The sequence below is a fragment of the Myotis yumanensis genome, unplaced genomic scaffold (assembly GCF_028538775.1).
Source record: "Myotis yumanensis isolate MYYU_CA2020_CCGP unplaced genomic scaffold, mMyoYum1.0.hap1 SCAF_5, whole genome shotgun sequence".
Lineage (NCBI taxonomy): Eukaryota > Metazoa > Chordata > Mammalia > Chiroptera > Vespertilionidae > Myotis > Myotis yumanensis.
In genome coordinates this window covers 49,320,821-50,474,253 of record NW_027223756.1, presented here as the reverse complement: position 1 = coordinate 50,474,253, position 1,153,433 = coordinate 49,320,821, and the positions used below count along the sequence as shown (strand labels likewise).

At 39.0% G+C, this 1,153,433-nt stretch overlaps 4 protein-coding genes, 2 long non-coding RNA genes and 4 pseudogenes across 20 annotated transcripts; 4 read left to right on the top strand and 6 right to left on the bottom strand.

Moving 5' to 3' along the window:
* Window positions 1-3,664: 3,664 nt before the first annotated feature.
* Window positions 3,665-4,081, bottom strand: LOC139011723 (COMM domain-containing protein 1 pseudogene; annotated as a pseudogene).
* Window positions 4,082-20,006: 15,925 nt separating this feature from the next.
* On the bottom strand, window positions 20,007-21,069 carry LOC139011722 (dnaJ homolog subfamily B member 1 pseudogene; annotated as a pseudogene).
* A 44,464-nt stretch (window positions 21,070-65,533) lies between these two features.
* On the bottom strand, window positions 65,534-89,982 carry USP38 (ubiquitin specific peptidase 38). Its single transcript, XM_070415231.1, has 10 exons — window positions 89,045-89,982; window positions 86,730-86,865; window positions 83,985-84,114; window positions 81,524-81,625; window positions 77,840-77,998; window positions 76,392-76,585; window positions 73,324-73,417; window positions 72,102-72,208; window positions 69,621-70,980; window positions 65,534-66,754 (listed from the first exon to the last, which is right to left on the bottom strand). Exons 1-10 carry the CDS (start codon window positions 89,724-89,726, stop codon window positions 66,593-66,595), a joined length of 3,126 nt encoding a protein of 1,041 aa, XP_070271332.1. The 5' UTR covers window positions 89,727-89,982; the 3' UTR covers window positions 65,534-66,592.
* A 140,546-nt stretch (window positions 89,983-230,528) lies between these two features.
* INPP4B (inositol polyphosphate-4-phosphatase type II B) lies at window positions 230,529-824,004 on the top strand. Of its 7 annotated transcripts, XM_070415225.1 has the most exons (28): window positions 230,529-230,600; window positions 325,768-325,830; window positions 498,840-498,904; window positions 512,649-512,866; window positions 514,694-514,738; window positions 536,882-537,000; window positions 539,085-539,201; window positions 619,646-619,696; window positions 626,512-626,591; window positions 647,778-647,889; window positions 652,797-652,869; window positions 666,559-666,706; window positions 683,105-683,235; window positions 683,610-683,714; window positions 692,583-692,691; window positions 714,001-714,178; window positions 720,714-720,917; window positions 731,328-731,484; window positions 743,987-744,159; window positions 745,669-745,792; window positions 747,289-747,406; window positions 750,736-750,876; window positions 752,053-752,150; window positions 757,250-757,362; window positions 760,943-761,097; window positions 817,181-817,227; window positions 821,836-822,057; window positions 823,714-824,004. In XM_070415225.1, exons 4-27 carry the CDS (start codon window positions 512,776-512,778, stop codon window positions 822,033-822,035), a joined length of 2,889 nt encoding a protein of 962 aa, XP_070271326.1. In that variant the 5' UTR covers window positions 230,529-230,600; window positions 325,768-325,830; window positions 498,840-498,904; window positions 512,649-512,775; the 3' UTR covers window positions 822,036-822,057; window positions 823,714-824,004. The 7 variants fall into 7 exon arrangements, with proteins under 7 accessions (XP_070271326.1, XP_070271331.1, XP_070271325.1 ...); XM_070415230.1 differs by lacking the exon at window positions 821,836-822,057 and having other exon boundaries at window positions 823,714-823,995; XM_070415224.1 differs by lacking the exon at window positions 823,714-824,004 and having other exon boundaries at window positions 821,836-822,163.
* A 17,048-nt stretch (window positions 824,005-841,052) lies between these two features.
* LOC139011880 (U1 spliceosomal RNA) lies at window positions 841,053-841,184 on the bottom strand (annotated as a pseudogene).
* A 72,551-nt stretch (window positions 841,185-913,735) lies between these two features.
* Window positions 913,736-975,161, bottom strand: IL15 (interleukin 15). Of its 9 annotated transcripts, XM_070417218.1 has the most exons (9): window positions 975,022-975,160; window positions 974,530-974,678; window positions 971,422-971,527; window positions 952,720-952,841; window positions 922,909-923,006; window positions 921,519-921,603; window positions 919,948-919,992; window positions 917,197-917,334; window positions 913,736-914,122 (listed from the first exon to the last, which is right to left on the bottom strand). In XM_070417218.1, the coding sequence occupies exons 4-9, from the start codon at window positions 952,783-952,785 to the stop codon at window positions 914,012-914,014; spliced, it is 543 nt and encodes a 180-aa protein (XP_070273319.1). In that variant the 5' UTR covers window positions 952,786-952,841; window positions 971,422-971,527; window positions 974,530-974,678; window positions 975,022-975,160; the 3' UTR covers window positions 913,736-914,011. The 9 variants fall into 9 exon arrangements, with proteins under 9 accessions (XP_070273319.1, XP_070273320.1, XP_070273318.1 ...); XM_070417219.1 differs by lacking the exon at window positions 974,530-974,678; XM_070417217.1 differs by lacking the exon at window positions 975,022-975,160 and having other exon boundaries at window positions 974,530-974,828.
* On the top strand, window positions 974,702-977,440 carry LOC139010591 (uncharacterized). Its single transcript, XR_011471545.1, has 3 exons — window positions 974,702-974,804; window positions 975,004-975,136; window positions 977,269-977,440. It is a non-coding gene; the product is annotated as an uncharacterized lncRNA (long non-coding RNA).
* Window positions 977,441-1,045,629: 68,189 nt separating this feature from the next.
* On the top strand, window positions 1,045,630-1,153,115 carry LOC139010589 (uncharacterized). Its single transcript, XR_011471543.1, has 3 exons — window positions 1,045,630-1,045,823; window positions 1,125,443-1,125,562; window positions 1,152,567-1,153,115. It is a non-coding gene; the product is annotated as an uncharacterized lncRNA (long non-coding RNA).
* Window positions 1,047,694-1,048,024, top strand: LOC139011720 (large ribosomal subunit protein eL42-like; annotated as a pseudogene).
* On the bottom strand, window positions 1,149,640-1,151,228 carry LOC139011719 (heterogeneous nuclear ribonucleoprotein K-like). The gene is given in 2 exon segments (XM_070417212.1): window positions 1,149,640-1,150,780; window positions 1,150,783-1,151,228. Coding segments are annotated over 2 exon segments (1,353 nt in total). The 5' UTR covers window positions 1,151,207-1,151,228; the 3' UTR covers window positions 1,149,640-1,149,851.
* Window positions 1,153,116-1,153,433: the final 318 nt, after the last annotated feature.

The window sequence follows — 1,153,433 nt, the reverse complement described above, 5'->3', positions numbered from 1 at the left end:
CTGGCATTTATAACCTGAACAAAGGCTCCCTCCCTCTTTCCTAATCTTTATCCCAGATGGGAGCATGGCTCAGTACCAAGAACGTTTTCAGTTTTTCTTCCCAGGGAAAGGCAAGCCGGAAGCACAGAATGCCACAGGGGAGTGACCATGGGAATAGGGGTCGAGGCTTTTATATATTCCATGCAGTGGCTAAAGCACCATGGGGACATAACCTCTGATAAACATGTTTAAATGCAAGCAAGTACATTAATGCTAACTAAACTCAGACCTGTGATTCTATAGCAGATAACAGGGCAGAATCAGAAAGTGGGTGCATTTTTACTATTATCCAGCATTTAAAAATATATTTGGCTCTTCTGTTGCCCATGAGTATATATATATATGTTATAATCCCTTTAGTCCAGACGTTTAAGCTCTAAAACGCTAAAATAAACATGCCACATGTTTATGCACATATTGTCCAAACACACACCCAGTGCTTTTTATGGTTGGTTTGAAGTTTTGATTCTGGTTTTCTGTATTTATTTATTTTTCTTTTAAGAAACAATGTGAATATCCTGTGCTGAGATAGGGTGGGAGGTGGGGGAGGTGGCTCTTTCCAGATGATGGGAGAAACCAAATTTAATTCCCCCAGGCTTGGAAAGCTTCCTGTATTAAGTAGAATATTAAAGATGAGCTTGAACAAGACCAAAAAAAAAAAAAAAAAGGTGTGTGAGGGGGAAGGGGGTTCTACAAAGATGAGGGAAAGCCTTTGTCCGCCAGATGAGAACTAGTGGCTTTCTGAGATAAAAATCCAAGGGACTCTTAGAGCAGTGTTCTCAAACTTCAGCATGCATCAGAATAACCTGGAGGCTCCTGAAAACACACATCACAAGGCCCTAGCCTCAGACTCCGCAGGTCTAGGGGAGGTTGAAGCGCTTGGAGTTTTAATAAGATCCCTGGTGCTGGTGCTGGTGGCGGCCCAGAGGTTATACTTTGAGAACTACTAGTATTGAGTAAAAGTTTCTTATCTTTACTGGATTACAAAGTCCTTCTGAAATCTGTAGAAAGCTGTTAGGTTCCCCCGCACAAATGTGAGATTTTGGATCTAGATTCAGGATTCCAGTGATCCAGATTAAGGACAGACCCCCCCCCTTGTTGGTATTGCTCAATTTGAGACGGCCCACACTAGCCCCCAGCTCCACGATTCTTCAAATAGGGACTTCCTTCATTCATTCCACCAAACCTTGTGAGATGTTATCTGATGCTGACTTCAGGGATGACTTAATTAAGGCGCCTGGATTTCACTTACATTCTTGAAGACGGAAAAGGTTTTGTAGGGGAAACATTCATTAAAAAAAAAACACCCAGGGTGGGAGTGGCTGGGGAGAGGTCAATGGGAGGTGGGGGGAGGGGGAAGAAGACATATATAATACTTCAAACAATAAAAATTTTAAATTAAAAAAGCACAAATATTTAAAACTCTGTGTAAATGTTTTTACAGAGGTTGTTCTGGTGTACCATAGGTACTCAATTCATTTTTCAATGAATCAAAAACCGTAACCCTCCTCTAAAGAAGGTTGACCTTGAATTAAAGGATGAAGGAAAGCTGCAGCATTCTTAAGATCAGTGGAGTACGTTTTAAGTGTCGTGTGCAAGTTTCAAGCAATTGTTTGGTAAGGGAGAGAGGAGATCTCCAGCATGTAAGTCAAGAAAAGCTAATTCTCTCTGAATTGTGTCAATCACAGGCTATGGAGTAAGGAGAGAAAGCATAGAAAACTACAAAAGACATGTGTCTTTAGGTTAGAAGACTTAATCTTGAGTCCTGGCATTGACATTTGCTACCTGTGTAACCCTGCATGTCCTACCTTCTGGAGCCCTAGCTTCCTTTCTGTAAAATGAGGGTGTTATTTATCTATTTGATCTTACAGGTCATTGTAAAGGTAAGCTATACATGACAGCTTACCTGGCATACAGGAGTCACTCAGTAATTATCCTCTGGTGTGTCCTTTCCCATGGCTCCATACTGTCCCGGGGGGGTCCTTTCAGATGGTTCTTTCCCCAAATTTGGATGTTTTCCGCATTTGCATGTGTGCCTCAGAACGCTGCTGAGCTCCCACCCGGGACGCCCTGCAGATCTCTGCTTCTCTTTCCATGCAGCCTTTCTGCTTCCGGGCCTTGGTCCTGGGAACTGGGGCTACATTGGTCTCCAGGATTTTCGTTGATGTCTCCCAGGCTCTGTTTGAATTCCCCCTTTGCTCCTCCAGCTAGAAACTCTCTCAAACCATAAGAGGGGCTAATTGTGGGGCTCACCTCATTTGTTTCCTAGCTCTCTGGGGTAACTATCCCTCAGTGACTGACATTCAGGGTTTTGAAACTCTTGTTTCATATATTTGCCCATTTTTTTGGCTGTTGTTTCAGGCAATGGGGTAAATTTGGCCTCTGTTACTCCATCTTGAATAGAAGTGAAGATTTGTTTTGTTTTGTTTTGTTTTTTAATTTGTTTGTGTGTGTGTGTTTAGAAATCTATAATACATCATCTGTATATTGTATTGTGTGTTTACCACCCTAAGTCCAGTCTCCTTTCATCACGATTTATCAAATACTGAAATAAAACACAGACTGAAAGAAAGTAGGCAAACATAAATATACAGCCCAATAAATTACCTCAAAGAGAATGCCCATATAATCATTGCCCAGGTCAAGACCTTAAACATTTATTTTTGGTATATAAGAAGACTACTTTCTGTCCTCAACCAACCACCCTCTCTCCTTCTTTTTTTTTTTCTTTTTTTAAAATATGTTTTTATTGATTTTAGAGAGAGAATGGAGAGGGAGAGAGAGATAGAAGCAGCATCACTGAGAGAGAAACATTGATTGGGTGTCTCCTGCACGCCTCCTACTGGGGAACTAGCCCACAACCCGGGCATGTGTCCTGACTGGGAATCGAACCAGTGACCTCTTGGTACATGGGCCGATGCTCAACCACTGAGCCACATCGGCTGGGCTGCAGATATTTTCTTAAAGAGGTTTTATTTGATGACTCAAGTAAAATTTTCTGAGGTAAAGAACCTCACATCACCTCCAGTGACATTTTTCTCTTCCCCCAGTCCTGACTTGAGGTGAGGGAGTCCCTTTGTGATGAGAGCAATTTATTTCTAGGTTCTAAAAAAGCCCATGTTTCTCAGTAGCTCAGATCAAACCAGATCCCCCAGATTTGGGTAGAACTAACTCAAATACCTGAGTCAGTTCCAGAAGCATCTCTGGTTTTACTGTCAAGGGTCAGCAAATCTCTAGGCGTCAGCTCAAGATACACAGTATTTGGTCAGCCTTGTATTTGTTTGTATAAAATGTTTTCTACTTCTTACATAATTTATCATGTATATATTCCTAAAATCCTACTCAGGAACAAACCACCATAATATGAGTTTCTAAAGTTGACCCCAGCCAACCTGAATCCAAGTCTCTGGGGATAGGGTTCTGGACACCTTCTTTTTTTTTTTTTTAAATGCTGTTACAAGTACCTCTACATGCTGAAGTATAAGAGCCTTTGCAGTAGAACAACTATAAGAGTAAATGGAAAAAATAAGTCCCAGCAAGCAGAGGCAGGCAAATTTGAATTTGAGGATTTAATACTAATGGGTGAATAATATTTAAAGAAAACAAAACAGATCATGAACACCTTTGCTTCAACAAGTCCATTTTCAGCTAGGCTGGCTGCATCAGTGTGCTGATACTTTCTTCTGCCTCTGAGAGCTTCTCAGAACTTGGTTGACCTTGGCCTCATCAAATTCCAAACACAGAAATTCAGATTCCTGCCCACTTTTCCCTATTTCCAGCTCCATTATAGCAACAGAGGTGTGTATCTGAGCTGAGTGCCTCGACTGTGATTTGCCATCAACTCTGCAGCTTAGGCCCTGAAGCCCACTGTCCCAGCGGCTCTGGTTCATCAGGCTCTCTCGGATCTTTGTCCTATGACTCTTCCAGAATTTAGAAATGATAGCAGCTTCATCAGATGTGATCCCTCCTTGCTTTTTGGTTTGAGCAGTCAAGAGTGCTTCCAGCTGGTTGAAATCCATGTCTGCAGAAGCAACAGACTTAAGAATCCCCCTCATCTTCGCCAGAAAAGGCCGGAACTCCTCGGGTGGCACCTCCAGGTAGAGCTGGCTCCGCAGCAGCTCCTCCGTAATGCCCGGGGGGGCCCGTGGAAATCTTTCTGGGTCAGGCCGCTCAGCAGCCCGCTCAGGGACTTGCAACTCTCCTGCTCGCCCGCCATTGTCCTTTCTCTCCTTCTTAAAAAAATTTATTCTTTTTAACACGATAGTTTAGATTTTCTTTTTAAAAAGCCTTAAAAACATGTCATTTTCCTGGGTTTGGCTATTGTAAATTATATTCATATTTTAAATATAATTATATGTATCTATAAAACAATATTATATTTATATTATTACATGTTATAACATATATATTATCTGTTATTGACAGATATTTGTTAAAAACTTGCAATATGACTGTCAAATGATCTATTTCTGATATTAGTTTTGTCCAGTTTTACTTTTTACATTTTAGGGCACATAAAAGTAAAATTGTTATGATGTTGCCACAGATTGAAACCTTTAACACTGTAAAAATCCTCTTCATCTATTGTAAAGTTTTTTACATTAAAACCTACATGTTTAATGATATAGTTAAATCAGCTTTGCTTGTGTTTCTATAGTATAGCAGCTTTTCATGCTTTTCCTTTAGTTATGTTTAAATATTTGATTTCTATTCTTTTTTAATTGATTTCTTTGAGATTAAATGAATATTTTTATCATTCTACCTTTACACCTAATAAGCTTAGTAATTAAACATTTTTCCTTTTTTTAATCCCCTAAATTGCATTTTTAAATGCAATTCAATGCATACAGTGATTACAGTATGTACCCTTGAGTTATCGAATAAGATGTCTACTTCCTTTTACACTTGCTCAGTCCAATATGGTAGACACTGGTCCCATGTGGTTATGTAAATTTAAAGTTAAATTCACTAAAATTAAATAAAAGAAAAATGTCTCATATATTTACTATTTGACCTTTTATAGAAATAATTTGCTGACAGCTGGCATAGGCACAAGTATAGATATACAGATAAGGAAACTAAATAGAGAATCCAGAAATAGTCCTACACAGAGATCATCCATTGTTTGCCAGCAAAGGTGCAAATGCAATTCAATGCATACAGTGAAGTTTTTCAGCAAATGTTGCAATACTAACTGGATATCCATATGCAAAAAATGAACCTGCATATGAAGCACGTCATGTTTAAACTTTAACTCAAACTGTGCCACAGACCTAAATGGTAAATGAAAAATTATAAAACTTCTAGAGTAAAATATAGGACTAAACCCTTTGTGACTTTGGTTTAAGCAAATATTACTTAGATTAAAATATCAAAAGAAAAATCCATAACAGAAAAAACTGACAAATTAGACTTTAAAAAATACTGTTAAGAGAATGAGGAGGCAAAACATGGATGCAATGAAATATTTGCAAATCATATATGATAAAAGATCTTCCTCAAAAACACAAAAATGATAAAGAATAAATAATATCAACATCATTTTCATATATACTATAATGAAATTGAATATTTGTTAGGCTTAAATTTGTGTTTCTCTTTGGTTATGAGAATAAAAAACAGTACATTTCAAGATATAAATTGTCAAGCAAAATTGTTTTCTTAAGAAATGGGTCATCATAATTATCATTTGAAAATTTTAAAATCAGGCAATCAGCTATTGCTAAATTACTTTTTGTATGTGAACAAACCTGGACTCTCTAAGATTTCCCAGATCAACACCTTTCAAAAACCATGTAGTCTCCTCAGAGCTATAAATAATCTTGAAATGGCACCACTAGGTTATGAAAGGAATTGAGTGGTCGATCTTGTACCACAGAAACTTCACATTTCAGATTTTCTATTGTTTTACTTATAAGGGAGTTTCTTTTTCAATAGACCTAGCCTCCTTCTGTGGCCCATTAAACAATTCCTTTCTGAACCCAATTCTGAGTATAAAACACACACCAGCATGTTAGATTTCATGTTTTCAAGGACATGACTTTTTGTAAGTCTTGTTTATAGTGCACTCCAAGAGTTTTGTGAAATGTAGTGTTTCATTTCTGGGTCACTGGTCGAAATTGGGATCATTAGTGAAGTAACTGCTTAGGCTTCCCTGAGGGGGGGAAAAAACCCTTCAATCAAACACGTTTTTATTGATTGAAGGGAGGATTGACACAGGTCACCACCACTAGGGACGCTCATTGGTAATACTGTCATTTATCTCCTTGGTGTCATTGCAGGCAGCAAAATCTTCCTATCTCACTATATATTATACATCATCTACCCAGATTCTTTATATGGCAGAAATATTCCATTTAAAAAATATATGTTGTGGCTAATTTTCTTATGGCATTTACTTTTAAATGAGTCCCTACTAAAAACGAAATTGTGAACTTAATACACATAACAATACATTTGTGAGAAATGGTAGATGTAGCTATTAAGCATAGCAGTAGAAGGAGAAACAAAAAACATTGATAATGTCAAATCAACATTATTTGTTGGGTTCTTTATGTGTAAAGAATTTATATCCTGGAATCATGCAAATTAAAAAATGAAAGAGTAATCATTAACATATACATTGGAGAGAAATATTGACATGAAAAGGCAAATTCTTTCATTCATATATATGGGGATATTGAGGATGATTTATCTGAGTCTCAGAGTACTACTGGCTTAGAGGCTAACGTTACAAGACTTGCAATACACAGTCTTAAGATCTAGTCTATATTTTACCCTTATTTGACAAAGAAATATTGAACTTTCCTTTATGTTTACCTTATATTCTCATAAAAGATGAAAGAGACAGAGACTCAGAACTTCTGCTTAACGTTAGGTTATTATTCCAATAAGCTGGTTATGGCAAATGTTTTATGTGAGAAAAACAAAGCAATTGTTGAAAATTAGTTCAGGATTAATGGGACCTAAAAGAGTTTATTTACAGATAAATAGGAAAGCAATAGTTCTCTAAGAACAGATTCCTCATGTTGTTATTGTATGAAAAACAAATATATGAATGAATGTCACATGTTTTACTATGTTAAACAAACAACAAAATTGTGCATAAAGCTCTAAACTGTGAGCTGACACAAATTAATACAGTATCATTTACCTGATTGAAAGTCTAAACTGTTAAAGTACATTTTCATTTAGGCCCTCTCAATTTGCAAAATATTTCTTAAAGAAAAGAAAATAGTTATCTAAGTGAGTTTTAAAGCATTTACCAGAATCTGCTAACTGCTGACTGCTTTGACTAGGACTAGGTTGATAAGTTTCTTTTTTTTTTTTTTAAGCAAGCTTATTTATTTCAGCACAGCTTAACAAATGCTTTACATATTAATTTAAGAAAAGGCAAGGCAATCAATGTGGCAATTTTCCTTATTACATAAAGAGCAGCTAGAATGCATTTCCTACAGCATAAAATTTAAAAAATTTAAATGCAAGGAGATTAATGCCACTGCTAAAATTAGAAATAATTTTATTTTAGGCTGCATGTGTCACTGAATGTTTTGTTATGGGTTTAAGTTCATTGTTAATTGTTCAGTATACTTGGCGGTTAAAATAAACATTTGTCAAGCAGAATAAATGCCACATGATTAAGGGTAAATTCTCGATTTATCTTTTTTATTTTCTTATGAAACTGCCTGTAGTTCTGTAGTGGAAATGTACTATCTAGAGCCTCCTGCTGGTTCCCATTTTCTTCTCCTTGAGTTTCTGTTCTCTTTTGATAAAGCTATATATAAAAAACTCGAGTGATGTTCTTCTTTAAAAAAAGAATCAGGAAATAAAAAATTATCTGTAATTATAAGGAATAATCAATGGAAAGAAATTTCAGAAACATTACCCAGCAAGTCTGTTTGTTTTTTTTATTGATATTAGAAAGAGAGGAAGAGAGAGATAGGGATAAAGAGAAACATCAATTTGTTGCTCCACTTTTTGAAAACAGTCATTACTTGATTCTTGTATGTGCCCTGATGGGGATCAAACACACAACCTTGGTGTATTGGGATGCTCTACCCAACTGAGCTACACGGCTAGGGCATACCTAGCAAATCTTGATTTGCTTTCTGAAACTGATTGAAATATATTCTGCTAACTTCAATTAAAACAAAAATTACTCAGATATTGTTGCATGTTAATAGTGTTAGTCTGAAATACTTAGAAAATAAAGTTATCCAAGTGAAGTATAGAGACAGTCCAATAAGTGTTACAGAACAACAATTTCCTGAACTAATTTATGAAATAATGCCACATGCAAGCAATGGTAAACAGTGATATGTATGGCAGGGAAAAAGAAAAGAAATAATATAACCTTAACTATCCTTTATTGTTTCATTTCAAAGAAGTTATGTAACTTAGAAAAATCCTTGCAATTCATAATTTTGAATGTTCTTTATCTAGTATTAGATCATTTTATTTATTCTTTTAAAAATGCATATTATCTTCTAGAACCTAGCTTTATAATTATGCCTAACAAGAAATATGGCAAATATATGTTTTTATAGATGGGACTCTTTGAGGACGCTGAACACTTCCTTCATGGGTCTGAGCCTTCATATCTGCATTACTCAGCTGCTGAATCACCTGCCACTGAACAGGTGCATGGAAGAGGTATGTGCCTCAGTTAGCCACTCACTCTTTGCATGTTTTCTAAATTACTCAACATTTTGCAAAGGCAATGTTTAATAGCATTGACTTCAGAATATCAACAAAATTCTAGCCAACCGGACCCAGCATTACATTAGAAAAATTATACACCCATGACCAAGTGGGACTTATTCCTGGGATGCAAGGCTGGTACAATACCCGCAAATCAATAAATGTGATACATCACGTAAACAAATTGAGAGACAAAAATCACATAATCATATCGATTGATGCAGAAAACACATTTGACAAAGTCCAGCATCCTTTTCTGATAAAAACACTCAGCAAAGTGGGAATAGAAGGATCATACCTCAACATAATAAAAGCCTTATATGACAAACCTACAGCCAACATTATACTCAATGGGCAAAAACTAAAACCATTTCCATTAAGAACAGGAACAAGACAGGGATGCCCACTTTTACCACTCCTGTTCAACATAGTACCAGAAGTACTAGCCATAGCGATCAGACAAGAAGAAGAAATAAAAGGCATCCAAATTGGGAAAGAAGTAAATTTGTCATTATTCGCAGATGACATGATACTGTACAGAGAAAACCCTAAAGACTATCAAAAAATTATTAGACTTAATAAACGAATTTGGTAATGTAGCAGGATACAAAATCAATGCCAAGAAATCTATGGCATTTTTATACACCAATAGTGAACTTACAGAAAGAGAAATTACAAAAACAATACCATTTACCATTGCACACAAAAAAATTAAGATACCTAGGAATAAACTTAACTAAGGAGGTAAAAGACCTGTACTCAGAAAACTACAACACGTTGAAAAAAGAGATAGAGGACGACAAAACAGATGGAAGAACATACCGTGTTCATGGATTGGTAGAATCAACATCATCAAAATGTCCATACTACCCAAGCAATCTATAAATTCAATGCACTCTCCATTAAAATACCAACGGCATACTTCACAGATCTAGAACGAACTCTCCAAAAATTCATCTGGAATAAAAAAAGACCCCGAATAGCTGCAGCAATCATGAGAAAGAACAACGTAGGTAAGCTCTCAATACCAGATATCAAGATGTATTACAAAGCCACTGTTCTCAAAACTGCCTGGTACTGGCACAAGAACAGACATATAGACCAATGAAATAGAAAACCCAGAAATCGACATGAACCAATATGCTCAATTAATATTTGACAAAGGAGGCAAGAACATACAATGGGGTCAAGACAGTCTCTTCAATAAATGGTGCTGGGAAACTTGGTCAGACACATCCAAAAAAAAAAAAAAAAATGAAACTAGACCACCAACTTACACCATACACAAAAATAAACTCAAAATGGATAAAGGACTTAAATGTAAGATGGGAAACCATAGAAATATTAGAGGTTCTTTCAATATTTCTATAGCAAGATCTCAGATATATGCCGAAGCAGTATCTTCACCGACACAGCTCCTAGGGCAATGGAAACTAAAGGGAAAATAAACAAATGGGACTACATCAAATAAAAACCTTCTGCACAGCAAAAGAAACCATCAACAAAACAACAAGAAAACCCACTGCATGGGAGAACATATTTGCCAATGATATCTTTGATAAGGGTTTAATCTCCAACATTTACAGGGAACTCATGCAACTTAACAAAAGGAAGATAAACAACCCAATCAAAAAATGGGCAACGGATCTAAATAGATACTTTTCGAAAGAAGACATAAGGCAGGCCGAGAGACATATGAAAACATGCTCAAAGTCACTAATCATCCGAGAAATGCAAATCAAAACAACAATGAGGTATCATCTCACACCTGTCAGAATGGCTATCATCAACAAATCAACAAATCAACAAATGACAAATGCTGGCGAGGATGCGGAGAAAAAGGAACCCTCGTGCACTGCTGGTGGGAATGCAGACTGGTGCAGCCAGGGTAGAGAACAGTATGGAGTTTCCTCAAAAAACTAAAAATGGAACTGCCATTTAACCCAGTGATCCCACTTCTAGGAATATATCCCAAGAAACCAGAAACACCAATCAGAAAGGATATATGCACCCCTATGTTCATAGCAGCACAATTTACAATAGCTAAGATTTGGAATCAGCCTAAGTGCCCATAAGCAGATGAGTGGATTAAAAAACTTTGGCATATCTATGCAATGGAATACTATGCTGCAGTAAAAAGGAAGGAACTCCTACCATTTGCAACCGTGTAGATGGAGCTGGAGAGCATTATGCTAAGTGAAATAAGTCAGTCAAAGAAAGATAAATATCACATGATCTCACTCATTTGTGGACTATAATGAAAAACATAAACCAATGAACAAAAACAGAGAAGCATCGATCAGATGCTCAAACCTCAGAGGGAAGGTAGGGGAGGGTGGGGGTAAGGGGAAGAGATCAACCAAAGGACTTGTATGCATGCATATAAGCATAAGCCATGGATGTGGATAACAGGGGGTGAGGGTGAGGGCAAGACTGGGGGGAATGAGGGGACAATGGGGGGGATAAAGACACATTTGTAATACCTGAAAAAGTTAAAAAAATACATATTTTTTACCGTGCCTAGGCACTAGGCCAGTGGTCAGCAAACTCATTAGTCAACAGAGCCAAATATCAACAGTACAATGATTGAAATTTCTTTTGAGAGCCAAATTTTTTTAACTTAAACTATATAGGTAGGTACATTGTTATTAACTTAATTAGGATACTCCTAAGCTGGCCTTTGCTAAAAACGTCCTTAATCTGATTGAGGCCCGTTCGCTGAGGTCGACTCCGTCCAACTCTCCCATCCACACTCATCTTGTATATTTGTTTCATCTATCCCCTTTCATTCATCCTCTCTATACGTCCAAACCATCTCAACATACCTTTCTCAATCCTCGACACTATATCTTCTTTCACTCCACAACGTTCCCTAAAATTAACTTAATAAACTTTACTTAAAATTTTAAGTCTTAGTTAAACTATAGGTATGTTGAATAAAACTTGATATCATACTTAATAACACTATTATTTATTGATAAAATTAAATTCCTTACAATTTACCTTACAATATCCATAAAATTAAATCATGACAATGACTGACAAACACTAATGTGAACAATGGCCTTGCATCTCCTTGGAAAGTTTGGGTAAGTCAGGTTTGTATGTTGTTGTTTTTAATTTTAGGCATGATACCAGGTTCTCATCAATAAGACGACTTCTCAATTTACTCTTGATAAGGTTCATGCTTGAAAATGATTGTTTGCATAAATATGTAGACCCGAATAAGGAAAGAACAGCAAACACTAGTTTTTTCAGTTGATTATATGAGTCAGTAATACTATTCCAGGTGTTAAAAATCAACATATCTTCCTTCTCCAGGTCTTTCAAAGCAGACCACTTGTGCTGTGAACTAAGTTCACATTTGTTTTTCTCCAATATTTCTATATCAGTACAAAGACGTTCAAATTTCGAGCTCCACAGTTCTTTGTTTTTTAAATCCAGCAATTGCATTTCAAAGTTGCCAATGTCAATATTAAAGGGAGAAAAATTTAATTCTGTTACAGTAGCATTGAGAGGTTTTTTTTAACAAAGGCTAACGTCGCTTTGCTGATTCTGAATTCCTGAAACCTGTTGAGAAAAGCTTCCCTCATGTTTAAAAGTGTTTTGAAATAGCAAATGTCAATATCAGAACTATTTTCTTGGTGATGTTTCAACAGGTTTGGAAAGTGAATCAAAGTTTCTCTTTCAAAATCTTGAGCAAAAAGAGATAATTTGTTTTCGAATGAAATAACTTCTTCTACCATCAAAAAAACTGTGTTTCCTTTCCCGTGTAGTTTACGATGAAGCTGATTTAGATGAGATGTAACGTCTACCATGAAATGGTAGTTAGTTCTGGATAGTGAACGCCCTTCTCAAGGGTGGGAATGCAGACTGGTGCGGCCATTGTATGGAGTTTCCTCAAAAAACTAAAAATGGAACTCCCATTTGACCCAGTGATCCCACTTCTAGGAATACATCCCAAGAAACCAGAAACACCAATCAGAAAGGATATATGCACCCCTATGTTCATAGCAGCACAATTCACCATAGCTAAGATCTGGAAACAGCCTAAGTGCCCATCAGCGGATGAGTGGATTAGAAAACTGTGGTACATCTACACAATGGAATACTGTGCTGTGGTAAAAAAGAAGTTCTTACCATTTACAACAGCATGGATGGAACTGGAGAGCATTACGCTAAGTGAAATAAGCCAGTCAGTGAAAGAAAAATACCACATGATCTCACTCATTTATGGAATTAATGAACAACATAAACTGATGAACAAAGACAGATCCAGAGACAGCGAAGCATTGATCAGACCGTCAAACCTCAGAGGGAAGGTAGGGGAGGGGAGGGGTAAGGGGGAGAGATCAACCAAAGGACTTATATGCAAGTATATAGGCCTAACCAATGGACACAGACAACAGAGGGGTGAGGGCATGATTGGGGGAGGATGGGGAGGGGTAATGTGGGGATAAGGACACATATGTAATAATTTAATCAATAAAGAAATTTTTAAAAAAGAAAATATAACAGTGTTTTTAGCACTAGGCTAAAAAATAGAGCCTTATGTATAAAAAATGACAAATACAGACCAGTAGAATTTTAATTTGTAATGCTGATAAAGAGATATGATAATGGGGAGTTCTAGTTTCATGTAGTTTGAGGAAGAAGACAGTGAATATCCTTGCAGGATTCTGGGCTGGGAGTGTATGTGCATGCTAACTACACAATGGTTCTATATGTAGAACTGGCTATGAATAAAGATAGAAAGAGGGGTTGGGGTGGACTCATTTATTTGAACACTTAAGTTAGTTCCTACCAGGTATTAAGGATAAAGAAAATAAATTTTCTGGGGAAACATGACCACAGCCCAGAAAAATAAAAGGTGGGGGGGGGGGGGGGGCGGGGAGGGTATCTCCAAGGAATAAAGTAGGGAAGGGCTCAAACTAAAAGAGCTAAAAAATGTTGTTAAAAATAATATCTAAAACTTACTATCCTTGAGGCATGATTCATTTTGGTGTCACATGGACAGAAATCACAAAACTATAGCATCAACAAACTTTACCTGGGTGACTATCAACAACATAGTATTACTAAAATGATGAATAATGATGCATAACCACATCCTTGAGACTAACCTAATCAGCATTTTCTAATGTTACTTAACCACAAAATGACTTATTATAAAATGTTGATGAAATACCAACCTAGAGGATATTATTACGCACACTTGATTAAAAAGGGGAGAGCAAAAATAAGTGCTTAAGGAAAATATCAAAATTGAATTCATGTTTGAGAATAAATATTTCATAAAATCACAAATAAATTCAATAGGAAAGTATTTGTATTTTAGAGATAATCAGATATTTAGAAGTGAGTGTTATAAAGTTTATAACTTAGTTTAAAATACCTCCACAGAAATATATACATTTATGAAGCACATAAATCCAACTGTGGACATGTTTGTTGAATCATTCAAATCCAAAGGGTAGTACATGAAGCAGCAAGGTGGAGCAGAGCTATGGAGCCTGCAGTGTAGCGGTGCGAGCTAAATCTGCCTGCAAAATTAGCTGCCATTTCAAGCCATAACGTGCAATATTATGAGCTGAATTGAGTCCCCTCCTAAAATTCATATGTATACCTCAGAATGAAACTGTATTTGGATCCAAGGCCTTTGCAGAGGTGATTACGGCAAAATGAGATGACATTTTGAGCCCTAATCCAATATGACCATAATCCAATATGAGCTCATAATCCCACATGAGAAGAGAAGATTAGAACATACACGTCCACAAGTGCACACTCACACAGAGGAAAGACGATCTGAAGACACAGCAAGAAGGCTGCCATCTACAAGGAAGGCTGGAGGCCTCTGAAGAAACCAAACCTGTGGACACCTTTATTTTGGACTTCTGGCTTCCAGATTATGAGGAATAAATTCCTGTTGTGTAAGCCACCCAGCCTGTGGTATTTTGTTACTGCAGCCCCAGCAAACAAATGCAGATGTCCTCCCAAATATAATGAAATCAGAAAGCTGTAAGCAAAGGTCCTTGAGATGCTGTCTAATCTATCCATCATCCTTTAGGCAAATCCATCTCTAAGCCTTCCAGTATAAGGATAAAGAGAGTGCCTGGGAAGAAAGTCTGCTGTCCATGGGAGATGACAGTGGTTAGGGAGGGCACACTGAAAATAGAATTCTGAAATCTAAATTCTAAATTCTTTACCATCAGCCAGTTTGGGCCATCTATTTCAGAACAGTAGTCTTCAGTCTTTGGTTGAGAAATGAAAAGGAAAAAAATTGTAAGGCTTGGCTACAGAACACACTCTGCATTAATATTAGTTAACTTTAATCAGTAAATACACATGAAAAGCTAGAAGTCTCTATCATTGTCTCTAACTCAGAATTCAGATAAGGTAATGAAAACTATTTTTTGTATTTTAAAAAAAAGGCTTTCCTTCACACCTTACCTTACTTGCAAGCTTCCTTGTTCACCTCTATATAAAAATGTAAGTAGAACTGTTTCCCAATAAAATTTCTTTTCCAAAGTTACCAAGAAGTCTTGAAAAAAAGCTTATTATAGCACATGCTAACTATAGGTGGTATTGATATCTCTTCCACAAATTACAAAAATAAATTTAGCAAAAGATTTATACTTACTACTTAGCAATGTTTCTGCAGATCTTTTTGTACTGTTTCTAATTTCTTAGTTATTCTTCATGTAAAGCAGAAGAGTTTGCCTAAAGGCTCAGCTTGACATCCCTAGAACAATATCCCCTTTATGGGCCATCTCCATGACTGTCCCCAGTCTTCATTTCCTTTGACCTCTCTTGACCACCCATTCATTCTTGAAACTCTCTTCTTTCTCCACATCTCAGACACTGCCCTTCCCTGGTTCTTTCTTATAGATGCTTTACTCTGGCAAGCTTCTAGCTCAGCACTTTTCAACTGGTGTGCCACGGTGGGCACATTTATGTGTCACAAAAATGTTTAAAACATGCAATACCTGACTATTTAGTCAGGAGCACTGACCTCTTTCCCTTAGATTATCAAATTTAAAAAAAAAAACAACAGCCAACATAACAATAGCTGTCCATTGGAAATGAATCAAAATTATACCTATTTTTTGTCAGATGAGCAAAAAATATATCTTTTAGTGTGCCAGAGTTTTGGCAATAAGTTTATGTGTGCCATGAAATGAAAAGGTTAAAAATTGCTCTTCTAGTTGATTATCCTAACTGAATGCTTAGTGCAAGGATTATCCTGGTTTCTTTGACCTTTTCTTTTTCACATTTGGTCCCCAGTGAAATGTATCCAATTCATGGCTTCAGTCACAGATTAGTACATACTCGTATTTCAACCCGAAGCCCTGACCCAGAGCCCGGCTTATAGTTCCATATGCACATGGATTACAGTTACATCCAACTTGAATGTTTTCAAACTGTTTAACAATTGAATTCCTCTTCCCATATAAGCCTCTCTTGCCCCTCAAATCTGGCTTCCCTTTCCAGGTACCCTGATGGATTCACGGTCAATCTTCCTCACCTGGCCGCTTTGCTCGCATATAGTATATGGCTCCTTTGGTGCACCAACACTGGGGTTCAGGAGCTTTGACAGAGACTGTAGGATCCACAAAGTCAAAACATTTACTAGCTAGACCTGCACAAAAATTAAGTATAAATATAAGAACAATACAATTGTAATAAAAATTCCAACTGGCCTGGCCAGTGTGGCTCTGTGGTTGAGCATTGACCCATGAACCAGGAGGTCCAGGTTCAATTACCAGTCAGCAGACATGCCCGGGGTTTCAGGCTTGATCCTTTTCAGGAGGCAGCTGATTGATGATTCTCTCTCATCATTGTTGTTTCTATCTCTCTCTCCCTCTCCCTTCCTCTCTCTGAAATCAATGAAAACATATTTTTAAAAAAATTTTCCAACTGAACTGCTCCAAAATTTATTGTTAAAACTAATGCACGAAAATGCTTAAGGCCATTTTTAAAAAGAAAAAAAAATGATGTGAGATTTTAATTAATAAATAATAATTCAATATCATAATGACAGTATTCAATCAAATATGTGGGTAAAATTCAGTATGGTAAGTCAGTTTTCTAATAATAATACATTATTCAATGTATGATGTTGAGACAACTGGTTATATTAAAGAAAAATATAAAATTGAATGCAAAAAACTTCATACTGGCTTCTGATATTGACATGATTCACTATATTAAGAGAATAAGAAGCAGTTGTGTCAATAAGAACCAAGTGTTCACTTTCGATGAAGCAACGCTACCAGCTATTTCTGCTATATAGTGACCTTGGAGAAGATGGACCGTCTTAGTGTGTTGCTATGAACAAAAATAACAAGGATGAGAAAGGACCCAGATTTTTATCAGGGCCTAGCAAGCAAAGCATAACCCAAATTTCAGCCTCCCCACTTTCCTGTCCCCCAAGACTCTGGCCAGGAAACCGTGTAGTGTGCATAATGCCAGCCCTGAGAGCGAGCAGTACTCAGGCCGGCATTCTGGAAGGCAACTTGGCATATCACATGAGCCTATTGTTTCTTTCAGAGTTTCTAGTTATAGAAATGTATCTCAGGGAGTTGATAGGAAAAGTAGGAGAAAATTTTTTAAAAAGCAAATTGTTTACCATTTAGGTGTGGGCTAATAAATTATGTACATTTATAAAATAACCAAACTTCTTTAAAATGTTTTAGCTAACATAATGGCTTAAAAAGGAGCCTGCTATTGGAGTTATAATTTATATTTCTTCCAATACTAGTCATATTAAGCATTTATGTCTTAATGTTTATTAGCAGTTTGTACTTCTCTGATCTGTGTCCTCAGAATATTTTCTTTCTCTTTTTTTCCCCCTTTAGTTTTGTCATTTATTGTATATGTTTTAAACTTCTTTTCTACTGAGGAAATTTTATAATCAGAGGCTCTGGTTAACCAGTTTCACCTGCGGGTACACCTGGTTAAGAACAGCGTGCTCTAGGGTATTTAAAGTGGTTGCTTTTTCTCCTCAGCACGCCGCCGACAGCAGGAGAGGATTTTCCTGGAAGCTTTACTGCTCGACTCTCCTCGAGTTCCTGAAGGTAAATCTCAAAATATTGTGGGAGGCCTCCTGTGGCTGGGGACCCTGATTTTTTTTTATCTCAGAGCTGTCCACACTGAGCCTCCAGCAACTGATGAATTAGTGTCTGGTTTCCTCCTCCAGCACGGATTCTTGCCGTGGTTTCTGCTCCGGGGACTCCTCTCAGGCACGCTGCGCCGTCTTTCCAGTCCTGGGGCAGTGGCTTCCCCTGTCTTTCGTCCTTCCCCAGGGCCCAGGAACATTTGTTGTTTTTCAGTGTGTTCAGCTTTTTTACTTATTGTACAGATGGGAGGTGACTTCTAAACTCCTTTCTTGCAGAACTAGAAGTCGGAAGTCAGTCCATTTACTTGAAAGTGCAGTAACTGGGCATGTGTGTCTACAGCCTTATTGGCGATCACACCCTCTGTTCACACAGCATGGCACAGAGGCTCTGAACCAGCAGAAACAGTTGCTCCTTGTGACAACTTCTCCCTAGTTCCACAGTCACTGCCAGGAGGCCTGGGGCTGAAGAACCAGTCATCGCTAACTCGAGAGTCTCACTGGTGGTTCCTGTCTTCAGAGGAAGCAAAAACCTGAAGGGCTTCTATACGACACTCAGGGACCCTGTGACAGAGTCCCTCTGACCTCTCTGAGGTGTGAGGGCTCTGAGCAGCACAGGTGGGCTTCTCAGCAGGAGGGAGGGTGGTAGCTGTCAGGAGCTTGTAGCTCCCGTGGCCTGCATCTATTCTCTTAAAGACGGTTTTGATGGGCTGGTGTGGAACCTGGGGAATTGGTGGGAGCTGGGGCACATTGCAGGGCTGCACAGTCTTACAGGGAGGGCACTGGTCCAGACGCTGCACTTCTGGTCTCTGCATGTTCTTCTGCAGGGACAGGCAGGTGCTGAATCTGGGGTTTGTGTTTCTTCTTTTGTTTGTTTGTTTGTTTTTGAGGCACTCCTGGCAGATCTGGAAGGATGTCTGGTCTCTTGACGCTGAGATTGGAATCCTGGCCCACACACTGTGCAGCAGGAGGTTGGAGGCTTGTATGAGTTCCCATCAGGGAACCTGGCTTGTTCCTGAGGGATGAGCATGAGGCAGCATGGGATGCTGGAGGCAAAATGGGGCCTGTTCTTCCTCTGGAGGACACTGTGGGTGGGATTCTGGACAAAGCGTGCTGCTGGGTGAAGAGTGTCTGCTACAGGCCTTCCCTGCCCACTATTAGTCAAGGAGGTGAGCAGGTGCTTCCCTCAGTGTTTTGATTGGAGGTGCTGAGAATGTCACGTCAGGTCTTCTGACAGGTCACTCAGTGGTGACATCTGGGTCTTGCACATACTTTCTCTTGCTTGTGGGGATGGGCATCGGCCGGGTTGGATGTCTCACAAAGCCACAGAGTTCTGTCTCGTCCTCCCAGTTTTCCTGGGGCCTCTTTTTGTCTCTCTCGCTCTGAGCCGGTTTCTGCTCTTCATTGAGCCTTGATTTCTGTTCAGTATCCCTAGCAGTCATGTAAGGACAACATGGGTTCTGTAGATCCTGGGGAGCCAATGGTTTCTGGTTCTCCTTCATCTTATTGGATCCTCGGGGCTGGGCGGGGGTGGGGGTGCGGGGGGTGGGCTCAGCCCTATACCAATGCTTCATGGGACACCTGAGGCTGCTTTCCTTGTGCCCAAAGCTCCCACAGATCTTGCATTTCAACTGGGGGAGAACAGGCCCTGGGATTCTCCTCCTCTGGTGGGGGAGCCTTGTGTGCCACTGGGGCCCTCTGTGGCTGCTTCCCTTTCTGGGCTATCCAGCATCTTCAGGGCCCTCGCTATGGGTAAGGATCTGCCACACCAACTATGAGAGTCAGATCTTTCTGTCTCAGCTATGGACTTGGGAATCTCCTGAAAAAAATAAAATAAAAGAGAACCATTTCAATATCACACAGAGAAACCTCCTCCTCCCCATTTTATTTTGACTGTGTTCTATATTTTGCCTACATTCTGTAAACATATTTCTGCCAGAAATTGAATTCTTGATTGACAATGTTTTTTTCCTCCCTGAGCATTGCCTACAGAAAACATTTAGAGATGTCAGAAGTCAGGTAATTGTCACTCTTTTGAAAGCAATGTTTTCTTTTTCTTTAGATTGTAATATATTCTCTGGAAAATATTCAGCAGTACGAAAGCCCTCCCTGGGCCCTCCCGCCCTCTCACGGGTCCACAACTGGTGGAACAGTCCAGAAATCCTTGAGCTCTGAAAAGGTCCCTGGTCAGTCCTTGGGGAACACAGGTGGCTATTTTGGAAGAACCTGCTCAAGTATGGTTCTTGACGTCTGGGAAATCCTTTCCGGGAAGATCACTTCAAACTCAACAACGAGGTCCCCGTGTTTCTCGGGTGTTTTGGGGAGAGGGAGGCCTTCTCCAGGAACTTTTCGCCGCATGCCAGGCCTGATGACATCTTTGAACACGATGGGTGTGGTCCTGCCGTCCAGAGTGGGGACATTCACAGTCCAGCCACACAGAGCTCCCGAAGGGTGACCCTGGCTGGGTAAATGACACCAGAGCCATCTCTCTCAAAGATATTGTGTGGCTTGTCCTTTAAAACCAAGACCATGTCAGCTGGAATGCTGTTAGAGCTCTGGTCTCCCTCCTCGGGGAAGGTGATTTTGGTCCCTTCTTTCCAACCCCATTTCACTTCAGTGGTCAAGATTTTGTCTTCGTTGCAAATGCTCTTCCCATTGGGGTTCAGCCTTTTATGGGAGATCTTCATCTTCTTGGTACAGCCGCTGTAGGTCTCTTCAAGGGAGACCCTAAGGTCATGGGTGACAGGGGGGTCCTGCTTCTTTCGGGTGGGCTCTTGGGCAGGGCGGGAGCTGACACAGTTCATGTTGGTGAAGCCACCCATGCCATGGGGAAGCCAGAGGATGGGTCATCAATGCCCACGCCTTCTTCCCCGTTCCGCTGTCCAAAAAAGGCGTCAAAGGGATTTCTGCCACCGAAGAACTCAGCAAACATGGCCTGAGGTCTCCATGGAATGTGTAGCTAAAGGAGGTGCCGTTCGCACCACCGCCGCTTCCACCACTGGGGCCACTGCCCTTGGCCTTCCGCTCTGTAGCGGTCGAAGATCTCGTGCTTGCGAGGGTCGCTGAGCACGTCGGAGGCTCGGCGATCTCCTTGAACTTCTCCTTGTTCTTGTCCGGGTGGCAGCGCAGCGCCTGGCAGCGGCCGGCCCACTGACCTCCTCGTCCGACGCCCCGCGGGCCAGGCCCGGTGTCTGGTAATAGTCTTTCCCCATGGCCCCGGCTGCGGCTGCCGCCCGGCTGTCAATGTCCCCCCAAAGCAATGTTTTCTTTCTGGTTACTTGTAAGGCCTTTTGGTCATAGCTGTTCTGTGATTTCACCAGCATACATTAATGTTTTATTTACTCTGGTTCAGATTTATTGGGCATATTAAATGTTAATGGGAGTTCCTCGCCAACTATAAAGTGTTCTCAGGTGTTCCTTTTTAAAATGTGCCTCTGCCATGTTTTCTCTATCCTCACATTATGGGATTTTGAATGGATATGTTTAAAATTTCATTTTACCTTTCATTGTACTTAAATTCACTTTCATGGTGGTACTTTTTTGTTTTCTATGCTATATTTATGCTAATTTCTTCAGTTATATTTCAATGAATAATTTTTTTTGTCCATGTCTAGGCTGTTCTTTTACACATATATCAGTATTTTGCTTTCAAGTATACAGTTTCATTTCTAGAAGTATGGCTTTATTGTGCTACTTTCAAGTTTGCTGTTTACTAACTTTTTAAAGCTGATTTTATCTGAAAATAAAATAATTCTTATTTTATACTATGTCTGATCATCCAAATATCTAAAGATTTTGTGAGTTTGAATTTTTTCTTTGTGGTTTCAGTTGACCTGTGTATGTGTGTATATGCATGATGAGCGACTTTAACTGGCTCATGTGATTTTTGGAGGCTAAGAAACTCCAGGGTATTAAAGTTCAGAAATAGCAGAAGTAGATTTTAGTGTGTGTGTGTGTGTGTGTGCAACTAGTATGTGTGTGTAACTAGTATTGTTAAAAGTTGTTCTCTCATATCAATTTTGGGAAACAGTTTAAGTTTTGTTTGATTTTCAGAGGTTTTAAGAAGTAGCCCAAATTAAGTTTGGCTTGTATTGCAGAATAAGCTGAATTAAGTTTTGCTTATATGACTCAATTGGTTTTGTCTGTTCAGGGAATCTCAAGTCTGGTTTCTATTTGTTTGGTTTTAATCTTCAGTTGTCAAGCTGGAGGCTAAGGAGATCTGCTGGGGTAGTGCTGGTCTGAGAGCAAAGGTCTGAGAACCAGCAGAGCCATTGATGTAGTTCCAGTCTGAAAGCCAGCAAGTTTGAAACCTAAGGAGAGTGGATGTTTCCGTTTGAGCCCCGCGGCAGGAAAAGGCCAGCTTCCCAGATCAGGCTCTGGCAGGAGGAATTGCCCCTTACTGTGCAAGTGTCATTGTTTTTATGGAATCAGGCCTTCAACTGATTGTGGGAGTGTCACATGCATTAGGGTGGGGATTTTTTAAAAAATATATTTTTATTGATTTCAGAAAGGAAGGTAGAGGGAGAGAGAGATAGAAACATCAATGATGAGAGAGAATCATTGATTGGCTGCCTCCTGCATGCCCCCTACTGGGGATCAAGCCCACAACCCAGGCATGTGTCCTTGGTCAGAATCAAACCCAGGACCCTTCAGTCCGCAGGCCAACACTCTACTCACTGAGCCAAAACTAGGGCAGGGTGGGGAATTTTTATCTCATTCAAAAACCACTCCCAGAATAATGTTTGACCAAATATTTGGGCATTCTGTGGCCCAGTCAAGTTGACCCATAAAATTTACCATCACACATCTATATTTAATTCTTGTTAGCAATAGGTATGTATTTTCCTTGGAACTTGATCTGTGGAAGTTGTTTGAAAGCTGGGTTGAAGGTGAATTCATCCTGAAAGTATTTACATTAGCAATTTGCACATTTAGAACATAATTCTTAAGTTTTGGTGACTCAGATGGTATGAACTAGTTAAAAAGAAAAAAAAAAAATCCTACATGTTGGATAGCTTGTGGTTTAAAATTCATGAGAGAAATTTTCTCCTCTCCATTGAGCTTGTAGTTTTGAGACTGACAGTTTAATTGTAGACTTGTTGGGATGGAGATTTCATAGTTCACCATTTTACCAAGACTTCCTCTTAGAGCAGTGGTTCTCAACCTTGGCTGCACATTAGAATCACCTGGGAATCTTTTTAAACTACTGATTTGTATTTCAATATAAATCCTGAAATACAAATCAGGAGTTTAAAAAGATTCCCAGGTGATTCTAATGTGCAGCCAAGGTTGAGAACCACTGTCTTAGAGGGATAAAGTGAGGCTAAGTTAACTTTCCTGTCCCTGAACCCTGGAAGGTCAAGTTCACTGGGTTTTGGAAAATGCTCAGAAGCACAAGGGCAACTTCAGATATTCCACGTCCCTCTCTGGTCTCTGCCTTGGCTCATTTGCTGTCCTGATTTCCTCACTGTATTGCCATCTCATGCCAACATTTATAATGTTTTTTATAATTTTATTCCACACATTTTGTTATTTTCATGGGGATATTAGGTCTTACAATGCTAGAAATAAAACTATTCAATGATTACTTTTAATTATATTTATCTTTAATCTATTCATTACCTAGGATGTTCTAACACAGGCAATATATTATAAGTTTACCCTGCAAACCAAATGATAGACTGAAGATCTGAATTCATCCTTTAGTGATATTAATAATACTAAAAGTAAAAGAAAACTAAAAAAGAACTCAAGTCATGAATCAGAAATTTTGCACATTCTTTTGAAGAGTCTGAGTTTTCCAATAAAGCAGATACAGTTAGTTTCATGTTATAGATAATTAAAGAATGGACCCATGAGATGTGTGTAATACATGTAAGTAAAATCCTTAAAAGAAACAAGAATGGGATTAAAATGTCTTAAAAATGTAAGGAAAGCCTCATTCAAAGCTCAAGGGGGAAATATTCACATAATTTGCCTACTTAGTGTAGAGCACAAAATCTGTTTTTATTTCAGATGCTTCACTTTATTAATATCCAAAGTATTTTCTTTATTAGAAGTTATATGAACTCTGATATCCAATGAAATGTAAATAGATACTAATCTGTTCATTTAAATGTATAGCAAAATAATAAAATATATCTAAATAAAATATATGTACAGCTAGAATGTGATTTAGGTTTCTTTATGGTAGTTCTTTCTAAAATGTATTATACACATCCTAGAAGAGCATTATAATAGAGTAAATGTTGCTATCCTGCCTGTGTCTGCCTTTTCAGGTCAATTGTGTGTCATTTTCTATCTTTGACTATGGTTTTTATATATTTTAATTTGGTTATTTTTTTTTATTAAGACTAATCTTAAAAACACCTGGGTGACTGCTGCAGTTGCTTCAAGTTGCAACTTCGTAACATCGACAACGGTGAACTGGTTTTTATGTTTATCTCACACAGGTCTTTGTCCCGTCTGTCACTGAGCTGTCTGCCATCGCTTGCTAGTATTCAGGAGTGCATGTCGCTGTGCTGATTTAGAAGGTGTTCATTGGTTTCATGGGTTATTTAGAACATTTAGGTTGAAAATAACCTGATAATAACTCTTTCCGTGTGAAAAAGAAAAGATCGTTAACAGTGTTGCAGCCCTTTTTGAGTATGCTGTTCTTTGAAAAGATGAGTTTATTAGACTTCCAAGTGACAGTAGTTCTTCTGTCTTGCTTGAGAAAATACAGAATGATGAAAGCTTCCTATTCCGTAACTCTTTAAATAAAATGATATTTTATTAAACAATTCAGCATCTTCACCTGAAAGAGTGGCTTATAGTGTGACACACATGCTCTTTTTCTGGCCTCCTGAAAATATGTGATGGGTGCTTAGATCCAAGAACACCATAAATGGAATAGACTTATCATCCCAGCTCTTCATGGCCCAAAGCTTAGGAACAACCGCCCTGAGTTTACCTCTTAAATCACACTGTTAAATGGCTGACAACTGGAAAGCCTGCACTTTTTGCCCTTTTATTATTTCTGGCTTACCAGACAGAGTTCTTGGCTGCCCATGGTAGAAACTCTTCCTAACTGAGCAGGAGATGAAATCATGGTAAGGGTGGTGAATGGCTCTCAGGTCAATAGGGAGCCTGGAGAAAACGAACTTGTCAGGACCCTCCTCCTGGTCACACCACACACAGCTGGGTTCGCACTGTGGCTGGTCTCCTCAGCCTCCAATGCACATTCCAACTCTGCCATCACTGATGAGCAACCTCCCAAAGTCCTGCTGTTAAGGAATCTGTAGTTTTATTAGGAAGATATAATTTTAACTAGAGTGTGTACTATTAGAGGGAATCTTCAGATGACTAGAGGGAATCTTCAGATGAAATATGCTGGGTAATAAAATCTGTTTGGGCTATATGAGATTAAGAACAGATACAGGTGAGGGGGGTGGGTGGAGATGGAAGAAAAGGGTATAGGGAGCATAAATAGTATTTGAGGAAAAAGAAAATAGAAAATAAAACACAACAACAAAAGAACAGATACATTATGGTTAGATTATTATTATTGAGGAAATTCATAAGATGGAAAGATTTGATAATGGCTTTACTTACATGCAGTTCATTTCCTTTCATGTTGCCTACTCATCGGCTATTTTTGCATTTGAATTAATGAAGCACTATGACCTCAATTATAACAGATTTGTCACTTCTGCCAGAGTGACAGTGCTATTGCATTTTTCATTATAAATCCTCTTTTCTGTGGATTTAAAGCCTGTGATGTTAATTTGTGTAAGAATGAACATTAAGTGCTTCAGGTCATATGAAATTTCTTCCTAAAATTTGTTTTTTTGTTTTTTTAAAAATATATTTTATTGATTTTTTACAGAGAGGAAGGGAGAGGGATAGAGAGTTAGAAACATCGATGAGAGAGAAACATCGATCAGCTGCCTCCTTCACACTCCCCACTGGGGATGTGCCCACAACCAAGGTACATGCCCTTGACCAGAATCGAACCTGGGACCCTTGAGTCCGCAGGCTGACGCTCTATCCTCTGAGCCAAGCCTAAAATTTGTTTTAATAAATATTTGCCACAGAGCAACTAAACCATAATTTATCTTAAAAAAAAAAAAAAAACACAACCCAAAACACCCTAACTATTCTTAGAATAAAACACATTTATTTTAAGCAATAAGATGTTACCAACAGTTAGCCATTCTTCAGAATAGTTTCTATTGGCATTTAAAAGTGTAAATGCTATAGTTTGCTTTTTTAACCGAAGCGCAACTGCTTCTAAATAGCTCTGCCTATAAAAACTGTTTCACAATTATTAATCTAGAAGTGAATTAGATGGTTCTTTCTATTCTTTATCTTACTATTTTTTAGATAGCACTTACATAATGCATTTTGAAAAACGTTTGTAAACCCATTAATGGTATTTATAAGAGTGGTACTCATTTGCTACCAAGAGAGGAGTTTATTTATCAATTTTCATTTGGCTATAATTAACATCCAATGTTGTGAAATCTAAGGGTACAGTACATGATTTGATACATTTATATTGCAGTATGATTGCTGCTATAGCATTAGCTAACCCCTCTGTCATGTCAAATATTAATTTCTTCTAGTGGGAACATTTAAGATCTATTCTCTTAGCAAGCTTGATGATCATACAGTTGTATTGTCTGTAATTACTGTGTTGTGTATTAGATCTCCCACTCCCCAGCCCCTGGTAACCACCATTCCACCCTGTTTCTTTGAGTTCCATTCTTTTTAGATTCTATGTATAAGAGAGATCATACAGCATTTGTCTTTCTCTGTCTGGCTTATCTCACTTAGCATAATCACCTCAAGTTCCATCCATCTTGTTGCAAAGGATAGTATTTTTTTGTTCTCAGAGCTGAAAAAGTATTCCATTGTATCATTGTGTGTGTGTGTGTGTCAAATAATGTGTGTATTTTATATATATCATACCCTTTTTATTTACTCATTCATTGACACGCCATTTCCATACCTTGTCTATTGTGAAGCATGCTGCATTTAAAACCTATTTCTTTTCTTTTCTTTTGTTAATCCTCAACTGAGGATATATTTTCCACTGATTTTTAGGGAGAGTGCAGGGGAGGGCAGAAGGAGGGGAGAGAGACACAACAATTGTACCTGCAACCCAAGTACCTGCCTTTGACTGTGAATCAAACTCATGACCCTTCCATGCACAGGGCAATGCTCTAACTACAGAGAACACCGGCCATGGTGTAAAGCCCATTTCATTTTAACATGAAACATAGATTTTAGTTCAATTGTCTTGTGTAGGTGTGTAGCTCTTATTCGATAAGATGAGCTCCAGGTACATTCTAAAATTCTGAAGAATTACACAGAAAGAGTATCACGGGTGGCTTCTTCAATACACCACGAGGGAGCTTACATCCAAGTGTAAGGTCTTTACAGATAATTAACAAGGTTTTATACAGAAAATGGTTTTATGGAGTGGGAAAAGTAGTGAGGATGGAGAAAATATAGTAAAAAGTAAACTTTAGTTTTATTCATGAGGGCCCTATTTCAAGAATGAGATGAATCCTGAAGAAAATTTTTTTTTCTATGTGAATTTCTAGAGTCCATTTAAATGCATCCGACATTCCCATGTTCAGTACTCACATTTCTACTCAATATTTAATTGATTACACCCAGACATAACCTCTGAATGCACACTGTGTATAATGTTGCTGTTCTCATTCTCAGTGTATGATTCACAGGGAGATAAGAGCACTATTCTCTGCATTTGGGGACCCAGTGGTTTGTCCAACTGCGCATAACAGATACTCTGCCGCTGGGGAGAGAGGTAAAATGTAGGCTGTACTGGTTGCTGTTTTGAAATACTTCAATCATTAAATTTATCATTTTCATTTTCTATGAAGTTAGTGGTCAAATACAGGAAAGACACTGGGTAACAAATGCCATTATAAAGGTCCAGTTGCATTTTCATAAATTTTTCAAATGCGCTAATCAGGAGTTGTAATAAGGCTGCTTGCTTTTTAATCTTCGGGCTATTTAACTGTCACAAACAGTTTGAAAGTGCTAACCCAGTACTAAGAAATTAAGCTGGATTTTCTTTGCTAGTAGTTTATGCTAACACTTAACATTTTATATCCATTTCCTTCTGAAAATGTGTTTTTTTTTTTCACTTCCATTGAGGGCTCTGACCTCTGAAAGAACTAACTCTGTAATCAAATGGTGATATAAGTGGGATAAGCTCTAAAGTGTATGGATTAAAACAACGGGAAAATAAAGACAGTAATGAGCACGAGAGCCTCCAAATTTGGGTGCAGGGAGTACAGGTAGCATGAAAAGAAAAACATCCGTCAGGGTGTTGGGCGACAGGAATCCATACTCACCTCTCTTCACTGGACATGAGACCTTAGGCCGCCTAGCAACCCTTTCTGAGTCTCAGTTTACAAAGTGGAGTCAGTAGCCTGAACTTATGAAATAAAAAAATCAATCTGCTCTTCTATGCAATTTGCTCTTACACCTCGAGTCATTCTTTATCAAGTATTTCTGTCATGTGTCCACTGAGGCACCGTGCCCATGAGGGACTTCACAGCTGCAGCTTTAATCAGCAGATTTGCTAAATGGCAGAGGAAATCTCATAAATGTACCCTCTTTTAGATATAATCACCTGATTTGGGAAGAGTGATGATCCGACATCTCTTCTGAAGAGAATTAAGAGCTGAGTGGGGGCAGTAGTAACTGCTGCCGTGTCATTGGCTACTCCAAGCACAGCATTCAAATATTTTGCTTCTGGCTACATCTGCTCAAGATAAATGAAAGTCCATCATTTCTGGTCGGACTTGGTCGTCAGCAGCACAAATGCATCAGAATGCTACTAACTTCTCTATGCAATGGACTGTGTAGAAGATAGCTTTTCTGAAAGATAGCTTGACTTTGGAAAGATTATAATTTGAGTTCCCTAAATTGAAATAATATAGGCTACGCATAGAATGTACTATCTTTGAGCTTAATAACTTTTCTTCATTTATTGTAAACTATTACATACAGAAAAATGAATAAAATACATGTGGCTTAATAACTATAAAGTGAAAACCCAAGAAACAAACATTCAGAGCCAGAAATAGGACTTTTCCAGCACCTCAGAATGATAATATCAATCTACTAAAATTGTTTTGATATTGAATATCATGATTACAAGACCGTTTATAATAAGCATGCAATAAGGGCATTTTTGTTCAAACACCTTAGTCTTATTGGGTTATTCACTACTACTGTCCACCTCTCTTAGGGTTTCCTCATTATCATGTAGAAGATATCTAGAACATCTTTTAAATTTCCTTTCTACGTGTGGCTCTGAATTAGCCTGATCATGACAGGCATCTAAATGGTAATTTGAATGGTGAAGAAAACTAATGACAAGCACAGTTTCTCTTGATGCAGAAAAAACACAATTTGCATGGGCAATGTGGGTGATCAGAGGATTTGTATGAGAGGAGGTCTGTGATAGGAATCCCATTCATCAAGTATTTCAGGTTCTGCCTCATTTCACATGGTGGGGTGACACTTTGAAATCATGTGAGACAATGTGATTGGTTCCGAGCAATGAATTGTAAACAAAACGATTTGTATGACTTGAGGACCAAGCATTTGATTGCTTTTGAGAGTTCTCTTATCCCCTGTTGTAGCTGGTGTTGCTCAAGAGACTTGCTGCTCTGAAGCTTGGTTGGCTGACTGATTACCACGGGCCCTGCATGTGGCATGAGCAGGAAACAAATAGGAGCTGTTTTTGGTAGACAGAATAACGTCTTCCCAAAGATGTCCATGTCCTAATTCCTGAAACCTGTTACTCTAGGTAGCTAAAGAGATGTTGCAGATATGGTCAAGTTAAGGACCTTGAGACTGGGTTACATATTATCTTGGATTATCTGGGTTGGCCTTTTGTATTCGCAAGGGTCCTTGAAATGTTAATGGAGCAAAGGTTGGAATGGTGTGATTGCTGGCTTCGAAGCTATAGGATGAGGCCAAGGGATTCAGGTGGCTTCTAGAAACTGGAAAAGGGAAGGAAGTAGATTTTCCCCTTGAGCTTCCAGAAGGAGTTCAGCCCAGTGAAACCCATTGTAGACCTCTGACCTGCTGAACTCTAAGATAATAAAACTATGTTATTTTAAGCCACTAAGTTTGTAGTAATTTGCTAGAGCAGCAATAGAAAATGAATATACTATTTAAAGCCACTTGAGGCTTGAGATTGTTTATTACAGTACCATAACCTAGTCTATCTTGACTGATATAATTCTCCCTTATCTTTTTTTTTTAATGGTCAAAATTAGCATTAGGAAAAGTACTTCAAAATTCAAGTGGTGTTTTCTTCACCCAAACAGTGTTTATAATCTTCAAGTTGTCCTCTTCCTATATTTTGGGGGCAGGGATGTGAGTCAGAGGATAGATAACATTTTGGATAATTGTCTACATATTTTCTATAGTATATAGGAATATAATCTAAAATGCAATAGAGAACCTGTCTTTAAGAATTGTCAGATGCAGCCTGGCTGTCGTGGCTCAGTGGTTGAGCGTTGATCAATAAACCAGGAGGTCACAGTTCAATTCCAATCGGGCTACATGCCTGGGTTGTGGGTTTGATCCCCAGTGCGGGTGTGCAGGAGGCAGCCAATCAATCAATGGTTCTCTCTTATCATTGATGTTTTTCTCTCTTTTTCCATCTCACTTCCTGTCTGAAATAAATAAGAATATATTTAAAAAGAATTGTTAGATGTTATTTTAGAATGTCTGTTTTGTTCTCACTCTTCTTTGGTTTATGAAATGTAGAATGAATTTTCCTGCCTATGGATAAGATAGAAAGATATAACCCATAGATACCATGCAGGAGATAAACTAGCAGTCACTTTTTTAACAAGTTTATTTGGTGACAGTGTATTCTTCCTTCAAGAAGATAAAAGTGTAAAGTGTCAAATAAGTTGTAATGTTGGAATCAATGTGAAATTTCACAGAAGAGCTCCTCTATAGACTGTCACACACAAAAAGGGACTTGAAACTGAGCTATTGTACAGAGATAAAGATGGAGAAGTGCCATCATTAGACATGAAAGATGAATGGATGTTGATTCTCTTTACATCTCCATGGAACGGGACTGTTTGTCATGTGCCAAAGGTAAATGTGTCATGACAGGGACCACATTTTTGTGAAATCTTAATTATTAGGTTATGCCACTGTCTCTATAATAAATGACCACCAGCCTCCCTTGAATTTTCCCCACTTCCCAACAAGGAACACCGAGAAAAAGCCAAAAATGAAACTATGCTCCCCAAACCAACCACATCCCGTGCTCCTCTTGTATTAACACATAGCTGAGGACTTCCTTTGTCTCACTCTAAGGCTTTTTCATTCTCCTGCCTGCCTCTGTGCCCCTTTTGGTCTGACTATTGCTCTGTATAGCAAACTCTAAATTAGATTGATTTGGTTTTATTCAGATGGTCTTTGCTTATTGTTACAGTTTTCCCCGGGACTCACAGGTGTAGAATTCAGCCTTCCACCAAGGATGGTACCTAGGGAGGCCCTTGGTGCCTTGCGGCTCATGTTGGTGAGCTAATGCCAAAGTGATAAATCAGCAGCGAGCCTGAACTCTGCTCTCGTGGCATGGAGTTCCTCCGCTATTTAGTCACAGTCTGGTTTCTGGATTTTAAAAAAATATATATTTTATTGATTTTTTACAGAGAGGAAGGGAGAGGGATAGAGAGTTAGAAACATCGATGAGAGAAAAACATCATCAGCCGCCTCCCGCAACCAAGGCGCATGCCCCTGACCGGAATCGAACCCGGGACCCTCAGTCCGCAGGCCGACGCTCTATCCACTGAGCCAAACTGGTCAGAACTGGTTTCTGGATTTTGTTATCGGTTCCCATTTGCTGTGTATTCTTGCTGGAATCAGGCCATTTATTTCCATCCCTTTTTGTTTGCTGTGTGCTTTCACTTTGCATTTGTTGTACGGAAGTGGTGTTTGTCATAAGGAGAATCCCGGCGCCTGGTAGATACAGGTGCTGACTTTCTATGTGAATTAAACTTGCCAACTCTGCTTAGCCTCTTCCTCAGAATAAACCTACAACACAGGTGGTAACTATTCAAATAACCCTCAGAGTTTCCCTAGCTCCCAGACATTAACTACAATCCTTGGGCCCTTCACTAAAAACATCCCTTTCTCTTCTATATCACCCCAGTTAATGTAATAGGCTATGGTAGGCAGAGCAATGCTTCCCTCCAAGGAAGTCCATATCTTAACTTATGACTATCTTAGATTACAAGGCAAATGGTAATTAAGTTTGCGGAGGGAACTGAGTGTGTGAATCAGCTGACCTTAAAGTAGAGTGTATCCTGGATTATCCAGGTGGGCCCAATGTATTCACAAGGGTCCTTAGAAGAGGGAGAGAGAGAAGAGATTCAGACGGAGACACAGCTATGGAAGGGCCGCAGAGATCTGAGGTGGTTGGAGGAAGAGCCCACTGCCAAGGAATGTGGGGAGCCTCCGGAAAAGGTAAGGGAACAGATTCTCCACTAGAACCCCCTGCTCATTGTCTATCTTGATTTTCAGCCTTGTGAGACCTCTGTTAACCTTCTAACCCATAGGAATTGGAGTTGTTTGAAGACAGTGGGTTTAGAGCAGCAACAGAAACCTAATACAAAAGCAGACTCCCAAGGATTTCCACATCTTTTCAAATGGAAATTGTAAAATTAAATGCATGCCAAGTAGACTGTTTTTTGAAGTTCCAGAGAACATCTCTTCATAATCAAGTTTTATCTGTTACATGTTTCCTTTCTCCATTATATTTAATGAGGACCCTGAATAAAGATGTTGACAATGTATTGGGCACTCTGTGGGCTAAACATTTTACTAACATAAAATAATATTGGAAAAGAACCTGTTAAAGTTGAGATAGATCCTACCAAGCTATTATCCAAATTTTCCCCAATAGCCCTTAAAGCCAGAACAAGGAAAACCTCGATTCTATAGTGAAGCCTTATACCCAAAGGCTTTGTCCTGTCCTTCATTAGTCCTCGTAGCACTTTCATCCTCTCAGTATTAAAAAAATAATAGACAAGGGTATCTAATTGTTCGTGGCTCCATGGCCATCAACAAAACTTCGGTCTCTTACTCCCCAATAGTACCTATCAATACCACAATAAGTTTTTCAGAAAGGGCATTACCCTTAAGACAAGGAAAGCCGCTTTTACAGCTGAGTCAAAGGTAAAGGGGTTGTAAGCAATGAGTTGCTATGAAGTCGAGTCACCTGAAGTTAAATCACCTCAGGTGTCAGAACGTACGCTTTTACTTATCAACTAGTGACAGACCAGAAAATAAATGTATATACGAATAGCAGGTATGCTTTTGGATAGTATTTGACTTTGGAAATGAAAGGTGTTTCTTATCTCTGCTGGAATGCCTATAAAAAATGCACAAGAAACTTTTAGACACTCTTAATTCTAAAGAGGTGGCTATTATAAAGGTTCAGGCTCATGCAAAAACAAGATCTTGTGGAAAGTAAGGAAATGCTCTCTAGTGTGTCAAACATCAACTTGAACCAAGGTTATGGTCCTAACTAAAACCTCTGAGGACAAATCTCTGGAGGGGTTTGAAAAGGTCTTTAAAATATCTGCATTTCACCTCTGATTTAGAAAAAGGAACTTTAGATGGATCATGGAAAACCCAGGTTTATATAACACATGCAACTTAAAATTTTATTTTTAAGGGTTTGTTAATGCACTAATAAACTTAAGAGTGGTTAGATTCTGTGCATAGGGCAATGTGGATATAGATACATTAAGAAGACTATAGATAACTTAAATGGATTTCCTTTAATAAACCTCACTTCTTTTTCTACAACTCTGTGATGTTGGCACATTCAAAATCATATGTGAGTGGACATTTTGGTGAAACCCCACTGAGTGGAGATGACTTAAACTTTAGTCATCTAGAAAAAGACCTCATTGATTAGGAAGGTATGATCATCTGTACAATGGGCAGAGTATGCCTTCTGCTCACGCTATGCTGGAAATCACGGGATGTGCCAAAGAATGAGAAATAGTTTTTCTATCTTGTCCCACTTCATCTTTACCTAGACTCACCAAGGGGCGGGCAATGCTTTTAGGCAACAACAGCAACCATCAAAATAAACCCTTGTCTAATTTAATCCCCAAACCCTCAAATAACTACATAGTTGTCAAATAACATACATGTAATGGGTCAGCAATCATTATCAGTTGGATTTTTACTTTCTTAGTGTCCCTGAACATTTACATAATTGTTTGTTCATAATTCAATGGACTGTGTGTTGAAAATAGGTTGTGTGCTTTGGCTGTATGTCTCCACATCTAGAAGTCCAGTTCTTTGAACTTCTCATGGATGGCGAGGCTCACACATGTGTTAGCCTAAGAAAAAATAGCGTAAGAAAACTATTGGCTTAGGAATATATGAAAAGATATTCATTAAAAGGAACGATCTGCAAAGCTGGGGAGTTGGAGGAGCTCGTCTGGGGTGAGGCTCTCATGATTCTTATCAAAAACTCAAAACGCTAGCAGCATAGCTTCCCAAGAATTCATGTTCAACGGCAAATGCAATGCTACTGAACAACCCACATTTCATTTTACCTCGGAAATACCGCCCTTGAGGGATTCATCATGCAGGCAGACCATCGAAATAAATCCTTACTCAACACCGCAGCTCCTCTACCGAGCGCAAGGCATGTTGTTGTTACTGCTAATTCAGTCATATCTCTTATCTATTTCAGACTTTAAGCAATGAGTGAAGAGAACGGTGCTGATTTTGCTATCCATTTTCTCCCCAGTAGCTAACTTCCTGATATACAGTAGGAGTTATTACTCAATAATTAACTATTCCAGACACTGGTGGGGGTGAGGAGGAGACAAAAATGTGAAAGAACTTACAATTTTGGGGAGAAAGATGAATGGGGCAATAACTAACAGCAGTGTAAGTCAGTAAAATAAGTGTTAGGAAAAGATTTAAAATGATCAGCCCTGGTAATTCCCAGCATGGAGAAGTGAAGAGCTAATTTATGGAATCAAGGAAGGCTTTAAAAAGGAAGTCATTTCCAACTGCATCTGGGAGGAATGCCGTCTAGGACCTGGTGGATTCCTTGTCTAGAGTGCAGCTCCTTTTCCTGACTTCTCTTCTTTTTCCTGAAAGGAGACATTTTTACAAGGTCTTCCTGTTTCTAAGGGTCTGTTTCCTGGGGATAGTCCTGAATAACATTCAATGATTTGAAAACAAAACCCCTCTGAGGTAATAGTGGACCCAGATCTGGGTGCTTAAGTCTGGGAGGAAAATACTAACTGTGTTCAGAACCCAAACACTCTTCCAGGGCCTTTAGGAGTCACTCTCTTTTGGCTTAAGCAATTTGTTTTTGGCTCATAAGTAATCTCAGATGGCAGCAGCATTTTTAATTAGATCTTAGTTCTGCTGACTGTAATTCATTTAAGGGTGTGAACATTTTTTTTTTTCTTAAATGGATTCGTAGTGTTTCTGAATTCTCTGATGACCAGGAGAAATTATAAGACTTCAGTAACTGGATTTTTCAAGTGAAGGGCTATTAACTCTCTCAAGGAGAGAGAGGATACATAACACATCCATTTGAACTCTGTTATTATAAAATATTTTCATAAAATATTTTACTGAAATGCTACCAAGTTTTTTGGGTCCATCTTACTGATTTTCACTAGGAACCTGGTTGAAAAGGTGGGAAAGAGACAAATCACATTATTTTTCTTTAAATGATTCCTTCAGCACAGAAAGGTTAAGTGACTTGCTGTTTATTGCACAGCAGACCAGGGGCAGAATCATTAACTGTAAACTATATTATATGCTTGTTTTGTGGCTATAAAAGAGATTTTAAAAACCTTTGTACCTAATAATAGAGTTTTCACTAACCACTCAGAAAATGAGGGGGTGGAGTGGGGATGAAGGAGCTAAAATGAATGGAAGATGAAGGCTGCCTGAAGGAAGCAGGATTCCTGAGGCAATCTCTAAGGTCATACCATTGGCCCATGGCCCCCAAATGGTGTGTTATATAACATTAGAAGAGACTGTGGACTTGGGGTGAGAGGTGATCAAAAAAGAGCTGTGGCTTGGCCAGCATGGCTCAGTGCTTAAGCATTAACCTATGAACCAGGAGGTTCGATTCCCAGTCAGGGCACATGCCCAGGTTTCAGGCTCGATCCCCTATGACGGGGGGGGGGGGGGGAGGGAGGAGTGCAGGAGGCAGCCAATCAATGATTCTCATTATTGATGTTTCTATCTCTCTCCCTTCCCTTTCTCTCTGAAATCAATAAAGAAATATATACATATTTTAAAAAGCTGTGGCATAACTGACTGCCTAGGGGTTGGTTGCATGAATTAAACATGTCTAGGCCTTTTCTCTTCCTCCTGCAGTAGTTCATGTCCCAATATTTTCAACAACACTTGTTAAGCTCAATGCATTGCTTGCCTACTGTACCTTATAATTGCCTCTCATCTACTCCATTTGTGCTATTTATACCAGCTTCTCCTCAAGCAGATCGTAGTCTCTTTAGGGGTGAGGAACAAAGTTTATAGATTGTATCCCACAGGATCAGGCACAATTCCTTCTACAACAGCGGTTCTCAACCTGTGGGTCGCGACCCCTTTGGGGGTTGAATGACCCTTTCACAGGGGTCGCCTAAGACCATCGGAAAACACATATATAATTACATATTGTTTTTGTGATTAATCACTATGCTTTAATTATGTTCAATTTGTAACAATGAAAATACATCCTGCAGATCAGATATTTACATTACGATTCATAACTGTAGCAAAATTACAGTTATGAAGTAGCAATGAAAATAATTTTATGGCTGGGGGTCACCACAACATGAGGAACTGTATTAAAGGGTCGCGGCATTAGGAAGGTTGAGAACCACTGACAGATGTAACGGATGTCTGCTGTGTTTATCTCTGACTCTGGACAATTCCCAGTTTTTGAGGACTGAGACTCCCGTTTTTCCCACCTGTGACTCATCAGAGGAGGCACCAGGAGCCCTGACACCACATTCAAGTTCTCTTTGGTAGGTCACATGGAGCCAATAAGATTCTTTCTAATAGGCCTTTGGAGTTTGACCAAAGGGGAAAAAGAAATATTGAGTTTCTTAATAATGAAAACCTGTTCATAGAAGAAAGGAAGGTCCACAAACTCCCTTGTCCTCATATGTGGCACGCACTCTGGCTGTCTACCGAGAGGCATAGCTTCCATTCTTACCCACTATCAGACACCATCATTTCCCTCCAGCATCAGCTGATGATTCCTTGATCTCATTGAAAACAGCCCGACTTCTAGTCTATAGATGGTCATAAACCTATAATCTAGTTCTACCTAAACATTTTCATAAACCTAGTTCTATGTAGTAACAGGACCTGTGCAGACGTCTTATGAGAAATATTTATTGTTTCTTGAGAAAGAGAGAAAGAATAATACGTTTCCCTCTGCCTTAGCCACCACCCTCACCCCCTGCTTCCTGCCTTTGAAAGGAATGCCTGCTTCAGGCAGCCGTCCTGTGAGCACGAGTAACCAAGCACAGGAATGGCTTCACACTGATCTGCTGAAATGAAAGGATGGAGAGTCTGGTTCCTTGGTGACGTCGGTAAGCAGCAGAACCAGCCCAGAAATATCTGAAAGGTTATTTTGCCAGATAATTAAATGTATTTATTTCTAAAGCCACTCTTAGGCAGATTTTTGGTTACTTGCAATAAAATGTATCCTAAGAAAGGATCATATGACCTAGATATTCCTTATATTCTATCAGATTCACTAATTATACTTCCTTTAGGCTCTTTTCCCCCTGGGATAACTAGAGTACATTTTTCCTTGTCTAGCTAAAGGAAACATTAACTTATTGCATAGGATGTTTATAAAATATTTGAGGTTGTTCTTTATATCACAGAAGGAAGTCAGGAAAATGTTTATTCAAGTACAATGAGTGTTTTCTTCTGCAATTTGACTTAGCGCTGGATGAAAGCAACAAGAAGTCCGTAAACTGCTGTTGCTGTTACAAGCTCAGCTTTGAGAAAGAATTACAAAAGAGAGATGTGAGGATTCAAGTACAGCTTAATCAAAGATACTAATCAAAGAAATGCAATTCAGAGATGGCATTTCATGTCACCTGAGGTGACAGTAAAATTTAGATACAAATATGTAGCAAAGAGCATTTCAAATCAGCATATCTCAGTTTTAAAGGGATAAGATAACACTTAGTAGTAGCTATAAAGACATTCATCTCCTTTGAACAAGTAATCCTACACTAGAGAATTTTTCCTAAGGAAATATTTTGACAGATGTAGGACAGATGTTTCTTTCTGTAACGGAGAGAAGAAACTAAAAAAGAAAAACATTAAGTATTCAACAAGAGAGAATAATGGAGTTAATTATGGTATATCAATAAAAGAAACTACAATACAACCATTAAATACAATCATTAAATAAGCAAGGTAAAAATGTAGAAAACATTTGTGATATGGTTTTTTTTCTTTTTAAAAAAGCACAATATATAATGATTGCAGTTATAAATAAGATCAGGAAGGTAGATGAAAGATAAAAAATAGTTTTTGGAGTAGGAATTGAGGGTGATTTCTTTCATTTTTTTCAATATTATTCCAATGTGTTTTATTGTTCATGCCAACATTGTATTATGCTAAGATCATCACCTGTGCATAGATGTGACTCAGTGGTTGGCACTGACCTATGGCCCAGGAAGTCACAGTTTGATTTCTGGTCAGGGCATATGCCTGGGTTGGGGTTCGATCCCCAATGTAAGGCATGCAGGAGGCAGCTGATCAATGATTCTTTCTCTCATCATTGCTGTTCCTACCTCTCTTTCCCTCTCCCTTCCTCTGTGAAATCAATAAAAAATTTGTTTTAGAAGAAAAGTTTTCCTTTTCCAAACATCGTGTGGACCTAAGAATTTGCTGTTTTAAATATTCTTATGCTGAATAGCGTGAGCTATGGAAAATACACACAAATGTTCAAAGCAAAGCTTTTCAAGGCCTTTGAAAGGCTTAGCAGATTGATGAGCTATGGTCTAAGTGGCATCAGAGTGACCTTCATTCTTTCTAACCCATAACTTCTCCTCATTGTATCCTAGGAGACTGTTTATCTCTTGTCCTTAGAAAGTTTTTCAAAGCCTGCGAAGTCCTCTCCTAGGTCTTCTGAAGCTCACTCATGTGCCTGAGGTTATGTTCAAGGACACACCAAATACATTGCCAGGAAAATAGCTCAATGAACAAAAGTAGTTCCTTCTACTAAAATTGATAGACCTTTTCTTGAAAAGAAAGCTGTTGATACAAGAGCAACATCTAGAAAAACTTTCATTTGTTCTTTCAGATGAGGAAGTGCAGGGACATGATGAACGTGGACTGGGCTGAGACAACCTGTGCATGAACTCCTGGGTGAAGCAAACACACTAAGTTTTACTTCCATATTTATTTGTGTCTTTAAATAAGATAACACTAAATAACAATGGTCGCGTTTAGTGGTCAGAATAGACCCATATTTAGAAGCAACATACCTTCAACAGAGTTGAATAAACCCCAGGACAGAGACCTCTGCATTATGTGTAAGAAAGCTAGTGTCCCAGCCACAAGAAGTATAGTTTGCCCTTTTGGGGTCATGAGAGATAGCAGTTGTCCATATAGAGACATACATTTAAGGTATAACAGTTCTTTTTTAAAAAATAAATTTTTATTTACTTCAGAGAGGAAGGGCTAGGGAGAGATAGATAGAAACATCAATGATGAGAGAGAATCATTGATCGGCTGCCTTCTGTATGCCCCACACTGGGGATCAAGCCCTGAACCTGGGCATATGCCCAGACCAGGAATTGAACCATGACTTCCTGGTTCATAGGTTGATGCTCAACCTGAGTCATGCCGGCTGGGCGAGGTATAGCAGTTCTTAACCACATGAGTATCACCTCCTTGTAGTCATTTGGAAATGTGGGGCAGAATTTGTGATGTTAGAATGACTGGGAGGTGTTACTAAATTTAGTGAGCAAGGACTAGGCATCTTAATTTCCTACAGTGTTGTAGACTGTTCTGAACAGTGAAGAATCATCCCCCATAAAATTCTAATTGTACCTCTGAAATAAAACTCTAAGAAATCAAAGCTGGGGATAATCATGAAATTATTGTCAAGAATGAAAGGAGTTGGGGGAATACAGACTAAAAACATCACTGATTGTTGAGTTTTGTTTTGATGGTAATGATTCAACATTTCAGGAATGCATCTAGTATACTAGAAAAGGCTTTTACTAGAGAGCCTTGTACAACACTGTCCCAGGAAAAAGCAGCTGCTTTGGAATTCTTCAGTGAGATGCATTCTGGAAAGGGTGACATTGTTTTAGAGAGGAGCTTATAAAATTTAGGTTTCAAAAATACACCTGCTGGAATTTTTATCAGCCTTATAACTTTTCTAGGATTTATAGTTTTATCTAGGCCTCTATGATGGTAAATCTGGTGACAGGGAGTACAAGTGAGTTAAAAAGATATAGAAATAATACTTTTCAGTTAAAATTAGGGCCTGATTCTTATTCAAAACAATCCAGTAGTTGTTTGGCCTCATATATATTTTTCCAGTTGGTGGATTTGTGCTAATATGTTTAGCCATGGAGCATGATAAGCTTTTTTTTTTTTAAATCTTCACCTGAGGATATGTTTTCTAATTTGAGAGAGAGAGAGAGAAAGAGATAGAGAGAGAGACATCGGTGTGAGGGAAAAACATCAGTCGGTTGCCTTTACATGTGCTCCAACCAGGGACTAAACCCGCAACCCAGGTATGTGCCCTGTTCAGGAATCGAACCCGCTACCACCTTTTTGTGTATGGACGATGCTCCAACCAACTGAGCCACACAGACTAGGGCTGCATGCTAGACTTTTTTTTTCCATGATAGACTTTTAATTAAAACTTTTGCAAGATGAGCTGATTGAGCATTAGGAAGTCTTTGAAACATGTTCTTTATCTATTAGTTTCATGTAAAGCTATTTCTGTAATCACACAACTGCAGTTATGTTTATTCAACTTAGTAGTTTTAGGGTTTGATTAAACCTTTTAATTTTAATCTTCTTTTCTTTATGACTGATTATTCATTATTATAGAGGATTAATATGAGGAAAGGATTAGTCTAGTGATGATCCTTCCTTAATTGCATTCTACACTACACAGTTAGGAAAAGCATACATTGAAGCACACCACCCATCAGGCTGAGGGAGAGTGAATACATTAAAAAGAGAAATAGTATCAACTTATTTTCAATCTATTCTGTATGCTATTAATGTGTATGAAAGTTTTTGCAACCCTAAATCCAGGCTTCTTCATATTAGAGATTTTATTTCCCTTAAAGAAAAATTAAAATTCCCTGCCTCTACCCTCCTTCCCTCTCTTGTAAAAAGGATCCTAGCATGTTGGCTAGTCTTCAATGTGTTTTTATTCTCCAAGTGCTTTATCTTTATCCATGTTGAGTAATGGGACCCAGTGGGAAAAGAGTAACTTGGAAATCTTAATACACGTTCTCACCCCTTTCCTATTCTCCTTGCATAATTTTTGCCATGTTGCTTTTGGCTAAGACCTTGGTAAGTCTACTGGAGGGAAGGAGTGTGGACCTTGACTGGCCATAGCTCATCTTCCTAGGTGGCTTTTTGGAGCCTGAACTTCCACTGCACTTTTAGGAGAAAAACTCTCTAGGGACTGGAAAAAGATAAAAGAGTGTTTTTCTTAGTTTACAGATCAAAATAGAAACCTGATACTTGGCCATGTTTTTTAGCACTCCCTAACCCAAGGGGGAAAAAAAAAACGGTCAGAAGAGGGAGGGCAGGGCGCTTCTCTCCATTTAGGAGGCTATAATTCCCATTCCCAGAGGCATTCCCTTCTGAGTAGAACACTGTTCACAGCCTGGGTGGTCAGGAAAGCTCTTGCCCGGGAGAGATGAACTGAGAACAAGGCAGTGGCCAGAGCCGGAGGAAAGGTGAGTGATCTGTGCTTATTCTTCCTTATACTGCCCAGGGGGCCTCCATGGGGAGCTCAAGTTGGGAGGGCTGATAGAGACAATTTCTTCGTTTTGTGTGGTTTTAAGTGAGAGGAATGTGAGTATTTTATTCTTTGTTTTCTCTTTAGCCTGACTTCTAGAGTATGCTCCCCCCACACACATACCAACAGATATCACAAACCTGAAAAGGATTTGTAATGAAAGTCTCTTGAGTGAATACGAGAAAACAGACCAGGTAGTCAGGAGAACACATTTCCCCTTTCTGTAAATTCTAGTAGAGGCTTATCACGTGCTGCTTCTGTTGACTTGAATATGCAGTGCTTTCTTGTCTGTTCAGAGGACTAATACTAAAATTTCAACCTTCCTCTGCAAAACTTTGCCTGAGAGCATCTCCCCAGGTTGTTATGCCCTTCTAGTGCCTCAAATTACACAGCCTGCAGGAAATAAAACTGTATTAAAACGTCATTCTCTAAGCAGTCCATGGGCAAGCTGCTTACCATGTTTTGTTCCTTCTGGGGCAACAGAGCAAGTAGTCAATGAAGTCTATTCAGTCCACATATTTTTCTGTTATGGTATCTAGAGGTATTCTTGAACTTGAGATTTCTAGAAAAACAACAACAATAAAACTACAAAAGAAGAACGACTAAGTTTACAGGATGAATGAAAACCACTTACATTTGATTATAGATTTAAATATTTGTGCTGTATTTCTGGTTGGGATCTCAGCAACATTCTTACTAGCATCTATTTCTCCCAGTCTTGTAGGTCTGGAAGTCTGAAAACTATATTTTCCAAACTGCTTTGTCACCAGGTTTCTAGTTTAGGATCCATGAATGGGAGTCACTCCTTGAGAATTTTTTTTGTTTTTTGTTAATCCTCACCTGAGGATATTTTTCCATTGATTTTTAGGGAGAGTGGAACAGAGAGGGAAAGACAGAGAGAAACATTGATGTGAGAGAAACACATCAATTGGTTGTCTTCTGCATGAGCCTGGGCCAAGGAGGAGCCTGCAATCAAGGTAGTGCCCTTGACCGGAATCAAACCCAGGACCCTTTTGTCTGCAGGTCAACACTCTATCCACTGAGCCAAACTGACTAAGGCCTCATTGAGATTTCAGAACAGAACAGAAGGAAAGAGAGAGAACAAGAAGCTATAGTTGACTCAGGAATATGGACAACAGTGAGAGCTTTGGGAAAGGTTAGACATGGGGTCTAACTGAAGTTTCTAGGTGTTCTGGAAATCACCTATGTTAGTGCTGTAGGAAGATGAATGTCCTAATTTCCTGAGTGCTGTGAGGAACTTCCCTTACCTTTATTCTCCTCTTATGGTGGTTTTGTAAAAGAGCTGTGATTGTCAGTATCAAATCCCTTCCTACTTGAAATACCTAGAGTGGTTTCTGTTTCCTTGGCCAAACTCTGACTGATACAGTTTATAGAACCAAGTAGAAAAGATTTTAAGGGCAAAAGTGTAGATTTTGATATGAGTTTTAGTTACTACTCATCAAACCTCAAATGATTAAAACAAGAGTCATCTTTTTTCTCTCATGCTATCCAAACTGCTCATCCTAATTTGTGTGTTCCACTCCTGTTTCATCTCTGACCTGGATTGTGATTTGCTTTTCATAGAAGAGCTCTTACTCTTTTTTTTTCCAGGTGGTAGAGGTGAAATCACTTCAGCCACAAGTACTCACAGTGACATCAATTGGGTAGTAGGCTCGAGCAGGTTAGCAAGTGCAATGCAGCTCCTTAAAGCCTCACTTGATTCTGAAACCAATGAGGAGTCTAACAGAGTGTGTGTTCCATTAAAAGGAGTTTATATTTTGGTAAATAAGTGTCAAAGAGTCTCCTTGACTACTGTTATTCTGATGGAGAAAAACAAAATATTCTGTACACATTTAAGGCTCTTCTCCAGAGTGAAATCTCAGGTGTCTGGCTAAAAGATTTCCCAATTTCACTACACTGGTAAGGTTTTTCTCCAGTGTGAACCCTCTGAAGTTCAATGAGAGTATAGTTTTCCCTGAATGACTTCTGGCAATCACTACTCTCCTAGTGAGTGCTCTACTGATGTTGATTGTGTGTAGACCACTGCCTAAAGGACTTCCCACAATGAAAAGCCTCAAAGGGCTTTTCTCCAATGTGAACTCTCTGGTGCTGAAGGAAGTTAAACTTTCATGTGAAACATTTCCCACATTTGTTACACTCATTATTTACTTCTCCAGAGAAGACATCCAGATAATGAAAAACTTTCTGGTTGCTGTTGGCAGCTTTTTCACATTCAACACATTGGCAATGACTTTTTCCATCGGGATATTCATGGGAAATCTCACTGCTACTGTGTGGTTCCTCAGTGCTAACAGTGGCCTGGTGTTGGAGAGTATCTGAGATGGCTGGCAATTCTTTGCCAACTTCCCTACTGGTTGAAGGCATCCATGTTAAACAGAAGCTGCACCTGGTCACAAACGAGGCCCTGTCCATATCTTCTTTCCAGGGCTTATCTCCACTGGCATCTCTTTGCTGCTGGTGACAGTTTGCACTGAAAAACAAGTCTTTCACAGATGCATCACTGAAGAAGGCTTTTTGCTCAAAGTATGCTGCTTGTGACTCAGTCAGGTGCAAAATATGTTTTAAAACTGAGAAACACCACTTATACTTACACAGGTAGGTCTTCTGGGTTGCCGGAGCTGTCTTGGAAGCCCTGACCTGTGACTCTCCTACAGACACACTCTGCTCAGGAGGTACCTCCTTCTCATCCATTTTATGCCAACAACCTAGAGACGATAGAAGTGCAAAAACTCCCAGCATCACATCGCAGTACAGAAGTCTCTGATCCTCATCAAGGAGCCACTACTCCTCCTGAGAGAAGGCAATGGCCAAGTCCTCAAAGATCATATCTGTTCTGGACTCTGCAACCTGGGCTGCAGGAGTGGACAGGCGACCACACCCGAGGCTGCAGGGTAAATGGGTGAGGCTGAGTTGAACTCTGTGAGCAAAACGAAATCTCACAGACACAGAGGCCTCAATCGCGCCTGATGCAGCTCATCAAGCCTCAGACACACCACTGCACAGCGGGGACACTGTGCCTGATGCCTCGTCCTAAGCGGACTTTGAGCGCTGAAGCCTCAGTCTATGTTAACAGAACAAAGAGGTCAAATGACCATGAGGAGAAAGAAGCAAAAAGTCAAGAGCTCTTACTCTTATATATTAAATGTATTGCACACAGTATGCCCATGATATTTATTTATTGAGTTTAAAAAAAAATGAACAATCTTATGCCCTTGCTTTAAAATCATTTCAAATATAATATTTGTTAGCTGAATATCAAACAAACCAGGCTACTACACTTCCAAAACTTTTTAAAAAAATTTTCTGATGCTTATTATACCAATATATGCTTCATTTCAGTGTGACTAATGTGGAATCATTGCTTATTCATTTGTGCATATACTCAATAAATATTTATGGATCACCTACTGTGTGTTAGGAATCGTTATAAGTAATTGGGACACCTCAGGAGAATAAAACAGGCAGAAGTCTGTGCCCTATTCATCTCACTGCTTTGATTTGATCTGAATCCTGAGACTGGATGCTCTTTCCTTTGTTCCTCTGTGCTAAGTGCCTCCCCGTGACTAAGGCAATTGTTCTTGTTGGAATAACGTGTCCTGATTCCAGATCAACATGGAAAACAGATTCTCTATATTAGGAAGAAGCATAGAGTCCAAGGCCCTGTCTGTGAACCCCATCTTCTTGGGGACCTTATCGTAAGCATGCCACCCTCTGTGTTTCTTGTTGCTTGATGTCACATACATATATGAATAAAAGTTCTGTGTGAAAATCCGAACTCCTACACTTGATTAGTAACAGGAGAGGTTGGAACTCCCCAAACCTTGGCAAGGTGCTATTCTACTGGGATGGATAACATTTAGTAGCACTCTCACTCAAGTTCGTTCTCTCTGGTTTACAACATTGCCCCTATTGTTTATATTTAGACATAAAATAGTTTGGTGTTGTTTCAAATTCTATGTACTGTTTTTGTCCTATTTTCATGAACAAGTCCTCATTATCTTTGCTTATATGCTCCCTCTGAGTGATTTCTGGGATAAGATTGACTCATTGCTTATGACTAGGTTTGGTAGATTTCCTTTGAAATGGATAACTCTTATAGTTAATCCTAACACATAATCATCCTGAAATATTAAGTAATATAACTGTGAGTAAATGATGGAAATGTATTGATGTCATGTATATCTTTTGTCCTTCTTAGTAAACATAATATAGCGGGAGGAGAATTTACCCAGTGTCATTTAGGGTCATTTTACTTCTATTCACAAATAAAGGAGACCGAAGAAGTCACTGTATTCCTGGTGGTTCCAGAGAGTGGCCAGAAGGCAGCCAGGGACCTTTAGCAGTTCTAGTTGATCAAGAGTCTCAGGCACCTTTGCCGTTATTGCCTTATTCAGGCTCTACTTCCTGCCTCGCATGGAAGGGGTGACATTCTGACCACTGCTGAGAAGGGCAGGGCAGGGAGTGGGTGTGGTTAGATCTGCTGATCCGGCAGGAAGAGCAATGTCATCCAGGCAATAGCACTGCCTATTTCCAGCCTGAAGGTCGTTTGTACAGCTGGGATTTGGCTTTGTTCAAAGGAACCTGTGATTAAAGTCATAACATAGGCAAGCTGAGCTTGGATTTTAAAAAGTTAAGCCAATTAGTACAACATGGATTTTTATTTTTATTTTTTAGAAGATGGAAAACGTAACACTTCTAGATTCTTGCTCTCTATGCCCCAACCTGAAGGTAGAAAACAAAGTCAGGCCAAATATATTTACAGTGTGTATACTGTTGGCTGCCTGAATATAGAAGCAGACTGAGCTAGATAGATGATCAAAGAATTGTAAAGGAAATGGGCAGAGAATAAAAGAGAAAGGTAGTGGGGAAGACTTTTAAGTCAGTCATAAAAAAAAAAAAAAAGAAAAGAAATAGTGGAGGCCTGCTTTTAAATAATACAGTGGGGCCTTGACTTACGAGTTTAATTCGTTTCGAGACAGAGCTCGTTAAGGAGCTCGTTAACTGAAATTACTCTATCCACTCATTAACTCAAATTACTCTATCAACTCAATGCAAAAAATCAGCCGAGAGACAGCTGGTATCTCAAAAAGCTCGTTAGTCGGGACACTCGTAAGTCAAGGTCCCACTGTACCTATGAAATTTTTAAATCAACAAAAATTAGGACATTAAGAGCTAATTTTATCTTTTCTATCCAAGCCTATTTAAGTATTCAAAAAAACCCTCAAACATAAATATCATAGGACAGAACACCAATAGAAATATTAATTTTGCTGTTATATCAAGTAAGAATAATAATAATAAACAAGTTTTTAAAACAAAACCTGAGGCAGAGCTGGAGAGAAGCAGAAAGATGAGGCTTCATGCCTGCTCTCTCTTTTATAACATGTTTCCACTTTAATCCATCTATTCACATTCTGTGTGTTATTTATTTAAATAGAGGAAAGTATGTAAATACACCTAACACAGGAAGGCATAGCTGGAGTTGCTTCAACTTTGAAAATGTGGTAGGTAAAAGGTCATTAGGGCGCCCCTGGCCAGCACATTCCTGTTCTGTTGGCTAAGCCAGGGCAGTACTGGAAAGAAATCCTAAGCAAATATTTTTTCAGTTAATGGGCATAATTATTGAAATTTCACACCATACTTCAATCTCTCTCTGCAGTTCAATTTCCTTTCCACTTTCAATATCCAACCCTTTAAAATACACATTTATAGACCAAAATTTGCTTTAGCAAGTTTTGAGAAGGCCTGCCACATGGGTGGAAACATGCTTTGGCTTGGTTCAGGCTGTGAATTTCCTCTCTTTTTCTCCAGATATTTTCTGTTCAAGTTTAGCAAATGTGTTGAGGCCAGGGAAGAGGTGGGGTCTGGAGGCGGGAATAGGGAAGGAGGGTTTCATATATCTTTTCTTAGGATGAAATTCCTCAGGAAGCAACCACAACTGTTTATATGCCAGTTAACATATATTTAATATCTTATCTTCTTTATTTCTACTAAGATTACTTGTACCAAGAAAGATTTGAGATTATAATTAAAACCATATACAATGAATGGGGCAACAAAATTAGGAAGTAAATTTAAAAGCCATATAGTGCAGGCAAAGAAAATGTAATGGACCATGAATTATATTCAGAACTTTATAGTAACCAACCAAAGAAACATAAGCATGTATTGAGTGAGGTCTTGCAAAGTGCCCAGCTCTATATCTGAACACGGAAGAACACTCATAATAAATGCATAATAATGTCCAATTTTAGTATCTTTGGTGTAGGCAACAAAGATGCTCTAACTGGACATTATTTGGTGTTAATTAACTTTATTCTGGCTGTAGTGAAAGATGATAATCAAAATATACCTTAAGCAGCAGTCATCTCTAGGGAGTTATAGACTATTTGTAAACAGGTCTAGGGACATGAAAAGGTGCTGTTACGTATGGAATTGAGGAGTCTGGCTCCAGGCAAAAAGCCTATGTGCGATCTTTCAAGGCTGACCATAGGCAATTACTACACTTTATCTGGCAGACCTCTTGGGGAACTTGGAGTACAGTCTGGAGGGAGTTACAGTCAAAGGCTTAGCCCCACACAGACTGGCCATGCCTTTACACATATCTACATTCCTAGGCCAAGTTTCTCCATTCAGAGGCCTTCTTGTAAAGGGCCTTCAAGACACTCTACACTCCCAGTGTTCAGTTCTTTTCCACTCCTTATTTCCATCCCTCCATCCCAGGTTTTCCTCACCAGTGAGACAATCCCCCATCTGCACTGACAGATCTGACCTTTGCCTAAAAGCTGATTGTGTGTGTGTGTGGGGGGGGGGGGGGGGGGGGGGGGGGCGGGGGGGGGCGAGGGGGGCGGGGGGGCGGGGGGGTTGGAACACTAAGGGAGCCAGTGTTTTTTCCTGTTCTGCCTCTTGATTATACTACTATCTTGGTGAATGAATAAAGGTTTAGTTGTTAGTTTCAGTTTGACTTGTTATCTTAATTGACCACCTCAACACCTGGCAACTCAGCTTTTTCCAATTCAGCTCTTGACAGTAATTAGATATTAAACTTTGGAATAGACACGATTTACAGTTCTTACTTAGGGTTAAAACAATTAGGCAGCTTCCCTGAATTCCAGAGTCTTTCTGCTCATTGAGAGTAATTGAAAAGCATCATGGTATCATGGACAGGAAACAGAACAAAATGTCAGAAGTCTTAGGTTCTAATATGCTCTGCTGTGTAGTTTGGGCATAAAACATCACCCAGATTGTCTAAGTTTTCAGTTTTCTCAGGTATAAAATGAGAAACTTTGGACAAGTGGATATCATCTAAGATGCCTTTTACTTTATGGTCTTATGAAGAGAGATCTGAGTCATCACCTCTTTGTTCCTGGATGTAAGTCAAAATACCTATTACTCAATAGGATATAGGAGTGGTGGAAAGAGGAGGGCAGGGCACAGGGAATAGTCTCCAATGCCTTTAGGAACAACTGCCCAGTCCTCAATCATCTAATGGGGAGCTGTAGAAAGTAGATAAAATTTGACTTTTCTCTGAAAACAAGATTAATTGGCCTGGGAGTTTTACAATTTATTGCATATTTAGCAGAGCAGAAAAGTTCATGGTTTAGTTTTGGGGCATCCTCAGGTTAGTTTTTAGACACTTGATACATGATGCTTTTTAAATTTACGAACATAGCAGAATAACTATTCTGATATTTACTAAATGTGTAGATTTTGAACAAACATGGGTATCATATCCTTCCCAAATTCATATGTTGAAACCCTAACCTCCGATGTGATTGTACTTGAAAATGGGGTCTTTAGGGTGGTGATTAAGGTTAAATGAGATCATAAAAGTGGGGCACTAATTGCAGAGGACTTGTGTCCTTATAAGGAAGATCACTGGTGAGATATTCCTTTCTCTAACCATGCATAGAGGAAAGGCCATGTGAGGACACAGTGGGAAAGTGGCCATCTACAGTCTAGGAAGAGAGTTCTAACCAGAAACCAACTCTGCTGACACCTTGATCTTGGACTTCTAGACTGTGAGAAAAATAAATGTCTGTTAAACCACCTCGCCTGTGGTGTTTTGTCATGGGAAGCCTGAGCAGACTAAGACAATAGGAGAAAACAACCTGTGTAAAATGCATTGTCTAAATACCAAGCAAACAAAAAATGTGACATGATACTAAGTGATTGATAGGCTGTAAGGAAAGAATATCCGTTTGACCCTGACATTGGAAAAGGTTCCTTCAAGCAGCACAGGTTTATTGATATAGGATTATGTTGCATTCTTGGTGGCTCCAATCACATCATTTGTTCTGCTAAGAATAGCATTTCCTTAATCATATTTTAAATATTTATAATTGCTTTTCAGTTTTCATAATTCAGCTCTTAAGTCGTTTACAACACTAATAGGATTGCATGTATGTAAATCTACATGAAATAAAATTAGTATACATTTAAATAGGTAAAAATAAAAGGTAGAGATGATAAGCTGAAAGATGGTGTAGGAGGAGAGTTGGAGCAAAATGTAAGGAACTGCCTTGGCTAGGTGGCTCAGGTGTTTGGAGCATGATCCCGTAAACAGAAAAGTTTCAGGTTTGATTCCCAGTCATGGCACATACCTAAGTTGTAGGTTCTATCCTTGGTTGAGGCGAATATGACAAATAGTCATTGATTGACGTTTTTCTCTTGCTTTTCTCTCTCCCTCTCTTCCTCTCCCTCTCTCTAAAACAATCAATAAAAATATTCTTGGGTAAGGATTTAAAAAAGATGTAGGAAATTAATTACTCATTTTGTAAATTGGAGAGTTGAGCAATACTATCTGAAGTAGATGGGTTAAAAAATAGAAAACACAGTTGTTTCAAATTACAAAGATTATAGTAGTAGAGCTAAAAAACAAAACACATTTTAAGTTCTTGGAGGGAAGGAGCTAGTGAGCTAGAATCCATATTACTTATGAAGATCAACAAATTACTCCAAAAGCTGACACACTAAAAAATAAAAATATAAGCATATTGTTTTGAACTAAAATACCAAACAGTCGTAAGTAGATGGTATTGGAATCCCAATCAATAGAGCCCCTCTTTGCCATCCAGTTTCTGAATAAGTTGGGGAATAAGACAAGGAGTAAGGTTGATGGGAGATTCAATTCAACTTTATTATTAATAAAGACTAAGTTGGAGTACATGGCTTACTGTGAGAGCTAAAAGGCTTGTTTAATGCACTCCAAGAAGAGGAACTTCATCCATGCAGTTATAAAAGTGCTGAACCAGGGCAGCCCTTCCCATATTGCAAAAAGAGTCCACATCTGCAAAAGCTGTAGAGAATGCCTTCCCCTTGGGGCTCCAGCTCTCAGGAGAAAAAAAGTAAGAAAAAATGAATAAATGCCAGCTCGATACCATTTCTTCAATCCACATCATCTCTAACGTAGAAGCCTCACCTAAATCTACTTCTTTTGTTTACTAAGACATGGGCTTGAGATGACATCTCAGCCATCTTGTCCTGTCTTTTGGGTGCTCGATAGCCTTGTTTTTCTTTCTTCCATGTGAATAAATTCTAACAAGAATGAGAATTCCGTGAGGATAGATCTTCATGCCCTTTGAACAGACTGAAGTGGGCTATTTCCAACCGTATTTGTTTTACTCTTGTCCATCGCTCTTCATTCCATTTACTCCTCCCACTCTACTGCACTAAGGACATATTTTTGTTGTTGTTGTTACTGTTAATCCTCACCCAAGAACATTTTCCCATTGATTTTTAGAGAGAGTGGAAGGGAGGGGAAGAGACAGAGATACAGAAAGAGAGAAACATCGATGTGAGAAAGACACACCAATTGGTTGCCTCCCACATGTGCCCTGAGCAGGGCTGGGGATCAAGCCTGCAACCAACGTATGTGCCCTTGACCGGAATCAAACGTAGGACCCTTCAGTCCAACGGCCAACGCTCTAACCACTGAGAAGATAGGCTAGTGCAGGTATATTTCTTTAACCCTCCGAACTAAACATCCTTTTCCCCTCCATTTTCAAGGTGACCAAGAACTTGGCATTTGCAGAATCTTGATCTAGGTGGTAGTTACACAGGAAATCTTTGTATGTGAAAATGTATTGAGCTGCATACTTAATGTGTGCACTTTATTCAATTTATAATATGTGTTATACACCAATTAAAAAAATAAATTGTCACTTTTAATTTCTTGACAGTTTCTATCCCTGCCCTAAACTGTCACAAGAATAGGTGTGGCCCTTCTACCAGACTTTAATTATGGCAATGCTTTGAAGGTGTGCTTTCTGAACTCTCCATAATCTGCCAGTATTTTTCAGTCTTTTAAATATTTCTTTTCCTCAAGACTTACTGTTTTCAAACCATAATTAAATTTCTCCTTCACCAGATATTGTTAACTGAAACACAAAATATACAAGCCATTACTAAATACTGTTACTCTTTGGTCTATTAAAAAAAGAACAACTTCTGCATAACAAAAATACCATGATTAAAATAAAAATGTAGATGAAAAGATTAAAATAAGAAAAAAAATTCAAAACTCAAATCAAGTCAAAGGATTATGTCCCTAATAAATATAGAGTTTTGACTAGTTTATAAAGAACTCAATAGAAAAAATGGACAAAGGATATGAACAAAAAAGTTCCACATGTAAAACCCCAAACACATGAGCAGATACATGCTTACAATAGAACATTAAGCAGCTATAAAAAAGAAAGTTATTTTTGTTTTAATATGAAAAAACTCTGAGTTATAGTTGAGTAATAAAACCCCAATGAAGCATAATGTGAAAGACATACTAATAATTGTATAGAGAAGGAGGGAATGGATGAATGAATGAGGGCACAGGTCCAGAGATGTCTGGAATATGTGTTTGGGGGACCAGGGTAGCCACGGTTAATAGGGAGAGATTCTGAAGTAGTCATAACTTGTCTTGCATAGCCTCCCTTCCTATTCTAACCCTTTCCTTGCCTTTTAGTTCTTTGTTCTTTCCCCTAATCTTCAACACTGGGTTTCATAGTCCTGCTATACCTCTCAATAAAGCCAATCTCTCTGAACAAAATTATATTTGTGCTCGTGAATTGTAGAATTCTTCCCAGTTGTTAGGTATATGTTAAAGGAGGACCCAGAGGATGCTGATATCCCCCATGCTTTCCACAGTTGCATGGTCAATGGTCTTTGAGGCATGGGGGTGCATTTAGTAACTCTTGGGCAGCTGAGGCTGGAACTGTTTGAAATGGGAATGCTTAACGATGTATTGTTCTCAGAAACCAGGAAATGATTTTATTTTGTGAGGCATTTTTCTCCCTGGTGACTGCCTAAAAGTCCACTTATTTTATCAAAATAGTAAGGTTTCCAAAGGAAAATAAAGAGCTCCTTTGGAAAGAAGAAAACATGAGGTTGTTGAAGATATTGCAGAGCACCTTGTGTCCCCACACAGAGTGAAGTGCAGATGATGCAGGAGAACAGGAGAGAGTAGGAGAAAGGAGAGGAAGTAAAAGCTTCCCCAAAACAGAGAAAGGAGAAAGCTACAATATAGAGGGCATCTAGGAAGAAATGATGGGAGTCAAAAGAACTACCATTACATCTGGGCTATGTGGTAAGGCAGTGGAGACCTGAACCCTCTCAATGCATATAAGCACAAGCAGTTAACACGTCAGAAGGGGGTAGCAGGCAAACAACTCAAGTCCATCAGTGAGGACTAGTCTAATGAACCATTGTCTGTCTACACAACTGGACGATTCTCACTCTAAAAGGGAGAAGACTATCTATACTACTATAGCGTGATCTCCAGGGTATACTTTTTAAAACGTAAAGTTGATAGAATCGTGTATAGTATGCTACCATTTATCTAAGGGATGGATATGACTATATATACCATTTGCTTCAAAAGACAATAGGAGGATTAACTATAAAATTAAGCGAAATGGTTACTAGTGGGGAGGGAGTAGGATGCGGAAAGGGATAGAAGTTTATCTTCTTTGAATATACCTTGTTTTATAGTTTTGATTTTGGAATCATATATATGTTTTACATATTTATAAAATTAAATTAAAAACAATTCCTAAAATTAGATATTAAGAAAAAGACAAATGACTCTAACTCTGTATCAAGTTAGAGGCATAACCATATAGTAAGTATTCTAAGTGCCTTTGAAACAGTAATTTGATTTTAATCTTTAGAGGGATATTCTCAATGGGAAACTATAGAACCAGGAAAGTGGTTTACTCAACAATGACAACAACAAAATTTGCAAGGGAAATAAAAGAGGAAGAGGTGGGGAGGGAATCCTTCCAAGTCTGAGGAGGCATAGCTAAATCAATTGCAGTGTATCGATCATAATTGGATTCTGATTCAAACAAAAATATTCTAAGAAAAAACATTCTGAGTAATCTAAAAAATCAAGCATTCTAAGACAATGGGGACATCTGGATAGTGACTGGAGTTTCCTGATGCTAAGAAATCATTGTTAAATTTTTAGGTGTGAACATTTTATTATGGTTAAATTTTATTTTAATAAGAATTATTAGGATTTTTTATATAATTGGAAATATTTAAAGTCAAAATGATGCCTAGGATCGCTTCAGAATAATCCCAGGAGAGAAAAAGTGGGTGATAGGCTTCATCATACATCTTATCTTTTTATATATTTAAAATTTTCCAGTCTAAAAAGTAAGTTCTATACAGGGCAGCAGGAGAGAGAAAATTCTCACTGAATGGCACATTAGCAAGTTATATGAGTAAGGTCTTCTTTGCACAATTGAGGTCTTTCAGTTAGACTTGGGTATTTGTGTTCTCTTCAGTGAGATTTAAACCCCTAGAGATAGTGTACTCTTTCAGGCCACAAGAGAATGATCAAGCCTTTGAGAAGATCAGAATTCAGAGGTTCCAGGTTCACTTTCATGAGCATCTATTCAGTACCTACTAAACGTCAAGTGCTACAGTAGATACTGGGATGCAAAGAAGAAGGCATTCCTTCAGAGAGAATTCAACCTAATTGCAGACAGCCATATTTCCAAATACACAGAATTTACAATTGTCCCAACCCTTTATTGAAAGTTGTGTTAAATATACTATTTTTGAGAATGCGTAATGGCAAAAATAATCACATTAATCATTTTATTTAAATTGTGAAAATTTAAAATAAGCTTTCTACTTAGAAATGGTGTATCATAGAGGAATGTTTACAATTAGCTTAGTACATTAATGATGAGTGCTTAAAGTTATTTGACAACCATTAAAACCACTCCTTTACTTGTTAGAGATTTTCCTAGTGATGGAGAAAACCAATTCACTCTTCTATGTGATTATTCAGATCCTTATTTTTTCAATATTTCTGTTGCCTACTTTTGGGGCACTTTGTATTTTAATTAAAAATTCTCTTAAAGATGACTGGAAGGGGTAAGGAAATGAAGGTTAGAGCAATGCTCAAGTATACTTGTTAGTCAGGTGGCTTCTTGTTAACAGCTCTGTTAAATTTTTATGGAGAAAGTAAGTCATTGACTGACCCGAGCCTTGAGGTTATCACTGAAGTCTTACCAACTCTAATCATACATTTAAATTTTTTTTACTATTTTATATTTAATGCAAGATGGCTTTGCTTATCATCTTCTTTTGATTTAAAATGATTTATTTCTTATAAGTTGATTTTTAGTAATTAATTAACATATTGGTTTTTTAGTTCTAAGTTAACATACAAATGAATGTTTTCTATGTTATACTAGCACAAAATACTTTTGGTGAACCCTTCAACTTATTTTCTTTTTTGTCTGTAATTTAATTCCTTTTTTGGGGGTATTAGTTTCAGGTATACAGCTTAGTGGTTAGACAATCATATACTTTACATAGTTTTCCCCTTAATATTTCCAGTACATAAACTGGCACCATACATAGATATTGCAATACTATTGACAGTATGCCCGGCTACTTAAAATCCCCACGACTATTTTGTAACTACCAAATTGTAGTTCTTAACCCCTTCACTTCTTTCTCCCAGTCCCCCAACTCCTCTCCCCTCTGGCACCCACCAGTCTGTTCTCTTTGTTTTTGAGTCTGTTTCAAGCTATGGTACATATATACAATGGGATACTACTTGGTCATTAAACAGTATGAAATCTGCCTGGCCAGTGTTGCTCAGTGGTTGAGCATCAACCTATGAACCAGGACTTCATGGTTCAATTTCTGGTCAGGGCACATGTCCGGGTTGTAGACTCGACCCCTAATAGGGGGCATGCAGGAGGCAGCTGATCAATGATTCTCTATCTCTCCCTTCCTCTCTGAAAATTTTTTTTTTAAGAAAAAAAAGTATGAAATCTTACCATTTGCAATAACATGGATGGACCTAGAGGGTGTTATGCTCAGTGAAATAATTCAGTTAGAGAAAGACAAATGCCATAGTATTCTACTTATATGTGGAATCGAAAGAGCAAGATACATTTTTTTATGAAGATTCTTTATTACAAAACATTGCTACTCTCTCATTGGTCTTCCTCAAAAACAAACCTTCAGCAAGAGGTGTTGTTAACTGACACTGGGTTGCCTAGAAAATGAAGATATGGATTGTTTAAGGAATTTATTCTGAGTCAATGGTAGATCCAGGAAGATAACGTATTTGTCAGATGGCAGCCAATCTATTGTTTTGTCTCTAGTATTTAACATAAACTTGCCCTTTATACATTTTATACACTTACATGTGTCTAGCCATGGTGAATAGTGAAATATTCATCATGTTCCAGACACTTGCTGACCCATTTATTTTGACAGCCAGCATCCTTGCTGAAGACACAATAAAACATTTTGGGCAATCACTTCCCAAAACAAGATTCTTAGGTTTGCTTGAAATGTTTTCTCTATTATTATTTTGTTGGGATTTAGGGAAGGGCAGTGGAGATTGAGAGTCAAGTTTTGTATTATTATCATCATCATTATTTTACTTTTCGTTTTGTGGTCATCTTAGCCATGTTTGAGGAAAGAAACAAACTTGTCTCCGGCTAATTTAATTATGCAATTGCTTCTGTGATTCCTAAAAGCGAAGAGGGTAGAAATTATTCAGCAGAGACACACAAAGTTGTACCCTCAATTACAACAGAAAATTACTTTTCCATATTTTTAACCTAGACTTCAATATTTCTTCATTTACTCTGAGCCATGTTTGAAAACAAACTGCTTCAGACAGAACCAAATTAAGGTCAAGTCTGTTCTTCACACCTAAAAACTGACACAGTTCTCTGGAAATATAAGCTGTAAAAAAAATAGCCTGAGTAGGATTTATAAACATGAGCCTTGGGCTTAGCCAAGTCTTTGGATCCTGGCAAAACTCAATGGCAGCAGTGCTCTCTACTGGAACGTTGTGAGTTTGGTATCAAGATTACATACCACAAAGCAGACATCCTGAAAAACGTTCACCCCTGTCATTGTCTGGTTTTCCTTCTAATTTTCAATTACAGTTGATACTCAGTATTATATTAGTTTCAGGTTGTTATGGTCTGTAAATAAACTAGGGTCAGTGCTAGGAAGTAGAGGACAAGAGTATAACCCCAACCCCAAGAAATGAAAATAAACATGAAAAGAAGACAAGATGTTCTAATAGGGTAAGCAAACATTATGAGTTGTTTTCCTTTTTCTAGCCAGGAACAGACTGTTTAATGAGTGGTCAATAGGAGCAGTATTAAAACAAGTCCATTGCTCTATTGCCTTAATAATGGAGAAGTCATTAATAAGTTCTCCTTTCAGAAGTTGTACATGGTCCATTCTCTAAATATGATTGAGACTGATTTTTTCTTAAACATTTCAATTATTACATAATTATGGAATAGATATGTATTTAAATTTTTAAAAGGTTCACCATTATTTAGAGTTGTCCTGTTCATGAAGGTAGCCATGAATCACATGAGACCACTGACTACTTACAATCTGGCTAGTACACCTGAGGAACTGACACTTTAATTTAAACCTAAAAAGAAATCCCCCCCCCTTTATATATATATATATATATATATATATATATATATATATATATCCCACATTCAAAGGCTGTTAAATCGCATTGTTTACCCATATCTTCAGAAAAAAAAATCACTTCTACTGCCGTGGTAAGCAACCTGCTTCCCTATTTATAATGGTCTGGCCCTCTAGCAACTTCAGCGCAAAATTATAGCTAATTTGCCTACAGACATCAGGTGGTCATAATAATCTGGCCACTCAATATATATATATATATATATATATATATATATATATATATATATATAAAATTCATTTTCACCCTCTCTATTTTCTATAACTCTCTTGGCTTAATTGCTTTCTTGCCTCTAGTCTTACACTTTACTAAACTAGTCTCAAAAGAACTGCCAGTTACAATGAAACTTGAACATTTTTTTGAAGTATAAAAGATAGACAGAAGAGTAAAAAATTAGAGGTATATAGTTTGATGAGTATGTATTCCTTGTGTGGTTTGTTTTCAATATTATGCTTGTGAAATTCATCTATGTTGTGATGCATATCTGGAGTTCATTTTCAGTGCTCTATAGGAATTTAGTATCTGGATATATCACAATCTCTCTATTCTCTTCACAGACAATTTGGTTATTTCAAGTTTTAGGCTAGTATGAATAATACTTTGAACATTTTAAAATGTGTTCTGTGCACACATTTCTGTAAAATCTATTTCAAGTAGTGAGTTACTAGGTAATAGAGTATACATATGTCCAGTTTTAGAAGATAACTGCCAATTTTCCAAAGTATGAAAGCCTATGTTCTATAACCTCATCAAAAGATTGATACTGTCCATCTTTTAAAGTTTATTCATTTTATGAGCATTTAATGGTGTGCCACTATGGTTTTATATATATTTCTTTACTAATGAAGGTCAGCATCTTTTTGTATGTGTATTAGAAATTTGTTCCTAAAAAGTTCTTGCTCCTCTTTTGCTCATTGTATGGATTGTCTTTTTACATATTTTATTTTTTTAATGTTTTTATTGATTACAGAGAGAGGAAGGGAGAGGGAGAGATTGAAACATCAATGATGAAAGAGAATCATTGACTGGCTGCCTCCTGCATACCCCCTACTGGAGATTGAGCCCGCAACCTGGCATGTGCCCTTGACCGGAATCAAACCTGAGACCCCTCTGTCCATGGGCTGACACTCTATCCACTGAGTAACACCGGCCAGGGCCACAGTGCAAGTCTTGAGCTTTCCAAAGCTGAGCTTTCCTCCTTTCCTGTATATTCTATAAATTGAGTCAGGTGCCAAATCCATTTCCAGCACTTCATTTCTTTGTGTAGATCCCTTTCCATCTGTTATAATTTCCCTTCAACCAAGAATTTCTTGTAACACAGTATGTAGTGCAAGTATTCAAGAAAAATTTTCCTTAGCTTTTGTTTAAAAGTTTCTAACCTTCATTTTGAAAGACACTTCCTCTGGTATAATACAGTGACTATTTAAAAGGTTGACAGTTTTTCTTCTTGCATTTTTTTAGCTGTCATTCCATTGCCTTCTAGCTTGCATAATTTCTAATAAGACTGTCATCTTTCTTGTTCCTCTATAACAGGGGTCACAAACTTTATTGATAAGTTCTCTAGTAAATATTTTTGGCTTTTCAGGCCATAGAGACTGTTACAACTACTCAACTCCACCATTGTAATGTGAAAACTGCCATAGACAATAGGTAAACAAATAAGTATGACAGTGTTCCAATAAGAATCTACACTAATAAAAGACAAAGATGCTAATTGACTGTACCTTCGCTATGCCCTAAGCCACACCCACTATCCAATCAGAGTGACTATATGCAAATTAACCCAACCAAGATGGCGGCTGGCAGCCACGGAGCTGGAGCAAGCAGGAGGCTTGGTTGCCCGGGCGATGGAGGAAGCCAAGCTTCCCACCTGCCCTGAGCCAGCAGTGGCCTCCGCTCATGGCAACAAAGTTTCAATTATAGAAGACAAATAAATCCCAGATACCTGCTTCCAGCCAGCCTCCACTGGGAGCTTGGATGGCTGGGGGTTGTGGCCAGCCTGCAAACTGCCATCAGCCACTCATCCAGACTGGCCAGGCACCCCAGCAGGACCCTCTTACCCTGAAGGGGGTGTGGCCAGCCTGCAAACAGCCACCAGCCCCTCACCCAGGCTGGCCAGGCACCCCAGCAAGGACCCCTCACCCTGAAGGGGCTCTAGCCAGTCTGAAAACAGCCATCAGCCCCTCACTCAGGCTGGCCAGGCCCCCCAGTGGGATCCCCACCCTGATCTGGGACACCCTTCAGGGTAAACCAGCTGGCTCCCACCCATGCACCAGGCCTCTATCCTATATAATAAAAGGGTAATATGCAAATTGATCCTAACAGCAGAATGACTGGTCACTATGACACACACTGACCACCAGGGGTCAGATGCTCAATGCAGGAGCTGCCCCCTGGAGGTCAGTGTGCTCCCACAGGGGGAGCTCTGCTCAGCCACAAGCTAGGCTGACGGCTGCCAGTACAGTGGTTATGGTGGGAGCCTCTCCTGCCTCCTCAGCAGCGCTAAGGATGTCCGACTGCAGTTTAGGCCTGCTCCCTGCTGGCAAGTGGACATCCCTCGAGGGCTCCTGGGCTGCCAGAGAGATGTCTGATTACCAGCTTAGGCCCAATCCCCCAGGGAGCGGGCCTAAGCCAGCAGGTGGTCATCCCCCGAGGGGTCCCAGACTTCGAGAGGGCACAGGCCGGGCTGAGGGACACTCCCCCACCCCGAGTGCCCAAATTTTTGTGCACTGGGCCTCTAGTTTACAAATAAAAAGGTTGGCTTGAGGGCTATATATAGTTTACTGACCTCTGTTGTATATGTAACATGTTCTTTTTCTCTAGTTGCTTTTAAGTTTCTCTTTATCACTTAAAAATGTTTTTTTTTTTTCAATTACATTTGCCAGACATTAGTTTTAGGTGTACAACATAGCAATTAGACATCATAGAACTTAGGAAGTGACCACCCCAGTAAGTCTGTTACCCACCTGGCACCATATATAGTTATTACATCATATTCCCTATGCTGTACTTTAAATCCATGTGGCTCTTTTATATCTGGCTTTGTACATCTTCATCTCTTCCCCATTTTTACTCTATCATTGTTTTTAATTAACTTATGATGTGCCTTGGTATGGTTTTCTGTATTCTGCTGGGGTCTTGAGCTTCTTGGATTTTCCATTTCTTTATTGTGTTCATGTTTTTCTTTATAGTACTATAAGCTGCTAGTTTGTCCTTCCTTTCCATAATTTCCTGAATCTGTTTCTATTGATTGGTTTTTCCCTTGGGTAGGAGTTATATTTTCCTCCTTTGAATTCTGATAGTTTTTTTTTTATCAGATGCTAGATATGGTGAATTTTACTTTCTTAAATGCTGTGTTTATTGTATTCCTTTTGAGTGTTGGAGTTTGTTCTCCATGAAGTTAAGTTAGTTACGAATGAGTTTGATTCTTTCAAGGACTGCCTTTAATCTTTGTTGGATGTAAACAATCAGCCTTTACTCTAGGGCTAATTTAGCTCCACTAGATAAAACAAGATACAACCCAGGGTAAAAGGGGAGACTAATAAATTTGTTCAGTTAGTATAACTCTTGAGCATAGTGAAAAGTGAGCAGGAATTAGTCAATTTAAAGCAGGCAGGGAAAAGTTGGGTTAGGGGTATGGCAGGCTCTACTGAGACTTGCATGTGTAAAAAGCCTAGAGATGGGAAGTACATCATGTCATCTGAACAAGAACTATGTAAGGCTCAGTATGACTGAAGGAGGACAGAAAGGAAAGAATGAAAAAGATGAGGCCTGTAAAGCAAACAGAGATTAAACTAGTATAGCAAATAAATTTGTTAAGAACCATGTTTCTCAACCATGCAGAACACTACCTACAAGTTTAACAAAGCAAGAACTTTTTGTTGTTGTAGGAATCATGTTTGGAGTTGAAAAGCGTAAGTGAAATAGATTATAGACATTGAATTTCATAAAATTTATTGCAAGCCTTTATTAATATGCAATTTGTTTGTCTTTTGCTTGTCTTTTGCTCACATTTTTCATTTACTTACTACTGTCCCTCTATTGATAGGTTCAAAAGTTGGAGTTCTGAAGACTTATAATCTGTTTTATTTTCTTTATCCACAAAGAGATAAGCCCAAAGGTAGGAATCCACTTACAGGGCTGGTATAAGTTAAAAAGACAAATATCTACCAGTGTCCAGCACATGGTAGACACTCAATGTTAACCTCCTTGGATAAAAGCCTAGGAAACAAATCTTTTTTTCTAGCCTAAAAGTTCTCAATCCAGGCTGCACATTAAAATCACATGAAAAACTTCCAAAAAATATTAATGCCCAATCTTTATATAATTTAATAGGTCTGGGTGGAGCCTGGGTATGGTATTAATTTTAAAAGCTTTTAAAGTGATTCTAACATGAATGCAAGGTTTAAAACCGCTGACCTAGCCAAGAAAGGCTAACCTTTTCATCCTTCTGAAATCAAGACTTATGTGTGCATGTGCGCGTGTGTCTCACACAAAACAAAAACTAAACCATGAGCTCTGTTAAGAAAAAAAAAACACAACTGCAGGCCATAGCTGACACGGATGAGAGCTGGCAACACACTTGGCTGACTTCTTAGATTCTATTTTTAATGTTACATCCACACTGGTTATGTAACATTGGGGCTAAAGGTTTTACATAACAAATCCCTTCGAATTTGTAAACAAAGTAAAGATTTACAAAAATCTTTAATTCATTTCTTTAAAAAAATATTTCTATAGCAAAATTTCTTCTTATATGGTAAAGCTGCAGTTTCTTTACAAGTTCAAGTTTAATTTTTTTAAAAGCACTGTTTACTCTTATCTATGTTTTTTAAAAATTCCCCACTTATTTTGAGGTTCATTCACTTCCAGAGGACTCTATAAGAAAATTAACTTAGTAAAAACAAAATGAAGCTAACACTATGATGATATATGGCAGTTGGGTAAATGTTTATATGTGTGAACAACTTAAATTTTAGACTTACTTTTTTAACTTGGGAAAACTTTTAACTCAAATTTCCTTGCTGTTGCACTTTAACCTCTTAGTTACAGGATCACTTTTACCTTACTCCTCTAGAAGATGTTACTTACTATTTCTTTATATATATATATTATTTCAGACAGAAAGAGAGAAGGGGAGGGAAATAGAAACATCAATGGAGAAAATCACTGATTGGCTGCCTCCTGCATGCCACCTACTGGGCATGTGCCCTGACTGGCAATCGACTGTGACCTCCTGGTTCATTGGTGGATGCTCAACCACTGAGCCACACCGGCCAGGCACTGAGTTATTAATAGTTAACGTTTCCGAATAAATTTTCATAAAATGTGAATTTTTTTCCTTCTATACTTCAAAAATATTTAGTTTTAGAAGTCTAAACTCTTTAGAAAATACAAGATTAAAGTATGTACAAAGTAGAGCATTCTTATGAGAAAAGATACTATACATAAATGTGCACGGTATTTCCTCTGAAATACTCATTTAAAAAAATCCTCTTTGTATAGAGTATATTATGTGAAGTACACATACATAGAAAAAGATATACTAATATTTAAGAAGTAGGACAAAGTACATAACATCAAAATTACTGGCCATTTCCAGTAAGATCTTTGTACTGGACTAGACCAATTTGGTTTTCCTTACACTGTGCTGGGCACAAAAACATTCAACACTGTTTATTAGAGGTTAGGAAAAAGTTTGTAAAGATGTAGCATATGAAATGACAACTATTTTTACAAATAACATTGCCATAAAAAGAACAGAAATGAGAACATAGATTTTAGTTGACTTACTTTTGAAATATTTTTGTTCTTTCCCAAATGAGTTAAAATATAATAGGTATTTTGAACCTGTCACAAAGTCCCCGATAGCTAGACATTGGGAGGGACCTTTACTTCTATAGCCAAAGCATTCTTCTGTTATCTTACAGCATTGAGACAAAAGTCAGGGTCTCTAGCCCACCACTGCCCCACTTCCCTGATTATTCAGCGGGAAGAGAGGTGGTGAGAAGATACTTGAATGGAGAATGAGCGGGTTCCCTTCAACTTGAGCTGGGTAAGTGTCATGAGTCAGAGTTGCACAGGCACCTGTTTTGTGGATGGGTTACAAGTGCTTGCATGACTGACCACATCACATTTTTCTTCTTTGAAAATCTCTCTGGAAAAAAAACCCCCTACTTTTCTCAATGAGTCAATAAAGATCTTTAAAAGGACAGACTTAGGTTTCTAGTTTTTCATTTTGGTCAGTAGTGAGGCCTAATAAGTTTTAAGCAGCTTCATAAACTGATTACCTTGGACTGAACTAAAGAGAGATAGCAATAGTACTCTGGCCAGCCTTTAGAGCCAGGCCTTATAACACTTGCAAGAGGCAGAAGAAAGTACAAAGGCTAGGAAAATGGCAGGAAGGAAAAACCAAAACTGACAAATAAAGCTGCAAGTAACAAGGATGCTAATTACTGCCTGAGGAATAAGTAGATCATGGCAGTCCTTAGTATTAGCTTATTTAAGTTCAATTGGGTGCATTTTTTAATGAAGCTTCTGGTTACCCTAGTTCCAAGTCTTCCATAGACATAACACTTTAAATTCAGCAAATAACGTTACTATATTTTTAATCTTAAAAGGAAGTCTTTAATTTCAAGTCTTTGGTATTAGAATTAAGTTATCAGAATAGTTTTAGTATTACATACCTAGAATTTCATTTTTTGTTATTTTGAAAATTCAATACATATTACCTTGGCATAAAATCCTTAAATGACTTGAGATTCATAGATAAAACTGTGTATAGGTCTAATTGTGTATTTTTTCCAAACTTTAATTCATGATACAAATAGAAAGCAAGCAAGAACCCCAAATATTTTCCATATTCTAATTGTTTTTTAAGGAAGTTTCTAGAAGCAGCTGAGTCCAATATCAGTCCTCCAATTACTAAATGACTACCAATTTCAGTGAATGCTGAGACTGATATAACTTGATTATAAATCATTATCTAATCTGTGGATAAGTGAGCACATAGGATAGCTTAGAAATTCACCATTAGGATAAGAAGCAGCCCACAGGAAAAAAAGTGCAATTAAAAAACCTCCTGGTTCATTCATTTATAAGGAAATTTTGATTAATACTGTAAAGAATTTCCAGTTACTAACTAATCCAGTCAGTTTTCCAAATCTTCCTGGTGACTGGAAATAGAAGTGGGAGGCAGTGAGTGGAAGGAAGATGAGAAGTGTGTGTTTAATCACTACCATTAAAAGCATGGGAAAAAGATAAACCCCCAAACACCAAAGAACATTCTTTCCTTAAAATGTTTTCAAAATAAATGAGACCAATCTCCAGAACAATGTATAGCCATGGATAGTTAACACCTTTAGGACAGGGGGCAATGGGATAACTCATGAACACTGTATAATCAAGACTCAGGAGAACTGACTTGTTTCAGTTTCCTGGCCATAGGAAATGTGGGATGGTAGGATCTGACATTTTAGCATATCTGATATGATGAAATAGACACAATGGTGCAAAACATCACTTAAATGAAAAAAGAAAACCAAAGGTACAACTCTAAATATATGTTCTCAATGTTTAATATTCCGAGGATTAAGTAACAAAATCAAAAAAGATTTTTTTACTTGACTACGTTTATTTTCTATGAATTCTTATTCTAAGAGTTAAAAACAATCACACTCATCGTTTTAGGATCATCAGATCTTTACTTCAGGAAATCTAATAATACCTTTCAAAAAAGTTACAATTTTAATGTTAGCACAAAAAAATCACTTCCTAACATTTCATTTTTAAAAAGCTTTCCCGCAGCCAGAGATTCCTATTTTTTAATTACAGTACTGCAAGGCACATACAGAACTCACCTCCTTCAAAACACACAGAAGAGGGACTCCCTGAAATAGAATTTTTAAATCCCTAAACAATTAGAAATACTACAAAGTTAGCAATTTGTAGGTAAAAATGTTGCTCCTATAGATCATGCACTTTTTCGTAAAATCAATTCATCATGTATAAATAATTCCTTTAAAAACATTTGTACTTCAAATGCAGATAGTGATGCTGAAGACAGCATTAAACAAGCCTGACAAGTACTACAGCTTGATAAATTTTATGTTATTGCCTTCATTAGAGACCCTTATCATCTCTCATATTTTCAAAGATTTAAATTTAATAATGGAATAACTACACAGGAAATAAGGGATTTTCTTTTTTTTCAAACAATATTTCCTTCACCTCTAACATAATCTTTTATGAAGGATGCTAAATGAATTAAAATTTTTGTTCAGTAAAACTGAGGATAGGAGCATTTAAATGCTTCTACTAAATTTAATGCAGCTTAATTAGGGACCAGGTATATATTTTCCTTTGAAAATTTTTGGTCAAGCATGTCTAACCATAAAAGCAAATGGAATTTTAAGAGGTAGATTTTTTTTCCCCATGATGCATTTTGTTAATAAATGTATTGTTAAGAAAATAAAAACAAGCACTGAGTGTGTTTTCTTAAAGTATAAGGGTCTAATGAAAAGAAAAATAAAAGATAGCTATGATACTTATTACAGTCTGACATTTTAACAGTCAAAGTATTAGGTGTTTTGTGACCAGTGCATTTTGGACTCTCTCAGGATCAAAATACGAGTCTGCTGACTGTATTAAATCCTCCTCCACCCCCTCCACCAGTTGGTCCACAGCTTCCTGGCGGGTCATTGTCATCAAATCCATTTGGTCGAAATGAACAGGAGGCAGAGGCAGCTTGTAGGGCCCGGGCTCGAGCATTCAACTCTTGTTCCTAAAATTAAAAATAATTTTAACGAAGTTATAATCCTAAATACAATGGATGGATATATCACCTGTATAAATATTTTAAAGCTGCCTTAATCCTTAATAAGCATCCTTCAAATCTTAGTAACTTTAAAAATACTGACTGCACTAATCCTTTCCAAATCTTACTACAGTAAAGTACACAATCACAGATGGAGCAAATTTGATAGAGAAGAAAATCTTGGTGTAACGTCTACAAAATGACAGAACCAAAAGGCTGTTTGTTTCAGTATCAGACTATACAGAGGAGGAAACTGAAGCCCACAGTCCAAAATTTTTCTATATTTCAGTTCATCCCTAAGAACTTTCAAAATACAGTAATACCCATCAACACGGAAGAATGGATTTTTTTTCTAATATACAGCATGCAGAATTAAAGATTATGACAATGGATTATCCACTCTAACAATTTTGGAAGTGAGTGATTACAATAAAAGGTACAAATAATGAAAGAAAGCTGGATTTTTAATACCCCTTTCTTAGAGTATTTCTCAGTAAGTAAAACGTCTCAAAACACTGCTAAGGAAAATGGAGCCTATCTTCTTACAGTAACACTGAAAACTTTTCTCTACTAGACCATCAACAATTTTATCAGGAATTATATTTATCTATGTGCCAGACACATAGGTGCTCAATAAATATTAATGACCTCAAAGTTAGAACACTATTTGATACTTATCCACAAAAGGAGAAAAAGTGAATATGGCAAATTCATTTGGCAAGTTCTAAAACTGGGCTCTAAAAACTGGCACCAACTCCTTGGAAGATGTAAACTATTCTGGCATGTGCCCGTTTTCTGGGAAAGGGCCTACAACTTTCAAATGAGGTCAATGTCACTCACCCAGGTCTAAAAGCCACTGTGGTAGCAAAACCCTTAATCTGTTAGGCATAATCAGCCTCAAGAACTTTCAAAATACAGTTAACATTAATAACAAAAACTGTACTATATCCAAATTTAACTTAAAGCCCAGTTGCTTTGCTCCGTCTGGCATGGTAGTATATATTTTTTTGCTTTAAACAGCTTGCCAATCTGAGATTGAAGATGAAATTTAGAATTGCACAACACTGAAAAGCTGAATGAAAGTACATAACTCTCTTCCATTATAGGGACAAAAACAATAATGAATGGCACTCAAATATTGTAGTCAGGGGTAAATGGCAAGACAGAGAAAATCACTTAGAGCAGTGGTTCTCAACCTTCCTAATGCCGCAACCCTTTAATACAGTTCCTCATGTTGTGACCCCCCAACCATAAAATTATTTTCATTGTTACTTCATAACTGTAATTTTGCTACTGTTATGAATCGTAATGTAAATATCTGATATGCAGGATGTATTTAGGCGACCCCTGTGAAAGGGTCCTTCGACCCCCAAAGGGGTCGTGACCCACAGGTTGAGAACCGCTGACTCAGAGCAAGTCTGCAATATAAGGAGTTATTACAGTTATAAGAGTTTTTGGCATTCCTATCACAGAAATTAGAGTAGTTTCTCATCTTTTCAAAATCCATGTCCCTCCTTTGATAAATATTTCACCCAATCACTGATATATAAATAATATACATATTTCCAAAAATCAAGATTGCACTGGGTCATATTTTCTGTATTTTATATTATAGAAAATTTCTACTTCAATCTAACCCTTTTACCCTCACTCCACCTCTTTAATCTTTAAGAATCGTGATGCTAAAAAAAAGAAAAGAAAAAAAAGAAAAGAATCGTGATGCTTAACATCCAGTGCTTATTTGGACATGGTTGAATACATTATATTCTCTGGATTATAAGCCTTCTGACTGGCTGTGAGAATCTTGTTTGTAAATCAATTCTAACAAATATTCTAGAGTTTCTAATTTTTTCTGAAAAATGTATTGTTTTTGTCACTAGTACATTGCATACTCCTTTAAGAATGTATCATGTATCTTTAAGTATTTTATAACATAGTAAATGTCAAAACTTTTTGAGAAGAATTCCTTCTAAAACTCAGTAAAATCAGTACTACAGTGGTCCATTTCTTCTCATACTATCTGTACCTTTTAGTTTTAGGAGCTTCAAACACAAAAGTTTTAGAAACTTACTTAAGCTCATAAAATCACTTGGATTATCCAATTAATACACTTACAACTTCACATATAATTTACTGTTGGTCCTTTATCTTAATAGCTACTTGGCAGGCTTCAAAGAAAAATATTTTGAACAAGATCTTTATTAACTTTAAAGTAATAAAATCACTAACTCCTTGCAAAAAGTGTATTTATAAGTAAATTCAGCTTATATGAAACCTTTATTCCATGACTTTTCTTTAATAATTGTTATATTTTCTCCTTGGTTTTATTGCTCAGATCCTTAAGTAATACAAATATCCTGCTTTATATTTTCTAGCTTTTAGTGTCCTTTGTTATCTACCTGAATGTCAATAAATAGCTCTTAAGATACTTACACAAAGGTCAAAAAGGAACAAACACCAAATTTAGTAGCTGTTTCCCCTGGTAAGTGGGACTAAAGGGAAGAGGGGAGATACTACCATTTTATTAAACTCTCTATATTTTTGCCTAAAGTGTTTTATAATAATCACATCTTGTGTAATTAAAAATAGGTAAGGTCTTCTATACTGCACCTAACTTCAATTTTTCGTAATTCATAACATTAGAAAGTAACGCAACTTAGTTATATAGGTTGAACTCATTTCATATAAACCCAGACTCAAATTTCAGAATTATCACTCTGTAAATCCCTTGGAAAATATAGAAGCTGGATTTCAAAGTTAGGGTGCTCATTTAACTACCTGTCAATTGTTTAACTACTTTCCACAAATGATGAAGTTTATATTTCCAACTTACCTGTAAATATAGTTTATTGTCTTTTGTTATAGCATCCATAAGTTCTTTCTGTAGAGGTGGGTCTCCATTTACCCAGAGTCCACTGGTTGAATTATTACCACTCAAGCCATTAGTGCTGCTCTGTTTTCTATACAAAAGCACATAAGCTGTGTCCTTTGGAAATCTACTCGTAATTTTCTGGACTGACTGAAACGAAGTAAACGTCACTCTGCTGTCATTAAATAAAAACCATTCTTTTGACATTTCCTTGTTTTCTAAATCCTGTTCAATAACTGCACTAGGACTATCTCTTGTTAGTAAATGACTCTGGGAGGAAGCTAATGCCAGAGTTTCAGACTGGTGGCACATCTGGTATGAGGACTCTGTACCTGTGATGTTTCTGGCATAAGAGTAGTAATGCCCACTTTCAGAGGATACACCAGAGTGAACGACAACAGAACTTAATAGATAGGGCACCAAAATGGGACAGCAAGCTTCTTCAGTCCCCGAAGGCTTTAATTTTTTAGCTAGGTTTTCACTAATATCAGTGAAGTCAACATCTATAGACCAACTTTCTGACAATGAAGAGAAAGAAGTAGTTCTTTTAACTGGCAACTCCAAAACCAGTGGCAGTGACACATTGTCTAAAATTTTTCTTCTCACGTGATACTTCTGATCATATGAAAATCTTAGGAGAGTAAGAATAAGGTATTCAGGTTCCTCCGTGATTTGCATAGTTTTCTCGGCATTCTGCAAAGAGGCACAGTTTTCACAATAATACTGGTTGTCTCCTGTAAGAATCTCTGGAGCCAAAAAATAATTTAGTAAGTCAGTTACTGAAGGTGTGGCTTCACCTCCTGGCTTCTGAGGTACATCTTTATTAACAAAAATCTTGCTAGATTCACTAGGGACAGACGTGTTTTCAGTACAGCAAAACTCATCAGGAGGGCTGCCTAGCATTCTTTCATTCATAACTGAGTCATAGACAAAGGTAGCCGCTGCTGGATTATAAATTCCTGGTTCTTCTGAAGGACCAGGACAGGCTCCCAGTAGACCACCATCTGGTGTACTGAGCGACGATGCTGGATCTTGAAAAGACACGCTGTCCATAGAAGAGGAAGGACAAAAGGCAAGGGAAAGATCTGTAAAGGCTTCTACTTTTTGTGAGGTACTCCTGCAGTTCAAACAACATATGTGAGTTCGTAGTTTTCCTCCAAACATTTTTTCTATCAAAGTCTTCTCACCATCATTTGTGTAAGGGGTCTCTGTCAGTACAGCTGCCTTACTGGCTACTTCCTGTAAAGACGTTTCAATGCATCCCAGACTTTCGGAAGGCTTGTGTGAGGACTGAACTTTCAAGATTTTTTCTTCTTCATGGAGCCTGCAGGGGAGTATATCATTACACAGCTACTTCACTTACATTTAAATGGCATTTCTATTACAAAATATTGGTGGTTTATAAAGACAGGCCCATTATTTTTTTATCAAATATATAATGTTTAACTTAAAAAAGCAAGTTTCTCCTCTTCTAATCAAGAGGAATTCTGAACAGTTTGACAATGTAGATTAGAAGAGAAGCTACAGGCTATGTCTACACTGTATTTCATTACACTTTCTTTATACTATTTTATAGCACTTATTACGTTACAGTTAATTGCATATTCTCATTAACTGTCTTGTTTCTTTGTCTCAGGATCCCTTTGTACTCTTAAAAATAACAGAGGAGCCCAAGAGCTTTCATTTATGTGGTTACATCTATCCAAAACTGAGATTAAAAGTAATAATATATATACTTAAAAACAATAAACCCATTACTTATTAATATAACTGTTTTCCTGAAAAATAGTTATATTTCATAAAAAAAATTTAGTGAATAGAATGGCACTGTTTTACATTTTGCATATATTTCAAGTATTTGTCTCAATAGAAGACAGCTGGATCCTCATGTCTGCTCTGTATTCAATCTAATAGTATATGTTGTTTTGGATGAAGTATATGAAGAATATCTGGCCTCAACTACATATACAGATATATAGCTAGAAAAGAAAGTGTTTTAGGAACCCTAAGGGGTCCTCATACCACACTTTGAGAACAGCTGGTCTAAAGTAAAAAAACCCCAAATTAATTATAAAAGAACACTTAAAAATATATTGAAAAACACTTGAAATATACATATTTTAAGGCTAAAAACAACATTGTGTAGAAATAATCTGTTATGAAAGAACACAATTCAAATCACAACTTTAAAAACACTTTTTACCTAGTCCTGACTGGGTGGCTCAGTTGGTTGGAGCATCGTCCCTTAACCAAAAAGGTTGGGAATTTGACACCCGGTCAGGGCACATACCTGGGTTGTGAGTTTGAATCCTAGTCAGGCTACTGGTAGAAAGCAGCTGATCAATGTTTCTCTCTCACATCATAACATGCATTTCTTTTTTCTCTCCCTTCCTCTCTCTAAACATATCCTCGGGTGATGATTAAATATATATATGTACTTTTTACCTGTCTAGCAGAAACCTGAGGTATTCAGAACAGTCTTGCTGTGATCTGGGGGTAAACCATGGAGGTCTGGAAGCCTCAAAGAATATCCGAGGTGCATATGCTTCTCGCTTTTGATATCAGTAGAGAAAATACAAGAAAATGATTTTCACACTATGAACTAAAAATTGAAATCTTACTATATATTGAATAAAGATAATTTTTAAAAATTACTTTGAGCTTAACCTTTATGCTAAGCCAGTGATGGCAAACCTATGACATGCGTGTCAGAGGTGACATGCGAACTCATTTTTTTGGTTGATTTTTCTTTGTTAAATGGCATTTAAATATATAAAATAAATATCAAAAATATAAGCCTTTGTTTTACTATGGTTGCAAATATCAAAAAATTTCTCTATGTGACAGGGCACTAGAGTTAAGTTAGGGTTTTTCAAAATGCTGACACGCCGAGCTCAAAAGGTTCGCCATCACTGCTCTAAGCTGTCAAACATGTGGGCAAATAAACTAATTGGAAATAGATTTAGATAACCATCAGTCATAACTTCTCATTCTGTAGATGAGATTTAAGATATAGAGCAGGGGTGGGGAATATCCGGCTCGAGGGCCATAGAAGGCCTGTGAAATCACTTGGTCTGGCCCTGACAAGGAATTGGGGGTGAGTTAATTAAGTGTCTGACCAAATATAGCAGGCTAATTTTTAAGCTGATAATTTTGTTTGGCCTGCAAGTGATGTTATAAATATCCAAATGGCCCTTGGCAGAAAAAGGTTCCCCACCCCTGATCTAGAGAAACTGTGACTTGCTCAAGATCAGACATTATATCAGGGATTAGACCAGGTCACGTCTAACTCTTGGATCCACAAAATTGTTTTAATTGTTTATCACTGTGAAAGTCTACCAATTCAGTATCTATAAACTATTAAAATGTATTTTAAAAGGTTTCTTTATGAGACTTTATTTATTAAATAGAAAATAATTACAATAATGGGTCAGCATAATATCCATCTACAAAAATGAAAAGTAGGAGAAATAAATAAAAAACGTAAGAGTATATCCTGATTTTAGGCAATATCTTTTTAACATTTCTAAGTAGATTTGTTATGCTGGGTGAGATATATATTTTTTCATCAGTTAAAAAGGGCTTACCAAGTTTGGTATAATGTGAAGTTTAAAGAATATTATCATAATAACATGAATATTAACATATACACACTACTCACACTCACCTGTGTATGAGCCAAAAAGGCAAAAAGATGCTGTAATTTTTTCATTAATGAATTGCACCCATTTAGATTTAAAGATAATACTTGTCTTCTGAAACTGAAAGAGAATAAAATATACTGATTTTCAGGTAAATGTGTACATACATATGCATTTTTTAAAAGCTAAAAGGAAGTTAGTTCAGGAACTTACCCTCAAAGTAAAACTTCACTTACCAATGGCCTCTTACCTAGCAAAGTTACTAATGACAATGTAGTGAAGAAGGAAGGGGAGAATGATGGTACCTAAACACTTACTGTGTGGCTTCGTAATGACCTATATGTACTGTCACACCATTCCTATTTTCTGAATTAGCAAGTTGAAATAGATTAAGCTATTAATTAAAACCCTAAGTAAGCAACTTTTAAATTCTTTCAAGTCTGCATGAAATAAGTAATATCCTGTCATTAAAAGATCCTATAAAGTTAGAGTGGTTTTAAAATGGTAGTATACAATTGGGGGAAAAATGGAGTTAGATAAGATTTTACATCATTACAAGTCCACTTGGGGTACTGAGCTAAATGTGAAATATAAAACTATTGAAGTATTTAAAGAAAAAAGAGAGGGAAAATTTAGAGGAAAATGGCTTCCTGAAATTCAGGCACTATAACTGAAAAATAGCAGAAGTAACTACATAAAATAATAAATTGCAAGTAAAACACTGCAAATTTGAAGAATGTAACAAAGAATTATCATCCAGATTATATAGAAACCAATATGAAAAAGACCAAACAGAAAGATCCACAAAGGAAAGAATAGAGTATTTAGAAAAGAAACACAAATGAATAACAACAACAAATAGACAGAAAAAAATCTGCAATGGTCAGCAAAATGCAAATTAAAACAAAAAGACATTTTCACCCAAAATATTTTAAAGATTGATTAAGTACCGCTAAAGGTATGGGGTCATTAAGTACAATTATATATTAGTTGGTAGGTAAGTTTAAATAGTCTAGCCTTTCTGGAGACATGTGGGATATCTTATTCAAAGAATATCCTCTCAGGGCATATGGGCTGAGAGATTCATTATGAGCAAAACAAGCTATTAATAGTCATCAATAGGAGTAAGGTTGAGTGAATTATGGCAGATACTTTACTGAGAACAACACAGTTCTGTCACTGTCCTAATATGGGGATATTCCCAACTCAAACCATTAAAAGATAAAAATAAAAGCAAGCAGCTAGAAAATATATAAATAAGATTCTCTATTTTTTTTTTATTGTTGACACTATTATAGATGTTCCCCATTTCCCTCCCCCCTTTGTCCATATGCATTTGTTTTTATACTAGATAAAATCCTGTAACTACAAAAAAGGTCTAGAACACTGCACATAAAACTTAAATTATCTTTGGAAATGGGAATGCCTGATTTTTTTTAATTTTTAAATTTTATGTACTTTTACATTCTATTTTTTAAAAAAACCATAAAGACTTCACATATTACCAAAGAAATAGAATATGCTGTTTGCCTATTCTGAGATGGAATTATTATTGGCCACTGTACAATAGATGAGCTGTTTGAACTGCTATTGCCAGTTATAACTGAATTAGGTCACTCTGCTTTCTCTATCATCTGTAAAGTAAGATGGCTGGACGAGATGACCTCTGGTGGTGAGATACGGTTTCTTTCAGGTTTATGCCTAGTATCACTTGTGTCTAAGCAAACCTGGAAACAAAAGAAAACACTAAACCAAACACAAAACACCTTGCCCTAACCAGTTTGGCTCAGTGGATAGAGCGTTGGCCTGCGGACTTAAAGGTCCCAGGTTCGATTCCGGTCAAGGGCATGTACCTTGGTTGCAGGTACATCCCCAGTGGGGGGTGTGCAGAAGGCAGCTGATCGATGTTTCTCTCTCATCGATGTTTCCAGCTCTCTATCCCTCTCCCTTCCTCTCTGTAAAAAATCAATAAAATATATATTAAAAAAAACCAAACACCTTAGTTTTGAGCGTACACTTTGGAGTCAGGAAATCAAATAAAGCTAACTCTTCACCTTTTAGTTTATGATTCCTCTAGGCAGGCATAAAAAGACTTGGAACTCAACTTGTATGTATCTTTAGTCAAGTTCCATGAGTCTCTATTGGTGCGGAAGAGAAAAATTCAACCATGTTTTTGCCTTTAGGAAAAGTTTATCATTAATTTGTACCTTTACAGATAGCATTCGCATAGCTAACAACCTCTGGTCTCCTATTTGTTTGGCTGTAAAAGCAATGAATTTAAAAGTAAATCTGTAAGAGGGCAAAGGAACAAGTCTGTTTACACATCTGTTCAGTATTAATCAACTTGGGGTGGGAAGCAGAGCTTAAATTTTTAGCAGCAACAAGTAAGTTATTGATCTGACAAATAGCAAAATACCTACAAGCAGAAAAAACTAAATAGGACCCCCTCAAAAGATATACTGATTAAAAAAAATTTATTACTACCCTAGCCAGTTTGGCTCATGGATAGAGCATCGGCCTAAGAACCAAAGGGTCCTGGGTTCGATTCCTGTCAAGGGGACATGCCTTGGTTGCAGGCTCCTCCCAGGCCCAGGCCCTGGTCAGGGCTCATGCAGGAGGCAACCAATCGAAGTGTTTCTCTCACTTCGATATTTCTCTCTGTCTTTCCCTCTCTCTTCCACTCTCTCTAAAAATCAATAGAAAAATATCCTTGGGTGAGGATTAAAAAAATAAAATTAAATTAAAGGTCACCACCTTATAGGATAATAACAAATTAGTACTTGAGAACACAAACTCGTAGGCATCAACTCAACCAATCCCTCTGTTACAATAATAAGTATCAAGTCAGAGTAATTCACAAAATTCTAAATGTAATACATAATATAAATATAAAGTAGAATTTACTTAAGTTAATATTTTAATAGTACCTTTCCATTTCTGAATAAGGCAATTATATGAAAATATTAATATTTCTGCTGTTTATAAGAAATAATATGAAGACAATCTTACCATTTTGCATTTCATCAGCATGCATCAATTTCTACAGTTAAAATGAAAATAAAAAGGTTCAAATTTAAACTTAATTTAAACTTACTCTGTGGCCATAAACAATGCTTGTATAACACTGTTCATATAACACGTATTTCCTAGATTAATAAGACCAGTTTTCCCAGTTTCAGATTTTCCTGAAAGTCTAGACAAGCAAGATGCCAAAGCATCAGATTGAGAAGTCCAGGCACTTTGATTGAGAATCAATTTAATCTTCTCCTCACTGGGCTTAGGGAAGTCCTGTAGATCATAAAGAAGAAAAAAAAATTTTAAATATACACTATTCTTGTTATTAAATTAACACCATAAATATCCTTCCACTAATACTTAACCTTTTTCCCCCTCCCACTTAGCTTTTATAGTACTTGACCAATTGTCAAAAAAAATCAAATCACACTATATGCAAACATAATCGTGTCCTAAAATAAAATAAATTAAAATCTCCTAAAGGTAGAGTTTATCAAGCTGAGGAATACTAAAAAACCCCCACACAACAGGAATTCAAATCACATATGAACTATTCATGTTTCCTATTTATCAGCAAAATGTTTTAAAAATAAAACTGAGATCAGAGAGTAGACTGTAGAACTATTCAAAGGCAATAGAATAAGGACCTAAATTAGCACGCAATTCAATAATCTAAACAAACAAATTTCTTTTATATTACATAGTCAAAATAAAGAAAAAATCTCCTTTTCATTCACTATCAATATTTACCCAGTATTAACCTTATAAATAAAATCTCAAAGTAATCATGAAAAGTGTTTAATCATATTAAAAATTATTATAAAATACAGATTCTTCTTACCTGCTTTGTGATTTATGAGATAAAATTTTAAGAGTAAGTGATTTCAAACATGAGTAGAGCACTGGAGAATAAGAACACTTGGTAAAATCATTAAGGCTTTTTGGACTGCTTTATCATCTGGTACTTATACCTTAGAGAACAAATAATTTCTGAAGGAATTTTAATCTTCTGATTTTTTGGAGCTATTAATAGGAAAGTGCTTCCTGGGTTCCGAGTGAGACCCTTGCTTCTTATTTCAGTCAACAGAATTTTCAACATGTAAAGCATAACTGCTTTCATCTATAGACATAGTGACATCATAGAGAGAGATTAACACTATCAAATCCATGACAGCTCCTATACATAAAGACATTTACTTCTGCAGTCAAATGTCAAACCAATGGTACATATTAACAGTGTTGTGTTCTGGGTTCAACCAATATCATTTTGATTTAACTATATAGTAAAATGTTTTTTACTCATTTCAGATATAGAAGATAATGAGACCTTATATTGTATTTCAGACTTCAAAAAGAAATATCAATAAAACTGATTTATAATGATTTCTGATTAAGTCTGACTGAGGAAAGTTCTCCAATTCTTTTGCTAGTGCTTTTTAGAAAACTGAGTAGCTGGTTATCATCAAACATCCATCTATCACATCATGGGCTGCACATCCACAAAGATTGTTGCAACTATTATCATACCTTTATTGCTTCCAGAATGGGTTCGTAGAGATCTGGAAATCCAGAGTAATGATACATCATACAGTGTATCAATTCTGTTAACTGTACTAAGAAGGCTGTACTGGAAGGCAGACCATCACTTCTGAGGGAGTGAACCAAACTGACCACATGAGGAACAATCTGAAGAGAAAGGAAGACAAATATTCCTCAATTAATACAAATTGGCAACAAATTCTCTGGCCTACAAATAGAACTCAATTGTTACACAATCAGCAAATAACTTTCCATATGTTCAGCTACAGACTTTTTCTAAAAAAATATTAAGTAAAAATTTCTGAAATATCAAGGTAAATTTAGTTTTCAAAGTCACATGATTTTAATTCCATATAACCCCCCCCATCTTTATTCTCCATCTAAAATGCAAACTAAAGTCCTAGTCACTGCAGTCTAAAAAATGCCTTCAGTTGAAAAATGTTAGGAACAAACTTAAAAGATACACCTAGAATTAGCATAAGAGCTCCATCTAGTGTGAATTTTAGAACTCTTACTTGGAAGAATTATACACACTTTGTATATTAAAGTTTACTTCAAGAAAAGTCTTCAAAATAGCTTTTGCATGTATCTAAAATTACAGCTCAGGCTACAGGATTACCTTTCATTTAGATAAGCATAGGGATGATGTCAGATGTTAGCATGGAGATCCTTACAAAATGACACCCATTCCCCTTCTTAAAATAAAGGGAATCCGAAAGTATTATTTTAAAGGACTGGGGTTGAAAATAAAAGGGAAATCTAAAATGCTTATTGCTCAATAAACATTTAGAAAACTGTTAGTGTTATAAGCACAACAATGTTCTTTCATTATAAAATTAGACTAAAAGTTAATACAGAACTAACATTTTAAGAGGTTATTATTAAACTATTTTGCAGAAATGGCTCAAGCCATTAGTACAGTGCTATACTTGTTCCAACTAAATAATTGTAATCTGATATTAGATATTTATACTTCATATGTAAAAGTATCTTATGTTCTATTTGTAGGACATTTTTTGGGTTGCTAACTAGTAATAAAAGTGGAGTTATAGCTCTAAGGTCTTATCATCAAATAGCATAAACAACAATTATAGTAATATCCCAATCAACTCCCTTTCCTTTCTCCTAAAGAGAATAACCATATTCTTAAATTAACACTGCTATTCCTATTCTGCTCTGTCTGGTTTACACTTATGCTAGAGGTCTTAAATCACATTTTAGCTTTTGCACTACTTTCTTTAATCTTCATCAAAGGTATTATTCTGGTCAGGAAACTACCAGCTTCCAATGATTTCACTCTACTGCTATCACCTCTTCAATTGTAAGCAAATCTGAATTAGAATTTTACTGCATACCTATCAGATACTCTCTTGCTAAAATAATCAGAAATCTAAATTTATTTTGTTTCTTCAGAGGTGAAGGGGGAGAGAGAAATGGAAAAGGAGAAAATTATAACAATGATTATTTAATTTACAATTCTAAATACTCCTAGTATAAATTAAGGCTTTGCAATCAAGTAATAAAGTTGTCTACTACTATCTATACATATAAAAGCCTAAGCAACCATTGCAAGAGAACGGACAACCGAACAGGCTGACCGAACAGGCTGCGTGGGGCAACCAGGCCATCAGGAGGGTTAGTGAGGGGCAACCAAACGACTGAGCAGCAGGCTGAGTGGGGCGACCAGGCCAGCAAGGGGGTTAGTGAGGGGTAACCAAATGACTGAGCAGCAGGCTGCGTGGGGCGACCAGACCTGTAGGGGGGCAGCTGGGGGCAACCAGGCCGGCAGAGGGGGCTGTGAGGGGAGACCAGGCCATTGGGGGTGGGGGGGCAGTTAGGGCAACCAGGCCAGCTGGGCAGGGCAGTTGGGGGCAACCAGGCCGGTGGGGGGTGGGGGGCAGTTGGGGGTGACCAGGCTGGCAGGGGTGGCAGTTAGGGGTGATTAGGCAGGCAGGCAGGTAAGCAGTTAGGAGCCAGTGGTCCCGGATTGTGAGGGATTGGGCCTAAACCGGCAGTCCGACATCACCTGAGGGGTCCTAGATTGGAGAGGGTGCAGGCTGAGCTGAGGGACCCCGTCCCCCAGCCCCGTGCACAAATTTTGTGCACTGGGCCTCTAGCATCCTATATAATCAAAATGATCACTGACACAGAAATAAGACTAAGTTCTTAAAGACATTTTGATATATGCCCATGCAAGCTATTACCTTCCTTCTTATTTTTCTTTTTAAATTCTCATCTGAGGATATGTTTTATTGATTTTTATAGAGAGAAGAAGGGAGAGAAACATCAAATGGTTGCCTCCTGTATGTGCCCCAACCAGAGTTCAGACCCACAACCTTTTGCTGTCCAGTAAGGACTGGTTCTTTTTTTAAAAAATTGATTTCAAAGAGGGAAGGAGAGGGAGAGAGATGACAGAGAATCATTGATGGTGACAGAGAATCAGTGATCAGCTGCCTCCTGCACACTCCCTACTGGGGATCGAGCCCACAACCTGGAATTGAACCTGCGACCCTTTAGTCTGCAGGCCAATGCTCTATCCGTTGAGCCAAACCAGCTAGGGTGCTAGTTGATTCTTGCATATGCCTTGACTGTGTATCAAACCCGCAACCTTGGCATATCAGGACAATGGTTTAACTACTGATATATGTGGCCAGGTCATATTTTTACTTCATTTAAATTTTTTCCCCACTTATAAAAAGCACATGAAAACCAACTTGGTTCATATTAACACACATAATATTAACCTTGGTTTGCTCTAAACTACTTTAAACATATATATTATGAATAATGATGCTGATTAATAATGATGCTGATTAATAATAGTGATTCAGATTATTGCTCAAACTCAACTCCTAACCTGAGTCCTTTGCTGAGTTATTTAGAGTCACAGGTGACTTAACTACCATATGACCCACTACCTGATGCCTAATCTAATTTTAGTTGAGTAGGAGGTCAGGCTATCCCGACTACACAGGAAGTAATTAGGTCTTTGTTTTTAAGTTTTACTAAGCCAGATCACAATTTAACTTCAGATCTAACTAATCCTTAAATAAATGATTTCATATTTACTTACTTCAATAAGGCAAATAATTCAAAGGCATCCATTTATTATCTCAACTACTTTTTCTTTTTCAGAGAGATTAAGGAATGTGCGTATGCTCCATGATAAGAGTAATAAATCTTAGAATGGATGATTATGTTATGTTAGAGAGTCTCCTTCTTGGAAACTTTGAAAATAAACCCCCTTCTCAAATGGCATACACATGATTATGCCTGAAGCCAGGGACAAATAATTGTTTTTTTTTCCTTGGGAGACTTTACTAGCATATTTGCTCAAGTTTGAGTTAACAAATTGATAGAAGGTTATTGATTTAATGATCAAGCCCAACAATTAGGGCAATTAACTGCTGAAATAACTCATTTTAAGTGGTTTACATACATTGCTGGTTTGTGGTGACAAATGGAGACGTTTGGGAGAAATACTAAATATTCTGAAAATAGATTTTTTTGGAGGGAAATGCCACAATCTCAAATTTCTAAAAAATCATAAAGCTATAAGTAAGTAGATTTAAGACTAATGTACAATCTTTTCACTATATACAAATATGACTCAATATTAAACTAAAATTTTAAGACAAGGTTTTTCAACGTAGAAATCTTGTCATAACTTACCAAATGGAATGCCTCTGGAGAATGCTGAAAACTAAGCAGCATGTGAGAAAGAACTGCAAGAGCACCAGGCCTCACAAGAGGAAACCGAAGTCGATTAAAAACCTTCAAAAAGAGACAAGACATCCATTTACAGAGTTTGTAAGAAAGCCATTAACCCAATCAGTGGTTATTTTCCTAGGACCAAAAATTATTTATGTGAATATCCCCCTTTCTGGAACGTTCTATCATACCATATGTTGCCTTATTAAACCTTGTGAGGAGAAAGTTGGGAAGTAACATGACAGAGATCAAGGGAATATAATGGTTTGAAATCTGTCAAACCAAGTTTTTAGGTGGTAACTCCCTTGTCCATTATTCAATTCATTCGACAAATATTTATTGTCACTAGAGGGTGGATAGGGACAATAAAAAGTAACATGGAGACAAGTGATATGAAAACAGGGTATGATAAATAGGAAATGCTGATTGGCAAAGGGGTTTGGTATTTTATATAGGGTATTTTTTAAAATGCCTCATGAAAAAGGTGACATCTGACTATAAAAAAACTGAAGGATGCCCTAGCCGGTTTGGCTCAGTGGATAGAGTGTCAGCCTGTGGACTGAAGGGTCCCAGGTTTGATTCCAGTCAAGGGCACATGCCTGGGTTGCAGGCTTGCTCCCCAGTGGGGGGCATGCAGGAGGCAGCCAATCAATGATTCTCTCTCATCATTGATGTTTCTATCTCTCTCTCCCTCTTCCTTCCTCTCTGAAAATCAATAAAAATATATTTTTAGAAAATTAAAAAAAAAACTGAAGGAAATGAGAGTAAACCTAATGGATACTCTGGGAGAAGAACATAATAAGCAGGGCAAAGGCTCAGCACCTCGAGGTCCTCCACCTTGGGGTACTAGAGCTATAGCAAGGAGGGCAGTGTAAAGCACAGACACACAGGTGCTACAATGGAGACTGGATAAGAGAAGCAGCAGTGAGCCAGATTAAGTAGGACCTATGTGACACCTGTAGCAGACCAAGGGCAGGGGCAGGGAGGCCACTGCAGTCATTCTAGAAAGGGAAGATGATGACTTTGGACCAGGGTGGTAGAGATGTAGCTAGTTAAGTGGTTGCATTCTGGACATTTTAAACATGGAAGCAATAGGGTTTAGGATATGGGTTGAGAGAGACTGAAGAGACACAGGATAGCTTCAAGGTTTTTGGCAATAGAAGTGGATGGAGTGGCCATTTGAGATAGGGAAGACCAGGTCTGGGAGGGAAAAATCAAGGGTTAGATAGTGAATAAGTTGAATTTGAGATCGAAGTACAGACAACTAGATAGATGAATAATGAGCTCATGGAAGAATAATGGACTAGAAATATTAAACCTGGCAGTCATTAACTTAGGGATGTGCTAAGTATGGGTGGAGAAGAAAGTAGATCAAAGATGAAACTCTAAGGCACTCTAAACTTAGAAAGATCAACTATAGGAGACTGAGATACAGCGAACTAGGACAAAAACCAGAAGAGTATAATGCCCTGGAAACTAAGTGAGGAAAGTGTTTCAAGAGGGAGTGATTAACTGTGTCAAATACTGCTGAGAGGTCAAATGGGAGGAGGCCTGAGAAATAACTCCTATGTTTAGCAACTTTGGAAAACACTGGTGTCAAAGATAGTTTTGGCAGAATAATCTTAATAAAGCTTGATTAGTTCAATTCAAGGGAAAATGGTAGAAACAGATTTTCATATTAAATATCTGAACACAGCAAATTACTTAAGTTACCTACACTTAAATAGCATTTTAATTTTTTATAGTCTATTCAAAATTATTATCCAAAACAACTAAACAAGAACATACTCAAAATTAGATGTTTTAAAGGGGGCAACCCAAAGATAAAAAGATTGATTATATAAGTTCATACATCCTAATCCTATATATAATAAAAGCCTAATATGCTAAGTGTCCAGTTGGCCATTCAACCAATCAAAGCATAATATGCTAATGATATGCTAAGGCTGCTCAACTGCTCACTATGACATGCACTGACCACCAGGGGGCAGACAGTCGACCAGTCAACCAGTTGCTATGATATGCACTATCGGGGGCAGATGCTCCAACCGGTAGGTTAGCTTGCTGCTGGGGTCTGGCCAATCAGGACTGAGCGAGACAGGCCAGACACGCCCTGGAGCTCTCCCGCAGTCTCTCCCCAGCTGGCCAACCTCCTGCATCCCTCCCTGGCCGGCCGGCCCTGATAGACCCTGATCGGGACTGGGCGAGATGGGGTTGGACATGCCCTGGAGTCCTCCCTCGGTCCCTCCCTGCCCCCGATCGTGCACAGTGGGGTCCTTTAGCCTGGCCTGTGCCCTCTTGCAACCCGGGATCCCTCGGGGGATGTTGGAAAGCCAGTTTTGGCCTGATCTTGCAGGCCAGGCTAAGGGACCGCAAGAATTCGTGCACTGGGCCTCTAGTAAACTTATATACTCCCACTTACCAGTTTTATTTTCAGTAAAGTAACATCTATCAAAATAGTAAACTTTTGGACTGCTGCCAGTCCTTTCAAGAGTGCAATCACCCATGTATCCACATGCTGAGCCAATGGCCAGGACAGCCAATCAATCATTCTGAAAATTAAAGAAAAAGAAAACTATTAATATTGACAATATTTTCAACATTATTTAGAAATAACAGATTATGGTAGATAATTACTCACTTTGTGACTCAATATTTACTGAGCTTGCTTGTGAAAAGCACTAATCAAAATGTAGAAACAAGTATAATGGGTGCTTGTACTCCAGGAGTTTCCAATCATATAAGCTGAGATTCTTATATAACACATTTTCATAAAAAGAATTTCTGATAAACTATCATTTCACCTTAAGTTTTAAATTTATGCTACATATTGATATTAAAAAATTTATTAGACAAATTTACTCTAAGAAGAGCAGTTCAAATATAGCTATCTGAACTAAGACATAAATATAAACCAACATTTCTCCTCTCTGGAAATATGAAATGCACTGTTAAAAAACACACCTATATTTATAGTTGTGAAACAGGTCTCTTCATCCTTGTTAGAATTCTACTAAACAAAGACAACAAAAGGAAACTTCAAATAGATAAGAGCACTGAATGTGCAAATATCCTAAGTGGCCTCATTTTGCATTAGTGTTTTCCTTCTTGAGTATCAGCCCAGTTAATTGGGAATAGAAACGAAGTAATACAGGGTTTGATGGAGATTGTCCCTAATGTTAGACATCAACCACAATGAAGACTTGTACAACTCTTAGAAAGCAATTGGGCCAAATGCTCATATTATTTCATCCAGTAATCCAATTTTGGGGATTATATAATAAGAAGGTAGTAGTGAAAAAAACAACAGATTTTAGTCAGAGTGATCTGGTTTAAAAATCCAATTCACCATTATTAGCTGGGGGACCTTAAATACTTAGGTAAATTATTTAATCTCTTTGTGTCTGTTTTCTTATCTGTAGATTATAGGTAGACATGCTTATTTTATAGAACTTATATGAAGAATAAATGAGTTAAAATATATCACTGGAAATATTCATTGTGTTGCCTCTCTTCCACCAAATATTTTTAAAGGACTGACTTCTAAATTGAAATGGTTATTTTCATAACAGCTAAGTTATAACTGTCTACATTAACACTAAGGTATTATCTTTATTAAGGTTTTTGCTCTTAAGATTTATTTTCCACTGCTCAGGGTGAATGCAACCCAGGTATGTGCTCTTGACTGGGAATTGAAATGGAGACCTTTTGACGTATCTAACCGGAAACCAACTGAGCCACACCAGTCAGGGCTGAGGCTGCTCATAATGTCTAATGGAACATTTGCACTTCTTTGCATTACAGAAAATGACAGTAAAATATAAGTGCTAATATGTGGAAAAATATAGAGTATAGGGAAGTATAAGGTAGGAGTAAGGTAAAATAAACACTGCTATCCTTTTCAATTACATTTGTAATATAAGAATAATTACTCCAGGTAGATTATGGGTTAAATAGCTTTATGTAGGTAAATTAGAAATGCAATACAAAAACTGGATCACAACCTCTCATAGTTAAAAATTAATTTCCAAATATATTTTAAAAACAAAATAAAATCATAAGATGGATATTATGGTAGTTTTGAAAAGATTGAAAAATTAAGACCAGGAGTGCTGAATGGGAAGAAGTGGAATTTGCACTTAACTTAGTAAGTGGTGAAAGTCACTGTAGTTTGATCAGAAGGGTAAAATGAGTAGGTCAGGCTGACTTAGAGAAGAGAGATAAAGTCACTGCTGGCAAAAAGACCAACCAGAAGACTCTGTTGCAATGTTATGGCATGAAATGAAAATGTAAGCTATTCTCACTTAGGCAATGAAGGTGAGGGACCAACCGATTTCTGATTTCACTTTCACTTGTGAAATCTGTATTTCTCTGCATCTTCCTATTTTACTTAGAAGACAACTTCATTTATGATATATTCATTTCAAAAAGAAAGAAATTTTAGTGCTGCTGCAGTCACACTGGCAAGAGTGTTGCTGCCAAATAGGACACAGAAGGAGTGTCTTTGTGGAGATGGAGGAGATAAAAAGTGTTTCTTAAAAGTAAATGAACAATGAAGACTTTGCATAAAGACTTGAAACTCAACCACATATAAATGAGAATTGATAAAGTGATAAGAATAAAGGGAAACATAAATAAAAAGAGATATGAAGAAGATCCTAAAAGTATGGTATCACAGGAGTAGCTATTGAATAGTAAGGAAGAAAATAAGGAAAAAAACCTCCACATTTTAAACAGACAAATGCTAACAGTGTATTGCTCAGAAATCCTGATTGAAAGAGACAGTAAAAGTATATACTTAGCTAGAAGAAAAAAAAAAGATCCCAGAGGGAAGAAACAGGTAGCAAGAAACAATGAGCAAAGAAACTAGTAAAAAAATACATTAATAATTCAAAAAACTCCCGCCTGTACAATATGTGTAAATGTATGTATGTTTTTGAAAATTAAAAAAAGCTGAAATAAAAATGGATTTGTGAATTACTGGGATGCCTTCAAGCCTATAGTAAGGTAAACAATACATCCCAATTAATTTGGAGAATTTTTATATATTTGATTCCATGATTTCAGTTTTAAACATTTCTAAGTTTTTCATTATTGACAAAAATATAACAAAATATCTCCTCCTCCCAAATCCACAGTTACCATCTATAGTGTCATGAAGAAGTACCTGCAAAAAGCTTGGGTCATACTTGCATCTTTGACATTTGGATCCGTAGTAAGGCTCCTGATGAGAACTGTAATCATCTGAAGAGGAATATGCTGCACAAGGCTTGCCAATGCTACAGAAGGTTCAAATGATGCATCTATTTTTTTTAATTAAAAAGAAAAAGGGATATGGCAAGAAGGTTCAAGTGAAGTATTGAGAGAGAACAATTAACCAAAAAAAGTAATTGCAGCAAAGGTGTTAATCAGAAAACAGTTGTCAAGCTCCACCTCATGGGTACTCGTCACATAAAAGGAATGTTATATTACAGAAATTAGAGATTAAGAATTACAATGATTGCTCATTCTATAGACAGAACTACTGCAATATAAAAACTATTGCCATATTTGGCCCATGAGTTACTTTATTTTCTTGCACTTTTTAATATTGTCTTTGTCGAGCTAAAATATTCACTTAAAAAGCAGAAATGTAAGATTTAAATTCCCAGGTTAGATTCTCCAAAGTAACTTATAGCTTATTAATTACAGTAGTCTGTAAAGTGTTCTAAGTAAGATATTTAAAAATCTCTTGCCCTAACCGGTTTGGCTCAGTGGATAGAGCATCAGCCTGTGGACTCAAGGGTCCCGGGTTCGATTCCAGTCAGGGGCACGTGCCTTGGTTGCGGGCACATCCCCAGTAGGGGGTGTGCAGGAGGCAGCTGATCGATGTTTCTAACTCTCTATTCCCCTCCCTTCCTCTCTGTAAAAAAATCAATAAAATATATAAATTTTTAAAAAGTCTCTTAAAGCCCTAGCCGGTTTGGCTCAGTGGGTAAAGCATTGGCCTGTGGACTGAAGGGTCCTGGGTTCGATTCCAGTCAAGGGCACATGCCCAGTTGTGGGCTCGACCCCCGTAGGGGGCGTGCAGGAGGCAGCTGATCAATGATTCTTTCTCATCATTGAAGTTTCCATCTCTTCATCTCTCCCTGTCCCTTCCTCTTTGAAATCAATAAAAATATATTTTTAAAAAATCTCTTAAAGAAGTGGAAATTTGGGGAGAGGGGAATTTTACTTAAACCTTATAAAAATTAAGCACATCCAAGGTGAACATCTTTATTGCTACAGTTGAAAAAGTTCTGGGGAAATATAACAACTCTAGCAACACAGGCAATACAAGAAAGATTGCCATTAAAAAAAAAATAAACCAACTCAGATCCTGCAAATACTAAGTTGGTAATTTGTAAATTTATTGAATTCATCAGACTGCATGGAGCTTGTTAAAACTCTACTCTTCTGGTTCTCAAGATAAAGAAGGACACCTTCTTCACAAGTTCAATTCCCAACAATAGCCAGGGAGAATGGTTGTACCACGTAGAGAGGAAGTGAACATGGTTCTGGATCTACTGTCCCACAACCTCCAGGGCTCGAAGCTCCAAGTTCAGGTAAAATGCACAGGTAAAATTCCTGGATGACAAAGCATTTTCTTGCTAAGTGTCACTTGACCCCTCCCTGTTTTCTAAGGATGCAGTTCATGGGCTATCCTCCAAGGGAAAAAACACCCATTAGGTCCTCATATTCTTTCCCTTCCCTGAATCTCTCTCAGGAACACTGTTGTAGACAGAAAATGTCAAAACTCAAAAACTACAGTTAGCTAGGACAAGCCAGTAATAAAACAAACTGCACAGACCATGAATTTTAAAAAATGGGAAAATCAAAAAACAGGGGAGCCACGCTGGTGAGGCTCAGTGGTTGAACATTGACCTAAGAACCAGGAGGTCAAGGTTTGATTCCCAGTCAGGGCAGATAACCATGTTTGCAGGCTCCATCCCCAGTAGGGGGCGTGCAGGAGGCAGCCAATCAAGGATTCTCTCATCATTGATGTTTCTCTCTACCCCTTTCCCTTCCTCTCTGAAATCATAAAAAAAGGGTGGGAAGGGAGGCTCATGATAACAAAATAATAGGGTTACAGTGCAATAATAATATGGTAAACATTACTAGGCTACCATTAGTCACTAATGAATAGAAGCTTTATTTAGTAGCTGTCATCCCCAAAGCATTTCATAACTAGAGCAGAGGCTGGGTAATTAAGCAACTTGTTTAGTGCCAATGGTCTTAGACCTCGAAGTGCTCAACGTTTAAAATAAAAAACACGGCCTGCTTTTTAAGGTAGAAACGACAGCCTGAAGAGGATTGTGGATGGGAATAAAATTTTGGATGAGGCACTAAGGTTTGTTCTCCATTAACAATATTTCCAGGGCAGGGAAGCAAATATGGTGTGTGTATGAGGGAGGCAGACTGAATTTCCCAGAGAGATTTTTCTTGGGATACAATGACCCTTACCTGTGGAAGAGATGATTGCAAAAATTTCTTGCAGGGAAGGCAGCAGTGTGGAGGGCTCGGCCTTCCAGATGTTCTGCAGCAAGCTGCTCACCTTTGTCACCTGGGCGACGTATTCCCGCAGCTCTTTCTCCTGGGTGGACTGGCACTGGAAGTGGCCTATGGTTCGAACCAGCTGCTGACAGAAGGTGATGGACAACTTCCCCTTGGGGATGCACTGCACGAAGTCGCTCAGGAGGTCGCTCAGCCGGGCGCACAGCGGCGGCTCCGGCCTCTCGCACACCAGCCGCAGCACCTCCACCTGCAGCAGGCTGAAGAGGTCCAGCACCGAGGGGCAGCTCATGATGAGCCTCAGGCCGTTGTGGATGTAGTCCAGGATGGCGACATCCTTCCTGTCCAGCGAATGGTAGCCCTGCTGGAGGAGGCCCAACACGCGCGTCTTGTTGAAGAAGGACTCGAACTCGGGCCGGTGGTAGCGGGCGTAGGCCTCCAGCACCTGGTGCCCCACCTGCCGCTGAAAGGGGTCCTGGCCCTCCAGGATGAGCCGGGTGGTCAGGTCAAACATGGCCTGGCACTGCGCCTCGTCCTGCCAGTGCTCAGCCGATTCCACCACCTTCCGCACGATCACCCGCTTCACCGGCAGCGGGTAGGAAGAACTCACCAGGCCCTCCAGGATCTTGTCCATGGTCGCCACGCCGCGAGGCCGAGGGGCAGGGAGCGGGCGGAGACAGCCCCGAGGTGGGGCGGGAGGACCCCGGGGCGGAGGTGAACTTGGAGCGCGGCAGCAGCGGGATCGACCACCGCCACCGCCGCCTCAGCAGCCACATTTATCGGGCAGGGGGGCCCATGCAAGCGCGGGCGGGAGTTGGCAAGCGGGGGGCGCGGGAGAACCAGCACCGCCCGCGGCGGGCCTAGGGAGCCGGAGGCCCGCACGCCGCCGCCGCCGCCCCGGGACCGCGGTCCTTCTCAGCATCAGCTCGGAGGAGCCAGCGGAGGCCCCCCGGCAGCGGCGGGCGCTTAGGATGCGGGGTTGCGAGCCGGTAGGTGGAGAAAGCGCGCCTCCGCGACACGGGACAGGTGCGGACGTTCGGGCTCCAGCAGGTGCTGAGAGGAGACGGGCCCTGGGTTGAGGCTGTAGCCGCTGTCACCGACGGTGCCGCCTGATCAGCCGGGAAGAGAAGGCGAACACCCTTGACCCGGATTCAGAAGGTCCCCAAACAGGAAATGACGGAGTAAATATCTGGGGAAGGGCCCGCCCCTCCGCCCCTCCGCCCCTCCGCTCCGCCCCAATCCTTCCCTTCCCTCCTCGGCCCCGCCTGCGCCCCGCTAGCCTCACCCTCCCGGCTGCGCCCGGCCCCGCCCCGCCCCGCCCCGCCCCGCCCCGCCCCTTCGCTCCTGCGCACGCGCGGCCGCCTCCTGTGGAGTCGCAGGGCGACGCTCGCGTCACTGGGGATGGAGTGTCGAGTCACAGGCGCCTTTCCGGAAGGAGGGCCCGAAGCGGCGGCTGCGGCGGCCTCGGCTCTAGGATTCCCACCTTCCGATCTCTGCAGGTTCTTTCCGGGTCAGGTTACTCGTGGAAGCCCGAGAAATTACTGTTTATGTAAAATTTTGTGAAGGACAAAATTTTGGAAACTCAAGCACTTGGGGAGAAAGAAGGAAAAAAACAAACACAACGCCTCAAAACTCAAATGGAGGAGAAATCGTTTATGGACTTGGCTCATCCATCAAGAAGTGAGCGAGAGTTCCTAAGAATACGAGTGCTTTTCTTCTCCTTCGTGGTTAATAAAGTAAAAACTACTTGCCCCTGCGGCAGAGATTTAGCGACAGTCAGTATCAGTAGAGTTTGTTTTATCAAGCCTCTAGCTACAGATACTTTTTTAGCGAGCTTTTGTGGCATATGGAAGACTTATAAGCTGTCTAAAAAGTGGGAGGAGAGTTCCTGGAAAATGACAGCTGAGAAAATGAAAGATGGGTTTATGTCGGGCATCCCCCCAAAAATGTACACACCCACTTGGAATAATTATAAAGGCAGTGTTTATTAAAGACACTTGTGATTTTCAAAATGGAGCTATCAGCTTGTAAAGTGTGTATACATTTTGGGGGGGACACCCTCTATATACCTGCGTCATAGTAAAGAGAACTTTGAAATAGAAAATTAGTTGAAAATTTCACATTATTTAACATATGTATATGCTGACATTGAAGACAGTTTGTAATAAGGAAGAACAGATACAGTCGTCATGCTTGTACTCTTTCAAGTTAAAGTCCAGAGATTCACAGTAAGAACTCTGGCTTTAATCAGAGGCCTTTATGTTGGAAAACATTCCCTAATTATAACCCTGTACAGAGTTGGCCTGTCATAGTTGTGAACTCAGACATTCATGGCCTGCAAAGTGGACACAGCGTTAAATAAATGGTTTGTTTTAAATGTCCAATAGAAAAATGAACAAAATTGTAAGTTGTTTACTTTGCTAAGTGCCGTTTTGAGTGGGTTTTGTTTTGTTTACAAAGTGATTACACCAATATATTTAACACATCAAGTAGGATAATCTTAAAAAGAATAGTTTAAAGAGTTAGGAGCTGGGCAGAGGAAATGAGGCTAAATTTGTGGGAAGAGATTGAAGATAAAAGATGAAAAAATTGATGGATTTAAAAGGCAATCGTGCAAGAGCACTGGAGTAGCTAAGGAACTTTTCCTTTTCAAATAGATGGAAGGTAAAACTACAGTGAAAAGTTTGACTTTATTGGGAATGGTGCCACATTAAAAGACAAAAATAGCATGGTTGAGCCTTGACCTATGAAACAGGTTCGATTCTGGTCAGGGCACATGCTTCAGTTGCAGGCTTGATCCCCAGTAAGGGGAGGAGGTAGCTGATCAATAATTCTCATCATTGATATTTCTGTCTCTCTCCCCCTCTCCCTTCATCTCTAAAATCAATAAAAATATATTTTAAAAAAAGAAGACCAAAATAATGTAGAAATTAAAGCATTAAGCCCTAGCCTGTTTGGCTCAGTGGGTAGAGCGTCGGTCTGCAGACCAATAGGTACCAGGTTCAATTCTAATCAAGGGCACATACCTTGGTTGCAGGCTCCTCCCTGACCTGAGCCCTGGTCGGGGCTCGTGTAGGAGGCAACAAATCGGTGTGTTTCTCTCACATCCATGTTTCTTTTTGTCTTTCCCTCTCTCTTCCACTCTCTCTAAAAATAAAAAATAAATAAAAATAAATAAATTAAAGCATTAAGAGAAATGAGTATGTGGATTTGAAATGTAGCAGAAAAAATTTGGAGCCAATTGAGGATAAACGAGGATTGGTGAACAAGAGTAGTTGAAGTGATTACTCCAAAGCAGATAGGAAAAAAATATTGGTTAGTTAAAAACTTGATGAATTCTCTGAATCATCAATAACATTTCCCCATTTCTGTTAATATTATGTCTTCAGAAACTGAATGTTGTAAAATAAGATGTGTGAGAGATACAAAGTGCAATTTTTTCTGTTTATATAATACAGATAACGTATCTCATACTATCAGGCTTCCAAAAGGACTGTGACTCAGTATTTTTGTTGAGGATATCACCCAAGGATATTTTTTTCCATTGATTTTTAGAGAAAATGAATGGGGTGGAGGGAGAGAGAAAGAAATATCAGTTGGTTGCCCCCCGCTTCCACACCCTCTTCCTCCCCACAGGTCAGGCGGTGACTCAGTATTTTTAAAGTACTTCTTGAGTGATAGATGTATAAACAAAATATTTAGTAGGTTTTTATGCCAAAGTATTCAAAACATGTTTCCTTCTTTTGCCATTAGTAAAAAATTTATATACTATGTTCTGTTATGATTATAAGATTTCAATTGGAAGTGGTCTACTTTCAATAATTTATTTGATAACATAACTAAAATTTATATAACAGTACCATATTCCTGTTCAACATTTTTTTACTCTTTTTTTAAATACATTTTTTATTGTTAATAGTATTACAGATATCTCCCATTTTCTCCCCTTCCCCCTCTTCTCCGAGCCCTTACTCCCCCCTCCCCAAGTCTTCACCACAGAAGTCTATGGAAAGGTTTTACTATAGTATGCCTTGTTGCTAATGATTGGATTAGTAGGTGCTATCCTACAGGCTTTAAGATTCTGTGTAAGGATTTAGTCTAAGACCTCAATTGCTAATTAAATGGTTTTATAAACATACATCTGGGAATGGTAGTCAAGTGATGGGGATGAAAGAAAAAGCTCAGATAGGAAATTATTAGTCATTAAACACCCTCTATTTGCCTGAAACAATATATTATACTTTATCCTTAGTTCTCAAAACAGACTTTTAGAAATAGATGCTAATAGTTTCATTTTATAGGTAAAGTAATGAAGCCATAAAAGTTTAAACAAGTATTAGGTGAAAATTGTGTTTGTTTGTGATTGGCAAAGAGAAAAAGCATTTCCAAAAGCAGGTTAGAGTTGGCCAACTGAAACAGTTCTATTATGAGATTAACTTTCCCTTATGGTATTTATGTCACCCTATAACAGTGGTCGGCAAACTGCGGCCCCTAGAGTGTGGCTCTTCCACAAAATACCACGTGCGGGTGCGCACGTACAGTGCAATTGAAACTTCGTGGCCACACTCAAGGGGCCAAATAACCGCAGTTTGCCGACCACTGTCCTATAACATCAAATTTATTGTGTAGATTAGAAAGAACTATTGTTTTGGGAAAGATGAGGTATTCCTTCCCCCACTGAGTGCTGGAATTTTCCGAGACTCGAATAGGAGACTGAGTGATTTTTATTTGTGTGGAATTACATCTGTGTGTTTCTAAAGTCCCATTCCAGTCATAGAAGTTTAGTTGGGGTTTCAGTAGAGCTAAAAACAAAGCCAGTGTTCAGAGTTTCCATTCCAAGTTGCAGCCAGGTCGTTCAGTATCTGGCTAATTATAGTCCATTAGTCCATTGTGTGTGTGGGGGTCTACATGGCAATCTGCTTTATTCAGTCTACTTAGTCAAATGTTAATCTCAGTCAGAAACATCCTTACAGACACACCAGGGAGTAGTATTTAACCAAATATCTGGGCAACTTGTGGCCCAGTCAAGACGACATAAAATTAACTATCACAATCCACTCCTTATCAACTAGGCACCCATATACTTCTCAAAACCATATTTGATCTCCAAATAAAGACTATAAGATCATAATTCTACCTAACCTGCGTACAACCAGAAAAACTAACTCTTTCCCCAGAGAAGTAAAGTCCTTGAAGGATTTTTACTCTTCTCCTTGATATCCTGTAATTTAAATATTATGATTAAAATTAACAATACTTAAGTACTTGATCGCCTCAGGCAAAGGCTGGATTAGCACCTCCCCAGAAGGCAGACGTTTTCCATACAGCTGATTCCTATAGCCAGTCGGCCTGGGGGTCAAATCCCTCTAGTGTTAACTACAACAATTAAGGCTTGGCTAGAACAAGACTGCGCACAGAGACCACAAGGGGGTGCACCAAGAAAGCATAAAAGATGCGGAGACAAAAAAACATGACAGAAATGGAGGATATGGAGCTAAGAATCGCAATTTTGAGGGCTTGCCATAAATTTGTGCAGAGCCTCACGAAAACTAATGAGACCCTCGATGCTACGATAAAGAAATTAGAAAGTAAGCATACACGGACTGAAATAAAGAATATTATACCCAATAGCAGACCAGAGGAGTACAATAATCAAACCAAAGATTCGACAAAAAACACCCAATTGGAAAAGCAAAATGAAAAAAGAATCCGAAAGTGTGAAGATAGTGTAAGGAGCCTCTGGGACAGCTTTAAGCGGTCTAATATCAGAGTCATTGGAGTGCCAGAAGATGAGAGACAGCAAGATATTGAAAACCTATTTCAAGAAATAATGGCAGAAAACTTCCCCCACCTGGAGAAAGAAGTGGACTTACAGGTCCAAGAAGCGAAGAGAACCCCAAACAAAAGGAATCCAAAGAGGACCACACCAAGACACATCATCATTAAAATGCCAAGAGCAAAAGACAAAGAGAAAATCTTAAAAGCAGCAAGAGAAAGAGGCTCAATTACCTACAAGGGAATACCCATACGACTGTCAGCTGATTTCTCAACAGAAACTTTGCAGGCCAGAAGGGAATGGCAAGAAATATTCAAAGTGCTGAATACCAAGAACCTACAACCAAGATTACTTTATCCAGCAAAGCTATCATTCAGAATTGAAGGTCAGATAAAGAGCTTCACAGATAAGGAAAAGCTAAAGGAGTTCATCACCGCCAAACCAGTATTATATGAAATGCTGAAAGGTATCCTTTAAGAAGAGGAAGAAGAAGAAAAAGGTAAAGATACAAACTATGAACAACAAACATGCATCTATCAACAAATGAATCTAAGAATCAAGTGAATAAATAACCTGATGTACAGAATGAACTGGTGATTATAATAGAATCAGGGACATAGAAAGGGAATAGACTGACTATTCTTGGGGGAAAAAGGGGTGTGGGAGATGCGGGAAGTGACTGGACAAAAATCATGCACCTATGGATGAACACAGTGGGTGGGGAGTGAGGGTGGAGGGTGGGGTGGGAGCTGGAAGGAGGGGAGTTATGGGGGGAAAAAAGAGGAACAAATGTAATAATCTGAACAATAAAGATTTAATTTAAAAAAAAAAAAAAAAAACAATACTTAAGTACTTTATGTTACATGATAAGGGAATAAAAGAGGAAAGAAAAAATCCTAATATATAAAAATCCTGGGTCTGTCACCACTGGAGGTTCGACCAACCGGAAGGCAGTCCTGCAGTCAGTGCTGGGTTGCTGTGGCGACCCAGCACTGACTGCTGAGGGGGCTGCGAATCAGGCCCCGAGAGAGGCCTGAAGAGAGAAGCAGGGTCTGATCCATAGCCTCGGTGGCAGCTGTTGATCAGCACTTGCCTCTCTCTTTCTCTCCAGCAGCCACGCCTCTGTTTCTCTCCAGGCCTCCACCGGTGCTGCTGATCAGCCCGGCCTTTCTAATCAGACCCCGTTGATAGGCCCAGAGACACTGACTGGCATAGAAACCGACCAATCAGAACCAAATCTGGGTGAAGTGTGAGGAGCCAATGGCTGCCTAGGAGGCGGAGCTTTTGACACTGACTGGTATAGGAACTGACCAATCAGAACCAAATATGGGTCAACTGTGAGGAGCCAATGGTTGCCTAGGAGGCGGAGCTTTTAACGCTGACTGGCATAGAAACCGACCAATCAGAACCAAATTGGCCAGCAGAGGAGAGCAGTTGGGGGCAAGATTAGGCCTGCAGGGGAGGGCAATTGGGGGTGAGATCAGGCTGGCAGGGGAGGGCAATTGGGGGCGATTGGGCTGGCAGGAGAGCAGTTAGGTGTTAATCAGGTGGCAGGGGAGCAGTTAGGGGGTGATCAGGCTGGCAGGCAGAAGCAGTTAGGGCAGGGGTGGGCAAACTTTTTGACTCGAGGGCCACAATGGCTTCTTAAACTGGACTGGAGGGCCGGAACAAAAGCATGGATGGAGTGTTTGTGTGAACTAATATAAATTCAAAGTAAACATCATTACATAAAAGGGTACGGTCTTTTTTTTTTTTTAGTTTTATTCATTTCAAACGGGCTGGATCCGGCCTGCGGGCCGTAGTTTGCTCATGGCTGAGTTAGGGGCAATCAGGCAGGCAGGCAGTCAGGCTAGTGGTTAGGAGCCAGCAGTCCTGGATTGAGAAGAATGTTTGACTGCCGGTTTAGGCTTGATCCTCGGGGGTATTAGAGTCCCAAAGATGACTTTGGTGTTTTGTGGCAACTAAAATCAACAGGCATAAAGGTCATAATGGGATTAATCTTGATGAAAGTCTTTGATAAAAAAAAAACAACTTTCAGAATTGAAGCTATAATGAAACAAATGTGAAACCTCAATGCCTACTCAAGGACAAGCTTGGAGTTAGATTAGTCACAAGTGAAATGCCTGTTGGCAAAGTGTGTGCCTTGTAAAGGGCACAGGGTGGTATATGAAGTTATGAAGAAATCCGAAGACCTTGAAGATAATCAAGGTTTATTATTCATTACCTTTAATTTACATCCTACAGCAATTATTGCTGCTATCTCAAAGACTTTCATTAGCATAGGAGAAGCTTTTTCAAAAGCTGGGTGGTAAGTTTCTGCCCTCTTGCCTGAGTGGAGTTTGAACAGCTATAGCACCTTGTTGATGTATAGACATTTTACCAGTTATTACATTCAAATAAAATTAGATACTTGAAACTTGATTTTTTTAAAAATCCCAAAAGATCAAAGCAGTCGTAACTGACCAACAATGAATTCAAAATGAAAATGGTGGGGGATGCCAAACTTTAAAAATGGACATAAATGTTTATAGGCACATAAAAAGCTAACAGTTCTCTCTGTGGTTCCTAAAATCAAAAACACATGATGCAGGCAAGAAAAAGGGGATAGGAATATTAATTATTGTTTGATTCCTGTCTTGGTCAACCCCCTTATCTTTTCCCTAAGACTAGATCTGTGTGTCTCCTCTTTACTTATTTATAATAGAAATTCAGAACTATTATTACTACTTTTGAATGTTGAGAGGTGAAAAATCTTCTGGTTGGGGACAACCAAGGCTGTGACTGGCTTGGAGAGGGGCATGTAACTACAGGATTGTATAATTAGGAATGAGGTATAGAGCAGGTGGCTGTGGCATGGTTGTAGTTTTACCTGTTTTGTGATTGAGGTATTTGCAACTCTGAAAACTCCTGTTTGCTAAAATAGGTAGAGTGCTGGAATGGATAATTGTGCGATGTTTTAAAGATTTAGATGGAAGGCAGGAATGAGAACCTTATCATTTACTATTTAGGTTCTTTTTAAAGTTTCTGCAATGACAATGTAGAAGACAATACTACACCATTGCAAATTATAGAGAGAACAAACTAGGGTCTGTAAAGCTCATGGTTTTTTATTTGTTTGTTTTTTGGTGTGCAATTAAATTAAGTTGACTTTTTTTATTAAAATTTTTGTAGAAATTATCCCCTTAGTTTTGGAATGTTTTACATAAAATAATTACTCTGGTTGCAGCAAACCTCTCTAATTATTTAGATAAGCTCTTTAATGTTGTGGGGGGAAATTATATATATATATATATATATATATATATATATATATATATATATATAAATTATAGTGATCTTCCCTCCCATGGTCCCTTTTCCCGTCTCACTAACTCATTTTTTCAGATCCCAACTGTCCCATCTTCAGGGGAAGCCTTACCTAACTAGGTCACATATTCTTAAAAAATCTTCAGAGCATCCTGTATTTCTCTCTATTACTTATCACAATTAATTTTTTAAAAATTCTTGAATGTCTTTCTTCTACCCTAGATGATAAGTTCTATGAGGACAAGGATCATGTTTATCTTCCTTCCTATTCCTTACCAAGTACCCAGTGCAGTATTTCCTAGTACTCAGCACTCAATAATCTATCTATCTATCTATCTATCTATCTATCTATCTATCTATCTATCTATCTATCTCTACCATCTATCTATCTATCTATCTATCTATCTATCTATCTATCTATCTATCTATCTATCTGCCGGAAGCCGCTCCATCCTTGCTGCTTGACACAGTCGCTGCAGGAAAGAAACATCTGCACAGCATATGTTTCAATGGACCTGGCATATATAGCATACTGTTCTTAATATGTTTGCTCCCTTTAGCGCCATGTGTTTTAACCAAGGTCACCTCTCCGAGAAAGGTCGTTTCCCCAGGTGGGGATCTTTCCCTGAGGTTAGGGAGGGGATACAACCCCTTAATTAAGTGCCAGGCGGGTAGTTAAGCTACATAATCTTTACTCCCTGGAATGGAGATAAGAAATGCCCTAACCTTTATAATAGAAATTGACAGGATTAAAATCGGCTGGTATAAATATGGATGTAACAAGACAATAAACATCAGATCCTCATCAGCTCCTAACCAGAACTCCGACCAGAACTTTGGCTGGAGATCCTGGCTAGAGGTCCTGACTAGGCTGCTGATCAACTGAAGCTGTCTCCGTGTCATTCCTTCTTCGCCTACTCCGTCCACACCTTTGGGGACCCCTGGACCCGCTGGGATTGGACCCCAGCATCTATCTATCTATCTGCCTAAGTGGCCAGTGGATGGTCGCTGTGATGACGCATTGCACACCAGGGGGCAGATGCTCAATGCAGGAGCTGCCCCCAGGTGGTCAGTGCACTCCCACAGCCAACCTCCCCCAGTCCCATCCCCTGGCTGGCCAGCCCCAATAGGCCCCGATCACCGGCCAGGCTAAGGGACCCCACCCATGCACGAATTTGTGCACTGGGCCTCTAGTTATTAAATAATGAATTTTTGGTTTTTGTAAAAATGCAATTCGGGATATCCTCATGTGGACAGAGAGAGAGAAACATCAGAGGAAAAGAGAAGGAGATAAAAACATTAATGATGAGAGAGAATCATTGATTCTCTGCATGCCCCACTGGGGATCAAGCCTGCAACTCAGGTATGTGCCTTGACCGGGAATCAAACTGTGACCTCCTGGTTCACAGGTTGATGTGCAACCACTGAGCCACATCAGCTGGGCAATAAAAAAAAAAAAAAAAAATATATATATATATATATATATATATTTTTAATATATTTTATTGATTTTTTACAGAGAGGAAGGGAGAGAGATAGAGAGTTAGAAACATCGATGAGAGAGAAACATCGACCAGCTGCCTCCTGCACATCTCCTATTGGGGGTGTGCCCGCAACCAATGTACATGCCCTTGACCGTACATGCCCTTGACCGGAATCGAACCCGGGACCTTTCAGTCCGCAGGCCGACGCTCTATCCACTGAGCCAAACCGGTTTCGGCAAAAATATATTTTAAAAAACTTAAAAGAAAAAAGAATCAGAGATAGGAACAAAGCAGGCCAGTTATCTTTCTGTTTTTTAATGTCCTATACTTTTTTACTTTCAGATCAATAAGAAGAAATATTACTGTTTTTGAAAACATACCTAAGTGGATTGATTCTACCTTCTTTTTTATGTTGTGGCCTTGGGTAAGTTACACACTTGGACCTCTGTTTCTTCATCTGCAAAATGGGGATAGTACCACCTTATTCCAAGGATTGTTTTGTAGGTTAAATGTTTTAGTATGCATCAAGTATCTGACACATAATGGCACAGAAGAACCATTTATTTCTCCTCTTTTATCAGTTGGTGGTTAAGGGGAAGGGAGGAATAAATAGGTAGAGTATAGGGGATTTTTATGGTAGTGAAACTATTCTATGTGATGGTGTAATGATGGACACATGATATGATGCATTTGTTAAACTCAGAATATATAACACAAAGAGGAAACTCTAATGTAAACTGTGGTCTTTAGTTAATGATGTACCAATATTGGTTCATCAATTATAATGAATGTGCCACACAACACAAGTTGTTAATAATAGGGAAAAATTTAAACCATTTAAACTTTCTGTGGAATTTTTCTGTAACCTAAAGCTGCTCTACAAAGACCTATTAAAAAAACCCAAACACATTAATGGCTGACACACAGATGCTTAATGTTTGGTTAATGAATGAATACAAGCCATGACTGCCCTACTGCCCCACCCCCACCAATTTCTGAACTCTGTTCCTTAATATATAATATAAAGTTAAATGCTACAAATAACTTTATGAAAGATATGTGAAAACTGAAAAATATAAGGAAATATGCAAGTTTATTACGGAGTTCTAGAAAAAGGCACTTTTTAGACATTTGAAAAACCTTCCACAACACCAGAAGCCCACAAACCAGAGATAATTAAAAAAATATATATATTATTATTGATTTCAAAGAGGAAGGAAGGGGGGAGAGAAAGAGATAGAAGCATCAATGACAAGAGAGAATCATCGATCACCTGCCTCCTGCAGGACCCACACTGGGGACAGAGTGTACAACCCAGGCATGTGCCCTGACCAGGAACTATGACCTCCTGGTTCATATGTCAGTGCTCAACCACGGAGCCATACCAGCAGGGAAATTTTTTTTTTTCAAGTTTCTGCTAATAGGCTTGCTAAAGGACAGTGGATCAATCACATGATCATATTCATACTGGGCCAATTAGCTTTGCTCTCTTCCTGAATCACAAACTGCATTGTTCATTCTGTCTGCCCTTTTTCTTGCAAGATACATACCATTTTCATTAAACAAAACAAAACAAAAACATATTATGAAAGATGTTATTTACCTCATTCATCTATTCTGGACCCTGGGATCTTTAATGTAGTGCCAAACAGGGTCTGTTGGTTCTGAGATTTGATTTTACCATGCTTGCAAGCTAATAAGTTAGCCTGTTACTATTTCACTGATGCATCAGTATGCTTGCCTTGGTTCCCTTGCCCCTCATTCACACAGGGCCTGGTTGGGAGCCTGCACATGCAGTTGGCTATATTGTATGATAGCAACACTGACCTTGGGAATCCACTGTTATTATAGCAAGCCTGCTTTTTGTGTGGAATGGATACATTACCTTATCTCTCAATTTGCTCTCTGCAAACACAACCTTGAGAGATGGTCAGGGCTGTTCATTTTTGGCATACACTGAGCGAATGTGCAGTATGCTAACTGCCCATGGCACTTTGCCTCTCCCAACAGGTCCTTTCAGTTCTGGTATCTCTTTCTAACAATACTTAGGGAAGGAAATTTTTTACATAAGGACTTCTAAAAACAACAAATACGCATTTCTATGTACAGTTGACTTATGTATAGGTATACAAAATTAAATATTAATTATTTACAAATGGAATACTACTGTCAATCTCTATTTTCTCCTTAATAAGTATTCTTATCTCTTCTGGTCCAATCTAGATTTTTTTCTTCCACATCCTCCTAATCCTCTTTTGGAGGGTTCCTTGCAAATAGGATGGAGACATTTTTTGTATCAAAGCCCTTATTACTATTCACAGAAATTTCTTTATCTTTGCATCTGCAATTCCTGGTGCATACTTCTAATATGGTCCTTTTCTAATATGACTGCTGTGAACCTTGTTTTCTTTGTCATGCCCTGTTTTCTGTGATGGCAAAGGCTATGGTCTACTCTCTTTGACAGGAAAAATTGCTTCCTGTTTGATATTCAGACGGAAAGCTGAACCACAATGGACAGAAACATGGCCACTATAACGCTTCCTGGGTAACATTATTAGATAATCTTCCACTTGCCTGCATCAGTGCCAGGGACATTGTTGTTTATTCACTCATTCTCAGTATTGTGTGGATTGTAAAAATCCATGGAAATTGGATTTAATATTCAGTCTACAGATATTTTATAAAAATGAATATCCTTAATGAATAAAATGGAATAAGGCTAAATTGAGTGCATATAGTTTATAACTATCAATTATATAATAAAGGCTGTGGAATGTCTGTACCAATTCAAAATATAATTTAAAATCCTATCAGTACTCTTTTATCCTCCAGAATAATATGTTAATCATGTATGTTGATGTAATTATTGCTATTAGCAAAGTAGGTAGAGTTGATTTTTGTCTCTCCCTTGTCTTTGCTTATCCTTATTGTTGCTTATAAGAAAGCAGTGAGCCCTAGCTGGTTTGGCTCAGTGGATAGATAGAGTGTCAGCCTGTGGATTGAAGGATCCCTGGTTTGATTCTGGTCAAGGGCAAATGCCCGGGTTGTGGGCTCGATCCCCAGGAGGGGGCATGCAGGAGGCAGCCAATCAATGATTCTCATCATTGATGTTTCTATCTCTTTTTCCCTCTCCCTCTCCCTTCTTTTTTGAAATCAATAAAAAAAATATATTTTTAAAAAGTAAAACAATGACAGCATGAAATAGATTGCATTGTCTGTGAATACAGAGAGAAAAAAAGAAACTCTCCTAATCTCATGTTAATTTTCCTAAAGGTCCAGTTTTATCTCATTGTTTCAAAACTGAGTAGCTCATGCCCTTTTTTGGGGAAGCACAGGGGGTTATGCTCAGTGGGATATCAAATAGTGATTACATTTTGAGAAATTGAGTAAAAATAGTAGATAGTGTTCTCTCTTTCTACTTCTCCTGACGTAAGTAACTCCCTTGGTGAAAGTCACATATATTCAGAAACTTGCATTAACATTTGAAGGCCACTTTGGTGCTAGTTAATAAATTATCTTTTCAGCATACTAAAATAGCACCTGGATGGACATTCCAATGGCTTTCAGAGACAGAATAGTGTAGCAAGGCAGGGTTATTGAGAATCAAGAACAAGAGCTCAATTGGGGAGTTAGATTGCCTGGGTTTAAAACCCAGTGGCACAATTTACTAGCTATATGACCTTGGGAAAATCTCCAGGCTTCAGGCGTCTCATAGGATGGTATTAAACATAGAACATAGGGCTTTTTGGATGATTAAATGAGATAATCCATGGAAGGCACTTAGCTTAAGTGCCTGTCACCTAATATTCATTATATAAATGAGAGCTCTTATTATTTCTTGGGATTATAATAACATATTAATAATAGTAATAGTTAATGAGTACTTGCTATGAACCTGGCACTGCATTTTTCAGAAGCACTGATTTATTTAATTCTCTGAGGTAGTGATCTGAACACAAAGGATGGCATTGTCAAATCAGACACATGACAGTCAGAGATCTTACCCTGCATCAAGCTTTACTAATATTCATTATAAGTAATCATGAGGAACAGGCTTAGCAGAGAGAGGTCTGAGACCACCAACACAGATTCCCACATCCTTTCTTCCATTAGTATTCACTCTGGCACAGATTAACATGAAGTCTCTACATTAGTAATGCAAGTTGCTATATCATTTACACACAGGGAACTTTTTCAGGAATGACATTTCCATTTTATCCTCAGGTAGTTACTAGTTTACCCGACATTTTCCAGTGTCCTGGCCCATACTAGTAAATCCTTAGGTTCCAGGTTTGTCTACTGTAAGTAAACATAACAGAGGAGGTATATCCCACTAAAGTCTTTCAATAGGTAAGGGCTGTATTAGTCCACTAGAACTGCCATACAAATGACTGAAAACTGGGTGACTTAAAAAACAGAAATTTATTTTCTCAGTTCTTGGGGCTAGAAGTCCAAGATCAAAGTGCAATTAGTGTTGATTTCGATGAGGTCTCTTCTCCTGGGTGTAAATGGCAACCTTCTCACTGTGTCCTTACATGGCCTTTCCTATGTGCCCATGCAGAGAAAAAGAGAGGGCTCTCTTGCATCTCTTCGTCTTCTTACAAAGACACCAGTCCTTGACCAGGAATCAAACCCATGACCCTCCAGTGCATAAGCAAACGCTGTAATTACTGAGCATGCTGGCTAGGGCACCAGTAACTCTTAAAATATGGTCTCCACACCACTTGCAAAGTGATCTTTCAAAATGCAAAACTGACTATGTTATTCCTCTACTTAAAATATATTAAGGATCCCCATTCTTAAAATAAGAACAGAAGTCTTTATTATAGTCTGTGAGACACATGGTCTAGCTACCAACTACATTTCTAGCCTTAGTTCACACTTTGCTCTCATGTGTTCTCTGTACTCCAACAACACTGGCTTATTTTGCAGTCTTGCAATTTCAGGGCTTCCTCCTGAACATAGTTTTTTGCATATGCTGTTTCCTTCTTTTCCTCCCCCTTTTGCTTGGTTACTTTTTAAAATTTATCCTTCTGACCTCAGTTCAGTTACTTTTTTCCTCAATGAAGCCTTTCTCACCAGTCTGACTAGGCCAAATTCCCTGTTTTCAAAACATGAACTTTAGGTAATCACTGAGAAAGAGTCAACTTGGAATCAATTCCATGAATGACCAATTAGCTAAAAATAAATTTGGCCAAAGCCAATTTGCAGAAGACCAGTGTATCACTCTATTCTAGATAGTTCTCTGCAGTTTTCTTTCTGGAAGAGGCAGAGGCAGGGAGAGCTTAAGTCTTAAATTGCAAGCTTACATGCAGTGAACTGCATGTAAGAAGCCCACCATTTGCTTACATTGGAGCACTAAAACATTGGGCATTAGAGAAGGACTTGGCATCTGAAATGTGAAAACATGAAATTGACATTTAGCTCAGACTGACTGTCAAATGTGGGGTTAAAGAGCTGGAATGAAAGGACTGTGTCAAAACTTCTGTGAAATTAAGACTTCAGAACATCCCCAATAATTCAGTGAATTGGTCATTTGGTAAAATGATGATTGGGCAGATTATTTTTCATCAAATTGATTTTCTAGAAATTGGCTTTTGGCGAACTAGCTTTCGATGAATTGTCTGTTAGGGAATACAGAGGATCAGTCATTTGGAAAATTGACTTTTGGCAAATTGGCTTTGTGCAAATTGATTTTTGGCAAGTTGGCCTTCTTGCCCTCATATAACACACTTTGTAGCATTTTTCAAAGTTAATGCTTTCCATTTGTTTTATGATTATTGGATTGGTGATGCTCTCCCCCACTATTCATACATATCACCAGGGGAGAGGTAATATGTGTTTTTATTCACCATTATATTCTCAGCTTCCAGCACAGTGTCTGGCACATAGCAAGTACATAGAATGTATGAAAAAATAACACTTTGCTACAGATAAAAATGGAAGAAAAATGGATTTTAGGCACCACTTAGTTGGACTAATTACCATGTATCTAGAGGAGCTGATTATGAGGCAGTTGCTTCTAGGTAAGTGCCTATATGAAGGCTGTATTTACATATAAGAAAGTACCATTTTGACTTAGTAGTAATAATCGCTAAACTTTATATATCACTAACTTTATGCCAAACTTTACAGTTATTACTCATTTAGTACTTGCAGCAATCCTGCAGGATGGATTACTACTGCTATCCTCATTTTATAGGTGAGGAAGCTGAGAGGCCCAGAGGGGATAAAGAGCCTGCCCAAGGTCACTCACCTGCCTGAACACAGGCAGTCTGGCCCCAGCATTAGCCAGTATGTTGCAGTTCTCTTGATTCCAGAAAAATGAAATTTTGGTCAAAATCAGATGATGGGGAATGAGTAGTTTTTAACTTTTAATATATCTTAAGGTAGGCATGGAGGAATAAATAGGTTGTGAGAAAGGAAGAGTATTCTGGGCATGGATACTAATGTGAGCTATGAATGCTATTTTGAAAAGTGTCATGGAGCATAGTGTTTGATGATGGGCTAAATCATGGCAGGATGTTATGGGAGAAGAGGGATTTTTAAGGTCCTTTGTATCTCCACCAGCCTTCTGAATAGCTAGCCCTAAAACATACAACATAAATAAAAGCAGGGTGCTTGTTTTGTAAGCACAGCATCAATGCAAAAGTACCTCTGTTTACACTAGAATTAAAGCAATGTCCTTGCTGTGCACAATTCAGTTTTAAGACAGTTTTTCTAATGTCTCCTTCTTACCAGATTGTTCCTCCAAGTTCCGCCTATGTAGAAATTCTAGAGCTGAGTCCAGTTCTCAAAAGGTCATCTGGATGAGAATGAAAGCAACAGAGGTGAGATGGCTCAATAATAACTATGGAGAGCTTGTTAGCATTATTAAAATATAAAGCATTCATTACCTTGCTGTGCAGAAAGATAGAGATAAAAAAAATAGAAAGAAGTTATTGCTTTAATGCCAGCTTTTGTACTTATCATTTGGTGGAGAGGAGATTACATCTGTGTATGTACTACATCTAATTTTTACGGCAAATTTTCAAATGAAGTATTATTCTTCCCATTTTACAAATAATTAAACAAATACAAGGTAAGTAACTTTCCCGAGGTCATGTATCTACTAGATCAGTAGTCACCAACCGGTGGTCCATGGACCACTGGTGGTCCATTAGGTCTGAAAGGTTGGTGACCACTGTACTAGATGACCATGGGATTCTAACCAAGATCTGCCTTATTTTAAAACTTGTGTAACTTTCATTACACCATACTACCCTTGTAGGATTGTAAAGTAGGGACAATAATGATAGTGTTGGAAATTGGATGTTTTTTCTCAAACATATATTGCACAGAATGTGAAGGAAAGCAACGTTTATGCTAAGAAATGAGTGTTGGTGAATGATACAAAGGAAAGAGTTTGATGCCTGTTGTGAATAGAACCTGTTTAACTAAATAGAGAAATTTGTTACTGTAGTCATCTGTCACAACAGCACTATATCAGCAGCACAGTCATCTTTGGTTTGAAAATAGGACTGACTGAGAGGCTGTTCTTGAGAACACACTGTTGAATTTATCTCCAGAGATTGGGTATATACTTGAAAGCGACTCAGTGCATTGAATGAAAGATAAACCACTTTTGCTTCTTGCAAAATTTCTTTTCTCAATATGATGAAAATGTTGATTATTGCTAAAAATTTTTCTGAAGAATGTAATAGCTATAAACCAAAACTGAAAGGTTCAAAATGATGCTTTCACGAAGTTTCAGCAGCAGCTATAATTGGCCTTGCAGGGAATTGTTAATTTCATCAAATTCTATAGAGGCAACAGGAATGGACTCAGGTATATTTCTTTTATCACATTATACTCTATTTTTCTTCTATTGCCACCTAAGGAAACCACTGGCATTAGGCTAAGAGTTAGATATATTATTAGTCATATTTATTGTTGAACTTTATTTTTAGTTAAATATCTCCCCCACCCCCTTTAGTGCTAAAAGCCTGACCGGCATCCTATATAATAAAAAGCTAATATGCAAATTGTCCCCTCAACTGGGGGTTCAACCAGAAGTTCAACCAGGGGGCGGGGTCAGCCGGCCAACCGCCCACAGCCCCTCCTCACAGCCAGCCCAGCCCGATCACCCCGATTGGGGCGGGCTGGCCGGACCCCACCCATGCACGAATTCGTGCACCGGGCCTCTAGTAATAAACAAGCATGTGCACATCCTTAGATCTGTGCACTTTTTATTTCTAGACAGAGCTCAGGGCAGTATAAATTTGGGCTTCAAATATTTTAGAAAGAATCCAAATGCATTGTTCACTAACAAATATTTTTTTGAAATAAGATTTTTGTATTTTGGATGGAGACAAAATTTGAAAAATGCCTTCCTTTTTAGAATTGTTTCTAGTCTTTAGCTACTTAAAAAAAAATTCTCTGAACAAATGATTTCCCAACTCTACAAATGCGTGCACATGCAATGACATAAATTTGTAACCGAGATTTGTTGTGGTGATATGGAACTGTGCCTTTTAACATTTTTTTGGCATAATAGCAGTAAAAGTTGTACATTTCCTTCTGTCACTATATGAATGATGCAGCCTCATTAATTTTGTGGTTTCATCTGTGAAGGAACTAATTGTGATTTTCATATCTCTATCTTTTAGAACTTTTTAATAACATAGCTCAAGATGGGATTATATAACAGTTGAAATTACTTGCAAAGAAAGCAGTAATGAAGACATTAGTTATTCTATAAGGTTTGGTATGCTGCAGAATCTTTTCAAAGCAGAGCTGGTTCAACATAAAAAAAAATAAGGTGTTCTGAATATTTCTTTCCTCTGGTTCTTTGAGTTATCAAGAGAGTAATGTAGCTTTGGGTTTTTTTGGTGTTTTTTTTGTTTTAATCCTCACCTGAGGATATTTTTTACATTGATCTTTAGAGAGAGAGGGAAGGGATGGAAGAGGAGGAGGAGGAAGAGAGAGAGAGAGAGAGAGAGAGAAACATCTATATGAGAGAGACACAATGACTGGTTGCCTCCTGAACGCGCCTGACCAAGACTGGCGATCGAACCTGCAACCCTTTGGTTCATAGCTGATGCTGTAAAAACAACTTATTTTTAATGTTAGGCAGTCAGCTATGGTATAGCTGTGATTTGACTCCAGAGCCTGGGCACAAAACAACCATAAAAGACCAAAATATAGAGTGTCCCTAAGTGCTGGGGTCCAACCCCAGCGGATCCAGGGGTCCCCAAAGGTGTGGACGGAGTCGGTGAAGAAGGAATGACATGGAAACTGGTTTCAGTTCATCAGCATAGCGAGGTTCTCCCTCCAGGATCTCCAGCCAAGTTCTGGTGCCATGCTCTCTTGCTAGGTTCTCCAGCCAGGGTTTCCAAATTCTCCAGCCAGGTCGGTCGCCAGGTTCTGTCGCCAGGTTCTTTTGCCATGTTCTGTCTAGGTTCTCCAGTGAAGTTCTGCAGCCAGGTTCTGTCCAGGATCTTTTGCCATGTTCTCTGGCTAGGTTCTGGTTAGGATCTGACGAGGGTCTGATGAGGATCTGATGAGGATCTGATGTGGAGCTGATGTGGAGCTGATGAGGATCTGATGAGGAGCTGATGAGGAGCTGAAGAGGAGCTGAAGAGGAGCTGATGTTTATTGTCTTGTTACATCCGTATTTATACCAGCCGATTTTAATCCTGTCAATTTCTATTACAAAGGTTAGGGCATTTCTTATCTCCATTCCAGGGAGTAAAGATTATGTAGCTCAAGCATGATTGTTTGTAGTTAAAGTGATTAACTACCCGCCTGGCACTTAGTTAAGGAGCTTTATCCCCTCCCTAACTTCAGGGGAAAATCCCTACCTGGGAAAACCACCTTTTTCGGAGAGGTGACCTTGGTTAAAACACATAGCGCCAAGAAGGTGAGCAAACATATTAAGAACAATATGCCATATATGCCAGGTCCCTTGAAACAGCAAGGATGGACCGGCTCCCGGCACCTAAGAAATGTATACAGACACTTTGAATAATTATAAAGACAGTCCTTATTAAAATACATTTCATTTTCAAAATTGAGCTATCAGGTGTTAAAGTATGTATACCCTGTACTTAAGAGGTAGAATTTAGCAACTAATTAGAAGCAGGGAGGATAATTATGGAGAACTCAGATATGACTGAGAATTCTGGATTGGGCACCCGGGTGAACGATAATTCTTGTCTCTGGGTCAGAAAATACAGAGTGAGGAACATGTTTGGAAAATTAGGGAATAATATGTTTAGTTCTGGGCATCTTGAATTTGAGATGCCTTTGAGACACACAGAAATCAAACTGATATGTGGATCTAGTGCTCTGGCAGGAATCTGGGCCAGAGTGCTTGGCATGATGCCTGGCATAGAATAACTGCCAATGAATATTTGTTGGATGAAATGACAGATGGAGATGGAAATAGAGACAGAGAAGGAGATAGAGAAATGGAGAGAGGGAGAGAGGAAGGGGGAGAGAGAGAGAGAGAGAGAGAGAGAGAGAGAGAGAGAGAGGAGAGAGAGAGATAATTGGTAATTAAAAGAGTACAGTTAGGCTCAGCTGGCATGGCTCAGTGGTTGAGTGTTGACCTATGAACCAGGAGGTCACGGTTTGATTCCAGATTATGGGCTCAATCCCCAGAGGGGGGCATGGAGAAGGCAGCCGATCAATGGTTCTCTCTCATCATTGATGTTTCTATTTCTCTCTCTGTCTCCCTTCCTCTGAAATCAATAAAAAAATATATTTTTAAAAAAGTATAGTTGGCACATGGGACTATGGGAGTGAATAAAATTTCTCAAAGACAATGTGCCAAACAAAAAGAGAAGAGAATCCAGAATAACTCTGGGGCCATCAGTATTTAACAGTCAGATAATAAAAGAGAAACTTGAAAAGATGACAGAGAAGGACAAAAACTTCAAGAGAATGATATCAGAGAAGCCAAAGAAATTGAGGATTTCAAGAAGGATTTTTTAAAAATATATTTTTCATCTGTCTCTGAAAGGAAATACAAGGAAAGTAAAGGAATTAAGAGCCTGTTTTAATTTATTTTTTTAAGTATAATTTTATTGATTTCAGAGAGGAAGCCCTGATGTCCTGGTTCATAGGTTGATGCTCGACCACCAATCATCACTCAGATTATCAGTATGAAATTTTCATTTGTTGTCTGCCATTCCTCATAAATAAATTTTCATGGTTTTTGTAGAGTTTTACAGCTCTTGTATTCTTTTGTTGCTGATAACTTTTCTCATATTGTCAATTTTTACTAAATTTTATTATTAACAATCCTATATAATAAAGAGGTAATATGCAAATTGACCACCCTGCCCTCACACAAGATGGCCACCCCCATGTGGTCACAAGATGGTAGCCACAAGATGGCCAGCAGGGGAGGGATGGCAGTTGGGGGGGACCAGGCCAGCAGGGGAGGGCAATTGGGGGGTACCAGGCTGGTAGGGGAGGGCAGTTGGGGTCAATCGGGCTGGCAGGGGAGCAGTTAGGCATCGATCAGGCTGGCAGGGGAGTGGTTAGGGGGTGATCAGGCTGGCAGGCAGAAGTGGCTAGGAGCAGTCAGGCAGGCAGGCAGGCGAGTGGTTGGGAGCCAGCATTCCTGGATTGTGAGAAGGATGTCCCACAGGGATTGGGCCTAAACCGGCAGTTGGACATCCCATGAGGGGTCCCAGGTTGGAGAGGGTGCAGGCTGGGCTGAGGGACACCCCCTCCCCCCAGTGCATGAATTTTGTGCACCGGACCTCTAGTATATAATAGAACAGTAATAAAGGAAAATAGGCTAGTGGAATGAATAGCAAAATAGAAATATGCTACTAAGAAATGGTTTAGTGAATAACTTCCAATTTCATTTTGAATATGATTAAATTTCAGGAAAATAAATTTATATGAGACTTGAAAAAATTATTTTACTCCTAGAATTGTGCTTTTGATATTCAAGAGAAATTGAATGTCTTCTTTGATGCCCTGTGGGAGTAATATACACAACTTCTTGTACTGGGAGTGTACTCTTGAGTATATTCTTTAACTTGGTTCTCTCATTTGTAAAATGGGATAAAAATGCCCAACTCTGCCATTGTAGCATAAAAGCAGCCATCTATATATATAAAAGACTAAGTGACTGACCATACATCTGTTTGGCCAACCAACTGGCTGGTACATATGACATGCATTGGCAATTTAAAAATAAACGTTGATTTGCGCATGCGCAATACATATAAAGCTGTTGCTGGTGCCAATTGCACGCAATGCCAGAATATATTTGAAGACCAACTATTGGCACAACGTACCTCTGGAGCCAAAAGAAAGCAACATTGTTGATGGAATATTGTTTATTTATTAATCAATTTATATATTATTTTCATATGCATTTTATTACTTTTCTTTCATCTCTGACACTTCTATTATAGAGGAAGGGTGAATAGCAATATTAAAATATTTTGTATTTTAATTTTATAATATATTATATATACTATTTTGACATGTAATTTTTTGCAGTAATGTAATTACCACATGAATCTTTCTTCTAATTAATTTTCTTTCAATGGGCACGAATCCATGCACCGGGTCTCTAGTATACAATAAGTAAATAACTGGGCATGGCTGTTTCCAATACAACTTGACAAAAACAGAAAGCTAGATGAATTTGACCCAAGGTCTATAGTTTGCTGATCCCTGCCCTAGGGGGAACTGATTGGCAGGAAAGCTTCTGCCCCTCTTTCCACCTTGTTAGTTGAAGGACATCATTTGATTAATTTGGGATAACCTGATAATACTGTTTAATCTGATTGTTTAGTAGATGGGACAATAGGAAAATGGAGTTTACCCTGTATTAAGGTCCCTCATGCTCTTAATTTCTTTACTTTCCTTGTATTCCTGACTATGTGATAGAATTGCAAGAGACTAGGCTGAGTTTTCCTCTGCATGAAGAATAATTTGCTATTGTCTTTGTAAGGAATTTTTTTTTTTTGCAAGGCCTTTTCTTTGCCTTGCATGTTATGTGGTGTATGCGACTACAGGTATGCCACCTGGCAGCTCTGGCTTTAGCATCTACTCTTTGGTTCTGCTTCTCTACATGAGTGGATCTATTTTAAAATAAATATATCTTTATTGTTGAAAATATTTCAGTTATCCCCCTTTTTTTCTCATTGACCTCTTTACTCCACGCCACCCCCCTGCCAGGCCTTCGCCACACTCTTGTCTATGTCCACATGCCTGGGTTGTAAGGACCAGACCCAGGGTGTTAGTAGGATGCCAACTTAGGTCTCAAGTCTAATTCACATTCTTAAATTCAGGTGTTAATAGAAAGACCTGAATTTTAAAGTGATTGGGCATTTGTCTAGCTTGAATAAAACAGATTCTTTATTTACAAGTTTTTTGTAAGGGTACTTTATAAGTTAGAACTCAGGGAGGTGAGTTTAAGTTCTCTGAACTTCCAGTATTAAGAATCAGGTATTCGCCGAGACCGGTTTGGCTCAGTGGATAGAGCGTCGGCCTGCGGACTGAAAGGTCCCAGGTTCGATTCCGGTCAGGGGCATGTACCTGGGTTGCGGGCACATCCCCAGTAGGAGGTGTGCAGGAGGCAGCTGATCGATGTTTCTCTCTCATCGATGTTTCTAACTCTCTATCTCTCTCCTTTCCTCTCTGTAAAAAATCAATAAAATATATTTAAAAAAAAAAAAAAAGAATCAGGTATTCAAACAGTTTTATATTCCAAACTAGCAAGCCCAGGACTCTCTATTTCCTGTTATTCTGTTTGCAGACTGATCAGTTTCTTCTTTCTAATCTCTCTCTTCTTATGCCTTATCATATACTAGAAGCCTGGTGAATGAATTTGTGCATGGGTGCCGTCCGGCCGCCCGCCCTGATGGGGGCCGATTGGGGTCAGGCCGGCGGGGGGCAGAAGCTGCGGGAGGTTGGCCGGCTGGCCCCACCCCCGATGGGGGGCCAATCGGAGGCAGGGCTGGCCAGGGGGCGCTGATCAGGCCAGTTGTCGGCCGCAGTGTGCATCATAGTGACCGGTCGTTCCAGTTGTTCCAGTCGTTCCGGCATTCCAGTTGCTTGGCTTTAAATATATAGATAGTTTACGGAAGATAATTGACACTTTCAACATTCCGTCTAACTCATTAGCAGGATCCACAGATTTGTTGGGTACATTATCTAGTTTTTAAATAACTTCAGGTAACAGTTTTTTTTTCAGTTATTCCTCCACTGTATGCCTTGATTTTCCATTTTTTCCAGACTCTAATAACAACCATCACTGTCTCTCAGACTCCCTAACAGTTAGGTCACCATTCCTCCAGTCATTCTTGCTCCTTTTCCAGCCTCTGCTTACCATATGATCCCCAAGACAATGATGCAAGTTTGTGTTTTGTTAAGTTAGCACCTCATTTCTACTTACAAGTTTCTAAATCAGTTACTTACTACTGCATAATAAAGCACCCCCAAACTTAGAGGCTTAATAGAGCAACCCATTTACTTACTTTTGCTTTTGCAGTTTGACTGGGTTCAGCTGGGTGGCTCTTTTGCTGGTCTTTCTTGGGGTCACTGATGGGGCTGCAGTAATCTGGCTGTCCTACTGGTGGTATGTCTGGCTGTTAACTTGGGCTATTGGCTTTTAGAAATTTACATCTTCTCTTGTAGGATAACCTGGGTTATTTGTATAGTTACTGCACACATTCAAGAGAATGACAACAGAATTCTAAAGTTTGAGTCCAATGTTTAGACGTCACTAGCATTATTTTGCCACCTTCTATTGGTCAAAGCAAGGAACTGATCAGTCCTGTTTCAAGCACTTGGGACACAAACCCCACTTCTTGATGAAATGTAAAAGATTCTGTGGTCAAATGAAATCTTTGTATTTTAAAATAGTTTTAGTTAACTCTCTCTGGATAACTTCCCCAGGCAATCTCTCACATTCATCCATTCCTTCATTCACTTCTTTATTCATGCATTCAGTGTAAATGTAAAAATATTTATGGGATATTTAATATGTATCAGGCATTGTGATAAGCATTGAAGATGCAAAGATCTATGCTTTGGAAACTGATAAATTTATAAATTTCTTTTAAAATTGTAAAATTCTTAGAGCTCTATTATGGCTTTTGCTCTTGATTTTTAAATGCTTGATCGTTGTGAAAAGCTTATAACTTATGATTCAATTGAGTTCCTCAGTTGCAAAATAGTTATAAAAGCTGAATGAAATGTCAAGATGAACAATGTCTTTCTGTGAATGAATTTTTCTAACTTAATTGGCAGAATAGCTTGGTTTCAGACCTCATAAATTAATGAAGAACAAGCTAGGATTTGTTTTCCTCAAAAATAAAACAAAACAAAAGATAGTGCTTTTTGTTTGTTTTGTTTTAAATGGTAAGTTGTTGTTTTTAAATGATTCAGAGAGGCCCCTTGGGTATCCAGAAATCTGTAAGTGCTGTATAACCAGCCCTGATAGAACATGAATGGACATTATCTCTCTGGACGGGGAATTCTGACACAATGAGTAAAGGTAGAATTTTAGACATCCATGATACAGGAATGAATAAGACTCTTTTTTGATATCAACTAGCCCACATTCAGTGAGCAAGGTAGACATTTAAACAAATAAGGACAGTGTAATGTGATTTATGTTTATGAGAAGTGTTCATACTGGGAACATAGAAGGTGAAGTAATGAATGGTTTAGCAGAACTGATATTAGGGAAGCCTTCACTGAGAAAATAAAGTTTGAACTAATCCTGAAGATTGAGTAGGAATTCATCATTTAAAAAAACGTAAACTACGGAGATAACATTTCCACCCTTAGCATCTAGGAGTAAGGGCAACATCAAGAAAAGGTCACCCTAAGGATGATTGAAATGTACAGCAAAGGAGTCTTAATGATAAGATGCTTATGACCTAATTAACTATTTTTATGTTTTAAAATTATTCCACAAACAGAATGAGAAAATAAATAGCTATGTACTAACATAAGATGATATAAAATTAGAAGTTACAATACTTAAAAGAAAGGAAAGATTAGTGTAGTATGGAAAGTTCTGAAAGTTTTTGTAAGAAATGATGCTTGAGAAGAAGCCTTGAAGACCAGGAAGAGTTGGGTAGATGGGGAGAGAGAGAGGAGATTGGGTGCACAGGAAGAAAAGAATATCAGGAAGGAAGGGATGCCCCACCAGCATGGCTCAGTGGTTGAACATTTACTTACAAACCAGGAGGTCATGGTTTGATTCCCAGGTTGCGGGCTTGATCTCCAGTGTGGGGCATGCAGGAGGCAGCTGATCAATGACTCTCTCTCATCATTGATGTTTCTATCTCTCTCCCTCTACCTTCCTCTCTAAAATCAATAAACATACATATTTAAAAAAAGACGAAGGAAGGGATGATTAATAGAATCAAATACCCTAGAGCCCAAATAGGATAAAGACTGAAAGGAGGCTAACCAGTAAGAGATCATTGATGGTATGTTGCAAGAAGAGGTTTGGGCTGGGGTATGGGTTCTCAGGATAAGTGGATTTTCATTGCATCAGGGAATTAATGGAAAATAGATATAATGACCTCAAAACCATGTTCATGTGCACGTCCTCAGGAAAAAAAAAGAAAGAAAATAGATATAGTGTGTAAATATATGAAGAAATACAGTGTGTCTTGCCTTTGATGCCTTGGATTATTCAGTAGGGAGCCAATTGTTTTAAGTTGAATGAAATGTCAAGATGAACAATACTAGTTTGAAGAATTAAAGAAAACAGCCTCCCCCTGCATCAAATTTTTATAAGTTTGAGATGAAACCTCTTGGTATTCCTGAGACTGCAGATGCCTTTCAGCCACTGATAGTTTGACAGGGAGTTTGAGGTACTGATGTATCTATATCTGTGACTTGCAAAGTTTTCTGACTATATCCTCAGTAAAAAATAAATTTTATATTGTGATCAATACACATGTAGGCACAAACACACACATAACTGAAACAGAAGTATTAAAAAACACTATTACTTTTCCTACTACAAGGGAAACACTGATGCTTTCTCTTCTCTTCAATATAATTTTTAAAAAATATATTTTATTGATTTTTTACAGAGAGGAAGGGAGAGGGGATAGAGAGTTAGAAACATCGATGAGAGAGAAACATCAATCAGCTGCCTCCTGCACACCCCCTACTGGGGATGTGCCCGCAACCAAGGTACATGCCCTTGACCAGAATCAAACCTGGGACCCTGCAGTCCGCAGGCCGACGCTCTCTCCATTGAGCCAAACTGGTTAGGGCTTCAATATAATTTTTAATAATTGATGATCATGGCTTTGCTTGGGACTCTGTCAGTTTGAGTATTGGCTATTTAAGATTGTTTTTTGACCATGGAAAGGATTATGTATTTAAAAAATATTTATATTTAACATATTTTAAATATTTTTAAAATGTTTCAAAAATGTTTATTTATTTCATTTGCAGTGTACTTTAAACATTTTTTAATCTAATAATTTTATGTGAAATAAGATAACCATCTTTTAGAGGACTTTTATAGTCATTGTATCTAGCTGAATAAACTCACTTGAACAATAAATCTCATTTACAAATTTAATTACATTTTCTGAAACATTTTAAATTGCCTTTAATAAATTTAATGTATTGATTTTCCTTTTTAAAAAATCCTCACCCAAGGATATTTCTTTTTATTATTGATTTTAGAGAGAGAGGAGGGTGAGAGAGAGAGAGCTCACAAGAGAAACATCAGTGTGAAAGAGAAACATCTATTGGGTTATCTCCTGTATGCACTCTCTCTAGGGATTGAACCTGAAACCCAGGTATGTGCTCTGTTTGGGAATCAAACCTGCAAACTTTTGGTGTACGGGGTGATGCTCCAACCAACTGAGCCACCAGGCTAGGACAAATTATGACTTTCTTAAGCAACAGTCCCTGAAGTACTTAACTTTTGTAAATGTAATAAATTTAAAAATAGACCAAACCTCAGGTTCTTTTCAAAATGTTTAGGATGTGAAAGAATCAATCCCAAACTTAGTCTGGAGCAATGTAGTCTACTAACCTTTCTGGAAATAATGAACATTTCTGATTAAATGTTCAAGCAGTTTTACTGATAGATTTGAGAGCCTCTTCTGGGAGACCCACCCTGATTATGAATCATGGAAGGGCCCTAACAACTTTTAAGCAGTCTTTCAAGGAGTTTAATGATTCTTAATCAGGTATTCTTTCACATCTAGTTTTGCAATGACTATCTAATCACTCTTTTGTTATTAATCATATAAAATATCACTAATAGGGGACACAAATCCTTGAATTGGTTCTTTTAGAAAGCCCTGTCTCTTAGAACAGGTTTGAAATAAAAATAAAAATAAAATAATTTGTAACATACTTATGTTAAAAAATAATTTTTTATAAAAGGCAACATCATGGCTCTTGTACAAATATAAAATGAACACGAGTCAAACATTTTATTTCATTAACTAGAGGCCCAGTGCACGAAATTCATGCACTCAGGGGAGTCCCTCAGCCCAGCCTGCACCCTCTTACAGTCTGGGAGCCCTAGTAGAATGTCCAACTGAGGCTTAGGCCCACTCCCTACGGAGCAATAAGTGCACGTCATAGCGACTGGTCATTTCGCCATTTGGTCGATTTGCATATTAGCCTTTTGTTATATAGGATAAGGAAACCAGTACTATGTAAAATAAAATGAGTGGCAACCAAGAATCTTCCTTGGAATGGGGGTAATAGTGGTCGTGAAGTCAATTGTGCTTATCAAAATTCATTTATATCTCTATAGATAAGAATCATTTAAAATATATTTTTTATTGTTTTTAGAGAGGAAGAGATATAGAAACATCAATGAGAAACATCATTGATCGGCTGCCTCCTGCATGCCCCCTACTGGGGATTGAGCCTGCGACACAGGCATATGCCCTGATGGGGAATTGAACCTTGGCTTCCTGGTTTATAGATCAACGCTCAACCATTGAGCAACACTGGCAGGACTATAAGAGTCATTTACATGATATCAGTTCTTTTTAAAAAATATATTTTTATTGACTTCAGAGAGGAAAAGATAGAAACATCAATGATGCCAATCATTGATTGGCTGCCTCCTGCATTCCCCCTACTGGGGATCCAACCCACAATCTTGGCATGTGACCTGACCAGGAATCCAAATGTGACCTCCTGGTTCGTAGGTGGACACTCAACCACTGAGCCACACCAGCCCAGGCTATCAGTTCTTTTTTAATTGACAGAGTTGTATAATCAGTTAGAGATAATGAAAAGGGTACAATCAGACAACCTGGAGGCATACACTAGACAATGCCTAATGTTCTATTGAGAAGATGCTCATTAATCTTCCTTTGCCCATTTCAGTGTCTCTCACAATTTTTCTCACAATTTCCCCACCTGATGATCTTAATACTGTCAAAGATTCTTCTTAATCTTTCACAGGTTCAAGGGCTGGTCCCATTGGGTTTGGCCTAATTTTTTTCAGAGGTGCAATAGAGTTAACACATGCCTCCTTGGGTTCCCTTACAAATCTAGAGTCCTACTTCATCTATCCAGAAAATTGAACATTGTAACAAAAATAGCATTTCAATTACTCTAATAAAATTTCCCACACCAATTTATTCAATGCTATGTAGATTTTTGTTTCACTGGATCTTAAGTTAGGCATCTGCATTTATGAAGTCTTCTGTTTCATGGAAAAAAGTCCTAGAAATCAGTCTACTGGTAGTTTTCTATACAATATCAGTTCAGAAATTTGTACCCCAAAGTCAATCATTTGAAGTGTCAGTAGTTTAAAGTACCTGTTGGAGACCTTTTCTACAAGGCTCTGGGACACTTCTTTGTCCAAGAAGGCTTGCAGCTTTGTTCTTTGGGTTTTCCCCTTAACTAATTAGACATAATAAAGCCAACATAAAGCACAGAATGTTATATTCCAGTAGAGAGAGAAAGAGGAATCTAGCACATTTAAAGTGTTGAGTTCAGCCCCAGCTGGTTTGGCTCAGTGGATAGAGCATTGGCCCTCGGACTGAAGGGTCCTGGGTTTGATTCTGGTCAAGAGCATGTACCTCGGCTGCAGGCTCCTCCCCGGGCTGAGCCCTAGTCAGGGCTGGTGCAGCAGGCAACCTAAGGGATGTGTTTCTCTCACATCAATATTTCTCTCTGTCTTTCTCTTCTACTCTCTCTAAAAATCAATGGAAAAATATCCTTGGGTGAGGATTAAAAACAATAAATAAGTAAAAATAAAGTGTTGAGTTCAATTTCCTTATTTTCCCAGAATTTTAGAAGTATTTGATTTATGCAAATGCCTTTCCATTTCTTTAAAGATATGATTGTCAGTGGGTATAGGGAAATGGAAATGTTATAGAATAGTAAGAAGCTAGGAAAATTCCAGGACAAGCAGAATAGTTAGACAACAGTTTGCAGTCACTTAGTAAATCCTATCTTCTCTAAACCAAGAACCCTAATCAGTGGTTCTCAACCTGTGGGTCGCGACCCCTTTGGGGGTCGAACGACTCTTTCACAGGGGTCGCCTAAGACCATCAGAAAACACATATATAATTACATATTGTTTTTGTGATTAATCACTATGCTTTAATTATGTTCAATTTGTAACAATGAAAATACATCCTGCATGTCAGATATTTATATTACGATTCATAACAGTAGCAAAATTACAGTTATGAAGTAGCAATGAAAATAATTTTATGGTTGGGGGTCACCACAACATGAGGAACTATATTAAAGGGTTGTGGCATTAGGAAGGTTGAGAACCACTGCTTAAGAGTAAATAGCTTAAATCATCCTAATCTGAGAGGCAGATAACAGAAATCCAATTAATTGCCATTTGCAACCACACCCAAGGACAGACAAGGCGAGGATGGGTGGGAAGAGATAAGCCAAAGAACTTGTATGCATATAAACATAACCCATGGACACAGACAATAGGGTAATGAAGGCCTGGGGCAGGAGGAAGGGATGGTCTAGAAGGGGTCAATGGGGGAAAAAAGGGGACATGTGTAATACTTCCAACAGTAAACCTTTTTAAAAAATTAATGAAAATAAAATTGTTTATAGCTATGTTGACAGTAAAAAAATAAAAGAGATAAATTTCATTTTGATACATCAGCATAAAGTTGATGAATATTCTATTGATCTGCCCCTAAGACCTCCCCTAAACACCCAGCCTTTAAAACCCCTGAAAATGAAGGTTCCAGTGAGCTCTCCCTCCAGGGAACATGCCTTTGCCATTCCCTTCCCCTTGTTCTCCCCCTCCCAACCCCCGCTTCACATAGCCCCCTAAACTATAAGGGACTCCATGAGACTTGCAACCAGGGGAGCAATGGGCAGCGGCAGTTCGTCCCAGGCTACCCCCCTGAACCTGTCTCCAAGGCCCCCTTGTCTCTGACTTTCCAATGAGCCAAGGCAGCCCATCCTAGGCTCTCCTGTTGCTTCTTCTATGTCCTTTCTTGTTTCACTGTCCTAAATATGTTTTTGCTGGAGTCAATAAATTCTTGCTTGCCTTTCCACACTTTGTCTCTGTCTCTTGATTGAAATCTTTCCCTCAAGAAGACAAGAATCAAGGTCTCTTCCTCTCACTGGTAACAGAAACTTGCTTACCAATAGGCAACATATATAGGAAGCTATTAAAAAATATATAATACACTCTGAGAACAGGTGATTTAGATGAGAGCCAGATACTTACTAGTAGGTTTCACTAGTTTAAAAAATTTGTAGACTAGCTCTAGCTGGTTTGGCTCAGTGGATAGACTGTCAGCCTGCAGACTGAAGGGTCCTGGGTTCGATTCTGGTCAAGAGCACATGCCTGGGTTGCAGAATGATTCTCTCTCATCATTGATGTTTCTATCTCTCTGTCTCCCTCTCCCTTCCTCTTTGACATCAATAAAAATATATTTTTTAAAAATCTGTAGACTAGCCCTAACCGGTTTGGCTCAGTGGATAGAGCGTCAGCCTGCGGACTCAAGGGTCCCAGGTTCGATTCCGGTCAAGGGCATGTACCTTGGTTGTGGGCACATCCCCAGTAGGGGGTGTGCAGGAGGCAGTTGATCGATGTTTCTCTCTCATCGATGTTTCTAACTCTCTATCCCTCTCCCTTCCTCTCTGTAAAAAATCAATAAAATATGTATATAAAAAAATCTGTAGACTAGAAATTATTTAACCCAACCTCTAATGATACATCATTTCTTTAGTGATCAGAGTTATTCCTGGAAATGTAGATACAAGTTTACAAGTTTTATTCTAAATTCTGGGGACACTTTACTTAACTATGATGTATAACTTGATTATGCTTTTGTATAATAGCACTTACCTGTCCTGCTATAATTATCTCTGCTTAAAAGTCTCTCCTTTAGATTGATATGAATTTAGAGCAAGAATCTTGTTTTTTTTTTTACGTTTCCCATCACTACATTCCCAGCAGTAAGCTTAACACCTGGCACACAGTAAAGGCTCAAAAGTTGTTTGTTTAATAAATGACACCACTTAAACCTATGGTTAACAAATATGTTTCATTTTAAAAGTGGCAATATTATAAAAGGCCACAAGATGGGCTCATTACACTGTGAAAGTTTGTAAAAATACTCCTGAATCATGAAATTAACATTTCTTCCTGCAAAAATATGAGAAATATTTCATGTTTCTGAATCTTAAGAAGGAATTAAAATGCTTGTAGTGACAAATCCTGGGAGCATTTAGTCAGTCATTTTTTATTCATCTACAGAATTGTATTAAACAAAGTCATAGTCCTATTTAATTATCACTTTAAAAAACATCAACATTTTATCTTTATTAACCCCCACATATTTCTTACTATAAAATTGAAATATGTGTCTTGCTATTTATGGAATAATAAATTATATCTCTTGTTAGAATTTAAAACGGTATTTGTCACTTTTTTTCCATTTAAAAGATTCATCTTACTAAATTGAAGAGCCCTTTTTTCTAAACCAATACTTCTTGAAAGTTGACTCTGCAAGGTCAGTCCACATTATTATCTCACTTGATACTTATTGACCACATGAGGAAACTGAGGCTCTGAGAACTGGAGGCTTGCCAAAGTTACTTAACTAATAACTAGAGTTACATTTTAGTGCGAAGACAGATACAAATCAAACAAAAACAAAAGTAAAAACAAATCAAAGAAGCATTAGAATATGAGCCAGTGATAAAGCATAGTGATGTGATAAAGGATGAGTGAGGTACTACTTCAGACTCGATGGCCCCTTTGAGGAGGTGACGTTGAAGCTAAGCCAGGAATGATTTTGTGAAGTTCTGGGAAGGAGTTTTCCAAGCAGAAAGAACAGCTGATACAAAGGCCCAAGGTGGGGCAGGTTATTGCTCTCAGTTTGGAAAGAAAACAAAAGCTTCATGGCACTAAAAGATTCATCCAGTAACATTATCATGTCTCTGGCACAGTTGATATTAGACATCCACTGTCCCAGCTTCCTGTGGAGATAAACAGACACTGGTGTGTCTATAACAGCCATTGGCAGGAAGAGCTGTTCTGAAACTGGCTGTTCTTTAGATAAACTGGGTCAGGATGACTCCAAGCCAAGCAGGACCTGCTGGCACCTGCTGAAGCCATGATGAGATTTGAATGCTCTTCATGTAGTTTATCGGTGTGTATATAATATGTGTCTACTGCCAGGCATTAAATATAAAGCAATGGATAAAAACAGTCCCTACCCTCAAGGAGCTTGTATTTGATGACATCTGGTTATGTAATTTTCACATGGTTTACTTCAGTTCTCTTCACTCCACCCACTATTGACTAAATTTAGAACTTATTTATTGGGTATTCGCATAAAGAAGGATTCTGTCAGGATTTCTATTCTACCACAGCCCCAGTTGGGTTATTATTTATTTATTTATTTATTTATTTATTTATTGGTAAATATATTTTATTGATTTTACAGAGAGGAAGGGAGAGGGATAGTTAGAAACAGATGAGAGAGGAACATGGATCAGCTGCCTCCTACACGCCCCTTACTGGGGATCCAGCCAGCAATCAAGGTACATGCCCTTGATCAGAATCGAACCCTGGGACCCTTCAGTCCCAGGGCCGATGCTCTCTCCACTGAGCCAAACCAGTTAGGGCCAGTTGGGTTCTTTTAATAGTGGGAATTCTCCTGAGGATAGATGTGGTTTCAATTATTCCCGCCTACAAAGATCCAGAGCATTACTGCAGACATCAAAACCCTGACAGATCTAATGGCTTACTTCTGCCGTCCTGGTCTATAGTGCAGGACAGACTTCTGCAGTGCTCGCTCCCGCACTCCCTGACAGGTTCTGTCCATCAGATCAGGGTCATTTCTTCATGGTTCCTGTTCCCTTAAGTCTGTTATAGGAGAAGCAGAAACTTATTACTCAAGGACTGAAACCGAAAACCCAGTAGGAGTCTAGTTATAGGCTCAATTTCCTTTTCTGAAATTGTCTCATAATTTTAGGCTACCTGGAAGAAAAAGTCAGGAGAGAAAAAACAAACTACATTCATACACTGACGTTTTTTTCCTTAAAAATATATTTTTATTGATTTCAGAGAGGGAGAGGGAGAGAGATAGAAACATCAATGATGAGAATCATTGATCAGCTGCCTCCTGCATGCCCCCTACAGGGGATTGAGTTCATAACCTGGGCATATGCCTTGACTGGGAATAGAACCTTAACCTCCTGGTTCATAGGTCGATTCTCAACCACTGAGCCACACCGGCTGGGCCATATACTGACCTTTTGACACAAGGGGCTATATCACTTGAGAACATGGTGTAGTTTATGCCCTCACATTTTACTAATTCATAGGAAAATCCTCTAACTAGAAATTGAAAAACACTTCCTACCCCAAACATAGCTCTTTTACAATTTTTCTTTGTCATTGGACGCAAATGATATTAACAGACTATGTATATGGCCTATTCTTAAATTTTATAGCACCTTATATTAGGTCTCATACCATCTTATATTAGGTTTTCTATTACTGCAATAGCAAATTGCCTCCATCTTAGTCGTGTAAAACAACTCATTCATTATACAGTTCTGTGGCCCAGAAATCTGACGAAGGGTCTCTCTGGGCTAAAGAAAAGGTACTGTAAACAGGCTTAGGTTCCTTTCTAGATGCTCTAGAAGGGAATGTTTCCTTTCCTTTTCTGGCTTTTAGAGGCCACCTGCACTGCCTAACTTCTTGTCCCCATCTTCATCTTCAAAGCCAACAACTTCACATATCTCTTACTTTTCTTCCATCATCATGTCTCTCTCTAACCACAGCTGGAAAAGGTTCTCTGCTTTTTAGTCCTCATGTGATTAAAATGGGCCCACTGATAATCCAGGAACTCTCCCCTTCTCAAGTCCGTACATGCAACCACATTGTCAAAGCCCTTTTTGCCACATAAGATTGCTAGGATGAAGGCGTAGACATCTTTGGGGCCATTATTTTGCTACCACACCCTTTTCTAAAAACATAAGATGCACTGACAAATGTATATAGGTAACTCCGGCAAACCTCCTGTATAGAAATGCTACTGTTTTCGTTTAAAACTCCCCTCCCCTCCCCTCCTTTCTCCTCCCCACCCCTCTCTTCTCCCCTCCCTTTGCCTCCAGTTTTCTTCTCTAGGGGAGAAATATAAAATGAAAGCCAGATGAATACTGTGCTTTTGTCTACTCAGTTTCTTTCCTTTCTCCTTCCAACAAAATTACCCCTCTCTTAGCTCTGGGTGGGGAAAGTGAGGCTTCCTTTTTTCTCTCTTCTGTTAGGGTTTTCAATCAGTACTTTTCTACCTCCTTGCCCCAGGATTGTGCTCATTACCCAGCCCCCTCTCCAATTAGATTATCATATCCACCTGGACACTGTGACTGCTTTGGTAGTGGACATTTAACCCAAGCTGGGCCACTCAGAATACTTTTCTGGAATTTTTTTTCCTAAGTGGCTCCATGGGGGAAATTTTCTCTTTCTTTCTTTGTTGTGAGAAAGCTGAAAGTATATGATTCAGAGTTGCTGGTTCTGTCTCTCACCACCTGGAGAAACTGGAACTGATGAGAAGGAAGAAGAGATGATCCTAGTGAGTTACTCCTTGATTTTTTTCCTTGAGGTCTTGTTTCTTTTTCGAGTCTATAATTTACCCACATTTATTTCCAATAAATCTCCATTTTGCTTAATCTAGTTGGTTTTGAGGTTTGTTTCTTACAATTAAGAGTCCCAGTTAATATAGCTTGTTTTTTTTTTTCTCTCCTAATGCTTATGTCCACTAACTTTATTATTTACTAGAGGCCTGGGGCATGGATTCATGCACTGGCAGTCCAACACTGCCTGCAGCTCCTGCCTGCCACTCCTGCTCATCCCAGCCACCTCTGCTCGGTAGGCTCCCTGCTGTTCCACTGTGATCTCCAGGCTGTGGCAGCCAGCCCTGAGCCCTGCAGCTGGCGCCCGACGATCATCTGAGTGGTGCTCCTGCTGTGGGAGCACACTGACCACCAGGGGGCAGCTCCTGTGTTGAGCGTCTGCCCCCTTGTGGTCAGTGCATATCATAGCAACTGGTCGACAGGTCGTTCGGTCCCTTAGGCTTTTATATAGAGAGATTCTATTAATCCATTGTTTAAAAAGCCAGATCAAAGGTCAGTGCTATCTCCCATGGGAAAAAAAATTAAAAAAAAGAATCAGAAGAGATTATGAAATGAGTCCACATTATATTATTTATGTTAATTCTTAGATCACACTCTGAAAACATTTACCCCCTGTTTCAAGGTCCATCTTGGATTATGCAACTCAGCTAATTAAAAGGATTTAATACAGATGCCAGTAATCCTATTACTATAATGACAGTAATATAAAAAGCTTGAGATTTGAATACTTTCTATTACTCTTATCAGGTTTTCCACAGTAAAATTAAAATCCTTAAAGTGAAATCTCCCTTCTGGAACTTACATTTTCCCAAGAAAATCTTCAAAGACAAGTTATTCTAAACCCAGATCTTTCATGCTTTCCATTTCTCCAAAGTTCAGAAAGTTATATAAGATCATTTTTACTGCAACACCATACCTAGAAAATTCTGATCCAAATACAAGCATTGCCAATTTTGCTTTACAATTTGGATTTTTCCTACAGCATAGTTCTGAGACTCAGAAATAGCTGTCTCTCTGTGTATGTTCCTGACAGACAAGCAGAGGCCTAGCATGCACTTTCTAATGCATTGCAAAGTACCATCCCAGAAGGGAACTGGTGGGCAAGACGAATGTCCAGCCAGTATATGAGGCCAACCTATTCACTTCATGTTAAAACACAGAACAGCTGCCAACTGGAGGTGCTGAACTCCATTTACTGAGGAGGATACCTCTTCTGAATTCTGTTTAATTACATAAATAATTCCTCATCTCTAGCCTATGGAGACCAGCATCACAAAACAAATTTAGCTTGTTGCGCAGGAGGCACTTCCATCAGCTGCTAAATTGGGATTTGTCTCAGTTTCCCTGGATAAGGGTCACATTTCATGCAGTAAATCAGAACTAGAACTGCCTGTCCCAGCTCAAGTACCAGGTCCCTCTAGTAAGTGGGGATAGTGCATGTTAGCACAGGCATTTTTAAAATTTTATTTAAAATTTATTTTAATTTTTTCCTTCACCATTTATCCTCTCCATGCCCTCTTACACCTCCTTCCATCCCCTCCTCCCACCATCACACTATTGTTCATGTCCATGAGTTTGTTGTTTTTTTCCTTTTTTGCTCAGTCCCCCCATTCCTCCCTACCAGAGCTGTCTGCCTACTCTCTATATATGAGTCTGTCTCTGTTTTGGTTGGTAGTTCAGTTGGTTCATTAAATTCCACATATGAGTGAAATCATATGGTACTTGTCTTTAACTGGCTTATTTCACTTAGCATAATTTCTCCATTATGCTGTTGCAAAGGGTAAAATTTTCTTCCTTTTTACAACAGAGTAGTATTCTATTGTGTAAATGTACCACAGCTTTTTTTTATCCACTCATCTACTGATGGACTCTTAGGCTGCTTTCAAATCTTAACTATTGTAAATAACACTGCAATGAACAGAGGGGTGCATATATTCTTTCAAATTAGTGTTTCAATTTCTTCAGATAAATTCCCAGAAGTGGAATCTCTGGGTCATAAGACAGTTCCACTCTTAATTTTTTTGGGTAACTCCATACTGCTTTCCACAGTGGCTGCACCAATCTTCATTCCCACCAATAGTCAGCACAGGTGTTTTAATTAGTTCATTTACTTAGTTGTTCACCAAGTATTTGTTGAGCATAAGCTAGGTACTTGGTATATAAAGATAGACAAAATAGACGTAAATCCAGCTCTCATTGAGCTTGTTGTCTAGTGGGAGACATAGACACCAAATAAGTAGCAAATAAAGTTATAATTAAAAATTGCTCTATGTGCTATAAAAAAGGGCAGATTGCTATGAGAGAGAACAATGGGAGTGACATACTTTAGGGTGGGTAATGAGGAAGACTTCTAGAAGAAGGTGACATGTAATCCAAGATCTGAATTTGAAGGACAAAGAGGAACTAGTCATGCAGAGACTATTAGTAAGTGGGTCTTAGGCCGTAGGGAGAACATCCAATGTTAAGCTTAAATTTTCTCCCAGTTTGCATACTTTGGTCAATATCCCTCCAATTTAGATTTGTTCTATTGCCCTGCCCCCTCAATAAGTATTCTTCTCTTAGAATAGGCAAAACTGAACTTTTGCTAATGAAGCAGTCTGTGTGTCCTGGGTGTCAAACTGCCTTTTTAATGTCACCCTGAGCTTCTTTCTTCTTCAGTTGAAGGAGAATATGACATCCCCTGTGTTTTTTTTCAATCACACTATTGCCTCTCAAACCAGAACCTCTGGTCCTCCTTAGGGGAGTAGAGGACTATGTAATTTATACTATTTAATACTTCTGTGACAACTTTGTAAATTGTGAGCATGTGTAAACTTGCCATAAGGAGAAGGCTCCTAAGAAAACCAATCCAAAGAATTCCTCTTGGTATCTCTTTGAGGATTAAGTAATAAATTTATTAAATTAAATTTATTTAAATTAAATTAATTTTAAATTAATTTTAATTTTTTCCTTCACCATTTATCCTCTCCATGCCCTCTTACACCTCCTTCCATCCCCTCCTCCCACCATCAATAAATGGTGAAGAACAATAAATGGGGAGAACATAAATAAATTAAATAAATTAAAAATTAAAATAAATGATTAAGTAATCATTGTTAGGTCAAATTTCTTACAAGATGACTGGTAAGTTAAATGGTGTTAGTCTAATTTCTCAAAGGAGTTTGAATGTCATTATCATCTACCCAAAAATTGTTCCAACATTTTATCATGAATACTAGATAGTTCCCAGAGGTGCTGCTAATTATGTCACACCCTGGAGTTCTGTCCCAGCTCAAGTATGAGGCACTTTTTTTTTCAGTCCTTTTTCTTTTTTAAAATTTTTTTATTGATTTCAGAGAGAGGAAGGGAGAGCGAGAGAGAAATAGAAACATCAGTGATGAGAGAGAATCATTGATTGGCTGCCTCCTGCACACCCCACACTGGGGATTGAGCCCAAAACTTGGGAATGTGCCCTTACTGGGAATTAAACCATAACCTCCTGGTTCATAGGTCAACACTCAACCACTGAGCCACACCAGCCAGGCTCAGTCCTTTTTCTTTTCTTTTTCTGTTGAGGAATTCTTTTTTTTAATATTTCAAGAAAAACTATTTTAAATATAATAATGTTACATGCAATAAACATCAATATTTGAAGAAAAACGATTTTAAATATAATAGTATTACATGCAATAAAAATTAATATTTCAAGAAAAAAGATTTTAACTATATTAATATTATCCAAACTGTACTAACATAGTATAATATAAAAGTTGTAGGAAATATTAAAAATCTGCAAATAACAGGATTACTTCTCTTATATTCTAAAATATTTTTTTTCTCTGGCTCTATTTTGGTTCATCAGTTTATGTTGTTCATTATATTCCACAAATGAGTGAGATCATGTGATATTTATCTTTCTCTGACTGGCTTATTTCTCTTAGCATAATGCTCTCCAGGTCCATCCCTGCTGTTGCAAATGGTAAGAATTCCTTCTTTTTTACCACAGTGTAGTGTTCTATTGTGTAGATGTACCACAGTTTTTTAATCCACTCATCTGCTGATGGGCGCTTAGGCTGTTTCCAAATCTTAGTTATTGTAAATTGTGCTGCTATGAACATAGCGGGGCATATATCCTTCTGATTGATGTTTTTTATTTCTTGGGATATATTCCTAGAAGTGGATTACTGGGTCAAATGGGAACTCCATTTTTAATTTTTTGAGGAAACTCCATACTGTTTTCCACAATGGTTGCACCAGTCTGCATTCCCACCAGCAGTGAAGGAGGGTTCTTTTTTCTCCACGTCCTCGCCAGCACTTGTCGTTTGTTGATTTGTTGATGATAGCCATTCTGACAGGTGTGAGATGGTACCTCATTGTCGTTTTGATTTGCATCTCTCGGATGATTAGTGACTTTGAGCATGTTTTCATATGTCCCTTGGCGTTCTGTAGGTACTCTTTCGAAAAGTATCTATTTAAGTCCTTTGCCCATTTTTTGATTGGGTTGTTTATCTTCCTTTTGTTAAGTTGTTTGAGTTCCCTGTAAATTTTGGAGATTAGACCCTTATCAGAGATAACATTGGCAAATATGTTTTCCCATGCAGTGGGCTTCCTTGTTGTTTTGTTGATGGTTTCTTTTGCTGTGCAGAAGCTTTTTATTTTGATGTAGACCCATTTGTTTATTTTTTCCTTAGTTTCCATTGCCTTAGGAGCTGTATCAGTAAAGCTGTTGCTAGGACATATGTCTGATATTTTGCTGCCTATGTATTCTTCTAAGATTTTTATGGTTTCCCATCTTACATTTAAGTCCTTTATCCATTTTGAGTTTATTTTTGTGTATGGTGTAAGTTGGTGGTCTAGTTTCATTTTTTTGCATGTATCTGTCCAATTTTCCCAACACCATTTATTGAAGAGACTGTCTTGACTCCGTTGTATGCTCATGCCTCCTTTGTCAAATATTAATTGAGCATAATGGCTTGGGTCGACTTCTGGGTTCTCTGTTCTGTTCCATTGGTCTATATGTCTATTCTTGTGCCAGTACCAGGCAGTTTTGAGAACAGTGGCTTTGTAATATAGCTTAACATCTGGTATTGTGATCCCTCCAACTTTGTTCTTCTTTCTCAGGATTGCTACAGCTATTCAGGGTCTTTTTTTTTATTCCATATGAATTTTTGGAGAGTTTGTTCTAGGTCTGTGAAATATTCTGTTTTTATTTTAATGGGGATTGCATTGAATCTATAAATTGCTTTGGGTAGTATTGACATTTTAATGATGTTGATCCTACCAATCCATGAACACGGTATATTCTTCCATTTGTTTATGTCTTCTTCTATCTCTTTTTTCAACGTCCTGTAGTTTTCCGAGTACAGGTCTTTTACTTCCTTTGTTAAGTTTATTTATAGGTATCTTAATTTTATGTTGCAATGGCAAATGGGATTGTTTTTTTATTTTCTCTTTCTGTGAGTTCACTATTGGTGTATAAAAAAGCCATAGGCACAAGAACAGACATGTTGACCAATGGAACAGAACAGAGAACCCAGAAGTCAACCCAAGCCATTATGCTCAATTAATATTTGACAAAGGAGGCAAGAGCATAGAATGGCATCAAGATGGTCTCTTCAATAAATGGTTAATTTTGTATCCTGCTACATTGCCAAATTCATTTATTAAGTCTAGTAGTTTTTTGATGGAGTCCTTGGGGTTTTCTATGTACAATATCATGTCATCTGCCAATAATGACAGTTTCACACACATGCACACTCGCATACACATACACACACACACCTCTCAGTAAAACCATTTTTGAAATGATGGTGCATCTTAAATAAAACGTAAAAATACATATGACATTATACAAATTGGCATATGTAGCTTTAGATTGTTAGCTTCCTGAGAGCAGGTCTTTCTTTTCTTTTCTTTTTTTTTCTTCATCTGTTTAAACCCTTTATTAGGTCGTAAACATAAGAAGGTGGGGTAGCATAGTCCAGTTCCCATTTTGTGAGAAGCAAGAAGCTTACTTTTTGGTGGCAGTAAGCTCTTGGAAAGTGAAGACTGTGTCGTAGTCCGTGTCACATCCTTAGCACCTAGAACAATATCTGCCACCAGGCAGGCTCTTCATAAATATTTGTTAACTAAATGAATAAAACCCTAGCAATGAATTTCACCTGGCATCTTCAGAAGCACTGCAGGATCATGATGCTGCATATGGCCCCAAGGATGGACAATTATCAGAATTATGTAAAGGCATTTCAAATATGCAAACAACATGTAAATGCGGAGTCTCTTAGAGATGAAGCCATGGTTCAATGGGAGGGGAAGTAGGATGCCAGCAGGGTGAGGCTGAACAGACCAGGGACCAACTGTGATAAAAACATCTAGGCAGAAAGATCACAGGAAGCTCCTCATCAATAAGTTCTAGGAAAAATGTATTCACAGTGACTATAAGAACCCCAAAGTGACTTTTGTTTGTTGTGTGGAAGGTCTTCCTTTCCACAGAAACAGAGGCTAATAATTACTATTTTAAAAGCAAATAATACCTCTGGACTGGTGGTTGTCAAAGAAAAACTTACATATATTAAAACATTTATGCTTTTTTCACGACTATCACACTGACAGACCTTATCACTTGTACTGCTTTTAAAAGAGCAATAAAGCAAGACTAAATGATTTTATTTATTTATTTTTGGATGTATGCTAAGGATATTTTTATCCTGGGTCAAAGACTAATTTAAAAAAGCATATTGTTTGGTATGGGAGTGATATGAAATAAAGACAAAACTAAAAGTTTCTATTTGTTCAGTTAAACGTTAAGAATAGACAAGTGCAGCTGGTGTGACTCAGTGGTTGAGCATTGGCCTATGAATCAAGAGGTCACCGGTTCAATTCCTGGTCATGGCATATGCCCAGGTTGCGGGCTCAGTCCCCATGTGGGGCGTGTAAGAGGCAGTCAATCGGTGATTCTCATCATTGAAGTGTCTATCGCTCCCTCTCCCTTTCTCTCTGAAAGCAATAAAAATATATTTTAAAAATAAATAAAAATATAATAAAAAAGAATAGACAAAAATAAATAACAAAAAAACACACACACCAAAAAAATAAATAAATAGCATATGTACTACAGTTACAACTTAGGGAAATTTATAAAGAAAATAAATATCTAGGGCAAAGAAAGGAAGACATTTCACGCAAGGAAAAGAAGAGGAATAGAAACTTGCCAGATAGCATTACTAGTGAATCTGGCTGGATGGGGACTGAGTGGATGCAGGATGTCACTCTCTGTAGAGAGGGTGAAGCTACCCAGTGCCAGCTCTTTGTTCCCATGAGACTGGGGCTGTGTTGCCAGATCTTTTTTGTTTTCAAGAGGTACCTGAAAAATGGAATGTCAAGTTTTTAAATGTTGGCATCTGTTTCAGGTTTTTATGAAACTTAGAGCAATTCACATAAAATATATCTTTGGGGCTGAATTCTTTAAGGGAAAGAGGGAATGGTAGAGAAGTGCATAGGAATTTTGAGGTAAGAGAGGAAAGTGGAAGACAGCCAGGCAAGGACAAGGAGAAATGAATAAGAGGGGGGAGACTAAGATATAAACAAAGGCCTATTTTTGCTTACCCTGCCTTGTTTACCTCTCAAACCACATATTCAAAGCCTGGATGAGGTCAGTCCTTCCCAAGGCCTCTATACCTGCTCCTGCTCCTGCTTCCCTCTCCCTCTCCTTGCTCTTGGGTGAAATGTAAACCTCTTAAGCGGTCCCACCAGTCCCATAGGTAGGTAGCATCCACAAATTCTGCTGATGGTTTCAGGCATTCTTCAAACGTTCCACACAATTCTTTTTTGATCTGCCTAATTTCAGGTTTGTACCTGACTTACCTGACTTGGCATCCTTCCCGAGTTTCCCTGCTCTGTTTAGCTGAGCCAGCTTTCTGGTCCTTGAAACATTAATTTCTTTCCTTTTCTCTCTCTCGTTTTCATTCTTTCCTCCATCCCTACTTTCTTTCTCTATCACATTAAATAATTCTCAGATAACTCTTTTGAGCGGAAAAATCTGCTTCCACAAGTCCCTTAACCTTGTCTGGGGATGGACACACACACACACACACACACACACACACACACACCCTGGGCATTTTCAAATTTGACATACATTTATCTTGGGTTTTCAATGAAGTGTTCATAAATGTTTCCAGCTTCCTGTGCGTTATTGAATTTTTAAATGCTATCATTCAATTTCCCCCTAAATAATCTCTATAGATTTTTCAGTTTCTCTTTCTAAAATTAAATAACTAGGATAGATTTTTGTTTCATTTTGTTTTCTCTCTCCCACTGGTATGCTTGATATAATTGGTATCTTCACAGATACTTATGTAGGACCCACACTATAATGCACTGGGTAAGGAAATAGGGACCCAAAGAAGAATGAGACATAGCTCTTGATCTCAAGTTGCTTATAATCAAGACTAGAGGCCCATTGCATGACATTTGTGCACTGGGGGAGTGGGGCGGGGGGGCTTCCCTCAGCCCTGCCTGTGCCTTCTTGCAGTCCGGGACCCCTTGGGGGATATCTGCCTGCCAGCTTAGGCCCGATCTCTGGGCCTGCAGTCAGACATCCCTCTCCCAGTCCAGAACTGTCACAGTCTGGGACCCCTCGCTCCTCACTGTCCGCCTGCAGCGGAGGCAGGAGAGACTCCTGCCACTGCCACTACGCTCCCCAGATGTGAGCCTGGCTTCTGGCTGAGCGGTGCTCCCCCTGTGGGAGCGCACTGACCACCAGGGGGCAGCTCTTGCGTTGAGCATCTGCCCCCAGGGTGGTCAGTGTGTGTCATAGCGACCCGTGGTTTCTCTGTTTAGTCGATTTGCATATTAGGCTTTTATTATATAGGATGGGGAGATAAGATATCACATGAAAAAATAAATAATTTTAAAAGGTCATGTATGCTAAGTGACAGAAATAGCTAGTTCTCCTTCTGACCTTATCACATCCTCAGTGTTTACTACTCTCTTCCTAAAGCAGAGAACTGAAAAGTACTGCCATGTGGGCACCTCTTCATCCCATTTATGATTTTTTTTATTTAACTGGGGGAAAGTCTCTCTGCTACTCTCAAAGGAAAAAGAACGATCTTTCTCCTCCACTAATATTTTAGCTCTAGAATAGCGGTTCTCAACCTTTGGGGGTCGAACGACTCTTTCACAGGGGTCGCCTAAGACCATCGGAAAACACATAGATAATTACATATTGTTTTTGTGATTAATCACTATGCTTTAATTATGTTCAATTTGTAACAATGAAAATACATCCTGCATATCAGATATTTACATTATGATTCATAACAGTAACAAAATTACAGTTATGAAGTAGCTATGAAAATAATTTTATGGTTGGGGGTCACCACAACATGAGGAACTGTATTAAAGGGTCGAGGCATTAGGAAGGTTGAGAACTACTGCTCTAGAAGAACTAGATGAAAGAAGAGAATGAGTGAGGCAAAAAAACCCACAACACACAAAAACATGAAAGGACAGGAGACATCTCAAATTGCAGTCATGCTGGTGTCGCTTAGTGGTTGAGTGTTGACCTATGAACCAGGAGGTCATGGTCCAATTCCCGGTCAGGGCACAAGCCCTGGTTGCAGGCTTGATCCCCAGTATGGGGCATGCAGGAGGCAGCTGATCAGTAATTCTCTTTCATCATTGGTGTTTCTATCTCTCCCTCTCTCTTCTTTTCTCTGAAATCAATACAAATATATTTTTTAAAAAGATTCTCCCTTTGTCTTAAAAAATAATCTATTTCTGCTTGAATTTTTATAAAATCTTATTTTGGAATTTAAAATTTTGTTTAGTTTATAATTAATTTAGCCTATTGTATATTAATTTTGCCTAGAATTTGGTAAGCCTTTTTAATCTATCAATACCTACACTTTATTATTATTTTTACTTTAGGGCATTTTTATTTTTTCCTTCTAGTAAATCTTTTACAATTACTCCTGTTCCCATTCTGATTTCTTTTTCAGTGGTGATGACTATTCAAAGGTTGAATATTTTCTTTCACTGTAGCTATCACTTTCTTAGAGAATTTCTCTAGGTTGTTACTGATTAAGTTTTATGCAGTTTTAATTTTGTACTTTACATACTCCAAATACATATTTTAATTATTATATATCTTACTGTTTTTTGAGGGGTTTTTTGAATTTTTATTTTTCTCTGCCAGCTCAATTTTTATCGTGTCTTTCTCTTGTTCACTGAATCCATAATTTCTTATATTTCATGAGATTTAAAAAAACACACAAACAATATAAACTTTTATTTATTAGATAACTATTATTTAGAGATCGACATCTTCATGTATTTTTAAGGTAATAGCTAAGTTCTATTTTCTTTATCACAGAGGGTTTTCTATTTTATTTTAAAGGTCCCCTTTTACCTATTTCTTTCTGATTTTTCAAACTTGAATGAGGAATTATTTCTCAGGACCTGGTATTTGTAAAGTAATGTGATAGTTTCATTCCCTTTGAGTTTATATATTATCCACATTTTTATTGCTAGAATTCCCCAATCAGCTCTTAACCTGACAACCACCTTCCGGTGTATAGAAGACATTTAGTTAGGATGGCTTTGTTAGATAGAGAAATTTCTTCTTCTCTCAGTTTTTATTCTTAATGTATAAGGAAGTAAATTTATTTTTGGAATTTCCACAAAATATTTTGAAATTTGTATAATTTGTTATAGATAGTACATGACCCGTATAACCTCTAGAGGGCATGCTTCGCTCTGACCTAACCGAACTTAATTTACCACCAAAAACCAGGCACCACCACCTATCCTCTACTAAGTATTTAGCACTAATTGTTGCTTCCTGAACAGATGTAGAAAGAGAGGTAAAGGTGAAGATGGTGGGGAAAATCTACATTATTAAGTAGTTAAATGGTATGTCATCCAATTCATTTCTATAATACTTAATAACTGTATCAGAGGTCTTATCAATGATTATTTTATAACCTATATAAGCTATAATCGGGTAGATAACTCATCAATAATTTATTTTTACATCTTTATATTGCTCTTTTAACTTCCATCACTTTTTCCTTTTTTTGTATGGGAAGATAAATATCTGTCAGTTTCAGTTAGCTAGCATCATAATGACCTAATTGTTTTAATATTTCACTTAAATGTTGTTTTAAGCCTCTTTACGCTTTGAGGAGAATAGTTCTTATTTTTTGAACTAAACAAAAAAACAAATAGATGTGAACTTCAAGCTCAAAATCATGCAAACTGTCATTGGCATTCCCAGAGGTGCTTAATTGCCTGTGGGAAAGACTTGTTTTGTCTGCAAATCACCTGAATGTTCATGAAAATTCATAGAAGTCAATTTTGTGTCTCACTCTGGGTAGTGAGACAGTTTCTTAGGCTTCCCAGAAGTAAGTAATGTGTAGAAATGGTCACTTAGAGTGTCTTTAAACAAATGCCTTAGATGCTTGTGAAAAGTACAAACATTTCTAGTAGCTTAATGATAATGCATAACCATTCTCTACCTCAAACTTTAAAATGCTTCTTGCACAAAAGCTCTCAGGATATAACCTCTTACTGGCTTTGCAAAAGATTCCCAGGAACTGAGAGGATAGATTCACTTTGTCTTGGATGTCACATTTAAGAATAGCTCATTTTATTGTGCTTTGCTTTATTATGTTTTGCAGATATTGTGTTTTTTATAAATTGAAGGTTTGTGGCAACCTTACATTGAGCAAGTCAATCGGCACCATTTTACCAACCAGCTCAGATGGTGGAAATATTTTATTTTATTTTTTTTTATTGCTTAAAGCATTACAAAGGGTATTACATATGTGTCCCTTTTTTCCCCCCGCCCTTGACAATACCCCGGCTTCCCCTACCCCCCAGTGACTTATGTCCATTGGTTATGCTCATATGCATGCATACAAGCCCTTCAGTTGATCTCTTAACCCCCTCCCTCCTGCCCCCCAACCCTCCCCGGCCTTCCTGCTGCAGTTTGACAATCTGTGTGAGGCAGCTCTGCCTCTGTATCTATTATTGTTCAAAAGTTTATAATGGTCTCTATTATCCATGAATGAGTGAGATCATGTGGTATTTTTCCTTCATTGACTGGCTTAGGAAATATTTTTTAATTAAGGTATGTACATTATTTTTCTAGACAATGTTATTGTACACTTAATAGACTACAGTGTAGTGTAAACATAACTTTTATATTCACAAGAAACCAAAAATATCACATGCGTTGTTTTATTGCCATATTCACTTTATTTATTTATTTTTAAAATATATTTTTATTGATTTCAAAAAGGAAGAGAGAGGGACAGAGAGATAGAAAAATGTCAATGATGATAGAGAACCATTGATCAGTTGTCTCCTGCATGCCCCCTACTGGGGATCGAAACAGGGCATGTGTCCTCACCAGGAATTGAACCTTGACCACTGAGTACACTAAGCAAGGCCATATTCTCTCTATTTCAGTGGTCTGGAACGAACCTGAGAGATGCCTGTAATCATATTCTTAATCTAATCAGAATATCCACTTAGCTTTTTTCAAATGTGAATTCCTTTTGTATGTAGGCTCAGGAATATCACATTGTAGTGCAGGCTTTTATTCTAGAAGGAAGTAGCCTATGTTTCCTCATTGATCTGGTTCTAGTTCTCTCATCCTCACCTTGATTTTTCATATTCTCACAGGTTCTCACATTGCTCAGCATGAACATATAGGTTTCAGGTGTGGGTTTCTATGCTATGGGATTTGTATATTGCACCTTTTACTTTTCAATATTCTATCCTTTCTCAGTTATTATAATTTTCTTCATTTGAATTGATTTGTGGTTGATCTCCCAACTTTATTACTGTCATTCATTATTAATATAGCATCAGAGATGCGCCTTGTATTTTATACAGTTGTTAAATACAAATAAGATGGGTAATTGCTTGGTGGGTAGAGCTTCTCCCTTAGAATATGATGGTTTCAGAGTACCTGTGATACCTAAATAGCTATGACATTTCTAATGGAGATAAAAGGCTCTCATGAAAGATTGCTAATATGACAAGATCACAAAGTACCCATCTTATGCCATGGTGATAAGAACACCACATCTGATATTTACTTATTTTAGAGAAGTGATGTACCTTCTAGTCCTTTTTAAAAATTATATGTCATTATGCATTGATACACATAGGAAAATATATTTATAATCTCATATATTTACTCCCCAAATAGTAGGATAGTAAAAAAAAAATCATTATAGCTCAGAACCCCAGGGGCAGCTAGTAAGAGAAACATAATGTTCGATTTGCAGGGAGCTTCTCAGCTTGCTTCTGTGTACAGTAAAATATTTTACTGATCCAAGTAAATCAAGGAGAAAGAAGCATAATGTGAGATAGAATACATATACTTAAAACTATAAAGATGTTCTTCAACATATAAAATGACAAAACCCAAAAGATCTAAATTTGCATTACTCTCCATAATATGTTTGAAAAAAATTAATTCCATTTTTAGTGCCAGAATTAAATTAAGGTATTTATACATGGCTGCAGTCTCCATATTCTCCTGAGAGAGCAATTAAAGTCACAAAATAAACCCACCACTTGTAAATATTCAGCCAAGCAGTTGGCAAGCACTTTGCCTATGATCTTCACCTTCCTTAAGCAGCTGAAGCCTTTGTCATTTTAAATCCAAGATTAAAAAAATGTTTTGGAATTCTTCCTATGGTGTGAACTTTTTGGATTCTTTCCTATTATCTTTGCCCAGTAATCCTATAGTGTTTGCTACTGTGCCCTTGGGTGTTCAGAGAGAAAGCCATTAAATCAAGGTGTAGTCCTTGTTTTGTAATGGAAGTTGGCCCAACAATCAGCTCATGTCTGGAAGATCACAATATTATCATACTAACTAATTATTTTTTCATTCTGTTCTAAACATAATCGTTTTAAATTTAATATATTAAACTTGTAGTCTGACTAGGGGCTATGAGTATAACATGGGTATTTGTGGAGCATAAATTAAATTCTGTTGTAATCATAACATACTCTATAATACATGGAATAAGGGGTTGGGCACCCTAAGTGGCTTGAAGGAGCAAGAAGAGAGAGGCATAGAACCCTTAATTCTATTAATTTAAGGAGTATTTTCCTTTTGGCAAAGTTTTGAATTTATTCATTAATTTCCTAAATTCTAAGTGAACTGTATTTAGCAATGGAGAGTTAGAGTGAGTTTAGTTTGAAATTCTACTCATAGCCCATAATTTTAGCCCTTGTAAAAATTACTATTTAAGCAGAATCTCTACCATATTCTTTTTTTAAAATTTAATTTAAATTCTTTATTTTTTAAAGTATTACATGAGTCTCCTTTTCCCCCCATTGACCTCTCCCCAGCCACTCCCACCCTACCATATTATTACGGACCTTGTTTTCATAAAATTTCCAGGTTCTCATATTTCCCTAGCATGAAGACTTGGCATGGGATTTTGCAGTGGTCCACACCCCCTTTAAAGGAAATGGCTGTGTGCTCTGACTCTGCTGATGGGGAGTCCTAGGCAGCCTGCTTTGTACCAGTTCTGCTCTTCCCTCCACTCCAACCTGTGGTTTTTCCAGATGTGGTTTAGAGCCAAGACAGGTGGAATTGATGGGCATCTAACCCAAGGACAGTCAAACAGTAGGCTGATGACTAGAAGATGGTTCCCTGTGGAAAGTGGCAAAGTCTACCTGAGCCGATTAGTTCTTGCTATGGGTCATGTCAGTTAGGAAGTTCAGAGGCAGTTAGTAGAGAGAGCCAAAGCTAAATGGCTATGGGTATAGCCAAAGTGTAAACAGAAGCTATGAGAAGGAAACAAAGATAAACAGAGGTGAAGAGGTTGGGTGGTAACCGGAAAAAAAAAGAAGTGCTGAGGGAGGATCTTTCACATTGGTGCTGAAACCCTGGGGCGAGATCCAGATTCCTGCCATTCAGCTCCCCAACCGCCTTATACTCTGGACCACCTTCCAGTTCCAGGAGCTCTATTCCACTCCTGTTCTTCTTGAGACCCAACTAGATTGGCTTTCTCTTGGTATCCCTGAGGTTGGCCAGAGACAGGGTTCTTTCTTATGTTACTGGTATGGCCTACTTCACCACCTTGGGGGTACAAAGGAGTTCATATTTATTTTATCTTTCAATTTAATATTGGCTTGAACACTCATGTGCTCAAGTTGCTAGAAAGTCCAGTACTTTATTTATGAAGTTGTCAGCTCATTCGTCAAGTTAAAAATTACTCATAACCTCTGGGGACTGACTGACTTCAAGGAATAGTCATACCTCCAAATTCTCATTAAGAAAGAAAAGGTCTTTGTCTTCAGATGACTTTGCTTCTGTTATAGCCACATGCTGCTGTTAAAAATGGAAGGTCTTGCAATTTTCTATGCTGTCCAATTTATTGTTATAATGACACCACTGCAGATGTATTAGTAGTTTTTAAATATAAGGAGAGGTCTCCTCCCATAGTGTTAAGTCTATCTGTGGTCACATTAGTATTGTTACCAATATGAATGCTCTTTAACCATGAGGTTTGGGGCAGATGAGGGTGTTACAGACTTGGGTTGCCAAGTTCAACTCTTTGGTTCACACTCACATTATAATCAAAACATGGGCACCTATCAAGGAGCTAGCTCAGCAAGGGAGTCAAGTCACAGTCACTTGCTCTACTGCAATTAGCCCTTCCACCATGAACTGTGATTCAGCTCACCAATCCATATGCTTTTCCCCTAATGGTGAAGTCCCCCTTTAGGAATATGGCAAGTCATTCTCATCTGTGGGACTATATTGATCAATTAGAAAGTTCTTAATAATCTCAAAAGAGATGAGGTCAAGCTCTCAATATCTGTTTTCCCAGAGGCCTCTTTAATCTTTAACTCCTATGCAATTTTGCTCACACTTCCTCCATAGAAAACAGCTCTCCACATCAGGGTGTATTAGTAAGAGTGGCTTTCATCTGGTAACATACCTGTAATGCTGCACACCCTTCTCCGAAGGCTTGGGATACCCGCTTGCTTTCCCCATGTATCTGACTAAGAAATTCACTTAATAAAGAAGATATGCTCCAAGTTCATTAAAAAGGAAATCCATGCAATGGATTCAAAGTTCAAAAGGTACAAAAGAGTTTAAATCTCTTTCTCACACTGTCCTCTGATCATCTAGTTCTCCTATCATAAAGAATATGTATATTCTTTAATGATACTATGCACACATATATACATATACATAAACACATGCTACCATCCTATACATATATGTAATTCTACATTTTGCTTTGTTCACTTTACAAGATGAGTTCCTTAACTATATATATAAAAAGTTGTTTGGCGCTAGCTGGTTTGGCTCAATGGATAGAGCGTCGGCCTGCGGACTGAAGGGTCCCAAGGTTTGATTCTGGTCAAGGGCACATGCCTGGGTTGTAGGCTTGATCCCCAATGTGGGGCGTGCAGGAGGCAGCCAACCAATGATTCTCTCTCATCATTCTCTCTCATCATTGATGTTTCTCTCTCTCCCTTCCTCTCTGAAATCAATTAAAAAATATTTTTTTAAAAGTTATCTTACTTTTTTAAAAGGTGGCATATATTCTATCATATACATGGAGTATAATCCAGTCACACATCTGTTAATATTAAGTTATTGCCATTCTTTTGCTATTATAAATAATGCTGTAATGCATATTTTACTTGTATTACTTAGCACATGTATAACATACATATAGGAAAATAGGTGCATTGAGCCGTGATTCCCAGCAATGATAAGGTAGGCAGGCAGGCCAGCCTAGTGGGCAGCACTCAGGGCTCCAGATCCACAGAATTTTTTTGAGCAAAGGTTTGAACTCAAACACTGAGACAGATAGCCTCAAATAGTAATAACTCTGAAGCAGGGACAGTAATTGCGGGTTTGATTTGGGAAATATTAATCAAACGTATTTAGAATATCAACAACAGCTTTTATCTACCTTTAATTTTCAAGGCCTCTTCCCATCACATATTTCTGATTCATGTATTTGATAAATATTAATATGTGTAATTTTTGTATACCTTATATTATTAGGCATCAGAAAGCTTAAAGAATTGGAGGCAATTGTCCTTGAGATTTTGGAACTTACAAATTGGCATGAGAATTGATGAGTGAAGAAAACATGAATGTGTGAAAAAAGAACATATCTGCAAGGATATGTATCAGCTAAGGTATTGCAAATTGTATTTATAAATGTGTAGAAGTCACTGAGCTTTTAAAGGTGGAAAGTAGATTAAAGAGCAAATATTACTCTGTTTACAAAACCATTTATCATTGTTGAAAGTTTAGGAAACAGATAAGCAAAAAAGAGAAGAAAAACATAATAGCACACTGGAGAGATTAATTTTGAGCATGTAGTTTTTCTTTCCCTCTTCCTCTGACTCACCGTACATTATGCATACTGCTCAATAACCTTTTTTTTCACTTAATAATAGACTAGAGACATCTTTCCATGCCATTGCATGTTCACCTAAAACATTTCTGGGGGTTTTTTTTATAGAGATTAAACCATGCCTATTTAACTAATTCTATATTGCTAAAATTTTCGGTAGTTTGTAAATGTTCAAGATGATAAACAATGGTACTAAATCATTATATGCATCTTTATTTTGTTAGAATACATTGAGTAATTGAAATTGATGAGTTAAGAGCCCTTTCTAAGGCTTTTAATATTTATTTATCTAATCAATTTCTACATGGAAACAATACTCTGATTTATACTCCCATATGGCCTTGCTAATAGTAGATAACATTATTTATAAACATGTTGTTAATTTGATATCTAAAACAGTAAGTCACTTTTATTTGAATTATCCACATTGCTAGTGAGATTAAATATCTTTTCACAAATATCTTTGCCTTGTATATTTCTTGGGGCAACTTTTCGTGGGATACAGTTTTGAGTCAAGTGTTAGGAGAAAAAAATTGAAATAGTTTTGTGATCACTTGGCAAATTGAGAATTATTTATTAGATTAGTATTTTTAAGCTAGTTTTGATTTGAAATTTTAAATCACATCCACTTTTCTTCATTGAATAATCTCTACATATTGTAATGTAATGAAAATACAGAAATACAAAAAAAAAAAAAAAAACCCACAAAAAAGCCACACTATAGTTTCAGAAATTTTCGGTCAGAATGATATTTACAGGACGTTGCTGACAAAAATATAGCAGCTTGGTTTCAATATTAATAATTTTCATATTCCCTTCCCCAACAATATTTCATAAAGATAGATAACATGTGTACAATTCTGATTGTTGATGTAGTTCCACTTAGTTTTTGCTTTTGTTGTTTATGTTGCAATTGGTGACCTGACACAGTTTCTACTGAGTGGTACAGTCAAAAGCCTGTGTGAAGTGAGTAAAAGAGAAAATGAAGTTCAGGACATAAAATTAAGTTTCTGAACATTCTGGAATAAAGAAATGAGGCAATAACTAAAGGAGAATTTGGAAACAAAGCAGGGATTTTATTTTTTTACAGATCTCTCTATATAAAAGCCTAAGCGACAATTACGACTGGATGACCCGATGACCGGCTGGTAACTATGATGCACACTGACCACCAGGGGGCAGACACTCAATGCAGGAGCTGCCCCGTGGTGGTCAGTGCCCTCTCACAGCCAACCTCCCTCAGCTGGCCAACTTCCCGCGGTCCCTCCCTGCTCCCGCCCCAGCTGGCTGGCCCGGTCGGCCCCAATTAGGACTGGGCAAGACGGCCTGGATCAGTCCCAAACGCTGGCCAGGCTGAGAGACCACACCTGTGCATGAATTTGTGCACCGGGCCTCTAGTATTATAATATGTTTATATGCTAATGGCATTAATCTAAGTGAGAGGAAAAATGATAATGGAAAAAAGGAAGGATAAATATTAGAGTGACATCTTTGAGTAGGTAAGAAGAGGTCAAATCCAGACACAGGAGGAAGGGTAGGACTTTGAGAAGAGCATGGGTTGTTCATTTCTAGCATGAAGAAAAAAGGCTGATTCAAAGCAGATATGGTGATGGGAGTTTGAAAAATTTCTCATATGATCTCATCTGTCTTTTCAGAGAAATAGGAAATAATATCATCAGCAGAGGGTCATGATGGTGTTGGAAATTTGAGGACATGGAATAATTATCTAAGTGGGAGACTGAATGGACCATGAAGACAGAATGATTAAGGGGCAAGGGTCCTCTTGAGGTTAGAGATTATGGAGTAAAAGAAAGAAGGGTAAAAGCATGGTTGTGTGTTTTTCTTCAGCACCATTCAGTTGTCCAGATACAAAGGTGGGGAGTTGTGCTTCATTACCACTGGGATTTAGCCAGGTGAGTTTAAAGGAAGGAGAGAAGAGTAGTAAGTTGGGAGTTACATGGAAAAGAATGGTTATAATTATGAACTATGTTATTTAATTTGTTTAGGGATGGAAGTGAGGACCTGATGGAGATGAGGGACAATGAAAAGGATATTGGGATCAATGGATTGTAGGCAAATGATTGATGAAATATCTACTTAAGGGTGGGAGAATAAAATATTGGAGGTTTTGGTTAAAGAGTTTGTGGAAGGAATACAGATCAAAGTATAGGCCTGTCTCATCTAATCCAGTTTGAATTCTGGGGTCTTTTACATACATAACCCAGTCTGGGTACCCAATTGCTTCATGTTCAAATTCTTTCCATTGTCTCTAAACTATTCCACCCCCTGAGAGCAGTAAGAAGTAACTTTCTGAAGTGTCATTTTGATCTTGCTACTCAAATCTTTAGAAGTCTACAATGATTCCAATCCATTTTCAAATCAAATGTTGATATTCTTTACAAATAATCCTATATAATAAAAGCCTAATATGCCACATGTCCAGTTGTCCATTCAACCAATCAAAGCATAATATGCTAATGATATGTTAAGGCCGCTCAACCACTTGCTGTGACGTGCACTGACCACCAGGGGGCAGACCAGTAGGTTAGCTTGCTGCTGGGTTCTGGCCAATCGGGACTGCGTGAGATGGGCCAGACATGCCCTGGAGCCCTCCCGCGGCCCCTCCCTGGTCGGCCAACCTCCCGCGTCCCTCCCTGACCCTGATCATGCACCAGTGGGGTCCCTCACCTGGCCTGTGCCCCCTTGCAATCTGGGACCCCTCAAGGGATGTTGGAGAGCTGGTTTTGGCCTTATCCCGCAAACTAGGCCGAGGGACCCTGGTGCATGATTTCGTGCACCAGGCCTCTAGTATTGTTATAACTTCTTACTGTGGCCCTTTTTACTCCATTATATATAATTTTTATTTTACACATATGAACACAGCATATTTCCCAGGAGTTCAACAAATAAAAAAAGGAATAGTTTTCTCCCTTTATCTCCTACTGATTTTATTGTTTCAAGAAAAAGGTTAGGTCTAAAGTTTTTCTTTTGCTGTTCTATGGCTCTTTGTAGCATCTTTTCACCACCTTTCCAGAGTAATTGTACCTCAATCCAAGACCTTGATCTCTAAGTTTTGATTTAGTTCCTCCTGTGATATCATATAGGCTCAAAGCATAGAGAGCCAGGTTGGTATTTTTATCCAAATCTGTGCTGAGATTAAGCAGCACAGTCTTCAAACAGACTGGGCCTTTGTCCTTTCTGTTCCCTCTGGCAGTTTGTGCAAGTGCATTCCTCTTGATGTGCTATCAAGGAGTTTCAGGTGGAGCCCTAACACTTTGTTTGCTTTCATCACTGTAGTTACTCCAGGCTCAGGGTTCTAATTGGGTATCCTTTCTTTCAAAGTGACACGTATTAGGGCCTTAGGCTATTTTTTCTTCTTCTACTGGTTGTTTATTCTGAATGATTAGTTCTCATTCTCATTTGACTGACCTCTACTGTAGTGCTTGCGTAATTTTTAATACAATGGATCTTAAAATGCTTTTTTCTCATGTCCACTCCTCATTATTTTTCAGGGCTTTCAGAATAAATCATTACTCTGTTTACAATGATAGTTTAAGAAATATATTCCTGATGTTTCTGAAGAGGGATGCAAGCTCAACAGAGCTAAGTTCTAGTAGAAAATGGTTCCTTTGATTTGTGGATAATCATTATAAGACATATAGGAAGTTTGTGCATGTGCATTAGTCACAAGACTTAAACCCTGCCCCCCCGCCCCCCCCCCCGCCCTCATCAACGCCCCCCCCCCCGCCCTCCTTCTCCCCCCTTCCCCCCGCCCCAGGCATATAAATTTCCTAGGGTTACCATAACAAGATTGAAAACTAAGTGGCTTAAATAACAGAAACTTATTCCCTAAGTTCTGGAGGCCAGAAGTCCAAAATCACAAGATGTTGCCAGAGCTCTCCTCCCTCAGAAACCTCTAAGACTCTTTCTTGAGTCTTCCAACTTCTGAGAGCCCCAGGCATTCCTTGGCTTGTGGTAGCATAACTTTATTATCTGCCTCTGTCTTCACATGTCTTTCTTCCACATTTCTCTCTTCTTATAAGGAAACCAGTCATATTGGATTAGGGTCCACCCACCTTAGCTTAGTATATCTGCAGAGTTCTAAACAAGGTCACATTCTGAAGTTTTGGGTTGATATGAATTTTTAGGGGACAGCACTCAAATCACTACAGCGGAAAAGAGACCTATAAAATTGTGTTATACTCATTCTGTAGGAAGGTGAAGGTTTCAGAATGGTACTGTGCAATTTGGTACCCCATCCAGCACTATGGCCATTTATTTCTTTTATACTTAGAGTTGAGATTAAAGAATAGAAATCACCAGGAGTGACTCATTTCAGTCATTTGAGAGTATTTTTTCTAAAAACTTTCTCCAAATATTAGAAAAAATGAATGATTTGAAAAGAAATATGGACCTGATAAAATATTATTAAAGTGGAAACATTAAGAAATAACATTCTTTGCTGGATAAATGCCCTTTACATGTAAAAGAAAAAAATAACCTGTAAACATTTCTTCAGGTCTTTCATTTTACCCATTCTAATTCCCCTCGCTAGATGACTTATACAACTTTCCTAAAAAGCCAGCTTCATGAACTCTCTCATGACACAGTGTTGTCTTCCACATCGTTCTTGCTTCACTCACCTCCTCTCTCTCCTTTACCTCCAGGAGGAAGGTGTATCCCTTTTCCTGACAGAGGCTGATCTCTCTACCTGGGTCTTTTTACCCATCTTTCATTTCTTCTCACCTCACTACTATTTTCCCCTGTTACCTTTACTGGCCCTTGTTACTCGTACTGTGTATTAAAATGAAGGTATTTCCCAAGGTTCTTGCCTCAAAACCTTTTATTTTCTTCGATGATTTTACAATCTCTCACATATTCAATTTATATGTTTATATCTTTATCTATAGATACCTATATAGTGACTACCTACTATGTACTATATAGTGCTAGGTGCTTTTTCTGTCCTTTAAAAAACACTATCTTCTTTAACCCTCAAATAAAGTCTGTGAGTTGGATATTATTATTCAGAGAACAAAACAGGTTTAGAAATATTCAGCCAATTTTGAGAAATCACATAGTAAGTCATGGTACTAAGAAAGCAAAGGTTCTCTGCATGGAATCCATCAACATCTCAATAAGCCCAGTTACCTTCTATTTTTTGTTGAAAACGCATCACTCCCTATTTTGTTAATTTCAGGGCTCAGGTTCTAAACATTAGGATTATCCTCCCACTTCCTGTTTTTATAGGACTCTTCACACAATCAAGTAATTACTTGCCAAATTCGTCATAACGTCTTGAGTCATGTTTCATGCTGCCACACTAGTTCAAGTTTCGATCTCTAGCCTTGTCTATTCCAAAGGTATTCTCGCTGCTTTGCATCCTGCACTGTGCACTCCTACATGGTGATTAGCCATCCTGAAGCCCAGTTAAAGGGTGTCATTCACTTTCTCATAGTTATTCAGGTTTTCTGTTTCCTGCTGAATTAAATATAGATTCCTTACCCTCAAGGGGAAATATAAAAGATTAGTTGAGAAAGTGCACATAAAACATTTAGCACAATGTTTGCATATAGAAAGAGCTCAATACACATTTTATAATTACAATTCAGTGCTCTTCACAATGTGATCTACACTTAGTCTTCCAGCACACATTCCAAGGTCCTTCAACTCTATATTCTAAAGGGACACATGAGCACATGTGTACTTTTCTGCTGAAGTGCTTTTATTCACATTTTTTCCTTTCCTGTCATTGTTCATCTCTGCTTTTGAAATCCTTTCAATTGTAGATTTTTCTCAAAGGCCATCTTCATGAAGATTTTCCTGATTCAAGATTTATTGGTGCAAGTTGATAGAATTATCTCCTACTATTGTCCCATAACACCTCATTTATAATTCTCACATAAAAGCAATGTGGACTACATGGGAATGTAATTGTCTGGGTACTTAGTTCCTCTTCTCTGGATTATAGTCTCAGAGGACAGAACTTGCATCTAATTAATTCAGCATCTTTATAGAGCCTGACATAGTAAATTGCAAAATACTTGTACTCAATATAGACTTGAAGTTAATTTCTATTATCTTTCTCTAAATTTACTAGTATTAAGATGATATGAGTCAAAAAGACCCCAAATTACTCTGGCTCAAATGAGACAGAAGTGAATAGGGAGGCATGGTGTCTGTGGGAGGTAGGGAACTCTGCACAGGTTGACCTGGGGACCAGGTTTCCTCTGTCCTTTTGTTCAACCATTTCCTTGGTTGCCACTTCATCTTCATGGTAGAGGCTAGCTTAACTGCTTTATGTTCCTGGAGAGAGGAAGAGGAAGCAGGAGGCAGGCAATTTTCTTATAAGGAAGTACCACATAAGTTACTCAACAGATTTCATTCATATTCAAGTGATGGGAGTTTAGTCACATGACCACGCTGAGCTGCAAGGGAGATTAGGACATAAAGTGTCTAGACAAGTGGGTAGTCCTATCCCCATATACTCAAGGCATTTCTATTTCTAAAACAAAGACTTGGAGAATAAAAGATGGGCAACAATTAGCAGTCTTTGCCACACCTCCTCATGAAATAATTTGTTATGTTGTATTTTGTTTCTACTCTCAGTATCTTCTTATAACAAGACCACTTAGAGATTAAATCTTTTTGAATAAATGAATGTTTCAGTTAGCTGAGTATGTATTAAGGCACTAAAATTTTTATTTGGTTCTTTTGAACAAAAATATTTCAAAATGTGTTGCATCTTTAATGAAATTATTGAGCCTATTTTAATTATTCCTTGGATGCTTGGGGTCCTCTTAATAAACATTCACAGTTTTATTGAGCTGAAATAGAAGTCCTTGGACATGAAGGTTCAAGTTCCTCTTTATAAACTTTCACTACTCTATTGTGATGTAATACAGTGATAGACTTGGGCATTTACCAAGCTTTTATTCCCATACTCAATGCCCCCAGATCTTATGTCTATTTTTAAGTAGTAATCCTAGTCCTTCCCCTTACTACTATAGACTTTTAGTTGATAATGCTTGCTAGTGTTAGTGCAAATGGCTACAGAAGCCTTGATCTTCTTTGTTTGTTTGTTTTTTTATATATATATTTATTGATTTCCAAAAGGAAGGGAGAGAGATAGAAGCATCAGTGATGAGAGAGAACCATTGATCAGCTGCTTCCTGCACACCCCACACTGGGGATTGAGCTTGTATTCAGGGCATATGCCCTGACCAGGAATTGAACCATGACCTCTAGGTTCATAGGAAAATGCTCAACCACTGAGCCATGGCCGCTGGGCCTGATCTTCTTTCTTGCTGTTTATAATATTTTATGAACTTAGAAATAAAATATAACATCATGTGTCTGGCACAGTTCTAGGTGTTTTACATATTTTAATTAACTTCATCCTATAACAACTCTGTAAAAGATATTATTATTTTCTTCCTCTCAGGTTGATCCAGCAGAGCATTGAGTTTAAGTAACTTGCCCAAGGACACAGGGCTAGTAAACAACAGAGGCAGGATTCAATTCAGTCAAGCTCTGGAGTCTGTTCTCTTAGTAATTACACTATACTGTTTCTTTCAATTCTATTCAAACTAAGAATAAATAGATTCTGAAAGAGAGAGGCACTCTTGTATAAATAGCATTTTTGGTCTTTAGAGCATTCTCTCCTTGCTCTGTTACATGCAGATGGAATAGGTGAGGTCATGTGGCAGCTTGAGTTGGGCAGTTACATCAGAAAGCAGTGAGGGAACTTATTCCATACCATGCAAAGTAGTGTTGCAGATAAGCTGCCAGGCAGCATGGGAGAACGAACAGCTGGGCACTCAGAGGATTCAGAAAGAACGCCTTTATTTGCAGATGCACTAGTGTGGTGATTCAGGGTATCAGTCTCCAAAGCCTGAGTACCAAATGCGGGGGGCTTTCCCTTTTATCCCCTTAGTGTCTTTGTCTCCCAAATATGGACCAGGATTCCGGACTTTTCATGGGCTTTGCAGCCCTCATGGGTTAGAATGGGGGAAGTGAGATTACACCCAAAGGCCTGGCCTGGCTGGTGCCAGCATTGCCAACCCCCTCTGGGGGTTGTGTATGGTTTATGGTTTATGGCCTCTGTAAAATGGGAGTATTCAGGGCAACAGGTTTTTGCAAGGCTAGCTAGGACACAAGTGGAAAGGGTTTAGGGCTATCAAGCATATGCATCAGAATGCAGGTTGGAGGGGGTTCAGAGGTAACATCCAGTGTTTCTTCTCTTCTACATTTGACGTCACTCTAATTAGAAAGCCACTTAATTGTCCTTTTCTCAGTAGCCAAACTGTTCCATGGCTCTTGATTTGGAACACATGAGAGACTGATGTTTTACATATGGACAGTTCATGTCACCAGGCTGTCAGAGGGCAAGTGTCACAGTAAGAAAGAAGCGTAGAGAATGTCACCAGTGTTTTTCTTTGGTGTTAACTATAGAACATATAATCATGCTTATAAACATGATTGAGTTAAAGAAAAGATTGTCTCTTGGTCAAGGACAATGGCATCTACCTTGTGCAGAAAGTTGGTACTTGGAAAGAAAATAAAAATTTGAAAAATACAATGTAAAGTATCTGAACAATTTTTAACTTAAAGTATAAATGTGGCATACACTATCTTTTTAAAAAAAATCCTCATCCAAGGATCTTTTTTCATTGATTTTTAGAGAGAGTGAAGGAGTGGGAGAGAGAGATAGATACAGAGAGAAAGAGAGAGAAACATCGACTCTTATGTATGCAGGCTGACGCTCTATCCATTGAGCCACATTGGCCAGGGCTGGCATAGGGTATCTTAAAGTGAGAAGATACTAGCTGGGAACAATGCCAATGGCCGAGAAAAGCAGTCAAATGAAAAAATGTTTTATAATGCTGATGATAGAGGAGGTAGTATCTAAGATTGTGATAACCTCCACAAGATTGATATTTTCAAGTGACTTTGAGGCCTTGCTAGTTTATTTTGATAACTAAAATAAGTTTTTGGAGTGTTTCTTGGGTGTTTACTCATATTTCTGCTTCAAAAACAACCCAGGTCATTTTTCCTTATAGCAGAGGTGGCTATCACTGATGGAAAATAAGAAGTCTCTTATCTATTGCTGTGAATGGTTTTATTATAAGACAGCAGCATATTTTTGAGGTCCACAATTTGGTTTATTACAAAGTAAGCATAATAGTAGAATTTTCTGTAAAATCACATAATGCTAGCATTTTGCACTCCTGTACCTCATTAGCCTGTCAAAACGAGTGGTTTCACTCATTTTTCATATAACAACACATATAATTATGTTATAAAACTTGTTCTGAAGCATAGAAAGGAAATAAACTAGCCCATATAGCATCAAAATGACTATGAAAGGTGTAGTGTCCTAGCAGTAAGGAATTTTATAGTTCTAGAACTTGATATTGGCAGATAAAAATATTCCTACTTCAAATTACTAGATATTTCTGTCTTCTTTTCTCCTCTCCTCATTCAGCTATGAGAACATGAGTATAACCCAATGAACACAGAGTCCCTAGAGGTGGGGGAGAGTACACTGCTGTTAATTGTTGGCCTACTGCCAAAGTGTCCGTTAGGTTATAAAGATTTCCTTAGATTTAAGCAATATAGGCCAATGCCTATTTTCAAGGCTGTGCTGGCCTCAAGTATTTAAACTTTTTAGAGACTATACCCTTACACTTAATGCGTATATGAAGAGGTTGCCCAAGGTCAAAGCTGAATTTCTTGAGTTCCTATTAGAACTTTAAGCTGATTTAGCCTCGACCCTGAATTTTCAATAAAGCAATCTATACTAATAAAAGGGTAATATTCTAATTAGACCAGATAGACCGGACGTCTTCAGCTGTCCTTCCAGACGTCCTTCTGGACAAAGTCACAGTGGCGGGGGCCAAGGCAGAGGTGGTTAGGGGTGATCAGGCAGGCAGGCAGAGGTGGTTAGGGGTGATTAGGCAGGCAGGCAGAGGGGTTAGGAGTGATCAGGCAGGCAGGCAGGCAGAGTGGTTAGGGGCGATCAGGCAAGCAGGCAGGCAGAGTGGTTAGGGGAGGTCAGGCAGGCAGGCAGGTGAGCAGTTAGGAGCCAGCAGTCCCAGATTGTGAGAGGGATGTCCAACTGCTGGTTTAGGCAGTTGGACATCCCCTGAGGGGTCCCATATTGGAGAGGGTGCAGGCTGGGCTGAGAGACCCCTCCCTCACGTGCACAAATTTCATGCACCGGGCCTCTAGTACCTTACATGATCTTGAGCACTTGATTTTGTAATTTTGGTTTAATGCTTTGGATAGGATCATTGTCCATCTGAAATGATCATCTGTACCAAATTCCCTGGCAGAGACGGAGGTCATGCTTCAGTGCTACATTGCTTTATGGCAAGGCTAAGTACTTTTACTGTAACATGTCACTGTGAATGTAAACCCAGATCTTCCTGGTGCTTTGTCCTGTGCCTTTTATGTCCATGAGTTTTGTCTCATATTTTACCCCATGTAAACTGAGATTCTAAACTCAATCAATTCACTGCATTGCAATAACAAAATATCCAATTGTGCCAAGCCTTTAATGAATTTCCTAGAAGTGATTGAAAACTTGAAAGTAATAGGAGTGAGTGCATTGTCATGGACCCATTTGCCTCATTTTCTCTATTTCTATTCCTTGCTCCTTTTTTCTTATTTTGCCTTAGAGAATTTTCCAGAGTCTGTCTCTTTATCATGAAGACTTTTCCCCACTCCCTCCAAGCTTTCACGGGTTGATATATAGGCCCTAAAGAACTTAATTTTTACTGTAAGGACTTTGAATATCATCCAGATAAAAGAGCTCTCTTCCTTAGAAGAATTACAGTGTCAACTGTCAGCTGTTATAAACTTTATCCTATTACCAGAGGCCCAGTGCATGGGTTCATGCACCGGTTGGGGTCTCTCAGCCTGGACTGCACCCTCTCTCAATCCAGGACCCCTCAGGGGATGTAGCAGTGTGGGAAGCGGCAGGCGGCTGGGGAGGAGCTTGGTGCTTAGTGCTCCTAACCACTCGCCGCTCACTCCTAACCACTCGCCACTCGCTCCTAACCACTTACCACTTGCTCCTTACCTCCTTAGCGCTGCCACAGAGACGGAAGAGGCTGTGCTTGCCAGCCATGAGCGTCTTCCCCCTGGTGGTCAGTACAGGTCATACCGACTGGTTGTTCCGGTCATTTCAGTCGTTCCATTGTAATGGTTGCTTAGGCTTTTATACATAGATGGGTAATAGCTCAGTATGTTTACTAATTGCTTTCCTCCTCACATCTCTTCTCACTTCTTCTTCCTTTCCATTTTCCTTTCATTATTGTTAGGGTTGCTGAAGGAGGAATGCATAAGGCCAAAAGGGGTAAAGAATTGTAAATTTATTATTACATCTGCTAACAGAAGGGCTGAAACCAAAATGGCATTAGCGGGGTAGAATAGAAGGAGCGGGATATTTATGTCTCTTGTAAAGGTCAGTCAGATAACTGGTCAGATCAGGTGCAGGTGAGGGCCAGGTGTATGTGGTCCACTGGAAACAGGGTGAGGTGGTTTACTGGAAACTGAAGGCTGTTAATCATGGGACCTATAATGAGAATAACAGGAAGATTGCTAGGAGGGGCAAGAGAGCCCCAAGCAGAGCATAATGGAGTGCAAGAATGTGCCTAACAATTATGTCTTTCTTTTCTTCCTCCCTTCCTCTCTTCTTTCCTTATTTCCTTCCGACCTTATACAACTGATATGTACTAGATACTTTCCTAGGCAATGAGATAAGGAGAATGAATAAGATATATCCTTACTTTCAAGAAGCATCAGTAGAGAAAGGGGAACTCCCTCCCTCCCAAGCAAAAATCCACAATGTGGGGTGGAGCTAAAGGTCATTTTATAGTTGCTGGCTTGGATGATTGCTTTGATAGAAATGTCATTAATAGGAAATACTGGAAAATGAAGTTTTAGGTAGAAATAATGTTTGGTTTTCAACATAGTAAAGTTTTTTACTCAGACAACCAAGGGAGTCCAGGCTGCCTGTCACTACTTGAGCCAATTAAGCAGAGACGGTGTTGAATCATAGCTGAGCGTTTATTCCATTACTGCCAGCAATATGGGAGAGCAGCAGGTCATCCACAAAAATCTTCTTTGCGCACCTCCCTCTCCCTAGCCCCCCAAAAGCCAGCTTCTTATGTTGGGTAGGACAAAGGTTACATGGGGGAAGTAGGCAAAAAGGAGTAAGAATGGGCATGCAAAAATGGGTATTACAGGCAAGGGGAAGCTGGCAATGCCAGCTGGTGTGGGACTCCATTGTTTGGGCAACTATGTATCCAGTAAAGGATAAGGTTGTTAATCTTTCCATGATGATAGGCAGTTCTTGAATGAGAATGGACCACATTCCAAGCTGGACTCCCAGGTCCAAGGTTGACTCCTTGGGGTAAGGTTTACTCCCAGGTCCCAGGGGCATACAACTCCCAGCCAGGTTAGACTGTGCTTTCTTTAAAATCAGAACAAAACAATCACGGTTAAATGAGCATGATTAATATTTCTTTTATTTCTTTTAAAAATTATATTTTTATTGATTTCAGAGAGGAAGGGAGAGGGAGAGAGAGAAACATCAGTGATGAGAGAGAAACATTGATTGGCTGCCTACTGCATACTCCACACTGGGGACTGAGCCGCAACCCAGGCATATGCCCTGAAGGGAATTGAACCATGATCTACTGGTTTATAGGTTGATGTTCAACCACTGAGCCACACTGGCCGGGCTCCTATTTTATTTCTTATAATTAATAGCTAGTCCCCAATACTCTATTTCTGCCCCTAACAGTTTCATGTACCTTTAAGACACCTGAAAAGAGAAAAATTCAGTTTGGAGCTTTGGAAAGAGATTAAAGTTTGAATATAATTTTAAGAATCACCAGCATGTGTGGGTGAAATTACCCAGGAAGGAGAAAGAGAATAAGAAGAAATAAGGGACTGAAAAGGATGTGATCTTAAATAATATTCACCTTTTGCAGGTAGTCAGAGCAGAGTCACTAAAAGTAAAATAAAAAGTATACAATAAAAGTAAAAAATTACATGGAAACTAATCCAGTTCATTTCTAAACTCATGCCTTCCTTTTATGACTGTAAAACCATGGAGACTGTGGATACAAAAAGAGTGCCTAGCAAGGTCAGATAAGAATAAGGATTAGTACTTTAAGAAAGAGAGGAGCTTCATAAGGGAGGAAATAACTGACAGGGTACAATGCCTCATAAACATTAAGTTGACTGAAGACTGAAAAGAAACCAGTGATGAGTGTTCTATCTTCCTTAACTTAATGTTATAGATTGTTCCAGTTCCATCTTATTCTATTTCAGTGACAATGGAGGGCACAAAGTAACCAGCTTTCTCACTTTTCTTGCCTACTACTTTTTTTCACATTTCCATTAAGTTCTATTCTTTTAAGTATTATTTTGTAAGTCTTCTTAGAAATATATTACAGTTTTTTGTTTCTCTAAAGTTCCTATTGAATTCTTATCCCGACAGAATCCCACTAGTTGAATTGAGCTAATGCTTCATTTTAATTCATTATGTTTTTTGTTTTTTTAAAAAATATATTTTTATTGATTTCAGAAAATAAGAGAGAGAGGAGAGAGAGAGAGAGAGAGAGAGAGAAAGAGAGAGAAAGAGAGAGAAAGAGAGAGAGAGGGGGGGGGAACATCAATGATGAGAGAAAATCATTGATCAGCTGCCTCCTGCATGTCCCCTACTGTAGATTGAGCTGCAACCTGGGCTGGTGTCCTGGCCTGGAGGTTGATGTTCAACCCCTGAGCCAAAATGGTCGGGCCTCATTATGTTTTTAATAATAATTTCTATATAGCACTTGTTTATTTAGAGGAATACTGAATTCATGGATCATATTCAGCTTGTGGTTCTCATGTTTACATTTTTGTGTAGGCCAAATTTAGTAGATCTCAGTACATCATCATACAGCTGGTTTCAGTAAAGGATATGGTTATAGGAAACCTGAATATTTTGTTTTGTTCTTTTGCTTGGGTTGGAGGGAGGAAGACTGAGTAAGCATAATGGAAAAGATAACACAAAGACAATTAAAATTTTTAATTAAATTGATTGGGGTAACATTGGTTAATAACATTATATAATTTTCAGGTGTCCAACATTATTATTTGACATCTGTACCAGCCGTAGGCAAACTACGGCCCGCGGGCCGGATCCGGCCCGTTTGAAATGAATAAAACTAAAAAAAAAAAAGACCATACCCTTTTATGTAATGATGTTTACTTTGAATTTATATTAGTTCAAACAAACACTCCATCCATGCTTTTGTTCCGGCCCTCCGGTCCAGTTTAAGAACCCATTGTGGCCCTCGAGTCAAAAAGTTTGCCCACCCTTCTGTACACTCTATTGCAGTGATGGCGAACCTTTTGAGCTCGGCGTGTCAGCATTTTGAAAAACCTTAACTTAACTCTGGTGCTGTGTCACATAATAGAAATTTTTTGATATTTGCAACCATAGTAAAAAAAAAAAGACTTACATTTTTGATATTTATTTTATATACTTAAATGCCATTTAACAAAGAAAAATCAACCAAAAAAATGAGTTTGTGTGTCACCTCTGACACGCGTGTCATAGGTTCGCCATTATTGCTCTATTGTATACTCACTACCCGAAGTCTATTTTCTCTCTGTTTCCATATATTTGACCCCTTTACCGACGACTTCTTTCCCTGCTCACTTTCCTTCTGGTAACTACCATTTTGTTGTCTGTATCTATGAGTTTCAAAGACAACTATTAAAATGGTTTTTTGGTTAACAGAATTCATGCTGAAGGTTTCTATCAGTATGGCCAAAGATTGGTAGAGTCATTTAAAATAGTAACAAAATGGCTTTCTAGTTTTGAAAGGGCATAAGGTGTTAACAGATTTAGATGCTTAAAGACAGAGAACATTGTCGTTTCTTAAGTGATAAACGTCTTTGGATTTGACATCTCACAAAGTGATTTTATTCTGCTATTTTCTATAAAACATACGATTGGTTTTATGACCATTTTACATTATTTTATTACTTTTTAAAGGATTCATGCAATAAATTTCAGTTTATTTTCTAAAGGAAAACAAAAAGATAAATTGCACTGGGGCTGAAATAATTCTTTCTTCTCATATTTAAACACTAGAGGCCTGGTGCACAAAAATTTGTGCACTGGGGGGTCCCCCCGCCCGGCCTGTGCCCTCTCGAAGTCTGGGACCCCTTGGGGGATGACCACCTGCTGGTTTAGGCCCACTCCCTAGGGGATTGGGCCTATGCTGACAGTCAGACATCCCTCTGGCAGCCCGGGAGCCCTCAGGGGATGTCCACTTGTCAGCAGGGAGCAGGCCTAAGCTGCAGTTGGACATCCTTAGTGCTGCTGAGGAAGCAGGAGAGGCTCCCACCACCACCGCTGTACTGGCAGCCATCAGCCTGGCTTGTGGCTGAGCAGAGCTCCCCCGACCACTGACCACCAGGGGGCAGCTCCTGCCTTGAGCATCTGCCCCCTGGTGGTCAGTGTGTGTCATAGTGACCAGTCATTCCCAGTAGTTCTGCTGTTAGGGTCAATTTGCATATTACCCTTTTATTATATAGGAGTGCCTCGCCAGCCTGGGTGAGGGGCTGATGGCTGTTTGCAGGCTGGCCACAGCCCTTTCAATGTGGGGGTCCCTACTGGGGTTCCTGGCCAGCCTGGGTGAGGGGCTGAGGGCCGTTTTAAGACTGGCCACACCCCCTTCAGGGTGGTGGGGTCCTGCTGGGCTGCCTGGCCAGTCTGGGTGAGTGGCTGATGGATGTTTGCAGGCTGGCCACAGCCCCTTCAGGGTGGGTGTCCCCCCTGGGGTGCCTGGCCAGCCTGGGTGAGGGGCTGATGGATGTTTGCAGGCTGGCCACAGCCCCTTCAGGGTAGGGGTACCCCCAGGGGTGCCTGGTCAGCCTGGGTGAAGGGTTGATGGCTGTTTGCAGGCTGGCCACAGCCTCTTCACTGTGGGGGTCCCCACTGGGGTGCCTGGCCACCCTGGGTGAGAGGCTGAGGGCCGTTTGCAGGCTGGCCACAGCCTCTTCAGGGTGGGGGGTCCTGCTGGGGTGCCTGGCCAGTCTGGGTGAGGGGCTGAGGGCCGTTTGTAGGCTGGCTAAGCCCCCCAGCGGGGACCATTACCCCATGAGGGTGTGGCCATCCTGGGTGAGGGGCTGATGGCTGTTTTCAGGCTGGCCACAACCCCCAGCCACCCAAGCTCCCAGTGGAAGCTGGCTGGAAGCAGGTATCTGGGATTTATTTAACTTCAATAATTGAAACTTTGTTGCCATGAGTGGAGGCCACAGCCGGCTCAGGGCAGGCGGGAAGCTTGGCTTCATCCATCGCCTGGGCAACTAAGCCTCCTGCTTGCTCCAGCTTCGTGGCTGCCGGCCACCATCTTGGTTGGGTTAATTTGCATATTGTCACTCTGATTGACTGGTGGGCGTGGCTTAGGGCATAGTGAAAGTATGGTCAATTAGCATCTTTGTCTTTTATTAGTGTAGATTCATGTACATCAGTTTGTGTAAAACTTTGTGATCATAACGCCAATAAATCTAAAATCTATTTATGTTTCATTTTTTAGGGGGGAGAAGTATATTTCTGTTCTTGTCTAGTTGGGTGCCAGGGTGCCTATGGCCAAGATTCCAGTCCAACTCTTAAATAAGTCATCAGGGATTGCATAGAAGCTGCTGGAGGACCTGGCCACAGCATTCAGGCCCTTGAAGTCTTTCTTCTTGCTAATTCATCCAGAGAAGATGCAACTGATTGCAAGGATCTTTAATCTAGACGGGCTTGTCCTATCAGGTGGTTCAGGGGCTGAGATGGCAAGTGTTAAATCAGTTTATGATATTTTTCAAACATACAATAAAGTTCAGAACCATACTATATATAAGCACAACCCGAATTCTATTATTTATATTGTCCTATATATGCTTTGACACATATTTATATATCCCTTTATCCACTCTTTAATCCTTTTTATCTTTAAAAAAATTTTTTTTATTGATTTCAGCGAGGAAGGAAGAGGGAGAGAGAGATAGAAACATCAATGATGAAAAAGAATTATTGATTGGCTGCCTCCTGCACGTCCCCAACTGGGGATTGAGCCCACAACCCGAGCATGTGCCTTGACCAGGAATCGAGCCCTGACTCCTAATTCATAGGTTGACATTCAACCACTGAACTACGCTGGTGGGGCAATCCATTTTATCTTTTTAATGCATTTCAAAGTACATTGCTGATTACTTCTCCCCAAATATTCCAACATGCATATCATTAACTAAAATTCAATATTAGATTACTGTTTTTCTTTTTGTATAAAATTTACATGCAATACAATGTGCAAATATTATCAGTACTTTCACTGACTTTTAACCAGTGAATACACTTGTTTAAACCAAATCCATTTCAATATATAGAACATCACCACTATCCAAAAATTCCCTCATGGCTCTCAATACTCAAACCCTATCTCTATCTCCAGAGGCAAATACTCTTCTGATTTTCCTACAGTAAATTAGTTTTTCCTATTCTTGAATGTCATATAAATGGAATAGTACTTAACATAATATAATGCTTTTGAGACCTATCCAAGTTGTGTGGATCAGAAGTTCAAGCCTTTCATATACCAAAGATTGTGCATTCATTCTCCTATTTAGGGACCCTGGACTTTTATAAACTTTTGGGTCATTATGTATGAGAAATGCATGGATATTTTTATACAAGTGTTTTTTGTAAACATGTATTTTTATTTCTGTTGGGTAAATATCTCAAAGAGGAAAATTGGTAGGTCATGGAATAGGAGGAATTTATTTAGTTTTTAAGAAACTGTCAAACTTTTTCCCAAAGTGTTTGTATTATTTTACATTCAATAATAGATGAGATCTCCAATTGCTCTACATCCGTGTCAACATTTAGTGTTGTCAGTCTTTTTAATTTTAGTCCTTATAGTGGGCATGGGAACTTCAAGACTTAGGAGCAAATCATGAGAACTTCAAGACTTAGGAGCAAGTTCTTCCCCTCACTTCCCCCCACCCCCCAAATGCTCTTGCAGAACTTACTGCCTGATTGCAAAGACCATAGAATCTAGAGATCTAACTTAAATCTTTGATCCAAAGGGACTCTGCTTTATGTGCTTCTTGACTTTGTATACTTCCATTTTTCTTCAGCTCACTGCCAAATTGTATAGGGACTAATCAAATCTGCTCCCAAACTCTTGCCTCCTTTTTATTACCTTAACACCATGGGCACCAAAATTGCCAGCTAGCTAATTTCGACATAGAAGTATGGGAATATGAGGTAAGATTGCCACAGGCAGAGCGGCACGTGTGTGATATATGAGACTGAGGTGAAGTGAATGAAGTACTGATTCATAGATCCAGATTCTACAGGGGTCTTTGTCTGCTGTTGTTAGGCCTTTGGAATTGATTCTCAGTGAACTATTTTTCCTGTTGGAGGAGAGACATGATTTGACATGTCTAAATGGATCACTCTAGCTCTTGGGAATACCCTGAAGGTGAACAGACATATAAGTAGGGAGATAATTTGTCAAAGGAGTAGAACCTTCTTTATGGCTGGAAGGCATGAGAATTTTGGGTGTAGTACAAATAGAATGGACCAACAGGGAAACTACAATTAAAAAGATGACCCCAAATTTCTTGTGGACTACAATGTGTTTGTGTCTGCCTTAGTTTATGGTGAATAAATCTACAATTGTGAATTTAACTTTACCTCCTTGATATTCTCCTCTTTGAAGTTCTCTCTGTACTTCAAAAGTACTTTTTGTTGCTTTAGTTATATCTGGTGGCTAATCTCAGTGAATATTTACCCAACTGTCTGTGAAGAAGTATTATAACTCTGCTCAAAGACAAAAGCTTTCCCCAAACCAAATAATGAACTCTAGAAGGAATTGTGTTAGAGACTCCTCAAGGAGTAATAGACTCGACAATCTCAGGAGAGAAATATTTACAAGAGCATGAGTCTATAGAAATTAACTAAGTGTTTAAAATAGTAAATATTTTATATCTAAGACAAATTAGACTTTAAAGTCAGCAACACTATGGAATTGAAGCAAATAATAAGACAGTTCATTCTTTGCTATGATAATATAAGAAGAATATCAAGATTTCAGGAAAAATGAAATAGGTAGACAACAATTACTCATCAGAGCTAGCCATTCATGAATTGTGGTATATAAATAATTAAGATGATCAAATCAATAGGAACAAAAGCTTAAAGTAATTATATAGGTAGTAATTTAATTGCCTGCGAATTTAGGAGTTCAAAAATAAGATTTTATTTTTCCACAACTGAAATTAATTTCTCTCCCACCCCATTCTGCCTACTGGCACAAATGTAAACATTGTCACATTAGTCAATTCAAAAGTTTCTTAATCCATTTGGGATTTTCTTCTTTCCATTCTCCCTGAGAGTGTATATACATTCTGAGAGGCCTTCACCAGTGCATGCACCAGAGGGGCAGGGCTTCTATTCCTCAGGCATTCATTGTCCTTGTTGGCGTCTGTTGTTGGTATCCATCCTTATGCTAAGCTAACATTGGAGTCTTTTGTTCTTTGTAGACTTTATATTTCCTTTCCACTGACTTGTAGAATGTCTTGGAACAACAAGAAAATGATGGGGTATGGTAGCATATTCTGAGATGGCTAGCATCCCTTCCCTCCTTACCTGTACATCCACACACTTTCCTCGTTACATATTAGGCTGTTTCACTCTCCTCATTTTGAATCTAGACTGGCCCTATTGACTTGCTTGACTAATAGAATGAGGTGGTAGTAAAGTTCTGAGACTTCCAAAGCTAGGCCATAGGAAATACTGCTTCTGCCTGGACCCCTTGGAATGCTCACTTCTGCAACACTGTGTGGGAACCCTAGGCTTCTACGTGAAGCTCAGCTACTCTGAGACTGTCATTCTGGAGAGGGCACAGGTAAGCATCTTGATGAGCAGTTTTGGCTGAGTCCAGGCAGCCTTCCAGTTGTCACAGTCAAGGCATTAGACATGTAAGGGAAGCTGTCTTAGACCCTTTAGTGAGCCCATTCACAAGCTGTCATCTATTGACACCACATGGAGCATAAGAAATGCTCAGCTGAGACTGCCCAATTTTCTGACTTACAAAATCATGAGAGGTAATAAATCACATGTTGTTTAAAGCCACTGAATTTTAGTTTGTTACACAGCAAGAGATAGCCAGCACAGTGGTGGGGCGATACATTCTTTTAGCTCCAATTTTATCCCACTGCCTATCAATATAATCAAGTTGGTAACAGATTATTTTGAGCATCATGACCTATTGTCAAGGAAATGTCCTTTCCCCAGGACTGTACTCATCACTGTGTGCTGCTTTCACCTGCCACACCCACAGGCTTTGTACGGAAACTTCTTTTTTTTGAATGAACATACATTCTCTTTGCTTTGAAACTGCTCCCTTAGTTTAGCTAGATCTTTCAACTACTAACTATTTTATGTAGTACTTTCATTACTTCTTTTATTCTATTTCTTTGGGCTCTGAAAATGTGCAAGTCATAAATCATCAGCATAAATCAAGTGACCCTAACACTGTGCGTCTGCTATTAGACTGTTTATTCTGTTCTACTGTTTTCTTTGTCCATCCTGGTGCCAAAATTACATTGAACCAATCCTACTGCTCCAATCCTCTTCTGATATATCTCTTCCTCATTGGTTCTTTTATTTTTATTGCCTTTGCTAATTTTTATTGAAGAATAGCATACATATAGAAAAGTACACAAATCTTAAATGTGCTCTGTGAATCTTCACAAAATGAACACACCTATGTAAGAAACAGAACATTTAGAGCAGTGGTTCTCAACCTTCCTAATGCCGCGACCCTTTAATACAGTTCCTCATGTTGTGGTGACCCCCAAACCATAAAATTATTTTCGTTGCTACTTCATAACTGTAATTTTGCTACTGTTATGAATCGTAATGTAAATATCTGATCTGCAGGATGTATTTTCATTGTTACAAATTGAACATAATTAAAGCATAGTGATTAATCACAAAAACAATATGTAATTATATATGTGTTTTCCAATGGTCTTAGGAGACCCTTGTGAAAGGGTCATTCGACCGCCAAAGGGGTCGCAACCCACAGGTTGAGAACTGCTGATTTAGACGTATCCAGAAGCTCTCCTTTTGCCAGGCCTCCACGCATTACCACAAAGTAACCAGTATTTTGACAGGGGTTAGTTTTGACTGTTTTGAATTTTTTATAAATGCTTTCATATTGTATATGTCCTTATGTATGATTTCTTTCACTCAACTTTCTGTTGTGATATTCGTTTGTGTTGTCTGTTATGGGTTGACTCAGTGAGATAGACCACTGACTCAGAATTTAAATTTAAGAGCCTTTATTAAGCTGGCCAGCTGACTACAGTTACAGCACCCTGCCAGAGCAGAGGCCGAACTGCAGCACTGACTGCAAGAGTTACATTTTATTATTAAATTTTGTGGAGGCCCAGAGAAAAATGTGTCTTTCAAATTCTGGGCCCCCAATATGGAGGAAACTCTCTTTATTTATACTTTTTCCAGTCCTTTGTCTCCCAAATTTGGAATGAGACTTCCGGGCCTTCTGAGAAAGAAGGCCTGCATGCTGGGAAGGGCTATGAGACCATATCTCAAGGCTTGGCCTGATGTCAGTACCTTCCTATCTATGTGTTTTAGGAAAGGACAGCACAGCATGACCCGTCTGGCCAAAGCGCCAGATATGCAGCCTAGCATATTGTCTATGTAGCATTTATATTTATTATAATTATTGTAGAATATTGTATTGTATAAATATATTACAGTTTATTCACCCATCCAATTGTTAACACTTGAATTATTTACAGGTTTGACTATTAAGTATAGTCAAATATTAATATTTAAGGATATGACTATTCTAGTACATGTGTACAAATTTTTATTTCCCTGAAGTGGAATTGAAGGATTCTAGAATATGTTTATGTTTGCTTTGGTAGATACTTTCAAGCCAGTTTCAGAAGTAGTTGTCAAATTTACATATCTCCTAGCAGTGTATGAGAGTTCTAGCTGTACCACATCACATCCTGATCGCTATTTGGTTTACTTATTTTAAGACTGCTAGCTATTCCAGTGAAAATGTGGTGATTTTTATTATGATATTAATATTCATTTTCATGAAAAAATGATGATGCTAAACATGTATTTATGTGTTATAGCCATTTGATATCCTTTATGTGAAGTGCCTATTTAAAAATTTTTTCCCATTAAAAATTGAGACCTAGCTGGTTTGGCTCAGTGGATTGAGTGTTGGCCTGCAGACCAAAGGGTTCCGGGTTCGATTCCGGTCAAGGGCACGTAACTCAGTTACAGGATCCTCCCTGGCCTGAGCCCTGGTTGGGGCATGTGCAGGAGGCAACTAATTGATGTATTTCTCTCACATCAATATTTCTCTCTGTCTTTCCTCTCTCTTCCACTCTCTCTGAAAATCAGTGGAAAAATATCTTGAGTGAGTATTAAAAAAAATTGAGTTGTCTATCTGTTTCTTCTTGATTTATAAGAGTATTATGAAATTGAGTACTTTCTTTGAAAAGATGGTTGCAAATATATTCTCATGCTCTAGAGCTTGCCTTTTTACACTCTCAATGGTGATTTTAATGAAGACTGATTTATCAACTTTTTCTTTTATAGTTAGTGTCTTTCTGTGTTGGCGTCCAACCCCAGCAGGTTCAGGGGTTCCCAAAGGTGTGGACGGAGTCTGCAAAGAAGAAATGACATGGAGACAGTGTTCAGTTGATCAGCAGCCTAGCCAGGTTCTCTAGTCAGGTTCTCCAGCCAGGTTCTGTCTTTATTCTCCTGTTACATCTGTATTTATAACAGTTGATTTTAATCCTATCCATTCTATTCCAAAGGTTAGGGCATTTGTTATCTCCATTCCAAGGTCACTACTCTATTGTTCTGTTAAGCTACAAGGAAGTAACTGAAGGAGATTATCCTAAGTAAGATTATTTAGCTTAAGCGTGATTGTTCATAGTTAAAGTGATTAACTACCCGCCTGGCACTTAGTTAAGGGGTTTTACTGATTTATTCCCTTCCTTAGTCCTGTTAATCCCTAACTCCAGGGAAAAATCCCCAGCTGGGGAAACAACCTTTCTCGGAGAGGTGACCTTGGTTAAAACACATAGTGCTAAGTAGGGGAGCAAACATATTAAGAACAGTATGCCATATACGCCAGGTCCTTTGAAACATATGCTGTGCAGATGTTTCTTCCCAGCAGCGACTGTGTCAAGCAGCAAGGACGGACTGGCTCCTGGCATTTCTGCATCCTATTAGAGAAGTCTTTGCCCACCTTAAAGTCATCACACTAGTTTTTTATTGCTACTGAACAAGTTACTATAAACTTAAAATTTTAAATAGCATTATTTCAGTCCCTGAGCATGGCTTCACTTGGTCCTCTGATCTGGGTATCACAGGCTGTAATTAAGGTATTGGCTGGGCTGTGTTACCATTTGTAGACTCAACTAGGAAGAATTACTTCAAAGATCATTCAGGTTGTTGGCAGAATTAATTTCTCTGTGTCTGTGTGACTGCTGATTGGTATTTTTGCTGGCTGTTGGCTGGTGGCTACCCTCAGGTCATAGAAACCACTGGAGTTTCTGGAGGCCACTTATAGTTCTTCATCACATGAACTCCTTCAATATGGCTTCTTAACTCATCAGGTTTACAAGGAAAGTCCCTCTTTTAGGGGGGGCCTGAGTCCCTCTTAATGGCTCTCACCTGATTAAGTTAGATCCATATAGGATAATCTCTCTTTTGATAATAACGTTGACCCTTGAACAACATGGAGATTAAGGATACCCACCTCCATACAGTTGAAAATCCCCCTATAACTTTTTACAAAATATATATTTTTTTGATTTCAGAGAAGAGAGAGAGAGAGATAGAAACATAAATGATGAAAGAGAATCATTGATTGGCTGCCTCCTGCATGCCCCCTACTGGGGATTGAGCCTTCCACCCACGCATGTGCCTTTGGCTAAAATCGAACCCGGGACCCTCCAGCGCACAGGCTGACGCTCTATCGCCTGAGCCAGATCAGCTAGCGCCACCTATAACTTTTGACTCCCCCAAAACTTAACTACAGATAGGCACTCAGTATTTGTGAGGGATTGGTAGCAGGACCCCCCACAGATACAAAATTCAAGGATGCTCAGGTTTCTTATATAAAACTAGAGACCTGATGCACAAAATTCGTGCAATAGTAGGCCTTCCTTCCCCCGATGCTGGCACTGGCTTCCCGCTGGCATCTGGGACCCGGGCTTCCCTCTGGCCGCTGGTAGGCACCTGGGACCCAGGCAGCCCCAGCTTCATCCAGAAGGTCATCCGGAAGGATGCCCGGAAAGACATCTGGTCTAATTAGCATATTATGCTTTTATTATTATAGATGGCATAGAACAATGCATGCAGTTAGCCCTCCACATCTGTGGATTTCCAACCATGGATCTAAAATCCTCTTTTCAATCTGCAGTTGGTTGAGTTCTCCAACATGAAACCCAGGGATGTGGAAGGCTGACTGTACTTACTGGAACTGTGCAGGTCAAACCTTATTTGTTCAAGGGACTACTGTAACTACACATCAATTTATTTAAGACTTTAATCACATTTGAAATCCTTTCACCTTTGCCATAGTCTTTTGGTTAGAAGCAGGTCACAGGTCCCATCCAACTCAAAGGGGATGTGAGCACCAAGGACAGAAATCATGAGAGCTACCATAAGGTTTGTTCCTATAATCAGAAGGCTATTTTAGCATTATCTTCCAGAAGTTTTACTATTTTACATTTAGTCTTATAATTTACCTGGGATTGATTTTTATGTGAAGTAGAGGTTAAGATTCATTTTTTTTATGTGAATAAACAACTGACCCAGTACAATTTATTCATCATATATCCAATGAATATATATTGTTTGTCTATTTTTCTAGATTCTGGTTTCTGTACATTAACCTATTTATCTCTACTGTGCCAAAAACACACTTTTTATTATTTAAGTTTATAATATGTTTTTGTATCTGGGTAGAAGAGTAAATCCTTCAAATATGTTCTTTAAGTTTGTCTTAGCTAGTCTTTATTTTTTTTTTTTTTGTATTTCCATATAAATAATAGAATCAGCTTGTTAGAGTCTATAGGAATCTCTAGTGGGATTTTTATTGGTATTCCATTAAGTTTATTATCTGGGAGGAATTGATAACTTTGGAAAATGAACCTTTTAATTCATGGGAGCCTGTCCTTCCCTCCCCTCCCCTCCTCCTCTCTCCTCTCCTCTCTGTCTCAGTCTTTTGAAAATTATCTCAGTACTGTTTTATAGATTTCTGTGTAGAAGTCTTACATATCTTTCATTAGGTTTATTTCTCTAGGAAGTGAACCAGTAATTCTCTATGTAGTTGGAACTTTTAAAAATTAATCTCTGAGGATTAATTGAACCAAGAGTCAGGATTGAGAAAAGATATAACTTCCATTAATTCTTTAGTTAGAGACTTAAATTATATTTCATTAATAAAATTCGTGAAAGCTCAGAAAAATATTCAAATATATGGACAAACTCAATCCCCAAGCCAGATCTAGTAGCGATTACATTAACAAGATAATTTTCCTGTTTAGAAGTCTACACCAGGGGTTAAACTTTTTTGTAAAGGGCTAGATAGTAAATGTTTCAGGCTTTGTTGCCCACAAAGGAAATTTTGTTACAGCAATCAACTCTGCTTTCATGGCATGAAAACAATCATAGATAATATTTAAATATATGGGATGTGGCAGTATTCCAATAAAATTTTACTATCGAAACAGGTGCTGGCTGGATTTGGCCCAAGAGCTATAGTTTGCTGGCCTCCTGTTCGAGGGCATTGTTGAGAAATTATTGCAATTTATGCATGTAGTCCATGTAATTATGGATATGGAATATTTAAATGGTAAACCTCTGAGTCACTGCAACAAGGAAGAATATTTAAGGGGCAATTTGGTTCCTCACCTCATAGTGTTGCAGGCTAGTCTAAAGGAAAAAGAAATCCTAGTAAGAAGAGTATTTCTTGTCCACATCGCCCTAAGGATTTTGACAGATTTTTTTGATGAGGAGGGAAAGGAAAATAAGATCCCCAATGTATATGCATATTTATATGTAAATATACACTGAGTGGCCAGATTATTATGACCACCCCATCAGTTCTTCGTTGGGCCACCTTTTGCCTTCAATATTGCAGCGATTCTTCTTGGCATTGACTCCATGAGATGTTGAAAGGTGATGCGAAGAATCTGACACCATGCCTGATGAATAGCACTGTCCAGTTCTGTGAGATTTGATGGTTGTGGAACCAGCTCCCTGATGGCTCTTAATTTCATCCCACAAATGCTCAATTGGATTGAAATCTGGTGATTGTAGGGGCCACCTAAGCAAGGTAAAGTCTCCCTCATGTTCTTTTTTTAAAAAAAATATATTTTATTGATTTTTTACAGAGAGGAAGGGAGAGAGATAGAGAGTTAGAAACATTGATGAGAGAGAAACATCGATTAGCTGCCTCCTGCACATCTCCTACTGGGGATGTGCCCGAAACCCAGGTACATGCCCTTGACCGGAATCGAACCCGGGACCTTTCAGTCCGCAGGCTGACGCTCTATCCACCGAGCCAAACCGGTTTCGGCTCCCTCATGTTCTTGAAAGCACTCCTGCACAATATGAGCACCGTGGCATGGCGCATTGTCTTGTTGGAAGAAGCCATCTCCATTGGGATACGCCATCAACATGATAGGATGAACCTGATCAGCAACGATACTTAGGTATGTTATGCTATTCAGACGTTGTTCCACACGAATTAAAGGGCCCAAATCATGCCAGGAAAACATGCCCCAAACCATAACACTGCCCCCACCAGCTTGAAGGGTTGTACTCATGCATGTGGGGTGCATGCTTTCATGCTGTTTCCGCCAAATTCTCACTCTGCCATCTGCATGATGCAACTGGAAATGTGATTCATCGGACCACATGACTTTTTTCCAATGCTCGACTGTCCAATCCTTGTGTTCCTGTGCAAATTGGAGACTTTTTATCTTGGTAACTGCAGATAGCAAAGGTGTTCGAACAGGCCTTTGGCTTCCATATCCCATACGATGCAGTGTACGGCTAATTTGCCTACAAACATCAGGTGGTCATAATAATCTGGCCACTCAGTATATATGTACGCATATATTTGTGCTTATGTTAATAATACAAGAGAAATTCTCCTACTTATTATGTATAATTTTATTTGCATAAATACTCTGAGAGCTAATTCTTCCTTTCTTTTTGAATATATCCCTATAATGCACTTATACTTAATTTGACTTATTTGTGACTACAGGTACTATTAATTAGTATAAATAATTTAAATCATGGGAATTTTGCTATACCCTTTTTGGCGCATGGTGTTTTAGTATAATTACATCCAGAAGATACGAAGTTCTAAACTCAAAAGCTATTGATTTGAAGCTTTTAAACATAAAGAGGACAACATCATCAACCATTTAAAACATATTTGTTTTAATTGCAGATCATAAAAGAGAATGAATAGGGATGTGGAAAGTACTCCCTAAGCCCAGATATAGCTGTGGTAAATAGAATGTGAATTCCAATATCTGGAGTACATGGCAGGATGAATAGATAGGCTGTTATTTCCCATGGATATCAAAAACTTTCTGCTGTCATTTTAGTTTAAGAAAATGCATGGTACATTCTACCTATGGCCCCGACTTACTTGATTAGCTATGAAATTATAGGTACAGTTTGTAATTTCTAGTTTTAGAACAAATTATTTTAAATTTAGCAAGTGCCTTGACATATTGGTAGGCATTTTTGTATACTATGAGCTATTAATAAGTATCATGGAAAGCAGGGTTTGTGATTAGATCAACATGGGGTACATTGGCTACTAGTTCTCTCTGTTAGTGACTTACCATGTGCATGAGGCTTCAAGAATAATGGTAGTTGAAGAATATGTTCCTGCTTAGCTTAGATTTCTTCTAAGCTTTTCGGATGATAAAGTGGGTTTGTTTCCCTTATAGAACATTTATATTCTGAAGTGCTAATGTTCTAAGAGAAAAAGTTTGGGAAACTACTATTTTAATTCATAATTTATTTTCCCATTGTTTTTTGGGATTACTTCACCTTGTTTCTCACATTTCTGATAAGAACAGTTGTATTTATTTCTATCATATTCTATAGACTTCTAGAGCTGGCAAACTTGAGGATAACTTAGGGAGAGAAATTTATTCTTCTCAGCATGTTGATTCTTGATTAGTTGAAGACACTAGAGGCAAATTAAATTTTGTATTTGTATCAGCAATTTTAAAAGTGTGTTGACAGAGAAATACGTCAACCTAGTAAATATATTGATGATTAGTGGCTTAGTAAAGTATTATGTAGTACTTTAAGTTTTTAGTGTTTTATAATTTATATATGTAGAAAGGCTTCTCTTAATCCCATGATTTTAAATAAAATAACCATATACTTTCTCCTTAAACTGGGGACCAGAAGTTCTGTAAGCATAATATCCATAATACATGGTTTATTGATATTGTGTTACAACAAATATGTTCAGTGACATTCATGATAGGTTCAATGTGTTGTCCATCATTAGTGCCTCACAGTTCAATGCATCACAAAGTTGTAACAGATGTGGTGCATTAACATGGAATTTTCATAAGTCCCTGCATATGGATCTGTGATGCATTGATTTCTAGTACTGATTTTCACTGGATAAATCTGAGCCTTTAGCATATTTCAGAACTCATCAAAGAGATTAAATTTGTAAATAAAGTTATGTTATATTACATTATAAATATATTAGTATATTTAATATATGCATTTACTAATATATATTTAATGGATAAATATTTAAATATATATCTACAAACTTAATGACTACTCTGTATTTTTATAGAAAACATTTTTTAATGTTTATATTTTTAATCCAACTAGAATTGAATTTTTCATATGGTGTGAAGATAGGATCTACGTTTTTTTTTTCAAATGAATTGTCAGTTGTTCTAATACCCTTTATGGCACAATCCATATGGAATCTATGCATACCTATTTTTAGTGTAAAAGATGAAGATTTAAAACAAATCTTTATTATTGAAAGTATTACATAATGTCCCCCTCTGGTCCCCCTTGGCCCCCTCTAGCCCACCCCCACCCCTCACCCCAGGCCTGCACTACCCCATTGTCTATGTCCATGGGTTATGTACATATGTATGTATATAAATGTCAAAGATGAAGATTTTTGAGTCATCTACAAAGAGATGAAAGTTGAAGATGTAAAGGTGGATGAGACCTGGGTGGAAGGGAGTAGATAAAGGGAAGGACAAAGTATGGCACACTGAACCTGTGCACCTATAGAGGGAAAGAGAGGAAGAAAAGGAGTTAATCAAGAGGCAGGTAGAAGGACCCAGAGTGGTGTCATGGAAGTTATGGATTAAGAAAATTTCCAGATGAGGAAAGGGCAGTTGTAACAGTGGGAAGGCAAAAGTCAATTGTGAAATGGTTGAAAAGAACATTTGCTACATCAGTTATGCAGTTCATTGAATTCTGTGGTATGACGGTGGTAAAACTGGCTTTTAGGTTATTTTGGATTTTCTTCAATTTATTCCATTGTTTGCATCTATGGACATAGATAATTCGGCGTTAACTGTAGACATGGCCTGTTGGGGTAGTACTAGTAAAATGAAATTTTCTAAACACATCTTAAAATGTCTTTTCATTAAAATTCTATTTGTACAGTGCATTGAAAAATATTTCCAGTGAAAAGATAATGATATAATGTATAGAAAAGAGCTTTTGAACTAAACTCACCATAAAAATAAAAGATGCGATTTGTATATGTAACATGTGGTGGCTGTTCCTCATTCATTTGGTGAAAATATGGAGCAAACTTGGCCAGGACTCTTAGGCTCACCTTGTTGGTCAGCACCACAGTAATATTGTAAAAGATACTTTAAGCTTGCTAATTATTTGTTTTTCTAAAATAGTAATTTCTATGGCCTATTTGTGGTTCACTTTTTCCTGTTTTCCTCTTCAAAAAAAGGTCAAGAGAGGTAAGGAATGTGTCCTGGTTTAGTTTGGACCTACTGTTTGATCAGCCTGTAGCCATGCCATAAGGGTGATAATCGCTATATAAATACATAGCAACACAGCCTCACACTTGCCTTCCCCAGCTGCCCTGGAGAGCAGCCAGCCTGCCAACGACAAAGCTGTGTGTGCAGCTCTGCTTGGCTGCGCACTGGCTGAGGATGGATGGCGCAGGACCCGGAGCAGCTGCTCTATAACAAGATGCACAAAGAAACATCCATCTAGGCACTCACTGAGACGCCCATCAGAAATGTTGATGTGACACCAAGGGAGCTGCCCTCGATGATGAATGAGGGGTATTGTCTGTGGGCAGACATGGCACACGGCAGAGTGACAGAGGTGGCTCATTTTGATTCAAGGTATTGAGCAGCCTGTGAAGCTAAGAAGATCAGCAAACAGTGACAGGTTCTGCACTGGAGCCTGTGGTCAGAAGGCAGGGCTTGACCAGCTAAGCTCTCTGGAGCAGTTTGCAGGTTTTTTTTTTTTTAAAGCTATATCCATAAATATGGAAAGTAATATTGCCATCATCATTATAATCATAGATGAAGGAAGATACACATCCGTAAATCATAGTAATGAATGCCGGCTAATGGTGATGCGCTGAATGCTCTATTCCATAAAAGTCTCGCTCTATCTGCTTATCCTGATTTATTTTCTTCACAGCCTTATCTTTGCCAGAAATTTTATTATATATATATATATATATATATATATATATATATATATAGTTATAGATTGTTTCTTTCCTAGTCCCTACTAAATAGAAGTTAGAGGGGGGTAGGGCCTTTGAATGATCTTGTTTCCTGCTGTACCTCCAATGTCAAGAACATAGTAAGCCTTTAATATATACGTTGAAAAAAATGCAAAAACTCAGTCTTGTGTATTTCTAGTGATTTCCTGTAATATGAGAGAGATTCAAAACATCAATTTAGAATAAGAAATGTTCTCATTAAGTGCACAGTAATTTTCTTCAAAGCAATTTCTAAATAGCTGAATTTTACAGTACTCACAATGTATAATGCCATATTCCTGATGGATTTATCAGTTAGCACTAACAATTTAGCCAGTCAACTAATTGTTCTGTGTGTGTGCTGCCTTGGAGAGGGTGTTGTCACAGCACAAAAACTTCCAACTCACTGTGGATACATTAACAACAGGAGTCAAATGTGCTACTTCCTTTCATAGTTTGGGTGTGTCTGTTCGTAAAAGGAAGTGGAAAAAATCTGAGTTTTCCTAGGCAGAGAAAATAAAACATAATTGCTCTAGGTGGAAGTGGTTTGGGCTCTTGGCATGGGGGTGTTGGAGCAGAGAGAGGATAAACCCTATCAGGCCCAGGGGAGTGGGCAGCTGTTCCTAAACCAGCCTGGGCATCAGCATCATCCAGGAACATTAATAAACAAGCAAACAACTATTCTCCCCACATGTCCCCCCCCCCCCCCAAACACACACACACACGCACACACAACCACCACAAGACGTACAAACAAAAACAGGAGCAAGACCCCATTCTGAATATACATCTGTGGAAGTATTGGACTCCATATTGAAAACAAGACAATTCCCCAGTTGATTCTCATGGACGTAAAGTAAGAACCACATAAGGCTGGGATTTGAATTTCATGCAGGAAGTTGGACCAAGATCAGCCTTTCTCAGATAGTACCCGAAGGCACTTGTAACTATTTAGTCAAGGCTTTTCCCACAAGAAATTCCAATTCAGTTTTGCTGGGTTGGGGCCCCATAATCTTTTTTCCACTTTTAAAATTTTTTATTTTAATTTCATAAGGTATTTATTTTCAGGTATGTTTGGGAAACTTTAATCTAGAAGATCTTGAGGTTTGGTCCAGTTCTCAGATTCTACTAGTATAGTTATACAAATAATTAATTCTCTACTTTGTGTGTGGACTCAGTCTTTCAGTAATTTTTTAAAATTAGAAGTCATATAACTAAAATCATAGACAGTGGTTTGTAAGTTGGCTTCAAAACATATAAACAATAAAGAGGCCTCACTTCATGCAAACTTCACTGTGGGATGACATGCCCTATGGATCACTGGGCTCAGTAATGTTTTCATTTGTTTGTAAGCATGCCCTACAGTCCTGCAGTTTACGGTGTGCAGAGGTTAAACTCAATAGCTAGAAAAATGATGACAGTAACAAAGTTTAAGTAACAAAAAAAGTGGTGGATGTAAATCAATCTTCCAACCCTATAAAACTACCAGTATTAAGTCCTCATTATATTTTTTACTACATCATGATTATGTGACTTGAACTACCCTACAAGTTGACCAAAGCCAGGACTTAGAGCAGCATTTCCCAGCAATGGTTCTGCTTTGAATTTTCTTTTTATTTATTTTTACTGTATATTTTTTGGTGGATTGAATAGGGAATTTTCATCAAGAAAACAATGTTCAGAGCCTTGTTTGTCTCTCAGATGCTGTACTCTGCAGTCTAGGAATTACTTTAATGGGCTATACTAGTAATGCTGCAAGATGTTTCTAGTTCCTTTACATCCTTAACTCCGTCAGCATGTAGTTCTGCCAGACTTTCAAAATGAATTCTCTTTTCCCAAAATGGAAATTTTTTAACAAAGAGCTTACTGGAAGATTTTATTCCCATTCTACTTTTTAAAGATGCCAAATTAAGGTACGTATAAGCTATTCTTAACCCCAAGTAGGATCAGACTAATTGTTTTCCTAGCCATGTTACATTGCTATTCAAACCCCAGAACTCTTTGGATAATTACTTTATCTTAACAGGTAATAATTACAGAAATATAGAATTTTGTAATTTGGAAGAACATTCATGATTGTTTATTGTAACCATCTTGTTACAATATTCTCAATGTCCAGATGTGAGGAATGAGACACTAAAGGACCAAGTGACTTGTTCAAGGCCATGCACTTCAAGGAAAGCCAGTGCCTACACCTTGTTATCCAGAAGCCAGGCGCTGACTTCAAGTGCCCTCACCCTAACAAAACCTGATGGTCCTAATGTATTCTCCTGCTGTTCAAAAAGACCTTTATGGGTGATTTTTAAAACAAGGTATTTCTGCTTATATACTATGTGCAAGTATATTTTCAGGTGTACACATGGTAATTATATCCATCATAACATACATATATACATGTAGTAATACAATGTCTCTCCAGACTCAGAATTAGGAATGATTTTCTTCAAGCAATATGTGGCTTTTGTGTTCTCTTCTTCTTTCCTCCATGTCCCCCATCCAACCTTTGTATCTTAGTTCAAGCATCACTTCCTTAGAGACCTTTCTCTGAATACCCAGGTCAGGATTGATTGTTATGTGTTCTCTTAGCACCTTTGAACCTCACATCACAGCACTTCTAATAACTGTAATGTTATATTTGTTTGTGTGGTTATTACTTAATGTCTGCCTCTCCCTCACTCTAGACTGCCCCAGACAGGAACCACTTGTAAGTTTATCCTCTCTCTGCTCCAACACCCCCATGCCAAGAGCCCACTTGGCTAGAGTGAGGCTTATGTGTGTGCTAGAGGGTGCCACCCTGGGGGAGGGGCGGGGTACCCACCCCACCCCCACCCCACCCAACCCCCCGTCACACTCAGGAGATGGAATGTCCATTACTTCTCCATAGCACAGTTCAGATCAGGCTGTGTGTAAAATTTTAACAAATTTTTTGTTAAAAAATTTCCATTTTGGGAAAAGAGAATTCATTTTGAAAGTCTGGCAGAAATACATGCTGACAGAGTTAAGGATGTAAAGGAACTAGAAACATCTTGCAGCATTACTAGTATAGCCCATTAAAGTAATTCCTAGACTGCAGAGTACAGCATCTGAGAGACAAACAAGGCTCTGAACATTGTTTTCTTGATGACCTAGACTCTAGCCATGTGAGGACTGGGGCATCTGTTGTTGCTCACAATTGCCCCTCAGTGTCTGGAACACAGTACATTCTTAGGAAGCATTTGTGAAATGAATGAAGAAATGAGTGAAATATCCTCTATCCTAAAATGGATCTATACTTAAAGTTCTATTTCCTTCCTTCCTCCCTCCCTCCCTCCCTCCCTCCCTCCCTCCCTCCCTCCCTCCCTTCCTTCCTTCCTTCCTTCCTTTCTTCTAGTATCACATTTATGAAAATTAATTTTAATTTATGGTTTCTCCCCTGCAACTCCAACCTGCTGGAGGTAGACTTTATTGCAAGCACTTACAAGTGGTTCCTGTCTGGGGCTCATTTTATTGGGGTGTTCCAGGACAGGCTGATCTGAAGGAACAGCCCAGACATCTTTCTGATGCCCTGGAGCTAAAGAGAAGGAGAGAGGAGGCCATCCTTGATAGAATAGTGTAAAGCTCCACAAGATTCTTGGCAGAACTTTACCTGTGATTACATATCGGCATTGCTAGAGTGGACCCCCAATGTTTATTTCAGTCTGGAGGGGCAGGGCTCAACACCTAAAGACAAGCATTTCTAAGGTTCTTTATAGGTACTCATGAAATGAAAATGTCCATAATTTTGTCTTGTCTGTAGGGTGATGGCCATTTCCTTAGAGGGTTTTGGGAACTCCATGGGACTATTGAGATAATTCACAGTGACCCCTTGAGGAAATCAAAGTAGATGAGTCCCTGGAAAGGAGATGGAGGAGCCAGTGATTAAGGAAGGGATGAGTGAAGGACTAGCTCTGCCTGTGCCACCTAAATGAGGGTTGGCAGAGGATGCCACTGACTACATCCTGGTTCCAAACCAAGGGCCAGAGGAAGGTCAGTGAAGAGAGTCCCCAGGGAGATGGGGGCTGAGAGATTTCTGCCTGCCAAGATCCATATGCACACCCCTTACAGTGCAAGGAAGAAATGCCACCCATACTCTTCAGGATGCTTTTGTGGTTCTTCCTTGAGTACATATGTGCTTTGGATAAAAGACTAGGTTCCTACATTTTAGAAAAGATTACTGGAGAAGGGCAGCCATCTTTGCAACTAATTGCAGGGATTTTACTGAGAAGGTGACCCATGGACTGGACAGTAGGTAGGAGGACCCTTCCCTCATTCTGGCACTGTAAGAGTTGGGCCTGGATTCAACAGCCTAGACACACAAGGTGCCCCTGCCACGTGGAGACAGTGAGAAATTTTGATATCGTGAAGCCTCAGGGGAGCCACATTGGGGAATTAAGTTTTACATTTATCTCTGTGTTGACTCTTGGTCATCTCCACACTCTCAGCGAAGCCTTGTGAGAACACACAGCCTGATCTGAACTGTGCTATGGAGAAGTAATGGACATTCCATCTCCTGAGTGTCACGGGGGGTGGGGTGGGGTGGGGGTGGGGTGGGGGTGGGGTGGGTACCCCGCCCCTCCCCCAGGGTGGCACCCTCTAGCACACACATAAGAGGCCCTATCCTAGGCCAATCACCTCCCACTGTGCTTATTACACAACAACCTGAAATACAGCCCAGCACAGCACAGGACAGTAGAGCTTATCTCCCAGCCACCCACCTGGGTTTTGCATGCAGGTGTACAAAACCTGTTTACTCTTTGTCTGTTAAACACGATAGAGGTTCTTCTCACTCACCCTGTGTCCTGTCCTTGTTTCCTCAGCCATTTTCATCCCCTGATGGCAACATTTTCTCCTGGGGTTTCCTCTAAACATCTGAATACTTTTCATCAGTTTGTTTTATGGGCCCCCTGCCTTCCTCCTCTTTCTATCTTTCAAATGCTGGTGTCTCAGGTTCTGTCCTCTGTCTACACTACCTCTGGCTGCTCTCAGGTGCTCCCTTAGCTTCAGCTACTGCCAGGATGTCCACAAACCCCAGTGTTCTCTCTCCTGCTGTAGGGTTTACTGAGATTTTACTTAAAAAGATGTAGGAAATGTGGTCTTTTCCCCAAAAGATATTTTAAATTGTGTCGTTTAATAGGAAACAAATACTGTTAATCTGTTTATTTAAATATTTTTTATTTTTTATTTGGGTTTAGAATATGATAATAAAAATTTTTCAGTTTATTTAAATCATAATTATGTTAGATATTTAATGTGTACATTTTTATTGGTAATAAAATCATAATACTGAAGTAAAGATTAAAAGGCACTTAGGGGGAATGTGGAAATATTAGTAACATCTTAGCAGTCATATTTATAGAATTATTCCTTGAAATTACCTTTTATCAAAAATTAAAGTGTAAAATGAATTTATAGATATTCAGTTTTTAAGGCACTTTTATACATAGGCAAAACTTAGCCTTTTATATTGGCACAAACTTTGCTTATAAGGAAAATAAATGATTCCTCATATAGTTACTGATGGAAAACGGAGGACTGGATTTTCCTTAGTTTCTAGATACATCAAATTTTTTTTCTTTCTTTCTTAATATAAAATGAGTTATTGCCCCTCAGCATTTTCTGTCAATAGTTAACCCCTCTGGAGGTAGATCTCATAGGAAAAGTGACTTTGTAATTGCTCAGACCAGCAAAAATTTTTTTTGTGTCCATACAGAATACTTAATTTAAACCATCCAAGTTTGGGCTTCATTTTTTCTCAAAAATTATGGCCTTAAATTTTTGATGTTTATTTTATTTTATTTTTTCAGTTACCTACAGATGATCTGGGCATAGAACACAAGTCAAGGACAAGGGCAGGACATAGGGCAACTATTCTGACTGGACATCACCATCTGTTGAAATTGTGTAATGACACCTACTGAACCATTCAAGGCACAGTCTATGGTGTCTCCATAAATTACAATAAATAGGACATACTACACATCACGCAAATATAAAAAATAGCATTGTTTTGACTCTTCAGAATGGATGAGGCAAGTCTGTTTTAGCTTCAGGTGGCCACTTGATCACAGTGATGGCTTTGTAAACAGATTTTGATATGGCTGGAGTGATCTGTGCAGCACTGCAGAGACCCTCATGGAGTCCACCCAAGGGGAGGAGCCTGAGCAAGGACACTTGGCTATGGCACATCCACAACTGGGCCACGCCTAAACTTCAGGTTCAAGTTATATCTGTCTTCACATCTGGACCTGTTTGTGTGTCATCCCTACAGGAAAGGAGATTGGAGATATGGGGCTGGCTCAGCCGTTGAAGGCAGCTGTGAACTCAGCTCTAATGGAACAAGTCTCAGAGCACATGCATCTTTATTGCAGACAAGACCCAGACCAGACAATGAAAGTACATGGAAGGCGATTGGTTGGTTTACTCACAGAAGCGATGTTCTAATTGGCTGGCAGTGCTTTTGGTGTAGCAAGGCCTGGAAAGAAAGGGTAAAGGAAGAAAAGAACAGGAAAAAGCAATCCTAGAAGAGGCAGTAAGAATTCCATAAACAGGAGCTAAGACGCCATGAAGTGGAGAGAAGAAACATGTGGCGTGGACAAGAGGTGGGTATATTAAGTTAGACTGCCAGGTTTTAAATTGCAGCTCTTGTGACCTTGGGGAAGTTAGCCTCTCTTTTCCTCAATTTCCTCACCTACAAAATAGTAATAAAAATAGTCTCCACCTAGGAGGGTTGTGGGATTATGAGAGTTGATAAGGTGGAGCACTTAGGACAGCATGAAGCACATGGCAAAATTGCTCCGTATGTTTGAGCCTTTGTTAGTCCTTATAGTAGTAAATGTTCTTACCCAGTGCCTGAACACATCACTGCTTCACAGTGAACACCCACCACACAGCCCACAAGCCCTGGGGTGCAGAGTGTGGGCACCTGCAATAGCCCTTGAGTGCTTCTTTGTATTTGGGGAATTGCCAGACTAAAAGCAGATAACCTTCTAGAGAACATAAAACTATGGGAGCTTTTAGTGCAAGGCTATATAAATCTTGCACAGTTTGATAATGTTTCAGGGCATTTTTTGTGGGAAGTGCGTACACACACACACACACACACACACACACGTTGAGCTCTCATTGCATAATTCTGTTAAGCACTTTACATATATAATAACTTACTCCTCACAACAATTCTGGGAGGTAAGCCCAATTATTATCCTCATTTTAAAGATGAAGAATCTAAGGTTTAGGTGAGTTAAGGTCACTCAGAATCAAACAGCTAGTAAGTGGTATAGCCAAGCTTAGACCCAACTGAGCCTGGCTCTAAAACCAATACTCTTAACCACTGTGCTAGGACAGAGGCCAAAGGTCAGAGGTCAAAGAGAGGCCAGGGAAGCTAAGCACTGCCAGTCATACTCTGAGATTATTACCACATTTTCTGCAGTACCTAAGCCATGTCTATACTTGGGCTTTGGAGCCATGTCAGGAGGTGCACCATGAAGACACTGGTTTCTCTGAGAGGCATACACAACAGGGGATGCAAAATGCTTCCTGCTCTGAGGTCCCCCAACCAGTCTTCATTTTCAGCCACCTCCCTTCACATAGGGCTCTTCCTGCAGGGGTGGTTTTTAATCCCCAGTGGTGGGGGGATGGGCAGGAAGCCCCTTTGGAATTACTTACTCTGCCTGCTTGTCTCTCTTCTCTTCCCTTTTCTTCAAAAAGAGGTTTAGCTAAAGAAAAGTACATACCTTGAATTCTCTAAAAATCCTCCAAATTTTGCTTCTTGATATTTAAAGAGAAGTGTGTGTGTGTGTGTGTGTGTGTGAGTGTGTGTGTGTGTGTGTGTGGGGGGGTGCTCTTGCTCAAGGAAACCCAGCTTTCAGGGTGATTTTCTTTTTGTTTTTTAATCCTCACCCAAGGATATGTTATTTTATTTTTTATTGATTTAGAGAGAGAGAGAAAGGGAGAGGGAGAGATAGAGAAAAACATTGATGTGAGAGAGAAATATCAATCAGTTGCCTCCTGTATGCGCCCTGACTAGGAATTGAACCCACAACTTGGGTATGTACCCTGACCAGGAATGGAACCTGCGACCCTTCTGTGCATGGGACGATGCTCCAACCAACTGAGCCACTCCAGCCAGGGCTCAAGACTATTTTCTGACTACCAACTTAACAAATCTGATTTAACACACACATCTGAGCAATTCCTTTTTTCCTAGGTATTATGGCCTCTTTCCCTAAAACAACGAAAGACCTTGATTCAATGCCTGAGAGAGCCATAGGGAATTAAAAATACACGCTTACATTATTTTCAAAATATTATAGCCAGCACCTATATATCTTGTTTAATGTTACTTTCTGGGTAGATTTTCCTTTTGTGAGCCTCAACTTTCACAAAATTTTTATGTGATTTCACTTGTGGTTTGGACAAGATAATTAAATGGGGAACAACAATATTCTCTACCCCAGCCCAGGATGGCAGTGGCATTGGAATTAAGAAGAAGTTGATTCCAGGGAGAACAGAGTTGGGATCTGATCCAGCTGCCCATCCTACGTAAGTAACCCTCTTCCACTCTGAGCCAGAGCCATTGAGGTTCCAGGATTAATTCTGTTAATAAAGGAAGCTAATTATTACGAGAAAAATATATATTTTGGCAACATTTTTACTATTTTTCTGAGTGCTCATGTTATTTTTGCTTCTACCTGTGTGTTATACTGTTTGTAGAGTGCAAAATATGCACTGTTATACTATAGACTATAGAATGTTGTTATAGAAGAGATTTCATATGACGGTTAATCCATCATGTAGGCATTCTATAGGGTTTTAAATCTCATTATGTTGTTGAAGATGACATTTCATTGTGGTTTGTACCTGGCAGTATGTTGAAAGTCAAACATTAATGAGAACTTGGAGAAAACTGTGGCCTGTTATGTTTGCAGAAGTGTGTTTTTTTCTGTTGATGAAAGGAAATTTGGAGACCTTTAAACTGTCTCCAAAATGGCTGTATATATATTTTTCTAATGTTTAATGATAGTGTGCCTTCACTTGCCACCGCTCCTGACCCAGTAGGGTAGGGAGAGGGTTTTGTTTTCCTTTTACACTTGACTCAACCTGTGACTTCCAACATTGACCCCATCATCTCCATTTTCTAACGAAATGAGAAAGGGGAAGAGAAGTGCAGGCAAGCAGTGTTGACTCTCAGGAGATGACCTGGATATTGCAAATATATTATTTCTGCTCCTATCTCATCAGCCAATGGCACACCTTGCTTCAAGAAGGATGGAAATGTAGCTACTATCTGGGTGGTCACACACCAAGCAGAAATGTTGTAGATTTTGTTACTAAGAGGAAGAAAGGGAGATAGACTGGGTGGTAATTATTGTCGCAGCCGCAATAAGGTATCGAAGGTAAACATCCAGCAGGCAATGCTTCTAAGGACAAATGGAAGTGTGAGATGATGGCCCGAAACCCATAAAACCTCGATGCTTAGGGAGTGTGTTTTTTGCGGTAAACTTATAAGTTGGTTTATGAATTCATTTGGTTTAGGATTTTGATGTGAATATTTGATAACCTGGGGTACATTTATTGATCAGAGAGCAATTATGCAATAAGTGCTGTTTTGTGTTATTGGAGCTCACTGTGACACTCATAATTCATTTTTCTTAACATGTGCTCTTGTCCAGTCATTATTTATTTTTGTGAGCTTATATCTTATTTATGTTAGCCTTTTCAATTAAGGTCTGCATTGATGAAAGGACAAAAAGTCTAGAACTGTCATGGTACTAAACAAGTGTATTTTACTTCATTCAACATGAAGAATATTTTCAAACTCGGAAAAGGACTTTATTATGTATTACAAAGTTTTCAAGGTCTCACATTTTGCTTTTAATCAAATAGTGGGGAAATGTATTTACTCTTTTTCATGCAAATTTAAATGCTGTTGGTGGTAATTTACAACAATTTGATAAGAATTTGAAATGAAGGCAATATTAAAAGTACAGTGTGCACCATGAAAAAAGTGCAGTGGTGATTTTGACATTATCATTTCTGGCTGATGTTAGGAATGGTGCCAAAGAGATTATTTTTAACATTTGAAATGTTGTAAGAATGATGCATTACATCTATTTGACATTATCATTTTTGATGAGGCTGATCTTCCTTAATTTTAACTCTGGAGGGTAAGATAAAAGGTTAGTCTTTTTTAGAAGATTAATTCTTTTAATCTTATTTCTCTAGGCTAAGTAGAGTAATGATTTGAGAAATTATGTAGAAAAGTCAGCAGATTTTAAGGTTACTTAACCATGTTCCTAATGCTACCTTATATACTTATGTGGTATCCTTAGCATATCATTATTGTTTCTATTTTGCAGAGGAATGAAATGATATTCTAAGTTACAGTATTTAAGTTTATATTTTCTTTAGTACTATTGTGATTCCATAAACCAACTCTAAATCATATTCTTTATTCTTGGGGCTTAGCAACTGGACATTAGGCAATAGTAATGATAAAGTGCAATAGAAACAATAAAACCCAATAATAGCAAATGTAAATAATAAGCACACAAATGCTAATAACATGTTAGTTGAGATGAATTGCAATCTGTTAACTGGATGTTAGTAATGGTGACTAATCAGCACAATCTTTATAGTGTATATGCATACTTAATGATGTCATGATTAGTAAGAATTTAAAGTAACTCCCTTGAAATTCATAGGTAATATAGCATTTAATCTTTGTGAAATTTATACCAATGAAAATGATTTTTCCTCTGAAACCACCAGAAGACCTGTAGATCATTAGGTAAGCCATAGGGTACTTTGAAAAGCATACATTGAGAAACTTTGGATTAGAACAGTACTTTCCCTATTCTTTTAACCATACACCTTTTTCAGTAAAATCTTGACCACAAACATTTATTTATTTATTTTAATATATTTTTATTGATTTCAGAGAGGACAGGAGAGGGAGAGAGAGAGATAGAAACATCAATGATGAGAGAGAATCATTGATCCGCTGCCTCATGCACGCCCCTTACTGGGGATCGATCCCGCAACCATAGGCCGACGCTCTATCTACTGAGCCAAACCAGCTAGGGCAACCAAAAACATTTATTAATGATAAATTACATACATTTACTTCTCTTCCAAAATTTTTAAAATATATTTTATTGATTTTTTATAGAGAGGAAGGGAGAGGGATAGAGAGTTAGAAACATCGATGAGAGAGAAACATCAATCAGCTGCCTCCTGCACACTCCCCACTGGGGATGGGCCCCCAACCAAGGTACATGCTCTTGACCGGAATCGAACCTGGGACCCTTGAGTCTGCAGGCCGATGCTCTATCCACTGAGCCAAACCGGTTAGGGCTCTTCCAAAATTTTATGTGCGTTTAAAGCCTACACAAATGTACAACAGAAAAAAGATAAAGATAAAGTAAATTATTTAAAGAATAACTACATTAAATACACAAACATGCTTTTTAATATTATACATAGGAATACTATTTTAGTATGCTTTGTGTTATTAAATTTTCTTCCTTCCTTCCTTCCTTCCTTCCTTCCTTCCTTCCTTCCTTCCTTCCTCCCTCCCTCCATCCCCCTCCCTCTCTCCCTCCCTCCCTCCCTCCTCCTCCCTCCCCCTCCCTCCCTCTTTCCCTTCCTCCTTCTCTTCCTCCCTCCTCCCTTTCTTTCTTTCTTTCTTTCTTTCTTTCTTTCTTTCTTTCTTTCTTTCTTTCTTTCTTTCTTTCTTTCTTCTCTCTCTCTCTCTCTCTCTCTCTCTCTCTCTCTCTCTCTCTCTTTCTTTTCTTGAAGGGAGAGATTAATTGCCTCCTGCACATACCCCGATCACGGCCAGGGATCAAGCCTGTAACCAAGGTACGGGCCCTGGACTGGAATCAAACCAGGACCCTTCAGTTCAAAGGGCAACACCCTTTCCACTTGGCCAAAACTGCTAAGGCTAGATATACTTTATTATTTTTGAAAACAATGGTCAAAATGTTGTGATACATTGATTAAAAAGCATTGGTCTAATTTCAGTTTACTTTAATACTTGTTATTATTGGATTGTTCTAACTTTGTAGAAATGATTCCTCACAAAGATATACAGATCCCCAAAAAGGAAGTACATCTTTGGCCATATTTTAAAAATATGATAAAAAATTTTCAGATCTACTAGCCAATTATACAAAAATTATATTTAAAAAATCCTGCTTTGTTGATATTTATTTGTGTTTTTTATATTAGTATTACATTTAACCTATGGTTTTTTGCAGGAGTCTTTTTCAAGACACTTATTTTGTGAAAGTTAGCTTTGTTAGAATTATGTAATCTGTTAATTCATTTAACTAGTCATCTTGAGGTGTAACACATAGTGAGTGATATGTCTGAGTACACAGGAAGTATGAATGAAAGGACCATGAACACTCCCTCTATTCTTATCTCAAGAGGTCATGTGATTCAGAATTTATGTCAAGCCACATGTTAACTATCAGTGAAGCTTAGTTTCTTTTTTTTAAAAAAACCCTACTGGGGATTTAGCCCACAACTCAGACATGTGCCCTGACTGGGAATCGAACCCTGACCTCTTGGTTCTTACATCAGTGCTCAACCACTGAACTACAGTGGCTGGACTCCTTTTTTTTCTTCTTAAACTAAACAAAATATTAATATTAATATTTTCTTCGCACTCTATTATGTATCATTTTTTACACATCCTGGAATGTCTGCACACTCTTTGGACTGCTGCCTGCTGGGAGATATCTAGGCATGGAAGTAGTTTGCTGTCCTTAGTAGCCAATACATAAGCAAATTGTAGGAGAGAAGATTGTTAGAAATTGCCCATCTTCCCTTCTAACTTAGCATGATTTTTAGCTGGGCATGTGGTCCACCCAGCTAAAAACTTCATTTTCCCACCTGTCTTGCAACAAGATGTAGGCCATGTGAGTATGGTCTGGACAACGGGATGTAAATGGAAGTGATGTTTGCAATGTCCAGTTAATGGACTTAGAAAGGAGGCCTACTGTCACTCCATGTGTTCATTCCTCTTCCCACTGAATTATAAACAGCAACAGCAGAGCATCCAACCTGTAGCCAATGATGGAAATTACTTGTTGAAGATAGTAGAGCCATCCTGCCATGGGCTATTATGTAAAAGAGAAACAAACTTTTATTTAAGCCATTGTATTTTACATTTTCTTGTTATAGCAGCTTAGCCTATTTATCCTAATATAGCTTCACATTTGTTTGGATGACAGAACATTCCCAAGGGACAACATTTGCTGGCAACTTTCTCACTAGCACCTAGAACCAAATGCATGTGAATTTTGACTCACCTATCTTGGGCCATAGATGACAGAAGCACAGCAAAAGAGCAGAATATGTTTCGATGATTTCAAAGATAGTAATAGCTACTACCATTTATCAAGTATTCAACTAGTGTTAAGAATTTTCAACATATTCTCTTATTTTTAATCTTCAAACAACTTTATGAATTTGAAATTATTATCTTTATTTTACAGATAAAATATGTTTGTCCGTAGGGCTTGAAGGCTACATGATTACTAAGAAACAAAATCTTAGAATCCAAGGTCTCAGGTCTCATTCCATTCTTTATAGATCTATTTTAAAATAAACAAAGCCATAACTTAATGGGTGGAAAACATTAAAGTTTTGCCAAGTATTTTAACAAAGGAGATTTATGACATTTTTTTGAAAGATACTGATGCTATGTTTGTGAATCTACCCATCAACATACAGAAAGTCAGAACAGCTTGGCATATCTAGGTCATTTATTCCATCAAGATGCATCATGTCTGACCTGAAAACTTGGTCAACGTGATCTACTATTGAGGAAACCATCACAAATAAACATCAGGAGGAGTAACACAAAAGGAAACTTGATTTATGTCAGCTACATCAATTTTCACAGAGTGGGATAATTAAAAGAACCCATGAGATTCTCCATGGTATATTCACTTAAGCTTAAGTCAGTGGTTTAAGCCTAACCTTCTCAACCTTCTGGCCCTTTAAATACAGTTCCTCATGTTGTGACCCAACCATAAAATTATTTTCGTTGCTACTTCATAACTGTAATGTTGCTACTGTTATGAATCATAGTGTAAATATCTGATATGCAGGATTGTCTTAGGTGACCCCTGTGAAAGGGTCGTTCGACTGCCAAAGGGGTCGCAACCCACAGGTTGAGAACCGCTGGTTTAAATAAAGATAAAGGATATGGTACAGCAAGAGAAATAAAAACACAAATATCGGAGAGGGACAAGACTTTCTGGCACAGCTCCCAGGTTCCTTTCTCAGTCACACAGGATGTGCCTTGTCTTTGGATTATGAGCCACCAATTATGTGCTAGTTGCCTTGATTTCAGGGAAATCTGAGTCCCATGTGAGGAATGTCTTTCATTCCCCTCTGGTCACTAACTTAAACCAGCTTTTATGACAACTCTCAATGACAGAAACAAAAGAACAAACAGAAACCAGGTGCAAACCATCAATCTGTATGTTTTCTATAAACAATGCTGATAAGCCGGCACAGTTTGCCCCCTGGTCTTTCTTAGATCCTAGCTCAGGACTATGTTCACCACTAGTTAGTACATTTTATTCAGGTTTGGCCAAGGGTCAACACCATGACTCAAAGCATCTCTGGAGATAAACATAGGATTGCAACAGATCAGCTGAACGTAACCCTGTTCTCACACTATACACCCCCTTGACCCTTTGTTAAGCTTTCTTAATTACAAATTGGCCATTGTCATTCTGCTTTCTGCATTTTAATGATATTTATAGAACAGAAAAAACAAAACTACTAATCATTTGTAGCATTCAATGAAGTGTAGGTATTGCTTTAAAGAAACGCTTTGATTTTTCAAATATTCAAGTACAAAATTGTTTGTAATCAAATGCAATCTTGACAGCTCTTTTTATTTTGTCTTCACTACATAAAAAGGACCATGAGAAGAGTATTAGATCTTGGTGAGTGGAGACAGAGAGAAGGTCTAGGTTAGGGATGCACAAAAAATTTTAATGTGTGAGGATCCTAATAGATGTGTGGAGCATGGTGTCTTGGAGTCTGAAAGAAGCAATAGGAGAAATATCAAGATGTTTTTTGGCAAAGGGAAATGAGGGAGCAGGTAGGGGAAGAACTCAACCAAGTGACTAGTTCAGGAGCAGTGCACTTTTTACTAGGATCATTGCAGAGCAAGACAATATATTAAGATTCCCTGATTATAATTCATTTACAAAAAGGGCTTGGTGCCTAGAGCTCAACTAGGACACCTGAGAATTCATTAGTTCATTCATTTACTTGTTCATCCATTTTTACTCACTCAATGCATATTTATTGAGCACCTACTATGTGTCCAAAAATTAGGAGCAGAATATAGAGCTGACCAAGAAAGTCAAAATCTCTGCTCTCAAAATTTATATTCTAATGAGTGACTAAGGATAGACTCCCTTGATTTAGGTTGGTTATCTACTAATGTAAAGAAAATTTCAGTCTTCCCCAATACAAATAATACACACACACACACACACACACACACACACACACACACTAGAGGCCCAGTGCATGGATTTGTGCACTGGTGGGGTCCCTTGGCCTGGCCTGTGCCCTCTTGCAATCCAGGACCCCTCAGGGGATATTGGAGAGCCAGTTTTGGCCCAATACCCACAGGCCCAGTCCAGATAGAAGGGAGCCTGATCCTATGCGTTGAGCATCTATCCCCTGGTGGTCAGTGCGCATCATAGTGATTGGTCGACCCGTTGTTTGGTGGTTCGGTCACTTATGCTTTTATATAGATAGATATATTTTTTGCAAATCCTCACCTGGGGATATTTTTCCATTGATTTTTATGGAGAGTGGAAGAGAGAGGGAAAGACAGAGAGAAACATCGATGTGAGAGAAACACATTGATTGATTGCCTCCAGCATGAGACTTGAACTGGGCCCAGGCTGGGGAGTATCCTGCAACCAAGGTAGGTGCCCTTGACTGGAATCGAACCTGGGAACCTTTGGTCCGAAGGCCAACGCTCTATCCACTGAGCCAAACCAGCTGGGCGCCAATACGAATAATATTGATTCAGAGTCTAGTGTAGAAGGATGCTGAAGGAGAGGGCATTCTTAGATTGGCCTTTGGAGAGATGTGCCAGCTGAAAGTCAAGCAGATCATTTCTCTGCTTATATCTTTACTGGTAGAATGGATGGCTAAGAAAGCACATAGTTTTTGTTGAAAATTTAACTTCCTGTAGAAAAATCCAGGCTCCCAAAAGTTCTTTTACTGCCACGATGGAATTGTGTCTGGATGTACTTACCTATTTCAGCATTCCACTTGACTTTGTTATTATAGATGTAGACTAAAATGAAGTTCAGACTGAGAAAATGTATAAGATTGTGTCCCATTAATGGTTGTTTTTAAAAGTAGATGCTCAACAAAGGCTCTGCTCAAGCATTACAGATCTGTTATAATAGTCAAATCTTAATATAATCCTTCTGCCTCATCACTCAATATGGGAAGTACTTACTATATTCAAGCTCTATGGGTTAAAAGATTCAAACTTAAAGATAAATATCTTCTATCAACTTCAGAAACATAGCTTTCATGTTATCTCGCTTTCTGGAGCTTTCATAAGCTGACTTTTTTCATTTTACCTGATTTTTAATATTGAAATAGTGAGTGCCAATTCATGCAGTTACACTGGATAACAGTAAAATCAGAAACTTCACCAGCCAAGCAAACTTCTTGTTGCTCAATGGTGAGGGACAGAGCCTTTATTTCCATTTCATTAAAATGTTGACTGCTACTCTACTCTCTTAAAGAAATAAAATAAATTCTCATGGAATTAACTGGCAGTTTTTAAGACTTATGCAAATTGGTAGCAGAGCTTAAGCAGTTCTAAAAGAAGCTGATAAGTATGGCAAATATGAAAAACTGGAGTGCTTTGACTTATATACATATATATGGCTACATTTAAAAGTTGAACATTAACCAATGGCTTTGTTAGAAAAAACAAAGAGGTTTCTGAAGTATGTGCAGTGAGCAGAATGAAAGCAGCATCTTTGAGAAGATAATTTATGTGAAAGAAAGGCAAAAGAAATATATTGTGGTCTTAGAAAAAATACTGGAACAAGAGATCATTATATAATAACCAGAGTATAAAAGATAAAAATGAAGGCACCAAGTGAGGGGCAGTGTACCCATGACAACTGGGGTGGTTCCTGTTTTCCCTTGTGGCTCTTGCCACCATACTCAAATCTGTAATAATAGCTCCTTGTCTAAGAAAGTCATCCTGATTTGTATTTTGGTTTATGTGCCATTTTTTCTGTTGTTTTTTTTTTTGATGAGTGACCTTTCTATACTTCAGAAATGTATTATAGCTTTTCAAAAACTATTCTTGAATAATATTTTGAAAAAACAATGGAGCATTTTGAGGGAAAAAAGCACAAACAAATCACAGCTTTGCTGACTCTAGGATTCTTGGCTTATTTTTTATTTGTTTTAATTATAGGATCTAATTAAACAATAATCCCTACACATTTCATTGTAGGAAAGGTTATGGAGCAGATGCCAAGGTTAATTATTAAATAATTGAGTCTTCCAATGAATGGAGAATGCTGTAGTTAGATTTATATAAAGAAAAAAATGTGAATTTGTACTTTTTGGATATGTAAAGTCATATCAGAAATGCGTATGACTACAAATAAACAGTGAAGAATGGAAAGCTTTCCATCTAGTATCTTTACTTAGCTGGGCTTGGCATGCTCCATTTGGTTCATAGGAGTATGAATTGATTGAGTGCTGGCTTGAACTCTACATTTAGGTGTGGACTCTCATTCTTAGGCGACTAGTATTCAGGCAGTGAACAAGAGCCTGCAATATAAAGCACAAACTTTACCAGAGAGAACAGGAAGAAGTCTTAATTTGGAATCAAATGAAACTGGCTTAGTCATATAAATTTAGATATGCTATAAAATATTCTGAACCTTGGTTTCTATAAGATGGAAAAGTTGGATTCAATGACCTTAAAACAAGTTGACAAATTGTTGTTGTTTTTTTACTTTAAATTATGCAACTTTTAAAATTCTACTAATAATACACTCCCATGTGAGCTTTTTTTTTTTTTTTTCTTCGAAAGCAAAATCAGGTTTAATTTAGGCCAAGGCATTTCAGAGAGGTGAATTAGATGGATTTTGGATAGTAATAGTATTATATTCAGACCATTTAACTTGAATAAAATAATTAGTTCCACGTCTAATATTAAAATACCATATTAGTTCAGTATTTTAAAACAAACAATACAATCTATCAATGTGTAAATCATCTTCCTAGTGCTGTGGGCTTCCTGAATGAGGCATTGTGAACTATGGCATCATCTCAAGAGTGTCTCTAAAGGGATCTCTACTCAATCATGATTTAAGTAATGGTTATCTTGGGTAGCCAGAGAATCTGATTTTGAAAGTTAATTGAGAGTGTTCCTTTTGGAAACAAATCAAATAAAAACAGAACAATAATAACAACAACATAAAAAATATCCAGCTGATTGAAACTATGTATTTGGTTGTCTATCCAAATTGAAAAGTGATGGAAGATGTAGGACTAGCCATTCATATATTAAAATGTAAAAAACTAAAACCTCTATAATTAAAAAAGTAAATTACTGGTATATAAATAGCCCACAAATATCAAATAGCAAGTGCATATGGAAATACAGGAAATGATAACTGGTATTGCAATCCCTCCAACTTTTTTTTTCCTCAAGATTGCTGAGGCTATTCAGGGTCTTTTTTGATTCCATATGAATTTTTGGAATATTTGTTCTAGATCTGTGAATATGCCATTGGTATTTTTTTTAAAATATATTTTTGTTGATTTCAGAGAGGAAGGGAGAGGGAGAAATAGAAACATCAATAATGACAGAGAACCTCCTGCACACCCCCTACTAGGGATTAAGCCTGAAATCTGGGCATGTGCCATACTGGAAATTGAACCTAGACCTCCTGGCTCATAGGTCAAAGCTCAACCTCTGAGCCACACCGACTGGGTGCCATTGGTATTTTAATAGGAATTGCACTGAATCTATAGATTGCTTTGATTAGTATGGACATTTTAATGACGTTAAATCTCCAATCCATGAAAATGGTATATGCTTCTACTTGTTTGCATCTTCCTTTATTTCTTACTTCAATGCCTATAGTTTCCCAAGTACAGGTCTTTTACCTCCTTGGTTAAATTTATTCCTAGATATATTATTTTTTTATTGCAATAGTAAATGGTATTGTTTTCTTAGTTTCTCTTTCTAAGATTTTATTATTGGTGTGTAAAAATGCCACCAATTTTTGGATATTAATTTTATATCCTGCTACTTTGCCAAATTCATCTATTAGAACTAGTAATTTTTTGGTGGAGTCTTTAGGGTTTTCCATACATAATATCATGTCATATGAGACTATAGTTTTAGTCCTTTTCAATTTGGATGCCTTTTATTTCTCTTGTCTGATCACTGTGGCTAGGACTTCAGCACTATGTTGAGTATGAGTGGTGAAAGCAGATATCCTTGTATTGTTCCTGAAACACTGGAATGAACTTATGATACATGCCACAACATGGATAAAGCTCCAAAACATTATTATATGTGAAATAAGGCAGACATAAATTACCATATAATGTATGATTCCATTAATATTCCATGTTCACAATGGGGAAATCCATAGAGATAGAAAGTAAGCTAGTGTTGCCAGGAACTAAAACTAGGGGACAATGGGGAATGACTGCTAATGAACAGGATTTCTTTTTTAGATTGATGAAAATTTGGAATTATATATCTATCTGGAATTAGATGTAATGATGATGGCACAATTTAAAAAATATAATGAAATCACTGAACATTTTAAAAAGGTGAATTTTATGATTTGTGAATTATATATCAATTTTTAAAATTTAAATTCTTTATTGTTGAAAGTATTACATGTGTCTCCTTTTCCCCCATTGACCTCTCCACACCCACACCCGCCCCCAGTACATGCCCTTGCCCCCTACTGTCTGTGTCCATTGGTTATGCTTATATGCATGCATACAAGTCCTTTGATTGATCTCTTAACCCCCACCCCCCACCTTCCCTCTGAGGTTTGTCGATCTGGATGCTTCTCTGTATCTATTTTTGTTCATCAGTTTATGTTGTTCATTATATTCCACAGATGTGTGAAATCATGTGTATATATCAATTTTTTTAATAAAGGGGAAAAATTCCTAAAACCAGATTATAAAATCTGAAAATGATATAAAGGGATAGTTCATTTAAAAAGACATATTTGTAAAAGGCCATTAACAATAATTTTATCCATGGTAATTATCTATTTATATTTATCTCCTTTTGGAATTCTTTTTGTTTTTTATATATTTCCTAGAAAAATAGCTATTACATCCAAGTATTCATATTTATTTGAATAGATTTGAGCTCCTAATTCTTCTGTGATATATTCTGTAATATTGGTTTTATTTTTCTCCTGACTCAGGGTTGTTTAAGACTTTACTAGTCAAAGTTGGTCCTTTAGCCAGCAGCATTGCTCTCATCTGGAATCTGCATAGTAATGCAGAATCTCCAACTCCACTCCCCATCTACTTAATCCAAATCTTAATTTTAACTCATGATCTGATGTTTTTTCTCTGTGGTTCAGTATGTGTGCAGTTCTATAAATTTCCTTGGGCTTTTGAGAAGAGAGTGTGGACTTCTCAAATACTGTTGAATAATCTATTAGAGCTAACTTATTTATTGTTGTTTAGATTCTTCATAATTTGACTTTGTCTCCTTGATTTCTCATGGTATGGGAAAATTAGTTTGTTTCTATTTTCTTTGTGTCCTATTTTTTCTTATTAGTGTTGGTGATATATATAACACAAATTCATGACAGTTCATTTTCTATTGTACCGTTTATTTTTATAAATTGCCTACCATGCCTGTTTAATGCTATGTAATTCCATGAATTCAATGTTCTTATCCAGGCATTTTTCACTGGCTCCTCCATTCATCACTGGTTTGGTTGGATTTTATCATCAAGTAGTGTTTTCAGAAATTGCTCATGGATACTATATTTCTCAAACTCTTTATGTTTGAATTTGTTTGCCGTATAAAATCCATAGTGTTACACATTATTCCTACAATATCTTTGTTGAAAATTTCCCTATATTCTAGAATTAACATTGTTCTGAATAATTTTAAGGCCAGCCTAATTTTCTCCCTTAAAAATTAGTTGATTCTTTTGCCTTTATGTCTAAAAGTTTGACATAGAAGACTGACTATCTGCTGCCCTGGAATCTGATTTTTATTTGCCTAAGATTTTTCATGTCTTAAAAATAGAATATTTTATTTTATAAATAATTGACTTATAATAAACCTAGATGTATTGGATAGAGAAATACCATTATTCCTCTGTTTAGCTCTGTCTTAACCCCCATTTGGCCTTTCTGTGGCTGACTATCCCTCCTGTACAAAGACCAGTCTAGTCTAGTCTACCACTTTCTTTTTCTCTGGATTATTATTTTTTTCGTCTCTTTCTCTTTATTACTGTCTCTCACTTACATAAATGTACTCAGACATATACACTCAATCCAGTCTAAGATCAGAGTAGAAAATAAGATTATTTCCCACTTCTAGGAAAATATCCTAAGAATCCCGAAACACCAATCAAAGAATATATGCACCACTCTGTTCATAGCAATAGCTAAGATCTGGAAACAGTCCAAGTGCACATCAGTAGATGAGTGGGTAAAAAGTTGTGGTACATTTACACAATTGGATACTATGTAGCTGTGAAGAAGGATCTCTTACCATTTGAGACAGCATAGAGAGACTTGGAGAGTATTATGCTAAGCAAAATAAGCCAGGCAGAGAAAGACAAATATCACATGATCTCACTCATATGTGGAATCTAATAAACAAAATAAATCTACCAACATAGAAGCATGGAACAGACTGATGAATCTCAGAGGGAAGGCTGGTAGGGTTGGGCGTGGGGAGAGATTAACCAAAGAATTTATATGCATAACCCAAGGACACAGTCAATAGTGTAGTGAAAGCCTGGGGGTGGGGGTAGGGGCGGGAGCAGGGTGGAGGGGGGTCAATGGAGGAAAAAAAGGGGACATCTGTAATACTTTCAATTGTAAAGATAAATTTAAAAATTAAAAAAATTCTTGTTTAGTATGAGGTAATTAGTAAATACTTGTAGGTTAGGAATGATGAAAAGTGTGATTTGATGTTGAGACATAATAAGAGGAAATGAATAGCACACAAAATATTTTTGTTGAGATTGACTTAAGTAATGCTTTTGAACTCTATCAGCTGAAATAGGCTTTTTCCCTTTCTTTAAATCTCTGTTCTGGCAACTCTGATGATGCCTAAATAAGGAAGAGATTCTGGGAGCCTATGTAAATGGACTCACAATATCCTTTAAAGTTTAAAGGATACCGAACTAGGATTTTAAAAAGTATTTCTAAAAGAGAATAAATCCATTTCTATTCAATTGTTCTGATACTGCCATTCTGAAAATATAAATAAAAAAGATATCTTTGATTTTTTGCTGAATAGTTCTGTCTTTTGATATGAGATAAACTTTAGAAAAGTACTTTAAATACTAAAATCATAGGTTCCTTTCCAGGGTAGACCACATTTTATCCAAATGGTTGTGGGCCATTGGAAGGATTTTGACGTTTAGTCTGTGAAATAGGGAGAAACTGTAGGGTTTTGAGGAGTGGCATGATCTGAACAAACAAGGTGATTCTGGTTGCTGTGTGGGAAAAGATGGTAGGGGCAAAACTGGGAGATCAAGAGGCGGCTACTGAAATAATTCAGGAGCAAATGATGCTGGCTTGGACCAGGTGCTGGCAATAGGGTTGTAAAAAGTAGTAAAATTAGGGATATATATATATTTTGAAGGTAAGATTTGCTGGTGGACAAGATATGAACAAAGGAAATGAAGCATGGTGGCAACCATGCTTGGTGGGAATTGCTGTTTAATATTTTAACCCTGCTGATTTGGCTTCGGTCATTAGTTGCTTGCTAAAATAATAGAAAAGTTATTTTGATTTTCTGAATTGTATTTGATTGAATACCCTTTTGATTGTAATTTCAATACCCCATTGGTTGTGGTCATACTGATTTTAGAAAGCACATTCTTCTGTACCTGGGCACCAGGACAGCACAATTATCCTAAATTGCCTCAGTGGCTCCAGGTAACATGTTTCCGTTGACTCAGTGGTCCCAAGACCCGAGGGCTCTAGATAATGTGTTTCTGTCAACTCAGTGGTCTGAAGACCCAAAACTATAATTAATCTTTGTAGATAAATAATCGGCTCAATTTCGCTTCTGTAACTGCTATGTACAAACCAGGTTTCTCATTCCAAACCCAAAGATGTAATGGATACCTTTGTGATTTTTGCTATATAAATCTGGTGTTGCGGCCATCTTATCACTGCGAGATTTGAGAGAGCAAAATGCCCCCTCATAGTCCCGGATTTGCAATAAATGTGACTCCTTAATTCGACTTCTTGAGGCGTCCTTGTGTGATTCGCCGGGTACATTACAACAAATGAACTTGTGGTTTCAAAGCTCTGCCCTGGGGAATAATAATGTTTAGGCTTATAAATCCCCCTACCACTTTCCCCCTAAAGTCTCCAACTCCGTAGTGATATTGTTGCTCCTAAACTGATTACATATAAGCTATTGAAAGAACGAAAGCATTCTAGACCCGAACGATTTCATGCATACAGCTATGCTTCCCTCGCTCAGGAACTCAACTGCTTTGCTCCTCGGTGTGGTCCACAGACTAGCAGCCTCACTGTCACTTGGGAGCTTGTTAGACATAGAATTTCAAATGCTACTCCAGACTTCTTGAATCAGAATCTGCATTTTAACAAGACCCCACGTGATCTGTAAGCACATTAAAATCTGAGAAGCACTGTTCTGCAGCCTTTTAAGTTGCCAGAGCTGATGTGCCTCTCCATGATTGAGCAGATGTAGCTGTCTTCAAGTTGGTTTTGGTCAACTTGCTCATTCTGGTTGATTTATTACTGAAGAAGACAACTTGCTTCGAACTGATCCAATATGAGCAAGAATATGTTTAGTATTGAGGGAATCATGGATTTAGAAGTGCTTTGATCGGGAAGTGAGAGGTTTTGCCGGGTAATTTAATGCGTGTTAATAGATTTATTATTTCTTTGTCACTGAACATAAAAAACACACCCAAGAGAATGGATGTAGGAAGTTATGGAAGTAACAGGTGGCTTTTGCCAGATGGTTTTATTGCGTGTAAAGTTGAGCTGTTTCTTTTGTAAATTAGCTTGTCTTAATATTACAGGAAGACTTTATGTAGGTCTGTGCTGCCTGAGAAAGAGATCAGACAGCTGGGCTTCATGTGTATCCCTAGCGTGAGCAGTAATCTTTATCCTGGATAAAGGCCTTAAACACCTTTTAAAACAAACTCACCGAGTGTGTTCCCTGTTGTAACTGTGTTTCATGTGAATGACTGGGAGTGATGCATGATTCAGAGCCAAGAAGGGGCATGTCACAACTGGTTCCCACATGCGCGAGGAACTAGAGGGAAGCCAACAGCATCTAGTCAACGAGTGATTTGGTGCTGCTTAAAAGTTTCTATTTCAGGAACCATCAAATGACACATTTTACACAAAGTCCTATTTTATGACCTGCCTTGATGCTCCACGTAGAAGGAAATCTTCCATCGTCTCTCATAGTGAGTAATACCGTGCAGCATTGTAAATGTTAGTGCCGGGTTGTATGAGGAGTTTCCTTTCTACATAAAAAATAGCCAGAAAATTTCCTACAACGTCAGGATGCTTTGGGTTAAAAGAGGTAGTGCAAGATACTGATAAGATTGTGTCTAAATTCGGTCCACAACTTTTAAAAAGAAGACTCTGCCTAAGAATCATCAGGCTAGGTTTAATTCCAGAAATTGCTATCTTATTCTTAGTAGCTATAGATATCTGGCCTGCTGAGATTGCTATGTTCATTTTGTTTTTCTCACAGATAAAAAAGTCATTAAAGATTTATTGGATAGTATATTCATAAATAAGTGCTAATCATTCAATATTATCTATCATATGAAGAAACGCATGCCGATTTTTATCATAATTTTGTTCCCTCCTTAGCATATTTTCTAAAAGAATGTATCAAACATAAATGAAACATTTACCAAGAGATTCTTCTGCATCTTTTTAGCAATCATAACAGTTTGCAAAGCTATTTTAACTTGTTTTGGTGGATTAATTGGTACTTATGACAAACATTTCTTGCACAGTTTATTATTCTGTAATGTTATCTTCAACAATATATGGAAAACATCTCTGTGCTATGAGAAAGATCAGAAATTAACAACAAAATAACTGAATTGAGATCTGTCTGCCCTAACATTTCATATATATGTGTTTACCAGAAATGTTCCTATACTCTTTTTTCAATGATATAGAATAGAAGCCAAGACCCTTCAGTCCATGGGTCAGCGCTCTAACCATTGAGTAACAGGCCAAGGCCAAAATCATTCTTTATTTGCAGAAGATAGCTATGGGCCCAGGGCAGATTATACCCTCAGCAACTAGAGCATTAATAGAACCTTCCTAAAATACAGCTAATTATCATGTTCCAGCTGCTGGTGGACCTGAAATACCTTCCTCCCCTAATTTTCTCTTCTACTTATATTTCAGATAACAGCTCAAACCATTCTTCCTCAAGGAGTTCTACTTTCTAGATTGTGCACCCTTGTTTCACTAACCTTCTGCTGCCTAGATCTTTACTTTGTTCTGACCAGTGATACCATTTACTTTTAGCACAGTGATTCTCAGATATAATGTGATTAAGAATTGATTAAATACTATTAACACGGGACCTTGCTGGAAATGTAGATTTTTATGTCTTACCTATAAGGTTGACACTGAGTGGTTTAGAAATAAGTGACTTTGAAAAACTCCAAAGACGGTTCTGTGTATGTACTATGTAGACCACACAGTTTTTGAAATAGAAATACATTGCTGAAGATCATGTGATTCACCTATTTAAAGCATACAATCCAATGACTTTTTATTAAATTTACCAAGTTGTGCAACCATCATCATAAAATCAGTTCTATACATTTCCATCACCCTGATAATCTCTCTTATGGCCCTCCATTTGTTTCCAATATCCATTTACTGCTAATCTTCATTTCCATCCACACATCCCACTCTCACCAACAACTAATCTACTTTCTGTTTGTATAGATTTGACTTTTCTGAACATTGAAAAACAAAAGGTATATAATGTGTGGTCCTTTTTGTCTGACTTTTTAAAAAATAAATCTTTATTGTTTAGATTATTACAGTTGTTCCTCTTCCCCCCCCCCCCCCATAGCTCCCCTCCACCCGATTCCCACCACACCCTCTGCCCTTACCCCCGCTCCACTGTCCTCATCCATAGGTGTACAATTTTTTTCCAGTCTCTTCCCGCACCCTACACACCTCTTTCCCCCCGAGAATTGTCAGTCCACTCCCTTTCTATGCCCCTGATTTTATTATATTCACCAGTTTATTCTGTTCATCAGATTATTTATTCACTTGATTTTTAGATTCACTTGTTGATAGATATGTATTTGTTGTTCATAATTTTTATCTTTACCTTTTTCTTCTTCTTCCTCTTCTTAAAGGATACCTTTCAGCATTTCATATAATACTGGTTTGGTGGTGATGAACTCCTTTAGCTTTTTCTTATCTGTGAAGCTCTTTATCTGACCTTCAGTTTTGAATGATAGTTTTGCTGGATAAAGTAATCTTGGTTGTAGGTTCTTGGTATTCATCACTTTGAATATTTCTTGTCACTCCCTTCTGGCCTGCATAGTTTCTATTGAGAAATCCGCTGACAGTCGTATGGGTACTCCTTTGTAGGTAACTGACTGTTTTTCTCTTGCTGCTTTTAAGAGTCTCTCTTTGTCTTTTGCCCTTGGCATTTTAATTATGATGTGTCTTGGTGTGGTCCTCTTTGGATTCATTTTGTTGGGGTTCTCTGCGCTTCCTGGACTTGTAAGTCTATTTCTTTCACCTGGTAGAGAAAGTTTTCTGTCATTATTTCTTCAAATAGGTTTTCAATATTTTGCTCTCTCTCTTCTTCTGGCACCTTCATAATTCTGATGTTGGTACGCTTGAAGTTGTCCCAGAGGCTCCTTACACTATCTTCATATTTTGGATTCTTTTTTCTTTTTGTTTTTCCGATTGGTTTTTTGCTTCTTTGTATTTCAAATCTTTGAGGTGATTCTTGGGATCCTCTAGTCTGCTGTTGGATCTCTGTATAATATTCTTTATTTCAGTCCATGTATGCTTAATTTCTAGTTGGTCCTTTTTCATATCCTCTAGGGTCTCACTAGATTTATGGAGGGTCTCACTAAATTTATCGGCAGTTTCTAGAAGATTCTTGAGTAACCTTATAACCGTGGTTTTGAACTCTATATCCAGTAGTTTGCTTTCCTCCATTTCTGTCATTTGTGACCTGTTTTTTTGTCTCCTCATTTTGGCTGCTTCCCTGTGTTGATAGAGTGGCTTTCTGTGCTAGGTGTCCTACAGGGCCCAGTGGCTCAGCCTCCCCAATTACCTGAGGTGGACACTCTTGGTGCACCCCTTTGTGGGCTGTGTGCACAGTCTTGTTGTAGTTAAGCCTTGATTGTTGTAGGTATCACTGGGAGGAATTAACCTCCAGGCCAATTGGCTGTGAGAATCAGCTGTGTCTGAACTTCTGTGGGAGAGACTTCTGTGCTGAAGACACCCTTATGGGGCAAGACTTGCTTCATTGGGGCTTTGGTGCTCACTGAGTCTGCCCCCTGAGTGTGTCCCTTATGGATCTGAGGAGTTGTAATGTGGATGGTCCCACTCTGACCACTGGGTACACTGGCTCTTGGATCTCTAAGGAGGTGCTAATTTAGCCTCTGCCTGAGGCTACCCAGCAGGGGCTATGGAGAGATCTGCATATTCCTCTTCCTTGTTTAGGGTTTGGAGGTGCCCAGATGAGGCCCAGCTGTGAAGCAATGCAAGCTGCTGTGGGGCCTTGGGCCTTCTTTTGGATGTTCTGGGTCTCTCTGACCCAGCTGCAGTTTGTTAGGTAATTTTAGATTGCAAAGGGCGAGGTCATTCATATGCAAAAGCCTCTGCACACAGCTTGGGTGGGGCAGGGTCTCAGGGAATCAACAGGGCGGAGCAAACAACTATGGATGATCCTCAGTCCTGCCCCAAGTACTTGGGGTCTATCATGTGGTCAGAGATAGTTTTAAAATTTTAAACCCCAATATTAACAGTGGTTATATCTGATAATGTATCATGTAATTTTATTTTAAAACTTTTGTTCATATTTTCCAGAAGATTTGTGAATCTGTTTTTAAGTTGGTGAGCCCCCCGAAACATAATAGATTATCAATATACAAAAGAAAATATATAAAAGGGAAAACCTTAACTATAATAATTAAAACTATTACATATAATACTAGCTCCATGTACCAAGAACTTTTCCTAAGCACTTTATCTGTATTGCCTCAATTAAACTTCTCAATGACTTCATGAATTATGTCTATTATTATGCCCATTTTATTGATATAGATTATAGAAACTGAATCACAAAGCAGTAAAATTACTTGTGCAAATTCTCAAAGTGTGTAAGTGGTAGAGTAGCAATTTGAAATAACTCTGTATCCCATGCTCTTGACCATTTAATATTTGAATAAAATCCATGACAATATTCATAGTAAATATCTCTGGGTAGGTTATGATAGACATTTTTAATTGAAAAATACTTCCCTGAATTTTCTAAATGAGTGTTAATACTTCTGTAATTAGAAAAAATATTTTGAAAGTACCACAGAATAATTCAGTGGTGAACTGTACTTTTGCTTACCTGGTAGATCATCCTGAAATTCCCAGTCCCAGTGGTGACTCAATGAGTAAAAACACCTTATTTTTCCTTGTTTATGAAATACCTGTTCTATTATTGTAATCAAAATTTCGCACTTAGACCTTATATTACTTAAGCAAACCATATTTTGTTCCAGTAGCAGTTTCAATTATGTAAGAAGAAAAACTGCGCATTCACATATTTAGGTAAATATAACAGAAATAAAGAATGTACAAGAAATTTAGATATATTTAAATAATTTTTTTCTTAAAAAAGACATGCAACTCATTTTCTCTCATTTATACATCATTAAATGAATTCCTTTGAAATATTTAAATTGACATTTTCACTTAGGTTTCTTTTGTTTTAGTGTCTTGTTAGTGAACAGGCTTTTTAACATGTTAAGCGCCTAGTCAGTCACCGGGGACTGACACTATACCTTCCGTTTGGAAGAGAAAACAGGCTGGGCGCTTAATGTGTCAATGTCCCAAAGTCACAAGGTTTTTAGAAAGCCTTGTATGCTATGATTAAAAATTGCTATCCCTGCCCTAACCGGTTTGGCTCAGTGGATAGAGCGTCGGCCTATCTCAGGTTTGATTCCAGCCAAAGGCATATGTCTGGGTTGTGGGCTTGATCCCGCCCCCCAGTAGGGGGTGTGCAGGAGGCAGCCTATCAATGATACTCTCTCATTATTGATGTTTCTATCTCTCTATCTCCCTTCCTCTCTGAAATCAATAAAAAATATATTTAAAATAATAATAATAAAAAAATTGCTATCCCTTGTTTTGCTCAGTTAAGGCATCGGGCACAGTGTCTTTTTAGAGACATTGCTCATGAGATGGCAATAAAAGATTTTGATTTTTTTATTGCAGGTTTCATGAGTCAGAAGAACTTCATTTGTTTTAAGTAAAGAGCAAGTGGAGCACTGCCTATTTTCAATAATTCAAGAGCAACTGCAGTCACCTACAACTTGACAGTCAATAGTCTTTTATCATGTTTTCCATCTAAAAAACTAGTGGTACTGTCTTTAAAACTTCAGTGTCTTTAGTTAGCAATTTGTATGCAGACACACACACACACACAACTATATGACCACAGTACAGTCACTATGAACTATAGTCATAAAGCACACTACCCTCGTGTGAAAATCTTCCTCCTGCAATGAAAAGGACAGCTTCTTCAAAAACAGAGAAATCATTCAAAAATTGACTCTTAAATGTAAATAATTAGAGCCTTGGGTCTTCATTTTCTAAATGTGAAAAAAAGTGGCTTAAGGTTTATTTGATATTAAGTCAACTCTATAAGCACAATGATATCGGTGACCCAGCTTGCTCATATATAAAATCCAGTGCATGGATAATCTCTGCACTTACTTTTATTTTATTTATTTTATTTTTATTTCTAATCTTTATTGTTGAAACTATTACATATGTCCCCCTTTTCCCCCCCATTGACCACTTCTAGCCCATCCCCGTGCCCCCTTCCCCCCCCAGCCCCCAGACCTTCACCATCCTATTTTCTGCGCTTACTTTTATTTTAAAAGGATAGAAAGATAGGATAATAATTGAAAATTGGTAAGAAAAGATTTTTTCACTTCCATCTTAGTCTCTAAGTCACATTTTAAAGCTACATGTACGTGCTTAGAAAGCCCAATTCCCTTTCTGGTTTGTTTAGATCACATGGGATTATGGGCCTTCTCCAAATTACTATGTGCATTCTCGAGGTGTTTGAATTATCTTGAGTTTGTACAGTCCAAGAAGAAACAAATCTTACAATGGCAAGTTTAGTCACTAGGATTCACCACTGCTGCTCTAAACAATCGATATAAATCGCTGCATAATTAGCCCAGCTGCAATAATCCATCGATCAGGAAGACAGGCTGCAGAGAACTGAAGCCATTGATTTTGCCTGCTGTGGCACGCTGTGTTAACCATGTGCAGATCTGAATGTAAACACTGCGAGTGTCGAGTCCGCCATATCCTTTGCTTCTGTATTGAAAAAGACTCTGTGTCAACACCTAAAAAGGGGATTTAGAACAAATAGAAATGTCTGTTTTCCAAGGTTTGAAAATACATAGGGCAGGCAGGTTTGGGAGTCAAGCTTGTGAGAGCCCCCGATTTTTTTTATTATTACTGCTGGTCAAAAAGACAGAATTAGTTAACACCTCTCCTAGTCAGGACCTCCTTCAAAGAAAAAGAATGACTTGGGGATCGTGGTGAATGTGGGGGAGACAATGTGTTCATTTTAAAAACATCATGGAAAGAGAAATCCTGAATGATATTAATAACTTGTGAAAATTATGTAATTTCAGAAAGCTAACCTGGGAGCCATCCAGAATTTATTTTTAGAATCAGACGTGTCAGACACAGTTACACAAAACCAATTTCCGAGCTCATCAAAGATAGAAACCTTGGAACTATATGCTGGATACCTAATCTCAAAAAAATACGTAATGGTTATTTTAGAACAAAATGCCTATTTATTGGTGGCACAAGTTAACGATACAACAATAATCTCAAATAGAAGTAAAACAGAGCTTCCTCCCTATTGTATATTCAACTAGATATAAACTGTGTACAATATTAGGAATAAAATGCTGTTATGGACCAGCTATTAGGAAGATTGACGTAGGTGGTCACAGCTACTATTATCAAGAGCTCCTTTTAGATTCTGCTATGACAAGTATAGAAAGGTCATGGGGCAGTGAGGTAAATGTTATCTTTATGTGATTTACTGATTGAAAATGAAATCTAATTATGTGCAGAAAGAGCTACATTATTTATTTTGTACTACATTCTTTAAACAAACAAACAAACTTAAGTTCAAACATAAAGCCTCCAGAGTCAAGGATTTTGAAAGAAAAGAGAAGAGAAAATTAGAGTAAATCTGATTAACGGGGATGGGCTAGAGTAAATCTGATAGGATAATAATATTCTCTTAGGAATGAGAGGAAATATTTGAATCAGAAAAATTATACTGTCTTGTGTGTGTACCTGAGTTAAAAAGAAAAATCAAGATATTATTTAGTTCCTAGATGTGTGTGGGGAAGCATGAGACTTGGTTAGAAAGTTTGTAAGGAGGACATTCTGAGAAAAGGGAAGTGTGTGGAAAGCTGCCTCCCCTGTTTATTGGAATTCCGACTTTGAGGAGATTTAGGGGAGTGTCAAAGACAGCACCCCTAATTATTCCTTGACCTTTCCAAGCAAGTCTGTGCACGTGCAGACCCCCGGGTGTTTACTGGAATCCTGGATGCCCCTGCCTAGAAGACAATATAAACACATGTGTCCTCCCAAGATTACTCACCTACTGATTGTATCTAAAGATAAACATTCCAATAAAAGCCTATTAAGGCTGGCAATTTTGAGGCTGCCTGGCTATTCAGCTGGGCCGTCCCTTAGCCCTCTCTTTCACAGTGAAACTGTTGGAGTAATCTGTTCATCCGTTGTTCAGGGGCTGCTGGTCAGCCCTGGCAAGGTGGTTCCCCATGTGAGGACCAAGGAAAGCAACCAGACGTGGCAGAACCCTTGAAAACGAAGAGGAAGGAACAGAAGTAACTGTGCAGTAAGTCACTGGAGCCCGCTTGGGATTTACACGTTTGAGGGAATTGTTTTTCCGCTAAGGTTTCACAATAGGACAGCCACTGTCCACCGAGTAACAGATCTCTTTGTTACTTAAAAAGTTATTAAAAGCAAACGGTGCCTATAATTTATAATCCTTGGTTCCCTGATGATGGAACATTAGATGATGACCTCTGGGAACAAGTAGGCAGGAATTTAAAGAGAAATCAGGCCCAGGGAAAACATGTGCCTTTGTCATCTTTATCTATGTGGGCTCTTGTTTGAGCTGCATTATGGCCACGTCATATTGAGGATCAAAAGCCTAGAGAACACCAGGAGGATTTACCACCACCCCCTCCTCCTGAAGTAGAGCCTGTAAAGCCTGTGATACCTAAGGCTCCTGATCCTCCGCCTCCAGCGTGGGAAGGCTCATCAACTAGAGAAAATGGGGCTAACAGTCCGTTTACAAAAGGACTCCTTAATGCTTTGTCTGAAAATTACCATATGATGCCTTGGGACTGGCAGATTTTGGCTAAAACAACTTTAGACACCAGTCAATATTTGCTATGAAGAGCAGAATATGACGAGATCTGTGAACAACAGGCTGTTTGTGGGTGTTCACTGGCGAACCCACCTGGGAGCCCTCTGGGCCTCATCTGGCTATAAGTCCTGGTCTATGTAAGACATCTTCTGAAAGATCCATGAAAAGAACTCTGATTTATTAAGTCTTGTCTGTGTGTTATGCAAAATTTCATGTCGCTAGTCTACTCAGGAAGAAAAATTATGGGAAATAATCATTTAAACCCCCCAAGTCTTTTCCCTAGGATTAGACCTGTAGAAGTGCCTTCCAGCAGGCTACAGAAATGGCAGTGGGGAGGGGAGGAGGCACTCCCATTTTTGTAAAAAAAAAAATAAAAAATAAAAAAGTAGTACTTTAACAGTAAAGCCACTGAAAGCCAGTGAGTTATTTCTGTTACAAAATTTGCCAAGAAAATGCCTTGGGTAATACTAATTGGCTTTAAAATCTCAAAGTTGTCAAGGCAAAATAAATATAACTAAAATGAAGGGTATATTATAAAGCTTTTTCAGTGGTAATTATATATGCCTAAACATAGTTTTCCAAAGTCTTTGGAAACTTAAAACTTTGGAGTTTGTTGGATTAAATAGTAAAAATTATTAAATATCTAGGTATCTACACTAATAAAAGAGAAACATGGTAATTGGTGTACGACCGCTACCCTTCCCATTGGCTAATCAGCATATCCTTATGCAAATTAACTGTCAGCCAAGATGGCGGCCGGCAGCCATGCACTGAAGCGAGCAGGGAGGCTTGCTTCCTCCAGGAACTGCAGACTCCAACGTTCCCCGCCTCACTTGCCTGACTCTCAACTGCAACTCTAAGCAACTATTACTATGTTGCCAATAAGAAGCTAAACAAAACCGGCTTTTAGTCAGCCCCAGACCGCAACATTGTATCCATGTTTTCAGCAGCGAGGCCTCAGAGCTAAAGCTGGCCCAGAATAAAAAAAAAGAAAAGAAAACAAGGAGCGGTTGGGAGCATTTAGTCAACTGCCAGCGGAAAAACAGCCCTCAGCCCCTCAGCCAGCCTGGCCAGGCACCCCAGTGGGGACCCCCACCCTGATCCAGGACACCCTTCAGGGCAAACCAGCCGGCCTCTACCCATGCACCAGGCCTCTATTCTATATAGTAAAAGGGTAATATGCCTCCCGGCACCGGGATCAGCAGAGCAGCGAGGCTCCCGGCACTGGGATCAGCGTGACAGGGGGCAGCGCCCAAACCTCCTGATCGCCCTGCGGCTCTGTGAGTGACAGGGGGCGGGGCCACAACCTCCCTATCCGCCCTGCTGTGTGTGTGACAGGGGGCAGCACCCAAACCCCCTGATCAGCCCTGTTCTGTGCCTGATACGGGGGGAGCTCCCCAATCCCCCGATTGCCCTGTGGCTCTGTGTGTGACAGGGTGCAGCGCACCAACCCCCTGATCGGCCCTGCTCTGTGTGTGACAGGGTGAGGCGCCCCAACCTCCCCTCCCCCCACGGGCCTTGCTCTGTGTGTGACAGGGTAGAACCATAACCTCTCCATCGGCCCTGCCCCGAGTGTGACAGTGGTGGTGCCCCAACCCCCTGATCGGCCCTGCTCTGTGGGTGATAGAGGGTGGCGCCCCAACCCCCCTCCATGGGCCTTGCTCTGTGTGTGACAGGGTAGAGCCATAACCTCCCCATCGGCCCTGCCCTTAGCGTGACAGGGTGCAGCGCCCCAACCCCTGATCCACCCTGCTCTGTGTGTGACAGGGGGCGGTGCCCCAGCTCCCCTAACGGCCCTACTCTGTGAGTGACAGGGGGCAGTGCCCCAACCCTCCTGATGGACCCTGCTCTGTGAGTGACAGGGGGCAGCGCCCCAACCCCCTGATTGGCCCTGCTCTGTGCTTGACAAGGGGTGGCGCCGCAACCTCCCCATTGACCCTGCCTTGAGTATAACAGGGGGCGGTGCCCCAACCCCCCAATCAGTCTATCCTGAGCGTGACTGAGGGTGGCATTGCAACCTCCCGATCTGCCCTGCTCTGTGCATGACAGGGCAGCGCCCCAACTCCACAATCAGCCCTGCTCTGAGCCCGACCAGGGGCTGCACTTAGGGATTGGGCCTGCCCTCTGCCACCCGGGAGCAGGCCTAAGCCTAAGCCAGCAGGTCGTTATCTCCCGAGGGGTCCCAGACTGTGAGAGGGCACAGGCCGGGCTGGGGGACCCCCCCCCCCCCAGTGCACAAATTTTTGTGCACCGGGCCTCTAGTCTATATAATAAAAGCCTAAGCGACCGTTACAGTGGAACACCAGAACAACCAACCGCTACGATTTGCACTAGCCACCAGGGGGCAGATGCTCAATGCAGGAACTGCCCTCTGGTGGTCAATGCACTGCTCAGCCAGAAAGCCGGGCTCACCGGGGCCAGTGCAGCAGCAGTGCTAAGGAACAGTGAGCCGAGTGGTAAAGAGAAGCAAGCAGGTGGGGGGTAAGGAGCGAGGGGTCCCAGACTGCGAGAGGGCACAGGCAGGCCTAAGGGACACCCCCCTCCAGTGCACAAATTTTGTGCATTGGGCCACTAGTTTTTAAATAACAGGCTACTGAAAAATTAACCTGAGTTTGCCTCATATAAAAATCTAGAGGATGGATTTGAATCTGTTAGTAAATGTCTTGTATTTTATTTGAAATATCTCTTAAAATATGAATGTATTGCTAATCTGAAGAATGTTAATTACTTACATGCTACCTAAAATTAAGGCGTCTAAGGGTTAAGAATTCTAATTAGAAATTATGGCTTTGGTGTAATAAAGCATGAGGCATGAAGATGCATTTTGAAGAAAAAAGAAAGTGGATTTTAAAGCTGGTTATTTCTGAAAGTTGTAAGGTTTCTGAAGAAGGTTTGTGAAAGTTGTAGAATTTTGTGAAGAGAAATTTTGAAAGGAAATTATATAAAGGACACAGACCAGTAAGCCAGGAGTAGTAGGATAGGGAAATTAAGAAGGTTAAACAGCAATTTGGAGCTAACTAGTAAATCCTATATTCCCTAAGCCAAGAAAATTTAAGAGTAAATGATTTGCATTTTGCCTCCCTAAACAGAGGGTAAATAGCTTATATCAATGTACTCAGGGATACTGATAGCAGAAACCCAATTAGTGTCATTTGCTGACCACACCCAAGGATGAATGAAGACAGAGAATAAACCTTATTTTAGTTAGACCTTTCCTAGTTCTATAAATTATTAAAATGGTTATAAGTCATATTAGGTATTTTTTATAAAAAGGCCATCATTTAATCATGGGAACTGAAGTTCACTAGCCTATGTTTGTGACTAATACACTTTGATATATGATCTTTTTTATTATATTTTATTTTCTTGTTTAAAGTATTACAAATAGTAGTACATATGTTTCCTTTTTTCCCCCATTGACCTTCCCCCGGCCTCCCCTACCCCCCAGCACATGCCCTTATGTCCATTGGTTATGCTTATATACATGCATATAAGTTCTTCAATTGATCTCTACCACTCCCCCCCGCAACACTCCCCAGCCTTCCTGCTGTAATTTGACAGTCTGTTCGATGCTTCTCTGCCTCTGTATCTATCTTTTTGTTTATTAGGTTATAATGTTCTTTATTATCTATAAATGAATGAGATCATGTGGTATTTTTCTTTCACTGCCTGGCTTATTTCACTTAGCATAATGCTCTCCAGTTCCATCCATGCTGCTGCAAATAGTAAGAATTCCTTCTTTTTTATAGCAGCATAGTATTCCATTGTGTAGATGTACCATAGTTTTATAATCCACTCATCTGCTGATGGGCATTTAGGCTGTTTCTAAATCTTAGCTATTATAAATTGTGCTATGAACATAGGGGTGCTATTATCCTTTCTGATTGGTGTTTCTGTTTTCTTGGGATATATTCCTAGAAGTGGTATTACTGGGTCAAATGGCAGTTCCATTTTTAAGTTTTTGAGGAAACGCCATACTGTTCTCCACAGTGGCTGCACCAGTCTGCATTCCCACCAGCAGTGAAGGAGGGTTCATTTTTCTCCACATCCTCGCCAGCACTTGTCGTTTGTTGATTTGTTGATGATAGCCATTCTGACAGGTGTGAGGTGGTACCTCATTGTTGTTTTGATTTGCATCTCTCAGATGATTAGTGATTTTGAGCATGTTTTCATATGTCTCTTGGCTTTCTGAATGTCCTCCTTCAAAAAGTGTCTATTTAGGTCCTTTGCCCATTTTTTGATTGGGTTGTTTATCTTCCTTTTGTTAAGTTGTATGAGTTCCCTGTAAATGTTGGAGATTAAACCCTTATCAGAGATAACATTGGTAAATATGCTCTCCTATGCAGTGGGCTTTCTTATTGTTTTGTTGATGGTTTCTTTTGCTGTGCAGAAGCTTTTTATTTTGATGTAGTCCCATTTGTTTATTTTCTCCTTAGTCTCTCTTGCCCTAGGATCTGTGTCTGTAAAGATATTGCTACAACATATGTCTACAATTTTGCTGCCCATGGAATCTTGTAGGGTTTTTATGGTTTCCCATCTTACATTCAAGTCCTTTAGCCATTTTGAGTTTGTTTTTGTGTATGGTGTAAGTTGGTGATCTAGAGTAATTTTTTTGCATGTATCTGACCAAATTTCCCAGCATCATTTATTAAAGAGACTGTTTTGACTCCATTGTCTGCTCTTGCCTCCTTTGTCAAATATTAATTGAGTATAATGGCTTGGGTCAATTTATGGATCCTCTATTCTGTTCCATTGGTCTTTATGTCTGTTCTTGTGCCAGTACCAGGCAGTTTTGAGAACCGTGGCTTGGTAATAGTTTGATGTCTGGTATTGTGATCCCTCCAACTTTGTTCTTTCTCAGACAGCTGTGGCTATTCGGGGTCTTTGTTTATTCCAGATGAATTTTTGAAAAGTTTGTTCTAGATCTTTGAAATATGCCGTTGGTATTTTAATAGGTATTGCATTGAATCTATAGATTACTTTAGGTAGTATGGACATTTTAATGATGCTGATTCTACCAATCCATGAACATAGGATGTTCTTCCATTTGTTTATGTCTTCCTCTACCTCTTTTTTCAATCTCCTGTAGTTTTCTGAGTACAGATATTTTATGTCCATGGTTAAGTTTATTCCTAGGTATCTTAATTATTTTGGGGCAATGGTAAAGGGGATTTTTTTTCCATTTCTCTTTCTGTGGGTTCATTATTGGTGTATAAAAAGGCCATAGATTTCTGGGTGTTATTTTTGTATCCTGCTACATTGCCAAATTCATTTATTAGGTCTAGTAGTTTTTTGATGGAGTCTTTGGGGTTTTTTATGTATAGTATCATGTCATTTGCAAATAAGGACAGTTTTACTTCTTCTTTTCCAATTTGGATGCCTTATATTTCTTCTTCTTGTCTGATCGCTATGGCTAGTACTTCTAGTACTATGTCAAACAGGAGTGGTAAAAGTGGGCATCCTTGTCTTGTTCCTGTTCTTAGGGGAAATGGTTTTAGTTTTTGCCCATTGAGTATGATGTTGGCTGTAAGTTTGTAATATAGGGCTTTTATTATGTTGAGGTATGATCCTTCTATTCCCACTTTGCTGAGAGTTTTTATCAAGAAAGGGTGTTGGATTTTGTCAAATACTTTTTCTGCATCAATTGATATGATTATGTGAATTTTGTCTCTCAGTTTGTTTATGTGATGTATCACATTTATTGATTTGCAGATATTGTACCATCCTTGCATCCCTAGAATAAATCCCACTTGGTCATGGTGTATGATCTTTCTAATGTATTGCTGAATCTGATTTGCTAGAATTTTGTTGAGGATTTTTGCATCTATGTTCATCAAGGATATTGGCCTGTAGTTCTCTTTTTCTGTGGTGTCTTTATCTGGTTTTGGGCTTAGGGTAATGCTGGCTTCATAGAAAGAGCTTGGAAGTGTGCCTTCCTCTTGAATTTTTTGGAGTAGTCTGAGTAGGATAGGTTTTAGTTCTTTGAATGCTTGGTAGAACTCCCCTATAAAGCCGTCTGGACCAGGACTTTTGTTTGCTGGAAGATTTTTGATCGCTGTTTCAATTTCTTTGGTAGTTATTGGCCTATTTAGGTATTTTGATTCTTCTTGATTGAGTTTTGGGAGCTTGTATTTTTCTAAGAATATGTCCATGTAATCTAGGTTGTCCTTTTTTTGGAATAGAGTTGTTCATAGTATTTTTTAACAATCCTTTGTATTTCTGTGGGATTTGTTGTTATTTCTCCTCTTTCATTTCTGATTTTGTTTATTTGGGTCCTCTCTCTTTGCTTCTTGGTGAGCCTGGCTAGAGGTTCATCAATCTTGTTTATCCTTTCAAAGAACCAGCTCTTGGTTTTGTTGATCTTTTGTGTTGTTTTTTTGGTCTCTATTTCGTTTATCTCTGCTCTGATCTTATTATTTCCTTCCATATGCTGGGCTTTTCTTGTTGCTCATTTTCTAACTCTTTGAGTTGTAGGGTTAGGTAATGTATTACCATTGTTTCTTGTTTTTTGTGGTATGGTTGTAGAGCTATGAACTACACTCTCAAGACTGCTTTCACTGTGTCCCATAGATTTTGGATCGTTGTGTTTTCATTGTCATTTGTTGCCATGATGCTTTTTATTTCTTCTTTGATCTCTCTGGTAACCCAGTCATTGATTAATAGCATACTATTTAGCCTCCAGGTGTTTGATATTTTTAAATTGTTTTTATTGTAGTTGATTTCTAGTTTTATGCCATTGTGATCTGAGAAGATGCTTGATATGATTTCTATCTTCTTGAATTTGAAGAGACTTTGCCTGTAACCCAATATAGTCTATCTTTGAAAATGACCCATGTGCACTTGAGAAGAATGTATATTCTGTGGCTTTGGGGTGAAATGTTCTGAAGATGTCAATTTATTCCATCTGATCTAGTGAGTCATTTAGGATTGATGTTTCTTTGCTGAGTTTTTGTTTAGAGCAGCGGTTCTTAACCTGTGGGTCACGAACAATGAAAATACATCTTGCATATCAGATATTTACATTATGATTCATAACAGTAGCAAAATTACAGTTATGAAGTAGCAACGAAAATAATTTGATGGTTGGGGGTCACCACAACATGAGGAACTGTATTAAAGGGTCGAGGCATTAGGAAGGTTGAGAACCACTGAGGATTTGTCCAGTGGTGATAGTGGGGTATTAAAGTCCCCTACTATGACTGTATTGCTGTCAATCTCTCCCTTGATATCCTCCAGAAGTTTTTTTTTATGTATTTGGTTGCTCCTGTAGTGGGTGCATATATGTTTACCAGAGTTATTTCTTCTTGCTGGATTGCTCCCTTTATTATTATGAAGTGGCCTTCCTTATCTATTGTTACATCCTTCACTTTGAGATCTAATTTGTCAGATATAAGTATTGCTACCCCAGATTTTTTTTTTCATTTCCATTCGCCTGAAAAACCTTTTTCCATCCCTTCGCCATCAGCCTGTGTGAGTCCTTTTTTTCTGAAGTGAGTTTCCTATAGACAGCAGATATGTGGGTCATGTTTTCTTATCCACTCAGCTACTCTATGTTTTTTGATTGGGGCATTTAATCCATTTACATTTAAAGTTATTATTGATAGGTACTTGTTTGTGGCCATTTTTATTCTTTACGCCTGTGTTCCTTCTTTGCTTCCCATTTCTTCTTTTTACAGAAGACCCATTAGAATTTCTTGCATTGCTGGTTTGGTGGTAAAAACTCCCTTAGTCCTTTTTTGTCTGTGAAGCTCCTGATTTCACCCTCAATTTTGATTGATAGTCTTGCTGGGTACAGTATTCTTGGATTCAGACCCTTCCTTCGCATGACTTTGTATATTTCATTCCATTCCCTTCCCTGATGTGTTTCTGTTGAGAAATAAGTCACCAGTCTGATGGGTGATCCTTTGTAGGTAACTTTCTGTCTCTCTGTGGCAGCCTTTAAGATTATTACTTTGTTGTTGGTGTTTACCAATTTAATTATAATGTGCCTGCTGTCGGTCTTTTGGGGTTCATTTTGTTTGGGACTCTGTGAGCTTCTTGGATTTGTGTGAGTTTTTTTCTTCCCTATGTCAGGGAAGTTTTCTGTCATTATTTCTTCAAACAGGTTTTCTATTCCTTGCTCAGTTTCCTCTCCTTCTCGCACCCCTATTATGCGGTTGTTGTTTCATTTCATGGTTGTCCCAAAGTTTCCTTAGGCTCTCCTTCTGTTTTTTAAGTTTTTTTTCTAGATGCTGCTCTGCTTGGGTATTTTTCCTATCTTGTCTTCTATCTCACTGATGCGGTCCTCTGCTTCTTTTAGTCTTCTGTTGATGCTTTCTATTGAGTTCCTTATAGCAACAATGTCATTTTTCATTTCCTCTTGGTTTTTACACATATTGTTGAATTTGTCTTACATTCTTTTCAGCGATCTTATTACCATTTCTCTGAATTCTTTCTCTGACATATTGCTTGCCTCTTTTTCATTTACTTCCTTTTCTGGTGATGCCTCCTTTTCTTTCATATGCAGGCTGTTTCTTTGTCTCCCCATGATCTCTCTTCTCTGGGTGTCTGGTTTTGTAGCTCTCTCTCTCCTTTCCCTAGGCAAAATCTGACCTTTCCTTGAGAAGGTACAGAGCTCATCGAAGTTAGCATATTCACGCTGCTAGAGATCTGGTGTTCCTCTGATATATGATCTTTTGGCAAAATAAAAATGACAATCCTTCCAGAGTTTAAATTTTAAGAAATTTTTTCTTGACCTAAAATTGGCTTTAGATCATTCCAATAGGACTTCTGAAATGTCTCAAGTATTTGTTTTCTCATTATGAAGGGAAATTTTCTGCTTAAGGTACATGGGAAGCTTTGTCAAATAATAACCATATTATGCCTTCATTTATAGCTCTAATTGTTATTCTGGAATACTGCGTTTTGTGGAAAGGACAAGATTCCATGTCATTTGCAGGTATTGGTGATTCTTAAACTTTTTGTTTTTCAGATATAAGGAAACATTTTTAAAGCAATTTGGTAAATTATATATTTCTCTCCCTACCTGTCCCTCCAGTAATTTGGCAATTCTATTTATTTATTTATTTATTTATTTATTTATTTATTTATTTATTTTTTCTATGTTCAATTTGTAACAATGAAATTGGGGGTCACCACAACATGAGGGACTGTATTAAAGGGTCGTGGCATTAGGAAGGTTGAGAACCACTGTAGGGCTCTGTCTTTTATGTTCTTTGTTCTGACATAATTTTTTTACTTCACTGAATTATACTTCCACATTAAAAAATATTTTTTCCTTTTTTTTAATTTAAAAGAGGAAAACTAAAAGGATAGTTACAAAGACCTAGTTATACCTTTCCACCAGCAACTACCCACCAAAGGGAGAGAGATTGGAGGAAGTGGGGTCAGCCCAGAGAGAAAAGTGGCAGAAAATTGGCTTCCCACAGAGGTGAGAGCTTGGGATGTAGAAGAGGAGGAAGAGGCCACCCTTGGAGCATCATCCCCAAGACACTGTCCGACTATCAGGACAGCAAATTTCATAATCTTACTTATCCATGCCTAACTCTAGAGCCATAACATGTTATGTTATGTCTAGTTAACATGTACAAGTTAAGAACATGGCTGTTGCCCTGACCGGTTTGGCTCAGTGGATAGAGCGTCAGCCTGCGGACTCAAGAGTCCCGGGTTCAATTCTGGTCAAGGGCATGTACCTTGGTTGGGCAATTCTTAATAAGTGGCAATATGTTTCTCTTCCGTTTCCAATTGTAGCTATATAACCACGATAAAACTGAAATTGGGCCTGCTTATAGTAGCCATGGCTTCACTGCCTTTACAGAACTTGGTCCATCCAGCATTCTACGGGAATCCCTTACAATCCACAAGGGCAGGCTATTGTTGAATGTGCCCATGCTACCCTGAAAGGTATGCTAGTAAAACAAAAAAGGGGGAATATGGGACTCAAGGACTCTGCTATAATACTATCTAAAGCAGTGGTTGCCAATTTCGGACCTCACGGATGACCAGTGGTCCATGGACCACCAATTGGCGACTGTCGATCTAAAGTACTCTTTACCCTTAATTTTTTGAATTTGAATGATCATTTTCAATTCTCTGTAGAACAGCACTTTACCTCAATAACCCCATCTCAGAAACCACAAGTCTTGTGGTGAGATGTGGACACTAATAACTGGATGGGACCCAATGAATTATTAACATGGGGGAGAAGATATTCGTGTGTTTCTATACCCACAGGGCCATTGTGGATTCCAGCTTGCCAGATTAAACCCTATCATGGCATAGCACAGGACCGATCCTTTTCCAGAAATGAAGAATCTGAGCCTGGGGACTCTGTTAAACCAAACGTTGTGCCTTCATCGAACCCAGACAGCCCCCAGAATAACCTGGGGAATGATGAAGAAGCTGATGGCAGAGGCTGAGCAACTGTTGGAGCATACTCGCACTCCATGCATGACCCCAGTGCCTCCTAATACTACCTTCCACTCTAACCTGTACCCCTTTGTGTTACTACTTCCTCTACACCCCAATATTTAAGTCAGTGGTTCTCAACCTTGGCTGTACATTAGAATCACCTGGGAATCTTTTTAAAATCCTGATTTCTGGGCCTCATCCTCCGGAAATTCTGTTTCTTTGTTATGGGGTGGGGCCACATCAGGAAATGTGGGAAAGCATGAGACTTAGTTGGAAAGTCTGTAAGGAGGACATTTTGATAAAAGGGAAGGCTGCCTGCCCTGTTTATTAGAATTCTGACTTAGGGGAGTGTCAAAGACAGCACCCCTAATTATTCGTTGACCTTTCCAAACAAGTCTGTGCATGTGCAGACCCCCGGGTGTTTACTGGAATCCTTATGCTTAGTTCCTGGATGCCCTTGCCTAGAGGACAATGTAAACACATGTCCCAAGATTACTCACCCTACTGATTGTACCTAAAGATAAAAATTCCAATAAAAGCCTAATGAGGCAGGCAATCGAGGGTGCTTGGACCCTTGAGCAAGGCAAGCACCTTAGCCCTCTCACAGTGAAACTGTCAGAGTAATCTGTTCATCTGTCATTCAGAGGCTGCTGGTCAGCCCTGGCAGATGAAAACTTGGTAAATATTAATATTATTGTTAGTAAGTTTGTAAGAGACAGTATGGATCTCTTTGAAAATTTGGAATAGAAATCTATTTAGATTGATGACATTAAAATGTCTCTATCAATGTACATTGATATTTGATGCAATGTGTCCCAGTCGATTGCATTGTGACTGGCTATATTGATGGGTCATAGATCCTTCCATAGAGCAAACTCTATGAAGAAGATAGCAGTGGAGATTGGAAAAGGTCAACCCAATAAGGAAACAAACTGCATGTAAAGAGTATGACAAAAAGAAGCAGGTAACAATACTCCAGGAAAGTATTTCACATCGAGGAGGAGTTTTAATACACAATCCTGGGTGTATAATATTTGTCTAATAGATGGAGATGGACAATCTAGGCTGTCAGTGGACAGAATTGTGGCAATACATGCAGGTTGGCATCAGAAAATCATGTCAGGAGGCAGCAGAGCTCCATCACAGAACACCCCCACCCTACCCCACCCTGGAAGAGGACTGTGATGGCCAGTGTAGACTGGCTGGCTCAAAATCAATTCCCACCTCTTTCCAGTGTGGCTTCCTGCACTGCAGAAGCTGGTGACCTAACATTGATATTTTTCATATTTCTGGATGTGATTTTTGTTCTGCCAACTAGATACTTTACGTAAGACTTAAATCCAGAATTGAAAGAAGAGTGGAGGGAAGCATGGCACAAAGCTCTGATTTTTGGTGGCATGGATTGCAGTGGAAGTGCTTTGATCTTGAGCTAGCAGTTGTCAGCATGACTCCTTGATTCATCGGGCACCTTCCTGATTGAGGCCAGGGCAACAGCACTTGTGCATTTTGACTTAAGGACCCCCCCACCCCCCCTAGAAAATCATACCATAGTCTCTTCAGTTTACAAACAATATTGTAAGCCATTTAATATCCCAGAAAACAAATTCCTTCCTGCTCACACAATCTGGGGTAGGTTTTGCTCTCTATCACTGAACCTTCACAAGGTACCTATTGGCTATATTGGTCACAAGCAGTAGTCTCAAAGAAATGAGATTCCATGATTGGTTAGCTCACTAGTTTGAACTGAAGACAGTTAAGGTTCTGCTAGTATCAAAAAATAGACACAGGTAGCTCTTGTTGATTTATTCACTTAAATCATCACATGGGTTGTTGAGAATAAGAAGGCTATGGTCACAATAAGGAATTCAAGGACTGTGATGGGGATGTTGGGTGGATTTTTCTATCAGTTCCAGAGAACTTAAAGGACAAATGATCAAATGTTATTTAAAAGTTTTGCTTGAGGTACGATCAGAGAATCAGGGAACTTCCATGGCTGCCTGCAGGACTCTCTTGTAGCTGTTGGCAGAACCAGAGCCCGATTCTTCATTTCTGAATTGGAATGCAGTGAGGACCTATAGACATCCCATCTCTTAAGTGAACAACGGGTCTTTTATTGGAAAGAAAGGGAACAGGAAAACCGAAATAGGGAATTTGGTAGACTTCTATGTCTAGGAATATCTTAAAAGCCCCAATTCTACCTTGAAAGCAGAAGCAAGCTTATTTCCTATGAAGCTGTTCCTTTCTTGCCAGGAGGCCCTGTGATGGCTTCACTGAGGTAGTGAAGGCAGCAGGAAGTGCCAGTCCTCCATGTGCCCCATGCCACAGCGTGACCTTTAGAGCAATAACTGGAATCAGTTCCCAGCACACTGGTGTGGAGGCAAACACAGAGTTGAAGCTGAAGGGAAAAGGTTAAGCAAGAAGAAACACAAGATTTTACTCATTTATGATGGTAAAAACCTGCAATATGTGTGGAATGAATTCCTGGGGTGTCAGACCAAAAGGAGAAAAGCATAATTTTAGATCAGGTTGATTTGGGTGCCATTGCCAGAGAGTGTGAGTGGAACACATTCACTTGAGTAGCTCAGAAAGTTTGATGGAAATGTGGGTGTGTTGGTAGCCAGTCCCTGCCTCTTGCACCAGCGAGCCATTTTGATGAGGGGGCATTGTCTGACAATGAGATAGAAGCAAGTCAAAATTTGACTATAATTTTATTCTTCAGATTCCTGGGGTTGGGGGGTAGAGAATCTACCTATCTATATATATAAAAGCCTAAGCGACCGTTTGACCATTCGACCAGGAGCTGTGACCCGCATTGACCACCAGGGGGCAGACACTCAACGCACAGGCATGGAAACATGGAATAGACTGATGAATCTCAGAGGGAAGGAGGGAGGGAGGAGGGCGGGAGAGATTAACCAGAGATCTTATATGCATATTAGAGGCCCGGTGCCTGGATTCATGCACAGGTGGGGTCCCTCGGCCTGGCCTGCAGGGATCGGGCTGAAACTGGCAATCCAACATCCCCTAAGCCAGTGGTTGGCAAACCACTTGCCAGCCACTTGCGGCTCTTTGGCCCCTTGAGTGTGGCTCTTCCACAAAATACCACGTGCGGGCGCGCACGTACAGTGCGATTGAAACTTCGTGGCCCATGCGCAGAAGTCGGTTTTTGGCCTGGGCGAGTCTATTTTGAAGAAGTGGCGTTAGAAGAAGTGGGGGGTGTTGGTCAGTTGGTCGGAAGACGGGAGATGTGGCGCAGGCAGGCCGTGGGATACGCATCGCGGGGGAGGCGCGTGCAATTCATGCACGAGTTGAGGATGGGAGAGTTGGAAGGGGTCGACCTCAGCGAACGTACCTCAATCATATTGAGGATGTTTTTAGCAAAGGCCAGCTTAGGAGTACCCTAATTAAGTTAATAACAACGTACCTACCTATATAGTTTAAGTTTAAAAAATTTGGCTCTCAAAAGAAATTTCAATCATTGTACTGTTGATATTTGACTCTGTTGACTAATGAGTTTGCTGACCACTGTCCTAAGGGGTCCCAGATTGTGAGAGGGCACAGGCCAGGTGAGGGACCCCACTGGTGCACGGATCCGTGCACTAGGCCTCTAGTAGGTAATATAAAAATAGCTACGTTCCAAGGGAATTTCAAAGAAACATTGAGAGATTGCCAAAAACCATGTAATTGTGTACTTGTGCAAGAAGAGATGACTTTTCTTCTTCATTCCTTTTAAGAACAGTTTACATTGGTTTGTACATAATAAAAATTTAGCCTTTCATCAATAATTGTATAAATAAACTGTGGCTGCTCTGGATTATAGATTATCAAGGGACCATCAGGCTGTGGTTTCCTATTTCACATGGTATGCCTTCTCTTTGGGAACTAATAAAAGCCACAACTGCATGTTTTTTGATGAAAAGCAGAACAAAAACTGGGCAGTGCTTTCCTTATTGTAGGAAGACAAAGCTCACCAATGAATCACACATCAGGAATTTGACCTGAACAGTCAGAGATTTGACTTCCTGGTTTAACCCCATCTGTAAGTGTGGCCTGAAGTGGTGACAAGTACTTGAACCTCTGTCTTTGTTGTTGTGACCTTTAGAGCAAACATATTTCACTGGATGTGTGTATGTTTTCACCAGATGCTACTCTCTTATGTATTAGAATGTGCATTTGTTTCATTGAGGACCTTTTCTAGCCCGGTGCCCAGTAGCTCTCTCAAGCTGAACTCTCCAGCTCACAGTTCTCTGCTGCTAGAAACCTGTTAGGCCATCCTTGACATTTTCTAGAGAAGCGGGGACACCTGGTCTGAGGCTAGCCTAAGCATGTGTGGACTGGCAACACATGAGCTAGCCTGCTGCAAGAGGCTCTCTTAATATGAGGGATTCATTGCCTCAGTCACTTTTATGCTATCCTTTGCAAACTGGACTGTGGACACTGGAGATCGTTCAGTCAGTGGTAGGAGCAGAAAGGGGAACCTCCAAAAAGAAGCACAGACAATGAAAGTTGCTGAGAAGTATTCATGATCACAGGGAGGGATTCAGAAGAGAGCCAAACTGTGGTTCTGAAAGGCAGTGTCGTCCCCGTCCCCCCCCACCCCCCCAATCTCCTCAGCCCTGCACTCATAGCTCTCCTGTATAAGGGTGACCAGGCCCCGGTAGCAGCAATGCCGTCAGCTTCTTTGGCAGAGAACAACGAGAGAGGGAACCCATCAGCTAGGCCAACCACACAGATTTTTAGTATTTCATGTCTTCCCATTGTATCTCTGTTTCTTGTAACTAACCACCAAATGTGTGTGGTGTTTTCAGCCTTCAGGGACCATACTTCCTTGTGACAGACAATTAGGAATAGTTGGAGCTGGCATCTCTTTAGATTTTTGGAAGTCCGGTATTTTCTTGATCCAAAGAATGCTTATGTGTTCTACCAATTTGTTTTGAATCCCCTCAATCAGTCATCTTCTGTTTCCAACTGCAGGCTGGCTTCTCTACCCTGTTGCCGCCCCTCCTGACCCACCCTGGGAGGGAACAACGTCACCAAGGCTCAGCTCAGATCCTGCTATTGTGTCTAACTACACTTCACAAATGAGTGGTGGGCACAGAAAGGAATGACAATGAAGGAAGAACAAGCAAACCAAACAGGTGACTTGTGTGGGGTAGCTGGGATGTTGGGATCGGGACACAATGGGGTGGAGAGGGGATGCTACTTGGTCTGTCAACATGATGCAAGGAGCATTTTGCATCCTTAAAAGAGACATGCCTTTGAACAGGCCCCCTGCCTCAAGTTCAGTTGCCCCAAAGGCTTTTGAGATCCAATAGGAGACAGCTCCAGTTTCTCTCCCATTCATCACTTCTAACCCCTAATTTAAAACCTGCCTCCAGGAAACACTGTCCTCCTCAGAGACTGAACAGGGCCTCCAGCAAAGACATCCTTTTTCATTATTATGTAGAGCTGTTTGCTTCCTCATTATTTTGAACAACCCATTGTAGAAAAGCATTCTTTTTGGCTTTACCACTACAAAAACCCACCCAGAGTACATTTTTCCCCCCAAATAAAAATCAATCTGACCACATGGTTCAAGTTAATCCTACATTTGGAGAATTTGATAAAAATGTTCACAGGTTTAAAACAGTGGCATTCACCCGTCCCCTGCCCACCCCTCCTCCCTGAGTACTCTTCCCATCAAGGTTTTTAAAAGAACACTGGAGTCTATTCTCAGAGCTGTTGCTTACAAAACCAGAAAAGGGTAACTCAGACAGGGAGGTTTTTTATTTTTCTATTAAAGAAAGCATAAACTGAGTCACTCATTTTTTTTCATTATAACTTTCATGAAACTGAAATTCAGTCCTATAAAATGTTACTTCATTTTAGACCAAATAAAATGGTTGTCTTTTCACAATGATGAATTTTCTCAACCTTTTCCTAAGGTTTAAAATGATCCTATTTGCCCGTAAGTGCTGTGTTTCAAAGGAAGAACCTTTTTGAGCTATCTATAATGATTTCTCAGCTTTCACTTTAGAGAACATTGCAATGCATTTTGTGTGAGATGCTTATATTCTATTTACAAAGAATAATATCTGTAACTTTATATTTTTCTGGATATGTTGTAGAAATCAATACTCTAGTGCAGTGGTTCTCAACCTTGGCTGCACATTAGAATCACCTGGGAATCTTTTAAAATCATGATTTCTGGGCTTCATCCTCCGGAAATTCTGTTTCTTTGTTACTAATGTTGTGGCTCCACCCTATAACAAAGAAACAGAATTTTTGGAGGATGAGGCCCAGAAATCATGATTTTAAAAAGATTCCCAGGTGATTCTAATGTGTAGCCAAGGTTGAGAACCACTGCTGTAGTGTATATTATAAATAGTTTCTCTGGAATTTCAAAAGTCTTCACAAAGTTAATAATTACACACACACACACACACACACACACACTCACACTCATTGTTGTGTAACATGGGATAATAATACTTTGGAAATAACCTAGATAAATTTTCTCCTCGTGGTAACTCAAATTCTTTCCCTGTACCTATTCTGGCATTATTTCCCCAAGAAAGGGAAGCACAGTTGCCACAGAGAATGAGGAGGATATGATATAGGAGTCTTGGTGATAGGTAGGGAAGTAGAAAGTGGAGAGGGGAGAAAGGGCAGGGAATGAGAAAAGAATAGGAATATAGATGTGATGGTCCTTCTTCCTCCTTAGAGGTTAGTCTTCAAGGGGAGAGAGTGGATACACTGAGATACCTTCCAAAGAACCCCAAACATGGCATGTCTCAGAGAAGTTCCTCATTTAGTTTGGTACATCTTAGAGAACATTGGCAGAGGAAGGTTCTATCTAGATGGGTGGGCCATGACTTCCATGAACTTCTTGTTCCATGTGGGGCTCCACAGTTCCTGATGACCTTGAAGGAAATACAGGAGTGCTGAGAAAATCCTGGGTCAGAAGATGCCTCAGGACTGAGTCAACCCCTATCCAAGCAGAAGGTCCAAAAGAGGTAAAGTGGACCCTAAGAACTGACTAATAGATTTTTCAGCAAGTGTGATGAAAGCTACATGTTATATATAATTTGATTTAAAAATAAATAAATGTATAATTCCCTAGGCTCCAAGCTCTCAGACTTTTCTGGAACCTTCACATCTGTTACACAAAACTAAGTAAAGCTCAGGAGGATTCTGTGACCCAAAGAAGGAGACACAAGAGTAAACAGATCCAATACAGTAAGTGGTATAACTGAGCCAGGTTCACAGTACTGGGGAAGCACAAAAGAGGACTGAATAGATGGTCTTCTCAGAGTAGGTGATGTTTGAATCAGACCCTGAAGGATGAGTTTTCACCAGGCAGATCTCACTCGTCTCTGTGCTGAAATGCCTCCATGTGGAATTCGTGTCAATTATGTCCCCTAAAATCCCTCACATATAAAATATCACCTCCTTCATGAAGATTTTTCTGATCCTTCCCATTAGGTTTGATTTCTCCTGTCTCCTAATTTTCATGGCACTATCCCTTAATATCTCTCTTTATTTTGTACCTGTTTGTATACTTGTCTAGTTCCATCAATTAAAGTACATGTGTATCCCTCTGTCGCCACGCCCCTATACCCTGTGTGTTTTAGACATTCATTAAATGTAATGTTGAAATAAATTGAGTAGTAACTAAATAATAAATAATATGTTTAGGAAAATCAACTCTAAATGATGTGCTCTCTGAAGATAAAGTTAATGCTACCTTCACCTTTTTATTCCCAGATTTCAGCACAATTCCTGGTAAATAGTAGGTACTCAATGAATGCTTGTTAGATTGATTAGGAAAGAGAATTGGAAAGATAAACGGGGAGTTAGAGGAAGTGGGTTTGTGAGAGTTCCCATTCCAAGCTCTCTGGAAAAACTTCTTCCATCGCACAGACCTTAGCCAGATTCTTCAGAAGTGTGTTAGTTTTCACAGGTGTTGAAAAATAGCTCTGGGACAAATTTTGAGTTGTAGGTAAAGGACGTCCAGTCTCTAGAACTGTGAGGAATACATTTCTGGTTTATGCCAGCCAGTCTATGGTATTTTGTTCTGATAGTCCTAGCAAACAAATACAACATCCTTCCCGACATGCAACTTTCTCCTGTCCTTCTAAGGGCTTTGTCTTCTTCTTCTTTTTTTTAAAATATATTTTATTGATTTTTTACAGAGAGGAAGGGAGAGAGATAGAGAGTTAAAAACATCGATGAGAGAGAAACATCGACCAGCTGCCTCCTGCACATCTCCCACTGGAGATGTGCCCGCAACCCAGGTACATGCCCTTGACCGGAATCAAACCTGGGACCTTTCAGTCCGCAGGCTGACACTCTATCCACTGAGCCAAACCGGTTTTGGCAGGGCTTTGTCTTCTTACCCATAGTTCATTTATGTCTTATTCTGGGCAGAGATGGTAGGAGGGAACCCGTTCCCCAGGCTCACATATGCTCCAGCATCTCTGCTCCCACCAAATTTTTGGCTTTAACCTAATTAGCATTTTGAATCTTTTGTTCAAGAATCTATAGTCCTTATTCCACTTGCTCAAGTGGGGGTGATTGGAGAAGACAAAAGAAACATGATGTTTGAAGTTCCAGATCTGAAGTAAATATGTCATATATACTATCCTACCATAAATGTATGTTCATCTGCTCGTATATTTTTTTCTGGGGAAAGTCCATAGCTCTCTTCAAATTCTCAAAGGGGTTGATGACTACAAAAATGTTAAGATTCACGACCCTATTATTTTAGAAAATGATTCACTTTCAAATATATAATTTATATACATCTTAGAAATGTAACTATTATGTAAATGAGAACAGAATGTTTATCTTCAATAAATATAAATGGTATCACCCTCATTTCCTTACCTTAAAAAAATCTCTTATTTAGTTTGCCATGAAAAATGAAGCTAAAATAAACTGTCTGTGAAATACTTGATTCCTTCTTCATGCTCATCCAATCTCATGTTGAGAGATCAAAAAATCATATTGTTACTAGGGCTGGGACAAGTCATCTCAGGGCACCACCCTTAGCCAGGGGCATTCTACATCAGACCTCATTTAAACATGCACCTGGGCTCACACACACAGATGTCATTGCTCCTTAGGTTTCTCCTCCCTTCCCCTTTGCCTTTCGTACTGGTATTCACAGAACAAGGATTAGGAGACACTAGTGGTCAGGAATGACCTATCCTCCGCCCCACATTCTGGGCATTTTTATCCCTTCCCCCCTGCCTCAGTGTACCACCACTACCCACCTGCTTATGACAGGAGCTGCTATGAGAATACAGCTTCACTTCCATCCCCTGGTTGTCTGGACAGAAGTTCGACAGCTCTGGCACCTTTGAAAATTTGGAACTGGCCCATAGATTATGAAGTTCAAGAGCTGAGCTGTTAGTAACCATGCAACTCAATGCACAGTAGAGAAGCAGACAGTCTGTATGGGAGTGAGCGAGAATGAGGGCAAGAGGTGGGAGAGAGAAAGGATAGAGCAGTGATTGTAGTGGGGAAAGGGAGAGATAAAGTCCAATGGCATGTCCCTGTTTTCAAGTTGTCACTGATAGCCAGCTGCATTCCTGTTCTTGAATTCTAGGGACAGCCAGGTAGGTACCTGTACAATAATTCCCCCCTCTTTCTTCAGTTTACTAAGAACATCTCCCATTCATATGAATACACACATACACAAGCAAGTGGTAATCTTAAGGTATGCATATCAAAGCTTAATTTTTCCAATATTAAATTTTTAAAAACTGGGATGAAAGCAATGACTTGATCTACAAAGTTACTGTTAATATAAATGAACAACTGTGGAATAAAGAAGTGCCTATGTCATACTTGGTGCTATATTTTAGAAGAGATTTTTAGTAGTGAAGGATCATAAAAGTGTTGAGTCCTCGTTATGCCATAGCACTGTCACCTGAAATAAAACTCTCCAGGATAAATGACCCTACAATGAGAAAGTATGAGCTATGTCACTAACAAGGAAGGTGCAACGCCAGTGCTGCAGATCCTGGCTTGATTTTAGTGCTTTAGACAGCAAGGTAACTAGTGGGAGTCACCTTTGGCTTCTGGCCCTACAAAGATACTTCAGAAGGAAATGAAAAATATTTTGTCCTTCTTTAGCAAATGGAGTTATGTGTTGGGGGTACACATGACTAAAAGCTTAAGGTTTGTAAAAATGGATGCTGAATGAGTTTAATAAACCATAGAAACATCTGAATCCTCTAGGCTTATTCGAGGAAAACTCTGCCAAATAACTAAAAAAGGTAAACACCAGGTGATAGATGGATTTTTAAAATACCATGCGGTACATGCATCTGATTCATATCCTTCCCTCCCTCTTATTCACCACCACCTCCCGAATTTAAACTTCCTAGATGATACACATAGGCACCTCACATTTTCCTCAGCGTCCCTGGAAAAGGTCTTGATCAGCATGATGTCTGGATTTTAATTTTAAGGGGGTTTTCTGGGTACCTCACAGTGAGCGTTAGGACAGTAGCTGTATCTTTTATACCTCTGTCTTTTTAGAAGAAATGGCTTATTACAGCACTGTGGCAGTCTTCATAAACACACACACACACACACACACACACACACACAAAGTTAGAGGACAGATATGCTAAACAACTTTTCAATATAGTAGCAAAGGTCTGGCACCGTGATGTTCTCTTAAAAAAAAACCCACAATTTTTAAAATTAATTTTAAAATATATTTTTATTGATTTCAGAGAGGAAGGGAGAGGGAGAGAGAGATAGAAACATCAATGATGAGAGAGAATCATTGATTGGCTGCCTTCCGCACGCCCCCTACTGGGGATCGAGCCAGAAACCTGGGCGTGTGCCCTTGACTGGAATCGAACTCTTTAGTCCTCAAGCTGAGGCTCTATCCACTGAGCCAAACCAGCTAGGCCTGTGTTGTTCTAATATTCTTTCAATCTTATATTTTTAAGAAAAGGCTGAAACAGCCCAGCCAGCGTGGCTCTGTTGTTGAGCGTCAACCTATGAACCAGGAGGTCATGGTTCAATTCCTGGTTAGGGCACATGCCTGGTTGAGGGCTTAATACCCAGTGTGGGGTGTGCAGGAGGGAGCTGATCAATGACTCTCTCTCTCATCATTGATGTTTCTCTATCTCCCTTCCTTTCTGAAGTCAATAAAATAAATACAACGTCTGAAAGTCTTGCCCAATGAGAAAGTTGTATAATCTTGATAGACCTCTACAAACAGGATTTATCCACTGTTTCAAGCCCCAAGTTTGATGGGTGTTTTTCCAAAATGGGTACATCAGCCCTGCCCCATGGAGGAGACATCTGCCCAAGGGGCTTCTCAAGGGGGAGCCACCTGCCCACAGTCCTGCATGGACTGTTTGTCACTCACCCTCCTTCTCTCCATGTAGCTCACCCGCGATGGTGGCTGAGCACAGCAGAAACAGCCGAAGAGAAGGAAAAAGAAGGGCTTCAGGAACTAGGGGAGAAAATGGGACAAGCACAGTCACCGGCCCATAGTGTTTGTTAATTCGTTCTATAAACATTTATGGCAACTACAGCATGTCAGGCATTGTTCCAACCTCTGAGGAAGACTGAGGGGAAAACAAAAAAACCAAAGTCTCTGCCCTCATTGCTAAAGCTTCTAACCTGGTGGCAGTTAGATGTTTGGAGGGAATGGATGCCTAGATCCAGGAAGTGACAGCAGGGGTGACAGCTGGGGACAGCTACAGCTTCCTATTTTGGATAACTGTCAATACAGACTTAACCCAAATCGACTTCACCATCCTCATTTGGGGATTCCAGTCTCTCTGCCTGGCAAAGGTAGCCCGAGTATACTAGCAAGATCACCCTTTATTTAAAATATGAATTTCCAGGAGCACTTAGGGAGGGAAAGGCTGAGGGTGCCTGTGTGGACTGGCGCTCTGCATGATCTTTGAGCCGCCCAGTTAAAACCTCTCCAAGAGAACCGCCAGGTGGCACCTGTAAGGCGCAGATGGGGACGCTCATTTGCCCCGCACCCTAGAGCCGGGAAGAATCAGGCTGCTTGCCTTCCCCTGTGGGCTGTTTGCGAGGAAGTGGGGGAGTTTGAGCCTCCATTCAGACTGTGTGATTACGTACCCCGTTTTCCTGACACTCTAAACACGCAGGGTGCAATTTGTCCCACGCACTCGGGGTGCCAAAGGCGCACACGCTTATTGGGATTGGCTGGGCCCCAGTCATCAGCCGGGACCTGAGGATGGCGGTGGGTGGCCGTGGGCTGCGCTGAGCCGGCGCCAGGTCTTCCCCGCCACACTTATCCCCGCGGAGAAGGAGCGGCTCGGGAGACGTGTCCCAGGGTGGTGGCAGGCAGAGGACCGAGGAACTGGGGTCACTGCTCCCCTCCACCCCGGTCTCAATCCCCTCCCGGGTCTAGGTGGACGCCGCCTGTGCCCTCCTCCCGCCCCGCACAGAACCCCGTGGTTTTCCCCGACCCGGCCGCAGAGCGGGGTCTCGGGTCACCCCTCGCCGCCACTCCGCAGCGGGGCTCTCCCAGGCCGGGCCGGGCCACCTTCCCCGCGTGCGGAGGGCCTAGCACAGGGTCAGGGGAGTGCGGTCAGCGCACGGAGGAAGCGTGTTTGGGTCATTTCGGCCAGGCGGCTGGGGCGCCAACTCCACTCCATCGGGAGTGGGGGACGAGCTGCCTCTCCTCGGCCGCCGGTGACATTGACCGCTAGGAACGTGCAGCGGGGAGGAAGGGAACCGGGCGGGTGGGGGTAGGGGAGAAAGTAGCGACTGTGCCAGGGGGCGTGAGCCGCGGGAGAGGCGGCCGCGCCGGTGACAACTTCTCCGGGGCGCGCGCGGCGGGGCGGGCGGGGAGCGAGCGGGGAGCGCGGCGAGAGCGGGAGCCCGAGGGAGTGGCGGGAGCCTCGCAGCCTCTGGAAGCCGCGGCCCGCGCCCCGCGCCGCCCGCAGCCACGGGGTTCGCAGCCCCGGGAGCCCGGCTCCGCTCTATAAATAGCAGGTCACGGCTCTGCTCGGCGCGCACAAGCTCGCGGGAACGCCGGAAAGTCGGGCTCAAAGTGTCTGCTGCTGCCGCCGCCCCCCACTCAGCCTCCGGGAGAGGTAATTACCCGCGGGGACCCGAGGGCTCGCTGGGGCTTTGCGGGGTGCAGGGGGGTGGGGGGAGGACTGTGGGTGATCCAGGAGGCGTTGGAGCCGGGCCGCGAGCGCGGGGATACGTCCTGGCGCGGGGAGCCTGTGTGTTTTGTATCAAGTTTCTCGGTCTGGCAGCCCCGGTAGCCCCTCCAGCCCAGTCGCCTAAGGGGGAGGCTGTGCGTGTTTCCTTGGAGGCTGGTAACCCTGTCGTCGAGATGACCCTCTCGCCGAGCGCCCCTCGGCCGGGCCAGCGCGCGTGGTCACCCCGACCCCCTCACACCCCGGCCCCGCTAACTCTCAGCTCTGGCCGCACTGACCTTCCCAGGCTGCGCCCACCTGTGCGGTCCCTTTGGGGCACCTGCGGCGGCCTCAGGCTCGGTCTCAACCTCATCCCGGCCGCAAAGCTGCCGCCGCCCGCCCTCCCGCCTCCTCTCTTCACTGAGGCGAGGGTCGGGGTGGGGGTGGGAGTGAGGGTCACTAATACCGAGGGCTTAGTTGCCCCAAGTCCAGGGTCTTCCTCTCCGTGACCACCCCCACCCCAACCCCCCCGCAACTCATTCCAGCAGAGAAGCCAGGCACGTCTGCTCTGAGCCACCAAGCATCACTTGTCCTTCCTCAAAGAGCTCCCACTAAGGGGTTGGAAATCGAGGGCCTTGGAGTGAGGCCGCGGGGGGCGGGCGGGCTGGGCTGGAGTTGGGAAACTGCGCGGCCAGCTCTCCAGGCACCTCTGGCAGGAAGGCCCAGGCCCGAGGAGGGCTAGCTAGAAGCTAGGGGTTAGTGCCTGCGCGGACTTTCGGGCTGGTAGCTGGGACTTAAAAAGAGGATGCTGGAGCCACAAAGACGTGTTTTTGCCTCTGAAATCGCCTCCTTTGGGTGTGCTTTCTGCGCTTACCCCCCCCCCCCCCCCGCCCCCCCGCCCCCCCGCCCCCCTGCCCGTGGAGAGGGACCGGCCGTTTCTGTTTGGGGGCAGGAGGTTTTAGAAGAGTGAGGATGTGCATATTGATTAGGTTTGTGCTGCTGCTGCCGCTGCAAAAACTTAACTGGAAACACCCGGGAGGGGTTTCTGCTACTCTTGCTTCAATGATGCAGCTTCGCTCCTTTGCCTGTTGTTTTCCTTCTGGGAACAGGTTTCCTCCCTCTTTCTGGGACGTTACTTGAGGTCATTACATTTTATGACTCCAGGTGTTACATTTTGCGTATCTCCTTCCTCTCAGAATGGCAGAACTTGTTTGAAAAGGTGTGGCTCTAGAAAATAGGTAAAAGCCTAGAAAACAGGATAAATTCATCTTCTCCCCTCAAGATAGGCACTCGATAGCCCTGTTATAGTTGTACAGCTACATTTCAGAGACCTTGATGGTAACAGGAGTCTTCTTAGTGGGTTCTGGACAGAGATGGTCACTAGTTTGACATAATGCTAAAGCAGAATGTAAGGCGCCAGGATTCACCAACGGGCCAGCTGGTTGACGGTGTGCAGGAAGTTGAGCAAAAAGAGGACTGGGCAAGTGGTCATCGTCTCAGTAGACAAAGAAATGCATTACCTCCTGCTCCTTTGCGATCTACTCCAGGAAGGCGTTGACATGAATTCAGAAGAAATGATCCAGGGCTTTTGTAATAAGTACCTGGGGGTTAAAAATGGAATCGCTTGGGCTTGTAGTAATACACAGTGCTCCTGCAATGGAATGCTTTTTCAGCGTATTTCTTTAAAATGTGATTTAGAAGATCGTCCTTGAAAGGTTATGAAGTGTGCATGTGAAGACAGTCTGGATGCTCAATGTCATTAGGAAACATGTGCTGATTGAAATGCTGCTCTTACTTTAGGAGAACATTCTCTTTGGTCAGGCAAATCAGTATTTACATTTGTGATAAACTAATGACCAATTAGGATGTACATATCTATAACCGCATTTTGCTTTTTTGATGCTTTGACAGAATACAAGAAAATCCAGATAGACCAAGTTTAGTCTAGTCCCCACCGCTGTTTAAAGAAGCACACGTGCAGAAAATACTTTTAAAATGTTGGGTTTGAGCTTCACTTTGGGGATGCAAATTGACTGAAGGACTTCATTTCTCATAAGATTTTTTGTCATAATATGCATAACATAGACTCATCTGTTAAAAATTTGATTATAAAATAATGCTATTATGTTTTAGTTGTGTGAGATGGAAAAATCATTATGCTTAGGGAAAAGCCAGATATTTGTTCTAAATTGTGCAAATTGAAAGTAATTCATTTTTCTTCTGAAACCTGGGGGTTTTCTTTTAGTACAAGTAACATAAATCCCCACTTGGGTAACAGTTAACTTTCTCTACTTCGAGCAAAACCCACGAGGGCAATTCTCCTAAAGACAGAGAAAAAAGTGCAAACTGATCTCATATCTCTTAGCAACCAAGTAGATGTCAATTTCCAGGTAAGTACCTGACATCTGAGAATACAAAGTTACAAAAATTACAAAGTCGTAATTAGTGAGTAAAATGCTTACTGAATATCTATTACATTTTTTATTTTACAGTGCACAATCCCCAGCCAGTACTAATATTACATATACAAATATGATTTTTATAATCTGTATGGAATACGTTCTTGTCTTTCGTAACCATGGGGATATTAATAGATAGAAATGTGCTGTTTTAAATAATCTCACGTTAAAATGTTAATGTCAGTTGAAAGCTGTATTTCTCTTTTTCTTCTGTATTCTGTACCTTCATTGTTCAACAGCCCTGGCAATCTGCTTCATAGACCGTTTTGTTACTACTTATTTATGTTGCGTTAGAAATCCTTGTTTATGGAGATCCTTAGGACACACTCATAAATATACACTTTCATATTCAGGCTAAAGAAAAGAGGTTGTTAGACAAATTATTTCAGTTTAAGCATTTGTTTTTAAAGACATCCAGGGATGCTGTGATTGCACGTTGGTGTACAAGAGCCACATCGCCTTTGCTTCCCAAAACTTTACATGCAGTGTGCACCTACAGACCACATTAAGATATGTGAGAACATTTTAAGGAATCTGTAGAGCTTTAGGCACAATTTCATTTGAATCAAGACTTATTGATTTATTTTAGAGAGAGAGGAAGAGAGAGGGGTAGAGAGATAGAAACATCAATGAGAGAGAAACATTGATTGGCTGCCTCTTGTATGCCCCCTACTGGGGATTGAGCCTGCAACCTGGGCATGTGCCCTCACCTAGAATTGAACCAGCAACCTCTTGGTTCATGGGTTGAGGCTCAACTTTTGAGCACACCAGCCGGCTGTTCATTTACTTTATATATTTTTACTACTGTGTAGGTTAAAGGAAGCATTTTAAAAATGCTTATGAAATTTTATTGTTATAGCTATATATATATATATCTGAAACTGCAGTGAGATTTTTCTTATGTAAGGCACAGTTGTAATCTTATTTACTAGAAGTATCTTGTTATAGATGGTAATACCATAAGACCAATGAAATATCTAGGAGTGTAGCAATTTTAGACTTTTTTACAACTGCCTTTGTAATTTGACCGAACATTGAGCTGTTAGGATAGATGTAATCCCAACAAAGGTTGAAGAGTTGGATTTCAATATCATATGTGTTTGTAAATCATGTTTTCCAAACTGAGTTTCTTAAATTGCAATATTGTGAGTAAGTTCTGTCTTCGGCATTGGGCAGCCATATCAACTAGGTCTCCTAATTGTGTGGTGGGGGCTTCAAAATAGCCCTAAGCAGAACTAAGTGAAATAGATTTGGCAGTAGTCATTTGGTTAAGCTGATTAAAGGAAATCTTGAGAAGTTTTCTAGATCACATGGCTTTGATCTGAGATTCCTTTGGGAATTTTCTAAATTAATGAATTCAAGGGAATGGAGGCAACACTTCCTTAAATGAGAAACAAACCCAACCTCCCTCTCTTTATTTTACCCTCTCTCCCTTCCTTCTTCCCTCCTTCCTTCTCATCCATTTGTCTATCATCTGTCTATCTACCTATCTTTCTATCTATCATCTATTTTTACCTGCCCTTCTGGTTATTAAAATGAAACAGTGCAACAGGCCTAATGTTGAAATTATTGAATAATGTTCTTGATTTTCCACATTTCCAGGAATGGAAAAGTTTGTGGGATGTATAGGCAGCCTTGATACTCATGCTGATTTTGAATTATTGACATAACAACAATAATGAAAAGTATCTAAGATCAAAGTAAAAATATAATTCATAAAAATTTTTATGTATTAGTTGTTTTAAATATATCACTTACTTATAAATTTTAAGTTTTTAAAAGGAGAACCTGAGATTTGTGTTTCTCAAAAGGGAGCGTGACTTTTAAAACTATGCAAAGGGAATCCTTTTAATACTCTTCATTTTGAAAAACTTAATTGATGGACATATGAGTCTTTCACCTTTCACCTTAGTTCTTAAAGCAGGCAGTTATAGTGCATTAAGTAGACCAAGCTGGGAACTACCATTGCAGACTACAATGAAGCAAATAAAATGTACTCCCTAACCATAGCAAAGTCAATCCTTTCCTTAATCCATTCTTTCAAATGATTCTCACTTCATTTTCATGGGGATTTACTTTTCTAAAAGCCAAAAGATCAGAGATGAGTTCTAGCGATTAGCACAACCAAAACACAAAAATTATTCACTGCTGGGAAAATAAAGTGAAACAAAATCCAGTGGCATCTGAAATTGACATTATAGTCTGTAGATGAGGGGAGATTATAGCTGTGCTCTCAAGAAAGCTTGGAAGTGTCATTAGTGATTATTTAATATCCTATTTAACATCTTCATATGCCAAACTTGCTAGATAACCACATATTCCACTTAGAGCATCGGCATACATCACGTTCCTAACAAAATATGTTGCATAGTTGATGCCCAGCATTAAAATATATCACCCTTTAAATTTTTTTCTGTAATTCCAATAGCCTTCTTATATTGAAGCAATTATGAATAAACATGTTTCCGAACTTTCTGGATAAATTCGCTTTAAAACAGAGCATTCCTACTTTGCACAAGGTGTCCATTGTGCATTTGGACTTAGAGATGGTTTGCACTAGGTGGCAGTGTGCAATGCTCAGTAGCCTTGGGTCATTTTAATTGCAGTATATTCATTATTAAAGCTTTTCTTTTAAACCAAATTTATGTATATCATGAGTGAGCTAATGACATTAAGATCAACAGGCAGCTAAATCCTTAGCAGTATATTTAGAAGAGCTGTTGTTCGTAATACTTTGAAGATTCGATTGTAATGGTTAACGTATTCTGCTTTCATGCGGGATCTGTTTATTTGAGGAATTGTTAAGAATAAATTGACTTAAATGTGCCAAAATTCTGATTATGACTAGGTTAAGAGAAAGGGAAAGGGAAAATTAAGAGATGATAGAAAAAAAATATGGTCATTCCACAATAGATATTGTTTTAACCATTTGCATTTTAATCCTAACCCTGTCATTACACAGGCTGAGCCAATTTTTTCTAGGAGTTGAAGGCTGTAATTGTTCATTTTTCTCTATTGCCCTTGGGACAATGCAAAAAAAACCCCAAAACTGCAGATAGTCTCACTGACACTTCTGCAGATCCCCTAATGTGCTCTGTGATAGGGATGGCCTGGCCACCACCATGACCGAATTGGATTAGCCATATCACGCTATAATTTTCTGGTAATTATGACAGCTGAATTTATCTAAATCACGTTTTCTTGGTTAATCTGGATGTAGGCATCCTTGTCTTTGGCTGAATGATTAAATTATGGTTTATGGTAGAGTTAATCAATGTATTCCATCATCTGTGCACCAGAATGGGATCTCTGCATTGTCTAGACACCTTATTGGAACCTTCCTCAAGATCAGTATGGTAGGCATTTCAACCATGTTCACTGAATGTGGCTGCTGCGGGAATGGAGACGAAGTGAAAATTTAACCAACTTAAATTGGCCTAATTGAGAAATACACGTCTTTACCAAGAACTTTTTACTATGTAAAAATTTAAGCATAATAAAAAAAAAAAATAGAATGGTACAATGCACGCCCAGTTCCATAGTTGTCAAATTATGGCCATTTTTGTTATCCCACTCACTTTCTCCTCCCTGAAATTTTGGAAGCAAATCCTAGCAGTTATACCAAAGGAAATACACGTATGAAGCTGTTATTTACAAAAATAGGTTTATATGAAAGGCAGTTTTAAAAATAATGACTACAGTATAAACAGTACATATTTCATTTAAAAAGTCAAAAATCTTGGCATTAGGTAAATTAAGCACTTGAATTTGTTCCTGGAATATATGGTGATTTTATATAATTAAGGATTGAATTTCAGTTTACATTAATGTCATATTTTTTTTAATAAACAGAATTGTGCAGCAGTGTTCCTGGAACACGTTAGGAAGTTAGTATCTACTTTAAATCAATGACTACATTAGGCTTTTAAGGTTAGAACAGGTATTAACTGTCTGCATACCTGATCACATCGATTCTCTTATATAACTTTACTTCTACAGATGTTGTAGGCATAACAGACCCTTGGCATATAAGAATTTAGCTGGAATGAGTCATGATTTTACCATCTGTCTTAAAGGTGCACATCATGTGGTAATCTATAATTTTGCTGAGGTATGAACTTAAATCACAGTCTTGAAAACTGGCCATTCAATGCATGAGCCCAGGCAGTGGTCCAGCTGTCACACCTGAAGGAGATTTTATGCTCTAGGTGACATGGCACTTCATTTTTTAGGGCTAATTGTTCCTAGTGAGTGTGTTTGAGAATTTGGGAATTTGAGAACTTGTTTGGTTCTTCCCTTTGAGAATGTCACACATCTCTTAAAACAGACCTTTTAGATTTTGTGTAGAGTTGAAATTTTAAATGAGTAGAATTTTATTTTTAGATTTCACAAAAAATTGACAGTAACCACTATGTATAAATCTTTATAGAATTATGTGATAAGAGAATTCAGTTGTAAAGAAAACAAGTAATTTGTATCTAAAGGATTTATGCCACACTACATTTTTATTTGTAAAAATTATACAAGGAGCAAAGCCCCCTGTATGATTTTCTTAGTATTAGACATATGGTTTTATGACTTTTTTTGAAACTTACTATAATGTTTTCTTTCCTGGGCTAAGGTTTAAAGACTGCCTCCCAATTTATTCATGTTATTTACATTCTCATTTCCCATTTTGTATTTTGGGTGAGAGTGAAGAATGGTACACACTAAGAATGGTATAATGAGAAATAAGTGAGCCAGTTGGCTTCCAGTTGATTTCTTTCATTCTTTTTTTTCCTACTCATTTTTCCTAATTATAAATGTAATAAATCTTCATTGAAAAAAAATTGGCAAGTGGGAGAAAAGTCTAATGAGGAAGAAAAAAATCACCCAAAGACAATATTGTTAGCATTTTATCATATTTCCTTCTAAGATTTCCTGTGATTCTTTTACAAAAGTTGAGGTTATAGTGTGTGTGTGTGTGTGTGTGTGTATGTATGTGTAAACAAGAGTTCTGATTTTGTTCACTTAGAATTCTGTTGTTCAATTCAGTTTAGATATTGATTGAGCACCTACTATGTGAAAGGTAGTATGCTTAACTCTGTTCCAGTTTACAGCCATGAATAAAAAAGAAAACCACTTTTTCCATGCATGTAATCACTTCTCTAACCTTCATTTTTGTTGCTCTCTGGTAGTTAGGCACATGAACTATTTAAACTTGTTTAGCCATCGTCTCAACTTAGATTTTTATATTCTTGGCATTTGTTTCTGTTAGTACACTGTGATAAATGTTTTTTGTATGACCCCATTTTCTGATAGTCTTTGTCTGTATTTTTCATGTTTTTTTTAGGAGTGATTCCTAGTAGTAGTATTCTTAATATAGAGTGTGAACCCTTTTTTCAAGAAACATTGCACTCATTTTTATTCTCCCTGGAAGTATATAAATCATAACTCCATCCTCACCAAAATTGAGGGATACTATTTTTTACAAATGTTTGCTAATTGGAAAAGTGAAGATAATTGTAACAATGTCAAAACAATAACATCGAGAGAGGAACAAAGATGGTGGCATAGGTAGTCACCTGTACTTGCTGCCTCGTACAACCACATCAAAACTACAACTCTAAGACAAAACAGATATCATCCAGAACCACAGGAAGGCTGGCTGAGTGGAACTTCTACAACAAGAAGGAAAGAGAAAAGGGCATTTAAACTGGTAAGAGGTGCAGAGGTATGGAAGTGCGAAGGTATGGAGGCATGTGCGGAAACGGGCTGGCAACTGGGTACGCTGTTGTCTTTTTCATTCGGGAGGGAGATACAAGCTCCTGATTGCTCTGAACTCCAGTTCTGGGTGAGACTCTGGGGACCCAGACTCATACGGGGAGACACTGGACTTTCTGGCATCGGGACAGGAACATGAGGGTAGCTTTCTTGCAGAGGTGCTGCAGCAATCATTGTTCCTACACAGGGCTGACTGGCAACTATTGCTGTTTGCTCCATCCTGATGATTCCCGGAGACCCCGCCCCACCCAATTTACAACCCCACCCAAGCTGTGAGCAGAGGCTTTTGCATATGAATGGCCTGTTCTTTTGCAAGCTAAAACCTAACAAACTGCTGCTGGGTCAAAGAGCACCAAAGCTTCCAAAAGAAGGACTAAGGCTAGACAGCAGCCTGCATTGCTTCACAGCTGGGCCTTATCTGGGCACTTCCAAACCCCAAAGAAAGAGGAGGAATCTGAAGATTTCTCTGTAGCTACTGCTGGGTGGCCTCAGGCAGTGGCTGACTTTGCACCTCCATGGAGATCCAAGAGCCAATGTACCCAGTGGTCAGGGTGAGACCATACCAGAGTACAAATCTTCACATCCATAATCGACACACTCAGGGGGCAGACTCAGTGAGCACCAAAGCCCCACTGAAGCAAGTCCTGACCCATAAGGGTGTCTCTAGCACAGTAATTCTCCCACTGTAGACACAGTTGGTCCTCACAGCCAATTGGCCTGGTGGTCAATTCCTCCCAGTGATACCAACAGCAATCAAGGCTTAACTACAACAAGACTGTGCATACAGCCCACAAAGGGGTGCACCAAGAGTGTCCACCTCAGGTAACTAGGGAGGCTGAGCCACTGGGCCCTATTGGACACCTAGCACACAAAGCCACTCTATCAACACATGGAAGCAGCCAAAATGCGGAGACAAAGAAACATGTCATAAATGGAAGAAATGGAGGAAAGCAAACTGCTGGATATAGAGTTCAAAACCACGGTTATAAGGTTACTCAAGAATCTTCTAGAAACCTCCAATAAATTTAGTGAGACCCTCAAGGATATGAAAAAAGACCAATTAGAAATTAAGCATACACTGACTGAAATAAAGAATAATGTACAGAGATCCAACAGTAGACTAGAGGACCCCAAGAATCAAGTCAAAGATTTGAAATATGAAGAAACAAAAAACATCCAACTGGAAAAGCAAAAAGAATCCAAAAATATGAAGATAGTGTAAGGAGCCTCTGGGACAACTTTAAGCGTACTAACATCGAATTATGGGGGTGCCAGAAGAAGAGAGTGAGCAAGATATTGAAAACCTATTTGAAGAAATAATGACAGAAAACTTGCCCTACATGGTGAAAGAAATAGACTCACAGTCCAGGAAGCACATAGAACCCCAAACAAGAGGAATACAAAGAGGACCACACTAAGACACATCATAATTAAAATGCCAAGGGCAAAACACAAAGAATCTCAAAAGCAGCAAGAGAAAAACAGTCAGTTACCTACAAAGGAGTACCCATACGACTGTCAGCAGATTTCTCAACAGAAACTATGCAGGCCAGAAGGGAGTGGCAAGAAATATTCAAAGTGCTGAATACCAAGAACCTACAACCAAGATTACTTTATCCAGCAAAGCTGTCGTTCAGAATTGAAGGTCAGATAAAGAGCTTCACAGAAAAGAAAAAGCTAAAGGAGTTCATCACCACCAAACCAGTATTTTATGAAAAGCTGAAGGGTATTCTTTAAGAAGAGGAAGAAGAAGAAAAAGATAAAGATAAAAATTATGAACAACAAAGTGACAACAAATACATATTTATCAACAAGTGAATCTAAAAATCAAGTGAATAAAAAATCTGATGAACAGAATAAACTGGTGAATATAATAGAAGCAGGGGCATAGAAGGGAGTGGACTGACAATTCTCGAGGGGGTGCGGGAAGAGACTGGACAAAAATCGTACACCTATGGATGAGGACAGTGGGGGGTGGGTAAGGGCATGGGGTGGGGTGGGAACCGGGTGGAGGGGAGCTATGGGGTGGGGGGGAAGGATCAACTGTAATAATTTGAACAATAAAAATTTATTGAAAAAACAGACAATAACATCATCATCATCAACAACAATAGTGTTTATTGAACACCTCCTATAGGTCATCCATCATACAAGACCTTTATCTCTATTATCTCATTTAATCTTTGCAACAGTTGTAAGAGGAGGACAATATCATCATCTTGTTTTAAAGGTTAGGAAACATTTTTTGAGAGGGTGTGTGACTCTCCCAAGGTCACACAACTGGTAAGTGATAGTATTGGGTCTTGGACCAAGATTGATTTTACTTTAAAATCTAGGTTTTAAAGTACTGTTTTCTACTATTATTTGATTAGGCAAGGCTGAACATTTTTGAAATGCCTATTTTAATTTGTACTTCATTTTTAGATATTAATTCATATATTTAGCCTGGTTGCATATTGGGACCTTAGTTTTTTCCATGAATGTTAGTGTCCTTTAGATATTAGGGATACAGTCCCCTTTGTCATTTGTTATCTATATTGCTTTTTAAATTATTTTTAACATATGGAGGTTGAAAATGTATGTGTAAGTAAGTTGAATGTCATATTTCTTCCATTGTTTTTTTTGCTTAAATACTTTCTCATTCATAGAGAAGATTAAAATTTACCTAGATTATTCTTCCCTGAAAACAATTTACATCGAATTCTTTAATGATTTTATTTTCTCTCTTGTTCACCCAACATTGTTTTGGTGTATGGTATGAGATAAGAGTTAAATTGATTTCCCTCCTAAAAATATTAAGCATTTTCCAGGAGCAGTTTTTGAATAATCCATTCAAATTCCAGTTATTTGTGACTCTACCACATCATTAAATATATTATCTTATTTAGAGGTTAACATGCACTTTCACTCCTCTCTTTTCCCTGTCTCCATCCCTCCTTCCCACTGGGTGGGTTTTGGGTTGTGGTGTACTTATTTCATTCTCTTGTTCTATCAGTTCTTTTATTAATATCACGCAGGTTTAAATGTTGTTATTTGCTTAATATATGGTAGGACTGGTAGCTTCTTCTAGTTGATTTTCTTTGTGTTTGTATGTAGCTTTTAAAACATTCTCACTGATATGTCTTCTGGACTCATTTTAGAAAATTTGGTAAGACTACCCTCAAAATATTTTTGTACTTTAATTGAAATTTCATTGAGTGTACAAATAGAATTGAGCAGAATTGGCAGCTTTACAAGATTTAGTCTCATTATCCAGGAGCCTGGTGTGTCTCTTGGTAAAGTTTTGATTTAGGGGATTGTTCATGCTGTGCATAAGGCCCTATGTTAGACATCAGTTATTATTGCCTAAATATTTTCCTTTTTCATGATTCACTCCTATGAACTGACCAAGGAATTCTGCAGCATGCCCTGTGCACCATGGGCCCACATTTGTTTTGCTCATTTATGTTTACATGTTAGGCCTAATAGCATCTCATTGTCCAGAACAGGGAGGTGCACATGATACCTGAAGGGTTCTCTTTCCCATTACTGGGCTACAACCTTGCTCTAAATATATATTTATTTTAAATTATTTTCCTTAAATTAGCCTAAGAAGATACACTCAGTATAAATATTATATATATATATATATATGATAGTTTATTCTCTTCAACAGCTCAGTAATGAGATATCATAAAATTGTCCAAAAATATATATTACTTTGTATATCAACAAAGTACAGTGCAGTAAGCAGCTCAGTTTGATATTTGGTTTCTAGTTGTCAAATCTGACACAATTACCCAATGAGATGATCAATTTTGGCCCATTACAGTGGAGTGACAGGGTTGGGTAACTAGCCTGAAGCTATAGCTTATTTATGTGAGTCTGTACTCCAGTTAGAGAGATTTAAAAATGAAAATCCAGAAATATTTTCATACATATAATTTTCTTATATCTTTCTTAAATGCTACACAACAATATACTCTAGCTCTTTTCCATTGACCTGGTATATGAAAACAGCCTGCTTATTGGAATCATGCAGAAGAGAAAACCTTGCTTTTATTAACAGGAGTCCTCTAGGTTTTCTTGAAGCTGAGACTTGCTTATTCAGGCTAATGAACCCTACCTCTGCTGGTGCCCTGTCTCAGGAAACTGCAAATAGATAAGTAGGAGAAGCATTGTGTGTGGGGCTCTTTAGGCCTACTCATCTCTACCTCCAATTCCAGTTGTAGTATTTTCAAGGGCAGTTCTTTTGTGTAGTATATGTAAGTTTCATTTGAGTTACAAGTATTGGGGTGTGGTAAGAACCATGCTCATCTCCTTGTCCAAGACAGGAAAAGCCTACCCATGGCTGGGTCAAGTGTCAGATTCTACTAACACCCACTTTCCATTTCAAAGGCTAGATAATTGAGCTCAACAACACATGAAAACAAATGAAAAGCTTAGAATTTGTTTATTTTAAGATTTTCTAATTTTCATGCTTAGGTTTATGTGTTTCTTTTTAGTTGAATGATTGAAGCAACAGTGCACTAGCAGTGATGAAAATCCTCTCAAAGCCTTAAGAGAGTTTTTCTTCCACTTGTTTAAATTTCCTTCTCAAAATCTCTTTGTGATATGATGCTGAGAAGGAGTGTGTGACAGAGAAAAAGACAGACCAGTGTAGACAGTGCACAGCAAGGAAATTGCAATGGGATTCTAAATCACACAACATTTAACTTGGAATTCTAGCTTATACAGACTTATATTGCTTTGCTGTTTTCTGATTACAACACATAAACATTAATTATATAAAACATGATTTAAAAATCATTAAAAACACAGTCTTAGTTCTAGAAGGCACCTTCAAAGAGCTCTAGTTTAACTGTTTCATGCTCCATTGTACGATGACCAAAATCTGGGTTTGCTCAGGACTGAGGAGTTTCAGTGCTAAAACCAGGAGAAACTTGGGCAAATGAGATGGTTAGTCACCTTATCTCCCCAAACATTTGGAAAGTACAGGGAGAGTGATAGGTAAGTTTTCAAATGATCTATTGTACTCAGTAGAAAAAAGGGATAGTTTTGGGTTATGAAAGTGTTACTTGAACATTATACAAATAATCATTGCCTCGGAGATGTTACAGAATTTGGACTCAGGTTGTCCTTTGCTGGCAGAAACTAGGTATTTTTTATTTAGGTATATATTTATTCATAATTTATTCCCTGCCTACTTCTAAAAATGATTTGTAATGGCTTACAGTAAGACCACATATGAAGGTATTGAGTCTCTATAGCAGTTTAATGATAATATAAAGATATGTTCAGTAGCCTGACTCAAGGTAGTATGTCTTAAATGTTAAATTTAATAATATGAATACTATCCAGTGCAAGATCTGAGGTGCTCTAGGTAGAAAACTATATTGGGACATTTAAAATTACTACCCATTTCCCATGATTTTGGATAAAAATGTAGCTGTTATTTGAGAAATTATTTGCTATTACAAGGTTTCCACTAGACTGTCTGGTTGAGCTGATGAGGTGGGGCCCAATATAGAAGTGCTCTGGGTCCCTCCAAACTGGTATGGCCCCTTTCTTTCACATGCATGCTTTTCATTCTGTGTTTACACAGTCTAGCATTAGACACAATTGCGTTCCATTAAAAAGACTGTTGCATTCATTAAAAAAAAAAACTGGTATAAGTCTTTGTTTTTCCAAATCTAGATTAATGTGATTCTGAGAAAGTCATTATAATCTACCTGAGCCTGTTTTCTCATCTACTCAGTAGAGATAATAACTACCTGATAGATTTATAGTGAGAATGAAGTGGAATTGTATATAAAAATGACTTATAAAATTATGCCATAAAAATAGAGTATTAAAAATATTGACAACCACTAATACAATTATTTTTCTGTTTTATCTTATATTCAGAATGCTCATTTAGGACTCAATTACAATTTTGAATATAACAAAAACAACTATAAAGATTCATCTTGCATGGGGGTGGGTGACCAAATATATTTAATAGATATACGTATTCAGGTTTGTTAACATTTTAAATTACAAATACAATCAATTGACTCCCCAGGTATCAAAAATGAAATTGCTATATTTTGTATAGCACTCACCTAGAGTTTCTAGAATAGATGCCAAAAACATAGGCATGTTTAAAAAATTGAATTTAAACTGTCTTAGAGTAGGAAAACACATTAAAAAATACTGGGCCCTAGCTGGTTTGGCTCAGTGGATAGAGTGTCGGCCTGTGGACCAAAGAGTCTGGGTTCAATTCTGGTCAAGAGCATGTACCTCGGTTGCAGGCTCCTCCCCGGCCCGGGCGATATTTCTCTCTGTCTTTGTATTATTTTTCCATATGAACAACTGTAAACCTACTTTTGCCCAACCCTGTGTGTAAAGTCTGGACTTTTAGATAATAGTTTGATAATTATATCAACTCCATAGTTTCTTAATATTTTGATTTAGTGTCTTTATTTGATATTGGCTTACTTTTATTTTTATTTTGTGTCTTTATTTGTTTTATATGGTTTTCTCCTCTTAGATTGCAAATTTCTCAAGGCTGGGGATCAGCTTCAATTTATCTTTTGGACCCAATGTCTGTATAATGCATGGGACATGGTAGACCTCAAAATTTTTCTTATTTTACCTGAGAAAAATCACTGTTTTTTAAGGTCAGTTGGTATGTAAACGAGTTAGAGCTTGAAAAGGACAGAAAATGATATAATAAAATAGCTGATCCCAAAATGGTCCTTTCTTGATGAAAGCCTAGAACAACTTTAATCTGTTAGTTAAATTCTTTGTAAACCTGGGAAGAATCTGGTCTTTAAAAAGCGTGTGCATGTGAGTGTGTGTGTGCGTGTTCGTGTGTATGTGTACTTGTGCATGCATGCTTGTATGTCTGTTGTGCTCATATATGCTTGCTCCTTCATGCACATGAGTTAGAGGGTTGTGAGGGACAGAGTGAAAGAAATGGGAAGGGAGTGAACATTGTCGAGGCCCTGCCATATGTCAGGCACTTGCTGAGCGCATTGCCTTGAATATGTTCTCCCTTAGTGAGGATTTTTGCTGCATCAGAGCCTGTTGAAAAATGACCCTTGAAATGTTTATCACACTTTGGCAGGAGGACTATGGAAAATAGTTACAAACTATTTGTAGAACTGTGGGGTCAACTTCTGTCTTCTTGAGGCTGAGTAATTTGAAGAGTTCTTTATTACCCCTGTCTTATCCATCAGAACCAGCAATAAAAGCTACATGGGGGAAACGCATCCTCAGGGGAACTCACCTGATCCATTCTGATAAAAATAATGATACCTAGTCTTTCTTGCACACTGTGATTGCTTCACTCATATTAACTTTTTTACTCCCCACAATTGTATCTAGTATGAGGCAGGCACTGATATTATTCCATTTTATAGGTGAGAAAATTGAGGCACAGAGAGGAAGTGTAACATGCTCCAGTTCCATACTTAGGAAGTGGTAGATCCAGGATTCTGAGAAAATTCCTTCAGCACCCACTACTCAGGACACTACCCTCGCAATCTGATTCACTGACTATCAGCAGCAAAAGTAAGAGGAAGCTTATGTGCTTACCAGTCCCATGTTGGGAGTTCCTCGCTGGAGCTTCGATGGAAGGGAAAGGAAAATGATTGCCTCCGGTGGGTGGCTTGAAGCCATGGGACCAGGGGCAGCATGCGCTCTCCCTGTTGTGCTCATGAAGGGTGAAGGTGCTTGTTCTGGTCCAGGAGGGAGGCTGGCTAAAAGCAGTGCAGGTATCTGAGGGAAGGATCCTTCCCTTTGCATTTGTTTCTATTTTAAGTTGGGAAAAATTGGTTATTTAGCTCTGGCCGGACCAATCTGTTGAAGAAGATATATATCCTGAAAAAATATTATATATGTAGAAAATAGCTGGAGACCCTATGATGATTATGAGCATAAAATTGCCTTGCAATTGGAAACCTTTAATTATGCACTTGGAACATTCTAGCCAAATTTTATTGTGGCCTAAAAAAATCACCATAGGTGGAAGGAAACATCTGCTGTATTTTTCATGAGAGCTGTGGAATCCGACACACTTCATTTACACGGTTATTGTACATGCATTGGGCACACTTACAAATTTTACCTGTCACTAAATTTTCTACTCAGAACATTCCACATAAGCAGAAATAAATGTTCACCTCTGTAAAATCCATGGGTTAAAGCCTTCTATAGAAGTTGGAAGCTAAATGTAGAAAAGCCATTGTACGGGCTCGATTGTTTTGCCTCCTGCTGTCTTAGAAGATAAATCTTGAGCACAAAATATATTTTGTTTTTAGGAAAGATTTGTTTACATGGTATGGTGCCAGTGATGCTCAGGTTTATTTGCACCATGGCTACAGACACCGTGGGGTTTTACCCACACTGCTAAGAACAATATATTTGAAGAAAATGAGCACATCCTGGGTGACAACTCTTCATTAAGATAAGCATGCATCAAACCGCATTCTTTGAAGAATCCTCATGATGGAAGACAGTGTCGCGAGCCAGCATTGCGTGACCATTGCAGATTTGTTGGCTGGTCTCTATGGGGAGGTTCATTTGCAGATCACCCAGCATAAGGCTTAATGTTGGAAAGAGGGGAAAAAAATGCTTTTTGAAAAACACTAGAGGAATTGGTGTTGTTAGGCTGATCATAATTCATTGAAAGCACGAGGGGATCTGTATGAACCATGTTCTTTAAATTAATGGATAGTGAGAAGTCTTTCTTCACCCGTGTGAATCCTTGTAGAAGACATTTGCAGAGAAATTACTGGAGCTGCTCCCCCATGGGGAGATTAATGTTTTAATATGCAAAAGCAGACAACTCACAATTCCTTTTCTTAGTGGCACTCTGAGCTGCACAGTCTTACTACTTTATTTTCCCCTTAGAGCTCGTCTTCCCAAAAACTTTTGTGGAGTCAGAAAGAGCCACTTGATGCAAAGCCATAACCTTGGTTCTACACTTGAGGATTCTATTACATTGGACCACCAAGCAATTTGTGGCTTACATCTGGTGGAATGAATGTCTTTGTGAAGTATTGAGATTTTCCAGCTCTTCCATTTGAATTTACCAGCATCAAAATTAGGCACTGGAAAATGGTGTTAGGGAAGGATGTATCCTTAGGCCCTCTTAACTCTTAGTTTTCCATAAAAGTAGAAACTGACAAAAACATTACCTTTAATAACCCACCAGCAGTCTACTACACTCATGCATCTTGTCCCCATCCTATCTTCTTTCCTGTGTGGCCTCCTGAATTCTCAGGGGTGGCTCTCTACATAGCTATCGTTCTTTATTTCCTGGGTCTTCATTTCTCCTCTGAATCCTTCCAATGAGCAATGAACATGCTCAAGATTTTCACATGTTAATAAGAAGAACACCCTCTCTACTGCATATTCCACTGTAGCTACCTTCATTTTGCTTCCAGGGGAGAGCCAAGCATGTTGAAAGAGATATTCAGCATTTACCATACTTCCCCATTTCATCATAGTCTGGACTCTACCCCAGTTCCGATGAAGGTCGCTAAGATCTTTTGTGGCACATTTCACAGGTAGATCTCTATCTTTTCCTTACCTAATCATATGGCAGTGTCAACTCGTATTTAACTGTTCTGTTGAAAAAATTCATTTTTTCTTGATACTGAATTCTCCTTTTCTTAAATTTAATATTTTTGAATATAAAATAGCTTGGATAAAAATGTGTATATAGGGTGACCCCCAAAATGTAGTATACAGACACTTTGAATAATTGTAAAAGGCAGTGTTTATTAAAGTATATTTCATTTTCCAAATTGAGCTGTCAGCTGTTAAAGTGTGTATACCTTTTTTTTTGGGGGGGGGACACCCTATATATATAAATCTCTATATAGTCTGTATATTATAAAAATGTATGGAACATGCTTATGCCCCTGTCTCCCTACTCTATACCTCTCTTTGATTGGAATTGCACTAAAGCCTTAGATTAGTTTGGGTAGATATGACCTTTTAAAATGTTGATTATAATCTTTGTATCCATGAACAAAGTGTCTTTCAATACAGTTTAAACATTTGCTCTATAAATGTCCTCTCCATCCCGTGTTAATTTTATTTGACACCTCAATTTTATTGTAGTTATTTAAAATGGTATCTCTTTTAACACTACATTTTCTTACTATTTGTTAATAGTGTATAGAAATATTGATTTGAGTGTATTGATCTTATCATCAGCCACTTCACTATACTATCTCATTGTAAAATTTTTTCCTGTAGCTTTTGCTGTTTTGTAAGTACACTTATTATAATTGAGCGTTTATTACTAGTAAATGCTCTTGGTTTCTGTTTATTTCGAGCTGCCTTTGTTTTGGACTTGCTATTGAATAATAGGGTTATGTAATTCCAAGTTGACAGTTTCTCAGCCCTTTAAAGATATTGTTCCACAGTTTCTGGCTTTTACTGTTACTATTGAGAATTTTGCTGTCAGTTTAATAGCCATTTCTTTGTGGTGATCTATCTTTTCATTCTGGTTAGGTAGGATAAAGGGGAACCACAAGGAAGAAGACAAAAACTCAGGAATAACAGCAACAGAGCTGTCAGGGAGGGACAGGTACTGGAAACTGGAGGAAGGGAGGGTTGTATAGAGCAATGACTTCCTGTGACCTTCTGATAAGAGGTGCAGCCAGCCTTGAAGACATCAGAGAGAAGGAGCCAAGGTAACAATACCTAGACTCACTTTCCTTCCTCTCTCTTTTCTCCTGCCTGTGCTCCACATTGGCCATACCTCATTGGAAGCCATGAGTCATGATATGATTAATATGGTGATAAATACAGGTCAGATAGAAATAGGGGGACGAGAGCATGGTGGGAAAAGGGTGGAAAGACTGGATCTGGAGGGGTCAACAGAAGATATTTAGCTCATTCTATTTAGTTTTCTTTCTTCTTCAACTTTGTTTTGGTTATTTTGGATCATTATGGGTCTTTTCTCAAATAAAATCCCACCTCTTATTTCTTTAGGCATTCATGCATTGTTATTTATTGTATCTGTTGGGTCTGATATCTCAAGTCTTGAGGTGCTACAGTTTTTGGTGTTTCTGCTGACCCTGGCCATGATGGCTTGTTTTCTTGGGTTTATGTTCATTTGTTAATGTGAGAACATTTTTTGGCTAAAATTACCAAACTGTGCAATTCTGAAGGGACCCGAGTGGGTGATCCTTTTCTTGAGGATTTGCATTTCTTTCTGCAGGATACCACGGACCTGCATGCCCTTCTCTGTGTGAGCGGTGTCATTTAAATTAACCCCGTGTGAAAGAATAACTATACACACAGTTTTTCAGAAAACGCTTTCATTTTCTCCCCCTCGCTCAGAGCCATGACGGAGGCAGACAGATTTCCTCATGTGTTCCCATTGTTGATGTGTAGTAGTTTTCCAGCTTCTCCTTTGACAAACAGTACTGCCTTTGAGCAGTTCTGTGTGCACTCAGGGTCAGCCTCCTCTCGGACCAGGTCCAAGGCTTTCTTTGAACACCTATTCTCTCATATGGGACCTTGGTATCCTCAAGATCTAGCTTCCCGGTATTAACACTTATCCTACGCTGTCTTGATTTATTGTTCATTTTAATTTCCATTGAGGGATTTTATTTAATTTCTTGTGGACTCAGCATTGTAACTTACATATTGCAACTGATCTGAAATCTGGGGCTTTGGTGTGAAAGCAGCACACTAGTTCTCCTGTTTTTCACTCCGTGTCTTGCCTTGTCATCCTTCTCAGTGTCATTTCTCTGCCTATCCTTTAAAGTTTGAGGTCCTGCAGAATTCTGTCCAATTCCCTCTTCCTGTATTATCTTCTAGTTATAAATTCATTATTACTTTAATTCACCACCTGTTGTAATCTCCGTGTGGGCAGGGATTGTATTGATATTTTCACCAATATCTCCTTAGTGTTGAGCATAATATCTAGCACATGGCAAGTGTCCAGTTCATATTTGTTGAATGAATGAGTGATTGGAAGAACTGTTAATGTGTCTCAACAGAGAATGGTTAGTTTGTTGTACTCTAGGGGGGTGAGGTTGAGACAGTAATGGTACATATTGAATAAATACTTCAGTTTTCTTGAAGTTTGTACTTCTCTTCAGGAACTACGTCTATGCCTTTGGATTTGTCTCTACTTCATGCTGCAGGCAATGCTAAATATTTTTTACCCGGCCCTTAAAAATATGTATTTCTGTAATGTACGTGAACATGCAGAATTCTGAATAGCTTCAGTCGGTAATGGGATTTTTCTGTCTGCTGAGGGGGATGTTATTGCATCTCTCCTGGTGAATAGTAACAAATTATTATTGGCGTTTTTTCCAGTTAGTATGAGGACCTTCTAGTTTGCGTGTGGCTTTATTAAATTTGATGGTTGGGCTTGAAGACTTAGCTTCAAGTAGAGCAGATAAAATGAAATTAACTTCTGCTAATATTCAGGGCATGCATCTCCTGAATGTACGGGGAAGCACTTTAAGTGCATAGGGGTAGAGGGCTGGGGTGAAATCCATCTTCATTAACATTGCCCAGCTCTTATGCTAACAGCATGGGACTGGCTCATGTCTAGAAGATTCTTTTCTCAAAGAACAGTATGGAGAACAAGCTACAGATGTGTAGAGGCAAACCAGAGACTGACCCTCAAAATAAAGAACTTCTGGCTTTTCCAAACACGAGATGACTGGCTTTGAAAGCAGGTGACTCTTAGAAGCAGTAAGGCTGGGCCTGATTTGTGTTTCTGAGTGAGCCGTGGAAACAATGGTGGGGAGATGACTTTGGGAGCAATAGATACTACAGAAAGTCACCAACAGGCCTGTGGACAGAGATGCCACTGCAGACTTCAGCAGCTACAAAGGAGAAGCTATTTCAACAACAGTGACAAGCTTCCAAGAGCTTTTAAAGATGAAAATGGTCATTGTACTTTATCTTGGCTATTTTAGGGAGCTTGCTGGGTTATTCATTTTCCCTGTATGTCAGAAGCTGGAGAGTTGAATTTGTGAAGACCAGAGTGGTGAGAGATCTTGTCAAAGTGAATAGGAACACAGGCTCAGCTGTCTGCGAGTGTCCACAGAGAAACAATAGTTGAAAAGAACAGTATTATAGATGAGGACACTTGCAACGAAAATATCAGCGAGGCAGTTGCCTGTGCAGGGGGAGAGAGATTGTGATGAGAGTGGAGAAAGTTTTCTGTTTGTTTGGCTTGTCTGTGTTTGAGTTTAAGAAAACAATTTAGCCTGGGGAGAACGAACAAGGGCATAGGGCCGTGCCCACTGGGACTGGAGGTTTGGGAGAGCTGGCAGAATCTCCAGGCGCAGACCTAAAGCACAGCAGCTTCTCAGTAAAATGCTGGAACTAATGCTATTAATCTCTTTATGGCATTGTCCTGAGATAAGAGAATATTCAGAATGATGACCTTGTTTTATGAAATTTAAGGGTATAGAAGCCTCATTCCCCCACACAGCCAAATATATTTACCAATGTCATTGCACCAACTGAAGCTTAGGGAAAGGATTTATTATCCTTAAATTTGGGCTTTGAGACCTGGAAAAAGGAAGATGTGGTTGTTGTGTCTCATGTGTACGTCTGTTTCACAAGTGAGTTTGTTAACCTTCTCTCCAACTGCTTGCATTGAAATTATATTTGAACCTACCAATGGAAAGTGGGTCAAATAATCACATTAAAAAGAAGTTAAGCATCTAGAACAGGGCACCTAAACAATGAAACATATGAAAAGGGGCTTTTATTTTTGACATCTGCAAAAATAAGAAACTGGACAAGGGTCACTGAGATTCCTCTACCTTGAGTGTTACATGGCTCTGAGAGTCTGCAGCTTGCATTTCCCCCTGTTTCTTCATCGCTGGGCCCTACGCTACAGCCTGCAGCCAAACAAGACAACTTGATTTTCCCCACACGAACTCTCCTGCTTGTCCATCTTTTCTCTCTTCAGAGTATGCTTCTTTTTCAGTTCTGTCTCTCAAAAGTCTACCCAGGCTGCAAGGTCCAATCCGGGTCCTATGACACTCTCTGCAAAGCCTCCCCGAGGTCCCTGGCTGAATGTGAGCTGGGGTCAGTGCGCCAGAGTTCGGTGCTTCTGCTCTCGCGCTTCCCACATGCTTCTTTGCATTATGCTTGTTTACATGCTCACTCTTAATATCTCTACTGGACTGTCAGCTTCTTGAGGCCAGGACTTCTACTGTGACAGCCCCAGTAATATATAGTGCCCTGCTTTGCACGGAGCAGGCACTTCCTGTTTATACATTGAATTGAATATTAGGTAAAGGAAACAACTTGCTGGTACATTAAGGCTAGCCAGATAAAGTGACAGTAAAAGTCTTAAATTTATGTGAAAATAATCAAATTACATGATTTAGAGTCTAAAACATGAGAATGGGAGCTGTTTTGGACATCTCTAGATGACAAGTTAGATCATCAGTCCTCACATTAAAGTCATTCTCGTAACCACATCCCCCCTCTTGGAAAAGTCCTCAGGCTTCAAGAACTTAAAACAACCTACTATATTCACAAAATGCAAATGACTTGCCCTTTAAAATATATCAAAAAGAGCATGGCTACTAGAAAAGTCTGACATATGCTTTATTTATCTCATCAAAGAGATTAGCATACAAATCCAAGGTTGTAGTTATTATCCAAAATTGCCAACGTTTTTACCCCTCCAGTGCATTTCCTAGCTTTAAGTTCTCCAGTGCTAAAATGGAAATGACTACTTAAAAAGTCCTGAGTCAAGAAATGTATATCCAAACCCAAGGACAAAGTTTCCCATTTTGAACATTTTATCATTTACATAATTTAAAGGAAAGGATCGTCTTTATTTAAAAATTTGTTTGTATAAAGTGGAATAAAATATTGAGGTGATCAAACACTCTTTTTGAGAGGGAGGAATTGAAGGCCTGAATCTGAATGAAGGGCTGGGCTGGGGAAAAGGAATTAGAGTGAGATTGCTGTGACAGCTCATGCCAAAGAAATTCACTCCTGACATTGCGGAGAGAAAGCTTTTGGATTGTGCCTTTGAAGGGGGTGATTCATACCAGAAAAGCCATAACTTTTGGAGTTGGAGTTATGGTTAATTTCAAATTGCAAAGTAATCACTTAATTGTGTGGGTTCAAGAAAACACTTAGCAACTAGCTACTCTTGGCCTGTTCTAGAGTTTTAAAGGCTGGAGGGTTTAGAGGAGGGAAGGGTGAGTTAAGAAAAGAGCAGGGACTGACTGCCTCCACCCGGTGCAGCCTTTGCTTTCTGGATGGAGATGCTGGGATAGGGGAACAGCTTTCACACAACGCACCATTAGTCCAACAGCCCGCCCAGTGAGTCCTTTGTGAATTAGTGTTGGCAGTGAAGGCCATTTGAAAGAGAAAATACTTAGCGATTTATATAATCTGTAAACTATAATAAAGCACTTTAATGAAAAAGATATCTTTATCATTTAAGGTTATTGAGATAGAAATTCAGTCTGTTTTTAAAAAACCTACATACTAAAATTGTGTCATTCTATTTACTTTGATGAGTTGTTTTGGGAGTGGATAGATGCTCTCATAGTCTTGTAGAATTGTTCGTCTTAATTACTTTTTATTTGTTAGAAGAAACCCTACACTTTCAGGAGAAGAGAAACAGAGGGGCAGTGCCATCACTGTAGTGTGCTACCAAAGAACGTTTCCTCCCTCTCATTCATTACTTGGGGGAAACATTTTGAGCAGCTGTGAGCTATCAGCAGCCTTTAGGTAAGAGAATGCTTGACATTTTGTAGTGAAAATGTGATTGCTATTAGTCCCGCCCACCAAATACTTCTGACTCTATGCCTTCTGTGCTAGCACAGGATTGCACTTCCTGCTCCATGTGTTTGGGTGGCCAAGTGACTAATTGTGACCAGTGGCTTGTAAAAGTGGCACTTGTGTCACTTCTTTACCTGAGCATTTAAACTGCCAGTGTGGCACCCTCCAGAGCTCCCTCTTTTTCCTTTGCTCTGCTCATCGATACCTTTTCATATGGTGGCTGCTCTGTCAGCCCAAATCCAGTATTAAGAGATGTGGAGCAGGTCTCCAAACCATGATGAACATGTGAGTGAATGAGAAAGAAACCCTTGTAAGATGGCAGGAAGATTTCGGAATTCCAAACTGCAGGACCATGTTAGCAGACTGTAAAAGAAAAAGAAAAAAAAGATGATTGTTTCCATGTGTTGGCTATTGTAAATAATGCTGCAATAAACATAGGGGTGCTTATCTATATATATAAAAACCTAAGCGACCGTCCGACCAGTAGCTATGATGTGCGATGACCACCAGGGGGCAGAGCTCCTACCGGTAGCTATGATGCACACTGACCACCAGGGGGCAGATGCTCAACGAAGGAGCTGCTGAGCTGTGGTGATTGGAAGCTGCGATTCTCGGGTGATGCACCAGGAACCAGAGAGGAGGGAGCCCAATTCCGGGATGTAGCACCTGAGAACCACCCTCTCACAATCCAGGACCCCTCAGGGGATGTTGGAGAGCCAATTTCAGCCCTATCCCCACAGGCCAGGCTGAGGGACCCCACCTGTCAGAGGGACCCCGCTCACTCCACAGATGCTGCCCCAGGTGTGGCCGGCCAGGGAGGGACTGAGGGAGGTTGGCTGCAGCCTGTCTCGCCCAGTCCTGTCCCACTGGCCACCTTCTAATTAATTACCTTTCAGTGTTCATGAATCCTTGCACTGGGGCACTAGTATCTTTATAAATAAACTAGAGGCCTGGTGCATGACTTTGTGCACGGCTGGGGTCAGGCCGGCCTGCCACAATCGAGCCGACGGGGGCGGGGGGGGGGGGCGGGAGGGGGACCTTCGGGTGGTTGGCTGGCCAGCCCTGCTCCCTGGTCAAACTCCCAGTTGAACTCCCAGTCGAGGGGACAATTTGCATATTAGTCTTTTATTATATAGGATGTTTTCACATTTTTTGGGTAGCTACCCAAAAAAAGGATTTCTGGGTCAGATGATAGAAGGAGATTTGACTTTGGGTAGTGAGCACACAATGCAATATACAGATGATGTATTATAGAATTGTACACTTGAAACTTAATGCAATGTTATTAACCAATGTCACCTCAATAAATTTAATAAAAAAAGATGGGCCCGGCCAGTGTGGCTCAGTGGTTGAGCATTAACTAATGAACCAGGAAGCCAGGGTTGGATTCCCAGCCAGAGTACATGCCCAGATTGCAGGCTCGATCCCCAATGTGGGGTATACAGGAGTCAGCCAATCTGTGATTCTCATCATTGATGTTTCTATCTCTCCCTCTCCTTCCTCTGTCTAAAATCAATAAAAACATTTTGATATCAAAATGTTTAAAAAGATGGGATGTCCAACTCCGCTAGTATTTTTTTTGAAAGGACCCAAGTCAGGTTAATCAAGTCCTGAAGGACACTGTAACTAACAGCTAAGGGCTGCCATGTCCTCTGAGGCATAGAGTCTAAGCCAGCTGTGGGCAAACTACGGCCCGAGGGCCAGATTCGGCCCGTTTGAAATGAATAAAACAAAAAAAAAAAAAGACCGTACCCTTTTGTGTAATGATGTTTACTTTGAATTTATATTAGTTCACACAAACACTCCATCCATGCTTTTGTTCCGGCCCTCCGGTCCAGTTTAAGAACCCATTGTGGCCCTCGAGTCAAAAAGTTTGCCCACCCCTGGCTAAGCCATGTTTCCTCATCTATAAAATGGGAGCGATTATTCTGCACTTACTCCTGAAGTTTGGTGATTAAATGAGATGACATACTAAAGAGGATATACTTAAAGTGCCTCAAACACTGCCACATAAGAAACATGCAGTGAGCTTTAGTTTTTGTTGTTTTCCATTATTCCAGTTGTTAGGAATGTTGAATTCTGCTGGCCAAACTTCCTAGTCAATTGAGGGATCACTTTTACAATATCTCTGATGAGTTGTTACCCTACTTTGACTTGAAGCCTCCAGTGACAGGGTATGGAGAGCAGCTACAGTGTTTGGACAGGTTCAAGCCTCAGACTAATGAGAGGGCACAGTCCTCTCATTGCCATGTGCAAGTCCCAGCTTGGAGGGCAGAGCCCTCCCAGCACAATTATAGCCAACAGCTATAGTCGTAAGCTTGAACCTATGGTCTGAACATGTGGCCCATGTGTCTGAGTAATGTGGGCTTGATAGATTTCAGGTGCATGTAATTGAGTAGATTAGAACAGTGTAAACATCTTGACCACGCCCTTACTTTACCGCGTGGAATCTGGCTATAAAATAAAGACTTGGCTTGCAGGCGCTGTCACTGTTGCTCTCTCTCCATCAGAGAAGCAGTGTCCCACCGAGACCCAGCTTTCATTCTCTTGTCTGTCTTTTCTAAATCCTTCACCGCCCCCTCTCAGGTTCACCCTTGGCCATGCTGGTTTGGCAGAACAGGGAACCCACTTCCTACTGTGGCAGGCAGGAATTCTTCTATATGTGGAAATAGTCTATCATCCCACAGCTTCCACCTATTGGTTTTCATCCTGGCCTTTATGGGCACTCAGAGCAAAATCATCCTTTCAGAGGACAGTGCCAGTTTCTTTAGCCAATGTTTAGGTGGTAAGACTTGCAGACGTCTTCACTTCTTCATGTGTCAGGGACCCATGGACCCATTCATACTGTGTGTCCAGACCTAAACACAGGACTGCTGAACCAGTAATACCGTGTTGCATAAAAGTCAAACTGGTGTTTAGTGATTGCACTCTACCTGCCAGGCCCTGTCCTCTTCAAAATCCTATGAGGTAATTTTCATGATCCCCATTTTATATTTAAGAAAGTAAGAAAATCTCAGAGGGAAGGTGGGGGAGGGTGGGTGGGAAGAGATCAACCAAAGAACTTGTATGCATATATGCATACCCCATGGACACAGACAATAGGATGGTGAAGGTCTGGTGCTGGGGGTGGGGGCAGGCTAGAAAGGATCAATGGAGGAAAAAGGGGGCATATGTAATACTTTCAATAATAAAGATTTAATTTTAAAAAAAACTAAGAAAAGTAAAAATGTATCATTCTACATTTGTTCAATCCATAGGAAAATATCTATCTATCTATATAAAAGTCTAAGTGTCTGTCCTTCTGACCAGTAGCTATGACGTGCACTGACCACCAGGGGGCAGACGCTCAACGCAGGAGCTGCCATGATGCTCACTGGCCATTTATAAATAAACGGCACCATGGACCTGGTGCCAACAAACCAACACTCGGCTTCCCCAAAGTGGGACACAGGCCCTGCTACCACCCCAGAGTGACACCCTACCAAATCGCAGCCAACGCTGCCATGACCCCATGGCGCAAAATGAGGCCCACAGCCCAGCCCATGGGCATTGGGGTAATGACGTCACATCTGTGGTGCTGTTTATTTTTAAATGGCCAGTGTGTGTCGTGGAAGCTCCTGCATTGAGCATCCGCCCCCTGGTGGTCAGTGTGTGTCATAGCTACCGGTTGGATGGACACTTAGCCTTTATATACATAGATATATATGTATGCATATATTTGTGCTTGTGTTAATAATACAATAGAAATTCTCCTACTTATTACATATATTTTTATTTGCATAAATACTCCAAGAGCTAATTCTTCCTTCCTTTTTTAATATATCTCTATAATGCAGGAAATGTGTGTTCTTATCAGGTTTATTAGTAACTTGTTGGATTATACTAAGCAACAAAGAAAGAACATTATCCTCCAAAAAAATGTATAGCTACATTGTGGTGTCATTTTAATTAAGGCAGTGTGTATTTTTAATATAATGTGTGAAAATAGAAAATTGACTGAAATATAAATCTAACTGTTCCATGAGAAAGTAGTTTATAAATCTAATAAATAAATGCACTCAAGAGAATTTAGGTTCATGAGAATGTAATAAATACTCTATCTTCATTGAAAATTTTTATAATATTATTACTAAAAAATGAGAACTAAAAATAAAAAAGCAATTGACCAAGTTCTCAAGAGGCGTTATAATTCCTAAGAGAAATAACTGACCAGACAGGACCAAGCCTGCATATTGTGAAGATAATTCACACAGTTTGCTAATAAAATGCAGGAGACAGATTAAATTCTTAACTGACGATAACCCATAGAAAGTTATAATAGAAACCATGAGATAGAGTCCTCTTAAAATCCAGAAACTGCACAGAACCAACTTCATAAAACAAAACATTGAAAATAGAATAATACTTTCTTTAAGCTTCAGAGTCAACTCCTCTACATTAACAGATTAAAAACAGATACACAAATAAAAGCAAACCAACCAACTATAGGTGCAGAAAAGGAGCAAAAGAAAGAGGTGTTATAGTACATTGCAGCATTCATTTGCATCGAGCATTTCCTCCCAGTACTGGCACAGCAGGGATGGCAATGAACTTGTCAACTGAAATAGGAAATGTTCTCCTGCATTCAATATCTCTGTAGTTCTATAAACTTAGAACCTGTTAAATTCAAGTGGCCTTAACATGAGGTAGGATTTATTCTAATTTAATCTCACTAAAGCCATCCTAATTTTGGAATTTAAGTCAATAGCCTAACCTGGATGTAGATTGTTTTATGGTGAGTTTTTAAGAGTAGAGCCTGAGACGGGGATTCAGGTGCCATCAGTTATGGAGGGGATGCTCTTCAAGGTGAGGCTGGAGGGGAGAGGTGATGCGGGCTAGGGAGGGGAGAAGAACTGAGCAAGGATGCGGTTTCAGGTAAATTCTAGTCTTGGGTAGATGTATATTCATTGTAGGTGTAAAAGGGGGGACTATGGAGGCATCAACTACACCGTAAACCACACTACACCTTGTCACCCAAGGGTGTCAGTCTCATTGGCTATGGGCTGTGTGTGTCTATGAGTGTGCATGTGTGTTTGTGTGAGTGTGTACACACGCCTGTTCAGGGTAGGTGTGTCGAGGGTAGGGGGCAGGTGATGAGATGGCCCCTGCCTACACTGGCCCAGTCAATGCCAATCTGGACAGGGAAACAACACAACCTCTACCAATGTATCTTTGAATTGTACTTTAACAACTTTAAGGCCTTCAGGAACACCTTCTCCGTATATCTTGCTAGAGGGAGAAGGAATGCAGATGGAATTTGTGGCCTAGAAATTATACCGGTGCTTCAGCCAGATTGGAAGATAGCTGCAGACTTAGAGAAAGTGGGTAAATGTCTTCATTAGGATTCTAGTTTTGTAGCTCCTTGAGACTCACTTGGAATTTTCTAGTTGCCATTCTAAGACGTTTCACTTTGTGTTCCTGGTTTCTTTCCTTGTTGCTCGGAGAGTGACTCGGATGCCTACCAGACCCTGTGTTCTGCAGTCAGTGGGGTGCAAGCCTTTACAAGTTGGTTTGAAGGAAATGCATCAAACATCTTGGCACATTTCCCCAGGCCCTGGACGCAGGCCTTTTAATGTTTGAAAATGAAGTTGTTTGTTGCTAAATCTGTCTACTTTCACCAGCATGTACTCCCTCCTCAATCCTGGATCTTTCTTCTACCCCAGAGCACTTGAGTCCAGGAAGGCTAGGAAAACGAGTGTTTGACTCACTTTTTTTTCTAGAGTAAATACCTCAAGGTCATCCCAGGACGCAGGGCCAAACTGAGAGTTGTTCATTCCTCATCAGATTCATCGCAAGAGCCATGTACTTCTGGGGGCTGGGTATGTGGCAATGAGCCAAAAAGGCAAAGTCCCTGTCCCCAAGGACCAAAAATTCCCAAGCAATTATAACAGTATATCAGCGGGAGAGATACCATGTGGATGGAAATAAAACTGGATGAAGAGTTGAGCAGTGTTGGATGGTTGCTTTTCTGTTTAGACTAGTGAGGTGGGGGGCTCCCTGATGTAGGAACAATTGGGCAGAGACCAGCAGAGCCATAGGGGAGGGGGACGGAAGGGTTCCTAGTATCTACAGGCCCTCCCGAGTGTGGGAGGCACCCTCTGGAGAGTATCTTGGCTGCCTGGCTGGGGGATGGAAGATGCCTAGGAACTTACCGAGCCACAGAATTCTTTTATATTGATTTATTGATTTTTATTGGTATACTAGAGGGCTGGTGCCCGAAATTCGTGCAAGGGGCTCGGCACTCGCAGCCATGGTGGCTTGCCTCGGCCCTCGCAGCCCCAGCTTCGTCCGGAAGGTTGTTCAGCTGTCTGGTCTAATTAGCATATTACGCTTTTATTATTATAGATTGCCAAAGCCATGTTTACAGTAAAGACTTTGGAGTGTACAACTGATGTTTTTCAAATTTTCCTACAGAAATTGTAAACCTGAAATATAGACACAGGTATAATTGGAAACACACACACACACACACACACACACATTTAAATTGTTCATTTTTTAATAGAAAAACCAAACCCTGGAATAGCCTCTGATGAGAAAAAGCCACGAAAATTTTACTTTGGTAAAAATGTCAGTAACGGAATCCACCGCTGCCCCGTGTTTCTGGGAAAGCAGGCTGTGCTCAGTGGCTCAGCAAAGTTGTTGAAATGTGGGTGAGAGCAGAGGGGTCCTGAGACATTGGCAAGGAAAGGGGATCAGAAATCAGAATGGGCTCGGGGGCTCCACGGAGTTCTAGGTGCTTCTCTCATGATTTTCCACATAATGTCAAGTGCAGCAGGCTTCTTACCATCTTTCATTCTTTAACATCATTGCAGTTCCATTTTCTTATTATTTTGACTACTTGATTCCCCCCCGCCCCCATCCTTTGTTTTCTTGTTATTTAATCCCTCTCTCTTGGCTTTCGCCCTCCCTCTTCCCCTTTCTAGAAGAGCCAGCTGTTTATTTTTCTCTTTCTAGTACTGGTAAAAGGAAACCCTAAAACCACCCGAGAAGTTTATCTAAGAAGGTTCAATTTCCTGGTGTCTTTTGTTGTTATTTTGGTTTCCTTTTTATGTCCGTATATAGCGGTCATAAAGTAGGGTTAGATGGTTTTATTTGTTTAGTTCAAACACATCCGGAATATAAAGTGGTACAAGAACGATAATAGGAGAGACCCAGGAAATGTTAATGTTATTTAAAATGGATTTACTTCTACTTGAAGGCCGACTTCCTGGGTGATGTGCTGTGAGAGAGGGTGTCTTAATTCCTGGCTCCATGGTTTATGTGGGTTTGCATGCTAAGCGTTTAATCAGTTAGACACCCTTCTACGAAGGGCCTGCGCGGCCCAGGCATCATAGCTGGCCTGTCACCTCCCTGGACATGCTCCTTGAGAGGATTTGGATGCATAAAAATGTAACGGGGCTGGGGAAGTCTGAGGCAGCTGCATGTTCAAAGATGAAAGCATTTCATCGGCAGTTTGACTTTGAAAACACTGAATAATCAAGGGGAAAGAAGGGCTTGTAGGAGGCAGCTTGCTTGTGTTTTGGAAACCTAGCGGGTCTGTGACTGATAATTTCATTTCACAGGTCTTTAGTTTTATGTTGCTTGTTAGCCATGGCTGGAAACCTCATGCAAACACATTTATCCTATAATCGGAAGGATCAACCACTTCGTTGAATGAATGGGTACAATGCAAGGTATAGGAACAGGCCTATTAACCACCAAGAAAATAATTAAATCCTATTTCTTCCCTAATCCCCATCTTTTAAAAAAATATATATTTTATTGATTTTTTACAGAGAGGAAGGGAGAGAGATAGAGAGTTAGAAACATCGATGAGAGAGAAACATCAATCAGCTGCCTCCTGCACATCTCCCACTGGGGATGTGCCCGCAACCCAAGTACATGCCCTTGACCGGAATCGAACCTGGGACCTTTCAGTCCGCAGGCCGATGCTCTATCCACTGAGCCAAACCGGTTTCGGCCCTAATCCCCATCTTAATTGTTTGTGCTTTGTGGTGTTTTTGTTTTTTTTTTAATCCTTACCTGAGGATATGTTTTTATTGATTTTTAGAGAGAGAGGGAGAGAGAAACATTGATGTGAGAGAGAAATATAGAATGACTGGGGATTGAACCCACAACCTAGGTATGTGCTGTGAGCAGGAATCAAACCTACAACCAACTGAGCCACCCAGCAAGGGCCCAATTATTTGTACTTTATGTTACATCTAGAACAACCGTTTTCATATGGAAGTCTGGTGTGTGTGTGTCATCGTTTTAAAGGGTTCTATTTAAATGGAGTCAATCCTTACAAACATTCTTGTTTGTATATATATCGATGTCACCCCTGCGTTGGTTTCCTAAGGCTGCCGCAACAAGGTACCACAAACCTGGTGACTTAGAACAACAGGAATGTATTCTCTCACAGTTCTGGAGGCCATAAGTCTGAAATCAAGGTGTGGGCAGGGCTGCGCTCTCTCTCTGACGGCTCCACAGGCGGGCCCTTCCTGGCCCTTCTCCTTGCTTCTGGTAGTTGCTGGCAGTCCTTGGCATTCCTTGGCTTACAGATAGATCATCCAATCTCTGCTTCTGCTGTCTCAGGACAGTCTCTGTCTACTCTTCTTATAAGGACAGCAGCCGTGGATTAGTTCTAATCTAGCATGCTTTCACCCTAAGGTAGCTAAATCTTCAAAGACCCTATTTCCAAATGAGGTTCACATGGTGAGGCCCAGGGAGTCATGAAACTTTTGAGGACACTATTCACAGTACCTCCCCATCCCACTAGACTAGTCCGTGGTCGGCAAACTGCAGCTCACGAGCCACATGCGGCTTTTTGGCCCCTTGAGTGTGGCTTTTCCACAAAAGACCACGTGTGGGCACACGTACAGTGCGATTGAAACTTCGAGGCCCAGGCGCAGAAGTCGGTTTTCGGCCTGGGCGAGTCTATTTTGAAGAAATACTGTTGATATTTGGCTCTGTTGACTAATGAGTTTGCCGACCACTGCCTAGGTCACAAACCTTTTTGAAAGACATGACTATACCTTAGCTGTTGTTATATGTAACTACAGTGGCACTTGAAACACAGTAGATGCTTAATAAGTGGTCGTTATATAAAATGGTTTGTCTTTGAACACTCAAGTTATACTATAAGGAAAAAATAACCCAAGATTCAAGTGGTACATAAGAACATTTCATGTATATACAATATGCAGACATATGCATGCACGTATCTTTTTATATAGGATTTTCTAAAGAACTTAGGCAGCATGGAATATTGTTACTATTTGTTCTTTCAAGATAGAAAGCAGTTTAAGCCTGCAGGAAATGACTAAGTGGATTATTTTTTCTCCCACTGACTCTTTTTCTATAACAGCATATTTAATGTAAGGGTATGGAAAGTATGATCACATAATTAAATACTTAAAAAGTATCATTGCCCCGTTCTTGATGGAATAGTTTCTTGTGAAATGAAAATTGGGAACTTGGAGTTTAACCTGCTTTATTCTGAGGATTATCTTCTTTGCTGAAAGCTAACAACCTAAATAATGGAGAGTAGCAAAATATCCTAAGGCTAAGGACGCAATCATGGGTGCAGAGGTGGAGGTATTTCCCGACAGGGCCCACCCGGAAGAGAAGCAGAAGACATCTTTCCACTCTGTCCTGGATTGGTCTTGACCACTTTTCTGACATCAGTCTGTTGCCATAGAAACAAGGATGGTGACACAGATTTAGCATTATGACTTCGCAATAGAAAGTAGAACTTTTCTCTCTTTACACAGTAGGGGGACGAGATCCACAGTGAAGGGGAAAAAAAGCATCGTATTTGAGTACAAAGCCAGCAATTTACAAGTGAAGAGAAAATTAATACCTACCTATGGGGGTTTAGGCAGAATGTTCTCACCTATCCTTCAAAGCAGGACATCTACATTTTTGAAATATGTCTCCAAACAACACACCCAGTTTGTAAATAAAGAAAAATTCATAGAGGATGCAATGAATGCATATAAATATATAGACAATTAAGCTAATGTTTTGTCCAGCTTATTTATCTCATTTGTCTTCATTAGGTTAAAAATTTAATGATGACTAAATTCCTGCACAAAGGCATAGTTTGATTGGATGTCAGATTTATTTTTCCATCACAGCTTACATTTAATAGATGATAGCATGAAAGGTAATTGTTTTGTTAAACTGAAAATTATGAGTGGCACAATAAATTCAAATTTGCATAGCTTTTGTTAAAATAAACTTTCTGTTTTAGAACAATTTTGGATTTACAGAGAAATTATGAGGTAACACAGAATTCCCATGAACCTCCATACCACGTTCCCACTATTAATAACATATTACATTATTATGATACTTTTGCTAAGATCAATGAGACAACATTGATTTATTATTATTAACTAGGTACAAATTTATTCAGATTTTCTTAGTTTTTGTCTAAAGTTTTTTTTCTGTTCCAAGATCCTATCCAGGATTACATTTAGTTGTAATGTCTCCTGCGGCTCCTCTTGGCTGTGACAGTTTTCTCAGACTTCACTTGTTTTTGGTGACCATGACAGCTTCGAGGAGTACTAGTTGGGGATATTTTAAGATGCCCCTCTGTTGGAATTTGATATTTTCTCATGATTTGACTGGGTTTATGGGTTCTTGGGAGGAATATCACAGAAGTATAATGGCCATTTTCATCAGATCCTATCAGGAGTACATACTATCCACATGCGGTATCACCCTTGAGGTGAATTTTGACCCCTTGGTGAGGTAGTGTTTGTCAGATTTCTCTACTGTAGTTACTCCTTCCCACCCTTTCCCTGCTGTACTCCTTGGATAGCAGTTACCATGTGCAACTACACTTAGGAGTCCTGGGGGTGCAGGATCTGCTTCTCCTTGAGGGTGGAGTATCCACATACATCAGTTGGAATCCTTCTGCACAGGAGAGTTGTATCTTCTATGTAGTGATTTACTCAATCATTTATTTATATTCATATGGATTTATGATCATTTATTTTATGCTTTGGATTGTAATCCCATATTACTTTATAAATTTTGCTTCTCAAATTGTTCCAGCTATGGCCATTGGAAACGCTTTGATTGGTATTGTTTCTAGTAGGCCATATTGAATTTTAGTAGTCGATGACATTTCTTTTTCTCTTCATACAATAACCATCTAAAATAATTGTGGCGAAGAGGACAGATTATTTGGCCATGGTGGTAGTAGGTGGCTTGACCAGTAGGTACTTTTTTATTGTACCTGAACAGTGTGTGAAAACAAGGCTGTTTTCATTTTTGTCTTAACATTTGGTTAATTTATACGGTCTCAAGAAAAACAGACTTAGGTTTTGCAGTTTATGTTAATACGTTTGCCAATTATTTCATGCTCTATGTATTTTTTTCAACCTCTTAGGTGTTGGAAAACGCCTGGGCGTGTGGTTGGTGAAGGAACCCCCTCCGCCATCACAATTCCCTTGTCTTCCACTGACAGTTTGCTTTTGCTTGAAGATACTGTGTTTAAAATACATTTCTTCTGTAGAGAAAAGGATGTGTGGTCTTTATTCCTCTAACCTGCTTTCTTCTCATTCTTCCCCTTTTGTCTTTTGCACAATGATGGGAAATACTCTGCTAGGGCGAGGATTGTGTCCCATTCTTCAGCCATTGTCCCCTCAGCCTAGAGTGGAAAGCAAGGGCCAATCCGGTTACACCTGGGGAAAGGTTCAGGCTTGTTTTTGGTTGACTTCTCCTCCTCTCAGGGACAGCATCAAATTGGGGACAGCGTGATGGTTTGGAGTATTTTTTAGGATTCATAGAGAAATTGGTATCAAGATTTTTAAAGCAGTTACCACTACGTTTTATTTGGTATTAGAATTTCAATTCATAATATGAATACTGCCCAAAGACGCAAAATGCAGCATGGTAAAAAGGAAGTGAGAGATAAGATGTGGGGTTCTTTAGTCACTTTGTGCTTTTACCGCATACAGGACACTGATATATTGTAAAATATTGATTTAGTATTCATTTATTTTGTTGCTGGCACTATAATCTTTTAAAATGAAACTTTTTATTAGCTTGGATTTATAATCTGTGTAACTAGAAAGCATTGCCAACTTCTTTTATGTGTTATTATTTATTCCATTATCTTTTTATTGCCAGTGACAAGGCATAGAGCGAAACTCAACTGAATAAACACAAAACACCATTAAATCGCTTTGTAACACGGGAGTGAAGGAAAGATGTAGAAATTGATATTAGAGAAACACTGTGTTATGTTTCCTGCATTAACCCAGCTGAATCCTACAAGTAAACTTTGGGCTCTGTTCATCTTTAGCTCTACGTGATGACTTGTCTGAGGAGGTTTTTCCCAAAAGACCCATTGTCATTACTTTATCTTTTTTATCAAATGAATGGTGATGACAGAGCAGGTTGTTATGAGGATGTTCAGAAAAAGATGTTAATTTCTATTCTAAAGTGACATGGAGTTTATGAAAGTGTTATAAGGTTTCAAGGTAATATTTTTATTATTGTCTTTGTATATGAATAGGCCATGTATTAATTTTGCTCTCATCACCCCCTTCTTGGAGATGTTAGAAAGGTTCATGTCACACTAGAGTGGAGTGGAAGAAACTTCCTTTACAATGAGAGTGGCTTTAAACTTCAGCATCTTTAGGAGTTAGGTCACAAGCACTTGAGGAAGAGCTGAGGCTGGGCATGTGGCATTAAACAGATGGATGTACCTGTACCTTATTTATGGATGTGTTTGCTGTTGATCATAGTAAAGGCTTTTATTTATTTATTTATCTATCTTATTATTATTTTTTAAAACATATTTTATTAACTTTTTACTGAGAGGAAGGGAGAGGGATAGAGAGTTAGAAACATCAATGAGAGAGAAACATCGATCAGCTGCCTCCTGCACACCCCCTACTGGGGATATGCCCGCAACCAAGGTACATGCCCTTGACTGGAATCGAACCTGGGACCCTTGAGTCCGCAGGCCGACGCTCTATCCACTGAGCCAAACCGGTTAGGGCGAGGTTTTTATTTTTTGCCATCTAAAGGTTAGTGAGAATCCTCCATCTGTGACTGGTGGGATGTTCCAGAAGGGTGTTCTTCTAATACTTATAAAGGATTGTCATGCCTCTCCGTATACAACCTGTCAAATCTGTACAGCTGAAGAAGTTACAAATGTTGCATGGATACTAGAAGTCTTTATTGCTCAAAAATATTTCACTAAAATCAGCATCCTGATGTCTTTTCTACCTTATTTTGTTATGAATAATTATAAATAAGACACCAGTGAGGTAATGTAATTGTTTATATTTTTCCGCTATGGTCGGCTAGGAATTGTTTAAACCTTTAAGCATCCATGTCGTTTGCTTCTCATGATGAGCAGCATGTGTGCACATTTGTTGCCACACATTAGGCAAGAAGGCCAATGTGTGTGCAAGGATGGGGTTCAACAGAATGTAGCAGGATTAATAAAGCATCAATATTTATTAAAAATGCATATTATTATTTTCTAACTTTAAAGGGGGAAAAGCTAAGCAAAAACAAAGTTGGTGATGAAGCAGCTGTTATGATTGACAAAACCAGAAAGTGCAGTGTCTTCTTCACTTGACAACCACAAATGTGAAGGAGCAGTACTTCTAGAACAACGCTGGACAGACAAAATCCTGAAATCCCAAACCCTTTCTCCACTGTCAAGGCTAAAGTACCACAGGATGTGGCCACGTGCATGCTGTTAGGTATATTGTTTCCTGCAGAGCCTTAGGTTTATATTATTTTATTTATTTTTAAAAATAGTATTTTTATTGATTTCTGAGAGGAAGGGAGAGGGAGAGAGATAGAAACATCAATGATTAGAGAGGATCATTGATTGGCTGCTTCCTGCACGCCCCTTACTAAGGATCAAGCCCGCAACCCAGGCATGTGTCCTTGACTGGAATCGAACCTGGGACCATTCAGTCTGCAGGCTGATGTTCTGTCCACTGAGCCAAACTGGCTAGAGCAAGCCTTAGATTTTAAGTTTTCTATTCTAAAGTGACATAGAACTGGGTTCCTCTTCATACTCTCCACAGAATTCCCATGGTGCCTTACGCTTAGTAGATTTTTAATAACATTTTTGTGAAATTGAATTGTTGACATTAGATTTAGGGAGAGTTGAGGAATTATAACTACTGGGAGAGTTTGTGTTTATTTAATTATTTAACCATTTATTGCATAATATTTTGAGGCTTATGATGTGCCAGCACATGTTTTTCTTTGGGGATACATTGGCAAACAAATCTAGAGATAGGCCCCCATCCTCATGGACTAGGGTGATGAGAGCAAAATGAAAAAATAATATTAAAAATACTACTAACCAGATGGTCAGATAAAATAATATATAAATCAATGCACAAGAAACACTAAAAAATAATTATTTTATTTTCCAACTTAACTGACACGTATCCTAAGACAGGTTACCAAGTGTTATAAGTTGTGAAGTCATTTACATTTATCAAATCATTCCAACAATTTCAAAATCATTGGTTGATTATTAAATAGTGTCAATGTGATATTTTGTTTGAGGAAGTTGTCAATAGCTCTGATGCCTTTTTCTCAATCACGACAGTGAATCACATGGAACTTTTCCAATGCCCTCCTCATTATGCATTCTCTATTCAGCACTTCTATGTAGTTGGAGGGCAGCTGGCTCAGGGCAGGATACACACCTGGATGCCAGTGATTCCATTATGGCCTGGACCAGGGAGACTCTGAGTTGATGCTCTGTCACCAATACCTTCCCCAGTGCTGCCTGGCCTGCCATCCACACCTCTCCCCCCATCTGTGTTGTACTGCTTTGAGGCAGTGACAGCCATTGCTCTTGACTACTGCCATGGCCACCCCTTGGTGCAGGAGGCAGATGTGCAAGTGGACGTAGGGGACACATATTCACCAACACTGCCTCTGGTCCCATCCCCAGCCTCTACTGCCACTGCTTCATGGCAATATTCTTAGTAACTCCTGATAAGGCAGTAAGTGTAGACATCAACAGTTGGATTAGTATTTTAACAACCAGTGCAGGAAAATGTTAGCATTGTAGACTGGTACCTATATAATATCTTCAATTTTTAAATTGCTGGAAAAGAGCCCTCTTCTGTCTAGTCATGTAAAATTGGGAAGAAATGATGTTAAACTAATGTATCTTTGTTGAATGACAATTTGAAAGACTTTCTTTTTTCTTTTTGGGCCAGGAGGATTGGCGGTTGGATATATGTAAAGGATATACAGTACATGATAACTACAAGGTTTGGTCTTGGAAAATTTCCATAGTGATGTTGGGATCACAATGTTGATAACAGCCTTATATATGAATATATCTATAGTATGAGTGTAAAGCTCACAAACTAGTCAACTATAAATTGAGATGACAGTCAAAGTGTTTGGGAGCCCTAGCCGGTTTGGCTCAGTGGATAGAGCATAGGCCTGCGGACCAAAGGTTCCGGGTTCGATTCTGGTCAATGGCACGTACCTCAGATGCAGGCTCCTCCCTGCCCTGGCCCTGGTCGGGGCTCTTGCAGGAGGCAACCAATTGATATGTTTCTCTCATATCAATATTTCTCTCTGTCTTTCCCTCTCTTTTCCACTCTCTCTAAAAATCAATGGAAAAATATCCTCAGGTGAGGATTAAAAAAATTATGTGGCAATTTCTGTTGGTGTTCTGATCATGAGTTAGTTGGATAAACATAAAGAATGGTAGGGGTTTATTTTTGCATTGTCAAAGGCTATTTCCAAAAGATCTTCACATTCTAGGTCTTCTGGTATTACTAGCCCCTAAAGTACTGTGTTTATAGTATAATTAATTACTTATGCATATGGATTAATTACTATCCATCTAAAGTAGAGTAGTCTTGTTGCACTGAAAAAAAGTGGGATTAGGTTCTGTTTTTAATTAAAGGTTGCATATTGTTTTCCTCCAGACTGTGTGATTCTGTGAGTCTTAAGACAGGTCTATTAAAAATCCCCTGAGATATTCCTTTTCTTTATATATCTTTATCAGACTTTCAATTTTAGAAATTTTGCAAATTCTCTGTATTTTTACTTTCTGTTTAAACGCCTTCAAGCAAGAGTCCTAGAAAGTTTCCTGAAACCCTATTTGGCAGTTCTTTTTAGCATTTGTTATTTGGGAAAATAGAAGAAAGAAGAAAAGAAAAGCTACTGCTCTCCTGAAGGAAGAATCTAGTTGATGGGTTGGTGGTTTGTTTTTCTGGTGTGTGTGTGTGTGTGTGTGTTCTCATGAAGGTGAGTTTCAGGCCTTTGCTGGGTAAATTGCAAGGCCCCAGTAAGGTCTTTGATTTTAGGTGATAATGAGAGTTAATGGAATGTGGTAACTCAAGTATTTATAACAAAGTTGAAAAATCAAAATACCATCTCTAGTTCCTATGGAATCCAAACACAGTCAAGTAAATTTTGGATAACATATAAGATAAATCTTGGTTTTCACATAAATTATAGTATAAATATTGCCATATTTAGATACAATGTTTCAAAGCGCTGAAACTTTAGAGCAGGCCAAGATATAGTCTTTTTTATTGAAGAATGGCATTAGAAACCAGGATATGGGTGCTAGGTATTTAGGCCAGCCCTCTTTGTTATCATGTCAAAGAAATATGTGTGTATACTAACCCATGTACACACACACATTTCTATACATAAGCATGTTTACCTATACTAAAATAAACATGATTTCTTGCAGATGACTCCAATTCCGATCCATTGCCATATGAATCATTCTAGCCTCCTCCTCTTGCGTATCCGTAAATGCCCACTCCAACAGGGAGAAACCTGGCTCCCACCATCTGCCACCCATCCACTTAATTGTTCAGTTCCCTATACACGTATACTGTGTCTGTCAGGACTGTTAACTTGTGCCCATAGGAGAAGTAACTTTATCAGCTAGAATACAGTGCACTTCCTTTTCCTTTAGTCTTCTGACTGCACTCATTTCCAGTCACTTAGGTCAGCATCTTTGCCCCCAACCACATTCAGTGAATGTTTCATACACTTATAATACATCTAAGTTCTCTTATCACAGGCCATATTGCTGCCTTAGATCTCCTGATCTTCAAAATGATTTATTAAAAATTTTGTGTACATTAAGGTTCACTCTTTGTGTTATATCGATTTGGAAAAATGCATAATGTCATAAATCTGCTCTTATACTATCATACAGAATAATTTAATCACCCTTACAATCTTATGTGCTTTACCTATTTATCCCACTCTGTCCCCTTCCAAATCCCTGACAACCACTGATTTTAAAAAGTATCTCTAGTTTTGCCTTTTCCAGAATATCACATAATTGGAATCAATCAGTATATAGCCTTTTCAGGCTGGCTTCTTTCACCCAGGGATATGCACTTAAGGTGTTTCTAGCAGTTTATGCTCCGGCGGCAGCTTTTCCTTCAGGTAAGCTGTCCTTGGCTGTGATTTTCTGTATTTGCCTGTCCTTACAGATTTTGGGTTGGTGGTTTGCCCTGCAACCTCAATTCTCTCATTGGTCTAAGAATAGTTGTTGATCTTTAGTTTTTAAAGCTTTTTTCTTGCTGTAAGCATGGGAATCATGACTTCCAAGCTCTTTAGATACAGGAGCTAAAACCATAGTTTCTGGCATTTTTCTTAGCCTTACAATCTTGAAATCTTTTTTATTAGAAAGCAATTTATCTTTTATTCTTTAGAGTCCAATGATGGACCTTTACCATCTCTCAACCATCCTGCCATTCCTCTCACCTCATTCTACAGTGAATAGTTGCCACCAGACCCCCGTGCTTTCAGGTGCCGAGTCAGCCTCAGTCACTGGTAGCACAGTGGTAGGGAGGATTGGGAGAACGCTGGAACATGCTTCCTGGAGCGTTCTCACACTTTCTATTCTCTCTAATGCATACGTCCTATCACTTTAATGTTTTACAGAGTGTACAGAGGTTTCTAAAAGTCTGTTTATCCTAATCCTAATGTAGCAAAATATGATGTTTAAAAAATTAATCTTCCACAATGAATGCCTAAAAGTGAAACTGAGGACTAAAAACTGAGAAGAGGGAAAGGGAAGCCAGGTCAATAAAAACGGTCTATGCATGGCACTTAGTCTTCCCTCTAACATAAATATTACTAATATGGAAGATATCCAATTTGATTTAAAATGACATTGCTTTATAAAAGGTTAACAAGACAAAAAGAAGAAATACGTCATTCCAGCTGACACTGACTAACAAGGAAAGTATGGCCTTTCTTTAGTAATTCTTTTAAGGGAAATTGTTAAATTCTTATTGTTGATGCTCATTTTCATGAGGTTTTCTTTTATTGTTACATTTGTTATGTTTAAGATTTAATGCCAGTGGTCCACATCTTAAATGAGGACTTACATCCTAATTTATAAAGATTCATTCTCATTGATTCTATAGATTCTTTCTCCCTTGCAAAATCTTCCATCCAATCTGATTTTTTCTCTCTTTGTTTTGCTTTGTACTTCTCAAATTTTATTAAATTCTAAATGGGAACTGCTTATCTAATCTAACCACAACCATCCACTTCATATTTGCATCTTATCTATGCCAATGACTGGCCTGGGTGTTTCTGGTGGCATGAAAATCACTTTCTTTTTTTTTTTTTAAATCTTTATTGTTCAGATTACATTTGTTCCTCTTTCCCCCCCCCCCCATAACTCCCCTCCTCCCAGTTCCTGCCCCACCCTCTGCCCTCACTCCCCACCCACTGTCCTCATCCATAGGTGCACGATTTTTGTCCAGTCTCTTCCCGCATTTCCCATTCTCCTTCCCCCCCTAAGAATAGTCAGTCCATTCCCTTTCTATGTCCCTGATTGATTATAATCACCAGTTCATTCTGTACATCAGATTATTTATTCACTTGATTCTTAGATTCACTTGTTGATAGATGCATGTTTGTTGTTCACAATTTGTATCTTTACCTTTTTCTTCTTCCTCTTCTTAAAGGATACCTTTCAGCATTTCGTATAATACTGGTTTAGTGGTGATGAACTCCTTTAGCTTTTCCTTATCTGTGAAGCTCTTTATCTGACCTGCAATTCTGAATGATAGCTTTGCTGGATAAAGTACTCTTGGTTGTAGGTTCTTGGTATTCAGCACTTTGAATATTTCTTGCCATTCCCTTCTGGCCTGCAGTTTCTGTTGAGAAATCAGCTGACAGTCGTATGGGTATTCCCTTGTAGGTAATTGAATCTCTTTCTCTTGCTGCTTTTAAGATTCTCTCTTTGTCCTTTGCTCTTGGCATTTTAATTATGATGTGTCTTGGTGTGGTCCTCTTTGGATTCCTTTTGTTTGGGGTTCTCTGCGCTTCTTGAACCTGTAAGTCCATTTCTTTCACCAGGTGGGGGAAGTTTTCTGCCATTATTTCTTCAAATAGGTTTTCAATATCTTGCTGTCTCTCATCTTCTGGCACCCCAATAATTCTGATATTAGTGTGCTTGAATCTGTCCCAGAGGCTCCTTACACTATCTTCGTATTTTTGGATTCTTTTTTCATTTTGCTTTTCCGGTTGGGTGTTTTTAGCTTCTTCGCATTTCAAATCTTTGGCTTGATTCTTGCGTTCCTCTGGTCTGCTATTGGGTGTCTGTATAATATTTTTTATTTCAGTCCGTGTATGCTTAATTTCTAGTTGGTTCTTTATCACAACATCGAGGGTCTCATTAGATTTCTTGAGGCTCTCATCAAGTTTATTGGCAGCTTGTAGCACATTATTGCAAGCCCTCAAAATTGCGTTTTTTAGCTCTATATCCTCCATTTCTGTCATGTTTTTTTGTCTCCGCATTTTTTATGCTTTCTTGGTGCACCTCCTTGTGGCCTTTGTGTGCAGTCTTGTTCTAGTTAAGCCTTGATTGTTGTAGTTAATACTAGAGGGATTTGACCACCAGGCGGACTGGCTGTGAGAATCAGCTGTGGGAAAACTTCTGTCCTCTGGGGAGGTGCTAATCTAGCCTTTGCCTGAGGTGATCCGGCAAATGGCTCTGCGCAGGGCTTGGGCAGGGCGGGATCAACAGGGCGGGTGGAGGGAGCAGTTATGGCTGCTCTCAGTCCCGTTCCCAGAGGCTCTGCTTCTCAGAACCCCAGCAACCGCTGCAAACCTCGGAGAGAAAGCTGCCCTCACGTTCCAACTGATGCCAGACAATCCTGCTTCTCCTGTCTGAGTCTGAGTCCCTAGAGACTCGCCCGGATCTGGAGCCCAGAGTCTGAGACTCACTCCCTACCGAAAACGACAATGGAGCCCTCAGCCACCAGCCCGCCCCGCGCGCGCACCTCCGCACCTTTAAATTTTCCACACTGCGCCTCCTCTGAGCCTCGGAATGCTGCTGTCTTTCCTTCTAGTTGAAGAGTCTCTCCTCAGCCAGCCTTCCTGTGGTTCTGGGTGATGTCCGTTCCGTCTTTTAGTTGTATTTTTGAAGTGGTTGTTTGCGGCAGCAAACTCCGGTGTTTACCTATGCCGCCATCTTGCTGCTCCTCTCGAAAATCACTTTCTTATAAGATGACCCATTCCACATTGAACAACACTGGCTGTAAGGAGATTTCTTCACACAATGACTGCAGGGTGTTGCCTCCTGTTCCTATCTACACAGAGTGGGGGGTCTGTTCATAGCAGGACAACCAGTGGGGAGGAGGTCAGCCCTACTTGTGAGAATAGGATCAACCGTAGGAAGGTGACTCATCAGCAGAGGGGAACTCCTGAGGGACAGGCAGAGTGCAAGTTGTTTGTTTTTTTAAAAAATATATATTTTCATTGATGAGAGAGAGAGAGAGAGAGAGAGAGAGAGAGAGAAAGAAAGAAACACTGATTGATTGTCTCCCTCGTGCATCCTGACCAGGGATCGAACCCTCAGCGTGGGTATGTGCCCTGACCGGGAATTGAACCAGTGATTTTTGGTGCATGAGATGATGCTCAACCAATTGAGCCACACTGGCCATGATGCAAGTTGTTTCTTTTATAATTGGAGGGAGAAGTGCCCACCTACTCATCCCTATAGGATAAATCTCTAAATGAGCAACCTCACCACACTCCTGCCCCACTAGCAACCCCTCTTACACCAATGCCCAGTCCCACCACTGTCTTGTTGAAATCTGCCAAATTTAAGAGTGTCTCACAGGCACATAAAGAACCACAGCCATGCTACTGTGCATTTTTTAAAGCACTTTTTAGCTCACAAATGCAGTGAGTATTATGAGATTGATTTCTCTGAAGCCTCTATGGTCTTGAGATAAATGAACTCATAGGCACTCTCTATATTCTCATTAATTTTATATTTGCAACCAAAAAAAAGAAACCATCGCACAGCTTCTGACACCTTTATGAGAAGTACGCTAAGATCAGATTCAGTCTAGACAGAATCGAATTTTGGTTTAAACTGAAAATTGTTTTTCTAGAGTGTATTAATGCCTTAATTCTTAGTGCCAAATGTATCTGTCCTCAGCATGTATCAAGTCAAATGTAACTTTGCTTTTCTGTCCTATCTCCATCACTTTTTGTGTTTTGAATATGTCCTATTGATTCTAACCTGCACAGTTATTTGACCCTAACTCTGTCTCTCAATTCCTCTGATATTCAACCTTGGTTGAAACTGTGATTACCACTCTTCTGGAATTTTGTTGAAGGTCAAAGAGGAGAAAGCCTGATGGATTTTATCATATGTGAAGATGCAAATACTTAGCTTTGTAGAATTGACATTAGTAAGCTGTGAAAATAATGTTCACTTTAAAGAAAAGATGAATTGGACCTGAACTTATTTAAGCTGTCATTGAGTTGCCAGAAGTTGCCCTGTTCTTTCTTTCTCTGTTGTGGATATGAAAGTAATGAGGTTTACTTAATAAATAGGATCTCATTCCTCTAGGGAGCCCTGTGAGCTGTGGACACTTGCTGCAGGCTTTGCTTTCAGTTCAACTCCCCGGGGTCTAGTTTTTTTGTTTTACTCCCGTTTGTGCTGTCTGCCCTTGGGACCCGGCATCAACACATGGTTTTCATGATGTTCTAACTTTCTCTTTATCCTTTCTAATTGCCTTCTTTCCTTCTTTCCTTTCTTGTTCATTTTTACCTCAGTATAGTCAAAGTCTACTTTTCTGTCCTTTGAAAGTCAAATATAGCCTCCTGATCTCTTAGATGGAACATGGGCCAACCTCTCATGGTTTCTGCCATGGCTTCTTAATCTAGGAACATGAAACACAGGAAAAGAGGGAGGGATGACACACCCATATTGACCTCAGTGTGCCCTATTGGTACAAAATAATAGTAATAATAATAATAATTATAATAATTATAATATGGCTGGGAAACAAATTTATAAGAATAGAAAGAAAAAATTCCACTAGCATAATAAACATATATTACTAAGGCATCATTTTATTTTTTTTTATAATCTTTGCTCTGTACTATTGATGGTTTTAGATGCTATAGATTCATGAAGACCCCCAAATAAGGTGGAGTTCGTATTCCAAATGTTTGTTTATAAATGACTTATATAATTAAAACACTGTTACCAAGGTTTAGGGTGCCAGATTAGCCCACAAAATGCCATCCAACACATTATAACAAATCTAAGTTATCATTTTAATAATTTCAATACTTATAACTGACATTTATAAAACTGTCTCAGAAAAAAAATTCTGAATTTAATCTTAAGATGCCAGGGACATTTGGCTGTGATTCTGTTAGTGACCAAGTTGGAATGGGCCCTTGCAGTGGTCACCTAGAAATTAGGAGCATATTAATTGTACTAAGTATATAGGAAGTTACCTATCCTGTTTACGTAAAATAAGTTGGCAATTCAGCTTACTCCTCCAAGGCTGCCTTGGTTCTTGTACTCATGGGAGTGGGCAAGTGTGAATGAATGCTCTGAATTTAGACCATCAGCCATCTTTTTGTATGCATGAACAGATCTCTCACCCAATATTAAAAGTCATACATTGCCTGAAGAAAAATTTTCATGATGGAGAGGTTAGGGAGTAGCAATTTGTAAAAAGCTATAGATGCATAAAAAATGATACAGAAAACAAGCATATCCCTGCCCACCCCTAGAAGGCAAACTGTATGGAAATCTTTCCTAAAATAGTAAATCCCAACCAAGTAATGGTAGTGAGTTGTATACTTGCCTTATCAGAATCATCAGAGTCTTTTTCTGTCTATCTACCTGCTTGAATTCTTATAGCTCTTCTGACTCCAACACTTACCCAGCTGAGAACCTCCACTGTGATATCTCTGATCCCAGGCAGAGTGCGCCGTATTGCTCATGAATACCAGTTGGGAGAACGCTCTCCTAAATACTGGATTATAAGGTGAGGGTAATAAAATGACAAACATCTATTTTTGCAAATGTTGAGATGTTTTCAAATTTGTGCTGTAAATCTTTATGGAACTGACCAATTTTAAAAAAATAAGCAGGAAGAAAGATCTGAAAACAAGTAACAGCTCTTAAAAGAAATCATCATCTTTTGGTTTTACCTGTGCCAGTGTGTCTTAGGACAACTGAAGTTACTATATTATCTGTGTTTGGCGAAATAAAAGGATAAGGAAGGATATGTGTGTTTGAGGCTGATGGTTCAATAATAAGCAGACCCAAAGGAAGATTTAAAAAGTGAGTATTTATTGAGTACCTAAACTAGACTAGGAACTTCCACATACACACATTTCACACTATTACTGACTGCCAGTTATGGCATGCCATTTTCTACAGACGAGTATACTGAGGCTCAGTTTGAATAATTTGCTGAAGGCATATTGAATACAGTAGTTGGCAGTTGCACAGTGCCCTGTTCTTAGATGGGCCCAATGCTTTGTTTAATGCTCTGCTGTCATCATCCTGTAATTCTTTAAAAATTTTGAAAGGGGCCCCACCTTTTTATTTTGTACTAAGTCTTAAGAATGACATAGCTAGTCTTTCTCATAGGTTATGCCAACGTCTTCCATGGAGGTCCCTAAAGATGTACACTGAAAACTCCTAAGCCTAGTGAGACAAACTAAGAGAAGGAGTGGTAGGTAGCTCCAGGAGCATGGATGGCAAGAACTTTGTGTTCTGGAATCAGGGTATTGGGCCTGGGGGACAATATTTAGTGTCTCTCTCAGAAGAAGTATCATTGCCTCATATGATAGTGTATACCAGTGGTTTCTGGGTACCAATGTAGTTTGATGCTTTATATGAATTTTCTGTTGCTGTGTAACACATTACTACAGACTTAGTGGCTTAAGTCAACACATACAGTGTTATTATCTCATAGTTTCTGTGGGTCACAAGTCTGGGCAGCCTTGGTTGGGTCTTCTGCCAAGTGTCACCAAGGTGTAATCAAAGTGTTGGCAGGGCTGCATTTCTATCTGGACCTCAGGTTCTCTTCCAAGCTCATGTGGTTGTTGGAAGAATTCAGTTCCTTGGGATTGTGGAACTGAGGCCCTAGGGACTAGACTAGAGTAGGCTTCCTAGAAGCCATCTACAGTTCCTTGACATGTGGCTCTTTCCATAGACAGTTCACACATGACTTCTTCTTCAAGGCAAGTGGGGAGTCTGTCTGTCCTCTCTCTCCAGTCTGCTACAATGTAATCAATGTAATCCTGAGAGTGACATTCTATTACCTTTGCCATGTTTTATTTGCCATATTCATATTCAGTTTGCACAAAGACCTTAACACTAGGAGGTGAGGATCACTTGGTGTCACCCTAGAGCAGTGGTTCTCAACCTGTGGGTCGCGACCCCTTTGGCAGTCGAACAACCCTTTCACAGGGGTCGCCTAAGACCATCCTGCATGTCAGATATTTACATTACGATTCATGACAGTAGCAACATTACAGTTATGAAGTAGCAACGGAAATAATTTTATGGTTGGGTCACAACATGAGGAACTGTATTTAAAGGGCCAGAAGGTTGAGAACCACTGCCCTAGAGTCTTCCCATCACACATAAAAATTCCACTCTGCCTAGGTGATCATCTTTCTTCATGCGGATTACTAGACCACCAAACTTTGGACGTACATCCATGAGATATAGGGAAGGCAATATAGATATTCACTCCTATATATACTTCTATCTTGTACATTTTTTTACATTGCCTTTTGATACTTAAGGAATAAGTCAGATTAAAAGTAGCCTTTAACTGAGTTCTGATCATTATTCATGATCATCCTCAAACCCAGGCCAGAATCAATGTGTCTGCCCCCAGCTCATTATTAACTGGCAGGTCTGGTTTTGTGTGGCTCTGAATTTCCTACTCTTCAACTGGCATATATTCATGTCTTCTGGCTATGAAATTTATATGTTTTGGGGGGCCCATTTTGAATAAGCAAATATAAAATAATTTACAAAATTAGATATACATTGAATATTTAGAATGAGAGGCCACAACAAATTATTCAAACCTTGGAGATCCAGGTCTCTTTTTTTTTCCTGAGGTCTCAAAGTATTTTGCCAGAAATGCTTTCTAATTGCAGCCTGGTTTCCTCCCATTCACCTACGATATCCTATAACTCCTGGCAACTTCCAATATCCAAGGGAGGCAGTGCAAATGATGGTCCTTGAAGCTTCATTAGCTTCCCTGGAAAGGTGCATCCGCTTCTCACTATATTCTCACTGGTCAACAAGTGGTTCATGGACAAATAGCATCACCTCTTGGAGCATGTTAAAATGCAGAATCTCAGGCCCCATCCACACCTTCTGAAAATTATCCTGCATTTTAGCAAGATCCTGGGTAATTTATAGGCACATTAGTGTTTGAGAAGCACCACGATATACCACATACTGAGCAGCATTGCTTCCCCTGTGGGCTATACCTAATCTTTTTTTTCTTGGCCAGGGCAAGTGGGTAATAGACGTTAGCCCACACCTGGTAGCAATCTTGACAAGAAATAGTAAGAGCATGTCAAACTGCTCTAAATTAATACAAGTCTCCAGGGTCAGACAAATTACATCCGTGGGGTGCAGAAAAAAAATTATAACTGTGATTAGAGAAGCTCTGTTAGTAATCTCTGAGGAATCACAGGGAACCAGAGAGACACCTTTCTTTTCAAAAAAACAAAAAGATAAATTCTGAAAATTACCAGCTAGTGAGTCTGGTAGCAATTTCCTATGAGATTCTGAAAGGAATTATTAAACAGGTAACTTGTCAGCTCTTAGAAATAAAACAGTGACCACCAGAAATCATGCCTACTTAATTAACTTCATTTGTTTTTCTTATAATTTATTTCTAAGATGGGGGAAGCCTGGGCAAAACTATATGTACGATGGTTTTGATTTTAGGTAGGCATTTGCAGGTCTTCTAATGATATTCTTATAGACCATATGCAGAAATGTGGTAGTGATGAGAGCACAGCCAAGTGAATCCGTGGTTGGTTAAATGTTTATCTCTTCTGAGTTGAATCACCATTAGTAAGAGGAAAGGAGTTGATAGTGGGTCCCTATATCAATCAGGATTCAGTCATAAAGTGGAACCCCTGGGATTGATATGAAATAAGGCATTATTTACAGAGCTTGGACCTTATGTCACTGTGGGAACTGGTTAACGTGTTTCTGTAGGGCTGTTGCTTTTGCTGGGCCTGAAGTCAGCACCACAGAACATCAAGAAGAAAAGGTGGATGTGGAGGGGGATAGAAGGGACAAGCTGGACCATGCAAGCAGGATAGTCTAGATCCTGCATCAGCCTCCAAGTTTCCAGTTCTGCCAATGCAGATATCTGGCAGGAGAAGCTGAGGTGGAAGCAAACACTTGACCTGGGAGTTGGAGAAGTGGAAGGAGTGTGGCCTTGCAGCTGCTGCATGCAGCGAGGTCAGCCAGAGGTTCACAGCTGACCTATCTGTAATCGCTGCAGAAGCGCATGGCCAACGCAAACCTTCCAAACTTAAACATGGCTACTGCTTCACTTTTGCCTTCCAGTCTCACCTAAATTTCTCTTGTGACCAATCTTAGCTCAGAACTATGAACATACCTAACTCTTAGTTCTTGGTTTCCCATGCCATTATGCAATAGAAAAACAAGACAAAACAGAGCATGTAGGAGATATGGGTTATTTTATAGATGGGGCAGAAAATATATAAGGTGAGCCCAGAGAATCTTGTAGTGACTGAAAGTAAGGAAGTATTTGAACAAACACATAAATAAACTAAATCAAACAAACAAAACCTCTCAATGATGGAGGTATTTTAAAGAAATACAAGAGCCAACTGAAGTAGCTTCCAGTAGCGAAAGCTTAAATAATTTCAGCAACAAAATAAATAGTACTGTATTATAACCCAAAGTATAAAATTAATCCAAGGGTCCATATAGATAATACATATATTACCTAAAAATAAGTAAGTGGGGGACAAACATCCCGTACAAAATGAATTCTAAATAATCTATGTTAATACTCCACACTCAAGGAGATGGAGCTTAACCACTCATTCTCTAAATATGGGCTCTGCATTTTTCCCAAGAATACAGTTGAAAGGAGAGTGAGGGTCAGTAACTTTATAGTGGAGAAACCTGACAACCTCACCAGGTGATCAAGGTCAGCATTAACAGTGATGTCATGTTCCCAGTATGTACTTTGAATATGAAAATATTTCTTTACCTCTGTGGTCCTTTTCCCTAAGCCCATCACCCCAGTGTAATCATGAGAGAAACATCAGACAATTTTGACTGAAGGACATTCTACAAAGTACTTGACCAATATTCCTAAAAAGTATCAAGGTAATTAAAAACTAGGAATATCTGATAAACTGTCAGAGTCAAGAGGAACGTAATGTAATATTATATCTAGACAGGCTCTTAGGTAAAAATTAAGAAAATCTGAATAAAGTATGGAATTTAGTTATATATTATAATGAATCAATATACATAGTAATATATACAATATATAGTGTATCGATATAAGTTCGTTGTGACAAATATTCTGTATTTCTTAAAGAAGTTTTTATTATATTTTTATTGATTTGAGAGAAAAAGGGAGAGGGAGAGAGAGATAAAAACATCAATGATGAGAGAGAATCATTGACTGGCTGCCTCCTGCATGCCCCCTACTGGGGATTGAGCCTGCAACCCAGGCATGTGCCCTAACTGGGAATTGAACAGTGACTTCCTGGTTCATAGGTCCATGCTCAACCAACCACTGGGCAAATGTCCCATATTAATGTAAGATATTGATAGTAGGGGAAATTGGGTATGCATGCAATATGGAAATTCTCTCTCCTATCTTTGCAGTTTTTTTTTTTTAGTCTAAAATACTTAAGATAAAGAGTTTATTTTAACAAAGACAAATAGAAAGTGCAGAAGACAAAATCAATGAGTGTCTTTGGCAACAAGGTTATAAATGAAATGGTTAAAAAATAGAGAATATTTATCAGGGACTTATAATTGAATAGATGCTTATGAAGAGGTTGTAACTGGAGTACTTTTAATTGCTGCCTTCAATAGTTCAAAGGCAGCATGCTCAGTGTAGTTGCCAGTGGCTGAATAAGAACAAATCGATCAAGTTACATTGCAGCAGGTTTTAACTCAGATTGAAAGGAGAATTTCATGATAATTAGAGCTCTCCAAAATATGACTAATCGTCCTTTGGAGGAATAAGAGCACTTCTTCTTACTGATCTGCAAGCAGAGGCTAAAAGAATGTCATGGTGAAGAGCAGTTGGGTGAGGATGAGCCCCAGGGTGTCTTCATTTCACACGCAGTGATGACGGGTCTTACCCAACTCCACTGCCATTGCATTGGTTCAGGTGGCTGCAGGCAGGTTTTGGAAACTGTTTTCTTATGACGTCCAGATGGCAAGTTTTTCTCTGATCATCTTGGAATTATACACTCCAGATAGGAAGAAAGAAGTAATTATAGAGCACTGTGAGGAATGGGTTTAAGGAAAGCCTCTGAGGTAATATTTTTGCTCATGCACTCTTCTTTTTCTCGTAAAAAACAAACAAACACTAAAGAAATTTAAAGAAAACAACATGAAGACATGAAACAAAACCCCACAGAGGTTTTCTACTGGATATTATCATCGCAGTTTAAATATTGTCTGGTATAATGATGCTTGAGGCCAACTCCGGTGATTAGGATGAACTTTTGGAGGGCAGGCATCCATGACTGCACCCATCGGACCAGATGTCCCTTACCCTCGGGAGATCCAGATCTATTTTGTTTTCTGGGGAAACAGCACAACAGAAAGTTTGGTCACTGCCCTTCTGCTACCACTGGGAAAGAATGGTTTCTTGCTCACGTGTTTTTATGCTCATGTACTTTTTCTCCACACATCTTTACTTTGCGAGGCTCTAAAGTTATGGAACTTCAGGAATACAGAAATGAATACAAAATGGAGGTATATACTATCACGGCTGCTCTCTAGCAAGTGTATATACATCAAAGCTCAGCCAAATTTCAGCTCTTCCAGTAAAAAATATTTTAGTCAGTATCAAACTAGTTTAGTCAGTAGATCTCAGATCAAGAAATATCTTAGTATTTCTAATATAGCAAGAATAATAGTGCAAATGTACATTTGTATGTAGCTCATGTGATTTTTAATAATATGTATTTTGTATTCAGTTAGAGAGTTCTGTCACTGGGAAAAATAGGCATATAAGTACATGGTAAGTAGGTAATCTGTCATTTGTAGGTTCTGTATTTCTCAGCAATGGTTTGCATGCAATAGTAAATGTAAGTGAGGTCATTTTTAGTTGAAGGCCCTGACCTTTGGAATTAATGTCTACTGTCATACCACATGAGTGTTCTAATTTCTTTGTTGATGTTAATTATAGTCAAATTAATGTTATGGTGTGTGACAAACAGCAAGAGATAGCTCAGACCTTTTTTTTTTATTGAGAATTCGCAGGCATAACAGCCTAGCCTCAGTGGCCCATCTCTGTCTTGTCTCTAGTCTGGGAGGAGGCCCTTCATTGTTAGTCTCCTGCATCAGTTTCTAAGTGTCCATTTCCTGGATTCAGACCCTAAGAGCAATTATACTGCTGAAGTAGATCTTAACAGCATCAGCTTTCACAGCATCAATTTTCTCTCATACTTCCTCTACCTCCTGTCTGACCTCCTTGGATAGCCACTTTCATTATCTGTGTACAGGCAGGCCTCCGTATGTAGGCTTTGTGCTCTTTTCCTGTTGGGCACTGTGTTGTGTTGATTTGTTCATTCCTTCCTGCTCCAGGATGGTGTTTTGTATTCACTTTTGCACCTCCCTGTTGTTGCCCAGACTAGACCTTCAACCCTTTCCCTCTTCATCCACCTTCGAATATCAACACATTATTAAAGGGTCACCTGAAATGTCACAGCCTCTGAGAAACAGATTGTTCAGTTGGAATTAATCACATCTTTCACTGTATTCCCACTCCATTTTGCCTTGGTCTGTTTTATAGCTACTTCCTTCTGCTGTGTATTTTACTTATTTATGTCTCACGCCCACCCCACGCACACACGCTGTCCTAAGCTCCTTAAAGGCAGCCATCCTATTGATCCCAGCGCAAGGACCAGTATCTGCTTTATACATTGAAGATGCCTCATAAACGTGAGTTGAATGATACATCTCAGCATGTTAACATAGTTTCAGACCATTTATTATGTGATGGCTCACAAATTTCTATTCCTAGCCTGAACCTCCTCTTTATCTCTCTTTAATTATGCACCCAATTATCTGCTTCTCTCCAGTTGAATTTCTAAGTAGAATATCAAACTCAACATGGCCAGAAAACTCATTTTTTCCTTCTCACTAAGCCTTCTTCATCTCAGTAAAAGCGAGTACCACTTGCAGTGCTGCTCAGGCCACACCTGAGAGTAAACCTTGGTTTCCCTTTTCTTTACATTCCACATAAAATTTATTAATAGACTAGAGGCCCAGTGCATGAAAGTTGTGCACTCGGGGTGGGGGTCCCTTATCCCGGCCTGCGCCCTCTCACAGTCCAGAAGCCCTGGGAGGATGTCCGACTGATGGCTTAGGCCCGCTTCCCCTGGGGAGCGGGCCTAAGCCATCAGTTGGACATCCGTAGCGCTGCTGTGGAGGCGGAAGAGGCTTCTGCCACTGCTACTATGCTGGCCAGCCGTGAGCCTGGCTTCTGGCTGAGATTCGTTCCCCCTGTGGGAATGCACTGACCACCTAGGGGCAGCTCCTGTGTAGAGCATCTGCCCTCTGATGGTCAGTGTGCATCATAGTGACTTGTCCTTCTGCTGTTTGGTTGATTTGCATATTAGCCTTTTATTGTATAGGATTCTGTCAACCCATTACCAAAAAATATCCTGAATCTTATTCATTTTCATCATCTTCTTACCATAGCCCAGGTCTAAGTTACTATCATATCTCCTCTGGATTAGTGCCATCATCATTCTTTTTTTAAAATATATATTTTATTGATTTTCTATAGAGAGGAAGGGAGAGGAATAGAGAGTTAGAAACATCGATGAGTGAGAAACATCGATCAGCTGCTTCCTGCACACCCCCTACTGGGGATGTGCCCGAAACCAAGGTTCATGCCCTTGACCGGAATCGAACCTGGGACCCTTCAGTCTGCAGGCCGACGCTCTATCCACTGAGCCAAACCGGTTAGGGCGCCATCATCATTCTTACCTGAACTATGGCCACAAGCTCCTAATCAGTCTTCTGGTCTCCACTACTGCTCCTCTAAAGTCAGTTCTTCACCGTGCTGCCAGAGAAAACTAGCTATGACCTACATCAAACTATAGCATTCCCATTTAAAGCTCTTCAATGGCTTCTACTTACAATTAAATTTCTAACCACATTATCCAGAGGCCCACATACTCTGACCCCTAAGTAACCTATGACTTTTCTTCTTTCTCTATCCCCTTAGTTCACTCTGCTACAGTGACATTGACCTCTTCCTGCCTTCAGAGATGGCAAGCTAGTTTGTTCCTGCCTAGGAATTTTGTTTTTTTGCTGTAGTTTCAGCCCATAACTTTGCATGGCTGTTTTTCTTCCAGTCCTTAAAGAAGCCTTCCCTAACCATCTTTGCTAATGAGCACCCTCATTCATCATCTTTCAGGATTTTATCTCCTTTCAAGCCCTTCCCAAGTGCAGAACACCTTTGTTCCTCCCCCTCCCAACTAGATTGTGATCTCTAGCATCTACCAAAGCACCTGCCCTAATAGGTTTATATTGACTGACTGACTGAGAGACTAATGCCATCTCGTTGGCAACCCCTCTTGCTTCTCTAGGTAGTTGGTTCCTTTTTCTGTAGTTGAGGGTATTTACCATCTTCTATGCATCTTACTGCTGTTTTCTTATGCTTCACTGTGAGCCCCTTAGAAGTAGACTCCATGCTTGTATTATCACTACTCCTCAGAGGACTTGGTACAGAGCTGTATTGAACAGATGAGCACGTGTCTCTTCCCTTTAATTCCGTAATCACTTTTTCCTCTCTCATTCTTTTCCTAATGGAATTGCTTGTTAGTTATAGGAAACTTAAATTCCTATTAAAGTCTTTTAAAACTGAGATTGGGGAATTGATGAGGCCTATAATTGGTAAAAGAAACTCTGACCTAAGGTACTTGCCTAATGAAAGAATATGGTAGGAGGGCAGTGGGAATCGTTTCCCTTAATATAGGAGATGAAGATTTGATGCTCATAGTACCAGTTTATTAGGCAGGAAAACGAATGCTATTATTTCACTGAAGAAATGGTCTGTCAAGAAAGTTCATCCACTCTATAAGCTGAGAGACGACAGGCTTAGAAAATCACAGCCCCTTTACTTAGGTTAACGTGATTACATGAAGATTTATCTTTATTATAACATTTTACTTTATATAACTTAACTTTCTAGACTGAACATTGGTATTGGACGTAGGTTGCTGGCTTCACTAGCAACCAAGAAGATGCTTCAGGTTCCTTGGAAAATTCTATTTATTGAGAAATAATCTGATTTTGTAAAAACAGACAAACACTGTTATCAGTATTCTGTAAGCATGACTCTGTTTTCTGTGTGTCTACTGTAGTTTTCTCACACTACACACTGGACCAGATTTTGAAAGTTGAGCCCAAAGAGCTAAAATAGTGAAGTCGGCCTTTAGTTACTTTCCATTTCCTATGAACCCCTCCTCAACCCAAATCCATCTTTCCTCTAGACAGGGGCTGGGCCCCTTGATGATGACTTGTGATCCTAAAGAAGAATTAGTCTCTTTCCATCCTGTCTTCCCCATCTGCATAAATGACCCCAATTTCTCTGCCTCACACCAAAGCTCCTGTTCCCTCAGTGTCTCTTTTTTCTACTAGATTAATGAAGAAAAACATGGATTTGCCATGAGTAATAACTCCTCAATGTGTGGATCCAAAGGTATTTGCACTTTTAAAACAAAAATTCCTGGAAAGAACAATATCTTAAGAGTAATAAATCACTAGTGGTGGAATTTCAGACACAACATTAATCCATATCATATTCTAAAACACCCATCATGCACCTACTGTATATTCTAATGGTGCTAGAATAAATTATTGGAATTGAAAAATGCTCATATATAGCTTGTAGTTTACTAAAGTATCAGATTTACTTATTAAGGTCTGGTTTCAGTTTGGGGCCCAGAAAAGTACTTCCAAGTGCCCTGCAAAGCATCATGGGAAACTCTCTGTGCCTTTCTCACTTAAGCTGAACCCTCTGGCTGACTCTACAGTGGAAACAAACATGAGCTTGGTGTAGATACCTTAGAGTCAGTATATTCAAAATGATCTAATTTTTTCCCCCCCTTTATCTGAAATGTAGTCTCTTCTTTATTTCCTGTCTTGGTTGAGAAACATCACTAAACAATCAATTACTTAAGCCAGAAGGAGGTCATCTTAGAAACATTATTTTTCCTCAACTTCCATATATATCCAGTCACCCAAACTTAAACATTCTATCTCTTATCCTCACTGACAGTCTTCTAGATTAGTTTTGGCCTTCATCATCTTTACCTCAGATAAATCAGATGCAATAGCCTCCCATCTGATTCTTTCAGTATCCAATGTTGTTCTCCACCAATTCATCTTCTATACTTCTAACAAGTTCCTAAAGCATGAATCCTCCCATCATTCCCCATTGCCTGTAGAATTAATTCCAAGCTAAGGCAGCCCAGCCAGAGGGTCATGGTTTGGTTCCCGATCAAGGCACGTGCCAGGGTTGCAGGCTCTATCCCCAGTGTGAGGCATGCGGGAGGCAACCAATCAGTAGTTCTCTCTCATCATTGATCTCTCTCTCTCTCTCTCTCTCTCTCTCTCTCTCTCTCTTCCTCTCTAAAATCAATAAAAAATGCATTTTTATTTTTAAAAGATACATCCCAAACTAAGGCAAATGAGTCATCCCTTTATGATCATGCTTTGTCTCCTGACATTCACCTATGGACTTCTATGTTCCAGCCCCCTTGAGCCCCTTGTTATTCTTCAAGATCTCATGTTTTCTTGCACCTTTGACATGCTTCTGTATATGTTACTCTCACTACTTGAAATGCTTCCCACACCTGAGGCCATTCCTACTTATCTGTCAAGATTCCATGCAGGTACAAGCTCCTCTGTGAGACCTTTCTGATTGCTAGGATCTCTAGGCAGAATGTGTTTCTCCCTACTTTGTATAGCAATTAGACTCAATGTATACTTTCATCATAACATTTATTGCCTTGGTTGACAAATGCTGAAGTCTTTGTTCTCTCTCGTAGACTGGGAAGAAATTGAGAGCAGAGTCTGTGCTATTTATTTATTATTATTATTTTTGTATTACCTAATACAGTGTACTTGGCCTCTGGTAGGTACTCAATAAATATTAAAAGAATAATAATCACAATTAAATGAATTGGTCCTTCATTATATATGAGGTTGGTTCTAACCACTTTAACTTGAATTATTTTTATTAAATCCCTACAACAATGCTTTGAGGCAAATAATTGAGCCAGTGCTTTTAGTGTCTTGTGTCCTTTGACTCAACTCTGACCAGTCATTGCTGTGGAGACAATTTTGTCTCCCTCACACACACTGTATGTCAGTCTGCCTTCTGTCTCAGGCCTTCTCCAAAGCTGTAGGAAATCACTAGAGCTGCCTGTGAGCTTGGCAGGGAAGATTTAACATTCTCAGGGCAACCCTCAGGCAAAGGTGCACAAGAGCTGGTGGGTTGATTCTCCAGCCTCCCTGCCTTTGGATCGACAATTCTGAGATATTCTGTACACTCTCAGAGGTCCCAGATGAACCAGGCTGCCACGGCTTATAGAAGCAGCTTCAATACTTTCTACCCGTATAGCTCTGTCTCGTTCTTGTAATGCCTCATGCCTTCTGGAGGCATCTTCCAAGTTTAGTAAACAAACGATTTACACAAAGGATCCCATTAGGTTCTGTTTTGGGGGAACCCAATAAGACAAGTACTACTCTTATCCCCACTGTATTAGAAACAGAGTCACAGGAAGGCTAAAATGTTTATTAGGCTCGTACTGCTAGAAAATAAGGGAGATTGGCTTTGAACTCAGTCAAACTGCAGAGCCCATTTTCTTAACTAAATAAAGATTTACTAAATAAAGATTATAACAGATATAGGGGTCTCAAACTGCATGATGTAAGCTACCTACCCTAATTGTGTATAAAACTTGTATTTGACAAATTAAAATTCATATTTTCCTCTAGGTTTAGAGTACAAAGCTATATTGCTTCTTTCCCCCCTCCAAATAACCACTAACTAGTTCCATGACTTTGACTTTTGGTAGCTCTAGTCCCCAATTTGGGTCTCAATTTTCTGATGTGTAGAATAGAGTGTATTCTACCTGTGTAGAATGTAGAGAATAAACCTAATGTGTAGAATAAATGGGAAGTGGATATTTCTGCTTTCTTTAGACCCATTAAATCATTTAAGAATCGATGGAAATCTCTGTATGTTATCCCCACTGTCTTTCCTCCTCAAATGCACGTGCACAGTATATTCATGATTTCCCGTGTAATTTCTGGATCTGGCATTATCTATGGACCTTCTAGGTTTAAGAACCCATGAACATGATCTCTAAATTCCGTGCTAACTCTAGCCTTCTATGGTGTTAGGAAAGGAAGCACTCATTGAATTCATTTTGCTTAAGATTTTTCTATGAGAAAAGCATTTATGCTTCTTGCTAATTACAGACTCACCATGAATGGTTTAATAAGAATCCAGGTGACTTTTAAATAGACATTAGTGAGAAAAAGCAAATGTGTGTATTTTACTTGCATCTTATGCTGTTATTATTCTATGTTTGAATATCTTTTTAAACCATGGCAGTGGATTATGTCAGTGATTGACTGATGGACTGTACCCTGTAAATAATGTTTGCTCTACAATATAAATAAAATTAAAAGTATTTGGAGCATGGTTAATTAAATGGGTAGGTATTAACATATATTTTTATTACTGATTCCAGGATCCATAATTAGGATGTTACTGCAGATGTTAGATTGCTCTGTACTTTTTTATAGGAGGCTATATTGATTTAATATCTCTATTTTCTTTAGAGAAAAATAATCTCATTAAGAATCTAATGGGATGGAAAAAACTAACAGGCCAACTTGAATGAATTACATATTTATTTAAAAAATAGCACCTTGTTAGCTGGACAAGAATGGTAGCTTTGATTTACATCATATTCTTACTATGTTTTCATAAAACCAGTACCTTCTGCTGACAATTTCCTATACATTTTCATGCATTGAAATCCTCGCTTAAACAAGACACATAATAATGACTTAAAAATGCTCAATTTTAATCCAGGATACATAGATAAAAAATGTTGGCATACTATGCTGTCCCACTAGTTTAGCTAATGTTTCTCTTAAGAACTCTAGGAATTATGATGGCATTAGCAATGAAAATCCAGTAGAGTATTCTAAATCTAACCCAGACAAACTCAATTTTATTAATTTTGTTTTGAACTAAACTGATTCTCGGCTGATTGAGAGGAGGGTGAGGATATCCATCTATTCCAACCACAAGGGTCACCTTCCATCTGTCTACTGGTGCTTTTCCTCCAAATACAATCAACGTGATTGGTCCAGTCTTGCATTCTGCGCTGTATTTGGAGAGAGTGTTTTGGTGCAATCCATCACTCAGTGTGCCTGAGGACTCAGAACACACTGAGGTGACCATGACTCTTGTGTTATATTTCACAGCATTACAGATCCAGCCTTCATCCCTCTTCTATATCGTCTTGACTCATAAACACCTTGTAAACTTCAGCTGTCTTGCTTGTCCCTCTGGACCAGGGGTCCTCAAACTTTTTAAACAGGGGGCCAGTTCACTGTCCCTCAGACAGTTGGAGGGCCGGACTATAGTTTAAAAAAAACAACTATGAACAAATTCCTATGCACACTGCACATATCTTATTTGAAATAAAAAACAAAACAAAACGGGAACAAATACAATATTTGTATTTACATGTGGCCCACTGGCCGTAGTTTGAGGACCCCTGCTCTGGACCCATGATTAGTTGTTTCGACATTTCCATTTTCTTGCTAATCTCTATTACCCCATTATCAGCTTTCTTTGCTATCAGGCAACCAAGCTTTGTTGCAGAAAGCCATGAAAATTTTGGGGCCAAATCTTTTTCATTATTTTTAAATAATTAATTAGTCACTCATCCCAAGAGTAGATGACTTACTCAACTTTACTGAGAACACATATTTCCCTTGCTTTAATGAATTCATAGTCCCTTATGGCTTTTCTGACCAAGTCTGACTTCTTAGCTTCATATTCAAGACCCTTCATGCTCTGGCCCCAGCCTCTGTGCTCTTGTGTATATATATCCAAAGGTCTCCAGTGTCTTAAGTTTCCTGAGGAGCTCTTATTCTTAGGTAGATTCTGATCATCGTCCATGGCGGGAGGTGGGAGGGTGGGAATGGAGAGGATGGCTCTGACTCTCTGGGTGTTGCATAATAAAGAAACCCTCAGAGATCTACGGTGTCTCTTGAGAATCTTTCTTGAAGAATAATGATTCTCTGGGTTCTAATATGCTCCTAGGAGAACAGCTAGTTCCTCTTTGTTCTGGTCAAAATAAGATTGTTATGTTTGCAGGGTGGGGTCCAGTGTCATCAGAGCCCTAACTAAGGTATTTCTTTTTTGTTTGAAAGTAACCATAAAATCAACAGCTTCTTTGATGTCAGCCCAGTATGATGCTGTGCCAGCTATTTTCTGACAGTTGCCTTGAATTTTTCATTACTGTGGAAAGCAAGAAATGACCTCTGAGGGTCTCACTATCTGTTTGATGTATGTGTTCATTCATACACCTTTCAACAACCGTTTTAAAAGGGTCAGAAAAGAAACACAATGATTTTGGTAAGAAAAGAGCTGTTATTGTTGGTTTTGGTTTATTTCTAAGTTTTTACTTACAACATACAGATTAAATACGGTTTATATTTTGGATGTAAATTATATGTAGTATTGCATACACATACGTAATTATGTCTGAGACATTCAAAAGGAAGAGAAAATGTCTTGAGAATGTGCTAATCCTTTTTTTTAGGAAAGAAAAATGTATGCTCTCATAAATTAAGTAACAAAATTAGCATTTTGTCATAACTTTTTGAACTTGAAATAAAACATCTTAAAAGTGGATATACTCAAAGAATTTTAAACAGCAGATTATAGCTTTTAAGGAGCTGTCAATGAATATATTTAATCATTAATCTCCTCCAGAAATTTGTTTCCTTCTTGTAAGAGCTGGAATAATTTTATCTGTCTTGACTATTTACTTTACTTTTTCTTTCTTTTTTTTTTTTTTTTTTTTTTTTTCGTTTCGGCCTCAGCGGGTTTATTGGTGCTTCCCCTCTTTCCTCCCCTCTTTCCGCAGTTTCGCAGCAAATAAAAAAGGAGCCAACAGCCCAACAAAACGGAGCGTCGCCTTACCGCGCGCTCCCCGCGGGCAGGAGCCAGGACCGCGGGCCTCCCCACCCTCCCGCTCGCCCATAAAGGTCGGGCTTTTTAAAAAAATCCCACAAACAAAAGGAAACAATTTAAATGAAAATAGAGACACTTTTTTCACCCGCCCCCATGCCAGGAGGTTCAGGCCAAAACCTCCGCTTAACGTGGTTTTTCTGCTAGAAACGCGCTCACACTTTCCTCTTTCATTCCTCCTGAAGGTTAAATAAGATGCATCTCCCCGAGTCAGTACCATCTGGTGCACAGAGAACGCGCGGCCGGGTCCGAGCCCCCCTCCCCCCTTACTTTACTTTTTCTTGCTGATTTCCCTCACTCCTCCCTGCATTTTGAATGCTTCTTTTATTAAACAAAATTCATTATTGTCTCTGGAAAGTTTTCAGGCTGCAGAGAGGAATAAGCATAACAGTTGAACCTTAGTTACTAGTACTAGTAAAACTGGCCTGGTACCACGTTTACTCTGGTGGTTAGCTAACACTTTGATTCCAGGTTCCTAGTTTCCTATCTCCTCACGACAGTCTTTATTCCTTCTTTAAAGATGCAACCGGTTCAAGTTGACTGTTTATGGTTTCTGAGTTCCTCCTTAAAATGTGACGTTATGTTGCATTACATGTCTGAAGCTCAGTTTCCCTTCTCAATCATATGCCAATTTCTCTGGTGAAACTCTTCCATCTGTGTTGGCCAGGGCAATATCTTGGTGCTCTATAATGTATTCTATTGTTTGTTGCTTGGTGTTACATCTTGTTATTGAGGATTAAATAAAAAAAGAGGGAGTTCATTAATATATATTGAGGGGTAGTTCTCTTAAACCTATCATTTTTATTTCATAAGTAAAATATATTAGTAAGTTTCATAAAATTATAAAAGACCTCCATCAGCACTGACAAGTTAATATATTTGGAAAGAGACTTAGAATATGTTTAGTTACAAGCTTTTAACCAAAATTCACAGTATTTATGCACGTTTCTATTAAGAGTGTAGTTGCAAGCAGGTAGAAATTTATGCTTAGAGAATTTGAATGACTTTTCCAAGAGGACACATCTAGAGGCAAGTGCTCTGATGTTCTTTCCTCTGGCTCACCCTCTTCAGATGTATGATCCCCCCCACCCCCTGCCATATACACTGCATTCTACTTCAGTGATTAAAGAGAACATCTTGTTCTCCCTCTCTTAGAACAGTGTGCTGCAGTGGATTAGATCTAGGCTAACCAGGCAAGGAAAATGATGGAAAAATTTGGGCTGGCTCACTGCAAAGCATTTCTGTAGGATTGCTTTACTCCTGGAAAGGTGCCATAAGCCAGCTTTAACCAGAGAAGGGTTAGCGCAGGTCAGCTATTTTTAATTCTTGAATAAATCCACCTCATAGGATTATTGTGTCTCTCAGACTTACACGGAGATTTTAAATCACTAAGATGATCTATACGTTCTCAAGGCTCTTCTGTACTTTAACAAACTCTGTGTGTATGTGTTTGAGGATGGGTGGATGGGGAGGAGATAGTTGGAGAACTGAGGTGCCTGTGGTCATGGATTTATTTTGCTCAACTCTAATAGCAACCAGAGTGTTTTCAGGAGCCCACGGGCTCTAAAATGCTCACAGGGGGGGTGCAGAATGAGGTCCGGGGCACCTAACACAGATATATAGAATGCATCAAAACAAACAAATGAAAAAAGTGTGGGTGTGCATGTGTGCACTTAGTATATTGTTACATGTCTCATGTTCTGCATGAGACACGTAAAAGCATTAACCCCTAAACTGTGGGCTCACGTTTTGTAACCCATTTTTATTTAAAATTCCCTTGTGTCAGGGTTTCACATTGAATCTTGACGATCAGAAATGGTCATTTTTGGCTAGCAGGCTGGATTTGGCCAGCTTCCATGCCTGCACAGTTGGCCTTGTGTTCTCAAAGGTTTTGAAATGGTTTATGTTCCACCCTTGGCTAAGACTCTTATTATCTCTCAACTGTCCCTATAGTGTGACTGATTCATATTTGAAAGGACAAAAGGTCAGAGCTACCCCAATATTCTATTGTAACAGGGAATCCATAGCGCAATTCGCTTAATATAATATCTGACAAAGCAGGCTGTGTAATCTTTCTACCTCTGTCAGTGTGTGAAAAACAGAAAATAACAAATATCACACGTGCTTGGTGAGCTTGACATGACTTTCAATTGAATTTTCCTAATATGGAATGGGCTCTAAAAATCTGTCACAGTGATGATTACTATGAGATGCACTGTGAACATTTTTTAAAATATAAAATTAATTGAAAAAAGGTAACCTGGAAATATTGTTATGAATGCTAAAATGTCACATTTCTCCATCTTGCCCACATTCCATCATGATGTTTTTATTTGTAGAGACTTTCATGGTAAGCATTTAAAATTTGTCATATGAGCCTGGCTGGTGTGGCTCAGTGGTTGAGCATTGATCTATCAACCAGGAGGTTATGGTTTGATTCCTGGTCAGGACACATGCCTAGGTTGTAGGCTCATTCCCCAGTAGGGTGCATGTAAGAGGCAGCCAGTCGATGTTTCTTTCTCATAGATGTTTCTATCTCTTCCTCTCCCTCTCTCTCTAAAATCAATACAGATATATTAAAATAAGTTATGTGATATTATACATTCTTTTTTTCTGTTTTCAAAGTGGAAAACCAATATGCAAAAATATCCACGGGACCTATGCACAAAACTTCAATCAGATTTTCAATTTGTGGATAGCCTGAGGATGTCTGCTCCCCTGGCCAGAAGATAAAATGGGGAATGTTGCAGAATACAATGAAAAATGTTTGAGACACTTGGATATTAATTTATCCAATGGGAAAAAAATTACTTTTTTTATGACCATGTATTCATTCAATAAAAATGTTGTGTTTGCACTGTGTTCTTCAAAAGATACCAGATGCTATATCCTGGCCCAGAAGGAGTTTATAGTCTGTGTCTGTGTATGCGAATGTGTATATGTGTGTATGCACATAACATGTTGCACGATGGGGGGAGTGCAGATAGACAAGACAGTAGCTTTATGCTGTATTCGGGGTCTGCATAGGGTGCTAGGGCTAGTTTTTCTTTTTTGGGGGACAAACAACGCAACTGTGGGGAGGTTGTTCAGGGAAGAATTCTTGAAGGTATTAATGACCTCTGCAACCTGAAGAATGAATGCAGTGTAGGCGGGGGAGAGGAATTGTGAGTGGGGAACGGTGACTGGCAATGGTGTCCCTAGAAGTGGTAGCATCACTGTTGGGCCAAAAGCAAAAGAGAGCATAGTGTGTTCAGGGAACATTTTCTTTCATAAAACACTTATTTTCAATGGATTTTATACTAAATTATTATAAGAGCAATTGGAATAATTAAAATGATAAGATCCATTTTTACTTTTTACAATGAACAGTTCTTATATATTGGGCTTCTTTACAGCTTTTCCCTTTTTTTTGAGCCGGGCATTGAAAACATTTTCAGCATAATTTATTGCTCCTTAAGAGTATCTTGGCTCTTCAGCATATTTTCCTCTCTGGAGTTTACTGTGAAAGCTTTTATAAATGTTGACACTAACTTCAAGTATAGTGCTGCCAGTTTGTATAAAACAATAACATTTCACAATAATATATATACTGCTATATTTTTCTACCTAGTTCTCTGATTTTACATTCTTTTCTGTGTATCTGTTTTGTGAGTTGAAAGACATTTTCTTTGTCTTTTTCACATATGATATGGGAGAGAAGCTGTTAAAATGATTGATTTATTGATGTTTCTTTATATGATGGCATATTCCAGATTTAATGTGATGACATAAAAATTTCCAGCATTTTCCAGATTTATTTGTTCAGGGAATGTGTTCTCAACTCCATGATACTATGTAATTAATTAGAAATGTAGGTTCTTGGGTATTTATGAACTTTGGTGGTTGAATATTTAGTGACTGCCCTAACATATCACCTTGAGGTACTTGAGCTTGACTTTAATTATTTAAGGTGAATAATAAGTCAAAAAACACGACAACAAATATATCTTCTGGTTTTAAGAAAACAGAAGATTTTTCCAAAAATGTTTTTTCTGTTTTTTTTTTTTTTTCCTGCCTTTTGGAAAGCTGAATCAGAAGTCCATGATTTTTCTTGGTTTTGTTTATTTTTGTAGCAGAATCACTTTATGATATAATTTAATAATAATAATAATAACAATAACAATAATGATGATGATGAAACTCTCTATAACATGTAGGCCCAGGTTCTGAGAGAGATACAAATTACTTATGTGATCCTGGGCCAATCAATTAAAATCTTTGTGGCATGTTTTTAAATGTATTATTCATTTATTTAATCAAAAGGTATTAACCATGCATCATGGTACACTCAATTTTGTGGGGACTTTAGTGGGTGGAATTTTAGAAATTAGTAGAAGAAATTAGACACACACAAAGATTGTTATAATGCAAATACACACACACACACACACACACACACACACACAGCAAAGCAGGAAACGTTACTAATGGTGGGACTTCTCAGGATTGAAAACTTACTTTGAGTCGAGGAGGAAGGGGACTTGAGGAGGAAATATTTGAACTGGTCCTTGAATAGAATTTGAGTTTAGGAAGATGAGGAGAATAGAAGAAATGGTGTTAAAATTAGAGGAACAGCTTTAAGATAAGGCTTAGAGTTAGGAGACCTTGGGCACAAAAGGAAACTAGCAGTTCAGTGAAATTGGATTCTAAGTTGAATTAAGGGTACTGATGAAAGGTAAGGTTGGAAATAGAGGTTGGCCTGGCCAGTGTGGCTCTGTGGTTGAGTGTTGACCTATGAACAAGAAGGTCAGGGTTCAATTCCTAGTCAGGGCATGTCATACTCAAGGTTGCGGGCTCAATTCCCAGTGTGGGGCATGCAGGAGGCAGCTGATCAATAATTTTCTCTCATCATTGATGTTTTTACCTCTCCTTCCCTCCCCATTTCTCTCTGAAATAAAATCTACACTAATAAAAGACAAACATGCAGCCCTGACCGGTTTGGCTCAGTGGCTAGAGCGTCGGCCTGCGGACTGAAAGGTCCCGGGTTCGATTCCGGTCAAGGGCATGTACCTTTGTTGCGGGCACATCCCCAGTGAGGGGTGTGCAGGAGGCAGCTGGTTGATGTTTCTCTCTCATCGATGTTTCTAACAATCTATCCCTCTCCCTTCCTCTCTGTGAAAAATCAATAAAATATAAAAAAAAAAAAGACAAACATGCAAATTGACCATACCCTCACTACACCTTAAGCCATGCCCACCAGCCAATCAGAGCGACTATATGCAAATTAACCCAACCAAGATGGCAGCTGGCAGCCACAGAGCTGGAGCAAGGAGGAGGCTTGGTTGCCCCAATGATGGAGGAAGCCAGGCTTCCCTGCTTGCTGTGTCAGGCTCTGAGCTCCAAAGCAACAAAGTTTCAATTATAGAAGGCAAATAAACCCCAGATACCTGCTTTCAGCCAGCCGTGGACACGGAGCTGGAGCGAGCAGGAGTGGGTTGCCCCTGGGGATGGAGGAAGCCAAGCTTCCCGGTTGGCTGCTACCTCCTCTCAAGGCAACAAACTTTCAATTATAGAAGGTAAATAAATCCCAGAAAAAAAAAAAGGAGAGGCTGGGAGCTTCCGTCACCGGAGGGGCTTGGCCAGCCTGAAAACGGCCCTCAGCCCCTCACACAGACTGGCCAGGCACCCCAGTGGGGACCCCCCACCCTAAAGGGGGTGTGGCCAGCCTGAAAACAGCCATCAGCCCCTCACCCAGGCTGGCCAAATCTCCTTGGGGTGAGGGTCCCCACTGGGGGCGGGGGCTTGACCAGCCTGCAAATAGCCATTAGCCCCTCACCCAGGCTGGCCAGGCACCCCAGTGGGGACCCCCACCCTGAAGGGCATGTGACCAGCCTGCAAACAGCCATCAGCCCTTCACCCAGGCTGGCCAGGCACCCCAGCGGGACTCCCACCCTGATCCGGGACACCCTTCAGGGCAAACAAGCTGGCCCCCACCCGTGCACCAGGCCTCTATCCCATATAATAAAAGAGTAATATGCCAACTGACCCTAACAGCAGAACGACTGGGAATGACTAGTCACTATGACACACACTGACCACCAGGGGGCAGACGCTCAATGCAGGAGCTGTCCCCTCATGGTCAGTGCGCTCCCACAGGGGGAGTTCTGCTCAGCCACAAGCCAGGCTGATGGCTGCCAGCACAGTCGTGGTGGCGGGAGCCTCTCCTGCCTCCTCAGCAGCACTAAGGATGTACGACTGCAGCTTAGGTCTGCTCCCTGCTGGTAAGTGGACATCCCCCGAGGGCTGCTGGGCTGCCAGAGGGATGTCTGACTGCCAGCTTGGGCCCGATCCCCCCAGGGAGTGGGCCTAAGCCAGCAGGTGGACATCCTCCGAGGGGTCCCAGACTGCAAGAGGGCATAGGCCGGGCTGAGGGACCCCCTCCCCAGTGCACAAATTTTTGTGCACCAGGCCTCTAGTATATATATATTTTAAAAAAAGAAAATAGAGATTGGTGAAAGATCACAGAAGTTCTTGAATATGAAACAGGGAGTTTACTCATTTTGTAGACCTTGAGAAGTCACTGGTGGTTGTATTAAAAAAAAAAGAGTAGTCTTGGCAAGACTTGGTTTTAAGTCCTATCTCTCCCACTTACTACTTAAATGCTTAAAGTAAGTTAAGAGACCTTCCCCAAAAGTTGGTTTCTCATGTATAAAATAGGACTAACAATATGATCTTTCTGGGTTGCTGTAAGAATTAGGGGTATTATGTCTTTGTGTGACCAAAAGTTCTACTCTTGCTATAGTCTAATTATCTTTTCTTTCATGGTTAGTATTTTTTTAGAATTAAATATTTCTCCAACTGCTTTGCCATTTTATAATCTTTTCATAAATAAATTGTTCATATGGTCTGTAATCTGTTCCATGGTTCTGTTTTTAAACTAACACCTCATTGTCTTAATTGTGGTAGCTTTCAATTGACATCTAGCAGAGTAAGTTCTTTCACTGTTTTTCTTTTTTAACAGAGTCTTTTTAATATCGATTCTTTCCATTTGCATACATGTGAGAATCAATTTGTCAGATCACACACACAACTGTTTTGAGATTTTTATTGGAATTGCACCAAATCTGCAGATCAATTGAGTCTCAGTCCATGAATATTTACTTAAGTTTTCTTTAATTTTACTGAATGGTTTTTGATAAAGTTCTGTATAAGAGTTTTATACATCTTTTGTTAGATTTATTCCTAGATATTTTACTTTGTGGATTTTATTATAAGTGGACTTTTTTAAAAACATCATATTCTAGTTGTCTTTAGTCTTGCAAACTTATTAAGCTAACATATTTTAAAAAAAATGTTATCTGTAGGTTCATTCAAATTGTGTATATGTTCAATTATTCCATCTAAATATAAAAATGAGAATTAGGGATAATATATATGAAGTGTCTGACATGTAGTAGTTGTTCACTAAGTGTTAGCAATTGTTATGGATAGAATGAAGGACCTTTAACTGGTGAATTCCAAGTTTGCTTTCTGTGCTGTGTTTCTGTGATCTTAATGCTGATATATTTGCTCAGAGTACTTAATATAGAACCTTCACATGAAAGGTAACCTCATAGGTATTCTAATTCACTCCCTATTGAGGGCAGGTGTCCCCATTGGAGGCTTCTTCATTGTGTTCAGTTATTTGACCACTTGCGGAACTTTCAATTATGAGAAAATTGCTATTTTTTTCAAAGCAGTTCTTGCCTTTGCTGAACCCTATGGCTTGAAAAGTTTTCTTTCTATTAATGGAAATCTGTGGTTTTCCAACTCCATTCATTAGTCCTCTAATCCTTTATTTCAGAGCTGTCAAACAATAGTATTGCTTTTGCTCAAATCTTAAATATCTAACAGACACAAATAATTTCCTTTTATGGGTTCCTTCTGAGTACTTTCATTCCTAGATCAAATCTACTAATCATATAATATAATTAAATTACAAGACTCCTCACCCTCTTGGTTAGCTTCCTATGTATGCATTTCAACTTTTAAATGTCTATTTTGAACTGTGGTTCCCAGAACTAAATAAAGTCACATTTATTAGACTTATTTAGAGACGAGTTTAGCAGATATTGCTTGATCTAGAGTTTAGACCAGCTCATTGGTTTTTGCCTATGGGATTTTACAAAATGCACAAAGCCAGGGCCAACTCCAAAGTATTCTGATTCATTATATTTGCAGTTAAGCTCAGATATTTGCTTTCTTGAAAGAACACAGGTGATTTTAATATCTAGCCGGGGATGAAAATTACCTATCTCTAGACATTATCTTCAAGATCTCATAATGTTTATAGTGGCCACACACACCAGTTGTTTGTGACAAATTTGGGAACAATTGAAGCCACTAGGTCTTTTTAGCCTTTTCCTGCTGGGGTCCAACCCCAGCGGGTCCAGGGGTCCCCAAAGGTGTGGACGGAGTCGGGGATGAAGGAATGACATGGAGACAGCGTTCAGTTGATCAGCAGCCTAGCCAGGATCTCTAGCCAGGAACTCCAGCCAAGTTCTGGTCAGGATCTCCAGCGAAGTTCTGGTTAGGATCTCCAATGAAGTTCTGGTCAGGACCTCCAGCGAAGTTCTGCCCAGGATCTCCAGCCAAGTTCTGGTCAGGATCTCCAACCAAGTTCTGTAGCCAGGTTCTGGTTCTCCAGCCAGGTTCGGTTGCCAGGTTCTATCCAGGTTCTCCTGCCATGTTCTATCTAGGTTCTCCAGCCAAGTTCTGTAGCCAGGTTCTGTCCAGGATCTTTTGCCATGTTCTCTCCCTAGGTTCTCTCTCTAGGTTCTGTGTCTAGGTTCTGTCTAGGACTTCCAGCCAAGTCCTGTCTCTAGGTTCTGTGTAGGATCTCCAGCCAAGTCCTGTCTCTAGGTTCTGTCCTCTGCTGTCTTGTTACATCTATATTTATACCAGTTGATTTTAATCCTATCAATTTCTATTCCAAAAGTTAGGGCCTTTCTTTTTTTTTTTTAAATTTTTTTTATTTTTTTATTTTTCGCTTAAAGTATTACAAAGGGTATTACATAAGTGTCCTTTTTCCCCCCCCGCCCTTGACAAGCCCCTGCCCTCCCTTACCCCCCAGTGTCTTATGTCCATTAGTTATGGTTATATGGGTGCATACAAGTCCTTCGGTTGATCTCTTACTCCCCTCCCTCCTGTCCCCCAACCCTCCCTGGCCTTCCCACTGCAGTCCGACAATCAGTTTGAGGCAGCTCTGCCACTGTATTTATTATTGTTCAAAAGTTTGTAATGGTCTTAATTATCCATGAAAGAGTGAGATCATGTGGTATTTTTCCTTCATTGACTGGCTTGTTTCACTTAGCATAATGCTCTCCAGTTCCATCCATGCTGTTGCAAATGGTAGGAGTTCCTTCTTTTTTACAGCAGCATAGTATTCCATCGTGTAGATGTACCACAGTTTTCTAATCCATTAATCTACTGATGGGCACTTAGGCTGTTTCCAGATCTTAGCTATGGTGAATTGTGCTGCTATGAACATCTGGGTACATATATCCTTTCTGATTGGTGTTTCTGGTTTCTTGGGATATATTCCTAGAAGTGGGATCACAGGGTCAAATGGGAGTTCCATTTCCAATTTTTTGAGGAACCTCCATACTGCCTTCCATAGTGGCTGCACCAGTCTGCATTCCCACCAGCAGTGCACAAGTATTCCTTTTTCTCCACATCCTCTCCAGCACTTGTCGTTTGTTGATTTGTTGATGATGGCCATTCTGACAGGTGTGAGATGGTACCTCATTGTTGTTTTGATTTGCATCTCTCGGATGATTAGTGACTTTGAGCATGTTTTCATATGTCTCTTGGCTTTCTGAATGTCCTCTTTTGAAAGGTGTCTATTTAGATCCTTTGAGTTAGGGCCTTTCTTATCTCCATTCCAGGGAGTAAAGATTATGTAGCTCAAGCATGATTGTTTGTAGTTAAAGTGATTAACTACCCGCCTGGCACTTAGTTAAGGAGTTTTATCCCCTCCCTAACTTCAGAGGAAAATCCCTACCTGGGAAAACCACCTTTCTCGGAGAGGTGACCTTGGTTAAAACACATAGCACCAAGAAGGTGAGCAAACATATTAAGAACAGTATGCCATATATGTCAGGTCCCTTGAAACAGCAAGGATGGACCGGCTCCCGGTATTTTCCTAAATTTGTACACTGCATTTTCTAGGACCTAAATCTAAGACTACACTTATTCCTATTACATCTCATCTTGGCCGTTTCTGGCTATCATTCTATTTGATAGAATCCCATATTATTTTCAACCTCACATGCCTTATTCAGGTAACCTTTAAGGATTCATTCATTCAGGGCAGTCATTCCTGAATGATAAATACAATGAAAGGTTAGATTCAGGTCTGTCCTTTATCACTAGTCTTTTTTGATGACTGTAATGCATTGCTCTCACTTTTCATATTTGACATATTTGTTATTTTGCCTAATGATTTGCCTCACCTTTCCTTTCTAAGTTATAATAATACCTATAGGTTGGAAGCTGAGAGAGAATAAGCCTTAAAATTCTTTAAAACAAGAGCAGAGCCCTTGGCCTAGCACTGAAGTGATGGGCATTGTCTATCTTTTTGCAAGCATCTCATAAAATAATATTGCTGTAGGTTAGTTAGGCTGATTTTGGTTGCAAGTATCAGCAACCCCAACTTAACATGTCTTAAATAATGAGGGGATTCATTATTTTATATAGCAAAAACTCCAGATGTAGGGCAGTCCCAAGGTTACTTAATCCAACAACAGTGTCATCAAAATCATACTTTACATTGATCTTTCTACTCTGCCAGCCTCAGCATCTCCTTTCAGGCTGACTTCCCTCAAGGTCTCAAGATGAGTGCTGCAGTTTCATAACAACATGCAGACATGACAACATCCAGGAGCCGATACAGCTTTCTTCTATATTTCTTTAAAAAATACTCTCATCAGCCTGAGCTACATCACATGTTGTGGCATAAAGCAATCACTGGCAAAGAGAACTGGACATATTCTGATTCACCCCCAGGTCTGGTGCTGGCTCCAGAAATAGGGCCATCTCCCCTGAAGCCAATGAAGGGGTGATGCCTGGTAAAAATTAGGGCTTAATGAGCAGGACCAGAACAAATTTGGGATTCTGTGAGCAAGGAAAAAAATGAGTTTAAGGAGTAATTTCTGGGTGGGCAATTCCTAGCATTCATTATATTACTAAATCAATAGTATTTTCTTTCTTCAGAGAGTAGATACTGCTATAATGCCACTGAAAATGTTATCCAAATAGTGAGATGCTGTGAGTAGTGGCTGGTTGCTGAAGATCAAGGAACCATTTTATAGGGCAAAGGTGACAGGACAAAGTATTCTGCTGACCACAGGGTAACATTCCATTTCTCTCTAAAGCAAATTAAGTAAAGCCTAATTTTTCATATAATTTCTACATGCCTCCAGATTAATCTTCTGGTCATGCTTGTTGGCTTTATGTACAAGCGCTCGGTCTTGATGAGGAGGGATATTCAGCTCTTAGAAGCAACAGATCTTTTATTTTTTCTTCTCTCTGACAGTCTCACACCAACTCTTTTGAATAGAGTTAAAATTAAAGCTTTACAGTTGGGAAGTAATAGGGAAAAAAGGACTACTTGAGATCACTGACAGGAGAAACTATCTGGGAGAGAAAAATATACTGTACTCTTCAAAGAGCTGGATAATTAAACACAAAAATTTGTTTGAAAAAGTTCATAAAATGTCAATGTAATATTATTTCTAATTGATCCCATTGAAGTCTAGAGTCAGGAAACTGAGAGAAATTGGTATGGGCAAAATATAGTCTGAGGAATTCATACCCCATGAATTACTCAATGCCTTTCAGAAGGAAAACATGAGTCTCTGGCTATTACTTGATTTCAATGCTAACTTGAAGGAAAGAGGAACAGATTGCATGGAGGAACCTGGAGAATATTATGCTAAGCAAAATAAGCCAGTCAGAGAAAGATAAATATCACATGATTTCACCCATATGTGGAATCTAATGAACAAAATAAACTGATTAACAAAATAGATGTAGAGACATAGAAGCATGGGACAGACTGTTGAATCTCAGAGGGAAGGCCAGGGTGGATGGGCGGGAAGAGATCAACCAAAGAACTTATATGCATACTAGAGGCCCGGTGCATGGATTCATGCACCAGTTGGGTCCCTCGGCCTGGCCTGCAGGGTTTGGGCTGAAACCAGCTCTCCAACATCCCCAGAGAGGTCCCGGATTGCGAAAGTGCACAGGCCAGGACGAGGGACCCCACTGGTGCATGAATCCATGCACTGGGCCTCTAATATGTGTATAAGATCTTTGGTTAATTTTCTTTCCACTCTCCCCCTCCCCCCTTCTCTCTGAGATTCATCAGTCTGTTCCATGTTTCCACTCCTGCATTGAGCATCTTCCCCCTGGTGGCCAGTGCATGTCATAGCTATCGGCCGGTTGGTCAGCCACCCCTTAGGCTTTTATGTATATAGATATGCATAACCCATGGACACAGACAATAGGGTGGTGAAGGCCTGGGGTGTGGGGGGCAGGGTCGGCTCCAAGAGGTCAATGGGGGGAAAAAAGGAGCATATGTAATACTTTCAACAATAAAGATTTAAAAAAGACGAACAGATTTATGAGAGCATATAGAATAGCAATGTATGTCATTCACTGAAGAAAATGAAATCAGGAACAAGAATAAGAGTTCCTATTCATTGTGACATATGTATGTGTCCAGAATTTACCTGCATTTTTTCATTTAACATTTTCAAACCCTTTGAGGCAGTTACAATGGGGGCAGGTATAATCATGAGGAATTATATAATTTGAAATTGTAATGTGTCAGGCAAATAGAAGACCTTGCTAGTCTTTTTTTTTTTTTTTGCACACACGTCAGTCTATTGTTGGGTATACTGGTTCATCTCAATTCTAAGGTGAGTGTATGTACAAAAGCCCACGCATGGGTCAGAATTGAACAATGTGAGAATTATTAAGCAATGTTATCAGATACATCTTCTCAAAGCCTCATTGTATTTAATAAATTCAGTAAAGCAGAAAAGAGTTACAAAATCAAATTCAGGAGCCATTCACCTTGAGACTGAATTCTTTCATTTTGCAGATATACAGATATTTTTAAGTTGATAAAATATAGTTATATGTACATCTTCAATATGGAATAGAATTCCCCTGAATCACTTCAATAGCTTTGAAGTTAAAAACTTTTTTTTTTTTTGGTTTTAAAAAAGGTTACATCTTGCTGATTAGCATGAAACCGAATTTAAAATACTACTTCAACAATTTTTAAATCTAGATATAGAATAACTTTAAAAAGATACAATCTGATAATAAATATTGGTGTGGACAGAAAGGGGATGTAGAAGGAAAGAAAACACAGGTCTGTACCTCAAAGTGCACTTGGCGTATTCACATACAGAGGCACTGTTTGGGTTCCAAGCAATTATTTTTACTGCTTGTCAGCACTCAGGGTCACCATTGCTTCAGCCCAAATAAAGAAGCTCGTTAGTAAAAGATGTCCTAGAGAACAGCATGACTCATTTACTTGAGAAATCGAAGGCAAAAGAAACCCCTAGCTAATAATATTTTGGAGTTATTTTTGAGAAGAGATGAGATGCAGAGAAATTACTAAAAGTATAAAGGGCAATTCTGAATGAAAAATTCATTCCAGATCAGCTAGTTTGGAAATGAGCACAGTTTTCACGTATGCCATTAATATGACCTTACTTGGAATCGTACTGATATTATTCTTATATTTCAATTGCTGAAGGTGGAAATCAGTCCCCAAGGTAATGCCTTTTAGTGTTTTCTTAGGAACCAGTAAAACCTGAACTGAGCACTTGTGACAAAAAGGAAGAAAGGCAAGGACAGAGGAGAATTATTTGGGACTCCAGGCAGGTGGTAAAGCCATCTTCAGAGTTTTCCATTAGCATTCTGCACAGTAAGCATCCTAGGTCTTTTTTTTTGGTAGCAATGTGCACAAACAGAAAATAATACCGATAAAGTTCATAAATATTTTCTGTGTCATAGACATATTGACATAAAGCTCATCTCTTTTCTCCCCCGGGGGAAACAATTTATTGAAAAAATGTCTTATTTCCTCCCTGAGAGGCATATTCTGCTATAGACGAGCTTTCAACAGTAAAATTCATCCTGAAAACAAATTTGTGAAGGATTTCAGGTTTTCTCTCTCTGAAAAGACATATACTCCCAAGAGATCACAGCAAGCCTCAAATATAGTCAAAGGAGACGGGGAGAGAAGGAATCCATATGCAAATTTGTCTTGAGGGGTTCTCCTGGGCTGACCTGCTCTTTGTCATACCAGCTGGACAGGGTGATAATCAGCAGGTAGACAACAAATCAATTTTGGCTTCACTCTGAAGTGGGTGCCAAAGCCCGGAGCATAAGTAACCTGATGACCTCAAGTAACTCTGGATACACCTATGTATTTGATGACAGTGAGAATGACAAAGGCCTGTGCATCATCATGGTTGCCCCCAATGTACAGCTAAAAGTTTAACCTTGAAGAAAGTAAGGATTTGAAGTAAAAATGTATGTCATTTTTATAAAGCTCGATATAAACCGTTGATGTTAGGCCAACTCTGATTGTTTTAAGTGTGGTTGCTGAGAGTGGTTCGTAACCATCAGACCTCAGTAAAATGTTTATTCTGACTAAAAGTCCTGATTTAGACATTTATTCTAGGTCTGTCAGAATATAGGCTCAGAGTTCTCTTCCGCACAGAGCCCTGCCCCTGGGCGGGGTGTGCCGTGCCAGGAATCCTTACTGTCTTCCGAACACATCTGTAGACCTGCGCTCAGAGCCTGGCTCAAGGGCATAGGTACTCTGGAAGCGCTTCCTGGGTGGCTGGATTCTGATAACTACCCATCCCACATGCTATCCCTTCCCATCTTCATCAGGAGAAAGGAAAACTTGCTTTTCTTCAAAGACCTCTCAGCACATGCAGGACAATAAAGAAGACACCATGGGGTTGGTGGGCTGGGGGAGGGGTGGGGTGGGGTGGGGGGGGGCTTTGTTGGGGAATTTATTGGAGGTAGAGTCACTGCTAACCTACAGTATGATGTTATCTGAAGAATTAGGAACGTCTGGGGGACTCCTGTGCACCTCTTGCTGCCTGACAGCTGTATTCTTTGACTCTTCCAAGGGCAGGACAAGGGCTCATTAAGTCCAGAATTTCCCCAGCGTGTTGCTTAAAAACCCGACAGTAAAGCTGCCCAAGGGCAAAGCCTCCCGCACCGCCAGCAGCCAGCAGGGTGCTCACTTCTGACACCTGAAAGGGGAGAGTCCAAGCCTCAGGGCCAGGGTGTGGGCAGAAACCTGGCTGTGATTCTCGAATGAAAACAGTTGCAGTCAGACAAGACCTACAGATGGGGAAACTGAGGACACACGTGGCGTGTGGACTCTCTGCAAGTGAGATTTCATGCCGACCTTGGGAGATTACCAGGCTGGCCTCCTCCAGGATCAGATTGTGGTTGCCCAGGCCCGTATCCCCCCTGTCTGCAAGGCAGCTTGGGCTCCCTAAATCTCTGCTCTCCACATAGAACAATGCAATTTTCTCTTTCGGCTGCATCTGATGTGATTCACTGATCTTTACCTTGTGTTGTTGGCTTTCATTCTACAGCTCTGAAAAATGTCTATTTTCCTAAGCAGGTCTTACAAGAAATCTCAACTTAGATGTCGGTAGGCTTGTGGTGTCTGTGTTTTAGTCTTATATGTTATAAGGCAGGCCCCCAGATAGGAATAAAACAGAATTCTACATCCTAAAAACATCAAGTGGTTTCAAATGGAATTTCTTTTTTAAGCAGATTTGTTTTAGTTCTGGCTGCTGTAACAAAATACCATCAACTGGATAAACAACAGACATTTATTTCCCACAGTTCTGTAGGCTCTAAATCTGAGATCAGGATGCCAGTGTGGTTGGGTTCTGGTGAGGACCCTTTTTTAGGTGTCAGACTGGTGACTTCTCATTGTGCCTTCATATGGCAGGAGCGTGAGTGAGCTCTCTGGCCTCTTCTTATAAGGGCACTAATCCCATTCATTAGGGCTCCACTATCATGACCTTGTCACCTCCCATAGTTCTAGCCTCCTAATACCATCACATTGGGGATTAGATTTCAACACATGAATTTTGGAGGGACACAGACTTTGAGTCCATAACAGGATGTGTACAAGATATGCTATACTTTGGGGACAGTGAAATAAATAACTTCCCAAGTACACGGGGAAATATTCAAGTGGAAACACGAGGAATAGAAAACATGCAGAATGAAGCAGCACCCAGATCAGGAATGAGACAGTCTGAATTTCTAACTAATTGTCTCTTTGAACAGTGCACCCAGACCTCCAGGCCTCAGGAACAGTTTTGTAGGAGGTTATGCATTCTCCCCGAGTGATACTGTTAATGACTTTTAACAATCAGAGTCAAATATGGAAAAAGTGCTGAGACCATAATAGCTGTCACCCTTAACTGCTGACCTCTGATTCGCACCTCCCAGCTGACTTCAAGAGAGTTCTCTTTCTTCCCAGCTGCATACACCACAGGCAGAAGCCATGGGCTTAGAAGAGGGCCTTGCCAACGGGGCAGGAGAGTGAATCAGAATCCTGGGGTTAGAAGTATCTCAGGGAGGCCTTTGAGGAAGGTGAATTTATAAAGTACTGGGAGTGTTACTGCTTCTTGAAGATTTTCGTGGAATTGCATGAAAGGAGAGAGTGGATGGAAGGTATATATTGGGAAACACTTTGTTACTTCTATGAGACACATCTTGTTTTCATACTTATGCCCATTTTCCATTGCAGTTCTTCGGCATTTTCCTCTGTAGCTTCCACTGTATACTTGAGGGCCATCGTCATTATTGGGCTTATTTGTTGATTCTGATACCCCCATTGCTTTGGCTCTTTTGAAAAACAAACACTTCCATTTTTGCTCCTTTACTTATTTATACTGTTCCTGTATCTCACGTTTAACACTGAGGAATGAAACTACCCCACAAAGTTCTGATTATATAGCATATACTGGCCCCTTTGGGTCACAGTTCTTTTTTATATTTCTCAACATTGTGTTATTGTAACAGTTGTACTCCAATATGGCGCGTGTCTGCAGAATCTCTAGCCCTTCCTACGATGTTTGCATTTAGTTCCTTTGCATCCTGTATGAATTCCTGACTCTTTGGTTTTTAAAAAACTTTTTCTCATTAAGTCTCTCGTCTGTTTTACATTCTGTCTTCCTGTTTCCAGGCTCTCCTACATGTTTCACATTAAATGACCTAAAAGACAATGGTATAGGTCCTAAACCTCCCTCCCTCAGAAACTTCTGATGCTTTCTATGACCTATAGAGCTACTGTTTAAATTCCTTAACTTGGCATCCATGCTCATCATCTGACTAATAATTCTCCTTATTCACTGCTTCCCCTAAAAGACCCCATCAATCTGCTCAGACCTATCTCCCCGGGGCCCCTCATAAACGGATCCCTCAGCCTGGCTGCTGTGTCTCTGCTGCTCTCACCACCTGCTCTCAGCCCTCTTCCCATTGCTTCCCAGTGATCTACGCCTGCCCATGCGTTATGTACCCCCTTCTTGGTGAGACCTCCTCTGCTCTCCTCAGAGGCATATACTGTCATGTGCTGTATGAGACTCCTGCCTCCCCTAACTGCCCTGCAGAGCCATGCCATTTGGGAAGTACAGAACAGGATGTTTGTCTTTTTTTTCTCTCTTCCATTTTCATGTTGAATTGTATCCTTTTTATAAAAATAGGACTCTTGTTTTGTCAAGGGCAATAGAAATGAGTTTCAATTTTCTTGAGTGGTGCAATCATGAGTGACTGATTTTCTTTTCTACATACATTTGTGTTTTCCAAAAATATTGCAGTTAGCATTTTTATAATAGTAACAAGTAGTCCTTATTATGTGGCAACAAACATATAGAGTAGGTATTCCTATCCCCATTATACATGTCAGGTAATTTATTTCAACCCTACCGAAGTCTGTCTGAGTCCAAAGCCAAAACTCTTAACCATTATTGTCCTTTTAATTATCAGGGGGGCGGGGGGGGGGGAGGAACTTTATTTTCTTAGATTTTTGAGAGCATTAGTAATCCCTCTCGTATGTATCAATTACACGATGATATATTTATCATTCCTTATTTCAGGGTTCAGCAGGTTATATTTTGGCCACCCCAATATTATCCCCATGTCATTCTCACGTGACTAACATGCTGTATATGGGGTCTTTCACTTCCACTTGAATCTGTGAGTAGGGGCTTGTGACTCTTCAACTAGTACACTATCTATATAATAAAAACCCAGGGGTCATAACACTGTAATGACCAAAGACTGGTCACCAGGAAGGACTTGACACTGCGTCCCACAGTGCGCTGGGACTGGGTCTCGTGTGATTTCACGCTCTGGGCTGCTAGTGTATGATGAAAGTGATATTCTATCATACATAGCCTACCACTTGCTGGGTCATCAGACCTGGTTCTCTCTCTCTCTCTCTCTCTCTCTCTCTCTCCCCCTCCCCTTCACCCTCCCCTCCCCTCCCCTCCCTCTCCACCCCCCCCCCCCCCCCCCCGCCCCTCTTGGAACCTAGTCACAATGGATACACACTATTAATGAAGAGCGAGAGGGACTAGAGCAGAGTAGACAACATTTTGAAGTAAACTGTAGAATTTCATGTAAAGAAAAAACATTTATTTTGAGGAAACGGAAATAATTTTTTTAAAAAGCAGACATGAGAAAAGCTGGGTCAAGAAAGAGATAGAGGGCGATGTTTCTCTCTCATCGATGTTTCTAACTCTCTATCCCTCTCCCTTCCTCTCTGTAAAAAAATCAATAAAATATATTTTTAAAAAAAGAGATAGAGGGTACTCTTTAAGACATGTTTTTATAGGTGGCACACAAATACAATTTGGTTGTAGCATCATGACAAATGAGAAAGATGCATTGTTCCTGATACTTGGAACTTAAAAAATATTATATACCATCAACTTGATAAATGACAGCATCCTTATCATTCCTCATTCATAGGGCAGTTGAGTTATTTCTGAATACTATTTTTGTTTGTTTTAATATGTTTTTATTGACTTTAGAAAGAGAGAGAGAGAGAGAGAGAGAGAGAGAGAAAAGGAGAGGGAGATAGAGAGGGCAACATCAATGAGAGAGAAACATCAACCAGCTGCCTCCTGCACATCCCCTACAGGGAATCCAGCCCACAATCTGGGCATGTGCCCTGACTGGGAATCCAACCTGCCACATGGTGCATGGGACAATGTACAATCAGCAGAGCCACACCGACCAGGGCTGTTCCAGAATACTTTTAATTGTCATGTTGTACACATTATATACAGTCTGATGTGATTTCTTTTTTTGTATTTATTCATCTGTATAGTATTAACTCACTGCTTTGACACTTACCTGGCGAAATCTAAGTATTGGTCACGTATAAATTCCCTAAATATTTTGCAAAATATTTTTTCTATGTATTGGCATTCCATTTGTTATAGTTTTATATTTATTTTATTATAGTTTAATATGCAATTTTAACATGTATTTAATTAATCTCTCTTTTGTCTAATGATTTTTCTTCATCTTTGTAATAGTTAAAAGTTTTTATCTCATTCTCAGATGAGAAGAAAAACTCTTTTACATTAAAATTGCTTTAAATTATTTTATCTTTTTGAAATGTAGAGCCATGAAGTTGTGAATTATGGATTTATATAATTCTTTTCCACACTGACATTTTCATGAATAACTATCATTATTAATAACAGTTCTTTCATCTATTATTGTGTTACTGTATTTTGGCATTTATTAAGGTCTTATAATAATTTGATTTATTTTCTTGACTGGCTTTTCTATTTTATTAATTTATTTTTCTGTTAGTTACTTTATGGTTTCAGTAATATCCACTTTATTAAATAAGTTAGTATCTCATAAGATAAGAGTGAGCCCAAAAGCCATGGGGTAGAACCATGGTTTATGTATGTCTAGAAGATAGATTTTCTTTTTCTCTATTTCAAGCTAAGGACGTAATAGATAATTTCCCTTTGTTACTTGTCCTTGATAGAAGGCATTTAAAAAAATTGCACACTTCTTTTGGATTCTGTATGTTCTTATTTCTAAGCTCCCATTTTTCTCAAACCTAAAGTATTTACTTTAGGTTTACTAATAGCTGTTTACTATTAGGCTATTAAAATTCCAGGCTCTAAGATCCCTGTATTAGTAAATACCACTTATATTAGTAAATGCTTTACAATGCATTTTAAAGTATATTTGTTGTATTTTATTAAGCATTTCTAGATGTTTTGAAGCCGAGGGCTTTTTAGATTTACTAGTGTCTATAATATCAGAAGCAGAAATTCCCTGATTGAGCACTGTACAGTTTTTATTTTGTCCCCTTTTCCTGTCACACTTTGGTAGTGAACTATGGAGTCATTCAACTATAATTTTTATTTTCTAAGATCTTTTAATGTTTCTTCATTTAGGTACTATGTGGGTTTTCTGTGCTTGTGTACTTATAGTGTTGTGAAAATATTTTTCTGCTGTGTCAGTTTTGTTTTTTATATCCTCTACCAAAATTCTTGTTTCCTAGAATGGGGGTAGAAAGAAGAGTTAATTCAGTTAAAAAATGTTAGTTAATTTTCAAATTTTTGGACTAAGTTTTACTTGTTCTAACGCATGTAGGCACAGAAACCACCTAGTAATAGAATATGGTTGGCTGACTAATCAGATATCCTTATCCCATGGAGGTGTGTGTGGGGGGGGGGGGGGGGGGGCGGGGAAGGAGTAAAGTATAAGATAGAATAGGAAGGCTATAAAGGGTACAAAACTCCTCTCTTTCTTGGGCCAAACCAGAAGTGTTGTAAAAATGGGTAAAGGGTTCTTCATGTCTCTGTTAGGTAGTTATTTTAAAGATGAAAAGCAATAATATATAGAAAAGAGTTATCATTGTAATTAGCTTGAACAAGAGGGTCCATAAAATGTTCCACATCATTTTTTCAAATATAATGTGTTAGCTCAGTGACATTATGAATATTTAAAAAAAAACACCATTTTTTTCTTTCAACACTTCTAATCAATGGTCGAATTGCTTATTTAAGCCTTTTATAGTGATATTAAAATTTCTTTATTATTAATGTTTTCTGGATTGCTAATATCCCTCTTTCTGTTTTTGTTAGTGCAGTTTTATCTTTTGTGGTAGTTGTGTACCGATGTCCTATTGGCAATTTTTTGACATTTTAGTTTAATTTACTTTAGTATACATTTCTAAAAGATAAGCATGTTTATCTTACATAATCACAGTATCATTATTGCACCTTTAACAAAATTAATCCCTTTTTATTATCTAATACCCAGACCATACTCATATATTCTTTATTTTTCTATTGGCAAAATTTTAAAAGTGATATTCCTTGATATTATATGCTCAAGTAAGTTAACCTCATTTCCCTTTCATATGTTGGATATCCATTCAAGAACCAATGCAAAAAGATAAGGTATAAACAAATTTTATCTCTATATATTTAAGATATTGGTACTGGTACTTCATTAAAACAGTAAAAACTACTTACCAGCCCAGAATTTTCTCTTACATTTTTCAGATCAGTTTTCTTTTTCATTAAAAAAACTTTTTTTGGAAGCTTATTGTGATGGTTTTCAACATGGATATTTATCTTTGTCTGAGGGTTTCATTAATTACTATGTTTGGTTTTTGTTGTTGTTGATAGCGGTTGTTTTAGCCAGAAGCAAAATCCTGTATTATACTAAAAGATTTTTCTGGAACCTTTTCAGGTCAACTTATATAAAAAGCCAGAAAACCCTAGAGCAACTTATAAGTGAATACCTGAGAACTAAGAAATCTGAGAAGAATTCACAAAGGAAATGAGATCAGCATTTTGACATAATGTAGCATAAAGTCTCCCAGGATTTTGATAAATCAGTAGCTACTCCACTACTGATCTCTTAACTTAGGAACTCCCATAGACATTTACAAGGCTACACACCAGAGCTAAAGCATGGCAGCTCTGCCTTTTTCCAGTTGATGGTATTTGTAGTCACTTGTGGAGGATACAGCAACATGCAAACAAATCGTTTTTCACACAGCCCTGGAGGAAATCTTCAGTTTTAAGTCCTCAGTGGTTAATTCAGTAAAATTCAGTAATGCTGCAGGCAGTAAAGCTGATAGAGATAGTGAGACACTCAATAACAATTTTAAAAGACTAAAACACTTAGTGGTAAAATTGGTAAGGATATCTTTCAGGGAACCTGGGAAAATAAAGTAGCTGAAGTAAGGATTAAGAAAGCCTTTCATTTAGAGGAATATATCATTAATGCAGGTTTCTTAAACTTTAATATGCCTACAGATCACCTGAGGTATTTGTTAAAATAAAGATGCTGACTCTGTTGGCCTAGGGTGGTGCCTTCAATTCTGTGTTTCTAACAAGCCTTCCAGGTAATGGTGATGCCACTGGCTTATGAGCCACCCATTGAGAATAAAGCATCTAGACTCCAACTTTGGCAACAGGAGATAGAAGATGAGAAAATGCCCAATCCTATATAATAAAAGTCTAATATGCTAAGTGTCCGGTTGATCGGTTAGCCGTTCAACCAATCAAAGAGTAATATGCTAATGATATGCTAAGGCCACTCAACTGCTCGCTATGATGTGCACTGACCACCAGGGGGCAGACAGTTGACCGGTCGACCAGTCACTATGACGTGCACTGACCACCAGAGGGCAGAACTCTGACCTGTAGGTTAGCTTGCTGCTGGGGTCCAGCCGATCGATCCCTCCCTGGCTGGCCAACCTCCTGCATCCCTCCTTGGCCCCAATTGTGTACCTGTGGGGTTCCTTGGCCTGGCCTGTGCCCTCTCGCAATCTGGGACCTCTCGGGGGATGTTGGAGAGCTGGTTTCGGCCTGATCCTGCAGGCCAGGCCGAGGGACCCCCCTGCCCCTCCCGGTGCACGAATTCATGCACTGGGCCTCTAGTAAACTATATAAAAATCAATTCAGAGCATAGTGCTGGGTGAGTATGTGTGTTGAAATGTAAATGGCATGACACATGTAATTTGCTTTAAACTCTTAGGACTTACTACCCCTCTAAATTCAAAGAATAGAATTTACCATTCTGGTGAATACATGAAAAATATAGGAAATAGCAAAAGCATACACAGAATAAAAAAATTTAAATAAAACATATATTCAAAATAAAGTGGGAGACCTCACAATAAGAATGAAATAATATATTAAATACTAAGACGTTCTATAATAACAGGTACTCACTTGTAAATAGCAAAGGCCACTAGCTCCACAGAAAAGTCAAGGGAACGGGATTGGTGACAGCTGTCTGCCTTCAAGTTCTGCCTTTGCTACTGGCTCTTTGGTTCAGGTACTTCTGGTAACCAGACTATGCTTTAGTGTCCTCATCTATGAAATGGGATAATAGTGCACCCAGCTGTTAAGGTTCTTATGAGTATTAAATGTGTAAAACAGCAACTCAGAACAATACCTGATTTATATTTGGCAATTCTCAATGTTTACTTTTGTCACTGCAATAATATCAATTAAGTCACTTCTAAAACAATTCAAGTTAGAGATTTAAGAAATAGTTTTCAAAAAGTAGTTTTCCTGAGTCTATTATAATGCTAAATTGTCTATGGGAAAATATTTTGATTATATGAATAAACAGCAGAGTATGAAACATGATTAAGTAAATAATATTATTGGTGAAATTAGAGTATCATTTAGAGAAAAAAATTTCTATCAACTGAGTAAAAGGTCTAATTATTAAAATTAAAGGGTAGAAATGAATTATTACTAGTATTCCATTGTTGGTGTGCTTTAAACATGGGCTGTGGTTTGGGTGATGGGCACACAATGCAGATACTACAGATATTGTAACATAGAAATCCACACCTGAAAACTATATGATCATATTACACAGTGTCACCCCAATACATTTAATTAAACACACACACACACACACACACACACACACACACGCCGCAAAATAAAGATGGGCCGTGACTTTGGTGGTGTTTTACATCTGCCTTTCCTCTGGCACAGAATCAGCCTGCATTTCAAAATGCCTGAGCCTTGATGATTACCTCTGTGATTTTTCATTATTGATGCTCAATCTAGGTATAATTATAATTCAGAAAAGAAAGGTTTCTCTACCTTACTGCGTACAGACAGAGATAAATAGGCGTTTATTGTGGTTCTTTTTTCAATTTATATTTCCTTTCCAAAGTTTAAATGCAGACAGTTATAAAAAAACCTATAATTCTAAACCATTATTTTGTTTGTGTTTTTCTTTTCTGAAATAATTGTTTCATAACATAATAAACAAGGGAAAATTATAAAGGAATCCAACTGGTAGCAGTTTTAGTATTTGCAAAAGGAAATACCTTCAAAGGTCAGGTATAATGTTTACCATCTGACTCTAGATGTTTTCTGGTTAGTGTAGCTCAATAATAAAAATTTCTCAATATATACAAGTATACAAATATGTTTTTATATGTTAAAAATACCAATGTGCTTTAACGTGGAATATACATGCATTTTTTGACAGATCCCTTTTTATTAAAGCCAACAATGAATAAGTAATTTGAGGAGGAATATTATTTGTTGAAAATATGGAAAATAGCTTGTGTTCCAGGGAAAACACCAATGTTCTGTACCATGTGCTGTTCTGAATTATCACACCTGTAGATAATGTGCAGATTGGAATCTGCTCCTTTATTTCTTCCTTATTATCTTTAAAATCAGGGATTATCTTTAAAATCATTTGTGCCTTTTTTTTTCAAGTGGTACATACAGGTGGGTGGAGATTCTAATGCCATTAAGAAAGTAAACTATTGAAGTATAACATTCATATGGAAGTGAGCAAATCTATAGTGTACAGCTTGATACATTTTAAAAAATAATATTTTTACTGATTTCAGAGAGGAAGGGAGAGGGTGAGAGAGATAGAAACATCAATGATGAGAGAGAATCATTGATAGGCTGCCTCCTGCATGCCCCCTACAGGGGACTGAGCCCATAATCAGGCATGTGCCCCTGACTGGAATCCAACCCAGGACCCTTCAGTCCGCAGACCGACACTCTATCCATTGAGCTGAACCGGCGTATCGATACATTTTTGCAAAGTGAACACACCTGAAGATCCAGGTGCCAGCTCAAGAAAGAATAGTATTAGTACCGCAAAAGCTCCCCGTATGTCCTCTCCCGGTCACTTATATCAAACAAGAGGTCCCTCCTTGCCAACATTTCATAGAAATTATGTCACTTAGTATGTATTTTTTTATTTATGATCTTTCCCCTAAACATTGTTTCTGATGATTATCATTGTTGGTGATATAACTGTGGTTCGTTCATTCTCATTAATATATATAGCATTTTATTGTTTGAATAGATCTTAATTTGTTCATCAGTTCTATGGTTAATGGATATCTGGACTATCTCTACTGTGAGGAATACTACTATAAACATTCTTGTACATAATTTTGGCAACCATTGTATGCGTTTAAAGTAGTTATATAAACCTAGAAATGAAATTTGCCCAGCCATATGGTGTGCATATGTCCACCCTTTGCATTTCTGTAGAAATGTTAGCTTGTTAACTTAAAATTAAAAAACAAACTACTGGAATTTCAATTGTTATTATACTGAATACACAAATCAATCTTTGTAATAGAATTAACATCTTTATAGTATTGAATCTAACAATATGAGCAAGGTGTATCTCTTTCCATTCATTTGTCTGCTTTATTTTCTCTAAATAATGTTTTGTAGGTTTTCGGTGTAGGGGTCATAACATCTCTTGTTAGATTTATTCCAGGGTATTTGAGATTTTTAAATTCAATTTTGAATGTATAATTTCTATTTTTAAATTTCTTTGGTGTTATGTAGTAGCACAACTAATTTTTGTATAATGACCCTGAATTCAGTAACCTTACTAAATTTACTAATAAAACTAATAGTTCTTCTGTGGACTCATAATTTTAATTAAAAATTTTATTTATTTATTTTAGAGAAAGAAGGAGAGGAAGTAGGGGAGATGGGGAGAGAGAGAGAGAGAGAGAGAGAGAGAGAGAGAGAGAGAAATTGGTTTATTGTTCCACTTATTCATGTATTCATTGGTTGATTCTTGTATCTGCCCTGATCAGGGATTGTACCTGCAACCTTGGTGTATCAGGACAACGCTCCTGAGCTATCAGACCAGGGCTATTATTTTAATTTTAAATGTATAATGTATATTATTATTTATTAAAATGGATTTAAAATTATTGACACAGAAAAATGAAAAACCTTTGCATGTGGATATATTCCCAAATATCAGCATCCTTATTATATGATGGTCTGTACCTCTTTCATATTCTTTTGTTAGCTGCCTTTTTTTTAATCTGACATATTAGTTTGCTCAAATATCCTTTAACTTTTATGTGGCAATAAGGTCTGATTATGTAATTTCTATCATCAGACTTGGTAAGATATTGTACAATTTTCATGGTAACATAAGTTAGCTCTGTCTTATCTTTGTTAATAGGTATTTAATACCTAGCAAGTGGGTGCATACTTATTGGGAACTTCCTTCCTGTGTGCTGAACATTGAATTAAGTAATGAAGGACTTAGGTGATAGGCAAAAGATACAATAACTGACCTTGAGGAACTCAAAATATAGTTGGGGAGATGTGACAGTATAACGCTATCCAAGAAGGCGATATAAATTATAGGCATTAACTGTAATTGCTACACGAGGTCAGCGAATCATAAATCAACAGAGTCCACTGTACCCAGGGATCACTTTGTGGAGAAGTTGGCATTAAAGCGTTGACAGGGTGGTAAATTTGGAAGGTGCTGAAAAGAATTGAACCGCAACAAGGAGGAATAGACAAGGAGAATGGAACTGGGAGAGACAACATGGGAGCCATTAGCACTCTGCCTAACTGAGGAGGACAGATTATATTGGAGAACAATGTAAAATTCATGGAATGTTCAGGAAACTTAAGAAAAAGTATATCCAGTCGACATACTGTACAATTTTCAGCTGCTTTTCTCATGGGTCTCTTAAAGCTCAAATTATATAAACTAATATTATAGATTGTAAAATTGGAAAATTTTGAGCCCTAAAGGGAATAGCTACCAGACATCAAAGCTATTTATGAAATAGATCACCTTGTAGAAATTCCCCAGTAGGAGCATGAGCACTTTTAGATGACTTTTACGTCCACACTCCAACAGGGGTGGGATATTTGGAGATTAAAAGCAGATTTGTGGGGCATGAACTGAGGGTCCACTGGGAATATCACAAGGAGGTAGGTTGTGGGGTATTTCCTTTTTTCCCCTCTTATTGCTAGAAAGAGGTACTTCAAGGAGACTTGGTGAGAGTGTAATTATGTGTCTTCTGCAGTTTTGGGGTGGTCATCAAAATAGTAATGAATCTAAAGACCAAGAAATGAGCGAGTGGGCAGTTTATAGTCGAGCAAAGTAGCAGTGCTGTATTGGGATTCACCTATTTTCCCAGGGTTAGTGAGAGAGTTCCCTGGGGAACAGATGTGGACCGTGCATGTGAAAGCACTGTCACGAGGCTCTCCAGGTCCTGTCCCATTAGGCTGCCCAGGGACTGAACTGGTTTCAGCAGATAGAAGCCAAAGCTGTCGCTCAGAGCTGTGGCTGTAGTAAGTGATTAAGTGAGACAGTATGACTCATATCAAGTCCCTAATGATGGGAGAAGGGGAAGCAAACACTGGTTGAGAATCAGCTTAAATACATACCAGTTCTCTTACCTCAGTGACCATTTACCTCCTCTTATCCTACCTTTCCTCTTTCACTCCACTTCCATATTCCAGAGGTATTGGAACCAAGATTATTAAATGGTTAGAGAAGAAAGACCTGGGGTAAAAATATAGGATGCTCGTCATTGGCTGTTGGTTTCCACTTGCAGCAGATCCCAGCTGGGTATTTTAATTTACAAATTGAGAATATGTTTGGTGACTTAATGTAACTATAAGATTTTTTTAAAGCTCCAATTGATCAGGGTATATAGATAAGACCCTAGTTCATATTGGCTCAAAAGATGTTGCCTTAATATCCTGGAACTACTGTAACAAATGACCACAAACTGGGCGTCTTAGAACAAGAGGCATTTGTTTTCTCACAGTTCTGGAGGCTACAAGTCCAAAAGAAAAATGTCAACATGTTCTTTCTGAAAGCTCTAGGTCCTAGAATCTAGGAGATCCTCTGTTCCATTAACGTTCTCTTAGCTTCTGGGGTTGCTGCAATTCCTGGCACTCCTTGGCTTGCAGATACATCCCTCTGATCTCTGCCCTCCTGATCACATGGTGAGCTCCCTCTGTGTCTTTGTCTTCACATGACACTCGTGTGTGTGTGTGTGTGTGTGTGTGTGTGTGTTTATATTTGTCTCATAAGGACATCAGTCATATTGGATTAAGAGTTTACCCTCCTCCATATAATGTCATCTTAGCTTACATTTTAATGACCTCTAGAAAGACTGTTTACAAATGAGATCCCATTCACAGGCACTAGGGTGGTACTTGAACATATCTGTTGAGGGAAACAGTTCAACCCACAGAGGTGTAATTCTACTTGGTGTCTGTACCCTGGAGTTAGGGGCCGTTGTTGGTGTGACTCGAAGTCCCTTCCTAGTTTATTTCTAATTATGTGTGCCACACTCTTTCACAATACACAGTATGAGTTTTGAGTCTGAAGCAGTGTTTCTTAATCATCCCTATCAGGGATGCAACTACTGGAGACACCTCTTTATATCTTGTCCATTTTCTTCCCAGTGGTGCTACCAGTGTTTCTCTTCTTTAATGCCCTCAGAAACTTTCCTTTTAAATTTTAGTAGCAATCTGATTTAAACTTAATTTTATTGAAAGCCAGTTTGTGTTAGGTCGGAGAGAGCCCAGGATCAGATACATAGATACATACAGACATGGGATGAGACAATGGACTCCCCCTGGAATTTCTCACAGATCTGGGATTTCTCACAAGTCAACGTGCCAGACACAGATACCTGCTTCTTCTCCCTGAATCCACATACTCCCCTGCAGCTGAAGCTTCCTCAACTGAATACCTCAGCTCATGTCCCCGCCCCTCACCCAACCCCTCACCCAACCGCAGTATAAAAAAAGCGCCCCCCTCCATGTTGGTGTGAATCCACGTGCCCTGTCTTTGGGGGTACGTGGGTCTCCCGGGGACGCAGAATAAACTTTCCTTTCCTTTCTTTTCTGATTCACTGAACTCTATTTCTTGCGCCGCCTCCTGAGCCACCTAACCTAACAGTTTGTTTACTGAACAAATATCTAGGTTAGGGAATTCATAGGCACCATGAATAAAGAAGTGTATGGGTTTTTTATTTTTTAAGTTTTGGTTATGAGTATGAGCTTAGCCACCAGGCCCCAGGGGGTTCTCAGCCCCAAATGCACATTAGAATCACCCAGGCAGCTTTAAAAAATACTGATATCCAACACCACCCTAGGAAATTAATTGGAATCTCTGGGCATAGAAATCAACCAAACCCTGGATCTGAAGGTATCAGTTGTCTGATAGGAACGCGCACCACTTTCCCCATCCATATAATGGGAGAAGCAGTATACCAATATGGTAGGACTATTGCAAAGATTAAATAAGCTAGCTCACGTGAAATGCTCATTAGCACGTGCTGGCTCCTCAATAGACCATGTAGGTGGTGATTGCTGACACTGAACTGTGGACGACAGCCTGACGTCATCGTGTAGGTGGGACACTCTCTCATGCTGGGCAGGGTAAATCAGAAACCCATGCTTCAGCCCCAGTGTCCTCATGAGCACATCCAGAGAAGGCTTGAGGCACTCCATGCATCTGCAACAGTGCAGGGATGCACATCGTTAGGAAGACTTGAAAGATTTCCTTGATACTAGGTTAGACAGGAGGACACCAATAACCGGTCTAAATGCCAAGACCCCGAGCACTCTTTGGTCCTGATTTTGTGACTGCTCTACTCATCTGATGCTGCTGGCTGCTGCTCCCATGGGAACTCTCCTGACTTGGTTCCATGAAATAACGCTTTCCTGACCTCAGTCTGGAGGCTAGAAATCCAAGATCAGGGTGTGAATGCCGTCTGGTTCTGGTGAGAACCCACTGCTGGGCTGCAGAATGCCCACTCTCCTTATATACTCACGTGGCAGAAACTGGCACTTTCATTAAAGGTTGAGGAGAAACACAGTGGGCACTGCAGGTCAGCCCCGTGATAAGCTGCTCGTCATGTTTTTGTACACTTCCAGTTCCTGTCTAATGTGTACACTTCCAGTTTCTCTAATGTATTGTCCAAGCTTCTTGGAAAGACATATCCCTACTTACCTACCTGTCAGATTTAGTCTTTCAGAGTCCCCTCTTGTGAACAGGACCGATTGTCAGCCAGTGAGTACAAGTCCAGCTGTCCTGATTAATCTTTTAAGATTATTTTTCTAAACACCTCTTTCCTGATTGCAGGATATTCTTTCAATACTTCCTGTTGCTTCAACACATTATATATTGTTTCATGATGGTATTTTCAGCAATTCCTTGAAATAATTCTCTATAGATGTTTCCTCCACTAAACTATTTCTCTTGAGTCATTTTTATTTATTATGTTTTCTCTAAAGTCTGTTAGAAATCCTAGTTTGCAGTGGGTGGGTGGTGGGGGGAGGGCGGGGTCACTAGGTGTTTTCAGAATTGAATTGAGTGTTCCCAAGAGTAGGAAATGGTCATTTGCTTTAAGTGAATCCTGAAGTTTAGCACAATTTCTTGGAGGGCTTCTTTGAACTAAAATCCTCAGCAAAATGAAGGGGAGCCACTGCAGTGAAGTGGTTGGCAGCTTTCTCATCTTCCTGAAATGCTATTCAATCTGTTCGCCTCACTTGCCCAAAGACCTTCATTTCCTTTGCCATCAGAGTCAGATTAAGCAGTAGGCAAATTAGGTAATGTCCAGGGTGACATTGGTTAATAAAATTATTTAGATTTCAAGTGGGGGAGCTAGTAAAGGGAAAAGGAGTCAAATTTATGGTAATGGAAGATGATTTGACTTTGGGTCCACATATAATGCAAGATACAGATGATGCATATTTTTAAAAGGAGAATGATGATAAAAAGGAGTCATAATGATGTTGATAATTATAGTAGCTAACATTCATTAGTTCTATGTCCTTTATATATATTTATCTCATTTATTTATCCTATCAGCTCTATGGAGTAGAAATAATTGTTATTCCAGTATTACAGATGAAAAATGAAGGCTTACAGAGTTTAATTTACTTGCACAAGTTCACACAGCTAGTAAGATATGGTGATTGCATTTATATGACTATTCTTATAATGACTATTATAGCCAATTAATCAGTGTTGCTTTTAACTGTTAACATTTCTTCAAATAACTTTCTTAAGGGGTGAATTTAAATGTCTCACCTATCTACATGACAGTCCTTTCTGGAAAGCTATTGCTCAGTCTTGAATTTCTTATCCTCCAATCTGCACATTCAGATAATGATGCAATAAAATCTTTTATGGGATACTCCTCAAGATTGCTATATGCTAAGGGAGGGAATAAGATATATTTTCATAACTTTTGACTTCTATAAAGTACTTTCCTCCTCACTGCAGCATGGAAAAGCTCTAAAATTGTATCTCATGAGGAGGGTAATCTGCAATTATTTACAGAAGGTTCTCACAATATCTCATTTTATCACTTTTGTGGAAAAACAGAATAGAAAACCAAACTTTCATGAATATTTAAAAACCCATACACACTGGGGGAGGGAGGGAAGTAAGTTTAGATAATTGCAAATTCCATTTCAGTCAGTTGTACTCCAAGTAAATGTTCTGTCTCAACATGGCTTACATCTGATCTTTTCACATGGTGGAAGCTAAGGTTTCTTCTTGCTCAAGTGAGAATCTTGTTCCCATGCGAGAAGACGGAGACAAGCAAAGAAAACTGGGCTGAGTATCTGCCACAGATACCCCTGTTCTGGGCTGCAGGGGCGAGGGGACCGTTGGGGAAGTTATTTGGCATTTAAACAAGTGATTCCCATGGCAGCTGCTGAATATTTTGTTAAATGATTTTCTTCTCTGACCTTTATTACTAATGAATCTTCCTTAAGAAGCACTTAAAGAGTAAAAAGAAAGGTTGTTTTTATTAATCTCTTTTCTCTTTGCCCACAGAACCCAAAGAAATGGTGTTACCTGGCAAGAGATCTGCACTCTCTTATGAAAAATCAGACCAAGGTAATACTTATTGTGAATTGATATATTTTTTAGTCTGTTTAATTCTGCTACATTAAACTCGTTGGTTTCCTTGATTACTGGTTTTAGCTATTGAATATGTAATAGTAAATCATTATCTGAAAAGTAGAGGGAATGGTTTATAAGGAATACCATATTTATGAAATAACAGTAAAATTTTAAACATATTTTAGGGTATCAAAACATTGTGGATAATGGTCAATTTTCTGACACCACATTTATCATAATATATGAATAGGATCTTGACTAGGAGAATATGTTCTCTTTGTTTGGAAATAACTCCAATTAGGTTATTCACATTTACAATAAGAGAATTAGATTCTTGTCAGAGAACAGTGATAAGAATTTCCTTTTATTCAAGCATTAGTCAGATGGTTTTACATATTACTTTTTGAACATGCAAAAAATTTCAGTTCAAATTCCTCTCAAACTCTTGAGTTTTATGAAGACACCATCATACAAATCATATTTTCTTTGGAAAGACTGAATTATATCATACAGTTGTTGAATAGCATGCCTGATTATGCTTAACAGTTGCTTCTATAGTTGCTAAATTTTGAAATTGCTATGTGATTTATTTACATATGTTGGCTTAAAAATATGAACACTTATACAAATATCCTAATGATATATATGGGTAAATAAAATGTAAGCTACAGATATACATGTGCATATTTTATGAATAAAGGTACTATCTAAAAGCATTTTTTTTTTCAGTAAGGTTTCTAAAAGGTTAGAACTGTGATGGGCATTATACCCATCTATTCAATGAATGTTATCTATTTATAGAGCTATGAAGGTAGGATGTTACCGTATGTATATGCATAAGAGATTTATTGAAATGTATATTAGACTGTTTACTAATTGAAACTGATTGGGTTTTACTTTTGACAAATTGTCAAATTCCTGAAAACAAATGAGTGTTGAAACAAAGATAGCATTTAAATTTAATGGACATCAGCAGAAAACTGGTTTCTGACCTTGAATTTGCAGTTGAGCAAAAATAAATTGTTAGGTTGAATTACAAATTGGGTGTTTGTACTTATTTCTGATTTCAGTTGATACTTCAAAGGAGATGTAAATCCCTTAAGGAAGCAGCTTCTCTCTCCTAAAGGCAGTTTGGAATTGTAGGCACTCTATTCAAGTTTTAGCTATACTAAAATTTTAATGGAATCTATAAAATATTCTTAAATAGTGACATCAATGGAGAGCTGCATTTTGCATAGCACTATTAACTGTGACTCCCCACAGAGAGACATTGCAATGAGCACTGATACCTAGACTGTATGTGGAAGATGTTGACACTGAGCTATGTGATGTAGACATAGGAGATAAGTAGTAGAAAAGTGCTTGTTGAGGGGGAATTGATGGGTGATGACACAGTAAGAGAGAGAAAGAAAGACATGGAATGAGTTGAAGCCAGTGGGGAGGGTCAAGGATCCATGCCCATTAGGATAAAAGGATAAAAGGAGCACAGACTATCCAGGATTCATTCCTGTGAAATTATTTTTTTCAGAGGTATGTTCATGTTCATGTATATGTTCATGTTCATGTGCATACAAATGTACATATGCATCTGCTGTTTTATTAGTCTTTTGTTTGTTTAAGACATGAAAACACTTTGAATTGAATGTAGGAAAGGGAAAGTTGGGTGGGAAGGGGAAATTTCCATTAAAAGGGTAGGATTTCTAGCATTGTGTACCCAGAGTATAAAATGTGTTTCCTCCCATCATGAGAATAAAGGAACAGTTCTGTATTTTGCCAGAATCCAAGTGCTTTTGGTCTGATAAAACTTCTGAAGGGATGATGTTCTAGGACATGTGTGTTTGTGCAAATGCTGGGAGTAGAGTGTGGAGGAGTGACCTGGGATGGGAGAAATGGTGTTTATGTTGTCATCTCTCTAAACTGGTCATTTGGATAGGGGTGTTTGCAATTGTATAAACAGTTTCTGTTAGACAATGAATGCTAATGAGCTGATGCTGTGTCTCTAATATCTTAGATGGAATATTTATGTTTCATTCTATATAATAAAAGCCTAAGCAACCATTATGGCGGAATGACCAGAACGACTGGTCACTATGATGTGCACTTACCACCAGGGGGCAGACGCTCAATGCAGGAGCTGCCCCCTGGTGGTCAGTGCGCTCCCACAGGGGGAGCTCTGCTCAGCCAGAAGCCGGGCTCACTGCTGGTGAGCGCAGCAGTGGTGGCCTCTCCTGCCTCTGTGGCAGTTCTAAGGAGCAGTGAGCCGAGTGATAAGGAGTAGCAAGCAGGTAGGTGGTAAGGAGTGATGGGTCCCAGGCTTGGCTGAGGGAAACCCGCCCCCCGCCCCCCATACCAGTGCAAGAATTTCATGCACCGGGCCTCTAGTGTTTAAATAAAAGACTATTCAGATGTATTAGTGATGGTGCTATTTTTAGATGAATGGGACTGGTCAGTTTTCTCAGTTTCACATGAGGACTAACCCACTCCTTTTGTGTAGGATTAACTCTGGCAATAGAGCTCAGAGAGCAACCTATTGGATTAGCAAGCATTTTTGGGTATAAGGATACCTGAAAGTTCTACATTCAACCCTTTTAAAAGGGGCATTTAAATAGCTCTTCATGTTATATATTATTATGTGAAGTTACTTATGTAATTTAGTGACAATATTCTTAATTTTGTCATCCAGAGAGAGGCAACTTTAACTAGTCAGGCCGAATATCCTTCTATATATCTAGTGTGATTATGTAAAAAAAAAAAAAAAATAGACACCATTATTCTGTTTCATTTTTATATAGGTTTATATGTCCTGAAAATAAATTGAATTTCAATTAAGAAAATGTCATGCCTGAAATTTATTTTTATTATGCAGGAATGTTAAATTTTATTCTTAAATATATCTGACTTTTTCTGTAGGAAATTATAATTGTAATATCAATCCTTAATTTATATTAAGGATGCAGTAATTTTTTAATGTACTTTAGGTTGAAATCTAAGTTTAATATAAACATAATTTTGAGAATTGGAAACAAACTGTCATAAGGCTAGTGTATAGGGTTATTTATGTTAAAGAGCACTAAAACTAAGTTATAAAGATATAAGAGATTTGTTTTGAGATTTGTTTCATCGTGTTTATTATTACTGGCTATAGAAATGTTGTGGTAATAACGCTTGTTGAGATTTAGTTGAGACTTAAAAGGATCAAAATCTTCTGATATTTTAAGAGCTTACCACAAATTATATTGTATATTATTTACTACATACATACTGCAACATAATAATGAAAGTAAAGCCTCAAAACTTGCAGGTTGATTAATAAGTTAATGACCATGAATTTAAATGAGCATTAGAAGCATTTCTATGGCACGTGATAAAAATAGTGATGTAATTGTCACATTGTCTGAATTAGATTATATGTAAGACATATACAATACTTTGTAGAAACATGGCGACAATATCAGGCCAAACATGCTCCCAAAGAGAATTTAAACTGAAAATCAGAAAATAAAACATTGGAACATTTTCATGGAGATGTGATTAAAAAGTAATTTTTAAAGAGGAATTTACATGAGAGTTATTATGATAATTTTTATGAATTTGCCTTTTTGGTTCTCATGATTTTTGTTATTTGCAAAAGTGCTCATCAGCCTTTACTCTTCTGAGTATTAGAGTCTGTGGGATACTTCATTTTCTTAAAACTTAAAAAACTATAACTCCCAAGACTATAAGTTATAGCATTGTCTATGATCAACTCCTGCTAATATTCAAGTTTTTCCACCGATTTTCAACCTGTGTTACTTACCCTATTTTTTTATCTCCTACTCCATAACAGACCCTACACATTTTTGTCTTTTTCTTATGCTGAAAACTCCACTCTGAATACCCGATCTTCTTTTCCCTATATTCCAAAGTCTACATATAACCAGAAAACTTCTCTTTACAGAATCTTCTGAATTCCTCATTATACAACATCAATTTCTCTTCCTTAATCTATAGTCACTTGGTATGGTTGCCTAGTATCTGTCACACTGATTTGCATATAATGCTATGTAATAGTTCTCATGTGTGCATGTATGTGTGTGTATATATATATACACACACACATATATATATATACACACACAGTTTTTTTATTATATGTAAAAGTACACATGCAGATATGAGATTTTTGTCCCCTTCAACATGATTAAAGTAGATCCATCTTTCACCCACTATTACCCCCACTTGTAAGTGAAGTAGGTAAATTGAAATGAATGAGCTCCTTCCATCTCAAGGATTTCCATTGAAGGAATATTTAAAAGGCTAAAACATTCCTTACCATGAGAGTTATAATTTAACTATGCTTTGTAATTAGGAATACCTTGAGAATCTACTTTCCCTTTATCCTCTTTCAATGAGAATAAAATTAATATTTAAATATACTAATATATAAAGCAAATAATTTTCAACTATTGAAACACACTCTCTTCACCAAAGGGAGATTGCCTAATTGTATTCCCCATTGGCTTTGTGCCACTTTGCACATGTCATTGGAGAAACATCTAACTTGAGCTACACAACAAAGGCACTTTTGCCGAAAGCCAACACTGCCTTTTGAGGATATTGCTTATCTAACATCAGGATCAGTAGAAAAAGTGTATTGTAATTTGCTACCTCATCCATTTATTCATTCATCTATCAGTTCATTGTTTACCTACTACCTTCACAAGTGTTCTAGCTGGAGTGGAAGTACATGCAGAATTTGAGAGTCTCATTCTGTGCGCGCGCACACACACGTACACCATACATAAAGGCATACACACACACACACACACACACACACACACACGTACACCATACATAAAGGCATACAGAGGGTACAAAATATATCCTTTTAGCCCTGGCTGGTATGGCTTAGTTGGTTGGAGCATTGCCCCATACACCAAAAAGTTGGAGCTTTGATTCCCGGTCAGGGCACATACCTAGGTTGCAGGTTTGATCCTTGGTCAACTGGTCAATGTTTTTCTCTCTTTTCCTTCCTCTTTCTCTAAAATCAATAAAAACATATCATTGGATAAAAAACGTCCTTTCACATGCTTGTAGAAGCTATCTCCTTGTTCCTATCATTTTTCACATCAATGTCAATTTCTTCCATGTTCTTCTGTATATCATCATTCATGTGGATGGTTGGAAATCATTAAAGCAGTCCATGATAGCTATTTTTAAGTTTTTAATAATTGTTGAATTTCATGCCTAGGAATTTTGTGGCCATTTTGGATGTGTGTGTATGTTTGTGGATATGAAGTCTGAAATAACATATTCCCAGCTCCACAGTAGAGTCTCTTTAGGCTAGGGCCCTGGAAGTACCTAAACTCAAGGTATGGAGGTTGGGAAAGGACTAGGATTATTTGGGAAGTTGAGATGAAATTAGGACCATTGGGATTGAGACAGGGCCTTTGGGAGTTGGGGCTCTCAGGGAACTGGTAATTCCCAGTAGAGGACTAAGGATTTTGAGGGAATTGGTTCCTTTAATGCTTTAGCCCTTGTGTTAATTTCTATTTCTTCGGTTTTGCGGTACTCAAAGTACTTTGGAAAGGGAAGCAAGTCATTGCAGGCAGAGTGGTGTGGGCAGAGGCAAATAATTGGTAATGTGGGATGTCCATTGCACTTTGAAAGTGCATATATACGTATGTTTGTTCCTTTCTATCTCTAGGTACCTGTATTTTTAATGCATTTGGTATTTTTAAAATTATGCCACTAGATGTCAGCAGCAACCTCCTAGGGTTTCTGTGGCCTTCATTGGTAAAAACGAAAAATAATTGCTACTTTATTAGAACACTTTGTCTGAGAATAGTAAGTACTTATTTTAAAAGTATAAGAAGTATTTCTTGAAATATGGGGAGGATGATAAGCATCATAAAATATTTTGAAATTGTTTTTTTAAACTGGGGTTTTTGTTTACGTGAACAATTACTTCTCCTTCTAGTATTCTGTTCACCAATGAGATGGCATGAAGAACCATGTGTGAGGATGAGTACTTTGTTAGAAATTATATCTGTTGCCAAAGCTCTAATCTTCTGTTTCAATACTTTATGATTAATTTATGCCACGATTGCAGGAGTATTTGTACTTTGGGTTTGTTTTGTTCTGTTTTTGTAGAAGAAGCATTTTCAGTGCTTCGGCCCATCAGAAGACTGTGTGGTATAAATTTTTCAGCATCCACATCTGTACACTGTTTACTTAGAACTGTCTAAACTTTCCTGGATCTGTGCTCTGCTGTTTCAAAATACTCAGAACATTTTGAAATATGCCAAAGAGTGTAATGGGTATTTGCTCACCAGTTGATAAAGAAAACAATCTAGAAACTGAAAAAAAAAAAAAAAGATATTTTCACATGAATTATAATATACACAATTGTTTAATCCTTAAAGCACCAGGTAAAAAAGCATCTCATTTTTCCCCCAGAAATCAATAAGAAAATTATAGTATTGGTCAATGTTTGTTAGACACTAGTAATGTTATTTTTAAATAATGTCATTAATATCCAGTCAAATCAGATTCACATTAGCAGGAAGATTCAGACTAATCTGTTAGGTTTTAATCATCAGATAGAACTCAATCTGAGGTGACTGGCTATGATTTGACCAAGTGCCAAGCATATCTATATATATAAAAGCCTACGTGACTGTTACAACCGAACGACCAGTTGACCAGTTGCTATGATGTGTGCTGACCATCAGGGGGAAGACACTCAATGTAAGAGCTACCCCCTAGTGGTCAGTGCACTCCCACAGCCAACCTCCTGCGGCCCCTCCCCCCCGTGGGCCAACCTCATGCAGTCCCTCCCCCCTGGCCCTAATTGGGGGGCCAACTGACCAACCTCCCGGGGTCCCTTCCCTGGCCAGCCATCCCCCTGATAGGCCTCGATTGCCGGCCAGGCCAAGAGACCCCACCCATGCACAAATTCATGCACCAGGCCTCTAGTTTTAAAATAAAATTTAAAAATGTAGACTTATTCCCATTTTTCTCCCTTGGAAAAATTCTGATTTCAATGCATTTTAAAAATATATTAGGAAAAGCTAAGAAAGAGAATTATGAAAATATGTTCTTTACTGAAACCAGTTCTCCCAAGGAAAATACTAATGTAAATGTTATACCCTTATTACTTTTAAGGTTAAAAAAATGTTTTAGTTGCTGCAGTAAGTGGAAGGTGGGCTAGGACATAAGCTAAAGAAATAATTTCATTCATACTGAAGTTGTAATCAAGAATTATTGGTTTAAGTTCTTAAGATTATCATTTTTTGTGTGTATTGCTATTTTAGAAATACTACTAAAAATAACTTATCAAGATTTTCCTCATGACAGTGGCTGAGTTATGTTTGTAGGTGATGAGGCAAACATTTGGAAGCATGCTGCAGTTTCTTGACCCATGTAATCTCCTCTCGGGGAGCAGATGCTGTGGGTAAGTGCTGCTCATAAATGGAAGGCACATCGTTAGCCAGATGTTCAGTTAAGGCAGTCCCAACATTGAATCTGGTGTGGGAGCACACAGCTGGCTTGCTCTGTAACCCTATGCTTCCAGTACTTAACCCCCCTAGAGGGTTAGGCTGGGATGGGACCGAGAAATCTGTCTTCAGTTTGTCACTTTCCTTATCATTTACAAACAGTTAAATGACACAGATGTTCCTGAAGTATTTTGTATTAGAGATGGTGCCAATTTCAAGAAAACTGTTTTAGCTCCACATTGAGAAACTGACTCCCACTTCCATATGCCCCAGTGAGTTCCTCCTCAACATGCTCATTTGTCTGTGCATTGACACGAGTAAGTTAAAATAGAGGGAGGGCCAGGTTCCCTCTGGGCTCTTCCAGGCATTCAGACGCCCAGCCTGATGTTGAAAGACCACTTTTTGCTGCTGCATCCCGAATGTCTCTTCACAAGTGTGCTCACTGGAACCTAGTGCTACTGAACTCAATGCGTATTACATAGAAATAGACAAAAGGATAAAAGGTTTCATGGCTCACTAATTTTAAGAAATGCTGGGTTAAACAAAGTTAAAGAGGTTTCTTTATAGCAGGATTTTCAGAGACTTGTATTCAAATGAGCATCATAAAACTACAGAAGGAAGATATAAAATTCAGCGTTTTCCAAAGCTACCTGGTCAATTAATCATATAATAAAAGTGTTACTGTCCATTTTGCAAGAGAGCGGTTTGATGTTTGATCTAATTGGTGACATGACAGCTGGGCAAAGATCTGATATTAGATATTTATACAGGAAGTGTGAAGGGCTTTGGATTTTGACTACTTTCACTGCATTGACATGTTACTTGTTTCTCATGAAAATACAAGAGACCCTATGCACGAAATTCATGCAAGAGTAGGCCTTCCTTCCCCCGGATGCCGGCACCAGCTTCTCTCTGGCATCTGGGACCCAGGCTTCCCTCTGGCAGGCACCTGGGACCTGGACTTCCCTCGCAGCCCCGGCTTCGTCCTGAAGGACGTCTGGAACTTCATTTGGCTGTCTGGTCTAATTAGCATATTATGGTGTTATTATATAGGATGCTTGCTTTTTCTTATAAATTTATTAAAATTGCTATAAATTTAATAGATCAATATTCTGTCATTATTAGATCTCACAAACCTAGTGGTAGACATCTCAGGTTTAATTTTGTTTGTTTTTGGAGTTCAGTTTGGGAAACATTTTTTTCTTTAAGAAGTTACCCCAATCTCATTCTATGTGGTATTGACAAATTATGGACCAGAATAGTGCAAATATGATCAATTACTTATTTGATGCCAGCACTGTTCTAACCACAGTAGTAAGAATTAGGTCCCACTGTTATCTCTGTTTTTGTTTTGTCATCCAATGAGCAAAACTCATTGGCACAAATCTGCAAATTGTGTAGTTTACACTGATCTTAACTGGGTTTGTTTTGTATCTGCAGCCAGCTGGAAAGTCAGCTATGGGTTGACTTTGCTGATCTTGTCTTAGCTCTCCTGTGTCCATGACTTTGGCTGGGACAAATGGGCTGACTTGGCTTTGTTTTACAGGATCTCTCTTCCCCCGAACTGAGCTTGTCCTTTTGGTGGTATCAGAGTTCTGAGAGAAAAAGAGCAGAAATACTTAAGCTTTCTTGAGGCTTGGGCTTAGAACTGGCATCAAATCACTTCTACCACATTCTATTGACCAAAGCAAGACTGGAATCGAGGGAAGGGGCAATAGACTCCATCATTGTGTAAAAAAAGTTGCAAAGTCACATTGCAATTGGTTGGAGACAGGAGCAGGGAGAATTGGAATCATTTTTGCAACCAATCTGTCAGAATCTCTATTTCACATGTGAGAAAACTGAAATGCAATGAGATGAAGTCACCTGCCTCTAGGGAGGACCTGCACCCTTTAACTGGCCTATAGTGAAGTTGATTTCCCAGGCTCCTGTGTTCTTTTCTAGCCCCTGGACATGTGGATAATGGTTTATTTTCTTGTCCACATTAGTTTGCTTTCTTCAATCCTGCCTGACATTCCGAACAATTCAATTCACAGAAGCTGTCCTACTCACAAAAGATATCCCTCTGAAAATACTTGGGGGCCCTGTTCTCCCAGCAGAGTCCTCACAAGCACGCAGGGTTTCTGCTGACTTGCAAGTGAACTCTGGCTGTGGAGTGGATATTACATCCTTAAAAAAGGAAAAGAATAACTTCATGGCAAAAGGGCCTTTCTTCTCTCTGGGTATAAGTTTCCTTGAAAACTTGTTTATTGATTTTCCTTGTAACAACTGAGCTTGCAAGCTATAAAAGCAAAAAACCACACAAATAAAAGCGGGGAAATAATATCAATGACCAACAAGTTTTTCATCAGTTTTATCTCATATGTAGTCAATCACACAAGACTGTGAAATAAAAAGCACCCTATGCCCCATTCCAGTTTTTTATGGTGGAGTTCATGGAATTTAGTTGATCAAAAGGGAAAGCAAACACTTAAATGTTTCAAGCAGGGTCCATTCCCATTAAAAGTAACCATGTACAAACTAGTGTCATTGTGTGAGGAAAGTGCAGAGGTGGGTTGCCGGGGTTCTTGTTCCTGCATTAAGAAGGGTTCAGGAAATCTGGAGAAGGCTGTGCGTAGCTTAAATAGTCCAGAGACAAAAGATAATTTTGAAAGGCATTGGGGGTCAGAGGAGCCTAGTTTAAAGGAAATTAAGATCTCCTAGTCTCAGGACACCATGCTTTTTATTAACACAAATTGTCCTGAGGCAAGGCAGAGATATACACTTCAAAGGGTCAGGGTTTCTTATACAGAGACATTGTTAGAATGGGGGAAATTAGCCTATGGCTGTACAGGTATTTGGCCAGTAGGAGGCAATAACATGTAGATTAAGATGCCCTGAGCTGTCTGGCAGCCAGCAATCATCCCTTTTCAGGTTTGGGGAAATGTCTTCAGCTATTTCCAACAGGTGACAACATATGTGACTCAGCCCTTGTTGAGTCCCCAAGTTCCATCAACCTTTTGATGAAACTCTTGCAATTATGACATGCTGGAACTGGCTTCCAGCAGTTGGTGAGCTGAAGAAACCAAAAGCAATGCAAGTTTTAAGAAGGAGGTAGGATAGTGTTCAACACTGCAGAATTCAATTGTGAAAGCATCTGAAGGGGTACATCATGTATGACCAATAGAAGGCTATCAGTGACATTATCCAGAGGAATTTTAGTGGATTTGTCAAAGCAGAAACAACAGATTGACATTGGGAAGTGAAAAAGCAAATGAAGCTTGAAGAAACACACACACATACACACACATATTCACACCAACATACATAGTTTTTCGTGACACAATTACTACATTTTGTATGTGACATGCACTCTATTTTTTATTTTCTTCCGTATTACTTCTTTTAAAAAATGCTTGTCTCAATCCATTAAGTTGATTTTGTAACTCACTCTAGGGTCTTGATGCATGATTCAGAAAACATGATCTTGGGCAGCAATCAAGATAAAAGATTGCCTCTGAGAACCACTGCCCACGTTCCCTACATGCCTGCCAGTCTCCTATCTTGGCACTTGAGTTGAAACTTTCAGAAACATAATCTCTCTCTTACATATGGAATTTTCACCCTTCCATCTGTAGCCACAACTTGAGAGTCAATAGAATAGCTAATCCCAACGGATTTAAATGTCCTTTTAGGCTCACTGTGCAGCAAAACATTGGCTGTGCTTACAGATGACAGTTTTCCTGCCAACTGAACAATATGGGCTCATTTCCCACTTTGGTTCTTTTTGTTTGTTTGTTGGTTTTGTTTTATTCTTTTGTTGGAGGGTAAGCACATGAGATAAACATATCTAGGTGTTCATTACACAAATGACCTACATTACCTCATTTATATCCTTTCTCTGAAGTTAGGTTTTCAATTACTTGTGTTTCCCACTTTGGTTTTATTCTGTCGCTCTGACATGTGAGCTAGAGATCCATGACCTATGCCAGAGCATTGACTGTGCTGAGAAACTTTGATGCCAATTGAAATGTAGAATGGATCATTCTTGAGCAGTGCTTTGTATATCTTAGGCTAATGAGTATTTATCAAGAAAGCCAATGACATTAAGTGATTTTTTTTGAAAGTCAGAAAACTTAGAGTAGGTCAGTAAAAATGATTTCTTCCTGTTCTGTAAGTCCATGCTAATATAATAGTAAAGCTTACAGGACAGTGTGAAAAATAAGCTTTACTTTAAAGAAAATTTCAATGAGGGGACTATAGTATTAGATTCCTCCCACCAAGATGGACTGTTACTAAGTTGTGCAAAAAGAGAAGTTGCAGATCTTTGAAGAAAGAGGTAATTAATGGATAGGATATATTAGGGACAATGGTAGGATGATTCTCTTTAAAGAGAGAAAGATCCCCTCTCCTTTGAGGTTGGTTGGTCGAATAATAATTTATTAACTGAGAGTGGGAAGATGAAGAGGTTGTTGATTAATGTTTGTGGATTTTCATTAATGTTGAGTACAGTGATGATTTAGAAAGACATTTAAATCAAGATCTTCCCCTCAGAGTAAGAGAGCAAGTGTTGGGAGGGTGCTTGAAGATAGCATTGAGGTTTTGGAGTTGTCATTGAGTAGGAGTAGCTGATCCAAGGGAAGGGCATTGATGGATCTGGCAGAATAGAATGTGTCAATCAGCAGTCTCAAAGTCTGTCTTCTGCTTCATTGGCTTAAAGCCACGATCATGAATTGATAATTCCCAACAGTTGGATATGGCCCAGAGATTTGTTTTGTTCTCTATTGTTCTAATAAGTCAGATTTGAAAAATGAGTAGTTTCATGAGCAAATTTTAGAATTTCAGGTTGAAAAATCCAGTCAGAAGATCTGGGAATAATTCACAGGAGCCGAGCAGTGTCTGCTCCCTTTAGAAAAGACCTGCATAGCTGTAGTTGATTTGGCTCAGTGGATAGAGCATTGGCCTGTGGACTGAAGGGTCCCAGGTTCCATTCTGGTCAGGGGTACATGCCCGGGTTGTGGGCTCCATCCCCAGTAGAGGGCATGCAGGAGGCAGCTGATCAATGATTCTCTCTCATCATTCATGTTTCTATCTCTCTCACCCTCTCCCTTCCTCTCTCAAATCAGTAAAATATATTAAAGAAAAAGAAAAAGGCCTGCATTGTTCTTGCATTTCAGTCCCCATTGTTACCACAATACCCATTTGCCCATGACCCTCATAGATGATGCTATCTGGCTCCTGTGGGCCTATGAGTGTGAAATTCCTGCTTTAAACCTCAGTCTATGGGATTTGTCTTTGAAATAGGGAATCATGGTTAGGCTTATTTATTTAGCCTCAGCCGAGGGTGGTTGCAGCTCAGTGAATTAGTGATTTTTAGGGTCTGGTTACCAGCGCTGGTGACTGAGCTCTGGGTATTGATTCATGTCAATAAAACATGACACATATTTATAAACAAACACATACTCCTGACCTGAATAGATGGGGAGCAGAGCAGGTCTTCTCTTTCCTGTGTGTAAGGCTTTTTAGAACTGAAGTTATTATTCATGCACTGATATAATCTCTCAGAATTGTTAAGTGCCTACCCTGAGTCAAAAAGTCTATTAGTTTCTAGATTTACAAAGACAAACAAAATATATTTGGATACATATGCCCCATTCTCTCATACAGCTTAAAACCCAGAAGGGGAGACAGACAATTTAATAATTACAACAGCGCATGCTCTGGGTATTCCAAGGTATGGTGAGTATTCACAGCTCAGACAACGGCCTTTATGTAGGATTTAATTAAAATAGACATCCCAAGGGATAGTTTTATCAAATTACATGTAATTCATACATCATTTTTTCCTCCCTTCCTTCCTTCCTTCCTTCCTTCCTTCCTTCCTTCCTTCCTTCCTTCCTTCCTTCCTTCCTTCCTTCCTTCCTTTCCTCCTCCTCCTCCTCCTCCTCCTCCTCCTCCTCCTCCTCCTGCTTCTTCTTCTCTCTCTCTCTCTCTCTCTCTCTCTCTCTCTCTAACTACGAACATTCTCACATCCTTATGGCAGAAGACTTACACTAATTTATTGCTGAAAATTAGCCCTCTCAAGGTGTGTTCATTGCTTACCCCCACTCCTGTACTTATACGCCTCACTCATAATGCCTTGGTTCATTTGTTTTTAAGTTTGTTTCATCTGAGTTTCTGTGTCCATTTGGGCCTCCTTATCTTGCCACCATGTTGCATCCTGTGTTGCTGTTGAGGACTTAGGTCCTTTGCACTGTGAAGCACAGCTTCCTCTATCAGTCACTCCTTCTGACGCACCCTCATTGGCTTTGGAGAGGGACACTACCCTCCTTTTGTTCAAAACAAGGTCCACAGTTTCACACATATCAATATATAATTAGTGACTTAGAAGGCAGAGCCCTTTTCCTTTCCTGGAGTCTCACCTTTTTTCCTGGCTATTCAATGCTTCTTGTTCCCATTTTTTTTTTCATTTTCAGGGTGTTTCTGATGATCTTTTCAGCCTAATTGCACCCAAGGGGCTGTGACTGCTATTGAATCTCTGTGGCATTTCTTCAGGGGTGGCCTGTGGTTGACCTTCATGATTTTTTGGCTATACTGTACCCTTTTAGGTCACCTTTCACAGTACAGACACTGGGTGGAAGGGGTGACCACTACCACTGTGGTAATGTAATGAGTATGGTTTCTTCTCCCCTTGTCTTACAGGAGTCAGGAGGTAGGTAACTGTGACCCACCTTGGCTATCATCTGCCCAGGTGGTACCAACAACAGACCAGATTGTTCTCTCTCTGTGACTTTTTCTGTGATTCTGATTGCCTTCTTGGGGCTCCCTTCTTCCCACCAGTTTTCTGAGACTGGCCCTCTAGCCGCTCATCAACCCTAACATCTTCCCAGTAGATTCCCTTATGATTTAAGGAAGCCAGAGCCAATTTCTGTGTTTTCAATTCATAACTCTGACTGAAATGTGATCTTAACATTTTCTGAGATAACAAATGTGTAAAACATCTGTGTTTCAACACTTTGCAATATTTTGGGTACAATGTTAACTAAGTATTCTTGGCCCAGATAGTTTTTATAGTGAAAAGTGGCATAAAAATATAAATTCAAGACATCTCACTGGTTCTTAACCACAAAACCACACATAATTTCAGAGAAAGGTCACGTGACCTGATTCTAAGAACAGATTATAATCTGAGGTAGGAAAAAGCACCTGCTGCAAGAATTAAAGATATTAGTTCCATGGGACCGACCTAGGATGAAAACGATTAATAGGATAAATACACAACAGTTAGATTTTTCCTTAACAAGAATGCTCTTTTTTTTTTTTTTAAAAAAAAAGCAATGATAGGTGTTAATAGAATTCAGAACGTATATTTAGAAGAAAAGAAATTCTTTATCCTACAATGGAAAAGAATACAGAAATACAGTTCTATAGAAATCTGACTGACTGCTCCCATTTTTGAAGATCTGATTCCAAATGGATTGAGTTGAAGGAATACCAGGCATAGCACAGAGAAGAATTATTAAAACCATATTCCACTCAGTTGTGTTTTTATGGGAAAGACAGATCACGTAGTTTCTTCATCTAGTGCATTTTTAAGTTAAAAATGGCAGCTCAGCATTCAGCACCTGCATTTTAAGTAGCAAAAAGTATATACAAATACCCATGGACTGAAACCAGATTCTTCATTTATTGAGCCTAATCTCTACACCCTCTGCCCCTGGCCTTTTGTGGCTTTAGACGTTACTATGTGGCTTCACCATGACCATAGACTAAAGACACCTTCTGACCTTTGCTTACTATCTGAACTAGAGATGCTGATATCACTATTCAGTTGCTGGAGACTTTGTCAATTGTTTAGCTATTAGATCAGCGATTTTAAACCCGTGTGCCACAATAATTTTTAAAACATTCAGTACCTGACCATTTAGTCATGGACACTGACCTCTTTTCCCTTAGATTGTCAAATTAAAAAATGACAACAGCCAACACATTAATAGCCATCAATGTGAGTGAATCAAAATTATACCTACTTTTTGTCATTTTGGCAAAAATATATTTTTTGATATGCTGCAGAATTTCAGTAATTGGTTTATGTGTCCATGAGATGAATAATGTTGAAAATCACTGTATTAGATCATGGTTGTATGGCCATTGATCATGCAACAGCATGTCATTGGTGATATGACAATGGAAGTTTTGATAGAATAATGAAAACAAAAGTTTGATTGGAATGGTTTCAAGGAAGGATGGAAAAGACAATGGGAGGACCAAGAGTATAGGCAAATCTATTGAGATGTTTTACTGTATAGGGAGGGAGAGAAAGGGGTTGGATGTTAAATAAAGCATTTATAAATAGACCAAAAAATTTTTTTTTGGTTAATCCTTACCTGAGGATATTTTTCCATTGATTTTTTTTTTAGAGAGAGTGAAAGGGCAAGGGAGAGACACAGAGAGAGAAACATCAGTGTGAGCCACATTGATTGGTTACCTTCCTCAAGCACCCCTTCCAGGGCCTGGGATTGAGCCTGTAGCCAAGGTACGTGCCCTAGACCAGAATCGAACCCAGGACCCTTCACTTTGCAGGTCAACACTCTATCCACTGAGCCAAACTGGCTAGGGGTAAACAGATCAGAATTTTAACAGAATAAAATTTTTCATCATGCGCTATCCTCTCTAAATTTAAGCAGGTGTCACATTCTGACAAACAACCTAGTCTTAAATTATATAGTCCCTTATTTTGTTAAATATGCAGTATTCTGGGAATTTGAAATTCCCAAATAGAATCTTTATAATTTTGAGTTTATCTGGTAAGGATGTTGTTGTTATTCTTCTTCTTATTGCTATTTACCTGTGAATGCAGGAGAACAAAGGGATTTGAGTAATGCAGTGCCTAGAAAGTGATTAGCAATGTCTTATCTCTCTATATAAAGGGCTAATATGCCAAGTGTCCCTCTGACCATCCAACTGGTCGCTATGGCACGCACCGTCCACCAGGGGGCAGATGCTCAACACAGGAGCTGCTGTGATGTGCACTGGACATTTACAAAGAAACGGCACCGTGGACCTGGCGCCAACAAAGTAACAATTGGCTTCCCCCAAGCAGGACACAGGCCCTGCCACCACCCCGGAGCAACCACCCACCAAATCACAGCCAATGCTGATGAGACCCCATGGCACAAAATGTGGCCCACAGCCGAGCCTGGAAACAGTGGCTGTGGGCGCTGGGTAATGACATCATATAGGAACACCCGGCTTCCTCTCCCTAGCAACTAGCCTCCTTGCAGTTTCTTCAGCCCAGGAACATGACTTGCTTTATAGCCAGGTGCAAACATTTTACACTTTAACCAAATATCTGGGAAGCGTTTTCCTGTGCCTCATCTCACTTGATCCTTACAGAGGTCCTGCAGTAGGTAGATAGGAGACTTGCTAGAATCCTATTTTCTTTTCATTAGCTAGAAAATGGAGATTTAGAAAGCTTAAAAACTTGGCCTGACTGAAAGAAGTAAGAAATGGCAGACCTTGAAAATGACTTCAAATTTTCTCACTGATCAGCATATAGTCAAACACTGCTGCAGTTAAATATTTTATCTTTTGTTCTCCTGTGTGATCTACAATAATAATCTGCTTCATGTTGATATTTGCTGCTGTGCTGCTGACAATTACCTGAAAGAGAAGTTAGGGTGCTTCACTGGGCTGGAAAAAGTTTAGCTAAATCAGAAAGCAGGTCTAATTAAGCAAGTTTATCCTATATAATAAAAGGTTAATATGCAAATCGACCGAACGGTGGAACAACCGGTTGCTATGATGTGCACTGACCGCCAAGGGGCAGATGCTCAATGTAGGAGCTGCCCCCTGGTGGTCAATGTGCTCCCACAGGGGGAGCACCGCTCAGCCAGAAGCCAGGCTCACAGCTGGAGAGTGCAGAGGCGGTGGCGGGAGCCTTTCCTGCGTCCGTGGCAGCGCTAAGGATGTCCAACTGACATCCCCCAGACTGCGAGAGGGTGCAGGCTGGGCTGAGGGACGCCCCCCCCCCCCCCCACCCGATCCTGAGTGCACAAGAATTTCATGCATTGGGCCTCTAATATATATATATATAAAGCTCTCGCTGGTGCCAATCGCATACGTGTGTTTTGATCCATCATTGTCAGTTATGAATTTGGTTGACACTTCTATTATAGAGAAAGGGCGAATAGAGATATTAAAATATTTCTTCTAATTAATTTCCTTTCAATGTGCACAAATTCGTGCACTGGGCCTCTAGTCCCTACATAAGAACGGTTACCCATGTTTAGTGATCTGACATTTATACTAGATCACAGTTTGGGGATCTGAGTATTTTAACTCATGATCCTGGGAAGTTCTGTTGGCTGCATTTCCTTCCATTGCTTACACATCTCTCAACTCTGTCTCCTGTTTTTCTTGTAGGTTCTTAGTATATGCTTTGATCACATAAAGTAATGAAAAGCAATAAACTTTGACATTAAAGCATATAGAAAAGCTCACTAAGAATATGTTGTCCAAACCTTTTTTAGTTAAGATTGATTGACAATTTTATCTAATTGGATAGAATTTTTAAGAGAAGATGAACAGAACATAATCATGTGATCAAAAGATACTGCCAAAAACAATAAACATCACTTCCCTATTTTCTTAGAGTATTATTTTGATTTAGATGCTAATATAAAGATAAATAAATAATATAGTAATTCACTTTTACAGTTTATACCACCAGATTCTTTCTTTTTTATTTTTATTTTATTAATGGCAACTCAATAGATTTAGGCAGTTTTTTCAGGAATGTCAATGACGTTGGTATGGGTTGGGGAAAGCTTAACAGTATCAGAGGAGGGGGAATATTGGGGTTAGAGGTGACTTCTCTTAGAAGTCAATTCTTCAGATGTCTCCTTTTCCTGGAAATTATGAAGCATTGTACAACAAATAACAACACAGCTTATGCTGCTTACAACTCACATCAACACGTGTAAGATGTGATTCTAAGAAGTTTTAAAAAAAATTCATTATTAGTATAATAAATGATAACTGACATACCTTTAAACTAAAAGAAAGTGAAAGCTTGCCATTGCCCCTATTGTGCTTAGCTCTCTCCGACCTGCTATTCTAAGAATAAATGCACACAATGGAGTGTGCTGGGCTGCACACAGGTTTCATCAACTTCCTTGCTGGAGGAAAGTACTTTTATGAAAACAAGTAAAACATGTAAAGGAAAGTCATATAATAAGTAATTTTACAATAAAAGAGTGGAACTATGAGCCTACTTTTGCTTGGATATCCTTAGTGTTATCCAATTTGCCCCCTGACTAGACCCCTCAACTGGCTGGCTGGCAAAGGGGTTGGTGAATTGAGAGGCACAGGAGGGGATGGCTGTAGCCTGTAGTTTTGAAATGTTCAGAGAACTATGTAAGTAGTAGCTGATGGTAAGACAAGAGGGAGACAGGGGTTGAGTTGGCACTGCAGATGCCATGGTAAGGTAGTTTAAGAAGTGCAGTGAGAAAGTTGGTAGACACTGATGGTGTAGTTTGTACAGGAGGTGGATTTGGGGCAAGGTGGTGAAAGGGAGTATTTGTACCACAAAGTTAGGAACTGGGTCAATTATTGCCTTGCACTGATGTGTGTATACAGCGTGTCCTCGAATAACAATGTCATTTTGTTATAACGTGGATGAGAGGCCATAGGAATTTAACTCTTGTTAATATCAGTTTGCCTACAGTAAAATTAGTTTCATTATATGTCATTTTGCTTAGAGTCGCAGAACTTATTGACATCAAGCAAACCTATATGTTTTGTCCCCTCGGCTAGACTTTATGCTCTTTGAGGGTGGCAGCCTCATTGCATAATTGCCTCCTCGAGGTGGTGGACACGGTTAGGGAATGAGGTTGTTTGTTGCGGAGAATCTCAGGTGAAGTTTTTGGGTACTTTTCCAACCCCTTCAGGACTACAGTAATGGCTCGTGGGCTCAGAGGCTCTCTCTGACTTATTAGAGAACATGGTACAGGGCAGAGAGAAAACAACTCATTTTAAGATCAGAGTGAACTTCAGTTCTTCTATGCTAGTGTCACCATCCGACACTCTGGGTTCTAAACACTGTCTTCCTAGACGTCTAGTATCTTTCTAACATTTTCATCCACTGAGGGCTCTTTGACATTCAACATTTTCCTGCTCGACTTGGGGCACTTGTCTAATTCTCATAGTCCCAGCCCACTCTCCGGGAACTTGACCTGGGGCCTTATTGACTGTATCTAGGTTTTGTCTTGTTCTGTCCCTTGCAATCCAATATCCTGATAAGAAACATTGCCTTCATTGAGTGAATGACACGTATGTGACCAGTGAGACCTACGCCTGACAATTAAGATCTGGTTGCAATTGGCCCTGTGGATGGATAACTTAGGGCTCTGCTGGATACAGTACTATAGTTGTCTTAATAAGCATTATGTAACTGATTTAAATTCTGTAGCACCGTTTATTAAATCATATGTATTGGGTAGGGTCCCGCCTTTGAGGCATACTGCTAATCACATAATGCAACATCTTATTTTTCCTTCATCAGTTGTTTTCAATCATAGACTATACATACTATTTTTAAAAATAAACTAGTACTTATTTACAGATAATTGCAGGAGGAAAGTGACAGCTGCATTATACTTGATCCTCTGCATTATGCTTAAAAAAAAAAAAAGAATGTATTAAGAACTAAGACATTCAGATCTTTTGCATGGGAAAGGTTTTCAGCATTATTAAAATTTATTTCAATGTATTAATTTTTTAAAATTTATTTTTAGGGAAACAAAATATCTATTCAGTTTAGCAGAATCATCCGCTTCGAGCTTCCTGGCTAACGGAAGGCATGCTTTCAACTTTGGCAGGACTGCTTAAGAATTAGCTTTGTGTTTGGGACTCTTTCATTTCTTGGTTCATTGCTGGATCTCAATTTCAGAACATCATATCTTTGTGCAGCCCTGAAAGGAGGGTCAGTGATTTTGATACCTCCCTAAGAGAAGATTATTCTGCCAGGTAATGCTTTGCATATTTTATGGATAAATTTTATTATTTTTACCACACAGGCATAGATATTAACACTTAAAAAAAGATGATTAAGAAGATCTTCTAGGTACAATAAATTGCATTGCGATTTTTGCATATTTCTCCTCCTCTCACTACTCACAAATGCCCTATGTTAAAACTGACCAACAGTGAGAGGTAGTTTTTAATTAAGAAATTGGTTTCTTAAGTTTTTGCTTCTAGTAGGGAAACAGATTTTCCTGAAGGATTTTAGCTGGTATCCCTGTGCATATAATAAAAGCAAATATATTTTTCAAGAACATTAAATAATTTAATCAGAACATTTTGATAAATTTAACCTGAGAATATTTTTAGGTTCACTGTAAATCTTGTTGGCAAATAGAAGGAAGTGAATTATGAAACGGTAGGAGGGATGCCACCTACTAATATTTACCTTCAATATTTATTTATCTTGTAATATTTTTTTATCTGTTTGTCACTAGTAATCTATTTAAAGTAACAACAGGGCAGGTGAGAAGCCAGCCTGGCCAGTGGCTTCTGAATTAAGTCTTTAATGGGACAGAGAAGCTGTTCCGCATGCCCATTTCTTCTCTGTGTGTTGACCCAGTATTAATCTGTCCTGAGAACACTGGGTAATTCTTCATTGATTTTAAGTCGAAAGAGGTTGCTCAAGTTATCTGATGGAACCCTTTAATCCAGGGGAGTCAATGAGGCCCAGAAAAGCGAAGGTCCTGCCTGCCTCTGGCAAGTGACAGAGTTGGAAATGGAGCTCACACCTCCTGGTTCTTTCCTTCATTTGTTCAAGTGGAGCTTTGGCTGCTTCTGGAAGGGACGGGGTGAACAAAGGGGTCTTTGTAATCAATCCCCAAGGTCAATAGTTTAGGGCAGTGGTTCTCAACCTTCTGGCCCTTAAAATACAGTTCCTCATGTTGTGACCCAACCATAAAATTATTTTCGTTGCTACTTCATAACTGTAATGTTGCTACTGTTATGAATCATAATGTAAATATCTAATACGCAGGATGGTCTTAGGCGACCCCTGTGAAAGGGTCTTTCGACCACCAAAGGAGTCGCGACCCACAGGTTGAGAACCACTGGTTTAGGGGCTTTGTAGTTGAGAAGTGCCTACCTTTTTTTTCTGAATTACCTTGAGAAAGGCTGGAGAAGAGAGAATAAAAGTAGATTATTCAGGAGTTGTAGGATGAACTGACGTTGTCAGAATAGTGATGTTGCTTTCTTTCCAAATCTGAATTGTCAATGGATAAACAGGTGTGATCTTATTAATGCTTTTGAGACACCTGGGACCTGCTCTGACATTGTCTTCAATGGTCTTCCTACCTCTGCCTGACTAATAAATGTATATGGGGTTTGACCTTAGAAGGTACAACCTATTAATCAAGGGACATTTTTTCTGGTACCATCTGTTTTCCAAACATGGACCTTGTGGCATATGTTGTATTATGTGGATCCTGAGAAACTAAAATTAACAACAACAACAACAAAAGGCTGCCAAATGTTTCAAAATCACATTCCCGTCTTGGTGTCAGCAGGCTATCATTCCCCCCTGATTTTTTTCAGTGGGGTTTTAGGGTTTGTTAGAAAGTGTGATGACAGTTACAGCTAAAGATAACATTAAGATGAGAAGGAAACGAGACCCATTGGAAAGGGAGGTGCACTTGGAGTTTCACATTAAACAGATGGTTTCCCTGAGCTCTTAGTTCCATGGAGTCCTGCAGCTCAGCTGGTCAGCACAGACGGGATGGTACACATTAGGATAACTGAGAATTATATTCAGAACTCGAAACAGAGAGCTGGTTATAAACAGCTTTTGGGTATGCTTTTCTAAAAACAGGTTCCAGGGAAAGGGTCCTAGGGCTGTGGGTCCTGGTCTGGCGGTGGGTGAGGAGGGGCTGGGGCCTCTAGACCAACTTCTGACCACTTGCTGGGCTTTACAAAGAGGTCACCCCTTCACTTTTTACTGGACTAGGAAAGGCGGTATTGGAAGCCATTTAAAAGTCTAAATTGGCTTTCTTAATGAAGCTGAAAGCACTGGGAAGGCTCTCCTGGAGGAATGGGAGACGAACATTTACAATTCCTTTCCTGGTCCTTTTTGCCAACTCTCCAACAGTTCCCCGCAGGAGAGCTGGGTTTCTTTCAAGATTGTTTCAATGTTAAATTGACACTAAATCAAGAGCACAGTAAGCCCCTACCTAGTCTTTTTAAGTGAAGAAAATTTCCAAGGCAGCCCAGTCTCCTGTGGGGAGCTGATGCAGAAATGGGGAGACAGCAGGTAACACTGAAGATGTTGGGGATGGGAAGTCAAAATAAAAGGTTTTTATGTTTATTTTAAAATATATCCTTTGCTCATACGTCTTTTCCTCACCACATCCTCTTGTATTACTTGTTTTATCTGATGAATATTTTTCTCTAGTCCGCAAGAACAAAAATTACCTTTGAAGCATTGTTCTCTGTGTTGTATTTAGGCCAAGGCTCTCCAGCTCATCCTTTTTCTACCTACATGATGCCTGGTTGGCTCACGCTCCAGGCAGTGTCTGCGTGCTTTACAGCACACCTGAATCATATAGTAACAGATCAATAAAAGACTCCTTATTATGTCTTAAAAGGATATTAAGAGGCAGATGGTACTGATGGTGACTAGAGCTCTTATTAGCAAACTGTAGCAACGATGTTACTTCCTTCACAAATATATACAGGATAGTGCACTGTGGAAAACATTTTTAAATCTATAAATGTCAGTTCATTCTGTTATGGAAATGGTAGTTGCCATCTATTTATATCTAGCTATCTATTTATGCATTTTGCAAGATAAAGAAAGTTTATTTGACTTTTAAAGTTGCGTGAAACCAGAACCTAGTACTTCCTTGCGGAGTTAGCTTAATATAGAAGGAGGAGGATAAATATTGTTTTCTAAAGAATGACTCAGCTGTGCATGAACATATGCATGTGTGGATGGCAGAATGTGTTTTCTCGCAGATGTTGATCTTCAACAACTGTGAGGCTTTGTGTTGTGAACTGTATTGTGGCCCATGCTATACTGTCAGCTTGGGCTGCTGCTTTAAGAAGTTTCTCATCACAGATCTTGAAAATTAACAGCATTGAATAGAGAAATGTCACTAGCTCTTCAAACATTTTGCAGCCTTTTTGTTTCAGAATGACCTTGAAAACAGGGTCTGGGTAATTCTGTTGAAGGATTCATAATTTTTTTTTTTTGGTTTAAATCTAACCAAATAGATGATTATGAACAGACTGCTTGGCAATGCCTATTGAAAACACTCAACATATTTTTTGAGTGAGAGACTGTAATTTCAGAAAATTGTATTCATTTCACAAATATTTATTGTCTGCCAATGGGCTGAGGAACTTCACATGGTCCTGGATAGTAGTCCTTCTGAGGAGTCTGTAATGCATGGACATGTGAGTTAACTGCTGTGAGAGGGACAGGAGAGAGGACCGCGGGCTTACTGAGATAGAAATCTTGTCAGGCCAGATTGTTTCTTTGAGGCAAAGAGGCACAGAGTGAAGTTTAGTCCAGACTGTCCTATGGGGTAGGGGTTCCACAGACAGGATAGAAAGGACTGGGCAGACAGGGAAACAAGGCAGGGCCAAGGCATCATTGGTGTGGGAACAAGGACAGTGTCATCCTCACTGTGTAGGTTGTGCCTGATCATGACAGGAGGAGGAGTGTCTTCCATAGGACAGTGTTATGGGAAGGCATTCTAGAAAAGAGGCAATAACATGTAGAGTTGTGAAGGCGAGAAATATCATAGTGTACCAGGGAACTTTACATAGCCCTGCAGTACTTCCTGTCAAAATCTTGGTCTCACTTTAGTATTCATAAAGAAAACAAATTATATTTCCTGCAGCAGATGTGAGATACACAAGATAAGGAAATGGCCTTCAGTTCGCTACTAAAGAGGATGACTGAGTATTGATCCCACAGTTCATTCTGATGATAAAATGAATCAGGAGCCCGGCCGATGTTGCTCAGTGGTCGAGCACCCATCTATGGACCAGGAGGTTGTGATTTGATTCCTGGATTCCTAGTCAGGACACATGCCAGGGATGCGGCTCAATTCCTGGCAGGGGGCATGCAGGAAGTAACCTGTCGATGATTCTCTCTCATCATTGATGTTTATATCCCTCTCTCCCTCTCCCATCCTCTCTGAAATCAATAAAAATATTTAAAGAAAAAGAATCAGGAAAATGTTCTGAAGACAAAATTTTCTGAAAAATCAAAGCTGTAAGATTAAGAAAAAATGGTGGCCTGGAAGGGACAGGTGTCTGCAAGAGAAGGCTGAGTGCAGCTTTGGTGTCTATCCATGGATGGTGGGGTCATGGGGGAATGAAGAAGCCAGATAGTGCTGTCAGGCAAGATTATTTCTTTGAGGCAAAGAGGCACAGAGTGAAGTTTAGTCCAGACTGTCCTATGGGATAGGGGTTCCACAGGACAGGGTGGAAAGGTCTGGGCAGACTGGGAAACAAGGCAGGGCCAAGGCATCATTGGTGTGGGAGCAAGGACAGTGTCATCCGAGCTGTGTAGGTGATGCCTGATCGTGACAGGGATAAAACGTGTAGGACCTGGGGTGTGCATGTGGTCATCGAGAGTCCCACAACATCCCACTCTGTTTGCAGTGTCTCAGCAAATATCATCCACATCGTTCAGTCCCCAGGACTGTATCTTCTATTCCTAGCAATTTCAATATGGCAACCAACAGGCTCTGGTGTTCTCCATGCCTCCCACTTGCTTGCTCTTCTGGCTATCCTCTCCCTGCCTGGTTTTGGCCTGTAGAACCCTCCCAGCTCTGCTATCCGGACTAGCCCAAGGCTTCTGTTTTTCCTTCAAGGGTTTTCTTGAGGAAGGATGATTCTATAAGAGAAAGAGTAAGCAACCTCACTGTCCTTGCAACCCTTTTTATTTTGAATCCTGGGAAATGTAAAGCTGAATTTGTTTCCCAACTCAACTCTGGAAGACTTTATGCTGTGTATTTCTGTGTACAAACTGCCATCAGAGCTTCACTGGATTTTCAATAATTATTTTCTCGCTCTTGATTTTTTTCATTGATTAATTTTGTGCTTTGGCATCATAGCTATTTTAGAAAGTCCTTTTGAAATGAATGGAAAATTAATAAGGAAAAGTAATCAAATACTCTTTCTAATCTCATGCATACTTTGATGTAATCCTCTCAGTGCTTCTCTGCCTTAGAGCATGTTCTGGATTCCTTGTCAGTGGGTCAATTTCACCTCTTCTCTTTCAGCACTCATAGCTTTCAATAATAATGATAAAAATCTTCCATTTTTCTAGTGGCAAAATTCTATGTTTGTTCCCAGTTTTCTTAAGAATTCTGTCATGTTTCCCCCCCTGCAATCATCAGTTTTTAGCGAACAGAAAAGAAAACTTTGCCACATACCTTTTGTTTTCTTCTCTAAATCCACTTTTTTCTTAGTACCAAGTCTTGATCATCATCCCCTACCTCCTATAGATTGGGTAATTTCTGCTATTCAGTGTTTCTTGGGTCAGATAGCTTGCTTCCTAATTTCTAGAGAGTGGAGCTAAAGGGACACATACTCTTTTCTCTGTTGAAGTTATTTTCTCTAAACAAAGGTTTATTGCTCTAAATTTTAAGTCCCATATGGAACTCAGGAATAAACAAAGATTGTCATTTATAATTGAGGTTGTCTTTTGGGGCATGTTACACAATCTTTGAAACATATTTTATGCTACAGGAAAATTCATAATGGCTGATAAGAATTGTCAAAGATGAACAATATTTTGAGGGTCCCTGATCTGCCCTTTTCATGGAAAGGGTGTGATGAGGTTATGCCCTGTGTCTTATTGCTATTTTGACCTCATCTGTCCTCCAGCCTTTATGATGAATCCTGACCACTGAGTGTCTGGGCAGCGCACACAGAGAGCCAACTAGACTCTGGGTCTGCCTCTCAACTTGGATTTTATTTCTTGGCCTTAACCCAAGATACAACTATATATTGCTTGGCAGCCAAGGTTATCATAATTAGCCTTTCTCCCTACTCAACGTTCTTGACTTACAGTTGGTGACTTTGTCATTTCCTTCCTAACTTGCCTTAACTGTTACCTTCTGTTAACTGAAAACTAGCATATTAGCCTATACCACTTATGCGTTTAAATATTAGCATTCTGGAGAATTTAATATATCCTTATGGTCTATCTAGGGAGTGGAAACCACAGTCTCAGTGTCTTGGAAGCAGTTCCAGACTTGATTCCCACCTGATTATAGAGAGTTTAGAAAAATCTGATCAACAGCTGAGGGGTTCAGTCACATTTAATGTTGAAAATAAGCCTTCTGGGATTTGTGAAGCTGTGCCTGCTGTTTGTTACTCAATCAGCCATTTAGTTTCTCAAATCAAATATCTTTTTATGGCTCATATATAGTATGCAGTTAACCTTTTGTTATTATCTAGATGATTCTTAGTCTTACACATTTAAATCAGTTATCTTGATAAATATTCTTAAATTCTATGGATAAATTTGCACAGAGAAACCTATTTGATTCTAGAGAAAGTATAATTGGTGTGTAAACTTAAATATTACTTTAGCTTGGTAGGGAAACTCTTGAGCATTTATATTTGTAGAAATGATTATAGATAGAATTTCAGTGGAATGACATTACACCATATAAAAAGCCACATTACAAAATTTTCACCATGGAAGTCACTAAAATATTGTTTATAAAACATTTTTCTCACCCTTGAACAGTCTTTGAAATATTATTTTTTAAATCTGTCTACCCCAGGAAGGATTGTCCTAAAATGCATTTGGCTTTTTTTTTTTATCATCCCAGCAGCCAGGAAGGATCTATAAAATGGTAAATATTCAAATGTTCTTCATGTAAAGGACTGTATATTTCCCTGTCGCAGGCAAGTAGAGGACTTGTTGGCAGAAGTCTGCTTCTGCTTATTAAGTAATATCGCTACGGCTTGGAAAGCAGGGAAGCAGCATATCTGAAGCCACAGCTTTGCTTTGATATACCACTGACTATTATGCCTTTCAGAATTATGGAAGACATACTTAAGTCTGAGTCAGGGAAAAATGTCAGAGAAAATGAGTGTCCACTTTTTTGGCAGCAGTTTAAAATATATTAAATTATAGAAATGTTCAAGGTCACACATATATTCTTTGATTTATTCCCTTTTATTAATATATAACCAATGTGCGTTGTTCAAACTGATCTTTTGAGGTTTGGATTATCACTCTGACTAATTTTTTGTAGTCTTATATAAATTTAGTCCAATTACAGTTTTGCCAAATAACTAGTAATGCAGAAGTGTCTTTTTTCTTTTGAAGGAGTAATGTGACCGAGGTGTATTGAATGAAATACATGTTGGCTCTTCATTTCAAGCCGAAATGTCTGTGGCTGAGCATCAAGGCTACCTCTTCACAAATAATGTCCCTGAACACTTGGGAAAATGCAGTGAAATGTTAAAGACATATACTAATTCATAATTAAATGATCAGCTTTTCTATTTTTAAGTTATCAAACTCCTATCCTATCACTCTTCTAAATTCTCAGGCCTTTCTTGGTTGCGTGGCTGTTGAGCTGTTTGGAATTACTGGTAGAAGAGCTCTTGTGTACCTAGGTAGCCATGGAGGTACAGGGGAAGGAATTTTCTTTTTTAACCCTCACCTGTGGATATTTTTTTCCATTGATTTTCAGACAGAGTGGAAGGGAGTGGGGAGGGGGAGAGAAAGAAACATTGATATGACAGAGACATCGATTGGTTGCCTCCTGCATGTGCCCCAATTGGGGCCAGGGATCGAACTTGAAATTGAGGTCTGTAGGCCGATGCTCTAACCACTGGGAAAAACTGATTAGGGCAAGGGGAAAGAAATTTTTAGAAATCTTCACGTTGTTAACTTAGTCTGATCTCCAGTCTGAGACTATTGCCATACTTGTAGTTCTGCAGCCAACCAATCATATGCTCTTGGACAAGTTATATGAAACTTTTTGGTATTAATATGTTGAGTTTCCACAAAGGGACAATATGTGTAATCCTTTATGGCAGAGCCATTCATGAAGGTCCAGATTACCTTCTAAGAATGTCCCATCTTGTATTGTTTCACAAAACCCACCTGACATCTTGGCAAACCTATCTGCAGGGCAGCCCTGTTGGCTGGTGGCTACTCCCCCACTTGTAAGCATGCTAACCGCAAAGATACCAAAGAACGTTTTATTATACATATACAATGAAAGAGTTTTGCAATGGACAAATCCAAGATATACCTTTCCATATTCATTTACTGCCATTTCATTGCCTTATGTACCCTGTGATGTAGCCTTCCCAGATCACGGCCAATCCCAGAGCAATGATGCTCTCTTCTGCCTCTCTGTGTTTGCCTGGAATGCCCACCAAGCCTATTGATGCCTGGTACATGTATACTCAGTTTTCTTGACTCAGTTTAAACACCAGTTACTCTGTGAAGTTTTGCCAAATTCCGATCCCTTTCCTCAGCACAGATTGGCTTTGGTACACCCTTTTTAAAACCCCCCTTTGTTTATACCTGTTATAATACTTAATAGATTGTATTAAGATTTGCTGGTTTGTCTACATTGTGACTCATAGATCCCCAGGTCTTCTCAGCCTGGAGAATAAAATATAGGGTCACAATAACCGGACAAAAAGACATTTGACTGGCACATTGCCCAAAAGTTGGTAGTCATGGGTGGTCTCCTATGAACCTCTTATAATCCTGTTAGCCTCCACGTGTAGGTAACATTTTTCTCTTCTATAGTGTGTTCTACTGATGTCCTTTAGAAGTCACCAAAGCTCAATACACTTTGCTTTATTTTTTTCTCCTCCATGGGGAGCATGGTCTCTGTGCACCAGTGTCCTCCAAAAGCCTCCCTGATGGGAAGTGCCTTTCACTCCCTCTAGTCCTATGGCCTATGCCACTGTCATCAAGAAGTCCTGTTTTGTGCTTTCAGTGCGTTAGAGAGTTTTGATAAAATAACTCTTCTAGTGCCCCTCCTCCTCTACCAGATACACAAGCAAAGCATAGCAAGTAAGCATCAGAGGCAGTCTGTGTATGTAATATGCAGGCCAAAATCTGAATGAGAAAACATTTAGCTGAATTAAATTTCACTTATGTAGAAAAACCATCTGTCTCAAATTTCAAGAGATAAACTCTTCAGAGAGACTTGTTATTTATCATATATCTATGTGTGCATATAGACGTCCTACATAATAAAAGGCTAAGAAGCAAATGACCCGATGGCGGAACAATCCCCTGGCGGTCAGTGCGCTCCACAGGGGGAGCACTGCTCAGCCAGAAGCTTTGAGCCAGGCTCACAGCTGGTGAGCGCAGCAGTGGTGGCAGAAGCCGATCCTGTCTCCGTAGCAGCTCTAAGGATGTCCAACTGCTGTCTGCTGTCAGTCAGACATCCCCCAAGGGCTTCCAGACTGTGAGAGGGTGCAGGCTGGGCTGAGGGGATGCCCCCCCAACCCCCCCACTCCCGAGTGCACAAATTTTGTGCACTGGGCCTCTAGTAATATATAATCATTGAGATATGTATATTTAACAATACATCTTTTCTTGCCATCCCAAAAAGCTACAATACTTTTGTTTTTGGGTTTTCTCCCAATCCTACTGGTTGATATCTTTTATGTATCACCATTATTTTCCAGGGCTCCAGATGATAGAAAAAAACAAAGCAGGCATTCATTATATCACTGTTTGCATACAATATTTTCCATGACCCAAGCCCTCAGGCATACACAGATGTTCTTATCAGGCAAGACAGTCTACTCTAAGGGCTTAGAGATTACTTCCCAGGAGCCAGTTAAGAACCAGCTCTTCTTTGGAATGTGGGGTCTGAGCACCCTGTGGGTAAGTTAACCTTTTATTGCAGACTTCACTTTGGAGACAGCCAAGCTGAAATGCTGCCTTATGGTTGGACTTTATCTAAGAAACACAGTGCGGTTCACCCATCAGCATAGGTGTGGTTGGAGAAAAGGCCTTGTTCCAACCTCAGAAGATTGGCAAATATTATGTGTGTATATCTATATTTTCAGTTAAGATGAAATGTTTAGAGCAGCTTGTTCTTCCCATAAATGGGCTTTTTAATGTCCTAACTAACTACCTGTCCCAATCTCATCTGCTGAAAGCCCTTCTAATGAGCTTAAAATGATTTTAAAATTCTCATACCTGTGAAGTGCCGCACAACATAGGGACAGAATGAAGATTTTACAAAATGAAGTAACTGAATACGAATGCTGCAAAAATCATCATCATGCCACATGTTTAAATACTGATCAGCACCTGGCGCTCGTCTTCACAGATGTGGTTCCAGGTTTCAGTATCGAACAAAAGGTACTGAAGAAGGTCGACATGTAAGGAAGCAAAGAACCGCGTTTTAAGGTGAGGATGTGGAGAGTCCCCTTTTTTGTTCTTCCTTGTGCTCCAAATCATGCTGTGATGCAACTGACCATCCCCACCCCACTCCCTTGTTGGCCCCGATGCAGACAGAGGGTTTGGCTGCATCCAGCAAGTCGGTGAGAGCAGGTATTCATGTTGCCGCACACATTTTGTTTTGCACAGCAGCGTGGAACCTCTCTTAAAGAATCTCTCTTCTGCATGCAGGAAGGGCATTGCCAGCTTTCTTCCAACTGGGGGAAGCATCAGCATGGCTTCTTGAAAGAAGTTCAATGTACAACATCTGTCCGAACTGCAGCGCTGACTTAATATCGGTGTGGGCCAGTGGCCTGACAGGGAAGCCAAAGACTGTCAGGGAGGGAGCCATCGATGTTGTTGTGTTTATTCTTGCCACCAGTGTTTTATAGACGTTGCCCATGTTTTATTAAATCAGGTGTCGGGCAGTACTGATGAATTAGTCAGAAGTCATTCCTTTGGATTGTGCTGTGCTGAACTTGAAGCCATCCAGATTACCTCCCAATGCTCAGGATTCAGTCTTAAAGAAAAATTATTCTTCTGAGTACTTCACAAATTCATGGTTAATTTTTTTAGTGTTTTCATTAGAGGCCTTTGCAAATATCTTTAGTCATAATGGTAAAAGTATAAAACTAACATTTTAAAATCATAAACTGGCTTCAAAATAATTTTAAGAGAAATGGAAGGGCAAACAGATAGTATATTAACAGTCACAGTGCTTATTCCTGAGAAAGATGCACTTACTGAGTAGTGAATTATTGATTCAATGTTGATGAGCCTGAGTTTATCTTGAAACTTCTACCTTAAACCTGAGAATAGCTGGAGTTGCACCTCTCTTTACCGATTACGGTGAGATTGGAGCAGTAGTAGGAACTACAGGATATTGACATTTTCTTCACAAAGAGTCCGGGCATACAATTCAACCCATCCAACAACTACTTATTGCCATTTCTGTGCATGGCAAATATAGTACTAAGTGCTATTGGGAGGAAAAATCAACATTGTATAGGATGAATATATACAAAAGAATGTTGGGTAAGAAGGTAGCCCTCATATACAAGCAAGGCAATACATTTTGTTCCAAAACAAATATTTAATATGCTCACAAAATTATGAGGCTATCTTTTATGCCACATCTGGTTATTTTTTCGCCAACTAAAAATCACCATAAAATTTTCATTAGCTTGTTCTTCCTCATATGTCATGCACTACATGAAAACAGTATGTTAGTATGCATTAGCATAATATTTCTACATGTTAATAAATCATGCGATCTCCCAAATCTGGTATTTTGCCTACATAACCAAAATAGTTACTCCATGATAAGATAGTTGGTTATTTTGTCTGAATAAGGTTGTGAGAGGATAAATGAAAATAATTTTTATATATTTGTACATAAAATAATTAAAAATACTGAATCAGACATACTGATTTGACCTTTTCTTATAAAGTTTGTTCATTTTCTTAAGCTGTGTTATTTATTTTTGTCATTATAACTTTATCTTATTCAATAAAATAAGTCATTGATTTTGTCCTATAAGTTCTTGATCAAGTTTGGTTTTCATCTGGCACTGAATCCTGGTTAGTTAGATGATGTGTATGAGAGTGTCAGGGCAATAACCCAATTAACTAGGTGTCCAAGTTCTTTGTGTGAGGCTTGCCCTGCAAATCAACTCAGTCCTGTCTTTGTGTGAAATTGTCACTATTGTTTTAGGTAGGAATTATTATGGATGAATTAGTGATGCTATTTTAATGAAAAAAAATAGAATGTTATAATTATTTTATCAGAGACTTAACTTAATGACTCTTAAGGATCATTATTTTTGCTACATATTGTACGAATATCGCTCCTTTTCCAGTATTTATTTTTTATTGACATTAATGACAGATTCTTCAAAAAAGGAGATAACACCAAATTTATGTTATTTTTTTTAAACAATCTGTGTTCAAGGTTAAATTGGGTAGGTATGTTTATAACAGGGAGCGAGAAGGAGAGAGAGATTTGCCAAGTAATTACATTAAATATTCTCCTACAGGGAAAAAAATGTCAAAAAAACTAGAAAAGTCATGGAAATTGATAGAATAAATTAACTTCTTGTAAAATCATTTCCACATCATTAGAACATTTGTTTTCAAATGTCAGCAGTAGATGAAATAATTTCACTACAGTTATTGCTTCCAGGATGGGGCTCAAACTACAGAGCACTAGAACAATGGAGGGTACAGAGCCTTCCAAAGGCATACATTAAGATGAAATTGCACACTGAGCAGAAAAAATAGTGCTCTTTATAATTGGACTTTTGAGTTGTTTCTGGATGGATTTGGAATAATTATACATGATGAAATTTTTAAAATAATAGACAGTAATATCTGCCAGTCCTATTTATTAAGATTGAATGCACATGGAGCATTAAAATGCCATACAATACAATTTGTTATGTTGAATTTTAAAGAATTTTAAGACAGATTAAAAAAAGATATTAGAACAAATAGACTGTTTTTGCCTTCTGCTATAAATCTTCCCATTATTGTTTTTTCCCCCTCATTATTAACAATGTTCATTTCTTTGGCATTTGCAGACATCCATCTCCTTGAAAAGCCTTTTATTCTCTCTCTCTCTCTCTCTCTCTCTCTCTCTCTCTCTCTCTCCCCCATCTCCCTTTCTTCCTCTCTCTCCTCCTCTCTCTTTCTCTCTCTCTCCCTCCCTCCCCCTTCTATTATCCAGATGTTTGCTTTAATGCCAAAATTACTGACACTTTTAAATTTACTCTCATTTTAAGCTTTAGATACCTGACCTTTCCTGCCTATTTAATCTCTTTTTCCTTCAGCCTTCCCCAGCAGTCCAGGGCACATAATTAGCAAGCACAGCAGAGGAGAAAGAGTTGCACTTGGATGTAGTGCCTTTTATCTCACGATTGAATTGCATTTAGAATATCCTGATGTCTGCTTTGGTTCAGTGGGCGCTTCCATGTCTGCTAAGACACCTGTTCCTGGCATCCCAGGTTAAGTGGAATCTGTTACTCTGAATAGGATATTTTTCTTCTTATATGACAATAGGGGTATAATGCCAGTGCTAGGAAATGATTATAACATCAGATCTATGGCTCATTAAAAGACTATACAGAGTGTAGAATAAATGATACTGACATAAGTGTGTTTCATTTTTTAAGCTATTTATTTATTTTTCTTCCTTTCAAAGTTTTTAATTTTAAATTTTATTTTTATAGTGTTTTAGGTTGACTTATTTATGTATTTATTAGAGGCCCAGTGCATAACATTCATGCACTGGGGGGGGGGGGGGGGGGGGGCGGGGGGGTTGGGGGGGAGGCCCCTCAGCCCAGCCTGCACCCTCTCACAGTCCGGGACCCCTCAGGGGATGTCTGCCTGTGGGCTTAGGTGGACATTCCCAGAGGGGTCTGAAGGGTCCTTAGCTATGCCACGGAGGCGGGAGATGCTCTTGCCACCACCACTGTGCTTGCCAGCTGTGAGCCCTACTTCTGGCTGAGTGGCACTCCCAGCACTGACCACCAGGGGGCAGCTCCTGTATTGAGCGTCTGCCCCCCTGGTGGTCAGTGTGCATCATAGCGACTGGTCGTTCTGCCGTTCAGTCAATTTGCATATTAGGGTTTATTATATAGGATTTATTTTTTTTTTTTATTTTTTATTTTTTTAAATCTTTATTGTTCAGATTATTACATTTGTTCCTCTTTTTTCCCCCCATAACTCCCCTCCTTCCAGCTCCCACCCCACCCTCCACCCTCACTCCCCACCCACTGAGTTCATCCATAGGTGCATGATTTTTGTCCAGTCACTTCCCGCATCTCCCACACCCCTTTTCCCCCAAGAATAGTCAGTCCATTCCCTTTCTATGTCCCTGATTCATTATAGTCACCAGTTCATTCTGTACATCAGGTTATTTATTCACTTGATTCTTAGATTCATTTGTTGATAGATGCATATTTGTTGTTCCTAATTTGTATCTTTACCTTTTTCTTCTTCTTCCTCTTCTTAAAGGATACCTTTCAGCATTTCATATAATACTGGTTTGGCGGTGATGAACTCCTTTAGTTTTTCCTTATCTGTGAAGCTCTTTATCTGACCTTCAATTCTGAATGATAGCTTTGCTGGATAAAGTAATCTTGGTTGTAGGTTCTTGGTATTCAGCACTTTGAATATTTCTTGCCACTCCCTTCTGGCCTGCAAAGTTTCTGTTGAGAAATCAGCTGACAGTCGTATGGGTATTCCCTTGTAGGTAATTGAGCCTCTTTCTCTTGCTGCTTTTAAGATTTTCTCTTTGTCTTTTGCTCTTGGCATTTTAATGATGATGTGTCTTGGTGTGGTCCTCTTTGGATTCCTTTTGTTTGGGGTTCTCTGCGCTTCTTGGACCTGTAAGTCCATTTCTTTCTCCAGGTGAGGGAAGTTTTCTGCCATTATTTCTTGAAATAGGTTTTCAATATCTTGCTGTCTCTCATCTTCTGGCACTCCAATGACTCTGATATTAGTCCGCTTAAAGCTGTCCCAGAGGCTCCTTACACTATCTTCACACTTTTGGATTCTTTTTTCATTTTGCTTTTCCAATTGGGTGTTTTTTGTCGAATCTTTGGTTTGATTCTTGTGCTCCTCTGGTCTGCTATTGGGTATAATATTCTTTATTTCAGTCCGTGTATGCTTACTTTCTAATTTCTTTATCGTAGCATCGAGGGTCTCATTAGTTTTCGTGAGGCTCTGCACAAATTTATGGCAAGCCCTCAAAATTGCGATTCTTAGCTCCATATCCTCCATTTCTGTCATGTTTTTTTGTCTCCGCATCTTTTATGCTTTCTTGGTGCACCCCCTTGTGGTCTCTGTGCGCAGTCTTGTTCTAGCCAAGCCTTAATTGTTGTAGTTAACACTAGAGGGATTTGACCACCAGGCCGACTGACTGGCGGTGGAAATCAGCTGTGGGAAAACTTCAGTCCTCAGGGGAGGCGCTAGTCCAGCCCTTGCCTGAGGCGATCGGCAAATGGCTGTGCGCAGGGTTTGGGCGGGGCGGGCTCAACAGGGCGGCGGGAGGGAGCAGCTATGGCCGCTCTCAGTCCGTCCCCAGGGGCTCTGCCTCTCTGTCCCAGCAATCGCTGCAAACCTCGGAGGGGCCGTAGCCAGACAGTCCCGCTTCTCCCGTTTGAGTCTGGGTCCCTAGAGACTCGCCCGGATCTGTAGCCCAGAGTCTGAGACTCGCTCCTGATTGAAAACGACAATCGCGCCCTCAGCCGCCAGCCCGCTTTGCGCGCGCACCCTCACCACCGCACCGCTGTACCTTTAAATTTTCCACACTGCGCCTCCGCTGAGCGTCGGAATGCTGTTGTTTTTGCTTCTAGTTGAAGAGACTCTCCTCAGCCAGCCTTCCCGTGGTTCTGGTTGATGTCCGCTCCGACTTTTAGTTGTATTTTTGAAGTGGTTGTCCACGGCGGCAGTCTCCGGTGTTTACCTATGCCGCCCTCTTCGATCAGTCTGTCTCCTCTCCTTTCTCTTCTGTTACTTCGCCTGGGTGGTAGGCTGTAGCCAGCGGTTCTCAATCTGTGGTTCGCGACCCCTTTGGCTGTCGAACGACCCTTTCATAGGGGTCGCTTAAGACCATCCTCTAAATACTTCTGGTGGCTGTCAGTAATAGCCTTGATGTCGGTCTCAAGGTTTCTTCTGGTGCCTTCTAGCAGAACATAGCATGAGTATGGCCTCAAAGAAAGGCTTGTGACACCTTTTTATGGTGCCAGAAGGGAAAATGAAAACTTGACTGTCAACCAGCCAAGCACCTCCTAATAGCATGCTATCATGCTATATTGAGGTCGAAGGGAGGAGGTGGGAATATAACCTGCCACATATGTGCCTTGAGGATCAAGTGGATTCTCGCTCCTCTCTCCTTGCCTCCAGTAGCTTTGTCATCTTGATTGTTGAGATATAGGATTTATTTTTAATAGAATATTATTAGGGAGACACTGGTTTGCAAAACCATATAGATTTCAAGTGTACAAGTCAATAAAACATCATTTGCACACTGCATCGTGTGCCCATTGCCCCAAGCAAAGTCTCTTTCTGTCCCCATTCTCTCCACACCCCTGTTTGCCCATCTCCACCCAGCCCCCACCCCTTTCCCTCTGGCTATCACCACACTGTTATTTGTATCTATATGTTATGTATATATGTTCTCCAAAAAGGACATACAGATGGCCAATAGGCATATGAAAAAATGCTCAAGGTCACTAATCATCAGAGAGATGCAAATTAAAACCACAATGAGATGTCACCTCACACCTGTCAGATGGCTATCTTCAATAAGTCAACAAACAAGCATTGGCAGGATGTGGAGAATGTGTGCTGTTAGTGGGAATGTAGATTGGTGTAGGCGCCGTAGAAAACAGTATGGAGTTTTCTCAAAAAATTAAATTGGACCTATCTTTTGACTTAGTGATCCAACTTCTTGGAATATATCCTAAGAATCCAAAACACTAATTTGAGAGAATATATGCACCCCTGTGTTCACTGCAGCATTATTGAAATAGCCAAAAGTCTGTGGTTTAGACTGTTTATAGGACCATGTAGTTACAGTTAATATGAATATATACAGAGCAAAATGACAGAAAAGTAGGATTTTAAAAAAAAATATATTTTATTGATTTCTTACAGAGAGGAAGGGAGAGAGATAGAGAGTTAGAAACATCGATGAGAGAGAAACATCGATCAGCCGCCTCCTGCACATCTCCTACTGGGGATGTGCCTGCAACCAAGGTACATGCCCTTGCCCGGAATCGAACCCGGGACCTTTCACTCAGCAGGCCGACGCCCTATCCTCTGAGCCAAACCGGTTTCGGCAGAACAGTAGGATTTTATGAAAGCAACTGATACAACAATATCATTTATACATTGCATACTGACTTGAATGAAAACTCAGCCCAGTAGCCTTTCCATTTAAATGTGTAGCCTTTAGGCTTGGCTCCTGAGAAGGGATTTGTTCAAAAGAAAATTACCAAAAAGTAAATGATACTGAGAGTTTCTAACTCTGGTGAATGTTTGTGAAGAGGGTGTGGCTCACCTTTGTGTTGTGGGTATACCTCAAAGCACATGTGGAAATGTGGCCGCCCCCGGGGCACTGAGCGAGAAGAGGACCATGCCACCTCAGTCAGCTCCAGGGTGCCTTGGTAGGTCTGGAACCTCGCCCCAGTCCAAAGCCTAGAAACCAAACGAGCTGCCTGGGAAGTGGAAATATGGAGATAGCTGAGAGGACACTTCCAGTATTAGCAGCCCAGTTCTAGCACTGTGTTTGGTGAACTAGCACATCACTAGTAAAAATAATTACTACAGAAGGTACCTTTCCTTTTAGTGACTTCGATTCCTAAATAGCTTGCAGGTAACCTGTTAAATAAGGAGGCTTAAATTGCCGTTTCATGTCAAGCAGGAGTCTTTGATTCTACGATTTCCCATCTTTTTCTTTTTCATGGTTATAGAGATGAATAGGCAGCTATAAAGACAGATTCAGGTTGTTTAGCAATAGGTATTTTGCAGGAGGAACTAAATGCCTTTTTAATTTGGAAGCAAACCTAAAACAAATGATCATGTTAGTTGAAGAGCTTCCCTTGGGGGATGTGATAGGTAAGAATGAGCAATGGGATTTGGCATGGAGTAGGTAATTTTGGAATGCAGTGTAGCTAAGAAATATTTTGATTTGCTTTCCTGTTGCTTTCTTGGCTGGGCTATCTAACCCAAATTGAGGAAATCAAATTAATAGGAGTATGTGAAGTTTTAATATATTATGTTAAAATTCCATTTTAAAATTAGTCTAAAGATAATCAAGTCTAGTTTGAATTTACCAGCTAAGACCTGTAATTAGATTCATGTGTTGTGATGTTTTAGCTCCAAACCAGAATTTGAAGTGGATGAAGTGTAAAACTAGCTGAAACCAGCCAGCTTGTCCTGCAGAAAAAAAGGGGAGAGGGGAGGAATGCATAGAAGAGAAGCTACTTCTTCACTAAGAGTTGCCATCCATTCCTAAATTCAATTGATCAAGTCTCTAATGTCTAGATAAGACCACAGTGTGTCTATTTTTTTAAAATGTATTTACGCAGGGAATACTGTTGAAGGGTGTACAGCACTTACTGACCACTTGTCTAAGAAGAATGTTCTCTTGGTGTAGTGCAGTGGTCTCAACCTTCCTGATGCCGCGACCCTTTAATACAGTTCCTCATGTTGTGGTGACCCCCAATTTCATTGTTACAAATTGAACATAATTAAAGCATAGTGATTAATCACAAAAACAATATGTAATTATATATGTGTTTTCCTATGGTCTTAGGCGACCCCTGTGAAAGGGTTGTTCGACCCCCAAAGGGGTCGCGACCCACAGGTTGAGAACCGCTGGTGTAGTGAGAGTGATCATTAGTGTTTTCTGGACAAGGATTGAATCCTATCTAGATCACTTGAGAGGTTTGCCCACAGAATAGTGTTTTCTGCTAGATGAGGGCTTTTCAACTCTTCTTCTAGAACTGAACCATCTGCATGGGTTTGAGGTACTGATGGTTTTGGAGAAGAGACTGCCTAAGCTTAAACACATGCCCCTACACACGACCCCCCTAATTATATTTACTTTAATTAGTCCTTTTCAACATTTCTATAACAACTATTTTGGTATACTTGCTTTACTATCCTGAAGTAAAACTTAGAAATAATGCCACTTACATATATATATATAATTTTAAAAATCATTTTAATGCCATAAATGGAGAAATAAAAAGAAAAGTAAGTTATCACCAAATAATGTCTTTCAATAGGTAACTGCTCATGTAGGATTTTACCAGAGGACAAAAAATAGCTCCACAGTTTCTAATGCCATTGTGTTTCCAATACATTCTTAGGGGACTGTGTTGATCACATTAGGATCTCTGCTTTAAAGAAAGTATATTTGGTGTCTTGTCAAGCCATTGGTTTATAGATGGATGTTTTTCTGACTTCTAAAGCAGCAGGACCCTACTTTCTAAAGCAGTGGTTCTCTACCTTCTGGCCCTTTAAATACATTTCCTCATGTTATGACCCAACCATAAAATTATTTTCGTTGCTACTTCATAACTGTAATGTTGCTACTGTTATGAATCGTAATGTAAATATCTGATATGCAAGATGGTCTTAGGCGACCCCTGTGAAAGGGTCGTTTGACTGCCAAAGGGGTCGCGACTCACAGGTTGAGAACTGCTGTTCTAAAGAAATCAAATGCAGAGGTGTAATATGTAAATAGTATATCAGGCAGGTAATGCCTCTTTCCAACCTCTGTCTACCACAGGGGCTGTCTCTGAAGCATCATCGCTGGCCCAGGGGTCTGAATATTGAGTGCTTTAGTGACATTGTAGAGCTAAAAATAAGTTGAAGTAGATGAAAGGAAATATGATATTCTAGTAAGGAAATGACTTTTGCCTTAATCTCTCTCTCTCTCTCTCTCTCTCTCTTTTTTATTAGAACAATAAAAAAATTCCCTCAGCCTTACTATTGAAAGGAATTTTTCAGGATTAGAGAAGTCATATTAATGTCTCATGGGAAGAGGTCTCAGGGATGTTTTATGTAATTCATCATCGACAGTTAAGGAAATAACAAATGTTTGAGTAGATGAGATATTCAACTCGCTAAATGCTGGTCTAAGTTCAGATCAGTTATTCATGTTTAAAATAAAACCATTTGAGGACAGGTCTTCTAATATTTCTTCCAGTCAAAGTACAGCTAAAAATTTTATCTCATGAGTGGATGTGTGACATATAATTTTCCTTTCACTGGCCCTTTTCTATATCTTCTTATGTTGGGTGTCAGATCTCTCTTATACTTAGTCTTCGTTTTTGGAGCAGTACATCATAGAAACAATAACTTTTAGAGTCAGAAGAAACCTAAAGAATACCTATCCCCACATGTAAATTTTGAAAATATGGAAACAAAACCTAGAAATGTAAAGTAATTTGCCCAAGATAACATAAAATTAGTTGTCTAATGAGAAACACATGAAACCATAGACTCAATACCATCTAAAAATTCCCCTTCCAAGAGGAACTTAAATCTTTGTTACTAGTTTGAAAATTATCAGATACTTAGAATTACATATTTCTTCTAGCAAAACAAGATTCGTTTTTATTACTGGGCAGGAACTGGAAGTGTTGCAGGACTAAAGGAAGTCTGATCTCGTTGACCTCTGTGGGTGACTCACTTATTATATTACTAATGGCCAGTTGGCAGGCCTTGTGGGTTTAATTCCTCACTCCATCACCATAGTCCTCTAATAAATAATGTCATGATGGTCTGCCTTCATATTCATATTTCTCCTAAAAGGGTAAATTCATATTGTCACCATTGATTGATCTCAACATGGCAAGTGTCTTTCCTCATCTCTACTCCTTGAACAAGCAGTTAGTTCCTGAATTGTACTCCTGTGCTCAATTATCTCTACCTAATCATCTATCCTGAGACTTCCTTCTTGGACAGAAGGGCCTGCAGGCTCTTGGCAGTCATTCTTCTTGCCCTTGAAGGCTTTATATATTGTTTACTATTCACCGATAACTTGCTTCTAGATCTACTTATGAAGAAGTGCTGGCCATATGCTTGCTTCTTATATGGAATCTCATTTAATTCCCACACAAGTCCTTGGAGATATTTTCTCAGGAGACATAGGCTTAGAGAAGCTAAGTGACTCATTTTTGTTCATGCAGTTAGTAAGTAGCTGAGACAGAACTGGACCCCAGGATCCTGACTCCAGAACGTGTACTCCTAACCTCTCTAATGTCCAGGTAGGGACCATATTCAAAAAGGCCAGTAGAGTGCGTTATAGTTATTGGGCTTGGGGATTTGCACTCAGTGGAGCCAGATTCTGTCAGCATTGCGATTAATACCTGTCTTCCAACATTTGGATATCAAGGTCCTGGCCAAGTGGGCCACGTGAACAAACTGGAGGACGGATCAGGAAATAAGAAAAAGCCATAACACAAAGATTAGGCCCTGGCTGGGTAGCTCAGTTGGTTAGAGCATCGTCCCGCTATGCCAAGGTTTTCGGTTTGATTCCTAGTCAAGGCACATACAAGAATCAATCAAATGCATAAATAAGTGGAACAATCAATCTCTCTCTCATCAATAAATAAAGAGAGACAAAGATTGGACAAGCATAGTGGGGACTGAATAAAAGGGCTAAGTTGGGCAGGCACACAGGCACTGAAAGCCATCTCTTGTTTTTACCATTTAGGCAACAAGTCTTTCTGATGCCACCATCTGGTGGCAGTTCTTGAGCCCATTGTACTGTTATTATAAGGTCAGCATTGCCCCAGAATTTAGGCTTTCAAGTGCCAAACTAAAATGGTTGATACAGGCTTAAGAAGATAGGTGTTGAAAACCACATCACGTTCAGTGACTTCCTTTATTTATAAAAGCCATACTTTAAAATGTCGGTGGGCATTTCATGTGTGTATTTATAGCAGTTGAACCTCAGCACCCATTAAAATCTGGCATAGCAGAATAAAAATATCCTCAGACTGTGTTGACCTTCCATTCATATAAAATGGCTTGTTTATCAAGCAAAGGAATATTAAGGGTTATTAGTCCTCATTAAGGGATTTTAGCAAATTAAAAGGTTGATAGATAGCACTTGTCTTTACCCTTTTGTTTCCAAGGCTAGTGATGTCATTGGGCATTAACAGATTGTAGGTGTTCAACAGCAAGGAAAGTAAGCACATACACAGACAGTATCAATCTCATGTTAAACATTCTGTTTCCAGGGCTGAATCCTAGGACAGTCTAAAAAATGTTAAAAAAGGAAATTCATGTGATTGGTTTCGTAAAATGTTATTTTTCTCTGTGTTTCTAGATTGTGAGCAATGATGCTAGTGAATTCTTTTTAAAGAAACAGAAGAAAAGCCTAATTTTTGTTACCTTTTTGTGATTTCACTCTTTCAATTTTATCTCTTTGGTATTGCATAAAATGACTAGTTTAAATAGCTCATACATATTTAATATTTTAAAATATTTTGTCTGATTATAAAAATAATACACTTGTATATAAATATGAAGATGTGCTATGAACATTTAAAAAATAACTTATAATGAGTCACCCAGGGAAGTTATTATGTATGTTTTGCTTTATTTTTTGTAGTATTTTTACCCAATGATATGTCATAATGAGTTATACATAATATAGTCATATAAAACTTTTTTACATGTGCATTTACTATATTAGTTTAATGCAATACTTCTGTTGCATATTTTATTGAGTTTGTAATATACACACTGGTATCTTCTTACTTAATATTATACATAAGATATTCATTAATATAATAACATATTGAATGAAAATATGATTTAATGGCTATATGATACCATTTAAATTTTTTTAAAACTAATTTAACGAGTGGGTGTGTGTGTGTGTGTGTCTGTGAAAGTGATGGCTTTATTTCTGATTACTTTTTGTTTTAACTTACCTCTAAACTTTTCCTCACATTTGTATTTTTAAACCTTTAAAAAATCATTTTCTTTAGGTGTATCTCTTATAAATAGGTTTAAAATTTTTTAACTCAATCTGAGATTATATGAGCATTTTTCTTCTTTTATTATAAAAGTAAAACTGTGTTTCTTGCAGAATAATTTGAAATTATTGCTCAGTTATATATAAATCAGCAATTTCCCCCCTAACAGTAAATATTTTAATGTATATGTTTCAAATTTTCATATATATGCACACATGTGTTTATTTATCAAGCAAAATAAATATTCTGGATATGAGCAAAATTTTTATTGCTCTATTAATAAAATATTCACAAATTTTCACATCATTTCTTATAGTTTATAGAAATATTTTTAACAGCAGATAATATCCCACTGTATTGCTATATAATAATTTTTAAATTGGTTTCTTTGACTGTTGACATTATTTTCATTTTTTACATTAACAAAGTACAGTGAGTAACCTTCAATTATTATTTCTTTAGAATAAAATTCCAGAGGTAAAATTTGTGAGAGAAAAAGTATATGAAATGTGAGGATTTGGGTTCAAAAAATTTTTTTACTTCAGTTATCTTATTACATATTTTCTGTTTTCTGTAGTCATAAAATAACTACAGAACTATAAAATATTTTTGCTATTATGCCTGTAGTTTTTGTTTTCTCTCTGTGAAGTGAAATATTTTTATCCTGTTTCTATTAGTGCTTTCCTTTAACAAAATTTTTAAAACTCGATATTTCTAAAAAATATGAAGTATAAAAAATTCTTAAAACAATATTTCTAATTATAAATATGAAGTATAAAATTATAATAATCTAATGTTATTTGTTGTCTGTCTTCATGTTTCTGCATGAAAGGGGATGAAATTGACTTTGGCAGTCCAAAGTGTGAGAAATGGTCTGATTTCTCACCTTGGACCCTCGTATTACTCAGTTTGCATATGTTACAGTACCAGGTATTGGATGGTAGCAACCTGGTCCAGGACCAGAAAGAATGACCCCATGATTGGGTGAGACATTGGTGAAGTATTAAACACAAAGCTGAAAAGGGACAGCTTCCATGGCCTCAGGGATGGCAGCGAGATCCAGGGGCCAGTGGGCCACCCAGATAACTTGGGGTAGAAGTAGGGAGACCTGGGCAGGACTAAGCAGCAAGATGTGCACAGTGGAATTAAGTCCATCAGCCACAAGCTAGGCTCCAAGAGCCTTGATGAAAATATTTTTTGAGGGCATTGTCTAGTCTGCTACCACCCAAGTCCTGGGTGGCATGGATGGCGTGGATGGGGGTGAATAGTGAAATCAACAAGATGAGAGTTAGTCTTCTGGCAGGGCCCCTCATACCTCCTGTTCAGGCCAAGCCTGAGGTTGCTAAGTGAGCTGGTGATCCCTCAGGTAGACAGTTAGAGTCATGGGACCAGAGAGTTACATGCTTGACATTATTCTTGTAAAGTCAATTACACGAATTACCTGGAAGCACTCATATGATTAAGCCATTTCTCTTACGTATATTAGTCCTTTGTCATTTTTTGGAATATCTGAAAATATTTTCTCAAGGTAATTAGTTTACCTAAGCAAACATTTTAAAAAATTCATCTTTCTAAACTTTCTATATGCCAGACATTTTAATTTTATCAGAGAAAATTTTCACTGACTGAAGGTTTCTAAAAATTTTTAACAGCTTTATCTAAAGTCTAAACATCTGGGGACAGTTGCTATAGAAATTCTTAGAAGCAGATCAAAACAATTAAAATAGTCTTTCAACTTGTAAATGAATATAAATTTCAAATCTATTAGTTTTTGCTTATGGAATAATAGTCTATTTTAAAATATTAAATGTAATAATTTCAGCAAATTGGATAGATATTTTAAAAATATACAATTAAGTGGTTATGTTTTAAAATGACCTACTTACTGTATTGAAAAAAATCTAATCATCTAAACATTCTTATTTTCTAAATAAACATAGTCTTTGCATTAAAATGTTAACTTAGTTTATTCTTAAATATATTACCAACTTAATGCTCACTCTCATTTTACTTTTATACTTCTATTTCCTACATTAAAATGTGTCATTCCAAATTTTCTTGAACTTCCAAATCTAATTTGAAAAAAAAATGAAATTAACATAATTTCATTATCCTTCTATCTACAAAGCTGTTCTAATTATTTTATTACCAATGGCATTTCTTTATCTTTCTTAGTACTTGACAATTTTTAAAGTGCTGTTATATGTTTTATTTGACACTAGAGGCCCGGTGCACAAGTTGGACATCCTTAGTGCTGCTGTGGAGGCGGGAGAGGCTCCTGCCACTGCCGCTGCGCTTGCTAACCATGAGCCTGGCTTCTGGTTGAGTGGTGCTCACCCTGTGTGAGTGCACTGACCACCAGGAGGCAGCTCCTGCATTGAGCGTCTGTTCCCTGGTGGTCAGTGCACATCATAGCGACTGAGCGGTCATTCCACTGTTCGGTCGATTTGCATATTAGCTTTTTATTATATAGGACTAGAGGCCAGGTGCATGAAATTCGTGCACGGGGTTGGGAGTGGGGGTGGGTCCCTCAGCCCGACCTGCACCCTCTCCAATCTGGGAGCCCTCAGGGGATGTCCTACTGATGGCTTAGGCCCGCTCCCTGTGGTTCTCTGCTCTCTGTGGACCTGCCTGCCTGTCTGCTCTCTGGCTTGCCACCATGGCCAGGGGTAAGCAGGGCCCTAGTGTCTGCTCTTGGTGAGGGGCAAGCAGGGCCCTGCTGTCTGCTCTCTGGCTCGCCACTGCGGCCACGGGCAAGAAGGGCCCTGCTGTCTGCTCTCTGGCTCACCGCCACGGCCAGGGGCAAGCAGGGCCCTGGTGTCTGCTCTCAGCGAGGGGCAAGCAGAGCTGACAGGACTGGACCCTCCAGTGGCGACCGAGCAGCAAGGCTGGATACACCTGAGGTGGCAGATCCAGTCGCGCCGCTCGGCCACTGCTCTCCCTGGTGGGGCTGACAGGACTGGACACTCCAGCGGCAGGGCTGAGGGGACTGGGTGCCGCCATCTTTGTGACAGAGTGACGGTTAATTTACATATTACCCTTTTATTAGATAGGGTGATATTTTAACCAAAAAGTAAGATAGATATTCACCATATCAAGGAGGATAATGTTGAGATGGAATAACTTATCTGACTATTTCTCGACTAGAAAAACACTAATTGTCCTTTGTACCCTTCTTACCCCCATCTATGTTTTTAATCTCTTTCAATTTCTCAGTTACCAAAGGGAATGTTTCCTTCCTTTTGGTAATTTATCTTAACAAGGGACTTCAGCCAGTTCCAATTACTTTTCAGTCCTTACTACAATGATGATTGCTAACATTTATTAAATGTTTTAGAGTAATGAAATGCCTTTCAACTATTACAACTTTTTAATGTTGAGACTAATCCATCTATTTTAAGATTATAATTATTTATATGACATTTATATAGCCAGGAATTAAAAAAGTATATATTTTTATTTTACTTCATTTGAGTATTTAGAGTTAAAGGGTTACTCTAGCTGCTCCAATTAATAAGCACCATTTAAATTTTTTTTCTCACATCTGTAAGAGTCCAGTGTGGCTATTCCTGATCAGTAGGGTAGTTTTAGTGTCTCTCCATGGGGTCACTCAAGGAACTCAGGCTCTTTACACCTTTTGATTCCACCATCCGCTGAGTTCTGTACCTCAGTTCCATCTCCTTAAAAGCTTCAGGATGGAGCTTTTCAACCCCTTTGTCTCACAGTCCTTTGGTGGGATCTAGTCACATGGATAAACCTGATTAGACAGAGACCTCCCGCATCAACACGGTGCTATGAAATAAAAAGGGCACATTTTTGGTGGATAGTTAGCCATCCATATCACAGAAGATTAAAACTATGACTCCCCAGAAGATCACACATGTGATGCTATTTAATGAGACAATAAGGAGAGGGTGTCAGGATGGTTCAGAGTTAAGAGTGTGACCACGTGTGTACAAAGGGTCAAGCTGTGTTACATTGCCCACTCTTCTGACTAGTTATATTTTAGAATCCTGCTCACCTCCATCCCCATCTGCCCATCTGGAAGACAGCCCTTTCTGAACCCCATCTACCAATATCTCGTCTCCAACTATGCATCTGCTAACCGCTTCCGTTGGACTGTCTTCTGCTTTGACAGAGAGACTTGCAGCATCTGTTAATTCAGGTGGAGAAAATCCAGCCTCACTATTTCCTAGTCAGTAGCTGGTGCATTACAGGGGTTGAAATATTCCTGCTTTAAATAACCATTCTTAAGATCTGACAGAGCATGAAAGAACGGTCTAGTTGTGTTTCTAAAGGATTTTTCAACTCCAAGAGAATTGCTAAATTAAGAATCCCCTGTGGTTTAACTATCACAAAAGAGATAAAACTGCAAGTGGAAAGAATTTCAAACAATACCTAGTATTGAGACTGCAACCTATTTTTGAAATCCCACCACATCTTGTTGATACCCATTGTAAGGGCTGACTCTCAGGAATCCACACAGTATCTGACCGAGTCTTCCTGGTGTACTTGATTGAGTCATTTCCTCATGTGCGAGCGTCCCATGATTGGAGAGTATTGCTGGTTAAGTTTGGCATGGTGAATTTTAAAAAAATCATCTTTATTGTTGAAAGTATTATAGGTTTATTTTATCATTGCCCATATGTCTTTTATTCTCTTATGGATAATTTAAAAATCTTCCCCAGGATTATGATTTAATGTTGCCCTCCATTGTCAGTATCAATTTTACCTACATTTTTGTGTTTCAGAATCAGTCAATCAAATAGTCTATACTTTGTATCACTGTCAATATTTAAGGAATAATATTAGCTTTCTTGCTTTTGAAACCCAACAACAATGCAGGAAGCTAGTAAGAGGACAAGTGGAAGTATCGATAAACTCACATATTGGGAAGCTCCCATGCCCTTCACGTGGACTTTCAAAAAATTAATGCACGTAAATGAGAAAACCCAAATTAAATTGTTATAAACTTAATATAGTATGTTGCCACAGACCCCAATTTTTATACTTGTATAATTAATGTGCTACTCATTTATTTTACAGAATCATTTTAGCTCTCGTTACTTAACCATAGCCTCATGCTAGTTAATTATGGAAAATGTAAGGCAAGGTTCTTCTTCTCATTCAATATAATTCACTCAGGTACCTTAAAGCAGTTAACTTACTGGGTATACAAAATTAGCCACACTTGTCAGATAATTTTCAAGCCAGATATTAAAAATGAGCATGTGAAAGATCCTCTCCCTCAACTGTGGGCCAACTTGGTAAGTGTGGTTCATTGAAATCACGGGGTACTTTCTCCATAACAAAAGGAGAATTCACTGGGGACAGGAAATGTTAATTGCTACTCCCTGTAAGTGAAAGTTCATAGAATAAAATGACAATAACTGTACCACTGTGGAGATGATGGAGCTCACCTACTGAGCTGGACCACCAGGCGAGATAATTTTCATAAGTATCATTTTAAACAAGAAAATTGATGCCATGCAGCCAGGATAAAAGGATTCACAGGAGGTTTCTAAAATTTATTGTTGTTGTTGTTTTTCAAAGAGCAGTAATTTCTGAAACCATGCTGAGATGCAATGGATTAGAAGACAGAAAACCTGAAGTCTAGACCAAATGTGTAATATTTCATCCTACATGTGGTTGCAGTGAGAATTGAATGAGATACTGTATCTGCAAGTGACTGATGCAGGTACAAGATTCAGGAACCTTTAAATGATGTTATCTGGTTTTGGAAGCTATCAGAGTGATATTCTCTAATGGTGTTGCAGGGATTGATATGGTGTGAATTACACTTAACTAGAGGCATGCTGCATGAAATTTGTGCATGGGTAGGGTCCCTAGGTCTGGCTGGCGATTAGGGCCGATCTGTGGGGAGACTGATGGGATGATCAGGGGGGACCCTGCTGGCACCCGCCACCTGTCACTGTTGGCAGGGCGATCAGGGCCCCCCCCCCACTGGCACTCACGTCGTCTGGCCTGGGGCCTGTGGGCTGGGGGCAGCTCCTGCATTGAGCATCTGCCCCCTGGTGGTCAGTGTGTGTCATAGCAACCGGTCATTCCGCTGTTCAGGTCAATTTGCATATTAGGCTTTTAGGTGTACCAGTTAATAATGTGGATTTTTTTCAATAGATGGAGTTACACATATGTTGATATATATGCGGTTTGATATGTATGCTATTTTGTTGTATTGACAGCAAGCTTCAAAGTGTCATATGTCAAATTTTCTGAAAGTGTTAACATCATAGATATTTTTATGCTGAAAAATGTCTAACTTCGTGCCAAAAAAAGAGCATTTGTGGGAATTTTTAATTCATTACTTTATTTTGAAGAAAGGTGCTGCTGAAAGTTATCCTATACTTTGGGAAGCTTACCGTATAGGATTGGATATTTGCATCACTTTGTGCTTTGGAACATAGCTCAGTTGGTTAGAGCATTGCCCAATATGCCAAGGTTGCAGGTTTGATCCCAGGTCAGGGCACATATAAGACTCAACCAATGAATGCATAAATAAGTGCATGTTTCTCTTTCTCTTTCTCTCTCCCCGCATCCCTCCCCACTTTTCCTTTCTCAAATAAATTTACAAGGGTCTCTTTCTTATTCAGTATTTTATGCACCTCATTGTTGACCACAGTTCTTCCAAAATGCCTTCAAAATTATTTTTCTACTTTAATTGAGTAATTGGGTTTCAAATGAAAATAAAATTGTAGCCCCTTACTTTGTCATCTCTTTCGGACTATTAGATAGGAAAGGCTATTCAGGGAAGTGGAAAGTCTGGTTTTAAAAGCAAGAACTTTAGAAAATCCAAAAGAATGTGGAATAGGAAACAAGAAAATGTAATCAAGCAAGCTTTTTGACATTCCTTTGAAATGATGCAAATCTATCATAGTTTTGAGTTTGTGGATTCCTTTAGGATTTATTCATTATCATCGTATCTGCAAGGAACCGTGTAGAACAGAACAAAGAGAACATTGCCTTATATGGTCTCAGTTCACGAACTTATTTTCTGTATTTTGCTGCTAATTCGAGCCAATTCAGTTTCATAGCCTTGTGGGGAAGGTGAGTGTCACAGTTTAGCAGTGTGTCAGGCAGATGAACTTTTTGCAGAGAGGGTGGTGCTGAGCAGTAGAGAGTTGCTTTGTAAGAAATGGATTATACCTTGTTTCAAATTTTGAGGCAGTTGGAAGTCCAAAATTGAACCTAAGTGGGATGAGAGAGAGAAGAGAAGAGAGAGGAGAGGAGGGGAAGGGAGGGGAGGGGAGGGGAGGGGAGAGGAGTGGAGAGAAGAGGAGAGGAGAGGAGAGGAGAGGAGAGGAGAGGAGAGGAGAGGAGGGAAGGGGAAGGGAGAGGAGAGGGACTTGGCATGCACACAGTCAATAAGCAGATATTTATTTAGGATTTACTAATCAATGAATCACTTGCTACAAATGGTGGAAAACAATAAAACAATGAAGGACAAGAAGAAAGCAACATTTACCAGCACCTGCTTTGGCAAGGCCTTTAGTTCAATGCTATTTGCCACATCAATCCAATGTGGAAGGTATTATCACCTCCATAGCACTTGTCATTCATTGCCTATACCTTTTAAAAGACATAGCATCAGGATCACCTTTGCATCTTCTCATGTTCTCTCTCTCTCTCTCTCTCACACACACACACACACACACACACACACACACACACACTCATGCACTCAGCTACTCTGGCATGTCCTTCCACTCACCTGTAAATACATCATCTCTTCTTCCTGAAGCAGCCCCTAGCATTCGTCCTGTGAAACCAGTCGTCTTGTACATATTCTGTTATTCCAAACTGGTCAACTTCAGTTCGGTTTCCATTTCTTGCTTGTACTTACCTACTTTTCCGCTTTGCCACATCAAAAACAGCCCATCAGCCTTTCTTGAACGAGTAAATGAAAATCAATGTCCTCCAAAGTTAAGAGCTCAACTCAATAATCAATCAGTACTGACTGACTGTCTTCTCCTGGGAAGCAGTTCGGATAGATGCCTATCATCCCTCACTCTTGCAGCAGACCGGGCTGAGAAGAGCTGGGCATGCTCTTTGTTTCCCTCCGAGCCCTGGAAGAGCACGCTCTCCTCTGTGCACTAGCACATTCAGTGTTCTGGGCTGTTAATCACGGGGGAGTTGGTGAGATCCTGCTTCCATAAGAAAAAAAAGTGGGCGAAAGAGAGAATAATAAATGAAATGGGAAAGAGGTAGATTTCCTTTATAGACATAGTGTGGCTGTAGAGTAATGGAGTATTTCTTAGGAAAGCAATATTTTGTGTCGTCTCTTTGGTGTCCCCTTGGTGTTACTCTGCCGCGTGCCTTCCTTGCAGGCAGTCTGGGGACTCATTTGTGTTTATCATTTGTTGGGGGGGAATCCTGGGGAAGAATCCACCTGTCAGAGAGAATGAGTATATTTTCTCTGTGCAGAAACTAAGCATTAGGGACTGCAGAATTGAGAGGGCCATACCTATTCTGAAATGCCTGTCAAAAAGACGAATCAAGGAAAATATAAACAACTTAAGCACCCACAAAATAACCGCAGCAGGAAAATGGGGCTGGAATCGAGAGGGGAGCAGGTGGCTGACATGCACCGACATTCCACGGAGGCTCCAAGACAGAAGAGTGTCGTTTAGGCTCTAGTGTCACAGTGAAGGGCTCTTGTACTAGGAAACTGTATGGCAAACCTTCAGTAGGAGGATACGTAGCCACTTGGCTAAAGTTACCCAAGTAGACTCCTTTAAAAATACCTGAGTCATGTGGGGTTTTCATTTGGGAGAGTGATGCACGGAGGAATATTTACCACAGAATGGGAGAAATATTTATTTTATAGCAGCCAATAATACTTGAGGAAATTTCATTGTGTTAAGAACTTTATTCTGCCATTTGGGGGAAATAGTTATAGTTTTCAAATGGAAAAAAGACAGGGTATATTTTTAAATTGTGTAACAAAGGCTTACAAACTCAGTGGCTTAAATAATGTCAGTTTATTTGTTCGCAGTTCGGCAGGCCAGAAGTCTGAGTGTGGTGTACCTGGGTTGTCTGCTCAGGGTCTCAGGAGGTGAAACCAAAGTGTGAGCTGGGCTGAATTCCTGCCTGGAGCCCAGGGTCCTCTTCCACGCTCTCATGGTTGTTGGAAGAATGCAGTTATTTGTGGGTGTATAACTGAGGTCCCTGATTTTGTCCTGACTATTGGCCAGGGCTTGCTCTGAGCTTTGAGGCTGCTCACAACCTTTGTCACATGACTTTCTCCATCTTCAAAGGCAGCACTGGCAAATCGCTCATCTCAGTTCTCTCTGACTCTCAGAAGGGCCATGTCCCTTTTAAGGATTTACCTAATTAGGTCACTCCCTTTTGAATAATTCAAAGCCAACTGATTATTAACTTAATCATGGGGATTATGGCTCATCATATTCACGTTCTATCCACATTCAAAAGGCATGAATTACATAAGCCATGTATACCAGGCAGTGGAAATATTGGAGACCTTCGGAGAATTCCGCCACCACAGTGGATCTCTGTTTTAGGAGGGTGACTCTGGCAAAGTAGGAAGGACAGTTTGGAAAGGTGTGAGGATAGAGCCAATAAGTGTCATCTGTGTACCAACTCCAGTCATGTGCTGGGGCTTCCTGGAGCATGGTGCTCAGGGTTCACCAAGATGGAAACATCCTCATGACTGAGCAAAGGAGAGGGGAGAGGCAGCAAATATACTCTGCAGGTAGCACCCTGAACTTTTAGGGTGTATCTAGGAAGGCAGTCCTGGGACTAGGAAACATCGGCCTGAATCAGAGCAAGTACACTAGGAGTGGAGAATATGCAGAGATATACACACGCTGACGCTATGATAGACCCTGGACCAGGAAATTAGAAGGAGAAATGAAGATGGTTCTGCCCTGGCCACAGTTCCCACAGGTTGCCTGAGGCAGTCAGAAGTATAAAGGATTTGGGCTAAAGGGATATCTGTAGGAGCCTATAGAGGTCTGTGGGTCAAAACATCCTCTTCAGTGAAAACTAATTTGCATGGGATGCATACAGGCATATTTTTAGCACAGGCATTTTTATATTAAAAACATAAGGGTCTGAGATGGTGCCCATATCCTCTGGTAGCCAATATTCTCTACAGAGGCCATGATCTTCTGTGACAATCTTGTTCCTTCCCTCAGGGCACCGTTGCTCTTCATGGATGTTTCTCTTCTTACTGTCCTTACCTGATCTCTTCCCTTAGTCCAGGGAGTTTTCTAGATGAGTTACTTTCTCCTTCTCTGCCAGCCTGGCTCATGGTCTCTCTTCTCATGGTAAGGCAATTCATCTACCAGGACTGAACTGCAAAAATTTCCATTTTGTTCTCCATTTCACATCCCATTTCTTTATCTATACCCCAGTTCTGTGTTGTTCTAACCGTTGTGAACAGGTATGAGAGCAGTTGAATATCTGGGTCCAGAATTTAGGAGAGAGGTTAAGGGCTGGGGATTTTTTTAAAAAAATATATATATATTTGTATTGATTTCAGAGAGGAAGGGAGAGGGAGAGAGAGAGAGAGAAACATCAATGATGAAAGAGAATTATTGATCAGCTGCCTCCTGCAGGAATCCCACTGGGGATCAAGCCCGCAACCTGGGCATATGCCCTGACTGGGAATCGAATCGTGACCTGGTTCATTGGTCAACGCTCTACCACTGAGAAGGGCTGGGAAATTTTTTTAAAAAATGTAAGCCTTCACTTTTGATTAACATCGACATTTAAAAGAAATCTCTGACTTCACTGCATTGGTGAAGCGAGATGTAGTGAGAAGTACCACAGTGTTAGAAAAATGGTTTCATTTACATCATTAACATTTGTAGCCCTTTTCCACTTCCAGCTTCTGGGAGTCCAGTGAGATTAGTTTGCAATAAAAAATTAAAAGCTTCAGTACAGCAGCAACCATTAATTAAACATCCACTCTGTGCCAATTCATTTATACATGAGGCAATAATGGAGAGGTTGTTTAAGCAAATGGGCTCTGGAACCAGAATGTTTGGGTCCAAGTCTCAGTTTTCAACTTACTAATTATATAATCTTCAGTGAGTTGCTTAACTTCCTGTCTCAGTTTTCCTCTCTGTAAGCTGAGGATAACAGCACCTGCTTCTAAACTTATCTGCAGACAATAAATTATACTACTTAAAGTACTTAGGATAATGTCTTATACATGGCAAACACGAAATAAATGTTAAATGTGATTATTTACATACATCATAATATTTAATCCACACAATTATCCAGCAAGGTAGGGAAGATTTTTCCATTGATTAGTGAGAAAACTAAAACTCAGAGATGTTTAAAAAAAAAACCCCACAACTTGTCAAATATCTCAGAGTGAGAAAAAGAAAGTGACGTTTTAATTTGAATCTTAATGCGTGATTCTGGTAATTATATCTTTTCCACTGTGCCATGATCTTCTGAATTTATCCCTTGTGTTTGCATTAAATACAGATGACTGGCATAAAAATGTTATTTTTCTCCTGAATGACCCTTCTGGACCAGATATAATTGACACCTTTCTAACACAGTGTCTAATGCACATGGATTCCATAAATGGTGGGTAGTTGCAATTATTTTCTACTTCACCTTGAGCTATTTAGAACTAACCTAAATGGGTATAATTTTCTAAAACTTTAGTAGATCTGAACAGCTTACCTCTCCATGGTAAGTTTCTCTCTCACACAAAAATTCTCTCTCAGCAAATTTGGTCAATAACAGTGGATTCATTCTTATTTCCTTATTTTACATTTACATTTGATAATAGAATAATTGCATATAATAAAATATTAGGCCACCAAATACAATGGAATCAAAGGACAAAGGGATTAAAATACCCTGCATTTTATTCTTGGTTCTATTGGAAATAACTAAGAAATTATAGTATGAAAAATTCAGACACAGTAGATAAAAAAATCAGCTCCTCCAGTAACACTGAAGGTTATTGGTAGGTATTTTTAATTTACTTTTTGTGGTGTATAGTAGTATAAGTTTTAATGTATGAATAGACTTGTGTAAATGCCACTATAATCAGAATACAGAACAATTCCATCATCCCAAAGTGCTCACTCAAAGGTCATATTTTAAATGAGTCTTTGAAAAAAAGGAAATAAAAAGGTTAAATTCAGACACAGGGAGAAATGTGAAAATAATGAAAAAAAGATTAAAACCTTGAACAAAATCTGAAGACCTGAATTCCTCTCTTGACTCGATGTAATTTTGTGGGCACTCTCAACCTTTTAAAGGCTCAGTTTCTTCATCTTTAAAGTAAGGAGGTTAACTAAATGAGTACTATGATTCTTATTTGGTTTCAAATTCTGGAATTATGATTCTAAATTTAATCATGTGAACCCAAGCATTTCAGAAATAATCTTTTCTTTAATTTCTAAATAAGTATATTTCTTCTATCCCTTTCTTATGATAGTCTTTAATTTCATATTTATATCCATTACTTAATCTATTCATTGGACAGATTACTACAGCACATCTATATATATAAAAGGCTAATATGCTAAGTGTCTGTCCAGGTAATGATGTCATGTAGCAACGCCTGGCTTCCTCTCCCTAGCAACTATCCTCCTTGCAGTTTCTTCAGCCCAGGAACATGACTTGCTTTATAGCCAGGTGGAAACACTTTACACTGTAACCAAATGTCTGTGAAGCGTTTTCCCATGCCTCATCTCATTTGATTCTCGTCCTGGAGTAGGTAGATAGGAGACTTGGTAGAATCCTGTTTTCTTTTCATTAGCTGGAAAACAGAGATTTAGAAAGCTTAGAAACTTGACCCAACTGAAAAGAAGTAAGAAATGGTGGACCTTGACAATGACTTCAGGTTTTCTCACTGTGCAGAATACAGTCAAACACTGCTGCAGTCAAATAGTTTACCCTTTGTTCTCCCTGCGTGACCTACAATAATAATGTTCTTCGTATTGATATTTACTATTGTGTTGCTGACAGTTACCTGAAAGAGAAGTTAGGGTGCTTCACTGGGCTAGAAAAAGTTTAGCTAACTCAGAAAGCAGGTCTAATTAAGCAAATTTATTCTACATCTATAAAAGGCTAAGTTGACTTGCTGGCGCCAACCGCACATGTGTGTTTCGATCTGTCATTGTCAATTGTGAATTTGGTTGACATTTTTATTATAGAGAAAGAGTGAATAGTGATATTAAAATATTTCTTCTAATTAATATCCTTTTAATGTGTATGAATTCATGCACTGGGCCACTAATAAAATATATAAGATCACAGTGTTTTTTTTTTTTTTTTTTTTAAATATATTTTATTGATTTTTTACAGAGAGGAAGGGAGAGAGATAGAGAGTTAGAAACATCGATGAGAGAGAAACACCGATCAGCTGCCTCCTGCACATCTCCTACTGGGGATGTGCCCGCAACCCAGGTACATGCCCTTGACCGGAATCGAACCCGGGACCTTTCAGTCCGCAGGCTGACGCTCTATCCACTGAGCCAAACCGGTTTTGGCCACAGTGTTTTTTTTTTAAAAAAACTATCTTCTTATTGATTTTAGAGAGAGAGGAAGACAGACAGAGACAGAGAGAGAGAAGAGAGAGAGAGAGAGAGAGAGAGAAAGAGAAACATTGATGAAAGAGAGAAACATCAATTGCCTGCCTCCTGAATGCTCCCTACTGGGGATCCAGCCTACAATTGAGCATGTGCTCTGACTGGGAATTGAACAGGTGACCTCTCGGTGGTGCACAGAATGACGCCCAACCAACTGAGCCACACTGTCCAGGGCAAGATCACATTTTCTTTAATTCCCTCTAGAATATATGATTTGAATTAGGGTTCCATGATTGTAATGACATTTTGCCATATTTCTACTTACATGGGATATTTTGATTGATAAATTATAATACTTTTTGATAGCCCATCTTCAACAAAAGGTGAAATCTGAGGAATGACAAGTGACACGAGAAACACCAACTTTCGAGCTGCTATCTCCATTGCATTCCCTGGAAATGGCATTAATTTGATCCACCTTGGCCAGGCAAGGTGAAGGAAAGTGAGTGTTCTCCACTCAGGTTTTCATAGGCTTTAAGTCTGGCTGCCTCTTTTAATAGATGCTTTTTCAGGGCCATTCCCACCATTCATCTGTGCTGTTTCCTTTGAACTCCAAGAGACACTGTGCTTGGGAAGTAGACACCCAGTGCCTGGAACAGCGCCATCTTTTTTGTTTATTGCTTCACAGGCTAAACTTTATGAAATCAGTGGCAGCACCTTCCCTCATTATGTCACTAAAACTCATTTCCCCTGATGGCCATTTAACATCCCTTTTTGTGTGAAGATCTGGCTGGAAGGTGGCTCCCTGCTGTGAACGACTCCCTGATGCTGGGTCAGTCTTGCTGCAGAGAAGGGCACATACACTCGGGGCAGCGAGCATGGTCCCATGGTACAAAGTAGCTGCTGGATCTCTAGCCATTACATTTACATTTTAAGCAGCAGTACCGTGATTGCATCAGAGTGCCCAAACCTTAGCTGCAAGGAAGTCCAGGAAATGATCATTTTTATTTTAAGTGGCAACATATTGAGCTAAATGTTGGGGTTTTGTTACCTTGTAGGAAAAGGAGAGTGGATATTATGATAGGCAATTAGCAATCTATACATTCTGTATATAAAATGTTTTTGAAGCTTGATTTCTCTTAGTTTTTACATAAGCCCTGAATGTAAGTAGATGTTTTTTCTTTCTGTATACAAATTTCATTTCTGTATACAAATGAATCATCTTAGGCACCTTCCAGGGTGTGGACCCTTCAGTAGAGGCAGAAGCAGCAGGAATGCTGAGCCTGCTTCCCAGACCACTGGCCATACATGTGAGTAGCACACTCAGGAGACATTTCCCTCCTCCCACCACTCCTCCTCCTGAAGATGGTTAGTTGGGCAGAACTACTGACCACACCTGTGTATGCAAATAGTGTGTGCAGCCCTGTGTGCTTTACTATGGGCTGCAGAAACCAGACCCACAAGAGAGACCTCCCAAAGGAAAACTGAAGCATTTGAGAAGCTAGTTTATTTATTTTTCACACAAATGAAAAAATAAAAGGTACCGTGTTTTTCTGTGTATAAGACGCTATTTTTTTCTAAAATCGTTAGACTGAAAATCGAGGGGCTTCTTATACACAGAAGTCAGCCTAGGTGGGAGCCTCACCCATAGCTGCCCATACCTTGTCAAACAGGCTTCCTCCAATCACGAGCCTTGTTGTTACTGATGTCAGCTGATGCCGTAATTGGAGGTGGAGGTGGACAGTGCACAGATGCAGCAGGGACCAGAGCATTCTGAGCCCATAAAGATGTCAAAAAATAAAAAAGATAAATACCAGTAAGCGATTGTCTTACTCTGCAAAATTCAAACTGAATGTAATCAGCTATGCAAAAGAGCATGGAAATAGAGCTGCAGAGAGGCAATTTGGACATCCTCCCACTGAGTGTATGATCAGACAGTGGAGAAAACAGGAAGAACAACTCCTTAAAAAAAAGAAGAAGGCCTTAAGAGGAAAACCAGCAAAATGGACAAACTTGGAGCAGAGGCTTAAGACTTGGATTATGGAGCAGCACCAGAGTGGCTTAAGTGTGTCAACCAAGCTTATTCAATGTCAGGCAAGAATGTTTGCAAGCAAAATGAACATGTTGATTTTACAGGAAAGGCAAAATGGTGCTTCAATTTCATGAGGAGAAAAGGGTTGGCCATGAGAACACGAACAAAGTTAGCTCAGAAAATGCCACCAGTTTATGAGGATGGTCTCACATATGTAGACAGTGACTGAGAGGACAGCAGTGATACAATAGAAGTTGAAGAAATTGATATGTCTGTAACTTATAGTGATGAAGAAGAGAGCAGTGATGCAACAGAGGCTGAATAAAGTGATGTCCTGTTTTAGTACTAGTATGTAATATCATAGTACTAGTATGTAAACATTACCTGCATTAATTACTAAATAAAAATATGTTCTGTTTTATGTTTCAAATATTGATTTCTTAATTTTGGGTTGGAAAATTGGGGGGCGTCTTATATATAGAAAAATATGGTATTTATTTTATAAATACCCAGGCCAGATAGAGTGCTTAATTCAAAGTTATTGTGTGTTTTGTGTTTGCCATTACTTGCTTTCCCTTGAAGCAAACAAAACAAAACAAGATCTGAAATATATAGATTTTTTTTTTTTTTTTTTTTTTTACAAATAACAGCATATACTCTGTGGTGGTTCAGAAAAACATATGAAGTAAGATTTCAGCATCAAGATCACAGAAATTTAAGTATTGGTGATCCTGAATCATCATTTTCTTTAATTATGTTTTCACTGGTTTACCACTTTCCAGTTTGTAAAGTGCTTAAACATAATATTTGTTTTTCTTATTTGATCCCCCCAAATATCCTCAAGATTATTTGAATAATATGAGACTAATATAGAATCCAGTAATTTCAAAGTTGCTGACCCACATTCTATACTATTAAAGGTCCCAAGAAATAAAGTAATTTTCCCACTACCGCACAACTCGTTAAATATGTAGCTACAAACACACATCTTCTGACTCCGGGAAATAGTCTTTCCAGTTATTTGTTTTTATTTAACAGAGATATCAACTGCAAGTATGAAAAGCATTTGCTGTTAAAAATAAATGTCATTTTATCCTGAATATTATTTACTTTTCCTTTGTAATTTCAGTAAATGCATCATGTTAACAGTATTGCTTATATTGCAATTACTCTGTCCAATATGGTAGTCAGTACCTACTGCCTATTTCAGTGAACGAAAATGAAAAATTTAGTTCCTTGGTTTCACTAGCCACACTTCAAATACTCAATAGCCAGATATGGCTCATGGCTACTGTATCTGACAATGCAAATTATATAGCATTTCCACCATCATAGAAAGTTCTATGGACAGTACTATGGTAGAAGGCTGTCATATTCCTTGCTTATTGGTGAATTATGCTTCCATTCTTGTTTCACCTGGTGCAAGGTGGCGGGGGGTGGGGGGGGGGCGGTGGTGGCAGGAAAGTATCAAAAGGGCTTAGGAAATAGTTGGCTCTTCAAGAAATATTTCTCCTATTCAGGAGAAAATGAGTATTTGTGAAGATAGGATAATAAGCACAACTTAGCAGAAAATAGTTTTTAGGAAGTCCTCAGTACAATGGCTGTTTAAAGATGATACCCTAGATAAGGTATTTTTTGGGGAAACATACTTTAAAAAGCACAAATTTGCTTATACACACAATCATTTACTCATAGGCCTTTGTTCGGATTGAGCTGAAATGCTCAGATTCATTCCTATGACTTTTACATGGCAAAGTTGTGCATTGGACAGGACCAGGGTGTGAATTAAATTAGCCTCAAGCAATTATTACACAGCCTTAGTGAGCTCTGACCCTTTCTCGCACAGTCTCACAGCCTTAATGTTTTTTTGTTTGTTTGCTTTTATTTATTTATTATTTTATTTTTCATCACCATTTATCCCCTCTATGCCCTCTGCCACCTCCCATTTATGTTATCATTTCAGTTTGTGATCCCTGTTTTCTCCAAATTCATTATTATAATGTTGAAGGCACAAGATTTCCATGGAGGTGAGAGAGGAAACACTGCTCCTTTGTTGGCTCTGGCCTTATGTAAGGAGATCAAGGAAGGGAAGAAGGCCTGGCAATTCTGGCATCAAACTTCAAAGGGAAATCTCTGCCTTTATTTTTAGGAAATCTACAGGGCAGGTGTTGCAGTCACTGGGCACTAATGGCAGGTGTAGCAGCCACTGCAGCTTTCATAATTGGAAGGCAACAGGGTCTCAATGACTTATTCATTCATCCACCCTCCACCCCCTCAACACACACAACTTCTTAAACGCTCTCCTTATGCCCCGAGGGCACAGCAGTAAATAGTCAGAAATGGGAAGTGTGTGGTGGGGAGTTCCTGGGGAGCATAAAACCAGGTTTGATGCTGAGGCCGTGGGCATGCTCCATGGGGTCCTTGTCTGTAGAGAGGGCTGCTACCATGTGCACCCTAAAGCGGAAACACAACCATCCAAGCTGAAACACAGATTATCAAACAACTGGGGGCAATAGTGGAGGGACCGTTACTCCTTTCCATCCCCAGCAGGTCACATATCGTAAACCCTTCTGAAAGCTAGGATATGGGTTTTTTGGTAAGTATATCTCATCTGTCAATTTGTGTGTCTTCCCTGTAATGGTTTTGTAGAACAAGGCTAGTGCCATGCGTAAAAAATAAAAATGAAACTAAATCTGTACACTGAGGCTTAACATATTATTAGTTTTAAACTTGTTTTGTACATAGACATCTGAAAAACAACTTCAGCATTTTCTAGTTTTTGCCTTGGGTCAGATCGGCAGACCAGACTCCAATGCACATTCTCCGGAGATTAAGAGACCAGATGGCCAGAACAACGTTGGTGTCAGCTTGGCAAGTGAAGCTCCATCTCACACATATAAACACACACCCTACAATTACAAATGCTTTATATTAATGAAGCAGTAATTAATATAGAGTGTGCAGTAATAAATAAGCTACTACTATAGCCTTTAGTATAGTTTATAGATTTGCATATGCTCAAATTTGTAGCTAGTTTTATATTTAAATGTAATGCTTATCTGATTAATATATATCTCCAAAATGTCCAACCAAAAAAAGGAATGATTAAATGAATGACTGGATATTGATAAGTTGGAATTTACACAGCATTAAAGTTTGTGTTTTTTCCCTTTTGTTTTTAATTTTTATTGAAGGTCATGAGGATCTACTCATGCCAAAATGTTGAGTAAAAAAATCAAGTTGTAATATTATGTTTTCATTATCACATTATACATATATAAATCAAAAGAATATTGAATATGTAACATTTATTAACAATCTATATAATATATAAAATTATATAGCTTTATTTATATTTCAGATTTATTTATTTGTTTATATTTTTAGATTTTCCAACTTTTCTACCTAGGGTATACAATCTCTTATCCTATATAAGAAAAGAGAAACATGTAAATTGACCATCCCCCCACTATGCTCACCAGCCAATCAGGAATGAGTATGCAAATTCACCCAACAAAGATGGCGGGTTAATTTGCATGCACAGGCACCAAGCGGAGAGCAGAGTGGGAGAGCCGGCAGTTTGGGGGATGTGGCTCCCTCAGTCACTCCCCCTAAGCCACTGGGTGGAGAGCAGAGAGGGAGAGCTGGCGGCTTGGAGGACTTGGCAGGGTGGGAGGCCATGGGACAGAGACAGAGCAGGAAGGGAAAACCAAGAGCACTGGGAGCACCCGGAATTCTGGGAATAGTAGTTCTGGTGGCAGACGGATCTCCTAGACACTAGAGCAAAGTGAGCCTGGAGCAAGTTACTGTTGCGGTGGGGGATGGAGGGAAAGCAAAGGTGAGAGACATAAGTAAAGTCAGAGTGTCTAGGAAAAATTAAAGGGAAGATATCCTGAAACTTCCAGGAAATCTCCACCAATGAAGAAAGGAAAAAAAAATGCCTCTATTATTCTGTGAGCAACAAACCAAACTGAGTTGGGGTCTCAGACAATTCACTCATATGATTGTAAAGACAGACAGAAACTCCTGGATTGGAGAGGGCTCCCCTGAGGACTCCCAGATTGGAGAGGGTGCAGGTTGGGCTGAGGGACCCCCATATACCCCAGTGCATGAATGTTGTGCACCAGGCCTCTAGTCATAAGATAAAAAGCAAAACTATAGTTTAAACATATTTTAATCATCAGTTTTCTTTATGCTTTAAAAATTTCCCTCTGATTTTTACTTAAGGTTTATACATATGCCTTAGATAGTTGAAATTGTCATTTTTAGACCTTCTCAACTTAGAATTTGATCTGAGTTCAGAGTAAACTGATTTCAGCGTTCTCTTTACTAATGAAACAGATATATTGCCAGCAGCTTCCTCGAGGAATTTTCGCACTTTCCAGGCCAGACAGGATGTTGCGTGGGAAAAGATTGAAAAGTTCCTTCGAGCGAACATTCTTAAGATCCAAAATATTTGAAAATATGTATTTGAACAGCTGTGCTTCAATCTAATATTTTAAAATTGTTTAGCTCTTCTTGAGGTAGGAAGGTTGGTCTTTTATTTTATTTTATTAGAATAGTACTTATATCTAGAACAAATTTACTGTGGAGTTAGAGGCATTTGTTCATCAAACTGTAGATTCTTTTTCTAAAAGAGAGTTTCAAGCATGGTGGTACCTATGTACTTTATTGCTTTGCCTGTTAACAACTCTTGGTGTTCCAGAAAAAGACACAGTGACCTTAGAAATAGATAGTAGATATTTTACCAAGAATACAAATTGTTAATGAGTTACCACTGATTCTTAAATGACACTTATCATGCTATTCATTCAGTTTCCCCAAAGGAAAGATGCTTATGGATAAAGGGATTTTTGTGGCAGCAAATCTGCTTTTGAAGCCTGCTGACAATCACCTTTCAGAATTTAATCCTATCTCAGAGGGGATCATCTAGGGGAAAGGCGAATTCTGAGGGGTTCAAAGAGTCATTCACGTGAAAAACTGTGTAGTCTCAGTCATCTAAATTTGCACATTTACTTCAATTATTATTTCTTCTGAAATTCTATGAAAAGCTTATGAAATTTATTGTGAAATGTTTAAGAACTGACATCAGCCTCATCTCAGCCCTAACCCCAGTAAATGGTGGCACCGTTGATTACAAGTTCTCCCATGCGTGGAATCTCGGAATCTGTAGGGCCTAGGGAAAGGCCTTTTTAAGAAATCAGAATCGACTTAATTTAGACTTCAAGACAGAGTCAAAGAAACAGGAAGTCCCGCAAGTTTTGGTATAAGGTAGTTCTGGAATTGGACTCCCTGATCCTCTCAGTTACTACTTGATGAAACAGGAGCAAGGACTGTATTCTGTCCAGTGCCACCTACCTGTTGAGGTGGTGAGGCTTGAATGACATGATGTAATTCCTCCAGCTCAATACTTGGCTCATCATAATAGAAGAATTTAATGAATGAACAGAGGCTCTGGAGCCCTGGCAGGAAATGTACTGTTTGTTTAAGGATAACTGAGATGTAATTTTCTGAGGCAAGAACAAAAAGCAGAAATAATGCCCTTGAATCCTTGCCGTTGTGAAGCCTGTAGGGGCATGAGTGGGAGTGATCCCTGACGTGGTACAAACTAAGCCCCTGCTTTATTGGTTTCTGCTTTATACCAAAGAGGTGAGGGTGCCACCATTTACTGGGGTTAGGGCTTAGATGAGCTTGCTGCTTTAGCAGGTAGCTGAGGGCCTTTGCTATTGATTGTGGTGGTTTTAAAACCTGCATGGTCTTTAAAATTCGGTGCCTTGGATAAATCCCAAATAGCTTTATTGTAAGTATTAAACTGCAAGTATCTGAAAGCTCTGGAGGGGAAAATAATTTAAGTATGTGTTACAGTTGTCCTCTGTTGAATAACACACCAACCCCAGATGTACTGGCTTAAAACAAAACGTGATGCATTACTTCTCACAGTTCAGTGGGCTGCCTGGCAGGCATTCTGCTGGTCTTTCCTGGCTCGGTCATTCGGTGGGTAGGTCAAGTAGGGCTGGCCTCTGCTGGGCGGGTCAGCTCGGCTGCTGATGTGTTCATCCTGAGCTTCCTCACAGGAAGGTGGTCTCAGGCACAAGTCCCAGAGGGCCAAGGGGGAAGCTGCAAAATCTCTTGAGGCCTAGGCCCCAGACATCATATCACCTCACTTCCTCCACATGTTAATATTGGTCAAGGCAAGTGACCAGACCAGCCCAAACTCAAGGAGAGGGCAAAAGGAAAAACAAATTCTATCTCTTAATGGAATAAGTGGCAGAATCACATGGCCAACAAGCATGGGGATAGTTGTTGTGGCTATTTTTGAAAAAAAAAATAAATAAAAACAAGAAGAATCAAGCTCGGCATTTCATAAGAAGTACGGTGGATTTATAACAAGGAGGGTGATGCTAGGTGACCTGTATAGGACCAATATAGGGAAAGCAAAGAGCTCCCTCAAATGGCTGCCTAATCACCTATACTTTGCCATGTTCATTGTTTCCCATGACTAGGATGACTATATGTCCAGGTGTGTCCAGGACAGTTTTGTGTATGTCTGCTGGCCCAGAGTAAAAATAAAAATAGCTCCCCCTTTCCCTCTTAAAATAACCAACCTTGATTCATAAGTTTCGCATTCCCATTGAGTGTAGCTCAGCTATACATGCTGTTCCTAGAGATTCCAGGATGCTATGATAAGAAGCACTTTGACAAACCTCTGCCCTTTCTCCACAGTGGACACTTCCGAGGAGGGGTGTGTATGGAGAAGGCAGATTAGGAAAAGTTCACCACCTCGGGGACTTCTGTCATTGACCTGTTAGTTCACAGCTGTGGAAACTGTTAGCAGGAAGGTGCCTGCTGAGTGAGACTCTTCCTTGGAGCTGCCCAAGGGCTAACTGCATTAGGACTAACTAAGAGCAAGAATCAGAAAGAATTAGGCAGAGAGAGGAGATACCACCAGGAGAGCAAGGACTCAACATTCATCTCCCCATCACATACATTAGGTAATGTGGCAAGTCTCACACAGTCTGACTTAAAATGTAATTTCAACTAATCATTGCAAAAATATAGCTAAATAGGCATTTCACTTAAAGGACACTACAAATAAGACAAAATAATGACAACAACAAAAACATGGGAAAGTCATCGCAGCGAAGCATCAATGATATAAAAATGAAGCAATGTTGACATAGTATTTTAGGCTATTATTGCTTCCTTTTCTTACCTGCCAGAATTATAATATCTAAATGTCTGATATAACGTATGCAATTCATTAGTGAGAGGCAAAATTAAGGGCTTCAATTCTGAAGTCAGACTTTCTGGAAGAAATACGTCTGAAATAAGTCTAGAATATGGGGCAGAAGGGCCAGAGTGGCATGCCTTCTCATTACGTTGGGTGTAAAGAAAAGGATCAAAGAAATGAGAGCTGAGGCAATAGATGGAACTATGTAATGAAGAGAAGCTTTAACCAAGAGATTAAAAGCTAGAATAGAATTGTTTAATATCTACTAGTAACAATGTAATTGTTAATAGCTGAAAACAACCAGAAATGAGCCAAGAAATGGTTATCCAAAAGAGTGGACTTGAAAGTTGCTCTATGACACAAATAATATCGTATATTGATTTCTCTCTATAAATCCATCTCACCCAATAAACTTGCTCCCTGAAGTATTTACTGGATAAATGAATGCATCCACACACAGATAGGTCTTTTAGTTGACTGAGCTGAGTGTCAGTGCTGTCTGTACATCCTGCCCACCTTACAGTCATCACCAGCCTTTGTGTGTATTTGTGTGTTTGCTCAGGGCTCTGTGTCTGGAGAACCTTTACAGAGGTTTTGTATGAGGTGATTGATGGAGGAGAGAGATGGTTGGAAACTATGACAAGCACTTCTTCTCTATGTAGTTCCTGGGACTAGGTGGTGGTACCCTGTGGAAGGAGAGGGAAAGCTCAGGACCGGGTTTCCTCGCTCTGCAGGGAATCCAGCTTTGCTTCACCAAGTTGAGGACCAGCAGCTTCACAGGTATCCGTAGATAGCTCACTGGGCCCAGAACAAAGGTATCCTCCACAGCTGCTTCTTCTGCAGTGTGGTGGGAAGCCCCCCACCCCGCTTCTCTGAGCAGGATTTGGGGAGCAGGAACGCTCAGTGCACCAGGAGAGGAGAAGGAGAATGACTGAGCTGATAAAGCCCCTTTTTGGGACTCTCAAAAATCATTGATAGAGTTTCTGTTTAGGCAGGTAGGGTCTCAGAATCATTGTAATTTTAGTCCCAAAATAAATATGACCCCATTCAGAATAAAATGTTGGTGAGGCTAGCTGGGGGTACATGGGTGTTTAATTTGATCTTTGGAAGTAAGAGGTACAATATTATTCTTATATCTATTTTCTCAGATAAAGAAAATGAGGCTTAGATAAGTTCACGGTAAGGGCACACAGCTAATAAACTAGTAAAAGTGAGACTCAATCTGGGTAATTTATTCTGTGCATCATATATGTATCATCTAATATAAATGATAATTCATCTCTGGTTGGGAGAAAATGTGCATCGACTGAACATCAATAGCAAAACATCCAGTGAAGGCCCTTGGCGTGTTGTGGCCTGATGGTGCCGACTATAGCATTCATTTCAGTTTTATAGGGACCTTGTGGGGGATGTGGACTTTTCCTCGATGTGTAAGTAGCAGGCACAGATCCATGAGTATAAAGGATGCCGTGTAGGGAAGCTGCACCAGGCCTCCCACAAGTGAACCAGCCCATGCCCGTTTCAGAAAGGGTTTGTTTTCACACTCACCACGCTCATTACCAAAGAGGCTTTATACAAAAGAACTCCTTTTCTCTTTGGCAGACTATATTCTTTATGGATTGATTATGCAACTGTTAGTAACTAGCGCTGTCATTAAAATTCTTTTTGGAACGTCTCTGGTTCCGGATGACACAAATTTCAGGCGGCCTCTTTTCTGCCCAGCTTCTCCCACACACACGGCAAACTATTGTTTGAGCACATTACAGTTTCACAGGCCTCTGCGTCCCTGGGTCTCTTTCCACCCACTTGAGCAGACCCAGGGAAAGCGAATGACAGTTCTTGTGCTTCTTTCTCTTCGCCTGTATGTTTGTGGTTTCACTTGGCAGCTTTAATAAATGTGAGGTGCAAATCCCAGGTCCAGTCTCAGGCCTTCACAACAAATTTATAATTTTCTGACATCAGTTGTGCACAACCTGTAGCCATCCATGAATAGGTTTATTTTCCTAACGGTTAGATGTTTCTGTTTCCAGCAGATTAGGGAAATGCGTGGAGAAGGCATTCAAGGCCGCCAGGGTCTCTGCAGTGAGAACACGTTGGCAGCAGCAGGTTAACGTGTTTGGGAAGAGGAGCAGCATGTACCACACGCACGTGCCAAATTGCCTGATAATACAGCGGTCGCTGGCTCCCCCAATGCACAGCTGTAGCATATCTTTTTATGTTTTGAAAGTAGGCTTTTTCCTTGGCATAAGTAATACTCTTTCATTTTAACACAAGGGCAAAAGACGGCGAGCATCTCTCACGCCAGCCATTACCTGTAGCAATTTCCAAGTAGCATCCACTGCACCGCACCTTCTTCAACCCCTGTTGATCCAGGCTCAGCTGGTGCAGGAGTCACATGGTTGCAGGGCTCTGGGTTCATCTCATACAAAGAACAATATGCCTACACTGATGCCCCTTTTGGAATAATTCTCATGGTCTGTTTTCCTATTGGGTAATCAGAAGGAAGATGAATTATGGCAACTATTTATGATGGAAAGAACAGAACTAGTATTTTTTTTTTTTGTAACCCAGAGTTGGTGAAGAATTGTCGTCTGCTGACCTTGGTAATTTGGAAGATAGCATGTTGGTCAATAAGCTTTTAACCTGACAGGAAGTTGGGTAGTTTGTTTGCTTGCCCTTGATTTCCAATAGGACTGGGGAAGCTGGATCTGAGAGATAACTGTGGTGTAGAAATACTTGGGTGCTCTTTTTTCCCCCCTCAATATAAAACTTGGGGAAAAAGTCCCTAAAGCTCTTTGAGGAATATAAAATGTTATTTTTGTCCTCCCAGATTTCATATGCTTTTTTTTCAGAGTAAACAAAAATGTTTTTTTCTAAACGTGATTGGTTTTTCTCAGCTCTCTTTTTTTCGGTTCTTTTCTTTGTACCCCAAATAATGAAAAGACATGCCACTCTCTGCCCCTTCTATCCCACATTCTACACTTATTTCAGATGTATTTTTTTCCAGAAATCTCATAGTGATGAAGTGAAAGAAAAGAGTCCTGAATTCCTCTTTGATCTAAGGATGAGTTCTATACATACTGTGATTTCGGAATTATCCTGAAGCTGGGCCATATAATAACAGAAATCCCACATACAATGAATGTATCACATCTGCTGAATTATGAAACAGTACCTTCCAATCTGCCCAGAAGTTGAAAATGTGTGAAGGGTGGATTAAATTATTTTGACCCAATTTGTTTAACATCTCTCTCTCTCTGTGGTTTAACTTTATCCCATAAAATGGAACGTAGTCTGCTTTCTCTAAGCTACCAAAATATTTCAGTCATTTTTGCGGCCAGGGGAGAACTAAAGGGAGAAATTGAATTCTTAACACATATTTTTGTCTTTTAATATTTGAACAAAATAATGGACTACTTAAACACATTCTTTGTGACCCGAACTGGGACCTTTTTTCTTGACAGAATTAACATCTGGATTTTAACCACAGCTCTCAGATGATGCCTTTAAGTCTCAGTCTTCCCCAAATTAACTATATCTCTAAATTAGAGATCCTTAATAATAAAACACAGCAACTCTGTGACTGTTAGAAGTTCTTCAGATGCAGGTTTAATACAGGAAGTAACATAAAGAGAGACAATAGGATATTGGGCTTGTTTCATGTAAGAATAGCTGATATTTGCTCAACACAGACTATGTGCCAGACACCAAGTGTGTCACGTTAACTCATGGAGTCTTTGCAACCTGCAGATGCAACAACCCCTACTGCTTTTGAGATTAGAAAGTTGCATCTTCGTTAACACAGCCAGTAAGCAGCAGAGATGGGATTGGACCCCAAACATTCCATCCGCACTCAGGCCCTTTGCTTTCTTGACCACGATGCTTGTGTGTGTCATCTACTAGACAGCGTAAGCAAGAGCTGGATTCTTCATCCCTGTCCCCATTGCTTTCCGTATTCTCTTCAGGGCCTCAAACACAGCTTTGAGGAGCTTTGCATTTGCTGGTGCCTGCTTGGAACCACTTTTCTTCCTTCTTTACCTGGTTAGTTCTTCCTTATCCTATGGCCTCCAATGAGATTCCTCCACGTCTGAGAAGCCATCCCTCACCCTCCAACATAAGGTGGGTTTCTCCTCCCCTAACTGGCCAGCATTCACATTTCATTGCCATTCACATTCATAGCCCCTTCCTAGCATTTATCCCTTTTCATATTCATATTACAAATGTGATGTGTGTTTATCTGCTTGCTTTTTTATTATCTGCCTTCCCCCCTCCTCCATTACCCAGTGTTTTCCACTTAAATGTTGGCTCCATGAATGCAGAGAGCATGTAGCTTTGTTTCAGGGACTCAATAAATTGTGTTGGATGAATTGAGGCAGATGTTCAATACAGTGTCATTGGGTTTAGCAAAGCTGCACTTACTGTTTGTGTGTGTGTGCTTGTCTTTTTGGTAGGGATAGATCACAAAATGAAGGCATGTTTACTTTTCTGTTTTAGGGGGTCCACAGTCACAAATTCCTTGGGAACTTAAGAGGAACATAATTTCTCTCTGAGAGTTAAAGTTTCACACAAAAACTCAATGGATCCCAGTTCAAGACGGGAAAATAATTTAAAAGAGGTTACAGACAAGTGAGATCCGATTGTAAGCTTATTGGTGTTGCCACATTTCTAAAAGACAGCACAGAGGAAAGACCATGTGAGGAGGCAGGGAGAGAATGGCCATCTACAAGCCAAGGACAAAGGCGATAGGAGAAACCAAACCTGCCAACACCTTGATATATTGCACTTCTAGCCCACAGAACTGTGAAGAATAAATTTCTGTTCTTTAAGCTCCCCAGTCTGTGATATTTTATTAGGTAACCTTAGCAAATTGATGTAGCATTTAAGAATCAGAGGAAAGTTGGACATCCAGTGACCAGATAAGATAGTCACTAACATAAACCTTGTCAATACCTGTTTATCACTCAAGGAAGAAGAGCCCATAGATGCTGTATATTCTCATCTTGTTGGCAAGACTGTCTGTGATGGCGATGAGACGAATGGATTCATTAGTCTGTCTTGCTCTGATGTATTTATGTTACATGAGATTGTAGCGTCCATCCTGCTAGAGTCTCCTTTGAGAAAGTAGGCAGCATGTTGGAGAACCCCACATGGCAAGGAATTGCAGGTGACCTCTGGTAGCTGAGGACAGCCTCGGGCCAACCACCAAAAAGGTGGTAAAGCCATCACGCCTCAATCGAAGTGCTCAATTTCACAAAAAACTGAATTCTGCCTCAGTGTCTTGGAAGGGATCCTTCCCCAGTCAAGCCTCAGATGAGACCATGTCCCTGGCCAACATCCTGTTTACAATCTTGTGAGACCCTAAGCAGAGGACACAGCTAAAGTGTTCCAGGATTCCTGACCCATTCAAACTGTGAGGTAATAAATGTGTGTTTTTTAAAGTCACTACATTTGTGGGAATGTTATTACACAGCAATAGATAACTAATATACTTGGTTTCACAAATAGGCCTCTCTATAGGGAAATAATTCACTGGTTAAACCAATGTTAAGATTCTAGGCCACATGGTAGCAATTTGTCATTATAAATAAGTAAGCATTCTGAATATTATTGATCATACAGGGATGTTTGATTGCTGGGGAAATCATTATATTTCTCCTTATAGATTAAGAGATTATCATTCTGCCTTGTGAATTTTTAAGCAGTGGAACCAACTGAGATATGCTGTAATAACACTTCTGACCTACAGAACTATGAGATGATATATGAGTGTTATTTTAAGCCATTAAATGTAAGCTAGTTTGTTAAGGCTGCAATGAAAAACAAATACATTAGTATTTTATGTTACACATATATTTAAACAATTATTATATTGTGGTCACTGTTTTATAAAACAAAAAAATCATCAAAAATTTAGTAAAACCCAAATTTGTAAAATGTTAAATTTTCTTATATATGTTTGTGTCACCACAAAAATTAAAATTTCAATTTTCTATTGCAGAAATTTTAAAATAATGTTATATATTAATATTAGTGATAAGTCAAAGTTTTTTCTCAAAGGAAATTAATTCATAGCCTATGGCTACCAGAATTAAAAATCATTTGTGGCCCAGCCAGTGTGGCTCAGTGGTTGAGTGATGACCCATGAACCAGGAGATCACAGTTGCTTCCCAGTCAGGACACATGCCTGGGTTCTGGGCACAATCCCCAGTAGAGGGCATGCAGGAGGCAGTCGATCAATGATTCTCATCATTGATGTTTCTATCACTCTCTCCCTCTCTGAAATCAATAAAAACATAATTATTTCAAAAATCCTTTGTAGTATAGTGGTTAATTGAAGAAGGTTTTGAATAAACTAGTTTCAGGTTCTTGTCCACTTCACACTATTTTTGTACTATCTATGCTTTCATTACAAACGACAAAGTGAGTGTAATTGTAACATTTCTCTCTAACTTAAATGTTCTTTGACTCAAACAATGATAGTTATCCTTACTTACTAAATTTATCGACAATATATTTTTCTATTTTGCATGGTTTTACTGTGTATACAATGTAAAAGTTTGTCGGGGGTGGACAAACAATGGCCCATGAGCCAAATTTAGCCTGCCACATATTTTTATAAGTAAAATTTTATTGAAACACACACACACACGCACACACACACACACACACACACACACGAGGTTTTCATTCTGGTTTTCATCAGGCTCACAAGTTTAGTGGCTATGAGTCAGATCCTTAAGAGTTAGATGTGCCATTTCATAAAATGACAAAACATGGCTTCATCCAAATAACAAATACTACTTTGAGGGGTTACTTTGGAAATTGCCACTACCTTCTGAATGGACCTCCTTTCCGTATCACCAAACACTGAGAGAGACTTTTATATTGATATTTCTCTGTTAAATCTAAATGCTTGTATATTCCTGGTTTTCCAACCTGCAGGGAAAACACAAGTCTTAATGGGAATTTATTAATGGTGGCTATCCTTGACTATACTTTGGGCAATTGAACTAAAATCACCCAGAGCAGTACTAGGAGGTGACCCATGCATGCCTATAATGAGATAGTTTTGTAAAGTTACTACTTGGACTTTCAAGATCTAGCAGGACTTTCTAGTTAATGATAAACAGGGCTAAGAAATATGCAACATCTCTTCCTACATTCTCTGTTTTATTTCCAGTGAGAAATTAAAATAGAGGGTGAGAATATATAAAAACTAAGTATTAAATGGAATTTTTATTATTGGGTTTTACTCTTACTTGGCCAAGTGTTACTGAATATAAGCTATTTAATTCTTAGAGCATTTATTGAACATCTATGATGCATAAGGCACCTTGTCATGTACTCTGGGGCATGCAAACTACATAGTGGTGTGGCCCATGGTCACAATGAAGAGAAATAGAAAGGGACAATTGCTTATTGTGCCTCAAATACATGCTTCCCTCGAGGTGTTCTGAACAACTTCTTAGTTTTTCACAGTATCACACATTCTCTTATATCATCTGCCTTTGCACATCCTCCCGCCCCAGACATTCTTTTGGCTAGCTTCTATCTATTAATCAAAACTAGCTCAGGTGGTACTTTTTCTGGGATGTCTTCCCTGACCATTCTTTTGTCTAAGGCTGAATTAGGTATCCAATTCCATGCCCTTCATCACCAAGGATGGCAAACCTTGCCATACCACTTAGGATGCTCTATTGCAGTTTTCCTGTATTTTTTCTCTCTGTTCCTGTGCTGGCATCCATCTTGCCATTCCAAACAGCAGTGTTCATTTCAAACAGCACCTAATGGCTGCTCAGCTTCCCACACACATACATGTGTGTATGTATAGTATATGTTGTGTATGCACATGTATGCATAAATAGATACAGATGTGTGTATTTGTTATACATCTTACAGGATGTAAAGGTGGCACAAAATTTTATAAATAATAAAATATGCAGTGTTTTATTAAATTCCATACAGTCAGATTCAAAAAGAAAGCATGTTATGTTTGAATTGTTCCTTATATTTAGAGTCTGGATTTGGATTTGCTATTTTCGTGGCAACAGGTGTGGAGGGAGGAGGTGATATTTTGCATTGCCAAGCCTTGAGTGTGATCCCAAACTACAAGTGCTGCTTAGGTTTAAAAGTGGAGACAGCTGAGTCAGAGAGGAAGGTGGGCATGTTGGAGATTAGGCGAGTGGGCCCTAGAAGTGACTTTTGTGCCTTTTGCTTTCCCTTGGTGACATGATTTATACATTCCTTTTAAAGCTTTGGTATTTCTGATTTAAGTTATCTATAATTATTATCCTCATCCCAAGCAGACTTTTCTCATATTATTTCTTTTGATGTATTATTCTCATCTGGTATTCCTTATGCAAATAAAGTTAAAGGCATCTTAGGTAACATAATTGGTCATAATGTAGAAGCCTAAGATCTTACCAGATAGTGTGCACAACGTCAAGGTAAAAGAAAATTTAAAAAATATATGTTGTTATTGATTTCAGAGAGGAAGAGAGAGGGAGATAGAGGTAGAAACATCACTGATGAGAGAGAATCATGGATCCACTGTTTCCTGCACGCCCCTTATTGGGGATTAGGCCTGCAACCCGGGAATGTGCCCTGACCAGGATTTGAACCAGGGTCATAGGTCAATGCTCAACCACTGAGAACACCAGCAAGGCAAAAGAAAATTTTTTATTAAAAATCCCTTTATTTCCAATATAAGGGCAGCTTACCTTTGAGCTTCATAGATGGCAATTCCAAAGGTTAAACATGTTTATTTCTGCCCTTTGCATTCTGGGTCATTCTTCTGCTACAGTGAAGTTCTAATATGTCAGGGATTTTAGCCTGCTTTGTTTACTGCTGTATCCTAACACCAAGCAAATGCCTGGCACATATTATAAGCTCAATAAATATATATATTTATTTTTAAATATGTTCTTATTGATTTTAGAGAGAGAAAGAGAGAGGGAGAGAGAGAAACATCAATGATAGAAATATCTATTGGCTGCCTCCTGCTTGCTCCCTAATGGGGATCGAGCCCAAAATCCAGGCATGTGCCCTGACCAGGAATGGAACCTGGACCTCTTGGTGTATGGGATGACACTCAACTAACTGAGCCACACTGGCCAGGGCATAAGCTCAATAAATATTTGTTAAATAAACAAATTTGCCCTAGCAGGTTATTGAGTGGAAATGTAGCTGTTACCTGTGGAACACTAGGGAGTCATAAATGGTGTCCAGGCCAGTTAATAAGCATTTGAGCTCTTACTCTGCAACTTAGTGCATTTGTAACAGCAACGAAATGGCACAGGCAGAGATTCAATTTCTTAAATGTAACCTGGACACACACAATATGTAATTTTGCATACAGCACCTTGAATTATTGGAGCAAGTAGGTCGGTTATACATAATAGTAACCACAGGGTCAAGGGTGTAATGGTCATGTTATCATCAGCTTCAATTTTGTGACATGGCATCCATTATGTCATGCTTGTACTAGTTCTGTTTTCATGCCAGTTTTTCCTGGAAGAACTGCATTGAAATGGACATGAGTTTGAAGCAGATGATAGTTGCTAATACTAGTAATATTTATGGAGTGCTTTCATATGCCATCTCTGCCCTAAGCACTTTACACTCATTTTATGTAATACTGACAAAGGCTCTATGAATCAGCTATTGTGATCATTTCACATTTTTGATGAGGAATTAGGGACTCAAAGGTGTTTATATTATTACTAGAGGCCTGATGCACGAAATTCGTGCAAAAGTAGGCCTTCCTTCCCCTGGCTGCCAGAACTGGTTTCCCTCTGCCACCCAGAACCTGGGCTTCCCTTGCAACCTCAGCTTCGTCCAGAAGGTTGTCCAGAAGGACATCTGGTCTAATTAGCATATTATGCTTTTGTTATTATAGATTACACTAGAGGCCCGGTGCACAAAAATTTGTGCACTGGGGGGGGGGGAGGGGGGGTCCCTCAGCCTGGCCTGTGCCCTCTCGCAGTCTGGGACCCCTCGGGAGATAATGACCTGCTGGCTTAGGCCTGCTCCCGGGTGGCAGAGGGCAGGCCCAATCCCTAGGTGCAGCGCCTGGTCGGGCTCAGAGCAGGGCTGATTGGGGAGTTGGGGCGCCGCCCCGTCATGCACAGAGCAGGGCGGATGGGGAGGTTGCGATGCCACCCCTAGTCACGTTCAGGGTAGGGCCGATTGGGGGGTTGGGGCACTGCCCCGTCACACTCAAGGCAGGGTCGATGGGGAGGTTGTGGCGCCACACCCTGCCACGCAAAGAGCAGGGCCGATCAGGGGGTTGGGGCGCTGCCCCCTGTCACACACAGAGCAGGGCCCATCAGGGGTTTGGGGAGCTCCCCCCTGTCACGCACAGAGCAGGGCTGATCAGGGGGTTGAGGAGCTCCCCCCTGTTACCCACAGAGCAGGGCCAATAGGGGAGTTGGGGCACCACCCCCTGTCACACACAGAGCAGGGTCCGTGGGGGGGGGGGGCAGTTGGGGCGCCACACCCTGTCACACACAGAGCAGGGCCCATCAGGAGGTTGGGGTGCTGCCACTGTCACACTCAGGGCAGGGCCGATGGGGAGGTATGGCTCTACCCCGTCTCACATAGAGCAGGGCCCGTGGGGGGGGGGCGGTTGGAGCGCTGCCCCCTGTCACACACAGAGCCACAGGGCAATCAAGGGGTTGGGGCGCCGCCCTCTATCACCCACAGAGCAGGGCCGATCAGGGTGTTGGGGCGCTGCCCCCTGTCACACACAGAGCCGCAGGGCAATCAGGGGGTTTGGGCGCTGCCCCCTGTCACGCTGATCCCGGTGCCGAGAGGCCTCGCGGCTCCGCTGATCCCACCCGGCAGGGTCACAGATCCGGGTCCCAGGCCGCAGACAGCCTTGCCTGCTGCCACCTGCCTTCAGTATGCAAATTAGCCGCCATCTTGTTGCTTCAGGGTGGGGTCCCCACTGGGGTGCCTGGCCAGTCTGGGTGAGGGGCTGAGGGCTGTTTTCAGGCTGGCGGGCGACTGGAGCTCCAAACCTCTCCTTTGTTTCTTTTTTTTTTATTCTGGCATTTATTTACCTTCTATGGCTGTCACTGGAGCTGAGAGCCGGCTTTCTCTCTGAGGCTCGGCTGAAAGCAGGTTTCTGGCCTTTGTTTTCTGTATTCGAAACAATGTTGAGACTCCAGCTCTGAGATCCCAGCTGACTGACAGGAGCTTTCTGGGCTTTTGTTTATCTTCTATAAATGTTACTATGTTTCCAACTGAAGCTCAGAGGCCGGCGGGGAACGTTGGAGTCCTCTGTCACTGAAGGAAGCAAGCCTCCCTGTTCCATCAGCTGCCTGGCTGCCGGCCGCCATCTTGGCTGACAGTTACTTTGTATATACTCACTGATTAGCCAATGGGAAGGGTAGCGGTCGTACGCTAATTACCATGTTTCTCTTTTATTAGTGTAGATGTTTATGTTATTTTTTACTGTAGAACTTTTAAATTCATAACGTAGCAGCAATAGAAATGTATTAGAAAGGCAGTGAGGTACAGTGGAGAAAATAGATGGTTGGTAGAAAACCCTGATTCAGTTCATTAATCTTGGTCGCCTCCCAGTCCACTCTGGGCCTTCGTCATCTCATCTGTTACTTTCAAGTAGGTTTTCAAAATCCTCTGCAGCTTTTTTTAAAGTTGCTATAATTCTCATTTTGATTTTCTCCTTGAGTGAATCCACCTATTCTTTCTGTCCAATAAAGATTTTCCTTGTTTTCTCTTCTGTCTTTTTTTTTTATACTGTTCCCTTTCGTTTGGCCTCTCATAATGATTCTGCTATACTGTGGGTCAAGTGGGATTTGGGGCTGAACCGAGAGCCAAAATAATGAGGCTAACACTTCTTAGGGGAAACGATATTTCACAGCAAATTTCTCTTCTTTTGACCCTTATCAGAGTTTAAAGTTTTTTTCCAGCCAAATTAAGGATTAACAGGCTTTTGTTGAATAGCTTGAAGCTCTCAGGGCTAGCCAGATGTCACATAGGGAAACTGTGTTCTGGTTTCCACCAAATCTGCATTTCCAGTTATTCATTCATTCATTTATTCATTCATTCATGGAGCTACGTGACACTTAATGGATCCTGCCTGTCTGGAGCCAGTGCCATCAGGGATGACAATGAGTGTCATTTTCATAATGTCCAGGGAGCTGCACAACTGAAGGCAGGGGACTGCTGTACAAATGAACACACAAGAGAGAAACCAAGATGGCGGCATAGGTAAACACCAGAGATTGCTGCCTCGCACAACCCTTCAAAAATACAACTAAAAGATGGAATGGACATCATCCAGAACCACAGGAAGGCTGGCTGAGTGGAAATTCTAAAACTAGAAGGAAAGAGAAAAGCATACCGAGACTCAGAGGAGGTGCAGTGCAGAAGTAAAATACAAAGGTGCGGAGGTGCATGCGGAGAGGGCTGGCGGCTGAGGACACGATTGTCTTTTTCAATCAGGAGGGAGTCTCAGGCTCTGAGCTCCAGTTCCAGGCAAGTCTCTGGGGACCCAGACTCATATGGGAGAAACGGGACTGTCTGGCATTGGTCGGAACTCGAGGGCAGCTTTCTCTCAGAGGCACTCACAGCGATTGCCAGGACCTCTGAAGGCAGGACTGAGAGCAGCCATAATGCTTGCTCCGCCTGCCCTGTTGATCCCCTGGGACCCCGCCCCGCCCAAGCCTTGCACGGAAGCTTTTGCATATGAAAGGCCGGGCCCTTTGTAATCTGAGAATTACTTAACAAACTGCAGCTGCCCCAAGGCCCCAGGGCAACTTGCATCGCTTTACAGCTGGCTTCTGCTGGATAGCCTCAGGCAGAGGCTAGATTATCACCTCCTTAGATCCAAGAGCCAGTGTACCCAGTGGTCAGAGTGGGACCATCCAATTACAACTCCTCATATCTATAAGGGACACACTCAGGGGGCAGACTCAGTGAGCACCAAAGCCCCACTGAAGCAAGTCTTGCCCCAGAAGGGTGTCTTCAGCACAGAAGTTCTCCCACTACAGACACAGCTGATTCTCACAGCCAACTGGCCTGGAGGTCAAATCCTCCCAGTGTTACCTACAACAATCAAGGCTTAACTACAACAAGACTGTGCACAAAGTCCACAAAGGGGGTGCACCAAGAGTGTCTACCTCAGGTAATTGGGGAGGCTGAGCCACTGGGCCCTATAGGACACTTAGCACAGAAAGCCACTCTATCAACACAGCGAAGCATAAAAAATGCTGAGACAAAGAAACAGGACACAAATGACAGAAATGAAGGAAAGCAAACTACTGGATATAGAGTTCAAAACCACACTTTTAAGGTTTTTCAAGAATTTTCTAGAAACCGCCGATAAACTTAATGAGACCCTCAAGAAATCTAGTGAGACCCTCGATGCTGTGATAAAGGACCAACTAGAAATTAAGCATACACTGACTGAAATAAAGAATATTATACAGACTCCCAACAGCAGATCAGAGGATCGCAAGAATCAAGTCAAAGATTTGAAATACGAAGAAGCAAAAAACACCCAATCAGAAAAGCAAAATGAAAAAAGAATCCAAAAATACGAAGATAGTGTAAGGAGCCTCTGGGACAGCTTCAAGCGTACCAACATCAGAATTATAGGGATGCCAGAAGAAGAGAGAGAGCAAGATATTGAAAACCTATTTGAAGAAATAATGACAGAAAACTTTCTCTACCTGGTGAAAGAAATAGACTTACAGGTCCAGGAAGCGCAGAGAACCCCAAACAAAAGGAATCCAAAGAGGACCACACCAAGACACATCATAATTAAAATGCCAAGAGCAAAAGACAAAGAGAGAATCTTAAAAGCAGCAAGAGAAAGAAAGTCCGTTACCTACAAGGAAATAGCCATACAATGTCAGCTGATTTCTCAACAGAAACTGCAGGCCAGAAGGGAGTGGCAAGAAATATTCAAAGTGATGAATGCCAAGAACCTACAACCAATATTACTTTACCCAGCAAAGCCATCATTCAGAATTGAAGGTTAGATAAAGAGCTTCACAGATAAGAAAAAGCTAAAGGAGTTCATCACCACCAAACCAGTATTATATGAAATGCTGATACATAAGTGCTATATAAGCAGCCTATGCTGGTTATTTGAGGGTATGAGGAAGTTCACTAAATTCTGATTCAAAGAGTCAGGGAAGCCTTTATCAAGGAGAGGCTATTTAAGCTGAATCCTGACAAGTTTGAGAAGCACTCTGTTGATACATTGGCGATTTTCTGTCCCCAGTGACAGCACAACAGAAGATGACATGAGAACATGGTATCTCGGTGCTACTCTCCTTTCTGTGCTTTAAGTCACTTTCTCCAGCCAGGGTAAGGTTGAGAGTCACTGTAGAGGCAGCATTTAATGTCAGGAACACCTGCTCAGCAGGTCCACATGCAGGAGAAAATAATGCCCAGGATTCTGAAGGAGGAAGGGCCACGGGAGGCTGTGGCTGTGTGGGAAAGCTTGTTCCAGCCAGACTGAAGAAGCCATTTCTGAATCCCCATCCCCTGCGGGCTCTCTGTGGGTGGACTTTTATCACGTTCCCCAGATATAACAGTTAATTGTTCTTCAAGTTTCCACGTATGTGCTTGGCCAGCCATCCTGTGGAGCCATCTCCCCACTTCTAGACACCAGCCCATAAATATGCAATCCTCCGCTGGCATCGGCAGGAGGATACAGAGAGCAGTAAAAGGGACACATGATCCAGCTGACAGAAGAATGGTTTTGTTGTTGGCTTTATTATTGGCCATCATTTCTGTGATAAGGAGGTTGGTACTGGGGTTGGTATTTCTATTTCCCTTCTTCCTGCAGCAGTCGGAGTCTTTGGGTGAGGATTACAGCAGGTGGAGACTGTTGTGGAGGATGTGGGATCATAACTGTCTAACCCACCCAAAGCAACCTGCCCTCCCTGCCACTGTAATTCTTTAAAATACAGACAGCCCTGGAATTGGCTTTGAGCTGTGTGGGTCCACTTAAACGTCAATTTTTTTCAATAAACACTGTAAATGCATTTTTCTCTTATGATTTCCTTAATGACATTCTCTTTTCTCCAGCTTACTTTATTGTAAGAATACAGTATATAATACATATAATATACAAAGTATGAGTTCACTGCCTGTTTATGCTCTCAGTAAGGCTTTCGGACAACAGTAGGCTAATAGTAGTTATGTTTTTGGGGATCCAAAAGTTATGCATGGATTTTCGACTGTGTGGGGTGACAGTGTCCCAACTCTGACATTATTCAAGAATCAACTGTATATATAAGCATATATATATTACATATAATCTATAAATATATAATATACACATATATGATATATAGTATATCATTATAATGTATTATCTCATATAATAAATATATAATGCATAATATGTAATACAATATAATAATAGTGTATATCATATTATGTAGCATATTATATATGATATGTAACTACACTAATAAAAGACAAACATGAAAATTGACCATACCTTTGCTATGCCATAAGCCACGCCCACCAGCCAATCAGAGCGACTATATGCAAATTAACCCAAACAAGATGGCGGCCGGCAGCCACGGAGCTGGAGCAAGCAGGAGGCTTGGTTGCCCCAGTGATGGAGGAAGCTAAGCTTCCCGCCTGCTGTGGCCAGCTCTGAGCTCCACTCAAGGCAACAAAGTTTCAATTATAGAAGATAAATAAACCCCAGATACCTGCTTTCAGTTGGCCGTGGCCATGGAGCTGGAGTGAGCAGGAGGCTTGGGTTGCCCCTGGCGATGGAGGAAGCCAAGCTTCCCACCCGCCCTGGCTGGTTCTAAGCTCCACTCAAGGCTACAAAGTTTCAATTATAGAAGGTAAATAAATCCCAGAATAAAAAGGAAAAAAAAAAAAAAGGAGAGGCTGGGAGCTTCCTGTCGCCGGGGGGCTTGGCCAGCCTGAAAACGGTCCTCAGCCCCTCACCCAGACTGGCCAGGCACCCCAGTGGGGACCCCCACCCTAAAGGGGGTGTGGCCAGCCTTCAAACAGCCATCAGCCCTTCACCCAGGCTGGCCAAACCTCCATGGGGTGATGGTCCCCACTGGAGGGGCTTGACCAGCCTGCAAACAGCCTGCAAACAGCCATCAGCCCCTCACCCAGGCTGGCCAGGCACCCCAGTAGGGACCCCAACCCTGAAGGGGGTGTGACCAGCTGCAAATAGCCATCAGCCCCTCACCCAGGCTGGCCAGGCACCCCAGTGGGGACCCCCCACGCTGAAGGGGGTGTGACCAGCTGCAAACAGCCATCAGCCCCTCACCCAGGCTGGCCAGGCTCCCCAGTGGGGACCCCCACCCTGAAAGGGGTGTGACCAGCCTGCAAACACCCATCAGCCCCTCACCCAGGTTGGCCAGGCACCCCAGCGGGACTCCCACCCTGATCCGGGACACCCTTCAGGGCAAACAAGCCGGCCCCCACCCATGCACCAGGCCTCTATCCGATATAATAAAAGGGTAATATGCAAATTGACCCTAACAGCGGAACGACTGAGAATGACTGGTCACTATGACACACATTGACCACCAGGGGGCAGATGCTCAATGCAGGAGCTGTCCACTGGTGGTCAGTGTGCTCCTACAGCGGGAGCTCTGCTCAGCCACAAGCCAGGCTTATGGCTGCCAGCATAGTGGTGGTGGCGGGAGCCTCTCCTGCCTCCTCAGCAGCACTAAGGATGTCCGACTGCAGCTTAGGTCTGCTCCCTGCTGGTAAGTGGACATCCCCTGAGGGCTCCCTGGCTTCCAGAGGGATGTCTGACTGCCAGCTTGGGCCTGATCCCCCAGGGAGCAGGCCTAAGCCAGCAGGTGGACATCCTCCGAGGGGTCCCAGACTGCAAGAGGGCATAGGCCGGGCTGAGGGACCCCCCTGAGTGCACAAATTTTTGTGCACTGGGCCTCTAGTATAATATATAAATGTTTATATATGTATACATATATATGTGCTTTTATTGAGTACTTGTTCAATGTTTGCCAGCCATTCACTGAATATTTTCTAAGTGCCAACCGTGGGACTTACAAACCTGGAGGGTAAGCATTATTTCCTCACATTTTACAATGGAGAAAAGAGAGGTACAGGTACAAGAAGTGTAAGAATCTAGTCTGAGAGAGTTAATAAGAGGAGGAGCTGGAACACTCACCCAGATAAAAAATGTCATACTTTAAAAAAATCTCAAATCACTTAAATGCTTGCTTCTTTCTCTGTATGCATTCTATTCTAATCCTACAAGCAGAGGAGCAGACATTCCTGTGTAAATAATAACCACATGCACATTTCTCACGTTTGTGCTTTTACTGGAATACGGTGTTTTAATTGTGAGAAACAATGTTCTATTTTGACGTCTTTCCAACTTCCCATCAACTCCTAGTATCGCTAAGAGGTTGACTACCCCATGGCTACACGAGCATCAGTGTAACTTCTCACTTATTACTGGAGAAACCCTAAGGAGTGGAGATAGCTCAGAGCTTGTCAGTTAGGTCCATCTTGCTCTCAGGCCTTCCAATGCCCAGACCACTCGGGAGACAAGGCAGCCTCCTTCCCTTACCACTCCAGCTGTTGAGTGGAATTCCATCACTGTATGTGCCAGTGATATGGAGCTTTATAGACCTAATTGAATTTAACAACAGGGAAGTATGACAGGCAATCTCCAAAGACTGAAAGGGCTTTGGAAACAGAAGATAAAAATTAATGGGACCTACTACTGACAATCCAAGGAAAGTAAACCTTTAGTGTTGACGGACTGCAAAGCAGTGATAAGCAACTGAAGAAGGTAGAAAATGGCTAATTATTTTCAAGTTTATTTTAACAGCCTGGTATAAACCAGAAAAGCAATTCATTTACTCATTTATTCAATTAATATTTCCTGCATGCTTTCCACATATCAGGCACAATTAAACACTATTGATCAACATTGCCTTTAAATGTATCATTTGGCTAAAATATAGGTCTATGTTTCCTTTAGCGTTCTAGTGTTTTCTTTACTTTTGGGAAAATCTGATTTGATTACCTCTTTGCCACACTCTTTGCCAAAACCATCAAATTATTATTTTATTTAATCCCATGGCTGTTAATAAAACTTACCTTTCCACAGACTTATGTTTGCAATCTCTAGAAAGGTGTGAAACAATACATCTTTGACTTTTTTTTTATTGTGAGGAATTGATTTTGCTACTTATGTAAGAATTTATAAAGACTGAGCACATGTGATAAGAATAGAGTATTGTTATTAAATAAAACTCACAACAAAGATTCTTAGGCATTTTATGATTATATATAATTATTGTTGGCCTACTTTAAACATAAATGTTAATCAGTATATGTGAATAATGGTTAGCTATTTTCCTCTACATGACCAAATCAAAACTTACTGAGATTAACCGGGTTGGTGGGGTGAGAAGTCAAGGTGTGGGGTCACAAGGAGGAAGAAAAGGGGGAAAAATGAAGCAGATAGGTAGGCACTGGGTGGATTTGAAATGTTTCTGAATGCAGACTATAAGCTCCAGGTAGGTGGGGTGAGAAGTCAAGGTGTGGGGTCCAAGGAGGAAGAAAAGGGGGAAAATGAAGCAGATGGGTAGGCATTGGATGGATTTGAAATGTTTCTGAATGCATAATAGGTTTCCATCTGGGGGTGCCCAGGCCCCTTTATCTTTTCCTCCCCACCTGCTGCCCCACTGTGCTCTCTTCAATTTCTAGAAGACAGCAGAGGACTGAGTGAGGACCCCAGGAATCTTTGGGCAGGTGGGGCTGGACTAGTAAACATAATAAATTTTAATGGGAGCCAGGTAGGAAACAGGAGGGTAATTCTCGGGTACAACTTTAGAATAAGAGAGAAGATCTTATGAGGAACTTGGTATTGTTATAGGTTGGAAAAGGATATGTCTTTCTTCAGGGGTGGGTGTATGTGTAATGAGATGTAGAAAAGAGAAATGAGGTCTGAAATGAAAGGAGAAGGAAGTGTAATTCATGAATAATTAGGTGTGCGTGCTATGTGTGGGTGACAGGTAGTGTAATCTACGATTAGCAGTTCATTTGAGGTCTGCAAAAGCATTTATTCACACACAGAAATATTGGAATGACATACTGTTTAAAAATTGGTTGCCCTTACCGGTGCTCTATGGTTAGAGCGTTGCCCTGGGACTGAAGGGTTGCAGATTTGATTCTAGTCAAGGGCATATACGTCAGTTGTAGGCTTAATCCCCACCCTGGTTGAGGTGCATGGAGGAGGCAACCAATCGATATGTCTCTCTCACATCGATGTTTCTCTCTCTGTGTCTTCTCCCTTCCTTTCACTCTCTCTCTTTAAAAAAAAAATCAATGGAAAAAATATCCTCGGGTGAGGACTAGGAACAACAAAAATTGCTAATATACATTTTTCTTCTTCTTTTAAGTAGGGTTTAAAATGACTTAATCAGAGATCATCTTCTGGGTGTTCCATTTCCTAGCAAGTTCCAAATCAGTACAGATTCTGCCTTCCTGGAGCTTATAGTCTCTTGTAGGGTACTGAGTCTTTCCTCCTCCCCCAGTCAAATTAGCTCAAAATTATTTTCCCCAAATGTCCAGTTTGTATTTTATCCCTCCCCACAAAATCATGACACTTTAATAAATGTTAATGCTCTGACTTTGTAATGAAAAAATTGCAGTAAAATATTAATTAATTTTTATAATGTGTTGAAAATTTTCAGTGGAAAAAGAAGCAAGTATAATGAGGGTTCTAACATAATTTTCAAATGAATATTCAGGGATTAAAAAAAGAGAGTAAGAAGTGTGGAGCACCTGGAATGTGGTTGTTTAACAAGGGAACATATCAAAGTCATTGAACATCAATTCATTATTTGGTATGAAACAAAATACATAAGGAAGCAATTTTGGTTTCTTTCCGTTCTTTCACAGACACTGAAAAATGATATGACTTCTTTAGTACATATTGTAGTTCCCTGTGGGAGCTACCAACTAATTTCTTTGTCTCAGTTTTATTTATTCCCTACTTTCTCCTACTTTTTTTGTGTGTGAGGGGAGGGTGTTATTGATTCTTATACCTAGCTCCTCACCCAAAATAATCAATCATCTTTTGGAGGGGAAGGGAAGAATTATAGTGATTTTATTTTCCTACCTTTGTATTTCCTACATATAGAAAATTTATGTATGAGAGGTGGCAGTTGTTAAGTATATATAAATAAAATACATATGTATATATTTTTAGTGGATTGAATCACTGTATTCATCAGCAGTGAAATGAAAGCATCTTTTGTCTTGTATAGGAAGGACAATGTTTTGTAGGAAACATTGACCTATGTTTTATAGGAAAGCTTTTCAGGAAAGAAAACACATATTCCATGAGCTACCAATACGAGAATGTGAATTTGGATGTCAGTGCTAACTTTGAAATTAATCATAGAATATAATCTTCATTTTTTTAGTTACTTACATTTTAGAGGAATTTTTATGATTATTTTGGCAGAGGCCATAAGCAGTCACCAGCACCAACCATGTCACGGTAGGAGCGGAGATCCATCTACAGACTGCCCCAGTTTCAATCCTGCTCTTCCTCTCAGTTTCTCTCATCTGTAAAATGGGCATGATAGCAGTGCTTACCGTAGAAAATTGGTTGTTATGCAAACTTAGTGATTTAATATTTATAAAGCACTTAGAACAGATTTGGCACATAGCACTATGGGGTTGTTAATAAATGAATGTAAGTAAATCATTCCTTGGTAGATTGGGAATATATTAAAGCACACAGAGGAAGATGTGGAAAGCAATGAAAATTCATGTGTCTTTGCAGTGATATGTATTTTTGCATGTTCATAGGCTGTCAGTTTTTGTGTATCTTTCCCTAATAATGTCATCTCTTTGTAGCTCTTAGATGCTGATACTGTCCCTAACACTTCTGCTTCTATTTTTTTTCTTTTTGAGTTTGCTACATATTGTAAAACCTGAATATGGCAGATGGTTTACAATGCCACATAAGAAGAACTTTTTTCCAATTATGTTTTCATCAGGCAAGCAGCCCACTGTGATGGGAATAAATGGTGATGACATTGCTATGAAATTGATGTTGTCTGTTCCAGAAGGCTATAGAATTGAGGAAACACTGGCCGCAATTATCCTTCACCTTTCCAACATGTAAGGTCAAGAGTTAAGATAAATAAAGGAAGACTCTGTAGTTTTCTCTTTCCTTCTTAACATCCTGTTGGCATCTAGAATTTATAAGACACAGGGGCAGAATTTGTGTGTGTGTGTGTGTGCAGTCCCTGGCAATGAAACAACAAATTCCTTCTCATTCATGCCCATAATCAGAATAAATGTGTTATATTTAAATAATTCATTAATTTACTATCTCATTCACCTAAAAATTTTAAGGTAAATATCATAATTTTTAAGTTCTAGTTTCAGCAAAACAGTGACATTTGGAAAGGTCAAGACTACTGACTTATGAGTATTAATAATCCATTTGCAAGTACCATAGTAAATTGTTCTATATGCCTGTAGAATGTTTCTCAGAATTACTGGATTATCACCTACTAAAAAGTTCAAAAATACCTTTCCGAATTTTTTTTCCAACTGAGAAGCAATTCTGCCTCAATCCCAAGTAATTCTGAATTGTATATTGAAGTACACCCCATAAAATAATATCGTCTTTAGTAGCTATTACTTACTGAATATCTATGATTATCTAACAAGATTATGAATGCATTCCTTCTGCTCTTAATATATCAATGATGGGAAAGAGATCATTGTTTTTTGAGAGTTGTCACTTTGGGGTATTTTTAGAAAAATACTTATGTGCCAAGTTTTCATTAGCTTCTTTGGGACGCTTGGAATTATATGTATATGAAGGAGAGAGAGAAAGGAAGTGATGATAGCAATGAAGTCCCAGGTCCAAGTCCTTTATTTCTTCATCTAGTTATTGCTTCAGCATTTCTAAATCCCATTTTTTATATGAGCGGAAGAAGAAAAGAGTTCCAATAACAAGTGGATTTCTGGGTGAGTCAAGCATTCAGGTAGTGCTGTGGCGGACTTTGGACCTTGGTGAGTCACCAGAAGTGAGAAGCTTTAGACACACTGAGTAAGGTTGGGCTGGGAACCCACTTGAGAAGGAAAGGACTTGAGAAAAACAACTTCCTTGGTAAGATCAGACTGCTCTCTCTCCTTATGACTTAATATTCTATCCAACAGCAAATAGAAAAAGAAAAAAGGGAAGGGGGGAGGGGGAAGGAGTATTCAAAGCCAAACTAAAATCAGATGCATAGATGCAGAGGAGAAAGGCTCAACCCTGAGCTTACTGGTTCTCCCACGTTAGCTCCGGAACTGTAATCTTTTCACTAAAGCTGTGTCTCTCCCTATGCATTCAGCTGTTCCTAGCAAATTCCGTGGAGTGTCAATTTTGAAAACATGGCTGTTTTAGAGAAGCAGTGTCTCAAGTAAATTAGTGTTTTAATTGCGAGAAGGTAGAGTACCCGAATTAGAAGTGTTTTTTATTTCTTTTCAGAAGCATACACAAATGAATGGCCATGATGAAAAACCTTCCTTAGAGTCTGTAATGAACTGTGGTTAGAGAAGGATTAAAAATGTATTGACTTTGGCTGTGGTAATTTAAGAGCAGCGGTGCCTTCTTATGGGTACTTTTCCCAATGTGGATGCATTTATTTTACTGTTATTACAGCTATCAGAAATAAGAAAAAAATATTTAGTGAGAATAAACTTACTTATTTCAGCCTGTCTTCATTCAACCTTTGAAAATGAAGAGATTTTTCTCGTTCATTCTACGCTTTCTGCGGGGAGGATGAGTCCTCTCAGCCTCATCATCTCCCTTTAGGGAAAAGACTAGAGGGGGAGACTCTAGTCTCAACAACACCTCTCATCACCAGGAGTGGATTGCCGGAAGGTGTCTAGTTATGGTTTGTGATCAGCATATTCTGCCCACCCTCATTTCCTGTCAAGGCTGTTAATGCCTAGAACCACGTGGGTTGAGCGATGGGTCTTCTGCCCACCCTGAGAGCTGCCCTCGGTTATGCTGCTGCCTGTGGATTCAGCTGTATTCCAAATATTTGAATGTGCGGGATCAGATACTTGACCTTTAAAGGGATGACCCTGGAATGAGTGATCTCTGAGGTTGTCCAGGCTCTGACAGTCAAACAGGTGACTGGTGAAAGCCCTGGGAGCCTGTGAAACACGGTCCTTCTGGTAAAGAAAGCCCAATGCAACTCACAGATAGAAAGGGAACTTCACTATTCTTTTACATTTTTTATGAGTTGCTTATAATTTTCACATAAGTCTGATGGTTTGTGCATTTCAAAACTGACAGTTGCAGACATTTGCAGGGAGTTTTTTTTTTTTTTTAATCCCTCCCTCAGAGAGTCTCAGTAGACACTGAACTTCATATAGGCTGTAGAAACTTCTGAGCTTAGGTTTGGGGTTAAGCACTGGTTCTGCCCCTTACTGGCATTGTAGCTGCACAGGTTAAATGTTCTCTTCAAACTCAGCTTCTTAATGGGACACACAGACATTCCTAGGAGTTATTTCTCTCTCCCAGGCTGCAGACGGACTTTTCCCACTGCCTGCTCTATCTAATAAATAGGGACCATCCGTTCACACTCTCCAGCCCCTTCGCCTTCCATGAGTAGAAAATCATTTGATTCTTCTTCACATTATTTCTCCATCTACTCTCCCTTCTTCATTTCTACAGCCATTACCCGAGTCGAGATTATTATGACAATGTGCCTGAAATAATGCAGCAGATCCCTCACAGGCATGGACTCCTTCTGTAGCTTTCATTTTACTCCCCTCAATGTGTATCTTATCCTTGCTGCCAATTTAATCTTCTTGAGGCTCAGCTCACATCCTATAATTTTTCTTCTTAAGAGTCTTTTAAATGGATCTCTCTGTGAACTGAATAAAGGCCACACTGAAAATGCATCTAATAAATGGTGTATCCTAGTGTGTCTAATACTAGGTCAACTGGGCCCTGACAATCAATACAATTTTCTCCTATTTGAATTCAGGTTTTGCATTTTGGCAAAGATACTAGAAAGTGAGGTTCTGACCTTCTCAGTACATCACATTCGAAGGCATTTGATGTTGATTTGTTCCATTACAAAAAAAAACAAAACGGTAACTGTGATAATTTGGTGAAGGCGACAAGTGATGGGTTTCTCTATTGAAAAGTTTCTCTATTTCCTTGTATATAACAAGGGATCTTATGGGGAAATAATCTGAGAGTATTTAAGTAGCTAGTTATTTATCATACTTTTCCCACTGATTTTAGCATCCATTGATGATTCTTGCTGGAAACAATACTGTGGTGTTTGCTAAATGGTGATTTTTTAAAATTTCAACCATTTCGTAATGTACAGACACTAGTTGGAAATTTATAATAAGGAAAAGTTTACTGTTCTTTATTTACTTATTCATCCATTCACTTGTACATTCATTGTTTATATTAGTGTGAACAAGTGAATTCTTATTTTGTGTCCTGGGTTATAATCTATCCCAGTCATTTATTTTCTTGTTCAGTTTTCTCAGATTTGGCCTTTGCGACTCAACTTTTAGTTGGCTTCTGTATCTTTCTAGAATATGCTCCCACCCCCTTTTTAAGCACTTCCATATTTCCGGGCACCACAAGTTGTTTCAGGCTCATCTTGTACTTTCCCCACCTGTTTCTCCAAGTACTTACAGTATTCCTTTATTGGAGCCTGGTATTTAGAAACCACAATCTGGGTGGTAGGTGGGTTCATTGGTCCTGGGGTATCACAGTGCCTGTCTAGTACTCTTGAAAATTGTCAAGGTCATGAAAAACAAAGAAGGACTGAGAACCTGCTTCTATTAAAGGAGACTAAGGAAACACAATAAGTAAATAAAAAGTGTGATTTTGGATTGGATCCTAGACCAAAAAGAATAAGAGTGGGAAATTTGAGTAGATTCTGTAGGTTAAATAGCATTATAAATTGTACTATAATTTTATACATATTTATCTCTCTGTTGTGGTCATGTAGGAAAAACAATGATTACTCACATTATAACTGATAGGGAAAAATATTTTTCAGATCTCTGCAACTGAAGAAACTGATCTGACTTAGGGGACAGATAATTCAGAAAAGAAATAAACGTGTACTTGGTGTTCTAACTTTGAAATGAATTACCAAAAATTATGTCATTAATCTCTTTCTGATGAACATTTTCATTGTCTCTGTTTTTCCAAAATGATATATAACTCTGTATTAAACATATTATTTGATCTTACATTTTCAAACATTTGAAAATCTCCTTGGGATACGTTTCTTGAAGTGAGGTTGGTTAAATAATTTATGGTATAGCTGTAAGCAGTGTGAAGTCATTAGAGATTATGATATAGATCAGCATTTGGCAAACACAGCCTATGGGTCAGATCATCCATGACCACTCATTGACATATTGTCTAAGGATGCTGTGTGTTACATTGCACATGGGCCATGGAGCCGCAGTGGGGACCATGTGGATCAGACAGCCTGAAATATTTACTATCAGGCCCTTTTAGAAAAAAGTTTTACAGCCCTAATACAGATCTTTAGCATGCAGGTGACAATATTTTTGTGTAAATACGACAAATTTTATTACATACTAGAGGTCTGGTACACGAAATTTGTGCACAGGTAGGGTCCCTAGGCCTGGCTGATGATCAGGGCTGATCTGTGGGGCAACCAGTGGGCCGGGTGATCAGGGGACCCCTGCTGGCACCCACCTGGCTGGTGGCCTGGCACCACCTGCTTGATGGCCCCAACTGGGGGCAGCTCTTGTGTTGAGTGTCTGCCCACTGGTGGTCAGTGTGCATCATAGTGACCAGTCGTTCTGCCAGTCATTCCGCTGTCCGGTCAATTTGTATATTAGGATTTTATTATATAGGATACTATAATATATATGGATATTCATATATAAAATCAAAGATCCTATTTACTTAAAATTATATATGGACAAAGAGATTCTGTAAGATTGTTCACCAAAGTGCTTAAGTAGTTACATGTATATATTTTTTATATTTTTATTTATAATTTTCTGCATACTTTATAATTTCTTAAAAGGGTTGTATAAATTCCATTTTCACATGTTTATCTCAAGGTATCTATTCAAACCACTCTATTCAGTTTCCTGCACCCAACACTCTAGTGAATCGAGCCTGGCAGTGATCATAGGAGACTTTGAGGGACGTGTTTAATTGTTAAGTAGGGTGACTGGGTACCATGGTTAGCCTGGAGCAGTCAGTGCTAGTTAACAGCTACCGGGACTATAAGGTCATTATCGCCTTGTTTTTCTCGTAATGCTATGGTAGTTCTTCTCAGCTTCCTAAGCTGCTATTCATCTTTTAGACATCCTTTGGGTCCTGTTCTTGGACTGCCTCTCTATATACTCTCCCAAGACCTCTCCCCAACTGCCATGGTTTAGTTGATATCCGCATACTGATGACTCCTAAATCTGTACCTCTAACTTCCAAACCAGTGCTTTCTGAACATTTTTGAGATACCTAAAATCTAATTTCATCTGGGTGCCATCCTTGATACTTCTCCTTCCCTCCTTCTCCTTCAATCCAGTCATCAAAAATCCCTGGCAAGTCCTGGCCAGTTTTCTCAGTGGTTAGAGCATCAGCCCGTGAATGGAAGGTTCATGGGCTTGATTCCCAATCAAGGGTATGTACCTTGGTTGCAGGTACCCCAGCCCTGTTAGGGGTGCATGCAGGAGGCAACCAGTTGATGTGTCTCTCTCACATCAATGTTTCTCTCTCCCCACTCCTCTCTCTTATCCTCCTCCTCTTTCTCCCTCCTTTCTACTCTCTCTAGAAATCAATGGAAAAAATATCCTTGGGTAAGAAAAATCCCTGGCAAGTTAACCTCCCAAACATGTTACACATTTTTTTCCATCCTTAATACCACAGTCCTCATTCAGACTCTCTCATTCTTGCCTCTTTCACTCAGTTTTTTCAGTTTACCTACCAGACTGCAGCCAGAAACATCAGCCTTAAATGCCAACCTGAAAATAATATAGGTAGTCCCGAGCCAACCTCTGTTTAAAATCTCTTTAGTCAGTGCTAGTTTATGTCTACCAGGACTAGTGATGCTTTTCAGAATGTGGTCCATGAACAGTCTGTACCAGACACCATAGGTTACATATAAAAAATGCAAAATTAAAATATTTGAAGTCCAAAGTCTGGCCTCCATTACACTTCCTGGATCAGAATTTATGGACAGACCCTCGACATTTCTATTCTTACCACCATCAGATTGCTTTCAGGTGCCCTACTGTTTGAGAGCTACTAGCCCGGGTGTCTATCAATAGAGGTGCTTTGTTCTGAGCTATTTATGAGAGCATCCAAAGCCTTGCCTGGCCTGGCTCTTTACCAACTCCTCCAGTCTCGTTTATTGCCATTTCTTGAATATGTCACACACTTTACCTTCTACTAATATAAATCCCTGCATCTTCTTGCTTATCCCTTGCTGTTTAACTTCTGTTCACCTTTACCATTTCCTCTAAAATCCCTGTCCTCCATTACTTCACCTGACACACTCATAAGTATATCTCAAGTCTTTACTCAGCAGTCCTCATATGCAGACCTTCCTGGCACGCCCAGGATGCACTGCGCACCAGGGGGTTCTGTGCCCCAAGGAACTATTACTGAGCTGGGTCAGCATGTCTGGTGCATAGTGAATACTCAATAAAGGTTTGTCAAATTGAGCTGATAATTGGCATGTGAAGCTTTTTTAGAATAATATATAGATTCTGTCCATTATCTTTTGTTGCATTAAAAAAATCACCACCAAACTTTGTGGCTTAAAATAACTACTTCTTATTTAGCTCATAATTCAGCAGGTTGGCAGTTTGGTCTGCAGTCAGCCAGCCAGTTCTGCTGCTGCTGCTGCAGCTGGGGCTGCTCCCGGGTCTGTGGTCAGCTGCTGGTTGGCGAGGTGGCTCTGCTTCTGGAACTGGCATCAGAGCAGTGGTGATGACTATGCAGTGCCTCCCTCCTCCTATAGGGGCCTGGGGCTCGTGCAGATGGAGGTGGCAGATTCTGATAGAGAGAGTAAGGCAGGGAGAAGGTGGGAGGAAAAGCTGCATGTTCTGGGGAGGCTTATTCTCAGAACTGGCACAATATCATTTCTGTCACTTCCTATTAGCCCAAGCCAGTTACAGCATGAGCCCCAAGTCGAGGACGAGCAAACAGACTCCACTGTTTTGATCGGAGGCACTGCAAAGCATTATGGCCATTTTTGGAATCTGCTCCATGGGTCTAATGTATGCGACCTCATAATTGTCATGTGTAATGTAACCGTAAACTGGATTCTAATTTTTAAAATCACAATCACTGTTCTTGCCTTATGAACACCGTTATTTCATTTCATCTTCCAACTATTCCATTGCCAGATGTTGCTGTTTCTTTTTTAGCTCTGTCACCTAACTCCTCTCCAATTAGCCTATTCTGAAGTGCCCATGAGCAGTGTCCGTAAGCATGCACCATTTAATCACTCCAGTTTGGTTAAATCTTAAACTGAAGCCAACATTCCCAGGCACAGCAAGCTACAGACTCTCAGCAGGAGACTGGACACGTTGCCAGTAAGAAAACCTACCATTCTTGGATCCTTGGATTTTACCTTTCAGTTTCAACTTTACTGCCTTACAGAAAATTGACAGTCTCCAGCTTTCATTCTGTCATGTCAGTTGACCTATTTTCTGTTTTGAAAGCGATATTCATCTTTCTGCTGACTTGAGTGGCTCTTCACTGCTCAAAAAGAGCTTTCTTTAAAGGGCAAAGCTGTCTGAGGTCAAGTCCGCTGTCCTCTTTGCTGGTGAGGTGAGTTATGTTTTGACTCTGTGCTCCCCCTCTGAGCCTAGCATTCGTCATTACACTGCACCTCCCTAGTCTCATTTCCATGGTTAGTGTTGGAGCTCTAACCTCAGTGGCATTTAATTTCATTTTCTTACCAGACCTTACAAGGAAATCTAGCAATATCTGCTATTTGCAAATAACATGGGAAGAGAGACTGGCCTGGGAATTATTAAGTAGGCTTTGGAGATTTCTGCCCTAGGACTTTTTTGGGGGGTGTGGGGGGTGGGGAGGGAGGAGCCTCTCTAATTTTCCTCCTCATGGATTCTGAATTAAACTCTCAGCAATCCTTAATTTTTTTCTTTCACACAAAATGGATTTTCTGCAAACATTTGGGAAATGGACAATGGGTTTTACAAAAAGCAGCAGCATTTCTTTCTTATTTTCGAGGCCCCTCAGTCACCAGTGCTCCTCGGCACCAGGTCTCATTGAAGTTTAGCATCCAAGCCTGTCAGTCAGTCACCGAGGGGGAAAGTCCTAGAATTTGCTTTGTTACCTGGGATATATGGGATGTAAGTGCGTGTTACAAAACTTAATGCAGAAAGCTGCTGCTTTTGATACAGTCTGGCTCATGGAGAGATGGGGTTGAGCTGCTCGTAATGAGAATTTGATGTGACTGGAAATTGAACAGAAGCATCCTTTTATTGAAGGTGCTGAGCCTTATAACAATCATTCAGTGGCAGAAGTGATTGTTTTTCACATTACTTTTCAACTGTAAAACCTTTCAGAGCCTCAGAAGAGAATCCCTGTCCTTGTTCAAGCAATAGAAAACTAGGTGACTTTTTCTTTCTATCCATATAAAGTAAAATAATGTAGATGCATCTCCCCACACCCCCCTCTTTAAAAATCTGGTTTATTATTATTTTTTCTTTGTTAAAGGTCTTCTTTTTCTCTTTCTAGGTCAGAACTGTCTGATAAAATCTCATTTTCCCTCTTTTCTCCCCCTGTTAGAATCTCAAGAAAAAACAGAAATAGAAGGAGAAAGAGAAAAAAAAAGAAATCTAGACTTGAAACATACATAGAAACTTTGTGGAGAAAAACATGTTATTTAAAGTTTAGTTAGAATCTTTCTTAGAATGTATGCACAAATACACATTTCAGTCTTTACAGATCTTTAGAAGCACCCCAAATTCTCAAATCAGGTATTTGAATTAAAGTTAGGAGGAAAACATTCTATTTCTTGCTCCATTTATAATCATCTTTAGAAACTTGAGCAAGTCATAGAATCTTTTTTCTTCTGTTTTTCTTTTTTTATTCTGCACCTGAGAATAAATTTTTTATTGATTTTTTTTTAGAGAGAGAGGAAGGGGGAGAGGGAGAGAAAAATATGGAACAGCTGTTTCCTATATGCACCCTGACCAGAGATTGAACCCACAACCTGGGCATGTGCCCTGACCTGGAATTGAATTCTTAACCTTTTGGTACACAAGACAGTGTTCCACCCAACTGAGCCACCTGGCCAGGGCTTCTTCCATTTTTTAATTTATAAAATGGGTATCTATTCATGTGAAATAATTTCTGCTTCAAAAGTATATTTTCATCTAATTACAAGTCTTTTTTTTGAAGCAGTAGTATATTTTATTCTTTCCCACCAGGGGATATATCTAGGAAAACCAGTGAATAGAGAACTTTTAAATTTTTACCTTTTGGTTTTCCAGCAGATCTGATGGAAAACAACAACAACTAAGTTCTAGTCTCCTGCAAATTTATGTCATGTCATTAGTGAGTTTAGCTCTAACATATATTTTCTGTTAAATTGAAGTGTGGTCTAATTAAATACTTGGGGGGGATTTATAACACTGGTTTGACAACTATTAACAGGTGATATTGACAGGGTCACTTCAGTTTTCACCAAAATGACAGTAAAGGTCTTATCCTGTGTGAGGCTGATTTTGAAAAATCAATACTAGGACCTTTGAGCTTTCAGGATTAAAAAGTACCTTAAATTCCACAGACAGGGCTGGTTGCCTTGCACCCATGCTCCCTCACAGCTGCAGAAGCGAGGACCAGGGCAAACCTGTCATTCTCATGAGGGCCCAGTCTTGGTTAGCAAGGGTGGTGGCAAATGAGGCTTTCAGAAGGTGTCCTACAGCCAAAGGCCTCCGGGGTTGAGGGTGAGATCGCACCAGAGCAGTTCACTTCTGTGGTGAACTCACTAGCCCCATTTTGTGAAATGAGAGGTGACATATTTGCTTATTTGTATTTTCTGCTGCTCATCTGATGTGATGTCTGGAGATGTGATGAGGTTCAAGAGAGTCCCAGCCCACCCCTCAGTGGCTCCAGGCAAATCGGACAGACAGAACTACAGCTGCCTTAATCCTATTGTAGGCTTTTAAAGTGTATAAGACCATGGCCATGGGTTAAATAGAAATAAACGACTCAAAAGCTTTTTAACATAGAACATGGGAAGAAGAGTGAGCAATAATAGAGGGCAATTGAGCAGCTTATTTTCCTCATTATTTTTAGCATACTCTTGCCAACATGTTTAATTTATGCACTGAGAATTGAAAGTATTTTAATGCCAGGCATAGGTAAACTAGTGCCATAATTAATATGACTTATGATTACAAGTTGAAATATGTGTAGAAATGTGACACTGTAGAATTAAATCAAAATATTGATAAAACTGATGCATGTGATTTTACTATTTGCAAGCCAGCTGCCACATTGAACCACTAAAAATTGCTTTTAACAAGACATCCTTGCTACTTTATGCTTTGGAATACTATATGTGATTACCCATAAAAATGAGAGGAAATGCTCCATTTTAAATCTTGGTTCATTAAATACAAGGTACACATTTAAAATGACATTAAAATTTTTTTCTTCTCAAGCCACAAAAATAAGAAAACACAAACAGAACGGTGCAATACTATTGTAGCAGCACAACCACTCCCTGGTACCTTCGGTTCTCTCAGCTTTTAACACTCACGCTATCATTTCCTTTTTATCAGACTTGTTGCAAACTGCCTTGTTTATTGTCAACTTAAAACAAGAAGTGTTGTCACAATTGCCAGCGAATTATCCCTTTTGCTAATGCAACAAGTGCAGGAATTTTGGAGCTGCTTCAACTGGAATCTCTGTGTAAAGTTTCTAGCATTCCTGGCCTCCAGGACTTCTCTCCTTTGGGCCACATGGACAAGTTGGGCTTCTCAGCCTCTTGCGAAAGGGGGGACCCCTCACCCACCTCTAGCTAATGGGCCGTGAGAGGAAGTGATCTGTGCTACTTCCAGGCAGAGGCTGTGAAAACGCTCTCAGGGAATTCCAGTCTCTCTTCACCTGCAGGAAATCAAGGAGACTTGCTCCTGATCAAGAAGCTTCCAGAAGCCGAGACTTCATTAGTCTAGCTCCGTGGTTGGCAAACTGCGGCTCTCGAGCCACATGTGGCTCTTTGGCCCCTTGAGTGTGGCTCTTCCTAAGCCTTTGGAGTACCCTAATTAAGTTAATAACAATGTACCCACCTATATAGTTTAATTTTAAAAAATTTGGTTCTCAAAAGAAATTTCAATCGTTGTACTGTTGATATTTAGCTCTGTTGACTAATGAGTTTGCCGACCACTGGCCTAGCTCCTACATAGAACAAGTTCTCCCCACCAATCATCACACACTGGAAATATATCGGGATGGAGAAATAACCCTTTCTCATGGTAATCCATTGAGATTTCCAAGTTGAATTGGTTAACAGCAGCATGACGTAGCCGGCTTTGAATAACTTCTATGGATCGTAGAATTATCTCATTTGTAAGTTTCTTATTTAGCATCTTAGTAATCGCTGTTTCTAAAAGAAACCCTATTTCCCCCTCAACTCTTAGTTTTCATCTTTCTTCTTATTTTCTGCTGCCAAAATCAAATTGTGGTCAGTTTCTTATTTGGGCCAGGATGATGACATTTGGAAAATATTGCAGGTGTAAGGAATGGGGTGCAGGACAAATTAATGCCAGGAACCCAGATGGCAGAGTAGAGTCAGTCTGGACATTCAGCTGCAACAGACAAAATGGGCAACAAGTGACCTGAATACAAAGCTGGACTTGGAATTCGGGGTCAAGGTTGGAAAGAGGGCCAGACAGGGGAATGATGCCAGACTAGAGCTGAGATGACAGGCTGGTATTTAGATTCAGATGGGAAGACTGTGACTAGAGTTTTAGGGTTGACAAGGGCAAGTATGGCTGTCTTGGTTGGAATCAGGAATGGGTCTCAGATGTAGAGCAACTGGGCGATGAGGTTAAGCCCAACCCCGAGCAGCTATGCTTCAAACACAGAGCTTAGAAACAGGCTTGACTGTCACTGAACTGCTTGTTTGGAGTTCCTTGTGCCTCTGGAGGCAGGACCAGATCTAGAGGGGGAAGCAGAGCCTGAACTCCTAGATGAGACCAGAAGCTCTGCAATAGTAGACGTTAGACATCATTGTCATGGGCAACCTTACCATTTCTGATGCACCTACTTGGGGATCTCAATTCCATTTGATCTTTTATATGGCATATGTTATCTCAATTCCATCTTATGTTTCATCGCAGATATTCCCTATTACTACCTGTACAGTTTATTCTACTATTTATCGATATGTGTTATGACTCCAGATGGTTTGGGTGTACCGCGACCACATCTTTAACTGGCTTTGTGACGCAGTGTGAAATGGTGAGAAGGACCCCTGGTGTGTGTGTACAATCCTGTGCCTACACAGGGATTCTGCCACTGACAGCTGCCTGTGTGGCCACCAGCAGCAGGTCATGTGACCTCTCTGGCTCAGTTTCTTCCTGGGTGGAGGCCGTGTTTCTGTGTGTTTGTGGGAGGTGGGGGTGGTGGACTTGATGAACTTCAAGGCCTTTGTTGTCTCTTCAGTTCTCTGAAGTGATTCTCTGCGGTGAGTCTGACTTTCACAGAAGTTCTATTTCTGGGAACTAAGGGAGTTTTACACAATCCTCTTCGCCTCTTGCCTGTGTTTATCTTGACATCTGAACCTAAATTCAGCTCCAACTTTTATCCATACTTTATTTTCTCCTGCCTACGTCTCTTTCTCCCAGTTTCCTGTCAGCAGCCTCACCCTGCTAATGGCCAGCCTCCTGCCCCTTTCTGAAGATGGACCCCCACCTCCCGCCCCCCAGCCCTGCATCTATCCCAGCACTACAGGCTTCTCCAGGCAGCCTCTTTGAAAGCTCTCCCAGGCCAACTTGGGTGTGATATTGGAGGCTGGCTGCAGGATCCCCTCTTCCCACCACCGGGCGGGGGGGGGGGGGGGGGGGGGGGCGTTCACAGCAGGGCGGTTTTGAGACTTCAGAAAAAGGGAAGAAAGAGCTCCTTTCAGCCTCTGTCTTCTATTCTCCTGCCAGAATCTCTGGGGACAGTGCACGTTTCCCAGGTATCTGCTTAGAAGATGATCAAAACCGCCACCCATGCTTTCCCCAGCAGTCTGTGCGCCTTCTCAGGTCCTTATCCTTCTTACTGTAACTGCTAAGTTCGTCTTTCTGACTCAAAGTAAAAATGAATCTGCCTCAGGTGATATAAAACATTTCCCCTAGATAACGCGTCAGCAGGAAATGTCCACATGCATGTCCCGTCCTCTTCTCAGAGTTAAGCTGTCCCCGACTGAGCTCTTGGTCTTCCTCTCTGGGACCTGGGATGCCTCTCCTTCCCACATGACCTGTTTTGGGCAGTGGTACCCGCTTTCTTCCCAGGCTCCAAGTCTTAGCTTCTTCCTTAGTACTTTTTCCCTCTTTATCCCTTATAACTAGTCAGTCTAAGGTCTTTCACCTTTGCCCCAAATTATCTCCATTTGCCCTCCCCCCTTTTTTTTCTATTTCAGTTACCATAACCCTAAACCACATCCTCATTTAAAAACCAATAGCTGTTTCTCGCTTACATACATATTGCACTCCTGTCTGGAGTCGGGGTCCCAGTCATGGGCTGCCGTAGTGACAGAGGGGTACTGTATGTGTTGCTGCCCCTACGCAGAGCATGCCCGTCCTCTCCATCCCACAGTGTGCCCAAGAAGTCTTGCTGGTATAGAAGGAGGAGACGCACACGGGTCTTGTTCAGGATTTGCACCTTGACCACCTGTGGTAGTGCGGACAGAACCTTCCTGTGGCTAGCCGAGGTCCTGGGTTCTGATTGAGCCTCACTTTCCTTACCTATCCATTGAGAGGTTTGAATTCATTCCATCTCCACAATTCTGCCTGTGTCCCCCACAGGTCACCCACAGCTAAGAACTCTCATCTCTCACCGAATAGGAAAAAATAAATATATTCATTTTCTGCCAGTAGGTGGAAACAGGAATGTTTTAAACTTTTTTTTTTTTTTTAACCAGCCTCAGGGTCCTCACCCTATTAAAGTTGGCTCCCGAGACTATCTACATCAACTTTAAAATGCTGATTTACAGTCAGTTAGGATCGAATAGATCCGGGAGATAGACTGCATCATAAGCCAGTCACGCAGAGTCGCTCTCCTTATCTTTCAGGCTTGCCCGCCCCTCCCTCTCCACCCCACAGCTGCTGTCTTTACAAATAAGCTTATCGACTCTCTCTTGGCCTGCTGAACTAGCTTTCTAAATATGATATCATGGCCATATTTTGTCAACCTTCGATTTGTCCTTTGCATTGTGCCAGAAAGTCCCACCGGCCGCACTCCGAGGGCTGGGGGACCGCTGCAGGCCCCACCTCCCACCCTCTCTCCCACAGGAACCTTTTGGGTTGATATGATTGGTTGGTAGCCACCCTGCAGCCTAATATTTGGACTCTTCATGGCTTTACTTGTAATCTTCTTCAGTGGGGGTGGGAAGGGGGGTGGGGAGAGTAGGTGTTGAATTCTCCTCAGCTACACATGGTGCTGCCTGGGGACAGGCATGGCAGTCTTTCTGACCCTGACACTCCCATCAGGACCCAGTATGGATACAGGTGCTATCAGGAGGGTGCACTGGAATCCCTAGGCAAAGTCAGGGCAGGGCTTTCCAGGTGGAGGGAACAGCATCTGCTGAGGCTCAGTGGTAGGCGAGAACATGGTATGTTTAAGGCATCATTTTGCAAACTCCTTTTGACTGTGATATTTGGTTATAAATAGTTTTTTCATCTCAATGCAGTACACACATCATTGAAAAAAAAAGTTCTGACAAATAACAGTCTGATGCGTTTCTCTTCTGCCATTTCATTAAAATAAAATGCTGATCTCAACCAACTAAATTGTTTTCTCACTTCACTAAAATCCATTAGTGAAGCTGGAACTACAACAGCGCTGGCTCAAGGTCCAGACTGGGTGGAGCGCAGGGTGTGAGGAATAGTGTGATGCAAGATGAAGCTGAAAAGAAAAGCAAAACTCCGCTGTGCCCTTTCCTCCGGTTGAGCTTGTATTTCCTTAGCCTAAAAGCCAGAGGAAGCCACCAAAGGCTCCAAAGAGGGGGGCTGCTTGGGAAGTGTGACATGAGCAACTTTGAATGGTATTCTCACTGCATACTGATTTGATAGAGACAAGAGTGGGTGAAGAAAATCAAGTAAAGGTTCTTTGTTGCTTTTTTTTATTTTATTGTTTTTACTATGGCAAGGGAGAAATTATTAGACGAGAAGGTAGGAGTTGGAGGAGGGGACACTTTGAAGCTGTTGAATGGAGAGAGTTTGTAGGATTACTGATAGTGGATCTGGAGTGTTAGGCGGGCAGGTGAGGTCAAGGCCAAGTGGGTTTCTAGCCAGTGGAGTTATTTATTTATTTAGCCAGTGGAATTAGGCTGACGGTGCATCCACTCACGGGGACGGGGAGACGTGAAGAAAATCGGGTAGAGGGTGTATCTTGGTGTGGTCTTCTCCAGAAGCAGACCCCAAGACAGGCTTAAGGGCATGTGTTTTATTTGGGACTTGATCCCAGGGAACACTGATGGGAAGTGAGGAAGCGAGATGGAGAAAGGAAGGTGAGCCATGAAAGGTGTATTTTAGAGGAATTTACTATGGCGTCTATGACCTTATAACTATTGGGGAACTCTAGAAGCCAGTATGGAACATGCACCTCAGGGTTACCCCAGTTGAAGGAAAAGGAGCTGAGATGTTTATGCCCAGCTCCTCTCCTGTTTGTCATTAGCTGAGTTGTGGGCGTTGACGCCCAGCATTTCCTGCTTGTCACACAGAGCAGACTCCAGGGGCCAGGGAAGGCACTGGAAGGTGGAAGTTGGGGCATGAACGGGAATAATAAAGCCAAGGGGATAATGGGTATGGCACAGACATACCCTCTGCTATGAGGTGGTATGTGGTGGGGAAGATGGAGGCAGCCATCCTAACTTAGTTGTAGATCTATTGCATTTGGCCTAACTTTTCAGACATACAAATAGAGACATCAAGTTAGATATTTGGGTCTAGGCTTCTGAAGAGAGTGGAGACCTGCAGTCATTGAAGTAGAGGTGATAAGGGAGTGGGTGACATTGTGTTTTTGAAGAAACTACAGGGTGGAAAGGCAGGAGAGACTCTGCCTCAGCCCTGAGGACACCCAGGGTTTAATGTCCTGATGAGACAGAAGGATACTGAAAACAGAAGAATTATAGAAAAATAGAACAGAAACGAGGAGAGTCTACGCCCTGCAAACTAGGGGGAGATAATACTCAGAGAAGGAAGGAGAGGTCTGTGTTATCCACTGTTACTTAGAGGAGCCAAAATGTCCATTGCATCCTGGAGATTATTGGTCTCTATAGCAAATACTGTTTTGATGGAGCAATGGAGAGAGAAGGTGGAGACAGCACAGTGGTTATGAGTGTGGACTGCAGAGCAGGACGGCCTGTGTTCAAACACCTGTCCAGCTAATTAGTAGCTGTGTGACCTTGGGCAAGTAACTTTCTCTCTCTAAGTCTAAGTTTCTTCATCTCTAAAGTAGAGATAGCAATTGTTCCTACCTCATGTGATTACTGAGATATTAATAATTAAGTGAAAAAATACTTAAAACAGTGCTTGACAGGTGGTAAACATTAAACAAATGGCAGAAATTGTTTTAGTTGTTATATTCTGTTTATTTCTCTGAGAATCAATGTGGCCCCTTCTGTAAATCCTCTCTAGCCCTTGCTATTAAATGTCCCAAGACGATTCCTAGTGTTTGGCAATCAGTGACCCCACCAAAGGCTCAAAAGCTGGTCTAATCACCAGTCTCCTGTAGGAATCCAGTTTCTCTGACACTGTGCTCTGATAGTTGGTGTGCTTTTCCAGTAAATGCTTTCTTTCTTCTTCCCCAAAGACTCCAAGTATCAAGGCAAAACACAAAAGGAAAAATCCCCACTGATAGATGTTAATTTAATAAATGTCAGACTTTTCTATTTGCTATTTCACGAAGCAGTTTAGTCTTCCTGTGCCAAGTGTGGACTGCAGACAAGCAGCCCAGCATCATGGGAGTTGGTTAGAAATGCAGAACCCAGGTTCTGTCCCAGACCTACTATCAGAATCTGCAATGAAACAGATTTCTGGGTGGTGCATGTGCATACTAAAGCTCCAGCAGCATGCTCTTGCGAGTCCATCCATTTGGCATAGCCCATGTTTTTTTTGTTTGTTTGTTTGTTTTTGTTTTTATTTTTGCCGCAAGCACACAACCCCAGTTAGCTTCCTTACCCAAATTCTATCAGAGTGATTTCAAGTACTTTCCACAACTTCACGTTGACTTTGTGGTAGAAATCCCATGACCTAATTGGTTGATGCTGAGTCAATTGCTACACCTCTGAAATAGGCACCCCTCCGTGTGTTATCATCTGCTCCTGGTTCAGAACCGGGGCCAGGATTTAAGCAAGGGACTTAAACTGTCAGCATTCAAAGGAACTTGAACAGGACTTAAAATAAAACTCTAGCATCAGCTAGGGTATCCCATCCCTCAAAAGAAAATAAAATTAGCCTGAATCACTATCCTGTGCCCTACGAAAGTCCTCTGCTATCCCACTGTTTGAAGTTTGCTCCATGTAAGTGATGTTCTCCAGGCTGTATGCCACTCTGAGCTTCTGCTTCAACTGAGTTGGCTTAGTTTGAGGATCACAATGCCAGTCTTTGCATGCTACCCTTCCAGTCTTTGTGTGCTACCCTTCCCCTCTTATCAACACAGAAAACGAGCACTACTCTTTCCAGAAAGACAAACAGAAACACTCACCCAACAACTTTGTGCCTAGGAGAAATTATAACAGGTTTGAGGAGATAGAAAGGACTTAAATGCAAATGACAAAATGGTAGAGCATTAGCCAGTCCCTGCTATGAAATGGCCTTTAGACATTTTTACAACTTGAGACCCAGCTTCCTCCTTGTCTTTCCATCCTCCCCTCTTTCCTTGCTCTCACTCCTCACTTCTGTGCCATCTCAATGAGGAAAACACAAAATTCTTTTCACTGTGTAAGGCACCATAATTTAGCATCAGGCTCCCTTCTTTTTTATAGCAGCGTACTATTCCATTGTGTAGATGTACTACAGTTTTCTAATCCATTCATCTGCTGATGGGCACTTAGGCTGTTTCCAAATCTTAGCTATGGTAAATTGTGCTGCTATGAACATAGGGGTGCATACGTCCTTTCTGATTGGTGTTTCTGATTTCTTGGGATATATTCCTAGAAGTGGGATTACTGGGTCAAATGGAAGTTCCATTTTTAACTTTTTGAGGAAACGCCATACTGTTTTCCACAGTAGCTGCACCAGTCTGCAGTGCATGAGGGTTCCTTTTTCTCCACATCCTCGCCAGCACTTGTCATTTGTTGATTTGTCGATGATAGCCATTCTGACAGGTGTGAGATGGTGCCTCATTGTTGTTTTGATTTGCATCTCTCAGATGATTAGTGACAGCAATGCTGAGAAAGAAGAACAAAGTTGGAGGGATCACAATACCAGATATCAAGCTATATTACAAAGCCACTGTTCTCAAAACTGCCTAGTACTGGCACAAGAACAGAGATGTAGACAATGGAACCGAACAGAGAACCCAGAAGTCAACCCAAGCCATTATACTCAATTAATATTTGACAAAGGAGGCAAGAGCATACAATGGAGTCAATACAGCCTCTTCAATAAATGGTGTTGGGAAAATTGGACAGATACATGCAAACAAATGAAACTAGATCACCAACTTACACCATACACAAAAACAATCTCAAAATGGCTAAAGGACTTAAACATAAGATGGGAAACCATAAAAATCTTAGCAGAATCCATAGGCAGCAATATATCAGACATATGTTGTAGCAATATCTTTACCTATACAACTCCCAGGGCAATGGAAACTAAGGAGAAAAATAAACAAATGGAACTACATAAAAATAAAGAGCTTCTGCACAGCAATAGAAACCACAATCGAAACAACAAGAAAGCCTATTGCATGGGAGAACATATTTGCCAGTGTTATCTCCGATAAGGGTTTAATCGCCAGGTAATTTATTTACATCTCCATCTCTCCAGTTACCCTGTGCATGACTGTGAAAATAAGAACCACATTGTCTTAATCTGAGGCTTTGACACTTGTAAGCCCCAATAATTGTTTAAATTAAATGAACACTTCAAAGCACAAGGGATGAGAGGAAAACTGAGCTTCTTGGCAATGAAATAAAAGATTCATATAGATGTATGTTGTTTTTTTTTTTTTCATGATAGAAGTGAGAGATCAAGAGGTTGGGGAGAAAAAACTTAAAAAGAACTTCTTGTTCTGGGGAAGTTTTCTTATCCCAGAGAATTTTTAACTCTCCTACCTCAAAGCCATTAAAATAAAGAATGAGGTATGGCTGCCCTCTTGAGCCACACCTCACCCAAGATTACTAACATTCTGGTTTGCTCATTGTGAGTTCACAGACCTTAATTATGTACCACATCGCATGAATCATCCTGTCTGTTTCTACAGAGAATACCAATTTGTCTTCCAGACTGTGCAACAAAGCAAGCCTTCCTTCTGCCACTACAGAGAAAAGTGAGGAGGCAGCACTGTGTGGCGAGGGCTTTCTCTCTGATATGGTAACAGCCTGACCCATGACCACCACTTGGAGCACGGGCTCTAATCCTGGGTGCTTTTAATCACAGGCAATGGCCTTGCCATTGTGTCACCCTGGACAAGTCCTCTACTCCCTGGGAACCTCCGTCACCTCATTTTAGACAAAAGGGCAATTTTTTCAGAAAGTGAGAATTCACCATCCTGCTAGGACAGGCTCATGCAGAGTTGGCTGGCTTTTAAAATGCCTCTTCCTGCTGCATTGGGCCATTGCCTTATCTGTTTATTGATATGGAAACCACAGCATCAATCACACCTCTCCTACCTGGAATTTAACTGTTCTGAGCCCTCAGGGGCTCTGGGAAAAAGCCAGGAAAAGCTGTTGCCAGGAAGGAAACTAGTGAGACTTCTGACTCAGCCAGGCCCCAGGTCCTGTATCCGGTGCTTATTATCCCTTGTTCAGTCCACCAGGTTACTCAGATCGTCTTGACTCCCATGTCTAGCCATCTGGGCGTGAGTTCTTTTCTAAGCCACATTCAAATTAGGATTGGTTGAGGGGCAGGCACCCACCCTCTCTCCCACTGAATGTATTTTCAAAATATAATCATGCTGGGAGGGGGATAAAAGAAGTCACCTTTGTCATGGACTGCCTCCCAGGGCTTACTCCTTCTCTGCCCCCTCCCCACGTTGGCTCTGTGTGCATCTTCCACTCCCGCATTTGGTTAGACCCGTTGCTTGAGGTCCAGGTTAGTTTACTCTCTAAATGTTAGCTCGCTCTCCTGCATTTGACCTGACACTCCCTGGAGCCTGACTTCCAGCCCTCACTCTCTGGTGAGCGTGGGCTCCCATTCCAACCCACGTTGCCAGGACTGCAGGGCTCATCGTCGGGGGCACAGTTACAGGATGGGGGAGTTTGAATCGCCAGCACAGTGAGGATGGTTTAGTTTGATGTTTGCATGTTTGCATCTAGATGATAAAATAAAGGTAATTTCTATATTCTTTATTTATCTCAATGAGCCTAGAATATAACAAGCAGGAGAGAGAAGAATCATAAAAAGACAGGCAGAGGAACTAATGACAGGCATAGATGTGGTGTGCAATTTGAGGTGATTGAAAGGATTCTGGATAAGAAGATGGGAGGCCTTGGGTCACTGTTTATGTTCCCTTTATTAAATTACATCACTCCTCTCTTGACATTAGTGTCCTCATCTGTAATTGAGAAAGCTGGACCAGCTCTTGCATCCTGTTTAATTCTGACATTCCATAGTTTTAAGGGCAATCAAGAGTATGCATTTCTGAGGACCTTCCAGGCATAATTTTATTATAACACAACATAATAATTAATATTTACAGTGATGGGTCATCACAGAAAAGCACATTATGCCCAATGTACTATTAAGGAAGGTCTCATAATGTTTAATACATTTTAGAATGATTTTCTGTCAAAATGTTAAATGAAAAAAGTATATACTATACTTGGTACTTAGGAAGGGTACCCCTCTGTGATGCTGAAAATATGGCATCTAGAATGACTGAAGTTTCAAGGGTTCTGTAGAGTGAAGCTATAGTGTATCTATAAAGCATTTGCTCAAAATAACTGCTTCATATCAAAGCATTTGCCAATACCAGAAAAATTTCCCCAGTTAAACAATTCAGATGGGTTGTTATGGAGGCAATTAGGTTTGTGTCTTCATTGATATGCATTTAAAATTTTAATATGATAATCTCATGTCATATTGTTTTTTTTCTCTGTAAGATAGGACCCTCTGAGTTAGCCTCTTCTAATTTATATATTGATCTTATCTATAATAATAAAAGTGTAGTATGCTAATTAGACTGGATGTCCTTCTGGACGTCCTTCCAGATGACCTTCCAGACGAAGCTGTGGCTGTGGCCATGGGATCAAGGCAGCCACTGTGGCTGCGAGGGAGGGATCAAGGCAGCTGCCGCAGCTACGAAGGCCTACTCTTGCAGGAATTTCGTGCATCAGCCTCTAGTCAATTATATTTCAGGAAGTAGACTTTTTCTTTGATGACTTCTTTTGGTTCTGTTTGGATATTTATATTCTTTGAAATGTTTTGGCTATTGTTCCATTACTGACAGAAAAACTTAAAACACTCAGTTTACTACTTACAGTTTCCACTCATCCACTATCAAGCCCCTGACCCTGTCAGGGTTCACCCATGAAGGACTCATTGCTCTGTAGTGACAGGAGTTTGAGAGATGTGCTTGCCTTTCAAAGCTGTTCCTTTGGGCCTCTCTCCAAGTTTACCATTGATCAGAGTCAGAACCTATTTCCCCACTCAAATGTGACCTATGTTCATAACAATCCTTAGCTTATATCTGTCCCTAAGAACATTGAAGGATTTTAGCCTTTTTCTCAGCCTTTAAGTCCGTGGTCAGCAAACTGCGGCTCACAAGCCACATGCGGCTCTTTGGCCCCTTGAGTGTGGCTCTTCCACAAAATACCACGTGCGGGCGCGGGTACAGTGCGATTGAAACATCGTGGCCCATGCGCAGAAGTCGGTTTTCGGCCTGGGCGAGTCTATTTTGAAGAAGTACTGTTGATATTTGGCTCTGTTGACTAATGAGTTTGCCGACCACTGCTTTAAGTAATCAGGCTTTCAAATAGAACATAGTGGTGATAAAGGCATGAAGTTGGACTGTTCTCATCTGAGTTTTGCACAACCAATGATTTCTTATGGGTTCCCTGAATATTTTAGTCTCAAAAAGAGACCAGATATGAATACTAGTATATCACATCCTAAATTGAGCCCCAAAATTATCTTCCACAAATATGGAAATACGATAGAAAGTGAGGAGTCAGTATTCAGTGTAAATAATTAGAAATAGTATTTTTTTTTTTAGGAAAGGCAAAAGCAGTCTTTATCTGCCAGCTTCACTCTGCACACTGTGTCACTTCAGCCAAGTGACGTAACCGTCATGGTCTTTAGTTTTCCTGAGATATAAAAGGGGGTTAAAATCGGTGACCACCAATGGCCCATTTGGTTCTTTCGCTCTGATTCACTAGTGATCCACAAGATGAAGGTCTCTTTGCTTTTGCCAAATGTTGCTAATTGGGTTGTAGATAATTAGTGCAGAATGTTGGAGCCACTTGTAAGTAGTCAATGTTTAACTGTTGCCCAGGCAATCCTGTAAGGAAGTGGGGGTCTGGCAGCTGAAGAGTTTTTGTTACATCTGAGAGATCCAGATCTTGCAGGGTTAGAGCATACTCCCTATTTAGACAGATGTTTTTTATTTAAAAGAGTCTGCCTGCAGACAGCTCTGGTATGGGGCAGGGGGAAGTGGATGTTGGGGGTGATGGAGGGATTGAACACAAGAGGAAAAAAAAGATAGAGAACTCATGGACATAGAAAACAGTGTGGTGATTGCGTGTGTGTGTGTGGAGGGGGGTGGATGGAAGTGGAAGAGGATATAGAGGGGATAAATGGTGATGGAAAAAATAAAATAAAACAAAAATTACATAGTTTTACAATAAAACAATAAAAAAGGTCTGGCTAGCATTCTCAGACTTCTGAGACTCCAGAAATACTATTTGAACAATATTGATTTGGGGCTAAGCTCTTGAATTTTCAGGAAGTACCTGCTCAGCTTTTTGAGCTTTATGCACTATTCTGGTGGGCTTGGTAAAAAAAAAAAAAAAAAAAAAGTACAAAAAAGTAGCAGAATCAGGAAGTGGAGAGTAAAGAACATATGTATTGCTATACAATGGGAATAATATACAGAGAATCAAAATTATGATTTTGAAGAATCTTGAATGAAACAAACACATGCTCAAAATATTAAGTAGACCAAAATGATGTATAATATGATCTTCATTTTGGAAAAGAGCATAAAATATTAATGATGTTTGCATCTAGATGATAAAATTAAGGTAATTTCTATATTCTTTATTTATCTGTAGTATCTTAATATTATTCACAAAGTATATATATCTTTTATAAACTGGAAAGTGAAATGTATTGGGAGTTCAGCATTCCCTTGGACTGATTCTTCTCTGCCCTCAAGGGTGTATGTTGTCCAAGGTGCATGACTGTTGAATGGTGTGGCCTTGCTTTTTGAATTAACAAAGAATATAAAAACTTTAAACTATTGTTTGAGAATTCTCATATTTCTGCTAACAATATAGGTTACACATATATTACTGAACAGCTTTTAGGAATTCCACCTTTACTATCCAGCTTAGGACTCTTTGAACATCACTGTGACAACACAATATTACAATTTCTCTACCTCACAAATAGCATATTAGCTGACACCTATTATTGTGTCACCTCAGACTCCTAGGTTGTCTCAGTTTGTGATGTTTACACTGATCAAAAGGACCCCATTATTCTATCAGATAAACTTTAATTATAATGGAGAAAACTGATTCTGAAAAGTGAATGTCTTGGTCATTTTTCCTGAAATTTACATCCCCGATTATTTATATCTCAGACCATTTTGTGTATCTCTATTAGATCTACTATCTCTTATTCTTTGCACAGGCAAGATATAATAGTATGTGGAAATGAATTTAATTGAGGGTAAAGAGGGCTTTATGAGAACTAAAGGATGAATAAGTAATTGTCCCTTTACAAACTTACCTTTCAGTCAGAGTTGTTCTATAGTAGACTTACAGTGTCTTCCTGAACTCTGTTTCGCCTTGGTTATTATAGAGATTAGATAAGTTTATTCTCTATCACTTAGTACTTACTCAGTGACCTTGAGTGAGTTACTTAGTTACTTTATTTGTGCCTCATTTTCCTTCTCTTTACATTGGAGATACCTACCTCCTAGGATTGATGAGAACATTACACAAGTTTCCACTATAAAATGCTCAGGATGCTATTTGGCACAAAATAAGGGCTTAGCTCACATTAGCCATTATCATTATCATTATTATTATTATCATTAAGTATAAATCTGCTGCACTATAAGTACATTGAGTCTTTACCTCATTATGTTTTGGATTAACATAGGTGCTGTTTCCTTGACACATTTGGATTCTAATATTGTATACCCATAATACTTTGGGCATTCATACAGATATATTTCTACACACCTATAATCAGGATCCCCGAGATTTAAATATAGATTTGTATAAATAATACATATTCTTGGAAAGCACAAATCCTAGAACATAACTATACAATCCATTTGGTTATGTTTTCCAGGGTCTATGTAGAATCTATTCAGTAGGAGAAATTTTTCCTCCATTACTGGATGAAAACTTCAACAAGTTCATTACTTTTGGGTAATAGAAAGTCCTAAGGTCACATTATTCACAAAATAGTCTCGATTCAGAAAATAGGCTGTCTACTCCAATATATTAGTTAACACTCAATCTCCATTTGGCCCCCTCTGCCAGCTGAGGCACAGTTTCAGAGAGCCACTTGCCTGCAGGAATCAAGTCTGATCACTCCCTTCTCTCTTCACACTGGCCTCTCCCTCCCTCCTCCTCTCTCTGAGTCAAACTAGTGTGGGGAAGAGGAAGAGAAGGGCATGAAGATTGTTCTCTCTTGAGTGATAATACAATCTGCTTTGTTCTTTCTTATCCTAGAAAGGATATTTAAAAGATTTTTTTCTCCCATGGATACTTCCAAAGGTTCTTTGGAAGATCTCCTCTGATGGCAATTTCTATGTCTTGGGGAAAAGCTCCTAAGCTGTTCCATCCCACTGTGGCAACCCACTCCACCTGTGCTTTTGGGTGGGCCCCTGCACATGGCCTCTTTCCATTCTCTTTCTCCTGTCTTTCTCCCATGGGATTCTGCATATGATCCACAGAAAACACTCATAAATTTGTTCTGATGAACTTTGAGAGCCGGGTTGATTTCAACACATTAGTAACACTCTGGTTATGCTGCCAGATTGGTTAGTCATGCTATCTTTCTCTCTGGACTCCGTAGGACAGTGATGGCGAACCTATGACACGCGTGTCAGAGGTGACACGCAAACTCATTTTTTTGGTTGATTTTTCTTTGTTAAATGGCATTTAAATATGTAAAATAAATATAAAAAATATAAGTCTTTGTTTTACTATGGTTGCAAATATCAAAATTTTTCTGTTACACGGCACCAGAGTTAAGTTAGGGTTTTTCAAAATGCTGACACGCCGAGCTCAAAAGGTTTGCCATCACTGCCATAGGACAAGGTCAGCCTTCAGTCCACTATGTGTACACACACACACACACACACACACACACACACACGCACAACCTGCACCAGTCACACATACACATTCTGAGCAGAACCCTTGAGAGCCCCTCACTAGGTTTCAGTTATGGGACACACCTTTCTCAAATAAAACTTCCTCACAGACTTTTCTCTACCACATTCACTTCTTTCTTACTCTAGAGTCTAGACCTTCACATGGAGTAGCCACCCCAGTAGCCACGTCGCAGGCTTTTGTGGTCTTTTCTGAGATTCCTTCTGGTGGACACTTCCACACTTCATTTTGATGCTTAGTATCTTTAGTATCTTGGTATCTCATTTGCAATCAAGTTTAAAATCTATTTTATGGAACAGAAAGGACTTTTTTGTTGAGCTTACAAATATATCAGAAATGTTTCTAAAATTTATACAGCATATTATCTGTCAAGAGTTCAAGTTAAAAATAACTAGGGCCACCTAAAAACTAATGCAATTTAAACTTTAGGGGATAGTTGAAGATTTAAGGAGGAAAAAAAAGCCATCCAGTGAAGGAGAGCAAATGTTACTAAGCTAGAGGCTTCTTTTTTCTTTTTTCTTTTTTTAATGCTGACTCTACAATTGAATTCTAAGATTAAGAAAAAAAACCCCACTTATAGTACAATGAAGTAAAAATGACCTTTTAACTACATCATTTAAAGTATCACTAATGGATTCAGCTCCATCAGAAAGAAAAGTTCCATTTCATTTCTGCCTATCATCCACAAATATAACAGATTATAATGCTAAAGGGGAATTAATCATGTGACAGTGGAAATGAGTTTGCATAAAATTCATTTGCTTGAAAATAGAAGCGCTCATATGTACCAAATTTGCAGTTAGCTAAGAAGTGGGAATGGTAAGGGGGGAGTTAAACCAGAGAACAAAGTGCACCACTGAACCTAATTGAAAACAGCGATTATGTAGGGATTGAAATAGAAAGACTGAACGTGTGAAAAACAGTAATGTAAGGTTTTCTGTTGGGGTTAATACATTTAAATGTAGGAATATTATACATTAGCTTGTAAGAGTAAACAAAATTCACTTTGAATTGTGCCACAAATTGGTACTTTGAGAAATGGGCTTCCACACCCCAGTGATATAATTTTTAGACCCAAGAAGTATGCCATTTCCAGAGGGTTTTTCTCACCCATGATAAAAAGAGATACTGTTTTGAGCATGTTAATATACATTTCCCCCCTTTCTCTGAATGTCTGCTACCTTTTTTTATTACATAGTCCAACCAGTTGATGCTCAGTTTGAACAAGGAAAATTTACAGTGTTTACACTGTGTAAAAGATGAATTCATTCACTGAGTTTTTGTTGGTATATATAACATCTCATTTCATCAGAGTTATGTGTATTAGAAGAAAACAATCTAGTTATTACTGATCTGGAAAAATGGCTTTACTGGTTTATAGTATTCCTAATATGAGAGGAAAATGAACTTCATATGAAATGGGTTATTTGAAAAAAAACCACAAGTAATCAAAGAGCTGTGACCCTGGAGGTCAAGATTAATTTGTAACCCAAGGGAGGAAAAGCATTTCATAAAATTGAACTCTTTAATATTTGACTCCAAAGTCCTGAATTAAGTTTCAGACACTAGCCTAAACAATTGCTTCATGAGTATTAAGTAAAGGCAAGAAAGATTATTTACATGAAAAATGAGATGAAATCACCTCCTTTTCTGATAAAGAATGCTATATTTTCTTGTAATGGGGAAGAAAGATTTTGATTATTCTTTCAGTGAAGGTCTAATCAGGCATTGAAAACCACACTCTAATTTGGACAGAGCAAGTTTCATGGAAAGAGATATCACCTATACCAGGGGATTGGAGTTGCTAATATACAAATAGGAGCCATGAGGAGCAGTCTTCTCTCTAGGGCTGGGGCAGAGCTCTCATGGGGGGTTTCCTCCCCCTGCCTCCAAGCCTGGAATCCAGATCTTGTTGGAACAGGCAAAGCCGTGGTCACAGGATGGCAGACAAGTTGCCATGGTGTCACCCCGGCAGAACTTGCTGGAAATGTGTCTTCTGGAGCTTGTGGGAAAGTCACCTTCTATTTACTGGGCAGTATAGCCCCAGAGGCCCGCTGCCTCCAAACCACCTGAGAGTTATGCCAGGGGAAGCTACTGGTGGTGAGTGGTGTTGGCCACTGTGACCTTCAGGCGTTGGGCACTGGAGCAGCAGGCAGTTATGCAGTTCTCGGGCACAGAAACCACCTGTGTTACAGGAACCAGACACCAGGACGCCACATGTAATGCAGAATCTGGAGGCTGGGTACACCGTGTGCAGCAGGGACAAGATGGAGGCTGCCCAGCTGCCCAGGGCCAGCCTGAGGCTCAGGTAACCATGGCCACCTGAGGCTTGCGCTGCTGGTAGTGGCAGCAGCAGAGGTGTGATAGGGGCATTGCCTTCCCCTGATCATCAGGTCACCTCCCGCCCCTGAGGCTCTGGACTGTGAGAGGGGGCAGGCTGGGCTGAGGGATTCCCCACACACACTCCAGTGCATGAATTTTCATGCACCAGGCCTCTAGTTTATAGATGTATATAATGAAGGGACATACATTGTGTGTGTGTGTGCATTAAGTAGTGCATTAAATAAAATGATGTATATATATAGCACTAAACATCATTCCTAGCAAAACAGCACATGTTGGTTATGTTTATTATAAAGTAAAGCTCCCTGCAGCCCGACAGACTGCCTCTAGCTCTCTGCCTGGGCTGCTGTTGAACTGCAGGACAGTGGGAAAGGCAGACAAAGGAGCAGGGGCCCTGGTTTGGAAACAGAAAGTCTAGAAGCAGGATTGCTGGGTTTTGCAACTCCAGTTCAGAGTCTTCCCACCTGTGATGCTGTAGCCACTGAGAGGTATTGCTTCTCAGAATCACCCTCTCAGGGCTCCTCACAGAAGCTGCACTGAGTCTGGGTAACCAATCACACTGCTCCTTACCCACAAATCTGACCCCACTCTTTGGAAATTAAATAAGCTTGACTCAGTAAACGGAAAGAAAATCTCTTCTCTGGGTCTGCTTTTTATTTTTCAGGGTGTCTGCCTGAGACAAAAAGTGATAGAGTAATTTTTGTGATCCTGAACTGATAAAATGATCCCGGAGTTCCTTTCATTCCATCCCACTTGTATTAAGATAATAACTGCAGCTTGTCTGGTAATCCTGATAGACAGGGGAACTCTGGGAAAAAGTTTGTCTTCCTAAAAAAGTGATTTGAAGTTAAGATGGATAGAGAACAAGAATCCTAAAATTGGTAAATGTTGAAAGGAAAAGGTGATAAAAATGTTAACAGCTCTATTAATAATTGCAGTTTTTATAGGCTGTCTGGCACACGCACCAGGTTATAATTTACTTTAATATTTAAAAATCTACCCAATTTACCCGAGGATAGTCTGGAAAATGTTAAAACCCAAGTAGATGTGCTTTGGTCCCACATATACTCAAAATTCTGTTCTCAGCCAGTAAATGGGTATAAGTGCAAGGGACCAGTTGAAGGTAAAGGGCAAGGCTCTTTGCTTTCAATGGAGGGTCTAAATTTTACAGATCACAAAATTTAGGGATACAAAAATTGACTTTGTCTTTCTATACTAATCTTTTTCAAGCTGCTATTCTGCCTTATAGAAGTAAACATTATCATTGCCAGTTCCACATAAACTCTCTTTTAGTTTGAACTCAATCAGTTCAGAATCATTCACATCTTCTCTACTCTCCAGGGCACTTAATCCAGGGAGGATTTATGTCACGTTCTGGAATAGAGTGGGGACATGGTGATTCGATCCTTATTTAGTGTTTGACCTTACCATGTACCAAATCATCTGGCTGTAGGTCCTAAGCTTATTTATGGCATCTTCTGATTATTTTTCTGCCAGGTCCTCACCATATGGCCAATGTCTCTTTCTGTTGCAACATCAGTTGCCATGATCCAAAACCCCTTTTAGGTTCATTATCATGATCATATTCATATTCTCTCTCTCTCCTCCCTTCCTCCCTTCCTTCTCCTCCCCCTCCCCCTAAGATTCACATAATTCTAATACACAGAAATATTTGCCTATGTTCCCACCAATCTCTGCTATAGGAAGCTTTTGGTTTGTGGCAACCCCAGACAATATGGTTCCTGATATTCTTCACAATCTCCTCCACCCTGTGATGCCTATCCCAATATAGTGTGGGTATCCCCATATACCTCCAAGGAGTCCAGATACAGTGCTTAGCTCAGATCTCTGTTTTTAGTTTTCCCAACATACCTGGACTGAAAGGTTGGGTAAAATGTTCAAAAAAAACCACACACACAAAAAAGTATCTTACTCCCCCCCCCACCCCCCTTTCTGTTTATGCTCAGGTTAGTAATTTTTTTTGAAACATAAATTAAAGCATTTTATGGCTTTTGGTTTTGTCCTGGCAACTTCTCCCTGAGGCAACCTATTAAATATATTATAATTCCTGTATTCCTCTCACTGTTAACGATTCTCCTTGATCACAAATTCTAATTTTTCAGCATTAGGATCTGCTCCACAGAAGCAAACCAAATACTCCAGATATCGTTGGGGAGAATCAAATGAGACAGTCTATGATTTGAAGAGTACATGCTTATTAATATAGACTAGTACTGCACTAATGTTAGCAGATGCCTCAAATATTGGCTCATTAAAATTTTGCAGAACTAACACCTATACATTTTTCTTTATAAATTGCTCTCCTACTCATACATATGCTATTGAGTATTAGAACCAAAGCATGGATCAGAATATTAATTGTTAAGTTTCCCACCATACTATCTTTGGAAAACTTTGGAAAACATAACTCAGTCATTTTATACATTTTCTGTTTCATAGGACTTGGTGTTTTCTGTAAATGTAAGAAACTTTCCATCTATGCTTGTATTCAATTCGTTGATTAATATTTTAAAAGGACCAGGACAGGTGTTGCATAACTTAAGTTATAAACAGAACTGGGTATGGTGACTGAGGCATTTTAATGGAATCTATTAAGAACAAGCTGTATTATCAAGAACTGTTATCAAGAGAGATAAAGTGAGACAAATGCCAACTTTTCTTGTTCGTTGTTTGTTTTAAAACAATGCTCATCATCTTCTGTAACAGTGATTCTCAACTGGGGACGATTCCATTCTGTACCCAACTCCCCGGGGGATAGTTAGCTGAGCCTGCAGGTGTTTTGGATTATCACACTTGTGGAGGGCTTCACTGGCATCTAGTGGGCAGGGGCCACTTATACTGCTAAACATCCTTTAATGCACAGGACAGTGCCCACAGCTGAAAACTATCCAGCCTAAAATATCAACAGGTTTTCTGTTGAGAAAACCTGTCCTATAAGAATATCCACATTATTCTTTAATGCTTATACTCATTAGTGTTTAAAAAAAGTATCTTTATTGTTGAAAGTATTACAGATGTGCCCCCCCTTTTCCCCATTGACCTCCTCCTCCCCGTATCTGCCCCTCCCATGCCTTCACCACACTATTGTCTGTGTCCATGGGCTATACATATATGCGTATAAGTTCCCCAGTTAATATCTCCCCTCAGTTCCCCCACCCTTACCTTCTCTCTGAAACTCATCAGGCTGTTCTATGTCTCTGGATCTATTTTGTTCGTCAGTTTATTTTGTTCATTAGATTCCACATATGAGTGAGGTCATGTGCTACTGTCACCCCCATCCCCATTTTGTAGAGATCTGCACAATTCATGGTTTCCTTCCTTCAATCCTGTTAACCAGAGAACCCTAATGCTAAAATGCCATTATTTCCCAAGCCATGTTCTAATTCAAAAGATACTATTCTTGCTCTGGGAAGTAAGAATTTCAAGATCACTTGCTTTATTTAGATTCATATAACATGTTAGCATTTTAAACTTTGAGGCATTTAATAGAAAAAATAAATATTTTAAAAAATGTATTTATAAAGAAAACAAGCTTATTTTGATAAGGGATGATATTTTCAGTACATCCACTTATTCAATAATCTCTTCCTCTCAACAGTGTTTTAGTAACATCATTTTGATTAGTGTTGACTTAGACTTTATAGTCAAGGCTAGAAGCACAAACTCATGTTCAGTAGGTGCTAAAATTAAAAGTTGTTCTTGAATTAGTTATGGTAAGGCTCATTGTTTTAGCATATAATCCCCCAAATTCTTGTGTCTTAGCACCATAAAAACTGTATTGCTTGTTCATGTCACTGTCTAAAGCAGTAGGTGAGAACTCTGCTCCACATAGTCATTCAGGGATTACTGCCACCTTTAATTTTGAATGCATTCATCTTCAATACATGGCCTTCAAGGTCATTTCAGAAGGAGAAGGGAACAAAGGGAATACACACTAGTACATAATCACTTAGCTCACAGATCACTGCAATCCTGCATCCCATTGGCCAAAACTTGTTATAATGTCAACCTAAATAAAAGTGGACCAGGAAATGTAACTCCTGTCTGGGACCTACTTCCCATCAAAAACTGTCCATTATGAAAGGGAAGGACAAATCTTGGCTAGTCAGTCAGTTATTTCTACTGTATAGAAGAAGAGATTTCTGTTGCTGTTTTTGTAATAACACCCTGACTAGGAAGAGAATTATACTCACTTAAAAGAAAAACTTGGAAAAAGCTATGTAGGGCAAAGAGTAAGATTTCAGGCACACACTAATAAACAAAAACATCAAATAAACAAGCAAACATAAACACATTCAAAGTCTAAGGATGTCCTTTGTTTTGCTGATTATCTAGATGAACTTGATTATTCCGATTGTGGGTAGAAGCTGGGACAGAGGAATTGTTCTGAATGATAGAGAAGAGAGAAAATTGAAAATCAAAGATGTGAGGGGGACAGATAAAGACTGAAGGTAGAACAAGGAAGAAAAGTACCAGCTGAGTGCATGACTACAAGAAGCTTTTGAAAATTAGAAAGATCTAAGAGGAATACCCAAAGAGTGGGCTCTTGGAGTGGGAGGTACAAGAGGAAAGAGAAGGAAATGAGGTAGAGAGAGAAAGAGAGAGAGAGAGAGATCTTTTTAAGAATTTGAAGCAATTTTTAGATCTGTTTTTGGGACAAGATAAAAATAGAGCTGATACAAGAGAAAAGCAAGGGAACAGAGCATCAATATCAGGGATACACTCTGTAAACACTCCAATATCATCCAAAATGCTTACACAGAACACACTATTTCATTTCCCTATGTAATGGAATTTTTTTTTCAGTTATGGTTCAGTGCAAGAAACAGAAACTTTAGGCAAAAAAAAAAAATGGGTTTAAGCACAAAATCTTCAATAGGCTAGAGGAGCCAAAGTCAGGAGACCATCATGTGACTTCTTGCATCAAAGGTTTGACACCACCCCACAGGTCAGGAACTGCTGCTACCTCAGCCAAAGTTACAACCTCCCACGCACACCAACCAAGGAGAAAATATGGCTCCAGCTGCCACCAACACCCATGTGTGCAGGAGCCCATCTGCCCCCTCGGTGTCAGTCACCCTTGCATTTTCCATGAGCCGTCTCCTTGGCAGAAACTAAACTGCATCCAAAACATTACAGCACAGGAGCTGAGAAAGTTAAACTTTTGCCTTCTATGTTCACCAATTCAGACAAGGAGCAGAACAGAGGAAGGGGGTGGAAGTGGATCCAATAGCTACCGTAGACATTTTATTTTCGTACTCAATGCTTTTTTTTTTTTAGATTGGTGATTTCATGAAAAACTTAGTAAATTTTTTCCTATTACATCTTATGTGAGTATTTATGAAAATCACTTAAAATGTACTAATTCATTTTATCATAAATATATAGCCCACCGAAAAAGGAGACATATGTAATACTTTAAACAATAAAGAATTAAAAGAAAAAAGGTAGGCCATAGAAATGACAGGTGCTTTTATAACAACTCATCATTTCAAAGAGCAACCAAGAAAAGTTCTTCCAAAAGTGTGGTTATATATTATATATATATACTAGAGGCCCAGTGCAAAAATATTTGTGCACTGGCGGGGGGGGGGGGGGGGAGGGGGAAGGGGGGTCCCCCAGCCCGGCCTGTGCCCTCTCACAGTCTGGGACATCTCGGGAGATAACGACCTGCTGGCTTAGGCCTGCTCCTGGGTGGCAGAGGGCAGGCCCAATCCCTAAGTGCAGCCCCTGGTCGGGCTCAGAGCAGGGCCGACTGGGGAGTTGGGGCGCCGCCCCGTCATGCACAGAGCAGGGCGGATCGGGAGGTTGTGATGCCACCCTCAGTCACGCTCAGGGTAGGGCCGATTGGGGGGTTGGGGCACCGCCCCCTGTCACACTCAAGGCAGGGTCGATGGGGAGGTTGCGGTGCCACCCCCTGTCACGCACAGAGCAGGGCCAATCAGGGGGTTGGGGCACTGCCCCCTGTCACACACAGAGCAGGGCCAATCGGGAGTTGGGGCTCTGCCCCCTGTCACTCACAGAGCAGGGCCAATCAGGGGGTTGGGGCGCTGCCCCCTGTCACACACAGAGCAGGGTCGATCAGGGGGTTGGGGAGCTCCTCCCTGTCACTCACAGAGCAGGGCCAATCAGGGGATTGAGGAGCTCCCCCCTGTCACTCACAGAGTAGGGCCGATAGGGGAGTTGGGGTACCAACCCCTGTCACACACAGAGCAGGGCGGATCAGGGGGTTGGGGCACTGCACCCTGTCACACTCAGGGCAGGGCCAATGGGGAGGTTATGGCTCTACCCTGTCACACACAGAGCAAGGCCCATGGAGGGGGGTTGGGGTGCCACCCTTTATCACCCACAGAGCAGGGCCGATCAGGGGGTTGGGGCGCCACCACTGTCACACTCGGGGCAGGGCTGATGGAGAGGTTATGGCTCTACCCTGTCACATACAGAGCAGGGCCAATCAGGGGGTTGGTGCGCTGCACCCTGTCAAACACAGAGCCGCAGGGCAATCAGGGGATTGGGGAGCTCCCCCCATCAGGCACAGAGCAGGGTGGATAGGGAGGTTGTGGCCCCGCCCCCTGTCACTCACAGAGCCGCAGGGCGATCAGGGGGTTTGGGTGCTGCCCCCTGTCACACTGATCCCGGTGACGGGAGCCTCGCTGCTCCGCTGATCCCGGTGCCAGGAGGCATATTACCCTTTTACTATATAGAATAGAGGCCTGGTGCATGGGTGGAGGCTGGCTGGTTTGCCCTGAAGGGTGTCCTGGATCAGGGTGGAGGTCCCCACTGGGGTGCCTGGCCAGTCTGGGTGAGGGGCTGAGCGCTGTTTTCCTGAAGCGAGTGACTGAAGCTCCCAACCGCTCCTTGTTTTCTTTTTTCTTTTTCTTTTTTATTCTGGGCCAGCTTTAGCTCTGAGGCCTCACTGCTGAAAACATCGATACAATGTTGCGGTCTGGCTGGATGAATCCCAGCTGAATGAAAGCCAGTTTCTGGGGTTTTGTTTAGCTTCTTATTTGCAACATAGTACATAGTTGTTAGAGTTGCAGCTGAGAGGCCGGCAAGTGAGGCGGGGAACGTTGGAGTCCACAGTCACTAGAGCAAGCGAGCCTCCCTGCTTGCTTCAGTGCATGGCTGCCGGCCGCCATCTTGGCTGACAGTTAATTTGCATATACTCACTGATTAGCCAATGAAAAGGGTAGCGGTCGTACGCTTATTACCATGTTTCTCTTTTATTAGTGTAGATTATATATATATATATATATATATATATATATATATATATATATTCTGTATTAATTCAACAAACATATATACATATATATATATAGCCCACCTCTCCCTATCAGTTTCCAAGGAATTCTTTAATCAAATATCCTAAACAAAGCACAAAATATAAAACAAATTGAAAAGGGAAATTTTAAAATCAGCGCTGTGGAATGATGTAGTTTATTCAATTTGATGCATCTCCTACTCACCAGACTCTCACAGACTACCTTCCAGGGAAAACCTTGAGACTTCCTGGTCTCTATAAAATAACACAGTTTTTATCCTCAGTTCAACAGGACACGGTGTGAGAAAGAATAAATTAAGGCCTGGGAAAGAAGGAAGCAGTAATTTAAATTGTGTTCTTTATCAGGCCACTGATCAAATATTTTGATTGAACTGACAGACAATGCAATTGAGCTCATCAACTACTGTGCCTTCCAGTGCATTTCTCAGTTGTTAGAATTTACCTCATTGACAGGTTTATTGAATTAATACAGATAGCTCTTTAAAAGCAAAAGCATACTGCCTGGTAAAATTCTTCTTTCAAACATATTTTCAAACACGTCCTGCTTCAGTAGTGCAAGTTTTTTGTTGTTGTTATATTGGCATATAGATATGCAAAATAAATGTCACCTGGCTGTCTTATGACTTCCTTAGACACTCAGGTATCTGGGTGACAAGCACAGAAAACATCTCGCAGGTGGTGTGAGCAAGCTGAAGCAGGTCTCAGTTTCTCAACCTGGAGATCATCCAAACCTTCTGGTTTGAAATGAATGAAGGAACAGTTCTGGTCTACAGCTACTGTTTTAGAGCTGTGAGATGTCTCCTCAGGGTGGGGTGTGTGTGTGTGTGTGTGTGTGTGTGATGGAGGGATTTGTAGCTTATTTTTTTCTTTTACACAAAGAGACTTGAACGGGGGCCAGGATTAAGTTCATATAATTTATGATCAAGTTTGTATAATTTCTAACTTTAGTGTTCTCTCTCCCTACCCCCTCTTTTTTTTTTTAACTGATTTTTTCTCTGTTCATTGGTAAAAGAATATGTGGTTCATAACTCTAAGGGTCTTTCTGCAATAACTAAGTTGAAGGAGGTCTTATTCCTATTCCTATTTCCTATAAGGAAATTATTTTGCTAAAAGGATTCTGGGGAAAGTATATTTTTACCTTCCTTAACCTGCGTGCCTGTGCCTGCAATATGGATATGTAAATAGACACTCATCTTGGAAATAGTTAGAATTTCAAAGTGGCTTGTTCACCAAGATGCTCTTTATATGCTTGTCAGTGTTTATAATAAGAGGATCCTTCAAATTTTTTAAGGTTAGGCTTAGCATGGGTCATATTTTCTTCCACTGGCATATTTATTCAAGGTATCCTTTTATGATATCACAAAGAATTATAATACATACCCAGTGTTACAGATGTTTAGGCAAAATAAATGTGAGTTTGCTTGAAAGATTATAGTTCACATATTTAGCTTCATGGTTATGTAAATTCATGTTATATTTGTTCTTTAAATACTGTAGCCCATGAAGACTTGGGAGAGTGGGAAGGGCCTGGGAGGAGGGAGGTAAAGGGGGAGAAAGAAAAAAAAAGTATATATACTCACATACAAAGACGCCTGAGTTGACTAGGTCATAATTAGAATGTCAATGTTGTTTTTATAAATTTCTTCCATGTCACAATATTTGCAAGAAATTATTTTTAATGTATTACCATTTTAATACACATCAGATTGTTGGCTGCCCCCCTTACCATGTGGAACTAACCAATTTAGCAGTTGGTGTTGAATATGTTTGTGTTTAAAAAATAATGCTTACAAAAAAAATGCTTAAAGGAGTATGGGAAATCACTTACGTAAGGATTTAGGTGGATGATTGTCAATCGTAACTATGCTGTGCTTTTTGGTTCCTGTCCCATAAAAGTCATTCATGATCATCATTTCCCAGAATCTCCAAGTTTAGGTGAGGGTTTTATTGTTGTTTTTTAAGGTACAAGTTTTCAAAAAAGATGGGGAGTGATAAATTCCTTGAAGTAAGAATTCACACTTCCTTAATTCAGTTTTCCTTTATGTCTCCTTTGAAAGTAGGATTTGAAAAATTCCAGGTATATTTTGGAGTAATTGTGAAATATTTCTTGGGTTCATGTGCTAAGGTATTTTTCGTCTTCCCTGTCTGTCTCTGTCTCTCTAAGAACTGGTTTTTCTTCTGTTTTGTCCACTTAGGAAACATCTTAGACATATGTAACTCAGCCTCCATCTAAGGCATTGTGGGAACCCTAATCAAAGTACGCCAGATGTTCAAGGCTACTTTGAATGTGGGGGCCCTAATCAAAGTATACCAGATGTTCAAGGCCAATTTGTCATACACAGGGCAAAAGCAAGGACACAGCGATTGTACTGTCTACATTGCACAGGCATGCCTTCCTGTCACCCATATATTGATGTCACTGTTTGGCAAGAAGCCTCTTTTGTCTAAGTTAGTATAAAGATGTGTTACTGACCAGCCTAGGTGGCTGCTTGGTATGGCTCCTGTGTTTGCTACTGTATTAGCCAGGACTGATTTGTGCGGCTACTTTGTAAAGCTATTTTGAAGAACTGCTTTGTCTTCAAGCAGTGGCTACTTGGTCTGCAATAAAGCCTCTCCTATATGCCTATGACTACTCATATTATCTTCCCCGTCTAATGTCTGACGTCATGAAGATCCAGTTCTTGTCAGGAGAACTGAGGCCACACAGGCATAGACCTTGATTTCCCTTTAAGAACCTGAGTACCCACTCTCCTGCCCTAACTGGGTCCTATTTCTCCCACTCTCCATTCCCATCTCTGAAAATCTGTATCTGCTGATCATCAAAGACACAAGAGCTTTCTGTTTGAATATATATCATGTGCTTCGTTTGAAAGTTTTCCCTTACTACTCATGAGTCATATTTATTGCCCTGTTAAGTACAATTACCATAATTATCTCCTATTTCCTGGAATGTATACCTAGTAAAGTCCTAGAAAATTATTTGGGACTTATCGGAGTGGTTTTGGGTGGAGAGTGGGAAGCAGAAGTAGAAAGTTTCATTAAGAGAGGGCCAAATTTCCATAGCGACGAACATCCCGGGACAGTTCCATTCAAACCTCAGTTGGAAGCTGGCTACACAAGCTGAAGTCCAAGATGGCCACAGCATGTGTGGGAGAAATAGGCTATTTCACTTCTTCTCTCTCCTCTCTCTGGAGTTCAGCATAACCAAGTTCAAGAGTGGTAGAGGAATTCCAATGTAGTATTTTATCTTTAGTTTTTTTGTTTTGTTAATCCTCACATGAGGATATTTTTTTTCATTGCTTTTCAGAGAGAATGGAAGGGAGGGAAGGGGAGAGAGAGAAAAAAATTGGTGTGAAAGAGACACAGACACATTGACTAGTTGGATCCTGCACATGCCCCAACTGGGGGCAGAGAGTGAACCTGCAACTGAGGTATGTGCCCTTGACCAGGAATCAAACCCCATACCCTTGGGTGCTTGGGCCAGCACTCTAACCATTTAGCAATACCAACTAGGGCCTGATGGAGTATTGTTAAAGATTCATTTCAGTGTTGAGGCTCATGACCTTTACCTTAAATCTTATATTAGAGGCCCAGTGCATGTATTCATGCAGTGTCGTCAGTTCGGCCTGCACCCTCTCCCAGTTCGGGAGCCCCACGATGGATAGCCCCACAGAGGGAGGCCCTGCTCACCCACCACAGCACTGCTGCTGGGTAGCCTGGGCCTCCCTCTTTGGGGTGATTGTGGAGTCCTCCAATTGATCACCCCGTTGGCTGGTGGCCTGGGCCCCTGACCAATTGCATTGCATCTGCCTTGGCTGGCCTAGCACCAGTGGGTGTCATAGCATGGTAGTCTGGATGGTTGTACCGCTGTTCAGATGTTTAGTCGATTTGCATATTATGCTTTTATTATTATAGATATATGTTTGTTTTTAATGAAAATTTATTTTTAGGTAGCTGATAATGATTATTGACATTTACAACATGGTTGTATTCATCAAGCTTCAAAAATTAATCACTTACAAATAACACAGTATATTTTGCAGACTATAAATTTTTCAAGTACTTTCAACTTTATCTGCAGAATTTGTCTTATAGGTGTTAATTATTGACTACTATGATTTATAAACATCAGTTTCAATTCTAAGAGTTATGTTTGGGTACCATAATTTGTTTTTTGACATGAACAGAAGATTCAAGGGAAGATGCAGGCTTTGTGTACGATATCAAGTGTGGCTACACCTCATACTGGTTAGTTGGGCCAATACAGAAAACATCAAGTAAAACAATAGCTCATTTCAAATATATTAAATAGAGATAATGCTCAGCCATTTACTTTTTGTGGCAGCAACTGTTTTAAAATCATAATGACAGACAAGAGATAATAAGTTAACGTTTAGAAATTTCATGGAATAGCAACGATATGTCAAACTAACCAGGGAAAAAAAAAATCAGAGGTTTTAAAAATGTTTTCACTAAGAGTAATTTTATATCATTTATTGAATTGTATTAAGTTCTGTCTCTACGCCCAACGCTGTTAGGTCTGGAAAAACAGAGATTCTTACAGTCCAGCAGGAGAGGCAGGCATATGAATAATTACCAAAACATACACCTTATTATATATTGCCTCCTTCCTGGGAGTGATCAGAGTGTGCTCCTTAAAGGAGGTGAACTGCATTTGCAGGTAGGTATAGGGATTTTGGGGCAACTCTGAAGAAGTGAAATAGCCTATTTCTCCCACACATGCTGTGGTCATCTTGGACTTCAGCTTATGTAGCCAGCCTACTATTTAGAAAATTGTGGATGAGAAAGAGCATGAGATATCCTGGAAAGTACACACATATAAGCTGAAATGGAGGCTTTCACAGAATGTGATTGGAGATGGCCAAGGCCCGGTGTGCTGTTGCTCTCCCTCCTTGATTAGACCTATCTCATGACCAGTGGATCAGAGGCACCACAGCTTTTATTTCATCACTCAAGTGATTTTACTTGGTTAGCTGCTGTCTTTTAAAAAAATACACTTGTTACTTTTCATTTTAAACATAAACTTATTGGGGTGACATTGATTAATAAAATTATATTGATTTTAAGTGTACAGCTCTATAATACATCATCTATTATATACCACTCAAAGTCACATCTCCTCCCGTCACCATATATTTGATCCCCTTTCCCTTTATTACCTCCCTCCCGTCCCCATCTCCCTCTAATAACCATCTTACTGTTGTCTATGTCTATGAGTTTTTGTTTGTTTGTCTTATTTGTTCATTTGTTACTCTAAGTATTATATCCCACACATGAGTGAAATCATATGGTTCTTGACTTTTCCCATCTGACTTATTTCACTTAGCATGATATTCTCAAGATCCATCCATTTGTTTTCCAAAATCAGGTGATCCCATGAAGCATAACACACATGACAATGGAGAGAAGCATACTGAACTCTCATTTTTATTTATTTTATTTTTTATTTTTTATTTTTTTTATTGCTTAAAGTATTACAAAGGGTATTACATATGTGTCCTTTTTTCCCCCCTGCCCTTGACAATCCCCTGGCCTCCCCTACCCCCCAGTGTCTTATGTCCATTGGTTATGCTTATATGCATGCATACAAGTCCTTCGGTTGATCTCTTACCCCCCTCCCTCCTGCCCCCCAACCCTCCCCTGCCTTCCCACTGCAGTTTGACAATCTGTTTGAGGCAGCTCTGCCTCTGTGTCTATTATTGTTCATAAGTTTATAATGGTCTTTATTATCCATGAATGAGTGAGATCATGTGGTATTTTTCCTTCATTGACTGGCTTATTTCACTTAGCATAATGCTCTCCAGTTCCATCCATGCCGTTGCAAATCGTAAGAGTTCCTTCTTTTTTACAGCAGCATAGTATTCCATCGTGTAGATGTACCACAGTTTTCTAATCCATTCATCTATTGATGGGCACTTAGGCTGTTTCCAGATCTTAGCTATGGTGAATTGTGCTGCTATGAACATATGGGTGCACATATCCTTTCTGATTGGTGTTTCTGGTTTCTTGGGATATATTCCTAGAAGTGGGATCACAGGGTCAAATGGGAGTTCCATTTTTAGTTTTTTGAGGAAACTCCATACTGTCTGAACTCTCATTTTTAAAACCCGGTTCATAATGTGTTTAAAGTTCCCACAAAGTGAGAGCTCCCTTACATAGGAGCAGAGTTTCAGATGTGAGAGGTCAATGCATTTGAGAGAGGAGGAAAGTGAAGTCTAAAAAAAGTTTAAGCGACCTGCCTAACTGACCTGGCAGATCCCTCTCAGTGGCAGCTCCCCCAACCTTGATTCTTTTGTCTGCTTAGAGTCAAGGTCATTGATGATAGAGGATTCTGACGTAGCCCCTTCCCATCATAGTTGGTGTTGCCTAGATTGAGTAAGTTCTGCTAAGAGCTGTTTGGTGAAGTGCAGAGAGAGGCGACTTCACCTCTCGAAATGCCAGGGCACACTACTCTATGTGCAGCTGCCACTCCTTTTGATTTGAGAAAATAATTTTTCCACTTAGAGGGAAATAAAATTCTAATTGTAGAAAGGCAGAAAATGACAATAATACAGGCTTTTGTGATTTTCAGGTGTTTAATTATCAGTTGAATTAATGGTCATTTATCTTTTCCCTGCTTAGAAATAGTTCAATTCCAGTTTTTAGAAGTTAAATCAGAAATGATTTCTGAAGTGGAAAATGGAGAGGAGGAGGACAGCTAATTATCAAGGCACAGAAATAAGACTAAATCAGCCTGCATTGTTTATAGAAATATTAAATATAAGGCTTTGTTAGATTTCATGAATCAAGTATTGAATGTTTATTTTCATTTTTGGACAGATAATTGGGAAATTTAGTTTTATGCAATTAATTTTTCAGTAATTTTATTTGCCCTTGGGAAAAATAGGGCATTTATGATATAACTATATAGTGATGGTTTTGCAGATTTCTTGCTCTGGGGGAGAGGGGTGTAGTCAGAGAGGGGAGAGAGAAAACCCTCAATATCAGGCCCTAAGACAAGGCTCATCCTCACCCAGGTGTAAGGCCAGTCCTGGGTTGAAGCTATGATGCATGATGTAGGCAATAAGGAGTTTGAGAAAACAATGGGACATCCAGTTGAAAATGTTCTAGAGGGAATTGGACATTCAGCCTGGACATCATGGGTGAGTATGTACATTTAGGAATCTTATTTTAAAGTTGATAATGGAAGCCATAGAGTAAATGAGATTTCCATGGAAGGAAAGTATGGAGTGGGAAAAAGTTGATGATTGAGAATTGAACTTGGGAAATACGCACATATAATGTATTGATTTAAATAATAATATCAATAATCCTACAAACTATTATTATTATTATTACCATATAACAATTACAATTTATGAAGCTACTACTGTGCATCAGGCAATTTGTATGGATTAACTCATGTTATCCTTACAATCCCTTGAAGTAAGCGATATTATTAGCCCAAGAGTACTTTGTTTTTCTTTTTAATAAACCAAGAATAGTGGTTCTGGCAAAGCACCCTGCTCACTTTTGTGCCCTGCATATAGCTGGCTCTCACATACAGGCCCTCTGAGGAAAGTCTGGAGATCTGCCATGGGCACAGGCACAGGTAGTCGATGGCCTGAAGAGCTTGAAGTCCTGCTTGGGAATTTTGTTTTTGCTAAAATGATGTGATAAATATTGACATTTATCTGGAAGCAAGAAAAAGGTATATCTCACTCCGTGTAGGTGGATGAACTAAACTCTCCCTCAGCTTTTCTGTGTGTCTGAGTTGTTACTTAACTCAAGGGACATCGTCAGACAGCAAACAAAAGATGCGCTTCCAGGTGCTCAGAGCCTTCTGTTGAATCATGAACTGAGTCACGATGTTCCTAATGTTTGGCGTTGCTACAGAATTTATGCATCAGTGTAGTCATTTGTACAAGCCTTCAAGATGATATGTACTCTTTTAGGCAATGTATGGAGATGGATGTTCTTTTAGATATTTTAAATATATACCATTTAGGATGGGCTAGGTTATGCTAGAGAAGCAAACAACTTCAACTTTTAAAAGCTTAAATGAACAAAGGCATTAGATTGGAAAACAGTAGAGAATGAACCTGTACTTCCCCCAAGGAATGTATTTTAAGAACAAAGGGGGCTGTTTTCAGTGACCAGTAAATTGTGCTGTTCCCTTGGAACAACATACAAGTGCTGTATTTTCTCTTAGATGATTATAAAAATCCATACAGTTTTCCTCTCTCAGGTTAAAAAGCATAAAAGGAATTATAATAAAGCCATAGAGTAAGGAATGTTGATGAATTGAATTTTGATGATATTCTTCAATTCTTGCATATCTGGGCCTCTTTTATTCTATGATGCTCATATTAATATAAATAAATAAATAATAAGTAAATGAATAAATAAAATGTATCCATGTAAAATTTGAAATTATTTTTGATAACTTGAGTATGCAAGTATATATAATTCAGGATGGGCTAGGTTATGCTAGAGAAATGAACAAATCCAACTTTTAAGAGCTTAAATGAGCAAAGGCATATTTCTCACTCACGATACACATCCTCAGTGGGTTGGCTGGGGCTCTAATCCACGCCTTGACAATTGGAGGCGCAGGATGAAGGTAGTTCTATTATCTGCAGCAATGCCAGTGCAATGGCAGTGGGAATGGAACCTTGCAAATTGTGCACTAGCTGTCAGAGCTTCCACCCCAAATGACCCCCCTAACTTCTAACATTTTGTCAGCCAAAGCAAGTTCATGGCCATGCCATCCTAATGAAATGCAGTCCCACTGTGTTCACAGAGAGGAAAACAAAAGAAAATATTTGGTGACGGGCACTGTGACTACCACAGTAGCCTGGTTCTACCTATGTGTTCAAAGAGGCAAATGAGGGATATGCGTGTTCATGAGTTGCCTTCACAACTTTTAAAAATGGACCATATTCCTGTCACTTCCCTGAGCACATTATTTTATTTGTTCAAGCCTTTTGTTAAAGAGGTCAGGTGAAATTCTTATTATATTTTTTCCCTGCTTCACCTCACTTTGTTCTTGAAAATCCAACTCTTTTTCTAAGTCTAGTCATTTTTAAAATTTACCTTTTATTGTTGTGAGTATTACGAGATGTTCCCCACTCCCCCTTCCTCCACTTTGGCCCCATTGACCAGAGTCCGGTACCACCCCAGGCCTTCACCAAACTACTATCTGTGTCCCTGGGCTATGCATATAAGTTCTTTGGATACTCTCTTCCTGCCACCCCTCCCACCTTTCCTTGTGAGATTTGTTCCTGCTTCTATGTCTCTGGGTCTATTTTGTTCATCAGTTTATTTTGTTCATTAGATTCCACATATAAGTGAGATCATGTGATATTTGTCTTTCTCCGACTGGCTTATTTCTCTTAGCATAATAGTCTCCAGGTCTATCCATGCTTTCTCAAAGGGTAAGAGATCCTTCTTTTTTATTTTTTACAGCTGCATAGTATTCCATTGTGTAAATATAACATAGCTTTTTATCTACTCATGTACAGATAGAAGTATAATATATCAATAGGGCTGAGCAATTGAAAATGGATTTACTCCTTCTTAAAAATGTCAACAACAGTTTTTACTATGTTCATAGGAAGTTGTTGGGTAAACTAAGACTAAAAGTTCGACATTATGTGTATTTGGTACATTTTAGAATCCAGGGCAACATTGGTTTCTATTTGTTAAAAATAAAGACAAATGGTTGAGAGCTCCTTGTTTTGAATCTTTAAACCAAATAAAGATCAGATGAAGACTCACTATCCAGTCCTTCCAGAACAGTGGTTCTTAACCTTCCAAATGCCGTGACCCTTTAATACAGTTCCTCATGTTGTGGTGACCCCCAATTTCATTGTTACAAATTGAACATAATTAAAGCATAGTGATTAATCACAAAAACAATATGTAATTATATATGTATTTTCTGATGGTCTTAGGCGACCCCTATGAAAGGGTCGTTCGGCCCCCAAAGGGGTCGCGACCCACAGGTTGAGAACCACTGTTCTAGAAGGATACACAAATCTGTCCCATGCTGTTCTGAAAGTAGACTGTCTTTTATGTAGAGCCTTGCTATGGAACAGTGAGAGCATTTTTCTTGTGTATATGTTCATACAACAGAAGCGGCTGATCCAGATTGTGAGAGGGATGATATTTTATAATACATTTGAACATTGGCATCCAAAGATAAAAGGGCGAAGGGCACAGTCATTCTTAGATCTATAATTTTGGGCACCATTGCACTGAAATGATTTTCTGATTCACTTATTACGTGTGGCTGTTTTTGACATGCGTTTCATTTGCTTTCTAAGTGCATTAGTTATTGGCATTCTGATCTCTTTCTTAGTACAAATATAAAAAAATCTAATGCTTACCATTATGATTCACAACAGCTAACATACAGCAAATCAAAATTGTGAGGTGTTCTGAAAGCCCAAGAGGCAGCAGGTCAACAGATGAATGGCCTTTGAGTAAAATAAAAGATCTGAACTTATCAACCCTCTTTTCCTTCAATTATCCATTTCACAATGACAATTAATTATTTAAATTTCTAGATGTCTAAGTACATTTCAGTTTTACTCAAGTACTTCGATATGTTTCATTTTCACTGTTATTCTTCTAACTTTTAGGAAATGTTTCTTTTATTTTGTCTTGTAAATAATGTATATGTACATCTGGTATTTAACAAATCGTTAGTGAATGACTGTCTTCTCTGTGGCAGGCTGGTGCGCTTTAATTAACATGGGCCTCTCCCTCTTGAAGTTTGTTAACTGGTGAGGAAGACAGCCATTAATTAGATAATTGCACAGATTAGTTCAAAGTAGCTACCTCCTACAGAGCTAGGAGCTAGGAACGTGGGATGATTCCAGCATATAATAGGGGGATCTGGTTTGTTTGGGATGGAGTGGGATGGTCAGGGAAATGTTCCCTGAAAAAGTAAAGCAGAATGGCCAGAGACCTGATCGATCAAGGTGAACTAAGAGAGAATGATAACTAAGTGTACTGGGGCGGGGGGGGGGGGGGGGGGGGGGCGGGACAGGGGGAGTACAGAACTAGTCTTGGAAGAGGCAGAGCCAAGAGCAAAAAGAGCTGGAGAGTTCTACTGCAGAGGATGGAGAGGCCAACGGCAGCCATCTGCAGGTCCTCAGTTGTTTTTCATTACCCTATGAACCATTAGAAGCCTCTGCAAGTTTTTAAGCTGAGGTAAAATATTATGCTACTTGAGTTTTGAACAAGATATCTGATTTCCCTGTGGAGAAAGATAAGAGCTTGGCAAGATGGATGCAGAGGCCAGGTGGGAGGATATTGTTACTCCTGGGCAACAGAGGACTCTAGCTAGGACCAGGGTGGTGGCGGGGGCAATGGGGAAAAGTGGATATATCTTAATAATAATTAGAAAATAAAATTAACATGGTGATAAATTAAAATAGAAATTGGATATTCATAAATTTTTCTGATGTCTGTTCTTAGTGCAGCCTGAGTTAGGATTTTTAATGTCTGGCATTGACATAAAAGTAAATTAAAACAAAAGTAGCATTTATTAAAAATGTTCTCATGCATTAATAAGTGAATGAATCATGTATGTGCGTATTAGTCCTATTCAGCTGAATCAACCATGCTTTAATATCAATATTTTGAAAAGAAGCTGAGAACTGACTTTGGTAGATGTCACTAGAAAATTCTGGCTCCTTTATGGAGAAACAGCCCACCTCTGACTAGTGTCTTGGTTTATTTCGTGTGGTCTTTCCCCTTTGACTGCGATGGTGAAATTGTGACCTTCACACAGGCTTGTTAAAAAATCTACTCAAAAGAAATTTTATTCTGTTCAGATGACAGTGCCATTTTTCTCAGGTGTGGGTAAGATAACAATAAATCATGCTGTAATAATGCCCAAAGCTACATCATCAACTTGGACTCATAAAAAAGAAATTGCTTCTCATAGACTACACAACTGTACACAAGCAGCCGCATGCAGCGGATTTGCCTAACACCATTTCACATTTTCTATGCTAGATAAGCATGTTTTGATTATATAAGATTCATCATTCTTCTGGCTGATATCCAAGGACTTTCCTAAGTCACAGAATTAATTTTCCAGGAAAACGTATTCATTCTGATGCAAATATCTTTCAACTGAAAAGTTGAGCAGAGGCTTCTTCCTGAATACTTGTTTCCTTCTTTCCCTCCCTAAAGTGAAGATAAAAGATATATTTTACTGGCCTACTTTTTACATGCTTTCCTATAGATTTTACAGATTTTAAGTTAACATGTGTGCATACATGCAATATACAAATTGTAAAGCAAAAGGAAAACCACAATAAGAAACACATCAGAATTATCTTGTTTTTGTAAATAATAGGAGTGCCGTGTTTCAAGTCCCTGAAGATTGATTTTGCGTTTTTATTAGACATGGATTCCCAGATGTTACAAGGCAGTCGGCACTAGTGTGAAATGCTGGTGGTACTCATAGGCATCCTGCTCCGGAGCGGGCCATGGTACATCTGCTTATATGAGAGGCCTACACAATTGATTCTTGTCACCATGGTGGAGCTGATTCTTGTGCAGTTGGAATTGACATATTATGGCCAAAATTAATACACTGCTCAGGTCTCTGGTAGGCTATTATAATAAGATCTCTCATTATTTCTCCACCTCCATTTCTACCCAAGAATCAATAAAACTCCCTCCAAGATACCATGGAGAAATCTGAAAGGAGGTAAATGTTTCCTGTGGCTGGCTACTGCTCATCTCTCTCTCTCTCTCTCTCTCTCTCTCTCTCTCTCTCTCTCTCTCTTTGTACTTACACCTATTGGATTTAAGAGGAAATTGGTTTTTGAAAGAAAAGTGCTCTTAAATAATACAGACAACAGCATGTTCTTTGCAGACTTTTGCCTTTTAGGGACCAGGGAAGGGCCACTAGACATATATATATATACTGTTGGTAACTGTTTTATATTTAATGGCCAGGGATTCCTACTATTAAAGTTGGGTTCTAGGCCATTACTACCCTTATTTATTATTTATAAAGCTCTGTAAGTGTACATGACATTTCATGTTAGATGAAATTGTGCCAGACAAATTGCCTTCCCTGAGGAGCCTCCAAGCTTAAAGCAGGAGAACAGTGTAGGAGGGAGATTGTGGGAAGGACGGGGAGTGATTAAGGGTTGCAAACTTGGCATTGCTTTGCTGAGTAGGTGGGCTGCAAGGAGAACTTGAAAGCTGAGTAATGACTCTGAGATCGGGAAGCCATTCAGTAAAATACAACCCATAACTGGAAGCAAGTAAAGGCATCGGGAGAGAGTTTTAGCTCTTTAACCGAGAAATCTACATCATTAGCTCTGACATTTTCTCATATATCTGGTTCACCTGGTTTCTCAGCATCCCCACTGTTCCAAACTAGTGGGTCTCAAACTTGAGCCTGCATCACAATAACCTGGCAAGGAGGGGGCTGGAGAGGTTGTTAAAACACGGGTTATTGGGTCTCCTGTCAGTCAGAGTGTCTGAGTAGGACTGGAGTCCTGATTTTGCCTATCTAGCAAGTAAGTTCTCAAGAATTGCTGCTGCTGGAGCCACACTTTGAGAACCTTTGCCCTAAAATGGTATCTTCAATTCCTCCTTCATCGTGTCCTCCAAACTCCAGCTTGGAGTCACCTTTACTAGTATAGTCAGACAGTACTCCAGTTCCATCTTTCTTTTCCTAGGAATTTCTTTCAGATTGGTTTCATATTTTCAAATTACCAACTGCTAAAAGTGGCACTACTACCACTCTTACTAGTATTACTAACAACAGCAAAAACTACAATTACAACTAGAAACTTTGAACATCTACTATACACATGACATTATAGTAGCCACTCTTTTCATATTATTTTTTATTTTACTTAAAAAAATTTTTTTATTGATTAAGTTATTACATATGTGTCCTTATCCCCACGTTACCCCCCATCCCTCCCACTCATGCCCTCACCCCCCTGTTGTCTGTGTCCATTGGTTAGGCCTATATGGTTGCATATAAGTCCTTTGGTTGATCTCTCCCCCTTACCCCCACCCTCCCCTACCTTCCCTCTGAGGTTTGACGGTCTGATCAATGCTTCTCTGTCTCTGGATCTGTTTTTGTTCATCAGTTTATGTTGTTCATTATATTCCATAAATGAGTAAGATCATGTGATATTTATCTTTCTCTGACTGGCTTATTTCACTTAGCACAATGCTCTCCAGTTCCATCCATGCTGTTGCAAATGGTAAGAACTTATTTTTTACAGCAGCATAGTATTCCATTGTGTAGATGTACCACAGTTTTTTAATCCACTCATCTACTGATGGGCACTTAGGCTGTTTCCAAATCTTAGCTATGGTGAATTGGGCTGCTATGAACATAGGGGTGCATATATCCTTTCTAATTGGTGTTTCTAGTTTCTTGGGATATATTCCTAGAAGTGGGATCACTGGGTCAAATGGCAGTTCCATTTTTAGTTTTTTGAGGAAACTCCATACTGTTCTCCACAGTGGCTGCACCAGTCTGCATTCCCACCAGCAGTGCACAAGGGTTCATTTTTCTCCACATCCTCGCCAGCACTTGTCAATTTGTTGATGATAGCCATTCCGACAGGTGTGAGATGGTACCGCATTGTCGTTTTGATTTGCATCTCTCAGATTATTAATGACCTTGAGCATGTTTTCATATGTCTTTTGGCCTTTCTTCTGCCCTCTTTCAAAAAGTATCTATTTAGGTCCATTTCCCATTTTTTGATTAGGTTTTTTATCTTCCTTTTGTTAAGTTGTATGAGTTTCCTATAAATGTTGGAGATTAAACGCTTATCGGTGATAACATTGGCAAATATGTTCTCCCGTGCGGTGGGCTTTCTTGTTGCTTTGTTGATGGTTTCCTTTGCTGTGCAAAAGCTTTTTATTTTGACGTAGTCCCATTTGTTTATTCTCTTTAGTTTCCATTGCCCTAGGAGCAGTATCAGTGAAGAAATTGCTTCAGCATATGTCTGCGATTTCGCTGCCTGTGGATTCCTCTAATATTTTTATGGTTTCCTGTCCACTTTTTAAATATAGTATCTCATTAAATAATACTATTAGATAATCCGTATTGTCTCCATTTACAAAAGAAGACATTCATTTCTAGCAAGATAAATTCCCTTGCAATAAGTATTACAGAAGGGATATAAATGAAGTTCTGTCTGACACCAAAACCTATGTCTCATGTCCATGCGGTATTCAGACCCTAGCTGAAGACCACTTCTGTCATGCAGTCCCTTGTGTATGGTTATATCTGTGCTATAGTGAACCGGCTCCCTTGTCTCAACTGCTAATGATATCCTCTATATTGCAAAGACTTAGTTTCTAATGCTGGGGCACTGGAAATCAATATGGAAGGAATACATTAATCAAGAAATGTCACTGAGAATGTTAAATGCCTGTATGACACAATAAATACCAAATGGAATAAAATCCTCAATATGAAAGATAAACTTTGAAAATTTTAGGACAAAAGACACCAAAGGGTAAACTTTGTAAAGTTGATTAGCATAAAAAACTCTCAAAACACACCACAAGAAATCATAAACAAAATGAAAATTAAGCCATAAACTAGGGGAAGCATTTGCATTGAATTTGAACAATGAAGGAATAGTTTAGGAAATATATAATCAACACTGTCAAATCTTCACAATTCACAAAAGAGGTAAGCCAGATGGCCAATACATTCATGAAAATATGTTCAGGTCTCAAGAATAATAAGGGAGCCCTGGCCTGTGTGGTTCAGTTGGTTGGGTGGGTGTTGTGCCATGCACCGAAAGGTTCACAGTTCAATTCCTGGTCAGGGCACATGCAAGAGTTGTGGGCTTGATCCTTGGTAAGGGCAGTGCAGGAGGCAGCAGGTCAGTGTTTCCCTCTCACATCGATATTTCTTTCTCTCTCCCTCTCACTTCCACTCTCTCTAAAAATCTCTAAGAATCTTTAAAGAAAATAAGGAGAATTAGCATTGTGCATCAGCACAATATAAATGCATTCACATCAGATTAGTGTAAAGTCATGTCTGAGTATCTGCAAAGATGTGAGTGCCTGGAAATTCCTGCAGTGTGATGGTTGGTGTGTAACTGAGTTCAGTTGCTTTGGAGAGTAGTTTGAAATTTCTACTAATGTTAATAATATGGATACCTATAACTTACTAATTCCATTTTTAGCCATATATGTTAGAACATCTCTTCAACATACATCCAAGGATTTAGGTACAAGGATGTTCACCACATGTTTGTAATAGAAAAATATTGGGAACAAGCCACATGTTTTAAATAGGTTGTTGAATAATTAATTTTTGTGGTGTATTTTTACAAAGAACACAATTCCTCATTTAAAACAAATGAACTAAATCTATAGCATTATTGTGGATCTCTCTTTTTAAAAAAATTGTTTTTATTTTTTTAAAAAATTTATCTTTATTGTTGAAAGTATTACAGATGGCCCCCCATTTCTCCCCATTGACCACTTTTACCCCACCTACCACCCTCCCCCAGACCTTCACAGCACTATTGTTTGTGTCCATGGGTTATGCATATATGACTATAAGTTCTTTGGTTAATCTCTTACTCCTCCCCAACTACCTCCCTAATTATTCCCCTCCTCCCTCCACTTCCCTCTGAGACTGGTCAGTCTGTTCCATGCTTCTACATATGTCTGGACCTATTTTATTCATCAGTGTATTTTATTCATTAGATTCCACATAAGAGTGAGATCATGTGATACTTGTCTTTCACTGCCTGGCTTATTCCTCTTAGTATAATACTCTCCAGGTCCTTCCATGCTGTCTCAAAGGATAAGAGATCCTTTTTTATAGCTGCATAATATTCCATTGTGTAAATATACTATAGCTTTTTTATCCATTCATCTACTGATGGGCACTTGGCTATTTCTAGATTTTAGCTATTGTAAATTTTGCCGCTATTAACATAAGGGTGCATATATTAATACTTTCTGATTGGTTTTTCAGGCTTCTTAGGATATATTCCTGGAAGTGGGATCACTGGGTCAAATGGCAGTACCATATTTAATTTTTTTGAGGATACTCAATACTGTTTTCCATAATGGCTGCACCAGCCTGCATTCCCACCAGCAGTGTACTAGGGTTCCCTTTTCTCCACACCCTTGCCAGCACTTGTTTGTTGATTTGTTGATGGTAGCCATTCTGACAGGTGTTAGGTGATACCTCATTGTCATTTTATTTATTTATTTATTTATTTATTTTTTCCCAGTAGGTTTGCTCTCTTTAACCTCATTGTTATTTTAATGTGCATCTCTGATGATTAGTGACTTTGAGCATTTTTCATATTTCTCTTGGCCATCTGTATGTCCTCTTTGGAGAAGTATCTGTTTAGGTCCTTCGCTCATTTTTTAATTGAATTGTTTGTCTTCCTTTGGTTAAGTTGTATGAGTTCTTTATATATTTTAGAAATTAACCCCTTATCAGATGTATCATTGCCAAATATGTCCTCCCATACAGTGGGCTTCCTTTTCATTTTATTGATGGTTTCTTTTTCTGTGCAGAAGCTTTTTACTTTGATGTTGTCCCATTTGTTTATTTATGCTGATCTATCTCTTAAACATAATGTTCAACAAAATTAATAAATTATAATGTGTACAAAAATGATATTATTTTTGTAAATTTAAAACACACAAATCTTAAATATTATCTATGGATACAAATATATGAGTCAAAGTAAATATATGAACAAAAAGAATATACACCAATTTTAGAATGATAATAACCTCTGGGGAAGGAAGAAAGAAAAGGAGGTGGGATGGCCTTAATTGTATAAGTAATCTTTTATTATTATTTAGATTAAAATATCTGAACCAAATATGGCAAAATTCTAATGCTTGTTAAAATAATGTGAAAAAAATGCTTGTGTTATTTTTTCTTTTTCTTTGTGAAATTTTCATGATCAAAACAGAGCATTTTAACGAAGGCTTCAATGGTTAAAGAAATTTTGAATATTCTGGGTTAATCAAAGTACAACCATATTCTCTGCTGAAAAACTTTTCAGTCATTAATATGCTAATGGACATTGAAAATTGCCAAGAGAGTAATGTCTTAAGAACTATTTCCCAAACTTACTTGACCATGGGAGACTTTTTAAAAAAATGAAACATCTATTAACATCCGGATCTTTTGGGAAATGCTGTTATACATCATAGCACTTAATTCTCCTTAATTGTTTCATATAATTTAACTTGATTTCTCTGGTTATATTTTCCATCTCCTTGATGTCAGGACCTAAGTCTTATTCCTTTTAGCTAGGCATGCAATGGATATACAAATAATAGTTTGATTTTCTGAGAAATTATTATGCAGATATTATACTCAATGTAGATTTTGAGAGGGAGGAAGTAGTAAAAGTAGTTTTTGCATACAATTCTCTATGTAAGTAAAATGCCAAGTAAAAAACACAAAGACCATAAGTATATCAGTAGTTTTCAAACAAACGGAGTATATTCATGCCAAAACATTGCCAGAATTAATTGCTGAAAACTTCATTCATTCATTCATTCATTCATTCATTCATTGCAACAGATATTCTGAGATACCTGAAGAGAAATAATAGCTTTGTATTATATCAGAAGTAAATACAATCCAATGCATAAATTTTCTCAGAATTAAATCAAGGGTTTCTCAGAGTAAAATAACCCTTTTGAAATTATATTAAGCATATGTCCAGTCACATATGATTAAAAAATAAATTTATTTATAGATTTGTAATTATTAGGTATAGCTTAAGTTCCTTGGTTCACCAGGGTATAATTTTGATACAGCAATAAATAAAATTGATTAAACAAAAATTGTTTGACTTATTCTTTATTTTTTATTGACCCGTACCTAAGATGCTATCAGCCAACTTAATAACAGAAGTGAATGTCCCTCATTCCTACCCTTTTGATAATTTATAAATGTATTAAATATGGGTATTAAGTGTATGTATCAAACAAAATTTTAAAATTAGATATGTAATATCTAGTGCCAAGAATTAATGAGTTAACCCTTGATCATTTGAGCATTTCATAAAAGCACATTGTCTTTCTCATTCCATAACCATTACCTTTATACCACCCTATATTTAGTAAAATTCTGCTGTGTTTGTTTAAGGATAAAACATTTGAATATCATTCTTTTTGCATTTTTTATTTTTCTCTAATTCTTACAACTCTAAAAAATTTATTTTATAGAGCTCATATGAAAGAAAATTTCTGCCCTTTGCAGAACCTAAATTTGTATAGAGTACAATTTAATTTGAAGTACAATTCAATACTTTTAATATTACTTAGGTTTTTTAGAATCCCTATTTTTCTATGAGAAATTCACGTCAAACCTAAGGAAGTAACCTGTGTTTTCAGGCCTATTTTTATGTTGGGCTCTCATACAGAAAACAGTTTTTAAGTGATTTTACTAAAAATGTTCTATAGGTATCCAAAAGATTTTAGAAATGTAATTTTTCCTCTGTTTTGTTATTTTAGTCTTAGAAATATAGTGATATGAACAATAAATATGTTTCTTTAATTTTACTGTGTTTTAAAATTGATCTGATCTGTGAATGATAGATTGATTTTTATATAGAGAAGAAGACAGGTGGGAAAGAATGATATATTTATCTGCTTTGGGTGCTTCTGGCATTGTTCATATTTTTATACTCTTGTATAAAGTCATGATGCCTCATAGGAAAGTGACAATGAATAATTGTTTGGAATTTTACTACAGCTGAAGACACCCATACTTGGTTTAAATGCATTAACTAGACCTTTGCAATATTTCAGCCAGATGTTCCTCTTAACCGTCTTACTCACTTATTTCAATATCAGCTGAGATAATATGACTCAATTCTGGCAGTTAACAAAGGAGTTAATGTCAGGAGATTAACTGACTACTTATAACTCTCTGTGTAATAAAATGATATCACCAGTTTTTTTATGCTACTATACAATGGCCTGATCTACTGAGTTGCAAATAAATTAGATTTATATACATTATAAAGATCAAACATGTATTATTTATTTTTGTAAACAATTTCTTGAGTAAGGACTTTTACAGATAAACCTTTATTGTTTGTACTATGAACTAGGCAACTTATGGACATGTATATCTTAGAGCATTAATTATTTAAAATTGTGTCATTATCAGGATGTGCATAACCTAGATATTTTGCTATACTTCTGTGTGGAGGGCTTGTTTGGAATACAGATATGAGTGTGTCAGGGTTGGGAAAAGGAAATATACACATATAGGATAAACCTTATATAGAGTAGAAAATCAGAATGAAGAGCATTTTAGATATCTATTGTTATGCAGCAATTTACCCCAAAATCTTTAAGGATATGGCAGAAAACATTTATTATCTCATACAGTCTCTAGACCCAGAATTTAGGAGTAGCTTAGCTGAATGATACTGGCTTGGAATCTCTCATAACGTTACAGTCACGATGTCAGCTGGAGTTCCATTCATCTGAAGGCTTGACTGGGGTGTGGAGATGTGCGTCCAAGACAACTTAATTATGTGACTGGCAGTTGGTACCGGCTCTCAGTAAGAGGCCTCGGTTCCTTACTACGTGGACTGTTCCCTGAATCAACTGGTTTCTCCCAGATTGAGTGACACAAGAGAAAGTCAGAAACCAAATGGCATTTATGAATTAACTTTGGAAGTCACACATATCATTTCTGTAATGTCTTTTTGGATACACAGATTAGCCCTAATCATTGTGGGAGAGAATTAGGTGAGCCAGGTCATATAGAGAGTTGTCATTTTAGTATAGTGGGGGAGCTCTGTTGTCACACATTAACTGGTGTTAGAACTAGAATTAGAGAAGAAAGATATAGGATTCCTATCTTTTAATCTAAGGTCATGGTCATTGTTTCCTTCCAGTCCAGAAGTACCCCAAGAGAGTCCCTAAATACTTATTGCTATGATGGGTTACTGTATTATGCATCCATCCATTGTTCTATGAAACGCTAATTCAGAGAAATGTCAGTTTGTTGTATCTATCCCACTGGTCCTGGACCACTAGAAATATGAACAAGTGGGTTCTACAGTAAATTAAGCCTGAAACATTGCTGGAGGCAAAAATGACAAAACTGACGCTGTCCTATTTCAGGCACATCATGAGATGGCAGGGTTTTTGGAAAAGACAATAATGCTGAGAGAAACAGAAAGCAGCAGAAAAAGAGGAGGACCAAATACAGGATGGATTGACTCCATAAAAGAAACTGTAGGCACAAGTCTGCAGGATCTGAGCAGGGCTATTGAGGACATGACATCAGGGACATCACTCATTCATAGAGTCACCAGGAGTCAGACCTGACTCTATGCAGGTAACACACACATCCCACTGGTAGTTGTGCATATTCATAAGCTTTAAGACCTGTATGTCACATTCTGATGACGGAGCTCTCAGTAGGAGGTCTCAGCTCCAATAATGTTTGTAAGCAAAGCCAGTGAGTAACTACCACCCTGCTCCGCGCCCCCCCCTCCCCCCGACACACAATTTAACTTTGCAAACATCAAGTCACAGTAAAAGGAAATGCATCCTTCTAACCAAGCCAACAGAAATGTAGCAAAAAGCTAGATTTTCCGCATGGAAACCGGGAGTGGAACAGAAAAGAGTTGTCAACACTATTAAGGTGGATTAGGAAAGAGGACTGAGTGGGTAACCAGATATATAATTTTTTGAATTATGGCTCAGTGTGTTATTTTCACATCCCTTCAATAGAAGTAACCTACATTCTTAACACCAGGTGGGCTGTTACAGTAATTGCTAAGATCAGATGTTTTGAAGAAGAGATGTTAAGGTCAGTTCAGATGCTCGATGCTTTTGTTTGAGACATAGTTATAAATGTGCATTGTGTCTGATAAATGGCTAATTGGATTGAAAGGAAAAACAAGGATGCACCTGGTCTCTTTCTGCCCCATGGCATCACATTTCCTGGATATATTTTACTACCTGGTTCTAGGAAGCCAACTGTCTAGCTAGTGTTATCAGCTGCACGGCATGAGATATTTCTGTATTTAATTAGGCTAAGTGTCTGATTTATGACACTTAAGGCTTCCATAAGCTTATTCAACTCAAAGAGACTAACACCCAATGGGGATAGGTCTGTTACTGTCCTGCTGTTTGACACTCAGGATGTTTTTAATATAATCTCTATTATTAGAATAAAAATGCTGTTCTATTTGTAGACCTCAACTCCTGGTTTCTTACAAAAAAAAAAAAAACTAAGAAAAAAGAAAAATAATTTTCACATATGCTTATAGTAGGTATAATGTATTTCTTTTGGGGCAGCTGTAGAATTTATGTTCTGGACCTGCTGTGCAGAGACTAGAAAGTGGGGATAGTGAGGGTTATGTGATGATTATTTTGGCCAGTCATATGTAACCTAGATGGAGAAATCAATTCTCTGCTCAGATTCTTGGAATGGTGATTTGAATAAAGTTTAATAAAGTTCTGTTTACAAAGATGTAGTCAGATCTTAGGGAAAATAACACATATAGTTTGGTGCCCCAGCAATTGTAACATCAGTGAGCTATTGTTATGTCTAGGGGTTTAGGGGCAGAGGAAGGGAGAGGTGGAGAAATGAGTCATTTGACTGGGGCTGCCAATTCCACAGAAGGTTGTTAACTGACCAGTAGTGACCAGACTGAGGGAACCAGGAAAATAAATACCTGACCTTACTCTCCCTTTGACCTCTTATCTCCAGCTACTGCCAACCCAGCCAGATGCCCATTGGGTGCTTTCCATATTGGCCAGATTCTGGTGCACAGAGCACGGTAGAAAAGCATGGGGTGTGGATCTGGAGGAGCAAAAGGAAGATGAGATATCAAACACAAAGGCATACTTATAATTGGCAGAATTCTGATAAAAATATACAGTCTTTTTCCTATCTTCACTGAAAACTAAAACATTGTGGTGATCTTTAGAACCTGATTGCCTAGGTTTGAATCCTAACTGCAGCAGTGACCTTGGGCAGGTGACCTATTCTCTCTGGGCTTCATCTGTCAAAGAAGGTAATCAGAGTGCTGAGTTCATAGGTTGTTGTGAGGAATGAATGAGCTGATGTATTTAGAGCACCTAGGCCAATCCCTGGCACATAGTAAGGATTATACTTAAGTCCCATACAGTATCGTGTTTGTGTTGCTCCTTTTTAGGACAGATAATGTACATTGAGTTAAATTGGATTGCTGTTGTTATTATTTTTCAATATTTCTTTAGTGTTTGGCTACCACCTGGGATTAAATATCCATGTTGCAATCATTGAATTGAGATCCTTAGAGCACTCCCTTCCAACCAAAGGAGGCAGGGGGCACTTCCCTGAGTACCCTCATAACAACCAGGAAGTGTGGTGAGTTTCCTTATTGCAGACGATGGCCGACTGGGTTGACCTTGTGTGAATTAAAGCTGTGACAGAAAGGTTTAGTCAGCTGCTCTTGCTTCCTCCACTAGCTGAATCCCTTTAGGAATTTCTTTAAATGTGCTTATTGCACAGAATGGTAGAGATAAAAATGAATCTGACTTGGAACAGTGCCTTTTCTTGAGATTTATTACCTAATTAAGCATTTTCCTAATAAAACAAGCATTTAAATTTTCACAGGAACCAAGAAACAGCAGTAGTAATATTACTAACTAGCGCTTATAAATTACAGTACTGTTTACAAAGAGCCTTCCCACTTACTGGCTCGGGTTTTTAAGCTTTTGTTTTAGCCATGCGATGCTTTGAACACCATGTCCTTATATATCATATAAAAATGGACATCATGTCCTTGACCCACTTTCTGGGTCAAAGCCACCTGGTCAGTCCTCTCTTTTCCCTACTCTGAGGTAACTCTGATGGCGGGGGGAGGTGCTGGATTTCTGAGGACAGTGTGAAAGCTAGTGGTTTAGTTGTTTCTTTCAGAATTCCCTCCCTTTTTTGGGGGCGGGACTCATTAGAGTTCTATTCCAAATGCAGAGTTCTGGGCCTCCAGACAGCCTCCCCTAAAAATATTTGTGTTATTGTGGAGAAAGTCACCTAAGGGGGGCCTTGAGAACAAAAGGAAACAAGAAAACTAAAAGGACCCTCGGGCATTTTAAAATTACACTTTAGCGACTCTGTCTAGATATTTATGATGACGACGACGACGATGATGGTGATGAAAAGAAGAGATACTGAGAAAGCAAGAAAGAAACAGAAATCTTGGGGGAAGTGGAAATATAAGAATTGCTTATCATTTAATTTTTTTGCATAAACCTACTCCAACTCAACTAGCAATGTTTATATTGTCTTTTCTTGATCTTTTAGAAAATGAGGTATAAAGAAAGACAAAAAATATCAACCAAGATGCTCTGAAAATGTTACCATATGGACAAATGGCAATTCATTTGGAACTTGATCTATGGCTAATGTTGAATAATATCTTGGACTTGGTGTGGGTGTGTAAATGGGATCCGTCTTTGGCCTGACTTAACAGGTCAGCCAGTGGGGCAGTAGTCAGTGAGGACAGGTGCAGCACTTTCTCAGATTCCTGTGTCCCCAATTTTTTCATAAGTTTACTTGTCATGGTACTTTTAAACAAGATTTAATAAAAATTATTTCTTCTGTTTTCTTCTGATATTCTTATGCCAGACTTCATATTACTGTTCTGCTTTGGAGGGAAAGGTTGCCTAACCAGTGACTGAATCTTCTATTTCACCTAGAGTCAATTGAATGGGTTGACAATATTAACCTTCATATGTTATCTATATATATAAAAGCCTAAGCGACCATTATGTGGGGTGAACAGGCTGCGTGGGGCGCCCAGGCCAGCAGGGGGGTCAGTGAGGGAATGACCAAACGATTGAGCAGCAGGCTGCATGGGGCACCCAAGCTGGCAGGCGGGTTAGTGACGGGCGACCAAACGACTGAGCAGGAGGCTGCATGGGGTAACCAGGCTCATGGGGGGGGGGGGGCAGTTTGAGGCGACCAGGCTGGCGGGGGGTGGCAGTGAGGGGTGACCAGGCCAGCAGGAGGGCAGTAAGGGGCAACCAGGCCAGCGGGGTGGTGTAGTTGGGAGCGACTAGGCTGGCAGGGAGCACAGTTGGGGGTGACCAGGCCAGCATGGGGGGCAGTTAGGGGCGATCAGACAGGTTAGCAGTTAGGAGCCAGTGGTCCCAAATTGTGAGAGGGATGTCCGATATCCCCCAAGGGGTCCCAGATTGGAGAGGGTGCAGGCTGGGCTGAGGGGACCCCCCCCACCCCTGTGCACGAATTTCATGCACCAGGCCTCTAATAGTCTTATAAAGGGCTATGCCAATCAAATTGCATCAACTTAAATATACACATATAGAAATGATCTCAGTGTTTTGTTGGATTATAAGGAGAAGTACAAAAATTTAAAAACCTATTTCAGTAGTGGCTTTAAACCTCATTATAAATGTTATTTCAGGGGGTGGAGAGGTAATTCTCCTACTCTAATCAATTACACTTTCAATTATGAAAGTATATCTAAGTATTTCTTTTAACTCTCTGTTATCATGACAATTGTAAAGAAATCTTTTATTTCTTTAAAACATTGATTCTCAACTTGGACTGCATATTGAAATCTCTGGGAGGAGCATTATAAAATACTGATGCCTAGTTCCCAGCCTAGATCTTCTGACCTAACTGATCTGCGGGAAGTCTGGGCATCCTAGTATTTAAAAGCTTCAGAAATGATTCATAGCCAAAGATAAGAGCAACTGATTAAATTGTTAACACACTTATCTACTTTAGTGGTCTTGTTCTCCAAACAAACTAACATGCTGGCTTTAGTTAGGTCAGCATCTACACTGGTACTAAGTGTCTTACAAAAAAAGTTCTTCCAAAAAATGTCTATGGAAGATTTCTAGATGATAAAGTTTTCCCTTTTACTAGTAGATGGAATGGCAAACAGATTTGTCTTCATATTAGGGCCATTGTAAAGGGTAATTCTATAGCTTTGCCACTCTTAAAACTTATTTCTTAAAAGTTTTTCATAGCATTATGTTCTGAAGTTACACTTAACGTTCCCCTTTTCGAAAGTACATTAGAGAGGACTAGCACTTTTAGGATTTTGTTCTTTGACTCACAGTTTTAGGATAAAATTGGAAAATGAGCTTATGATAAAGTTGAAGAAGGAATAGCATATCGAAGTCACCAAAATATGCCCTCTGGAACTCATAAAAATTTTTACATACTGCTCTAAAATTTTAATACTGCTCTACTTTATATAGAATAGAAAACGAAGCAAGATATTCTTCATTTCCCAGGATCTTAGGAATCCAAGTCCTGTTCAGTTTGGAGCTGACAAGTCTATCTGAAAGAAAAATTGGTTTAGAAAACTTCAAGGAAAGACACCCATTGTTTTTGAACTGCGCCTCCTTTAGTTTGGTGGTTTTAAAATATTCTTTATATATTGATTTGGTAGTGAATTATTGAGTGGAGACAAGGGATTTCATGCTTTTACTTCTCACATACTAATGCATTTCTAAATGTAAAATATAGCTCTTGAAACTCAGGTAATCCTTAGCACATTGCCAAGAAGGTATAAAATAAATATTAATAATAGAAGTTCTTAATGCAGGATAAATAAAAATAAGACATAATATCTAAGACCTATTACTCAATGTGTAGTTGAGAATGCACTAGAGCCTTACATTACAAAGTAAGGCAAATTCATTTACATCTGAGCATCATATAACCATTTTAAGTCAGTTTGTCCTGATATGAATTTTCTAGCTGTATGCAAAAGCGGAGGAGGGAAAGTGTTTAATTTTTTTTTTTATTGTGAGCTTGCCAAATAAAATGAGATCAATGTGTCACAAGTTCATTACATCTATGCTTGTTCTTTATAATTGCTACAAAACTGCTTTTTGAGTAAATGAAAAGGAAATCAGGTAATCTGTTTAAGTTATCTTGTAGAGAGCAGTAATCTGTTAACAGTAACAAGTTAACTTGCTGAGAGGATCTGCAAACTTAGTATTTCTTCTAAGGGGGCTGAAGCGTCATTCTTTTGTCTGTGAGATAGTGATAGGTGGTGGCAATCTATATATTAATCTATATTGGATTGCTATTGCTATAATCATTGCTATAATGATTGCTATTGTATACATATATTGATTGAGATGAACCTCTAAAGGAGATAATGGCTGAGTGGCAGTTCATTAGCCTATGCAGGCTAATTAAACATCTAATTACACATTCTTATTAGGAAATACCTTTAAGTGATTATGAGTCCAAAGTGACTCAGTGAGCCCACAGATTGGATTATCTAGATCTTACATTTTCTTAAAAATAATGGTGTTTGAAGAGTTAATTTTGTCTCAAAATATATTAAATGATAAGCTTAGGACTTAATTAGATGTCAGTTATTTCCTCATTTGTTAATTAAGGAGTCAATTCTGGGATTCCTATTTTCCTTTCTTATTGCAGTTTTAAAATCATCATCATATACTGAGAGCTTACACCAGGCTGAGCAGCAAACATGCATCATATTTGGCAAGTTTTTACAATGGCACTGTGAGGCAGCGGCTCTTACTCCTCTTTTACCCACGAGAAAACTGAGCCTGAGATGTAAGTGACTGGCCCGTGTTGCCACAGTTAGGAAGTGGTAGAACCTGCTCATCATCAGTAATATACTCATGTGAAATATGGGCTCATTTGGTGTGAAAATAATTCAATATTCTGTAAATGTCATTGGTTCTATGCATTTTTCCCAATGATATGCTCTTCGAAGGTTGTTTATAGTTCTTTTCCATTGCCTGCTCTTGTTGTAGGAACTATAATCTAACTTATTGTGGCCCACGTTTTTTTGGCATAACTTAATCAAGTGAGACTTAGGAAAGAATGCTCTTAGGATCCTAATTGTTAAGGCAGGGTTTCTCAAGCATGCATTATTAGCATTTGCACCACATTATTCAGGGGCTGCCTTGTACGCTAAATGTTGAGCAGCATCCCTGACCTCTACCCCCTGAATGCCAAGAGCAAACCCAATTGTGACAACCAAGAATGTCTCTAGATTTTACCAAATATCCCCTGATGTATGATATTCCCCTTGATTGAGAATTGCTGGCTTATAGGGTTAATAAACTTTAATGAATATTTTACTAATCACAACTGTTACTACCACTACATTATGGTTGAAGTGCTTTACAGTGATTGTCAAGGAAAAATTGTACTGGTCAAAGTTAAATAGGCAAGGCAGACTTCAATGAAGTCTATTGCAATGGGAGAGAGAGTGAATTCAACTCAACTGAAACAAAAGGAAGAAGAGTTTTTAACTGTGGTGAGCTCTTGGAAAAGTCCTGGAGGGCATTAGTGGGGAGATGGGTCCATATGCAATATGTTTAGGCTATCTGTGTTTGCTAACTGATGCTTCTGGTAGTTAGGCTTCTACCTTCTCACAGAGACTGGGAGATACAACTTTCTTTTTTCCCCTTTTATATTGAATTTATTGGGGTGATATTGGTTAATAAAATAATATAGAGTTCAGGTGTATAATTCTGTGATATATCATCTGTATATTGTGTTGTGTGTTTATCATCCCAAGTCAAATCTCCTTCCATTACCATTTATCCTCACTATAGCTCTTCTACCTCCACCAACTCCCCTTTCCCTCTGCTAATCACCATACTGTTGTCTGTATCCATGAGGTTTTCTTTCCTCTCCTCTCCTCTCCTCTCCTCTCCTCTCCTCTCCTCTCCTCTCCTCTCCTCTCCTCTCCTCTCCTCTCCTCTCCTCTCCTCTCCTCTCCTCTCCTCTCCTCTCCTCTCCTCTCCTCTCCTCTTCTCTTCTCTTCTCTTCTCTTCTCTTCTCTTCTCTTCTCTTCTCTTCTCTTCTCTTTCCCTTCACCTTTTTCACCCATCCCTCCAACCCCACCTCAATAATTTTATTTCAAAAGGATGGCTTCCAGGTCCTTGAGAAAGACATTCTTGGGTTATAAAATTGGCCAGAGACTGGGGGAATATTTATATATTAAAGAAGTACCAAATGAATTTACAACTTTAGGAATTAACTGTTTCAATTGCTTCTTAAAAACCCACTCAGTTCTCAAGTCTCTCTGTAATCTCCTGACCTTAAGAGCAGAGAGACTCAATCTCCTGATGTATTTTCTCTACTCCATAGTGTCCAGGAGAAACCAGAGTTCAGTCACCCTTATCAGAAATACATAGGCTTTTGAGTACCAAGTTTGCCCTCAAAAGTACAGTTTATTACATTTTCCCCTTGGACTTGAATGAAGTTCCTCACAATCTTGCCAAGCCCCACCCTTTAGGGAAGAAAGCTCATGCATTATTCCCCCATGCTTGGCCTCCCTAGCTTCTAGGGTGCTAGCTATTGGTTTGACTCAGAATTGGCAGGAATCTTAGAGCTTATTGTGGAGGAAAAGATTGTTCCTATTTATTTTGCTATGTTTCCAGAATCCAGTCTACTTCTCAAAAAGAATAACATTTTCTAAGGCTACAGAGAAGCATGTTCTGGAAACCTGGATCCAGGCAGGGGATTTGGCCTTCAGGCTCTCATTAGTGATATCAGTGAAAGTCACTCCATGGAATAATTGGGTTTTGGTCAAATTGCAGGCTTGGGGTGGGGGGAAAAAATAAAGGTTAGGAGTGTATAGATTAGTCATTCAAGATATAGTAAAACTTAAGTAATTTCTTAACAGCCTGCATGTTTGATCTTTTTTTAGAGAGAAGGATGCTTGGAGAATTGTTGAATATAATGGGTGCCTTTCAGCAATAGTGGCCCATGTGGAGTGATGGTAACAACATTCTCAGCGTAACTAATTCCATGAGATGCCTGAACAGTCACGTATTCAGTTTCCTAGTAAAAGCAATTTGTTTTCCTATGCAGTATATCTTAGGCAAAAGATAGCTTGCAAACAAAATCACTAGGAAAAACCCCCCACAAAATTAACTCATGACATGAGTGACATAATCAAAACTTAGTTTTCCTCCATGAGTTTTTCCAATAAAGCACACTATTTAGGTTATATATTCATTTAGATCAACAAAATTATAACCTATTCTAAATTTTATTTTGCATTACTTTAACTCATTGTGTTTCTTGATTAAACCTCCTTAAATCAAGCGGTATATGCTAAAAATAACTCCCTGATCTCAAGTATTTGCTTCTTATGATTTTTGCATAGTTGAGGTCTCTATTAATTACTCCCTCCCCCCCTCAGATTACTGAGTTGTTTGCTTCTTGATAAGTCAAGTAAGGTACCAGAGCTTTTCTGAGTGGTATTAAACCTCAATTTCAGTTCCCTAGATGGGTTGAATGTTTTTTATCGAATATATATTTTTTCTTTACCCTTGAAGAGTCAAGACAGATCTCATCACTGTAAACAGTTATCTACTGAAGCTTATTTTGAAGTGATTTTTTTCATTTTCTCTACTTGTTTCAGGTGGTTAGTGGGTGGACACATATTAGAGATAAGTCTTGGCCTCCTTCTGTTTGACAATGTGCCAAGAATGTTATAGGCTTTCAGTGCAAAGGCTGAAGCCAGTAAAAATATACTGGTAGGAAATGATGAAGTCTCCTATTGGAAAATATTGTTGCTTCAGGATAATGTTAGAAAAGTCAATCACATTGATAGCAAACCATGAATTTAGAATTTAGAAATGGTTTTACTTCTATATACAACTTTGGTCTTTGGTTTATTTATCCTGTGTTTTAGCCAATAAAGCATTTGCTTAAAATATACTTTAGGTGAGGCAGAGATTAAATACTATGACACATTTTGTGGATTTAAAAGCCTATTTGGAAGTCTTGTAGCTTATTAGTCTTTTCTGTATAAATTTGAGGCTTTTATCATTAACAGATGTCACCTTAATTCTCTAATTTTAAATGTAAATTCTTCAGAAGATAATCTTATGAAAACATATTAGATTAGAAACTGGTTTGACTAAATGTCAAGATGAATATAATTTGAGCATATTGCATAGTTTGTTGGTTTGGCATTTTGTGAGTCTAACAGTTAATAGTAGACTCAGAGAGCTGGGACTCAACATTGTTTATCACCTGGCATTAGTCACAACTTTAGTGACAAATGTGACATGACTAATCAGTTAAAAAGGCCTGTTTTATCTGGGTAAGCTAGAGAAACATGGTGACTACATTCATATACAGTATTTCACGAAAGGCCAAAGAAAGGCAAAAAATACTAGAACAAACGAAGGTCTCATCTTATTCATTATAGATTCATTTTACTCTAATTATATACCTTTAAGTATTTTTTAATACAGATATCCTTTGTTCTTCCTCTTTTTGTTTGCTATTTACCAGTTTGTACTTCTGTCTCTCCAAAGAGTAGCCGTGAGTCTACATTGTTACAATTTATGTTATAAATATCAATCTTAAAGTGATATTTCACATCATTACATTAAATATTTCACATCATTACAGCATATACCTAATGGACTGAAGCAGGTATGTGAATAACTCAAAGTATGATCAATCCAGAATCACACACTATGTTTGGCATAGTTGAATTAAAACACAAGTCACAGAGTCTGTGGGAATATATTTGCTGTAAATTTAACAGTTGATATCTTTATTACATAAAATATTTATATAAAACAATAGAAAATACAATATTCTAATAAAGATGTGACAATGGGTCTTAGAAGAAAATACAATCAATTAAAATATACTTTTTATAATATGCTTTTAATATTTTACATAAAAAATATAGAGAATATGCCCTGGCCGGGTTGTTCAGTGGATTGCAACATCATCCCATAAACCAAAAGGCTGTGGGTTTGATTTCCAGTCAGGACATAGGCCTAAGTTTCGGGTTTCATCCCCAGTCAGGCATGTACAGGAGGCAATTGATCAATGTTTCTTCTCTCTCTGTCTCTCTCTCTCTATATATCCTTTCATCTCTCTCTAAAATCAATAAACATATCCTCAGGTGAGGATAAAAAAAAAATAGAGAGAACTTTATATTAAAAAAAATAAAAATGGAAACTCTCATATGCTAATAGTGGAAATATAAGTAGGAACTACCACTTTGGAAAGTCTATTTGGCAATAGCTACTACAGATAAACACAGATGTACCCCATGACCCAGTGCTACCATGTATCTCTAATGAACATAAATTTATACATTCATGAAAAGTTTTGTTTTTTGTTTTTTTACAAAAAGTCTTCAAACTTTTCAAAGCAGCACTATTCATTATGGCTGGAAAGAAGAAATTCCTCAAATACTCCTTCACAGTAGAAAGCATAAATACATTTTGGTGTGATCATGCAATGGAATCTCTACAGCAAGAGAAAACATGCAAGGATGCGGATGAATATCTAAAAAGAAAAATATTGTGCAAGATTAGCCAGAAAAAAAATAAAGAATATCTAGGGTGTCCCCAAAAATGTATGTACACTTTAACAGCTAATAGCTCAATTTTGAAAATGAAATGTATTTTAATAAACAATTCCTTTATAATTATTCAAAGTGTGTGTATACATTTTTTTGGGACACCCTCTCTCTCTCTCAAATCAATGAACATATACTTGGGTGAGGATTTAAAAACAATAATTAATCAAATAGATAAACCCCTAGCACAGCTGATCAAGAAAAGGGGAAGTATAAATGACCAATATTGGATTTGAAAGAGAGGATGATAGTATATATCCAGAGTTATTAAGAGAAATATAAGTGAATATTATGGAAAATGAACCACTTTTAGATCAATAAATTCTGCAATTTAGATGAAATGGAACATTTCCTTTAAAATCACGAAATAAAAGATATGCACAGTCTTGTATCTAGTAAACAAATTAAGTTTGTAATTAAAAATCTTCCCATAGTAAAAACTCCAGGCCAATGTGGCATCACTGATAAGTACTATTATAAATTTAAAGAGCAAAAAATTCCAATTCTTATGCAGACTTTCATAAAATATAAGGGGACTGAACACTTTCAATCAACTTAACAAAGACATCATGATTTCAAAACTAAAGACATTAGAAAAAAATAAATTCCATTATTCCCCACGAACAGAGATGAGAAACCTTAATAAAATATTGGCAAAACAATTCCATTATATATAAAAAGGATAATTTATTATGAGAATTTGGAGTTTATCCCAGGAATACAAGATTGTAAGATTCAAGAATTAATTTTATATTATACCAAATTAGTAGAAGAAAGGAAGAAACTATATGATCAATTCAAATGCTTATTAAATATTCATGATAAAAACTCTACAGCAAACATCATTTTTAATGGCAAAATTCTGACTATTTTCCAGCTAAGACATGGAACAAACAAATTATTCAACGTTGTACTGGAGGTCCTAGTCAATCCAAAAACACAAGAAAAATATATAAAAGTCATAACAATTCAAAGGAATAATTAAAACTGTCTTAGTTCACAGAAGACATATGTATGTCGGAAATCTTGACAAATCTAAAATGCAACTACTAGAAATAAGAAAATATGGAAAGGTCATAGTACATAAGACCAATTTTACACAAATCAAATATGTTTATATATACATGCAGAAACAATTAGAAAATTCATTTTACATACATTATTTGTAAGAGCACCCCCAGACAGAAAATACTACAGGAGATTTAACAAATCATGTGCAAGTCTTCTACAATGAAAATTATAAGATTTTGCTTAGAGACTTTAAAGAAGGTTTTTAATCCATGTTAATGGCTTCAATAACTCAATTTTATTAAGATGTCAATTCTTGCCCATCCGGCATGGCTCAGTGATTGAGCTTTGACCTATGAGACAGGAGGTCATGGTTCAATTCCCGGTCAGGGCACATGCCAGGATTGTGGGCTCCATCCCCAGTGGGGGGCATGCTGAGGCAGCTGATCAATGATTCTCTGTCATCATTGATGTTTCTATCTCTCTATCCCTCTCCCTTCCTCTCTGATATCAATTAAAAAATATGTCAATTATCCCAAAATTGATTTACAAATTTAATGCAATCCAATCAAAATCCCAGCAGACTGTATTTTGGATGGGAGTAGAAATTGACAAGCTAATACTAAAATTATATGAAAATGCACCAAAGTTACTGTTATGCTATTCCAATCCAGACAGTGCGGTAGTGGCATAAATAAAGATGAATGGGTTAATGGACCAAAATACTGTCCAGAAATAGACCTATGTATAATGGTCATTTGGTTTTTGATATGGGCACCGAGGCATTCCTTGAGGAAATTCTTTGCAATAAATGTTGCTGGAACTGTATACATCTGTGTCACAAAATGAACATCAGCTCTTGCTCTCCTTAAATGAATTATATTCCAGGTTGTAAGTGCTAAAATATAAGCCTTCTAAAAGCCAACAAAGTAGACTATTCTCATGAACTTGTGTAGGAAATGATTTCTAATATATGATAAGAAAGCACAAACCATAAAAAGGAAGACTGATAATTAAAGTTTATAAATATGTAAAACTTCTATTTGAAAAATAGCATTAGGGAAACAAAAGAGCAAGTCACAGATAGGAAGAAAATATTCCTAACAAAATCTATTCCAAAAAATATATTTAACAAAAGAATGCATCCAGATTATAAACACTGCTATCACAAAATAAGGAATAGGTAAACTTCCCAATTAAAATTGGGAAAAGGATTAGAATAGATAGTCTCAAAGGAACATGTCAAAAATGAATGATAAATTTTATAAGTTATCAGGAGAAGGCAAATTAAAGCCACAATTGTCAGTACATGTGGACTAACTCTATTAAGACGTATAACCCCAAATGTTGGTGAGAATGTGAAGCAAATGGAATTCTCAGGCTTTGCTGGTGTGAGTCTGAAATTACCTTCTGTGTGGTCATGTAGGAACCAGGAGCCTTGCCCTGGTGGCTCTGCATTCCTTGGTGTCTTCCTCAGGCAGCTAGTGGGGAGGGAGGGAGAACATGGGAGATATCAGAATCCAGATCTGCAATATGTGCATGATGCCTATATCTACACTCTATCAACCAGATCTCAGTCATGTGGCTGCACTTAATTACACCAAAGGCTTGGGATTCCTGCTAGTCTAGGTGTGGGCCTAGGACAGTGATGGCGAACCTTTTGAGCTCGGTTTGTCAGCATTTTGAAAAACCCTAACTTAACTCTGGTGCCTTGTCACATATATAAATTTTTTGATATTTGCAACCATAGTAAAACAAAGATTTATATTTTTGATATTTATTTTATATATTTAAATGCCATTTAACAAAGAAAAATCAACCAAAAAAAATGAGTTCGTGTGTCACCTCTGACACGCGTGTCATAGGTTCACCATCACTGGCTAGGAGCAAAGGGTAAAGGGTTTGGTGAATGTCTAATATTTAGCCATATTCACATGGCTATTTAGTTGTGAAAGGATAGAGGAGGCAATTTGTATAACACTAGTTTAAGAGTTTAATTGTTTGTTCCAGTAGTAAAAGCGTGTTACTTTAGACAAGAAATTTAAAATACAGGGATTAAGAGCATGGATTTAGAATTAGACGGATTTATTCAAATCCCAATTTCTCAGCCTAGTTGAGCTTCTAATTGAACCAGTTCACACAGTGGACATTATGAAATAGGCAGCTATTGATACATTTACTCGTTCTTAGAGATTGTCTTTACTTTTGTAAAATAGAAATCATGACACCTGCTTTTATGCACTCTAGTATTGTTCTGAAGGTCAAATGAGATGGCATCTCTGAACGATGCTATGAAAAAGAAATGATTTTCTTCCTTAGCCAACAAGGGAGTATTGATCTGTATGATGTTTACATTAAACATAGCACAGAGCCCTTTTTGAATATTATTATTTACTTTTTTTTTGTAACTCAGAGATAGACTACAGTCCAAAATGTAAATACATGTTTCTTTTCTTTTCTTTTCTTTTCTTTTCTTTTCTTTTCTTTTCTTTTCTTTTCTTTTCTTTTCTTTTCTTTTTTTAATGAGAAAATTTCCACTCCAGTGATGTGTTCCTAAAAACATTTAAATGAAGATTGAGACTAGGCCTGGACTCTGATTGCTTTGTTCTCTTCTCTCAGCTTTTTGGCCCAAGATCAAAGTCTCTTCTACCAAAGTAACTTTATATCTCCCTAGTGTCAAGTTAAAGAACGTATCTGTGCACGCCTTCTCTGAAAGCTATTTCTAGCCCCAGAAAGGAGCTCACTAATCTCCTGAAATCCCATGCAGAGCCAGGATTCTCAGATGAGTAGTCCCGTATCTCTGCTGTATTCCCCAAGTGACACATCTACATTGATGGCATAGATATTTTAAAAAGAGAAATCATTATTAATTAACAATTAAATAAAAGACTCCCGATTGCAACTGTTTTTATGTCTGAATAAAAAAAGACCTTTTTTTTTTTTCTGAGGAATTCCTTAATTTACAGATGTTTTCTTTTTAATACATTAAGCGCCCGACCTGTTTTGTCTTCCGGACAGAAAGTATAGTGTCAATCACCGGTGACTGACAGGGTGCTTAATGTGTTAAAAAAATTAGATATCAGCTCTTGTTTAAATTGCTTTTTCTCCCCTAAATATTCTGGAATTTAATTGCTGATGTGTTCAGACCCTTCTAATTCTAATGTTTGATTGACATTGGATTCCTTAAGGTATGGTTATTGGAATTTGTAGCTTTTAACCCTAAAGAGAGGTGCTATCTGAGGTTTCCATTAATAACTGCCTATGGCTTAGTTTTCAATAAATTTGACCAATTCTTGTCAAATGTATGTATATTTCCAGAATGTATTTCTAATTGGTGTTAATAAAATGCTGGTGATCGTATTTCCTTAAAGCGTATTTCTTTGCCTTAATACATTGAAATTTGTTGAGCAAATCTATATTAAGTTTGTAAGTTTTATTGATTTTTAAGTTGCTCATTTTTATGTTGATGCCATTCTTCAGCTTCTGTTTTCAAGTTAGCAGAATTTTCCTCTTTAATTTGACTGCATATGACAGCCTTCATAGGCCATTCCCCTGATGGCTTTAGGTGCTGTTCTCTGCATCTTCTTAAGTTACAGTGTTAAGAGCTGTAATGATGTTCTAGGGCAGAAAACATTTTCTGATATGTGTACAGTAACCCTCTCATGATGCACCACATTCTCTGGTTCTAATAAACTGTTCCTTGTTCCCAAGCAGCAGTCTCAGTTCATTTTCAGACCCCATCCTAGTCCTTTCTAATTAATTTACAGCCCCAGATTATTTGGGTAGGTCGTCTTTTCCATATCACATTTTCCTTTAATCTCCAAGTAGCAATAATCTTGAGGCCTTATTCTATATGATGATAAGAAACCCAATACTTTTTTAGATTCTCTAGTGAGTGTTCTTGAATCCCACAGATCTGTTCTGGTTGCTGCTCATCTATCACTTTAGACCAGGTGTCTCTCCCACTGTCTCTAATCATATAATTGTATCAATCCTGTCTTAGCTTCTTGCTTTCCAGTTCGATGCAAAATATATCCACAGGCTCTACATTAGTCCATAAAGGACACGATCTCGATTTCACAAACCTGGCTGAGACCTCTGGAAATTATGATGCAAAAGGGAAAATCTAAAAGTGAGTCATTAGTAATATCCACTCACAGAGAGTTCTTATTGGCTTTTGCTCTAGGAACCTAAAGAATGGCCACGAGAAGGAGGTATTCTGCAAAGTGGTAGAGATTAAACTGGCTCACAAAACCATTCTTATCCTGACTCTCACATTTCCTGGAGTGCTCAGCACGGTGTCTGACCATAATGACACCCAACAAATGGAGGCTGCTTTCCTGGCCTGCGCACTGTGATCATGTGCTTTGAATAATCTAGCTAACTCTATTGTCATTGACCTGTGGAATGGAAGCAAAAGCATAGCATGAGTTCAGTCATTATTATTGGTTCCTGTCATTATGACCATTTTTAGCTTTCTCTTCTTAGAGATTATTACACTCCTCCAAATAAGAGTTCTCCTTTTACAGGACCCTCATTTCTGGGGACAATGTAGAAAAGAAGGCAAAAATTAAATTTACATCATAATTTCTGCTCATACTAAAGTAATCTTTTATGTCCTCAAATAAAATGTTACTTTATTCATTTATTGAGCATATTATCTCTGTGCCAGTCATTTACCAAGTGCTGGAAATGAAATGAAGATCAAAAGATGAGTGTAGTCTCTTCCCTTATGAAGCATAGAATTTGCAATCTAGTGGGAATTGTACATTATTCATTAATGAATAGCACAAATTAAGATATTCTGTTTCACAAAGGAGAAGATATAGATGCTGTGAAAGCAAATAATGCAAGATTCGACCAATGCAAGAAGGTCAGGGAAGGCTTTCATCTCAGTACAAAGCACTTTTATGTGACTTATGCCTCTGGCCTTCATACAACTAATACACACATAGCTTGTATATATATATGCCTAAAAGTATCACTCAAGTAGTCTCTCTCAGAACAAATAGAGTTCACCACCAAGACAGATTCTACCTCTTACTTCTGATGCCATTAAATGATCAGAAATATTGGTGTTAAAATTCTGAGGAAGGAGGGAGTGGTCAATAAATTATTATTTTTCCCCCCTCCATGTTTTGGAAGGAAGTGATTAGTAGGCACAGAAATCCAACACATGGAGCTCTAAATAACAGCTGTATTACTGATAAAATATTGATTGTGTTATACGGCATACTTGATGTCAGATTGAGCTTTCAATATTTCACTATGGAATTAAACTTGGCCACCCAATCAGATAGAGCTGGACAAATGCAGGCTTCCTGCGTGGGACAGAGCCCACTATTATAGGCTTACCACAAGGTGGGAAGCAGAAAAGAATGCACAATGTCTTCTAATTTAAAACAGAGTGGGAAGCTCAAGTGAGTGGGGAGGGAGGAGAAAGGCAGGAGTGCCATTCTAGTGTGATTCTATTAGAAATGAGAGCCCTGAGGGATGGAAGCCCCTTGCACCTCAGCCATGTTCTTTTTAATACTCGTAATCTTTAACAGCCAGCCTGTGGCTCACCAGAGTTGAGCCTGGCCCCTATGAAAGAAGACACTTTTGGGGTGTAGGAAGTCCTGCTCTTTACTTACAAAGTTAAGAAAGATGCTGCTCCTTTGTTAAGCTGGTGGGGAATTTAATTTTGCTTCTAAAGCTGCATTGTCCAATATAGTAGCCATTAGCCACATGTGGCTATTTAAGTTCAAATGAACTAAAGTCAAATTAATAAAATCCAGTTCCTGAGTAACACTAGGCACATTTCAAGTGCTCATAGCTTAATGTAACTGGTAGATGTACCCTAGGAAAGAACAGATTGGAATATATCTGCACCTTTCAGAACCATCTATTGGACAGTAGTACTCTAAAGGGCATTGAATTAGGTTGGAATAGTGTATTAATGAATTCCAGAACCTTACTGTGCCCTAAGCTAAAAATATACTCAGTTTTTTATTTTTCATGCCTAGCTACATGTCCAATATATTTTATCAAAGTTGTGAAATTGTAACATATGACAACTTAAAGATGCTCTAATAATATGTAAATAGTTTTTTAAATGCTATAAAACCACTAACAAAGGAGAAATAATATATGAAGTTAAACCCAAATAAATTAAACTTTGAAATTTCTCTTCCTTCCATTTCTCATTCTGTTCAGTCTCAGCTCGGAGGGTCCACTCAGAAGCTTGGGTAGAATTGGCTTCCTTCGTGGTTGTGGCAGTTAGTCTAGTGATGACCAGATGTTCTAACAATTATTTTTCTGGTTTCCTTTTTCAATTTTTCAGGCCTTAAGTATTTTCCATCTCTTTACGGACAGTAGAAATATTTTCTTTTGCATCATGTTTTCTAAAGGAGAATGATCTAACTCTAATGGTCATTCCCCATAATGACCCCTCGCACTTTGGAGGAAGGCTCAGATGAAGTTTAAATCATTTAACTGCTTCTTAAATTGGCTCTTTTTGTTCTCTACTTCACATAGCACAGGTACAGTTTGCTGCATCTGATTATCTTCTTGCTTTTTTATTTTGGTCCAGGCATGTGATTTTCTAACACACTCTTCTGAATTTTTATTAGAGGGGCTCTTAGAGACATATCAAGTCATCTATTTCTGGATATACCAAAAGCATCTAATAGTCATACAAATGTTATTTATCATCACCTCTCAGAATGGGATAACATTATCTTAGCGGTATTTTGTCATCTGATTAGAGAAATCTAATGCAGGCCCAGATGAGCCGTATCATCCTCCTGCTTGGATTTTCTTTAGTATGTCTCCTCTAAATTGTTCCTTCTTTGGAATCATAGTTCACAAAGGTCTTGATGCGTTCCATTAGGGTGCTGGTGTGCTGGCAAACTGGATCTCGAGGGGGGGGGAAAAAAGGAAAAGAAAAGAAAAGAAAACAGGAGGTCCTGATTTTTCATGTTTGCCCATTTTTCAGGTATAAATACTCCCACTGAGGCTGATTTCATGCTACTAACAGATGTCACACAGTGCAGATTTGGCAGATACGTGGGTCTCATGGGCTGGATGAGCTTCTCCAGCATAAAACACGGTTCCCGGAACTGCAACACCAGACTTCCTGTCATCTACAATTATGGAGCCACATTGAAACAGACCCAATGGCATTTTGAGTTCTTGACACCGATTTTTGTGACATTGTTGCTCAAATATAAGTCCAGTTTCTGAAATTTCTTTCTAGAGCCATCTAGATATTCAAGGTGTGGTTTCCCTGTTGCTCACATTTATGAACTCTGCAAAGGCTTGTATCTCAAAATCTGCCTAGATCCTTCTCCATTAGGGGAAGTTATTCTGGTCTGTTCTTTTTATTTTATTTTTTTATATTTTAGCATAATTTTTATTATTAATTTTAAAATCTATTCTTAGTTCTTGACCTTCTTCTTTTGGCCTCTGTGCTTAGGGCCTCAATCAGCCTTTCTAATTTAGAAACAATTAAAGCAAGAATGATAATGAGACAGTGTTTTTAGGCATAGGCCTTGACCATAATAAATTCTCAAAAATGCTAACTTTTATGGTTAGATTGTTATATAATTACTTCTGCACGTCTAATCTACCACCTTGGGGTGAATATGTGGTGTCTCCTAAAATATTTTATTTTGAAAAAGCAGCCTGTCAGATGTAGTCTGTCCTTTTACCCAGAACTCTAAGTCCTAAGCATTCTCTTTGAAGGGCCGTAATCACCTTTTCACTGAGTCTCCAACTGTCTCCTTTCCTTTGATATATTGGAAAAAAAAGCGCTTTTATCTGCTTTGACATTCCTTGAAAGATAATCTTGTAAGTTGTTTTGGTAAAAAAACCAACTTTGTTTCCTAGATAAGGTTGATCTGGAGGCTATATTGAAGGTTTCCCTGTCATCCTCACTCTGCCTGTCTTTCCAGGTTTTGAAAGATGATTTGTAACACGCAACAGTGTGTGGCATTTGACTGGTACAGTTTACTGCTTGTGCATGAAACCATTTGAGAGAGCAAACTTTCACAGCTATATTAGCTCAAAATTGATAGAGCTGGTTGAAGTTTGAACAAGGAACACCATGTACTTTTCCCTGACAATAACATCGTTATTTCCCTTTATTAGCCATGCCTATGGTTCTCCTCCACAGCATGCATTTTTCCTGGGCTCATAGGAGGGGTTTGGTAAGCAATCTCCAGAATTCTTGTAGGCTATTGACTTTCTCTACTTTAATTGAACAAGAATTCCCAACTAGTACCTACACATTGCTGCCATATGTCTCTTTCTGTAATATTTAACGATTTCTTGTGTTTCCTCACCCTCATGAGGGTACTATAGGTAATGCTATTGTGATGATTATGACTTTGGGGCTCCTCACAGTCATCTCTTTCATGACCACACCAAATGGAATAGATGTTCCCTTCTTGAGCAGTTTTAACTACTTGTTCTAAGAAATGGATCTCAGTTCTTTCAAAAACTTCCAGTGCTATATCATATGCCTGTCAGTTTATGTGTGGGTAATTAAAACTACTGAGCTCATTGTGTTGTCTGAAATGTGGTTTTTAATAGATTTACCTAAGATTCAGCAGATTTAATCTTGCGTTTTTCCAAAAGCTAATGAAACCAACTCAATAGGAGCTTTTAAAAAATGCAGAAGACCCCAGTTATACTGACTGAGACTCTTGAGTCCCCAAGGAATTCTAGTATGCAAAATTTTTAAAAACAACTAGTTTAATGTATAAATCTGGTTACTTTTTCAGACATTTACTCAATAACATTTTACCTTTTACTATAGAAAAAGATATATGGTAGTATAAAAATAAAAAAAAAACACCAATAGATGCATGTAGTGATATACAATAAATAACTATATAACAAGCCACAATAACATAAATAATATGGGAATTCCAAGGTGAAACAATATTCTTCCTGGCATATAGAAGAAATTTGCAAAAGCTCAGAACAAGAGTCATTTCGGAATCACTGAGGCAAATGTATGTAGAGAACTATCAAAGAAGACTGGAAAGGGGCAGATCATAAAATGTCCTAAAGGTCAGCCTGAGGAGTATTTTGATCTTTTATTATGAGTATAAAAATAACACCCCTAGAAATTCCCTTTCTTTTACGACTTTGGCCCTAAAGATATTTCTGATGCTTCTGATCCAGGATTACATTTTTCCTGGACTCCTGTTGTCTGTCCTCCCTGAAGTACTTGCAGCTTGTAATCACCACATTCTTCTGATTATCCTCTTGTCTTCACCTATTTCTGCTGCCAGCTTTACCAAAACCCTTAATTCCAAATCATTTTACCTACTTCATTCTTTAGGCATCTGGGATTTGTATAGACAAATGTATACACTCTGCCTCGGACTCAGTGACTCTCACAATATTTTTTTAAAGAAATAGTTTTATTGATTTCAGAGAGGAAGGGAGAGGGAGAGAGAGATAGAAACATCAATTGCGAGAGAGAATATAGTACTGGAAGTGCTAGCCATAGTGATCAGACAAGATGAAGAAATAAAAGGCATCCACATTGGAAAAGAAGAAGTAAAACTGGCCTTATTTGCAGATGACATGATACTATACATAGAAAACCCCCAAAGACTCCATAAAAAAACTACTAGTCCTAATAAATGAATTCAGCAATGTAGCAATATACAGAATTAACACCCAGAAATCTATGGCCTTCATATACACCAATAATGAACCCACAGAAAGAGAAATGAAAAAAACAATTCCATTTACCATTACACCAAAAAAATAAGATACCTAGGAATAAACTTAACTAAGGAGGTAAAAGACTTGTACTCGGAAAACTATAAGACATTGAAAAAAGAGATAGAGGAAGACATAAAAAGATGGTAGAACATACCATGTTCGTGGATTGGTAGAATCAACATCATTAAAATGTCCATACTACTCAAAGCAATCTATAGATTCAATGCAATCCCCATTAAAATACCAAGGGCATACTTCAAAGATCTAGAACAAACTCTCCAAAAATTCATCTAGAATAAAAAAAGGACCCCAAATAGCCACAGCAACCTGAGAAAGAAGAACAAAGTTGGAGGGATCACAATACCAGATATCAAGCTATATTACCAAGCAACAGTTCTTAAAACTGCCTGGTACTGGTATAAGAACAGACATATAGACCAATGGAACATATAGAGACATATAGAGAACCCAGAAATGGACCCAAGCCATTATGCTCAATTAATATTTGACAAAGGAGGCAAGAGCATACAATGGAGTCAAGACAGTCTTCAATAAATGGTGTGGGGAAATTTGGTCAGATACATGGAAAAAATGAAACTAGATCACCAACTTACACCATACACAAAAACAAACTCAAAATGGCTAAAGGACTTAAATGTAAGACAGGAAACCACAAAAATCCTACAAGACTCCATAGGCAGCACAATAGCAGACATATGTCGTAGGAATATCTTTACAGACACAGCTCTTAGGGCAATGGAGACTAAGGAGAAAATAAACAAATGGGACTACATCAAAATAAAAAGCTTCTACACAGCAAAAGAAACCATCAACAAAACAATAAGAAAGCCCACTGCATGGGAGAATATATTTGCCAATGCTATTTCAGATAAGGGTTTAATCTCCAAAATTTACAGAGAACTCATACAACTTAACAAACGGAAGATAAATGATCCAATCAAAAAATGGGCAAACGACTTAAATAGACACTTTCCAAAAGAGGACATACAGAAGGCCAAGAGACATATGAAAACATGCTCAAAGTCACTGATCATCTGAGAGATGCAAATCAAAAGGACAATGAGGTACCATCTCACACCTGTCAGAATGGCTATCATCAACAAATCAACAAACAACAAGTGCTGGAGAGGATGTGGAGAAAAAGGAACCCTCATGCACTGCTGGTGGGAATGCAGACTGGTGCAGCCACTGTGGAAGACAGTATGGACTTTCCTCTAAAAGTTAAAAATGGAACTCCCATTTGACCCAGTAATCCCACTTCTAGGACTATATCTCAAGAAACCAGAAACGCCAATTAGAAAGGATATATGCACCGGTATGTTCATAGCAGCACAGTTCACCATAGCTAAGATTTGGAAACAGCCCAAGTGCCCATCAGCAGATGAGTGGATTAAAGAACTGTGGTACATCTACACATGGAATAATACGCCACTATAAAAAAGAAGGAACTTTTACTATTTGCAACAGCATGGATGGAACTGAGAGCATTATGCTAAGCGAAATAAGCCAGTTGAGAAAGATAAGTATCACATGATCTCACTCATGTGGGATATAATGATCAACATAAACTGATGAACTAAAATTGATCCAGAGACAAATGGCAGGGGATGGGGTCGGGGGTGGGGTGTTAGAGATCAACCAAAGGACTTGTATACATGCATATTAGTATAACCAATGGACCCAGACACTGAGTGGTGGGGGCTTGCCCTCAGTGGTGGGAGTGGCCAGAGGGCTTCAAGAGGGGGAAAAGGAGACATATGTAAATCTTGAGACAATAAAAAATAATAATAAAAATAAAATAAAAATAATATTGATTTTTATTGATTTCATAGAGGAAGGGAGAGAGAGATAGAAACATCAATGTTGACAGAGAATCATTGATTGGCTGCCTCCTGCCCACATCCCCCACTGGGGATGAAGCCCACAACCCGGGCATGTGCTCTAACCGGGAATGGAACTGTGACCTCCTGGTTCATCTATTGATGCTCAAACAACGGGCCACAATCTTTAACTATAGAGGACTGTGATGGAGATGGCCAGCTGTCTATCAGAGATCCTGGCTCCCTTCCAAGGTGCAGATCATGTGACACATCCAGACCTGCTCCATAAAGTGCTCCCATATCATCCTCATTCTCTTCTCTTTCAATCTCCTTGCTGGATGTCCATATTCAGGTTGCCCTCAAGATAGTGGGGTCTCTCTCAGCCTGGGTTCCTGAATGACTTCATAAAGTAGAACTCCTTCTTTGCCCCTTCAGCCAAAAATTGGATCAATTAATTAAATAATTAAATAAGTGACTGAGATTTCATGATTATTACAAAAGCTATTATTACCACAACTTATACAAGAACCTAGTATGGTTTGAACAAGTAAATCAGAGGAAAGGACTTTCAGTTAATGTAGACACAGGTTTTGTCATCATTTATGTCTATGGAATATTTCTGTATTTTTATTTTGGATGATGGGAACTCTTATCTGTGAGTATAGAACATATAGATCTATTGGTTTCTAAGAGCAGAAAAAATGCAGACTTCATGGCAGTCAAGGGATAACTAATGATGGTGTACTTTTGATTTGAATCACACTTAATATTTCTCTTGTTCATTGGTTAAAGTCAAATCTTACATACAAATGACATGATATTGCTCAATAGTTTTATTTTAATTTTACTTTCTTTGTATACCTATTGACACAGGGATTGAATTCTTTATTAGAAATCAAGTCATCAAAAAATGTTGAGTCTATATTATTCCTAAAGGGATAGAGGGATCCGGATTTTATAGATTACATGTAATTTAATAGCAGAATCAAGACTTAGAATACTTAGAATCAGTATTTCTATATTCCCAGTTTTGTACAATGTTCACTGTTCCATTTTGGCTAGCTTCTTCAGGAAAAACAAAGAAGTAGGAGAGTTTTCCTTCTAACACATTAACATTTACATTTTGTATTGAGATCCAAATTTCATTTAAAACTATGGACCAGTGCAATTTTGTTTTCCTTTGATGGGAGTCAAAGAAATGATGAGTTTGTGATCTGAAGAGAAAGAAGACACAGTGCCTCTGATTTAGCAATTCACATCTTTGCGTTGGAGCAACAGGTTACCCAGGGAAATGACAGACTGATGCAGAATCAAAGTAATAAGTGTGTGGAATAGATATAAAGATCTTTTGAATTGGGTTGCTATGCTATGATTCCAAGGCACTGATATGGGATATCTAAAATGGGAGCATGAAGAATACTCAGATGTTGCAAATACAGGGGGGAAAAAGAAAGTTTCAGAAATAGGTAATTGGACTTAGTATTAAAGAATAACTTTCTAGCAGTCAAAGCTATGAAGAGATAGAATATCTCATTTTCTTCTTAAGATAGTGAACTACTGAGTTCAGTATTGCTGAATGTGACAATTTGGTCAGGATATGAGGTATAGATGATTCAAATGACAGATAGGTAATTGATCACAATGATCTTTGCAGTCCCCTTCTGGCTTGAGATTCTGAGATATGTATGTAAACTGTCATTTAATGCTATAAATTGGTGATGACATTCACCAGTCAGATTTTCTTAACATCTCATCTTCCCTTTGGTAAGTAATACTTGCTTTTTTAAAGTATTGGAGAAATTTGAAAAAGTTTTAAAAATAAAAATTTCACTGTAGTTTCGCCATCTGTATCATCAGTGTTCATAGCTACAAACAGAATAGACTCAAGCTGGTTGAAAGAGAAAAGGAATTAATCTAAAAACAATAAGTTGGGCCAACTTTTCTATCAGGCACAGTAGACAAAATGCCAATGACCTGCGATGCTTTTATGGGCCCATGAAAATAGTTTCATTTCTTTTAAGATCTGAAGAAAAAAATATTGGGTTGAAAAATTTATTACATATTATTATTATGTCTATCTTTATATCAATGCAGTTATAAACTCTAATTATATGCACATATACGCGTGTGTGTGTGGTGGAGAAAAGGGCTGCTAAAGGCAAAAGTGCATAGAATCCGTTAAAGTCTTAATGACCAGAACGTCAGACTTGGAGGCAACCCACCCACTGGCTCAGGAACTCCAAGTGTAACCACACGCATATGAGCACCACTCCAGGATGCACACCCAGTTACTGATGCTGGCACAGGTGCCACCACCCACACTGCTGATGTGGGCCTGATGGTCCATACTGTGCCTCCAATGCCTCTGGGAGCAAGCTAAGATGTCAGCTTGTGGAATGGATTGTCAGAGAGATTCTGAGAAGCACGTGCTTTTGAACTGAAGCCTTGTACAACATTATCTTATCAGAAAAGTGCAGGTCTTACACTTCCACCCAAACATTCTCAACATACACCCCGTTAGGATAACTTAGGCTCTTAACATGTAATGAAGACTGAGAAGTCGATTTCTGGCATCCATCCTAGTGATGTGTAAACTTGTAAGGTGGGATATTTTCCAAACATAGGGGATATGTCCCAAAGACTCCAAAAAGCTAAAAATCTACCACACAAAAACTACTGCCTACGCATTGGTGTATTAGTATCTAGAGACTATCTGAATTGCATAGGTTTTGTTTCTGTTTAATAGTTTAAATATCAGCTATAGTTGTAATTCCTGAATGCTTATTATATGACACGTACTATTAACACTTTGAATCATCTAATTTGATTTTTAATGAAAATAGCATTTTAATATAAGTAATATTGTTACTATCCATTTTATAAATAAGGAAACTGAGGCTTAAGAAGACTAAATAACTTGTCCATGGAGATATAGTTAAGTATTAGTGAAGGTGAGATTTTATGCTGAGTCTTAATCACTATATTATGCCTGTTATATATTAAATATACAACTTTAAATCCTGCTTTTCACATTTAACATTTTGGAATAAGCCTTTAAAAATCTGAACTTTAAACTCTTCTTTTTAATGCTGACATAATATTTCACCAAATTGTTATAACAATATTTTCAAACATTTCTCTATTGTATTTAGTCTATTTCTATATTTTCCTATTTTAAGTAATATATTGAATTAATTCTTTATGTATAGAACTTTAAAAAATACATTTAGCATTACTTCCCTAGAATATAATTTCAGAATTTGGCATAGTAATCTTAGATCAAATGGTATGAAAAGATTTTTTGGGAAGACTACCATACTTTTACTTTAATAATGAAGAAATAAGCTCATTAATTTATTGATATATTTAACACATTTATTGCATTCCTCCTACGTCCTGGGTGTGGTACCTGTGATGCCATTATGAATATTTGAGTCACTTTCCTAAAGGTTATTATGGTTTAGAGGCTATTAAACTGGGGTGTGCCTGAAATGAGCACCTTGTGTAAATTATATGTGGTGAGAATGTTTCCAAGATTTTCTGGGAAAGGTTAGAAATACTTTTAGAGCTCTTAGGAGTTGTAGGAGAGTGACACTCAGAGCAATATCAAAATGGCATCAAACGTGAACATTTTTTCTTCTTGGCCAATCTGTTAGATGAGATATTTTTGGTCATTGTTTAATGGTTACTTCCTTGAGTACTAATGAAGTTGGACATTTTTCCATATGTCCATTAATAAGTTGTTTCTTCATTAATAAGTTGTGAAGTATCCTTTGATATTTTGGTACTTATTATTTATATAGGGTAGATTTTTGGTGTATTGCATTTGTAGTAAATAATAGTAATGTGCTTTGGTTTAAACTTTTTTTTTTTTTTTCTTAGGTAAGTTGTTTTTTTTTTAACATAGTCTTATCTGCCAGGCATTTTATTTCTAAAATTTTTTTAGAAATTTTAAGCTTCAGAAGTACACTTGACCTCTCCATAAAACACACACAAATAATTAGTTAGAGTTTTCTTTATTTTTTGTGTTGTATTTTATTTGTATTTAATTCCATAATACATCTGAGAATAAAAGGAGCATAACCCCAGGGATCAGTGCAGCTGCTCTTTGAGCCTGCCCTTGCTCTCTCTCTCCAGGAGTGTACTTTCACTTTAATTAATCTTACCATCAATGCTTGAACTCTTCCTGTGTGTGTCTCTGAATTCTTTCCTGTGACACCTCAAAGAACCTTCTTCCTCTGGTGACACCCCCATGATCCCTTCAGGCTGGGTGATTTCCTGGAAGAGCTCCCAGGATTTGGAAAAGCTGTTATATTATAGCCATAGTTGTAAATTACAGCTAAAGGAAACAGATTCAAATCTGCAAATAGAAATACACATAAAGTAAAAACCCAGCTACAAACTCGTAGGCTTCCCTTCCCAGTGGAGTTACATGGGGATGTACTTAATTCTCCCAGCAACAATACCTGCGAAGATGAATGAAGTGTGGTCATCCAGGGAAGCTCAACTGAGCTTTGGTCTCTAGAGTTTTACTGGGGGTCACTTGTAGTTTTGTTAGGGGTCAGTCACATAAGCTTGCAGGACTAGACGGTTGACCTCAGCTATTCCGACTTCAGACTCCAGCTCCCCCAAGCAAAACACAGGTGCTCACCATAAACATATCTGGTCAAAGTGGGACAGCATAGGCCACAGCCCCAGGCATACAAAACCTCTACCAGGCAGACTATTCCAGAGCTTATCTTCCAGGAGCGGATGACAGGCCTTTCTTTGGAATGTGCAGGGTTTGCCTAACTTGGAACTGTTGAGGTAACCTTGGACTTTCCAGTGGTTATGAGGAATAAGTGAGTTAATCTATGTAACTTAGAACAGTGCTGGCTCATGTAAGCAAATAAATAAGGATCAGCTATAGTTCCTTCCGGTGGTGTTCTGTGAGCAAATGAAGCCGGTTCATGTGGAATGCAAAGAAGTAGCCCTGTTCCATGGATCTTATGCCAACGATGTAAGTCCTCAAGTTTGGAACGATGGGCATAACCAACATATGAAGTATGTTAGCTAGGGATGCTTTTGTAAGAGAAATTCCCAGTAAAACACTGGCCCTAACATTGTGCCCTTCTGTCCTTCACAGAGCTCTGAAATCAGCAAAGCAAAACCAAAGAGCAGAGCTGTTTGAGGAATACAACAAGAGAGCAGGTACAAGAGTGATTCTCAGTAACTGATATATAATATTCATTTAGATGGATGATTAATTCAATCTTATAGCCCCTATTATTTAAAAAAATATTTTGCAAGTTTGTTGTCTTAGAATATGTGTGATTGTGTGTTATGAGTGGCTGACCATATTCTAAAGATGGATTGATTTCTATGAATACATTAATCCAGTGGTTCTCAACCTTCCTAAGGCCACGACCCTTTAATACAGTTCCTCATGTTGTGGTGACCCCCAATCATAAAATTATTTTCGTTGCTACTTCATAACTGTAATTTTGCTACTGTTATGAATCGTAATGTAAATATCTGATATGCAGGATGTATTTTCATTGTTCGCGACCCACAGGTTGAGAACCGCTGCATTAATCAATGTCAAGGTTTTCATTAGGCTAGGCCTAGACATAAATGTAAAGTAATTATTAGTATTTATTATTAAATCAGCACATATTGATTAAAGGCTTATTATATGGCAAACAGTCCTCTGTGAGGTATTTGGTAATTTTACAGAACTGACCAATCTGATGGGCCTCATCCTGTCCTGTCCTCTGGCGCTTATAGTGGAGGTGACATGAAATAAACAAGCAGGTATCAATGTATGAGTGAAAACTGTGATTAATGCTGGGAGGAGAAATAGCAGAGTTTTGTGGGAGAACATATTGGGTGGCGAGGGAGGAGTCTACTGTGGACTGGCTACACACAGAGTATTTTTCTGGAAGATGACATTGATCTAAGAGTTGAAGTATGAGGAAGAGAGTCCCAGACAAATGAAACAGCATTGAATAAATAAAATGATTGAAAAAGGGGGAAGTAGCTGTAGCAAAGTCTCAGAGGTAGAGAGAGACATAGGAAGCTGGGTGGAAAATAGGATGAGAATGAATATGGGAACTGGCCTAGGCCATAGGGTCTTAATGGCCATGGTAAGGGACGAGCTCTGCCTGGCCACTTTCTCCCCTTGGCATTTCAGTGCAGTGTTATCTGGTCTTCTCTACTGGTCCCCAGAATATAGATGCTTTTAAATCTATCACCCAACCCTACCCTCTTTCATCTGCTGCTAAAGCATGGTGTAGATGTGTTATTATTCTGCAAAGAGGTTCTCAAATGTGTTCATTCCTCTGGACACTGGTTCCATGATGTGTTCTGCATAAAATGGTTTGGGGTCAAGAAAGTTTGAAAATATCTGAATACTTTAACACTCTCAGGAGCTTTAAATGCACATTAACATATTAAAGGTTCTGAGAAGTTCTAAAATAAATACGTATATCATATTGGTATACGTATGTGTATATGTATGTCTGTGTGTGAACCATAACTTTACTTGAGAATTCGCAAAGTTATTGCCAGGTTAACATTAGGAAATATTTAAAAAGTTTCTTTCTTGGAACTATGTATTTTAAGAAGTTCCTTATACTCCTGAGGCTGGCCTGCTTTAAAGTAATTGACTTATCTTATGGCTCTGCACATTAAATTATAATAGATAATTTTCTAGAATCTAGATAATTCAAGCCAGAAAAAAAGTCTGTTTGCTTCAATGGTTTAGCTTTTTCAGGCAGAAGATTTTTCATGGTGTGAATTATATGGTGAATTGCCTCAAAGTCTGATTATACTTTACATGTGACAATAGAGCCTTAAGTGCCAACAGGGAGCACTAGAGTAAGAGCTTACTAAGTAATTTTCAATATCAATATTAGTAATATTTGTTCTCTTAAACAAAGGAAAACCACTCAAAAAAATACTGTTTGCATCTCAGCTGCTCTGAATCATTCCTTTCCACTGAGAAGGCTGATTCTTCTTGATTTGTAAAATTCTCATAAGTTAAAAAATAGTTAAAGTGAGAAAAATGACTTGGAATAATGCCTATGTGGCACCTGAGAATGATTTGATTTGATATAAAATTTGAGGATTTTGTATTTGCAGCAATAAACGTTTCAAGGCCCAGAGTCTGAGAGTTAACCTATACTTATTTCAGAAGAAAGGTGCTTAGCATCTGTGATGGAAAGGGCATTGACTATTTAAGATCAATTCAGTATCTTTCAATTCAGTTAACTATTATTCAAACATAAGAAAAAAATCATGAAAAATTCAGTAGGATTTCATAACTTAGGGGAACAAAAAGCCTGTTTCATCCCCAGAAAGACAAAAGACAGCTGTCCCTTAATTACTACTCTTGCCATTTGCTTTCTGTTAGAGATGTGTTTCAAATTTGGAATCTAATTAGACATCTTAACTGAAAATAGATTAAAAAAGAAAAACAAGGAAAAAAGAAAAAAAGACCAACATGGAACATAGAAGTAAGGAGATAAATAGAAATGGTAATATTTCAGCCAAATTAGATAATCACCTATGTTCAAACTAGCTGGCCCCTGGGGCCAACTGGCATGAAGTTGAACTTTTACTGTTTCCTCTTTCAGAGGAATTTTCTCAACCAAATGACAAGTCTTTTTAATCTCTATACATTGTAATTTTCAGGGGTCATATTTTGCTCTGTGTAAAAACAGTGGTTTTAAAGTTTTGAGGACTGAGTAAAGTCCCAGCCCCTTAACTTGTTCCCTATCTGTACAAATTTTCTAATCATTCTCCATATCAATAAACCCATCTCTAAAATAGAATTTCTAAATCCCATTTTGCAATGTGGTTTCTCTCTTATTTGTCTTTTGACAGGACACACTGACTGTTATGTAGTAGCAGATCTAGATATATTAAGTTCTAGAAAGGAAGAAAAGAAGAAAGTAAAAAGGAAACAAAGCTAAATTTGAGGATATATATTATAATATCTAGCACAGACTATTGCAAATAGTAAACTTTTAGAGTTTAGTATTTGCAATAGCCTATGCTTATTGATTCTGTACCCTCCTGGAGGCAAAACCTCAAATCCTGGTACTCAAGCTATTTTTTTCTCGTAGATATTTTGGATTCTCTCTCTAGATTGTCAACCCCACTTAAAGGCGTAGCGACATATTCATGAATTACAACACTTCATATGCTGTTAGGCATGATAGTTGCTCAATTAGTACTATATTTGTTTAATTGAATGGAGCTGTGAACTAATAGCACCAGGAAGTTGGATCACCCAGCTTGTTCTGTTCCCTGGTTTACAAACTCCCTTCTAACATCTGAAGCAGGAATGATTTCACGTGGCGATAGTGCGCCCACATTCTGCTGCTTCTCCAGCGCACTCTGCTCCCATCACATTAGTTCATTTCCTGTTATTTATGCCTATTCTACATGGTGGCTTTTTGTCGTGGCCTGCATTGCCTCCATTTTCAGTATTTTTTCCCGTTTTTTTTTTTTTTTTCATCTCTCCTCCTTTTCCCTCTCTTCTCTTCTCCCTTCCCTTAATCGATCCCCACATTTCTGAAGTACACAGCTCTTAAAGTCCGATCAGATATCTCCTCCATGAAGCAGTCTCAGGTATCTCCTGAGATTATTATCTTACCCCCTTTGCTTTTTTTGTTTTGTTTTCTGTTTTGTTTTCAGGTACTATTCCTGTTCTCCATCTGTGATCCTGACACTGAGCCAGTGAAAGCCCAGCCACCTATTTTAATGGGTATTTCCTTCTATCCTCTATCCTCTACTCCATCTTGTTACCTTTATTTAAAAAACAAAAACACCCCAGGAGTGGACATCTGGCACAGTGTGCTGCTTGCTTCCACACTGGTGTCTGGGTTATTGGTGGCATGAGCACCAGGCTGCAGTCACATCAGCTATCTGAACCCTGTTGGCTTTCTGAATGTATCCTTGGTTCTGGCTGCTCTGTCTCTCAGAGCCAGAAGCCTGGCTCTGTACCAATGGTGTAGGTGCTCAATTCCCAGAACACACTGCATCCCTTTCCCTATAACCTTAGGTACCTCCCCCTATTTATGATGTGGATACACAGGTGATGGTGGGCACTGTCTCTCCACAGAGCCTGTTCCACTGCTTCCTTATTCCAAGCCCCAAGCCCAAGGGAGCCCCTATTTATCAATGCTTTTAGGCTCAAACTTGAATTTGTCAATGGAATCGTAGTAATTTGGGTCCTGGCCAGGTGGCTTAGTTTCTCGGCGCATCATCCCATACACCAAAAAGGATGCAGATTTAATTCCTGGTCACGGCACGTGCCTTGCTTGTGGGTTCAATCCCAGTTGCGGCACATTCAGTAGGCAGCCAATCAATGTTTCTCTCTCGCATCAGTGCTTTTCTCTCTCCCTTCCTCTCTTTAAAATTCAATAGAAACATATCCTTGGGTGAAGATTTAAAAAATCTTAGTAATTTGTATTCTTAGCCCCTATAAATTAATATTTCTTTCCCAATTTCTTCTTCTTAGTCTTTCATGGAGCAGATTTCTTTTTGCTTCCTTTTATGTCTCTGCATTCCTCTTGATTAATTCCCATTAGCTGTTACCAAAGCAGTCCAATTGTACCTCTTTTAGGGTACTTTTCCATTAGTCTAGCCATGTCTAATAATAGTAAATATTAATATTAATAATGCTAGTTATATCTATTAACAATGTGCTATATCTTCTAATATTTTTGTTTTATGTTTACTATTTAAAACCTAAAATTCACACATTTTGATGTACAGTTCTAGAATTTTTGACAAAGGTAAACAGTCATATATTCACTATCACAATCAAAGTCCAGAACACTTCATCCTCCCAAATTCTTCCATGTTCTATCCCCTTATGGGAAATGTCTGCTGTGCTCCTCCAACCACCAGAAACCACTGATCTGCCCTCTGTTTCTGTAATTCACTTTCTCCGGAATGCCATGTGATTGGATCACACAGGATGTACCCTTTGAGTCTGGCTTCTTTGCCTACCCTCGTATGCTGAAGGTTCACATTATGTTCTGAAAATACTTGCATGATTTTAACCCTTTTACATCTGTCAGAATTTTATGGTGTATGTAAAAAACAAAACAAAAATAAAACAAAAATGAAAAACTAGGGTCTGCTTTCAGGTCAAAACCATAAGAAAAACAGAGAGGAAAATGAAAAACTCACCCTCATGTGGTTTAAAATTTCTCCAAGTTTTAGCTCCTCATGATTCTCCTGCTTTTGCTTATTTTTCAAAATCCCCAGGTAGCTTGTTTTGTGTGTGTGTGTGTGTGTGTGTGTGTGTGTGTGTATTTACTCTTAATCAATGCGGATACAGCGTTTAGTTGCTTTGGTCCATGTCTGCTAAAAAATGGAACGCCTGAAAACTTCTCATATACTCATTCATTTCTCTTCACAATTAATTAGACAGATATTAGCATAGTCTCCATTTGTGATGAGGAAACCAAGGGACAGTATGGTTAAGTAAATCGCCCAATGTTCCAGCATAAGTGGCAGAGCCTCGGCTGCCTGGATTCATAATAGGCCTCTTAGCCACTTTGCTATACAACCTCTCTCATGCTAAATTACTGTAATAATAAGTGCTTGTGAGAGGGACTCAGATGTGCATACTAGACTAACGCAGAGTAAAATGATAAAAGAAAGACCCCAGAACGGCAATAAGAAATTGTCAAACAAAATCACATTTATTAAGTTTCCAGAAAAGGGAACAAAACCTGGTAGAGAAATTCTCAAAGTAGTTCACTAAAAGGAGAAGAGCCAGGGAGTGTTAAGTGCTAAACTTGGTGGGGTGGTGAGAGGTGGGTATTAAGGGTGGGAGGCAGGCGGGAGAGAAGGTTGTGGGGGTGTGGGTGTTACCTTGATGGTGCTATTTAATGATTGAAAATGAGTATTTTGGCAATGCCAGGATATATAGGGAAACATTTTCATTTACAACAGTACATCCCGTATAGTAGATGCTCAGTAAAAACATGTCCCATGAATTGATGGTTACGGTATTTCCTTTTCTTACTTCTTCTTATACCTGGGATCAAAACAATCCTAAAAGTTGGAGAGCCTCAGCCTGAGATTGAGAAAATGGGAAACAAAGAAAGAAAGTCCACATAGGTTGTTTTATTCAGTATTTAGGCATAAATTAATAGCATACTTTTCACAGAAAAGCTGAATTTGAATATCATACTGCCTCAATGGCAATCCTTCTTATACTCCCCATGATCACAGAATGTCAGCTCAGGTTACAAAGAATATTTGTTAAAACAATCCATGCTTAATTCTCTCTCATCATTGATGTTTCTATCTCTCTCTCCCTCTCCCTTCCTCTCTGAAATCAATAAAAATATATTTTTAAAAAACAGAACAAAATAAACAAACAAACAAAAATCCATGCTTTTCTCTAGTTCCATGAGAGGCACAGAGAAATGCTAGATGAGTTTGCAGATGGAACAATGGCTTGGAACTTCACTGCTCAGCCTTATTCTTTTTGTAGATATTGTGCCCAATTCAAATTTAGGAATTGAATTTTTTTTGTTACTTATTGTTTGTTCTTACACTGTAGTGCAATGTTATTGGATAATATTTTAAGGTAGAATGTGTAAGTGGGTACATATTAGAGGAGTGTAAGGAAACTTCTGGTAGTGAAAAATAAAACTCATAGACTGTATGACTGAGAAAACTTAGCTATGGCATATTATATTCCTTGTAGATAACCTCAGGCGCTCTGTGAACTTCTCTGGAGAGCTAAAGTGAAATTAGAATAATCACATATATACATTTATTCTTGCCTGTCATAATAAAAGGCAGAAGATAAAATTTTAATTAAACTCATTATCTGTCTTCCTTTGAAATTTCAAATTTCAAAAGAAAATGAGCAATTAATCATCAGAAACTATAGATAATTTAGTTCCTACTAATTGAACCTGAAATGTATCATCATAAGGAATTCAATCAGTCTGCGAATTAATAGATGATGTCTGTATTAGAAATGCCCCAAGGATATAATCAGCTTCGGTTTCAGTTTTGCTTGAGCACATGGTATTTAACAGGCCTTGGATATGTGGGTGACAGTGTTCTTAAGGTTTTTGAATCTTTGACGTTGCTGAGGCAGCACTTCCTCAGAGCACTCTTATTTAGTAAAAGTGAAAAAAAATCAACCTTCCACCAAATTAAAACACTCTCTATACGTCTCTGCTTCTCAAGCTAGGCTTGAGACGGGCTGCTTGGAGTCATTGTGTTTGCAATACGCCATTGCTAAATGAAATGATCAGAAAACAACCCTGTTATCTTAAGTGTAGACAATAAACTCCTGTCTTTAACTTCGTTTTTCAGATGACAGTAAAGGACATTAAAAAAGTGCCCAAGCATCTAGTGAATTGCTATATAACCCCCTTGTACTAGCTTTTTAAAAAAAAAATTTTAAAAAATATATTTTATTGATTTTTTACAGAGAGGAAGGGAGAGCGATAGAGAGTTAGAAACATCGATGAAAGAGAAACACTGATCAGATGCAACCACTGTACATGCCCTTGACCGGAATTGAACCTGGGACCCTTCAGTCCGCAGGCTGCTGCTCTATCCACTGAGCCAAACTGGTTAGGGCTGTGCAATATCAATTTTTGTTTTTTAAAGTAGATTTAGGACTTGAGATCAGGTTTTATAAGTTTTTCTTAAGTAAACAAAACCCATGTATCACATGAAGTATTTATAGAAGAAAAAAATTCCATGAGACATCAGTCTTTTCTGTAACATCCCATTTTCATTAATCCTTTAGGTGACATAGGAGAAGCGCTCAAGAGTGTCACGCTGAAGAGAAGGGCACAAAGCCCACCTCAGAACACAGAGCTTCTCTTCAATCCCCGTGGGGCCATTAGCAAGCTGCGTACAAGGAGCTCTTCTGTCCCATTTCTGGGCCTGTGTGTTCTCATACCCTAAATGGGATGACCCCGATTCCTTAAAGTCTCTTCAATGCTGTATTCTCTTGAAATATATCATCCTAGTATTTTAAAGGTAGACATATGTAACCAAACTGTTGCAAAGGGATTCTTGAGATCAAATCAAGCATGCTTCCCACCCTCACTTTATAATTCTTCAGGATGCTTTCATCTCTATGACCAACCCAGAATTACTTGCTCACACATCAGATGGCTGACTAGCTGTATTCCCAAAGTTGGTCCAGGTGTGCGCCCTCCCCCCCCAGGACATCAAGTCACTGTGGGAAACAATGTAAATTCTGGCTCAGATCTGATGCCGTGTTGAGGCAGAGCCCTCTGAGGTCTCAGGATTATGGGTTGCCTTGTCACAGGGATCCAAAGAGACTCAATTTTAGTTTTTATACTAGTACAGTGGAGACCAACATTGTTCTTATCCTAATTTGAAACAGTTGAGCAACAGACTGATCTCTGATTTATAATGAACCAAAGGCATAGTCCCTCTGCTTGCTGAACGGAGGTCTCTCCATTGCTGCTTTGTGTTCTGTCCTTTTGAACATCAAGATTTTGCTAATTTCAATGATCATTTAATACTCATCACAATTTGAGGTTATTACTTTACTGGACTGTGATCTAAAAAATGGGAGCCCTATGATTCAAAGAAGCAAAGGAAGAAAATATTTTTCCTTTGTTAAGTATCCAGAATGCTGGACCTGGAGAATTAGATGCATTCAATCATTAGTTTCCATTTTCAAACTACAATTATTTAGAATTTTTATTCTTGATTTTTTTTCATGCTGGCTGTCCACTGAAAATATATTCATATCAAGACCAAGTAAAAGAACAAGGGATGAGTATGTCTCCATCAGAAATGACATTATAAATTGAATTATAAAAACATCTATCATGACCTGGTTTTCTTTTCCCTGGTTCTGGTACTTAGGCATTAAATGCTATATTGACAAACTATAGGTTTTCCAGAGGTTTTCCTTTTAAGAAAAAAAAAGTAACATAAGTGAAAGCATAAATAAATGTCTCCTAGACCTCCCTTCTTTCTCTCTGCCCATTGCCTTAATTTCTTTCTTAAGGGATAATAAAAGTGTATAAATTTTGGTAGGGTAAAATTAAAAGACATGGTAAAAAGAACAGAGAAAATGCTCTGAAATCAGACACTCAAGTTCACATCCGTGGTTCTGTAATTATGATGTGGGTCCTGAAACGAATTACTTTTTAACCTTCAGTTTTTCACTGGTAAGGCTGGAGTTAATAACTCAAATTTGTTATGAATATTAATTTAATGCTTATAGAGTGATGACATAGAGCATGGCACATAGTGTATACTCAGAAAAGGCATATAAGTCCTTAGAAAATTTGGCTAAAATGAACTTCAGAAATGGTGGTGAAGAGAACTTTATGAAGACTGGATGGGTATCAGTAGAGCCCCTTGGAGTTGATATTTATAGGGAGCAAAGGGAAGTGTATGATGCTGGTCAATTATATTTTATTGAATTGGTTCTCTTGTCACCATCCCATCCCCTTCTCCCTATTTCATTGTGTCACAGTAGTTTGAACTGCTTTGTGCCCTAAAACCCACAGTCCAGACATTTTCAGCAAATTTCTGGACAATGCTCCTGCATGGATAAACAATAAGTCACCAGTTCTTATTGTGAGCTGCTCCAACACTTATCGAAGTGTGGCATGCCATGACCTGGCTCTGTTTAGCCCCGGAGGTACCTGGGTCTGACCTGCCAAGAGCTGAGTAGACTGCCAAGAGGCAGGCAGCAGAGTTGAGGCTGGAGAGGGCAAAGATAAAATGAAGTAAGAGTGGGGATGGAATCTAAGCCCGGTTAAGACTGGTCACTGGCAAGTGTCCATCACCAAGAGGCCAGGTAGTAAGTGAGAGAATAGGTAGGTATCAGGGGCCCCAGGCAGATACTGAGACTAGGAGATCCTGGGAAGAAAGGAGCACTGGAGGTTGGATGTGAGTCAGTGGCTGAAGAGACTGAAGTCCAGGCCAGGATCCATGAAAGCTCCTGCCATCGGACTCTAGAAAGTCTGGCTAAGTGACATAGCCCTTCAGTCCATATCAACTTTTTTTTAATCTGCTAGAACTCCTTCTTCTCCTCTCCCAGTGTACAAACTGGAATCTGGTGGTCCTCCGTACCTCAAAGTGGTGCCTCTCAATCTTGAATGTGCACAGGAATCACCTACGCTACGAGGCAGATTCTAATTCAGCAGATCTGGATCTGGCTCAACGGGCTACATTTCTAACACCCTTCCAGGGAATGCAGACACTGCAGGCCCAAGGACCACATTTTAAGTGGCAAAGCTTTAAAAGACTGTTGCTGTTTGGTCTTGCTAAATCCACGGGTCTTCTGTTTTGTTTCATGTCAGGGCTACTTCCTCAGGGCAAAGCTGAGAAGAACATTGCCAGCTGGTTTAGAACTGAGCCCCCGTAGCTGGACTTTTGATAAAACTGGAGCCCTGACAGCTCTCATCTTTTTTCTTCTGTGACAAAGCAGATCCTCACTGAATTTGATATTGGTAACAAAACCATACTGAAGGCCTGGACAATTCAATTGTCTCTGATGCAATTGGTTTTCCTGGGCAGAAATGTTGCTCCTGAATGCTAATCCATTGCTCTGACAGGAGCTATCCTCTGCCTGGTCAGGGGCCTCGTGAAAAGCCAGGAGGGCCTTGACCTTAAAAAATTCCCGATAGTTGTTGTTTTTTTCAGGTAAAATATCAAATTTGTCAATTTATGTCCATTTTTCTCAAAGGGAACCTTTTCCCGAAACCTTTGTTTTTATTCTGCTATTGTTTTTGAATGATATAAAATAAGGGTAGATCCCTGTTCCTAAGAATAGGGGCCTAGTTGCAAACTTTTGAATATAATTATTCTATAGTGGCAATAGCTTCCCAAGTACCCTGACATTTCCCAGGAGGGAAAATGAGCAGTGAAGACAGAGGTGAATCCCCATGCGGCTCATAGCCCTGGTTTTAAGGCTCCTGTGTTCCCCCCTCCCTGATCACATCTCCCAAAACCCTCCTCCCAGGCATCATAACTCTTCATGCATTTCTCTGTGATTGCACTCCTACATAGTATAAAATTAGAGTATTATGTTACATGTTTCAAAGCTTTCTATAAGTACCATCTTCCCCTCCCCGCCATCCTTCAGCTCCTCCTCACTCTTTCTCCTCTTTTTCTCTATACTTGGTTTGTGGAGTTAATCAATGTTGATATGTGAGGTGACAATCCGTTTTATATAGAATGAATAGACAGCAATATATTTATCTACTTTCTTATTGCTGAGCATTTAGCCTGTTTCCAATATTTTATTATTAGAAGTTGAGTTGCTGTGAACCTCCTTCTGTGTCTTGGTATGTGTTTGCAAGAATTTCTCTAGAATATAGCTTAGAAGTGGAATTGCTGTTCAACTTTACTCGATATTACAAAATTATTTTCCATTGTGGTTGGAACACCACAGCGCATAAAAGTTTATATTGCTCTAAATCCTCAATATTTGAGGGTTTTGAGACTTCAAAATTTTTACTTATTGATGGTTATACACTTACATCTCATTTGGTTTTAATTTGTATTTCCATGATAACAAGTGAAGTTGAGGCTCTCTTAAATCGTTTCTTGGCAATCTGTGTTTGATATTTTTGAAGTACCTGTTTATATATTTTGATAGGCTTTTTTTCCATTGGGTTGTTTTGCTAACATTTTAAATATATTTTGGAGACTAAATCTTTATCAGTTATGCTTATTACACACATTATTTCCTTTTTCTGCTTGTTTTAGGTTTAATTTGCTCTTTTTCTAGTTATATGATGAAAGCTTAGATCATTGATTGGAGATCTTTTCTAATATAAGCATTAATATAAACTTTCCTCCAGGTATCTTTTAATTTGTAGGGCAGGTATTTCATTCTGATTCAAATATGTGCATATATGTATATATCCTATGAGTAACCTCTGAATATGTAAAATTATTTAGAACTGTATTGTTTAATTTTCAAATATTCGTGGATTTTCCAGATATTTTTTTGATTTCTAGTTTAATTTTATTATGGTCAGAAAATATACTTGTTTTTATTTTGATTCTTTTAAATTTGTTAAGGTTTATTTTAGAGTTAAGATATAATCTTAATGAATTGTTCATGTATATTTCAAAAAAATCAGTATTTTTTTGTTGTGGGATGAATTGTGTTAAAATGTCAATTACGTCAAGTTGTTGGCAGTATTGTTCAGTCTTCTATATCTTCACTCTTATTCTGCCTACTTTTTTTCTCCATTATTGAGAGAAAATGTATAACATTGTGGATTTGATTTCTCCTTTCAGATTTGTATGTGTGGCTCCATTCTCTATAAAATTGAAGTTATTTTTCAGATAGTGAATAGCTTTGAATGGATTATGTTATGCTTAAAATTGGACCATGTTAACAAGTCCTTTTAGGCATCTCACTTTAATCCTCTCCACTCACCTCCAAATTACACACACCCACACATAGAGTTTACATTATTTTATTAATTATTCACCATTAGTGTGCAGAGTTGGGATTTTGTTAGGATTCATTCATATTACCTTATGTAGGTCTCCTTTTCAATTTTTAAGGTGACTGATCAAAATTGAGGGTTGAGTCTTTGGTCAAGAAATATAGTAAAGTCAACCAACTCCTGTATCTAAGTCCTATATATAGCAGTCTTCCACAGATATCACGCCCACTAATGCTCATGCATTTGTCATAGGTACTGAAGAGAATGTGGTTCAGTGACTACATGCCCTTATCAGAAAGACTATTAAATTTAAATAGTCAAAAATAAATTAGAAAGCATTGTATTAATTCAAAATACAATCTTCAAATTGACAGAATATGGTGCAATGGCCCTTTACCCCAAAAGTATTCCCCGTTATATCTTTAGCAGCAAATGTGTATTTATCTGCAACTTTATTGTATTATTTTCTAAAGATTCAAGATGCTTTCTGGATTTAATTTTTGCCAGATGATCTTAAAAACTAGAGCTGAATTATAAATTAAGTTGCTTTGTTAAGAACAACAAAGAGTAAGGCTGTGCATTTGTGTAGTTGGAGACTAAATTAGTATTCCAAACCCAAACTCTATTGCTGCAATCTCATTAAACAGCATTGGGTAGACATTTAAAGATTTTATACATTTTAATTCAACTGGTCACTTGGTTTAAAACTACATTGATTTTTTTTCTATTTAATTTTTGGTCATGTATATCATGCTAGATATCAAAATGAATTTGAAACTTGGAGGCTGTCTGTATTAACAGGGTATTAAGTTCTTGGAAAGGTTCCTTTCCCCATGCTAATTTTTATCACTTTGCTATTGCTTTCATTTCCCCTTGAGCTTTAGCTTTTAAGGATTATTATTCATTCTTTTCAACATCTACCTCGATCATTAAACAATTACACCTTTATCAGGCAGAGCAGCAAGAGACTCTGTGGATAATGATGAGGTTGGAAACTCCCCTGCACAACCTGTTGGCTCATCTTGGAAGAAGAATGTCATGCCAAATTATCTTTATGTGTTCATGAATAATGTTCTAACAAGGATGGTTGGAGAGATGAGTATAAAGGGCAGTTCTAATGGAAAGAATGAAAGTAATATTCACTTTGGTGAAACATTATAATGCCTCGACAAGATGCTGTCTGTCCTTGCTGCTAAATTAGGTGCATTTAAGTTAGCGTCCCCTGTAGCTATCTGCTATTTTGCAGAATGAACTAAAAGAGAAAGAATATACCTTTCAGGATTTAGAAGTCCCTCAGATGACCATAACATAATTGCAGGGAAAATACTCATTTAACCCAGAGTTCTTAGTATATTAACCGGGTGTATTGGTCTTGAATGTAGAAGTGGTATAGGCAGGCAGGTAGTTATAGTCTCTACCCACCTTTAATTCTTAGCTTTAGACTGCACTCTAGAGTAACTGACATTTTTGCTGTTGGTGTTTCCTCAATGCAGAATTTCAGAGTGGGATATCAGGTCTTTAGTGTGAAGATACGTCGATACTAAACCAGGAATCATTGGCAGTGACATTTGGACACAAAATATTAGAAAACTAAAAAGTAAGCAACTGTGAAGGTTGATCATGGAAATCAAAGAGGAAGGCACATCAGAAGAAGGCCAGCACTTCCTTCCCACACCCCAGGCAAATGAGAGTGGGGACTTTCACTTGACAAGTAAGTATGTGTGTGACCCTTCTTGGAACTCTGACAAACACGCAGAAACTGGGGTTCTAACAAATGGCATAAGATTAACAACATGTTTTCCCTTTGCACTGCTTCTTTTGTTGTGAGTCTATGAAATGCTTCTTATCTTCTATCATCTTTTATGAGATAGATGATAGTCCATGAAACTGTTAAATATCAAATGGTAGAATCAAAGTTGCTGAATGTGTATTAAGACACTAACTAATACTTCTTAAGTACCCCTTCTATTTAGCATTTGTATAATCTCATGTGGAATTATTTTTTGGAACATAGACATTTTCCCTTTAACACCAAGGACTAAGTGGAAAGCTTTAGGGTGAAATGGCTGCACTACTGTCACTGCCCTACCTGAGAGCACCAAGTCCCATAGAGAGCAAGCTTGGAGACTTGGGCAAGATTTACACATGAACATTACAATCAGGATTTGTGCTACTCACATAATTAAAATCGTTGGAAGAATTATATGTTTTTCTCCCATGTTCAAAATTCTAGGATTCAGGTTTTATTGTTTAGCATGAATTGTGTCCTTTCTTTATTTTTCAGAAGATTCTTGTTGCCCAGTTATTAACACTGGCAAACATATGCCTAACCTCTCATTTAATTTACATTATAAAAATAATCCTTAGAAAATGGTATTGGTTGGATGCATTTTTTGAGCAATTTGGTTGTCAGAGCTTATAGCAGAGTTAATTGTTAATAACCTTTTTAAAAATCTACACTATTCAAAATGCACAAAGGCCTACCTAATGATTGTCACTTTAACCTCTCTTGGAAAGTCTAAAATTGTTAACCATAGCATTGTTAAATGTCAGCAGGAAGAAAAATAAAATGGTTACCATGCAAAACCTGTGAACTCTATAAATAAAAAATGGATGATTTTTATACAGAGAGGTGGTTCTAACAATATATTAGTGACCAGATGCTATTAAATTTAAATAGTATCTGGTGAGTCCACCAGTAAAAATAAAGAAGGAAAGGATTTGCATAATATTCTTACATTACTGCCAAATGGTTTACTTGTCCATAATTTAGTTTTGCCTCTTTGGCCACCATGAGAGCTAACAAATGGCATCCCAGGCCTCATCCACTCTTGTACTGTGTGGGTCTTCAGGCATTCACCTGTCATTCTCACTTATCACAGCCTGGTCTTTCGACCTTTAGTCATTAGATGTTCCCGTTTCCTTACCTTTGTCCTCAGACTTACTTTCCCTTCTACTGCATCTTAAATCATTGAGCCATGTTATTAGATTAAAAAAACAACAACAAACTCCAATAAGAGAAATAGAGGCATTTAATGGAATGTTGATTTGAGCTATCAATAAGCTAGCAGTATAACCACCAGCATAATATCCTTCATAACCTATCTAGAGATATCCTTTTAATTAGTAATTCAGTGTGTATAGCAGGTTGGAGTGGTTTGAAAGAAAACTCTATATGGAAGAGTGCTTTGGAGAGGTTGTCCTTTTTTGAAAGTTCCATCTCTATCTCCATGCATTTAAAAGAAACAGACACAGTGGGAAATGTTTTATATTTGTCACAGCTTATAATATTTGAGATTCTTAATGGCTATGGAGCTAAGTAGCTCAGTCAAATTTTTAGTTATATCTAGTTCTGTTACAAATATTATGTCTTCCCCTGAGAACCCACTGCTTATAAACCTGATCAATTGACTTTCTTTATTCTGCCAAATAATATACTAATATATTCCGGGCATGGTGAAACATAGTAATATCCAATGACATATTTTTGATAATGACTTAAATATCTTTAATCTGAATTCATACCTATTATTTATAGGTATTCAGAAGACGCCAAATGAACCGCAGTTGGAATTTATCCTTGGTAAGAAACTCCATCTTATTTTTATCGATAAATATAATAATTTGTATATAAAGTTTGCAAGTTGTAGGTACATTACTTATATCCTTATATATTTTATAATCTTTTATGAACAATGTTCTATAAGGTAATTGCTTTTTTCTCTCTTCTTACATAAAGAATCTGAGCTGAGGACTAGGTTACTTCACTCCCCCAAGAACATAGGGTTCAGTGATGACAAAGTTGGGCCTTTCAACCAAGTCTGGCAACCACAAATATGGTGCCCAGAACTCACTCTCATGCAGTGACTGGGTTTTGTTGCTAATCAACATGTCTGGAAATCTGTGTGTCTACTTATTTACTCTGTTGGCTGGAAACCGACCTAATGTTGAGTTTTTCTTTGTTTTCCTTTATGCCCCTTTCAGTCTCACTTACCCAAAAATACCTCCTTATTCTTCCAATCTTGAAAATGGGATGATGCTTTTATTTTGAGGCATAATTTATTGAGAAATTAACTATTTATAGTTTTTATTTTAATAGTTTGTCTGTTCTAATAGGCTTAATTTTTAGAGCAGTTTTGGGTTCACTGCAAAATTTAGTAAAAGGTGTAAAGATTTCTCATTTACTCCCTACCTCCACAAATGCATAGCTTCCCTCATTTTCAATATCCCTTGCCAGAGTGGTACATTTGTATGGTTGATGCACCTACTATGACACATCATCATCACCCAAAGTCCATAGGTTACATTAGGATTCTCTTTTGGTATTGCACATTCTATGGGTTTCCATTATTATAGTATTATATAGAGCAGGGTCAGCAAACTCATTAGTCAACAGAGCCAAATATCAACAGTACAATGATTGAAATTTCTTTTGAGAGCCAGATTTTTTAAACTTAAACTATATAAGTAGGTACATTGTTATTAACTTAATTAAGGTACTCCTAAGGCTTAGGAAGAGCCATACTCAAGGGGCCAAAGAGCCGAATGTGGCTCGCAAGCCGCAGTTTGCCGACCACGGATATAGAGGATTTTCACTGCCCTAAAAATCCTCTGTGCTCCACCTATTTATCCATCCCTCCCCTAAACCCTGGCAACCACTAATCTTTTTACTGTCTTCATAGTTTTGCCTTTTTCAGAAGGTCAGATAGTTGGAATCATAAAGTATATCGCCCTTTCAGATTGCCTTCTTTCACTGAATTAAATTGCTGTTAAATTTTCTCTATATATTCTCACTAGAGGCCTGGTGCACGAAATTCGTGCTTGGGTACAGTCTCTAGGCTTGGCCTGCGATTAGGGCCATCTTCCCCAGCTGCCTGCAGCCAGCTCCACCCCCCACCCCCTGTTTCCTGTTCGCCATCAGGTGATCAGTGCCAGACGGCCAGGGGAAGGGACCGAGAGGTCAGCTGTTCCCGCCCACTCGCTGACCCCGCCCCTGCTTTGGGTGGCCATCAGGTGATTGGAGCCTGCCAGCTGGGGAAAGGGACCAAGAGGTGGTCAGTGCGCCTCATAGTGACTGGTCCAGTAGTCGTTCTAGTCGTTCTGCCGTTAGGGCCAATTTGCATATTACCCTTTTATTATATAGGGTGGCTTGGTAGCTTATTTCTTTTAGCACTGAATAATAGTCCATTTTCTGGATGTACCACAGTTTATTTATCCATTTACCTACTGAAGGACATCTTGGTTTCTTCCCAGTTTTGGCAACTATGAATAAAAGTTCTATAAATATCTTGTGTGTCTGTGTAGACATAACTTTTCAACACTTTTGTGCAAATACCAAGGAGCTCAATTAGTGGATCAAATGGTAAGAATATATTTAAGTTTTATAAGAAATTGTCAAGCTGTCTTCCAAAGTGGCTGTCCCATTTTGCATTCCCAGTGATGTGTAAGAGTTCCTGTTGCTCCACAGCCTCACCTGAATTTATTGTTATCAGTATTTCTGACTTTGGTATAATTTATTTTTTTTAACATTTCATTTTTATTACATATATAGCTAAAAGGTGCTGTAAGTTAAGGATTCTAGATATTTTTTTCTCAAGTATTGAGAAACAGAAATGTGAAAACTCAAGAAACATCTGTGGTAATACCAATAAAGTTATATGTGTTTTTTTTTTTTTTCCTGCAGTTCTCAGATGTAGAACCAATTCATTTTCAGAAAGGGAGCTGAGGAGCAAAATAGGCCTAGGCACCTCTTGACTCATTGACAATAACTCTTACTACTTGAGCCTTCATCTGTCTAGCCATATTTTATTTTGAATGAAAAAATAATTATTTTACATTTTTGACAGGACTTCTGAAAAGTGAAAATTTGTTTGAATTATTTGGTGTATTTCAAAACACAGATACAAGCCTTCTTATTTGCATCTTGGAGAACAGGGGTAATCTGAAGCGGGCAGAAGCAGTTGGGGTAGAGGAGGTTCAGTAAACCTGGTGGCCAACTTTCAAGAGACAGCATGTCTGGGCCAATACCTGTTTTCTGTTTGAATTTAAGTGATCTGTCTTGTTCAGAGACCTAACTATGCTGTTTTTTTGAAAGTCCAGTCAAGTTCAGTAGCAATGCTGTTGTCACTTAAATTTCTGGCTTTGGATCATAGATCTAAAAGAAGAGCAGCTGCAGGAAATGATTCATAATGATAGACCTCCCATTTAAAAAAATTCAAATATCTTTTTTTTATGTTTATTTAAAAAGTACACTAGATTTCTTAACAATAGATGATTTTATCTTATCACAGGGCAAGAAATGCCTGACGATTAAACAAAAGAAAGATATTTAGAGTCTTCAGGGAATTGAATTGTTGATCTTGAAAGATAAATTCCCCAAACTCTTTGTTATGTCTCTTAGCATGTTAAGATCCTTGACTTTTTTATTTCTTAAAAAAAGATACTTAAACTACTCTTTCAAGGATACTATATTTTTTAGTGTATATTTTTATCACTTTTTTCTTTGTTTTCTTAATCCCACAATTCTTCAACACTTCACTTGTTACTTAGTTAACTTCATAAGGAATAATGAGAGTAATAATTTCTTAAATATTTTTATCATTGTTGAAGAATGTGCATATTTATTTAATTAGAAAGCATAGTGTCTTAAAACAAAAACAAAAAATTTTAACAAAAAATAGGATAAACAAGGTAGGGAGCTTTTTCCACTTAACTTTTCAACTAAATTTTTGATATTTGATTCTTGAGTATTCAAATAAATTGAGAATTCCAATGGCTTTGCATGTTTACATTTAGAAACAGCTACACTGATTTTGTTAGGTGTCTATTGCTTTGAATAAGTTATTTTCTGTGGAGGATTTGTTTCTTCCTTGTCTGTATGCCACTATAAAATCACTATATCTTGCTGAAGTTCCCCTGCTACATCTTTATTCAGCTAAATGAGGTAGGAGATGCTTAGTCAATTGAGCAAGCTAATTGACTAAAAATATCTTGCTATCACAAAATAAGCATGTACTGAAAAAATGAGTATCTCATGTCCATTGTTAACTGTATATCTCATGGTTGGCTGCCTTTAAATTAAATAATTCACTCTTACAACTGCAAATCTGCTTCCACATTTCTTTCATTGTTTCATTTGAGTGTATTGAAACCATTTTTATTTTCACAAAGGGAGAAATAATTAAAAACCCTGGAGAATGCTTATTTTGTTTATGGTTTAATAAAATTGTTTTCATTTCAACAAAGCTGGCATTTAAGAAGAGTGATCATTTCTTAAAATCTGGGTACATTTATTCTCTTGAATCCATTGTTGAAAATGTATAGAGAAGACTAATATTGACAATGAGATAAAATAAATTTCTATGAACTATTTTATAAGTTCATCCCAGAGTCAATAGAAAGCTTATAAAAATGTGTTTCATATTTTATATGGACATCATATGTGTCATAAATTCAAAACAATAAGTCTAATGTGTTCAATGGTTAAAATTCAGTTTTATCACAGCATGCCAATGACAAGATGTCCTTAGGTAGGTTACTTCGGATATTAGAGTGGCTTTAGTAAGGAGAGGTTTTCCTCTGTGGTTGGTAAGGCTTTGTCCAGGAAAACACTGATTCCAAATGCTCTATTCTCCTCTTGGATTGCATATTAGATTATGTGTACTAATTTTGGATTTTGGATATAGAGCCTTTTTATTTATGAAAGCCCAGTTAGAAACAAAATCATGTCAATCATGTGATCAGTTTTCCGTTTTCAGAATTTGAAATGTGTATAAAAATATGCCTGAATTGATAAGCACCACCGAACAGTCTCATCTCTTTATAGACACAGCTTTTATAGCTCGCTAGTGCCTTCATTAACCTACATGTCAGGTCCATTTATACTTTATGAATTGCTGTAAATCAGTCATAGTTTTATATGTTTCTCTGAAAGAGAAAATCTTAAGAGGCCAAACTTACTGATTTTCCCGTGTCCATACTTCTACTTCTGCTGGTCTGTGTTCTATAAATGATTATAAAACTCTGACTTGTTTAAAACTCCAGAGGGAGAGTGGAAGATTTTAGTGTATCTTCTTTAGTATTTTTGTCTTTTACTTGGTATGCAGGGCCAGGTAAAGGGAATACCAAGCACAGAAGTATATTTTATATTTAATTTATTGATAAAAAAATATTGCTTCATACAAGCTGCTAGATAATCTTCAAGAGACAAGAGAAACAACTGCCAAGAATTAGACAAGGCCTGGGCTGGCCCTATTTTGTTGTCTATTATAAATTTATTGTCATGTTCTTGATTCTTAGAGTATGATACTTTCCTTAGAAAAAATTGCATTCCACTGAACAATAGTTTTGTGCCAAGTATATGCTTACCTCCTTACAAACAGGAAGCGATTTTTTTCTCACCACAATTCTGCAGGATAATAACATTAAAAATAAGAAACATTTATTGAGAGCTTATTTGCTCACCATACATTGTTCTAAATAATTTGCATAAGTTAACTACTTTAATTTTCCTTATGAAATAATTGCTCTATTATCATCCTTGTTTTACAGGAAAAGAAACTTACACATAAATAGGTAAAGTAATGAGCCCCAGATTTGAACCAGGAAACCTCAGTACAGGGCATGCTCTCCCATGTTATCTGCACTCAAAAGATAAAAAAAATCTAAGATTCCTAATGGTCGACTTTCCAGAGATCTTATGGGAGTTGAGTGACAGTCAGGATCCAAGTTGAGTTGTTTCTGATTCGAAAGCTCCTGCTTTTAACCATCAGCCTGTATTCCCTCCTTATCGATTCCCGCTCCCAAGGATTTCCAGGAGCTGGTAAGACAAACAACTGTAAGGCCAGGCAGATTGCAATCAGAGCAAAATAACAGTATAAGCCAAGAACTATAGAAGGACTGCACAAGCAGTGATTAAATGTAACTGAGGCATTGGAAAGAATATCTCAGAGGAAGTGGCCTTTGGACCAGGCCTGGAAGGATGAATAGGGTTTCATTTGATTTGAGAAGGAGCATAGGGACAGTTGAGGCAAAGGGAGTAGCTAAATACATGAAACAAAATCCTAGAGCTCATTTTCCAAGTTGATGCGTTTAATTCTCATTTACATTTCCCTCTTTATTACTTCTAATCCCACTCTAAAAATAAATTAAGTCTCTAGAAATCCTCTTGCAATATTTTATAATTGTTACATACATATTAGGAATTTGTTTTAAAATTCTAAATGAACACAGTCTTTTGAACATTGTCTTACTGCTAGCAAATTGTATTTAGGTATCAGAAAGAACTAATTGAGTCTTACTGGCACTGGGGATATGAAACTCAGAGAAAGCTCTGGGTGTGCTGAGCTGTATGTACACTACAAAATTTGCAGCCATGCTGTGCTCCTGAAAATTGCATACCTCTGCAGAATTTGCACATACAAGAATCATCCCTATGTGTCTGTCTTTGAGCTATCTCAGTCTCGACAGCATCAGATAACTAGCAAGTGATATTGATGTCTGTTGGTACCTGTGGGGTTTTGGTTCCAGAACCCCCTTGGATACAAAAAACCGTGAATGCTCAAGTCCCTTATGTGAAATGGTGCAGAACAGTGCATACAATTGGATCTCCGCAAATTCCCGGCCCTGAAATGGGAAATACTGTTTTCCATCTGAAGTTGGTTGAACCTAAAGATGCAAAACCTCCTTATATGAAGGGCAGACTGTACTTAGGAGATATTTTTCAAAACAACCATTTATCAACAACACAACAATAAAAATAATAGACAACTAATAGAAATGTATTTGCATTTCAGGCTCAGATTTCAGTTTATAATCTGAGTGGGGAGACACTATAGCTCACCAGCTAAAGAGGGGGGTGCAAAGCCCATTGCTAGGATTTGAATTTTGTCTTTGTTACTACCTAGCTTTGTGGCCTTAGAAATATTACACAATGTTTCTGACTCTTGGCTTTCTTATCTGTAAAATGGGGAGGATATCAGTATCTAACTGTAAAGTTCTTGTTAGGATTAAATGAGTTAATATACATAAAGTACTTAAACTGGTATTTGACATGCAATTAATGATTGGTTAACCTTTATTGTTTTGAATATAATGTTGGTTGAATCACTTCATCATAGTGAATACTTCCTGAAGCAGGGGGTCTTGATGTTGCATTTTTGTGCATAATAATTGCTATCGCTTAGGGAGAGGTATTAGGCTGTACCCTTTTCACTTCTTATCTCTACTCCTTAAACAGACTTTCAGCTATTCATGTTCACAGATGAATTCAGTCATTTGCCCAAGGGCATAAGGCCAGGAAGTGGAGGAATATAGATGTTAATTCCAAAGGCCATGTTCTTTGCGGCTGGTTATTAAAAGTACAGGAATGGGAAAGGGAAGACAATAAAAAGTTATCTAAGACCCGCATAATGTTTTCGTAATCCTGAAATAATTAGAGATTTTATTGAAAGAAGAGAAAAATGAACCAATTAGAAGTTTTTAACAGATCCGTCATGTGGGTAGTGGCTTCTGGGGACTGAAGATGTAATGTGTGCCACTGTTGGAATGTTCTTATTGACATTGATCTAAATTCCAGCTTGGCCCTCTTCAGGAGGTTCAGATACCAGACATCAGTAATAAATGAGAAGTACATGAGATAGCAAACTTCTCTTCTTCTTTTTGCCACTACTGTATCATTTAACTGAATTTTGCTGTGATAAATTATATTTACTCTTCTTGTCAAATTTCTTTCTGCGTAATATATATCATAGAAGCTTTTAATTAAAGGGGGTCTTGGACCAGGTTTAACTTCATAGGCCTAAATTGATCCTTCCACATAGGTTTAACAAATTATTTGCTAGGGTTTATTTTTTTAATATTCACCTTCTAACGTCTTTATTTGTGTCTTTCAGCCATGATCAATATGCTCCTTCCAGGTTCTTTCTCTTTCTGTGTGATTCACCTAATTACACTCTTCCCTCCACTGTCTAATTACTGAGAGCGGCTGGTCGCTGGATCAGGTCTACCTTTGCAGCATCTGTTGCCATGTATGAGTAATTGAGGAATCAGGACTACCTAGGGGCTTTGTTCATTAGGTGGCTTTGCTTTGTGTAAAGTCAAAAGCCGCTGAGGTTATGATGCTGCTGTCTGTGGGGCTGAAATTTGTCCGTCAGCCTTCTTGTCGAGCAGATGGTACCCGAATGTATCCTATTGGGAGCCATGCCATGGGGAAGAGAAGTGACCAAGTGGAGTGGGGCTCAGAATTCCAAAAAAGACCCTTCTCGTTTCCATTGTACAAAACAGTTTTTTCCCAAAGGCTTCTCACTTGGGCTTTGACCTTTTGCAGCTGGCAAAGGTGGTGCTGCCTCCATTTCACAACAAAGATACTGATTCTCGGAGGGGTTAGGTGACCTGCCAGCAGTTGAATGCTTTGCCTGGTAGGAGAAAGCCCCAAACTTTTCAAGTGCTGTGCCCCTTACTCCTGCATGACCTCTACTTTATCAACGACATAGATTGCTCTCGGCCATTATCTGCAGTGGTGAGGGGGCAGAAGTCAGTTTGAGGAGAAAAAAAATATCCCAGGTCAAAACTTGTGCCATTCAGAATGTAAGTTTTATCCCCATACTACAAAAAACTTAAACACGATCTCGGTCTAAACAATGTTAAATAACAATTATGAGTCTTTGTCTCCAAAATTGGTGACTTGCCCTCATTTTTCCATGGAGCTCTCTGCTCCCATTTTCAACTGGCTAGTAGATATCTCCACTGGCTCACCTAGGCGGTATTTTATGCTTCAGATAGTTAAATCTGATTTGTTGATTCTCATTCCTGCCCTTTAAAACATTTTATGCCCCTTGATGCCCATCTGTAAAATACATCACCATCCAATCAGTTACACAAATCCCCAAACTATAAGTCTTTCTAAATTCTTCTTTTCCCCAAAATTTACATCAAGCCCATCATGTCCTATAATTTCCATGTTGAAAAAACATTCTGAAGTTGAACACCTCTCTCCATTGCCACCACTATCCTTCAATTCTAAGCCACTATCAGCTCTTACCAGAAATGTAAATGTGATTACTTCACTGCCCTAGATAAAATCCTCCATTGGCTTCTATTTCACTTAGAATAAAATTGAAATGCCTTACCACATTCCACACGGATCTTGAGCATCCATTCTCACCTTGTCTGTGCTAATCTTTTGGCTCAGCAACCCCACTCGTCTTCTTTTTGCCTGTCAAATAGGCCAAACCTTTGAGTCTTGGCATTGCTGCCTCCGCCTTCCAAGCTGAAAGTCACCTCATCAGAGAAGGTTTCCCTGATCCATGGTCTTCTAAAATTCTCAATTAAATCATCCTGTTTAAAATTCTCAATAAATTATTCTCTTAAATTTCATGTCTCACTAGATTATGAGCTCCTTAAAATAGGGAACTTGTGTCCTTGTTCACCGCTATGAAACTGTCACCTAGAATCATGTTGGGCACGTTTAGACAGTCCATAAATATCCATGAACTGGATGCATGCATGGGTGCCTTTGCTTTGTTCCGCTCATGTTTCTTCATTAAATAAGTTTATATATGTAGATGTACCTTTGAAACATTTCATAATTACTACTAACACAGTGGTTTGTAAAAAAGCAATTAATTTTAAATTTCTCAAGAAATACAATTGTTTAACTATTGATATTTTGTTGTTAGTAAATTATATTCAGAAAGATAGAGCTTTACTGCCCTTAGGGTTCTTACAGAGAGAACTGATAGGATGAGTCAGTCATAGGCAGAGCTGAAGAAATGAGTTCTGTAACTAGACTGGATAGCTGACAATTGCTTACCTGTGTAGAAGTCTACACCTAAAATTCTTCACAAAGTAACTTTAAGATGTCTGTATTATGACAGCATCAGGAAGCAGCAATCTTGTTATGGAGATGTCCTTATGAACATAGTAAGAAGCATAGCAGATAACTAAAACAGTAGAAATGAACTGGGTCCAGAGATTTGGCCTATACATTTCAGCTTATACATGTAACCCTGAGAGAAGGCAGTACAAGGGCAGTGTTTGAGAGCGTGGGCTGCTAAGAGTGTATGAATCCTGATTCTGCTACTGGCTACCTATGCAACTCTGAACAATTTATCTTAACTGGGTTGTTTTGTGGGTTAAGTGAGGTAGTGCACTTAAAGCACTAAGAATAGTGCTAGATGTATATGTGACCTCTTAATGCTGTTATTCTAATTGTTATCTTGGATTAACCACTTACTCTTTCAGAAACTCTTATTCCTAATCAGTAAGTTTGGGTAATAATTGCTATTTCATAAGGCATTTGAACTAATATATATGAAAATGAGAAGTACTTTATTAATACACTAGAGGCCCAGTGCACGAAATTCATGCACAGGTAGGGTCCCTAGGCCTGGCCAGCAATCAGGGCCGATCAGGTTCTCCGCCTCCTGGCCTCCCTGCCTCCTCCTTCATCAGTTTCCTGCCATGTTCCGCACTACCCCTTGGTGTCAGCACACGTCATAGTGAGTGATCGAACCCCTGGTCTCCCGCTCGACTCCTGAGGGGACAATTTGCATATTAGTCTTTTATCATATAGGATTATCAGGAATTTAATAGATCTTTTTTCACATATTCAATTGGATCTTCACAAGCACTCAGTGGGAATAACTATAATTATTGTCCCCATTTCCAGTGGAGGATATGGAGACTCCAACACAAATTTAAAGTCACCCAGTCAGGACTGTAGTCTCTGACTCTGATCTTTCGGGTATTTACTACACAGAGCAAGTAAGTACTGCCATGGGGACCTTCAAATAGAAGGTGTCTCATATTCTTAGCTTATCCAGTTTACCACATGTCCTGGAAGAGCTGAGAAGATGGTTCTTTCATGTAATTTGGGTAGTATAGTCTACTTCTCCTTCTATCTGAAACTTCCTGTAGAGCCAGGGCTCTGAAGCATTTTTCATTCACCCAGCAGATGCTCTGGTGAGCTTTAGTTTTGAACTGCTCTCCTTGGAGATCCCAAATATTCTGAGACATGCTCTTTGTTCCCTTCAAACTCTGATTCTCATAGAACCACTTTCTCTCACTTTCAAGTTATCTGATCTACACTGTTTTGACATAGTGTTAAACTCATAGCTGTTGCTCTATTAGACTCTTTGTGCCCTCCAGCTAACCACATTTGTCTTCTCACCTTCAGACTCACTGGTCTTCCCCTTCTTGTCTCAGGTCTCCTAGATCACTAGTCATATCTAGCCTTAGATTATCTGTGCCGACCTTATTTCATTTCCTGTGAGTCAACAATCTTATGATGGAAGAAATGACTGTCCTAAAGCCCTATGTTGGACATGAATATAGAAATTTTCTCTTTTCTACAGGAAAGTCACATACATGATTGACTCAAAAGACTCAAGAAAAACAGGAGTTATCTTTTTTGGGCTCTTCAAAATTTGTCTGCCCCCAAAGAATGTTCTAGATGGAGACAATAAAATGAGAAGCTAATTATCCTCTCAGAACCATCCATTCTCCTATTCTGTCCTTCCCCCCCTTATTTCCTACTCTTTCTATGTATGGCTTTGATTTAATACTTCCAATTGACTTGTAAAATATTTGGCATTAGAGGGACAGCAATTTCATAGAAACATTTAATAATTCCACATATAATTACTAAGCACAATACATTTATAGGAGAAAAAATAATGAAATTTTAAAAATTACCTTAATTTAAGAACCACCTTCTAACATTTAAGCTCCTATGTGCAATGTATATACATACACACACACACACACACACACACACACACATATATATATATATACACACACACACACACACACACACACAATGAAATTCATCTAAAACATTTTAGTTTGGGAAAGCATGTCTAAAAATTGCTGCAGTCAGGATTGGGTGGAACGCAGACCATGAGTCTGTGTGTTATTCGTGAAGTCATCCGGATTAAATAACTGCTTTCTGAATTGCTTACTACTTCCTGCCCAGACAGATGGACCTTAGCTTCCTTTAATAGGGAATCAACTCCTGAAGGCAATATTCCAGGATCCTATTTCCTTGATTCTTCCTCAAACTCCCAAACACTTTCTGGACATCATTTTGTGTCCTCAGTTGGAGTTCAACAACTTTGAGCACACATCTCTTAGCCATCTACCTTTGGCGACTTGGGTCCTGACTTTCCTGCTGCCCCTCCTGTAACTAATTGTCTCCACCCACTGCACTGGCCTCATCTTTAGGTTTGGAAGTACATCTGGGAAGCAGCCACTTCCCACTCACCCGTGCTCCCTGCTGGATCCACTGATGGGCTCTGTGCTTGTCCTGGACAGGAATCCTGAATGGGAATCCTATTATCTCTCATGTTGAACTGGTAGTTCTGGAAAAATGTTGTCCTCTTGGCCTTTGAGCAGATAAAAGGCTTAAGGTGGTTTCCTGTGTTTCTTCCTCTTCTGAAATCCTCCTTCAGACACTATAGATTTCCATTTACGGACTCACGAGCTATTTCTTTTAGTATTCAGAGGGACCAGCTTCCACTCTTGGAATAACATTTTCATTCTTTCTTAAGCAGCACATATGTTCCTGTTGAAAAGAACAGCAGAAAGCTGCAAGCACTTGTTTCTGAAGTGGAGCGTGGATTTGGAGCACGCACACAAAGAGCCAAATCTGTACACAGCGCCAGGCGATGATGCCAGACCACTATGAGGTTTACCGCATTTAGCATGGGATATCAGAACCAGAAGACACGCAAGCATAGACTTGTTTTGAATTCAATGGCTTGAGGATGGAGTCTCAGCTACCTAGGTAACACTCATGAAAATAAGACAAAATAGAAATTTCTGAGGCTTGACATGAGAGAAGCTGAGGGAGTCTGGACAAGCTGGAGAAGGGAATCTTTGGTACTGACAATAGTGATTTAGACCAAATTTGTTCTTTTCACATGCAAATATGCAGTCTTCTGTACAGCTGGCATCTTCATTGCTCCTGAAAAGAGCAATTCCCCAGAGCACCACTGTTCCAGGCCCAGGTTCCTTTTTTCTCTCCCTCTAGATTCTTCAATGATGCAAAAACTGGCAAACGATACTAAGGAGGTAGTTTACTCTAGTATGTATAATGTCCCAACTATAGAAGTGAGTGTCATCTTCTCAGCCACTTTATGTAAAAGGCCAACATGTTTTCATTTAACACACACAGATCCATATAAAATATGGTGGCATATCTTCATATTGTCTTGTTATGGGGTTGGGGGCAAAGTAGCACATTTTATTTCAGGTCCTGTTTCTCTTTTCTTAAATCTAGCTATCTACGTCAAAGAAATCAGTTTAATTTACAAGTGAATCCATTGAAATGAAATTTAGGAGCAGTGGTGCTTAAATCTCAATGTAGCAAGAATTTGAAAGCAGTATTTCTGTAACAAAATCTCTTCAATTCCTTCTTGCAAATTATTACCGATATTTCTCAATAACTCTGTCATCTGGTTTCTCTCTATGGCATTATTCTCATCCTTTCCTCAAGTTTTACTTGAATTCTATTATCAGAGTATTGGCAGTCTTAAAATTCTTGTTACATAGTGAAATCACCGCTGACCATGCATGGGACCAGATGGGATAGAATGATGTTACTGACAAAATATTAACGCAGGCTGCTGAATACTGAACTATTGGTAAAAAATAAATAAACATATAAATAATAGTCTTCATCTTTAGCCATATGTTGTGATCTACAAATGTGACTGACTGTTTAGTTAAAAATATGGATATGGAACTAATGGAACCATGAGGCAGCAATAGGCACATCTTTGTTCTGGACATGAGCTAACACAAGCAAAGTGTAAGCCTAATGCCACGTGGGACATAGTAAGTGTGCAGTAAATTGTGCTTCCTGCTCCACACCCCCATATTCTTTGCAAGCTTCATGTATAATCTTAAATGGGAGAAACCTTAACATTTGTATGATATTGCCCTGGCCAGTGTGGCTCAGTTGGTTGAATGTTGTCCTGTGCACCAGAGGGTCTCAGGTTGAGTTCCATTCCCAGTCAGGGCACATGCCCAGGTTGCGGGTTCGGTTCCGGATGGAGTGTGTGTGGGGAATTGATGTGTCTCTCTGACACTGATGTTTTGCCCTCTTTCTCTGTCTCTCTCTCTCTTTAAAATAAAATCTAAAAAAAATAAAATAACTTGCATAGGACTTTGCTTTTTCTTTACAGCAGAGTTCTTTTAAAAATTTAGAAAAAAAGTTGTATGACATTAACATTTTATTGAGGTCATATAGAAGCAAAAAAAATCTAGTATTATTTTAATATGTGTAAGGAATTCTTTCATCAGGATGGCTTTATTTTTTGTTTATTTAGTCTGTGTGTGTGTGTGTGTGTGTGTGTGTGTGAGTTTGTATATGTGTGTATTGATTCCTTGGGTTGATTTCTTATATTTGAACATTAAATACTGAATTACTTTTTATCCCCTGACTTCCTGGAAACCTAAAATTAATGGTGTTTGTTCAAGTTATGTGAGTAAATTTATTTTACCCTAATTTTGAATTTGGAATATTAACATTTTGAATTCAGTGCAAAAAAAAAAAAAGAACCCTAACTGGTTTGGCTCAGTGGATAGAGTGGATAGAACATCAGTCTGCAGAGTGAAGGGTCCTGGGGACAATTCCTGTCAAGGGCATGTACCTTGGTTGCAGGCTCAATCCCCGGTAAGGGGTGTGCAGGAGCCAGCTGTTCAATGTTTCTAACTCTCTATCCCTCTCTCTTCCTCTCTGTAAAAATAAATAAAATATGTTAACAACAAAAAAATTCCAAATTTTAAATTATTTCTTCCACACAACTTTTATACATTTTTTTTCTTTTTTCCAAAAAATATTGCTTATGTTGGCAGCTATGCAGTGTTCACAAATTATTTAGGGAAGTGTGTCTTAATTAAAATCTCCCACACAACAGTTAAGGAGAAAAATAACACATTTTTGTTAATTTCTATAAAGGCTTAAAAAATGGTTACTTAACTGAAGGAAGAAGTTGTGGTTTGTTAAGAAAGATGTATTCCTGACCTCAGCAGTCAAGTCTTATGAATATGCAAGTGATGACTTCGATAACCTCACCTTTCATACTGATGAGAAAAACATAAGACAGGATGTTTGAAATAGCAGAGAACACGAAGAAATAATACCAAATCAGAAAAATTGTAGAAAATAGGCTTGATCAGTTGAAATTAAGCTAAAATGAACAGGGAGGGCAAAATATCACACTCAGCTCAATCAATTAGAGATGTGCAGGTTCTGCAGAGAATACAGAATGAAATGGAAGGATATATATGAATGGCTATAAGTTAGCTAAGCATGCTCTATAGCCACATATTTCTAAGAAATAGCCTTAAGAAAATATTCAAGAGGGAATAGTGTTCCTAACTGCTCATGAACTTCTCATTGTGTGGATGTTAGTATGAGGCAGGGACACTGTGTATTCAGCCGTTTTACTGCACACAAATGAATGATCAGGCATTGCAGTGCCCTGGGACTGAATCCACTCAGGGGATCTGAACTGTCAAGGTTGAGATCCTAGTCTTCGGAAGATTAAAATTCCTGAGAAAAAGGAAGAGCAAAAAACCCAGAAAGGCAGAAGAAATTTTTTAAAAGGAAGACATTTTATAATGGCAAAGTAAGTTGAGAGAAGGGCTATCAGGCTTTTTAAGGGCTACATATATCTTTTAATGTATGGTGTAAATTGATTTAATCTAGATGTAATCACCGGTATACAGTGGTAACTGGGAAACCATATAATGAAGTCCAGTAATTTATTGGATTGGAAATATAACCCAAATTGGTGTATCAATTGATTAGTGGCATCTAATTTTCTGAAGCACAAGGAACAGGTTATATATGTGACTTTTTTTTTTAGCAACCTGACTAAATGTTAAGAATTTGGAAAGTAAAGAAAAAACTGTTTTCTAGGCTACAAGGGGCTTACCCACACCACAGGCTTAGGGAAGTGGCTGCTTCTCATGGTGGTGGGAGGAGAAGAGTGCTGAGTTGAGGGAGCCTGAAAACCAGATGTCTATTTCCCTCAAGCCCTGTTTGTATCAGGCTGCTTTTCTATTCAGCATGTCTTCAGTCCTCTGTACATTGGCCTTCCTTGCCCTTGAGGGACATGGATTCGTGTCTTTGTTTTTCCCTATGAATAGTCTTTAAAGGGTATAAAAGGTGTGCTTTCATCACCCTATATTGGGATCAACCTGTAACATTTCTTTTTAATTATAAGAAAAAGAAGCTTTACTAGAATTAATAGTCTTCCTCTTTGATGAAGGGAGTATAGAGCAGAGGAGCAAGTCTTTCCATGATTCCTTGGGATACTTCAGTTTTAAGATAATACCTCCCTGTAAACTATTATCCACAGAGTCAAGTAACTTACTTCCTAGCTAAACCTGTGCTTAGAGGGGAAGCTGACCATTTACATGTAGCACATCTGAGGCAGACAGAAAACAAAGCTTTCTGCTATTAATGGCTTCTCCTTTGGAAGTGCCTAGTCAGAAGTGAAATTAACCAGTGTGAGTGTGCCCATCTGGTTGCACAGAAGGTGGTATATTCATGATACCTATGATTGCTGAATTCAACAAATAATCCAATAAAGGGTTTTTCTGTTTCCCTTATCTATTGATATTTAAACAAGAAGGCACAAAAATGTCACAGGCATACACACACACACTCACTCACACTCTAGAGAACAAATGTGCAACACGCGGGAAACCCAGACCCACTGTGCTGGTGGGACCCAGACTGACTCCCGCCACGGGGGCAGGATATGGGACCCAGAGTCAAGTCCCCGCCCACCCACGCACACCTCACTGCGCATGCAGCCTTCTGGCAATGAGTCTTTGGTCATTCTGCAGTGACGGTGTTATGACCCCGAGGTTTTTATGATAGAGATATACTAGAGACCCGGCACACGAAATTCGTGAATGGGGTGAATGGGTGTGGTCGCTAGGCCTGGCCTGCGATCAGGGCCATCTTCCCCAGCTGCCCACAGCCAGCCCCTCCCCCTGCTGCCACCCACCCTGGGTACCTGTTTGCCATCGGGCAATCGGAGCCTGATGGCCAGGGGAAGGGACCGAGAGGTCAGCCATTTCTGCCTGCTCACCAGCCCTGCCTCTGCTGCTGTTGCCCTCTGTGTGGGGTGACTGGCGGGGCGGGGGCCTTGGCTGGCGCCACCCATGCCCCCTACCACCCAGCCCTGGTTCTCCGTTCGCCATTGGGCAATCAGAGCCTGCTGGCCAGGGGAAAGGACCAAGGGGTGGTCAGTGCATCTCATAGCGACTGGTCAAGTGGTTGTTCTGGTCGTTCCGCCATTAGGGTTAATTTGCATATTATCCTTTTATTATATAGGATAGAGGCCCATATAATAAGTGCACAAGTGGGGACCGGCCGGCCTACCCTGATGGGGGCCCTGGATCAGGGTGGGGGTCCTCACTGGGGGGTGGGGCTGGCCTGGGCAAGGGGCCGCAGTCATTCTGGTCTCTGGTCGTTCTGGTCGTTCTGCCGTTTCGGTCGCTGGGCTTTTATTATATAGGATATATATATATATATATATATATATATATATACACACACACACACACACACACACACACCTGCATATATATGTATATATGTATATACATATATATACATATATACATGTATATATATACATATATGTGCGTGTGTGTGTGTGTGTGTGTATATATATATATATATATATATATATATACAATAGTAATAAAATGCTTTTAATGAAAAAGAGTAAGGTAACACAAAATCCAGACCAACCTGGAATACCTTGAGCACATAATTTTTATAAGAATATTGGATAGAGCCCTGGCCAGTGCACCTCAGTTGGTCAAGCATCTTCCCATGCACTAAGAGGTCACTGGTTCAATTCCTGGTCAGGGCAGTTTCCAGGGTTGCGGGGGCATGCAGGAGACAGCCAATCATCGATGTTTCTCTCTCCCTCTTCCCTCCTTTCTCTTTAAAAAAATTAATTTTATTGGGTAATAAAATCCATTTTGTGTCAATGTACAACTATAATCATATTAATTTAGAGTGCCTATTATGTACCTACATTCTACATACTTGACTTCATATAATATTTATAACAAATCTATGAAATTTGTTGCTTTTTTAAAAAACTTCATTTAATCGATAAGAATACAGAGGCTCAAATAGAGTCATTTATCCAGAGGTATATAGCTATTTAGGCTAAATCCAGGTCTCAAATACAATTTTATCTCAAGTAGAAAAAAATTCCTTTATTTTATCTATGTTATACTGTGTGGTTTCTCCTCTAAGCCTAACTTTCCTTTGGCTAACTGAAGAACAGAATTATCGAGATGTGGAGACTCTCACTAAAGTGCTGCTCCCTCATCTCCTCTGCTTGTGACCATTGCTTTGTTCTGGAGAAACTTTGTTTGATGCCACTAACACTGAATGGCAAGAAGCGAGATGAAATGGAGTGAGGCAAGAAAAAGGAGCTGACTTCACCGAAGACAGAGTTCTTAAGGGGAAAGAGACAGTTGCTTGGTGTTGAAGGGAACTCACGCTGGCCTGGCGGGTCACAGCACCGCTGTTGTGCAAGCCGGTGGCAGGTACCTCTGCTTATTGGTGCATTCCACATCCAGGCAGGTCTTAGAACTCCTAGGATTTGGCCAGTGCTGCTGTGTTCCAAGGCACCTGAAAGAACGTGTGCTCCACTTCAAATTGATTATTGCTGGGACTGAGCTGTTGGCATGATTTAGAAATGATGGCTGAATGAAACAAACTGCTCATTTATAAAAACAGTATTTTTATGTAGACAGAATAGTAACCTCATATGATCCTGGAAGACCCTGCCCTTTAACTTCTGGACTCTCAAATATTTGAACTACTGGGCAAAAGATGATCCACGCTCTATTCCTAAGAATTCAGGGAGTAGCTTTAAGCATCCAGAACAGAGGTTGGCAACTCCTGGCTCTTTGACCAAATTTAGTCACAGATGTATTTTGTGTGGCTCTGAGAGTTTTAGCTCTTACAGTGACTGGGATTTCAAGCTTTGGACAAATTCTGAAATCAAGCCACAATGGCCTTTTATTCCTTCAGGCAGTGACTTTGAGTAGATAGCGGTCCCCTCTTCTGTCGCAGCCTACGCTTTCCACTTTCCACTTGGCTGAATGCCTGGCCCTTCCCTGAGATATTGAAGCTCCATTTGTTTTTATCGTTGCACCTCTACTGAGAATTCCCTTCTAGGAGAGTGGGAGCCTCCTGGCTCCTGTACAGGTCTGAGCTAGAGACACCTATAAGTATCTCATAATCTCATAATTAGAAAGTGGACCCTCACATTGCTAGTAATTATAGCACTTAACAGGAAAAATAATCTCTTGTAGCTTTTTTATTTTTCCTAAAGAAATGTTTCAAATTATACTTAAAAAATTACGCATTACTTCTATATTGTTATTTTTCCCCTTTTCAGTAAAAAAAAAATTTAAAAACAGTCAATTCAGTGGACACAAGCACATTGGAATCCCAACCTGTCAACATCTTGTGTATTTTCACTTGTCTGGGCTCTGAGAATACTTTTAAATAGCTTAGTCCAAAACTAAGCTAGTAAAAAGGACTAAAGAAAAGTAAAAATATACTGATGAACAATCGATTGCATTGATTCGTCACTACCCATTTGATTCAAGAATACTTAAATAAACAAAACAAAACAGCAGCAGCAGGCCATTTATGAGGGTCACTCTGAGAATGGAATTTTGGTTGGGTAGTGGGCAGTGGTAAGTATGGCTGGAAGACCAATAGGACATTGTTTGATTTCTGAAATAGATTTTTCAGGCTTCTTCTTGGCTACTGAGTAATTCCTGTGCAGGTTAGACTTTACTGTGCCCCAGTGAGTTCTCTCTTCATGAAGCAATGCAGTCACTCAGCATTTATCACCCCTCACCTCTCAATACATATAGTTTCAGTATATGTGTTCTAATAGATCCATGGTGGGTGTGGGTTTCACATTATGACATGTAATGACTCATGTAGTGGGTTTTATATTTACAAAGAAATATTGGGTCTGGTGATAGCTTTTATGGGGCTGTCTGAATATGAATGAGTCAATAAAAAACTATTTTGCAGTATAACACAACAATAAATATTGGTAACTGTTGGTATTAATGCTAATTAGTATTAGTATGATGATATTAGTGGACTTTATTTTGCATGGAAAAGAAAATCCATTCATACGAAGGGCATAATTTCTTCCTCTCCTCCACCCTGAGAAATAGATAGACATTTGAGGAAATTGAGTGTCTAAGAGTCTGAGACTTAGTGGCACATAACTAGGAAACAGGGAATCTGGGATACAGCTCAGGAATTCTGACCCATCTGAGGGTCCTTGCATGACATCTTGCTGCATACACATTAGGGAACAATAAATTCTTTGGGCTGTTGAGAAGAAAAGAGATATGTGTACCCCAAGATATGACTTGAGTTGTTTTCTGTACTTGTTTCTAGGTATAGAATATAAAGACACACAAAGTGCCATTATTGCTTTTACTTCATCAGTATTGGGGGATCTGCAAATTCGTTTGGACGGAACTTTCAGTTGAGTGGAGCTTTTCTCTGTTTTTATTAGGAGTGAGTCTGAGAGCTTCTCTGATAACATGGAGAACAGCTGCTCACTTCTGGGAAATAACCACAGCCCACACTCACGCCTGATAAGAAATCACCAGAGTAGTAACTTACTTTGAGCAAAAGTGTCATAAGGTAGCGACAAGGCTAGGAGCAGGAAGTGTGTGAGATGCATGCGTTTGAAACAAATTGACCCCAGCTTTAAAATCCAAGGACAGATATATGTTGGTATCAATAAGTGAAGAGAGAGAGAGAGAGAGAGAGAGAGAGAGAGCTGTATGCTGTGAGCAGAAAAGAAAGAGAGTGATAAATTAAACACATTCATAAGGCAAGTGGAGGAAATGATCAAAATAACCACCAAAGAACAGTAAAGTCTAAATCTAACTTTTTTTCCCCTTCCGGCGATATGTTGACATTGTTGAAAAACCTCACATCAGTACTTTATAAATCTGTAGGTCTCTTGGGTTGGGCAATAAAGAATCCTGGTAAAGGGCCTTCCAGAGAGCAGTGCTGTTGTGTGGGCGAGGAATGCAGGATGTCAGGAAAGGAAAGGAAGCTAAGGGTCCATGATGTAAGCAAGTGATGAGAGCCTGGAAATGTAAACGTGAGCATGTAATATCTCCACGCTACTCGTTCTTCATGTGCAAAACTGAACTAATTCAAAGCACCATTTTGAGGAATAAGGAGATCAATACTAAAATGCCTCAAAAATAGTGAGGGTTAAATGAACTGGAGCTATTATTCTTTCCACACATGCTTCCCTAACCGAGAGCATGGTTTAAATAGGGGAAACGATGACAGAACACTGTACAGGAGTAAAAAGATCTCCAAGTCTGGCAGGAAGGAGTGAAATGAAATCTGCCCAGCATGGCTTAGCTGGGATACCTAGAGCAAAACCTGGCCTGTTTTCTTCCAAAGCGCCTGCTACTCCCATTCTGCTTCTACAAAATGAGATGATCTGTAAGCCATTGAAAGGTGATGATAACCTTTGCTTTCAAGTTTCAGAGTTAAGCCTTAGTTCCTCTGTTCCAGTAGTTTAAATACACCCATCCCTCCTTCTCTTCCTGTGCTGGTCAGAGGCATGGGGTAGGCATGCTACAGAGCCCAGTGCAGGCCCCCTCTGCCCGCCCCCCCCCCCCCCCTCCCCGCCCACCAATGAACCCAGGACCAGGACTGCTTTCACTGCTGCAGCCTGCATCACGCCATCACCTGAGCTTAACTGAACCCCTTCTGGTGAGGAAAGGCATCATACTTCAAGATGCAACAGTGTGTAGTAAAATTACTGTTTCAAAGCCAAGGCAGGAAACACAGTGAGAGAAGATGTGGGGCTTGCTGCAAAGGAATCTTTTTATTTTTCTTGATCAAATTATAAGAATGATATGTAGGAGGAGAAAATATTCCAGTAAATATGGTATAGCAATGAGCGTCTGTAATATGAGCCTGGTGTTTCAAAGGAAAGTTCTTACATTTGTGGCCCCTGGGCAGAAATTTAACCCATCTTTACTCCACATTTCTCCCTCCCAGACTTGGCTGGAATCCCAGACAGAGGGCGGGTTTTTGTTTTGTTTTTTAACCCCTCCTCTGCCTTTCTCTTGTGGCTAGTGCTGCTGTCAGGCTAGCTTCTCTGCCCAGTCTCTGTCCTGGTGCAGGACCCTAGGAGGCTAGCTAGCTCTAGGCAATAGCGAGGTGAGGAGCAAGTGTGCCTTCCAACCTTTGAACTAATCCAGCCAATGTCAATACCAGACAGCGAGTTTCCTGGATAGCGCCTGGCTCCATTTACTTAGCCTAAGAGTGTGAATTAAAGCCCGGGTGTTAATGACTATAGGCACTCGAGTCCCTGAGCTGCAGTCACACAGTAGAGCTGGGATCCCAGGGCAGAGACTTGCAAGAGCTGCAAATGTGGTCAGTGGAAATGAACTCTCAATTGAGCTCCGCGGCACGTGACTTCCTATTTCTGTAAGGTACTTCCAAGGGACTTCCACTTCCTCTGTAAAATCAGCCCGAGTCCCCGGAGATTTCATTCAGTGCCACAGCTAAGTTTTTACTTCCAACTCGGGACAGAAGTTTTTCCTGAGACTTAGTGTCAGTTTCTTTTCTTCCTCTTCGCCCTGCCTCTGCCAGCTTGCAAGGATCTGGTGGCTCCTGTTCGCGATCGGAAGCTGAATACCCTGGTGCAGATCTCTGTAATCCACCCCTCGGAGCAGGGACTGACAAGATACTCCAGCACGGAAATTGTGGAGGTGAGCATGCTGTGCGCCTGCATTCCTCGCCTGCATTCCTCTCTGTGTGTGTGTGTCTCTCTCTCAGTCTCTCTCTGGATTTGAGCAAGCAGCCGAAATCAGTTAGCTCATGGCCTGTAGCTATGTTGTGTTACTATCCCCTGTCATTTAGGAAAGCATTCTTGAGGTCATTCAGCATGCCCTGGTAACTTCCCAGAATAAACAAATGAGGGAGGAATTTGCATTTTTCATAAAAGATCTTATTTTTAGTGTTATATATGTAAATTTAAATGAAATGAAAGTACTCAGAGAAATTTTAAACCTGTTAATTTTTTTTTTGCCCTTTTCATTTTTCCTGTATTCCTCAGTCTATCTGTGGAAACTATATTCTCAGCTGTTTGTGACTGTCTTTTGAAAGGACAATATTTTTCAAAGAAAGGTCCATAATGATTTTTAAAAACTGTAATGTTTCCAGGCAAAAGGTGCAATTATTACTCATCAGATGAGAGACTTCCTATTTACATTTATTGTTACTAATATAACATTCAATATGTGTCGAGAGGAAACTTGTTATTGTGTTGGATCAGACTCAAACGAGGAAGTGCTTCCCTTTTGATTATTTTGTTCTTATCACACATGTTTCACAACATTGGTGGATGCGAGAGAACTTACTTGAACATCTGGGACTAAAGAAAGTGCGTTTTGAACTCCTTCAGCTTTGCCTGCCTTTCTTGGACTAGTGAGCCCTGACTGTTTAGAATGAGTTTCTCTGTAAGAAGTGACCTCAGGCCCGGCTGGCTCAGTGCTGACCTGCAGTCTTGATGCAGTTGGTGGAATAAATGATTCAGACTGAACTCCTCTCCTTTCTCTAATGGCAATGACCCAGGGCCTGCACACAGCCCGGAGTCTGCCCTGTGGAAACTTTGGCTTCCTATATGCTGGTATAATTTGTGGTGGATACTGTAATTGAACAAACAAAATATAACCTATTCTTTTAAAGAAAACTGGACTGCAATTGTAAAATGGTTCATTTATATGAAAAAAATGTCAAGTATTACTTCAACTTCATTATTTTTAAAATATTGCCAAAATATAAAAGAAATTATTTATTTTGACTTACTTCAAATTTTTATATTTGATTCTATAGTTGCTTGGGGCTGTTTTATTCACTTCCTGTTCTAAAGTGTCTGACACAGTGAGGAACAAAAGTAGTACTTACTGAATAAAGAGAAGAAAGAATGAATGAGTAAATGAATTACTTGGGCTTTCAGAAACTCTAGCAAACATCTCAATAATATTCAGCAATACAGGGTGAGGCGAAAAGTAGGTTTACAGTTGTGAGTACACAAAACATAGTTACTTTTGTATTATTATTTATTAATTATTGTATTACTTTCCATATTAACAACTATGAGCCTATGTGTGCCCCACCTTGTACAGATATTTAAATATAGATATAAAATTTAATGTTGGATATCAGCTCTCTTAATATAAGTTCTGAGACACTGAGATATCCTGAGCACTGTATCCTGAGCTAGACATTTCATAGGTCAAATCCATCATATTTAGTTTCTGTCGTTAGTTTTCTAGTCTGAGGAAAACACACCCAGCAGAACATCTAAAAACAAATGGGCATTATCAGGGCATGGCTTTCCATCGAATCATTTCAGAAAGGAAATAAATGGACAGCATACGCTTCCCAAATGGTTCTTCATGAGAAAATGGCTTCATCTTAATTTGATGAGTCAATATCTTAGCTTATATGCCTCAATTACAGGTTATATCCATCGAATGTATTCTAAATGGACTGAACAGCTGACTCCAAAGAAGGGTTCTGCATATAATAAAAATAACATTGGTTTTCAAACTATTAGCAGCTCTGACAAGGAGGTAGGGCCATTTACTATCAACATCTATATTAGTTTTTTGGGGCCTTGGGCATATTGTTGCCTCTGAGCATTATTTTGTAATTCAGATCTTTATAGCACTATTTCCTAGAAAAACAAACACCCAGACACACTTTCTGTATTCTCATGTGTCACTGCATGCTGCCCGCTGCAGTTGCTGCTTTGTTGAATTAAAGTTGTCTGCCTGTGCTGTTACAGGGAACAAGAGACCCACTGTTTTTGACGGGTGTCACTTTCCCATCTGAGTATCCCATCTATGAGGAGACCAAAATAAAACTCACAGTCTATGATGTCAAGGATAAGTCTCATGATACCGTAAGTACTTGTACTGCTTTCTTTCTTTGGGAAAGAGAGTTGTGTTTTTCCAAACTATTAGTTTTTTGGTGTTCTCTTGTGTGTGTGTGTGTGTGTGTGTGTAGTTTTCCTTTTTTAATGTAATTGTCATTTTTTCAAATATGGTGTTTGTATTGTGTTGATGCTTGTTTTGTGTTTATAGTTTGCTAGGATTTTTTTTTCTCCAAATTCATTTGGCTTAACACCAAATTGGCAATTGGGTAAGAGCAAAAGCTTCCAGACCAGATTTTTCTCTTTTTCAGGAAGGCTGGCTTGATCTCTTGGTTTATAATTTTGTTGTTGTTGTTTTAAGAAGTTGCTGAAGGTATAATACTATGGGTAGAATGCTAGTGGAAGAAATGAAATAATGCCTTAAAACTGTCTTGATATTGTAATTACTCTAAAACGGATTGACAAAATGTTCTACTTTTGCAATTTATTCTTGTACATAATGTATAGAGAGACATTCTCTCTGTATTTCCTGGAGTTGTTCCTGGCACCGAAGCAAACAGAGAAAGCAATGCAAGCACTAGACAGCAGCTTTAATTGTCCTCTTTCCATGAAAGTCATATAAAGTCCCAATGATTATTTTGTCCTAGATTTCGTCAGTCTTCCTACCTGGTCTGACCTTTCCTCCACTTGAACCAGACCTCTTGGGTAGACAGTGAAGTGCCCAGGCAAACTTTCTAGAGGCCTTTCTTAAAATTTCTGGCCTGGAGAGAATGCTATTGGGTAGGCATTGATTGATAATGGGGAATTTAAAATATGAGCCTTTTCCTTTAAGTCTCTCCCTTTAGAATGCATTTTAGTCTGCTTTCAAGGCAGGAGTCTTGATGGTCAACAGTGAAGCACAAACCAGGAGACACTTTGAAAGCAGGTGGGCCAGTGGGTTTCATGGGATTCTGGATGAAGTCCAGGGGAAACTTAACTTTGAACTCTGCCTTCACTTAGGCATTTTTTAAAAAATATATTTTATTGATTTTTCACAGAGAGGAATGGAGAGAGATAGAGAGTTAGAAACATCGATGAGAGAGAAACATCGATCAGTTGCCTCCTGCACATCTCCCACTGGGGATATGCCCGCAACCAAGGTACATGCCCTCATCCGGAATCGAACCTGGGACCCTTCAGTCCGCAGGCCGACGCTCTATCTACTGAGCCAAACCGGTTTCGGCTCACTTAGGCATTTTAATTGCTCCTGACTCTCTTTTCTTTCTACTCTATACCATAAAATATATAGCATAGATGAATGGTGGGGTATTTAACAGAGAAAAAATTCTATATCGAAGCAATTTTTGCTTATCTTAGTCCCAGAAAAGTTCATTTCTTTAAAGTTGCAGCAAAAATGTTCAATTAAATGCATAGAATGTATGTGAAATAGAAGTAGTTGTGGTGGTCTGGTACGTCTATTATGAAGGCTGACTGTCTGGCTCCTCTTATGTTTACCAGCTTTGTGACGCTGGGAGAGTTCATTCTCAGTGCCTCTGTTTCCTCATTTATAATATTTACCTTGTGAGGTTGTTATAAGTGTTAAATAAGTTCATATAGGTAAATTATTTAGAAGACTGTTATAGGTTAATTAATAAGTTTAAGTTGCTGCTTTTATCGCTGTTATTGTTCTGGCTGCTGCCTCACAATCCCTCATAAATAATAAAACTCAAATAAGGGAATATTATCTAAAATCTGTTTTTTTTATAGTATTTTTTTTCTTTAGTGGCATTATATTATTTCTGACTTCCTTAAAGAAGAGGGGAAAGACAAAAATACTCTGCAACACAAAATTGGGGTTAAAACTGGCAATTAAAAATGTTTCCTTTGGCATTTTATTTTTTCTTTCTATTTTCCTTGACTTTTGAGGCCACCTGTGGAAAAGGAATGGACTGATGTAGACCAGGTTGGATAGACTAAGCACAAGGCCATGTGCAGATCGATGGCTGTCCCTTTTTTTATTTTTGCCTTCTGCCAGAGAACAGAGAAATGAAGGGACTGGGGGGAAATCACAAAGTTGGGAAGGAGAGAGAGATGGTTCACATGGGTGGAGGGAGGAGGTGATATCACTGAGCAGAGGAGTAATAGGCAGAGAAATGATCAGGATGAGAGGGAAAGCAAAGCAGTAACCATGCGGTTTTATGTTCTTCCAAGCACATGATCAGATTCAACCTTCCCTACAGACCCGAGGCACAGACAGGATTGAGGCTATGGAAGGGACAGGGGTATAGAAACGCTCTGCTACAGGAATGAAAATGTTGCCCCTAAACTCTTGGGCTTGATAAATTTTCAGAAATATCAGCTTTAGAAATATTAAACACCAAAGGTGTTTCTATCTCTTTCAATCTCCCTCATTTACAGTGTGCAGTATGTTACTGCTTTAGGGATAAATAATTAGCTTACTCATTAATTATGCTCTGAATTGCCTTCTATTTCTGGAAACTAATTCTTTAGGGTCTTTTAGAGACTTTCTTCCTTGATCAGAGGTATTATCACATAAGAGTAGTGGATGAACTGGAATCCCTGCTGGGAAATAAGACTTGTGAAACTTGAACATGCTTGAGAAGTGCAGCCAGCTTTCACTTACCAAGTGCTGTTAATTAAGGCATAGCCTCTTCCTTAAAATAACTAACAATTAGCTCTGGTGATGGAAGTGTAAATAGGAACACAGTTCATGAATTTGCTAATAGTCCCCATGGACATAGACTTTTCATCCTGGCCTTTTTCTTTCATTTCTGAAGTTTTTCTTTGAGGTGGAAATAGGGTGGGGAAGGAGGAGGCAGGAAGTGTGTTTAAAGTACAGTTTATGATTATGAACACTTAATAACCTAAGTATTTTAAGATCATAATACTCTCAAGGCTTAAGAAGTGAGATTATGCATATTTATGTGTTTTGGGAAATTAATGAATTGTGTGCATGTATTTAAAAGTAGCTTTAATATTTGCTCCTAGTAACCATTGATCATATTAGGCTAACCCAGGACAATGAAGTCTATTTATTGGCTGAGTTCTAGTTAGTTGAGTCTGGTGATTAAGTTGCTTTTATTTCCCTCTTGAGTTTATGGTTATTTGGAGTTAAGCAGTCAAATAAATTTGTTACTTTGTCATTTCATATTCATTTACAGAAGTATTCATATATCTTCTTAAAGAAAAATGATAAGTTGTCATCTGTGCCTTCAATACAGCCATTATCAAACTAGTTGTTGTTCTTGTACTCCTCTACACAACTGGACCTGAGATTGATTATTTTACTAAGGTTAGTAGAAATGCAATTAATCATTGTAACAAATGAGATGGGTCTAACTGTTGAATCAGAACGGCTATTGTTTTACCTCCTACTCCATCTTTCAGCCTCCCCATTCATTGCAGTATGGGGAGGTGAAGTACGGGGGTGCTAGGGTCATTATGAGAATTAGAGTGGCTTATTATTTTCCTCACCAGGAGGAAATGATCTGTTTTCTAAAAATGGGCTAATCAAACATCCAGCTGTTTGGTGGGGACTTTAAAGCTTGACATTAGAGGCCAGTGATAGAATATGAGAGCCCCCATTCTCATGGTGAAGTCGATGCCTGCTGGATATATGCCGGTTGTATGCTCTATTTTAAAGCTCCTGGAAACTGAAAAAGCACAGGCAGGAGTGTTTTCAGCACCTCATTTACAGTGCTCAGCCCTAGGGACTCAAATGGGTCTTTCATAAGATACAGAAAAAACCTCAGAGGAAGGAGAAGTTCTTAGGGGAAAAGAACATCACCATCAAAGTTTGTCTCTTTTCCCCTTCTTGCCATGCAGTGATATTCTGGAAGGTAGTGAGCAGGGCTGTTACAACACCCAGGTTAGCACAGCCATCGATCTGCAAAGCATGATTAGGTTACAGACTTGTTTTGCCTATGGTAGAAATTGGAATTTCTCATGTATTCTTCAGGAGTGCACATTGCTCCATTTCTTTTGCTGTTGGGGTGAATCTATCTCCAACTAGTTAGATGTTCAGCTTATAGGACAGAGTTCCATGTCCAGTAGACACGGAACATTTCTCAGGGGAGGATATATGTCCTAAGACACTTCTTCCTATCATTTACTAGCATACTGCCCCGCAAATCTGGTCATTCAGAAAATGTGCACTCATCAAGATTGGATGTAAATTTATTGCATTGTGTGTTCTATGCCCAAAGCAATTCTAGTACAATTCTCTACACAGAACTGTCCAGTTCAATTTTATGGAAAATAAAATCATTTACATTTAGTACACTTTGACTTGGCTTGATTTCCTACATTGACTTCTTACAACTTTAAGACTGCTGAAATGCAGATTCTGTGAGCTGGCTGGCCTTCTTCTCTACCTAGAATATATGATGCATTGGGTAAGGAAGATGAAGTTGAGATTACCAACTAATAGGTACATACAAAGGACTCTGTTTAATAGGTTATGTATACTTTCTTCTTTAGTCTCCATAAAAATTCTTTGAGGGAAGTATTATGTTGATCTTTAAAGAGAAGAAATTGGGATTCTGAAAACTTCAGTAGGCAAGTCAAAGACCTTTATTTTTTCCAGGCTGTACCGTGATACATATATTGTTTATAGATTTCCCCCATTTTCACTCCAACAGTATGGGATTTTCATTTCAACTGACATTTTAAAAGCATTCTTGATTTATAGCTTAAAAACTGATTAAGTGAAAAAAAGTCAGTGTTCAACTATAGGAAAAACACTCATGTCCAAAATTCTGAAGCACTGTTATTAGCATGTAACTAATTGCTGATATCTGAGTAAATTTTATAATGAAGTGGACATCGACTGTTCATGAAAAATAGCTGTTGTCACCTGTTATGAAATGGCTAAGTTTAGGTCTTAAACTTTTGTTTTCACCCCCTGACCTTGTTTCTTCCTTTTCTTTTATGTGTACCTCGTGGTCCTCTCAACCTATTCATTCACTCAGCCTTTGCCTGTTGGAGTGCTCCTGTCTGTATGGTGTCCCAGTCTGCAAGGGAGTTACAATTTCATTTAGAAGTGGTTCAGGGTTCTAAAACGTTGCTGCCCTTCCTAAATAACTTCACTTTCAGAACAAAGTGACAAGTAGTTGACAAGTAGTATATATTTACTGAGAGCATATTTATATTTTATTGAGGTATAATTTACATACGCTAAAACAGACAGCTCTTGGGCAAGGTCTAGAACATTGCCATCATTCCAGAAAGTTCCCTTGTAACTCTTCCCAGTCAATTGCCACTCCACACACCCAGGGGCAACCACTTTCTCATAAATACCAACATAGATTTGTTTTGTTTGTTGAAATGTATGTGAATGGAATCATATTATGTGCTTTCTTGTATCTGGTATCTTTTGCTTAACATGATACATTATGTTTGAGATACATTCATGTTGCTGAGTAACTCAGCAGTGTGCTATTTAATTTTTTAAAAAATTTCCACACCGTATTTGGTTGTAGTGATATACCACAGTAATATTCATTCTCTTTTTTATAGACATTTAATCGCTTCCAGTTTTTGACAACAATGAATAAAGTGTTGATGAACATTTGAGTACAAGCATTTGTATGGATATTTTGTTTTATTTTGGAGGTAAACATTGAAGAGTTAAAATTGATAGGTTATAGGGAAGATACATGTTTAATGTTTCTAGAAACTGTCAAACTGTTCTTCACAATCATTGTATGACTTTATTTTCCAGTTCCTCCACCAATAATGATATTGTTAGTCTTTTTTATTTAGTATTCTAGTGGGTGTAAAGTGATATCTCATCATGGTCTCAATTTGCATTTTCATCAGGACTTTATATTGAACACCTTTTTTTGTACCTTTGGCTATTCATCTATCTTTTTTAAATAAAGTGTCCAAGTCTTTTGTTTATTTTCTTAAAGTTTTCTTTTTATTGTTGATTTCTAATAATTTATATATGTGGATATAAGTGCTTTTGTTGAATATATGTTTTGCAGGTTGTTTTTAGTTTTAGCCTTGCCTTATAATTTTCTTAATGATATATTTTATTGATTAGATTTTTTAAATTGTAATTAATTCAGCTTATAGATTTTTTCATTCATACTTAGTGCTTTCTGTGCCCTAAGAAATCTTTCTACCTCTGGCCATTAGAATATTCTCCAGTGTCTTCCTTCAAAGTAGTTTGTAGTTCTAACATTTATAATCTATATAATAAAAGCCTAAGCGACTGTTACAGTGGAATGACCAGAACGACTGGTTGCTATGATGTGCTCAACACAGGAGCTGCCCCTGGTGGTCAGTGTGCTCCCACAGGGGGAGCACCATTCAGCCAAAAGCCAGGCTCACGGCTGGTGAGCGCAGTGGTGGTGGCGGGAGCCTCTCCTGCCTCCACAGCAGAACTAAGGAGCAGCAAGCTGAGTGGTAAGGAGCAGCAAGCAGGTGGGCAGTAAGGAGCAAGGGGTCCCGGACTGCGAGAGGGTGCAGGCCGGACTGAGCCCCCGCCCTCCAGGGCATGAATTTTGTGCACCGGGCCTCTAGTCTATAATAATAAAAGCATAATATGCTAACTAGACCGGATGTCCTTCTGAATGAAGCTGTGGGATTGAGGCAGCCCCGTGGCTGTGAGGGAGGGACCAAGGCAGCTGCCATGGCTGCAAAGGCCTACTCTTGTACAAATTTCGTGCATCGGGCCTCTAGTTAGATATAAGATCCATCTCAAATTGGTTTTTGTGATAGGAATGAAGTAGAGATCAAAGTTATTTTTCCCTATGTAGATAACTAGTTATTATAACACTACTTGTTAAAAAATACTTTTGCTTCCACTGAATTTAATTGCTACCTTGATTGGAAAGTCAGTTGTCTACTGATACATGTAGGTCTATTTCTGGATGTTCTGTTTTGTCCCATTGATCTGTTTGTCTAACTTTGTGACAATAACATGATTATTTTTGCTTTATAGTAAGTCCCAAAATCAGATAACATAAGTCCTCTATCTTTGCCAGCTTTGTTATTTTCATCAAGGTGTTTGGTTCTTTTGTTTGTTTTTGTTTTGCCTATTCTAGACGCTTTGTCTTTGCTTATAAATATTTGAATAAATTGTCAGTTTCTTCAAAAAGCCTGTTGGAATTTTTGATTAGAATTATGTTGAATCTATAGATCAATTTGGAAAGAATGGACATATTAACAATATATAATTTGTTGATCTGTAAATATGGTAGATATATAAAATTTTATTTATTTAGAGCTTTAAATTTTACCAACAATATATTTGTGTTCAGATCATTTGTGTGTGGTCATAATATTCTTCTAGACCAGTGGTCGGCAAACTGCCGCTCGCGAGCCACATGCGGCTCTGTGGCCCCTTGAGTGTGGCTCTTCCACAAAATACCATGTGCAGGCGTGCATATACAGTGCGATTGAAACTTCGTGGCCCATGCGCAGAAGTCGGTATTTTGTGGAAGAGCCACACTCAAGGGGCCAAAGAGCCGCATATGGCTCCCGAGCAGCAGTTTGCCGACCACTGTGACTTATTTCTACATGTATTTTAGTTTTTTATGCTATCATGCAAGATAATTTTTAAAACATGTTTTTCAATACTTGTTTACTAATAGATAGAAATACAATTTTTAATATTTACCTTGTATCCTTCTGTATTATGTCCTAAAGGATTTTGTTGGATTACATAGGATTTTGTAAACATACAAGCATGTTTTCTGTGAATAATGAAAGATTTATGTTTCCTTTTCCAGCCATTGTGCATTTTATCTTTCCTTATTGCACTGGCTCAGTGCAATAGAACTTTCAGGGCAATATTCATAGAAGTGGGAACAGTGGAAATCCTGGTTTTGTTCCCAAACTTAAGAGAAAAGTGTTTAATATTTCACCTTAAAGTGTGACCTTAACTCTAGGTTTTTCATGGATGCCTTTTATCAGCTTGAGAAATTTCCTTCAATTCCTGATTTTCTGTGAGTTTTTATCATGAATGATTTTTAATTTAGCCAATTTTGTGTATGTATTGAGATGCTTAAATGTTTCTACTGTTTATTCTATTAATATAGTGAATTATATTAACTCATTTTTATATGTTAAACCAAACTCAGATTCCTGGGGCAATGTTTTCAACTCACAGTTTGCCCCTTCTCTCTTCCGAGCTCCAGCTTAGTGCATGGGCAAACCAAGCTCTGCTCTCCTGCCCTAGCACTGGAGAAAGCCCTGTGCAGCTGAGTGGTGACTCCCAGCTCTCCCGCACATCGAAATACCCTCCTTCATGGTGTTGAAGTCTGGTGAGAAAGAGTAGGTGGATGGGTGAGACTCATGCTGTGGCTGAGGCTTCTCAGGATTCAGACCTCTCATGCTAGGTCACATGTACTCATGTGAAGGTCATTCCAAGTCCAGCTGGTTTCTATGGAGAACCCTCTTCTTCCTGCAGCTCAGCCAGGAATACCAGCCATAGGCACTTCTTCCTCTAGGACGAGTCTGTCACTCCCTGGACTTTACTTCATTTTGGTTTATTGACACCCTCAGTTTTCTGAAGGGTTTAACAAAAGTGTTGGTAGTGTATCTGACTTCTCAGTATTACAATGGGCAAAAATGCTGCTACATATTTAAGTTCATCCCTCTAGCATTTATGGTGCTCTCTATAAATTTGCATTTCTATCTCTTTTAGTTCCCCTTGTCTGTAGTTTGCATATCAAGTGCATTACACTCTATGCTGCTCTTGACATAATTTTTTCCTTTTCTAGTGTGTTCCTCCTGTTGTCTCTTTGTGCCACTGTCATGGGCACTCACACAGTTCTTGTTCTGTATCATCTATTCAGGGCTTTTGTTAGTTTCTTCTTTTTGTTTGGGCTCCCACAGTAGAGGGAAGGGTAGTCATGGATACCTCCTCACTTCCCCCAAGAAAATGATGCTGTTTGCATGGAGAAAGACTGGCTCTTTCACAGTGAAATAACAAGGTGAATTTACTTGTAGAAGCAAAACAAGTTTCCTACAAAAATAATTTTTTGGCAATAGCAGAACAGCTGCTAGACTGTGAAGTGGCCACGTCTTTCATTCCTGGAGATCAGCAGAAGTGTAGTTTAGTATATTCACCTTTCAGTGTCTACAGATGTGTGAGCTATAGAAACATTATTTAACCTAGTTTAAAAAAGACAAACAATAATATCTACAATTAATTTGCTTTTCTCCAATTAAAGTAGAAACAATTAGGAAAGGCCATTTCCCATTCTCGTTTCCAGGCTGACAACTTTATTAATGTTAATCACAAACATAGAGACGCCTAATCAGACTGTGTTTCCTAATGGAATGCTGGGCTCTTCTTATTCCTCTCAGCCCTAACTCCAGCAAACACACAGGATGACTGTTAATTTTTTGCTCTCTTTAAGTTTTTGAGCAATGAGCACTTTTATTTTGAAGCATCATGAGCTATCATCAAGAAGAGTGGTTGGGGGAGTTGCAGGGCAATTCTAGTTTGAGCCTGTTGAGTCCACAGATTGAAATTTAGTGATATCAGCATAAATCTAATTTGATGGGTGTCTGTCCAGAAGTTTTAGAAGCTCTCTGAACCCTCATCATAAAGGAGCAGACATTTAGGAAGTTAGGTTTGACCCAGAAATACAGCCTAGGTGGGGAGCAGTTATGCTGTCAGGGAGCTTTTGTGAGCATTGTGCTAGAAATCTATATGAATCATTGGTACATAAACAATATACCCTGAAACAGTAGGGGGAGAAATAGAAAGCTTCCCCAATTCATTTTCTGAAGGCTAGGTGAGTTTAATGCCAAATTCTGATGAGTGTTTTAAAAAATATATACCTATATTTCAATTAAAACCTAGGTACAAAAATTACATATAGTATTCAGAATTCATCTATGTGGAAAAAGCAAAACATGCTCTGACCATGTAGAGTTCATTTCAGGAAAGCAATATGGTTCATATAAGTACATGTATCAATATAATCCATTTTATTAATAACTGAAGGAGAAAACTTATTTCATTATGTCATTACATGCCAAAGAGGCATTTAATAAATCTAGTTGCCATGTATCTAATATAAGATAGATAGTATTATAGGAATATAATAAAAATTTGTCCTAATAAGATAATATAAATGTTCTGAACAATGACATTCTAAAATCATTTCAACTAACCACCAAACTAATCACTATCATTATTATTATTCAACATTTTATTGGAGGCTATAGAAAATACAGTGGGAAAATTATATTACTTATATAAAATTTGAAAGGCAAGAAACAAAACTATTTCTCTAAAATATCTAGAAAGCCTAAGAGACCAAATAAGATAATTTGGTAAGTTGGTTGGTTACAAGATAACTATAGTTAAAAATCAATAACTTCTCTATTTTATAGCAAAAATTACATAGAAGAGTATAAAATCTTATTGGAAAATATAAAATAATATCTTTACAAATGGGAAAACATACTTGTGTTGGAAGAAAAGACTATCATAAAATAGAAATTATCCCAAATTAAATTTATAATTTTAATATAATTCCAAATAAAATGCCAAAGGTATTTTTATTGGGTATTGGATAAAAGTGATCTTAAAGTTTATTTCTAAAAGTCAAATCTAAGAATAGGAAAGGGCATTTTAAAAACTAATGATTAAGACTCTCAGGCATAAAAATATCAAAATATAACATAAAGCCAACTGTAATCAAATCTACATGGTTTGATCATAGGAATGGACAAATAGAAGTAAGGTCGAATATCAAATCCAGAAGCAATGCCAGAATACACTATAATTAACTCTATGATTTAGATGATTTCAACTCAGCGGGTATAGAATCGATTATTTAACATAAAAAAAGTGATGGTTAAATGACTATCGATCTGGAAGAAAATAATATTACAGTCTCATTTCATTTCACTTATAAAAATAAATTTCAAGTGGATTAATTAAGTGTATAGATTAAATTACATTAAAGCTCTTGTAAAAAAATGGAAGAGACTATACCATCACAGGGGTTCTCAACCTGTGAGTCTCGACCCCTGAAAATACATCCTGCATATCAGATATTTACATTACGATTCATAACAGTAGCAAAATTACAGTTATGAAGTAGCAACGAAAATAATTTTATGGTTGGGGGTCACCACAACATGAGGAACTGTATTAAAGGGTTTCGGCATTAGGAAGGTTGAGAACCACTGACAGGGGAAGACTGGCATTTGATTATATGGAAATCTACACATTTTATTTATTTACTAGAGGCCCGGTGCACAAAAATTTGTGCACTTGGGGGGGAAGGGGGGGTCCCTCAGGCCGGCCGGTGCCTTCTTGTAGTCTGGGACCCCTCGGGAGATAACGACCTGCTGGCTTAGGCCTGCTCCTGGGTTGCAGAGGGCAGGCCCAATCCCTAGGTGCAGCCCCTGGTAGGGCTCAGAGCAGGGCTGATTGGGGAGTTGGGGCGCCGCCCCCTGTCATGCACAGAGCAGGGCGGATTGGGAGGTTGCAATGCCACCCTCAGTCACGCTCAGGGTAGGGCCGATTGGGGGGTTGGGGCACCGCCCTTTATCACACTCAAGGCAGGGTCGATGGGGAGGTTGCGGCGCCACCCCCTGTGACGCACAGAGCAGGGCCAATCAGGGGGTTGGGGCGCTGCCCCCTGTCACGCACAGAACAGGGCCCATCAGGGGGGTTGGGGCTCTGTACCCTGTCATGCACAGAGCAGGGCCAATCAGAGGGTTGAGCAGCTCCCCCCTATCATGCACAGAGCAGGGCCCATCAGGGGGTTGAGGAGCTCCCCCCTGTCACAGAGTAGGGCCGATAGGGGAGTTAGGACACCGCCCCTGTCACACACACAGCAGGGCGGATCAGGGGGTTGGGGCGCCACCCTCTATCACCCACAGAGCAGGGCCGATCAGGGGGTTGGGGCGCCGCCACTGTCACACTCAGGGCAGGGCCGATGGGGAGGTTAAGGCTCTAACCTGTCACATACAGAGCAGGGCCTGTGGCGGGGGGGGGGGGGGGGGGGGGAGGTGAGGAGGGTTGGGGCGCCGCACCCTGTCACATACAGAGCCGCAGGGGGATCAGGGTGTTTGGGCGCTGCCCCCTGTCACACTGATCCGGTGCCAGGAGGCCTTGTGGCTCCGCTGATCCCGGTGCTGGGAGGCATATTACCCTTTTACTATATAGGATAGAGGCCTGGGGGCCGGCTGGTTTGCCCTGAAGGGTGTCCTGGATCAGGGTTGGGGGCCCCACTGGGGTGCCTGGCCAGCCTGGATGAGGTGATGATGGCTGTTTGCAGCTGGTCACACACCCTTCAGGGTGGGGGTCCCCACTGGGGTGCCTGGCCAGTCTGGGTGAGGAGCTAAGGGCTGCTTTCAGGCTGGCAGTTGACTGAAGCTCCCAACCGCTCCTTTTTTTCTTTTTTTTTTTTTAATTCTGGGCCAGCTTTAGCTCTGGCTTTAGCTCTGAGGCTTCCATTGCTGAAAGAAGGTATCTGGTTTATTTGCGTTCTATAATGGAAACAATGTATAACTCCAGCTCTGAGATCCCGGCTGGCTGAAAGCTGGTTTCTGGGGTTTTGTTTAGCTTCTATATTTGTTACAATGTTTCTTAGAGTTGCAGCTCAGAGGCCGGCAAGTCAGGCGGGGAACGTTGGAGTCCGCAGTCACTGGAGCAAGCAAGCCTCCCGTTCGCTTCAGTGCATGGCTGCCGGCCGCCATCTTGGCTGACAGTTAATTTGCATAAGGATATGCTGATTAGCCAATGGGAAGGGTAGTGGTCGTATGCTAATTACCATGTTTCTCTTTTATTAGTGTAGATTTTAATTGTCCAAGTTTATTGTGATATGTATTGCAGACATCTAAAAATATTATCTAAAGTATAAACAAAGCAAAAAAATTGTGGATGCAATTAAATTGCAGATCTTCCTTATATTGTTAACTAATAGTTTTTTTTTTCTTTTTTATTGTTTAAAGTATTACTTATGCCTCCTTTTCCCCCCATGGACTACTCCCCAGACACTCCCACCTCCTCAGGACAAGCCTCTACCAACCCAGTGTTCCTGTCCTTTGGTTATGCTAATATGCATACAAGTCCTTTGGTTGATCTCTTACACACATACCCACCCCTTATCCCGCAGCCCTCCCCTGCCTTCCTCTGAGGTTTGAAGGTCTGTTCAATGCTTCTCTGTCTCTGGATCTATTTTGTTCATTATATTCCACAAATGAGTGAGGTCATGTGATATTTATCTTTCTCCAACTGGCTTATTTCGCTTAGCATAATGCTCTCCAGGTGAAATCCACACAGTTTAGATGAGCATACATGGCCCAAACAAAAGAGAAAAGGTAGATGTGAAAAATAATATGCAAGTTGGAGGCTGTGGATTAATTTCTATAATATTTAAAGAGTTCTTCCGAGTTCAGAAGAAGGGTGGAAAATTGAGCAAAGTATTGGAATCTAAGTATTTTAATGAAAGTACTGATGTTATACAGGGGGCTGTTGTCAGCAGACCTGGAAGGAAGGGAACTGCCAGGAACAAGTGACAGCCTGGAGGGGGTGGGGCAGGGAGGGTCTTCAGTGCCTAGGGAGATGTGAGGGACCTGCTGTCAGGGATCATCTGTAGGGAATGAAGGCAGCTGCTGAAAACATCACCCAGAGCAGAAGAGGAAGAAAATGGCAATCATTTGCAAAACTTGATGAAACCCATGGGAACTCCCCAAAATAACAAGGAGGACTCTCAGGGGACTCTAGGATCTGCAGCCTCAAGTGAAGTGGGAGCGTCTTGTGGGTGTTCGTGTCAGGAAGCTGGGTAATAGAATCATGATTCACAGTCCATGTGGAAGCATCCGTCTCTTTACCTGCTAACACCAATCAAGTGATCTGAGATCTGAGAACTGACTGCTGAGATTTGTGATGTCTAACTTGGACCCTGAGCTGAGAGGGATTTCTGCTTGAGCTTACTTCTCTCCACTCTGGGATATTTACCTCATTCTCAGTTTTCCAGCATTTCCCACATGGTTACCAGTTGTCCAGTGGCTTAAGCCGGTAGCGCCTGACTGACCAGCTCTGTCTGGTTCCCACAGCCGTCTTCTTGGCACAGCTGCAAGTGCAGGTGGAGGGTAGTGAGTGCCATGCTATCCGGCGGGGGTCATCTGAAGCAGACCCGCATGGGCACCGAGGACATGTGCCTTGCGTTGGCTCCCCATCCCCCCTCGGATTTGCACAGCTGACATGTCAGGTGTTGCCAAAACATGTCTTCTGATTAGAAAGGAGCAGAAACCAGTGATTTAAAAGGTTAGTCTGCTGCAGCTCGGAATAGCTTTTAATTACCCTAAGTTTATATACGCTTCTGCACAGTGGGAACAATGGGAACGTCTACAGAAACATAGACTTCCCTTAGGCTCCTTTGAGTGGATGATAACCACAGCTAGGTTCGGGCTGGTATTTAAATGTACATGAAAATTATTTTTAAACTTACTGAGAAAAGTCGTGTGTGCCAAGGCAGAGAATGATGTCACACTGAAAAATGTTAAGGGACGTCTGTTTCCACATGGCCAAGATTTTCTCTGCATGTTGCCAGAGCCAGGTTACTTAGGTTCCCTGGCATTAAGTCAAGCTGTCTTTTAGGAGGTAATCACTGAGGATGAGCTAACTGCTGAGGTGGCGGCTTGTCCTAAGGAGCTGAGTGTGTGAAGTCACAAACACATTTTTCTTTCACTCAAACTCGGGGAATGGTTTTTAACTGTGGGAGAAAAAGCAGCTTCTATAGAGAAAGACACTATAGAGCGATTCCGTTTAATCAGATATGGGGTCATAAGGATGTTTACAATTTTAAAGAAGATGCTAATACTTTTTAAACTGCTATTTGGGTTTTTTGAAAAGGGCGCTGAGAGTCATAATAGTGTTTTGGGAGGTGTGAAAGCAGTTTCTCAAGACGATCTTAACTGGTTGGGACTCCAGTATAAACAAGAGCTCACCCACCTCCTCAAATCCAACCCGCCCCCGTTCAGTGAAGGTGAAGCATATGGTGCAGCTTCCGCACTGGCTTGGCAATTCCTGAATTGAAGTTGAGGCGTAGTGACCTGTGCAGGGCAGCTTGCTCTGGCCTCAGAGCAACAAAGGGCCTGCGGCCACTTATTAGAAGCTGAACTCAGGTGCTTACGTATTCACATAGGCGCACAGCTTTACCTGTGAGTATGCACACTGAGCAATATTTACAAATGTGTGTATATATGTACATTAAGTAAGGCTTTAAACTTTAAATGCCAGGATCAGCTTCATTGTTGCGCCCCAAAGCCAAAAAATATCCTCCGGGCAGTGTTAATCTTCACAGACATTTTCTGTTCTCTGTGAAGTGTGGGCTTAAAGGCAGAAGCACGTCCTTCAGATTCTGTTTTCTTGCCTTTCCCATTCTGCGTTCCTCAGCACGCATCTGGAACAATAATAAGTGGCTTTCCTTTGGTCCTAGTTTCTTTGACTTTGAACTTGCAACCTTAATATGAATCTGAGAAAAGACACTACAAAACTGGAGATCAACTGTTACAATAGACCATTTGAGGCGTTTGAAAACCCCTCCAGCGGATATAAGAACAGGGCTTCTGAATGCCATTGTGGGAAAATCAGGTACATATAGTGATGGAAACAGCAAGGGCATTTCCAAACTCTGAATCAAGGATACAACTCTTTGCCCCTAGAAGGGTTCCTTCTCAACCGCGATGCCACACTGAGAAATAAGAACATAGCCAAAAGCTTGACTCTCAGATCTGTTACTTAGGTGTGTGGCTTTAAACAAGTCACCCTTTTTGGGTCTCTGTTTCCCCAGCTCTAAAATAGAGACCCTAATACCTGCTGTCTACTACTGGAGGAAGGACAGCAGGCTAACACCTGTAACAGTGCTTTGGAAACTAGAAATGTAGGTGTCTGCATTATTTCCTGCAGATTTTATTCTTGGACTCAGGACTTTCTTTGCTGCGTGGTACTGCTGTGTTTCCAGGAGAAGGATTATTGATTTCATGGTATCAGATTCCACAAGGTTGACCATATTTCCAGCGAATTGATCAGTCCAGATATCTCATCTTTGTTCTTGTCAGGTGGTTTGTGGCTGGCTGCAGAGCCTATACTAGTGCTCCAGAGATGTTACTGATTAACATATGAACAGCAATGAATAAGAAGCTATTTTCTCTGTTTTTATTCTAATATTTTGTTAATTTGATCCTTTGTGTTCTGATACTCCAGCATTCATTTCCTGCGTATTTCTTTCTTAATGGAGAGAAAAAGAACTGAAAAAGATGATGACTGCAAAGGCCTGTCCACAGTTTCCATTGTATTAGTCATTTCACTGCCTGATTTTCATCTTCTGACTTGGGTTCAGATAGCAGGCCTGTCTTCTGAAGCCACACATGACAGAGAATAAGAGAGGTAAATAACCCTCTCTTTTAAGATTCACTTTTCAGATAGCACTTTTTCCTGATGGGCAGATCAGCAAATTACCCTGTTCTTCTGCCAAATTTTTCCAATTCTGAGTCATCATCCAGTTTGATTTCTGAGATGTCATTCAAACTGCTGCAAGCGAAAGGCTTTTGTCGGGTTCTTTGGCCTTGCTGATAGCAGAAAGCAAAACCAGTGAACAAAGAATTCTTGTCCACCCTCCTTACTGTCTTCACTTTCTTTCTAAGGACACTTGTTAGACAGGAGATGAGCAGACTGTGTCTTCTCTAGCCCAACCTTAAGGAATTCCTGAATGCCCAGCTATTTGAGCTTGTTTGAAGGAACTTCTAAGATCACGGGCAACTAAGACTTGTCACAAAAAAAACTCCACAACACATTTATTTTTTTCAACGCAGAAAATGATTTAACCATTTAGACTTTCAGAAACACCAAGCTAAATTAGAACAAAAGAAAAGCCTTAAGTGTTTCAAGAAAAACATCAAACCAGTGTACAAGTGTTGTTACTGGATAGCAAAGTATCTTACAGTGAGTAAGAGGATTACCTTACCTTATAGTTATATACATCACCCTTTACAGAAGTGCTAATTGTATTTGGGATAGCACAGGAAAGAAAGAACAAATAAATAACATAAAACTTCAGTAATTAAAAGAATTTGTATATACAAGACCACATTTGATCTTCATAGGGTGCCTGTTGTGTCACAGAGCTGGAAAGTAAATTTAAATAATTTGCTATAGGTCATATTGAAATATTGACCAGAATCTAATTCTTCTGATGTTGAATCCCACTGCACAAGTTTCTCAGGGGCAATATTTTGGTTCCTAACTTTATTAAAAATTTCAGTTTTATTACGACTTTCAATCAAACCAATGTTGAAGATAACCACACTTGTAAATATAGTCAAGAACTTCCTCTTTAAGTTGGCCTTCAGTAAGGAAAAGAGGAGGAGTTTAACTTCCTTAGTGCATCTTGCTCCTGGGGTCAGAGTATCTGTGTATAGGAGCTAAAATGCCCTGACAGCCTTTTGGTTTGGATAAGCCTATCTTAGCTTGCTGCGTAATAGCTGTGACAATTATATGTTGTACTAGAGGCCCAGTGCATGAAAATTCATGCACTAGAGGGGGGTTCCTCACCCTGGCCTGCCCCCTCTCACAGTCTGGGAGCTCTCAGGGGCAGGAGGCGACCCGGCAATCAGGGGAAGGCGACGCCGCCATCACACCTTTGCTGCAGCCACTGCTGGCAGCACAAGCCTCAGCCAGCCCTGGTTACCTGCACATCAGGCAGCCCTGGGCATCTGGGGGGCTGAGAGGACTGGGGGACTCCAGAGGCAGGCGTGCAGGGCTTGCCTGGCCTTGCTGCACGCCTGCTGCCCTGGCAGGGCTGAGGGGACTGGGTGCCGCCATCTTGTGGCTGTGGGCGCCTCCATCTTTGAGGGCGGGCCAATCAGTTAGCATATTCCCTCCTTATTGGCTGTGGGCGCCACCATCTTTGCGATGGCATGAGGGTCAATTAGCATATTCCCTCTTTATTAGATAGGATTGTTTGGTACTGTCTCAGGGTAGCTGAGTTATATATAGCATATGATACTTCAGTATCAATGAACTGACCTTCAGGAGCTATGTGGTCAAGTCATCATGATATCCCAGAATGCTGATCAAGATAAAAATATTTAAGGGAGGAGAAGAACTATGTTTTTTAATGCTATTTCTTCTAATTGGAAGTTCCTAGAGATTATTTGCTATACCATGTTTAGTCATGTCACAAATTATTAATTTATTTAAATGTCTGTATACTTATTCTGTAAATGTTGCATGTATTAACAAAACATAAATAGATGAGAAATACACAACCTTTATGCCAATTTGATTTTCGACATGATAAATTTAACATGTAGGTGGGATATCTATGTGGAAATATCTATGCAATCATTTGGAGATAGGTGCATGGAATTAAGGGAAAGTGACAAGATTTATATTGTCTAGAAACCACTGTCAAACAGTAGCTTAAATAATTAGTTTTTATTTCTCCTACTTAGCTATTCCTGCTGTTCTTAATATTATTATGATGATGATCATATTTATATTTTAATATCATAATTAACTTTGGAAAAAAGTTTTATTTTATTTTTTGTTTGCTTTAACAATAACTGCAGAAAGACTCCCATTGGGTATATGATAAAAGATAGTATTTTCTAAATGAATCTTTACCTTACATATTTATATTTAAATATGTTTTATTTATATTTTTAATAAGAAATCATCATCAGCCTTATTATAAAAACAGCAATCCCTTACTTAATAGCACTAATCTGTATCACACATTGTTCTCTAGGCTTTACATATTTGCTCATTTAATCTTCACAAAATACGAAGAGACAGGTGCTATTAGTATCATCTCCATTTTCCAGATGAGAAAACTGAGGCACAGAAAGATAAGAAAGTCCTAAGTAGAAGTGCTTGGACATGAACCAGTATGCTTTGCTCCAGAGAGTTGGCACTCCTCTTAAACGCTACATTTTAAATGACCATAAATAACGTGGTAAATAATATTTACTGCCTATTACCTTTTACCACAAGGGTGTTTTTACTTGTAAATCTTTAGGTCTCAAAGGGAGCGATTCTAACAATTTCAGTAAGATGTATCTTTTCTCTAAGTATTTGAGATTTATGATCTTAGGTTTTCAGCACCTGAAAAGGTCAAACGTTGTTACTCTATTCATCTTCTCCAACACTTTCCGCTTTATGAAAGGGCACCAATCCATTCAATATAGATGCAAAAATAGAATTTATGACACATGTAGGTCTTGCCTCTTCCATCAGAGCTCTTTCCTCTAAGTTGCATAACATAGAGTCATATTTTCCAAATGGGAATTGTTAGAGCCTGTGGCTGTTTGAGAGTGATCCTGTTTTCAGGGGTGGGGGGGGGGGGGGTGGAGAAATGATTTCTTTTACGTAAAACCCCCTATATTTCAAGTTCAGAAGAGAAGTGCACTGCATGTCCCTGTATTTTATTTATCTATAGGCAGATACAGAGGCTAACATCTGGTTCAGGGCTGAGATGGAGGAAGAATCTCTTCAGCCATCATGTGACACTGTGGTGACGTCACGGCGGCAGGAATGAGTGTAATACAGTAACTGTGTTCACCTCCAGTGCTAGAAAACGGATCTAGGAATGAAAGGATGTCATCTGCCTTATTTATTGTCCTTGGGAATGTCTCAAGTTGCTCAATCAGAAGCACACATTCCCACTGACTGTCAGAAGTCAGACTGGAAATGAAGGAGGAACTTGGGGAGGGAAATTTGCCCACCACTGAAATGCCTTCCAAACCTCTCTACACTTACAGAACCAAATCCAAGTGATATTTGATGCCTTTATTATATTTTTAAAACTTTCCTTTTAATGCACAGCATTATATTATGTAGATATAAGACTTGGGGAATCTGTTTAGTCTGAACTAGTTTTATCAATGTGACTTGTTTTTAAGGAACATCTAAAAGAGTTTAGAACTCTGGACAAATTCCACAGGGACTCGTTGTGCAGTAGTTGGTGAGCTTCATGAAAGTGGGTAATTTAAAAAATACATATTTTTATTGATTTCAGAGAGGCAGGGAGAAGGAGAAAGAGATAGAAACATTAATGATGAGAAAGAATTATTGATCGGATGCCTCCTGCACGCCCCACATTGGGGATTGAGCCCACAACCCAGACATGTGTCCTGACCGAGAATCAAACCCATGACATCCTGGTTCATAGGTTGATGCTCAACCACTCAGCCATGCTGGCCAGGTGAAAATGGGTAATTTTTAAAGCATATATTTGGACATTGTCCCAAGCTGGTAATTGACTAGAATGAAGGCATTTTTATAACTATCTAGAACATGGACATTGTAGATGAACAAACTTGGGTTTGAGTATTGGTTATCAGTGACCTTGAGCATTTAATCTTGGGTGTCAAGTTTTTCATTTATAGATGGAGATATAAATGAGAGCATGAATGGAAACTCTGGTATTATCTAATTAATTAATTAACCAATGTATCTGTTACTAGTGGTATATCAGTATGTTCTATCATAAGTTTCCTAGGCATGTGACCTAAGCCAGGCCAATGAAACATTGTCTCATATACCAGGATTTTGTTTTTCCTGGAAGCATGGGAGGAAGAAGCCCTCCTTAGGATATGAGGTGTGGTTCTCAACAGCTTTGGTGTCTCTTGGAAGTATCAGAACATGCACAAAGGTGGGAAATCAGGACCCCGAGAGTTCATGTGCTACTTTAGATCAGGTGCTCCAGAGCGAAAGTAACCCCTGGATACTTCGGGTGAGCTGAAAAATTCTAAGATCCCCTCATTTTTCTCCCTCCTTTTCTTTTTTACTTCCCTACCACCTTCCTTGCTTCCTTTTGACTCCTCCTCTTCCTCCTCCCACCTCTTTCCCTTCCTCCTGTCACACCTATGGAGAAATGCCCAAGCTCCTTAGCTTGGCATTCACGACTTTTCTTGACATGACCCAGGCTTGTTATCCAGCAAATGCCATCTTTTACTCCCTGCACTCACGTGGAGTCCCACATTTCCCCAAAGGGCTTGTTTTTCCTGAGTGATTGAACATCCATCATGTCTCTATTCCTTTGCTGTCAGTCTTTTCCCTTTCACCAGTTCTCTTCTTACATTCATCTTCCTGTTGTGTCCTATGCAATTTATTTGGGAAGCACTCCTTGATGTCCATTTTTATTCACTTAGGTCATCATTTTCTCTGATCCCATAAGAGTTTGTACAGACATACACTCCAGTATTCACTTAATAGTTTGAACACCTTGTCTCCTTGCATGCCTCCTTAACTAGATGATACGCCTTTTGAATTAAAGGTAGTATCTTGACCACTTTGTAGCCTTACTGTCTCTCAGATTATGTGGTTTCTGAACAAATAAATAAATGGATATGCACAACTTTGGTTTTGTAAATGGTTACATGCTATATAGGCATCAGTTATTATACTGAACATGAAAGAAAAATACATTAATTACTAATATTTCATGGCTGAAGGAATGGAGATGCCATTGTCCAAAATGTTGAATATTAGAAAAGAAATTATTTTTGGGGTTTGAAGACAGTGAATTTAAATTGATAATGGTACTATGAAAATACCAAAATTTAACTCAATGTTTGGAATTAGAGATACAAATCCTTTCTTATTATAATTATGACTTTGTTTTATAATGTTATTTGGAAGATGTGTGAGAGAGGAATAGGCTGTTTCAATTCCGGAAGCAGTGATCTGTGTTGTAATGGGGTATTTTGTATTTGTAAATGACTGCTGTTGTTCAGTCTTAGAGAGCTTCTGTGGTTGCAGAGGCAGCATGGCTCAGTAGAAGGGTTGCTTCAGACAATGGTCAGCCTTTTGTTTGTTTGGGTATCTTAATAGAGAAGGACAGCATATATTTTTATGTACCTAGATTATAATTAAGAGCTAATATTTGCACCTAAGACTAAGATATCAGAGTAATTATTTTTCTGTATCTCTCTTTTATGTTCTGTGTCATTATCCCCAGAGAATTAATCTCCTGACAGAAATCGATGCCATCAACCAGCCAGCATGACCAGAATCCTCCCAAGATTGCTGGCAGAATCTCTGTGTTCCTTGTTTCTATGACCTAAAGGTGTAGCTAGTGCATTCCAAGGAAAGTCTGTAACATGCCTCTTTATTATCACTACTCATTCGTGATAAGGACCATGGCCTTGTTCCTTTCCCACTGGCAAAAGCTTCACAGTTTTTGAGATATAAGAAATGAGGAGAGCAAGAAGTTGACTGATGACAGGAACTATGGCTATCAACATTCCAAGGAATTTAATAGTTGTCTCAAAAGCCAATCATTACTGAGAAGGGTCTGTTCATAGCCAAGGGTCAACAATAAAAAAAAATCTCCCAAGCTTTCAAACATCTTAGTCTCTCCACCAAAACTTCTTTAACAGGAAGCTATGATGATGTAAATATTGGGCTAAAAATCCCTCCATGACTCAAATATGCAGCTCTCAAGATTGACTCTCTTTTTTCTTATCCTAAATACACTAACCATCTCTTGTCCTTAATATCAATATTTCATTTAATCAGAATTATATATTACATTTTCTAGCACTCTATATTTTCTATGTTTCCTGAATCAACAAAAGTATATAGGATAAATTGTCACTTAAGTGACTACTGTGTGACAGATTCATTCTTTAAAAACAAGGAAAGGTGGAGTTAAGGATGTCAGTGTGGAACTAAGGATGAGAAGATGCCTCTTTTACCAAAGAAGCTTAGATCTATATAGCCTTTTCCAAGCAAGCACTAGGAATAAGGAAGCTCATGCAATATGGCACTTGTTTTTCAAATGTATGATTTGTGATATGGACTCTGAATGTCGAATGTTGGATATATTTGGGGACTGCAGCATTTTAATACCTATTTTTTTAATCTCTAAGTTTTCTATATTCCATATTGCACCTCATTCATTGTGAAAACAGGTTTTTGAAACCTCAAAGTATCAATTAAGGCAAGTCCGGTTTACTGTATCTTAAATTCCACATTAACACAAATAAACTGGCTATTTTGTTTGCGCTGAATGTGCCTGCTCCACCACAGCCATTCTTCTCCATATGTCTCCTTCCTGATCAGGCCTCTCTAATCTCAGGACCTTGAGCTCCCTTGCTTTCAGCTTTCAATGGGGCCTAGGCAAGATGCAGCCCTGCTGGTGATCAGAGTATGGAAGGAGAGAGAAATCTGACATGTACAGCCTCCATTCCCACTCCTAAGCCTAGCTCTGTTTGGAATTGGCTATTTTCCTCTTTCCACAGTTATTCAGTCCTGCAGCACTACTTCTGGCCCATCTCTCAGCAGGTCCCTAGTAAACATGGTCCCTCCCTTATCCCTTCCCCCTAGGGGTGAAGAAGACCAACTACTGTGGCTACAGAATGTCAACTGAAGGTCATCAGTGAGAATTCAACACCAACAGGAATGCCCAATTTGGGGTGCTGTGAAGAAGGGATCTTTATTCAGAGCAAACAGCACAACTGTGGCACAGCACAACAGCATGGCTGTTAGGAGGCCCTGGGGGTGAGGTCGTCCTGGGGCCAGGTTCCTCTCTGGCTAGATAGCTCTGTTCTGCCCTGCTCGGGTCTGCTCAGCTCACCTACTGTTCTCTGTGTGGGTCTGCTCTGCTCTAGTGAGACATCTTCTGTGTTTCAGTTCCAGTGTTTCAGCTCCAGCCCTGGAAATGCACCTTTTAGTCTTTGGTAGAAACAGAAAGTGCACTCTCAGAACCAGAGGGAAACTGACATATAGACAGAAGTTCCAGTCCCTCATCCCTGATTGGTCCATTCTCATGCAAATGAGGACTTTAAATTCTCACAGTTTGATTGGTCCAAAAGGCACTATTCTGATTGGTCAGAATGGAGTGCTCTGGTTGGTTGGTGAAGATGCTGCTGGGGGGAGATATAGCTGTGCAGCTCTGATTGGATGGGGAAAGCCTCAGTCCTATTGGTTGAAATAGGATTCCAGGAACTCTTCATAAGGGCTGGCTCAGATGGCAGAAACATAGTGCAGGCCAGCAGTTTAGTGCAGAGGTACATAATTCAGTAGAGGATTCTCTCTAAAATGCAGTTTGTGTGAGAGCCACGGTGTAGAAATGACTGCTAAGCTCTGTTTTTTAAATTTGAGCCCAGTTAGCTCCTGGGAGCCCTTCTTAGTAGGTATCTTGGTATCTTTTCCCTCAGGGTCCATGATACCAGATGCTTTCCTGGATCTTCTTGTTTTTCTTCTTTTTTTTTATACATTTGTGTTGTGTTGTTGTGTTTTTTAAAAAAATATATTTTTATTGATTTTAGAGAGAAAGGAAGAAGGAGAGATAGAAACATCCATGATAAGAGAGAATCATAGATCGGCTGCCTCCTGCATATCCCCCACTGGGGATCGAGCCCACAACCTGGGCATGTGCCCTTGACCAGAATTGAACCTGGGACCTTTCAGTTCGCAGGCCGACGCTCTATCCACTGAACCAAACCGGCTAGGGCTCCTGGATCTTCTTGTATCGTTTGACCCTCCCATGCCTGTCTAAGTGGTTCCTTTCTTTAATCCTCTTCAGTTAAAACATTTTGTGTTTGCCATCTGTTTCTTACTAGGCCCTGACTGATACAGCATATATAACTTGCTTTAGTCAGGAAATGCATTGTTTGTTACCTAGCATTTTGCTGATGGTGATACTTTCAAGCTTTAGGACATTTATATTTGTTCCACTCTTTTCTCCTTATTGACTATGTCTTATTTATCTTTGCATTTCTGAGTCAACATCAACCCTAAAACATTGTAGCCCTCACAGGCTGCATTAAGGAAATATTTATTCAGTTGAACTGAATTGAATTCTTACTTGTATTGCATCAGCCACCATGAACAATAATGCTAAGCTGCACATGGACTATTGAGTGACAATTTGCTTACATAACACTAAATAGTCATTTTACAATCATGTTGCATTTTATTTCTTCTTTTTAATTTCTGTGGTTTACCTTATTCTCATGCAGCAACTTAATTAACGATCTCTTAAATTAAAAAAAATAGCTGCTTGTATTAGAACCATTTATTCTTTAATAAGTATGCAAAAATTATGATTGTTACTTTCTAAAGTTGGAAAGCATTTTTTAAAATTATTTTTGAATGAAGGTAATTATGGGATCAATTTGTATAATCAGGATGCTAGATCAAATGGAAATTTCTCTGAGTAAGTGGGAAAATAATTGATTATTTTGACCATTATTAGTAATTTGGAGAAGAACATTGTAAAGATTTAATATTTTTTAAAAATAGTGATGGGTGACTTATAAGGATGCGTTGTGGTTTGTTGCCTCACTGAATCTTGGCTGCTTTTACGCATGCATTATAATGAGCTGCTGGGTGAAATGAATAATGTTGTGAATACTCATCGCATTTAATTGATGTAGCTGCATGTCTGAAATAAATGTTCTTTGTAGTGTTAAGTGTAAACCTTTTTAGATTCTTTGCTGTACACTGTTCACATCTGAGTGTAAAGGCAAGAATCTGAAAACTGCAGGTTCTGCTGAAACCATAGACTGTGAACATCCCCTTCATTGTATTTCTTCTTCTGCCTGTTGCTTATGGGTTGTTTTTATTGTAGTAAGTCATCTCCATAGAGAAGCATAAATAATATTCTTCTTTCACTGCTAAACCCTTCCTGGTCTCAGTTGATTTTTACATCTGTGTATACTCAGTAGGGAACACACATGAAATGGTTTTATTTTTCACCAGTCTTTGCTCCCCTGTTGTGTTACGTCAGATTTCTCTTCCCAGATGGGTAGCAGATCCCTTAAGACATCCTAGGCAGATACCATGACTCTCAAGTTATCTCTCATTCCTCAAATTTTGGCCAGTTGGAAATTCCAATGTTATTGTTTACAAAACTTCCCCTCCAACCTCATGGGGAGGGGAGTGTGACATTCTTGTCTACTCTGCCTACCAGTTCCTTACCTGGGAGCCAGAGGAGGATTGACTGGTCAGCCTTTGGACATTCTTCCTCTCACTCTGTTTTGTGTGCTGAAATAGGAAGAAAAAGAAAAAAGAATTGTTGTTCCTGGTTGGAGCTGTTGTTAGCTTCCTCTTTGTAGACTACTGCCGTTTCCCAGGCTGTCCATCCCTCTCTTGTTACTGCCTGTTGGCTGTCTCAGGGGGGGACATGCATGAGTTTGTTGGAGAGCTCGGTGGGGGCTTCCCTTCTGCACAGTCTCCTGAACCTGATCCCGTTCATGTATCTCTTGCGACCTGAGGCCCTTCACCTGGTGAGCAGTCCTTTTCTCTGAGGTGCTGATAGGATGGTTCTAGTTCTGCTCTCTTCCAAGGTATCCTCTTGACAATGGGAACCAAATACTGAAAGTACAAGCTGGAATACTGAAATCAGCTCCTTCTCTCTTGTCTTTTGTCAGTTCCCTTTCCTTCTTCTTAGATAATACAGGGAAGATCAGGAATACTCTATTCTAAGGGAAACCAATGAGGTACTAGAATCCCCATCTCTATTAAGTAATTCTCTCAGATTCCTCTTATTTAGCTTGTTTGACAGGAGGAGATTTTACTTCCCATTAGGCCAGTGGTTCTCAACCTTCTGGCCCTTTAAATACAGTTCCTCATGTTGTGACCCAACCATAAAATTATTTTTGTTGCTACTTTATAACTGTAATGTTGCTACTGTTATGAATCGTAATGTAAATATCTGATATGCAGGATGGTCTTAGGCTACCCCTGTGAAAGGGTCATTCGACCGCCAAAGGGGTCGCGACCCACAGGTTGAGAACCGCTGCATTAGGCCAAGAATCTATGGCACTTGATAACTTCTTTGCTCTCTCCTTACCTAATTTCTTTTTAAAGGACAGGTAAAAAACGTCAGCAGAGTAAATGTATGGGGATAGTAGGGCTACTTCAGCCACCTTAGGAAGCTCTGAAGATGAGAATAAGCCCTTATTGTCTGCAGTTATCTTTAGAACATGGGATACTTATTAGCATTAAGCAAATGTTAATCATCAATTTGGAGCAACAGAAAAAGTCTCATTTAAGCTCCTGTTACCTGTCCTTTCATATCTATAGGCAGAGGCACAAGAGAGAGATATGAGAAAGAGTAACAGTGAAATAGCAGAATTATATTCCTTTTCTGGCATCTCCCCAACCTGTGACCCAGATTAGTAGACAGAGCCCTGGGAGGCAAACAGCCACTCGGATTCCAATCTGAAGGCTGCAGAGCTCAGCGGTTCACTGTGACTTCGCCCTTCCCTCCCTCAGATAATCTGTCTCAGAGAATGCAGATGAACCTACCTGCTCTGATTTACCTTTCAGTGCTGTTGGAAGACAAATGAGACCATATCTGAAAAGCCTCTGGAAGAAATGTGATGTATAAATCTAGGGCGGTAATATATATGAGACACCACCTTACTCATTCTTCTACCTGCTACAAGACAAGATGTCTTCGTGCTGTCCTAAATGTAATGGAAAGTCCCCTGGACTCAGTTAGTTTTGAAATCCTGGTTCTGTTTGGCATTGAGCATTAGCTGACCCTATTTCTTTAGGCAAGTTATATCATTTCTATCCGTTTACTTCAGTGGTTCTCAACCTTCCTAATGCCACGACCCTTTAATACAGTTTCTCATGTTGTGGTGACCCCCAACCATAAAATTATTTTCGTTGCTACTTCATAACTATAATTGTGCTACTGTTATGAATCGTAATGTAAATATCTGATATGCAGGATGTATTTAGGCGACCCCTGTGAAAGGGTCATTTGACCGCCAAAGGGGTCTTGACCCACAGGTTGAGTACCGCTGGTTTACTTCCATATTTATAAAATGTTCAGCAGAATAATAATATGATTTACCCTCAGAGGCATTGTGAGGGTCTATGACACAAGGGTTAAGAGTAGTCTGTGATGCATATAATGTATTTTGAGATATATGAGTACCTATGTATGAATATATACATAGAAAATAATATAGTTCTATGTAATTATATATAATATACTTTATGACTTCCCATATGCACACATACATGTCACATAATCCTTTCCATTTATGTCAACCACATGGCAGATTGGAATTACATAGTTCACTGCAACACATATTTATAATAATTTTAAAATCTGCCATGAATGCATGTATGTGCATGTGTGTGTATGTGTACATGTCTGTGTGTGTGTAACACTACACTCTCTCACAGGTAACTAAAATTGATTCTAAAACTATACTTGCTTCATTTTTCTTGTTTTACCTTTCTGTTAAATGTCTAATCAGTGTTCTCACCTTTATAACTAACTGATTTCTTTTCTGTCTTTACTGATTCCCAATTTGGACATATGTGATTTTTGTATTAACTACTCCCACCTCTTACATACCACCACCCCCCAATGAAGATTTTGATAGAATTTGTGCAGAACTGCATATCCTGTTTCCAGTTTCTCTCTTCCATCTCTATAGTGTGTTTTCTTAAATTAGCCTTATTCAAGCGCAGTTTTCCTTACTCCTAAGACCAATCTGGGTCCTTACCAGCTGCTGCCTCAAGTAAAGTGTTATAAGAAGCATACAACTAGGAAAGATATACTTACTTGGCATATGTTTTCCTTTTTCTTTCTTTTCTTTTCTTTTTTTTTTCTATGAGGTACTTCTTATCCTCACACCAACCTGCACTTTTGGGAAGTGCTTTTGGAGTTTTTCTCTGTCTGAGCTGCTTTTGCTCCCCCCCCTACCCCCCACCCCCACTCACCCTCATCTTCTACCTCCATTGCAATGATACTCAGCTTCATGGTCAACTTAGATAATCTCCCAGGATATGTTCCTAACACTACAATCATTAGGGGTTTCCCTCTCCCTGACCTCACACAGCATCTCTGCCATGTTGATGTCACCTGCTGCCCTTTGTGGTTATTTTTACATCAGTGTATGCATTTAAGGGCCTGCTGTGTTTACTGTTATATTTCTCACATCACCAAGCATGATACCTTCACAAAATATAATGAGACAAATGTCTGCTGACATAATGGACTTATAATATAGTTCGTAATGTTGATAAAAACTTACAGAACCTATTATTTTATTTATTCTCTTGTCCACTAAATCTGACTACTGTGAGAGGTGACAACACACAGCTGTAAATCAGGCGTAAGTGTTCATTACTCTCACAGAACCTGCAGAGGAGTCAGATGCAAACCAGCCAACACATTCATTATCTAATTACACATTGCAATCAATGCTATGGCAAAATAGGACTCTGAGACAGAAATTAATAGGAGAGAATTTAATCCTATAAATGGTAATTAGAAAAGCATCTTTGAGAAGATATTCAATTGGAAACCTGAAGGAAGTCCCTCAGCATATACATCCATTTTCATCTTATTGACTGAAATCTGGCAGTCAATTCTAACTACAAGGAAAGCTGGGGAAATTGCCAACCCTAACAAAGTTGGGGGTCTGGCAGTAAGGAAGAAGTGGCAAATTGAAAGAGTTGGGCAACTAGCAGTGCCCATCCCACCTACTCAAACTATTCATGACCTTTGTTAGGGATTAGTCTGGGGATATCTGTAGGGTCTTTAGATATCAGTTGAAGCTATTTTAATTCAATTTTATTTTAGGATAATTTAATTTTATTTGATTTAGGAAACCACTCAAATGCTTTAAGTAGTTAAGAAGTATAATCCTATTTGTATTTTTAAATGATCACTCTAGCTACTTTGTAGAATATGGACAAAAGGGGATTGGGCTGAGCAAGTAGAATAGATGATGGTGGCTGGATCAGCATCCTGGCAGCAGAATGGAGAGAAGTGGTTGAATTGTAGCTAAACTCAGGAGAAAAACACAACTAGACTTAGTGAGCCATAGGATAAAGTAGCTGAGGTAAAGAGCAAGCATCCAGGATGACACCCAAAGAATATACACAAAAAATAGCACATGCATGAAAACTACATAAAATAACAACTGCATAGTTAGATGGACATACCTGTTTTGTTTTGTTTGTTTATTTGTTTAGTTTTTTTTAAGATTCCAAATATAAGCGAAATGATACAGTATTTGTCTTTCTTTGACTTATTTCACTTAGTAAAATACCCTCTAAGTCAGTGGTTCTCAACCTTCCTAATGCCGCGACCCTTTAATACAGTTCCTCATGTTGTGGTGATCCCCAATTTCATTGTTACAAATTGAACATAATTAAAGCATAGTGATTAATCACAAAAACAATATGTAATTACATATGTGTTTTCCGATGGTCTTAGGCAACCCCTGTGAAAGGGTCGTTAGACCCCCAAAGGGATCGCGACCCACAGGTTGGGAACCGCTGCTCTAAGTCCATCCATGTTGTCATATGTGGCACAATTTCATTCTTTTCTATGGATGACTCATATTATTTTGTTGATATAGACCATATCTTCTTTATCCAGTCATTTATGGATGGAGACCTAGGTTGCTTCCATATCACATGCCTGGATTCTTTGCAGCTCCTCCTGTAAAAAGGTGGAGTCTTGCCCTAACCAGTTTGGCTCAGTGGATAGAGCGTTGTCCTGCAGACTGAGGGGTCCTGGGTTTGATTCCGGTCAAGGGCATGTACCTTGGTTGCAGGCACATCCCCAGTCGGGGGTGTGCAGGAGGCAGCTGATCGATGTTTCTCTCCCACCGATGTTTCTAACTCTCTATCCCTCTCCCATCCTCTTTCTGTAAAATATCAATAAAATATATTTTTTAAAAAAGAGGTGGAGTCTACTTCCCCACCGCTAGAGTCTGGTCTGTCCTTGTGACTTACTTTGACCTGTAGAATGCAGCAGAAGTGACATAAAGGGACTTACAACTTCTACTTTTGTCCTCATGGAGTATGTCTAGCATCATGTAAAAAGCCCAGAGGAAAGATGGCATGGAGAGAGTCCTAGAAGTTACAGCTGTTCTAGCCATCCTAGATGAGGCCCCAGGTATGGGAGCGAGGCCATTGTAGAGCATCTGCCACCAGCCACGCCTCGAGCTGACTGGCCCCCTGAGTGAGCCCAAGTAAAATGAACAGAACTGCGCCATCAACTCAGAATAATGAAGAATAATGCATTGCTATTATTTTAATTCACTAAATAACCAGATGTTTTGCTCTGCAGAAATAGATAACTGCTACAGTAGGCTAATGCTAGGTGTACTTTCACTTTCTTCTCTAAACTCTGGAGTTGCACAAGCAGGATTTTCCATTTGCATAATAGCATCTACAGTAAACCCCAAATAAAAATCATTCCAGTGAAGGCTTGGACCACTTTGAGTGATAGTTTCCTAGTTTGTAAAGTGAGGACATCAGATTAAATGCATTTAAGATCTTTCTTTGGTCTACTTTCCACAATGCCAATTCATTTTGATAGTTAGGGGAAACAGGAATTCATGATTCTATTTTTTTCTCTGTCCTTTGCCTGAATTGTTCTAGCCAGTTAATTCCTTGAGTGTCCAGATACATAAAATGTACAAAATGGAAATGGTGAGAGCTCCATGTCGGGGGTGGGGGGGCTGGGGGGAGGAGACAAGAATTCTCTTACTCTGCTTTTTCTGTGAAAATCTTGTTCCTCCTACACTTAGATGAGTTGTGCTCATCCAGCCCTGTTCTGGATTGCTGCATGGTTGGAGGATGAAAAGCTGCTAGCACAGGCAGGAAGATGATTTATGCCGAGTGTCGGTGCATTCCACCGAATGTGTAGATGTAAGAGTCAGCAGACACGGTTGCTGAGCCCAAGTCCCAGGACTCTAAGAAGCTCGTAGCCCATGTTATCCAGTATGCTGGATTAAAGGTACATGGCAGCTTTGTTCTTGAGCTTTGCCTGTTTAAGTTGTTTATGGCTGTTGTGTTCCCAGTCTCTGCAACCAACTGGTCATATGCATTTGACCTGAGTTCTTTCTTATGTGCTTTGCTAGATGTTTGGGGTTTTGCTCCATGACCTTGAATGGCATTATGCCATTGAAATCACCCAGTAGGCAAATTACTCAGACTGCCAAGAGTTGTTGAACTAAATTTCACTTAGCATTGGAAAGAAACTGATGGAGATAAAATGCATAACATTTTGGAGCCAGAAAGCACTTCAGAAACCATTTACATTTCTAAACTCATAGAACAAGGTGAGATGCCCAAAGTCACAAAAGTAGTTAATGCTATTCCGTGCAGTTTAAAAATAAACACTCTAGAATGTTCCTGCATACTTTTAGCAGTTGAAGAGAGATCTAGAGTGCTGTGACATTATGGTAAGTGCATCAGGAATGCCAAATATTCATTTGCATAATATTTGCCCTCAAAAACATGGACATGGATAGCTTAGCAAAGGCAGTCATCAGATAACCCCAGGTATGTGTGACTATTGCTATATTCATATATGTGTATACACACATATTTATATATGTATATGTATATAGATATACAGAAAGAGAAAGAGAGGAGATTGCCAGCACAGTGACTCAGTCAGCTTGCCCTGTGTAAGGAATAGAGAATGAAGAAAAAAGTAATTTTTTATGCTGACTTTTATCTATCTATTTATGTATTTGTTATTTTAGAAAATGTATTGTTGACATTATTCCAAATGTCCCTTATAGCCCCCCTTTACCCACCTCCACTCAGCCCCATCCCATCTCCCTCTAGTAACGCCCCCATCTCCCTCCCTTCTGACTTCTGTCAGTCTGTTCCACTTAGGCTGACTGTTAACCCCCCCTGAAAGCTCCAGTCCTATAAAGCATGCTCCAATCAATGTCCTGGAATCTGACCAGTGAGATCATTCCCCTTAGAGAATTGGAGATTTCTCCTCTTTTCCTGACATAGCCTTTAGGGAAATTAAGGTGAAGAGCCCAGAGTTCCCCCTAGAGGCTAATATTTATACACACAATGTAAAAAAAAACACTACAATATAAGGAAGGATCTTAGTGTTTTCAAAGTCATGACAATTCCCTACTGACTTTATTAACATGATCTCCAGTTACTGCTGTTACCAATTTGAACAGAATGAAGGGATAATATTCACAGTTATATCTCATCAGTTAAAGATTGAAGACATAGATATTGTTTCTTTTATGATGGACATTTAAAAAAATACAGTTAGTGACTTTTCACCTTTTAACCTGTGCTCTATGACAGCACATTTAAGTTCTGTGATTCAAAGTATCAGATAATCTCCAAAGTCAAGTGTGCAAGGGTTTAGTCATGTGAGTAGTGAGTTGGGAAGACACCACCTATACTTGAAGCTATTCTATGGGTAATGAATAGGCCACTTGTCATCAGCTCAAGCTCCATGGATAATCTGGCATGTTGCTACAATAGGACATTGCCCCGCACACAGCAGGCTGGATTCAGCCACAGAGACAACTCAGATGCGGTCATTTAGCATGAGTTTCTCAGTGGCAAATCCTCTGATGCTGGGGCTATAAAGTAAAGGTTGCTCTTTCACAGGTGCTTAAATAATAGTAATTAAGAGAGGTGGGAGGGTTCCTTTTGTTTTTGCATTTCTTACTTTGTTCTGTGAGTGATGTGCCATAAGCCTCCAAAAGGGAATTGAAATCTGATCCTATTAAATTAGCAGGTAACTTTAATTCCTAATGAGACATATGAACATATGGTTTGAGAATATTGTTTAGTGTAGAAAAATTATATCTATAGTTTTCTCTTTCTTGCTCTTGCTATATGTGTATACATATATACATACTAGAGGCCTGGTGCACAAAATTTGTGCACTCAGGGTGGGTGGGGGGGAGGGCCCTTAGCCCGGATTGTAAGAGGGCACAGGCCAGGCCAAGGGACCCCACCGGTGCATGATCAGGGCTGGAGAGGGACCACAGGAGGGCTCCAGTGCATGTCTGGCCCATCTTGTTCAGTCCCAATCAGCCGGACCCCAGCAGCAAGCTAACCTGCTGGTCAGAGCATCTGCCCCCTGGTGGTCAGTGCACATCATAGCAAGTGGTTGAGCGGCCTTAGCATATCATTAGCATATTATACTTTGATTGGTTGAATGGACGACTGGACTCTTAGCATATTAGGTTTTTATTATATAGGATATGCATTTATACATTTATATTGATATCATACAGAATGTATATGTTAATATATTATATAGCACGGGCACTAAAGATATTGTCCCTGTAACCTGTTTTTCCTGTGTTTCAGTTCTGGTGACCCAGAAAGAAATGAGGGAAGAACAAAAGTTGATGTATTTGCTTGTGCTGTTTCTGTTTTCACTTTTTGTTGTAGGCATGAGGCTGCCAGTTGTGGAAGGAGGCCATTTGGGAACTATTTGCGGCTTTCTCCAACTTGATCAGGCTGTGCTGCCTGGTCCTCTGGTTGTACTGTGAAGGAATTCCTGTGATTTACAGGAACACAAAGCAGTCTTTGGAAACACATTCACTGAGCAGACAGGAGGAAAAACATACTATTTGGCCAATAAGAGTAAGGAAGCCCGTGTCTGGAAAATCTCGCTGAGCACCCCATCAGGAAGCGTTTATTACTTTCATCTTAAGCAGCAGCTCCCAAGATCAATTTTCATATTTATAGACTATCTGGCACTAAGCAAATGCAGTACCAAGAACTACCTTTTATTTGGTATTTTGTTTTTGCTTTTTAAATTTCACTCTTATAACTCCTCAGGAAATAATCAGCTCATAAGTATGGTTTTGACATTCTTTAATGGGCTTGATTTTAATGGATCATGACTGTTATACTACAGGAATAAGAATATGTCTTAACTCAAATTCTTAAAACTATTAGAATGCATTGAAATGAAAGAACTTTTATGTAGAAATTCACCTGGGGCTTTGTAGGAGAGAGCCGATGGTAAATAACCATGCTTATCTGAGTCATGTTACATACTTTCGACTTATGGTTCTTGATTGCACATAGAGAGAGTCTTTGAGAAACACTTTTTGCAGGTTGCCCATGGAAGCAGTTTCTATGGAAAGAGTGCCAAGATGGGAGGTTGAAGAATGAGTTCAACTCCCAGGTTTTCCTTTCCCAGGGTTAGAATGAACTTTGTGAACATTTGTGAATTGGTTCCAATAATGCTTGCCCATCTAGCTCCCATAGGGTTAGTGAATCAACCAGGACTCAGTCGGGAGATAGAAACCACACCAGGTATTTGGACATAGATATTGTGTATAAGGCATCAAGTAGGCATACCATGTTTAACTAAGTAAAACTATCACAAAGATGGCAGCTCCTACCCACTTCCCCCCTCTCCCCTCCCCCATAGGTGAGGGCTTGTGGGAGGAGGGGACCGGAGAGGGCTGGAAGAGGCTAATAGGGGGAAAAGGAAGACCTATATAATACTTTCAACAATAGAGATTTTTTAAAAAAAGCCCCATAGGCCTGAGACCTACTCTGTTGTCTGAAGGCGAGTCTAGGGCTTGTGTCTCTGAAAGGGTGGGACAGGTCTGCAAGTGGTGGGGGTATTGCAGGCTGTTTGGGCTCCTGCTACAGAAAAAAAACAAAACACACAAAACCTGCTCTCAGGGTAAAGAAGAATAGCTAGGGCAAAGCTCTTCGGAATGGCAAGAAGACTGACAGCTAGCCCCTAGGAAGGAATGTGTTTCTTCTTCCTCCTCCAGACTTCTCAGTGTCCAGCCAGTACTCCTTTAGCCTAACCCGGAGCCAAGCTGGGAAAGCAAAAATGTGGTTTCCAGAGGCCCAGCCTCAACTTCACAAGGCAGAGTGTAGGCAGTGGATTAGGGGCTGACAGATCATCACCGGCATGGTTGTATGTAAAACTGCTTTGAAAATTGAGATGCAGATATAGAGTATAGTTCTGCAGTGTTTAAAGTAGGATTTATTATTTACGCTATAATCATTAACATTTTGCTCTTTTAAATTTTGAAAAAATAATAGTGGCTTAGATATTCTTAAACAACTTCTATATCGTCACATATCTTACCAATAGCAGAGCACTGAAGCTTTACACCACATGAGGCCCTCTAAGGGTTGATGCTCCATTGTTTCTGAGTAATATACTTATTTTGCTGTAACAAAGAATTAGAATATTAGTGCAGAATGAGGCAAATCCAGGGCAAGTGGAAGTGAATGATATTAGTATTGGTGATTTAGGTTTTAGTTTTTTGTTCGTTTTCCTAAAGAAAATACTCGGAAGAATAGTCACCAAGAAGGATGATATTGAATATTATGCACTCTGATTTATGTTATCTTAGAGAAATGGCGGTTGAAATGTGGACACCAATTATTGAACAGAGAATGTAACAATTATTCCACTTTTATTATTTTGCTTAAATAAAGCAAGGGCGTACCATATGTTCTTGATGTAACACCTCCCTGGATGCTCAGAGAAAGGCTAAGCAACAGACAGCATCACATCTCCTGCTAATTTTCTTTCCATGGCTTATTGAATCTAAGAGCATAAGAAATGGCTTTGATTGGGATGATAACAGTGTGTGTCCTAGAGCATGATTATTTTTAGAGTGCATTGAGGATCTTAAAAACCCCCAACAACTCTTATTTCTGTTGACATTGAAAAGAATAAGTAGATAGCCCTGGCTGGGTGTCATCATGTATGCCCAAATGTTGCAGGTTCAATCCCTGGTCAAGAAGCTTATGGAAGGCATTGATCTGTTTTTCTCTCCCACATCTATGTTTCTTTTCTTATTTTTTAAAAAATATAATTTATTGATTTTAGAGAGGCAGGACGAGGGAGAGAGAGATAGAAACATCAATGATGAGAGAGAATCATTGATCGGCTGCCTCCTGCATGGAGATCGAGCCCACAACCCAGGCATATGCCCTTGGCTGGAATCGAACCTGGGACCCTTCAGTCCACAGGCCAATGCTTTATCCATTGAGCCAAAACAGCTAGGGCTATGTTTCTTTTAGCTCTCTTCCCTTCCTCTCTCTCTAAAAAGCAACAGATGCTCCAGTAAGATAGTGATGATGATACCTTTTTTTTAAAAACTTCTTTGGCAATATTCATTTCAGAAAGACCTGGAATTATTTGAGCATAAAATTCTTGGTTTGTCTATGTTTAAAGTATACCTGAATAATAAAGATGTGATGTATGATTCCTTGACCCCTTGGTGGTGGGGATGGGTGGGGGATCTAATAATGTGATTTTTATGGAAGATAATTCTTGCTATTACATTCAGATAGAGTGATTACTATTTTTTCTTACAAAATTGTATACTTCAAAGAGTATTGCGTTGATATTTAATGTTTAGAAAATGTTTTATTTTAATAAATTATTGATGTTGAAAGAAGGTCCATATTTTATATTTTTAAGGAAAATAATATTCTCATGCCTCTGTAAGAAAATGGAAAACCTGATCCATGAGATCCTCCCTGTGTCTAAATCGGTCTCTGGTCTTAAGCTATGTATTTGCTGAGAGAGCAGTTTGACTTTCATTCTCTTGGAGGACCATTTAGTGCTAAGCTACTATGAGAAAGTCAACTTTCTTCCCCAGAATCTAACTTACAAAGAGAGCCAACAGACAGCATAAAAAATAGCTTCCCCTTTATGTCATCTTTCTTTGTAACCCTCATTTAGAAAATGATTCTCAGATGTTTCTTTTATCTCTTTTATCAGTTGTTTCTCTTTTTTGAGAACTAAAAAGAGATATGCTGAGAATGGGCTATCTTCTGTGACATCAAAGTTTGTATCTAAATGAGGATCTATTGCTGATAATGGACCCAACTTAATTTATTTTTACTCAGATTGTCAATAAAAGGCTATTGCTATAGCAATCTTGGCTACTAGACACAGAGTATGTAGCGATAGCTAATAAAGAGCCAAATAAGGTAGACATTTGGAAGGACAGGAACATTTCTTCCCGAAGAAGGGTAAACACGTGAGGAAAATAGATCTGTGTTCCTCAGTGGTGCTGGCAAGGCTGAGCTGCCAACACCAGCTTCCCAGAGCAGCAGCCTCAGGCTTCCTGTGCTGAGCTGGCTGTGAAGTGCATGCAGTCAGTCTTCCCTCCGGCAGAACAGCTCGTGGAGCAGGCACTCACTGAAGTGGACATGGGGGATTCTTACACAGCAAGGCTTTGCTCTGCTAATCTTCTGGGGCTACAGAGGGAAGGACTCTTACTTCCAGCTGTTCTCTAGGGATGTTTTAGACAATCGTTGCCTTGGGTTGAGCTCTTTGTAGTTTGCTGGCCTAGAGCCATGTTCCTTTAGTGTGTCACCGGACTCACATTGAGAGAGATGTTCTATCATTTCCTTATATCCCCGGTTTGCACTTGTCAATTGTGAGGATGCAAAAAAAGAACGTAAGGAAAGAGCTGCCTACATGCTAGCGATTTCTAGTGTCTCCTTCACCATCTATGTGGAGGAAGAATTAGAAGGCAAGGCGAGTGGCTAGGACTGGGGCTCCAGGTTCAACCCAATTTGGGTCCACAATCTGGGTTCAAAAGTTGACTGGTTAATGATTCTTCCTCTAAGGTAAAATATACCAGAAGAAAATATTTTTCTAAATGAGACCAAATGCTGTGAAGTGACTAGGTGGTGATTATTTTAACTTCATTAAAATGGCAAAAGTCAACCCATTTCTTATCCTCTTATTAATCCAAGAGAATTAATAATGGAACAATTAATGTAGAGGCCAATGGAAACAAAGGCTCTTCCTTGGTGACCTCTAGAGTTCACATAGGTCTTTTTTCAATGGCCCCTCCTCATATTAATGCCCTTTCTCTACCCCCTGCACCCCCCATCCCCGCCATAGTGTAAGCAAAGGCTTCAGGATGGAAGAATGTTATCATTCACAAGTTGGAGCTCATAGTTTATCTTTGTTATTGATGTATATTTTGGAGATAGGTCACATAATGGAGCTCTGATTTTGTCTTATAATTTATGTAGCAGAGTTTACAGATTGTCCCATTCAGATGTTCTGTCATGTTTCTGACAATTATAGTTCCCTGAATCCTCTCTCTTTCCCTCAGGGTATCATGAAATTGTTGTGATTTAGGGTGTAAATACTTAACCTCGAGGTGGGGTGTGTGTGCTGAGACCCTTCCTTCTCTTTATGGAAGATTGTCCCACTTTTCTGAACCACCTCTGCTGTTATACATGCACCTAAATCTAGAAAAAACAATTACCTAGTGGACCCCCTCTTTGTCTCATATATTCTTTCATATTTCATTTTCAGTCTTCTATATTGTGGTATCAGAGAGGCCTCAGGAGAAAAGTCCACATTGAAAGTATTCACTCAGATATTTTAATTAGTGGGTTATTTGTAATAATGTTTTTATTGATTTTTAATATTTTTTATTTTGATATTTCCAATTTGGAAATTAAACAAACACAATAGTATCTTTGCTAATTCAGCAAAAGGTAAATATATTAAGTTTATTGTGAGTTTTTTGACCCCTGTGGGAGGTGATCAAACCAATATTGACTTGGCTTACTCTATCTTCATATGGTCAGCCACGATGTAACACTGTGGATGATTCCCAATGAGGAGGCCACACTTCCCCCTCAGAGCACTGGCCAAATAATAATCAGGTAATTGGAATATATGGCATTTTTCAGATGGCATTTTCATCTGAAAACTAATGCCTACTAGCCCTGGTTCTTTAACACTCTCTGTGTTATCCTATTAAGCAGTTGGGTGAAAAATTTTGGTCCCCGTGGCTGGCACATAGTAAGTATGCAATAGCTATTTGTTGAATATCTTTTTTTTTGTTCTTTTTTTTTCCCCTTTATTGTCTAAAGTTTTACATATGTCTCCTTTTTCCCCTCTTGAACTCCTCCTCCCACGAGCCATTCCCACCCCAGGAAAGCCCCTACCACCCCAGTGTCTGTGTCCATTGGTTATGCTAATACACATGCATACAAGTCCATTGGTTGCTCTCTAACCGCCCCCCACCCCCTTCCACACCTCTCCTGCCATTTGTCTCTGGATCTATTCTTGTTCATCAAATTATGTTGATCATTATATCCCACATATGAGTGAGATCATGTGATATTTATCTTTCTCCAACTGGCTTATTTCACTTAGCATAATGCTCTCTCAGTTCCATCCATGTTGTTGCAAATGGTAAAAGTTCCTTCTTTTTATAGCAGCATAGTATCCATTGTGTGGATGTACCACAGTTTTTTAATCCACTCATCTACTGATGGGCACTTAGGTTGTTTCCAAATCTTAGCTATTGTAAATTGTGCTGCTATAAACATAGGGGTGCATATATCCTTTCTGATTGGTGTTTCTGGTTTCTTGGGATATAGTCCTGTGGCAGGCCAGCTCAGCCAAGGGTTCCGCGAGCCTGGGGGGGGAGGGGAGGGGGCGGCAGCGAAGGATGTAGAAAAGACAGACGAAGAGAATAAGCTGGATCTAGGTGGATCTTTCTGTGCCTGGCTAAGGCCACAGAGAGAGACCCAGACTGCTAGCAAGCTGAGCCTTTATTTTATAGCCAGAGATAAACAAGGTAGTGGTCACCGTAGTTACAATATTCTTGTGAGTTTCACTTATTTTGGCAGCACTTGCTGGACCTCCGACAGCCCATTAGCTACCCAGATAAGATCTAGGGAGTATCATAAGGTCAAGCTTAATTATGCTAAGAGGGCTGTGCCCTCTAAGCTGGGACTTGTTTGTGGCTTTGCCAATAGGTCAGTCCGAGGCTTAACCCTATAGCCGCTCCCTACATAGTCCTAGGGATGGGATTACTGGGTCAAATGGGAGTTCCATTTTTAACTTTTTGAGGAAAGTCCGTACTGTCTTCCACAGTGGTTGCACCAGTCTGCATTCCCACCAGCAGTGCACCAGGGTTCCTTTTTCTCTAGATCCTCACCAGCACTTGTCGTTTTTTGATTTGTTGGTGATAGCCATTCTGACAGGTATGAGATGGTATCTCATTGTTGTTTTGATTTGCATCTCTCAGATAATTAGTGACTTTGAGCATGTTTTCATATGCTCTCAGCCTTCTGTATGTCCTCTTTCAAAAAGTGTCTATTTAGGTTCTTTGCCCATTTTTTGATTGGGTTGTTTATCTTCCTTTTGTTAAGTTGTATGAGTCCTCTGTAAATTTTGTAGATTAAAACCTTATCTGAAATAGCATTGGCAAATATATTCTCCCATGCAGTGGACTTTCTTGTTGTTTTGTTGTGCAGAAGCTTTTTATTTTGATGTAGTCCCATTTGTTTATTTTCTCCTTAGTCTCCATTGCCCTAAGAGCTGTGTCTGTAAAGATATTCCTACGACATAGGTCTGCTATTGTGCTGCCTATGGAGTCTTGTAGGATTTTTGTGGTCTCCTGTCTTACATTTAAGTCCTTTAGCCATTTTGAGTTTGTTTTTGTGTATAGTGTAAGTTGGTGATCTAATTTCATTTTTTTGCATGTATCTGACCAAATTTCCCAACACCATTTATTAAAGACTGTCTTGATTCCATTGTATGCTCTTGCCTCCTTTGTCAAATATTAATTGAGCATAATGGCTTGGGTCCATTTCTGGGTTCTCTGTATGTCTCTATATGTTCCCTTGGTCTATAAGTCTGTTCTTATACCAGTACCAGGCAGTTTTAAGAACCGTGGCTTGGTAATATAGCTTGATATCTGGTATTGTGATCCTTCCAACTTTGTTCTTTTTCAGATTGCTGTGGCTATTTGGGGTCTTTTTTTATTCTAAATGAATTTTTGGAGAGTTTGTTCTAGATCTTTGAAGTATGCCATTGGTATTTTAATGGGGATTGCATTGAATCTATAGATTGCTTTGGGTAGTATGGACATTTTAATGATGTTGATTCTATCAATCCATGAACATGGTATGTTCTTCCATCTGTTTATGTCTTCCTCTATCTCTTTTTTCAATGTCTTATAGTTTTCCAAGTATCAGTCTTTTACCTCCTTTGTTAAGTTTATTCCTAGGTATCTTAAATTTTGCTGCAATGGTAAATGGGATTGTTTGCTTCATTTCTCTTTCTGTGAGTTCATTATTGGTGTATGTAAAGGCCATACATTTCTGGGTGTTAATTTTGTATCCTGCTACATTGCCAAATTCATTTATTAGGACTAGTAGTTTTTTTATGGAGTCTTTGGGAGTTTTCTATGTATAGTATCATGTTATCTGCAAATAAGGCCAGTTTTACTTCTTCTTTTCCAAAATCGGATGCCTTTTATTTCTTCTTCTTGTCTGTTCGCTATGGCTAGCACTTCCAGTACTACATCGAACAGGAGTGGTGAAAGTGGGCATCCCTGTCTTGTTCCCGTTCTCAGAGGAAATGAGTTTAGTTTTTGCCAGTTGGGTATGATGTTGGCTGTAGGTTTGTCATATAAGGCTTTTATTATGTTGAGATATGATCCCTGTATTCCCACTTTGCTGAGAGTTTTTATCAAGAAAGGATGTTTGATTTTGTCAAATGCTTTTTCTTCATCGATTGATATGATTATGTGATTTTTGTCTCTCAATCTGTTTATGTGATGTATCACATTTATTGATTTGTGGATATTGTACCATCCTTGTATCCCCGGAATAAATCCCACTTGGTCATGTTGTATATCTTTATAATGTAATGCTGAATCTGATTTGCCAGAATTTTGTTGAGGATTTTAGCATCTATGTTCATCAAGGATATTGGCCTGTAGTTCTCTTTTTTGTGGTGTCTTTATCTGGTTTTGGAATTAGGGTAATGCTGGCTTCATAGAAAGAGCTTGGAAGTGTTGCTTCCTTTTAAAATTTTTAGAATAGTCTGAGGAGGATAGGTTTTAGTTCTTCTTTGAATGCTTGATACCACTGCCCAGTAAAGCTGTCTTGACCAGGGCTTTTCTTTGCTGGAAGGTCTTTGATCACTGCTTCAATTTCTTCAGTAGTTATAGGCCTATTCAGGTTTTTTTATTCTTCCTGATTGAGTTTTGGGAGCTTGTATTTTTCTAAGAATATGTCCATTTCATCTATGTTGTCCATTTTATTGGAATAGAGTTGTTCATAGTATTTTTTCATAATCCTTTGTATTTCTGTGGGACTGGTTGTTACTTCACCTCTTTCATTTCTGATTTTGTTTATTTGGGTCCTCTCTCTTTGCTTCTTAGTGAGCCTGGCTAAAGGTTCATCAATCTTGTTTATCCTTTCAAAGAACCAGCTCTTGGTTTTGTTAATCTTTTGTATTGTTTTTTTGGTCTTTCTGTCATTTATTTCTGCTCTGATCTTTATTATTTCCTTCCTTCTGTTTATGCTGGGCTTTTCTTGTTGCTCTCTTTCTAACTCTTTGAGTTGTAGGGTTAGATAATTTATTGTCATTTTTTCTTGTTTTTTTGAGGTAGGCCTGTAGAGCTATGAACTTCCCTCTCAAGACTGCTTTCACTGTGTCCCATAGATTTTTGGATTGTTGTGTTTTCATTGTCGTTTGTTACCATGATACTTTTTATTTCTTCTTTGATCTCTTTGATAACCCAATCATTGTTTAATAGCATACTAATATTTAGCCTCCAGGTGTTTGATTTTTTTCATTGTTTTTATTGTAGTTGATTTCTAATTTAATGCCATTGTGATCTGAGAAGATGCTTGATGTGATTTCTATCTTCTTGAATTTAAAGAGACTTTGCCTTTGTCCCAATATGTGGTCTGTCTTTGAAAATGACCCATATGCACTTGAGAAGAATGTATAGTCTATGGCATTGGGGTGAAATTATCTGAAGATGTCAATTAATTTCATCTGATCTAGTGAGCCATTTAGGATTGATGTTTCTTTGCTGATTTTTTGTTTAGAGGATTTATCCAGTGGTGTTAGTGGGGTATTAAATTCCTCTACTATGACTGTATTGCTGTCAATATCTTCCTTGATATCCTCTAGAAGTTTTTTTTATATATTTGGGTGCTCCTGTATTGGGTGCACATATGTTTACCAGAGTTATATCTTCTTGTTGAATGGCTCCCTTTAGTTTTATGAAGTGGCCTTCCTTATCTCTTATTATGGCCTTCACTTTGAGGTCTAATTTGTCAGATATATGTATTGCTACCACGGCTTTTTTTCATTTCCATTTGCCTGAAAAACCTTTTCCCATCCCTTCACCCTCAGTCTGTGTGAGTCCTTTATTCTCAGGTGGTCTCCTGTAGACAGCAGATATATGGGTCATGTTTTTTTATCCTCTCAGCTACCCTGTGTCTTTTGATTGGGGCATTTAATCCATTTACATTTAAAGTTATTATTGATAGGTACTTGTTTATCACCATTTTTATTCTTTATGCCTGTGTTCCTTCTTCACTTCCTATTTCTTCTTTTTACAGCAGTCCCTTTAGCATTTCTTGCATTGCTGGTTTGGTGGTAATAAACTCCCTTAGTCCTTTTTTGTCTGTGAAGCTCCTGATTTCACCCTCAACTTTGATTGATAGCCTTGTTGGGTACAGTATTCTTGGATTCAGGCCCTTTCTTTGCATGACTTTGTATATTTCATTTCATTTCCTTCTGGCCTGATGTGTTTCTGTTGAGAAATCAGTCAATAGTGTGATGGGAGATCCCTTGAAGGTAACTTTCTGTCTCTCTCTGGCAGCCTTTAAGATTCTTACTTTGTCGTTGGTGTTTGCCAATTAAATTATAATGTGTCTTTTTGGGTTCATCCTGGTTGGGACTCTGTGAGCTTCTTGGATTTGTGTGAGTTTTTTCTTCCTCCCAATATCAGGGAAGTTTTCTGTCATTATTTCTTCAAACAGGTTTTCTATTCCTTGCTCAGTTACCTCTCCTTCTGGGACCCCTATTATGTGGATGTTGTTTTGTTTCGTGTTGTCCCAAAGTTTCCTTAGGGTCTCCTCCTGTTTTTTAAGTTTTCTTTTCCAGTTGCTGCTGTGCTTGGGTATTTTTTTTACCTTGTCTTCTAGCTCACTGATGTGGTCCTCTGCTTCTTCTAGTCTATTGTTGATGCTTTCTCTTGTGTTCTTTATTTCAGCAATGTGATTTTTCATTTCTTCTTGGTTCTTCTTCATTTCCTCTTGGTTCTTACACATATTGTTGAATTTGTCTTCCATCCTTCTTAGCATCCTTATGACCATTGCTCTAAATTCTTTCTCTGACATATTGCTTGCCTACATTTTGTTTATTTCCTTTTCCGGTGATTCCTCCTTTTTGTTCATGTGGGGGCTGTTTCTTTGTCTCCCCATGTTCACTCCTTTCAGGTTGTCTGGTTATGTAGCTCTCTCTCTCCTGTGTTGACTTAAAGGCACAAAATACAACATGACAAGACACAACGCACAGGGCACCAAACACAAATGTATTCACTATACCAATAACCCCAAATAAAGGTGACCACCAGAGAAAAGAGAATTAGGGAAGAAAAAAGAGTGCAAAAATGATATTGAGAAAAGGAAAAAATGTAAGAGAGAAAAAAAGAGAAGAAAAAAGAAGGGGGAAAAATATATGTATATGGGGAGAAAACTCCAAAAAACCAACAGCTAATACAAAAAAAATGCAAACAAACACTCTGCGATGAAGGCAAACAACAACTAATCCAAAATATGCAAACAACGAACACCCAGCTGAATCTGAGGAGGCAGAGCTCTCTCTACATGATCTCTGACCTTTCTGACCACAGATTGCCTCACCAGCTGTGTTTAATTCACCAATTCCGGGTGGATGTTGTTCGATTCAGCTGTTTCTTCTATCTGCTCTGTGAGAAGGTGCAGGACCCAGCCACCTATTCGGCGCCGCTTTGTCTCCCCCTGGACAAACATTTTAGGTGCCTGTGGCCGGAGAAGCTGGAGTCTTGGTATATTGTGGGTTCGCAGATGAGGCAGCTAGTCCCTGGGTGATGTGGTTGTAGGGTCCCGGGAGGTTTCCAAGGTCTCCCTGGTTGAAGGTAAGGCTGGGCTTCTGATATGTTGAATATCTTTTTAAAGTTGAATTAAAATGATATCAATCTTTTATTTAAGCACTCACTTGGTTAATTTGAAAATAGATTATTTACCATACAAGGGAATGGCATTCAGTGTGATGAAATCAATTATCAAAATTCAGTCTTCACATTTTGAAAACATTGTTGCTTATCTAGGCATTTTATGACCACACATTTATTAACAGAAAGATTGCTTCAATGTTCTTAGTAAGGGAGGACTGACTGTATCTACATAGAGTGAAATGAACAATTAAAGTAACCATATAATTTAGTTGAGCCTGTTATCTTTACCTGTTTCATCTGGATCAGTCATGAAACTAAACCTGGGCAATGCTATGGAGGTTAGAGATACCAGGCCCTACCTTTTATGTCACTTCTAATTGGGAACCTTCATTTGGGGATTTGCTCTGCCTGTCATTTAGCACTTTTATGCTACTGCTACTTAACATTGTACCTTTATATAAAAACTAGATGCCCAATGCATGAAATTCATTTAAGAGTAGGCCTTCCTTTCACCCAGCTGCCAGCACTGGCTTCCCTCTGGTACCCAGAACCCGGGCTTCCCTTGTAGCCCTGGCTTCGTCCGAAAGGATGTCCAGTCTAATTAGTATATTATGCTTTTATTATTATAGATGCTAAAAAGTCCCTGGCTATTGTGTCTCAGTTGGTTGAGCGTCTTCACATGCACTGAGAGATCACAGATTTGATGCTTGGTCAAAGCACATGCCGAGATTGTGGGCTCAGTCCCCAGTAGAGGTTGTGCAGGATGCAGCTGATCCATGTTTCTCTCTTCTTTCTCCCTCTCCCTTCCTCTCTCTATAAAAATCAATAAGAATGTATTTTTTAAAAATGTTAAAAGATCCAATTTAAACCAAATATTTCAATTATTTAGACAGTGTAAGCTTAAATTAATGTTTGTTTGTTTTACTGAGTTGCTAGAGCCATAATTCCATGTAGGACAATTTATTTTGCTAAACAGCTCCCAAACCATCTCTTTTAATTTTTTTTTTTTAATTTTATTCCTCTTTTGTTCTTCACTTTAATGTACCATTATTTATTATCTTTGTTCATCCAGATCATCTCTCTTACCGTCTTTGTTTATTTGGATGCCAGTTTGGTTAATGAAAGAGACTTTTATCCTTTCCCACATCATCAATATGTCACTTTTTTTTTAGTCCCATTTCAGTGTCTGTTGTTCATGTTATTTAATGATTGAGATTATTTGCCTTTTTTTTAATTCCTTCTATAAGTTTTTTGTCCCCCAAATCTTTTTAAATTATGGGGTGACAGAGGGCAAGAGTTAAAAAGGAGAAAAGTGAAGTAAAGCTAATGACCAGTTTATCCTAGAGTTTAAATGTGTGGATTTAATTAGCAAGCCCGCAGGGCAGATCTCTGTTCTTCTCTTGCAAAGGAACAAGAGTGTGTTATTTATGTTTTAGTTCATAAATTCCTAGGCTGCAGAGATCATGCCTATTTAAATTAAGTGCCCAGCTCAGCACCATAAGATGATGATAATGCAGTCTGATAAATGAGAGCTATTTCTACTGTTGTTTCTTCCTACAATTCCATTTTCTTGTTGTCCTGACTATATATGCATGACTTAAATGAGTTGCTACTGTATTTTTACATCAGCAAACTTAGGTAGACAGCTGAGATAAAAAACAGTTTCCCAGACTTCCACAATCACATAATAGAAGACAAAAGATCTAGAAGCCATTTACCCGAAAGTTCACTCACTAGGCTATGTATACACTAAGGAAGGCGAAGTATTAGCAATTATAGAGAAAATGGACAGTTGTAAACCCTAAATCTATGTAAGCATACACCCTCTATTTTCTTTGACCATTCTGGTTTTTTGATCATTGCTAAATTAAATATGCATTACTGTGGCTGTTTTCCTGTGAAGACCACTGGAACTGGGCTTTTTAAGTTTGACTTGAATTCACTGCATTATCTACCTCTGCTCAGATTCTACCCTTTCTAATTAATGTGGCTGTGATTCATGGTTCAATATTTGTATGCATATATACCATTTCTGATCCAAACGTCTATGTGCTTTGAGTATGTAACCACATTCCTTTACCCATAGCTGTCTACTGTCACACCTCTATGAATGAATGTATGTCATATATTTCTCTGTACATTTTTATCACTTTTTTTTCAAACACTTGATTTTCCAACTATTATTCCCCCACACAAAAACACTCTGGCATTTTAAAAAATGAGGAAAGAGTTATGTGATAGTGAATACAGATCCTTTTAACCAAGAAATGCCTTCTTTATTCAAGAGATTTATCACCTTTAGTGTGTCTTGTAATATAATTTAATTAGTTATAAGTATGTCTGTGGCTATATAATGTTTCTTTTTCTACTAAAGAATGACATTATGATTTTGCAATGCATAGATACCGCCATAAAGAATTTATTATTGTGCATATTTTCCTAAATATAAGTGATTTAGGTGCACTTCAGTGTTATTAAGTTGTGAATTTAAGACTGCATAGAAATAAGTAGAGCCAAGCAAAGTTAGCTTAGAATAATTTAAGGAGAGCTTATAAAACACTTCCATACAAATCAAATGAGATGATCGACACCAAGAGAACAATGTTTTATTTTAAAGGACTCCACCTAGAGAAAATAGTGTTGTGTGCTAACTGAATGACACAAAATGGCAAAAAAATGTGGAAATTAAGGATTATTTCACATCTTTATGTTTTAAAGAAAAACTATCAACATCTTCAGTGATGTGAGTGTTTATCATCTTGTCAAAAAAGTTATATCCTTGTTTCTTGGGTGACTGATGAGTGTAGAGCTGTAAAAGAGTTGATTTTTCTTGCTCTAGCTGATATCTTTTTCCATTCTTGCAAATTTACACCTGGTAGAAGCAATATTGTTGCCAGCTACCTGGGGATAGGCATGATGGAAATAGGAAAATTTGCCACATCTATTTTCCCCACTAGAGTGCCATCGTTTGGGTTGCTAAACCTTGTCGTTCGAGTAGAGGGTCTATACAACACTTTATTTAAAAATATTTTCTAACCTCCCCCTTGGGTTCCCTGTTTTACAGACTGGATCTGGCTATATTATATTTCTGGTAAGGAGACTAATGCTCTCTTTCCCATCTGCAAAGATTTTTCTTCTTTCTGTGTTTATTTCTCTTTAAATGCATGATACCCTTCACAAGAGAGGTGGGGCTATCTATATAATCTATATAATAAAAGCCTAAGTGACAGCTGTGGTGGAACGACCAGAACGACTGGTTGCTATGATGCTCACTGACCACCAGGGGGCAGATCCCCAACGCAGGAGCTGCCCCCTGGTGGTCAGTGCATTCCCATAGGGGGAGCGCTCTTCAGCCAGAAACCGGGCTCACGCTGGCTAGTGCAGTGGCAGTGGCAGGGGCCTTTCCCGCCTCCGCAGCAGCACTAAGGAGCAGTGAGCCAAGCGGTAAGGAGCAGTGAGCAGGTGGGCAGTAAGGAGTGAGAGGTCCTGGACTGTGAGGGGATGTCCGACTGCCAGTTTATGCCTGCTCCCCACAGGGCGATTCTGGTTCTTTTGATCATTACTAAATTAAATATGAATTACTGTGACATCCCCTCGAGGGGTCCCGGACTGCGAGAGGGCACAGGCCAAGCTGAGGGACCCCCCCCCCCCCACCCAGTCCATGAATTTCATGCACCGGGCCTCTAGTTTTATATAAGGAAATGGATTAAAATTAATGTCTAGCGATTATTAGAAAGATAACCAAAGCACATTCAATATTAAAAACAGGTAAATGATGACATCTTGAAAGCACAGGAAATCTCATTGTTTATGTTATTAAGTTGCAGCTTAATTACTTAGCAAAGTGATACTCAGTAAGCTACCTGTGAGCCAGAAATGTAGTATTAATCTTTATAATGGCCTTATATTAAGTTTGTATAGTGCCTTCCTGTTCTCAATGTGTTTTCACATGTAGTCTCACATCTGAGTCTCTAAACAAAGGAAAAGAGTAAAGAATAGTTTCTCTCTTTTACTAGAGACAAAGGGTCAAAGAGATGAGGTGCTTTGGCCAAATTTACAATTAATCAGTGATATGAGCTATCGCTGATAACTATTTGAACTTAGTATTCTAGTTGTTGAGGCGGTAAATAAATCAGACTACAGGGTAAATAAAAGTTGGCATAAAAGGTAACTGGAGTGGTTTTGGAGCTATTAGTCATTATTCTGTTCAGTCAGCTAGGAACTCTGATTATGGAATTCATATTTTTAAAAAAACAGGCAAAACTCCAATTCCTCAGTTTAGTGAAAGGCCAATTTATATTAGTTTGATTTATTACAAATTTGCAGGTGTTTTTAAAGCCTTCACAGGTATAGGAATTTATGTGAACTCAGAAGCAAAGGATGTACATACATCCATTAGATAAATGTCCTATATTCGTCAATTCCTCCATCTCCAGGATATCAATATCTTTGTCACTACAAAATATGAACTATACCCTTTAGAATGGGCCATGTAGTCTATTCTGTTCGTGAGATGTCTGGTTAATTGACCAGTTAGGTTATCAATTTCAGTGGTTCCTGTTTGAGTGGTTATGTTGGAAAACATCCTGTTTGCCTTATAGGAATAAATTGAAACCACAAAAATGTTTCACTCCAGTTACCATGCTATTAATATTCAAATTTCTTCTCATTCAGATGGTTGAATGGACAGGATAGAAATGAAATCCTTCATCTCCTCACTGATGATTTTTCTTCTAATGAAACTGAGGGGTGGATGAAATTTTATACTTTTAAGTTAGTGACATTGATTTGTACTCGATACTCTTAAAGTACTAGTTATTCTTTGCTTTGCATTTCTCCACTAATAATAGGTTTTCTATCCAATTTATTTTATGATAGCACGCACATATAGACATGGTTTATAGAACCTTTGTAATGAGGCCACTAGCTATTCTAGCTTTAAAAGCATCAACATAAGTAGTAACCCATTCAGTGTTGGTACTTGCTCTTTATGGGTAATTAAAATGATCTGAAATCAAAATGAGAATCATAAATAAAGCTCAGTTTCAGAGATCCAGGCAGTAAGAAAAGTAGTTCAGACTGCTATTAAGTAACATGAATGCTCTTTTGGCAATGTATGAATTCTGTTTCTGAATTGTTATATATTATAAAAATGTTCACGTTCTTAAAAACATTTCTCTGTAATTTTAATTGAACACGTGCAAAAAAGCCGCAACAATTTTTATATTCGGGCAGAAGAGGCAGTTGTGTTTCTGGTGTGGCATAAGCGATTATGAGAATACCTACCTTAAAATAGATTTCCCAGCCCTAACCTGTTTGGCTCAATGGATAGAGCGTTGGCCTGCGGACTGAAGGGTCCCAGGTTCGATTCCAGTCAAGGGCATGTACCTTGGTTGTGGGCACATCCCCAGTAGGGAGTGTGCAGGAGGCAGCTGATCGATGTTTCTAACTCTCTATCCCTCTCCCTTCTGCTCTGTAAAAAAAATCAATAAAATATATTTTAAAAAAATAGATTTCCCAATCCTCAACAATCTCCACTGCTAGGAGAAACCTGAGAGCCGAGAGAGTGTAGGACAGCCGTGGGCAAACTACGGCCCACGGGCCGGATCCGGCCCGTTTGAAATGAGTAAAACTAAAAAAAAAAAAAAAGACCATACCCTTTTATGTAATGATATTTACTTTGAATTTATATTAGTTCACACAAACACTCCATCCATGCTTTTGTTCCGGCCCTCCGGTCCAGTTTAAGAACCCATTGTGGCCCTCGATTCAAAAAGTTTGCCCACCCCTGGTGTAGGAGGAAGGTGGGGAGGACTTGAAAGGATAAGAGGAGGGCGCGCAAGACCAATGTCTTCCATTTCTCGATTTTGTTTAGTGCTAGTCCCAAATTTGTTAAGTTTTTGGTTAATCATTACTCTACTTGATTGCATCTTCGCTATTAACATTAGTAGAACTCACCTCTTTCTGAGACCTCATCTTGTATTCACTATTCTGAGATTTAACTTTCTACTATACCAGTAGTAATCTTTGTTGCTACCAATTTTGGGGAGCTTTCTGAGAGCTTGGTCCTAGGAAGTGTGCGTTGGACACAGTATTGCATTTAAAGTTTGCAACCACTCTGGAAGTTGTATCATTTCTATTTTACATGCAAGGAATCTGAGGGCTAGAGAAGTGTATAACAAATCATCGCAAATTTAGCACCTTAAAGCAATACATAATTCTCTGGGTTAGGATTTGGGCTTAGCTGAGTACCCAGAGTCTGCAAACAAGGTCTTGGCTAGGCTGCCAAGTGGAGCAGAGTCGATCCTTATTGATTCCAGTTCTTGGCGGACTCTGGTTCCTTCTGGCTGTATGACTGTGGGCCTTCGATATTTGCCAGCATTTGACTTGAAGTTTCTTGACTTCAGATTCTTGCCTGGGAGCTTCTCCAACATGGCCATTTACTCCATACAAGAAGGGTCTCTGGCTGCAATCTGCTAAAAACACCTTATGTAACATAATGTAATCACAGGCCAGCATCTTAGCACCTTTGCCATGCAATATAACAATCTCAAGAGTAATATTCTATCATTACTATGCCATATTCTAGGTTAGAGGTAAGTCACAGGTGTTGTCCACACCCAAGGCAAGGGGATTACACAGGGCAGGGACACCAGGGGGCAGGGGCCATGAGAGCCACCCTGAGGTCTTTCAAGACATCCGGCAACTAAGCCTTTCTGATCTTTTTCTATGGAAATATTGGAAATGAGGCTGCCTCAGTGGCCCCACCATATGTCCTTCATCAGATACACCATATGCATTTCCACTTAGTAATTTCAGTTAATAAAATCTCTCCATTTGATGTGCTTTTTGTTGTATTAAATTACCCTAGTTTGGAGGGACTTTCATTTCCATAGTATATAAGTAATAAGGCTTTTCCTTAAAAACAGTCTTGTAGCTGAGAAACAAAAACATTTCTTTGTAGCATCCTGAGGCATGTATTTGTGTAACTAGTTATAATTTGTTGTTCCGTTTTTTTCCAGTTTAATGATTGCTTTTTTAGTTTTGCATGAACTACAAATAAGAGAAATTTTTGTTATTGAATACTATCACAAAGCATGAGAAAATAAGAGAGCTGTACAATGGGGAATATTACATAATAAAAGCCTAATACGCAAATTGTCCCCTCGGGCGGTTGTTCCACCGGCAGACCGTGAGTTTGACCGCTCGCTATGACATGCGCTGACCACCAGGGGGCAGCGTGGAACATGGTGGGAATCAGCAACGTGGCACTGGTAACAGGCAGCAGTGGAGGTGCTGCCAGCTCTGATGGGCCCCAACAAAAGCGGGGCCACGGCAGGATTGTGGAGCATGTGAATGGGCGGTGCCAGGCCGAGGCGGATGTGAGCAGGGTCACAGGTGCTGCCCAGGGCCCAGACGTCAGATGCTAGTGCTTCAGTCGCAGGCCAGGCCTAGAGACCGAACCTGTGCATGAATTTTGTGCACTGGGCCTCTAATAGATACATAAGCATCAGCTGAACTGCCTTTTTTACTTTAGGAAAAGAGAAAAAAACACAATAAGAAAAGGGGAAAAAAACCCCACACTGAATGACATTCAGATCCAGGATTCATGGGGTCATGGAAACATAATTCACTTTCCTGCACTAAATAATATTTCAAAATGCCGCAGTGAGAATGAATAAGCTCGAGAAGAGGGTGCAAAGTGTTGTTGTGTGAGGGGAGCGCTTCACTCAGTGCTTTCAGGCTGCAGCTGCAGGTAATGATTAGGGTCTACAACTTAGTCCTGGTATAAAGAACCTGTCCTTCCAAGGGAAGAATAATTTTGTTCTTCATTGTTTATTATATTCCCAGGGCCCAACATAATTTCTGTGTTCCCTGATTATGCCATTAGCTCCATAGAAAAGAGGACTTTGCTTCTGTGTGCTGCACATAGGAGCTCAGGAAGGCAGCACTTTCGGTAATCTACCTTAATGCTTTGTTTTGCTTCTCTTTTTTGCTCACAAGCATGGCTATTAAACCTGTATCAGCCACAGTCCCAATAGGAAACAGATGGCACTTGCAAATGAGGATAATTCCAGGAGGGTTTATTTACAAAGGGCCTGTTTGCAAAGGGTAGCACAGTAACCTGGTTTAATAATGATAGGGCTATTATCACTCCTGGGCCCAAGAGAGAGAAGGGGGAGCAGCTTTCAGAAAACAGAGGGCCTTGCATGGAGAAGGCCAGTTTGGTGAAAGGACATGGCCAACCAGAAGCTACCTGGCAGGAAAGGAATAAAAGGCATGCATAGCCCCACCTCCCTGTCCCTTTCGGGCCCCCCAAACTGCTGCCAAGGTCCCTCTGTCAAACCCCAGCTGACAGTCACAGGACAAGGACGCTGCTTGATGCAGTACACAGAGCTCAGAGGCAGAAGGCAAAGTAGGATCTGGAGGAACAAATAGGATTTGGCACAAATTGCAATGTATGGAAATTAGAATATTTGAAATGCAAGTTTTTCTCTGGGTTGTGATAATCAGAATTGATTAATAACAAATATTTAATACTTATGAGGCATTTTAAAAGGCTTTGAGACCCTTGTTTTGTTGAATGAGAAAGGCAGGACAAAACAAAACAAAACAAAAGTCCCGCATTTGTTGGGCCTATGTCAAGGCAAATGAGGAGATTTCTCCAAGCAGGATATGTTATTTTCTTTCGAAGTTTTCTGCAATTCTAATTTACTAGGACCGTCAGATGGCTATTCTCTCCAGTGGCACTTAATCAATTGGGGTTTTATTAGAGTATTTGTTAGATATATAGGTCAGTGCCTAGATGTTAGGATTCTGTGAAAGGGAAGGTTCCAGACACATGGAGAGACTTGAAAGCATTTGCAAAGTAACACATAGGCAATTTTAGGATGATACAGCAAGTGCTGACAGATCACTTCTAGGATGCAAAATTGGGGATAATGATATTGGATACATTCTTGAGACATCGTCTTTTAAAGGTGTATGATTATATAGTTCTTTTCCCTCACGTTGTCATATGTTTTCAAATGTGGACGTTTAAGAGAGTCAGGTGAAAAAAGAACCATAGAAAGAGTGAAAAGACAAGTTGTCGAGTGTGGGAAATTATCTGCCACACATATAAATTACAAAGGACAAAGACCTATTGTATCTATAAAATATGTAAAATATCTAGCCCTGGCTTGGTAGCTCAGTTGGTTGGAGATTAGTCCGGATACACCAAGGTTTTAGGTTGGCTCCCGCAGTCAGGGAAGAACGCAAGAATCAACCATTGAATGAATTAAAAAGTGGAACAACAAATCAGTATTTCTCTCTCCCTTCCTCTTTCTCGCTTTCAAAATCAGTATTTTTAAAAAAGTATAAAGCCACCCCTATAGCCCTGTCTGGTGTTTCTCAGTAGTTGGGGCAACAGCCCTCACACCAAAGGGTTAAGGGTTCGATTCCTGATCAAGGACACCTGCCTGGGTTGCAGGTTTGATTCACAGCCTCAGTTGGGGTGAGTGCAGGAGGCAACCAATCAATGTGTCTCTCTCAAATAGATGTTTCTGTCTCCTCTCTCTCCCCCTCTTTCCCCCACTTCCACTTTCTCTAAAAATCAATGGAAAAATATCCTCAGGTGAGGATTAACAGACAAAAAAGAAAGCCACCCCTACATCAACAAAAATAAGACAACTATAAAAAAAAGAACAAACTACTTAAACTAGCACTTCACCAAAAAGAACATTCAAGTGACTGGTACACATTTGAGAATCATTCTCATTAATAGTAGGCGGAGAAATGTTAAATGAGATATAATTGCATATCAACAGTTGAAAAACATTAAAATGTTGAATAGTTTCAAGTATAAAAATATATGTGTGATTTTCATATGGTTGACAGTAAATGATATAACCATTTTGAAGCACTGTTTTGCATTCTGGTCCAGTTGAAGATGTGATCTCTAAAGACCCTACAGTTCCTCTCCTGGGCAGTTCCCCTCAAAAGTGATTTGTACTTGTGCTCCAGAAATATGTATAAGAATCTCAAAGCAGCAGTTCATTCCAGTTCATTCCAGCCAATATGTGGAAATAATCCAAATATTCATCAGTAGTAATAGGGATAAATAAATTGTGGTATCGTCCTACAAGAAATTACTATCTGGCAATGAAAATAAATGAACCTTAGCTCCATGCAACAACTTGGATAAATCTCAAAAATGTGTTGAGTAAACAAAGCAAGACAAAGAAATACATACAGTATTTCTGTATTTTATGTTAAGTGAAAAGATAGACAAAAAGAAAACCCACACTCTGTGTACAGGTGCAGTCTGGGGTCGTAAAACTATAAGGAAAAGAAAGGACATCATTACAAAAGGACAATGGTTACTGTGGTGAAGTAACCATTGGGTTGTATTGGGGGAAGGCTCAAAAAGGAGGTTTTCTAGGTTGCTGGCTGAGTTATTTCTTCCACAGGTGGTGGTTACACTGGTGATAATTTGTACTTATTAAACTGTATGTGTATATAATCATGCAGTTTTCTTTCTGATAAAAATAGATTAACGACTTTTTAAAAGTCAATTGACTCTATTCTTCATGTTCTGCAGTTTTATGATTGACTCTGCATGTCTCCCAAGGGTGTTGAAAGCCACTGTTTTTAAACTTCAGATTGCATTTCATGGTTGAAAATTTAAACATGAATAGCATAACAGGAAGTGTGATTCTACAGTAAATATCCATTAGATTTGCATCCGTATTTCTCTCCTTCTGGCATATGGAAAGCAAAGACATCCTTAAGGCATTCTTGGGAAACTTGGGGTTCTGAGGAAGAAAATCAATTCTATTATTAATGACTTAATTCTAAAGAGTAAGATAGTTGAGATAAGATATGGTGAGAAGTGAACACAAGGTAGTTAGGACTAGAAAAAGAACAGGCCCGAAGCTGGAAGCTGAAGCTCGGGAAGAGAAGCAACCTGGGCCCCAAGCAAACAGTAGGAAGCAGTCCACTCAAGTTTGTGTTTTTGTTGTTTTTTTTTTTTTTTTTTTTTTTTTTTTTTTTTTAAATTTGAATTTCAGATAAACAATTAATAATTTTTTTTTTTTTTTTTTTTTATTTTCCTCTTAAAGTATTACAAAGGGTATTACATAAGTATCCTTTTTCCCCCCCCCGCCCTTGACAAACCACTACCCTCCCTTACCCCCCAGTGTCTTATGTCCATTAGTTATGCTTATATGCATGCATACAAGTCCTTCGGTTGATCTCTTACTCCCCTCCCTCCTGCCCCCCAACTCTCTCTGGCCTTCCCACTGCAGTTTGACAATCAGTTTGAGGCAGCTCTGCCTCTGTATCTATTATTGTTCAAAAGTTTGTAATGGTCTTTATTATCCATGAATGAGTGAGATCATGTGGTATTTTTCCTTCATTGACTGGCTTGTTTCACTTAGCATAATGCTCTCCAGTTCCATCCATGATGTTGCAAATGGTAGGAGTTCCTTCTTTTTAACAGCAGCATAGTATTCCATCGTGTAGATGTACCACAGTTTTCTAATCCATTCATCTACTGATGGGCACTTAGGCTGTTTCCAGATCTTAGCTATGGTGAATTGTGCTGCTATGAACATCTGGGTGCATATATCCTTTCTGATAGGTGTTTCTGGTTTCTTGGGATATATTCCTAGTAGTGGGATCACAGGGTCAAATGGGAGTTCCATTTCCAATTTTTTGAGGAACCTCCATACTGCCTTCCATAGTGGCTGCACCAGTCTGCATTCCCACCAGCAGTGCACAAGTGTTCCTTTTTCTCCACATCCTCTCCAGCACTTGTCGTTTGTTGATTTGTTGATGATGGCCATTCTGACAGGTGTGAGATGGTACCTCATTGTTGTTTTGATTTGCATCTCTCGGATGATTAGTGACTTTGAGCATGTTTTCATATGTCTCTTGGCTTTCTGAATGTCCTCTTTTGAAAGGTGTCTATTTAGATCCTTTGCCCATTTTTTGATTGGATTGTTTATCTTCTTTTTGTTAAGTTGTATGAGTTCCCTATAAATTTTGGAGATTAAGCCCTTATCAGATATGACGTTGGCAAATATGTTTTCCCACGAGGTGGGTTTTCTTGTTGTTTTGTTGATGGTTTCTTTTGCTGTGCAGAAGCTTTTTATTTTGATGTAGTCCCATTTGTTCAGTTTCTCTTTAGTTTCAACTGCCCTAGGAGCTGTATCAGTGAAGAAATTGTTTTGGCATATGTCTGAGATTTTGTTGCCTTTGTATTCTTCTAGGATTTTTATGGTTTCCTGTCGTACATTTAAGTCCTTTATCCATTTTGAGTTTATTCTTGTGTATGGTGTAAGTTGGTGGTCTAGTTTCATTTTCTTGCATATGTCTGTCCAATTTTCCCAACACCATTTATTGAAGAGACTATCTTGGCTCCATTGTATGTTCATGCCTCCTTTGTCAAAAATTAATTGAGCATATTGGTTCGGGCTAATTTCTGGACTCTCTATTCTATTCCACTGATCTATATGTCTGTTCTTGTGCCAGTACCAGGCAGTTTTGAGAACAGTGGCTTTGTAATACAGCTTGATATCTGGCATTGAGATCCCACCTACTTTGTTCTTTCTCAGGATCGTTGCAGCTATTCGGGGTCTTTTTTTATTCCAGATGAATTTTTGGAGAGTTCGTTCTAGATCTTTGAAGAAGGCCATTGGTATTTTAATGGGAAGTGCGTTGAATGTATAGATTGCTTTGGGTAGTATGGACATTTTAATGATGTTGATTCTACCAATCCAAGAACATGGTATGTTCTTCCATCTGTTTATGTCTTCCTCTATCTCTTTTTTCAACGTCCTGTAGTTTTCTGAGTAGAGGTCTTTAACCTCTTTAGTTAAGTTTATTCCTAGGTATCTTAATTTTTTTGGTGCGATGGTAAATGGGATTGTTTTTCTGATCTCCCTTTCTGAAAGTTCACTGTTGGTGTATAGAAATGCCTCAGATTTCTTGGGGTTAATTTTGTATCCTGCTACATTGCCAAATTCATGTATTAAGTCTAGTAGCTTTTTGATGGAGTCTCTAGGGTTTTGTATGTATAATATCATGTCATCTGCAAATAAGGACAGTTTTACTTCCTCTTTTCCAATTTGGATGCCTTTTATTCCTTCTTCTTGCCTAATTGCAATGGCTAATACTTCCAGTACTATGTTGAACAGGAGTGGTGAGAGTGGGCATCCCTGTCTTGTTCCTGTTCTTAGGGGAAATGGTGTTAGTTTTTGTCCATTGAGTATGATGTTGGCAGTGGGCCTGTCATATATGGCTTTTATTATGTTGAGGTATGATCCTTCTATTCCCACCTTTCTGAGAGTTTTTATCAAAAATGGGTGTTGGATTTTGTCGAATGCTTTTTCTGCATCAATTGATATGACCATGTGGTTTTTTTCTTTCAATTTGTTTATGTGATGTATCACATTTATTGATTTACGGATGTTGTACCATCCTTGCATCTCTGGGATGAATCCTACTTGGTCATGGTGTATGATCCTTCTGATGTACTGCTGGATCCGATTTGCTAAGATTTTGTTGAGGATTTTGGCATCTATGTTCATGAGGGATATTGGCCTGTAATTCTCTTTCATTGTGATGTCTTTACCTGGTTTTGGTATTAGGGTGATGCTGGCTTCATAGAATGAGCTTGGAAGCGTTCCTTCCTCTTGAATTTTTTGTAGTAGTCTGAGGAGGGTAGGTTTTAGTTCTTCCTTGAATGTTTGGTAGAACTCCCCTGTGAAGCCGTCTGGCCCTGGGCTTTTGTTTGCTGGAAGCTTTCTGATGACTGCTTCAATTTCTTCCATAGTTATTGGCCTATTGAGGTTTTTAGATTCTTCCTGATTGAGTTTTGGAATGTTGTATTTTTCTAGGAATTTGTCCATTTCCTCCAGGTTGTCCAGTTTGTTGGAGTAGAGTTGCTCGTAGTATTGTTTAACAATCATTTGTATTTCTGTGGGGTCTGTTGTTATTTCGCCTCTATCATTTCTGATTTGGTTTATTTGGGACCTCTCTCTTTGCTTCTTGGTGAGCCTGGCTAGGGGTTTGTCAATCTTGTTTATCCTTTCAAAGAACCAGCTCTTGGTTTCATTGATTTTCTGTATTGTTTTTTTGGTCTCTATTTCATTGATTTCTGCTCTAATCTTTATTATCTCCTTCCTTCTGCTCACTCTGGGGTTTTCTTGTTGCTCTCTTTCTAATTCTTTGAGTTGTAGAGTTAGATGATTGACTACCATTTTTTCTTGTTTTTTGAGATAGGCCTGTAGAGCTATAAACTTCCCTCTCAGGACTGCTTTCATTGTGTCCCAGAGGTTTTGGATTGTTGTGTTTTCATTGTCATTAGTGTCCAGGATGTTTTTAATTTCTTCTTTGATGTCATCGGTAACCCAATCAATATTTAATAACATGCTATTCAGCTTCCAAGTGTTTGAGTATTTTGGGTTGTTTTTATTGTAGTTTATTTCTAACATTATGCCATCGTGGTCTGCGAAGAAGCTTTTTATGATTTCAATCTTCTTGAATTTGTGGAGACTTTGCTTGTGACCCAATATGTGGTCTATTTTTGAATATGTCCCATGAGCACCTGAGAGGAATGTATATTCCGCAGCTGTGGGGTGAAGTGTTCTGAAGATGTCAATTAAGTCCATCTGATCTAGTGAGTCATTTAGGATTGCTGTTTCTTTGCTGAGTTTTTGTCTAGCGGATTTATCCAGTGATGTCAGTGGTGTATTAAAGTCCCCTACTATGATTGTATTGTTGTCGATCTCTCCCCTGATATCTTCCAGAAGTTTTCTTATGTATGTGGGTGCTCCTGCATTGGGTGCATATATGTTTACCAGGGTTATATCTTCTTGTTGTATTGATCCCTTTAGTATTATGAAGTGGCCTTCCTTATCTCTGGTTATGGCCTTCACTTTGAGATGTACTTTGTCAGATATAAGTATTGCTACCCCAGCTTTCTTTTCCTTTCCATTTGCGTGAAAGATATTTTTCCATCCCTTCACTTTCAGTCTGTGTGAGTCCCTTCTAATGAGGTGGGTCTCTTGTAGACAGCAGATGTATGGGTCATGTTTTTTTATCCATTCAGCCACTCGATGTCTTTTGGTTGGAGCATTTAGTCCATTTACATTTAAAGTTATTATTGAAAGGTATTTGTTTGTAGCCATTTCTTTTTGTGTGTGTGTGTGTGGCTGTTTTCTTTCTGAGCTTGATATTTCTTCTTTTTACACCAGTCCCTTTAGCATTTCTTGCATGGCTGGCTTGGTGGTGATAAACTCCCTTAGCCCTTTTTTGTCTGTGAAGCTTCTTATTTCCCCTTCAATTTTGAATGATAGCCTTGCTGGATAGAGTATTCTTGGATTCAGTCCTTTGCTTTGCATCACTTTGTAGATTTCCGTCCATTCTTTTCTGGCCTGATGTGTTTCTGTTGAGAAATCATTTGATAATCTAATGGGAGATCCCTTGTATGTTACTTTCCGTCTCTCTCTTGCAGCCTGTAAGATTCTCTCTTTATCCTGAACATTTGCCATGGTAATTATGATGTGTCTTGGTGTGGGTCTTTTCGGGTTCACCTTGTTTGGGACTCTCTGGGCTTGTGTGACTTTTTTCTTCCCCACCTCAGGGAAGTTTTCTGATATTATTTCTTCGAATAGGTTTTCTAATCCATGTTCATCTTTCTGTTGTTCTGGCACCCCTATTATTCGTATGTTGTTTCGTTTCATGTTGTCCCAAAGCTCCCTTAGGCTCTCCTCCTGTCTTTTAATTTTTTTCTCCATTTGCCGTACAGTTTGAGTGTGTTTTGCTTCCTTGTCTTCTAATTCACTAATTCGGTCCTCCGCTTCTCCCAGTCTACTGTTGATACTTTCAATGGAGTTTTTTATTGAAGCTATGTCACTCTTCATTTCTTCTTGGGACTTACTTAAGTTGTTGATTTTTTCATCTGTTTCTTCTAGCTTCTTGCATAAGTAGTTGAGTTTTTCATCTGTTTCTTCTTGCTTCTTGAACATGTGGTGCATGTACTCTAGGAACCTTATTCTGAATTCTTTTTCCGTCATGTTGCATATCTCTGTCTCACTTAGCTGCTTTTCTGGCGAGTCCTCCTTTTCTTTCCTTTGGGGGTTTCTTTGCCTACCCATGTTTGATCTCGCTGACATATGTAGATGTTGAGGTGTTCAGTGGCTGCTCCCTGGGTGGCAGGGGCTCCTTGGGTTGTGGTTGCTGCTCAGACGGTTGCGGTAGCAGCTGCTTTCCAGTTGGCAGCAGCTCCTCTGGTGGGTGTTGTTCACAGCTGTGTTGGCTCTTCTGGCTGGTGGGGGGAGGCTTCACGTACAGTTGCTGTTCCACAGACAGAGGGTGTGGTGATCAGGAGGCTGTGGTGATCAGGAGGCTGCGGTGATCAGGGGGCTGCTGTTGCTTGGATCTGCTGCGTTGATTTAAAGGCACAAAATACAACAGAGCAAGGCACAACGTACCAGGCACTGAACACAAGTATATTCACAATATTAATAACTCCAAATAAAGGTGACCAACCGAATTAAGAGAATTAGGGGATAAGGGAGAAAGAAGAGAAGAAGATAAAAGAGAGAACAGAAAAGAAAAATAAGAAAAAAACAAACAAAAAAGGAGTGCAAAAATAGAATTGGGAAAAAAGAGGGGGGAAAAAAGAGAGCGAAAAAAGAGAATGAAGTAGAAGTGGGGAAGAGACTCCCCGTATGAGGAGCAAACTCCAATAGAACTGCCACTAATCTCAACAAATTCCAGCAACAGATCCCTGGAGATGAATGCAAACTACAAACCACCAATAATATCCAGAGGGGTAAGGGAAAACAGAAGCACAAAAATAGCTGGGGTGGGGTGGGGGAGGGAAGGGAAAAACCAGCAGAAAAAAAAAAGAAAAAGAAAAAGAAAAAGAAAAACAACCTCACAACCAGTCCTAAAAAAGAAGAAAAAACACAAAACAAAACAAACAAACAAATTAAAAAAAAAAAAAAAAAAAAAAAAAAAAAAAAAAAAAAAGCCCAATATATTCAACAATCAAGAAAACAATAGAAAGATAAGAGAGAAAAAAAAATGGTTGGAAAGTGAAGAAGGATAAAGAATAGGTGTATAAGGATTTAGAGCAGTAGATTGGAAATAGGATATATAAGTAGGGTGGAATTAGACAGGGGGTAAAAAGAGGGAATTGGGAAGGTCTGGAGCAGGAATAGGGTAAGAGAAACAGGACACCAAAAGGGGAAAAGTAAGGAAGAGGGTTTTAGCAAAGAGGTGGAATTGAGATAGGGAAAATTAATGCTAAAGGAACGATGAAAATAGAATGGAGAACACTAATCCCAAAAGAAAATAAAGAGAAAATAAAATGGCACTTTAAAAAATGGTAAAATGGTAGGAGTAATAATACTGGTTAAAAATAAAAATGTGGTAATTGAAAGGGTAAAATCAGGTGATGGAAAAAGAAGAAAAAGAGAAAAAAAAATTGGTTTCTTAGTAAAAAGGTGAAAAAATTAAAAAGAAAAAGAAAAAATTTGCAGTAGTGATGGTCTTTCGGTTCTTCTACTCTTCAGCCTGGTTCGCCTTGGTCCTGCCAGGTATTTAGGAGAGTGTTGCCTGCATTACACTGTTCCTCCGTGTTGTAAATCACAGTCCTGATTTTAAAGCAGGCCGTATTTGTGATCCAGTCTTCCTTAATTTGTATTCCCCTAAGAGTCAGTTTGTGGCTCAACCTCTGGGTGGCAGTGTTTTTGGGTTGGCCTCTGAGGCTATACAGCTTCTCTATCCTTTTTTAATCCTTACCCTGCTCTGTGTTGTTGGTGGGACTGAAAATCCCTCTATAGGCCAGACCCTGGTAACTCCCAGGGACTAATCAGCTTGTTTTAGTCCTTTATCTCATACAGGGTGGAATCTGGGTGTGGCTGTGCTCCTTGCCTGGGGGGCTGGGGGGAGGAATTCCACCCTCTGGAGGAATGGCTGCCCCAGTCCTGGGCCCAGGGGGGTCTCAGCACTCAATTCGCTGCCACCTCCTCCGGCTCCCCCTCTTTCCTCAGCCTCTCCCCAGATTCCCCTCGTCTGCACCTTCACCCTCTCTTCAGCACAGGTGAGTGTCTGTATCCGAACTGTCCTATGAGCAGGGTTCAGTGAAAACAAAGAAACAGACAAACGCCGGCCGGCCGGCCGCGGAAACGCTCCTCTTACCGGTCTGGGAAACGCTCCTCTTACCAGCACTGCATGGTCTGGGAAACGCTCCTCTCTTATGGGCACTGCACGGTCTGATCAGTTCCTCAGGATGCCCCCTTTAGTCTCAGTTCTCCGCAATCACAAAATCCAAATCTCAAATCTCCTGGCGCCAGCAAACCCGCGGAACTCCTTACCCTGGTCAGGGTCTGTGTCTGTCCCAAGAGACGCGGTTGTCTGCCATGCGGTCTCCCTCCGACCCTCTGGGCTCAGGTCTGGCAAACTTTCCTGCCCAGATCCCTGGTTTTTAACCTTTCCAGGGGAGGTCTGCCCTTCCAGGCTGCAAGCCGTCTCACCAGCTGAGTAAATTTGCCAATTCGGGGTGGGTGTTATTAGTTTCAGCTGCTTACTCCGTTTGCTCCGGGACAAGACCTGGGACGCGTCTGCCTATATCGCCGCCATCTTGCTTCCTCCCTGTGTTTTTGTTGTTGAAAGGTTAAATCTGAGTTACTATTAATAAAGAAAGTGGGAGAAGCGAAGAAGCTCCCATGGAAATGGACAAATGCCTTTCTTTTTATAACTCTTCCAACGGCTTTGGAAATTCTTGGATCCCTACAGAGACTTACTTTTTTTTCGGCATTTTTCCCAGGAATTAGAAGACAGGGCATTAGTGAGCCTGCTTGAGTTATAGGCATCATCCTTGGGAGATCTTGAGAGACCAGAATTCTAGAGGGGTTTCAGAGGAGTGTTTGTCACAGGTGTGGTTGCGCCATAAATAATTCACCCATTCAGTATTTAGAGGCAGTTCACGCACTGCCTAATGAGGTATCTATTAGAAACAAAAGAAAGCAAACAAAAACCACGTGGATTTAGTACAAGATCATGCAATGAAGCTATGCTGTTGAATTATATGGGGTTTATGAACAAGTCTTCCTTTCTTCTCATATATGAGAACTCTATTATAAAATATATCTTTATCTATTTTAACTAATTGTACAAAGTATATTATTATTTTTCAACCCTCCAGATTTCTGCAAAATAAAATTTGAAAAAGGCAAAGGATATAAAGGAAAGATTTGGTCATTTAGCAAACTATCCTTCACTTTGAAAGAATGTGCCCTTTGTTTCAAGGCTTCTCAAACCTAATGCACTTGCCTCAGGATCACCTGAGAGTCTCACGCAGCAGTCTGGGGCAGGACCTAGGCGTCTGCGTTGCTAACAAGTACCCATGAGATCCCAAAGCTGCTGATCCAAGGGCCTGACTTTTAGGGAAAAGAGCACAGAGATCAAATGTAAGGTCCCAGCTAATCCAATCAGACAAGCCGACGTGCCCTCCTCACAGCTGTGATCGGGATGTACCTGAAATGGTATTCTGTCTTGTGTTTCGAGGTTTTCTTAGAGGTACATGCATGTGTACGTTTTTAAAGGAAAACAATAGAGCATTGAGTCTAGGCCTTACTCTTCTGAGCTAATTGTGAGACCTGGGAAACGTTTGTCAAGGTATCCCTACTTTCAGTTATAGGATGAGGTTCTGGGGATCTAATGTACTAGTAAACATGGTGACTCTAATTAACAGTACTGCGCTGTGTACTTGAATGGTGCCAAGAGAGTACATCTTAAGTGCTCTCATCACACTAAAAAATGGTAGCTAATGTGAGGGGATGGGAGTGTTAATTAGCTGGATTGTGGTAATCATTTCACAATGCATATGTATATCAAATCATCACTTTGTACACCCGAAACATACAGAATTTTGTCAATTATACCTCAGTAAAGCTGGAAAAATTGTATTTTGCAAATTTTTAAGGTGTTAGATTAAATTATTTCTAATGTCTCCTTTGGCACAGCACCCCTTAACTCATAAAGGATAGAGCACTCAGTATGGGTTTTCATGATGATGAATGTGAACCTGTCTTTTTTCCTACCTGTTCTGTTTTTTTTACTTCCTTACTATATATGTTTTTATTTTTCCCCTCTTTAATAAGTTTAAATATCCATTTCCCAATGTCACTGAGAAATATTTCCTTCTTTTTTTAAGAATAGCATTTAATACCCTTCTCTTCCATTGTTCTTTTTGTGAATATGGATGTGTCTATGAAGTCTAGTAACCTATTATTACAAAACCTGTAAGGTCTAGCTATGTTTACTTACCTTGATGCTTAATTTGAAAAAAAGAAGGAAAATAAACAAGAATAAAGTTTAATGATAGTGTCATAAATTTATTTTTTTAATGTAATAGTGTCTGAAGTCTCAAACATGGTCATATAAGCACAGACTATCATATCATGTAGCTTAGTTTGGAATAAACTGTGAAATAAATCTTGTACAAAACAGCTGTTCTAAAAATGAGCTTTTCTTAATCAGGTGAAATTATTAGCATAGTTAATTCCCTTTAAAGAAATTTGTTTGAATAAAATTTTAAAATTCCTCAGTAGAAGACTTCCTAAGAGTTTAGACAATAATTTAGAAGTTCTGGTTCTGAGCAAGTTTATTTATGGACCAGGGGATATGCTGACAACCTCAGTTTTTTTCCAGCTTTGTGGCTCATTGAGTGAAAATACTTTTCTAAACATTGATGCATCACATGATCAAGACCATAATCACAAACTCTGAAGATAGAGAACATTTTGAAGCATCCAGTACTCACTGCCAGGGCACTTAAACCTGACCCTGGAGCCCAGAGATGTCATGAGACCAACTCTGGCGAGCCAGATTCTTAGTGTGTTTCTGCATCTTTCCCATGGTCAGAGTTTCCATTGATTTGAAAAGAATTCCTCAGCAGCTACTGGGAATCGGATGGAATAGATAGTGCTGGTCACCTCTTGGACACACAATTGAATTCTTCTGACATTAAAATTAATAGAAAACATTGGTTTTTGAGAGATGGCCTTATCCCCTGAGATGTGAGACTAAAGGTGGTTTTACTTTAAAATTACTGTTGGGAATAAGAATTGTGTTATCCTAAGTTCTTCCTGAAATAGATGCCTGAGCTAGCCCCAGCCAGGCTCACAATACACTGGGATATCAGCATGTCTGGGTCTGAAGGCCCTCTGCTGTACTGACTTCCACACCCTGGCCCCGTGGTGGTGTGTTGCAGTCTGCTTCCACTAGCCCCAGTTGCGCATCTCCCAACTCTACTGTCAGTTGTCTCAAGTTAAATGGGCAAGACTGGGAGTATTTACACCATAGAAATTGGCCCACTCTGTAAACCATAGCTTTACCTCCCATCGCCATCCTCAGCTGTTAAACATTAACCTGCACACCACATTCCTTGAAGGCAGAATCCCACTCTGCATGATTAAAGTCTCTGCATTTTCTGATGGCGGTCTCATCTTGTCTGTGCAATACTGAGCACACCTATCTGAGAATGTTTGAAAGTTTCTTCCTGGCAGCATCAAAGAAAGAAGTGCAAAAGGTAAAAGTACAACTTTGAATAAGGAGAGTACGTGAAAATGCCCTTGTTTCTCTTATCTCTTCCAGTGAACTTTGCTTAGAGCACCTGGTTTTAAATAGTTTCCTCTCAGATGTCTGAACCCAGTAGCCCCAATTGTGCCTGCCACTTTAGGCGACAAGACAGCCAAAATACCAAGCAGAAACTCTAAGTATAAGACCTGCATTATTAATGACAGAGATATTCCAACTCTTAAGAAGTTTGTTAAGATTCTAGGTTTTATATGTTTCCTTGAGACAGTAAAGTGTTCAGACATCAAGAAGATATATTTTAAAAGCTTTGAGTGGTTTGAGAAACTAGGGATATTTTGGCATTTGTTGGTTATAGTTTAATGGACTTCAATTGTTTTGCCAAATACTTCTATGCATTTGTGAGTGTGTGTGTGTGTGTGTGTGTGTGTGTGTGTGTGTATACTTGGTTCTGACTGCCAGTTTACATTGTGAAACAGAAAGAAAAATTTTAAATAGAAAAGAAAAGAGCCATCTCACAGGCAGCTAGTGGTCCAGTGCAGATGTAGAATGTTCCGCAATCTTAACTTAAAAAGCCCAGAGTTGGATTTCCAAAGTGTATTTTAAGTCGGGCCCAATGACGTGCAAAATTGTGCCCAGTGGAAAGATGCTGTTCAGAAGCCCTGTTAATTGGTCTCCTGTGCTGGAAAGAAAGGGTTTGGTTGGACAATTAAAGGTGCTGCTTTTCCCTTTTATATTCGTTCAAACATGCATCACTATTTGCTATTCATGAGTCTTCAGATCATTGCTTGCTGACATGATTCAGATGCAAAGATGTAAGAATGAAGATATTTTCTAAAGACTGCTGTCATATGTACCTGCTAGAAGTGCTCAATCATCCTTAAACAATCTTATTCATAGGGCTTTCTTTAGTAATTATAATTCTACTAGAGGCCCAATGCATGAAATTTGTGCAAGGGCCTTGCTGCCCCCGCCCCACCCCCACCCCCCCTCCCCCCGCCACGGTGGTCATGGGCCTCTGCCGCCTCAACCTCAGCCCCTACCTGCTGCGGCTTTGTCAGGAAGGAAGGATGTCTGGTCTATTTAGCATATAATGCTTTTATTATTATAGATTATCATCAGTTTGTTGCTGATTTCTTTTTTAGGGAATGAGTTCCCTCATGCTCTAAGATACCATGCTTCTTTTTAAGATTTTTGTATTTCAAAAGCTGTGCTATTTCTTAATATCCATAAGATAAATAGGGTATAAATAGTACAACATTTCTTATTTATCACTAAATGCATTTAGACAATTATTTATCCACAAATATTCTTGTGACCAGTTGAGCATTATTATCCTTATAGATTAATGTAGTTGTACATACACGAAATTTATATAATGACTTTCATTCTCTGTTACTATCGAAGTGTTTTCTATAAATATTCAGAAACATTAAATGACTCAAAGCTACTCAATGATTATCTCCTTAATACCTAAACATTTAGCTTGACCTTGATTATAGAAAAAGTAATAAAACTAATTTGCAAATGTCTCAAATTGTTCATTCTTTCTACTGTTGACCTTCTGTAGTCTGTTCTCCATATAGAATGAGAGTAATATTTTTAAAGCACGAAAAAGATCACATCACTGGTTGGCTCAAGACCCTGCTAGAGTTTCCATTGCGATTAGAATATAGGGCCTATGTTGCTAGAGCCATGCCTCTCTTTGACTCTATCTTCCACTTCTTTCTCTTTAATTCAATCACTGTTTTCAGTCATTTTGACCTCAGGGCCTTTGCACTTGATATTGTCTTGGCCTAGAATACTATTCCCTCATTTTTTTCAGAGCTGGTTCCTTTTCTTTATGAAGGTCTTAATCAAATCACCTGCTCAGAGAAACCCATTCTCACCAATATAGGCAAAATACCCCTGTTAACACTTTATTCAGTTACCCTATTTCTACTTTCATTTTGCTATTTACCATCTCTTCCTGATGCTAGACCGTAAGTCCATGAAGTGACTATTCCTTCCTCAACCCATAACCTTAGCACTTACAACGACACATCAACATATGCAAAAGCATGGAGAGAGATGAGAACAAGGCATGTTCAATGAACCACGTGATTTAGAGAGGCGGGATTAGTGGGTGCATAGAGTAAACATGACATCCATCTCTAAGACTCTGCAATCTTCTTTTAAATGGCAGGATTGACCTAGTAGTCATGAAAGACAAATCCTAAATGTGAGGATCACCGATAGCAGTGCTTCTTAAACTTTTGGTCTCGGGATCCTTTTACATTCTTAACAATCACCAGGAATCCCAAAGGGCTTTTGTTTGTGTGGAGTTTAAGAATTATGATGTTTACCACATTACCTGGTAGAAATTAAAACTAAGAATTTTAAAGTATCTGGTAATTCACTTAAAATAGCTAATACTAAACCCATTATACATTAACAGAAGTAATACATGTTTTTAAAATTGGTGTATTTTGGAAAACTAAAAACGCATATAGGAAATTTATATACTATATACTGAGAGAGTGGCACTGTTTAATATTTTTGCAAATCTCTTTATTGTCTGATTAATGGGAGGGACTGCCTTGTCAGGTCTGCTTCTGTATGCAGTCTTTTTGAGTGATTAGAAACACAACAGTTTAAAGGAACATAAGCAAGTGCGGCCCTGGCACCAGCATTTTTAAAGATTCTCCAGGTGATGCTCATATACAGCCAACATTGAGACCCATTGTTCAAGTTATTAGATACGTTGGTGGAATTCCATAGAGAAAGAAACTTGTGTGATAGGAGAATAGAGCTATTGCAGTTGCCCCATCTTGGCCTGGTGACAAATACTTCATTGGACAGCTACATTGAAAGCTCTGCTCCTCTATGCCTACCTATATACACTATTTTCCCTCAGTTTATAAAAAAAATATATATATACTTTGTGGGTTGATTGTATAAGTCAATTGATCTTTACCCAGGTCTTGGTGATCGATCTTTTTTTGACTGGGGTTACAAAACGCTGGGTTGTAAATGATCTCTTAAAATACTGAGTAATATCACAACAATTTTGTTTTGTTTTATAGCTACATAGAATTATTTAGCCTTATAGTGTTGGGACTAATAACTTTCATGGAGCATCACATTAATAGACGTGTGTGTGTGTGTGTGTGTGTGTGTGTGTGTGTGTGTGTTGATATTACTGTTCTCTGTCCAATAGCTTGTTCATTAACTCATGACTGTGGTCTTAATTGAGGGCTGATACTACCTAAGGATGGTGTTTTTAGTCTGGCAATGTGATAAATCATGTGTGTTTCTATTCCTTGAGGCTATTAGATTTTTGTTTTTTAAAACTCTCATGAAGCTGCCTAAAGAAAGACAATTAAAGTCGCCATCAGTCTGGGCCCAGGAGAGACACTGCTGTGGACAGGTACAGACTTTGGAAGCAGACCGTGTGATGTCTGATCGATAGCCTGTTGTTGAAGTGGTCCAAGCAAGTGACTCCAGTTTTCTGAAACTGAGTTTTCTCACCTGTAAAATGGGCGAAACATTAATACCACACTCAGTAACAAGTGAAAAAATAAATATGTGTACTTATGAAATAACCCACAGGTCATGGATATTTGACGCCATCATCCTTATTTGTTAATTATAAACTTTATATTATTTTCTTCTGAGCTAGTACATACTTAGTCTAGATCTAGTGTTAGGATCAAGGGATCCGTTTCAGTGACTCTCTTTCCACTTTTCTGAATAATGACCCAATTATGCTTGTGCATTGGGATAGTGGAGAAGGGGAGTAAGGGAGATGGAGGCAGTAATAGAGATTTGACCTGACAAACAACTGTTAATACACATGTACCACATTTGAATTGAACCCTGTATATACTTCGCATGTTAATAATTTCCTCAGGTGGGGCTTTGGAAGTCAACAGAAATGGAGTACTCAACTTATAATGAACAGTTTAGCAAAGTATCAGTTCACAGAGCTTTTGCAGTGCAAAGAGCTCCTTTGTTCTTTATTTTCGTTGTTAAAATACCTAACACTTAACGTCTCTTAACACTTAAGTCTGTGGTCTTAAATTGTGCAGCTGCCTGCAGCGGTTCTCAACCTGTGGGTCGCGACCCCTTTGGCAGTCGAACGACCCTTTCACAGGGGTCGCCTAAGACCATTCTGAATATCAGATATTTACATTACGATTCATAACAGTAGCAACATTACAGTTATGAAGTAGCAACGAAAATAATTTTATGGTTGGGTCACAACATGAGGAACTGTATTTAAGGGCCAGAAGGTTGAGAACCACTGCTTTAGAGGCCCGTCCTTTTGGCTTTAGGTAAGTGTCCAGGACAGGCAGTGGCTTGTACACGCAGAACAAGAAACCTGATGGGGTCTGAACCAGGGTACCTTTCTCAGCCCAGTGTCCCTTTCAGGAAGGTGCAGAACTCACGTGTTGGAAAGGCAGGGCACAACCTAAATTCTCAGTGCAGTGGCAGGGAGACCTCTTCGACTTCCACGAAAACCAGACCTCAGTGTTTTAGCAGAGCCTCTATCTTTCAGAGATGTTCTGACAATGGAAGGGAATGTCTAAAGGTATTTTTGCTGTTTCGGTCATTTTTCAACTGCCTGTAATAGATCTCTGTAATAGTTGGAAAGGGAAAGGGAATAAAATGTGGGGAATGGCAGGGATACTCAGAGTTATGTGCCTCTGGAGCTCCATTTGCAGTCACCATTAACCTAAAGGACCACATGACTCCTGTATGATTGGTGGAATTGAGTATAATGGCCCATTCATATCGCAAAATTAAAAGTCTTAAAGAGCAGCTAATTAAGCATAAAGGGACCCATGTGACCAGAGAGCCGTGATGTGAACATCACTTCCTTAGAGAAATGGGAAAACCTCTAAGATTGGATGCATCCAACATAAAACAGTGCTTATATTTGTCTTCCTGTTATCTCTTTCTGGCTGGAAGTCTATAGAATGTTCTTGTGTACATAATTTTGTATGATATGTGTTGACATGTGAAAGATAATCACACTTACTTAGTAAAGACCAAGACAGCATGCCATACTAAATAATTATTGGATTATTTCTGGATAGTGCTCAGGCTTTAGGGGAAACCCTGTTTTGACTAAGAAAACTACCTGCAGTTATGCATTTGTAACTGGTTTATCGAAGACTTACCTCAATTGGCACACCAACATATAATGGGACTTTCTCCTTCTCTAATCATATTCAGTATGCTCTGTTAATTATTACTTTACATCTCTCAAGCACATTTGGAAGATTTCTTATCTTTCCAATAACTTTCATATATTAAAAAATTTACTTTGGGTCTCATATGGGGGGTGGGACAAGCCATGAGCCCTCTGACAATAAGCTATAAACAATCCAGACATGTTACAGAAATCACATTTGAAAACATCATCAAGCTGTGAAAATAATTATGAGATGAACTAAAATTCCAGAGAAAGGAGGGCTTTTGGGAGTTGAGCTATCAGGAACCTGCGGATTTTCCTCTGTCGCATTTGCTGATAATAAGAATGGGCTGAAGAAGAGCCTTTGAATGGGCTGAAGAAGGGCTATTGCTGCTCAGAGAAAGAGAATCAGCAATTTTCAAGCAGTTAGTTGAATTAAATGAGAAATCATGACTTCAGGTGTCTCAGGTCAATGTCCATTTGTTCTCAGAAGAGGCTTACTGAACTCAGAGCTTTGCAGGATGCTAAAGAACTAGGCCAGATGCCTATAGAAAGCTGAGGGAAACCTCCCACTGTTTCACAGTGCTTAGGAAACCAGGGAACACAAAAAAACAAGCGAGAGACAAAGTCCATTTCTCACCTGAGGGCATTTACAAATTCTTCCTTCAGCTGAAGTCAGAGCATCAGGACTTTATAAACACAAGATGGCAGCTAAACACAGAGAACCATCAGAGATTTTGGTTTTCATGTGAACTTGAAGTGATAAATATGGAGACTAAAACTCCAACTCACAGCTCATCTGCCTATAAAAACATTTTCCAGATTTTCAAGCCTTCTGGGGTACAGTGCGGAAGAGTGCCCTGAGACGTCTGAGAATATCCGGCACTCTTTCAGGGTTGAAGAGCAAAGACGAGCTGTGCTCTCAGTTGGAAGTCACAGAAAGCCATTCCCTATAACAACTATAGACTGAATGTCTAAGTTTGCTGGGATTACTGTCACAAAATGCCACAGACTGGGTGGTGTGAGCAATAGAAATTTATTTTGTCACACTTCTGGAGTCTGGAAGTCCAAGATCGACTGACAGGGATGAGTTCTTCTGAGGCCTCTTTCCTTTGCTTGCAGATGGCCACCCTTATGAGTTACTTCATGTAACTCGTGAGTTATCATTCTTTTGTGTTCGCATCACTGGTGTCTCTTTGTCTTACCCCATTACATTAGGGTCCCACTTTAATGCCTCATTTTAACTTAATCACGTTATCTCCAAATGCAGTCACATTCTGAGATACTGGTGTTTAGGGCTTCAACATATGAATTTGGGATGTGGAGAGTCTATGGAGGTGGAGAATTAGCCTTTAACACAGGGTCTTGCCAAAATTCCAGCCTAGCTCTGACCCAAAGTAATCACTGATTTGATGACCAGAGCAATCCCTTTCATTTGTATAACAAAGTAAAGGGCATAACTGATTGAAAATATTATCTGGAGCTTTTACAGATGCCTGACATTGAAAAAAATTACTAAACACCTTCATAACCAGAAGACAAAACCCCATTCCTTATCCCAGTCATGTTTATGTGAAAATGAGTATCAACATTCTCATCTGTGACTTATTTCATTCATAAACTCGCTTGTATGTCATTCTTTCTCAAACTTTAATGTGCATGTGATTCACTTGGGAACCTTGTTAAAATGAAGAGTCTGATCAGTAGATTTGGAGTAAGCCTGATAGTCTGTATTTTTATAAGTTTCTAACCAACTGCAGACCAGTAGGTGTTGAGTATACACAAGGGCATTTAAGAAACATTGTCTGGCCAAACCGGTTTGGCTCAGTGGATAGAGCGTCGGCCTGCGGACTGAAAGGTCCCAGGTTCGATTCTGGTCAAGGGCATGTACCTGGGTTGCGGGCACATCCCCCGTGGGAGATGTGCAGGAGGCAGCTGGTCGATGTTTCTCTCCCATCGATGTTTCTAACTATCTATCTCTCTCCCTTCCTCTCTGTAAAAAATCAATAAAATATATTAAAAAAAAAAAGAAACATTGTCTGATAATGTCCAAGACCTCTTCCAGCTTTGAGATTCTGTTAATCTTTTAAAAAAATAATTTTTGGCTATCTCTCAGTACAAGGAAATAAAATATTGACTGAGCAACTTATTCCTACTGTGAAAGGGGGCTAAACATTTCAGGTTTTTATGTGTTTGATTATTAAAGCAGTTATGTGTTCATACCCAGTAAATGTGATATTATTATGCATTCTAATTTCAGATACATATAGAGAATTAGAGTAAAATTTTAATTGGTAAAAAAATGATGTGTTTCAATGACATATTCATTATCAGAGACCTTACCAGATGTGACAACAGTCTAAGAATAGCATCTGGGCTCTCTGTGTCCCAAGGGTATTCCTCTACTATTGCCAATATGCTCTGCCCTCCAGCTGAATGAGCAGGGGAAGGTTTCTTCCTCACCGACCAATGGGGAGATATATTTGCATGAGACCAGGGCAGCATGGCCTTCCCTCTCTTGATCTAGGGACCCAGTGATGTTCTGGCAGTTGAGGCAGTGGCACTGCCTCATTCATAGTTACTGTGAAAAGCACTGCAATCCTCACCCTCCTCCCACCCTCAGGGGAGTAGTGTCCATGCTGTTTGTAACAAGGTTGACTAGTTTAGCTAATTCTCCATGGATTTGAGCATTGGAGTAGTGCTGTATTCAGCCACTGCTGTGGTAGTCCAAGCAGCCTCCTGTTTGGGAACAATGAAAGTTTATGACCCATTCTGTAGGGATTTGATGAAACAGTGAGTATAAATTCACTATATACTACCTTTTGACTTTTCTTTTTTCAAGGTAAATTTAGTATGTAGAATTTTGCTTAAGAAGTTGATAGAGAAAGAAATGAATGTGTTTTACATGAACCTGGTGACATATTCAAGATGGAATATATAATCTTCTACATGGTCACTCCTATTAATTATTCTGTCTTGCTTTATTCGATATCATAAAAGTCTAGATTAAAGGAAGTTATACAGTTTTTAAATGTGTAGTCAGACAAACATTCTTATGTTCTGGGGAGGGCCAGGGAGGGATATAGTGAAGACAAACATGGACAAGAACTGGTAGCGAGACCAAAAAAGGGAAAATTAATTCTTGAGGAAGGCCAGTAAATCTCAGGAGGCTTGATGTTACCCATGAACTGAAATATTTCAAATGCTACAGTGACAACCATTGCTTCATCTCTTCCTCATCAAGAGGTCTCTTCTAAATCTGTCCTTTGCTTACATTTTTTCCCTAGTGAAATATTTCTTCCTCCCTATCTATCTCTCTGCCTCTCAGTCTTCCTCTCTTCTTTCCTCTTCTCTTCTCCTTTATTTTTCTCCCTTCTTTCCTCATCTCCTATCTCCCTCACTACTTCTTCTCTTCCTCTGTATCAGGTATTCTCCGAAGTCCTGTAAAGATATAAAAGTCAACTGACTCCATGTTAAAGATAACTGACATCCAGGTAAAAGACAGCTGGCATAAAGATGTTAAATACTTCTCCCAGCATGACTGGGAGCGGAGTTGGGATAATTCAAGGCTCTGATCATATCACTCCTCTATCCAAATGTCTTCCCAGATTTCTTGGTGCCTATAAATTGCATAAAGCTCCTTGATAGATGGCCCTTTACAGCAAATGATCCCAACCTGTATCCTCAAGTATTTTTACCTCTTGCCCCTTTCATGAAGGTCCCCATGTTATAGCATCAAGGAACACCCACTCTTTCTCAACCACAAATGGGCTTTTATAACTCTTTGATGCATGCCTTCTATACAGCACCAGCTTGCTTTGTCATATCCTTCATTGCCTAAAACTTTTACTCATCCTTCAGAACCCACACCACCTCTTCTGTGAAACCTCTCCTGACACTCACAGCCTGAATTAGTTACTACTCACTCTGGATGCCCACAGGAAAATGCTCACATTTCCAGCACAGCCTTCATTACATTGTACTGGATTATTCATACATTTGCCTCACCCACTAGACTCTAAAGTCCCAAATGAAAGCAATGGGACCTTATTCACTAGCAAACCCGGTGCTGGCCACCTAATTTAAGGTCATTGTAATGAGGGGTATATATTACCTAAGAAATGCATCATTGGCCTGGTTGGTGTGGCTCAGTAGTTGAGCATCGACCTAGGAGCCAGGAGGTTATGGGTTCGGTTCCTGGTCAGGCCATATGCCTGGATTTCGGGCTCTATCCCCAGCGTGAGTCATGCAGGAGGCAGCTGATTGGTGATTCTCTGTCATCATTGATGTTTCTGTCTCTCTCTTCCTCTTTGAAATCAATAAAAATATATTTAAAAAAGAAATGCTTCATTGATGTGTAACCTACATGTCATGATATCAGTAGCATTGACCTTAAATATAAATGTTTTAGAAATATACATGCATATTAATATAAACAAATGTTTCATATGAAAATCTGACTTTATAGAATTTAAAATTGGTTTACAAAAGTTTTGTCTTTCAGTTTCTCAAAGTCAGAAACTCTAAATCAGTGATTTACTGGTAAACATAATTCGATTTAGGAAAATGTGACATATGTGTACTTTTCAAAAGTGCTTCTATTAAGTGAAGTAACACAGTTTCACACACATGTTGGATATGGCAATCTTGTCTGTGGATATCTTTAGATTTTTTTTAAATTGTGCATAAATTTGGATTGAGAATCTTGTTCCTCTAGTTTATTTATATTTATAAGGAATAAGTGTTCTACTGATAAAATCAATATAAATTTTGGAGTTTAATGACCATGTTGCAGGAATTTTTACTATTAATTCCAACTTGTCCAACATTATATATCATGTAGTTTATGCATTTCTGCATATGTTGACCCTCACCAGCTTCTGACTTTTTCACTTTATTTCTAAATTCAAGCATATCCCTTTAGATAATGATATTTGAGTGTTAAAATAATTTTTAAATTATGTATAAATATACACATATATGTATGTGTTTATGTGTTGCATGTGTGTGAATACTTATCCACTGTCTATATAGTCCATTCTAATATATATATATATCATATGTATGTAGTCCATATAAACATACTATATATATGGAGAGAGAGAGAAAGAAGGTGGAGGAGAGTGAGAGAAAGACACCATATGCACATACACACCGTATGGTCCACTACAGGCCACTATTAATATGTAGTTTCCTCATCCTTTGAGGCCAGCTAATGATTTCCCTCTAATGAGGCTGAATATTGCAGCTGAACATTGTGGACTAAACAACATTGATGCAGCTACCAAACTGCTAATGCTCTTCTCCAGTGAGCGCTGCATCATGAAATCCTCATGAAATCGAGTGTGTTCTGCAAATTGTGTTGTTTACTCTGGTCCATCTCTCTTGTCATTTATTTTGTGCTCTGGTGAACAATTTTGTGTCATAATGACTGACAAATTGTGCCCACGATAGAGCTGGATGTGTCATAAAGAAGCAGAGAAAGAGTGCTAAGCTGGAAGTTAAAATGGACTGTTTCACCACGGCCTGAGGCTTTTTGAAGGAACTGGAAACCATGGTAAAGATGAGTAGGCCATTAGGAGCTGGTTCACATGTTTAGACATTAGGAGGGTCGTTTTACACATCCCTTCAACCAGGGCACATTGACCTGGTAGGGTCAGGCATGTCAGGGGTGAAAGGATTTTAAAAGCAATGTGATTAGTACTGTCCCTCTGGAGGAATTTTGTTAAAATGACCTCTACAGCATTGGTCCAGGTGTCCTGGGTTCCTCTGTTCCATCAGCCCTCCCAACCCTCTGCTCTCCAGTTTAGCAGAGTGTGCTAATATGTACTAGTAGATCTGTATTTATTCATTTCTATTTACTTAATGGAATTTATTGGGCTGGCATTGGCTCACAAAATTACCTTGTTATCTCATTCTTACTTCAACTGAAATAATGTTAAATTTAGGCTTTATGTTTCCTCCTGCTTTTTACTAGCTTTTTCTTAAGTGAGAAAGATAGTCATGATTTCTTTTCATTTGAAACATTTTTGTCTTAAGTAGATGTGGATGAAAAAGAGGCCACGTACTAAACCTGCAAGTCCTGCACGGTGGCTTTTCAAACCCAGAGTCCTAACGTGACCATGCAGGGAAGCCCACAGGTAGAAATTCCTGGCTGAAAGTGGGTCACAGTGGTAGCCACTTCCTGGGCCTTTAACTTCCCTGTCACGGGTCAACCTTTACCTTTGACATTGTCTTTGTGAATCTAAGATAACGTACCTTTGAAATGTCTGAGTCATTTTCTTTTCTAGCCCCATCAAAGGTACAACCAGGGGCAACAGGGCAGGACACCACATTGCTATCTTGTCCCCCACATATCCTCTGTGCGCTGTAAACGTTAACTATCCTGCACTCAGCAGTATCAAAGAAGTGTCTCTACATCTTGCTTTTTATCCAATCCCAGAGAGTTCTCGCTTTGCTTTCTCCTGCCCCCTTAATCTACCACCAATGGATTTCACGTAACCCTCCTTATGTCTCCTCCTTTGATTCTAATGTGTAAAATAAACTGCAAAACTGCCATTCTCTGGAGCGGTTTCTCAGTCTGTTGAGATTTTACTTCCTGGCAGCTGTCATCAGTCCGGATCAGATGCACTCTTATAAGACCTTTTCTTAGGCTGAACATAGAGAACCGTAGACTTGGCCACTGAACATTGGAATCCACATCTGGCTTTTTGGCCGGAACCACTATCTTCCATTAATTTGCCAAAATGACTAACACAAAGGGAAAGAGGAGAGGCACCGGCTCTGTGTTCTCTAGGCCTTTTAGGGTTGCTCCTTCGGCCGCGTACATGCGGATCTGTAAGAAAGGTGATATTGTGGGCATCAAGGGATGCCCCACAGCTGTTCCTGTGGCAAAACTGGTAGAGGCTACAGTGTCACCCAGCATGCAGTGGACATTGCTGTGAACAAACAAGGGCAAGAGTCTTGCCAAGAGAACTAATGTATGGATTCAGCATAGTAAGCACTCTAAGAGCCGAGATAGCTTCCCGAAACATGTGAAGGAACATGATCAGAAAGAGAAGGAAGTCAAAGAGAAAGATACCTGGGTTCAACTGGAGTGCCGGCCTGTTCTACCAAGAGAAACACACTATGTGAGATCCAATGGAAAGGAGCCTGAGCTGCAGGAGCCCATTCCCTATGAATTCATGGCATGACAAGTGTAAAAAATTAGAAGACCTCTGTACTGATTTTTCAAAAAAGGATCCATGTCTGAGGGCGGGATAGATCACCAAAGTTTGAAAAGGTCCCCAGTAATTCTAATGCCCAGCCAGGTTAAGCGGGACTGCTCAGAAGACTCATGTCAACTTATTATCTAACAGGTTGATAGTTCACATGGAACACTTTTCACATTTATTATCCAAGGTGTTGATATTTCACTTGGAATGCTTTTCAAACTTGTGAAAAGCCTACCCAGATGACTAATTATTTTACACCGTTTTCCTCTCCCCCAATTGAGAATTCATTTTCAAGTGAATCTAGATAATGGTATCTGACAATTAGGCCCAGAGTTCTTGAGTGGGAGAGAGAACTTATAAGAACTGTGGGTTTGGGTGCTCATTCAGAGAATAAATATCTATTGAGCATATATGAATAACTTCCTCTACACCAGTTCTATCATTTCCCGGGAATATTGAATGAGGGTTGCTTTTTATGGAAATTAAAGCTGATTCACTTACAGGCCAGATATCTCTGTTTGACAAGTGGTGGTGTGTGAGGATCCAGGCAGCCCTGTGTACTCAGAAACATTGGAAAAGCTGGGAGCTATAAAGGGACAGCTTCCTTGCTCTGCAGTGGGGGTTGTACACAGGTACTTCAGCAATGATTAACCAGGGAGTCTGCACTGACGTCAGACGAAGCAAAGTAAAAGCCAGCACCTGTGAAGCTTCTGCACTGGTTTCTACTCCAGATTCACCTGGAAAATGCTTGTTTTTCTCCATAGGTTCGAACCTGTGTCCTGCCTGAACACAAGGATACCCTGCCGGAGTTTGGGGTAAGTGCTTCTTTTGTTTCCAAAAGGCGCGCTCATCACTTCGAAGTTAATGATTTGGGTTTTCCTTGGCTTCCTGCCTAGTAGCTGACAAATGAAACGGAGTTACATTGACAGGGTGTGAGTATATGAGGAAGCTCTGTCACGTATTTGCTGAGTTGCATGGAATACATTTCTTATCTCCTGAAAATAATCCTCCAGTGAATCAGGATTTAGGCAGGCTGGCTAGCGAGGCGTCTAGAAGTTGCCCTGCAGGTAGCTGAGATGCAATTCCCAGCTAACACTCCTGGACCACCGGGAGGCTGGGGAAATTGTAGACGTGAGTTCTACCTCTTCAGGAAGGAGGCAGAGAACCAACCAGCCACCGGACTGTGATGCTTTCTGTTTCTTGCTGCTTAAACCTGTCAAAACATGCCACCTGAACCTGGCAAGGCAGCCCTTCAAATATATGCCCGAGAAGAATGCCAGCCATCTCTGAATCTGGTAGGGTAGAAGGGAAAGGGTATTGGTGCTCGCTCATGCCTAACACAAGCTTCTTGTTTCCTCTTGGGGACTGGTTGAATACCTCTGACTCAGGAGAATATCCCTGCTTTGTTTTCTGCCTTCACCTCGTGGGCTGCTCTCACTTTCACTACCAGTCTCTGTGCCTAGACTACAGGGGCTTCGTTTTAATTTCTCCAGCGGGCCTAGGGCCTAGCAAGTTCTTCCCAGCCTCAGGCCTTCATTGCTCAAGCACTTGTCTTCCTCCCTGATCTGGGTTGAGATCAGACACCTTTTGTTTCTGTGCACCCCAGGCGCCCTCCTTCAAGCTAGGTCCTCCACTGCGCACTGTCATCACACCCTTTACCCATCCTTCATCAAGTGTAAGGCCTTTTGAAATTTGTAACTATTAAAAAGTTAATAATTATTTTATAAGGAAGTCCATTTATTTCTGAGGCTCAGGATGAGATGGTTTCCCTCTTACTGTCCACCTCCCGACCCAACTATTCTGTGTTAAATCCCCCTTGCTTGAAGCTTTATTGCTATCTTGACCTAATTGTATGAATTTCCCTGCTATTTTTTTTCTCATTCAGGTTCTTGGAATACATCTTATTCATTATAAGACTTGAATCTCTGATTTTAAAGTATTTTCTTCCATCCTCTCCTGACACCATTTTCCACTGCAGGCTGGACATCTCTGTGCCTCTAGCAGCCTGTGGTGGGGGGCGAGCATAGTCTGATTTTCACGCATGTCCTACCCTTTCCTGCTCTTGCTGCTCATGCTGTGATGAGGGGAGAGGCAAGGGGACAGGTTCCTCTCTGCTTGTCCACGGGGAGGGGGAGGGTCCCTTTCTGTTGGCTCTGATGTTTCTCAGGTCAACGCTGGCTAACGGAGTCCTCTGCGTAGCAGATGATTGAAATGCTGGCTCTCTCGTGAGCACAAACATAGGTACGATGTTTTTTTCAGTGTGGATTGTGCATGTACCCACTTTCCATTCCTGTGGGGTGGGAAACTGTGTAACCGTAACTATTAGGCTTGACAGTTAAAAAAAATACCCAGGCTCTGAAAAAGGTCCTGTCTTGTAAGTTATGTGAGGGTAGATGTTGTGTATCAGCCTCATGATATCACCATCAGCTCTTCAGAGATCTTTGAAAACTTACACCACAGTTCCTGTATGTAGTTTTATAAGAATAGGTCAAAGTATTACAGTTGTGCCCATTTAACCTCTAAGCCAGCACTATTCAGTAGAAACATAATGTGTACCACAAATGTGATTTTAAACTTCCTAGGAGCCCAGGCTTTTAAAAGAGTAAAAAGAAACAGGTGAGATTAATTTTAATATTTCATTTAACCCTATACTATCTGCAAAATATTATCATTTCAAAATATAATCAATATAATTAATTATCAATAAATTATTTATCACACTCCCTTTTTTTCATTCCACATCTTATAAATTTGATGTGCATTTCACCCTTAGAGCACATCTTAATTGAGAGCTACAGCTCAAGCTAGGGCTCAAGTTGGTGGTTACGCATTGGATAGTGCAGCTCTAGACAGTATTTGGAAAATCTTGGGAGTTTCCATGCAAATTTCATTGTAAAGGAGACATGTATTCTTGATAAAGGCTTAGTTAGATGAATGTACCTGGTAGAGGTTTGCCCAGCTCATGGCCATGTGTATGAGGTTGTACATCCTCTGGCTCCTTATGCAGTAGTGCTTGACCAGGGGACCATTGAGGACCTGCTCCAGGGGGGTGTACAACCCCGCTGAGCATCCGGGATATCTGTGACTTGCTCAGAGTCCCTGCGAAGGCTGGTGAGATAAACTCTTTACTTGTACAGTCCCTGTGGAGAGCAGCCAGGGATTGAGACAGGTGCCTTCCTTTCTTCCTCCGCTTGACATCACACACTCCAGCCAAGTGAGTGATTGAAATCGTGCATGAAGCCATTTAATAATCACCTGCTTTGGGTACTTGGACCAGAACAATCGTGGTAAGTGCTGCCTGTCATGAGCAGGCTAGAAAGGTCAGAGCCGCGTGCAGTGCAGGCAGAGCGCTGTCAGAAGGAAAGGCATTGCCACCTGTCTTGGAAATGAGGCCTAGTGTGATGGGGGTGGAAGAATGCTGGACCGAAAAGCAAGAAGCCTGGACTGGAATTGGCCTGTGACCAGGTGCAAGCAGTTCACTCCTCTGGGTCCGTTTCTTCCCCTGCAGACTGGCAGTGCCTTAACAAGCCCTGCCATTCTCTGATTCCAGATGGACATTTCCTGGGCACTGCTGAACATTCCACATGATCTGACAAAAATATGAGCTATAGGGAATCATAGGTAACATGCAACAACAGTAACTGTATAGGACCATGCAAACTTTGTATCTTTGTGTTTTTTTTTTTGCACTTGTAATCTAGTATTTCTTTTAATTTATATTTTTTCTGAACCTATTGTTTATTGTGTGTGTGTGTGTGTGTGTGTGTGTATTTTATTGTGGGAATTTCTCATAGACTATATGAGAAAATATGTGTGTATATTTTTAAATACTCTCACTTTTCCAAAAAGTACTTAAGGTAGACTTATAACACTTTCAAGTCATCTGACTTTTGAGTGTATTATTATTATTATTATTATTATTATTATTATTTTAAATCCTCACCTGAGGATATGTTTATTGATTTTTATTTTTTGAGAGGCAGGAAGAGAGAGAGAGAGAAATACAAAACATTGATATGAGAGGGAAACATCAATCGATTGCCTCCAAATGCACCACAACTGGGGATCGAGTCTCCAACCTTTGGGTGCACAGGATCATGCTTCAACCAACTGAGCAACCCGGCCAGGGCTTGAGTGTATCATCTTAATCACTGTGACAGCTAATATCATGGAATGCCTCCTTTTTTCTGAGGAATGTACTAAGTGCTTTTCCTGGATAGCTTCGGCTCCAATGACAACGACTATGAGACAGGTATACCATGATCATAGGCACCTTTTTCATACAGAAACTACTAGTAAGGCCTAGAGTGGTGGAGTAACTTATCCTAGAGCGCAGGTTTGTGAAGGAGAAGACAGAGAAACAAGGCCTGGCAGTGCCATCAGTGGACACCCGCCTGGGGCCTGGGGGGATGATGGAATTGCCTGGTTTCCATTTGAAACAGAATGATTGGTTTAGGACTACACTTCAGACCTCTGAGCTCCAGCTCTAGGGAGGCTGACATGCTTTGTTTGTCTTGTTTATTTTCCCCCTGATATTGGAGCTTCCAGTTTAAAGCCTTTAAGGTGAGAATTTTAGAAACAGCACCGAAGGAGAGATGGAAAATATTGTTCCTTGAGTTCTACTTGAAATATTAAAATTCTTTTAAAAAATTTATGATTATGGTTACAGTAACAGCAAAGATGAAATAGTTTTATATTTTTATTCTTTTACATTAGGTTAAACAAAATTATTTATTTTACATTCTTGTTGGCTATTTCCCCTCATAGAAATTCAGGTTTCAAAAATAAAGACTGTTTTCCCTCTAATTCATTCTTTTACCGGAGACCAGTGAATATTCATGGGAATGAATGATGTGTTTTCCAATTTTTTTTTTGGGGGGGGCAGGTGCAGAGGGACCTAGTTTTATTTATTTTGAAGTAAAACTAATACATAAAAACCTTCTAGAAAATAAATGTATAAGCAGGCAGTGCCATTGTTGGTGTTGCAATGTGAAACAATTATACATTATCATGAAATTTTGCGGTTTCATTCATGCATTTTATGCAACATGTAGTCCCAGGATAGTGTTTTTTTTTTAAATAAATATGGTAGCGTTTATACCTACATAACACCTCCTCTGGTTTGATACATTTTTATAATGTAATGCTGGGGCGCCTTTTCCCCAGATTGATTTTTAACATGTTGTGTTATTTCTGTAAGGTCTCTTCTTATCCTTTGAGATTAGGCATGTGGCTGACAGTTGTGATGGACAGGACGGACTCACGGGCATTCTTGGCACATTGCAGGCATTCTCAGTGCAGCCCCTATGTCCCAGGTGCTGCGCTTGACTCAGAGATGGTCAAGCCAAGGTCCTGCTTCCACAGCAGCTCCTGGTCTGGTGGACAGGAGGGACAGTCAGTGGCTTATGGTCACAGTCTCTACTTGCAGCTGTGCCTCATGGCGTGTCTGCTGCCCATGTCTGGAAATAGCCACTCCACCTGTCTCCTTGCTGCATTCCAGTCTGGGGCATTTGCTCTTTTTCTTGCCGAAGAGACCACAATAACATTCATGACATGTGTAGTTTTTAATTTATTCCAAAACCCTTTGTACCTTCAGAATCTCAAAAGGCAAATGCTGAGGAATTATGGAGTTTCTGATCAGTTAAAAGTTTTCTTTGAGAATGGATAATAAGTGAGAAATGGAATGTAAATGAAAAACGCTGATTATCAGTGAAAGAGAAAGTGAAACCTCTTTAAAATACAAAATGTTAAAGGAAACTTACTACAACAGCATACAATCTACGCACTACCATTGTTTTGATTTCTCACGTTTCAGTGAATTATAGTAGTTTATAAATATCTGCAGAAAGAGCATTTCTCCTCTATCTAATAGAATAACTTACTTGAAGCTATGCCTATCCCATTCATTCATTCATTGTCAGTAAATATTTTTCACATGCCTACTGTATGCTAGACTGTGGGGGGGAGGGTATCAGAAATCAGAATAAAGCTCCTTGAGGAGCCTCAAATATCACTTATTTGGGGGTACAGAATAAGCAGATGTGTGTGTGTGTGTGTGTCTGCATGTGTGTGTGTGTTGTGATAAGTGCTAATAAAGAAAAACCCAACAGGACAGGGAACCAGGAATAGCAGAGTCTCCGAGCTCTTGTATACAAGGATGCTGTAGTTGGTATCTCTGATGAAGTCACGTAATGCTCTGTTCAGCTGATCTCTCATGGGCTTGCTCTGCCCTGTGTGTCTTCAGGCTTTGTTCACATGGCTCTTGGGCATCCTTCTGTGCCTCAGTTCACTCTCATTTCATCCCTTCGTGAGCCATTATTTTCACAAACCCTCTATTTTCACCTAACAGTCCCCACCTAACAATTTAGCATCATATGCTTCTGGCTTTGGTGACTCGGCGTCTAAACCATCTCTTTGACTTTCAAGTTAATGAATTGGGTTTATCACCACTACCATATAAGCAACTCTAACTTAAAAACTGAGTTTATTTTAAATGTTTGCCTTGAAGCCTTTTGGAACAGTTCTTCTATGTTAGAACTTGGAAAAGAGGGAGAAAAATGTGGACCAGAAGCTTTCCTTTCTTGTTATCAACAATTACTCAGCATGGACACAGCCTTTTATGCACAGAATAATTGCACACTTTCCTCTGAAAAGACCCAATTGGCCTCCAGTCTCTCATTTTAGGGAAGCCTGATAGCAGACTTATGAAGACAGAACGTTCTGGAAGATGTAGTGCTGATCTTGTAGCATATTACAATGTGTTAGGCAGCAATGGCACAGACAGTAATATGGGTTTGATATTTTCTTCTTTACTTCTTGACCTTGAGGGGAGAATGAGAAATCCTATTTATGGTATACCACAATACTGTGACTTTTAAATCAGAAGAAGCCAGGAATGTTAAAAAGAGATGAAATATTTTTTTATTTGGGAAAAGCACAACCAATTTAGAGTTTATTCTTTACATTATGAGTCAAAGAGTGGAGAAAGTAGATATTCACAGATAGTCAACACCCGGTATGATAGGTTAAAAAAGCAATTTTAGAAAATGTAACTGAACAAGTCCCATTATTTTTGTGTGTCAGGATGAAATTGTCCCATGCTAGGATAGAAATAACAAAGGAAACAAACGCTTTTAAGCATTGCTGTGATGGGGGAAAAATAGAGCATTTCTATTTATAACTTGTCCAGAGTCCCACATAAAAATAGCTCCAACAACTAGATTTGCTCATATCTGGAATACAACGTTGTTGCTGCCAGTGACGAAGAATTCTAATAAGAGCGACAGTGGCATTGGTAAATATTGAAAGTTTAGCATCTTTCTTTTACCCCAGCTTTCATATGGGGAGAAAATTAGCTAGTGGAACAGTCCTGGCTTCTGTGTCACACATTTTGTTATTTTCCAGGCTGTTTGTATTTGTTTTTAATGAAAAGGATGCATTTGCACCCCTGGGACTTACCCCATGAGGTGGATATATCAGTGATGATTGTATTTCTGTCCGTGAAATGTTTATCAGGCTAAGAGATTTAACATCTTATTCTTCTAGAGACTAATTTTGTGTGATTGCTATGACAGCAGATATATTAGGAACCTCAGAAGTTAATGAAAACTGTTCTTTCTCTCATTTTCAGCGGAGCTTCCTGGGCTATGCCAGTTTTAAAGTGGGGGAGCTACTGAGGTCAAAGGAGCAACTGCTAGCCCTGAGCCTGAGGTGGGTCTCTCGGTCTGCAATAATACCGTTACAATGCCTAGCCCGCAATATTTACTGAGGGCTGGCTGGGTTTGACAGTCACAGTTCTCGCAGATGTTTAGATGTCAGCTCTCAAAGGGCTTACATTCTCCATTGCAACAGGTTGAATTGAAACAGCAATTATTCAAGCTCACATTCAAGTTCACGTTTCAGATTGTCAAAGTTTATTAGCCCTTGTGGTGGGGGGTGGGGGGTGAGGAGGGGAATTGCATTATCATTAAAGGGATGAAATTTGTTTGAAAGTAAGAAAGCAATAGATGTGATGAGCAATGTTATTAAATAATTTGTGTTACTTATCAAAATATTACTTTTAAAATCAAGTGCATTTCTAGGATGGAAATATATTGGCTAGAGGCATTGCAGATTTTTTGATACTAGAGGGTAAAATGGTTATTTCCTTTTTTAAAGCTTATTTTGTTGCTATCTTAAATATAAACATATGTTAAAATAGACTCATATTGAAACAGACAATAGATAGAGCTGATTTATAGTATAAGGACAATTTCTTTTGATAGAGAAGATGAGATAATCTTCAGGAAGTTCTATAGTGTTTTAATAATGAAAAGAATGTTAAAAATAAATATTTATTTTTAAGTTTATAATAAATTTGAAGCAATAATATGTTGCTATATAACTGTATTCTTTTACAATTATGTGTACATGGAGTGGAGAATACTGCCTTGCAATATTTATATAGTGTAAAAATTGTATAGAATCCTAGTTGTAAACTGAAGATGCCCTTCTTTTGATGAAATATAAAGATGACTCTCAGGGACAAGATAGTATCTTAAGTTTTTTTGCTGTCTGACCCAGCCCCCAAGGACCACTTAGTACCAAGAATTTATTTTAGTAAAAATGCTGTGACGTCTGTTGGAATTTGTACTGCTGGCTGTCTTCTTTTCTGATTAGTACTGACTCATACAACAGTTTTGCATTTTGACTTAATAGGTAGCACACAATTTAAAGTAATTTATATTCATGCCTAAAAGTAAGCGTGGAAGCCACTATCTTCTCTCTGGCTTCCCTTAGGGTGTCTCGTAAACATCTGTTATTTTGTTGTTGTTGTATTTTATTTGGGAAGACATTTAAAATATTGATAGTGTGGGGGGTTTTATTCCCAATAAAATTTTGTTGCATTTATTTTCAGTCTGAAGGGTGTACGGGCCGGCTGAAAAGTCTAGTTTTTCAAAGGCACTGGGGCCCTGGAAAAACCTGTTAGCAGCCTAGCTTGGTGGTTAGATCTGACCAGAGTGCTGCTGGGTTAAAACTCGGAGCTAACTTAGAACTAGCAGCAGGTCATGTGTTTTCTAGATAAGATGCTGAACACTTTATTCCTCCTTTTGCTGACTCACAAGCAGCAGTTGTGATTTTTATCATAACTGTCACTGACAGCGGCGTGCCACACAGCATTTAGACACTGCCTGGGAAACCGAAATCAGGGGACTGGAAATTGTTGGTAAAATGAAAATTAGTGACTACATACAAGCCTTTGAGGGAGGGTAGGCACAGAACGGTCAAGTTGAGAGTACGACCCTTGGAAGGAGATAGGAATATAATAATTTCAGATTTAGAGGCTATCAAAACAAATTTCCACTTTTGATTTAATAACCCTAATTCCTGTTCAGTTGAGTTTGATTGTGTTTAAAGAAAACAAATTGAAAAACAATGAGTTGCATTTTCTAGAATAAATAATTCTTGAAAATCAATTCTGAAATGGCTAGGTTATTATTTTTTTTTCCCTTTAGTGCTTTGCCAAGTTTTTCGATTTCCCTCCCTATGAACCAGACACAGTAGACTTATCATAGCCTGTGATTTCTGGTGCTTCATGTCTTTTTACTTCTGATGTAATTAATCTTCTCTCTACTGACTAGAGAGACTCTGTGGTACAGAGCTGGGGAACATTAGGTCAGGAACAAAAAGCTTGTTTTGGGTTGTTTGTTTTGTTTTAAATATTTCCTTGTACTGATTATATCTGACTTTTATCCCACTTATAGTCCAGACACTTTAACACAATACAATTCTCAGGTTGTTATGTTTTAAAATATAGAGATGTATGGGAAAGGCTATTAAAGAAATAAACATTCGTCTTCTGTTTATTTTTAAGATTTCCCTATTTTATATAACATTTATAGGTATACATATTGATGCATATACATATGTATCATAGAATGTGTTGTTGCATATGTATTTGTTTATCTGATTTTTAGGACTATTTTGCTTTCCCACAAACCATAAATACTTATTTTCTACCATCAAATATTTGTGCTTAGAGAAGTTAAGATCCAAATTATGATGTCTTTACATTTTTATTATATTTTATTAATTTAACCTTCATAAACACACATATACACTTCATTTTTGTTGTTTGTAAAAACAAAAGAACAACAGATAAAACCTACATATTTGAAATGTAATCCCCCAAAGGCTTGTTCTTCACTCCAGAGCTGGAAATAATAAGGAAAGGCTCCTTAAACTATGACATATGGTTTTCTCCACAAGTGCACTCAGCGTGATAAAGACACGAAATTGCCACCATCATCTCACATGTTGGGAGCCCACGGGTGTCCTAGACACCCCAGGGCAATGAATCAGAATAAGTTTGTTCTTAGAATCCTATGAGTGCCTCTGAACCTCCGCAGTAACCTGAGATGCACCTTGGCCATAGTCTGACAATACAGTTTTAAATGAAAAATTATTTTTCTATTCAAATTAAATTAAACTTGTTTAGAGTTTTAATCTCTTACTACTACTACTATGCTTTTCCTACACAGAGATAAAGACTATACACATCATCTTACTTTAAACACCAGATATATTCTTTAAAGTTCTGTGTATGATGGAATGCTTCTGTAACAGCACCTTTTCTTATCAATAGCTATTTGAACCTCAGAGATGAATTTTAAAAACCACATCCATGTGTCTTGTTATATCTATTTTGAATACATTCTACTCTCTTTTGAAAGTCTTCCAGTTAGCTTTCCTAGATACTAAAAAGCAGGAGTGCAGCCAAAATTTCTGATGATTTGGCAACACTAATTTTTCTGTATGTCTAAAACATTTTCTCTATTAAACTATAAGCTTGGTGCATGAAATTCATGCACGGGTAGGGTCCCTAGGCCTGGCTGGTGATCAGGGCCAATTGGTGGGGCAAGTGGTGGGGCATTCGGGGCCCCCGCTCACACCTGCCTTGGCTGGTGCTGCCCGCTTACCTGCTCCACCATCCTGCCGCAGTCCTGCTCTTCTTGGGGCCCATCGGGGCCGGCAGTGCCTCCAATGCAACCTGCTGCCAGCACCGCTGACACCCGCCATGTTCTGCGCCACCCCCTGGTGGCCAATGAACATCTAACTCCTGGTCAGTCGAACTCCCGCCCTTGGGGATAATTTGCATATTAGCCTTTTATTATCTACACTAATAAAAGAGAAACATGCAAATTGGTGTCACTCTGCTATGCTCACCAGCCAATCAGCTGAGTATGCGAATTAACTCAACAAAGATGGCGGTTAATTTGCATATGCAGGAACGGAGCAAAGACTGAAGACTGAAGAGGCTTGGCTTCTCTGCTGCGGCCGGAGCGAAGGCCTGGGTCCCAGATGACAGTGGAAAACCAGTGTCAGCAGCCAAGGGAAGGAAGGCCTATTGCAACGGGCCTCTAGTATAGGATAAGGGCAGTAGACATTGACTGGTGGCCAACAAACCCTCTTTGAGAGAGAATATTCATGATTAATTATAAAACAGAATAGTATTATACTTTATTAAATGCATCAATGGAAAAGTTAGAGGATGTGAGTGGCATATAAAAAGCTAAGTTAATTGATGCTTTTATGTAGAATTTATTAAGAAATGCACATCAGAAAGCCTGAAAGTATGCATAAGAACACTGCATTATTTTCTTGGGCATGAACAAGCAGAAACACAGACAAGTCAGTAGCAAATGCACACTCATGATTGATCCAGACATGTCTAAGGGGAGACCTCGCGTCCTGGAGTGCTTCCTTCCCTGTGCTTTTGGTGCGACTGAAGCTCTCCCAGAATGGATCCTCTGATTCTGACACTGACTTTGACCTCATAGACCTGTGGGAAGAGGTAACTAACACTATTTGAGCTTTATGAGGGGTTAGCATTTCCAACAACTTGTCCAATTTGATCTTTTAATAACCTTGCCTGGAAGGTGGTATTATTTCTGTTTCACTCCTCAGCACGCTGAGGAACAGCAGTTGGATTTGCTAAGGTCACTCAGCTGGGATGGGATGGGAACATGGAGAGGGGAGAGAAGGATTCTCATAGCAAGGATTTCCTAGAGAAGAGACATTCTGCTTAGAATCTTAGGATTCAGTGATTGTAGAGCCCAGAAGAGACCTTGGCACTGCAGGTTCTTCTCGGACACATTTAGTGGCGGGGACTCAAACTCGGGAAGCCATGCATCTTTTCCGTTTTCAAACAGGTCCGTGTTAGAAAAGTATTCTTATTTTATCCTAAGTTTGATTGCCCTGCCGTAGTCCCAGCTCTCTTTCACGGTGTTAAGTAAAACAAGTCTCCAGCTTCTTCTCTGTGATCACATTTGAAAGCAGCTAATTTGTCCAACAATAAATCTTTCCTCCTTTTTATTCTCAGGAAAGAATGTAATTAACAGGACAACAGATTTTCATACCAGACTTTGGTTCAAGTCCCAGCTTTGTCAACAACTGTGTCTCCCCAGGCTTATCTACTCTTTAATGTCTGCTAATAGACGTGGTAATGACCTCCCTCCCGGGGTGATTCTGGGTAATTAATAAATGTAATCATGAGCTATGCACTTCCTTGCACTAGTGAAACATGCTCTATAGAGGTTGTTTTCCTTGTTTCTTGTTTAGTTTGACATCTACAATTCTCCAAATTGGTCAGTGGCTGAGGAGTTGGTTTAACCTTCGGTCTGGACATACCATTTCTATTCCCTGAGGAATGGATACTTACCTGAAACCTGAATTCCGGCTTCAATGGCTGTGACATGAGACTTGACTTCTTAGGTGCAGATGCCAGCAAGAGGCCTACGGAGAGCAGTGTGTTTGGCTGAAACAGGCAGCATCCCAATAGAGTTGGGAAAAAATCAAATTTGTTTGACTTAATACGTTAGCAATATAGCACTGAACTCAGGACAGAAATTCATAAATGCATCACAGAGTGTCAGCTGCTTTTAGAGTTTACTGATGCATTTTATTGCTGAATACACCAAAAGCAGCCGACAGAAGTCAATTCAAGTAACACCTCTCAGGAGTGGACTGGGAGAATGAAGGGAGCATAGAAGTAGGGGCATTGGCTTCTAAAACTGATTTTATTCGTTTATTAAAGTAACTGTGATAATGTCCTTTAGGGACCCAATTGCTTAAAATGATCAAAAGTCTCTACATGAGCACTTTGTCATAACTGTTCCAGTTACATTGATTTGTCATAAAATCAGAGAATGCAGAGTGCATAGATATTTTCAGATTAAGACAGTAGAAAAGTGGGAAGAGCACATTATTTGGAAACAGCCCAGAGACCAAACCCCCGGTTCTGTTGCTCAGCAGGATGGCTGATTGCTCTGAGACTGTGTTCCCATCTTTGAAATGCAGGCAACGGTGGTGCTCTCCTCACAGAGTTGTTGTTAGGCTCACATGAATTATTAATGTAAAATGTTTACAGTTGTGCCCAACACATAGTAAGTGCCCAATAAATGCTAGCTATAATTTTTTATGTTCCTTTCTTTGATTGATTAGTTCTCTAGCCTCAGGCTGTGTGTGTGTGTGTGTGTGTGTGTGTGTTCAGGTGAGGGTTAGATAGATTGTACACAACCAATGTTGTGTACCTGAAATGGTATCTGATGCAAAGCAAGGTGTTCATCATGGTCATTTCCTGTTGTTAAAATTATTATCATCATTTTTATTATTTTTATTTCATTCAACTAGACTGTCTTTCATTTATCATTTATATGGTTCTACAATTAAGTAGTCTGCATTTGTCTTTATGTTCCTAATCCATTTTTATGTAGGTCTGACCACAGAAACCAAAGAGCACTTTCTTAGTTTGCATTATTCAAAAGACATGGTATTTGTCAGATTGCAAAGTAGAGTTTTCAGTCACTGGAGGGATAGCACATACTAGAGTACTTCAACAGCCACTACATTTGAATAGCAAAGCCTGAAATCTTCCCTCTTTTAAAATGCAAATCACATCCAGTTAATAGCTGTATACAAATACCTACCTGCCCAGGAAGTTTGAGAGCTAATTTAGCTTTGAAGATAATTTTCAGGAATGATTAGGCCTGCAAGGAATTATGTTTGACCAGAAACTTTTGTATTGGATTCACCCACATTTACCAAAGTCACTTTCATTATTATCACCCTGTGTTTCTGCTGCTCTGGACACATTTATAGCAGCTTTTCCAAACAGGTTTTTTTTTTGGAACACTGGTATCCTTCAGTTATATGTATATGTTTATTGAATGAAGAAGTTTTATGGTCAAATAATTTTGAAAATGCTATATTTTAGAAAAGTGAGGTGGTTTTCCTTGCTGCAGGACTTCTCAGAGCCTTAATGAATCCTGTTGGCCCATTGGGACTCTCAGAGGGCAGGTGTCACCTGCAGCTTTTCCAAAACTAATCTGAACACAAGAAGCTTTCTTTGTTCACAGCTTAGCAGACACGGTGTCCCAGGAAACACAGCTACGTAATTTAGAAAATGCTGGTTTAAACCAAGAACATGTAGCCTTCACCCAAATGAATACTCGCTCTTACGCACGCTACTTTCTCTCCCACACACCATGCCCATATCCACATGCTGTAACTCAACTGTTTCTCTCATTCCCCATCACAGATCCACAGGCATTGCCAACAGTGTGGCATTTTACATTCCATTCATGCCATGGTTTATATAGACATCATCTTGTGAACTTTGTACAAAACATATGGAAAAAGAGGGACAAAAGACATGCTCAATCTTTTATGTCCATTGACAGATTTTTTTAAGCTTCCATAAGTGGATACACACTTATTTTCACAAATCACCTAATAATGTAACTGTCCCAAATGGAGCTCAGCTCTTCCCCTGAAAGCTCTGCCTTTTGGTGCTTTTTCTTCCTGGGTTAAACTAAGAATCATAATTTTTAACTCATCCTTTGATGTTAATAATTTTTTTAAAAATATATATATTTTTAGTGATTTCAGAGAGGAAGGGAGAGGAAGAGAGAGATAGAAACATTAATGATGAGAGAGAATCACTGATCTGCTGCCTCCTACACGCCCCCCACTGGGGATCGAGCCCACAACCTGGGCATGTGCCCTAACCAAGAATCGAACCGTGACCTCCTGGTTCTTAGGTCGACGCTCAACCACTGAGCCACGCCAGCCGGGCTGATGTTAATAATTTTAATAATAGGAGATCCTTATCTGGTCATGTTCTTCTCCTATTTTAAACTTTATATTCCTTCCTACTTTCCCCTCACCCCCAAATAAGCAAGAATGTGAACATGAACATATGCAAAAACCTTGGCCAAGATATACAAAACAGTACCTCTGCTTTTCAGCTTCATCTAAGCCACACACATTGCTCTCGACACTACTCACCACTTCCTGCCACTTCCTCCCTGGTTTATAGTGACTTCCCTGCACTTTGCATTCTCTAAATGTGCAGTCAGAGTCCCTGTGTTTCTCTGAGCCCAGAATCGACTTGGGGCAGCAAGAGAGCACAGCATTGTTTGTCTGTGTGTCAGTGTTGCAACTTCGCTTCTTGCCCACGCTGCCTTTCGATTATTTTTCCTCCATTTGTGATACCCCTTGCCAGGGAACAAGCACATCCAGAAGACCCTGGTGTTCTCCAAAAGTACTATCATTAAAAACTGAGAGACCAGTCTCTCCAAGCATGTCAGTGACAAGGCCGGGTCGCCATCCCCCACGATGGCTTACATCAGCTCCTCAGTCACCAAAGGACCATGCCTCTGTCATCAGGCTTGGGAGTGGGTGCCAGAAGAAGCAGGTCAAAGCTAGTCATTCCTGCTCCAGCTAACAGAGGCTAATGATCCCTAGAAGGCCATAATTTTTTAACTGTGTTCCCAGTGAGGTTTGACTTTGCTTTTCCATCGACACATTGTCAGTTCCTAATATATATGAGTGAGCTGTGCTGGAGATGTCATGCCTCAGAATATATAGAAAGTGACCTGCCCCTTGACGATGCATTTCCTCTATAGCAGTGGTTCTCAACCTTCCTAATGCCGTGACCCTTTAATACAGTTCCTCATGTTGTGGTGACCCCCAACCATAAAATTATTTTCGTTGCTTCTTCATAACTGTAATTTTGCTACTGTAAACAATATGTAATTATATATGTGTTTTCCGATGGTCTTAGTTCAACCCCCAAAGGGGTCACGACCCACAAGTTGAGAACCGCTGCTCTATAGGGATGCTCTACCCCATGATTTTCTACCCTAACCATTAAATGAAATGCACTGATCTCTCTGGTTCCGCGTCACAGCATGGCTGTCTCATGGTAAAAGTGTGGTTGAAAGAGATTCTTTGCGATAGGACTTCATTAAGATAAGGAATGGAGTCAGGAAAAGAAAGAAGACTACTTTGTGAATGGGAGATAAGGAAATGGAAAACACAAAAATAATATGATAAACGATTTTAACAAGGCAGAAGAGAAGGATGGGATCAAAGATAAAATAATAGAGATAAACAGGAATAGGCAAGTTTATTTTACTTCACATTATTACATTTTGCATCAATATAAACAAACTGTTTTTCTCAAGGCTGTGTTACAAGGCAGGGAGGGGTTGTTTCTAGCAATGGGCCCAGCTTTATTATGGGTGATCCACTGGGTCTCTTGATGAAAATACTTAAGCTTATTAGAATTCAATAGATAATTAGGTAACTAAGGATTCTTCTTTATAACATTGTGTGGCACTGATGACTTTGTTATATTATGGGACAATTTTACTATCTTGCATAGAAAGCTTTTAAAATTAACTGAAATGATTGAAGGCAGGTTAAATTGGACCTGACCTAAGTGCTACTGAGGCTATATTACGTTACTTATTACAATAGCAAATGAAATGACTAAATTTGCATATATCCTATATAATAAAAGCCCAGTGACTGAACAGTGGAACAACCAGAACGACCAACCAGTCGCTATGAAGTGCACTATGACGTGCACTCATGCTGCAGCTGCCCCCTGGTGGTCAGTGCGCTCCCACAGTGGGATTGCCGCTGGGCTGACCAGGATGAGCGGTGCTCCCACTGCGGGCTGATCCCCGCAGGCCATGCCCCCCACCAGTGCATGAATCCCGTGCACCAGGCCTTTAGTGTGTGTATATATATATATTAGTATATATTATATATGTATATACATATATATATATTTTAAATGTTACATCTTTCTGATGTTCACATATATAAATTGGAAAATAAACAAACACATTCCATTAAAACTTACTATTGTTAAAAACAAATTTAAAGTGCCATGATAAACTTGGTTTAATACTCATCCCTCCATTGAAGTCATGGCAGATAACATAAATTTTATTTTATTTTTATCCTCCCCAATATTGATGCAGTTTCTCTAATTCAAAACAAGATTAAAAGTTTCAATCTTCAATTTAGAAATGATGTATAGAGGGAATTATGTATCTCTTATCTAGAATCAAATTGAAGTTTTTCCAGGGATTTATACAATATTAAGAGAGACAGTTTCTAAGGATCCTTGGGTTTGTTTGTTTGTTCTGCCAACTAGCACTAAATTTTCTAGCTGTCGAGCCTCATTTCTAAGACTAGTAGAAATGAACTGCTTCTATGACCAAATGACAGAGCCTTTAAAGTACTTTAAGGATAAGCCTGTGATTGTGATATTGGAGGAAGCGAAGTTTCATAACTGTCACCAGGAGTTAATTACTTTGCTTAAAATTTCCCTTCTGCCTACTAATGAAATTAATCACTGAGGTGAACTTAAATTATGGGATCATATCACAGCTTTTAAGGAACGGATCCCTTCATACTTTAATAGAAAATAGTTTACTCCCCATTTTTTCTTTCATGCCATCTCTGCTTTCCTCAAAACCCTCCTGTCCTTGAAGGACTGAGTGACACTATCTTTCCTGCCAAGTTCATTTGAAAAATATATTGAGATAATAAAGGATATATGAAGCTCCAGTGAGGGGAAAAGAATAAAAATATGTGTGACTGGTTTTAAATATTTATTATGAAATTGCTTCTCTTCCTCAAATATTGTTTTTATAAATTCTTTGAGTTCAAAAATGCTAGTCATGGACATAAAATGAAGCAGTCCAATATTCGTTGAGTTTCAGAGCTAAGGTAAATAAATAATAGGAATATATATATTTTCTGGACAGTGGTTTTTCCTTTCTTACACCTACAGGTTCATTCCTCAGTGAAAGTGTTTCAAATGTTCCACCTAATGTCTTTCCTACAGATACAGAGATATGGAGTCAAAAAGAAAGGCTAGTGAATTTCCAAGTATCAGGAGAGTTTTCTTCTGGAACTAATCTGAAAATAGAACCCTGGGCAACTCTTAGGCTAGAGGAGAGGCCGAGAATCGAACAAGTAACATTTCAAAGTGCTCATGATTACCCATTCTGGGCAAGAGTTTCTCCTTCTGTTTGAGCCATGCATATTAATAATCAGTACATAACGCTGATTCATGAAGTTTAAGTGCAGGTTGTAGGATGGCCATGTAGATTGCCTACTGGATTAACTAGGACTGGAAACCAAGTCGCATGACTGCTTAGGATTGTGGTCCAAATTCTAGCATTAACTAGACATATGATTCCAGGAAGTAGATTTTTGTTGTTGTTCTTCAATATTGGTCAATATGTTTATTGTCCTATTCTGAAAAAAATTTCATCAACGTGTGTTGGTTTAGTTCAGCTCCCAACAGCCCACTCCAAAACTCTTAAGAAACTGCTTTCTGAGCTACCTTATCTTCTGAGTAAGAGACAGTTGGGCTCCTGGATGCCAGTTGGCCACCAGAAAGACCAAGACATAATTAGAAGCTTGGAACTTTCAGCTCCACACCTAACCTCCCTGAAGTGGAGAGGAGCTGGAAATTGAGTGAATGATCGATCATGCCTATGTGAGCAACCCTCCAGAAAAATGTCAAAAGTACTGTGTTCCAATAGCTTCTGGGTTGGTGAACACCTTCATGTTCTGGCAGAATGGTCCATGTCAACTCCACGGCACAGAAGCTCCTTCACTCAGGACCTTATGAGTCTTTTCATCTGGTTATACCCTTTATGATATCCTTTATAATGTAATAAACTGGTGAAATAAGTACTTTTCTGAGTTCTGTGAAGGGTTCTAGCAAATGATCAAATCCAAGAAGATCATGAGAACCTGATTTGTAGCCAATTCGGACAGAAGCTGTGGGTAACCTTACTACTTATTGACCAGGAAGCTAAAAATAAATAGATAAATAAATTACCGTTTCATATTTTGATTTTCAGAAATAAATTTTAAAAAAGTCAGACATAGCCTTCTGATTGCTAATGTTCTTGGACAAATTCCATCACTGCTAATGACTTGAGAGGTGGCCTTGAACCTTTCACTTAACCTCTCAGGGCCTCAGTTTGTACAAAATGAATTGGATGATACTTAAGATTACTTTCTGCTCAAGCTTTCTCAGATTTTATCCAATTTTGATACTGAGTTCTCAGGAGTTTATCTTAGAATGAAGGAGAAAATAGCTACATCCAGAGTTGTTTCAAGTTAGTGAAACTTTCATTTGGAATACTAACTTCAATTCAGTTCTTAAAAATTTATAAAAGGATATAGAGAAATCTCTGTTGCATTGAAAATTTTAATCCTGTGACTTCATTTTTACTCTTTCTACTTTCTTTGAGAACCTCAGCCTACTGAATACCCACACCCATTATTTTTCTTACATGGATTTTTTTTAGAGATGTGATAAACATCTTTCAATTATTAATAGATATGCTCTCTTATAATAAAAAGTTTAAAAATAATGCTTTAAAAGGGAGATTTTTGGATAAAAAGTATTGCTTTCCCATATACTTTATATTGAAAAACTGGCACATGGCATTTGACTCATTCCTGTTGACCTTCAGATTCTGTTTAGCATGAATAAGAACAGTATGTAATTTCTATGTAACAGTGTGTCTTGCACTTTGCTTTACTTATTTTCCTTCCTTAGAACAAAAATTTCTGTAGGAACCTTTGTTGTTCTATCTGCACTGCTTTAACTGTGAATCAGTCACATTTTGAACTCTGAAATAATTACCAGAGGATTTGGTAATGCAGTGTCAAGACGATGTTACAAAACAAGTTAAAATCAGAGAATGGGAAATTTCAGGTTTTGTAATATTTTAAAATTAGTGCTACCCTGTCTGCCCTTGCTTATTTTGCCTAGCTAAACTGAATTTCCTTCTTGTGTCAATAACCTTTACTCATTCTTGGGTCCCTGTGCAGATATCCTTCATCCACCCATCATTTTCCCTGTTTGTCTAGTTCTTACTCTGTTCCTGGTGGCCTCTGCTTCCCAACTCTATTCTGATACCTGAGGTGCCTCTTCAGCCCCTTCCCCTCCCCTTGGTCATTATTCTTTATTTAACTGGGAGCTGGCTCTCTCTCCCTGACAGCTCTGCTAAGTGGCTACCTGGTGTAGGATGAGCATCCTCTGAAAGCTCTCCAGGATTGAGGCTCACAATCTCCAATATACCATTGGTTTCTCTCATTTTGGATATGACCTAAAGATGTCACCATTTGTTGAGGATTTTAACTTGCAATTCACTGTGTCCCTCTTCAGCACTGCTCCTCTTACACATGTTGTGATTCCATAGCCATGTAGATGATCTTTTCAGTTCATTAGGTTTTCAGGATTTTCTCAACCCTCCTTCACAACCCACTCCATGGTCATTCCCTAGATTTTGCCATTAATTCCACCCCTCCAGAGTCTTAATTTTAAGTGCTGTATTCTATTTTCTGATTTCCATCTCAGATCTTTCCAGTATCTTCCTAGTTGCTCCTTGACTACATCAAGTCATTGATCTAAAGTCATGTCTTCACTCTTCACAGATTCTTCCCCCATATCCAGAATTTTCTTACATAGTTGAGGTTGCATGGTCCATCACTGAGAAATAACAAAACAATTTCCTTGTAAACACCCTCAAGGATGGATGGATGGATGTTTTGATGGATGGATGGATGGATGGATGGATGGATGGATAAAATAAAAATAAAAGCTACAACAACAAAAACAGTGCTTAAATCCAACATTTTGTTCAAGTGTGCTAGGATAGCCCAACTTCCATGCTTCTAGGTTTCATTAGGGATCATGACCACTAACTTCCTGGGTGCTTTTACTACTATTTTATAGTCCTACTAGATTCCCCTGGTCCATTTGCCCTCCCAACTTTTAAACCATTATTTCATACCTCCTTGTTCCAAGAACCTCCAAATATCTCCCCTCTTCCTCATTCTCAGTGGATTTATATGGTTTCTGTTTCACTGAGAAGAGGAATTTGACAATTTCTCACACTTTATTTACCACCTTACCAGCATCTACTTTGCCTTCCTTCTTTACTGTTGATGAACTCTGCTGCATGTCTAAAGTCAACCCCTCTACTCATCTTTTAGATAGCATCCTTTCTCACCTATCCAAGACATTACTCCAACAATTATCCCCTTTTACTTTTGTATTATAATTATTTCCTCTGTACTAGATCATGTCTAGTAGCATTAAAAAATGCTGCCAAATCTTTCACATTGCCTTCTAACTTATACTCCATTTCCCTGCTCTTCTTCATAGAAGAATCATTTTATGAGCTGTCTCTACGGTGACTCCTATGATTATCTTTTTTTTTTCTTTAAAAGGCTTTTTATTTTTTTATTTATTGATTAAGGTATTACATATGTGTCCTTATCCCCCATTGCCCCCCAACCCCCACTCATGCCCTTACCCCCCTGGTGTCTGTGTCCATTGGTTAGGCCTATATGCATGCATACAAGTTTTCTGGTCGATCCCTCCCCCTTACCTCCACCCTCCTTTACCTTCCCTCTGAGGTTTGACGGTCTGATCAATGCTTCTCTGTCTCTGGATCTGTCTTTGTCCATCAGTTTATGTTGTTCATTATATTCCATAAATGAGTGAGATGATGTGATATTTATCTTTCTCTGACTGCTTATTTCACTTAGCATAATGCTCTCCAGTAGGATTGTCTTTTGAACCCATTCTCATCAGGTTTTCATCCCTAGTACTTCACCTAAAAGCTCTTGTCATGATCAGGAATGAATGGCTTCCATATTGTTGATTCCAATGGAAAATTACCCATGCTCCTCTTTCTTAGCATATCTGCCCAGTGGATCACTCCCTCCTTAAAACACATTCTTCACTGGGTATCTGAGATATCAGACTGACACCCTCTTAGAAAACTAGAGAGAGTCATTATCCTGCTGACCTTGAAAAAGCAAACTGCCATCTGGTGAGCTGCCTATGGAGAGGGCCACATGGTAAGAACCTGAGGGTGGCCTCTAGGGCTGAGTGTCATCCCAGCTGATAACTAGGGGGAATAAAGAGACATACCTCAGCCATAAGGAAATGAATTCTACCAACAACATTTGAAAGAGCTGGGAAAAAGATTATTTTCTAGATCTAACATATGAGAACATATGAGAATGCAGCTTAGCTGACATAAATTTTAGGCATGTGAGATCCTGAGTAAAGGACCTGGCCTAGACATCTGATCTGTAGAAACTGTGAGATAACAAATGGTGTGGCTTTCAGTTACTGAATTTTGTGGTCGTTTTTTTATATAGCAATATATTTCTTACATTCAAGGAGATGGTTTGTATTTCACATTTAACATTAAAACAAGAAGTTTCCAAATAGAGTCACAAGGAGGGAAATATTTGCCGTAACTAGTTTTATAGAGGGAATTTAGCAGTATTTAGCAGTGAAGAGAACTCTACAAGCCAATTAGTCTGAAAAACATCGTCAACCTACTCATGTTGTGTTCTTGAAGCTCCATGGCCCACACTGTGTAACCATAGGACTTCTAACGCATTTTTATATTTAAATTTAAGATTTTATTTTTGGTCACATAAATCTGAGATAAGTAGGATGTTTATGGTCTTCATATGTATAATTTGGAAAATTTTATAGAGTCCGAGTTGCCTGCTCATGGTCACATAGCTCTTTACTGCAAAGAGCCAACACCATGACTGAGAACTTTGTTAATGCTGACTGCACTTTCCACTAAAGCACACTCTGCTATTTCATGGTGTGTGATGATATGAACCAATTTGAACCAAAGATACTGAGATATCCATACCCCTTGACAAGTCCTGATATAAGGTCTTAGAAGATAGGCTATACTTCAGATTCTCTGGATTGGCATTGAGAAATATCTAAGAACTTTTAACACAGGAAAGGAAATAAAATAGTGACAACAAGGCTTTAAGAAGAAAACCTGATATGAATGAAATAGAAGAGAAAGATGCCTGTAGATGGGAGGTAGGTTCTCCAGGTGTAACATAACGGAGGTGATTAATCTAATTAGGATGTTGCCATTGGAGAGGACCACACGGAAGAAACTTTATGGACAGGATGGGGTAACTTCTTGGAAGGAAGGGGCAGATCAAAGCAAAAGTAGAGGTGGACTGGTCTGTGGTTCTTGGTCTTTGGAGAATGCTATGGCTGTTGATGTGAGTTGGGTTTAAGGAAAGGAAATGATAGATTTCAAACTTACAGAGTGTGAAATAATGATGTCAGGACAAAAGGAAACTTGAGTTCTAAATCAGGAAATCAGGACAGAGTAGGGAATATAGAATTGTGGTAGAGTCTTATAGAAGAGATAGTTGAATCCCATAATAATGGATGTAATTTCTAAAGGCCAGTTTGTAATGAGAAAAGAGAAAAACAAAACAAAACAAGGGGGGGAGACTAAGGACTAAATCAGGGCTCCTCAAACTTTTTAAACAGGGGGCCAGTTCACTGTCCCTCAGACCGTTGGAGGGCCGGACTATAGTTTTTAAAAAAACTATGAACAAATCCCTACGCACACTGCACATACCTTATTTTGAAGTAAAAAAACAAAACAGGAACAAATACAATATTTGTATTTGCATGTGGCCCGCGGGCCGTAGTTTGAGAACCCCTGGACTAAACCAAGTGTGTAAGTTCTAATAGTTAGAACTACTAAAACATTTTATTTGAGTTCTAGTTTGAAAGTATTATATGGCTTCTTACATTTCTGAATTTCAGCCAGGATCGAGGTATGTTTAGTTATACCTACTTAAATAGAACTCTCACTTCTGTGAGCCCTCAGTAAATCTAGCGCTGTCAGGTAAATAAATTCACCAGGAAGATCATCTCGGGGTACTCACTTTGTTTACTTATGGCCTTTGTTTATTTTCCTGTCCAGGTGAGAACTTCGTTTCCCAGTTACTTGTCTAAGTGGTTTAAATGCTAGGCACATCTCACAGCTGAAGAGTCCGTGCATAGCACCAGGCTTACTTTCTATTCACAAAGACTGACAGTGCTAATGATGGGTTTTCCCTGGATATTTACAAAGCCACCTGTTGGTTTGTATCTCTGTGGCATTTCCATAGTAGAGGAATTATTTACATGTTACTGTTTCACATTTCCAGTGGTAGGTTTGTTTTTTTTTTCTTTTTGCTCTACTAGGAAAGGTATAACGTAGGTGGTGAAGAAGCTTAGAGGAAGAATGTCATGAAATTGTCCTTTGTTAGAAGACTGTCCCCATCACCCATTTTTCAATCTTGTAAAAATGTTTGTGTGTTTCCGCATAGGAAATAGAATGTGTCATTAGGAAGCATTAGGGGAGTTATTTTAAAGGCAGATTTTAAAGAGCCTTAATCACGAATGTTTTATGCATGCTGAAAACCTAAGTGAGAAGGGAGTATAGATTTGTGTTGCTGAAATTTTCCTCTTTGTTGTCTTCCATCTTGTTGGCGTGATTAAATATTTAAGTGTATCTGCTGAAACAAATAGGAACTCAGCGTTGTGATGGAAATACTTTAGCAGCCATGGACTATCCCATCTTTTATTTCTTGTACAGCTCTCTGCATTAACTAGTGGTAATGACCTGGCAATAGACTGAAATGGCATAGTGTTTTTTTTCCCCCTTCACATAGATTGAGATAGTTATTTCTTACTACAGCCTGTTTTTATTGCCATATAAGTTTTTGAAAAGTGTTTCTTGGCTAAGTCAAATTTGTATCCTTGTAAAAATAACATAATGCCAGAAAAAAAAATGTATACACTGGATAAAATAAGAAAAAATAGCTCTTTTATTGGACTATAAGTTTTGAGTTTCTTCCCAGGTTTATCATGTACTTTTTTGGGGGGAAAGTTTGGACAGGAAGGTAGGAGTGAGCACGATAGGTTAGAATGTGTCTCAGATTTTCCCCAAGGTTGCACCAGCCTATGATGGCCTATGGTACCTATGATAGAATAATATTATGAAACCACAGGAGTGATTAGTGGATGATTAGTAATTATTGCTGATATTATAGAACAGCTATTAGAAACTGACTCTTTTTTTGGCCTCAAAGGAAACTAAAATCCAGGTAATTTAAGTGATGTGTCCTTCGTCACAGAGCTAATTAGCAGCTGAGCTGGAAATAGTGCTTGGGTTTCTTGCTTCCAAGTCCAGAACTCTCTTCCGTATGTCTTTCATACAGATATGATGAATTTCCATTACAGACAACTCAGTAGAATTTTTGTGATGAATAATGGCTAAGCAATTATCACTAGCCTCCCCAACCTGATGGGTTGAAAGCATAATTGAGAGTTTAAGAATATAAATTTTTCCTAAATTTCTACTAAATGATCTTTGAAACAGCCTTTGGATAAAGGGAATAGATATTTCAATCGTGATTCTCCTGATTAGAGCGAAGTGTTGAATATCCATATGCTGGGTCTGGTAAATTGATACGGAATGAATAATGAACTGTTCTGTATTTTAACTGCCAGTTCATTGGCTTCAATTCTTTAGTTTATAACCTGGATTCCCCATTCTGTCTCCCACAAATCTCAAATGAAGAGGCATCCTTTAGTATATTTTGAGTCTTCTAAACAAAATGGTTCAGTTGGAGGTTGATTCTACAATCCCTCTAGTGTCGCTAGATTAACCAAGCCCCTTGCTTTAAGTTTGCTCTGGGAATAAGTAGAAGCCTTAGTAGATAAATAGAAGTAGGAAACCCAGAGGCATAAAAATTATTGAAAAAATAGCCAGATACTTTTTCAAAGGAAACAGATAGAAATACAGTTCAGAAGCTTACTCCCACAGGACATTGCTCAGTCATCTGCTTTGGCTCTTTGAAATGCTTGCTGTCATTGTAATTATTTATAAACTTGTGCTTTTTTCACTGTTAGGAATGTAAGCTTTAGAACATCTTTTATTACTAAGGCTTTCTAGCTCTAGTGAGTACATAATCACTGTTGAAATTCATAAGATCCTATAATCTTTTTCTATAATCTTTAATGCCAATTTTAATAAAATATTTCTGGAGATAATAAAATTAAATATCATATAATACATTAATGGCAATAATAATTATGTTGCTGTTGCCACTTCTGCTACCAGGATAAAGAGGTGGGGGAGAAGGAAGAAGCACTTATCTTGTATAAGGCATTGTGTTGAGCACTTTACAAAAATCATGTCAATGTAATCCTTATACAACGTTATCATCATCTCCATTTTACAAGGAAGTGTTGTATAGCTAAGCCCCTTGCCCACAGTCATGCAGCTAGCAGCTAGCTCAAATTCCTGAGCTCACACTTTTAACCATTATGGCATATATTGGTTTATCACGCAGTCCTGGGATAGGCTGTGGAACATCTGCCTTCTGTTTCAAAGCATTATGTGCATCCCTTGGTTTAGTTCAAGGAAAAAATTAGAATGTTATATATAAGTTTTGTTCATGCACAAATTTTTATACAATTATCATAAGAAGAAACAGGTATGTTTAATTGTTATTAATGATCAGATTAGAGGAAGAAAGTATGCAGATATTTTAGAAAAATAATTACGGGTAGTGCCAATGAAGGTTCTTGTTAATAAACTGTTTTACTATCAGGTACTGAAAAATTGCACAGAGCTTTGTCATATCATAACTTATGACAAGTTATTATGTCATTTTCAACTGGAAAATGGTATAATGAATTATTTATAACCATCCCAGAATTGAAGCTAATATAGTTTTTCACTAAAAAGATTATACTGTCTTCCACATACACATCTTCTTTGTGATGAATGATTACATTTTATATATTAATTTTAAATAATTGAGTCAATGTTATGATTTACAGTGACTTAAAAATTGCATTTTTATATTTTAATATGAAATCTTAATATGCTATTTAACAAGTAAATAACTTTTTATGTACATAATCTTTATTTTATTACATTGTAAAACTAGCTATATATGTTCACCAGAATTTTCTATTTCAGTTTTCTGAAAAGCATAATTAATTATCTCATAACATAATTGTTAATTAACTTAGTCATTATTTTAATTAGCATTTTGGTAAATTCCTTTAATTAATTTTCTCTTCTCTGACACCTCTCACAATAAAGTAGTGATATGTAGAAGGAATTGGTTGAAAGAAAGACAGTATGAAAAGAACATGACTATATAAAGAAAACCAAGTGTCATGTGATTACTATTTGTTAGTCTTAGAAGTTATAGCAACACATCATAACTATGGGGTGATTTGTTACCTATTTCCCAAGAAGGTTAAAGGGAGAACTATCCATTACTTGTGACAGCATTTCCATGGTATGATGGCATCATTTATTCTGGATATTTTCTTGTTTAGAGAAAGAAATTAGAGAATCTTAAAAGATGGTGGTTGTTCGTTTTATTTTTAGCTTTCATTATTATTGTCAACCGTAACATGTGCATGTTTGAGACAATAATGATGATGGAAATCTTAATATCGCCATCATTAAATAGAGAAGAGTTAGTTGCTCAGTGACCAACATTTGAAAAAGAAACCTGAGTTTTCAGTTTTGCCGCTTTGTTACCTTGGGCGAGTCTTTCCATCTTTTTGAGTCTCAGGTTTTTTAGCTGAAAAAATAATAAGTTGTACTAACCAATCTCTATGATTAAATTCTGCTCTGCATGTTTCTTAACTTCCTTATGTTTGCTAGCAGAGAACCTTCTTTACCTGATCTCTTAGAAAGAAAAATGATACAAAATCAAATTTTGTAGCCAATGGCCCAGTCATAGAGGAATATAGGGATGTGTGTTGTCTTTTCCATTTCACTCAGCTGTGTTTTCTGTAATAGATGTACACAGTATCCCATGTAATTGGTGCAGAGGGGCTGTGGCTTCTGCTGTTGCAGAGGTGTGGAGGCTGCCAAACAGGGCCCTGACCCATGATGCTGAGGCCACTCCTGCCAGCCTGGAGGGGCTTTCACCTTCATGCAGTCAGTTTTGACAATCCATGTACTTACCTTGCAAATTCATGGTTCATTTTCTTTTGAAATTAAAAACAACACCAACATTAACACGCTTTGCTGTGGTTTAAGCAGATTTGTTTAATTAAAACCATTGAAGTAAATAGCAATGTTCGTGGTTTCCAGAAACAGATATGTATGGACATAGCCCTCCCTTATCCAAGGGGGATGCATTTCAAGATCCCCCGTGGATGCCTGAAACTGTGGATAGTACCGCACCCTATGTATACTGTACTCCTGTTTTTTCTTCTACATACATAGCTATGATACAGTTTAACTTATAAGTAGTCGCAGTAAGAGATGAATAACACTGATAATAAAATAGAACAATCATAACAGTATATTGTAGTAAAAGTTATATGAATGTGGTCTTTCTCTTTCAAAATACCTTATTATATTGCATGTACTGCATGGGGAGGCTGGACAAAGGGATGATTCAGGTCCTGGGCAGGACGGAGCAGGACTCAGCGAGATTTTGTCTTGCTACTCAGAACAGTGTGCATTTTTCAAACTTATGAATTGTTTATTTCTGGGACTTTTCTATTTAATATTTTTGGACCACAGTTGATAGCAGGGTAACTGAAGCCACAACAAGAGAAACCACAGGTAAGGGGGGATTACTGTAATTTAAGGAGAGAGAAGATTCTTACCTTTCCATGTCATTTATGTTTGGTTGCAGAACTTCAGATGGTGGCAAAGTTGTTGGCACCATAGAAGTCAGTGTCGTGAAGATGGGGGAGATTGAGGATGGGGAAGCCGACCACATCACGGCAGATGTGCAGGGACAAAAGGTAGGGTCTCCGCCAGCTCATTGCACAAATTAAATTAGAAAGGATCATCTTCACCAGATGTCTGAATCACCAACACCTCTGTGGGGTATGAAATCTCATTCTTCAAGAGCTAAATGAGAAATCAGCTCCGCAATCTGAGTACCAGAAGTGTGTTTCAGCCTCTGAAGCTGAGGCTGTTTGCATGGAACTAGGCAAAGGCAGGTGCCACTCAGAAACATCTTCCTCTTCTCTGCCCGCTCCTGTGCCCACGCTGCCTCTTCTCAGTTGATCACAGTTGCACTCTGCCATAATTAACCCTTCAGGAGATGCCCAGGAAATTCTTGGAGGACTATTACCACAAGTAACCACTTCCCTACTTTCAAAACCCTCTTTGGAAAAGATGCAGTTTGAACTTAGATTTCATTCTTATGTGAAGGAGGGAAGACTTCATAACACTGCGCCTTATGAAACTGCAGAGAGAAGCAGGGAATTGTCCACGGTGGAGGGGCAGCTCTGGAGGAGGGGCGATGCCCGCTGGAGGCCAAGGGGCTTCCTTGCAGCCCAGGATAAAGGCTCCAGTGCCTCTCAAGATGTGGCCAGGAGTCTTACTTGCTTTCTACTCCCTTTTCTGCAGGAGATGAAAACTTGATATCGAGTATTAGCCCAAATTCCTGTCTTATGAATGCTATTGCCTGTTTTATTGAGACATAGGGGACAGGCTTCAAAACGGCTAATAGTTCTTTTCAGGAACATGAGCTTGTGTACACGCTGCAATTCCTGCCTTGTTATAAATGAACATTTTTTTAATGGCAAGGCTCATTCTGACTTAACTTCTAGCTTAGAGACTCTTATCTGGGAACATTTGAATTTTGTTGGTAAGGAAACATCTACATGGAAGATGGTGTTTATGTAACACTTAATGAATCATTAACTTTACACAATATAAGACTCCTTTTCAAATATACATAGTTCTGGCACCAAGAAAGGCAGTGCTTGTTTCTCTCTGTTCCCCTGCTCTCCCTGGGAGCATATCCTGGATCATGAAAAGATTCCAAGGAGGCCTGGAGTTTGAATCAGGTTGCCTCCAAATGTCAGGGCTATGCTGAAGTTTCGTATCAGATCCTCTTAGGGTTTGTGTAAACAAGTCCCTTCATTTGGTCCTCAGGTCCTTTGGAGTTCTTTGTAAGACCAGTCTTAGTACTACGTGGATGCTTGTATCAAAATTAAGGAGGGAGGATTTTGAGGATAAGCAGGGTCTGAGATCAGAAATAGGCAGATGATGGTGCCTGGACCTGTGGGCATGAGCCAGGCCAGGAGCAGACACATGTCCCATTTCTAAGTTAGGCTACTTTCCCTGCCTCTGACTCTATCACTAGCTGCCTCTCTGTTCTCAAAGTTCATCTACCCCTTCATTTCTTTATTGCGTTTCTATTCTGGGGTAGCGCAAACTGAATCCTGATCTTTTCATAACCAGAGAACTCGATACACAGGGATATGCCCCACCCAAGTCCTACTTTATGTTTCTGACTTAGTCATGTGAACTTAAAAGAGACTTAACCGAGCTCTTCCAGAAATAGGAGGTGGCGGTGTCAGCACAAACCCTGTACGAGTCACAGGTGACAGAAATGGTAAACACAGCGAGCTTTGTCGGCAGTACCTTTGTCCTAAACGATTCTTAGTAAACCTTGACCTTTTGCAAATTTCTTTTATAAAATTTGCTATAGACTCTGTTGGCAGTCCCGGGGAATATTGGTGATTGAACAGAGAACATGGAGTAAGTCCACTCTGCATGACATTTAGGAGAGTCGTGTGGAAATAACTTTATCTCGGTGCTTTCAAAGCATGGTCAGGATCATCTTGGGGTGTTTGTTAGAAATGCAAATGCAAACACCCTTTTGCAAATGCCCGAAATCAAGTCAGTGAGGTATATTAACACAGTTTGTTACTAATGGAGATTTAAGTCCCAAAGTTAGTGAATGACTGAAACATATGAAAGGACAAAGTCACTGAAAGAAAGGATATCCTGATAATAGCATCCCTTTCACTGGTTTGCATTTATGGCAGAGAAAGACAAGAAACTACACTTAGACCCATAGTCATGTGAGTACATGACACATCATCTCTCATGTATATTGAAGCAGATAAACTATTAATACCCATATTAATCAGCTGTGCTGCCATAATAAAATATCATAGACTGGGTAGCTTAAACAGAAATTGATGATCTCACAGTTCTCAGATTAAAGTTCCAGACTAAAATGCCAGATGATTCAGTTCTTAGCGATAGCTCTCTTGTGTCTTGCAGGCTTCTTGCTGTCTCCTCACATGGTCTTTCCTCGGTGCAGGTGCACAGACAGAGTGGGTTAGCTCTGGTGTCTTCCTCTTCTTGCAGGACACAGCCCTATCAGATTAGGGCCCCATCCCTATGACCTCTTTTAACCTTAAGTACTCCACAAAGGTCCTATCTCCAAATACAGTCACATTGGGTGTTTGGGCTTCAACATATTAATTTTAAGGAACACAGTTCAGTTCATAATAATACCTCTGATATAAAATACTGCATTTTAATTTTGAATTTTACATAGCCTTCAGAGCATGAAGTAAAATATAAAAAAAAAAAATCCAAACTCTCTCCTTTCACATACATTTACTTACTTGTTTCCTCAGATCATATTTTTATTATTTATGTTTCACATCCAGGGAAGATAGAGCAGAGGGTCATTCACCATATTACCCTGGTTCAAACTTTTAGTTGATATATGTATACATAGAACTAGAAGACAATGTGTTACTATCACATAGCAGTAGAAAGAAAATTCACAAAAGAAATATGAACACTGTCCTTTTACAGAGCCAATATATTAGGTGAAATGTTGCATTAGGTATCCAAACTTTAAAAAAAATTTGAAGTCATTGTTTACTCATTTCTTGGTCTCATATTCACAGTCAATATGTCAGTAGATCCTGTTGATTGTGACTTCTAAATGAATCCAGAATCGAGGACTCAGGACCCTTTCCCTGTTACCAACATTGACTGTCACCTACATTTTCAGTAGTCTCTTAAATGTTTCCCTCCTTCCTCCTCCCGGCACTGCCCCCAACCATAGTCTATTTTCAGTAGAGCACTTACTAAAATGTAACACAGAATGTGCCATTCCTCCTGGATCCTTAACTCCCTGAAAGTATGAATCCAAAGCCTTCCAGTGACCTGACTTAAAGTCCTATATCTCAAAATTCATGAGTGTCATGTGTGTGTATATATACACACACACTAATAAAAGAAATATGTAAATTGGTCATCACTCCGCTACACACACCAGCTAATCAGGTTGAGTATGCAAATTAACCCAACAAAGATGGCAGTTAATTTGCATACACAGGCTCGGAGTGAAGACTGAAGATGACTGAAGACTGAAGACTAAAGAGGCTTGGCTTCTCCACTGCGGCCGCAGAGGAGAAGCCAAGCCTCGCTGTGGCCGGACCAAAGGCCTGGGTCCTGGGTGCCAGAGGAAAACCGGTACCAGCAGCCAGGGGAAGGAAGGCATAATGCATGAATCTTTGTGCAACGGGCCTCTAGTGTATCTATATCTACATCTATATCTATATCTATCTATCTATATGTATATACAGATAGACCTATATCTATATAGCTATATCATCTATATCTAAGTCTATATCTATATTTATAACTATATCTGTATCTATATGTCATCTATATTTATATCATCTATTTCTATCTCTGTATCTATCTATATATATCTATAATCCATCATTACCTGTGACTTCAGTGGTTGTGATTCTCAAAGTGGGCAGTGCCTGGGGAAGGAAGGGTGGAGGGAGACAGACTGGACAGTTAGGAAATAGCCCAAGCAATTCTGATACCCCATTTTGGGGAGTGCGGTCTGAGTCTGAGGAACCTTCTAAGGAAGGCCAAGCGCTCCAGAATGGTGGCTGTTTCCCACAGAACTCATCACCAGAAGAAATTGCTGGGTTTTTGTTTGTTTTCTTTTTATCAGCATTTATTTGTTCAGTTTGAAATATTTGCTCTGAAAATTTATTGTTTTCCTTCCCCTGGCTTTTTTTTTTTTTTTTGGCTAGAGATAGAAGGAAACTCATGTGAAGAAACAAATCCTGGTGTTTGTATGAAAATAGGTCTCTTGTCAACCTCCTGGGGTCAGAAGAATTTTGCTTCCTCTGTTTGTTACAGCTTCATGGGAAGCTAAAGGACAGTCCCTGGGATACTGTCTCCCACTCGAGGTTTGCTCACCAGGAACACAGCATTGTGCTCCTCTAGGCCTCTTCTCTTCTGTGGAGACAAGTGTGGGCTTTGTAAGGGCTCATGGCCTTGCCCATCTCTGGATCAGCTTATTTGTAAATTGTCCTCATACTGTATGAGCAGGTGTTTGCACTGTTTTGCTGGAGAAAAAACTCTCCTTTTCCTTTATGTAATTAAATACTACTAAATATACTAAATACTAAATCATATATATATATATATATATATATTATATATATATATGTATATGATTTAAAGTTGCCTTTGCTTAAAATCTAGAAAATAATTTGCTTTTTATTAACTCAAAATCATTCTAGCTGTCAGAAAAACAAAATCCTTCAACTTGTCAAATCTAATTTGCTGTATTAGGAACATTTGTGGACAGTCCTTTCCCAGATTTTACTTTTGTTCCTAAGTGGCCATTAACTAAAACCAAAATGTACTCTATGACCATATAATACAATCATATTATAAATAAATAATCACAAGTTAAGCAAGCTTCATGATAGAGATAATGCTGAAAATAGTGTTACAAAATGTCTTGTTCAGAATTTTTTGATACTATGTGAACAGCCTCTTGTTCTGCAAACAAAATAATTTTCTTATTTTGATTACTTTCAACTCTTTTCCTTTTTCTTGTGTTCTTCCCTAGTGTGCACTTGTATGTGAATGTTCAGCACCAGAGAATGTGAGCGGAAAAGACAACTTACCTTTTCTGAATGCAGGTATGTACCTCCGTTCTGGAAACTTGCATTAATTTCATATGAGCATACATTTTAATTTCCTGTGGAGTCAACGCTGAGCCTGGGCAGCATTCTCGTAGAATTGTTTGTGAACACTTAGTCATTGAATCAGTAATTGTGATCAGCTAGGAGAGTGGGGGGAGACTTGACAATTCCACAAGAATGAGGCATAAATACCTTGGCTAAATGACAAATTCCTGTTAGCTGCTTGATTTTATGTTCTCTGAAACAAGACACACTGGAAAACAGAGTAAATATTAGAAATGTGAAGTTCTTATTTATTTTGATTTTCTAATTATAGAACTCAAAATGAAGTTGCTAAAACAGTAGATATATGGATTCAGTAGGAAAAATTCATACACATATCTGCACATTCTTGGGCGTGTATGTATGTACTGTTTTACTTATCCTATATAATAAAAGGGTAATATGCAAGTCAAACAAATGGTGAAACAACTGGTTGCTATGACACACACTGACCACCAGGGGGGCAGGTGCTCAATGTATTAGCTGCCCCAGCCCACAGGCCCTGACCTCCCAATCGGAGCCTGCTGGCCAACCTCTCGGTCCCTTCCCCCAGCAGGAAGTCTCTGATCACCTGATGGCGAATGGGGAACCAGGAACCGGGGGTGGGTGGTGAGAAGGGGCGGGGCTGGCTGCCTGCAGCTAGGGAAGATGGCCCTGATCGCAGGCCAGGCCTAGGGACTGTACCTGTGCAAGAATTTCGTGCACCAGGCATCTAGTAGTAATATATTTTAATTTCAACAAGGTACTAAACAATGTGTTAAATTATGAGCTTATGAATAAAACTGATATATGGTACAGTTAAAAATGTGTCATAAAATGTATATGTAAATTATGAAACTAATATTTAACAATAATATAAATTATTATACCACTAATAATAGTAAATAATGACTATTACAATGATAGGCACTGTGCTCAATGCCTTGTATGCCTGTCTTACCTTGATTTCTGACATCTGACGTGTGCTATGAAGTAGGTACTATCATTACCCCATGTGACAGCTGAGGCAATTGGTCAAGTTCACCTACTTAGCAAATAGCAGGTTCAGAATTTAAATACAGTTTCAATCTCAAGGCTTTTGCTCATAATTACTAGGCTGTGCTATTACTAAAAAAACACTAATTAATATATTGGTATAACAACAGAAGAAGCTTTAATGTTTTTCTAGCCCTGTCTTGATGTACATTTTAAAAAGACATACATAGCATTATAATCAGCTGAGTGAATGATACCGTACTTCAAAGGCTTACTAATACATAACCCCAAACTATCAACAGTTGTTCCCTGAAGGAAGACACTAATAATAGAGAATGGAAATGGAAAAAGGGAAGGCGACCATTTGACTGTGTTTATATGTACAGAGAACTCAAAATAAAATTTAACAATAACAACAAAGCATTAACTACACTTATGTGGAATGAGGTATTATACCAAAGAAGAGCAGCTCCTCCTCAACTTATGACCAAATGACATTCTTTAAAATTTTTTTTATTTTACTTAGGATGTAATATTAGAGGGATATTCATTAAAAAGTGAAGGGTCTACCCAACAGTTAGATCAGCCCTGGACCATAAAAGTACTTGATACATTATTCGTGTGGTTAAGATATCTAATGTATCCTCAAAGGGTCCTCCTCACATTTATTTCTCTACCTGAAGGTTAAATAAACCTTTAGTCCTTTATTGTAATACTAGGGGCCCGGTGCATGAAGATTCGTGCACTGGGTGGGGGTGGGGGAGTGGAGGGGGCGGTCCCTCAGCCTGACCTGCACCCTCTCCAATATGGGAGCCCTCAGGGGAGCCCTCTCCAATCCGGGAGTTTCTGTCTGTCTTTGCAGTCATATTGAGTGAATTGTCTGAGACCCCCAACCCAGTTGGGTTTGTTGTTCACAGAATAATAGAGGCATTTTTTTTTTCTTTGCTCCATTGGTGGGGATTTCCTGGATGTTTTAGGATATCTTCCCTTTAATTTTTCCTAGACACTCTGATTTTACTTATGTCTCTCATCTTTGCTTTCTCTCCATCCCCCACTGCAACAGTAATTTGTTCCAGGCTCATTTTGCTAGTGTCTAGGAGAACTATGAATCCCAGCATTCCTGGTACTCCCTGTGCTCTGGGCTTCTGCTTCCGGCCCTGGGGCTGCTACCAAAACTACTATTCCCAGAATTCCTGGTGCTCCCCACGCTCTGGGTTTTCCCCGACCGAGGGAGCCATGTCCCCCGAAGCCTCCGGCTCTCCTGCTCTGTTCTCTGTCCGGTGACTGAGGGAGCCACATCCCCACAAGCTGCCTGCTCTCCCACACTGCTCTGTGTATGCACATTACCTGCCATCTTTGTCGGGTTAATTTGCATACATACTCCTCATTGGCTGGTGGACATGGTTTGGGCTTGGCTTGAGCATAGGGGAGGGACGGCTAATTTGCATGTTTCTCTTTTATTATATAGGATATCCAGATAATCTATTTCATTTACTAAATGTCAGTTTTGAGAAACAAAACTGAGTGTGGGAGATGTTAAGTTCATTTTCAATACAATTTGAATGAATCAAGTTATCACCAAAATCGTGTACACTACGATAATTTTTAAATGACTTACTCTTGCAAACCTTGTAATTTTTTATGCACACAAAAAGAAATGCTATTTTGAAATACTGATTGATTTAATATAAATTTCAAAGAGAAAGAGAAAAATGTCTTAAGTAAGGGAATATATTATCTGGGGAAGCAGAGGCAGAGGGAACGTAGTAAAAAATAAATCAGCACCTCCTATCACTTGGGCGGTAAAATCTGTAAGGCATGAGTCTTGGAATTGCAGTAACTCTTCCAAATTATGAGGGTACTATTCCTAATGTATAAATTGTAATATAACAAAGACAGCTGCCATGGAATTGATGGGAGCAGCTGCATTCTGCAATTCAAATATGCTCCCTTAGTGGGGTGAGAGATGATTGATTACTGCTTTTCTCTTTTCATGGCAGTGACAGTTTTGGTGGTGATACTCCACTTAGTTCCAATGACACTTTTCAACCTCCTTAGTCTAGTCAACCAGAGGAGCACTCAGAACCTAGGATATTTGCCACACACATTTTCTCTTAGCCTTCTTTTATTAGGCAGAGATAAGACTAGATGACAGTAAAATGTTATAAAAGATAGATTTTTTTGTGTTTTTAAAAAATATATATTTTTTTATTGATAACAGTATTACAGATGTCTCCCCTCCCCCCCATCACCCTCCATTCAGCCCCTCCCCTCTCCAGGCCTTCACCACCCTATTGTCTCTATCAATGGGCTATGCATATCTATATATATAAAAGCCTAAGCAATTGGTCGACTGGTTGCTATGATGTGCACTGACCACCAGAGCAGACACTCAACGCAGGAGCTGCCCCTTGGTGGTCAGTGTGCTTCCACAACGGGAGCACTGCTCAGCTAACTGACAGGTGCCAGACACCATGCTCGTGGCTGGCGAGTGCCACTATGGTGGCGCAAACCTCTCCCTAATGGTACTGACTGGGCGTGAGCCTGCAGCAGGTGCAGTGGGGTCAGGATGAGCAGGAGTGGTGTGGTGGCAGGCCCTGGCTCAGGCTCCTCCTCAGCTGCCTGCCACTTCGAGCACTACTACATCCCCCAAGGGGTCCTGGATTGCGAGAGGGCACAGGCCAGGCTGAGGGACCCCACCAGTGCATGAATCCATGCACTGGGCCTCTAGTAAGTATATAAGTTCTTTGGTTTATCTCTTCTCATCCCACCACCCACACACACCAACAAACATCAAGTGCTGGCTAGTATATGGAGAAAAGGGAACACTAGTTTATTGCTGGTGGGAATGCAGTATGGAATTTCCTCAAAAAATTAAAAATGGAACTGCCATTTGACCCAGCAATCCCACTTCTGGGAATATATCCTAAAAACCTCAAAACACCAGTCAGAAAGAATATATGCACCCCTATGCTAGTAGCAGCATCTATAATAATAAAAGCATAATATGCTAATTAGACCAGATGTCCTTCCCGACATCCTTCTGGACCACCTTTTGGATGAAGCAGGGACAGTGAGGGAAGCCTGGGTCCTGGGTGCCTGCTGGCGGCCAGAGGGAAGCCCCGGGTCCCGGGTTCCTGAGGGAAGCCCAGGTCCAGGTGCCAGAGGGAAGCCAATGCTGGCAGCCAGGGGAAGGAAGGCCTACTCTTGCACCAATTTTGTGCATCAGGCCTCTAGTTATTTATAATAGCTAGGATTTGGAAATAGCCTAAGTGCCCATCAGTAGATGAACGGATTAAAAAACTGGTACATTTGCCAATGGAATACTATGCAGTTATAAAAAATAAGCATCTTTTACCCTTTGAGACAGCATGGATAGGCCTGGAGACTATTATGCTAAGTGAAATAAAACAATCAGGGAAATACAAATATCACATGATCTCACTTATTTTTAAAATTTTTTAAAATTAAATTTATTAGGATAGATTAGTTAATAAAGTTATATAGGCTACAAGTGTACAATTTTATGATACATCAACCATTGAATTCACTGTGTACTAGATTTTTAAAAGTATGAAAAAAACAACTAAGTACAACCATAAAATGTTTCTGTTCAGAATATAAAAATGAATTGTGCAGGTATAGAATATGTATGAATTTGGCCTGTGTGTGCCTTTGTCTTTTGTTCTATTTATTTATCTATCTACACTCGGCAACTTTGGAATGAATCCATTATATTCCCATCTGGCATTTTTAAAAATCTGTAGGCAAAGGGAGCTATTGACATCCTTCTCAGCCTGTGCCTTCATGTATTGTGTGGAACTTGCCAGCCTCCAGTGAGTTACGAAGCACTTATTGAGTGAGAAGAAGAGAATGTCATATCTCTCAGCAGCTCTTCCCTATTCTATTTATATCTCCAGAGGCTTCATTTATAATTCAGGAAATTCACTTATCTATTGTAAGACTAAAAAGAAAAAACTCTTCCCCCTGAGGTCTCACTTCTTTCGTGCCCTGTTTTGTCTTGCAAGTTGAATGTGTACGTTGGGAGTCTGGGGAATTGAGGGCAGAAGGAGAGAAAAGATGAGGAGGAGGAGTGGGTGGAATTGACAATTCCGTAAGAAAGATATAGCTGTACCTTAACTACCTGGGAAACCAAATTCCTTTTAACTGCTGGGTTTTATATTCTCTGAAACAAGACACACTGCAAGACAATAAGTATTAGAAATGTAAAGCTCTTATTTAGTTTGACTTTCTAATTATAGAACTCATAAAGTTGTTAAAACACTAGTTTTACCTCTTTAATGATTGGCTCATTCCCTTAAGCAAAGTGGTAGTAAGAACACTTAAATCTATTTGTTGCTGGGGTGGGGACATAGGGGGAGTTAATTTTGAACATAGAGAAGCACAAAACAGTTAGGTCTCTCATCTGTCCCGTTAAATCACATCCACGGAGACACCTTGTCTCCAGCAAAAACAGGAACCAGCGGGCTCCGGTGGTTACAGTGTGAGAGCCGTGGACAGCCTGTGAGAGTTGGTGACAAAGCCTGGATTGGCCAACCATCAGTGTGACCCTGGCAGGAAGGTCAGCCTCTCTGCACATCCGTTTTTTAAAAAACGACCAGATCAACTTGGACAGGCTGTGACTTCCTTTTTGGCTCACAAATGTTTGGAACAGATACGGCTTAGTTTCATTTTTGCTATGACTTTCTTCTTTTGATAAATATCTCATACAGGTATTCATTGTAATCAGTCGCACATGGAGGCATATATCACTTCTTTGTCATTGACAGTTGTCTTTCTCAGGAGTTATTTATAGTTAATAAGCCTTACCACAGACAGCTATATCTTTTTACATTGTTGTCGGGATGACAATTCTCTCTGTATTCAATTTTCCCTGTAAAAGTATTTCCGTGGACCCTTATGTTACTATGTCAGATCTGGGGAGCTAATGGCCCCCATCCCAAAGTTTCCTGATACCTTCACATTTTGAGTGCGTTTCCCCCTGTCAGCAAGCATTATATCTGATACAGCATCTTCCTCGGTTGAATTCTCTACTTCTTGAATCATGAAATTATCGTTTCTATTCTCTAAAGACCACTTTCATGCTGAGTATCAACGTGGATACTGTCCTTCACATTCTCAAAGGGCGTGTCTGACAGGGATGATTTTCAAGACTGTGTAAGCTGTGATCTGAGCAAACGTGAGGGTACTGCCCCACCCTCAGTCCTAAATCCATGCCATGCTCCCGATTTGGAGAATTTTGTGGTATTTTTGCTTCTTGCTTCACAGATGAATAACACCTTTTTCTCAAAATAGGCCACCGTATCTTTGATAATCTTTTCCCCCATAATAATGTTAAGCCATCTACTGCTGCTGCTTTGCAGCAGATGCTAGATTATTAACTATTAAGAAGAAGGAACATCACTTATTTCTGTATCTTGAGGGCCAGAATACAATAGGAACTCAATAAATGCTTGTTGAATGCCTGATAACAAGCATATCTCTGAATATTTTCTTCAGGTAATAAAAAGCTGCACTGTTATTCCCTCCACGAGAAACATGTTCAAATGTAATTATTTAGGTTTCAAATAAAATAGTTTATTGCTTTTCTTACAGATCACTACCAAAGTCTCATTTATGAAATGTTTTCTGCCTCATATCACAGCACAGATTTTAATTGCCTTTCACAATATCACACAACTGAGCTAAATACTGGGGTCACATTTTCCTCACTATACCCCCATCAAAAGCAATGCATGACTCAGAATATTTTAAGAGATTGTTAGAAATTTCCTTCTATACTTATTTGCACCCTGATGAATTCCAGGCAAAAACAAATTCCCAGTTTTCTTCTTTTTTTCTTTTCATTCGTTGGGCACTAAATTTACTACCTTGTCAAATTTTAGATGATATCATTTTGTATTAACAAAAATATCTCTTGTATTTCATCCATAGTAGTTTAAATAGATTTTGCCTTTGTATTTATAACTATCTAATATGTAAAATTTGGAGTCATTTTGGCATATAACATTGGCCCTTGATCCTATATGCTTACTCAACAGATTTCTTTGCCCTTTGCTGTTTTAACAAATGCGATGGAGTCCATTAACTTTGCTCTTTTGGAATTCCCATATATATTCATTACTATGTGCTAATATATTTAGGATGTTAAGTAGCTTCAATGGAAGAGTGAATTTTACCACCTAATTAATAATCAATGGAGTGATATCTTAGACACCTTTAAATGCTTCCACTAAGTTTCTAAGTACATTATTTCATCCATTGCCCACTTTAGATAAACTAGAAGAAAAATAAAGGCAAGAAGATGATGTAGTCAAAAAGTTTTTGTGGCTAAAATGTGAGGAGGCCTTTCTTTTAACTATGGTTTTTCCTTTTTTAAATACTCTATTCATTTCAGAGAAGGGAGAGGGGGAGAGAGATAGAAACATCAATGATGAGAACGAATAACTGATCAGCTGCCTTCTGCAGGCCCCACACTGAGGATCGAGTCTGCAACCCAGGCATGTGCCCTGACTGGAAATCAAACCATAACCTCCTGGTTCATAGGTCGACTCTCAACCACTGAGCCATGCCAGCCAGGAGGTTTTTCCTTTCTTCATTGTGATGCCTGTGCTCTCCCTTGAAGTGAGGTTGTACTTATGTCCTTCCCTCTTGCATTTTCCCCTCTTAATGCACAGTTGGTACTCTCACTGTTCTCCTTGGGGACAGCAATGCTGGGAAACATCTGAGTTGCAAGGTTTAAGCTCATTTCTGTGAAATGTTTGTATTTACTGTACGAGGAAAATAGCACAGCCCTGGCCTTTACAAAGTTCACATTCTAATGGGGGACACAAAAATGTAAACATAATTGGAGCACAACTGGTAAGAAACACGACAGAGATGGGGATGGCGAGTACAAAGGAGAGTCACCTGTGGGAGGCAGGGGATAGAAGCCAAAGGAGGCGCCCTGGGGGAGATCTTAGCTGAGCTGAGTATATAGGAAGGTGACCATGAAAGAGGGATGCTTCTTTGAGTTGCAGGGAATGCCTTAAACAGAGGCAAATTGGCAAGAACCAATGTGAGTTCGGTATACTACAGGTTTTTCCAGGTTGCCCAGCATAAAATATGAGCCAACTTCTACCTGCTCTAGTTTTGTCCCTGATTTAATGCCTGAACTAGAATTAAACAAAACAAATCAAACTAGAAGGAGTGAGACAAATTATTTTCTTTTTTTAAAAATATATTTTATTCATTTCCCACAGAGAAGAAGGAAGAGGGACAGAGAGTTAGAAACATCAATGAGAGAGATCGATCAGCTGCCTCCTGCACGCCCCCCACTGGGGATGTGCCTGCAACCAAGACACATGCCCCCGACCGGAATCGAACCCGGGACCCCTGAGTCCGCAGGCCGACGCTCCATCCACTGAGCCAAACCGGTTCAGTGACAAATTATTTTCTTGATCACCAAAAATCTAACATCTAAATTCTGCACACTAAACTCACCTGTGATCTCCAGTTGGAGACTAAGCTCCACAACTATTATTTTCATGTTTTATTCTGATATTTGTTATAGTTTTTCTTATTCTTGGCCTTGAATTGAAGATGGAGTGTCAAGAGTTTATGGGTTTCGCTAGACTAGCACTTTGTCCAACTCAGCTTATTTCCTATTTCTACTCTGTGTGTGTGTGCGTGTGTGTGTGTGTGTGTGCGTGCATGCGTGTGTGTGTTTTAAACACAACAACTTACAATAACAGTTTAGATTTTATGACAAACCTAGAGAATAGTAACTAAAATTTTGTTTGGAGTACCTTTTTTTTTTTTTTAACAATTTCATCTTTATTTTTTAATTTATTGAATTTATTGGAGTAACACTGCTTAATAAAATTATATTCAGGTATACAATTCTATAATACCTCATCTATATATTGTATTGTGTGTTCACCACCCAAAGTCAAGTCTCCTTCCATCACCATTTTATGCCCCCTTCCCCTTCTTCTACATCCTTACACTCCCCACTTTTCCACTGATAATCACCATACTCTTGTCTGTGTCTATGAGATTTTTTGTTTGTTTTTAAATATATTTTTATTGATTTCATAGAGAAAGGGAAAGGGAGAGAAACATCAATGATGAGAGAGAATCATTGATCAGCTGCCCCCTGCACACCCCACACTTGGCATTGAGTCCACAACCTGGGCATGTGCCCTGACCTGGAATTGAAATGGTTCATAGGTTGGGACCACTGAGTCAAGAAGCCAGATTGTTTGTTTTTGCTTAATCCCTTCTCCCATCTCACCCAGCCCCCGAAGCCTCCTTCCTCATCTTTAGTATTCTTAAAGAAATGTTTCTTTGATGTATTTTCAGAGCTCCTGTCAAGTTCTTTTTTTACCTTTTCTTTTCTATTAGCCATGCTTAGGATAGTGTTTTAGTGATTTCTGTTAGGTTTTTCAATTCTCACCCACTCTTAAAAAGACACAACCGACATTTAAGATGTATATAAATCTAAGATATGTTCAAGTACAAATGCGGAGTGTCAGTGTCTAATTGGATTATTCAGACTTGTCTGTAGTAAGTATAATGTAGCATTTGGAGAATAGGCAATGCATGTACATTCAGCTGAATAATTGAACTATTAAACAACTGCATAATTAAGAGCTACAGAATGAATAGATTTTCTACAAGAATCTGTAGTACATTAAAATAATGATTTTGTAAGGCTTAAAGCCAATAAAGTCAGATTCCATTTAAATATGTGACTCCAACCACCTCCCCAAAGCAAAAAATTATGTGAAGATAATCACAGATGAGCTTCCTCTGGAGAAATATGTTAAAGACAACCTGATGGAATGAGGCTTTTTGATGATCCCCTTGACCCGGAATCCAGATTTCCAAAATTTTTTTGTCCAATCCACTGACAGCTCTAAGAGAGACACAAAAAAGAGAAAATCACACCCGCGATAGCTCTCTGGATTACCTTTTTTTTCCTAAAGCAGATTGCTTAAGCAGTCATATTTTTTGTGTATGTTGTCATGACCATTTTCTTGAGATCTTTACTTTGATAATTCAGAATTAAAGCAGCTGGGCTTTCACAATTTCTGAATCCCATGTAAAAACAGGTGGCACATTATCTTGTTAAATAGGCCCTGTTATAGTGTCTGGAAGAGACAATACAGAAATTGAGTTGTACTTCAATTTGTGGGAAAAATCTGCCATTTACTTTCTGTCCCTATGTTTGTTCACCTTACAGGGTAGGCCTGAAGGGGAATGTATCACTATCTGGACCAGCTTAGAACTTGACCCTTATTAAGTCATCACAAGACCAAGATATGGTCCAGAATGTCTCCACCACTCTTCTCTTGGTAGAATATGTCACATGGCATTTTTAGTAATTGTTTTGGGAAAAGCAGTTTAAAACATTAGGAGAATACACACAGGGGTGCCTTTAAAAAAACTTACAATAGATGTTAGATAGATATTGCTGGGTTGAGCTTATTGTATGGTTAGAAATGCATCTTTTTAAAAATAATTTATTTTATTTTTCAATTACAGTTGACATATTATACTAGTTTCAGGTGTACACCCTGATGATTAGACATTCTATAACTTTCTAAGTGATCTTCCAGATAAATCTCATACCCATCTGACACCATACATAATTATAGGAATGTTATTGATTATATTCTCTATGCTGTACTCTACATACCCAAGACTATACTGTAACAACCAATTTGCACCGCTTAATCCCTTCATCTTTTTCATCCATTCCCCCAAGTCCACTCCCATCTGGTAACTGTCAAAATGTTCTCTGTATCTATGAATCTATTTCTGTTCTGCTTGTTTATTTATTTTGTTTTTTTAGATTCAGTTGTCAGTAAATGTGTACTTTATTGCCATTTAATTATTCATATTTTTTATCTTTTTTTTCTTCTTCTTTAAGAAGACCTTTTAACATTTCATGTAATACTCGTTTGGTGGTGATCTGGAGATAAGTCGTGGCATCTGTGGAAAGCCAGAGCTGAACATGACAGACTCATTTACACAGCCAGAGTGTATGTGCAGAACTGTCGGAATTTTATCTCTGCGATAGGGGAGAAGCATTTAAAAAAATGACAAAAACATTCATCATTTATGGCCCACTGTTCAATATTTGATGCATGAATACCATGCCTTCCTTTTATGTAAGGATGTCAAAATCTCCTCACTATCCACCCAATAAGAAATTTGAGTTGAGAACATCTTATCTGGTCATTTTTGTAACCAGTGAAACAAATTTGCATGGAAGTTAAAAGTCAGGCAATTATTATAATTTTTTTTTAAGTCATGGACCATTTTATGCTATTTCAGGATACAGAGTAGGTATGTTCTTGCTTTATACATAGTATATGTTTGATAAGGAATCCTGATGGATGAAATTGGCTTTAAAAAATATCATACTATGTTGACATTGAGATCCTGATAATATATAAAATTTAGTACTAGTATTTGGAGACCTCTGAGTTTCAAAAGTTCAGAATCATACCATAAGAGTTAGACAGGGAACAGTATTAAGATTTTTTTGGATGACCAAGTTGTCTGATATTTTAAATTATTTGCCCCATGTGTTTCCCTTATAAACAGCAGGTTCCCATAGAATCCTTGCATGTCATGCACCAGATGGTCAGAGGACAGCACTGGAGTTCTTTAATCAAACTGCTCTTGATTTCTGCTGAAGTCATGTCAACAAAGGTTTATATTTAGAATGCAATGAAGAGCATTAAAACAAAAACAATAAAATCAAAAGTTGAAGGACTAGCTTTGTGATGACAGGAAATGAAGAATGTTTCATTTGTGAATTAATATAATATATAAATTTTCTAAATATAATTAGTATTTTATAAAAGGCAAGAAAATGCAAGGATTTTAATTATGGTTTGCAGGCTGCAGTGATTCTATATACTCTTAACAAAAAAGGAGGTTAAAAAGCTGCACAAATACTGAGTATAGATAAACCAAATAGCTGAATATTTACTTAGGTTAGTAAGGAAAAAATTGGACATTTGGAGATTGAGTTTTTGTCTTACTATAAAAGTATACATTTATATTCCTGATCATATTAACTGTATTAGAATTCATGAGATCCCGGGAGTGGTTTAGCCTGACTGACACTATATTGAATTCAATACATTTTTTTTCTTCTCCAACTCTAGAGATATGACAATAGATGTTGTAGTAAAATTCTTATATCTTTGAAACATTGTCACATTAAAAATTAATGAAATATCATAGTTTTTTTCAGTGACGTGCTGTAAGTTTTAATATTTCAGATAAAAGAAAATATATCTGGTAAGGGCTAATATCCAAAATATATAAAGAACTCATGCAAATCAATAGCAAAAGAAACAAACATTCCAATTTAAAAGTGGGTAGATGATCTGAAGACATTTTTATAAATAAATCATGCAGATGGCCAACAGGTGCATAGAAACATTCTAAATGTCACTAAACATCAGGCAAATGTAAAATCAAAATCACAAAAAGATATCACCTCACACTTATTAGCATGACTATTATAAAAAAAGACAAGAAATAACTGTGGTGGTTGCCAGAGGGGAGAGAAATAAAATTCTACCCTGAAATACATGGTTCAGGAATATGGGAGGAGAGCTGGCCTCACGCACAAATAAAATCAAGTAATTATTATCTTCATATCTGGCCCTATACATTTTCTTTAAATCTTTAAAGCCCTTGATGGCATGATCTTGTCACTTCTCCCCTAATCACTGCCCACTACTCTGAATATACAGTTTGTTCATAGTCTCCCTGTCTGGCTCCTGATAAAATGTAGTTCCAGGAAAGTGTGTTATTAACTCATTGGCACTAAACTGTGTGTATGATATTTGAATTTTAATAGATCGTAAACAATGGAATAAATTTTCTGACATTTAAGAAATCAATAGATTTTAGGAGTGGGGTCATTTAAAACCTCTGGAAAAAAACTTACCAGTTGTCATCTACTATGTAAATAGGTAAAGTTGACTAAGATTGATCAGAAGAAATTCAGAAATATATTTTTGCAAAGTGTGTATTATGTATAAATACATGTATTTTCATCTATATCTATAAGTACATATGTGTTAAGGAAATCTTTAGAAGAAAAGAAAGTAATAAGTGATAAATTGGAGCACCACAGTAGTCATATTTATGAATTAGCATTTGATGTGTTATTTTTTTAATTTGATAAAAACTTTATGTTCGCCCTGACCAGTTTTGCTCAGTGATTAGAGCATCAGCCCTAGGACTGAAGGGTCCCAGGCTCAATTCTGGTCAAGGGCATGTACCTTGGTTGTGGGCATATCCCCAGGAGCGTGTGTGCAGGAGGCAGCTGATACATGTTTCTCTCTCATCGATGCTTCTAACTCTCTATCCCTCTCCTTTCCTCTGTAAAAAAATCAATAAAATATGTGTTTTTAAAAAAGACTATATGTTCAAGAAGCTATTAAAAAAGATAAGATGGAAGAACAAAATTCTTAGAAATTCAAAAACACTAATGGATTATTTATTTAAAAACAAATTTTGATTGAATAAATAATTAGAAAATACTTTGATTAATGATTTTGTTAATTCATCTTCATCTAGTGTGCATATCTTTATAATTTAACCCTCAAGCTTTTGTTTCTTTCTTCTACTCAGTGTTAAAGAACCCGGTGTGTAAATTATATAGATTTCCCACATCTGACAATAAGTGGATGCGAATCCGGGAGCAGATGTCAGAGAGCATACTTTCTTTTCATGTTCCTAAGGAATTGATCTCTCTTCACATAAAAGAAGATTTGTGTAGGTAAGAGAAAATAATTATGATTGTCTTTTGCATTAATAATTCATTTTTTTTCTATAAAATATTTTTTCTCAAAGTATGATGGTAACATGAAATTCTAGACCTGTTCAGTGTGGCGGCCATTAGCCCTGTGTGGCTCTTAATCCCTTAAAGTGTAACTAGTCCAAGTGAGATCTTATGTAAATGTAAAATACACAGCAGATTTTGAGTTTTTAGTACACAAACAAAAAACTGATTTCATAATAAGGATTAAATAAAAATATTATTAATTTCACTTGCTATAAATTATTTTTTGAATATGACTACTAGAAAAATTTTAATAACATATGTGACTCTCCTTTGTGGTGTGCATTACATTTCTATTAAATAGCTTGAAGTCCATCCAATAACCTGAGCTTTGACCTTGCTAATAATCCCTGTGTCTTCACCTCATCTGTTTTTGGTTACAGTTCTGTAAAAAATTCCTCCTTGATTTTCTTTGAACTACTCATCTGTAACAAGACTCTCAGATATTTGTTGGTCTAAAAACTCAAGATGATTGATAAAATATGCTATGTGAATAGACAGTATTGTTGTACAACAAAATTAAATCCATTGCTATAATGAAACGAAAGGATGTGAGAGTGGGTAGTTGATGAGAATTTCTCTGAGCCGTGACTAATCAATTTGTTCCCTGCCTTATATGCCTCTAGTGACTTTAAAAATGCTGAATACTATATTATACTAAACACTGCTAAGGCCTCAAATCTCAGAAAATTAGCAAATATTTTTAATAGTTAACATTTTTTTAATTGCTGTAATACACAGCAGGGTGTGAAATGTTCAAAATTTGCATTTCTGCCTTATGTGCACATTAGTACATCAAGTTACTTAAGAGTATTGGTAGACTTTACAGTTTCTAGGGATGCATATTGACATAAACCAGTGAGCACACCATGAACAAGACTGGTTAAACCTGGCAGTATTGACAGTATCATCATGAGCCTCATAACATTTCAGTCAATGATGGACTGCATATACAACTGTGGTCCCATCTACACTAATAAAAGAGAAAGATGCAAATCGACCGTACCTTCATGATGCCCACCAGCCAATCAGGAGTGAGTATGCAAATTAACCCAACAAAGATGGGTTATGCAGGCGCCAAGCAGCCAGGGGCCAGGCGGGACACTTGTGTTGTCGCCATGGCAACGATACAGGCGTTTCACACTGCCCCAGCCGCTCCGGGCCTCTGGGCAGCGTGGGAAGGCAGAAAGGCAGTTCCGGACGGAGTGAAGGCGGTGCTGGCAGCCAGGGGTAGGAAGGCCCATTCTTGCACGAATCTTCATGCATTGGGCCTCTAGAAAGATTATAATGGAGCTGAAAAATTCTTATTGCCCACTTAATGATGTCACAGCAGTCAGAACATCGTACCAGCACAAGGCATTACTCATGTGTTTGTGATGACACTGATGTAAAAAAATACACTGTGTTGGCAGTCCTAGGAAAGTACAGCACTACAGTCCATAAGACTTGATGATATAATAAATGATTAGGCTACTGATTTATGTATTTACTATATTATACTTTTTAGTAGAGGCCCAGTGCATGAAATTCCTGCACTGATAGGGTCCCTAGTGGCTGCTGGCTGCCAGCCAGGGCCTCCCTTCGTTCCACCCCTGGTGGTCAGTGCACGTCATAGCAAGTGATCGAACTCCCAGTCTGTCGAACTCCCGAGGGGACATTTTGCATATTGGGCTTTTATATATATAGATTGTTGCTTTAGAGTCCACTCTTTCTACTTATTTTTAAAAATTCTATAAAACAACATGCCACGTTATGCTGAAATCAACCTTTAAAGCAACCTCATACATCTCTTCTTTACTGTGTTTCTTGGTTGCATCATATTCTCTTGTGCTTGATTTAACCTTGTGTTGTTTTGAACAATAACATGCTATACAGGTTTGTAGCCTAGGAGCAATGGGCTAGATCACATAACTTAGGTGTGTAGCAACTATTCCCTATATGTTTGTGCAAGTGCACTCTATAATTTTCACACAATGACCAAATCACCTACTGACACATTTCTCAGAATGCATCCCTGTTGTTAAGTGGTACGTAATTGTATTTACTAGGGTAGGTAGGAATGGCTGCACAAATACTATGTATCCAAGTGAGTATCCAAGTGAGTAGAAAAGAAAAAGAAAACAGAACCTGAATTTTAGGAAAAGTCAGACAGGAACCTGGATTATAAGAAAACTTCATGGTTCTAGGGAAATAATGATAGAAAGAGAGACAAGAAGGTGGTATTTGAGAGTAGCCAAGTGAAGATAATCAACCACAGAAACCTGGCAAGAGCTATTGACTGAGGCCAAGAGTATCTGTAAGATGTACAGGAAGTTAAGCAAACTACTTATAGGAACCAGCTGCAAGAATGAATTAATATAAGCCACATGATTCAATCCTTATCCTCCTAGAGATAGTACTAAGAGCAGTTGGTGGGCAATGCAAATCCCAGGAAGAATAATCAAGATTACATGTTAAAGAAGCATGAGTTTGGATCTTTGAAGTCATAAAAGAATCAGACTATCGGACACTAAGAGCCACTCCAACCAGAGTCATGTAAAGGTCACATTTGATAGAGAAGGGATGGAGAGAATAATTGTTCCTCACAGGGGTTATAGAATGAGGAAGGACTCACCAGAGGCAAGCTGAGTTAGAGGTGTCAGGCAGAACCCAGCGCCTTTATTTCATCTGATAACCACACAGGAGCTACTCATCTGTAACAGGACTCTCAGGTAAAGCAGAGTCAAAGAAGTCAGGGCCAAGCCTTACCCTATAAAATGGACTTAATACTGCATCTAACTTAGCCAGTCCTAAATTCCCACTAAGATATCTATAAAGACACAGAATGGAAAATGATGAGCTTTCACAAAACACTGGAATCTATGATTAACATAATACTATATATAACATAATTGATGGACCACTAGTACCATTTCACCTAAAAATACAGCAAGCTAGTGAGGAAAAAAGCTAAGAGCCGGACCCCTACTGCTGCCCCAATCTGTCTTTTGTCATCAGTTTGGAGGCCTCCCCAGTGCTCTCTCCAGCTCCTCCCTGCACCCCACCCCCATTCATACCTCTCTGTCTGCCCTGTCACTGACAGTAAATCCCAGGGGGGGATGAGGAGTAGAAAATGAGGAGAAAGCAGCCACTAAGTCATGGAATTTGTGTATGCATAGCCTCTATAAGTATTACTTTTTAGCATACCAAAGTGTCGTCTACCCATTCTGTTCTCTTGCCTTTCTCTGTATCTCTTTCTTGCCATGCATTTGTAGCAAAAACAAAAATTGCAAACATAGAGAAGGGAATAATGTGCAGTTTTGGTGGAGACAAAGGAACAATGCTTCCAAATTATAAAGTTCCCTTTCAAGGGGCAGAATTAGGGACTGTCAGTGTACACTGGGGTTTGCTCAGAAAAGAAAATTCCATCTCAATCCTATGAAACTAAAACTATAAAAACAAGATTCGCTAGGCACTGTGAAGACCAGCCTATTCCATATACATTTTGGTTTCTCCGACCTTTTTGCTGTGTAAATCTCCCATTATTAGAATGTGTTTAAAATTTTAATAATGAATCTTGTGATTTTTATAAAGAAAAGGAGAAAAAAATCATGCTGCACTAAAAAAGGAAATACAAGAAAATGTGGGAAAATTGACTAGTCATCTCAGTAGAGTATGAGAAGGTGTGGTTGTTATGAAACAGGATGAGAAAGCCATAAGAAATGAACCATCATCCTTTAGGGAGCATGCTGAAAAGGAAAGGATAATGTAGGGAATGATGAAATTTTAAATTGCAGCAGCCAAATTAAATCCACAGAGCCTGCAGAGAAGATTTGACACTGAGAAATCATCTCAGTAATGTGGAAGACAAACATGATAAGCTCCTCTCAAATGCTAAACAAAGGTGAAAAAAAAAAGTTTACATGGTGAGAAAGGTGTTAGATATTCAGGGCACAAAGCAGTAAACTACCAAATAATTTTAAGTGTTCTTTGGGAAGAACAATTAGTGCAAAAGCTTGAAAAACAAAACAAAACAATGAAAATTTATGCAGTTGTTTTTTTTTCCCTTTTACACTCTAAAATCAGGATAATCTTACACTTCTCTGTGGAAGCCCGTGGAATATCATCCACTGATATTTGAGAGAAAAAGGCTGTGACCCCACTTTATTATATAGGGTCAGGTTATGAATTTTTTATGAATGAAGGCAACAGAAATGGCATACTTATATATGCAGGAGCTCAGAGAATGTCACCCACAAAACTTTCTTGAAAATCTACTTGCAGCTATATGCCATCCAACTGAAAAAGTAATTTAAAAATTATACTTATAATGAATATAAGTGAATATAATAGAAAAATAAATATTATAATATAAAATTAACATGATGTGGCATAATATAATAAATTAAATTAAGAATGTGAAACTGGGACATTGCCTTGCAAAAGGACTTTGCCACATTCTTGGTTGGGTGGAACCTCCAGTCTGGACAGAGCTTTACTCTGAAGTTCTTTTCTCAGCCTCTTTTAACCCTAGTCTGTTCAGATCCCTAAAATCATTTTACTTGCCTCAACCCCCCTCCCACCCCCACCCCCACTTTCTCGAAAACCCATTTATTTTTTTACATTTTCATTTCATCTACTCTAATCCCATGCTTTCCAGCCTGTGATAATGCAACAGTCCACTCATGACTTTTCTGCCAATGGCCTAACTTGCGTGGAATCTGTGGCTCAGGTTACAGAGTCACACAATCTGATTGAAAATGTTATAAAATGCAGATTTCCCGAAGGAGCTTTCTGGAGACAGGCTTGAAAACTGTACTTGTGTGTTTGGAAGGGAAGAGGGGAGGTTCTGCTTGCAAAGTACTCAGTATAAGACCTTGCTTCTGAAAAGTTTACTGAATTGCTCTACAACCATGATACATCAGGGATTCGACATTAAAAATAAAAAGCAGACCAGGTCTTGATCAATCATACTTGACGATTGGGGTCATGGCGGGTTATTATAACGGAAGGAAAAGGAGAGTGATGTATTGAAGACAGCTCAGCGATCCTAAATACACAGAAGAGGCGTGTGTGTGTGTGTGTGTGTGTGTGTGTGTGTGTTTGCCGGTGTTTATAATGCTTCAAGCTTTACAGTCCTTCAACTTGGGTCGCTTGCAGAAAAGTTACATAAGTTTTGCCAAACTACCACCTATAAAGTTTTTACTGCTTGTTTTAGTGTTGCCACATATTTTGTTTATTTTGAGTATTTTCTTCAGCTTTTGTACTACTTCCAAGTTTTCCTGTGCTCAATCTCCATTGAAATATGACAGTTACTAGGTAAAATGATTGTACCCATAGAACTGATGCTCCGTAACAGCTACGAATGTAGTATGAAAACATGGCATGCACACGTACATGTCTATGTGGGAGGCTCTGGTCGCCGTACAGTGATTGGCTTTATCTAAAAGGTATACATTTCTACACTAGAAAATGATATTTGAAAATCTATAATGGAACAAAGTTTTTTTTTAAAAAAAAAATGCAATATTTCAGGAAAAAATGATCCTCATGACCCATAAAACTCCCCAGGAAAATATTAGTTTGATGTATATCATCTATTTTTCTCTTTTTTCCTTCTTCATTTCTTTCCTATATATATTTTCTTCATGATCCCAGAGGTGGAGAAAGAGAGAAACTTTCTAGTATATAGTGTTACAAGTTTAGCAGAAAGGATAATAATATTTTATAACAATTAAATACTTTCTTTGGTTTTATATAAAGCATGTAAATAATTGTGTGTATCATGTAGGAAAACAATCTTGTAAATTAAATATAAAAAATCTGAAGCAAAATATTTTAATAGGAAAAATGTGATAGAGTTTGGGATATATAAACTTTAAAAGTCTTATTACTACTTCTTTGAGAAAACGCACATGCTTTGTCTTAGATATTTGTGTTTGTAAGTGTTGAACATATACTAAGTTCATGGAGATAAGTATTTTATTTTAATGAAGACAAACACTTTTTTCTGAACACTATATTTTATATTTTATAAAATATAGATTCTGAAGATTCGCTAGGCACTGTGAATATTTCTGTATTTTATATTTTCAGAGTTATATTTTAGAATTCTGATAAAGTGTGTCTACATAGTTATACATTCATCTATTTCTTGAACATAGTGTATTCTTATCAAAGAAAAGTCAGTCAATAAGATATTTTAAAATCCCAGATTGAAAACCTAGTTGCTATATAGAAATATAGGTTTCAGAGATATGTTCTACATGTTTACTTAATTGGTATCATATGCCATTAACTTGGTTTTCTAAGCACTATATCTAGTTTTAGAGAAATGCAGAAGATATTTAATTGTCTGATTTTATACCTTACATTAAAGCATTCTGTGACCATCATTAAAAATGGGTTCATTTTATTTCAAACTGATAACACTATATAAATGCCTTTTTAAAAAATGATAAAAGTATATATTAGGAATTATAAACTACAACTAGAATATACCCAGATAAGTTCTATTTCGAAAACATCCTCACTATACAGTAAGATTTTGCAACATAGTGGCCTGTCTATACAACATGTTTTGGCATTCCAAAATATAATTTATGTTGTTGTTTTTTCCAAAATTTATTTATCACCAGACAAGATTTCCCCTTCCCATGGGCTATAAGGCAAGCGGGACCTCCTTTCTCTCTTCTTATCTCGCCTCATCTTCTGCACTGCGCATCTTGGCATGGCTGAAACCTATGCCTTTTACGATGTCTACCAGCATTTGCATACTTGGAAGAAATAAAGGCACACTGAAATCTTTTTTTTTTTTTTACATACAGATGCATTTTTATTGGACATTTTTTTTTGAAACAGCTCATGTTTCATTTCTGTTAGTGAGCATGGTTTTGCCCATATTGAAAATGGATGCTCAAGCTGTCAGCCTTCCCAGCTCTATCCTCATCCCAGATAATGATATTTATGGAATTAGTCTTTTATTGATCCTTAAAAGATTCTTCTACTTTCCCTGACTAGAAAGTACATGAAAATGGGCTGAGAATAGATATTATCACCCAATACAGACCTGGACCACTTTAGTCTCTTAGGCAAAAGCTTTACAAAAATCTAAAAGTATTTTTGTATCTTTCTGTATTTATCTCATGTGTAATAGGATTAATAAAAACATTTTCATTATGACATTTTTAAATTCAATGCCCCATAGATATAACCCATCTGCCAATGTTATATGAAAATTATTTTGGTTATAATTGGAATATTTATCTTTCCTCAGCAGAGAAGAATCTCTGAGTTATTTATGATTTGTATTTTGATGTGTTTAATGAATAAAAATGTTATATATTTAATATGTATTTTATAGAATTTTATGTTTTCATTTTCATTAGCTTCTACTTCTTTGATGATTTTTTTTTACCATTCTGATACTTGATCATTTACAGCTATTTTTTCTCCTTCAGTTGTTCAAGAAACTTCCTTCTATCTCCAATAATCAGAATTTTGGTGATGTTTCTTGATGGGAGTATTTTTTATTTATTTTGTCTGGCACTTGGATAGTCTGAAAACTAAAGGAGGATGAAATCAATGTTAGAAGATGAGCATAATCAAGAGAGATATGTGAGAGAGACCCTCCAGTGCATGTCCAACACTCTAACCATTTAGCCACACCAGCCAGGACGCATGGGTGTTTTTATAGTGTTGCATCTCTTCCAGTTTGTTTCTCTTTGTGTTCCTTTCTCTGTTCTCTTGCATGTTCTCTTTGAGAACAATCTCAAGTCCTACAGATCCAAAAAGGATGCATAAACATAACCCATTGGGACTCCACTATTGATTCACAACTGAATAGTATTATTTCTTCAGTTCATTTTTTCCATGAACAGAATGTTGATGCTCAGTTGGAATACTGTATGGTATGTTATTTATCATGGAAAGTGCTTTTGCCCTCCCAACTCCTAGTATTAAAGGCAGATGTTGTATGCCATTAGGTTTGTTGTTATTGATTCTTGGGATCATTTAATGAGAGGTCCTGTAGAGATAGGATTACTATCTTAGCATCACCAAGCTGGTGATAGTAATATATGTTTGATTTTGCTGTTTGGCTATTACAGTATCCCCATAGAAACATATAAGGCAAAACTCATGCAGAAACATTTGTTGTCTATTGTGCCAAGCTTCTTTATTTCAAATGAAATGAGTAGAAAAGAGTGTGTTGTAATGATGAAAGCACAGGATTGGAATCATCTTTGATCTGAGTTCAAAACCTATATCTGCCATTTGATATATACTGATAATATATATTTTTAAATTATATAATCTCTCCATTTCTAGATATTTTTTTTACTTCTTAGGTAATAACATTATTATTTGTCTTACGGGACTGCTGTAGTAATTTAATAAGCAATCAGAAGACTCTAACACTTATAACTATAGAGTTTTAGTCTTGATGTGTGTGTGTGTGTGTTTGTGTGTGTGTGTGTGTGTGTGTGTGTGTGTGTGTGTGTGTGTAAGTGCAGCTCTGGGTTTGGAACTTGGCTCCCCAACTCCACTTCACAGCTATGTGACATGGCAAACTTATCTGACCGCTTTAATTTTCAATTTTCTCTATTGTAAAGAAGGGGTTAAATAATAAATGCACACAGTTATTGTGAACTCTGGATGAAAACCCGTGGTGCATACATACATACATAGGCCTTTTATATGTGGAAGCCACTTATACCATTTTTGTAAAGAATCCTGTACACAGCAGACACTCAATATATCAAAACTGTTGTTGTTCTTCATCTTAGCTGACAGTTAATAGTGTTTCATACAAAAAGATCTGTAATTTATTTCACTCTCCTTTAGCTTACTAACCGAGCACACCTCATAAGTATGTTCACTATACAGTGCCACAAACTCCAAGTGGGCAGAAAAGCAGACCGGGTGTATCTTTTCCCACAAAGCTGATGCTTGTATCTGGGGTAGATGTTTTGGAATGAAAGGCTTCTGATTAGTTAGAGCCTTCTGGGCCACAGAAAAAGAAGAACTTGTCGGTTTTGTTGTTGTTAAATGAATAGAAAATAAATAAGAATTTTGTTCTGTTGTTTGATCTTCCAGTAGTTATGGTGGCCAAGGCTGTAAGTGCACACTTGAGCCAAATATTTGAACCAGCTCTCTGTTGACCTGGGTGGAAGTTGCATTCAGATGAGTCCCTCAGGTGGAAGATTCCAGTCTTGTCCTCCTAAGTAGGGTTACTATCTTAGAAGAAACCATACTCACCAGGAATTAAAATGGAAAAGAGAACAAGATTTGCAATCACAAGCCCTGAGTGTAAGTCTTGATTCGGCCACTTTGTAGCAATATAGGTTAAACAGGTCACTTCACTTCTCAGTTACATGCTTCTCATTTGCCTAAAGCAAGGTTGTTCAATGGAACCTCCCATGATGGAAGTGTTCGAAACTGCACCGTCTCATATGATAGCTGTGAGGGTGTTGAGCACTTGAAATGTGCCGAGGGCAACTGAATTTTTAATTTTTATTCGTCCAGCTCTGGAACAGTTATCTCTGAGGATTGTTTTGAAAATAAAAAAGAGATAAATTCTGTACAAAAGTAATCTTGATTACCTGAAAAGGCTTATGGTGTCCACCAAAAGGCCCTACCACTAAGTATTTTGTGGGGCCTCCTCCTGGATTCCATCTACTTAAGAAACTTAACTAGGCCACATCTGCACTCCAGACCCTGGGGTGGGAGTTGGAAGGGAAACTGCCCAGAAATGCTTGCAATTTCTAAAAGCATGGGCAGTAATAATGAAAAAAGAATGAGCATTCTAGCACACTTCTTTCCTTAACCAGCCTTCCTGTGCACTGGGTAATTTTCATGGCTGCCCACAATGGAAAGGTACATAATTAATATATGTGGAATTATGAGAAACTTCATTGATGTGCCACCATTTTAAACATAAATGGAACACTGAGCTTTACAATATTAAAAAAATAAATGTTGTCCATGTTTGATAAACTTAAAATAAACTTCAAAGGATAAAAAAGACTTTATTTATAAGTAAATACCAAATCACCTTTATCAGGGGCAGCAAATAGACTCTTACAATAGACTAAGACATACTTTTTATTCCTAATTTTTAATGCAGTTACCTAAAATTAAATGACAGAATTTAGCTGTTTATCAAATGAAAACAGATTCTGTGATTACAACTGAATCCTGTAGTTATTGTGCTCCAATTCTTAGTCTTTGCTTACAACTTGAAACCTCCTTGAGTCTACAACATCCACTTACATAGTACAACATCCACTTACTTTAATGTCAAGTGAAAATCAGTAAATGACCATTCTAGTCGATTTTCAGTGAATTAGTGGCTTATGGATTGCAACATGAACAACATTGTCATTTACAAAAAGGCTTTTTTTAAAGAAAGAAAGAAAGAAAGAAAGAAAGAAAGAAAGAAAGAAAGAAAGAAAGAAAGAAAGAAAGAAAGAAAGGCTGTGATTTATAGATGCAGTTTTTATTCTTGTCTGGGTTAAAGCACAGTTTGAATTGTGGGTTGAAATACTGTGAAACCTGACATCGAGTTGAACTTTGTTCGGTTTTATGGTGTTACCCAACCACTTTATGAAATTGAAGTCACCACTGGTCATTTATGTAGACTATTCCTCACTAGAAATTTTAGTATTTAATTCTTTTTCCTAATGGGTACATTTTTTATGACTTCTTTTGGGTTTGAGTTAATTTTGCATAATGAATGAAAGCAGTTGACCATTAAACTTTCCATCCATCTATACCCACATGTAGTTTTAGACTCTGATAGTTTTAAAAGGTTCCATTTTTATTCTAAAAATGGTATTGTACAGTTTATTGGGGGAAAGTATTTCTATTTACCTAGGTAATAATTTCAAATGACATTTTAATGTCTTTTTTACTGGGTCATATCTTTGGTATATAAATTTTTATTTGGTCTTAAAATCCTTATAAATGATTTAATTATTATTCCCAGGCACTCTTTATTAAAGTAACTACTTTTCATAATTTTGAATTTACATGCCCAAGTTTTTAACATTTATCATTCTGGACTCAAACTTCTAATAAAATAGGGGGCTTGCATGTGGAGCTTTGACCTCAGAACTAGAGAGATTTCTTGTGCAAGTCTCTTAGAAAAGCTAAACATCTCTATATGCAATTTTCGTCTGAAGAAGTTAAAAGAGTTTTTGTAAAATGTGGTGGGAGGGATAAAAAGCCATGAAAGAGCTCAAACTATCTTCCAGATGTTTTTATCTCAACCTTCTAACTTCCTTTGCACCAAGCAGAGAGAAATCTTTGTGATAGAATCCCTGTATAGTTAGTATGTTGGTAAAGGTTCTCCACAGAAACACAACCATAAAGTGTGTGTGTGTGTGTGTGTGTGTGTGTGTGTGTGTGTGTGTGTGAGAGAGAGAGAGAGAGAGAGAGAGAGAGAGAGAGAGAGAGAGAGAGAGAGATGGTAGCTGACAAGTTCTAAGATCTTGGAGGTGAGTTGTCAAGCTGGGGTCTCAAGAGAGGGTATACTGTATTCCTAGTTCAAAGACCAGCAGGCTTGAGACCCAGGAAAAGCCAATGTTTCACTTCATGTCCAAAGGCTGAAAAAACAACAACAACACGAGTATCCAAGCTCAAGTTCAGTATGGCAGGAGGAATTCTCTCTTACCCCAGGAGGGTCAGCCCTTTTTGCTCTATTCAGGCTTTCAGGTGATTGGATGAGGCCCACCCAAAGTAGGAAGACCAATCTGCTTTACTCAGCCTAACAATTCAAATATTAATCTGATCTGAAAACTTCCTCCTAGACACCTACAATAACATTTGACCCAATATTTGGACACCTTGTGATCCAGTCAAGTTGATGTCATAGGAAGACTATCAACCATCATAGGAAGAAATTCCATATGAAGATGTATTTTCTAATCTTTGTGTATTCTTAAGGAAGACTCGACCAATCCAAGGTTACAGATCTAGATCATACAAGGTTAGAGGATTCAGTAGTACCTCCTTTATTTTTCAGATCTCTCCATTTTAACTAGGAGAGAACTCAGCATCCTACTTTATGTTTTGACTTTTGTCAAATTCAGGAAAAACTAAGGATAATAACCTGCAAGCAAACCTTTCATTTGCTCAATCAACAAACCTCAGTCAAACAGAACTGTGGTAGGACAAAAAGACGAGGGAGACGAGTCTCTGCCACTCGCAGGCTCAGAGCATGTTTCCCCCGTGTTGAAATTCCCTCCTTGTATATATCATCAGTAGGCTTTCGAATGTTATTTTAAACAGAAGCTTTAACAAGAGGCTAAACTTCCTTTTATTTTTTATTCTTTAATTTTGTAATTTAATTTTGTAATTTATTTTTTTTTTAGCAACAGAGCCCTTCCCCCCACCCCCCAAACAAACTATACACAGAATTCCCATATAAATCAAAGAGATTCACTTGGAGCTGATTGTTCTAGTGGGGGTTGAGTGAGGAAACAGGCCTGATGCCTGTCCACTTACTTGGCTTCTCTTTTGTTCAACATCCTCCCTTTGGCCCTCTGCCATAACACTCCCAGGGCTATAAAAAACAAAGTTTTAAACCATTTATCTATTTAATATTCTTGCCATGCTTTATGCATTATATATAAAAAAAACTTTACAGCAGCTTTGGCTATTTCTTTTCTAGTTCCCCTATGCCTCATTTTGTGTTCAATTATGTCTCTTTATTCTTCATAGGGTTGTTTTTTAATTTCATTTTTCCTTTATGTTATTCAATTGTATGTGTTTAAAACATTATATATATAACTTACTATTTTGCTGAAGAGGAGAAGCATATATTTTGAAATATTTAAACAAGGTAAGACAAAACAAACCATCTAGATAAAAAGTGTGCCTTTACCTACAACCTTGGACTTCTCCAGTTAGAATTGTGGTTCTTGGGCTATGGATTTTGGAGGTCCTGTCAGGGGACCAATTCATAGTCCCACTAAACTAGAAGTTATGATTGACTCCACATGTGATCTGGTTACCACACATTCCTCATTACAATGGTCCAGCAAAGACAGTAAGAGATACTATTCTTACCATCAGAAGGAAAGAAGGCTGCTGTTTCACAACCTGAGAAAAAAAAATGTCTGCAACTCAGAGGTGCCCCATGCTCAGACATGAGTGGGCAATTGCAGCAACTGGGATTCCATATGAGCAAGGCAACTAAGGGCCTAATCCCTTTTGATTAAAGTCTGAGAGACCTCACAAGGCAGCAACCCAGACCAGCTGAAATGCCGGTGACATATGAAGAAGATCTGGAATGAATGGTAGAGGAGATTGGTGATTAATATTATTAATTAGGCCCCAAGGATCAGCTGGAGTATTAGATATTGTAGCTTGGTTCTTTGCCTCTCCTTAAATCTTGGGAATAGCAACTAGTATGACCTTGAAGAATTGTACTTGAACTTCTCTTTCGGGAGGTATGAGGAATGTTGTGTTATATGCTCTCCGGGTATCAGAAAATGATGCAAGTGCATTGGAGTTGTGCAAGGTGATGCCCGTCCTGGGCCCAGTTTATGTGCTTTCCTATAGTGGCTCAACCCTAATATGTCTTCACTTTTTGACCACTCATTCAGTGGAGATCCCCATATATTGTTACTGTTGTCACTTAATTTCCTAACTCCATCAGCTGTATCAGCCTCCCTGAAGATTACGACCAGACATTAGCATGCCTTCCATGGCATCTACATGGAAAGATCCAGAGTGGCCCTGGCACCTGTGTCATATCAGACCAGAACCAGGAAACTTCTGTCTCCACTGGGATATTGCTTCCCCAGTGGCTACCCAAAGGAGATAGATTACACAACTGGCATGCAATGAGTTAATATTCCACAAGCTGAATCTTTACTAGTGAAATATAGAAGGTAAGGAAGTGGCATATAAATGTCTCTTCCCCCATCTAACAAGCTGTTCCAAGGTGCGAAGGTGCCATATGACTTCTCTAGAGTTGTTGCACATGACTTAGCAACCAGCCTTGTTTTCTTGTGAAGTTCTGCCCAGCTCAGGAACATACCACCTTATGTCTGCTGCTGCTTTTTTCCTACAACACTTTTCTTCTTACCTCCCTCATGCTTCCCTGGGGTTGGATCTCACTATTAAACTCCAAAGTTTCTGTTCACCAAGTAACAAATTAAAATATAATATAAACTCCATCCTTCCTGATTGAAAAATTTTCTGATTTTGGTATACCTAATTATCTTCTATTTTTATGTATATTAATGTATTAATCTAATGAATTTCTTTATTTTTTTAAACTTATAGCTACTTTCTTTCTCTGCCTCACTTTATTTTACAACTTGTTCATTACTCCACTCTGTTTATGATACTGTTATTCTGTAGTTCCCTTATTTTTGACTGTTTTTAATGCAAAGGTACCTTATGTTGGTTATACGTCTTTTTCAGAATGTGTGCCATTGCAATGCCATTTCTTAGAGCAAAAAAGTTGTGAATGCCAGATTTCTCTATGTATTCCTGTGTATAAATTTTGACATAGTGGAAGAGTGTAGTAAAATTTAAACAAAACTTTATGGACTAATCCCAGCATATTTTAAGTCATTCCCCACAGATCACTAAACTTTTCTGACTATACTTCCAGACTTCTCTTAGGCAAGGAGATGTATGCCATGTCAGGATCCCACACCATAGTAAGGGTCTTTGCTATCTCCCTCTCTTTACTCCCTAATCACCTCCTTTTAATTACTATTTCTGATAATTATTCAGAGGCAACATAAATTTTAAACCTACTAGTATTAAACATCTATTATTATTAAGCAGACATACCTAACTAATATTTCTATCATAAGCGTATATTGGAACTACAGCCTAAAAGCTTACAAATTAAATTGATATATTATACTAGCTATCATCCTTTGATTTGACCTAATTGCCCAAGTTTTTCTAAACTTGGATATCTCCAGTTTGGGGGATTATTTGTTTGCTTTGGTGGTTGTTGTTGCTTGTCTTGAATTTAAATAGCCTGGTATTTGCGTGTACACAGAGAACTTGACTCCCCAATTTTTCAACCTTCCCTCCTACCCCATCTTTGGTCATGAACTTTCTTTACTCTCACTGTCTATTGATTAATTACTTCTTCTCCCACAAATGTGTGATGACAGCTAATCTGTGGGACAGTTGAGAATGAGATGATTGTTCAAAAAGTTATAAAGACCTCAAATGAAAGATATAGCAAAACTACATTGCATACCATTGAAACAAAACAAAGGCAGCTACAAACATTTGGAACCAAGTCACATTTTTGCACACCATCCATTACTCTTGCATTTAACAGGATGTTAAATATTCTACATCTTCTGAATTTATTAGCTTGGTATTTAGCATGTTGCACAGCCAAAATAGCAAAGAAGGTTCATTATTGCTGGTTAAATTAGCCTCATGAAAATGTTGTTGGTAAAAGGTTACAGAAATGAATAAGAGATTTAACCAAGCAGCATATTAAAACCATTTATCATTATAATTTGAAAAGGCATTCTGATTATTTGAATTAACTTGGATAAAGGGTAGAGAATTAGATAAAAGTTAATAATTAAAACCTAAATGGCATGATTAGCTTTTTCTTTTGATAAAGAAGGGGCAAAACATATGCAACATTTACTTAAATTGGCCTTATGGGAGAAACTGAGACCAATAAAATCATACCTGATCATACTATTTATTGGCTTTAAAAAAATTATATCTCTATTATATATAAATTAGATGACCCGAATAGCTTATGTTTCCTTTGAACATAGTCTGATTATCCTTCTCACTTTATTTCATTTTGGATGGTCAAAGCCTAGAACTTAGCATTTTTCTGTTGAGGTTTTTTAACTGTATGGCCTCTATGTATATTAGATAGTCTTTGCCATCTTTGTGAAAAAATTTTAAAAATATATATTTTTATTCATTTCAGAGAGGAAGGGAGAGGGAGTTCGAAACATCAATGATAAAAGAGAATGATTGATTGGTTGCCTCTTGCAACCCCCTTCACTGGGGATTGAGCCCACAACTGGAGCATGTGTCCTGGAAGGGAATTGAACCATGATTTTCTGGTTCATAGGTCGACACTCAACTGGCCAGGCTTTGTGAAATTTTTATCAGTAAATTAACCTGCACTTTTTTCTCTTTGATATGTTTAATGTTTGTGTGACCTAAATTATTCATATCTTTCTTTGTTTTAAAATGATTATTTCCCCCCTAAAAAGCACATAGAGCTTTCTCAAAAAGAGTGGTGAATCAATTTTTTATGGGTTTAACAACCCTAATTAAGCAGTTTGTGTCTATGGACTTACATAAAAATGTTGTCCCATTTCCCATTCTCAACAGGAACCAGGAGCTAAAAGAACTTGGTGAACTCTCTCCTCACTGGGACAATCTACGGAAAAATGTCCTTACTCACTGTGATCAAATGGTGAATATGTACCAAGACATTCTGACGGAACTCAGCAAGGAAACAGGTGTGAAAGTAATAACTCTACAGATTCAACCTGTGCTGCATTTCATATATGTTATGTGAAAACAATAATAAACATTATTATGGACATAGAACAGCCATTATTTTTTAAAGCATCTTATAATTCTATCACCTCCAAATTGGCGTGAAAAATAACAAAGAAAAAAAATGCACTATTTTACCTCACGGTATTATTCTAAAGGTAATTGAGAGTTTAAAAAAATTTAAATATCTGAGAAGAAAAGCAAATCATACAGTTATATTTTCTTCCTAAAGTTTTTGTAACAGTTCTTTATGTCAAATTTATTTTTCAGCAAATGTACACACACACATCCTCATTATTTACTTACTAGTAATATTAAGTTTCTTTCCACCTAGGGTCCTCTTTCAAATCAAGCAGCAGCAAAGGAGAGAAAACATTAGAATTTGTTCCAATAAATCTACACCTGCAGAGGATGCACGTACACAGCCCTCACCTGAAAGGTAGTGTATAGTATTCTTTTCAAAATAGGCAACTGTGTTAGGGTGTTTCTTTAAAAATCTTCACTATTGCTGGAGAGCATTATGCTAAGTGAAATAAGCCAGTCAATGAAGGAAAAATACCACATGGTCTCACTCATTCATGGATAATAGAGACCATTATAAACTTTTGAACAATAATAGATACAGAGGCAGAGCTGCCTCACACAGATTGTCAAACTGCAGCGGGAAGGCCGGGGAGGGTTGGGGGGCAGGAGGGACGGGGGTAAGAGATCAACTGAAGGACTTGTATGCATGCATATGAGCATAACCAATGGACATAAGACACTGGGGGGGGGGGGGGTAGGGGAAGCCGGGGTATTGTCAAGGGTGGGGGGAAAAAAAGGACACATATGTAATACCCTTTGTAATACTTTAAGCAATAAAAAAAATATATACAACCAAAAATAGAAAAATAAAATAAATAAAATAAAAATCTTCACTATTGGCAGACTTTACAATTTAAGCATTTATATAAAGATAAAGATGAAACAGTTGAAGCTGATAATAACCCTGAATATTATAAAAGGCATTATTATTTTTTGTTGTTGTTGCTATGTTTCTGAGGACTACTTTATCAATGTAGCACCTGAACTGAGTTGCAGGTGAATATGCAAAATGAATATTAACTTCTTTAAGTAGTGTCAATGACTCCTAATAGCTGCCAATTGTGCTACTATTTGGATTTTTAAAAAAAGAAAAGAAAAAGGCAAAACAAGACTTGTTCATTGTATACTATTTATCTTGAGAAACCAAAGCCCAAAGTTGGACTCAAGCTGTTTCTCTGTCTTGGCGGTGACCGTCCTTTTAACCAAGAATTTGGCAAATGAAAGAACTGGAATAAAAATTTGATGGATTGGCCCAAGGCTTTTAGGTACTTTTGATTTCTGTCTGTCAGCAGTTTGAACATAACATATAATGGTTTCAAAAATCATCAAAAGCAGAATATCAACAAGTAATAAAGAAGATAAAGTATTTAAATGCTATGTGATAACCGACATGATTTTTTTTCTAATGGCCGATATGAAGAGGCCTTTATGATATAGTAAAAAGTTTATATATTTTGTAGTGGAATGGAATAGAATTGCAGCTTCACTAGTTTCTATTAAATTTGTTATTTTTAATCTTTCTAATCTGTGTTTTTCTCTTCCAAATGAAGTGAATTAGAGTATGTAAAACACCTAGAATGAACGATAAGAGTTTCCATGATATATGTGGCCTTTGCCATCACTGGGACAAAGTGGATCTGTCAGCTTTCTCATGGTTGTTAAAGTGATCAGTAAAGAGACAATAAAATCTAAGGAGGTAGCCAGATGGAGAGGAAAGATGATTTAGAGAGGCAGAGGCATTTTGGAAACATCATCAAATGCAAGACTTGATGACTGATAGGATGATGAAATGGGAGAGAAGGGTGATCTGGGGTACAGCCTTGGGTGGATGATAGAAGTATCACCAAACCAGGTAGTTTGTCGGGGCAAAATCGATAGAAGCTTGTATTTAAATATGTATTCAAATATTTGGTGATGATCCTTAAAATACTTCTGCCAAACAAAGAGAAATTATTATCTAAGTGGCCTTTTACATCATCTTTATTTATTGAAAATGACAGAACCATTTACATTATGCTGTCTTTTGCCAAGATACTATCTGAAAAATAGACTAGAGTGAGCTAGGATGAATGCAATGCCTCTAGTTTCTGTTTCTCCAATTTAACACGAAGAAACTAGAAACTAAACGAGAGAAATTTAGAAAAGCAAGCAAAATTTCTTTTAATTAGTTTGGTTTGGGAAATGTACCAGTGTCCTAGATCTGCCATAGCAGAGCACCATAAACTGGTTGGCTTACCCAGCAGAATTTTATTGTCTCACTGTCTTGAAGCCAGAAATCCAAAATCAAGGTGCTGGCAGAGCCAAGCTCCCTCTGGAACCTGAGGGGAATCCTTTCTTGCCTCGTCCTAACTCCTTTTTGTTTTCCTGGCAATCTTTGGTTTCCTTTGGTTTGCTGATGCATCATACTGATCCTCCATCTTCACATGGTGTTCTCCTCTATGTCCTTCTCTGTGTCCAAATTTCCCCTTTAAGGATGCCAGTCATATTAGATTAGGGCTCATCCTCAGAACCTGATTTCCACTTGATTAATCTGTAAAGACCCTATTTCCAAATAAGGTTGGATTCTAAGATATCTTTCTTGTGGGGCACGAATTACCCATAACAGGATATATGGAGGAATTTTTTATATGTGATAAAAAAATCAAGCAGTGGAGAGAAAAGCAAGATTTTGATGTTAGAACTAGGATACAACTCATAAACTAGAGGATTTTTGTCATAGCAGTTTTCAGAAAGACTGGTTCCTCCCTTTAAATAACTTAAGGAGAAAATGTAGGAAAGAACAAGTTTTCCTACACCCAAGAATTAATGTGAAGGTACTGAAATCTATTGCATAATGTATTATATTATATTAGTACTAGAGGCCTGGTGCATGAAATTCGTGCACGGGGGGGGGGGGGGGGTGCGGGGGGGGTCCCTCAGCCTGGCCTGCACCTTCTCCAATCCGGGACCCCTCGGGGGATGTCCGACTGCCTCTTGCAATCCAGGACCACTGGCTCCTAACCACCTGCCCGCCTGCCTGCCTGATCACCCCTAACCCCTCTGCCTGCCTGCCTGATCTTCCCTAACTGCCTGCCTGATCGCCCCTAACTGCTCTCCTGCTGGCCTGATCACACCTAACCACCTCTGCCTTGGCCCCGCACCCAGGACCCAGGCTTCCCTTATCTGGCCAGCTACAGTCACCTGGGCTTCCCTCCCTCAGGACCAGGGATGGGTGGCTTTGCCCAGGCCACAGCCTCAGGAACTGGTGCCCAGGACCGTGGGCGGGTGGCCGGCTTCAGCTTCTCTTCTTCCAGGCTGCAGCCGCAGGCACTGGCACCCAGGACTGCGGGCGGGCGGCTTCGCCCAGCCTGGCTTTGTCAGGAAGGATGTCCGGAAGACGTCCAGTCTAATTAGCATATTACACTTTTATTAGTATAGATGTATATTGCATGTATAAAATATGTATAACATTAAATATTTGTTTTAAAATATTTATTTTTTATAAGTTTAAAAGTTATTTGAGGTTGGACTTTAAATAAAGTAGGTGCTTTACAGACTAGATCACCAACTATATGTTATAGTAGAAATTGAAAATGACTGAATTTTTAGGGACTTACAATTTTTTTGACTATAATCAAGTTAATAACCACTCTGAGCTTTGCTTTACTTACTTGCAAAATAAAAATTAAAAGGTGTAGATGGTAGTCAATCAAATTTTCTATTTACTTATGTAACATGTATTTAGCAGATTTTGAATTGCAGTTAGATTTATTTAAGATCCATGGTTACTGATTTAAATGTTTGGCTGAATTACAGACAACATTTTGTAAGGTAATGATGCAAGTAAGATTGGCCAAGCCTAAGTATTTCACTGGTGAGTTATTGAATGTAGACTACATTCATTTTCCTTCTTACCATTAGTAAATTGCATCGATTCACCTTTGATTAATATGCCTGCTATATTTGGAGAGGCAGCTTTACAAACAATAGCAGGCAGATTTACCAAATCTGAGGCTAATGTCTAGCTCTTGAAACAAGTAACTGAGCAGAACTAATGATGTCATGTCTCATACTGACAAGTGAAATAACCTCCATTTAACTTCTGGTGCCCCCAGACCCATTAAGTTAAATTTTCATCCTTATTCATTATTGAAATTAAATGCAAGAGAGTACCCACCACAATAGAGATCTTATAGAGCAGTGACAATAATAACAAAAACAGTACCCTGAAATTAAGAATACCATTTTCCACTCTGATATATCTCAGTAAATTTTATCTTATTGGAAAATCAGTTGTGAATAGTATAATATCTGGATTCTTGTGATATTATAATATTATATGTTTAAGTTATTTTATCTATTATCTACATATATAAAAGCCTAAGCAACCACATGACTGTTTGACAGATCACTATAACGCGCACTGACCACCAGGGGGGCAGACACTCAATGCAGAAGCTACCCCCTGGTAGTCAGTGTGATCCCACAGTGGGAGCGCCACTCAGCTGTCTGACCTGCACCTTCTCCAATCCGGGACCCCTCGGACACCAGACGCTGGGCTCACAGCTGGCAAGCACAGCTGTGGTGGCATGAGCCTCTCCCCCCTCCATGGCAGTGCGCTACTGTGCGGTGAAGACAGCAGGCCCAGCAGGGCCGGGATGAGCGGGAGCAGCGCGGTGCCCGCCTGCCGCTTTGCGCTCCCTGGCCGCCTGCCGCTTTGCGCACTACTACATTCCTTGGGGGATGTTGGACTGCTGGTTTCGGCCCAATCTCCGCAGGCCCTGAAACCAGCAGTCTGACATCCCCCAGGGGTCCCAGATTATGAGAGGGCGCAGGCCAGGTTGAGGGACCCCCTTGGTGCACGAATCCGTGCACTGGGCCTCTAGTAGATATATATATCTATACCCAGTGCATGAATTCATACACATTGAAAGGAAATTAATTAGAAGAAATATTTTAGAGTCCAGGGAAGGACTGCAGGAGGTTGGCTCCAGGGTGTGTCCAGCTTGTCTCGCCCAGCCCCAACTGGGGCTGATCAGGGTCATCTTGCCCAGTCCTGATTGGGGCCAATTGGGGCTGGCTAGCTGGGGAGGGACTGTGGTAGGTTGGCCGGCCAGGGAGGACCACAGGAGGGCTCCAGGGCATGTCCAGCCATCTCACCCAGTCCCGATTGGCCGGAACCCAGCAGCAAGCTAACCTACCAGTAAAAGCATCTGCTCCCTGGTGGTCAGTGCACATCATAGAGACTGGTCGAATGGTTGACTGAACAGTCGGACACCTAGCATATTAGCCTTTTATGTATATAGATCATATTATAGTACATAAGAAAGAGAAAGAAAGAGAGAGAGAGAGAGAGAGAGAGATAGAAAGAAAGAAAAAGAAGGATGGAAGAAAAGGAAGGGTAGAAGAAAGAAAGAGGAAAGGGAAAAATAGTAAAAGAAAGAACTTACTATATGATATCATAAAGCTTTAGTTGGAGTTAGGTACACTGTCACCTGCATTTCTGTGTAACTATGGATGAATCAGTTGACCTCTTTGCCTCTTAAACTTGCAATCTCTACACTGAAGCTGGAACAAGTAAGAGGAGCTGTTAGAGCTCCCTGATTTCTGCATTTTAAGAGTTTGGGTGTATCACCTCATCAACGAAGCATAATTACCTTTAGACATGTTTCATGATGATGCCAAATTTCTTGGACTACTTTGAAACAGATTATCCTCAAAAATCCCTGTGGTCTTGTGAATCATGTCAAAGTCATTTGTGGGCCATTTTGAAGTCAGGGATTATGCTTAAATTGTTCCTTGAAATGAGATCAGCATGTCTACATTTTTTTATTAGCACTATTTTTATAGTTGTAGGAATTTTAAAGAGATCTTCTGGGGAAAATAGACTTATTATCTCATTTCTATTATTAAATGGCGTTTAAAAGGCTATGAAGCAGCCCTATTATTAAATTTCAAGTCAACCTAGTGTCTTTAGCTTGATGAGACGCAACTTGAATTTCACTTTTCTATTATAATGTATACTATACCATTTTCACAAAGCCAAGGACCATTTTTGAGGCATAAAAATATCAGTAAATGAAATATACATTATATTTTATAAGAAAGGAAAAAGGACCTTCAACTTTTTTGCTTAAATTTTCTGTAAAATAAAATGCCCACCTACATTTTTATAGTTGTCTCTTAGTACAAAAAATCAGAAAACTTTTATTATGCACAGTTAAGGGCTATTTATGTCACAAAATTACTTAATTTAAAGAGCAGGATAAAATGGGTAAATTTTTAAAATGAGACAAATATTACTGATCAGATTGTTATCTTAGAATTTTATTTTTGTTGTCTTTTTTTTATATCTGTTCTCCCTTAAAGGAAATCAATCAATTGAAGTTAATTCTAACTACATTCAAATGAGTGCATCTGCTCTGGCCAAGAATGAACATGGTACTTCAAGTGTATATCATTCTTCATTAACTAAACTGAGATGAGACCAGGAAGTAAATCCCATGGTGTACTTAGATCTGTCTACTAATTTTGTAGTGAAATTCAAGGATGAAGGAGCCAAAATAGATAACTGTTTCAATACAGTGATAACTGGTAGTTATCAAATAACAATTGCAAAATATTAAGACTTCCTGGAGCCTTGTATTGACTTATAGAAGTACCTTACATATTTTGGAGATTGACCCCTCATCAGATAAATGGTTTGCAAATATTTTCTCTTGTTCTCCTCTTCTCTATGCTGCTTTTTTACATTATTGTTTCCTTAGAAATTTTTTTAACCCTCACCCAAGGATATATTTTTGTTTTTATGAGAAAGAGAGAGAGAGGGAGAGAGAGAGAGAGAGAGAGAGAGAGAGAGAGAGAGAGAGAGAGAGAGAAATATTGATGTGAGAGAGAAACGTTGATCTGTTGCCTCCCATACATGCTTCTGCTGATGATCAAACCTGTAACCTAGATATGTGCCCTGACTCGGATCTGAATACTCAACCTTTTGGTGTACGCGATGACATTCCAACCAACTGAGCAGCCTGGTCAGGGCCAGCAGAAGCTTTTCAGTTTGATGTAGTCCCACTTGTTTAGTTTTTTTTTTGTTACTTGTTATTTTAGTGTAATATCTATGAAATAATTTTACAGACCAATATTATGAAATGTCCCTAAGTTTTTTTCTAGTAATGTTATAATTTTAGTTCTTATTTTTAAGTCTTTAATCCTTTTGAGTTGATTTGTGTGCATGAAGGGTCTAATTTCAATCTTTTCCATCTCGGTAATCTTAAACTCTCCTTGTTCTTTTATTATTGAATGTGTTTCAGGGAGGGATATATGGTTATCTTCTTCCCCTGGAAATATGTATGTTCCCAATTCCAATTTTTTTTTTTCTGGATCGTGTATTTAAACCTCTTATTTTTCGATTAAGAATAGTAATTCCCTGCGTAATCTAATGACAAATTAGATAAACAATTCATCCTCAAAATATTAGTTTGTTTATTGACAATTATTCAGCATCTACAACATGAACACATTTTAATGTTCTCCTAATCTTTGAAATATATGAGAAGAACTGAAGCCTGTGTTTTGGGCAGAGTGACTGAATGGCCACCAACATAGGAGAAGCAATCTGCACTGTGGATGCAAGGAGGCTAAGATTGAAGAGGCAGTAATAATCCTGACATGAACTGAGGAAGGTTAGAATTAAAATAAAGAGAGTTCACAGTGATAAAAGAGAATAAAATTTGGGGAGCAGAGTTGTTGAAACTGATCAGATAAAATGATGAGGGAAAGAAAGCAACTGATCTTGAGAGCTTGAGAATTTTAGTTTGGAATGTTTAAAGGAATGTGTTGTCTATACTTGTTATAGGAAACCAGGGAGAAAGGGCAGGTTGAAAGAGTTAGAACAAGTTAAGATTAATAGCTGGCTGACATTCAGAGATGTTCCTAAGGCCGGTAGGAATAGGATTATTTAATGGGGTGAACTTATGACCATTTGAGAAAGCTGTGACCCCTTTCCAGGAAGTAAAATAGATGCACTTACAAAAAATGTATATATGGTCACGGATACCTGGAACCTTTTTCTTAGGCCTGGGTTAAAGTCCCCTAGGCAATTTTTAAAAATTACACAGAAGTCTAATATTCTGTTATTTTAAGATAAGCTGACTTCTACTTTATTGGCGACTTTTTAAAAGGGCAACAGATTATCACTCCAGCAATCTATTAAATGACTGTTCAATATTTGCTTTATTGATGGGTTAGTTTGTATTCAGTTCTTTCGTGACCTTGAGTTTTGAAGACATTTATTATTAAGAAAGATATTACTGGTGCATTTAGATTGAACCACTTTGGAAAAGTTATGGTGTCTACCTGAAGCTAATAAAATAATGTATGTTTTCCCTGTAAATGAGATCTGAAAAACAGTCAATGTGTCAATACCAAAATCAACATGAAAAGGATCTACTATGAAATTAGGTTTCTCAGATAAAATGTAGTTTAACAAGAGGGCATTCACTCTGTCTTCTTTCTGATGGGGATACTTTTCATTATAATATATGGCTTGTTTTAAGGCCATAAACTTAATATGTATGAAACCTGATGGCTTTCAAGATCAAGGGATTGAGTTTCAATTTAAAGGTATGGTTATTTTGCAAAAAAAAAAAAAAAAACCCACAAAATATCTTGCTGGAAAATAGATCAGGAGACATTTTGTGTATTCTTCGTTCACCTGAGGAAATTGCAAAAGCTTGCATTAAAATTGTATAAGATTTTGTATACACAGGCAGAAACTACTCTATATAGATTTTAAAAAAATGCACTGGTACTGTTCTGGCTTTGAACCAAAATGCTTCTTTTCTCTGTAAATTTTGGTGGAAAGATTCATTATTGTTGAATTTCAATATGATTGCTAATTAAATGATGCAAAACTCAATAAAATAAAATACACAAAAGACCAATTAGCACGTTATCTCAGTAAGGATACAGAAGAATGAGAGAACATTCTGTTCTACACAGTAGCGTATAATTAAGATGTAGTCATAAATCAAGGATATATTATAACTTGTATAGGTGCACAGGTGGCTTTTAGAAAGATAAATTAGCTCCTCTTGCCCCCTTGAGATGCAAGTTCATAGTGATTCCTGCAAAATTAAACAGAATAATGTCTCAGACTTCTGACATTGTGTATGCTTCAGTGCAAACAGCATGCTGGAGAGAAATGTTTGCAAAGTGTGCATCTCCTTGTCCATTCCCGTTCCAGATGCTCTCTATGATGTTATCACCGTGGGAGCCCCAGCTGCCCATTTTCAGGGATTTAAGAATGGTGGTCTTCGGAAACTACTCCACAGATTTGAAACGGAAAGAAGAAAGTAAGTGATGACAAGATGCATTAATGGTTATCTTCCCTTTGGAGAAGTTTATATATACATTTATAATAAAGAAACTTGGTCCATCACAATGAATAGTTCTTGTATCGCAATGTATTTAATAACTTAAAGATGTTGAACTTCTAAAAAAAATACTTTAACAGAAATGAAATTAGAATAAATTAAGTGCCTGAGTGTGTTGCTTATTGAGTAGTGCTGTGCTGGCAGAAAATTTTTGTGGAAACAAAGCTACTAAAACAGAGTATTCTAGTATCAACTATTGCTCATTCAGTAGAAATATGTTCAGGTAGAGATTTAGCTAAAAGCATCGTCTTATGTAATTGAAAAGCCAGACATTTAAAGGAGATCATGAGGCCTAATTTATGACTCGTACCCTATTGGTGATTTCCACTGTGGTCCGAGGCAAGGCATGTGAACTGCCCTGCCATTTAATTATGCCATTTGAGAAAGAGACATGGTACAGAACTCTTATCAGTTACATGATGAGATTGAAAGAGAAAACATTCATTTCTTAGAGAAAAAGCATGACACAAAACCTAAAGTATTATTTCTATTATTTATAACTAAAGGCCCCACACATGGATTCATGCACTGGTGGGGTCCCTCGGCCTGGCCTGTGGGGACCGGGCCGAAACCAGCTCTCTGACATCCTCTGAGGGGTCCCAGAGTTTCTTATAATATCCTGTGATTATGATTGCACTTAAGTAAACCATAAAAAGTTTTGTCCAGATGTGAATGGAAACTTTTCTTTTTAAGTAGTTACTCTTCTTAGATTAAAACCTGAATTTTGAAAGTTACGGGGAAATAGTATTCTGTTGTCATAGTTGGTTTAGTAGTAATATTAGAAAATCTACCTGAGTGGCAAAATCACCCTCTTTAAATTTTAAAGTTTTGTCACATTTATAATATACATAATACATGTATTATTAGGTGTCCAATGTTCAGGCAAACGCATTAAAAATAACTTCGAATTGAATAACTGATATACTATTATATAAATATATAAGCTAATGAGGCACATATATTTTTCTTTCTTGTTTTAATGAAATTGACTTTGATTCAATACTAGTACTATTAACTCAGCTATAGCCCTTACTGAGATTTCACAAGGTTTTTTTGTTTTTGGTGAGGAGAGTATATAGTTCTATGAAACTGTATCACAGGTGTAGATTAGAGTAATCATCACAAAGAACTGTTCCATGACCACAAAGAAACTCCTTATGGTATCCCTTCTGCTGCAAAAAAAATAGTTCTGTTGCCTTATGATTGTAACAGAGGGGAAGTCAGAGTTCCAACCAGGGGCTCTGAGGGGAGAGGCACCTCCCGTTTAATTCATGGGGGTTGGAAGTTGGTTCATTCACAGAATCCATGGGGAAAGGGATGCTGTTTCTTTGCTAAAAAGGGAATGGGAGTAGAATATAGGTTTCTGCCCGTGGTTTCTCACTGACCCTCTCTCTCTGCTGTACCATCTTCAAATAGGGAGAGACACTGCTATTTTTATTATGTGCTATTCATCCCTCGAATAGGCAAGTGTATTTAAAAGTTTTATTTTTGTTGGGCTACCCTTTTACTAGTCCTTTGGTTTTTCTTGGCTTCTATTTTTTAGTTGGCATTGTGCTGCATTGAGGGCTTGTCTAACACCCAAGTTGGGATATATAGTAGGCAAGAAAAAAACCCATAGAATTCACTGTCATTGTCATATCATTCCCTAGATCCTGGGGCTCCCAGCCAATCTTCCTTCTTTGCTCTTAGAGTCTTCTGATAAATGACTTATGTGTTGTGACTCGAGTATGTTTTGTGATTAGCAGGAGAAGGAAAATAGATTGTGTGTACTCCATCTTGTCTGGAACTGGGCAGCTCTATCTTGAGAATTCACTTAATTTATTTGTTTTTCTCAATCCAATTTTAAAGTGCCTGACACAATTAAAAAACGGAAAACTGTCCCCAGGGCACAAAGACTCTAGCTCAGCGGTTCTCAACCTGTGGGTCGAGACCCCTTTGGCGGTCAAATGACCCTTTCACAGGGGTCACCTAAGATCATCCTGCATATCAGATAATTACATTACGATTCATAACAGTAGCAACATTACAGTTATGAAGTAGCAACGAAAATAATTTTATGGTTGGGTCACAACATGAGGAACTGTATTTAAAGGGCCAGAAGGTTGAGAACCACTGCTCTAGCTGAATGAGTAGAGCATCAGTATGTGAAGCATGGAACTTCAACCATAGAGTTTCATGTAATACCACTGTGTGCTACTGGCAAAGGCAAATGTTGAATTGTGTGGTTAGATTCTGAATAATATATCTTGTTTTAAATATCCTCATGGATATCTGAATTCTTCAGTATTCTTCACTTCTCACCAGGATATTTATATACATACAAACTCACATGCAGCTGTACGATTAAACTTAAGATAAAAGATATAAGTATATCCAATACTTTAAACATTGACTTGCTATAGGGTTTTTAAATATGTGTTATATGTCCTATTGCTTTATTCATAACTTTATTGATAAATACAGTGAAATTTTTTAAAAAGTAAAAAAATAACGTGGTGTAAATCTTAAAAGTACTCTCATTTGGGCAGTAGTAAGGGACAAATGTGACTTGCTAAGGCAATATATAAATGAGTCCAGTATCAGCCTGACCATCATGGTAAGAGCTGGCCTGAGCAAAGATGTTATGCCTAAAGTGATATCACACTATGAAAATTATTTTTCTGAGGGTTTTTTCACCCACAATATTGTATCTGTTCATCAAAAGCAATAATGTAGACATGAAATAATGTGACTATGAAATCAGTAACTTGGACCTATACATGTAGAAGTGAAGAAACTCATGTTAAGTGAAGGACATTTTATTTGCCTCATTTTCCTTTTGCTACCCCCCCCCCCAAAAAAAATAGCCAAGTATTTTAGGCCAGTTTTTTAGGGGGACTACCACAGCCATTGTATGTCTTCACCTGTATCTATTTTCTTCTCTATTAAGCCAATGAAATATTGTCTCCTGAGTACAGTAATTTATGGTCCTTAGTGATCTATTGTTTGATGAATTCATTGACCATGTAATGAAAAGGATTTTAGCATCAGGAAGCCTTACTTACTTGTAGTAATCATATAATGTAATTCTGATAATATAAAAATGTATTTTAAAAGCTTTAAGATAATTAATTAGGCAGATTGATCTTTTTTTTAAAGCACAAATATAAAATTACGTACTCCCCATCTCAGAACCCTTCATGGAATCCAGTTGCATCCACTGGCATTCAAAAAGCCTTTGTGAACTCACCCCACCAGCTTTCTACCTTCATCACCCTCTTCTCCCTATAATTGCTTCTTAAATGCTATGAAACCATTTCCTTAATGGACTTCACACTTGCCCACCTCTTCCATTTTCCTCATTCTGTTCTCTTTCACTAGAAATTCTTCTGTTCTCATCTCCACACTGTTTACATTGCTTTCTGTCAAAATCATACACATAATCCTATTCAAAATTCTACACATGGTCGATCCTAAGATTTTTACCTTCTTTATTACGTCCTCCTGATTTCTCAAGTTGATTTGACTCTGTCCTAATATTTTATTTCTGTTATAACCTTACTCGGTCTCAGTTATGGTATATCAGGTTTGCCCTTGTTTGATATTTCCCATAACACTTTGGGATATGTTTAGGTAAGAGATGATGTTCTCTTGAACTATGGGTCTTCTGGAGTGCTCCACAGAGTACTTAGCAGACAAGCATTCCGTAGATCAAATGCAATGGGCATTGGAATTCACCTTATAAATGAGATATAGTCTCTGATTTAAGTGCTGAAAACTCCAGCCCTGGCCAGTTTTGCTCAGTAGTTAGAGCATGGGCCCTCCGACCAAAGGATCTCAGGTTCTATTTCCAGTCAAGGGCAAGTACCTCGGTTGCAGGTTCAATCCTTTGCCCCATTCAGGCCATGAGTGGGAGGCAACCAGTCAATGTGTCTCTCACATCAATGTTTCTCTCTCCTTTCTCTCTCCCCCTTGCCTCCCTTCCACTCTCTCTAAAAAAATCAATGGAAAAAATCCTCCCTCCCCCAGTGAGGATTAAAGAAATAAAGTGCTGAAAACTCCCGTGAGTAATAAAATTTCACAAATATTCATGATACAATATGATAAATAGAGACAGCAGGGATTCTCAACCTTGGCTGCACATTAGAATCACCTTTGGAGATTTAAAAACATTTTATGTATGCCAGGATATTGCCTGAGACAAATGAAGTGCAAGTCCTGGGAATGGAGCCCAGGCATTGGTATGTTTTAAAAGCTTCCCAGGTGGGTCTAATGTATAGCCACGGTTGAGAACCACTGTTATAGATGTAAGTGAATAGTTCTGGGAGAGGACATATGAAGGACATGGAGAATAGAAAGAGGAATAGTGACACAGATGAGTTGAACTTGAAAAATGTATGAATACTCAATTGGTATGTATCAGGAACAAAGAAAATCTACACAAGGGAATATTTGCTGAAATGAAGAAAAGTATTACAATTTGCTTACTAGAAGTTTTTGTTTAAAAAATCCCAAACTCATTAAAAAGTTGCAAAACAGAATGAAAGATGGGAGTAAACTATAAGAATTTTGATCTTGGAAAATTTGGACCTGAGTAGCATCCAAACAAATAAAAAATCCAGTACATGTTAGAGATTTTCATGCTATAAACATGAGATTTTTCTAGGAGAGTGAAAATGCTAATTCTCAGTATATTTTATTTAAAGACCAGATGTTTGTAACCTATGTCTTCAATGATCACATCAAATATCTATGTGTTCCTGGAAGCAGCGGTTTACCTATGACACTATTTGAAAGCTTGTGGAGTTTTTCTTCAAAATATGAAAGAATTCTTTTCCTCCAGTATTATTTTAGAGAAAGGTAAAAATTACCACAACACTTGTTTTGCCTGTTTTGATCATTTCTAATTTCAGCAGGAACTTCAATTCAGCCAGAATTTTCACAGCGCAGGTTCATGACCCGAAAGCATCGCTCTTTCATTAAGATTAAAAGACTCCTCATGAAAACCAAGAGCCTTTGTAAAGAAAAAAGGGGGGGGAAAGCCAGTGAAGGACAGTTAACTTCTTCTTGAGATTATTAATTCCCTGTGATCTGCCAGTTCATTTGGAATGGACTCAGAACTAACTCCCTGCAAAGGATCCCAATGTCCGTCACATGCCTGCCTTGAATATGTATCCTGGTTTGTCCGCCTACCCCCATCTGTTCCAGATGACCATAATCAACATTTACTACCCCACAATTTCAAATGGAAGAGGAAAAAATAATCGTTTGGAAAAGTCATAAGGAAAACAAACTAAAATTTCACTAATAGAAATTAGTATTAGAGTCTATACTAGAATTTGGGGGAAATTTCTGAAGGAAAGTGAAGCAGTGATACAAAGAGTTAAGCAAATCAGCCTTACCTTGTATGAGAACAATGGGGACCTAATCGCATGGCAAAAATTCTGAGGAACATTTTCCTTACTATTGTAAGGAGAAATAAATACATGTTTCCTCATTCTCTATTACAGACTAGTGGCCCAGTGCACGAAATTCGTGCATGGGAGGGTGTGTGTGTGGGGGGGGGGGTTTGTCCCTCAGCCCAGCCTGCTGCACCCTCTCCAATCTGGGACCCCTTGGGGGATGTCTGACTGCCAGTTTAGGCCTGATCCTGCAGGCAGTTGGACATCCCTCTCACAATCCGGGACTGCTGGCTCCTAATGGCTCGCCTGCCTGCCTGCCTCATTGCCCCTAACCACTCCCCTGCTAGGCTGATTGACGCTTAACTGCTCCCCTGCCGGCCTGATGGCCCCCATCTGCCCTCCCCTCCTGGCCTGTTTGCCTCCAACTGCCATCCCCTGCCGGCCTGATCACCCACAACTGCCCTCCCTGCTGGCCATCTTGTGACAACCATCTTGTGATGACCTGAGGGAGGCCATCTTGTGGCAGCCATCTTGTGACGACATTGCGCAAGGGCGTGACGCCCCCTAGGCTTTTATTATATAGGATAGGACACTCTTCGATAAAAGGGGAAATACTGCATCAGGGAGCTCTCTGTTGCTTAAGGTGCAGCCAGCATTCAGTAAATCAGAAATGGGAGAACTGGATGCAAAGCTTTTAGAATATATTCTTCTGATAGAATCACTAACCATTGCTCAATTTGGAGGCAAGAAAACAAATGAACGTTTTTTTGTTAGTAGTATAGAGCTGAGACATCTAAGCTGTTGAAGAGTTTTGCAACGCTTCCCTTTTTATACTCTCTCCAGTAACATGAGCAGTTACAAAAACATTTCTTTTAAAACTCTTCACTTTCATGCTTAAGACTGAAAGTTCTTTGCTTTTATGAAAGGGAATGAGTGATTCAAATCAATTTAATAAAAGCAGTAAGACTGAATCCATAATTTGCTTTAGGAAGCCAATAATTTTCTCCTCCTTTGAAACTTTCTCTGACTCTAGTCTGATCTTTTCTTAGAAATCTGGCAGAGTATTTATTCTGAGATCATGTCATATGTTTAAGTAGAAATATTTTTATTTTTAAATTATGTACTTTTTATTAATACTTTCTTTTGAAAATTTTCCAATTTTGCTAATATGTTTATTGGAAAATGTAGAAAAGTCCAAAAAAAGAGATTACAATCACCCATAATCTTTAACAATGCAGTTACTGGGGGTGTCTGGGTGTGAGCGGTCTCTTCTAGTTTGTTTTTCCATCTATGACCTATGTTTTTACTTTTTTCTGTTGTAAATTCAAAATTTCCAAATGGCTTAAAATGACTAATTCTTTAAAATATACAGGGTTGGGCAAAAATTTGTTTACAGTTGTTCCTATGGAAAATAATACAGTAATTAATAAATAATGACATAAGAATAAACTCTGTGTTTTGCGTATTCACAAATATAAAGTACTTTTTCCCCACTCTGTATAAATGCTCTCCCTTTAAAAACATCTGTGTTTGTGGGTTGTGTACACCAAAACTTGTCCATAAAAATATTAGATTATAGCTACAATTCATGTCCCATTCACTTTCAAATAAATTTTCTTTCCTTTAAAAAAACACAACACTTTATATCACCAAAAATAAGTGCTTCACAGGCCCCATGGAAATAAGAATAAGTATGAATAAAATCCTAGCCATTCCTTTTTTCTTTTGAACTGTGTCCAAGGGCAGACAATATGTCATTTTTACAGAGATGGAAATTTAAATCTGTGTGTAAATTATAATTTGATTCCCGGGGGTTTATTCTTTTCTATCTGGGAGCCAATTCCTCCTTAGCCACTCTTAGCTCTCAGTTTCATTCATATTGGAGCAAATGCACTCCTAGGTCTGAAAATACTGTGTACTAGGCTGGTATTCTCCATGTGCACTTCCCTGCATGCAGCTCCCAATACACATCAGTCTTCGAGAATAAGTGGGTTGTCTCTCGTACATCTAAAACTTGGAGTATGGAGAGAATAAATTTTTTTAATGAAATAGTCATGTTGAGACAAGCATACTGTACAAACTAAATGATGAGGCTTTCAATGCACTGAACTAAATGTGATACAAAGAAATGGAAGGATTTTTGCTGAGTTGCATATGATCCTAAATGAATTTGTAATGCAGCTTTTCTCCTTCATTCTCATTTTAACTATACAAGTAAAATGTGCTTGTAATGCAAAAATTCAAAGAATAAAGAAGCATATAAAGTGGAAAGCCTTTTCATTTTCTCTCCCCAGAATAAGCCAATTGGAACAGCTTAATGTCTTTCTCTGTGCAATTTCTTCTAGGCATCCAGCTATTTGAGTTTTCAGTGGTTATGACTCTTTATTTTTAAGATTTTAAAGTTGATTTTTAGAGCGAGATAAAGGGAGAGGGAGAGAGAGAAACATCGATGTGAGAGTGAAATACCAATCAGCTGCCTCCTGCACATCCCCTACAAGGACTCAAGCCCACAACCCGGGCATGTGCCCTGACTGGGAATTGAACAGGCAACCTTGCAGTACATAGGATGACATCCAACCAACTGAGCTACACCAGTTTTCAGTGGTTATGACTCTTAGTTTACAAACTTGGGTCATGGGAATGTGATGTTTTTAACTTTTCTATAATTCAGTTTAATTTTTCTGGCCCCCATTCTGGGGCAAGGCAGAAACTTTCATCTCAGACAATTAACAGATTCCACTCTCTATATGAATTAAATCCTGGCTTGAGCATTTACTGGCTTTGTGACCTTAGTCAAATTACCTCCCCTCTCTGTGCCTTAGATTCCTCACTGTAGCATGTAAATAATATTTTTAGCTTATAGGTTTGTTCTGAAAATGCGATGCTTCATATACACCAAACATTTTATAATGCTACCTGGCACATAATGAGGACTTAATAATATTAGCTAGTGTTTATGTAAAATACATAAACAAGTATATTTTCACTAAAAGATGTGTTGACAAATACCCATTTCAATACATGTAGATTTCATTTTTTCTAAAAGCAAAGTAGAATTTTATTTATTGAATGTAACATAATCATCTAACCAATACAAACAATATTGATGATCGTTTACACTTTCTAATTTTTGCTATAACCAACTGTGTTTGCAATGTACACACTTACTATTATGTCTCAGAAAATTTGTTTCTTTTGGATAAATTCTTAAAAGTGGAATTTCTTAGTTGAGATTGTTAAATGTTAAGATGCTGCCATATTATCCTCCAAAAAAAAGTGGTATCAATGGGCATAAGATGCATAACTGTCACATATTCTTGAGAACAGGATTTTTGGCAGCATCTCTGTGTTAAGCTCAGGCATGGCTCATGAAGTCCAGACAATTCCCCATTAATGATATCATCCAAACACTTCAAAGTCAACATATGAAGTCATCACTCACCCTATTACCCTCAAATTTCTCTCAAGGATTCCTTTTATTCACAAAAGTCACCACCATTCATCCAGATGTTCAACTTAGACACTAGAAATTCTTGATTACTCTTCTTCCCTTGCTTCCACTTCCACTTTCAAATAAAGGGAAAAATCAGACCTGTCAATTCCAGTTTCTTATTTCTCATAAAGTCATTCATTTCAATAATGAATGATGGCTTAGGATAAACCTAATCATAGAATCACCATCTTGTAAATGTCTACCGGCAAATCCCTTAATCAGGCCGGCTCTCATCCAATCCATTTTTCCCACCTAGTTGGTGTAACATTTTTAAAAGACAAATACAACCTAGTGACTTCATAATTTTAAACATTTCTTAGCTGCCTATTGCCTGGAGGATGAAGTCCAAGGTGCCTATTATATTCATGTGTACCCTGGCCCTGCTTTCTTCTCCAACTGCCTCTCTCACCACCCTCTCTAGTGAACCAAACTGAACTTTCTTAGTTTCAGTTCTGCCTGCGAGCTTCCTCTGGCTCCTTGGCTAGACCATTTCTGCTTTTTAATCATCTGTCTTCTCCTGTAGATTGTGTATACTGTGAGGGGAGGGATTGAATCTGTCTAGTATTCCCAGGAACTAACTTGATAAGTGTATGTTGAACAAATATGAGGGAGTGAATGAAAGAAGTGTAAGGATCACCTGTCATAGGAATATCTTTTCTGCCCGAAGAGCTCAGTGTGACTGAATTAGGTGATGGAAATTCAGGGAATGACTGTGGAATTAGAAAACAGAAGCATAGAGGCATTTGTGGAAAATGTTTTGTAAGGTTTTAAAACAGCTATTTGTCAGGTACTCAAATTTGCGTGTTTGCTTGCACCTCAGGAGGAAGGGGAAATATACTTTTATATGTTCTGAAATGAGAAAGGTGATAATTTTTATAAAAATAGACAGCCTAAGGCCCTGGCTGGATAGCTCAGTTGGTCAAAATGTCTTCCCAATATTCCAAGGTTGCAGGTTTCGATCTACATACAAGAAGCAACCAATGAGATTGCTGTTCTCTCTCTCTCTCAAATCAATAAAAAAAACATAGCCAACCTAAAATTCAATTCAATATTAGTAATGCAATGGTGACTTTCACATCTAAAAATTGATGACATTCTTCTATAACCTACCCAAAAGCTTGTGAAGCAAGTTATGATCTGAGCTGAGGCAAGAAACATTGCGTATAGTGTGACTATTCAGAATCCTTAGAAATGAAATCTTTCCTTTTAAGAAAATGACTTTAAATATAAATAAATAAAAGTTTGCTAAAATATCTAGAATTTATAGTGATGACAAATCTGGTGACAAGAAAAATGTATGAAACTAAAGCACATAATCAATCTTAATTGTGGGATTTCAGAAGCCACTGAACTTCTCACCCTTCAGTTTAGTTTATTTGCACCATAGATTGTAGCTGATTTCTCTGGAAATAATTACATTTTAGAAAGAGGAGTTAAAAATCTTGAGATTTTGAGGAAAGACTTATTAAGTATATCACCACAATTTTTCAGGAACATAATTTGGATAATTTGACTTTACAAATAAATGTCTTAATTTCACAGAGTGAATCAAATGTGACTGTGGTTTTATCTCTGAAAAAAAAAAGTTAATCAACGGGAAGGTTAGAACTTAAAAGACAGAATGTGAAATCTAATAAGTAAATTATAGAAAGAAACTTTTTTCTGCTTCATTAAAAAACTAACTATGAATAAGTAAAATGGTTTATGGACTTACTTTCTATAAGTCAGGAATTGCCTTTCTCCTTTGCCTTAAACTAGAAAATATTTAAACCCTGACACAGTTATGTCATCTCAACCAGTATGTGTTTAATCCTAGGAAGAATGTTGTATTCAGGTTAGACACTGAGTGACTCCTAGCATATTTTTAAAGCTCTCTATTAGCTTAGATATTTAATATACAGCATTACAAAGGCAACAAACAGCAGGGGAAAAGTCATATACAAATAAGTGTTCAGAAAATTTAAAAGTACTATTGTTTTTTGGAGTTTATTTATTTAATTTTTCATCCTCACCTGATTTTCATCCATAGTCTATGGGAACTCATGGACAGAGTTTTTGTCTGAGGATTAACATAATCAGACTTGCATTTATAGTGACAGTGTGGAGAGAATTTAAGAAGGGTAAACAATTAGACTATCATAACATCATAACAGTGATGGTGAGAGGAAATGGTGACTACTAAGTTAAAGGAGATTTTATAGGATTTAAATCCAACTGGATGAGGGCTTGAGAGAGACTGGGCAGGGCTGAAGGAGTCTTAGGTTTCTGCTTTCTGTAACTGGGTAGATGCCAAGGCCACTGGGAAAAGGAGTACAGGACATAAACCATTTATTTTCATTGCTTAATTAATAAAGTCAGTTGTCTGTATTCAATATAATAAGAAGTCCTTGGAAATAAGAAAATCATTTTGTTGAGTCAGTGCTTTTTTCTCAGTAAAGAATGTTTTAAATGTTAGGAGTAACAGGGAATCTCAGAGATCACAAACTCCCCTATTTATGTTATCGATGAGAATACTGAGGTCCAAAAATTGAATCACCCATACAGATAATGACAGAGCCAGAGATAGAAAATTAGACTTCTCCTCCCCCAAGTTCTTCCATGCCAGTTCACCCTGATATAATCAGTATATATTCAACCCCAAGTACATGCTCTTAATAAATGAACAATATCAGTTCTAACCAATAATATTAGTTACAGATGACCTTTCTAGGAATTAATTTTGCAAACCACCAGACAGAAATTTTAAAAGTTGCTCCATTCAATTTTTCTGAGGCTTTTTTTTAAATAAAATACTAGAGGCCCAGTGCACGAATTTGTGCACATTGAAAGGAAATTAATTAAAAGAAATATTTTAATATCGCTATTTGCCCTTTCTCTATAATAGAAGTGTCAACCAAATTCACGATAGATAATGACAGATGGAAACAAACATGTGCAATTGGCACCAGCAAGAGCTTTAGATATAGATAGATATAGATATAGATATAGATATAGATATAGATATAGATATATAGATAAACTTACTTAATTAGACCTGCTTTCTGATTTAGCTAAACTTTTTCCAGCGCAGTGAAGCACCCCAACTTCTCTTTCAGGTAATTGTCAGCAGCACAGCAGTAAATATCAACATGAAGCAGATTATTATTGTAGATCACACAGGGAGAACAAAGGGTAAAATATTTAACTATAGCAGTGTTTGACTACATTCTGTGCAGTGAGAAAACCTAAAGTCATTTTCAAGTTCCACCATTTCTTCTTTTCAGTCAGGTCAGGTTTCTAAGCTTTCTAAATCTCCATTTTCCAGCTAATGGAAAGAAAATAGGATTCTACTGAGTCTCCTATCTTCCTACTCCAGGACTTCTGTGAGGATCAAATGAGATGAGGCACAGGAAAATGCTTCACAGACATTTGGTTAAAGTGTAAAGTGTTTCCACCTGGCTACAAAGCAAATCTTGTTCCTGGGCTGAAGAAACTGCAAGGAGACTAGTCACTAGGAAGAAGAAGCCGGGCGTTGCTATGTGACATCATTACCCGGCGCCCACAGCAACTGTTTCTGGACTGGGCTGGGCTGTGGGCCACATTTTGCGCCGTGGGGTCTCAGCAGTGTCGGCTGTGATTTGGTGGGCTGTCACTCCAGGGTGGTGGTGGGGCCTGTGTCCCACCTGGGGGAAGCCAAGTGTTGCTTTGTGGGTGCCAGGTCTGCCGTGCCATTTCTGTAAATGGCAGTGCGCATCATGGCAACTCCTGTGTTGAGCGTCTGCCCCATGGTGGTCAGTGTGCGTCATAGCAACCAGTCAGATGGTCAGACACGGCATATTAGCCTTTTATATATATAGATAAGTTTAAAAGTAAATTACTGTATCTTTACTATTAAAAACATGAATCAAAGTGGTGATTTGCACTCAGATCAGTTACTAGTTTAATCTGCCTAAAATTGCTGTGTACAGCAGTAAAAATATTTCTAGAATATTATCTTACTGATTCTCTATAATTATCCCAAATACATCTCAGGGAAACCACTTATTTAGGGGTATACCTAGAATAAAAATAATAAAAGAAAAAAAATAAAATGTTAAAAGATGTTTATTGATTCTATCCATAATAATAAAATATTAGAAACAACTTGAGTGGATGGATAAGCAAACTACTCTGCATCACTAGAGTAGAGCACTATGTAGTTATTTTAATTAGTATGTGGATTATGAGGTCTGTAGGGATGAATATAGAAAATGTGCCGAAAAGAATACATGAAATTAAATGTACACAGAAGACATCAATCTGAACATATTGGTGAATGTTTCTGAAAGGATAACATATTTATTTTGAATGTGACAGATAGATGCAGACAGAGTTCTATATTTTTAGGATGGTTTTGTTTTCTAACTCCTTTTTATCTAGTTGCAGAATAAGAGAAACGTTTTTGTAAAAGCCTTTTGCCACTTCCAGCACATATGGGAAACTAGGTAACAGGAAACCAACTACAAACATCTAGAAAAAGTGGCTGCAATGTGTTATCCTTACACATTATTTTTAAATGACTGTCTGAGCTGGAAATATAAGGAGCTATAGAACTGAAGTTAGTAATCAAGTCCTGAATCTATGGCTGCCCTGAAGGATACATGTACACAGCAAGAATACAGAGCCTTCGGTTTGCAAGGTCTTATGGGAAGATGAGGAAGCAAAAAAGTTATTTCCTTTTTCTCCTTCTCTGCTACCCGCCCCTGGCTGTGGCATTTAGAGGACAGGCATCATCACTCTCATCCACTGACTCTCTTGCTGGCTACCCCTGGCCTTTTGTGTTCCTCATTGCATTGGCCACGTAGCAGTCATAAAATATTTGCTGAGAGCAATTTACTGCTAGATAATTATCAAATTCTTCCTTTAGTGTAAGCTGTATTATAAAATAGAATCATATATCTTTTCTAATAAGCTTTGTCTTAAAAGCAAATGAGAACTTTGAAAATTATATTTTAATATTTATTGGCTGTGCCTACCATTACATTACTAAATAAAAGATGTTTCCTGTGTTAGTTTTCATATTATAACTTTTCCAAGTTTAAAATGTTTGTTTATCATGTTCATGAGATTGTAAAACATAATTAAGAATTCAAACTGTGTAATAATAAGAACCTGGTTTTGAACCCTGCATTTAACATCTATTCTAGTTGTGTGACCCAAGCCAAGTTACTTAACACACCCAGACTTCAATTTCCATATCTGTATAATGGAATAATATTTGTTCTTCTGAGAATTGTTGTCAAGATTAGATACAATAATCCCTGAAAAGAATTTAGCATAATGCTAGGCCTTTAGTATAGACCCAATAAGTATTAGCTATTAAAATGTGATACAGAAGAAGGAGGAGGAGAGAGAGATTTGAATTATTAGTCTTAAATCTACAGTGTAAATTGTTGGTTGTATTAGACACCCTCCAACAAATATCAGCTTTAACACAGAAAAAAAAGAAAATGACTCCTAAATATACCTGTTGTTTTTTCTGTGTTCTTATCTCGGGATCATAATCACCAGCACTATAATAGTATATGTGCTGGGAACATTCATTTTTGCTTTTATCCAGATTTATTGAGGTATACTTGACAAATGAAAATTTTATATACTCAAGGTGTATAACTTGATGCTTTGATATATGTATGCATTGTGAAATAATCAGGCTAATTAAGTTATCTATCATCTCACATCATTATCATTTTCTTTTCTTTGTGTGGGAACACTTAAGATCTACACTTGTAGCAAATTTCAAGCATACAATACCGTATTGTTAACTATAGTCACCATGCCTGCATTAGATCCCCAGAACTTACACATCCTACACAACAAACTTTGTACCACTTAACCAACATCTCTCCATTTTTTTTTCTTGCCAGTCCCTTGGCAACCACCTTTCCATTCTCTGCTTTTGTGGTATGCTAATTTGCATGCAATACAACTGATCTATTTTAAGTGTACAAGTCAATGATTTTTTAAATTATAGAACTGTGCAGTCATCATCACAATTCAATTCTATGACATATCCATCACTCCAGAAAGGTCTCTTATACCCATTTGCAGTCAAGGAAGCATTTGCTTTTACAGTGTATTTTTTGAATAGTTTCTATTATTGTACCTTATCTAACTCTATACTTTGATTAGGCACATGAATGGATACGGTCCAGGTTGGAGTTGAGAAATATTTTAGATGGGAGCAATTGGGAGAGCTGGTTTGGATGTTCCTCCATCACACCTTCCTAGAGCAGTGAGCATGAAAATACCAGTAGACAAACTATGAGAAGTAGAACTGGACAGCCCCTTGGAAGTCGACAAAGAAAATAAGGGCAATTGAATTTAAAGATAAATGGGAATAGGCAATGCAGGAAGTGAAAACATATTAGACTCTGTTTATTTGAAGATCATATAATTATGCCTGAGAAAAATTTTGTAGGGCAGGGATAGGACTAAGGAAAGGATGTACATAGAAAAGAGGTCTTATTGGTCAAGAAACTACAGATAAGAGCTTGCAACCTAAAAAGTGGGATAGTAGGAGCTACTGTGATCAGAGCCAACAGGCACATTTCCTTTGAGGGCAAAATAAACCAAAATGAATTCTAGGTTTATTCCTCTTAATTGGTATAACCTGTCACAGAGCTAATAAATGGCAGAATCAGCCTTGTTCAAAATTGCTGGTTCTAAAATTAACATGAAACCAATATTTTTTTAAAATGAGTAGTTTCAAAGACAAACATCAATTTAAACTTAGATCATGTAACTCATTTAATTATATGAGTGAAATCCATAGGCAGTAAACAAAACAAATACTGTATTCCTCTAGTTCTTTTTTCTAAACCATTCTTCTAGGGAGAAAAAAAAAGGAAAGGCTGCCTGGTTAAAAGCAGAGAAGTCTGGGTTTGTTTGTTTTTTGCCTTCTACTATTTCCTGAAACACATTGTTAAACCCTGTGAAGCGAGAAGGGTATATTCAAATACACTAAGGGGTACATTTCCATTTATTATCCACATGGTTTTCTTCTCAGTTAAAGCTGAGAGCCTGTCTATCCTTCCCTGTTGATTTCAAGGGATCATTCTTTGTTTGTTTTGTTATGTTTTTATTTTTTTTGTTGTTTGTTTGTTTTACAAGTAGTGCTTGAGTTGGGAAAAAGTGGAGTTTGTCCCTTAGATGTTTCTCTGGAGATTTCATTCTGGCACTGGAATAGAAGCACATCACTGTATGGCACTTTTTCTATGCTGGTCTCCTGCCCAGGCGCCTCCTCCTCTATCATTTCCTTCCCTTTCATCCTTGCCTGTTCATCATCTCTCATCTGTATTTGTCCATGCCTCCATTTACTACAGGACTAGCTTGGTTGAGCAAATGGGTTCAAGAGTGGAGGGAGCAGTGCCTGTAGGGGTGGAAAGATAAGTGGCGGAACGATTCCCAGAATTTGGGGCGTGGGCAGGCAACTAAGAAAGAATTGCTGTATTTCTCTCTCCTTGCCTGCCTCAGGCCTCCTTCAAACCTAAGCATAAGTCAAGGATTTTAATGTCTTAGAGCAGTGATGGCGAACCTTTTGAGCTCGGCGTGTCAGCATTTTGAAAAACCCTAACTTAACTCTGGTGCCGTGTCACATATAGATATTTTTTGATATTGCAACCATAGTAAAACAAAGATTTATATTTTTGATATTTATTTTATATATTTAAATGCCATTTAACAAAGAAAAATCAACCAAAAAATGAGTTTGCGTGTCACCTCTGACACGCGTGTCATAGGTTCGCCATCACTGTCTTAAAGACTGAAGATTCTAGATCTAGGCTATTGTAATGATCCTGAGGGTAGAAGGTGATGGTGTCTTGCACCAGGCTGGTTGCAGTGATTATAAAAATAAGTGGTTGGGTTTTGCATGTGTTTTGAAGAAAAAGGCAGAATTTTCTGGAAAATTGGAGAAAGGGTAGGAGAGAAAGAGAAGAGACATAGACCATAGCAGGTGGACTTTCTGTGAGCTACTTTGGGAAGAGTGTAGGAGCTGGTGGTTAAGAATGGGGAGCTGATGAGCCCAGTTGGGGACATCGGGAGTTGGAGGTGTCAAGAAGAGAGCTTTTGTTTGTTTGATTGTTTTGACTGTTCCCATCACCATGTATTTGTTTACTTCAGCTAGAGACTTACCGACATTTGCAAACATAAAAGTACAGTGCCAGGCCAACTCCAAACACTTCCTCAAAGGGTTTCGAGAGTTCCAGACATCTCCATGTGAACATGAGTCCACAGCACAGCGCATCGAACCTGTGACAAGCGTTCAGTATCTGTACTTTGTGGAGAAGTCAGTCCTTCAGGGACATGAGCAGGCCAGCCTTTCCGGGCGCCTCAGTAGGTACACAATCTCCATGAAGTCGATCATCTCCTGCTTGTCTTCCTTGGCCCGGTTCATCTGGTTGTTGCCGGTACCCAGGCCAATCCTGATGTGCTTGTCACTGAAGAAAAAGAACACTGTCCACGGATCATGTAACTCATACATTTTGTTGAAGTTGGGTACTAATGTAGTTTCCACAAGATGAGTAACTGCCAGATGTTTAAGCGCCTCTGCTATGCTGTCCAGAACCTCGTCCACTTTCATGCACTTGTGTTCCAATCGTGCCCGAACCAAATGTCGACTGCTAGGTCTTCTTCGGAAAGGACGGTCTCATCCACCTTGTGCAAGTGTGGGACCAGGTACACCACGCTGGCGACTCAACTGGACTCTCGCTAACACAGGGCCTCCCGAGTAGAGAGCTTTTGTTTTTAATTGGAGTTCAGGAAAATAGATTTGGGTTAGACATGTGAATTTGGGGGTCATTAGCACAACTGAGGTGTTTAAACCACCAGATTAAATGAGGTTATTTAGGAAGGACATGAAGATTTTTTAAAAAGGAGGAGTTCCAAGGACTGAGCCCTGAAGCAAGTCAATGCTAGAGGATGGGGATGCAGGAGGACCAGTGAAAAGCAACCCAAGTGGGACGTTCGCTCAGGATATACAGTCCTTGTCTAAATTGTATCCTGGTACTAATTAGAGTATATGAATATGAATATTAATTCGCTACCTGCTCTATTTTTCTTTATATCTCCAAAATATGACACCCCCATAACAACATGCACACACCTACATGTGAATGTGTGTGTTCTAATGAAATGATATTAAAGAATTTAAATAAATAGAAACTACAATGTACATATTCACATATATACACTTTAATTCTTTTACTAGTGGAAAACTATTATGAAGCCCATTTCAATTTTCATGATCTATGATTTGCTATATTATTTACACCCTATAAAATATTTTTTGTCCAAGCAGATATGTTGTAGTTTTGCTGGTTTTGTCTGATTGATACTTAATTCAAGTGTTTGGATTCAGTTTAAATTTCAGAGCACTATAAAACAGAGTTTTGCTATATTCTTTTTTATCTCAATAATTAAATTGTACTCATAACTTTCCATTTAAGAAGCTATAACTGTGAAAATATATGACATGTTTAAGAGTAAGGCACTGAATAGGTAGATGAAATTTATGTCTACTTAAACTTATTTTGTGGTGGCGATATTTTTTTCCATACCATACTATTTCACCCTGGACACCAACATTGGCTTTTATTGTGGAAAATGAATCTTTCAGCCTCACTAGGTAAGGTGCTCATCATTATGGGACCAAAGTGGGAGAAGCGATGCCTGCTGCCTAACTCCACTCCAACAGACCAACTTAGGAGCAGGGGCAGGGTTATAGTGATTAATGTCCCAGGACGGTGACTGAGGAATGTATTGGAGGGGAGGAAAGGAAGTGGGTGGGAGGTGTATTGGGAGGGAAAAGATGAAGGGATGGTGCAAAAAGTTAGGGGAGGCAACGCTGGTAATGGGAAAGGAACTGAAGCATCTTGTGCTAAATATAAAAATGGAGTGCAAAAGTAGCTTCCTAAAAGGTTTGTGAAAATTAAAATTAGTTCGGGATAAGGAACTTAGGGTAAGATTACTGAACGTTTATCAGAATTACTGTGTAGAAGATCAAGGATTCAGAGGGAATAAGGGTCAAAACAGTGACAGCAGGTGTCCCTGCCAGTGCTCTACTCTCCACCTGCATCGGGATTTCCCTTTGTTACAAATGTTACACCTACTGGCGCAGAACCGCCTGGCATGGCCAGGAAATCTGCACTTCTAACACCCAGACGCTGTCCTCATCCCCAAGTCGATCTTATGCCCGCTAAAATTTGAGCACAGCTGAACTAGGATAGAAGAAATGAACACTTGAGAAATAAATCTTGAAAATATACATGTCCGATTCAAATGGAGAGGAGACACTAAGAAAATTTGCAGAGTAAGAAATACATAGAAAAAAATAATGTACGAGAGTGACTGTATGAGAGGCCAGGAATGCCATCCCCAACAAGAGGACAGTTATGTGAAGAGAAGAATGGAAGGGTGCACATGACCTTGAGAAGGCTAGCTTTCCAAGCAAGAGCTAGGTCGAGGGAGGCCTGTCAGTACCCATAAGATGACACCAGAAAGCAAAGTGTAATGCCAGAGGAGCAGATCAGTGGAAAGGAGTCGCGGAGCAGCCACTGCACACTGCCTTCTGTGTCGGGTGGGAAGTAAGTCTTACTCTCTTCTGTCAGAGCTGCTGGGCATCAAACATCAGCCCCACCCTGGTGTCCCATCAATATCTTTAGATAATCATTATCTTTACAAAAATAACACCCAGTTGTTTGATTTACTAAAGAGCGCGGTAGATTGAACTTCGAACCAAATCTGAGTACAGATGATTTTTGTTAAGGGCCTTAGCACACTCCTGCCTAAGATTGGGAGAGCCGGAAAGAGACAAATAATTGACAGGGACATTGTTTCCTTTCTCCTCCTCACCGTTGTTATTTGTCTAGGGCTTTAATTGGCATTGAAATGTATATGATAAGTAGGTACGGTATGTTTTATTTTTAAGCTTCTGCTTCTGAAATTTCAGTCACATGCAAAGTTGAGAGCAAATTCCCCTAAGTGTCACAGATTAGCACTGTGTTTTCTTCATAAACCTATGCCCTTCGTTGACTTCTTGTCCTGTCGTAGGAATAGTCCAAGCAACCAAGGACATTCCTCTTCATTAGCATGCAAGAAAAAAATTAAATAAATAGCATGATAGCCATTATATGTTTACAAAAGAATATTATTTCCCTGAAGAAATGGATACTTCCTACTGAAAATCATTAGTGTTTAAAGGGAAGGGGACAGTGATTCCTAGATTTGAATTTTTCTTATTGGGTTCTAATATTTCAAAATAAGAAATGGAATGATGGGAATTTTAATAATGTAACTGGTAAATATAGAGAAAATATTCAATAAGTACCCAACATAGTAGCAAGGTATTGTGAGAAGTGCTTTGACAGTTGGATACAAAGGGATGTAAGCATGCTTTGCACCAACCCTGTGAATGCAACAACCATGACTTCCCTCTTTTTTCCCCTTTGCCTAGTGCTTTGCTATTTCTTCCTTTCCCTGCTGGAATGCCTCCTTTATCTTTCCTAATGAAACTGGCCAAAGATTTCTTGCCTCCATGGAATTCCTACCCCCATAACATAACCTGCTTGACCAATTCCTAGATGATGGTTATAAAAGGCATAAATCAATTTTAGATTTTTTATAACAAACGAAAAATCACAGGAACAAAAAGGGTGATGATAAAATAGCATAATGTAATTTTTTGCTGGAAATGCCCTTTTTCTCTACAATAAAATTCTCCATATGCCCACTTGGCATTAAATTCTTTTCTCAGCCATTAAAATTTACTCCCTTTGTCCCAAGTATCATGGGGGAAGATATAGGTAGTAGTTACTGGCTGCTTGCTCTGTGTCAAGCACTCTGTTAGGCACTTGCCATGAATGATCACCAACCCAACCCACCTATTATAAATAATTGTTCAGATAATTATGCCCACCTCCCTCATGAGGAAGCAGAAGGCTGCTCAAGGTCACCCAGCTAATAAGTACCAGAGCCAGGATTTATATTCAGTCTTTTCCCTCTGTGCTGTGTGACCTCAAGTTTATTAATAATTAATACTAACACTAATTTGTTTTGATTGTTAATACTTGATATATGTAAACATAAAGAATGTTCCTAGTATATGAATAAGAACTAGATTTATTTTACCTAGTCTTAAAAAATACCTTGTTCATTTTACTTTTAAAAAAACAACAACTCTTCTTAGGACATTGTAAAAATCTCTTAGAATAGTTCTTATCTGTTCAATAGGAAGTAATGACATATGGACTTATGTTTATGATTCGCCATCTGATATTAAGGGCTGCAAATTCTTTCTGCTTTGTGTGTAACTTGCCTTTCTCTTTGTTGTTGTAGTACTGGCTACCAGTTTATTTACTATTCACCTGAAAACACAGCCAAAGCAAAGGAAGTTCTCAGCAACATCAATCAACTACAACCTCTGATAGCAACCCATGCAGACCTACTGCTTAATTCTGCAAGCCAGCATTCTCCAGACAGCTTGAAGAATTCTTTAAAGATGCTTTCAGAAAAAGTAAGACCCAAATCATTCCTACAGTGGGGAAATGAAATACCCCAATCCACATGGGTGTTGCTTTATGCATACATTGCCTTTCCTAGCACCTGGAAATGTAAAATAGACTAAGTTAAAAGGTAAGCTTCAGAGTATTGCCACAGGATCAAACTGAATTGGCCTCATTCTCTTTTCAAATCTTAACTGAGCACTAATTTTTTTTTCTGGTAGGAAATGAAACCTGTTATTGGTTGGTATATATTTTTTTCTTTTCCTTGACATCCTTCATTTTCTTTGGCTCGTGGCCTTGTCAAATAAATTAGATTTTGAAAGTTATTTTCCTCTGGAGATCACCTAAATTATATGCATATGAAGCTATACATTTAAATGGGAATTCACTTCATTTGAAAACAGGACTTGGATATGAATTCTTATCAGTGACATGGGGTAATTTCTCTGCCTGATTCACTTTCAACATTATCTACTGGGAAAAGGTTCTAAAATTTCCCCAAAATATTAGTTATTGTTCGAAATGTTAGTGGGACCTAAGCCTTCATTTTTCTAAGGGTGACTTGCACCTTATATGCAGAGAGGACAGGTAGCCTGGCAAAGGTAGGTACTACATCAATTTCATAACTAATTAGGGCAACTAAATGACACAGAGAGAACCAAGGTAGAAAAAGACAAATTGCAGTTTGATTTTAAATATAAAACCAGGTGTCCTGGTGTCCAATTCCAATACAGTTATCCTTAACCTCTGCATTCTGAGGACACCTTGCAATTTATTATGAGATCCTTTCAGTAAATGTGTCCTTGAAGAAACTGACCAAAGAAAGTTCTCATGGTGTTATCCTATATAATAAAAACCTAACATGCTAAGTGTCGGACCATTCGTTCAACCGTTTGACCAGTTGCTATGACGTGCACTGACCACCTGGGGGCAGATGCTCCGATTGGTAGGTTAGCTTGCTGCTGGGGTCTGGCCAATCGGGACTGGGCAAGACAGGCTGGACATGCCCTGGAGCCCTCCTTGGTCCGTCCCCTCTCCCCGGCTGGATAATCTCTCAAGTTCCTCCCTGGCCTCTAAAATATTTCTTCTAATTAATTTCCTTTCAATGTGCATGAATCTGTGCATTGGGCCTCTAGTTTTAGAATAAAATAACAGTGTAGTTTTTTGCAGCCCTAAAGAACAGATTCATAGAAACCTGGATATGATAGGTGTATATTTCTTATTCAGATATGCTAATTTACAATAATAATAATAATAATACTTTTTACTTATTTAACATTTTAGTTTAAAGAGTACACTATTATAATTTTCTCATAGGATATAAATAATATCTATTTGTATTAAAAATTAGCTAATACCTGTTCAGAAAGGTCAAGTGAATTGTCTAATTAATTAAAAAGTTAAAAATTCAAAGCCTAAGACTTCCAGTTCGAACTGCAGCATTCCTTTTATGTCAGATCAGGTGCCTCCATCATGACAAGGGAGGGAAAAACTGACCCAAATTTTACAAGTGCCGACTTCGCCAAATCTTGTGCCAGGGGCTTCGTGACTGGTGTTATTTTACTTTACCTTGAAATGGTGGGTACATACTGATTGTCTAGCTCACTTCCAGAGGCAGTTTCCAGGCCATAGCACAAAAAGGGAAAAACCAGGGAGGGAGGAAACTTTCCGGTATTTTTTATGTAATATATGCATTTTGATTTTTACATTTTTTTAATATATTTTTATTGATTTCAGAGAGGAACGGAGAGGGAGAGAAAGATAGAAACATCAATGATGAGAGAGAATCATTGATTGGCCACCTCCTGCACGCCCCACACTGGGGATCAAGCCCACACCCCAGGCATGTGCCCTTGACTGGAATCGAACCTGCAACCCTGTAGTCCATAGGCCAACACTCTATCCACTCAGCCAAACCAGTTAGGGCTGATTTTTACATTTTTTAAATTACAAAGACAATTTTAGACAAACTCATCAGCAATGCTTAACTATTCTGATAGTCAATAAATATATCTAATTATCAATAAATATATTATGGCCAGGAAAAGGGAAGCGGGTAGAAGAAAGTGTTATACACAGTAAAATAATGTAATTTCATTTTGGTTCAGTTCTTTTTGGAATTTCTGGACAGAGGTGAGGCTTCTTGGATTCACCTAAGCAGAAATGTTAGTAGGTAGCACATCACTGCAGTGATCACAGAGCAGTATTTATGTTCTTCCTGTGCATTGGGCAGGGGCTTGTCATTTCACACATCATTTACAACTTGCTGCAGTGACTTGGGTGGGGGGACAGGGCATGTATTTTCTCCTCCTTTAATTCAGCATCGCTCCAACTTTTCCCCTATATTTTTTTTTTTACTGAGTAGACATGCTTCGTCTACTAATAAATCTGTCAGCCCTTGAAACCAGGAGGATCATTTTAGGTTTGCAAGCCATGCATTTTCATTTTAAGAATGTGTTACTGGAAGTTCAAATAATTATCCCAGTTAACAGAGTTTTGCATAGTCTATGAAGACAATGTGTAACTTAGGATCTAAAATAAAGTATGATTCATTTCTACCTAGCCATGCTGCTGGTGGCTCAGACTCCATGCCCCAAGAATGGTCTTCTATTTTTTAATTAATTGATTGAATTTGCTACTAATGACTTAATGGACACTTTTGTAAGTTTGAGCGAAAAGGGTTTTTTGTTTGTTTGTTTTTTGTTTGATTTTTGGTTTTTTAAAACAGGCTTTCAGAACTTTCCATTTCAGGGTGACTTCCTCTTTCCTGCTGTGCCTGTGGTGTGGGGGCAAGATGGCAGACTCTTATTTCTGCCACTCTAGGAAGGTCCCGTAGCAGTTGAACCTTGATCAGCTGCTCGTGTGGGTCAGTAGTTTCAGCATCAGCAAGGAAGCAGGCAGTTGGAAGGGAGATAAAATCTCTGTGTGTATTTTCTAATTATGGGTTGAAATTTTCTGCTTCATTGTATGCTTGGTATATTCTATGGAATAACAGGAATTTTGTATTTTACATTCTTGGTTGCTGGATTTTATTGTATTCCTTTAAATAATGTTGGATTTTGTGCTAGTGTGAAGTCAAGTTATTAGCAATCAGTAAGATCCTTTCAAGCCTTATTTTTAAGCCCCGTTAGAGCAGGATCCAGAGCAGCCTTTAACCTAGGACTAATTTAGCCCCCCTGTTTGGGCCATACCCTTCTGAGGGCTCTACACAGTGCCCTGTGTATTACAAAGCCCACTCTGCTGGTGGGAAGATGAGCTATTCCAAGCCCTTATGACCCTGGATCCTTGCACATGCAGATCAGTACTCAGGTAAAGATTTAAAAGCATCCACTTACAGATCATCAGGGCTCTTTCTGTGTGCAGTTCCCTCCTTTCTGGTACTCTTTTCTGTGAATTCTAACTAACCACTTTGGCTTTTCCAAGCTCTAATCTTTGTTTCCTCAGTTTGAGACGTTCATGTGTGGCTTCTTCCTCCTTGTGCCATAGCCTGGAAATTGCCTCTGGAAGTAAGCTAGATAGTTAGAAGGATCATATAGTTTATCTCTCTATGCTGCCTATTTTCCAATGCCCTATAGAATAATTAAAGCATATCAAATTTAAAAGCAAACAGGATTTTTTCTTTCCATATACATGACAACTAAAATTATGGTCACTTGTTTATTCCATTGGCTAATTCCGTATTGCAGATGGGATTAGACATAGCCTTGGATTTTTTCAGTGACAATAAGGTCATTCCAAATAGAAGGGGACTTTGATTAATTTGTTGAAATTTCTAGTTAAAAAGAGTCATTTTAAATGAACATATCCTAACTATTTCTCTGCCACTGATAGTCAGGAAACCAGGAAATTTATTCCCAGGAGAAATAATTTTTAGTACTTTTATACTTTCTGATAATTCAAGTTACTTTGAAAATATATATGAGAATATGAATTGGAGAAATGTCAGTAAGGCAGAAAAACATTTCATTTTTCAGATAACATTTCTCTCTTTAAAATATCAAACAAATGAAATAGGTTGCCTTTGCTTAAGTTTATGCTTTTTTAGTATTATTGAACTGATATTTTAAATGAATTGTTTTTCCTACCCTTATGATAACATTTAGACAACTGTTCTTTTTTAACTTAATGTAATGTGAGCTGAGTCAGAAAAGAAAATAGCTTATCAGAACTCCAAGGCAACAGGCAACTCAGAGACATGGTCACATCTAGCCATGACTTTTAGCTTCCCTGGTATCTTCTCAGTTGCAAGAACAACAAAATACAGGTGTGTTGGAATTCTGTGGACTATATCAATCTCTATAAGCTTATTTATTTGACTGTCAGGATCTTCATTGGTCTATACTAAGTAACGCTGCTCAAGAAAATTAAGATTTGTTTCCAGGTCATGTGAATAGATTATTTTCTATTTTCTAACAGAATGCGATTCTACATACAGGATTTTGAGAGTTTCCAAGGAGTCAGATAAGTTTTTCATATAAACACAAAGTAAAAGATCAGCTATTATTGTGTTCTCTTAAGATTTTGTGTATTATATTATATTACAACCCCAAATTTCTGACTTGTAAAACTATAAGAATCTACTGTATTATCTCCCAGGACTTGGTGATAAATCAACCCAAATGAGATTTGAATAAATGAAGTGTGTGCATGCTATGGGAAGAAAATGATTGCAATGATAAGAACCATATAAGATTTCATTGCATGTGAATAGATATTTAGCTACATGGTAATTATGTGAGTGGTATAGGACTAGAGATGTAGTAGCAGGAATTCAAAGAAGGCAAGCTGTTTTGCTCTAAAAATAAATCAAAAGTTGCTATTGAAATTATCAACAGAGAAATAGTCTAGTTAAGTTGAATGGAAATAAATTCACATTTTTAATATTTAAATTAACATTGATAGGCATATTTTTTCTATATGGAAAATTATGTAAACAACATATTTCCCCATTTTGCTATAACTATACTGGTTTGAATACTGTCAAGCCAATTTTTTCAAGTGTTATTTTTTAATTAAAAAGGTGCTTTTTATTTTGATTTCCTAGTTTATTATAAAAATATTTTCCAATCTCTTATTCTTAGGTAATCTTTTTCCATATTTCTTGTCTAATTCCCTTTAAAGTGCCTCTAGATTAAAAGAGTGTTTAAAACATCCAATAAGGTTTAGCAGTAAAGATAGTTACATGGGCAATTGTGGACACAATTAATTCTGAGAGCTGGTAGCTGTTCAAAACAGTTGGGGAGTTTGAGGTTGGGAAGAAGGGGAGGACAGAAACCTCCAGTTGCAGTGGCTGGGAGGTGGTGTGGAGTAAGGGGAAAAGCTACTGAATTTGTCAGAAAACGGGATCTGTTCCATCTGTGCTGCTAATACGCAGTCTGCCTTGGGCAGGTCACCACACTGGTTTCTTAGTTTCCTTATCTGGTTAATGAAGAGGTCCACTTTAAAGTCCATTTCAGTTTCAGAATTTCATGATCTATTGTAAAGAAGAGCTATACAGAAATGACATCATCTTACTAGGCCCCTGATTTTCTTTAATTGCATGGACACAACAGGGAGACAGAGACGATTTAGTAACCACCAGGTAGACATGGCAGTGTTGACTGCACCATGAGAGAGCACAATAAACAGGTACCCAGACTTACAAATCTAGTGCAGTCAGCACTGTAGTCAAGAGTCACATTAAATGGTAATTATATCAACTGTTATTGAAAATAATGCTATGACTTAAAGGACCCCTTCCTAAGAGATTACAAAGGATAAATATGATAACAATATGGGTCAGTGCGTGAGTGACTTCTCCACTCTTTGAACAGATTGTGAGCCCATGTGCATGCTAAGTGTACTATGACACAGAAAATCAATGACTGCCCCTCCAGTATATTACGGGGAGAAGCTATTAATCGGGAAATTGAAAAGTACAGCTGTGAAGTTCTTTATCGCTGGGAAGCTGTCATTATTTACCATCAGCCTGTAAAATCCTCCATGGTAGGTTTTATAGTAACCTCGCTAACCTCGAGCACTACTGAAACCATTTGGTGGAGGAGACAATTAGGGGATGATAATAAGGAATAAAAGCCAAATGTTTTCATGAAAAGACTGCTTATTCATCTTTACTGTTGAAATTAGTAAAAACCAAGTCTCCTGCCTCTAAAAGACATGTCTTTCTTTAGCCTTTAACACTGTTTAAAATGTAGATTATCTATAATCTGATGATATTTTCCAATAAGTTCTATTTGGAATTACTTGAAAGGTAGATGGTTTTCGAATGATTATTCCCAGTGAAATCCATCTCCAAAGATAGAATGTGGAACTAAAAGTGAGGGGCTGAGGCGACAGATGGTGCTTATAGCGCACATGGAACCTCGGCATTGACTTGTAGAGCAGTAGGACTCAAGGCCTTGGCAACATCCCCAAACCAAACTATGTTCCATTGATTGGTATGAATCATTTTCTCTTAAGTGCCAACAAATCTGCAGTTGACCTTTTCATAGCTCTATGCTGAGATGCCTACCATGGTATTTCTAATCCTTGTCAATTTCTTTCCAGACAGAGCTTTTTGTTCATGCTTTTAAGGATCAGCTGGTCAGAAGCGCTCTGTTAGCACTTTACACTGCCAGGCCAGGAGGCATCCTTAAAAAGCCACCCTCGCCTAAGAGCAGCACCGAGGAGAGCAGTCCCCAGGATCTACCCCCACCAATGAGAAGGCAGGACTCCATTCCCCATCATTCAGACTACGATGAGGAAGAGTGGGTAAGTGTCTTGCACATCACTTTCTTTCCAGTGTTCAGTCCTGAGACATTAAGTCAGCATAATAAGAAATCTCTGCTTTTTATCCAAACAAGGCAGAAAGCAGTCACAATACAGATTGTGGGTGAATCAGTCTCATTTTTACTTCAGGGCAAATTATGAATGGAAGTTTTATTCCTAGATCACATTTATTTGACATAAAAATGTATTTGCTGTCAAATAAATCATATATATACAACCATGAATATGTCATCAAAGCAAAGATGCCACAATTGCTAGATTCTATAATACCTTTCCTTATTTATTGCCAAGGTAATATAAACCATTACAATTGTGCTTTAGAAAAAGAGTCTGAAATTATGTATAATGCACTACTCGGATGCAACAAGTATTTTCATTGTTGTAACCCAAATGGCAGTGGATATAAAGATCTCTTAAATCCCTCTCCTCATGGTTCTATGATTAAGAAGATGTTCCTCTAGGTGTCCTAAAATTAGCAGAAGTATGGCCACATAAAGCATCTGAAAAAAGTAAAGCCAAGTGCCCTGGCCAGTGTGGCTCAGTTGGTTGAGCATCATCCCATGCACCAGAAGGTCGCTGGTTCGATTCCTGGGCAGGGCACATACCCTGGTTTCTGGCTCTATCCCCAGTAGGGGACTTGAGGAGGCAGTTGATCAATGTTTCTCTCTTGCTCTGATGTTTCTCTTTCCCCCCACTTCCTACCTCTCTCTCTCTCTCAAAAAAAAAAAATCAATAAAAACATATTATTTTTTTAAAAAGGTAAAGCCAAGTAGACAAAAAAAGCCAGTGTGGATGGGAACTCTAATTGGCAGATAAGACAGGAGAAACATGAAAGTGCTGGGTGAGGGATACCAGTGTGTTATTCCTGAATTAATACCTATTAATTTTCTAAGACCCCTCCAAATTATATGCCCACGTGGAAGGAAACTCTTTACTGTAGCATATGTTTAACCAAGAAAAGAGTATGCTAGCTGTATTAGATGTTAAACAGTTAATAATTACTATTCCTGCTACCCCAAATTTAAAAGTATTCAGGGAGTAAATTATTGGAAAGGCCTAGATCTCTCAAAAAATTGCTGTCTCAAGTGCTGTGAAGTGATGGCTGCTCTTTCTTCTGATAAAATTTCTATCACAGGAAAAACAGAGCTGGGTTCCAAGAGGTAAATGCTGAATAAGTATTTGTTGTTGCTGATTAAGATTGCATTCCTCTCACGGAAGCATTTTCAAAAGAGCAAATCTAATATTTCTGCCTTTTACCTCACCTTTTCCTTCAATTTATTGAGAGCTCCAAGGCACTTGCCCCTCTTAACTTCTCTGAAGTTCGATTTTCTCAACTGCAAGCACCCGTTTGGCTTAGGGTGGTCATGAGATAAACGATTTACCTGTGTGATAGCGCTCCATTACCTGGTAAGGCCAAGGCATTGGATGACATTAGAATTTTTTGTCTATGTTTTCTTTTATAGCATATGTAAATTAAATAATCTGATTATGAGGATCAGTGCTATTCCTTGTGATAAAAGAGAAAACTGCATATTATAAACAGCTCTATCAAAAATGAATATTATGAATTTTAAGAGTTTGGGTAGATACAGAAAAGAACTCAAGCTTTTCATAAATAATTACCATTTTATGTAAACTCAAGTGAGAATTTTGGAATTTGGGGTATCGTTGGTTTTTATAATTTCACCTCACTGTGTTATGCTAATCCTCCCTCATATCTCACCTTCCTCCTGCTACACAAAAATGTCCCTCTTCTGCCTCCCTCCTTACTTCCTTTACTTTACATAACTTTGGGACTTTCTAAATTGTAGCTGTTCCAAATTGGAAGGTAAGTATTAGGTCCTCAGATTCTAGTGGTAGATAAAAACATGTTAACAAATAGTGGCAAAAGGTTATGGCAAAGGTTGGAGAGAGACAGATGGTAGAAGGTGGGCTTCATTAATGTGACTTCAACTCAACATTTGATACACAGAACCTTCTTATGACAGGCAAAGATGGAAGAGAGTGGGACACACACAGTGAGGTGAGGAGGTGTCCAGTGAACCATTCAGTTCAGTGGGGTCACTGAGCAGCTGTTCTGCCTGGTGTGCATTCCTGCTGAGGGCAGTGAAAAAAGGAGCTTTTCCTGGCCTTCTCCTTGGCTTGTAGGTGGTCATCTTCCTGTCTTCATGACATTCTTCTGGGGTGCTACTCTGTCTCCAAATTCCCCTTTTCATAAGGACTCTTCATCTCTGGATCCCATTGTTATTAGAAAGTATATAAAGCATTGTCTAAATTTACCATAATTGCAAGGGAAATATTTCCCACTCAGAGAAGTTACTTCTAACTTTCTCCTTCCAAAATAATTTTACTCTATTTGCCAGCAATAACAGAATTTGATTGTTAGATAGGTTCTTATTGTTAACCACTTTCTTTTAAAAAAATTTCTTTGTCAAGACATGAAAATTCTTTTAAGAAAAAGAAACAGAAAAATTTCACCAAAGCTATAACCATTTAACATTATTTCCAAAGCTTTAACTAACTTTGAAAAGTTTTATAAATTCAAAGAAAATATAGCTAATTGAAAATGCCTTTGGAGATTGTGCTAGTAAATGAATTCGAAACAAGTCTGTGTACCACTTTTCTAGCTAATTAGGTATTAGAAAAGTTTCAGCACTGATTACAAGTCTAGTCAACTTCCTGAATTAATTCAGTGTTTTAAATAAATTTAATTTGTTTTCTGTGTTATCATATGAAAATATTCTCTGATCACTTACATTGGTTTAGGTTTAGACATAAGATCACAGTGGCTCCATTTTAAAAAACCTATTTGTTCTATTTAATTTCCTATAGTGACTGTAGTTTTAACAGTTGCCTAACATGAACAACTGCATGGAGCTTCTTACAATAAATATTTTGAAACTGAATGCATGTTAGTAAATAACTTCTGAATACTCTGCTGACACATGCAGAATCTTTCTTTTTGAGGTCGTGAGAAAGAATCTTTATTAATTCTAAATCAGAGTGAGCCTTCCTCTTTTCAACTTGTTTTGTTAGAAAAATTGGTGACATGAATCTAGAAAATAATTATCTAATCAATATGGAAGATATTGAAACTAAAATGATCACTGACCAAAAAAGTCTGTTATTTGCATAATTTTACTTATTAATGATTGAGTGCTTTGAAGGTTGATTTCTTGAAAAGTTGGTAAACAATTAAATTCCAAAGGAATATTGAGATTTTATGACAATCTGTGCAAATAGACTAATATAGCATTCTTCATCTTTTAGCTGGTAAAGATAACATACTGCTTGTCTTCCTCTACATTTCTACAACAGATGCTTCCAACAGCTGGGATTCCAAGATTAGTTTGTCCAAAATATGAAAGCATGTCATCCAACCAAAGGATTAAGTTGACCCAGTTTTGTAGTTTTCAGTAATTATGCTATTCTCTTTAACACTGTGATTTAATGTTAACATTAGTACACTGATGGGTTTGGGCTGAAGTCTGCCTACCTTCATTTAAAAAATTGTTTTAAAAAAAGGTGACCTTCTGAACCTTTATATTCTGATACATTTTAGCAAAGAGAAGAATAGGAAAACTATTATTATTTATCCCAAACCTACTTTTTAGCTGAACTACATTTCTGTATCAGACATTTTAGCATTCAAATTACCTAATTAATTCCCTCTTCATGTTGTAAATGTAAATCAAATTTTAGATTTTAGTTACATTCTTAAGAGAACATTTGCTATGCCTTATTAAGGTAAAATGTGTTTATGTCACATGAATACAATAGATGATCCACATTAATCTGTAATAACTTTTCAAGAATTTTATAGATCATAGAAACAATAGCACAGATGCACAGTAATATTTATGTCAGTCATTCTGATAATAAAGTCCATTTATATCCTGAAAAAAAATGTGATTTCTCTGTAACTCAATATTCACAAAGATTGCATTTTGGAATAAGATTTACACAAACCAGTTTCTAATATATTATCAACATCTCACAGTTTATTTGGTATTACACCTTTCTCTAATGATGTCTAGAACAAACATGAATGCCTAATCTTAACAGAAGTATTAATAGAGCAGTTTATATTACCATAATTGGTAACCTTGATCACAGATAGTTTCAAAATATTACTAACTATTGAGGACAAATGTATTTTTGCCAGATAACCCTATAAGCAATCTTCAGTGATGTGTATTCTCAGCGTCTCTTGCAGGCTTCTGTCTTCATCTTAGACTTTACCTCTAGGGAAAATCATTCAGGCCATGCATAACGCAAAGATACCTATGCAAATTGATTTTCAAAAGAGAATCTGTTCAGTTTTCTGACTAGCTAGAATTACGCTTTGTGAAACCATTGACCTTATCTTAATAAGAAGGAAATCTATCATTCTCAATTTTTAGGGGTAATTAATTTTTATGGACAACTAGATACCAACCTATGATTTAACTTTTCTCAAGCGACACCTTACAGTTTAGAAATCAAAATGAGTAAAATGTTCACTAAAATATGGCCAATTATTTCCAAATTTTATGTAATAGGTAGACAGACAGATATATAGTATGTGTGTGTGTGTATGCATTCAACTCCAAAACACTTTGTATAATAAAGCATTATTCTTATCCCATAAATCACTCAGCCTTGTTAACAATGAATTATAACCAGTCTGTTTCTTCCTTGTGTTCTTGAACTTTATAAGCTCCTAAAGGACAAAGACAGTGTCATGTTCACTGTCGTATCACTGCAGTTAGCAGAACATCTGCACATAAAAAGGTGCTGGATACTCATTTGTAGAGTAAATTAATGACTTTGAAATTTGCCCTCAAAATACTGTTCTTGTTTACCTTTTTATTTTGAAACACAGAGTATTTCTATTTAAAATAACTGCACTATGTCAGGCACACCCCCCCCCACACACACACACACACACACTGGAATTCATGAATTATTTTAAGGATTTTGTTTCTCTGTTCCAGTCAAAATACCCAGTTATATCCTCTCTCCTTGGTGCATATTTTCATCTCAGAATCAACTTTGAGGTGACTATTCAAGTTATCTTTAAATTACCACCAAACATGGAAAGTGGTAAAATTCAGGATGGACACAGAATATCAGGGATGACCAAAGCTAAGAACATGGTGAGTTAGGGCCTCCAAAAGCTTCCAGAAAACCAGTGGTGGCCATTTTAATTTCTTTTGATTATCACATGGCAATTACAAAGTCCTACTTACCCAGAAATAAGTTCTATTTTTCCCCCAAAATATGAATGGAAGCAGCTATTTTCCCCTTATCCCAGCCTTTTATTTTTATTCCCTAAGTCACACATAGTAGGATTGTCGGGTTTTGTTAACCTTGTAATGAAGAAGGGACAGCAAAGCACCCACTCTCCCCATCAGAAAGGGCAGGAAAAGACAGGGAGAATGAGGCCAGTCTCTGACATGGCAACTGAATGGGTTCTATCATCTGTTTTTTTGATGGATGGGAACATTCCTGAACTTCTCCAGTCCATTTCACCCAGGAGAAATGAGCTTGGAATACTTATTTTATATTAAAGTCCACAAAAGGTGATTAAGCAAAGTTCATGACTGTCCATTAAAATGCACAAATGTTCTATTAAAGAAGAGAAGCCCCAAATGAGATCTTTATGGGCATGCATATTCATGAAATGCTGCCCAATTCTAGATTTCCCCACATGCAGTTATTACATTCACCTTCAGTCCCCTGTTTTATAGCACCTAATGCAGTGTTTCCTCCATTTGCGTTCAATGTATTTTTTTTTCAGAGTGAATGGAGGGATTTGCAGAATCAGCAGTTCATCCTCAAATTCAAACCAATGATTTTAACAGAGATATTTTATTTTTGTTAATGGGTGATTTTCCTGTGGTTTTATGTTGGATATCATCCTCTCCCTTGGATATTTTCCTGACTCTTATAATGCCCGGTTCAATGTCAAATATTTTGAAGTGCCTGTGAATAATAAATATGCAAACTTACATACACAGTTTTAAAATGTATGAGTACATTAAACCAAGTGTCCTTAAACTTTAATCTATCTTAATGTGAATAGTCAGACATTATTTACTAAATAGAAATCTTTGAATACCCCAAATTTAATGAATTGTTAAAAGAAATGCTGAGGTATATACAGGCAGAATGTTAATATATTGGGGTACATTCATTTTTTAAAAAATCAATCCTGGAAATTGGTGGTATGCAGCACACCGACTGATAATGTGCAACTATCTAATGATATATAGACAACATTCAATTACCAACTTAAAATTAAAAGCCTTAGCCAATCGGTGGAAATTTGTTTTTTTATTAAACAATTGTTTTATTTAATATTTTTACTGAATTGAAAGCTTTAGCGTGATGTGGCATTAATTAGAGTGAACTCAGCCTATGAGTTTGTTCTTAATTCTAACTTTAATTTGAAAACGTGGTAATACTTCTTAAAGTTGTATCTTAATTTCTTTTTATTCCTAAATAGCTGGTTATTCAGTCAATCAACAGATGTTAATTAAGCACCAGTAGTGTGTAGCAATGCTATAGGTACTTGGGGGAAAACAAATTAAGTATAAAATGTGGATTCTGACCTCAACAACCATATCATCTAATTCAAGTGAATGGCCAGCACTCATAAAACAAGCAGAGATATTGAGATTTCCCAGAATAGAGGTGGTTGAGTGATGCACATAAAAAATGTTGAAAAGATCCCTGGCCAGTGTGGCTCAGTTGGTTGGAGTGTCATCCTGTATACCAAAAGGTGGCAGGTTCCCTTCTTCGTCAGGGCACATACCCAGGTTGCCAGTTCTATCCTCCATGGTTCTATGGTTCTATCCCCTGTCAGAGGCTCATGTGGGAAGCAACTGATTAATGTCTCTCTCACACATAGATGTTTCTCTCTTTCTCTGTCTCCCTTCCTCACTCTGAAATCAATTTTTAAAAAATGTTGAAAACATTCAGAAATTATATGAAATTTAGAGAAGATGAAAAAATATATAACCCTTCCTTCTTTTATCCAATCATTCATTCTTTCTTTTATTTATCACCTACGAACCTGAGAATAAAAGGATTAATGAATAATAGTCATTTCCCTCATAGAGCCCTCTATCAGATAGCAAAAATGCAGAGGAAGGGTAGCACGAACAGTTCTTGGAAGTGGTGAGACTTGAAAAGGTTAGTATTTGGGTTGATGGAAGAGAAGGAAGAAGGTATTCGAAGCATAAAAAGCAGCATGTGTCCAGGTAAAAATACAAGTTCCTCCAAGGTTTCCTTCATGTCTCCAATGATCAGCACTGAACAGGCATGCAGCAGGTGCTCAGAAAATATATGTTAAGCTTTTTAATAGGACGTTGCTAGGAGAGTAAGACAACTGACCTGGTAAAGTTTTCACTGTGAAGAGTAACAAGAAATAAGGAGAATTTTCTAGGTTGACTCAACCAGAGAGGTGACACTAGGCTGAGAGAATAATGAAGATTCGCTGTAGTGCTTAGCCTGCTTTGACCAGAGGACTGATGACTTGAGCGTGGTGATCAATGAAGATGAATGTGGCACTCATGTGTAGACCTGTTTGTGTGATAGCTGATATATAGGTCTGGGTCCAAACCACGGGAATGTAGAGAGATCAATACCGGAGAAACTGGCTGCTTATCTGAATCCACTGTGGCCAGGGGCTGAATTTGGGGATAAGACCAGCAGTGTGGTTATTGGAAAGGAAGGTCAAGGATGTTTACATAAGTAAATAAGTGAAGTTAAGCAGGAGGATTTATAGGAAGCAAACATCAGGAAATCTCACTTAATTCTGATGGATGGCAAATGTATGCCCCTTTTTAGTGGACATGGTGTGTGTGTGTGTGTGTGTGTGTGTGTGTGTGTGTGTGGTGTATTACATAGCTTGAGGCATACATGTGCCAGTTTGTGCCATGGAGTGTTTTAAGTACAACTCCTTTCATCTAGCAGTCTCTATAAACTTAGGATCAGAGGAAAGAACTATCAAGCTATTCAAATAAGACAGGTTGGCAATGTTGAGCTAGGCCAGTATAGTGCAAATTGCATTCAATCAAGGATACACTGAAGCTTCTTTTTAAAGGGGATTGGCCCTGTTAATCCATATGCCTGTTCTAATCAAAGTCCTCAGAAATTGGTAATGACAAGTGGGAAATTGTGCATGGAGATATAGATATGCCAGGGCTACTTTGGACTCCCCATGCCAGCTCTGGTTTAGTTTTCACATTCTTGCTGATAAAAAAAAATTAGATCTAGAAAAGTTGATCACTTAAGCAATGCTGAACTTCTCCCTCCCTTCCTCCCTCCCTCTTTCTTTCTGCCTTTCTTCCAGGCCCTGTGCAATATATTGAAGACACAGGTCCCAAATAAGCCACAATCTGGTATTAGAGACAGAAGTGCATACCAAATCAAAAACTTTAATATACTATTTAGATGCCATAAAAGAGAAGGAAGCATGACCTGCAAAGTTCAGAGTTCTCTCACTATGAGCTAGGTAGGATATTCTCCCCAAAGGGAAAAGAATAGAATGAGTCTACTCAGGGTCTACTGCTGAGTGTATCTTCAATAGATTATCTGATTATTCATGAACTATGCATAAGAAACTGCTCCATTTCTCACCCCCAACAAACACTCTCCCAGCTCATGTGAGAGCATGACTCAAATGTTTTTCCTACTGTTTGCCATATAACCCCTTACTACGTATATGGTTGTTGGTCTTGATTGATGAACTTGTTTCACTGTGTTCCTCATGCCAATAAAGATCTCTCTAATGGCTGCAAAGGCTACTTTTCCTATCAATGGAATCCTATCATGGGAGATATAAGTAAAGGAAGAACAGTAGCATATAGGTATAAAATGTAAAATTATCCTTTTAAATCATCTCCTGTTCAGGCTTTTCAGGGATGTGATTAAGATAAATTGACCCATCCCTTGCATTACTTTACATAAACATCTGTAATACTTTCAACAATAAAGATAAATTTTTAAAAAAGAGGAAGAAAGGCAGCATTCAGCCCTGGACAGGTGGCTCAACTGGTTGGAGCATCATCCCATACATCAAAAGGTTGTGGGTTTGATTCCCAGTCGGAGTATATACCTAGTTTGCAGGTTCCATCCCTAGGTGGGGCACATATGATGTTTCTCTCTCTCATTCCCATTCCCTTCCTCTCTCTTTAAAATAAAAAAAAACATATCCTCAGATAAAGATCAGAAGGAAGGAAGGAAGGAAGGAAGGAAGGAAGGAAGGAAGGAAGGAAGGAAGGAAGGAAGGAAGGAGAGCAGCATGCAATATTGCTTGCTTTTTAATTAAAATGCAGTTTCTGTCAACATGGACAACAAGAAGAGAGCTGACCCCTAGCTAGTTTGGCTCAGTGGATAGAGTGTCAGCCTGCAGACTGAAGAGTCCTCCGTTCAATTCCAGTCAAGGGCACGTACCTCGATTACAGGCTCCTGCCTGGCCCAGGCCCTGGTCAGGGCTCCTGTAGGAAGCAACCAATCACTCTCTATCTTTCCCTTTCTCTTCCACTCTCTCTAAAAAGCAATGGAAAAATATCCTTGGGTGAGGATTAAAAAAAAAAGAAGAAGAAGAAGAAGAAGAGAGCTGAAAATGTATCTCACATACAAAGCCAGTCTGGAAAATGAAGAGCAATCTTCTCCCCCCTTTTTCTTCAATAGCAGAGTTCATTCCCATTAGCTGGAGACCACGCTTTAAGAACTTCCATTTCCTGGAGAAGTCACATTAATAGAGACAGAAAGTACAATGATGGCTGCAAGGGACTGAAAGAGGAAAGAAAGAGTTCATGTTTAAAGGGTACAGAGTTTCAATTGGGCAAGATGCAAAAGTTCTGGAGATGGATGGTGGTGATAGTCACACAACAATGTACTTAATGCCACTGAACTGTACACTTAAAATTGTAAAAATGGTAAACTTTGTGTATGTATTATAAAAATATAAAAAGAAAAACAGGAATTTCTAACATAAGTGGTGAGCATTCTTTAAAAATATTGCTGTGTCTTTGCTTTCTTACTAAGTATTGATAAGGAAAATTATAAGAAAATGATAATATATATCCAGTTTAAAATTTCATACTTTGAGCTCAATTATGGATTAATGTTGTATGGTAATTTATCATTGCTTTATGACAGAGAAAAAGAATCAACTAAATAAAAAGATTTATAACACTTAAATGTTGCTTTATTAAGAGAAAATGTATTTCTTGTGTATCCATGGTCTGGCCAAATTAATGAGGGTATTAGAGCTAGTCACTCAGTCTGCATGGTCATGATGGTTTCTCTATTTGCTTCTCTAAAATGGATGCATCAGATTTTGTCTTATCTTGTTTTTGCAATAAAAATGTGTATTGATACTCATGCTCTTTTCAGGATAGGGTGTGGGCCAACGTGGGGAAGAGCCTGAACTGCATTATTGCTATGGTGGACAAACTGATTGAAAGTGATGGTGGTAGTGAAGACAGCGGTGGCAGCAGAGATGGAGAGCAGGACCTTTCTGTCGTGGACTCCATTAAAACTCATCCAAGGGGTAAGGAATCTTTTTTCTCCAATCATTGACTGAGTAAACAAAATGAGAAAGTCATGATAAAATGAGACAGAAAGAGAAGAGTCAATAGTGCCTTTGATGAAAGTGCTGATAGCACGCTTTTCCACCTCTCTGGCTTGGATGATGGAAGGCTACTTATCAAATTGCATCTCAGTTGTGTTTTCAGAACTGCTTGCAATGCTCTTTTTTTTTTTTTTTTTTTTTTTTTTGGCTACATAACAACCTTGTCAAAGAAGAACAGTGTTTTCTTTTAAAGAATCCGACATAGTTTAATCTACTTTTATGCATTGCTACAAAATTTTATTAGGAAGAAAAACAAGCATCTGATCCTAAAACTCTTAGAAACTTTGAGAGATATCAGAACACAGTATCTCATAATCGTTCCTGAGAAGAATGCAATATGATAGATGAAATGCTTTTTGCCTCATTCTGAGGGATATTTTTTGTGAATAATTTCAGAAAGATATAAGAAGGTCTGATTCCATATAAGAATAATATGTTTATGCATTATTCCAAAGACATATTAGTAAGTCTAGATTTTTATGGATGCATGTATACACGCATACACACACATACATATATATGCATATACATGTGGGTATGTAATGTGTGTCTATAGATAGACAGGTATATAGATAAATAATTTGAAATCTATGGCTTATTAGTGGGTTGACTAGCAAATATAATAATCAAAGTTTCAACTGTAGTTTTGTCCCTATAAATGGCTTTTTTATTTAAATCTTTTAGGTAATTTGATTAATTTTGACAACAAAAAACAAGACAAACATCTGTGGGGGGTTTTATGATAATAAGAACTGCTGTGAGAGTTGCCCCAGCCCTTTTCCTAGATGTGTTAAGTGTTTGGAGAGAATAAACAATGTTGCCCTACCCTCTTCTTCTGCAATCTGCTTTTCCTCTCACTTTAAGAAAATGAACTATAAGAAAATATGGGTGCTTACAATATTGCATTTGTTTTTCCAATTTGTTTTCCTGATTTTTCATTAGTCCCATTTTCATCAGGGGTTTAATTATGTGAAACATCAGTCTTTCAATTTTTTTTTATTCTAGATGATCCTCATCTGCTATGTACATTGACATAAGTGGATAGTTTACACTAATGTTCTTTATGTTCAGACCTCCCTGGTTTAACTGTAATGGGGATTTTCTTTTTTTAATAATATCAGTTTCATTAGCTAATGAATCTAGTCCAGTTCTACAACTTTACATGAATCAGAATGAAGGCTTGTCATAATTCATATGATAAAAATATCATATATTTCTATTTTCTTTAATTGAATGTTTCTTGACTATTAACTATGAGCCAGACACTCTGATAGTCACACAACAGTGTACTTAGAAAATGAGGTAAGGAAGCAGAATCCATTTTAGTGACTTGTTCTGCCCCTTGATGGGTTTTCAAGGCATAAGATTAATTTCTCAAGTAGCCCGAAATTTATACCCAGCTCATATCTGGGGTAGAAAAGTCATTTAATTCATTTTTTCTTACAATTAATTGATATAGAGTCAGTGAATGATCTAGAATTTATTGGAATGTATGATATGGTACATACTGATGGGCATTTGTTACATCATTTATTAGTGATTTGTTTCCTCATGTAGGTTTTGTTTTGTTTTTTTCTTTATATAAGAAGTTAAGTAAACGTTTTTACTCAATTTCTGGAATTTTTATTCTGTTAATTTATGTTTTATTTGGGATACATTTTGAAATATCATAGGGTAAGTCACCCCTTTGACAGTCAGTTTTTCTTTCTTCATCACCAGCCTTTATTTTTACATTTTAGCTATAATTTGTGTTGGTTTTGCTAGTGTATAGCTAACATGGTCAAACCGACAGTATTCCTAATTGTTACTACCTTTATCCATGTTTTATGTTCCTCTCTAACCTGCAATTTTCTTTTAAAGTTTCAGATTTTCCTTTTATAGTGTACTTAATAGTGTTTTAAATATGTGGTTTTGAAGGGTTTTCATTTGTTTTAGGTCCAGGATTTTTCCATATGTCTTACTCACTTCATACACTTCTTTTCAAAATTAATGCCAATAGTGCTGAAAGAAGTAAAAGCTTCTCTCTTGTTCTCAACACAAATAATAGAGTAACTGGTCCCAACATTCATGGTCATATGTATTTACATGTTTTCTTTATGAACAAGATGGTCCTTTTAGTTTTTATACACTTAAACATTCTTATAAGCATCTGTTGTATGCATAATACCACATGACTTCAATTTCATAATAAAGTAAGAACTCTAGGATAAAATCAGAAAATATTAGAATCTTAGACTATAGTGTGCCCTTAAAGAATCTGTAATTAGCTCTGCCAGTGAGGCTTTGAGGTTGAGCATTGACCTATGAACCAGCAGGTCACAGTTCTATTCCCAGACAGGGCACATGCCCGGCTTGTGGGCTCTATCCCCAGTAGGGGCTATACAGGAAGCAGCCAATCAATAATTCTCTTTCTTTTTTTAAAAAAAAATATATTTTATTGATTTTTTTTACAGAGAGGAAGGGAGAGGGATAGAGAGTTAGAAACATCGATGAGAGAGAAACATCGATCAGCTGCCTCCTGCACACTCCCTACTGGGGATGTGCCCGCAACCAAGGTACATGACCTTGACCAGAATTGAACCTGGACCCTTGAGTCTGCAGGCTGACACTCTATCCACTGAGCCAAACTGGTTAGGGCAATAATTCTCTTTCATCAATGATGTTTCTATCTCTATCCCACTTCTTTCTTCTCATAAATCAATAAAAATATATTTTTAAAAAGATTCTGTAATTAAACCTCCTAAATTATGCTAAGAAGCTTACCTACAGTGTCTCTGCCAATTCTCACCTAACCTGTGATACACATCTCCACTGGTAGAAAACCATTTTTATTTTTTTGAGTGGCAGATTCCAGATGATTGAAATGTGTTTCCTTTCACTTTACCCACTGGCCCAGATCTAATCCTCTGCCCCAAACAGGACAAATTTACTCCCCTTTTTCCACATTATCACATAACATATCATAAAGCGATCATCATGTCCATTTTTAAATTGCCACTTTTGGGGTCATTTTTCAAAGCAATAGCATGGAACACAGAGTGACACAGGAACACCACCTCCTTTCTTTTGGATACAATTCTATTAATGATATCTTAACTCACATTAGCTAGTTTGACCACCACATTGTACTCTGAAGTCCACTTATATCCATAAATCTTGCTAAATTTGACCTATCTCTCAGGCTTCTCCAGATTCAAGTAATATTTAAGCACCCTGTGTGTTAGAAATTGTGAAATATTAGGGGCACAAGGAGATCAAGACACAGTCTATCTCAATTCTACTGAAAAGATTGATCTCTAAATCCATGACTGCAGCATAATACACTTTTCAGTACACTCTAATAAATACCTATTTCTTTCATCCATCACATTTACTGTCCTACCTAGGTTTATTTTATTCACATTTTATAAATATTTTCTGTCCATTCACAGAAGTAATGGATAAAAATGATGAGAAAACAGAGATAAAAACAGCTCTTTGAAGTACATCACTAGAAAAACTGTATGCATTGAAATACACTGATTAATCACTGCTCTTTGGGAATGTGTGTTCAACCGTCTGTGTATCCATTCATCTTATTGCATGTCCTATATTTTTTTTTGTCTTCAAAAGAATATCAAGAAATGCCCCATGGAAAGACCAAATACCATAAGTCATTGAATACTTTTTCCTAATGTATCCAGCCATAAGCCCTGACAACATATGATTTGGCAGATTATTTTTTAATTCAAGTATAGTTGGGGTACAAAATTATATTACTTTCAGGTGTATGACATAGTGATTCCACATTTATATACTTTATGATGTGATCACCATACTAAGTCTAATAACCACCTGTCACCACACAGTTATTACAATACTAGGGGCCCCGTGCACTAGGGGCCCCTAGGCCTGGCCGGCGATCAGGGCCGATCAGGGCCTTCCTGTTGCTAGCTGCACCTTCCTTCCCCAGCTGCCAGCTGCCGGCCAGGGCATTTTTGTTCAGCGCTGCTCCCTGGTGGTCAGCGCATGTCATAGTGAGCTATCAAACTCCTGGTCTCAGGTTGAACTCCTGAGGGGACACTTTGCATATTAGCCTTTTATATACAGAGATTACAATATTATTAACTATATTTCCTGTACTGTACACTGTATCTCCATGGCTTACTTATTTGAATTTGGCACATGTTCTTGATATTATTAAGTGAATATCTTTAACATGTGTGCATATGTATGTATACCAACATGAAAATCATTATATTCCAGAACTTATACTCAAATTAGCAATTATTTCATACATATTTTAGAAATCTATTTTATTTTTTAAAGTGCAAAGATTCAAGCACAGAGTATCATTTTTATCAAAGGGCTTAACTATTAATATTTTTTAATTTCTACACATGAAAATTTAGAATTTCATGAGAAAGAAACATGAATGAATCAAGTCCTTTAGAACCCATAGATCAGCAGGTAAAACAACTTTTTAAAGTACATTTACAAGTTTTAAAAAACCTTGGTAAAAAATAAGCAAAAGTGACCATGGATATCTTTATTGTAAACTTACAATTCCAATGATGATTTATATGATTACATTTTTGAATGTCTGCTCTTATCAGAAAAATAATGTTTTCCTTAAAATTGTTCAATGAACTATGATGTAACAAAACAACACTTGACTCAGAACCAAGATACTTGGTGAGTCTACAATTTATTTATTTGGCTACATGATCTTTGGCAGATCACTTAAATTCTCTGGACCTCCTTTTGTTGGTAAAATATATATCACCTGCAAAATTTTAAAATTGCTTCTAGTTCTAAAGTTTTATAATAATAAAGATGCCACATTATTTAAAGTTACTTTTTTCTTTCCTTTCAGGCATTTAACATATTTTATTTTATTTTTATTTTTTTATTGATTAAGTTATTACATATGTGTCCTTATCCCCACATTACCCCCCCATCCCCCCCACTCATGCCCTCACCCCCCTTTTGTCTGCATCCATTGGTTAGGCTTATATGCTTGCGTATAAGTCCTTCGGTTGATCTCTCCCCTTTACCCCCACCCTCCCCTACCTTCCCTCTGAGGTTTGATGGTCTGATTGATGCTTCTCATATTTTAATTGAACACCTACTATGAGTCAGGCACTATTGCAGACACTGGGGATACAACAATGAACAAGACAGATACAACAGCTGCCCTCCTAAAGTATATCTCCTTGCAGCAGAGAGACATTTAAAAAAATAACCTAAGAAATAAGGACATTATATAATATGTTAGTGATGACAAATGCTGTGGAAAAATTATACAGTGAAGTAAGAGGGCTTTAGACTATTGTTGGAGGGCAGGGGTTAAGGTTTAGTGGGCTAGTCAATGTAAGCTTCATTGAGAAGTTCCTTTTTGAGCAAAGACACAGGGGATAAGGAAGTGAGCCATGTGTATATGGAGGGAAGGCTATACTGGGTATAGAAGACAGTTAGTACACAAGTCCTAAGGCAGATCAGATATTTGCCTACCATGATCATGAAGTAATAAGGAAGCCTGTTTGATTTTAATAAAGTGAAGGGGAGGAGAAGATGAATTCAAAGAGATAACTTGGAGGAAGGATCATGTAGGCCCTTTGTCTTTTCTCTGAGAAAAAAAAGCAATTGGAGAATTTTGAGCATAGAATTAACCTTATTTGATATCATTTTAACACCTAAGCTGTTATGTTGATATTAGACTATAGATGGAAAGGTAGAACCAAGTATAGACCAGTTAGAGAGCAAATGTAATTTTCTATGGGAGTCATCATTCCAGCATGGGAACGATCCAGTAACAAAGGAAATATTGACAATGTAGGAGGAAGGGGAGAGATTTGCTTGAGTGACACTCTTAAGTAGAGGAGAGGAAATGAGAAGTTCCTAGCTACAGGAGTTTATGGGATTTCTCTCAGAAATAGGGGAGAAGGGGCAGGCTAGAAGAGGTCCATGGGATATGTAATACTTTCCATAATAATGATTAATAATAATAATAATAATAATAAATTCTTCTCAAACCAAAAAAGAAATAGGAGAGAAGGATTAGCATAAGAAACAAATGCAAGATAGGTTGGGAGACAGTGCATGATATGTAAATTACTTTATGATTGTTTTCTTTGTTGGTTTTTTTTTTTTTGAAGATATAGCTAATATTTTGGGGGTTGCTTTAAAAATATTGCCTGGCCCTAGCCGGTTTGGCTCAGTGGATAGAGCGTCAGCCTGTGGACTGAAGGGTCCCGGGTTCAATTCTGGTCAAGGTCACATGCCTGGGTTTCGGGCTCGATCCCCAGTAGGGGGGCGTGCAAGAGGCAGTAGATCAGTGATTCCATCATTGATGTTTCTATCTCTCCCTCTCCTTTACTCTCTGAAATTAATAAAAATATATTATAAAAATAAAAATATTACCTGTATTATTTAATTCTTTCAACACTTATAGGAGTAATTGTACACATTTAATGGGCAAAGAAGTAGAGTTAAAGTCACTTGTGTCCTGTCATGCCCACTCTAGTGGCAGAGTCCTGAGGTTACAGCTTTTATTAAGGCCGAAAGGCAAAATAAGCCCAATGCATGCGAATGGGTGACTCTTCCAGGTCCAGCATAACCCCATTCCACCGTGGTGCTATACCAAATACAGAGCTTGTTTGATTAATGGATTTAGTTCCTGGAAACTGTCTTAGCAGAATTTACTTAAAGCTTTCAACTTTGTGCTTCGAAATGAGAAATTTAGCCAGGATATCAGTTGATGCATTTCCTTTGCTATTTTTCTAAGAGGAAGACTGGAAAGTTTTATGACACTGTTTTCTCAGGCTGGCAGGGTTTAAACAAACAAGGTTTCTTTGACATGAGGAAGGGTTGCCTTTGTTCTTCTCATAGCAGCTTGTCTCCAGTTGAATAGTACACTCATACTTTCATCCAGAAGGTGCCCTGATCAGTCATTTACCTTGCTTGGATCCTAGTTCAGTGGACACAATGAGGAGTACATTTTAGATACATGTGTGTCCTTTGTGTGACTACCGTTGGCACCTTTAAGACTGCCCTGAGGTAGAGGTAAAGGAAGGCACAGCATAACTCCAGGGTTACAATAAAACTTGTCTCCCTACATGAGACCCATTATTTGCAGATTTGGTCTTGCATCTTAGTTTTTGGCTCATCTGCTCATAAATACTCTGCACCTTCCTCCTTCTCTCCCACCCCTACTTACCTCATCCCCTATCCCTGCTATGGTGACTGCCCACCTAGCTTTCCATTGTTGTTGGTTTTTGTTTGTTTGTTATCTTTTCTCAGAGCTTCAGACTCAACATTTAATTTCACTTTATTCATCCTTTTCCAAGTTCTTGAGTCATTTCAGCCCCTTCCTGCCTCCCTGCCATCCCCCCTACAGGCCCTCCAGTCACTTTAAGGCACTTGTTTATGGCATTTGGCATCACCAAACCAGGCGCCCCTCCAGACTCTGTTCCTACAAAGCCTCACTTTCAGGTGATCACTGCCTGCAGGCCATCAGCTTCCCTGAACTCCCTTCACTGAGAACATTATTAAAGTGTTCAGCAAAAGACACAACCAGGAAAACATAATCTTCTCACCAGAGATGTACTCTCTTTTCTCTTCTCTTTTCACCCTTCTCAATGTGCTTAGTCACTGTCCCATCTTTTATAGCACTAACCAAACTTGCTGATATTGTAGGTATTATTTTATACCTCTTACCTTCCATTCTACATTTTAACCTCCTTGAGGGCAGAGGCCATGAGTTATAAGTACTAGTATCACCTATAGGACCTCATAGCTGGGAGGTTCTATTTGCCTAACAAATGAGTGTATTTCTTGTGGTGGCAGTGAAAAAAGGGAGAAAAAGAGACATAAAGAAGATAGGTTAGCATTTGTTAACAAAAGATATATGCAGATTGATTTTTTAATTATCCTGGACCAAAGCCAGGAGATGGATGATGAAGATGGGCAAGGGGTAGGGAGACTTAGCGGAGGATATTCTGAGTGACCAGGGAGGATATTCTAGGCATTAAGCCTCAGCAGGTGCTTTCCTTCCCCTATTGTCTGGGTTAACCTCGTTTCTGTGCTCCATAACCCCGGGATATGTTCAGACACTGGAGGCCTTGTATGAGCAGGTTCCATGACCAAAGTTGGCCACATTATATTATACTCATACAAAGAAGTTTAGCTATAAGGTATCAGGAGAGGAAACCTTAGCATTAATTGACCCCTCTAGTTATGATGTTCATGTTGTAAAATCATACCTGAAAGACAGGGCCTTCTCTGAGAGGGCCACATAGGCTGCCATATCAGGTGTGGCACAGGACACAGGCCCTTCGTGAACCCACCAGCATTGTTCTGTGCAGCCTGAGTTCTGGGCATTATAGAAAAGCCCTGTTGGCTGTGGGTTTGGTCTCTTCTTCTCACAACCTTGGAAATGTTATCACCCTCCTTAAAGGCCATTCTAATCGCCAGGCATCACAGTTCATCATCTCCTTAACTCAGGTGAAACCTCAAAGCTGGACTCATTTCTGATCTCTTTTCATAAAGATTAATGGGCGTGCAATTTTTTTAGCTTCTCTTTTTTTCTATGTCTGGAAATTTGTGATAACAAAAACAACAGTGGCTACAGGCTTGTTTGAAGTTAATTATTTTAAATGAGCAAAGGAGACCAAGCACCTGAGAAGAGAATGGCTCAGGAATTGGAAGGAAAGCAGTATGCCCTGCTCCAGTTGGTTGGTATTTGGCTCTTTTATTTTTCTCCTGAGTACCATAAGTGCCGTTGAGCTCAGAGGACTCGAGCATCCTGTGCGGGAAATAGATGGTGTGTGGAGGAGGTGAGGGGCGCCCGCGGTTGTTCTCTGAATCCTTCAGTAAGCTTCACTTGGCGACATTATAGAAACAGTCAAAGGCTGGAAAACAAGCTCCACTTGGCCAGCTGCCAGCACACTTCACAAAGCTCAGGAAAAGCTCAGCGAAGCCACGCACATTTTGTTTTCCTGAGCAAAGACTCTGCTTGTTGCTGTCAGGGTTAAGGAGTTTCAGCAAGTTTATATACAGACAATAAAACGTGCTTTTTTGTATTTTCCTCTGTCACTGAAAAGAGCCCAGTGATAGAATCAGAAAGGATGGGGCACTTAGATGCCAAATGGACCAATAAGCTCCTGGAGAGGTGTTGGTGCAGTGACAAAACGGTGGGACCTGTGTGTGTGTGTGTGTGTGTGTGTGTGTGTGTGTGCACGCGCACGCACATGCGTGTAAAATCTTACCTGAAACTCGACGAAACTAAGCTCAGAAGCATGGATGTGTGCGTTTCAGGATTTCCTACTTTGACTAAACAGGACAGAATGAACACCATCTTCATCCCTATTAGGAAATGGCTTTATCATGAGGACAATGTAAACACCATGTCAGTTGTGATGTATGGAGAGACAGGAAGGTAGGGGGGAAGTGACAACAGTGTCAGGGCTATCAACAGCTGCAGCGTTTCTCTTTTCCCAAAAAATAATTTTCAGGAGAGAGGTAAAGCATTTGCTGTTTCTTTGTGAGGGTGATTTGGCTGCTCATTGGAGCAAAAAGGCCATTTATGACCTGACCGGGGCCTTTCTTTGGCCTGATATACCATGTTGTGTTTATTTCAGAGCTGGAGAGTCACACTGAGTGGAGAGCAACAGGAAACAAACCCAGAGTCATTGCAATTTGCATTTGCTAGTGCAGTTTTTCTTTAGCTGCTGAACTTTGTTTCTTTTCTAGGGAAAAAACACACCTATTTTTAGCTCTCATATGCTTCTCCAAAAGAAACTGACTACTATCCTTAAGACATTCTACCTTGCTGAAAAGCTTGTAATATTCTCATTCATAATTAATGTTTTCCTATACTGTCATTTTTCTTAAATTTTAGCCAAAAAAAGTGTATATAATTATAGTAAATGGAGATACTAGAATATTGTGTACCAAACAAGTACTTAACAATGCTCTTAGGTGTAGAATAACAGCATATTTCTCTTTCTATATTCCAGGTTTTCACTTTTATTTTAGTAGGACTAGAAATCAGACTTTCTTTTTAAATATCTGATTGCAATTAAGAATCAACTGATCAAATATGTGTGAGAATAGATTTAGAAATGAATTTAAAAATTATCCTGATGCTAATGGAGAAATCTGTGATGATTCCTCTTTTAAAGACCTTCAAAAAAGAAAACCCAACAGCCATGTTTAACTTGAGCTGTCACTTGGTATCTAACAAGGGGAAAATGTAGAACAAGTAAATTTTAGATTATCTCACTAGAAAGAGAAATCTGCTCAAATTCCATGGCCAAGACTGTGACCACTTAACACAGGATAGCATGATTCAAGGTGCCTACACAATATACATGGTTCCGCTTGGGAACCATGCATGTGTATAAAGAAGTTTAAATTAGTTGCTTGAATGGAGTGACAAAGTGGTCCTGCTTCAGCCTGAGGAAGCAGCGCCACCTGCTGCTTGAGCTTTAGTTTATGGTTGAGCATTCTTTAATAGAAACTGATCTTTACAGACCTAAGCACAAAATGTTGGTCTATTGTTATCTTTTAAGATTTACATTGGAGTCAATTTATTGAAATATTTTTGTGTGTGTGTATGTGTGTGTGTGTGTGTGCATGTTTTAGTCTATACATTCATATTGAGAACAATTATTAAATAAAAGAATGGGAGAGAGAATAGGAGAGAAAGGAATATAAATATGAAAAAAATGGGAATATAGAGTATTCCTTCTTGGTGTCTTTTATTCTGAAACTAAGTGATGTTGTCCATTTGCTCTTTTATGTGTAGTAATCACAAAAGAATCAAAAGATAACCAAGCTTGTTTAAATTGAACCATTTTTCATATTTTATCCTAGTCTGCCCAAAAGTGAGTCCTTTATTAAATGATTACAGATTTATTAGGCTTTCATTGAGTTCCCCTTTCTCTAGTGTTTGTATTCAGAGCATAACACTTAATTACACAATATTTTAAATAAGTCCCAATGTTCCTAATGTATTTTTGTTATAGCATCACATAAGCATTTACAAGAGCATATCTTTTTATTAAGTTGAGGTCATTAATTACCCTCCCAACCATTTTGGTTTATTTCATTTAGTGTATTACACCACAACATAAATAAGTGACAGTAGACATGGAACAATAGTGATTTTTTTAAATAGTGATTATGATTTTTTTCTCATTCCCTATAACTCTCCCAAGGTCTTAACTGCTACTGACCAATGACATTAATTATGGTGAAACTTACACTTCCATGCTGAGAATCTGTATCATTTCAGATCCTGATTCATAATTCATTTTCAACATACACTCATTTCTTTAAATCTGTCATACTTTATATATATATATATATATATATAAAATTGATTTCAGAGAGGAAGGGAAAGAGATAGAAAGATAGAAACATCAATGATGAGAGAGAATCATTGATTGGCTGCCTCCTGCACATCCCCTACTAGGGGGGGATTTAGCCCAAAACCCGGGCATGTGCCCTTGGCCAGAATCAAACCTGGGACCCTTTAGTCCCCAGGTCAACACTCTATCCACTGAGCCAAACCGGCTAGGGCAATTTATTTATATTTTAATAGGATGTCACACAACCCAGAATTTGTCATTTTTGATATTTGTTAGGGCTTTGATTTTCTAACACATTGAAAATCATATCTATGTCACATGCCAAAGTCATAATTTTATAATTGAAACACATTCAAAATCTAGGCACACGAAAAGTACAGAGGGTTCCAATTTTGTATCTTGGTTTGAAGAGCAATCTGCTCAAATTCCAAAAACTGTCAAAAACGTGATTTTCTCATGCTTGTCCTTATCTTGAAAGGCTTTTATTACATATTTTTAAACATTCAATGAAAACTGATTGAATACCTGTTATATGTTAGAAACTATAGTAAGTTCTGGAGGTTTGGTAATTAAAAAATCAATCCCTTGTCCTCAGTGAGCTCCCTTTCTTGCTGAGCAATAGTGCATAGATAGTTCTAGAACAGTGACAGAAAGTTGCTATGGGCAGGAAAAGAAGTGGAACTCAACTCAAACTTTGGTAAGTGGATTATGTGACTTATGCTAGTTAGGGGGAAATCCTGTAAGAGAGAAATCCTGAATTGAGCCTACAGGTAAACTAAAGTGTTTGTCAGGAAGGGAAGTAGAGGAAAGGTGTTCCAGGTAGAGACAAGATTTGCAGAGACACTGAGATGAAAGAGGACAAGTATTAGGAAACGTGTTGTTTAGTTTACTAAGACTGTTCATCCGGCGTTCAGAGGATATATTTCAATTGGAGATCTTCTAACCTAAGCTTTGTGAATCTTTAATAATATGTATAACTTGAATGAGAAAAACAACAAATTGGTTCTATCTTGCAAGACCTTCCGTCACTTATCCCACTGTTTTTACACCTTTTTCTCCCCTCCCAGAGGACTGGTATGAACAGTTGTACCCCCTCATCCTTACCCTGAAGGACTGCATGGGGGAAGTAGTGAACCGAGCCAAGCAATCCCTGACCTTCGTACTCCTTCAGGAACTGGCCTACAGCTTGCCCCAGTGTCTGATGCTGACTCTGAGAAGGGACATCGTCTTCAGCCAAGCAGTAGGTGCCCCTTGTGTTGTGAGCACAGCACCATGCTGGGTTGTTCGCTGCTATCATTGGTGAAGACAGGGGTCTCCCCTGGGGTGTTTTATTTTTAAAGGGATTCTTTCCTGATAGTTTTGGTACCCAGTTTTTCTTATTCATAAGTAGAGGCCTGGTGCACGAATCTGTGCACTGGTGTGGTCCCTCGGCCTGACCTGCATGCACCCTCTTGCAATCTGGGACCCCTCAGGGGATGTCGGAGAGGTGGTTTTGGCCTGATCCCTGCAGGCCAGGTCAAGGGACCCAACTGGTGCACGAATCCATGCACCGGGCCTCTAGTATGCATATAAGATCTTTGGTTAATCTCTTACTGCCCTCCTCCCTCCCCTCTTCCCTCTGAGATTCATCAGTCTTTTCCATGTTTCCATGCCTGTGCATTGAGCCCACTCGTAGTCATTGCGCATCATAGCTACTGGCCGGTTGGCCGATCACTTAGGCTTTTATAGATAGATAGATAGATAGATAGATAGATAGATAGATAGATAGATATGAACAAAACAGTTTATAAGATCTTAGTGTTTATTTCTTCAGAGGTGGCCAAGTCTCTGAAAGGTAGATATAGAAATTTCAGAACAGAGAGTCTGTGAAGGAAAGGGTCACCCATGCTGTCATTGTATCATGCCTTGGGGTCTCTGTACAGAGCACAGTGGAAGGAAAGGGATAATTGCCTTGCACTGCAGGTGGCCAGCTAGGACTGGCAAAGGGGCCTGTTTGCAACCCACTATTTATACAGCTCCTTCATGGATACCAGGATGGGGCCTCATTATGGTCTCTTCTTTTGTTTAGAAAATAAATTTGCCAGCAGGAGGGCTTGAACAGGGGGTTTGACAGGAGCACCTCCTTTGCGTACACCCAACCAGATTCCATGACACCAAGGCCGGCCTCCATCACAGTGGCTATGAGGGGGCCTTCTTCTCCCCTCCTCCCTCCGCCCCATGAGTTTTATAGACAGCCACGGGGAGGGAGAGAGACAGAAGTCCTCTCTTTCTAAACATTTAAGACCAATGGAGTATTTTAACCAAACTGCCCCTGTCATGGATGCTCCAGTGACAAATGGAGCTATGTGCTCTGACTGATACACATTTCCTCATTGAGTATTTTCAATGATTCTATGAAATGAGTAGTCGTCTATTCTGTATGTGTAAAAAGTATTTTTTAAAATACTAATATGTGTACATTTTAAATAACTTCTAATTGTCTTACTGCTGGAAATGGTAGAGACAGGATTTGTAGTCATGTCAACCTGACTCAGAGCCCATGCTCTTCCCTCTTTCAGAATGCTGCCTGCCCCAAGCCTTACTTGATCAAAGACTGCCAACTGGTTTCAACATAGATATATAAATAGAGTTTTGTTATATGTACTTGAGATTTTTTAATTAAATCTCTGATGCCTCAGAAGTCTTCAATATTTTTTAATTAAAGTTTGCTGACCCCCATCAATTTCTTCAATGATTTTTTTTTTTTTAGCTTGCTGGATTGGTCTGTGGTTTTATCATCAAAGTACACACAAGTTTGCATGACCCTGGCTTCCTACAGCAGCTTCACACGGTGGGATTGATAGTACAATATGAAGGACTGTTAAGTACATACAGTGAGTATGGATGGTTGGTACATGTGAAAGTCATACTCCTATTCATAGGATATTTGGTCCTTGGATTCCTCAGTTAAACATAAAAATGAAAGTAAAACTTTATTGCATCAAGCATTCCAGAAGTAATGTAACTTTTCATTCCTTGCATTCACTTTGTAACTGTACTCCCCTCCATTATGTTATGAAAATAGAATTATAAATTATTTCATAGTGGAGACCTAAGCAGCCATCTGGCTTTTTAATAGAAAAGGCTTTTTGCCAACATAGTTTCAAGAATTGGATTTTTAAAGTCCAACCCTCTAATACCTAGAACTGCACTGTTCAATTCATAGCCTGGTATGGCTATTGAGCACTTAAAATTTATCTAGTTCAAATCAGTATGTATAAGACATGTATACCAGATTTAACAACTAGTTTAAAAAAAGAGTTTTATATTAATAACTATTTTATTTTGATTATATTTATTTATCAATGGAATTATATTTTAGAGATATTGAGTTAAAATAAAATATATTATTAAAATGAATTTAACCTTTTTATTTTAATCTTTTAAAATATGACTACTGAGCCCTGGCTGGGCCGCTCAGTTGATTAGAGCATCCTCCTAATACGCCAAGGTTGTGGTTTGATTCCCCAGTCAAAGCACATACAAGAATCAAACAATGAATGCATAAATAAGTGGAATAACAAATTGATGTTTTTCTGTCTCTCTTTCTCTCTTTCTTTTCCTATCTCTCTGAAATTAATAAATGAAAATATTTCTGACTATCAGAAAATGGAAAATTACATATGTGGCTCACATTCTATTTCTATTGGGCAGTGCTGATTAGAATGGTACTTGATTACCTCCTTGTTAGGCTTTATTTGCCAGTGTATTGAGATATAAAACTAGCATGAGCCTAGGTAGGATCTTCAATTCAGCCATTTCTATTATTTCTAGAAATCAAATATCAGTCCTGCCAATGGAAAGAACCTGCAGGACACTTTGTTTCACAGAACAGTCAAAACATCGCTGCTGCCTCCCAGCAAATGAGCACATTCTTCCTTCCCTCAAAGGGCCCGTGAACCGCTGGAGTCCGTTGGCATGGCTCTTATTTCACTGATGAAAACTTTCAGCCTCTGAGGAAAAGCATTGAGAATGGATTCGTTTCATTCAGAAACTCCTTTACTAAAATGCTAGAACAAATCCCAGCAGAGAGGTAGACTACCCAGGGACACTTTCTTCAAATAGAGTGCTTGTGCCTGGCTGGTGTGGCTCAGTGGTTGAGCATCAACCAATGAACCAGGAGGTCACGGTTCAATTCCCAGTCAGGGCACAAGCCTGGGTTACAGGCTCAATCCCTAGTAGGGGGTGTGCAGAAGGCAGCCGATCAATGACTCTCTCTCATCATTGATGTTTCTATTTCTCTCTCCCTCTCCCTTCCTCTCTGAAATCAATAAAAATGTATTTTTAAAAAAATAGTACACTTGTAACCAGTCTCCTTTCTCTCATTGAGGTGATGAAATCGGAATGCTGGAGGACATGGCTGTTGGCATTTCAGACTTGAAGAAAGTTGCATTTAAAATAATTGAAGCCAAATCCAATGATGTCTTGCCAGTTATAACAGGGAGACGGTAAGTGGTGCCCATTTCCCAAAGACCAAGCTTTGTTAGATACAGTGGGGCCTTGACTTACGAGTGTCCCGACTAACGAGTTTTTTGAGATACCAGCTGTCTCTCAGCTGATTTTTTGCATTGAGTTGACAGAGTAATTTGAGTTAACGAGCTCCTTAACGAGCTCAGTCTCCGAAGGAATTAAACTCGTAAGTCAAGGCCCCACTGTATTTGAATTGGCTCTTGATGAAGGAGCTGAGGAGAAGTAAGGTTTGCTCTGGAAATTTTTTTTTTCTCTTTCCCTTGTTGGTGAGAAATAAATGTAGGTGACATGATAGGGGGAGATCTTTAAAAACTCCTAGAAGTCTCCTGACTGTAAATTGTACTGTAGTGAGGTGAGTATGGCATTGCTTCTCCGTGAAATATGAGGACTTCAAAATACGAGCTTGCACGAAGAGAATATTTTCCTCTTTATTACTATCCAGTGTAAAGCTCTGGATATTTTTACTTTTGCTAGAATCATTTGGTTAATAGCATCATAATTCTTGAGATGACTTCATATTAAATTCTGTTAAAGGCAGCAACATTTTAGAAAAGATGTGTTTCTATATCAGGGGCATATGCCACCATTTTTCTTAATTATTTTTGACAATTCACTCCAGACTGAGATTTCTGAGAATGGCTTTAAATAAATAGCTTCGAAGGTCAGCATATGATAGGCAGAATATCAGAAATAATTAAGAAGATGATGCTGTGTAGTATAGAGCTCCAACAGAAAAATTATATCCTATGGTAAATCATTTCAATCAGAAGTCCTCCAAGTTTTGACCATTCTGCTGTTAGCGCTTTTCAATGCTTCCTGAGGGTATTTGAAATTTGAAAACATTTTCTGAGCACAGTGAATAAATAGGAGGGTACTATAATAGAGAGAGTCCTGCTCATGCTAGAGAGAGATGAAGAGGAGACTAAGTAAGTTCAAGCTAATCTTGTTTTCTTGACTTTAGTAAACGTCTGATAATTTTGTGTGATGGATGACTTGAGGTGGTTGAATGAAAGGTGGCTGCTTATACATAAAGAAACAGCACATTCTCATAAAACTAAATATTTCATGTGCCAACTAATGCTTAATTTACCATTCATTGGAAGAAAGAGGAGTAAAATTGCTCATGCATATACCTGGAAAATAGTACCACTCTATAATACTTTAAAGATTATTATCAAGAGGGAGAAACAGGTATTTTTATCACAATGTATGAGGGGAGCTTACCAGGCCATTTTATATAGACAGAGTACAGGATGCTGTTTCTGAGGGGATTCTTCAGGCTGTACCTAAATTCAGAAGTCATCATACAGATGTGGACTTCTAGAATGGCTAAGTGCACAGCTTGGCAGATCCTCTCTTCAGAAAGCAACATTACAAATGGACTGAATTGTCTAAGATGGTCCTCTTAGGACTAAGGGAATAATGCACACACAAATTTAGAAGCATTCATTGATGGAAAACTCGTGAGCATTGGGATAAGACAGTTGGAGTCTGTGACCTTGTTGTCAGGTTGCTTCCGGCAACCCCAGCTCTATTTGCACAACATTACCAGAGGAAGATAGCCCATGAAAACCAGCAGTTTCATTACCAGAGGAGGGGGCTGACAATTCGGATTGGAAAGCAGAAAAAAGTACACTCCTGAAAAGTTGTCAGAAACAGTGTTGATTTAGATCATTTTATTCACAATAGCATCAAAAAGGAATAATTACATGGGACTAAATTCAACCAAGTACTCCAAGAACTGTACACAGAACACACAAAACATTGCTTAGAGAAATTAATAAGATTCAATAAGTGGAAAGACAGTCCATGTTCACAAATTAGAATTCTCAATATTGTTTAGTTGGCAATTCTCCACAAATTGAAATCTCGGTTAAATCTATATTTGACCAAATATAGCAGGCTAATTTTTTTGTAGAAATTGGCAATCTAATTCTAAACTTTACATGAAAATACGAAGAACCCATAAGACCAAGAACACTTTTATAAAAGAAGAACAAACTTGGAGGACTTATACTTTCTGTTTTCAAAACTAACTATAAAGCTACAATAATCAAGACCATGTAGTACTGGCATAAGTATATACAGATAGATCAGTGGAACAGAATGTAGAGTCTAGAAATAAAGTATTACCTTTAGGGTCAATTTCAACAAAGGTGCCAAAACAAATCAATGGAGAACCTTTTCCAAAAATGTTGCTGCGATAATTGGTTAGCCACATGCATAGGAGAAACTACAGAGATTTCACAAAGAGATTCTTTGATTGTCCTGTGCTTGTTTTCCAAATACATGTATTACAATCCCAGCAGTCTATATAGTTCTGGAATCACATGGATTTTCCTAAATTCTGGGTAAAACTCTCTCTATTTCTATATTCAATTCACACTGCATCAGAAGATGTCAAGTTTCAAAACATACAAGTAGATATTCATGGTGACCATATTTTATTAATCCTAATTTAAATTTCAACACTAAACACTACGAGTAGTGTTTTTGTTTTTGTTTTTATTTTTTTAATGTTTATTGTTGAAAGTATTACATATGTCTGCTTTTTTTCCCCACTCACCCCCCTTCTAGACTGCCCTGCCCCCTGCCTCAGGCCTTCACCACACTATTGTCTGTATCCATGGGTTATGCATATATGCATACAAGTTTTTGGTGCATTTCTTCCCACCCATCCTCTGAGATTCGACAGTCTGTTAGGAGTATTTTTTAATGGAAATTTCCAATTTCCAAAAGTATCCACCTGTCATATGCTAATGTTGCAAAATAATAAGGAACTCCCAATGGTTAGCCTTAAATAATGAAACTATTACATTTGCATCAGGCCATCACAAAGAGGGAGGTTCATCAATAATAATATCAGGCCATAATTGTTAAAAATGTTATAAATTATTTGGCTTCTTAGATTTACTATATTAAGAAATGTATCATGAATTACTTTGTTGTTCTTGATATCAGTTGGGTTTTTAAAATAACTAAATCAATAAAACAAATATTGAGGTTCTTATGCACATACCACTGATACACAACAATGAACTGAAACTCTCTTCCTTTCCTAAAGGAACTCGGAACAATGGAGAGAAATCAAACATGTAAACAATCCTTTATACCAAGTAATTTAGTGCAGAAGTGAATGAAACGAGTATTGAATGAATTAATAACAGAAAATAAGCAGATAGCAGCCACAAACCTAAATCAGTGCTATATTCCAACTGTTTTATTGTTTGCTTCCAATGAATCTAAAATAACATAAAAACGAATTAAATAAGCAAGGCTTCCTCTCTTTATCCTTCACTTGCTTCAGTGAACATTACGTGGTGGAGGTGAAGCTTCCAGCGAGGATGTTTGAGACTCTACCTCCGCAGATTAAAGAAGGGCAGTTACTTCACGTACATCCCGTACTTTTTAACGTTGGGATCAATGAGCAGCAAACTCTTGCTGAGAGGTAAGCTTCAGGTATAAGATTGATATTCAGGTTTTCTTTCTATTTATTTTTTAATTTATTTTAATTACAGTTTATATTAAATATTATTTGGTATTAGTTTCAAGTGCACTAGAATAGTGTTAGAAAATCATATATTTTTGAACTAGTGTTTGCCCTGATATTTCCAGTACCCACCTGGCACCATACTAAGTTGTTACAATATTACTAACTATATTCCCTATGCTGTACTTTACATCCCCATAATTATTTTGTAACTACCAATCTGTACTTCTCAACCCCTTCACCTTTTTCACTCAGTCTCCCAACCCCCTTCCCACTGGCAATGCTCAGTATGTTCTCTGTATGAGTCCGTTTCTATTATAGACAGACAAGTAGGTTTTTAGTTTAAAGCAGGGGTGGGGAATCTCTGGCCCATGGGCCATAGAAGGCCTGTAAAATCATTTGGTTGGGCCCTGCAAAGGCATTAGGGGTGAGTTAATTAAATGTTTGACCTAATATAGTGGGCTAATTTTTAAGTTGAGATTTTGGTATGACTCTCGAATGATGCTAGAAATATCTAAATGGCCCTTGGCAGAAAACAGGAAGATTGGAGGGATAAAAAGAGAGAAGAAAGTTATCTATATCTTAGAGATATAGCCCTGCAGAGGTGGGGAGACTAACATTAAGTGAATATCAGTAACGTACAAGTACAGGGGCTGGTGTTTTAGACTTGATATTTCATTCAAGTTTATATTTGGTGATTATGAAAATATTTTGGTGTGTCAAGGGGATTGATGGAATGACTCAGGGCCAGTGGTGACTGGGATGTTTTTGAAATCACCATTGTGCAACATTTCTGAAAAAAAGGAGACTCCTGCCCTGGCCAGTGTGGCTCAGTTGGTTGGGCATTGTCCTGTGTGCCATGACATTGCTGGTTCGATTTCATGCCCATGCTGTGGGTTCCATCCCCAGTAGGGGTCATGCAGGAGGCCCTGATCAATGTGAAGCTCTCACATCAATGTTTCTCTCTCTTCTCCCTTCCTCTCTCTCTCTAAAAAAATAAAAAATAAAAAATAAAAATAAAAAAAGGAGAGTCCTTAGGCAACTTTAGCCATCTATTTAAAAAGGAAATATAAAATGTGTTCCTTTCAGGTGCTATTTTATGACTTATTACTGTTTTCTTTTTTCTCTTTTTAGGTTTGGAGATGTTTCTTTGCAAGAAAGTATTAATCAGGAAAATTTTGAACTTCTAAAAGAATATTACACGATATTTATGGAAAAGATGCCTCCTGATTGTAAGTCTGAGAGTTATAGAAAACAATAATAATTGCTTGATTATAAATCTTCAGGAGAGGTCGGATATAGAGGTCAATGGAAGAAAGAAGCATGTGCTGGTGATGTGAGAGCAATTTTGAGATTCTCTGAACCAACATAGCTGATTGCCAAGGTGGCATGGTCCACACTTGCCTGGTTACCCTGATGTGTCTGGCTGGTCATGCTAGGACATTGTCAGTGCCACTGGACAATACCAAAAGTAAAAATAAGGAACTTATCATTACAAATCTCAGTTGAGTCCAATAGAAATTTTGTGTCATTCTTAACCATGTAAAAGACTTTAGTAAAGGTTTAGGTTTTTTATTTATAAGCTACATCAGATGTATCGTGCATATCCAAGGAGAAAATCAGATAGAATACAACTTCTATAGGGGATATAAAGTGATATAAAATAAGGAACCAGTTTATCACATATACTTATTGCAATATTTATGTGAAAAACTATTAAGGCATCTGAGCCTATAGAAATATGTTTTACACCTGTGGATTCTTCTTTTATTTTCTTTCCCTCCCTCCCTCCTCTTTCTTCCTTCCTTTCTTTCTTTGTTTCTTTCTTTCTTCTTTCTTTTCCATTGTTCAGTTCCACAGTTCTTTTTTTCCCATAAAATTAAGCACATAGCATTTGAGCAGTCCAAAGTCAGAGAATCAAGAATGTCTTTGAAGTTCATCCATAAATACTATAAATATGTTGGGATATTGAAGTATTCACAATGATAAGATACCAGGTTTTAATAAAGTAAGAAATATTTTCATATTTTTAACCAAAAGTTGTAATAAAAGTCTACCTGTCACTGTATCACTCGCACTCTGTTCACTGATCTCTATTCTGACACTTAATTTGAACCATCTTAGGTGGCGGAGTGTTTAGACCTTTTCATAACACAGTGACTCTTGCCTTAAAATATCATAATGGCATATGTATACCCATGTGTACATGCGTAGTTAGAAAATTTCACCTGCAGTTTTATTTCACATACAATATTTTAATTCCAAAATGAAATTTAGTACAGGGAAATTCTTTGGTAGCCAGCATACTTATAAAGTTCAAATTTGTTAATTACTTGAAAACTTTAGTTTTTTATAGCATTTTTTGCATTAGTAATTAATGGGAAAGGGGTTTATTTGAGCCAAGATCCTAAGAATGGAAAAGCCATGTCCTGTAAATCTTTGCTGTCTTCATCTGAACCGAGAAGTAAATATCTGAAATTGGTGCCGGAACTGTTGACAACAGGGAGGTCTGTTTGCTCTATCTGGGTACTATGTGCTGTGGATTTCTCCTTCCACATCTTTGAATAGTGATGTAGCTCTCAGACAGTTGTTCTCTCTGCCTTGACTCTAAGGCACACTAAACTATCAGGATGCACTTCCCTTCACATCCTACCTGGCCTCTTTGACCAACTGCAGAGACTCTGGTGGGGCAGATATGAGTGCTTCTCTCTCTTCTTGCTCTGATCTTCCCATTGGGTTACATGATCTCAGAAACCTTTCAAGGCCCCTTTCATGCCCACCTAGATCATTGAGACACCTAAATTTGGGGTTAGCAAATAATAAAATAAAATAAAGCACTTCTATAAATCGCTAGCACAAACTATTCCATGTTTGAGAGTCACCATCACATTTGCTATATGATTTGGAGCAAATGTGATAGTGATTTGGTTGGACGAAATGCTTCTTTCTCTAGCCTTTAAATGAGGAGTAAGCAAGTATTAGTGTATCATCTCAGACCTCTCTGTTGTCTCTTGATAATGTCCATTTCTTGCACTTTTCCCAAACAAAGGAGAAGGGTATTGTCATCCAGGTCTATTGGAATGCTTCCACTAGTTGAGTCCTGTGTCAGCCCTATAAGGGAGGGCTGCCTGGCTAAGAAGGAAAAACACCCAGGGCACCTTTGTGAGCTGAATATTGTAAACTATCTTTACAATATTTCATATCCCTGCCCAATGTATAATGGGTTTAGTGGCTCTGCAATATTAAAATGATTTCCCCCACCCCATTTCATTCCTCTGCTACTCCTAGTGTTGACACTGTCCCTGTGTGACTCAAGGATGGCTGCCATGAACTATTCCCATCCTCAACCAAAGAGCTTTTCTTCCCCTTTGCGTTTTACAGGGTCCTCAGCCTCCCTCACCTGGAACATCACAGATGACTTGCATACATACCCCTGCAACAATTGCCCAGGTCAGAGTCAAGTTCTGACTGGCTTAGATTTAGATGCACATCCCTGAACTAGTCCTGATTTCAAGGGTGATGGAATTGTATCGATTGACTTCAGAGTGAGAATGTGATTGAGCCCAAGTAGATTTTATGCCTGCTATGCAGTGGGAAGTGAGTGGAACAGGTGCTGGGATTCATTTCCATTTCATCTGAGACTCTGACAACTTAAAATAATTGACAATGAGGGGATGGATGAGGCTATTGCCTTGGCCTCATTAGTGTTACAGTTCGATCAGCTGAGAGTTCACAGTCCTATTCCTGTTCATCGCTCAACACCCTGTCTTTGGTTCAGGTCAATGTCCGATTCAGAATTCTTGTTGAAGAAGCCCCGTTTGACGAAACAAGGAGAAAGGGTGTACTCGAAAGTGCATGTGTACTTGGCTGTTCTGTTTCATTGGGAGGCGGTGGGAGTCAGTCCCTGGGTTTGTGAATGTTCTTGATCGTGATCACTGTGTGCACCTGTGTGTGTGTAAGAGAAGGTTTTCTACTTTGGATAAATTCTGAGAAGCTTGACATCCTATCCGAGGCTATGAACTCTCTTAAGAGCTATGAATGTCTTCCTCTGTTTTTCAGAGTTGACACAGAATTTAATGATGTAGCCTCTTCTGCCAAGACTTTTATTAATTGTTTTCCACTGCAAGTCAATTAAACTTGACAGGGTTCTTGTCCTTATTTTGCAGTTGAGAAAATAGGGACTGAGGGTTAAGCAACTTGCCCAAGACCACACGTCAAAGTTGGAGCAAGATTTGGCACTAGAAATCACTTTTCTAGAATTTTGGCTGGGTGTTTTCTTTAAAAACAATTATGAAAGTTTCAATCAAACAAACAAAAAACAGATCATCAAATAACAAACACTAGGGAACTTATCCTTCAGCCTCACAGATTTTGTAGGAAAGAAATATTTTCAGTTAAAGGGGAAGCCCTGTCTGGTTTCCATCTCTAACCCGCCTGCCTCTGAGCAAATCAATACCCTGAATTTGGTGTTTTGCATTCTCATACACTTTCTTACTCCAAATGTATGTAACCATAGAAAATATGGTACAGCTTTGCACATTTATCTTTATATTATTGCTGTTATCTTATATGAATCCTGCTATAATTTGCAATTTTTACTCAACATGTTTTGTATATATTTATGATGTTACATACAGCATTTATTTATTTCACCTATATATTACATTGCAGCACGATGTAACGGTTTACTGTTCTCTCTTTGAAATTTAAATTTTTAAAAAATATTGAAGCAATGAACATTTTTGTACTTTCACCTTTTTTATTACATTATTCAACCCCATTTGAATAAAGAATATTCCTATGGAGATAGGCATAGAGATTAGTTGCTCTAAGTTTGTTGTTAGAGGAATGCAGGAGTGAGGAGCAAAAAGCAAAACTTATTGGCTATATTTACATTTTCGGAGACTGATTTTCAGACTTAAACCAATCCATGTTCTGTTGATACCATGATTTTCAGTGTCTATGTAAGGCTCTATCATTATATCTTGAAATCTCATCTATTAATCTATAAACTAGTCATTACTTATGATACTTCTTTCAAGAACCAGATCTGAGTTTCTGTGGCCTGCAAGATTTTTGTCATGTTGAAAAAAACTTGGCAGCAAGTAAAGTGTTGGATTGATAGGGATGTGCTCTGAATAAGGCAAGTTTTGTCATGACAGACATGGAAATAGTGACTTGAAAACTGTAAGCACATCAAAATGATCCCTTCTAAAAAGCATGCAATGGGGAGAGGGGGTGAAATTACAAGGAACATCATGTCTGTCTATGCTAGAGCACTATCCTTATGGGCAAAGGATAGCCATTTGGTTTATATTTAGGAGCTGTATAGGTGGTTTAAAATGGCTGATTAAAAATATCTCCATGTCAACAATGAAACTAAATTATTTTGAAAAATCATTATGCTTTATTCTGGAGTCTCAGAATTCTGAAGAAGCTGGTCCATTGTGTTAAGATGATTGCTTTTTAATACCCATAGTTAATTGTGAAGACACTAGCACAGATTTGGGGAAAATTAATTACTGGCATAGGAGTTGGGAGACTAGGTTTTTTATTTGACTCTGCCTCTGACTGTGAACCTTGTGAAAAAATCTCCTAAGAATCTTGACATGAGGTTGCCTTAAATCAGTGTTTTGCAGAATTTTTATATTTACCCCATATAGTCTCTTGATTCAGACTAGCTATTCAGTAATAAAAAATGGAAGGTTATATCCATCTATGCCATGCTTTGATTGAAGCAGTCATCATCATTAAGAATGTATTTCTTGCCCTGGTCGGTGTGGCTCAGTTGGTTGATGCTTCATCCCATACACCAAGAGGTGGTGGGTTTGATTCCTGATTGGTGTTTCTCTCTCCCTCTCCCTTCTTCTTTCTCTCAAATCAATTTTTTAAAAAAGAATGTTTTTCTTGTTCGTATACAGCGGTTCTCAACCTGTGGGTCACGAACAATGAAAATATATCCTGCATATCAGATATTTACATTATGATTCATAACAGTAGCAAAATTACAGTTACGAAGTAGCAATGAAAATAATTTTATGGTTGGGGGTCACCACAACATGAGGAACTGTATTAAAGTGTCGCAGCATTAGGAAGGTTGAGAACCACTGGTATTATATGAGACTAGTTGACATTACCACAATTATACAGAATAGAGGAAACCGAGTCATGTGTCTAAGTAAAGAATAAAACTAGAGGATTAATAAGTATGATTATCCTTACATAGTCTGCTCCAAATAACACTTGTTGTTATCAATTGCATTTGCAAATATATTGAGGAAAATTTTGTGAGCAGCTTAATACTGTTTCTTTTTCTTCTCCTTTTTTTCAGACATTTCACATTTTCATGAACAAAATGATTTAAAAGGATTATTAGAAAATCTCCATCAAAATATCCAAGCCAAAAAGAGAAAGAATGTAGAAATCATGTGGCTGGCTGCAACGGTAAGCACTGTCCTGTTAGACCTTACTCACTGTCACCGTGAGGACCAGCAATCAATATTGGGTGTCTACTCGATAGGAGCCAACATTTGCACTCTGAGTTACCAGATGTCATCTTCCATTGTCTAGGAGATAAAGCATTGTCATAGTGCTATCAGTGTTAGGTGACCCAGGAAAGCGGCGGCGAGGAAAAGAAAGAGAATCGAGAGAATCAGAAAGAAAAAGGAGAAGTTTATTTGCGTTCTCGGGCGAGACCCACCGGCCCAAAAGGTGGGGCCAGTGAATTTCTCGACTTCAGGGAGGGAGGGACATCTTTTTATTCAGGTGTTTCCCCGCCGCTTTCCTGGGCCACCTAACAATCAGTAGACTAGAACACAAATTGGAACAAGATAAACTCAATGAGAAAGAATCCTTCTCATTGGCTTTTCTCACAAATCTTGGATATGTTTGACACTTGGAGATTAGAAGGAAGTGTCTTTAATTTTCTTGATGTTGCATGTTTCAGCCCATCTCATGCTCTAGAGACTTATGATTTCAACAGAATGTAGTTATCAGATCTCTGACTTCCAGCCTCAGTAAGGCTCCTGGACATATTGTTCAATTAATGAGTTTGTAAATGTGTTTGCTAATTTAGATATTGGCATAGAATGTATTACTGGCAGATTGCTCTCAGGGTAATGAGCTATATATGGTATGGTTCTTTCTCAGTTAATGGCACCCTCAGGGTAGAAGATCTTCCTGATTTCCCACCCCAGATTTCTACAAGAGTGAGCAAGAGCATCTTGCCTGTGGTTTGCAAGCTCTTATCTGGCAACCATTTCAGGCATAGCTCAGATAAACTTACAAGTTTTGCTAAACATTCAGACCCTAAGGAATGGATCTTTTCATTAGGAAAAGCAAACCTTGGAGCTCTCGATGATGAATTCCATGTGTGTAGTTATTCTCAGCATTACTCTTGTAATTTGGAGTTAGGTTAACCCAACTGCTAGCATACTCTATTCATTCGCTATCAATAGTGTTTCAGACAGAGCCTTTCCCCCTACTGTCACTGCTTACATTATAATCCAATATTATTTCCTCTCTCCTGTGGAAAAGGAATGGATAATTTACCATAAGTTGAAAGATAAAATAACTTACCAAGAGCAAGGCAGAGGAAAGCAGCTTTAGTTTCCCTTCATGCCCCCTTAGAGCCCCAGGGAAGAACATCAAAGGTAACAATATGAAAAATGGCTTTCAGGCGGCTCATTTACACTGGTCCCATTTAGCACCATAGTGCATTACAGGAAGGTTGTTTTAATAGTTCTTTCCCCAGTGTGGCTGCTCTTTATATCTTCAAACACTACTATGCTTGTTAATTCTCACAAAAATTTCACAAAGGCAGATTGTGAGTTATTTTTGCTCTTTCCCTAATAACATGGTAGCTTGAAGGAAGTCTGATCATTTACCAAGGCTATCTGGCAACTTGGGGACAGATACATGTCATTATATACATACCATGCAATTATGTAAATAGGAAAGTGAAGGATGCACACATGCAAACACAAATGTATATTTTTTCTTAGTATATGTACTTTCCCATTTGAATATATAAAAAAGTTTTCCTATTAATTCCATTCATTTCTGAAATACTGTTCTAAAATGCATATACTGGCCAAATGTGGCTTACTCACAACTTCCCATTGTGTGAAAGTACCTGTCTTGATGAATACACATATGCACAGTGTGGAAATTTAGCAGTCTGTGGGAATATTAACTTGATTATTAATAGCATATCTGTAGGCTGATACCTCAGTTTCAATATCCTGTAAACCAAGGCCCATGATAATACTCTTAAAATGAAGAAATATAGAAATCCCTTTTGATATTTTCAAAAAAGCTTTTACTTCTGCTTCTATTTCCTTTCCTCTTCTATAAATCTATTGATGAAATACTGCTTTTGATAAGCTTTATCATTCTAATTGAAAAAGATAAAGCTTTTGGTTTTATCTTAACTAAATTTTAAAAAATAAAAATGAGAATCTGAAGACCAAAATTTTTTATTTAAAAAAATGAGAATCTGAAGATCAAATGCCAATCAGATGTGTTAAATTAACCTCATATAATTAAAAAGTGTAAAACTGCAGCCTGTCTACTCTGATGAAATGGCCCTGCTTCCTTTCAATTTTAAATTTAAAACACTCAGTATTCTCAGTAGGATGTCACAAATAATAGTGATAATATAGTATTTGAAAATTCATTCTTTTAAAAAATCATATCTGATAAGTAGATAGCAAGATTTATATTTTATTACCATGAATATAGTCCAACCTTTGTTATTTTATATTAAAATTTTTGCAATGCTATTTATTTGAATGGATTGGAATTCTCTAGATGGAAAATTATTGTATGGTGAAATCATGCTTTCACAGTTCTCTAGTCACTTCTACTGGAAATAATGAGAAAGTACCAAATAAGGTACTGGTAAATAATAAGGACTGGTAAATCCTAGGCTAAGAATCACCATTAAAATATGGTATAAAGCCTTGATAAACTGTATTATTACATCCTCTTCTCAAAACAGGCAACTGTTAAGGCCTCCTTGATAGCAGATAATAAAGCAGGCCTGTATTATGTCAGATTTATGTTAACTACATGTTGATGCTAAAGTTGATTGTTGGTATCTGGTATCAGGGCTCTACCAAGGGATATGGAAGAGAAAAGAATGGGATGATTCACCTGTTAACCATGAAGTGATAAGAAAAGAGATTATTGCTTCTCCTGATTTATGGCAGAATCACAAAAAGAAGGAATTACAGATAAAAACAGAATAGAATGGAAGTTAAAGACTTGATTCTTAGAGTTAGGTGGACTTACATTAGCATCCTGGCTGGACAGTGTTGTACACAAGTTACTGAACCTCTCCATACCTTGATGTCCTTGCCTGTAAAATGAGAATAATTATACCTTCCTCCAGGGTTCATGTGCAGTTAATTAAATTTCAAACCTATATGAAATGTATTATCAGGGTACCCAGTACACAGTAGATGTGCAATCAATTAGCAGTGGCTATTTTTTTTTTTGGGGGGGGGGGGGTGTCCTTATTCTTATTAGTTGTATTGATAAGTGGTTAGTGGTTCCCTCATCTGCTGTGCTGGTACCATGTAGATGTTTGAAATTTTCTAACATTAAAACCAAGAATAGCAAAGGTTGCTTAAAAGTAAGACAACATTAGTTATTTAGGATTCAAACCAAGTGTCTGAGCCCCTTCACAATTAAGGTGTTGTTCCTAAGCTGTGATCGTTAGGGTTATCCACTGCAGCTGGGCCCCCTTCCAGGGAGCATTGCTGCCTCTGCTGGATATTGACCACCCCATGTGGTTTCAACAGTCCGACGCCTCACACCATACAAAGAACTACATAAAATCTGTTCCACTGGCTTTTGAAACGACCAGGTGTGGTTTTATATTCAATAGGGCAGACCCAACCAACTGCAACTATCACATATTAACATAAATCTAGTGTGTTGAGACAAGAAGAGTTTAGGAGTCCCAGCCTTAGAGTAACCAGCCAATGAACAATAAAGGGCTTATCCATCTGTGTTACAGATTTGCCGCAAACTAAATGGTATTCGTTTCACCTGTTGTAAAAGTGCCAAAGACAGGACATCGATGTCAGTGACGCTTGAACAGTGCTCCATCCTGAGAGACGAGCACCAGCTGCACAAGGACTTCTTCATCCGAGCACTGGACTGCATGAGAAGGTATCCACTTGTCTTTCACTTCCTTTCTTTTAAAATCGTTTTAAGGTTTTTGTTGTTTTGGTTTGTTTGTTTGTTTTGCAAATGCATATTTTACTGGAGAACTAACCACTTAATAACTTCACGGCATTTCCATGGCTTTTCACTCATGACATGAAAGATAATATACTTTTAAATATTCCCCAGACTCATTTTAGGCAGTAGAAGAGAATCTGGCTAAATTTTTACAATATACATGCAGGTTCGAGCTCATCAACTCATTTAAACCTAAGTGAACAGGCTCTGTTTTTTTTTCATATATAGCACTTGAAGAGGACAGTTTCTTTATATCTGAGTAGTTATGAATACACACAAAATAAAACTAAGTCATTATCCAAAGAAAACCTTTCCAAATTACAACTAACAGGTGATCTTCCCATGGGTTGCAGGGTCTCCAGGTTGGTAGCTCCTTCCTAAAATTATTTTGATATCACTTATCATTAAGACGGGATGACACTGATACTTTAAAATAGAGAAGTCACATTGTTACTCTGCTGGCATTTAAAATGCAGTGCCTGAAGTCATGTTTCTTGATTCATTTCCACAGTAATTAAATCTAAAGTCAAAGCCATAATGGGAAGGGAAAAGTACCCCATTCACAATGTCTGTCAGCAAGGACACACGTTAATTAAAAAGTTAAACGAAATAGTCTCTTTGCTGCAGACACTGATTCAGAAGCACACCAGGAAGCATGGGACAGGCTCCTTGTTCCCAGGAAGGAATGCCATGTGATCCTCTGGACAGGGCTGCTTCAGATCTGCCATGTCATTAGCTTCCCCTTTTCTTTTAACTGCTGTAGTCTTCCAGTGGAGACTTTGCCGCTTTCTGTGCCTATATGTTTCCCCCACTAATGAGAGGTTTCGGAAGTCCTCGATTTTACCCCATTCCATGTCTCTGGGCATTTCCATTGTTCGGTGGAGTTCTATCATAATTTTTTTATAGATGTAGGAGGATATCTTAGAGGCCTGACATGAACATCTGAGCCATATGAAACACATTGGGTTGACAAAAAAAAAAACTTCTTTCAAAAATAATCTCTCTTTTCAAAAATAATCTACCAGTGCTAATGGGAGAAATTCAGAATCAGAGTATGAAACCATCTAAGGTGCATAAAAAGAATAAACGTGTCACTGTGGATGAGCAAAAGGGCTGGAGGAAAGAGCAGAAACACAGGATATTATAGACCAGAGACAACAAAGGACTAAAGTGATCCAACCAACATAAATTATCTTGAAGGGGAAACTGTTTTTTATTTAAGGGGGCAGTAATGGTTAATTTTGACAGTATTTCCCAGTGTCCAGGGTGTTTGGGAAGGGAGAGGACTTGCAAAGCTTCTCCGTCATGTGGGGAGCCCCACCCTCCAATGACTTTAAAATGCACATCAGGATCACTGTTTTAAAGGAGTTTAATTTTCATGGTTTTGAATGTATGAAGTTTTTTATTTTATTTTATATCTGTTGCAATTTATTTTAACTTTGAATTATTCTAACCACCCTTCAGGCTATTTTGTCTGTATTCGTTTAGAGTTTACCAAGGTTATAATATCACTGCTTTCTTACTTTCATTTTTTTCCTCATCTTATCTTTTCTCATTTTATTGTGTTTATCGCTGTAAAAGTTTCAAGTTATATGTAGATGAGCAAAACGTTGTTGATAAAAAGAAATGAGGCTTCGTCTACCTGCTTATTCAGAAACCCCATGCCAGAATAAGCTCCCTGAGGAACAATATTTCTACTTTCCCTTGCGCTCTGCAGTAAGGCCGTACCTAGAACAATGCCTAGTGATAGTGGGTTCTCAATAAGTATACTATGAATGAGTGAACAAATGAATGAATGAAGTTTTGGTTCTATATACTAGGAAGTTTTGTTCACACATAGACACTTGGAATGAAACACATCAAGTTATCTTTCAATTATGACACATTTAAGAAGCAAAAGTTCCATCAGATGAAAGTGAGAGTTTTGGAGAAGTTATGATACAAAAGCAAAACAGGCTACAAACGGCCTACCTTAAGTCGAAGTCTGGATCTACCCTTTGTACAGTGTTCAAATGTTCATTCTCTATTTTCCTACACATCCAGTACTTCCTTGCAGCTGCACACTCCCGCCATTAGCCTCTAGTTACAGTCTGTTTGACGGAAATGGAAGAAGACGGTCTTCTTCAGATTAGAAAGTTAGCAAGGTTCCTGGCTAGATCTGACTCTGTAAGGAGCTCCTAGGAGTTGCCTATATTGCCAGACCGAAACAATGATTCTCAACCCTCATTGCCCATTTGAAACCCCGGGGGCTGGAGGTGAGCCTCTGGGATGGAGCCAGGGTGGAAACCCCGGGGGCTGGAGGTGAGCCTCTGGGGTGGAGCCAGGGTGGAAACCTGGGTGCTGGAGGTGAGCCTCTGGGATGGAGCCAGGTTGGAAACCACCTGAGTAAAGTCGGCCTCACTGAAAACCTGATGCCCTTCAGTAACTGCGTTTAATGGCTTTGTGGTAAGACTATAAACTTAGTCTCCATTCCCTTTCTTTGAGTTGTGAGGAGTATGTATATTGTCAAATTCTCCCTTAATCATCTACAGCAGAAATTTATAACATGGTGGCTGCATAATCAGCAGATATTTTTCTTAAAGAAAGGGAGAATGCAGTACGAGCATTCAATTTTCAGTTATGAACTCTCCAGTGAATGCCATCTTGTCCCAGTGCATTTGCAGAAAACATCTTCATAGGAATTTTTAAGTATATTTGATTAATAAATGATTAGAATTGGAATTAAATACAAAATTTGAATAGAGTGTAAAATGTCATGTTTTATCCCAAAATAATTGTGTTGGGAAATGTAATTGGCACTAAAAAGTAAATTAAAATGAACATGCCGGTGTACAGTTATTTCTCTTGTAGGAAGTCTGGCATTATGTGTTTATACAGTGTAACATGTGACACCATATTCCTTAGTTGTCTGTAACTTTTATTTTCCTCAAGCTACATTACACTGCAATCTGTCATTTTATAATGGCTGCTTAAAATTAAGATAGCTGATGTGTCATTAGTAAAATTAATCAGGGAACATTACAGCCTACAACGTATTTATCACCCTTAAGATACAGGGCTTTAATCATTCTATTTTAGTAAACAGTTAAGTCATAGGAGAGAGACTAAAAGGCCCATCAGCCCTATTGAATTTTATTATCTTGTTGAATGTCATGTTCTCAACATGTTGCACCTGACATTTTTATGTTGGGGCAGCATAATTTATTTAATGTTCTACTTTATAAATGAGTGACCCTTCATCAGTTGATATCAGTACAGGCTTTATGTTTTTATTTCTCATGGCTTCTTTGTTGGTATCACTTTTGTGTTGAAATAGAAAAATGTATTTTTTCTTTCCTTAGTCTTATTTCCACTTCAGCTTATTTTTATTTGCTTTTGTTTGATTGGACTAGACAGAGAAGAGCTGCTATTTTTTCACATTACCCCCTATTTCAAATATTAAAGTGAATAATAAGCATTGTAGACACGGGTAATTGAAGCTTTCAGTTATTTCTTGACTACTTGAAAGGGAGGTGTTTGCACAGAACAGCATCAGCAGGAACAGTTTTTCCATTATCACTAAGTGTTATCTCTTCCCTTGCGAATTTCAGTGGTGTGTTTGCGCATTGCTTTAGTTCATATCTGTGACAAATAACAGTAATAAGTCCAAATGGAGTCACTGTCATCTTAGGGTAGCTAATAATTACATAAAAACTGACCGCATTTAGGATGTTTTTGCTTCAGCTAACACTAAGGTAAAAGATACTGCAAAGAATACACTTCTTTAGAAATCATATTGGAGCAAGTAACTCTTAACAAGAGATCCACAGATGAACCACCAACAGATAACTGATCTTACAGGAGTGATTAAAATAACGTGCAACAAACTTTCAACTTCCAGAACTAAATGGATGTGCTAACTTTAGGTAATCTTCTGCATACATTTATGTTTGTCATATTATTTTACAACCAAAAAACTGGGTTAGCCATGGCCGGTATGGATCAGCCAGTTGGGCATCGTTCTGTGCACTGAAAGGACTTGCAAAGCTTCTCCGTCATGTGGGGAGCCCCACCCTCCAATGACTTTAAAATGCACATCAGGATCACTGTTTTAAAGGAGTTTAATTTTCATGGTTTTGAAAGTATGAAGTTTTTTATTTTATTTTATATCTGTTGCAATTTATTTTAACTTTGAATTATTCTAACCACCCTTCAGGCTATTTTGTCTGTATTCGTTTAGAGTTTACCAAGGTTATAATATCACTGCTTTCTTACTTTCATTTTTTTCCTCATCTTATCTTTTCTCATTTTATTGTGTTTATCGCTGTAAAAGTTTCAAGTTATATGTAGATGAGCAAAACGTTGTTGATAAAAAGAAATGAGGCTTCGTCTACCTGCTTATTCAGAAACCCCATGCCAGAATAAGCTCCCTGAGGAACAATATTTCTACTTTCCCTTGCGCTCTGCAGTAAGGCCGTACCTAGAACAATGCCTAGTGATAGTGGGTTCTCAATAAGTATACTATGAATGAGTGAACAAATGAATGAATGAAGTTTTGGTTCTATATACTAGGAAGTTTTGTTCACACATAGACACTTGGAATGAAACACATCAAGTTATCTTTCAATTATGACACATTTAAGAAGCAAAAGTTCCATCAGATGAAAGTGAGAGTTTTGGAGAAGTTATGATACAAAAGCAAAACAGGCTACAAACGGCCTACCTTAAGTCGAAGTCTGGATCTACCCTTTGTACAGTGTTCAAATGTTCATTCTCTATTTTCCTACACATCCAGTACTTCCTTGCAGCTGCACACTCCCGCCATTAGCCTCTAGTTACAGTCTGTTTGACGGAAATGGAAGAAGACGGTCTTCTTCAGATTAGAAGGTTGCCAGTTCGATTCCTGGTCAGGGCAAGTGCCTGAGTTGCAGACTAGATCCCCAGAAGGGGCATGCAGAAGGCAGCCAATTCATGTTTCACTCTCACGTTGATGTTTTTCTCTCTCTCCCTTCCCCTCTTCCTAAAAAATCAATAACATATGATTTAAAAAGTAGTGGTTTTGAGGTTGATTTCTTCTCCCTAAGTTATTTGGTGTACAATATTTGTTTTCTAAGTATTAGTAACTGAAGACCCAGTATCAAGCATGTCATCCAGAGCAGCTGCCAACTTTATATGCAGCATTCCAAATAAGTCATTTCTTTCCATTCCTGAAATTATGAACTGAGGACCTAGCCATATAACTGTATGGAGTATATGTTTTTATTCAATTCAATGAAATAAAATATAAATAAAAATGAAGCTAGTTCAAATAAATAGATTTAACTTCTGCCACAAACACAGGCTTTCAACATCGGGAAAACCTGGGGTTAAAAATCCATATTGAAACACTTATTATCTCTGCTCCTTTTAACAGCTGTATAGTATTCCCTTATGTGAATGGAATGTAATTTTTCTATTGAACTTTAGGTTGTTTCTGATACTTTGCTATTAAAAGCAATAGGGTAATAGTTTTTATGGAAAAGCAGCTAAACTATTGCAGTCTTTTCTCTTGGTTGGAAGAGCACAGATGACAGAAAAGTTCGAATGCCCGGAGTACTACTAGTAAGTTCATGCCCAAAGGATAATGGTTTCAAGTCCCAAGAAAAAATATATTATGCACAATTATAAGCCATTCACTTCCATTCACTGAGCCTCTCAGAATTCATGTAATTGTGAATGACATCACTCCAGGCATTGAGAGTTTCATTTCTAAAACATGTCATTTGTAAAGTTAGTAGTTTATTAGTAGCAACAAATCACTTCCCGGGTATCACAGCATTGTTTTGTGTGGAAGCAGTGATTTGAATTCTATAAAATCTAACGATTAATCTAGCTCAGTGGATAGTAGGCTGAGTACAGGGTGATGGTTAAGAGCAAGGATGTTGGAAGTAGACTATCTGATTCTCCACTTCTTAGCAGTGGGAATGAAATTCTAAGAGCCCTTAGCTTTTTTGTCTATACAATGAAAAATACCTAAAGGAAGTTGGAAACAGAATATAGTATGATAAAGTGTGACAGCTACTTGATAAACATTGTGCTAATTTCACCAGCATCACATCCTTGTCTCATAGACTTTTTGTGGTGAGGATTCAATAATGATCATGGAACCCTTAGCTCGTTACATAGCAGGGATCAGTCAATATTAAATGCCGCTACGGCATTTATTGATGTTATTTGGTGGGGATTCTCATTATTCTTATTGTGATTATTGCTGCCACCTCCTTTGTCATAATGGCTTCTCGTTCAATTGTTTTTACTAAACCGTGGCTTGTTGTGATATCCTCAAACTCTATGAAGAAAGTAAGAGAAACAGCTCTTTCAATTATTGCTAGTATCTGTGCACTAGTTCTCAGCTCAGCAGCGTCAGCCTTACCTAAGGACTGGCTAGAAATGTAGGTTCACAGGCCTCATCCCAGACCTCCTGGAATGGAAACTTGGCACATATTGTTTTTGTGATTAATCACTATGCTTTAATTATGTACAATTTGTAACAATGAAATTGCAGGTCACCACAACATGAGGAACTATATTAAAGGGTTGCGGCATTAGGAAGGTTGAGAACCACTGATCTATGTTGTCAGACAATTTTCATTACCTTGTAAATTTCCCTCTTTGTGAAGATTCTTTTTATTCATTTTCATAGCAGTAATATTAGGCTTGCTTATAATTCTTCAGAACAGCTCTGGTGCATGTGTGCGGAAGTGGGGATAGGTTAGTGGAGATTGTCTGTGTGTGATTGTGTGTTTTCATTGTGCAGTTTCCTTCTTACAGAGACTATTGAAAAGCTTAGGGCCAATATTGTGATCCATCTACTTCAAATATACTGCATTCTTTAATGGGTCTTTAAAACATGTATCTATATATAGTAACCTCATTTTTAGTCCTGTTTTATAACATAACCCTTGCATTTATTGTTTCTTACTTTTCATTCTTGATATCTTACTGAATATTATATATCCATTTAAACTGACTTAAATTCTTCTTGAAAACAAAGCAGGATTTAAGTACTAAAAATTAAATTACATAAAGCACCCTCTGTCCTTCGCTCAAGACCCTTCCTAAATTTGCTCTTAGCACTCAGAAACCAAGTTAGGCAATACTGATTTATCATTTTTATAAAATGAAAACAGAATCTAGTCTCTACATCTTAATTTATGTGTTTTCAAATGATGCCCATCTTCTCAAACTATTTGAGAAAATAATGGCATATTTTTCGTGCTTCAGAGTTTGCAAATCACCTTGACCGCTCTTTCATTCCATAAAATAGAAATACAATAGATATCATCTTCTATTCAGTTTCTGTTTCATAATTTAATTTCATAACATAAATTCAGAGATGGAATTTGTATAGCACAGATAGTTTTATTTGATTTTTGTGATAAAGATTTTTTTTCTCTTGGAAAGACTAGAACAACAATGAGAGAAAAGCATATTAGAGCTGTCAAAAGATATTATTTTTGCCAGAAAAAGAGGGAGAAATGCCTTCCTCTTCACAAGACTGAACCAATTTTACAGCAGCTACTCTTTAAATAGATACATTTATTGAAAACTCCTACAACTCCTAGTCACACGAAAACATAATTTTTTCTATAACATGAAAATCTCACTGCTCATATGCAAACTATATATTATTAAATATTGCATGGTTGCCCGGGCTGGGTGGCTAAGTTGGTTGGAGTGAGGTCCCATACACCAAGAGATGACCAGTTAATTCCCGGTCAGGGCACATACCCAGGTTTTGGGTTCCATCCTCATTCAGGGCACTTGCAGGAGGCAGTTGATGGATGTTTCTGTCTCACATCAATATTTCTCTCTCTCAAAAGATAATCAATGATATATAAAATCATGGTCATAACGACAAAAGGCAACCAAGGCATTGGCTAGTTTATTTTCTTATCCTCTCTGGTTTGACTATATAAGTATAATTTTATTGTGTGTTTTAACAATGTTAAAGTTGTTCATGAATTGTGTAGTTCCTGTAAAGATTATAGATATTGTATATGATTAGAAATTAACTCTAAATCACTGGGCTGTATTTAGGAGGTTAATGCATCTATTTTTAGAAAATAATATGATTTGATATTCATGTAGTCAGTTATAACCTCCCCAAAATGCAATCCTTAAAGTTCTTCTATAAATTAAAACTTTCTATTACCAAGGTTATGATTTCAGACCATAATGGAAACTGGAAACTGTGTCCCATTTCTATTTGTGATAAGGTAAAAGAAAGTCATGTTTCTTCACAGTCTGCTTCATATAGTTTTATAACAAATGTGTTTCTATTTATTTTGCCACCTTTGCCCACATTTCTTGAGTAACAAAAGTAAGATACACTAACAATCTCGGTATGGATTCTGGGATGAAAAAGAATATTTGATATTTTAAAAAGCCTTAAGAATTTTGAGATGCTGAAATATTAATGCTAATGAAAGTGAATTTATGTGTGTGTATTTCAAAAATTAAGGCTTGATTTGAAAGTTAGTAACTACCTTTTGAATATTCTCACCTCCATCTAAATGTTAAATAATATCAGCACATTTTGCCAATATGTAGTTGAACTCCACTAATTTCCTCCTGGAGTTGATTAGTAATGGAAGCAAAATTTTGACTTAACTAATTTTGGCACAGTCCATAAAAAAGAGCAGAACTAAAAGAATTTTGGAAAAATCTGGACCTGTGTGTGGAGGGAAGGAAGGGAAAACCAGCTCTCTGAATAATATGAGGTTTGACGAGGTAAAGGCCTGTGTCAACTTTCATCCCTGACTCTCATGGTCCCTTAAGGCCGCTCTCCAGGCCAGGGTGATGGTGACGGCCTTCCTGGCATGCAGGGCTCTCTCCCCAGCAGAGGCAAGCCTCCTGCTTGTACAGATCATCTGAACTGAATGTTCCTCCAGCAGACAAGAGAGAAAGTTGCTACAAGGAAGGTAGTATGCAGTCCCCATAGATACTGATTTTCTCCACTAAGGAAAACGGCAACCTGACATTCTTGACATGGCCCTGTTAAAACAGAGTTCTTATTCACATATAAAAGAAACCTTTTGCATCATTATCATTTTGTGTTCTAATACCTCCACTGGTACCAAGAGACCTAAGGGCAAAATATAGTATCTCAACTGAGGACAAATGTTTTATCAAAGAATCTGAACAAGTGTAGTTAACATTGTTGTCCCCATTTCCATTAGATATAGACTTGTGGTTTATAAATATGTTTTCCTGTTGAGTGAGTGTTGAAAGGGACGCCAGATATCTTCTGGTCCAATACCTCACAGAATCTTATGTTAATGAAGATATGTCTAATAAAGTAATTCTTTTTAAATCTAGATATTGCTCCTAAGTTTATAACAGCCCTTCAGTTAGTTTTTGTGGAAAGCATTTCTACTGAAGATTCTGTTCCTTGAATCTAACGTGGTGGTAAGGAGCCGACAAGCTGCGGGGAATCGGACATTTCCTTCTTGAGTCAGAAATGGTTCTGCTGTGAGCAGATATGCTTCTCTGAGCATCATGAGAATTTATACACAATTACTGGAACAGGGTTAGATCTTGGTGTTTGAAGAAGTAATCTAAAGCCACCTTTTTTAGAAACAAATCTTTATTGTTGAAAGTATTACATAAGTCTCCCTTTTCCCCCATTGTCCTCTCCCACCCCTGCCCCCCCCCCTTTTTTTTAACAAAATGACTTTGGCATCATTGCAAGACTTATCATTCAAACAAACTTAAATGGAAAAATGAATTCTGAAGAACCTTTTTAACATTGTTTTTGTCTTACTTTGGAGGCCAAAGTTATAGATGCTAAGCAAAACAAAATGACATATACGTGTATTTGTATATGCATATATAACTATATATGTTTCTTTATATATAAAATATATGTGTCTTATAGATATAATTTTAATGTTTGTTTTTCTTAGACCTAATCTGATCTTGTTTATAAATTGCTCTTTATTAACATGATCCCATTGTTGGGGCATGTGAGAAATATGCTTATTCTTACACTATTGTTTCAGCCAGTAAGTTTAATATTAAGAAAGAAAATTCCAACTTTGTGTTATCTCATTAAAATAAGACAAACAGAAAATAACTGTGAGTTGACATATCAGCTTCCCCAGCTATGCCAGACTGATTGCTTTGCTCATTATTTTCTGTGAGTTTGTAAAGGACCACAAGCTTTTGGTACAGAATAAAATGTTTTTCGAGCCCTGATTGTTATCCTCCTGAAAGTCAGTTTTCAAGCTACTTCTATTTCTACACACTTGTGACTTTTCATATTAATGATATTTTAAGGCTGCAGATTTGAAAAGGACCTTAGAGATTATCTAGTGACCCTGCCAAACAAGGCAGGGATTCTTTATACAATATCCCTGACAGATTGTCAGGTAACCTTTACTTGTACATGTCCAATAGCAGGGAGCTTGCATATCAACCCATTCTGTGGTTGGACAGCTATGCATTTTATAAAACTCACCTTCATGTTAAGCTGAAATCTGTCACCCTATAACTTCTAGTCATTAATGCACTCAAGTGTGTGGATCAAAATAGTGGAAGTCAGCATCTCTTTCCTTAAGTCAGCCTGCCAGTGTTTAAAGATGGTTTCTGTGTTCTGCTTAATTGCTTTATTTTTATTTTATTTTATTTATTAACTAGAACCCAGTGCACGAATTCATGCATGAGTGGCATCCCTCAGCTTGGCCAGCAATTGGGGCCAATCAGGGCTGTCTCACCCAGTCCAGGGGGAGGGACTGCAGGAGGTTGGCTGGCCATGGGAGGTCGGCTGTGGGAGCACACTGACCACCTGTGTTGAGCATCTGTCCCCTGGTGGTCAGTGCATGTCATAGTGATTGGTTGACAGGTCATAATGTTCACTTAGGCTTTTATATATATAGATTGATTTTTAGAGAAAGAGATGAAGGAGAGAGAGAAAGACAGAAACATCAAGTTTTGTTGTTCCACTTATTGATGAGGATCGAACCCAAAACCTTGGCATTATCAGATGATTCTCTAACCATCTGAGCTACACAGCCTAAGTACTGCTTGTTTTAATCCCTTTAAGATGTGAAATATATAAAATGCTAATGTGGAAAGTGTCCCCTGGGGAGTTTGACCAGGAGACCGGGAGTTTGATCGCTTGCTATGATGTGCACTGACCACCAGGGGATGGTGTGGAAAAAGGGAAGGCCCCGGCCGGAGGGCCCCGATCAGCCCTGATCGTCAGCCAGGCCTAGGGAGCCTACCTGTGCATGAATTTCGTGCATCAGGCCTCCAGTTACAAATAAAATTGGACACCGTGTTCTAAATGTAATATGCAGAATAAAAAGCAAAGTAGGGCAAAGGTCTACTTGTCCCTCCCTTCTTCCCTTCCACTATGTAATGCTTACTATGTGCCAGGTACTTTCCTAAACACTTGACAAATATTATCTCCCCCAAATTTACTTTAATCATAAGGATTTAGTCTTAAAAAGAGGAAGCAGCCACAGAGGGGTTAAATGACTTGCTTCAAGACCTCACAGCTGGGAAGTGGTGTGAGGCCCTTACTCCACCTCCATGCTTCTAAGAGCCTAGGCTGCCTCTCTTGATCTATATTTCTCTTTGTTCCTGGAACTTTGTCTCACTGCATGATAAATTGAAACATGTAGTCCTTTGTCATATACACTGCTGTCTAGCAAAGGTTTCTCCCAGGGTCTAGCGGGGTAATTGATATTTTGCATTGAAATAGAAATGTATATATTTTTATTCTTGCCACCCTAACCCCTCAGAGTATGGTGGCCTAAATAAGTGTGAAGTCCACATTATATCTTCTCTGTGCTTGAGGTGGGGGAAGGGCGAAGGGTGTAATAGGGGACATCTGTAATAGTGTCAAAAATTAATTAATTAATTAATTAAAGTGTTAATATATAAATAGAGCAGTTACTTAAAATTTTTAAATAAATGGGGCTGAGTTTTATAATAGAACATACTTCTACATAATGACATCTGATTAATAGATAATTTAAGGGCTCTTCAACTAAAGATTTATATAAATAAGTAAAGAAATGAATATTTAAGAGAGAAATATTATGGGGCAGTTTCTTGGGATATGGTGAAATGTTTTCATTGATAAATCATAGAAGGTGCAAAACCAAGCATTAGCCATATGTACATAGCATGTAGCTGCTCTGGAACCAATTTGTGGTTGATTCTTAACTAAACCAGAACCCAAAGTCTTTTTTTTTAAATATATTTTATTGATTTTTTACAGAGAGGAAGGGAGAGAGATAGAGAGTTAGAAACATCGATGAGAGAGAAACATCAATCAGCTGCCTCCTGCACATCTCCCACTGGGGATGTGCCCGCAACCCAGGTACATGCCCTTGACCAGAATCGAACCCGGGACCCTTCAGTCCGCAGGCTGACGCTCTATCCACTGAGCCAAACCGGTTTCAGCCAGAACCCAAAGTCTTGATAAAGTTTACAGATTGTTGAAACAGACAATTTGGTTTGGTTCAAGTTCACTACAGTTCCCCACTGGACAATCAGTCAGAGAACAGGGTATGAGTGAAGAGCTGCAGTTACCTAGGATCTGCTTTTTCCTAGTACCAGGGTGGGAAAATGGGGTGAAATATCAAGTTCCTTAGCTAGCTCTATTTTTTGCCTTGGGTGCAGGAGGGATCCATGTCTCCCTGAAGGGTCTACTTACCACCACAAAGACAATTTACAGCACAATGATGACTTACCTCTGTGCTCTGTTTCTTCCTACAACACAGATCAGTATGTTGATCTTGGTTAATCATAACCCTATTAATTGTTTCTACAAAAACTACTTCATTTTATTCTGGACTAGAAGCCCGATGCACGAAATTCATGCAAGGGCTTGGCCCTTGCAGCCCCAGCTGTCTCGAGGCCCTGTGGCTCTGCCCCCCCCCCCCCCCAGGTCGGTTCACCTTTTGGTCTAATTAGCATATTAGCTCTTTATTATATAGGATTGTTTTTCCACTATGGTGGAAGCCATTTACTATAAGGAATAGATGGCTCTGAATACTCAAAGAAGTAAGCAATTTTTTTGAGTGCGTATTACTTATCAAGAATCATGCTTCATACTGAAGACACACACAAATAAATAGTGATGGTTTAAGTTTTTATGATATTATGTGTAAAGTGATTTGGGAAACATAGATAAGGGTACAATGAATTTGTCAGGTGTGGTGAGATGAATGTAGAGCACTGTCAGGGCTACAGAGAGAAGGTGACCTTTAAGTTTATATTATTACATGATGGGTAAATTAAGAAAGGACATATTCCACCCATAAGAGACTTTGATGCTTCCTAAGTTAAAAAGAGGGAAGCCGTTGATTAATCTAGAAATTTCAGCATGTTTTGCTAGAGGCATAAGTTTAGGACATATTGACAATAATTATTAAAAGTAATGACCTTGAGAAAAACTAGAAAGTTACTTTTATGAGTATCCAGGTTTAGAAGCCCTTATCCTTGCACAAAACATTGGTTTCCTAGGTGATTTCTAACCTGCCTGCAATTTTCCACATTATAACAGTCTTCATCAGGCAGGCGAGACAGTACTAGAATATGGGCTAGATACCTGTGATACAAATAAAAATCTGATCTCTGCTGTTACTTTCCATTTTAGTTGACTTCCTCTTAATACTTATAAACATTATTGCGATTCAACCCAAAATAACCTACATCCTTTATTCCCAGACCGACAGAAAGCTGTGTTGGTGGCAGACATATGACTACAAATCATCAGAAGCTGAATTTGTCTGAGAACCCTCCCCATTTGTTCTAATATGGGAGTGAAATTTCTCAGAGTAAAAATAGTACTTCAGCCAAGTTTTAGTTTTTCTATTTGGTTTTGTAAAATCTCAAACCCTTCTTTTTGAGTGTGTCATTCATAATTGTTAGGTAGGAATGGTGTGTGAATTCTGTCTGCAGTGCTTTAAACAAAATATTGAACTGGAGAGTATCTAAAGTGCCTAGCCTCTTGGACTAGGGCATGCTGGTGGAATGCAGAACAGATTGGACCTAAAATAGTTTCCTCGAGGACACTCTGAGCAAAAGAAAAAAGGTCGCGATCTGAGAAATAACAGCCCAGTGATAGAGTGATGTTTATTTTAACACCATTTGTGAAAATGAGGGATTGATTTTATTTGAGGGAATCCATGAAATCAGAATTAGGCCTCATTTTCAAAGTCGTTTTGATAGTGATAACGGATAAAAATATCAAATCGGTATACAGATAACTGCTACTCTAATTCTCTGTATTGTGCTAATGAGCTGCTGGTGTGTACTAAGGCTAAAGCATAATCAATTTTTAATCAAACACATTTATTTATTAACTAGCACGAACATGGCCCAAATGCAGCGTACTTATCAGAGAGAGCAGCGCTAGGCTCTCTAGGGGGGGCTTGACTCAAGTGGTATTTTTATAGCCTATTCATCAGCATAAGGCACATTAGGTAGATAAAATATGTTCCTTGCCCTAAAATAACTCTAGTCTGGTAAGAGAGACAAGACACACACAAACCCAAATGCAGGGCTGCATGTGGTGAAGGCTGCCTGGTTGGAACCAGAAAGTACACGAGTGCTTCCAGGAGAGAGAGATCCTCTGATGTGCTCTTCATGTGAAGCCTTCGAGTTGCATCCTGAGGAATAGTGGACAGATTATATATGTATATATTTTATTTTTACTGTATATTAGGCACTGTGGATTCTTGAAATGTCTAATAAGAAGCAAAAAGAGCACTGTACAAACAGAAAATGGATTTGCAGAAAGTTGGGGAATAAGAAAGAAAATTTTGATATAATTTCAAGCATCAGTAGCTCAAGGAAATAGAATATTACCAATTCTGGATTTTATGACTCAATCTTTTGCCTGTGGGTATGTAAGAACTCTGTACTCTTTATGCCCAGGCAGATTTATTTCTGGCGGCCTAGGAGTCTTTCTTAATGTTCATGTCAGTACTGACAGACCTCTTCATTTCGAGTACAACACTGGGAGTGTATGTGTCAAGATGCCTTTTACATGTGGAGTAGCTTCTGAGACTTTACTTTTTTGAATTGTGAGTGGAAATAGATCAACTCAGCTACTTGCTTTAGTTCTCACCGTCAATTATTAACCAGTACCAGAGAGAAAGAATCATAAAATTGTACAGGCATAAGGGAATGAAGAATTTAATTATAGAATTAAGATTCTGTAGCTTTAGAATGAGGGAAACAGATAAAAATGGTGCAGATAGAAAAAGCTTATGATTGATTTTTAACATCCTCAAATTAAAACGGAATATTTTTATCATTATAAACATTGCTATGACATGTGCTACATTTCCTAACTGTGGGTTTGTTATGTAATGATGTATTCATAGGTCCCCATCTGTAATTAGTTATTTCCATGGCGCCTGTCATTTTGGAATACAGATACCCTGACATAACAGGGATAATAAGTTTTAAGTTTTAAGAGAAAAACTTGCCTCCTTTTAGCATTTTTTTTTTTTACCTCTTGATCATTTGTGTGGTTGAGAAGTAAGGGGCGAGAAATTTCTCTGATTTGAACCTTCAGGGTTCCTACGTAACTAGGACAAGACCAAAGGTGCATTTGAGTTGCAAAATTGAGCTCAAAGTTGATGTGTCTCCTTTTTTTCCTTTTCACTAGTATTCAGATTTCCAGAGGCGACTGGAGGACAGTAGACTTCCAACTTAATCAGTGTACCTATCCTATTACAACATGGACATAAAATATTAATGTTACCAACCCTTTGCAGATTTATATTTGCCAGTTTAATACTTGAGGCTGTCCATTTCCTTGTAAAATTTCTGTGTGTCTTTAGGCTAAGTTGCTTCTACTCATATTGGAATTTTGTTACCGACCAAAACATCCAATAGTAGCTTCTTTCTGGGACCTGGAGCTTGGGGTGTCTTGGGGATCAAAAGTCCTTCTTTCTCCCTTTCTTCATCTTCCTATCACTTCCTTGGTTGAATTAAACTTTCACAGGTTCCACATCATCTGTTTTATAAACCACTGCATTTAATTTACTAATCAAAGTTTCTGTGAAAGATTAATATTTTGAAAAATGGAGAGACCATTATTTATCTTCTGTCCCTAGAATTTTTTTAAATTAAATGTACTTACAGTAGCAGTGTTTATAGTTTAAGCCTCTCTCATTTAAAAGAAAGCATTTCCAACTCATAAACTATTCAAATGCTAATTGTTTTGTAGTTGTTCTTGTGTATTCATGTTACCTTCCAAAGGACAAAAATTTCTGTAAGAAAAAGACATTTTTGTAGAAAATTAAACAAGATTTTTATAACATTGCATAAATGCTATTAACAACACTTATGGTTTAAAATGATGACATTATGATTAAAAATTCTGTTGACCCAGGATAGGACGTGTATAGCAAAGTCTCTTGAGTGAACTCAAATAAAAAGGTAATTCCCTTTTTGTGCTATTTTAAAGAACTTAATGAACATTATCTCATCTAGTCTTAATGAGAATGTGAGAATCACATAAAGGATAGAAAAGACCTTTGCTATATGACAGAGACCTGCTTTACTTTGTGAATTTGGGTTGATGGTTGTATATGTCATGGCCTCTTCTGTATGAGTGAGCAGTCCCGAGTCCATCTGTAGCTCTGAGTCCTGTGTGTCATCACAAGTACAAAGAAGGAAAGAGAAGTCTGAATCTCCTTTTCAGAGCTTCTTACAGATTAGTGATTGTCAGTATTAATAGTGTTCTATTTAACTGTCAAGCCAACTTTAATTCACTATGTTATTGAAAACGGATGTATAATAGCATCATGGTTACTATGACTTTGGAATTATAAATGCGTGAAGTGGTTCCACCAAAAATATTTATTGAATTAATGATGCAAAGACAAGAATCTAGAAGGTTCAAGCTAGTGAATGGGGTCACACACACACACACACACACACACACGGACACACACACTTGATCAGTCTTATGTCTTAACATGCCTTAGTAGGCAATCTCCAGCTAAAGATTATGGTTTTAAGTTTGCTGATTTGAAGCATCCTTACCAGGTCAGTACAACAGATTATTCTGAATACGGTGCCGTAGTGATAAATACCTTCATCTATCCCCTTTCATAGACAGTACATAATAAAGATTGTGTCCCTTACGTACATCATTATAGCCATCTCCTAAATTCTTGATGCCCAACAATGTCCCCTCCTGTCTGTGACTATATTTAAGCATGTGTTAGGAATCTGTTGTGACTGTCAAGCCTCCTATAATCATAGCACTAGTAATAAATCAGAAGGTATTAAAATAAATGTTGCAGATCCTTAATCCAGTCAAGCAGACATCCATGATTAACTCAGTTCCTAATAAAAGAAAAATAAGGACTCCCTTTGGAATTACCTGATTTTTACATTATTGTGTGTACGTGGTGAACTATTTCAAATTGGGCTCTGAGCCCCAGCAGCAATCACTCGTCCTCACATCATGCACCATCTTCCTCTAAGCAGCACAATAGGGATAACAAAACCCATTTTAGTCTGCATTTGAGTTTAACTCCCAGCTGGAACTTGAAATGAGGCTGTAATGAACTTGAACTTGCAGCAGTGATTATTTCATACATGCATTCAGATGCAATAGTAGTGTTCCCAGCTGCTACTCGGAAGGCATTCACTTCTACAGAAACATAGACAACAGACTATTATAACTCAGCATACGGTTACCTTGAACACAGGGAAGTCAGCCAGGTTTTGTTGTACTTTACTTTATGCATAATAGAGGATGACAAGCAGCATACAGGATGATCAAAGGATTTTTTTAAAATGACCCATATAACAACATTTCCACAAGAAGTTCCTAAATCAGTACATAAAAGGTCAGCAGTGTTATCTGAAGGAAATAAAGGCAAAGATTGATAATGTGTACTAATATATAACTAAATACATTAAGTGATAAGTTGATTAGAATGATAAAATATTTCTGAGAACAGATCTCTCCAGTGTACATATAACTCCCTAAAACCATTAGGCTTTTGGGAAGACACATTCATTTTATCCGAGACATCATTTAGTATCTCACTATTAAAGTACCATCTTGCACTCCACGGACATGAATAAATGATTGTGCCCGTTTCTACATTTTTTAGGCCCAGAATTCAAATAGGAATAAGTTAAGCCTCAAGGGAATGAAAGAATGGTTGCTGGAGGCTATGTCACTGGTAAGAATCAACACAAGAAATACCTGAACATGGGTTCTTATTGTGACATTCTTGCTCTCTGGTAGAGAGGTTGGCCATTAGTAGCTCATTGTCCTTCCACAATTTTCTAGGTCTAGGTTGTCACTTTCATGATTTCTTAGAGAGAACTTGAGGGACTCATATAAATTCTGAATTAAACACTCAAAGCATACCTAAAGCATTTTTTGATAAACTTGACCATGACTACGGTACGATTTTAACTTTTTTATGTAAAGATGTGGTGGCCTGCCAATGAGACAAAGAACAGGAGACAGAATCTCTCATTTTTCCTAACAAAATACCAGCGCTGGCACCAACATCACTAGCACCCAGTGGCACACGGCTGTCCTTTCTGTTAATAACACAGAATGCCAGCATCCATACAGTGTCTGCCTTAGATTAAGCATTACCTTTTCTCACCAGATTCCCTCCAAATATCTCAATGCATAATGTTAGAATATGAATAGCAATATTAAAGTGAACAAAATATAACTGTACATTTCAACAAGTAATTATAAAGTGAATACCTGAGAAACCATCCAAGTACAAGACATTGTGTGTTACCAGCTCCCAAAATCCCCCAACACCTTTATAGACTAAAGTCTTAGGAAAATTCCACCAAAAAGAAGCTGGACTTTTGTTGACCCAGCACCACACATTCATCAATACCTCATGGAATCCCATTTGGGAAATTGTGTCTTAGGAAACTAGATAATTTTAACATGGAAAATTTGGCCAGTAGATAAAATAAAGGTGTTATGTTCAAAAGAAGGTTTAATGAAAGTATTCAATGTATTTTTAACTAGAATTTTTCAGAGAAGTAATGTTATTTTATGACTATATGTCTGTTTATGGAGTAGTGGAGGAAAGAGAAAGAAACCCATGTATTTGTTTTAATTTATACCTTGTGCAATTGTTCTAGTTTATAAACTATTATCAGAAGAGCATGGGTTATGCTTAAGTGCATGTAGCAATCTCTGGAAAAATAAATTTTAGCTAATAGCTAGAGAATAAATAATCTAGTTTAATAATGAAAAAGCAACATCATTTCTCTTTAGAAATTATTAAGCATTTTAATAATTCAGGCTGCATCAACCTCCCTAATTATCATTATCTCAATTATAAGAAATTAAATACTTATATTTATTCATAGTGTAAATATTTGAACAAAAATTCCAATATATCATGATAATTTTTGACTAAGAGTATTACAGCAAAACATTATCAAAGTTAAATGATTATTTCAGGTAGACTAAGATAAATTATAAGGTTCAGTGACTGAGTTCTTTTATTATACATATTATTAAATTAGACATGGAATAGAAATATGAGAAATAAATTCCATAATGTGTAATTATAAAAGCAAGCAAGCAGTATTCTATAAGTTAAACATCTTTTGGTTAAAAAGAATCAAACTCTGTTCTATTGCCCATAAAATTTGGATTTGTAAAGTATAGAGGGAGTAATGTAATATGCATTTCATATATATAAATTATAAGAGCAAAGTATTATTAGAAATAACCAAATAGATTTTTCTTTGAAATGATTATTGTTGACTATGACTTTTATAGAGATAATTCTATGTTACATTGTATGTTTTTCAAAATTAATTAGTCATTGGTACAGAAGTCTTGTAGATTATTTCATTGTCATTTATTCAATAAATAAATGTAATGACATTTTTAATGACACTAATAATTATAGTAACCACTTATTGAATACTTAATATAGGACTGGGATGCTAAACATACTATATGGTGCATGCTTGTTTGTGTGTATTTAACTTTCCTATCAACCTATGTATAACAATACTATTATCATCTCCCACTTTTAAAATAACAAAATTGATTATTTAGCAAAATGGTGTAGCTTGCCCAAGTAGCACAGGTAGCAAGAGGCAAAGCCACATTCAAATCTAGGATTGCCTGACTCTCTAGTACATAGGCACTGTGTTCTATACAGATAGATATAGGCTCTCTTTATATGATTCATGATGTGATCTAGTTGGAGTTTTTTTTTTTTAAAAATCCCTACTAATTTATAGAATTATAGGAAACTATAGGTTAATAATTTATATTTTGGTATTTAACTGGCTGTTGACTTTTTATTAATTTTTCTTCAATAGCAAGTATTTTAAGATAATATGGGTGACAGCTAATTTTTTTGTACTAAATTGCAATTCATTAGGATACAATTCCCTGAAACAAGAGGATAAGCACCCTGATCTATTTTAGCTTCACATATGTATATAAGAATGTCTTAGAGGACTATTAGATTAACTTTGGAAGCTTCTTTATACAAAGTCGGTTCTTTGTGATGCCCTAACAAACTTCTTGGCAGCTGATTTTCAATGAATTATTTATATTTTTTTATAAAAGGGACGGAAAGTAAATATTGGAGCCATGAAATTTTGGAGCTCAACAACACCACCTGACTAAAAGTCTAAAACCAACTCCTTACATCCATGAATGCAACCCTTGGACCATTTGTTAATTAATTTGTGGTTTGGGATAGTTAGAGATGGCATCTAGATTGTCTTTAATATTTCTTAATACTTTTTCTTTTAATGTATCATGAAAGTTGTCATTTATTAATCTGGCCAGAAAATAAATTCCTGCCTACTGCTGTATTTACCTTTCTGGAAAGAAATATATATTTAAAGTTCACTACATAACTACAAGCGCATATTTTAGCCAAGTGCAACTATTAGTACTAAGTAATGAGTATCAATCAAAGCCTGTATGGTTAGTTTTATTACTTGTATTTCTTCATTCTATGGTCTTTCTCTATAATTGGTCATATAAGGTGTATACTTCTTGATGTGGTCTCAACTGCTGCTGTTACATTTTAATCCGTATTTTCTTCCTATCCCTTTGCCATTTGATTTCCAGTACACCAGTCCACTTAAACTGTTAAGTTGCACATGACCAATAACTACCTCTTTGTCAAAGCCAGGATGTAAAAAGCAATATTATTTGTATAGATGACTGTTTCTCAAACTTGAGTCATGTGTTGGCTTCTTTAAGAGAAATAATCATTGCATACCTTCCTTTCTGACATAAACTATTTTTAGTATGATGCTACTTATATATGCCCAAACATAAAACCAGGCATAAACTTCTATGCCTCTAGCTCTTATCTATATACAGTGAGGCCTTGACTTACGAGTGTCCTGACTAATGAGATTTTTGAGATACCAGCTGTCTCTTGGCCGATTTTTTGCATTGAGTTGACAGAGTAATTTGAGTTAATGAGCTCCTTAACGAGCTCGGTTTCGGAACAAATTAAACTCATAAGTCAAGGCCCCACTGTATTTATAAAAGGCTAATACGTTGTGTCCAACCATTCGACTGGTAGCTATGAGGCACACTGACCACCAGGGGGCAGACACTCAACTTACAGGCATGGAAACATGGAACAGACTGATGAATCTCAGAGGGAAGGGGGGAGGGATTGTGCTCTCTCACAATCCAGGACCCCTCGAGGAATGTCAGACTGCCAGTTTCAGCCCAATCCCCACAGGCCAGGCCGAGGGACCCCACCAGTGCATGAATCTGTGCACCAGGCCTCTAGTAAAACTATAAAGCCAAACCCTATGTACAAATGACACAGAACAAAACCAACAAAATTTGAGTTATTTACTGTGACATGATATTGTTTTGCTGATGTGACAACAGTTCAGTTTGCCTGTACTGTGTTTTCTGTGCTATATGATCCAATTTTCCCATCACTTTTGTTTAACGAGCGTAAAAACTTTTGGGTCCAATCCCTTAGCTGCAAAGCTTCCTTAGTGCACTAAGCCAACTTCTGTTGTTCTCTCACTGCCCACAATGATGGCATCTAAAAGTTGGGGCCAATATGATCATAAATAATCATGCAGATCTCAATTACTTGTCTGTAGACTGAAATTTTGCCTTTTCTTTTGACAATTTGTCTTTGCCATCCTATGGTATTTGCTTCACACCTTGATTACTTCAATATTCTCCCCACTGCCTTTGCTATTTCTAATCTCTCTATTTCAACCTACCCTGTATAGTATTTTCAAACTTTCAAACTAATTTTTCTAAAACTCAGTATATCACGTGGAATCCTATGATCGTATAATGTCATTTCATTGCCTCCTCACCTCTTTGTCCCACCATGCATTCTCTGTTTTAATCTCCCCCCTCATCTCTTTACCACTCTGTCACATAAATACACACCTATAGAACAAACACTGCAAATCCATGCCTCTGTCTTATTTCTTTTTATTTCCTTTATTATATTATACCCTTTTAACTAGATACACTCCACCTAAATCCTGCTGGGGCAATAAGCATAAACTGGGGTGCGTGGAAACTCTAAGCCTAAACCCACACTGAGAACTCCTTAGATTCATTTCACTTATGGTGATGCTACATTTTTTTCCCTAAATATTCTGAGTATGTTGAGCTGTCCTCTATGTACATGTGCAGATACTATATCTACACAGTCTCTTGCACAATGCAGAATGCAGAAAACGAAAGTATAACACCGAGGTTAAGAGCACAGACTTAGGATTCAGAAGGAACCAGATTCAAGTTGCATCTCTATCTCTTATTACCAGGATAAATTTGGAGATTCAACCTAATATCTCTGAGCTTTCCCATTTGCAAAGTGGATCCTCGTACCTACCTCCCTGTCATGGTATGAAAATTAAAGATCGTGAGGGTGAAGTGATCAGCAATTGTGAAATCAACTAATCACCAGGATTTGGACACTTGATATATTTGCCAGTATTTTGCAATTGCAGATAAATGCTATAATGACTGACTTTCTGAATTTTTTATTGTTGGAGGTGTATGTATGTTCAGGTATATTCTCAGATATCTGATTGCTAGATGAAATAATGAAAGCAAATGGAGTTTATAATATATGTGCATATTCTCCACTGGGTGGTGCCTTGCAATTTCCACTATCAATATACAAGAGCGACTCAAACAAATAGTACTCAGTAGTGGTAACTTTTATCATGAACTTTCTGTGAGCCTGGTTGATGCTTTATGAATTTCATATGAACCCATCCATTATTTTTTTTTCTTCCTGGAATTATCTGTGGTTTATAAGTTGGAGCAGCAGCAGCCACAGTGGAAGGTTCAGAAAGGCCAATTTCACAACCTAATTGTCTAGAAAAAAAAGAACCAACTCCATAGGAAACAGAGAAATCATAATGAGTCATATGTGAGTGGTCTCCAGCTCACTCCGTCCTAAGTCCCCAGGAGCATTTTCCCACAAGAATTATCCTCACGGTGTATAATGAGAGGATATAGGATGCTGAGAAGTGAGGAAGTGACTCCTTCCTCTCTGTTAGGGGTGGGGCTGAGGGGAGATTGTTTCATTGTGTGGGAGCAGAAGAATATCATTAATCTAATTGTTCTGCACACAGTCCCAGCTCTACACTGCTGGGCTACTAATGAGATCCTGGTCCTCCTCCGGAGGCCTCAGCTTTCTCATCTGAAAAATGAAGGAGTTGGCCCTGGTGATCTCTAGGGGTTCCCTTCTAGCTCCAACCATCTGAATTGAAGAAAACCTTTAAGCAATTTAAAAGTAGCCAAAATGAAAGAAAAGTAAGGTCTGTGTCTTTATGTAGCACTAAAGAGTCGATTGAACAGAATGTGACTTCTGACTGATGTGCAACAAAGCTCAAACCAAATGGACAGAAAAAGAAATGGTGGCACCCTTAGAATTCTCTTGGTTCTACTAGAATGAAACTACTGACACATTTTTTTTAATCGAAAAAGTGAACTCCAAGCAATTACCAGAATTGGCTCTGAGTAACATTTCATATTTACCTTGATAGCCATCTGTTTGGCAAACAATGCAGCCATTTCAAGAATTATTGCAGAAAGTTGTTGCAAGTGTCAGAAATGATGGCTCTGTTAGACTCAGACTGATGATCTGCATCGGTGTAATTACAAAAGGGGACAGAGAGAATAGAATGAATTTAACATAAAATACTCTTTCCTCTTACAATTTATAATATCTACATCTGTCTTTCATTCTTAAATTTTCTCCAAGATGTCAATTCACTCTCATTCCTCATCTTTCATATATGATCTCTCATTCATTTCTGTTTTCTGTTGCTTTATTCCAGACCTTTATTACTTTCCACCTGGCCCACTGCTATAGCCTCTTAATAGTTCTCTTTTCTCTGGTGCATTACTTTGCAATCTACTTTCTTCATTCCTCCCAAGGTGTTTTTTTCCTAAAGTCCAACAGTGATTATGCCACTTTCCACCACATAGAGAGTAATGCTAAAATTCTTTAGCTTAAAATTTTGGGGCCTCTGTCATTTCAGGATCAATCAATTTTTCCTATGTCATTGTCCCTCTTCTTTCCTATCACTGTTAGACTATAGTCAAATTGGACTATTCAAGACACAAAGTAGCTAAAAATATTTCTTGAAAAAATAAGTAAGTAAAAAAATTCTGTTTGATTTTTTAACCTAGTATTTTCCCAACTTACTTCATCGCAGATATCTTGGGAATTATTATTTTCAGGGGGTTGTAGTTTATATCCTTAAAGGGGCTGAGAGGTACAGTGTGAAAAGGAAAATTAATCAAGATCCATAGTCAGTTGACATATAACTTATATTAAGACAGTACCAATTTTTACAAAGGAAAGAAAATAGCATTAAACAGAAAAATAAGAGGAAGTATCTATCTCGTCAGAAGAAAACAGCTGGGCATCTTATAAGATCATTGATTCACCCCCAAGTAGTTACTTCTGGGAAGCCCGTTGTAAAGCGTTCCCAGTGACCATGATCAGGAATGGTATGTTGGACACAAAATCTAGTGTCAGATAATTAAGGCCATTAGCTGTATTAGAAACTTAAAAGGAAGCAAAAAAAAAAATCAATTCTAGCATAGTCATTTGTGTTGATAAAGTGCTTCTAATTAGTAATATTTATGTTGATATGATCATTGGAAGGCTTCAATCCAAACTATGAAAAAGGAATCCATTCAGGAGAAATATATACTATTTTGAAATCTGTATTAAATGTAAAGTATAAACTCTTGGGACTTACATGACATTGGGCTCCAAACTTATATGCAAAGATGCTACTCCAAACTCACTAGCAGCAACATAGATGTCCTAATTTATTGTGACATTAGTGGTTAGGTGATCAGAAGTTCAATCTTGGCTTTATTTTCTTATTAAACCACTGAGGATATATTGCAAAAAGTTATTATTGTGTCACAAAATGCAAAGAGATTAAGCTTCTCGTTAGTTTACTTTCCTACATTCCTACATCCCAGCAGCTAAACTCCTTTATCTTTAGTTCAATGTTCAGATGTGTCAGGGGATGCTTTGAGGTTAGTGGATTCCCACTTCGTAAGGACTTTTTGACAAACAGTAAAAGCTCCCTGTTTTTGTAGCTAGTCTTCAATCCATAAACAAATTTTCCCCCTGAAAAAGGTTAATGCCAACCAACCCATATTCTTGAATTTCCCCCATTTCTTCTGTCCTCTGTGCCTCCAAGCAAGCTGACCTTACTATCCTAAAACAGTTTCATCAATCCTGCTGAATCTTTGAGGCTCTGTGCTGTCTTCCTTCTTCCTTTCCTGGTCCAGTCTCTGGACATAGTAATTGAAATAGAATAGGATGCTGCCTCCCAGGCATCATCACTCATTCATCAGTTGATTGTAAACTAATTTATGTTTCCAAAATTCTCCTGAAAGTCAGAGGCTGGAAGTCACCTAATCAAATCCAGTGACATTTATTTACTTTGCAGCCTCCTTACTGCTGCTGCAGCATTTGTCACTTTAGTTAACATCTTCTCTCTTTGAATCTGTGACTGTTTGCTATCACTGCCTATGTCTGCTTCCTTCCTCACTGGCCTTACGGATGCAGGTATTCCCTACTTTGCCCTCCCCCTCATCTCTGCACATCATATTCTCTCTGCATGGATGACTTCATCTGATTAGCCCACATTTTATAGGAAACTTACAAATTTAGAGTATAGAACTGTGGTATAGAGTCTGTCTAGACCTATCTTTTATTATGCATCTCTAACTAAAGTCTTGCAGCAGACATAGCATACTTAAACAGGATGCATTTCCCCTGAACATCATTTTTTACTGTTTTATCTCCCTGATCTTCTCCTATCTAAACTCTTAACATATACTCTATTTTTCAGAGTACTTCTGCCTCAAAATCTGTAACTTCCTCACCCTCCCCTTCACTCCAAGTTCAATCCTTCATCGCTTTTCCCCCTTGATTATTATAATAACCTCCAAATTGGTCTCTGTCTCTAGTTTATTCCATTCCTGTTGCAGTCCTGGCTCAAGCCATCCTACCTCTTGCATTTGGGTGCTGTGCTACAGCACATAGCTAATCACACTTTTGCGATAGTTTTTTGGAATAGTTTTTGTACCATCAAACATGAACATTTGCAACATAGCCCTGTCTCATTTTTAAACAATGTAGTTGAATTTCTTATTGCAAAATATATGTTCATTTTAGAAAATGTCTAATATATATAAGCAACAAAAAAGAAAGTATCCTAACATTTAATTTCCTGCCTTCATTGATTTCCTTGCTGCCCCATTATCATAACCAAAGCAGACTGGGTCATTTCCAAATGCATCTGGTACTTTCATATTTCATCCTTTCCATGTTATTTACATCCCATCCTCTAATCCCACCCCATTTCTAGCCATTTAAATTCTATTTAGTCGTCACTGACCATCACAAAATCTGTTTTTCTAAGACACCTTTCTGGTAGCAGAGATTAGTGATAATATATGTAAAGCACTTTGAATGACACCCTGAAGTTATTCCTCCTTGGTATATTTCATACTGTATAGTCAGTCTGTTTCATAGTTGTGTAACTATTGTTGTTTTGAGCCATGCACTTGTATCCAAATCTAAGCTCTAATATCCACGAATGCATCTTTTGCCCTAGGACTTTCAGAACCCTTTCCTTCCAGAAGTAGGTAACAGAAATTGTAACATCATGCTGTTTGCCTGGGATGGTGGAAGTAAAGAGAGAATTGGGAAACGGGAATGGGAAGAGATTGGAAAGTGGAGAAAAGAAAGAGTCCCTATCCTTGTTAAGCAAATGATGAATACTCTAAAGCTCCAAGGGCAAAAACTCTAAATTGATTCATTCGGAGGGTCCTGTTGACAGAGTGGGTTGGACTGAATGTTTGAGACTATACAGCACCGGGAATGCTGGTGTCTGTTCTTGAGCTGCTTCATACTCAACTCCATCCACTTCAGATTCAGCAACAACAACAAAAGGCCCAAAGCAGGATTCCTTCTCTGTAGAGGTTGGCAGGATTCACCTAGCTTCCTGTGATGTCACAGAAATGGCAGTGGTGGGAGGGCATTGAATACCTGGGGGATTGTGGAGGAAGAGGATGTAGCTGAAGTTCCTCCATGAGGTTCAGGAGCTTTGGCTGCTGCGCAGTGGAAGATAGTTCCACCTCCCTGCAGATGGAGAAGCACCACTGCTATCTTGACAGCGTGGCTCCCTGTGGGCAGCTGGGCGCAGCTGGATTTGCATTCCATAAAAGCTCTTGGGGGAATGGTTTTAGAATGTGTCTTGGCTGCATTGCCATGGAGCTGAATGGATGTCTTAGGATTTAATGAAACTCAATAGAGGGGCAGGGGTGGTGAGGGCAGGAACACTGCTTTCTCTTAGTTCCGGAGCAAGGTGAAGGTGGTCACAGTCAGGTGGTAGCCGTGGAGATGCTGCCAAGTGGTCTGACTGGCTGCTGGATGGATGTGGGGTGCAAAAATGCAGAAGAGGAGAAGGGAAGTGCTTAACATGACTGTGTGAGAGTGGGTGGGTGTCCTTTCCTGTGATGAGAAGGAAGGGAGGAAAGGTGGCAGAGGCGGTGGACTGAGGTTAAGACCTGACCTTGAAACTGTATGGGAGGCCAAACTTTTCCTCTACCCTGTTAGGGTCTCCAGCTGGGCCTGAGAATTAAATCGGCCTAAGACAATAGTAACAGGAAAAAAGCATACAGGTTTTGCATGTACATGGAAAAATTCATAGGATAATGAAGACTCCAAAAGTGTCAAAAACCTAAAGGCTTTTATACTAGGCTGAACAAAGAGGCAATTATGAAAAAGGAACTAAAATATGTATGGGAAGAGGATGGGAGCTAAAGGAAGATGAGATATTTTAACAAAGTCTGTGTGTAGAATGCTCTCGGCATTGACTCCCTGTCCCTTGTGATAAGAATGTTTCCTCCCTCCTGGTATAGGAAGGGCATCTTTTACAGGGATTTTAATCTCTTGCTCTCAGGGAGGAAAGCGGAGGTCAGAGCACCCTCTTCTATCTGCTGCCTTTCAAGTGCCTTATCTCAAAATAACCCTTATTTCAATGTGGCATATTGTGCGGTGGCATGTTTGGCCACCCTTCACTATCTCAGAGTCTGTCTGTAAGGCATCCCAGGGAAGATGCAACGTATGTGTCTGTAATTCAGAGAAGCAGCCTCAACTAGAGAGGGAAACTTAAGATGCATCAGCATAAAATGATGGGAAAGTCTTGGAACTGGTTGAAATCACCCAGAGAAAGTATAGGTTCTAGAGGAGGGTAAAATTTGCTGTCCTAAACTTTGGGCACTTGAACATTAGAGAGAGCGAGAGGAGAAAGAGCTAGAGCTGAGCAGCTGCACTGGGGTCAAGGTACCACTGTCCGCAATAGAACTGAGACTGACAAGCAGAAGCGGGAAAGGAGTTCTTTATTGAAGGTGGTAGGTGCCTTTACATAATTTCACAATAATTCTCTTAAATGGATGTTGACATTCTCCCCTTTTAAAGCGAAGAAGTTGAGACTTAACTGAAAATAGGTAGTTGAACTGATTTTCTTTCCTGTTACATGAATCCAAAGTTTTAGCCTTCTTTCTGATCGCATTTTAGCCTCGATCCCCAGGCTACTTTCAGAATAGCACAGGCTATAATCCATGGGTCCATGTGGACTTCTGTTTTATTGGAGAGCTTAAGAGCTGGCCCCGGAGTCAGTCAGGCTCTGCCAGTTCCTTGCTTACTCAGGAGCCCAGCCCGCTGGCGATGGACGTGCCTTGTCATTCTCTGTCCTCTGTATCAAGAACAGAATCAGAAGTCTTATTTCTGCATAGCAATTTCCTCTTAACTGGGGGATAAAGGATCCCAGACTCCTGAGAGTGACAGCAAGAGCACTGGGACAATGGCTGTTTATATTTTAAGTAATTTAGCGACAGGAACAGAATGTTTTCCTGCCTAGTTTCCTTTCTCCTCTCTGACCGCCACTTTGAAGCAATTAAAATGAAGTCATCTGGGAGATCCTGTACAAAGAAAAGCTAATTACATTGTGTGGGAAATAGAAAAAGAGTTGCAGGTGTATTTCTATATCTATATACTTACCTTTTGGTAGAATTGGCCTATTTACCTGTCCACTAACTAGAATGTGTAAGATGTAATATTTTTTGGTTTTTGGTTTGATTCTTTTTTACATTTTTCTTTAAACAATTTTTAGCCCACATTTCAGCTCCCATCCAGCCGGGCTGATGGCAAGTCAGTCTAGTGTTTTGAGCTCTCCTCTTGCCACAGGCCTTATCTTGCACTGTAACTTCTAGAAGTCTTCTTATCTATATCAGTCACTGGCCACTGATGTGCCCATTTCCTATTCATTATGGTACCTTTAAGCCCCTTCATTTCATTGTATCCAAGACAAGGGAATCTTTGGGGAAGCTGATGAGTGATTTAGGGCTGGTTTCCTGGGATGCATCTCATAGCCCTTACTCCCATCTGGTGGTCCTCCCTCACGAGGCACCACACAGAACTTCTTCATCCTTTCCTTCCTTTTCCCTCTCCCTCTCAGCCCCCTTAATAGATACCTCACATGTTCTTAGTCATGAGATTAAAGAAGGACAAATCTATTTAGTTTCAGGCAGCTCTTGCTTTCAGCCTTGCTAAAACCATTGAGGCACATGCTTTATACTACAGCCTAAAATATATGAGAGCAAAACACAAATTAATTTCTCAAAAATTATTTTACCACTGTCTTACCTACACTTAAATGTAGTGATCACATATTAGCCTTCCTGTATCCAGACAAAATTAACCTTAAACACTTTCTCATAAGCTTTCTTCTTCAGTTCTTTAATCATTTATGATATTTCTTTCCGAACCTTATCCAAATATTCTCCTTTCTAAAATTCAGAGATCAAAACTGGAATCTGTTCTATGATAATCATCTGAATAAAGCAATTACGCTTTCATCTCATATGTCTCTCCTTTTTTTAAAATTTTATAAAACACGTCTATATTTGAGACCAAGACACTTTCCTATCTTTCCTGGAGTTTTTTTCCTCTTCAAAGTAAAGTGTGCTATATCTGAGAATATTACTCCTGGAGCCTTGCTTTTCCTGATAAGAAAATATGTCCATTTTTCAGGTACTTAATAAAACTAAAAGAGTGAGATGGGAAGAAGAGGACAAAACATGATACCAAGGAGAAATTAAATTGAAACATCACATAGGTCAGGTGTTTGGTTTTTAATTCTAAACTAGAATATGAAATAGATAAGAGTGAGCAATAACAACTTGAGAGTCCCAAACCAATGTCAACATGCTGTGCATTCTTTGATTTTGGCACTCTTCCCCAGTTATTTCTTACTGAGATGTCACCTGTTCCATTAGCAGTAAATATATGCATCTCCAGAGTACTGTACTTATGTTGTGATAGAATCAAAGGACCACAGGAAGGTAGAGATAAGAGTAGCTTTAGAGGGCTCTTAGTCTAATCGAACAACTGGCAAGAAATCACACCTGGCTGTTTCTGAGTCCTAGCGTGAAACCTGTGATTAGAGGATCCCAAATCAGTAAAGTGAAAGGAATAAGTTTTTCCATTAGACAACCAGTGATAAAAATGTCTTATCTGCCCTTTGAGCAAGTTTTGCAACCCTTTTGAGCCTGAGGAGATAATACCACCAACCAGTTTGACCCTTTGTAAAGAATGAATTAGACACTAGGTATACCGGTTAATAATGGCGGATTTTGTAATAAAAGAAAACACGATAATTTCAAGAGAAACATCAAAAGTGCTTTCTTCAAAAGTATATCCATCGCTAGCTACACATTTTCCCCATCTTTCAGGTAACTTGTGGATACTGTCCCAATAGAATTTTTCTTGTTTTGAGGCAAACCATTCAGACACCCAATTTTCCACTTCTTCATATGTTTTGAAGTGCTGCTCAGAAAGTGCATGTGCCATTGATTGGAACAAGTGGTAATCTGAAGGAGCAAGGTCTGGTGAATACGGTGGGTGGGTTAATACTTCCCAGGCAAGATCTTTTAACGTGTCTTTAGCTGGTTTTGAAGTGTGTGATGGTGTGTTATCATGAAGCAAAATTATTTTGCCGTGTCTTCTGGCCCATTCTGGTCATTTCACGATCAAAGCGTGGTTCAAATTAATTATTTGTTGTCTGTAGCAATCAGTATTAACAGTTTCACTGGTTTTAGAAGCTCATAATACCCCACACCTTTCTGATCCCACCAAAGGCAGAGCATTGTCTTCTTTCCAAAGCGATTTGGCCTTGCAGTCGATATTGATGGTTGACCTGGATCAACCCATGATTTTATACCTTTGGGATTCTCAAAATAAATCCACTTTTAATCACCAGTGACAATTCAATGCAAAAAAAGACTTTCTTTTGTGCCGTTGAAGCAACATTTGACTGATGACTTCTTGGTTTTCCATTTGTCTTTCATTCAGTTGATGTGGCACCCATTTTCCTTCCTTTAAAATCTTTCCCATTGCTTGTAAACAATCAGAAATTGTTTGCTGAGCAACGTTTAATCTTTCTGCAAGTTGTTTTTTAGTTTGACACACATCTTCATCCAATAATGCTTGTAATTGTTGGTCTTCAAACTTTTTTGGTTGACCTGGACGTTCTTTGTCTTTCACATCGAAATCATCATTTTTAAAGCATTTAAACCAGTGTTCACAAGTATCTTGAGATGGAGCATGTTCACCATAAGCTTCCCGAAGTATACGATAACTTTTTCTTCAAAATAAAGTAATGAATTAAAACTTCCCCCAAATGCTCTTTTTTTGGCATGAAATTAGACATTTTTAAGCGTAAAAATATCTATGATGTTAACACCTTTAGCAAATTTGACATATGAAGTTTTAAAGCTTGCTGTCAATTCAACAAAACAGCATACAAATCAAATCGCATATATAGTAACATATGTGTAACTCCACCTATTGAAAAAAAATCCGCATTATTAGCTGATACACCTAGTAATGTCTATAAAATATCTATCAAATCAATAGTTCAAGCCACACAGTAGGTCTCTTTCTTTACTTCAAACATTTCCATTGCCTTTCAAGGTAGCCCAGACTTTAAACTACAGAACTTTTGACTATTGAAACCAATAACCATCTAACCATAAATTTTCCTCTTCTGCAAGCCAATGGGATTCTTCTCATTCTCATTGTCATCAGTCTTTTTGGCTATGCCAAGTTTCCAAGTCCACTGCCATCTTCCTGGTTACCATGCTCTGGTACCCTCTAGTTCACAGGAGTCCTCCTCTTAGAATGACATGTGTGCAGTGTCCAGTGGAGAGGACTTACCCTCCCACTGAGTGCATGTTTTGCTTAATGCTGTTCTTTCTTATATAGCCAACTTGTACAAGATTATTAGAAACATCCCATGACATGGTCACTCAAAGCAGTGACATGGTCACATGCGTTTCAAGTAATTTCTTAATTTAGGGGACTTTTCTGTGGTTGACACAAGATATTTTGAATTAAGATTCTGTACTCCAGTTAGAATAAAGAAGGCATTTTTAAATGTATCTAGTGATCCAGTGGCCACAAAGGCCAATCTTGCTTCTTAGCTACTGGAAATTATGCCACACTTGTTATGCTTTTATGAAAATTTCCCCTGTATTTAAATAGTTGCTCAGGATTTTTAAAATTCCAAAAGTCTACTTTTAATATTTTAATTACAAATCAAAAATTTTTAAAGATTTGGTAGATAGTTTGTCATCTACGAGTATTTTCAGTCATTGAATTTCATGGACCTTAATCTAAACTGAAAACAAATGGTCCTTCTCCCTTTATCTCACCAGACTATGATATAATCAGACTATGAACAAGGGAAACAACCTTCTCAGCATCCTTTCCTTACAGTTTGCTGTGGCAGAAGCATAGGCAAGGCCTTTTGATTTATTTTCTCATCTGAAATTACATGAAAAGGTGTAATTCAACGTGAAGATTTTTTAAAGTCACTTTTAAATCTGAGAATCTATGATTCTGTGATTTCTGTACCACTCTCAAAGCTCTTATTGATACAGAGGTATATTATATGCATTTTTACACATATCTGCCAGTTTAAAAATTGACACAGTCCAGCAGTCCATGGCCTGATAATGATACTCTATTAAGGTCATTCAGCAGATGAATGTAAGGCCCAATAAAGCTCTGGAAGATATTAACTCTAAAATCTTGGCTCATAATTTCAAGATGGTATGTCCATAGCTTTAAACTTGGTATAATTAAATGTGAAATGGTCTCATTTTAACATGGGAGGAAATGAGTTTTTTGGTCAAAAGAAAAGATTTTCTATTCAGTTTATATAATTAAATTGATTGGGGTGACATTGGTTAATAAGATTATATGTATTTCAGGTGCACAATTCTACAATACATCATCAGTATATTCCATTGTGTGCTCAACACCCAAAGTCTAGTATTCTTCTGTCATCATATATTTGACCACCTGTGTCCTCTTTAATCTACTTCACCCCCTTTCCCCTCTGGTAACCACCCTTCTGTTGTCTGTATCAATGAGGTTTCTTGTTTGTTTGTTGCTTTCTGTTCATATCCCACCTATGAGTGAAATCATATGGTTCTTGCCCTTTCTCCATCTGACTTATTTTACTTAACATGATACTCTCAAGATCCATCCACGTTGTCGCAAATGGCTGTAGTTCATCTTTTCATATGGATGAGTAGTGTTCCATTGTCTATTCAGTTTTAAATGGTAATTTTCCTTTGGGGGAGCTTGACGAGTGATAGTGGTTTAAAGAATAAAATAACAAATAACAAAACTGTTAATGAATTAACCAACATGGAGAGATAGGAGGATTCTGACTTTTGTTTGCAATGGTCAGAAAGGTTTGAGAGGATATCCACAGTGGGGACTTGTGCTCTCTAGGATATAGCAGCCATCACTGACAGAAGAGAGAGGGAATAAGCAAATATCAAGTCACACACATTGGGTTTTATTTAAGGAAATGTCTCCTTGTGTAGGCAGTGATGTGTTTAAAAGTCAGACATGTCCTTTTCCTTGTTTCTATTTTAAGTGATTGCTTTGACAGGTCATTTGATAAAAAAAAAATCATTTTCTCTCCTGCAGATTCAGTAACTGCCCTTAAATGTCTGATTATGTCACATTTTCAGTGTAGACAACACTGTGGTTTGCTTCCATGGAGAGCCAGTCAGTGATGGCTGCAACTAGTGACATGATTACTTATTGGTCATCATTTCCCAGTGAGGAAATTACAGATGTTACCACTTAACACATCCTTTGCAGTTTGCACTTGCAGAGTGCTTCAAAATTGTCAGGGAGGAGGGGAGATGGGAGGCTGAATGAAAGGTAAAAGGGTTAAGCAAGAATATACACACACACACACACACACACACGCAACAGTGTGGTGATAGCCAGAGAGAAAGGAGGATGGAGAGTAGTCAGAGCTAGGCAAAAGGGGGCGGGGGATGGGAATGGAGACTTTGCCTGGGCGAATGGGCACACAATGCAGTGTGCAGCTGGTGTTTCATTGAGTTGTACACTTGAAACCTATATCCCAATGAATTCAATAAATTAGAAAAATTCATTTGTGCCCACAAAGAAATGATCATTTGTGCTATTCTTAGCAGGAAGCAAAGAGACAGCCACAAGACCACTTGTATCCACTCTGCCTATCTACGTGTGACTATTAGATAGAGAGATTATTTCTGCAGTACTATATTGATAGGTTGTGGTTAATATTTAACCTACATTTGTAATCAGAATCTAACATTTGCACCATGACAAATAGGTGATAGATACATAATTGGATACATACATGCATACATACATAATAGTAGGTAGGTAGATGATAGATAGATAGATAGATAGATAGATAGATAGATAGATAGGCAGATGATAGGTGATAGGTGATAGGAGTTAGTACTTCTCTCCTAACAGGGAACATTGGAGAGGAACCAAGGTTTCAACAAGGTTGTTAAGATTAACTACAGATCAACTTCATCTTAAAACGGGACAGGAGGGAGTGTTAGTGAGGATGATATTGGTGATAACAGTAATGACAATAACTAATATTTATCCAGGCCTTGTTTTATACCTTGCACTGTGCTTTTTTAAAGTTTATCATTATTGTTGAAAGCATTACAGATGTTTCTCTTTTTCACCCCATTGACCCCCTCCACCTAGCTCCCAACCCTCCCCCCCAGGCTTCACCACACTATTGTCTGGGCCATGGGTTATGCATATGTTCTTGTTTAATCTCCTCCCACTCCCTCCCTTCCCTCTGAGATTCGTTATCCTGCTCCATGCTTTATGTTTCTGGATCTATTTTGTTCGTCAGTTTATTTTGTTCATTAGATTCCACATATAAGTGAGATTATGTGATACCTGTCTTTCTCTGACTGGCTTATTTCAATTTGCATAATAGTCTCCAATGCTAAGGTTTTTGAATGTATCACCTTACTTAATTCTTTTAACAATCTCTGTGCATAAAGAGAAATTGTATGGAAAAAGATTAAGTATTTGCTCAAGTTTTGTAGCTGTATGTGCTGGAACTGTGGGTAGAAAAAGGGCAAGCATTACTTCAGAGCCTTTCTGTTTACTTTGTGCATCTGGAAATGTGCACAGGGACCTAAAAGTCACCTATCCAGCCTCCATTGGCCCTTTATCCCATCTTCCCCAATGGCCAACGCATGTTTTATGACCAAACACCCTCCGCAAGTCTCAGTGTATGGAATAGACTTCTTGAAAAGTGTTTTTTTCTAGTTCCCAGAATTGTTCAAACATGAATTAGACCACTTATTTCCAACTATTCTTTTCAACCAGACCACAGCATGGTTGACTGGGGGTCTTAAACTAATTCAGATTGCTCTGTGGTATGTTTGAAATAACTATGATTATTGTTTGCCCAGATGTGGCCACTGCAGTAGTACACACACAAGTTCTTTTGCAGAGGCACAATCAAGTAATATCAGTAAAAGTTACCTGCTCTGATTGGCCCTCTGCACCTCCAACACCACCCCCTGGCACGTCTGCAGCTGAACACCAGTGGGCTGCAACAGTGACTCGCAACCTTGTTTGATTACATTTCCCTACTAGCTAGAAAGAGACTAGCTACACTACCAAGGTGTGTGTATTTCTCGATTTACAAATTATTTAATAATTGTAAGCACTATTGAAAGCTTACTATATGCCAGGCTCTGTTCTAAGAAGTGTGTAAGTGTGACTTACAACACTTCATAGCAGCTCTGTGAAGTAGGTATTGTTATTATTAACACCATTGAAAGATGAGGAAATGGAGACATTAAATGTTTAAAAATTTGCCCTAGTTAAAAAATGTAACTAGCAGGTGACTGGTCCAAGCTTGAAGCCAGGTGGTCTCATGGACTATGGATATCATAGCCACCTCTATGTGTGTTACTCTACTAATACATTATATTCTTTATGAGATAAATGAAAACTAGAAGTTGTAAAAGAATGAGATACACATTGGTAATAATTTACTGAACAAATGAATGAAATATTTCTCTGGAATGAGCAATGTAGGGATTCCAAGCCCCTGGGCAAGCCCACAGAAAAAATAATATCGGACAAGGAAGCTTTTCTTAGTCACATTCGAAGGTAAACATACCTTAAAATCTACTGAAGGTTTCCTACCTAATGAGGAGCGGAAAGTTCAACAAGTAACCAAGTGCTTTGTACCATTGACAATAGAAATTATGCAAGTCCAAAATAACCCTCCCTTTTGCTCCATAAATCATTTGTCTTCCAGATAAGCTTCTACTTTACCTGGTCACTGGCTTCAGGGTCCTTAAATCTTACCAAACAATGGGAAACACTAGAGCACACACCGGGTGATTGACTTGGTGTGTTAAACTACGGTTTGAAAAATGATCACTACTGACTGTTTATCCAAGTGTGGTCATTAAGGTGGTCGACACCTGCTCAGAAATGTCTGTGTAGGGGGCTTGCAGGGGCTGCACCTGGTTGAAAGGGAGCACTGGCAGCTCTGGGGCTTGTTGAGAACTTAGCTTTGGGTGCACTTTCCATAAGACTGACCCACCATCCATTTTCTGCCTCCAAACATGGAGGAGCCAATGGAGATCAAACCGCGCCTTGACAACTGAGCATGATTGAAATTCTGAATACTCTGAGTACTGATGAAATATACCATAGAGAAGAATTTTAATTTTCAACATATATCAGTATGGCATATTTTTTTTATTTTTATTTTTTAGAGAGAGTGGAAGGGAAGGAAGCGGACAGGGGCCAGGGTCAGGGATGGGAATTGAATTTGCAACCCAGGTACACACCCTTGACCGGGAATCAAACCCACAACCCTTTGGTGCCCATGCTTATGCTCCAACCACTGCACTACACCGGCTAGGACAGTATGGCATATTTTTTATTTGCCATAATTGTAGCTGCTTTTAAGCCAATTATAAGTGCCCATTGTTACTTACACAGAAAATACACAACCTGGAAATGTAGAATCTTTTATTGTTTAAGGTGTCACTCTGCAAAGATGGATCTCTTTTAAGCTCCGGAGTCCATAGGAGAGATATTTAAGTAAGATGAGCAGGAGACAATGCAATTTACGAGCTGAAGGAGTAAGAAGGACGCTGAGTCAGGTTTTGTTAAACTAATCTTATGGCTGCCGAGGATGGCATGTCAGATATTTCATTCATTTTAAATACCAACCCATTTCTGTAAATCATTTTTATAATGTTAAATACATTATACAGGTACAAGACCATAGAGAGTGTGCCTAGATGTGTCAGACACATTCTTTTGCTTCACTACATACCGTTTCTCTTTCATTTGCCAAAGATGTATTTATCCGATTATTTTTATGGGCTGATCCACGTTTTAGTTTTATTCATGGAGTTTTGTTTATTGCTGCTGTTATGCTTATTTGCTTCTTTCTTGCACATTCAGATTCAAACCATGTGAAATATCATCCGAGTGTCTCTCCCTTCTCTCTTGCACCAAAAGGAATCTCCTTTTGTAACAACATTTGTCAATGAGAAATACATTTGTCAGTGAGAAAAAAATACACAGGGTGTACTTAGGGCTATTTAGCATAAAACTTCCATCTGAAGCAGCTTTATTGTATAAGATAATGTGTTCTACTTCAGGATGTTTAAGGTTGAGTTTCTTTAGTGTGTGAATGCTGTTCTATTTTCTTTCCTCCTCCTACTCCCCCACCCTGTTTAACAGCAGACAAACCCAGGGAGCCCTGAATGAATCCGATGATCCTGAAACAGGCTGTCTATCTGATAACAAGCCAACTTCTCGACACTTCTATCCTGTCGCCTTGCTGCTTGTCAGCTCACACCTGCTAGTCGTGTGGCTTATCTTAAGTCTTGCATTACTATTAGCCAAATACCAATAAGTTTTACTGTTGTATTCCTTTCTTTTCTACAAATGATAATGGACTTTAAATTATGGGGACAATGCTGTAATATTTCTACATTTTAAGATCCAGAGAATTTAAAACAGATGTTTGAATTGTGTTTTCTTTGTTTTTTCCTAAAATCTAAAGAAGAAGTACTATGCATTAAGTGAATTATTTTGCTCTTTTGTTCATGGAGAAGTGTTTCCCCCTGTTTACTAGCTCAAGAAGAATTTTAAAATTACTGTCTTTGGAATAAGACACAGAACAGGATCCTGAAAGCTTGAAGGTCTACACCTCCTGTTCCTCTTCCCGTTAAATTTATCAAAGAAGTTAAGACTGAATTTGCACAACACACTGAAACTCTGAGACAAGTCCTAGACATGTGGGAGGTTCCGGACTTGATTTCCACTGTGCTAAAATCGTTGCCATCAGCTGGCAGAACCTTCTGTTTGATTTCTTAACCTGTTTGTTTTGTCATTTCTTTGCTGCAATTAACCCCCTTCTGTCAAGTAACTCTATAAAGAAAACGGCTATTTCTGTTTTGTAATTAAATTAACCTGTTTGTAACTATAGTTTGGGTTGATGTGGCTTGGACAGTACTTTTCTATTCTTTTTAACGAGGTCTTGTCTGTGTCTTGATGCCCTGTTTCCGCACCTGTGACTTTGTACTGTCTGTGCATAGCACTTCTCCTCTATTAAGTGGAGACTCGGACCAGGCTGTTCCAGAAGCCATTTTTCTCGTCGTTGCACAGTTAAAATAATGAAGTAAAATAGAGATTGAACTTTCCTTTAAAAATCTATAGGGCCAGACTTAATCAATTAAATGCCTTATTCCTAGAACCTGTATCCTTAGGGCTACATAGAGATTTTAATGTGTTTTAAAGAAATTAATTTGTGGAAGAGTTATTAAAAAGGCAGATATATTTATGAGATTAAAGTGAAGCTGTATTGTGGAGCAAATTATATTTAAAGAGTTTATTAAACCTTAAATACCTGTTAAGAGCAAAGAGACTTTAATCATCTCTTTTCCGAGGGCAATAATGGTATTGGGCCTGGCCTAGGATTTAATTTTGTAAGATGTATCATCATTTGTGAGAAACAAACAAAAAACAAATGTAGAGTTGAATCTTTGTTATTTTTACTCGGACTGTTGCTGCAACTCTGCATTGAACAAATAAAGCATATTTATTTATTCTGTTTCATGAAGTTGTACTTTTTCCCCTTTTACCAGAGAAGGATGCCGCATAGAAAATGTACTGAAGAATATCAAATGCAGAAAGTATGCTTTCAACATGCTACAGCTGATGGCTTTCCCCAAGTACTACAGACCTCCAGAGGGGACTTATGGAAAAGCTGACACCTAAGTTTTCCAACATGTAAATAAACAGGAACACAAACACGCTTCAGTTGGACACTCTCTACTTTTTCGTTTTTGTTTTATTGTCGTGAATTTGTGGAGGGCGATCATCAGGGATGTTTGCCCAAATCTAGGGATTACTTGAATTACAGTTATCAGCATATTACTCTGAAAGAGATTCATTTTTTTAAAATCTTACATAATATTGTCCTTTCCGGTTCTAAGCTTCTATGTGTTGACTCTTGCTGATTGAGATCAGCTCGGAACGTGTAACTTTCATTTGTGGGGTATCTAATGAAAGACATTCTGAGGTAACAGGTGCCATGGGGGACTAGCGGTGACTCGGAAAGCAGAGCTGTCCCTCCACAATGAAGCTAGGAGAGTGTGACAGGGAGAGGGACCTTGTGGAATGTCCCAGATTTTCTCACACATACTCTTAGAGCCCATTTTGGAGGTTTAAAACATATTTTTCTAGTGATTTAAGATTAGGTAGAGTTAACTCATGATCCTGGTTACAGAACAATTTACAGGTATGCCTGTACTTTGTCACCCAGTCGAGATGTGACTATTCCTCAAACAGGTGGATGGACAGTGTTAGTAAAGCAGTGAAAATACTTTCCAAAAACATGGTGTCTTTTCAAAGCTCTGGCATGGGATATATGGCCCTGTTGTAAAAGTAGCAGGAGAGGAAGTTGAATTGGATAACGGACAAAATACCACGAGGAACAGAAACTGCAAGGGAACTAAAGACGGTCAGCCTGTTGATGTCCTAAGTGAAAATCCCCATTGGCCTGAACTTTATGTGGTCAAGTTCATGACAACTCAAGAAAATGTCTCTGAGATGTTTTCCAGCAGTCATCTTGGTGCAGAATATAGATGGTGTCAGTATGCATTACCTGGCATAGAATAGTATATGTGAATAAACCTTCTAACATGTATGCAACCATAACTAATGATAAAACAAAGCAATTATTTCTGTTAACCTGAATTTCAAATTTGTCCTTACTCAGTAAAATAACACCATAAATTGTCTAAAATTTTAAATTAGAATCTGCCTTAGAGATCATTTTGTGTAACACCTTCATAAATGGGTAAATGAAAGCACAGGAAAGTTATACCCCCAATTACCCAACTAGATAATTTTAGAACCATGATTACAATCTTTTCCTACCGTCCTTCCCTATGGCTTATCTCTTCTCCAAATTGCCATGCCAAATATCCATGAAAATTATAAGTGAGTTCTAGTTAGTTAAATAGAAATTGACATCTATTACTGGAATTAAAACTTAGATTACAACACTGAATAAATGAAACCTATTTTCTCTAAATTTTAAGAATTTATTATTTTTCCTTTCTCATCAGAGGACCATGACATTGATAGCATAAATCACCTTCAGAAATTCCACAGGCTTGTTACATAGACATCTCTTAGCTAGGACCACATTCAGTGGATGATATTGTGGGGGTTTCCATAGCTAATGTGATAGCTCCTTGACTAAGACACTAATTGAAATAAGGATTCCAAACAAATCTCTAGGTTCATAGGTTTTTCAAATTAATAAAAATTTTTACATAATTCTTTGGGGCTTTTTAATACTAGAATTATCAATCTACTATTTTAACTAATGGCTATGGGCGTTATATATGAGGTGGTTGCCAAACTACTTACAGCCTTTTTAATAAAGGAGGCTGCGTGCTGTGGATCCATTCATGGATAAATTTATCTTAGTGTTATTTTTTTATACCTCATTCTCCATTTCAGGAATTACATATAATCTTTGACTTGTTCAAAATCTTTGACTTGTTTCAAATTTCATTTGAAAATGGTAGGATTTGTGGTTTTCATTGTCCCATTGGATTTAAGGTAAAAAGGTTTAGAAGAGAGAGGTTTCCTTGAGTCCTCCTTCAGTAAATCAATTGGTAGTCTCAGAGACTGACTTATCATCCTATAAATACTTTTATAACAAGAATTTTTATTTGCATTTGTAAAAATGAAAACTCTTAACTCAAGTGTGGAAAACATATGTAACTAGAAAGCCAATAATAGTTGTTGTTGTTGTTGTTTGGAGGGGGAGACATTTCAAGTATTTTCTTCTTTTATAATACGTAATAATATAGATGCTTCAAAAGGTAGAAGTTACTGTACTACAAATGCAGATGAGTTTTTGTTTATTATGAACATAGTCATCTGAATTTCCCTACAGGAAGCCAATATTTGTACATACTTTTAAACATGGATTTCATCAAGGAAATTCATGTTTCATACCAACAACAATATTGCCCCTTTTCTAAGATATATTCCAACTATCCTTGGAAAACCACTTCATTATTTCTTAAATTATTAAGGTTTTCTAAATCAAAGAGCCAAGGTTAAACAGAAAGTTTTAAAATCTCCTTTGTACAGACACAGCCTCAGTCATTCTTTTCTATCTACATTTTCACTTAAAGATACATGCACTAGCAGCCTGATTTTAGGAAATCATGTCAAGCCAGAAAATGAACCAAGAAAATGAAATTTTCAAACAAGATAAATTTTTGCTCAGAAATATTTCCCCTCTAATATAATCAAATTTAGATATCAATTCAGCATTCACTATTGACAGAGTCCTACAGAAAACATAGTTAAAAACAAGGGAAGGTGAAATCCTGATTATGTTTGATCCAGTGACCAAAGACCCAGGGCCCGGAAGTGTCCCACCGAGCAGTTGATCATAAAAGTTTGAAATAATGTTTTGAAGCAGCCCCACCCTTAGGGCTCATTTGTTTCTCATGTGGTTCTTTGCTTCTTGTAAATATTTCCATGAGTGTTTCAAGAGTCTGCCAAGTCCTTTGATGTAAATATTTTGGTCAGTCTGGTTATCTGGTGAGTCAGAACACTTGCTCCTTTGATGCAGCTGACAAATTATACTGAAATGACCAAATGCCCAGTTACAGCAGTATGCCACATACCTAATTGCCAGTGCTTACTTATCAGAGTAACTGAGCAGTCTTGAAAAGCTAGCATCTGCATGGACGATACTTCCTTTCTTTCCCTCAACGAAAATGGCATTTTGCATAAAATAAGACTCAAGATGGAAAAGAAAAAAATTTGTCTAGACTGATGATTTTCTTCCTCAGCAAGTCAAACCCCTCCCCATGTAGAGTTTGATATGTGCCCAGAAGAGGCCGTCCCAGTGGTTGTGCTGGAACTGGCTCGCGCTAACTCATGACAGTGGATCATTATATTTTCAGGAATTTTATGTTAGTTGTTAAAAACAACCATCATTAAATATTAAATTATTAAACAAAATGGAATAAATGTTATAAACAAAGGTAATAGTCAAAACTACCACTACCTAATTATTTTACTATAGTTTTCAATTTATCTCTACTCTTGAGGATATGTCAATTGTACCTGCAGTTGAAATGCTCTACAGTATTATAGAGATCTACTGTGCACCTCCTCCTGGCTCCATGTTCAGTAACATCACATTGGTAGCTTGAAATTGACCACAGTGGGAGTATTTACCCCAAAGAAATATCCAAATGCTACAAATCATGGCCTTTGATTCCTGGAAATCCCATTGTTAAGTATTTACTGCCACACAATTGAATGCCACCATCACTTTTTCTCTGGAAAATGAATAATTGGAAACAGGATAACATTATTAAAATGATATTAAATGCAGTCATTCATCTTCAGATGGCTGCAATTTTGTTTTAGTTTTTAACCTCTCTGAAGATTCTGATTAGGGTCTCAGTAACATTTGATATTTATATTTTATTCATAATTAAATTGTTTCATCAGGGAGATGTGTTTAAAACATATCTCTCTATGGTGTTTGGCAAGGGAAATCTTGGCAATGCAGCCTCGGTGTGAGCAATAAGAACTCCAGGCTAAATTCAGGGAAATGTTAGCCTAATTAGAGTATCAGTGAAAATGTGCTTCAGCACCAATTTTTAAGTTTATAATTTTAGCATTTGCGAAAAGCAGGAAAAAATAGTGGCACATTACTGTGCCCAGGTTCTAATAAATACAGCTCAACTGAAACCCAAACTATTGATTTAACTCTGGCATGATGCTAAGTCACCACAGATGTTTTAGGTGTTTGATTTCCAAATAGGATGATGTATCAGTAGTTAAGTTTCATATTCAGGGCGCCCTGTGTAATCTTGTAGGAAATCTATTAACTTTTATCACAGATTTAAGAAACTGATCTTAGACAAGCTTTAATCAGCAATTACCAAGGGAAGCAAACTTATTGAACTCAAATTGTCCTTAAGAGCTGGAGGCTTTACAAATTATGCATTACTGAAGAGAATGATTTGCTCAGAATGGTGTCACTGATTGAAAATTTTAGTGTGAATTCACGTTCATTTAGCCCGCCCGTAATCTTCAAAGTCTATGCTTCTCCCCCTGCCCCATATTTATGTTTCATTGCTATATAAAGAAAGTTCCAACATATAACTTTGTTCTTTTTGGCGATTTTAAGTCAGAACTTTCCAAGCAGATACTCCCTTTAGCAAAAACTGTCTTTCAGAACAGGAAAATAAAATTAATGTTTTAGATTTTGCAAACCAATTAGGTACAGAGTTAAGATATGGAACTTTGGATTTTATTTCTAGTCAAGTAAGAGAAAGCCTAAAGCATTTCTGATGTCAAAGAAGCAAATCATATCTGGCTACTATAACAAGGAAGCAGGAAAACATTGTAAGGTAATAATAATCCCCAAAAAGTACATGCAATAAGTTCTCCTGAGCTTGAACTTTTATAGATTACATGAATATTTAGAATTTTAAATTAAAAACAGAAAATAAGACTCACAATTAAATAGAGTACCCAGAGAGAATGAATATTAAGGGAGAGAAGACCTAATTCAAGTGATGTTGCCTGATAAACCGTATTTATGTAAGTAAACGGACTTATTTAAGATGCTGCATTTTCACACTCATAGTATGAATACATTCACAATTTTCTTAAAACCATCTAAATTATTCCAAAGGACCCAATCCAACAGTCTATCTTTAATGATGACTCGTTGCAGTACTATTAAGTAGCAAGCAATAGTGACCCAACTATTGGCAAGATTGCTATATTATCTATATAGTTCTGTGATGCTTTTATATCACTTTTAATTTTTAAAAATATTTCACGTCAAAGAACTTTCAAACTTTTAAAAGGCACACCCCATGTGTCTATAATTATGTAAGACACCCATGTCACTGCACATGTTCAATCCTATGCACACATATACTTCTCATGTGAATATCTCATTATTTTATTTAATCTAACATCTAATTTTCAGATTCTTGTGGTACTTATCTGAAACGTTGGCATGTGTTTTCTTATGTTAAGTATATATTCTAGATGAACCAACAATGTGTATTGCTAGGAAATGAGGCAAAAATAGGTTAGATTATTTTATATTTGCATTTGGAGAAGTATTATTTTGTTTTATTGTTCTGTGGAAACCATATTCATTGTACACTGTGTGTATTTTTTGTTTAAATAAATGTGATTTTTATTTTTTATGTTTCTGTCTTTTTCTCCCTATTATACATTTTTTTTCATTTTCATCAAATAGCAATGTCCAAAAATTAATGAAAGTATTAGAAGAGTAGACTACAATATTTCAAAGAGAATAGATAGTTTTATGCTGGACCACAATTACAATGCAAATTTTGCATTGCTACAAGGTTAATCTCATAGACACTAGCAGAATGCACCTTTCAGGGTTGCTATTCTGTGGGAGCAAGATTAATCACAATTTCTAAAAAGTTCCAAGAACCAGATGCCAATGCTTCAACACTGGGCAGGTCACTGATCTTTGTAGTCAAGAATATATGAGGAGTCATTTTGAGCACAGGTGATAACTTTTCCATATAGCTATTTGGATCTGATTATTTATAATTCACTGTAACAGTTGATAGTAGAAGGTAAATCCCAAGGAGTTTTAATTAGGTCTTGTTGCAAAAGAATTAATGAAATGAGGCCCCTGCTTGCATTTAAAGGAAGAAAGTTTGTCCATCTGGAGAATTTCAAGAACATACCTTATCCTACAGCAAGATACATTCCCCTTCTGTATTTATCATCATCACTATATGTTCATACTAACATGTCTTTATACATCTGAGCAAGAACAATGCTGTAGGTAGCCCTGTGGTGAAGCAAGCTAATGAATTATAACAAAATGCTACCTGCTGTAAAAGTAGAAGAATAGCCTGGGGGGAGTAGTACTCTGTTATCTTAAACATCCATGCAAAGGTTCCTTGAGTGTTGCAAAAGACTGACACTCCCACTTAAAGTCAAGAACATTTATTCCAGGGCTATATTTTGATATCTCCAGAGAGTGGAATCAAGAGGGTGGGTGAGTATAGTTGGAGCATGTCAAGCCAGCACTTATCCTAAGCCACGTAAACTATGTGGACATGATTCTGTAGTCCTTTATAGCAACAAACACTGGGTTCTCTGTCCTCAGTGTCTTGATGAATGAGAATGAATCTGCATCATCTTGATATGCCAGAAAGTAAAGACAAATAAAATAAAATAAAATAAAATAAAATAAAATAAAATAAATAAATAAAATAAAATAAAAATAAAAAAAATAGAGAGGAACATGATCAAAGAATAAAAGGGCCAACTTGAAAGAATCCCAATGTCCACAGTTGGACAACTAGTGACACAAAATTATGATAGTATTGAATTATTAACCAAAGAATAAAATAACCATCTGTGATAAAAATAAATGTTTGCATAAATCAATAAATGATAGAGAAGAAACAACTTATCCTTACAGAGAAATTCCAATTAATTAATATAGAAAATCACCATTATGAAATTACTCTGATGATCACTAATAATAAAATATCACATATCCTCTGTTATCCTATATAATAAAAGCCTAATATGCAAACTGTTCGACCAGGAGTTTGACCGCTCGCTATGATGTGTGCTGACCACCAGGGGGCAACATGTAACATGGGTGGCATTAGTAGCAAGTGGCAGTGGAGGTGCTGCCGGCCCAGATGGGCCCTGACAAGAGTGGGGTAGTGGAGCAGGTGAGCGGGCAGTGCCAGGCCAAAGCAGGTGCAAGCGGGGCCCGATCATCCCGCAGACACGACTAGCAGTGGTGGTGGGGGAAGGGCCACTGCCCGGCTTCCAGGCACTGAGGGAGCCAGGTGGGGTCCCAGCCCCGACTGATTGCCCTGCAGGCGGGATGGTGGAGAAGGTGAGGGGGCAGCACCAGGCCACAGCGGGGTGCCAGCCTGGGCTGTGTGGCTGTGAGGCTGGGGGCGTGAGCTGGAGCCCAATCCCTGCAGGCCACCCAAAGGGACCCCACCTGTGCACGAATTCATGCACCAGGCCTCTAGTAATGTAATAAGATGAGCACATCACCTTTCTGGCATTCCCCAAAATCCATAAGCTCAGTCTATTAATGAAAAGCTATTAGGCAAATCCAAGTTGAAGGACAATCACAAAATACCTGACAAGTACTTTTCAAAATTGCAAAGTTCATGAGTTATAAAGAAATACTGAAGAACTGTGACAGGTTGGAGGAAACAAAGAAGACATGACAACTAAATGAAATGTGGGATTATGGACTGAATCCTGAACAGAAAACAGACATTAGTGGGAATTCTAAATAATGCGTCTGGTTTAGTTAATGGTATTGTACCAATGGTATGTATGAAGCCAGGGGAAAGTTGTACAGGAAGTCTCTGTACCACCCTTACAATTCTGTAAGCCTAAAAATATCTCAAAAAAATTGTAAAAATGTTATATCTTCATCTTTAACAGCCTTCCACCGTGTCTACTTGCTCATTTGTTCAAGATGTGGACAGGAAAAAGACATACTATATGTAAATTCTTTAAACTTTCTCTTAATGAACAACTTCTGTGGGATTTGTTAGATTATAACTATATAATGTAATAAGATTCAGTGATTTTTTTACCACAGCCTTTATCAGTCATCTTTTTAAAAATTGTCAGGACACCTAAGAAGATTGTATATGATAATTTTATTTGTATTTCTCTCTTTCTAAAAATTTTTAAGTAAATGTCTTTTCTAAATGTACTACTTTAGGCAAAGGCTGGAGCAAGAGATAATTTATAAAGACTTGTGAGAAAGTAATAGTTTAAATGTGATTTTTAAATTCTTGAAGTATGAATATGTCCTGTGAGAAAAATTATATTTTTGAGGCATTTCTTGAAATTAATAGTTCTTGGACTATTTTCATGAGGAAGAAAACTGATTGTGTTCTATACCTGAAAGGTAACAGTAGAAATTACTTTGTAACTGTGTGTTTAAGATAAACACTCACATTTGTTTTTTCTGCCTTTATAGTGTTCTATACTAATATCTGTTCTAGCATGGGTTTTTCTCCATTTAAAGAATATGATCATTCAACATTTACAATTGAGAGGATTAGAAAAGGGTTTTCCATGTAAATTAATTTCATGAACGGTGCATATATAATGGCTTTAAATCTTTAGATCAACGAAGAATAAATGCTAAAAAATGTTCTGGACAAGGGAGGGGGGAACCACTTAGACAAATGTAAGCAAGTGAGCATATTATCTGACTCTAAATACCTTGGAACCTGAAACCAATAAGATGCTATAAAAACACACACACTTTTTTCAATATATTAAGATGCATAGTGAATTTTTGAGAGGAGAAAAAAACAACCTGCCGGAAATGTGCAATTGATTTTGCTTGCAGATACTGCCCTAGAAAAACATTTGAAGGAGATAGAGTCAATCACCAAGGAAGCTAAAAGGCACCTGCTGCTGTTCCGTGGTGATTCTACTTTCATTAAATCTAGAGGCAGGGAGATGAGCAAAGAGAGATTACTTCCTTACATAATACAATTTTAACTATCTAGAAGGTTCAACGTGGACTTTGATGTAAATTTTAATACATCATAGATATTCAAGAACTGCTGAATTGACCTTTCTTCAGAAAAGGCTGTGTTAGTGCTAAGGTGTAGAATAAAATATATTTATTTTTTCATGGGAAAAGGACAATAAAGAAACTTATTTTTAAAAGCAACAAAATTCAACTGAGTAAATTTTGAAGATCTTATTGGCTTTATTCAATGATTCATGAATCAGGCAACATCCAACCTAATAGATAGAAAGGAGCTCTGAGGAGCAGTAAAAATGAACGACTTTTATATGCAGAAGCGAATGGGAACAAGGAACTTATACTAGACAAAAAAGCAGGTTGTTTATTGCAAGGTCACTTTCCTGTAGGCAGGGGATGGCTAGAATCTGTCAGGTAGGGGACCTAACTAGTGCTGATCAGCTGATTCCTGATGGACTGGTTTAAGATTCCATTTCTGGGAGAGCCAAAACCATAATTAAATTAGGTCTTGGTTTGGTAATATCAGGCTTAGCATAAGCAAATCCATTTTGGGCCTGGTGTCTTATTGTTAACACCACTATACCCTTTTCTGTTGAGTACTGCTTATTGTATAGCAAATATTTTTAAGGTTATTTTCCATATAGGGGCTTGTAAAATATTTTTCCTAGATTTTGTTTTTCTTGGTTTTGTTTATAAGTTAATTAACTAGTTAGTTATTTTGTTTGTTTGTTTTATCTTAGACAGACAGTCATCTGCCTAAAATGATGCAGGTATTGTTTTATCTGAAAAAGATAATGGTCCACCAAAATGGATTTCATTGTGCTCTATTATTTGTTCTGAGTGTAATTTAAAAATAATTATATTAGAGAAGTGAATCCCAGATGTATATGTAGTAAAAATGTAATATGGGTTAATTTTCCTATTGGCTTACTTGTATTCCTATGTCAGTAAAGATAATGTTTCTTTTGGTGAATTTTGTCTCAGAGAGGATGAGGTATAATCAATTAAAATAATCATCTTTTATTTTCTGATTAGGCAGGGCAAGTGTCTGGATCCCTACATGAGATAGGAAAAAAATCAGTCATTATTTTTATTTTGCAAAGCAGTAAACCAAAACCACAGAGTAGAACTTACCAGATTTATAAAGAGCTCACATCTCTTAACTCATCCCATTGCAAGTTGCATGTTACAGCTTTAATGAGTTGAGTGTCTATGGCTCTCTCAGATAGCAGTGAGAAGATGGAAACCGACCACTGCAACACAAATCAGAATTTGCTTTCATAATAGTGCCCATCAATGCCTCCTTCATGTGAGTTGTATGTGAAGAAACATTCTTCTTAGACTTGTAGAAACTTGGGGGTCACTTTGGAATAAACTTGGATACACAAGGGAGTCCAAGAATAGATTCCGATTAGTTCAGCAACTACCTACTGAACATGCCCAATGCACTGGGAACTGTGTGCAGGATTCAAGAGTAAACAGGGTTTTCACAGCATAATAAATCAGACAGATAGGAAAGTCACAATTTTAATATTATGCAGAGGAATTTAAGAATATGGAGGAAGAGCATTATGCTAGTTCTGGATAAGAAAAGGGATGAAGGAAAGATGGCCGGAGGACACCACAGTTAAATCCTGAAAGATATACAGGGTTAGCTAGGAGAAAAGATGGAAATATTTTGCACCAAATCACCTAAAAAAGCCATGGAGTGAAAAATTGGTGTGATTACTAGCAGCTCTATGCTTTAAGTCTAGTAGTGGTTGCAACAAAATGATCTACGGGAAGGTAAAAAACAAACAGTTTTAATCAAGATGATGAGACAAGAGATAAAGTACTTCTTTTACTGGGAAGAATACGGCAATCCTGAGCTGTCTTCAGGCATGCCCCAACTGACCGTGGTTTTTAAAGTCTGTTCATATGCTAGTATATGCTCAGTTTTAAATGTCAGATAAAAAGCTAATCTTTAAAAGTGAAACCAAGCTATTTATATTTATTTATTCATGAGAATTCTAAATGGATAACCTCAAGATGTGCTCACACAGTTAAAGATGTGTATGTCCCAAATAATACAACTCTATTTGCATTAAACTTATTAAGTCAGATCAATTTTACAGACATGTGAGCTAGAGCTTTGGCACTTAATTCTTCTTGATCTTCCACCTGGTAAATTTCATTTCCCAGTGTGTTTCCTGCCATTTATTCTTAACATTGTGTTTGTTTGGACATCACTAACAAAGAAAATAGTACCCTGGAACTTATAAGATGCAGAAGAGCATTTCAACCATTTCAGTGAAAAAACAATCCAATAAATTCACATACTCAGCTCTTTGGTCATGTGGTCAAATTAAGTTGAAAATACATTCTACTCATGAAGTCTGGGAGTATGTAATTGTTAGGAAGACACCCAGGTGTGCTGATGGATGAGCTACACAGGGCTAAGGAGAAAGCCAAATCATACATCCTACTCCAGAAACATCCTGGTATACTTTAGATGAGGAGAATCGACTATTATTTGCTGAGCATCTATTATATGCTGACTCGATGATAGGCATGTTGATAACTTGACCTCATTTTTTCAGAAGAACACTGGAAGGTGAGAAAAGGCTCAGAAAGAGAAAGCAGTTTACTGTCCGTCACACAGAGAAGATTTCTGAGTCCATGACCAATGCTCTCTGTACAACGGCTGCCTCGCTGTCCCTTTGAGCAATTCCACTCGTGTAAAGAGTAAATGATGATAATATGGTTTAGCTGCACACACAAGCTAGTAAAATTAGTGAAAATCCAAGTTTATGAGATAGAAAAAGTAGGAGATAGTTGTATTTTAAAGGAATTTGAATAGGACATTTGAATATGTATTTATTGTCAACAAGTATGGATCATTACAAGTGCCAGGCCTTGTGCTAAATGCTTTATGGCGATTCTCTCATTGAATCCTCAAAATAATTGCATGAGGTAGACTATTATACCAGTGAGAGGAAAAGTGCCCTCAAAAGTGAATCCAAAACCTGTTTGGCTCCCAACTACACTGCAGCCTCCTCCCAAACTCCCCCACATATTGCAAGTCACAATCACAAGCAACCTTGGAAGTGAGGGATCCTCGCAGATGCTTATGTGAGTGGGAAACAAAAATGTTACAGATCTTTTTCATTTAATCAACATTTTACAAACCTTTTATCTGCGCATGAATTGAGATTCAGCTCTAAACATCTAGAGTTTAATATTAAACTAACATCACTATGATGGGAATATATTTTTATAGCATAAGGTCAAAGATTTGGAGGAGACTTTTTTATTTAAAATTCCACATATTTAGTAAGTTTTGTAGTTGTGTCTTAGTTTAAGGAATTAATTTATATAATTCCAAGAACTTAAAACCCAAATTAAATAGTATTAATACTTTTTAAGAGTTACAATAGAGTAAGAATCTAGCCCATTTGTTCACTACATTTGAACTAGTTTCTTAAGGAAATAAGACTATGAAAAGAGGAAGAAAAAAGAATGTAACTTTTGAGTCAATTAAATCCCAGTTTTCCACTTCCTTGCTGTATAAACTTGGACACCTTGCAAAAACAAAATCTGTTTTCTCATCTGTGAAATGGGGACAATGATGTCTATGTCATGGAATAATAATGAAGATTAAATATAATAACAAACAACATGTTCTTGACCCTTAACAATACTTATTCAATAGGAATTATAGTTATATTTATTATCAGGATGATTTTGAAAATAAAAGTAAGTTGTTAGTATTTTTATTTTAAATAAGTAGCAAAGTAAGATCTACAATTCAAAAGATTGAACAGTCTAACACTCTTATTTATTTTGAATGTGGAACATTATTATTTGGGGTTTATAAAGGGGAGTAGGGTAGAAAAGCTATTAAGATATATAAAATATCTGAATATCCATGTTCTTGGGTTTCTTTCTTTTTCTTTTTTCTTCGTTGTTTTTTATTCTCCCTGCCCTGTTGCCTTCTTTAGAAATAATGTTTTAACTCTTTATTAGCATTTTGCCTGTCAGAACTATAATTATAGTTACTACAAAAAAGGAGACATTATAGATAGTTAATATAGAAAATAAGAATTTTGTCCTTGTGGTTGTGGTTTGTGATTTTTTTAAACCTATTTTCTTCCATTTTGCTGGGTGCAGAAAATGGGATGTAGGCCTTATATCCCAAGTTTTTAGGCACGATTCTTTTCATGAAAAACAGATCAATACCATGCTCCTCTATTCTGTGGGTATAAAAACCACCTCTCTGAGGATCCTTTCTTGAGGACAGGTCTTCAATACACATGGAGTAAAAGAGAATAAAGTTGTTAGGCTAGTGATTTACTAGCATGGTTTAAAAAGCCATGTCCAACAACAGTTTGCTTTGCATGCCTATAATAATCTCATGAGGAAACTCATGACCTAATCTGTTAAAACCATTTTTTTTGTATCTTCACACATGGCCTATCTTTGCTACTGATTCTCATTAGCCCCATGAGGAAAATATTGACTTCAGGACTTTTCTTTGTTTTAACCCATTTGGAAGCTAGTGCTACCCAGCACGCTTTAGTACAAATAGTCATGAAGGTCATTGTAGAAGTGGATGCAATAATTATCCATGTTGCAATTTGCAGTTTACAAACAAATCTTTCACAGAAACAGAATATGTAGCTGCTATGTTATAGATAGCTTGCAAATATTTGAAATGTGATTTTTTTCTTCATAAAGGGAGTGCAAATGAAGTGATTACTTAATTGAATTTGACAGCAGGATGGGAGTGCGTTTTTCTATGTGAATATTATCTGAAGGCAATGAAAAACAAGCAACAATAATACTCTCTTTACTCATTCCTAGGAAGCTAAAAAATTTATCTGTTTTATGAAATTGTCCCTGGCTGTCAGGCTTTTCTTAAAATTACCCCGCATGCAAAAACTACATGCAAAGACAAGAGTAGAAAAAGGGATAGGATTCCAAAGTGAACCCAGCTAAAATCTGCTAGATTAGTTGTGACTTACGCATAAAACCATGTACTCTTCGAGAAGACCTTAAAGATGTTCATGTAGTCCAGGCTCAAGTTTGATGTTTAATGTTCTCTGTATCATCGTTTAAATTATCCTCCAGACTCCTCTGTAACGTCTGTAGTGTTGGGGAACATAGTGAACAATGAAGTCCCCCCACACCCCGGGAATAACATGAGGCCATGCAAAAAGCTATAGATTTAGGATCTGGAAAGCAATGCTGATTCGTTCTTACTATCTCAGATGGCCTTTGAACTCAACTTTTCTATAAAATGAGGAAGTTGAGCTAAATTAGGTCATGAAGAAACTCTTTACTTCAGCGGAAATTGTCCTGTCATGTCAATCTCTTGAAAACCTCACTGGCCTAAGTTTTCCAAAAGCAAATGTGAAAGTATTGCCATATTCTGCCCAGACTTTTACAATCAGCATTTTCTGAACTCTCTGTTTGTCTGGCTTCTTCCTCTATTCCCTGTGGTTTCTGCAAACCAGAAATTAGAACTACTTTTTGGGGGAGTATGCATAATATGTAATGTTGGATACTACATTGCACCACATAAGAAAACTTATTTTCTGGTTCATTAGTCATTGGTGTTGTGGAGATTAAATATTTGATTAAGGTGGTGACAAACTGGTTGTTACCTTGTAAAGTTATTTTCCCCCTTTGCAAGCCAGAAATACATAGAAAGGTGTTGCATTGTGGCTTTTCACGTTCCCCATCAAACAATCACCTAATTGTTTTAGGTGATCATTTTTACCTGGATCAGTAATATCATGAGAGGTTCCACTATTATAATTATGTCACCCTATAATTTCATCTACATTATTATCTGGCCTTCCTCCAATATTACTCCTTGACAAGCCTGATAAATTTCCTGTGGGCTGTACTACTATATCCATCCTACCACTTTGCTTGCTTTTAAAACAGCATCATTGCCCTGAGCAACATTCAATCCCCAGCCCCAGTTGGGGCATGTGCAGCAAGTAACCATTCTTCTCTCTCTTCCACTCTCTCTAAATATCAATGGAAAAATTATCCTCAGGTGAGGATTAATAAAAAAAATAAAATGAAACAGCATCCCTGCCAATGCACATACTGCAATCTAATTTAATCAAAACACATCTACACTAATAAAAGAGAAACATGCAAATTGACTGTCCCTCCGCTACACCCACCAGCCAATCAGAGTGATATGCAAATTAACCCAACAAAGGTGGCAGTTAGTTTGCATACACAGGAGCGGAGCAAAGACTGAAGACGGCGTAGAAGGAAGCCAGCAGAAGGGAGCAAAGTGGCAGAGAAGGAAACAGAGCCGAGGCAGCGGAGAAGGGAGGGAGTGAGGCAGCGGAGAAGGGAGGGAGTGAGGCAATGGAGACTGGAGGGAGCAAGGCAGCGGAGAAGGGAGGGAGCCAAGGTGGCAGAGAAGGGAGGGAGCGAGGCAGTGGAAACGGAAGGGAGCAAGGCTCTGAAGAAGGGAGGGAGCTGAGGCAGCAGAGACAGGAGGGAGCGAAGTGGCGGAGAAGGTAGGGAGCGAGAAGGTGGAGAAGGGAGGGAATGAGGCAGTGGAAACGGGAGAGAGTGAGGCAGTAGAGAAGGGAGTGAAGCCCGCAGAAGTGGGCTTCACTCCCTTCTCTGCTTCACTCCGGCCTCAGGAAGCTCTATTCTTGCAGGACTCTTCCTGCAATGGGCCTCTAGTATATTATAATAGGTATCATTTCAATTCATTGATTGCTTTGATTAGACAACACCAGGGCTCATGTTACAGAGAACTTTGTCCTCTTCTTTGGCACCTTAAGTGGGGTGGCCATTCAGTGTGTAAGATAATTTACTTGCTAAAATATATGCTGTGGCTTGTTTTGAGCAGTCTTTAAATTTGGAATTGTCTCCCACTCAGTAATCTCTCTGGATGTGTGCTTTCTAGGCCACAGATTTTTGTTCTACGGAATCAGACAACACCTCTTTTAAAGGGTAAGTTGCCTACTTAATAGCTTTTCTTTCAATGGCTACACTTTATACCATAATGAACTTTTAAGAAAGACCTTAGGTCATAAGTTAATGTAAAATTTTAAGGCCAATTTTATTATCTCTCTAATTCATTTGATTAGTCAACTAACCAAATAAAAGTATGTTAAATTGCACACTTATTTCAATTACTATAATGCACAGCTTATTTCATTAGTTTTCAGACAAATTTCTATTATGACAATGACTTTTTATGCAGATTTAATTATTTACATTTTTTTGCAAATGTTTTAAGGTACCAATGCATTCAAAAGAATGTCTATGTAGAATAAGTCTTATTTGTTTTTTGTTTCATGTAAGCATAGGCTGTTTTATTTTCATTGAAGTAGTTAATAGGGTTGACCAGAATTAATAGAAATGTTTAAGCATGTTGAGTGGTGACTTTTTTAAAAATATTTTTTTATTGATTTTAGAGAGGAAGGGAGAGGGGGAGAGAGATAGAAACATCAATAATGAGAGAGAACCATTGATTGGCTTCCTCCTGCACGCCCCCTACTGGGGATTGAGCCCACAGCCCTTGCATATACACTTGACCGGAAATCCAACCTGGGACTCTTCAGTCCATAGGCCAGTGCTCTATCCATGGAACAAAACCAGCCAGGGCGTGAGTGGTGACTTTTTGACAAATGTTCTCTCAATTTATACTTAGCTGCTAAGACTGTATAATCAAACAAAAGCAATCTCAGCCTTTTTAGCAGTCCAGACCACTTTCTTTTCAAATTATGCTTAATTGTTTCCATGAAAGTATTTTAACAAAAATGATCTCTTCTGCTATTTGTTCCAACATATTTCTAAGAAGGCAAAAATATTAAGTCATGGATACAGCCCTAGCCCATGTGGCTCAGTTGGTTGGGCATCATTCCATGCACCAAAAGGTTGCTGGTTCCCTTCCCCGTCAGGGTATATGCCTGAATTGTGGGCTCAATCCCAAGTAGCGAGAGTGCAGAGGCATCTGATCAATATTCCACTCTCACATTGATTTTTCTCTTTCTCTCTACCTTTCCCTTCCTCTCCTTTCCTCTCTCTAAAAATAAAAATAATCATTTAAACAATTATAGAGGCAAATTTAAGGTAGAAGACTGAATTCCTGTAGGAACTAAGGAACTACGGTTTGACAGTGAATAAGTCTCTTATCTTAAGGCCACAGCAGACAAATGTTAAGTTTTAATTGGTTTTCCCATTGTTTGTGGAATATCAAAAACAATACTAGTATAGCATTCTTTACTTAATAAGCTGGCTTCCTTATTTTCCTACATGAGTTAATGAACACTTACATTGAAAGAGCTGAGAAGACAGCCTATCACAATTTATAGACAACTAAAAAAGAAAACAAATGAACAAATAATGATACTTTTGAAAATGTCTTAAGCATTGAAATTGTCATAACTTATTTTAAAAGGCAAGAAAATTGGCTTCAGTAGAAGCAATACCATATGTAAGCATTTCCAATTTCCGACTTAATGAAAGTTACAAAGTGATGAAATTATCATTCATTCTTATCACAGTTTAAATACTTTTTTTCAATGTTATGGCTATTTTCAATTCCCATTGTCTAGAAGAAATGGATAAAGTGTTGAACAGGCCTTTTACAAGACTATCAGGCCCATGAAATATAATTGTAGAATAGATTCAGGACTTTTGAAATATTTGAGGTATAAGTAAATTTATTCAATAAACAAATATTGTCATCTAAACCTCATTTATTGTAAGAAGCTAAGGAGATTATATATATACTAGAGGCCCGGTGCACAAAAATTTGTGCACTGGGGGTGGGGGGGGGGGGGCGTTCCCCAGCCCGGCCTGTGCCCTCTCGCAGTCTGGGACCCCTCGGGAGATAACGACCTGCTGGCTTAGGCCTGCTTCCGGGTGGCAGAGGGCAGGCCCAATTCCTAAGTGCAGCCCCTGGTCAGGCTCAGAGCAGGGCCAATTGGGGAGTTGGGGCGCCGCCCCGTCATGCACAGAGCAGGGCGGATTGGGAGGTTGCGATGCCACCCTCAGTCACGCTCAGGGTAGGGCTGATTGGGGGGTTAGGGCACCGTCCCCTGTCACACTCAAGGCAGGGTCGATGGGGGAGGTTGCGGTGCCACCCCCTGTCACGCACAGAGCAGGGCCGATCAGGGGGTTGGGGCACCGCCCCCTGTCACACACACAGCAGGGTGGATCAGGGGGTTGGGGTGCTGCACCCTGTCACACTCAGGGCAGGGCCAATGGGGAGGTTATGGCTCTACCCTGTCACACACAGAGCAAGGTCTGTGGAGGGGGGTTGGGGCGCCACCCTCTATCACCCACAGAGCAGGGCTGATCAGGGGGTTGGGGCGCCACCACTGTCACACTCAGGGCAGGGCCGATGGAGAGGTTATGGCTCTACCCTGTCACACACAGAGCAGGGTCCGTGAGGGGCGGGGGGAGGGGATTGGGGCACCGTACCCTGTCACACACAGAGCAGGGCCGATCAGGGGGTTGGTGCACTGCACCCTGTCAAACACAGAGCCGCAGGGCAATCAGGGGATTGGGGAGCTCCCTCCTATCAGGCACATAGCAGGGCTGATCAGGGGGTTGGGGCACCTTCCCCTGTCATGAACAGAGCAGGGAGGATAGGGAGGTTGTGGCCCCACCCCCTGTCACACACAGAGCCGCAGGGCGATCAGGGGGTTTGGGTGCTGCCCCCTGTCACGCTGATCCTGGTGCCGGGAGCCTCGCTGCTCTGCTGATCCCGGTGCCAGGAGGCAGATTACCCTTTTACTATATAGGATAGAGGCCTGGTGCACAGGTGGGGGCCGGCTGGTTTGCCCTGAAGGGTGTCCTGGATCAGGGTGGGGGTCCCCACTGGGGTGCCTGGCCAGTCTGGGTGAGGGGCTGAGGGCTGTTTTCCGGAAGCAAGTGACTGAAGCTTCCAACTGCTCCTTGTTTTCTTTCTTTCTTTTTTTTTTTATTCTGGGCCAGCTTTAGCTCTGAGGCCTCGCCACTGAAAACATCGATACAATGTTGCTAAAGCCCAGCTGAATGAAAGCCGGTTTCTGGAGTTTTGTTTAGCTTCTTATTTGCAACATAGTATATAGTTGCTTTGAGTTGCAGCTGAGAGGCCGGCAAGTGAGGCTGGGAATGTTGGAGTCAGCAGTCACTGAAGCAAGTAGGCCTCCCTGTTCGCTTCAGTGCATGGCTGCCGGCCACCATCTTGGCTGACAGTTAATTTGCATATACTCACTGATTAGCCAATGAAAAGGGTAGCGGTCGTACGCTAATTACCATGTTTCTCTTTTATTAGTGTAGATATATATATATAGTTATAATGCCACTGCCTCCTCCAAAAGAAACACTGAAGTTGTAGGGTTTTGTTTTTGTTTGTTTTTCAATAATCAAGGTGTAAGAAATGAGACCAGTATCTTAGTTGAAGGTAAAACTCAAATATTTCCATACTCTTCTCACCTCTGTTATAGTAGGGTGACAAGGATCTCCAAATAATCTTTCATAGAGAGTATGTCTAAGACCTTGGCATTAGCAGTTGCAATGGATGTAGACTTACTGTCATATAATAGAAAGTGGACAGCTTTGGGTTAGGTAGATGTGTATTCAAATCCTAAAATTCCTATCTACTATTTCAGACAAGTTACTTATCTCTGCCTAAGCCTATTTCAATAGACATTATATCCACTTCAATTATCTAAAAACTAAATGAACTGACATTTATAAAAGAAATGAAGAAATTATGGATGCGTTGGCATAAATATTTCAAATAAGGAAATACCAAGACTTAGAATAAATATCTACCTTTAGAAATGGAAAAAATTGTTAAAATTTTAAGATATTAGAAGAAAAAAACAGAAAAAGTATATAATTACATTAATATGAAAAGAACGGTGAATAGTGCACAGCTCATTTTGCTCCAACGATTGAGATGGAATTTTCCATTTCTGCCTTCTTTGAGTATATAATTCTAACAATTGAACCAATATTTTTTTAGTGCATTTGATTTTGCAATAAAGGGCTGAGTTGTGGCAGAAATAGAATATTCTTGGATCAGTCTTACCAAAAGACATGTGTACTCTCCAAATGTGAAAACATTTTGCAAAATTGCATTTGAAGAATATTGATGTCTGTAAAACAAAATAAACATAAAATATGTGCTATTACAACACTTTCTTATAAGCTTTGTATCCAATGGCTTAATTCTATTTTATCAGAATTAATTGGACTAATATTCTCTTCATTTTACACTCTTGTGTGCTTATCATTAAAATATACTTAGGTTGCGAAAATTGTCAGTGCTTTTGTTACACTTATTATCTTTGGTAATCAATGGAAAAAGAGTTGGGCATTCTATATTTATATTATGAAGTTTTAAAAAATATTTTGGGTCTCTCGAGAAACCAAGATGGAGGCATAGGTAAACACCTGAAATTGCTGCCTCACACAACCACTTCAAAAATACAACTAAAAGACAAAACGGACATCTAAGAACAAAAGACAAAGAGAGAATCTTAAAAGCAGCAAGAGAAAAACAGTTAGTTACCTACAAGGGAGTACCCATACAACTGTCAGCTGATTTCTCAACAGAAACTATGCAGGCCAGAAGGGAGTGGCAAGAAATATTCAAAGTGATGAACAGCAAGAACCTACAACCAAGATTACTTTACCCAGCAAAGCTATCATTCAGAATTGAAGGTCAGATAAAGAGCTTCACAGATAAGAAAAAGCTAAAGGAGTTCATCACCACCAAACCAGTATTATATGAAATGCTGAAAGGTATTCTTTAAGAAGAGGAAGAAGAAGAAAAAGGTAAAGATAAAAATTATAAACAACAAGTACATATCTATCAACAAGTGAACCTAAAAATCAATAAAAAATCTGATGAACAGAATAAACTGGTGAATATAATAGAATCAGGGGCATAGAAAGGGAGTGGACTGACAATTCTTGGGGGGAAAGGGATGTGGGGGGTGCAGGAAGAGACTGGACAAAAATTGTACACCTATGGATGAGGACAGTGGGGGGAAGAGGGGTTAAGGGCAGAGGGTGTGGTGGGAACCAGGTGGAGGGGAGCTATGGGGGTAAAAACGAGGAACAACTGTAATAATCTGAACAATAAAGATTTAATTTAAAAAAATATTTTGGGAGGAGCCAATGAATATCAGTATGAAAACACTTTAAACATTTTCTTCCCTCCTTCTTCCCTTCCTCCCTATCCCATGTAATTCACCTAGTTATGCAAATTCATTGATGTCTCCTTCCAGAAGCCTCGGACTGGGGCCATTTCCTGCAGGATAATAGCTGCATACAAAAATGTATTAGAAGACAAAATATACTGACCAACTGACTGTCAGTCCAGGCCTTGCTGCAACTCTTACTGCAAGTGTCTGGATCATGACCATTCCTGAATCAATTATTACTTTGCTATCAGGCTCCAAACCAGAATTTCATTTGTCAGCAGGAAACCTTGACAGTTTAAGTTTTGGTTTTGTGGCTATGGAATTAGCAGTATATTCAAACTGTGGGTTCCATTTGGGGTTTCCTTTAACACCACAATTCATTCTTAATGCTTATTCTAAGGGCCCTATTCTACTACAAAAAAATTCCATATGCATTTTAAACTTTATATAGTTTAAACAATTCTTTGATAATCATTTCTAAGGAAGCAATGCTATATTTAAATATTAAATATTTAATGACCACTGTGTATCTTAGCAAATGGCTCCATAAGCAGTTGTAGAAGGAGTTAACAGTGACTGGGGGGAGGGGGTGTAAAATCCACACCTCTGAAGGGTATCTTCAGTGTCTGCCATCTCAGTAGCCCTTCTCCACTTTGTGTTTTTTTGTTTTTATAACAGCCCCTAGAATTTCCTTTGGAAGCCATACCCATCATGTTTGAGCTACAATGTGTGAGTTTGTGCTTCAGTCCCACTGAGTTGTGACAGAACTAGGGAAACAAGCAATGGAAAAGGAACCTAGCTAGAAAATGAGAATCCTTCAGTCTGATCCCAGCTCTGCCACTAACTGGCTGTTAAACCTTGACAAATGTACCTAAATTATCCAGGTGTCTGCACTTACACAATAAGGGGGTTGGTCTCCCTATGACCTCTGGGACAAGTTCAGCTACTGGTTCTGTGACCTTTTCCTAAGAGAAGGTCTGAAGAGTCAACATTCAAGGACCTGTTAGGAGTTTATTTCTATCACACCCAAGATAATCAATCTAAACCAAGCACTTGCACCTTGTTTTTTGAAATTGTTTATTGAATAACAAATAATAAACATTGATGTGATTAACAGCAATTCCTAATTGATAGGGGTACAAGGGTAGAATAAAAATATTATTTTTATCTTTTCCTCCTTTCCTCCTCCTTTCTCTTTCCTTTCCACCCTTTTACTAACCAAATGTGTAATTAATGAATCAACTGTATGTGTTTAATGTTATGTTCTGTCTATGATTTGCTGCAGATCTCAGCTGACTAGGCAAGAACAAAAAGACTTACAATCCAGCCCTGAACTTACACCCCTAGCCATCAGGAATGCAGAGGCTGATCGATTAGGTCTCAAAAAGACCAGAATGACTGCTTGACCTATTTCAGAACACTGACCATTCTGTTCCAGGGGTCTGTAATGAAGACATTTATCAAGACCCAAGACCCCTACAGGGACTCAAATTCCAGAACTACAAGTCACCAGAAACCCCCTTTTACTACCTATCCACATCCCTTTTCCCTGATTCCCCTGTATAAGCTTTCTCCTAACAAGCTTAAGGGAAGGTACATTTAGAGTTTTTACCAGTCACCTTCCCAGATTTCCACCATCTGATATTATTAAACACACACTTATACCCCAATTCCTGTCTCTGCTTTAGGCTGGGTGGTGACAGGCAACATGAGCCCTGGACTCGTTTGACCTCCAGTTTTATAATGAGAGGGCATAGAAAACAGAAGGCTGTAATATATCAAATAATCAACTCAAGAGAATTTGCCAGAGTTGACTCTTAAAGGACATAAGCCTCCAAATTGAAAAAGTTCCTTTCTTAGACAAGTATTTGTGTAATTTTAGAACCAAAGGAATAAAGACAAGTTTCTAATAATTTCCAGAGAGAAATAGATAGGTCATCCACAGAGGACTGATCAGATTGGTACCAGCCTTCTGGTCAATAAAACTGATGTTAGATAGTCATGGAGCAAAGCTTTCAGAGATCTGAAAGAAATAGATTTTGGACTAACATTCTATGTCTGGCCAGTTTTTCAGCCAAATGTTTGGAATAAACACAGTTTCAGGCATACAAGTTTTTAGAAATATCACTTTCCACACATGTTAAGCTGGAGCAATAATCTAATCCAAGATAGACAAAGATACGTTTTAGGAAAGGAGGCCTCCTACCCAAGAAGAAGTCCCAGGATTAGCACTCTGAGTGTCTAGATGACAAGTGAGGGACAGAATGTTCCAGGAGAAACAGTAAAACAAACATATGAATACTCCATAAAATGTCTGCTCAAATCAATTATTGAAATGTAATCTTAAGATAAAGGGACATAGTGGTTAAGAAAAAATTAGAAACTCTTGTTTATGAAAAAGCTCCAAAAGGATAAGTTTTCAAGTAAACTACACTTAGTGTGTTGATTTAATTAAAAATAGAGATTTAACTATAGTAAGAGGTTGTGTATTAAGAGACAAAGAAATAAATAACTCCTAAAATTGAGTAATTGAAGCACGGTAGTACAAGGTAGTATTTTTAGGGATGATAAAAAGAGCAACAAAAAGAATCAGTTAAGAATCCTTAGAAATGATTATCAAAAGGTACAAACTTCCAATTATAAAATAATAAGTCATGGGGATGTAAAATACAGCATGGTGACTATACTTAATACTGAATTGAATATTTAATCATTGCTAAGAGAGTAGATCTTAGAAGTTCTCATAAGAAAGAAACATAATTTTGTGTGTTTGATGTATTTTTATCTAGACTTGTTGTTATGTTCAATATACACAAATGTCATACACCTCAACTAATATAATACATGTCAATTTTATTTCAATTCAAAAAATAAAAGAATCAGCTGAAAGAATTAAAAGGGGTTGCCTCTAGATCAGCGGTTCTCAACCTGTGGGTTGCCAACCTGTGGGTCCCCTTTGGGGGTCGAATGACCCTTTCACAGGGGTCGCCTAAGGCCATTGGAAAACACATATATAATTACATATTGTTTTTGTGATTAACCACTATGCTTTAATTATGTTCAATTTGTAACAATGAAAATACATCCTGCATATCAGATATTTACATTATGATTCATAACAGTAGCAAAATTACAGTTATGAAGTAGCAACAAAAATAATTTTATGGTTGGGGGTCACCACAACATGAGGAACTGTATTAAAGGGTTGCAGCATTAAAAAGGTTGAGAACCACTGCTCTAGATAGTCAAGCTGTAGGATGGGGAGGAGCATGTACCCTTTCATAAAGATTCACTGTATTAATTGGTGTTTTTACCAGGCTCATGATGTATTGTGATTTAAATATTTTAATTGTTTAAATTTTGTAATCCTATATAATAAAAGAGAAACATGTAAATTAACTATCCCTTCACTACACTCACCAGCCAATCAGGGTGAATATGCAAATTAACCCAACGGGCAGAGAGCAGAGCAGGAAAGCCAGAGGCATGGGGGGCCGTGGCTCCCTTGGTTGCTCCCAGCATGGGGAGCACCAGGAATTCTGGGAATAGTAGTTTTGGTGGCAGCCCCAGGACCTGAAGTGGAAGCCCAGAGTGTGGGGAGCACCAGGAATGCTTGGAATCATAGTTCTGGTGGCAGATGGATCTCCTAGACACTAGCAAAGTAAGCCTGGAGCAAGTTACTGTTGCGGTGGGGGATGGCGGGAAAGCAAAGGTGAGAGACATAAGTAAAAATCAAAGTGTCTAGGAAAAATTAAAGGGAAGATATCCTAAAACTTCCAGGAAATCTCCACCAATTAAGAAAGAAAAAAAAATGCCTCTATTATTCTGTGAGCAACAAACCAAACTGGGTTGGGGGTCTCAGACAATTTGTTCATATGATTGCAAAGACAAACAGAAACTCCCAGATTGGAGAGGGCTCCCCTGAGGGTCCCAGATTGGAGGGGGTGCAGGTCGGGCTGAGGGACCCCCACCACCCCCCGTGCATGAATCTTTGTGCACAGGGCCCCTAGTAGGTAATATTAGGAAAGATTTTAAATACTGTTGATATATGAACACCAAATACATGTTACTCTATATGGTATGATCTAAATTTAGTAAAATAAGTAAATAAATACTTGATATGTTTTTCTTTCATATTTCAGGTAATTTATTTCATTTATTAAAATTTATTAAATTGAATATGTATTTGTATTATTTATTTTCACTAAATTTGACATTTATACATGTATTTTACTAAATTGAAATATGTATAGTTAAAGCCATCTATGGTGACTGACAACACTGGAAAAAGAGACAAGAAGAATTTTGAAAGCCAATTTCATGTGGATTGAGCAACCTTAGTATTTAGTATCTAGGCAGGAAGATTTTGTGGTCTATAGAGTTTATATGAGGCCAGGTAGATTTTCAACTAGCATAGTTAGCTTTTAGCTAAGAGTTCTTAAGCATTAGTCACTAGGTGTTTTTGATTTTGTCAAGTGACTGCAACTCACTATGGCTCTGATCCTAAAAGACTTTTTGTGGAAATGGGGCCAAAGGCATGGGCCTTTAGCCAGCACAGATGGCCCAACAGTGCAAATTGCAGCATTTTGACTTTGAACTTACAGTGCAAGGCAAGGGCTTCAGCAAAGCAGTGCATTTGGTAGATGCTAAGGCCTTAGGCTGCAGGCTGCTGTAGTTTATTAAGCTGCGGGCATAGCTTGGCGTGGTATCACGGCTAGGCTAAAGTGAGATTAGTACTTGCAAGTATAGGCAAGTCAGCAAGGTTACACAGGAGCCAGAGAACACTAGGAAGTGTCTAGCTTTTAGGTGTTAAAATATCTTGTGGCTAAGGCTTAAGGTCTTTTGCCTCAGGTGGCAGTAAATGGCATGCCATTGTGCATTCAGGGCACAGGTTGAAACTGTGAAGCACTGACCTTAAACTTGTGTCTGGTCCAAAGGCTCAATCATATAAAATGAAAATAGTAGGGAAAAAAATGTTTGGGCGAGTTTCAGAATGATAATTATTGTAGCTGGGCATGTGGAGATCACAGTGCCCAAGGGATTTGTAGGAGGGAAAAGAAGCAGAAGAGTGTCTAGATTTTAGAAGACCAAGCGGCTGAGGCACCAGCTGTCACTAGGACCTCAGGGGCACCGGCTCCAGCAGCCTCAATAGCAACTTCTGTTCAGAAATTCTGAGGGTGCTTTTTCAGCAGCAACAAATATGACCCTAAGGTGACATCTTTTTCTAGAAGGCAGGGTTTTTGTTTTTTTAGGCCAAATTAGTACCATTCCAAGAAGCAAAGGAAATGTGTCGTTATACACAGGCACACAATACCTCATGGAATACCTAGGAGTCAGTACTAACAATAAAGCTCATCTCAGGAGGGAAGTGCTTAAAGGGACCTGGAAGTTAGAAGATTTCTAATAGGTTGGGTGAGAAGGAAAAATATGTGGGTCCTCCTTTCCCTGGGACCCACATATTAATAAATTCGTAGTGACAAAATTGATCATTTGCTGAGTGGTTCCTATCAATTAAATTCAAAGGATGTGGATTGCAGAAAAGTAGACTGGCTGGCAGCCCCAAAAGAAGTAAATCTAGTTGCCATCTACCATCTGTTTTTCAGACACCAATAGAATGTCCTTTGACAACACTTACACGGGGTGTAAGGGAACAGGATACTTACCGTGGATCATTGCTCTAAGGGTAGCCTTTGGTTCATATTCTAAATTTGGTGAGTGTGGGGTTAGGGTTACTTTCTGAGTCCTATTTTAGAGTCCAAATGAAGTGAGAATGATGTCTTGAGAATGATTTAAGAATTTCTGAGGCCCTAAAAGATCCTCATGCTTCCCGGGCTGCAGCTACTGAAAAAATACAACTCTCCCCAGGAGTAGTGAACCCCTCTGACTAAACTGAACAAAGTTATAAATAGGGAAAAATTACTTTTGGAATTTATTTTTTAAATATATTTTTATTGATTTCAGAGAGGGAGAGAGAGATAGAAACATCAATTATAAGAGAGAATCATTGATCAGGTGCCTCCTGCATGCCCCCCTACCTGGGACTGAGCCTGCAACCTAGGCATGTGCCCTGATTGGGAATCGAATCATGACCTCCTGGTTCATAGATCGACACTCAGCCACTGACCCATGCTGGCTGGGCTGGAATTTATTTTTAAAAGTCAAAGGAATTTGATTTGGAATTTGCATCACTTGGCTTTAACTTGCAAGAGTGGATATTCTTTGAACTTTAATTTTTCCCTAGAAATTTAATATTGTCAGAGGGCTTAAAGGTAAGATTGGGACATTTTCATTGCTTTAATTTTATGAATAGAAAGTCTTTATGCATTTTATGATTGGAGAAGCATACCGTTGCCATCTAATTTCATTACAAAACTTCTGATACCCTATATAAAGCAGCCTGGCTAGAAAATACTTTGGTTTGAAGATTGTAATAATAGTAATACTATGTTGAATTTCTACATCATATATACTTACAATTACATATATGTTATATATAGTATATGTAATGTCATTACATATATATTGTACAATAATTACATATATTTGTAAATTCCTAAAGACTAAACTTGGCTCGTACTTTTCTCCTCTTTGGGAACCATCCTACTTTATGGAGAGCTTAAATTCTACTCTGCTCCTCCAGGGCCAAGCATCCCTTAATGGAGCTTGACCTCCCAGCATCCAGAATTGCCTATGGTTGGAGGGTTTAGTGCATAACTTTGGGCTTCAGTTAGAGGATGGTTTGGTTTCTCACGCAAAGCTATGTGCTCCAACTTAGTCTTTATCAATAATGAAGACATGATTATAACCTTCCTCTTCTACTCTTTATTTCTCAATTGATTAAGAACTTGGGCTATGAATAGGGATGTCATTATTTAGTTCCTCTCAGATATTGCAGTAGTGTTATGTGCATGTATAATGTATTAATTGTTATCCACAAATATAAATAGGCATAAATGTATATAATATTTAAACAAGTGTGTATTCAAATATATTATAGATGTACATATATATTTATCAATGTCTCATATATGTATATGTGGGATTGCTAATAATAATTTATTTATTTTCTTTGTACATTGTATATTCCCAATTCTTTTCTATGTAAATTCACTAATCAGAAAACAGTTACAGTTTTAAAAATACTAAGTTCAGTTGTCACCATAACTTGTCCTGTTTCTTTCTCCTTTCTGCACAAATTGCCCTCTTCTTTTTCCAGAATGTCTTCATAAAACTAATAAGAACTTGTTCCAATGTATTTTATTTGACTTACATGTTTTACTCTTTGGTCATCCCCATTACAGACTGACCTACTTAAGAGAAAGAGTCATGTCTTAATTCTAGTTTTTATCACATGCACATAACAGCATGCTTTGCATAAAGTGAGCACATTAAATATTTATTGATATTAAGATTATATCACATAAAAACTTTTTCCCAGTAATTGAGTTGAATGCCAATGAAATAATTCTAGAAAATAGGAGAAAAACAACATGCTAAATAGATGCATGACCCCACATAAGGGTCATGCCATGGTCCAATAAGGTTGTTATGGAAAATTTAAAAATAAAACTATATTCCATGAAGCAGCAGATTTCGATCAGACTCCGGTGCACCATATCTGCTGTGAAGTAAAATAATGGGAGTGTGTTTGGAATCAAGCCTAGGCTAAATAATTATGGAAACATAGTGAGATGTGCTTAATATTTCCTCAGAGGCCATAACAAATCCTCTTGCCAAATCAACAAATCCTGTTATCCCCTCTCTTGCGAGACTAGATGATTGAGTAACAGGCTGCAGATGTGAAGTCTTTAAGCTTGTTTTCCCATTGAGAAGCTCATCAGGCGGCGCATAATGTGATGACTCCCCCACCTATAAGGCCTCAGAGCAGCCAAATCCAGGCTTGGGAGCACACTGAAATCACGTGGAAGCTGTAAGAATGATTGATGCCTGGTTTCCAGCCTACGTCCCCGAAGCACCCCAGCTCCTGATTTAATTGACCTAATGAGCATCCTGAGCATCCAGAGTTTTAAAACCACCCCAGGTAATTCTAATATGCAACCAAGAGAGACAATCACTCCTTGAGGGTCTCTTGGAAGTCTTAATGCATTTTTTCTGTCTATAGGTTTTCCCAGACACACCTACTTTCTGCAGATTCAAGTGAAATCATGCAGGTTGGTTCATGGTTGGCCTGGAATTGCAAAGATAAGTTTTTTTTTCACCTTAGGGCTTCATTTCCAGCTTAATGGTGCTCTCCTAGAATCCCCATTCTCCCTCAAGAAAAATGTGCTTCCATTGCATAGAGTGTTAGCCTGTTCTGTTGATGTAAAAGAGTTAGGGATGAATAGTGTGCTATAAGTTAGGAAGAAAAAATATAAATAGTTTTGACTATGAAGACTGTTTTTCCTGTCTTACATTAAACAGTTTCAGACTCTCATTTGCCATGGCTAGATTTTAGAATTCCTTGATTCAAAAAAAAATATATAAAAGTACTATAATAAATTTTAAAAGCTATAAAAAATTACAAATGTAATTATTAATCCCAGTAAGATCTACTTTTTTTGAGGGGAGGCAGGGGAATAAATGCATGTCTATCTCATTCTGATTATTTAGCATGCAGAAAATGTTTAGTACACATGTGAATTCACGAACTCAGCATTATAACTCTGTGTCTCCTCCAGGATTCATTGTTCAAATAGATTCCTCTAGAATTCTATTGTTCTATGGCAGTAGATTGCATATGGTGATAGTTTAATTTGTCCATTTTGCCACTTCTAAGATATTTACTGTCATATTATCTGGTCCCTGGTGGTCCCAAGGTCCAGAATGTTATCCTCATTCCAGCTCCCAAATCCCAAAGCTATCCAGGCATTATGGCTCAGTTTCTTTCTTCTTTCTTTCTTCCTTTTTTCTTTCTTTCTTTCTTTCTTTCTTTCTTTCTTTCTTTCTTTCTTTCTTTCTTTCTTTCTTCCTTCCTTTCTTTCTTTTCTCTCTTTCTTTTGTCTTTTCTTTCTTTCTTTCTTTCTTTCTTTCTTTCTTTCTTTCTTTCTTTCTTCCTTTCTTTATTACTTTCTTAAATACTACTGAATAAGCTCTCACTGCTCAGTTTTTATGCTTGCCTTGGGAGCAGTAAAAACAATACTCAAGCTATAAGTAGTTGGTCCTTAACAATCCTTTCTAACTACAAACCACATTACATTTCCTGTTGGTCATGAGGGAGTCAGAGAATTCTCAGAGCAGTCATTTATGTGATGAAATATAAGTATATTATTGAGTAAAATACAGCTATGGGAAGTTAAATAAACCTACAGTTGTGTTAAATAAATCTACAGCTTGAAAGAGGCTTTCTTGTTAATGTAAATAGCTGATCAAATCTGTAATACTGAGGAAAATCAAGGATAAAATTTATGTATGAAAGAATTGAGAACAAAGACAGCACCCTTCCTTTAAATGCATGTTAACTATGGACAACTGTAAAATGAAAATTATCCTGGATTTATTTTCACAAACCATGGACATCCTAGCAACACCTCTTATCATTCTTATCTTCCTTCCTCCACAAAGATGATGGGTACTGTTGAGTAATGTATATTTGCATCTGGATCAATGGTTAATGACACACAATTCTTATTTTCATGTATTTTTTTAAAGCTTACAACCTTGGAATAGCTATATACCAAGTCTCAATTTCTTAAATGACTCCAGTAAATCATTTCTATTCATGCAGTTCTAATGGCCACCTACTTAGATTGTACATTCTCATTAGCCCTAGGAAAATTCATTTTCCAAGCAAAATTGTTTTTACTATCTTATATTCTACTCCTGGCACCACTAAGGTATATTATCTGTTCTAGCCTAAATAGACCCTCAGATTCTCCTATTTTCCCCAATCCCTTGAACTTCCTGAAGTTGTGTTTATGATATAGAGATCAAGTACACTAAAGTTACAAAACAAATCTAAGATGGCAAGAACCTTTTATATTTTAAAAAAATTGTTAGACTGTTATCCAGTTGTCTACTTTGGTATAACAAACCACCTCAAAACTAAGTGGTTTAAAATGATTTATTACTATTAGTCTTAAATCTTTGCATTGACTGGGCTCAGTTGGGTGAAACTGAGGGTGGCTGGGCTGGACGTGAAATGACTCAGAAGCCTGGCACCTCTGCTGGGATGGCAAGATCAGCTCTCTTTTTCCATGGGATCCTTCCACATGGCCACCCACCGAGGGCTTCCTCACAAAGAGGAAATGGAGATCTCCTGGTAGGTAGACTTTTTACTTGGTGATTGGATTCTCCTTTCATATGTGTTTCAAGAGAACTAGGTAGGCACCATAAGGCATTTTCTGACCTAGATTTGGAAGTCATGAAGCATCATTTCTGCTGCATTCTACAGAGTATGTGGGGCCAGTCAAGACTCAATGTAGGAGAACACTGATTCCAGGAGACTAGGTACCCTGGGATTGGGGGGGGAGGGGTTAACCACATCTGTAATCTTGAAAACATGCATGTTTGTTATAGGAAACTTTTTTGTATTAGAATGTTTATTAGAGAGCAATGTGTTTGTTCACCAAAATGTCTAATTGCTTGTCAAAGGAAACTGAAATCTCCTCACCCATCTTATGATAATTAAATGCTGGTTATGATTTCATTCAAAGTATAACAATTTATTCAATAAGTTTAAAGATTGTATTTTTTTTCATTTTGAAAGCCATGTGAAAGATTTTTTTCCTTGTATGTGTTTTTTTTTTTATTTAAATAAATAAGTAATTCTGCCAATTTACTTTTAAAGCACAAAATAGAATCCATTTTTTTTCCACAGCAGGAAAACTTTAAAAATGTAAAATCAAGGAGATGGTAGTACCAGAGCTGGGGCTGCTACACTCTCCAGAGTCAGGTATGTGGGGAAAGGAACCCAGAGAGCAGGTGTGGTAGAATCCAGAGGCCAGATGGTGCTTCTGAACCTGTGTTTGGGTAACAAGAGAGCACCTAGTTCTAGTCTGATCCTCACACTGGAAGGTCTATCCAATGCCTGCTCCATGGATCAGGCCTCCAGCAGAGCTCAGTTTCCTGAAGGACTGAGAGAGAAGGCAAGGTACCACATAGGCAATTAAGATTTAGGGCCAGTAAACAGGGACCAAGTTGTTAGGACTATAATTTATTGCAGAAGCATGTGTCTCCATTTTAATAAGGGAATTACAGCCACTGTAATATATAAAGCACAGTGGGTTTTTTATAAGGGGACTCTATTTATCAGTGGGTTTTTAATCAGTGGGTTTTTATAAGTGGGTTTTTTTATAAGGGGACTTTATTTTCCACTTAAGATTTAAATGGATGTTTCTGATTGATAAGTGTCTCTCCTTCAAGCGGTGATTCAGGAACCCATACACTTTCCCTCTTACGACTGTCAGTTTTATCATGAGGATTTCAAGGTTGTCGTGCCCATCTGCACACAGCAGGCAGATGGGCATGACAGAGAGGGGGAACGGGATAAAGGAATCATGACTAAGAGATTTTCATGGGCCAAGAATGAAGGTGATACACTAACTTCGATCCCAGACCTCAGTGGCATATCCAAAGCCTACCTGGGAAATGGAACCTTAGCCATGACAGAGGTGATGGAGGATGAGATTAGCTGTGTGCCCAGGAGGAGGAAAACAGGGCTTTGGTGAGTACTTAGCTGGAATTTACCACACTGTGGAACTAGAATAGAGACAGAATTAGAAAGGCTTGAACTGACTCTAATGGTATTCTTATGTTTCCTCTTTCTCTTCAGGCAAGAAGAGTCCCAGAATCTTGGGAAGGGCTAAACCAACAAGGAAGTTTAATCTCCCAGTCTTATAGATGAAAAAGACAAAAGAATGCCATAGAAGGATATTGTATATATAAATTTAACTTTGACCAACATTAATTCTACAAATCAAAAGAATATGAATGACAGTGGATATAGAGAGCCTAGAGAAGGATCAAATAAGCATTGTTGAAAAAGTGTATAATAGAAAATATAGGCTGAGAAATGTCAGTAACAAAAGAAACGATAAAAGATACAATAATAATAAAAGAAATAGCTGCTCATAGAAACAGTGCCATTATATAAGAAAATTGAAATTTGGTCAGTGCCGTTTCTCTTATGGAAAGTAAGAAGAAATTACTTCTTAAACCTAGAAATTTCCACTTTATTAGTTTTCCTAGTGAAGATGTATAATGCTGGTTGACTGATGGGCATTTATTTTACTTTGACTACCCACATCGGACTTGATTTTGCTATCAGCAGACTAAAAAGCCGCCACTGAAATCAGACTTTATCTTCCATTTCATTCTATCAGCCTCAAGAGTTAAATAAGTTATCTATAACTTTTCCCTTTTGTACTTTTAAGCACATATGCATTTTTATCTTTGTTTTAAATTTACTCTACTTCTTAGCTTTAATGCATTTAAATTTTTCTACATTAACTTACATCATTTGCCTGGGAAAAATAAAATTCCTATAAATTTTGGTGACTCCTGTGTACAGGAAGCACAATGGGACCTCAGGTAGTGAGAGGTCCGTATAGCCAGACCAAACAGAATCCTTACATTTGAGAGTAAGGTGTGAGAACTTGCTTTTGCATACCCTTCACACGGCACACATGGATCTGTGAAGTAATAATATAGAGAGGACACTTTCCTTACTAGTATAAGGCTTCAGAAGGCCAGCGGGTTATTTTCTTAACCAGCATTCATCTAATCCATTTCCTAAACATTGTGGCTTTGCAGCAATTCATGAGGGAGGGAGGAAATGGAAATGGTTGCTTAATAGCCCAGAAGAATTTCCTAGAGATGCTTCAGTAGTAACAACTTGTCTTCCTCTGCCTATGATCCATGAATAACAAAACAATTGAAAATGAAAGCGAGACTGAAAATATTACAATGACATCTCCATTCAAAATAAACCATGGCATTGCAATAATTACGGGAATGAATCGCACCTCTTCCCCCCATCCCCTCAAAAATCCCCATAATTTCCATTGCTCAGCTTGAAGCTTTCTAATGCTTGAGAATAAAGTATCATTTTATTTTTTTTTCTTTACTCCACATGTGAACACATTCAGCCTAGGGGTAAAATATCCAAAAATATCCCATTTCCTCTGCTCAACTATCTCCTACCCCAGCCTGTGCATCATTTTCCTCAGTGGCAATTCCTGCCAAGAAAGGAGTCCTGGTTTAAGAATCAGACTACTTGGGTTCACACTGTCCCTCGTCCCTAGCTATCACTTTGCTTATAAATAAGTCACTCAATTTCTAAGGATCTCAGCTGTAAGTGAGAAAGATGGGATAATCACTAGGACTTCCAACTACTTCTATGATTCTATAATTCTCTTTTGTCCTTTTAAAGAAAAAGCTCCAACGTGTTAGCATAAGTAGCTAGTTAGTTATAAATAAAGGAAGGGAGCAAATCAAATCAGACATTAAACATAATAAAATAGGGAGCCGAGTCAGGAAATAAGCCTGTTTCACTAGGAAGTTGCAGCATTCATAGGCTCCCCAGGGGACTACTGCACCCTCGCCCTTCAGGACCTAATCCACAAAGAGGGCAGAGAGGATGTTAAGGGCCATTAGCTGGGATCACCAAGGAGGGATAACATAGCAGGGAGAATTCTTACTCAACTCTGCTGCGTGCATGCCCAGTAGAAGACAAAATGGCTCATGGGGAGGTCATTCTGCTGAGGCATGCTTAGTAGGAGCCAAGATGGGAATCAAGAGGCCTCTAGCCTGGGAAAAGGATCGGACTGGATAAGGAATACGGAACCCCCCCCGCCCCCCCCGCCCCATCTCCCCCCGCAAAAGGTCCAGGAAATGGGTTGGTTGGTTAATGGGGGGACCCAGCACAAATCCTGGATGAATTAGGAAATTGGTTGGTTAGTTTGAAAGAGTGCCTGATCCTTCCCAAGCTTGAGATAATATAATCAGAATGTTACAAAGGCCTCTCACTTGGTAACACAAATTCATTCGCTGTGCACTTGCATGTTCTCTCTTCCTGGCAGCCATGCGGACTCCAAGTGTGGCTCAAAGCACAAGCCTGACTACAGCCACTCAGCACTGGCTAGAGCTCAGCCAGGAACAGAGACTAAGCTACCCGGACAGGGACAGAGACCAAACTGGACTAAGCCTTGGCGTGGACCCAACCATTGGCACAGAATCACTGGACTCTGGCCGCTTTTCTGGTCTTGAAGACAAGGCTGGACCTCTTCACAGCGAAATGACAGAGATTAGACTCCAGAACCGGGGAGCAGTCTTTTATTTCTATTCCAATACCTGTTACCACTACACCTTATCGTCCATGTGGGGGCCCCCAGAAATGCTTTTCATGCATCTCCGTGGACAGACCCCATTTCAACCAGCTCCTGAGTTCCCACATTGTAGTACAGCAGAGCTTCCATACTCCTTCTGCCATGGGAGGTGCAACCAGAAGTCTGCAACCTGGAAGAAGGCCTTCACCTGACCATGCTGGCAACCTGATCTTGGACTTCCAGCCTCTAGAACTGTGAGGTATCAATTTATATTGTTTATAAGCCACTCAATGCTATTTTGTTACAGCAGCCTGAACAGACTAAATTAAATAGTATGTTTATATTGATTACCTGATGAAAATATAATACCTTAGGTATTTGGGTTAAATACACTATTAAAATTAATTTCATCTTTTTAAATGTAGCTACTAGAAAATTTAAAGTTAAATAATGGTATTTGTAGCTCACATTATATTTCTATGGGCAGCATTGCTCTATACAACATTATCTTCTATAAAGATTCATTCATAACACAGATGATATCTTCACCATTATAATCTCATAGTTTTGGCCAAAACCAAAATTAGTGCCTAAAAACATTTATTTAAATTAAAAACATCTTCCTAATAATAGCTGTTAATAACAGGCTTTAAATTACCTCAAGGAATTAAAATTAACTTAGTAAATCTAGTCATTACTTTATATATATATATATATATATATATATATATATATATATATATATTGATTTCAGAGAGGAAGGGAGAGGGAGAGAGAGATAGAAACATAAATGAAGAGAGAGAATCATTGATCCCACAACCCAGGCATTTGCCCTTGACTGGAATTGAACCAAGGACCCTTCAGTCCATAGGCAGACACTCTATCCACTGAGAAAACTGGCTAGGGCTTTTTAATTTAAATTAGTTATTGTTTAAAGTATTAAGTAAGTCTCCCCCCCCCCCCCCCCCCCCCCCATGGACCTCTCCCTGGCTGCTCTAGTCATTACTTTTTAAACTATCTTAAGGGCAAGTTTCTAGAACTATTCCTCATTAAAGTTCATTTCTAAATCATCTGAATCACATTGGTACATTAAATAGTCTCTTTTAAAAATATCTTTGTTCCTTGAGGACTTCCTCTAAAAATATTTAAAAAAGAAAAGGAAAGTTAAAATTATGCTGGCTAATGGAGCAATTATCCAAGATCCATGAGGTTCAAGTTAATGAAATTGTACCAAACCTATTGCTGGGTTTGAGGCCAGTATTATTCAATTCTTTTTAAAAATAATATCAATGGAAAAATTCAGCCCAAAATATAAAAACAAGTCATCTTGACTGAAAAATTCTCACAATTGAAGCAATGCCATAGAAATCCTTACTGACATATCTCATCTTCTTACATTCCTTTAACATTGTGAAATGAAACGCCTCTCACAAGCTGTTTCTTAGTCAGATTTCTTGCCCCTAAATAATAAATTCCATCCCCAACCTGGGAAGCTGCTTTTGCTGTGAGCTTGGGCTCCAGGCGTCAGAGCTGGGCTCCAGATTTAGGTTATAACACGGTTCCTCGGCCCACACTCATCTATTTGTTCACGGGGAATGGTTTTTGAGAGTCTGCACTGTGCCTGGTCCTGCTGTAGGTGCTTAGGGTGTATCAGTAAAAGATAAAAATGACCGGGTGGCTCAGCTGGCTGTGTAGCAGGACAATAAGAAGCGAGGAAAATCCCTGGGCAGGTGGAATGGGGAAACTGAGATAAGAAAATTAAACAAGGCCAAACAGTATGGGCAGCTTACAGCCAGCTTGTGAATGGCAAGACCTTGTCTTCCCTAGCCAAGGGAAGCAAATGGTTTAGACCTGCCCTCCCCAACCAGAAAATACATAGTTTAATTCACCCTGGCCTGGGAAAGTAGAGAACAAAAACCCAACTAATGCCATTTGTGCCAGCTGAATTCAAGAATGGATGAAGTTGGGGAACAAATGACAAAAACCACATTAAAGCCAGACAGGCCTAAGATAAAAGTAAAACAGACCAAAGAATAATCCAAAACTCCCCTATGTGCTCATTTTGATGCATAGGCATATTAAAAATACACCTGGAAAACTGATGAATGTTCTACTGAAACCCTCCCCTAAGATTCTCACCTACAGAAAAGATCAAATTGATAAAAAGACCCCTGGACAAAGACTCACTGTGGACTCACTCTAGACCAGGGGTGGGCAAACTTTTTGACTCGAGGGCCACAATGGGTTCTTAAACTGGACCGGAGGGCCGGAACAAAAGCATGGATGGAGTGTTTGTGTGAACTAATATAAATTCAAAGTAAACTTCATTACATAAAAGGGTACGGTCTTTTTTTTTTTTTTAGTTTTATTCATTTCAGATGGGCCGGATTTGCCCACGGCTGCTCTAGAGTGTGCCCAGGGCCCTTCCCAGGCATTAACTTTTTATTTCTAAGGGTCCCCACAAGACTTACAGCCAAGGGAGCAGTGGGCAGTGGCAGCTCGACCTGGGCTCACTCCCTAATCCTGTCTCCAAGGTCCCTTTTCTCTGACTTCCCAGTGAGCTAAAGCAGCCTCACCTTGGCTCACTTCCATCACTGTGACCTTCACTTCCCAGTGAACTAACAACAGCCCCACCTTTGCTCATAACATTTCTAGAGGCCAAAGCATGGCCTAAGCTCTCCCCTATTTTTCTTCTACCCTAATTGCTTCCTTCGTTTCATTGTCCCAAACATTAATAAACATACTCTCAAACCCACCTGGACTCATGTTTTGAAATCTTTCTTATAGGAAGTCAAGGATCCACACACTGCCGGCCAGCCTGAGACAGACCTACTCCAGTAGGTCCCTGTGCTGTACACAGTTGGAGCATCGTCCCTCACACCAAGGGTCTGTATGGGAGGCAGCCAATCAATGTTTCTCTCTCCCTTCCTCCCTCTAAAATCAATTTTTTAAAATTCTTGTGTGGGGATTTAAAAAGTAATACAATAAAATAAATTAAAATAAAAAAGAAAATAATCTCTCCACCCTTCTGGAATGTCAAGAGTTATATTGTGGGAACCTCCTGGTCTGGATCATAAACGCCATGGAACATCACCAAGTCCCAGGACTACTAGCAGAAGAATCAGAGTTATAAAATAAATGCTTCTTATCACCAGCCAGCTGGGTTTATATCTGCTCAACAGGCACTCAGTTAAGCCCTTTCAAATGTATTATCTCATATAATAATAGATATTGAGTGAGTGCTGAGAAAAAGTCACAGAAAGGTTTGAGTTTATTTGAAGTGGTTTTTATGCCAAAAAAAAAAAAAAATCTAGTTCCATGATATTGCACAACAAGCTTGTATAAATAAAGTTACAACCAGGATCAGATTCTTTAAGTAACAGACACTATCACAAGTCAGTGATCTTCGACAGGACAGAGGAAGTGGGGGAGAGGAGCTAATGGCCTGAAACGCTATACATGCACTTTGAACCTCCCTTTCATTAGATGAGACCCATCTTGAAATCATGTACCACATGTACATCATTGCCTGGCAAACTGAAAAAGGAAGACAATTCTTGCTGCAAAGTAGATATTCCTAGGCTAGAGATGCAATGGAATGAACCACAGTCACAAGCCCTGGTAAGGGCTTGCCTTGGTGCTGACTAGTTGTATAACCTCCAAAATGTAGCTTGTGCTTTCTGAGCCTCTGGGCTCTCCCTCATAAAGTAAAGGCATCCACAGACCCTCTAGCATTCTGTGCTGCTAATCCTGAACATAGATTTTATAATAAATATTTCTTAAGTTTGACCACAAAATGTTGTTTAGTCTTACTCTCTATTTCTATAAAATCTTACATTAGAGAATCAAATATTTTAATGTTTTATAGAAAACTAGAGGCCTGGTGCAGAAAATGCATGCAAGGGTAGAGTCCCTAGGCCTGGCCAGCAATCAGGGTCGATCTGTGGGGTGACCAGTGGGGCGATTGGGACCCCTGCTTGCACCCGCCTTGGCTGGCCTGGTGCCGCCCACTTGCCGGCCCTGGCCCCACCGCAGCCGCCAATGATCAGGGCCTGCGGGCTGGCGGCAGTTCCTGCATTGAGCGTATGCTCCCTGGTGGTCAGTGTACATCATAGCAACCAGTTGTTCTGCCGGTTGTTCCACAGCTTGGTCAATTTGCATATTAGGGTTTTATTATATAGGATCATAGCATTAAAGAGAAAGAACACTTCTTCATTTAGCTTAAAGGAATCCAGCTTTGAAACAGGAGTTCTCTTGGCCACATTTTATAAAACAGATAAATGTACACTTCTTTGTATAGGACCCCTTTCATTAGCTTCATATAAGAGCCCAGGGAAAACATCTCTTTACAATTTTTTTTTAGGGGAGAGCACAGATGCAGTCCCTCACTACCACAAATTATGTAGTCAAGTTTCCAACATTTAGGGAAATCGAGCCCCACCCTGGGAAAACCACCTTCGTGTTCATGGTATCTCCCTAGCTAGGTAAGTATCTCTTTTTACAATTTCAATTTTTAAAAAGTCGATGATAGAGCTAGAGATAGAGAGAGATAGAGATGGAGATGGAGAGAGAGAGAGAGAGAGAGAGAGATCAAGTTTCCTGGGGAAAAGTTAAAGGTCTAAAGGTAGTATTTTTCTGGGTCTGTTCAATCTTTCTGAATCCTTCATTCAATGTGTGTATGATAACTTTGTGCTAATTCCCTCGTGAAGAAGACATCATAAAATTCAAGAAAGAAGAGATGTCTGGTTGCTTCTCTGAGTTGCTAATGCTGTCCCTGGGAAGTCACCTGTCAGAGGAGACAGTGACTCACTTGAACATTTGGCACCTTCATCTGGGATTCCATCTTCATTTTTTATCATTTTTCATATCACTGTTATTGTTAGGTTCTTTTACAAAATCTGCTTTATGAGCTGTTATATGGACAACACATTGCCAGATCTTTAATGAAAAGATTCTGACCATTTGTTACCATTCATTGACTTGCTAAATTTAAATATTCTTTGAGAAATAATTTAATATTCTTATTTTAACTTAGTACTTTGCTCTGCTTTATGTTTTGACTATTTACACATGTTTGAAAAATTTGACATAGAATTTTAGTTGAAGCACAAAAACTAAAGCTACTTAAAACTCGTAGTACAACATCCCTATGCCTGGCTCCCTGTGATCAGTTACTGATATAAATGCCTGGTGGACACAGATGAGGACTATATGAAATGTCAGGTAGAGGACTCACTAACCCCACTGTCACTAACTGTGGTCGACAGTGGTTGAGACCAGGGAAAGTTACTTAGCTTTGTTTAAAAGCATATTTATTTTATTTTCTAATAATAAAAAATATGATCTTAGGAGATAATTTTGAGAATACAAAAATGTATCACCAATTTGCTTTGAAGCTATTTTGAACAAATTAACATTGCCAGAAGCATTATATAAAAATTCTTTCTTGGAGTATTCCCTCCAACATTGGGAACTATCTTCTTTTAATTGTCAATTTAATCAGGTTTTATAATTTTAAATGTCTAGTTTTGATTATTACTTGTGAATTTAAATGTGATTTAATATGTCCATTTCTTCTTTTGAGAATTCCTTGCTCAGCTTTTTCTGTTGTTTCTTTGGGGAATTCTTATCACTTGGCATGGGTTCTTTAAGGCTATTTTTAATGGAGATAATATTTAGAAGCTAGTAAATCAAATAATTTTTATTCTCAAAGATCCCTACTTCCTTGTACTCCAGAACTCCCAGTTAGAGTGCACCTAGAGGATGTAAAAACTCATAGGTACTTATACTATGGACTTTGGAGAGAATTCCCATCTTCACTCTCCATATGAGAGCTAACCCAGGAGGCTTGCTGCCATAGCATTAGAGGATATGACAAGGAGAATGGAAGAAGCTTCTCTCCCAGAACAAGAGGTATACTAGTATAGAAGGAAAGGATAGAGCAGTGAAGGAGGAAGAAGATGGTCCAAAGGGGTCTATTCTTACTCCAGGCCCTCGGGGATTCACCTCCCAGAGAGTAATGCTATTGTCTTTAGAAATATACAGATAGGCAACACATGTAATTAGACCTGAAATTTACTCACGTTACAGATATAGGAAGCGATCATAAGCCCCTTATTTTACCTACAAATACTCTCATCTTCGCAAGTCGTTTTCCTTTTGTGCTTTCTGCCGTCTCTATCTTCTATGATCTCACAACCTCAGAGGTGCTGGGTCTTCATATTGATCCTGACTTTTCAGGATCCTCCCCAGTCTCCACTGCGGAGTCGTTGGGCTGGGTGTTCCTTGGACTAGTGATTGCTGAGTGTGATGGGTCCCACTTAGTAGTTTGAGCATAATGTGCTGGCACCCTTCATGGGAGTCCCTGATTCTTGCCATTTTCCACTGGTTTATAAACCTTTGCCCCTTGTGGCCTCTTCACCCGATCCAAGTACCTTTCTGTTTCCTCCATAGGCACATGGCACCTCTGTGTCCTTTGCTGGACACGCATAAGCTGGTGGGAACCAGAAACACTTCCTGAGTGTCTCTCTCACCATCAAATGCCACTTCTGTGCCATCGCTCCAGTACTATGAGGGAAGTAGCCATGTGTAATTCTTCTCCCAGTATATTGCAAGCCACTCACCACATGGTCTACTCCATAACTTTTTGGATGTTTTAAATCTGTTCATCATGAAGTAGACTCAAAAGGTGTGGGGATAGGGTAGGGGATAGTGATTGATAATTCACAAGTCTACCTTTACTTCTTGTATCTTCTTTGCCATACCCACAATTCCTTGGGCCAAAAGGAGTGCACATACCCTTTCTCTACAAATATTTCCCATTTAATCTCTAGGTGTTTAATATTTCTGGCTGAATATTTAGGTGAAGTGCCACCAATCAGAAGAAATAGGACTTAACAAGGACAAAAATAACATCTATATTTCATAATTAAAGATAAAAATCATATCCATCATGATTATAACAAATATTGTGCTTAAAATGTCTTTTCATTTTCATCAATGTTATTATGAACAAAAATGTTTTATTTTTATGTAGAAAAATACAGGGATTTTTCTTTATAATTTTAAAAAATAAGTCTTGTATGTTTGTGAAGTCATCCAATCAAGCATCAGAAGAATGTTCATGTAAATTATGTATATCATTTTATAATATTACTTTTTATATAAACTTTTTAATATAGCTAGAATTTATTTTGATATATGGTGTGAACTAAAAATCAAATATTATAATTTTCTAGATAATCATCTATTGGCTGCAACCATTTAATGAATAGTTCGCCATCCTCTAACAGTTGTTTCCTTTATGGCAAACAAAATAATTATGAATGATGGGGTTATCTACTTTGTTTTATTGATCTGTTGATTTTTTACTAGTATTCACAGTTTGTATTTTAAATCTTTCTAATACTAGGCTCCCTTTTTTTTCTTAGCAGTTCTTGCTTACTTATTCTTTCAAATGGTTATTGTGTTAAATTCTAATAAATCTAGCTAATATTTAATTAAAATTACATTAAGCCAAAACATTAACTAGATATTAATTTATTTCTTTGGAATATTGTTTTGCCATCAAGAAATAAGGTATGTGGCCATGGCTGGTTTGACTCACTGGCTAGAGCATCGGCCTGCAGACCAAAGGGTCCTGGGTTCGATTCCAGTCAAGGTTGCAGGCTCCTCCCCGGCCAGGGGCCCTGGTCAGAATGTGTGGAACCAATCAATGTGTTTCTCTCACATTGATGTTTCTCTCTGTCTTTCCCTCTCTCTTCATTCTCTCTAAAAGATCAATGGAAAAATACCCTCAGGTGAGAATTAACAAAAAAAAGAAAAAAAATATGTGTTGCTCTGTATGTACTCAATAAAATTTCAGTTTTTTTTCTTTTGTGCCATATAGTTCATATAATGGTTGATCCTAAATATTTAAAAGTTTATTGATATTTTATTATGACTTACTATTTTATTTTAAGTGATTATAGCTAATAATCTGTTGATAGGTTTAAATATCAGGAAAGTCAAACTGTGATTGCCACATATTGGTAACGAAACTCTTAAGAACAAATAGTTGTAATAGAACTTCAAATCACACAAGCCAGGCAACCAAAGCTTGTTAAACAGAGTCATTAAGGCAAATGCCCACTCAAAGCCCACATAGGAAGCCCTATAATAACTCCATTAAATGTTATCTCTAAAGAAAGCTGCATTCATTGTGCTTAATTTACCTCAAATGCTTTTCAGAATAAGCTCCCCTGTGCTGAGTTTATGGGATGTGGAAGGTAAGTAGTCCTTGGGGAGCATATTGCAGGTTGTTATAAGAGACACATATCATTTTAAACTAAACCTTCAGCATCTGTTCAGGCTCTGACTACAAATGACGAAACTGACAATAATTTACACTTACTCCATAAAAAGGAAAGGTGGTGATTAAGAAGAATCTGTGATCTTTATTCAATGCAAACCACATCTGCTGTGCTTCCCCTCCTACCTGGGCGTCTGGGAGGAAGTCTCCCTGTTCCCAGCAACAGGGGAAGGGGACCTTCGTGCCCTTTGAGATATCTGCCTCAGCTTCCATGCTCTCCTTCTTTCACCCTAACCCAGGTCATATTTTTCATCCTAAACCAGATAAACTCTCTAATATAAACACCAGCAATAGGGTTTAAAATGTGGTTTCAGTCATAACCCACAGAAGGTCTATAAGAGAGAGTTTCGCCTCTGGAGGCATGATATCAAAGCCATTCTCATTTGCTGGGCTGCTCACCACCAGCATTTCTCCAAGTTCATGGTTTTGCATTTATGTCAGTTTCAATGATAACATTGGGTTCAAACCTTTGCTATATCTTGGAACTGTCTGAGGAGTTTAAAAATTACATTAATGCCTGGGTTCCTGGAGTTCTGATATAATTTTCTAGGATGTAGTCGGAACAATGGGTCTTTTGAAGATAGCAAAGCTGGAAAACCATGGCATGTATAGCACTCCCTGACCAACCGACTTCACTCTTGTTGCTCATCTGAGATATTTTAAGATTTTAATCATCCAACTAATGTACACTCACTGCAAACCTCTCAGGTGTACATCTCATGGCATCAGATACTTTGATTTACCTGCTCATTGACTGCACTAGACCTAGTTACCTGAATAACAGCTGTATGGCAAGCTTATTCATTCTAAATCTTTTATTATTTACAAATGGCCTAGTAAAACCAAATTGCAGTGGGATGTCAATTTCAGCTTTCGCTAGGGTTTTGGTTTACAAAACACATAATACTGCAAATTCTGGATGAATACAGCCAGAAATTTGGCTAAGAAGAAAGCATGTAAATTATTTTGCATATATCCCAATTGGCAGGAGATGTGTAATTGTGTGTGTGTGTGTGTGTGTGTGTGTGTGTGTGTGTCTAGCAGGGAATCTAAAGTTAGGTAAAAGGTATCTAACATGAAAAGTATAACAGAATATGTTGGGAGTAGTAATAATGTATAGAGGTTTTTAAAAGCATATGTAATATTGTATTACATTATATCTGTAAATTTTAAAATCCTCACCCAAGGATATTTTTTTATAGATTTTGTGTGTGTGTGTGTGTGTGTGTGGATGAGAGAGAGAGAGAGAGAGAGAGAGAGAGAGAGAGAGAAAGATATATATATACATGTGAGAGAAAAACATTGATTGGCTGCCTCCCATAATAGCCCAAAGGGAATCAGACCCCAACCCAGGTATGGGTCCCAACTGGGAATTGAACCTGCAACTTTTTTGGTGTACAGGACAACACTCCCAATCAGCCACCTGGCCAGGCCTGAAGATGTTCATTTCTAATAGGCTTCCGGTGATGCTGATAATGTTTGTCTGGGGACCATAATTTGAAGATCACTATTTCCCTCTGTGGAGGTACCAAATTACAAACCTGGCACAAAATCTCACAGCTAACAACTGGAGGAGGTGATTCTAACATGGCCATGTGTGCTGCAAAGCTTAAATTCAATCAAAAAAATTTATATTTCGCCCTAACCAGTTTGGCTCAGTGGATAGAGCGTCGGCCTGCGGATTGGAGGGCCCCAGGTTCGATTCCAGTCAAGGGCATGTACCTTGGTTGTGGGCACATCCCCAATAGGGGGTGTGCAGGAGGCAGCTGATCGGTGGTTCTCTCTCATTGATGTTTCTAACTCTCTATCCCTCTCCCTTCCTCTCTGTAAAAAAAAATCAATAAAATATATATTTTAAAAAATAATAATTTTATATTTATCTACAATGCAGGTGCCATATAGTTAACCATAATGCAGAATAATAACTGGTTAGATGAGGTTAACCAAGGGCTCCTTGATAAATTACTTGAGAAACAAACTTTTATTTAATATACTTCCAGGGGAGAAAAAAAGAGTTTTTTTAAATCCCAGATCTAAGAAAGAGGGGACAAAGTAGAGTGACAATGTTAGAAAGCTCTGTGCCTGGAGGCAGAATGTGGGCCTGTTACCTCATAAAAGTCCCTTTCAGGGAAAACTTGTGTATTTCCCAAGCTAACATGTCAGGCAATAAATCATTGTGTAAGGAGGTTAGTGCTGCCTAGAGACACTCTAAGATACCAGATTAATCAAAATTTAATGTTGTCCTTCAGCTATCTTGAGGTTTTGTTTTACTTTGTAGTTGACTAGAGCTTGGGTTCACATAGAAAACTCTAGTGATTTACAAATACCTCTTACTAGGAAGAGATAAGCCAAAAAGTATCTGCCTATCAAAGCCAAAATAATATTTTTGCAGGACACAAATCTGCCAGTTCAAGGTACTTTCCACTCTATGTGTGTGTCAGGACAAACACAGAAAGTGATCACAAAAATGGAAATTGACGTGCTTGGCTGGAGGGGGAAAGGTGTTGTTTTTCCAGTTGCTCCTCTGCTCAGCAGGAGATGTGTGGCTTGAATTCCAAATTAGTTTTATTGTCTTGAGGCAAATATCAGCTGTGTCCAAGGGAAAGAGAGATTCAATGTTACTTGAGTGCCTCATAGTACCCAGCTCACAGGGCTGTGGATGTATATATTTCCATGGCAATTTGTGAGGTGGTGGTTGTTATTTCTTTTTCACAGATAGGAAACTGAGGCTGTAGAGGCTAGTGACTGCCTGATATCACCTAAGTAGCGGTACAAGAGTTATTTGATACCAAATTGATGTGGCTATAAATCCCATGCTCCTGCCTGTATAATCCACTAGAGGCCCGATGAACGAAATTCGTGCAAGGGGCTCAGCCCCGGCTTTATCTGGAAGGTTGTCTGGAAGGTCTTCCAGAAGGTTGTTTGGCTGTCCAGCATAATTAGCATATTATGCTTTTATTATTATAGACTAATTCGTGCACGGGTGGGGTCCGGCCAGCCTGCCCTAATGGGGGCAGATCAGGGGCTGGGCCAGCCAGGGGGAGAGGCTGTGGGCGGTCGGCCAGTGGCCCTGCCCTAGATTGGGGTGGGGGGGACAATTGGGGGAGAGGCTGGCTGGGGGGAGGGACCATGAGTGACTGGGGGGGTGCCTGTCAGGGTTTGGATCGGGCCAGTTGGCCACTGCAGTGCGCATCATAGCAACCTGTCTCTCCAGTCGTTCCGCTGTTCGTTCGCTGGGCTTTTATATATATTGATGGCCAGGATCTATCAGGAATTCTATGATTTCCCCTCAAAAAGCAGGGTTGAAACGTGCAAGAAGTGAACGGCTTAAGGGCAACTACAGCAACTCACCCTGCTGTATCTTTTCACTTGGAGGCTTCTCTTTGCCCTACCTTCATGTTCTGGTCTGCACAAAGTCCCCAAGTTCTACAGGAATTCCAAGTTTTTGATCTGACTCTTTATTCACTTCTCTGACTTCTTCACTAACTTCTCTGGCCTTTGCCTTTGCAAAAATATAATAAAATATTTTGGTTTAAATGTCACCAAAATGAAGTGCAAAGTATAAATAGTTTAAATAGGAATTTTAAAAATAAATGTGAGAAACTTCCAGAGAATTAAAAAACAAAAACCTGAACCTCAAAGTACAAAGCTTGCTCAGCAAAACTTTGAAACTAGGGGATATTGGACAGAAAAAGGAGAGTGAAGAGACAGAACAGGGAGGAGATGGGAAAGTTAAGGTATCCTGAGTGGAGTTAATAGTTTTATTCTTTTTATATAATACTAGTGGCCCAGTGATTAAATTCGTGCACATTGAAAGGAAATTAATCAGAAGAAATATTTTAATATCGCTATTCGCCCTTTCTCTATAATAGAAGTGTCAACCAAATTCATGATCAACAATGACAGATGGAAACACACATGTGTGATTGGTACCAGTGAGAGCTTTATTTGTATGAACCTTGGTTTATTATAACCCTCTCCGTACATAGGGAGAAACCTGACTAACACAGGATGTCTCTGAGAATCTCTAGAAGGCCCAGAGAATCAGGTTTAGGGGACACACAGTCTGACTCCAATATTACACCACTGGGGTCCTTCAGCAAAAACCCTGCTCACTCTGCCAAGGGGCAGGAGCACCCAAGTCTGAACCGGAAATCTTCCACCTGCACTGTTGGAAAGGTGATGTCTCTGGTAATATAATATTTCGTAAGTGCTGGCATGACTCAGCATTGAAATTGTTGCTAAAACTCTCAATTCCCCTTTGTGGGCAGTTTGCTAAGCCCCTACCACAACCACTTCCCCTATCAGGCTCCCATACTATCCAGCTATGAGGCACACCATTTGCACCCTGGACCAGGTACCAAACAACTAGGGACAGCTTCTATGCTCAGAGACTGTGTGATTATTCAAATGAACCAATCCTTAGGAAGCCTAGGAACCCTAGATTGCCTCCCCTGGTTGCTATGTAAAAGCCCACTCCTAAGGTTCCAGCTTGCTGTCACCTGTCCCCAAGTACAACCCCATGTGTGATCCTGCTTGGTAGCCTTCTCAAATGATATACAATAATTTCATCTAGATTCAAATCTTAAATGAAAATAAAGTAATAAACTGGACCCAAACGGGGAACGGGAAGAAGATTTTACTGTGAAATGAACTATGAATATCTGATTAATATCTAGGAATGAACATTATATTTATCTAATTGAGTCTGCATTTAAAGTGACCTTAGTTTTCATCCAGGGGCAAGGAAAGATTAAATGCCCTAAATAATTGATAAAGAAGACTGAGAAACAAGAGACAAGAGAACAAAAAACAAAGTTTGTTCAACTATGTCATTTATCATGTTTGTTCAGTATGCTGGTTTTATCTGAATAAGACATTAGAAGAAGTTGTAGAACAATAACATGAACAATTTATCAATGTAATAAGCAGAGCATGGTTTATTTAAATAAAAATAAGTACACAAAAACATTCCATATTTGCATGTGTGCTTGCAAATAAGAAGCAAGTTGTGGAAAAAGATTATTAGCATTGATTTGGTTTATTTGGGGAATAAAGGGAGGATTTTTGTCTTGCCTTTATAAACCTCTATGTTATATAATTATTTTACTTGTTATAATAAGCTCATATTATTTTAATATAAAGTACAGAAAAGAAAACATTTAGATTTTATGTAATGTCACAAGCAGCCTACCTATTGGTCAAGGCATCACCTTTGTCACAGAGGTGAGAGAGCTTCAGCAATGTGACATCTCCTAAGGACCCACAAACCACCCAACAAAGAAAAGTATTGGCAAATTGTGCGTCTGTCACAACTGATGAAATTGTGCCTGAATGCAAATTACTACCACAGGCAAGTTTGTATTCTCCCACCCTGCCTCTTGCAGCCACAAGCAGCAGCTGATTAGTGGGGGGAAGCTGCCTGCAACCTCCTTGCTCATCACAGTGTCCCTCTTGAGGTGAGTCCACTCTGGGAAAGGAGAAAATATTTAAACTAAGTGAGAATTTGGATTTCTGGTGCACTGTCCCTTTTAACAAATATTTATGGAGTGAATGCCTACAATGTGCCCCCCACTGTTTTTGGTTCAAAGACTCAATCAGTAAGCACCATCCACACATGTGAGGCGGGGGAGGGTGGGAACAGTCACTGAACTCCAGGAATTTACTAGTGAAGATAGAAAATAAAATCAGTAAATTATTTATGAAATGCTGGGGAGAAAGTGAGCTTTGAAATTATAAATAAGATGGTCAAGGAAGATAGCATTTGAGCAAAAACTTGATGGATGTGATAATTAACCTGACAGGACTTTCTAGTACCTAAAAAAACAGAGAGATTTTATCATCTGAATGATTGGGAACACTGTGGAATTTACATGAATTTTAATCCAGGGGTAAGAAAGATATTCCATAGAGTGAATTTAGTAGGGACTGGCAAGAAAAAAATAAAGTCAGTACAAACTTACTCACTTTAAATAAAGTGATCAGGTAGCCCCGCCAGTGAGGTTCAGCGGTTGAAGGTCAACCTATGAACCAGGAGGTCACAGTTCAATTCCTGGTCAGGGCACATGTCCAGGTTGTGTGCAGGAGGCAGCCTATTTATTGATGATTCTCTGCCATCATGGATGTTTCTATCTCTCCCTCTCCCTTCCTCTCTTTGAAATCAAGAAAAACATATATTAAATAAATAAATAAATAGATTACATATAATTTAAGGACAAGAGCATCCAGAACCAGATTCTGCAACTGCCAATATTCTATGTACTTAAAATGTGCTTGTTTGATGTTCCATTTGCACTCAGGAAAAAAAAAAATATCTCCACTTGCAGGATACAAATGCCTGTGTAGCTTCATTCATAGCTCTTTGCACAGTTGGACTCTTTTATAGTCCAAGCAGAGTTCCACAATTTTCAGGAGGGAGACATGGCTATTATTTGAGTTAAGAGGGTACCTCATCTGTGTGGTTTGTAGATAAGAGTGCACTTTTCAGGGTGGATGCCTGGAGGACTGATTTTCTATGAATTCATTGTGCTCCTAAAGGTCAGAGCTTTTTCTCTTGCTTCTTTGAGATATAACATTAATATCCTAAGACAGGCTTCTCACTTCATATTCATAATTCATCAGCTCAGAGAAATGAATTGAAAAGAGAACTGCTCTGTTTCACTTGGCGTGTTGTCAATACAAAATATTAACATGCTCACAATTATAAATAGAGGTTATGATGTTACTTTTCCCAGCCATGTCATCAAATTCATGTTTTAGATAAATGACAGGCTATTTCTGAAGCTTATAGATTTGTAGAGAGACCCCTAAGCACAATTTTATTTTTTGTTCTACACTTTTATAAATATACTAGAGGCCCGATGCATGAAAATTCGTGCAAGAGTAGGCCTTCCTTCCCCCGACTGCCGGCACCGGCTTCCCTCTGGAACCCAGGACCCAGGCTTCCCTCCTCCGGCTGCCGGCAGGCACCTGGGACTGGTGTGCTTCCTTCCAGCTGCCCCCAGGCACCCAGGACCCAGGCTGGCTTCCCTCAGGCCCCGGCTTCATCAGGAAGGACATCTGGAATGACGTCCGGTCTAATTAGCATATTGCCCTTTTATTATTATAGAAGATATATTGTCTGTCTTCACAAGAATGTAAACTCTATGAGGTCTATCACTTTGTCTTATTTACTGTTGTTGTTTTTAAAAAGAAACGAATATTTAATGTATCTTAGAATTTTATTATAAACCATATAATTAAATGTATTCACATATCCCATAGATAAAATGTGTCTTTTGTGACATAACTGCATTAATTCTGGTCACACACTTAGCCTTCCTTATAAAGGAAAAAGATACTTTTCAGAACTAGAACCAGACTAACATGAAATGACAGGGCACGGACAGTGGGTAAAGAAATAATTGTTTATCATTACTCTTTCTAGTTGTTTCATTTGTATTATTTTACTCACATTTCAAAAATATTTTATATACAATATACAGATAAGGAAACTGAGGCTGAAATGATTCAGTAACTGGCCCAAACTCATACAGCCAATAAATAGTAGAGTAGATATTCAAACCCAGTTCTGTGTGACTCCAAACACCAACTTTATTGAAACTGCTGGGTTTCACAGAAGTCTGAATTATTTTCATAAGAAGAGGCCATATTCACTCCAACCTAGAGCTTTTCTTATTAAGCTGTTTCAAACACCAAGGCTTTTTAAAGCATGCTGGGAAAATCAGAGCCCTAAAATTCCACTTTCTATGACTTGTTCTGAGAGGTACCTAGTCTCCCATTTTTTAGGATAGTGTAGCAATAAATGATTCAAATGAAAAGTAGATGATTAAGAGACCATATTGAGATACAGATTTAATTCAAAAGAAATTGCTGAGGTCAGTGTAGTAATATGGAAGTGATTTCCTTCCTTATGTTTGCACAAGTAGCTTGCCCTACATTCTTCATGAAATTGAAGTAGGGCCTGTTCTATAAATCTGATGGTCCTGCTATAAATATCAGTTGGGATCCTAGCAAGAATCCAGGCAAAAACAAATGAAGTATTTAAGAGATTGTAAGTTTTAAATGGCCAAAGATCTGAGTAGATATTGCTCCAAAAAAGATAGACAAATTGTTCTGAAGTACATTAAAAGATGCTCAACATCATTATCCATCACCAAAATGCAAATCAAATCCTCAATAAGATATTACTTCACATACATTAAGATGACTATAATAAAAAAGAACAGATAAGTGTAGGCAAGTATATGGAAAATGGGAACCCTTGTATATTTCTGGTAGGAAGATAAAATGGTATAGTCATTTTAGAAAACTGTCTGGCAGTTCCACAAAGGGTTAAACATAGAGTAGTCATATAACCCAACAATTAAAATCCTGGATATGCATTCTGAGTAATAAGTACTAGTATATAGGTCTATGTAAAAACCTGTACATAGATATTTGCAGCAATATTATTTATAATAGCCAAAAATGGGTAACAACCCAAAAATCCATGAACTGATAAATGGATAAATAAAATGTGGTATATCTTAAATAAAATATTATTTGGAAATTATTAAAACAAAAAAAAAGACATAAATGCTACAACATGAATGAAACTTGAAAGCATTATGTTAAGTGAAAGAAGCTAGTCGCAAAAGACCACATATTATATGATTTCATTTATAGAAAATGCCCACGTTAAGCACATCCACACAGATAGAAAATGGATGAGTGGTTGCTTGGGCCTGGGCGAATGGAGGAAATGAGATGATTGTTAAATGGTACAAGGTTTTTGGGGGATGGTGATGAAAATATTCTAAAATTGATTGTGGTAATGGTTGCACAAGTCTGTGAAAACATTACAAATTATTGAATTATATAATTAAAATGAGTGAATTATATGGTATCTGAATAATATTTTAGCAAGTCAGTTATTCCTTTACATAGGAAAGGGAGACAGAGATTAAAGTAGACCTTTATTTCCAAAGGTGGAGGCAGAGTTAAGGAACCTCAGAGGGAATGATTGAGCAAACAGTATGATTGAGCATACAGAGGCTGGCAACATGGGGAGAAGACAGCACTGTTGCTGGAAATGGAGAGAACTGTAGTTTTTTTATTGAATTCATTGGGGGTAACATTGGTTAATAAAATTATGTAGGTTTCAGATGTACAATTCTATAATACAATATACTGAGAACTGTAGCTTTGATATAGCTGTGGGGAGGACTGCAGATTTTTTTCTCTCCAAGCATCAAATATTGCTCTTACATTTAGAAAAGTTATTAACACAAAAAGACAAGGCCAAATGATACCTCAGAATATTAGACCCTATCATTAATGTATTAGGAAAAACATTAATTATCATTGTCTGAAAAATGACCTAGTCACTATCATAGAGATATAAAATTTAATAAACTCATTCCCAACATTACCTTTATAGGCTGAAATCATAGAATCTCAGAATTGGAAGACACTTTAAAGTTACCTAATTTGGTGTTTGAGTGTTTGAATTGAATGGTTTAAGTGATTCTGTCAGCTTATGCAGAGCTGACACAAAGAAAAGTGACAACTAGAAAAGGATGTCACACTAATAGCTCATCTTTGGAAAACAGCTATCATGCCCTGGATAAAAGATGTCCTTTTAAGCTCTGTCCCTGTCTGAAAGAAGAGAGAGAAAATGCAAGCAAAAATCCCCATCACCTCATATTACGGTTGGAAGAATACTTTTGTCCCTTGATACACTAACCCTACCTGAAGCTATTTCTATTGTACATATTTTTCTTTTTTCTCTTAGATGTAACAGGTCCCAAAGCAACAACAGAAGAAAAACAGGGTAGTGACTGCACAGAGGTACATGGGCGATCACAACTTGACCCACATTTTTGCTCAGGCCTCAGCTTACATACACAATCCTTGGCTGTGAAAGATGCCCAATAGAAGCCTGAGAGGTTAGGAAAACCATCTCTCACTTTAAAAGACACCAGGGAAGGTTTCACATGTCATAATCACATGTTCAAGTTTACATTTTATAACCTATTTGATGGCAATGATGATAATGAATTGTCTCTGCCCAACAACATTCTAAGTACGCTCCTGTATTAGCTCATTAGTCCTCCCAACACTCACATGCTATTCTTGAAGGTCTCCTTTGGTCTTTAAAATCTTTTTTTATCCTCAACATCCATCCCCCTTTTTTCATGGACTAATTCCTATTTCCCATCCCCTTCCCTTCATCCACAGATTGATGAGAATTTCTGTTTCTTTGGACCCCCTACAAAAATAGCTATAGCTCTAACGTTATCATTTTCCTTCTTGCTTTAGTTATACATTTCAGTTATTCTCTTCTCAGCCACTATTTGCACGCTCTTAAGAGCAGAAATAGAGTAACAGTCATTTTTATATCTCGTTAAGTTCTTAGTGTACTTTCTGATACTTAATAGTTATTTAATATAGGTATATTTGAATTGAATAAATATACATTTAACCTCCCTTTTCTAGTCAAGTTATAGATAATGTATATTTGGAGTGGTAAACTAAGAAATAGATTGGCTATAAACATAAAATATTTGTTCAAGTTTTACTTTACAAAACCAGAGATTGACAGCTTTATTATTAAAGAGCTAAATAATTGATCATGAGGACTATTGAATAAGAACAGGTGAGGATGACTGGATATCCAAACCTCCATCGTCTCAGCAGCTAGCAAATCCATATGTTTGGTTATGCCCAATGGTAGGCCTTAACACCATAACTTCAAAGTTGATCATTACATATAATGAGACTGCTGAAAGTTTGTTGTTTGCTTCAAGACTAACACTGCCAGCTCTGATTCATTAAGAAGCATTTTCTCTTGGGTGTTTCATAGTGAAAAAGTGTCTTGGTGCCAATAAACTTCTCCTGTGATTGATGCTGGAATGCAGAGCTCTGATGGCCTTAGGACCCATGATTGTCAAGCCCATTCTTTAACATCATGGGAAATCACTGGTGCTAAAATGTAAGTTCAGAGTCAAAAAATAGGGGAAAAGGGTAGACCACAGTAAGGTAACATTCTGGGAGCTAATTATGGTCTTGAGGAAAGCAAAGTGTCTCCTAACCCCTTGCCAAACCTCCTCAGTATATGTGTCTACCTGGTTTTTGGATTTTTCAACTGAAATGTCTGAGAACTATCTTCATTTTCAAAAAGTGTTTGCTATTAGAAAAAATGTGAGTGCCAGGATTTGGATTTTAGTTTATTTTCTGTTTGTTTGTTTTTTGTCTGTGTGTACATTCATGGTGTTACTCAGCCCCTTGAGTTATAGTTTCTCTGTAAACACTTTAGTAAGCAAAATTTTATATATTTTTTTTTTAATTTTTTGAACTTTTTTGTAAATGGTTATTTTTAAACACTGGCCTGAGAGGAGCAACTTTTGTTCCCATATAGCTTAGGTAAACCTAGGTAAGAAAAATACTTTTTCTACTATTTTATTAAATTTATGAGATCTTTTTCATTCCTTATTTCATTTCTTGATTTTTTTCCCTTTCTTGTTGTGTTTATTCATGCCATGTATTTAAAATATATTTTTGTGTCAGGAACATACAAAGATAAATTAAATTCTTAGCCCATAAGAAGATAACAATGTACAAAGTGAACAGAGCCACAGACACCAATTCAAGAGTGTGTTATGGGTACTCTGATCTAAGTAATTATTAGTACAGCGAGTACAGTGGAGATCCAAAGGAATAACTGATCAGTTTTATTTGGATTGCTTTCTGAAAGTCTTCATAGAGAGAGAGAGAGAGAGTAATGTGTGAGTTGAGTCTTCAATGCTGAACACGTTTGGTAAGCAGACCAATAGGTAAAGGCAGCACCATGATCAATAGCTTGGCAGTGTCAACATGTATATCACGGACACCACATATCATTTAGTATGGCAAGGGTGCAGGAGGCCTATGACAGGCAGTAGTAGGTTTAGATTACACAGTGTCTGATGAACTTCTTGGCATCACTTCCAAAAGCAAATTTGCCTTTCTCTTTGGTTGCAGGCCCCCCTAGCCTTTTTCTTTCATAGTTCCATGTTAGTGCTATGACATTTTTTCTCTGACTTTCCATTAACTCTCCATCTTGCCCACAACTTTTCTCCTTCACTTCTTAACTCTTACTTGGGGTTTAATTCCATTATCTAAGGCTTGCCTTGTTTTGTAAATTTCTCCAAACATTTTTATATTACATGAAGTTTCAGAAGAAATTTTTAAATCCATGTTCTGGACCATATTGTTCTGGACCAAGCAGACATTAGCATTGTCAATGTTAGTTAGAGACAGGGAGAAGAACAAGCATCAGTGTCTCCCATCATCATCTCCAATAAAAATGAAATGAAGCTCACCTATTTATCTGTTACTACATTCCCAGGAAATGACTGAATGGGTTTTCACCAAATTTGGCCTGACCTAAAGTATGGAATATAAGGTGTTATGATATCTCTCAGGGGTGGGAGGAATCATGAAGAAGTAGGTTTTCCTCTTCTCATTGAAATAAGGTTTAGTGGAGGTCCATGTGATTATTAATCAGGAGAAACATACCATGGTGTTAAAATATGGAGAGAAGCGGGCTTCAAATCATAAATCAAAAGAGGAAGTGCTTTGAAATCCAAACTGTGAATTTTTCAATCAAACCACTTCTTACATGGGAAACCCTAACTAATTCTTCTGGAGTGAGTTGTGTAGAAATGTATTTTATTTATTTGTGCTGCCTTCACCATCTGTCTGTCAAAGGTTAGGGTTCTCCCAAACAACAAGGGATAAGCCAGAATTTCTACCATTTATTGAATGCCTACCCCAATATTCCTCGCACAGTCTGCAGGTCTTGTACTTACATACTGGTCTTTCATCTGGTGACTACTCTAGTCCTTCACATTCAGTGGTGTTATTCACATTTTATAGATTATAAAAGGAAGATTTGAAAAATTAATAATGTGACCTAAGTCCTATCCTGTGGTTAGTAAGCAGATTTGACATCTGGCTTCAAATCCCAAGCTTAAAATAATCTAGATGGAGTTCTGTTTAGAGGAAGGCTGAAGCATATTATTGTTTCTATTTGGTAGGAACAATCCATTCTGACTCTGGACGTCAGTTTTGTGGAAGCAAGACTTTGAATCTGGCACTAAGAGTTAGCAAAATGCTCTAAGTTTGCATTTATACACATAAGAGCGTCTGCCTCCAAAGGTCCATTGAAATTCAGTACAAGATGCTCAGAAGTGGAGAAGAGTTGGGTAATGGCTAAGGAGAAGTCTCATTTTCCCACTTTTGCCGCTCACTTGCTGTGTAACCAGCTTCATCTAATAGTCTCTCACCCATCCTATCAAACTTAAATTTTATCAAAACTTTAAGTAATATCCGTGGCCATCTGAAGAATTTCTGAAGGATTTTGACATAATCTAATTGTAACATTTAATACAACAACCTAAAGCAATAGATTTTATATCAGACAACACAAAAAATATCCTGGGAGTGTTATAGCTTCTGGTGTCTAATATGTTGTCTCAGATATCATATTTTTATTTCTATTTCTCAGAAAATTCAACTCAAATTTCTCCGGGGACACTAATTCAGTCAAAAATCCTAGAATTTTTAAGCCAGCATTCTCGAAACAAGTGGTGTTACTGAGGAAATAACTTTTTACATGATAACTTCTTTACTAGTAATACTAAAAGCTGCCACAATATTCAATTTGAATAGAGTACACTACACTGTTATGAAAATAATGAATTTAAATGTAGAATCAACAATTAATGCCTTATTTCCAAGATTATAGCTTGTATGCAAGCTTACTGACAAATCATACTGCTGTTTGAGTTCTTCTAGAGGTTCTCTAAAGTGATGGAAAATAATAAAAAGATGCATCATAAGACTTCAATTTTAAAAGTCTAGATGAAAAATGGGGCATGCATTCTCTTTATTATATCTTGTGAGTCGATGGGTCCACAAGACCAGCCCCGGTTTGATGATTGGTGAGGAGGACTTACAAGACCCAGCAGATAATTGTACTCATGGCTGTCACCTATTGCAGTGAAAGATTCAAAGCAAAGTCACCAAAGGATAAGGTGAGGTCTGTAGGGCACCCAGACACAAGCTTCCAAGAGTCCTTTCCCAGCAGGTTAACATAGGATGCACTAAATTCCTTTAGCAATACATATTAATTTACTGGTATTGTCTACCAGTGAAGCTCATTAGACTGAGTACCCAAGGCTTTTCTTGAGGTCTTGCCACATATGCACCCTCTGCCCTAGTACATGACAAAATTCCAGACACCCAGAAGGAAAACAGGTGTTCAACATAAATAACATTTATGAGTTTTTAATGGGGCACAATGTGTCAGTTTTATCAGTTCTCGGAATGGTGGGAACCCTCCCGAAATCCAAGGTCCCAGACGTCAGCCAAGGGCCAATCTTGCAAGCAGGTTTAACTTGCTATCCGAGGGGTAGCAGGCTCAGGCATGCTACGTTAGCTCTGTGCACCTTGCTAGCTTGCAAATAACACCACTTCCAGCCCCTGTGCCTGACACTGGCACAAACAGAACCTAGACAGAAAAATTAAAATTTCTAGGGAAAGAGAGGAAAAGATACAAAGCAAAGTATGGAGGCGATGATTACTGAGCTATTTTCCCAAGGCCATTGAGCCTAGAGCAGTGGTTCTCAACCTTGGCTGCACATTAGAATCACCTGGGAATCTTTTTAAAATCCTGATTTCTGGGCCTCATCCTCCAGAAATCTGTTTCTTTGTTACTAATGTTGTGGCCCTACCCCATAACAAAGAAACAGAATTTCTGGAGGATGAGGCCCAGAAATCAGGATTTTAAAAAGATTCCCAGGTGATTCTAATGTGCAGCCAAGGTTCAGAACCACTGGTCTAGACCTGCATCTAATGATGAGAGCTGAAAAGTGAGGGGTACTGAACTTTCTCAAGCACATTTGCTCACAGAAAAAATAATTAATTATAAAAGATTCCGATCACATTGCTAATGTTATTTGGCATGAAATTACTTCCCTTCATAGTGACACAAAGGATAGCCATTGTTTCAGTTCTTCGGGGAAATACCAGGCACCTCTTGGTTCCCTGCCTGGCTTCACTGTTCCCCAGCAGCTCCAGCTCCACCATCAGCAAGGGTAAATTCCCATTGGCCAACCTCAGGGATAATGGGGGCTAATTTACTTCTTCATGACGATGTGATAATGCTCCTTCCCAGGGATATGAAATGGAAATCAGCTCCCTCTTGAAATACTGAGAGGGAGGAAACCATGAAACCAGAAAATAAGTTTGGCTCTTGAAGGCTAAATTTTGCTTTTCCTCTATAAACCCTAAAACTGTATTTGCAAGAGGCTTGGATTAGGAGTCAGCAGGAAAAGGTAAAGCAAAAAAAGAATGCCTGCAATTACCACTGTGACAGTTCTCCATTTCCCCCTGGGGGCCAGTGCTTAAGAAGAACAAAATGGGTAACAATTTGCTAATTGTTCCAAACTATTGCAGACAGGTCTGATTTTATGATAAGGAACACAATTAAATTCTCTGAAATACCCTCTCCAACACAAGAACTTCTCCCTGGGGAGCAAAGAAGCCAAGAGAAAGGATTTAAGTAGGAGTTTCTGCAATTGTTCTGATAATCTCCATTCTTACATATAGGCTTTGAAAAAGCAGAAGATAATTTGGGGGAACTTTATTCTGGTTTGTTTTTGTTTTCCTTTTTATTGAATTAATTGGGGTGACACTAGTTAACAATATGATACTAGTTCCAGTTATACAGTTCTATAATACATTATCTGAATACTGTATTGTGTGTTCACCACCCCAAGTCAAGTCTCTGTCCATCACCTTTAAACATGCCTCTGTAGATACTTTATAAATACTTTAGAGATTTTAACCTTGCTGTTTTTTTTCTTTTTTTTTTTGTCCTCCCTGCCCCCCGCTGTTCCCAACCTTGCTGTTTTAAATAAGGTTCTGATTTATAGTCAAAGTCTCTTGCTTTCTTTGTCTCTTGTCTCCAGCAATAAAAGAAGAAACACAACATTTTATATAGCTTTCCCACAATTTCAAATTTTTGCATGTTCATGTATTCATCCAAAGTCTAAAATGTGAAAGGAGAACTTGTTCATTAAACAATGTGAGAAAAACTTAATGCTTACATTATTTTGTGCTGGAATTCCTGCAGAGGATCATTATCCATGTGGCTAATCATGTGGGTGCAATTTCCCTTCAGAGCCAGACACTACTGTCTGTGGTATCCCTTAGACTTACTCCCATGCTCTTGACAACGTCCTTCCTTCAAAAGAAATATTTCATTTCTGGCTATTGCACTGGACACCCTTCATGTGTGAAATTCTTCCACTGAAAGCTTTGAGAAAAATATTCATCTGGCTTAAATTTTACAAAGACATACTAAAACAGTGTTTTCCACTTGATTAAAGATTTGTATTTATTCTTTTTGTAACTATCCTTGTAAATGTTAGAAGTAAAGCCTGAAGTGAGGAGGAAGATGGCTTCACATCACTTTGGATTAATCTGTGGTGTTGGAACATGTGTACAAAGCTAAGTGACTTAGACAGCCCTTGCCTTAGAAAAGCTAAACAAATAATATTGAAAAACCAAGAGAGACAGCTGAGTGACAGTGCAAATGAAGCCGAACGTACAAACTTTGACCAGACGTGAACAAAGCTTGGGTCAGTCTATAGGTTTCCTGAAAGTACAGCATTCCTATGAACCCTTTCCTAAGCTGAAACCACATAAAATAAAGAAGCAATGGCCATTAATTTATTTGACAAATTGTTTAGCATTTCAAGACCTCTCCCCAAAAAAATAACCTATCAAATGATACTACATATGCTTAATTATGTCTAGTTTTATGTTAAGCATAACACCCTTATGAGCTCTCTTAGGCTTTTCTGATACCCTAGGACACATCTTGCTCACAGATGCAAAAACTAAGCCGAGAGACAGCACAGATGCTCATAGACACAGTTCCCAGCCATGGAGCTTGATGCGGAGATGCTGAGTGTAGCTTCTGGGAAGGAGCTCGGTGGGGCCACTCTTGCTGCTCAGGGTGCCTGCTGCCTCTACAATGCTCCCTGCAAAACAAAGGCTGAGCCCTAATTTTGTTTTTCACCTTTTTTCCTGAATCATCCTTGGATTTCTTTGGGTTAGCAAAAACAGGTGCTAATGTAGGTCTTTCATAAAAGTGAAGTGGCACAATGCAAACTTTTGAAAACTAGGGGGAACCTACATATTTATTGAAACTAAAATTCCAAGTTCATAATATTTGTGAGGTACCGGGTATCTAGACATTTGTTTAAAACCTTCTTTTATCTGTCTTGCCTCCTACTGAGGACCTAAAGATTATATTTCATTTCATACTTTGTCCAAACTTAGGTCCAACTCAGAAGTCTCTAATCTACTTTCTTATTCTATATTGGCAGATTATTACATTTTCCTTCTCTTGGAAATTGATGTTAAAAGGACATACTGACAACTTAGGCTAAGCATAAGAAGTGAGGCATTCCTGTGCTAGAGAAGGTATTTCAGAGAATTTAATTGTGTTCCTTAATTTAAAATGAAAAATGGTTCTTTTACCACTGATCAATGCAACCTAGTGAGAAAATTGTTATGATTTTTAAATGTGTCATTTTTTCTTACGAAAGATCAAGAAGGTAATCCAATAGTAATTCCATCACTTCTTTCCCCAACCCCTGAGCAATTATCCTTTTACTGATGGAGTTTTAGGAAGTAATAAGCCAGTTAGGGTCCGGTTTTAACCCTACCCCACCATGCAGTATTTCCTCTAGGGGAGGAACCGGGTAAGTGCCGGCCTACTTAAAATAGGTAGAAACTGGGGAGAACTAGAGGGAGAGTTGCTGCTAGAATTGAGTATATAATTTGCGGGACTCAGTGGAAAATGAAAATGCAGAGTCTCTTGCTAAAAATTTAATGCAGTGACAGGAGAGCACTAAGTGAAGTGCGGGGCTCCTCTGGCCATGCATGGGTCCCTGTGTGACCGCACAGACTACAAACCCTCAAGGCTGACTGGGTTCCAGCATCAGCTACACATGGTGGCACCAATCTTCCTGACCCAGCTTAGGGCCAGTGATGGGAGCTGGCTCTGCCTGTAAAACTTGTAATCCTCTTAGGGTCTCTTTCTCAGGGTCTTCTTGTTATTGGCATTAGGGTCCCCAAGATAGAAATCAAGAGGAACCACCAGAGAAATTTCCAAACAAATGTTATTAAGCTTAAGCTGGAGCATAAGGGAGGCAGCACGGAGTAAGGGAAGGTCCTGTTAGTGTAAAAACATTCAAACCTGTGAAGAATTTTTGTGAGTTGATTTGAGCCAAACTGTTGACAACTGCTGGGAAGCAGTATTTCAATGGATCGGGATAATGCTCCAGAGAATGGCGGTTTTTCATCTATTTTTATGCATTGCAATCAAAGGAGGGGGCATAGGTGGGTTACATGAAATCCATTGGTGATAGATTAGAGAGGTGGGAGAAAGCAGAGCGGGCAAACTTCTGGGATTGGATAAAGAGTAAAATGATAGACACATAACAGTCAACAATGAACATAATAACAATGAAGGAATTTGTGGGATCTGTCCTGGCACCCAGGCACATTAGGTTGTGCCCCAAGGGGTCTGGAAAAAGGGAAGCTACAAGTTACCCAGACATTTCAAGGGTATGTTAATATAGATGAAAAAAGACAGATAGTCTCAGTTAAGGTAAAGGTTGACCTTGTCAGATAAGATATGGGCCTAGGAGGTGGCTACCCACCATAAAGGGCTTTTAGTTTAAGTTGAATTTCAGACCATCCTTTGTGGTTACTTTAGATCTTTGAGTTTGTAAGAGCGCCATGCAGGCCTTCCCTGAGCTTGTCAGGTTAGCATGTGGGCCCTTTCGTCCATAGCCCTCTGAAATCGCTCTGAATGGTTCTGCTTGGCTGCTTTTATAAACTGGGGACAAGGTGGCTTGTGCAAGGTATGAGAGGAGAGTGGAATTTTTCAGGTCAGGGCCAAGCTACTGCCCCTTTCTGTTGAGTTGCTTGGCACCTATCTTCACCCCTGCACTGTGAGGGTCACCATGGTGGATTGCTTACTACTGCCACCCAGAAAGGTCATATAGTGGTCAAACCTTGGTCAACTGCCCATGTGGAGCAGTGGTTTGAACATCTGCAAGTGTTGGGGGCAGTGAGAACAGCACCAGGTGTTAGACCGGTGGGGTCAGAGTGAACCTGGGTTCAGCAACCTCAGTACTTGAGTTCTGGCTAGGAAAGAATTCAGAGCCAAGACTCAAACTATAAGAGAACTTTTATTTATAAAATCACAGAGAAATGGGCTTAGGAAACAAGTTATAGAGATAAAGGAAGGGCCCTTGGAGCTTAGCAGTGAGGAAGGCAAAGATTACATGCCTGGGGAGATAGGGAGAGGGAAGGGGAAGGGAAAGGCGTGGAAATATACTGGGAGAGAGAGCTCCTGGGTCCTCGGTACTGAGGTTTAAGGGTGGAGATTTTAGAGGAGGGCCAGGGGGAAATCTCAATAGAATATTCAGCAGCTTTCCAGGTATGTCTTTTCAGGGTCTAGGTCTCCACTAATTAATTGATTAGCCAGTGCCAGGGCAGGGGGTCATTATTCAATGCAGCTGGTCCAGAGGTCAGTCTTGGCACAGTGTTGCTTATCTGGTTCTGCTGCTTTTCTGGGCCTGAAGCTGAAATACAATCGAGGCCTAAATGTTATCTCTAGAGAGGAAAGGTCAGGGAGCCCAAGCCGCATGACCAGAGATATGCTAAGGGAGGAAAGGTCACCCTGAGGATGAGGTCCTACCCTACAATTGTCTGTTGCTAGGCATCCAGGGCTTTTCACCCTGGTGGGCTTCTGTTCCTGGTCCATCTTCCTGGCTCAGCTCAAGTCTGTCTAACAGGGAGGTAAGTGTTAGAAGGGAGATAAAAATAACTACTGTTACCTTTTTTCTAGGAAGTGGAGGTATGGTTGAATTCTTGCGGTCAGCTTATCTGATGTTCCTCTGGCCATCTGGCGTTCCTTCGGCCTGTGCCCTAGTCCCTGCGTCTCACTCTAAGGCACCTTCTGCAAGTGGATAAGGATGCAACTTAACCAAACATTTAAGGTGTTTGTAGGTTTAAAGTCTATTTTAAAACAAAATCCAGATCTTTTATTTTTTTCCAATTGTGGGAGCCTCTCCAGTTTCTGTGTAATCCATGGACGCAAGTGAATATGAGGGTCACTGGGCTGACCACAGAAGAGGACTTTGAAGACCTAACACAGAATATACTGGAAAGTGAGAGGCACTAATTCTTTTTAATACAATTACCTCCACTAACCCCCCTTGCACTTTCTGAGACATGCTCTACAGGAAGCCTTGACACATAGTTGGCATCTATACAGTAAACTTGCATGTGAGACACAGCAATTCAATAAGTTTAGATGCAATGAATCAAGCAAATATTGCATTGATTTTGTTTTTCTCAGTGTCCTCATGTCAAGGAGATGTGCTTCAGCCCAGCATTTTCACTCCCTCTTTTCTCCCTAATTACTTGGTCTGGCCTTATTTTGTTAAGATTTAAGCACATAGTCACATGGAAATTTTAAGTACCGCCAATTGTGGTGACCCGGGGGCCAAATTCACTTCTCAGACAACCCAGTTGAAATTGGTGTTCAGCCCACATCCCTGGACCCGCTTGAATCACAGTGTCTAGTTTCAGAATAACCCCACACTGAATCATGAATGAGTAATTCAGCATTTCTAAATCCTTTTCCTTTCAAAAATCCAATCAAATCAGGTCAAATAAATTATGCTTGACACATTGATAAAGATTTGGGGGGAAAATATTGAGAAGGGCAATGGGGCTGTACTCAAGCTGAACCAGCATCACTCTTATAAGAATAGTGGCAATCAAATTTGTTCTCACCTTTCTCAAAAACATAATTAAAATGCAGGGAGAAGCACTTGAAAAGGGATGGGATTATTTATAAAAGTTTTAGAATAAATCTTTCTGGGTCAGAAGATTTGCCCAGTGGCAAGAATTTAATACATAAGCATAGCTCCTTAGAGAGCTCATACTCCAGGGATTTTTTTTTTTCCCCAACCAAGGAAACTTGAGGAAATGAAAATTTTCAAAGAGATGTTAGAAGTGGATAGGCAAAACCCAATTTGATCTCCACTGTAATGGTATTATCCCATTTTTACATTAAAGAATAATATCCATAATGTGAAGATTATGCCAAGTGCTCTATAAAAGGACACAAACCTTGAGGCAATCATCTCTGACTTGCTTCCAGCTGTGCTTGAAATGACACACACACAAAGATATGCTGAGAAGTGCAGTGTCAGCAAAGCCTTTGGGGCTGGCAGCTTGAAGAAATATGTAGTGGAGTCCTACTCCCAAAATACAGAAGTCAAGTATGTATGTATGAAAAAAACAACTGTTGTTTGGAGATTGAAGAATTTGTCTACCAAATGGGCATGGGTACATTTAAAGTATGAAATGATTACAAATTTGGCTTTTTCTTTTTTTTTAATTAAATCTTTATTGTTCAGATTATTACAGTTGTTCCTCTTTTTTCCCCCCATAGCTCCCCTCCACCTGGTTCTCACCCTACCCTCTGCCCTTACCCCCCGCCCCCCTGTCCTCATCTATAGGTGTACGATTTTTGTCCAGTCTCTTCTCGCACCCCCCACACTCCTTTCCCCCTGAGAATTGTCAGTCGACTCCCTTTCTATGCCCCTGATTCTATTATATTCACCAGTTTATTCTGTTCATCAGATTATTTATTCACTTGATTTTTAGATTCACTTGTTGATAGATGTGTATTTGTTGTTCATAATTTGTATCTTTACCTTTTTCTTCTTCTTCCTCTTCTTAAAGGATACCTTTCAGCATTTCATATAATACTGGTTTGGTGGTGGTGAACTCCTTTAGCATTTTCTTATCAGTGAAGCTTTTTATCTGACCTTCAATTCTACATGATAGCTTTGCTGGGTAAAGTAATCTTGGTTGTAGGTTCTTGCTATTCCTTTGAATATTTCTTGCCACTCCCTTCTGGCCTGCATAGTTTCTGTTGAGAAATCAGCTGACAGTTGTATGGGTACTCCCTTGTGGGTAACTAACTGTCTTGCTGCTTTTAATATTCCCTCTTTGTCTTTTGCTCTTGGCATTTTAATTATGATTGTTGGGGTCCAACCCCAGCAGGTCCAGGGATCCCCAAAGGTGTGGACGGAGTTGGCAAAGAATGAATGACACGGAGGCAGCGTTCAGTTGATCTCCAGCCAAGTTCTGGTTAGGATCTGATGAGGATCTGATGAGGATCTGATGAGGATCTGATGAGGATCTGATGTTTATTGTCTTGTTACATCTATATTTATATCAGCCGATTTTAATCCTGTCAATTTCTATTACAAAGGTTAGGGCGTTTCTTATCTCCATTCCAGGGAGTAAAGATTATGTAGCTTAACTACCCACCTGGCACTTAATTAAGGGGTTGTATCCCCTCCCTAACCTCAGAGAAAAATCCCCACCTGGGGAAACAACCTTTCTCGGAGAGGTGACCTTGGTTAAAACACATGGCGCTAAGGAGAGCAAACATATTAAGAACAATATGCTATATATGCCAGGTCCCTTGAAACATATGCTGTGCAGATGTTTCTTTCCTGCAGTGACTGTGTCAAGCAGCAAGGGTAGACTGGCTTCCGGCATATGATGTGCCTTGGTGTGGTCCTCTTTGGATTCCTTTTGTTTGGGGTTCTATGCGCTTCCTGGACTTGTAAGTCTATTTCTTTGAACAGGTAGGGGAAGTTTACTGTCATTATTTCTTCAAATAGGTTTTCAATATCTTGCTCTCTTTCTTCTTCTGGCACCCCCATAATTCAGATGTTGGTTCGCTTGAAGTTGTCCCAGAGGCTCCTTACACTATCTTCATATTTTTGGATTCTTTTTTCTTTTTGTTTTTCTGGTTGGGTGTTTTTTGCTTCTTCATATTTCAAATCTTTGACTTGATTCTTGCGATCCTCTAGTCTGCTGTTGGGACTCTGTATAATATCCTTTATTTCAGTCAGTGTATGCTTAATTTCTAGTTGGTCCTTTTTCATAACCTCAAGGGTCTCACTAGATTCTTGAGGGTCTCACTAAATTTATCGGCAGTTTCTAGAAAATTCTTGAAAAACCTTAGAAGTGTGGTTTTAAACTCTATATCCTGTAGTTTGCTTTCCTCCATTTCTGTTATTTGTGACCTATTTCTTTGTCTCCACATTTTTTATGCTTCCCTGTGTTGATAGAGTAGCTTTCTGTGCTAGGTGTCCTATAGGGCCCAGTGGCTCAGCCTCCCCAATTACCTGAGGTGGACACTCTTGGTGCACCCCTTTGTGGGCTTTGTGCACAGTCTTGTTGTAGTTAAGTCTTGATTGTTGTAGGTATCACTGGGAGGAATTGACCTCCAGGCCAATTGGCTGTGAGAATCAACTGTGTCTGCAGTGGGAGAACTTCTGTGCTGGAGACACCCTTCTGGGGCAAGACTTGCTTCAGTGGGGCTTTGGTGCTCACTGAGTCTGCCCCCTTAGTGTGTCCCTTATGGATCTGAGGAGTTGTAATCTGGATGGTCCCACTCTGAACACTGGGTACACTGGCCCTTGGATCTCTAGGGAGGTGCTAATTTAGCCTCTGCCTGAGGCTACCCAGCAGGAGCTATGGAGAGATCTGCAGATTCCTCTTCTTTGTTTGGGATTTGGAGGTGCCCAGATGAGGCCCAGCTGTGAAGCAATGCAAGCTGCTGTGGGGCCTTGGGCCTTCTTTTGGACGTTCTGAGTCTCTCTGACCCAGCTGCAGTTTGTTAGGTAATTTTCAGATTGCAAAGGGCCAGGCCTTTCATATGCAAAAGCCTCTGTGCACAGTTTTGGTTGGGCGGGGTCTCAGGGAATCAATAGGGAGGAGCAAACAGCTATGGCTGATCCTCTGCCCTGCTGGGAGAAGTCCCGGGTTTTAGCGTCCCGAGGTAATCGCTGCCAGCACCTCTGAGAGAAAGCTGCCCTCAAGTTCTGCCGGATGCCAGACAGTTCAGTTTCACCCCGTCTGAGTCTGGGTCCCCAGAGACTCACTCGGAACTGGAGTTCAGAGCCGTCGGGAGCTTGAGACTCCCTCCTAAGTGAAAAAGACAACCGCATCCTCAGTTGCCAGCCCTTTCCACGTGCGCCTCCGTACCTCTGCACTTTACTTCTGCACCTCCTCTGAGTCTCAGTGTGCTCCTCTCTTTCCTTCTAGCTGTAGAATTTCCACTCAGCCAGCCTTCCTGTAGTTCTGGATGATGTCCGTTTTGTCTTTTAGTTGTATTTTTGAAGTGGTTGTGCAAGGCAGCAATTCCCGGTGTTTACTTATGCCGCCATCTTGGTTTCTCCCAAATTTGGCTTTCTTGATTTTAAAAAAGTATCTTATATAGATAAATAGAAATATAGATACATATCATACATGTAAATGTATACACACACACACACACACACATATATATAGTGTATATATCTTTTGAGACAAGTCATGTATTGAGACCCTGAAAATGTGTTGAGGTCCAGCAGAGCATCCATTAATGAAAGCCCAGATTTCAGTTTTGTACCATCTTATGCTGACCTATATTGCTGCTCCTATCCATATAAAAAGTTCGGAGATCTAACCAGAAGTGGCAGTTGGGTTTGATCTCACATGTCAAATCTATAATAGTAGTTTCCTAGAGAGCTATGTTAAGAAGAGTCTTGTGTCTATATCTGAGATCAGCAGGAACAATTACACTGATTGATTAGTGATGTCTTTCATGGCACACAAGGGAAAACTTTACTCTGAATGTTTAATCTCTGGTCGAGACTTAGCCAAGGTTTTGGAAATAGATGTGTGGTAGGCAACTTGAGTGTGAGTAGAGCAAGGACGATGGGCCACGTAAGGAAGTTCACCAGGGTGAAAGCCCTGGATGCCTAGCAATAGACGATTGTACAGTGGGATCTCGTCCCCAGATGACCTTTCCTCCCCTAGCATACAGCTGTTCATGAGGTTTGGACCCCCTGACCTTTCCTCCCTAGAAATAACATGCAGGCTTCAGTTGTATTTCAGCTCCAGGCCCAGAAAAGCAGCAGTGCCAGATAAGCAACACTGTGCCAAGACTGACCTCAGGACCTGCTGCATTGAATAATGACCCCCTGCCCTGGCAGCAACCAGCCAGTCAGTGGAGACCTAGACCCTGAAAGAATAAACCTGCAGAGCTGCTGACTATTCTATTGAGAACTTTCCTTGGGACCTCCCCTAAAATCTCCACCCTTAAAAGCCTTACTACAGCTTGGCCAGTGTGGCTCAGTGGTTGAGCTTCAACTCATGAACCAAGAGGTCACAGGATCAATTCTAGGTCAAGGCACATGCCCAGGTTGTGGGCTAGATCCCCAGTAGGGGGCGTGCAGGAGGCAGCCAATTGATGTTTCTATCTCTCTATCCCTCTCCCTTCCTCTCTCTCTAAAAAAAAAAAATCAATAAAAACATATTTTCAAAAAAACAAACCCTTAGTACAGAGGACCCAGCAACCTCTCCCTCCTGAGAGCACACACAAGCCTTTCCTTCCCTCCTCCCCTCCCCCAGGAGCATTACCATTACCTTCCTCACTCCCAAGCTCCAAGGGCCTTCCTTTGCCTCTATGATTTGTTTCCTAAGCCTACTTCTTCTAGGTATTACTTCTTCTACCTCTGTGATTTCATAAATAAACGTTCTCTTATAGTTTGGGTCTTGGCTCTGAATTCCTTCCTAGCCAGAACTCAAGTACCAAGGTTGCTGAACCCAGATCCGGTCTGACCCCACTGGGTGCTGTTCCCACCATCTACAACAGTCTGAATGCTCTCTCTGCCTACTTCTGTTCTCTCTCTCTCCTCTCTCTCTCTCCTATAAGCTTCACAGATGTTTTCCCAATCAAAATCTAATTCTGTCTACAGCATCTTATTCCCGGAAATCAAGGATTGACGCATGGGATAAGAATTAACGCTACATTTGGCAGAGTATCTTAATAAAATAAAGCTTATCCCCGCCTCTCTTCCCCATTTTAATAAAATTTATGTAATATCAATATTAATTGATACATAGCTTAATGCAGAAGCTCCCCTACAGAAAATTTTCATAGAAATTAACAAAGCCACTAATATGTGTGCAAGTAATAACAAACACACCATTGGTATCCACCAATAGTCCAGTGGGAGAGGATGATTTTGGGATTACAGACTTGTGTTCCTGACATTAAGCTTTGAATTTTACCTACATTTACTATGACAGAAATGATTTCTGTATCTGTTATTGTTGTCTCAGATGGATTTGGTTTTGAATCTGACAAAGGATCTGCATTTTTTTTTAGCATAGTTTCTACCTGGATATATATCAAATGAACCTAGTTCGTGTAATCACTAAAAATCAAGACATTGCAACAAGTAAAATCAACCTCACAAGCAATTTAACATAGACTGAGTGGGTGGCACAGAAGCCTTCATTCCTCCTTTATTTCTGATGGCTATGCTTCTCCAGTCCTGGCCTTGTATATTAGGCTGGTTAAAGATGGGAGCGGACTTCCCACTTGGATTACTTTTCCCACTGTGATGTGCCTTCAAGAGTTACTAGACCCTGCCACTCAGTCACTCAGTCACTTGAAGGATATAAACCTATATGATCTGTTCTAATTTCATCACCAGCTGTATTTCTGTACTTCCAAGTATGGCTGTGAAATAACAGAGTCAAATGCATAATGTTCAGTCAGTTCTGATAAATATGAGTTTAAGGTATTGAAAAAGCATTTTGAAGAACACGGGTATTTTATGAAGGGACATTTGCTGTGTATCCACTTAAATAGCAAAGGCTTTTTGCTGTATTTGGTGCAGAATATATATTTTATTTAAATATTCATGAGCATTATGGATTCCCTCTCTTTGAATTTTGTTCCGTAATGTTTACATTTACAATCTTATAAAAACCTCAAGTCAGGAAACTGAAGTAGAGGCACCTTGAGAAAGAAACGAGCAAAGAATATTGAGAGAAAAAGCTTAGTCTCTTCCAGACTTGAACAAAATTACATTAGGTTTGATAAAGAAAAATAAAGTCTACCTTAGGAATGTGCTATAGAAAGATGAAGGAATAACTTCCCCACATCATGGGACACAACTTTGTGATCCATTTCTTAGGGAGCAGTAGCATATTTTCCTGTTAGGATTTTAAAAGCTTATTCTTCTTTTTCTGGTGAATAATTTATTTTTTTCCCATTCCTCCCATATTATGTCAGTTCACTGCAGATGCTTCTAAAGTTCTTTTCATAGGTTTGAATTTCATTTTGCTTCTGATGAATCTCTCTGAGAAAGCAGGAAAAAAAAGTCTATAGGCTTGGGTTCAGATCATATATTTTGACTCATCAATAATGTACAGAATACTGATGAGATATTAAAGAGGACCAAACAGTCTTGGGCAAGAGTTCACTCAGCTTTGTAACTAAAGTACAGATAATAGTTTCTAGTTAAAAACCCTGGGTATTTATTTACTGTCCATAATACACTTCTGGGATTTTGATTTAACTGCCCATAGTCATTTGTTGAGGCCCCCATTTAAAAATAGACAGATCATTTCTAAGACCATATCACTGAACATTTTTACTTAATTTTAACCATGGCACTTTAATGTTTATACTGGTTGGAATCCATTGTTGAAATCAATAGTTATTATTTAGTTCAGTTTATTGATAGAAGTTTAATTCTAGAGGGAATTATATCTCTAAGATATCTATGATTAAAAGGGGTATCAGTGAATTAAGTGAGTTGGAAATGCAGGTCTTAAAGCTTTTGCTTTGACATATATGGTTTCTCATTAAACCAATAATTAAAGCCACCTTAATGCCTAATGTGTCTATTTCAGCTGTCAACATTATATACAATCCCCTCTTAGTTCAAAGGAATGAATGATAAAGAGAATGCTTTGATCTTATTCTTTAGTTGCTAGGCATATGGAGTCTATTAGGTTCCTTATACAGAACAAAATGGTACTGAAGTCAAAAGGCTGATTTTTCCCTTTACAGAGCATTGAAATAGCAGATATCAACAGCAAACTCCACATCCACCTTCTTTACTGGATTGCAACTTGTACAAGGTTTTAACTTCTAATTTCTGGTTCTCTACTTTGAGTTCATATCCAGTTTCACCCATCTGCCAGCTGTGTGATCTTGAGTAAGCCAGTCCACCTCTCTAAGCTTAAGATAACCTAGCCAGATATGGGGTTAAAGCACCAACCTTGGATATAGAGATAGTTGAACTGCATCCAGCATGGCCAGGGGTGAACCTGAGGAGGGGCGGTGAAGGATTAAGGAAGACAGACAAGAGAATACAGTTGGATCCAAGTGGATCACTGCCTGGATGAGGAAACAGTGACACAGCCTGAAGCCAAAGCTTTATTTTATAGTCAGAACACACAAAGCAAAACAAGGGGTGTGGTCAACATATTTAGAATGTTCTTGCGAGTTTCAAATCTATTTTGTTACTCAAGCCTTATTTTGGCAGCACTTGCTGCACCTCCCACAGCCCATTAGCTACCTAGGAACAAGGGAGGACTATAAGGTCAAGCTTAATTGTGCTAGGAGCGTTCTGCCCTCCAAGCTGAGACTTGTATGTGGCTCTGCCACAGGTCAGTCCGAGGCTTGACCCTATAGCTGCTCCCTACAGATAGTATTTTTTTAAATGTGCTTAAAGTGTTTAGCAAAATCACTAATAAGAATTTGAAAATAACATTATGTTTATACTTTTTAAACACAATAAACTACGTTTGAGATACTGCCCTAGAGAAGTAACCTAACATGTAGAAAAAGTCATACATACCTGGCTCTCCCAACTAAAAGAGCTGATGGGACCAGCATACTCTAGAGCAGTGGTCGGCAAACTTTGGCCCCTTGAGTGTGGCTCTTCCACAAAATACCATGTGTGGGCGCGCATGTACAGTGTGGCCCCACACTCAAGGGGCCAAAGAGCCGCATGTGGCTCGTGAGCCGCAGTTTGCCCACCACTGCTCTAGAGTCTAGAAGCTTGGCATTACTGAGAGCAAAAGAGAGCTGGAGGGCTTGCAGCAGCTCCAGAAAATCTGCATTAAAGGTACATATATAGACAACTTAAATGTCCATAGACAGCTAACTGGATACATAAATATGGTATAAACAAACATTGGAATATTATTCAGCCTTCAAAAAGAAAGAAATACCGTCATATGCTACAATGTGTTTGATCCTTGAGGACATTATACTAAGTGAGATAAGCCAGTCACAGAATGATTCCACTTCTATGGGTTATCTAAAGTAGCCAAAGTCATAGAGGCAGAAAGTAGAATGGGATTGATTGCCAGGGGTTGAGAGGAAAGGGAAGTGCAGAGCTGTTTTTCCATGGTGTTATGGACTGAATTGTGTCCTCCTCAAACTCACATGTTGAAACCCTAACCCCTACGTGACTATACTGGAGACAGGCAGGGCCTCTGAGGTGATTATGGGCAAATTGGGTCATTAGAACAGAGTCACAGTCTGATGGGATTAATGCCCTATAGGAAGAAACCCAAGAGCTCTCTCTCTCTCTCTCTCTCTCTCTCTCTCTCTCTCTCTCTCTCTCTCTCCCCACTCCCAAGAAGCCACATGAGCACAGAGCAAGATGGCAGCCACGTATAAGCTAAGAAGAGAGACCTCACAGGAAACTCACGATGCTTGCTTCCTGATCTCAGACCTGCAGCCTCCACAACAGTGAGAAAATAAATGTCTGTTATTTAAGCGGCCCTGTCTAATGCAGTTTGTTACAGAAGCTTGAGCTAAATAATACAAATGCATGTTTGTTTCAGTCTTGAAGGAGGAATAAGTTCTAGAAATCTGCTGTACAAAAGTACACATTAGTTAACAATATTATACAGTATACTTAAATTTTGTAAAGAGGGTTGATCTCATTTTGTACGTATTTTATCCAATAAAAAAATATGTAGTGGTGTTTTTGTAAAGCCTCAGGTTGCCCCAGTGTGTGCCTGTCAGCCCCTGTCCTATTCCTGCATGCATCAGGGTTTTCAATTACCACCCACATTTTGTTATTATTACCTATATTTTATTTTTATTGTTTTGTATCACCCTTTATTTTATTTTTACTTTTAAAATTTAATTTTATTGAAAACAAAACAAATGAACAAACACAACAAAACAGAAATAGACTTATAGATACAGAGAACAAACTGGTGGTTACCAGAGGGGAGGGAAGTGGGACCATAGGTGAAAAAGATGAGGAGAATTAAGAGACATAAATATCTGGTTATAAAATAAAGAAGTCACCGTGGTATAAGGCACAGCATAGGGAATATAGTCAATAATATTGCAATCCCTTTGTATGGTAACGGATGGTTCTTAGACTTAACATGGTGACCACTTCGTAAAGTACATAAATGTTGAGTCACTGTGTTGTACACCTGAAACCAATAGAATATTGTATGCCAAGTGTACTTTAATTTTAAAAAATTATTTTAAAAAGTAATAGAAACACATGATATAAATCTAAAATATACCAAAGAATATACAGTAAAACATGTCTTCTACCGCTTACTGCTATCTCACAGCCACCAACTGTATTCTCAGAGACAACCCCTACTTATTGTGTGGTCTTCTAGAAGGAGTCTGTATAGACAGGCATTAATATTTTTTTCAGCAAATTATAATATATAATATACAGTGTTTTTCACTTAAAATTATGCCTTGGAGATCATTCCATATAAGTACCTATAGGTCTACCTCATTTTTTAAAAATACAAACAACAAAAGAACTCATGGTTTTATAGAACAGGCATGTCTATATCAGTGGTCATGAGACGAGGCTCTGAGTTTAAAACCCAGATCTACCATTTACTACCATTTTACTCTGGGCAAGATACTTACCTTTCTGTGCTTCAGTTCCAAATCTATAAAAGGATGGTGACTGTCATCTGTCATCACAGGTTTAGAGAAAATAAAATAGACACTACCAATAAAACTCTTAAAATAATGCCTGACACGTACTGAGCACTCCACACTTTTCTGTAATTATTTATACAGCTCCCTATTGTAAGGCATTAGGTTTCCAATATTTTGAAGTTACATATAATTCAATAATAAATATCCTCACATAAAGTAATTCTGTACTTATGCAAGTATATCTGGAGGATAATTTCTGAAAGTAAAAATTTCTAGGTCAAACGGAACATGCATTTTATATTTTCATACATATTGCCAAGCCACTCTCCATTCAGATTATAATAATTTATTCTCTACTAACAGTGATATGAGAGTGCCTCTTTTCTCTCACCACTGCCAATGTGACAGTTAAAAAATGATACTGCAGCACAATTCTAATTTCAATTACCTTTTTATGCTAAGCACTTTTCCATATGTTCAAGAGCCTTTTGCATTTCAATTTCTCTTTTTTTAAGATCAATTCATTTATAGACTTGCACCACTTTTCCTTCCTTTTCCTTCCTCTATCACATTTTTCTAGAGTCGGTGGCCAGTGCAGACCCTCTAACTCACTTCCCTTCCCATTGAAATTGCAACCTCTGCCTCAAAAATGCTCAGAAGCTTCTCCCTAGAAGTCACCAGTGACCCCCTAATTACCCCATTAATCGTGTCTTCTAAGTCAGAATTCTTGCTCTTTCTCGCCATCCTGGGGCATTCAGGCGCTTCTGGATCATACACCTTTGCTTCTCCTCAGAATGCTCCACCTGCCTTTCAGTTCTCTACGTGTGAACACGTGGGCCGTTTGCCAGTTCATTTTAGGGTCACCATACAACCTATCACCTAAACCAGGATACTTTTTAGAGCAAGACAGGTATTCATAATAATCATTCCAGAGCAATAGTTATAAACAAACTCTGCCCCAAGCAAACCAGAACACATGCTCCCTCTAAACAAGCCCTTCACTGTCTTTCGGTCACCTGTTTTCTTCCTTCGCAAGTGTCCAGAGCTTTCCTTATAGCTTTGGTAATTTCGCTTTGCCATTTATTTCTTGGCATTGCTCTCTTCAAAGATGAGGTGAGGAGTAGAGTTTATTCATCTCAGTATCCCATTTCTTTGCTATACCTCGAAGGAAGTATTAAATCACTTGGAATTTTAAGGATTGTTGTACTAATAACTTTTATGGGAATCAGAGAGGGTATATTATCAGACATGTCCATGTCTGAAACAGTGACCCAGTATCTAAGGCAGTGGTTCTCAACCTTCTGGCCCTTTAAATACAGTTCCTCATGTTGTGACCCAACCATAAAATTATTTTCATTGCTACTTCATAACCGTAATGTTGCTACTGTTATGAATCGTAATGTAAATATCTGATATGCAGGATGGTCTTAGGCGACCCCTGTGAAAGGGTCATTCGACTGCCAAAGGGGTCGCGACCCACAGGTTGAGAACCGCTGATCTAAGGGGACAACTTAAGACAAAGCATGTGGCCAGAGAAGATAAGCTGACTTCTTGACGGTGGATACTCAAGGAGCTCCAGAAATTCAAAATGACCACATCTTTGCAACAGATGATATTACGTTTAGTTTTTTTTTTTTAAATATATTTTATTGATTTTTTACAGAGAGGAAAGGAGAGTGATAGAGAGTTAGAAACATCGATGAGAAACATCGATCAGCTGCCTCCTACACACCTCCCACCGGGGATGTGCCCGCAACCCAGGTACATGCCCTTGACCGGAATCGAACCTGGGACCTTTCAGTCCACAGGCCGACGCTCTATCCACTGAGCCAAACCGGTTTCGGCAATATTACGTTTAGTTTTAAGCCATCCAAAGATCCTGATATTGTGACCCTTCATCTGTGAAAACCACCACAGTTGTTTTACCTTTTCTTGAACCATAACACAGGAAGGGATTCACACTCTGCCCAGACAAGGAGATACTGGTTGTATAAATAATGAAAGGTGGACCTCTGATGGGCCTACAGCGCTGTAGACATTGGATTCCACTGGCAGAAAGGCAGTTAGCATAACTCCCCCCGGCCACCCCCCCCCCCCCCCCGACCTGCTCCTGACACATCATTCAGGCTGGACCTGGGCTGCACCAATCAGTCTTAGCTTCGTCCCTTCTTACATCCATATGTAAGTCTGGCTTATGGACATCACCTGTGTTCTTTTGCAGCTTACAAAAGAGATTTTTGTGACTAGAGGCTAAACTATGTGATATGAAGGCTAAGTTGGTGGAACAGGAATCCAGAAGGTGGAAACTGATTCACTCTATACATAAGTTGTATGTGGAGGCCATGTAGTGCCTCTGACCATAGGCCAGTTTCCTCTACATAATGAAGTCTTCCATAGAGACCCACCTGCAGGCAGGAGAGGTCACTCAGTGGGGATGGAGAAAATAAACAGCTTCAAGTACAAAGTTGATTGTCTCAAGATTTAAGGCTATGCCCCTCTATAGTTTGGTATAAATCAAAGTTCTCATTTACTCATTGGTAATGAGAATCTCACAGGCATCAGACACATGGATTTGTCAGCAGACCAAGGAAGAGGGGTCTGGGATGACAGAAGCTTCAGTGGACATATTTAAACAGTGTAAAATCATGGAACAACTGTTGAGAAGAGCCAGGGCAAAAGAAAATGTTGAATATAAAGCCCAAGTAGGAAGATGAGGATAAAAATGGACAGAAAAAGCAGCAAGGTTAAAAGGTGACAAGACAGATTGTAAGCAAAACACAGTCAGATGAAAAGACTGAGTTTAGAAGAATAGTCCAGGCTAAAGGGGAAAAGGGGGGCTGGGGAGGTCCTCCTTTACTTGGAGACCAATGTGTATTTCTTTAAAAATATCTAATAATTTAAGTATGCCATGTGGAAATGATTAAGTGTGGAGCCTCTGAATTCTGCTTGGGGTTTCCTAAACCAGGACACTAAAACTCTACTCTAACTGTAACAGTGGGGAATTGTAACCCAGCTCACTAGTCTTTCAGTATTGTTTCTGTAAATGCTGACTCTGACTAATATCTAACTTGTAGGTAAACAGCATGTTTATATAAGAATTCTAGGAACTAACCTTAACCAATAAAGAAATTAAAAAAAAAAAATTCTAGGAACTAGTTTCAAACGATACAGACTCCAACCTTTAGTCAACCCAGCATTAGGAGATTTGCTGACCTTCAATGGGAAAACCAGAAATTTTTTTTTTTTTTTTTTAATTTGCAACCATGATTACTTTTCAAACAAAGCCACAAAGAAAGTCCCCTGACTAGTCAAGGGAGAAAAAAGACAAGAATGCCAAGCCCTGACATTGATGCTTGCAGCTTCCTCCCTATAGTATACTCCTTTCTTCTGTAGGACTACTGATGCTAGCTCCCCACCCAGTATCACTGAGGCCCAGTCACATTAAGGACATCTGGGGCTCTTCCTATTGGTTCTCTGGAGAAAGAGGGAATTCTTTGTAGTGCATACTAGAGCCAATCAAATGAGAGTAGCATAATTCTAAGAAAACCCTATCAATATATATATATATACACACACACACACACACACACACACATACTTGCATAAAAAGCTAATATGCTAAGTGTCCCTCCACCCATCTGACCAGTCGCTATGATGCGCACTGATCACCAGGGAGCAGACACTCAACAGAGGAGCTGCTGAGCTGCAGTGACTTGGCAGTGGAGGTTCTTGGGTGACACACACTGAAACCAGCGATTCCACCTTCGGCCATGGGTTATGTTGTTGCTGGAGCATTGTCGCGCTGAATCTGGTTTACCGCACACTTGCATTTGTGTTCTACACCCTGTAGAACAGCAACTTTTCAGAGTTCCCTCTCACACTCTGGGACCCCTATGGGGATGTCAGAGAGCCAGTTTGGGCCCAATCCCTGCAGGCCAGGCTGAAGGACCCCACCTGCCAGAGGGACCCCTCTCACTCCATAGACGCCCTTTGAGCCACAGCACCACCCCAGGTTCACTGGCAGGGAGGGACCATGAGAGGTTGGCTCCAGGGCCTGTTCATTCCGTCTCACCCAGTCCTGCCCCGCCAACTGCCTTCTAATTAATTTCCTTTCAATGTGCATGAATCTGTGCACTGGGTCACTAGTTGGAAATAAGAGGTAGAGCAGAGTGCATGGTCAGGATGTTTAATAGATGAAGGAATAAATGCAAACCTATAAATCTATAGGACCACACCTTTGCAGTAAAGGGTTAACTCAGCAGGTTTGGGGAGCTCAAATCCTGCACATTCCAAATAAAGACTGGCCTTTGCCAGCTCCTGGGAGATAACCTTGAAGCTGTTGGAATATCCTCCCTGATGAGTGTCTTTGTATGGGCCTTGGGACACACTGGAGAGTTCATGCTAACAAGGTCATATGGTGACGGCCTTGAGCCATACTGTATCAGTTTGATCTCTGAGGAAACTGAAGAGTAACTAAGGTCAGCCACATGGGTGCTCTATGCAGAGGTGACTGATCTTTGGTTAAAACCCTAAAAACCAAGATTGTGGTGAGCATTCCTGGTTGACCATACTCTACATGTCTTATTACCCATTGTTAATGAGTGAGCTAAGTGCTGTCTGTACAACTCCACTGGAGAGAACAACCAGAGGTTTGTGCCTGGTTTCTCCTGGACCCTGCCTTATGTATCTTCTAACTTTGTTGATTTTAATCTGTTTTCACTGTAATAAACCATAACCATAAGTAGAACAGCTTATCAGGGTTCTGTGAATCCTTCTAGCAAATCATTAAACCTAAGGATGGTCTTGGCTTGGGAACCCTGACACAATGCCTCCTAGTGGCTTATTCAGAATTAAGGGGAAGTCTAAGGGCACCAAGGTTACCTGAGGTGTGATAAATAGACCTGTAAAATCACAGCAATTAGCATTTGTATTGATATTTTACCATATGCTCTCTTTTGATCCTTCCAAAATTCTATGAAGTGAATATTATCTTCTTTTTATTTCTAGACTAGGGGCCCGGTGTATAAAATTTGTGCACCGGAGGGGGGGGAGGGAGTGCCCCCTCTCACATACTGGGAGCCCTTAGGCGTTGACCCCCATAACCCTCCAATTGCAGGATCAGCCCCTTGCCCAGGCCTGATGCCTCTGCCAGAGGTGTCAGGCTTGGACAGGGAACCCCCATCTCCCCCCCTCCCCATCACTGGCTCTGACCCCCGCCCAGGCCTGACGCCTCTGGCCCAGGAATCATGCCTGGGCAGGGGGACCCTCATATCTCCCCAATCACCGGCTCCGCCCCCCACCCAGGCCTGATGCCTCGGCCAGAGGAGTTGACCCTCATCACCCTCCAATCACCGATCACCGGATCAGCCCCTTGCCCAGGCCTGAGGCCTCCAGCAGAGGTGTCAGGCCTGGGCAGGGGACCCCCAGCTCCCACCATTCCCGGCTCCACCCCTGCTACCCACGATCTCTGGCACCGCCCCTGCCAAGACCTAAGGCCTCTGGTGGAGGCATTAGTCCTGGGCAGGAGACCCCCAGCTCCCCCCGATCTCCTGCTCTGCCCCTGCCTAGACCTAATGCCTCTGGCCAAGGCGTTAGGCCTGGGCAGGGGACCCCCAGCTGCTCACGATTGCTAACTCCGCCCCTGCCCATGCCTAACGCCTCTTGCTGAGGCCTTAGGCCTGGGCAGGGGACCCCCAGCTCCCCGTGGTTGCAGACTCTGCCCCTGCCTAGACCTAACGCCTCTGGCCAAGGCATTAGGCCTGGGCAGGGGACCCCCAACTGCCCAAGATCACTGACTCAGCCCCTGCTCCCCGAGATGGCTGGTTCCACCCCTGCCCAGGCCTAACGCCTTTGACCGAGGCATTAGGCCTGGGAAGGGGACTCCCAGTTCCCCGAGGTTGCAGGCTCCGCCCCTGCCCAGGCCTAACACCTCTGGCCAAGGCATTAGGCCTGGGAAGGGGACTCCCAGTTCCCCGAAGTTGCAGGCTCCGCCCCTGCCCAGGCCTAACGCCTCTGGCCAAGGCTTTAGGCCTGGGCAAGGGATCCCTAGCTCCCCGGACTGCCGGCTCTGTCCCTGCCCAGGTACCATTGCTGGCTCCACCCCTGCTTCCCGCTATCACTGGCCGGGGAGGCAAAGGCGCCTGGTTCTATGATCACAGCTGGGGGGCAGGACAAAGGCCGCCTTTGCCCTGCCCCCAGCTCTTAGCTCCCCCCTGGGTTTCCAATCACCATCAGTGGCAGGGGGCTTCTTCCGTCCTTTCCCTTTCACCTCCCAGCATTGTGCCTACATATGGAAATTAGCCGCCATCTTGGCTGACAGTTAATTTGCATATCGCCCTCATTAGCCAATGGGAAGGGTAGCGGTCGTTTGCTAATTACCATATTTCTCTTTTATTAGATAGGATGAGAGATTGTATTCATTTTTATTACTATGAAAAAAATTACCTCAAAACTTATTGGATTCAAACAACAAATAAGTATTACCTCCCAGTTTCTGAGTCAGGAGTCCCAGAGTGTCTTAGCTGGATGATTTTGGCCCAGTTCTGTCATTTGGTTTTAATCACCTGGGATTGGGAAGCCTTGACTACAATTCCAGGCTCTGCTTCTGAGAAGACTCATCCTTATGGCTACCGGCTGGAGCCCTCAGTTTCTTGCTGGCTTCTGTCTGAAAGTCTCTGTGTCTTGCCATGTGGGTCTCTCCACAAGGTTGCCTGAGTAGGTTCAAGATAAGGCAGCTGTCTTCCACCAAAACACATACTGCCTAAGACAGAAGCTGCAGTTTCTATAACAAACTCAAAGGTGAACTAACCTTATTTCTGCCATTGATCACACAGAGGAAACCTTGTCCAATGAGGGAATGGATTATATAAGGGGTCACGGAAGGCCACCTTGGAGGCTGACTGTCACCTGAACTGAGGAGCTGGCTAACAAGGATAAGGTCACTCTATGAAAGGCGGAGCCAGGAATTGAATTCCTATCTCTGATTTCAAAGTCCTTAAAGATTCTCCACAACAGACCCATAAACATTCCTTTGGTTATAGGGAAAGAGAAGCAGATGAAAAGCTTATTCAAGTCTTGCATTACAGCCCTAAGTAAATATTACCTTATTTGATACTTCAGAATAAAGGTTCAGAGAAGTTACCTTGCTCTAGTTATGTAAAAAGGCTAAGGAGTAAAACCTAATTTATGGTGATTTCAAATGTCTCTATATTCTGTTATTCTAAACTAGTGGCCTGGTGTACGAAATTCATGCACATTAAAAGGGAATTAATTAGAGGAAATATTTGAATAGTGCTATTCACGTCTCCCAGCCCGGCGCTGGGCAGGGAGGCAGCCTCACGTCCCGGGCCAGCACAAGTCCCTGCCACCAACACTGCAAGTCCCCACCCATCCGAGCCTGCCTTGCATCATTATGGTGTCATGATGTGATGACCATTTGCATATTAGCTTTTATTATTATGATGCTACCTGGTCCAACTTTTTGATTATTATGTGTGATAAATTCCTGAAAATGTAATCATCCAGCCCAGGAGCCTGAATATTTGCTACATCCTCTCAAACTGTCTCCAGAAATGCTGTCCCCTATACTCTGGAGCAGTGCTATCAGGTGTCTGTTTCATCACACCCTCTCCAGTACTGAATATTGTGATTTTTTAAATGTTCCAGGTATCTTTCCTTTGCAATTACTTGATTACCTTTGAAGTTAACTTTTCTCATGTATATTAGTTACTTTATTTCTTCTTTAGTTCAAGGTCTTTGCTTAGACATATTCTTCTTTGATTAATCCTATTTTGTTTAAGTTCACGGGAAGCAATAGCAGCTTCCATGGAGGAAGGTGGGGGGCTAGAGCGGGGGGAGAGGTGCTGGACCAGATGTGGTTGGCAATGGCTCTTGTTAAAGGTTAGATCGGAGGTGAGGGGGTTAAGGGAGGTGTTAGGTTCTGAGACTGAAATGTTAGAGTGAGGACACGCAGTCAAAGGTCACCATTCCGAGGTTGTGCCCCTGGGGTCTGGTGGGGAGGACGAGGGTCAGACCTGGGTTTGGTGAGGGATGCAGGAGGGGAGCGGTCTATCTGGGAAGGCCCGTGGGTCTGGGAGGCTCCCCAGATTCAGATGCCCAGCACTCTCCACCAGCGCCAGGGCCACCACACTATCCAGGCCCCACAACAGCCAGACGGACCTGCTGCTTCAGCTCCGGCCACACTGCAGGGGATTCGGGGAGTGTCATGGCCCCCAAGCCTGTACTTCCTTACCTCTGAGCTGGGTACATGCCCCACTTCAGGGAAACTGCCTGAGCAGCCCCTCTAGGTGATGTCAACTGTTGATGCCATCAGCGGGCACGTGCCACACAGCCTGATGCTGCGAGGGCTGGGGGAGTCTTTATGGGACTTTCTGTCCCCTAACCCTGCCACCGCAGGCCTGGAGCCCTCATCCCTGCACATATCGTCATCTGTAACCAACACCCAGAGGCTGGGGTGAGGGCAGGGGGTTCCCGCAGTGTCAGAAACTGCTCATCCCAAGGGTCCCATGATCTCAGTGTTGCCACATGACTGCATGGCCTCGGTGTTATGCCACTACTTTCTGATGCCAGTTTTGCACCTTAAATTCTTAAATTCATCGCAAGGACAGCTTTCCTTTTCACCCTCCCGGGACTCATGGTTCTGTTGCATACGCTCCTTTCAGAAGGGCAGTTTCTAGTTCTTGGACATGTGGAGTGCTGCTGACTTTTCATTCTAGGTTTGCATGTGGGGCATCCTGAATTCTGTGAGGATGGTGATTCTGTCTGTTCTACAGCAAGCCTGTGGGCGAATAAATATGATCCCCATTTTACATCTACTCTCAGACTGTAGTAACATTTCCCCAAGTGGGACTGGATCCTATAAACCAATTCCCACGCTCCACTACTCTGAATAAGAATGAGGATCTGAGCTCATCTTTCATATGAGGAGCTAACGAGGCAGCCTCATGTCCCCAGCCGGGCACCAGGCTGGGAGGCAGCCTCATTTCCCCAGTGGTGCAAGTCCCCACCTCCATCCCCAATGCTGCAAGTCCCCGCCCCGCCCACCCGCGCCTGAAGCGTGTGCAGCCTGCTGATTGGTTGTTATGTGATGGTGTCCCAACCAATTTGCATATTGCCCTATTATAAGTACAGATGGCCTCTGTATCATGCTATTGGAGCAATATACACTGAGTGGCCAGATTATTATGACCACCCTATCAGTACTTCATTGACACTTCCAAAAATACTGAATATTGAAAACTTCCTAAGCAAATACTCTCAAGGTTTTATTATTATTATTTGCATAACTAATTCACTTCATTGTACTGATGGGGTGGTCATAGTAATCTGGCTGGTCATAATAATCTGGCCATTCAGTGTATAAACTAAAGCACTCATCCTGTTCCTCCATTTCTCTACTTCTCATTATTGTTTACCTAATCAGAGACATCAATGACTGTCCTTGTAGGAAAGAATGCTGCTGATGAAATTATGAATCAATGCTTTAATGAATGTCCTGCACAATTCATGAATTAGTCATAATAGCCTCTCATTGCTTTGATTTTTTTTCATCTCTCCTGAGGAACTTGTGAATTTCCCCTGCCTTCAGTTGTATTGCTTGAAGTCTAAAAGGCAATCTTTTTGCATATACCCCATTAGGACAACGTAATATAGCTTCATTATTTATTTGTCAGTATTTTATTTCTTTAATCCTTTGCTTTGCCAACAACAACAACAAAGAAATGTATAATTTTAGTTATTCCATCAACAATGAATATTGGTTTCACTAAGAGCAACTGCTTGGCAATACAGTTTCTTCACCTTTTTGCTTACATAACAGCTTTTCATTCAATGCTAATTAGACTCGATCTGCACACTTGATTCAGAACAATGCACATTTTAGTAAGTTAATTGAAGTAAAGAAATTAAGAACAGTAGAACCAAGTTGTACATACCCATCTGGCTGGAAGTGGTGGTAAAATGTTATCGGTTCTATAATGAATGTTGATTTCTATGTGTCAAAATAGGAAAGGCTAACTGTGTTGGAATCAATGAAATTCTATTACTGGCCAAGTTTTACTCTAACAGTGGTTATCTGGGACACAACTTGGTTAATTTCAATTCAATCTAACTAAATCCAAATCAGGCCTCTTACCTCACTTGTTATACCCTCAAGCAGGATTTCTCAAGAATAAGTAAAAAATCAATTCAAAATACTAAGTCTGATGTGCAAAAGAGAGTTGAGAGTCAGCCATCAAAGCAGTTTACATCGACATTGACAGAGCCCGACAAGCCTTATTTAAGTAAAACAGAAAATAAAAGCAACTGTCTTTGCAGATCAAGGGCTCATGAATCTCTTGTAACCAGCAATTTCAATAAGTGTGGGTAAACTCTCAGGAAAAGATCAGGAATGGTTTTTGAGCTCTAATGGGGTGACATGGGCTGAGAGGCAAATGCCATGTGTCTTTAGGTCATACTGATACAGACACAACATTGAGGACACATTTTTCATTTATTTTGCAAGCAATTGTTTACAGTTCAGCTGAGTCCCTTTTAGACATAATTTGTATTAGTTTCCCCATGGCTGCCAGAACTGATTACCACAAGCTAAGTGGTTTGAAACAACACAAATTTTTATCTTGCAACATTGGAGGTCAATAGTCTGGCACAGATCTCATTGGGCCAACATCAAGGTGTCAGCAAGGCTGTTCCTTTCTGGTGACTCTAGAGGAGAACGGATGTCATTGCCTTTATTTACCGGTTTCTAGCGGTCACCCACATTCTGTGGCTCCCGGCTTCCTTTCTCCATCCTCAAAGCCGGCAACATGGCATCTATCTGCGCCTTTCTACTATAGTCACAGCTACCTCAGTCTCTCTTCCATCTCCCTCTGCCATGTCTAAGGATTCCTATGACTACACTGAGCCCACCCATATAATCCAAGACCTATTTTAAGGTCCTATTTTAAGATCAGCTGGTTACTAACTTTAATTCCCCTTTATGATATAACCTAACATATTCACAGGTTCAGGGAATAGCACATAGGCATCTTTGGCGGCCATTGTTCTGTCTAAGATACTACTTTTGCTCTTAAGATGGTTTATTTTTTAAATTACAAAATCATCTGAAATTTTTCAAATTTATCTTAGAGTGCTAGAGATTTTAGGCTCACTTATTTCACAAAGCATATCACTGCTGGTTTCAGGAAAGACCACCAGACTGAGTTTTAAAATAGAGACAACACCATTGGCTTTCTGGGGCGAATCACATCACTTCTCTGAATGGTAGTTTCCTGCTCAACACATGTGGAAAATTTCACGTATCCTGCTCATCACATGGAGCTATGATGAGATGAGCAAATATATATTCAAACATTAATTGTCGTTGCTCTACAAATATGAGACAATGTATCTATGAGCAATGATGTTGGTTATAATAATTTAAATCTTCCAATTTAACTCCTAGTTCCTTATCATAGAGCTTCAAGATACATTATAGGAGTTAGCTAAAGGCCCATAGGAAAATGTCTCCTGCATTTTTAAAGAATAAGATACTGACTAAGTACAGCATTTCCTTCATGAGTAAATGTTTATAGAGAGCCCTAAAACCTTGTAATCTCCAGGGTGCCTCATCTTCAGAAGATCTGGTTTAAAATAGACTATAGACCATCTGTATTACAGATACAAATTGTGGGACAGCTATGACAAGCCACATCTTCCACCTTCTGCAGGTGGCATTTTCCCTCCTTTCCACACCTATAACTGCATCAAGAAGGGAGATTGTTGTTTGTTTAAGTGTGAGGATGCACACGGAGGGCCAGGGCCCATGTCATCAATTTAAGGCGGCGCTTTCATTTTCGATGCAATTAGCTGTCTAATTGAGCATCCAAATTTAGCAGTGCATTTGCATGTGCAATTAATTATGATTTAAAAGCCCTCCACGGTTAATGGTTCCTTTTCCATTATCTACAAATGTAATTACTGAAGGATGGATTGAGTTTGGAAATCATTTGGGAAAACGCGTCTGTGCCCCTGGAGCCCAATGCTGTAGAGGTAACAGTGAAATCAGAATACCATGCCCAGAGGCAGAGGGCTGAAAAGGGAGGCATTTTGGAAAGAGAGGCTGTAAAAGAAGACCAGATTGCTGATTTGGGTATCTAGTCATCTTTTTATTGCTTACTAGAATTAACTCAAATTACAGTCACCATATGATTTCACTCAGAAAAGAAATAAACCCTGGGTTTGCAAAAGTAGATTTTAGGGGGTGGGGGGGTGGAATTCACATTAAAATAATTCTAAAAGGAGGTAATAAATTTAGTAATATTTAATAAATCACAAAATTAATAACTAGTTCAGCTTAGGAATATTTATATAGTTTTTTTTTATTAAAGAAAGTAAAAATATAATCTTAAAAACAGATAAAAGTCAGATTCGAAGCCAGTAGTAATTAATAGGGAATTGACTGAAAGTACATTTATGGGAGAAAATATAAAAATTTTGAATAAGCAAACCATGTCTTTTCCATTTGCTGAACAGCTGAAATATTCTATATTGTTTCCTGAGGAAAAATGCATGAAGCACTTTGCTAACCTGTGCTTTCTATAAATGCCATGCCCAGAGGTTTGCTGGAAGAAGATCAAGGACCATCACAGACTGGAAGCTCTGGACCCCTGACCCCACAGAGCACAAAGACTTTGAAAGATGCAGGGGTGCTTGTTTGGATTTATCTCCAGAGGCCCAGTTAGGAGGGAGGCTGACCTCCTTGCTAGGCGATGCTAGAGGGAAAGAGGACAGTAAAAGTGAGGGGCCCTTCAGAAAGTGGAATGAGGGGAGAATGGGCAGGAAGATTGTCTGAAAGGAAAATTCTCAATTATTATGTTATTAGTTTTAATTGCTCAAAATAAATTGTTTTAAAATTTTTATTTAAAAACTAGAGGCCCTGTTCATGGATTCATGCACCTGTGGGGTCCCTAGGCCTGGCCTGTGCCCTCTGGCAATCCAAGACCCCTCAGGGGAAGTCAGAGAGCCTGTTTCAGCCCGATCCCCACAGGCCAGGCTGAGGGACCACACCGGTGCATTAATCCATGCACTGGGCCTCTAGTATGCATATAAGATCTTTGGTTAATCTCTTCCCACCCTCCTCCCTCCCCCTTCCTTCTGAGATTCATCAGTTTGTTCCATGTTTCCATGCCTGTGGTTTCTGCTCCCACATTGAGCATCTGCCCTTTGGTGGTCAGTGTGCATCATAGCTACCAGACAGTTGGTCAGCTGGTTGGCTGGTCGGCCAGTCACTTAGGCTTTTATATGTATAGATTAGCCAACATTTTCTATACTCCAACTTAGAATTGCACATTCTTTCTACCTAAATATGTTCTTGAGACCCAATTGTTTGGAGTTTTGTGATTTTGAATTATGATACCGAACTGTGGAGGAAAGAATACAAATTTTCTATATCATTAGAGTCCACTGGTTCTGTGATTACTGGCATAAAAATAAACTGTTTATTAATACATTAGAACTAGAACATACTAAATGATATTATCCATATGATTTATGTCTAGACCTTCAAAGAGAGGGGATACTTACAAGAAGCCTTAAAGTGTTATCTTGATTTTAGTGAGAAATGAAATTTTTAGCCATTAAGTTGAAATTGTTTTAAAGACCTCCATGATTGGCCAACAGCATTAAGCAACAGGAGAATGACTGGTCTCTATCCACTCGGGGAGGAAGGAGAGAAGAAGGACAGATGAAAGGACAGAAGAAAGAAAGGGAAAAGGGGAGTCCACATATACAAAGCAGCTCCATTCTCTAACCTATGAGCTAATCTTGAACGTGCGTAAATTCACAGAATTAGCAGGGAGGATGCACTTCCATAGGTTTACATCTGGCAAGGCAAAAGTTGTTCTTTCTCTTCTCTGCACTTTTCCAAGTATGAGCAGCATAGTTCATCATGCCGCTGTTCAATTTCAGGTCCATGGAATATGATGCCACCAGTTAAGTAGTCCCTGAGGCAGAGACAAAACCTCTAGAATTTAGCATCATCCCTGTTTCAAAGCTCCTGTTCTTTGCTCTTGCATTTCTGTTTCCATTCCAAGGACAATTTAGTTCAGTGATAGAGCCAAATGGCCTCTCTCACATCAGGCTGACTCTTCAGGAAATCTAATGTTTAGTCAAGCCCTCTTGCTTACCATACGTAATTTAAATTAGGGTAAGGCAGCATCCTAAGACCTCCTTCCTGAATTAGGTTTCTCTGAATCTCTTGGGCGGGAGTGGGAGGAGGATCTAAGGTTCTTTCTGAGGATGGCAGAATTTTGGTCCCGTCAAGGTATTGCTGAGTTTTTTGAGAGATTTTTGCAAATCTCTAAACATAGCATGGAAAGATGAGATTAAGCACCTTTCTTCTGGATTTTTCTTGGGAGGATGGCTAAAATTTGGGAGTGATCTGGGGTATTATTGGGGGAAATAAAGTGTGCACTAAACATGATTAATAAAGCATTGACTAAGGAAGCTGAATATTAAGAACTCATCGGGGCCTTTGGGGCCCAATGATAGATTGAGTTTATCAGAAATTTTGAAAAATGAATACCCCCCCTCCAAAATTCCATTATACTTGAAACTTAACAGCCTAAAAGTGTTGCACATTTCAAGCTGTTTGCTGAGTGTGAAAGCTTTGTGATTCAGATGAATCCTGTGGCTACTGTCTCCACCCCCATTGTTTTTTTTATTAGGAAGCAAAGGTCCCCATATGCTTCCTTGTAAGACAGAATGACTCAGGTGTTTTATATTTAATGCTCCCTTGGATAGCTGCTTTAGATTTTATATGCTGGTACAAGAGCACAGCAATCGACTGTGACACCGTCTGTTGATGAAATGTAGAGAATGGCCCTGGAGACAGAGTTTTATGTTCTGGTTGAAAATATGCAGAAAACTAAATCTGTTTGATGCTATTATTAGCCAATCTCTCTCAAATGGACTCTTCTTTCTAGCACTAAATCTAATCAAAGAGAAGTGATGAGATTGTCTTGATGAATATAGAGGTCAGATACAAGATGTTTATCTCCTAATACTCACAACCAGCAATGTATTTACAAGAGCTCATGGTGGGCACTGAAAGGGAGAACTATGAGAGAAATCCCACTTTCTCAAGAGGAGGTCTGTCAGTCTCACCTGCTACCACATTATTTTTCTCTGAGGACTGTGCCTTCAACAAACGTAGGTGAACTTTTTCTGAGGTATATAGTTTGTGCAGACCTCCAAATATCAACTCAGAAAGTTGGGTTGAGGGAAATGTACTTACCCATCTCCATTTTCATACATTCTAATACTCTTCATCAATGAGTCTTAAAGGTTTGATTCTTGTAAAAATAATAACAAAAAACAACCTTGAGAATCATTCTCCATCCATATCTAAAAATCTATAGTCACCAAATCCTATAGATTCTGCTCTCTAAATATTTCTTTTTTTAAATATATTTTTTTATTGATTTCAGAGAGGTAGGAGAGGGAGAGAGATAGAAACATCAATGATGAGAGAGAAGCATCGATCAGCTGCCTCCTGCACACCCCCCCCACTGGGGATCCGGCCCACAACTAGGGCATGTGCCCTTGACTGGAATCGAGCTTGTCCTACAAGACCTTTCTTATCATGCAGCTCTAATGACTTTTCTGTGCTTTTGGGTTTTTTGCAAATCTCTAAACACAGCATATCCTCCTTGGCTCTGTGCCTTCACGCCATCACACAGGCTGACCTTTCTATCGGGGATATGTTTTCCTGCCTTGTTTGCCTACTGAACTCATATTTCTTCTTTGTTATTGCCTCTGTGGAGCCTAACTCAGATGAAGTTATTTACTGCTTCACTGATCACATAGCAACTTTTACATGATTCTAGTATGGACATGATTCTAATTGTACTATCATGAGGTTGTGGGAGCTAAAAATATTATTACTTTCCCTCCCAGCTTCTAACTTCTTCTGGCTGGGGCTAATAACCAAATTAATAGAGATATATTAACAGAAGAAAATAAAAATGTAATACATGTGCATGGGGAATTCACATAGACATGATATATCCATGAAAATTCCAAAGACAGTGAGGCAACATTGGAGATATATATATATATATATATATATATATATATATATATATATCTATATCTATCTATATATATATATATATATATATATATATATATATATGACATTTTGGACAAAGGATAAAACAGGGGAATGGGGTATTAAATTTCAAAAGTGAGAGTGGGCGATTTACAGGTAGTTGAGGAAAGGTGGAACACATACATGACAGAAAAATCCTTGCTAGGTAACTCAGAAACATAGGACATAGGGTACAGCTAAAAGGCACCTGCCTGAAGCCTTTTGTTTACCATACTTAATTTAAATTAGGGTAAGGCAGCATCTTAAGACCTCCTTTCTGAAGTAGGTTTCTCTGTTTGAATCTCATGGGCAAGAATGGGAGGAGGATCCAAGGTTCTTTCTGAGGGTGGCAGAATTTTGGTCCCTTCAAGGTATTTCTGAGTTGTTTGAGGGTTGGAGCAAGAGTAGGTAGAAGTTGTATATTTTTCATATTATCTTCCTACCACCCATCATCACGCCAATTACCTTGAAAGTACTCCTTTAATATTTTTCAACTAAATTATAGAGACAATTTTTAGAAATAATACCAGGACCTACAAATGGGGCTCTTAAATGTTCTTAATGGTAGCAAATCACCGTCTTTTCAGGGTAGAATTTTAAAAAATAATAATCAAGTGTAATTTGGAACTATATTTGAATAAAGAATATGATTAAGCCAATTTTAAGAAATCTGTAATAAACATTTTTCCTGTAATTTAAAAAATTAGCTCTTAAGATTTTAAGCAAAAAAGATTATCATTTATATGAGGACCTAGATCCAAAGACTTTCAAGGACAACACTGACTTAGGTAAATGAGATTGATATGCTTGTTCACAAACTAGTTTTAGTGTTCCACTGGCAGCTCTGAGTGGGACTCTGACTTCTGTGAGTTCTTAGTAAATATATGTTGACTACATTTTTTGAGATACCCATTGTTTAAGACATCACAGCAAAATAGGGAGCAATCCTCTGGCTTAAAAATTTTTTTTTTAGTTTAAATATATATTTTATTGATTTTTTTACAGAGAGGAAGGGAGAGGGGATAGAGAGTTAGAAACATCAATAAGAGAGAAACATCGATCAGCTGCCTCCTGCACACCCCCTACTGGGGATGTGCCCACAACCAAGGTACATGCCCTTGACCGGAATCAAACCTGGGACCTTTCAGTCTGCAGGCCGACATTCTATCCACTGAGCCAAACTGGTTAGGGCTCGCTTAAAAATTTTAACACAGTTGCCGCACTGTAAAGTCATGCTCCATATGATGATGAATCCATTAGTCAGGCTGCTTGTAACCCTCAGACAGTTCCCCACAGAGCACCTGCCTTACACCTGCTAGTGAATGAACTTCACTCACTAAGTGTGCTTAGTTCAATTTAAGGTTGGGTTCTTAACTGTGAACATGAATTATTTATATTCCCAAAATCTTAGGAGGAAAAAGACATTCTTTAAAAGTTACTTTAAAGATAGATAAAATCTGACTATATTAACTCCACAGAGGGGAAAGTGTCTCAAGTCATGTGTATTTGATATAAAGTAAGATTGGAAAAACTTTTAAAATATCTTTTTGTTGAATATAATTCGCATACAGTGAAATACAGAAATCTTCAGTGTTGCCCTGGCCAGTGTGGCTCTGTTGGTTGAGCATCCTCCCATGCACCAAAAGGTCACGGGTTCTATTTCCAGCCAGGGTACATGCCTGGGGTTATGGGTGTTATGAACCAACATTTGCGAGAATAAGACCACCGACTCCAATCAAGTCTTAGCAGCAAGCGAGGATTTATTGAAAGCTGGCCAGCGTCTGCAACAGGTGCCTCCGTAGGAAGCCCTACCCTGCTGCAGCCCCGAGCCTTTCTCTCAGAGCCTATTTAAGGGTGTTAACCATTAATGGAAACTGGTGTGGTGTCACACCTGGCTGGCTGGAGCATTTAACCACAACCTATTCCTTTACGAGCTCAATGGAAATCGGTGTCACACCTGGCTGGAGCGTGTCCAGGCCTCCAAAAGTACAGATTAACATCAAGATACATAGAGTACAAACAAGTTATAAAATTTTCTTTACGTCAGTTAAAGATTACATATCTATACCTATTTCACTATATGACGCTAAGCGTGCATGCCCATCACATTCCCTACTGGTCTTTAGGATGAATCAGACTCTGAATTCATCGCTAGTATCTACTAGCAAATAGGGCCTAAAATATTAATCCTACTATAAGTATAAATAAGGGTCCGGCCACCGCTGACCGGAGGGTCGTCAGCCAGGGGGACCAGGAGAAGAGATTCTCATACCAGTTCCCTGCTACCTTGTGAGACTCTGCTCTGTCAGCCAACCTCTTAGTTGGCTTGAACTTTCTCGGATCACTCTCAAGTGGTTGGTGTAAAAACAGCAAGCTTCTCCCAGGGCTAGGCAGAGTCCCCCTTGCTTCAGGAATAACAAATCTAAGCCCCTCCTGTTCTGTAAAACCACTTCAGCCAGTGACCCTACTGATTCCTCTAGTTTCCCTATGGACTTTTCCAAGTTGCTCAGGTCCTGGTCGATCTGGTGGCCCAGCTCTTGGTAGTTCTGGTCCCCCTTGATGAGGGCTGCTGTTCCCACAGCTGTGGATCCTGCTAAACCCAGCCCTACTAGGAGGGGAACAAGTATTGGGACCCTCTTGACCAGCCTTGGCTCTATCAGGAGATGCTCCCGCCCCCTTTCTCCAGAGTAATAATATACCTGGGGTAAAATATGGGTCAGTATACATAGAGATGGGCTCACCCCTGCCACTTGCATAGTCAAAGAGAGAACACATGGGATGATTCCTGTGGTACATACCCACTAAGTCCCATTTGGGGCTACCAGGTACCAAAGGACCCCCGCTCCCGGCTCTCCTCTTAATCTTAGTGTCTGGTTACAATTGTGCTGATAAGGGGAGTCTTTTAGTGAGTAGTTGGCTGTGGCTACACACAGTCCCATGCCAGAGATGTCCCCTAGAGTGAGCCCCCTCCTTCTATGTCCCTATGGGCAAAGTCCTGGTGTCTCTCGGTCCGTGGAGACATTCCAGATGTTTCAGTTAGAGTCCCCAAAGTCTGCACTCACTCCTATGCCCACATAATAGGGTGGCTCCGGGTGCTGAGGGCTACGGTGTAAGGACCATCCCTCCGTGGTTCAAGTCCTCCGGGCTGGTGCCACTTGACCCAGACGAGGTCTCCCGGCGAAAACTGATGCCCCCTGGGCTCCTTCTGCTGTTCAGTCTCTCGGTGAGCCTCTTTCACAATCCTTTGGGCTGTTGCAGCAGCTTGTTGGAGTGCCTGCAAAGAGTTAAGCAAATTACAGGTAGAGAGACAGGCGACCTCCTCCTCCCCCAACCTGGGCACCAATGGCGGCAGTCGCCCAAACATTATCTCAAAAGGAGTTAGCCCTTGGATGTAGGGGTGCATCTAGCTCTGAGGAAAGCAAAAGGAAGGAGACTTACCCAGTTATCGCCAGTCTCTAATTTTAACTTAGTTAATATTTCCTTTAAGGTCCGATTCATCCTCTCTACCTGTCCAGAACTCTGTGGTCTATAAACACAATGCAATTTCCAAGTAACCCTTAGGGCCTTAACTATGGATTGTGTAACTTTGGCGATAAACGCTGGGTTATTGTCAGACCCCATGTATAGTGGTGGGCCAAACCGGGGGACAATTTCAGTTAGGAGTTTCCTAACTACTACCTGTGCTGTCTCTGCCTCAGGCCAGCCAGAGAAGGTGTCAATGAAAACCAGCAGGTACTTATATCCTCCTTGTCCTCCTGGTATCTCAGTGAAGTCCACTTCCCAGTGTTCTCCGGGGTTCTGACCTCGGAATCGCTGCCCCGGCGCGGCCACAACAGGGGGCCCTTGGTTCACCCGGGCACACACTTGGCACCTTCTAGCCAACTCTTGAGATATTTTCTGGAGCTCTGGGATGTAGAATTCTTTTCCTAGTAGTTCTGATAGCTTCGTTCTCCCCAGGTGGGTACTCTAGTGGGTCTGGGAAGCGATGGTCCGCCCCAGGGCTTCTGGCACTATAGGCCTCCCATCTGGCAGAATTAGCCATCCAGCCTCTCCTTCCTGGGCCCTTAGTTTCTCAGCTAGCCTCTGCTCCTCTGGCAGATGAACAGGCTTCTCTGGGAGCCTTCACGCTGGTAGGGCTATGAGAACTTCTAGGGGCCCTACTGGTATTTTAGCCACTTCCTTGGCCTCCTATAAGGGCAGTGTGAGGAGATATATCCCTGCAGTCCCTGGGTAGGTCTGGCAGGGCCAGTGCCAGGGCGCTCACCAGGGCTTCTTTCTAATCCTGGCAGATTGTAGATCTCCCCTGGCTCCTCCTCATGTCACTACTGCAGCCCCCGCATACCGGGTACCTTCCTCTACGAAGCTGCTCCCGTCCGTGTAGAGGGTCTCATCCGGATTCTGCAGGGGCTGGTCCACAAGGTCCTCGCAGAGAGAAGTGAGGGTAGTCAGTGTCTCCTCGCAGTCATGCAAAGGGGCCTCTGCCTCCTCGTCAGGAAGGAGTGTGGCCGGGTTCAAGGCAGCTGTTTTCAGGAAGCTGAAATGTTCACTCTTTTTCCCTTTCCCACCAGAGGGCCTGAGTGAGAGCTGAGTTCCAAAAGGAAGTCCACCTTTTGCCCCCCCCCCACTGTCAGGGTTATCCTGGACTCTTGGGGGCCAGCTGAGCCCTGACAACCCTAATGTACCTCCTCCACCAGCACAGGAGTCGATTCCTCTACTCATTCAGGGCACTCCCTTTTTCCAATGTCCTTCCTTTCTGCAAAATGTACACTGATTTTTCCCAAGCCCACGGTCGACTCCTTTTCTCCCATGAGGCTTTTCTGTGCCCTTGTTGTCTCTTCGGCACCTTGGGCCTTTTTTCTCACTTATGGCCGGGAGGACCTTCACCATCCAGGTGTTTAAACCTGCTGTCGGGTCCTCCCTGATTGATAAAAACCTTCTGGGCCACCTCAACCAACTCAGAGATTGAATTCCCCTCAAAGCCCTCTAACTTCTGCAATTTTTTTTTTTCCTAATAGCTGGGGCCGACTGGGAAACAAATGCAACAATGACAGCCCTCCGACTTTCCAGGGCATTAGGGTTAGGCCCCTGGGCTGTCTCTGTCACCTTAGAGACGTTTGTGGGTCTCCGAGCAGCAGTTCAGATGCCCCCTAATAGAGTCTGGCGATACCAATCGAGAGCCTCCTTTCCCCTGTCACTATAGGGGTTCCAGTCAGGTCGCCTGGAGGGAAACACAGCCTCTAATCTGTCTTGGTCAGATGTAGGCTGTCCATCCGGACCCAGAACAAGTTTCCTCCCCTCCGCCCTGACCCTCTCTCTCTCTCTGTCTCCATACGCTGTCCCTTGCCTAGTATGAGGAGGGGAGAATGGAGCCAGGTCCTGGACTGGTGTTTCCGGAGGAAAGGAAACCGGCTGTAGAGGAGGCAGGGGTTCAGAGTCAGGGTCTTTACTGGGGAGGCCTGACCCCGGGGAGTGCCTCCTCACTTGGACCTTGGAGAACAGGCGGAGTTTTGCCCTTCTGGGCCGAAGCCAAGAGGACTGTCTGTCTGTGTCCCAATTTCTTTTCCTCATTTCGACAACTCTGTAACCACCTTGGTTTTTCAGTCAAAATATCGACCCACACTTGAATATAGGGAATTTGGTTGGGGTGACCCGGCTGGCTGTAGACAATATGGTGAACCCGATAAGCAGTGGTTAAATCATAAGTCCCTACGTCCGGCCATCCCATCTAGAAAGTGGGCCACTCCCATTCACAGAATTGCTGTAAATCAAAAGCATTAATATCATAACCTTTAAATCTACCCTAGAACTTTAATTTAATACAGTAAATTTACAACCAAGGTAAGGGCAACTGATAGACAGAAATCTTTATTAACTAAGTGGGCTGATTCCCCTTTAACAGTGAGCAAAAGAGTCTGAGAAAAATAATTCTGGCACCTGCCAAGAGATTTTTGCAGACTATCCCGGGTCCAGCCCAAACGTTCAGCCAAGCGTATCAACAGAAAGCAGAATAAATCAAAGTAGCTTTTACTTCACAGAGACCAGTAATGATTTACACTTTCTTAGTAAACTAGCCCAAACTGGAGCTGTATCCAGTCCCCCTTCTCTGTAGTAATTTGGCTAGTCCTACACAAACAAACTTTATCCTGACCCCATGATGATCGGTGGCGAGAGACAGACAAGGGAGGGGGTGACCTGTTTTCACAGATCAGCACTCAGATGCCCGCCTGGCTGCATCCCTTGTGAGCTTAGATTCGTCTTAGCTAAGGTGCACCCGTATAAACCCCGGGCCTGGTCACCTCCACGTGAGGGTGAGTCACCGTTATGCTATATGATGAATCGTGGAACCACAGGTTGGAGCCCACTTGGACTCCGTAACCAAAGTCGTGGAGCCACACAAAGGAGAGGAGAGGGCAGGCCCCCTCCCTCCACACTCACACACTTTCACCAGACATTCACTCAGAGTTTAAACAATCCACCCAATTCCTAACTAATTCCCAATTCCTGAGGGAGCTCTATAGCTTCCCGGGAGGTGATCAAGCTCCCCTTCCACTCACCCGGAGTGGGCCTGACTGATAGGGGGTCGACAAAGATGACTGACCCTGACCCATTTTGACAAAGACAAAGACAACAAAGAACAAAGACAAAACAAAGCAGACAAATGCAATCTAAGGTTGCCCAGAACCTGCAGCTCGCTCCTTGAAGTCCTGAAAATTTTTCAAAAGACACTGCAACGGGGTGCACACAGAAGCAGACAACTTTTTGACAAAAAATACCAAGTTAACAAATACCAGACAACAAATACCAGACGGACAAACCCAGTGCAACCGAACGTCACACTTGCCAGATGCCGAGGTGGCCACCGTTGTGGCCACCGGCTGGAGTCGGGAGGTAATGCTGCATCCAGCCCTCCCCTTGACTCCCCTCTTTGAGATCTCACCCCTAGGTGCCTTTTCCTCTTATCTCCTGCAGGTCTTTCAATAGATCCTCACTGCCTTCCCGGCCCAAATGGGTGGGAGAGCCTCCTGCCCCTCAGGGGGTTTCTCTCACCACCACCGGGTATCTCGCTGCGTGCCCGGTGATAAATGGGGGAGAGCCTCCTGCCTTAAATAGGGGGTCCCTCTCACCCCGGCCAGGGATCTTGCTGGGGCCTCCAAATGTTATGGACCAACATTTGCGAGAATAAGACCACCGACTCCAATCAGGTCTTAGCAGCAAGCGAGGATTTATTGAAAGCTGGCCAGCGTCTGCAACAGGTGCCTCCGTACCTTCGTCCTGCTGCAGCCCCGAGCCTTTCTCTCAGAGCTTATTTAAGGGTGTTAACCATCAATGGAAACTGGTGTGGTGTCACACCTGGCTGGCTGGAGCATTTAACCACAACCTATTCCTTTACGAGCTCAATGGAAATCGGTGTCACACCTGGCTGGAGCGTGTCCGGGCCTCCAAGAAGTACAGATTAACATCAAGATACATAGAGTACAAAGAAGTTACAAAATTTTCTTTACGTCAGTTAAAGGTTACATATCTATACCCCTTTCACTATATGACACTAAGCGTGCATGCCCATCACAATGGGCTCCATCCCCAGTAGGGGGCCTGCAGTAGGCAGCCAACTGATGTTTCTCACATCAATGTTTCTCTCTCCTTCTCACTTACTTTCTCTCTAAAATCAATAAAAATATATCTATGAAATCTTCAGTGTACATGTCCAGGGTTTTGACAAATTCATACATTTGTATAATCCACACCTCCATCAAGGTGTTAGCATTAGCTAGGTAGCTAGTTAGGTATTAACAAAAGCAAAGGGAGCTAAACGGGCTAAGCCTGATTAAGTCTGGAAGCTATGGCTTCACGGACACCCGAGGTTACAGCCGCATCCTTCACCAAAGGGTCATTAACCGAGCAGGCAGGAAACACCAGTTTTCCAATCTCCCTGGGAAACAACCGGGATTAGCAGATTATTGGATTACCTGGGGAAGGATAAACAGCCAGGGAAAAATTCCTCTGCTGAATCATGCACAGCAGAAGCCAGATGATGAAGCAAAACTAAGGTGTGTGCAGTGGGAACCAAAATGGCAACCATCAAGGGGTGGAGTCTGACCTGAGAAAAACTGGGGAAAGGGCCAATAGAATAAGGGCAGGAAGTCCCTCCGTTCAAGATCCAGGACAGGGATTGGGTCGGGGGAGGCACCAGCAGAGCCTGGGAAGAGCCAGGAAAGAGGCTAGTTTGAAAGAATCTTTTCTCCAGTCTGAGGCTGGCTTACTTGTTTTCTTAGTGGTGAATTTTCATGAGCACAAGTTCTAATTTTTCTGTTATCTTATAGGAGCTTTAAACTTTCAGTTTTAGGTCGAAGACTATAATTCATTTCAAATTATTTTTCATGCATGGTGTCAGATGTTCTTTTCTTCTATATGGAGATCCACTTCTTCAAGCACTGTTAGTTGAAAGATTTTGGTTTCTCCATCGAATTGCTTTGGTATCCTTTTTTGAAAACATTTGAACATACAGGTCTGTTTGCAAATAAGACCTAGAGTGCTAGGGGTTCCCCTTGGTTCTGCTCCTCAACCACGGTGCCTTTGCACCTGTGTGTGTGTGGGGGGGTCCTTTCAGCTTTTAGTCTTTCTCCAATGATTGACCGCCACTACATAGCACTAGGTAGAAGGTTAGGAGTCCTTGTGAAGTTTATGTCAGGTCGTAATTAGACTGGAGCCATAAGTGTGTGCCTCAGAGGGTCTTTCTCAGCTGTCCTGCCCCACCCCTCATAGACTGCTGCTATCTCATATTCAGTGGAAAGTCTGAGTGTGGGAGGGTTCTCAGTTCTGATGCTCTGCCCTCAGGCTACCATAGGTCGGGACACTTGCACCTGGGAAGGGTCTCTCAGTTCTGCCTTGTCACCAGGCTCTCTGGTGAGCACTCGGGGGAGTCCTGTGCTGAGAGCTTGGCAGGGCGTGTAGATTGCCCTGTGTGCAGGACACTCAGGATTTCCAAACTCTTAAGGCAGCCGATCCTCTTTCTAAGAGGAGTTCATCTATTTTTAACATGAGTATGCTTTTTTTTTTTGAGTAAATAATTAGCATCTGTAAGTTCTTAAATCTTCCTTAAAGTCATTTGGCATTAAAGTGAGGGTCCTAGAGACCCTCTTTTCTTCCTATTTAAAATAGAAAACAGGTGGGGTGAACATTAATTTATGGAAATACAGAAAATGTCCTTTTGGGTATCTAAATTGTTTGGTTCAGTTGAAACCAAGGTTGAATATCTATTTATTACACGTCTTGTTAGTTCTGCTCAGAGAAAAGCTGTTTTTAAAGTCATCGTGCTGCCTCTATATGTGCAGACTCAAATCTCAGTGACACCAACATAAACTAACTCAGAAGAGGATGGTAACTTAAGCGTTTTTAATGAGATAAATAAATGCCTAGGCACCAGACACATGCATCCTCAGGCCAGCACCTTCTCTCCCTGTAACAAGCCAATAGGAAGCCAGCTTTCGCTCAGAGATTAGCTCATTAAGCAGCAAGTCAGAGAAAAGGGAACAAGTAAAATTCAAACATTTAGTGAAGGTCAGGCTCTGAGAGGTTGGTACATGTGTCACTGGGAGAGGAATACAGCTCTCTCTGGCAATGAAGAATTCAAACCTTGAACCAAAGAACCCCTTTTCCAGGGAGCAAACGCAGAGCTTCCCCTGCATTTGTTTGCCTCTGTGACACTCCTTTATCTTTGTTCCTTTTATGACCAAAACTTCTTATCACAGACTCACGCCTTTTTTAGTTTTATTAACTCTGCCCCTACAGTTATAGTCCACTCTGTGCCTCTTTTAAAAGACTTTGCAAAACTTTACATTCATTCTGTGCAAGGTAAAACTTTTCCTTTACATTTTCTTCCAAATCTAACCTTTTGTGTTATTGTGCACATTTTTACTTGTTAATATCACCAATACCCTCAGAATGTTTTGGTCTGCTCAAATATTAAGATAAACAGGCAAATGAAGAAAAACATTAGCATCTAGAAAAGGATTTAAGTATATATGTGGAAGAATAATCATTTAATAAAATGAAATTGATTAACTTTGGGGGAAAATAATTAACTGAAAGTAGAGGGTCAAATTATTTTTTTTTTAAAAGAATTGTTCAGTGATGATTTCTAAATGGTAGTAGTATGCAGGATTTCAATTTTTTTTCCTCTACTATAATCTGAATTATCTAATCTTCCCATAACAAACATGTGTAACTCATATAATTAAAAAAAAAATAATGAAAGAAGCCCAGCCAGTGTGACTCAGTTGGTTGAGCATCATCATATGTACCAGGAGGTCACAGGTTCAATTTCCAGTCAGGGTAACTGGGTTTCGGGCTTGATCCCCAGTAGAGGTTGTACAAGAGGCAGCCAATTGATGTTTCTCTCTCATTGATATTTCTGTCTCTCCTCCCTCTCTCTTCCTCGCTCTGAAATCAATAAAAACATATTTTTAAAAAATTAATTAAAAAAACAGTTGATTAGATCAATCATAATGAAAGGCATAGCTGTGTCAGGAATTAAGGAACAATATAAGTATCTAGTTTATGCAGGAACCACTTCCCAACTACTCAGTAATTGACTCAAAAACCTTAATTTGGGCCTCCTATTAAAAATAGTTATCCGACTCTCTCAAACGGGTTTCTGCTAAAGTACTGACTGTCATCTGGCTTTATCTTTTCCTTTTTTGACCCTAGATTATTCACTATCACTGGCAGGTGAACTAATTTTGGAGATATGTAGATTTGCTCATCTCTCCATCTGGTCACACACATTTGCAAGCAGAATGAATGCATGATTTACTAGTGCCCTAGGAATGCAAAAAAGAAAAAGATTTCTCCCAAGAGAAACTTGCTGCCAACTTGATGCTTATTTTGAGAAACAAATCATACCTGCTTGAAAAGAACTTGATTGCACTCACAAGATAATATGATAATGTGGCATGATGCATAGGTTTTTTTTTACCAAGGATTATGAAGAGTGGGACAGATCGGAATGTCCCAGGGTGTCGTGGTAAAAAAGAATGAAGAAGGTGCTGCTTACCCTGAACCTCAGAGTACATGGGATTTAGACCCAAAGAAAGGAAGAACTTAAATATTTCAGGATGGCACAACTGGTGAGGTTAGGGGAGGGGAAATTTTTAGGGAAATAGATGAGGTTGGAAAAGTAAAGGGGGCTCATTTGATGGAAAACTTCCAAACCCAGATGGAAGAATTTTTATTGAACTTAAAAAATTAAGAGAAATTTTTGAACTGGTCTCAATAATTCAATTCTCCATAATCCTCCCCCCTCCCCCCCTCTGCAACTTTCCTATAAAGCCCATTGTTGGGTGTTTTAAGGGGGTTCAAGGCTGCTTCTTTTCCATTTTACCATTTCCAGGCAATATCACCCCCAACCAACAAGATCCTCTCCAGGACCTCTGTGCAAGGTGAACACCTCTCTCCAGCCACATAGAAACATCCTCATAACTGGAGGACATGGTATAGTTAACCTCAAAGATGTTCTATTGGACCATGTGCTAAAAAATGCTGCAAAGCTTATGTGCTAGGGAAGGATTAAAGGTCTGAGTCAGTGTGTGTGTGTGTGTGTGTGTGTGTGTGTGTGTGTGTGGTGGGGGGGGGGGGGGGGCGGTCTTTTTCACTCTACTCTAGGGACTCTCTTCTTCTCTTGGAGCTGGCAACATAAGCAACCCTAAGAATTCTGAGGCTATGTAGGCGAACTTTCCTCCATTTAAGGATTAAGAAAATTTTCCATTCTTTGTTTTTCCTCACTGATTTTTTTAAACCCTCTTGACTTTGGTGCTGAGCATTGAGATTCAGGGGATGGGCTTATAGAGTCAAAGTTAAGAGAGACTCTAGTGCCATCATCCAGCACACTGGCAAAGATTTCACACTGCGACTTAGAGGTACCAAAAGCCAAGGTAGTGATTAGCTGCTGCTACCTTCTTTGCTTTGCACGTATATCTTCCCCAGAAACCTCTGTGGAAAAGGTGGCTGGCAGCCTGAATATGTGCTCCAAGTGTTTCTAAGATAATACCTTAATGTAAAAACCTAAATGTGAAGGTCTTTCAGTAGTTGTATAATCAAATGGCAGCAGAGACCATAGAGTTATACAGATGTCAAAACCAAGCAGGTGTGGTGGGACCTGAGACTACGGAGTGCCTATGCCACTGATGGAAGAGACACAGGACTAAGCTGAGTAGTACAAAAATCCACAAAGTGAGCTCAGAAAAGTCATCATAATCACTCAGAAAGGTCACCAGAATTGCTCAGAAAAGTCTGAAATGCCAACAACACAAAAAAAGTCTAAGATTATTAGAAAAGCCAGGGGTCATGTACTCAATAATTCTTCCTGAATATAACAGCCTCCATGTGGAATAAGCCATCAGAATTCCCTGGAGGATTGTGTAGGCCCAGTGCCTCTGTGGACCCTGCCTTCTTTTTCAAACACCAATCAGCATTTGGAATTGATTAATTTTTCTGTGTGTGGTGGCTAGAGCATTCAAGCAGGATCCTACAGAGCAGCAATTTTCAATCGGTGTGCCATAAGAATTTTTAACACATGCAATAAGTGACTATTTAGTCAGGGGCATTAATCTCTTTTCCCTTAGATTGTCAATTAAAAAAAAACATGAGAACAGTCAACACAACGATAGCCATCTGGTGTGAATGAATCAAAATTATACCTTTTTTGTCAGATTGGCAAAAAATATATAATGTATTTTTTGGTGTGCCGCAGAATTTTAGCAATTAATTTATGTGTGCCATGGGATAAAAAAACTTTGAAAATCGCTGCTCCAGAGTAACAATTTTGTTAAGTTATGTGAGGAAACAGCTGTATGGAAAAGATCAAATTCGTAGTCCTTGGGGAAAGTGTGGTGGTTTGAAAATAAAATGTAATATTGTCCTTGTTCTGACAGAGAACAATCTGTGAGGCACTTAGGGTCAAAAGATTGTAAAAACTTTACTCCAAAATCAGCCTGGAATGAGAGATATATGCATTGCTGTAAGAAGGAGGAAGATTGAAACTGTAGCAGAGGCAGAGAGAGAGTTCAAAACAGGTGAAAGTGATGAGGGTAAAATGGCAACAGCAAAAATCCTGAGGTCAGGGCAAAGATATTGGAATGGACTTCTCTAACCGCCTTTTATGAAAACTTTCTACTCATCCATTAAATGTTTGATGTTAGCTGCTTCAAGGAACCTCCACCAGGCTCCTTTCCAGACTCCTGAGTTCCCATAACAATCCCAAGAATATATCTAATACTAGGCTTCCACGTAGTCTCTGTTGAGTGAGAGATAGACAGAAGCGTGACTCTACCTCCTTTTGCCCCACCTCGTCTTCCCTGAGCTCTGGGCAATTTAGCTCAGAAAGGTAGAGAACTCAGAGTTATGGTTCCCACAGTTCTGCAATGCCCATTATAGAGTCAAGGGGGAAATGCTGTGGCTTTGCATTCACAAAGTATGTCCAATGGTAAGTTACCTATAAGTTGGTTAACTTTGTTGTGGGAATTTGTTAGTCATGCAGCAAATTCTATTAGCCATCCTAACAATGATTTCCATACACTTCAATTACTTCTAGAATTAAAGAATATTCTACTGCCTGAATTTATGGCTGACAACAATCATTAGGTTTGGTTTTGTCACCAAATGGCATAGTCCTAGCTTTATTGATGAAATCAGATGATATATTTACAAGGGGTTTCATTCCTAGAGACTTGTTATTGAAATGGTCTCTTTGATGTTCTCTGAATGAATTTTACTGTTGTATTTTCTTGTCTCTAGCTTCCAATGACAACTGCATACATGGTCTCTCTCTCTCTCTCTCTCTCTCTCTCTCTATATATATATATATATATATGGACCTGTGCAATGTTAATGATATTAGCACAGATTTCAATTACATCTGAATAGTCAAGCATTAGGGAGTTCTTCTCATGAGGTCACACTGCTCAAAGAAGATAGTCAGAGGCCCTTGGCAGCATCAAAACACTCAGGACTGTAGAACTAACACCAGGAAACAAACCATCCCTTTTTTAGACAGAGACTCTAAAATGAAACAATGGTGTTAGAAAACACAAATCTTGGATTGGCACCCAACATCTCCTTTAGAAAGGGGGAGGAAAGCACTCTGACCTATGTCCCAGGAGGGTGGCATCCATTACATTAGTGGCTGTGGCTTCTAGAGAGATCTCAGAGGCAACATGCATCATCACTAATGTACTTGATAGCTCAGGGGTTCCTTCAGAAAGGGTACTCATTTTGTAGCTAATGTAAGTTAAAGTGCTTGTCTTTGTAGTGCAGTGATTTGAAGTGACATTCTATTAAAGGTGTTGCTGACATAAACAGGTCTAGGTGGTAACAGGACAATTAAACAAGAATTATGCTTGGCTGCTAACCTTGAACCTAATAGTCTTCAAGAAAAACACAACAGTCTTCCTTTCCCTCCATTTTTTTTCACACTATAGTCTCTTTTTACAAGTGACAAGTTCAAAAACGGAAAAATTATAGATTAGGACCTCTGTTTTCTACCACTATTGTTTACTACTATCTGCTGAGAGACTTTTTCAATGATGAGAACTTGTAGTAGGTCAGTTTAATCTAAGTTCCATGTTAATCACGACCTTGAGGCTTTGCCAAGAAAAAAGTGGTGACCAAATCGTCCTGCCTTTCTGGCTTAATGATGGGAGCATGAAATCCTTTATCAGCAAGGGCAATGATCTAAAGTACAAGAAGGAATAACCATGACCTATTCCAAAGCATGTAATTTGTTAGCTTCAGCTAACATGGGAGCTGGGATGCAATGCAACCTAGACATATTTGAATCTTGACAATCTGAGGACAAAAATTAAGAAGATGAAGTAACCAAGGCCAAACATCAATAATTAATGTCAATAATGTAAGCAAGCTATTACATTCAGGGCAGTAATAAGGTAAAATTGCAGTCGTTGCTATAGTGAGATAGGTGAAATCTAGCAGGTGGGATAGCTTGAAAATGGATTGGGAGAGTGGATAGGAATTTGGTAATATTGTAGGATTCGCTGCACTAGGTGAGAGTTAACCAATATAACTGGTGCAACTAAGTGCTGAAGTTGGAATAAAGGTGAGAGAAGGCACTGGTCAAATTGGCTTAAAGGCAGCATTTCCAAGGGCAACCAGCTGCTAAGACAAAAAGCACAGCAAATAGACCAATAGGCAGTTGACTGGTGAAATGTGATGGGCAGAAAAGGCTGGAGTGCTATTCCTCTTGAGGCATTAAAATAGAAAGAACTTTTTCAAGAAAGATTGGGGCATATAAAATACGGCACTCAGTTTTGCTGATTATAACTCCGAAACAATCACTAGAGTAAAAGGAAGCCAAAAATGTGTTCAGGGGGCAGAGGAGGGAAGAAAGCTATGTAATGCTATTCTGTACCAAGAACGTTGCCCAAGATCCGATGGCTGAGACCACATCTGGTTTCACATCTCTGTGGTGTCTATTCAGTCATGGTTGTGGTTTCTGGGAATAGCTCAGAGGCAAGAGCTGTCTGATGGCAAACATTATGAGTTCTATATCCTTGTGGCTCAATGTGTGACCCATGGACCAATAGCAACAGATTTTCTGGGAGCTAATGAGTCAGAAGCTGCATTTTAATAAGACCCTGAGATGTGCAGTAAAATATGATGCAAGTTTCACAAGATATAATACCGACTGACCCTTCAACTTAATGGGGAGAAAAAGGGATTCTTAGAGTGGCATTTTTAAATCATTTTGATTCATGGAACAACCTAAGAATCTGATGGAAACTATGGGCTCTCTCCTGAAAAATAATATATACACACTGTCATAATGCTTACATTTTCTTCCTGAGGGTTAGGGATTTCCTGAAACCTATGCATGGACAGCCTAGCTATCTGTAGACCCCAGGTTAAAAATGTTGTTGAGAGGTGATTAAGGTGACAGAGAAATCAAAGCAGTATAAAGAGTTTGAAAGGCAAAAAATATGCCCCTGTCCAACATCATGGGAATGTTGTGGTGTGTACCGCTTACCTGGGAAAGGATCGGAATTCAGAATTTGAAGTGTGGCTTCTACCTGAATGCTTATCACTTTCACACCATCATAAAGACAAAAAAAGTCATTAAGTTGAACCATTGTAAATCAGGCAATCAGGGCTGTCTGTGTTTTACCACGGGCATCATTTAAAATCCATAAAGGAAGACAGACTTTCAGTCAGGTTTTTAAATTTTTTATTAAATTTTAAAATTTAATGGAGTGACATTGGTTAATAAAATTATATAGGTTATGAGTGTACAATTCTACTATTGTTTTTTCAATTCTCTATAGACAATGCACCCCCCTGAAGCCTGCACTCAGGGCTCCCACAGCCAGCCTTCAGTACACTGTTCGCAAATACTCATTCCTTTGGGCACATTTTATGTTTGATTTTGGAAATAAAATAAAGATGACCGAGGAATGAAATGAATCCTTAGGGACAAGTCAGCTCTGCTGGAAAAAAAACCATGTGACTTCATGGGAAACCAGATTCCTTCAACCAGGGAAAGTCTGAAGCCCAAACAAGTGTCTCTAAGAGAAAAGATCTCATGGTGGTGACAAAGGTTAGTTATACTTTGTCTTCCCTTTTCTGGTTCAGAGTTCAAAAGATCTCTTGTGATGGGGGGCGGGGCGGGGGGGGGGGGGGGCAAAGAGTTCCTCTGTTTGGAAAACCTACTCTCCTTCACTAAAAGAAAAATCCCCTTTCCAATGCCCATGTCACCTATCAAAAAGCCACCCAACTGAAAAGCAGGTAATAGCGTCATTGTGGCCTTTGAGATAAAGTTTGCCTGTGGCTGCATGTTAACTTTCTGTTTGCAGCGGTCTTTAAAGCCAGGCTATTAATAATGCCGTGTATAACAACGGCTTTTATTTATTCATAAATACAGCACAAACATCTTACTTGTCAAAAGGAAAGGATTTTCTTTTCCTATAAGACGATAATTAATTCAGGCTGGATAAACTTAATGGTGTGTTTGCCATCTGGGCAAAGCAAACAAAACACCAGAATAGAATTGTGTGAAGTAAAATAATCAAAATATGGGATAAAAATATGTGCTTAAACTGTATTTTGATTTCTTTAACTACAAACAATTTTCCACCCCAAGTATTATGCTCATGCTTTATTTGAAAGAAAATATAAAAGGCAACAGGGCATAGAATAAATACCCAGCTGAACATGGACAAAAGTTTCAGGTGATTTCTCTCCTTTTTGTTTTTCCACATCAGTAGGTTAAGCAAAATGTTTCACAGGCTCTGCATCTCTCCTCATCAATACCCATGAGGGACAGAACCTCTTATAAAATAAAATAATAATAGAGATGGAAGTGCTTTGTGAACGTTAAAGAACCATAAAAGCGTAAGAGGGTTATTATTTCCATCAGCCTGGTGTGTCCTCAGAGAGCCACCCTGGGAGCTCTGATGTTATTAACTCAATTCAGGAAGCCGAATGTGGCTGATGATCATGATCTTTAATACCCTTGAAAAGAGAGTACTTGTCAAGTGGGACCATCACTGCACCAACTTTCTAGCCTCACCTTTAAGCTCCTCGCTGTCACTTATTCAGAAATATTGCTCCTTTTTCATCCTCTCCTTAAACACACCAGTCTTTGTTTCTTCTAAGCCACTCCGCACCCTGACCCCATAAGTCCCTGATTTCAGGGAGTATAACTGTGCTTTCTCTCCATCCCACCACATCTGTCTTGCCTCTTTCCGTGTCTGGTTTTAACCGTGCCCATCACCAGTTAGCAGAATGTATCATTACACATATCCTGGAGCCTTCCTCTACCCCATTTTTCTGGATCAGGAGGACCTGTCTCCATCACATCACATGGTTCTCATTAAAATGTGATTTAGCCCTGACTGGTTTGGCTCAATGGACAGAGCATCGGCCTGCGGACTGAAAAGTCCCAGGTTCGATTCCGGTCAAGGGCATGTACCTTGGTTGCGGGCACATCCCCAGTAGGTGGTGTGCAGGAGGCAGCTGATCGATGTTTCTAACTCTCTATCCCTCTCCCTTCCTCTCTGTAAAAAATCAATAAAATATATCTTAAAAATTTTTTTTAAATGTGATTTAGAAAGTCCTGCTTGCAAGAAGCCTTCCCTGTGTTAAGATGTAGACCACAGCTCAATTCTGACTATTGCAGAACTCAACACCGAATTTACATGTTGATCCTCATGACCTTTTGTCTCTCACGTCCTATGAACAGTAAACAGGTTTGTTGTAGTTGACAGTGAACGAATAATTGCTTGTGGAAGTTGATCTCCAGTAGGTGTTGCAAGGAATTCATTAAATGACTGCAATACTAAAGTGTAAGATGATGTTATCAGAAATATATTTTTACCCTGGGATTCAGTGGTTGGGAGATTTTGACTTCAACTCTTCTCGGGACACTAGACACATGTATTGTTTTATACATGTCAGAATAAAAGTCCCTTTCTTTTGGAGTATAAAGCAAAATCCTTACCAGAGCCCATCCCATCAGATGATACTTGGTTTCCCAGTTTATTTCAGTGCTTTCTCTGAGCCTGGCCACTCTGGCCTTCCTGCCACTCTTTGAATATGCCAAAATCCTTTCTCACAGGCTGTTTCTCCAATTGCTTCTTCCCACTCCTCCCCTGCTCCAAATAATTCCTAATTATAATTTATAGTTGAACTCAGATGCCACGGTCTTAAAGAAGTTCTATCTGATATCTTGAACCAATCCCTGTATATGCTCTGCTGGAGCCCTTCATAGAATTGGTATAAATGAACAAGTACTCACGTGATTAATTGGGTCATATGACTTTCTTATGCTAGAAATAAACTCCATGAAGTCTGAGACTACCACGGCCTTATTCGCAGCTGTAACTGCAGCACCCAGCATTATGTTCACACAGTAGGTTTTCAACAAATTGGATTACAATATACCTGAAGGAGTGAATTCCTTACTGAAAGAAAACAGTGACAATGATGACATTCAGGAAGTGTTGACAACGTTTCTAAAAACTGAATGAGCAATTCTCAGTTCTGCTTCTGTGTAACGAGTTCCTCTGCAATTCCTCTCAAGCTTATTTTGAAGTCTCGGATTGAAGAAGTAAAATATCACGACTCTTCATTAATGATTCATTAATTTTCCTTCTGTGTCGCATCAGATAGATTATACAATTGGGAACTTTTCAGTGAAGCTAAAATTTACCTTGCATAATAAATTCCTTAGTCAAAACAAAAATTCAGCCATCAGACACACTCAGAAGCATGGAACCAAATCTCTATGGAAATGGGATTTCCCCTGGGCAAAATGTTTATACATGGTATGCATCTGCTAACTGACTCACACGTGAATATAGAAAGCTTACACAAAGCCTGATATAACACAGATGAAGGAACACAGATACATTTGCTAGTATTTCTGTGTGTTGGGGAGGAGAATATTACTTGATTTTAAAATTACTGCTTGATTTTATTATTGTGTATGTCAGTTTCACCTATGAGCCATTAAATTTGATGGCCATAAACAGTAACACATCAAAATATAAGCTACTCTCACAACAGCAGCATAACAAAGTAATTCCATTGACTCTCTGTTCTAGATAAAGAATGAGAGTATATAAAACTAGACCTGTGACTGGGTTTTAAAAATCCCTGTGCTCACCAATTCTGTCTTGTTCCTGTTTGCACTTCCATGTCCTCTGCCTTCTAGTCCTTTTTGCTTATTCTGGGAGAGGTTAGAAATAATATTTTCTCATACATCTTTTTCTGTCTCTGCAATGAGGAAAAGATGAGATTATAAGTCAGCAATAGGGCTTTGGACTGTAAACCTGACTTTTATTAGCTTTACCTTTACTATGTGAGGGTCTAAGACTACAGATGTGTGCTTTATTATTTGGTATTCACAAACACTTTCAGCAATTAGGGCAGTAGGTGAGACAGGAGGGCAGTGTCTTTGTCCAGGCAAATGACATTGGGCTGGTTAACTACGGAGGACAACTCAAGAAGGAAAAACTTTGAAATAAAATGAAAGACTGATTTTGTTAAGAATATAGAAATGAAAAATAAAAGGTAATGTTTTTCATTGTTATTTTGTTCTTAAGTTAGCTAAGTGTGTTTTAAGAAGTTGTATATCTATGCTTTGGGTTTCTCTCTCTCTCTCTCTCTCTCTCTCTCTCTCTATATATATATATATATATATATATTTTTTTTTTTGTTAATCCTCACCCGAGGATATTTTTCCATTGATTTTTAGGAAGAGTGAAGAGAGAGGGAAAAACAGAAACATAGATGTGAGAGAAACACATTGATTGGTTGCCTCCTGCCCTCGCTCTGGCCAAGGCCTGGGCTGCTTTGGGTTTCTTAAGATCCATGTTAAATTAAGCTACTAATGGGGAGGAATCCTACTTTTGAGGACTGAAAAGTGCCAAATTTTAAACCCACTTGCCTGCTTATATGCCAGAATGGATATTTGGTCACTGTAATATTCATTGTCATTATTGGTGATGTGACTGCTGCTATGATTTTCCTTCCCCCATCCCAGCAAACACTGTAGGGAGGCTACCTTTAAGGATTGAATTGGAAACTTAACAGTTTAATTGGTGCATTTTCCCTACCTTTTATCAATAGAAATCTAGGGGGGGGACAAACAAAAGATAAATTTTAAAAATTTAATTTCAGATGAATTAAAACAAACAAACAAAAAACCAAAAACAAGCAACAAAGAACTGCCACCATCCTAATCTCTAAATTTTAAAGTGTGGCTTCCAAGAACTATTTGTCTGGACTGAGGTCAAGGAGCAACTGAGAGCCAACACATGACTCTGAAGGTCAAATAGGATACAGATTTCTTCAAAACTATCTTGAAAGAAAATTTAGAGTGTATATTAATGAGATACATGAGCATGGATGGTGCACTGGTGACAAAAGAATGTTGCAATAGAGAACCAGTTTGTACTGTGCAATGGAGAGAAAGCAAATCTGTAGAAGATCAATTCCTACCCTATGGTCTCTCAGTGAAGAGTCAGAAGGGAATTGGGTGAAAGAAATTTGTGGTGAGACAAGTACATTTCATTTAAGTCATAGTTCACTAAAAGAGAGCTTACAAATCTTAGTATATTGCAAAGCTATATAAATAATTATTTTATGACAGAAAGTCATAAAATCAGTTAATTATACAAATACAGCACACACACACACACAAAAAAACCCTGAAAATAAAGTACCTGTGCTTGGGAAAGCATGAAATAAAGTATCATTGCAACCATTTGTTTTCTACATACAATTCTACTTATCAGTGAAGGTTTTATTGCCACATTACGTACATGCCAGGAAGTTGTAATTTTTTTCTTTCATAACAGTTCTTTATATGTCAATAACCAAATTACAGAGGAAATCCCTGATTTAACACCTAGTTTCTCCTATCTTGTTGACAGTCAGTCAGTTCTCCCTCTGGGTGCCACACCTAGCTGAGAAGTAAATGAAGGCGGGTAGTCAGTGGTCCCAGACCCAGCAGTTGTTAAATAACTTGACTCTCAACCTTAACAAATGTCCCTTATTTTCTTATAAGAAGTAAAACATCGGTGCAGTTTCAAAGGATAAAATATGTACATAATTTTATTCAAAAATTTATATTATGTTACAAATATGTACAATTTCAATAATAAATTAAAAATAAATGTCCGTATACATCATGTTACTCAATGCCATTTTTCTGCCTTCATTTCTAAGAGTTCATCTGACGCAAGATTCTGATCCTCCTCTTGCTAGAAAAACTTGCTTTGGCAGCACACTGGAAATGCAAAGTGTTTCGGTGCCTTTGAGCAATGGGAAAGTGTTTGTAAATAACAGAAATGCTGAAGAGGATCACTGCAATCAGGAAGTGCCGATGAACATTTGTACAATATTTACAAAACTTCGCAAAAATTCTTTAACATTTTTTTCCTCCAATTCCTCACATTCTTTGCATCCAGATTCAGTAATATTCTGCAAAATAAAAAGAAAGGATTAGAATGGAAAGTCTGGTATATTTTGAATCATACAGTGAGGTCTCGAGACATGAAAACTTGGGCAAGTTAATATCATATTAGGAAGAACTGGGAAATTTGATGTGGGCTTATTTTTATAATGGACTAGAGGCCCAGTGCATGAAATTCGTGCACAGGGGGTCTCCTCAGCCCAGCCTGCACCCTCTCCAATCTGGGACCCCTCAGGGGATGTCCGACTGCTAGGGATCACAGGGATCGGGTTTAAACCGGCAGTCCGACATCCTTCTCATAATCCTAGACTGCTAGCTCCTAATTGCTCACCTGCCTGCCTGCCTGGTTGCCCCTAAATGCCCCCCCCCCCCGCCAGCCTGATCACTCCTAACTGCCCCCCCCTGCCAGCCTGGTCGCCCCTAACTGCCCCCTGTGCTGCCCACCCGCCTCCACCAGCCTGGTCACCCCATGCAGCCTGCTTGTTCAGTCGTTTGGTAGTCCCTCACTAACCCCCCTGCCGGCCTGGTCATAGGCAGCCATCTTGTGAGGGCATGAGGGTTAATTTTCATATTACCTCTTTATTATATAGGATTAAGGACATTGACAAAAGTATGCCATGTCTATCAGACTGTGGATTCCCTACTTAGAGCCTTCAATGGTTTCTGTTCATCTACCTTCAAATGAAGTCCAAGCCTCCCAGCATGGCACATAGGCCCTGCTTACCTATTTCTTGCACATTTCCTCACTGTCTCAAACATTCTGCCCTAGGAACAGTGAGCTCACACCTTTATCCCCATGCAGGCCATGCTTTTAGGTGCCTCACTGCCTTTACTTCTCTCTCTGTCTGTTCAGCACTTCCTATTTCAGCTAAGATTACTCAGCTGCTGTCTGGACTAGGAAGTTTTTCCTGAACCTGTGAGCCCAGTGATTAGCCTAAATGTCCTATTGCTACATTCTCAGAATCCCTGGTGTGGATTCTCCCTTACAACGCATCGCATATTAACTGATGTTATGGACTTTTATGCTTTTTATACCACTATTCTTAAATGCTTCCAGGAGAGCATGGCCATGAAATTTTGTTTCCCTAGCATTTAGCACAGGGCTGTACACATAGTATTCATGCAATCATTGCTGGTTGAATTGAACTATTTATGTGAATACCACAAATCCTTGTAATTCAAACAGAGTTTCACTGATAACTAGAATATTTCAAATGTAGGAATCATAAATACATTTTTTGAGATCAGCTGAACCATGAAACCTCTACCAGCAAAAAACAAAATTAGATTCGATATCCATTAAGCACTTGAAATTCAGATTCACCAGTATTCATCAAGCACAGATTCTATGCTAAGCACTGTCATATTCCATATAACGCTGTCCGATTTAATACTGAAAATAATCATGTCAGATAGGAAGGCAGAGGTATTAAATGACACAGCTCAGTTGACATAATAAATGAAATTCTCCATGTCCAAGTCTATTGACTGTGCAGTCCCGCCCACTCCTTCCACTACATGTGTCACACTATGCCAGAATTGCATAAAAGAGCTGACCATTGATACTGTTATGAATTATTTGTTGCATGACTCAGTCTTTCTATCAATAAGATAGAAATGACACATCATAAAGAGTATTTTAAACATTAGCATATTCTTTTCATAAATACAATGAGTAAGTAGGATATGCCAGGCATCGTTCTCGGAGTTGGGATCCAGCACTGAAAAAAACAAAACAAAAAAACACAAAACCTGCCCCTTTGAACTTGACGTTCGAGTGGGGAAAGGCAGACAATATTCATTAAGTAAAATGCATAGTATGTCAGAGAGTAGGACATGCAGAGAAGGGGACGTAGCATGCTGACATGGACATGGACTGCAAACTGTAAAGAGGTGACATCACTGAGAAGGTGACATTTAAGTAAAGACTTAAAGCAGCCTGGAATTCTTAGGGGAAAATCCAAGGTGTCCAGCCACACAAGCTGTAGGCTCTTTGCACTTTGAGTTCCCTCCACCTGAACATACTCCCCCAAGTATCCTTAGTGCTCGTTCCCTCATGTCTTTGCCAAATGTCAGCTTAGTAGGTAAGCCTTCTCTAAAGTAGAGTCCCAGTGCCTTTACCTGCCTTCCTTTTGTCCATTAGATTTAGTGAGTAACTGATGCATTATTCATTCCCTTATTGATCAGTTTACTTATGCTTCCTCCCTCCTTAAGATCAGGGGCCATATTTGTTTTTCACTCCTATTTTCCTGAGGGCCTACAATGGGGCTCAAAAATTATTTGTTAAATTAATTAATTATTATATCTTCTTTGTTCATAAAACTTCTTTCTATCCACTTTGCTTTGGCCACTAGCGTTTTGCCATGAGAGCCATAATCTGCTATACCTTCGCATAGCTGATCTCCCAGACTACAAGAGGAGCTCCCAGTGTTTGCCTTCCTGGAACCCCATGCTGCTAATGTTGCCTGAGATCGTCTAAATTATTAATATTTGATACTCAAATTATTCATATTTTTTGTTATCCTTTTACAGCATGTATAAAAGGGCGGACTCTGACGTGAAACTGCTCAGATCTGAATCCTGGCTCCCCATTTCCTTAGCTGCATGAATTGGAGGAAATAATTCAAGCTCTCAGTGCTCCAATTTCTTCAACACTGAAACAAACAAGGAACTTCTACCTCACAGATTTATTGTAAGGACTCAGCAAATTACCAATTAACCCCTAAAGATCGTGTCTGGCAGAGTAATAACCCAATAAACATGGATTACTAGTATTCATGCCAAACCCTTAGTTATGCGGAGTAATGTCTACCCACTGCACCTGCTGATAAACACCTTGAGGTCAGTGACCTGACTGGTTCACCACTGTCACTCTAGCACTGAAGCACACTGCCTGGCACCATGCAGTACACGTGTGCTGAATGAATAAGTCAATGAGCAGTTTAGGATCGTGTGCACACTAGTGATGCTTCCATTCTGGATGCCTTTGAATTAAGTCCCCTCCCTTCCGAGCGTCTGCTTGTCCATTCTATCCAGCTCATGACTTCCCCCAGTCAAGCCAGAAACATCTGCCGTAACTCACCCCATTAGATGACAAACTGGAGTTTGTTAGGATGATAAGGTTTTCTATCACCTCTCTAATGTCCATATTATTCGACTCCTGCCAAATAACGTGTAACTCCAGGAGAAAGCACTTCATCGCTGTGACTTTGCAATTGGGCTGAAAATAAAGTTACAAAGAACCACTTTGAGAAACACGTTATTTTCCCATTTTTCATTTTCATACAGATGCAACTTTGATTTTTTTTAAAAAAGTCAATCCAAATATTTTATAAAGAAACACAATACCCCTACAATTTTTTACAAAGGAAGCAGCTTGATTTTTTTTTTTTAGCAGTGAAATTGAAACCAAAGCAAACTGCTAACAAAGCAATCAAGGAGGATGGTGATATTATGCAGAAGAAAGAATGAAACTGGAAAACGTGGAAATGCTAGGCCACCTTTACTCACTGAGCACAGTTCCTCTGTTTAGAAGGGTGAGGATACTGTCTGAGACTCTGAAAACATTGATATCTGTAGTGAAAGAACTTTTAGGATGAGGTGGTACTGTTAACATTTGAGACAGTGGTAGCTGTCAATCATGCTATTCCTGCAAGATCCAAAGTTTCAGAGGCAGATGGGATTCCAGGAAATTTATTAGAAAAATCAAAGCAGGGGTAGTACCTGGTTGGCCAAATCAGAAAGGTACCTTATAGGTACCACAAAAATGTGTTTCCCACAAGGGTTACCTTAACAAAAACCTAAACTGAAAAGAAAAGAGGCATTTAATGAACACCTGGGGATTTGCCCATGCGATGCTTGACTCCATGCGTTGCACAGTGCTGGGACCCTGCAGGCCCTGAACAATGCTTACTGCATAGGTGAATGAAAGCAGAAACACACTCATATGCCTGGCACTGGCAACACAGTAGTCATTCAGTTACCTGGAGCCAACCACAGTCTGAAAATATTAAATGGAAAATTCCAGAAAAAAACAATTCATAGGGCATGGCTCTATGATCCTCCTGACATGTCGTCAGAAGGTAAATAGTAGCTTCATAACACTCCATCACTTCACTTCATCTGATCACAGAGGCATCATATCATCTCACATCATCATAAGAAGGGTAAATACAGTACATTAAGATATTTTGAGAGAGAGACCACTTTATACAACTTTTTTACAGTATATTGTTATAATTGTTGTCTTTTGTTATTATTTATTGTTGCCAATTTCTTACTGTGCCTAATTTATAAAATAACTTTGGCATATGTATTTACATAGGTACAGGAAATAATAACAAACTAGAACAATTACAATAATGTACTGTAAAAAAAGTTATATAAATATGGTCTCTCTCTCTCTCTTTCTCTCAAACATTGTATATATAGAGCTCGGTACTATCCGTGGTTTCAGCATCCACTAGGGTTTGTGGAATGTATCATATCCCTCATGGATAAAGTGAGACTAATGCATTCCTTTTCCCCAAAAACAGCTGCTCAGGATCAAAAGGGCAAATACTATCACCAAGTTGATAGTAAATAGATAATAAATAAAATCTCTTTATATAAAAGCCTAATACACAAAGTGTCCCCTCAGTAGTTGGACTGACTGGGAATTTGATCGCTTGCTATGACATGCGCTGACCACCAGGGGGCAGCGTGGAATGAAGGAAGGCCCTGGCCAGCAGCCAGCAGCCACTAGGGACCCTACCTATGCATGAATTTCATGCACCAGGCCTCTAGTAGAATAATAAAAAATAAAACCACGGTTCAGAAAAGCACCCAGGTAACACAGCTAGAAAGTGACTGAGTCAGGATTTAAATCTCAATGTCAGTCTCAGCTTCTTTCTACAACCCAAGAACTGCAAGGTTAAAAAAAGCAATCTCAGGATGCTGAGAATTGGTGGTTAATTGACTACTGTCTACTTTGAATAAATGCAAAGAAAAATGGAAAGCATGCTGAAGCCAAAGGAGGGAGATGATTTCTGTGTGCACTGCACTAAGTGGTCGATGAATATCTATTTTTCCTAGTTTCTGGCTATGGCTTCTTTCCAATAGTACTTAGAAAGTCCTGGTGGGGGCAAACCCTTCTATTTCAGGGAAGTTCTAATTGAGAAATAACAGAGAGGACTCCCTATTCTGAGCAATACATGGCATAGTTTGTTTTCCATGAGATGAAGAAGTCAAGGAATTGTTTCTTGATTTTTAGTAACCAGTCAAGAAAAGGACTGGCAACATGCCTGAAATCATACATGCCTTGGGCAATGCCAAGGTATTCATTAACAAGTTCAATATTATTATTTAATTCTGATAGGTTTTCTGGGTTGCGTTTGTTTCTTTTCTCACAGAGAAACCAGCCAGGATCCTTTTCTGACTATTGTAGAGATTCATGCAAAATGTGAGCCATAAATGCATTTAAGCAATTTGTAGGAAATATGATTAAAGATGGTAATATACTACAGCACTGGAAACAACTGATATGTTGGATACTCTTAAATTAAATCAGTTAACCTGATTCTTGCATTTAATTGCATCACAAAATTATATGATATATTTTGTTTGACATTAATGGAAAAGGCTTTTATATATTGTATCAAAAAAGCATCTATGTAGCTCTTTGTTCCAAAGCCCCACAATCTCAACAATTACTTATAAAAATTCATTGATTGTATAAGAAAACACCAAAATTTAGATTTTAAAACTACATATTTTAGTAAATTTATAAAAAATATACTTCTTAGACTTTGAAAACTGGAAAATATAGTAATTTTAAAACAAAAACTATACTCACATGAGCATCACTTTCAGTATATAAAGTGGCATCAATATGAATAGACTGAAAGGGAAGAAAATTAGGTAATATAAAAAATTATGCACTGCTTTAGATATGAGAACAATCTACTGACAATATTAAATTAAGCTTTTTAAATTAAATTCTTTGAGATAATTTTAGACTTGTATATAATTATAAGAGAAATTACAGTGAGACCCTGTGTATCCTTCACCATTGCCCCCCAATGGTAATATCCTGCATAACCACAGTATAAGATTACAACCAGAAAATTACATTGATACAATCTACCCACCTTGTTCAGATCTCACCATATTTATGTGCAATAAAGTGTGTGTGTGTGTGTGTGTGTGTGTGTTGTTCTATGTAACTGTATCAGTGGTTTGTATTTCAGTTATTATATTTTCATTTCTATAATTTCTTGTTTGGTTCCTTTTATATAGCGTATTACTCTGCAAAGACTTTTTGATTTTTTTCAGTTGTTTCAAGAATATCTGTAATTGCCTGTGGGTGCAATTTTATGATGTTGCTTGAAAATCCTTGTGTAATAATTTTGACATCTAATCCATGTCAGTTTCAGAATGTGTTGATTATCTTTTTTCACTCAAGTTGTAATTTTTTCTGCTGCTCAATATGATCAGTGAGTTTCAATGGTATTCAGATACTTTGGCCATTACATCAGGAGACCTTGATCTTATTTAAATGTTCTAATTTAGCCTGCAGTCACCTTGATTAGGTTTAGCATGCAGGGTCTGACCTATGTTTGTGTGCTTAGATTCCAATGAAGTTCCGTTTTCAGAATTTTTGTTGTGCTGATTTGGAAGGGTGGCTCACTTCATGCCCCTGGGACTCCGTTGGTCCCTGCTGTGTCACCCAGGGGGGCAGAAGATACTTCATTAAACACAGTTGTCAGTGGGCTCCTCTTCTCTGCCCCTCCACCCTGTAGGCTCTATCAGCCCAGTGGGTGACGTTAGGTTGGAGAGGGGTTCTCTAGCCCACAGGCAGAGAGCCTTTCCCAGGGTCAGGCTATTCCCCTTGCAATTGCCCCAAAGATGTCTGGTTTCTCTACAGTGGTTAGCAAACTGCAGCTCGGCAAACCACGGCTCGCGAGCCACATGCGAGCCACGGCTCGCGAGCTCTTTGGCCCCTTGAGTGTGTGGCTCTTCCACAAAATACCGACTTCTGCGCATGGGCCATGAAGTTTCAATCGCACTGTACGTGAACACCCGCACGTAGTATTTTGTGGAAGAGCCACACTGAAGGGGCCAAAGAGCTGCATGTGGCTCGCGAGCCGCGGTTTGCCAACCACGGCTCTAGTAGAAGCAAATCTCTCTCTGGGCTGTTGCGACAGAGAGCTCTTCATGCTGGGCCATTTATAAATTGAATTTAAAGATAATTAGGATCCAAAAATTGTAAGTGAAAAATTTCAATTGAGGTTCTACAAGGCCCGCTAATTTCTACAAAAATATTTTTGTTTCAAGTGAGATGCATTAAGACTGATAGCAAAACACAGGGACAGGGCTACGCCACAACAATTACATCAGATAGTTTATGGAAATACCAGGACTTACTTGAATAAGATTTTCAAATTTTTTCAAATCACTTATTACATCCTGCCAGTTTGCCTCTGTTTTTGGAACGCTTGCACTGATACAGCTGAAAGCAAAACCAAAAAGTAAAGCATTTTGAATGAACATAATACCGTCTTGATAAATACTAAAGGCGAAAGAGCAAGCAAGAATGTTTTGTCCTGATGAGTGAAAAGATGAGTGTTAGTCTTGCCTTCATACATCAACATCCCTAGAGGAACAGAAACACCAAACACGTAGGACAACCTCCTGTTAATTTAAAGCTAATTTGGGGACTGACAAAGTTATGAAGACATAACATATAAAAACCGGGTGCAATTGATTACAATGAATAAAAACAGTACCTAATGTGTGGTATGGCTCAGTAAATGTTTTTGAATGAATGACTATTTTTCTTTAAGTAGAGGTCCCATCAGACTTTTAAGTCTAATAAGTAAGTAAAATTTTTTAAATGAGCAATAATCACTTTCATATAATGATTTTGAATTGAAATATCCTCTATAGTACATTAAACATGCCCCTGGTATGCTGTGCACATCATTGCTATGCTTGCAGCAGCCTTTTCCATAAACATGACAGATGTTAAGCCCAATCTAGGCTGAGTGATCATATATTTATTCATTTTGGTAAAACAGAGATTTTGAATCTGGACAAAAGGTATGCACACTGACCAAATGACTATGGGATGATTCTGAAAGCTTCATGAAAAATAGCTGCGCCCTGATGGATTTTCATAGAAGCACAGACCCAACACTAATCCTTCTTTCGAGGAAGGGTTACCTGTGCAAATCTACTGGTTCCCACACTGTGAGATAAAGGCTGACCTCAGTCAGATTACAGAGCTAGAGGTTGGGTGCTTAGGCCAAGCGGCGCGGTTTACTAGTTGCATCTAAGAAAGAAGAGAAAAGTTAATCGGCATGGAAAATATGAATGTTATAGGAGAAAAAAACAAAAGGTCTAAAGAAAGAAAGAAATGCTTCCAAATGAACTAGGATAGGGCCCAAAGGACAGGAGAAGCCAGTGTCAGGAAATAGATTTTAAAAAAAAGTAACGCGATTGAATCCTAAATATCTATTTTGTTACTGCCATGAAAATCATGCAGGATATTAATAAGGAAGGTACTTTCAAGTGTAGTTATATACCAAAGGTCCATTTTATCTGCAGGATTTTAATACTCTTCACAATCCTATTAGGATATAGACATGTTCCGTGTCTACCAAACCTTCTGAGTCTCCATAATCAGCCCTCTCTCATACCCCAAATACTGACTACCTAAGGTGTAAGGTGACTGAACACACACCATTTCATAGGGGAGATATTGAGGGAGAATGGCAATTAGCATGATGATATTTATGCCTAAAGATAAAATTACCTCCAAATAAAGACATGAATGCCAGCCTCAGTTAAGAAATGACTGTTCAGAAGTAAACACAAATAGCACTGGATGGATGTACTCCTCAAATATGGTCTCTGGAAAATAAAATCATAGAGAAAATGATTAAATATCTTAGCTAAAAGGTGATATTTAAATTAGTAGTTTATCATATCTTTAAATCAAAATTTAAGAGTTAATGTTCTTTTTTCAGAATTAATAAAACTAGAATGTATCTGCTTTGTTGCCTGCCCTCCAGCTTTGTTTCTTGTGGACAAAATTCTTTTATATGTTTTTAATACATACCAATTTCAAGAAAATGTACAAATCTAATAATATCACCACCAATATTTTTTATTATCCTTAATCTCCTTCTCATCCTTCTTTCATTTTAAATAGTTCAACATATTTTATGCAGCATAGATTAATAACACAAAATACTAACCTGGGTTTATAGTTCTAGATTAACTTCATGCAACTGTATGAAAATTAATTATAAATGAATATCACTTGGAGAACGAATTGGATAGAAATGGAAGTAACTGAAGACACTCATGCCATCATGAGAGCCACTGTATAATAATATTTCTTGGTGATTTAGGAATATCACTTCTCTTGGGACCTCCCAGAATTTTGATACTTTTGTCTGCCTCTTTCATGTTGTAAAGCTTTAGAATTTCAGATGGCAGTGTTGACTGTCACCTTAACCACTAAGACTCTGTGATTCATTTAGTCTATGCTGAAGGCACGAGTAACAAAAACCCATACTGCACAATTCACTGAGGAGATATATATTTAAAGAACAATAGAGTGAGGTAAGTGAAATAATACATTCACAAGCAAGACATGGAGAGTATATCAAGGTTAACAGAGTTAAAAATCCTATTATATTTACTTTCAAAATAAGAACAGTCCATGTGAGAACAAACATCTGTTACATCCCAAGATCTCTAACAAAGAATCACATTATGAAATATCTGAGATTTAAGTGACCTTTTAGAAAAGTCCATATACTATCTTCATCTAATTATTCTTACCAAAATTCTCATTACTCAATGCCCAGATAAAGCCTTAAATATTGAAGAAGAGCTGGCTATGGCAATGGGTTTCCAGCAGCCATCCATCCAGAATACTTCCTATAATAAAATCCAGGGGAAATAATGATCCATTAAAAACACAAATAAACTATTGGGGGTGGGGGGGAACAAAGTAAGGGAATTAATATTTATTGAGCATGGGGAAGGTCAAGGGGGGAAAAAAAGGAGACATATGTACTACTCTTTGTAATACTTTAAGCAATAAAACAAAATTAAATAAAAAAGAAAGGATAGAGATGAACAATATTATTTCCCAACTAAAAAAAAAAAAAAAAGGATCATCCAAAAACATGAATTCCTTAGGAATAAATTTTGCTAAATAATGTATACAAGACCTCTGAAAACTAAAAAATATCTCTGGAAGAACCAAAATAGATAAAGAACCAAAATATGCCATGAAAATATTAAATATTTTTTAAATCTCAATTTTCCCCAAAGTAAAAAAAAAAAATTATTGAGCACCTATTTTTTCTCACAGGCACTCTATTAGTCACTGAATATATGTATCACATTTAATCCTCACAACAATCCTATGGGGTAGGGTTAGCAGCATTTGGCAAGTTGTCTGGGCCCCACAGCAAGTCTAAGACAGCTAAGATTAGAGACCAATCAATAGATGGTTCTCTCTCACCTTTCTCTCTCTCTCTCTCTCTCTCTCTCTCTCTCTTTCTCTCTCTCAGAAAAAAAAAGTGTGTGTGTGTGTGTGTGTGTGTGTGATCCATGTTGGTCAAAAAAACACCTGAAAAGGTAAAATATTCTATTCCTTTCTCTTTGGTCAAGACTCAATGTGTACTATTAATATACTATCTAATAAAAGGGTAATATGCAAATTAACCATCACTCTGTCACAAAGATGGCGGCGCCCATAGCCACAAGATGGTGGCGCCCAGTCCTGTCAGCCCCACTGGAGTTCCCCAGTGCCAGCAGGGCAGCTGCTGAGAGCAGGCAGCATGAGCAGACTGACGGAATGCTTGCTTTGTCGCCACGGCAATGAAGGGCCTCTGGGCAGCAGACACGGAGCGGCCGGGGATGGAGGGAGGCACACTTGTGTTGTTGCAGGACAGGCTGAGGGACCGCCCTCCACCCTGCACAAATTTTGTGCACCGGGCCTCTAGTATAATTATTATCAATGATAGTAATATTAATTAGGCTACGTATTGCTTACCTAGTGCTCTCAGATTTACAAAATTATTTTCATGTACATTATTAAATTCAATCCTGGCAATATTGTTATGTGGAAGGTATTATTTTACAGTGAAGAAACTGAGGCTCTGAGAGATTAAGCAGTTTGCTTCAGTTAAATGTCATACATGTGGCCATAAAATATGACCTCACATTCCAGGTTGGGCAGGAGGAGGAGGCATGCAAGGAATTTCACAAATTCTGTGGTTGGGAAGTGTAGGCTCCTTACTGTAGGAAGAACCTGGCCCACTCAAAGCGAATAATAAATAAAAAGCCACCGTCTCTGCTAGCATAAAAGCAGGTCTTCCAAAGTTGAACTCAAGTTCTCCCACAGGCATTACCTCATTTGACTCTCAACAAAAACCTGTCAGAGAGAAGTGGCTGAAACCAGGCTCACTACTTTATGAGAGGCAAACATAGGGATGAAATACACTGTCCACTTCCTTTGCTGCCATATTTTTGGAGAACTACAGAAGAGTGGTTCAGCCTGGCATACAAATTGCATGTGGTCATAAAATGCCCTTTTAATCAGCATCTTTTGTTTGTCCTTCATTCACCTGGGTGCCTGCAGCTGGGAATTAAAAAAAGACTAAGTCCTAGCCTGACTCTCAGAGAGCTCACAGAGTTTAAACAGGAAGTTTTGGCAGTCCTGTGACTGGGTCTCCCTGCACAGTGCTTGTTGACATGATGACGGGCACTGCTAGCCTAGCAGGATGTCACTGGGCAGGGATAAACAAGAAGAGTGGACAGGCACATCAACACATCTGGCCAGTTCTAAGAGCTTTAATTCTGGAGTGACTTGTGAAAAGAGCTGTAAGTATGTTACATTCTATACATTTTGAATATTGTAATTTATCCTACTGAGAAAATATATCTAACACATGACCATTTGCTTTATTTTATTCTCTTTGTTTACTTCCCTAGTTGCACATGTAAAGTAAATTTTCATAGACTTAACGTCAAAAGAAGAGTTCTAAATATTAGTTTATACGGTAAAGACATTTATCTATTCACTAAAACACACTAAAAATGAAGGCAAATCAAGATCGAATGTGCACTATAAAGAATGTAAGGGAGTGTAGCTGTCCTTCATTGGAAGGTGGGTTGATGTGGAGGTGTAACTTCTCAACTATGGCTTTGATTTTCCCAGTTACTTAGGACTAACAGTCATCAGCAGAGAGTGATGATGGGGAAGAGGTGTTAGGGGTTGAAGACAGAGGAGAATGAAAGAAATCACCATCAAGGTAAGAAAGAGAATAAACTAAAATAAGTATTGGATGAGAGCCATGCCTATTGGAAGTTCATGGTCATGAATGGAGGTAAGATTAGTGTGTGTTTTCTCCAGCCACATTAAGCTGCAAGGAACAGTTAGGCCTGGAATATGTAGAAAACTGGACTGAATCATAGCTGTGTATGTCAGACAAGCGCAAGAGGCAGGGGTTGTAGCAAGTATGCTAGGGAATGTAAGGGAGCTACGTCCATGGAATTTTATTTTCTTCTTATTATAAAACTTCTTGGAGGAAGTGTTATTGGAATCACACTATAAAGGATGGGCAGATTTTAGACGTGAGTTTTTAAAAGGAAACAACATTTTAGGTGGAAGAAAGAGCTGAGCAAGAACATACGCAAACCAGTGCGTATATACTTTTCAGAGAAAAGTGAGTCATTTGATAACAATCTGAAAGTAGTGGTAGGTAAGAGTGGACAAATCTGTTGCCTCTGTATAAAGCAGGAACTGGTAAACATTTTCTCTAAAGGGCCAGACAGTACATCAGGCTTTGTAATAATAGGCCTTGTAGGGTCTGTCTTGAGGATGTCACTCGGCTATTCCATTGTGAAAACAGCCATAGACCATGCATGAATGAATGGGTATGGCTGTGTTCCAATACAACTTCATTTATCAAAACAGATGATTGGTGAATTTGACCCACAGTTTATAGTTTGCAGACCTATGACTCCTGTGGATCTCTTAATCAGTCCCATTGGAATACAGCTGAGAAACTGATATCTTCAAATGTCTCAGATTTTCCTGTCTGTCATTAAGGGAACTAGCATTTTTCAGTAATTGCTTTCACACTACTTTTAATTGACACCAATATTATGAAAATGTCAAACATAAAATTTTGTGATACAATCTGTGTTCACTAGTAAGTTAAAAAATATATATGAACTAGGTTACCATGGTTACTACTGTGATTTTGAAAAAGTAATCCATGCAAAGATAAGATCTGAAGTTGGTATTTAATGCTCTCATAAAGCCACACACATGATAGTAGAGCCCATAAATCTCAGCTTATCAAAACAACAAAAGTAAATGATTAGGTAGGACGTTTCTTCTTTTAAAAATACAATTTCATGCAAAGTTTATAAAATATATGTATTTTAAATATAAATTTTAAATAAAACATTTTTCTTGGCAATACTTAAAACAATACAAATTGCTAAATTATACTGTTGTACACATTTAAATATCTATATTGCCAAGAACAAAGGCAGGGATAAAATTCGGATAGCTAGGTTATCATGACTATTCAAAAAAACATTCCTTAAATAGATGGTATCATAAAAGGTGAATAAAAAACACCTCAGGAAGTTTATCATATAAGATAGACAATGATGATGCATATATATAGTTAGAGGGCGTATTTCTTAGTATAGTTCTATGTAGCAATATGTTCATGTGCTTTAAAAAAAATTTTTTTTTTACATTTTTTATTGATTTTAGAGAGAGGAAGGGAGAGAGAGAGGAAAAAAACACATCAATGTGTGAGAGAAACATCAATTGGTTGCCTCCCACATGCACCTGGACTGGGGATTCAAACCCACAACCTGGCACATGCCCTGTTCAGGGATCAAACCAGCAACCTTTTGATGCACAGGATGACACTCAACCAACTGAGCCAGACTGACCAGGGCCATGTGCTTTATTTTTTATTTTTTTATCATTAGGCGCAAACATTCTTGAAAAGGGTTTGTGGGTTTTTGAAAAATGCTAGCTAGTACACTTCTCTAAGGCAGGTATAATGTGATATTTAAGGAAGTTTGGGGCATAAAACAAGTTAACATTTAGTATATTTGGGTCTAAGTACTTTTTTAAAACCTCATTCGTTTATTTATTTTGCAAAAATGTGACGTCCTTGTGGTCATAAACCTTGTTCAGTCCTGTACCTCCAACACATAAAAGCATCCATGATACATAATAAGTGCATATCACGTTTGTTGGATTTTATTTTTAATTTATTTACAACTACATTGTCCCTATTGTCACAACTATTAACCACATTTCATCTTTCTGCTACATCTATTTTGCCAATTTCAAATTCCAAGCTACAAAGTATTGCTGGAAAGTATGTGCCATTAGAATTTCCTGAGATGCAACTGGTAATGGGCCTTTTCTATAGCCTACAGCTTTGCTCTTGCAGACATTCCCCACCACACATTTAATATCAACTTTATTGAGGTATAATTTCACATTTTAGGTATATGGTATGCAGAATTTTGTATACATCCGAGAAATCACCATCACCAACATGATTATAAAACATCTATAATCAAATTTCTCTCACGCCAACTTGCAGTCACTGCATTCCCAATTCCCACCACCAGGGGCAACCCCTGACCCAACATGCACTTTTCCAACTAGCAAGGTGGTAGAAAAATCATAAGTAATCGCCATATGGGAAATAATGCGGGAGAAGTAAATTCGTGTTAAGATTATTTGAAGAAGGTGAAATACATTCATGATGATTAACTGCAAAAATCAAAAGAAAAGTTTACTGCAGAAAAAGAAAACTCTAGATATATCACTATAATTTCCAAACCAAAAGGAAATAACACTAAACCTATCTGATGGAAGGCCATGGCAGGCAAAAAAGAAAATTTAAACAAAGGAAGCACAGTAAAAAATATACATACAACATAATGTGGAAGTAGTTAGTCTAAACATACAAGTATATCCACCCACACATGCAAAGATGGGATAAAATCAGTATCTGCTTACTAAATGACAGACACTTAGATTGTGTTTTAAAAAATAATGAGAAAGACAGAGAGAGAAATTTTAAAATATGTCATTTATAAGAAATGGAACAAAAATAAAATGGTACAGACAACAGTATGGTGGTTACCAAAGGGAAAGGGAGGGGAGGAAGTTAGTGAAGAATAAAGGGGGTCCAATATATGGTGATGGAAGATCTGACTTTAGGTGGTAGAAACTCAATGAAATATACAGATGATGTATCATAGAATTGTACATTTAAAATCTATATAATGTTATTAGCCAATGTTACCCCAATAATTTAAAAAAATTTTTAAATGCTACAAAAAACTTGAAAATGCAAATAATGAAAAAGTACAGTAAGACTAATACTAGAATAACAGAATTCAAATAAGTACTAAGCAATACAAAGGATAATGCACATGTATAAAAGTTACAACCTATAATAAAATATATTAATCATGAACCTTCACTTACCTAACAATATAGCTTAAAATTATATAGAGGGAAAATAAGAAGTTATTAAAGATCTTAAAACATTTTTTAGAAATTTATACTAAACAAAAATGAAAGGGCTATGGTCTGTGGTATGCAAGAAATCTGGCTCTCAGAAATAAAAATAAAAACCACACTGATTTGTAACATTTGCCAATTTATATTATGTAAATATCCTACACCACACTGATTTCCAGCCAGTGGTTTAACAACTGGTTCACAAAAGGCCTGAATACTGAACCATTGGCTCTCACAAGCCAGTTAGAGCTGGCTCCACTTAACCAATGCCTATGGCAAATTTTAGAACAATAAACAATGTTGTATGTAGTAAATATGTATATTAGGTAAATATATAGGGATAGAGGAAAACATTCTACCTTACAGAAATAGTACATAAAAAAAATTAACACATCAAACATTCATAACATGTTATCGATGACCTAGACAAAAAAATGTCTATGTACTAGACCTAAAATAAAGTTTCAAAAAATTATAAAAATCTGAAATTACACCTGACACATTTTGTGATCACAAATCAGTACTGGTATATTGGACTATTGAATTGAATAGTGGGGAGTGGGCCTAAGCCGTCAGTAGGACATCCCCTGAGGGCTCCTAGACTGTGAGGGGGGCAAGCCAGGCTGAGGGACCTCCTCCAGTGCACGAATTTTCATGCACCGGGCCTCTAGTCAATAAAAGCCTAGAAAAGGTTTTAAAAATACATTCACTTATATGAAAATTTATCCTTTTAAATAATCTATAATGATATAAGTGTAATATGCTAATTAGACTGGACGTCCTTCTGGACAACCTTCTGGATGAAACCGAGGCTGCGAGGGAAGCCCGAGTCTCGGGTGCCAGAGGGAAGCTGGTGCCAGCAGCTGGGGGAAAGAAGGCCTACTCTTGCACTAATTTAATGCATTGGGCCTCTAGTGATAATATAAAAGAGAAAAACAATCTGAAAATTATATAAGAAGTATCTGTTAAACATGGCAAAAGCATAGTGATTGAAAATTCTATTGTCTCTCATATAAAATAATTAGATTGAAATGATTTTTATGCATTAATCTCAAAAATCTATGAAAATAATAAAATTACAAAGAAAATAGAATCAAATATTACTAAAAATAAAAACAGAAGTTAATGAAGTAGGAAAAATAATTAGTAAAATCAAGAAATGGTTCTTTTTTTTGCCCAGCCAGCATGCTCAGTGGTTGAGCATTGACCTATGAACCAGCGGGCCAGGGTTCGATTCCTGGTTAGGGCACATGCCAGGGTTGCAGACTCAGTCCCCAGTAGTGGATATGCAGGATGCAGCCAATCAATGATTTTCTCTCATCATTAATGTTTTTATCTATCTCTCTCCCTTCCTCTCTGAATATATATATATATATATATATATATATATATATATAGTTCTTTTTAAAACAAATCTGATCAAAACCAAAATGGAAAGTCTCAAATTCTATATTTTAAAAATGTAAAAGGGCAATTATTACTATAATTTTTATAGATTACACATTCATACAAATCAATTTGAGCACTGACTTTCTAAGAAAATATATGTTATCAAAATAGACTCAAGAAGATGGAAAAAACTGGATTGAGGATTAGTCTAAATATATGTAATAAAAAGACTGATTTCTTCATGCAGGTTTTACCAAACACACAGGGAACTTATAAATCCTTCTGATAATATAAGATTAGTTTAATTCAAGGGCACAAAAATCTGATAGCAAAACTATGTAATGGTATCCTAAAAAAGAAAATTACATAGCAATTACTTATATGAAAGATGCAACCTTTTAAAATAAAATATCAACAAATTTCATCAAGCAGTGTGTTAACAGAATAAAATTAAATGACTACAAGTAGATTTTATTATTGAAATGAAAGGATGGTGACAATCAGGAAGTTTATTAGTGAATTTACTACATTAATAGATCAAAAGACAGGTCATATGGTTGCCTTTGCAAATGGGGAGAATATTTGACAAATTTTAGCATAGGTTCTTAAAACAAAAAAATGTGGAAATATTTTCCAACTGATAAAGCCATAGGATTCCTATCTAGGATCATTTTCATGAAGTATAGGCACAAAATGAGGACGCGCACAGGCCAGGTTGCTAGTGGTCCCAGCTATGTGCCTGTAAGTCCGGGCTATTCTTTACTCTCTCGGTGACTTCAAGACATGGATATACCTTGATTCATTTCCTCCACCCAAAATCAGCAAAGTGGAGATGCTCAATGAACATACCTCCTATGATTATTGTGCAGATTAAATTTTACATGTATAGCACTTGAGATTGTGCAAGACGCATAAGGACTTAAAACACCATCTATTAATATTACATTGCTATCTCATCAAGAACCTTTGAGAAAAATATGGGAGGCATCATTAATATCAGCCTCATTTTACAAATAAAGCAAAACTCAGAGAAAGTAAGTAATTTGCTCATTACACATGCCAAGAAGGAAGACAACTGAAATTTAGTCCTGGTTCCTTCATTCACTTACACATTCATCAAATATTTATTGAGCCCCTACTATGCACCAGTCACTCTTCTTCTAAGGACACAGCACTGAAAAAAACCTCAGAATGTCAGGAAACAAACAAGTAATTAGAAAGTATGGCTGATGGTGTCGAGAGCAATTAATATAGAGTGTGTGATATAGATCATCTTGACCATTGTACAGAAGATGTATTTAAAGGAATCAAGACTGAAGGTAGGAAAATGAGTCAATTATTATTGTAGCAGTCCAGCTAAGGAGCTACATTGAGGAAGCAGCAATAGGAACTGAAAAGTATTGCTTATTGGAGTACTATGTCCCAGCAAAATTGGCAAGTTTTGTTGGCTGTCAAAATTTGTAGGATGAGGGAGGAGGAAGAGTCTAAGATAACTAACAGGTTTTATGGTTTGGAAGGTCAGGGCAGTGGTGATTGAGATTGGACAGAGATAGGTCTGGTGTGAGGGAAGATGACTCATCCATTGTTGGATATGTTAAGTCTGGGAGGTTGGTGGGATATCAAAGAAATGCTCTGGCAGATAGACAAATATGCAAATTAGAAGCTCAAGAGATGGCAGTACTGGAGAAATAATTGGCTTAAAACATTGAATTCAGAGGAGATCAAGCTAGGAGAGCATGTAAAGAGAAAAGTGCAGTGAGAAAAAAAAAGAACAACAATCTTTAACCTTTCTTCAGATAATGGCTTCCATGAAAGGCTTCTAAGTGCTTCAGGTTATTGGTGGCAGCCAGCGTGTTCACGCAGCAAGCAATTACAGCACGTGTGTGAGAAGCGCCCTTCCTTGATTGTAAGAAGCACATTTTTTTTTCCAATTTGAACGTTTCTGAAATTGGGTCACATCATATAAATAATCTCTATCCTCATCCCCAGAAAAGCTGTTATTAAAAAGATTGTGCTTTAAAAATGTATTTCAGAGCAGGTTCTCTGGGAGGAGACTCTGACTAATTCACGTGCAGGAGGTAGACTGGGGGAGGTTTGCAGAATCACTACCTGTAGGGGAAGTCAAGAAAGCAGAAATGGGCAGAGGAAGAAGGGAGGCCACTCTGCACTCAGTGACTGGGTTTTGTGGAGCTGGGGAGCTGGGTGGCCCTCTGCAGTTGTACAAATTGGGGAAACAATGGCCTTTATGGCCCTCCCCTCCCCTCAAAGAACACTGGTTGCCCTGGGGAGTGGGCGTGCTCTCTGAACGGAAAGTTTCTCCCAGAGAAGACTGTCAGCTGAAACCTCTAGCAAGTAGCACTCCCACTAGGTGAGATAACAAGTTCTTTATTCCTGAAAGAGAATATGGTCACTGAATGACATCCACTACAAATGATATTTAAGAATGAAGGAAATAGCCTGGCCTGCATGGTTCAGTGGTTGAGTGTGTTGACCTTTGAACCAGGAGGTCACAGTTCAATTCTGCCTGGGATGTGGGCTCAATCCCCAGCGTGGGGCATGGAGGAGGCAGCCGATCAATGATTCTCATCATTGATCTTTCTATCTCTCCCTTCCTCTCTGAAATCAATAAACAAGATATTTTTTCAAAATGAAGGAAATAAAGCATTTTTATTTCAATAAGATTTATATTAATATACTCATGAAGTATTAAACACAAATTTTGTCTGGTGCAACCCATTTAAAAATCCATTATATTAAAAGTTCAGGTCATCTGAAATTCTACCCTGTTTGGGGTAAAGTGGAGAAAAATAATTATTCCTAAAAATTAAAAAAAGTATATGAGATCACAAATGATATTCACTGCACAAGTCCTAGGCATTTACCAAAAAACCATTTGGCAATGAAAGTGTAAAATAACAATGGTAAGTTCTAATTTATGGGGTAATTGGAATGAGAGGCAGATTTAACAAAAAGTCAGTGAGGCTCCAACGCCTGCATTTTGCATTGCCTGTAGTGAGGAAGCAACTGCCATAGCTCAGGGGGCTTGGGGCACAAGGAAGGTGGCCCCAGAGGGTGGTCACCTTCTACCTCCTAGAAGTCATCCAGGGTTTGCAGCAGGTACTACCAGCAAGTATAATCAGCCGGCAGGCTGCCAGCACTTCCTCCAATCTACTTGGACTTCAAAGACAATCTAATCCCAATAGACCTCAAGGGGTATCTAGACCTTATTGGTGACTCTACGCAAGTGAATACAACCCATCAGGGTCACTGTGTCCTAGGCTCTCAGCCAAGTTTCCCTCAACTCCCACAAAAGACGTTCCCACAAGGGTGGGGATAGGGAGTCAAGAGGGAGCAGTGAAGACCTAGCCAAGTTGGAGCCACTGCAGAGGCAGGTGCCTCTCTGAGATCATGCCAAGTGAAACCCCAAAGCTGGACTTCTCCCAAGCTTCCCTCCAAACAAGAACTGCCTGAGGGTGAAGCCAGTAATGCACTATAAAGGTAAATGAAAATACTTCCTAAACCATCAATAATAAAAAAACAAATTTCAATTTACTTTGGTAGAGAAAAGAACAACATTTCTTTGTGTTCTCTCTATAGAAAATATTAAAAATCATTATCATATAAAAGAGGAAGTATGAGTGCATGCAGACAAAAATTTGTAAGAAATAAAGTATATAAAGATGAATCCAGATGTTTATTAATCATGATGGTAATATTTTGGAATGTTTTGGTATTTTTCAATGTTTTTGTTTCTGTAATTTACGATTTCTTCTCCTAATCTAAATAAAGCCTTAAAAATGTTCTAGTTGACAAACTTTGTTTTCACCATTGATACTCATTCTTAAAGAGGATGAGGCACTATACAAGCTTGAGGTCCCCACAAACCTGGATTCTCCTCACTTATGACATTCTCCCAAGCACTTAATTAATTTTAATCCAGTAAATTTATGAGGTAGATGCTGTCATTATTCTACTTTATAGGTGAAGAAGTTGAGGGCAGAGAGTTTAAGAAACTTGCCTATAGTAAGTCACAGAGGACAAGGTAGTGTGGGACTTGAACCTGTCGCCTGTGCTATACTGAAGTAGGCAATTTATAGATTACAGTGGAACTTCATTTCTGGAACACCTCCCATCTTGAACAACTCACTTCCCAACCTGACAACCCTTTCATGCTGATATCTGTATGATCAGTCATGCACCACTCAGGTGACAGACAAAAAAGAGAATGCGCGAATATGAATCAGTTTACCACTTTTAAAATCTCAGGATGTTGTGCTGTGAATATTTTTGTGTGTTTTTTTGTGTGTGTGGGTGTGTGTGTTTTGCTTTATTTTTATTTTTTGCTTTTATTGCTGCTTATAATTATTTTTAAATTTTGTTTTTTTATTATACCTTTCATTTTTGTTAAATTTTCATTTCATGTCCTTTTTGTTTTTAAAATATTTATAGATTAAACAGTACAATAAACATGTACTGAATATGAAAAAGGTTAAAACAGGGAATCATTTGGGGTCTGTAACAGATTAATTCAATTTACATTATTTCTAATGGGAATAAATGAGTAAGTTTTGGAACAGCTTTCCAGAACTAACTAAGGTCAAGAAACAAGGTTCCACTGTATTTCACTTGTCATTCACCATTTATTAAGCTCCCTTTTGGTGAAATGTGTTAGGTGCTGGATAATTTTGGGTGGATTTGAGATCATTCCTACCCTCACAAAGCATAAAGACTGATGAGAAGACCCAAAATGCTGTAATGGAAAGCATAATAAAAATATGAAGGTATTAAAAGTGCTATGAATCAATAAAGGAGACTAATGAATTAAACATTCTGATCTGCCAAGTGAAAGAGTGTGAGCAATGACATAAACATCTGTTAAGTTTCCTTTCATTCATGAAACATTGGGAAGCTAATGCTATAATATTCTGCAATTTTAACTCAAGATAGTGGATATGTTTGGGACAACACATTTTAAAAGTTTCATTTCAGGAATAATGAACAGATGTTTTCTGAATCCCCATGATGTGGCCAGCATTTTGATAGGCATTTCATAATCTAATCAAGGAAAAAACAAATTTTATAACTTGGAAGAATAACTGAGATCCTATAGTTCATCTTCTTTCTCCATGAGGAAGCTGAAGTCAAAAGATAGCTGGAAAATACTCCAAGAGTTATTTTTTTCAGAAAGCCTTTCCTTAAATGACCACAGGCAGGTACCATTTTACCATTTTCCAAACCCAGCTTAGCATATTGTTATTCTTCTATGGTTCTTGTTCTTTAGCTGGTCATTAAGATCATGAGCTTTTAAACTTTTTTATTTTATGATCAATGGCACCTTTTTATTTAAATCCTCACCCAAGGATATGTTTCTATTGATTGAGAGAGAGAGAGAGAGAGAGAGAGAGAGAGACATCGGATCAGTCAGTTGCCTTCTGTACCTGTCCTGACTGGGAATCAAACCAGAAACCTTTTGGCTCACGGGATGATGCTCCAACCAACTGAACCACCCAGCTAGGGCTCAGTGACACTTTTAATATCTAAAAGCTATTCACCATCTCTTCATAAAAATGCATATAAATGCATATACAAAAATTAGGTTAAAATCATCTGGAGCTAAAACATTCATTCCTGCTGAAACCGGTTTGGCTCAGTGGATAGAGCGTCGGCCTGCGGACTGAAAGGTCCCAGGTTCTATTCCGGTCAAGGGCATGTACCTGGGTTGTGGGCACATCCCCAGTAGGAGATGTGCAGGAGGGAGCTGATCAATGTTTCTCTCTCATCGATGTTTCTAACTCTCTATCTCTCTCCCTTCCTCTCTGTAAAAAATCAATAAAATATATTTTAAAAAAATAAAAATAAAACATTCATTCCTCTGGTCTCAGGTTAAGGGTCTTTCTTCTAGATTGTTGGGTCCATAAAATAATTCTTTAATGCATGTCAGTAACAAACATACATAAAATACATTTATTTGTGTATCACCTATAGTGCCTAACACTGCAATAAACTTGAGAGAAGCTTAATAAATGTCTTGTTTGAATTAGCCCCAAATTAAGTTGCAGCCAATAGGAGACACAGAACCAGCCTCCTAACTCCCTGCCCAGTCATGTTTTACACTATCATAATCTCTCCTTAAAGAAAACAAACAAACAAACTATAATCATTGCCATTATGAGATCACTTTTACAGAGGCGGGAAAATAAACATTAAAATACAATCTCGGTATAATTACTTGGGTATAACTCTACCTGCAATAAAACTCATGTTTAGGAAAGGACAACCTGTACCATAGAAAGTGCTCAATAAATATTTGTGGAGTGGTTGTGAATACATGAATAAATGAATAATAAATAAGAATGAATAAATGCTGCTGCAAACAGAGAAGGCTTTGGATGGGGTGGCAATTGAGGTTAATACTAAAGACTGAATAAAATTTGAATCCAAAGTAGAAGCATATTCCAGCTAATATAGACCCAGCATAAATAATACCATCTGAGAGTGAGAAAACCTAAGGCACCATTGACTGGAAAGTACTGAAAGAAAATGCACTTGAATAGGCATTTGGATTGCATGTGACATTCAGAGTCAAGCTAAGGAATCTGATTTAATTTTCTGGGCAATGGAATACAATTTTAGATTCTTAGTGATGTAACCTAACAATTGTACTTGACAATAGTTAGTAATCAAATGCGTAACCAAAGAGAAAAAAATCACAAATCATTTTTTAACTTCAGCTAGGATAAACACTCAGACCAACTGTTTACTTATTAAACAAACTATGACCCTAATCCATCAAATAATCCTGCTTTTATAACTTAATTTATGATTCCTAGTCACCAGCACTCATCCTTTTATGGGAAATGAAAGACTGCCAATTCTTCAAGAGTGAGAATTTACAGTTGATTGCATGACGAGCCCACGTGTTAATTATTAGCTGGATAGGTTCAGGATTGGGTCACCGTTGGTTGAGATCCTACATGAAATTTCCCGACCTCCCCAGCACATATGCCTGATGGGAACTTCCATCTGTATGCTGACACTCTTTGTTATTGTTGCTTCCTTAGCTATATTTTCAAAAAAAATTGCTTTTACAAGTATTCATATTGTTTCTGCATTTTTACCTGCCTATTAAGGCTGGTCATTATTCAATCTCTGTGCAAATCCATTCACAGTATGTTTGGGTTATAGCCTCCTAAAGAACTCTAACTATAGGTGAGAGTGAAAAGTGAAAAATGCCCCCTCCCCCGAAAATCTGGACCACCCTCTCTCCAGCCTAAAGCTTTATTCTTCCCCTTCAGCATCATCTTCTCCACCTTCGAACACATATTACACTAATAACTGATGTAAAAGTCAACTTCAAATGTTGTCTTAATATAAAGACAAGATAAAAGTGAGCCCGGAAGCTGTTAATGACTTGTTCCAGATTCCCACAGTTAGTAGAACAACCCAGAGCAGACACCAAGTCCAGGTTGCTTCTATGACACCACAATGTCTCTCTCCTTTCCCTAACTGTTCAGGGAACTTTCCAATCTTGACTTTCCAGTGTATGTACGTGTATGTGTGTGTGTGCGTGTGCATGTGCGTGTGTGCATGTTCGCTGCTGCAGAAAATGAGAGAAAAACATCTCTGCTCTTATAGAGCTTATATATTTTTAAATGTGACTATAGATTACTTGTATGGGTTATGAACATGCAGAGGTAAACTAGCACTAACTTTCTGATTGGATTTCTAGCTAGTACCTTATACTTTAAGTAGTTTTGTTCAAAAGTTTGATAAGGAAAAATCTGTAACTACTAGTAGATACAATTAATTTTGTTTGTGGAATTTAATTATCAATGTTTTTCGAGGTTAGACTCAGCAAAGAAAATCCCGTTAGTCATCATTGAGTAAAGTCTTCCTAGTGTTCACATTTTTTTAAACAGATATAGATCTCAGTTTAAGAAGAGGGAGGTATAAATAAGGAGAACCAAAGCTGGGTATTAATGCATTAGTCATTTACATGGGAAGGTAATAGTTAAACTTGTCTTAGTTAACTCTGAACAAATGTTCAGAAAATCATACGGTTCTGAAGGAGGAAAGGTAGACTAAAAGAACAAAGTCTTATACTGACAATCTATATAGCCCAGCACACCCGTTCAAATGTTCTATCGAATGTTGACCGTTAACTGAAAAATTTGAACAACTGGCTAGAAAAATCACTTCTCAGCATAAATTACTTCAACATGAGCTGTAAGTTTGTGAATTAAGTAAAAATCCATAGCCTGCCAGATGCCACAAGAAAAGAATGATTATTGGCCTCAGAAACAACAAAATGGGTCACTTAATGCCTGGAGTTATGTATAACCAAAGGAGAGGATGAACTTTGTGCACTAACCCCTTATATCAAGCCAATTCTGTGGGTTATCACCTGAAAAGAAAGAAAGCCCAACCTTGGGGTAACGAGGCCATGCAGAGTAATAGACTTTTGGGAGGAAAACACTTTTTTTTTCAGTTTCCAGTGGAAAGATATAAAAAATAAATTAAATGGGAATAAACATACATTAAGAATCCTCTTATATCTCTTAATTCCCTGGGACACCCATTATCAAGCTAAGAACTGAATATTTACGTCAAATAAACACCATTAGCAGAAAAGAAGCTGAAAGAAAATTCTTTTCCCACTTAGAGCATTTCAACATCTGGGCGACCGTGGCCATTAAGGCACAAAGAAACAGCCTGTCCACACCGGACTGACACTTGTCCTTTATTTATTTATCTTTAAAGGAAAAGGTGAAGAAATATCTGTATAGTTTAGACTCCACCTTGAATGCTGAGCAACCTGTTTCCAGGGAAAGCAAAAGATTACTCGGACTTCTATTCCCCTTAAAAAATGTCTTCTCCCCCTTCTTTTCACTCAGGTTAATTAAACATGCAACTCAAGGGGCGAAGGAAGGAAAGAAATCCAGTTTCACACAGTGCATCTCATAGAAGAGTTTGGAGTAACAACCAAAAGGTGTTCTGGGGGGCCCTGGCCAAGTGGCTCAGTTGATTGGAGCCATCGCCCCTTGGACCAAAGGTGGCGGGTTCAGTTCCCGGTCAGGACACATTTCTAGGTTACAGTTTCATCCCGGGTCAGGGTGCATATGGGAGGCAGTGATCAGCAGCCCCTGAACGATGGATGAACAGATTACTCCGACAGTTTCACTGTGGGGGAGAGGGCTAAGGGACAGCCCTGCTGAAGAAGCCAGGGAGCCTTAATTTCCTGCCTTTTGTTGGATTTTTTTATCCTTTGATATAGTCAGTAGGTGAGTAATCTTGGGAGGACATATGTGTTTACATTGACCTCTAGGCAGGGGCATCCAGGGACTAAGCATAAGGATTCCAGTAAACACCCGGGGGTCTGCACGTGCACAGGCTTATTTGGAAAGATCAAGGAATAATTAGGGGCGCCGCCTTCGATACTCCCCTAAGTCTCCCCTACGTTGGAATTCCAATAAACGGGGCAGGCGGCCTTACACACACTCCCCTTTTCTCAGACTGTCCACAAGAGTCTCTTGTGCTCCCCAACAAGGCAGCCAATACCTCTCTCTCTCCCTCTTTCTCTCTCTCTCTCAAAAAACAAACAAACAAACAAACAAAAAAACCAATAGAAACATATCCTTGGGTGAAGATTTTCAAAAAAGGTGTTCTTGGGAAAGAAGATAAACGGTGTATAATACTGGAAGACAGGCACCCTTTCAGGCTCTGCTTAACTATCATACGATGGAACATTAATCAGGCACAAAATTACAGGGAGCATATAGATGTGTGCCAGCTGAACTGAATATCTTAAGATGCCAAGCAGTAAAGACATAAAACCAGGGTGACATGGCTACAAAATGCAAGTGCGAAATGCAAGTGGAAACAAAGAAGTTTTAGTAAGGAAGAATTGGCATTAAAGTATACTCATTCAGTCAAAAAAAATCTGCCCCAAATGTTCAATTAATACTCATTGAGGACTCCATGACAGGAGAGGTGAATGACTGAACATCAATGGAATATAGTATTGGCAATGCAAGTAGCCAAGGAAGATGCCCACAAAGCTTGGTTGTGATGTACAGCAGGGATGGGTTGTACAAGGCTATTGAGTCCCTGAAGAAAGGCTGGTGGGAGTGATGTTCTGTAGGCAGAAAGTGGTAAGATGAAGAACGTGGGCAAAAGACACGCTGGTGAAACATGGCTCTGAGTTAAAACTAATGCTCCACTTCCGACCTTTTAATAGCACAAAGGGCGGCAACTCATAAAGACGATTTCCGATCAAGTTTTATGGGACATAATCGCCAAGACATAAAGTTATCTCCATGAAAGAAGCTTTGCTTCAAATCTTTCCATCTCGTGTTCCAAAGAAACAGAGCCATCTGACAAACCTCTGATATTCAAACAACAAAATAATAAAAACAACCCCCAGTAACACAATATTCATTCAATGGCATGAAGCACATCAAACACAGGGGATGGCTCCGTTCTAGACATGGTATTGGTGGCGTTAAACTTCCTGCCTCTAACACTCCTAGTCACACACGCCCCCCAGCTACAATAAAATATTGCTATCCAGCCAGAAAATCAACACATCGGCTTCCAAAGCACACGGCCTCGGTCGTTTTCCTATGAGAATCCTACAGCTTTATGAAACCACGTACTGACAGAATGGCGGTGTTAAGAGAAAATAAAACCAAAAGAAAAACAGATAAACATCTGTTTCCCCTTGCATGAAGGCATCATTGCAAACATATAGTAGTAGAGGTTCTTGCACAGTGAAAATTCTTTTTTTGTTCTTTACCTACTGAACGGCATCATGAATAGTTTTGTTCTGTTCTGGTTGCTATTTTCCCAACTTTATTACCAGAAAAAAATCATTCCCCATGTGCATGTTGCCCATAATATCCTCCCTTCCAGGGAGAGGAGTTATAGCTCAGACCCCATTTCTAAATTAACTGTTCATTTAATTTTCTTTAGCACTTTATAACATCATATGGATACTTTGACTTGTCACAACTGGGCCATCAATTTCAAAGAGAACCCATTAGAATGACAACACCAGTGTCTCATGCAACCTATTTCACAAAGAAAGAAAGAAAAAAAAACAACTTTGCTAAACACTCTGGCCACAGTCAACCCTCATGATGTCTGTGTTTAAGTGTTTTGGTAATTTACCCCAGACAGCAGAAATAGTAATGCCCCATTAAAGTAAGAACAATCATGCATAAATTGTGACTAAAGAATATTCAAATACTGTGAAAGATATTTCTGGTGAAATAAGAGGAAAAGGAAAAAAAATGGAGAACTTATTTATTTGAGAAGAGCAGAGTGTATAAAATATTGGAACCCAAGAAGGAGTTTTACTTTGTAAAAATAGAAAAACAATCCCATAGCTGATTAAGTATGATAAGCCCCAGCACATTCCAATCAATTTTACTATAATATTCACACACAATGTAACATTTTCTCATGTGTCTTTATGAGATCCAATAAACAAATTTCAAAGCAGTGAAGCTGCAATAAATTAAATATTTCCAGAGACTTGGACACTGACCAAAGTAGGTCAAACATGTGTTGAAAAGAATAGAATTTTAGAACTGCTCATTTTATAAATTGGAGACAATGAGCTTCAGAGATGGCGGTGAATTCTGTCCAGAGCCTCCAGCTAAGAGCCCAGACTGGCAGTGTAGTGACTTGTCCCAAATGACTTAGTGATTGAGTAACCCAGGACTGGTTTTTGTTTCACACACAATCTACCCTGTTCCTAATACAACTGAGCTGGTGAGGGTCTGTGATGTTCTGCCTAACCTGGTAAATCATGAAGAAAAGAAGATTCCTATCCTTATCTTAACGAAGAAAAAAAGAAGATTCAAAAGCTGCCAACAAAAAAAATCAATGGTTCTTTCAAAAACAAAATTATACACTCGATAGCTGAAGAAATATATGCCATACATGTGCTTGAGTTATTTAAAATCAACAAAATGACATTTAGCTGTTTTTTAGTCATTGTGTGCACTAGATCAAATATTCTGCTTCACATTGCTATAGGAATTAAAGTCAATTATCTGAAAAATATTTAAATAAGGAGAAAAACGATGATTGACTTCAAATTTTCAAAAGATACAGATATGAACATGACTCTTAGTTGACCAAGTATTGAAAGTGTATTCATAAAGTAAGCAGAGGTGAGAGACAGAGCGCAAAGTACAAATCAAAATCTGAAATGAAAGAGGGCAAACCGAACTGACATAAGTACAGTTCACAGAAATGTTTAGTGCACAATAAAATCTAATTGATGTGACTCTTGTCAATTACTGTTTTTGCGGAATAGGATGTGGATCTCATATTTTACAGGACCAGTGTGCATGTAAAACTTGCGCTGGAACCCTTTAAGAATATTTTTAATAGCTCTCTGTGGTACCAACACAGTCTGGCTCCATCGCAGATAATTGACTTTAATTCCCATAGCAATGTGCTAAGGGACCTGCTAAAGCTATAAAGTCCATCAAGAAAAATCCCATTTTGATCATATAAAGCTGCCATTAACTAGAGACCACATGGACTTGTATGAAGCAGAATATTTGAGGACAGTGGGACCCTGAGATTAGTACCATTCCAGAGGCCCAAGGAAGCTGTAGAAAAGCTATAGGAAGCAGAAAGATATCATCAAAGCAGGAAGTATGGTGATAAGGTAAGGCAAAATTGAGGTATCTGATCTGGGTGACCATAATCCCCATAGCAATATGCTAAGGGAACTGTCCAAAATACAAAGTCAGTCAAATCACATCACTTCCTTGATTTTATACTTAAGGAGAGACCATTTGAATACTTGATCTGATTGTCTCATCTGTATTCACACAGGGAAAACACAGATCATTGTATGTTTTCTCTTACTCAATGAATGACAAACAGCTATGGGTCCTGATCGAGAAAAGAGGGCTTCTATTGTATTAGTAATCAGATAAAGAATACACAAAGGTAAAAACAAAATCTTATTCCAGTCTACTCCAAATTAATTTGTTCAACAAATATCAATCACCCACTGAAATGCTCTAAGTGCTGTGCTCTGAAGTAAAGCTACTATGTGATCAAGGCCAATGGCATGCCTGTCCTCACTGAGCTCACAGTCCAATGAGGAAGACAGGTACACCCACAGCAATTATATAATAGTGGACATATTCGAGGAGGTGCTATAAAAACATGCATAGAGATGACACTTTCAGGAGGAAATAACAAGGAAGCTGGGACCTACAGGGCAAGCAGACATGCCTGAAGGGAGAAGGAGTGGATATGTTCTAAGTTGAGAGGCTGTGTAGCTAAAGGCCAGAAGATTAGGAACTGCACTGTATTTTCAAGAAAATCAAAGCCATTCCCTATAGCTAGCGACTACAATAAACATACATAATGGTCTACAAACAGAATTATTTTTCCTTTGTTGTCACTGCTCTATGTGTTTGTGTTTTTTTTAAATCAGGCAACCCCAAACTTTAAGTGGTTAGGAGTGTTCCTTGTTATAATGTATTAAGTCTACTATTTAACCTAGATCCTGTGAATATTTGTCAATGGAAAATTCTTGCTACTCACAAATGTTTGAAATCCCTTATTTTGAGAAAAATGGAAAAGTTTGGGTTTCTATTTTGTTATACACACCGTTAAGATTTTATAAATGATAAAGTCACTGAGATTATAAATCAAAGATAGATTAATGACACAAAATAATACTTTGTTGTGAGGTCATGTGAAAAGAAAGGAGACTAATCAGTAAGAAATGGCATTGAAACTACTAGATTGAAACAAAAAAGAAAACAAAGTCACTCCCAATCCCAATGCTACGCCCTCTGAGCCTCCGTTAAGCACTGAGATAAAAGGAAAACAAAATTAAAATATACTTATCTTCCTGTCATGAAGAAATAAAAGTGACAGGTATTATGAGACCATTTACTTCTTATTGCTAAACCACTGGAAACAGTGTAATGATCAATAATGAGACTTTAACGTTCTCAAACTAGTACATTTTCTCACATACAGACAGACCCTTGATGCAATACAGTGGTTAGAAGTTGTTGCCATCTTTCTTTAATTATAAACAACTACAGATTTAAAATGACTCTGAACCAGATAGAAGGCCTTCTACTATACCATATTTCATATTATTAGTAGCTAGTAATGATTACTGAAATACAAAAATATACAACAGCTATTCTATATAGAAAAATATTTACATTTATCACTTTACCATATTCTATTGATATTATGTCTTCAAATATATAGAAGAAAGATAATTTTTATTATTAATAATAATAATAATAATAAAAGAATAACTGCTAACAAATATCAAATACTACTTATCAGTCACTGTTCTGAGCTACTTCCACATTAACTATTTTTTTGTCATTACAACCACTGTATAACAAAGGTTCTGCCAGTATCATCATTTTAAAGATGAGAAATCTGAGGAACAGAGAAATTACATAACTTGCCCAAACTTACACAGCGGGTAAGTGGCAGCCTCAGAGCAGGAACCAGAGAGCCCAGCTTGCACCCATGTGTCTACCACTCGACTGCGCTCCTCAGAAATTAAAGCAAAGTCACCTTCTGCTTGGAAAATCCCTACCACCCAGCTTTCCAGAGGCCCCTCCCTCGAAAATGAAACTTGGTCTATAGGGTTTCTTGCAGAGGTGAGAGTGAAAACACCTTCTGTCTAAGAAGGCTAGGAGACAGGTTGCCCTGAGGATAAGAAAGATGTCATAAGCAGATGTTTCAGCCAGGAGAGTGGGAAGGCTAAGGGAAACAGAGGTAGAAGAAGACAGTCCAATGATAGGTAAATCCTCCCAGCAATGGTTGATACTCTCCTTTGGAGCAGGTTGAGAGCATATTTGGTGGCAGGCTTAGTTTTGCCCCCTACATCCCCACCCATTCTGGGATCATGGATAAATACCAACATGAAGGGAAGCCACAATCAAGAAGCAGCCAAACGTGACTGAAAAACAAAGCTGAGAATTAGTTAAGCGAAGAGGATTGCGTTAACACACCCAAGCCTCCTCTTTGAAAGGAATCCAGAAGTTTCTGTCAAAGCCCATAGGGAGTATAGAAGACAGCTGAAGAGAGAGCCAGAGGCTTGCATGGTGAGGCGTGGTGAGGCGATGGAAAGGAAGCTGAACCCAATACAGCATGACCTGGTAAGGTAGATGGAGGATCTACAGCATCTATCTTTCAAAAGGCCCTCCATTCTAAAGAGAATATCACTCAACAAGGATGTTCCAGCACATGTGGCACTAAATGTGACCTCTATCACAAAATCAATTTACAATAAAATTAACAATTGTAATAAAATTATAAAGCAATGTAACCACAATTATAAACTGTGCATTAATAAAAAGTAGTCACACATCTTGTATACTTTTTTAGTGCTCAAATTACATTTCTGTAAAGTGAACTTTACTAACAGTAGCAGTAGACAGAGCTTAATGTCCCATAAAAAATGGTAACAATATCAAGTTAGGGTTCCACAGAATATTTAGATAACCTATTGTATCTTAAAATTGAGGGTTAAGTAAATAACCTTACTAATGGTAGATGGTGACAGTGGGTTTCTTGCTTTTATGTGTAAGTGACTAATCCTCATACTCTTTTCACAATTTCCTAAATATTCTGTAGAGACAAAATATGCACACCACACTCGGCATTGTGTTGAGTGGGTGAGTTGGGCAGAGTGGGATAGGTGCTTGTGGCTGCAGAGAGCAGAATGGTGATTGCCAGAGGCAGAGGGTAGGGCAAAGAGGTGGGTGAGGGGGTCAAAAGGTAAAAATAAAATATATATATATATTAAAAACAAATAAAAGTAAAAAAGATATCACAAAATCCATGCACAAAAAGTCCTTAATTTTATATTATACACCTTTCTAACAAGTTTAGTTAGCTGGTTTCTTAACCTGTCATGAATTACTAGCTAAAATCATGGCTAGCCCTACGGCATGCTAGGGCCTGGCAATACGTACCCGCCAGGGCCCAAAGCAGTTAATGCAGTGTGATTCTCCCATATCACAATTTTCATCCATCCTCAATCACAGTGGAATTGCATTTCAAACTTTGTACATGAGGTCAATGGTTAATTAGGAGCACTCCATAGAAAAAAGACTTTAAGCCAGTGCTTCTGGACAGCAACTATTATCTAAAGCAAAGGCTATTGACCTGTCGTGAGCCACGTCAGTGACGCAGAGTATCCAGTAGTTCTTGGGCCTATTAACTTCAATGATATGTCACTTCAAGCATTTTATTCTGTCTTCCACTGATTATTCTCAACCTGTCACGTTCGTCCTTGAATCGGAGTCCAAACCACCATATAATTTCACTTGAACCACTTCCTAATGCTCTCGTGACTACCCAAGAACACGCGCCCCCCCCGCCCCCAAGTTTGTTCTTCTTGGACTAGAGATCCTGGTAAAACATGGATTGTATCATGTCTCTCCCCTGCTTCAAATCCTCTAGAAGTTTCTTGTTGACCTTAGGGTTCAGCCCAAAATAATATTTGGAATAACCTTTAACGTAATACATGTTCTAGTTCCTGTCTACTTCTCCAGACTCATTACACTCCTCCGCCTTTCTCTCTTCCCTGGCCTTTCAAAATAAAAAATAAACAAAACAAGACAAGCAAAAATTTGTGATAAAATATACACTGCTACATGACAAAAAATAAACACATCTCACATTATCCCCCATTATAACTAAAAAATCCAGAGTTTCAAAAATTAGTACTTGATTCAACTCCCCCCTTCCTCCCCATAAGTGAATAAATAGAGTTCTGAAAAGCAGAACACAAACTTGTTTCTTAATCTTGCTGACTAGGCAAAGCAAACCCATATTTTTAAAGGTAAGTGACATACTGAGAAGGAAGAAAATAGGGTGTGAATTGAACCATAGGTGCTCCAACACAGGGTAGACAGATATATGCTCTCAATAAAGTAAGTCACTGTTTTCTGATTCGTGTCACACTTGCTTTTCTCACATTCTTTCATTTTAAGTTGTTCCATAGAAAAAATGTGTCATCATCTGAATAGATGATAGTAATAGCTATTGCTTATTAAGTGCCTACTATAATCCAAAGGCCATGCATAACAGGTTAAAGGCTTAGCTCATGTGCTGTTTATAGAACCTCTATGAGGCAGGAACCATTGCTGTGTCCATCTGACAAATGATAAAACTGATAGCAATGCTACTAAGTGGCAGATAAGGCTTCAAATTCTAGTGAGCCTATCTCCAAACACTATACCAACTGTGCCCTATAAATGCATTTGACAAAAGTCAGCACCTGTTCTTTTCTTTAAAAAAAATTCTTAATCAAAGGAATAGAATAATAATTTCTTAAGATAATAAAAATCTCCTTCAATTTAATACTAACATCAAGCTTACTAGCAAATCACTATAGGTATTCATTCCCATTGTATTCAGGAATCAGAATAAGATACTCTGGTGATATTATTTGGCATTTTTCTGGAATTTCTGATTAACACAAATAATGGCAGAAAAATAGAAACTATAGTTATAATTATTCAAAATAATAAAACCACTACTGGTATATTCTTTTACAAGTATTTAATTAACAAAGCTAAGCAAATTACATGAGGCATCATAAGAACTAAAATAGCAAGTTAAATGGGATGGTTTAGAACAAAATAAATCATAAATAAAAATTAAATAAAAATTTTCATATTCATCATTCTATATCTTAGCAATATGTAGAAAAAATTACTTAGTTCATACTAATGACAAAATTATATTCTTAAGAATGAACATGATAAGGAATGTATTGAATTTGAATAAAAGTCAATAAAATCAGACAATAGAACAGCAGTTCTCAACCTGTGGGTCGTGACCTCTTTGGCAGTCGAACGACCCTTTCACAGGAGTCGCCTAAGACCATCCTCAAAATAATTTGAGAAGTATACTTTATTCCTGGATGGGAACACTCTACACTACAGAGTTATTATTTTTCCAAATTATCTCAGAAGAAATAAAATTGGAAGTGAACTTGACATATAAGTGGATATAAAAAGTTAAATTGACACTATGATCTTAAAGTTGATAGGGAAAAATCCACTGGTGAAAATTATTTTGAGATAGAGAAGTAATAAAGAGGAACTATACCTAGTAGATGTTAAAATTGACCACACAAAAAAATAAATTTGTCACTGAAGTATGAATAGATGACTTCATGAAACACTGAATCATGACACAGCAGGTAAGGGAACATTATTTAACAAACATTCTGAGAAGCCATTGGTTAGCTATTTAGGAGAAGAATAATATTCTCATCTCACATCATATGACAAGTTCCAGCTTTAAAAAAAAGACATTCTAGCCCTGCCAGATTTGCTCAGTGGTTAGAGCATCAGCCCTCAGTCTTGACCAGTTTCGATTCCTGGTCAAGGACCCTCCAGCAAGGGGGAGAGATCAACCAAAGGACATGTATGCATACATATAAGCATAACCAATGGACATAGACACCAGGGGGGTGAGGGCATGGGCGGGGGATGGGGGGTAGGAGGAGGGGGGCGGGATAAGGACACATATGTAATACCTTAATCAATAAAGAAAAAAAAAGAACCCTCCAGCAGGAGGCAACTACTCCATATATCTCTCTTATGTCGATGTTTTTTTCTCTCTCTCCCCCTCCACCCTCCCTTCCACTCTCTCTAAAAAACAAAAATCAATGGAAAAAATATCCTCAGGTGAGAATTTTAAAAAAAGACATTCTATTAAAAAATATATAAGTATATCATCCTGGATAGGCTTTAAAACAATTTTTTAAATACTTAAGAAAATAAGATTGATAAATTTGACAAAATAAAAATCCCGAAGTCCTGTAAGTTAATGTATAGTAAACAAAATGATAAGATAAACAGATTTTTTTAAGTGAAATAAGTATGTTAAAATGTACTGGTTGCTTATATTGTAGGGCAGTGGTCGGCAAACTGCGGCTCGTGAGCCACATGCGGCTCTTTGGCTCTCTGAGTGTGGCCACAAAGTTTCAATCGCACTGTATGTGCGCGCCCACAAGTGGTGTTTTGTGGAAGAGCCACACTCAAGGGGCCACAGTTTGCCGACCACTGTTGTAAAGAATTAGAAAATTTGGTTTACAAAAATGAAAATATCTCTAAATGTAGGGAATTGAAGAGATAATTTCAAAAAATGAAAATATGAATAATAAATGAAAACTTAAAGAAACTCAATGTCTATAATAATCAAGAATACAAAATAAAATGAGATGCAATTCTTCGTTTTACAAATTTGAAAAAAAATACATTTTATAATATTTTTTTCTATAAAGGTAATCTATCCACATGGTTGAAAAACAAGACAATATGAGAGGTATCCATTTAGAAATCGCGCCCTGATTCCTGTCCCTGGCCACCCTGTTTTCCCTCCACCCTCTTGTCTTTATTCAGACAACTATTTTTATCAGTTCCTCTGGGTTCTTGAAAATGCTCCTATGAAATGCAAGCAAACTTAGAAGTATATACTTACATTCCCATAGTTCTTAAATAAAATGTAAAAACCGAGTATTTTATAGGAGGTTGAATATTGTTATGAGTTGAAATGGAATTTGTATTTCTTTTAATGCAAACTATCCCTTCATAATCTTTGCCCATCGTTCTATTGCTTTGCACTTCCCTACACCCCCACAATTTAACATATTAGCGAGAAAATGCTTGGTTATTTGAGAGGCAGATATTTTTTCTTAGTTTATCATTCTCCTTTAGAATTTCCCCAGAGTAGCTGGGGTTTTTTGTTTTGATTTGTTTTTGTCAACCAAAAAAAAAATTTGTGTGTGTCAGATTTAACTTTTTTTCTCTTTTAGATGTTGAAATCGAAACATTTTAGCTTCTTTTGGGTTTTCTAAGTATTAAGTCATCCACAAATAACAGTTTTACTTTCACCTTTCTAAATGTTATCCTCACATTCCTTTCTCCTGTCTAGCTTTGCTGACTAATAAATAACTCAAGAGAGCTTCACTAATGGTGAGAACTATGCACCCTTTATTTCATTTGTACTTATAGCAGACACAGCAGAAAGCCTGTAGCATTTTGACATTACTTATAAGGCTGTGTCTGGGCTCAGATGTTTGTGTATATGCATGTTAGTGCATAAACAGTCTTTCAGTCTGTCATGGTCATAATATGTTTAACTCTTACTCTATTGAGTCATCTTTTGTTTTTCTTATCATTCAGAATGACTGTTGCATTTTGTCAAATGACTATTCAGCATCTATAGAGATTAACATATGCTACATATGCCTTTTCTCCCTTAGATCAATGAATATGATGAATTGCTTTAATAGAAATCATATTTCATTCCTAGTATGAACCCTTCTTTATCCTGACATATTACTTCTTAATGATCGCTGGGTTCCTCAATGGTAGCAATACCTAGTATGTGTTTTTCCCTAAGACTGTTAGTACGTTTCTTGAGTTTGGGGAATTCTTAATTAAAATTCTAGGAAATAGAGCAGTTTCAAGGAAGGATATGAAGTTAGAGGATAAGTTTTACTTTGTAGGTAATTATAGGAAAAAAAGCATGTTCTTCATACTTTTCCTTTCAATGTTTATTTACTTATTATTTTCTGATGCCAGAAATGATTGCCCAAGACAGGAATTTACCTTTTCCTCCTAAGATTCTTGTAAAGAGTTTCAGTTTTCATAAACCCTTTATTTCATATTTTTTCCTGATCTATATACATGCTCCAGGATTTTTTCTGAAAGAGCTAATATTACTGAAAGTAAAAATAAAATAAAAGTGTATTCACTTTATCAAGAGAAAGTCAGTTTCTTGGGTTTCCATGTCTGTAACTTTATTTTGTTTAGTTCTTGAGGCTGAACTTCAATTTACATTATTCCAAAATATTTTTCAAAAGTTTCAATATGCCATTCAAAAAACCTAATCTACATTATTCTCTACTTTCTTGACAGTGGCAAAATCACTCAGAAATTGAGTAGTTGAATTGTGTTCATTATTTAATTTTAAGCTCTCCAATTCCTTTCAAATTAACATAAATAATTACAGAAAATGAGATGTAGAATGTCTTCATCTTGCATGCCAACAGTGGACAAACTATGACCCACAGGCCAAACCTTTCACCTGTTTTGTAAATAAGACTTTGTTGGAAGAAAGCCACGCCCATCCCGTCTATGGCTGCCAAACAACAATAAGGCCCAGCTGAGCAGTTATGACTAAGATCAGTTGGCTTACAAAGCCTACCATATTTACCACCTGGCTCTTTTCAGAAAAAGTATATATTGCCCACCTCTGATATATGCAATGTTCTCTGTCCTCAGAAAATGCCTTAAATATTCTGTGACAAATGGCATTTTCCTTTTTAGCCAAGATGCTCATTTAAAAATTTCTGAGTATATACAGGTGCTCAAAAAATGTATGCACACTTCAACAGCTGATAGCTCAATTTTGAAAATGAAATGTAATTTAATAAACACTACTTTTATAAATATTAAAAGTGTATATATGCATTTTGGGGGACACCCTATATATAACTTCACCTGGTTTGCCACATCTTCATTATTATTCATTACATGCTTACATTAAAAAATCTATACTGCCTGATATAATTCTTAAAACCTTACTTACATGACTTCCTGTGGGCTGGCTATATGCTAACATTGACTTCTGTGCGTCCTGTGACAACACCAGCATGGCACATGATGGGGCACTGCTTCAAAGAACCAGACGGCCGTATGTGGAAATGAATTCTGTAGAAGTCAAGGAGAGGGGTAAAATGATTTAAGAGTACGTACTGAACGATTCTCCCATCCTCGCATTTAGTTACCGCCACACAGATCAGGCTAGAAAAAACAAGAAGACTCATATGGAGAAAGCTTCAGAAGTCAATAGGAATTTGGGGGGGTTAATTTTTCCTAAAAACTTCAGACTTCCCCATAACTTAACTCAAATCCATGTTGACTATTTCATTTGGAAGACAAATAATCATACATCATTTAAAAGAAACTATAACATTTCATACAGTTCTCCAGTGAAATGTTTTTTTTATTTTCTCACACACAAAAAAAAAACCCACAAAGCAAATGTGATGTCAAATGTGTTTGTGGACTCGATGTCATTACTGACCATCTCTAAGTTGCAAACATTTATTCTAAGAGTGAAGTGACAAAGTCTCCCTGCAGACACTCAGTAGTAAAATACATCATGTTTTCAAGGAATATGTCATTTTGAAGGAGTTTAACTATGCCAACAGATTATACCATTAGGAAACCATAAAGTAGTATATTTCCTACTTAAAAGGTAGTGTAACTTAATTACAGCATTTAAAAGAGTTAAGCATTATAAATCCTACTTTGTAAAATAAATTAAGAAACACTTTAGTCAAAGTTCAGAATGGTTCATGATATAAAGAATATCTATATTAATAATAAAATTGTATGTATAATCTTATTTCTGACTGTTACTGATATAATTAAAGGTTAATATAATGTTAAGTCCAAAAGTTTAGACTTTCAATATATATGTTTGCATACTGGTACTTTCTTGAGTTATTTATTGAAAAATATTTACTCAAAACTGTATATAAGGACCTATAAAAGATGCTCTAATAACTGGTTTTAATACATAAGGAACTCACCAACCTGTGTGTGGGGAAAACTTCAAACAACTAAATAAAGCTGTTAGTGTTTCAATAGAAGAGTCAAGAAAGCCCCATGTAAAAACAGAGTGAGGCAATTAATTCTATAGAGATGAGGAAGATAAGGAACTTGGAAAGACTTCAGTGAGTAGGTACATTTGAGCTGGCCTTGAAGTAGTGTTACTCAAAGGGAATGTTTCTTGTGGAGGCTCAGAATTCAAGAGGGTGGGTGAGGAATGATATTTTAATATGATTTTAAATGTAGCTTTACATTTTCCCTGGAACTGGTGACTTAAACCCAATGTTGGGAATAAAGAAGCATTAGGTTGGCCCACAGTCTAAAGGAGTTTCTTAGCTACGTCAGATACCTGCTCCAGGACTAACGCAGAGGTAGGCAAACCCTTAATATGTCTATGACTTACAAATCACTAACTCTACTTCAAGAGCCCAACCCCAGTCCATATACAGGAGACTAAAATACCAGTCAGGGAAAGACAAAGATTGAAATCACAAGCTGAGGACAGGATGAAAATTGCTATGTGGCTATACACAGAGAGATTATGTTTTGAACCCAAATTCTCACATTGAAACCTTACCCTCTAATGTTATGGTATTTGGAGTTGGGGCTTTTGGGAGGTAATCAGGTTAAGTGAATGCATAAAGGTGGGGCCCTCATAATAAAATTAGTGCCTTTATAAGAAGAGACACTAGAAAGCTTGTTTCCCTCTCTCCTCCCCACCATGTGAGGACATAGTGAGAAGGCAGCCATCTGCAATCCAGGAAGAGAGTCCTTAAAAGAGAACTGAACCAGCCAGTATCTTGATCTTGATCTTGGACTTCCCAGCTCCAGAAGTCCAGGTATGGTATTTTTATGGCAGCCAGAGATGATTAATATAGACTGGCATTTTATCCCTTGGCTGGATATCATATCAGCTAATGGTATTGTTGACTTGCTCTTAAACTTACCTGGCAAAAGAAAAATAATAATGGAGAAAAGTATCATATTTTGTTTCCAGTGTTTGATCCAGCAAAGCTGTGATCAAGCCTGGCCTCCAATGGGACTCAGATAATGAGAACTGTTGAGCTGTACCACCAGGGGAGGTTAAGCCTGATCACCCACAGAAGGCCAGTGGGGAGGCCACTATATGTAATGTGGAAGAACTCACACACATATCCTATAAGAGAGCCCAACTTTAGAACCCTCTCATACAGAAGGTATCAAAGATCAGTTACTGTTAGCCAGGAAAAGAAGCAACAACCAACAGAGGATGACCTAGTTAAGCAGGAGACATCTGGCCCTTTGGTCCTATGCCACCCTCTCAGTCTCTAACTTCCAACAATTAGAACTAGAAAGAGGAAGCTAGAAGGCACCCCTTTCCCCCTACTAGTCCCAGTTATTACTTGAACTGGAGGAACATATGGAGATGTGGTTGGGATTTTAAATAGACTAGAGTCCAGTGGTTCTCAACCTTCTGGCCCTTTAAATACAGTTCCTCATGTTGTGACCCAACCATAAAATTATTTTTGTTGCTACTTCATAACTGTAATGTTGCTACTGTTATGAATCGTAATGTAAATATCTGATATGCAGGATGGTCTTAGGCGACCCCTGCCAAGGGGGTCGCGACCCACAGGTTGAGAACTGCTGGACTAGACAAATAATTGGAAGTGACCAGAATACTACAGGACTGACACTTCTGAAAATGGATAATTGTAAATGGATTATGAGGAGAGTGGTTCCAGCAACATTTCAGAGTTGACATCAATAAGTCTGTTTTGCAGTAAAAAAAGAATAGTCTATGTTTGTTAAGAAAATATTAAAAATAGAGGCAAAACGCTGCAAAGAATTAGAGAGGAGAGATTTAAATTTTTGTGTTATCATCTATGAAGAAACTCTGGGAAAAAATGTATAACATATTCTTCAGAGTTACTGCGATTATGAGCTCCTTGAAGACAGGAACCGTAGCTTGGTAATTTAGAATGCCCAAAGCCTAATAAAGTGCCTGAACCAGAGGAGGCAGTCACTAATTCATTTTTAAATTGAATCTTCCATATGGCAACAGATCAGCCTTTTTTCTTTAATGTGGGATCTAGGGAAACTCTAGAAATGGAGAAAGAATAGCATATTCTATTAATGTATTTTCCTGGCTTGGATTTCCCATTAGCTTATAGTCTGCCACATACAAAAAGTATCCAGAGTTGTGTTGTCCAATTTAGTAGCCACTAGCCACATATGGCTACTTAAATATAATCATAAGTTAATTAAAATAAAATGAAACTGGAAATTCACTTCCTCAGTTGAGCTAGCCACATTTCAAGTACTCATGTGGTTATTGGCTACCATACTGCACACAGCATATACAAAACATTTTTAAAAAATGTTTTTATTGATATTTAGAGACAGAGAGGAAGGGAGTGGGAGAGATAGAAACATCAATGAGAAATAATAACATTGATTGGCTGCTCCTGCATGCCCCCTGCTGGGGATCAAGCCCACAATCCTTGCATATGCCATGACTGGGAATAGAACTGGTGACCTCCTGGTGTGTGGGCTGATGCTCAACCCCTGAGCCACATCGGCCAGACACAGACTATTTTCATCACTGCAGAAGTTTCTGTTGTACAACTGTGATCTAGCTATAGCACGACTTTGGTGTCAAACAGATTTGGATTTGAATTCTGACATAGCCACTTACTAACATTAAGGTTTAGGGAAAGTTAATGAATTTCTTAGGGCAGGGGTGGGCAACCCCTGGCACGCGTGCCAAACATGGCATGCCAGTAATTTTTGCTGGCACACGAAACCCTCTCTTATAATCTTCCATTTACAATTTTTTTCTTAATATCGACTTTTTTATTTTTCAGATATATTCAGTGTAGGTGCATCTTAGATAAATAATTTTACATAACAAGTTATCTTAAAGACCATAGAAATGGATTGACGAGAGAGGGGAAGAGCAATTTCTATGCCTCTGCCTTAACTCCCCATGCCTTCCTAGATCCGACCAGTGTTTTGGCTTCATCCACTTACGCTTGTGAATCTTTGTTCTCAGTGATGAATTTTGTTAAGTCTCATAATAGGAGTAGCCTGATGGATGAAAGTAGTAGCTCCTGCATATTTCTGAAGGTCACAAAATATAAACCTGATGTAAAATCTCTGTCATCAGTGATGCAGCAGCAAAAGTCCCACTGATAATATCAAACAGAGTCATAAAGTTTTCTGTCGGACTACCAGTGTACATGTACACATTAAAAAATAAATGTATTTTTCATCATCATATACTGTGTTTTTGTCGCTCGAATGAATTTTATTATTTCTTCAAGGTTCTTCACATACGTACACCTTAAGAGATATCAAGTAGGCATAACATGTTCTCAAAAAATTATGGTTGGCACGCAGAAGAATTTTGAGTCAGAGATTTTGCTGGTTTGGGCACGCACTCACAAAAAGGTTGCCCACCCCTGTCTTAGGGCCTCTGTTTCGCCCTCTGCAGAATGGGGACAATGTGAGTACCCATCTCACTGGTCATTGTAAGTTCAAGTGAGCTCATTCATGCAAACTACATGGAACAGGCCTTGACATAGAGTGAACACTCAAAAGTCTCACCTCTGATTAGTAATTATCACTCTGTGAAGATAATACCTCACCATGAACCAGTCACCAGATCCCTCACAGCAGGCTGTTCCACCCTCCCACAGGACTGGCAAGAGGAAAATGGCCATTAACACCCTTACCACCTAGTTCAGTGTTGTTAAAGTGCCACTTTACAGTGAATGAAACGCGCACTAATTCCTTCTTCAGGGAAGCCTTGCTATGAAAAAATGTTGGCAAATTAAACATGCGTTAGTGATGTGACTGACTGACTCCCCGGTGCCAGCTTTTTCTTGAAATGAACATTTGGCAAGACAGACCCCTTGATATCATTTTAAAATTCTCACAAAGAAAAAGGCTGTCAAACGGTCATGGAAAGGCGCAGCTGGTGCAGCAGAATCGAAGTGGAAAAAGACAGCCAGGTGGGTCAAGGTCAGGTTTTTACTGCTGGTAATTTTGAGCTAAGATTTGAAGAACATGAAAAACATGATGAGGAAAGAGAGATAAGTGGACAAAGAAACAATACCAAGAGAAAGGAAAGAGAAAGAGAGGAGCCTGGTAGTTTTAGCCCTTCAAGAAGAAAGATTTTCCTTTTATCCCTTGTTAACTTTTATCCCTTTCCAACAGCAGAAAACTAGAGAGGTCTAAATCTAGTGGCCGGTTTTTACTTCTTTGGTCCTACTATGCAACATCTTCATATAATAGGGATACTAAATGTATATGTATAAAATATTATATGTACAGGGTTTCCCCAAAAAATGTATACACACCTTAACAGCTAATAGCTCAATTTTAAAAATGAAATGTATTTTAATAAATAGTGCCTTTATAATTATTCAAAGCATGTGTATACATTTTTTTGGACACCCTATATATATACATATATAAAGCTATTCTGGTGCCTTTCTGATCCTTCAAATATTTCTAGTTAAAGATAAATGAGCCAACCAATAAAAAGTTCCCAAGTATATGTTTAAATGTCTTCTTTTGAATTGTTCAGGTATTTATATAAAAAGATTCACATAAAAATTATTCTTCAACATAAAAATCAGCCAATCATTACCAAACAATTTTCCAGCACTGCCACTATAGATAATTGTTTAACTATTAAATTGTATGTTATGATTTATAGCAGCCATAATGGCACCCATCTCTATATGATTGCTTGCTGCTGCCACAGAAGACATATCTCATCTGTTGCAGCACTCGATGCCATATGACAATTTGGAATGATGCACTGATAATAGCTTATCAGTGAAAGCAACAGCTTAATTACATCGCACATCTCCCGCTGGATTCTGACATTTCCATTGCTTCTCACCCATCCCCTACAGAAGCAAAGGGGTACCATTGCCACAATCCTCAGAAATAACATAATTAAGTTAAAAAGTCTAAGGCGAAGCTGATCTTTTATTAAACATAGATGCACTTTAGACCATATAATCCCTCAGTCCCGTCTCCAGACCATTTCACTAGAGCTGGTTGTCACTCTTCCAGGGTTTAATTATTCCTACCAACGAGGCCTCCGGTGTCTCCCACTCCAAATACTTGGCTTTTTTATAAAATGTACCCTGAACTTTGGATCTCTGAATCAACACAGTGGCCACAAGTTTGCAGTAGAAGTCCCATAGGTTTTGTTTCTAAAGCACAGCTTGACAGGCTGCTTGTGACCAGTAAACTAAACTTCTCCAGTCTATATAGCAAAGCAACAGTGCTTATACAACTGCTAAGAGGCAGACTCTCTATTAGTGCAGTTTATTTGGCAACTGGTTGAGTGCTTGGACTCTTGAGTTGCAGTGTGGTCCGTGTGGTTGCTGGCCTTCTTTTCCTTGGACTGGACAGCAGGACTTGTCTGCCTTTCATGGCATTGCTGGTTCTTTCTTCTCGCCCAGCACTGTGTCTAATTACCTGGGACAAAGCTATCAGAATGCCTGCCCTTACATTAGGAGACTGACGGTTTGAGTTCATTACCTCCTCTTTCATGGGTCTCATTACATGTTCTTATTTAAGTAGTAGTTCCTAAAACAAAGACTATAAATAGATTACCATGTCTTTCTTCTTTCTATTCTTTGCTTTTCATGTTTCTCTTTCATGATCCTTAGCTTTGTGCAAAGAAGATGGGCTGATAGACATTTTCAAACACCCAATGTGCTTCATTCATTCTATAAGATTTCACATTTGTTGCAGTCTTTAAGATTTTGACCCTTTCTACTGGGTGTGGAGTGGTATAATGGCTAAAAGTAAGTGGCCACTTCTTGAACCAGTGCCATCCTTAAATAACTGAGACTGCACTATTAACTTAAATGTTCAAATTACTAACAAGAAGATTCCTTGACAAACAGAGGAGTGAGAACAAAGGAAACCGGAAAGTCATGTAGACTATATCATCTAGGTTAGAATGCAAAATAGAAAATTATCTCCACTCAGTTATAGAACATAGCCTTCCAGGCAACTAACATTAAATGTGTTGCTGTCATGTGCTTGTACTACAAACATTCATTTCTACAGACATAGAATCACCGCTTTGGGCTTGTGTAAACACGGCAGAGATGTTCACCATCCTGTCATTTACTAGACTCCATGCAGACTACCATCTTTCTAGTCTATGCATCATTAGCATAATTTCCAAAACCATAGTTCATGCAATATTGAGACTGAAGGCTCTTTGATGACAATGGGAGCCTTCCAAATGTACCAAAACCATGGAGTGGACTGGAAGCCAGAGACTTGACTGCTCCTGGTTTTGTCTTTAGATAGCTAAGTGGCCTTAGCAGGGTGCTTCATGTCTCTTAGCCTCAGGTTTTTTTTATCTTTAAAATAAGGAAGCCAGGTTGGTCCATGTCTGAAGTCCCTTCCAGTGCCTAAGTTCATCTGTGACAGTCACAGATGGTTAGCAGCATATGATCAAATTCATCTACCTTGTGTTGAGCCTCAAAACCATCAGATTTGACACCTGAGGTAATGCCTCCAGTCTAATCATCCTAATATTCCAGAAGAGAACCAAAGTGCAGAGAAACTAAATGTATTTTTGCAGTTTTACACAAAGAGGTAATATTGGGGTTGACCATGTGTCTTGGGTTCCCAGTTCAATTCTTCACTAGTAGCTCATTCAGGGAACAGAGAGCACAAGGCATGCGTGATCCATTGTGCTGTCTCTCCATGTTAGCTTCAATTTCAAAAGAGGTCAACTTATCCCCAAAATCTAGGATTACAATAGGCTGGGAAGGGGTTTCATAACCCCATATGTATTGACAATAACTGAAGGGCTGTAGATTTTGGTTTGTTTTAATTATGGATCTTAGATGTAACTATCCTGCAACAACACTAGTACCACCGGCAAAATACTTCTACAATGCAATCTACTTCATTCCACTTATTTTCATACCGCTACTTTCTGGGTCAGAACAACTAAAGTAAACATGCCATCCACAACTGCTCTGAGACAGCTCTGCTTCCTCATAACCCAACGCAGAGCAATTACCACCTTTCCGCTTTGGATGAATGAGAAGATGGAAATCTCCTCACTGTGGCTAAGCTACCACTCTTGCTTTCACACTCAGATCTTTGGGATCTTTGCCCAGTGTGGGTTGATATATAACATCATATATTTATATAGCTACTGTTTCTTGTATGAATCATTTAGATGAAGAACCAGCAAGGGCAGCTGGCTCCTTCTTTGGAAATCCACCCTGTAGGTTCCAGAGAAATAAGGTGGTTTGTGGAATGCTCAGGAACTGATGCCACATCTGTGAAAATCCCATGGGTGGAGAAGGGAATTGTTTGACAGCTCAGAGCTGGACAGTCAGGACCCAGAAGTGGAGGGGGAGATGGAGAGGAGGTTTCTAAATGGCAGTATCTTGTTCTCACCCTCATTTTCCCTGAAAGGTAGGACCTGGGAGAAGCCTGCTTCACTGCATGTGTTAACCCTGACTGGTACTTGCAGTCTGGGCCTGGACTATGAGGCACACAGAATTTATGCAGTTGGCAACACAACTGCATATGTCTATACCTTAGATCTAAGCAATTGCTCATCCCATCACTACCACCAGACAGAGGGGTGCCTAGAGCAAAAGTCTGGGAAGGAACCTTGGGGAACGAGGTATTGGAGGAGTAGAGAGTCATGGGGTTGTTAAAATCCAGAATACAATAGTGTAGGCTCTTCAGTCTGGTCTTTTGCCAGCCTACCTGGATTCAAACCCGTAGCCTGGAAGCAAATGTTTTATAAACTTCGAATGTGCCTTGAATTAAGAGAGGTTGAGGTTTTAGAAGAGAAATACCTCAATATCAAACCTAAAATCATCATCAAGTCAGATGTCTGAAGTTTTAAAGGTCCTTCACAAAACAACGAGAACTAGAATCTTGCTTCCTAAGGGTAGACTCTAAAGATATAAACTATAGATTTTTAAAATCTGACATTTGGGATTATTACAAATTTTAAAGTGACAGAATAATGTTGTTATGACTGTGTATTTGTTCTCTTGCATTCTCAAGAGAAGAGGCACTAAATAATTATCAACTACTAGGGGCCCGGTGCACGCATTCGTGCACCAGTGGGGTCCCTTGGCCTGGCCTGTGGGATCAGGCCAAAACCTGCTCTCCAACATCCCCCAAGGGGTCCTGGATTGAGAGAAGGCACAGGCCAGGCCGAGGGAACCCACCAGTGCATGATCAGGGCTGGGTAGGAATGCAGGAGGTTGGCCAGCCGGGAGGGACTGCAGGAGAGGTCCAGGGCATGTCCGGCCCATCTCGCTCAGTCATCATCAGCTGGACCCCAATAGCAAGCTAACCTACCGGTTGGAGCATCTGCCCCCTAGTGGTCAGTGCACAATATAGTGAGCAGTTGAGTGGCCTTAGCATATCATTAGCATATTATGCTTTGATTGGTTGATTGAATGACCAGACACTTAGCATATTAGGCTTTTATTATACAGGATACTACTATTTTTATAAAATTCTCTCATTGTTTTTATCTATTGAAAATTTTTTTTCAAAACATTTGGTAACTGGAATTAGGAAAATGAAAGGTTTTTTATTTGAAGCAAGTTAGACAATAGGGTATGCCTTGTTTTTTTCCCTTGCACTTATTAAAGAATTTATTTTGCAATTTGTAAAAGTATCCCTTCAGTGAACAAACTGGCACAATGTTAAACAGTCCTTTTTTTTTTTTTAGTTCTATGAAGGCCATACTACTCCAAAGAGCTCATAAGCATCATCCAAATAATGACTGTAAGGATTCTATCGGTAGCCTGGCCCCAATGAGGCAACCTCAACCCTCAAGAAATTGTATTTGCCTTTTTTTGAATATGCTGGGAATGGTTTCCCAAAAGTTATGTGATCACTGATGGTTTATTTCCAATTAAATCTAGTCAAGCTTCTTTCCTCAGAACCTTATATTACTTGACCCCTCAGCAATATGTGATAATTACTGACAACAAAAAGAACATAATTAAGGATCTACTATGTACTGGGCAAGGTGCTGGTCACACAAGGACACAATATTTCCCAAACTGCAGCCCTTCCAACTCCACCATCACATTCTTGCCATCCTTAGGACCACCTTCACCTATCACCACAGAGAGGCAATGTGAACACAAGTCAATATTGTAAAATACTGCACACAGTATTAGAAAAGTATCAGTGGAGAGAACATAAAGGAGGGATGTGGTCGATATATTTCAGGGGCCAGAAGAGGTGGCAAAGTTGGGGTTTTGCCATGAGAACTTCATAAGGAAGTGATTCTTTAAAGTGGATATGTTTTTAAAGTAATGAGCTAATACATAGAGAGAACATACTGGTGGTTGCTGGAGGCAGGGTTGGGGGTGGGTGAAATGACTGAAGGGTGTTAAAAGGTACAAAACTTCCAGATAAATAAAGAAGGCATGGGGATGTAATGTACACTATAGTGACTATAGTTAACAATACTGTGCTGTATATTTGAAAGTTGCTAAGAGAGTAAGTCTCTAAAAGTTCTCATTACAAGGGAAAAAAATGCAGTAACTATGCGTGGTGATGAATGTTAATTAACCTTATTGTGATGATCATTTTGTCATTTATACAAATATTGAATCAGTAGGTCATACACCTGAAATTAATATAATGTTTTATGTCAATTATACTGTGATTAAAAGAGAAAAGATGAGTACATAAGACTAGTCATATGGGGATATAAAATCCATTGTGAGAGTATCAGACAGAGTAAGTATGACAGGGAAGCAAAGAGGGAAGGTGTGAAGTCTGACATTCTCTCTGAAGACCTAAAAACTGGCCAATACCTTCTTGAAGACATTTTCTGAACATTTCTTCTGTCAGAGCCCAGCACAGTGATATAAAGATCCCTTGGTCTTCTTCCCAAAACCTTTTATACGTGCATTGGCCTCCTAAGGAAATATTCTGACAGTTGCTTCAGTCAATCATTCTTTACTATTAAGTCACAAAACAAAATATCTTGTACAAATAGCTCACCCAATCTTCAGTCCAGTATTTCTAATAAATTACAGGACATATGCAACTGCATGTTCCACTTTTATCTCAGTCTTAATGTTTGCAAAATCAAGTTCATCCATTTCCCAGTTATAACCAATGTCTGTTCCTCCAGTGTTTATTTTACCTGTCTCCCAAGATTAAAATCTTGATGATGTCACCAGGACTCTCTTTGCACTTTGCCCCTCCGACTGAATCAAGGCCTGTCAAGTACTTAGAAGAGCCTCTTGCCCATACTTGGAACTGAAAAGTATGTTGCCAAAGGAAACAGGTCAATGAAGAAATACACTTGATCTTCTTTGAAATAACTCTTCTTTCTATCCCCCTTTACTTTTAACATACCCTACTCTTTGACACCCATTCTGTAAATATTTATTAGTGTCTACCATATGCCATGACAAACAATGGAGTTATTGCAACGAACAAAATAACAAAAGTACAAGCTCTCCTGTAGCTCACATTCAAATAGAGAAAGGCATGTATTAAAGAATCAAAGACAACATATTTAAATCCCTTATCTGAAAACGTAAATCAAAAAGGCTCTGAAAACTGAAAGTTTTTACTTAATTCATAGGTTAACCAAACATAAATTGAACTGACATAAGACTATGTTCTGCACTTATTTCACTTTTGGGGAGGTACCTGAATCAGCATGATTGCTGCATGGTATATATTAAAGGCATTTGTATCACTCTCAGTCTGCTCTGCTAGGGCTTCCATCACAGAATACCACAGACTGGATGGTTTAAGCTATAGAAAATAATTTTTTTCACAATTCTGGAGGCTGGAACTCCAAGATCAAAGTGGTGGAAAAGCTGGTTTCTGGTGAGTTCTCTCTTCTTGCCTTGCAGAGAGCCACTTTCTCAATATGTCTGTACACAGCCTTTTGCTGCATGTCCACTCTTGGTATCTCTTCCGAATCTTATAAAGACACCAGCATTATCAGATTAAGGGCCTACCCTTATAATAACCTAGTTTAACCTTAATTACCTCCTGAAAACCTTTGTTCAAATACAGTCCCATTGGGGTTAGGGCTTCAAGATATGAATTGGGAGGAGGAGGGAAGGGCATGACACAATTCAGTCTATAACAATTACTTTTTCAAAATCTGGAAAAGACTCTGAATTCGAAACATATTTGACTCTAAGAGTTTTGGCTATGATACTGTAAAGACTTGGTAGTATGTCAAATAGTAATAGGTGTGTGGAGAAGAGTGCTGGTGGCAGTACAGTTTGAAGTATACCAGTCAGGGAAACCCTCCCTCAAAAGGGATATTTGAGCCAAGCTCTGAAGGAGTTAAGGGAGAGGATCATATCTGAGAGAACAGCATTCTAGGCAGGGGGCCACCAAGTTCAAAGACCCTTAGATGAGGATAGAGCAGTGTGGCGGAGGAATAGAAAGGTTGCCAATGTGACTGAATGGATGAGCTAAGGGAGACGTAGTGGATGAGATCACAGAGATACAAACCACTTAGCCCTTCACTAACCATTGCAATGCAATTTGGTTTTTAATGAAGTGAAATGAGAAAGCAGTAGAGAGTTTTGAATAGAGGAATGGCATGAATGAATTACTGTTTAAACAGGATCACAATGTGTGGCAGATTTCCAAAAGATAGCTGCCATCAAACAATGCCTTCCTTCTATGAACAAGCATGACAACATTACCCATCAAGAGTTGAGAGAGAGAGAGAGAGAGAGAGAGAGAAAATGTCCTCACCCCTTGAATCTGGGAGGACCTTCTGACTTGCTTTTCCAATAGAATGAGACAAATGTGACAGCCTGGGAATTCCATACCCAGGCCTCTTAAGAGCATCTGAAGCTCCCACTTCCTATTTGATAGAAGCTGGATATTATGTAAGGAGTCTGACAACTGTGAGAACATCATGCTGTAAGAAGGCCCCGTTTAGCCTGGTGGAAACGCCAAGTGGAGAGGGAATCAGACAACAGCCATAGCTGAGAACCCATATATATTACCCAATGTCTTAAGCCATCTCAGACAGTCCTTGAGCGTTGGAGTCATACCAGCTGAGGCCATAGACATTGTGGAGTGAAGACAAGTCGTTGCCTTTTTTATTTTCTGTCCAAATTTCTAAGCTGGAAACCTTGAACAAATTTGGGGGTAGTTTATTACATAGCAATTAAGAACTGGCACTAAAATTAATATGAGACCAGGTGGTGGAGAAACACCTGAAGAGAAGCAAAGACACTGTCAGCTAGAAGGGCACTGATGAAATTATTACCAGAGAGAGGGCTACTCATCTAAATAAATAAAAGCCTTATATGCAAATTGTCCCCTCGGGAGTTTGGCCAGGAGGCTTGGAGTTCCATCACTGGCTATGACGTGTGCTGACCACCAGGGTGCGGCTAGGAATGAAGGAAGGCCCCAGCCGGCAGCCGGAAGGGGCCTCTAGTATTATATAATAGTAAGATGTTTGGCAACACTGTAACCAGCAATAATACAGAATTAAGGAAATGTATCTCATGAACTATGGACATGCTTAAGATTTCTAAATGGGACAACTGACTTCATTTAGCTGCCTAGGATTAATTGCAGGAAGAGAAAGATGAACTGAAATGTTTAGCAGAATTTAGAGGAAATCGGGACTTGCTAGGTTGGAAACGAAAATTTATTGTCCTTCTTGCTTGTCTAGTCAGCAAAAGATTCTTAAAGAAAGAAGTCGTTTTAGGGCAAAAATCACATCTAGGGGTCTATTAGCACCATGTGCTCTCAGGTTAAAGATCAAATCATGTGTGTAGCTGGGAAAAATCTCTCATGAAGACCTCAGAAAGATTTAAAATGTAGTGCCTCGTAGGCTCTGTCAGGGAGACAGAAGCGCCTCTGAAACCCCAAGGGCTCGTCCTTCAGCATTCTGACTTGCAGCCAAAGTCAAGAGGAGCCTGTCTTAAGAGTTTTGTGGGTATGTCTTTTTCTCAAGGAATGAAAAAATATACAGGAAGCTCCCAAGATTTATAAGAAAATTGTACTAAGCCAGAACCGGTTTGGCTCAGTGGATAGAGTGTTGGCCTGCGGACTCAAGAGTCCCGGGTTCGATTCCGGTCAAGGGCATGTACCTTAGTTGCGGGCACATCCCCAGTGGAGGGCGTGCAGGAGGCAGCTGATCAATGTTTCTCTCTCATTGAGGTTTCTGGCTCTCTATCTTTCTCCCTTCCTCTCTGTAAAAAAAATCAATAAAATATATTATTTAAAAAAATTGTACTCAAAATAAGTATCACCAGCTAAACAGAAGGGAGAACCATAAAAGGTCTCTAGATTCCTAACTCTCTATGAACACGAAGCAGACTTCTCAACTGCTGACACGAGCTATCTCTGATGGACCAAGAAGAGGAAAGCCTTTAACTTTCCAGCCAGCCCAGCTGAGTTGCCAGATAGATGAGCTGAAGAAACCTTCTTGAATGTTTCTCCCCAGCAACCTAAGAAGAACAAACCAGCTGAAGGTAGCCCAGCTGCACAATAATGACAAATAAATTATTGTGGGATTTCTTTTAAGTCATTGTTCTCAGGGATTTTTTTGTTTTGTTTTGTTTGTCAGGTGGGTTTGTTTTTGTTTTTATTATTTAATGAAGGCAGAGCAGAAACAGGTTAAACATTCTGGCTCTTGTGTTGTATTGAGAAGAAGGTTGGGTGGAGGGTGAAACGTAACAACAGGGAGACCCACTCTTGCAATAATACCATGAGATATGATATCAATGGCTGGAATGAGGTGGCACAGTGAAGGGGCTGACAAGGTCAGATGTGGGAAACAGTTGGAAGGCACAGGTAAATGGGTTAGTGGAAGATTAATGTGAGGTGTGAGAAAAAGAGACATCAAGGACAAATCCAAGATTCACTGATTAACTGTCTCTGCACCTAAAAATATGGAATTGCCATCAACCGAGATCGGGCAGACAGCGAGAGGAGCAGTTTTGGGTTAAGTCAGGAATTCGCTGAGTACTAGATATTTAATCAGGGATGTTGAAAGACTGTTGGGTCTGGAGTTCAGAGAGAAGTCATGATTGGAGATATAAATATAGCAAGTATCTGTGTATGAAGACATTAAAAGCCAAGAGACTGAATGAGGTCACCAAGGGAATGAGTTTAGACAGACAAAAGGCCTAAGCACTGGGCCCTTGAACTCCTCTATTTAAAAGGGTAGGGAAACAAAGAACCAGTAAAGGAGACAGATAGGTGCTGGTGAGGTAAAAGGAAGAAGGTATTCCAAGCCAATCCAGAACTCTAGGGGTGTGCACAGGTGGGAGCCAAGAATTGACCACTGCATTTAGCATGGGGGTTCTTAGGACCTCAGACAAGTACATTTTTAGTGGAGCAGTGGGGACCACAACCTGGCTGGTTCAAGAGAGACTAAGAAGAGAGAAATTGGTGACAGAGAACTGAATTGACTTTGAACATTTTTCATAAACTGGGGACAGAAAAACTAGGTGGTGGCTGGAGAGAAGCATGAGGGTTTTGTTTTGTTTTGTTTTGTTTTGTTTGTTTTGTTTTGTTTGTTTTAATGGGAAAAAATATAGCATGGCTATATAGTGATTGGAAAGACCCACCAGAGAGAGAAAAGTAGTGATTGTGGGAGAGAAAAGATGAATTATTAGAGCTATGCCCTTGAGCAGGTGATAGAAAGGAGACTACACACCTGAAAGACTGCCATGAGTTTATGGCTAGTTCCCTTACCTCTAATGTGTTTTTTCCTCAATAAATTTTACCCCAGACCAAATTTCCTAAAATACTGCTTTTATTATAATACTAGGGGCCCGGTGCACGAAGATTCGTACACTGGGGGTGGGTGCCTCAGCCCGACCTGCACCCTCTCCAATCTGGTAGCCCTCAGGGGAGCCCTCCCAAATCCAGGAGTTTCTGTCTGTCTTTGCAATCCTATAAGCGAATTGTCTGAGACCCCAAACCCAGTTTGGTTTGTTGTTCACAGAATAATACAGGCATCTTTTTTTCTTTGCTTAATTGGTGGAGATTTCTTGGAAGTTTTAGGATATCTTCCCTTTAATTTTTCCTAGACACTCTGATTTTACTTATGTCTCTCACCTTTCCTTTCCCTCCATCCCCCACTGCAACAGTAACTTGCTCCAGGCTCACTTTGCTCTAGTGCAGCGGTTCTCAACCTGTGGGTCGCAACACCTTTGGGGGTTGAACGACCCTTTCACAGGGGTCACCTAAGACCGTTGGAAAACACATATATAATTACATATTGTTTTGTGATTAATCACTAGGCTTTAATTATGTTCAATTTGTAACAATGAAATTGGTGGTCATCACAACATGAGGAACTGTATTAAAGGGTCGTGGCATTAGGAAGGTTGAAAACCACTGCTCTAGTGTCTAGGAGATCTGTCTGCCACCAGGACTATGATTTCCAGCATTCCTGGTGCTCCCTGTGCTCTGGGCTTCCACTTCAAGTCCTGGGGCTGCCACCAGAACTACTATTCCCAGAATTCCTGGTGTTCCCTGCGCTCTTGGTTTTCCCTTCCTGCTCTGTCTCGGTCCCACAGCCTCCCACTCTGCCAAGTCCTCCAAGCCACCAGCTCTCCCTCTCTGCTCTACGTCTGGCAGCTTGGGGAGCCAAGTTCCCCAAGCTGCTCCACTCTCTGCTGGCTCTCCCGCTCTACTCTCTGCCCAGCACCTGTGTATGAAATTTAACCCACCATCTTTGTCAGGTTAATTTGCATACTCATTCCTGATTGGCTGGTGAGCATAGCAGAGGGAAGGTCAATTTACATGTTTCTCTTTTATTATATAGGATTGTAACATTGGTTTTGCTATATTACTTATGTTTTACATTCCTCTGCTTAGCTGTCAAGCTGTTGGATGACCTGAATAACTCTCACTGAAGTCAATAAAAGTCAACTATGTGACCTGCCCTTGGCTGGGCATACAGGCCACATTGTCCTATCTTTATTTAAGACATAACTGCAGAGACAAACACATAATAAGATGAATGTACAGAGACGAAAGCTATTATAGGGGAATACAGACAGCACCAAATACATTCATATAAGGGAGAAAATCATTCAGCCTGGGCAGTAGAAGGGGCAGCAAAAGCTACAGAGGGTGGGCATTTTGAATAGGATGCAGGAAAGCTGACAAATAGCAAGTGCGTCTAGACCCAGAGAAAGTGTAACCAGAGCTGAGGAATGGAAGAGAGTAGGCTGCAAAAGATATCCAAGCCCCCAAGCTTGGCTGGAACCTATTCCCACCCCCACCCCTCTAAGCAGGTGGGGGGTGGGCAATAAGTATGATGAGAGACCTTCAAAGCAAAGTGCAGTCACTCCTGGGGTAGCTGGCAGCTTTTCAAGCTCTGTATGGGCATAGAGAGTTCTATAGAAACCTATTTCCAGGCTCACTATTTTTATGAGTGATATGCCTGAAATATGCATGACGCAAGCACATTTCTAGCAAGTTCTCCTTTCCCTCTTCCCCTTTCATAATCACTCTCCTTCCATTTTATGAAAAGAGAGGCATCTCCCCCCACATCCAGAATCTCACCCTGCCTCTTGCCAAATGGAGGGGCAATCTGAAAAAGGGATGTTAGGGAAACCCTCTCTACTGAAAGCCTTGATCGCAACACCACCCATATCTACATCTATACACATATACACTTCCAATATAGTTTAGCTTTATGCCTAATAATTTCTTATCAACATTAATGAGTTATTTTGGTTGCCTGCATACTAATAATATTTAAAGTAACATAAATAATAGTTTTCAACAATAAAATTCTTAAATGATTACATTTCAGTACTTATTTTTGTTGCTGCAGAGGATGAAGGAAATCAAAAAAATTGGAAAGCTATATTGTAAGATTTCTAACTGTAACATGTTTAATTAAAGAATAATTATTTGAAATTTTCAGAAATCCATGCTAACCATGTGCAAGGGGAGAAATGACACAAGAGATCCTTGAATGTGTCGCTGGTCTCTCTCCATGTCCCTGTGATAAGTAGAGCTTCTCTCCCTCCCCCCACCTTACAAGCATCATATATTCTTTTTCTAGGATCGTTTTCAGTTTCAATTCCTTTATCTGAGTAAACACTTTCTGTCATTCTCCTGATCATCCCTGCATCCTGTCAGCATTGGAGGAAGAAGCAATTGTGTATTATTTGAACATGATCAGCTAATAGGGACTCAGAGTTCTTGGTCCATTTTATGTGGTCTACATACAGTCCTCTGCTCTTCTGAAAATGACTGGCAAGACACCAATAGACTCAAAGTGGAAAAAAACCCTGGAAAATATATGCATAAAAATGCCCGCCTCCTGATATAAAATATGTACAAGTGAGACCAAAGAGCCTCTTATTTTCTATTTCTGATTCCAGCACTAAATAACTTTTTTTAAAAAAAAGGAAACCATTCCTTGACATAGAGCAAAGTAATAAATGTAATAGTTATAACACATTCCAGTACTAGCTACAACCCCAGATGTTCTCTCAACTCTCCTATGGGACTTTCCCATCCAATCCATCAAGTAGGGTAGCAGCAAGCACTTAGGCAATGTTCAGTGTCAACAGTCTCATGCAGTAATCTGTAATTACTAGGTAAATTAATCCAAGAGCTAATACTGAGCTAAAGAAAAAAGCTGGCTTTTTGCCAAGCGTCATACCTTAAATCTTTCTGAAAGCAGACTTCTCAAACAGCTGACTCTACCGCCTCAGTTGTGATAGAATGGGAAAGTCTTCTGTCCTGATCTCCCCATGAATCCCAGGCTTCTGTTTGGATGGATGAATAGATAGGTAGATCAATAGATAGAAACATATAGATCAATCCACATTTGCCCACTACTTGTCAAGCTCTGTCAGCAAAAACTGGTACCAATTAGACAAATGTTTTCATTCAGGAACCATAAAGGAAATGTCTCCAAATAACCAAACACATATAGACACATATTTTTTTTTACAGGTAAAACAATAAATTCACTACCCTCATAAGACCTTTTTCCAATATGAAGACTCAAGTGTTGTGAAAGGTAAGAATTATGGCCAAAAAATTCCCATTTCCCCCATTTTTGAACTCAAACGCCTACCTCCGGTGTGAGCTCTCCATTGTCAACTGGACTGGGAACTATCCTTAGAGCTTTTCCCACATTCACTGCAATCGTAAGGCCTTTATCTTGTGAGAACCCGTTGGTGTACACGAAGGTGAGGTTTCCACATAAAGGATTTCCCACATTCACTGCACACATAAGGCCTTTCTCCTGTGTGACTTCTTTGATGCTGAATGAGTTTGGAGCGCTTGAGATAAGATTTCTCACACTTCTGTGAATATTATCTGGTCATAAAGGCCATCCTTAAATAAATCATTAATAATGTCAATCATGTAAGAACCATGTAAGCATGGCGTTAAACCCAACATTCTATCAAAACCCTGCATCCAAATGCAATAGGGGTTGACTGTCACTGTCAAATTGTGGGAAGTATTTCTATGGAAATAATATCATCCTTCATAAATACTAGTGACCAAATCTGTCTGGGTTCAAATCCCAGCTCTACCACCTTTTAGCTGTAACTTTGGGGAAGTTATTAAATTATGCTATGCTTCCATTTCCTGAGCTACAAAATACAATCCATACCACCACATAAGTTTATTATGACAATTAAAAAAAAAATAGATCCATTCTTGGAACAACATCTGATACATAAAAAGAACTCAAAAAATTACCTACGATTAGTATTATTTCCCATAATTCAAGTTGTGGGCCCAAAGACAGTATTCTGTATTATCATTACCTAACCTTCAAAAGAATAGTTACAGAATGAGCAAAACTTAACAGTAAGGAGAAGAAAAAAGGACAGTCTTCTAAATTTTAAAATGTTTTAAAAAGTGTTTTTGGGTGCAAGACCCATTTAAATAGCTGATTGGAATTCTGGGTATTTCCCTTGGAAAAATCCACTTATACACAAATTTCAGGACTTCCTTCACAGTCTTCCTGAAGTTTACTCAGAGCCAGCAAACCTGAGGACCTCCTAGGGCTTAAACCCTCCAGTTATCAAACTATTTCAATAAACTTTAAACTGTTATTTCTCCCATCCTCCAAAGAAGTTTATAAACATGCAATTCATTGACAAACATGTTTTGTGATACAGCTTTTCACATTTACATCTGAATCTCATGGATTAAAACAAAAAGCATCACATTGTTTTTCTTAAGCTCACTGGTAATCTGTAGGAAAATTCCAAATTCCAGAACTACAGCTTCAAATCAGGTTCTGGAGTTCCCCCTCCACATCAGCAGAGCAGTGAACTCAAATGTTAAAAAACTGTTTTGGGTCTGAGACCCATTTAAACAGCTGAGTAAAATCCTGCAAACACGCTGCCTATTACAGCTTCTGGACCAGTGGCCAACCTAACTCCTTTCTGCCCCTTTGTCCCAGAGCAGAGGGCTGCAGGGAAGGTCATTCTGAGTACGACTAAAACTTTGAGAACACAAAACAGAGGAAGAAATATAAGAATATGACATTAAAACACTACCATAAAGAACTTCAGAATTTTCTGACACTTCTTAACTATAGGAAGGAAATTTTTAAATTTTTCATCACTTTTAAAATCTAAAGTGATTACTACTTTGTCTTCATTCTTTTTATATATATATATATATATATATTTTACATTCTTTCTTTAATATATATATATTACATTCTTTCTTTAGTACCACCTCCTCCTGTCTACCATACCCACTAACCCAACTTTTTTTTTTTTAAATATATTTTATTGATTTTTTTACAGAGAGGAAGGGAGAGGGATAGAGAGTTAGAAATATCGATGAGAGAGAAACATCGATCAGCTGCCTCCTGGGTATGTGCCCGCAACCAAGGTACATGCCCTTAACAGGAATCAAACCTGAGACCTTTGAGTCCGAAGCCTGACGCTCTATCCACTGAGCCAAACCGGGGCCTGACCTGGCTTTTTAATGAAAGGGCGGGAGTTTGAAATTGCATCTGTATTGCCCAGTTCACCCAGCAGGGTGCTGTAACATCCAGACTGAATAAAGCCTCTGTGGGCACATGGACAAAATGAAGATGCCTATCAGCTACAAGTTGACACTATCACCAGTGTCATGGCATGAGGAAGAAGCTGTATTATAGAATTATACCCCTGAAGCCTATATAATTTTATTAACCAATGTTACCCCCAGTGCATTCAATAAAAAAGAAAGTAGCTTTAAAAAAAAAAAAAACAGTGGAAAATAATAGCTAATGACAACCACTTCACTCCTAGTTTCAAAACTTCTGACTCACTATTTAAGAATCTGTTATAAGCATCATTGAAGAGTAACCTTAACTTATACATGCACGGAAGTTAACAAACCCTTAAGTGCATGGGATTACATAGTTAAATTCAAATAAATTGTATACACTTGCAAATGCAGTCTCAATAACACTTGAAAAAAAATAACTGGAATTTAATTTAAAACCACCTTGAACAAGGATTTGAATGAAATGCAAATCCCCTGCATTTCTTCCAAGTTTCTCATACTGCTTTTCTGAGAGACTGATGTCTTGTCCAGGGTTGGAACTGAAAATACAGACCCAGGTCTGACTGCCAAAAGTGACCATTCCTGCAAATTCCTCTCCCTGGAAGGCAAGGTTCCCGATCAAAGAAAAGGAGGGTAATTTGATTTTGCCAGCAAAGGTAGAGACAGTCCTGTGTGTTCGCGTGCGCAGGCCTGCAGGGGGTTTGGGAGGGATCAGGGAAGAAGCGGGAAGATGCAGTACCTTTCTTGAACTTTCTGAGCTCAATGGGGTGAGAAACTCAGCGCTTGGTGCTGCCAGACGCCGTCTTCTCTTTGAACCTGCGGCTTGGCGAGGGCGGTCAGGCGCACGTCACTGCTCTCCGCCAACCCACCCTGGAGTCTCACCTGCAGCTGGCGACACGCAAAGAGAGGAGCGCACTAGGGAACCCGCGGGACGGCCAAGTGACCAGCAATCTGCGCTCCTCTGGAAGCGGAGGATGGCGAGAAGAGGCCACCAGAGAAATAAAGGGCCAGAAGGTGAAAAATCTCTGCACGAAGTGCAAGTGAAAACTGAAGTCACAGTCTAGTGCTCCCTAGAAGAGGGCGGGGCAGCCGGCCGGCAGCCTGTCGGGGGAGCCGGGTGGGTCCAGCTGGAGGTGGGAGGGGTCCAAGGCGGAGACTGTTCGGGGAAATTCTAACGCGCTTTCAACCACCCACACCTCCCTTCCCAAAGCAGACAGGCTGAACTCTGTACCTCCATCGAGTCCGGGCTGCTGGGTGAGGGGCTGCAGGTGGCGCAGCCAGAGGGCACGGCCACCCGACTGCCTTTCCTTTCGAGCTACGGCGCCGCCGGAGAGGGAGTGAACTGGGTGAGCCCTCTGAACTCCAGGAGTCCCAACCCCCCAGCGAAAACAAAAGTGAAAGAGAAACGGGTGGGGAGCAGAAGCGAAGATAAACACCCAGGGCGATGGGGGAAGGGTGAGATGGCATTTCCTGGATAACTGCCCACGGTGTCGCGGCTGCCCTTTCCCTCGGGTTGGTGCGCCGGGTTGGTGCGCCGGTCATTTTTCTGGCACGACCACGCGCAGGAGCGCAGAACCTGGAGGGGTCTTGGGAGGTGGTCAGAGAGCGCTGGTCTCCGGCTTCAGCCGGTACCCCCTTGGGCACCTGCAGATAAAGCGCGAGGCGAGGGCCCAGAGCTCACCTGCCGCGTCTGCGGAGCCAGGCAGGGCGCAGGAGGCTGCCCCACAGAAGCCTGGAGACCCGGGCGTGGTGCGCGCCCAAGCCGCCCAAGGAAAGGGGGGATGTGTGGATCGCAAGGAGCGGCTTCTCCAGACCAGCCACCTTGGCTCGCCGGCCGCGCAAGGTAGAAGGAAGGCTCTGAGGTCTTAAAGAAGAAATGTTGGGTAACTACTTTGTCCGAGGCAGTTGGCACCGAGGCTGAACTTGAAGGGAATGAGTCTGTCTGCTGATGGAGTGCGAAGTCGAGGATAAACGTTGCACGTGGCCCCATTTCATGGGATTCTGTGAAATTTTATGATTGTGGTATTTCATTGTTGAGGCTAAGAGAGCTGCGGGCCAGGGTCAGGAGGAAAGGCCTGGTGCCCAGTTTGGGAAGCCCTTTGGAGAGAACCTTGCTCACTTGTGAGCCACCGAAAATCCCTCATGGAAGGTCCTTCACCAAAGTTTCCAGGGTTATGTCATAGAAAAAATGACAAGGCTCCCTGGAGCTTAGTCAAATATGTGTCTGACCTAATGTATTCCATATCATCCTGCCTGTTAAAAAATAAAATAGAAAAATATTAGAAGTGATCTAAATATGAGATGGCATAAAGTTCTACATAAAATCATTTCATATCTTTATGAAAAAGTTGATCTCTAGATAATCACAATCAACAAAATAAGTGAAATACCAAAATGTAAAAAAAAGGTTTTTTTACACTCATTCAAAATTTCACCAGAGTTGGAAATGAAACAAGTATTCGTTTCTGTCCAAGACAAGGTAATGTTCCCTTTTCTCGTGATGATGCTAATGATTTCAAATCTGATGAGACTTTTTCATAGCAAAATGCTGAAGTTCCGATTTGGGTTGGCAGCATGAGCACGCTCTGGGAAAGCCTGCATCTGGATTGGAGTCCATTGCAAAAGATATGGCAGCCACCAAAGGACTAAAGTGTGTGTCTATGTGAACATAGAGATGAGGGATGGGGAGATGGATCTCTGTCCCGAGCCTCAACTTGGAGGCCAACAGAGCTCCATGAGCTCCTGCAAAGTGAACTCGTGCTGCACCCCTTGTGATCAATGCTGTTGAGTGCTCTGCAGCAGGTGGCAGGAGTAGATGTGCAGACAGTAAGGCCCCTCACTGGCTACCCTCAGTACCAAGTAGCAGAGCCAGAGAGGGCTGCTGCCAGAGGAGGTTTTTTCACATCCTAAATCCTGCTGCGCTGGGGCTGCCTGGGAGAACTAGACTCTGCTCTTCACTGGGCTCACTGGCTGGTGGGCTCCAGAACCTTGTCAGCTGTCCCCAGGGCTGAGGGGAATCAGTGGCTGACAGTACACTCTGAGTATAGGGCCATCTTGAATGTTCTAAGCTACTGAAAAGTTGGCACAACACTGAAACTGATGGGAATTTTCTTCTTAGAGCTGAGCTTTAAATTACCAGCTGGGTACAGAGATTAATAAAATTGGTCTCAAATATTGATCGAGCTTACAAAATGGGCGGGATGAAATAGAATACATGTAGTCAGATTGGGGAGATAAAATAGCATAAATAACAATAAAGTGAAATAGAAAATTATTGTAGCCATAAAACATGCTTTGCTCTACCACTTGCCTGCCAACTATATAGGTCAATATTGTTTTCTTAATTACAGAAAGAGAAGTATTTTTGAATTAGTTATATAAGTGCCTGCAACTCTATAAAGTTGGGTTTCCAGCATAAATTGTTTTTGCTGCATTGAGCACAAACAGAAAAGTCTAATATGTGCAACTTGCTTTTCAGTTGCCACAGGCTGTTTGGCAAGATATTGAAAATTACTCACACCAATGAACAAGTATATTCCACTGTATAAGTTAAAAGCAAAGACCAAGATTGATGACATAATTTGAAACTGCCTGAAGATAACTAGTACAATTATAATGTGGGAAGCAGCGAAAATTAACTAACTCACAGAATTGACTGTAATATTTCTTTGAATTTAAAGAATTAAAGATAAAATTATAGTTTAATAAACTTTAGCGTCTGTTTTTTCATTCTAATGACAATGTTTGACAATTTGGCAGTTGTCTATACAATAAGTTACTAGTACATATTTTCTATAGATTCTGAGACTATGTGGGAGAAATTGACAGTCAGCTCCTCTGGTTTGGTGTTCACAGTCCATAACTATGACCTTATTTATGATTCTTCTAAGAATAAGTTACAGTCCAGGAACAAGTTGGTCTCTGCTCTTTGAAAAACAGGACCCAGGATACCCCCAGTTTCATTTTGGTTAAAGCGTACCTGAAATGCAGCCTTACCTCAAGGTTGTTCCCACCTCTGATTTTGTGGTGGTCCTGACAATAGAGGCATACTCCTCCTCTTAAAGATAACTTAAATTTTCAAGAGCTTCTTAAGCTACTGCTTTTTCGGAGCTGTAGCAGTACCAGTTAATACATCTGTAGTCTCTCTATGGCAGCCGTGGGCAAACTACGGCCCGCGGACCGGATCCGGCCCGTTTGAAATGAATAAAACTAAAAAAAAAAAAGACCGTACCCTTTTATGTAATGATTTTTACTTTGAATTTATATTAGTTCACACAAACACTCCATCCATGCTTTTGTTCCGGTCCTCTGGTCCAGTTTAAGAACCCATTGTGGCCCTCGAGTCAAAAAGTTTGCCCACCCCTGCGTCTATGGTGTGTCCCCAGGTACTTGCTAAGCACAAATACTAATTCATTAAACCCTTATGGCAATGCTGTGAGATATGAACTATTATTATGTCCATCTTACAGATGGAGAAACCAAGACCCAGAGAAATTACATGACTTGCCTGAGGTCACATGCAATTGAGTGGCCCAGCAAAAATTTGAACTCAGGTCTGGCTTGAGTATGTATCCCATCTGCAGCCTCTAAATGGACACCTACCCACCATGGCTTCCTGCACAAAAAGTTCTTGAGAGTAGTTTTAGCCACCACCAGGGAGGAAACTCATCAGTTCCCTTGAATTTATGCTTCCTGATCTCATTGTGTTTCTGTAAGGAAGCTGGGCTGGGTGTTATAGTGCCACTACAAACAGGCTGTTTTAATAAAGTGACTAACAAAGGCTAGCACTTCACACTCTGGCTGGGTCCTATTAGAGATGGTTGATTTTGTTTGAACTGAAGTGTAAAAGTGTACCCATGGAAGGGGGGAAGGACACCTGTTTCAAGATCGAGAGCAATTAAAAATAGTTATATAATAACATACTTAATTTTTAATATATTTAAAAGTAAATGGAATCTTTAATGTTTTGGTACTTAGTAATGGAGAGAAGGGGTTTAAATAAAATCAAGAGATGATGTGCTAATACTATTCTGAACAGTCTTTTAAGGCTGACCTTATCAATCAAAATCTAGTTCAAATTCCCTTACTTAAATATATAACATGAGAATATATATATTTATATCAATATCTATCTAATCTATATAAATACAAAAAGATCATATGACAGTGAATTATTAAGCCACTCCCGAGGCCTTCTACTTATGCCTTCTGTCCTAGATTTAAACAAGAATTGTGTTTAATAGTTTTCCAAAAGTGTATTCTGACAATTTTCTAAATTAAACAAAAAGCTTTCAAATTAACCATGTATCAAAGAAGAAATCACAGAGGAAATTATGAAATACTTTGAATGGAGTGATAATGAAAACAAAGTATATCAATATTTAAGGGATGCAACTAACATAGGTCTTAGGGAAGAATGTATAGTTGTCAATACTTATATTACAAATAAAAAAGGTTAAAATTAATAGAATAAGCTTCCACTCTTAAGAAACTAGGAAAAAAGAAGACAATATACACAAAGAGAAAGAAGGAAACAACAGATAAAAGCTAAAATGGAACAGAAAATCAATGAAAAAAAGTTATTTATTTGAAAAGATCAATAAAATTAATAAATCTCTAGCTAAATTGATCAAGAAAAAAAAAGGGAAAATGCAGAATTATCAATATCAACATTGAAAAAGGAGACATCACTATACACTGTAGACAAAAAAAATAAAGAATGTAAAAAACAACTTTGTGGCAATAAATTTGATGCCTTAAAGAGACAAGTTCCTTGAAAGTCACAAGCTGATAACACACACACACGCACATGCACACACACACAGAATGTTTAAATTAATCTATAACCATTATAGCAATGTAATTCATAATTAAAATCCTTCCCACAAATAGAACTCTAGGCCTGAATGGATTCATTGACAAATTCCACTAAAGAATAAAGGGAAAAATAATGCCAATCTTACACAAACTCTTTAAGAAAATGTAGGAGGAAGAAATACTTATCAACTTATTTTATGAGGCCATTAATTACTCTGTCAAAACCAGCAAAAATATTATATGAAAAGAAATCTACAGCAGAATATTTTTGAATATGGCACAAAATTTCTTAACAAAATATTAAAACTCTAACCTAATGTATAAAAAGGATAATACATTAGAAACAAGTGAGGATTAATCATGTAATGAATGCAAAGCTGACTTAACATTAAAAAGCCAGTCAATGAAAAGCTCAGTAGTAATTGAATAAAGAAGAAAAAAGCATTTGACAAAATTCAACATATCAGCCATGATGAAACCTCTCAGGGAACTAGAAATGGAGGAAAACTCTCTACCTGATAAAGGGTAACCACAAAAAAGTATATAGCTAACATTTTACTTGATAGTGAAAGGGGAATGCTTTACCCTGAAAATCAACTACCACCAAAGATGTCTGCTTTCATCACTCCTGTTCAACTGGTCCTGGAGAACCTAGACAGTGCAATAAGATAGAAAAAGTCATAAAGAATGGAAAGAAATAGGTAAAATGTCTTTATTTCCAGAGAATAGGTTCCTGAGGAACCTACCAGTAAAATTCCTAGTACTATAAGTGAATTTAGCAGAATACAAGATAAGTGTATAAACATAAATTATATGTTTTATACATCAATCAATAATTAGAAGTTAAAAGTTTTAAGAAACTTAATTTTCAAAAGTATCCAACATAAAATACTTAAGCATAAATTTAATAACATGTACACTGAAAACTACAAAACACTGCTGGGAGAAACTGAAGGTGACCTAAATCAAAGGTTGATAAACTATGGCCTACAGCTTTTAGCCTATTTTGTTTTTAGAATTCAGCCACACCCATTTGTATCATTTGGGTATGGCAGCTTTTGCAGTTGAGAAACTTCAACAGAGACTACATGATTTAGCAAAGCATAAACAATATTTACTACATTACACTTTACGGAAGACATTTGCCAGCCCTTTATCTAAATGTTTGGAGAAATACCATATTCATGAATTAGAGGATTCAAGGTTAAGATGCCACTTTCCCTCCAACCTATCCATAGATTCAATCTAATCCAGCAAGCTTTCCTGTACAACTTGATTAGGTGATTCTGAAACAGATATGCAAATACAGAGGAGCTAGAAGAGGCAAAACACTTTTTAAAAAGTGGGAGGATTTATACTACCAGATATCAAGACTTAATATAAAGCTACAAAAGACACACAAAAATCAATGGAACAGAATAAAGAGTTCAGAAAAAAAAATCATTTGGTTGTGGCAGGATAAGTGTGAAATAATAATCTTTCAACAAACAATATAGGAATAACTGGATTTTTAGTTGAAAAAATTATTTTCAATTCCTAAACTCATATCACTCATAAAAATTAACACAAAAGTAGTTCAGAGATCTAAATGTAAAAACTAAAAATATAAACCTTTTAGAAGAAAGCATAGAAGAAAAACTTTGCAATCTTTAGGTAAATGAAAATATCTTAGAACACAAAAAAGTATTATGAAAGGAAAAAAAGTATATTTGGATTTCATCAAAATATAAACTCTTTTTAGAAAGTCCAAAATGACTACCAGCATACTAAAAATTCCAGAAAATCCTGCAATTAAAAATCCTGTTTGATATTATTTGACTTATTTCTCAAATATATTGGTCTAAGAACCATTTTACAGTAAAAAAACAATTAATTTTATGTAGAAGTTGTATTCCAGAAAACACACTTGCAAAGTGTTATTAAAGACACATTACATGCTTCTGGAATAAATTATCAATACTAATTGAGGAAGAAGAGTCACAATCATCAAGTAATTATTTTTGTCCTGATGCATGCTCTGTGTTTGATTCACCTACATCCTATATAATAAAGAGGTAATATGCAAATTGACCATCACTCCAACACACAAGATGGCTGCCCCCATGTGCACACAAGATGGCCAGCAGAGGAGGGCAGTTGTGGGTGATCAGGCTGGCGGGGGGGGGGGGGGGGCAGGTGGGAGGGACAAGGTCTGAAAGGGAGGGCAGTTGGGGGGAACTAGGTCTGCAGGGGAGGGCAGTTAGGGTAACCAGGCTGGCAGGGGAGGGCAGTTGTGGGGGACCAGCCATGCAGGGGAGGGCAGTTGGGGGTGACCAGGCCTGTAGGGGGGGACCATGCCAGCAGGGGAGGGTAGTTAAGGGTGACCAAGCAGGCAGGGGAGGGCAGTTAAGGGCAATCAGGCCAGCAGGGGAGCAGTTAGGCATCGATCAGGCTGGCAGGAGAGTGGTTATGGGGTGATCAGGCTGGCAGGCAGAAGGGGTTAGGGGAAATCAGGTAAGCAGACAGGCAAGTGGTTGGGAGCCAGCAGATCTGGATTGAGGAATCAGGCCTAAATGGGCAGCTGGACATCCCTCGAGGGGTCCCAGGTTGGAGAGGATGTAGGCTGGGCTGAGGGACACACCCAACCTGTGCATGAATTTCATGCACTGGGCCTCTAGTCCTATATAATAAAAGCTCCGACCAGTAGGTTAGCTTGCTGCTGGGGTCTGGCCCATTGGGACTGGGCGAGATGGGCTGGACACCCCCTGGAGCCTTGCCACAGTCACTCCCTGTCCCTGATCGTACACCAGTGGTGTCCCTCTGCCTGATCTGTGCCTTCTCGTAATCTGGGACCCCTTGGGGGATGTCAGAGAGCTGGTTTCAGTCCGATCCCCACAGGGCAGGGTGCACAAATCCGTGCACCGGGCCTCTAATATTTTATAATAGCTGTACAACTTAACTATTCACCTACTACTAGTCATTTACAGCTTTCTTTATTAAAATGAAGAAAAAGTCATGTAAATATTCACTGGAGAATCTCAAATTTAAACTCTAGTTAAAGGAATCTAGAAGACATTGCCAGGAAGAGGCATTAGTCTTACAAAGAAACTCAGCCTATATATCTACTTTATTTTGAAAGAAACTGGGGCATAGAGAAACTAGGTACTTTTTATCTAATTAAATATCTAAGTAATAGCAGACCTCAGGATTGATGCCTTAAGAAGTGACAAGGATATCACTAAAATTGCTCAGCTGTAGATCTTAAATTAAAAGGGACAATAATGATTACATTTCAAAATATTCCCTTTAAGGACTCAGCCAAAGGCAGCATTGATACCAGCCAAGAAACAGTTGTCAATAAACACTGTGTTGATTAAACAAACCACAGAAATTACCACCCCCATGCAGTTGAAATTGCAAAGCAAATTTTAGGTAGATGTGATATCATGCCTATTTGGATTCTTGCCCAATACTGCACATAGAAAATGGTGCTATGTTCCAAGAAAGCATTTCAAAATTTACTATTGATTACATAAAGTCAGAAATCCACAAAAAACATTGAATGGCCATTTCCCTGAAAAAAAAAATGACTTTCAAATGGGAGGGTTGGCAATATTGTTCTATTTGAAACATAAGTAAGAAATGAATTTATAGTGCAGGCAAAGGAAAAGCTTACTTTTGCAAAGCTTACTTTTATGTTCACACATAGTGAAAATAGAAGAAGTGTTGGAAATCGTTATGCATGGTATTTGAAGGTACTTTCATCCATACATGAAAAGCTTGCTACTGATATGTGACTTGTGTTGGAAGCCTTTCTCCTTCTTTTGCTTGTCTAGCGGCCCCTAAAAATACGGATCTTCCATTTAAAACCTACCTTTGCTTGCATTTACAAAATGCATAGTTTGGGAAATCTAAGATTTGTGGATTCAAAATAGGCTTTGACAGGCCTAAAACTAATGCTATCAAGTCATCCTTTCCCTAGCATTTACTGATTGCTAACTCTGCATTCAGAATGTACTACATGCCACAGATTTTATGAAGTAGTATAGTATAAGATATAATCCCTCCCATCCAAAGGGAAAATAAGTGACATAATTGCCACATTAAATTTACAATGTGTTGTGGTTGATTTTTGTAGGTTACTATGACTACAGATAGCGGTTTGCAGCTAACCATATACAAAAAATATTTGCTAGAATTTTCTATCACAATTACTTTGAGGTAATATCATCTGAATTAATTTTTTAAATATATTTTTATTGATTTTAGAGATGAAGAAAGAGGTAGAAACGTCATTGATGAGAGATAATGATTGATCCGCAAGCCATGCATGTGCCCTTGACTAGAATCTAACCTGGGACCCTTCAGTCCATAGGCCGACGGAAGCTCTATCCACTGAGCCAAAAAGGCCAAGGCTGAATTAGCTAGCTTTTCCACTAGGATTGTTTAATGGGAATTTTCATACCAGATACATACTTATTCTTGTGTACTCAAAAATTGAAAGAAAGGAGTCCTGGATTAAAGGCTCAAAGACTCTGACCTACATAAGCAAGTACCATTAACCATACAAATTTAACTCACAGATAAGGATCAACTGAGAAAAGATTTTTGTGTGTGTGAAGTTAGCATGGCACGATTGGGAAATACTCTAAGGTGAGTCTAGTTTTATTTTATTTTTTTTATTTTATTTAATTTATTTTTTATTTTTTTTATTGCTTAAAGCATTACAAAGGGTATTACATATGTGTCCTTTCCCCCCCACCCCCGCCCTTGACAATACCCCGGCTTCCCCTACCCCCCAGTAAGGTGAGTCTAGTTTTAAATCTATTTGGCTTCTTTTGGAAATTATAGATCTAAGATAAACTTGTCCAGGATCATGCAGAAATTAAGTGTTGAATCCAATATTTGAACCCATCTCGATTAGCAAAGCCACATCTTCCCTAATATTTTGTAAGCTCACTGAACATCAACCCATATATGATTAACGATGGTTATATTACTCACTGCCCAAATATGGAAGTTGTATATACCCTTGTGGCTTAATATGCATCATCGTTAATCCTAAAACTAAACTCAACAAGGTCGGAGTTATTATTTTCAATTTACATAGGGCAAATCTTCAATAAATAATGCGCCAAAGGACACTTAGCTAAATAAATAACATAAAGTAACATTTTCATAATTCCACCTGTGTTTCAATAAAACACACACACATTTACATATACTTCCTTGGAGACTAAATCAATAAACAGCAATAGGAAAAAAAAAAACACAGCCAATTAAAATGATATTGGGATAGTACTTCAATATAATTATGAAATGAACATTTTTTCTGGGAACCTATAAATCATTCAGTCTTATAACTGAGTCACAGATTGTTTGTGTAGTAAATAATATTTCATAGGTAGGAAAAAGAGCATGTCTGCGCCTAAAATCTTAACAAAAAAAGTCTCAAAAAAAGGTCTCAGGGCCAAAACCGGTTTGGCTCAGTGGATAGAGCATTGGCCTGCGGACTGAGGGGTCCCAGGTTCGATTCTGGTCAAGGGCATGTACCTGGGTTGCGGGCACATCCCCAGTGGGAGATGTGCAGGAGGCGACTGATCGATGTTTCCCTCTCATCAATGTTTCTAACTCTCTATCTCTCTCCCTTCCTCTCTGTAAAAAATCAATAAAATATATATTTTTTTAAAAGTCTCAGGATAAGCAGTAAAACAGCTTTTAAATTAGAGAAACAGAAGATAACGGCTATTTTGAGTTGCATAGGAAAAGATCAAACACCAACTTTACATACTGGGTGGCAGTCATAGCTGAACCTGAAGGTAATTGCCTACAAAATCAGACACTAGCTCCTTAGGGTTAGCTTTTCATTCGCTGAACCACTGAGTTTCATCTCTCGTTATAATTTCTCTTTATAAATGTGTATAATTATATTTACCCTGAAGAACACATCATTTTGCTACCTCCTACTTTTCTGTCTCTTTAAATGTGCCTCTCTGGCTCTTTTTTTTTTTCTGGTTAATATTTATTGGACACATTAAGCCAAATCCTCTTTCAAAGGCCATCTCAAGAGATTTCCCCTTCAAGGAGACTTTCCATGTTAACTTCATGTTCTTTTTCCTTTAAAACAATTCCTTTGCTCTTGTTCGTACTGGCATGTATTTGTTCTCAAGCTGTTTTTTTAAAAAATATATATTTTATTGATTTTTTACAGAGAGGAAGGGAGAGGGATAGAGAGTTAAAAACATTGATGGGAGAGAATCATCAATCAGCTGCCTCCTGCACACCTCCTACTAGGGATGTGCCCACAACCAAGGTACATGCCCCTGACTGGAATCAAACCTGGGACACTTCAGTCCGCAGGCGGACACTCTATCCACTGAGCCAAACCGGTTAGGGCCTCAAGCTGTTTTTGATGTGTATCTATTTCCTCACTGAGATGGTGGTACAAGCTTGGCAATGATTAGCTTCTCAGAAACCAGATAAGTAAATGTATTTGAACTGTGACAGATTGAAGAGAAAACAGGGTGCTCATTTTTTTTTTTGCTTAATAATCCTTTGTTTGTGATGTTACTTTTGGGATTAGAGCTGAGTTCCTGGCACATGGTTGGCAGTAGGTACATACTAGGAACATGGGGCTTTGGTGAGTAAGAGGGAGACCTAAGCTCAAATATTGATTCACCATTTAATTTGTGTGATCCTGCAAGTTTCCACATGTAAAATGTTGGCAAGCATACCATACTTTCAAAGTAATGTGAGGATTAATTTAAGATAATTTACATGAGGCCCTGGCCAGATAGCTCACTTGGTTAGAGCATTGTCCCAATACGTTAAGGTTGTGGGTTTAATCCCATGTCAGGGCACATACAAGAAGCAACCGATGAATGCATAAATAAGTGGAACAATACATCGATGTTTTTCTCTCGCTCTCAAATCAATCAGTAAGAAAGAGATAATTTACATGATCAAGTTTTCATTAGGGTGAACAGGTTGAGGCTGGGCTGTTACCAGCAAAGGTCAGCTATTTGGTTGTCAGGCGGCCATATTAAATTCAGCAATTTTAATATGGTTCAGGCTCTGCGATATATTTGAGTGCTTAATAGTATAATATCACTTGTCCTGCTTCTCAGTAGCCCAATTGTTACCAAACTCAAAGGGGTTCACCATTTGGGGTGCTCTATTCAAGAAAAAGACGTGGTTGTCCTTAGGTAGCTTCACTTACTTGCAACAAGTAAAGGAAAGGGGATTCATATCCAAAGTTCTGTCTCCGGAAAGGGAGGCTTAGCCATTGCTTATATACACTAGTTGGTTAATTGCATGTTAATTTCTTCTTTGCAGTTGGCTACACTTATCTTGTTGGGCCCCTCTCGAGCTCATCTTGTTTACAGCTGTGTCTGCAAAATACTGTGATACATTTTAACATTTGGCAAAAATAGCATTTAGTAAGAAGTGCCCTGACCTTGAGACCCTTGTCTTATCAAATACAATCAAATAACTGTTATTTTATCAAGATACTCTTTTCCCTGGAGAGTGCATGAAGGAGCAGCACCACCTTGTTTCTTGATTTAATTGGAAATTGTTCCGATATTTTAACCTTTAAATGTAATTTTGGCTGTTGGTTAGAAAAATACAGGGTATCCCAAGAAATGTATATACACTTTAACAGCCGATAGCTCAATTTTGAAAACAAAATGTATTTTAATAAACTTTATGATTATTCAAAGTGTATGTATACATTTTTGGGACACCCTATATTCTTCATCATAAGAATTAAGTATATTCTCATTTATTAAGTCATTTTATTATAGAGGAGTTTTAAGGTTATTAAATGCCTTGAGGGTACAAGTGAGATTACCTTGTAATTGAACTTCTTTGGTTTATATAAATGATATGTTATAATACATTTTCTCACATGACATATCTAAATCAAATAGTATATAAATTTTAAGATTAAACAATGCATGTGGTCTTTATTCTTTTGCAACTTAACTACTAAATTCAGTAGTTGTTGATTTTATTTTAGAGCTCTGCATGCACACTCATAAATTATACTGGTGTCTTTATTTTCTCCTTTGATCTATGTGATACACACACATATAATATTTCCATGATATATTACTTGGAATATGAAATTTTAATATTTTTTTTCATTGATTTTATCTGGTCTGCATACAAAATGACTCTTCCCTTATCCAAAGTAACTTGAATCTTAATTTTGTTGATGTTATTGGGAAAGATAACAGTTCAAACATTTGAATCAGAAAAATCTGGGTTCAAATTCCAACTAATTGATCTTTAGTAAACCCTTCTCTGAGGCTTAATCTCCTCTTATGTAACTGGGGAACTAATGCTGACCTCACCTCTTAGTAAGTGACATGACGTGAGTATATTTCAGCTCAGGCCCTACAAACAGGAGGCTCTCAATAAATATGTTGTAGATATTCCTACTGTTTTTGTCCTTCCTCAGCACTATCTACACTTTTTAAATTGTATCTCTATTCTCTGTTTTTCATGTTTACTGTCCTTTTATCATCTCATTCACCTTATTATTTTGTTCCTTATTTTTTTAAAATATATTTTATTGATTTTTTACAGAGAGGAAGGGAGAAGGATAGAGAGTTAGAAACATCGATGAGAAAGAAACATCGATCAGCTGCCTCCTGCACAACCCCTACTGGGGATGTGCCCGCAACCAAGGTACATGCCCTTGACCAGAATCAAACCTGCGGACTAGGCTGACGCTCTTATCCATTGAGCCAAACTGGTCAGGGCTTGTTCCTTATTTTAAGAGCACTCTGAAATTTTTCTTCAATGCACGGATTTTATGCATCAGATTTTCAGCAGGGCTCATCGTGTTACTGCCATTGTGTTGACCAGTAGTGCTTTAATTCCTAGCTTCTTATTTTTACATAACATAAAATTATCTCCTTCTGAGCCTGTTCTATAGATTTGACTGGTGCTCATATTTCTCAGGAAAAACAACTGCACGAATCCATTTTCATAATCCAGACAGTTGTCTAAAAGTTTTTTCCATCCTCTTATAAATTATTAGAGGCTCAGTGCATGAATTCATGCATGGGTGGGGTCCCAGTGGCCTGGCCCCAATCAGCAGATCGGGCCAGGCCTGTTGGAAGGAGGAGAATGCGGGAGGTTGGCCTGCCCTGATTGGGGCCCAATCAAGGGTGGGGCAAGCTGGGGGGAGGGGCTGCAGGAGGTTGGCTGGCCAGCCCCACTCCCTGATTGGGCCTGTTCGCTAGCCGCAGTGGGAGTCATAGCGACTGGTCATTCCATTACGGAGTTCTCGTCACTGGCTTTTTATAAATATAGACTTTTTACAAAGAATTCATTTTCACTGCATTGTCACAATAACATGCTGCTTTTTCTTATACTACAGTATTTTTTTTTCTAGAGGAACCATATAGTGAGTTTCAGCTATTTTTAATGTACTTAGAGGGAAAGGGGTGGAGGACTTGGTAAAAAAGGTGAAGGGATTAAGCAAAATAAAACAAAACAAAAAAACTCATAGACACAGACAACAGTATGGTAATTAGCAGAGGGAAAGGGGAGAGGGGGAGGTTAAAGAGGGGATAAATGATGATGGAAGGAGACTTGACTTGGAGTGGTGAGCACACAATAGTTTACAGATGTTCTATTATAGAATTGTACAACTGAAACCTATATAATTTTATTAACCAATGTGACCCCAATAAATTCAATAAAAATATAAATTAAATTAAATAAAAAAATAAAGTGTCCCCTGTTGATGGAAATTTAGGCTGTTTATAATTTCTTCTTTATTATAAATACTAGAGGCCCAGTGCACAAAAATTTGTGCACTCATGGGGGTCCCTCAGCCGGGCTTGTGCCCTCTCTCAGTCTGGGACCCCTTGAGGGATATCCACTTGCTGGCTTAGGCCCGCTCCCCGGGGAAATGAGCCCAAGCAAGCAGTCAGACAACCCTCTGGCAGCCCGGGAGCCTTCAGGGGATGTCCACTTGCCAGCGGGGAGCAGGCCTAAGCTGCAGTCGGACATCCTTAGTGCTGCTGAGGAGGCGGGAGAGGCTCCCACCACCACCACTGTACTGGCAGCCATCAGCCTGGCTTGTGGCTGAGCAGAGCTTCCCATGTGGGAGCCACTGACACCAGAGGGCAGCTCCTGCATTGAGCGTCTTCCCCCTGGTGGTCAGTGTGTGTCATAGTGACCAGTCATTCCCAGTTGTTCTGCTGTTAGGGTCAATTTGCATATTACCCTTTTATTATATAGGATTACAATGAAAATGCATCTTTTCATATATATCAAATCACTACTTCCTTATAATAAATTGAAAGATGTCAAGTTGCTGTAACAAGGTATATATACATTTAAAATTTTGACACATATTGACAAATTAACCTCCAAAAGTATTTTTAAATTTGTAATCTAAATAATATTTTAAGAGCCACCTATTTTCTCATAACAGCATTGGGCACTAAAGATAATTTTTAATTTTTGCTAATCTGACAGCTGATTAAACGATCTTTACTTTGTTTGTTTTTAAAATATATTTTATTAATTTTTTACAGAGAGAAAGGGAGAAGGATATAGAGTTAGAAATATCAATGAGAGAGAAACATCGATCAGCTGCCTCCTGCTCACCTCCTACTGGGGATGTGCCCACAACCAAGGTACATGCCCTTGACCGGAATCGAACTAGGGACCTTTCAGTCCACAGGCTGATGCTCTATCCCCTGAGCCAAACCAGTTAGGGCAGCCAAACCAGTTAGGGCATTTACTTTGTATTTTTTAATTACTAATATGGTTGACTAATATATTTGCCCTTTGTATTTATTTTACTTGTGAATTGCTTACTTGTTTATTTTGCCCCCTTTCCCTAATAAGGTATAAAAGCTCTTTATATACCAATAAATAATTTTATATGCAATATTTGTCTGTTTTGATATGTACCTTTTAATTTTGCTCATGGTGTCTCTTGTCATATGTAGTACATAGTCAAGTCTACCTTTCTGTTTCACATCAAAATTACACAAACACTCTCCTTATCTTCTTTAAGAACTTTTTACTTTAAATCTATTTGGAATTTCATGTATGGTTGTATCATGTCATATTGATATTTCATGATATGTTTTTCCAAATGGGTGTACAGTTTTGCCAACACTATTTACTGCATTAGCTTTTCCCATTGATTTTTCACAAAATACATTGCCATTTTAAAAAAGTATTGTATATAAAAAGTGTCCTCTTCTGGATAAAAAAATAAAATAGAATTGTAAAGCACTTGGTACATAAAGAACATATGTATATATAATAAGTAGAATGAAATAGAACATTACCTAGGCTATTGAAGTCTCCTGTAAGCCCTCTCCAATTATCTCTCTTTATGTCCCATGTTTCTATACAGCTCAGACCTTCTTCCTAATATCTTTTCCTTCTTCTTAGAGTATATTTTTCAGATGTTTCTTCAGGGACAATCTATTGTAGTAGACCACTTATTGCACGAAAATGTATTTAATTTGGCTTTCTTTGACAGATGCCTTTACTGAGTATAATTCTAGGTTGAAAGAAACATTTAGCATGTTGAAGATTCTAATGTCTTCCGGTTTCTGTTGAGAAGTTTGTTGGGAAGTCACATGTTAGTGTAGTTTCCATTCCTTTGTCTATAATCTATCTTTCTCTCTGCTATTTTATAAATACCTGTTGTTTTATTTGGTGGTCTGCAGTTTTTCTTTTCATATGTATAGAATAGGCTGAGGAGACAATTGGATATTGTGTAAAAATAATAAGCTAGGAATTAAAGGGAGGCAGGTGGAAGGACTACTGGTCAACATAATGGCAATAACAGAATGGCCCTGCTGAAAATCTAATGCAGAAAATTACATCTGTGCATTGAAGAATAATTTAGTACCTACATATGATAACTTATCTTATTTTGGATTTGTTGTTGCTCATCAGAATTAGTTCATTAGGTCTCATGAAATTCTCAGCCATTGTCCATTAAGATATTGCTTCTTCATTTATTATTTTTTCCAGAACTTTGATTACATATGTGTTGGACTAGCTCATGTTTCTCAACCTTTTACACTTTTCCATCACTTTGTCTCTGTAACAATTGTATGACTTCTCAATTTATATCTTCTAGCTTGTAATTATCTCTTAAAATGTTATTTTGTTAACTGAGTTTTAATTTCATTGACTACAGTTTTCATTTCTGAAAGTTCAATTTTGCTTTTCTTCAACTACGTCTGCTCATCTTTGATAAGTGCTTGATCCTTACTCATAATTTTTATTCCATCTTTTATTTATATAAAAGCATTAGTCATACTCATTTTATATTTCTAATAACTCCAATATTTGTGTCTTTCTGGTATCTGTTAGTACTGCATCTCTTACTCACAAGTCCTTGTTTTACTTCTGTGTTTCATGATCTTTGATTCTGAGCATACGTTTGGTAAAATTCTGTAGGAGTTTGTTGAGGTTTAACATGAGGATGTTTCACTAAGAAAGAATGTGCCTACTTCCTCTATATCCCAGAAAGCTACAAGCCCACTTAAGAGCAGGTCTATGGACAAAAATATTTTGGAAAAACCATTCCTTCTCCCTTTAGCCAAAGTCAGTTCTTCTAGTCAGAGATGCCTCCTATTTCATCCCTTCCATGATTTAGGTATTTACAACTCTGGGTTTTACACAAGGGTCTTCAACCAATTCCTCACTATATAATATCTCTAATCTTTGTCTTGCCTGTCTTCAATCATTAAAAACCAAAGTTCTAAGCGACCAGAGGTATATTTCCCTGGGTCATTGGGCTGCTTTAGGATTCAGTTACCTCCTGGACTTGTGTTCTTGCTTAATTCCTGGCTCCAGACAATTTCCATCGATTTCATTAGAACCCATTTATTTATGTGATTCCTATTATTAAAAATTTTATTCAACATTTGAAATATTTTTTGACATTTGTTGCAGAATTTTTCAGAATTTCCTAGAACTCATAATGTTGTTTGAAACCAGTAGCTTCATATGAAGATTTTAACTTTGGCAGTGTATTCACTATTGCTCAGGCTCAAAGAGAGATGCCCAAATGGTTTTGTTTATTTTCACTTTGGTCAGGAGTAGAGTTTTCCTTTCATGCCTTCATCTCCACCTAAGATACTTCCACTCGCGAATGGGCATACAAAAGTCTAGGATTTTGCAAAGGGAACTGGACACAGACATTAGATTCCAGAGAGGGTCTACTAGTACATAGATAGGCTGCTCAATGTTGAGTCTCTATCTCATGACACTGCTTATCTCTTACCTCTTAGCCAGGCCCTTCCTTTCAGTTCTGTCTTCTCTGTCCCCTATTCCCGATCAAATTTAGTTTCTACACACACAAAAATCTGCAAAGGCACATGGTCGTCTTTCTGTGCCAGTGGCTCCTCTGGGTCATTATTTTGCTTCCATGTTCTCCCACTGTAGAGACAGAGGAGGAAAGTCTTTCTTTAGAGTAACATTGAGAGAGCAGAGGTAGAGAAAAATGCAGAGAAAATATGTAGATAAATTTTTCAAGATTTTAGAGAAAGGTTTTTCAATTCCTCTTGGGATACTGTTGCTTTCCCTGTGGGTGGGTAAGTAGTTTGTTTGTTTTTTTTCTCTTGGATCTCATACATGTTTTTGTGCCAAGAATATTAGTTGATTCTGGTCCATTGCTGTTGTTCTCCAGTTTCTTGTGCTTCAGCGTGCAGATTCAGTCCTACAGATCATCTTGTACCTACTGTATCAGAGGTGATTGCTTCACTAGAGCTGCGCAATCCCTGCCCCACCAAATCATCCGGGGTGCTACTGCCTAATAATGTTATTGCACGGCTGACTGGCTCTGTTCCAGCCCTTGATTGTTACCCTTTACTATTCCATGAAGTCAGAGTTTATAGGGACAATACTGCTCAATAAAAATCACAAGCTTGGCCCTGACTTGTTTGGCTCAGTGGATAGAGCATTGGCCTGCGGACTCAAGGGTCCCGGGTTCGATTCTGGTCAAGGGCATGTACCTTGGTTGCGGGCACATCCCCAGTAGGGAGTGTGCAGGAGGCAGCTGATCGATGTTTCTCTCTCATTGATGTTTCTAGCTCTCTATCCTTCTCCCTTCCTCTCCGTAAAAAATCAATAAAATATATTTTTTTAAAAAATCACAACCTTGGGTCCTGTGGTAAACTCATCATGTCTCACAGCTGCAAAGACTGTCAAACCTGATATTAACTGTACTCCCATCAGATCTGAAGCTTATCTAGAAATTAGGATATGACTCAAGGATATTTAAATAACTCATCAACCAAGCACAACTATCACAAATGATATGCAAACTGGTAAGAATGTGAAAAGCCAGTATAACAAGTTTTCTCTTTTACCCCTGAGTATGTATCTACAATACAGGTATAGGTTGATTTTCCCCATCCCTCACTCCTTCCTTCTTCTCTCCTCCTCCTCTCCAAGTTTTACTCTTCTTTCAGAAGGAAAAGGAAACATGCCATAATTTTCAAGATCTATTTTGCTCATATTGAAAAACAATGTTTGACAGGCGCAGAGTGGAAAGCTTCAGAAACTGGCAATAAGATTAAATGGGGAAAAAGAAAGATTCAATCTTTTACTCTTTATGTTGATGAATGGAATGCTATATTAATATAAATTTTTACTAAACAAAACTTCTATGTAAATCACATAATTAATTTAAATAGGTTTTTTTTAAGTATTAAAAAAAACAAGTGATCAATGCTGTTAATAATTTCCTAGGATTGTGTCATCTTGTAATTCTCTGGAAAATCTGGAAAACAGAATTTGTTTGGAGGGTTATATTTTCATGAAATAAGTAGACATTATGCATACTTATATTTTTAAAAGTTGGCATGCTCTTAAACAAGATAGAATGTACTCAAAAAATGATTAATGTTTACTTAAATAAGTTCATAAATCTTTATTTTTCAGTCTCAATTCTCTAATTTAATTTAGTGATGTACTTTATTTATTTATGAAAAACTCAATGTATTAAAAAAATTTCTCAGCCAGTGGCTAAATTTTCATTTTAAAAGTTAACATTTATTGAGCACTTATATAATGTACTAGGCATTTGGTTGAGAACTTTACATTATTTAATCCTCACAGTGCTGCAGCAAGGTATGCATAACATTATCTTAATTTTCACTTGAAGAAGCTGAGAGAATTTAAACGACTCGCTGGCTTCCAGGTAGGAAGAAGTAGATGCAGGATACAAATCCATAGGTGCCTGGCTTCAAATTATTGACTCCTCTATGTAATGCTGTCCTCAAATCTACTTGCTATAATACAGAATGTCCTCTTGTGTAAGAATCTTCTCTCAACATAGAATCATAGCTTCTTAGAGTTGAAGGAGCCCTGTAAACCATGAGGTGCTGTGGGTCACAATGACCCGGTCCACTGCTGCAAATGCACAAGGGTGCCGGGGAGGATGTTTAGATTTTTCAGTGGAAACACACTAATTTCTGAGATCTGTCAGATACTGTTTGAACTGCTAGCTCAAGGAATTTCAGTTTTGACTTTAGATTGTCAAATTCCTTTGAGTGACACATAACTTCCAAAACTGCTGTGTTTCCCGGATTGAAATGATAAAAACAAAGTACTGCAATGCATTAATGTGAAACAGGAGATGAGGGTGGTGATATCCAGTCTGGTCTCAAGATTTCAGTGCTTAATGAGTGCACACATCCCATTGATGATTAATTGTGCTTATTTAAGATTAAAATTTTTTAAATGGTTTCAAATGATTTGTATTATTATTTTTTTTTTTTTGCAATGGACCCTAAGTTTGAGGGTGTTGGTTTTTCCTTAGACCTAACAACTTACAAAGGGTACTTCTTGTGGTCTAAGGATGCCTTACTTTCACCAACATTTTCCATATTCAAAATAAGAAAATTAAATAAGTCAGTCAGAGAAAGATAAGTCACACAATCTCACTCATTTGTTCAAATCTAATGAACAAAATAAACAGATGAACAAAATAGATCCAGAGGCATAGAAGCATGGAACAGACCAATGAATCTCAGAGGGAAAGCAAGAATGGGGGTAGGTGGGGATAGATTAACCAGGGAATTTATATGCATATATGCATAACCCATGGACAATAGTGTGGTGTGGGGTGGAGTGGGGGATCAATGAACCAAAAAAGGGAACATCTGTAATACTGTCAACAATAAAGAAAATTTTAAAAATAAATACAAACATACATACATACATACATACATACATACATAATAAGTCTATATATTCTCACTTCCCTTTTGTCCTGATCATTACTCAGGAAGTGGCTGAGAGGGAAGACTTACATGTGGTGACCAAACTATCTACTAAGATTTGTGGACAAGAAGGAGATATGAGAGATTCTGAAATAATTTTGAGATTATTTTTGAGGAACTATTGCAACACTTATAAACGCCAGGTATCTGTGGATGGTGGCAAGTGTGAAAAGTCCTCTGAATGCTGTGATCATTCCTCATTGTTGAGTAGCCTCTATAATAAAAGGTGTATCATTTCTCAAAAGAAAATGGTCCAGAAAGCTAAACATGTGATATAGATTTGTTTCAAGGGATACGATAAAATGACTAGAGTTGGGTGATTGGACTGGAAAAATAGCATTGTTACTTAAAAACATGTCAACAGCAGTGAAGTATTACTGATAGCCTTGAAACATTCAAAGGTCTAATATAGTCAGTCATCTAGGAACAGCAGGTACAATGTCCTATGTGACAATCTCCCTTACTGCAAGACAAATGGGTCAACTTTGGTAGAAGTCACAAGTCTGATAGTGGTACTCTCTGAATAAAAAAGCAAGAACCCTTTAAATTCAGCCAAGTCTCTGAGGGTGAATGTATTGCCTTGTCTGATATGTATGTGAATCAGAGAGCAATAGTGGCATCTGAGTGGAGAAGCCTCCATGTGTGACTCAGACAAGTATCATCATTAATCATGACTTTATTTCTAAAGTTCATGACCCCAAAGAGAATTATCTTTAATATGCCATTGTATAGTTTTGGAAGTGCCAGACCATATAGCCAGGCCATTGATAAAAGTCAAGAGTGAATAAAAAGTATAACAAGGTTCACAGAGGGAAGTATTGGACAGAGCTATGAAAAATGTCTTGAGTCCTGCAACAGAGCAAAGTAACCATGTCCATTTTTTATTTTGCATAGCTGGGATTATGGCTGAAATATGGCTGCAATCCTGTAGACACCATCAGGTTTCAGCTAGGTCAAGTTATAAGTCCTAGGCATTTAAAGAAATCTCATTAAATTGAGAAAATCTGGTAGCTTTGCTTTAAGCAGTGAAGTTGGGGATAATGTTTCTCCCAATGAAATAGCTGCCTTTTTTTAAAAATGTCAAAAAGCCACTGGAGCCAGATCAGTTGCATTCTTGAATATACCATTTCCATGTGATAAGTACCCTTCCCACCTTTCAGAAAATGGAGTCTGAGTTGAGCCACCTCTAAAGGGAAATAGGCCAGAAAGACACAAGAGTTCCTTGAGTTGGGAGTTCATTACTGAGAAGAACCCCCAAAGCTAGATGTGATTGGAATGATGAACCCAAAACCCAAGGTGTACCTCCCAGTGGGAGCTGCCTCCCTTTGCAGAGTCTTCAGTTGGGCAAAACTTCAGCCAGAGAGACTTACAGCTCAATGGAGCCTTTACCATGGGAGCCTTCACTCTAAATGTTATTGATTTTCTTCTTCTACACTCTTGTATATTTCCTTTCCCTTTGACCTAGATCCAACTTTATTAAGCCACTAGAGGCCCAGTGCACGAAATCTGTGCACTCAGGGGGGGTGGGGGTGGGCTCAGCCTGGCCTGCGCCCTCTCACAGACTGGAATCCCTTGGGGGATGTCCGCCTGCCCTGGGGGGATCGGGCCTAAGCCAGCAGTCAGACATCCCTCTCACAGTCCTGGGCTCTCTCAGTCCAGGACCCCTCACTCCTTATCACCTGCCTGCAGCAGAGGTGGTAGAGGCTCCCACCACCACCGCTGCGCTCGCCAGCCATGAGCCCAGCTTCTGGCTGAGCGGTGCTCCCCCTGTGGGAGCGCACTGACCACCAGGGGGCAGGTCCTGTGTTAAGCATCTGCCCCCTGGTGGTCAGTGCACGTCGTAGTGACTGCTTGTTCTGCCTTTCGGTCAATTTGCATATTAGGGTTTTATCATATAGGATACTTTAAAAATGTTTCTTTTTCAGGTAGCAAAATTTCTTTGCTTCTTCCCCCTTTTTCAATATCATGTTGACTGTGTAACTTAAGATTTATAATTATTTTCCCTAGGATATTTTAACATATTATTCAACACTAAAAAGCACACAATGTTAAATCACAAATCCAAAGAAAGTGGTTATAGTAGAGTATTTTTCTAAGAGCTAAAGTCCTTTTGTAAGAGAGTACGTATAAATATGGAACTCTCATGCCATTTTTACCATTTTTACACTATTTGATAAAATAACATTTGTCAGCCCTAACCAGTTTGGCTCAGTGGATAGAGTGTCAGCCTGTGGACTGAAAGGTCCCAGGTTCGATTCCGGTCAAGGGCATGTACCTTGGTTGCGGGCACATCCCCAGTAGGAGGTGTGCAGGAGGCAGCTGATTGATGTTTCTCTCTCATCGATGTTTCTAACTATCTCTCTCCTTTCCTCTCTATAAAAAAATCAACAAAATATAATAAATAAATAAATAAATAAATAAATAACATTTGTCAGCAAACATTTATTGAAATATTTCAATGTGCCAGAGAAGTTGCACAGCCCTAGAGATTCCAGGATGAACAGATAATACCTGTCCTCAATTTGTTTGGAAGTAAATAGATGATTATGTGGAGTTGACATGCTTTGTAAGAGATAATTTCAGGATGCAATGCTTCTGAGTAGAAGACATGGCAAAACCTGACAGATCCAACTTCCTAGGGAAGTGGCTCCTTAGGAGAGTCTTGATATAAATAATACTCGGTTGAAGAAAAGTTAAGATGGGAATGTTTGTCCCAAGAAGTGGGTGCTATAAATTTAAAGACCCAGCAGCTAAGTGAAACCTAGCAGGCTCTGGGAACTGCAAGTAGTACATGTCATGTGGAATATGGCATGTGCTGTAGAGCCTAGATCGCACAGGCATTTCAGACCCAGATGCCCTTGGAGGCTCACCATTGTAAAATGCTCAAATCATTCATAAATGTACAGCATGTCCTGCCAGGAGTAAATCAAATAAATTATTCTGAAATACTGAAGTACCTAAAAATAATAACATTAAGACATAGCTGTTGGGCAGATTTAGCAACAGGCCATGAACTTGCTGTCCCTGCTTTAGAGAGTAAGCACTGTAAGACCTTGTGTCAGAACCTTGTGGCTTACCCATGTGACCACAGACATAACTAAACTTCTCTGACACTCAGTGTCCTCATCTAGAGTTACTTCCAGCTATAACATTCTATTCTAAGGATGAAGTCATAAAAATACTAAAAATCTAAACCGGAAGTTACATTATGATGTTGAGATGACTGGCAGTGACAAAAAACAATAAACATGAAGATCAAAACTCAAAGCACATTCACCTCATTTTCCATAACATTTTGATAGCATTTGTTTTATTTTACTTAATATTATTTTTGCACCACTTTTCTTGCACTAGAATAGAAGCCTCATAAGGCCTGAAACTGATTATTTTTCTATCTTGATGTGTTCCACAGAATTTCATCAATATCTTATAAATAATAGGCAATCATAAATAATAATCAAAGAGGATTTTAAATTTTAAAAAGTGATACATTTAATTTTTGTAGACAAAATTATATGTATATTTAACTAAATCATCTTAGAAAAATGATGTATTTTTAAATTAAATTATTGGGGTGACATTTGTTAATAGCATTACATAAATTCAAGGGCACAATTCTATATTGCACTATGTGTTTACCACACATAGTTTAGTCTCCCTGTGTCACTATATGTTTGACCTCTTTACCATTTTCATTCATTTTTCTCCAACCTCCCCTCCCCTCTGATAACCTTCATACTATTGTCCGAGTCTATGAGTATTTGTTTGTTTGTTTTTTGCTTTCAGTTTTATATCCCACATATAAGTAAAATCATATGGTTTTTGCCCTTTCTGTTTGACTTATTTTGTTTCTCATGAGACTCTCAAGATCCATCCATGTTGTTGCAAATGGGACAACATCCTTTCTTATGGTTGAGTGGTATTCCATTGTATACTAGTATTTGTACCACATCTTCTTTATCCAAATAGGATATTTAGGTTGTTTTCATGCCTTAGCTACTGTGAATAATGCTGCAATAAGCATAGGGGTACATGTATCTTTATAAATAAATGTTTTAAAATTTTTCAGATAGATATTCAGAAGAGGGATTGTTGGGTCATATGGTAACTCTTTTCTTAATTTTTTGAAGAGCCTCCATGTTGTTTTCCCTCTTGGCTGTACCAGTGTATAGTCCCACCAGCATTGTATGAGGGTTCCTTTTTCACCACAACCTCTCCAATACTTGTTTTTACCTGTCTGTTGATAACAGCCATTCTAACAGGTGTGGTTTTGATATTTTATTGTGGTTTTGACTTGCAAGGACAATGGAATTTTATAAAGTAATCTTTTAATTAATAAAACCAAACCATAAAAAAAGTAACAAGTGAACAAAAAAGAATACCAAAAGATGTTTGGTTTTCCTTATGTGACACTAGGTCAAACATCTTGAATTGGCAAGAAATTATTTTTCTTTCAGGTAAAGGATGTTGACAGTTTCTGTCCCATGGTTATAATATACCACATTACTTTTTCTAAATTATGTTATTTTTTGCAGTGAAATGGTCCTATTTTAGCAGGAGTATTATCTTGAGGCTTAAAGTGCAGCAATTTCCTGAGTACTGTTAGCCAAGCTTTCTCTGTGTTCTCATGATGCTTTGCTCATGCCATCATTATAGGACTACTTATGTAAAATGGCCATTAGCTCTTTACACATCTGTTTATGCCCTGAGGCTAGGAACTATTATCTTATTCAAGAGCAGAAATATTATTGTATTCCTCTCTATAGCTAAGATTGTAACAAAGGCACTTAGAATGTAGTTGGTACAATTGGTAGTAAATAAAAAAATAGGTATGAAATTCTGTGGAAGTCCAAAAATAGCGAAAGTAAATCAATAAATCACTGAAGTGGTAATTGCTAAATATTTATTGTGTACACGTCAAAAAGACAGCTTGAAAACCAGGAGTACTCAGACATAAACATGGACTGGGATATTGGGATGAAGCAGCTTAACTAGTGAGAAAATAGTTTTGCTTATTACGTCCAGAGACATAGCAAGAAATGACTCAAGTTAAGTTAGTATTGCAGCCCTAGATGGTTTGGCTCAGTGGATAGAGCATTGGCCTGTGGACTGAAGGATCCCGGGTTTGATTCCTATCAAGGGCACATACCTGGGTTGTAGGCTTGATCCCCAGTAGCGGGCAGCTGATCAATGATTCTCTCTCATCATTGATGTTCCTATCTCTCCCTCTCCCTTTTTCTTTGAAATCAATAATTTTAAAAAAGTTAGTATTACAAAGTAATCTGAATTAAGCTTTGCTTGTATGACTAAGCAATCAAGGAATTTTCCAAGCTGATCTCTATTTGCTTTTATTTTAGCATTTTCATATCAGGTTAAATTGTAGACTATGTTGCTCTGTAGTTCCCAACTTTCTTTCTGGTGGAAAGACAGCTAGAAGCTAGAACAATAAAAGTCATTTCTCAGCTTTGATAGGTAAATAGGATTTTTGAGTCCCATACAAGACAATAGTCTTTAAAGTCTCTTATCAGATTGTAAAGAAACCATTTTAAATTATCCCAATTCTTCTTAACACATGGCCAAGCTGAAGTTCACAGCCTTTAAACTATTAGGTAAAGTAGATTAACATCTTCTCCACAGTGGAAAGAGACCCCGATTGAGAACTGTTGCAGTACGTTCCCTCCACAACCTGACCCCTAAAGTCTATAGTAAAATAAAATGCTTGTTTTTTTTTTTATACCAGGACATTTGGGGGTAATTTATTATGCCTTAAAAGTAACTGTACTTAATCATGATGAAAAAAACATATGGTTGGAATTAATTAGCTAATTTTTTATTTAGGTGTTTTTAACCATGTTTGTTAATGAAATAAAAGTATGTAATATCCTATATAATAAAAGCCCAGTGACCGAAACGGCAGAATGACCAAAACGACCAGAGACCAGAATGACTGCTGCCCCTCGCCCCGGCTGGCCCTGCCCCCCAGAAGGGACCCCTCACCCTGACAGGAGGCGTGGCCAGCCTGCAAACCTCCCATGGCACCTCACCCCAGCCAGCCCCGTTCCCAAGCGGGGACCCCCACACTGATTGGGAGCATGGATAGCCTACAAGCCCCTTGCCCTGGCCAGTCTTGCCCCCCAACAGGGATCTCCACCCCAATCAGGGTTGTGGCCAGCCTGCAAACCACTCACCCCAGCTGGCCCCGCCCCCAGCAGAGACCCTAATCCTGATTAGGGACGTCGCCAGCCTGCAAACAGCCCAGTGGCCCCTCGCCCAGGCTGGCCTCACCTTCAGCAGGGACCCCCCGATCCTGATCAGGGGCATAGCCAGCCTGCAAACCACCCATGGCTCCTCGACAGGCTGGCCCTGCCTCCCCAATGGGGGCCCCCACCCTGATCTGGGGCCCCCATCAGGGCAGGCCCCCAACTGTGCACTGGGCCTCTATCCTATATAATAAAAGGGTAATATGCAAATTGACCTTAAAGGCAGAATGACCAGAATGACTGCTTGACCAGTCACTATGAGGTGCACTGACCACCTCTGGGTACCTTTCCCCAGCCGGAAGGCTCCAATTGCCCAATGGTAAATGGGAAACCAGGGGTCGGTGGTGGGGGATGCAGGTGGTGCCAGGCCAAGGCCCCCACCCCACCAGTCACCCCACACACAGAGGGCAGCCTGTGGTAGGGATGGGGCTGGTGAGCAGGCAGAACGGCCAACCTCTCGGTTCCTCCCCCCCAACTGGCAAGCTCTGATCACTCAATGGGGAGTGGGGAAGTGGGGGTGGGTGACGGCAGGGGAGGGGGGGCGGGGCAAGGCCTAGGGACAGTACCCATGCATGAATTTCATGCGCTGGGCCTCTAGTCAAAATATAAAGCTCCTTTACTGTGGTCAGTGTTACCCCTCTAAAGAAACTGACTTAGGTGAAAGCAATATTAATTACATTTATATCTATTAATAATTACAGGAGTCATGTCTCTCATCAAAATGCCTACAGATTGCTCATATTAGTAATTTTATTTGCATCATAAATATCTTTATCACATTATTAGTAATCCTCTTAATAGCTCTCTGAGTGTGTCAATAGGATGATCCTACTGCAAGTGACAGACAGCAAAGTATTTTTGAAAATTAGTGGAGAAATGAAGGTATAGAGCCTGAAATACTGAAGTGTAATTAATTACAGCACTATTGATAAATAAACTTTGTTTTTGTTGCCTCTATGGCTATTTCATATGCTTTCAGTTGACTTTACTTCTACCTAAATGGACTGTCAATCTTCTCTTAATCACTTAGCTGCTTTCAGTTCAAGTAGGTTGCGTCTGACTCACTTCCTCAGAAAGTCAACATTCTCCATTTCTTTGCACAGGCAGTGTTCCAGTCTCCAGCAGAACTGGCCTTAGAACTTGTATTATGGTTCCTTTGTTGGATTTGAACTGTATTGAAGAAAGCCTTTGTCTCCAAACAGCCAGCTTCCCATTTGACCAGTCTTAAAATTATTCCACTGTTACTGTTTGAGTATTTAGTTTAGGTCTTGAGGGTGTTTGAAATTTTACGTATAATAGAGTATTGGCTTGTAAGAGATTTCTGGTAGTCTGTATTTTACAGATGAGAAAACTAAAACCTAGAAAAGTTAAGTAACTTTCTCAAGCTCAAACATTTCAATTCCAATACCTTTGCTTTTATAGATAAGGAAATGGAAACCCAGAGATGTGAAATAGCTTAGGTCCTGTATCAAAATGTAAATATCTTTGAAATAAACTATGAAATCAAGCAATAAAATCCACTGCCTGAAGTAAAATCTGTACCTGAAGTTAAAAATAAGATGTAATGGGAGTATATTTTGTAAATACTAACCTGATGCATTTTTATTTCTCCATTAAATCGTGTTTACTAGCAGCCTTAAATTTTCAAAGCTAATCTTAAGGCTTATTTCTCAAGGGAAGAAGAAAAAGGGAACTGCCTAAAGCAAAGAGGCCAACAGTCAACTCTGAGATTCAAACCTAAATTTCTTAGTTTCCCTAGTAACAATTTAGTCATGGGAGCCAGATGTCAAAACAGAAAAGAATTTCCTAAGTTATTTTATTTCACTCTTTCATAACAGGAGAGGCTTGCTTGGTGTAAGGGATCATACAATGATGTGTAAGGGAGATCCTATCCATATGATAAGAAGATGAGGAGGAAGCCAGCTCCTTCAGGTCCTGGTGAATGTACAAAATTGAGGCAGAGGAAGGAAATGAGAAAAGTCCAACAGTAAGGCTCTGGTTTGCCCTCACTGAACTCCAAATGTGTCTGTGACCAAGATGATTGCATCATTTGAATGTATTACTTCATCTCTCTCCCATATCTCAATCCTTTTGCCATGTAACTTTCCAGACAGAATCACCTGTTCCGTAGACAAAATGTTCTGCCCTGCTACTTGATTCTGGACTTGCTTTGGCCATAGATTAAACCCAAAGTGGCAGTGAACCAGTTCTAAGCCTAAATTTTAAAAAGTCTTCCTGTCTCTGCTTGTTATCTTATGCCTCTGCTATTACCATGAGAACATGCCCAGGCCAGCCTGCTGGAGGAAGAGCAATGCATGGAACACAATGAATTGCCTTGCACCTGTCAAAACAGCTTAGAGCAATGAACACCCAGCTAACCCCCACACGTGAGTGAGCCCAGCCAAGATCAGCAAACTGCCTAACTAATCCCTAGCTGTCTTAGCAGGGCAGGTCATTCTGTCTATAGGGATGGGTGCTGCACATTTACATGGCAAAAGGATTGAGATACAGGGAGAGATGAACTAATACAGTTAAATGATGTAATTTCCCACATCTTGGTACCAGATCCCTAGCTAACTTCAGACATGTGAGCAATAAGCATATAACTTTGTATGCCTCTAGGATTTGTTGGTTATTCGTTATGCAACTTTATTTTAGCAAAAATGAACTGGTGTGTTGTTTTGAAAACATTAAAATAGGTATGACAAAGGTAGTGGTATGCTTCCCCAGGAGAAGTAGGGAGAGATTGTCAGCCAAAAGCTCATCCAACATGGTTTGAGGCAATGGCAGCAGCTGGACACAGTGACGTAGACAAAGCTGATTTAGTCCTCCAGGTTCCTTATTCCCTGACATGCAAAGACTGAGATGTGCCCAAGTGACATGGCAAGGAGAAGTAGAAGAGCCTTTAAGTCTGGCACTTGCAAACCAGCAGGTGCTTCAGCAAGCCAGACCCATCCAGGTACACATGGCATTAGCTATACAGTCTAGGGAGCTTGGCCAATAACAGTGAAAAGTCTTTCAAAAGAGCTTGGAATTTCCAGAGTCTTTACGTCAAACCAGCCTCTGAAAGAAATGAAGTCATTTGAGAAAATGAATCCTATAGCTTTTACTCAAGATCATCAGGTTCATTTATTAAATATAATGCTCTTCTGGCCAATGAGAAAGGAAAACAGGGTTATAAGAGTATGCTAAAATTTAAATTTTTATTTACTGTTTTTTAAAAACTATTTTTCATATGCCAAGCCTTCTTGGCATTATTTCCACCATTCAAATTATTTCTGACTTTTAAAAGTATAATCAATCTAACAGGAAAAATCATAAAATTGATACTTTCCAGAATTGCCCTTCCTTGCACTTAACATCAATTCAACCTGCAGGCATTGTTTTGTGGAATTGCCAACAGAAAATTGGGTGAGCAAAGAGTTTGGGAATGGTGTAAATCTTTTACGGTGAGAAAATTATCTTTGTGAGGGGGGAGAAGAAGGAAGAGAAGGGGAGAAGGAAGGAAGGAGAAAGAGAAGGAAAATGAAGAGGAAAAGAAGAAAAAGGAGGGGAAGGAAAAGAAGGAAGAAGAGGAGAAGACGATGTATATTTCTGGTCTGAAACATTGACTTATTCTGTACCCAAGGAGCTCCCACAGCAAAAATTTCTGATTCACTCCTGTAATGGTGAGCCCTCCTATGAAGAACACAGGCTGTATCTTGATAATGTATGTGGAGGTGGGAATCGGGAATAGGTAGTTGGGAATTTTAGTGTAGTTTTCATGTCAGTTCTTAAATGTCTTGAAAGGGTCTTTGTGCATGGCAAAAACTATGCTTGATTACTTTGTTTTTATATTACTATAACTTTCATTAAAGTTGTAATTATAAAGGAAACTAGCTTATCTTAAGCTCTTAATTTAACTAACAAATCTTGTTCTACTCCATAACACTAATAAGCAAAGGGCAATTATTTTTACATTTTCTTTGATGATTGTTCTATTAATTCAAATGGGATAGACTAAACTACTTTAAATAATTAATTCCATTGACAAATTTAGTAAATTACATTTTCTAAAATATTTTAGATTATACTTATAAATTTGTTTTAATTTTACAGCATTTTAATAACTTCCTGACAGCTCAATCAAAACTGTAACAAGAAAAACTTGCATATACATCTTAAAGTCTTGTAAATATAATAAATTATGATTATAAATAGAATGCATCTCCAGTTTTTGCAAACTTAGTCAAAATATTGGGTATAGTTTTAGCTTAAAAGCACAATTCCAAAATCTATTACACATTTTAATTTATACTTAAATTATTTCACTTACCAGATTCCATTAAACATTATAAATTATTTAGATGCCAAATATATAAAACTGCCACAGCAGTTAAAAGCTTAATCTAGACCTTGGACTCAAAGTATAAATGATTTTGGGTTAATACACTCCATAATATCTGTATTTAATGTAAAACTTTCTGTGGTTGATAAACTACAGAATCATCAAGAAAACCACATTTAGCATTTCAGAGAAGTAAGATTGACAATTCTGATAATTATATGATTACTTAAGGGTGGGAGCTCAGGAACAAAATGTAAGAACCACATATATACACAGTGATCATCTGAACTTCAAACTGACATTATCAGTTCTTCCTTAGAGTCACCACATGATCAGGGGCTTTAAATCCACACTCAGATCCAATTCTTTTACCTCATTTGCATAGACTAAACTCTGTTTCCTCAATGAAGCTTTATGTAACTTCCTTCAACTAATCTTATTACTGCTGTATTGAATTCTCTGATCTTTCAAATTTGGGGAATGTGTGTGACTAGAGAGGTATAGTTATACTGATTTGTTTGTCTTTCTCTGTCCAGACATCTTCATATTCCATATAGTCAGTAGCATCCCTCACAACTTGGTCTGATATTTTGGATACAATCTTACTGTCATGCAAATACAGAAGCTCAACCTCTAATATATATCAAAGAGATGCCTTTATAAACTCAAATTTTATCATTTTTCAACAATTATAATTTTTGTGGTAAAATATACATAACATAAAATTCATCATTTTTAACCATTTTTAAGTGTACAATTCGATGGTTTTAAGTACATGAACAATATTTTGCAACTATCACCACTATCCAATTCCAGAACTTTTTCATTACCGAAAAGGGAAACTCTATACTCCTTAAATAATTATTCTTATTTTCCCCTCCCCACCTGGTAACTTCTATTCTACTTCCTGTCTCTATCAATTTATCTATTCTAGGTATTCATATAAGTGGAATCATACAATATTTATCATTTTATATCTGGTTTATTTCACTTATATAATGTCTCCAATGTTCACCCATGTTGTATTACGTATCATAAGTTCATTAATTTTTAAAAAATATATTTTATTGATTTTTTACAGAGAAGAAGGAAGAGGGATAGAGAGTTAGAAACATTGGTGAAAGAGAAACATTGATCAGCTGCCTCCTGCACACCTCCTACTGGAGATGTGCCTGCAACCAAGGTACATGCCCTTGACCAGAATTGAACCCGGGACCCTTGAGTCCGCAGGCCAATGCTCTATCCACTGAGCCGAACTGGCTAGGGCATACGTTCATTAATTTTTAAGGCTACATAATATTCCATTGTATGTATATAGCACACTTAATTTATCCATGTATCTGTTGATGGACATGTGGGTTGTTGATATCTTTTGGCTATTGTGAGTAATGCTGCTCTGAACATGGTGGACAAGTATCTTTTTGAGGCTCCACTTTCAATTAGTTGGGGTATATACTCAGAAGTAGAATTGCTGGATCACATGGTAATTCTATGTTTAACTTTTTAGGAACTGCTATACTGTTTTCCACAGTGACAATGCCATTTCACATTTCCACTAGCAATTCATATGAGTTCCAATGTCTCCACATCTTTCCCAACATTTGTTATTTGCTTGTTTTTTATAATAGCCATCTTCATGGGTGTGAAGTGGTATCTCATTGTGGTTTTAATTTGCATTTCCATAATGACTAGAAATGAGCATATTACATGTGTCTCAACAATTACATTTTACATAAAAGAGAGCATTGCCTACGGAAAAGAGCAAGAAGTATGGAATTGGTTAGTATTCCAAGTCAAATAATTACCACCTAGGATACATATTCAAACGCTTTGAGTCTCAGTCCTCATTTAGAAAGTGAAGGAAAAAATACTTGTTTTTCAGAGTTTAAAGTATGCACAAATAATGGTTATTATTTATAATATTGTAACAGAAAACAGTTTCATTTCAAGACACTAGACATACTGGCAAAATTCCATATGAGATTCCAGTTTTTCTGATGGTGAAGAAACTCACTACTTCCTCAAATCATTTAACATCACATTAAGGGAGAAATAAAAAAGAAGATAGTTCTTAAAACAATAAAACTAATGATTATAAACTCGCATTTTAATGTATAATAGTTAAAGTGAAATAAAAGATTTAATGTCTTTTTTTATTAAATAAACATATCCCACATTTCTCCCTTTTCTCTACTCCCAAACCCTTTTACATGGTTAAAGTTCTGAATCAAACAACAGAAGAAATATAATGGGGGCTTGGGCAAACTAATAAATCTTGCGCTGGTAAAGACATTTTTCAGTAGCAGACACAAGGGTGATGTTTTATTTGTTTAATAGAGAGGGAGAATTAGGTCTGGTTGTGCTGTTTGGGCATAGTGATAGATCTAACTCCCCTATCTAAATGAGAACCATTATTTTGAATAAATTCTTCTCCAGTGTCAGAGAAAATGCAGCCCAAGACCCTGTAATAGAGACAAAGGAGAGGAAAGACACAGGACTGCCCACTCCTTTCAGGCCGAGATCTGTCACAGACGAAAGCAGGATTGATTGAAACATCCATTTTCTGACTTTCTGCCAACTTATATCACTTGTAGATAAGGAGAATGGCCAGAAAAGTAATCTGGCTTGCAGCCATTAATCACACATCTCTGCTTTATCTGTGGTGTTTAAGAACTTCCCTTTTGAGGAAGCAATTGATGACTATACAGAGACTCATGTTATATCTTTTAAAGCAATTGACTAACAGAAACATAAAAATTCTCTACTCATCACACACTGAGTATATAAGACATTCACTGGACTAGTCCTTGAAGGGATTAAAAATACTTTCCAGCTTTTAGAGTTGGTGACAATCCCTAAATCTCTTGAGAAGAAATGAGTGATTTTTCATGGATTCTACTGAAATGCTTAGGTTAATGATTATGTTCATCTCTTCTTGTGCCTCCTTACTGGACAAGCACACACAGTGGAAACGATCAATTTTTACAAAAATGACCCAGTCCTGGGGTTGAAACCTCGCTTTACCACTGCATATCTCTGGGTGACCTGGGACAAGATACTTAATTTCAATGAGCTTTAATTTCCTCATCACTAAATTAATCCTCACAGGACTGTTGAAACAATGAAATGTGATAATGTTGGTGAATGTACTAGCACAGTACCAGACTAGCAGGTATTCAAATTAAGTTTCTTTTAATCTTTCTTTTACTGTTGTATTTATTATAATTAATCATATGCTTCCCATGTATGTATAACTCATCTCTTTAACTTTATGTGCAACCTCCTCAAGGGTAGAACAATCATATCTCATTTTCCTTCTGTGTCAGCAATTTTCAACAAGTGTGCTGTGGCACATTGGTGTGCAGCAATAATTTTTAAAACATGGAATACCTGACTCTTTAGTCAGAGGCACTGACCTCTTTTCTCTTAGATTGCCAAATAAAAATATGACAACAGCCAACACAATAGCCATCTGGTGTGAATGAAACAAAACTAAGGAGAATGGCCAGAAAAGTCAGATGGGCAAAAAATGTATGCTATATTTTGGTGTGCTTATAGAACTTTAGTAATCAGTTTATGTGTGCAATGAAATGGAAAAGGTTGAACATTGCTGTTCTATACTAATATAAGGCATTGCATGTAATAATCATATGGTACATCTTTTTAACTAATTATAAAAATTATATATGTTCATTTTACATGATTGAGAAAGTACCTGGACTGGAAAGAAAAAATTAAAATTGCTCATAACACAACACCATTGAAAGAACCACTAATAACTCATTTTGGCCCATTTCTGCAAGTTTTTCCCCCATGTGTGTTTAAAAATTAAGATCATGCAGTACTCAGAGATTTGTGGCTTTTTTTTTTCATTTAACTTTACATAATGAACATTTTTCATGCCAATATTTTTCAAGAATATGAATTTTAAAAGCTTCATAGTAGTCCATCAACTGAATGTTCATACTTTCTTTTTCACATTTGTTTCCAAATTTCCACTATTATACATAACACTCATTAAACAATATTGTACATAAATCTTTGCACAAATTTCTTATTATTCCATTAAAGAATTCCAATGAATAGAATTAAAAAACCAAAGAGAGAGTGAATTTTTAAGGCTCGCCCCTCTCTTCTCTTTACTTACTACAACTGTAATTTTTACTAATTAATAAAGGACTCATTACATAAGATTCAGGTATTACAAATATCATTATTTCTTATGGACAGCCACCATATCTCTTTTGTTTACTACTGTATTCCCACTACCTTGCACATGGTAGTAGGCAAATACATATTTATAAAATTGAATTAGCTTCAATTACCTTAAAATATTGACATTGTTGACATTTTAGTACATACAAAAAGGACATATGCAAAAAACATAAGATGTTTGTTCAAACATACATATAAATGTAGGACATTGTTCATAATCAGAAAAATGTAGAAATGGCTTAAGTATCCATCAGTATATTGTTCTTCAAGTTTTTTTCTATATTATTTTCTTTTTCCTTCCTACATACCTATAACTGCATTTCAATTGACTACCAAACTGATAAATCTAGCCCAAATTCTAAGTATTTCCAAAACCTGGGAGAATTTTCCATTTGAATATGGAATGAATGTGAAAATGCTATAAATATCTCAAACTCAACATAATAAAAATCAAATATATCTATTGATCCATGTGAAATCAACAATACTAGCTGACTGCTTTTACCAGGAATTTCACATGGTTCAATCTAATAAAATGTAACATCTTCCTGCTCAAACTTAAGTCCTTGTATTTGAAATTTCATTCTTTAATTATTTCATTGGCTATATATAATTATTGATAAGTTGTCCAAGTCTATTGCTTCTACATCTACAGAATCTCTATTTCTATTTTATCTCAACTTATACAATTTACAACCATAGTTCAAGTCATGATACCTCTTGAATTATTGGAAAATATCCTTATGGTCTCAATGACTCATTCAGTCAGCAAATTGTGTACCTACTCTATTTTTTGCCTTCAACTACGGAAGGAGTGCGAAGATGAATAGAATATGAATAAATTCTCTCCAGGGATTCATGCTCTAGTGGCCCCAGAAAAATTACAATACAGAATGGTGTTAATAATAATGATGGTAACACAGTCCTGGGAGTATCTCAAGTCAAACACAATGAAAAATGTGCCATATGTCTTCTATATATAAATGGGAATTTTAAAAATTATTTTCCTTCATTCTTTTTTTTAAATTGTTTACCTTCATTCTTTTTTTTAATTGTTTACCTTCATTTTTTTTATTGTTTACCTTCATTCTTTTAAAAAAAGAATATTTATGTTTTCCTGAGTCAGGCATTGTTGTCAGGCCTAGAGATACAGTAGAGAACAAAAAATTCACCTCATGAATGTTATGGCATGAAGAAGAAAGCCATTAACAATAGAATCACACATATAAATACACAGTTACAAGGGGTGATAAGTGTTCTGAAGGAAAATATATTTTCAGATATTATGGTAGGGTATTGAGAAAGACATCATTGAGAAAGGAGGAACATGGAAGGTGTCCATGAGACAGTGACAGTTAAGCCAAGACTTTAAGCATAATTAGAGTAGCCATATAAAGAGTACAGTTAAGCCTTTCCCAGTAAAAGGAACAGCTTGACCGTATAGACGGTATGGGAAAGAAGTTGGCATATTTATGTGGATACAAAAAAGATATCAGATGAGATAATATGTACTAACATTCTATAAAACATAAAGCACTATGCTATATTAATAATTACTGGCAAAGTTATTTGTAAGGATAACAATGATAACTATAAGTTTATGTGTTCTATGAGTTATATATTGATCTCATGAATAATATGTTACTTAATCCCAGCATGACTCAAGAAGCACTAAGATACGAATATGGCATTCTATTATTTTTCCTCTGAGTTCTACAAAAGGAAATGTAATCCTCTCTGTTATGCAGATTTCCTGTTATGGTAGATAAATGAAAGCAAAAATGACTTTTCTTTCTCATTGTACATGTAAAATCACTCACCAAAATCTATTGACATAGCACAAAAACAATATTGAAATCTGCCCATGCTTCTCTGTTTTCATCTATGTTATCCAAATTTGAGCTGATAATCTCACCCCTGGACTTCAGGAGCCTTTTCTCACTCCCATTCACTCCCAGCAACCAGCCACAGCCCACGTGGCCATGAGCATTATAGCTGTGAAACAAATTTCATTATTTGCTATATCCTTTTAAAAAGGCTTACTGAGGAGGCAAGGAGGGTTGCAATAGGAAGAGTGAAACTTCTCAGCGGAACTACAGATTAAAGAGCACAACTGTGTTCGTTTATGCTCTGCAACCTACAAGCCCTAACATACATCAGAGAAGCACTTAGGTATGTCTTGTACAAGGGAATGAGACGAGGAGAAAGAAGCTGAGGCTCTGGATCTAATATGGATGAGGACAAGTGGACAGGTGCATTAGCCAGAGGCTAAGGGATTATTCAGGAGATTTGTCTTTGGATGTTCAAATCTGATCTTAGTGGGTATTTTCATAAAAAAATAAACTGCATATTTATTTTTTTACATTTATGTCTCTTTTAAATGGCAAAACAACATCTTCTATACAATATTTGTTTAATGATCTATAATCAAGAGGTATTTTCCTCAGATTATCATCAACTTTGTACATGTTACCTTTGTTAATAAAACACATTTTCTTGCCCTATATCATCTCAGGAACACAGAAGATAATTCACTAAACACTTTTCTGGCTTCCTTAAACATCTTAATACCATTCAGAATTAATGAAACGAAATGTAACATCTATCAACTTTACAAAGCTTCTAAGTATTTTAAACCAACCTTTAAACCAACAGCTACCTGCCTTGACAATGAAATTTTTTTCCAGACTATCACATGGATTTGGCTATGGTTTGGGACAGTCTACTTCCATTTTGGTGCCTTTACTTGACTTCCCAAAGGGGCTAATTCCATACATTCTGTTCTTCCTTGTTCCTGAAAACGTGAATTGATATCCACTCATGCCAAACAGATCTCTAACACAATTGCTAATTTTCTTTTGAAAAGGCTTACTGAGGAGGCAAGGCGGGTGGCAATAGGAAGAGTGGAACTTCTCACCAGGACTAGAGGAATTAGTTGCAATCTACCAGTGAGCATTAAGAAACTTTGCTCCTAGGGAAAGATGAAACAGATCTGAAAGCTTTCCGTCATCACCATTGTTTACTTAGATCCAGGGGGTAGATGATGATAGCAGATTTTTCAACTTGTACACAGACCATATTTTTGTTTTGTTTTGTGAATCCTTATCCGAGGATATTTTTCCATTGATTTAGAGAGAGTAGAAGGGATGGGGAGAGACACAGAGAGAGAAACATCAATGTGCATTGGTTGCCTCCCTCACTCTGCTCTGTGCTGGGATCAAGCCTGCAACCAAGCCTGTGCTCTTGACCATTATTGAACCTGGGATCCTTCAATCCACAGACCTACGCTCTATCCACTGAGCAAAACTAGCAAGGGCTACACTTCTATGTTTTGGATTTCTACTTACTACACTCCTGTCAGTAATGGAGATGGCCATGCTACAAAATTCACACTCTCTCTCTAAGTTTGGCCTTCAGGTGGTTATATATATATAGTATCAATGGATGGGAGGAAAGATGTCATTCTTCACTTTTATAGCTTTGTCCAAAAATAACAGATCAGATAAAGTCTGATAGCCTAATATGAACAGTTAAAATACTGTTTTGCTATTATGTATTCCCTGACAATACCTTTCCTATCATTATACTTCTCCTTAGAAATCAAAGTACGTTTGGCCATCAACTGAACTGTAACCTGGGAATGCAGTTATATTCTATAGGCCTATATGTCATCAACTACCTGAAACCACAGCAGGTCTGAACTCAGGGGGTAATTTTGTTGATATATGAGACAACGGAACACTGTTTATTCTTTCGCTGCTATACTGACTTTGCTCTATGACAGTAATAAGAACACAACGTTTTTTAATTTTCTTAAATAGCCAGGTCTAGAAAAGAACACAAAACAAGGAAAATGTAGTCATTTTCTTGACTATAATGGCACTTTAATATACCACCAGGAATAGAGTATAATTATGGAAATAGTTTTATTGTTTAATTCTTAAAGGTTATCCTATATAATAAAAGCCTAATATGCAAATTGTCCCCTCAGGCAATCGTTCGACCAAGAATTTGACTGGGAGACCAAGAGTTCAACCACTCACTATGAAGTGTGCTGACCACCAGGGGGTGGCGTGGACCATGGCGGACATTGACAATGCCCTGTGACCTCTTGCCGGCTATCTGGGGGCAGGGGTGATGGGGACAAAGGTGCGATGAGAATGCTGGGTGTCCCTCAAGCTTGCCTTCAATCCCCCTGCTACCCTCAGGGCTTGCGCACCAGGGAAGTCCCGCCCCCCTCATTTGCGCTCAGGTGCCAGGCACTCGCGAGGAGCCCGTCCAGCACCCTGAGACCTCTTCCGGGTGAGCCAGGCTGCAGCCGCTAGGACCACAGGGGCTGGTTGGGCTCCCCATAGGTTTGCACAGGAGCTGGTCTGCGAGGCTGGCCAGGAGAGAGTGCACTGCCTGCCCGGCTTCAGTGCAGTGATGCTAGGCAGCCCAGAGGCCCACACTGCACCCCAGCCCGCGGCGTCTGGCCATGCTCACCGCATCTCTGCGTGGGGACTCAGGCACCATGACTCAGGTGGGGGTGGGCACATGAGGGCCCGGGGGCCCAGGTACTGCCCAGGACCCAGGAGTCAGCTGGGACCTGCCCTTCCATGCCAGACGCTTGTGCTTCGATCGCTGGCCAGGCCTAAGGACCACGCCCATACTCGAATTTTGTGCACCAGGCCTCTAGTCTTTTAAATAATCATCCATTTGTTGCATTATTACAAAAAAATATTTAACTTGAAGTTAATATTTAAATTATTGTAAAAGTGGCCAATAGCTATTTAAGAAAATTTATAGATGAAGCTTTACAAGCAGTCTAAGGTTGGGGAACAGATATTGAGTATCCAGTATGTTATATGTGTTTGATATGTGCTGCTTCATTCAATTTTCCCAAAAACCCTATGAAATAAGGGCCATATTCCCTTCCCCTTACTGTTTTGTGCACACTGCCCAACATTCCATCTGCAGCAATCTAAACCTTTACCCCAGGGCTTTCTCTGGCTGTCAAAACCCACAGTGCTAGCTTGTGTGGTTGCCTAGTTTGATAATCAGCTAGCATCTTCCTAGGAGCATCCTTCTTCCAAGACTGACAAGAGTTGGTATCTTGCTCCTCCCCACCTCACACCGAACACCCCTGTGGGGTAGCTCACTGACTCCCAAAATTTCCCTAGTGGGACTCAGCTCTGAGGCTCACAAATTAACTTCCCCAAAGCACACATTTTGTTGGCTACCTTCTCCACCCTGCCTAATTTTTAGTCATTCCAATTGTTTTTCTCTCTACTTTCCCAATCAAGTACTTGCACTCAAATTCCTGTTTTAAAGTCGGCTTCCATGAAAAGTCAAAGTAAGACGTCTCCCTTTTACAGAAGGGGAAACTGAGGCTTAGAAAGTCAGAATGCAGGCCCACGATATTGTCTTAATGTCCCAACACTTAATTATTAGATGTCAACTTCTATTTGATAAAGTAAAAAGCTCTCAACTTCCCTTTCAACGAGGCACTCATAAGCACTCAGTAATAAAACTCTATGCACTCAGACATCTCATTTCTGAATAAAATTGGGAAACATCATTAGGAAAGCAATATATTCAAAACAATCCAAGATCCAAAGTTATTTCTAAAATAAATTTTAAAAGGGCTGGATAAAGGAAACTACATGAATTTGTAATGCAGGGGATTCTATGTCTTTTTTAAAGAATTAAGAAAAACACAGGTCTTAATGCCTGTTCTATCATTACTAAGTCCTAGCTGAGAAACAGAACAAGCCACCTCTAGGACCCAGCTCACAGATTCTCAACAACCTGCAAGTTTCTTTGTCCTCCTCCAGCTTTGGTGTCTCCATTGTGTCAGAATCACAAGAAAACGTCTAAGGAATGATGCCTGAACTCTTCTCCATGAAACTTGGATGTAATATATTTAGAAATGTCATTTTTAAAAGCTCCAGATGAAGTTCAGAAATCCAGGTGCATGGTGGTCACCAGTATGTGTCATAGCCAGGGTTGAAGGAGACTTGCTGCTACCACCTGCCTAATGAGTGCTGGTTTCAGGGAGTAAAGGAGTTAAAGAAAACAGTCACTGTTTAAAGTCAACCGATTCATCTCGTACTTTCTTAAAAAATCAGCTCTTGAAAAATTCTCAGAAATTTTAATATGCTTGTCAGGAGTCTTGGGGCCTCCTTGAAATTTTCCATAAAATTTAAATATCCAGCTATAAGTGTGAGATATCATCTTCTCTCTGCATGCAAGCACATTTAAAAGGTGACTTTATAAGTGGACTGTATTCAATGTGGTGGAATAGCAGGATTTGGGTTTAGATTTTGTGCTAAGAATGGTTTATTTTCCAAAAACTTTTCTAGTATCAAGATAATTGTGTTTTCTTAAGTTCCAAAATAACTTGTATTGTGCTTAATTTATGTGGCATTTAGAGAAAAAAGAATATTGCAGAATAAAATAAAATTCGAGGATTTGTAAACTATGATTTCTGAGGCAGAAAGGAGTATTTTAAGAACGATTTGTTAAAAGTTCAAGTCTAGCTGTAGCTCAGCTAAGGCTCAAGGAGGAATCGAATTGAGGATGCAACTCCAGAGCTTGGATTAGAAGAGAACACTAGAGATTTACGATGTGGTCCTTGAAGTATTTCATTTTCTTGGTTCATTCACATGTGTCAAGGTTAGTCATAAAAGGCTTTTACAGAGGGAATGACCAAAATAGAGTTTATGGTGGAAAAAAAAACAAGTCAAAAAGTTTGGTTGTGAAGGGGTAATAGAAAAATAGGACATTAATTATGTTATTATGATGACATTACTAACACAATAGTGACAATCCCTTCTGACCACTGATCATTTTACCATCTCAATAATTTTGCTTTTTCCAAAATGTTATATACTTGGAATCATACAGTATGCAGCTTTTTTCAGGTTGGCTTCTTTCACTTAGTAATAGGCATTTAAGGTACCAACCCCTCCCACCCCATGTCTTTTTATGGGTCATTTCCCTTTAGTGCTCAATAATATTCCTTTTGGATGTACCCCAGTTTACTTGGCCACTCACTTACTGAAGAGCATCTCGATTGTTTCCGAAGTTTGGCACTTATCAGTTATAAATAAGCTGTTATAAACATCTGTTAGCAGATTTTTGTGTGATGCTAAGTTTTCAACTTCTTTGGGTAAATATCAAGGAGCATTGTTAATGGATGGTATGAAGCGTGTGTTTAGTTTTGTAGGAAACTAACAAACTGTCTTCCAAGTTGGCTGTGCCATTTTGCGTTCCCATCGACAATGAGTGAGAGCTTCTGCTGCTCCACATCCTTGTGAGCATTCGGATTTTGGCCATCCTAATAGGTGTGTAGTGGTATTTTGATGTTTTACTTTGCATTTCCCTGGTGACGTATAATATGTAGCATCTTTTCATTTGCTTATTTGCCATCTGTATATCTTCAGTGAGGTATCTGTTAAGGTCTTTTGCTCATTGCCTAATTGGGTTGTTTATTTTATTATTGTTGAGCTTCAAGAGTTTTTGTATATTTTGAATACCATTTCTTTACAGATATGTCTTTGACAAATATTTTCTCCCAGTCTGTGGCTTGTCTCTCATTCTCTTTACAATGTCTTTCTCATAAGAAAAGTTTTTAATTTGATGTTGTAGCTGCACAGTCACTGCCAATTTCAAAGTAATCTAGATTTTCTCCTATGTTATCTTCTAGGAGTTTTATAATTTTGCATTTTAGCTTTAGCTCTATGATTCATTATAAGTTACTTTTCGTGAAGGATGTAATTTCTGTGTCAAGATTTTTCTTCTTTCTTTTTTGCCTGTGGATGTCTAGATGTTTCAGCACCATTTGTTTTTGTTGTTTTTCTTTTTTCTTTTTATTGAATTTATGACACTGGTTAAAAAAATTATACAGGTTTTAGGTGCACAATTCTATAACACATCATCTGTACATTGTATTGTGGGTTCACATTACAAGTCTCACATTCATTACTATTTGTCAAAAAGACTATCTTTTTTTGTTGTATTGTCTTTGCTTCTTTGTCAAAGAATAGTTAACTGTGTTTGTGTGAGTCTATTTCTGCCCAAGTGTTACCTCTTTGAAACTTACTTGCAGAATGCCAGATCTAGTAAAATATACATTACAAAATGTCACTTAAAAATTTATTTTTAACAAGAAATTAAATATCTATAATTTTGTGTACTTTTTATTTTGCCATTACTGAAAGGCTTATTTTAAATTACTCTTTTATAAAGTGGATAGCTATCAAGCATTGCAATATTGTAGAATTAGAATTACTACAAATATGGTTGAGAAAAGTACTTTGTTTAAACCAGCATCACCACAAACACATGAGTAATACACTGTGCTATGACATTACAATGGCTACGGTGTCACTAGGTGATAGGAATTTTTCAGCTCCATTATACTAGTAATCTTATGGGACCACCAACATATATGTAGTCCGACTTTAACCAAAATATTATGCAGTGCATGACTGTAGTTCCTAATAAAATTTGTTTTTGCTGCTTTAACTACTATTCAATTCTGAATTTTCTTTACTATCACTCAAGGAGGTAAGGTATAAAAGAGAAAATACCAAGACTAAACCCAGAGAAATGCCAACATTTAGGGAGCAGTGAGTGTGGTAAAGTGAAATGAGAAAGAGCAATCTGATTCATAGGAGAAGAATCATGGAAGATACATAGGAGTAATCAGATTCATTGAGGAAGAGAACGTTTCAAGAACTAGAAGTTCCAAGTGCTGTGGAGAGGCCCAGGAGAATGGATTAAAGACATCATCAGTAACACTTGAAGGAGGAATTTCATTTGAAATGGGAACCAAGTTAAAATGGGTTCAGAGGCTATGGAAGATTAATGTAGAGAGTAGATACATTAATGGAACTATTATATACTGAAGAATACAAGCGATGTGTGATAAGACGGCAAAACAGAGTCAAAGGCTACATTTGGTTGGATTGATACTAAACATGTCATGTAGTCCCAAGCACAAAGAAAGAATAAAATTTGAATCCCCAAGCTTTGAAAATTTAGGACATACTATCACCACTTTCATGAGTGAAATTTATTAAAAGTTCTTCTCAAGATATTATATATTGCATAGCGCATGAACTTAGGAGTTTAGATCATATGAAAGTTATTATTAAAATGAGAGTCAAACAGATATCCTTGGGCATCTGATGTGCCAGAGAAGACCCAAATTTCATAATCATTCAATTCAAAGACAGAATCCTTACATTTTCTAAGCTTCCTCATATAAACTTGACAGTGCTCTGGGGAGAGTTTCATAGTAAAAAGTTTTGGGATTTTGTTATTCTGCTGGCTTAAAATAATTGAAAATTTTCTCCCAAAAGATTGAAAGAGAAGGAAAACTCAGATCAAATTCTGCTTTCATCAATGTCAAGGTAATGAAAATCTTATTTTTTAATTTGATGCTGGAGGTGAGTGCTTGAGAATAAGATATGACCTACCAGGTTAATCTCACTTTGCTTCCAATCTGAGTGTGATTTTTCTGTGTTGTAATCCATTGTAGCTGATGTTTCAAACAGGTTGACAAATGGTTTGGGAAATTAGAAAAAAAAATATGTCTGCTTAGGGAGTGTGGGATTTACCTTTATTCTGGACTCTAAAATGTGACCTCCCTCCAAAATGTGGAGCTATATAATTACTGTTTCCAGTTTTTACTTTGGTATGAATTTTGCTGGCAGAGATAAATATCATGTCTTCTTCAATTTTATACATTTCTAATCTTTTTAAATGTTCTTAGAACTTTTCATCATTGAAGAACACAGGGCTTTTTCATAGGAACTGTGAGAATTTATTCGACTCTGCCCCATTTCCATTTTATATTTCCTTGCACTTAAAGGAATAATTTCTTATTGCTTCTAACTGACAATTGTTTGATATTTGCTTTGCTTAAACTCACTTATTTCTCTGTTAAGTGGCCAGTTCAAAGTCTGACGCGTGGGTAAGTAGTCAGGTAATTGTTGGATCAAAAACAGAAAGCTGGGCCATTTTTCTACCTCTAAAAAAACAAAACTGAGCGAGAACTCACTGCTTTTGATGATTTCCTTCTTTACCCCAACTCTCAGGTCTTAAAAGCACCAGTCCAAGTATGCATGAAAGGAGAGAAATACAAAAATGAGAATCAATTTCTTCTTTCAATCTGAAAGATACAAAATTTAATTTCAGTTAGCAAATATTCCATTGAGTACATTCTGAGGCATTCTAAAATCAATCTCTTATGGATCCTGCCTTCACAAAGCTTGTGGTTTTGTAAAGAAGTTAAGGCCAGTATGAAAAAAATAATAATTGAGGATAGAAAGTATTTATTATAGGCAGGGGTCTGAAAGAACTTTGTCTGGAGAGAAAGATTCATAAGAAAGCTGGCATTGGGAAAGAAATTGTTGGCAGTGCGAGCCATGTGGAAAAGGCACGGAAGGGGAGGGTAAGGGAATAAAGAAGTTTGACTAGAGCCGTGGTCGGCAAACTGCGGCTCGCGAGCTACATGCGGCTCTTTGACTCCTTGAGTGTGGCTCTTCCTAAGCCTTAGGAGTACCCTAATTAAGTTAATAACAATGTACCTACCTATATAGTTTAAGTTTAGAAATTTGGCTCTCAAAAGAAATTTCAATCGTTGTACTGTTGATATTTGGCTCTGTTGACTAATGAGTTTGCCGATCACTGGACTGGAGCATAGGGTAAGAGAGAACAGCTCCACACTGAGACTTTATGGAACTGGCTCGTGGAAGCAGGTTCGGTTTGCAGCAGTGTCTGGATCGCCAGGGAGTCAGTTATTCTGCATTATCCTCCATCTTCACCATAGAATCAAGGCAGTTGAATATTGTTGCAAAATTGAAATATGTAATAATTATGAATTAGGCCTGTAAGTCTTTAAAGGGGAATAAAAAAAATGTGATTCTATTTTCACACAAAGTGCATGAATGTTAATAAAGTCTTCAATGATATTTTACATTTTATTCACCGATGGTGGTTTTCCTTTTGTATTTCCTTTCTATGTGTATTCATGTTTACTTTCAAGGCAACAAAGAAGACAATGTGATTTATTTTCCAGGACTCCTTGGTTTATGGAGCTCTGTCAGTAGAATGATCTATGGCACATTGTGTTTTGATGATATATGTTTCACTATGTTGATGAAATGAATTATGGAGCTTGATTAAAGATTTGAAGGAACACATCTTTCATATAATAAAGTGTAAAAGAATTCTTACAATGGAGAAATTGTGATTAGATAAATTAACTCTGTGAACATGCTTCCTATTCAATTTAACTCAGTACCAAAGGGTTACATTATTGCATCATTTTTTTCACTGTGAAAAAAACACTAGTTTTAGTGGGTTATTTGAGATTTTGTTTGCAATTCCCTGAATAACATGACTTTGTATGACATTGTCTGACTTCATTTTGTCCATGGGCATAATTTCATTATTTTCAATAATTTATCATATATATATTATGAGGCATAATTGGCATATAACATTATATTAGTCTTAGGTATACAACATGACTTGATGTTTGTATATATTGTGAAATGATCACAATAAGTCTAGCAAACATCCATCACTACACATAGTTATAAAAAATTCATCCCTTGTGATGAGAACTTTTCTCTTAGCAACTGTCAAATCTGCAATACAGTATTATTAACTATAGTCACCATGCTGTATACATTGCATCCCCATTGCTTATTTATTTTATAACTAGACGTTTACACTTTTGCCCTCCTTCACCCATTTTGCCTACCTCCCATTCTCCGTGTCCCACCTCTGGCAATTTGTTCTTTGTATCCATGAGCTTGTTTTTTGTGTGTTGTGGGGTTTTTTTAATATATATTCCATATATTTGTCTTTCTTTCTGACTTACTTTACTTAGGTTATACCCTCAAGTCTATCCATGAAAGGATTTTCTTTTATTTTGGCTGAATAATATTCTATTTTCGCCCATTCATTCATGGACGGTCACTTAGATTATTCCCATGTTTTGGCTATTGTAAATAATGATGCAATGAATGTGGGGGTGCATATCTTTTTGAGTTGGTGTTTTCATTTTCTTTGGATAGATACCCAGAAGTGGAATTGCTGGACCATATGGTATTTCATTTAAAATTTTTTGAGGAATCTTTGTTCTTTTCTTTAAAAAAATAATATTTTTATTGACTTCAGAGAAGAAGGGAGAGTGAGAGAGAGATGGAAAGATCAGTGATGAGAACCATTGATCAGCTGCCTCCTGCACAACCCCCAAGGGGGATGGAGCTCGCAACATAGGTATATGCCCTAACTGGGAATGGAACTGTGACCTCCTGGTTCATAGGTCAACACTCAACCACTGAACCATGCTGGCTGGACTGTTTTATTTTTTTTTAATCTTTTTTTAAAATAAATATTTATTGTTCAGAGTATTACATTTGTTCCTCTTTTTTCCCCCCATAGCTCCCCTCCACCCGGTTCCCACCCCACCCTCTGCCCTTACCACCCCCACTGTCCTCATCCATAGGTGTACGACTTTTGTCCAGTCTCTTCCTGCACCCCCCACACCTCTTCCCCCCCCCCCAAGAATAGTCAGTCCACTCTCTTTCTATGCCCCTGATTCTGTTATATTCACCAGCTTGCTCTGTTCATCAGATTTTTTATTCACTTGATTTTTAGATTCACTTGTTGATAGATATGTATTTGTTGTTCATAATTGTTGTCTTTACCTTTTTCTTCTTCTTCCTCTCCTTAAAGAATACCTTTCAGCATTTCATATAATACTGGTTTGGTGGTGATGAACTCTTTTAGCTTTTTCTTATCTGTGAAGCTCTTTATCTGACCTTGAATTCTGAATGATAGCTTTGCTGGGTAAAGTAATCTTGGTTGTAGGTTCTTGGCATTCATCACTTTGAATATTTCTTGCCACTCCCTTCTGGCCTGCATAGTTTCTGTTGAGAAATCAGCTGACAATCTTATGGGTACTCCCTTGTAGGTAACTAACTGTTTTTCTCTTACTGCTTTTAGGATTCTCTCTTTGTCTTTTGCTTTTGGCATTTTAATTATGATGTGTCTTGGTGTGGTCCTCTTTGGATTCCTTTTGTTTGGGGTTCTCTGCACTTCCTGGACTTGTAAGTCTATTTCTTTCACCAGGTAGGGGAAGTTTTCTGTCATTATTTCTTCAAATAGGTTTTCAATATCTTGCTCTCTCTCTTCTTCTGGCACCCCCATAATTCAGATGTTGGTACGTTTGAAGTTGTCCCAGAGGCTCCTTACACTATCTTTATATTTTTGGATTCTTTATTCTTTTTGCTTTTCCCAGTTGGGTGTTTTTTGCTTCTTCGTATTTCAAATCTTTGACTTGATTCCTGTGATCTTCTAGTCTGCTGTTGGATCTCTTTATATTATTCTTTATTTCAGTCAATGTATGCTTCATTTCTAGTTGGTCCTTTTTCATATCCTCGAGGGTCTCACTAAATTTATCGGCATTTTCTAGAAAATTCTTGAAAAACCTTATAACTGCGGTTTTGAACTCTATATCCAGTAGTTTGCTTTCCTTCATTTCTGTCATTTGTGACCTGTTTCTTTGTCTCTGCATTTTGGCTGCTTCCCTGTGTTGATAGAGTGGCTTTCTGTGCTAGGTGTCCTATAGGCCCAGTGGCTTAGCCTCCCCAATTACCTGAGGTGGACACTCTTGGTGCACCCCTTTGTGGGCTGTGTGCACAGTCTTATTGTAGTTAAGCCTTGGTTGTTGTTGGTATCACTGGGAGGAATTGACCTCCAGGCCAATTGGCTGTGAGAATCAACTGTGTCTGCAGTGGGAGAACTTCTGTGCTGGAGGCACCCTTCTGGGGCAAGACTTGCTTCAGTGGGGCTTTGGTGCTCACTGAGTCTGCCCCCTGAGTGTGTCCCTTATGGATCTGAGGAGTTGTAATCTGGATGGTCCCACTCTGACTACTGGGTACACTGGCTCTTGGATCTCTGAGGAGGTGCTAATTTAGCCTCTGCCTGAGGCTACCCAGCAGGAGCTATGGAGCGATCTGCAGATTCCTCTTTTTTGTTTGGGGTTTGGAGGTGCCCAGCTGAGGCCCAGCTGTGAAGCAATGCAAGCTGCTGTGGGGCTTTGGACCTTCTTTTGGATGTTCTGGGTCTCTCTGACCCAGCTACAGCTTGTTAGGTCATTTTAGATTACAAAGGGCCAGGGCATTCATATGCAAAAGCCTCTGAGCAAAGCTTGGGTGGGGTGGGGTGTCAGGGAATCAACAGGGTGGAGCAAACAGCTATGGCTGATCCTCATCCCTCCCCTAAGAGGCCCTGGGTCTCAGTGTCCTGAGGTAATCGCTGCAAGCACCTCTGAGAGAAATCTGCCCTTGAGTTCTGCCTGCTGCCAGACAGTCCAGTTTCTCCCCATATGAGTCTGGGTCCCCAGAGACTCTCCCTGAACTGGAGTTCAGAGCAGTCAGGAGCTTGTGTCTCCCTTCCGATTGAAAAAGACAGTCACGTTCTCAGTTGCCAGCCCTTTCTGCATGAGCCTCTGTATCTCTGCACTTTACTTCCACACCTCCTTTGAGTCTCGGTGTGCTTTTCTCTTTCCTTCTAGTTGTAGAATTTCCACTCAGCCAGCCTTCCTGTGGTTCTGGATGATGTCCGTTTTGTCTTAGTTGTATTTTTGAAGTGGTTGTGCAAGGCAGCAATTTCCAGTGTTTACCTATGCCGCCATCTTGGTTTCTCCTGGGCTGTGTTATTTTCTATAGCGGTTTTTTTTATCCTCACCCAAGGATACATTTATTGATTTTTAGAGAGACAGAGAGAACCAGACAATTCAAGAGAGAAACATTAATCTGCTGCCTCCCACATGCACTCTGACCAGGGATCAAACCCGCAACCTACTCTAGTGCCTGAATGAACCTACAACCTATTCAATGCGCAGGATGATGCTCCAACCAACTGAGCCACCCGGCCTGGGTATAGTGTTTTACTTTTGTGCGATTTTTCTCTTACGTGTGTTTCATGCTTGTTGATAGAAATGGTGACAACCTCAACATGTTATCAAATAGTTCCGAATTTTTTAATTATTATATGTTATACCCTACATTTCAGTTTTCAAAGGGAAAGAAACTCAAACTCCAAGAATACAACAGCTTTAAACTCTTCAAATTGTGTGTCTTTCCATAGGGAACATTGGAAAGGTTTTACAGGGACAATTAAACTCAATACACAGTGATATTCAGCCATTCTCCAGTCTTGGTTGAAGGACACACTGGCAGCTATGGCCAAGCCTGTAGAGAGTGTCTGGCTATAGCTATCAATCATAGATGTCCAGAGAAAACAAACTGATGTATATCATTGGGAGGGGGAAGTAGAGGGTAGAATATGGATGGGCAGAAGATATATAGATATAATATTGCAAATGTCCTTTACAAAGTTAGCCAGAAGGCATCCTCAAACCTTATAAGCCCTTAACATTTAGAGAGGAGAATTGCTACAAAAACTTCTTCATCTTTAAAAAATGATGACTGGTAGACTGAATAAGAAACTTTTCTTTTATATAGCAATAGATTCTACTGCAAGCCGTATAGAAATTTCTAAATGAATAAAAATATATTAAATTAATACATATTAGGCAGGCATTCTACCAGACACTAGAAAGACAGATATGAGTAATACATGCGAATTTTCTGGTCTCAAACTTACGGTATGTTAGGTACATAAACAAGTCCAGGAATATCAGAACATAATGAATGATATAAAAGAGGTAGAGTATTATGGGAAATAGCAAGAATAACTAAACCAGGGAAGGATTCCCAGGGGAAGTAATATTTAAACTGAAAGGGGGAGGATGAATATAAAATTCTCTGAGAGTAAAAATTAGTGTCCTAATTTTATAGTGAAGGAAATTAAGGCATGGAGAGGTTAAACGGTTTGGGGGCAGTTGGAGTGAGACCTTGGAGTCGAGGCAGCTGGTTTGTGTTGTGTGTGTGTCGTGGGGAGAGGTCAGATAAGGTTGGGGATTATTTGTTTTAAAAAATGGGTTGGACTTAAACATCTTTAAAAAGGAATGCAGAAAATCAATCTAGAGCTCCCACGAGGGACTGGCTGGGTTTTACATCATCAGAGCAACACTTCAGTTGAGCCGGCTGAATGCATGTGTACATGCAACTGAATGTTAATCTCTACTCTAAGGCTGGTTGGTTAACTTTCAAAGTGCCCTAATCAGAAATTCCCACTCCAGCTGTTGTTGCTTTCAAAATACTGTTTTTAAAATCTGTGCCAGAGGGTTTTTAAATTAGCGTAAAATATGTGATTGAGATAACTTAAAATGACCGTAATGAGTAGCATTTAAGATATGTTGTTAGCTAGAAAGGCTGTCCAGGTCCCACCATACTTATCGGATGCAGGTTTAAGATTCTGGCAAATTCAATTGCATTGTGTGTTTGTAACATTGCTTCTATTTTTCTGCACTTGTTGAAGAATTCTGTCAGCTAATTCAACTCTATCTTCACTGATCCAGTCAGATAATATATATATATATATATATTTTAATGCCTGAGTGAAATTTTTATTGCAGGATGGGCTACATAAGTTGCAAGGTCCATTGCAAAATAAAAATTCAGGGCCACTTGATAAAAAGCAGAAATAAAGTGCCATTATAGATACTAAATATAACTTTTTTCTTTTATTTTGTGGTATCACTCTTGACTTATCACAGTAGGGTTTTTCCCCACTTTTTTCTATTGTGGCAAAATACACACAAAATAAAATTTATCATTTTAACCATGTTTTAAAATATATTTTATCGGTTTCAGAGAAAAAGGGAGGAGAGAGATATAGAAACATCAATGATGAGAGAGAATCATTAATTAGCTGCCTCCTGCATGCCCCACTGGAGATCATCGAACCCACAACTGGGGCATGTGCCCTAACTGGTTCATAGATCAATGCTAAACCACTGAGCCATGCTGGCCAGGCTATTTTTAATTGTACAGTTCATTGGTACTAAATACATTCATAATGTACAACTGTCACCACCATTCATATCCATACCTTTTTTCATCTTGTAAAACTAAAACTATGCTCATTAAACAATAACTCTGCATCTCCACTTCCCCATCCCCTGGCAACCACCATTCTACTTCCAGTCTCTGTGATTTTTTTAAATTAAATCTTTATTGTTCAGATTATTACATTTGTTCCTCTTTTTTTCCCCCCATAACTCCCCTCCTTCCATCTCCCACCCTGCCCTCTGCCCTCACTCCCCACCCACTGTCCTCATCCATAGGTGCATGATTTTTGTCCAGTCCCTTCCCGCATCTCCCACACCCCTTTCTCCCCCCCAAGAATAGTCAGTCCATTCCCTTTCTATGTCCCTGATTCTATTATAATCAACAGTTCATTCTGTTCCTCAGATTATTTATTCACTTGATTCTTAGATTCATTTGTTGATAGATATGTATTTGTTGTTCATAATTTGTATCTTTACCTTTTTCTTCTTCTTCCTCTTCTTAAAGGATACCTTTCAGCATTTCATATAATACTGATTTGGTGGTGATGAACTCCTTTAGCTTTTCCTTATCTGTGAAGCTCTTTATCTGACCTTGAATTCTGAATGATAGCTTTGCTGGATAAAGTAATCTTGGTTGTAGGTTCTTGGCATTCATCACTTTGAATATTTCTTGCCACTCCCTTCTGGCCTGCATAGTTTCTGTTGAGAAATCAGCTGACAATCTTATGGGTACTCCCTTGTAGGTAACTAACTGTTTTTCTCTTACTGCTTTTAGGATTCTCTCTTTGTCTTTTGCTTTTGGCATTTTAATTATGATGTATCTTGGTGTGGTCCTCTTTGGATTCCTTTTGTTTGGAGTTCTCCGAGCTTCCTGGACCTGTAAGTCTATTTCTTTCACCAGGTGGGGGAAGTTTTCTGTCATTATTTCTTCAAATAGGTTTTCAATATCTTGCTCTCTCTCATCTTCTGGCACCCCTATAATTCAGATGTTGGTACGTTTGAAGCTGTCCCAGAGGCTCCTTACACTATCTTCGTATTTTTGGGTTCTTTTTTCATTTTGCTTTTCCGGTTGGGTGTTTTTTGCTTCTTTGCATTTCAAATCTTTGACTTGATTCTTGCGCTCCTCTGGTCTGCTGTTGGGAGTCTGTATAATATTCTTTATTTCAGTCTGTGGATGCTTAATTTCTAGTTGGTTCTTTATCACAGTATCGAGGGTCTCATTAGATTTCTTGTAGATCTCAATAAGGTTATCGGCGGCTTCTAGACAGTTCTTGAGAGACCTTAAAAGTGTGGTTCTGAACTCAATATCCTCCCTTGATAGTTTTGTCCTGTTTCTTTGTCTCCGCACTTTTTACGCTTTCTTGGTGCACCCCCTAGTGGTCTTTGTGCACAGTCTTGTTGTAGTTAAGCCTTGATTGTTGTAGTTAATACTAGAGGGATTTGACCTCCAGGCCGACTGGCTGTGAGAATCAGCTGTGTCTTCAGTGGGAAAACTTCTGTCCTCTGGAGAGGTGCTAATCTAGCCTTTGCCTGAGGCTATCCGGCAAATGGCTCTGCACAGGGCTTGGGCGGGGCGGGGCGGGTCGCACGGGATCAACAGGGCAGACAGAGGGAGCAGTTATGGCTGCTCTCAGTCCCGTTCCCAGAGGCTCTGCTTCTCAGAACCCCAGCAACCGCTGCAAACCTCGGAGAGAAAGCTGCCCTCACGTTCCGACCGATGCCAGACAATCCCGCTTCTCCCGTTTGAGTCTGAGTCCCTAGAGACTCGCCCGGATCTGGAGCTCAGAGCCTGAGACTCCCTCCCGATTGAAAATGACAACCGCGCCCTAAGCCACCAGCCCGCTCCACGCGCACCTCCGTACCTTTGTATTTTCCACACTGCGCCTCCTCTGAGCCTCGGTATGCTGTTCTCTTTCCTTCTAGTTGAAGAATCTCTCCTCAGCCAGCCTTCCTGTGGTTCTGGGTGATGTCCGTTCTGTCTTTTAGTTGTATTTTTGAAGTGGTTGTGCGAGGCAGCGAACGCTGGTGTTTACCTATGCCGCCATCTTGGTTTCCTCAGTCTCTGTGATTTTTGACTACTCCATGTACCATATCTCTGTAAGTGGGTTAAGACGGGTTTGTTTTTGTTTGTTTGTGGTTTTTTGTGTTTTTTTTTTTTTTTGCATGTTCCTGGTTTATTTCACTTCACACAAATGTCCTCAAGGCTCATCTATGCATAGCAATCTCTTCCAATTTATGGTGGATTAGTATGAACATAGTGGCACTGACTGAGTTAGCCTCTAGATTACCTGTGCAATTCACCAGGCCAGAGAAGGGAATAGCAATGCGGAAGATCTCAAAAGAGAGTTAATAAATTTATTGCTAATAAAGTGTGGTTGAAACTAAAGCAATTAATTGAAAAAATTAAAGAGGTCAATCATATTGTAGGCATTAAAAATATTAGTTATATAACCCAATATTCACTCTGCTCAGCCATCAGCATGTGTCTTAGGTTTGGATTGATAATAAAATCCATGAGACACAGTAGACTTTCCCTAGCACCACACTTGCTTCGCTGGAATAAAGATATGGGATCAAAACAAAGCAAAACAAAACAAAAACCTGCCTAACAGCAAGGGGGAGGTCTTGTTACTCCCACTAGATACATTTCCAACATTCTCTTCATTTGGGGCCCTGTGGTCACAAGAGAAGAGGCTGACTAGACATGGACCACTTCAGCTTGGAGAAGCCATCAACTCTGGGATCTCTTGAGCTATTATGTCCAGCTCCAGTGCAGCTGCATCTCATCATTAGCAGCTTCAATTACCTCATGTAGAATTTTAACAATGAGGTACTTAGCAACTTTAACCAATTCTTATTTATTTTGAATACAATGTAAGTAGTCTTAATATAGTAAAGATCATGTAAATAGCAGATACAGTGTGTATATGCAATAAAGGATTTATCCTGCCCTTTGTCCTCAGCTCCTGGGAAGAGAACTCTTAAGTTCTTGGAATGGTATGCCTCATAGAAATATCTTTGTTTAACTGGAGGTCTGAGGCTACTGTGTGTTGTCTACACTAACAATAGGAATTATGGAGAGAGCCTTGGGCCAAGCAGTAGCAGCTTAATCTCTGCAAGGACTTGGGACTAAGGTCAGCCAGGGTAGGTGGCCCTGTCTATATGGTTGATCTCCAATAAGAATTTCTAAAGCCCTTAGAAAACTTCAGTTACACTATATAATGTTATCAACTATAGTCACCATGTTATACATTAGATCCCCAGACCTTATTCAGCTTATTTCTCAAAGTTTGTATTCTTTTACCAACCTCTCTATAATACTGAATTGAATAATTGAAATTTCTAAGAAAGTAGAATTTAAATGTTCTAAATAAATAAACAAATAAGTAAATAAAGTGATAGATGTGTTGATTAACTACCTGGGAAGAATCCTTTCACAATGTATACATATATCAATTAATCATGATGTACACTTTAAACATCTTGCAGTTTTATTTGTTAATTATTCCTCAATAAAGCTGGAAACAAATCTGAACCCTGAGGCTTGAGTGGGCTTCCCTGGCAATCCTTCGTGTGTACTGTCGCACATCATTACTGGTAGAAGTGAGCACTGTCAAGACGCCCCTGGAACTCTCCTAGAACCTTCGTTAAATGCCCTTTCCCTATGCTGATTTTGCTATAATAAACTGTAACTATGAGTATAAGTTTGCTTTCTTAGTTCTATCAGGCTTTTTAGCAAATCCTTGAATGTGAAGGTGATCTTGGGAACCTCCCAAACTTGCAATATCCTCCTATAAATTTCCTAAGAGGATTTCCAAGGAATCCCAGAGGCTAGAGGAAAGACTACAGGCCTACTGTTAGCTGTTCCCTTCTACACATAGCAACAGGCATTAGAGGGCTGGAGCTCTGTGACAGTGCACAGGACTGGGTAACCCCAACCAAGGCTGCGGAGGTCTGTGATGGATAAGACAGGGTCTTTCCTCAAGGCATAATTAGTTTGTTAGGAAGAAAAGACATGCAAAATAACACAAAGTGGAAAATGAGAAAACATTGATATTCTTCCATTTCTCTTTATCTCAGTTTTCCTATCTGCAAATGAAGGGGAAAGTCAGATTACATAGAAAATAAAGATAGTTTTACAGACTTCTTTTCATAGCTTAAGGCTAAAAAAAAAGGAGAGAGAAGGTTTTTGCCATATTCCAACAATGAACCTTGTTTCTTAAAATTAGTGTTTTGCTATGTCATGAAGGCAAGCCATTTTATTCTATGGAATTTGCAACCAGGGTAGAAACACTAGAAGTTTTTATTATTCTTTCCATTTAGAGAAGAGCACTATACACAAATTAAAAATAAAATATATAATTGATGTGTGTTTTATTTCCCTGTCCATAGAGTTGCCATATTCCAAACTAGTCTCTCCTTGTATGTTTGCTGATTTTCATGTTAATAACAAGATGTTGCTGGCATTTATTAGCCTGTAAATTATAACTCTATTTAGAAGTCCCTGTGTTCAATTAGCTTTAAAGACAATTAAAGACCAATTTGTCATTGCTACCTTTTCTACACAATGCTTTCCAATTTTAACTGCCTACTCTTTTGTTCTAATCAATTTTAATAACAATAGCAAAAGTTTAACTGTGACTCTTCAGTCTCATTCAGTCCATCTTTTATGCTGCTAGGAGGCAGTACAGTTAGTTGGAAAATTCACATATTCTTGTGGATAAAAAGGGAAAAAATTTATGAAAGAAAGCTTCTATTTGTAAAACTCTAGGAGGTGTCAGGTAAAATTCATGTAAATTGAACTACTTGGCCAAAAAATAAAAATCTATTTTTCCTTTTTTTTTTTTAAATGACAGAGGCTAGAGTACTCACAATTGCCATTTATTTTTCATGTCCAAAACCTACATTCAGTAATGGCTAAAAAAAATCAGAAGTGAATATTCATGAATCACTCTGTGACCTGGAAGCTCAGTTAGCTCACCTTTTTTAATGTGCCACTCTTGATGCCAACATCATGGGACATAATTGGGTCTAACAGGGGTGGGCAAACTTTTTGACTCGAGGGCCACAATGGGTTCTTAAACTGGACCGGAGGGCCGGAACAAAAGCATGGATGGAGTGTTTGTGTGAACTAATATAAATTCAAAGTAAACATCATTACATAAAAGGGTACAGTCTTTTTTTTTTTTTTTTTTAGTTTTATTCATTTCAAACTGGCCGGATCCGGCCTGCGGGCCATAGTTTGCCCACGGCTGGTCTAGAATGTTAATGACTACAAAGAGGTTTGACAAGTACTGGCCCACTTGGTCCTCAGGACACCCATGTGAGGTCCTTAGAACAAGTGTGATTATTGTCACTTTATGAAACAAACAAACAAAAAACAGATTCCAAAAGGTTAAGAGACTTGTTGAAGGTCACATAATGAATAAATGGGGGTAAAAACTTGACTGTAAATTTCCTGACAGTGGCATTCTTTACACTCAATAACATTGCTTCAACTTGCATTTGTTCATTGTTTCCATGTACTGGTAAATAGTGAAATGACTAGGACATTCATTAAGCTATTAATTACACCTGAAGACCCTGACTTCTGGGTTAATATCTTGATAGGCCATCATCCAACTTGCACATAAATTACTGGCAAAACCCTAAAGGAAGGCCATAATTAGCAATAGCTTAAAATATAAGGACAAGAAGAGCACCTGCAACCTCCCAGCCCTCCTGGCTTGTCTGCCCGCCATGGCCAATAAGGGTTTGGTTTAGGGTTAGGGTTAGGGCACAAGGTTAGGGTCAATTTTAGGGTTAGGCTTAGTGTTTGGGATAGGGCTAGGGTTAGGGTTAGGGTTAGGGTTAGGGTTATGGCTATGGTTAAGATAGGATTAGGTTTAGGGCTAGTGTTAGGGAACAAGGTTAGGTTTAGGGATAGTGTTAGGATTAAGGTTGTGGTTAGTATTAGTGTCTGGGTCCTTAGCTGTACATTGGAATCACCTGGAGAGTTAGGTTTAGTGTTAGGGCTAGAGCTAGGATTAGGTTTAGGTTTGGGTTAGTGTTAGGGTTAGAGCTAGTGCTAGGGCTATGGTTAGTGTTAGGTTTTAGGGTTGGGTTAGGGTTAGGGTTAGGTTTAGGGCTAGTGTTAGGGTTAGAGTTTTTGTTACAGTTAGGGCTAGGGTAAGGTTAGGGTTAGGTTTAGCTAGGTTTATGGTTAAGGTTTGGGCTAGGGCCAGGTTTATTCTTAGGTTTATGGTTAGGATTGTGGTCCAGATTAGAACTAGGGCTAGGATTAGAGTTAGGGCTAGGTTTAGGACTGGAGCTAGCACTAGGGTTAGGGTTAGGTTTAGGGCTAGGGCCAGTGTTAAGGTTAGTGTTAGTGTTAGGGTTATTGTTATACTTAGAACTAGGGCAAGGTTCAAGTTAGTTTTAGGGCTAGGTTTATAGTTAGAGTTAGGTTTAGGGCTAGGGATAGGTTTATTGTTAGGTTTACAGTTAGGGTTAAGGTTATGATTGAGGTCTAGATTAGGGCTAGGGCTAGGGCTAGGGTTAGAGTTAGGGTTAGGTTTAGGGCTTGAGCTAATGTTAGAGTTAGGGTTAGGGCTAGGGCTAGGGCTAGGTTTATTGTTAGGGTTATGGCTATGGTTAGAGTTAGGGTTAGGCTTAGGGCTAAGGCTAGATTTAGGGTTAGGGTTAGTGTTAGGTTTAGCTTTAAGGCTAGGGATAGGGTTATGGTTATAGTTAGGGCTAGTATTAGGTTCATATTTAGGGCTAGGTCTTAGGTAAAGCTTAATTTTAATGTTAAGAGTAGGGCTGGGGCTAGGGTTAGGGTTAAGTTTAGCATCTAGGTCCTTGCATGCACATTGTAATCAACTGAAGAGTTATGGTCAGGGTTAGGGTTAGGGATAGAGTTAGGGTTAGGGTGAGGGTTAGGGTTAGGGTTAGGGTTAGGGCTCGGGGTAGGTTTAGAGTTAGGGCTAGGGTTAGGGGTTGGGCTAGGGTTAGGGTTAGGGTTAGGGTTAGGATTAGGGCTAGGGTGAGGGTTAGGTTTAGGGTTAGGGTTAGGGTTAGGACTAGGTTTAGAGTTAGGGTTAGGGTTAGTGTTAGGGCTAGGGCCAAGGCTAGGGTTAGGTTTAAAATTATTTTAGCAGGATTAAAGTCTTTGTTGGTGTCAGTATCAAACAGAATTAATGTCAAGCAAATCAAGTCAGTGATATAAGTCAGAATTCAAAACCTCAAGTCTACCTGACACCAAATGTGCTTTCTGCTCTCCTGCTTTCCATGCACTGGCTGTCACAGCGCCAGATGGAGGCAGCAGTGTCCAATCAGAAGCTCAGAATCTCTGGGTAGGGAAGGTTCCTGGGAGCCAAGTGCTAGGTAGGAGTTTTTTCTGTCCTCCAGCCAGTGACAGGCTGTTTCAGGTACGGGGATACTTCATTTTATTGCGCTTTGCTTTATGGGGCTTCACAGATACTGCTTAAAAATATAAATAAATTGAAGGTTTGCGGCAACCCTGCATTGAGCAAGTCCATTGGCAACATTTTTCCAACAGACTCAAATGATGATTAGAATTTTTTGCAATAAAATATTTTAATTAAGGCATATACATTGTTTTTTTAGACATACTATTGCTCATTGAACAGACTACAGCATAGTGAGAACATGATTTTTATAAGGTTCCTGTAACTTGCTTTATTATGATATTCACTTTATTGTGGTGGTCTGGAACTAAACCCACAATATCTCTGAAGTACGATATTTGTATGACCATGTCCATGATAATATAGCTTCTTTAATCAACTCAGCACAAACACCATAGGAACTCGTCTCTTCACCCTCACGGAAAGTTAAATATTTCAATTCAGAGTCACCATGGTGTTCTCAGCCTTGCACCTCTCTTCTATTACTCACAGTATTCAATTAAATTCGGTTGATCTGTTAATAGATTTTATTCTTGTGTTTCTGAAAGCACTAAGTCAATTTTGAGTTGAGGATTGTTTTTATTCTACAGCTACTGTAAATTTCAAGTAAGTACATTTTATTGCCAGAGAAAAGCCACTGTTACTACTTTAAGGCTTTCTGCTCTTATGCTTTGATTTTTAGTAATTTTATTTCAAGAAAAAAAAAATGTGTTAGACTATTTTCATAGAAAATGCTATACTGTTCCACAAACATTTACCTATATTTCCCACAGCTGAGATTTGTCTGTAGCTTAGAATTAGAAAGGAATTTAGAAAGCACTCATCTCTGTTCACATTTTACCTGACCCAATGACAGGCACAATGTAACCTAACAGATGTTAGATCATGACTATGCTATTCTTGACATTTTCCCCCCAAACCTTTGCTCAAAATGCTATCTTCCTTAAATCAGCTACACTAGCCAAGTTTCTTAGACTGGCATCTCTGAAAGTCTATCTTAATTACTGAGCAAGTATTGAACACCAGCTGTTACAACTGCTTCTGGAGGTCAAATGAGGTAAGAAGACAGTCATTTAAATTGAAGTGGTACATTTTTCCTATCACGTTCCATTGGATCTATTCCCAACATTTCCACTTTTTCTCACTCCTTCTCACTACTGTCAAGGAGGGTTGGTTGGTTTTGGTGGCATGAGTGATTATTATGGGAAATGAAGGGAAAAAGCCCAAGCCTCAAACAATTCACTTCTTTTTTTCCACTTTCAGTATCATTAAACCATAAGGAAGCACAAATTTTTATTTATAGTCCTTTAGAGTCAAAATGTTTCCATTTATGTTTTGTTCAAAGAAAAATAAAACAAGCCAGAGAAAGACAAATACCTTTTGATTTCACTTATATGTGGAATCTAAAGAACTATATAAATGAACAAAGAAAACAGAAGCAGGCTCACAAACTTTCCATACCTTAACAACCAAAATAGATTAAGACCGATTTGGTTGACTATACACAAGGCAAGCCTTTGGGAAAGTAAGAATACAGGAGAGTAGGTATGATACCTGTTGGCCCTTTTTGCTGTTCATCGTACAGGCATAGGAACCCTTGAGATTGATTCAAAGTTAAGTGCAGTATTCATTTACACATCCTTGCTGGGGTCTTTTTTTAAATTATTCATTGCTTAAAGGATTACATATAGTATTGCATATGTCTCCTTTTTCCCCCATTGACCTATCCGCGGCCACTCCCACCCCCCTGCACATGCCTTCACCGCCCCTAGTGTCTCTGTCCATGGGTTATGCTTATATGCATGCATATAAGTCCTTGGGTTGATCTCTTACCGCCCCCCCCCTCCTCTGCCTTCCCTCTGAAGTTTGATGGTTTGTTCAATGCTTCTCTGTCTCTATTTATAAACATGAATATGGGATCTTTTATTGCACAGAAGAGAGTGTGTACAGACAGTGGAGGGAAGGAGGGGGAAGAAAATAACACTGTTAAGAATGTATTGTATGCCAGGAGCTGTAAAACTCTGAAGAAAATTCAAATGTTTTCACTCTATTAGCTCTGGAATAAATTTTACATGAAAATTTAAGTGTCTAACTATGTGGTGAATTTCCATATCTGTAAATGGGATAAATGGTTTATATCTCCCAGTGATGGTGGCTAATGAAGAGCTCTATAGATACTTGCTGGCTTTACATAGCAGATTTCTACTCTAGATTTCTGTTCCATTATAAGTATGTTGCCAACATCTTAAGGAGCAAATTAGACATTCCTAAACATTTTTTGGCTTTCCATTTTTACTCTCTTCCAAGGACATCTGTTTGAAAGGAGAGTTTAATGAGGTAGACAGACCCTACGTCAGTTGTTCAACTCCACACTTTGTGGAAATGCTCTGGGGGTGTCCAGTTCACAGAAATGGATTTTATTTCTTGTCATCAGTAATATCCGCTTTCTTAAGAAGTGAAAGGAGATTGAGGAGAGCAGTGATTCATTACATCCTGTGTTGAACGTAATATGGATGGTTTCCAAAGTGTGGTTCTGAGACATTTTGATTACTCAGTGTCCCAGGAAATAGCATATGCTTTGGGATTTTTGCTGTTGTTGTTGGTGTTGGTGGTGGTGATGATTGATTGTTTCAGAGAGGGTGTGCCTTTCTTTTTACTTTGTTTTTTGGTTTAAGCTCTACTTTAAATACAGAGGGTAGCAAAACTTATAACCATTGTCAAAACCATTAATAAAAATTTCCACTCATTTCACCTCGAATCCAATGTTACCCATCCCTTTTAGACAATACTTTACATACTTTTTATAAGAATAATCAGGTACTCTACTAAGCACTTTACATATATTTTCATGTAATCTTTGCAAATAGCCTGATAAAGTCGGCGTATCATTCATTTAGCTTTTGTCACTGATTTATCTCCAGTACCAGGTGCAGTGCCTGCCTGGCAGTATTTTGATAAATATTTATTTCCTGATTGAATGAATGATGAAACTAAGGCATGGAGAGTTTAATTTTGCCAAGGGTTGTGCACCTAAGTAGTCCAGGAATAGGAATTCAAGCCCAGCTCTGTCTGAGTTCACAGCCTGAGGCAAAACCGCCTTAAATTAATGTGAATAAATTATAAGATGCCACAACACGCCTTTATTAGCTATTGCAGAATTTTGCATATAAAATTGTAAGGATGTATTTTTTTTCTTCTTCAATCAGCATTCCTTCTGCTACAGTTGAAGCACTGTATCTTTTGTCCTGTTTATAGTGGATATATAGAAATCCCATCTTCTAGTAGTCTCTACTTCATGGTAAATCGGAGTACTGCTGTACTTACATTTTACACACTGAGCCACTGCACTTCAGAAATTTGCCTTAAGTTCATTTTATAGTGAAGAATTCCCTGCACCATAGAGTCACGTGGAGAGTTTTTGTAAAATCCCTGATGTCCAAGTTATATCCCAGACTTATATCCCAGACCAATGAAGTTGGAAAGCCTGAGGATGGGACTAAGACATCAGTATATTTTTAAGGTTCTTTGGTGATTATAGTGTGAGGCCAAGTGAGAGAATACTTTACATAATTTTAATAATAATTAGAAGAAGAAACGATCTACTGCCTGTGTCTCTTTTCAGATGAATGCTGTCTTGTCTTCATTCACCTCTTCCCCCCAATAACCCCTAGTGCCTTTAACCTTTTCCCCAGAGTTGTAAATGTTTACTTTAATTATTTTACTACTCTTGTGGAGTTTGCCAAATCCTTCTTTATATGTAGAAATGAATCAAGTGCAAAATCATAGGGGTCAAATGTGTTTAGTATATCACTAAAACCTTATTTCTGATAGTTATAAGCAATATTATATATATATATATATTTATAAATATATTTATAGATACTATTGTTATAACTATGTATCATAGATACATATATTCCATATAGTATATAGAAAAAGAATTGAATGCTGCAGATTTCTGTGCAGTCATAATTTAAGGCAGATCCTTTTTCTATTCTGAGGTCATGGCAATAACCTTTCCATGAGAATGGTAGAACTCAGTAATCACTTGGATTTCAAACCTACATATTCAATGTAAGGTAAAGTGGACAATGGCTTCTGGTCCCAAAGAGCTAATGACACATTTACACCCTTATTAATTAATTCAATGCCATACTAGAATATTTTTTAAAATGGTTGATCTTATTTTATTTCTAGTCTCACCTTGAATTTTTCAGACTCTCTTCTTTTTCACTATGATTATCATTAAAAATGCACCCTCCCCATTAAAAACAGTCATCTTAGGGAAAAATAACCAGAAGTGGACCATCATTTTACAATATAGAATGAAAGGTTAGGAATATATGGTTGCCAACCCTCATGGCTACATGAAAGGTTTCATCTTTCCCCAAAACCAAGTTTAACATGCTTCCACTGTTTAGTCATGGCAGGCTAGGCCTCTTACCCACACACACACACTCATACCACCCTAAAAATAAGGGGGGGAAAGGCTGAATAAAATAGTTTCTCACTATTGAAGAATTTACAATATAATAAAGAATTATCAACTCAAAACTTATGAGAAAACAAGAACCCAGATAACCAGGTAACCAGGGCACTCAAAGCCTGCTTTGGCCCAGAGCCTTTTATCCATCCAAGATAAAATGAACTATAAAACTGAGCTATGATTTTTTTATTGATTTTAGAGAGGAAGAGAGAGGTAGAAACACCAATGATGAGAGAGAATCATTGATTGATGCTTCCTGCATGCCCCACAACAGGGACAGGGCCCACAACTCGGGCATGTGCCCTGACCAGGAATTAAAATGTAACCTGGTTCGTAGGTCGATGCTCAACCACCGAGCCACGCCGGCTGGGCTGAGCTATGATTTTGATGAACTTGTGAATCAAGAGGGCAGAAATCTGCTGGGACTTGCATCTACTTATAGGTGAAGAAGCAAAAACAGGGGGTGGCGTCCTGAAGAGACTCAATAGTGTCTTGCAAGCCAACTATTTCAGGAGTGGCCTTTACAGGTTCCTCAGGCAAAGCACAATTAATCTCAGATGGGGATAGAGTGACTGTTTCCATTGGCAAAGATGATGCACCAGAATTTAAGAACTGCCAATATGTTCCCACTGCAATTTTGGGGAACCCATTCTTTCCTAATCAATAACCTCACTTTAATAACAGATATCTTGTGAGCACGGAAATTCAACCTGTGTTGTAATTCAGCCAATCACAAGACCAGTCTGGGTTTAATATTCAGAAATATCAGCTTTGCAGATACAGATGAGGCTTTCTTTCAGGACAGACTCTGAAACTTTTAGGTCATTTACGCAGCACCTGAGCTTGGAATTAATGAGCACTTGAGCTCATCCTTTTCTTCCCCTACTATGTTAAGTACACTTACTAGTACTAGCAACCCAATGATGATATCTCCATTGCCATATCATGCCATGGAGTATCAGTGTCCTCTTTACTAATGACAATAGAGTCATTAGTGTCTTTGAATCTAATTGTATTAGAGAATGGATCCCAAAAACTGCAGAATCAACTCAGAAAACTCACCCCTAACATTCTGTTCCTCTAGAACTATTCTGGCTACCAAAATCTGTATCAGTCAGGGTTTTCCAGACAAACAGACCAATAGAATATATTGTAAATGAGACTTTTAAGCAACAGACTCATGTGATTGTGGGGCCTGGCAAATGTGAGATCTTTAGAGCAGGCCAGAAGTCTGGACACACAGGGAATAGCTGCTGTCTTGAGTCTGAAATCTATAGGACATGCTGGGGGCTGAAACTCAGGCAGGACTTCTACGTTACAAACTTGAGGAAGAATTCCTTCTTCTCTAGGTAACCTCAGTTATTTTGTTGTTGTTGTTCTTGCTCTTAGGGCCTTCAAATGATTGAATGAGACTAATCTACATTATTAAAGGTAATATCCTTTACTTACAGTCATTTGACCTTAAATGTTAATCACATCTACAAAGCACCTTCACAACAACATCTAGACAAGTGCACCATAGCCTAGACAAGTTGACACATAAAATTATCGTAACATATACAATATGAATTCATGATGTATTAGAGATCTCATCAAAAATAAAATGTATAGATGATAATATGGGCAATAATATAATCTATACCTGTATCTATTAGTGGGTATAATTTATAATGTAGAACAAAAAAGTATCACTGTAGAAAAATAATTTATACATTCAACTACATTAAAATTGATGACTTTTGTTCATAAAGAGATACCAATTATGAAAGTCTCTGAGTAGGAAAAAATTATATAGAGATATATAGAATATCCAGGACTCGGATTATGAAAAGAATGTCTACAAATCAATAAGATAAAGCAAAGTATCCAATATAAACTTAGATCAGAAAGACTTGTCTCTGAAATCCCCAAAAGAGAATAACCAAATACTTAACAAAAGATCTAAAAAGCTGCTCAATCCACTTATATTGAGGAAAATGCAAATTAAAATCACAAGTAAAGTTGCCATTACAGATGTACAAGGTTGTCAAACATTTTGAAGTATGAAAATAAATGTGAGCATAAAAGAGAGAGGCACATATCAGAATGATTATGAATCTAATCTCTTTAACTGAATTCTCTACCACTTTCAAATGTGTGAATTAAAGCCAGTCACTTCACCTCTCTGTGCCTCGATGTCATTATCTGGAAGTGGGAAGAACAATACTACCTCATCTTTATAATATTATAAAGCTTAAATCAATGTGCTGAGAATATTGCCTGACATATATTACTTAAGTGTTTACTTTTTAATCAAATAAAATGTGGTAAAATAGAAACCCTAATACTCTGCTAGTAGGAGTGAAGATTTGGAAAACAGTTGGCAATGATCTATTATCATTAAAGATACATAGAACTTGTAATACATCAATTCTGCTTCTAGTATATAATCTAGAATACATACAATAGGGCACATTTATAAGAATGTTTACAGTGAATTCCTTAGTATTACAGAAATGGAAATAATCATCTACAAAAGAATAGGTAAATAAATTTTAGAAGACACATACAATAAAATACTAAACAGAATGAAAAGGAATAAACTACAGCAGTAAACTTCAGGTATACGCAAGAATATAGATAAATCTCAGACTTATTATGTTGAGTGAAAGAAGCTGACCCAAAAGAATACAAATTATGACTCTATTTTCATAAAATTCAAAGACCAGGAAAGACTAAAGTATATTGGTAAAATTTAGAGAATAGTAACAGCATTATTATCATATATGCAAGGACAGTGGCTATAAGAGAAGAGGTAAATTTTGTTGGGGAGAATTATCTACAATAATAAAAGTGTAATATGCTAATTAGACTGGACAGCTGACGACCTTCCAGACATCCTTCCGGATGTCCTTCTGGATGACCTTCTGGATGAAGCCGGCCGGGGCTGCGAGGGCTGAGGCAAGCTGCCGCGGCTGTGAGGGCTGAAACCCTTGCACAAATTTCGTGCATTGGGCCTCAAGTAAGTGTACAATAAGAGGAAGATTATACCTGTTCTGCAGATGGTTATTTCACTTCTACAAGATTGAATAATGTTGCAATAGACAGTCTTGTACATGTGTCCTAGTTTATATAACCTATGTTACATATCTAGAACTAAAGCTACTGTATTATAATGGTATTCATATAGTTCTGTCTCTAGACCTGAGTAGAGGTTATACAGGTACTCATTAAACTATACAGATATGATTTGTGTACTTCTGTACTTATTTACTATCCTATATAATAAAAGAGAAACATGCAAATTAACTGTCCCTCTGCTACACTCAAGCCATGCCCACAAGCCACGCCCACAAGCCAATCAGGAGTGAGTATACAAATTAACCCAACTAAGATGGCTGCGGTCATGGAGCTGGAGCAAACAAGAGGCTTGGGTTGCCCCCAACAATGGAGAAAGCCAACCTTCCCACCTGACTTGGCCGGACCTGGGCTCCGCTCAAGGCTACAAAGTTTCAATTATAGAAGATAAATAAATCCCAGGAAAAAGAAAAAGAAAAAAAGGAGAGGCTGGGAGATTGGGTTGCCAGGGGGCATGGCCAAGCACCCCAGAGGGACTCCCCCACCCTGAAGGGGGTGTGGCCAGCCTGAAAACGGCCCTCAGCCCCTCACCCAGGCTGGCCAGGCACCCCAACAGGACCCCCACCCTGATCTGGGACACTCTTCAGGGCAAACCAGCCGGCCCCACCCATGCACCAGGCCTCTAGCCTATATAATAAAAGGGTAATATGCAAATTGATCCTAACACCAGAACGACTTGGAATGACTCATCACTATGAAACACACTGATCACCAGGGGGCAGACGCTCAATGCAGGAGCTGCCCCCTGGTGGTCAGTGTGCTCCCACAGAGGGAGCTCTGCTCAGCCACAAGCCAGGCTGATGGCTGCCAGTACAGCGGTGGTGGCGGGAGCCTCTCCCGCCTCCTCAGCAGCCCTAAGGATGTCTGACTACAGCTTAGGCCTGCTCCCCATTGGCAAATGGGCATCCCCCGAGGGCTCCTGGGCTGCCAGAGGAATGTCTGACTGCTAGCTTAGGCCCAATCCCCCGGGAGTGGGCTTAAGCCAGCAGGTGGACATCCCCTGAGGGGTCCCAGACTGCAAGAGGGCACAGGCCGGGCTGAGGGACTCCCCCCTACCAAGTGCACAAATTTTTGTGCACCAGGCCTCTAGTTTGATAATAAAAATAGAAAATGGATTGTGATTAAATGGGAAATCAAGCATAAAACATCTTAAAAAATGGGATGTAAAGAAGAGAATATATATATATGGAGCATGCAAGAGAGAGAGAAATGAAGTAAAGTTGTCTTTGTCTGCAGATGACATAATCTTGTATATAAAAAAATACTAGAGACTCCACTAAAACAGGGTTAGAACTAACCAATATATTCAGTAAAGTTGCAAGATACAAAGTCAACATACAGAAATAAGTTGTATTTCTTTACACTAGCAATGAACTATCTGAAAAAGATATTTTTAAATCTCATTTATAATAGCATCAGAAACAATAAAATACCTAGGAATAAATTTAACCAAGTAGGAGAAAGATATGTACACTGAAAACTATAAGACACTGATGACAGAAATTAAAGATGACAAAATAAATGGATGGATATACTGTGTTCTTGAATTGAAAGAACTAATATTGTTAAAATGTCCAAACTACCCAAACCTATCTATAAATTCAATGTAGTCCCTATCAAAATTCCAAATAGTATTTTTCAGTGGAATGGAAAACACACTCCTAAAATTTATGTGGAATCACAAAAGACCCCAAATAGCTAAAGCAATCCTGAGAAAGAACAAAGCTGTACACTTCCTGACTTCAACCTATATTACAAAGTTATAGCAAGCAAAACATATGGTACCAGCACAAAAAGATACGTAGACCAATGGAATATAATAAAAAGCCCAGAAATAGACCCACACACATGTGATAAACAGATATTTGATAAGGGAGCCAAGAACACTAAATGGAGTAAAGGATAGTCTCTTTAATAAATAGTATTGAAAAATTGGATATTCACATGCTTTTTTCCTTTTTAGGAATGTAGACAGTCAAGAATTTCTCAATATTTATGGGAAATATCCAGTTAAAAGGAGCATTCAGATTTATAGAGGAGAAGAGGTACAATCAATTGAGTGCAATTTCTAAAAAGTAGGGAGTGTTATTTGGTACTCTACTATAATGATAAACACACGCCATTATATATTTGTCCAAACCATAGAATGTACAACACCAAAAGTGAACCTAATTTAAACTATGGATTTTGAGTAATTATGATGTATCATAACATTTTCATTCACTGTAGTAAATATATTTTCAAAATACATTATTTTTTAAGTAGGGAGTGTTATGCGACCATTCTCCATGGACCTCTAGTGCACCTGTTCTTGGGGCAGACACACTACCTTTTTTCTGGACTATCTTTTCAAAGATGTTGAATAGGAAACAGCCTTGAAAGGTTGAAATAATGTCATCCTCTCTAACAAGGGCAAGTTTGCTTACTTCCCAATGTAATAAATATAATATTTCTCTCCAGGGCAAAAGCCAGACAGGCTTACTTCCCATTATATAAAATCCTGGTTCTCTCAAGCCAGGGTTCCTCTTTTCAATGTAGCCCACTGCACTTTACAAGAATCTCCTGGCCTTCCTAGCATCACTGTGGAAACTGGGGCTCAGGAATGGGCACAAATGCTGACAACTCTGGCTACTCCTCTTGCTGAGTAAGGAACTGTCTTTGTGTCTGAACCAAGAGTGGTGTTTTCTGCCGGCATCCATAAAAAGGCAACAGATTAATTTGCCAGCCTGGAAGTATAAACTCTGAGACCATCACAGCTTTCGACAGGAAGGGCATAGAATGGGCATTTGGATCATCTAGAGCTACTTTAGATATGTTGCCACAATAGCTTTCAGCTTGGTGGCCCTTACAAGGCACTGCAAAATTTTTTTCGTGGGTTATATAATTTAATCCTTACAAATTCCATTAGAATTCCCTTTTAACAGCTGAACAACAGGAAGCCACTTGACCAAGATCTGACATTAATTAGTGCCTGAGACTAGATTGAGATATGAGCCTCTTGGTTGATCACAGAGCTGCAGCTGTAGTGTTTTCTGCTATTGTTTCCAAAATGTGGTTTATAGACTGATGCCAGCACCTGAGGAGTGTGTACAAGGAAAAATGACACAAGTGTTCATCAAAGGAGCCAAGAAGAAAGAAAACAATATGGTGAGTTTTTCACTCAGCTAAATATATTCAGTTTACATGGCTAACTTTATTCTGAGAACTAGTCCTCCCTTTTAGAGGAAAAGAGGGTGTTTTCATATCCTTTTGTTAAAGAATTGAAAGTGATAGTAAATTGTAGTTTTGTTTGAGAAGTATTTAAGATCCTTCCTCGACAACATAAACAGCTGGCATTTCAATATCCGTCCTTTTTTCTTCTTATCTATGGAATCTTAAACTCATATCTAGAGTTTAAGTACATGTCATTGTGGAGCACATATTGCTTCCTAAATGGGTTCATGGTCTAGTTCATGCCTCTGGGGTGATTAAGTATGTCAGTGTGTTGGTGTGTAAATGTGCTTATGACTATGGGGTGCAGGCACATTTGCAGTGAACTGTCTTTGGAAGACTAAACATAGAGCTTTCATCATGATCTGTCCTTGCTGGCTTTGATAATATGTGAGATCTCAACAGCTACTCCAGGGCCTGACACATAATAGGAACTGAGTAAAGGTGTGTCAACTGAGTAAATAAGTCAATGAGCAGATGCATTAATGGACTTTGAGGGGTTTTTTTGTTGTTTTGGAAATTCAGTGGTACATGTGGTTGGACAACCCTACTCCTTCCATAGCAGCAGGCTTGCTTGATCCAGAACACCATTCCATTCTTCAAAGAAGAAAAAAAGAAATAAGTGGCATACATCACCTGACATATAGATAAATAACATTTGATTTCTTTTTAATACGTGATCATCTGTTTAGGGTGGCGAAAAACTCCATCATTTTTCTGAAAGATCCAAACAGGCGGTTACCTGCCTTGTGAATAGATACACCCCTGGCTGAACTATGCTTTCCCCACTGAAGGAAGCAAAGCTTTGTGTTAGCTCCTAAGAAAGGACAGAGACTTTGGGGTGTTCTGTGGTTGTTGGTGATGATTTACATTTTTTTCTCATATGGTTTTAACATGTTTAAAATATATTCTACTTCTTAGCCACTTAAAAATAACACTGAATTTATGTTCTCTCGAATTGTGCCAATGCATTAAAAAGATGATGTTTAGTGTGCCGAGAATCAATTGTTAAATGTACTGAGTGTGAGAGCTGGCATGTTTACTGCATCTAAAACCTTTTGATAAGTTTGATAATCATAATTTCCTTCTGTTTTACGGTATCCTTTCGTTTTCCTTTAAACTGCCTCAGAACTGGTTATTAACAGGTTATTTTTGTGTAACCAGGAAGTCCTTTTGTTCCCTGGTCTTCTTCTTTCTACAGACTGATTTGATTAGTGTTTGCAATGTCCTAGCTTATCACCATGGAAATACTGTAACATGACAAATATACAGCAAACAAAATGGGAAGAGAGTAATTAGAACAGAAGAAGGCTTGTGGCTGGAAGCAGATTCTAGTTTCCCATCTTCCCGGGAAGTCTGGCTGGAACATACGTTTTTTAGTCCTACACAATACTGTGTGTAGATAGCCTTTCCACTGTAGGACCCCCTTCATGATGTCCCCTCTTCATCACCATAGACAAATTCCTTTTTCTCACATACTATGACTTTGTGTAATTACTTTCTCATATAATGTTTATGTCATTTATATTCAAAGCAACTATTGAGCATTCAGGAATAAGCCTGGGAAGACTTGATACTCTGCTGAGTTAATGAGGTGAATGGGCAAAGGGACAGGTTGAGAAGACAGATGAGGAGTTTTAGCCTTGATTCCACCACTTGTGACTCTCAATTTATTTATTTGTGAAAGGGACACAAGAACAACAGTTCACCTATCTTATAGGAATGCTGTAAGAACTGACTGAGAAAATATATTTAAAAAGTACCTTGGTAGATCATCTTCCTTTCCCTGCCAATAGCACTCACAAACATGGTAAACGTTCCTACAACCTGCCAAACTTCCTGTAGGAAGTGCGGCAAGCATCAGTCCCACCAAGCAACACAGTACAAGAAGGGCAAGGCTTCTCTGTATGCACAGGGAAAGCGGCGTTATGACAGGAAGCAGAGTGGCTATGGTGGGCAGACTAAGCTGGTTTTCTGGAACAACAAAAAAAAAGGCTAAAACTACAAAGAGGATTGTGCTGAGGCTTGAATGTGTTGAGCTTAACTGCAGACCTAAGAGAATGCTGGCTATTAAGAGATGCAAGCATTTTGAACTGGGAGGAGATAAGAAGAGAAAGGGTCGAGTGATCCAGTTCTAAGCTTCGTATTTTGTTTTGTTATCCTATCTAATAAAGAGGGAATATGCTAATTGACTGACCCACCCTCAAATATGGCGGTGCCCACAGTCACAAGATAGTGGCGTCCAGTCCCTTCAGCCCTGCTGGGATGGCAAGTGGGCCAGCGGCTCCACGTGCCTGCCTCTGGAGTCCCCCTTCCCCCCCAGCCCCCAAGCCACCTAGGGCCGGCCCGAGGCACAGACAAGCCTTGGATGGCAGCTGCCCAGCTGCCCAGGGCCGCCCAACGCTCAGGTAACCAGGACCAGCCAAGGCTTGCTCTGCCGGCTGTGGCAGCAGCAAAGGTGTGATGGGGACGTTGCCTTTCCCTGATCGCCGGGTCGCCTCCCATCCCTGAGGGCTCCCAGACTGTGAGAGGGGGCAGGCTGGGCTGAGGGACCGCCCCCCAGTGCATGAATTTTCATGCACCGGGACTCTAGTATGACAATAAAATCTTGATATGTTAAAAAAAAAAGTACCTTGGTGAACAAAAAGCAATACAAATACTATATAGTAATCTTAAGAGGCCAAAAACTGATTAATCTTTATTGTTCTCATTATATTGGTCCTTGGTGAATCATAATATACCTGTCCTCTAATCACATCGCCATAAAGTATGTTGACAGGCCAGGTTTTCCAGGAATTATATGCTCTTGATGCTTTAAAACATGAATTACACAAGGTCCTGGAAAGAAGAGTGCTGACGGTAATTTGACTGTGGCAGGAAGATGTATTGGATGAATGAGTAGGACATTTTCAGCTCTACTTTTTGAGGCAGTAGAAACAATAGCATCCTAGCACCCAGCTTTCCTATGCCCTGAATGTCATACTGAGCTCCTTCACATCAGGAGTGAGCACATTGTGACTTCTTCTATGGGTTCTACGTATGAAAAAAAAAACAACCCACAACGAATCCTCTTTATTAGGAAACAAATGGTCCAAATTACAAGCTCCTGTAGGTTTAAACCCACAGAAGCAATCTAATTTCAAAAGGACTCTAAAGACACATTTCTCTTCAGTGAGTGGACACAAGATGTGAGTAATTATTAAACTCATAAACTAGCTATGATTTGGAAGGTTATTCAAGAGAGTAGAGCTCTGTACTCAAGCTCAGTTAGAACAGGGAGTATTTGAGCCAGTCTAAAAATGAGCACGTTGCTCAATGTGATCTTTCTCCTGGTCCTCTTTGCCTCCCTTCCCTTAATTATACTCCTTTCTCCTCCTTCCCCCTTTTGCCTCATTTTCCTTCCTTTACTTCCCTTTCTCTGTCTTTTATTTGTTTGTTTATTTTAATTAGAGTTGAGGTACAGTGTAGTGTCAGGTGCACAACTTAGTGATGGGACATTTATATAAGTTACAAAGTGATCATCCCGATAAATTCAGTACCATCTAACACAGTGGTTCTCAACCTTCTGGCCCTTTGAATACAGTTCCTCATGTTATGACCCAACCATAAAATTATTTTCGTTGCTACTTCATAACTGTAATGTTGCTACTGTTATGAATCGTAATGTAAATATCTGATATGCAGGATGGTCTTAGGCGACCCCTGTGAAAGGGTCGTTCGACCGCCAAAGGGGTCGCGACCCACAGGTTGAGAACCGCTGATCTAACACCATACATAATTATCACAATATTAGTGACCATATTCCCTATGAAGTACTTTACATCCCTATGACTAATCTGTACCTGCCAATTTGTACATCTTTTTTAAAAAATTCTTGTTTTTGAAAGTATTACATATGTCCCCTTTACCCCCATTGCCCTCTGCCAGCCCCCTCTGCCCCCCAGCTCAGGCCTTCACCCTGCTATTGTCTGTGTCCATTGGTTATGCTTATATGCATACAAGTTCTTTGGTCGATCTCTTACCAGCACACACTCTCCCGGCCCCCTCACCCATCCTCCCCTGCCTTCCCTCTGAGGTTTGATGGTCCGTTCAATGCTTCTATGTCTCTGGATCTATTTTTGTTCATCAAATTATATCGTTCATTATATTCCACAAATGAGTGAGATCATGTGATACTTATCTTTCTCTGACTGGCTTATTTCGCTTAGCATAATGCTCTCCAGGTTTCTGTATTGTTGCCCCTCTCTCTTTCTTGCCCTGCATTATCCAAATTGGTCATCCAGACCCTTGCAGTCCTAATTATGCAGACAAGCATGCTCTTTGTTTTGTTCTAAATTGTCAGTGTCTTCTTCTTAATCTGACTTAAATTCATCAGCTAATTGTGCCACACCCTTTCACTTCGGCTTTTTAGACCTTGTTATGGTTGAATTGTGTTCCCTTAAAAAAAGGTTAGTTGAAGTCATAATCCCCAGTACCTCAGAATGTGACTGAATTTGAGAGCAGGGTCACTGTGGATGGAATTAGTTACGGCAAGAACGGTATCTGAAGAGGCATGCGCCCACACAGAGCAAAGACTAAGTGGAGACACAAGGAGAATGCCCTGCTTCCCAAGCAGAGACTGGAGTTATGTTGCCACAAACCTAGGAAAGTCAAAGATTGCCAGAAAACTCTCAGAAGCTAAGGAAGAGGCATGAAACAGATCCTCATTCACAGTCCTAGAAGGAACTAACCATGGACACCTTGATTTTTAACTTCTAGCCTCCAGAACTGGGAAACAATATATTTCTGTTGTCCTAAGCCTCCCACAAAGTTTGTGGTACTTTGTTGCCACAGTCCTAGCAAATACAGACCTGAATCGTAATTTTATTTTATCTTTTTATTTTTTTAATTTATTGGGGGCAACATTGGTTAATAAAATTATATAGGTTTCAGGTGTTCAACTCTATAATACATAATTTGTACATTATATTGTGTGTTCACCACCCCAAGTCAATTCTCCTTCCATCACCATTTATCCCCCCTTTACCCTCTTCTACCTGTCCACACACACCCCTTTCCTTTTGGTAATCACCATGCTGTTGTATAGGTCTGTGTGTTTTGTTTTGTTTTGTTTTGTTTTGCTTAATTCCTTCACCTTTTTCACCCAGCCCCCAAACCACCTCCCCTACGATAGCTGTCAATCTGTTCACTATATCTATGAGTCTGTTCTATATTGTTTGTTAGTTTATTTTATTCATTAGATTCTACATATAAGTGAAATCAGTCTTTCTCTGACTGACTTATTTCACTGAGCATAATATTCTTCAGGTCCATGCATGCTGTTGCAAAAGGTAAGATTTCCTTCTTTTTTATGGCTGAGCAGTATTTTATTATTATGTAAGTGTACCACAGCTTTTTTTTTTAATCTATTCACTTATTGATGGGCACTTGGGCTGTTTCCGAATCTTGGCCATTATAAATAATACTACAATGAACATAGGGGTGCATATATTCTTTCAAATTAGTGTTTCGGGTTTCCTTTGATATATTCCCAGGAGTGGAAGCATAGGTCATAAGGCAGTTTCATTTTTAATTTTTTGAGGTAAGTCTATATTGCTTGCCACAGTAGCTGCACCAGTCTACATTACCACCAACAGAGCACAAAGGTTTCCTTTCTCCATATCCTAGCCAACATTTGTTTGTTGAATTCTTGATGATAGCCATTCTGACAGGTGTGAAGTGATATCTCATTGTGATTTTAATTTGCATCTTTCTGATGATCGGTGATGTTGAGCATCTTTTCATATGTCTATTGACCATCTGTATGTCCTCTTTGGAGAAGTGTCTATTCAGGTCCTTTGCCCATTTTTTAATTGGATTGTTTTTATGGTGTTGATTTTTATAAGTTCTTTATAAATTTTGGATATTAAGCCCTTATCGGATATATCATTGGTAAATATGTTCTCCCATTCAGTAGGTTATATCTTCATTTTGTTGATGGTTTCCTTTGCTGTGCAAAAGCTTTTTAGATTGATATAGTCCCATTTGTTTATTTTTTCTTTTGTTTCCCTTGCCTGAGGAGACATATCAGAAAAAAATATTGCTATGAGAAATGTCCAAGATTTTACTGCCTATGTTTTCTTGTAGAATTTTTATGGTTTTGAGTCTAACATTTAAGTCCTCTTACACCATACACAAGAATAAACTCAAAATGGATTAAAGACTTAAATGTTAGACTCAAAACCATTATTTTATTTTTCAGTTTTGGAAAAATGTATTCATATTGCCATACTTCCTTCTCCCAAACATGAATGTTTACAGCTCAATCTTTAAAAGGCTGGAATTTCCTCAGCCCTCTGCCACTAAGCCACATTCTGACTGCTTTATTATGCCAACATTTGAGCAACTAGCAGCTCAAACAAATTTGGTTGAAAACCTAAATCTTTTTAGAACAAGAGGAAACAGATTTATAGCTTGCAAACTCATAAGCCCAGGGTAATAAAAAGAAATCAATATTGCTGTTTTAATTCTACTATACAATAGCTTCTTAGTTCTGACTCTATAAGTATTTCAGATTGAATTATGATTTTATATGTAGCGAAGGGAGTCAAAGAAAGGTTGGTTTGGAAAGTTAACTGGTAAAGAGAAATGAGCATTGGTTTGTGAGTCTGTTAATTTTTTTAAACCTTAGCTTAGCCTTGTTTTTGGGATAGGACTTTAGCTATCAGTTTAATCCTCAGAAGAGTTGGTTTTCTCTAGCAGAGAACTTGGCACATAGGCAATACTCCTCAAAGTTCATCTGGTATTTAATAAAGCTTTTCCTTTTTTGGATACTAAGGCACTTATATCTAGCAGGGGCTTGCTATACCCTATACCCATCCTGCCAATGATTTACATGACAAAAGTTACTTTTAAGTGGTCTGAAAAATCTCTATTTACTTAATAACAAAAACTACCACCAGGGCACTTAGAAACCCTTTTAGTTTATTTCATCTTGGTGATTCCTGAACTTTCAGCCACAGAATAAATAACACTGGTCAGGACTTTTAAACTAGACTGTGAAGAGTATGTTATCACCTCAGGTAATTTAAACTTCAGCACCAACTCTAAAATTAAACTTCACAAGCTCTTGAAAATGTCTGTGAAGTTGTATTTTAGAGCTTGGAATAGATAAATCCAAGTCAATACAAATGGTAATAGAGTGATTTATAATGCTTGGTAAGATCAAATTCTTATAGTCCTGGTGCTTAAAGAAACCTATAAATATAGCTGGAAATCTTATCTTACAAAAGATTAACCCGTGGGAAGTGAAAGAAGAGCTGAGGGAAACATTTGCTCCTCAATGTTATCCTGCAAAGAGCCTTGGAGAGAAGAAAAACCAGGCTTGCTGAGTACTCCAGGCAATATACTGGGCACTTTCTATATACCCCGTATAGCATGTCATTTATCCCTATTTTATGAATGAAGAAATGGAGTAATTCTAGGTAAAAATAAAAAATCAAATCTGGGGTTGGCTGACCCAACAGCCCATGAATCCTACTAACCAGAGCCAGAGTTTTGGTTTTTAGTCTCTGCCTGCCAAGCTGGATGACCTTGAATAATTTCCCAAATCCCATTTAGATCTCAGTATCTGTCTGTGTAAAGCTGATGTTTTAGAGTAGATGTTTGCAGTCTCCTTCCAGCTAGAGAATTTCTACATGGAAAAAATTCAGTGCAAGCCATAATGGTAAGGAACTAGTAGCTAACTGTTGACTCCATGATGATATCCCACTATACGTCCATCATGATCATTTGAATTTGTTTAGGTAGTCAGTAGAACCTGTAATACTGACTGCTATGCCTGTAAACATGAGTTTTAGCTATATAATTCAAAATATTACTTGAATTATGTAGCATCACTTGAAATATTTTTCTTGCTTAAAACTTATAAATAACTGTATAGCGCACTGCGCAAAGAGAGTGGAAGTGCAATAGTAAAAACCACCAAATTAAAATGTATTTTGCAATAACTTAAAAATGCAAAAATTTCTTCAACAAATTCAGTAACAGTCTTTACAAGCTAATCCATAGAAATGTATATACTTTTTTATTTTAATCCTCACCCGAGTATATTTTTCCATTGCTTTTTGGAGAGAGTGGAAGAGAGAGGGAAAAACAGAGAGAAATATCAACGTGATAGAAACACATTGATTGGTTGCCTCCTGCATTAGACCAAACCAGGGCCTGGGCCTGGGAGGAGCCTGTAACCGAGGTACATGCCCTTGACTGGAATCGAACCTGGGACCCTTTGGTCCACAGGCTGAAGTTCTATCCACTGAATCAAATTAGCTAGAGCTGTATATGTTTTTATTATAGTTACTTCAAGAAAGATCTGAAAGAGACATAAGTGAGTAATCTGTCCAAAACGTCTTCTACAAACTGCATAAAATATCATTCTAAGACAATGTAGATAAAATCATGTTTTGATTTAGATATAGCAAAGCAAACTATGGCTGCAATCCTTATTTTGTGTAACTAGTAAAGGAAAACTTGCTTGATGACACATTAATACACCATAATATATCCAGGAAAACAATTTGCATGTCTAGAACATCCTTTTGGTAGACAATTATAGTGTTTATCTCTTTGACTGTTGTTCATTTAACCAAGAGGCAAAAATGTGTAGCTGAGGCTGCAGACAAGCAATTTCCTGTTCCATGTTGATTAACAGAAGAATTAGCATAGTGCTGTGTGGGTGACTCTTGATGAAATGGGCCTTACCAAGGTGGACTGAAGTGATGCCATAATCCCAGGCCAAGAAATCCTGGCCGGCATCTGAACACTCGGCAGAGCCTGCCATCCGACTCTGTAAAAAGGTTGCAAAAACCAGCCCAAGACAAACAAACAGGTATGTGGCCCTTGCAGAGGATCCAAGGCAAATGCTGAAATGGAGATTCATCAGGGAGTGCCAACTGTTCCAGACACTGGATAGATTTCAGTTAAACCAGATGGACATGTTGTGGAAATGTGTTTTTACTGTGCTCGGACAATATACCAAACAGTACAAGGTGGCATCAAAGTTCATTTGTATGATTTTATCATTGCTCTCTCTCTCTCTCTCTCTTAGGCTGTGCCGTTACTACACTGCTTGACCCGTGCCTATGATTTCAAACATTTTGTTTCCAGTAAGAGGCAGTACCTTACAACATCATTAGGTGTTCAATATTTGTGTTCTGTACTTGGTGAGGTTGTTCCAATATGTGGTTGGTTGTCTGATTCAATCTCTCATTCTTGGCCATCAATAATGCAAATAATAGTGGTGATGATTAAAAACACAGATGTATCCATTTGCTAACTTGAACATTTGAAAAAAATTTTAACCAAAAGATATGAGTATTCTACTCTGACTTCCCTTGGAAAGTTTTTTATTTTTTCTGATTAGATTTAAACTTCCTTGAACTATAACTTTGTAATCACAGTCAGAAAAAGGTGCCAGAAAAAAACTGTACACTGAGCTTATTTGCTTAATTGACTAGAAGCTTCTCTTCCTTTTTTATAGTGTAATTGAATGCCAAAGGATGATAAATTCATTTTAGAAAAGTATTGTATGTACAACTTGCATAATGGAAATAACTCATTTTAATTATCTTAATTATTACTATGACAATTTCTAAAACATGCCATGTCTTCAAAGTCTTAACCAAATAAAGATAACATCACCTGTATAAAAAAGACTGTGCTCCAAAAACATGGCTGTATCTTTGGTCTATATTAAGAAAAGAGCAATCTAGATACTGTGGGCAGGCATTCTAAATTAAGTCACGGATATGGAATTAGGACTAGCTACCCTCTGCGTTCCTCAGCCAGGGTCTGTACAGTAAATGCAAAATGGGAAGTTGGGCCTGTTCCAAGAGAAAATCCACCTGGATAATGCGCAGACAAAGACAGACACAGGAACTCACACTCATGCACACACCCCACCTCTGGACTGGAGCCACTGCCACAGCCAGAGACTGGGTGGCTGCAGGCCACACCCTCCCTACACACATTTACTCAGTTAGTCAATAGACATCAATCTCTCGCCTACCAGAGTGCAAATCTCTCTGTTGGACATGAAAGCCTTTAAAGGCTTTACTCCTGCCTGAGTTTTCTCCCCAGGCTCTTAAACACTCAATAAATGTAGCATGTGCTTGCTATGTGCAAAGCCCTGTGCCTCATTTTGGGAATTGGGTGGAAACACGAAACAGTCCCTCCTTTCAAGAAGCTGATGGCTTGTGAGAAATAAAAGTAAACAGAAAAGACAGGCTAACATGAGATACAAAAAATCTACACAGTCGTATATTAAGGGGTCCTCTGAGAACATGCCCAAGTCAGCTGGTAGCACACTGAAGGCCATTCTCACTCGGTCCTAAATTCAATGACATGCAAACTGGATGTGGAGCCTAGGCTTCAGGCTTATATTCCCACTCTACAGAAGATAATAAAAATCAAAAGGGAAACTCAGCTATCACAAGAGTCAGGCAAATATAACAAGCTAAGAGGAGCTGAGAAGAGGAAGAGCTGTGCGCAGGATCATTTCTGTGAATAGAAAAATCTGGTCTCTTTGTTTATGATATTAAAAATAGTTAACAGTTTTCTAATCAATTACTATGTACCAAGCACTTAGCTGACTTCTGCCCTACAATCATTTCCTACTGCTCCTCAGCGTGAGAGAGCAGCATGTTTCACCCCAGAGTCTGCTCTGTTTCTTTCCTCTTCCTAGCATGCTCTCTTGAGATGTTTACAGAGAATGTTCCAGCACTTGATGGAGACCTCTGCTTCCCTAAGAGACTTGCACATCACCAGCTCAGTCTAAACCAGTACTCCTTGCTCCTCCTTCTCCGTTGTCCCTGATTCTTTTTTTTCTATATAGCACTTAATACTACTCCAAAACCTGTTTTTGTATTTATATAGTTAGTGATCGCCTATCTCCCTAGATCAGGTGTTAGCTCCATCAGAAGAGACACGTTGTTGTTGTCACTGTTGTTCTAGTCATGGTGACCCCAGCCCCTGCCACCATTTATCATGTCACATCGAAGGTATTAGGACTAGCTCCCCTCTGCCTTCCCAACAAGTATTGCTGATTGAACAAACAAATCTCATTTAATCCTTAGAGCCATTACAAGAAGTTGAGAAGGCTGGGATGGGAGAGGACAGCAGATGGTTGTATGGCTCACAGGCAGTAAATGGACAAGCTGGAATTCAAATCCAAGTAAATCTGTGGATGTAAGATGACTATGCACATTGCCTTTGGGAAAAGTGTGGGTCATACAAAGAGAAGTGAGAAGAAAGCAAGAACATACAATGAATTTTTTATAAAAGTCTGTGTGCGCACAGACTGTTGTAAGAATGGGTTCTGTTTTATTGAGAGTGAAAAAAAGAAAACTAAAGTGAGATTGCAAGGCAAATGGGTAAACATGAGTCTTAATTGTCTCAACATTCGTGGAAAATAAACAACAGTGATAAACACTAAAGCTATCAATCCTCTGGCAGACCCCAGAATTCTATGTGTATCTTCTTCTAAGTCTGGGGAAAGATGAAGAAGTCACTGAATGAGTTCAGTATACTTTCTGGAATGATCACCTGCTTCCACTTGGAGTCTCATTATCACATCAGAGTGTAGACCTGCTGGGTGCATCTGGAGACCCAGCCCTGGCCCCTGGCTCCTGGCCCCCGGCCTGGCCTGCACTACTCTGACCATCTCTACTGTAATTGCATCACATCTTACCTCTTCATCATGACAGAATGCACCCCGTTCTCCTCAGCTTTAAGCAACTTCAAGCTACTACAAGTAAATTCTCTGAGGACCTTTTCCAATCACGTTTTAAATTTCATAAATTACCCTTGAGAAGTAAGTCGCCATGAGCATCTTTTCCTCCTGCTTGGAGGACAAAGCATTTCCAATCTACCTCAGAGACAGAGTAAGTGAAACCACTTTCCTATTAAACACACAGAGCCAATCCTACGAGGCCCAAGACCACTGTGCCCTCGCCAGTAGGTTCATGGAGTGCAGAACTGCTACACAGCCACCACTGCTTCCCTAGGGGCCAATGTGTCCGAACTCCTTTCCCCAAAACCCAAACTACGGGCACAGAAGGACTGGGGCACGGGGAGAAACGAAGACCTTGGTGTGCCTCCGAGCACAGACCAGGTACTTAATCATGTTAAAACAATGACCATAAAAACAGGCAGGCATAGAGGAAGAGGTTGTGTTCCCAAGCCTCCCCTAACATGCTGCCAAGACAGTGTTAAGCCAATAAATCACTGAGGTATCATTACATTTTAAATTCTGTCTTGACTCCCATCACCTTTTTTCAAAGGCTCACTGGATGCTTTAATTTAGATTTTGAAGAGGACATCCCCTCACCATACATTACAAATGTGATATTAGTGGTGCCTGCATCTCGAGCAGTATCAGAAGCAGACTTCCAAAGTGCAAGTGTGTACTTACTGAGGCTGTGAACACCTCCGATTTTTCACTGTCCAGTTATAAAAAAATTTCATCCTGCCGACCTAAAGATAATGGTCAGAGACTTGGGTCCCAGGCCTAAAGGAGCACTGTGATAGATGAGCCGCTGTCATGGTGTGACAAGAGGATGGGGTTATCTGATTGGTAGAACCACAAAGCAATTTGACCTTAGGGGGTTTCATTTAATTTCACTGGAACAAACATTTGTTGAGTCTGACTGTTCTGGATGCTCTGCTGGGCAGTTTCACATATGTTATCACTTATGAGCCCCGAAATAGTATTATGAAGGAAATATCATTTATTCTACTCATCTGGAATAAAGCCAAGGCTGGGCAATGTTAAATAATTTGCCCAAAGGGAAGAAATGGAATTTAAAGTCTCAACTTCTCATATCATGTATGAAATTTTTGTCACAAGGTACAAAGATTCCAGTGTCCTTTCATATGAGAAAGAAGACACTAATGTTTTTCTTGGATATTTGGAGAGTTTCATAACTGACCTTTACTCCTGAGAATTTACCACATATCCCAACACATATCTATAATTACAAATTGGTCTTTCTTCTCTGCTATGAGTAGTTATTTCTACCTTAACACAATTGTCCAGTCTTTAAGCATAGATGCCTTGAGCTACTCTTTGATTCTTAGCCTCTTTTCCATCTTTAGAAATCTATTATCAAATTGAAATTCTATTTATTCTTCTTTAAAATTGGCAGTTTAGCAATATTGTGTTCCAATCCGTGAACACAGGATGTCTTTCCATTTATTTGTGTCTCTTTTCATTGCTTTCATCCAAAGAAGATATACAAATGGCCAAGTATATAAAAAGATGCTCAACATCACTAATGCCCAGGGAAATGCAAATCAAAACCACAGTGAGATATCACCTCACACCTGTTAGAATGAGTATTATCAAAAATGTAAAGATGAGAAGTATTGGCAAAGATGTGGGAAAATGGAACCCTTACACACTGCTTGTGGGAATGTAGAATGATGCAGCCTCAAAAATTAAAAATAGAACTACCTTATGATCTAGAAATCTTATTTCTGACTATATGTATATCCAAAAGAATTGAAAACAGGATCCAAAGAAATAATTGCACCCCCAAGTTATTGCAGTAGTATTCACAATAGCTAAAATGTAGAAACAACCCAAGTGTTCATCTCCAGAGGAATGGATCACTTTCAAATTTGACTTCATATCTCACTTCTACGTATAGCTACCACTATGTACTCTTACCTGCTTTTCTTGACCCAGCATAATCTGACCTCTACAATCTCTACAGCCCAATTTCTCTCTGTTCTTCACTTCACTTCCTTCCCAGTTAAATAAGTTCTAACCATCTCTTACATGATCATTTCAGGTATCTTTGTTCACATTTTTCTCCCTTTCTTTTTCAGTTCCAACTATATGAATTGCATCCATTTAAAGAGAATTCAGCTAAAGTCCTAAGTATTTTACGATTACATTCACTTGCACTGTTTTCTCCATTTTTGTCATCATGCTCTATTTAAAAGTCACTGCCAGTCAGTTTAGAAAAAAACGCTTTGCTTTTTCCTTTCTTTGCATATGTGAGCATATTTATTATCTCTCTTCAATTTAATGATACATTTCTTGATAGGCAGAAGTATATAATATACTTTCTGGGATCCCTTCAGTGCTTTGAATCATATGTGTTTACTGAGTAATTCAATAAAGCCATGTATCATCAAACCAAAGGTAAACTTGGTCACTTAGTTAGAATCAGGCATTTCTTGTTGTTTAGGAATCTTGGTAAAAATAAGTGAATAAGAAAATGGCAAGAAGTAGCTTATAGTATATAAGGAGAAAGTGAAATTTTGAAAATCATAAAGAGAAAAGTAATGAAAAAGACAATTTCTATGCCTACTTCCTCAAAATTTATTCCATCTAAGTCAAGAGGTGGTTGTGTTTTGGGTTTTTTTCCTCCAGGGAGGTCAGGTGATATGTGAAGTGAAACTCTTAACCGTGATTTCCTGAAGACACATAATGCCACAGAGAGCCCGTTAAACTGAAGAAAATAAGGTCAGGTCCTTATTAAGTGTGTAAAACATTGGCTGGTAGATCTGCAGCTTGTTGAAGGAAAAGCTAAAAGCAGACACGAAAATGCTTTCAATTTCTCTATCCATCTTTACTCTGCTAATTGCAATTTAAAGAAAAGGTCAAAAGATAGAAGGAGATATTTTATTTTAAAAAGCATGATATTTCTTCTGCATTTGTGACCTATTGATATGGAAAATGTCAAACATAGACCAGAAAAGCGGGGGAGGAAAATAAAACAAACCACACGGGCCCCTCACACAGTTTGCAGTTACCAACTCATAGTCATTCCATCTCCACCTCCCAGTTCTCTTCACCCAGATTGTTTCTAAGCAAATTCTTGACATTTTATAATTTTAAATACATATTTCAGTATGTATCTCTAAATGATACTTTCCTTACAAAAATGAAACATTTTTTATTAAACACACCCATACACACAAAAAACATTTCCTTAATGCTGTCAAATAGCCAATGTTCGCATTTTCCAAATTGTGTTATGATTTTTAACATTTGGGATATTTAGATGAGAATCAAAACAAGGCCCATACATTTGGTTGATTAATATGTCACTTATATTAATGTATAGGTTCCTAGATCCCTTTGGTGATGGTTTATTTTGCCTTGAAATTCTTTCCTTTCAGTAATTTGCATGTATCCTATAATGCACAGTGCATTGTACTGATTTCATTCCCTGTGTGTTGTTTAACAGCCTTCTGTTTCCACTCATTTAACAGATCTCAGCTCTTAAATGTTTCAGGTGACCTTGTTTTGGTGGTGGGGGGTTGGTGTCAAAACTGCTTCATAGGTGGTGTTATCCTAAAGTAGATACTGACTTACTGTCTGGTTATCTTTTCGTTATGTTAGCAGCCAATGATGAACATTGCCTGAATCAATTAATTAATTCCATAAGGGTTCGAAAATGATGATACGCTAATTTTACTATCCACTACTTGCTAATTGGAATATTTTTAGGAATAGACATTTGCCCTTATCAACTATACCAAAGCAAGAGTTTTATTAGTAGAAGTTTCATAGTCAATTTCTTTCATTTATTTATCCAGTTTCTAAATAAATTGTTTCCCTCTTATCTCAAATAATGAAATGACCAGCTTGCCAAAACAAAGACTAATGCCAAAGCCCCTTGGTAGCATATTATCCTTTGAAGAAATCAGTCAATAAATCTCAGCCACTTGATGGCAAGTTGACTAGATTCAACCCCTTCCTCCCTAGAAATACAAAATTCATTCTGGCTAAAATTGAAAGATGCTCTGGGTATGATTTTGCCTTTGCTTCCCATAATTTCTCAGCCACTTGAAGACTCACAGCGTGTCTGAGCTACTGACCTGAGGTCCTGCCAAATAATCCTTAGACAAAACACCCGATTTCTATCCAAAGATAGGCAGTTGTGGATAACAACTATGAGTTCCACTGTGGCCTACATCACATGACACTGTCCAGAAGCTGCTGGCCTGATAAACCAGTCAAGTGACTTTTTGAAGGCATAGCTGAGACTCCAGCTTAGAGAAAATACCCTGTGAGAGTTCAATACTTTAAGACAAGGTTCATCTCCAATTAATGGCCATTATATGACACTGTGTCTGCGGTAGTTAGATTACTAAGTCCAGGAATCAAAGAGGTGGAAATAGGAGTGACTATACTCACTATCATTCATGATGACCAATTTCTTAAGGATTTTGTGCATCACATCCCCACAATTTTGGTTATGAGTCTAGAGCTCCAACTATTGCCCGGCCAAATTGGATTCACAGATAATAAAAATGTATTTTATTGGGTATCCCCATTAACCATATACTTAATATTTAAGGATATGAAGGATAACTATTAAATAATAGAATATTAAAATAACCTTGGAGATGATAAGCCAATATCTCACTTTACAGATCAAGTGTCTGAGTCCTTTCTCCTTATTTCTAAGACATCATCTACACACTATGTCAGGAACACTTTCTGTCAGAGTGTTGAATGTTGGCTCTGAAGAGCATTGCATGTGGCAAGTTTATTCCTCCCTTTTTCCAACATGGCAGATCTGCTTTTATTATCATGGCTACACTTTACAAACTTTTCTTAGCTTTGGGTGTGTTGGAAAGACATTTTGTTTTACTTCTGCTTACAAATTGATAGGATTTTCTTTAGCAATTATTTTTATGGCTCAAATTTGTTACCATGAGGAAGTTACTATGGTGGAATGCGGATGCACAAATCCTTGACCAAACCTGTTTGTGGCTATATAGAGAAAGAGAAGGAGTCTGCTAACCAAGGAGAAGGAAGTAGTCAAGTGTGCTTGATCCATTAAGCAGTCTTAGAGAAAGCTACCAGATTATTCTGGAGAGAATTGCAGATAGGACAGGCTAGGAATTGATCATGGGTGCAAAGTTAACACATGATTCATCATGATGTTTTGAAAATACCTGTTGGATGAATGAATACATGAGCATGCCAGGCAGGACTGGAACAGGGTTAGAAAGGTGAAACATATAACTCTTCTCACCCTGCAAAGGCAGAAACACTTATGGAATTAAGCTAATAAATGGCCCTTGATCTCATACATAAAATTCATTGAACTTTATAATCTCAAATACGTTAGGCAAATCTTAAGCAATTCATAACAGAAAAGAAATCAAGCAATTAGCTTTCCTTAAGGGAATACAATGTTTTCTAAGAGAAGACGACTGTTGACCAGACTCCTATTAGACTAAGGGGTACAATTCTTAATCTCAAAATAAATGTGGAAAAATATTCACCAAATCAAACAGTTGGTTAAGCTAGATCAAACTATAGTGCATTCTATAGGAGTGTTTAAATTTATTGATTGTTCTAGAGCTTCCTATTGCTCAGTTTCCTCATATATAAAATGCCATATCATCATATACATTTCCTAAGATTGCCATCAGAGTTAAAATAAATAATGTGTAAACAGAAGGCTCCTCTGTTGCTCCAAGATACTTCTCTTCTCCTAAAGTGCCAGAATTGAATAGTTGCAACAAAGACATACGGTTGCAAAGCCTAACATATTTACTATCTGGCCCTTTATGAGAAAAATATTTGTTGACCTCAATCTAAATCAATAACACCCAGTATTTTCATTCACCCAGTACCTAAAATTCTGAATTGCTCCCTATTTAATTTTAGCAAGAATATTGGGCTAAAGGGTAAATAAAAGCTTACTGAATTAATTTAGAGTTTATATTCTCTTGGATACCACAATTAGTACTTGAAATGAGTAATCTCAAGGGTGTGATATTCCTCAGGTTCCCCAGTTCCTAGTATGTAAGAAGATAGAGATGAGAAAGCTACATCCCTTGATTACTTCATTTCATCATGGCAATTGCTTACATAACTATAATTTGAAAAGTTGACTTTGGTCTCATGAAAAGCAATTCTATATCTTAAATAGAACTCATATTAAGTACTTGTCCATTATGTTGTGGAAAATTCCTTGGGGAATCTATGTTAAAAGGGGATTTTAGCCCCGCAGGCGTGGCTCAGTGGTTGAGCATCAAATTATGAACCAGAGGGTCACTGTTTGGTTCCTGATAAGGGCACAGACCCAGGTTGTGGGCTCAGTCTCCAGCAGGGGCATGCAGGAGGCAGCTGATCAATGATTCTCTCTCATCGTTGATGTTTCTATCTCTCTCCCTCTCCCTTCCTCTGTGAAATCAACTTTAAAAAAAAAAAAATTTAAGGGCTTTTAATCAATTCTACCTCCACTATGACAGCAAGACCATGTTAGCACCTCAGGAAAGTATGGATTGGATTTCCACTTGTAATAAAGTGGATTTGCACTCAATATTAGAGACAACTTAGTTTTCCTGGTAAAAACTCATACTTTCATTTTTAGTGCCATGAGGACTGTGTTATTCTTTATACTTCCCTGTTGAATTCAGGCCTAGGGAGAAACAGAAGGATGAATGGCTTGGAAGCAGTGAGCTAGGTGGACCTGAGGCTACTGGCAAATTGATTTTTCCAACCTACAAAGCTGCTCTTGTATTCACTCATAGAGAGAGAGCACAATAATGAGACAGATCTCTTGCCTAGAGCAAAGCTCCACGGGGTAAACAGTCCACATGTGCCAATGCTCAGGATTCAGAGACCACAGGGGACCTGCTGCCCTTTCTGCCCATGAGTTACAGCCATAACTTAGCGACACTGTTGTCTCTCTTAAGCCCTTTTACTAGGAATCTCGGCTAAATTCTGTGGTGAAATTCTCCAGGGATTTATGATGTCATCATTTCAATATGTATTATGATTCTTGTTTTAGCTTTTGAAAAAATCATTACTTTAATGGTCCTAGCATGTCTATTATTACAGGCCAGTTAAATCTTTTTGGAAAGCAGAGTATAAATAATAAATAAGTGAAATAAATAAATCTCTTCTCTTGGCCCACCATGTGCTATGTAATTTGGGGGAGATGAAAAACTGTAATCTCTGCTCTCCAGGAGATTTCAATATCAATTGTGAGGTGAGAAATACACTTGTTCAACAACTAGAGACTATGTTAAGGCTATTTATCATTTTTATTGCTCAATTGTCTGATACATACTGTATCTATTATAGATATTCAGAAAAAGGTGGGTTCAATATAAAGAATTAAAAGAGAAAGCTTCATAAAAGGATGGAATACATTCCATTAAATGTCACTTCTCTAGCCCAGCGTCCCCAACCAGCGTGCCAAGCAGATATTGATGCCCTAGCCCCCAGTGTAGCTGGGCACTGGCATAGCCTGCAAGGCAGTAGCTGGCTAGGAGCAGCCTGCTCTAAGGTTTAAACTGTCCTTGGTTTTCCCTAGTGAGTCACATAAACATTATCATTTTCTTTCCCTGAAAAAGGAATCTCATGATTGGGTCTAGGGAACATGGAACAATTTCACCATGTTGATTTCAGCTTCTCATATCTGATTACATTCAATAAAATTTCCCTTAAACAAAATCCTGCTAATCTGGATCTTTCTGGCAGAACTGTTGGCTTGTAAACAGTTTCCAAAAATTTACAGCCTCATAAAGTCAGTCACTGTATCTCCTTGCTAGAAGCAATTTTGGCCAACTAAATATTTCATTAGCGCCTTCCCTGTGGGTATTCCATAATTACTTGTTAGTTGATTGTTGCTTCCATAAAAAATAACCTTTTTCCTTCCCGCTACTGTGTAGGTACACTTACTTTCCATGATAGATGATATGAACATACAAAATCTGTATGCATGTGTGCATGTCAGAATAATATGCTATATCATTTTATAAAGAGGAAAATACACTTGGCTTTTTAAAAATCATTTGGCTTCCATTTGCCGGTTCAGCCATAAGTTTTAAGTTCTTCCAGGGAATGAAGTTGTAATCATTTTCCTAATATTTTTACAATAAGAACTGAAAGGAAGTGAGAACCAAAATAAACAAAAATCTTCCTAACGTTCATGGTTGGAAATGTTAAGAATCTATGAATACAGTGGGGGAAGAGGGTGGGTGAGATGGAAGAGGGCATAGGGGGTAATGGGAAAAAAAAGGAAAAAAAGGGAAAAAAATCTATGAATACAAACATGAGGAAATAACAATTTTAAAAGGGAAAATGAAGAAATAAGGAAAAGAAAATGGAATAAAAAATATGCTGCCCTAATGTTCTAAGTCCCAAAGCCTTCGGTGGAAAGGAAGAGACTGCGAGGTAGCTTCCTAAGCTGTTAGCCAGCCCTGCAGGCATGTGCCAAAGGCCCTTCAAGAGAACAGAAGTCCCGAGCTGGCTAAGAGGTCTTATGCAGTCCTCTGGATGCTTCTGAAGGTCATGCCATGCACAAATGCAGAGGTGCTTTGTTTCTTTCCTATTCCAATATGAATTTTCTATATATTTTTATAAGCCCACGCAATGTTCTGCAAGTAACTCCAACTCCCCATAAGTGAATTCTCGCTATCACTAAAAAGCACTTCCAGTTTTCAGATGTTATGGGGTTTTATGCTACAATGAAGCTTAGAGGACACATTGTCAACTCCTTTTGTAAAGGACCAGATAGCAAATATTCCGGCTCTCTGGCCCCTGCTTCTGTGTTGTAGCTATTCAGCTTTTGCTATTATGGGGAAGGCAGCCATAGACACCACATCAATGAACAGACGTGGCTGTGTTCCAATAAAACTTGATATATGGACACTGACATTTGAATGTCACACAATTTTCACATGCCACAAAATATTATTCTTCTGTTGATTTTTTTCAACCATTTTTAAATGTAATAAAAAATTTCTTATCCTGTGAGCTGTAAAAATCAAGTTGTTTTGCACCTGCTAGATGTAATTTTCTGACCCACCCCCATCCCTACCCCCAGCCTGGGTCATTGATTTGCAATCTGTGGTTCATAAATTCTATGTGGGTGGATAGGAGAGGGGAGTTTTGAGCATAGAGTTTTACAAGGAATCTTCAAAAGAAGCATTGTTTTTAAATAAACAACCTGTCTCATGCACATGCTGTTTTTCAAATATATGTGGCTACAATTAAAATTCGTAAAATAAAATCACAGTATCTTCAAGGAGTTTTAACAAGATACTACAAGATGGCCAAACAGATTTTAATCTACCTGGTCCTAAAGACTTGTTTTGTTTTGAGTTTTTATGCCACTGAGAGGATAGTAGTTTTAGTCTTTAGAACAAAGTTAAGCACAATTAGAGCAATGAGGATAAATGGAAGGAGAAAGGAAGAAAAGAAGGAATGAAGAGAGGAAGTGAGGGAGTGGATGGTGGAGGGAGTGAGGGAGGGAGAATGTTCTGAACAAAGCAAGCCAAGACATGATGAGTATGATCTTATTGGGAAAAATATGACAAACAAAAGAGAGAGGAAAGGGTACTGTTTCCAGTAAAGCTCTCACATGTTTGGAGTCATGATACTTAACCTTTCCATGACAGATAAAACCAGAACATTAGCTAGTAGAGTTACAAATATAATTAATTTCAAAAGCACAATTTTTAAACCAAGATCACACTCCTTTACTTACATGTAAAATCTCCAGGGTGGCAGGAAGGCCAGCCTTTATGTCAGATGCAAACTACTCAGTTTGAGGAGAAGAAATTAACCAGCAAAAAGGACTCAGAATGCCAGAAATATTATAATTATGTTAACAATGTGATGATAATAAATTCATAGCAGTAATAGGAGTAAAAACACATTTATAAAATTTCACTTTGGTATTGCATTGAATGAATGAGTTAATTTGGCAAAGTTGACAGAGAGAAAAGTGCACATCTGGAGTCTCAAGAAAATAAAAAATATTTACAAAGAAAACATTACAGATGTGTTTGATTAAGGCCACTATACTTTATTATGTAACTAAACTGCTAGCCAAAAAACCCTGAAATCCAGCTGCAAATAAATATGCTAAAATTTAAATTTGTATCAAATACAATAACACATGAATTTATCATATCATATAATTTATTAAATGTTACCAGGTAACCAGAACCTAATCTATATATATAAAGCCCTAAGTGACGGAAAGACTGAACAACCAAACAATCACCACCAGGGGGGCAGACTCTCCATGCAGGAGCGCTCCCACAGCAGGAGTGCCGCTCAGCTGACTGACCTGTCCAGGCAGCCCACCAAGCTGGTGGCAGCCACTCACTCCCTCAGTAGTCTTGCATGTCCAATCTCCAGAGAATGGGCCAGGCACTGATGGACCGGTGCCACCTGCACGATCCCGACAGCACCGCCAGCCTCCTGGAAGTCAGCCTTAGGCACCACGGCCACTTCCCCCCTCTAGATGCTCTGTAAGGAAGAAACAATATAAAAGTGGCTGCCAGGTAGCTCCCAACAACTGGCATGAACATCAGCAGGATGGATCTGGGTCCCGGGCCAGCAAGGGTGTCCCATAGCCTGCCTGGAGGGCCGATCACATCCTGACCCCTCAGGCCCCCTTGGGATGGGCGCCAGACACAGGGTTCATGGTGGCAAGGACCACTACAGTGGTGCGAGCCTCTCCCAAACTACCTGGGCGTGAGCCCGCAGCAGGTGCAGCGGGGCCAGGATGAGTGGGAGCGGCAGGCACGAGTGGCAGGTGGCCTTGGACTGCCGGTTTTGGCTCAATCCTCACAGGCCATGCCAAGGGACCCCACCCATGCACAACTTCGTGCACCAGGCCTCTAGTAACTTAATATTTAAAAATCTCTAGATATGCCCTGGCCAGTGTTGCCCAGTGATGGGATCATAGGCCCAAGCACCAAAAGGTCTCAGGTTCAATTCCTGGTCAAGAACATGTACCTGGGTTGCAGGTTTGATCCTGGTCAGAGTATGTGCAGGAGATAACTGATCAATGTGAGAGAGCTCACATCAATGTCTCTCTCTTCCTCTCTTTTTCTTCCTCCCTTCTTCCCTCCCTCCCACTCTCTCTAAAAAAAAAAAAAAAAATCAATGGAAAAATATCCTCAGTAAAGATTTTTTAAAAATCTCTAGATATAATTTATACTTATTCTATGGTTTCTGTAGATTGAGAGTGTGTGTGTGTGTGTGTGGTGTGATGTGGTGTGTATGTATATGTATGTATTGCTGTTTGAGACTTTCAAGCCAATATTTCTGAAAAAGAGGTGTGACAAATGTAATTAAAGAGGGTTTGAGCACAAATAATATTTTAAGACACCTAATTCCATAAACTTAATTCTGCACCTTTCATTAAGATGCCTTTGAAGATACTAGTCCCCCTAATGTGCTGAGGATACATTCGAAGACCCCCAGTAGATGCTTGAAACTGAGCCTAGTACCAACCCCTTTATATACCATGTTTTTTCCTATGCAATATTCCTATGATCAAGTTTAACTTATAATTAGGCACAATAAGAGATTATCAACCATAGGGAGGACTGCTGTAGAAAGCTCTGGTATGCTCAGTGGAGGAGAGAAAGAGTTTCTGATTAAAGCAATTTACCTTAAGACTTGATGGAGAGGTGGGAGGGATGCTGTCATATTATTTATAAATGACTAGAGGCCCGATGCACGAAATTTGTGCAAGAGTAGGCCGGAAGGTACCTGGGACCCAGGCTTCCCTCGCAGCCCAGGCTTCATCTGGAAGGTCATCTGGAAGGACACCTGGAAGGACATCCGGGCTAATTAGCATATTACGCTTTTATTATTATAGACTAGGGGCCCAGCACGCGAAGTCATGCAAGACCCAGACCCGGTGCACCGTGGGACCCAGCATCAAGTCTCTCCAGCACCGTGGGACACAGTGTCAAGGCACCTCCTGGTGACCAGTCTTTGGTCGTTACAGCATTACAACAACTGAGTTTTTATTATATAGATGTTTCCAGACCTCTGGTGTAGAGTTAACAAATAAATGATACTTTATAATTTCCCCATAGAATAGATTGCCTTCTTATAATGTAATACATACTAGTTTTTATGTTCACTGTTTTTGCTCTTCTGTAGGGAAGGGAAGGTTTTGTTGTTGTTTTGTTTTGGTTTTGTTTGGTTTGGGTTTTTTTTTCTGTTTTGTTTCCCTAGCAGCTAAAACACCTTAAGATACATAAATTATGCTCAATAAATAATTGTTGAATAAATTAATATTTATATGAACAGAAATAGGAGAGCTTGGAAAATTAGAACTTTATAGATACTCTTGAAGTCTCTGGCAACATATAATTGAGATTATTACCTTGAAATAAACTGATTTAGATAATTTCTTATGTACTTTTTGTTAAAATGCCTACTGTTTAATTTCTCATTCTAAATTTTTGTTTAACTAGTATACTACCTTATGTATTAAGGTAGTATAAATAAAAAAGAAGAAAAGGAAGAAAATTAGTTATAGGATTTTTTTCTTTCAATCAAAGCCCACGGGAGCAAGAAAATTGGGATTTCATGCAAATAAGAAGATTTTGTTATTATTTTTCTTTTCTTTGTCTAGCTATAGAAATATAGACTGTGACATTCTGTCTTGGGAAATTAAGTACAGAAACTTTAAGCTGTTTTTTAGTAAATGTAATAAATTATATGTTAGCTTCAGTGCACTGTATGACTATTTTAGGGGGGTCCAAATTTAGACATAGAAGAAAAGAACAAGAAAAAATATTAAAAGAAATGTAGGAAAATGAGAGAGGGGAAGAGGAATATATTTGGATTATGTAAGAAAACATGATTTTGAAGGAAGACAAATTTATTTTTTATTTTATTTAATTTCTAATCCTCACCCAAGGAGGTGCTTATTGATTTTAGAGAGAGGTGGAGGGAAGGAGTGAGAGATATTGATGTGAGAGAGAACATTGATTGGTCACCTTCACAATGTGCCCAACCAGGGATCACACCTCCAACCTAGGTACGTGCCCTGACTGGAATCAAACCTAACACCTTTTGGTGTATGGGACAACATTCCAATCAACTGAGCCACACCGGCAAGGACTGGAGGAAGACAAATTAATACACATATACATACAGAAAGCTATTTCTACTACTTTATATATATGTAGAAATATTTAAAAAATAAATAAAAATTATATATATAAAAGCCTAAGTGACCATCCGACCATCTGACCGTCCAACCAGCTATGATGTTCACTGACCACCGGGGGCAGACACTCTACACAGGAGCTGCCGAGCTGCAGTGACTTGGCAGCTGTGGTTCTCAGGTGACGCACTGGGAACCAGAGAGGAGGGAGCCAGATTCCGGGATGCATCACCTGAGAACCATCCTCTTGCAATCCCGGACCCCTCAAGGGATGTTGGAGAGCCGGTTTCAGCCCGATCCCTGCAGGCCAGGCCGAGGGACCCCACCAGTGCACTCATGCACCGGGCCTCTAGTATAAATAGAAAATAATGTAACAATACAAAGTGTAAATAATATAATATAAAATATTATTTTGAAAAATAATATAAAGTGTAAATAAAAATAAATATTTCATAAGTAAAAATGTTATATGAAGTATATCAATAAAAATAAATAAAATGCATAACTAAAATAAACATAAATAAAATATATAAATAAAACATAACAATGTAAAGGGAAAAATGAAATATAAAATAAATCTTCACAGTGTTTTAATTCTAATATTTCTTTAGTCATCGAGTGACAAACAATATTACAGTGAAAATCCTCTTGCCTGCCTCCTAGCATTTTCCATAGAAGTTTCCAAGACTGTGAGATATGGAGTCACAGAATATATGCAATTTAAAAATTTTTAATATATACTCTGATATTGCCTTCAATGTCAGGACCCCTACTGGAATGATCATTGAAAAGCACTTATTTGCCACAACCTTTTGCAGCAAGGATTCAGAATCTGGAGAAGGGGCTATGCACAAATGGATATACTAGACAAGAAATATAAATTTAGAAGGCATGGGGGAAAGCCAGGCAGAGGCCTCACCCTCTAGTGGAGTGGCTCCCTGAATCTCCAGACCCACTGTTTTTTATTTACTAGAATATACATTTGCCCTTTAGCAAACCAAACAGACATATCAAAGGTAAGGTTTGGTAAACAGTAAAAGGTTATCAGGTTAGGAGATTGCCTTCAGCCACCATTGTCTGGACAGAACAATGGGTGCATAGCTTTTAGCCCTTGCTAAAGCCCCAAGGACCATTTATTATGCTAACTACTTGTTGGTCTTTGCCTCCAGCACTTATTCAGGACAGATCCAACTTGGAAGGAAGGAAGAAAGGAAGGAAGGAAGGGAGGGAGGGAGGGAGGGAAGGAGGGAGGGAGGGAGGGAGGGAAGGAGGGAGGGAGGGAGGGAAGAAGGAAGATTAAGCATTGCACACCTGTGCTCTAGACCTTATTACCCTTCTAAGTGATGGAGAATATATCACAATTATCTCTGTCTCATTAGGAGAAATTAAGTCAGGAGGAAATCCTTCTATCTTCTAGGATTAGCCAAGTAGGCTTCAATTATTCATTTTTAAAAAAATTATTTAGTGCCTACTGTTGACCAAGCACTATTCTAATTATTGAGAACAAGACAGTGAATAAAACACAGTCCTTGCCAGCAGGGCATTTACATTCTAGTTGGGAAGAGTCAAGAAATAAATGAACGTTCCTAGACTGAGACATATGGTAACAGTTGCTATGGAGAAATATAGCCCTCAGTTAAGAAGGAAAAGCATGCTGGAATTCGGGCTTGGTATTGTATACAGGGTGGACAGGAAAGGTATTTTTGCTCAGGTGGCACTTAGATAAAGACATGAAGGATGTGAGAGAGTAAACAGGTGGACATTGGTGGGAACGGTGCAGCAGAGAACAGAAATAGCAACAGAGCCAGTGCAGCTGGAAGTGGAGAATGAGGGGTGGTGAGAGGTTGAAGAAGAGGTTAGAGCCTGCAGGGGCCCAATTAATATGATGCTTGAGTTGTACTGTGAGGTACATGGGGGGTTTAGAGCAGAGGAGTGACATGATCAACCTTTAAAGGGAGCTGTATTGGAAATAGCAGCAGCGTAGAAGAAGGGGCCAAGCGTCCTAACTATTATAGTAATCCTAGCCGAGGATGGTGATGACTGGGATGAGAGGTAGCAGGAGGCATGGTGGTAGTGGCTGGGTTCTTAATTCCAATCAAATTCTCTTTCTTCCTTCTCTTCATATGCATAAGTTTTCATTACAAATGCAAAAAATATTGTCAGACACATAAAAGATACACATCAAAATATGTGCCATAAGCAACACTCAGCGAAAAATGGGCCAGTAAACTAAGTTACCCATAGAGTATCCAGTTGTTGCTGTCATGGAGCAGACAGAGGCAAAACCAGGCAACAATCCTCAAAGATCAATCATGCCAATTTCTTAAAAATCATATTTAGGTTGTTTTCCGCCTGCAAAAGCCCAAGTAGTATTCCTTTTAATTTTCTTTACCAAACTTGCTAAAAGATTTTTCTCCCTTCTCGGCATGCAGCCAAGAGCAGTATATATGGATGGCAGCTGCTAATGACAAAGTGGATCTTTGAACAGTGATTGATTAATGCGAAAGTGCCAAAAGTCCCATAAATAATGGCCATAGGAATACAAATAAAAATTTAATTTTATTAGAAGGTTTGACCAGTGTCAACATCTCCCTTGAGAAGAATTTACAATTACAGTTGAATCCAATTACCCCTCTACAGGGCATTAATAAAGGAGTAAGTGTGGTGTGTGTGTTGGGGTGGGGGGGGGGCGGAGGGAGTATGTGTGTGCTTTAATAACCATCCCTAAGTACTAAAAATACTCCCAAAGTGACAAGGTTTGTTTTGACTATCACAGTAAGCAGATACTACTTTGAAAAGCAATTTACCTTCAGTCAATTGTAGTAATTCATTTTTCCAAATAAACCACTGAAGTAGACACATTCAGAAGGACCAGTAGGCTTAACATACTGAGCCCCCAGCTGTTTAGATCCCTCCATTTTCAATCTATGCAGTGACTCTGGAGGGGGGAAATAAAACAGGACAGCAAATTCAGCAGCTCTAGTGAAAGCCTTCTCCCTGCTTATTAATTTCTCAGGGAATGGCTAGGGCCTGTTTTGTTTTTTCCTGGGCTACTTCCTCCTGATCTCAATAAAAAATGGCTAACATTTATCAAGCATGTATTATGTACCTGGCATTGTCTTAAGGCTTAAAATGAGTTCACTCATTTGATATCACAATAATTATGATTTACCCCCCTTTAATATGAGGAATTGCCGCCAGAGCAGTTAAGCAACATTCCCAAGGTCATTCCCAACACAATGGCAAGAGTATAAGTGGCAGTGTGACTGCAGAGACCCCTCGGCCATTGTACAACACTCCCTCCCATCTACATTTAGATTTCATTGACATCCTTGCAAACTATAGCATATCATCCTCTATGTCCTCACGTCGTCTATTCAACTTTATCTTTCACCTTTCAGACTCGAACAGGATGTCATTCAATTTCTCCCATGTTTGAACCATGAAAATTTACTGGTAAGAGAACATATTAAAAATCAGTATGTTACTGACAGGAGCGTGTAGACCTTGAAGGGGCTTTATCTTCCTGTTAGTGATACCATCTAATCTGCTCTGGCAACAAAATTGATAGAGCACAACCAATTTCTTTTTTTTTCAATGGCCCATCCAATGAAAACAAAAATGTAAATCATTTGCTATGTGTGGCTATGCACATAAATATAATTTTCCAACCCCCCACCTCCACTCAGCCATCCCTTTTACCATGATGACAGCTGCCAAGCTTTCTCCATAATGTGTGATACTCATTTTCATCTTGTCTATTTTTCTCTGAACTTGTCTTTGATGAATGAAGACCTAATTACCCTTAGATCCTGTGTGTGTTTTTTCCTGGTCTTGTCTATGTCAGCTGTTCTAATGAACCCATAGTGACAGGAAAATGATAATAAGATCACTGGAGAGAAGGGAAAATAAATAGGAAAAGAAGGAAAAGTTATTGTAGAGCATAAGAAGTCGAAAGTCAGATGTGTTAAAGGGAATAAGCTTGTTATCAGGACCTGCTTTTTAGAGTCCTCATTTTTATCTCCTTATGCCTCTTTTCAGTTCTCATCTATATTTTCTGGCCTAGTGAAAGGTATATGAATGAAAGAAACAGGAAGGCTTTTTAATAAGGGCTCTGTCACTCCCTAGACATGTGATTTTAAGCCATGTATTTAACTTAACTCGGCCCCGATTTCTTCATCTATAAAATGGAGATAATCACACAAACAAAAATGATTGTCATAAAGAGTAAATTAAATTATGTATATAAAGAACCTAGGCCAGAGAATGGAACATAGTATGTATAAATGTAAACATATACATGCTTAGTAGACATAAATGATGGCTCCCCTTCCATGTTCACTTATATTATTCACCTGCTATTTAATATGACTTTGTAATTATCATTATATATATATAAAGTTTGGACACACTGTCTAGAAAAAATAACTTTTATTAGTAACAAGTGTATATCCATAGACAGAAAAAAATGATTTAAAGGATTAGTTCACTCCTTGTTTAATAAAGAGAGATAAAAATAAATAAAGCGGGCCTGGAAAAGCCATACTTCAAAATGAGAAACTCTAATATTATTTCAGAAGAATTTCATTAAGTTCTATTAATTAACAAACATAAATTAATACACTTGGATATCAAATCTAATTCTAGGAAAGTTGAAGGAGACAATATAAGCTCCAATAAAGTTTTCATATCTTGAATTGATTTTAATAAAATAAATTATTAGAAAGTATATCTTTTATTTGTGTTTCTCATTATTGATTCAGTGATATTTCCCTTTGGTAATAAATTTTTCTACTAGAGATTGTTAAAATGGTATGAAAGCTCTTCTTGGCTTTAAATATAAGACTTTCATGCCAACACCTACTTTATTTGCTTGTTAAAGGTCCTGTAGGCATAGAAATATTTAATATATATACCACACAATAATAAAAAGTCTCCTTCTTAGTTCAACCAAAGCTCCCACCTTCATTTATTTTATAAATGAAACCTACCCTTCGCTAAAGCTTCTAGGGCTGACCATGTGATGGTGGGCAAGTTACTCAACAACAAACCACTCATTTCCTCATTTGCAACACAAGATTAGACTAGATTTTTCTGTATGATTTCTCCAACTTTTTCCCAAAAGTACATAGTACTGAATTAGGAGTCAGAAGAGGGAAAGAGAAAGATGAATATGCATGCCTCTTTCCCAAAGGATTTGTACCCTGGTAGGTACATCATCAAGGAAGCTAAATTCCATCTATGGTCAAGTCCTCTTCCCATAAAAGAAACAAGTTGTGTCCCAGAGCCTCCGAGCTCTCACTGACCATACAGCCATCCCATAAGTTGACAGCAGATGTGAATGTGGGCATAAGTCACTTCCTGTAATCACCATTACCAGGAAAGAAAAGTGGTGCTCTTTTCCCCACTATTCAGCATCTTTGATTTCTTTGTAAAATAGAGATCACAACACTTCTGACATATAACTTGCTTCAGATGACATTGACCCCAGGTTGAATAATCAATCACCTTTAGATTGATCGATTCTCGTATTGGGCCAGGTTCGCTGAAGGGTATCCTGTTTCTGTGTCCAGTTCTCTAAGTTCAGCATTGACTTTCAGGTGGGGGCAGCTTTCCTATTCCTTACTATTCAGCTGCAGGGTTTGCCTGAAGTTTTAATTTCACCTCCCTTATTTCCAAAGTTTATGATAACCTTGCTTTTCTTTTTAATTCTCTGGAATTCATTTCTTAACTCATATTAAAATGAAAGGGAGCTATCCTTTCATTTTCCAATCTTTAACTTCTTCAAGCTTCAAAGCTGTGTTTTAAAATTAAATAAACTTGCTATTTTTCTATCACATAATGCACAGTGCTTTTTATTCACAACGTTAGAGGATTTACCATTAGTTTACTTTTCTCACTTCTGTCTTTAAACCCTCTACATGTCCTTGCAACTTCACATCGACACAAGAATAAAGTCAAAACTGAACCATGAGCATCCTCATTGCTGACCCTGAATCTCCAGTGGGAGTTCCCGTTGTGTGACACAAAAATCTTCATTCACAGAAAATTTTTATTTCTGGGAAAATACTGGTTCTAAGAGCAGAACTCAGAAATATGTGACTATTTGGGGGAGGACACTATGTTATTAACATTCCTCAAGTACATTTTTAATTTGTCAATTTACTTAAAATTGGAATTAATGCAATTGTAATGAAGAATAATATAATTATAATGAAGGAGCTTCAAAGGCAGAAAAGTTAGGCTACCTATTAATGTCACAGAAACCTGATTATGACTTCTTACAGAGCCAAATAGAAAGGATATTGTTTTACAAATGTAATGGTGTCTGATATTTCACTGCATTTCTATAATTTCCTGTTTTAGCAGTCAGTTTCATATATACAGGGTAGGGCAAACATAGGGTTACAGTTGCTCACATGGGAAAGAATACAATAATTAATAAATAATAATACAAGAATAAACTCTGGGCTTCCCATACTCACAACTGTAACCCTACTTTTGCCTCACCCTGTATACTATATTTCTACCAATGTTCTCTGACCTTCACTGTTCACTTTCCCTCATCAGTGCCTAACACCCCCACCCCCAGGTCTTGATTTTGCATATGGCCCATCCTGCTACTCACCAAGCTCCAGATCTTGGAGATGTGTTGAGCTCTAAAAAGTCTCATGTATCATCCAAAATAACTTGTTGGCAAAACACAGACATACTTGACATTATCATTTAATGTCATAATTAGCCAGGTTATAAAAGGTAACATTAACCTATTTATAACAACACACAAACATTCATGATCCTGACTGTTCAATGTTCACCAAAGATTCAAATACAGAAGACTTTAGGCCAGAGATGACGTAACCCATAAGACAGACCTTACCACCTGTGGGGGCCTTGGAAATCAATACACTGCTGGGGGAGGCGCCATTGACTGATATTCCCCACTGCCACTCCTCTGGATCCAGCACTGCGTTCCTGCCCCCAGTCTGCATGGTGATGGTACAAAGAGAGGCCCAGGCTACAGCAGATGGGAGACTCCTCTACTGGTCGGCTTTGGCTCCTGGACTTTAGCTTGGACAAACTTTCTCTTTTTTTTTTAATATATATATATTTTTATTGATTTTTTTACAGAGAGGAAGGGAGAGGGATAGAGAGCTAGAAACATCAATGAGAGAGAAACATAGATCAGCTGCCTCCTGCACAACCCCCACTGGGGATGTGCCCACAACCAAGGTACATGCCCTTGACTGGAATCGAACCCCAGACCCTTCAGTCCGCAGGCCAATGCTCTATCCACTGAGCCAAACTGGTTAGGGCTTAGACAAACTTTCTTAAAACTGCGCCATGGCATGAGACTCTTCCTACCAAACCTGCCTTTCTACCTCCTCTCTCCCACAGGTGTCAGACCCTGCGTGAGAGTCTGAAGGTTCTCCCTGCCTATGCCTGCGGCCTCCTCCTTACCCTCTGCAGGCACCTCCTCAGTAACTCTTGGAATTCTAATCCTGTCTTGGGTGCTTCTCAGAAGATGAAACTGAAACAGGTGGTTTTGGAGCTGTAGGGCTGGCCTGACAAAGACTCTCCTAGTAGTATTTAGGGCATCGATAGCTCCTGATGCAAGACAGCAGGCAGCCCAACTGCTGAAGGTTACACTGATCATAACCTGGAAAAACATGCCATTGAAGGGAAATGGCCTTGCAGGCATATTTTTTCTTTCTTTTTTTTTAATATACTTTTTATTGTTTATAGTATTACAGATATCTCCCGTTTTCCCCATGACCCCCCTCTTTCCAGCCCCTACCCCCCGCCCTCCTGTCTTCACTATCCATGGGCTATGACTATCCTATATAAGAAAAGGCTAATATGCAAATTGACCCTAATGGCAGAATGACCAGAATGACCGCTGGACCGATCACTATGAAGCACACTGACCACCTCTTGGCCCCTTTCCCCGGCCGGCAGGCTTCGATCACCTGATGTCAAACAGGGAACTAGGAGTGGGTGGCAGCAGGGGGTGGGGCTGGCTGTAGGCAGCCAGGGAAGATGGCCCTAATCACAGGCCAGGCCTGGGGAACGGAACCGCACATGTATTTTGTGCACCCGGACTCTAGTAAGTATATAAGTTCTTTGGTTTATCTCTTCCCATACCCCCAACCCCACATCAGGTATGTCAGTCTGTTCCATTAGAATAACTAAGATTTGGAAACAGCCTAAGTGCCCGTCAGTAGATGTGTGGATAAAAAAGCTGTGGGACATTTACACAATGTAATACTATGCACCAAAAAAAAAAAGAGGGATCTCCTACCCTTTGGGACAGCATGGATGGACTCAGAAAATATTATGCTAAGTGAAATAAGCCAATCTGAGAAAGACAAATATAACTTGATCTCACTTATTTGTGGAATCTAATGAACAGAATGTATTGACTAACAAAATAGAATCCGAAGTAGACATGCTTTTCCAATCATTTGAAAGATAACTAGGTTGCACTGATGCCTTGAAGGGGGATGATAAGAAACAAGGGTAAAGGATAAGAGGGAGACACAGAAAACTTCTTTGGTAGTTTACAGAGAGGTCTTTACCTCTTTTTTTCCTCCTTACTTTATTTTTCTAATTGATTACAATATGTTAATTTGCTATACTTAATAAATTTTTTAAAGATACCTTAAATGCTTTAGGACAGGACATAAATTAATTCAGTAATTAATTCAACTTCTCGGGCCTAATATAAATGTCAGAATGATCTTTTTAATGGGTGTTCAGTGTAAGCAGGGGTGATGCCTGCTTGACCACAGTTCCTTGATAGATTCATAGTTTGAATTCAGTGTAAACTTATCTAAAGGAATCCTGTTTTTTGTTTGTTTGTTTTTTCAGGAGGGAGGTCTGGCATGCTTCCCAGATTTTTATTTTGGTGCTGAGTAGCAAGAACAAGCCGTCACTGGGACAGGGAACATAGGAGGATGAACAGATTTAGGGGCAGAGGCATGGAGGAATTTGTTGTTTTTGTCACATGTACACATCCAGCATAGCCTTCCAATTACTTAGTTTGTATGCTCTAAATATATTTAGGAAAAACAAACAAACTGGATATCTCAGTATTCCACAATAATATCTTGACTAATAGAACTTCAAATTTATTATGTTCCTCTCCAGCAATGTTGGGTTTCTTTTTTTTTTTTTAATTGCTTAAAGTATTACAAAGGGTATTACATATGTGTCCTTTTTTTTTCCCCCCCTGCCCTTGAATGGATTAGAACACTGTGGTACATCTACACGATGGAATATTATGCTGCTGTAAAAAAGAAGGAACTCTTACCATTTGCAACAGCATGGATGGAACTGGAGAGCATTATGCTAAGTGAAATAAGCCAGTCAATGAAGGAAAAATACCACATGATCTCACTCATTCATGGATAATAAAGACCATTACAAACTTTTGAACAAAAATAGATACAGAGGCAGAGCTGCCTCATACAGATTGTCAAACTGCAGCGGGAAGGCCAGGGAGGGTTGGGGGGCAGGAGGGAGGGGGGTAAGAGATCAACCGAAGGACTTGTATGCATGCATATAAGCATAACCAATGGACATAAGACACTGGGGGGTAAGGGAGGCCAGGGGATTGTTTTTGTTTTTTAAAAAGACAACTTTCACAGAACTCCCAGGGCTTCCTTAGCCAAACATGCAACATACAAAATAGGACCTTCCTTCCTTGCTTCCTTCCATCCTGTCTTCCTTCCATCCTGTCTTCTTTCCTTCCTTCCTTCCTTCCTTCTTTCCTTCCTTCCTTCCTTCCTTCCTTCCTTCCTTCCTTCCTTCCTTCCGAGTTCCTTCCTTCCGAGTTCCTTCCTCCCAAGTTCCTTCATTTCTTTATTTCTATCAACTTCTTCCCAAAATATGTATGGCAGTTCTAAACTAGAACTAGTGAAGACTTAGAGGTATCTCTTGAAATCTCCATCTGTTCATTTTCCCCAGTTGATAAAACTCTGCCCTTGGGATTCATTCAACCTTGAGCATAAGTCCCAGGGAGCCCGTGTTTTGTAAACATCCTCCCTTGCTAGGCCTCCTGGGAGTGCTTCCAGGCAGCCACAAGGACACCCCAGAGCTCAGTCCGGTTCTCTACCCCAGACACAGGGTAAATATGCTGTGCTGAGCACTGTGACAATGAGATACGTAAAACATGACACCTTCCCTGGAGTAGAAAATCAAAACAAAAAATAACAAAACTAACAACTAGTTCTGATTCCAGCATAAGATTATATACAATCACATGCCAAATTGCTGAGAGAGGAGGGAGATCAAGATAGGGACAGATTTGGACAATCAATCCATATGAAGAAGGCCAGGAGTATAATAGCATATTTAAAGGGATGGGGGCGTCCACGCCTGGCTGGAGAAATAGTTTAACATTGGGGATCATGAGAGATAAAATTGGACAGAACTGGTCATATCAAATTTGAATTTGCTTTATGAGCAAAAGGGAGCTACTGGGAATTTTTCATGCTGGAATTACATTAATGGTAGTTTTTTCAGAAAGAATTAGAGGTAGCAAAGCTCTAAATTTCTTATTGTGATGCAAGATAGAAGCAGTAGGCATTTCAGCATGGATGAAAACAGAGCAATTGGAGAGAAAGGACAGATGAAAGGGAGATTGCAAAATAAGAACTGGCAAGATTTCTCTCTCTCTCTCTTTATGAAGTTAATTTTTCTCTATGATCTCTTAGCCTGTTATCATCAGATCAATGGCCCGCTCCCTTCATTTTTTTCCTTCCTTCACAGGAAGTGAAAAATTAGTTCTCCATCCTTTTTTCTTTTAAATTTGCCTGCCTGAATTAAATTGAAATCAAAATTAGAATTCAGACTTTTCTTAAAATATAGACCCAAGGCATTCTTTGAAATCTGAATATAAAATAATATTCCAGATTTTAAACTTTATTTAATTTTTCTTATTTTTAATTATAAAGTTGGTTCAGCCTTTCACACTATTTAAATTTTGGACATAATAAATTAGAAAGTGGTGGCTCAGATAGAAAAACAGTGCATCTTTTATTTTTATAAGAATTAGAGTATCAAGTTTCTGTCAAAACATTCTATAATAAAATTAATATTTATGCATAAATCACAAAGAGTTAAAAGGGTCATGCTGTAATAATAGTAATTAACTAAACTGTTTTACAAATGTTCAGATCAACTTATAAATTACAGATGTGACATTTTGTTCTCTGCATCTTAGAGGCAAAGTTACACCTGAGGCCATCAAGGGGCTAGCGCACAATGACTAGTGCACTTTATCACTGTTGGGATCTCCCTGCACATTTACTGCAACACTACATACCTTTCTTGAAGGCTCTAAACCTGAGACTTCCCCTTACTCAGCCCAATTAATGCCTAACCAAATTCAGTCAAACGAAGAAGGGTTTTAAAGTACTTCACCGTAAGTAATCTATTAGGTCACACAACGATAATAAAGAAGATTTTAAAATGGAGAAACAGCATGCTACTGTACTGAATACTGTAGGCAATTCTAATACCAGGGTACCTATTGTGCATCTACATACAGAAAACACACAGTAATATTACAGTGTAAAAGATTACAAATGGCGCACCTGTATAGGGCACTCACTATGACTGGAGTGTGCAGAGCTGGACGTTGCTCTGGGTGAGTCAGCGAGTGAGTGGTGGGTGAATCTGAAGGCCTGGGGCATTACTGTACACTCCGTAGACTTTATAAACACTGGGCACTCAGGCTACACTACGTTTATAAAGCAACACGATTAAATCAAGCACAAGGAAAAATGATGCACTCAAGAGGCACGGTAAACCCGAGATGGATGAGGCTGCTGCCAGTGTAACACAGCAGACAATTTTACAGTAAACTTTTTTATAAGTAGAAAGAATACACTCTAAAATAATGATAAAAAGTACAGTATAGTACATACATAAGCCAGTAACATAGTCATTTATTTTCATTATCAAGTATCACGGACTGGACACGATTACTAGTATATGTGTTATGCTTTTATACAACTGGCAGTACAGAACGTGTGCTTACACCAGTATCACCACAAACACAAGTTATCTTCTGAAAATACCTGTAGTCATGAGCCTAGAGAGGCAAGATTGTGGATGACCAATTATTTGCTGCCATACATTTCAATAAAAATAAGGAGTATCATAGGGATTTGTTGGTTGTTTCCAAATAAGTTTAAAAACTTTAAGAAAGAAAATGAGAAACTAGGGCTTTAAATTCCTGATTCACATAAGGGAGCTGAAAACATCTGTTTGCCCTAAAAGAAACTCCTATATTCTATATCCTAATCCCTATAAAAATCTTAGTTTAGGGCCAAGTTTTCTAAACATCAAATCCAAAGTGAAGTCTATACATGGCTAACTCACAACACAAACTGAACTTCTGATGGCAACTGTCTCTTTTGTTAAAATTAGAGCATTAATTGGGAAGGAAATGGACAATGAAAATTGGGATGAGAACAGATTGCAGTAAAGTTGCATATCTTGAACCTTAAAGTTCTAAATTTTGCTGAGCCTTCTTTTCATCCCGACCTAAGAAAGTCTCTCATTGATTGAAGAAAGTGTAATGGCCTCCCCTGAGTAGCTGTCTTGCACAGGCCTGCTGATCCTCCTACTACCTCCCTTGGCTTCTAGAGCTATAAATACACTCACATCTCAACGTGTCCCAAAGAATGAGACTCAAGTATGATTCATGTAGAGATGCAATACACATCAAAAGAATTGCATGACTTTCTCAATTTATATTATAGAAGTTTGGGGAATATGTATGATAATATATATTAGAGGTGTAGAATCAAGGTGGAATATAAAGTTGGACAAGGCAGAACTGATCAATGTAAGCTCACTAAGCAAAATTCCATATTCACTTAGTTGGCCTGTAGTAAATTATCATAAACATTATCAAGCAATTGCAGCTGCTGTTCAGCTCATTCCCTGGTACCTGCTATGTAACTATTGATCTGGAAAATGTTATATTTTTGCATACCTGCTAGTAAAGAGCATCAGAAGTCATTAGTTTTCATCTAGCATGGCCAGCACAGTATTTTCACTGTCCTATCATAGGGCTCTATCAGCTCTCAGCACTATGTCATAATGTAGTCTGCAGGGACCTGATTGCCTTTTCATCCCAATGGAATCACGTTAGTCCTTTACTTTGATGAAATTGTGCTGAGTGGGCCTGCTTAGCCTATATTGTGGCCACTCTACACATATTAGCAAGACAATTGCATGCCAGGAAGTTCAGGAAGTAAATCCCAGAAGATCTCAAGAGCCAGCCACATCAGCGAAATCCCTTCCAGGATGAAAAGCACTGCATCTGACCCTTCCTAACACCAAGAAAAAGGTACAGTTTTTTGTTTGGGAGGACACATATGCTTCACTTAGGCAAACTACTCTGATCCATTTACTGAGGAGCCTGAAAACTCCTGCTTTTGACTGGGGCCCTGTATAAAAGAAGGACCTACAACAGTTTCACTTTCATAAAAGTTTTTCTACCAATTCAGTTACATGACCCAACAGATTTGATGGTGCTTGAAATATCAGTGGCAGACAAGGATGCTATATGAAACCTTTGACAGACTCTTATAAGGAAATACAGCACAAACCTTTAGGGATTAAAAGAAAAACATTCCATTCTTTGCAAACTACTTTTTTTTTTTTTGACAAATATATTTTTGGCTTATAATTGGCCTTTAATGGAAACTAGTCACATGACCATGGGCCACCAAGTTACCATGTGACCTAAACTGCCAATTCTGGTCTAGCCCACCAAGACACAAAATTAAGCATGTACTCCATCATAAAATGGAAGATAAAACTGAACTAGAGCAGGCACAAAAGGCCTAAGTTACATAGGCCCTATTCTTACTATTTTCCTTCTTTCTCTCAACCTGTACTCATGACTCATATGAAGCTCTCTGTGGCCAGCTAAATAAAGAAGAAAAAAGTCCAGACTTGCTTTACAGATAGATGGCCCTGCCCACTTACAGACATTATATTAAAGAGAACAACTGTAGCTGTCTTTCAAGCCCATCTCAGACAGCTCTGCAGGACTGTGGAGAAGGGGAAACTGCCCCAGCAGCAGAATTTTGAGCAGTGAATCTGGTCATCGAGAAGTAGGCAAACCATAGACTGTGTGGCAAACGGTTTGGCTAAAAAGTCAGGGACTGGGAAGAAACACAATTGGAAAATTGGTGACAGGGAGGTCTGAGTAAGAGGTATGTGGACATCTACGAATGGAAACAGAATGTGAAGATAATTGTGTCCATGTGATGCTCTCCAAAGGATGACCTCAAGTGAGGAGAATCTCAAAAATTATGTGGATTGGATGACAGCTTTCTATGGGTATTGGTTAGCTTCCTTCCCTAGATCCCTCTGCTATTAGGCTCATAAACAAAACAGCCACAATAGTAGGAATGGAGGTTTTAAGCCAAGGAATCCATGAGCTCAGCAACATGGATTCCACTCAATTCAGAAACTGACCACACTGCAAATTTGCCATTTAGAGACTACAATTTGGTAAATTAGCTTCTGGAAACTTGCCTTTGATAACTGGTATTTAGCAAATGAACCCATGGCCAATAATAGGTGAACCACAAAAGCCACAAGAGAATATCAAATGCATTATTCAACATCATCTCAAGCCATGACCATTGAATCTATTTGATTTAAGAGTCTTGCATTTCAAAGCCAATATTTGCCAAAAGAGCAATTCCCAGAGCTTAACCTAAAACAATTTGCCTATCTTTTACCATGGGGGGGATGAAGGCAGGGAGGGAGATAGGGGGAAGTGGGGAGAATATACATATTCAGTGTTGAAACAATTGGAAAAGCCAAGTTTGAGACTGTGGTGGTGTGTGTATTTAACATTTCGTGGGGGCACATTTCTGAGCTGAGGTCAAAAAATGTTCTGCTTCACTGTCTGCAATCCCTTTTGGTGGCTTTCCGTAGACATATATACAGAAACACATCCATACCTCAGACTATCTATACATCCAGTATGGGCTTTTATTTCACATAATAAAACCTCTCCCATTGACCAGGATTGACTGTGAGGGAGTTCATTACCCTCAGTCCCTGCAGAGAGATGAGGGAGCTTCTGCTTCAACTCTCCTGCCAAAATGTGAATGGATCCTCCGTTCCCGGGAAGATAAAATAGTTCAGCACTTTCAGGCAGAGAGAATCAGACCCAGTAGAAATCAAGAACATTATGAAGGAAAGGGAACTTCACTAAAACATTTCTGCCATGTAACCACCAAGCCAATGTCAGAGGTGCCAAATCTTGAGGGAAGTCCCTTTTTTTTCATGTGGTAGAGGTTATCTTTCTTCTCATAGTAATTTGTTTATCCCATGGCACTTAATGATAGCTTTTATTCCTGAAGGGACATGCCATTGTTATTTTCTTTTAAGAGTTGGCTTCTCTAAATTATATAATCATCTGCTCTTGAATCTTCATGGGGAAAATCCAAAGCTCCAATTGGCAGGCTTCTTAGGGTTTTAGAGCATGTTGGAACAAAGGGTATTTTATTCTCCAGATGTCTTTCTACAGTCATTTGTGAAAATGTATATGTGACTTAAAAACAATGTTTAGAATTCCCCTGCCAATTAAAAACATGAAATTTGTAGAGAAGCAGGAGTAATGACTGCGGAATTCTAACCTTTGTCATTCACTTAAGGCTGAGGAGCATTTTTCTACAATTTGGCCAACCAGACAGGACTTCACATTTGTGAGTCAATAGTGAGCGATGATGAATGTTTTCTATGGCATACCCTCAGTCTTTGTCTGATTTTCCTTCCTGGAAAGTACCAAAAATTTTAAAAGAACTGGGCAGAATGAGGTAAGTTTTTTACATGATTACAAATTCTTCCCCTCCTGCATCCACAGCTTTGTAATGTAACACCTGTGCATTGTGATGCCCTTGCAAAATGATGTTGAAAATCCTTCTGGACAGAGAAGGCTATTTCTCCACTCTTTGAATCTGGGCTGTCCATGTGACTAGCTTTGACCAATGGGACATTAATGAACATTGATACAAATAGACACTTAAAGGGTACTTGTACATTGAAGCGCCTCTTAGTGCTCTTGAAACCCTTCCGCCCCATGTGAGCAGGCTCGGGCTAGCCTTCTGAGCGACGACAGACGTGGAGGTAACATCCCTAGAGGTGAAGTTGAGGCCCCAGGCATGTGACAGAGTTCAGCCAAGAGGAGTTCAACCTAGTCCTCATCACAAGGACTGCCAGCAAGCCCAAACAAATGGTGCACACACAGAATCATGAACTAACTAAATGGGGGGTTTTCTTTAGCCACTACGTTTCAAGGTGTATATGTAGTAAAAGTTAACTGATATAAGTAATTGGTTGGCTCAGTTCCTTAGAACATAGTGATGATAAGGCTAGGGTCTAAGTTCAGAATTTCTAAAGTGTCAAAGTCTTTTAATAACCATGGCCTGTGACCTTAAAAAAATAACAATAGTTAAGGTCATAGTTGGAAGCACTGTAGAATACCACCTCTATGAAATAAAGTACGGCCTTTAAAATAGTCAGATCTGCTATACTAATTTGAGCTAATTATTTCATTTCACCCTCTAAGGTCAGATTCTTCACCTAAAAAAATGCTACTTTAAGGATGATGATCCCTGTCTCATAAGAGTGTTAAGCAGATTAAATGAGATAGTAGACACCATCTGTTTATATGGTGTCTGGTAAATAACAAATAATTAAATTATAGCTACACCATCACAGAAATATAACAAAAGTGAACAGCCAGAAGGAGAGATGATGTATGTTATAAGGCCCCTTTGTAGGCAAAACAGCTACAAGATCTAGCCTGTGCTCCCTGGAAACTGCTAATATCCTTGGTTCTTAGGGAATATCACACTTTATTGGTGGCCACATTAAAGCTCTCCTTTCTCTGTAAGGCTGTTTCATCCTTGGCTCTGTGTCCCAATCCATCCTATGCCCCTGCTTCTCCATAGGTGCCTAGTGACTTCATGCTACTCAGATTTCCCCACTCAGGCACCTGGAAAACTTATCTTCACCTAAGCAGGGCACCACCCTGTGGGTCACATTTCCTCCTCTGTTCCCCTCCACTAGCCCACTTCCCTGTTCCCCCAGCACCAATTCCTAGCCCATCACTGAAATGAAGACAGTTCATCTGTTAGGATACCTTATAATAAAACATGTTTTCAGGAAACCAGGCATTCAGGTTGGGAAGCTGGAGGCTCAGACAGGCTCATGGCCGGAGGGCCTGGGCACTCCATCTTTGGATGCCTCACATTTTGTTCTAGGGTCACTTTGCCATTGTCATTCTCAATTCTGAGATTGACGTTAGCAAGGAAATCCGGGTGAAGAAAAGTTGCCCTGTGGAACAACTGGTGACAAATCCTGCCAGGTAAAATGTTCTTCGGTGTGACTTCCACTTGATCGTAACAAATATAATCTGCCAGGGAAATCTCCAGTGAATTTGGAGATTGCTTTCAGTAATTGTTTTCATTAACACCCCAAAAGCCAACATTACTCTCATGTGGTTTTCCTTGATTTCTTAAAGCATATTTTAAATACCTATTTATTGTAACAAAAACAAAGAAAATAAACAAGTCCACTGTGAAGGGCAATACATTCCTAACTGGTAAAATTACTTACAGTTTTTGGTATCCCCCTTTCCTGTCTAAAAGAATTCCTACTATTTTTAACATAGACCAATATTGCAGCAAGCGACTAGGCAGATCAAGAGGAAACACAGGAGAAAACGACATGGAAGAATGCCGAAGGAGAGCACGCTTCCAGCCTCCTCCACCACACACCACCCCAAGGCATTTCACCTTGGAGTCCAGATGAAATATCCCATTAGAAACAGCAGTGAGCAGAGGAGAAACTAGACTCCGATTTTTTAACTCAGCTGGCACCCGTTGTTCTCTTTCAGTGGCAAAGCGAAGGCCAGCGCTGTACCCAGCCAGGCTGCATAGCTCCACAGTACAGTGTGTGGCCAGGGGAGCAGGCTAGCCTGAGGCCTGTACCTGCCAGGCTGCCGCACAAGCACACTACCAAGAGTTCGAGCCAAAACTCATGGTTGCATCATGGAAATGTGAGCACATTGTTAAAACATTACAAGACATTAGTTAGGTTCCTGTGGATTTCTGTTCACATTAATTTAGAATACAGAGGTTGAAGTCTGTAGAAATGCGATAGGTTTTCACATTTTGGGGAAAAAAGCCCAAAGCATGACATGAATTCCAGGCGAGCAACAAGAGCACTTTTGTCCAGAGTTCTGAATAGCTTAGGGGACAGTCACTGGGTTCTTGAGCTGGGACAGGGAAACATTTAACATGGGCCTGTGTCTTAGTCTGTTTAGGCTGCTATACCATACACTAGGTGGCTTAAACAACAGAATTTTATTTCTCAGTTCTGCAGGCTGGGATATCCCATGATCTGAGAGCCCTCAGCCTGGCTTTCAGACAGCTATTTGTTATTGTTGTTGTTGTTGTTGTTTTCTCACATGGCAGAGAGAGAGAAAGAGGGGGGCTGGAGTTCACATGGCAGAGGGAGAGAGAGAGAGAGAGAGAGAGAGAGAGGCTGGAGCTCTGGTCTCTGCCTATAAGGGCACTAATACCACCAAGAGGACCCCACCCTCATGACCTCATCTAAGCTTAATTACCTCCTAAAGGCCTAACATCTAAATACCATCACATTGTGGGTAGAGCTTTAACATATGTCCCAGAAAGCAAGGAAATACTCAATGAAGGACAGGGACATGTCAAAAGAATCCAAAAGACAACTTGACTGGACAACCACTAGCCAATCAGGGATAAGTTGAACATAAAAAATAAATAGTGATAATTATGAATTATATCCCAATGAAAAATGTAAGATACCACAAGCCCACAAATATTTAAATGAATTCTTTGAACGTTTGACAAACAATGAGATAGTCACAGTTTCAAAGTACTTCCCCACAAAATTCTTGAAGGTGAGTGATTTGACTGTGGAGGCATCATCTTTATTAATTAATTGAATTTATTGATGGGACAAAGTATCAAAGTTAAAGTCATTAGTGATAGGACAAATGGAAATAAGCACTACCTGAAAGGATGCCAGGAAAGAGAATACAGCACCATTTCTGTGGTGTTCCAGCCAAAGATGCTTAACTCTTAACCTAATCATGAGGAAACATCAAATGAGCCTGACCTGAGGGACATTCTAAAACATAAACTGGCCTGTAATCTTCAAAAGTGCCAAGTGATAAAATCAAGGAAAGACAGAAACTGTCTTAGACTGAAGGAGAGTATAGAGACGTGACAACTAAATGCAACAAATCCTAACCTGGATCCCTTTGTTACAAAGGAAAGTATTGGCCAATTGGCAAAATTTGAATGGGGTCTGCAAATTAGAATGGTCATGTACTGATGTAAATGTCCTGATTTTGATCATTATTGCATGGCTATGTGGGAGAAAGTCCTTGTTTTGAGGAAATACCTATCAAAGTGTTTGAAATTGATGGGACATCAATCGGTCAACTTGCTTTCACATGGCTCCGGAAATATCTACAGACATCATCAAATGTCTCTTGACAGCTGAGGCCAGCAGGGCAAAATAGTCTCCAGTTCAGAACCACGGGACTAACCCAACTGGAAGAGATATTACCTGGGCTCCACTTAATGCCTTTAGGCCTCTGCCGTAAAACTACCAGGAAACTGCCAACTTTTCCAGAAGTCATGTAATAATGCAAGAAAGATGGAGGAGAAAAACCTCTAATATCACCCAATGTGTTAATTTCTTAATACATACAACATCAGACCTTGAGGAGTTTACTGCCCAACTTGTTCATTTTACATATGAAGAAGGATCAGTCTCTTATTTTTGACAGCGCCCATCAGGCCAAAATATGCTCACAGCAGACCATCTGGCTCAGTTAGACTTCCACTAGGACTTTTTCAAATGCCCCCTTCCAGTGTATTTGCTCAGGATAAATATGCCAATTTTAGCTTTACTTTTGATATTCTTCAGTGTAACACTTTGCTTTTGCTCCATTAGAGATTATATTCCTTATTTGTTTTCCTCATGATTACCTATCCGTTCTTCTTTCAGCAACTGGAAGCATTAAAAATTGGCTGACATACTAAAATGATTACTAGTGCCCCTCTTTCCCTAGCCCTGGGATTCTCATTAAAGAACTATGATGGATAACACAATTTTAGAAGACCAAATATTTCTTCTTAAGAAAAGCAACAGAAATTATATTCTTTCTGAAGCTAAACGTCATGTACCAAGGATGAAGCTGTATGGGAAATGCTGACCAGATACAGCAATTCATAGATACTATACTAGTAGTCCTGTAACTTCCAAGACATGTCGGGTGGTGCCTTCTAAATCAATAGTCTCATCTGGATCAGAGCCCGAATCTTCAACAGCCCAGCAATATGAAGGGAACAATTAGCAGCCATTTATCTGCTCAGGCTGTTTCTTCCTTCTCAAGGGGAATATACCATTTCCATCAGAGTCATCTTTTGTAATGGATACCAGGGGTTTTACTCTTCATTTATTCATCTAACAGTTATTTAGCAAAAAAAATACACTTATTTGCCCAACATTGTGCTGGTGCCATAAAGAAGTCTCAGTTGGAGTTTTCACATTTTAGTTGATAAACTACACCTAAAAGGCTAAGCAACATCACAATACCCCAGTGTGACAGCAGTATCTAGGAGTGTGAACAAACACACAAATAAAAGTCTGAACATAATTTGGGTAAGAGAGAGAGATTTCTTTAAATAAAAAGAGGAAAGGCCTTGAAAATCAACCTGTGTCATTAAAAAATAGACTCTTTATTATGGTCTGAATGTTTGTATCACCCCAAATCCATGTGTTGAAGCCCTAACCTCTAATGTAATGATATTGGGAAGGGGACATTGGGAGATAATAGGTTTACATTAGGGACCCTCATGATGGGATTAGTGTACTTAGAAAATGAATCTCTCTCTCTCTCTCTCTCTCTCTCTCTCTCTCTCTCTCTCTCTCTCTCTCCATACAAGCACTAAGTAAAGACCATATGAGCACACAGCAAGAAGGTAGCTGTCTACAAACCAGGAATGAGTCCTTCACAAGAACCAAATGTACTGGTACCTTGATTTGGGACATTCCAGTCTCCAGAACTGTAAGAAATCAATGTTTATTATTTAAGGTACCCAATCTATGATATTCTGTTATAGCAGTCCCAGCTGAGACACTTTCCTTTCACAGTGTCAAAATTCTGTGTATTTTCCATCCTTGTCACTGTGACTCTTATAGCTTTATATATGTCTCCTGTATTCTTGTAGAATTAGAAAGGCCATATGGCTATCTTTATTATTATAACAACATTGCTGGCTTTAAAATCAAGTGACCTTTCCTTGGATCACAATGTGGAGTACACATGGTACAAATGGCTTACAATCCCCTGTTAACAAAGCTAATTAAGTTAAGGTTGGTCTCTTAATTTTATTTGCCTTTTCATTTTCTCAACATCAAGGAAAAGAAAATTAGATTAAAATTAATGTTTAGGCTCAAGAGACGTTGGACTTCATGCCTACTCTCTTTATTACTCCAAATGTAATTAAATATGTTGACTTCAATAAATGTACCTTCTGCTATGCATTCATTGATTTCAGCAGTAATGAGTTTGCATTCATTATAATTTATTTTAGCCAGATAGTTAATACCACTTTTGTTTATTTCTTCTATCATGAAAAAGAATGAGTGTTTGCTTACTTGTTTAAACATACTGATTATTCAATGGTCTTTTTTTATGCTGCTAAGTTGCAGTATAAAATAGGGTGCAGGCTAAATAGGAGCTTCAATCTTCCATTATTGATCTACTGTGCTGGCCCAAGAGCACAGAAACCATTCCTTATGAAGATCTAAGTACATCCATTTTTATCCTAAGCGATGTAGTGGGATTCTTAAAAATCACCAAGCCACTAGGTGAACATCTTAATCATCAATTAGATTTTTAAATGCCTAAGGTTCATCTTAAATGATGATCTTCAGTCTCATCATTTTCTTTGGTTACTTGGGAATCCAGATGTTATCAAACTTGTAACTTATTACATAATTCTCATAATCTTCTTTCCCTACATATATGTTCTATCTGCCTACTTCTGGTGTGTGTTTTTTGTGTTGTTTGTTTTTTGCCCCTTTCACTTCTCCCTGCTTCACAGATAAACATTGTATCTCTTGCTGGATTACTTCCCTGCTGGATCTTAATAAGGTAAAATACAAAAGAAGGAAAATCCAAGGGTCCACTTCACCTTTCAAATATTTACCAATGACTTATTTCCATTTATTTGAATATAGGTAGGTAAATATATCAGATATGTATCAGATATATAGATCATATATATGATATATATATCCTATCTAATAATATACAAACATGGTAATTGACCATACCTTTGCTATGCCTCCCATTGGCTAATCAGCAAGATATGCAAATTAACCACCAACAAAGATGGCGGTTAATTTGCATACGTAGGCGCGAAGCGGCGGAGCGAAGGTTTGAAGGTGGCTCCGGCCAGAGCAGCGAAGGCTTGAAGGCGGCTCCGGCTGGAGCGAAGGCCTGGGTCCCGGGTGCCGGAGGAAAACCAGTGCCGGCAGCCAGGGGAAGGGAAGGCCTATTGCACGAATCTTTTTGTGCAACAGGACTCTAGTATATATATATAAAGCCAGTGACCAGAATGCCGAAATGACTGGTTGCTATGACGCCCACTGAGGCCAGCAAACCGGCCTGATCAGGGGGTGGGGCTGGTTGACCAACCTCCTACGGCCCCTCCCCCTGGCCAGCTCTGCCCCTTATTGCCCCCCCACCCCAGTAGGGGACAAGGCCAGCTGGCCAACCTCCTGCAGCCCCTCCCCCCACCCAGCCCCAGCCGAGATCAGCCCCCCAACCCTGATCAGGGGCAGGGCCCGCAGGCCAACTGCCTGTGGCTCCTCCCCCCAGCCAGCCCACCCCCAATGGGCCCCCACCACCCCAATCGGTTTGTGGGCCCTCCCCCCAGCCAGCTCTAGCCCCGATCGGCCCCCCTACACCAATCAGGGGTGGGGCTGGACAGCCAACCTCCCATGGTCCCTCCCCAAGCTGCTGATCCCCAATCGGCCCCCTCACCCCATTTGGGAGTGGGGCCAGCCAGCCCACCACCCACAGCCCCTCCCCATGGCTGGTCCCACCCCCAATCAGCCCCCCTACCCCAATTGCCCAAAGCCCCTCCCCACAGCCCACCCAGCCCTGATAGAGCCCCAATTGGGGCAGGCCGGCCAACCTCCCACCGTCTCCTCCTCCCAACAGGCCTGGCCCCAATCTGCCCCGATTGGGCCGGGCCAGCTGGACCCCACCCATGCACAAATTCATGCACTGGGCCTCTATTATTCTATATATTACATTACTCAGAAATACACCCATTTGCCCAACATTGTGCTAGGTGTATAAACGGATTTATTATAAAGAATTGGCTCACACAATTACAGGGGCTGAGAGATGCCAAGATCTGCAATCTGGAAGCTGGAGACCCAAAACAGCCAGTGTCTAATTTTAGTCTAGGATAACTGATAGTATAAATTCTAATGCAAAAGCCAGCATGCTTGAGACTAAAGAAAAGCCCAAGTTTCAAGACTGGAAAAACAATGGTCAAGTTTAAGCAGTCATGCAGGAGGAGTTGCCTCTTACTCAGGCTTTTTGTTCTGTTCAGACCTTCAGTTGACTGGGTGGCAATTTTTTTTAAAATTTGACAACAAAAGCAAAGGCAACAAATAAAACAATAAATAAATAAGGGGGACTGAATCAAACTAAAAACCTACTTTACAGCAAAGGAAACAATAAACAAAATTAAAGGCAACCTATGGAATGGGAGAATATATTTGAAAATCATATATCTGATAAGAGTTCATATCCACCCACATTAGGCAGGGCAATCTTTACTTAGTCTATCAATTTGAATGTTAATTTCATCTAGAAACATGCTCACAGACTTACCTAGAATAATGTTTGGCCAAATACGTGGGCACCCCGTGGTCCAGTCAAGTTGACACATAAAATTAACTATTACATTTAACTTCTTTCTCACAAAAATATATAGTAAAATCATATTGATAGATGTTCACTAAACTTATTTTCATACAAATGATCTTCTATCACTTTAAGAATAGGGTGGTGTAACCCATAAGATATTAGATCTTACTGTACAGAGATTACCTGGTATTCCAATAATTCTCTAATTCATTTTCAATAGGCCTGGGAAACTCAAAAGGAAACTAGCTGATACATCAGTAACATGAATTGCATGTCACACAAACTCTTCCCCTTGCCCATCACATGAGAAGGAAAGCAATATATCAGGATCATTCTAAGGCATCTATGTCTGTCCAAAGGGCCCCCAATAATGAGTTTATTAGAACAATCAGGACTCAAACCAATTATTCCTTCAGAGTACAGTAAAACATATTACAGCCTCAGATGGGTTAGAAACAGTGCATGGATTCCCTTCACATTTTCTTCATGCACCAGTTCCACCTGTACCAAAAGTAGTAAGCTCCAACATTTCTGACTCTCCCAGATCCTAGACACCCTATGACACACCTTCAGAACCGACCCAGGTCCAAGCAACCCATACTCACTTCCATCAGGAAAGAGAAATATATACCTTGGTTTACTTCTTGACCTTTCCCATGGTCTTTTATTGAAGACCGAGGTTCTGTGTCCTAACCCAGTGGATTTAAGGGCTGTAAAAGTTACCAACATGTGTCAGTTTGTGTCCACTGAGGAATATACATCAAGACATGATTTATAAGTGCTAGAGATGCATTTATGGAAGCACCAGTGGAGGATGAAGGGAGAAATACAGAAGTAGGCAAAGAGAATATTCAGACAACTAGAGGCCTGGTGCACAAAATTCATGCACAGGGGGGCATCCCTCAGCCCAGTCTGCACCCTCTCCAATCCGTGACACCCACAGGGATCGTGCCTAAACTGGCAATCAGACATCCCTCTCGCAATCCAGCTCCGCTGGCTCCTAACTGCTCACCTGCCTGCCTGATTGCCCCTAACCGCCTCTGCCTGCCAGCCTAATGCCCCTAACTGCTCCCCCCACACCAGTCTGATAGCCCCTAATTGCTCCCCCCCCCACCAGCCTGATCACCCCAAACTGCCCCCTAGGCCAGCCTGATTGTCCCTAACTGCCCTCCCCTGCTGGCCTGATCACCCCTAACCACCTCTGCCTCAGCCCCCACCACCGTGGCTTTATCTGGAAGGACATCCGGAAGATGTCCAGTCTAATTAGCATATTACCTTTTTATTAGTATAGATAATGCAGAGTTCATGCCTGGCACAGGAGAGAGGGAAGGAAGGATTGTGTAGAAATATCCTCGGATTGCAGCAGAGTTGTAAGAAAGCCAGGCTAATGGGGAGTCTGGCTGAGACTCCAGACCAAAGTTGGCCACTGAAGGAATCTCAGTAGTACAGGAATTCCGCATTCTGGTACCTCCATGGTGCTTAGTCATTAGCTGGGAACAGCCTCAGGGAAGTGTGGCCTGATATGAGTGTGCGGATCCAACAATGTGGCCACAGGAGCTGTCCATCAGCTATGCCCCATGCAGAAGGTACTTAAGAAGGAAGACTGGAGTCAGGTTCTCTATATCAGAGCAATACCTTTCTAGAAATCCTCACCTAGAAATTTGAAAAGTGAGAACTAGGAAATCACTGCAAAAGGCAGAGTTCTCTATAGTTCTGAATAACATTTTTGAGGTTGCAAGAAAGGTTATTTTTGAGAAATTACCTGAACTTTCTAACCACTCCCCATGCAAGAAACTTCATTGGTTTGGCCAAGGACTAATAGAGTTGAATACAGAGAAACAGAAAAAAAATCTTGACTTTGGAATTTTAAAATAGACACTTAATTTTACAGCAGAGAGAAAGCTTTGTCAAAGAGGAGGTTTGAAGGCATAAAGTAAAAGATATTTTTTGTTTGTCATTCAGTTTCTCAAAATTAAGCCTTAAAGAAGTAAAGGCATAAAGCATCTACTTATAATAAAAACCCTGGGTGGTGTTCATCACGACCACCAGAACCGCGACCAAGTGGAAGAAAGTCAGTCCTGCAGGGGGTTGTTTTGGCAATGGCTGCGCCCTCCCCCAAGCTGTTTCCCAGAGCTGTTTCCTGTAAGGGTGGGGTTTGAGGCAGGAACCCGCCCTGGGAGCATGGAGGCATCTCTTTATAAAGTGTGCCACGCCAGCACAGCCAAGGGTGAACCTGAATCGGGGCAGCTGAAAGGCTTAGAAAAGACAGACAAGAGAATGAAAGCTGGGTCTCAGTGGGACGCTGCTTCTCTGAGAGACAGCAACCACGCCCACAGCCATGCCTTTATTTTATAGCAGATGCTACGAGGCAAAGTAAGGGCGTAACCAAAATGTTTACAACATTCTCCTGGGTTTCAATCCTACTCAACTACGTGCAACTGAACTCTATCAAGCCTACATCACTCAGGCACCTAGGGCCACATGTTCGGACCATAGGTTCAAGCTTACAACTATAGCTGTTGGCTATAATTGTGCTGGGAGGGCCCTGCCCTCCAAGCTGGGACTTGCATGTGGCAATGAGAGGACTGTGCCCTCTCATCAGTCCAAGGCTTGAACCTGTCCAAAACACTGTAGCGGCTCTCCACAATAAAGTTTTAATTCTGTTTCTTTGTTCCTAATGTTGTGGCTCCACCCCATAACAAAGAAACAATTTCTGGAGGGTGAGGCCCAGGAATCAGGATTTTAAAAAGATTCCCAGGTGATTCTAATGTGCAGCCAAGGTTGAGAACCACTGCTATAGATAATATTAAAAATATATCTAAACATGCAATTCTTTGTCCAAAAAATGAGCATGTTCAAAAATTAAATGAAGAAAATGTGGATATACTTGATGGAGATTTTCACACATATTTGAGTGATGATTCCATTGATTCCACAGATGATGCTGAAAAGGAAAATTTTCCCATTGAATTTCTTAATAGTATTACTCCTTTGGGAATACCGTGTCATAAATTAAAATTGAAAGTGGGTGCAATCATCATGCTATTGAGAAATCTCAGTAGTAAATGGAGTGTTTGTAATGGTACCAGATTTATTATCAAGCGATTACAACCTAACATTATCAAAGCTGAAGTATTAACAGGATCTGCAGAGGGAGAGATTGTTCTGATTCCAAGAATTAATTTGTCCCCATCTGACACTGGCCACTCATTTAAATTGATTCGATGTCGGTTTCCCGCAATGCCAGCATTTGTGATGACTATTAATAAATCACAAGGACAAACTCTAGACAGAGTAGGCATATTCCTACCTGAACCCGATTTTGCACATGGTCAGTTATACGTTGCTTTCTCTAGAGTTTGAAGAGCATGTGAAGTTACAGTTAAAGTTCTAAGTACTTCTTCACAAGGGAAATTAGTCAAGCACTCTGAAAGTGTTTTCACTCTTAATGTGGTGTACAAGGAGATATTACAATAAGTTTAATCAGTTTATCAGTCATTGTTTGCATCACTGTTGTTTTTATATCATGTTTTTGTTTTCATATCATGTTTTTGTTGTTTTCATATCATGTTTTTGTCATTTTTATATCATGCCTCTGCTGTTGTTATATCCTTTTGTTACTGTTTATTTATTAATAAATTTATATATTATTTTCATATACATTTTACTAATTTCCTTTCATCTCTCACACTTCTATTATAGAGGAAGGGAAAATAACAATATTAGAATATCTCTGCTAATTAATTCCCCTTTTTAAAAATATATATATTATTGATTTTTTACAGAGAGGAAGGGAGAGGGATAGAGAGTTAGAAACATCGATGAGAGAGAAACATCAATCAGCTGCTTCCTGCACACTCCCCACTGGGGATGTGCCCGAAACCAAGGTACATGCCCTTGACCGGAATCAAACCCGGGACCCTTGAGTCTGAAGGCTGGTGCTCTATCCACTGTTCCAAACCAGTTAGGGCAATTAATTCCCTTTTAATGTGCATGAATTTTGTGCACCAGGCTACTAGTATTCTATAAGTGAAAGACTGAAAATAAAAGAGATTATGAGCCAGTGTATTCCCTACTTCCACTCCCAATACTAAGTAAGTGTTGCCTAATATAAAATAGGAAGAGTTTTTTAAAAGGAGAAGAAGAAGAGAGTTTAGAGGTTGGTAAATCCTTGAGAAAAGCCTGGTGTCCCCACCCATCCCAGAACTCAAACCAGGTGGGTATTAGGCACCAAGCACCAAGGTGATGTTGGACCTCCAAAAGCAGAGAAGGGGGAGGGGTGGTGTAGCGATTCCCCTTTTGAAAAAGTCATAGACCAATTGGAAGTTTCAAATTTGTGTGCTGAGTTGCACATCATATGAGCTACATACTAGGACTGGTTAACAAAAAAAATCAGGAATGCCTGGCAGGGGTGGCAGGGGCGTGGGGAGGTGGGGAGGAGGAGTCATCCTTCACTACATTTTAAGAAGCAGTGACCTATGCTATACATAAGGGGACTAAAACATGTCTTGGGACATCTGAATGGTGCAAGAATGAATATCAGTGGGAACAGTCCAAACAGGACATGTCGCATGGCAGGGAACCCACACAGCAGCAGTAGCCCAGTGCCTCTTAAGCCATAAATACCACAGAGGGAGGGGCGCCAGAAATGACTTAGAAAACACCAACGTGCGTGAGTTTACTACACACTTGACCAGATTCAGTGTTCTGACACGAGGTATAGTGAAAGTTCATGTTAAATTCAATTATGGAAAATTTTGAGAAATATGCACTTATCACACAAGGTTTTGTGGCCAAAGGAAATACATATAACATTCCCTAACTGAACGTTCCAATAGAAACTTCCCTAACAGCCTGAAATAGCAGAGATATTTCTATTTTAAAATACCGAAAAAAACGTTGTTGAATAAGAACATAATTTGTGGCCTTGCTCATTTATGCATGAAAAGGAAGTACAAATTTTCTATTAGAGCTAAACTGGGCAAGTCTGAGGGAACATTTAACAATAAACATTTTGTGTTGAAAATATAATCTGGTACCTGGATTCAAGAGACTGAGATCTGCTCAACTAACTTCAGGAAAAGAGGACCTATTAATAGGAGACCCATGGACAGGAAAGGGCACATACATTAATAGGGTACCATCTGCAACTGAGGGGACTCCAGGGACTGGACACTCCTTCAGTCTCCTCTATTTCTCATGGTGTCTTTCTCCAGGTGTCAAAACTTGATGTCTTCCTCTGATTCTCTGCATATCCATTCAATCTCTGCCAATATGCTTCTCTGAGTATTCATTGTTGCTGTCCATTATGGCCACATGGCCCAACTTTCAACCTCAAGCAACACTGCCAACTAAAACTTAGTTCAATTTCCTAAAACAGAGAATTATTGGCTCATGGTTTCCTTAAAGTAAACCACAGAGATAACAGTGCTCTGGCCAGTCTTAGCCTGACCTTGGGTCAGTTACTCTCCCTAAATCTAGTAATCTAAATCTAATGAGCTCCATCCCTTTAGAACAGGGATAAGAATCATTAAAGTCACTGGGCTGTCCTTCCATCAGGGTTGATAAGCAGGAGAGTTTCACTCAAAAATGGGTAGAGCGTTTGCTGGGTATTACAAAGGTTTACACATCCAATTTGCCTGAGGGTAAGAGCTGCCCAGAAATCCAACTATTTTCTCTTTCCAAAAATATCCGGACAATGCTAAATGGACCACCTCAGCAGCATAGAGGATGGATGGTAACCATCCCCCTTTTTAATATTCCATAGAATGTCTGGATTTGATTCTGGGGTGTTTTCATATATTCTACTCTCCATATCCACCTAGAAAATGGGGGGAGTGATTATAGACATGCATAATTACCCTTTCTCCATTGACTGGTAGAGTGGAAATGTGATATTCACTTTACTAAATTGGCAGCTTTATATACACAATTCTATTTTGGGCCCAAAACATCTTACATAATTACACTGCAAAGGCAATAGAATAAACATAGGAAAAAACTCAGTGCCAACTGTATGTCTTTAATTCTAATTTAATTTATAGACTGAGTCTCAAGCAGTTTTAGAGTGAGCCTCTTCATCCCAAACGTACTTTAAAGTATATATCAACACAAAAAACTCAAGTGTGTTGCAACATTTCTTCTCCTATCATCTCTAAATAATTCACCTCGTTTACTCATGATTCCTTGAGTGAGTGAGTCTATCAATTCCCATCCTTTTGGCTCTGTCTTTCATTAATGCAAAGTTTCCTTCCTTCTCCGCAGCATCCAGGCTGACTCAGCTCATAAAATGACTTCCTTCTACACTTCACTCATGTCTTGATCATGTACAGTCAGCATCATCAGCTCCTTTTCCTTAAAGGGAGGATCTGTAAGATGCTCTCACACCCAGGAGTCAGAGCACCTGGTCTAAAGCAAACGCTGCCACTGTGTATTTCCAGATACATTTTTGAACAGGGAATACATGGGGTGAAAGAAGCTAGAATCAAGGTTTCACTAGACCTCATTGCCACTGACTGGGGCACAGAGGTTTGCTATTGCTGCTGTTTTAGGTGTTACCTAGAATTATAGATAATATCAGAAAAAGAAGTGTATTTGTTTTAAAAGACCTGACAGCTTATAAGGGCACTCTTAGTGAGATCAGAAGCAGTTTTAAGTAGTTGAAGGACTAGAATAGTCACCTGAAGCTTATAAAGAGAGGTAACAATAACAGGTATAGTTCAGGCAAGACTGGGAGAGAGACTTTGCCGCTTGCATCCTGATTGGCTGAGATAATAAAGGGCACGTAGGAGAAAAGAGCAGCGGAAAAGGAAGAGCAATGCACGCAATGCATGGGCACCGCCACCTCCCAAACTCATCATTCGGAGAATCTTAGGGGCCTGAGCGGTTGAGGCACAGAGAGGCTAGGGTTGTTACCGCCATGGATCTCTCTCCACCTGGAGGGAAACGGCAGGGACATGAATAAATGTAACCTCCTAACACTGACGTTTCCTAACTATTTGGTCAAAAGAACCAAATAACAGGTCAATTCCCTCAACCTGTTGTTAGCATCCTAAAGTTTGAGAATTATTTCAAACATTGCCTCTAGTTGAGCATTAGCTCAAACATTCAAATCAGGAAACAAAAATTTTAAATGATGGCAAAAATTCCACACATGGCATAGAGGTCAATGAAAAGATAATGAAAACTCTAATTACCCTAGAAGTTTGTGTTGTTGTTTTTTTTATTCTAAATATTCCAATGTTAATGTGTAGCTAAACGTTATAAACAATACCAAGAACTCAGGCTAAATGCCACTTTTTCTCTGTAAGTGCAGAATTTAAAAATGACATCAGATTGAAAAGCAATATAATGAGAAGGAAATGATGCATCTTAGAGCTTACATGTTTGCAGACAAATGGTAATTTGAAAAAAAGAAGATGAAAGAATGTGTGCATAAGGGAGGGGGAAGCAAAAGTTCAATGATTTTCAGTCTGCTCCAATTTATTATTAAAGACAAACATGGCCCTTTATGTTCTAGTGACCTGAATTAAAAATTGTCCTAACTGTAAGCATAAAATTTCTACTTAGTTTTCACACAAAAGAAATGCTAGTGTTAGGGCTTAAAAGTTAACCTCGGGCTTACTGAAATCCATGGCTTGAAAGGATATTATCCATACTGAGTGTGTTGCATTCCAGTGCCTGAGAATCATAAATATAATAAAAGCTATTTAAGCCTGGGTGGGTACAGGACACAGAGACTCTGGCAACAGATGGAAAAAACCCAAATCACAGTCTTAAGCAAAATAAGGAAGTTTCTGGTTCACAAAGGAAATGTTCATGGAGAGGTGTGACTGGATCCAGGTCTCCGATATCACAGGGAAGCTATCGCTATTCAGCCTTCCTTTCAGTTGCACCTTTCTCCAGCAGGCTTTGCCCTGTGACTAGATTTGCCTCATCACAGCTTTAAGGTCAGCAGAAAGAAAATTTCTCTTCCCAGTTACTCCAGCAGATGTCCTGAAATTTGGACTAACCTGAGCCATGTGTCTCTCACAGAATCAGTACCCATAGCCAAGGAGAAGGGTTGCGCTAATTAGGGAGGGACACGTAAATGAATGCAACTGTTACTCTAATGAGTAGGACACACTTCACTAAATTATATGGACTGGAGTGCAAGAAGGGTGCTTTCCAGAGGAAAATACGGGTACAATTATCAATCAAAAGAAGTTTAGATGCTGAGTGGCCAAAGAAAATGGTCTTGGTGGGAGTCAGGTTTCTCACTGTTGGAGTGGGAAGTTACAGATAAGAAACAATGGTGTGGCTCAGTGGTTGAACATCGACCTATGAACCAGGAGGTCATGGTTCAATCCCTGGTCAGGACACATAATCAGCGTTGTGGGCTTGATCCCCAGTGTGGGATGGGCAGGAGGCAGCTGATCAGTGATTCTCTCTCATCATTGATGTTTCTATCTCTCTTTCCCTCTCCCTTCCTCTCTGAAATCAATAAAAATATTTTAAAAAAAGAAACATTAGTAAGCTAGAATAATCCATGTGGTGATGGAATAGAGTTGGGGACATCAGTATAAACTCATCATTAGCTAATATAAATACAGATGATTACTTATAAAATATGTACAGATATATGTTTATACAGACATTAGCATATGTCATATATTTCCTTGTTCTGTCAGCTGAGAGGACCTAGAAGCAAAAACACACCAGTAGTGACAAGCACACTTAATGCAAAGATCTGGGTTGTTCATATCATTTTCTAATAAAAGGATGCAGGCTCTTTATAGAAATGGCTAATACTAGGATTAGGGCAGAAAGTATCTATATATATAAAAACCTAATATGCTAAGTGCCCCACTGTTAGTTCAACCATTTGACCAGTTGCTAGGACATGCACTGACCATCAGGGGGCAGATGCTCCAACCAGTAGGTTAGCTTGCTGCTGGGGTCTGGCCTATCAGGACTGGGCGATATGAGCTGGATATGCCCTGGAGCCCTCCCATGGTCCCTCCCCATCCCCAGTCATGCATAGGTGGGGCCCCTCAGCCTGGCCTGTGACCTCTCACAACCTGGGATCCCTCAGAGGATGTCAGAGAGCCAGTTTTGGCCCAATCCCCATAGGCCAGTCCAAGGGACCCCACCAGTACACAAATCTGTGCACCAGGCCTCTAGTACAAGATAAACAAACCTATAGGATCATGAATTGATAGAAACTAAGGACATGCTCCAAAACCAGCATACAGACCAACAAACAACCCCACAATGATGGGGGTATGCTACAGGGACACAGGAGCTGACTAAGAGTTCCCCAATAACCAAAGGTAGAAAATGTTGCATAAAAAATAAAGTAATATTGAATTATAACACAAAGTATAAAATAAATATCCATGAATCCATAAAAATATTAAAAATTGTGGTAGGCAGTTAGACAGACATGAGCAGAGCAAGGACAAGGGGCCAGGTACAGAAGTCACCAGGGCAGAAAGCCCTGGAGTCCTAGCAAAGGACAATTGTAGGGTGGGACCTCACCCCCAGGGTGACCTTTCCTCCCCTAACATATAGCTGGTCATGCAATTTGGACCTCCTGACCCTTCCTCCCTAGAGATAACGTCTAGATCTCTGTTGTATTTTTGCTCCAAGCAGCAAAATCAGACAAGTGACCCCAAGGCTGAACTGCATTGGATAATGACCCCCTGCCCTGGTGCCCACTAATCAATTAGTAGAGACCTAGACCCTGAAAGGACACACCCAGAAAGTTGCTGAATATTCTATTAAGGCCTTCTTTCCCTGGGACCTCCCCTAAAATCTCCACCCTTAAAACCCTTAGGACAGAGGACCCAGGGAGCTCTTCTTCCTAGGAGATGCCTGCACCTTTGCCTTTCCCTTCTCCGTCCTCTTTCCCCTCCCTCCAGGCATGTTGCCATTGGCTTCCTCACTCCCAAGCTCCAAGGGCCCTTCCTTTACCTCTATAACTTGTTTCCTAAGCCCTTTTCCTAAGCCCATTTCTTCTATGAATTATTTCCTCTACCTCTGATTTTATAAATAAATGTTCTCTTACAGTTTGGGTCTTGGCTCTGAATTCTTTCCTAGCCAGAGTCAAGTACTGAGGTTGCTGAACCCAGGTTCCGTCCGACCTCACTGGTCTAACACCTGGGGCCATTCCTGCCGCCTACAACAAAATGATGGTACAAATAATTAAATGGGTAGAAACAAACAAATCTCCCTTTCAGAAGAATTCCAAAGAATTCATGTAGATACTTCACCCTCAAAGAGGCAGAGCTGAACTCCCCACTCCTTACGTGTGAGCTGAGCACGTAAAAGAGGACAAGGATGGGAAGAGGGGGTAAAGAGGGACTTCATAGGGGAGAAACCCTACAAAAACCACCTCCGCCAGGTGAACAAGGTTAACATCAACAGTAATGTCATGCTGATAGTACATACTCTTGATAGGATGTGAGGAAAATGGCACTTTATCTCCATAGGCCTTCCTCCTAAAAACCTATAACCCCAGTCTAATCATGAGAAAAACATCAGGCAAATCTCAATTGAGGGGATTTCTACAAAATATCTGCCTATTAAGCCTTAAAACTCTCAAGGTCATCAAAAACAAGGAAAGTCTGAGAAACTATCACAGCAAAGAGGATCTTAAGAAGGCATGATGACTAAATGGAATTTGGTGTCCTAGATGGAATCCTGGGACATAAATAAATAACAATAAAAGGGACATAAGGAAAAAAATGATGGAAATCCAAATGAAGTATGGGCTTTAGTTAACAATAATACATTGATAGTGGTTCATTAATTCTGACAAATGTGCCATACAAATGTAAGATGTCAGAAATAGGAGAAATTGGGTGCAGGGTATTAACTTCTTAACAATGCTGGTGTAATATTTTTTAAGAATTTAATTTAAAAATAAATGGGCGAGGCTTAAAATAATCAAGGGGTCAAAGAGAAGGAAATGTGACAGAAAAACCAAGGGATATAAATAAACAATAGCCACCTATTAAGATCTCAAGAAGAAGAGAATGGAAGAAATGGAGGAGAGAGAGAAATAATTTCTATCCCCCACAAATCCACATCCTAATCCCCAGAGCCTGTAACTATATTGCAAAAAGAATTGTGCATAGGTGATTAAGGTTGATGACTCTCAGATGAGGAAAGTATCTTCCGTGACTGTGGTATGGAGATGGTGAGTGGCGTTCCAATATTTGTGCTACTGGGTAAATTAGGGTCAGATAGCTCTTCTTTGGGAAAGCTGTCTTGTGTAGTGTATGATTTTTAACAACATTCTAGTCTTTACCTAATGGATGCCAGTAGCACCATCTCCTTCCTCCATTGTGACAATCAACAATGTCTCTAGACATCTCCAATGTCCTCTGGAAGGCAAAACAGCAAGCTGTTGAGAACCACCGTGTAAGGGGAAAATGACAAAATTCTCAAAAAGAACACTCAGTTGACTGGAGTTTAAAGAGTTTTGGTTTGGGAACCAAATTAAGCATGACACTGGAGATAAATAAAATAGATACATGTCTACCTAGTCTATGAAGAGAGAGGGATAGGATTGGGATAAGTTGTAACGTAAAAAGGTCAGAAAGTTAATGCAGCTAGATATTCCCTTTGGGTAATTAACTTTCGTGTAAGTTATGTTTGTTGTGATAAGTTTGTTTCTCTTATGTTTGTGCATCAGTTAATATATTTTAGTCATTGTAGAAGACAGATTTTCTATGGCTTAAATTTGTTTTAATTAGTTATTGCCTATGCTGAAACTAATATTAAATATTTAAATACTTATTGTGCGGGTGTTTTAACACTATGTCTTAATCTAAAATTTCATAAAAACACACCCTTAGTAAAACCAGGTGTCTTCTCATAATTAAAAATTAGCAAATATACTTGGAAGGTGAAAGAGCAATCCAAATGAGTTCTAGTAAAGAAAAACTAAACTAACCCACACCCTCTCAGGAAGTTACAAATTTAATAACTTTGTACATATTTTATAGAACCATGATGGACATATGGACAATTCAAGTAGCAAAAGAGAATATATACTAGGATCCCTTTCAAAGTATTTCGATTTTGGGGAAAAAAATCTATAATAATACACACATGGGACAATGAATGAGTTTCCACATTTACGTCCCATTTTTCATACTTTTTTAGAGCTTTTGAAAGAGTCTATGTTCCTTTTGAAATCAGAAAATGATTCATTGAAGCTTGGCAAGCTCTTACCATCTACATTCAAATCTAAGTCTCCGGGATCCTTGGTGAGGTCTCAGGAGACCTAGTGCAGAGGGAAAAGCCCAGGGGAGACAGGAGAAAGTCTTCATTCAGTCCTGGAATGCAGTACAGGGACTCTGGAAAAGAGGAAAACAACACGTTGATGAAGCTGTCAGTATAGAATTCTTGAAAACAACCAGGGAAAGAAAATGGCTCAGATGCTTGGCTAGGAGTGAAGTCAGGAAAACCTTGTCAGGAGGCAACCAAAACAAGTCAAACTTCCTCTGTCCCAGCAACCTGCGTCACACAATAAATCGAAGTGAGCCTGAGCTGTCACACTGACGTCAACCTTTTAATCAACCACCAGCTAAAGTGAAAGGGTTGAAACCTGAATTTAAAACAGGCAGATTATTACCTCTGGAGCTGTGTATAAAGGAGAACAGAGATTTCCCTGAACAATGTTCCTGACGGCTCCCATGGCTCTGCAACCAGCTAAATCATGGAATGGAATCTAGTATCTGTTTGCTCTAGAAAAGGGAGAGTTCTAATTAAAACCTCTTACTCAAGCTCTCTAAGACTACTGGAAAATGTATTTTGGAAACCTGTTAGGGAAAGATTTCCAAAATACGTTTGAAAGCTTCTTATGCCTGCAACATGAAAACCCATTTTTATCCCTTGAGGGCCATTTCTCTCTTGGACCTGCAGAGATAAAGCAATAAAAGCACCTGCTAATGTTCACCGCATATTTAAACTTGCTGTGAAGTTCTGAGTTACTTGGATCCCCAATAGTGAATTTAAGGTTTATCCAACAATGCCTGATGAATCTTAAGTTCTATAATTCACTCATTTATTCGATAATTTGCACATGAAATGGAAGCCAACACATTATGTATTTTTTTGCTGCTCAGCAAAACAAAATGTATCTGCATTAATTTTAGTTACTACATATGTTACTTCTAACAAAAGTCTGCATGGTTAAGAAGAGCTAATTACTTTAACATAGCCAGAAAATATTACTCCCTAAAATGTTCAGGAAAACAAAAGCAGTTTTAAAGATAAATCTTCCCATTACTTCCTCAAAAAAAAAAAAGAAAGAAAGAAAAGAAAACTTGCAATATTATTTTAACAAATAACTTACGTGTCAGGAAATGTCCTAAAGGCTTTACAAATGTTGACTTATTTAATACTGACAATGTCTCGATGAGGTAGATACTATTAGTGTCTGCATATATTAGATGAAGAAAATTGAAACCCAGAGGGAATAAGTTACTAACAAAAGTACACACAGTCTGCCTGGGCTCACAGTTAACAGAAAACTTTAGAGAATGTATTTGGATCTTGTTGTTGGAGTTCCAGAGAAACAGATCCTCAGATAGAGTTTGAGTATTTATCCTGGAGGTGCAGGGAGCACCAATAACGAATGGGAAAGAAATACAAAGGGAAAGAAGGAAGTAAAAGTACATTTTAAGCCAACATCTACAGTGGTTCCTGGAGCTTAATTCTTCAAGGAAACTCAAGGAAACGGGTTAAAATTCTTGCGTCAGAATAAATTCACTCAAGGTGCACGGGCCATCATTCTTCTTCAAGTTTCCAGAAGCAATTCCAACAGCTGTGTCAGGACCAGACCCAAGTGTCCTTGTCAGACTTTCAATTGCACGGTAGGGAGATGATGCCACTTTAATAAACGTTGCCCTGTAAGCCTTATAATCTACACCACTATCACCCCCAACTAGTATCTTAAATATTTCTAAGTTTCTATGGATACATACTAGCCAGATCTTGTCACTCTCTTAATCACTTTGTTTGACAAGAGGAAGAAAGAGTTCATCCCCAGTCAGGCTATGCTAAGACCTGACCCGAGTTATTGGTCTACAAACCATAACGGGAAAGGAGAGGAGGTAAACATTGAAGAGAAACACTTCATTGAGAGGCATCTGAGGCAGATAAGTCTTCTGCCTCTTCTCTAGGCAAAATAATCTGTTTGTCTGTATCAAGGGAGGGCCTTATGCAGGCCCAAAACTTTGAAGGGGAAGTGGGAACCAAGGCTTTCCATCAGGCACATCCACTTAGATGATCTGATTCCAGGTCTCAGTATCTCATTCCTTCCTCTATCACAGGCCCTGGCTCTAGGCAAGAAAGAAACCTTATCTGCATTTCTGCTGTTTTTATAATTAGGCCATGAATCTAGTTTTGTGTCCAATTTTATTCTCCTAATGCAAAAGGTCAGAGTCCCTTCAATGCTGTCTACAGGCCTTATAGCTTTCACAGGGCGCCCTAAATTATTGGTAGATTGACTTGAGTCTGTCATTTTCTTCCCTCAGCACATGGATTGTGCTTAATATCAGTTCCACAGTTCTGTCATCTCATGACAACCATGTGTTATAATGTTAGATACATCACATGAGCAAATGCATTCCATCCCACCTGCACTACCCTGTAGGAGCCACTGGAGAAACACACAGCTGACAGCCTTGGTCATCATGATGCTACAGCATGCCAGGGGGGTCATGGTTCCATTCCCCACCACCATTAATTGCCTTCTTGCTGGAAAAATAATCCAATAATTCTATTCCAGAATCCTATTCTGAGAGTCTGATCCATAGGACCACATTCACTACTAATGCCTTTAGAAGCAGAAGTGAAACAATAATTTTAGTGTAGACAATTAATTTTGGACACAGAGAGAATACCAACAGGAGAGTGGAGCCATGAAACAAAAAAGCTTTCATTGGCTGGGATCCACAGTAAACCAATTGAGATGGAGAGTAATATGCTGAAGGTTTCTTAAGGAGTGCCCTTGGGACCTACACCTATAGAAGGCACGTGGAGGGGGCAGGATTGGACAGAGGGAGACATTGGGCTGCCACAAAGTCTCAAGGCTAAGAAGCCTCAACCATGCTTTCAGGTGACACTGGATCTGGAATTGCCCTTTCATAACTGTCCCAAATTGGGCTCGAGAGAGTCAGGCCTTTCTATCCTTGTGTAAATCAATGTTTGGATGCAAGTTGCCCTGTGACAGGAGTAATGTTCTCGAGGAAGATGTTTTGTTCTGTTTTTCCAGCTGAAGGGGGTTGGAAAATCCTGAAGTGGAGCTGATAGCTGAGAACTATCTGCTAGCAGGGTTTCTTGCTGCTATAGTGATAGGTCTTTCATTCCTAAAGGGGCTTTACAGTGGCATCTAACTGAAGGGAAGGCAACCCCGATTGGATGTTTTAACTCCACTACCACTGTAACTGGAGCTGAACTCTGGAAAATGATGTAAAACAAAATGATTCCACCCTTGAGACACAGGAACTGGGATGTTTACAAAGAAACTCTCAAGAGTCATTGGTTGAGGTCGCCTTCTAGAGCTGGGAGATGTCAATTCTCCAGCAATGGTACCACTGGTCTATATGCACATGGTAGAGAGATGGCTTCCATGGTGGCAAAAGACCTCAGACACATAAATGCTGATATTGGCAGATGGAAATGAAGCCCACTTTTAAAATGTTTGATTTAGCAAAAAGTATTATCATTAGTGGCATCAATAAATCAATCTTTATCAAATTTAACAATAAAATTTTATAAAATCACTGAGTGATTCAGGAGTCTCTCATAAATACTTAGAAAACATGAAAAAGCAGCTTCAATTAAATAAAATTATTTTAAGTGATCTAGGCACTGCTGGGACTTTGAAAAGATGCAAACTTAAAAACAAAATAAAGTATTGATTTCTGTGGTGATTGATGAGACTAGAGATGTGTTGTTGGATTTTTGTTGAAGAGGGACAATTTTCCTCAAGCATTGTTTCCTTTAGTTTAGTTTTAGTTGGCCAGATTTCATTTTGTCTTTATAAAAGCATTTCAAGTAATATCCAATTCATCTCTGTCAAACTTCTGGAAATTGGGCTTAGAGGAGGCAGGCAATTTCCATCAAGGATTCCACACAAATAATGGCTATGGGAGTAAAAGTATTCTTTTGCAGACATTTCTCTCTAGTTCATCTTCCTTAAGCCACTAAATCAAAAGTAAAGTTTTAGGTCTCTTCTATTTTATCTTCCTTTTTAGGAGAGTGAGTACCTAACATCAACTTTCATCTGCACTACAATGCTATTTAGTTAGTGGGTATTGGAATAGAGACTTGATTATAGGAGAGCCTGAGAGGGAGATGCCTGAATGGGGCAAGCAGGCATCTTTCTCCTTCTCTCTGCTTAGATTCTTACTGAGCCTCTACCTTTTATCTCCTTTACCCAATTGATCATATCAAGTTTCCTCACTTCTATCTTCATAAATGCTAGACTCAGGACTTTAGTAGACAAGAGTAAATGGGTGGGGAAAGATATACCATGCTAACACTAATCAAAAGGAAGTGTAAGTAGCTGTATTAATTTCAGAGAGCACAGAATTCAGAGAAAGCAAAGGTATCAAGGATATAGAGAGGCATTACATAATAAAAAATGGATCAATTCTCTAAGAAGACATAATAATCCTTCGTATGCACCAAAAAACAATGTCCAAATACATGAAGCAAAAATTGAATAAACAGCAAGCAGAAATAGGTGAATCCATTATTATAGTTGGAGACTTCAACACCTTATCTCTCAAAAGTGGACAGATCTACTGAACAGAAAATTAGTAAAACAACAGTTTAATTCAAAATGTAGAGAATAAAGTATGTTACAAAAAATAAAGATACCACATGAAAAAAAATTTTAATGTTTATCTTTTATTTTTTTTAAATATGTTTTTATTGATTTCAAAGAGGAAGGGAGAGGGAGGGACAGTTAGAAACATCGATATGAGAGAATCATTGATTGGTTGCCTCCTACTGGGAATAGAGCCTGCAACCCAGGCATGTGCCCTTGACTGGAATCGAACCCAGGACCCTTCAGTACACAGGACACTGCTCTATCCACTGAGTCAAATCAGCTAGGGAATGAAGAAATGTTTAATTGTGGTTTTGTAATAATATTTGGTGGTGATACATTTATTATTAATAAACCATTATTAATTACTAGAGGTCCGGTGCACAAAATTCATGCATGGGGGGGGGGGGGGGGAGTGTCCCTCAGCCCAGCCTGCACCCTCTCCAATCTGGGACCCCTTGAGGGATGTCCTACCGGGATTGGGCCTAAACCGGCAGTCAGACATCCCTCTCACAATCCAGGACTGCTGGTTCCCAACCGCTCACCTGCCTGCCTGCCTGATCACCCCCTAACCACTCCCCTGCCAGCCTGATCGATGCCTAACTACTCTCCTGCAGGCCTGATTGCCCCTAACTGCCCTCCCCTGCAGGCCTGGTCACCCCCAACTGCCCTCTCCTGTAGGCCTGGTCACCCCTAACTATCCTCCCCTGCTGGCCTGTTCACCCCCAACTTCCCTCTTCTGCAGGCCTGGTTCCCCCCAACTGCCCTCCCCTGCAGACCTGCGTCCCCTCCAACTGTCCTCCCCTGCAGGCCTTGTCCCTCCCAACTTCCCTCCCCTGCCAGCCATCTTGTGGCCACATGGGGGCGGCCATCTTTGACCACGTGGAGGTGGCCATCTTGTGTGTTTGGAGTGATGGTCAATTTGCATATTACCTCTTTATCATTTATTTTTAATATTTATATATTTTATATTGGTTTATATTATATAATATATATTATTTTATAAACTATAAATTACAAATTAAATTTCATAATTTATATAAATTTATATAATATAATTTTAATATAATATGCTTTATGTAATGCACAAATTTATTTACTTGATAAATCATTAGTAATTATAATTTATTATTACTAAGCTGTTAATTCCTAATGGGATTAAGCAGGTGAGTAATTATGCAAAGTGAAATTCCATCATTCCTGTTTTTTGAGAACCAGGATTCTTGATGTTTAAGAAAGACTGTAAAATTATAGAAGAGTTTAAGAATTCTGTGATCCTATGTTAGAATTGGAGATATCAGTATGATTTCTAAGAGAATTTTGTATTTTAAAAGATATATATATATATATATATATATATATATATATATATTATTGCCATTTTGAATAGCAATGAATGAATTAGGCCAGGGATCAGCAAACTGTTTTGTAAAGTGGTAGACAGTAAATATTGTAGGTTTGGCAGGGCACATGACATGATTAAACTACTCAGTTCTGTTTTCAGAGCAGACCCAGTCATAGACAATGTATAAACAAATGTGCCTAGCTGTGTTCCGTTATTTACAAAAACAGGAATGGGCCATATTTGGCTCACAGGGGTTTTTGACCCCTGAATCAGGCAATAAAGATAAATGACTGCTAATTTCACAAAATGACAGTCATTATTTGCCTTCTGATGAAAAAGCACAAGCTTTTAAACCCAGATGCCAGTTTACATGAAATACACAGGACAGAGGAACATGTCAAACAGGTTGAATGTGAGAAACTCTACAGGTCAAACTACACATGTTCCTCAACAAAAATTATAAGAAAAAAATAAATATGGAAGAAAGAAGCTGATGAGTAAACTAAAATTTTGAATACGTATAAAATTATTTTAAAAGGGCAACTATTACATAATCAATTAAAGCATTGATGGAATTTTTTTAACAGAAAAAATTTCCTGAGGCCTTGTTAGTACTTTTAACCTTGCATTGGCTTTTTCAGTTTAGAGAATGAGGAAATATTTGCCTATTAACGCAGTTGAGCAATAAACATTCTGTTGGCCACATATACCTGTCAGGTGACCAGTATCCACAGTGGACAACTGGCACCAGTGGAAGGTGAGAGTTTGCCTTTGGTGGCCTTAGGATTTCCCTTTCAAAACTCTCTTTCATTACCTCCCTCACACTCATTAAATCCTGACTTGCTAATTGTTTTCAATAGATTATAAAGTTTTTTTTGAGATTTTAGATTTCTAAGTAATATTTCCAGTAAGTAAGTGTAAAGGATTTTGGAAACTGAAAACCCTATATAATGTAATGAAACCCTATATTAATAGGTAGGGTGACTAAATAATGTATTATCAAAACAGGAACACTTTTAAAGTGAAAGTTAGTCATGCCAGGACAACAGGGATAAAACAACTATCCCTGGAAAACTGGGAAGTATGGGCACTCAAGTAATAGTGGGATATTTTAGGACTGGAAGGAGCTGCTTATGGTCTAAATTAAGTCATATAGGTAGCACATACTGTCATTATTCACAGATGACATATTATACATAGAAAACCCTAAAGTCTCCACCAAAATAACTACTAGATTTAATAAATGAATTCGGCAATGTAGCAGGATACAAAATTAACACCCAGAATTTGATGGCATTTTTACACACCAATAATGAATTCTTTAAAAAAAGAAACTAAAAAACAATCCCATTTACCATGGCAACAAAAAAATTAAGATACTTGGGAATAAACTTAACCAAGGAGGTAAAAGACCTATACTCGGAAAACTATAGGATGCTGGGAAAAGATATAGTGGAAGCTACAAAAAGTCAATTTGTTATTTCTTATGAGAATAGGATACTGTTGGGAATTCAAAAAGGGACAGGCAGACTGTAACTCGAGAGTTTAGATTTCTCTCAACCACGCAATCACGTCCTTTCACTTCTTCACTGTCCATTGCTGAGACTATAGCTGTGTCCGAGGGGACCATACTTGAAAAGTTCTAATTGGCTCTTTTTCCATAACAACCTCCAAAGGTAAAGAGCAACCTCTCTTTGAGAGGTTACTAGTATGATGCTGAATTGCAGGATGACTCAGCAAGTATAAGACTCATTGATTTAAACCTATACTTAGCATTGATTAAGTTCTGTAAAATATAGCAGGCAGCCATTTCTGCCTTGGGAGTTCTTGGGAGTCTAAATCACACAGACAAGTGAGACTCCGAAATCTAATGAGGCCAAGTGACAAATGCAGAAATGAGAAAGTGAAATGAAGTTTAGTGCCCATTACTTACTTCAAAAGCAAAAAATAACACAGAAAAGTCTTCTCTGAAGACCAAGGAACACATCTGAAGTTGTCAATAAGAGCTTAGTTTCCAAATACACAGTTTCTTAGTCTTCACCAGAGAAACAATAATGCATTCATATGACCTCTGCAACAGGAGCCGACTTCCAAACTGCTCAGTCCCACTTCTTTAAAGTGGCTGCCCCACGCAAGTCTTGAACACCCGACTTGTATGTATTGGTGGGAAAGGAGAGAGAGAAAAAAAGAACATAAATTGTTTACTGGCTTCTTTCTTCCTCTTGTTCCTTTAAAAAGGTAGAACATTGTAAAGAAATATATTTCTCTCTTACCACTGTGTACAGATTGCTCTCATAGTCCTTATCACATTATTGTCTAAATTGGGGTCTGCCAGTCTGTCTCCCTGTGGTAGGACAATTGTATTGGTGTCTCAAATGGCTTTCCTGAACCCATGCTCTTTGCAATGTGTCTTTGCAGATTCTCCCTTAAAGTGTTGGAGTTTATTCCTCATCCTCTCCACCCATAACTTGAATCTGGGCTCCCCTTTAGACTCACTTTTGGCCAATTGAATAGGACGGAAGTGACTTAGTACCATTGTGAGGCTGTGTCTCAAGAAGTTTTGTTCACTTCTATCATTGTCTTGGATCCTCACCATCATGTACTTAAGCCAGGCTAGCCTGCTGGAGGGGAGAAACCACATGAAAAAGATAGTTTTCTCACCTCTCCTAGCCAGGGGGCTCCTTGCCAGTCCCCTAACTGCCAGCTGATGACAGATAAATGAGTGAGCTCAGCTGAGATCAGTCAAGCCTGGCTCAGCCAAAATCACAAAACAGAAATCACTGTTGAACAAGCTTATGAATTAAATAAATATTGTTGTATGATACTGAGGTTTTCTGGTAATTTGCTATTCAGCATTATTATGGCAATAGATAACGGCTATACCTCCCTACTAAAATTACTCGCCCAGAACAGATCTCAATATATGACAGATGAGTTAGTGAATGGATAATTGCAGGAATGAATGAATAAGTGAACATGATCCCATTAACTGAATGATATAATGTTTAAATGGATTCTGTCTCACTAAATACAAAAGAATGGTGAATTATCACCTTATATTTTCCTAACTGGAACGCTTCCTCTGCTCCAGCCCATCTTACAAGGTTGACACGGATTGAGTATGTAGGCCATTCTGCTGACCTCATGAAACCACTGAGCCAACTGTATCCACACCATCTCTGAACTGAGGTTATGCAAGCAGAGGAGCAGCACAGGGAGATGGTGTAAGACTGGAGGGCGTCTGCCCTTTATACTCCCTGATGTGGCAAGGGGGTAGTGGTGGTTGTTCGCTGATAATTTGGCCAAGAGTGGAAGAAAGAGTGAATAAACAAGTGTGCTTTAGATGAGATAAAGGAAAAAGGAAGCGTCTTTTTTCCCCTAAGATGTATATGTATGTGCACGTGCACACATACACTGCCACACAGCACGTAAAAACTTCCAAAGAAAAACAAGCTCAAATAAAACTCTGTGATGGATACAATGGAATCTGCCACCAAGGAGACCAGAATATAATGGAGAAAACTTCTGGGAAGAGGGGAGAGTTAATATGGCTGTCACAGAAGGTGGTATGGAGACCACAGATTTACAGAGAGAGGTCATTCACGCGAGCCGAGGAAGACTGGAGTAGGTTGACTTGACCTGAACTTTAGAAACCTAGCTCAATGTGACTAAGCCATGATGTACAATTTGAAGTTCACATAAAAACACTTCAAAAAGCAAAGGCTTAAAAGTGAGACAATCATGGCCAATTTTCAGAGGAACTAAGTGTCTACAAAAGAAAACCATATAAACAAATTGGGATAAGATTAGATGAGATGGTGCAGCCAATTTTAAAGATTGGTTTTTAAAAAAGGAAGAGGCTGATGTACAAATATGAAGGGTGGAGGCTTTATTCTGAGAACCAGGTGTGTGATGAACTTAAGCTAGTCAAAAAGCCAAAGTATTAATACTGGACACGAAAGAGTCCTGGCTCCCTGCCACTACCAGAGTCAAATAAGTAGAGACAAAGTTGAATATGTATGGCACATTTATTAATCAGATAGCTGGCAATCTGAAAGAACAGCAGGTGTAAAACTCTGAAAATACTGCTCTGACATTTCATTTCAAACAAGCTCTTATACAGGGTTAGTGGTTGGGGAAAAAATCTAATGTTGGTGAGTTCCCAGAATCTGCCTTCTTTCATTGTCCTCACAAAGATTAGCCCCGGAACACTGCCTCCCTTCAGACAGGTGCTGTCCTTGATCTGGGCTCTGGCTGCCTTATCCTCAGGGCCTGTTCGCCTTCTTGGAATACTTCCTTCAGTTTTCCTGGGTCTGTAAAAAAATCTCTTCTTTTTTGTTTGTTTGTTCATTTGTTGTTTATTTGTTTTCAATTCTTTATTGTTTAAAGTAGTACATATGTCTCCTTTTTCCCCCATTGACCTCTCCCCAGCCTCCCCCACCCCCCAGCACATGCCCTCACCCCCCTAGTGTCTGTGTCCATTGGTTATGCTCATATATATGCATATAAGTCCTTTGGTTGATCTCTTACTCCTTCACCCCCCACCTCCCCTCATAGGTTGGACAATCTGCCCGATGCTTCTATGTTTCTACTTTTGTTCATCCGTTTGTGTTGTTCATTATATTCCACAAATGAATGAGATCATGTGACATTTATCTTTCTCTGACTGGCTTATTTCACTTAGCATAATGCTCTCCAGTTCCATCCATGTTGTTGCAAATGGTAAGAATTCCTTCTTTTTTATAGCAGTGTAGTATTCCATTGTGTAGATGTACCACGGTTTTCTAATCCACTCATCTGCTGATGGGCACTTAGGCTGTTTCCAAATCTTAGCTATGGTGAATTGTGCTGCTATGAACATAGAGGTGCATATATCCTTTCTGATTGGCATTTCTGGTTTCTTGAGATATATTCCTAGAAGTGGGGTCACTGGGTCAAATAGCAGTTCCATTTTTAGTTTTCTGGGGAATCTCCATACTGTTTTCCACAGTGGCTGCACCAGTCTGCATTCCCACCAGCAGTGCATGAGGGTTCCTTTTTCTCCATATCCTTGCCAATACTTGTCATTTGTTGATTTGTTGATAATAGCCATCAAAAATCCTTCTTTTTGCTTAACCTTAGAAATCGTATCATTAACCTGATGTTTGTTTTCTATACGCTGGTAATTGTCAGTAAAATTAAAACAACAGAGTCTTTAAATTCTTCACAGCCATTATAATACCTTAGGAGTATATAGTCAAGGGCAGCTCGGTTTTCTAGAATTGCTTCTCTTATTTGTCCTAACTCTTCTTGGTTTAAGGCACTTATGGCCCTAGAAGTGGCATTTAAGGCCTTTACCATACTGTAAGCTTGTCTGCTCATGTCTACGTTTAGGGAGATAACCATTACCCAAATTACAAAGAGGGTCAGGGAAATATACTTAGCTGGACTCCATAACAGTACATTGCCATCTGGAGAAAGTAAGTGGAGAGATCACGCCTGGTCTGGATGCTGAGATGTCTCTGAGGCATGAAGATGATGAGTCTTCCTGGGGAGCTTGGTCCCCCTGTGCTGTTGGCTGGTATATATGATTAAACATATAGTCCATACATAAGAAGCCACCCACCTGGTAACTTGACATGTCCATAACCACAAACTATTGAAAAATTACTGGTACAGTTCATGGCACGGTCCATAGGTAACCTGACACAACTTTCAGAGCAGTTAGAAACATAAACACATTTCCTTACCAGGGCAACAGCCAGTACTTTCAGTGAAAACATGTCCTTATCCTTTTGGTAGGTGCTGGGTCCTAAAGAAGAAATGTCATTGTAGGTTATAGTCTTATCGATGGTGATGAAGTGGGTATAATTCCTGATGTTTCTTATAGGGGCGCCTACCCCTACAAGACAAGAGGTGAAAGTTGGTTTTACCTAAGTCCCTCCTGACAGGCAAAAGTCAGAAATATTCCGAACATTTTTGGCTTTATAAACATACTCTAGTGTTTTCGTTATGTTTAAAGGGATAGAGTTCTCCTAATATCTGGAGAAACAGGTAAAAAGTTAAGACTAAGGCAGTTGTTTTATTCGGAGGACGGCTTTCAATGTTTCTTGGGTTGGGTTGTCTATTTTCCTTCCAGTGCTCTTTTTACTCTGATGTGATGAACCCAGGGCTTCACCCTTGCCAGTTTTAAGGCAGATGGGATGGTTAGGAGCTTGTCCCATGGTTGAGTCCATTTTTCTTCTAATTGATCCTCTGGGGATCTGGCTTTCCATGTCTTGAGTAGGACTGTATCTCTGGCTTCAGAAGGATGTAATGGACCTGAAACAGAAAGATCTCTATTATGGCTAATGTCTGGTTAAGATGTTGAATATCATTTTTAATTTTGATATCATGATCTATGTATATATCCTCCATTCCTTTAGTGGCCTGAAAGGGCCACCCATATATTATTTCATAGAAACTCAAACAAATACCACTTCAGGGAGCTGCCCTCATTCTGAGCAGAGCAATTAACAAAACTTGATCCCAATGGAGAGGAGTCTCCTGACAAAGCTTTGCTATATTTTTCTTCAAGGTGTGATTCATCTTTTCAACTTTTCTGGAGGCTTGTGATCTCCAGGCCATAAGTAACTTTCATGTAATATTAAGAAATTGACTGACCTTTAGAGTGATTTCAGAAATGAAAGCAGGCCCATTAGCACTTTGTAAACTGTTAGAAAGTCTAAACCGAGGGATTATGTCCTTTAAAAGGGCTTGGTTACTTGTGGGGCAGAAAAAGTGTAAACAAATACAAGTAGAGCCCAGCCAGCATGGCTCAGTGGTTGAACTTCAACCTATGAAACTGGAGGTCATAGTTTGATTCCTGGTCAGGGCACATGCCCAGGTAGTGGCCTCAATCCCCAGTGTGGAGGGTGCAAGAGGCAGCCAATCAATGATTCTCTCAATCATCACTAACGTTTCTATCTCTCTCCATTACTCTCTGAAATTAATAAAAATCTGTTTTCAAAAAAACAAATACAAGTGAATATTTCCAGCCCCCAGATTTTGGCATCTGGGTAAAATCTATTTGCCAGTCCTCAAAAGGGAACTGTCTCCCTCCCTTCCTTGGGTGGGAGTCATTTTTGGATTGTTCCTTTGGCATAAAAAGTGCTTAGCTGTCACTCTGAAAACTGCCTGGGCTATTCCTTGGCCCATAACCCAGGGTTTGATGTTAGTAGAGTCTCTCCCATAATTTGTTGCTTCATGAATGTATTTTAGTATGAGTTCTATTTCAGTGGTTCTCAACCTGTGGGTCGTGACCCCTTTGGCGGTTGAACAACCCTTTCACAGGAGTCGCCTAAGACCATCCTGCATATCAGATATTTACATTATGATTCATAACAGTAGCAACATTACAGTTATGAAGTAGCAACAAAAATAATTTTATGGTTGGGTCACAACATGAGGAACTGTATTTAAAGGGCCAGACAGTTGAGAACCACTGTATTAGCTGTTCAGGAAGGAGGATAATTCCTTGTTTATTGATTTTCCAATTATTGCTGGTCTCCTTGAACCACCATTTCTCCACCCTCTTCTGGTCAGAGGCAGAATGTTCTGGGTGAACCTGAGATAGGTCTACTGCTGGTATTAGGGACATCAGTTGTTTTCTTTTTGCTGCCTCTTTTGCTATTTTATCAGCCATTCCCTTTCCTTTTGCTGTGGTTGTGTTTTCTCTCAGGTGTTCAGGACAGTGTATCCCAGTTACTTGAGTAGGGCCCAGGATGGCCTGTAGCAAGTCCAGAATTTCTGGCTTATGTTTAACATCCTTTATATTAGTTGTTAATAGTCCTCTTTCTTTCCAGGTAGAACCATGCACGTGTAGTAGGAAAGCATATTTAGAGTCAGTATAGATGTTTACTTGCTTTCCTTTAGATAATGCTAGTGCTCTGGTGAGGGCAATGAATTCAGCCTTTTGCCCAGATGTTCCCAGAGGTAAGGCCTTTGCCTCAACAGTCTCTTTTAGAGTGACTACTGCATATCCTGCCTTCCTCTTTCCTTGGTCAACATAACTGCTCCCACTACAGAGTCCAGTCAGTTTCTTCTGATGGGTAATCCTGGAGGTCTGACCAACTTGAATATACTTCATCTAAACCTCAGTGCAAAGATTAGCCCCCAGGACACTGTCTCCCTTCAGTTAGGTCCTGCCCTTGATGCGGAATCTGCTGCCTTATCTCCAGGGCCTGTTCTTGTAACTCGCTCTTTAGTTTCTCAGGGTCTGTAAAAAAATCTCTTCTTTATAGTGAGTGGCTATTAAATAACTGTGATTCTATTTCTATTAAGTGCCCCTCCCCTCTCAGTATCTAGACAGAGGTTAGGTCGGCCATGCTGTACTGGACTCAAGAATTATTTAATAAAGACAAGACTCATAAAAATACTTTTCTCCTTGAGATCTTAGATTTATAGTAAATTTCCTTGGTTTTTAAACTCTCTAGAGTTGGTGAGACCATCAAACGAATATTTACAAAGGATCACACTTCACACTCCCTTACTTTTCAGGCTCACAGAGGCGAGGGGGTGGGAGAGACTTTCCCGCTTCCATCGCCTCCCCAAAACAGTGACTGATGGAAACAGGAGTCTGAGCCACAGCTGGGTTTGGGCTCCCATTTACTTCTGTCACAGCCTGATGGTTCAAGCTTTATTTCTCCCTCCTGCCTCCCTGTGTGAAGTCTTTTCCCACAAGCTTGCTGCTTCTGCTCACCTCTTGATTTTCCAATGGGAAGTCTGAGGCTGGCCCACTGAGAAGTTCTGGGTGTTACATCATTCACAGCATGGACACTACAGCTTCCTCTGATCTCTCCTGGTCTCCTCAACAAGATAGGCAAACGCTGTTTGAGGGACCCCTTTCCTGGGGGATGTGGTGCTGTTCAGAGGTCTGCCTTGATGCTTCTGCTTTATATCCTCCGAAAGAACCTCTTCATCAGACTTAAGGTACGCTGTGCCACTCGCTGAGCCAAACAAAAGCAGAATACAACTCAAACTGACATTTATGGTGTTTTGTACTTAATGACTCCCATACTGCACTTCCTAAATTACTCTCATAAAAAAACTGAATTTGAAAAGCCATTTTTCTCAACTGCCACTACTACACTCATCTCATTTTGCTTGGCTGCACAATTGAGCGTGACAGATTTCGCCAGTTTCGATGTGTTAAAAATATTCCTTTACTCCTGCTTTGCAGGTTAAATTTTCTTTTTCCCCAGCGAGGGGCAAACTGAACTCTCAACTACCCGTAACAACCTGATTTTAAAAATTCATCCTCCTGGTGGTTTTTGTCTTTTGTACAGAGAAGCAGACCTTAGGCCTGAGAGTGATTTTGGAGTTTGCAACAGAGAGGTGATCTTCAGAGACTCAATCCGTCTTGTGAACAAGGAAGAGCAATTTGTTCATTTTGCCCCCAGGTGGAGGTAGATGTACTTCTGAGGTGGAGCAGTGCCAAGCTGGGGGTTAAAACAAGAGCGGACGCTTGTGTGGGTATGAGATTAGGGCTTTGAAAATGCTAATATTTCATCTATTTTTATGTATTGCCAGGGACATTCTGCAATAAGTATTATTCAGGAAGGAAGCCCATATGTTCACCTTGCTCTTTAGTGTTTTTATCTGTAAGCCTCAGGCATTGCATTAAGACATCCAATACCAACGGCATTGACTGGTCCAAGAAGTTGGGCTTATAAACCAAAGCAACAGTTCTATAAAAGGCTTATCCTAACTGCACTTATAACCTTGGTCTTCATTCAAGACCTGGGTAACTCGGGAAAAAAGAAAGAAAAGTAAAGAAGAGAGAAGAGAAAACAGAAAAAAAAAGAAAAAGCAAACATTATTATCTGAAATAAACAAAACTGGTATCTTAAAAGGTGGTGAGGATGGCAACAGACTCCCAAAGCTATTTTTTTTTATTTCAACTAGTCTTGAGCCCCTAAAGATAAGGACAAGAGTAGGTATAACAAGAGCACAGATGACACAGACTACAGAGTGCTTGCTCTTGCACATCTCATAAATTAATGCATTCATTTCTTCATTTTACACACATTATTTTGAGCAACTGCTACGGGTTAAGCACTAGGCACAATGCTAAATGCTAAGGCCACTGGAATAGGTAAGATAGAATTCATACCTTGTAGGACTCACAGTCGAGAGGAAGGGACATATAAACATAAATAATTACAGTAAGAATCATATTCAATTTCTTTCATTCACTCAACATTTACTGAGCCCTTTGTTCCAGGCACTGTTCTTACACCTGGACTCACAAAATTGAATAAAATCCATAACCTTAAGGAGTTCTCTCACAGTAAGGAAGATACCGTTTCACACACCAATTCCAATGTAGTATGGGATGTGCTATTAACCGTAGCACAGTCACAGAAAATGGGGAAAGTGACTGCCCGTGTGAGCTGAGAAAGAGGGTAACAGTGATCCTTTACTCTGACTGACAGAAAACCCTAACCTGCAAAATGAGGATATGATGCAGGCTAAAAGGCCGGGAGCCTTCAGAGACATAGCATTTGTTATTTGTGAATGAGCTCATTTCCCTCCTACATTTGGTTTATAATATATTTTAGGAGTGAGGTGACAATCTGGCCACAATACTCTTACTTTCAGTGATCTAGGATACCCACCATGGGACCAACTGAGGAGGGACTGTACTTGGAGAATAGTGAGCCGTCAGGAAGAATGGACCAGAGAGAAAGATCAAAGTAGAGGGTTCTAATTTTAGAAATTGGATTGGACAATGAGCTCATTAACCATGCCTAAACTTTTCTTTTAAAGATACCAAATTACCCAAAGAAATGCACTTTGTTTAGCTATTTTTTAATATTTGGGGATGGGCCATTTGTTGTGGGGAAAACACCTTTAAAATCCGTAATCTCCATTCTTCTTTTTGGCAGATGAAATTGATTTGCTATGAATAGTTAGGACTATGATGGCCCGTCCCCATTATTTGCCTTCCCTCAATAGCATGGGAGAGAAGGTAGTTCGTTTCCTTTCTTATAAAATTTTCCGTTTCATGTAGAACTCAACATTGCATAATTTTCAACATTCCTATTATGCAATTGGTTTCTTGGTGCCTATAATTAATTCTCTCCCCTACTCTTCCAAGAGAGGGAAGAGTAAAACTTTTTCTAATACAGTGTAATAGTATGTTAAATTGGAAATTCCAGTTAAGTCACAGCAATATGAAATTCCGAAGAGAAGTATTGAGCCAAAATTCAGATTTTAAAAGGAGATATCAAAGAACCAATCAGATGGATCCAAAACCCAGATATAAAAAGGATCAAGCAATTGGAGAGGAAGATATGATTTGTGAAGATATGATTTGCCAAGCTGTTTCACCTTTTCCTAGGAGAAAGCGGGGGGGCTACCCTTTACAAAAAGGCCTTCACTGGGACAACTTGGAGGGTTCAAAATCCTGGAATGAGAGATGAGAGGACTGACAGATTTAGAGCAAGGAGTGCCAGGCAGTTGGTTAACTTGGACAATGGAGTCATGCTATTTGCAAAGCAGCCCAAAGAGGAAAATCAGCTTCAAACATTTGCTTCTTTTACAACAGAAGCAGGGCTAGTATGAAATTATTTTCCCCCTATTCCCTTCCTCCCACTGAGCTCTGTTCCCATAACCCATAGCATCAGTAATAACAGCTTGCAAGTGGCGAATATGTGGGCATGAAGGATAGCAAAAATACCTGCCCCTCTCCCACAGAAAGCAGCTGGTCTGCCTCAGGTGGGGGTGGAGCCTGAGTGTTAAACCAAATGCAGAATTTTAGTTATAGTCTGGGATGGGATATTCTCATTTACTTGTTGAGAATATATTTGAGATTGAAGGTCTCAAATTCAAGGGCTCAAACTTCTAGTCTTTCTCTATTCGCTTTCATTTCTCCTTTCAACTTGCCAATTCTTTCCTGAGTTCACCTCCTTTTCTTTTCTTTTTTTTTAAATATATTTTATTGATTTTTTACAGAGAGGAAAGGAGAGAGATAGAGAGTTAGAAACATCGATGAGAGAGAAACATCGATCAGCTGCCTCCTGCACATCTCCCACTGGAGATGTGCCCGCAACCCAGGTACATGCCCTTGACCGGAATAGAACCTGGGACCTTTCAGTCCGCAGGCTGACGCTCTATCCACTGAGCCAAACCGGTTTCGGCTCACCTCCTTTTCAGTAAGACTTTGCTGAAATCACATGGCAATGTCTAGCACTATGATTTTTCCCAAACCCTTCCCCAAAGCTAGAGGCTGAATAGAGCCATGGTCTCCCTTGCAAGTCTCCAGAGAACAGTTTTGCTAAATGTTTTGCATGATATGACAATAGCTGTTTATTTTTGGACCACATGAAATGTCTTGTTCTTGATTAGCAGGTGCCTGTGCCAATGACTCAGAAACCTAGTCTCTACTTTATGGCTTCACCATTGTCCTGGGTCACTTCTGCATGAAGTCTGCTAGAAGGAAAAAGAATACGAAGCGGGAATTTTTATGAGGTAGGTCCCAAAGTTCCATTGGCCAGAACACAGTCAGTCACATGGCCACATGTAACTAACAGCAAGAGAGGCTGGAAAATGCAATCTATTTTGTTCAAAGGAAAAAGAAGAAAGATTGTTCACAGTGGGGTGGGGAGGTGCATTATGTATTGGTTACTAAAAAGCTATAAAGCAACATGGAAGACAAAAAAATAGTGTTTTGATTACATCCCTGATTTGGACTTATTGGACTCATACATAATTTTCAGCAGGCAAATGCACAACACCAGTTCCACTTTTACTTTGGAAGCATACCTCCTGATGTCCTCTGGGCTAATTTCTAATCTGAACTGATTGTTCTACAATCTATTACACAGCTCTCATGCTGGGACTTCCCTTCACTATCACCTAGATCAGTGGTTCTCAACCTTCTGGCCCTTTAAATACAGTTCCTCATGTTGTGACCCAACCATAAAATTATTTTCGTTGCTACTTTATAACTGTAATGTTGCTACTGTTATGAATCGTAATGTAAATATCTGATATGCAGGATGGTCTTACGCGTCCCCTGTAAAAGGGTCATTCGACCGCCAAAGGGGTCGTGACCCACAGATTGAGAACCACTGACCTAGATGGACCCCACATCTCGCTCCTGTTTCATAGCCCATTATACCTGGCCAGAGCCATGGCCTTCCTTCCTTTCTGTTTGGTCCTTTTTAGTGAAGCAGGTCCTCAGTAGCATCTTGAGAAAGTACACAGATGATCCATTTTTTAAAGATCCCTCAGACCTGAAAATACTATCCTACATTCACAGTTGATGGATAACTTGGTTGAGATAGGATTCTAGGTTGCACTTCCTTTTTCTTCAGGATTTTGAGGGGACTGCTTCATTGATTATCATCTTTAGAATATGACCTGTTATTTTTGTCTGGCCACTTTCAGGATCTTCTTTGGATCCTTGAGATTTTAAAACGTCATGATGTTATGTGTTGATGATGTCTTCCCGCCCCCTCCCACCCCCTTCCCCATTTATTTCTGAGGACTGAGAGAACTCTTTCAGCCTTGAAATTCAGAGCTTTCAATACTTGGAAGTTTTCTCACACTATTTTTTAAATCTTTTTTCCTCCATTTCTTTGCTTTTCCTTCTCTTTCTCAAAGATATACTAGTTGAATATTTTGCCCTTGATTGGCCCACTAATTTTTAAAAATGTTTTCTTTCCTATTTGTTTTATCTTTTTTTGTTCTAATTTTTTTTAAGAGTTCTTACTTTATATTTAATATTTGTATTAAATGTTTTACTTCTGCTAAAAATTTTTACTTATGACATTCGTATTCTATGAATTTTTAAACTTATTATTTCTTCAAGAGTAAAATATATTCCCTGAGTCCCTATAAATATTAATGATTCTTTATTTTATCTTTTTTCCTTCTGCTTCTACATTGCCTTCTCTCTTCTGAGTTCCTTTCACATTGTTCTCATCTCTGACTCATATGAGATGCTTCCTTCATATATCAAGTGATCATATTGATAATTCTGCTTGGGTGGAAGAATATTTCAATTGGTGGGCTTCGTTGAAGGGTAGTCAGAACCCATAAATGTCAGAAACTATAGATTATGTTTCTTGAGTCAATCAAGTACTCCAAAAAGAAATTTGCCAATGAACTACCTGTTGGTTCTAAGGCATCACTGCCCACCTTCCACATGTTGAAAAGGGGAGAAGACTAAGGGGTTATCAATATACTAGAGGCACAGTGCACAAATTCGTGCATGAGTGGGGTCTGGCCAGCTCAGCCCAAATCAGCAGATCGGGGCCAGGCCTGTCAGGAGGAGGAGACGGCGAAAGGTTGGCCAGCTGGCTGGCCCCAATTGGGCCAATCAGGCCAATCAGGGCCAGGCCAGCTGGGGGGAGGGACCGTGGGCAATTGGCTGATGGGCCCCACCCCCGATTGGGGGGGGCAACTGGGGGGGGTGGCCATGGGAAGGAGCTGTGGGCAGTGGGCTGGTTGGCCTCTCCCCCAAATGGGGTGGGGAGGCCGATTGGGAGTCAGCAGCCTGGGGGAGGGGCCATAGGTGGTTGGCTGGCCGGCCCTGCCCCTGATCAGAGTGGGGGGCCCATCAGGGGCAGGGCTGGCCGGAGGGAGGGCTTACAGGAGGTTGGCCGGTCAGACTCGCCCCCTATTGGGGTAGGAGGGCAATCAGGAGCAGGGCTGGCCATGGGGAGGGGCTGCAGGCTGATTGGGGTGGTGGGGGCCCATTAGGGGCAGGGCCAGCCAGGGGGAGGAGCTGCAGGAGGTTGGCCGGCTCTGCTTCCTATTGGGGTGGGGAGGCGATCAGGGGCAGGGCCGGCCAATCCGGGGGGAGGTCGGCCTGGGGGAAGGGCCGTGGGGGCGTTGGCCTCCAGCCCCACCCCCCAATCGGGCCAGTTCGCTAGCAGCAGTGGGCATCATAGTGACCCGGTCGTTCTGGTCATTACGGTGTTCCTGTTGCTGGCGATAGATAGATAGATAGATAGCTAGATAGATAGATAGATAGATAGATACTATTTAGATGTTCACTTAAGCACTTAAGTCCTCTTTCATCAGTATATTATCTCATCTTTTATTCTACTATTTCAGAGGCCCCCAAACCCAAACTTTCTTTGGTTGTAAACTGAAGATGTAAACCTTCTGTCTGCTACAGGGGTTGGGAGAAGGGGTGGTTGATAGGCTGTCCAGTTCTCAACCTTTGACTTAGTGGGGCTAACAGAAGGTATGGTGGGCAATATTTTGAGGAGCAAAGCCTGATAATTTTATCTTCACTCCTACCTTTTTCCTTCAGAGGAACTTGGTGCCTTATGGAGTTCTGTGGCCTACTTTCTATCACCCCCATCTGTACTTTTTAGCTTTTTTCACTCTGCTCTTCCATCTGCCAAAATTTTGGTGACTTTATTTTTTTTAATGTATTTTATTGATTTTTTACAGAGAGAAAAAGAGAGGAATAGGGAGTTAGAAACATCGATGAGAGAGAAACATCCATCAGCTGCCTCCAGCACACTCCCCACTGGAGACGTGCCCTTGACTGGAATCAAACCCGGGACCGTTGAGTCTGCAGGCCGACGCTCTATCCACTGAGCCAAACCAATCGGGGCTTGGTGACTTTTTAAATAATATCTTCCCATATTGTCTTTGTCCTTTGGATTATGCGTTTTTATACTTTTATTATCAATTTAGTTAGGATTTGGTAGAGAAGGAAGGTAAAGTGTATGTATTGAATCCACCCCACTTAACCACAAGTCTAATAACATTTTCAGATGTCTTTTTTCCTTACAAACAGATCACTGTATCCTAGCATGTTTATCTTTCTAAGAGATATGTGCATGCATATAATAAAGCAGAGTCGTTTTAATATTTCATATCCTTTAAAAAGTCTAGTCATAGGATAAAGAATATATAGACATAATTTTTGTCACTTGAGTTTCAATGGATATCTTCTAATAAAAACACGAGTTATACTATAAAACCAAACAGTAATAAAATTGTATTATGCAACAGAATTTCTTGCAAACTAAGTAGAAAAGGACATTTCCCCAAATCTAAATGATTTGGGGGCCTTATAAACACTATAAAGTGGTAATGATATGTCTGCATACTGTCATCCACATTTTTCTTTCATTAACTTTGTCAAATTCTGTTTTTGAAAAGCCTTGTTTATCCTTAAAGGACAAACTCAACTTGTTAAAAAGCCAGCTCCAGGCAGCGTCTTTCCCAATTGCCTAATTCTCTTGAGATATTAAACAGAGACATCTAAAGGAATTTTTAGGAACTGAAACATGAATATCTACTATCTGTTTTCATTAACTCCCTCAGAAATGAAGTATTTGGCTTATTATAAAGCTAGGAAACATTACTTTGTAAAATTAAATCTAAAGCCAAAGCAATATGCCTTTTGGAGAAAGTCAAGAGAAAGCTACATTCACCAACAGTTCAGAATAAAGTTACTGTACCAAAATTTTTAAAATTCACTTATTTACCCTAAAATTATTAGAAGGAAATTGACTTACACAGAGATTATATTTTGGTTTTCATTGTATTTGTCCTTAGTGCTAGGTATAAGTGCCTAAAAAGAAAATAACTAAATTATTGACTAAGCAATTAATTGATCGGCTAATATCCCAAATAAATATAACTCATGTATTTTTCTGATGATTCTCTTTTTTGTTTGTGTGTTTTTTTAAATTAAATCTTTATTGTTCAGATTATTACAGTTGTTCCTCTTTTTTCCCCCCATAGAACCCCTCCACCCAGTTCCCACCCCAACCTCTGCCCTTACTCCCCCCCCCACTGTCCTCATCCATAGGTGTACGATTTTTGTCCAGTCTCTTTCCGCACCCCCACACCCTTTACCCCGCCCCAAGAATAGTCAGTCAATTCCCTTTCTATGCCCCTGATTCTATTATATTCACCAGTTTATTCTGTTCATCAGATTATTCATTCACTTGATTTTTAGATTCACTTGTTGATAGATGCGTATTTGTTGTTCATAATTTCTTATCTTTACCTTTTTCTTCTTCTTCCTCTTCTTAAAGGATACCTTTCAGCATTTCATATAATACTGGTTTGGTGGTGATGAACTCCTTTAGGTTTTTCTTATCTGTGAAGCACTTTATCTGACCTTCACTACTGAATGATAGCTTTCTGGATAAAGTAATCTTGGTTGTAGGTTCTTGCTATTCATCACTTTAAATATTTCTTGCCACTCCCTTCTGGCCTGCATAGTTTCTGTTGAGAAATCAGCTGACAGTTGTATGGGTACTCTCTTATAGGTAACTGACTTTTTTTCTCTTGCTGCCTTTAAGATTCTCTCTTTGTCTTTTGCTCTTGGCATTTTAATTATGATGTGTTTTGGTGTGGTCCTCTTTGGATTCCTTTCGTTTGGGGTTCTCTGCACTTCCTGGACTTGTAAGTCTATTTCTTTTACCAGGTAGGAGAAGTTTTCTGTCATTATTTCTTCAAATAGGTTTTCAATATCTTGCTCTCTCTCTCTTCTTCTGGCACCCCCATAATTCGGATGTTGGTATGCTTGAAGTTGTCCCAGAGGCTCCTTACACTATCTTCATATTTTGGATTCTTTTTTCTTTCTGTTTTTCTGGTTGGGTGTTTTTTGCTTCTTCGTATTTCAAATCTTTGACTTGATTCTTGCAATCCTCTAGTCTGCTGTTGGAACTCTGTATAATATTCTTTATTTCAGTCAGTGTATGCTTAATTTCTAGTTGGTCCTTTTTCATATCCTCAGGGGTTTCACTAGATTTCTTGAGGGTCTCACTAAGTTTATGAGCGATTTCTAGAGAATTCTTGAAAAACCTTAAAAGTGTGGTTTTGAACTCTATATCCAGTAGTTTGCTTTCCTCCATTTCTGTCATTTGTGACCTGTTTCTTTGTCTCTGCATTTTTTATGCTTCCTTGTGTTGATAGAGAGGCTTTCTGTGCTAGGTGTTCTATACAGCCCAGTGGCTCAGCCTCCCCGATTACCTGAGGTGGACACTCTTGGTGCACCCCTTTGTGGGCTGTGTGCACAGTCTTGTTGTAGTTAAGTCTTGATTGTTGTAGGTATCACGGGGAGGATTTGACCTCCAGGCCAATTTGGCTGTGAGAATCAGCTGTGTCTACAGTGGGAGAACTTCTGTGCTGGAGACACCCTTCTGGGGCAAGACTTGCTTCAGTGGGGCTTTGGTGCTCACTGAGTCTGCCCCCTGAGTGTGTTCCTTATGGATCTGAGGAGTTGTAATCTGGATGGTCCCACTCTGACCACTGGGTACACTGGCTCTTGGATCTCTAAAAGATCCAAGAAGTGCCAATTTAGCCTCTGCCTGAGGCTACCCAGCAGGAGCTATGGAGAGATCTGCAGATTCCTCTTTTTTGTTTGGGGTTTGGAGGTGCCTAGATGAGGCCCAGCTGTGAAGCAATGCAAGCTGCTGTGGGGCTTTGGGCCTTCTTTTGGAAATTCTGAGTCTCTCTGACCCAGCTGCAGTTTGTTAGGTAATTTTCAGATTGCAAAGGGCCAGGTCATTCATATGCAAAAGCCTCTGCACACAGCTTGGGGGGGGAGGGGGAGTGTCTCAGGGAATCAACAGGACTGAGCAAACATCTATGGCTGATCCTCAGTCCTACCCTAAGAGGCCCCGGGTCTCAGTGTCCCGGTAATCGCTGCAAGCACCTCTGAGAGAAAGCCACCCTCGAGTTTTGACCGATGCCAGACAGTCCAGTTTCTCCCCGTATGAGTCTGGGTCCCCAGAGACTCACCAGGAACTGGAGTTCAGAGCAGTCATGAGCTTGACACTCCCTCCCAATTGAAAAAGACAACTGTGTCCTCAGTTGCCCTTTCCACGTGCACCTCCATACCTCTGCACTTTACTTCCGTACCTCCTCTGAGTCTCAGTGTGCTTTTCTCTTTCCTTCTAGTTGTAGAATTTCCCCTCAGCCAGCCTTCCTGTGGTTCTGGATGATGTCCATTTTGTCTTTTAGTTGTATTTTTGAAGTGGTTGTGCGAGGCAGCAATTTCCGGTGTTTACCTATGCTGCCATCTTGGTTTCTCCCTGATGATTCTTTTTTAAGTAATAATTTTTAGTTCTTAGCCTTTGACTTGATAAGAATTAGAGAAGGTATGACAGAATTATTTGTGCATATTGAAAATGTTAATACACACAAAAATGCCATTACTCCCATGAGCTTTATTTTTGCAACTGAATGAAATTAAAATCTTCTTTCAAAGGCATTTAGATAATGTCTTCTTGTTTGACAGGCTCTGAGTTGTTAAAAGCTCTTCTCTCTGCCATCTAATTGTCATAAAATATCTCTATTTAAATTACTTTTCCTGGAAATCCAGGGCCTTGTTCCAAGGCCGTGGGAAAGTCAGCTTCTTTAATGATAAAAACATATATATATGTATGTATGTGTATATATATATATATATATATATATATATATATATATGAAACAATTGTAAACCACATGGCAGATTTTTTAAAAATATAGATTTATCTATTTCTGTGAATGCATTTTTTCCTTATTCTCCCTTTAAGTTAATAAGTAGATTCTTTCTAATTTAAAAAAAAGAGAAAAGAAATAAGAAAACAACAAGAATGGAAGAAGGAATGTTCAAGCTCTCTGTGTTGTCCACCATCTGGGTAGCAAAAGCTAAATTATTAGAACACAAGTGATAAAAGAACATCTCAGAGATCAGAGGTTCTTTGAACACCAGCCAGAGTTTTTATTATTCTTTTAAATTAGGCTAAGTCCAATCCTATATACTAAAAGGGTAATATGCAAATTGACCCTAACAGCAGAACAACTGGGAATGACCAGTCACTATTGCACACACTGACCATCAGGGGGAAGATGCTTAACGCAGGAGCTTCCCCCTGGTAGTCAGTGCACTCCCACAGGAGGAGCTCCACTCAGTCACAAGCAGGGCTGATGGCTGCAAGCGTAGCGGCTGTGGTGGGAGCCTCTCCCACCTCCTCAGCAGTGCTAAGGATGTCCAACTGCGGCCTAAGCCGTCAGTTGGATATCCCCAGAAGGCTCCTGGGCTGCCAGAGGGATATCTGACCTCCAGCTTAGGCCCGCTCCCAGGGAGCAGGCCTAAGCTGGCAGGTGGACATCCCCCAAGGTGTCTCAGACTGCAAGAGCATGCAGGCCGGGCTGAGGGACCCCCCCAGTGCATAAATTTTTGTGCACTGGGCCTCTACTTAATTCATAAACTATGATATAAATTCAACCACAACCTGGCAAAAGTCCCTAGCAAAAGTGAGGAGAAAACACACAAATGACTGCCAATATCCTGTTCAGATCACCTCTGTCTGAACATTCTAATGCATCTGACTTTTCAGTTGATTTTAAGAATATAAAAGCAATTTGTCCTTATGTTTTGATGAACACTACTGAATGTTTTTAAATGTTTCAAAATAAAGTTAGGAAGAAAGTGCAGGAAAGAAAGCTACCTATGCAATGTAATCAAAATTTTGCTTTGAGAAGTCAAAATATTAAAGAACCAATAAGTTTAGCTAAGTTATGCAGCAATAGCAAATGAGTCCTTTGTCTTAGGAACACATGACAACAAAAGTTTATTTCTTGATCATGTTATATATTCTTGACAGCTCATGATCCAATCTACTACAGGTCTTTTTTTTTGTACTGAGACATAGGCTAGTGGAGAAAACATTTTCTAAGGTGAAAGGAGTACAGTGGGGAAGGAGGGTAGGGACTCCCCTTGAATGAATAGCTTTTCATTTCTACTCATATGTTCTTTTACAAAGCAAGGAAGGTGGCCAAATCTGATATAATGAAGCAAAGAAGTGTAGTCCTGCCACAGGGAGGCAATGAATATTTGAGAACAATAATACAATCTATCATATTTCTCCCTTTTGGTCCTAAGTGTATATTTTCCTCCTTCCATATGCAAAACACATTCATCTCTTCTCTCGGGAGAGACAAACCAACATGACATCAAGGTCAAAGTCCAGAATCTTGTGAACATGTCCACGTGTACAAATGTGGCTCCTTTTCATTTGGAGGAACTACATTTTAATTACCTGACCCACACATGGTCAATATACAATGGGTAAAATTCAGCCAGAATAAAAGCCATTAAGTTCTTATTTGAAAAGAAGACTAATGAAAAGAAGGCAGTAGTTGGTCCATAGCAACTCTGACATCCTTCTGGGCATATTCTGCAACTAGTAGATTTTCCTTGATTGGGTGCCAGTTCATCATAAATAGCTGATAAGTCGATTGCTCATAAGTCCATTGTCCATTATTCTTCATGGCTCTTGGTTGGCTTCACTCTAAAATGTCCTTTCTTTTTCTATATCTTCCTTGATCACATCTGAAGAGATCGTTGGGGAAATGCCCTCCTTAGAGTGTAAGCAGATTTTTTCAGCATATTTCCACCTTGGAGATCAGGGACCCAACAATCATTTTACATCTTAACCGGTTAGGGTTTTATTTGCCTGTTTGGTGTGTGTGTATGTGTGTGTGTGTGTGTGTGTGTGTGTGTGTGTGTGTGTGTTGGTTTTTTTTAGTTCAGGTGGCTGATACTTTGGAACCAAAAGCGTGGGCTTGTATAGTTGTGACCTTAGGAGAATTCAGGGAGCAAGGAGAAAATAATCCAACTTCCTACTAATTCTCTTGCCAGTCTAACTCAAGCATCCAAAGATAAGATGTTCTTTGGGTAACTCATTGGTGTACAGGACAACACTCTAACCAACTGAGCAACACCAGCCAGTTCTATCTTACAATTTCATAAAACATAACTGCATGTTTTCAAAGGCACTCTAATTCAGGCCAAAACTGTTTTCAATGGGTTCAACAAATGTAATGTTTACCAAATTATGATTAAAGATGATTATTTAGAAGCACATTGCATATTAAGAATAATCCTATCTGATAAAAGAGAAACATGGTAATTAGCCGTACATCTGCTACCCTTCCCATTGGCTAATCAGGGTGATATGCAAATTAACTGCCAGCCAAGATGGTGGCCGGCAGCCATGCACTGAAGCGAACAGGGAGGCTTGCTTGCTCCAGTGACTGCGGACTCCAACGTTCCCCACCTGACTTGCCAGCCTCTCAGCTGCAACTCTAAGCAACTATGTTGCAAATATAGAAGCTAAACAAAACCCCAGAAACCTGCTTTAGTCAGCCAGGCTTCAGCCAGCCGGACCGCAACATTGTATCAAATACAGAAGGTAAACAAAGGCCAGAAACCTGCTTTCAGCAGCCTAGGCCTCAGAGTTAAAGCTGGCCCAGAATTTAAAAAAAAAGAAAAAAAGGAGCAGTTGGGAGCTTCAGTCACCCACCAGCCTGAAAACGGCCCTCAGCCCCTCAGCCAGACTGGCCAGGCACCCCAGTGGGGACCCTCACCCTGATCCAGGACACCCTTCAGGGCAAACCAGCCGGCCCTCACCTATGCACCAGGCCTCTATTCTATATAGTAAAAGGGTAATATGCCTCCCAGCACTGGGATCAGCATGACAGGGGGCAGCGCCCAAACCCCCTGATCGCCCTGCAGCTCTGTGTGTGATGGGGTGGGGCCACAACCTCCCTATCTGCCCTACTCTGTGAGTGACAGGGGGGAGCTCCTCAACCCCCTGATGGGCCCTGCTCTGTGTGTGACAGGGTATGGAGCCCCAACCCCCCTGATGGGCCCTGCTCTGTGCATGACAGGGGGCAATGTCCCAACCCCCTGATCGGCCCTGCTCTGTGCATGACAGGGGGTGGCGCCGCAACTTCCCTATCGACCCTGCCTTGAGTGTGACAGGGGGCGGTGCCCCAACCCCCCAATCGGCCCTACCCTGAGTGTTACTAGGGGTGGCATCACAACCTCCTGATCCGCCCTGCTCTGTGCATGACAGGGGGCAGTGCCCCAACTCCCCAATCGGCCCTGCTCTGAGCTTGACCAGGGGCTGCACCTAGGGATTGGGCGTGCCCTCTGCCACCTGGGAGCAGGCCTAAGCCAGCAGGTCATTATCTCCTGAGGGGTCCCAGACTGCAAGAGGGCACAGGATGGGCTGAGGGAACCCCCCCTCCCCCAGTGCACAAATTTTTGTGCACCGGGCCTCTAGTATTAATTATAAAAAGTTTAGCTGTCAACTAAAGCAAAACCTGTCTGTCCCGTGTAATGTTTATCTAGAGCAGGGGTGAGCAAACTTTTTGACTCGAGGACCACAATGGGTTCTTAAACTGGATCGGAGGGCCAGAACAAAAGCATGGATGGAGTGTTTGTGTGAACTAATATAAATTCAAAGTAAACATCATTACATAAAAGGGTACAGTCTTTTTTTTTTTTTTTTTTTTAGTTTTATTCATTTCAAACGGGCCGGATCCGGCCTGCGGGCCGTAGTTTGCCCACGGCTGATCTAGAGCATCTAGTTCTACAGAAAGCAAGAAAATTGCATTTCTTTTAAAACATTTTGCAACTCATTTTGTGTCTTCTATTTTAATCTGATTCTTTCCCCATCATTTTTTTAAAAGCAATGAGATTTTACAGCATTTGTTCAGTGCATATTTTTCTGTAATTGACTATTTCCATTAGGAACACTTGAAGGATATCTTGAGGTCTATTTAACTTACTCTTTATATTGACTAATCGAATTGTAGCTTAATATACGTTGCGGATAACAATTAAAGTGAGTACCGAGATTAAAGTGACTAAGTTAAGTTACCCAAATATATATGTAATCAATCCTCAATCTTTGTTGTCTAATGTCTCTCCTGTCCATTCCTTGGCATTCCCTCCTTTACACCCCTAATTGAGGCTCCCATTAGTTCTACAAGACTTAGTGCCAGATCCCTTTGCATGAACCCTAAGCCATCCTACACATCATTCTAGGATCAGCCTAAATCTATGTTGTAAAATTAACTTTCTCTATATAATTCCACTTTATAGTACTCTTCACTGGATCCTTATCACCTACAGGATAAATTCAGGCTCTTGAGTCTGGCATTTGCAGTCCTCAATTATTGATACCCCAATCTATTGTCCTACCTATTCTCACACCCACAGCTAAGACTTCCCTAATTCCCCTGTTCCTGAGTCTGTATATTCCACTGTTCCCCAAACAAATCACAGAAGTGACTCAGTTGCTTCCAGGCTAAACACGTTATGGATCAAATAGATCAAGAGCACCGCCTGCAAAAACAACAAGATGTCAGCCCTCCTTCCTACTCTGGTCTTATGAGTGATCCAGATTTTTTGGTTCAAAGGTGGTGGAGCACAGGTGAGTAGAATTGACCAGCCTGTAATCTGTGCTCCTACCTGCATCCCTGGTATCTTCATGGTTCAGATGTTGCATTCATTAGCTTTCTAGATTGTACTCCACAGTCATTCACCTCCAACATGGTGAAACTTTCCAAACTATCCCACCATTTTGCTAGCTAAACCCACAGCCCACTTTCTACGCAGGCACCCCACATTTGAGATTAACCTGCTCTTGGCCACCAATAACACTGTGGCATCAGGTGTCTCCACTACATCTCCCTAGAGCAGCAGTTCTCAACCTGTGGGTCGCGACCTCTTTGGCAGTCGAACGACCCTGTCACAGGGGTCGCCTAAGACCATCCTGCATATCAGATATTTACATTATGATTCATAACAGTAGCAACATTACAGTTATGAAGTAGCAACGAAAATAATTTTATGGCTGGGTCACAACATGAGGAACTGTATTGAAAGGACCAGAAGGTTGAGAACCACTGCCCTAGAGCTTCTCAGCATCCCCGCATATGTGTCTCTGATCAGGAAAAAAGCTCCTCGCCCTCCATACATCCCACCCTTTCACTGGCAAGCAAAGAGGAAAGAATTCCCAGCAGAATTGTTAGATGGTGCATTTTGTTCAGTTTTATAGTGCTATCCAGGGAATACAGGAACATAGGAATGAGTATCAGAGTAGGATCAAGTACAAACTCAAGTTATGGCCTGAATGACTTGCCGGGCTCCTTTACTATCATGATTTTCTCTCATGAGCCATACAATCCCTCCCTCCTGTTTGGCTGGCTTCCTCTGGGTCCATCAGTCCATGCAATACTTTTGTCATTAAATTAATAAATTGCTAAATTCTACGTTTCTAATTTAAAATGGTATAACAACTCAATAAGCAAAATGGAAAAATCTAAAGACATTCCTCAATTCTATTATCCAATAAATTAGAAGTCCCAACACAATTCTGTAGATGTTTTTTTTTTTTCTTTGCTTTCATTTATGGCCTTAGTTACAAGAAACAAACATGCTCAAATGTCAGAAAACTAAACCTCAGGAAGAATACGACAGGATGGTGGGGTGGTTCCGTACTCAAGGTGGCTCGAAAGGGCTTTCGCAACAGCTACTCATGAATCTTCATGAAAATTCAGCCATTAATATGACTGGGCTTCTCCAGGTGATTTCTTCTTCCTATACCGTGACCCACTGCTTTAGTCTAGTGGTTCTCAAACTATCATGGTCAAGGAACGTTCCCCTCGTCCTTCCACTCCCCAGTCTATCATAGACCAATAATTTCATAAAACACAAAATCACACATTTGGATGTCTAAGTAATGTTAAATTGCTTTACAGTCTAAAAGCTCAGTTTCCTCTCTTTCTCTTCGCTTATCACAGAGCAGTGATAACAGGAGGCAGACAAGCACTGACGCTCACACCACACTTTCAGCAGCACTGCATCTGCTTTCCCTTAGTTTCTGATCCCTCATATTGTTGGATTCCAAGTGGCCCATCATGCTCTCCCCACCCTTTCTTACATTCCAACTTCTACATCCTGCTCCTCCCCTCCTGTTAACTGCCCCCTCTCTCTCAGTTGATGTTCTAGAGAAAGGAAATTGTATTGCCCTGTGTCAGCTTTCCTGCTGTGCCAATGGCTGTTCTGGGTCCCCTTGCCTACCTTTATCCAATAGTCTCTGAGTGGACAGTTGCCATTCATTGTATGACACATGAATGGCTCAGGAGCACCCTTTGGAGACTACAGTCATGGTATAAATACTCTGATCACTTCCAGGGTTTTTTTAATTAGTTGTTTGTTATAAGAGGGCAATAAAGAGTAACATAAATTATCTGCATTTCCAGACTGAGTCCTAATTAAGTAATAAATGTGATTTCTGCTCATTTGATAGAGCTGACTGTTGAGTACCTTCCCTGGGCAAGCTGGAGAAGCTAAGATGCTGTGGTCAGTAATTGTCAAAGCAATGCTTCACACTAAATTCCTAGCACTCATCTTAATTAGATGTGCCATTAATCTTAGTTCACTAATATGACCTAAATTCAGGAATGAGTAAACCTGTTCTTCCCAGAGGGCACAATAAATTTTTAATCTACTCTTCTCAGTGGTAGATCATGGTTTCAAAGAGGCTGATTTATTTATTTATTTATTTATTTATTAAATCTTTTTTGTTGAAAGTATTACATAGGTCCTCTCTTTTTCCTTCATTAACCTCTTCCAGCCCACTCCCATCCCCCCCGCCCCCACCCCACTGCCCCCAGGTCCTCACCACCCCATCGTCTGTGTCCACGGGTTATGCATATATGCATACAAGTTCATTGGTTGACCTCTCCTCACCCATCCTCCCCTGTCTTCCCTCTGAAGTTCAATAGTCTGTTCATGCTTCTATGACTCTGGGTCTATTTTAGATCATCAGTTTATTTTGTTCATTAGATTCCACATACCAAAGGCTGTTTTAGAATTAAGTTTCTCTTAAGGGAAAAATAAGCAAAACCAGCCTCAAGAATTTTACTCTTACTCCTGCCCCCTTCTAGTTTGTAGAGAAAGGGTAGCCAGAGGGCTCAGAAAGAGGAATGAATTATGCCTACTTTGGACAAAACACAAATACTCAGAATTTAGATACTCACAGTTAACTACTGGCTCCAAGGCATAAAAGACATGAGACAGTGCAAAGGACTTCAGGAAGATTCCAGTGATTAGCAAGCAAGCTGCTCATGAGAATCACTGTGAGCCTCTGCATCGCCCCCAGACCCCCCAACCCCAGACCAATTAAGTCAGAATGCCCAGAAATGTGTGGAGAGAAAACACATTGCTAATTCCCTAGGAAAGGTCCCATTTGACACCTTTTATGGAACAACTAGAGGCCTGATGCACGAAATTCGTGCAAGAGTAGGCCTTCGCAGCCGTGGCAGCTGCCTGGATCCTGCGTGCTTCAAACCTGCACTCATCGTCCATCCGGAGGGATGTCTGGCCTAATTAGCATATTACACTTTTATTATCATAGATTAGTCCCATTTTATGCTTTCATGATCCTAGTTTAGATGGCAAATTATATGGTCATCCTGGTGTGAGCTGTATTTTCTAGATTCTTGCAGGTCATCTTACTGTGCACCCAGGATTACAGATCATGGATTTACTTCAAATTTCTTATCTAATTGAAGTGAAAAAGCAAGGTCCTCAGAATTTTTAAAGTCTGACAGTCTCCAAGTAGGAAGCAGTTCACACTCTAATATGACACTTACCCTTCCACCAACAAACCCCTTGGAAGCAAAGAAAAGAAAAATCTCTATTACCTTCCTTCCTCACCTCGCCTCTCTTTCTGGGTATAAACCTAGCTGGCCGGTTCCAGGGCAGTTGCTAATAAAGAGGTGAAAGGAAACTAATATTTATTGACTATGTCTATGTGCCAGGCACTAGTCACCTTAAACATATATGGGTGAGGCCAAGATCGGGGTACCTCTCCACCATCGCACACTTCCCCTCCAGCCCCCATTTACCCCTCCCTAATTTTCATTGATATACTAGGGCCAAGCAGCCTCCAATAAAAAGAATTAGTAAAGGAGTCCAATGTGTTTGAATGTGCAACAGAGACAAAGAGAGAGAACAACCCAATTGCAAGGGGAGGTGGGCTTCCAAAAGAATTAACACTTGGAGAGAAAAGGAATCAGGCGAATAAGTAGGGCTCCACGTGGGGAGTGAGTGTGGAAAGAAGGAGTTGAGTGAGATACTACATGGTGCTTTCTTCTAACCTGAGCTCACCAACCTGCGACACGGCTTTCCTAACCCTGCATTTGTGTCCATTCTTGTGAGGCTCTAGCACTGCCCACCCAAACGAGTGCCCCCGCCACAAGAGTACTCGAATCAGAAATGGCTTACCTCTCTCTGGCATGGCATTCACAAAGGATCAAACACCTTGGCCTCATGAGATTACTCTTCACATGTTTGGCATCACTGCCAGAGCACACCCTTTGCCAGGAAAACTGGATGAGGGGCTTTTCAGCCTGTGGCACATACTGGGCAGCATTGCTGCCACTGCACTAGGCCACCAGCTCGGTCTCCCCTGACCTTAGGAAAACCCTTCCGAGTATCTTTATTTGCAAAAAGGTGTCATTTGGGACCCTTTTAACCTGTTGTTCAGGCTTTCATTATGTGGAAACTTCCAATAAAAAGCTTTGGAGAATCTTAATTCTTATCCTCTCAGGAGACTCCTAGGTCAACGCAAACTTGGCCACTTAGTAGCCGGCTGCCTTCCCTGATACACAGGAGGTCCTGAGCGGGGTGACCTTTGACAAGACACAAAAAGTTCCTATGAGACTCTGAGCCCAGGGTGCTGAGTTCATATTCCCTTTTTCCTTCACATTTCATTATCCGAAGGTGGTCAACCAAATACCACTGTGCAAAAAACCAGCATCAACAAATGTTAATAGCAAAATTCCAGCAGACTTTAGGTGGTTGCTCCTCCCACTAAAGTTCTAACTAAAGAATGGGTTGCCAGGTAAAATACAGGAACCCAGTTAAAGTTGACATGCAGATAAATAGCTAAAATTTTTAGTGCAGTATTTGGGGACATACTCATTCTAAACAGGGTATCTGTTGTTTCTCTGAAATTCAAACAAAACTTGGTGTTCTGTATTTTTATTTACTAAATGTGGAAACCATAAACAAACTAACCTTTCTACAGCCATATACACTTCCCATCTCCACCAGGTCACCTTGGTCTGTCACACCCCAGAAGAGGAGTAGAACTGGAATCTAAACAAGCTCAAATTCATAGCAGAAATGTCCCACTCTGGCTCTGGATTGCTGTAGGCAGACTTTTGTTATACAGAAAATGAACAGGATCATATGGTGAAAAAAACAAGGAGTATCACTTAGAGAGTTCTGCATGGATGAATCAGCAACCCCCCGCCCCCCAAATTCATGCAATCCCCACCCTGACTTCTACCCTTGGCTTGCCCACAGCAACTTCCCATTGAAATCCTCCCCACTGTGGGACAGCCTCTATTGAAGAATTACTACATTTACCAACCTAGTACCAATCTCTACGTCGGCAAAAACACAAAAAGAAAAAGAAGAAAAAGCAGGCTAAATGAATCTAGTCATATTTCATAAACCTCAATTATAAATTTTTAAGAATTTTATGCCATCCCCAATGGTCTACCTTGTTCATCAAGACAAATGCTGACAGTGAGACATCCTAGGAAAGAGTCTTCCTAGCATCGTGGCACTCTGGACCCCATTATCCAACCAAAAGGTTGGTCATCAATGCATCCTTTGGATTGATTTATGACCAAAAGGGGGATGTGTGGATGAAAGAGGCCACATGCCAACCTGACAAGCTCAGGGAAGGCCTGCATGGCGGTCTTGCAAACTCAAAGACCTAAAGTAACCACAAAGGATGGTCTGAAATTAAATTTTAACTAAAAGCAGTTGTGGTGGGTAGTCACCTCTTAGGCTGGTATCTTCACTGACAAGGTCAACCTTTACCTTAACTGAGCTTATCTGTCTTTTTGCATCTATGATAACATATCCTTGAAATGTCTGGGTAACTTGTAACTTCCCTTTTTTCTGGACCCCTTGGGGCACAACCTAATGTGCCTGGGCGCCAGGACAGATACCACAAATTCCTTCATTACCATGTTCATTGTTCCTGCACCCACCTAAGTATGTGTCTATCATTTTACTTTTTATCCAATCCCAGAGGTTTCTGGGCTTTGCTTTCTCCCACTTCCCTAATCTATCATCAATGGATTTCATGTAACACACCTACGTTCCCTCCTTTGATTGCAATGTATAAAAAATAGATGAGAAACCACCATTCTTTGGAGCATTAACCCAATCCATTGAGATACTGCTTCCCAGCAATTGTCGACTGTTTGACTCAAATAAACTCACAAAAATTCACACACACACACCAAAAAAATACCATTTTCAAGGATGTGAAACCTCATGAAGAAATAGCTAAGATAAAGTATTAATAGTTACAGTATTTGAAATTTTAACTTAAACAATGCAACTTTATGCTCCTCTCTGTTTTTGTGTGAAGGCACATGTGTCACACCCACACTAACACATCACTGCTGTTACTGATCATTGCAACCCTAAAACCAGATCTTCAGGTGTCACTCAAATGGGGAATCTCATACCATGCCTTGCTCAATGGGTATCTTTATAAAGTGGCAAAATCAGGACGTGAATTCTTCTAGAACACAGACAGCGTGTGAGCAGCGTTGACTTGCCGCCTGCCATTACTCAGGATCGTCTTGGATCACATCCCAGATGCTGGCCTTTGCCTTGATGGATGCTCTGATTCTAATGGCAGAACATAACGTCATCTCCGGCCCATTCCACTAACTCATCACCTCCATGTGTTCTTAGGTACCTGTCACAAATTGGGAAAAGTACTCAGACTTGTAGTCCCAAGACTTTATGAGTACACCAAGTCTTTTACACCACGAAAAGCCTTTCAAAAATATTCTTATGATTAAATAACAAGTAGCACTTACCACTTGTGGTAAGCTTTTCAGTTCACTACAGAATATTCTGCTGAAAATCTGGGGAAATGTAGGTATGCAGAAACTCCCAGGATTGGGACAGAGTTGGGAACAGAGAATTCATGGTTGGTGATCCATATCTAAAGCCAATATTTCACATCCCTAATCCAGATCCACTGTGCTGCAAGCACCTCCCTTCTATCGTCTGACATCCTCACCCCCAGGCAAAAGGAGCTGGGCATATAACCATCATAATTTTCATCAGCTAAGTACTGACTGCATGTTCCCAAAGCATCCAAACCACTTCCTGTTCCTGTATATGGTCCTGAACTATAACCCAATGACAACTGTCCTTTCATCCCCTTTCAGCTGCGCTCAAAGACCCTCCTCAAATTGCCATGAAATCAATTCACCATGCAGAGACTCGAGTACCAGAGGACAATGAGTTGGATAAGGATGAGAATGTGTCTGTTTTGTTGTCACTGTTTCACTACCATTTAATACAGTTCATGGCACATTTGTGCTCGAGGAACACTCAAGTGAAGAAATATACATTTGGACCCTACACACATACATTCAAGTCAAACAAATTACCATATTAACTCTAATAGTTAACTTTTATTATGCTCTTCAGCTAATCATCAAAAACTCAGAAGTCTATTCTGATATTATTAATTCTGCAGAATGTATAGTAAAAGGTTTTTTATTTTCTCTCTCCTTTATTTTCCATACTTTGCTATTCATTTAATATTTATTGAGTATTTATAATTTGTAAGAAAAGCTGTACTAGGGGCCGTGGATGCCTAAGGTTAGTGAATTTCCCAAACACACCAGTAAAGTTTCTCTCTTTCCTTTGAGCAAATGCATTAAACTACCCCTAAGAAGTCAGTCAATAATGTTTACATGGTTTTAATCTTTTCAGCTGCTAAATATTCCTAAGTCATGAAAATTAGTTTTCTACAGAAAAAGGTAATTGTTTCTATTATAAGAAATTCAAGAGATTTTAGGGGCTGACTATAAAGATATAGTTTATATCAAAGAAAGTTATATGTCTTTCATTTTGGTTGATGTTATATCTTTTGACCAAATTCCTGGACTAAAAAACAGGAATATGGTAATTAGTTTCTAGGACATATTCCCCAAATAGTTTTACATAGAGGTGCATCTGATCCTAATTACAGTTCTACCAAGTAGGTAGGTGGTATTAATAGATAACTGGGGTATGGAAACCATGATGCAGATGTATTAAATGGTTTCTCTACCATTAACAGAGAAGTAACGACACAGCCTCTTTGGAAGGGAGCCCAGTACAGTAAAATAAGAATGGATTTGAGAGTCATAAAACCTGAGTTTGAAACTGCATGATTTGGGAAAATTACTTCATATCTCTACCTACCAGCTTTTTCACTCCATAAAAAGAAAATATTAGGTTGAACCATTTGAAATTGCCAAGATACAGTCATTTTTTTTTTACCCACAAAAATGGCCATTTCATTTGGTTCTACCTTCTAAAATGTTAAATTAAAAAAAAAACTTAGCAGAGTCATTCTATGTATTAAATACTATACTCTACTTAAAGCACCTGCACGGAGCCTGCACTAGAGAAGTGCTAGGTAAATGTTAGCTCTCTGCACCCTCCCAGCGCCCAGCCTACAACCTCAGAACAATTCTCTCACTCACATCCCAGCCATTCATTTCACCACAAGTTTCCTCCAGCCCTTTTTTATATTTTAGACAAAGTAAAATACATTATCTAAATGTATTTTATAGCACATTAGCTAAAATGTTAATACATTTTGACATTTCAGAAGACAAAAAACAAACAGGATTATAATTACCACTGATTCTCCAGCTTAATTCAGCAACATACAGGTTTCCCTTTCCACTTCCAAGCAAATGTCTTCCCTTCCCCATAACGAGCACTTATAGATACTAGGAAAAGGGTCGCATCTGTCTTGAACTTACATATTCACAGTCCTGTCAACAATAACATTATAAACCAGGAGAACCCAGGTTTTCCTTGGATTGCAACTCAGCATTAGTGTAGATTGATAGCCAAGCGTTTGTTTGAAACATTTAATGAGAACTAGGAAATACTGAGGTGGTCTCTGGGTCATCCAGGAAACTGACAATTTTAGAAAAGCGGGGAAGAGTGGGGAAATAAAACAATGTAAGAAGCTGATGCAGACTGGACCAATCCAAGCCCCAAATTTTCCCAGTCACTATGTTTCTGCGGTCTCCATACCTGTACCTTTAGAGTCCTCAGGGGCACTGAATAATCCTGAGAGGGACCCTTCCTGTCTGATAAAGACACATTTTTCATCTGTGAATCCAGCTTCCAGAAGATATTTAGATCAATGAGGGGGAAAAGAGACTATCCAGCGAAATCAACCAAATGAATCCTGATGATCAATAGGGTGACAAACGTTGCAGCCATTCATGTCCATAAAAGTAATCAGGAGTCTTGAGCATTTGAAAATGTCACAGCATTTTTAAGGCTATGTACAAGAATTTCCATATGAATTCAACTAAAGCACAGACCCCATTTTTCATTTGAATTATTTTCATTCTTCTTTTAATTTTACCTCCTAACGACCATTCATTCTTAACGACCTTCTCCAGTGTAAGACTCAGAGCCATTTTATCATTGAATTAACTACCTACTGCGCGTCTCACATGTACTCCGGACTAGATCAGAGGCCAGCTAAACATTAACAAAAGCTTTTCTAATGCTGCCTGAAGGCTTTTTATTTCATCGTTTCATCTCAGTGTTTTACAAACTTGCAATGTCCTCTAACAATTCTTGCCTAATCTGTTGCCAGATCAGAGCTTGATGAAAATACAGAAAGGTGCAAAATAGAATATACACAGGCTATTTGAGCAGTGAGAAGGCCCAGACACCACTGTCCCCTTTCAAAAATGAAAAGCCTGAAAATAAAAGGCTCATCAATAATGCAAAAAACGCCAGAGAAGGGAAAAATGGGGGGTAAAAGAATGCAGACTGTTAAAACAACAAACACTAGAATGATACACACTCCAAGAAATTAGAGAGTTTAGACTCTGCACTATGACAAAAAATTAAGAAAATTATCTATGGAATAAGATGTCAGAGAGGAGATCAAATAATAGAATAAAAATGTCAAAGGAAGGGGTACAACAAAAGGGTGAAGACCACAGACAACTAAAAATAAATAAATAAATGATCCTAATAAAAATAAGTCAGACCTTGTCTCTTCTCTGTTCAAACCCAGCTGCTCTCTGTACATCCCATTCTGATACAGGCCAAACTCCTGAAATAACCTACAAGGCCCAACCTGATCTTAACCCCAGTGTTCTGACCTCAGTCCTCTATTCTTCACCTCCAGTTAAACAGGCCTCTTTGCTCTCCCTCAAATACACCAGACACAACTCACCTCAGGACCTTTGCACTTGTGGCTTACCTTGCTTAGAATGTTCTTGACGCAAGTATGTGTAAGTCTTATTTACTCATCTCCTTCAAATGTTGCCTTCTCATGGACTCATTTCCTGGCTACCCCCTTTTAAAGATAACCCTCCCTCTGGTACTCCATATACCCCCTTTTCTGGTTTACTGATACTTACTTATTTATCTGTACTATGTAGATAATTATTACTTATTCACTTTGTTTATTGTCGATGTCCTCCCACTAGAATTTAAGCTCCAGGGGAGCAGAGGTATTTGCCTAGATGTTGCTTCTTTCTATACTCTTAGTATCTGGCATAGTGCGGTCACATGGTAGAAGCTCCATAAATATAAATGTTGGATAAATGAGGGGGAAATCATCATTTACAAAGCTCTCTATAGGATCATTCAATTCTAAAACATATTAGATAAATAAGAGGAAACATGTGACCCAATAATTTATTCTCAGCTCATTCATGTATAAAAGCAACAAGACAACAGGATGGATAGATCCTATCTGATCTCAGAAAACACAGCACCCATGACCATGTTTTGCAAACTTAATAACAAAATTTTATCCAACTAAAATGTAGTTCAAAACATGCATGCTTAGGAATGGGGAGGCTGCTTTATGAAAAGATGAATGAAGTAAACATTAATTCCTTTTTAATTCTGGCCAAGGCAAAAAGAGGACTATTAAAGTTGCTTTAATTAAAGTTAAAAATTAAAGTTATAAAAAAGAATGTAAATGTTATAACTCTTTAAGAAAAACGATACAAAAGGAAAAGCAATGAACATAATAAACTTACTTAGTCCGTAGTCCTAGAAGATAAGAGCAGAAGTCAAAAGAAAGAGACAAGGGTCATGGAAGTAAGTGGTGCCGTGCTGCTAATCTTTCACAGTGGGAGACTGAATTTTGTTGCCAAAATCCTCTTATAAACCGTTTATAGTGGCATAAAAAAAAATAGTTAAGTCCTGTAGGAAGGCAATTTGGCAATCTAAATATGTGTGGAAATTGCTTGCACAAATGATCCTAATTTTTCCCAGCTCTGCTAATGCTCCCACGCATCTGGACTTGGCCAGATAGCTTGCTTTGGCCAATGGGATAGTAGCAAACTTGACACAAGAGACATGAAGAAATGCTTGCATGTTTCCGCTTCCTCTCATTGAGCTCTGTCTTGCCATGAGAACACACCCAGGAGAATACTCTAGGAGAAGTGCTGAGGTTATGTAGACCAGCCAAGAATTAGCTAATTCTCAGACATGTGGGAGAGCCCCACCAAGGCCACCAAGACCAACAGGACTGCCTAGGGTGTCATCTACCATTAAGCCAGGGTGTCATCTGGTGAATAATAATGAATGATGGTCTTAAATTGCTATACAAAACTAACTAATGCATGGAATTACCCTTTGAAAGCAATTCTTTTTTATTTTTTAGCATTATGGGAATTTTTTTCGGGAGTGAACTTAACTATTATTAATACAAACGTCAAGATACTACACAAAACATCCACAGGAACTTTATTCCCTTTTTTTTTTTTTACTTGTTCACAAACATTTCCTACACAATCCAACATATAACAAAGAAATGGTACATCTTTTTCTTTCATTTTGCATACAATGGAAAAACAAGTATATATATTTTACAAAGTTTAACTAATAGACACTAAGCAGGCTGACAGTTTAAATTTGTTGATAAGAAATTATCTAATGAAAAATAACCAGAATTTATTTAGCATCAGTCACTTCCATAACCAAATATTACTCCGAATTAATAAAACTTGCTATCAGGCTTGTGGTATGCATTTATACCATTACTTAATTTTTAGTACTGCTCCCCACCTTGGTTCTTCACAATTACTAACATAGGAAGCTGTTGCAAAGTAGGGGCAAGCATTTACAAAAACAAAACCTCCAGCTTATTATAAGCATGAGTGGTGTATGATGGAATTTCTTCCCAAGCAATGGACATTCAAACCATCCAGAAGTCACCAGAACTGAATTTGCAAAGATTATTTTTTTGCCTAAGTCCAAGTCCAACAGAGGAGCTGAAAATCAAACTTAGTGTTTAGTTGGGGGTAGGTTGAGGAATTCAGCCATTTGAAAAATGACCATCTTTAAAAAAAAAAATGACCCCTAAAAACAGGTTTACTAAATTTATTTTTAAAATCATAAAACGTTTCTTACAAAAGAGCATTACATTCTGCACACTGCTCTGAATAGATGCCAGGGACATATAGCCTATTATTACTTTTCTTCCCTGTCCCACCCCCCACAAATGTTACAGTGACCACAAAGCAAAGTGTTCACAATAATTACATAGGGGGAATTTTCTAACCACCAACAATGAACAAAAATTAAAATTCACTCACTCTGCTGCTGTTTCAAAATTTCGATGTTAGTTTTTGCACACCCTCCCCCCCTCCCCCCCGCCCCGCCACCCTGTTTGTAAGGAACTAAAACATTACATCTGGTGAACAGCAAAGATTTCACTACACCTTAAATGCAGAACACCTATGAAGCAGAGGAATGTTGGCTTTTTAAACAGAAGCAGATAAAAAAAAAAAGATGCAGGACTCCTTCAGTTCTTCACTAGTCTTAGAAAAACTTTCCAGAATACTGCTTCACACTATAAAAAAGAAAAAATATCTTGCATTAGAATCCTTCAACATCTGCATACTGCCTCACACTGTTCTGCAGCAAATACTGTGCATTCTGTATCTGGTCCTGGGTTCCTGTAATGGTAATGATCCGGTCTTCGGACCCTTCTAAAGGCTCATCAATTTTGATCGAAGCTCCTGACTCAACACGAATTTGTTTAAGCCTCTGACCACCTTTGCCAATTATAGATCCAGCCAAATCTTTGGGAATAGTTACTTGTGTTGTAATAATAGGTCCACCAAGATCACCATATGGGCCACGACCCCCTGCATAGGAATAATCATATCCAGAGCCACCCTGTGGTTCATAAGCCATCTGACATTCTGAAGGGCTCCACATATCTATTGCAGAGTCCCAAGTTTCATCGGCACTGAAACCAACCATGCCATCATAACCATCTCCGGGTCTTCCTCTCCTGTCATAGGCCATTAGATCCCCTCCTCTAGGTGTTGGGGGTGGAGGAAGAGGACTGCGAGCTCTGCTACCACCCCGGCCACCTCGTCCAGGAGGAGGGGGAGGAGGTCCTCGCGAGGGCTCATCACAATCTCTTCTAGATGGAGGCATTCTGTCAAAACCACCTCTTCCCCGCATGGGAAATCCCACAGGGCGGCCACGGCGGTCATCAAACATCATTGTAGGGCCACCATAATCATAAGTTTCATCATAAAAGTTGGGATCATAAGGCTGTGCACGTCCTTTGATGGGCGACTCTGATATAAGATCAAGGATGATCTTTATGCACTCTACAACCCCATCAGGTTTTCCTCCAATAGGAACGACTCTGTCAGTGGAATGAGGACAGCATTCCTGGAAAAGCTTGATTGTTGTCTGAGTGTCCTCTCGAAGTTCTTTGATTTTAGCACCTTTGACCCCAATGATCCCTCCTGCCAGCCTCTGATGAATCAACAGTCTCAATTTGCAAAGTCGCTTCCTTTATAGTGTTGGTCATTTAAGCATTCCACGGCATCAGATTCGAGCGGGAGCTGGCTGGTTGCAGTGGGTGATGGCAACTGCAGGCCCTCTTCCAAGGTAGGGATGATTTTCTTCAGAATTTCTCCAATCGTTTCAATATCAGCACTGATACTCAATATGCGCTCGGGGCCACTGCTGTCTGGGACTGAACCACTGGCATTGTAGTCTGTACACAGAGCCTTAATATTCTTGCCTCCTTTTCCAGTCACTGCCCCAGCATTCTTGCTCCGAAGCAGAATGGGTAATTCAACCATCTCATCAGTGTTCCTGGATCTTTGAAAAGCTTGTTCCTCTTCCATATCTTCTGCAGGGCATTTACCAAATTCACCGTTGGTTTCCGTGTTGGGGAAGGTTTCCTCTGGCTGTTCAGTTTCCATTTTCTTGGATTATATGGACTCACCAATCGCGCGATGTCCTTGTCCCTATGCCGCTGCGCTGCCTCAACCGGTCACAGCTACACAGAAAACGAGCACAGGGGCCCGCCGCTCTCCCCCGCCTCCCGCGCTCTCCCGAAAGCAATTCTTCCTTTAGAAATTTATATTGAAGACACCCATACCTTCTCCAAGAAAAATTATAACATTTATTTTCTTGTGGTAAACGATGTCACAAGAATATTCACTATAGCAGTTCTGCTCACAAAAATATTTATCATAGCAATGTTTGCAGTATGAAAAATACTTGGAAAATACATAAAGGATAATCAATAGGATAATCAAACCTTTTAGGCTAGAAAAAAAAGCATGCAGCAATTAAAAAGCATGACTTAGATTTATATAGTTTATAACACCACAACATGTATTACTAAGTGACAAAAATGAGATACACAGTGATATATAGCCCTTTACATTTTATCCTATTTACACAAATTAAGTTATTACTACCAGAGAGTCAGAAAGGGGTGATGATAAGAGTGACTTCCATATTTTAAATTTATAATTTTATGTAATGGTTTTGTCCTTTAAAAATAAGACTTTTAAAATTTAAGGAAATTTTTTTCTTTTCTCTTTTTTTGTTTTTTTTGTTTTTTTTGTCAATCCTCACTTGAGGATATTTTTCCATTGATTTTTCGAGAGAGTGGAAGGTAGGAGGAGAGACAGAAACATCGATTGGTTGCATCACACACACTCCTGGACCAGGGCTAGGGATGGAACCTGCCACAAGGAATGCGCCCTTGACTGGAATCAAACCGGACCCTTCTGTCCACAGGCTGATGCTCTACCCACTGAGTTAAACTGGCAAGGGTAGGAAGGACATTTCTATGGAGCCATACATTAGTCAATACCCAGCTAATGTTTAAAGCAGATCCAAGTATAAAGCAGATCCATTGGCATTGCTGCAGCTACGTACAAGTTTTGACTCAGCAAATGTTTGCCCCAGCGAGAACCCACTTCTGGGACTGAGGCTGAGGAACCATCATCACAATCTCCATAAAATTAGGTTTATTAAGTGCATCCATATTGTTTATGAGTCATAGAAAAGATGTTCATTTTCCTATCCATGTTAAAAGCTGCTTGGAGGATTGATGGAGCATTACTTAGAAAACGTTCTGGAGTTCAGATGAAGATGTGTTAGGATAAATCATTACGCATTACCATACACTTATGTTTACTTAGAGGATAAAAATCAGAACTGATTAAATGCACTGTCTCTTCCCTGATCCTTCTGTGGCAGCACCCGGACCAAAAGCTTCTGAGAGCTTGGCAGGGACCTGAGAGGAGGATGTCCCTTCTCTTGCAGATGCAATCTGGTGACAGAGCAGGAGCTGGCTACGAAGGCGGCAGCTGGCGGCAGTGCTCACAGAGGGACCAGGAAGAACTGGGGTGCAGAGCTTTATGTGAGATGCTGTGGAAACGAAGAAAAGGCCTGGGCCATAAAGGGGTACTGACCTCAAGGACTGGCTGTTGGCAATTAGGCTGCCTCTCAGTTGTATCCCATGCTGCCCCAGGCTTACTTCATGGTGCACTTTTGCTCTCTCTGCCATATTGTTCATGAGACTTCCACTTACTGCAGGGTATTCTCTTCTTTTGGTAAATATAAGTTCTGTCTGCACACTGACTAGACATGCATCATTTCAGAGCTCTATGCTGCTAGCTGAGCTCTGATGGAGGAAACAGAAATGGGGAAGGGAATGAGCCTTTTAGATTACAATCTGCTCCTCAGTAGAAAGTACTTCAAATTCCACATGTCTCTCTGTGATTGACAGAGCACTTGGAAAATCTGAAATATCACAGTGCTTGGCTTGGTATCCAAAGCAAATATTCATTTTAAATTAATGCAATTTACACAGACAACAGGGGGGTGGGGGCATAAAGGGGGGGTGGAGGTAATGGGGGATAAGGACACATATATAATACCTTAATCAATAAAGAATTTTTTAAAAATTAATGCAATTTCTCTTCTTGTTCCCAAGTTTATAGTTACAAGAGCAAACTTATCAGCTGGGAAGTTGTTTCCTACATTAGCAATTTGGGGTGAGTCAGGCGGTGATATGTGTGAGATCTGGTCTTGTGAGCTATTATATCATTGGGGTTGCAGTAGTCATGGCAATGGAAGAGGACTAGTGTGCTGTGTTGACACACTCACCTCCACCTTTCTCAGGGGCAT

Coding starts and splice junctions, on each gene's coding strand:
- USP38 (XM_070415231.1), bottom strand. CDS start 89,726: ATGGACAAGATCCTGGAGGGCCTGGTGAGTTCTTCCTACCCGCTGCCG. Junction 86,866..89,044: donor TGCAATCATCTCTTCCACAG/GTAAGGGTCATT, acceptor TAAAAAAAATAG/ATGCATCATTTGAACCTTCT. Junction 73,418..76,391: donor GCATTGTTTATGGCCACAGA/GTAAGTTTAAAT, acceptor ATTCTCTTTCAG/TTTCAGAAGACAAGTATTAT.
- INPP4B (XM_070415225.1), top strand. CDS start 512,776: ATGGAAATCAAAGAGGAAGGCACATCAGAAGAAGGCCAGCACTTCCTT. Junction 692,692..714,000: donor TTTGAAACGGAAAGAAGAAA/GTAAGTGATGAC, acceptor TTGTTGTTGTAG/TACTGGCTACCAGTTTATTT. Junction 731,485..743,986: donor CATTAAAACTCATCCAAGGG/GTAAGGAATCTT, acceptor CTCCCCTCCCAG/AGGACTGGTATGAACAGTTG.
- IL15 (XM_070417214.1), bottom strand. CDS start 952,785: ATGCTGGTGTTGTCACAGGACGCACAGAAGTCAATGTTAGCATATAGC. Junction 923,007..952,719: donor GCCAGCCCACAGGAAGTCAT/GTAAGTAAGGTT, acceptor TTTATTTTCCAG/AGACCATATTTGAGGAGTAC. Junction 921,604..922,908: donor ATTCATGTCTTTATTTGGAG/GTAATTTTATCT, acceptor TTTTGCTTTCAG/CTGTATCAGTGCAAGCGTTC.